Source organism: Ammospiza nelsoni, chromosome 8 (assembly GCF_027579445.1).
Source record: "Ammospiza nelsoni isolate bAmmNel1 chromosome 8, bAmmNel1.pri, whole genome shotgun sequence".
NCBI lineage: Eukaryota > Metazoa > Chordata > Aves > Passeriformes > Passerellidae > Ammospiza > Ammospiza nelsoni.
The window spans coordinates 11,349,159-12,303,656 of record NC_080640.1 but is presented as its reverse complement, the minus strand read 5'-3'; the positions used below and the strand labels follow the sequence as shown (position 1 = coordinate 12,303,656).

The 954,498-nt window shown below is 42.6% G+C and overlaps 10 protein-coding genes and 1 long non-coding RNA gene across 29 annotated transcripts; 6 read left to right on the top strand and 5 right to left on the bottom strand.

Annotated features, from left to right (window-relative positions):
* Nucleotides 1-13,829: 13,829 nt before the first annotated feature.
* On the bottom strand, nt 13,830-244,558 carry SH3PXD2A (SH3 and PX domains 2A). Of its 2 annotated transcripts, XM_059477426.1 has the most exons (14): nt 244,487-244,558; nt 205,012-205,092; nt 178,852-178,927; nt 148,349-148,425; nt 140,244-140,335; nt 96,228-96,256; nt 72,685-72,816; nt 40,402-40,515; nt 36,359-36,442; nt 25,271-25,388; nt 19,449-19,783; nt 18,539-18,588; nt 16,333-16,452; nt 13,830-16,202 (listed from the first exon to the last, which is right to left on the bottom strand). In XM_059477426.1, exons 1-14 carry the CDS (start codon nt 244,556-244,558, stop codon nt 14,307-14,309), a joined length of 3,276 nt encoding a protein of 1,091 aa, XP_059333409.1. In that variant the 3' UTR covers nt 13,830-14,306. The 2 variants fall into 2 exon arrangements, with proteins under 2 accessions (XP_059333409.1, XP_059333410.1); XM_059477427.1 differs by lacking the exons at nt 96,228-96,256; nt 140,244-140,335; nt 148,349-148,425; ... (1 more) ...; nt 205,012-205,092; nt 244,487-244,558 and adding an exon at nt 76,528-76,691.
* An 11,878-nt stretch (nt 244,559-256,436) lies between these two features.
* STN1 (STN1 subunit of CST complex) lies at nt 256,437-294,855 on the bottom strand. 12 transcript variants are annotated; one of them, XM_059476642.1, is made up of 13 exons: nt 290,519-290,568; nt 289,337-289,482; nt 287,644-287,817; nt 286,585-286,663; nt 281,414-281,547; nt 276,818-276,913; nt 272,729-272,800; nt 270,820-270,981; nt 269,457-269,568; nt 268,528-268,690; nt 261,779-261,901; nt 261,170-261,242; nt 256,437-257,389 (listed from the first exon to the last, which is right to left on the bottom strand). In XM_059476642.1, exons 5-13 carry the CDS (start codon nt 281,538-281,540, stop codon nt 257,232-257,234), a joined length of 1,086 nt encoding a protein of 361 aa, XP_059332625.1. In that variant the 5' UTR covers nt 281,541-281,547; nt 286,585-286,663; nt 287,644-287,817; nt 289,337-289,482; nt 290,519-290,568; the 3' UTR covers nt 256,437-257,231. The 12 variants fall into 12 exon arrangements, with proteins under 12 accessions (XP_059332625.1, XP_059332624.1, XP_059332629.1 ...); XM_059476641.1 differs by lacking the exon at nt 286,585-286,663; XM_059476646.1 differs by lacking the exons at nt 287,644-287,817; nt 289,337-289,482; nt 290,519-290,568 and adding an exon at nt 294,441-294,519.
* A 386-nt stretch (nt 294,856-295,241) lies between these two features.
* SLK (STE20 like kinase) lies at nt 295,242-344,709 on the top strand. 3 transcript variants are annotated; one of them, XM_059476638.1, is made up of 19 exons: nt 295,242-295,843; nt 316,098-316,262; nt 318,587-318,635; nt 319,036-319,185; nt 321,753-321,825; nt 322,036-322,230; nt 322,892-322,973; nt 323,949-324,077; nt 325,862-327,238; nt 328,517-328,647; nt 328,922-329,045; nt 329,309-329,488; nt 331,437-331,529; nt 334,548-334,677; nt 334,915-335,039; nt 335,971-336,159; nt 337,323-337,448; nt 338,980-339,093; nt 339,593-344,709. In XM_059476638.1, the coding sequence occupies exons 1-19, from the start codon at nt 295,694-295,696 to the stop codon at nt 339,737-339,739; spliced, it is 3,729 nt and encodes a 1,242-aa protein (XP_059332621.1). In that variant the 5' UTR covers nt 295,242-295,693; the 3' UTR covers nt 339,740-344,709. The 3 variants fall into 3 exon arrangements, with proteins under 3 accessions (XP_059332621.1, XP_059332619.1, XP_059332622.1); XM_059476636.1 differs by having other exon boundaries at nt 325,859-327,238; XM_059476639.1 differs by lacking the exon at nt 331,437-331,529 and having other exon boundaries at nt 325,859-327,238.
* Nucleotides 344,710-344,920: 211 nt separating this feature from the next.
* On the bottom strand, nt 344,921-381,934 carry COL17A1 (collagen type XVII alpha 1 chain). Its single transcript, XM_059476635.1, is given in 58 exon segments — nt 344,921-345,653; nt 345,821-345,850; nt 345,852-345,892; nt 346,119-346,181; nt 346,765-346,905; nt 347,093-347,500; nt 348,217-348,369; nt 348,635-348,748; nt 349,273-349,362; nt 349,980-350,108; nt 350,780-350,863; nt 351,328-351,465; nt 351,752-351,865; nt 352,495-352,542; nt 352,917-352,973; nt 353,132-353,173; nt 353,250-353,276; nt 353,766-353,825; nt 353,978-354,025; nt 354,286-354,327; nt 354,447-354,500; nt 355,720-355,800; nt 356,500-356,535; nt 357,209-357,289; nt 357,535-357,570; nt 358,114-358,149; nt 358,815-358,841; nt 359,197-359,268; nt 359,636-359,671; nt 360,021-360,083; nt 360,459-360,494; nt 360,696-360,731; nt 361,110-361,163; nt 361,314-361,349; nt 361,727-361,789; nt 362,285-362,389; nt 362,565-362,627; nt 363,107-363,133; nt 363,582-363,608; nt 363,743-363,781; nt 364,079-364,294; nt 364,731-364,880; nt 365,473-365,517; nt 365,656-365,745; nt 366,108-366,269; nt 367,220-367,285; nt 367,621-367,704; nt 368,106-368,177; nt 368,883-369,026; nt 370,204-370,347; nt 370,668-370,715; nt 372,312-372,347; nt 373,275-373,322; nt 373,676-373,813; nt 375,676-375,774; nt 376,582-376,626; nt 377,299-377,364; nt 381,742-381,934. Coding segments are annotated over 57 exon segments (4,593 nt in total). The 5' UTR covers nt 377,354-377,364; nt 381,742-381,934; the 3' UTR covers nt 344,921-345,539.
* Nucleotides 381,935-402,494: 20,560 nt separating this feature from the next.
* On the top strand, nt 402,495-406,442 carry SFR1 (SWI5 dependent homologous recombination repair protein 1). 2 transcript variants are annotated; one of them, XM_059477309.1, is made up of 5 exons: nt 402,581-402,619; nt 402,771-402,856; nt 404,260-404,375; nt 405,463-405,849; nt 405,970-406,442. In XM_059477309.1, the coding sequence occupies exons 3-5, from the start codon at nt 404,280-404,282 to the stop codon at nt 406,159-406,161; spliced, it is 675 nt and encodes a 224-aa protein (XP_059333292.1). In that variant the 5' UTR covers nt 402,581-402,619; nt 402,771-402,856; nt 404,260-404,279; the 3' UTR covers nt 406,162-406,442. The 2 variants fall into 2 exon arrangements, with proteins under 2 accessions (XP_059333293.1, XP_059333292.1); XM_059477310.1 differs by lacking the exon at nt 402,771-402,856 and having other exon boundaries at nt 402,495-402,619.
* Nucleotides 406,443-408,238: 1,796 nt separating this feature from the next.
* On the bottom strand, nt 408,239-450,573 carry CFAP43 (cilia and flagella associated protein 43). The gene is made up of 39 exons (XM_059477311.1): nt 450,530-450,573; nt 448,323-448,576; nt 447,432-447,528; nt 444,505-444,672; nt 443,423-443,573; nt 438,823-438,973; nt 437,359-437,421; nt 436,355-436,434; nt 435,522-435,653; nt 434,636-434,752; nt 433,462-433,542; nt 432,506-432,654; nt 431,381-431,484; nt 430,226-430,366; nt 429,199-429,368; nt 428,304-428,456; nt 427,685-427,815; nt 426,141-426,291; nt 425,438-425,506; nt 424,583-424,660; nt 424,010-424,135; nt 423,469-423,573; nt 422,634-422,744; nt 421,808-422,011; nt 420,687-420,893; nt 419,367-419,456; nt 418,565-418,642; nt 417,625-417,750; nt 416,956-417,075; nt 416,767-416,874; nt 415,489-415,575; nt 415,097-415,185; nt 414,525-414,726; nt 413,652-413,764; nt 413,029-413,185; nt 412,023-412,187; nt 409,998-410,078; nt 408,932-409,085; nt 408,239-408,404 (listed from the first exon to the last, which is right to left on the bottom strand). Exons 1-39 carry the CDS (start codon nt 450,571-450,573, stop codon nt 408,247-408,249), a joined length of 4,965 nt encoding a protein of 1,654 aa, XP_059333294.1. The 3' UTR covers nt 408,239-408,246.
* Nucleotides 450,574-450,739: 166 nt separating this feature from the next.
* On the top strand, nt 450,740-452,514 carry LOC132076458 (uncharacterized). 2 transcript variants are annotated; one of them, XR_009418926.1, is made up of 5 exons: nt 450,740-450,893; nt 451,011-451,129; nt 451,345-451,529; nt 452,014-452,089; nt 452,257-452,514. It is a non-coding gene; the product is annotated as an uncharacterized LOC132076458 (long non-coding RNA). The 2 variants fall into 2 exon arrangements; XR_009418925.1 differs by having other exon boundaries at nt 452,014-452,514.
* Nucleotides 452,515-453,004: 490 nt separating this feature from the next.
* Nucleotides 453,005-459,169, top strand: GSTO1 (glutathione S-transferase omega 1). The gene is made up of 6 exons (XM_059477373.1): nt 453,005-453,172; nt 453,285-453,393; nt 454,840-455,062; nt 456,048-456,149; nt 458,264-458,370; nt 458,635-459,169. Exons 1-6 carry the CDS (start codon nt 453,139-453,141, stop codon nt 458,786-458,788), a joined length of 729 nt encoding a protein of 242 aa, XP_059333356.1. The 5' UTR covers nt 453,005-453,138; the 3' UTR covers nt 458,789-459,169.
* A 12,143-nt stretch (nt 459,170-471,312) lies between these two features.
* On the bottom strand, nt 471,313-494,267 carry ITPRIP (inositol 1,4,5-trisphosphate receptor interacting protein). 2 transcript variants are annotated; one of them, XM_059476898.1, is made up of 3 exons: nt 494,186-494,267; nt 489,584-489,690; nt 471,313-477,357 (listed from the first exon to the last, which is right to left on the bottom strand). In XM_059476898.1, the coding sequence occupies exon 3, from the start codon at nt 477,342-477,344 to the stop codon at nt 475,695-475,697; it is 1,650 nt and encodes a 549-aa protein (XP_059332881.1). In that variant the 5' UTR covers nt 477,345-477,357; nt 489,584-489,690; nt 494,186-494,267; the 3' UTR covers nt 471,313-475,694. The 2 variants fall into 2 exon arrangements, with proteins under 2 accessions (XP_059332881.1, XP_059332882.1); XM_059476899.1 differs by lacking the exon at nt 494,186-494,267 and having other exon boundaries at nt 489,584-490,218.
* CFAP58 (cilia and flagella associated protein 58) lies at nt 493,795-558,972 on the top strand. Its single transcript, XM_059477104.1, has 20 exons — nt 493,795-494,208; nt 494,433-494,630; nt 501,851-502,177; nt 503,688-503,969; nt 508,862-508,998; nt 510,709-510,865; nt 512,899-513,093; nt 515,226-515,363; nt 517,434-517,593; nt 517,829-517,911; nt 519,046-519,237; nt 523,855-524,016; nt 526,850-526,996; nt 530,338-530,478; nt 530,828-531,051; nt 533,305-533,416; nt 535,637-535,741; nt 552,950-553,069; nt 554,537-554,670; nt 558,849-558,972. The coding sequence occupies exons 1-20, from the start codon at nt 493,795-493,797 to the stop codon at nt 558,970-558,972; spliced, it is 3,552 nt and encodes a 1,183-aa protein (XP_059333087.1).
* Nucleotides 558,973-655,641: 96,669 nt separating this feature from the next.
* Nucleotides 655,642-918,190, top strand: SORCS3 (sortilin related VPS10 domain containing receptor 3). 2 transcript variants are annotated; one of them, XM_059476918.1, is made up of 27 exons: nt 655,642-656,238; nt 737,802-737,869; nt 779,140-779,239; nt 798,669-798,827; nt 821,725-821,798; nt 840,321-840,385; nt 847,042-847,160; nt 859,241-859,330; nt 861,190-861,369; nt 863,147-863,293; nt 863,743-863,845; nt 866,167-866,243; nt 866,349-866,440; nt 869,470-869,577; nt 885,049-885,166; nt 886,544-886,677; nt 890,819-890,932; nt 892,023-892,194; nt 896,324-896,510; nt 899,510-899,643; nt 904,225-904,348; nt 906,950-907,062; nt 908,859-908,990; nt 910,854-910,953; nt 913,003-913,108; nt 917,244-917,404; nt 918,020-918,190. In XM_059476918.1, exons 1-27 carry the CDS (start codon nt 655,642-655,644, stop codon nt 918,082-918,084), a joined length of 3,639 nt encoding a protein of 1,212 aa, XP_059332901.1. In that variant the 3' UTR covers nt 918,085-918,190. The 2 variants fall into 2 exon arrangements, with proteins under 2 accessions (XP_059332901.1, XP_059332902.1); XM_059476919.1 differs by lacking the exons at nt 655,642-656,238; nt 737,802-737,869; nt 779,140-779,239 and adding exons at nt 793,063-793,082; nt 794,112-794,244.
* The last annotated feature ends 36,308 nt before the right edge of the window (nt 918,191-954,498 follow it).

Below are 954,498 nucleotides of genomic sequence, written 5' to 3'. Positions count from 1 at the left end.
AAAAGCACAGAAGTAAAAGCAAGAGTTAACATAATTTCTGAAAGCTTAGGCCTCACACTCCTGAGCCTCTTCCTGCCCTCCCTAGAGAGAAGTCACAGTTTCTTTACTCTCACTGCCTTGATTACAGTCTCTTCTGTAACCACAAAAAAGCACCCTCCACCAAAGAACTTGTGCTGTGAGGAAAGCCAGGACATGCTGCTCAGCCTAGGAGGGGGCAGGTGGGGTGGCTGAAGATGAGGCAGAGCATCATCCCAGCCCTGGCAACAGGGCCTTCCCTGCTGGGAAGGCCCACTGACAATCTGTGGTCTGGCCAAGCAAGATGCTGAGGTAAGGTGCAGATGCTTACTGGGTACGTAGCAAGAGACACAAGGGCACAAAGGGAATTTGGATTCTCCAGAGATCATGCCAGCTCCCTCAAAACCCAATCCTCTGCTGCAGGTATCTGCTCAGAAGCACATCTACAATACAACAAATGTGAGCTTTTTCTCCTCATCTTTTTGTTTAACTATTCAGTAGATGAGGTTATCTGGATCACACTCTTGTCGTGGGACATATTTGAGGTGGCATCTTCTCCCTCAGTGGGGATGCTCCATCTGCCAAGGGCCTGGGACAGCCCAGGAGTGGTGTCCTCAGTCTCTCCAGTTGAAACCATTCTACTCTAACAGTTCCTCAGTAGCCTGAAACATTCCAGGCTGGGTAAAGTGCCAAGCCAGTTTTCTCCAGCACCAGCCTTAGGAGATCCCAGCGGCTGGGACAAGGCAAGTCTGCACAGTTGTGTGCTGCCTTCCAAGAGCTGTTCCAGCTCCTGCTTTCCCGGGGACAGGATGACCTCTAGTGGGTCTGGAAAGCCTCCTCATTCCCTCAGGAGCAAGGGACAGGGTTGCACAGCACAGAAAGCCGTAGGACCTGGCAGCACTGTCTTGCTGGATGTGCTGAGCCCAAGCACTGCCACAGATTAGGATGAGTGAAGTGCAAATGCTCTGGGCCAAACTCAGATCTCCTTCTTCCTTGGCACCAGCAAGAGGTACCGTGGCACATCTGCCAGGTTTCCCTCTGCCAGCCTCAGCCTGTGCAGCCCCTCATGCTGCCATGTGCAACAGTCCCAGCGAGCTTTGCATCCTCATGGGCTGAGCATCGCTGGAGTCACCCTGCCCTGCCTGCCCTCCCTCCCCACATCCAAACCGGAGTTGTAATTTCACCATTGCTCCCCAAGGATTCTCCATCAAGACCAGCTGGGATGCAGAACTGACCTGCCCTAGCCAGGGTGCCCCAGCCCATCCCGCTGCTTCAGGCAGGGCTGCTCGGCTGCGGCACAGCCCGGGCGGGCGAGAAGGAGGCGGAGGAAGCTGAGAGGGAGGATGCTCCGAGACTGGTCCAGGAGCTGCAGCGCTGGTCCAGCATCGCCACCTGGTGCCCGGCGCCCGGCCCGGAGCTCAGCTCATCCTGCCGAGATCGATTCTAACAAACACTGCAAATACACTGAAGTAGGACCAGAAAAATTCAGTCTGGAGTGCAGCACAATTCTGGTAGTGGTTCTCCGAGAAAAAGGGGCAAGAGGTGAGCAATTAACAGTGAATTACAGTGTACAAGGGGATACATTAGTAAATAAATTGCATTAGCCCAAAAAAACCCTTTCAAGCTGATTGGCTCACTCAGCACAAAGGGAAGAGAGGACACAGTTTCCAATCACACTTGGCACTACGTTTGTGCCCAGGACTGTGTACTGCATCAGATTCAACTCCTGGCATCCTTCAGAGAGCAACAGGACTCCTTGGGCACCACTCACCTACATGCCAGCACAGAGGAACATCTACAGTCAGGCTGGGAACTGAAGAGCTAAAAAACAACCTTGTTACCCCTCTATATTACATCCCTTGTTAAAATCTCCTTACCCAATATATCCCCTAATCCACTGCCTTTGGCATCCCCAAGAGATGTCCCTGCATAAGGAGAGGGGATCCATTACCAGAAACTTCAGTTTTACCCATCTGCTGCTTTGCACAGCAATGACCCTCTACTTGCTGAGCTATCTGGGCCTCCAACCTTCAGAGACAGGCAAGAGGAATCAGCAGTGCCAAGACACCTTGCAGGATCAGACCTCAGTATCCCCTGTCCAAGCACCACCTGCTCTGCAGACTGCACACAGGGCTCATCCCACCTTGCAGAGCAACTCTAATCACAGAACCAAAGGACCACTTTTGTAAAAGTATGCTTTTGTTCTTATTTTGAACCTATCCTTCTCCAAAAAGCATCCTTCCTTGAGTACTGTGAACCTTAAGAACTTGCTCAACACAGACTAAAGTTCTTCATGTTTGAGGGCTCAAATGACTTTTCCATAAAGTTTGTGGAACAGAAAAAATACAAAAATACAGCATACACTAACAATGGCCAGGGAACAAGACAAGGTCCATTTAGCCTAAGATGAAATTTGCAATTGCATGAACACACAAATTAAAAGTTATTTTGGGAAAGATAAATTCAGTGGAATTCAAGTGGAATCAAAACAGTACTGAAAAAATTAGAAGAAAAACCCCAACAAAACAAACCAACTGGATCACAATTAAAAAGGTCAAAAATTTATTTTTCCTTAGGGCATAAGAGGCATTGTAAACAAAATACCAACAAACAAACAAACAAATCACAAGTCAATTCTTACAGTCTGCAAGCATTTGAAGATAGAGTACCCTTTTCCCACCTCCCCCCAAACACTGCAAGCCTGCTCAAATGGTAACAGGCAACAATCCTGGGCCCCGAAGGTCCAGGGAGTTTTGCCATGTCCCAAGCTGGGACTAAATTTCTCATGTAAGAAGGACACTGCATCTGTTTTATCAAACACTTAAAAAAAAAAAGTCCAACAAAATATAAATATTACAGACAAAGATCAGATTTAGCACCACCTTTGGTCCAAGCAATCAATGAACTGGGAGATGACAGGTACAGTTTGTTTAGCAAGTCCTTTCTGCCTGAGTCTTTGAAAACATTAGAGGTTCATATTGCAAGAACTTGTAATTTCTCTGAGAAAACACTTCTCAAATTCTGGCAGTCTCTCACAACCTCCCAGGGTCCTGCACACAGGGAGGGGGGAGCATCCTGGCTGGGCAGCAGCACCCAGGCCAGCAAAGGTCACTCAGAGTGCTTGGCAGAGCCCTGTGGGACATGGCAAACACTGTGCCAAGGGTCTGCTCCTGCTGTGGCCCAGCAGAGCTCTGACTTCAGGCATGGAGCAGGAAGAGCAGTGACAGCATGAATCCTGAATTTCCCTTTCCACCAACATTTGCCACCCTCCACCACCTGTGAGCTGCCAGGGAGGGAGACGGCAGATGCCTGGAAGGAGCTGAAGTTGCCTCAATATAAGTTATTTCAGCATATCTGGAACATGCAAATCAGGAGTTCTTTTATCAGCTGTAGTTTACTCCAATGCCTTTTTAGGCTCATCTTTTCCAATACACACATGCCCATCAGATGCATGGTTCTGAATTTTTGCAAAGAGGTGTCACTGACCAGCACTAGTGTATGCCAGGACACAATCACAAGGACCTGTGACTTCCTAGAAGAAAAATTAGGTTAATACAGCACCTGGCCACAGTTTATGTTTCTTACAACTCCCTCTCCTATAAGTGTCCAGAACTCAAATCGTCTTTTCCTTTCCTGCAGGAATTTTTGAGCAGTCCTGATTAACCATTATTAAATACTGTTCAGTTCCAAAATAACAATAGCTCTAACAAATGCCTATAGAGAAATGCTAAGATCTACTTTTAGGCACAGTAATCTGAAGTCTTTGTTCTGTATCTTCATATGTACAATTTCCCAAGACAGATGGTATTTCTTATTCTCTGTTGAGAGACCCATGCTGAGTTTCCACCTCTACAGAGACATGATTAAAATTTCCCAAACAAGCACTTGTTTTTACTTCTTTACTTTTACTGCTTTAGAATACGCTGCTCTAGGGAAAAATCCCCAACCTCAATTGCTTTACATTGTTTTGCAGTTCTCTGAGCAAGCAGTTGGTCATGGCACAGAGAGGAGGGCAGCCCCTCTGAGTGCATTCCCTGTCCCACACAGGGCACAGCCATGAGGACGGCTCTGAAATAGTTCTGGTCTGGGCACTGCAGTTAAGTAAAGTCTGCAAATTTGGATTAAGGGGGAGCTTATGCTTTTCACAGCTCATTCCCCCCACCACTGTTGTATCCAGAGCAAATGAAAACATTGTGCTATGATGATTTCATTAATTCTTGATGGGATAAAGCTACACTTCTGTTGTCCCAGTCACAGAAGCAGGCTCTCAGTACCATATATATCAGCTAAATCCTCACAGGTCCCAGCTGATTTGTGCTGAAGCCTGAGGAAAATTTCTAGAGAGTCATTTGGCAAAAAGGAGATCTGTATTCTCCTCAATGCTAATACATCTTTTGTGTTGGCCCACAGAAAATTTGCTCATTTTGTTAACCAGTACTGTAATGTGCATCCAGTCTTTACAAATGTTTACACACAGACTCAGGGACTGGTCACAAAAAGATCTGTTTTGTGGCAGTTCAGACAGACTGGGGCATCTAATCCTCATTAACAGTACATCTTGCCATCAATGGCAAAAGATGCTCTTAAGTGCAGAAAGTGTCACTTTTCTGGATTTCAGTTTTACTGGGACGACTGAGAACGGCAATATTTTTTATAATACATATGATTTCCTGTCCTAGGAAAACCCCTCACAGACTCAAGCCGATCAGTACCCTTGCAGGAGTTGTTCATTGTACAAACAGTTTTATCCAACTGGTCAGCATCTCAAGTTCATTAAATAAAAACTGAACAATGTTTGAAGCTACAGTTATTATTTCTGTCCCTAGCTCACATTTGTTATGACACATTATGAATGTCATGATGTCTATCACCTCTCTAAGAATTAATTCATGACCAAAATCTTTAACATCTACATGATCAACAATATTCACTCCACTGCCTTCAGTAGAGCTGGATCAGAGGCCAAAACAAAATATGGTCCAAAGCTGTTACCACAAAAAAGGATTTCCCCAGACTCATTTTCTTTCTCTCTTAGCTTAACTTGCAACCCAAAACAAACTAAATGGTCTCCTGCCCATAAACTCTCTTAAAAAAAAAAAGCAAACCAAGAACAAACAAACAAAAAAAGCTCTCAGCTAACTCCTTCTCATATTTACTGCAACAGAAACCACACCAACTTCTAGACCTTTTCCGAAGCAGAACAGACAAATTGGTTCCCATATTAAAAACAAAACAAACAAAAGACAAAAAAGTGTCACCAACTTGACCACACACACACTAAGACCAGCCACACATTTCTCTACCTCTGGTCACCAACATACTCTCCCAAGACTCCAAGCTACCCCAGGTACATTCCCACCACCTAACCACTAAAAAACGGAGCTCTACACCAACACAGAAATGACAACAGCATCTAGTTTTCAAGGTCACATGAAGAACACCAACCACCCAAGAAACCCACTGCAAAATTTCACTGAGACCAGGCCTAGATCCATTTTTTTTTTTCTTTTTGGTCAACGAAAACTTTGGGACAGCAAACCCTCTAGGAGCTTCTAGTACAGACATGTGTCACTGCTCTGCTAATGCAGAGGAGAACAATAGCTCAAACAAATTTCAGCCTTTCTTCACCAACAGGTTTAGGCTCCCAGGAACTCACTACCCACAGTTTGCAGAGATAATCTGGGCTAATTAACAGCTCTGGAAACAGCTACAGATGTACACAGGCATCTGAGCTGCTTTCAACACCCAGCTGGAGTTATCCACATCCGAACTTTAGCCTAAGCAGCAATCAATCAAGCTGCTGGCAGGGCTTCTCCTGATATGATATTTGATATTGAGCCTTAAGTGAGGAGGCTCATCTACATGATCCTTCCTAAACACTGCTAGCGGAATAATAAGCACTGCTGTCTGCAATTAAATCTGCACTAAAGGAACAGCACTGATGTCATGTGCAAGTCAGCCAGACAGCAGAAATGCACTTACTCTGTACACTACTGACCCCACTTCGGACCCTCAGTACAAAAAAGTCATTGTAATGCCACACATGCTTTGCTTTTGCAATATTCCAGGTTTGAGCTCATCACGAGTAATGAGCAAGACTTTTCAGCAAGCCTGGTCAGCGTGACACAGAAAAATTCCTCCTAGCAACTGGAAACAATTCTAGCTTCCTCCTTCCCTGAAAGTCCAAGACAGGAAGTAGTTAAGTCAGCTATTCACTTAAATACTTCATTTTTAAAAAGGTTTATTTTTCTTTTCTTTTTTATTTGTTCCAGTTTACTAATTGCTACAGACCAAGCTCCTGTGACTGCACTATTCTTTTCTGTCCTGCTTCAAGGGGACAGAAACAAACTGAATTAATGTGTTCTGGGAGGCCCAAAGTCAGGACAGAATTGAATGCCCCTCTAGGGATTTTGTTTATTTATTACTACTTCCCTGGTGACCCAGAAGCAGTTCAAGAACAAGCTCTCCAACCACAAAGAACTGTTTGCACAGAGAATGCTGCCACATTGCTTACCTTTCAGTCATCAAATACAGAGTCAATAACACCTTTGATGGGAAATATCTGGAGAAACCTGAAATATTTACCTGAATATTAAATATCATATTTTGAAATTTTTCTTTCAGTGCCAAGTGATTCTCCCTTCCACCTGTTTTTCTCCTCCACTAAACAGAGACCAGGACAGGTACCACTGTAACCCAACAACCCTGAGCATCAGGGAAAGGTCACTAAAGCCAACATTTTTCCAGAAGCACTACTAGCACCAGGTTGCTCCTGCCAACATGGACAGGTTTAGAACAGCCATGCTTGCCCAGTCTACCAGCTGAACCTTGGTGTATATAAACTCCCAGACACCCAAACTGCCTCATCTGCAACAAGCAGATAACCTATGTTTGTCTTCTGTTGGTGGATCGGTGGCTTCAGGATACAGATTATCACAGTATATTAGGGACTGAAAAAAAATCAACTTTTCTCAATAACAAAAATCCTGTTACAGAGCAGTGATGTATTTAAACCATCTATACAGAGAAAGCACCTGCAGTGTCAGACCAAGTAATTCATGGCCTTATTAGAAACATCTTTTTCCTCATATTTTATCTATCTCTCCCCCTGCCAATATAGTTACTTCTAATTTCTTTTCTAATTTCTTTCCAAATGATCAACATAATTCCCATAATTTCAATTCAGTAACAAACAGGAGTCTCAACTCAGGACAGTAGTGGCTTATGCTGACAAGAACAGGTCTGTAAAACGCCAGTGTGAAGCTTAAAACCAAATTTATTTATAAAAAAACCAAACACAAAACAAAAAAGATTGCACTCTCCAACTAAAAATCAACACTACCTTGATGCAAGAACAAATTAAGAACATAGTTGATGGGACCAGCCCAGCCCTGACAATATAAAATGGGGAAACTAATTTGTTCTGACGATGCCAGCCGTGTCCGCACGCAGTGCGGCGCAGCTTCCGCTCCAGGAATTGCTGCAGACTCCCGGCCCTGATGCAAGGGCACCCAAGAGAAAAGAGCTCCTCATTCCACCCTTGGCCACTCTGCAAAACTGACACCCCAAAGCAGAGTTACAGGTGACTCCTTACAGACACCTGTGCTCTGCTCCAAATTGGGTCTAAGATGGAGGAGGAAAAGCAGCAACAGCAACAAACATCCCAAGCCAAAGTCAGCTGACTGGGGGCTCCTGGATCCGGCCTTATGTACAGTACTTTGTTTGAAAATTACAGACACACACAACAGACACGACTGCTGAGCAGCACAGAGGGAGAGAAAGAGCAGCACAAGCACTGGGCAGTGTTAGCAGAGGCCATCAAACAGTTCAAGTGTGCGGACACATTCCCATGCATCATCGCAGTGCTGGTCCCTGCTTCTAGCAAGCAACAAAGAGCAAATGAAAACAAAATAACTTAGACAAACACATGCTCTCAGACCATCCTACTGGTACTGATGGCAGCTATCAAACACTGCACTGATACACAGCACTTCACTACGTGGCTAAATAGCATCTGAAGCGGACAGAGAATGAGCTGCTGGTGATGGAAAAGCACCAGCAAATAGCAGCAAAGCTCCAGCTGGTTTTAAAGAGCTGCAATGTTGGCAGCACAGTGGATCATGGCAGAGCAGCACCAAGGCTAAGCAGCCCTGTGCACCCTTTGGAGGTGTAGGAACAGAGTGCACAGGGCTTGCTTGTGCTGAGAACGGTCCATGCTGAGCACCCACAAGTGTCTTCTGTCAGTGTAACTCTACTGATGCTTGTGGGCCTCTTGCCAGTTTAGACAAGGGCATGTGAAAGAATTAAGTTGGCTCCTCAAAACCAGATTGCTAATTGGTAAAGTATTAGAGGTTCTCCAAAATCACATGTTTGATATACTATTTCAATACAGCTGCAGAATTCCGTTTTTCTGTTTGAATGCAAAGGTCTCTGGTAATATCAAGGCTTTTTGACAAACTTAAGAACAGCAGGACAAAAATTAAGCAGAAAGTTGAGGTACATCTCTCCAGAATAATTAACTAGAGCCACAGGAGATGTACTTTCCAGAGCTCAGTGAGTCAAGTGCTCTGGCTTTCACATTTCTCTTGCACCTTACAAAAATAGTCCAGTTTTTCAAAGGTAGTAGATTTTGCTGCTACCTGTAAAGTCACATTATTTTTGACAGCTGGAAGTTCTCCTTCCATTCAAATAGAATTTAATACAATATCTCTTTTGAAGAGCAAAGTTTCTGCCCAACTTTATTTAGGACCTGACAGATCCACCTTTGCAAGCCAAGAAATATGAAATCAATATCCAAAACATCTGTGAAATTCTGCAGGTGAGAATTAACCCAAATAAAAAGGAGACTTTTTCTTCTTAGGTTAACAATAAGGGCAGAAAAGTAAGGACCTGTAAAAATATTTCCATAGCTCTTGCAATAAATACAAGTAACAATGCAGTAGCCAAACTTGGGACTGCACCAGCAGAATTATTTTCCCTTCTGAAGCTACCACCAAATCTGAAGTGCAACAGAGGACTTAACTAGCAGAGACAAACCAGAAGACAGAATCATGCATGGATGACATACAGAGTGTTTCAAGCATAGCTCAGAAGTCCTGTATTGATCAGGATGTTAATGCACATTCTATCCATAATCCTGGTGACATGCTGCATAATCCTTATGCTTCCATTAACAGGTGATACTTGTTTATGGAAAGCATCCATTCCCAACCCAAGCCACCCCAGCTGTCAGTCTCTACCTACCTAAGGGTCCTGTTTTCATCCAGTTGCCCCCTCCCCTGCATTTCCCCTTCCCTAAGAGTGCATGAATAGAGAATTGCAAACATTTCACACTGCACGTTCCACTCCAAGTCCTGGATGAGGGGCCTGTTTATTCTATGAATATTGCACTTATCCACTCATTGGATTTGCTTTTTCTCAAGAATGCAGAATATTTGGGAAAAAATAGAAAAAATAGTAGGACACAACACAGGAAAATATGAGTTATTAACAAGCTAGCTATGAAGATCTAAAATTAAATAGTACTAGTTCTATTCTGTTAATACTAGTAATATGAAAATAATGAATGCTTTATCAAATTCCCTTGTTTTTCATATAAGATAAAAGCAGTAACTTTCTTTTTAACTGAGGAAAGCAATGAATATATATTACAATAAAATATGATTCATTAAGATCTGAAAGTGATGAAAACAATTATATAATGCCTTCGTCAAACTTTATAGCATCATAATGGAAGGAGTCTTTGGGGTACACATCCACAAGGGACAAATGCATTTTTTAGCTATACCCATGCAGATATGAATTTCCATTTTGAAGAGTCTAGCTGCAAGACAATCCCAATCTTTCCTTATTGTGTATTTGCTACTACTGAATACATCAATTTAAAAACTTCCTGTTGACACATCAGTTGAGTACCTCAACATGTGCCCATCATCTCTTTTATCTTGAAAGGTGCGGCTTGCAAAGAACTGGTACATAGGACTGCATGGGGTGACAGCTAAAACAATGAACAGGAATTGCCTCCCACGGGGAAGGACTCCTAACAAAATGCACGACTCTTGCTGTTATGAGGAAGTGTTTTGAAAGGGGAGACAAGGGAAATCAGCAAATAAACTTTTCAGGCATTATATAAACCTCAATAACGAACTCAGAAGTGCTCATTATTATTAAAGTTGCAGTATACAGCAAGACGCAATTTTCACATTCTTTAATTTTGTTCTCTGGCATTGGAGTTTGGAATTTCTGCTGGTCCAAATTCAAGACTTTTTGGAAAATACAGAGAGTGGGTGAGGGCAGACAGCATGAGCAGCTGCCTCTTCCCCCAGAGGAGGGCCCCCTTCAGCTGCAAATGGCTTTGCTCAAGCCCTGCAGACTCTTCCTTTTAACAATCTGAAAGAGAAATTTAAACAGTACTATTGATTTCTGCATTGAGTGTTCACTGAGGTGTACATTACATTTAAATATTGCTCTTGATCCAGTGTCAGTTCTGACAAATTTAGTAAATAAAAGGTGATGTTAACATTTTTAGAAAAGAGCTAAAACACTTCTAACAACACTACACTGCCCTCTGAGTACTCTGCCAGGTTTTCCTGCCCTGCAGTCAGCTTTGCTGATGTAGCTTAAGGCCCTTCCCTCTGCTTCACAGCTAAGAGTGAAGGGCTTGCTATTTCAGGTATCAGTAGAACCGACCAAAACTAGCTGCTCGCCGATGGAAAAAAAATTATTTTTCTGCTATCTCTCAGCTGAAAGCATCAAAAAAAGAGAGAACATCTCAGTGAGAGATGCTATGACAATGGTAAAACAGGAGTGGGAAAAATTACATTTGGAGTATTTGTTTTAAAAGTGCCCTTTTAAACACAAGCAGCCAAAACAACTACCAAGTGAACGGAAGCCCAAATGGACGCTCTTCCACCAGGGTGGAAGCCAGCATGCCAAGTGGTGGCCAACAATAATTTCTGGCACCAAGTAGGCCATCTGTAGCCCATCCTTTTTGCTGGTAGAGGTGAGGGCAGAGGGAGGCCACAAGTGTGGCTCTGCAGCAGCCCATCTACAGGGTCTGGTCTCTCTCAGGAGGGCATGAAGCCTTTGAGATGGGATAAAGCAGCAACTGAGCCATGGAGCTGCAGCTGTGTGAGAAAATCCTGGCAGTACTGCAGGCAGCCTCATGCTGTGCCACCCTGCCCTGCCTGAGCACTGCAAACCACCTCCCTGTAAAGCCAGAGCTGGAGAAGCAAGCCAGCAAGATGGAACAGGAGCTGTGGGACAGACAGACATCTGTCTCAGGCAGATCCTGAAGTCTCCTAACCCGAACCTCGCTGAGAACCTGCATCCACTGGGGCCAGCCCTGTGCAAGGCAAATGGCAGCCAGGCACTGGAACTGTGCCACAAACACCTGTGCCACCCCACACCCTGCAAGGACTCCTGCAGTTCACAGGTGCCCAGGGCTTGGCTGTGCTGGATGCAAATGTGAGTATTTCCAGCAGTCTGGGTTCTTCTGTCTCCTTGCTGCTCTTCCCTCCTTGGATAGGGGCTCATATCAGACCATACCATACTCAGAGAATTCAGTGGCTCAATGCAGAAGATCTGGGAGCTGTGCTTTACATCCCCCCAAAGAGATGACCTAGTGGGAATGTATTTAAACAAAACTTTAGAATATTTTAAATAATAAGTTAATTCTTAATAAATATGTGCTTCAAGAAAATGATAATTATATACTGCACCTTTAAATAATGCACTTAGTTCTCTGCATTGGCTTCCATTTTGGTTTCTTTTATTGTTAAAGTGCATTAATTCAAAATAATGAACCACTTCCGCATCATTATTGTTAAAATAAATCATAACATTAATATGAATCACTAAGTCACTACTATTAGTACTGCAATCTAGCAGATAACTCTATGTATTGCTCTATTTAATACTGTCCAGCAGAAGAATATAATACTTCTATTATAATCTCACAACAGCTCCAGCAGTCTTTTATGGCTGCTACCATATTAGTACAACTAAAAATGGGGAGAAGTATGAGAGACAGGGCCACAATGTCTCACACTGACACACACCCAGTGAGATGAAGCTAACTGGACATGCACTTACACATTGCACGGTGAGACATCAACATACAGAGAGGACCCTGCAGTGGGATATGAGCTGTTGTGCAGTTACACCTCCTTCTCCTGCCACCACAATTGAAAGGGATCCCAAACAAACAGCCTCCCCTCCCCACCTGCATGCAGAGAGCTGCCTGAACTTCAGCACTGTTTGTAGCCTGTAGCTGTGGCACCTGGATGTTTTTTCAGCTACCGAAAGGACATCAGCCACATTAGCTGTAGGCAACTCTCTTAGTGTAATCATGGAAATTAATAAAACTCCCAAACCACACACACACATACACACACAAAGAAAAAAAAAGAAAAGAAAAAAAAAGGAAAAAAAAGAGGAAAAAGACAAGAATAACATACACGTTTCCTAATTTTTTTTTTGGCAGTGAAACATCCCCAGTAACATATGGTCTTGTTGTGCTGTTTTACTCAGCCCCTTGATCTCAGCTATTTTGAAACCTTTATAACCTTCAACTTCCAAGCCAAATCAGTGTGAAACTCTGGTGGAAAAAAGGACATGTAATGCATTGTGTAAACCAGTAGTGAAATGGTCTTCTGTCCCCCCCATCCCACCCTCCCTTAGAACAGATTTACAATGTTGCCTATTATTTAAAGGAATTAGATATTGATCTTGAGTGATTAACAAGGCCATTTAAGAAAACCCCCAAGCATGACTTCCTTAAGCACAGTAGGGATTTAGTAAATTATGTTTACAGTACAAGGCTACCACACAAATAACTCCATGTTCCTAGCCTCTTCTGATGGGTATCTCTTCCACTTCCCACACTGTGTGCCACATTTCAAAACATGAGTTACAAAAGGCAAACAGAACTGGAACTAGAAGAGGCAGCTTCCTGGTTAGATGCATTGTAGACCAAATCGCTTTGATATGAAACCTCTGAGCCTGAGAAGCCCAGGCCCACTTTCCAGTACAAACGTACTCTTTGGATTCAAGTGGGAACAGAAATACATATTTGGCTCCTACTTCAGTTTTAAGCCTTTTCTGGTAAAACTAGACACACATACTAAGAAAATACAGTAAACCCAGAATGCACAGAAAAGACAAAAACAAAACACAAAATCAATTCCCCAAAAATATACAAATTATGTGCAGACTGAGTTTGATGGCTTTTTTTTTTTCAACTCATTGTAAACAGTGATGTTGCGGAAGGTTACAAATTTTTCTCACTAATATCTTGGTGGGCCCTGCCAGCAATCAGCACCCTTGGATTTGGACCAGAGGGCAAAACAAGAATTAACACATCTGACAGCTTTGTCTTTAGTGTCTTAAGGGACTTTGTTGACCAACAAAAAGTTGGATAACTTTTGAGAAACCTAACTCTGGGAAGAGAATCAACCAGTGTCACCTGGCAGGAGTCAGGCACAGAACCAAACATGAAGCCTACACAGTAACAGACGTGTTTAAGCAAGGGGTTTGTAGGTTTGTTTTTACAAGCACCAGTAGGCATCACTGCCCTTGAACACCTGAAATCTCAATTCAAAGAACAAGACAGAATGAAAGGAAACAAAAAGCCCCCAACCCACACCACCTCATGGCCTTTTCCGGTGAGTTAGTCATAACAATACTGAAGTCAGAGACCAAAACTCTCCGTGATGAAATGATGAAAAGGCTCCAACTCTGGACCTACCAACTGTTGAGTATAGTAAAAAAAAAAAAAAAAAAAAAAAAAAAAAAAAAAAAGTGAACATCTCCAAAGGATTAGAGTCCCTCTGTGTTTCAGAAACTTTCATTTGCTTCTCACTTTAAGTTGTGGAAAAGCATCCATAATTCTTGAGTATTCCACGTATTGACAAAAATGAGGAGAAAGGGAGCCAAGATTGTAAAACAGTTTGGCACAGAACTCCCCAGGTAGATGCATGTGTATTTCTCTCACAAAAGGCACACATTTGGTTTCCTATCAATAATGGGAAGGATGGGATGTCATACCCTGTTACACATACAAGATTATTAACAACTTCACAAAAAGGCATTTGACTATGCTGCATCTTCCTCGTAGTTGCTTACAAAATGTAAACCCCACAAACCTCTCCAGAACATGGCAGATTTGTCCTCATATAGACTCCTTTGTACAAACTGGAGCACAGGGAAACGTCTTTTTGTGTAGCAATTGTTTTTTCCACATGTACACAGCAGGAACAGTATAAATTAGGGAGGTTAAAGATATTGCAACATTAGTTCTTTTTCTCCAAATAATTTGAGGGCACCCAGCCTTTGAATGGCTTCACACCACTCATTATCTGGCAGTACCACCAGCCGTTCGGGTTCCTTTCGAGGACCTCCATGCAGACACCTTCCTGAAACCCCGCAGTCTCCTCATCCCCTTCATAGTCTGCAATGGAAACATAGATGTCCTTGAGGTTGTTGTGGATGAACTGGGATTTCTCAATGGGCTTTGGCCTGACTGTGGACACAGGGATGCCATTCCTCTGCGTGGGGAGGTTGGAGGTGGTCTCAGAGCTCTCTGTGCCCAGCTGCTCCAGCTGCTTTCCCTTTGTGTCACCGGGCTGTGACCAGGCGTTGCTGAAGGAGGAATTCCGACGGACGGTCCTAAGTTGATCTGTGGCTGTTAAAGACTCATTCCTGCGCAAGGAGCACGACAGGTTGTTATCCTTTGGTGGTGGAGACACAAACACTGACTGCGGACGGACAGCAAGTTGCCTCACACCATTCCTCATTTTAACCGGCCCTGATGCTTTGGAAAAGCCACCAGGAGGTTTGCTTGGGATGGGTGGTGTTGCACGTTTGCTCTGGTTGATGGTGTTCAAAGCTTGAACCCTCTTCTCTATCTTCTCTAAACTGTTTGACTTGTTTTCATTTTTCCTGTTCCTGGCAAAAGAGGAATCAGTCTCTGCTGACATAGTTTCTCGCTGGTTATCAGGGAGAGCCAAATAATGGGAAGGAGCCCAGCCTTCCATGTCTCCATACTTCAGGTACCACCATCCACTGGCTTGCTTTTCCAGCACTTCCACTTCTACTCCTGCTGGGAAGCAAATTTCAGAATCCTGTACCTTTTGGTATGAATCAGTGGTCACATAGAAACATCTGGAGTCATTTTCTTGTTCAGTTTTGGCAGTGTGGCTGGAGCAGAAGACGCCACGGGAAGGAGCTGTGATGAAATCAGCCGAGCTTCTCCGAACAGGGTCATCCTGGTTATCAGAAGCGGTGCGTGGGGGGCTCGCAGACTCCTCACTTCTTGAACCTTTGAGTCCACCTCTGAGCTGCCCAGTTGGCCTCAACTGACGCCTTAAAGTGCTAATATCCATCTTTTCTTGGCTCTGAGAGTCTGCCTTGTTCAGGAAGGGTTTGGGCCTAACGATTGGCTTTGCTCTGATGGAAGGACTCTGCCCGGGATCTTTCTTCATGCCTGTTCTTGGCACGCTACGTAAGCCAACATCTGAAGCTGATCTTGGTTTTGTCTCCTCACTCCTGGAATAGTGACATTTTCCAAGATCAGGCTGAATGTTTTTATCTGTTTTGAGCTTCATGAGTGATGATTTCGGAGAGCTGGAAGATGGAGAATTCCTTCGGATCAAGGACAGAGAGGAGCTTTTCTGAGAATCAGAATCCCCACTAGATTCCTTGTTGGACAAAGCATCTTCCACATAACGCCTGAACCCCTCGTTCTCATAGATGGTTTCTTCTTCATGAGCAACTTCTTCTGAAGACTCTCCTACTTTGAACTTAGCTTTCTGAAGTGATGACACAGGTGAAGGCTTGAGGGGCTGAAACAGTCGTTTTTCAGGAGTGCCCTCTTCATGGTGACTTTCACTCACTTCACACTCCGAGTCAAAGCCAAAGGCAGGTACATCATACTCAGGTTCTTCGTATTTCAGCTTGTGGGGAGAGTCCTGGGCATCTCCTGAAGAAACTGCTCCAGGAGTTGTTCCTTCTTCAGAGTCCTTTGGTTTACTGGGAGGTGCTGGGGGTGGAACCTTTGGGCGCGTTAAAGTACTGGTTCTTCTGTTCAAATTTGGTTTCTTTCTCTTGTCAATGTAAGATGCTGGAGCCCATCCTTCCTTCTCTCCAATCTGCACATACCACCAGCCCCCAGAATTCTTTTCGATAACCTAAGAGGCAACAAGGAACATGTTACTTAGAAAAAAATCTCAACTCACTGCTTCCCACTCCTCCCCTTCCAATCCACTCCCATGCAACAGATATATATTACAATTTTTCAGATACACTGTTAAGGCTCACCTCTGCTTTTTGTCCTCCACGAAAGCTTATGCCATCAGAGATGCATGACTGGAACTCAGCAATGGTGTAATATTCCACTTCCACAGAGGGTGGCTCTGGTGGCTTGGGTAACTGAAAACCCTACGGCAAATAGGATGCTTTGTTCATTTAAACCAAAGACACAGTCAGCTAAACAGCAGTATGAAAAGTAAAAAGCTTTTATTCACTAAGACTCTTCCTTCTTCCTGCGCCACTTCCTACTGCTAACTGCCCAGTTCTCCTGAGCAGGAGCTGATGTATTGATATGGGCTAAAAGAGAAAAACCTCTCAACATATGCACTGCTCATGCCACCTTCACCAACTATTAAAACTGTAATAATCTTTACCTGAATAGTAAAATGTTGTACTTGTGGGTGATGAAGTATGAGCTGCCACTGCAGTCACACTAAGAGCAGCCAATTTACCCTCAGATTTTGTCCAGAAAGACTCAGCTCTGGATAACATGCCACAACTGCAGAAAATTGCATTGCAACAGACCCCTAACAGATTCTGCCTGTCATTAAATACACTATCTTAAAATGTCATCCCAATGAATCATTGCTCTGTATCTGTTGCTGGACTTTTTAAACAATCTGAATTAGTGAGTAATGTGAGCTAATGGGCATCTCTTCTAGCAAGAAACAAGGATAATATCATAGACCCCCCTGCTTTGCCCAGGTGAAGTGCTAGAAGGGAAGGACTTTACTGCTTGATCAAAACAATTCCAAAAAGACCCAGAACCTCTACTCAATCCTAACACAACCTTGCTAAAGGTTCTATAAGAAGTGAGACACTGCTATTTACAGCCATTCTGGCAGCATAGCAGGCTCCTCCAAAAGTTAAGTGCCTTTACGTTAAGGTGCCACATTTCAGAATTTGCTACAATTATTTTTTAAGGTGATAAATGTGAAAAGGGTCCTTTCAGGAATTTCAGTATTGAAAGCTTTTCAGATGGGCACAGTGCTCATCTGCAGGGCAGCTAGGTGAAGCTGCACAGCTTCTGCACTTCACTACTTAGGATTCTGTGAAAGAACCATAGGTCAGAGCATCCACAGACAAAGCACAGGACAGACAAAGACACAAAATGATCCCGAGCCATCAATGCGAGAAGGGCAAATCACACACTGTGCTTTATTCTCCTGCTCCTCTATTTCTATGATACCCTTTCTGTAACTAACAGTCGATGTTTCATCACGCACAGCATGTGGCATCTCACAGAGAATGCAGCTCTGCACCTTAGGAACCATGTCTAACAATGTTATAATTGAATGTTTCTGCACTATAAATGCTGAAATACAGCAGAAGCACAGCATAATAAAATGCTTTCAGATAATAGGATAGTTTGGATTAAAAGAAGATAATTAAAACCAGCAGATATGCTCAGGGTTTCACATGCAATATCACTGTTATTTTTAGCATGGGATTAAGTGTCATAGTCTTGCCAAAACAAAGTCTAATTGAAAATAATGCAAAGAAAAATAGGAAGAAAATGCTAATATGCTATTCGTGTAGTGTGTTAGGAAGCATCTCTGGTGACAGAAAAATTACAAGTCACATACGGCTCATAAAGGGTACAGCGAAGATTAAACACTATGCATTGCCTAGATAAACAAGCTATTAGCATGACTTTTTGTATAAATATGCTACTGACTAGTTCCTATTGAAGATGACAGTTCTAACCTCAAATTGGTACAAACTTCCAGGATTCTAGCTTTGGGGATAAGAAATCATAGGGGGTCTCATTCCTGTAGCACACATCCTTCCACAGTATTCTGAGCCACTCCAAACATGCACAAGAGTGAAGCTCAGCCACCTCAAAGGGGGCAGCAATGGAAACAGGGGACACATTCCCAGTGGCTTAAGACAAGAGAAGGTCGGAAATTTCAGTCTGGGCTAAAGACACCCAAAAGACATTTAAACCTCCTGAGTCAGCCAAACAAGTTTTAATGCACAGAACACAGCAGCTTTATCCTATTCTCCCTTCAGCCCTGATTAGTTGGGGTAACATTTTGAAAAACAGAAAATGTGATTTATCATTAGGATGCCCTGAGGTCTGCTCAACACTTAAACAATGAAATGAACAGGTATGCAAATAAAGGATCCCTCCCACCTTGTAGAACTGCACAAAGTCTCGCAGAGCACCCAGACACCTACCCACTGCTAAGATAAACCATAAACCAATACACACCAGACTGGACTCTCTTCGTGGGGGTGGCCTTGTTCTTAGATTTGGAGAACCTGAGTAGGAAAGGGAACAGGGAGAGTTTATTTAACTTCACAAGTACTGCTAAACACATTTTTCAGCAGCTCTCTGCTGTTACATAGTTTGAGAATAGAAGCCAGTATGTGCAATATTTAAGGCATCTCTATGAAACAAGATAGGAAACTATGAGAATATATTAGAAATACCAAGGTAGCTTAGCTATTCATCTCTGCTAAGCCAGCAAATTTAAGAGGAAATCACTGCCAGAAAGCAGTGGATTGTATTTTCTCCTGGATCTGACCAGCTCCATTGGAGACTGGATAACAAAGGACTGACTAATACCTATTTTTCCCCCAGCAGTAGAAGTAATTCACTAAAGACTCACACTGTCCTGTCTCCTGTTATTTTGCCATTCCTTGCACAGAATAGCATCAGCATCTGCATTTTGCAGATGAAGTAGTAAAAAACATCATAGCAACTTGCCCCCAGGAAACAGCAGAATAAATGCAAGAGACGACACAGGTGGTCTCCTCAACTTGAACATGCTATCACATTATCTACTTTTCTGGCCTAGAAGGGCACATTTTAGAGCTTTCAAAAGGGAAAAAAGTATTCTCTGGTAAAATTAACAAAGCAAACACATGTAGGCTAAGATAAAGAACCACCAGTCAGCCCCTGCATAAAGTGAAGTTAAATTTTATCACTACTAGTGAAGGATCACATTCTGGAGTCCCTCTTGATACATCTACAGGCTATGCAAAGGTCTGCTTGTGTGGACTTGGCAGTATGGCCAGGACATGTGGGACCTTAGCTGACAGGCAATGCCAGCACTGAAAGTCAGAGAACAAGAATTCACTGCAAGCCTGTGAAAACCCAGACTAATTTACTGCCTTACTTATTTGAGCTCTTTGTGGTGCTATCCTTGCTATGGCTGGGGATCCCTGGGCCAGTTTGGAAGCCTGCTTGTCTGCAGTCATCATAGCATTGCCATTAGAGTCATTGCACAGGATGGGCAAACTGATTTCCTTCTTGGTGATGTGAGTTTCTGCAGACTCGTTTTCTACTTGAGCTTCCTTGTCAGTAGATGATTTCTTGTTCAGGAGGTTACTGATCTCCATGATGTTTCCTATGATTTCCACTGGCCCAGTTAAGTTCTTTTTCCTAGATGGAAGATCATCTTTAGCCTTCTTCAGATATGAAGCTGGGGCCCAGCCTTCTTTGCCCAGATACCTGGAGAGCCAAAAGGAAAAACCATCACATCAAACACAGCCTTCTCATGCATTTCAGGTAGAACAGATAAAGCAAAGTGATGGATGAAAACATCAAACAAAGTTTTCAGTTCTCAGACAAGATTTTGTAGTCTCTACTAATTTATTATCTATTGATTAGACATATCAAAGTCAGTTGAGCCAGCAGTGAACTGTGTAGATGAAAGCCACTAATCATCCTAGGGAAGGAGCCTTTCTGGACAAGAAATAGTTACACACAAGGTAAAGAGCTTCACCAGGTTGTTTTATGCCTCCTCTAGACAGTACCAGGCAAACTTTGTATTCTCCCACACAGTAAAAAAGCAAACTAGTAAGTAAAATATTTTAATAGTTTTAAACTTCCTAGTAGCAACACAGATTGAAAATGGACTAAAACAGGGGTGAACAACACCTTGTACAGAGAACCTGCACTGCAGTTTAAGATCCTTGTGCAAACCACCCTCCCTGAAACTATAAAGAACACTGGCCCTCCTTCCGTAATTCCCAGCCCTGCATGAGCAGCTTTTTGCCATGGAACATGTGGGACCTTAAACTACTGCAGCTTCTTCTAGCACTGCAAGATCAAGAAACAATTTGTCTGAGGAAAAATGGCTTTAATGGAGACTCATTTTCCTGAACAAGCTAGAGGCAATTTGAAGAAATAAACTGGGAAATGTGAACAGATACCTGAATCCAGTACGTGCTCCTGAAACACCACCCTGAGCTGATCATGCTACACTTCAAACTGAGGTCATTCTTCCATAACTGGGCTTTAGGGAAGATTTCTTTTTCTAATTCCTGCCATTCCTAACACCTCAGCAGGGACTTCAGATTACAATCAGACTCCAGGGAGCACCATGTGGACGAACTCTGCTTTCCCTAATGAAACCCTAACTTGCTACAGTGAGAGTCACTGAAAACTTTTTCTCTACTCTCTCAAGATACCCAAAGCAGGCACTTGAAGTGTAAGTGAGAAAGCAGGCATCATTAAAATCCTGATGCTCAGGAAATCTGCAGGAAATACAAAGGTTAAAACAGGAGGACTCTAAGGTTCTTTATTGAAAAGGGAGCCTCATTAGACAGCAGAGGAAAGAACAGGGGCACATGGGATATGAGCAAATCACTTCTGGGCAGGTGAGCTTCTTTGTCATGACAACACTTGGATTCTGAGGTTTCCAGTGAGATTTCTGCATCAAATCTCATCCTGGTCTTCCTCACGACATCCACACACACTGGGTCTGAGACTTTACAGGGAGAACAGGAAAACGCAGTGTAGATTTGATTCTCTAGATTTCTTTATTACTCTTCCTGGATAAAAGCAAATACAATTCTAGTAATGACTACAAGGATCTTTCTGTCCAAAATTCTGCCTTTTCCTCCTCACCCACCTAGACCAGGCAGGATACTAGAGATTCTGCTTCTCCTTACATACTTGCCTTCTGTCACACATGAAGGTAAATATCTATGATCTCTCCTGCTCAGAGAGTTTAGTGCAAGGTTTTCCAGTGATTCTGATGTCAAAAGAAAGCATTCCAAGAGCTCTGAGCTTTCTGTGATGCATGGAGACTAACAAGAAGTAGCAGCCTAGTACTAACTTGATTTGACTTCAAAAATATACAGAGCATCCACTGTGTGATGCTATGTCAAGAAGCAATTTGGATCCATTCAATTTGGTCCCTTTTGAGGCTTTTCTGCTAGGCCTCAAACCAAGCCAAAAAAGGAAAAGGAAAAGGAAATAAGGAAATGCCACAATTCCTGCTGTGTCAAGGCATCACCCAGTGCCATTTTCCAGCCCTGAAGACTTTTGGTTTCATTCCCTTTTCCAGCTAACAGCCCTTTTGCAGAGACCAATGCTCCCTGCTGCCTTTGCATCAAGGAAGTTTTTTTAAAGGACATTTTTGAGTTTATACAATGTGGAGGTGTAGAGGCCTCCATCTGCGAGAAAGCCACGGTGGCCAATGCACTGAGCACTCCAGTTCCAAAGGTTACTTTCAACAGAGCTTGATTGTGCAAAATCACCATGAAAAAATAGTTTACATCCATCTTAGTTTGTGGGAGACTTAGCACGTTTGAGATCAGAAAGGCAGCCACAGGCAGGTTCTGCACTGGCCTGTCAGCTCTCCTGCCAGCTGTAGTATTTGGATAAGCCTGGGTAACCCCACTGCTACAAACACCTCTGATCTCCCACAGTTTCTCCCCATGAATAACAGCAGCAAGAGATGGACAGTTAATAACTCTGAGCAACACATCCTCAGTAGAGAGGCTGTTGTAGGCTACTGCCTCCTGTGCCAGCCAATTTAACCTGAAGTTAATGCTGAGCAGTAGTTACCAGAAACTATTGGTTTATTTCTGCAATATCACAAATAAATACTACTTATGTAAGCGAAATATGCTTACATTTTTTACCTTAGTCCTTGAATTTGTTCATCTTTAAGCCCTTTGAAGAATAACCTTGGAAGATTCCTTGATCTTCCCCATTTTATAGGTGAAAGAACTGAAACAGCTGTTAATAAATTTCAGCCAAGTTCTGAACCAGTAACAATTTTCATTTCACATCTTAAGAGTTGACTCACAAGTATCCTTCCTTCCTTTATATTCAGAACCTACTGCAGTCATTTGAAACCCCATCCTAGACTCCTCCTCATTTCAGTGCTGCCAGCACCTCCCAGCTGTGCTTCATTCTCATGGGCTCAGAGCAACCACAAAATGAAGGACATGAAGGCAAATAAAAAAGCTTTACTTAGCATATTGGTACCAACTTGCCCTGCAGTCAGTCCACTTGGGCACCACATGATTGTACCTGCTGCTGACACCTGGAGACAAAGTAAGATCTAAATGAGGCATGCTAATGCCAGCTGTGGGCACCCTAGGAAGCAGAGATCTACTGAATTCAATGCAGCAGTAAGAAGGATCCCAGGACAGAGCCTTTCTTTAATTTCTCCCTAGTCCTGATTTATTTAAAGTCATAATGCATGTGGGGCAGCATAAAGACAGACAGCAATATTGCCTCTAGCTTGTACAGCATTGAATTGGGAGGGTCTCAGAATTAGGTGCAGTGATTTGGTTCCTTCATGCTTCCAAAATCCTCCCTGTTTATATTACATGAAGGAAAAAATGGATTAAAACCATAGGAATGTTGAAAAAAGTCAGAAGTGCCTCTGTAAGTCTGAGAGTCACATCTGCTTTCCAGCTCCAGAGCACTGGAATTACTCCAGAGGGAAGCAAACTAGGGAAATAAAAAAAAAAAAAAAAGAAAAAAAAAAAGAAAAGAAAAAAGAAAGAAAAGAAAAAGAAGGACAGGAAATGAGGATCAGCACATGGCCAAGAATTTGGAGAAATTACATATTTAAGGTGGAACAAGCTAATGTCTTTAAGGTGGATTTAATTACAAACTACTGGATTTGTTTTCCTCTCTACACATTGAAGTGTGTTCAGCCTGTTACCCAGCCCAGGGTTCAGCTGCATTCTCCTCCTGCTCCCTCTCCCCTCACACTCACAAGAGGAGGAGGAGTTGCTCCTTCAAAGGCATTCAATACCCAGAGAAGCAAATTTCTGCAGGAAGGGAATCCTTGTCGGAGGGGTACCTAACAGCATTCAGGCCAGTTTACATGTAACAAACAGCACAACAGCTGGAGATCAGCTACCCAGGCTGCAAAGGACCAGCTTGCAGGATGGATCATCAACATTTCTGGAAGTGTTGCCCATGGGAAAAAAAAAAACCAAACTGTTTCTAAGAGTTTAATCCTCCAGGAGGAAAGCAGCACAGTGGAGCACAGTTGGCACCCCCTATACTTGTCACACATACGGGAGCACATAACATCTTCCAACAAGAAGAGGGGTTCCTCAAATCAAAATGCCTCTTCCAAAAAAGCCAAGTACATGCAATCCCCACCCATCATGGGGTGGCTGGGGTATGCACTGTCCTTTCAGCAGATTCCATGAATGGAGATGCCATGGAAACCACTGCAGCAAGTGTCATCATGCTTCAGAAGGCACTCCTGGCATATAGAAAAATGTGTATTTTGGGTTGACTCAAAGAGGTGTGTGAGAAAAAGGGGAAAAAATTCAACTAATTGTAGGAGTGCTAATATGGCAAAGGGAAACCTACAGTAGTAACCAGGCTACATTGCAGAAATAAAATAAAAAAATAAACTAGAGGTGTCTTGCAATGGTTCTCCCCTCAGAAAAACCTATGAGCTTGATTCCCCCATCTGAGACTTTGGATTCCACTTCTGTAGACAATTAATGAAGAAAAAAATGTGACCTAACCAAACCCAGGCATTTCTGAGCTCCTCCTATCTAGAGTGCCTTCCTGGCTCCACTGCTATCTTTATTAGCTTATTTACTCCATGGGATCATTAGACAGAAAAGGGATTTTTTTTTTTTCCTTCTAAGTAAGGGAAATCAAGAAAAACAACAACACTGCTTCAGTCAGCATTTTTACAGTCCTCATCCATAGCCAATAAATCAAGCAGCATTCAAACAAAAGCAAGCTATAACTTGGGGAGGGAAAGAGGAAAAAAATCACTATAATTACATGTTGAATGGAAAAAGATGACTGTATGAGATGCTCTGCACTGCTGAGAGATCAACCTCCATTTTAAGCTACTTGTTGCATCACATCTCGTTTGAAGAGAAATGAGATGTCCCAGCACTGAGAGGTTCACACACAGATATAAAACAAGAGGCAGAACCACAGAAGTGCACTAAAACCCAAATGCTGTGTGAACCTAGATGAAGAAAACTCTCATCAAGTGCTCATCCTGACACCCTACATCACTGAGGCAATATCTAACTTACAGTCTCCCCATAAGCATTTGCAAAGGAGATTCTTAAGTCAAAACTCTCTGCTAGGACTGCTGTTCCAACTACATAACAAAATTTGATATACAATAACAACTTCACCTGCCTTTGGAATGCAGTCCCTCTACATTAGGAATAACCAATGTAGACAGGTAAAAATCAAAGCAAAATAGCTGAAACCATGGATAAGCTTGCACAAGGGCTATAGCCAGTGAACTGATCTCATATCCCTGAAAGTAGCACTACCTGCCCCAAACAGCTCAAGAGATCACAATCAGCCTTTCAGCATTGCTATAAATAAATTTAAATAGGTTGCAGAATAACTCTTATACTGGAAACACATGAAAATTATACACAACAGAAAGCCTTGTTAGGTCTCACAGATCTTAACTTAGATATGAGCTTTTAACTTGAAGCAAGGAAAAAAACTCTAAAACTGCAAGTTAAGGCATTTCCTCACTGGAATGGCCCACAGCCTTTGCAGACACTCTAGTGTTACTTTAGTCATCCTCCAATTGCCTCTGACTTTTCTTTATATTTCTTCAAGAGGCATTATGAACAATTTGGGCTTCCCTGTCCAGCTACAGTATGATTTAAATGCTAGCATTGAGTGAATGACCAGAAAGGCTCATTGTCACAGTTTCTGCAGGTTGCACAGCTCCTTTACCTGATGTACCACCATCCTTCCAGGTTCTTTTGGATGACCTCCACGGTGACCCCTTTTTCGAAGCCAATCTCATCCTTCCCCTGGCTGGCGTACGGCTGGATGGTGACATATTTCTCTTCTGGTGAGGGGAGAAAAGGCAACATCAGTTAGGGTCAGGATCAGTCCAGCTGCTTTTCTGCACTGCTTGCTTTTAAACTGTTCTGCAGCGATTACGTGAAGCCATCACAAAGGCGGAGCCCTGCTCAGGGGCCCACTGGTTATTTATGCTGACGACATGACAGATAATCAGCCCCTTGCCACTACCCTGCTGCTGATAATCACAAAATGTTTCCATGCCAATAATGACACAAAGTCCCCAGAGAGCTCCCCCCCTCTTCTTCCCACCTCCCTCTCCTCTCCAAGTTCCTCGAGCGGGTAAGGGAGAGGATTTGAAGCTGGACTTAACTCCCGGACTGTAACTTGACAGAATCAATCCTCCTGCCAAATCAGCCGAGCATCGCGGCGGGAGCTGCAGCCAGTTGGCTCTTTGCACACACACATGGCTGCACGGAGCATTGTGTTACTGAAACCTGAGCACTGCATCCCCAGGGGGACACAGCTCCCAGCCCAGAGGGGCTGGCCCAGCACGCTGCTCTCCTTGCACCTCCCAAGCAGCACAGGTCTACAGCAACGAGCTTGAAACATTAAAAAAAAAGTGACAGAAGAACAAAAGAGGTTTGCATATGACAGGAGGTGACACAGCATGTACATTCATAGGTTGAGAAGTGTTTTACAAACATACTTTTGCTAAATATGACTGCAGAGAAATGCTCATGTGACACTGGTGAAGGAGGGCCAGAACTAAGACACACACTTCAAAAGCACAGACTGGATTTCAAGTACAGTGTTGGAGCCAAAAACTTAGCATCCCTATTCATCTCCAGCATCTATCCCCTTCCCAGCTGGGCAGAGGTTTTAAGCAGACTTGCTGAGAGCAAGCCAATAAGCAGAGCAGAACAGACACTTGTCAACATCTTCTTCCACCTACCCGGGAGTAATTACTGCAGCATTCCCATTACACCCGAGGTCACCCTTTCCCTCTGGAGCTTAAAAAATTACACCTGCCATTGAAAACTTGAACTACCATCCTTCCTGTGCAGCAGCAGACATGGGAAGTGTCACAGAACCCCTCTCCTCAACCCGAACTATGGTGCATGTGACAGTTTCTGTAGCCAGATTAAAGGCAGGGAAGGCAAGCAATGAAGTGCACCCCAGCCAGCTTTCCTAGCACTTCCTACCAGCAGTCACAACAAGGCAGGGAAAGAATAAATGGAGGGCTGTCAGTGCAGAGGAATGGGGAGGAAATGAAGTGAATCCAAAGCTCCTGACACTGCAGAACAAAGGAGCCATGAAAAGGCTGCAGCAGCTTGAAGTGAGCACTCTTTAAGAGAGTAAAACAGATCCAAGCAGCTGTTTGGTTTTGTGGCTCAACTGTATTTTGTTGCTGGGTGAAGCATGGAAACTAATGAAAAATAAACCAAAGCCCTTACTGAGATAGAGTAAGAAATAATACCTCAGAAAAGGGAAAATAATGTTGACAGAGAATCTGATGCCAGTGAACTCAGCAAAGCTACATCTCTGAAGTCAAATTCCCTTGATTGGTCACATTTGGATCCTTCTAATTCTGATGGGGCAAAATCTGTCAAAACCTTTGCTACCAAGAGGAAAAGACTCTCTGCTGCTCCCCCCTAGGAGGGCTGCTTAACTGGCTTATAACTGGTAAGAAACTCCAGCTAGTTTGTAATTAGCACCATCAGCTTATGACACTTCCCCACAGAAATATTCTACTACAACATGGGGCCTGAAAAATGAGACCTGGCAAATGAAATCCCAGCCTCCAAGTCACAGGACAGGAGAGTTTTCCTAGCTAGGTTTCTGCTCTGGCTGGTAGAACCGGACTAATTTTCCCTCTATTTTCAAGTCTGCTGCAGAAGGAGCTCCATGTCTGGTTTCCACTGCATGCAGTCCACTAAACTGAACTGCAGAAGATCCCATGGCAGCTAGATTGTGTCCCTGTAAGGGCCAAGGGAAAGTTCAGAGCTGCTCTGTCCAGACACACAATGTTTCAGACACTTCCAGGGATGTTTCTAGGACAGTAATACTGAGCTAAGCATATATTTGCTGAGTCTTGGAAGAAGGCCCTCTTTTTTCTTTCCCCCATACCAAAGCTGCTTTATAACCCAGGCTGTCAGAGGTCACCCTTGCCACTAGATCTCCCACAGAAATTGCTGTGTTTATTCAATTTTCCCTCCAAAAAAACACCAGGCTCTGCTTCAGCTAAAGGCAGCTATTCAGCTCCTCTTGCTGGGCAGAGTGGTCCCACTCCTCAGGGATGTGGCTTCCCTTCTTCTGCAGATAACGATGCACAGGGTGCTCATGCCTAGCTTCCTACAGAACTTCCCAAACTCGTGTGGGAGGAACTGAGACAGTGGTCACCCATCAACACCAAAGCACTGGAGGCTGATCACTCAGGAGAAACAGAAAGGCTCTTCTGAACTGCCACTGTCTCATTCTGTACATGAGCACCCTTACTGCTTACATCTTCAGTCCTGTGGCTGTTAATTCAAGACTACTGCTTTTTGAGAATAAAGCCCTTTAGGTGACTCCTCCCTATAGAGAAGAAATAATTTTTAAGAGTGCATGGAAATATGGAGGGAAGAGAGAGAAAAAGGATCTCCTATGAAGCAAGACGATCAAAAGTGTTGAAAATCAAGTCTAGAAAAGAAGGTCCCACAATGTTTTTGTTTAGCAGCTCTATTTTTAAGCCTACAGATAAAAGCCAGGAAGCCACCATTACAATTTCCCCTTGCAAACTACTTTGACAGCAAAAATTACATTTCCAAGATTACACACATTTGGTTCCTGTCAATGCTGCAGGAGATACCACAAACATACATGAGGTTTGTAACTTAAACAAACTGGAGATATGGGCCCCCTTGTAATCAAAGTGTAAATTCTGTTTTGTTTCTCAAAGATTATCTCTAGCCAGTGGATCCTCTGTATAAACCAAAATTTGCTGAAGGGAGCAGGGGAACTCTCAGTGGACGTGTCACTGAAGAGGACCGATAATAGCATTCAACATATCAGATTATTATTCAAAAGTCTTTAGAAAAGATATTTGACACTTCATGACTGATATGTAAAGTTACTGTAAAGACTTAACTCAGATAAATGGTTTCATGAGAGAATCAGCAGAGCGTCAGACAGCAGAATGACACTGCTGTGAGTTACACTGACAAATCTGATATATCATGCTGGCTTCATTCAGCTTCTGTGACAGGCAAGAGTATAAAACAGAAGTCAGTGAACCATCCCAGACCTACCATTGAAGTTATATGCTCAGATCTACAGAGAATACAAAAGCATATAATTTTGGTTCATTAAGTTTTGACTTCAGAATTACCAGGGGAAAAAAAAGACAAACAAAAGGATAATTCGTATTCCCCAGCTGCAGCTTCTGTTACATCAACCTCAGTGTTGAGGTCAAGTGGGCAGAATAAACTTTACTACATGCTACAAAGCACACACACCAGCTAAAAGGCTGCATTCAGCAACACCGGGATCAAAGTCTTACCCCCTTTGAGCTAAAAATGGCAAGAAGGCAGCTCTGCTCTTACTGAGTGACATCCAGAGATCTATTAATTGCCAACTCCACTCCCATTCCTTTATCACTAATTTCAAGGCCCTAGACACCTTTCCCAGCTGAGCTGAAGGAGGTTCCTCTCTGGATTTTGAGCTGCCCCAGTAAATCCAAACAAGGCATGCATGAAGAGGCAAAGCCCGCTTGGCAAAGAGCTACAATACACATCTGTCACATCATGCATTATCCAACTGCAACCTGCTTGGGTCGGAAGGAAAGGATTACTGTGTGTCATTCTCTCTCCTCCCCAGACACAGACACTATTTAAAATACACACAACCAGAATTTTTGCACTATTTCAACCACCCAGCTCATACCTTGCTGCTGTAGCTGTGCTCTCCCAGCCCTCCCAGACACCGTGGCAACCCAGTGCTCAGTCCACTACTTATTCCAAAGCCTCAATTCCCTGTCAATGTACCTTTCTCCTCTTCCTTTTCCTCCTTCCTAATAGAAGGCAGGCTTTTATTTTGCTCTGGTTCTACCTAAAGTCTCCTGAACAAATACAGTAGAGAACTGGGATCAAAATATAGGGACAGATCTTGGTGGATCACTTGGAAAACAGCATGGACAGCAGAGAGCAGTACCTGTGTCCTTGGAACAGCCCACAGTACTACAGAGAGGGCTTTTTTATAACAACAAAGACTTTCCCCCAGAAAATGCAGCACAGGTAGGGCTGTCCAGCAGGAAGGTGTGCACATACACAGGACAAAGGATCAGAGTTGCACAGTGCCCTGCATGACAGCCACATAACACCACATGGTCTATACAGATGTACACAACAGCCCTGGTACAAGCAAATCACAGATGTTTAAATGTTATGGATCACTTTCTCACAAGTTTTTAACATCTAATGTCCTTCTGTAACCACTAGAAGAGGAGAAAAAAAGGAAAAAGGAAAGAATACAAAAACCCCGCCAAAACAGGAACACAACCATTTTGTGTTCCTCCAGCAACACCGTGGTGTTTTGCCAAGCTGAGGCCTCTTCTATACATAAACAGCAATAGCTCTAAAACTAAAAAGACACTTTAAAACCAGTTTTTGAATGCAGAGCAGAGTCAAAACAACTCATACAAAACTTGATCTAAAATCTGGCTAGTTTAGGCACGCCCATGTTTCTTGTCCCACCCATTTTAAGATGAAGTTTAATGAAGTGCAACTTTTCACATAAAAAGAATTTATAATACAGCTATTAAACCATCATATGATTTACAGCAAAGCAAGATGACCTGTAGCCACCTTGGCAATGCTCATCATGTAGCAACAGGTCACCTCTGCAGTCACAGTGTAATAAGGACTGAAATACTACTTCTGTCTTGCCCAGCCCGTTCACTGGCTGTGATACAACATACTGGCTGCAGAAAAATGAGGGATGAGACATCTGACTTCTTAAATTTTAGGAGGACTTAATGTCAATGACAGTTATTTTTGGATAATTGCAGACCTTGACAACTGTGCTTTTTTGGTTTTTTTTGTGTAGGATCACAGCTTGCACATGGTGAGCAGTTGGGTGCATTCCAACACATTCCCTTTAAACAACCTATTTCTGAGTAAGCTTTCTTTTGTTTCACCTGATGTATTTCTGTCAAGTAGTAAAGGGGAATCTCAGAAGAATTTTTAAGCATTGGTTATCGCATTTTCCATACCAAGCAACCTGTTAGGACACCTCTCTCACAGGAAAAACCTCAGGACAGCTAAGATGAAGCTCCATTCCCTCCTGAAGAAATTGTACTGACTTGGCTGACAAAGCAAGACACTGAACCTGACAGAGCCTGTGAGGCTCCTCCAATCCCATCTGTCAAACAAGAATTCCATATTTTGCATGTGTGACTGAGCACATTGAAGTTATGAGGTGTCTTGAAATGGCAACCTGGTCCCTCCTCCTGGCTGTCTGGATTTATACCTAAAGTCAGGTCAAGGAAAGCAGACCTATGGTTTTACAGCTTGAGTTGTCACAGAGCTTCAGTAGCTCTTTCAAAATCTCCTTCATTCTATCTTCCCAGTTCCCTTGGCACTGTTATTGCAGATTCCTCCTAGTCTATCACTGAGGTGACAGACTTGCCCTGACATTTTCAAAGTTCTCCACCACTGCTACTCCTCACTGTCCCTTCAGTGACTCTTTTGTACAGCCACTGCAGCCACCTCCTGCCTGCTTTGCTTCCTTCCCAGCCTTTCAGCACACACTGCTCTTGCAGAAGGCCCTTGGCACAGCACTTCTCCGGCATTTCAACCAGACTCCTACTAAGGACATTCCCAATTCAGTTGCTCCATCTTGAATTTTCAAGCCTGTGTGCTGTGCCTTGCTTTAATGCCCTACTACACACACTCACATGTTCATGTGGATTTCCCCCTCCTTCAAATTCTGTGATCTTTTCCCACTCAGCCTCATGCCTTTCATATGATGCTTCATCAACCTGAGCACGCTCCTTCCTTGATCAAATATCAAATAACCTGAGGCTCTCAAATCCTTCCTAAAAAAAGCCTTACCTACCCTGATTTCCTGCCTTCCCAAACAAGCTTAGTTTTAGTCCTTCTCTAAAAGCTTTTAAAAATACTGAAGAAGGATCATTTTACACTGTGAAAACCCCTTTGGTTGCAGTAAGATTCATGCCAAATTGCCACTTGCCCACGTTCCTTTGATGCACAGATCTCCCTCTCTTTGTTTAGGCTGTAAACTCTTTGGGACAGGAGCCTTGCCTTGAAGCAGCTAAAATACCACGCACGTTTCCAGCCCTGCACAATCTGCCTCATCTTTCCCAGGCAAACAGCCAGTGCTCAGACATTTCTGCTTCCAAGTTCTGAGAGCCACATTTCACATTCCTCTCCTTCACCTCTGTTTTGTAAGTTTTCTCTTTTCTGCCTCCATTAATAAGCGTGGAAGTTAGCAGCAGTGCTCCAGGAGCCAACCAAATAAGGGAATCATTTCCTTTGCTCAGCTGGGGCTTGTACATGCCCCCAACTTTCTGTGACCCCCTCCTGGTTTGATATGTAGGAGTAGGGGAAGGGATAGAGGGGAACTGGGCTAGAAATTAGCCAATTAATGATTTCTCAGCAAAATGCAACAGCCCCAAACCTACATCTTCCAAACCACAGAAGAATTTTCTTTCAAAATACTTTCCCCTCTGTCAGCAGTCTGTGTTTGCCCTCCCCCACTCCTCCGCTCCACCCCCCCTTTGTCAGACCTGCTTCTGGAAAAAGTCTCTCTGTTCCAGAAAGCAATGCATTAATTCAACATGGACTTTATTTTACTGGCCTAAATATGCAGAGAGAGAATGACTATCCAGTTATCAAATGTGTTCATCTGCAGACAGAAGCTCTTCAGCCTTTGTCCCTCTTCCCTTCCCTGATTTTTGTTTTAAATAATAGAAAACCTTGTGCCAACAGATAGAAAAGAACAGTAATGACATTTCTTCTAAACAGCTTTGTATTGTGCACGCTCTTACTTCAACCAAGCAAGGACCAATAAGCATTTACTACTTTCCTTGGAGAACAGAGTAAAAGAAAACCCAAACAAACAAACAAACAAACAAAAAAAAAAACCAACCAAAGGAGAGAACAAACTAAGTCTGAAGCTGCTCTGTGCTGGTTTGATTTAGCACAGCAGTGTCACTCACAGTCTTCTGCTGTGATTGACAAAGACTTCATCACCATCAAGCACAAGCAGGAAAGAGCGAAAACAAGGGGAGAAGTCCCATGGAGGGGGCTTCCAAAGAGGGCAGAGCAGCTCTGGTGAGATGCAGGAAAGTGTAAGAGTGCACAGGCACATCAGCCAGGCTGGATTATCAATACTGACCAAGTGCTCTTTCCACAGCTACAAAACTGGCTGAAGAACCACTCACCTGGGCTAGGACATGGGGTTCCAGTATTAAAACCAAGTCAGGATCAGGTTCAAGTATCAAGACCACTGGGTTACACGGCTGCCTTCCCTCTACACACCACCTTTGCCCACCAAGCTCCCTCACTCCCTACGACAGGCAAGCAGTGGGAAGTTCTAACTTCAACTCTTTCAATGAATAGCTTATTCCTTGTGCTAGGAGCTACTCCTAAATACTACTTCTGCTCATTTGGCAGAAATTCAGCCCATATGTCACTATATTGTTGGTATGAATAACTTTAAAGTGCTTTTCTGCATTGTAACAGCTCCAGTTGAAAGCATTGGGCACAGAACCAAAGCAGCAATAACTTAGGTCAGATATCTGGCATAGAAGACAGGCATGTAACATCCCAATTTTGCCAATCAAACTGTAAAAGCACAAATGACTTTTCATTAAATTAAGCCTGTAAATAATCCTAAATTCTCTTCCAGGGGAAGTGCCAAATAACTGCATGCATACAATTACTATTTAACCCTGTACAAAAATGAACTCTGCAGCTTGCAGGTCTAATGAGTGTCAAGTCTGAGGAAAACTACAAACTTTCAGGGTTCTCCTCACAACCCATATTGTATTACTGGAGTTTTAGAATGTATAGGAAAAAGTTTAGAAAATGTACCACATTTAACATTAAAACAACCGCAAGCTTTGCAGCTACATAAGAAACACAAACCAATGTAATCTCTTAGATCTGGGCACACCACAGACCATTTTAAAGAGAAAAGTTCAGCAACAAAAGTCATCTGTTTCTCTTTGTAGAAACAGACTACAGCTGTTCCCGTGCAGATTTTTTTCAGGTTTAAAAAAGGAGGACTACCATGATATTCAACAATTTGTCTTTCATGCTTCTTATTCACAGACCCAGTAACATTGCTTCCAAATATCTGGAGGTCAGAGATGCCTAGCCTCTTCAAATGGCTTTGGAAAAGTTAGAAATAAATACGCCATATGCTACCCCTAATAATTTTCCCCCATCAGGCACAGTCCAACAGGGAAGCAAACACCCTTCTCTTCTGCACTCCAGCTTTCTCAGTGTTTTCAACATTCAAGTCACTTAGAACATTCTGCCCTTCAGAAGCAATGCTTAATTCCTTTGATTCTAGCCTTAAAGTGATTCTATCACAGGCCTAACTGATAGAAATGCTTATTAAAGGTACCCAAGCATAAATACAAAGGGAGGCATCCTTTACAGCTTGCTTTTAAACTCCAGTGAACTCCTGGAGCTAACCCTTCCAGCTTCCAGCAGCAAGGACTATTTCAAGCAGAATATTGCTGGGTGGGAAAAATTTCAGCCAAAATGTTTAATTGAGTTTGTTTCCAAGGAAGAGGCCAAGTGGGGAAGGGGAAGCTGTTCTGCTTGTGTTGAACAATTCTGGCAGCCTCCTGTTTGAACAACTTGACTTCTTCTGTGCTTTGGAGCAAGGACTTGAAGGTTGGCAGGGGAGTGTATATGTACACTTTGTGCTGTCATTTCAGTGCAAATTCACCCAAATTTGGCCTTGTTAGAAGTCTTCTGGGCTGGGATGGGAGGGGAAGATGGGAGAAAATCTCTCCTGACCTCATATAAACTGTGTTTTGTTAGAGAACAGCAGGCTGGACACCCAGAGAGACTCATACTTCCAACAACTGCAGTTTGGAAGGAGTAGATGTCTGCACAGGCTGCAGCTCTGCCAGATCATGAAGCCACTGTCTCCAACTTGTGCCCATTTATTCAAGTCACTTTCTTTATTTCCAGTAAGCCTGCTCTTGTAAGGATTCCCTAAGCTATCATTTCTGATGACAATAAACAGCTTATTTTTAGCTAGCTGTGGCTGAAATACATTGCAGAGACCTTATAGAAGCAGCTCAGCCACAGAGGGTGCCCCAAACCTTGGACAAAATCACAGATTGCTGAAGTCTGTGCCAAGTCAAAGTGCCAAGATTCAGTCTGAGATAAAGCACATATTCTCCAACACCCTCAAAACCCCAGCCCTGCTTGGGCCTAATAGGGAAGAAACTGTAAAGCAAGAAAAAGGCAAAGATTCAAGAGATTAGGGGAGCCTGTACTGAGGAAGACTGCCAGGGAGGACACTGACACTGGTCTGGAGAAGATGCACACATGGTGGGCATCAGAATGCAAAAGGGAAAACCTGGGAATGCATCTTAGGTCCTTGAGTCTTACCAGCTGACTGCTAAGGGACTGGTTATGCAGTCTTAATATTTTATAGAGTTTTGTTTGCAATATTGTACAAATAGAAAAGAATGCATTTGTTTTCACCAGTAAATAAATTGTTTAGAAAACTGATTCTCATAAATTCTCCCAGTTAAATTGCCAGGAAGCATCTAGCACAGTTTGACAAAACAAAGTCAGTAGCTCCCAAACAGCTGGGGCACAGAAATAAGCACACTTCCCCCCCCCTTCCCCAAGACAGCATGTGTGCTTACGAGGGGTTTTTGGTGCCTTCAGAGTGCATTTGGTGGCTGAGAAGCAAGACCTTGTCTTCTAATGGTAGTTTCAGTTTCTGCAAGGTCAAGCTATGGCAGGTAGAACACAGCTATTGTTGCTTTTGTTTCCTCAATAATAATTTGAAACAAAGTTAAAGGGTCTGAAAAGCTGGGTGTGCTTGAGACAGGAGTCTGCACATGGTATCATCATCAAATCCAGGATGTAAATTTGCCACTTTAAAAGTACATTCCTTAATAGGAAAAGGCACCTTTCCATTAACTGAGGATCACCTCTTGTGCTTACACCAGTAAGGTTGTCTTAAAGTTACAGAGGTGCAAATGGTGCCTTGTCCCACCTTTCCTTTACCAAGGGCAATGAAAACACCGGATGATTTTCCAAGTAGAGCAGGAGGTAGATAGGGATACCTTTGGTTTGGGAAAGATGATTCATCTGCCCTTAAGAAATATTTTACTTATAGGACTCCTCAGGCTTCACCCAAACACAAGGTGTTCCCCCTTACCCTGCCACACTCACTGTTAGACCAGCAAAAGCTGAAAGAACACACAACAAACCAAACCAACTAAAATGCTGCTACTGGTGGCATTTTAAATACCTGGGAATGATGCCAAAAACTCCCAAAAGTTCTCAAGACTCTCTTTAGTACCAAGCACTGCTTGCAAGGAAGAGAGGGGAATGCAACTGGATTCTCATCTTTCCACACCACACGCTTTTCCAGTGTTCACATCTCCAACCATGGCTTTTTGGCATTCAACTAATTTTAACAGCCCTGAAAGTATCACTTGTCCTTACTGAGGCAGGAAAGACTGAGCACAAATATGTCCAAATTAAAACACAACAGATGTGAGCTTCCCCGGCAGCACAAAGTCAGGCTGCAGAGCTACCCCTGATGACCAGCTTCCAGCTCCTGGGGTGGCTAATCCTGGCTCTGAGCCACCCTCCAGGTGCCACGTAGGAAACCCACAGCTGAACTCTGGAGCTTTGGCCCCTCACTACCAAAGTGCCAAAGATGCAGGTCCTGCCACACAGCTGCTGAATTGCAGTGTGGCTTTTGGTGCCCCTGAGTGGCTGGTGCCAGAGGAAGCTGTGAATTCACCTCGGCTCTGCTGCCTGTTGACTATCCCGCCCAGCGTCCATCGCCGGTCCAGGCGCCTCAGGTGAGCCTTGCGTCGCTTAGAAACTAGTTTGGAACATGGATGGAAACAAAACAAAGGGGGAAAAAACAGAAGAAAAAAAAAAGTGATGGGAGGGTGAGGAATAAAAACAAAACATGGCATTTACAAGCACTGGTCTTGTTAGTGGGAATGGGTTAGGTGGGATGCAGATGTTTTGTTTTAGTTTATACAATACAGTGGAACAAGTTAACTTCTTGAGCTTGAGCAATGTGAGCCATCCAGAACTGTCACAAATTGCTACTCCTGCTATTGGCATTTCTTAAAAAGCAGTAATTATAATAATTAAAAAAAAAAATCAAAAACATAGACACACTCCAAAACAAGCTGCACAACTAAAGACAACTTGTCCAAGGAGAATGCAGTGGCAGGACACATCATTATCACTGTTGTATCTTCTAATTCAGCTGCATGATCTTTGGGGAATTCAGTCTACTGCACACAACATGAAACCCAAGGGCTCTAAACCTCTCTAAGAAAAATTATCACACTATAAACAAACCCACAAACTCTTATGTAAGTTCCCTCATAAGAGCAGCACTCAGGAACTGAACCCAAGTGAAAAGTCTGATGTGCTTGCAAGACATGACTTGCATTCATTGCCACAGCTGGTTCTCATGATCAAAACTTCCAATATACAGATTACAATATCAGGAAAAAACTAACCTTGCAATTTTTCAGCAGGCTCAAGAAGCTAACAAGCCAGGACTGAGTGTCAGTTACATACTCAAACAATACTTAAAACAATGCTTAAAGTATAAACAAAGACAAGACACTTATGGAAATGGCACTGTGAGAGCAGCTGTGCACAGAGGACACCACTTGTTTTCTGGAGCACATACTTAGATCTCTACTCAGACTCTTCCTTTGCCTGTACAGGTGTGAAAGACACTGGAACCATGAGACCGGCACAGAAACACAGACAAACGTTTTTCCATTCAAGGGCTTCCATCCCAATTTGGCAACTACTGCAAGGGGACTAGATGCTGCTGCAAAGCAATGCAAGATATTGCAAGGCAGTGATAGCTGAAGTGCAAACAATCATTTTACCAGTGGTGCTGGAAAGCTGTTCATAAACTTTGATATCACATCATTAATAATAATTCAATTCTGTATATGTGCACTTATTTAGGGATTATATCCTTATACTGGAGTAAGCACTGTTGTTTCCTAGAACTGTGTTCTGTTGGCAATCAGGCACAGCAAAATTACTTGATTGGGAAATCATAAGCTGGGCAAGAAAAAAAAAACTTCACCAACAAGTGGCTTTTGACTTTTTGTCCTTTATATCTGTCAGGGACTTAGACCAGACTTTTGCATCTAGCCCACTCTCCTCAATTTCTCCTTTACTGTAAGGCCCAAACCTTTCCACACCACCCTAGGTGGAGGTGTGGTGAATGGTGTTGAACAGGTACATTATCTAGTCTCTGGTACTCTGTACTTTCCCTTTGATCCCACGTTGGTCAAAAATCAACCACAGATTTTCAGATGAGCCAAATCTCAAAATTTTAGATAGCTGTGGTTTTGGCTCATGGAAATCACTGATCCTCTTGGAAGCCCATGGAGGGACAAAAGATGAGCAGATTTAACCTGGTGACTTTCCCCAAATCAACAGGACATTAGACTGCCAGTTACACACATGCTACACAGGGAGACAACACAGGACACATTGCTTGACACACAGATTACAGCAGAGAGAGAAGTTGCAATAAGGCTGCCTGGGTCACACAGATCCACCACACTGTGTCCTCACAATGCATGGCCATCCCCAGTGACAGCCCTTTTACAATGATGCTTCTGTATGAGCCAGGGTTGTTAACTTAAAAATACTGAATTTTGTCATTTTGCCCAGACTTGGACTTGGTTGGTCATGCCACAGTCACCAGAAAGGTTGCCTATTAACAAGTGTCTATGCCTTTCCAGAGATTATTTTAACATGTTTACTTTATCAGATCCTGTAGCTGTTAAATGTTTCTTTAGATTGCTGATTGTTTTCCAAGCCTGGCAAGATGTGTTGGTCTAAACACAGGCCTGGGTAACAACCTGTCTGCCTTCATCCAGACAGAAATGTTGTGCAAGCTCAGGTGCAGGGAGGAAACACTTCTGCCCTTCTCAGTGAACAGGCTTTTTAAGAGACACATGAAAATATTACTGTTATATTAGTAGAGGCAGGATTATTAGCAAGATGTGTTCAGCCCCCTGCTATCTTTACTGGGCCTGCCACAGCAGAGCAGACTTCAAGGTTTGCCTGGCTTGTGGACTTGTTCCAGGCCTGTTCACATGGGGAGGGACAAGGGGCTGATACACAAAGCTCCCTACATCAGTGTTCCTGTGCTTTCCAAGTTGGGGGAGCAGAGAGATTGCACAGTTGCAGGAAGTCAATGTCTGTTGGAGTCACTCTGAAACTTGTGCAAGCTCTAAATTGTGGGGCTAAGGCATTTATCCACTAGAGGTGCCTTCCTCCTCAGTTACATCTGAGCCCCTTTCTCCTGCCTATCTGGAGAGAGCTGGCAAGTTTTCTGTCTAAGTACAGTCACTTTGATACACCTTTTAAAAGATAGTGAATCCAAGTAATTACTTCTCCTGTGAAGTAATTATATGGAGAAAAACAGCCCAAGTAGAGAAAAACTGGAGGGGAAGAAACAAAGAATGTAGGAAGTCTCAGCTTAGACAGCTAATAATATAAACCAAAGTTACTAAAAAGCAAGCAAGCAAAATCTGGGGCACATAAAAGCAGCTGCAGAGGTTATGCAATTACATCTGTCACTGAGATGGAGCTGAGCAGAAAGGGAAGGGCAGTCTCAAGTTTCAGCATACCTGGATTTGGAGTGAGGCACAGAGCAGGACTGCTGACCATAGCTGAAGAGAGCAGTGTAATGGATTAAAAGGGACAGAGAGGAGGAGATAAGGAATATTTGATAGATTTTCCATTACCCAGAAGAGACTGCTGGGTGGCAGCATCCCTGTGCAGAGTGCACTCCAGAGGGCAACATGAAAGAGGAGGAGAGCATGAAATGAAAGCAGTTTAAGCTGTAAGGCTGTCAAGCACACACCATATTTAAGAGTCAGGAGAAGGGAGGGAGCTAGAGACCAACAGTCAAGGCTTTCTCCAGTGCTTGCAGAGCAGAGCAGTAAAGTTCTGTTCTTTAATAACAGAGAAGTTTTACTCACTGCTTTTGCATCCACTGAGATGTTGCATCATACCAGACTGGTCCTGACCTACCAGTCTAGAGCCAGTCTGTCTCTAAACCAGGATATGGGTAGACTTGAGCAGGGAAGAATGAGTTGCAGAGACCAAGCTTTCAATAAGCCACAGATGTCACCCTTGGAGCCCAGCACAAAGTCTGGCTCTGCCTGTGTGCTGTGTTAGTGGGCAGATGGTCACCCCAACACATCTCTAAGCCTCCTGCCTGTGCTAAGGAAAGGTCAGCTGAGTTTCCACATTCATTTTACATAAGTGTCAGGTCAAGAAGACCTAGGTTTAGCAACAGATTCACTAGAATGGAGCAAATCATAATAAAAGTGTCCTTTGTACACAGTTGCTACATGAGAAGCCCATTAAGATGTGGTTAGTGTTTCATAATGGAACTGAGGAACATGCAATGCTGAACTATTTCATTTCTGGAACCTGAATTAAGCATCTTTAGTTAAAAAAAAAAAAAGAAGGAAGCAGTGTGGCTAAATACATATACATGACAAATGGCATCTCACTTTTAATAGAATGAGACCTTACCAATTAAAATTACCTTTCCACACAATCACAGACCATAGCAAACAGCAGTGAAACTATTTCAAAGATTAATTTAAAGGAAATTATGAGAAGCAACCATTAAAGTTAAACCTCACTCCTTTCAATGGCCTGTGGCTCTATCATGCATCTCCTACCAATTAGAATCTCTCACTTGGGGGAAAAAGCATAAAGCAAGAGAATACCAGTTTTCTCTTGGTAATAAAAATTTTTCCATACCTTCCCCAAATTTAGATGTGTTGATGTCAGAATCATCTCTGGTTCCATTTTGGGATTCCAGGTATGTAGCAGGGACCCATCCCTGCTCCTCTGCTGTGCTCACAAACCACCAACCTACAGAAAGAAGCAAAAGAAGTTTCTCAGTCAACATTCAGAGAAACAAGAATAGTAAAATGCTACAGAGAAGATGACAGTCAGCAGCTTCAGTGCATGTTTGAGGTATTCTGCAGCTTCCTAGAACAAGAAAGGGTTTAGTGCTATCACACCATTTCTAGCAGATCATCTCCCAGTGGTAGTGTGCAATGAAGAAAAAAGGTGCAATGAAGCAAATATCAATTTACTTTAAGAAATTCAAAGTCCATCCACAAATTTGAGTGAAATTCCCTAAGTCAGTCTCACCTAGCTGGTCTTGCTATAAGCACATCTACAATATCAAAACACTTTGTATATGTAAATATGTACATGGGCACATATTAGACAGCAAAAACACTGCCCAAATCCTAATATGAAGTACTACGAAAGGCAAATGAGGGAAACAGCAAAGACATTCATAGAAGAGCACAGACTTCAGAATGGGATATAAAAGTGCTTCTAGAGCACTTGTAACCACAGCTGGTGTTTAAAAAACATTACCTGAATTCAATACCCTGGGAAGCTAGAAAATACTGCATAGAACAGAAATAAAGACAGAAAAGCCAACTGAAATCTGACTTCAGGCCATAAGCACCAGTTATTTGTCCTCCCACCTGAACATCCAAGTTTCAACCAGTACCTACAAAAATGTTAAGCATTCAGTAATATATATGGATATAACCTTTGGGTCCTATCTGTGGACGGATGAATAAAATTATATGCATGCCAGTTTCAGATTAAATGCATTCCAACTGCAACTATCCTTGCCTCTTTTTTTGCTTGATTACACGGATTTATTGAATCCTCCAATGATTTTGACATAGACTCACTCACCCAAGGACTTGCTGCTCTCAGATAAAAGCACAATTAGATTCTCCTCCATTCAGATGAGGTGTGAGTTAAGACAACAGGGAAAAAAAAAGTCTAACAGGTAACCAAACCACTTCTTTTGCTGTCTGTGATAGCCCAGTTTCCCCAGAAAGCATAAGCTGCTTTGTCAGGACCATGCAAACTGTTGTCCATTACCACCCTTCCAGCTTCCCCAGAGGGAGCTGGGAAAACAGCTATTTCTGTACATGCACCTCAGAAGAGTTTACACTTTGATGGCTGTCATAAACACAGCAAATTTCACACAAGCCTGCCTGTGAAGAGCAAAGGTGCCAGCCTGGGCTGTAAAGAGATGGGCACCAACACCAGCGAGCTGTGAGGTGGCCACACATCCCTCCCAGAGCTGGGACCCCACAGCCCAGCCCAGCGAGGGGGAAGAAGGTCTGGGCTCTGCTCCCATGCCACATGCAACTGTCTGTAAGAGAAAAACCACCCTGCTGAAACAATGCTCAAGTGTTCATGCTAGAAGTCACCCAAGTTCATTCCAAATCCTGTCATGGAAGATTTTACCAGAGAACAGTAGCTACAAGCCCTTGCTTTCCTCCCTGGGGCATGTGGCTGTGAGACAATGGACCCCAAGCAGCAACCTCTCACATGGCCCTGGGCAGCTCCTAGGCAGCTCTATTTATTTACTCTCCAAATTCAGACACAGATTTCCATCTTCTGGCCCAGCAGAGGTTTGGAAACTTTGCTTCACGAGGCTCATGGTTGGAAAGTTTAAATTTAGTTATTCTCCCTCAGCAGGAGGTGGATTCTCCTGCCATGAAGCCCACAGCAGTGAACATGCAGGATCTGCCAGACCGTTTCAAAAACACGTCCTCATGGTTGTTCCTGATTTCACCAGTAACATATCAACGTGGGTAGCAAACACAGTTTAACATACACTTATAATTAGGCACAAAATGTGAGAAGCTGGCTTCCAGCTGACATTAATTAGACTGGAATAGTTTACCTACTTTCTTCCTCAGAAAGAAACACAAGCGCAAAAAGGACTTGCCTACACTTAAAAATGTACATTTGGGCTGAATTCAAACCATGGTAAAACCATCTTTGGAGGACTGGAAGGCACTTCCTTGACACCAACCCCGTGCTAGCCCATTTCACAATACAGCTCCTCTGGTTTGGCTCACTATCCCCAGAGCCAAGTTTAGATTTTTGCTTAGGGCCATAGTGTAGCTGAGTCTCCATCCATCTAAAGATGACTCAGGTTAAAGCTCCTAATTGCCACAGAACTCATAAAGCTATAATTTCTTTCTAAAGATTTCCCTTATAAACTCTGCACAAGGGTAAAGTATAAATGAGAAATCTCCACAACTACTGAGAAATCACAGCATTTGTCCAAGCTCAGGGAAAACCAGCCCCCCACTCTGAAATTCTCTTCCCCAATTTCAAGCTTGCTTCTCACAAGGACAGAAGAAAGGCTTTAATATAGCCCATTGAAATAGCATGTCAGCAGAAAAATGTGTGTTTTGCTTAAACAGACTCAACAACTGAGAAGACTGAGAAGCTTCCAGCAACACCCCCTGGCAGCAGAGAAGTCACAATTGGGTGCTCACAGGCAAGATGTGCAAAGTCTCAGAGTGGCCAAGGAACCACTACTGAGGCAGCACATCCCTTATGAGACCAAAACCTAAATTATAATGGCACATCCAAGCCATAACCCTACAGAAAGGAAATTACAGCACACAAGATTTGACTCCTAGCAGAAAATGGCTGCAGAGCAGACAAGCTCCTCAACACAGCCTGTGCATGACAGCCACCAACTGCAGGACTCTGCTGGCTGATCATGAAGTACTTGCTCTGCACCATCCCCTCATTAAAAGCATTAGGGCAGCTGCTATTTGGTGCCACCATCCCTTCAGCCTGTCACCCTCAAGTTCATGGGTATTCATGGTTTGCAGGCAAATTAGACAGAATGGTCTTAGTTTGCACCATTATAGCCCAAGCCTTTTGCAAAGAATCCCTTGTACCATCTCCTGCCATCTTTCCCAACCCAGAGCATCACAGAAAACTTGCTTTTGAAACACAGAACAAAACATTGCATTTATTTTGAGTTCTCCTTCTATGCTGGAGTTTAGCTTGACTTCACAATTCATTATTAAAACCATTCTGCAGCAACATCTGCAGGGAATTATGTAAAGTTATCTCTGTGCACTGCCAAGCCAGACTGAGGTTCACTCTTTCACTCACACCATCTGTAAAAATTAGGCAGTGCTTTACAGCTTGAGTTAACCCTTACAGGTGCCCCTGGCTCTCAGGTACCAAAAACAACTCTAACACTGATGAGGCATGGATGTCTAGACTGAGACTCCCAAGCCCTCATCTCTGATGAGGATTTAAAGGGCGTTTGAGCTTCACAGAGCCACTGTGTCCAGAACAAGTTCAACGTGAGCTTTGCTGCATCACTCCAACTGCCTTAACACTAACCCAAGAACAGAAATTTTTAAGGTAGAAGTGTAATTTTGTCCCCACATATGTTGCTGCTTTGGTTGGCATCTGTCAGCATCCTTAGGCTGCAACAGCCAAGATATCTCCTCATTCACAGAGTCCACCTAGGCTCAAATAACTCCCAGGCATTTCACAAGTTACCAAGAAACAGCCAGTTCCACTTGACAAGCATATAATGCACACTGCAAGATGGTGATTGCAAAATGGATTGGTCACACTGGAGAATGACTAAATGACAAAAATACTTGGACTTTAAATAATCGTGTTCTTGCTCATAATTGCATTCCAAGTCCTCTTCCCGAAAGGCTTTTGGAAAAGCAAAACAATTAAGCAAATGTTAGCCACAACATGCATCATGGGAAACTAGTGGAACCCAGTTAAAGGAGTGTATTTTATGCCAGTTTTGCTCATGTTTGCACGCATCCTTACCCATCCATACTTCAATGGATGTTGCACATCAACAGGAGAACAAGCTATTCCCATTGAAGCCTGTCTGATCATAAGATGCTACAAAACACTTCAAATACATAAAATTGCAGAATCATGCTGAACTTTGGTTTCTAATTCTCTCCTCAACCATTAATTTCTCTGTAGACTTTGACTGTCATTTTATGAGCTTAGCTAAAGTAAACAGGACTGATAGCACCACTGTAAAAGGGCATGACTATTTCTCTAGCATGAGTAGACTACATGTTCTTCTAAACAAATACTTAAGTAACACTCCACCTCTCAAGAGTCTTGAAAAAATCCCACTCAAGCAGCAGTCTGGTACATTTGACACATGGTCTATGGGCTTCAGAGAGCTGTTCATTTTTAAGTCCCTTCGCCTTGGAACTCTCTCAAGAGGATTTTTTGATCCAACAACATAAATTGTCCTACAAAGCAGTACTAGGTGCAATTAGGTCACTTCCAGACCAGTCACAGAGACCTTTTCATGTTGATTACTTTTCAGGCTGATTACTTCCCTTCAGAGATATGATCTACTCATTAAAAACAGCTAAGACAAGGGTGCTGCTGCACAGTTGAAGGCACTTGCTTTTTCCAGCCCTCCAAAGCTCTTGCCACACAGTACATATACATTTGATACACATAAGGCAGTCTCAGTAATTGCCTCTGACAGACCTCTGAATATGTAGAAGCAGATGTATAAAGGCAACAGAAGTAGCTTTTACAAGAGGGATTTTCTGCAGTAAGCTTATTCTCACACTCACTCCTGTGTCTGTGTGCTGTTAGACACTACCATTGTCCATGCTGGCCCTGCTCTCTGCAAAAGGCTTTTTCAGTCCCACACACTTGGAAAAGGCACAAGATTGAAACCACTGAATTCATATGAAGGCCAGTCTCCAATTGCTGAGAGTTTTATTCTTACAATTTATAGAAAAGGCATCTTTGAAATATGGAGATACATGCAAGAGGTCTTTCTAGCACAGAGCTGACTGCAGTTGAGGGTACAGCAATCTGTGAATGACTCACTGCAAGGAAGAGTAAGGCTGTCATTCTAGGATGAATTTTTAAAGCTGCTGAAATATTAAAGGCAGCTTTCACCTCAAAACACACAATGTTTCCCAGCCTGTGTGCGCTGCAGTCTTCACTGCAGCCACCCCTCAACCATGGAGCAATGTCTGTCTTGTTTTAGAGATGAAAGTGGGGCCCAAAAACATGCCCCAGGAAGAAAGATATTTGTGGAAGACATCCTGCTCAAACACAATTAAGATCCACAGCACAGCTTCATAGCCTTTTATGTGCCACATATTTATGGGCCATAGATTAGGATTCCAAATTAACCACGCATTATGATCCTTCCAGCCAGTTCATGTCCTAGAGCTACAGCTGGGAGTGTGGCTCACATGGGAAACCCTAAATCCAACAGCAAGTGTTGCCACCCAAAATGTCTTCGCCTGATTGCTCTAACATTCAAGAGTGAAGGCTGTTGCCTTGCAACTACTGTGTTTGCACTCCAGGTACTAAATCCTGCTTTAGGAACTCAGGAATAAAATACAGCACCCCAAGTTACTGCTTAACACCAAGAGGCTTTTTTATTTGCTGCTGAAATACCCCACAGTGCTGTGATAGGGCAGAGCTGTTGGCTTTTTTTTTCATGTAAGAGAAAAGTGAAAAAAGGATCACACCTGTCCCTTCTTTCCTGGTAGCCTGGCATGGGAATTTGGAGATTCTACATGGGCTAAGAAAGCAGGTCTTCTACCATAGTGGTAAAAAAATTAATGAAGAAATACAAACACAGAAACTCTGCCTTTTTATTCTTTAAAGAGCACTTCTTGTTTAAAGAAGACAGTTAAGATTTAAAAGGTAATAAGCAAACATTTTGCTCCTGGTACCAATAACCCAATACCTGAAGGATATACCTTAGAAACCACACATCTATTCAACAGTAACCACACAGCCACAGGCTACAGTCTGCCCAGCAAGCTACCCTCAGTATTTAAAACTGAGTAACAGTTTTAATATTTAGTGAAGAGAGTACACATTGAAGGAGCATGAGAGGTTGCACACTCCTGTGCCTTGTGTTCAACTGAAAATTTACAGGTGTCCCTACAAAAATGCAATAGAAACCTGACCTTAAGAGTATCACTCTGGAACCCTGACAACCCAACCCTGGAAACACTTTCCTTTCTCTCCTTAGGGAGGGTCTCAAAGCTGAGTTATGTTCTCATCAGAGTACAGGCTGCAGCAGTTTTTGCTTAATTTGTTGATTGAAACAACACTTGAGAGCTTCCTGAGGAGAGGGAGAAGATGAGGAGCAGGCAGGGGGAGGTGGAGACTTCTGGAAGGCTGAAATTTGTTGATATCATTTTTTGGCTATTAACAGGACAGCATTCTGCCTTATGGAGCTAAAAGCTGGAACAAAAGGCCAAGAGCTGAGACCACAGTTTGCTTTCTCCACCAATATTTGATAGTAACTGCCAATGCTTAGGGCTCAGCAGCAGCATAGGGAATTGCAGTCCTTGCACTGCTTCAGGTGTTACTAAGCACAAGGAAAACTGAAGTGAATCCCAGATTTTAGGTGCTATAACATACTCTTCCTGCAGTGACTGGTTGTTAAGGTAACCAGCTGGATTTGCTGCCCTAATCCTTCCAGTCTGTCTTCTTCCTACACTTCTACTGCCAATCTTGTGACATATGTAGACAGAGAATTCTCAGCTGTGCTGCTAGCAAATCCCATTGCTGCTGCTCCTACAGCTGGCTGGCATGGAGAGCCCACTGCATGGGAATTAACATGGTAGTTAATGATTCTTCCTGGGCCCAAACCAGCTGACTAGGTGTGTACATAAGTGTTTGATACAGAGTCCCAAAGTGCATCACAGATTCTGGCTGAAATATCTGGCTTGTTTGAGTTAGTTTCACATCACATTATATGCATAAACACACATGTATCTATGTGGAAATTCACAGCCTGACCTCTGCTCTCAAACACACATTATCCTTGTCTTCTGTTGGGATTGGAATTGTGTTTCCCTAGTACTTTTGGAAAAAAACAGAAGTGATCAGAACATGGGAAAAGTTCATGGGAAAGAGAAAACTGGATAATATACAACTCAGCTCTAATACTTTATGAGTTACATCACTAGCAGAGACGATGGATATTCCGAGTATTAGACAACTAGGAAATACCACAGTACTGTATTTATTCAAATCTTATAAGCTAGTAGTCAACAGGCCTTCCAGAGGTGCACATTTGGCAAAATACTGATATATTTATCTCTCATTAGAGTGACACACACTTCTGGCGTCTATGTGCACAGGGAGTTGTTCAAGTGCAGCACACAGTTTATCTTTGTGTTCTGATAATACAAACTGATAGCTACAGAGTCCAAGTGCTATATCTGCAGCTATTTGCTAGGATCCAATTGTTACCTAGGGGCTTCCCCTCCCTGTTTAAAAAATGGCCTCAGATTTGTGTATTGACACAGCTGGAACACAGCAATCTGCCAAACACGTTTTCTAGAATTGGCACGTACATCCATAAAGCCATCACATAATCCAGTACAAATTACACATTGTGTTCTTAAAGCAAGGGAATCAACACACTACCTACATTAACAGATAGGGAAAAGTCTTTGACATTGCCTGTAAATCCCAGATCAAGTCCCACCACATTCCACTTCACCAGTTCTTTTAAACTGTGAAGTACTCCAGTCTCCCCAAGACACGAGAAGATGAAAGCATCATTTGCTAAGCCTGCTCATGTCCAGCTCCAAAACACACACAGCCAACATGCCCAGGGGGTGGCCAGCATCCCCAGACCCCTCACTTTAGGGGATCTACAGAGTAATAAAGTCAGCCAGTTTTACAGGTGAGTCAGCAGCCAAGAAGCTGGAAAAAAATATTTTCCAAGGCTCAAACATCCTAATACCTTCTAAAAATAAAATTTAAATAATCTTTTCCTTCCTGCTTTTCTTTCAAGAACACCTAATGGTGAAACTGTCTGTGCAATGTCAGCTGCATTCCACATAGTCCAACATGTCCGTGTATGTCGAACCTGCAATACCAACTCAGTCGTTACAGAAAATACCTGGTTACTGATCACAGATCTTCCTTTTTTTTTTCTATCTGATCCATTTGGACACCAAATTTCCTGTCTGACCTCAAGTTCTGGTCATACTATACATCTATTTTCACCTTCTTTTGAATTCTTTTCTCTTAAGAAGTGAAAGATTTACACTGATCCTTTGAAGATGAAGTCTTTGTGATTTCAGTAACCACAAGGCAAGGTAAGATTGTGGAGATCACACAGACTGAATAGCCAGTACAAAAAGTTCTGCATTAAGCCTCTAGGGGTAACAAGTGGTACTGGAGGGTCTCTTTCTTCTTTGCCTTTCCCTAAAGTTTTGTTTACTTCAGATGGTCCCAGAAGTTGAGCAGTGATGATACTGCCTGCTGCTAACATTTTCCAGTACAACCTTCCTGATCATGGGAAGTTCCTGGGCTACCTTCCTTCCTCCATGTTCAATTACAGCCCAGAACCATTAATTTTCTCCTCCAAAAGGACTTCTGTCCTAGATTTCCTTTCGTATTGCTATTGTTACGAAGATGCTGCTCAAGTAGGCAAGTTAAGCAAAAAATCCATCTGCCACCCTCCTTAAAGCCTGTCCCCCATCTCATCTCCAGCAGCCCATCATTTAAAGGTTGAAATCTATAGACATGAGGCTTTAAGGAACCTGCCAAATTGATGTTGTTGTCACCATGTTTATATAAATCAGTAATTTACAAAGGCTCCCAATCAAGTGGGTTTGGCTGGGATGCAGAGAGAGGAGGACTGTAGCAGAGAGGGCAAAATAAACAGAAATCTGGTGGGCAAACCCAACCCATGGCAGAAAAATAATCCACTGCCTTCAGAAAGGCTACGCCAGCATAGTCAGTGCCTGCAGCAAATGTTCCAGAGCCACGAACAAGAGATTCCAGTAAAGGCATGCAAACAGATGGCTTTCCACCCCACGGGGCACTGGAAGCCAAGGGAGACTCTATTAGTCATGACCAGTTGTGGGGTTGTATTTTCTGTGGTCAGCCAACGGGGTGCAACCATCAAGCTCACAAGTAATTTCCTTTACATTCACAGGACTTAATCTTAAAGAAAACACATTTTGTGTCCAAGCTTTCTCTAGGAAAACATGAATAAGCTTTCAAACGGGCCTCACAGTAATCTTGTCCAAAGATTACAAATTACTTCCTAGTGGTTTAAAAAGTTACAGACCCCTAACCCCAGCTGATAGGAAATGGCCTTCATAGGCAGCAAAGAATGGCCAATATTTACTTCCCATACAGAGTGACAAAAGTTGCTCTTGTTTAAATTTCTTATTCTGAAGTCTGTAGAGAGTGTGGTGTCAGTTGGGACATTACTGGGAATTCCTCATAATCACACAGAATCAGAATAAAGAGTCTGAGAACTAAGAAGAAAACCTAGCAGAGTACAAAACAGCACTGCAGGTGCTAGAGTCAAGATCATACAGGAATTCCTTATTTAATTTAAAAACACATTTTCTGCCTCTGAGGCAAGCTTTGGTTATGTCAGGACAGAACAGAGCAATGCTACACAAGAGCTTGAAGCAATGAACAAAGGCTATGGAATATCCAGCAGAAATCTGAGGATAAAGCAATCAAACAGTAATATTAGTTCAATCTGAAGCCCAGCTGAGTCACCAGATTAAAAGTGCTGGCTTTTACAAATAGCTTTTGTGGGATCCTTCTGAACCACAACACTCCTGCTAAAGGAGCGGAGACACCTCGGTTTGCTGTGCAGCACTCAGATAACCATCTCACAAATGACCATTTCCACGTCCTGGCTGTTCCTAGAAGCTCTGCTGTCCAAATACAGCTTCTGTCCAGCTCTATTTATTAGCTAGATCTGGCAAGATGGTAGCCCAGATGTTGTGTTATCACAAACACTGATGTAAGCCACGTCCAGCACTCTGCTCTCTCTCTGACACTGCTCATTGCCTTCCTCCTGAGCTCCATTCACGGTTTCTGCAGTGACCCCGGGAGCTGAGCCTCAAAGAGCTGCCTGCACACGGCTGCAGGAAATGACAGCTTCGGAAATGAGCACCAGAGTGATGAATAGCTGGCAACAAGAGCAGCCAGGGCGTTAGTGCGCTGCCAATTCATAACCTACATTGTGCTCAGCAGGGACATACATGGGCAGGAGTATCACTGACACGTCCCAGAAGAGATTACAAACCCAACGCATTGTGTTCTGAAGGGTTCTCTAATATTTAGAAACTCAGATTTGTTACTATATTTTGTTCAGTGCGAAGCTGAACTAGTCCCATTTGGAGCAGATTATGGAAAACTGGAAAAAATGGAAAAAGGAGAAAAAGATTTGCCTTTTATCTTCATTCATCGTGAAGTCCCAGACAATGAGTAGATTCTGTGCAGGTGAAACAGAAAGAGGTATTGATCTTTAAGGAAGGGGGAACTGAGATCATCCATGCAGACTTTAAAAACACAACCAGGAATAACTGTGTCCATCAGCTCCAACAAAAAGGTGCATCAGCAGTGCATAAGAAAAGAAGGTAAATATAGCAAAGTTACTGAGGCAAAAAGTTCAGGTAAGGCAGCTTCCCCCCAGCTCAAAAACACTCCTATATTGCAGAAAATACTCTCCATACAGCCAAGTGACTAAGCATTAATTTCTACTCATTCTGGCTTAGCCTCTGGATACAAAGGGTACAGCGTTGGCTCAAGCTCCTTTGCAGGATTTTTTTTCACCACATGGCAGAAAGCACATAATTTCCTGTAGCTTCCTTGGTTGTCTCACCTTGGATCTTGACTTTAAAGACTGACCTTGAGGCTTTGGTTGCTCCTTACAGACTGGAAAGGCAGGCTAGACTCAGAGCAGAGAATCACTGTCCCAAGAAACCAGAAACACCTCACTGAGTTAGTCTTGCACTACAACATCAACAGCAATGTTTCTATTAACACCCTCCTGATGGAAAAAGGCCACGCTGTGGCAGCTTCAGATGCTGGTCTGCCTCCAGGAAGGTACAGTTAAGTGCACAATAAGTCAAAGTCCCAGTACATAAATATTTTCATTTTCTGACTCTCCTTTCTGTCTCCTGAAGCTTAAACAAAGCCAGAGCAGGCGCTAAGCACAGATTTGCTGGCAACAATCAGGGAAGTTGATCTTTTGATGCTAAATAAAGGTTAGCAAGGCAAATTAATGACGTGAGATACAGAAGAGCTGTCAATCTCCATACATTTCACGGATCTGAGAAAAGACAAATAGATCATTGTGAGGCTTATTCCTTTCCATTAGGAATAAATCAACCATGAAACAAGGGCAAGAGTAATGCTGTCCTTGGGCAAAAAGCTGAGATTTGCAGACCCTTCATTACAAACACACATGCATTACACAATACAGCACCATTTAAACAAAATAAGCAGCACAGTAAGGGATTACCTAAACCTGCTAGACAGATGATATAGAGGCACAGTGTTTATCTTTTCAACAGGGAGTCACTTAAGCTTACCCTGTGAGTGAATGCTAGATTAAACCCTTCCCTCTCCCCAGCACAAGGCTACCAAAAGAGGAAATGCTGGACTGCCTGTAACTACACCTGGCCGGAGCCTGCTGCAAGCGCTAAACTTTGATGTATCTCCTGCTATTCCCCAATTGCTCTGAAAATCTTCAACAGAAAACCTTCATTTCAGGCATTTTGCAATCTTGCACTTTTCAGGATCTCACTCTTGGCAGACTGATGGCTTTTTTAGGGGTCCTTTTGAGGATTTTAAAAAAATTTTCTTTCCCCTTCTCTCAAAGCACATTGATTTCCCCTTCTTGCTTTAGGAAAGGTCAGTGATGGAGCACAGAGGCTGCACATTCACTGCAAACTGAGAAAGAGGATGGTCCTGCAGCTGGGGAGCTGGCCCAGCTTTGGGGAGCTCTCCATAAGAGAGCTGAGAACCAGACCAGTTCTTTACGTGGGAGGAGTTTTTCCCTCCCCAGTTTCCAAGTCTTAGTTACTTCCCTTCCCCTCCTCCATCCCCCAGATCTGAACAGCATTTCCTTTGTCTGTTCCCCATGTAGACTTCCATTCTCTGGAGACGGGGCCTAAATGTCTAGCACAACAGGACCCTGATCTCAGCTGGCCCTTAGGCACTGCCATAAAAAACAAACAGATCACAGAAGCATGGCTCTTGCATTGTAAAACAGCCCGGATAGCAAATAAGTCTTTGGATAGGTCTGTTAGCTGACATACTAATTACACTGTTGGAATGCTATGCTTTCACAAAAGCTTGTATGGTCTGAAAGTTTATTCCAAAACATCCCCTTTAGTGATTATGAGTGCATTTGGAAAGGCAGCTGGAGCTCACTACAATGCTAACAAAGTACATGCAACACTGTACCTCCAGCAACACCAAGGAGGTTTCTTGCACACTTTAGGATGACTAATGAATTGAAGTTTCCTTGGCATGCTTCCCTCCTCACACATGTGGGCAAGGACTACAGAGTGGAAAGAACCCAACCTGGGGAGAAGCAAAGGGCAGACTCTTGTAGCCCTTAAATCCCTACTGGGGAAGAGGTTTTCCCATTGCATTTCAGGGATGTCTACCCCCTCCCTTGTTTGCATGGGCTGTTTGACACACACACCCCTGAAATTCTCGGAGTGCAGCTCAGCAATACATTGTGCCATGCAGCTTGCAGAAGGCCAAGGCCACACATTTTTGGGAAGGACAATCATCACTTCCACTTATGCACAGATTCCTAACACAACACATGAATTTCTTTGTCAATATTCTGGCTAGCAACTGACACCACATGAAGGTTCCACATCCTCCTGATGTTCCTCCCTCCCATGTTAAGTTATAGCACAGCTCTCCTGCTCACAAGCCCTTTTCATGGAGATCCTGCTTTCTCTGGCTGAGCCATTTGTCATTGATTGCTAATCCAAGTCAGTGAGTGGGGTTGCCCAGTACCAACACCTGCAGCCTTCCAACTGCCCTGCTAATAATCAGGTTAATCCAGATGCCAAACAATAACAGGAACTGTTTTAACAAAATTTGGAAGTCAAGCTTTACATTGTCCTAACATTAAAATTTAACTCTCTGTTACAGAAGTGGTTAGATTTGTTGGTCACCAACCAGCACATACCACCTCAATGCTAAGATATGCATCTACTTGCTTGGCCACACATAAGCTGAAGGAAAATGAAAACTCAAAGGAGATTCAATGTCTGGTCTTCAGAATATTTCTGGCCTTTAGCTTCTGAGAAGCATCATTAGGGCAGACCAATGATTTTCCTATATTTATTTAAAAAAAACAAACAACCATGCAGAAGTGTGAGCAAAATGTGACTTCAGATCATTGTTTCTGTGTCTGTAGCTGTAGCATTTAAAATGAGATCAATCAAAGCAAATGAGATGCCTGTCTTTAGCCAGAGGTCTCCGGAGCATGGCATTTCATTCAGATATTGCAAAGGACTTGCAAAAGAGATGAGGTATTGATTAAAAAGAAAAGCGGCTGATGCAGCCCCTGCTCGCTCAGGCAAGCTGTTAAGTTTGAAGAAAAGGAACAAAATGAACTTTGGTTTGACTCCTCTGTGCCTGAAATTACTCTGCGACGACGATTCCCTGCTGCCAACACACACTCAGGCTCTGAGAGCAGGAACGGCGGTGGCCAAGCCAAACACACACGTGGCTGGAGAGCCTCAGAGCAGATTAGACAGCTCTTCTTTGTACCAATACATGAAACACATCTGGGGCACCCTGGCCATGTCAAGGGCACATTCCTTGGCTGAGCTGATGCTCTCTGAGCACCGCTGCAGGCACCAATGAGGCTCATCTCTGGAGCACTGATGCAGCACTTCCAGCAGCTCCCCAGGATGGCAGATGGACATCCCTGGGAATGAGACTTGTGAAACAGCCCTGAACCATTGATATTCTCACCCAGATTGTCTGAATCCCAGTGTAGGAAACATGCCAAAAGCATCCTTTCTCTGAATCACAACGAAATGCTCAGTAAGAGGCTGGATTTACAGAAAGCCAGCCGCAAGCAAACACAGTCCTTGATCACAGTGTCCTGAGAAGTCTACTCAGATTAACAGATAAAACTTTATGTGCAAGTCCAGTTCCCACCTCAAAGTGCAATACTTCAGTCAGTTGGGCATCTGGAATCAAGCTGTTGCCACTCCAGACACAGTAACTCTCCAGAGGGGTTGGTTCTCTAGAGGCACAGGGCTGCAAACAGCCCATTTCTCAAGGGGGATCTTTTGGTGGTTTTCAATTTCTTTTAAAATGTGTTGTTGGGGTTTTTTTTTAAGGGAACAGAAATATTATAAATTGTTATTATAGTGATGATGTCATCCAATAAGAAAATAAAAAGATATACAATATGGAGTTCCCTTATTATCCATTTCCTGAAATATCAGAATGTTTTTAGTCACTTTATACTGGCCCATGAAGAAGGCAGGAAAATTAACACTGGGTCAGAGTTTAATGGCCAAACCCAAATGAAATGTAACAGGCCTTTGAGTTTATACACCATAGCTTTTTCATGGATTTAGCAGTAAAAACTTTCAACTGTATACCATGAATGTTCAGTTTACCATTAGTAATAAAAGTTACATCACTGCTCATGTAAATCAGAAGTAATTTGATGGGGCATCAGAAGATTTAAGAGGAACACAGACATCTCTACCAGCAGGGAGCTCTTGTCCAAGCAGCACAGCCTGACTCCAGCACCTTCCAGTCCTCCCTGTGCTACTCTTGCCAGAATGTTCACACTTTGCAATGGTTTCAAGTTTCCAAATCAGGACCTTTGCTGGATTTTCAATTTTTATACCTCCCCATGCCAGCAGGAGGAAAAAAAAAAAAAAGATTCTGAAGAATTTTAGTTTTTCCAGACTGCATACCAGGTTTAATTCTTTATTCTCTGTTACTATTGTCTATAAGCTCACTTGACAATTTTCAACTTTTCAGATTTACAGCCATTCCTAGCAAAGTATTTCATCCACAAATAAACGCAGCCATCCTTTTTCTGAAGGCAAGAGAAAATATATAGAAAGCACACAGATGTTTGGCAAGTACATCAAAGCTAGGCTAGTCAGTACAAAAATCCTCCCCAAAAGCCTTGACGTTCTCAGTGCTTTAACAATACAATCAAATTTTAAATATGAACAGAGGGGGATTCCAAACGGGTACATACCACCTACAATAATAAATTAATTGGAAGTGCACAGAAACTTGGACTACAGAGAGCTGTATACTAAATTAGATGTGCCACTTCATTCTGTGAGACCAGGCACACTGGATCTGAATAAATCTTTGTTTTTCACATTAATATGAAATTAGATGAGGTTGGCCAGCGATATCAACTCCTGGCCAGTAGGTATCAACTTACTGTCTTTGGCAAAGTCCTGCTCCTGTGTTCTCTGCACAGCTGGAGAAGATGGTACTTGGCTCCCTGAGCCTGCTGTCCCAAGTACAGTCACTTTAGACACTCCTGGATCTTTGGCAAACAGAGAGCACTTCACCCTCCAACAACATTTCATAACTTCAGCATGTAATACCTTTTCCAAGGGAGGACAGATGTGCAGGAGTAGTTTCAGTCTTCCAAGAAGTTTTCCATCAGGATCTTAATTTTTCTTTGGCTGTGCAGTCCAAGAGCATAACCACAGCCCCTGCAAGGCTGAAGACAGGAGGCTGCAGCCTGAGCAGAGCCTGCTGCCAGCACACCATCCAGCTGCCCATCTGCTCCTCAGGGCTGGAGCTGCAGCTGTGGGGAGCCCTGTTAGCACACAGCTACTCCACTTTTCTGGAGAATTTTGAACAGGGCATTGTGCAAGAATAGCTTGAGCCCAGCTTGTCCTACAAGGGAAATTTCAGCCAGAAGCCATTATGCCAAACATTCAGGTTTTTTAAGGGATAGAGAGGTATCATACAGAATGGGTGGGGGAGAAAGACTATTTTCTTTTCAGAATACCACATATCCCAGTTACAGTAAAGAAACCAGCAATAATACCTATCTGCATTCACAGGTTTAGTTTTAGGTTGTTTTGTTGGTTTGGGTTTTTTTGTTTGGTTTTTTTTTTTTTTAATTATGCAATCTTTGAAGAGGAGAAGGATAAAGACAAACCTTCTGAGCTCAAAATATTTCACTCTTGGCATGCCAAAGCCAGCAGTAGAAATGCCTGGATCTTCCACAGTGGCTTGGATATGTGTCACAGTAAAAGAAGCCACTTCACAGTGAGCTGTCCTTGAGGGAACACACTCCAGATCATTCAGCTTCAGGGAGAAGGGGCTACTTCACTACAGAGAGCCCCAGCCTCTGTGTGTGTACATGTACTGCCCCTACCCAAACAGCCAGCAGGCTGTTCAGTCGGCCTTGGGGACTGAGGCCACAAAGAAATTGTCATATTCCACAGAAAGGCATCAAATCCATTATTATATTCAACATGGATCACTATGGGCTAAAATAGCAGAAACCCTGCAAAAAAGTGGAAGGGAGAAGAAACTGATGGGGAAGAAGATGGTTGCACCCCCAAAATAACAGTGAAAAGTCACTGGTTTCAGTAGGAGTTGGAGGTTGAAAGCTGAAGGACAGCCACAAGTAAACTTTGCAGATGCTGCATCTACCTTAGGAAATGTTATTTGTTTTCGTAAATTACTATGAGGACACATCAGTTTTGCTTACTATCCTTTTTTTTTGGCCAGGAAACCTTGATGCTGCCACCACATGATTAAGAAGTCACTCAAATTCAGCAGAAACCCAACACTCCAGTGTCTTTGGCTGCAGTCACTCTACAAAGAGCAGTTGGGATCTTGTGACATCTGACAGTTTTCCTCTCCTCCAAGACTGACATTAACCAAAAGTCTCCTATTCAAAACAAAATGCTAGACAGAGCACAACCCACATTCCTATTTTGGGAAAGTCTGGATTGGAAACGTAATTTCTCATCTTGAACCCATGTGTAGCTGTTTGAGTGTAGTTCAGGAGCCATATGACATTTACAGTTTATTCCTTTGAATACTATAGAAAGCTAATAAAAGAGTGAGAATCATCAGCAGAATGTACTACAAAATGCAACACAGAATAAACTGGAGCAAACACTGATCATTTCATACCAATGCTGCCCACCAAGGACCTTCTGCAGCACAGAAGATATACAGTTTTGGGAAACAGCAACTTCATGACAAGCTGAGAGTGAAAAATACAGGTTTTTGAAGGGAGGCTGGGTATTCTGCTCCCAACCTCATCCCAAGCCTGCTCCTCATTTTCATAAGGAACTGTACTTGGATTTTCCAGAGTGGCTGCCACCTAATCAGAAACTGGTCTTGAGCAGAAACAGCAAGGCTACACTGCTGCCAGCTCTTCAGCCCCTGCCTGGTCACGCTGTAAAGTCCTCTGCCTCTGAAATCCATTCTACCAGCCTTCAAATGGTAATTTCTGAACACTTCTAGGCAAAATTCCACCAGCAAAACACTATTGCTTTGAAACAGAAGAGGACAGCCAAAAATCCAAACAGAAATTGAAAGCACCTGCTGAAGAGACTCCACTAGTATCTCCACAGTCCTTGACTAGTCAACACCTTACATTTTTATTTTTAAAACCTACTTCCGCCATGGTTTTTGGACCCTTTAAACCAACATCATCAAATTCCACTACGGATTTAGACTTCACAATGTGACTTCACTTCTCCAAGCACAGAGCAAGAGTCTTGTGAGAAGGCTTCGCTTCTGCCAGCATCCACTTCCAAGTTCTCCAGCCCTGGACAGCAGAGAATCCAAACAAACCAGGATAGCTGCGTAACAGCGCTCAGCCTCCCACGCGCCCCGGGGCCTCCTGCTACTGATGAGTTCTGTGAGCTCCCAAACAGAGCTGGGCCCAGCTGCCTGCCTGCTGGTTGTGAACTGCACGGCCTGGGCCACCACGGGCGTGCCCATGCCATGTTCTGTCCTGTGCATGGGACAGGAGGCACGGCTCAGTCATTTCAGGGAAGGTTATGAAGCTGTATGAACACCCAACTAAACAAAACCCTGATATGGTCCATCCTGAGAGATGGAGAGGTGCACACGAATATCATCCCCAGCTGGGCACCCAGTTACAAGAACTAGAATGATCATGGAGCACTTATTGACTTGAACAAAGCTGATATCCAGACCAACTTACTGGCAAAACTGTAAAAAGTCCAGTCAATCACTTAATCACTGTCTCAGTGCTGGCATTCCTGAACGGAAAGCAGCAAAAGAGCAGAGAAAGGTGGATGGAAAACATGACCAGCAATGCAACTCATTTTCCTCCTCCATACTAAAAGTCAACACAGACAGCAGAGAGCACAAGAAGGAAAAATTAAGGAACAGAGAAGACGGCATGACAGAAGGATACATCTGAGTAGCAGACATCAGGAAAGAGAGAAGTTGATTTAAACTATCCTTTGCATTTCAGGCCACACAGCACCTCCCACAGCTAATGCACCTGGACCACTTTCAAGGATGCTGGCCACACACTGCTCACATAAACTTCATGGGATTAACACTACAGCCTGTGGGATGAATCATTCATATATCTTTCTTTTTTTATCCCACATTAAAATCTCAAAAGGAAGAAAACAGTGGCTTGCTCATAACAGATTTTCTCTCTCTACTCTCCAAAAACATGCAAAGGGCTTGTTACCAATTGGATATGCTGGGGCTACAGATACATTCCAAAGGAGTATGTAGCACCAAAATAAAAGCTCCTGAGTTACTTTACGTCGTTAGCTGTACTGTCTTCTGCTGTTCTATAGCTATTTGTTGCATTACAAATAAAAGCTGTCTATCTCCAGTGTGAGCTGGCCATTGGTGAGCATTCAGGGGACCTTGCCTTACTGGGTCACTTTCTCCCAGAAAGGAGGATTTTTCAGCTTCAGAAATCAAAGATAAGTAGTTCTGACCTCAATTACAGCTTCAGTTGAACAGTTGTGACTAAAGTTGTGAAATTTGCTTTCTGAAGTGATGGTGTTTTTACCAATCTAGGTTCAGGCTTCACTACAGCAACTGAGGCTCCTTCCTGCCAACTCAAAAGAAAAACACGAAGCACCAATGGATGGTTTGACTCCAGAGCTCTACTTTTTAAGTGCAATTCCAGTCCATCCACCAAGACCTGATGATGGCACAGCTTTACAGCTACAGAAAAATGCCTCAGCATCACATTGTCAAGGCTAAAGTAAAACTTCAGTCCCAAAGAAACACAGTGCTTTGATTTCCTTAAACTGAGGAACACGCTGCGTTACATTTCCCTAGATTAGAATGCGCTCCTGACAGAAGAAATTAGAGAAGGATTGAGCTTGCACAAAAAAGCATTAATCACATTAGGTTCTTGACAGAAGGTATAGGAGATCAGTGAAAAGGAACTAGAGACACAGCAGAATAAATGATACCCAGGAAGGAAGTCACTAATCTCCACCTGCCCACAGTTATCCTCCTTTCAGATCTTCCCCCCACATGCACATTTAAACTTCCACCAAATTTACCTGGGGCCACTCAAGTGGTCCATTCAGGAGTCTGCCCAAATAAGAGGCAAAGAGGAAATAGAGGAAGGATTATAAGATTTGAGAATATGGAGAAGAATTAGTAGGTTTGGCAGGTTTCAGCTGTAGCAGATGGTTTTCCTGATGTACCACGGACCGGCACTGTTTGTCTGCAGAAGCCAGAGTAGCTCATCTGGCAGCCTGCAGCCATTGCTGAGGCACAGGTGAGTTTGGCCCAGTCACTATTTCAATTCCTGTCACTGCAGTGCCTCCAAGACACACTTGCCAAAGGCAAGTGCATGCACAAGCACTCAGCCTCTGCCACATCTACACAGAATTGGTGGAAAAAAGGCTCTTGGACAACTCAAGTGCACCATGCAAGGAGGTGGCTACACTGGCATTTGTCACAGCATTACAAAGGGTGGCTCCATCTCATCTGTAATGGAAGTTTCTCTGAAACCACCAGCATTTTCCCTCAAATGTCTCTACACAACAATTCCCGGTATCCAGAGCCAAATTTAAACCAGTGTCAGCAGGGATCTTGCAAGACATCCCCAGAACCATTCAGATCCCGAGATCCCACATGCACATTCTGCAGACAGTGTCCTTATTGTGGGATGCTGGTTTCTGTTTGGGATTGTTAGCCTGGGAGTCTCTGGGGTGGCATGGGGAAAGCAACGCCCTTTCATGTGGCTGCCTCTCAAACCTGGACACTTCTGTGAAAGAGATACTTAAATTCCCAGCTCTCAGTGAAGTGGAAAGGTTCACACGCCAGCCCCAGAAGCTCACTTCTTATTTTAAAGCCAACAGGCTAACAGCCCAGGAAGTGTACAGTCAGCTCTAAAAATACAAAGTCATCTGGAATGACCAAGTGTGTAATTTAACTTGTAGCTGGTACAGGAACCAGTTTTGCTTGCTGTGTTCAGGAGGAGCAAGAGGCATTTTCTACAGGACTCAGTTATCCCATTTGCCTGGCAACGAAAATAACGTCCTATTTCTGATCATTCTACTTTTATTCAAGGACATCTTGGTCACAGACTACTTGAAGCAAGGGAATAACTTCCAAGCTCACCCTGAGCCTACAGCCATCCTGTAATTTTAATTCTTCATACTCTGCAGAGCATTTCCTTCTCAGTAACACTAAGGAATTTTAGTCAGAATTAATAACAAAACATGAAATTAACTGTCCCTCAGACTCTTGATCCTGTTCTCAGGCAAACAAGCAAGATTCACCTTCCCCAACATGAATCAGTGTGTGCAGTTTTGTCCTTGCAGACACCCAGAAATGCAGACTCTTCAGAGTGGTTTCCAGGACACTGAATAAACTGCTCTTGAGTTTAATCCTAGGGTTTCAATGGTCAGTGATGGATCTTGCTAAGTTCACATTACCCATACTAAATCTCCAGCAATACTCAGTGAAGACAATTGGGTTGAGTCTCTCCAAGCAGCTCTGCTCTTCCTCGTGCATGGAGGCCTCCAGTAACATCCAAAAGCCATGAAAGTCCACGTGGGAGAATGAAGTGTCATCTCTGAACCTACCAATGTTCAAGCCAATGATTCAGGTTTACTGTTAGATGCTGTTCTTCCAGCCTTAGGGTCACCACTGCATGGAGATTTACCATGCAACACCCTCCCCATCACTTCCATTGTGTTTGAGTAGGAATCATGTTTAGAGCTTTCAAAACTTCAGTTTCAGCCCATGGAATACGTCATTCCAACTCCATTCCAGGTTTGGTCCCTGGGAGCTATCATTCTTTAAGAAGGATACATTTCACCTGCACATATGGTCACAGTTTGAGAGCCAGCACAGCACCTCAAGGCCTGGACATCAAATCATGAAGGTGTCACCTTACCCTCATCAGCACAGATGTGTGCCTGACAGCATTGGTCTGGCTAGTCAGGCTGCTGCTAATCACGAGAAAGCAACTTTCTCTAAGTACCAAACCAGTCTGTGATTCTTTAACAAACATATGGCAGGTGGGTTAACAAAGGAGCAAAGTGAAGCTCAGTCTGCAGCCTGGGTGCACTCAGCGCTGCCCTTTCTCTCCAGGGGCTGGGAAACAGGATTGCATCACAGACAATCCCAGCAGCACGCTGACCAGAAAGGGTGTGCATGTCATGGGAGAAAGATCAGCTGGAGACAGTTCTGCAGCTGAATCACAACAGCTTTTCAAAGCAACACATCAGGGCATCCCAGCACACATTCACACTGCAGGGAAAAAAGGGAGATACAGACCCAAGTGAGGTCTGGGAAATACTTGCTGTTATCACCAAGATGAAGTTCGACTACATTGCCAATACAACTGCAGTCCAGCTTCATTTGAAATAAAGTGATGTCCCACTGCAGGTGCAACTTTCAGATGAAGTCACACTGTAACAAGATACAAAAACCCGAACTTGCCAGCAAATGCAGTAACAAGAAGCCAGCCAGTAAAACAGCGCTCCAAGAGAGCCCATCTCATCTGCTGCCTCTTCTAGAACTGCTCTGGTTAATCCAGCCACGAGCCAACATCTTTCTACCAAAAAAATAATTAAATTCTCCACCAACAATGCCAGAAAGTCTGATGTCCCAGCCCGGGGGAGTGGATAGGAAGAGCCAACATGCGCCCTTTTGTCAAGCCACCCCCTAAACCTCACTGTATTATGGCAATCCTAAACAAGGCAATTACTCCTATAGGTTTTGCTAAATCTGAAAATGGACAAGAAACTGGTTTGTGGCAAAACTGAACTCTTTTTAACATGAAAACCAAAAGCATGGAGTTATGTTGCTGGTCGTAACTGAAATGCGTCTGCTAATGATTAAAGCTTCCATTTTCCTGCCAAAGTATTATTGGAACTGCTTATTTGCTGTGCAGCTTGGGAGAAAAAAAAATCTCTTCCATCCTTTATTAATCTTGTCCTCATCTGACACAACAAAAATGCACCATCAGTCTTTTTCTTACTTGGAAAAACAGGCCTGAAAGTCACTCCAAGAGCCAAAGTCTTTGTGTATAATTACTGTCTTGATTAACTAGAACAAAGGGCAGAAAACATCAGTTATTATGCATTAAATTCAGTATTTTGGGGACTTCTTTAAAGACATTTCATCAACCTGCTTTCTTAAAAGGAACTTTGATATAGCACAAATCCATGAAATAATTAAAAATAAATAATTTTTTAGGTATTTTTGGTTGGTTGTTTTTTTTAAAGCAGTCACATCCAAAGGAATGCAGCTCACAGGGTAACTATGGGACTCCTTGGAAGGCCTCAGCAATAATACTTGTATCTTCTTGGCCCCAGGTAGTTTCTTGCAGCAGTGCTGAGCTGGTGACCTATTTGGCTGATATAGGAAACTCAATCATTAGAAAGTTTATGCATTCTAATATAAAAAGCAGATTTTCCTTGGAAAGATTTTCTTGGGGCAGGTTTCAGGGTCCCAAAACTGGCAGTGACTGCATAAACAGAGTAGGTAATGAGTAAAGGCTCCAAAAGGGGATGCTATGTAAATTTTTTCCTTTCCAGCCTGCCATCCTGGGCTCCAAACAGGGTATGCAGGAGAAATGGGGAGTTTAACTCTGCCTGAGCATGAAGTCTCATCAGAGGAGGGTTAAATGAGAAGGGAAAGAGGAAGAAACTTGCAGGCAGCTGGAAATTTCAGATTTGAAGTTTTAAGAAGCCTGGTAGATATCCTACTGCTCAGGAGTAGCTGGATGTGTTGTACAGCAAACTCAAAGGCAGCAAAGCCTGTGTCCACTGCTCCTCCACCCTTACCAACATGCCCTGTTTTTCCAAAGCTGAAGTGCCTTTATGCACACCTAAGTCTTCAGGTCTGTGGTTTCAGTGGTCACATCCCACCCTCTCCCCAGCAGACAGACTAACAGGGCAGTCTCAGAAATCCTGGAACACATTTCATGCCCACAGCTAGCAAATATGAAGCCCAGACAGGCTTGCTCCCCCTCCTGCTCCTAGAGGAGGTCTGGGGGGGGTTTCAGTGCCTTGGATTTGGAGAAATCAAAACAGATGCAGAAGAGAAGCAATCTTTGCAAGGGCTGGCATTGATATCTTTTTTTCTCCTTTGAAATACACTTTTTGTGGTTTGAAGACAAGAAAAATCTCCTCACATGCTGACCTGGGAACCAGAACCTCTTTCAGTGCTGCCTGTGTGAGGGCTTGGCCCCAGCAATGGGCTTGCTCTGCTGGCACTTGTGAGGCAGGGTAGTTCCTTCCTCTCTTTGGCCTCCAATTCCCATTTTTGAGAAATCAGAGAAATGTAGATGATATCCTCTAACCTACAACTAGATTGGAGATCTAACCACAATTAAATGAATAGTACATTGTTCTACTCAAGCCAGGTGGACAGAAGTTGAAAAGGGAATCTGCTTATTTCAGTGGAATGCTTACAAGATAGCATGGAAAAAATCCAGCCCTAGAGATAAATGTTTAATATACCTGGTGACTTCCCAGTCACAGCAATCACCCTTCTCCTGAGCTGTGAGAAATTTAGAGGTGTGGGAAAGCTGTTCCTTAGAGGCATGATATCAGCTAAAGAAAAGAAAAATGAATGCCAAAGTCAAAGTGGTTGGACTTTAGATGTCTCCACAAAATGGAAAAACCCTCACATAATTGAACTAGCCCTGTCAGAACACCAGTTGCTCAAGATTAAGACAAACAATGGGAATAAGACTAGAAAAATGAATATAAACCACATTGCAGCCCAAAACATTTGAAAAAAATATGTTCTAGAGGGACAGTTTCAAATTGGAAGCTGTTTTATGGCTTAATCTGGAGAGATGTTTCTTTAAAACTCTTTAAAAAGTGAACACTACATAAAAGGGATCTGATGGGTCGTGTTAAAAAGGAGAATGCTTTAGAGAAACATGACCCCATGACATTTTTTTGTGTCCCTATAACTTGTTAATCCATCTTTTCCCTCCATAGGGGAATGAAATGAGGCAGTGTTGCTTGGAAAATAGTAATTAGTTTCTTACTACTCTGAAACCTTCAACTACAAACCCAAGAGAACACCAGTACTAGTTAACTTTGCAAGGCTTTATAAACACACTAAAGGTCACTTTAGTGTGACATTGAGCTGCTCCCAAATGAAGGAACCTCGATAACCCAAGCCACAGTCAACAACTCCATCCCAACAGGCAAAACTCCCCCAGCAGCAGAGCTCCAGAAGGTGTCCCAGGAAAGCTCCAGCCAAAGGAGGCACTGCAAAGGGCAGGGTTTTAGCAGACAGACATATTTCAAAAGCTCTTAATGAGCTTGTCATCAAGGAGGCAGAGCAAATACCAACTGCAATTTGAAGCTGGGCAAAGGAAAACCAAGCAAGGATGTCTTTGAAATGCAGAAAAGCTTCCCAGAAAAGATGGAAATGTCACAGCACAATTAAAGGGACACTCTCCCCTTGTCACAGGGCTGGAACAAATAGCACCAGCAGAAAACCAGGAGCCCACCTTAATCCCTTGGCACAGTCACAAAACAATAGGTATTTCAGAGGGGGCAGTGGAGAACAACCTCATTTTCCACAGTGATAGAGGACCACTAACAGAGTAGTAACAACCCTGCAGTGGTTCCAACACAGAACTGCCTGCCAAGCTCTTAAACAGAATCAAACGTCAATTGCCATGAAAGTTACTAAGTGGGGCAGAGGAAGCCATTTAGACATCACAAGATAGCAACATAAATATCACAAAACATTCATAATTCAAGAATTTTGTTTTATGCAGCAACAGTCCAAGCTGGTGTGGCGCTCAAGCAATATGCAGGCCCAGGAACTTCAGTCCCAACCCCTCATTATTCAAACCCATGTACAGGGCAGTCTTGAATTGCAGCTCAGAGGTAACCACTTCAGAAGTGTTGTGGCATGATTCCTTTCTGGGCACAGTAAGTTCAAGTTTAACTGCAGAAAATCAAAAGAGGGCTTCAGCCATACCAACACGTTTTGGCTGCTGAAATAAAACAGCCAGAAAAAGAAAGCAGCTGCCATCCTCCTTATTGAGGCACAGAATTAAAAATTCAACCAGACAAGGAAAAGGTAAGAAAAAAGGTGTTCAGAAAATAGCTTACAAAACAATCACCAGAGAGCTCAGGGTAGGCTGTCAAGGGCTGCTTCCAGCTCACTCCATCTGCTAAAGTCATTAGACAGTGTCACCCCACCCTTGGGCTCCCCAGGGCAAGAGCAGAGGAGGGAGGGCTCCTCCTCATCTCCTGCTGACCCAGCTGTTTTGGTGTGAGTGCAAATTATCTCCATCCATTCAACATTTAGCAAACAGGCCACTGGAAGAGGGAGTGCCTGTTTGCAGGGTTGGTCAGGCACTATATTCCCAGAAAGGAGCTAATTTCCAGGAGAACTTGGCTAGAGCAAATCATCACATCCAGTTTTACCTCTCTGCTCTAAGTTTGTTCCAGGCTTCCCTTGGAGCCAGCACAGAACCTGGGTTAGTGCAGATGTCCCTGTTCCTCCTATCAATACTCCATTTCCATTGACTACTTTAAAACAAGGCACCCAGGCTCCTTCCAGAGACAGCAGTTTCCAAGACAGCTAAAATTGAAAATAAAACCCATCCTTTGCAACCAGATGCACCAACAGGATGCTTTGCTTATACTGTTGCAGAACAAAGCAATAGAACAACCAGGCTTGATCAGTGCCTCCAAAAAGCCTGAAGACAAAGACACTGCTGCAGTGAGACAAGAAAGTGCCACTGAGCATCCTTCCTCAGAGCTCTGAAGCTCTGCCTGCCCAGAGCAGCCCTTCTCCAGCCCAGAGCTGCAACCATTTGAAGGAGGAAAGCGTCTCTGCTTTGCCAGTATCGTCCCTGTTTGGAGAGAGAACTTCTGCAAACACTGTTTTTTATGACATTAAACAACTTTCCAGTAACTCCTAGCCAAAAATTCCGAATCACCCATCCTGCCTCCTCAGATGGCCTGTGTTTGACTGCATTAGTACACACATTGGACAGAAACTGCAGCAGGGCAGGAACTGATTCATAAGTGGATCAAGTAACCTCTGCTGCTGGGCTGGTGCCAGGAAGGCAGGACACATGGCAAGGCAGCCCTGCATTCAGAATGCACACTGAAGGATACACACCTTTGTTTTCTAAACAGGGGCTTGGGGTGGTCCTTCCTTGAACTTGGCCCTCCTTGTCAGAGAGTTATGAACACTGGCACATACAGAAGCAGCTGGACAAGCTGTCCCAGGTACCTAGTGGGGGCCACTCACCTAAACCTGTCCTCTGGGATAAAGCCAAAGTGCTAGAGGAAAAGTGTTCAACCTACACAAGTGTTTGCTTCTTCTCAAATTCCAGGCACAGCTCAAGGACTGACCAAGAAGGGAAGGGGCTCCTGTATGAGGGAGTATTTACTTTTTATATCATGACCTTGGTCTCTTACAAGGCTTCAAATTCAAATACACAGACACACTGGGAAGAAGTGGAAGCACAGAGAACTGAAGTATTTCTCAGAACAAACAGCAGGGCGAAGCTGGGTGTACAAACAGAAATCAAGTCCGGCATCATATCTGGTGAATTACACTCTCTTGAAATGCTACATGAAGGGAAAAAAACCCCTCACTTTCTAAAGGAAGCCAACACACACCAATTGCACCTGAAATAAAGCACAGTGTTGGCAATTTCTGTGTCTGGTAGCACATCTGACCAGCGGATGCAAAGCTATTGACAATTCACAAGCAAACTCGGAAATTGCTTTTGCAATTTGGTCTAGAGCTACAGTCACATTTGAAACCTAGAAAGCTGCTGGACTGCCACTTATCTGATAGAATAAACAGAAGAGTACTGGGTTTGGCCAGCTTTTACATGACAATACTAACGCTCAGAGACATTTTCTAGCAGTGCACACAGTCCCTTCTGTGTATAGAGGGGGGATCATGAAGACAAGGACCTAGAGAAAGAGGTAGACCAGCAAAAAAGTAGATGCAAGATAGAAACAGTGATCTTTACAACATTTAAAACAAAAAAGCCTGACCAACACTAAAGAAAGGTGACTAAAAATCAATGCTACTTGCAAAAACAGGCATGGCAGAAGGGATATAGAGATGCGAGATTGGTCCATGAGTTGCAAGAAACCCTGTTCCTCTGTTTCTACTTAGAACACTTTAAGGGTGTGCCTTCAGCCAAGATGCAGCAGTTAACCATGAAAGTAATGGCTCCTTCTGGTACCAAATAAATCCACTTAACCTTGGAAAGCAACACCTTCAAATTAAGGGTGCTGTGCTCCCCATGAAGAGGCAGAAGCCTAACACCAAAAGGCCTCAATCTAAGAACAGGGAGCTTGCAGTACAGAGGCCAGTGCATCCCCAGGAACTGAGAGTTGCATCCCCAAGGCCCCAGAGTTGTGGCCTTTCTGTGTCCCTCTCCCAGGCCCTGACTGCAGCCAGTGAGCAGCACCAGTGAAACCTAATGGTGTAGCAGAGGACACTGCCAGGCACACACTCATCTCCTGACACTGTGTGGACAGTCAGCAAGTCCCAGGACCTCTAAGCCAGGACTCCCAGATGAGCAAAGATCTTCCTCAGCGCCAAACCCACAGCCCAGATAGAGAGAAAAGCAGCCTCCCTTCCCAGCGATTCCTTTGGGCCCTGATAAAGTTACACTAACCATAATAGCCTTGTTTTACGTATTACATGTACTGTAACACTGAAAATTGGTCTGCAGTTATGTAATTGCAGAGGAAATGGCTACAGCCCGCCTCGGCCCAGCTGAGAACGCCGTCCCACGACGGCTCCACCGCAGGCAGGGCTCCTGGGGGCTGCAAGGAAGGAGCTCCCATCCTGCCTGCAGGCACAGCAGCAGAGGCAGAGGCAGAGGGGCTCGGGACTGTGCTCATACTTCACTGTCTGTCAGGTTTTCCATTGCAAACACTGCCGACACAGTTTATAGCTTGACCATTTCAAGCCACATCCATTCAAAACTTGGCAGAGAGGGAGCTGCTCTGGCCCTCCCTCTTTCACCTTAAAGAAATCTGTCAGATTCCTGCTTTAAAGTCACAACATTATTTTTTCTGCAACAGAAATACATTTTTAAGTCATTCCAGGAGGCTTTTTTGGGTTAAGGTTTAAAAGAAGCCTATGTAGTCGACAGACAGGACTTACGTCAACTACTCACATAGTTTTTCTGAAACAGCTCAGAAATGTTTAGATAGTGTTGGACAGAGCAGGTTGATTACACCATGCCTTTAAACAAATCACAGTCACTTCTAGCAAGAAACACAAGCCCTGTAACTACAGCTCTTTTCCAGACAACATCTGTAGAGACTGTAAACCTCCTTTTTTCTCCTGATGCATTTATAACCATTTCTACAGGCAGATTTTCCTCCCAGCTAAGGAAAAAAAGAGACGAGTATTCATCAGATACAACAGGCACATTGGGTATTTTGATCTTATAAACAGAATTAAGGTATGAAAGACAACTTTTGTTGAGCCAAGATAGGTGTTTGCTGCAAAAACCAAATGCTGGAGTCTGAGAGGTGGTACACTACTAAATAACTTGTTCTGAAGTACAACAGCTTTATTTACGTCTAGCAAGGCTTGCTTCCACAGTAATTGCAGCAACAACCAGGTTATAGTGACCCAAAGGCTTCACAAATCAGATTAAGGGTTTTGGAAGTTATTCACTGCATATACTACACTGACCTTGCTCCTGAGTCATAATACTGGACAGAAGTTTGAACTTCAAATAATGTCCAACAGCACAATAATGAGGACAACTTGTCCAACTCTTTCAGTGAAAGAGAAAGCCAAATGAGACAAGGCCCATCTCCTATAAGAGAAAATTAACACTGAGCAATACTATACAGTAAGCATGACACACTTAAGGTGAAGCTAAAGAAGCTTCATGAAATACCAGATAAGACTTCAATAAATCAAATGCCAGATATTCCCCCTCTTCTACCTATGCCCTATACACTGGGCTCTGAACAAGCACAGTTTATGTCCTTCAGGAAAGCACACAACTTGGAAGCAAACATCAGAAAAGATGGTGACTCTAGCTCAGGCCCTAGAAGTGTGCAGAAGAAAATATCCAGCAGGATGAGAGATGTGCACCATCATTTGGAAACGGATTGTGAGGTTCCTTGTGTAAAAACATAGGGACATTTGACCAGAAAAGAGAAGGTGTTTCTTTCCTACGAAAGCCATGCAACAAAGACAAGTTGAAGTTTTTTCTGCTCCAGAAAACAAAAGAACCATTTAAGTGTCCTTGGCATCAGCAGGCAACCCTATTCAGGCAAGGTTTTAAAATGAAACAATCATCTGTGTGTCTTCACACATCTCAGCTCCTCAAAGTACAGTTAAACACCCAAAGCAGACATGATATGCTATATACATGTCTGTACATACACGGAAGTTCAAAATATTGGCCCAACATCACATCCAACACACACTGTCCAGTCTGAGAGCACTTTTCAGCTGTCAGCTAACAAGCTGTCCAGCAACTCTTCGTTCCTTTCACTGAAGACACTGTCCCTGCTGCAAGTGACATCCAAGTCACCTTGCATCTCCTTTGTATGGATTAGAAGAATGAGCCTCATTTATACATCACAGGTAGAGCTTCACAACACTTAAAAGGTCAACATAACAATACAGTCAAATGAAGCATTAAACATGTGCATAGCCCAATAACCTTATTTTCTTGGAAATTATATCCCCGTGTTCTTAGAGGTCATAACCACATCTTCTAGGTTGGCTTGCTTACACTAAGCGGATACTCAAATTCAAGCCATAATTCATATGTTCTGAGAGTTGACTTTTGACAAAATTTTGCTAGTTTCATTACCTGCCATCCAAAGGTTCACCTGTAGCTGAAGAGACAAGATACAGTATTGAAGTCATTCCTGTGGTATCCCTAACCTAGGGCAGAATTAAGAGACAGTTTGGAGTCCTGTTATTGGAATAGCTAAATCATGAGCCCCCTACAAGAACTGTCAAAAAAGGCATCCAAGCAAGTGATGCTCTCTCCATCACCAATCTGTGACTTATGAGCTTATCTGATGGGTTTTTTAAAGGATATAGATATCTTTATTCTGTACATATATAAGAGCAAAATCACAGCATGGAATTCCAGGCGTAAATTTCCTTTTGTGTTTACGAAAGGAATCTGGTTGCCAAGCATCAGAATATGGTTATAAGAAGTATAATCCAAATTCAAGGATGTTCCCTGAGAACAGTCCCATTCCAGGACCACCTAATTAATTTGAACCCTACATTCTCCATTTCTATCTCTGCATACCATGTGGTTCAATACAATGTGGTCTGAACTGTGCAAGGCAGAGAGGCCACACTAAATGAAAACACAAAGGAACTCTGACTGGAATTCAGACACTTCTTGTATTATTTAACAGCCCAATTAATTCTCTTGGCTCCACAAGCCATTATCCAGTACAAGGATACCATGAATAGGAATATAAGTTGCCACAATATAACCAGACTTGCTCTGATGGCAGGGACACCCACTACTGACAATGAGAAGCCACAGGCTTGGAAGGGAGGATGCTTGTCCACTAGGCCAGACACAGTTCAAGAAGTGAAGACATTTTTCCCTCTTCAATCAAAACTACTGCTGTTAAGGGGGCAGATGAGCACTTTGGTTTCCATTAGTTCTGCAAGTGATAGTCAGTACCCAGGAGATGGGTATTTCTGTCCACACTACCCTGTGCCTTGCCACACACAATCCTTTTGGACTCCACACAAAATCACCAGCCAGCAAATGACTGTATCACTTTGAGCCAAACAAGCATGAGGCTCTCATACAACAGAGAAATCACCACTCCATTAAAAGAAGGAGAAAAAAAATACAATGCATGGTCATCCCTGTGGATAACCTGACTCAGAGCTCTGAAAGCTGAATCTGAGCCTTGGATCAGAGTGGCCCAGTGTCCCCAGGCTCTGCTGTGCCCAGCACACTGCAGAGCCTGCCAGCGGCAAGAGCCCTGAATGTGTAGGCACCACAATGTGAGCCTTGGCTTGAACAGATCCAAATGTCAGCAGCTCCTCTGGATGAGGACACACAAGTCACGAGTGGGCTGGAAACCAGTCCTGGACAACAGCTCTGGAGTAATACACAGGGAGTGCTGGAGAGGAGGAGGGGAGCTGCTGAAGACAGGCAGTTATTCAAACCAGCTGCTAAGCCACTCCAACCACTCACACGTACACAGTCTCCTGCATGTGTTCTGCCCAACTCAAAGCTACCAGGCTTTGTTCGAGTACAGAAAAGAAATCTATAGAAATGCTTGCCAAAAATCTCATTTTCCAAGTGCAAGCTGGTTATTCCACGCATGGCAGAACGGGATTTCATCTTGCTTTTACATGACAGCCTCTGCCTCTTTGCCTCAAAATTCCCCAATTAACACTTCTGCAAGAAGTTTTGAAACTGTGCACGGCCACGTATTTATCTACGCACATTCTCTCCCCTCCCTACTGAGCTCTGGGCCACAGGCTAAGCTGTCAAGCCAAGTTTCATCCCAAGCAATTTTTAAACACTCATCCTATAAATCCTCTGCAAGGGGAGTTACTAATGGAAATACTGACAGAAACTTGAAGAGACAGCAGGGCAGCTATAGCAGCCTACTATACATCAGCTTCATTAGCTGCAGATTCTTCTCCCCGTCACCTTCATTTTCCATTAGCATACCTTGGCTAATTAACACACAAAACCTATGAAACATTCTTACAGTAGAAGGCAACATTTGGCCCCCAGCCCAAATCAACAACGAAAAACTTCAACATCCTCTGCCAGACATAGTAACTGTACCAGATGGAGCAAACGTACAGCTAACAAGTAGTGATGAGGAAACTGAAAGCAGAGGAACAAATGCAAAAATCAGACCATCAGAAGAGGGAAAAGCAGCAAATACAACTTACCGCTTTCATTTTTCTCTATGACATCCACGACCTCTCCAGCCTGGAGGCTAATCTCAGAGTTCTCCTGCTTCTCATAGTTGGACACCACCACATATTGCTCCAGGATCATGGGTTCAGAGCTAGCATCAGCACCTGGGGAAGGGAAAAAGCAAGCCGTAAGCCAGCTTCCAGCCATGGCTCCTTGAGAGCGACCTCCGTCCATCCGATTCACAACAGGCCAACTTGTCACCAGAGCCAAGCGAATCAGCAAACAACCCTGGCTCGCAGCATGTCCCCAAATGGCTGGCCATATAGAAACAGCCTCCTCTGGCCCACAACCCAGCAGCACAGAGGGACATTGGAGAGAAGAACAAGAAAAAAGGGGAGGAAAAAAAAATACAAAAAGGAGCCAAAAAAGTGAATTAGTTGCACAGTTTCATGATGGATTCTGAAAATAAACCTCTTCCCAACATGGTTTCCACAATGCTTGCTCCCATTCAGAGAAAAAAATCCTGGGCAGAAGCAGTATAAATCCACAGCTGAGCCATCCCCCCAGTAAACCCAAAGAAGAAACAGCTCTCCCCTTGGCGGCTCAGCTCCTTCTCCACTCTAAAGGCTTGAGCTGAAAGTCAAGAGGGGGCTGTAGATGCCAATCATATTCGTCTGCACTGCAGCCCTTAAATAGAAACACATGAGCGGGGCTGAAAGAGAGGGAGGTGGGGTGGAGGGAGCGAGGGGAGGGCGGGGAAGAGTGTTTACTTGAAACAGAAGAAAAAAAGTTATAGCGCCAGATCTGTGCTCACACACGGCCGCCCCCTGCCCCGGCAGCCCCGCGGTTCCGCATTCCCCGGCGGGACCGGGCTCGGCTCCCCCTCTCCATCGCCCCTCTGGAGCCCTCGCAGCCGCCCCCACTTGTTTGGTTTCTCTCCCGAGCAAGGGCTTTCGGCTGTCACAGCCATTTATGAATGAGAGCAGGCGCTCACGCCAACAGGGGCCACGAAAGGTGCAAAATAACGCTCTCCTCCCTCCCTTCCCCCACACCGCTGCTCTTTTTTTTATTATTAGTATTATTTCTGACTTTTTCACCCCCAAACCGAAATCATGCATTTCGAGGTGGAGCCACGAGGCAGGCACAGCGCAGTGCCAGATGTGGAGGGAGAGCCCTCGGGCTGCTGCATCTCGGCTCTGCAGTGCAGCACAAACAGACCCTGCGCTCCCAAACCCGGGCACAGACCGGCTGTGCTCGGCCTAGAAACCGCCTTGAAAAGTCATAAGAACCTCTCCGTTTAGGTCTTTACTTTGTAAGAGCCAACATGCCTTAATGCAAAATTATTTTACAGGTTTTCTCAATTACAGCAGTTTGGGACACTGGCACTATTAACATTTTACATGTTAAGAGGCAGTTCCTGTCGCTCTGGATTAAGATGCCAAATAAAAGGGAGGACAGAAGCAGATACACAACTTGCTGAATGTCCCATTTTACACAACAGGGACACAGCCAGGAGCAGACTTTGGGTTTTCCTGAATTTCTGATGACAAATTGGCTACAAGAGACGGGAAAGAAGCAGCATGGTCTGAAACTGTCCACCAGAAAAGTCAAGGGACTGACAACCAAGCACAGGATGCTGGGTTTCCAAACTCAGCATGTTCATATGTGTTTGGACTGGAGATGCAAAGTGATTCTACAGACAAGTAATTAGCATCCCTGCCAAGAAAAAGGTAAAGAATGCATCAGCCATTAAAACAGCATCCTGTGAAATGAAAATCCTAGAAAAAAGGCAATTAATACAACTGTTTCCTGAAAGGAAACACTATCACAATGCCTCCCCTTGGACCAGGTTTAAGAAACCCAGAAAATTAGAAGGCTTCCTTTCTCCCTAAGCATGCCTCTGCCTCTCCTCAAATTACCTAAGTTAATTTTCTTTACAGAGGAGTCATCTCCTCTAGAAGCTTGTGTTTAAGAGATTTAGCTTTTCTATAGCTTGTTGAACCCCAGCCAGTAGCAGGAACAGGAGGAGAAGACCATGAACTGACAACATAGAAATTTATAATACAAATTTTCAGCACAGCTATCCATTCCAAATCAGCATGATGTTTCTCTTCATGATCAGTCAACCTGACTCATGCACTCTGGTTTAAACCAGTGCTAGTTGGGCTACCTGAAGTTCAATGAGATGCCTTCCCCTGTTTCACACTGTTTCCTACACAGTCTTTTCTCCAGTCCAGAATCCAGCAGCATTATAATCTTCCTTCAACCTGCTTAGGCTGGTAAAACCTACAACCCCTACTTTGTTTTAGTCTTAGAGATAAATCCAAGGTTTTTAACCAGAAACAAAAGCTGTCATGGACTTATGTATATGCACATGCACCAGCAGAGAATTCAGTGTGTAGAAAGGCAAGAAGGACCAAACAGTGGCAAGGGGAGCAGGGCACATGCAGGAAGCTAAACCAACAACTCAAATGCCTTCTTTCCTCCAACCTACTAGGCAGTTTTCATGGGACTGGAGTAAGGAAAAAAAAAATCCAAAAGACTGCATTGGCTCGCTGGCAGGAGCAGTGTTCATGTGGTGCATGTGGGGAATGCCCTTGCCAGGAAACACGGAGAATCAGCACTTCAAATCCACCTCTCAACTCTGCTTAAAAAAAAAAAAAAAAAAAAAAAAAAAAAAAAAAAAAAAAAAAAAAAAAAAGCACTTAAAACAGTTTGGCAAGATAGGTTATATCTGCATTCTCATATCTGAAACCCAGCAGCGTTTCTCTGCCCTGCCTTGGATAAGGTAGTCACTGCAGGAGGATTTCTTTGTCACTACAGGGGCTGGAGGAACACATACAATTAAGAGATTGTTTTAACAGACGCTTGTATAACTGCTACAGGGCTCCTATTAAGACCAAAAAAAAAATAGGGTGATAAATTCCTTGTTCTAGGAAGTAACCAAGGTCAAACAAACGTGTTCATTTACAGCTGCAGCAGATCATGCCTAGAGGATATCCCCCTTTCGAGGCGTGGGGTCCCTGTGGCTCCTGGAGTGATGGTCACCCAAGATTAGGTACTCCACAATGGGGATTTCAGTAAGAGCAAAGAAAGGAAGAAGAGGAGGAGGAAAAGACAGAGAAATAATTCCTTCCAGTAACCAAAAGCTTTAACCATTTTCTGGGTAGCCTGGTTTGGGTTGTTACTACATTCCCTTCAGGCACAGTCAGTAGAGTAAGGGACTCTAACCCTCCTCAGCCTTCCATCCCCCACAAGCTTTAGATGAATTACTGCTCAGTGACACTCAGGATGCCCACAACATTGCTGCTACACTATGTCAGACTCTCCAAAGGGGATTCAAAAGAACAAGACAGGCAACACCACAGGCAGCACAGCACCAATTACACCCGCTGCCCTGGGCGCTTCCGCATCCCTGCCAATTAGTTCAGGTCGAATTTGTACCACAGGACACAGCATGCATTGAAGAGTAGCAGCCTGCTCAGTGTGAGCACGCCAGGGGACAGGGATGCAGCGTGGCACAAGTTCCCCAGCAAGCTCACATGCAGCTGCAATGCCACCCTGACACAACAGCCCTACTTTTTAAAAAAGTGTCTTCAGCCCAGGCAGGAGAAATGGAGAGCAGAGGACAGGATAACATTGATGTGCTAGGTAGAGGCCCCCCCCTCCTCTCCCTCCAAAAAAGCAGAATTAGTGTTTTGGTTAAGCTCCAACTTGCAAGCCCTCCCCAGAGCAGAGCACAGATTGCTGGCTGAAATAAGAGTTTGCTTGCCTCTCCATTTCTTTTTGCCTCGAGTCCGTTTCCCGGTTAAAGTCTTGAGGATACCCCTCCTCCTCTCCATAGGGCTCCACTTTACAATCCTCCCGCTCCTCACCTCAGCACTGCTCTTCCTGGGGCGGAGCAGGAATGTCACTGGAGCTTGTCCATGCCCCTCGCAGCTGGCACTATTAAGTGACAACAGTTGCACCCTGTCCCCCTCACCAGGCAGCGAGGAGGGAGCATCATTCCTCCTGCTGCACTCGGAGACCAGCAACTACTGTGAAGCCTCCTAAATAAGAGCGCAGAACGTCCGCTCCAACATCATCCTCCTCCTCCTCCTCCTGTGTTGCAACAGCTACGACCTATGATGGTTTTGCAATAGCCAAAAAATGAAAACCACCAACTGGACTCCAAAAATAAAATCATCTGGATATGGGAATGTGAGACTCCTGATCTTTGCCAGATTACTCTGTTGTTATCGGGCTATAAACATGTCTGCTCTTTTAATCCAGTGCACAAGCTTTTATATCGCTCTTTCATGATTATCAATCAAATGTTTACAGATTAAGACTAAATGAATTAATACTGGGCTGGTCAATGGAAGTGCTGCAGCAGCAGCCAAAACCACAGAAACGGCCAGTGAACGCCATGAGGGTGAGTCACAGTTGAAGCACCAACTGCAGGTAGTGCAGCCCTGGTGCAGGCACGGGCACAGCTGCTGGGGACACGTGCAGAGCCTGAACGCTGGGCTGGCTGGCACCCACGGCCCCCAGTGTCCTGGCATGCCATAAAATAATGGCACAGCTCTGCACTTTTCCACACACAGGGAGGAGTAACTGTGGCAGCTTGGATCTAGAGCTGCGGTTTCTTGTTAAAGCCAGTTCTTGAAGGGTAAACTTTTATGTATCTCTGGAAAACTCCTTTTGGGGAAGGATGAAGGGAAAAAAAAAAGCCCAGAATAGCAGCAAGCCTACTTAAAATCCTCAGATCAGTCTAACCTCTTACAGCAATAAACCCAGCTCTAAACACATGGAATTTCTTCCCCTAAAAACTTCACCTCTTTTCTTTCTTATCAGAAGGACCACATGACTATAAGAAATAAACATTAAAATTGCATGTTTTCTTTAAGCCTTCTCCCCGTGATTTATCCTGAGCTAAGATAGAGAGCTTAGTTCCATCTAAAAATTGGGTTAAGTGTGCACTGCACACAAGATAAAACAGACTTTGCCATGTAATGCATGTGAGAGTACACAAGAGTTCATCATATCTCAGCAGTGTTGGAAAAGCAGTTCTTAAAATAACCAGTTCCTAGAGTAAGCAGTGAGATGAGACTAATGAAGCCTGATACAAATCTCTATGAGGACAACATGGATTCAGATCAAAACTGTGTTTCCCAGTCTGGGATCTCTCTTCTATTCAGTGAGAGTGTTTTTGTTTTGTCTTGGTGTTTTGGATTTTTGTTAATTTTTTATTCTTTGTGTGCCCTAAACAATCGGAGCTTTGACTCATCTCCTAGATACTCTTGCACTGCAGCCTGTCATGCTTTAGCCCCATTGCCACTTACCAAAACTCAGACTGTATTTATATTTCAATTATTCCTGAAGGTAAGACTACTACTGCAACAAGCTGTGAGTGAAGGGGATTCATCCTCATCCCTCCTGCCAGATAGCAATCCTCCCAATCCTAATAGTGTTTAGCCTCAGTGCTCAGAGGCTCTTGGTGTAGCAGCCCTGAGCCACAAAGCTTTAGGGACAGAGACAAAAGTTTATCACCTCCCACAGTTACTTCAGAGACTCAGTACAAATCCAGTCTCAAGGTCTGGATTATTGCCAAATATAGAAGAAAACAAACATTTGGGCAAGTTTATCAAATGGGTTATTAATACACTGTGATTTCTGTAGTTCTTCCCTCAGCCTGACCAGGTAGCTCTTCTACAAAGCACAAAGACACTCTACTGCATTTTCAGAAGAGAATTTCAGAAGCAGGTGGCACCCTGCTATTAGATAGAGATGGGTGGAAAGCAGAAAGGGAATGGTTTGAATTTGACCACCTAGGTAATGCAGAAGACTCAAAGCCAGAGAAGTTTAGCCTAAAACCTTGTCCAAAGCCCAAAAAATAAAACAAGATTGAGCATCATGCACTGAGCAATGGCCAGGTCAGTGTGCAAACCCTCTCACCCCAGGCTGGCAGCTGTGATTGATGTGCAAGAAATTTCTCCCTAAGTGAGCATCCATCCAACCATCCACCTTCCTTGCTCATGTGCTCTGCAAGCCTTTCAGGACATGGGGCAATAGTAGCCAAAACTCTAGCCCTTCTTGCTATCTTTTTGGCTAAACATGCCAAGATCTGGTCTAGATGGTAACTCCATGAGCTGCACGAAGTCTCTCCCAACCTCCTGCCTTGCTGCTACAAACAGCTGTAGGGGGCCCATGCCCACAGCACACATTGCCACCAAGAAGAGACTATGATCAGCAATCATAGCAGCAAAAGATTAACTGGATGCCTGGATTCATTCCCCACCATAAGACACATATAGTACTTTCTGTTACTTCCAAGAACCAAGATCTGGGTGAGCCTTCAGGAGTCTGGGACAAGTGGCAGCTTTAACTGTGGACTGTGGCTTCCAGCCCTGGAGTGTGTGTGACAGAGCTAAAACCAGCAGCACAACACAGCCCCCATGGGGAGCACCTCAGGAATGAGCCTGGCTCATGGTAAATGGCAGGAGCTGTCTCAAGCAGCTGCTCCAGTTCAGTTCTTCCCTCTTTACAGCCCTCAGCAGCATTTCCAACAAAATCCTGACCAACAGAAAAATTCAGTGCTGACCTTTGCCAAGTGGAGCCTATTGGTCTCGGGATTTTTATTTTTTATTTTTGATCTGCTAGGTTTTAAAATAAAGCCAAGAAAAATTAGAGGCAGGAGTGTGAAAGTAAAAAGTTGAGTCCTCTTTCCACTCCTTCTTGGAAAGTTGGCTCTCTGAACAGTGATTCCAACCAACTAGGTTACAGGTAGCAACAGTTAGGAATACTTAAGTAGTATTTTGCACACAAATCTGTTAAACTGCTTGGAGATTTTCACACAGCTGCCAAACTGGGTCTTCCACCAGACTGAAGTCACCAATATACTCTGGCATACATCCTAGTCCTGCTCAGTGGTGCAACGCATTCCCATCCCTCCACAAGGCACAAAGCAGACTGGCCAAGGATTTTAACAGCAGGCAGGGTGACCAAACTAGAGTCCCACCACAGCACCTCCCAGGGTGTGGCTGTGTGGCACCCATCTTTTTCCAAAGTACAAAATGAAACCAATTTAATGTCTTGGTTAGAGTCTCCACTTCATGGAGCAGGTCCATAACCTCAGCTAGAGCTTGGGCAGCATGAAGCTGGCTTCTGTTCTCACCTCCAAGCCACAGCCCAGCTAGGACACAAAAATGTACTACATAGGTAAAGATCACATCCAAATTCAAGTCTGATCTACCTGCTTGACATGTCAGGATACAGCCTATGGCAGATCTGGACTGAAGAACAGCTATTTTGGAAACTGAGGATTCATTTGGACAAGAAACTCAAAGGCCACATGAACTAGAACAGCATGGGGAGCTAAGAACTTGCCAAATGTACACAAGACTTTGGAGCAGCACTATGTATCAACATTCACCTTCTCAGACACCATGCAATGCAATTAATCACTTATATTTGCACACTCATCATGCACCCTTTTTTTTGCCATTCTAGCAACATGCATTTAGCTAAAAGCAGTAAGCAGAAGGAAAAAAATTGTATCTATTAGAAACTTTGCTTCCTTGCCCTTTGAGAAGGCCAAAAACTTTGGCATTCAGTTTGCCATTTTATATATCACAACATGAAACGGTCCCAACAGACCTATTGAGTCAAAGAAACCAACCTCACCCCCCAGCCAGGTAATCTGAGGGGTTCTTGTCATTTTTCCTCAGGGACACCACCTCTTCTGTCTCCTCCTTAACATGTTTCTCTTCTGCTCAGTCTCATTCTGTTTTTCTCTCTCAACTCCCCCAAGACCTACGAAGCAGCAGGCTCCTGTGACTGAATACTTTGGATATTTCTGCACTTTTATATCCAGTTATCACCCTCAAATTAGACCTATTCTGTAAATATGAGGCAGAGCCCCCAGGAAATATTCAACTTCTGTCAAGAACAGTGTTTCTGCAATCACAGCAGTCTTGCTCACAAAAAACTTCAGACAAGCAAGCACTCATCCATCAAGGATGGTGGGATTTTGTTCACATACTTTCAACAGGGCATGAACTTGAATATTTACCAAATCTGGTATGAAAATCAGCAGGAGTGTTTCCATCTTTCCTTGCCCCAGGACCTATATGTAGCCTTAACAGCTTGAGTGACCAGCCCAGCATCCTGTACAGACACAGGATCTATCACTTGTGATCTCTTCTTCTAAGTCTGAAGCAGAAGAGAATTCTTCTGTGATATTCCATGTCAAGTGACAAATGTTTGCAGAAGAAATCCACTGGTTACACAGCAGAAGTCTTGATTCCTTATACTATAAAGCTGAGTTTTTGCCTTGTGTGGGACTATTGCTCCCAAGCCCCTGACACCTCACCTAAAGCTGCTCCCCTGCTGCCTCCTCCTTCCTGACCCACTGCAACAAGGAGGATGATGCTCCCTTGAAAATTTTGCATCTTTATCAGTTTCAGCTTTTCCATGTGAAACCACTTCTATTTACTGGGGAAATGGAAAGAGCATTTCAGAAGGATAAGGAGCACACAGTCATGTTTCTCTGCCTTATCCTGACCATAAAGTTTCTCCCATGTAGAATAGTGACAGCACAGCTGTGCAGGTACTCAGCTGTAGCCAGACTCGACCCACCACAAAAGGGGAAGCTGCCTTGGAATGAGGCTTTGAGTTGGGCAAGGGAAATAAAACCCTGCAAACTACTAACCCCTGCTAGCAGCAGCATCAAGGTGAGGGAGTCATCAGAAAAGCAAAGTTCTTCCTTACCAGAAATCATGCATCATGGAAAACCAAAACACAAGCAGACAACAGGTCCTGGGTATTCACTGTCAGAGATTCATATTCAACACAACTTCAAAACCACACACAGCTTGAACTAGAGAATTCTGGTTTTAACAGCATGCAGAACACCAAGACACAAGAATTTACCTGGAGTGACACTCTTTTTTGGAGTCTCAGACAAACTGGACATCCAAACTTGAAATCCAATCATAGGGCAGCCATGAAAAAAGAAAGTAATTAGAGACACAAGAAAACAGTCAAAACCAGTCATATCAGAAAGTCTGAGAGTTAGTAAAGACAGCTTTGAAAGAGACAAAGTTTTTCTTAAGAGTAGTGTTGGCATGATGGGGACTCAGAGGAAGGTCAAGTCATAAGAAACACCCAGGTAATTTTTATGTTTTAGTGGATTTGCAGAACTTCTGAAATTGATCTGTAGGTGATCCAATTTTGAGCTCTAAGAAAAAGATATGCCCTGAGCTTATTCCCAGTAGCTCAAAAGACACATACCAAGAGACAGTTTGACTTATTAAGCCTCAGACCTGCAAAACTATTTATCTTTGCAGCTGTTAATCATACCCAAAAGACATGCAGACAACTGAAATTGAGCTTAGCAAACACATATAAGTTTCTACAAGCATTTTGTTACTCTGAAATTGCATTAAGGAAAATAACAATAGACAAATATAGAAAAGAGTACAAAGCTCAAATAAAGGTATATTCAGAGTATAACTAGAAAACCAATTTTTAAAATAATGAATGAGACAGAGATCAGGTTAAGGAAAAAGCTGATAGGAGTTGCTGCCAACAAGGTCAAAATGTTTCCCTCCCCCTCCATGAAATGAGGTGGAAATACTTGGCTTGGGAATTTAGGAATAATCTTCAAATGTTAAGTGTTAATTTTTTTCTTAAATACACTAGAAATATGTTTGGAAAGTCAACAGATTCCCCCCCATTTCTAAATAACAAACATTCCCTTTCTGGGATGAAGCAGCAGAAGGGCAGCTGTTACTCTCTCTTTACCTGGGACAAGAGACATCTAGAAAGAAATGTTTATATGGCAATCTAAGAATTTCCTAAATTCTGACAGCTCCAAGATGCAATTTGAAAAATTTATTTGCAATGGGGAACCCTGTTCTGGACCCAGCAGTTTAACAACAGAGAAGATGCACCCATCAACCAACTGGAGAGAAAAGCAGGCTATACTGGTGGCCTTGTCTATTTGTCACTGTATTTTGAATTGCAGAGTATCTCCAAGACATTAAAAAGATGAGCAGATAGTAATGTAACAGATTCACAGTACATATGTAACTGAGGAATTGCTAGCATGATACAAACATTAAGAAACAGCTTTCAAACTTTCCCGATGGAAACCAGAGGTCCAAGAAACACATTGCTGTTTTCTCAGCACTGAGGGAATGCTGAGGTTTTGAAATCCTTTCCTTAAATTAGGGATACAATTTTCGTTGTGTAGTTGCACTGCAATTCAAATGGATTCAGTACTTTGACTACTTTGCAGCAAACTCTCTATAGTGGCAGCTTGGAGAAAATCCTGAACTCTTTCAACCATCTGACTCCCAAACCCATGTGCTGCACTGTCACAATACACTGCAAAATACACAGTGGTAAATAACAATAATTTACTTTGGACTGCCATTTAAGAAAAAATGAAAAAGGCTTTGCACTGGTGGAGTGCAACAGGAAATAATCTGGCAGAGTAACTTGTGCTGTAGCTCATGGAGGGAATATACAGCATGTTTCTGTTACAGGCTCGGGGCACGCACGGGAAGGGGTGTGAAGGAGTTGTTGTCAGCAACTTGTCTATTAGCTTTTGAATAGACTTCCACTGCCTTCAGAGCACGAGTATGAACTTCAGTCAGCTGTCAGATCTTTTTCCAGACAGAAGAACCTGAATACGACAATGATAAATCAAGCAGATGATGTATTGCAGGAGTAACTGAGGAAGTTTCAAAGTTTGCCCCCACCCAAGCTGCAGCAAAAGACAGAAACACCCAAAGTCAGAGGAAATACACTGCACTTAACACAAGTTTAGGGCTACTCTGGATCTGTCTACCCAAGAAGAGGGAGTTTAAACCTAGATCAACAGTAGCCATATCAACAGACACCCATGTGAAACCTCACCATAAATAAAGCAATTCTGTTAGCAATTACCAATTTCTCAAAAAACTTCTTTTTAAACAAAGTATTTTTTCTCCTTGTCAGAGCTCTTGGCTTAAGCCAGAAAAGAAGGGCAATATAGGTATTAGCTGGTAAACAATCCCACAGGTCACCAGTGCGGGCTTCCCAGCCCAGGAAGCAGCAGAAAAGCAGCAGCACTTCTGAGCTGCCCCAGCCTGACAGCAGCTAGAAGTGGATGAGGTTGCTTCTGAAGCAGAAGACAGCCAGCATACTTCAGCTGCTCCTGCACATCTGCTTAGCATTAAACTTCCTTCTTGGGGATTTTTTTTTTTATTCCAAGACGTTTAAGCTCTAATTGCTACCAGCTTTTAAGAGTCCCCCCTACAAATAATAAAAATATCAGACATTAGTGATAGATTCCACTTCACAGAGAGCTCAAACGAAGAGCCGCGGCGGGAGCCAGCGTACGGGGAGGAGGTCAGAGGCCTAAGAAACATGCTGTGCCTGAGCCAACAAAACACAAGCTTTGAACAGCCCCAGGTTTCCCCTTTAGGACTGGGTTTTACTGGAATTCTGCATGAGGCTTGGACCTGGTTTCCAATGGGATTGGTAACAGTAAATGAACAAACCTTTGCTTCCTGCCACTCCTCTCCCCCAGTGCCACACGGCTGAGCACTGGCTGGTCTCTGATCACTTGGAAGTGCCGAGGGGGAAATTTCAGTATCTGGAAGGAGAATTAAAGTTGCCTGCTCAAAGCAGGCCACTCCTAGGGCAATGGCATCCCAATTCTGCTCTTAACACCAGTCCCCACAGCCCCTGCGGCCAACTTCAGTTGGAGCCAGAACAAACTCCTCCTACCGGAATTATTTTTAAAAGCTCAAAAGGAACATGAATCCATAAATTACAGCTAAGTCACGAGGCCGAGGCAGTTGTGAAGAGGGCAGAGGAGGCTTTCCTTCAGAGCCACACTGCACAGAAATAGCAGCACAGCAGGCATGTCACTGGAAGTGGCTGCTGAGCCCCATCCCATCACTTTCAAGCTGCCACGATGGAGTTGGGCAACCCTCCCACGGGTCAAGGGGGTTCCTCAGGTGGGAAAGAAAAGGAAGGAGTTGAAGGGCAAAAAGCTTTGAAGACAAAATTAAGCTGGTTGCTATGGTGAACATGAAACATATTATTCTAGATTTCAGCAGAAGCTTTTGTGCTGCCAGTGGGACTGGTTTGTTTGCTGCTCCTCCCACCTCTGGCAAGAGAGCAGGCGCCAGACTGCTGGGGACTAATGCTTTATGCTTGTGATACAGCTCCACTCATCTCATTTTAGCAGCAGACTATTTGTCTTCTGTACAGTTAGAGCAGAGCAAGCTTCCACAAAAACCTACAATAGCTGGAGTCAGTCTAGAATTAAATGCACAAGCTCAATCTGCCAAAATCCAGATACCACATTCATGGTACACATCAGTTCTACACATCCAGGTGGGCTCCTGCCCCAGCAGGTGCAGAGGAACTCCTCCTCCATGGGCATTTCAGCAGCAGCTGCTGGTACAGGTTCCTTTTGTTAGTAACCCTGTCTGAAATGTTCAGTTCAGTTTTGAGCCCAGCATCCATGATTTGACACTGCTGCCAGCACCAGGAGGACACTCTCTTGCAGAATCACAGTTGCTGGGCTATCAGGGACCATTATAACAAGCTTTTTTTAAAACAAAAATCTGTCTAGCTTGTTAAGCTACATATTTCTCAATGACAGTCCTGCAGTAACTGTGGGCAATTGGATCATACTGGCCATGAGTTTCAGGGTGGTTGTAGTTCTGGCAATGTAACCCTTGCCCCAAATGATTTCTGTGCATAGCTGAGAAATTAGCACAGGCCAAAGACAGGCCCCTACCAGTGACCTGGATGTGGCTACCTTGCTTTGGAGGGCAAAGAGTTTAATTACACAGGTATGGCCTGTTCTTTGGAAGTGGCCTTCCATAGAAGATAACAGTCCCAGGGCCATTTAACTAATAAAACTATTTTGTTCTCATGTAGCCTTTAACATCAACTGGGAATACCAAAATCTCCCAGCTGTTCCAGTGCAACTTAAATTACTGAGAAAGGGATTATAAGAACAAGTGGCCATACTGAAGAGATACTGACATCTGGTCCATTTCCAACAGTGCTCTGTTCCACGAGTGCAGTTGAGTGCTTTGCAGACTCATTTTGTAGACTTTTATCCTTCCTGTCTTAATTGGAGGGGTGAAAAGAAAACAAGCAATGCAATCAGTGATTCCTCAGACTGGAGCTGGGGGAAATAAATGCTTCTTCTGAGGAATGGGTGTGTTCTCATGACAGCAGTGGTATCTGACAAGTCAGCAGAAAGCGGGCTGACCACATTGTTCCTTAAATGTGTCCACTTCTTAGAATTGGCCTAGAGCCTTGTTGGCTGCAATGTTCATCACATATGGCAGAACAGAAAACAGAAGTTGAGCCTGTATTTCAGTTTACATTTTGGAAGACAAGCCTGTGTACATGAAGCACCATGTTGTTGTCCTGGGGGCTCTGGTGGGACAGCTTACTGCCCCAAGCAGGTAAAGAACCCAAAAGCCAGGCTCAGTCTACTCAGTCCAGGGCTTCTTGCTGAGGTTTTGCCTCCACTTTCCCCCCTTCTTGCTTCCTTTCTGCATTCTTCAGACAAGCAAAGGAACAACCTCCTCCTCCTCCTGACAAGGTGAGGCTGCCCAGTCAAGAGCAGAAAGCTCAGTCTCAGTGAGGAACCCCAAAACTGTGGGGCTTGTTTCTCCTTCCATCTGCAGACAGTGCACTATGCTCAATCCCTGTGGCCCTCTCCAAAATCTCCATCCCCCAGATCCACTGACCATCCTCTGTCAGCCTGTCTCCAGGTTTCTCTCCTCTAATCCATTCCCCTTCAGCTGGGGCTTGACACTTCAGTTAAATGGGAAGGCACTGAAATGCAACATTGCTAGACTAGGGGAGGAAGACAGAAATACTTGGTTTGCTAAGCTCTCCTCAGAAGTAGAAGTACTTTTACCAGAGAATTCCTCTGCTACAGAGTCTCTGTGCAGTTTTACAACACAGCTGGAAAGAGTAAAAATGCAGATGAGCCTTCCTCCAAACTGGAACCATTGTCATGCGTTCTTGGCTCACACAATTAATTCATTCAGTTAGGCAGAGAACAACAGATAGTCAGAGAAATGGGAGGATGGCACAGAAAGGTTGCAAGTGTTTTGATCTATCTCACTCAGTCCTGCTCAGGGCACCCTGTTGAACTATGCCATTGATGCTTCTCCCCTCAGGCTCCAGAGAGACCTAAACAAAACCAACATTTGTGCCCGGTGCCTGGCTCAGTGTGAGCCTGGTCAGACATTAAACTTCTTAGGTACCACCACAATGACAGATTCATTTGTTACTGTAATTGCTGGGCAAGCAGCTGTCCCACACTAGGGTAGCTTAAATAAGCTTTCCTTGCTATTATGTCTGTGGGATGTTGATGCATCATATTTAAAGCAAGTATTTTAAGATAGTTGTTGAAGGAATACACTTATATTATTTTTCTCCCTAATAGGAGAGTGCATTTTAAAGTAAACCTCTCATCCCTGCTGAGATATCTCCTCTTCTATACATTTGAAGCTGAACATCACCTCCACTCCCCATGCCATCTGTTCAAGAGGGCTGTATCTTGAAAAAATATTTGACTAGCGGATTATCAAACATGCAAATCCAGCTAAAGTATCTGAGTAAGAGGATTGGCAGCAGGCATTAAATAAGGCCTTTAATTTTAGTCTTATTCACCAAGTTCAGCTTCATCACGAGCAGCCAGGGAGGGCCTGTCAGTGTGGGGGGTGGGGGCAGAGGTGCTGGGCTGCAGTGATGGGCACAGCCAGCAGCTCCCTCCCTCCCTGGCAGAAATGATCCCACCGGGAGCTGTCGGGCACCACCACGCCGCAGACCAACCTCAGACCACGTCCACTTGCCACGTAGGCTGGCGCAGGCCAGACCCACACACACTGCCTGGAAAATGCTCACATCTGGCTTTCACGTGACTCCAGCGTGCCTCAGCAATTCATCATCTGGATAACTCACTCCTGCAGGGGAGAAATCCACAACCAAGGAGCCCTTTCCTGAGCTGGAACAGAGGAGTGGGGCCAGAGGATCGTGTGCTTGACAAACTGCACAGTGACACGCTCACAGCTGCAGTTTCACAGCCTCATCCAGTCCTTTATCCTTTCTAAAAGTACAAACACAAAGAAAACTTAGTCCCAATTTTCCACTCTGTTTACTTCTGCAAAAACCCATTTTAATCCCGTTTGCAGACCCAGAAGTATCCAGGACTGTTTAGTTTTTGTTCTGGCAGCCATTGCTCACATTAACTCTTTCCACATGGCAAGTGAGGATTGTTTCCCACATGATCGCTGTGGTACAGCCCCTGCACATACAGTTTTGTACCAGTTCCAAGTTTTGCTGGGAAGTGCCTAGAATATCTGAATGCTAATCCACATCTACAGCTGTACAAACTTAGAGCATCACCCCTCTGAGGGAAAAACCAGCCTCCAGCCCTGCCAAGGAGGAGGGCAGAAAAGCCCCAGACGTTGCACTTGGAAACTCACAGGTATGTACACATGCTGGGATTCATGTGTGGCTCAAAAAATGGAGCAAGAGTCAAGTGCCAACTGTGAAGGAGCCATGCTGCCAAGCACAGAACACTCAGCAGCATTGGAGTGTCCAGGCAGAGCTGGCCATAATCAGTGCATACATTGTAACCCCTGCTGGACACCTCTGGAGGTAAAGCTTCCAGCCATTTCTGGTTGGGTGAGCCACTCCATCCAGAGTGAACTGGAGAGAGGATTTGTGCTGTCACACAGCCTGGACACAGGCCAGCTCGAATGGGCCAGGTGTGAAGCCATGCACAAAGCTAGATGCATTTAGGGAGTGCTATTTTAGGGGTGAGTGCTCTCAACTGCTAAGGACACACATTCTACATCCGGATTTCCAAAATCTGGGGACAGAGTGCTCACCAGCATCAGACTAAGTTACTCAAAATGCCCAGGGAAGATTTTATCTGCTCCTCTCAGCCAGCCAGACTCATCTGTGCCCCATACAGATTCCTGCAGTGGCTGAGGATCATCACCCTCTGCTCCAGCTCCCAAATGCACTTCTCACCTGCCTTACCCAGTGTGCCAAAATCAAAATACCAGCACTCTCTGTGCAAGAGAGGAAAAACCCACGCAGGCAGCGTTAATACCATCTGCCACTGACAGACAGAAGAGGGAGGAAGAACAGGAGCAGATGGAGAACATAGAATTTCTTAAAACCAAGAGAAACGCCATTATATGCCCTAAGGTACCAAGTGCTTTCTCGTGCTCAGCTGAAGACACTCTGAGGCATTTGCAGGGTTCAAACTGTTCTACCACAGCTGTGCTGAAGCCACACCTCATTCTTCCAGCCCTGCCTGCACCCAGTCTCCCTGCCCTCCCTCCTGGACACAGGGCTCTCTGCAGCACCGATGCTGAACTGGGAACGGCAAAGAACACAAACACATTCTTTTCCCTAATCCTGCACCCTGTCCCCACACTTCAGTTTAAAAGCCAAGGAGCAAGACAGAAAACCCACACAACATACAAACATCTCTTTCTCTCTTATCCCATCTTCCTTCCACCCCAGCATATGGGCCACCCAGAAGATGACAGTGATCCTATACATCTAATGGGCCACACGTCCTGTCAGCAGAAAACTGAAGCAGTGCAGAATAAAGTCTCCTATCTGCTCTTCTCGTCAGTAGCCTCAGGCAGAAGTCCAAAGCACTTCAGTTTAAGCAGTGACTTTAAAAATATGGTGTACAAGGAGAAGTGTGAGATCAGCTTCCTTCTGCCAGAACACTACAGACTGGCTTTGGAGCATGGGATTGGAGTGGACAGATTCACATCTTGACTGAAGATGCAGAATTGGGTCACACACGCACAGATGCTGCAAGGACATGAAATCTGCCTGACTTAGCAGCAGCTCTTCCTCAAATTCTGCTCTCTGCTAGTGCACCTGAGCACAACAGCAGTAGTTTTGCCTTGGAAAAAAAACAACCCAAACCCACAGAATGGATGCTCCTCTAGTTATATGAAAAACTTGTTTTAAAAAAAAGACTTATGGTCTCGTTAAAAAAAAAAAAAATCAGGGAAGAAAATTAGGTCTTTGGGGAATAACTGCATCAAGCAAAAGCCAATAGACTGATCAGAAGTTTAGCAAATTCACTACATGAGAAAAAATAATTGTCAGTCATGAGAAGAGGAAGCTCTGTCATTGATGACTGAATTCAAGATGCACATTGAGATCATTAACTACTAACTTCTTCCAGAACCAGGCCCAAGATGTTTATCCCCAGTAATTAAATGAAAAGGTTTGTTTGGTCATTAACTGCTATGCTTTTGCCTACTCTATCCTTCTTTTGTTACTAACTCCTTTATCTTCCTGAAGAGGAACAGGAAAAAAAAAAAAAAAAAAAAAAAAAAAGAGAAGCAGCTATGTTAGAACCAAAATGTTCTGCCAGAATCTGCTGTTTTTAAATTCCATGCAGTAATTAGTACACACAGCCAAGAAGGTTAATCGTATGATGACGGAACAGATCACAATTTCTGATCGAGAGCAATCTTGTCAGTACATGCTTGTGAAGTTATAAAATACTGACTGGCAAACTATCTCATCCAGTTATCCTCATCAACAGGCCAAGTGGCACCAAGGAGCCAGTCCACCATCCCTGCTTCTGCTCTAATTGGAGGAAACAAGGCAAGGAGCACAGGGCACACGTGTGATTCATCAGGACACAAACAAGAGCACATGCCTCAGTCTGCAGGGATCATGTCATACCACAGATTTCTTACAAGGATTAAGACACCAAGTTACATTATTTAAGATGTTCCTGGGATGTTGCCATGGGCTTGGACAGATTTGCATCCCTATTCACCACCTTAAAAAAAAACAAAACAACCTTCCAAGCTAAAGCTTTCAGAGGAACTGTAGGGAGACAGACTTCAGAGACAAACACCATGAGAGCAGAATGACTCAAAGTAACATTTGAGTTAAAAACCACATTTGAACTTTGTTGCTACCACCTGGGCTCAGATTCACTGAGCAATGACCAAGTCCCTGCTTGGGGCAGGTAGCCCCCAGCATCTGCTGCAGTCGCCACTCCGAGAGAAGAGGCATTGTCTCATGCTGGGATTGACCATGGCAGTTAATTGGATTTTTCAGCCTCTTTAGTAACACACTTAGATTTGGCTTCTTTGAGAACCCAGTTAAAAGGCTTAAGAGTTCTTCTGGCTGAGAAGGTAAAACTGAGACAGATTTCACAGTCAGCTGGATTAGTTGAGGCATCCCCCAGTTCTAATACTAAACACAACTCCAGAAGACATCCCATCAATACTGCAGCAACCTTAAGGCAAAGGAAAGACAACACTATATGCCTCCAGGAGCAGCCCTTCCTTCTCCCTCTACTGCAGTCATTTCCCACAATATTACCAAACACCTGCCAGGGCTGGAGGCTGTATCTTCCCTGCTCACCCTGTACCCATGTGTAGCTAAGTACTTGCCACAGGCCTGTGAAGCTGGCAGAGACCTCCACACTCAATTCCATCAACCAAGCTTTGTTCCCAGGGTCACCACCTCAGTCCTGGAACACAGTCACAGCTCCAGCCACACAGCCCTGCTGGTCCAGCTGGGAGCTCACACATTTGTCACCCCATCAAATGATTAAGTACAGAAAGGGTGGCACACACTATTCATTTTCTCTGCATTGTCTTAAAGGAGGCAGCTCAGATTAAGTCAAGAAAATAAAGCTCATTTATAAAAAGGAAAAAAAAAAGACAGCAAGCAAGACATGCCATGGAACTCTAAGTGCAGGCTAGACACATGCAGAGTGACAGGGTTAGAAAGGTTAAGCTCTGAAGTGAAGAGCACAGCTCAGCTGTAAGGACAGAAAAAGCCACAAGTTGAGCCATTTCCCTTGGTAATTATAAAGGAAACAGAAAAAAACCTATCCCAAATAATGCAAAGAAGCAGCAATTAAGGCACTCCCTGAAGCTGCCAGAGTGCACATCCTTGGTGCACGAGGGCAAGAAGGAAAGTTTCTCTAGTAATGCAGAATTAGGCTCAGGAAGCAACTTGGGCCATCAGCTCCACCCATAATTCCTAGGCAGCATCCCACAAAGTGATCAGCCACCAGGGCCCTTGGTGTTTTCACAACAATCTGCTTGTTTCTCACTTGAGGCCCCACTTCTGTCATTGCTGAAACTCTCTCAACTCTGCTTAGTAATTTCCCCACTGAGGGAAAGACAGCATTACAGATGTTTCTATAAAAAGTTTGTGAAGTATCTTCCAATGGACTCTGAAGTTTTTATTTACTTGCCAGCAGATATATCCTTGCTAGTTTTAGATTACAGGAGGGAAAGAAAACAGTGATTGTTGGCTGTGTGTAGCCATAATCTTGCTAGTCCAAAAACTGGACAGGGAAACCCAGCTGAAAGATGGTTTGCTCATTCAAGGAAGCCTCATCAGCATCCTGAGGCAACACTGGCTTGAACCAAATCATTAACTTAATATTCTAAGTGCCCAATTACTACTTAAAATAGGCTTCAGCTGCCAGACTCAGCCAAAGCACAGCCAGCTCCATGCAGACAGGATCTGAACAGTGAGGGAAAGGAAACACTGCAGGACTGATGGAGCCATAACTTCCATTTTATTAAAGCTTATTCCCCTTCACTCGGAGGAGCATCCTACAGCATAGCACCAAGGTGCCAGAGGAAGCCACCAAGCAAAGGCTGTGCCCCCAGCAGCCAGGTGGGCAGTCAGAGCAGGGGCAGTTTGGTTATGGTTCCAGAAGGGGGTGGCCAGCAGTGCTCCTGCCCAGGCACACTGAGAGCTGTGACCACAAGCGCTTGGTCACCTACAGGGCAGGTGACAGAGATCACTTTGAAAGCACCTCTTGTGCTGGATCTGACCTCAAGGGTAGCAAAGAGAGTCCTCTCAGTAGTTGAGAAGCCCTGAGATTCAGCGTAGAAAAGTTGTGGAGCCCACACCAGCTCCCTATTGCCACCAAACAGCAGGTCCCAGATGCTTCAGCTTCCTGACTGGGATCTGACTGCTTTGGCATGAAACCAGCCAGGAAAGATTCTCAGCAAGGGGAGAGGGCAAGATATTACCCCAGGAGTCTGTAGCTTTCTCTAGCCAGCAAGGGTGTTTGTGAGGTGGGTGACACAATGATATCTTTGGGGAGAAACATACTCCAACTGGTTTTATAAGCCACATCAGGATTAGCAGATATCTCAAGGGTTAATTAGTTCACCATGCACAGATGGTAGCTGGTAGGGTTTGCAGAATGGATTAACCTAATCTGTTGCTTGTAATGTACCATACAAATATCCATTCCTAGATTTGCAGCAATTCTACCCTTATTTTGATTTGAGGACAGAAAAACCACACAATGGATGCCAGCATAGAAGTAATGCCTGTTTTGATGACAAATGAGTAGCTGTTCACTTGGCTAATGCAATTGACAAATTGGAGTTTGAAAAGTAATTCCTTCCCATTTTGCTGCAGAGGGTCCTTGAGCGGACCAAGAAGAGCCCATTTGTTGCCAGTGTACAGAATATGCTCATGTAACCTCTCACAGTTGTACTGAGGGCTCTCCAGCACTGACAGATGGCCACACAGCAACAATTCAATTGCCTGGAAACACGAAGGCAGCTTTCTGAGCAGCTCTGCAGCGTGTCAAATAAAGCCCCCCAAGTCCAAGGCACCAGCACATGTGGCATTTCAGGCCACCGCAAATGTCTGTGCCTTCACAGAGCCCCAGGTCTCTGAGCTGGCTGCAGGTTAAAGCATTTATAATTAGATCACATCCAAGCAAAGGGCTGTGTGTTTACACAGCCCTTTGCACAAGAGGAAGCCTGGCTCGGGGCTGGCATGCAGAGATGCCCCAGATCAGCACAAGACTCCCCTCTGTTTAGCTAAGGACATGCCACGCTATTGCATTTGGTTCAGAAGGTCTCAAATGTTTACAACCAGCATCAACTGCAGCGGTAAATGTTTCCATAACTCCTGTTAAACTCTGAACTTATCCAGTTTCTCCCTGCTCTAAGGGGTGAGAGCAGAGGACTAGCTAGACACTCACTCTGGCAAGGCAGAGGTCAGGGTAGAGGTGATGTTGGCTGTCTGAGGCATTCTCTGGATGTTTCTGCAATTGGCCACGCTCGTGTCATGCCTGCACATGCCTGAGACACAGCAGCTGTGGGATTCCTGCTGGACAGTGTGGGACAGCTGTGCTCACACCCAGCAGCCTCCTCCCAGCACAGCTTTGGTCAAGACACAGGATGTTCATAAGGTCTCATTTGTTGGGAGGTGCTTGCATTTAAAAATGCCTATTTGTCTCTTGTTTAAAGATGCAGTAGTTCCATGCACCTACAGAAGAAACTGCATTTCAAAGCTGTTTGTTATCTTGAAAGACCATCACAGCAATCGTGAAAATCTGTGCTTATTTACCCCATCCCTTTTTCAAGTGTCATAAAGCTGATCTTTGTTAGAGGCTGGGACTGGCAATGCCCTTGGAATGTTCCTTTGCTCGTTGCGTGCATGCTCCCACAACATCCAGCTCCAAACAGAAGGAAGCATTCCTCTGCCATTCCAAAATCAAGCAAGGAGATGGCTGAGAATAGAGTCCCTTTATGCAGCTCCATTTGTTCGTAGCACTGCTTCACATTGCTCTTTGTACGGGGCGAGTGCAGAAAGGGTGTCCCTCAGCTCCAGTGTGTCCAAGCCCTGGCTGCACAAACAGCCCAGCACCAAAAGGAAAGAAGTGCAGAAGGAGATCTGGCAGCACAAGCAGCCACAGGAGGGAGCCCAGCCTGGGTGCCCCTGGCAGGGATGAATGACCATGTCACTTGGGGTGCTCAGGGCAGGGGACCAAAGAGTCCAGCAGGGCCAGAGCACCCACAAATGGCATCTCAGCTACACTGACTCTACTGCTTTTCTCATGATGTCATGGCAGATCAGCTCCAACTTGCCCCAGAGCCACTGGAATGGAGAGGGAGCAGTTTCCTTCCACTCCCAAAGCAGTTCCTCACATCTCTGGCACATGAATTGCAATACTCTTTCATGTAAACTGGTGCACTGAGCCCAAAGCTCTATGTGCCTCCTAATGCTGTTCCAGGTCAGTGCTAAATCAGGTTGCCCCAGAGACCTCAGCATAATTTTTCAAAGATTTTTACATGGCCCAAAAGCCCCCAGTGGTCAGGATGTGGCACTGAGCCAGGAACTCCCACACTCAGCTCTGCCCTCTACCAAGTCACTTGGACTTTTTTATTTATGGTCAGCCCCTCTAGAGAAGGCACTGTGGCCAAATTAATTCACAGGCTATTGTGAACACACACTTTCCTTAATATTACATTTAACAAGTCCTAGAAGTGCAACCCAGACAGAAGCTTTGCAGATTAGGAAGACCAAGCATGCCCTAATTTATTTGTGGGACCAGCACCTTGTACCATGCTTGCCCCTTCACTACCACACCCCACCTCAGGGAAATTCAAGGAAAGGTACCAAAAGTATTGGCCTGCAAAGGCAGCTGCCAGTTGATACCCAGGCCACCAGGGTTGAGCAACAGCTTCTCTTTAGTGCATTACTTAGCTTATTACAGGATGGCAGCTTAAAAGCCCTCATAATTATCCAACAAATCAATCTAGACAGTGATATTCATTGCAGTCCAGTATATTACATTTATTTTCCCTTCCCTTCCAGAGACTAAGCCACTGCAGTGTTTCTTTATCATCTTAAAAAGCAGGAAGAAAAAAAAATCCTCCTCTCCCTGCACACAGGCCAGAGTTTTCCAGGAGTCAGTATTGGTTTGAAAGGCTTCTCTTTGGATGCCCTGAATGCAATTTGAAGCATCCAAGGCTCCAAACAAAGTCAATGAGAGTTGCAGGTGCTCAATGCTGCTTAGGGAAAAAAAAAATTAAAAAATAGAAAGCCCTGACACATCCAGCTCAGACCAGCCAAACCCAGAGGCCCATAATTGCACATCCCTATTGAAAACACATCTGTAAAAATCACTAAGACCTACATGGGAAGGGGTAAAATTGGATTTATATAGTCTCAAATCAGAGTTTTATAGGACATTTCAATCCAGGATTTTAAGAGCAAAACACTGAGCTACAGCCTCTGAGGCAGCCCAAGCCCAGACACAAGCACTGAGAACATTTTGCATCAGAAGCCTCACCAGAGCATTTTGGAAAGGCATGACAAACGATTCAAATCAGCAGAGAAAAAGATATCCTTCCCCTCCAGAAAAGAACCCCAACTCTGACTCTGCACTTTGACCATTTGCAATAAAAAAAATAAAGTAATGCAATGATCATCGCACATCAGAGATGGAGCTGTATAAATACAGTTAGAGAAAAGCAGTCATTTTAACTGCAATAATGTATACGGTTTATGGTATACATATAGCTATATAGCATACAGATATAGTTCTTCTATACAGTGCAAAGGAAAGAAACTGATGCTTATCTCCAGCAGGATTCAGCAATAAAAAGTTAAACAGCTACACAATTTCATACTACACGAGATAAACAGAAGGGGAAAAGCAGGGGGCTAAGGACACCTCTAGAATCATGCAGCACATAAAAAAAGCCTGGTGTCTTACCTGATTTCCTCTTTGAAGATCCATAGTCCCTGAAAAAAAGACAACAACAAATAGACATGGTTAGAGCTGGGAACGGTGCTGGGAGAACGGGTGCCTCCCAAATTTCCACCCATACGCTCCAGGGCTGGTGCTGCGCCCTCTCTCCCTCCCCGGGAGCGGAGGTGAGGGCACCGGGCAGGGCGAGGGGCACGGGCAGCACCGGCCCCCGGGCAGCACCGGCGGGGCTGCGGCAGCACCGGGGGCTCGGAGCATGTGATCAGCCGGGCAGAGCGAACCATCCACCGCCGGCGAGGCAGGGGAGAGGGGTGTCATTCTTTCCCCTTTAAATTGCGCTGTTAAATGCACAGCTACTGGATTAACCCTTAGCGTGCCCCGGGAGAGGAGCGGGGGTGGGAGCTGTTTGCTGCAGGGATGCGGCGGCTGCGGGCTGAGCTGGCGCGGCTGGCAGTCCCGGGCTAATTAATTTGTGAATAACCTCCGGTGCTCTCCTAGTTATCTCTGACAAGCACTTGGAAAGCACAGGAGGGGAAAAAAACCCCCAAACAAACCTAAACAAACCCCAAACTTTGTCTTTTCTTCTTTCTCCCAGCGTAGAACACGCACCCTTACTATTCCATAGTGATTTAAAGGGTGCTGGCACCTCCACTCATGCACAACAGCTGAAACCCCAGACAGCTGCTATGGGAAGGGAAGAAATTATAGAAGGAGCTGCAAGAACTGATTGGGATAAGCAAAGCTGAGGGCAGACACACTTGGCTGATGGCTGTGCTTCCCGGGGTGCCCTCCGGAGCCGGTGAGCCCCAGCCTGGCACGGGCAGCGCCGCTGTGCCCGCACAGTGCCCAGCGGGCACAACCACCCGTGGCAGGCTCTCCTCGCAGGAATCCCACCGGAGGGGCAGGCAGCAGCCTCTACATTCTGGGGGGCTGGGCTGTCAGGAGTGGGGTTTTGTCCTTTGCACCTTGCTCCATCCTCCAGAGGATCAGAGAGGGATTATCCCAAACTGTTTCTTTAAGGAGAGTTTGGGGGCTCAGCTGAAGAGCCCCCAACGCTGTCTTGAGGGCAGAGTTATGTCTACCTGTAAACTCTGTTTATCCCAGAATTTTGTGTGCATCCCCATTTTGTGTACATCCCCCCATGACTAGGAGACATGTCTAGCATTTGCTTCCAGTGAGTAATAATTGGGAATTTTTTGCACTTTTTAAATTTCCCAGTGTCATTCTACTTCAATTAAATGGTCGTTTTCTCAGCCATATCTGCAGCTGTATTTGATGTGATGATGCTACTGCTCATGAATAAGTTGCTTCTTCTACAGAAGTGATATCATATGCAAATACAATTCCTGCTATATGGTGCCTGAAACAGATCCCTCAGACCAAGCCAGGGATGGTACAATCCCCAAAATGTAGTTCTCTACCCCAGCTTGGCTCCCATGCCAGTCTGGAGCTTTGTAGAGCTGTCAATACAGCTCTCCTGGCATGCAGATCTCAATTCACATGATTAGAAATGAGGTAATGATTGATTGATTGATTGATTGATTGTTAATTAAAAGAAATTAATTAATAATATCATTATAAAACAGTTATTTGCATCACTACCACCACCCAATTCACAGGGCTTAGTGAAAAATAAAGAAAAGCCAAACAACCAATGGGGCCAGTTTTCCTCTTTCCATTTAATCTTTCTGTATGTTTTAAAGTCAGCTTTATTTGGGTTCTGATTTTGGAGTTCCAGAAAAAAGCCCAGGTACCCTGTATCTCCCTGTCTTGTTACTTTTTTGTGCACCCACATTTCACTCATAAAGTCAGAGTAAAGCAGTATCATATAAAATGAAGCTTGAAATAAAATCTTCATCTCCACAGTGAAACTCTGAAATCCAAAACTTGTTCCTCCCAGAAAGGACAGAAAAAAAAAAAAAAAAAACCAGAAAGCAAAGATATAGCAAATAATCTTTCTGGCTGTGTAAAGCGCTCTTTGTGTTTATATTCTTCAACCCTTTTCTGCTAAAGAAGAAGGCCTGTGTTCCTGTTTTGCAATAGCAGCAGAAAGGAGCCCTGCCTGGCTCCATGTTTAAATTTTTTAATGTCTTACTATCCTGCATATGACTCATTGATGTATCTTCCCTCTCCCAAGTGATGATATATAAGGGTAATTCTTCTCAGCCTCACTGTTTTCAATGAAGCATTAATGTGAGGCTGAAGTATTGGTTTATGTCTCCAAACCAATAGAGGAAATTATTTAATGGTTTCTCTTAACTGTAACAATTTCCAAGTAGAAACTCTGATCTCCTGCAACCCAGACTGCACCTGGCACACTGTTAACCCTTAGATCAGACAAAAAATGTGATCTTACAGAAGAAAAACCCATCCATGGAAAGGTACAATCAATGTAATATCTGTAGCTATGCAGGGAAGCTCACTTTCTTTTCAGCTCTTGCTCTTTTTATCTTTTCATCTTTATACACACACGTATTTCCATTCTTCTTCCATTTCTGTATGAGAACAGACACCGCCATCCTAACTCCACTGCCAGCCACAGCTACAAGAATAACAATGAAAGCAGCAGGAGGAACTAAAAGTAGCTCTGGCAGGTCTCTTCATCATCCAGGATCTCTCCATACTGAACAAACACCTATCTCAAAAATAGCATATTTCTAGCCTTTTCTGAATTAGAATCTAGCAATTTTGTTTAGAGTCTTCCTGTGGGGCACCACCTTTAGCTGATGCTGAGCCTCATTACTGGCAGGGAAAATATTTCCTGCTGCTAATGGTATTAAAACACAGCTGGTGGCAAGCACGTCAAAAAAGCTGGATACTCTCCTTCAATGACAAAGGAGAGGGAAGCTGGATCTCCTTTCTCATCAGCATTACCCCAGGATGACATTACTGATTTGAAATCTAGCAATGAATGTGAAAGGAGGACCATGGACATTGCTATAAAGCTGACTGCCTTATTAGCACATTAAGCTATCCAGAGTCTGGAAATTTCTGAATCATAAAAAGATCTTATGTTGAATTAATATGTCACTTGCAATCTCATTTAAATATGAAGGTTGTATTAACAATGTTATGGAAAAGTTTTATGGCACATCTTTAGGGACTGACTTTGCTGCTGCATTTAGTGAGAGTTAATAAACATTGATATGTGTGCACATGTGGTTTGATCTATCTAAATACATACAGATACAAACAGTGGCACAATCAGAAAGTTGTTTAAAAAGTGAGGAGTATCCTGACATTTGTTCAATAGAGACTAAGAAATGTTCCAAGTGGAGAGGACTGGAGGTGACTAGGTGCATTGGTGACAGCTGTGCCTATCTGTTTTCTAATTCACTTTGATTTATATCCATCCCAGAGGGTTTCTCCTGCATCGCCTCTGGAGACCTGGCAAGTCTGCAAAGCCTCCTGCAGGACCAGCTTCCCTTGGAGGTGATGGGTTCAGTCAGGGCACCTCATCCCTGTGGGACCCATGGTGCAAAGGCTCTTTTGAAAGCTTCTCCCCCTTGCTGTGGGACAGCAGACCCAGAAAGTTCACTCTCTGGGATTCCTCCTTTCCCAGATATGTCACACTTTAGCCCGGGGCCTCTGCCTGTCAGTAAAGCAAGGCTTGGCTTCAACTCATTTAGCAAAGATTTCAGACAGCCATGAGTTTCAGCTATGAGGGAAAACAGTGCCTGCAAAGCATGAGGAGCTGTCAGACCCAAGGCTGGGGGAGCTACACAGCAGACACTGCAGCAGACGGGACAGAAGCTAAAGGAAGAGTAAATCATCTTCCTGTCTCTTTCTCAGTGTTCTCTGTCCAAAGGAGATGAGACAGTGACAAACCCTGAGTAATGGAGGTCAGCCTGTATCCTCGAGAGTGTTTGAATACATAAATTGGAATTATTCTGTATTTGTTGGCTTTTGCTAATTCATGTTAAAGTACATTGTAGTAATTTCTGTTCCCAGGCTCCTTAATTCCTAAAAGTCTCTAGTGGGGTGGGCAGACTGTGGTGAAGATATATGACATTTCAAGCAAACAACTCAGATTATCATTTAGTCACCAATGATTTGCCAGGCAGATTAAAAGCACAGAAATATTTTTACAAGGAAGTCCACTCTCTCCTTCCTAACACTTAAGTTTGCAGTCAGTAATGAAGACGGCTTTTTCACAAACTGTTTTTCTTAGCACTGCTATCAGATTCTGTGACACTATTTTTAAAGTAAACCAGTACAAAAATACTTTGCTACTACTCTTTATGTGCACAGGAACTCGAGCCTGGAGAATATATTTGTATCTTGAAACACTCCTTATTTTCATCAACAGCCAGACTGTCATTTTCTATTTGAGACAAGGCACAAAACCAAGTGTTACTGAGAACCGGCACCTGCCTATCACCAAGGACTATGGTTGAATGAGCACCTAACACCTTAATATTATCCAAACACACAGGAGCTATATGGAGAGTGCAGGGTTGTAATTCATACTCGTGGTACTCAGAGTGCAGAAGCTGAATCATGTGCATGAAGGCATCTCCATTCCCAGTGAGCTCTGAGACCCATATGACATGTAATAAAGCAAAATTAACTCTGTGTGTTATGCATTGGGAATAGAAACTCAAACAGATGGATGCACACAGCTATACATTTTACCCCTACAGCATTCCATGCTCTGATATCATGAAACCACAGCTGATCTCTTTCCTGAGCCAAAGAAACAGATGAAGGCTTTCTTCCTTCTTCTTCTTCATATTTTTTTAGAAAGCATTCTGTTCATTTCCTGACATAAATCGTTGCATTGTGGAGCCCTCTCCACCATGAATCTGTCCTTTCTGAGCAGAGCTTGAGCTTTCCAGCCCTGTGAGAAAGGGCCCCATTGTGGTGGTCCCAAGACTCCAGAATTCCTTGCCGCAAGCAAGAGGGACTTGTGGGGCAAGAGGAGAATCTGACTTCCACCCCAGGCATTTCTCACTGGCTGGACATGGCCTCTGCTGCTGCTAAGAGGGGTAAACCACTGTGCAATCGCATCCTTAAGAGAACAGGGACAAAACAAAAGAGAGGATTTTGCCTTCCTGTCACCTTCCTGTTGTCTTCACAGCGTGTCTGCAGAGCAAACAGCCCAACTAAATGTACTCTGTACTTCTGCTTAGGCTGCAGTGACTTTCTCTGCACTCCATAACAAAGGTGGCCCAGTTGGCTCACCAGGACCCAACTGGAGATCCTGATTTAGTGCTTTAGTGACTTCTGACAGCTTGCTTGAACACAGCAACTTAAAATCCAACCAGAGTTCTCCCTGTGAAACTCCAAGCACAACACTGGAAAACTTATTAAGTGCAGAAGAGATCTCCCCTTTACCAGTAACCTTAGCTTGCATGAAAAGGCCAAGGTTGGAAGGAGATGGACACTGTCTCCTCTCCAGCAGTGCTCCCTATACCTGAATCCATGGATTTCTGTCATGAGGCAGAGATGCAGGACAAGGAAAGGCAGCATCCTCTGTTCTGCACTTATCCTGGAGATTAGCCCCCCACCAAGTCCAAAGTGCAGGGGATGCAGAAGCTCCAGGACAAGTAACATCCCCATGGCCATCTCAGCCTCACACGGACACACTGTGCTGGAGAGCAGCAGCCACTTCTTTCTTTTTGTAGAATGGGTGTTAGAAGGCCAAAAGATGGTTTGAGGCACCCAACCCTTTCCCTAAATGAGTAAGAAATGCCACAGATTTTTGTCCCAGGATTCCTCAGCAGTGAAGTTGATTGCTTGGCTCCAGAGAGCAACTTTAGTATTTGGCTCAGGCTAAAGAAATGCAGAATTAGCCTCTCGCATTTTTACAATTATATTTTTATGATGAAATTATCCTCCTGGAGGAAGACAGAGCTTTGAAAATGCACATTCAGCATTTCACCAGGCTGTGAGGTACAGGGCAGGGTGCTCTGACAGCAAAGCCCAGCCTCTCTGGCACCAGGGAGAGATGGCTCAGCACAGGCTGGGGCTGCAGAGCACTGGAGCAATGAGCTAAGGCCATGTGATCCTCTACTGCAAGCAGCCTTGAAAAAGACAACACAAATGTTTATAGCAAGTTTTTCTTGGAAAGAAGTACAAAAACAAGGTCTTGCCTAAGAGTCACATCCTCATCTGTTTCTGGTTTACCTTGTTTATTCTTACAGATGGCAAATCTCTCCACAGGACAGAAAAACCTATTTACCTTAGCAAGAACTCTGGGTGGATGTGTTCTTCGCCTCCTCTAAACTGACCCTGCTTGTCCCTTGTGTGGAGGCCAAATTTATCTCTGTCTTACAATGACCAAGCATGTGTCACTTTATTATAGCCTTTACAGCATAAATGCTGAGTGATAAAAACAAGTTAATAAAAATTAATCATTCTCATGTGCACGTTTTCCAGTTATGCCCTTCACTTGGGAATTTTATTACAAACAGCTACATGCAGATACAACATGTATAAAAGATGCATCTAATCAGAGTTACAAATTAAGTATTGAGTATCAGAGTAATAAATTCAAATTTACCTTATAAACTGGTTGGGCTAATGAGCTTGCATATACATCATATTAATCTGATTAAGAGCTTAAGAAGTCTGCACAGGCTTTGAATCTTTACTTCATTTTCTTGAGCCCTCCCTGATTTGAGGGTGGGTGCCTCAAATTCTCGTTTCTGTAGATGTGGGTCCAATCTCTGCTTAGCAAGCACATCGTCCATTTGGGTTTCTAAACCACAGCCCAAAGAGTCCCCACTGCTGTCCCTCTCTGGGGACATCTGCTGTGTCACACTAACTCTGCCAGAGCTGTGTGTGCAGTGCCTGGCCACTGCCTCCCCCACCTCCCTGTCCCTATGGGTGACCTGCCCAAAGGAGGCAGCCAGGCTGTGCCTGCTCATGGGAGGCAGGATGCCATCACCCCCAGCACAGCATGCATGGAACTAACAATGTCACCCCCAAAATGCCTATCCCAGAAAGGCCTTGGAAATGGAGAGAGGGAAGGAAGAGGAGAAAACTCCCAAGTGACAGACTACCAAGAGTCAACTCCCGCTCCAGACACAGCTTGTCCAAAAAGGCTTTTGCCCCTGAATTACTGCCCCAGGAAGAACAATTGAAGCACAGCAGTTTAAATCAAAGTAAGAACAGAGCTTCTGCATGTAACACAGCTGAATCAGGGTACTCACTGCCGTTAGACTTTGTAATCACCAAAACCAGGCACAGGTTCAAAAAGCCATGAGATAAATTCATGAAGCAAGGATAAATGGTGGCTATTGTATTCCATGCTCTGGATGTTTTGACCCGAAGAGTCCCATAGAGGCTGAATGCCAGAAACAGAGAGGATACACAAGGGAAGTTCACTCTGTATTTGCTTTGTTTCTTGTATTGGCTGTAAGCCACTGTAGGAGACAGGAGGCCAGATGGGGCCCAGGTCTCACCTAATTGTGGCCTTATAATATATTCTCCTGTAAAAGATCAGACTGGATTAGGATAAATTACATCCAAATCACACTGCATTACTCAGCACATTAAATTGTCCTTAATCAGGTACTTTGATGGTCTAGAGTCCTGCTTAAATTTACCTCCTGTGCATATTTCTGTGCCTATTCTGTTGAAATCACAGCTGAATTTCAACTGTACATAACCAGGCTCTAATGAAAAGCCAATAAGGCTCTTTGATCAAGCTTTAATAGGACTCATCACGGGGACATACTCTACTGTGGCAAATGGTTTCCTCATCCTGTCTCTTTCAGAAATGTTTTGTGAGCCTTTAAAAGCAATTTAGTCCGGATTTATGTTAGCTAAGTGATTTCTGTTGCACATGTGAGTTACAAGAAAAGGGCTCTCATCTCTATTTACTACACTGTTCAGGAAATCAGTTATAAATGCTGTAGTGCCTTCAATGTCTCTGACTTCAATGCAGCGGAAACCAGCAATCTGAGTGAATACTTCATCATCCCCAATTCTCCCACATGTGCATCCACGACTTAAAGAGGCAACCTATAGGATATTTTTTTTTTGTAAAGGGTACTGAGATTCTCTTGTCTAAGCTGTTTACCTAAACTTTTTTCAGCAGATATTCAGGGAAACAAGCATGCAATTTTTAATAGAGGGCATATGAAACATATTGATGAGTATCTTATAAAATTAGGTGTGTGTTCAATAGGAGTGAGCATCTCATCACACAATCAGAGGTGAGGAATGTGGAAGGGGTGACTGAGCAAGCTCATGTGGTCAGCCAGGGGTGCAAAGCAACCCAAAATTTTGATGGCTTGACCTGACCTGCCAGAGGCATCCAGCAAGCCCTGGGCACAGGTTAGAGCAGGTCTCTTCACCCCAGGGGACAGATGCCAGCAGGAGCCATTGCAGAGTGCCTGTGGCCAGTGGTGTAAGTGCTGCAGCTGCTGCTACTTTGTTAATGGGGTTGCTGAGCAAAGACATTCCCACTTCTTCTCACTCCTCATCTTGGGCAGAGAGACCTGAGAAAGGAGAAGTGACCCAAACAACAGTGCTTTGGGGTGCCTCCTCCTGGTCTCCCCTCCTGCTCTTGAGAGAAAGCCCTTGGGACATGCAATTCCCCTCACACACCACATCCCACCTGTGAACACAGCTCCCCGTGGTGAACAGGGCTGGTGACATCGAGCCCTTGGAACACCCACAGGACCAGGACCCTTTCACAGGGAGACAAAGCAGAAGAATTTCCTGTCTGCCCTTTTCCTTCTGACTGCCCAAGGCATGAGGATACCCACTCACAGCCTCCTCTGAGCACTCTCCTTTGCCTCACAGCCCCCCCCTGTGTGTGCTGGGTTCCTCATCTCTCCCTGGGATTCCCCACAGCCCATCCCAGTGCCTGGTGCAAGTGCTGGCAGCAGCTCTCATGCTGCAGGCTCGTACGGGGAAATCCCAAGCTATCACTGGCATTTTTGACATTCTAAAGTCTCTTACTTGGCAAAATAAGAATTTATGTACAGGCATTTCCAGACATGGCCCCAGCCCTGCTGGACCTCTGGGCTCCCATTACAAAGGAGAGTGTGCCAGATGCTTGGTATTGGACAATTTGGCATTTTTTTTCTGGCTGTGTTTTTCTGGTGTTTTGTACTTCTGTATACTCAACTGACTTTTTAGCAACATGATGCTTGGACTTCTCTGTCTTGCTGCTCCTGCTACATGTCCAATGCAGTTGGACCTGAAAGATTAGGACTGCAGTGAGCACAGACAGCAGATGGCTGTTGCATCTGTACTTACTTTGCACTGCTAAATACCCTATTGCCCTACCTAGTTTTACATCCTTTTTTAGTGGGAGATCTCCCCTGAATTTTTAAAATCATCTGTTGCACATATGGCCCTAGGCCCTAAGAATGGTAAATATTTTTTCCAAGAGAGGCAAAAACTTATGATGCATGTGGGAAGGCAAGATCAAGCCCACAGTGTGAACTCCAGCTTCATCTGGTGACTGCAGTCTTTCCTCTTTACATTTCCTTCAGTCAGAGCAGGGAGATTAAAGCAGGGCTCCTTCCCAAATGTGCCTCAGCAGCATGTCCTCAGTTCACTGTCTTGCAACATCAAATGTCTTTTCAGAATACTAAGCAGTGTAGTTCTCTATAAGACACCAATTTTATATTACTTGGAATTGTTTTCTGCCTGTTTCTACAAAGCAGCACATGGAAATATCTTTCAAGTCATTGGGTTCTTTAATTTACTAGTCAAGAGACATAAATCATGGCATGTAAGATCTACTGCAAGTTCATGAACTCTAGGAAATTTCTCTAATCACTATCCTTTGAATGGAGCTTTTGAATGGACACTGTAAAACTCCAAAACATAGCTAGTAAATTTTGCTGGATTGGCAACTACTAAAAGCAGACTTGTCTTCCCTGATTACCTACCAGGATCAGACAGTCTTAAAACATCCTCTGTGATTCTAACATTAAAACATAAAAGAAAAAAGAAGTCCTGAATTTGTCCTGCCCAATATAACTGTTGAGTTTCATTAAATTATTCCAAATTATCATTGACAGGCACCAATTTTGGGAGAAAAATAGAGATACCTTCCCAAAGATAAAACCTTTCAAATACAAAGGTTACTTTCCAAGGTGACCAAACCCCTTTCAAATACCCAATCTGATAGCAGGTCCAACTCTTTTGGAGGTTTTTTTACTTTGTTTACTTTTTTTTTTTTTAATATAATTACATGATACTTGCAAAGAAGCATCATAAAGTTTCCAGAGTATTGCACCCTGGGAAGTATCAGACCCACTGAGAAAGGATTTATTGAGCACTTCAGGAGTGAATGGAGATGCTCTTTTTTTGTAACAGGGTATGAAATAATATATAATAAATATATTTTATTTTATATATATATATATATTATATATAAATATATATAATAAATAAAAAAGTAATGTACTTCAAGATGGTGTAAGAGATTGTTTAAGTCTCAATGCTCAGTTCATTTTAGGAAGGAAACAAAGAAAACAGCTATTTCACCCTGGATATACTGCAGATATCCATACTATTAGATTCCTGAAACTAAAGATAAAGAGATACACCCCAAGTTTTATAGCCCTATACCCAAAATTATCAAAACTTCCAGTGAATTTTGCTTGACTGGTATTTCTTAGATTATAATAGTAAACTTAAAATTAGATTTGCAGAAGCAGAAGATGGTTTTGCTATTACATGTATGGATCCATCCAAACACTTTCTTTTGAGCCTTACTCAATTAAAAGGGCAAATTAAAAACATCATGTTACCCTCAAATATATGTTTGCATACTTGCCTCAAAACACCTCAAATCATGTCAGCTGACTTTCTAAGGTGACTAGCATTAAATATTAAATACCTCTGGAAAACAGAAGAAAATATCTTTTTATATGCATTTACAACACATTCAGATTGCACACAACATGAAACAATGCAATGTCTGAATAGACAAAAATTTTGCTGTTCAGTTCAGATACAAATTTGGATGTTTTTCAGATGTGCTCATAAGGGAAACAGTCAGTTTCTCCTTGTTCTTTTTATGCAATTCCTGTCCAATTCTCCATCCAGACATTAACTTTTAATTCACCTCGTACATCTCCAATGAGTGTGTGTGGCATTTCCAATATCTTTTTCCATGTTCTGTGTTCATAAAAGTGAAGAGGCATAATGAATGAATGTAATTACTTCCATCCATTCAGCTGGTTATAGGATCAGACCTTTAAATTCAGCTAAAGGATAAATAATTTGTTCCTTCAAAATGAATGATGATTCAGGGAGTTTTTCTGGCCTGAAACATGAAGGATCTCTATTTTGCAGAGCTAAATGGCCATTGTCAGCTTATTTCTGCTTCAACTGTTCATGTTATCTGATATATAGATATCACATGTGGGCGAAGGGAAAATGCCATTCATTGTCAGGCATTACACCCCCTCATTTTCAGTTGTTGATCTCACTTGCTCAGTATTATCCCAAGCTTGGAATATCAATGAGGTTCTGCTAATGCCATGCCCTGCAATCAGCTTTTGTCCACTGTTTTCTCCCTTTGTTACCTGAAATGCCAGAAGCTGCACAATAATAAACCAAACCATCAGCAGGAACACTGCCTTTTCCACCAGGGCAGGCCATGCTATGCCTGGCAGTAGTATCTACCACAGGATCACAGGAGCATCCCTGAGGTCCTGAGAGGTTTCTGTATTCTGAAGTTCACCCTGTGGTGTTCAGTTCCAAGTCTGAATTCAGTGCTATTTTGAATAATCTCTCATTACAGTAAAATACTGCGAGATTCAAAACTGGAGTCTAGGCACACCAGCCATGAGAGGCAGCTGTGGGGATTAGGAATCAGAGCATGAAACTGAGTCTCCTACTGCCAATAACCTACTTATTAACAATTTCTGCCCCAGTCATCCTCTGGGATAAAGCCAATTCCTGGAACCTTCTGCTTTGCCTCTGCCCCCTCTGCAGCACCAGCTTCCCACCCATCCCTGCCTTGCCACTTCTGGCCTCGAGCTGTTCTCTCCTGGGCAGCTGATTGCCTCCCTCCCTGCTGACAGCACACACCTCCAATGCAAAATGGCTCTGATCACTGCATGAACACCCTGAGCCCACAAAACCCAGCTCTGACCTACTCAGCAACAGCATGTGCAGCACCAAAATTCAGCTTCAAGCCTTCAAGCTCTGCTGTGCATCCCTTCCATTAGCAGCGCCTGGGGAGCTCTGCAGAGACCTGCCTCATGATTAGATAAAAGCTTTTCCTTCTAAATCATTGTACAGAAGGAAACAAGAGCTTGAAAGACAGAATTCCATGCAGATTAGAGGCCAGGCATATCCCCTCAGCTGGTTATTTATGTATTTTCATTTTACACTAAAAAATGCAAGGTTTTGTTGTAGGGAGTAAGTTGCTTAATTTATTTATTGTGGTAACACTACCAGGACCCTTTTCTCAGTAAGACACAGAAAAGAGAAAAGTTTTTCACAAGAATAAATATTTTTTTAAATAGCGTTAAGAAAATCTTAGAGCTCTACGTGCACTAAAGCAAATCTGGGGTGGTGATGAGAAGGAAGAGATTTTTGCCTACCTCTCTGCCTCCACTGCCCCAGAGCCTGCAGGTCATATCATGCCCAACAGGTCCTTGAACTGCTCTAATCGGCAGTGAAACAGCCCAAAATGCAAACATAACACCCTGCCCCTCATCCCTCCTTTGGCTGCCCTGAGGGTCTCCAGAGGGTGAGCAAGGGGGCTGTGAGAGGAGCCAACCTGTGGAGCACAGGGCAGAGGACACACACAGATGGGACACACCATGCACACCATGACTGTGGCTGTGCCTCACCACCAGCTCCAAAAAGTCCATCTCCAAAAAGTACTTGAAAAAGAACTGCAACAATGACAACAGAGCTCCAAATATGTCTCCAGGTGCACTTCTATTCAAAGCTTAAAGTCAGGAACATTTCAGAAGGAAAACTGCAGTTAAGGTGGGGAACAGATCCCACATGAAAGAACTCAAGAGCATCCAGCTGCTAATGCAACCATGGCTGTGTTATCTTCATAGCTGAGCACCCAGGAGCTCCAGTGGATCTCTCTCCTCTGAAGGAGGAACAAGAGCCACAGCATTTCACATGAGGAAAGCTGAAAGTCACGAAAAGTGGAGGCTGGGGTTTAACTTCTCCATCCCTCAAAGGCACAGACTCAGTCATGCTGACCTTCCTCCTATCCCACAGTGTGAGTTTAAAAATACATTGCTCCTCTTGAAAGTGTGTCACAGCTCTTAGAAGCAAGAAAATCAGGTTGTGGGTAGGAGTAACTCCACAGTATATCTGCACCATGTGTGTATATATATACAGATATATATATACACACACACACTTTTGAGCAACAGTCTTTGAAATTCTACTTTGCAGAAAGCAGACTTTTAGCACTTCAGGAGTGGAACACACTGTTATTATCAGAGGCTGGAAGCAGAACTGTTTTAAGAGGCAGGGGTCCTTTTCTATTAATTTTTTAAGAAACACAGTTTTTTTTATAGCTCAACTTTTCTAAAATATCATTATTTTATGCTCAGACACAGCTCTTCACAAGTAATGCCATGCCAAATTTGGAAGATATGAGCACTGAATTATTTGGCAGAGGGATATACTCAAAGGAAAAGAAACTGCTTACAATTTATGATATGCTTTGATAGCAGTGATTTAAAAATGCTGGTGTTTCATTCCAGCAAATGGTACAATAACAAGCACAAGACTAATGATCTGATGCCTTATCAGAGATGTTCACAGGTCAGATAAAACCACACCATACCTGCAGGACCCAGCATTTCACAGACAGCTCTGTTTGAGTTTCTCCTGGGCTTTCATCCTCACAAGCCATGCATGGACACTATCATCCCAAAAGCTGCCCTCACACTGAAGGTTTTTCTGCTGACACTTTCAGATCTCTGAAATACATCTGGGCTGTGCCACCTCCCAGCCATGGCCACCTCAACCACCTGAGCTTCTTCCTCCATATGAGGCAGCAGTGAGAGAAAAGAAAATGTTCAGCCCACATCAGGCTTTGCCAAACAGCTGGCAAAGAATAACCTTAGAAAAATGGATACTTAAGCAACTGTGGAGGAGATCTGTCAATTTTAGAGGGGCAGGATGAGATCACCCATTGCCTGCTGTTGTCCTTTGGCTGAAAACAGCCAACAGACAGCTGGATGGCTCCTGATCCTGCACTCACTCAAACAGAGTCACAGAGAAATTTGCATCTCATCATCATTTTGCATTTTTCTTTTCTTCTCACAGGCCTTCCCTTGGCTTGCTCCAGGGTTTCCAAGCCTGTATCACATCCCTTCACATCTGCTGGGGTCTGTTCACATTTAATGTTGAGCAGTAACAAATACTTTTCTTATATTCCTTCATTTAATTAAAAAAAAAAAAAAAAAAACAAAAAAAAAAAAAAAACCCAATTTTCAGAGTTCCCCTTGACTTAACATGTTTTTTTTGCAACATATTCTGTAGAAATAAGCCAGATTGTGCTCAGAGGTGTGTGTGGTACCAATCTGTGCTGAATCACTGCAGTGCAGACTTGGGCTGGTGATGCTGCTCCATGGATCAGGACATGCAGGCAAGATTTCAGCAGCACCTGAGCTTTTCAATCATTTCCTTTGCTAAGGAAAAGGATTAATTTCTCCTTCTCTTAATTTCTCTGTGGCACTCAGACTCCCTCATGCTGCCAGCCTGTGCTACCCTTGAAGAGGCTGCACAAGGACCATGCAGGCAGCCCTGTGTGATGTGAAGGGAATTGCTGCTGTTACTTAAAATAACCTGACACAGAAATGAGGCTCTGCTGGGACTCTCTCATCTGTCTGTGGATGGGCATGGTTGAAATTCCTCCTCCTGGGGTACTACAGAGCAGCAGCAGCACTTGTCCCAGCACCTGGGGTGAATTGTGACCATATCTTGGGCAAAAATTGAGTTTCACCCTTTACATCTGAAGCTTCTCTCACCAAAAGATAGAAAGACATGTACTGGGTACATTCACATTTAAATATTACACTGAGATATGCAGGGTACCAGCACACGTGGTCCTTCCAAAGCTCACATGCTTACAACTTCTGATATTTATAGAATCACAGAATCATTTAGGTTAGAAAAGACCCTTAAGATCATCAAATCCAACTGTTAGCCAAGGACTGCCATCAGTAAACCATGTCCATAAGCACCACATCTACCTGTCTTTTAAACAGCTCCATTATCCTTTCCTGGATTCAACTCAGCACCCTGAAATGTCTTTCTTGTGGTAAGATGCCCAAAACTGGACATAACACTGAGGTGCAGTTTCACCAGAGCCCAGCACAGGGGGATGATCACAGCCTGGCCCTGCTGGCCACACTATTGCTGACAGAAGCTTTATAAAGCATTTTACAGATCAGCTTGCCAGTCCAGATGGATCTTCTGATCTGCTCTAGTCATGGAGGGATTTAACAGAGTTTGCCTTGTAGCATGTGACTGGGAGAAGACTACAGACCAATGACATTAAATGGCAGTACTGGAAAAAGTTAAGCAACAAAGTTTACTGAGAAACTTTTATTTCAGCATGTGCTACATCCTTCCCTCCTGGGGCCCATGTCTGACTCTCCCCCTGGACTCATTGTGCACTCAGACATGTTAAGTCTGTCAAGAGATAAATGCCCAGAGACACAGTGATGCTCATCTTCCCTTCCTTCTGCATGATGCTGAAGAGCAGCTGAAGCCTTGACAAACCCAGGCTGCTCAGGGATGACTTCACACCCAAACTTCACCAAAGGCAGCTTTCCCCTCCTCAGTATCACACAGAACATTTGCATTCAGATTTTTCGCTTCATTTCATTTTGATCCATCTGCTCCTCCTGGCTCATTTCCTCTTGTCTGGTCAATACTTCAGAACAACTTGAATAATTTGTCAAATGAAGGACAGCGAGTCAGGCCCCAGGAGCAAGGCACACGAGGAGAGGCAGGCAGAAAACAGAGCTGGGGCACAAGGAGGAAGGACCCTGAGGTCCCCAGGGAGCAGGGGCAGAACACAGAGCACAGCCCGTGACATGCTGCTGCCTGATGAGACTGGGCCTTGGTCACTATTTCTGCCCCAGCACTACAGCTCTGTCTGCCACCACGTTTTCAGCTGTTTGACAACTGGTGACGAAGATGCATCCCCCCTCCTGGCACTAGATTAAATTTTCCCTGCTGTGATACACAGGCTTTTTAACTATGTGTGGCCAACTCCTGCTATGACCAGCTTGCTTTGAATGATACGTGGTAAATGTGCTTTATCCCTGTACACAGGCATAGCCCTGAGTCCCTGTCACGTGTCAAGGGCACTGACCTTTGCTGTCTGCCCACTGAGTCCCAACAGGATTCATCTGGTGCCCATTTATGCTCAATTTCAGGCTCCTTTTTTGCCCCACTGCTCCACAGCTCCTTGTCTCTGGTTAATGTGCTGTTATCACTTTGGATCAGCAGACCCAGAGCGGGGTGAGGGTAGGTGCTGACTCCAGGGAGCCCTCCTAGCCTGCCTATCCTTGCTTTTCAGACCAGATATCATTTTCCAGGCATGTCATGGCTCACAACAAAGTCCTGGCAGCACCCAGCTGTCACGGGACAAAGGCTCAGACACATCATCATCTCCTGCATCCTCTTCCCTCTCCAACTGGAGTCAGCCACAATGTGGAGAGGCCCAAGCCAGCCCCATGGGGACACCAAGCTTGGGTTGAAGCCTAGACGCCAAGGCTCTGCTTTATCTCTGCCTCAGAACAGAGCACAGCAAAAAACAACTCTTGGGACACTGCAGTGACCCATTAAAATTAATGGGGTTAAATCATCCTGGTGTAAGTCACCAACTTCAAAAGATTTACACAAGGGATGAATCTGGACGAATTATTTTTCTTCTTTGTGCCTTTCAGAAAGATGATCTGTTTTCCAGACTGCTGTGCTCAGCCAGTCTTTCTAACTAAATTAACTACCCTCTTGTCAGTCTCTTATTCCATGCTCTTGTCTACTGTCCAAGTAATTCCAACAACTGCTCACCTGCTCTGTTTTTCCCCGTGCAAAATGGCCCTCATATACTTCCAACTGGCCTAATTAATTTCCCTTTTCAAGGAAAAATGAAAAAAGACTTTAAAAAAGCAACCACCCCAAACAAAGTTTCATTAGAGAAACAGGAGAGCTGCATACCCTCCAGGCACATTTCTTCTCTACCCTTGGTTGGAATAGCAGGTAAAGGAGCAGGGAGAAGTGTAAAACCTCTACCTCTCTTAAAACTACAATGCACAAAACCTGCCTGATGTATGCCACATATACTCTTCTGTAATAGGCAGCACTGACTTTAGCTAAGGAGGTGCAGGGGACCACAAGACAGGCAGAGAAGCCTCACGTGTAACAGATACAAGCTCCCAGCTACTCTGTCCTCTGGAAGCCAGCCTTTATCCTAAGGAGGCTCGTTCACTGCCAGTGCAGATGGCCTTCAACTCTTTCAGCAAAGAGCTCAGTAACCTTAAAAAGCATAAATCGAAACTGTGTAAAATTGGCAGATGATTTGATAGGAAGAAATTGCCTTTTGGGGACTGCTTTATGTCTGCCAAATTCACCCAGACACAGAACCACATATGGATTTCTAACCTATGCCGGTTTCAGTGGTGATTACAGTAGTGATTGTGGTATGAACCATGCTAGACATATTATTTTGGGAGAGCTGATGCATTAGAAGTAGACAATGAAAAGCTCAGAGTGTATTTGGTCCGTGACTTAACCCACCTCCATAATTCCCAGGTATTCAGCTCTGCGGATTTTGGCACAGAGGAAGTGGATTTGAAACTCAGCTCCTGAACTTGTTTCAAACTTTGCTGAAAGTCCGGAGGTGTTTGGATCTGGAATATTGACTAGTAGCTCCCAGAAGAGGCTGCTAATTTCTCAGGGTGAGGCAGCAGAGGATGGAAGGAACCAGTGTTATTTCACTCTGCTCTAAGCGCACTGCAGCCATCTGTGCAGCCGCTAAACCACAGGGCCTTGAAGGAACTACAGTAGAGTCTGACTATAGAGTCAGGCACTGAGGAGCAGTGCCTGCCGGGCTGACACAGCCTGCTGGTACTCCTCAAACCCCTGCAAGAAATGCTGCCTGACAGCTGCTTTCTATCCCCCGTGCTTTGGCCCCACCGCGTCCCCGCCAGCGCCTTCTGCAGCCCTGCTCAGACATGTACCAACCACGGATCAACATGAGTAACGGACTAAAAACAAAAATACGGGGCGATCAGGAGCTGCACAAAGCTGCCTGTAAATCAGCCGAAAGTGGCGTGTTTCCATAATAAACACTCCGTTATCGCTGCTGCGCTCCCCCCGGGCAGCGTGCGGGGAAGGAGCCGCGCTCCATCTGCCGGCCGCGGCCGCCGGGACGCTGCTCCCTCCGCCGAGACCAGGCTCCGCCGATCCCTGCTGGCATGGGGGCAACATCTGCGCAGGCACCGCCCGTGAAGCGAGACCAGCGCTGTCAGGATTTGCACTGATAAAGAATAAAAGCGACAGCGCCTGTGTGAGAGGTGCTGGGCTGTGGCTGCGCAGGGATGAGGAGAAACTCTTCCCAGCTGGGACTGAGAAGTCACTGCTGCCACCTCTGTGAGACACAATCCGTCACCGTGCACAAAGCACGCAACAAGGCACGGTGGGTTCAGCGGGTGGGAAGCAGTCTGGGAACCAAGAGGTTTGTATTGCTGTTACAGGCAACAACACCTTTGTTTCCCTTGCCCTGACAACATTTTTCCATTATCCCTGGACATGCAGGGCTCCATAACAGCAAAAGCCATCTGCCTTCCCAAAGGTCTTCAGGTGAAATGTATTTGTCTCAATATGCTTGATGATGGCATGGCAAAACTGTTGACACCTGAAAATACAAATGTGTACAGACACATGCAGCTGGCAAAGATCTGGGACGGCACATGCATGTACATATACTCATATATTTCATGTTTGTAAAGTATGGATTTCCAAAGGACAGGCTCAGTGACACTTCCCAGCAGGACTTCAGGAAGTCCAAATGAGAGAGCAGAATCACTATGTTACCCATCAGCCACAAGTGACCTCTGCTGGGGGTTGCCTTGAGAGCTAAAATAGAGCCTAAGCTACGAACAGAGAGACCAAGAAGCTCCCTTCAAGCAAATCTGCACCAAAGGGAGGATGTGAATTCAGGACTTCTCCATCCTTATCTCCCATTCATCCTATGAGTCCTGTCACACATAGCCCTATCCAACAATGCTCCCACAAGGCAGAGACCTTGCCCATCCAACAGCAACAGCAGGCACAGGGCACCTCAAACCTGCATCAAACAGCCTCTTCCTGCTAATTACATTGTGCCAGCTAATGGGCTTTAAAAGCCTAATCCTGACTTATTTTTCCTACGTCACTTTTAATATAATGGGGACAAAACAGCTCACATCATTGTTTTTGAGGTATCAGGCAGTTTAATTTCTTGCTAATCTCCAAGCAGTCATAGCCCTTTTGATGTCTCATCCATATTTTAAAAGGATGTGGCAATCCTGACAGTTTAGAAATGTGCATGCAATTATGAATGCTAATACAATTAACAGTGAAAGACTCATACTTGGATCACAAACCCAGCTCTCTTTCAACTCAAGCTCTCCTTGGAGGCTTCCAAGTAAATGGGTCAGATAGCAGTACAAAACTCCAGATAAAGAAAACTAATGTTTAAGCGATAGAAAAGACCAACAAAATTCTTCAAAAAGCCCTGACTAGGCACTGTCAGAGAGATTAAAGACAGGAGCAGCTCCCTAGCTATCAGATGTCAGGGTCAAATTTCATGTAGGGTAACTCGTGGTGGAGTTACCCTGGGGATGGGAAGGATTTGCACCAGCGATGAACTGAACTGCAAGTGAGTCTCAGCCCTGTGCTGAGTGCAGCTTCAGGATCAGTGCCTGCACCCCCTGCACAGCACACACACACACATACAGAGCAAGGGATGAAAAATGCATGATCAAGTTTATGGCAAAGCTCCTGCCAAGGATCAAAGCTGCCGCCCCCAGCAACACTCAGTGGCCCCAGCCAGCTTCACATGCTGCCTTCTTGAATTTTCTAACATGGGAAAGCACATCAAAAGCCTTGAAAGGGGAAAAGCACTCTCCAAGGAACACCACCTTCAGCAGACAGGCATTATTGAGAATGAGAGGGGTTTGTCAGCACTCTACAAACACCATGGGCACAAAACCAGTCAGTTTCCCAGAAAAGAAAAAATCTCACTTGTCCAAATCCAGCAACAATTAGCCCAGGGACATCCCATTTGAAGCTGGCACTGCCACAGCCAGGAATGCTCTGTGGTGAGGCCACACCAATTGGTACAAATTTCATCAGTTCAAGTCAGTGGATTGAGACTGGTGCCTCTTCTCAGAAGCTTTGAGGAAATTTCTCTTCCCAGAGCTGGGGGACCACAGGCAGCCAGCTCACATCAGAGCCTTGTCAGCCCACAGCTCTGCAGGCTGGGTCACATCTCCCCTGCTGGGGGGTGTTCCCACTTTTCCCTCCCTTCCTAGGACACTGACTCACCTGTAGTGAGTGCAGAGTAAGGAGGCACTTTGCTCAGGTGCAGCCTCTCCTGTGAGGAGACACCCTGTGGCCAAGGTAAGCTGCTGCCCCAAGAGCTCAGCTGGGAACTGCTCTGGGTGCTGCTGGATGGTGGGAGCACATAGGAAGGGCAGAGACCCCAGCTGTCCCACCAGCAGCTGGACATGGCTCTAAAACCAAGAGTGCTGCTGCTCAGTTTGTAATTTTTCAGTTCATAGTTTTTCAGCTCATAATTACAAATATATTTTCCTCTTAAGACCATTTTACAAACAGTTCTTAACTCTGTAGCTTACAAATTGCCCAGCTTTGGGTCAGATTGTTGCCTGCAATTGTAAAACATCAGAAGCTGCTTAATTAAATCAGGTTAGTGAGGTCCCAGGCCCCTTTCCCACTCCCCTAGTTGTAGTCATTCTTTCCTTTACTCCATTGTTTAAATCTCTGCACAGCTCCTGCCCTTGCAGTCTTCCATTTCACCTGCAAATGAAGAGTAATTTTCCTTCCAAGCAGCATTTGGAGAGCTTTGATTGGAAATTTGACCTTGTTCCATTGTTTTTCAGAAGTTTTGTGTTCCAACCTGCTCCCTGCTTCAGGTTAAATGGAGCAACATGGAAAATGGTCTTACTGCAAGGCAGGAGCAGGGCCTGGCAGGGAACAGTTCAACCTGGCTGACAAATTCCTGCAAGGACTGCATGTGTCTACAGGTACCAGTGTGCTGGGGATGGATGGATGGATGGATGGATGGATGGATGGATGGATGGATGGATGGATGGGAATCACAGGACAGGCAGAGGCAGTCCCTGCCATCTAGGGAAGAGCTGTGTCTGGGAAGCTGTGGGGAGGAAGGCCTGCTCTGAGCTTTGCTAAGGAGCATCAGTGTGATGAGGCAGCAGTCCAATGGAGCTGCAGCAGATGTGGGGTGGGGTTTCATCCTTCCTGGGTCAAGCAAGGAGGCCAAAACCTAGATTAATGTACAGTGTGTCAGGCTGCACATGCAATGCCCTGGCAATACTATTTGGAAACAAACACCCAGATTAGGTGCTGACAACTCCCCTAACAGGATCACACAGGAAATCTGGCCAGAAGAGCTGTCACTGACTTTCACAGCCAAAAACACGAGCAAGCCAGTGACACCTTCCACACTGAAGCTGTGCTGAGTGTCCTGGCACAGCCAAAGCTGGGGATGAGAAAGGTTTTCCTTTCCAAGTTGGCTCTTTAGCTTAGTGGAGCAGGAGCAAGGAGAGCCTGGTGATCTGCACAGCTTCCCAGGCCTGCAGAGATGATTCAGTCTAGTACCAAGTATTAAGGAGACAATTAGATAATCTTCAATCTCTTCCATATGCTTACAAATGTCTGATCCAGGTGTGCTTCTGGAGTTGTTAGTATTGATATCCAAGACTGCAGGTCTGCTTCTTTCCCATTCCTTCATCAAGTCTTAGATGTAATGGTATTAAATACCAAAAAATTACTATCATATGACTGATGGAAAAAGATAGGGCTGTAACACCTAATAAGAAGCCAGGTGGAAAAGCTATTTCATATCTGTTCATAGCAATGTGTCACAGCTTTCCCACTGCTGTCCAGAGGAATTTCTGCTCTCTGGGGCATGGGAGCCAAGACAGAGTCAGCTTCACCAGGTGAGCATGGCAAGGGGTGAGGCAGAGCACGTCCCTGGAGAGAGCAGAACACACACACCACCACGTCCAAAATCCAAGCAAACCAAATACATTTTTTCCCAGCTCAGCTAGTGGTTTTTGCTGCACAATAAATGCATGTAAAGCACCATCTCCCCACGATGTGGCAGTAGCTGTCTGCGGAGCCCGTGACTCAGACCCTTCCCAATTCCAACCCTTGCCATCAAGTGGAGCTGTTTATACTGCATGCTCCAAGCTGTGCAACAAATGTGGCTTTGCAAGAGGGTTGCAGAGTTCTGCAAAAAACACCAAATGCAAACCTTAAAAATTGTAAGTTATCATCAGACATAGGGATAGTGAATAATGGCTGTGGTAGAAGGACTGTACACATCACATCCACACACATGCACACGAGAGCAAAATATTATTTCCTGCATCAAACAGCTCTTGACACAAAAAGGGCTTTTGGCTAAGTTTTGTGTGAAAACCTGCCAGAAATCCCTGCCCTCTGGGGCAATGTTGAACACAGAGCATTTTGTGGACAGGGGATAGATGTGCCTCTTGATGTCCCTGGCTGCCCTCCAGCTGAGGAAGTCCCTCTCCTGGCTTGCTGGGAAGGGAAGGACACTGGGCAGGTGAAACCCTGCCTGCCCTGCTGGGTTTGTTGTACCAGCTATTGCTGGTGAGAGATGTCAGTGGCCTCTCCCAGGCAAAGCTCTTTGTAAAACAGATGCCAGCAATAGGAGGAACACGCTAGACACCAACCCAGTGTCACAGCAGTCTCAGTGTAGTCTGCAAGAATGAAGGATAGGACACGCAGGAAGAGCTTGTGCAAGGCTGGGATAGGAAGCTGTTCCCTCCCTACTGGTGAGTCCTTCTGCTGACATAAAGGGCCCAATTCATCCCCTGACACCTGGTCTCCATGGACACAGCTTTTACTGACGTGATCTTCATGCTGCCCTGCTCATGAGTCCTCCCTGTAGTGGCACTCACAGGATCAGTCCTCTCCTCACCCTGCTCCTTCAGAACACATTGGCCCACCCACACCTCAGGCTGCTGAGCGGGGCCCATGTGAGGCCTCCACTGCTGGATCTGCTGGGACACCAAGGAGTGATGTCACCACTGACCAGAACAACTGCTGGATTGAGGGGACAATAAAAAAAGGCAATAGAAGAGACAAGGTGTTCATCAAGGGTGGGGGGCACAAGAGCAGCAGATGAGTCCCATCAGGTATCACAGCATTTACCTTCAAGCAGTGTTAAGAGTGTTAGTTCAATAAATGTTACAGACCTTGGATTCACGAGCCATTTTCAGCCAGCAAAGTTCAGAGGACCTATGGACAATCCACTGCACCCTAGGCCTGGTAAGCAGTAACATTCAGGCAGCAACACCACTCCCTTGCCCAGGTGTTGGCAGTCTCACACTGAGGTTGCTCCTACATGCTTTACCTGTGGCACCCTGCCCTGCTTTTAGAGCTAAGGAGGCTTTTGGGAATGCATCCCTAGATCAGCGACACAGGGCAGTGAAAGGACTGCTCTGCCTTCAGCAGAAACTTCCAGGCCAGCACAATTCTCTTTCCAGCTCCCATGTAACCTGCTCCTCAGGCAGAGGGGCCGAAGGACACGCACCGGGCTTACTCTCCCATCTCCTTCCACCTCACAGTGCACACATGAATGAGGATTGAACTGGGTTGAGACAAAATCTGAAATGGGCTAGCCCTACATATTGGCCTCTGGTTTGTGGAGGAGAGCAGGTCCTGCCCAAAATGCTGCCACGAGCCAAAACCTGGCCAGTGTGCAGCAGCTGGAGCCCAGGCAGGACACAAAGCTGCTCTCTGTGGCACACAGAGCCTGGCACTTCACTGGTGGGCATGGATCAGCCTTCCCCACACAGTGCCTGGGCAGTGGGAGCTGCTCCATGCAAGGACCAGCTTTCCCCACACAGTGCCTGGGCAGTGGGAGCTGCTCTGTGCAGCCATGCTCCCAGGCAGCCTGGTGCTCCCTTTCCTGTGGCTTGGATGGCACTTCCTCAGCACTGCCAAGCCATGAGCCCTGCTCCTTCTGGCACACAGGAGTACCTGCAGGCAGGGCTGGTAGGGCTGTGTGCTGGGGTGAGGGAGGCTCCTGGGCTGGAGGTGAGCTGCAGGGTGGGGGGCTCAGCAAAGTGGGATTGGCTCCTCTCCAGCTGCCCCCAGCAGGGCTGTTCTCCTGTGATAAGAACCATCCATCAGCTCAGCTCTGCTCCAGGAAGTTTGTTCCTGTCACCCCATTTCCCACCTCCCTCCCCTCTCCCTGCAGGTTGGGGAGGTCGCAGCCCTGGAATGTGCAGAGGAAGAAGGGACACAGGAGCAGGCTGACTCTGCCATCCTCTCCCCAGCTGGCCCCCAGTGCCTGTGGCAGGACCCTACAGCAATGTGCTTACAGAGAGAGGAAAGCCTCAGAGCAGCTCTGGGGGTTTGGTTGCCTTCTGACCACAGGCCTGCAGCAGGCTGTTTGTGGACAAACAAGCCATCCCCTTTATAAATCCTTTATTTATTCCATTCTGCTTCCCCATCCTTCTGCCAGAGAGTTTGTCCCTGGCACTGTGCTGGGCAGGACAAACAGCTGATTCATCATCCAGCAATAGAGGGGAAGAGGTGGGAGCCCCAGAGCTGCCCGTGCTTGACACAGGACTCTGCTGGCAAAAATAACTTGTCTCCCCTTTGAGAGCCCCTCTGCAAGCCCATCTCCCCACAAAGTGGATCCTCTGCATCCCCTGATGCTCACTCCTCTCCATGCTGAAGAGCAACAAATCAACATTTCCATTCTTTCTCATTTGGGTCACTGAGTTGAGTGAGAGGAGGCAGAATGTTTCCCAGCTCCCAGGTCAGCACTTTGCAATGCCTGTTTCTGTGAGTGCTACACAGGCAGGTTCCAACCCTTCCTCCAGGTCAAAGCAGCAGAACCCACCAGGTGCAGCAGCAGAAGCAGGATGCACAGTGGTGCAAAGCTGAGCAATGAACTGCCCCACCTCACACCTCCAAAAAATGCCTAGGGATTGATGTATCCCCAGGGTAACTCAGGGATATCAACAGCATCATCACACATGGTGTGTGCCCAGCACTGTTACACAACCCCTGCGAGGCTGCTCACTGTGCCAAACACCATCTCTGCCGCTGCAGCAAGAACCAAGAGTTTGTTGCAGGATCTTCCCCCAGGGCTGGACTTTGCTGGCAACCTGTGGGGAGGTGGCTCCCTGCCTCTCTGTCCCTCACTGCAGTTTAAGGGAAGTCCTGGCAGTAGAGCACAGGGAGATCTCCAGGATCACAGAGGAGCTGGAGGCATGGAGGGATGGATCCTCTTTGCCATCTGTCTGAAGGAGCAATGCAGCCTTGACTCTTAGGCAGAGTCTGCAGGTGATTCCTCCCTTACAGTGACCCAGGTGACTTTTGCCCTGCTGTGCATCCACTGATTCCTTAAAGTCTTGTCCTGAGCCCCATGGGCAATCAGAGCAGACCTTGCCACAGGCAGCAGCAGCAGCACAGAGGAAATACATGGGAAGTCCAATCCTTTCTATTAGTATTTCAGAAAGGGGAGAATTGCTGCAAGAATCCTGTACTGAATCCAATAAATTGCAACTCTGCTTCTTATTTCTACCTCTGCAACCTTAGATCAAATGGCATTTAGAAACCAAGAGAACAGGGCTGAAGGTGCTTGCAACCTGCAAAGCTCAACCAAGAAACTCATCTCCAAATGCTGGCAATGGCTGCCCCAGCTCTAATGATCCCCTTGGAGGCTCTTCTGCCTCTCAGCTAAGCACAGTAATACTGCCTTACATTTATTCAGACCATATGTAATACACACAAGAGCCCATAAAAGCTTAAACAGCACAATAAACATTTGGAAAAGCACAGTGACCAGATTTATGGGTTTGGATACCTGCCAGCATGACCCACCAGAATCAGATCCTTAAGTTTTTGTGTAAGTCCAAGACATACATGCAACACAAACACGAATGTGCTGTTATCCTTGGAAAAAAAGACAAACAGCCCCTAAAGCCCATACCCAGCACTGGAACATGACGGCCTTTCACTGCATCTGATTGGACTTTGTTTAAATCAAAGCCATAAAGAAGGTCTTGGCGAGGAGAAATAAATGTAGCACAACAAAACTTCACCCCAGAGCACACTGTAAAACTGACAAAGAGGGAAAGACAAAAAGATTTAGACACTTAATTTCCACTGAAGGGGAGATGAGTCCTGCTGTAGAAAAAGAGCTTTGCTTTGCCAAATTCCAAGATACTTTTGTACAAAGTTTCCTCCACAGGGATGATGTGATACCTCCTGTGCCACCTACCAGTTTGGAGGAAGGGGGTGATGGCTCAGCAGAACAGAAAACGTGTGAAATGATGACAGATCCCAGGGTGTGCAAAACATTTTTACCCAAGGAACTGCAAAAACCTTGAGCTTTGAGTAAAAATTACTTTGGGATAGTGGGAGGGCAAGGCACCAGCAGGATGTAGAAGTTTCTCTATTTACCAAGCTTAAGAACAGATGAAAGAGTTCCAGTTTCCTGGCTTTTTGGGCATTTTATGGCACTGGGGTTTTTTACCTCTTTTACATTTAATAACATCTATGGCTAAACACAGTATTTTGAGTACCTACACACCTTTCCAGTTCACAGAGATACTTCACAAGCAGGATTTAGCACAGTCGTGAGCATCCAGCACTCGAGCCAGAAACCAGGAGTCCTGAAGCCATGTTTTGTGCCCTCATCCAGGGCAGAACCCCATCCCCAGATTTAAAGCAAAAGGAAAGAGATAAAAGAACAACACAAGATACTGCTTTTGAGAAACCTGCCTCATTTGTTATGATAAAGGAGAGCCATTACGGATTCACTGGCAATATATGGAAGGAGTTGCCCACCTCCCACGCATAATTTCCCCTGAAATGTTTTTACAAGTCTAAGATGAGCTGCTACATAAAGTTATACAAAAGAAAGACTAAAACTTGATGACAGATTTACTCACATAAGGCTCAGGACGTGATGATGCCCTCGCTGTTAAAGGAGCAGCTGAGAAGCACTGCTCTGCTTTGCTCACTGACTGCAGAAAAGGGCTGTTTGTGTTTGCCTGCTGCTCTGGGAGGTGGGCTGTGACTGAGAACAAAAGCCACATGCAAGGGCACATTCTCTCACCCACTGGCACGGGCACACTCAGGGACAGCTTTGCTTGGGACAGGGTCTGTCTGCAGCACCACTGCCATGGAGCAGCTGGGCACAAATGTGGGTTCTTCTTCCCCATCACAGCTACAGCCCACCCTGCTCCCTGTGCTGTCCTGCCATATAAAGAAGCATGGACTGGTTGTTGTTGCTTCTGCACAGGTACCTGCTGTTTATCTCAGGGGAGGGACTTCAGATCAGGCAATTCACCACAGTTTGGGGAAGAAGACAACAGGGTGAGGTCAATCTTGAGCTAAAGATCCCCCTTCACAGGCTGACGAGCAGGGGGTGAGTGTGTGGTTTTTTTAGAGGACTGTGAGACCAGTGGTTGAAGCAGAGAATTCAAGGGCATCCTGAAGACTAGTCCCCCTGAAACCTAGGGCAAACAAGTTAAATGTTGCTTTAACACATTTTCCTCAAATATAGAATTTTGCAAAAATTGCCATTGACGCTGACCCGCTCCAGTAGATCCTGAAGTAACATATCAGCAAGTCAAACTGCTGGCATGCTAGGGGTGTTTGCAGAGGCAAATGGCAGAAAGTATGCCAAGAGTCTCAACATGAGGCTAAAATCCAGACCTTCTGGCTCCTGTTATATCCTTGGTGACCTTTCAAAACCACTTTCATACTTTTGCTTCCCTAGTTCTAAAATAAAACCTGTATTTCACAGTCTAGCTGAGAGGGTTCATGTTTGGGCCATACCTCAAGGTGTAGAGTGAGATAAGTCTATAGAAGGGCAATGCAGTACTATTGCCATTGCTGATACTGGATGACTTACATGATGCTTTCTTTTCAGTATTATTATTAGGAACAATCCCTGGGAAGATTTTAGTTTCACTAAAAAAAGAAATAAGATAGATTATAGACAGCTAGTGACAAAAATAATCTGTTCCCATGTGGTTTGTGCTATTTAAAGGGACATAATACCTATTCTTGAAAAGACCAATTTCAGAAGACAAACAACTGACATCTGTCAGCATAAAAAAATTTGGAAAAATAGACTTAATACCATTTTCCAGAAGCTTTAGCTGTGCCTGAGATGACCCACAGTACAGCAGCAAGCGGGTGAAAGCATGCCCTGTGCAACAGAGCCCAGCCATCTCTTCTGTCAGAACACAAGCAGGGAGTAGTTTTTCTAGCCAATTTTTGGAGGAGGATCTTGGTTTCAAGCCAGGAGGTTGAAGGGTGAACAGAGCAGCACAGGGCTTGGTGCATAGGGAGAGTACTTTGAGCCACGTTCCCACATTTCTGTTCACTGTCCCAGCTATGGTCAGGTGGGAAAAAAGCGATGCTGTCTGTTCAGCCTGAATTTCACTTCCACTTCTCTTCTGCTGAAGTATCTGGTGGTTGGACAGAAGCCACTGAGCTAACAACATCTGTGCCTCACAATGAACAACAGTTGGAGGCACCAAGAAACTGGCAGAGAGTGGGAATTTGCCCCAGACAACATGAGATAAAGCAAGAAAGTCTTATTCCTCTTGCATTCCTTCTGCATCCTCCACGGCCATCTGCTGGGGAAAGCTGTCTGCTGGAATCCAGGGGTGCAACCATGGGCTGAGCTGAGCGTGGGGCTGGAGCTGGAGAATGTGAGCAGACTGAGCAGGGGGACACAGCTGTGAGTGCACGGATTTCCCAAATCACTTTTGGTCCAGTCACGGCCTGACCCTTATGCAACTGCAGTAAAGCATTGATCTTGTCCTGGTCTACAACCTGGAGGTAATTTAGAGATGTCCACAAAGTGGAAAATCCCAAACCACACACTCTAGAGTTAGTTTCTGTGGGTTTATATCTTTGTGTTTTGCTCTGGGACCAGCTAAAACTGCAGCAAAAACATTGGTAAAGACAGAAGGACACGTTCAATTAGTGCTGGTGCTGCCCATACAGTTCCTGTCACTAACAATCACTGGGAAGTCAGTGAGAGATGTCTCAGACACAGCATTCAGAGGGAGATGCTCAGAACATCATCCACTGCTGTCTCATTTATTCCAAACACTTAAAACAGAATGTTGGGGCAACTACAGAGAGAACAAGGCTGAACATAGAAAAGTAAACTGGCTTTTCTTTGTCTCTAATATTAATAGGCATATTATGTAATTTTCTTGGCTAACTGATCTAGCAACTCTAGTTACAAGACAAGATGGGATTTCCTTGAGGTCATTCCCCCAAACTGTGTGAGTTGTTATTTTCCTGGCTTACCCACAAACAGAATGGCTTGCTCTTCTGAAATACTAATGTCCAACTGTTGAAAGGTTTTGCCAATCAAAACATTGTGGCCTTACCCCGATTTAATAATGTAAGGCATCAATCTCCCCTTTAGTATTTGTTTGATGTGTCCTGCACCCTGCTGAAATATCCCCTCCAGACCTCCCTGAGCTCAGGCTCTGATTGAAGAGAGATGCCATGCATCAGGCCTGCAGCTTTCTCTCTGAAATGTTTAGCAGGGGATGGTGGTAAAATGTATTTATTTTCATGTATTGAGGAAAGACCATATATTCCAGTCTTTTTTTTTTTCCATCACTCAGAGATGGGCCTGAGGCCAAAACGGTGCTGCTAAGCTTGTTTTCTATTTAAAACCTTCATTTTTATTAATAACCCTTTACAGCCTCCACACCAGCACAGCGGGAGTTGCATTTCCGTGTTATGTCATCGTGAACCGTTATGTATTTAATTCCTGTACCCACAAACCCATGTGGACATCATTAAACACGCACCATACAGCATTAAAACCCTGTTCCATAAAGTGTGATTTAGTAAAAAAAAAAAAAGAGCTATGAAGTGGGGATTTCTCTCTTTTTTTTTTCCTAAGGTCATGGGAAAATGGAGAAGTAGGGGAGAGAGAAAGGGTTCAGCAGTGCTGCAGGTTAGCTCACAGCTCTCCACGCCTGCAGACTGAAAACCCAGCCGGCTTCATCCGCCCCAGAAGATTAATTACCCAGGAACTCCAGGCTGGTGATGATGAATTTCTGTTTGGCAGACCACAGAGACAACTTCTACAAAAATTACAGGTTACAAAACAGCAAAAATCCTTGGTGATTTATTTCTGCCAAGTTAGTTTTCCATGACTTCTTTTCTCCCTAAGAGATGCCTCCAGCAAGGCAAAAGAGCAGGTGTCCTCACATTGCTGAGAGTCAGTTATCAGAGCCACTAACACGTATGAGGGTGGCACAGGGTTTGCTCCCAGTTTCTGTTACAGCCTCAGGCTGTACTCTATGCAAACATCTAATTCAGTAATGAGACAAGTTGTGTACCTTCTGTCATCCCTCTGTTATCTCATATGTGGTATTGGGGATGAAAAGGTATGGGGAAGGGAGAAAGTGATAGGAGAAATACATCAGAGAGCAAATAAAACCAATGAACAGAGTACCAGTGGGACAAATAGAAGTAAGTGTTGCAATGCTGGGGGAAACAGCACAGAACATATTGAGAAAAAAGAAAACAATATCCAAGGGATATGAGGGTAAGGAAAAAAACAAACAAAGAAAAAAACTAAGCAAAACAGAGATAGCTAAAAAAGACACAAGAAAAGATATGCCAGCATGAGGCAGAGAAGCTGATGCAGTCAGAGATAAAGCAGCCAGGTAAGAAAGCTAAAAGAAAGCAATGGATAAGAACAAAGCACAATGTAAAAATGTCATGTAAAAGATTTAGGTACATATGGAGAATAGGAGACAATAAGCAAATTGCCTACAACACACACTAGACACCTTCCAATGACCTAGTCCATTATACTGGAATGAGGCCTGCCAAGCCCTGTTTGATGGATGAATTCCCTCTGCTCACAGAGCAATGCTGGCTGAAGTGAACAGACCCCAGTGGAAATGGTATCTGACAGGATGTTTCAGCAAGCACAGCCAAACAAAGGTGCTCCTCACAGCCTTGTGCTTATGGCTTTCTCTCAGAGAGGCTGCTTTCCCTTATGGAGACTGCATTGATGCTTCACTGATTTTACAGCTACAGAATTAAGAGGCCTCCTCAAGGATACAGATGAAGATATACATCTAATTGCTTTCATGCCCTTTTTAGTTGGGTTTTGGAATTTTTTAAATTAAAAAGTTGTAAAAACAAATGCATAAAACCAGCATCCAGGGCACACACAAATTATTTGCTATATCAAACCTCTAAATCATCAGGCCAATTAAGCCTTTCTCCTGTTTTGTGATATGTGTGTTTAAAAGTCTCCACAAGTAGATGTTACCTACCCTCTTCCCTTGAAAGCCGGTGACTTATTCCAGTTAAAATTGTTGTGTTGGCCCCAAAGCCTGTGTGTACATACTCCATACCTGCCCATCTCCAGGCAAGAAAGAAGAATTAATACATGATTTGTAGAGGGGGCTACTGATGAATGAACCTCCTTTGTATCCCAACCCTCTCCAGAATTTTTATTCCCATCAAACAAACATACACATGCATACACACACAAATAACTCTGGGAGCACATGTGCTCCTGTTGAAGTCAATACAGTTACTCACTGTGTAGGAAACTACCCACGTGCACTAATGTCTGGGGGAGGAGGAGGAGGCTGCTCTGGGGATGAGGCTGACAGCAAGTTTAATGTTATCTAGCTGCATTACTCTCGAGGTGAAATGTTTCTGACATGTGTCTCTGTTGGGCTGTGTCCTACTTCATTCAAAACCAGGAATTTGCTTTGATGTTTTGAAAATAAAGCCTTAAAAGAAGAAACAGACGTGACTGGCAAAACTTTTTCAGGAAACCTGCAAAGGACCACTAGAGCTGTAAGCTGTTAAATGGGTTTATTTTGTCTGTTTTGGGTAAGTCCTCTTTTAAACTGATCACCTGAGCTGAATGAATCTGAAGTGGAGGTAAGACTGGAGACTTTCTGAGCATATATTCAGATAGACAAAATCATGTCAGAAAGCAACGTTTGTTTGTTAAAGCCCAAAATTCTCTGTTTGCTGATATTAATTCAATCTTCTCTCAAACACTGCTTATCCTGCCAGAGATCAGGATGTATTGGGCAATAAACCAGGGCTCAGTAGTTTATATGCCTGCCCACAAAAACACTAAATATAAACTACTTGTCAGGAATCTGCAAGGACAAAATTATCTGATTTATGAGGATGCTGAATGATTGAGCCAAGACTGTATTAAAAAAAAAAAAAGCCTTAAGAGAAAGCAGGCAAAAAAGGGAAGAAATACAAGTACTAATTATATAAATCACTGGAGACCAGCCTTCCATAAGAAGAGGGGGAAAGGGACTGCTCCTATGATGCCATTTCATCCCTTGCCTAACAATCCAAAAGCACATAACTTTCAAAGAACTGCATTTTTTCACAGGCTGGAAGCACCACAAAGCATCCTTCATCAGCCTGGCCTTTTGGCTGTTCTCCTTCTCCAAATGCAAATTCTACATCTGGAAAAAGCAGTAATCCTCTCTCCTGCCTGAAAGCCTCCTTTTATCTCCATTCTCCTCAGAACTCCTACTTCTTGCAACTCTTCACTCTGACATACGACTTTATTGAAGGGATTCAAGGCTTTCTGCTCATCTGCTGAATGTCTGCCTCTCATTAAAGCCCAGGCTCACCTTTGGGGCTCTCTCACTGGCCAGCACAGGTCACCCTGTCCTCCCTCGCCAAGCATCTGTAACACAACCCCCTCCTGAACACCCAGAGGGGCAGAGCACAGTAACAATGAGCATTAACAAAGCTTATTTATCAGGGCTGGCAAGAAAAGCCTCTCATTAGCTGGGATGGTCTGTGCAGCTCGGGCTGCTCCTCCCCCAGGGGATGGCACTGCTGCATCGGGAGCATCGCTGACACCCCAAGTGCCCGTCCCACAGAGCCCGGCTTTGTGCAGTGAGACAAACAACAAGAGAGCTTTCCACTGACCTCTGCTGCAAGAGTTTACAGCTGTGGGCAGCGTCCCAGCAGCAGCCTGGCCCTTGGCTTCACTGCTAGGTATGTGTGGAGGAGAAGGAACCAAGCCAGATCCACCATGCAAGGTGCCTCAGCACCCAGGTCAGCTGCAGGCACTGCAGAGGTCATGTGCAGCTGAAGAACCTTGTCATTGGGACTATACAAAGTGCTCAGTTCTCTTACTCATGTGACACCCAAATTTAGCAGCTGTGTTGCTAACATGTCCCATCTTGTAGGAAGAAATGTAGAACACTGGCAAGGTGTACCAGTTCCCCCTACAAGAGTAAAAGCTGCCCCAGTTACTACTCATTTTGCATTTGCCCTTACTTTCAGGGGTTGATGACAGCCTTACACCCCACTCTCTGCTCCCGTGTTCTGAGCAGCTGAAATAATTCTCCTGACTTGGGGTAAAAATTCACAGCACCACTGCCAGTGTCACAGTGCTGAGGCTGGGCTTTTTCACAGCAAAACCCTTCCTGCTCCTCCTTTACCTCCCAAATATTCCCAATGCCCCAACCAAGGGTTGCACCAGGGCTTACACTGTGATGCATTCATGAGTTCTTTTTCTGCTGGCCAGAGGCTGGCACAGGAGAAAGGGATCATGCACGTGGCTGATGCTGTCCCAGAGCTGCCTGCTGGAGAGTTGAGGAATTGTGTAGGCAGCACCAGACACACCTCAGGACTGCCAGAGGCAGATCAAGTCCCAGCCCAGAGACCTGGGCACCACTGCAGAAGGGTCACCTGCAAAGCGGCCTGCCAGATGTCTCTGCGCATGTCTGTTCACTCCACAGCCATCCTGCTCCTCAGTAGGGCCAATGAAAACTATTCGATTTCAGGGATTTGGGACCACATTTCAACAGGGACTGAGAGGCTCATTTTTGGTTCAACAATCTCATGAAAAGAAAATTTCTCTTTTAGTTGGATTGAGAGAATAATTGACATCTCCACAAAATAGTGTGTTTTGAAATTTTAGCATCCTCAAGAACTATGCAGCTTCCTTAGAAAGAAAGGATGATGTTGGTGAGGATTGCTGGTAAGGATTTCCTTCTAATCCTTAGGAAAAGAACCAGCAATCTGTCCAATGGGGAGCAGCAGAGACAGCAGCACTGCTAATTCACTAGTGCACCAGGAGAGCTTCAAGCCTCTGATGAACACTGTCTCTGGCATGAGTCACTCACACCTCACTCCTGGCATGCTTGGATGGGAAAGGAAAAGGTTTATCTTTTAGATATGGTGCCCCAGCTGTTCTGATCCTACAGTTGTTGCCATGGTTGGCTTCTCATAAAGCAAAATATACTTTTTTTGGTCCCCACCATTCAACATTTTATTCTTCTTTTATATTTTCAAGTACTAGCTATCTCAGGTTACTGGTGATTTTTTGTGGTGGTTCCTAAACGAGCCTGAACTGCCCTGATTTTTCAAACCCACAAGACTGTAATTGAAAGCAAATGTAATCAGACATACACAATGTTCTGAGGCTCACCACAGTGCACTGCAGTCAGCATTACTGCAGTGGCTGTTAAAACTCTTTGGAGCTGGGAAGAAATACAGCTTGCAAGAATCCAGCAAATAACCAGCATTTATTAGATTATACTAAAGTATTGCAAAGCCACAGTCAATCCTCTCTTCACTAAATATCTAAGGTCTGTTTAAATGAACATCTTCCTGAGCTTAGGCCAATTGTTTTAAGAGATGAACAAGAAAACAAGGAAAGAATTTTACTTCTAACACAGCAAATTCTGCAATCCTTACATCACTGTCGATCTTATATTGTCCATTACTGTCAGCAGGGTCAGTCCAATCAAACTCTGCATAACTGGAAAAAGGCCCAAAACCAAAGGGTATCTTTGAACCCAGACACACAGCTCTAGCTGGAGATAAGCAGTAGCAAATCCCTTCCATAAAACTCCCCAACAAGATGCAAGCATTAAAAGAGAAGGTGGTGGTGTGATGGGGCAGGGGGGAAGGGAGTGGTTAATTGAATTCCCACTGCCTCTTGAGTCTGCACTTAAAAGCAGGTCTAGGGTTATCTGTGAAATTTCAATTAAATCAAAAGCTTTGATAACATGATAAGTCATTCCAGAGTTTGGAGTCAAAACACATTGTTATTTGATCCTCTGCTTGTGTTTCTGGGAACAGCACGCATGAAAGACAGTCAGCAGCAGAGCAGTCAGGAAGATGGAAAGGGTGGAAATGAATCTACTAATAGATCACTGTGTCTCCTTAGCCAGAGACACTTGAGGTCTGGTATTTTTTTATATATACAGAGTCCTAAAGGTAACCCATTTCTTATGAGACCGAACACAGAACAAAAGAGATCACCTGGGACATGGGCAGCACTCCAGGGGATGGCTCCCTACTGCCACAAAAGTTGGGCTTTTTTCCCAGGCTTGCTGTAAACAAGATTTTTACCTGCAACAGCATTGGGAGGTGAATGCAAATCTCTGTGACAGACACAAAACACTGGGCCCTGTGTATGTAATGGAATGGATTTCTAGCACAGACTCTTTGGAGGCCTGAGATGAACAGGTAAAGACAGGTACACTGAAAAACAATAATATGATTCAACCAAGCCAGAACCAAAACCTAGCTCTCATCTCAAGAAAATGCAGGAGAGGCAGCAGCTCTCCAGAGAGACATGACTTGCTTGGCCTGTTGTTCAGCACCCTTTGATTGCTAAGGCTTCCTCCTTTCTCTTCAGAGGCAAGTGCTGGATGAGAAGGGCAGTGCCAGAGACTCTCAAAGTCCTGTTCACTGAGGAACATCACCTCTGCTTACCAGTGTTCAGACAGCAATGCTTCACCTTAAATAAATGTGAGATTTCAGCTCCACCTGGCCTGTGATGGTAAACAGCATTTAATTAAAATACATTGTAAGCATGCCTTTCCTTGTCACATATAGCACAGCCTGATAAAATCCTATCAAATGTAATAGGATGCCTTACCTTGCCCCCAAACAGGTCAAAATCACACAGAGGGTCACACTAGGCATGTGTACATGAGACTTTTATAACCAGTGAGGCTACTAATCCTCAACAGTGCTAAAAACAAAGGGACTCTCCAGACAAGCAATGTCAAAATTACACAGCAATCAACACAAAGAGAGCAGACCACTGAAAAATCCCATCTGAACCCCAGGCACCACTGGGGGATAACTTAGAACCCTCCTCTTCAGAGTGAAAGATCTTCATCAAACAACAGTGTGACCATATTATAGACAAGCCCTGACAGGCTGAGTTCTCCTCTGTGATATAATCATATCTGCAACGTAAGCTGCCTGTTCTGGCTTTCCAGATGTGACACACACAGGACAAGACAGGCTATACTCAACTCTGTCATGTTAGTGCATAGAAAACTCCACCCCAGCTCCTCCTGCCTGGCAGGCGACGAGTCAATGGTGACAGTGTGCAATTAACCTGCCAGCAGGGGCTCACCAGAGCAAGAAACCCAGATAAAAAAAGGAAGTCCTTGTCCCTCATCCTCTCCTCAGTTCCAGGCTTATCCACAGAGAAGATGAGGACCAGACATTTCTCTTCTGTATGAAATAAAGATTTCTTTTGAGTCTATCAGCAGGGGCAGTTCAACCCTGTAGGGTGCAAACCAAGCATCACCTGCCTTTAAACAGAGAACTCCAGGAGATCCTGTGGCATTGAGCCAAACCTCTCTAGAAATGAGTGCTCAAGGATAACTGGAACCTCAAATCCTTAACAACAAACTTGATAATCTCTGAATCCAGTTATTTTGGTTCTGATCCAATCCTGCCTCATTAGGCCAGGGTTCCCCCACTGCCATAAACAAAGAAATTTACTCTTTTGACTTTCTAACTGGTTTTGCATCTAGGAGGACCAGCAGAACAAGCTTTCCTGACAGATTTTGGAAGTAATGTTTCTTCCAACATTGAGTGATGATTTTTTAAAACAAATTATTTTTGTAACTGGTCATCTCTTTAACTGTATTATGGAAAGAATGGGGTTTCCTTACCAGAATCAAAACCTCTTAGCAAATCTCTGAAACCTAAATCTGCAATCATTCTGCAGGTAGAGCCAGGAGATGTAAGGATCCTTTCCAACATCACAAAATAAATCAATGAGACAGTAAGAAGCAAATTTCCCAGTGCCCTGCATTAACCACTCAGCTTCTCCAGAAAGAAGAAATTTTATGGTTTAAGTTAAACAGTAAGCAAACTATTACTTTCTAATCTACAAAATAGGCACTGGCAAATCATCAGCAGTGATTGCTCCTTTAGGATATGAGTAAAATTACTTGGACAGAAAGAAAGATCTTGAGCCAACATGTTTGGCATTTAGTTTTTCTAAAGGCACCATCTCTGCATTTCAAAACACCTGAGTCACTACTCTTGTACAGTGAAAGAAAATTATTTTTTTTTTTAAATTTGTGCTCATAAACAGTGAAATTTAACCAGCACTGACACTCTCTTGTGTTTCACCCCAGCAAGGCAGTGTCCAGTGCCACTGCTGAAGCTGCTGGGTGTTGGCAGAGCTCTAATCTCATTCTCATACTGATGAATTTCGAGTAAGTCTGTTTATTTATGATCCATCCTGTGCCCATGACAGCATCCCACTTTTAAACCCTGCAGCCTGCTTATAACCAATCCAGGCAAAAGCTATTTCTGTACACTTGGCCGCCAGTGCTGAGTGTCAGTACATTAAACTGTCTTTGCTCCTCTCAGCTCTGTGTCCTTTCACAGTCAGGCCTAAAAGCATGAGCCAACCCAAATGTGATACCCAAGGCAAGGGATAAAAGCTCATGTTGCTCCAGCAGCCATTTTCTATAGGTTTTTTTTCTGGTTGCTGAACATATTTCATTTAATATGCTTTCAGTTTTCCCCCAGGTTTATTATTTTATATTCATCTATGTGTAATTTCTTTTTTCATTTTCTGAAAGAGTAGCAAAAAAAAAATTCAATCTTTTCTCAGGAAGTTATTTGCTGGTATCACCAGTGCTGCAGCCAGTAGCAAATTTCAATACCCTCCATTTGATATCCCAGTCCAAATCAGTTTATATGCCACAAACAAAAGGGAAAGCCCCGTGTTAAACTAAAGAATATAACAAGTAATGAATCTGTTATTTCCTTTTTTCCATTCCGCATCGGCTTAGTTTATTTAAGATAACAATCTCCAAGCCTTGCAGAGATCAGGAGCACTGATGAAAGGCAGCACACCCAGGGGAAGCACAGCCTCACCTGACCATTGCCCAGGGACTGAGCTCCTGCTCTGGGGGCACCACTGGCATTGGCCACACTTGCCTGCTCTGTTCCTGGGCTGCCTGACCTCTCAGCACAGACTGTGACAGTCCCACGCTGGGAGCAGGACACTGTAAAGCACTTCTGAGACTTTTTTTCCCACAAATTTAGGTGCTGAGGCCAAATATTACTAATAAATACAGCCCTGAACCAAGAATATTTCAGAAAATAAACACAGGTGCTCTGCTGCACTGTGCTCAAAGAGCTGTGGTACCTAATTCCCAGTGAAATCAGTGAGAGCTAGGTGACTAATTAAGAGTGGCCAAGCAAAGCTCTTGGCAATAACAGCCCTAAGCATTATTGAATCCTTAGCTACCTAAACCTCGGTGAATAAATAATTCTTTGACAATATTAAATTTTTCTTCCCTTCAAGACAGAGGGTTTCAACTGCCTTATGCTATCACAATCTTTAATCAGAATTTTTTCCACTCTGTGTTTCATCATTTACTTCCCAGGTAAAAAAAAAAAAAAATCAAAGAAAAATAAGACCTCTATCTCTTTTCTGATTTTGCATTTCTTGGGGAAATCCATTTCCATTCTGTCTCTCTCAAGGGAAACAGATTTCCCAAATAAAATGTGTGCATTAGCAGTCACAGTAACAGTGCCAAGTTCAGACTCTAATGCCAATTGTCATCAACTGGTGCTGAGCACATTCCTAAATTATGTGGAAATTGTCTGAATTATCTGTATTGCAAGTCCTGTAAGAAAGAGCAATCACAAAAAAAGAAGGCCAGCTTTCCTCATAGCACATCAGCTCAGAGACTCAGCTGTCCAATGTATGGGGAAACACAATTCAAAAGCCATACAATATAAGGGAAATATAAGCAATGAAATATAAGGGACTAAATGTAAGAGAAAATATTTTCATCATACCAAACAAATCAGAATAAACACAGATATTTTGCACATGAAAAGTTTTCTTCCTCTACCAATATGTAATTGAATTGTTATTACAGAGCAGGACTGGGAAACAGAAATAACTGTATATAGACACAGTCATGCTTATGGATAGAAATAGTGTACTGGGGAGCTGTGCTTTAGCATCAATATGCTCATAAACTAAAGCAGCTTCCTTAACATGGTCCCTCCATTACCCTGGCTATTTCTGTTCAGCATCCTTATCAGGAATTTGTAATACATGAAGAATAAGAGGAGAATCCAGCTTCCATTTTACAGTGGCTGCCTGACATCAGAGCATCTGAGTGTTACACCAATATTTATTTGACAGAGATATGATCACTAAAGCTCCTGGCTACAGACCACAATAGAGCATTTCTGTTCTTTAGTAAAGGCACCTTCAGCATTAACTGCATTTTCAGCATGAACCCTCATAATATGTCACATACCTGTAAGTTCCCTAGCTTTTCTGGATTTGCATATTATTTGAAAATTGCTTTATGATTCTCATAGGAAAATTATTCTCAGATACTGAACACTGCTTTAAATTCAGCTGATAATATTATTGGTGGTGGTTTTAAACAGAAATCTTGTTTGAGACTGCATGCATTTCTATAGAGGGAAGTAGTGGAGAACTGAATTCTTGGCTCTTGATCGGCTCTTTAGACTGGCTCTAGACATAAAGAAAAAACAAACTCCCACAAGAGTGGTCTGGCTGTGATACTTTGAAACTCACTGCAAAAAAACCCTAAGACCAGTAAACCATATGCAATGTCTAATTGATTAATCCTGCTTTTTGGGTATTTCTGTTATTTCTAGTAAAATAGAATCATTTAAAAAATTGGCTTCTGAGATTTTGTTTGTTGACTGTGAGCCCTGGCCTGACCCTGGCCTTGAATTTAAATCCCCAGCAGAAATCTGAAATTAATCTACCTCTGGTTTAGTTATCAGTAATTATAATTATTAACAGAAGTATCCAGTAAATGAATGATTTTTTAGTGACATTAGAACAAAGGATAAATAAAAACACACTTCCTTCTTACCTCACAGTGTCTTTTCCCGTGGCAGTGCAGGATCTGGCCCTTACACGGGCATGGTAAAGGACACAAGCCCAGCCATGTGCCTACAGACACAGGCATTTGCCTAAACACTGAAATGTCAAATTTGGAAACAGAAGCAGCTGAGAACTGCTCCTCCTGTACCAGGGCTGATGGTTTGAAGCTTGCTTTCCCTGCTGCTAACCCAGGGGTGGAGTGAGAGCAGTCAGACAGCTGCCCTGGGAACACTGTCACTGTCGCTCCCAGTGACACAGCTCACAGTGCCCAGCCTGGCACATCACTGCTCCCTTGGCCCCCCAGCTCCTTGCAAAGCCATGCTTTCACCATGTGGAACAGCCTGAACAACTCCCACACCATTCCACACAGGAATTTAGGGTCCTCCTACAGTCTCTCCCATGCCACATGAAGGAAACCTGCTGTTGGCAGCTACCTGGCCTGGAGCTATCTCCACCAGCAGGAGCAGGCTCGGAGGAGACTGTCAGCCAGTGCAAATGCTGAGATTTCTTGAGACATCTCTCCAGCTCTGTGCCTGTGAGCTGCTGTACCCTGGAGAAATTTAATGGGCTGGAAGAAATACCTTCTGCCTATTGTCACAGGACTCAAAAGCATGGACCATCACCAAAACAGAAAACCTAAGCTGTGAATTCAAGCGAACAAACTGGCCAGATTCTGAGAGATTGGGAAAGGCCTTTACTGCAGCTTTTACTGCAGCTTTTGCTGCAGCTGGGCTGTGAGCTGCTCAGCACTGCAGGCACCCAGCACAGCAGCAGTAGGAAATGACTCTGCAGGGAGCAGCCAGGCAGCCAAACACGGCACAAGCCGGACAGGAGCCACAGAGAAGCAGGGAGGAGAAAAGGGCAGGGCAGAGGACGGGCTGTAAGGAAGAAGCCAGCAACACATTTGTAAAGGCACCTAAGGAACTGCAGGGGAGTTTTGGTGTCTTCAGGACAATAGGAACAGAAGTGAAGACCTCAGCTTTGTGGCTGAATTGATGCAGTGCTACATGGATTAGTGCACCACTGCAAGCCACGGCTCAGGAGTTAAAGGCATGGATACCTCTCTGCATATCCCAGCTGCAAGGTAAACTAGACATTTTTGTCATTCCTCCCTCAAAGTCTAAACTCCCATGTATATCTGTCTGGAAGCACAGGTTTAGTCACTGACACTCAAAAACTCCATCAACTCTCTGGGCTCAACAACCCAAATGCACATGGGATTAAGGTTACACTCCTGAAAATTAGTTAATTAAACCCTAGGTCAGGCTTTGTCTTATGAGGCCAAACTGCTGCATAAAAACTGAGCAGGTCAACATGAAACTAAAGGTCATCTCATTGTGCACAGAGAGGATACATGCAGGCAGCACAAGCAATTCTGTTCTCTGCCCCTTGGTGGCCGAGTCACTTGCTTATTGTTCTTTAACCCAGCAAGCTGAATGCCAATGCCTGCGCTGACAGAGCAACATACAAACCACCTCTGTGCTGAGGGCTACAAGAAGCAGCTGAAGAAATAGATAACATAATTAGGATAGTCTAGATTATGCCTCCAGGCTACAGCCCTACCTCCAGTGAGAGGAATGATGAACCATGAGGTCTGGGGAAGACTGAATTCACAGGGCTTGGGCACCACTGGCTCACTGTTTCTGGAGGGGCTTGGCAGGGTAAGAAAACAAGGGAATACATTGGGATTTCTCTGGAATCATGCTCCTTCCTGCAGTGCCTGCTGAGGTTCAGAATCGCCCTGGAGGTGTCCTTCCCCCAGACCCTACACAGTGGTCCAGTGAGCCTCAGATCTCTTCCCTTCCCCCTCAGTTCACAGAAGAAAAACACTAAGATGTTTCCGTTGGCTTTTACATCATCTTTTTGTAGAGACTAATCTTCAGTTTCCAACAATACATCTTTTGTGAAGCACTCCCAGCAGAAACCTTAGACACCTTCCCTAAGATCTGTTTGCTTACAGAAGACGAGGTAGGATTTGTTTAAACCCAGCTAGATTAATGTCTTGCAGACATTAGTGAAGTGAGATTTAATCAGGTTATTGCTCTACATTTTCCAGGGAAATAAATCACACTTATTACTAGGTTGGAATAGGATGCAAGGCTTTGGCTGAGAACATTTAGTCTTTTTTGTTTTTGCAGAGGGCAGTGAAGGGATAACTTGAAAATTCCTGCAAGGCTGTCAAACAGGCCCTCTACAACTGTGAGTAGGGACAAGGGATGCAAGCCATAATGCTTAGGGTACACCTTGGGGTGGGCCTGGGTCCCAGGCCCTTTCCTTGCTGTAGGGTCTGCATCAGTACAGAAAGCAGACAGGAGTTTCAAGCAGACTCATAACCCCCATTTGAGATCCTCCACACAAACTCTTCCATAACTCTTAGGACCTAACTCCTCTTCTGGGTGTGTGTTTCTGCCTGGCACACAGGGATGTGTCTTTGCATTGCAAATGGGGTGTTGTGGGATCAAGTAACCTTTGCAAACCTACTTGCAGACCCTAAATGGAAACTCTCAGTGATGCCAGTAGTGCCTTCTTTAGTACACATGTTAACACATCTCCTTGTACAAACCCATGCATGTGCAAGGAACAAAGTCTGGGAAATCAAATTGCAAAGGTCCTCCTCTCTTTTTCACCAGCATGGGAGCAGACAGCTGAAGCCAAAACAAATCTTTCAATAACTACAGGTTTGCGTGTGCTGAAGTGCCCAAAGCCCATAAAAAAAAAAAAAAAAAGCATCCATTTCCCCTTATCCAGTGGGTGTGCAAACAAGGGAGAAAGCAAATTATGGTAACACTGCCTGCAATCAGGTTTCAAATCATGCAACAAAGCAGCACAAAACACAATGGGTCCAAGTCAAAATCTTATTGCAGAGTACAATAAGATATATCCTGTTTTGGGATGAAAGAGAAAAGGAAATACCAGGCAAGGGAGCACTGTTGCTTGTAAATACCCTCCTGCCAACGCTTTCCCTGGATAAATGAGTCCTATGGACCCTGAGTGCATCAGAATGAATCAGCCTGTCTGCTCCAAGGTAAAAACTACAATTCTGCCTCGTGTTTAATGGGAGCTCTTTCCCTCCTCCTTTTCTTGGCTTCCTGCTCAGAAAGAATAGACTCTCCAGAGACAATTTTGGATCTGGACCACAATCTTGCTCCCTACTGATAGCTAAGTATCTCTGGGCAGGAGTACATTTAAAGAAGCAGCTGGTAATTATGAGCCAAGTGCTTACTGGCAGGATTTCCCCCTGCTACTGAGCCAATGCTTTTTGGGAACTAAATGACTCCTTGGTGATAACTATCAGGTAAAACCTACAAACCAGGGGAGGTTCCCTCATTAGAACCACGAGCAAGAAACAATGCAAAGGTGGGTGGAGGATGGCTGAAAATTGTGTCTGAGGGCTGCTTGACTTCCCTGTCCTCCATTCACCCACACAGGTTGTATGTAACTGCTGGGCATTTTCTAGGTAGTAATGAAAGCTACAAAATCTGTTCCCACGTCTACAGCAGTAATGAAAACAAATGACTTTTTCCTTCCAGCTAATCAAAATGTACCGAGCAGCACGGGAAAACCATCACCACACTTACTCTTTTGGAGGGTTAAGGTCTTCTGGGCGAGCCTCGAAGAACCTGAAGACTTCATCACACTGTGAAATATGGGGAGGAAGCCGAACCAGTGCCTGCAAAACAAAACAGACAGTGAGAAGTACTTAGACATAAGCCAAGTTTGAAACATGGCATCAAACATCTAAACTGCCACGCATGAGGAGGCAAAACAGTCCTGGCAGGGGGAAAAGAATACTGAAGAATACAGGTTAGCAGCACACCTGGCTCCTTACCTGAGAAGAAAGGAAACAGCAAGCCTTGACTGCAAATGTCAGGTAGGAAGCAATGAATTCAGACAAGCAACAGTTCTTAGAATCAGCCAATGTTATTTATTTTGCCATGTGCTCAAGAGCAAAGTTTGGTCCATAAGTGCAAAACCATGACACTGCACAGATAATTGCTCTGTGGCTGGGACAGTCTGTGACATGGGCTTGCACAGCACCTCACATGCTGAGGTTAAGGCCTACAGGCCTTGTGTCAATGCACACAAATTCAACACCCATTCAGACAATAGATTAATGTGCTCATAAAGCTTTCCATGAAGTACTGTCCACACAAAAAGCAGCGTTCGCTAAAAAAAGCCCATAATCAAACCAAACCAAACAACAATTTGCTCCTAAATTAACAGGAAAGGAAGTTTGAATAAGTGTCTGAAAAAAACAAATCAAAACCCAACCAAAACACAGAGAGGCTTTTTCTGAATGAAGAAGGTTGCACAGCACATCCTGGCTAGCAGTGTCTGTGCACTCTCCTTGGCAGAGAGACATGGCACTTGTCATATTCAGCAATAGATAAGTACAGTCTGGGCATCAACCACATTATGTTGAAGTGTACTGGAAAGCAAGACCTAAAATAAGACAAGCACACAAGGCAGAAACATGCTATGAATTTGCTGTTCAGAATCTAGAGCTTTATGGTGCCAAGAGAAGTTAAAGAGCTGTCCCCAGCCCACAGAGATGGGGCAGCAGCTCTCAGTGACATGACTGGGTGGCTGCCTCCAGAAATGACAAGCAGGAGAGGAGAAGAGGCTGGACTTAACCTCCTCCTGCGCTAAGTTATGCTGAAAATAGGCCACAGGTTAAATATAGACCAAGCTTCTTAGAGTTGCTGTAAACCTGTTTGACAAAATGAGATTGTCTGGCTCTTCTCCTAGTTGAAAGTAGGACAAACAATCTTGAAAGACAGATGAAAAATTGCACCAGAACTAAATGAAGATGCATTAGGTGAACAGGTTATATTAACCATGAGGCATCTGACTGATCTTGGTCAGACACGCCAGAAGGTCCAACCAAAGCACAAAGGCAGGACAGGGCAGTTGGTTTTTACCAACACAGCTGTTTTTAACCAAGCTTTAGAAGTGGCCAGATTTGTTTCCAAGACCACATTTGCATGGGGGTGTGAAGGAAAAGAGTTGGAAAAAGCCTGCTATGAAATTGTAGTCTCCAGTATTATATGATTTGGTCTTGTTTTGAGGTGTTCATAAATTCAAAGTCAAATGCTTCACACCTACAGCTCTCCTCTCCTTTGTGAAGGGATATTACAAGAACATTAGGAAAATCTATTTGGTATCACTAGGCCTGTGAAAAATGAGGCTCTGGCCTTTGGTCATGTGGAATTGCACTACAGAACTGAAAAAGATGCCTTGCAAAGGAAGCAGCACCAGATGCAGAAGCTGGGCAAGAGCTTGGTGGGTCCAAGTGCCAGGGTAAGCACCACAGGCTGCTGCACTAAGGCAGGATGAAACTGAACAGCTGGAAAGCTCAAGCTCTTCTACAGGAACAAAGGATGCCCTGGTCTCCACCTCTGTTTGTTCAAACTTGTCTAAAAGGGTAACAAAGGTGTGAGCTGTGCCTTTCTTCCTACTGTACATAAATACATGCATCCAGCTGGCAAACCAGGAATAACACTGGGAAGTCAGGAAGTGCCCAGGAATAGTAATGATCACAGCATGTTGAAGAGCCATGCCTCACCAGCACAGCCTAACAAGAACATAAACAACATTTATTCATCTGCACCCCAAGCAAGAGACAGCAAAGCAATGCTGTCTAACCAACAGTGGATGGAGCTGGTATTTAGCACTGGCTCTACTACTCACACCCTTCTTGGTCAGGGCAGGTTACTTAACCTCTTTTCATCAAATTCTGCTGGGCTATATCTTCAGCTACCCCCTTACAATGCTGAGCAATAACACTTACCTAATCTGCAGAAAGGTTAGGAGGCTCAGATATTCAATATCTACAGTGTGTTTTGAAATCCCAAAGGGCTCAGTCTTGCACAGTCAATGGGGCAGGAGCAAGCAGTGCAAACGATACGTGTCATTACTAGAGAAACACAAATACCAGAGTCACACCCAGCACGGGGGTCTGGGGCATCAGACACCTTCCCAAAGAGTCCCCACTTCCCTGCAGGTCACAGGTGCTCACCCTTCCCAAGAACCAGGCTCCAGATGTCAATACTGAGCTGAGCACAGAGCGGGTGTTCAGTGATGGAGGAATGCAAAGCTGCTGTGGAGATTTTTGTTTCTAAATGAAGGGAAGCTTTGGGAAATCTGAACCCCCTGAATCAGTGGTTGTCTGCCTGGAAACCCACAGAAGCACTGTGATCCTGCTAAGCTGAAGGAGGATGGCTGAAAAGCACCTGTCTGACTCCAGGCTTTTGCAGGGAGTGGATAAAAATCAGCCAGTCATTTCCACACCCAGCCATCCACCTTCCCACCCTGGGGCAGGGCTGGCTCTTCTGCTTCTGAATCATCTCCCAGTGTGCTGCAATCTCCAGCCTTATGCACAGAGATGGACTGAAATCCAGCCCACAGTAACTTGCCATTGCATGCTTTTTGGGAAGCTCAGGTGTAAAGTCAAACCAGTCAATTTTTCCTTATTTTGTTTTAAGGAACAAAACCCAAAGAAGTGGTAAGACACTCTAAGAAATGGTTTTAAAAAGTGCAGCCAAGGGTATAAAACCAATCAGGTTCCTTCTATTAAATTTTGAATAGTAGCAGGGAGTGGTGACACTGTTTAGTGAGACAAGTGTCTCTTCAGCATTCACATTCACACAACATTCACATGAACAAGTCAAAGCCAACACAATTCTGGTGAGCAAACAAAAAGTGCACTGAGGAGATCAGGGACACCACTGTCACTCTGCAAGGGGAAAATGCAAGCTTCTGGCATTTCCAGCAAGACAGTTCCAGGGCAGAGCTGCAACAGCCTGAAGGAAAGACTGGAGGGTCAGGGGAAGAAGTGTAAAGAGGAACAAAGAGGAACACAAAGGAGAGAAAGGACAGGGAAGTGACATTCTTCTGGAGATGTGGAAGCCAGAGGTAAACACACACAGCTACAAACAGCAAGCATCCAGGAACTTGCACAGGAAAGGTGAGAGATAAAAAGAGCCAGCAAGCAGAACTCAGCCTTGCACAAGCATTGAGAACTATCAGTAATAGCATGTTTCCTTGCTTGGCATGCACAGGACGTGCACTGCTCAGCCCTCTCACATCCCTCAGGAGATAGATGGGCTTTCATGTGTCCTTCCAGCCTGTAATCATGTCTGGCTCTATAGCACAGCTTACAGCCTTGCAGAGCAGGTGACTCAAAAGGCTACAGAAAAGCTGAAACATTAGGCAGGGTGTGAGCAGGGTGTGCTGGGGATGGCCAGCTACTCTCAGAGCCCCAGCCCACCTGTGGAAAGCTGCTGTGTGCCACACACAGCAATCAAATTGCTTATGGTTACATGACATGGAAACTGCTCCCTGGGACTGTATCACAGCTCAAAGGCTTCATGGAATACCTGGTATAAAACCCTGCAGGCACTCCTAACAATGTGTTGAGTGCTGTGGGTTGCATTTTTAAAGGTATATTTATAAAAAGCTGATGCAGAGATGTGTATCTGCAGAGATGCAGAGCACATGTGTGGGTATGCACAGAATTTTATTCACCCCATGAACTTCATGTGTCTTCCATGGGAGACTGGCCACACTTGTCTATCAACTGGTATCATTGCTAGAGAAAGAGCAGCATCCTCAGAGGGTGCTTTGTCTACCCCCTGCCATGGGTGTCTGCCTCTGGAAGGGGTGAATCACTGATTGTCTCCACACAGCCCCTAGAGACACTTCAGATGCACAGCTTTTAAATCCCTAATGTCCAGTGGGTTTATTCCCAGCTCTGCATACAAAGACACAGTGCCAGCTCACAATACTGCACAGTTATGACTCCCTTACTTTTCCCCTAATTGTTTATCATTTTCATTAACATTAGTCACTAGAGCCAAATGTTTGGGAATGGCCATGAGCCCAACAAGGGGGAAGGTGCAAATAAAACAGATGATTTCTGAGAACAAAGAAATAAATTGTTTCATCTATATGAAAACATCTTCTGTTTGACTGAGAATCTCAAGCTTGAACTAAAGCACTGAAGTGGTGGATGGCAAACACTGACAGGCAAGCAGAGAAGTGGATGAACAATGAATAGGGGTGGTTCAGACTGGAGAGAAGGAATAAATAAAGAGCTGAGAAAAGGAGGAAAGAGGGTGCAGTTTTGGAAGTAACTGGAACATTGTAAGAGCTTCTGGCATGGAAGCACCATAACACAATGGAAAACAAGGCTCTGCTCCAGGTGCTGAGAAGAGTGTTACAAAAAATTAACTCTCATTACTGCAGCCAGTCTAAATGCACTGGGATTCTGAAACATGGATTAAAAATGTCAGATCAAGTTTGAAAGTATTTCACTAACAACAGATAAATTTTGAAAGTATTTCAGTTAAACTCCCATTCTTGACCAGGACTACTATTCCATCTTCAATCAAACTAGCTTAGTTGTACAACAGATAGAGAGAGAAATGTCTGTGTACCTGTCTTGACAGGTTCAAGGATTAAACCTTGAAAGAGAGGCAGGACTGAGAGACCAAGAGGGAGGTGATTATGTTTGTGAAGTATTGTCTCTCAAATAGTGAACATTAATAAAAGAATGACATTAATAAAAGTACTTCCTGGCACTGATGTGACTTGCTCATTTAATTTCCATTTAGGTGATGTCCATTTGAATACTCAAGCTTCACTACAGAAAAACTCCCAAGCTTCTTCTTAAAACCATATCCAGTTATTTGGGACAGCATGAAGGCATGTGACAAACCCAGGTTAGTGTTTATGACAATGGGATGTTACATCTTAAGGTCTTCCCTGCACAAAGATGCTTCCCTCAATTAGGATCAGCACGCACAAATATGGAAGTCAGCAAATTCTGGCCCAGTTCTTCCCAGAGGGCTGTGAAAGGACAGAGCAATGGTTTTGTGAACCACTGACCTGAAAGGTCTTTCTTGAAGACAGGATGGTACACACTGGACAAACACTCACCAGAGGTGTGTTTGAGAGATCAAAAGCCTCATAAATAAAATGCCCCTCGGGAAGGGAGCTCTATGAAGTTGCTCTTTCTTTCACATTGGCAAAAATTCCTAAATAAATTTAGAAAATCGGGTCCAATGAGCCCAGAAGACCTTAAATCACACTAAACTAATTCCAAGCCTACAGTTAAGAGGGAAATCATCCAGCGAGACTAATTCCAGCGGGCAGCACACATTTACTGGCAAAACACAGTTTGTTTGGTAACTCACTCAGGTTACCAGTAAGGACATCCAGACTCTGCACTTTCATGCTTACAGATGAGAAAACTCCTGGAAATCTTCCCATGTATCCCACTCCTCTCATTTTTGTTGCAACTTCAAAGTTTCCTGCAGCCTTAGCAAAACCACTGCCTTAGCTACCTCTGTGATGGCATTTCTCTAAGCTGCTACAATGCACTGGGAACAACCCAGACATGAAGGGTACAGAGATGGAAGCTGTAGGGTCCAGAGGGATCATGCCCCTGATACAGAATCTTCTGCAGACCTCCCCTTACTGCCAAGTATCCCCACAAACTCTAAAACAGCCTCTGCCTGTTCCTGGCACAGAAACCACAAACACTTCCACACAGCAGGAGTAAGACCTGCTTCTCAGCCATGCAAATTTCCACACTGACAGACAGTCTGCAAAAACAAGACAACAAACGGTCAAACATTTGCATCCCCCATTTGTGCTTCAGCTTTCCAGGACAGGTGACATGGATGGAGAACTCTTATCTTGCAAAAAAAAAAAATGCCATGAACTTTGCATTTGAACCTGCCTCCCCCTCTGCTGCCACACAGATTCCAGGGGACAAATGTCTATTGTTCTGTTTATTCATTTGATTCCATCAGCTTCACCCACATCATTCCAGCAAAAATCTCTAATTTTTTCAAATTTGTCAGCCTACTCATTTCAGGATTAATATGGACATAAGCTTTGAACTCTTATAGAAGTAGGAACTTGTCAAAATTATGCTCTTGCTCTACAGTTCCATACAATTCTCTAAAGAATCAAAACATTCACTGGAGAAGGGCAGAAAAGCAGAAAATAGGTACAAAGGCAAATTAAATACAAATTACAGTAAACTGCAAACCAAATAAAAAGACACTACATCAGGCACAAGAAACCAATGTGCCAGAGACCACTGGAATAATATTCTGGAGAAGTCACTAAAGTGATACTCAGTGCTGAGAACCACTGTGGCTGCTCCTGGAGACAGAAAACACTGGGCTGGAGGAAACTGGGCTAATCCAACACTGCAGGGTCTCTATTCACAAAAGCAGCATCTATCAATACATAGATTAAGTAAACAGATTGAGTGCAGGCACATATCGAACCATGTTTGGGCAGCAGCAGCAGATCTGACCAAAGTGAAACCATTCTATGATTCTATGACTTGTCCAAGAGAGAAAAAAGGAAATGAGGAGAGCAGCAATCACAGCACCACCGTGTCAATGAATGTGCCATCAGCCACAACACACCCCTTGGCCATGACCAGTGGAGCCCCAGCAGGCCAGGCTGGGTCAGGTCAGGTCTGTCTGGGACACAGACAATGGGGTCCCAGAGAACCAGCTGCCCCTGGTCACTGCTTTCACTGCTGGGTGACAAAGTCCCTGCTTTCCCCACCAGCATCTGCTGGGTGAACCCTGACATCAGCCGGCCCCGCTGCTCCTGTCGCCGGCAGTTCCTGTCTGAAGGAGGGAGGCTGGGGACCCACTGAGACCCTACATATTTCAGAAAGAGCCATTTGGCTGCCAGCAGGAAGACAGTACACTAATTGTCACACAAGAAAGCCTGATCTCATGAGAGAAGACTTTAATTGCAGCTTCCTCACCCCGGGGGTGCAGATGGCATGGGTTTCACCACCACCACCACCACCCCCAGCACGCCTCAGGCACTTTGGCAATCTGCTTCCAATTTTGGATGAGCAAATGTCTGACTGGAGAAGTTCTTGGGAATGCTTTTTCCCCCCTCCACCTGCTCCTCTGACTTTCTAAAAATGGAAAGAAAACCTCAAGGGAAATAAGAGAGGAAGTCTGGGGTTTAAATAATGTGCTGACGGACTTGATACCTTTGCAAAAACTGGGAATCCTACTTGCCTAAGCAAGTAGAACTTGCCTAAGCAAACTGCTTTTATTCTACTGACAGAGAATTAATTATCATCAAATCATAAACTCTAGTTTAGAAAGAAAAGATTAGGTGGCTTAATATTCTTCTCAACAGAGTCAAGCTTTTCTGTCCAGCAATAAATCTCCAGGCTTTCACTCATGAGGAGAAGCATTCCTGGAAGACACAGGTTCACCCTCAGTGCTGCACAAGCCACCGCTGTCCCTCTTGTGGCACCAGGGGACAGACAGGCAGAAAACAGAAGAAAACACCACCTTAGCTGTGCCACTCTGCCTGCTCAACTCCTGAGTCATCAAGGCTGATGCAGAAAAAAAATCCACATTTAGGGCAGGTGAGGCTTAGAGCCTTTACTGAGTAAATGAGGCACCAAACCAGTACATTAAGTTTGCCAGGGAAAAGCTGTGAGGACCTGGGAGCAAACAGCAGCCTGTTTCCACCTGCCCTGTCAGTCTGGGTCGTGTTTGGGAGGGACCATCCCGCCCTGTGATGGGTGTCTGTGACACATCCATTCCTTTCTCCAGCAGGGAAATGCCAGTGCTGGTGGTGCCCTGAGCCCCCAGGCAGGAGAGCTGTGCCCCCAGAGCCTTACCCTGCAGTACTCATCGATGGGCTTCAGCCTCTTCACTGCTACGTCTCGGACATGGCTCCTCCGGAACAGGATCTTGCCTGAGGAGAGAACACACGAAGGGGAGGGTTAGGGGCATCACCTGCCATGTGGGACAGCACAGCAGCACCAAGCAGAGAGGGTTTCATCCCTGGCTCCAGCCATGGCTGTCAGCATGAAACCCGGATGACTGCCACCACAGTCCTGCCCGTGTGAGCTTCCAAAGGGCACCCAGGGACTTATGGGACAGAGGGGGGTTCTGATTTCACCCTGTAGGTAACACAGAAGGTTTTGGTTCCCTCACAGTGATGGCAATACCCTGAAATGGACTGACACTATGCTGTGAGTCGCTCCCAATTGACGGTCACTTTGGCATAGCCATGCTGGCTGTGCAGGAAGCATCAGGGGCTCCATCTGCTCCCCACTCACTGCCTCCCACTGTGGATGCTCCTGCCCTTCCAGCAGACAAACCACACACCCAGCTCACGAGCAAATACAAGTCTGTTGGTGACAGAGCCCTTATAAATCTACACGGAGAAACCAAATAACAGAAGAAAAATAAACAAACTCTTTTTTTTTTTAACTAAAAGAAAAATAATAACCTCCATGTCCTTACTGGATGACATTTCTGCAAGCAGTTAAGATTAAATAAACAACCGGGTTTTGTGTGAAACTGATTGTAACAAAGTTTATCAAAATAATCTAGGAACTGAGTTTCCCCACACACAAGGATGTCATAGAGTTGGTATTTTTTTGGCTAGAAGGGATTATATCTTCATATCCTTTTTTGGTGGTTTTCTTCCCTTTTCCTTTTGTGCTGTATTTTTTTTAATACAATCAGACAAGAATAAATTGTATGTTCTCCTTGTGGTACAAGAAAACAGTATCTGCCAGCATTATTTAGTCCATGAAATATCTTTAAAAAAACCACATCTATACTACACCCTGCTCCAAACTTCTACCAACAGGCAAATAAGATACTCATCCATAGATTGTGAGATAAGAAACTGGACTAAGAAATCAAATCAGATCCAAAATCTGAATATGTGGCTTTGACTTCATCCGATTGCACAATCTGGGAGGTTAATGAAATGGCAGCCTTTGACAGTCCAGTAGCACAGGCTCTAAGCCTCCCCCAGACACTGCCCCTTTTAGCTGCCTTTTCTTCCACAGCTGCTAATCTGGAAGGTGTTAAAGCCTTTTGTTTCAGACAGGAGAAAGTGGTTTATCTTTATCCCCAATTCTGGCAACAAAACAGTTTGTGCTGTGAGGTGAAGCCATTTCCTGGTGCCATCAGTTTCCCTCTCTGGGCTCCCTGTGGTTATCTCATTACCATGCTGATGTTGAGCCATCCCTGTAGGATGTGATGCCTTGTGGCCACTGGGAAATCTTCAATGGGTGTCTGAGACATTGCATCATCTTGAGCAGTTTAGTCAAATTACATCAGCTTGAGCAATTTAGTCAGAAGCAGCTGGAGAAGGAAAGTGACCCTTCCATCCTCCTGCACTGACCCACACTGGACACACTGGAAGATTCTTGATTTCCTGCTTCTCTGTCTGGTAAATGGTGAGAATTATCTGCCTTGAGGATCACACTTACACTGCATAACAGCAATAAACTGCTTTTTGGGGGCAGAAAGAGGTAGGGGTAGCTATAGAGAAAGGAATAGTTCCTTTCTCAGTGCTCTAGAAATGCTGGTGTGGGAGATCTTTTTTTTTTTTTTTTTTTTTTTTTGCAACTTTTATAAATATACTGCAAAGAGAAAACGACATTTTGGAAACATTCTCACTTTCTGTCTTTCCTGTTTGCAGTTCAAGCCATGAGTTGAAAGTTGAACGGGTGACCATATAAAAACATAAAGGAACCAAAGATTTAAACACATGAAAGATCTCCTGTAAATGCAACTCAGCTTTTCTAAAAGTAATAATAAAGAATGTTATATTAAACAGTACAAAAACGACCCCAGGATATGACGAATCTTAATTCAGTCCTTAAATGGAGATGGAAAATATCAGGGCAGCTATGGTGTTAGGACAAAGCAAAGCCCAGAAGGTGCTTCCATTTTAATCCCATCAGCAAAAGGAAGATTTTCCTTCTACTGCTGGAAACTGGAAAAGGCTCAATGAGGCCAGTGGGGAAGATCTGCAGCTGCCCAGTCCAGTATGGCATTCAAAGCTGAGATCTGGAGAAGACTGGGTATTTTAGAGCACTGCAGAGTGGCAGTCGACAAAGAAAAAACAAGAAGAAAAACAAGGACACTCTGCAAACACATCCAGTTCTGATGGGTAGCAAGGAGGGCATCCCCCCCCCCCCCCCCCCCAAATTCTGGAGGTCTTCAGGCACAGAAGTCTCATTGACAGAGTCACCTAAGGAGGGACAGCTTCCCAAGAGCCCAGCTTCTCCCCTTGTCTGGGAAGGCAGACCGTGCTGATGGGGGCTCAGTCAAAGCCAGCACAGCCGCCCAGCAGGAGCTGGTGGCAGACCCAGTGCCAGTTACTGCTGCTCTCTCCAGCTCCCCCTTTTCTCCTGGTCTTCCTCTGAAAGCAAGGGAGGTCCCACAGGACTGGAAAAGGAAGGGAGTGGAGAGACCCATGTTGCACACTCTTTGCCTTCTCCAAGTGAGTGCAGACCCCGTCAATGGAAAGTTTTGCCTAACAAGGGAGACAGGGTCACCATAAATCCAGGGAAGGCAGAGAGCTGGGCAGCAGGAGCACATCAGCCAGCAAGGAGCCCTCTGGACAGCACTGGAAGGGAGCATTTTGCCCAGCACCAACATCAAGTGGGAAAGTTCCAGGGTGGCTGGTAAATGCAGAACAGCCCAGACAATTTCCTGGCGAGGGTGGAGTAGTGGTTTATGGGCCACTTGGCTTTTCCTCCGGGAATATAAGGAAGGGATCTCTTCTCTGTGAGTACACAGAGCACTGCTTTCTCCCTCCTGAATTTTACTGCAGCTCTTTTAAGCCTCCTCAGGCACTACAGCCCCATTTTACAGAAGGATGAGTGGCTTTTCAGCACACTGCAGCCCAGCTAGGAAGTGAACAGGAAATCTGTGTCCATTCAGATGGGAAGTCAAAGGTTACACGAGATGACGCTGCCTCATGCAAGTATTTCATTCACTGGTGTGCCAGGCTTGGACAGGGCCAAAGGAGGTCTGGCACATGTTAGAAAGGGCTCTGAAGACAGCAGCAATTGGAAAGAGAGACGTGGGAAAGGCAGGGCTCCAGCCCTTCTGCTAATGCAGGATAACAGTATTTATTTTTATCATTTTTTCTTTAAAGAAAATATTATTCCTAGGAAATTAATATGGATAAGAGGCAAAGTATCAGGTTTAACATAGTAGAAGACATCTTAAGTCATCCCTTCATCTCTGTGTGTGTGTGTGTGTGTATATATATATATATATATATATATATATATATATATATATGCAGTCTTTAATTTCATGACCACACACCTCTTCTCTCATAAGACCTAAGTTTCCTCCTGTGTACACAGTGGGTGCACAAAGTGGGAATAATAAAGCTATGCAGGAGATTGTCTATCTGGCAGCTGCTGATTCTGTAAGCTTCAAAGTATCCTCAGAATATCATTTTATTCCTGCATCACCTCATACTTCGAGTAACATAGACTTTTAACAAGTGCCATGAGGCCCAAGAACAAACTGGTTTAAATGCATCCAAACACTCTGGTGCTCCCATTAGCCCACAGACCTGTGCTGAGTACACCAGAAGGGTCCACAGCCTAATGGTTTGTGATAGCCAAGGCTGTGGTTTGTACAGGGAAGAAACCCAGCTTGGTGGCACTGTGGAGGATGGTCTTGAGGCAGGACAGCACCAGGCACCAGCAAAGAACCAGCACAAGTCCCTGAGGGGATGCCTAGCAGGAGAACCCTGCTTTCCTTGACGAGGAGGGGGACATATGGAACACAGTCCCTATAAGCACAGCAGATGCCAGCTGTCAGCAGCCACTGCCCTTGACTGGGGATTTGTAAGCTCTCAGACAGTCTCTAAAACAAATCTCCTGATCACACCCTTCACTGCCAAGGAGAGGTGCTGCACATCCAGGCCTTGAGACCTTCCAGGGATGCCTTGGTGACCTTCCCACCTTGGTGGCAGTGGCTCAGTGCTGAGCTGCCAGCCCTGTGGCTCCCCTGGAGCCAACAGTGAGAGGCAGCTGCTGCAGGGCCAGCAAGGAGCAGGGAAATTGTGTTTAGCTCCCTTCCAAATCTGACAGAGAACATATTCATCTCTTGGTCTTACTCTTGGATTGCTGAGCTCAAGTCCCATTTCCAGGTATGTCTGGGTGATGGATTGGCCTACGGACACCAATTGTTTGATGCAAAGAGCCTCTGCCAGAGACTAAGAAGAGACCAAACACACTCTCAAAGCGATGATGGACAAATGCATACTGACATTTAATCTTGAATTTCAAGCACCATCACCACACTTCAGAATGAAGCACGTGAAGCAAGCCATATGATAAATATTCTATAGTGGACAGCCTGAAGACTAATGGGAGCACTAAAAGTACTCTAATGTCTCATCTGATTTACGTTTAAAAGAGACATGTGCTGCCTTGACTACAGAAGCTGCAGCTGGGGAGGTTCTGTCAGTTCTCTCTCCCAGGAGCAGGAAAGAGCTCCTGCTTCTGCCTCTTCATGTTGTTCTTGTTACTGGGCTGTTGATTCTCTGCCTTTTTTACCTGAAAACCTGGGAGGCACCAGGTCTGTATGGATTGCCAAGCAACATGTTTAACCCAAGATCAACTTCTCAGAGGTACCTGGGAGATGAGGTCAGACTCTTCTTGCAGTTACACTGCATCAGTTGCATCAGTAAACAAAAGTAAAGAATTTAGCCCAAGTGCAGTTATAGGTTCTCCTTTTGAGCTAAGAAGCTTCTTCCAGTGTAACTAAAATTATTTTGCCATTAAAGTATTTTTATGAAGGCTTCTAATTCTTACACATGGCTATTAGAATTATTTTTATACACCAAATAAGCACAGGCCTGACATCAAATATGACATAAATTCCCCTCAACCCAGTTAAGCTGTGACATCCACCTCAGGGTCCTGCCAAAATTCTCAGGCACCTGACACACAATCTATCTCCAAAATGGGGCATTTAAACATGCACTGCCACCTTGCACTGTAAAATAGATAGATCAACAGCACAATGATATGGAATATAACAAAAAATTATTTTTCTCATGAAAGTACATGTGAATGTCAATCAGATGGCAATCTGATAGCAGCCAGAAGGGAGGTGTGTTCCTTACAAAATAATATCTTACTTTTAAATGGGGATTCCAGTTTCCATGGATTGTTTCACTCATGATTTCCTGGAGTCAGAAAGTCAGTGCCAGGGTCCTAACACTGATGGCATTTGCTCCTGACAAAAAAAGGGGAGGGAAATGATTCATAGTGTTTCCACTGGTGGGAGGGGGAAGGACTCTTTTAATAAGTAGAAACTCGTAACAGAGTCAGAACTGTTGGCTGAACTTGTCTTGCCAAAGAGCCTCAGCTGATAAAGGCCTTTGCTAATCAGCAGGAATTACCATGGAAGGTGACAAGAGGTGATAGAGACAGATGGGGCAGCCAGGAAAGCCACACAAGCAATAACAATATTGCCCTGAGATGTGGGGGATGGTGGGGACAGTGTCCTCCTGCCCTTGGATCCTGTTTTTAATGTGCAGAAGCTGCAATGTTAAAGAAAATCACTGAGAAGCAATAAAGCATGGGAAGTAACGTGGCTTGTATAAAAGAGTATCACCAGGAAGATAAATCCTCCTCCATTAGAAGTGATAAGCAGAATATGCTCTTATGTGAATAATTAGAAAGGGGAACCAAGTGACAGGGCTGGATTGTCCTCCAGGGACAACAGCATCAGCTCCAGAGTAGCTTTGCTAGTCCACACTTTGTGAATTGAAGCATCAGGCACAGCTGGAAGGAGAAAAGCCACGAGCACTGACAGTGAGATGGGGGCCATGGTGTGCAAATCTCAAGCTACATTTGTAGAATATTTTGCATAGGCCAAAAGCTCCTTCACATTGCTCTGTGTCCTGCTGCTATCACCCAAACAACCCATTGCTGCTGTAATCTCCTCTTCACACGTCCCAGTTGCAAATCTCTCACCTCTCCAAAGCAAAGCAGGAATCACAGTGTAGGCAAACGATACAGAGTTTGGTCTGGAAAGGGCAGGCAGAAGTTGCACAAAATTATCCTTTCAATTTTTTCACTGTGGGGCAGCTCCCTGTGCACTGGTTTGTGAGCATCAGCAAACACAGAGATCCATCAGCACTCCACTTAAAACAACTTTACCACCAGAGCACAGCAAAGTAAAGCATCCACCCCACACAAGACGATCTCAGTATAAGCACAAGTCCCCAGAATCCTTAAAACTGAACTTCCCAGTCTGTGGGTGGTCATAAAATGTTGGAAGTGTTGATTCAGTGGGTCAGGTCTTCAATTTCTGCAGTGAAATCGGTGCCTCCTCAAGCTACACAGCTCAGCTTCTCCAAGGGGAAAGTGAACTGGTGTGTAATTGCTGGTTGCAAGAGCTGCATTATCCTGCAAACAGCCAAGAGCTCTTAATTGCAGAAAGCAGCCAGTGTGTCTGAGGGCAGAGGGAGGAGTGTGATCACACCTGCAGCCAGCAGCTAGCACACCCTCACCTGGAGGAACCAACACCACGATAATTCCCAGTCCCATCGAGACAAGGATCCCAGAGAGGGTCAGATTTTCAAAACACCTAAGAAATGATTCCTTAGGGCTTTCTCATACAGAGGATGCAGTAGTGTCCTGCTCTTTGCATAACCTTTGCTGCGCTGGGAGCAAAAGGCACAGAAAACCTTTCCAAAGCATCATCCTTACCTCTGCATGCTTCTCCCTAAGATAAGAATCACATCCACTGCACTCTTTGTTTAATTTTGTTCAACATCCTCCAAAAAGATCCATTTCCAAATATCCAGGACCAAGTTTTGCAAATTTAATGTGCAAAAACACCAAGGCTTAAATAATGATCAGACTATCTGGACCCTGCACCAAACTGAGAAACACCAACCACTGCATCTGATTGCTGAAACACTTGGTTTTCCTCCTGTATCAGCTGGCGCCACTGTCCTGCCTTCCCCAAGGTAGTTAGTGGCTCCTAACCTGTGATTTCCACATCATTAGGGCTCCACAGTCTGCAGAGCTATGTTCCAGAGTACCTTTCACTCCCTGGGCACTGTTGCAATGATGTGGATCTCTGCACGTTGGCCCAACAATTTTGGGAAGGAGCAGTTCCTGTGGGTATTTCACATTTGCTGGTGAAAATGGTTCTTTCATCTGAGCTACTTCAGTGCCTGACTCCTGAGTAGGACAAGGATAGAGCCTCTCAAATGCCTTTGTGCCATCTTAACCATAAAAAATACTCTTCCTAAAGGGCAAGACCCTGTCCCTGCAGCTACACTAACAAAACTCCTTCTCTGCTCTTTCCAAACCCACATCAAGTACCACATTGCTCACTGGGGTCTGGTAAAGTCACCAGGTGTCTTCCTACTGACACTGAGTGGTATGAACCCTCAGGAAAGGACCATATGGTTCCTCCTCAGTCTTTTAAAGCAGGAGCCTTAAGGAACAGAGACATTTATGCTGTCTTGTGAGATTTGTCATTCATGCAGGAGCTGGTGTGACACCAAGCCTGAGACACCACCTCAGAGGCCCTGGGCCAGCACCAGCCTTGCCAGCAGGGAGCCTTGGGGCTACATCCACTGGGATAAGAGACCCTGCAGCAGGGTCACTGCAGGGAGATGGATGTGCACCACACCCCTGCCAAACTGCACTGGAAAAGCACAGCAAGGCCCCAGCCACATCCTCTGGCGTGATGGGCAATAACAGTGCTTGGGAGGCTCCACCCTTAAGCTGGTTGAGAACTGGAGCTGTGAATAAACTAATATTTCCACTCATACCACGTAGATGAAAGTTATTATTACAGGGAGGGTGGCCATGCAATAACACGGTGCCACAGCGTGTGTTCTTACAGGAGCACTGCAAATTGAGGGGTAGGGATGCAAACGTGGCTTCACAAGGTCACAAAACGAGCACACACTAATGAAAGCCATAGAGCCAGTCCCTAGATCCCTCTGCTGATCACATGTAGCATGAAAATACACCTACCTTGCTATCCAGGGCCAGAAAAATCTTCCTGTTCAGTTATTTTAATTGAAAACAAATTCTAAATTTCTGCCACAAAAGAGGCAAAACTCTTTCCAGTGGAAGACCTTGATTAAGTCAGCTGCCAGTTTACACATGCCCCATATTCTAGGAGGTGAAATTCAGCAGTCAGATCGGCAGGGACAGTGCTCCACAGAGCAGCCGGGGTATTTGGAAGGCACCAATTAACACAGAAATTAAACAAAGAAACAATATGGCAGCAAACAAAGTAGGCAAGGCTGGAACTCACCAGCTAGGGTTTCAGAAAGCTGTAGTAAGAAATTAACTCCCCAGTGCTTCACAAAACAGAGCACTGTTCTTGTTTCCTAAATCAAAGTGCTCTCCTGGAGTCCTCCAGGTGAAACTGCTGATTGGTTTTATGCTGAATTTTCACTAGATGACAGCAGGTACAGAAGAAGCTGCTGAACAACAACCAGACCAAAACTGGCTGGCCCCTGAGTCAAGAAGCTCATCACAGACCAAGACACCATCTCAAACCACAGACATAATCCTCTGGTTCCAGACACATCTCTTCAATATATCTTACTTTTAAGTGTTATTAAGGCAATCTCTGGTAGGGATTTTCTCTCTGCCTGCTCTGATCCCTGATAAAGCTATTGCTGCTTCAAAGGCTCACAAGCATGCACTTTAAAGCAGGGATGACCAGTTTCTGTGCTTCAGGAGAAGGGAAATGGGCACACATTGGGGCTCTGACTGGTGCAGTCACCTTTGCGCCAACCCGTGCCGTCTTCAAAGCCAGACCTGCACCCCTTGTCCTGCAGTGCAATAACCCACCTGGGACTTGTGCCCACAGGTATTGATTGGATCTGACTAGGATGGAGATGATTTTCCCACAGCAGCAGAGCATGGTGCTGTGCTTTGTATCTGCAGCTAGAAAGGTGTTGATAACACCCCAGTGTTTTGGTGCTCCAGAAGCAGTGCTCACAAAGCCTCACAGCTCTCCAACATTGCCATCACCACCACCAGAAAGCTGGGGTGGGCAAAATCTTGGGAGGAGACATAGCCAGGACAGCTGACCCAAACTGACCAAAGGGATATTCCAAACTGGATGACATCAACTCAGCAGTCAGAGCTGAGAGAAAGGTGGAGAAAGGAGGAGCATTCATTATTCATGACACTTGTCTTCCAGAGTAACCATTACACATAATGAAGCTCCACTTCCAAGGAAGCAGCCAGACACGGCCTGATGATGGGAAGTAGAGAATAAATCTTTCATTTTCCTTTGCTTCCACATGTGACCTTTGCTTTCACTTTATCAAACTGCCTTTATCCTGACCCACAAGTTGTTTTTTCCCATCTTATTTCCCCCCTGCCTGTCCTGCTGAGAAGGAGAGTGATACAGCAGCTTTATGGGCTCCTGCTCTCCAGCCAAGGTCAGCCCACCCCATCACACTGCCTGATGGAGCAGCCTTTGGCTCAGGTCTGTGGCCAGGCCACCCAGCAGCATCTCCTCTCTAACTCCTGCCCACAAAGCCATCCCTACTGTCCGAGCCTCCCTGCTGATGCACACAGGGTAACCACCCCTGTGGCAGGCAGGGGACACCATGGTCCATGTGGCACATGGGCTGCACCAACATGAGCCAGTGTTGGTCCCTTGGCCTCCTAGGGACAGCAAAGCTCACTCACACTGCTCCAGCTCGGCTGCACGGCTCTGAGCGCTCACACCAGCACTTATCACAGCTCAGCCGATGCACAGGAACAGGGAAATGATTTTATAATTACTTATCTGATAACCAGCCTCCTTCACAGCCAGCTCCTCTGTGTGTGAGCACGTCAGCTGCTCCCAGCTCAGGCCACTCAATGCAAACTACGCTCAAGTGTGACTTGGCACCAGCAGTGCCTGCTGCTGCCAGAAGACAGTGGAGGACAGTGAAAAATTCCTCTCAGTTCCTCCACGTGCAAGAAAATGCAGTGTTAAGTCTGCAAGAGGATAGAGCTGCTGCCCTGCACCTCAGGATGCTGAGCAACCCCAGCTTTCCCTGGCTGCCTTCTCTGGGTTCAGCAAGGTGCTTATGTGTGATCAAAGGAGGAAACAGCACTGTCAGAAGTCAACAGTTGCCCACTGCAGAATAAAAAGCATCTTTCAGAGACTAATGCTCTGAGCAATTACTCACCCCATGAAAGAAAAAGTGTCTTCAGCCAAGGTGACACCAGGACCCTAGGACCATGCACACTTTTGTTTCCCTTTCACAGTTAATATGGGCTTCTCATTTCCCAGGGAGAAGAAAAAAAAAGGTGGACTGGAAACTAATGTTTTGCTATTTTTTTATTTTTAATGAGGATCTCTTGGCCAGCAGCATGAAAACATGAAAACAACCCCAACTTTATTGCTAAATTAAAGAAAAAACACTAACATGAATAGGCACAGAAATCTGAATTAGGAATGTGAACTGGTAATTACCCTTTTGGGCCCTGATTAATTGCATTTGAAGCCACAGAGACACTGAGCCGCCAAACGGGACTGGCTGCAAACAAAATCCACCCCACAAACAAACCTGTCTTTCTCTCCCTGTGCCACCACACAGGAATGGCAGCTCCCCAAATGCTGTCTGCCTTTGTGTCCTGGTGTGCAGTGCTATTCAGGTCTGGATGGAGTTACAAAGTCACACTATTGGGCACCTCAGGTAACCCCTCTGAGGTGGTCCAGCCTGCAGACTTGTGGTCTCCCAGTAGAAGGTCAAGAATGGACAGATGCCATCTCCTCCAGCTCTAGATGGAGGATCACTATCTATGTGTTCAGCTCAGTTCAAGAATGCAGCTCCAGTAGTGGTTATTACACACTAAAAAGAGATGGAGGATTTAATCCACTTTGTTGCAGCAGTGTAGGAGTGCTGCATTTGGTTGGGAAAAAGGTCTCTGTAACCCAGCTCCCTCTCTACAAGATTGGACAGTAGAAGACAGGCAAGAACAGGGTACATGTAATGGGATCCTTCTCCTGATACACTCTTTCTGTTCCTGCACAGCAGAGCTCAGACATTTTGGGAATTAGAAAAGAACTTTTAGCAATCAATGTTGGCTTCATCCTACAGAAACTGCCCAAGTGCATTTTTGAACCTACAGATTTTGTGGTCCCTTAGAGTCCTCTGGAAATGAATTTCATAATTTAATCACACAGCTTGTGATTTCATACTTCCTTTTGCTCACTTTAAGCTTGCTTTTCAGATTTCAAAGGCTGCATCTGGTTTTTGCATTCTGAGAAATAAAATTAATCATGTTTTCCTCATTCCCAAATTTTTGGTGATTTCACAAACTTCTGCTCTATCCCAACCATCACATTGTTCAAGACTGAAGACTTTTAGTCTATTTACTCCTATTCTACAAAAGCCAATTCCCCTCTGTAATCACCTCTGTCATTCCTCTCAGCGCCTTACTTTATTATGTACATTTTCTGAGAGGCAATACAGACCTGCATACAGTACTCACAACGTGGGGAAATCTTGGATTTTCACAGCTGAAGCTCTGGGTTTTGTTCCCCATTCTTTGCCTAATTCTTTTTAACACCACCTTTGGCTTTCTGACTGCTGCTGACTGTTGAGCTGCAGTTTTCAGGGAAACACCCTCAGAGCTACAGAAATCTCCTTCCTAGATTGAAATGGTTCTTCTCTCCCCAGCTTTGTGCTTATCACCACCAAACTGCCTTCTTACCACGGATATTATGAGATCCTCCCCCACTGTTTTCCAGTCAGCTCCAAATTTGAGTATCCTAAGTGAATTTCATGACCAGCCAAGTTAGTTATATCGCTAGCACCTCCTAAACTAAATCATTCAAGAATCCCTGCCAGTAAGTCCATGTATCTTTTCAGATAGGAAGTTTTTAAGTCCTCGTCCTCAGAGGATGCATTGTTTTAAAATGTAGGTTCATTGACACCAATTAGCTTTCAATCCCATATTTTAAAAACTTTTCTGTAACATTTTTATTTCAAATGTCAGAAACCAAGGATTGTTGTTAAAGTCCACAATGGCAAAGCATTAAATGAAGGCTCCAAACTGGCAGAAAATAACCTTATAGCTTATATCAGTCATACATCAAATAACAAGAAAGGCTGTTAATATAATTATCTTATTGCTATTTTGGGAGGCATGGTGGGTTTTGATGGATCTGGAAGTAATAGGATCTCTTAAGCCATAATTTACGAGCACTTCTGTCTTGAACAATTTTCCACATGGGAAATTAATCACATTCTGCCTAATGGGAGGAAAAATATCCCTTTGCAGTTTGAATTGGATTTGTCATGGTCAATTGGATGTGGGCTTCTTCTTTATCCCTACTTACAATCTGAGGTCTAGTGTCGCCATCTAAGATTCACTGTGCTAGATTCCACAGATGAAGGCATTTCACTGGTGGGTGATACTTGTATGCAATTCCCATGATGAAATAAATATACCATCATGGCACAGCCACAGAATAAGATTGTGGCAGGAGTCAGGAATTGTACATAATTGTTGCGGAAACTACATCCCTGTAAATTTCAGTGGCAGCTGCTATATAGTCCACATATACTTTGGTGTAAGTTCTGTGAAAAGTAAGTAATTGGATTTAGGAAGCAGGCAGCACATATCCCTTCTCCAGCCAACACAGATCAGCTGGACCCAGGTCAGGTGAAATGGCTCATCTGCCTCTCAGAACTGCTCTCAGACACTCAGCTCAAGCCACCATGAACCTACATTCTGACTTGAATGTGTAAAAAACAAGTTTCCAAGTCACACAACTTCCAAGAGAGTCATGTTCTCAGATGTGTACCTGTATCTCAGGTAGAAGAGGAGTGAATTTAGCTGAGGCAATGGTTGCATATGTGAAATCACAACACCAGGAGCTCCATTTGGTACAGAAGTGCAAGACCTCTCAACAGAGTCACTGCAAAGAGTCACACCACTCAGCAGAGCCCATCCAAAGCCAACCCTGGGGTGCTGGGAAGTGACATCAAATGCTGCAAGACACTAAATGCTGGTGCAGTGCTGCAGCTCTGAATCACCCAGGACAAGGTGTCAATGGCAACTCAAGCACTCACAGGTCTCATGTACTATGTAGACATTTACTCCTGCAGGTAAACTCCTGCAAGACACCACAAGGAACTGAAGGTTCCTCATGTGCCAGGCTAATGACTCGTCTGGAAGCTGGCTGTTCTTTGTACCTCCACTGGCAGTCAAGAATGAGCTGTCCAGAAACTGGGGCTGGCCCACCCTAAAGCTTTTACTGAAATAATTTGCCAAACTTCAGGTTTAGATTTTAATCCCTCCCTGTCTCATCATCAAAAACCCATTGTGCAGAGCTGATGTCCTGGTGCCGATTCATCTCCACTTCTTGGAAAATCCCAACTTGTTTATGGTTCCAGTGGAAAAGGAGTGAGAGAGAGAGAGACTCGGAAAAGGTGATGGAAAATAAACCAGGAAACTAACACATCAGCTGGCACTGAGATAAAGAAGGTGTTTCCAGGTAGCAGGAAAAGGTCTCTGAAATCCTTTGACTTTGCCATTAAGAAGCAGAACACAGAGTTACTCAATATTTCTTTAAGGCTGAAAGACTAAAGGAAAACAGGATGGCTTAAAGTAGAAAAGGAGTAATCGTATGACTGGAAATTATGAGTGCCCCTAGCCAAGCACCCAAAGGAACTGAGTGATGTTCATTAGTCAGTGACTTTATTGGTACTTGGGACTTTCGACTTCTGAGCAAGATTTAGACCAAGGAGATATTCTGGGGCATGCTACTCTATTTATGTTTGGATAGAATTCAGTCTCACCCCGCATAATATTTTTCCATGCTGATTTAGGCAGAACCAGTCCTGACTTTTTCCCTGTGAAGGGTAAGATTGGGTCTCCTTCTTGGCATCAACAGGGTGGAAATGCCACTTCCCAACCAGCAGGGTGAGGGCAAAAGAGATAGCTGAAGAGGAGTAGTTCTGTTGCAAAGAACCAGAAGATATTTTCCAAAGTATTTATTCCTAGAGCAGAAATCCCCAGTCCCAGACACAGTACAAACACAAGACAGTCCCCGAGATCAACTTGCTCACAACCAAAATGCCACTGTGGCTTTTGAACAAGTTAATAAATAGCAGGGAAGTGCCAAGCACCTGAATTAACACTGGGTACCTGTGTAAAACAAAGTCATACCACAAAATTACCTGACTGTGAGAAATAGAGCATCAAAGGCTGCCTGCTCAGCAGCTTGGTGATGTTATACTTGCCACAGCAATGATGGGGCAGATACAACTGCTACTAAGATCCTGTGAATGCAGGGATGGGTATGGAAAGAGAAGGAAACTGGGACCAGTGGAGACCAGCAGAGAAATTTCTCAAGTACCCAGAAGCCTAAGGATGCAGCAGAACCTTCCACTGCACTCATCTGCAAGACAGACAAAAGGGTATTTCCTGCTGAGTTACATAAAACCATGAGGCTGCAAATGGATTTGAAAGATTGGGCTTTTTCCTTTAGACACACAAGAAGGAGGAAATAAAACTATTTCTTGCAACTGCTATAATGACTGCTCTGTGACAGGAGGCTTTCTGAATGCAGTATTCATACAGGTACACTTGAAAGAGCACAGGCAGCTGAGGGACTGGTGTTGTGGTGACACAAATTACACTGGTGCCACTTACAAATCAGAGTGGTGCTGTCCAGAAATCATGAAGTTTTGATTAAAAACCAGAAGCAGCTGAGGAAAAAATTACATTTTGGCAAGTTTCTATTACTGGGTAGACTAAAATCCCTCTTTTTGAGGCTGAGATCTTACATCCACAAGCTAGTCTTACAACCCCTTCACATCCAGTTGCTACACACTCTGAATTAATCTTCATGACAATCTTTTCAGCGTGTAGCTCCAAAGAACCAAATCACAGAAACACAGCATGAGAGCTCAAGAGACAAGCAAATCCATTACCCTGATTCATGGTACAATCAGCTCTACCTATGGCATTACTGGGGAAGTCTGTTTAACCTGGAGCTACAGATCTCCAAAGTGGAGAGTCCTCACTTCCTGAGGCCATCCAAAATCACCTCTCCAGTGCACCACAACAAGAAAGGAGAATGCACATTCAGGACATTTAGGACTTGAAGAAAACTTTAGGTCGTACTTACCACCTTAGTTTTTTTATGCTTTTTATCCAGAAAAAGTACCAGATGGATCTTTTTCACAGGTGTTTGTCTTGTTCAGGAGGCAGTTTTTAAAACTTTTCTCTGGATGACTGTTTTCCACATTACTTATTTTAGCTCATATTTTATACATTTTTGTTCATGTGCCAAGAGGGAAAGTCAGGTGCATTTCAGATACTGCACTGGAGATTAATTTAATAACTATTACATGAAAAAGAGGGCACTGACATGAGCTTTTTGGAAATACAAAAACAAAGAATTTAACAAATTTCTGATGATTTGAGGACATAGAGAATATTTTATTTTTAATGACAAGCAGATCAGTCTCCTGCAGTCAGATCTTGAGACAGCTCAGCTCCCTGGGAGTGATTCAGGAGGGTCACTTCTGAGTCAGCTCAACCAGTCAGATTGCTTTAGATCATCTTATAATCCCCAGGAAACCTGCATCAGTAACGAACCACAGCATAAACCCAGAGCCCCCAACAAACCCCAGGCACTGCAAATGGGGAAAAGAAAAAAATTTTCTTGGCCCTTTCCAGACATTGCAAAAGGGAAACACTGTGGAAAGGGAAGCAGGTATTTCCAAATGGAAAAGCCATTAATGAGAACAGAGTCTGGCCCTGGGACTCACAGGGATCAGAACCAAAGTAAGTGAGTGACATCGGAGCCAGCATCTCTGCTGTGAGGGAGAAACCAGCTGGGCTGTGCCACGAGATCAGAAACACAGGGAGCATCAGTGAGCCCCTGGGGACAGACCAGAAACACAGGGAGCATCAGTGAGCCCCTGGGCACAGACCAGAAACACAGGGAGCATCAGTGAGCCCCTGGGCACAGACCAGAAACACAGGGAGCATCAGTGAGCCCCTGGGGACAGCAAACCATTCCAGGCCACAGAGGAGAGCAAAAAAAAAGAGATGAGTGGGAAGGGACAGCCTGACAGTCCCTTCATCATGTGCTGGCATTGAGATGGACCCAGAGGACTCCAGAAAGGGACACAAACACCCACCGTGGCTGCTCTGCAGCAGCACAAGAACCTGTGTGCGGCTCACGGGGCTGAGGAAGCCAACAGAAGCTGAGTCCTTGTGCCGGAAACAAGCTACGTGCAAGGGCAGAAGCAAGAGACAGAAGTTAATGAGACTGAAGAGGATTATCCCCTCTCCCCAAGGGTCCATGGGTAAATACAGGTTTTCCTGCAAGCATACTGCCACTTGGGGTGATAGCTTTCCTTCCATTGTATTACAATAGCTAAGCAATTTGAAACAGAAGTCAAATTTCCAAACACATGCACAAACACACACCAGGAACTCATTGACACTTCAGAAAACAGGAGTCAGGGTCAGATGACACTTGGGCTCTTCTGAAAATTTCCTGCTGGAGCCTTTCACACTGTAAAATTACCCTGCAATAATTTGAACACTCCAGGTGGAAAAGCCAGCTGCTTCCCTAGGTCAGCCTGAGACCTGCTCTTGCGATCTTTCACTTGCTCACCCAAAACAATCCTGTTCTTGGGGAGGATGATTTCACTGCCTTCCCCAAGACACAGAAAAAGACCAGTTTGTGACTCCCATATGCCAATGGGAGGTTCCCTGCCTGCACCAGCCTCTGCTGGCATGATGCTCTGTTTCATGAGCCTGAGAGCATTGCTTTGAAGGAGGACAGAATAGAAATGAGGTACTATAAATCACTTGGGAAAAGAAGTGCTTGGCTCTCCAGACACCCACAGTCCTACATCCATACTCTTTTAGTGATACCAATGTCAAGAGAAACTGTGCCTTTGGCAGCCTAACCTAAAACAGACTCCTGTGGGAAACATCTGGATACTGCCAGGGTGAGGGATGGGGCTCCCATCACCTCCACCCCTTCAAAATCTTACTGCAAAAATCACAGGTCACCAAATGCCCCAGTGCTCTAATGCCCAAATCCTTACTCCCTCCTTGCATCCACCCTCCTCCCACCCTCTGAGGCTGCAGCAGTGAACCCTCCTCTCTTTGTTACACCAGTGCACACAGCAGCAAAGAAACAGTTTTTCCTTTGCAAAGGAATCGATTCACCATAATGTAGTAATTTCACTCTCTGGTAATTAAAAAGCTTAAGTGACAACTCACACTTCCAAGCATCTGCTCAGATGGGAGAAAAAATAACAAAAACAGTCAGAGACATCAGCAGTACCACCCCTGTGAAAGGCCTAATTCCCTACATTGCTTTAATTAAAAGTGGATGAATAGCAATCTCTCAGCCCAGAGACCTTTAAGAAAAATAAAGTCAAACTATAGGCTTATGAAAATAAAACAGGAGGATGGAAACAAACACAAAAATCCTGCCAGTTTTAGGACTTACGAGAGGATTATAACATCTGGACTCTCTTTTCAAGGAGAGGTGAACCAAGAAATGGATGGTGTAGACAGGACACAACCACCCTTGAAGTGAGTATTGTGCATAGGGAGCTGTTGATGGGAGAGGAGGAGCAGAAAGCTACAGAGAGGCAATAGCCTTGCCCACACATTTCTGTCTTCAAGGCTGCCTGGAGAAACACTCCTATCTGCTGACACCACAGAAAAAAGGATCTGGTTTAATTGCAAAAAAACAAAAGTGGGCCCAGGGGAGAACATCCAAATAGATGATGAGTACAGTCGACCTCCAGTGAAGCAGAGAACAAGTTGTGAGGAATAATCTAACCCATAAAAGCTAAGTATCTATCATCACTCTCACAGCAAGAGACCACCCTGCTCCAGAGGACCTCAGCAAACAGATGTGAGCAAGGAAGCTTTAACACAGCAACACCACCAGTCTGGGCATAGGTAACTGCAGAAGGACTCTACTGCTGCAGTATTTGAGTGCTATACAATGTTTTATGCATTTATTCTTCTATTACACTGGGAAACATAGCAACTCTAATTTGTCTCTCTTCTTCCCCAGTACAACATGTGCAGAGTGTCTGGGGGTAGATTTGAACCCCGTTTACTCTACCTGAGCCCCCAGATTTTCCATTTTCTATTTGTAAAGAACTTATGGAAGCATGGAAAGCTAGTGACACATCTTGGGCAGAATTAGTAACTAAACATGGGCTTAACTGGTGATTCCCAAGTTCACACCCTGTGGTAGAGGGACAGAGAGAAATTGAAACCAAGCCCCCAAAGTGGCTCCAGCCCTGCTCCCCGGGTCCCACGTGCACAGGCAAGGCTGCATGGCAGTGGATGCAGGATGTCACCTTGGGCTTTGCTGCAGCAGTGTCCACACACACAGGCACACAATGAACCAAACTCATTGCTTTTCCACTTGGGCCAGAGAAAATTAAAACCTTCTGAAACCTGCTTTGTCTTAGAAAGAAAGCAAGTTTACTTTGCTTAGCTTTATTACAACTTAGCCTTTTTATCAGTTTGATTTCATTCTTAAGTCATTTTAAACCCTAGTATCATATAATCTGGCAGCTACAGTGATGGGTTTTACACAGAAAAACATAGGGAAAAGGTTTTCAAAAGCACTCAGACCCACTGTGACTGCTCCTCCTGAAGTCAACAGTAAATCCAATGATACCACTGGGAGCAGAGGTCAAGGCTGAGCAGGCTTGACACTACAGAAACTTATGTGTGGGATTTTCAATCTCTTCAAAACCCATTACTAATAACACAGTATATTAAAAGTAAAGAGCTAAGTTGTGACCCTGAAAATATTTACATATGCGCCTAGCTCACAGATTGTAAGTAATTATGGGAGGCCTGATTTCTCTCACTTTCTTTAATGAAAGCCAGGAATAAGGGCCCAGATGCGTGGAAAACCTTGGCTCACAGAGAGGGTCAGTTACAGTGATTTGGTGGAATTACTCATGCTCTGCAAAGACTTTGAGCACAGGCATGCACACAGCAAGACTTCTTAGAAACACCACAATCTTCCTACACCCTCAGCCACACACTGACATACAAACACACCAAATGTGAGATGGGACTTTTTGGGCTGTGATGGCGGTGGATAACAGCACTAAAATCCACTATCTTCTAATTGACTGTAGCAAAACTTGGACCAGAAAATGAAGGCTAGTCCAGAAAAACTGGAGGGCTGTGTGTTTTATTATTTGTGCAGATCTGACATTGTGACATGAACTAACTTAACTTCAAAGGATGAAACATCATCATTACAAAGCATTGCATTGAGTATAACCATTTCCAGGCTATTATGCAAGCCCAACTGAAATAATATTATGAGTACAGGATTATTCTTGTTCTCTATTAATCCAAGAGGAAGAGTGGTGTGACTTATTTTCTCATCCTGACAAATCATCTCAAGACACTGCTGAATCAGACATGTTTGCAGCTTAAGAGGAAATAAGTAAAAATGTTCAGCTTCTATTACTAAGTTTGAGGATTCATTTACAGGAATGTAAAACTAAACCTCATTTAAATCCCCTCATTGTTCACCATATAAATCCTTAGGTTGTGTAGTTACACTGGAATGAGAGGAAAAAAAAAATATTTAGAGGAGGTGACCTTCCCAGCTACTGGTTTCCAGGCAGTTTCACTCCCAGGTTCCTGCACAATACAGCAGTCTTCCCTGCAAACCTTTCAGGGGAAATGCTTCACTTGCATAAAGGCTGCAACTGTTCCCACTGAAGTGAAGCCATAAAACCATTGCAGTTGAACCAAAACCTGATAACAGCTTAATGGCATAAAGCAATATTTGGACTAAATTGAGCCTGATCATATCACTCTAAAGTTCTTTTCCAAGTTAAAAGGTTTTTATTTATAGTTTTTACTTACACCCAAGAGACTTTGACATATTTCAACTAACCTGCCTTCCTTGTCTTCTTAACCTTGGTCCCTTTCCAAGAGAAAAGATGTCATCTGACCATGAACAGGGTTTGATTTCCAGCAGCAGAATTAACCCACAACAAATCCCCTGTGTTTATTCACCGAGTGACGGTGCATGTTCTGGGGAGTGAGCTTAGCCGGTATTTCCTTGATGAAAGGCGTGGAGGGCAACGGGCTGAAGGGCAACATCAACCACTTCCATGAAACAAATCTTTGAATCCCACCTCTTCCAACTCTTCCTGGTTTCACAGACAGCTCTGAGAGCAGAATCCAGCAAGACTCACCAGTGGACTGGTGTCACTCCTACTGGGACTCACTGAATCTCCTCACACACATCACCCCATGCTGTCAGTCACCTCAGGCTGCTGCACTGCAGAAACAAGGCTTAGACTATGCAATCCTGGCTATAAACACAAACTGGACAAAGCAAAGTACACCAGAGTCTTCCCTTGACCTGCTGGGTACACACAGGAGGGACTTCAGAAATGCCTGAGTGGTCAGATACCACTGCAGCCACCACTACAGCCAAAGGAGGCTAATGCAATGACAACTCAGCGGTATCTACAGACCAAAGAGAGGCAATTCACCCTCTCTTTGACAGGAATGGAAAAAACAACATTTTTGTCTATGGTTAGTGAAAGAAATTGAAAACTAGTATTACAGCAGGTTGAACAATGCCATGACCACAAGAAAAGCCTTTTCCTGTCTCTGAGGGTCTTTTTTTTGACTTGTGTCCAAGGGTTTTCTTAATCAGATCTAGTGATGTCCCTCTTCTGCTCACAACACAGTTCATGTCTGCTTCAGACCTGGCTGGTGGTGGGCATGTGACGTGGGATGGCATCACACAAGATGCTGCAGTCCCCAGATCCTGGACACCTCAACTGCCTGCAGCAGCATTACCCTGCCTTCATTTCCCAAACACCCTTTCCATGGCTGCTCTGCTCTCTGGGAAGGAGCAGGGGTGCCAGTTACCTCACCAGCAGGGCTATCTCACTACCTTGGCTTTGTTAGACCAAGAAATGGGAAAGGAGGCCCAGGCAAGTGAGTCAAGCAAGCTCTTAGTGGTCCAGCAGCACATCCCTGGCTGTGGGAGGCTGCAGGGCACAGGTGGGTCAAGCAGGGCATTATCACACTCCAGCAGAGCAGCTTTTGCTTGGCAGACAGTGTCCTCCTTCCAGCTGCCGGCAGCCCACTGGTGGCTCCCCCAGCGCCTGTCACCACGTGCCAGAGCCAGCAGCAAGCAACCCCTTCTTCTCCCAGCCCCTGGAAGACGGTGGCTGGGGCATTGTGCATGAGTAAATATTTACGTAGCCAGGGCCTTCCTTCCCCTGCCCTGTATTTTCTCCCCTTCTTAAAATGTCACAGATCAGCTGTTTCCATAATTGTGCAGGAAATGAGTTCCCTGCTGGCTAGCAGCTTAACACTCACATGTGCTGGGTCTACCGTAGCTGCACCACTCACCTCTTCTGCTGGCCCCTGCACCCACCCAGAATCTTCGGAGGATACGGCCAGAGGGGAAATGGGACAGTCAGGGACGTGGCCACAGAGCTGCCTGTGACTGTGGCAGCCGCCACAGGAGCTTAGAGGAACCCCTATTCCCTGGTCCAAGGGTCAGATCAGGATCCCAGGAGACCTGACACTCTGTTTATGCCGCTTCAGAGCAAACATCCAAAGCAGACTAACAGAGTTTCCTGCCTGCACACAGCGGCGAGCGCACTCAGGAAATTCAGGCACATTTCAAACTTGCGACTTCTTCTTTGTTCTTTGGACAAAGCCTCGTTCACTGGAGATGTTGCTAAAAGGATTATTATCTATAGGAGACTTCTTTTCCCAAGAGGAAATCTGCTAAACACACAAATCTGCTTTTGCTGTGTTTTGTGGGAGGCGGGATTAATACAGGAACATTCTTCCTTCTGCTCTCTACATCTAACGACTTAAATAGACCAGCCATTACACCACTGCCCACTGGGAATAGGCCCAAATGCCTTTCTCCTGTACTCCAGTCTGATGGCTTTACTCCTTGCCTGAGACAACACCAAACTACCCAGCATTTGGTGAGAAGAGTTGGAAGAATTTGGTGGGAATCACATCTAACAATGCACTCAGTGAAAAAGTGAAGTGTGTCCACCAGCCTAAACACCAGTCAAATCCCATCATGGGCAAACTAGATTGTAGATGTTTTGTTTATTCCAGGTCAGCCCTGTGCTGTTCAGAGCTCTGAATACAAGAAGCACCCTGCAAGCCTGAATTTGCCAATGCTTAGGATGTAAAAGCAGAAGGAATGTAACTTTCTGCTCTTTATTTAGAAGTGGCAAAACCCTGATAGAAAACGACATGGTGCAAGTGCTTAACTTCAGACCCACAGAAATTTGAGGGCAAACATTAATTACCTCGATACTGCCTACAAGCCTGGGGCCTGTATTAGCACCTCTCTGAATGGAAGAAGCTCAAGAGGATTGAATTTCTCACTTCTAGGACTTTCCTCTTCTACCTACCCCTGGTTTCCTCTTTCTTATTCCCACGTTATTTCCTTCTCTCTATGTCAGCTTTCCCTTTAAATTGGACTAAACTCTAAAAAGAAATCCCACAGGGGAGTAGACATGGCCATGGCTTATTTCATTATAGTGAAAATAGATTAACTTTGGCAAATCCCTGCCTGCAGTATCCCCTCACTCTGCTCCTGAGTATAAAGATCCCCTTATGAGTAACAACAATGTTCATGAGAGCCTGGAAAAAGCTGCATTGTGGAACAGGGAGGTCTGCAAACACAGCACACCAGAGAACATCACCACCTAAAAAGCTCAATAGATAGAGAAAATAAAGTAGGAGGAATCCAGCAGCAAATTCCCAGGTTAATTGTTTCCAATCTACAGGGAAAAAAATAATCACAACCTATTTTAAGCATGTGAGTATATAAATAAATCAGCTGGCCCAGCCAAAAGGCAAAGTGGGCTGAAAACAGATTCAAACACAGGTCTAGACTATTACTTAACTCTGAATCTCAGCTGGGCTCTTCTCTCCTGTATTGCCTAGGCAACTTAAATTTGAACACAACAAAGACAAGATTAGGTAGATAAGTAATATCCAAAGGGAATATCTAGAGCCTGTGGGCTGCAAAGCCATCTGAGTCCCTGGCAAGCTTGACTACTGTGTTAAAAAGCACTTTCATTGTATGGGCCATTTGTTGATGGATTGTGGGAAAAAGTCAGATTTCAGACCGGAGAGGAAGACAAGCAAGCCCTTATATAAAGTCACCCTCTCCCCAGTCTGTGGGTTGAATGCAGAATGCTCTCAGACTTGCTACATACCACCCACTTTAGATTACAGACTTGCAGAGTTATTTTTAAAAAGTAATTATAGTAGTGGAGGGCACTCTCATATGGAATGGCTGCCTGAGGAAACGATGAGCCCAATGCAGGTCAAACTGCTTTTCAAGTCTATAATCGTGTTTATTTATTGCCTTTTAAAACAAGAATCAAAATCCAACTAATTTCTGAGGAAAAACATCTGTATATTTCCCCAAGGAGTCCAGGCAGCTAGACTATACTGAAAACCTTCCCTGGCCTTTCAGTCTAGCATCAGAGCTACAAAATAAAAATAAATAACCCCCATTAGCTCTGGCTTCAAGGAAACCCAGACCCAAATCCCTTTTCATTCTTTGTTTTCCCTAGAAACCGTGGCTTGATCATTACAAAATCCTCATCAGGAGATTCAAGTAGTCTAATGAGAGGCACATCATGATTTGCATATGCTGATTTGTGCCCAGAGGTAGTTTTTGGTTGAGCAAAACACAAGTTCTTAACCTGTGTGAGAAGAGTGGGTTTATACAAGCCCCAGAAAAAGGTTCAGTAGCTTTTTCCTATTCCAGTCCTCCTTTCAGCTGTCAGCTGGTGGGTTTTAGATCTGTATGCTGAGAAAGGACTCAGGAGAGACTGAGGCAAGAGGACTGGGTGCTTGGGCAGATACCAGCATTATTTTTTCCCACTTTTTCTTCCTTTTGTAATGGAATCAGACCCTTGATTCATGCCCTATTAATGCCCAAAGACCTTCAGAAGGCCCAGCCTGTGAATCAGCATGCAAAGCCAGCAGCCCCCTGCACTCCAGTCCGGGGGACTCCTTACAGCTCCCTCCTCAGTGGGCAGCTCTGCTTTTCCACAGCTTTTTCAATAGGCAGCAGCCTTAGGGCATACTATGACCTCACACTTGACGCCTTGTCTTTCAACCAGAAAACACTTAAACCCTAAAAATATCTCCACAGAGCCTACAGAGAAGAATAGGCCTGTTCCCCTCAAACCATCAATCCTGTGGAGGAACAGCCGCTTCCTCCCGGCAGCCCCCGCTCTCCCTTCAAGCCCGGAGCCGACAGGAAATCCATTCTCCTCTTGTGAGAGACAGGAGATGGATTTTCCACAATAGCTCTCCTAGCAAGGCAGAAAATAGAAAGACACAATAGAAACTGTGAACTCAAACAATAGGAGCTGCTGAAGGGCAGCTCACCAGAAGCTCAGCATCACCCAAGTCCTAAATAAGCTGGAGTGGAAAGAAGCCAAGGACCTGTTAGCTGTCTTCCTAACACAATATCCAGGCTTGAACACAAGTTGGTTTTAAACCTGAAAGCACTCTCCCCTTTCAGAGAACAGGCAGGAAAATGTAAAATACATGCATTAAAATGAAATTGCACTGCATTATGGAATGGCCCCCTAAAAGATTTCCGTAGCTCTTCAAGCCCCCAGCATCTCATGCCATGGTGCCATGGGTCACCTGTCCTCAGAGATGGGGACAGGGGACTGCAATGCTCACTTACTGCAGGTGGTGGAAGGGGACGGGGGCAGAGCCCCTCTTTCTTCAGGGAGGTTGTTGCCTCAGAAAAGCACAGCAGAACATCTTGGTTATATATGTTACACAGGTAAGGCTCAGCAAACCAGATATCTGAGACTCTGTAGTGTGTGTGTCTATGGCTATCATGCCTGTAGGACTACCTCTACATATTAATGGAACACTGTTTCAAATAACTTAATTCATATTTTAATCTAAAACATAGAATGTGCATTGATAAAGAGAATTTTATCTGATCTCTCTTGGGTTTTTTAATCTTTATGCAACTTTTTGACTGGTTTTGAACTGCTGCAATCTTGTTCATTTCTGAGTAGGTCAGAGATAAAATTCGGAGGAATTCAAAATTACTCAAAAAGAAGTTTAAATAACTTCTTAATAACTTGCTGCCCTTGGTCAGACTGATGAAGGACAGAATAATCAAAAAATTAAAAATAAATCTGAAATCTGCACATGAAATACAGCTATGAATTAGGACAGTGAACGCATTTCCTTTTAAATGCTCTGCTACCAACCATCTCTCCAAGGGATAAAATGGCCTGCAATAAAAATACCTCTGAAAGTTCAAAGGCTCCTCCTTGGTCAGTGTGTGCCTTACAGTATCATCCCACTGCTTCCCAAGGTGGGCAGAATAAATGTTGAAAGCACTTTCAATGCACTGTACCCTGCTGAAATGCAGCACCTTGGACAAAATCACACATGGCCAAATCCTAATTTCGCTGGTGCTGGTCCCGATTGACACAGGCAGAACATGAATGGCTGGATCCATGTGCTGGATCCAGCCACCGGTGCTGGCTGTGTGAGGATGAGCCCATCACCTCTGCTCCAGCACACGATCTCTGAACAAAGCCCTGCTTCTCCTCCAGCCCGGAGCAAAACAAAAGGCGAAAAGCTGGAATATACACAGGTGAGAGGAAACAAACCAAACAAACCAAGCCTGTTCTCATCACCGTGGACAAAATTCTGCTGTTGCAAACCTGCCGAAGCCCTTTTCGGCAGCTGCGTCTCACCCAAAAGACAGCACTGGAAAGGGGAGGGGAAAAATCCAAACCCAACACCTCACACCGAAACCAAGCAGCAGACACAAGCACCTGGGATGCAGTTCATCAGCAGATCTCCTTCCCCACTGCAGCAGGAGCGGCAGGAGCGGAGGTGAGGAAGGTCCCAGCCGGCATTGGCGAGAGGCTGTTCCCCATGCTGCCGCAGGTGCCAGGGGGAGGCTCCCGGCAGCACCCCCAGGTATCTGGGCGGCGCTGCCACGGCCGCCCGCGCCCTCTGCGTGCCAACCTCTCCCTGCCCGCAGCCTCCTGACTCACACACGGCCCTGCCCTCGCTCCTCCGACTCACCTGTGCTGCAGGAACAGCCTCCAGCAAAGCCGGCTGCCAGACACCGGGGCTCCTCTGGGGAGCCTGGCCCAGAGGTGAGGCAGCCAGGCAAGGCCTCCAGGCAGGTGTCAGCTCAGCCCACTCCCACCCTCTGCTCCCGGCAGGAGCAGAAAACAGGGCTGAACTGGCACCACCAGCAGGGAGGGATCTCTGCCGCCCTGAATTGCTGCCTGTCCATGAAACACCGAGCAGGCACACGGTGTGTGCTCCCACTACCCACAAAGGAAAATGTCCCAAAGACCCCTCTGAGATGGTGCCAGAGCATTTCTCTTTTCAGGGGTAAAGCAGGTCAGCAGGGCACAGTGAGGTGACAGCAGCTGTGTGACATCTCATCCCCCATGCTGGCATCCCTCCAGTGCCCTGGGACACGGCCACCAAGCTACACTGGCAGCATACACGCCAAAATGGACAATTTCCTCTCTCCTCACCCTAGTCAAGGGGGGAGGAAAACCTGAGTGGGGAAAAAAAGGAAGAGAGAAGGTGCCTCTCTGGTAGAAGCTCCAAGCACTGGAGGCAGGGACTGGAGCCTTGTTTCTCCAGCTGCTTGGCCAAACTGGTAGGGCAGCCTGCAGTGATCATCCTGCTCCCCTGGGATAGGACTCAGCTTCCCAAGAGTTAGGAGAACCAGGCACACAAAGCAGTCTCCTCAAACAGGATGTCTCCCTCTCCAGGCAGCATGGAAGTTGCAGAGCAGACTCTAATTGAGCATTTTCTCCTTCTGGCACATCCTATGCAAAAACCTCCTGATTCTTCAGTGGGCGTCAAAAGTGGTTTGAATCCAGCAGGGATCAAGCTGGAATCTGTGTGGGAAGTGCAAGGGGTTCCCATCATCAATGGCCAGCCCTCCATGCCATGGCAAGCCCAAGCCTGTCTCCAAAGCAGAGATCTGCAGCCAGCAGGGCACAATGATTTCATGCCATGCAGAGTGTTTTCCCCAGGGCTGCACTTTGGAAGATGCAGTGGAGCAAGAAAAGCTGACATCCCTCCAGCTTTGTCTCCAGATGGCTCCCCCACTTAGTGCCAAGAGAAATGAAAAACAATGCAAGCCCTGGAGTCTTGGGTCAACCACTGCAAAACTGTAAATCCCAGAGTTGCATCGCCCTGTCTCTGCCATTTCATTTGCCACTGTGGTCTCCAGAAGCTCAGCAGATGAGTCTTCTTCCAGCTGAAATTCCTTCATTAATTACCATTAATTACCAAGATCCCTGGAAAAGGGAGCCCAAATCCACATCCCCTTTTCTCTGCTGACACAGATGTAAAAGTACCTGACAGGGAGGGAGAAAAACTACTCATCCACACTCCAAAGATCATTCTTCAGATATGCAGCAGGAGAGGTGATGGAGAAATCAGTGTATTGCAAATGGGCTCAACCAACAGCATCACTGATACATGCAAACAGCACTTGCCATCCATGCCTTCTTAGAGCAACAAACTATTTTTGCTCTAGAGAGGGATTTTGCAGCAAATCTTTTTCTGACGCTTCCACAGTCTCCCTCCAAAGGAAAAAATTCCTACCACCAGCTACAAAAATGCTCTCTGGCCAATCCACAGCGTTTCTAATGCAGTTTTCTTTTGCACAACTCCTCCCAATGCAGGATTTTCCAACATTAAAATGGAAAATCAGAGAGAAGAATGGAAAAACTCATGGGAAGAAGATAAAATGAGGAAAGGAGACAAAAATATAATTTTTGCACTCAAAGTATGGTTAAAAAAAATCACAAAAAAACTGAAGACAAGGAAGTCACTCTTGAAAAGTAAAACAAAACTACAAAATTGTCCACAGGACATTTTCTGCAGGACTACCTGGCACTGTTTATAATTTCCTTGCACCTCCTCATGGTACTGAAAGTCCTATTTGTGTAAAGGAGAAGTGAGGGTAAATACATTTGAAGAAAGAAATTGATGAAAATAAGATGAAGGCTGGAGGAAAGAAGACCTGCACTTTCCTGCTGCTGAACCCAGTCTCTCCTTTGGGGGCAAGGCTCTGAACACCATTACATTTTACTTGGTTTTACAGGTAAAAGGTCTCCAGCACAGTCAAGCTCTAATTATTATTTCATGAGAGCACCAACAAACAGGAGTTCCAGGATGGACTATGCCAACTTCCTAAGCCAGAGCTGATGGGGGATTTGTCCTACCCTGCAAGTGGCACAGCAAACCCTGGGCACTCAGAACACGTGCAGAGCCACTCCAGCCTGGCTGGATCAGGCCCACAATAAGCAAGCAGGACCATAACATCTTCATAAAGCAGGATTTAAGTACAAACATCTGCCTTGCCATTTTTTAATTAAGGGAGTTTATAGCTAGATATTTGTTTCCGTAATGCAGGGCTCCAGCTGCAGAAATGCCATGCGTATTCTAATTTTGGCAGCCAGTTTATTTAACAGAGTTTGACATTGTTTGACATTTAGTTGAGTCACCTTGTTCCTGGGTAAAGCAACAAGGGCTGTTCAGCAGTTCAACAAGAAAGAGGCAGAGATTCAATATCAAAAGTAGAACATATATCACAGAAATTTTAAATTAAATACAGCTGAGGTCTATGCTGTTCTGGCAGCTTCTCTCTTTGGGACACTAAGTCAACCCAAATGTTTTCCAGATATAACTCTTCCTCTCAAGGGCATGTGGCACTACCATCTCCCTCATGTTCCTGGAGGGTGGGAAGGGTAGGAAGTGTTGTAATGGGCATATGGGGTTTATCTCACCCTCTGCAAATATCACCCACACATATATCAGGACATCCAAACACTATGATCTGCACAAAGGCTGAGGAGCAGCCACCTGCAGTCAGCCAACATTTTTCTAGGAGAAAATAAAACAGGCCAGTGACAGTCAACACAGGAGGAACAAATGCTACCTGCAGACAGGACTTTCCTACAGCACCTCACGTGAAGCCATCTGCACTCCTGTACAGTGCTTTCAAGGACCTCAGAATGCTTTCCAGTAAGAAAAGCAGGCCAGCAGTATCCATTCTTATCACAAAGAGGTTTCATAAGGTGATTTGGCTATGAGTTTGTTGGTGGTACAGCTACAAAGAGAGCCCACTCTTAGACTTTTCTCCTCACCACCTTCCTCTGGCTACAGTCTGGATGCAGCACAGAACACCGCAGAGAGCAAACCCCGAGCCTGGAACTGCCTTCCACAAGGGAGGAGGAGGAGGCTGCCAAGACACTGCCAGGCAGCCTCGCTGCCCTGCTGCGGCTCTGATGCTGGTGTTGTGTATTTGTGCTGCTGGTTATTAATTCCCTACTCCCCAATAACCTTGGAGATGTGCTCACCACACATCTGGAGCAGCTGCTTTGCCTGCAAAGAGCGTTAGGGACTGCAGCATGCTCCTGGTGAGGACAAAGCCCTCCCATCCCAGCTTCTCTTCACAGACCTTAAGGGAAGAGCTGGGATCTCCTTTTTATAGAGAGACAGAAGAGACCTTTTAACAAGCTGAAAATACTTCACTTATCCTGGCAGGCAGTGCAGTGAGCCAAGCTTAGAGCCAGCAGCCAGAATGATGCAGGCAGACAATAGGGAGCTGGCCAAGCCTGCACTGCCAAGAGCACGCTGTGGTCTGGCTCATCTCCCCCATGCCATCCCTGCAGCTGCTGCTGGAAGAAGCTATGTAGAAGTGTGTGCTGTTACCCTCAGGACAGCACATCCATCATGTTCACACACTCTACGGAAGGTGTCAGAAGTTCAGTGGCTCAGCATTGCAGAAATCCCTATTTGCATTTAACCTTCCTTCAGTTTCCTTTCTCTTGCAGGGGCAACTCCAGTTATTCATTCCTTATTGTACAGTAACAGTGTCTGCAGAGCTACAGCACCCAGAAATGACAAAGACTGACTCTGGTCCCCAGTGGTCTCCCAAATGGTGGCTGGAGCTCAGGCTGCCTGGCTGCACCCCAAAGACACAGCCCCTCAGAAGCCCTCAAATCCCTTTGTGCAACAGGGCATGAGCCAACCTGAATCTGAACAGCTGAGGAAAGGTCCCCTGAGAGCCCTAAACACCATGCCAGCTATTTTAGGAGGTGCAGTCTGGTATCACAGGGCTGTGTGTATGAGCTCCCAGGGAAAAGGCATTTATAAGAATGGTCACAAAAAGTACCAGAGACAGTAGCCAGGGAACTGCAGTCTCCAGCTGCTCTCAGCCATCTTATTTAGGGCTTTCCCCACAGCATTACCTGGTAGAAAAGGAATGATTCTTTGTTTAGGATCCTTCTGGCCTCCTTCAATAGGGAACTTGTCCAGAAGCTGCATCTGCAAAGAAAGCACAACAAACATCTTAGGGGGAAACATGGACCATTTGCATAGGGATCAAGGAACCTCTTGGTTTGTGTGTGGTTTGAGACAGAAGCAACTGCAGGAATTACTTTGTCTTGTTGGAGGGGAGTCTGTACTTAAAAAGGTATGATACAGTTCACTCCAAGAAAGGGAGGGCAAGTTTCTGGCAGCGCAAAGGAGCTGGGATAGGGCCCAGGCAGACAGCTGAGCCTGGCCTTGCTGTCATTCTAAAATTAGGCTCCCACTTTTTGCTACACACACGCCTTGTCTCTAATACACAGCCTGGCTAAGTGCTGGTGCAGCAACAGGTTTTACCTGTCCATGTGACAGACCACTCTCCTGGCTGAAAATGCTGTTCAAGCAACCAGATTAAAGCATATCTAATAAAACACCTGCTCTGCTTTTATGGCAGTGCCAGAAAGACCCACTGCCTTGGTCCAGTAAGAAAGAACTCCTGTTCTCCCAGGGAGACAGAGATGGGGTTTTGGGGAGTATCTTCCACTTCAGTCCCTACATAGAGGACAGCAGGCAAGGAGGCCTCAGAGAGGAAAGCATCCCACAGAACGCCAGCCCCATGAATGGCCTGAAAGCACAGCTCAAGGTGGGTGTGCTCCCAGCCCAGTAGCCTTTAGCACATGGTTTCCTAGCCTAGGAAAGCCACATGCTGCTCTGACATTCCTAAAGGAGCTCTATGATGTATCCTTGGATGATGAGACCTGATGGACCAGTGCCACTGAGGCTGAAGACCAGCTGAAAGGCCTCAGGCAGAAAGATGCACCTGCTCTAGTGACACCTTCATGGACTTGCCCAAGAAAGACCAACTCTAGCCCTGAAAAATGCCAGAGCCTCTCATCTCTCCCATTCACCCTCTGTAACCTTTTGCTCTCATTCAGCAGTGGTGCTACCAAGACAGAGACCCAAATCTTCACATTCTGTTTCATTTCTCCCTGTGCTTCCTATGCATGATGTCTCTGTGCTGCCCAATGTCCCCTCCCTACTCAGAAACCCTGGCTCCCTCAGGCAGGGGGAACTCCAGAGCTCCTGCCAGCCCCAGGGCTCCTTTCCAACACACCAGGAGAGACATCTTTCAACTCACAGTCCACATCTCCTGTGATCTCTGAGGAAGGCAAGGAAGGAAAAGCAAGCAGTAGTGTTACTTGCCCTTGCAGAACCCCTATCTCCTCACCTCAACAGGATCTACAACTCAACACAAATAGGAAAAGTGGCAGCAAGAGCTGGGGGAAGGGAGGGGACACTCGTCAATCAGCATTTAATCTCATCAGTGCTACATGCCCAACGGGGAGGCTGTGCAAGTTAAAACGGTTTTGCTAGCTCGACAGATTTCCTTTTAAAAATATTTTTTTGCTAACTTGGGGAAAAACAGTCAAATTTTTTTATTATTATTTTTTACTGGTTTTGTTTTAAGCACGCAGAATCCTTCTCGTGTTCCACTGCACACAACATCTCCAGCATTTTCAGCATATGGCACAGCAAACCAAAGATCAAGAGGAAACTCGGCAGTAGAAGCAACATCTGTGCAGAAGAAGGACTTAAAAGATCCCACATGTTTCCCCATCAGGGAGTCAGCCTGGTAAATAAATAGACCATGGCTTTGCGGATTGTTAGCTAACTCGCTTTTCTGCCTACAGAGACAGATTTTTTATTGAAAATGGGAAATTTTGTTTACTTGTAGGTAGAGCTCTGGGTGTCTGAGGTCAGGCATGGGCAAGAGCTTCTTTCAAAGAAGAGGGGGGAAAAAAAAGGGGGAGGGAATCCCCACCTACTGACTTCAAGTTTCACTGCTGCTACACTTTTAGCCAGGAAGGCAATTCTCACTTGACTATGTGGTGACTGATTGAAGCTGGAACTGATACAGTCATATTCCCAGGGTTATTCTTGGAGTTAGATTAGCTTGGCTAATACAAGCCTTTTTAACCACATCAAGAGAGCCACAACGCGTATAACTTAATGCTATTTATCTAAAGGGTGGATATCAGCAAAATAGATACAATAAACTAAAGCTGGAAGAGTTTGGCTAAACTTTCCTAGACTACACTTTCCACCCCAGCTCTTGCCTCCACTGGGAGGGTCTGGGAGAGCTGGGGGAGGCAGGGGCACTCCAGAAGCCACAGAACCTTCAGGATGTTAAAGTCAAATAAAGTGCAGTAGGAGCAGGGAGCCTTCCTCAGCACTTTCCTGCACCCAGTTCTGCCATTCAAAGCCAGAGCAAGTTAGAGCTAAAGTCCTAAAAAAGCAGGATTCTGTATCCTCCCACCAACAGAGAGGGATGCAAAGTGGAAGATGAGGAGGAGATGTATACAGGAGGAAAAAAGCACCAGTGGACTTGAATTAAACATCCCAAATCTTCCAAAGATGATGGAGTATCTCAAGCCAATGCCTAACATCTCCCCTCAGCCCAGCTGTGGTAAGAGGAGACAAAGGGAGTAGCTGGGAATTAAAAAGTTAAGGGCTGAACTACCAAAACTCCTCTTGGTAGGCACAGCCCTTCCCTCACATGATTAACAGACAAAGACCAATAAACAGATTTTCAGTTCTCCTAATTAAATGTCTGCAGAGCATCTGAAAGTCAAAAACTCTTTTGTCTGTGACAAATGTTTTTCCATTAAAGGAAGTTATTCTTGTTATAACTGCAAATACACATATGATTGATGGAAAAAACCCTGTACTTAATGCCCCAGGTTATTCTGCTCAGACATGGGCAGTCTCCACAAGTAGTTGCTCACATCTTTGATGTGTGACAGTTAACTTAGGGACAAAGTTTGCTAAATCAGAAAGCAATTCTGCCGCCTGGAGTGAAGTCATCCCAGTATGAAAGCAAAGAAGGGAAGATGCAGAGTCACAAAGAATTGAATTAGGGATGAAGTTGGCTTTGAACAGACAGGGAAACAGAGCTGGGCAGTGCATTTTGGCAAAACTGGAGGAGCTCAGTTCATCTGCTTGCAATGAGGAGGAGCCTCCAACTGCACGAGTGGTGCAGCGAGCAGAAAGAAACACATAACCATGTCCCTGTACCACAGGGTGGAGGATCCCTTTGCAAACAGGGAGGGCATATGGAAACCAGGAAGTGAGCTTTCCATCCACTCAGGCAGCAGGTCTGGAGTCAGGCTGAACAAACACATCCCATTCTCACTTGCGGCACAAGAGATGCATGAATAACTCACCACCAAAACTGCCTCTCCAGACTGCTCTTTCCTGCTGAAGTCCTGCACAGTCCTGCCTTCTGTCCCAAGCACCTTCCTTCTTGCTTCTGACTAAAACTCCTTTAGAAGACCTGCTATAAAACCCTGCGGTCCAGATTATGACTTTCTTGCAGCAGTCACCAAATGATCATCAATTAATCTCATTAAAAGTCAAGGGAAATACTCATGTGAGTTTCTGCTTATTAGAAAGAGCAAACTCAAGAGCACTGGCCTGCCCCACTCCTTTCTATTTGGACATAAGCATGAAATCACTTGACTTGCAAGAATAAAATAGGAAGATTTCAAAGTATCAACTCAACCACTTCCCCAGGCATCTTCCTTCTCATGTCTTCTGCTTCAGGCCATCTTTAGTTAAAATGCAAACATATAGTGAAGAAAGAGCCTCTCCTGCACACAAGAACCATTTGGGTTTTCCACATAACAGCATCTTTGGTCATTTCACATGAGCTTGGCTATGAAAATAAGATTGCACCCTTGTCTGCCTTGCAAAGGTAATACCTGGTTTAAAATCTTAATAAAGAAAAACAAGCACCCTTTGAGATGCTACAGGTAGCATCTCTGAGGATGAGAAGTCAAGCAGCTTCCTGATAATTTACCTACTACATTTTACCTATCTTGGTTAAATTTTCATGAAACAACATTTCCTTCTGCTGCACGCATAAGGACTTACAGCACCCAAGACTAAGAGGCAGCTTCTCTTTGGAGGGAGAGGCTTGTACTCTGCTACAAGCCAACCAGTGCAGGGGACACTAACATATAACCTGTTCAATGGCTTGGCCCTGTGGCATTTGCCAGTGGGAACTTTGTTCCTGGTTTGATTTTGAGGTTTCAGAAGTTGGAGTCCAAATCCAAGTCCCTAAAATGAATCCACTGAGACAGCGACCTGACCTCCACCTATGCCTTATACCCATCTATAGACTGTAGATGGGTTCCTGATGGGCTGTTGGTTCCTCCTCTTCCTTCCTTGCAGCAGTTTTAATTCCTCTGGTTAGAAGAATTAAGTTCTCCTCTTAAAATGAGCAAATGAGGACACTCACATAGCCTCTTAGTGTGGAAATCTTTCTGGTTTGTTTTCAAGTGTATGCAGGTTTGCCCAGATAAAAAATCAAAGCTCTGCAGGAGGTCAGCACCGCAGTCAAGGGGAAATTTATTTATAAGACAAAGATCCTGAGGGTGACTTTCATGCAAGCCCCTTACTTTGGCAAGCAAAACGACATTCACTGCTGCAAAATTATAAAGGACTCTGACCTTCTACAGGGAGAGATGAGGCCTCTCTCCCTTTCCAGGGCATCATTTACTTGTGTCCCAGACGAAGAGCAGTTGAAAATCAAACCATGACCAAGAGCAGCAGAGTTTTTGCAAGGTGCCCCTAGAAATCCCAGCTTGCAACCTTACTCTTGGCCACTCGGGTGGTCCCAAGACTGCATTTCTTCCTACACTGAATGCCAAGAGGCACATCAGCTTCCCTTTTTCCAAGTGCTATCAGAAAATGCATTTTTCATTAAAAGTGAGGTAAGCTGACAATAACTTTAATTTAGACACCAATGGACTTGAAAGGTAAAGAATTAGAGGACAGTCGGGCATCAGGCACATCCCTTCCCACAAGGCTGATCTGATCTCAGAGTTCCAAGGAGGAAAGAAGGGCTACAGCCAGCTGGGAGACAAGGAAGAGGAGAGGAGGCATCTGTGCATGTATGGGGCTGTGTGCACACTTCTGAGAGAGTCTGCCAAAGAAACTGGAAGAAAAGCAAAGATTCTGAAAGGGGTCTGAAATAGTGATGATGGAACTCACACCTCAGCAAGAGGGGTTAAGGGCATCTGTAAATCAGAAAAGACTGAAAGTCTCTAATGCAGATAACACAAGTTTAGATGAGGAGGAAAGGTAAGATACCAGAATAGGAGCTATTAATTAAACCCCTGAGGAGCTGCAGTAATTTCCTTTCATTTTGAAGCTGGAAACCAGCTGTGCTGCTTGCTGAGGGGATTGATGGTTTCAGCATCATCAGCTATATTTTGAATTATAAACCATGTGATCTGCAAGAAAGGGAATGGCCAGGATGGGTTTGAATTCTGTCATCTGCCAGGGTTTTCTGGTGGGTAAACCTCTCTGTTTCTGTCTCTGGTTTTGCACGTGCAAAATGTGAGACAGATCTCAGGTTGGTGGCGTGAGATGTAATCAAGAGCCATCAAAGGCTCTGAGCCTTAAGCTGCAGAGCAGGAGACAGAGACTGAATTCAGAGGAACTACACTCCCCTAAACCCAGCAGGATGAAAGCAAATGGAAGAAATATTATTGGTGGTTTTCAGATATAATTATCCTCTCATTTGCAGGCTTGTCCATCCATAGCATCCTCCAAATCCTGGTTAACCAGGGAATCCAAAGGGGTCTTCCAGTTAGGAAAGATGGTTGGCCCCGGTTTCCAGAGAATGGATCTCGTGCTGCTCGGTAACATATCAACATTTAAATGTCAGCAGGTGAACACAAGCAAGAGAGTGGGGAACACAAGAGACTATCTCCACAGATTCACTTTCTACATACTGGCCTAGAGAAGATAATTTCTTCAGTTGTTTGGTTTTAGAATAGGTGTTTTGCTAAGATGAGTCAGTGGAGCACCCATGATGTAAGGAAGGACCTCACTTACTCCAGCTCAGGACCATACCAGCTGAGATCAATGACAGAAGGAGACACATGGCAGGGAATGAAACCTCTGCTGCTGGGGCAGATCCTCCACAGCAAACAACTGTTAGACAACTTTCTCTAGATTACTCTGAGCTTCTTTTTATTCCTCCTCTGCTTCACTGTCTCACAGGGACAACAAACCAGTTCACTGTCACAACACAAGACAGCAGGAGGCCTGCTTAACTCCCACCCCTTCAAAATTGGCCAGAGCAGAGCTGTTCCTGAGCACAAGAACAACTAGAAAAAGTTTGCAAAAGATCTTTGGGTGAGGACATGGAACAGACTGAGCCTAGGGGAGCTCATCTGTTAGCGACTCACACATAGAACTGACAACTTACACAGCAGAAGGAGATGGAACTCCATCTCTTCCTAAAGCAGTAATGGGCTCCACAATGCAGCAGGAATAACTTTATCAGGCAGCCAGTGACTGGCTGCCTTGTGGTGTTACATGATGCCACAGCATGCTATAATTCAATGCCTGAGAAGCAGCAGCAACTGCTTTCCTTTTATTTTTAAAGAAAAAAAAAGTTACAGCAAAAAGTCATCTGGATAACCAGCTGACATGCCTGACAATTACAGCATTATAGGATATGTTCTGAATTAAATATAGTGCAATCCGTGAGAAAGTCAAACAAAAGCAGGAAAATGCATATAAAATAAAGAGAACAGACATTTACAGCATAGTGTAATCCTCAAAGGGAAAATGCCTTTCTCAGGTCTGAAAATTTCCACAAGAAATCTTGGAAATCTTACAAATCTCTCAGTATCCAAATAAAACAGCCAGGGGAGGAGAAGGCAGGGAGCGGAGACTGGGGGTCTCTCCCCAACATGATCCATCAAAAGAGGGAGTGCTGTTTCCCAGCTGAGACATTTGGTACTTTTCATAAAGAAATGCAGCTTTCTCTAAAGGCTCCACAGAACTAGCCTGGCTTTGTGGCTAACACAGCCTGGCAAAACATTCTGAGGTGCTGGTTGGGGATGGCAGAGGCGCTTGGTGCATCTCTGAAGAGCTTCTCAGAAAGCCCACACTGTCCTTTCACAGAGCAGCTATTGAAGTCTCCTGCCAGAAGCATTTTCTTTCCCCAGTGCTAAATTAAACTGGCCTCATCCAACTTAACCACACTGGAAGATGCTTGGACAAAGGCTACTTCATACTTTTCCATCTATCCACGGTGATTACACGTCCCCTGTTACTCTGATATCTACAGAGGATTTGACCCAACAGCATCCCTGGGAAGTAAGGCCATACCACAATGCCTGGTTTAGAGAGATGAATGCTGCAGTTATGTGGCACCATAGGGTCATGCAGAGCTGTGAGAGCCATGCTGATGCCCTGCCCCATCAGGTCAATTAGCTTCTGGGGAAGGCTCATAATTTTGTGATGGGATGCAAGAAATTTGTTCGATTTTTTTTCCAGAGCCCAGGTGCTTAGGCTGCACACCCTAGGCATCTTCTAAAGGATCACTGCAGGTCACAGTAAAAATCCTGTCTGGAAGAAAAGCTAACTTCAAGAGAAGAGCATCTTTCCTTACATCCTGCAATTTTTTATCCTTACAAAACCCACAGGCTTTAAGGGTTCTTTCAGATTGCACATCCTGCAATTTTTTATCCTTACAAAACCCACAGGCTTTAAGGGTTCTTTCAGATTGCACATAAGAACCCTTGAACAGCATGTCCCAGTGAGAGACACTGCAGCAATAGTGCCCTTGGACACTCAGCTCTGGCCTTCAGACAGCACAACTGCATCTGACAGCATTGTCAGAGCAGAGGTTCCAGTTTTAAACACAATGGCAAGTCTAAGAGCTTCACTGAAAGGGAGTAAAGCACCAAGGTCACTTCCATTAATCACTGCTTCCTACATCACATGGGTGTTTAAAAAGTATTTACTCTCTATCTTTTTTTAAATTTCAACCCTTTCAAGCCAATGACTGAAATACATGGTAGCCCCACTACGACTTTAGGGTTTGTCAGTTCACTAACTTTACCAAGCCACTCTAAAGACCTCAAAATGCAAAAACTGAGAGTGCCTTCCCTAAATTTGTGCAAGTAGGAGCAGCTCAACTCAGCTTAGCCCAGCACAAAGGCTGGACAGATTGGTAGGAGGCTGCAAGGGTTTGAAAAACCTTTGGGTCTTTAAACAAAACCCCGGGCAGCAGCACCAAACACTGCATTGCAGCTGCAAGCAGGGTGCTTGAGGAGTATCCCAAAAGCAGCACAAGGGCCATGAGCAGAGTGCTGGTATCAACTGCATCCTTACTGTTAGGACACACACCAAATATTGTCAGCATGATTCACAGGCTGTTTTGGTTTTACCACTGCTTTGTTCAGTGCTGTCAGATCATCCAGGGAACCAAACTCCTGCTCTGCTCTGCAACATGACAGATTTAGGATGGCACCTTGTGGGAATGGGGGCTGGCCTCTCATTATTGGGTCCCCTTGCTTGCCAGTGTGACTCCTGGGTTCAGGCAGTCCCTAAAAGGGATGTCAGGAGCTGGAGAATCACATTGGTCATGCAATGCCCTCTTCTATTCTCCCTTACTCCTCTCTCAAAAAGAGAGAACAGTGGATTTCATGGGTGTTTTATGTGGTGACTACCCAGACAGCCAGACCCCATCTTTGCAAACTGATTCTGTTTGAACTGGTGCAAAGCCCGGCACAGAAACTCTCTGAAACCAAATTTATACATCGGATGGTCATGGAACTTGCACCCACAGAATCCATCTTTAGAGAGTCTTCTAAGTTGCTCACACAGTGCTGACCATAGTTTTAACTAAACCCTGATAAAAACACACCCTAATTTAAATTGGTTCACTTTTATGAGTCCACAAGAGTGCTTCCCTGCTCCCACTGCTAAGAGAGAAATGAGACTTTAGCTCCAAATGCATGAAACTTAATCCCTCTGTTTCCATAATCTACATCTCCTCTACAGCCTGTTAGCTTTGCTTGATATATTGTCCCCTGGAAACCATGAGTAACTTCAATATTGAAAACAGAAACAATAGCTCTGAACACAATGGCACATTTCACTTCACAAACTCCATCTGAAATGGTATCTACTCATCTCTGTAGGACACTTCTCATAGCTCTGGGGAGAGCATCTGCCCGAGGAGAGCGGCCGCCCAGCGCAGTACAATGGGGAATCCGTGCCAAGCACAACACAACCACAGGTTTTAACTCCACGCTGGGAGGAGACTCCTTTGTCTTCTTTTCTTCCTCCCTCCCCACCTCCAAGCCCCAAGATGTTTTGCCTGAGTATCTGGTTCCAAACACACATGCATCTCGTCTTTGGGGGGGATTTAGAAAGGAGTTCAGACAACGAATCCCACCACCTGAGCAGGCAGAGGTGATATGTAAGAGATACCTTGCTGCAGGCTCCAGGGAGGTAACCAGCAGCCAGCAGGACAGGTTTCCAAGAGCTCAGAGGCAGCTGCCAGCTTTACACCCCATGCCAGCATGGGCCCTTCAGCCCAGGCACTGCCCAGCCTGGGTGCTGTGCTGGCATCTCCCCAGGATGCTCATGTGGCACACAGGGACAGCAGAGGTTGTCAGTGCATGGGAAGGGCAGATTCCAAAAGCACTGGCTGTCCAGTTGGGCGTGCAATGCAGAGAGGAAAGGATTTACACACTAGAATACAATGTGAGAACAAACCCAGGTTTGCAACAATCTGTCTTTACTCGTGCCTACTGTAATGGCATCTCGGAGATTGGCTTCTCTCTGTAGATTTATTTCTGGACAGGGGTACAAAGTTCATTGTATCAAAAATCTGTTTTAATCAGCCCTTCCATCACTAGCCCAACCACACAGCACAGGCACCTGAGATGCACAGTCAGATCCACACCAGCTCCTTCTGATCCCTGCCCCAACATGCAGGAGGGACAACTCTCTCTCTTTAAAAGCAAAAGGGGCATTTTGGTAACATCTGAGTTCATAAAGTCCATGCCCAGAAGGACAATCCCAGGGACTCGGAACCAGAGCAGTCCCAAAGGACTCAGGGAGGCTAGGACTGAAATCTTATTTTTATAAAGTACAAGTCTGCCTGAGGAGTTTCATTAATTGAATGGAGAACAAAAGCAAACCCTGGGAAAGGAGAGAGGCCTGGCTGGTGGCCATGGCTGCTGCTCAGAGCTGGGTGGGCACTCCAAGTGTTTACAGGGCTCCCTGTTACGCTCTGCATGCTCCAGCCCTGCCCTGGGATTTCCACTCAGATAAAAATCATCCATCCCTGGACTCATTCCTTGTGGGCCAGATGCTGTTCTATCATACCAACTAATCACATGTAATGCTTGGCAGAGTTTGAAAAGCATCGATGGAGGTCTTTGACAGCAGTAGGGGTTATTTTGGTCTTTTTTTATCTCAGTAGCTTTTAAGTGGCACAGGCACATTGTCAAGAAATACCGTCAGGGCTGTGACTTTTCCAAACTTGCTGATGAGACAACAGCTACAAGTTGTGAGGGAGAAAGAGCACATGGAGGCAGACGCTTGCATCCAGGAGGAGACAGACTCCTTCCAGCTCTGTCCTTCCACAGGAGGTTTCCTGCCTGCATTCCTGCCTGGTGGCATTTGCAAGTCCTGATGGTGAGAGCATGGTCAGCAGCACCAGGTGCACCCAGCACATTGTTAGCCACCACAGGCAGCACAGTGCTGCCTTGAAAGCCAGAGCTGCTGTGCCCATCCCTGTCAGGGCAGCAGCAGAGCTTTAAGCCAAGGGTGGCCACAGGGGCTGGGCACCAGCACCCATGGGTGCAGAGGCAGCTGGGTACATGTCCAGCTGCTCAGTGAGCATTTATGCCTGCTCTCCTCTGGCAGATGCTCTTCCAGGAACACGAGGAGCAGTGCAGCACCAGAACAGTTTGTACTTATCTAGTTTGTACTAACTAAGGCATGTTCTCAGTCATAAAACAAAAACACAAGTGTTCTCCAGCCTGCTGGCCACACATGCACACCATGGTGGCCAGCTGAGGGGAACACATTGCATCTGCACTGATGTGAGATGTGCTTGGGTGATGCAAGAAAAGGGTGCTGGGGAAGCAAGCCACAGGAAATTGTAGCCACAACTCATCACATCCAGCAGCTCCTTCCCAAGTATTTCTGAGGGGAAGAAGGTGACCTACAAACTACTTTGATGGGCAGGCTGATGACCATCCAGGACATCCAGCAGGGATTATGCAGATTTCTATGCCTTTCCACATCTTGTGACCAGCTTTAGAAGCTGGATGGGGCAGACAGGCAAGGCAAACAAGCACAGCAGTCATTTGTGCCCTGCTGGGCACTGTGCAGGCATCCTGGACTATTTCTCATCCTCCCTGTGGATTTGCACTTGTGTATTCTCTCCTCCTCTCCATCACACAAAGCCACAATAAAAGGAACATCAGAAAGATGTCCAGACTGCGGAAACATCCTCAAAAGTGTGTTGAAAAGTCCGAGCCTAGCTAACAAGCTGCAGGTACCAACAAAGCTCTCTTCTGCCCTAGCCCCTGGCTCAGATAGAAAATTAACATTTCACAGACTCCTCCTGAAATTGCATTTAAGATATTTTGTCACAGAAAATATCCAGGAAGACACTAACTTGGATCAAAGAGATTCAAGCCATACCCAGGCCTGTAATTCCCCTGTGAGCAGCAGTCAGGCTGTCTGATGGCACTGCCCTATGAGACCTGGCTGCTGGTTTTGAAAGCCCTCATGATCCTTGTGTCCTCTATGGGGTTATCCATCTTTAGCACCTCAGCATTTTGGCTGGAAGGAATCAGGTCTAGAGAACTGCCATCTGCAGAAACCAGCACTAGGAATTCAATTAAACAAATAAAATAAAAAGATACCATAAAGAAGTGAAGTGAGGAGGAGGTGGGAAGAGGAATGGCACATCAACTGCTTTCTACCAGGCACAAGCAGCTTCAAAAATTGAGTTCCACATATGCACCCTGCTGAGAGTAAGAGAAATATCAGAGCACAGAATGGCCCATTTTCCATCAGAGAGCAAGACACAAGGTTCATCAAAGCACAGCTACTGCCAGCCTCCCTTTGTCATCAAACAGGGGCAGAAAAGGTGTGGGAGGGCATCAGCTACACTGCCATGGCCAGCACAGAGAATGCTCTTTGCCAGCAACCCAGATGCAAACTTATCTTGCTTAATTAGGGCTTCCTTTGGCTCAAGTAACTGACCAAATAAATTACACTTCAGACACAAATAAGTATTTTGCTGAGCCAGGTGCAGACAATTGTTTCTAGCCCTTCATCTGGGACTGGTGCATGTCTCTGCATGAGGTCTGGTGCCAGAGAACATCGTGCTGGCCAAGAACGAAGGAAAACCTGAGAGTGGCTGAGGATCAACAGAAACAAAACTCAGAAGAAATTTTTTCCACCCTAACAGGTGCAGAGATGTGATTAAATGTGCCTCAAAACTCAAGCTTTCAGCACAGCCTGAGCCTCACACTACAGATTCAAAACGGGCAAGGAGGCTTTGAAATCCCAGCCCTGCTTTGAGCCCTGCAGATCAGTATCAGCCTGGAGAAGGATTTGAAGCCAGAGGAAGATGCTCATGTTTCAAAAGGGGAGGCAAAGGGGCTGCTCTCCATTACAAGAGAAACTGCAAGAGCAGCTTGGGCAGGTGATCCCCTTGCCTGAATGTGGGACTGAACAGCATTAAGCACTGCAAGTACAATAGAGACTTGAAAGCAAAAACCGATTTTCCTTCCTAACCATTCTGTGACATGCAACAAGGTAAACTGCCAGACAGCTTCACTTGCCTTTCTGTTAAAACTGAGCAAAGGAATAGGATCCAAACACCAATGCTGCTAACAGATGGGCTGACACTGTAATAGAATCTCATCCACTTAAAAGCATCTCTCAAATGTCAGAGGTAGAAAAAGAACTCCAGACTTCATGTCCTGACTCTGAATGAGTCCCTCGAGGTATTGCTTCCATATTTGATCCATGCAGAAAGAACCTATTTCTATCATCAGATAGAACATAGAGAAAGAAGGAAAAACTGAGATGAGGAAGAGATACTGCTGGAGAATTATGGGGTTGATTCTGAGTATAATGCTGACTTGCAGAAGTCTGACAGTTCTGGGACATGTGCAGGTGTCCTGTGCGCCTACAAGCAGATAAAAAAAAAAATCAATATATAACTACTCCAAAAAGCAAGAGAAAGAGCCAATTTCTGCAAAATCAATGATTTCTAGCATGCAGAGGCCACTTTTCCATGGTTTGGAACTCAAGTAAAGGTGAGTTTTTTTCATGATGCCATTGAATTTTCAGGCACAACTGAATTCCCTTCCCAGGAAAACCTCTCTTACACCTGCCTCCCCAGCTGGGAAGTCTCCAGGAGCCATTATGGCTCCCCACTGATAGCAGTGAACATACAATGATTATGTAGTTAAGGAGTACCTACAAACTGGCTTATTCTTTACTGAGAGGGTGGTGAAACACTGGAGCTGACTACCTAGAGGAGTGGCTGATGCCCTAAGCCTCCCAGGAGTTAAGAGGCACTTAGACAATGCCCTTAACTTGCTTTAATTTTTGGTCAGCCCAGAAGTGCCCAGGCAGCTGGTCTACATGGTAATTTTATGTCCCTTCCAACTGGAATATTCTCTTCTAATAAGGAAGGCCCATAGCATGGACATACAGCAAGAGTTTCTGTCTGTCAAGATTATGACAATCTCAGAAGACGAGAATTTTCTGTGAACTTTACTGTCCTTGGAGCAGAGCCCAATACCCGGGACTGAATTTAAAACTCCACATAGGAACAAAATGATCAGAGTTCTTGACATGAACACAGGCACCCTTGCATGTGGATACCTGACAGCCACATGTTAACTTACCCTCTCAAATCCATGGGAGATGTCTGTCTTCCCAGCTGTCCCCATCTCCCTTCCTTACACTGGTAAAATACTGCTGGCAATGTAACACCCTGATTTCAACAGAGAGCCGCCAAATTCAACTGATCACAGTGAACAAAGGTGTTATATATTTCAATTTATCTTGCAGCTTCTCTTGCCTTTTCTAGCCCCTAACACCAGACAGATGTACCTCTGCTCAGAGCTGCTATGTCCTACAGAAATACAAATAAATGAGCAGGCTACTATAAGGGAAGGAAAGAGTTAGTTTTGCATTCTGAATATTGACTTATCTGAGAGCCTGGTGTATTTGAAATCAATTTTTTGAAATATATTTAAAGGGCTCTCTTTTATAGAGGGACTTCGTAATGACATGGAAAATTCACAGCTCCCAACATCAAGCCATGGGTGGAGGGAGTCTGGAGTATGAATTAAAAATAATGTGTCTGTTTGCAGAAATTAGCAGCACCGATTTAAATCCACACTCCCCTCCCTTCTCAAATAATCACCCTGTGAACAGAGGTGGTTTATGGAGCCCTCTGGAAAATGTTCCTCATGGCCTCCATTCCGGACCCAAAATAAAATACATTACATGGCAGCAAATACTTCATCAGGGTGCTGCTCTCTCTTCCCCCAGCCCACGCCTCCCATTTGCTGCTCATTAAATGAAACAGCAGGTGCTGAGACCACAAGTGCAGCAGGGCTGGAGTGAGTGCAGTGATTAAACCCCCCTGGAATGTCTTCTTGGAGAGCCGCATCTTTCCAGGGACCGGACTCTTGGAGGGAAGATGAGATCAGAGGCGAGGGCTGGGTCAGCCTTGGCTCTGAGCTCCACGATCAGAGGGTGCTTTCGAAGGACGATGGATCTCTAGAAACACCAGGGCTCTGAGCGAGGTGCTGCACCTCTGTTCTGCCAAACCACCTTGCCAGCATCCCTGCTAGCACACAACACGGTGTGCTCTGCCTCTGGGCTGGAGACTTCTCCTTTCTCACCCAGCTGAGAACCATCACAACAACGCAGAGCAGCCTCCCCCATACCCAGGCATGTCTGGGCACCTCAAATCTTCAAAGATTAGCAATGCAGTCCCTGAGGCAGGAAGCCATCCCAGCCTAGCCCTGGGTGAGGCTAGGGACTAGATGCATCACAAGCCAGAGTGCCAGAGCTGGCCAGGAGAGCTGTAGGTTGTGTCTGAACACATGACACACCAGGTCACGCTAATGAGATATTCCTAGTTGCCACCCAGAGCAAATGCCTGCAAGCCCAGAGAACAATTTTGTAAGAGTAACTCACTCTTTGGGATGTGTCCTTACCCTATGACTCCTGGCACATCCATTTACCTGCTGCCTCTGTGCTGCAATCTCATCCACAAGGTACTCTGGGGACATAGCATGGACTGATCCCCCCAGTTCCTTCACATGAAAAAGAATGATCCTTGCTGGCACCAATGCCATCACCAAGCAGGGACCAGAAATCAAAACGAAAGGCAAATGCGATTCTGTTATTGACAGGGCAGACACAGTGCTGTTAAGAAATGGACAGGCATGGAGCAAGGGGCATTTAGGGGCAGCCAGAGCTGAGCAGCTCATCACCCCAGCTCTTCCTGCATCCTGCTCTGGGGCCTCCTCCTTTTGCCCTGCTCACCATGCACTCCATCAACAGCCACATCTCCCTCCCATCCCAGCACCCCAGTCTCACCCAGGTGACTTCCCATGGAGACAGGACAGGATAACTGTAATCACCCAAAGGCCACCAGTGCATCCTAACTCAGAGGGACCCTAAACCAGTTACCAACTGGGGTAACATGGTACAAGCTTAGAAATAAATTCCTCATCCCTTCTACAAATTCCATTTCCAACCACAAGACTCCATAGGTCCAGGACATAATCCCAAGAATGAAAAACACTATTTATATTTCTGCTGAGCACTTAACTTCTGTTTGGTCACTCTGCTGATGTTTCACTTCTTCACCAAACCCTGTCAGAAATGGCTGGGGGCTCAGGGAGAGGAGAGGGAACGTGATCATTACGGTCTGGCTTAGCTCCTGTAATACAGCTAACATTTGGCTCTGTTAAAAACACTCCAAACCATAGACTTCAAAGCATTTCACAAATATTAATGAAAAAACTTTCTCCAGAAGGGCTGATTATAGCCCCCATTCTATGGGTGGATATTTCCAGATAACCTTCCTGCCACACCAGAAGTTCCCCCCTCCTTCTTCCACACCACAGACTCCAAGCTCCTAATTACACAAAAAACATTTCCACATTAAGGCAATGAAATATATTTTGACCTAAGAGTGGAACAGGACTCAGCATGAGGTTTCCTAACAACAACATACAGGAACTGACAGCCCTAGTGCTCCTGCAGCTCACAGCACACCCCTGCTCAGCTGGATAATCCTGGGCTCTCCCACACCCAGAACCAACCCGAAACTTCGTAGGACTTCTGTCTACCTTGGAAGCACCTTTTGTAAAATTTTCCCTTCACACAAGGATAGCCAGGGACCACCCTCATGGAGCACATCACTTGTTCCATCCACCTTATTCCCAGAATCCAATGGCAAATGAATCTCTACCACCTCCTGAAGCACCAAATGCTGAATTCTACCCTTACGTGCAAGCAACCAGCACCCTCTAACCCCCAGCACAGTAACACACTGAGCATTGCACAAGGCAACAGAGGTTTCTGCAAAGCTGCACCAACAGTTACCAACACACCAGAAAACTACCAGACAACCTGGACTTGTCACAAGGACACAGGTGTGCAGCATGTGCCATCCCACAACGTACTTTCTTCACCAGGAAGACCCATGCCAATTCTGTTCAAGCAGCAGCACATCACTGTAGTGACTAGCAAAAGCTGGATTTGGATGTCAAACATTCCCAGACGACAGAGAGGCCACAACATTCCCACTGGGCTGTCAAAAGGCAGAGTTTAGCCAGATAAAAGGAAAAGTCTGTGAAATAATTTTTTGGTCCAGGTGGATAAGGTGTATTCCCTCCTAAGACAAAACTTTTATCATCAAAATCAACCTAGCCCTTTGAAATAATTTTTCCCCTATTATCATTTTACTTAGTCCTTTCCTGGTTTGCTTTTTAATTTCTTCCCATTTGGCATTTTCCCCTCTCTTTCACAGTGTTTTCGCGGTTTGTCCTTCACCTCTCTCAAAACACCTGGCTGAAGGGAGCAGCTCAGCAAGTCTCACTGGTTTTCTTAACACACCCTTTAAAAAACAAATGACCCAGACACATGGCTCTGATGTTACCTCTGTTTGCAAAAGCACCACTAAATCGATTAGGATCTGCCCTTGACTGACCTGGTGAATCAGAGGCACTCCTGCATCAACACTGATGCCTCAAGAATGGCTTTAATAGAGAGCTCTGCTTGTACTACAGAATTACAGAAATTATCTTAAACACACTGTGATGCTTTTCTGAGGCTCTGCTTAGTCCTTTGTGAGGTCGTTCACAGCTCCTGCCATCAAGAACTTGTCAGCGACCTGTTGAAGTGCAAACCTCCTCGCGGGCCTGCAACTCTTTGCTCTGCTGTCTTTGCATCTTCAGAGGGTCCCAGGTGAGATAGCTTAAAAAAACTTTAGTTATGGCCACTTTGAGGGTCGATGTTCAATGGCAGGTGTGGACTCAGCAGGCTGTCAGCCAGGTCAGTGCCAAAGGATCTGATGTGCTGTAAGAATTCAAATCCTTCCTTTCCCGCACATATCTGACAGACCAGAACTCTCCTTTTAAAATGAAAAAGCAAAAAGCGGAGAAAAAGCCCTCAGCTTGGCTGAATGCTGCTGAAACAGGGCACCCAGGAAGGAGTGTGCACAAAGCTGTGCTTCCCCAGAGCATCACTAGCCCTGCTTTTTGCGTGACTTCGCCGTGTGTGTTCTCAGCTCTGTGCGTTTTACTGCCCTGACCGCCCCACTTCAATGCTTCCCCTGAAGGGAGGGAAGTGGAAATTGCAAGAGGCGGTTCTGCAGTGGGAATACTTGCACTTGAATGAGATGTGAAACTGCTCTGGTTGCAGAAAAGGAGAACCATGCTGTGATTCGAGGCAAACAGGAAGGAAACAGGGGGCAAACAAACTGCTGATTTCATGCTCCATACATTGATGGTGAAAAGATCAGTCATTCAGATGCTATGGGGAAGAAGCAAATAGCACCCAGTGCTCATAAATCAGGCTGGGGTGAACCTGATCAGGAGCCTTCCCTATGGCAGGCAGGACTGTACACAGTCCACAGTGGAAGAGATGCCAGCTGATGCTTTTCTGTGTCCTGTAAGCAAAGCATGGTGTGACAGGACCAAGAGCTACTGCTCCTTCCAGACGAGGCCTTCCCACATCTGAGCCTGTCAGAGCAGAAAGCCGGCACGGGTGAGGTGACATGGAAAAGAGCCCTGACAGAGCCCTGCATAAACTTTCCATTATGGCTGGGCAATTTTCTATTTGCACTTAAATGCAATAATGTAAATAAACTCCCCGTAACCCTTCCAGGGCTATTTAGGACGTTTGCGAAAACAACCGGCTCCTCTCATCGCGAGCCAAGGGATGCGAACACAACAGGCACTTCTCATCTTGGTCTCCACACACTTAATGAAAGTGAAGGATTGTATTCCCTGCACAAAAGCAGAATTGTGTTTCAGGGCTGGGGGTGTGAACTCCATGCAATTTTCCAGCAGTATAAATAATTGAAAGCTGAGTACGGTTAGGGGAGAGCGACAACATAGTGCAGGGGGTGGGATTGTCATGCCTGAGCTTTCGGGGCTTGGGTGCTTCAGGGAAAAAAAGGCCATGGAGAAATCCTGCCAAGGAATTTAATTTTCACACAGATGTTCCAGAAAAAAAAAATAAATAAAAGGGTTGATCTTGATCTCTGGTAAGAGGAAATATGCTAATAAAGAGGCACTTGGAGAATTTGCTGCCTGTGTGAGGGCCAGAGCTGCAGCTTTGGCTGGGGCTGGTCCCACAGCCAAACCACTCTCCTGTGTTTTATTGTTCCAGCAAACAAAACCTGGAACAAGGGTAACAAACAAGAGGGCTGCTCCCAAGGCTGAGCTTAAAGTCCTGTTGTAGAGATCTATGAGGAGAGGTTCCAATAGCAAAATAATGGAGATGGAGAAGGGATAAAACAGGAGGTATACACTGAGCCTTTATGCACTCTGATGAAGAAAGGCTTTTAGCCCAGTTTTTATCATGATTCTGCATAATGCCTTCTATGAGATACTGTCCAAGCACAAAACCAGCCCATCTGGGCTCATATCAAATCCTTCCACCATGATTCAGAATTTTTAGCAACTTCAGGCATATTTTTAGATTTCCATTAGCACCACAACCTTGCAAGGACTCATGCTCCAAATACACTGGATTTTTAACATGTAAAGCAAACAACAGCCATGAAAATAAGTCTGAGTCCTCCACAACTGATATAAGTCAATTCAGTTCATTAGGAAAAACTTGTTGCTTTTCCTCTCTGTGGCTGTATCCAGGAGAGCCCTTACCACAGCACAGGTCCTCCAACATCCTCACTGTCTCCAAGCTAGTAATAAGTGGGGGATGGTAAGAGCCCCTTACACAAACCAAAACTCTAGAAAGCAAGGGAATAATTCCAGAAAATAACACTTTTGGCCAATTTCACTGTTCTCAGTGCCTGCTAGAGGCAGACCACATACAGTAAAAAGGACACAGCTAAGAAGTCAACAACTTTGTGATGCTCCCAATATTTCCTAAAAAACCCCAAACAAACAAAACTCATTTGCCTAGCTATATATACAGCCCAGCACACACAGACAGAGTGGCATGGGTATCACCTCTGTTCTTGCCTTGCTGCCAACTACTCACACCCTGAGGAGTTGGCTACGTCACCATCTCTTTCTAAGGTCACCCATGTTCAGAGAGGTGGATCGGTGCTGAGCAGCAAGTATTTCCCTGTAGCCACCCTGCAGGAGATTCCCATGCTGCAGATTAGGGGCCATATTCAAGTGTCAGCTTTGTGCTCCAACAGAACCCAAGTGAAGGAGTACAAAAGGGAGGGTTCCCATAGGCTGTGTCACGCCCTCAGCTGTGGGTTCTTTGCCATGGTCACTCAGTGCACCTCTATTGTAGGTTGGCAGGCACTTTGCCATTTCCTCATCATGGCCCTCATCTTCGTCTGACGTGTAAAGTCTCTTTAAAAACAAATACTGGAAGCTGAACAGATTGTTTTGCCCAAGCAAACATTTAAATAATGATGGAAATTAGAATTATGAACAATTCTATGTATTCATTGAACACAAAGATACTTCCCCAAGCCAGTTGGTATCCTAAAGCATTGAGGGTTAGAAGGACACATGGTATTTAGATAGCTTTTAAATCACTGGAGACAACCATTCTCAGCTCAATAACTATGTCAGCTATTATTTTTTTCCCAGGGGCATCTCAGTTCCCCTGGGAAGGCCTGTTACAAGCTTGCTGCTGGGCTATTTTTCTGAGAGCAGCATTGAGGGGTCTCTCCTACTGAAGCCGAGTCTTGCAAGCGTGGCTGCACCAGGAGCTCCAGCAGAGCTGCCAAAACAGTGGAGGAACAGTCAGTCCTCAAAGATGGTGCAGGGCTCCTGCTGGAAATCTGGTTTTCTGCATCCCTTGCAAACCTTGCACTGCAAGTTTCCCCATGCACTGTCTGGGATAACAGCAGCAAACAACTGTGTTTACTCAGAAGAAAGGATGTGCCATTTCTCCCCAAGGAGCCAGCACTGACCTTTGGGAACAGACGTGTTGACAGACCCATGTTCAGATTTCCTCTGAATTTTCCCAGTCTTGTTTCAGTTTCAATAATGCTCTTAAGGAAGCTGTTTATAAATGAAACCCAACTGTTTTTGCAGTAACTCCATCCCCACATTTCCAAGATTATCAAGGATGTCCCTGAAGCCAAGCAATGGGTCTGAACCTGACGGGTCAGATATGGAGCCAGGCCCCTGGTCTGGAGAAGGATTTCACAGCAGGTCTCAGCATCTACAGCAGGGCCAGGATGCTGAACACCAAGGGAATGGGAACAGGGGAAATGTGATCCTTGCAACCCAGACCACGCTGGCCAAGGCCAGCACAGCCCAGAGCAGAGGGAGGCACATGCAGAACCCAGCAGGACAAACGCCAATTTCACTGTGCACTTGCACCACAGCCTGATGCAGCAACACCTGCCGTGCTGTTCCACCCCTGTCCCACTCAACCCCACCTGCTCCCCCAGCTTTCCTGCCCTTTTCCTTGGGCACCCTCAGATGCACACACACTCCCTGAGCTCGTCAGAGGCTGGGAATCCTTTCAGCACAAACCTCCCACGCTGGAGAGGGGCAAGCTGCATCTTGCATGGAGCAGCAGCAGCCCTCCTTCCCTCCCTGCCCTTCCCACAGCGCCAGCAGGAGCTCTGCACAGGGTGGCACCTGCAGAGGAGACAATCACCCACTGCAGAGTGACCCTACTGCTCTGGATGGCTGGGGAGACCAGTGGGAGACTGCTCACCCTGCTAGAGGCCTGGTGGGTTTGGGTTAGGAGTCAGCATTTGCAAACACAGGAGAACACTTGCCCCATTGCATTCTTACCTACACTCCTCACCACTGCTAAATTTAGGGCATGCTTGAACTTCTCCATTCACTGCTCCTGCAGAGCTAAAAGCACAAACAACATGAAATATCAGAGGCCCTACAAAAACAATCATTACTGAGTTAGACTGCACTGGACCACCAAAATTAGGGCTGTAGGTCTCCACTTGGGCAATTAACCCTGACTAACTACTGGAGTGAATATACACAATTCCATCAGAATCACAGAATTTCCTCTTTGCTCTGTCCCAGGAAGCCTGCATGCCAAAGCCACCAGGTCCTGTTTCAAATCATAGTGACCCAGTGAAATCCAGGCACATGGCACAGTTACAATCAAACTGGGAATGAGAGTGGACACTACCCTATTTGGTACAGCTTGGGGTAATGGAGAAAGGGATGTTGTTACAAAATAGTGTAACAGGAGAACAATCAATAGCAGCAGCATTTACATGAACTCCAGTCTAAGAAAAGCAGAGATACAAACTGCAATTACTAGTTTTTTTATATTACCATTTTTGTTTAATGTCATCTCCAGTGCTCCGTTACTTCATTATAGGACTATAAACAATCAGGACGACCCAAGAAATAACAAATGAAGCTCTTGATGTTTTATCATCTGGATGAAAACAACTTACAGGTCTTTACTCTTCCTAATAAAATTCTTGATAGTCTTTATTTTTTTAATGCTCTAATTGGCTGCTAGTGAGTTCCTCTTTCTGCGCTACTTTGAAGAAAACCTGCTTAGATCAGCAAACCACGTTGGGCAGATAATATTTTGCTGATACACAGAGCCAGTGCTTGAACAGAGCCTTGTTTATTTGCCTTTTCAATATTGTGACATTTCAGACATCTCCTTGCAGCCAAACCTCCTGAGTGTGTCATTGTGTGGGGAGGTTGAGATCTGCCTGCCCGTCATTCCTGCTGCGGCTCTGGCGATGCTGCTCCGCTCCTGCACAGCCAAACACACAACGTGGGATGGTGGCATGCTGCTGAATCCTGCTGCTGTGTTCCACCTTGGAGAAAGCTGCACTACACCTGCTGTGAGAAAGGCTCCTCCCCCAGCTCTGCACACAGACCCAGCCATCCTCACAGAGCAGAGGGTCGGGTCCCTCTGCTGAGGGGCAGGTCCTGTTCATGCTCTAACTGCAAGCACTCAGCTGCAAATCCCCATTCTGCTAACAGCCCCCAAAAGCACTTTCCAGCAAGAAAAACACAGGCCTTACATCTGCAGATGTCTTTTCCTGCACAGTGGAAATGCCAGGAGTTATCCCTGCTATCCCAGTAAAGGATCCCTGCTGTCCTTTCTCAGCTCCTTTGGGGACAACAGCAGCATTACTGAACTATCCCCTCAGGACAGAATCCTGCAACCACCACCAGCAAATCCATCAATGATGATGGAAGACCTCAAGCAGCATCCAGGGAACGAGTCCCAGTGAGACACTGGTCAGCACTACTGACAGGTGATGTTCACATCACTCTCCTCATGCTCCTCCATTCTGCACTGCAGGCAAAGGCAAGGAAACTACATTCAAAATATTACATTAGGAGATAGCTTTGACCCCACATGGTGCTCAGGTGCAAATGTCTCCCCAGGGTGAAAGACAACAGATAATTGGATTTGACAAGCAATTTATAGTAGTGCTTTCATCTCTGCAGAGTTAATTCAATCTTTTCAATCCTATTTACTGAAACACTGGCACTCACATGTATTCTGCTGCCATCATTGGACCCATGCTCAGGAGCAGATGTGATTGGCTGCACAATTAAATGATGCAGCAATACCCTAATTTAATTTAAAATCTGTGTTTACAGATATCCAGCCCTCACTGAAGCAGCACAGAGCTGACACTTGGTTTGCTGCTTTGGGTTCTGTTTGCTGTACTTCTAACAACTTTGTGGGGCAAACAAATCCTCTGGTATGACCATCCTTACTGCCCTATTACTAAACTGAAAAACAACCTGACTCCCAATTCAAGCATATGCACTGCTGAAATAGCACAGCCAAACTCTCCTTGGATTTGAATCCTTGGGACAGAGCAGCCTCTTATTGCCTGCAGTGCCTAATAGAATTTGCAAATAAGTGTTTTAAAAAAATGCAGCTTCTACTAATGCTGCAGCTCTCAAAACCACCGAGCCACTTCCCACAGAGACAGCTGTTTGGGGAAGGGTGGGCTCTTTTTTAAAGAAACATGAAAATGGAGTAGTGACATTAATTATCTGTATTCCTCCCTCCTTGCTCCTGGGCAGCCCCCGGGTTTCCCCATGGGTGGGATCCAGTGTCACTGTCAATGGCAGCCACTGCAGCCCTGATTAAGTCATTACAAGTCAGCCCTTGTTCCTCCACTTGCAGTCAAGAGCAAAGCAGACACGTGCAGCCTTCAGAAGCCCTGAAGTGCAGCTCTGTTGGTGACACAGCAGGGTGAGTGCAGTTGGCAGAGTCCTGTGGACTCCAGCTGTTTTGGACATGAGTGGTGCCCGTGAGTTGGCTGAGCATCACTCCCTGAGAATTTGCTTGGTTCTCTCCAGAAGTGCCACATGGGGATAAGCAGGGATATTATCAAAGAAGATTGATTATGCTGAGACCACCTTACCATGCACGGTATGAGATTGCAAACCCCACGTTCAACCAGTGCTGGGTCAGAAGTTCAAGCTTCCAGCAAAAATCTGGAAAGCACAAGTCATCCCAAGATCTGGAGCTAATTTCTCTTTCAGCAAGAATCTCTGCACATCAAGCCATAGATTTCCCAAAATGAAAGGGTTGCTCAAAGTCCCCCTTAGCATTCATTTACTTTTCCAACTCTCTTTGCAGGATTCATTAGAGCTGGAAACACAAATTTCTATTCAAGATCCAAAGCAGTTTCTTTTGCCTCACCTAAGAGATGGTCAGGCATAATCAAAAATCCAGAAAGAGTACTAGGAGGGGATAAATAAAAAATCACCTATCACCTTTGGGAGTCTAAAAGCACATTATGGCAGCCTGAGCACATAGGGCCTTGTCCCCATCTCACAGCTGGGAAACTGAGGCACAGATGGACACAGTACAGAGACATGGCAGGACTGTGCAAATCTTGAGTAACCTCAATTTCTGTAACTCTGCACCTCACTCTGCAAGAGCTAAAGAAGGGGCTGACACTGCTCATGCAGCGTTGGCCCTGACAGAGATCCCTGGGAGGGAAAAGGGTTAAAGAAGGGAATTTTGTTACTTTCTTGTTGTATTTTCTCGTGGGGGGAGAAGCGTCATGCAAGCAGGAGTTTTCCACTGGCTAGGCCCCCTTGCACTTATCAATGGGACCTTTCAGGACTCACTCCCTGATTGAGACATCATTTCCTGTCCAACACACTAACCCCATTGATAACTCCACACTTGATGGGAACTTTTCAAACCTACCAGGAAAGGCCGGGAGACCCAGAACAACACATACATGAAAACAGAACTGGGGTGAAAAGAGAAAGAAGAGAGAAAAAGAAAGAAACAGTTTTGGCCACAGTTTGCAAGCTGACAAGAAATGTTTGTGACTATGGAGCAGGTATCTTTAGCAGGTAGAGCAGACACAGAGAAGATGCTGACATACAATTGCAGCAGTGGGACTAGCAGGCCTGCCACTTCAGCCCAGTTAGAAATGGAGATGGGCACAAAAGGAAGCTTAAGAACATCCCTCTCTTGTCTTGCTGCCACACAGCAAAAAGAAATTAGGACTGGCTGTAGAAATGGTCACATTTCACCCAAAAGGCCAGGAGGCCATAATAACTGATACAGCTTACAAAACAGACTAGAGAGTTCAGGTTTCCATGTACCAGAAATAAAGAGGAGCAAAGATGAAACTAGAGCTCTTTGAGATACTCCAAGCAAGAACCCTTTTTTCCCTAATTTATCATACAAAAAAGGCTCAGTGTTACTCTTCAGGACACAGCACAGTCAGCTACATCCTCAATACTGACCATAAGGACTCACTTGGTATTGTAACTTCAGCCCAGCTCCAAACACAAGCTCCAGGCCAAAAATCAACCTTTCCCCCAAAGTTCAAGAGTGTCCCAAACCACAGCTTTTATTTTTACCCCAGGCAATTAGTATTGCTGCCTACAAAGCTACAATGGTACAAAAATATCAGATCTGGATTATTGCCAAACAGAACACCAGCCCCAAAGCTCCCCCTACCCATGCAGGCACCTGGGAGCACTACCAGAAATGAAGCAGCTGATTCCTGGTTTCAAACCCTGGTCAGCAGCTATCCAGCAAGAAAGCTTTTGATGAAATCTAAACAGTCAGGCACAGAACAGAGGGAAGGAGCTGTACAAAACAGCAGGAGCCAGGACACTGGCTGGCTGGGGAGATGGTTAGGAAGAGAGACTGCAAAGTTTCCACTGCAATCTCTGTTACTGAACTGCTGTGGGAGTGTGCAAAAGCTCTGTTGTTTTCAGTTACTTGGGTAAGTAGTTTCTGGGGGCCCAAAATGTAGTGCTCTCTCTGTTTTAAGTGCATCTGAAGTATTTAAAATTAGATCTCCTCTTTAATAGGAACCATTCATGAAAATGTCAGCTTTAAATGTCTTTACACTGCAAGTTACTCACTGTGAGCATACCACCCACTTATCTTATACCCTACAAGGGCAGAGTCTGAAAAGTTTCAAGATCATGACATGTAACAGACCAAACAAGCACAAAGCTTTATTTAAAGGCACTATTAGCCCAGCTGAAAACATGACTAGAAGCATGAGAAGAAATAATATTTTATGTTAGACAGGACAGACTTACCTGCAGGTCAAAGAACTTGCTGTATCTCCTGTAGATGATCTGGGAAGTCAGGTCAGACCATGTTACATTGATGATATAGACCTGTTCAGGGAAAAGAAAACACAAATCAGCCTGGGCCAGGAAGCACAGGACACATGCAAAGGCAGAACAGCCAACAGAGGTTAATTTCAGATCTCACTGGCTGTTCCCACTCACAGTGAGGAATATAGCCCTGGGAGCAGGACTAGCCTAAATTAAAGCCTGTTGCAGCCTCCAACACAAGTCTTGGGGGAGCACTCAGTGCTCTCCCACACATCCCCATCAGCAGCTCCCACCGACTTGGCTCTGCCTGGGATAAAAGCTCTAATTGAGGGACGCCACATTTTCTGGTCTGTGGTAGCACACCCTGCCTTGTGTCCTCTTTGGAGGGTCCCAGGGCCAGCTACAGGCATGGCTGGGTGAGCTATTCCACCCCTGCAGCAACAGCTCCTCAGGGGGTGCTGGTCTCCAGCCCCACGCTCCAGGTTTGAGTATGGAGCTGTGGCTGCCACCCTTCCCAAGCAAGGAGTGGCTCTGGTTCCACAGGAAATCCAAAGGAAAGGCAGCTCCCCAGGTGCTGTGCAATTACAGCCATTGCTCACTCACACCCATACGTGTGTGACAGAAACAAAACCCTGCCAGAGCACACAGCTCTTGCTGAGTCACATCAGGGGATGTAAAGCTGGACAGTGAGAGCGACACTGCTTCCTTGCATTGATGGAAACAGCAACAGAAACCTGGAACAAGCCCAGGATTTCCCTTGCCCAGCCCTAGTCCATCCCCAAAACAATTCTCTTACAGAAACACTGTTTTGCCAGAAGTTGTGATAAAAATGATTTGCACACACACGCGCAAACTTGTACATACACATATAAACACACACACAAAACATGAAAACGTTGCTTTTGACCCTGGTATCTCCAAGATATTTTTTTTTTAAAGTTACAAATACACTAGGTTCTGCTCTCATACACTTGCCCTCAGGTCAATGCTGGTCCTGCTGCCTTGATGACAGATCCACAAGAAGACTTCAACAAACACAGGATGGAGTTATTAAGGGCGACCATGGACATCAGCATAACGAAAATCACAGCTAGGAGAGCTCCTGGGCCTTCAAAGCAATTCCCAGGTGTCACATATGGACTGAGATAACGATCTGGCAGAGGAAACAGGCAAGCATTCCTCCTCCCTCAGCCACAGCACTGCAGCAGGAGATGCCCCTTCAGCCATGGAAGCAGAAGTGAAGCTCTCAGTCTCCAGCAATGGAGGATGGATAAGCATCACCTCCTTCTCCACCTCCCCCAGGACACGAGTCCATCTTCCAAGCTACTGATTCAATTGCTTCTGTGTTTTTACCAATAAAAATTATTGCATGAAAATCCCTGCAGGGGTGTTGAATATTGGCCTTGACAACACTTTTCCAAGGACCACCAGTGGATGTTTTTTTCTTCCTCTTTCCCAGTAGGAGAGGTATCCTCCCAGAAACCACAGAGATCCTGCAGCCCTGCTTCCCTCTCTGCCTGTTACAACCACATTCAGTCCCCAAGGCATTCTGCCTCCCATCTCCTGCAGCCCAGTTTCATGGCATTCAACAACTGGAGATGCTGAGCACAGGCTGTTAAGATCTGGGGCCTTTCTCATGATTGTACCAAACATATCTGCTCTTCCCACCAGGGCAGAGACCATCAGGGCTGACAAAGGGAGGAGCCTGACTCTCAGCAAACCCAGGTTACTCTGCTGCATCTCATAATTCTCCTGGAAAACCAAACCACCCGACCTCCTTCCTGCAATGCCCATATACACAAGGGTGACATCAGCCCTGCCCTGCTGCATGGAGGGGAGACAAGTCTGTGAAATGAAGATTTCAGGTCCCCTTTAAAGATTTTACCCACACAGTCAAAGCAGAGGAGTCAGAGCCTGGGAAGGAAGCTGCTGTTGCCAATTTTCAGGCCAGCCACACTACACTGAAGAATATTTTTCCACGTGTTTGTTGTGGGAAAAAAAAAAGTTTGTAGCTTCACTCTGAGCTAATTCACACACAAATATTTCTACTTATCCTCTATCCAACAGCTACTTTCAGATGGAAAACCCATTGGATTAAAAACAGATCTTGACAGATGGGAGCTGAATAGGCTCCAAAAGCAACTTCAGATACTGTAATTCTGGCCCTGAGTTCTCACAAAGGGACTGAGACAGGAGGAGAAACATATTGCACATGTAAATAAAGATTATAATTTTTCATTCATTATGCATCTTTTCTTCAGAAACTAGAAACAAAACACATATGCCACAGACATCCAGGCACTTTGAATTTCATGGCACTTCAGGCTTCTCTGTGCTGCTCTTCAGAACCCACAGAAACTGTGAGTTCCTGAAATTTTTAACAGCCTACAAGTCTGCTTGTTCAAAACCTAATCCAAGCAGAAGTCAATCCTGCTTTAAGATTCCAGTTTGGTGGTGCAGTAAGTGGCACAACGCCTCCACGACACAAGGAGGGGCAGAGTTGGGTGCACAGGGATATTCTGGGCAAGAGGTTGGATTTATTTGGTGCAGGGAACAGGTGTAAGAGCAGCACCCACTGCACAGTACAGACATTGCCCAGATCTGAAATTCAGGCTCTGTGGGAATGAAGTTGCCACTGACTTCAGTCAAGCCAGGATTTTGCTGCACATTTAGGACAGCAATTAAATCTTTTTGAGCCTGAAGTCTCCTCAAGCCCAGTAAGTAATGGATGGGGCAGCATGCAGATACACTGACTTCTATTTCAAGGAAAGATTATAGCAGAAGCAAGAAAAGTCTTTAATCATAACCTGGTGCTATGTAAAGTGAAAAACCAGTGGGCTCAAAATCTACTTGGTGGGAGACAGGTGCAAAACCTAAATCAGCTATTGATCTTTTTTGCTTGTTTGCCCAAATCAAATTGCTTCCCAAAAGCCACCATTTAAAATAATGGGGTTTGAAAAACATTTGTAAAATGCCATGTTATAAATGCAAGGTCTAGAGGTTTCAGAAGCCTTAGACATCACATTTCTCTTCCTTAGAGATCTGAGTTTGGAAGTTATTTGCTTCTGCTGCCTTGGTCAGATGCATAACCTTTTCATGAGCAGCAAACATTACATCAGCTTACCTCACGATATTTATTTGTTCCTCAGATCTTAAAATGGGTTGCTGTGAATGTGATCAACAATGTCCCAAGAGAGAGGGAGAAAAGCAGTCCTGGGGGAGCCCAGGGCCATGCAAATGCAAGGGGACAAGGAGGCAGCAGGAAATATCAGATAAATAGGGAGAGTCACCCGAGGCTTGAACACCCATTAGAGCCAGCATTGCTCTCTCAGCCTTCTGCAGAATCAAGGGAAGGCTTTCTGTGGCATCCAGCAACTCCCCAAAACTGAGCCACACAAGGCAGCACTCCAACCTGCAGCTGGTCCTGCCCACGAGAGAGACCTGGCTCCTTGGCACTTTCTGTCTTGATAAAAAGATAAAATCAAAGTAGCTTACATGCCTGGGAGCAAGCTCTTTCATGTACACACAGTGTTTTCCTACACACAACTAAACTGTAATTGAGATTCCAAATTACTACAGTAATTAATTACTAAAGGCAAAGAGACCTGTTTTATGTATCTGCCATGTTTATAACCATAAAGGAGTAAAAATGTAAATGCTATTCAAATGCTTCACCTTAAAAATCTTTAACAAAAGGTCCTTAACAATGAATGAAAATTGAAATAGAAATTACAAACAACTCATTGCACAACCATTGGGTGCTCCAGCCACTAGGAATATTCACATTTTAATTTCCCAAGTCCAGTCTTTTTTTGATGTATTATTATATTTTTAAATAAATCCTTCTTCAGAGAAACAAGAAGCTGACTTGAAAGACTGTAGAATATTAATCAGGAACTGAGCTTGATAAGTAGCTCTTAATATTCATGGCTTATGAAAGAAGGTGCAGGGTGCTCTTCCAGCATATGTCACATTGAGACAGCCACAATACACAGAGTACCACCATACAATTTCAGAAAGCTTCAACCCACAAAGAATAACATCCTACCATTTCAGAAGGCTTCAAGTGTCTGCCCTCCTTGCTCTTTAGCCCAACCTTTTATCCCCTCATGTTGATGCACTGCCCCTGTGTGCCCTCTGCTCCCTGTGGTGGTTGGTCAGTGCCCCTGGGCACTCCATGGCTCGTTGCTGTCAGTGCTGCTCACAGCTGTGCCCATTGGGGATGGGGCTCTGCCACAGCCCCACTCCCAGTCACCACACACTGTGTGCCTACAGGGTGCCAGGGGGATTTTATCAGCTGCTAATTATTGCTGTTTAATTCTAGCTCTGGGAAACTTCTTTGCCCACCAGAGAGCCGAAAATTTATTGTAAACTGAAGTCATTGCTCTCCCTTTACTGTCTACACAAGCAATGAGGAGAGATGACTTCCTACTACAAAACACAGCCACTCTAACGTCACTGGGCATGACCTTATCACTGACTGTCTTGTTTTCACTGGAAAATATCCAGCTCTAGCCAGCACAAACCCCAGAGGTAACAAATTCAGGTTATTCTCATGTGACCTATTTTTCAATTGTTTTTCAGAGGTTAACATCTTGTTGTCTACAGCCAGATGAGCTGGAGTGGAAGTCAAATGTCTGAAACTGGTCGTGTGACGAGACCAAGATTAGAACATAGACAAACACAAGAGCGATTGGCAAAGGGAAGACTGAAAAGCAGAAACCAGAAATATCCCTGCACACATTAGAGAGGGTGTTGTTAACCTCTAATAAGTCATTACAGTAAACACCAGCTATTAAGAGAGTTCTGTGAATGCAAAAGACAACACTATGGTGCAGTTTGTGTGCAGATCCATAGTGAGATCTCCCTTTATCCTGGAAAATGTCACCTTCTTCAAAGACACTTGTTTAAGTGTTGGATGTCTATCCTCCTATGAATCAGGTTTGAGTTGGAAAACATACACCTTCTCCCTGTATTCAGATGCTATCACCACCTGTGAGCTGGAAGCTTTCCACCAGCACAGCTCAGCATGTGAATGCTCCCTGCTCCACTTCCATGCAAAGTCAATTCGGCTCCTGCAAGGCTTGCAGCAATTTCAGCTGCTTCATTTACCTGGCAGGGTTTGCATTAAAACAACTTAAACTGCAGCAAAGTCAACATTCATTTGTGCCCTAAATTACCAGAGTACAGCACTGCACCAACTCACTGTTTGTATAACCTTTTAATGTCAAATGTGTGCTGATGAGCACAAATTGGTGCTGGCCCAGATCCAGATTTGAAGTGATATCAGCCTAGGGACAGCAATTTTGGTACCCACAAGACCAAAGCAGCAAAGCTGTTCAGCTTCCTGATGCAGTTTAGTGGATTTTATGTATCTTCCTCCATCCTGTAAGACACTGGAAACTGGGGTTTCCCTAGGATAAGGGGCCCTAGCGTCCTCAATTTCTGCCCTACACAAGGGCCAGTGTGGCAACAGGAAGGGTGGAATGCTCCAGGAATAAACACAGAGAGTGTAAGCTCATGCACACATCACCTGTGCCTTCACTTGGCTTGGATCACATCTGACTCTGGATTCAGCACAGCACAGGCTTCTTGCCCAGCTCACTAACATCCAAAAGGCCCTAAAAATCACTGTGAGACCTGGGAAATTCCCACAGAGGTGAAGTCAGACCCTCAGCCCCAAGCCAGTGGTAAGTCCACAACTGGTGCCATGCAATGAGGTCACCTTTCAGCACTATGGTCTCTGAGGTACCTCACCTCGGTGCAGAGCCAAGGAAGAGCTATTTTCAAACCCACTCCAGAGCTGTTCTCACTCCAGGATTTTGAAGACTGAGCTGAGAAACAGAGATGAGACTTGGAAGAAATACGAGACCCAGGGAGCCCCAGACAGGAAAGGTCCTTGCAGGGTGGCTGCTGCCAGGGCAGGATGCCTCAGAGCAGTCCCAAGGAGGGGCTGATGTGGGCTGCACACAGGTGTGGGGCATCTGGCTTTCTCATGCACCAGATGTGCTCTCACAGACACCCCTCTACCCAGCTCGTGTTTCCATTACCAGTGGGGAAAATGTAACTGAGAAAAAGACAAAATGACCCAGGGGTCTCATGGACAAATGTTGCACGTACCTAAGTCTTGGAAGCAAAGCTGAGTCACACTATGCTGGGAGGGAGCAAACTGAACAGCTCTAGCATTTGCCAGTTCTCATCTGTGAGCAGCCACCACACAGGCAACTAAAGCAGGACATAGCAATTCCAGTTTCCATCATTATTTGCAAGCTAATTAACAGTCAAACATACAAGTGAGGGGGAAGGAAAAAAAAAAACAGGGAGGGGGAGATACGAGAGTTTTCCTTTCTCCACATTTCTTTTGTGGATCTTGTCTCACCTCTAAGCTACAGTGTAAAAGGATTAATGCTGCCTCTCTTTTCAGCCATATCACACCAAATCTGATGTGAGTACACAAAAAAACAAACTCCTTTCCAGCTCCTAATCTAGTCATATTCTCAAGACTCAAACCGGGCCCACTCTAGTTTAGAAAACCACATCACTACTGCAACCTATCTGAGCACAGATCTTCCTCTTGGTGGAGCAGTAACCAGGGTGAAATCTGTTTCTCTTTGCCAGATCCCAGTAGTTAAAAACAAATGAGAATAGCAAACAACTGCCTCGAGCCAGCCAGCAGACATCCCTGGAACACAGGAAGAGGAACTCATTGGAGTATGGAGGCACCTGGCTGGATGACTTTGCTGGTTTCCTAGCTCCAGGGGGACAGACCAGACACAGAACAGAGCTGTGTCTGGATGAGGAATCCAGCTCGTCGTGTCACACAGGCAGAATAAGACAGTACTTAGCCTCCCATATTTTTCTCATGCACTGATGAGGTTTTAAAGCCCACAGTTCAAATTCTGATTTAGTCTCCACTTCACCCCTCAGGTTTTTGGCATTTGCCAGCTTGAGTTTCTAAACAGTCTTCAGGCCTCTCCAGCATCTTCCTGCTAAGAAGATTCTGAGTTGTCCCACACATTCAGAGCAATAAGCCAAAAGCAGAAAACCTCCCTGCTGTATTTCTCTGCACGGCCATGCAAATGACCATGAGAGGCATAAAAAGGTAAAAAGTGGAATCTGCACCCATGATTTGTGGCAGTAACTTGACCAGAGAGCTGCAGAACTGGAACAGCTGGGAGCCCTGCAGCTTGGTTACAAACCACCTCGGAGCCTCTTGCCAGGCTTGTTTGATTACTTCATTTAAGTTCATCCTTGGGGGTGTGTGAGCAGAATATGATGTGTCTGATTCTTGCAGACATGCAGTATCTGTGCTGCATTAGCAGGGTTTTTTGCTCTTAACTGATATCCTGGGTCATGTCAAAGACCTGTCAAGGCTATCTTAACTCCAGCATATCCAACAGCTGCAGCTTAAAGAAAGAGAAAAAGAAACAGCATTAGTAGTGACTAGTCACTTCTCCACTACCACTTCCCAGTTTCTGAAAGCAGATGAGCAGCTTCCCTGCAAGGGGAGGAGACAAAGGAAGTGGACAGCATCCACCCTTTACATTTACATGCGTACATGAGGGAGAGGGAGCATCTGTGAGGAGCACAATGAGGACTCATATTTCTGTTTCCAGTCTGTCTCAATCCACCTACATTTACTTTCCATGTGTGATGGAACTATTTGTGATGCAGATTAACCACAAGACTCAGTTTCTGCCTTTTAAGAGTTGTCAGGTTATTAGAAAATAGAACATCTAAGCCTAGATGCATTAGAACCTTAGAGTGACAAATGTAAAATGGAAACAAGTACATACAGGCTCTCTGTGAAACCTGCCTCCCTCGTGGCCTTCTCAAATACCCTACCCAGGTCTGAAAGAGACTGTGCAAGGCAAGCAAACAAAAATAATAGAGCTGCACTTGGAGGTAAAGATTTTTCAGCTTACTGCCTCTTAAATCTGAATGCCTTCTGACTTTTAAACTATTTTAATTCAATGCTTGTGTCCTTCTCCTCAGCAGATGGTTGGTGTTTCATGACAACCCTAAAATATGAGCATTTCCTGGTGGAAGAAGAAAATCTCCACTCAAGAAAAGAGAATTGGAAAAAGAAACAATCAATGGACAAAATAGACTCATGAATTTTAAATCCCCCAAGTTTCCCTGACCAATTTTGAATACAGGAATTACATCAATTTCACTGAACTGGTTTTAGAGAATTATTTGTATCTGAAATTGTTCTGAAATAAAACCTATCACCCCCAAAGAGTACAGCTTAATGTGAAGTCCTCGGGGCCAGTGCTGGATGGGGAAGTGAGGTGGAGGTTTTTCTAAGCCAATCACTTCTCAGGTCCTACATCATGATGTCAGTTGCAAGGAAAACAACAGACACCAAGGGGAAACAGCACTTTAAAAAAAATTACTTTCCAATATGAAATTACTTAATTCCCCTGTCCTTCTTCTCTACCAAGGAACAAATCTTAAAAACCGACTCAAAACTGGCTTCATCCTCCTTCAACTGAAATGAATTTTAACAAGAAAGTATTGAGGCAGACATGAGCGTTTCAAAAATCACTCCTCAGTTTACACCACATCTTGCAATGTTCAGCTGTAAGAGATCACTCTGCTGTCATCAGCAATGATGATCATTCAGACAAGGGCAATGTTTGTATATTAAATCCAATCCTGGTCCAAATGGGTACAACCTGCATCTGATTTTGACTGCCATTACAGCATCATTAGACTCACAGAAGCCAACAGGAAGAGTTTAATTCCCTTCATGGTGCTGGATCAAACCTCACATGAAAGCAAGATTGGTAAAGTATCAGAAGGATGCTGCCAAATTGAAGAGGCTTATGAGAGAAGCAGCTGAATTAATTTTGGCACAAGAGGAATTGACTTGAGGGATGTTCAAAATAGGACAAGCAGAGCTCTGCTCATATTTCAGGCAAAGGGATCTTTGTCATGGAGTGCCCTGGGGCCAGGGATACAGGAATAGCTTGGTCAAATAAGAACTAACAAGAACCTGCTTGCTACTGTTAAGTGCATCAAGATTGACAAGACAGAGAGGCAAAATACAACCTGGAAATTGCTGTTTTCTACATGTGTCAACCACCTCTGCACCGAGTTATTTGTGCCTGTGGGAGCTCTCTTGGAGCACCTCTCTTCTCTGAGGACAAGGGCCCTTCTACCCTGTACCAGCAGGCCTGGGCTGATGCATTTCCCCAGCTGTGGAGCTCATGCTCAGTGCTGGAGCAGGCACAGCTTGTGGGCACATGCAGACACAGCACACCGTGGTGCTGCCCAGCCCGTTTCACACAGCCCCAGAGCGGCTCTGCTGCAGCTACAGACCCTCACTGGCCCAGAGGGCGAGCGCTCCCTGCCCTGGCTGCCTTGGGGCTGCACAGAGGCCTTGCTGCTACAGCCCAGCCTCCCTTCTGGCTCCCAGCATCCAGGATTCCTGCTCTGCAGCAACACTTGCATGTAGTTTATATTAGCATGCAAATCTTCCGGCTTTGATTTGTAACCTTACGTATGACCCCCAGATGCAGCGGTTGGAAAAGCAAAGCAAGGGCCTGGGAAAACGAGCAAAACTCCTCCAGGCCCTTCCAGAACAATGACAAAGCTCTGGGACATTCTTAGTCCAAATAATGGAAATCTCCTGGGATTTTGCCATAGAATAGTGGGATTTTTTTTCTTCTCATTTTGAGTAGAGGGAAATAAAAAGTTCATGTAAACCAAGAGACCCTCAGATTCACAAAGCCAGACCTGAGGGGCACAGTACTCTAAGTGTGAAAAAAAACAACTCTGAAACAAACTCTTCTAGTTTCTATCCTGTTTGTGTAGCTACGTTTTTCATGCATGACTAAAGGATAAAACTTGAGGTGAAATCAACATCAACCAGCAAAGCATTCCAGAACTGCCAGCATAACATGCTGACAGATCACAGAATGGTGTGGATTGGAAAGGACCTTGAAGATGATCTAGTTGCAACCCCCCTGCCATGGGCAGGGAAACTGTATTTGCATTTTAAGTGCAAAATTATAGAAGAGCAACTGAAAAAAAGGAGCTATCCTCCAAACATAAACACCATTCTGCAAATGTTCAATGCACATAGATCTTTAATTATACTGCATGACTACATCTATATATATCTATAAAAATATAAAATAATGAACATACTTGTTCTTTACAGAACAATTCTGACAATGTAAAACCAATTCCTGGAAAAAAGGGAACAAATTTCCACATCCCCTGAAAGATGCAATGCTGAAGTCACTGGAAAAATGTCTTTCACTGTAGTGACCTTTGACTTCAGGCTTTAGAGAAATCTGTTTCTAGTGGGGAGAAGAGTGAAAGAAGAAAATGATTTTGTGTCCTAGTCTTGCAAACAATGACTGAATTGCACTGCAAAATGCCTAAGAGGCAAACACGGAGCACCCTCCTTATTCCAGCCCTCAGCCCCCGGCCTTCTGGCCAAACCAGGAAAACTGATGCAAGAGTCCTGTGCAGAATGGATTCCCTCCCGGCAGGGCACGGCACTCAATCAGACACAAAATTACCTTCTTCCTGTGGACCTTCAGGGTTTACAGGAAGATGCTGTGCCAAATCCTCACACCCTCAATAACTGCCTCTCTGCTAAGCTGCACTATTGTCTCTGCCCTTTCCTTCCCTCCTACTCTTCTCACAACCATCCTCCTTTTCCCTCCTTTTCCCACGCTTGGCTTCCTGCCTTCCCATTTGCAGGAACAGCCTCTCCAGCCCCAGCCATGCAGGACTGTCACAGGCAGTGCAAACCCATCCCTCTCCAGCTCTGCAACCTGGCCCACACACAGGGACAGACACAGGGACACTGAGCCATGGCCAGCAGCTTCCAGACCTTCCAGCACTCCGGGAGGAGCGAGCACTGCTCCACCCTGCCGGGATCCACAGAGATGGGAGAGATGGGAGAGATGGGAGAGCTGCTTTGTCCAGCCCAGAGCAATACCAGGCTTTGGGTACTTCTGCTCAAAATGTTGCCCCCTTTAAACCCTGCAAATATAAGGATCTGAAGGTAGGAAAAGCTCTTTAACTGCTGGGCACAGGGATGGCTGCTGGACAGGACAGTGCCACTGCCTTGCTTCAGCCCCAGCTGAGGAGCTGGGAGATGAGTCTCCAGGCTGTTCTGCAGCCAGAGGAGAAAGCTGTCCTACTGACCTGCACTGCCCACCAACCCAACCTGCTTCTCTGCAGTTTGTACATAGGGTACAAAGGAGATGGGCCCCTAAAAGAATGCTGAATTAGGGTGGGTGGTGATTATCAGCAGTTGTGACCATACTGCCAAAGGATCTGCTCACCAAATCCAGCCCCATGGCCTGGCACAAGCACCACCTGAGCTCCTGCAGTGAGCCTGGACTCTTTCAGTGTAGGGGTGAAGAACACTCCCAGGGATTTCCAGTCAGTCTAAGCTGGGCTTTGTCACTTGCACAGCTTCTCCCCATAAAAAACTCCACATCTTTGGAGATGTGCACTGCTGTTTGGCATTGCAGCTTCTGTCAGAGATGCCAGGGTGGCAGTGGCTACACTAATTCCTTCTTGTTTCATAGATCAGGCAAAAACCTCACATACCCTGGGAATTACTCATTTTTGGAAGGAAGGTATGTGGCTGCAAGTCAGCATGTGCCCCATTAGAAATAAGCTTTTAAGGGCCATGCCCATATTATATGTTCTATCAAAATCACTAATAAAACATGAATCAGCAAAAAGACTTAGAAGTTTACATTTCTGTCAAATTCAGGGCTTACAGTGCTTGAGAACAATAAACAAAGCTCTTCCTTTCATTCCCAAGGCTGAATGTTCTCCCACTCTTAGCCACTTAAAGGGAATTATGTATGTTGCACAGACAGAAACTCTATTAAATCTGCTGAAATGTCCACCCAAAGCCCAGAAATATCACTGACTGTAACAGCAGGCTTTCAAGAACTAATACAGCTGCACTCAACACATCAGCACCTGGAGACAGCAGGAATTTGCCAGGCAGAATTTGGAGAAAAAGTCCTAGCTTTATACAACCCTACACTGGGATCTCAAACTGGCCAAAGCTACTCATCTCAGATCCCTGTCTAGGTAGGTGCCAAGGGTACACATCCATCTCCCGAGGTGCCTCTTCCTCTGCCTGCAGGAAGAGACAAATCCAGGCAGACACCTAATGCCTACAAGCTGAAGCTAAGGTGGATGTACAGTAAGGATGATGCAGAGATGCCCAAATTGACACCAACCTGTGTCTCCTCTATGATGCAGCACTATCAGTCCAAAGCAGCTTGGCTGAGTCAGCTCACTCACACGAAGAGCCCCAAATCTTTGCTGGGCACATGAGCTCTGGCTCAGCACCACTGGTAGTGATGTAACACTTCCATGTGCCTGACCCTTTTAAAAAAATAAGGATTTGACTCCAATCCTCATTCAAAAGATGCAAAGTTTTTAACCTGGGTCCCCAGAGTGATTCTAAATTCTAATTTATGAAGCGCCAAACAGGAAGGAGCTGGAGGCAGCACTGCCATGCACCACAAGGCAGAGAGGCAAAGAGCAGGGAGAGACAAACCCTGCAGCCACCTCTGGCCAGGGGGCAAGCTGAGCTGAAATCCCTCACCCCCCTGTGCAGGGCATGAAGCAGTGGGCTGAATGCCACAAAATGCAGGAGGTGTGAATTACAGCATCTTAACTCACACCCTGAAGTGTCTTATTGCAAAAGGGCTTCTGGCAGAGGTAGGATTTTTTATTTCCAATGTTGTAATTCCCCTGTCTCTTCCCTCTCCCCCACAACAGCCCCTCCAGTAGAGGTACATCCAAAGAGGATCAAATCTCACCCTCCTCAGCCCTGTGAAATGCAAGCAGAACTAGCAGGACTTGGCCCACTGTGCCTTTTCTTAAGGCTTCAGCAATATTAAATTAATACTCTTTAAATATGAAACACTTGTTGCCTTGGAACAACACAAAGATGGATGTGAAATCACTGGATTCACAGATGGGTGCTATGGGTGGGCTCTGCTGACAGGAAAAGCTTCCCATGCTCCAGCAGAATTCCTTCCCTTTCCATCTTCCACACACCCCTGTGGCAGGAGCAGAGGGGCTGCCACGAGGTGCCAGGAAAGCTCTCGGGGTCAGGGCCTCCTTCTGCAGCTCTGTGTGCAGGCTGCTGATGGGAGCTGGCTTCCACCTGCATGCTCACAGGTAAAAACAAATCCTTGCCCACACACCAGCAGATGTAGACAGTCAAACGTGAGGGCCTGCCCTCAGCAACTCCACTGGGCCACCAGCTCCAGGATTTGCCCTGGTCTCCTCAGGAAGAAGGAATGGACATGCTGGACATCCTCTAGCTGGAGCAGCAGGGTGATCCACCACTCCAGGGCCAGGAGAATAGATTCCATGGTTGAAAAAAACCAAAATCTGGGGCAAAAATCTGCTCACAAGTCAACCAAATTCCACTGGAAGCAGCAAACATGGAGTAAGTGTTCCACAAGGCATCCCAAATCCTGTCTGACACAGCCCCTGTGGCTGCCTTCACTTGATGGAAGGGACAAAGTCACACAAAATGATGGCAGGAGCTCTAGCAGACAAGAAAGCCACAGGCTTGGGTGCCAGAGAGACACCAGCAGGCTCCCACAGTCTCTCCTCCCTTTAACCATGCAAATTGCTCCTGAGGGTAAGCAAAGGAGGCCGGTTGGAGAGCAGACTGGTAGTTTCAGCACAGGATAAGCACCAGCCCTGAGACGTGGCTGACCACAGGGCAAAACCACAGCCCCATCAGCATTCTGCAGGAGTGTCTCAGACAGGCCAGGACTGCCCTGGATGGGACAGACCAGAGCACAGCTGGGGCTGCATGGCTGTGTCCCATCCTGTCTGTGCTCCTGAGCACACGATTTCTGCTCCCCCGGCTGCCTGGGAGGCTTCTCCACCAGCAACACAGAGACAGCCAAAACCTTCCTCAAGGCTTGTAAATAAAGAGGCACAACTCACTTGATGGTGAGATTTTTCCTGCTCTCCATGGTCACAAAAAAAAACCTTTTCTGAACACTGAGATGAGTGATTTGCTTTGGTCCCATGGATAAATGTCACCTCCTCAGGACAGGAAATCTTCCTAGAAAGTGTAGGGCAGAGACAGAACAGCCTGTGGAGATCACAACAGCAATCCCTTGGAGATTCAGCCTGCCAGGGCACTGAGGGACAGAGCAAACTTCAAGAATGGTTAACTTCTGGCCTTAATTCCAGAAATTTCAATGGGATTTAAGCCTGCACTTAACTCTTGTCACTGCTCTGCAGCCTGCGACCATCAAGGCCTTTCTGTCCCTTTGTCACAAGAAGTGACAAATTACAGTACCTGGACTTCTACAACTGCTGATTTGGGGTCTCTGTGAAAGTCTTAACTTGCTGAGTATCATCCTGCTATAATTCTGGGCTTTCCCCAAAGCAGTCCATGCAGTTGGTCTACACCCCTGACCAACAGTGCTTTTCCAGCCTTGCAGAGATAAGCAGGAGCCCTCCAGCCCAACATCCCCACAACTCCAGCACACACAGATTGCTCCCACACCCTATTTTCACACATCACTCACAACCTGACAACTTTCAGCTGGAGATGACTGAATCCTCTCCATATTGGCTCACTTTTTGCCACAGCTGCAGCAGCCTCCACAAGCTTCCAACCCTTGTTAAACCTCACGAGCTGTGGATGCCAGCCTGGGGAGGGATCTGGAGCAGCCCCTCCATGGTGGCAGGGAAGCCAAGCCATGGCTGCAGCCACTCAGCAGCCAGAACTCTGTGCAGAGGCTGCCACAAGGCTGTGGTGTCTAAGCACTGCCTCTTAGCTTGAAACCATCAAAAGCCTCAGTCAGCAAGGGTGTCACCAGACCCCCAGGTCAGCAAACCACTATCACAGCAAGAAATCACAGAAAGCAGAAAAATGTCACACTTCTACCTGATCAGCCCCATTGCAGGCCCATGGATTTAAGAAACAGGACAGCCAAAACAGGCTGAAGTTGTTTTTCAGGAGTTCAGAGAAATCCCATCTATGGGAAAGGGATATTGATTCCCACCTGCAGATGTGGCCACTCAAACAGGTCCACCAGCACACCTGGAAACACCTGAGAGGCTGACTGGAGACCCAGCAACCCTCTCACTGACATGGGAACCCTCCTTAGCTAAAAACCAACTCCAAAGCACCACTGAACTACAAATCTCCTTGGCAGGGTAAATTATCGGAGCATGATTTAAAACTGAGCTCTGAAGTGAGGGAGCTCAGCCAACCCCTGCATCTGGCCACAATATTGAGAGTCAATCCCCTAGTTAACAACCTCAGACTCCATCGAGGTGTGACATTAAAAAACAACCCAAATAATATCCCAGCCATGTCATTTTATTCTTTTTTTCCCTTGAAAGGACATCTGGCATGCAAGCCTTGGGTTTTCCCTCATCCCAGAAAAACCAACAGCCACATTTTCCAGAGGTCTCTTTTCCCTACCCAGGGAGTGGAAGGGATGCAGTCAGTTAATGCATGGCTCCTAACATTTTTCCACCGAGCTGGTTGGACTCCCATTCCCTTCTCCCATGGAGGAACACAGCTGCTATAATCAGCCTGTAGCTGGGAAGGGGATGGAAATACCATTTCTGTCACTGCTGCATAAAAATCACCAGCTGACACTGACAGATTGCAATGAACCCATAACCCCCTTTAAGAAGGTAAAGCATCTCTCTTATCTCCCACAGAAAAACCTTCCAGAAACAAGTGCCTCAGGCTGGACATATCTATTTACAGTAACAGTCTGTAGATCTGTTCCTAAAACTAACTCAAGCAAAGCTTCCTCCACGTCCAGGCTCTTGCATGTACCTTTGTAACCCCTTTAGGAAAGCAGTTTCAGGACTGCTCTGGTGAAGCAAACACTGATTTCAGATGCACAGTGTGAGGGCTGCAGCTCTTGTGCTCCCAGCAAATGTTCTGTCCTAGCAGGCAACAAACCTGGTAACAGTGGAAAATATTTGTGCAGCCTCTCCTGTTTTTAGGTTGACATGAGCTGAAATTCTCTTCCAGCTTCATGTTCTTGTGAATTTTTTCAGCTGTCAAGAAACCATCTTTTCACCAGAAGGAAATGGGCTTGGATATCTATCACAGCTCCAGCAACCTGACCAAACTCCTCATAACAAAACCAGGTAGGACTCAGACCAAGCCAAACAACAAAACAACTTTAGCTCCTACACTCAAGTGAGCACAGGGCCAAGACCACTGATGCCAGTGGGATTGGTGTGAGGATGGAGCTTGTGAGAGGCCAAATCTGAGCTGTGAAACATTGGGGAGTTGTTTCCCAAACATTAGAACATAGCCTTAAAAAGGACCACAGTGTTTCCAGAGGAAAACAGAATTGAAGCTACAAGACTGAGAGGGAGCCTTGTTTGGAAGCTCCAGTCCAAGAACCAACTCAACCTTGTCACTGGCTCAAAGCTGAGGGGCTGCATCTGGACGTGAGGGCAGTAGGAGGGGGTTGTTTTCCAGCAAGGGAAGAAATGCTTTTTGAGAAAATCTTGTGCTTTGGTTTTAAAGACCCATGGTGAAATGCAGAGGAAATTCACAAGCTTGAGAATACCAGTACCTGCATACACAGCTGGGACATTTAAACTTGACAGTGCCAGACACAAGACAGAAGAAAAAAGTGTTTTGGAAGCAATGTTTTTTTCCAGGAAAAAAGAGCAACGTGGCTATAAAATAATGCATTTTCATACCAAGTTTATTTCAAGCCTTGTGCTACAGGCAGTGCTGGCCTACTGACTGCCAAGCTGGCTACTGGGTTTCTCTTCACCCTGTGATACTTATTTGATTGGAAAGATAGTATTCCAGAGCAATAAAACCCTCCTGGAACATTCTTCCAATAAACCAAATTCCTTTTCTTAGTAATAATTTTATTTGACTAATTATTAGCAGCACTTGGAACAAAATAGAGAGCACAGGCAGAATCCAAGAGGATTCAGTCCCTGCCCAGCAGCTGCTCATGCACTGCCTGAGATGGACCAGGACTGAGATTTCCATCTCAGCTCCCTGGACAGCAGAATAAGCAGAAGTCTACTGGGAGCATGCTGGGGAGCTGCCTGCTCTAGGGAATGATGTATCCCAAGGTCAATAACATCTGACTCAACTTTATCTCCTACTTTGGCCTAGGCAAGATGCTCTCTTGGGCACTTGCCTTCAAGGAGCAGTCCTGTCTATCCACATCAGCATAGGTAAGTTTGCTCTACAGGGTGCAACATCCCTCTGCAACGATGAAATTGCCCTTTGGCAGGAATGGGGAAGAGCAGTAGCTGTACTTTCCCTATACAAAGCAAACAAAAAGTATATTCCTTCCATTTCTTTATCAGCAACCAAAGATATAATCTGGATGCAGTACCTGGGAGACTGAACTGCTCTGCAGCCCGTAGAGAAGCAGCATGGTAAGGGAAGGTCTGGTTAAACCCAGATAAAATCCATTCTAGGGGCAATGTAGAGCAGAGATTAAAACTCAGGAGTTGGATGGCAGTTATTCACAGAAATGAAGGAAGAATCAAGGGCACATTTATTTTTAAATTCACAACCAATATGAGGGGCATGTTGCTGAAATGCAGTAGTACAGTGCACCCCATGCAACCAAAGCTGCCCCTCCCAGCAGCAGAATAAACTCCCTGGAGTCTCTCTGGGGCACACTCGAGTCCTGTGGGATATTCCTGTGGGATATTAAAAGCCTGCTGACTCGTTGGCAGGGGCACAGCAGCTCAGTCACGCACAGGGATTTTCTCCTGGAACAGTTCTCGCCTCACTCTGTGTGCAGGCACAGACACACACAGCCCCCAGCCCAGCAGGGAGGGGATATCCCAGCACCAAACGCTTCAGAAAGTTCAAACACCAGGCATGGCTGGTGGGGAGAGAGCACAGGCTTCAGCACCACAGGGAAGGAGGGCCCCAAGGTCCCAGCCCACCTCCAGCTCCATCTCCTCTCCCACGGTGCCAGGGGCAGTGTTTCCACTGAAGTCCTGTGGTTCCACAGACCCAGGTCTGAAGCCAAGAGCAAAAGCAATCCTGGGATGAACCTGCCCTGCACAACGTGCAGAGGGCAACACAGTTGTCCCCAGAGCAAGGAATGTGAGGTTTAAAATAATCCTGAGGGGCAGGCAGGGGGAAAGGACAATATCCTGAAGCATAAAACCACGATAAGCACATTCGTTTCGCAGTTGCTCGAATATGAAGCCAAGCCCTGGAGCTCTGCCAGCCAGTCAGTATTTTTATGACTGTATCAAAGCACATGATAAAAACAAAAAGCTTAAGGGTCAAACTCAGTGCCAGGATTAGTAACCAGCTGAAGTGAATAGCATGATACCAGGTCTGAACAGGATCTTCTGATCACTTAAAACACGTCTGCTTTTTTTACATAGACAGCAGCCGTGCCTGAAACCTGTGTGCCAAATTCCTCCCCTTCAGCTCGTTCAGGTGGGGAGGGCTTTGTGCAAAACCTCTAAACCATCCCCACCAACAGGCACCAGCAGAGCCTGCAGCTGTCTGGAGTCACGTACATCACCCAGCAAAGCACTCTGCCCAGGCTCCTCCCTCATTGCTATTTCAGTCCTTTAATTCAGACACTTGCCCCTGCCAGGGCTGCCCCCCACAGCAGTGGAATATTTCCAAATATCCCTGCATTAGGCACTAATGCTCACAGGTGAAGCCTGCATGCATCAGGAGAAGAGCAGAGCTCCCTTCTGAGTAGATCTCAAATTCTTACAAGGAGGATGAGATATTTTTAATTTATTCAGAATAAGGAATCAGCCAACTTGTGCTAAGGGATTTAACAGAAGAAGCTGCATCAGAGATTCTGAAAGGCCAAAGGGTCCTTTCATACTACATCAGAAACTGTAGGTTGAGAAAGGGAATTCATTGCAGAGCAGGAGATCCCAGCCCATGGGAACTGTGTCCATGACTGCCAGCAGCTGAGGCTGAAGGAGCCACTTGGGAGCCCTGCTCAGACTGTGGCTGCTTTCCCACAAGCCAGCATGGTCACTCCAGAGCTCCACCATGGTTACACACGTGGATGCTGCTCGCTGGCACTGCTGCAGCTCAGAGAACAAAGGGTTTGCAGCAGCTCTGAGCTGAAATGCCTGGAATCCAAACCCATCAGAGACACCTTCTCACCCTGTGGGTATCAGTACTCTGTGCCTCCCTCAGCTTTGTCATGATAAGGAATGAGCCAGGAGAGGGACATGGCACTGGGGTGGTGGCATGTCCCCTGCTGCAGACAGGAGCTGAATGGATCCAGCAGGAGCTGAATGGATCCAGCAGGAGCTGAATGGATCCAGCAGGACATGGTGCCACATCCCCCCACTGCAGCCTCCTTCTGCATGGCCACACAGCCAGGGCATCCAACAGAGACCTTCACTTCCAGCTGAATTTATCTTTTATCCAAGGAGACAGGAGCTTTCCCTATGGAATCATCTCCAAGAGTGAATTTGAATGTAATAGATCAGAGAGAAGCTTAAAGCTTGGGTTGTTTGCTCTAAACACTGGATGGCTTGGTTATTTTGTCCACTGGTTAGGCTCCCTTTTATGTTACACATAGAGAAAATTCCTGCTTTTCTAGGGCAAAACTGGGAGTGATTTCCTTTCAAAAAAGCTTTTTGACTAAATAAAATTACTCATTTATGGCATTCAGCATTTTTCAACAGTGCTTTTCATTTCTGCACAAGATGCAGTATTTTATTGCAGAGGATGAAAATTCAAATACAAGCCTTTTTCCACCTTTCAGCAGGAAAGACATCCTTTTTTAATTGAGCATTAACTGCAATGACAATTCTCAAGTTTGTGTTATTTCACTGAAACAACAGTTTGAAATACACAATTCTAGCCAGTTGCTTCCATTGCAGACAGAAGCTCTCTTACAACAGGAATTAAGGACAATTTGGGGACTATGTAGACACAATGGAAGTTTTTGGTATGTACATGTCATTGCGACCAATTTGTACACAAAGACAAAATTACAGCTGGAGGAAAGCACTGAGGGAGGACATCACTGTGAACAGAAAGAGAAAAGTCTGATCTCCCTTGTTCGAGCTGTTTACCACCCATCACTTCTGTACCTAAGCTCTGACTTCATTTCACACAAGCTGACAAAAAGTTCTCATCCCACAAAGTGCTGAGCATGCTCTCCTCCCACACACCTCTCTCCATCATCAAAGCTGGGTGGATCTGGGGCTGCCACTCAGCCCCAAAAACACAGAGAGATGGCACCAAACATCACTTCTAGACTGCCCCGGGCAAGCTGTAATTTTGATAAAGAAGAATTTCTAGCTCCCCCAAGCAGTCTCAGCTCCCACTCAAATTTTCCTTTTGATCTGTCTGCCCCCTTCATCAGATTTTTAAAGAGTTAACGGTGTTGTCTTCCCTCCTTCCTGACACTGTCTGACCTGCAAGGCTTGGCTGGGGCCAGGCTCAAAGAACATCACACAATAACACACCTCTTCTGATGCAATGTCTCTGTGAGAGATGATGGGGCTGTATCATTCCTTTGCACAAAATCTGAGAGCAATTCTGGGGAAGAAAATGCCAAGAGGAACTGTTTTCCAGGAATAAATCAACAACCTGTCACAAACAGCATATGCAATAATTTCCTTGTTTACAGCTACAACTTGTCTGATGAAGCAATTAAAAACAAAAACCACCATGATTTTTCTGACCTTCTTCCTTATCTGAAACTGGTATCAGCAGGAAGAACACAGGTCTGACCACACTCCAAGAAGGAGGTGTAGCCTTACCCCAGAATACACTTTAAATATACTTCATATCTAAACCACAAGGTTGTTTAACACATGACTCCAGAACCCCGGTGTCACTGCTGCCACATCCCAGTCAAGGACAGCTGGGCAGGGAACAGAACTAAACTTGCAATCACTGTCTCTCCTTGTGACTGCACAGACCACTTGTACCACCCTATAGAGGCACCTGGCATTTGCTAAACTGAAAACATTGTCAGGGATGGAAAAACGCCCCTATGTCCCCCAAAACTGAAGTAGGGAAAACACAAGGAAAAAACGATGGCTTACATCAAGCTAAAAAACACCAGTGGCCACCATGACCTTCACTAAGGTAATTCTGAAACTCTGATTTTAATAAGATAGGGGAAAAAAGGAGGGAGGAAAACCCCAGCTGATGATTGATTTGCCAACAGCAGTGGCAAATCACTGCAAAGCATTGCCAACAGCAGTGAGCAGCCAGGGTGAGGACAGAAGCCATGTCTCCTGATATTTGAATTTCTGTGAGAGATGTTTCACCACAGCTTTTTCCCTTGAGAAACTCCTCTCACTGAAACTGCAGTTTAAATATCCCTCACTTCAAGGGGCTGAAATTTCAAAGCAGATGAGCCCTTCCATGAAACCCCACCCTCATGTTGTTCTCCTTGCTGCCTGAAGGAGATGGTGCTGCTCCTATCTTAACATTATCAAATGGGGGACATTATCAAACCAAAGACATTGGTTTTGAACCAGTTTTGCATGCCCATAGCAGACCAAACTCTGGAAAAGCCAACATATTTTGGCTTGCTGGCCCAACTGCAGGCTTTGAGGACAGAGTTCTGGTTCTGTGGACCAGTTTGTGTACCCTGGAGAAAGAAGGACTGTAATACCTTAGTGACATGGCATGGGGACAGACAGCCCTGACACAGAGAGACAGACAGGCAGATCCCAGCTGGCTTTAAGGGGCAGGGCAGACACTGCAGTGCAAACCCCAACATCCAGGATGAGAAATTAGGTAAATACCCCAAGCTCTGTGCTGTCCCAGCTGCACAAACCAAGGGCTACAGGCAGCTCCAGCACACCTGCACAAGGTCCTGTGATGGCACAGAACTGCTTTCTTTATAAGAAAAAAAGTAGGGAGAACAAAAAAATAAAAGTAAAAAAAAATGAAAGCGGTTGTTCTTTCTCATGTTTGCTATGATTTTTAATGTTTAGCATTCACAAAGTGAGATGTGAGAGTCCAAAAAGCTGCTTAAGGTCACCCCACAAATGTGCCAAGGCAGAGACCTCCAAACCTGAGGGATGCACTGAATTACTGTCCTTGCAGGACTTGCACTGACTTTCCTTTCTTGCCTCTTGGAGCACATCTATGGAGTCTGGAGCAGGTGCAGTGCAGAAGAAGGCAAGCTATAAAGAAGTGGCTCCCAGGCAGACACTGAGAACCACCACAGGAGGGGTCAGCACCTCTGGCAGCTCAGCTCTCCCCAGCAGGGAGCGTGTGGGGACTGCAGGTGAGATCTCAATCACACTTTTGGCACTGGACATCTCTCCCAGAGACTCAGAGCAGCCAGTGGGACACACCTGTGTGCACACCTTGGCTGTGTCAGACAGACCAAGGGCACCCAACACTTGTCCCATCCTCCCATCTAAAACAGAGGAGAAAACAATTCCAAGTACTTACCCTTGGAATTGTTCTGATGACTAAAGAGCCAGGTTATAACAGTGCTGAAGCTGACTCTTACTTCTTGCTAATTCTTATTCTGAGTATAAAATCAAACCATTCATTTTAAAAGCAGTAAAATGATTCCCACTTCAGAATACAACTCTCAAGGGGAAAAGAGAAAGTTTGCAATTTCAGCAGGGCAATGCATGAGATGGTCTGTTAATTACCAAAGGAAAGGCAGGTGGTTCAGTTCCTGCTATCTTAATCATTTTCCTCTCTTTGATGTCATGATCACATCTTTTGAACAACACGCTTGAAGCATAACACTGCAGAGATCAGTTATTTTCATAATGAAAAGGAAATATTTTGCTCCATGCATAATATTTAGTTATTGTGAGAGGGTGCACTGATAGGGCTTCATATATTGTGTTTTCAAACTAATGCTGAGTTTAAAAGGCCTGCAGGGCAGTGCAAGGCGTCTATCAAATGATAAATACGTAATCAGTGTACATGTCCAGCATCCTTTAAAGTGATATCAAATGGTTTCTAATAAGAAAGATGCAAGCACCCAAAACTTTCTTGTCCTAAAGGCATGAAAAAGAAGTTTACTTGTTTCTCATTTTAGTTTTCAAAGTTAAAATATCTAGGCCATATGAAAATGACATTAATCCTTCACACAGTGTGACAGCATATCCACTGCTGCAGAGAATACATAATCAAAAACTCTCTCCCACTTCCCACAGACACCAGAGAGGGCCAAAAATCTGGAGCAAGCACACAGTTTTGAAAGCTGCCAAGAACAGGATGGAGTTCTGTGAGAGTTGCAGTGATCTATAGAAAATATATTTGCATGTTCCTTCCCTCAGTGCTGCAGTAACAGGAAAAGCTGGAGGATGACCCAGCTACACGTACATGGCACTGAATTCCTCAAGAGGCAGCTGGCCTCGAGTGCTGGGACAGCAGCTTTCTACAGCTGCCTGCAGTTAGAAGGTCCTTCCTTAATAAATGGGCTGAGATTCAATTTATCCTAACTGTAAATCGGAATTGAAGTCAGTAGGGATATTCCCAACAGGCTGCACACCAGAGTAAGAGGTAGTGAAGCATGCAGGAGAACTCACTAAAAAGATGTTCAGAGACAGGAAAAATGTCGCCAAAATGCTCATGACCTGGACAGAAAGGTCAAGGTTATGGAAAAACTCAGCCTTGGCTCTAATTCTCTATGTACAATCTGAGTCTTGATATTGCAGGTTACACTGAATCTATCTGAACAAAACCTGGCTGTGGAGGAGTGACTTCAGGATGCAGACTTGACTTTAAGCACAACACCCATTTCCTCACTCTTTTCACTTGAAACCAGATGCTTTTATATTTGTGTGTGTGACATTTACACTTAACAATGCAGACTCTGGTCAAATGTAATGAAACAGTGAGCAAAGCTATGGTTAAACTACTTCCTATGTGCAAGAGCACTTTGAACATCGTGTGTGTCACAGAGGCTGGTGAGTCAGAGGCACAACCACTGCCCAGCTGAGGGGCCAGATCTGCTTAGAGCTGCAGCTGGGCAGATGTGGGAGGCAGCTGGCCACTGCTCCCCATGGCCTGGTGCTGCCCCTTCCCTCCTGTGGTTAGCACCACCACACATCTGCCAGAAGGACCAGGTGTGCCACCCTTTGAAAGTACAGAGAGGAAAACCCTGCAGGAAATGGGCTCCAGTTAATCCCCACTGGTTTGGGAGGAGGATGTGACCTGTGGTTGGGAGTAGCTGGAAGAGATGACACTTTACCCCAGCACAGGATAGGATCCCTGACCACAGCTCCTGCCTTCCAACCGACATCAGAGCTACTCTTCCAAAAAAGGAAATAATTTGGGGCTCTTTTGGCTCCCTGAATTGGCTAACCAGAGTCTCAGAGAAGCACCAAGACAAAGAGGTCGCAGGGAAGAGGGTCAGCAGCACTGTCACCCTCCCCAGCAGGAGCCTGACTGGCTCTGGACCCAGACCCAGCTGCTCCTCTGGTGGGAGCTGCATGGGGTGTTAGAAAAGGGGATGTGCACCATGCACCCAGACACACAGTAACAACCTGAAACACTCGCACCACCAGCACATGGGAAAGAACAGGGACACAAACACCTTCCCTAACACCCCTGTCCTTGTATTTGCCCCACTGCAGAGCAGCTTCCAAAAGCTGCTCACCTTCATATTCAAAAGAACCTTCTGTTCCACTGCTGCAGAGGCAGAGCCAGTGTGAGGGCAGCCCAAAAGCCAGCCCAGATTCCTGACCAGGTGACAGAGGCCTCCCATGCTCTACTTGGCCTGTCTCCAGTGAGGTCCCAGGAGTGGAGAAAGGCAGGGATCAGCATTAATGCCAGCCAAGGCAGGGGGAGGCACTGCCTGGGGGTGAGCACACTCATCCTGCCCTTAGGGGAATGGTGGGCAGACACAGCCATGGCCCTCACTGTCCTCCTTGCCAGGAGCAGAGACACACACACCCCTCAGCCACAGCTTCATTCTCTAATTCAGCACTGCACAGAGCAGAATTCTACCCAGCCAGTTTCCAAAAACAAAAACAGACTGATTTTTGTTGCTGGGGCAGCCCCCTATATTCACAGAGCCAGTAAGGGGCAGCTCCCTGTCTCGGTGCTGTCCCCTGACAGCTGAGCCACCCAGGAGCTGGGATGTGCCAAAGGAGCCCCACAGCTGCAAGGCCACGAAAAACTGAGCCAGTGCATTCTGCAAAAATGTCAGCAACAGCTGCTGCAGCAACTTCAGTTTCTTGCCCCTACATGTACAATTCTCCCCCAGCACAGGACAGTCCAAGCAATTTCTATCACCAGGGGTTTGTGCTACCTAGGGAATGCTAAGCATGCAGCTGAATTTTGATTTAAAAATTCATATTTATTAGGAAATCTCATTTCTAGTGGGTTAATGATATATTTCACTAGAGGAGTTTTAGGGCGTCCTAAAGAATATTACTGTATCTCTAAATAAGATTGAAAGACACTTAGTATGTTTGTAATTTGGCCTATTTTCAGCAACACTAATGAAATAGTTTTTATATCCTGTTTCTCCTCCTGCCAGCATGAAGGAAAACTCTTAGAGTCTAAGACAACAGCAACTAACACAGGATAATAAAACCACAGATTGTAGAAATATGAAGACACAAAATAAATCAAATTAGAAGATGTAATTTGAGAGAGGAGGCATCTCACGTTGTGATAACAGACTCTCCTGCTGGCAAATCCATAGCACTCCATGGCCAGAATCATCATTAGCATGTTACTTTACAAAGATCTATTAAACCAGGACAGAAATGAAAAGATCTCCCCACCACAAAAAACAGTGAAGCAGTGGGAGTTGCAAAAGAGACCTTTGATTCACCCTTAATTCACCAGATGAATAATTTCATATTGAGGAAACATCAAACCACACTGAAGGGACACAACCAAAACCTCCCAATCCCTGAAGCCCCTTCAGCTGGCTCACTAAACCATGCAACATTGATCACACACATTGCCAAAGTGCTATGATTTACCTTATTACATGCATTATTTAATTCATGGCATCTTTGCATAAACCTTGACCTGCACTGCAAGACCATTTGACTCAGTTTATCTACAAAGAAAGCAAGTTTGCTCTGCCATGTATTCGAGGAGGCTGAGTTTGAGGCAGGGTGAACACCCCACTACTCATGCACTGTTACTTATTAAGTTGCAGTAAATGGCCCATGAGATTTAAACAGAGATCAAAGGGAGACCAAATCCTGCCCCTGCAATTTTGGCAACAGCATCTCTTTGCAAGATCAGTTTTGAGCATGTGGAGTCGAAATCATTATTATAGTTCACTGCTCAAGCATGAGGCACCTCAGTTCCTCTGCCCAGCAAACCTCCATGGACACAAGGAGGAATTCAGATGTGGCAGAGTTACCTGGTGAGAGTCAACTGGTTTTCTTCATCAGCTGCACACTCACAGTAAAAGAGAATTAACCAATTTTTAAAAACTCACATCAGAGAAAAAACTTCAGAGGAAAGAGTTTTGCAATAAATGTTCTTAATTTTAATGCTCCTTGTATAATCTTTATGTATTAGGGTAACAAAAAGTCTAGTAAGCATTTCCTAGCCAGAGCAGCACTGCTAAGTGTCAGCCTCCCTTTATCTAAGATGAGTGACAGCTGTTGGCAATCCCTCCAGCCCAACTCCTGCTAATCCCCATCTGCCCATGAGGCAATGTGAGCTCAGGAAATGGGCTCAGTATCTTGGGCACGTTATCATTAAAAGTGCCCCACCTTCCTACTTTACAATTTGTTCCTGTGCCTTCACAGACAACATCTCTGGGGAGGGAGCCAGGCACTGCTGTTTGACCCAGGTGCTTGCAGCTGCACCTGACACAAAATGGCTCATTCTACACTCAAGGGTGCCAACCATGCAATGCCCAGGAGATGCTCTCTGGTCAGTGCAGAGTGCTGACCCCAGTTCCTCAGGCCAGCAGCTAGAACAAAGAGCTGCTTGATGTGTTCAGCAATCACCTAAGACACTACTAAGGACAGTCCTTTTTCTTGCCCCAGAACATATTCAAGCAGCCAGAGCAGCAGTGGAAAATCAGAGCCACACCTGATACTGGCCAGCACCAGCTGAGGGGATGCTGGTGTGGGCAGCTCAAAAACCTCCAGAAACAGTGCAGTTTCTAGCACACAGGTACTCACCATCTCCTGAGAAAACAGTCTCAGGCAGGCCTACAAAACCCCAAACAAATCCCAAATCCACTCTGGTTTTGCCTTTAGCAAATTACATTCAAGAGCTGCTCATGATCCCCCATGCTGCTATCTATTGGTGACACTGTCACAGTAAGCACAGGCTCCTAAAAGTGCTTCTGTAGTTTCACTGATGCTTGTGGAAAAGTGCAAAGATACCAACTATAATTTAAACAAGTGGTCTCTGCACATTTTTCCTCCACTGAACAGTGAATTTAAGTCCAAGAAAGCCTATGTTACTTCTGCCAGCACTTCTGAAACAGACCACAAAGCTCAGTGTGAAAGCTGCCTTAAAACATAAGGGACCATGTTCCCTTCTGGGGTCTCCCAAAGAAAACAGCCTCTACGACAGAGTTCAACATCTGAAGGGCAAATGAGTCTCAGGCTGCTTTGATGAAATAGGCTGCAGCCATCCTAAAGCCTCCTTAGTTCACTGACACATCTTGTAGGACTGATTTGTTAAAAAAACAGGCACTGAGTGTGCCAGAGAGGACAGTGAGCAATCTTCATGTCAGGTCCTGGGAATGTTCCCCAGCACAGGGAGATGGAGAGACACCAGCCAGCAGGACAGCTGGCCAAACAGCCAGGGTCAAGGACAGCTTTGGACCAGGAGCTCAGCCCTTTGGAATAGAGTCAGTGCCCAGCTTTGTAAAGGGGACAGCTTCAAGTGACACTAAATTTAATGGCAGTAGGTCTATAACCTCACAACTAACACTCACGAGGACTGAAATCCCAGGGGCTGCTATGGCCTTGTCCTTACCCCAGAGACAAATGCCAAAAATATTAAAAAATAGCAGATAGGGAAGATGAAAAGAGAGTGTTTGTCTGAAACATCCCAGCATCATTTTTGGTTCATCAGCATCACAAACCAGCCTACAAAGGAGCTTGCTGATAATCACCCCAGCTATCTCTGCCGATACACGTAAGATGTGTCACATCACTTCTGTGTCTGCCAACACTACAAGCTCCAAATGTGACCCTGGCTCCCTTCCCCAAGCACTGAGAAACTCCTGTTATGTTTGGCTCCCCCCTTGTCCTCCCTCCACAAAAACAGCACGCTTCCAGAGCGTCAATCTGGAATTATTTACTGCTGTTGAAGCTCAGACAGAAACCGCAGGCCACCTCTCCTCTCGCCCAAGCAGGACGTGCAGAGCTTGTCCAAGTGAGAGGGAGCTTCACCCAAGTGCTCCAGCAACCCTGCCAAGAGGGATTGGGTTCAGGCAGCCTGCTGCCCCCACAACCGTGCCCTTCTCTCCCACTCTGTTCCCAAGACCTGCTGAAAACCAGTTTATCGGTGCTACCAGAACATTAAATAGACACCATCTGCTTAAAATTACCTTTATTAAAGCTAACGTGACAACATAATCAGCCACATTTTCTCTCCTCTGCTTTTCTAAGTGGAGTGTCACTTACAAGGATTTGGGACTAGCTCTGAAACTCCCTGAAGGGAGGAAAATGAAACTGTGACAGAAGCACAAGTTACAGGCATCCTCCCTCATGTTGACACGGCACGCAGCTTGCGGATGGTACAGGTCCAGGAGTGCATCTACTCCAAATCACATCTGGCTACATCTGGAAAACCACCCATCAATGCCAACCTTGCTCTTGGCATCTGCATCTGACCCCTGCCAGCATGAGCAAGGCTGCTTTAAGCAGATTGGATCCTGACCACTGAAGGTAACTTTACAAATCTTTTTTTCCATATCCTTCACAGAAACAGCTGGAAATAAGTCTAGAAGCAAACCAAGGAACAAGAGTTACAAGAATATTATAAATGGTTTTATTTAATCTGTGATGAGTGTTGTTTCTGAAAGCTATGGAAGTTAATTTATAATGTTAGCAATTTGACAACCAGTCTTTTTAGTAGGAACTCAGCTATTGTGTTTTGAAACAAACAGGATCTAGCATGGGCAGGGCCTTGCCTGTGACTATGACTTGGCTATTATTTTATCAACTAGAAGCAAGGCTGGGCTGCAAAACCCTTCACCTCGTTTTACATGTAGAATCCAAAAGTTTGTCTTGGCTAACATAACCAGAAGATCAAGGTTTACAAATCAAAGCATTTTTGCTAAGCAGGTATAGGAGCCTCATCTGACACAAATGCACTGGAGAGTGCTACCCACAACTGCAAAGCCCTGCACATTTCCCATAAACCATCAGAGGTGTTTGATGGACACAGAGACCAGAACATGGGCAACAGTGGGAAACAAGCCTGGGAACTCAGATCAAGCCCCAAAGTGAATGGACATTTGCTGATGAGAGCACTGCACAGTTGGCTTTAGTGCTTGGCTCCTGGTAAAACAATGACATAATGCTGTGTTTACTAGCAGGGAAATCTGAGGGTTGGAAATGGATCTGTAAAAAACCACTAACACGTTTTTTTGACAAGCCAACAGATTAACATCTATTGTCACTGGGGCAAGGCCAAACTGCACTGGAAATGATCCAGCAGTTTGATGTCACTGAGAGGCTCACAAGGACATCAGCTGAAGAGTGTTCCCATGTCACCTCAGCATTTCTGCAGTTCCGTTTAACCCTTTCTGCCACAAGGTACAGCACGGAACATATTGACTTTTTGGCAATAGAGGTTTGACCAAGATTGCTACAGCTCACATTGCCCAGATACAGAAGGTTGATGAAGGGCCAGGCAGGACAGGCTGCTGGCAGATAAAACATACATTTGACTCTCAGGCCTTTGCTAGTACTAACTGAAGTCTCTCTCTTTCCACAAATACAAACAATAGACATTATTTCTTCATTTGGCTCCTTAGGATCACTGCAGGTCACCTGTGAACCAAATCACATGGCCAGCTGCACCCTCACCCTCATCTGAGTCAAAGTCTTTATCATAACCCAGCCAACGCCTCTCACACAGAGTAGAAACAACAGCCAGGAGGTTTTAGCTCCACACAACAGCCCCACAAAGGATACCTGGAACCCCATAAATGCCAGTGCCTGGTAGAGAACAATCTCACTCCTATCAGATGAATCAGGGCCCTGATGGCTCAGAATCACTGCAGGGATAACATGATGGGCAGAGCCCCACAAAGCCCTTGGCACACAGGGAAAGTGTTGGGTAACCTTTCCTCAGGGGTGGTAAAAACATCAATGCTATGCTCTCAGTCTACAATCACAAAGACAGCAGCAAAAGTTTAAACTGAAAATTTCTTCTTGAACAGTAACAGCCAAAACACTCCTCCATATGAGAGTATTCCAGAGGCTACTGCTAGATTTCTCTTGAGTAAAACATCCTGAATTGCCTTTATAAAGCATTTTTTGCTGAAAGGTTAGAGGAAAGCTTAGCTGAATTTGAGGGGCTGGGGGAAAAAAAGAACTTGTTAAGGACATCCAGGGCTTGTAAAATGTATAAGGTACAGGACTGCTACTTTCTGGTACATGGAAAACCAGCATGGATGTTCCTCTAGAACCAGTCACTTTTTATTCTTCTCTGTTATTAACTGAAAAGAAGCAGCCTTTTGGTTAATAAAAAGCCATATTACCATCAGTGCTGCTTCAGAGTTTCTAGACAGTTTCACCTGATGGAGACATACTTATAAAACACACACACAGCTTCCTTCCTGTTGCTGGCTTTCCTCTGTCCCATCCCAAAGCCATCTCCAGAGCCTGTTTTAATCCCACTGAGGAAAATGCTGAACTGTCTTCCTGTGACATGTCTGGGAGATGGGAGGAGGGACATGCACTTAGTCTGCTCTCCATGGCTTTCTTCCAGAAAAATACTTCACATATCCTTGTTAGTTTGTTTTTAAATTCTAAGTGACTTTTAATGTCAGTGAAAGTTGCTGGAGTGATAGCTCTGGGAAACTTCAGGCCTCCCCCTTAGGCATCAGCAGGGGCTGCGCCAGCTGCCCTGATTCTGCAGAAGACCAGGAGCTCATCTGCCTCTTCTACCATCCACCACAGGAAAGCTCAGCTCAGGCTGCTCAAGATGAGGCAAGTGTCAAAGCATCAAATTTTCAGGCAAAGGGAATAGACTGAGCTCAAAGCAGCAAAGCTTGCAGGGCATGGGAATTTAAAAACACTTAAAACTGATTTTCAAGGTATTTTGCTTGGGGTCAGAGGGGTTTACTGGCAGGCTTGCACCTGCTGGAGAGGGGAAAATCAGGAATAACATTCTAGGCACAAAAAAATACATGCATGAGTTAATGTATAAATAATAAATAACCTTAGTCAAAGAGCAGGAAAATCTCACAGGATGCTGAGGGAGCAATTAGAAATCTCATCTTCACAGGGCTAGGAAAGCAGTAATTGAGATGTTCTCTGCTGCACCAAGCCCTGAGGGTAGAAGAATATCTAGAAAGAAGACTGCATCTGTGCCAGGGAGCCTTCCTGGCAGGTAATGCACAGACACCAGAGAGAGCAGCCAGCAGCAGCCAGCAGCCCACTGCCAAGGGCTACTCCCACAAAGACCACACTCCACGCTCCACCTCAAACACTTCCACAGACCCTGGGACTCCAAGACAGGGAAGAAAGCCCATGGGGAGCTCAGAGTCGACAAGCACAGCTGGCATCCTAGATGTGTGTTTCCTCAGAAGGGAATACAGATCTTATGCCATCCCAATCACTACCTGAGCACTGCCAGGGAAGCTCAGCCTTGCTCGCATTTCTGGATAACAGCCTGACCTTGGCCATCCCACAGCCTCTGCTCCCAGGGCAGCCCTGCCCATAGAGGAAGATGATCCATCTTGGGGGTTTCAAAGCTGATGCCAGCAGTCAGGTAACACCTGCATCTCTACACTTTATAAAACGTGAGTAAATCTTGTTGGCTTTGCAGCAGAGCACACCAAGATCCAGAGAGCCTAAAGGCCATACTGGTAAAGACTCTTCTACCACACTGCACAACGTCCTGTGTGTATCACACTGGAAGTTTGTTCAAACCTCTCTGGTGATTTATGAACTTCATGTGTTAAAGTTTGCATTTTCAGGCATGTCCTGGACAGTGGAGAACCTGGCTTCCAGCATTTCTGGGGCAGCTTGGAAGACAGCTGTAAAGGAGACAGAATGGCAGTGTGGAGCTCCTGTTTAAACACAGCTATGGTTAGTAGAGATTTGGCATGTTTCTCCCCATGAACAGAGATAGGGGTGTTTTCCTTGTAAACAAGTTTGCATCAAGCCCATAAAACCATGCTGCTGACTACTGAGAGCATAAACCCATGCTACTGACTCTGAGAGCATCAGAGCCCTGCATCCCTGAGTTTAGCCAGCGTGGTTTACAGGAAAAACAAAACACACCCCATTGGTCAGAGAAACAGTGCCAGCAACGTATCAAAACATTATCACTGCCAGTCAGGCTTCAAACATGCTATGTGTGGGACCACACACACACTCATGGACTCTTAGAGTCTAGAAATAGTTTATTCTATCCAGTGAGTCAACTCAAAGAAACTGAAGAAGTTGCATTATAACAATACAGAATCGGAGCTTTGTTGTGAAGCCGTGGTACACCCAGAGCAGTGTCTGCCATGACCAATTAGGAATGCACTCAGCAAACCAGTGCAACCTGTGATGTTCTGATGGAGACACAAAGCTGGGAATGTGTATTCTGCCCACTAAAGGAGAATGCTCCCAGTCCAAGGGCTTGGTTGGCTATCTACACATTGACCTCCTCTTCCAAAAACTGGAGTAAGAAGGAGCTTTGTCAAAATCAAAAAGCATGAGAGCACGAATTAAGATCATCACTACACTCAAGCACTTATGGGTACAATGAATAGAATATTTATTTGCTGTACCTTCATCTCAGGGTAATCTAAAGGTTATTATCCTTTCTTGTGCCCATTTTTTTGCAGCAAGGCCTAAATGCTAACCAGACAGTAGCTTAGGTTACCACTATGCCCAGACAATCACCTGCTCAGCTGGCTGAGGTTGTCTCACTGCTCCCTCCTGCCTGTCCCTGGCTGTCATCACCTGTCCCTCACAGCCCAGTGCAGACACCATCTCTCAGGTCTGTCTGCACACGTTTCAGTGCAAAAGCAGCCTTGCTTTGTAATAAATGCTCTTATGCATTCCAACCCTTGCCCCACATTTATAAATACATACAATGAGAATATCATATAACTGACATCTAGTGAATGTATGTTTGAAGGAGTAAATTATTATTATTATTACTATATATTTATCTTGAAGGTGGAGCAAAGAGTGAGAGCTCTAAAGTGGGAAGACTCTAACTAATCTGAAGAATATTCCACTTTAAAATACTTTGAGGTGAAGAAAATCACCTGGTTTCCTTTAGTTTTATCCCCCACACCCCAAATGTGAAGATGTCCCTGCCCAGAAGAACAACAAACAGATCCTGGAAACTGAATTTTTACTTTTAAAGTAAAGACAAAGGAAAATGCATTATATTAACAAACTTAGTAATTACAAACTTCTCAGTAAAAGTTTCAATAAAGCCTCTCTGGAGGTGTGAACCAAAGCTCAGGAAAGTTACTAGGAGGTTTTTTTCCATCAACTTGACTGTATTTGGCTTTGACACTACCTGATTAAACAGCAGACACCACCAATTTCAAACAGTATGCTACTGTGCTGCTCTCTGCCTTCTGCATGCAATATTTACACAGCACGCTCCAGGCGAGGTGTCTGCTCTGGCTACATGAAAGCCTTCAGCCTCACAATGTCACACAGCACACGGTGCTGCCAGCCCCCCTCATGGTCCTGCTCTTCCCTGTGGCTTCTGGGGACAGTTCCCTGTGCGTGAGCAGGCACAGATTAAGAGGATACAGCATGAAAAAGGAAGATCAAAAAAAAGAAAACCACTTCACATTAGAAGGTCCAGCTGCTTCCTCCCAAATGACTAAATTAGAGAGCTCGTACGTCACCTCCTGCCTCAGGTAGGGTCACATTGAATCCCTCTTCCTGTTTAATCCATATAAAATGGGAAATGGGTTTTGAGCAAGACAATGATTGAATACAAGAGTAGTATTTTTTCAGACTGTATTTTTTATCAGGTAATTGCAAGACTGCTTTGAAAGCCAAAGAAAATAACATTAAATGCTACACACACTTCACGGGTGGCTCTGGGTCAACCACTTCTTGCTTTGTGCTTCCAGTGAGGATACCAGCACATATCCTACCTTGCAGGGACAGAGGAGGCAATGCCTTGGAGCTGCTCTCTGAGGGCCAGGGGTGTGGGTGAGATGAATAGACAAGCTGCTCTGGGATGCAGGAAGTCTGGGCTCCCTTTGCTATTCCAACAATTGCTTCCTTAGGATGTCTGTGCATCTCTCTATCTCCATGCTTTGGTGTCTCAGTTCCTCTCACTTTTAACTCAAAGCAGTGAGACTGGTGTAGTTTTGCCTACAAGCCATCAAGGTGAATTGCACCAGTGGGCTCCAGCACCCACACACTGAGCCCAGGCAGGGCTCTCATGAAGCCAGAAGTCACATGCAGCTGCAGCAGCCAACAGCATTTGTGCTGTGTCTTAGGCCATCATCTCCCTGGCAACCAAGTCCAGTGAAAGTCAATAGTAGCATCTTCATTGTTTTTAAAATGGAACTTGGAGGCTTTGAAGCTGTTGTCCCCAGCTCATGGACTTGCTAAAAGCTTTTCCCTGAACTTTCATTTAGCTGCCCTCCCAGCACACTCAACCACAGGGGAGCCAGTGCAGGCAGCCTGCTGGGACATAAGGCCTCTGGATTATTTCATCCTGCCCTGACCACCACACATCAGGACAACTACCTTATCTCTCTATTGAAAGATAATCTATTCCAAAGGCTGGACACAGCCATTTGCTTTGCAAACTGTTGAATTTAGATACCACTGCCTCTTGGCTGAATGTTCCCAGCCCAAAGCTCTGCTGGAAGAAACAACTGGGAGTGCTCCTTGATCTGCTGGGCTCCCTGAATGCATTGAAGCAGCTTCAAGTTGCACAGGACAACTCATTTGATGAGCCAAGCAGGGGGAATTCAGCTCCTTCTCCCAGGGTAGCAATTCCTTCTCCAGGGTATACTAACACAGGAGCAAAGATCTTTGCCATTAAACCATGTCCAGACTCTCCATCAGTGCTGGCCATGGTATAAACAGCAGCTTGCAGCAAAGAGAATAAAGCCATGAAGATGCCTGATTGTGTCAGAATTGCTCAAGTCTGAGCAGTAAAAGCAGGAGCAGCCAAGAGTCAAGGAGCAGAGCTTGACCCTATCAATACAAGATTTTTCTTCAAAGCAGGCTGACATTTTACAACAGGTCACTTGACACAAGCACACTCATGTTCTCCCAGGAGCAGTGCTGAAACCCTACACAGCAGAACTCAGTCCCTTAAAAGTCAGCAATGCCAGTACACCAAGGAGGTCAGCAACCACTGACCATCCATGCAGGGACATTCCTATAAGAGATCTCAAGGCATTCAGAGGGGGCATTAGGAAACAATTACCCTGGGGAGGAGCTGGGACAGCATGCAGGCATCTCAGATGACTGACATCAGCAGTGCACCTCAGTCTAACTGGAAGGAGGCAGAGCAGCCACTTGTAAGCCAAGAACATTTTACTTTACTTCTGTGCTGGACAAAGCTGAAAAACACATAAAGCCCAGCTGAAACAGGAGCAGAGCAGTGCTGAAAGAGAAAATCTCCACTGATGTATCCACCCCATCCCTTGGGATAACACAGGCACACTTAAGAGACCTCAGAAATTACCTCAAGCCTATAAATGTCTGGTGAGATAATGCACATCAGTAAGTGCTCGGTCCCCAGCAGAAAAGCAAGTGGTAAGAGAGGGGGTGGGGGATCCTCTTCATCTGGCTTCTAATGAACGTTTGCCATCACCCAGGTCTGCAAAGCAGTGAACAGGTGAAGATGCAAACCCAATCTCATCTCCCTGGGAGCAAGATCAAGCACATCTGTAGGCAGAGGCTCCCTGCAGGGCTGCTAAAGGAGACAGACATTTGGGTAAAGGATAAGATATCTGCCCGAAGATAAGATGGGAGCAGAGAGAGGGAAGGAGAGGGGAGGTGTCCTCTTTAACCTCCCTGATGGATGGCTGAAGGAGGCAAGCATCAACAGTACATCCTTTGAAATACAGAATTTCTGGTTTGGGATCATTTTGTGCTTAGTTCAGACAATTACAATTTCAGATCAAAAGCCAGAGAAGCTACCCCATAAACAGATCAAACCTCATCAACTGAGAAAAGAGGATTTCTGACTATTTAGTGCTTAGCAGGGGCCAGAAAAGGGATTTGGATTTTGCTACCAGCTTTTTCTCTTCAGAATGATTCACTGGCACCTTCAACCACTAACTGCACTGTCCTAACCCACCCAGCTTCACTGCAGCACTGCTCAGCCAATGTGTGACCCCTGTTGCATCAGGGGTCTTTCCAACAAACCCAGACTTGACCTTCCTGATATTGTTCTTGTTAAAAGAAAAGGGAAGGGACAAAGCAAGGAGATTTAACATTTTTTTAAGTATTAGCAAGTGCAAATCAATTTTTAAAAGATCATCAGTATGGAGAAATAGAAAACTAATTTGAAAAGTCAAAAGCTCTAAGAGCAGCAGTAGCTTGTGTTGGGGATATACCATACAAGAGGCATGTGGTTATTGATCCAACCTTCTGTTTATCCTTTCTCATTCTGCCAGCCAGGGCCCCCAGCCAGCCAGGTGGTGTTGTGCAACCCAGTTGCAGAGAAGGATGCAGAGGGAAGCACTGCAGACTCCTTCCCCAGTAAGGATTTCCCAGAAGAGGGTAGAGAGCTGGCTGGGTTCCTATCAATAGCATTGGAGCCCAGATTTTAATCTATTCCCACAGGCAGAGCCTTTTTCAACTTCCAGTGAAACAGAGTCTTATTCAACTTCTCCAGAAGTTTCACACACACAGGATCATAGCAGAGGATATGTAAAGCTGTCTTCATTCTTTAGCTTTCTTTATTCAAAGCCACAAAAGCTGTGCTCATGTCATGAAAGACACCTGCTCCAGGCAATGACTCCTGGCAGCTAAGCCAAGCAGTGGAGGGGCTTATGTGCTGCTCACATTTAGCCCTCTCCATGTGCTCACAATGCCTAAGGTGTGCCTTCATCTCTGCAGGTTCCACTATGGTCCTGAAAGATCACAATTAAAAGGAGAGAGAGTTGTGTTAAAACACCTGCAATACTTAGGTCACCATCCACCAGAGAAACACATCATCATTAATCTGATGCCAAGGCACGTTTGCATGGCCTGAAGGCTTGGCATGAAGACATTTATGGATGCTGGAGATAGAAAAGCTTTTTGATATTTCAAAGCCACATAGAGCAAAGAACATAAAGCTTTGCACTCTCCAAACTATCCACAGGCAATGGAGAGAGCTAAATCCTAAATTATATTAACCTTAGAAGAAAATACTCATGTTAGAAAAAGAGCGCAGAATCAAAGTAACAGCAACCAATGGGTCAGACCCAGGGAACTGAATTCTTTGAAAGCACGGGTCCACACTCAGTGACAGATGACAGAGTGACCCCATTGTACTGAACACTGTACAGCCACAGATGGAAACTAAGTGGGACAAAAGGCAGAGACACCATTCATCACCAAACAAACCATTTAGTTTGTGGGGTTTGGGCCGAGAACTGAGCACACGGAGGTGTGCAACTATTGTACTGAAGAGCATATCAGTTAAGGTGTACAGTGAGAAGGGTGATGGCAAAGAAACAACTTTGCCACTAGAAGCACTGAAGAGATCTTGGAATAGTCTAGGTTACTGTTTATTAACATGCAACGACAACGAACATCAAGGAAAAAGATGTATTTTACAGGTAAACACAGGAAATATTTTCTTTCAAATTCTGTAAACACAGGGTTTAAATCCTTGTTTTCTGGTCATTTTCCAGCAAACAAGAAATGAACAGTGTCAATTTCTCTCCAAGAGAAGAGATTGCAAACAATCCAAGAGACTGGAAGATATTGTTAGCAGTTTTTTTGTATATTTCGGTGCTTGGCAGATGTACTTTTCTGATGCTGAACTGCCACCACTTTCGTGTGAGATAACACCCTGCAGCTGTGTCAGCCACAGTCCACAGCAAAGTCTGCAAAAACCAAATAAACCTTTCCCACCTGGAAGCAGTGAGTGCATAATAGACTGAATGCACAGGTCCAGCTGCAACCTGAGAGGACATAAGGCCTACAACTTCCAGTTTATGAATTGGTCCCAAGATGCTTAATTCCATGGTAGATGAGAGCTTCAGCTTTACAGGAGTGCATCTCCCAGCAACATAGTGCCCTCTAGCCTTAAACGGGATTATGGTCTAAGCCTCAGAGGAAAAACCTCAGTGATATGCAACACTAATATAAAGCTTTATGTCCAGTCTTTGGCCTTATCTTTTCAACAATCCATTCAGCTGCTGATCAGCTCTGGAGAAATCTGGCAGACACACAATGCCAGGAAACACAGTATACTCAGAGCAATTTCACACCAGATGCAATACTCCCTCAGGCTTTTCCTTACCAAAGCTGGAAGGTTTACCATCTCTGTAGACAAAATCCAGCTTTCTGTGTTTTAAAATGCATGTTGTATCTTGAGAAACAGTTAAAGGATTTGGTGCAACTAAAACCCAGAAACAGTGAGAGACAGAGAAGCAAAAATACTTCTCTACCAATGTGGAGACAGAAAAGCTACTGACTGTATGCTGCCAACTCCTTCAGGCAAAGACACCTCAACATGACAGGCTGCAACACAGGAGTCTGGGAAAATGGTTAAAAACTCTCCTCTAATGCTGTGCTATTGGCAGTAAGGTGTGAAAGGAAGGTGAAAGAGAGATAAAAGAGATCCAAACGCTGAGTCTGCCTTGGGAAGCATGCAGACAGACTGCCCCCTCAAAGAAGGTCTGAATGTAACTTAGGGGTGAGAACGAGCGAAAATGCGCTCGGCACCGCCGGCTGCCCGACCCCGCCGCAGCCGAACCTCGCTCCGCTCCCCACCGCGCACCCCGGCCAGGACGGGGACAGCCGGGGGATCCGGGAGACCTGCCCCATCCTGCCCTGGGACTGGTGAGGAGAAAGAGAGGGAAACTTCAGAATGGTAACCTTGAAACGAGCCAAGAATCAAACGGGGTGAAAGAGGGTGAGGAAGAGGAGCCGCACCTCCAGAGCAGGAGGCCGCGGGCAGCCCCGCGGGCGCCTCACCTGGGGCCGGCGTCTCGCCCACATGAGGCGAGGGACGGCTCGGGGCACCGCTCCGGGCTCGGCTTCGGGCACCGCTCCGGGCTCCGGGCACGGCTGCAGACACTGCTCCGGGCTCCGGGCACCGCTCCGGGCTCCGCGACCGCTCCGCTCCGCGCCCGGCCCGTCCCCCTCACACGTGCGCACCCCGCGCCCCGCCGGCACTCACGTAGTGTTTCGAGGGGTTCCTCCGCTTCTCCACGTCCACCACGTTGGCGTCCAGCACGCTGTAGGACAGCATCTTCGCGCAGCCCGGCGCGGCTCCGCCGCTCCCTGCCGGCGCTGGCAGCACCCTCCGCCGCGGCGATGCCGAGCGGGCGGCAGGGAGACAGCCAAGGGAGGATGCCCCGGTGCCGGCTCCGCCCCTGCCGCGGCGGCGGCGGCGTCTCCCCGCTCACAGCAGCCCAGCCCAGCCCGGCTCCGCTCCCTGCCCGCTGCCCCGGGGCTGCGCGGCCACTGCGGCGGCGGCAGCGGCGGCGGGAGGGGCCGGGCAGGGCCGGCGGCTCCGCCCCCGGGTGGCAGCGGAGGGCTCTGGCGGGACGGGGCGGGAGGGGACGGGAGCCACCGCCCCCCGGTGCCGGAGAGGGCGGGCGGCTGCCCCCGGGCCCGGGCAGAGCCCCCGCTCCCTGCCGAGACACCGCGGCCCGGCCTCGAGGAGAGCCCGGGGGAAAGGGCGGGGGGAGCCCCAGGGCCTTCCATGGCTGCAGAAAGGGTCCGGAATGCCCTCCCCGAGCGGCCAAGGCCACGCCGGAAAGCCGCGAGTGAGGGGCTGAGCCCGCTCGCACCGGGCTCCAGCTGGGAGCTCAAGGTCGGCCAGGGAAGGTCCGCAGTGCCCCGTCCCGCAGGGACACACGGACATCTCAGCTGGAGGAAGGTTGCACAGACCCGCTATTATGAGGGCTTTTTAGAGCTGATTCTGCTCTTTGTATATACATGCACAGGTAAATGGATATCATCTTAGTCCCACACCAAGAAGAGTTTTCCCCAGAAATTTCAGGTTTTGGGGTTTTTTTTCTTTTCAGTAATGCATCATTAATTTGCATATGATTATTTTAAAGTTACGTCAGAAATGGGAACTTCAATGTGATCTTCCAGCCCTCAGCTTGTTTTATGACATGCATTAGCTATTCACCAAATTAACTGAAGTTACTAAGATCTCTCCTTCCTCTGAAGTCTCTTCAAGAGCAGCCCGTGCAGATTTTCCAGTAAGATTCCAGAGTGCTGCTGTCGGCTCAAGACCTGCCAGCCCAGGAGTGCAGAGAGGACCAGCTCCTGGCAAAATAAGCTTCTTATTTACAGTCAGAACAGTCCATCTCAATGTGATTTCCTTTGACGTGCTCTAGTCACAATTTCTGAAACAGAACTTTTACAATGTCACTGGCCCTGAAACAATAATCATGAGACAGACACCACAGTCACAAAGCCTTAGGTATTTGGGCCAGAAAGCTGGCATAAAAAGTGGCTGTTTTCAGAACATAGCAGGTTTCCACAAGCAGCCTAAGGGAGGAAAAAAGAAAAGAAAAGAAAAAAGAAAAGAAAAGAAAAGAAAAGAAAAGAAAAGAAAAGAAAAGAAAAGAAAAGAAAAGAAAAGAAAAGAAAAGAAAAGAAAAGAGAAAAGAAAAAGTCAGGAGCAGCCCATCAGTGCATAAGTTATCAGCTACTGCCAGGTGGGAACCAGGTATCTGCTGGCATAGTGACAAGGACAGATGCTCTGAGCCAGCCTTCTCCTCCCTTCTCAGCTAATATACACAGTTTACCAAAATAAATGACCTGACATAAAATGCTAAAATGCCAGCATCCCTCCCCAGGAGGTGCATAAGTATACATGAGACAAGGAGGGCAACAGAGGGGAAAACCTCATGTGCCACTTCCATTGTCACTTTTGAGGCTTATCTTCTTCAAGGCACCCTCTTCTCTTCTTTGAGGGACTTTCCACCTCTAATCCTCATGCATGACACAAGGCAGAAGAACAATTATTTACATTAGAAACCTTTGCTGTTTAGACTGGCCAAGAAGTCCCTGGTGTGCAGAGCAAACAAAGAAGATTCTTTCTTCAAAATGTAAATATTCAAATAACCCATTGATAAAAATATTCCTGATGTGGCCAGTGTGATTTGGGTCTTGGATGTCTTTTCCCTGTGAACCATTATAATACACGTCACACATTCCATCCCGTTCTCCTATCACGCTGTCCAGAAAAAAAAAAAAAAATACTGTTGAAGACTCAGGGTTTGTTTTAAAACAGCTTTCAAAACATGTCATTGGGAGGGAGAGACAAAATACATCATTCTCCAAACAGCCTCCCCAACCTGACATTTTTAATGATTGGCATCTTTTTACTGATACTCTTCTCACCTGCTCTTGTAAGGAAGGAGTTTGTGTTTTCAACCAAACCTGAGACTGGTGCCTTGGGGTTTGTAGCCCTTTGGTGTCTGCCCTGTTCTTTCACCGCATCTGCTCCACTGTTCCCCTTCCCTCTATTCAACTCAATTTGATTCTCCTCTGCTCCACACAACCCATCCCACCTGCAAAGCCTGGCCAGCCTTTGCACCTCTGTCCCCCTCCTCCTCTATTATCTGATGGGTTTGTGCTCACAGCCACCTCCTGCTCTCCTTGTTTGCTTGCTGCATCTGTCCATGCATGTAGGAAAAATGTGTGTTGCCAGGGGCATGGATAGTTCTTTTAAAACATGTACAACACCCAGTCTAGTGGGAGTCCAATCTCCAAGTATTGCAAAGCTGGCAGAAGAATAACCAAAACCCCTTATTATGCTGCAGGCTTGGGAAAATCTGCTCCTGTCTTAGGCAGCAGCTGGGAAATTTAAGCTGATGGCACTTCCCAGGCTTGTATTGGAGAGCTGAGCTCCAGCTGCTGGGGCTGAATGGAAGCGAGCCTGGGTACACTGAGGAGCACAGCAGGCTGGGTGCAGAACAGCCTGTACCTGACCAGGGCCATGAACACAAGGCTGAGACACTTAATTTGTAGGAAAATAACTCTGGAGATTTTAGTGCTGAAACTCCTAATATTTACCTTTTTTTTTTTTCTTAAAGCCCCCATTACTGAAGTCTTATCATAGCATGGGAATATCACTGCTGTTAAAACAATTTTAACACATATATTAGTATAAATATTAACTGCTGATTTAATAACTCACTTTCAAAGTCTCATGCTTCTGATAAAATTCACCTTCTGAAGGTTGAAATAAACCAGCCATTTTTAAAACCTTTTTTTCTCCTCTTTTGCTAGATGGGTATTGGGGTAAAGATTCTTCTTTGACTTTTTTTTGAACAAGCAGGTAATCACATTAGCCTCAGAGACCTAGTGCAGCTAGAGCCCAGCAGCCTGGACTCTGCTCCAATTACAGCAAAAGCTGATCCGTGACAGAATGTGTGTATGTGATGTTGTCAGAGCTGGAGCATGACTTGAGTTTTCATATTTCAAAAGGACTCTCTCATGCTGGTAATTTTTTTGTAAATAAGCATTTGAGTTGTAAATTGAAAACACTTGGATTGTTAAATCAGTGAGAAAATAAAACAAGGGTCAGGCTTTTCTGTGCTCCATTAGGGCCATTTCTAATGCTTCTTATTAATTCATGGCATGTCACTGTAGATAGGTAAGTGCCCCTGAATGTTAACCATGCTGGGGTCTAGCAGCCCTGTCGGTGGTGGCTGGACTTGTTGTTAAAGATGATTTTCCTTTCTGTTTTCTGACTGAGCAGCCAGGTGGAACACAGGGTTTTCCTGTCCCACTAACTGAAGAGACTCTAACGGTGCTCAGCACCCTGGGGGAGAAATTAAATGCCATGAGCTCAGCCCCTTGGGGGAAGGGGAACTGTGCAGTGCTGTGCATGACAGATTAGCCACACAACTCATTACTGGCAACTGGAGTTGCATGCATAATCTGCTAGACATGGTACTAGAGATGTGCCCCTCAGGGTTTTATTGGCTCTGATGTGCAACAGCACAACACAGAGCCTTTGTTACACTCCCATCTCAGCTTCTGTACTTACAAAACCTCAGCTTTTTAAAAAGGCTGCTTTCCATGCAGTCCTTCCACTTCAGCATTTCAACATACACAGCCTTTGATAGGAATGACAGAAATGGTAGAGCCTGTCTGGCATTCAAATCTCAAACTCTGAAACAAAGCACGGTGTGATCTTTTTTCTTATTGTTTTAAAAGCCAGTTGCATTTCATCTTCTTGGGAGATTACTGCTCTTCGAATGAAATTCCCTCTGGAGATAAATAGGCCCAGCTAATATGGTAGAAGGCAGCCAAAGGAACCAGCAGCAGTGCTGGCAGAGAAAATCCCCCCTCCTCTAGCACAGTATTCTTGTGCCCCTTCCCCTCCCAGCCTCCTCAGCAGAGACTGCTGCTTTGTCAGCCCCTCTGTGCAATCTACTATAATGGAAAAACCAAAATAATCATTCCTTCTGCAGGCAGTGTACATGCTTTTCCACTAGCATAACAGCTTTTACTTACATTATGAAAGATCTGCTTCACCCTCTGGACTTAAATTATAGATTATCCTTTCCTTGAAGCAGCTATCTTACAGTTTAACACTTTCATGACTAACAATATTTTTCAGTCCACTCTTAGCAGTTGTGGATGAAGGATTTCCCACTGTGGTGTGCACCCTGCACAGTGTTTAGGGTGGCAGCAGCACATTGTACCCTGCTTTTCATCCATGTACACCTTGTACTTTTCCATTTTTACAGAGGCTTTGTAGATATCTCTTGAAGCACTTAAAAAAATAAAGCAAGCCCAAGCCACACTTTTCTTTATTTATGATATACGTGTCAGGCTTACATTTGAGACAGCTGAAGTTTACCAAACTGATCACAGGTTTGGATTTGGATTCCTCAGGTTTCTTCCCAGATTCTATCCCTGACTTCAGCATGCTCACTGTTCTCAAAATAGCACATTTTAAGACTGGTTTCTACTTTATCCTCTGCAAAAAAACATGGTAGTCTCCATTATTGATAACATCGGCTTGTTAAAATAAAGTCAATCTAGGAAGAAATAGTGTTTCTTTGCATTTTCTTCCCATGTTACCTCTATGGATACATACATGGACACTGAGATTTAAAATTTCTGCCAAACTGTTTTGAAATTAGAATTTGTTTGTTCACTATTTTTACTTATTCAACCCTTTTTGAAACCAAAAAGTAATTTTATTTGGCTGCACAGTCCCTAGAGAAAGTAGAAGAATTTATCTGCCAATATCCAAACCAGAAAACATTTGACTGACAGATTGTGAACTATAAAAACATACAAATAAAACCTTAGGAAAAGTTGCTCATGGAACTGCAGTTTGAACACAGGTGATGAGCACACAAACTTGGCACTGTAAGAAGAATCTGTAACATCTCTCAGCAGTGAAATGCATTAACTTTTTGTTTTGTTATCTTCTTGCAAAAGCAAAGTGGTTTTCCCAACTGAGAGACTTCTGTAGGAAAAGCAGATCTCCCCAACAGCAACTTCATCCCCTGGGTAGACACAAAGAGTTTGGTTTTTATTCCCAGTCATTAGACTGGAGTTAGACTTTGTAGAGCAGTAGTGGAGATGCTTGAAAAATGAAATGCCCATTAGGATATTAATTGCTGTTAACAAGAAATGAGACCATCCCAAGTTGAGCCCTGGCCATGCAGCATCAGCAACGCAAGCCTAAAGAATCATTTCACTAGTGGATACTTTCTCAGCCACTTTTCTGGTGACTGAGGCACACAAACCATCTGTGAGACAATGGCAGCTTTACCCTCAGGATCATTCTCATCAGTTCATGACAACATCTGTGTGACAATTACATTATCCTGAACACTTTGGTCCTCAAAGGCATATTGGTGACCAACTTTCACTTTAGCATCTAACTTTGAGCACCCAAACCATTGGTCTTTTAGGAAGGACAAAATACTCTGCAGAACAGACCTGTTCAAGGATAGTGTAAGGAAGGCAAAGGAAGAGCATATAAATACTGCTGTGCTCTATGTAAATTTGCCCAGCTGTTTATGCTAAATGTTCTCTTACTCCATTTTTCCTGACCTCATTTCCTTCTCTGCTTTCTAATTGCAGAAAATAAAACAGTACAAGTCCTTGCTTTCATTACATGCAACACCTGCTGCTTGTTCTGAAACAGATGTCTACAGCATCGTTAGGCAATTATTTCTTTAGCCTTTTTCAGTAGGACTCATTTCAAACATCTTTGTGCTAAATCCTCCTCCTTCAGCTTCCTCTGTATTTCTCATCCTTTCCTAAATTCAGGGTTCCAACAAAAACTCTTCTCTATATCAGTTTGCTCTTGTTATGTTTGTCCTGGATCACTGTACTCACAAGAGGACAGAGACCATAACCTTTAATCAGAAATTAAGTTCAAGAGATTTTATTGAGGGGAAAAAAGACAAGGTGAGGACAGAAAACAATGAGAGAGATTAGTCAGCAGTGTAGGCAGGAGTTCAGAACACCAGCTGGCTTGTTACAGCTCAGAGATTTTTGTGGACAACACAGCAAAGAGTTTTACATGAACACAAGGACAGACCCTACACTCTCAAAGCAAATGACCAATATTGTCAACAAGAGAAAAACCCAGCCCCAAGCACTCTTTTCATTTCTGTACCACCTTTGTTCCTTGCCAAGAAGAGCACATGTTAAAATCTGTTAGGCCTGCAGGATTTACAGGACTCCATTGTTGGGGAAAACATTTGAGGGAATAGACTCCTCCCTCCTGTCTCCAAGTATCACTCTAAAATTTGGCTGAAGTCTCCATTCCTGGGAAGAACCATGAACTTTCCAGGCCAATAACAGACTTGGCACACACTGTCTTTAATCATGTTGCTATGCAGTGACATACATTTGCTATTAATCTTACCTTGTTTCCAGCAGAGCCATGTGAAGGTGGCAGTTCTAGCTGGCAGGGAAGGAGTGTGCCTTCTTCCAGTGAGTAACAAGAAAGCAAGCTAAAACAAGAGCTGTAGGACATGCTGTGCCAGGTTAATTGGCACTGCAGTGTTCAGTAGTTAACACTTACTGAAAATCGTTCCTTTAGGTTATTTCTTTCACTGACAAATTCCTGGCTGTGTTATTCTCATGCAGTCTTGTTAATCTGGGCTGGTTTCAACTTGTAAATTGCTGTGACTAAATTAGTATAGCCTCCATTGCACATTTAAAGATATTAGTGGAAATGGGGTGGTGGCATCATTAACAATCAGTTGCTCAACTTTGCACCCCCAGTGCAGCTTTACCAGATTTTGATGGATTTGCAGTTTGCCATTGTGAATGTCTTAGGGAAGTATCTGTGAGGAAACTTCTGCAAAAACTGTCCAATCACTTCTTAAAAGAGCACTTGCAGAACAAGTACTTCTTGTGGCAGCTGAAGTTACAGGAATGGGTTCTTTGGGATTGTCCTGTGTGTGGTTTCTCTGGTGTTGTCTTCCTTCCTTCCCTTTCACAGAGGCACTGATTTGGGCTTCCCTCTATCAGTGCATCCATTTCCTACAAATGTGCCAGACCATAACAGTTCAGGGTCCTTTACACATCTTAGCTAGCCAAAGTCACTTGAGGTGGTGGGACAGAGGTTGACAAATGCCCAGACACACAGTACAATCACATCAGAATAGAGTCACAACTTCTCAGAAAAAACCAGGCTGAAAAGAGACACTAACTGAGAGACACACAGGCTACAAGTCCACATCAGCTTTACAGATCATGTCTGCAATGAGATCTGAAAGGACACGAAAGTGGCAGGGAGAGGCAGATAGCTTCTATCAGGGGTGTGACTTCTTGTTAAGGCTTGGGCAAGACACAACTTATTTTTTAGATGTGGTGGGGTTTTTTTGGTGGGTTTTTTTTGTACTTGGATACCTGCAAAAAAATCCCACCACTAGAATATTTAGGGTGCTACTAAATCTTCAGGAGGGTGGGGTGGAAAGAGAGTTGTTTTGCTGAAATTGCAGCTCTTTCCTGCTGCAAACTACACTGAGAAGAAAGTTGCCTCTTCTGGTGCCTAGACAAGGAGCAAAGGACAACCTGCTGGAATCACATCAGGCTGTGAACAGTGTCAAGTCAGTTTGGCAAGGGAATCATTCTGAAAGTTTCAACTACCAAATCTTGACAAGGATATTTGAGTTAGGAAAGATAAAGGGAACAAAATAGAGGAAGGGATTTTGACAGGATCTGTGACTGTGAATGAAATGAAGGGCCCGAGAATTGAGCCAGAGGGGAGAGTGGAGTTCAGGAATAGATGAAAGAAACTGGGGGGAAAGTCTCTGTGCCTGACAGGGTATATTGCTGGGAATGAAACCCAAGATCCTTGGCTCAGCATTTCCCTGCTGCCCATAAGGATCCACAAAAATGTGGCTGTAATGCTGGGACTCCTGGAGGATGGTAACCAATTATTGTAACTATTCTTTTATCTTTGTGACTGCACATTTTTTTTGCTCTAGCCTGGAGGGTTGGGGCAGGAGGACTGGAGACTGTGCTGAAAGACAGCAGTAAAGAACACAGCGCTGCACTGACAGGAAGTCTCAAAATTCAGGGTGCCCATGGGATCTGAACTTGCTCCCTTTCCCATTTAGAGGTAAGTATAAAGATACAAATCTTTGCTAGGCACATCTTTTCCCCACAGGATCAGCTTACTCTCAAAGTAAACCAAACAGCATTTCTTTGACGAACAGATTTCCAGTACTTTGTCTTGTAATTCTCTGTGTGGCTCCATGCCTCACTGGCTGCTCATTGATCAATTCCCACTTTGAATAATGAATTAGCAAGTCCTATTTATGTTGTTCATCACTGGAATACACAAGTATACGCAGATCCAAAAAAGGAACAGCTTTTAGTCATGTCACCAATATTTAACTTGGTAATTTATTATTTTGAAAGTAAAGCCTTATTTCCCAGGCAGGTTGTGTAACATGCTTGTCCTCATGGGTCCAAATTTACAATCCAACAATTTCAGAACAAGAATACTCAGAACTTATTTATCTAGATTTCCATTTTTATGAAGCCATCTAAGAAGTCATGAGAGGAAACAGGATTCCAGAAAAAATATGATAAAAATAAAAACAGGGAGACCATCATTGCCTCATAGGCCTCGAAGATGACAAGATAAGCAAAGCAACATGCATGGAAAGAGAGGCAGAAAAAACCAAAGCTATTAGTACTAGTAGAAGAATAACTTTTCCTAAGTCCCACTCCAGCATCTATCCATTCACTCTCTCCTACACAGCCATACTGTTTTTCTCTAATAGCTCCCATAGAGCTTTTAATGACTAGGATTACAAAAAAATTGAGGCTTATGACCTTCACAGGGAGTTGTATTATTCCCAGTTTACAGAAGGGGGAAACTGAGGTATGAAGCAACCTCATCTCTTCTCTCACATAAGCAGAGGGCAGGGACTGAAGGTAAAGCTGTTCCTTTGTTTCCTCACCAGAAAAGCAAACACTGTGCATTTTGCTAGAATAGAATATTGAGATTCTTAGGTAATTTTTGTTCTCAGGTGCTGCATTTCTATGGAAACTTACCTTTTAGAGCTAATGTAGAAATGCTGACTGCTTTTAAAAATTCCATTTTCCTTACCTACCTTTACTGCCGTAACTGTTGCTATGGAAACTGGAACTGGCCATGAAGCAGTTCTACAACATGAATTCTCACTTGTCAGTCTTACTTTAAAGTGCCACCTTCTAAGTCCTCTAATAAACCAGTAATAATTGTGTTGCCTAATGAGTTTTCAAATTAAACAAAACAAGAAAGCATGCTTTCACTGAATGCTCTGCACAATATTTCATAGGTGTGGTCTAAGAATTTTAACAGTGTGCATGATATGACTCTGTTGGTTAAGGATATGATCTTTAAACAGAGAGACAGTTTATTTGCAGTAAAAGCCCCAGTGTGTGTAGTTGGACTTACATAAAGGTGACTTATACCAACATGGGTATGTCTAGACTGCTGTCACAGAAGCACACTGTAGAGATACTGAGTGAATGGGTAAATCAGCCCACAGTGAGCTCTGTGCTCCCACAGCTCCTGGGGCACTGCTGTGCAGGCACATGCATCCTGTATTCCCTGTAGGTGCAAGAGGGAATGCTCTCAACCAGAGCATTAACCTGGGCTGGGTGGCTACTGTGGAAAAAATAAAGCATGCAAGCTTAAGACACAGCTATTCTGTAGAAATAGTCAGAATCTGTGTAGCTTAACTCTAGGCTCCTCCATTAACTTTAGCTTAACCTTTCACTCTTGTAAAAACTATAGGCTCCCTTGTGTTTATTCATCTTACTTCCCTGAGACAACTCATCTGAGAAAAATCCCTTTTTCCTGTTCTTAGGGGACAAACACCATCACAACACACCCTCCATCACAAGAGTTGAGAACTTCCAGCAAGGATCAACTTAAAAACTTCCAGGGACAGGTTTTTTCCAGAATAACTTACCCATGTTTCCTGAGATAAGCTCCTTCCACCTCATCCCTGAGGCTTTGCAGTTGTTCAGTGCTTTTAAACTGCAACAGGAGCAGGACTGAAGCAGACACAAGTGTCTGCCCTTTCTACCTCCAAGCATTGAAAATCAGTGGACAGGGATTTTAGGCAAACTTTACACAAAGAAACACATTTAAAACACAGTAAGTGCAGCCTCAGAGTTGGAGGCAACAGAATTTGCACGTGAAACTATACAAACTGCAAAGCTGAAGACGTAATCCTATTTTGGTATGAATTTATTTTAAAGAGATCCTAAAGAGCAACATGATCTCCAAACTCTTTTTCTCCTCGAACTCATCCAGCCCACACACTCAGCTGTCATCCTCAGGAGAACGAGGGTCTTTCTTCTAACTTAGCAGGGATCACCTTTCCCATTGAGCTAGCAATGTTTCTTTAACCCTTTCCCAGCAAAATAAGCTTCTGCTAATACAGAACATTTCAAGAAAATGGCCAAGACAGTCTTGTAAATTATATGCCATGCTCTTCCAAATGCTTTCCTTTAATATATCCTCAAATTCATGCCAAATAAGCAACTTAACCATATGTACTGCTTGATTGTGGGCAATTCCTGAAGTGAATTTGAATATAGGAATCAATGTTCCAAGCTACTTCTTCCACAGATAGCCTTGTTTTTAAGCATCACTTCAAACTCATCCACAATCAGAGCAGGAATTTAAAAGCAAATCTCCCCAGTGGCCAACCAGATCTTCTCACAGGCATAAATGAAAGTTTCAATTCCCCTCAGTAGCACTTCACTCAGTATCTGCCTTCTTTCCCTGATTTACAGAGATATTCAGGGCGTGGGGAGGGAGTGTGGAATAAACACACTACAACTCTTCCTTAATCCTCTTCTATTTCCTTCTGCACAGGTACATCCCCCTTCAGCACCTGTTCAGGGCCCATATTAAGATCTGACTAGAAGGTACCTGAGTCAGAGCAGAGCAGCAATGTGAGGAGTAGGGAAATCTGTGAGGAAACCAACTACTGAGTCCTGCAGCAAGTGGGGAACACAAAGCAAATGAATGATTCATGCATAGTTCTCTACTAGGAACAAACTCACCGTCTCTTTAAGGCCAGAGTTTTCCAGGGCCTCTGAATGCAAATGCCAAATATTTTGTCAAACCTTTCTCTTAGCCTATATCTCACTGCAGCCAGGGCTTGGAGTGAGGCAGATAATATAACAAACCAGAGAGCTGGCACACATGGGGCTACTCACTGGCTTTCCTCATGCATATGGTTTATTTTTCCCTGCTATGTCAATCCTTATATAGGGCTTTACCACTACAGCTGCCTCCTGGGAGTCTGCTGTTTCAACTGTTACAGGGAAGGTGCAGAGGAAAAAAGGATAAATTCAATCTTTTGTACTCTTTTCAAGTTAAAGGTCTCACCTCCACACCATAAATTAAACAGATTAATTAAACAGACAAGCCCCTGCAGCAGCAAGCTCTCTCTAAACATAAATATTGAACAACTTTGCTTTTTAACTGTTGCACATAATTATTCCAGATCAAACATCTTGCATGGTAACCTTCTTTAGGCTAATGTTGTTTCATCTATGCCTTGTGTTCTTCTGTAAGCACAGAAATGGGCAGTATTTTACCCCAAAAGTGACAAAGAATAAAAGACACAAAAAGCAACAGGCAGAGGAGATTACAGTGGGTCTCAATGGTTTCTGTATTTTCTTTTCCAAAGCATCGAATTTACGTTTTACCATTTGTGATCTAAGAAACAACTGAAACAGCAAAATAGTAGCTGATTTTAAAAATTCTAGTCTGAAGAGAAAGTGCAACAACAGACATCAGTAGCACAGATGGGAATGCAGAGGAATGCATACATGCTTGACAACTAGTGGGCAAGGGATGCAGGATCCCATTCCTGAACATTACAGAGAATGGGGAGGATTGCTTTAGTAGTGGGAAAGCTGTTCAGATTGAGGAACACATTCACAAACAAACATGCACCAGCACTGCCAGAAGGACAGGCAAATCCTTCTGTTTGTGTGTCCTTTCTCTAGGTGTTACCAAGTTCACATAAAAAGAAAGATCTACAGCTATTACCACATGAAACCTAGCAAGATCAATCATTGAGCCAGAAAACTATCTCCTGAGATGACCACTGCTGTAAACAGTGATCTTTAGCAGTGACTTTTCTTTAGGCACACTGGATGCAGATGTGAGGATGATCAATGTCTCATCTTACTCCAAGAGCACAGTTTCTTTTCCAGTTTCCCTGCTAGATTAGAATGCCCAGAATGAGTTTGATACCACTTTCACTAGGAATAGCAAGGAAGTCAGGAAGAATATTAAAACAAGTATTTGAACAATTTCTTTGAAGCTGAACAAAAATAGCATTTGGAGAATCAAAAGGCTCTTTTTTTATCTACTATCTAGATAATACCAGATAATTACAGTTTCTTTCAGTCTCTCAACCTCTCTTTCTTATCTTTTCTCTTTAAAATACCATGAAATATCCTTCCATAGTGCTGACAACATCACTGTTACTCTCCAGTAGTTCCAAGACACGGTGCATCACCACCTCAGGCAGAGAGGGGCTGTAGCTCTGCCGAACACAGCTCAGGACATGAAGGAAATGGCAGCCTTTTTCAGCATCTGCAGGAAAAAGAAAAATGCAGCCAGGCATGGAAGAAATATTTCAGTGTGTCTCTTTTGAACTATCATACTACAGATCAATCAGGAAAAATCCCACAGCCCTAGATACAGAAACAGATATGTATTCAGAAGAAAGAGATCCTGTCTGTGCCTACAGTTCTCCAATTATCAACTGTTCCCAGTGACTTGTCTGGGAAGTGCCAGGGCTGTAACAGTATGAGGGTGAAAGATAACTCAGTCTTGACTACTCTTAACATACATGGCTCAGTACAACTCGATGAGGAGTTTATAATGTAAGGGCACCTCCACTGTGCACCTGTGCAGGCCATCCAGTTTTTGCAACTTCAGAAGGAACCAAATGAAATTCATTTTACTGAGACCCAACTTCACAGCCTTCAAGCACAGCAAGGAGGTGCGTGGCCAAGGCCTGTAACCGCTGGCCCAACGCTGGCATCTTGTGGAAAAATTGCTGCACTGCAACTCGCAATGCTATCCCATCCCTACCCTGCAGACCACCCAGACAATTATGGGAGTAGACAGTCATGGAACCATCAGTATCAGATTTTATCTCCTTTTAAGTGGAATTAGCCCTGCAATGTACAAGAGAACAGAAGTTTAAAATAGAAGTTTAAAATTCCCCTTTGCTAGGGGCAAGCACAGAGGTCCTTCATGGCTGCACACATCTGTTCTGTGCTAGGTGGGACATTGTTTGAAGCTGTCCCAGTCATCATTTCCTCCACTAATCATCAGTGCTGCAAGCTCCCAGTCCCCCAGGTGCTGAAGTCCGCAACATATTTCTCCACAGCAGCTGACAATGGAAAAAAGACATAAATCAGATTTATCAGCACAAATTATTTTCCATCTCCTTTGCTCACGTGATGCAAGGCAAGTTTGATAAGGGTACTGAGAAACTGCCATGGGCCAGGAAAGGCCCTATATTTTGTTGTGTTTTGGTTTTTTTTAGTTAATTCTCTACTCTAGAATCTGCTGAGCCCCAGAGCTGGACCAGAAAAAGCTGCTGAGAAAAGTCACTGGTAGATAGCAGTAAATAAACAGTTCAGCCTAATTCTGATTAGGCTGTGAATCAGGCAGATATACTTCCTCAGAAGTATCCAGCATGATAAAAAGACCTTTGTGGCCAATAGCCAAAAATGTGTCCACTACCCTGGGAGAGATAACTGCAGAGAACAGAACAATGCTTCTACCTGGTCATAGTGACTGTTGTTGCGAACAAAATGGGCAGCTGCACTGTGCATTTGTCATAGGTTTGTCATAAGAAGGTCAAATTGCCCATCCCTGATCCAGAGGAACTTAAATCTCAATGAATTACATTAATGACTCAAATGTTACCTAACAGTACAATGTGTACATTTACCCTTGATGCTGGTAGAAAACAGCACTTTGGGGAAGCTGCAGGTGTGTACAATTATTAAGTAACCCAAAAACACTCCTGTCCCTCTTTCACTGAGATCCTGGGCTCTTACTTTTGTCCAGCAGCTGAGGGAAGCCAGGCTGTGATTGACTGTCCTGCCTGACAACCAACATCAGAGAGGACAGAGTTTTAGAATTGCCATTTGCTCACTGTAGATGTCTCACACAGGGTATATTCTGACATATTAAATTTAACTTCAAGTGGTTCTGGTTTTTGTCTTCTCTACCATTAGCCTGATTGAAGCCTAAAATTTATAAAACAGAGAAAGAAACAAACCAAAACCCAAATCCATTTTGCAGTTCAGTCTGGAGTCAAAATGTGCTATCTGGCTATATTAAGTTTCTCGATGGACACACAGTGGTGTCTCATGAGTGCATTTAAGATCAGGAACTATAAGTGGAGCCAAGGACTAGGAGTGTCAGGTAGGCACATTTCAGATCAGGGCTTGTGCAGCTCTGAGTAGGCAGGCAAGATTTTTTTTTTTAATTTTTACAATAGTTTCAGACAGCTGGGTTGGGCCTGGGAATGTGTCACAACTACAGCAACGGGGCAAGGCGTTGCCTGGAAAACTGGCAGAGAAGTAACTCATTGGAGAGAAGAGTTTGATTTGTCATAAATCATCCCTCTTGTCATGGAAGATTACTGTTACTCTTGGAGGAAAACGGGTAGGAATTTCTTGCAACAAACAAGAAAAAGCCCTAGAGGTGAATGGCCATGTCCTTGTTTTCTCTCTCCTGCAGCTCCCGCCGCCAGAGGGGGCCGGCAGCCACGCTCAGCTCCGCGCTCTTGCATCATCCCCGGACAACAAATACCGCCGTGCCTGCTGGTTTCCATTGAAGCTCCTTGGCTTTGCTTCTACTGCCGAGGACCAGGACATGAAATGGTCCTTCTGGAAAGCAGCAAAGGGACACTGACCTGGAAACTAAGTAGGGGGAAAGCTTCAAGGAGAACAAGAGGGTTTGTAAAACAGTTGCTAATTTTAAACTGCTTATTATGGAAAACATGGCTTTGAGGACTCAGGACTCTTCAAAGTCTTTTCTGTGACTGATCTACAAATTACTTTCTGCTGCTGACTTTCCTGACCGAAAGAACTTCCCAGCTTCCCATGGATCACAGAGTACTTGTGACAATGCACAAGAAAGGAACAAATAGGGGGCAGTCATTCAGTGCCTCTGTCAACTGTATAGAGGTTCTGGCCTCGATAGTGGCATAGTTATATTAAAAAAGCAGGTTATCAGGAGAACTAACTGATGTATAAAATGAGCAAAGGAATTATTTGACTCTTAGAGAAATGATGTTTTTTAATTGGATAAAAGACAATAAAACAATGTGATACAGCAATTTGTTGGACTGAAACACCCTCAAGAAAACAAGCCCATATTAACCTGCATGCCCAGCAGTAACCTCTTCTCCCAAGACCTTATCTACCATTGTACCACTCAAGAGAGACAGTTAAAACTCAAATTTGATTTTGCCTCATTTAGCCTTTTTTTCACTGCAGAATAACCATCATACTCCAGGTCCTACAAGTGCTATTGTAATTATGATAGTATAGGGATATGAGAATTTTAAGATTTTATGCCTTATGTTTCAGTCAGTCATTTATTCTATACTAAAGCACATTCTGTTCCACAAATAGCTGCACTCCTGCAGCAAGTGATCCCTGCTGACACATTCTATCCCATGAACTGAAAGACACTCTGTAGCAATGTACCTGTGTAATTAGAACACATTCAAGTCAAGCACAAGTTATCACTCTGACAAAAAAACAATAGTTTGAGGGACAGGGATAACTCAGAAACCACCTGAGGCACGTTATCTGAAAAGAAATAGACTTTGTTCGACTGAAATCTTTAACTACAAAAAAATACCATCTGAGCTCTACCCGAGCTTAAAATCTCCAGAGAATATCCTACTGACTTAAGCAAGTTGTTATTGTTGACTTAAAGGAGGCGGGGATTTCACCTTTCTGCATGGTCACTTTTGTGTCAACTCCTCTGCAGAAACTGAACCAGCAAGATTTGCTACTTCTCCAGAGTGCAGAGCAACACCTGCTAGGTGGTGACCTGACTGTATTACATTTGGTTCCTCCCAAAATCCAAGTATTCTCAAAAGATACAGATCTAAGATAATGGCTGCTTATTTCAGATGGGAGAAGTTTGCTTCCTGCTGGGCACACCTGCTCTCCATGCTCACAGGAAGCTGCTCCTGCACTCCTGCTTTTAGTTTTACTGATTAGCTACACCAGCAACAGCTTAAGCTCGAGGGTGAGGACGGGCAGCAGGAGGAGATATTGTCATCAGTATATCAGCACCAGCTCATCAGAGCTTGATCACCCTGCTACTTACGCCTGGGTTTTCGACAGTCTTCTTTAATCACATCAAGGGTCACTTTAAACAGCTCCTTATCATGGTCAGTCACCTGAAGAAAAAAGAAGAAACTGGCCTTGCTGTTGAAAAACGATCCACTGACATGGTGTATTTCAAGCTAACACTGTTATAATTACACTCTGCACTTTATGCTGCCTCCAAGACTAATGGACATCAAATCTTCAGGCAATAGTTTTACTACTATTAGCAGCTTCCATGAGTTAGGTGAAGAGCATGATACAACTAAGTTTGACCCAAAGGAGGGTGATTGCCTCAGCAGAACAGCAAACTTGAACCCACTTGGAGAACTGTCCCAGGCCCCAGGTTTCAGTGAGCTCAGCTGCATCAGAGCAGTTTGGCAGCCCAGTGAACACAGGCAGAACTTGGAACAACTCAGTGGGTGATACAGAGGTACAACCAACACTGAAGTAAGTTGCAGAAAATACTTCTGAGTAAACTGAGAGCACCTGGATGTCCTGCTGCTCTTTCTGAAACATTTCTACTATTTCTGCAGTATTTTTTATTGTTTTTACTGATTAGGAAAGTCATACCACTGAACTTGCTTGCAACCACAGCTCAGTTCCTTACATAGTATAAGTCCTTGGAGCTGCTAGGTTTCTGGAAAACCACTCCTTTTTCTTGTAGCATCTTTATTGCTTCCTTAAAAACACCATGAATCCTTTTGGAACTGGAGCTACTTTCTGACTTCACCTGGATGGAAAGAAAGGAATGAAGCAGATGGTGAGAAATCTAAGCTCAACCAAAGTTACCAGCAAAAGCTCCAGATGCTTTCAAGAAAAAGATGACTTCAGATCCTCTTTAACATGAATTTTGTTACACATTTTTCTTCATTTAGTAATTCACAAATCATATATGTTATGTATGAAATAATCAACAATGCTGAGCTTTAAACAAAACTCAAACACCAGAAGCTTGTATCAATCCTGAGGAACCACAATCTCTAAACTGCCTTCTTTGTGATTAGCAGCTATTTGGTGATGGACCAAGAAATCTTTTTTTGGAATGTTCTTTTGATGCTTTTTTGTTAATCAAGCTTTGTTCACTTTCAGAGTTTTCCTGGTAATAAGGGTGAAGGTAGGGGTAGGAAGGTAGGAAAATCAGTATTTTGTAAGGATATTCAGGAGGAATCCAAGGGCTGAGGACTAGATTCCCATCTCCTGATTTCAGGGAAAGGAGAAAACTCACAAAACCAGTATTTGTTTCTCGCCCCCTTTGTTTCCAAATTTTTACAAACATTCTGGTCATGCTCTCAGGAGCTTCTCCACAGCCCAATGTAGTGAAAGGATAAAGAGCTTGCAAGAAATTAAGGCAAGCATACGAAATAAGGAAACAAAGGATTCAATTTTAGGGGTAGGTGGGAAATTAGTTTTTTGTGAAAGGAGAACAATGTATCTGGCAGTCCTAACTGAGGTTATTTACAACACAGGGTTCTGGGTTTGGGACACATCTAACAGAGAAGGAAAGAAGGGGAGGGGAAAAAAACCAGGGAAAAGCAGTATTTGTTTGGAAGTAGAGCAGATCTAAGAGAGTGGAATGACAGCTAGGGAAGTAGAAGGAAATAATTACTTGAAGAGAAGGGAAAGTATGTGTAGATAAGAGCAAGACTATGATTTACTCTTCTCCATCTCCATCTGTCCTACTGTGTCCTTCAACCTCCCATTTATCTACACAGACTGCTTCAGTTCCCCAATTGCTGTTTTCTCATCTGTTGGGAGCACACTGTGCTCCCTGTGGTTTTCTTTGAGAAGAGAGCTAAACTGCTTCCCACAAACCACCATGTGATAACTAGAACCATACCAGAGCAACCAGAGCAAGATCTGCCAAGCCATTCCTTCAACTATCACCAGAAATGCTCCCACCCTGTTCTGAACAGAAATATCAGACTTGACATGTCCTACTTCACTCACCAGGAGCAGCTCAGAGCCTGGGGAGTGAAGCAGGCAATCATCATGAACTAGAAAGAAAGTACATGAATATGAGAAATGGACACCACAGGAGCAAAGGAAGAATCTCTCCTCACAAAACACTCATTCAATGTATTTGCAGCTCTCAAGGGACACTGCAACAGCCTGGAAGCTGATGTACCTAACTGGGAATAGTTCGGGGATCCAAAAGGGATATTGGTGTTAGCATGCATCACAAGTTTCTCCCTCCTGTTCCTCCAGACAACCCTCAGCATTTCAACAGGCCATAATCACATCTCTCTCTCTGTCCCACAACAGCTAATTCTCTTTTTCCTCTCAAATCACCAGCAAAAATAATTGCTGAATACTTCAAGATAATTATAACAGAACAATGGCTCTTATTCTTAGTTCAGTTTCCTCTGTTTCAGGCTGAAGGATTCAGTGCCTGAACCTTGTCTGTCCTCCTGTCCACCATAGTACCAATCTGGATAACAACAGACTCTACTTCTAATTACAGACTTGGCCATGCATCTGGACACTGTTCCAGTCACTGCATTAATACCACAAAGGTATTTCTCTTTATTGTGCCTCTTCTGATGAACTGAAGAAACAAACATAAAATGCATCAGGAAGGATTAAGTGAAGAGGGAATATTTGCTCACAGAAAAACACATTCTCACAGCCATATGTAAAATGAAGAGACTTTGCCTCTCACTCAAATGCAGTAATAAATCCTCAAGAATGTAAGAAATTGCTAGCAAAGCAACCAACTCAAGACTCTGATCAATTTTTAATGTGAAAGCAAACATTTGGGGAGAAAAAAAAAGATAAAAATATTTCCAAAGAAGCACAATAATTATTCAGTTTGGCTTACCACTGAAATCCTGTCAGAAAAGGGAGATAATTAAAAACAGACTCTGTGTGAACTGACACACAGCTCAGCCTGGATGGATACTGAAACAGAATCACTAAGAATGCAAGTCAAGGCATTGACAGAGTGAAAGCAGCGAGGCCTTATTATAAGTAAGCAGCTGCTCCATATCAGCACTCTCTCATATGTGCTGCAGAATCCATGGAAAAGGGCTTCATGGCAGAAGGACTGTTTCTGAAAACCAAAATAGGGCTCCTGCCAACTTTAATAGTACCATGTTATATATTAAATACAAAAATATTATGTATTATTGGTGTTCAGTAGTACCATAAAATGACAGGAAAATTTTGAGGTTTTTTCTTTGTGTGCTCTAGAACATGCTTCCTCTTCTCCATTCCTCTGAGTAAGGCAGCAATTCAGTTTCTTTGTCAACACAGACTGAAATTGCTTATTGTGCTCTTTTGGCCCACCCAAAGCAACTCCAGCATCTCATCCTGCAAATGCACAAGTCAATAGTTCTTCTCCCCAATACCTCTCCCAATGTTCACACCTCCTTTTGCAAAGTGCCCCCCTTGAGCATGCCTTAGTTTCAGGGTGCACCATTTCAGGATCTCTCAAGCAGTAACAGCAGGGTCTTCCCCCTCTCTTCCAAATCAGGTCCTTTTCAAATAAATGAAGCTGTACATCCAAAACAGAGGAGCATTCATCAGTCATCCCTTTTGTAAAACATGTTGTGTGTGTATGTGTGTAACCTGACACAGAAGCAGCTATTAAATAATAATTTTACTATCATTACCCTCCCTCCCAAGAATGGCCAAGGGCTCTGTAGCAAAGCCAACAGAAGAATCTATGTGTCCAGAATTAAATTGGTACTTTAATCAATATATTCCATCTGATAGGCCTCACACAGCTTAGTGGGCTGGTGCTGTGCAACCAGTTCTTCTCAGATCTTTAAAACAAGACAAATTCTCTCTACAATCAATAATAGGTCAAACAAATGAAGTGGCAAAGGAATTAGTGAGTCTGTTTAAAACACTGGAACTATGCAACCTTTGACTCATTATGAATCACACCCTGATGGTGTTAAAGTTTCCTGGTATAACCACACATGTGATTCTACTCAGGGAATCACCTTTTGCATTTCCTCATGTAATGTTTAATCCTGGGCTTAGGCAGGTGACAATTTTAATAATAGTGATCCTGGACATGTCAGTCCTGAAGTCCTATAATAAGCTTTGCAGCTTGCTGTAGCAAATAATATTTAAAATAATATTTTTGTATGTTTAAATAATATTTAAAAATATTTAAATAATATTTAAAGCAGTGGTGAAACTTCCTTGAGAGGCAGAAAGACAAAGACCCTGCATCAAGAACTTTCAGTGAACTGTTACACCTACAGTACAATGAACAGGGTGGGCACAGACAGAGTGAACAACACAGCAAAACTTCCTGCTTTAACTACTTCTCATTGGTGACCTTGAGATAACATTCAAATCAAGAGGAGCACAAACAGCACACTCTGGAAAGCACAACTCAAGCCATGTGTCCAGGGCAGTGACATTCACAAACTGGAATGGCAGCACTAAAATAGCACACACTGTAGCTTATGCACGGCAGAAGGGCAGAAATATTGTTAATCAAGACTGGCTGGTTTAAAGCATTTCAGTTGAGAAATTGGATGGATCCACTTAACATGCAGCTTTCTTCAAAAATGGAACCAAAGGCTTGACCATTTGCCAAACATAATTGTCCAAGTCCAGTAAGTACACTCTGGAGGTTCTCTAAGCACAAAATTACTTTTTCTTCTTCTACTTGTAGTCTTCCTTCTGGTACCCACCCCTCCAGACTGAAAAGTCACTTGTTTTAAGGGACAGGGAAAAGGCTACACCTTTGGGATAGATGGGGAACTGGTTATGCAAATTAAAGCTCCAATAGCTTTAAAACTCATAAAAGATTTGTTAATTTTTAACTACTTTTAAAAGCAGTTAAATTCTCTTCCTCATCATCTGTAGACTATAAAATTAAATTTTCCCTAGTATATGTCTGAGAAGAGGAAATTATTTCAGTTCTGCCAGATGCATCTGCTAGAGGGAAATTTATTCCAGACAGGCAGAAGACTGCATTGCCAGGGAGGCATGAGGACTGGAATGAGGCATTTATTGTAGGACCTGTATGGGATGTGGACAGGGCTCAGCTACACAGTAATGCTGAAAAGCAACACAGAGATGCTGCCTACCTCAAACCATCCCAGCTAACTCTTCCATCTTCACCCTCTGCTCCACTCCACTGCAGTTCATCACCTCTCTGGAGAAAATATTCCATGGGGAGACACCCTCCCACTCTGATGAACATTGTGTAAGTATTTTACAAGTTGGGAAAGAGATGAAGGGGGAAAGGAAGAGAAAGGAAACAAATAGTTTAACAGCAAATTGTGCTCTAGAACACTGGAATCAGGATAAAAAAATAAACCTATACATCCAAATAACTCATCCTTTTACAAGCAGGAAAAGTGCAAGAAGTGAACAAGTGTGTATATTGAGGCATGGCCTAATTAGCTGAGTTGGCTCTGTAGCTCCTGCCTTGCCAAATAGGCCCAAAATAACATTGTTCCACATCAGCAGCACCTTTTATCCTCTTGGTTTGAGAGCAGCACAAAACAAAAGACTGCTGAAGAGAAAAGAAAGGAAGAGGGACAGAAATCAGATCTATTACACTTCCTTTTGTGGATAGAACTGGGTACTTGACCCTTTGCCAATTACGAAAGGTGACACCTTCTAGAGATGGAGTAGAGGAACAAGAAAATACATTTCCAGAGCATTACTAGGCACTCCTCCTAAGGCATTCATGCCACTTGACAACTGAAGGTCTTTTCTTATGCAAGAACAGATAACCTTCTTTGCAAGAAATTAGTAGTAAAGGACAATAAGTAGAACTGCAATTTCTAAATAAGCAGCTGTGCACCCACATTCCTGGGACATATACTCATGTCCTTGTATCAGGGTCAGGAGCAACTAACTATTATTATGACAGCTCTTCATGACTGCTAATAACACTGATGCTACAGTATTTTTCTTGATTTGGGGTTTTTGAGTTGTTTTTCTTTTGGTTGGTTGGTGTTTTGTTTGGGTTGGGTTTTCTTGGGGGATTTTTTCAGTCTTTCTATGTTTGTTCTGCACCAGTTCCTACTTTAAATGGCTTTGTAAATTATTTATCTTGGTCTTTCTATAAATGCTGAAGCATTTAAGTTTCCAGTATTGGACACAATGGTGACTACTCCCTTTATTGTAAAGTGTTTGGGAACTTTTAATACTGCTCCAGCTAGTTTAGAATGTACCAGGTGCCATATTGGATAATCTACTAGCAAAATTTTCTGTCTAAAATGAGAATAGCTCCTGTTAGTGCTAATATCCATGTTTGTTTTAAAGCAAACCAGAAAAAACACCCTAAATGAAAACAAACAAACAAACAAACAAACAAAAAAACACCAACTCAGCTATCAAGAACAGCTATCAGCAGCATTTCAACAAGGCCAACGAGGAAAGAGCTACTTTTCATTATTATTTGACCTCATCTGCAAGAGACTGGTTTTTGAAGGGTTTTTTCTGGGTTTCTTAAGAATTAAACAAACATTAGAATTCAACATAACATAGCACTTAACATTACAGTGCACATCAAAATCAGGTGAAAATGACTGCCAGGGATTTATTTCTCTATAGAAAACCAAAACATAAACAAATGAATCACAACACTCCAGCTTAAGTTCCAATTGCCATTTATTTCATGATAAAAGATGTAACTGTAAGCTTTGCAGAAAATTATCACTTCATACAAGTTGAAAATCTGGTTTGTAATTTATCCAACTAATACAGAATAATACAAAGGCATTTTACAAAATGGGTGTTGTTCTGTTTCCCATTCTGCAGCTGATCAAGAGGTTACTAACTCACTGGAAAATTTCTTAATAGTTTGGTTACATGCAACTGCCTGTAAACTGATTTCAATTTAATGCCACCTTCTCATCTTTTCACAGTTAGGGACTTACAATGTGAGAAATGTAGCAGGGAGCACTGTTCATCCACTCATCATAACCTCCTCTTGAGAGCTGCATCTCTATTAATATATTGAGCTTCAAATGAGAAACAAGACAAAGATTTTGTGCTCCCTTCTCCTGATTAGATCCAGGATCTCAAACCTCTGTCCCAAAAATCTCAAGCACCTTAAAGGGATCTCTTTTACTGACACAGCTACTAATTACAAATCTAGATACAGTAGTGACTGTTGCAGGCTGTAAGATTGCTCAGCCCTAACACAAGATTACCCCTAATAACAGAATGTTCCTGCATTACTTTTTCCAGCCCAGGTTTGTATGTCTAAAGGAACAAGATTTCTTCAATCTCTGTAAATAATTAATGTGTAAAGCTCAAGCACTAGTTGGTTTTTGAATCCTCTGAAGACGCCAGTCTCTTATCTGTTTATACTTTAAAAGAGTACATGGTATTATCTCCCCCCACTAAAAGCCTGGAACAGGTGCATTCACTCACCTCCTCACAGCTGGGGCTGGGTAGATGCACACCCATCAGAGACACCAGAGAATCAACTGTCTCCAACTCCTGCTGGTAAAAGGTCTGAATTTTGTTTTCTAATAGAAAGCCTTGCACTTTCTCATGCAGCATGTGGATTGAGAAATTCTGACCCTCCGGGCCACTACAAGGATACACAGAACATGTCAAAAGGTAAGAAATGTGTTTTAGAACAATTACATAAAGTAATTGTAGAAAAAAAACAACAACAGTCCACTGGACTGGTTTCAAAGATCAAAAGATGTTTTACTGCTCTTAAAGATTTTGAATTTAAATCCTTAATTAAAACAGATCATTTTTATAAGTATAAACGTTCAACTGTTCTTCTTCAATCATTTGCTGTTAGGGTTTTGTGAATTTAAGATCTGCAGTCTCTGAAACAACACTACATGCACCAGGCCTCCCAATAAGCATCCAGCTACCCTGAAACTGAGTACAGGAGTGGGTATTTGACTCAGCTTATTGAGATTATGGATTTGTGATTTGACAATGACAAGGGCAGGAGAGCACTTCAGTGGAACAGCTCCTCAACCTTACACATAAAACATCAGTCAAGGATACATCTCCATCCTCTCTGCTGACCTCAGCCCCAAATCTTGCTCTAAATCCCATTTTTTTTCACTAGATGAAAGAGGTCTGTACACATTATTTTACTTCCTTCCTAATAGTCACTTTAGTTCAGCATTATATTTCTTTCCTCAGATTATGGACAGGTATCTCATCTGTATGCATCACCAATTATTTGTGAGAAAAGCAGACTGCTACTGTAATGAATGCAGTCTGAATCACAGTCAGGCCCTGCTCTATTTTTTTCCAGAGTTATTACAACAAGTAAACAATCATAATATCCCATACTTTGCCCCAGGAGCAGTTCTGCATACTGCATTTACCTCTGTAATTCCTCAGGGCTCTTGAAAGGTTTATCATAAACTTCTCTATAGAGACAGGGGAGCTCCAGCATTCTCGAAATCTGGACATCACACACAGGATCATCCACTTTATCTGGAAAGGCAATGAGAACTTGTAAACCTGGCCAGGACTCCCACACAATTTTTTAAGCAAGCAAACCTAAGGCAGCAGAACAGAGCTTCACAGCCAGTATTAAATTGGCAAAATTTGTTCACTGTGGTTTTCATAAAAACAAACCACAAAGGCCAATCCTGCTTTTACAGTTTACAAGGAGGAAAAATGGCCTGTTGTGGTGCATTACAGATTATGATTTTGTCTGACAACTTATTTAACCAGAATTTATGATCTCTGTTTTACCTTTCAGCAGCCTTTATCCATTAAATGAAGTTAACACATAGTAAGGAGCTTTATTTGGGCCAAAGTGAAAGCAATTTAAAGACTATTTGAATTGCATGGCTCTCTTTGGTATTATTACCAACCCATGAATGGGTTGTATATACTCATAAATCTTCTGTCTGGAAAGAGAGGCTGAACTCCCTTGCAAACTTAAGCTAGAGCTGAAAAATCTAGATTTTTTTTTTATCTGACTTATACAGGGTTTTTAAAAGACAGGATTTTCTTCACTAAAGAAATCATTTCAGTATTATCTGTGTAAGATCTCACTGGGGAAAACCAGCTCTTACACAACAGCACAGACATGGAACTGAGAAGCAGTGATGTAACTGGAAGCTCCCAGAGCTGTGGGCTGCAGAGCCCTGCTGCTCCAGGAGCTGTCAGACACAGAGGCAGCACCTGCATGCAGATCTGTGCCTGAGGAACACTTCTCCCTCATCCTGCAGAGCCAGGGAGCTGAGGAGAAGCCAGGCTTCAGTGGGACCCTGCCTATATGCTGCTGCCTGCCCAGGGAATGGATTGGCTGTGATGAACAGCAGCCACTTCTCCAAAGCCCTCAGCACCCTTGGTGACATGGGACACAGAAGGTCAGCAGCTCCCTTCCCACAGGCTTTGGCTGCTCTAATTCAACACAGAGAAATCTGAAGAGCAAATCACTCTTGCAGACACCCAACCACAGTGTCTGTGTGGTATTCTTGTATGCATGCTAATCAGCTTTTACAGTTTTTCCAGGAAAGCCTCGTTTACAGGCAGTCTAACCTCACACATTACATAGTGTGTCTTCTAACCTTATGCTGCTACAACTGAAATAAAGATATACAGATGAGAATCCTCAGAAAAATGAGATGCCAGAAAATAATATCGAAAATATTCAATTAATTACATAAAGCTCAGATATTTTCACAGATTCAGACATCTTAGTCACATATATCACAGATTCATAACACTCACAAAAACATGAAGCCTGAATTTCTCTTTGTTGCCTATAGGTTCGGATGTGACCTCTGACCCGGACAACATCCCCAATCTCCAGCTTGGTTTTCTGGCTTACTGTTTCTTGGAGTTTCTTCAGCTGTTCAAACACACTGAGACTGCTGGGTGTGCTTGGATGACCTGCAAGAAGTGAGGGAAAGGGAGTCAGGCACTAAAGTCAATGCATTAATTGTCCTTTTGCATTCACCCACCTAAGCACCACAGGAGTCATATCACTAAAAAAGGGTAAGGTCCCAGGCACCATGTGTCCTGGGTAGGAAAACTTCTGGGTGACAAAATTAGATTACTTTATTATACTTATTTGAGTTGTTCATCTGGGGAAAATATAAAAGGTAGAAGACACTGATTTACCTCTGAAAATGTCATAGATGGGTTGCAAAATTGAAACATAAATTTGAAATTGTTTTGGCATTTTTTGATTTTATCATGCTAAGATGGATGAAAGGGGAAAAGAAAAGTTAGCTGAACTTTTCATGCAAAAGAAGAATGAGTCATCTGAGGTGGGGCCAAAGCATTCATGTGATGCAATTTGATGTCTACACTGGGGTGAATCCAACTGAGGTGAATTTAACTTGACAGAACCTCACATTTACATAACACAGCTTTGTAGGACAGTAAATCCTTCATAACTTAAAACCTGATTATTGCTCCAAGTATCCCTGATCACAATTACAAAGGGCTGGAAGAAAGTTTCTCGTGCCCCCTAAGAGCTTTCTTTAGCAGGTACAAATAAATGAATTTACATTCTTAGCATAGTGTCCATCCAAGCACTACTGATGTATGAGTAAAATAAGAATACAAGGCTGAAAAGCATTCTTGGTCTTCATTCTATTTCAAGAAGTATTTCATGCAATTCCTTTTAATGCATCTAAGTTCCTCATTTAAGTTTCGCAAAACTGATTTGATTGCATGTCTCCTTTTTCTTTTTTTTTTTTGAGAGCTGTGCCAGATCATCACCTCTCCAAAGTGAGAGCTGTCTTCTACATTCCAGTTGGGACCATTTGTACCACCTGTCATAGGATTGTTAAATATAAGTATGAATTATCTGTCTGTATAAATGGGCTTGTTCCACAGACATCAGAGCTTTTAACTTTTACATCAAGCTTTCCTTTCTCCATTCTATTAATATGCATTCCTAACACTGCAGATGACACCAGTAAGATTTATTTCAGTAGGATTTGATCAGCTTCATATTAGGGTTGTCAATCCACTACATGGGCTTCCAAGAAGAGCCAAAGTAGAAAGAATTCTGTACTTTGATCTACAAGAAACAGTGGGAGAAAAAGCAAAGAGACAGCTAGACACTATTGAGTTGTTCTGTTACAGTAATACATTAATTTCAAATGCACAATTACTGCACATTTAGGACTTGCCCAAATTGTAAAAGACTGCTGGCATCCTCCCACTGTGTTTGAAGCTACTTTCAAGTTCATTGCTGACAGTGTCTGTTTGAGCAAGAGTATATGAATACAAACAAAGCAAGGATAAATCCTGAAACCAAAATCACCAGGGCAGGTCAATGGACTGACTTTGGAAACAGAAGTTGTGGCACATTTCCAGCCTAGTTCCTTACTTGATGAAGGTACAGAAAGAACCTTAACAGGCAAATTCTCTGAACAATGTCACAGCATAGAAATGAAATATCATATTACTCAAATAAGGAAAAGGCAGGGACAGGACATAATGTAATGGTTTTATTTGGCATCACCCTTGAACAAAACACAAAAAAATAATATAAAATTCCCAAAATGGCCCAGGTAGTATTTGCTCTTCTGTAAGTTTGATCACTTATTAAATTATTTAAGACAGAGATAAGTAAAAAAAAAAAAAAAAAGTCAAAAGAGGACTTATTTCTTTGATAAATTACCTGATAAAGGAGTTTCCGCTACCATGGGATTTTTCCAGCAGACACAATTTATAACTCCAGTACTATCATCCACTGCAAAAAAACAAAATTGCAAGCATTACAGACTAGGAAAGCAAGCAGTCATGTTCCAAGAAGTGAAGATACATAAATATGTAGGGAGATAACTGCCAAGGACATCTCATTCCAACTGGTTTGGAAGGTAAAGTCCAAACTCTACTCGCATATCTGAAATAATTTCCACAGTTGTTTCAGACATGGAAGTAGCTCAGCACCAGATGTGCTTATGTGCATAGTCAGCAAAGTAACACGTATATTCTCAAAGAAAGATCATACAGTAATTTAAATTATGAGGCTTCAGTACATATATTGGATACTAAGGGGTTTTAATCTTGTTGACAAGGTCAGGAGAAGAATTAGTTTTGAAGGCTGAAATCAGACAAATTAAAACAGGAAACCAGGCACAAACTACAGAAGCATTACTGTTAGAGTGATGGAACAGCACTTCAACATTTGGGGATACAACCATGTCAATAAACCAGGAGTGCAGCTACCTGCAGCTGCATTGGTTTCCAAGCCAATATTATGCTCAAAGTCTGCTGGTCTTTCCAATTCAAGATGATGTCCAGGGAGCAGAAAGGCAGCTCCCCTAGGCAGGAAGGACAGAAGACATGCATGCTTGTGGTTCTGCTCTAAGCCAGGAATTCCCAATTCAGAGTGCAGGTGCTGGTGGCATGCATGCCACTTCCTCTGCTGAAAAGGCTCAACACCTTCTCCTGAGCATGGAGCTGCTCTTCCTGTTCTGCCAGTGACCAATGAAAATCAGTTTGACAATTTCTGCTCCAGGCACTGCATTGTCAATGACAGCAGGAAAAGACAAAACTCAAAGGAAACTAAAATCTGTCTGAAGAATCAATTGTCCATTGATCAAGGGACTGTATACAGATGGCTTGTACAACAAACACTCTAAATAGAAAGACACTAAATGTCTGTCAAGGATCATCCAGCCAATATACCTTGCTTCTTGAATGTAACATCTCCAAGATTGAGATTCCACTCCTCACAAATGGAAACCTGCAATTTTCTTCTGCTCCTTAAAGCAGGTCCATGACTAAAAATGTAACAGCAATGTTTACTATGAAGGTGCTGATTGATACCTGCAGTCATTTCCTCTGGGAACCATAGCATCAATGCCTTTGTATTGTCTCACATGTTTTAAAACAATCTCCCTGTTTGGGGGGGTCTAATTTCAAATTATTGTTTTGCCTTCCAGTTTCCAAGCAGTTTAGCTGCACATTCCTATTAGCAAACTTACAGCACTTATAAGATGCAGGCAATTCCAAATTCCATCACAAAAGTAGGCTCCTCTCTGCTCTCTCTGCTTAGAGCTGCTGTGTCTGCAACTATTTCAGCAGCTTTAATTTTGTACCAGAGCACAGATAACAATCTGCTGGTAGGATTTCCTCTCCTTGGTACAGACAGACAGCAACTATTTTAGTAGGGGGCAGAACCCTCATAAGCCATGCCCAAGCCATGTGTGCAAGTCAGCAATGGCAACAAGAAGCAGGGCAGATAACATTTCACCCCTGCATTCCCACAGTTTGTAGATGTTCCAGCTTGCACCAGCCAAGACAGACAGGCTTCCTAAGAAGGGCCTGGAAACAAACCAAGACTGAAGGATTAGGAGGCCAGACTGCTTCTCCTCAATGTAACAGCTGAAAACAGAGTTCTGGAGAGACTGACCTGTACTTGACCACAGAAGGAATCTGGTAGCAGAGTAAGGTTCTGAAACAAAGTTTTGGAATTTCATAGATGAAAGCTTTGAGCAAAAAGACAAGTAACTCTTGCAATTGTATTCTAATTAGACAATCTATTTTAAATGCACAAGGGGTCTACAAACTCTTGAAAACTTCCCGTGCTCCTTGTGCCGCCCTTCCTCATCTCTTTGGGTTTAAACTTTTGTTTATTTGGGTTTTTTGTGGGTGTACTTTTTGTTTGTTGGCGTTTTTTTCCTGGTTTTTGTTTGTTTGGCTTTGGTTTCTTTGATTCTTGCTTAATTATTTGAGGGGTAGCTCAAAGCTACCTGCTAAATGAGATAATTGTGTAAATTTTTATTTCTTTATGACAAAAAGGGTATGGCTCTTGTCAGGCCTGCATGGACCTATTGAGATGCTGGTGATTTTTTTTTATTTTAAGTCAATTGCCTTTTAGCTTTTAAAGTTAGTTTTGGAATACAAAGAAAACCACATGTGATGTTTGGTTTTGTTAAAAAGCAAAGGAGACAAAGGGGTCAGAAAGGTGCACTAGGTAAAATATGAGCTTGATCAAAGCAATGTTTTAATTAGATATTCTCCTAACTTATCATAATAATAGCAAGAAACAATCAAATCAAAGTGTCAAAATAAGATATTACATAGCATGTAATTTTAATTTTTTAAGCCAGGAAAGAGTAAACTAACTCTTTTTTACAATTATAATTTTGTCATCAGTTCTGGCTCTAGAGTTTTCAGCAGAGGACCTAAGATTCTTTAAAGTGAGTGATGTGTATTCTGAAACGGACAAATAGGAAGTGAGGGGGAAGGATCAAGGCAGGGACACAAAGACATTTCAGTTCCCTATCAGAGGGAAAGTACAAAGGGGGAATTGCTTTGTAAGTCACTTTTAAGCAGATGGAAAGTGAGCAAGTCCTGAGCAGTGTGTGGCACTCCAACTGATGCAACCCTTGTGACTCACCAGAGTCTGTTGAACTGAGAGATGCAAGAAGTTACAAGCAGGAAACTGTCTAAGAAGTTACAGTTTTGTGCTGCCAGAGTCGGCTTGCCTGAAAGGGAGGGCAGGCTGGGGAGGGGCACTCTGGCAGGTAGCCTGAAAACTCAAACCAGGAACTGCTGGAACAAAGAGTGGAGTTGGATGTGAAAGACAGCAGGAAGCCAGGCTTACTGTGAGCTGCACTTGAAGGTCAGCTGATCTAAGGCCTTAATTCCACTACTCTGTAGTTTCTTTTTATTTCTATTCCTCTACTTTCTGCTCCAGTCAAACATTTTCCACAGGTGTAGTTGTTAAACTGATGCTGAGAGCAGCATGGAAAGCCCTTACACATAGAATTGGTTTTGTCTTGGTCATTTTGATTCTGCCTCCCTCTGTTCTCATGAAGAGATAAATGCATTTGCAGTCAATGCCACCCTGCAGCAGTTTGATGCTGGGGTATCTGGGAGCTGGTTAATTCATCAGCTGTATCTTCACAGCACTCCCAAGGGTCAGGGAACTGCAATCTTACAAGCAAAGGAGCTGGGAAGGAGAGGCACTCTGTGACTCACCTCCACCAGGTGAAAACCCATGGCAGAGGAAGACACTGGCCATAAGGGCTTCAATAGGATCTCTGCATTTGGCTCCCCCTTCCTACTGTGAGGTGACCTCCCCCCACCTTTTGAAACTTGCCACATCACCACTGCTGTACTCTGCTTTTTCTCCAGATGTAAAAGACAGCTGAACAAAATGACAATCAGATGTTTCCATGTTAATAAAACTGAATACTGGGAAAAGCAATACAGAGGAGACAACTCCCAGCTGGTGCTGGCAAGAACTGGTACTATGATGCTTCAGTGCATTTGTTAGGACTTTTGTGCATCTAAACATAAACAAGCTCCTGACAGCTTTTAGAAGTTGGCTCCAAGAAGTTGGACAAGACATACAAAAAGTCAGAAAGAATTTCTAAGGTTCAAATATGGAAGAAGTGATTTCCCATTTGTGGACACTGTTCAATACATTTGCATCTAACCAAAGCTACTGCAAATAGGAGAGGAAGGTAGCAGAGTCCAGTGACAATACCCAAAGTTAAGATCTGCTACATGACCCCACATGAATCAATCACTCTGTGTTAACAATTTAATTCTCTATTTTTGAAGTGGAGATAAACAGTAGCTTCCCTACATGTGCCAGGTAATCTCAGCTGTAGATATATAATATATTAGGATTAGAACACATTTGTTTCAAGAATACACAAGGACCACATAGGGAGACCTTTCAGTTCTAACAGTAACTAAGATAAATAGTAAAGGCTGATAAGTGCAAGAAGAGAGACATTTTCCTTACCTCCATAATTATAAAAGGCATCTCGCTCCTTCTTTTGAACCACTGTCCCAACAACATCCACCTGTCTTATAGGATGTCCATTATAAAAGAATATACCTAGACACAAAACATGCTTGATTAGTGTAACAATTTCTTTTAACATCCTACTCTACATAGTCACATTTGTCAATTAAAAAAAACATACTTTCTCATGTATTTAATAAATCTTAAATTATACAGCACCTACACAGGAAAAATCCCCTGTATCACTGAAGACTAGGGACACTAAAAGGAGAAAGTATCAGCTGTACTTAGGATACCAAAAGCTTGCTTTTGTAGAGTGTCAGAATCTTATTAACCTCTTGTTTTCCTGCACATTTGAATCTGAAAAACAGTTTGCTTGCTGCAAGCTTTAGGGGGTTTTTCTTTGTTGCTTCATTTGGGTTTTTGTTTTCCTTTGCTTTGTTGTTTGGTTTGGGTTTTTTTTACATCTTCATAAGGCTTCAGAATAAATAATAGAACACAAAGGAAGCAGTTTGAGCTTCTCACAATGCAGCTGTTCCTGATTAAGGCAGAGCCTCCGAAAGGAAAACTAACATAATTCTGTCTTTCATTTCTAGAGGAACAGGAGCTGTGGGGGCAGGGGGAGAGCAACAGCCCTCTCAGACTGCAGAGTACACTACTGCAGTCATTGTGGACTGCATCCTGAACTTCAGTTTCTGAAAACACATGTTCTAAAAACATCCCTTCAAAGCTATTTTTGTGCATCTATAAAGATAACTTAACACTTAGAAACATGCCCAGGAAAGAGTGAGAAATCACAGCCCAGTGGACCCTGAGAGCACTGAGGTTGCCTTGCTCTGTAATCCCTTTCAAGAGTGACAAATGTTGTTAACAAACACTAATGTAAACATCATACACTGAGGCTTCACAGTCCAACAGCAGGAGGAAAATAGGGCAATAAGCTCCAAATATACCCTGGGCTGGCTAGCTTTCAGTGACTGTGTTTTCTTCAGTTTTCAAATACTGCTGCTTTACTGAAATAAGCCATCTGGGATGTTCAACAACTGTCTTCTGAAAAGTAGATAACTTGAGGGACTCAGAAGGGAACATTTGGCTCCATACACTGTGGCAAGTGTTATTCTTACAAAGGGAAACAGCAGCAAGGGAGTCAGAAAAATGTTCTGTACAAAAAAAACCCTAAATCCAAAATCCAAAAATAACTTGTCCTACATAGCTAGCACACTTAAATGAGCCTGGAATTAACTTTCTTCACACAATACAGAGAGAAAACACAAAAGTTTCAGAAGAAATCAGAGGTGATCAGCCAAGCAGCTCATAAGCAGAAATTCTGCTCATAAAAATCCACGGCAGTGTTTTGAGGATGCATCTAGGGCTATCATCTCAGATCTGGCTACACTAACCTGCAGTCACTGGTCAGGTCTGGCACAGACAATGTTTAGCAGGTCTGTCCACTTGTCTCCCATTTCATTTACCAAATAAACACTGCTGCAGAAACCCCCAGTGGAGATGCTCCCAGTGTGTGCAGTCATTCATTGAATCTTACAACATCTCTGTAAAAGGTCTGGGCTAGAGCAAGACTGTGGAGCAGAGACTCCAAGCTCCTGATTATGCAAACAAGCAACGTGTTATTATGTTTGCTTCCCAGTTAGTAAGCTGAGTTTTGGCAGATGACAGAGACCAAATAAAACTGGTTCACTCCATCCCTGTAAATTCTCCTAGAACTCCACCCTTACTCTCAGAGAAACTACCTGAACTAATTTGAAGAATGAAATTATATTTAACCTATAAAAAGTTATTGCACTTGATGACTTCAAGGTGTAAATGACTCGTCCTTCCAGTTTATTTGTTCAAATTAAGTCCATATTGGTAGCAATAAATATATACTAAATATTTGAAGCTGTGGACAAACAATTCAGTGAGGTTCCTAAAACCCCAGTACTCAACACCCAGAGCAAAATGCCATTACCATAACAGCACTGCTACAGGGAGCTATAGATACAGAGATCTCTAGGGCAAGTGCTGGTCATGTCTGTACCAGCATTGCTGTGCTGTTTGCCATTTCTTTAATTATTATTACCTCCTTTTATGCTATTTGTAGCTTCCCTTCCTTGTTGATAAGCTGTCACAAAGCAGTGGTGCATGATAACTCTGAGAAAAGCTCATTTCCATTATGTAATTATGTGTTACAACTGAGTTTGACACCCACTCTCATTGCAAGGCTGCTAAGACAACACAATTGCTGTTTTTATCTGGGAGGTTTTCCAACCTTCTTGTCACCATTTATAGCAGCAGAGTAATTGGCCAGGTTTGCTGCTTCCCTCTGTGTTGCTTTAAAGGATTAGTCACGGTGGCATCAAATCCTAATGCTTAAAAGTGGAAAGAAAAAACTCATTAGGTCATTCAGTCCACTTCCTCAGAGCCAATATAAGACCATTTTGTACAGTAAATTCCTGGCAATCTGTACAGTCAGAATATAAACAATCCCAGTGAAGGGCATCCCACCTTTTTCCTGGGAAGGCTGTGCCATGGTCTAACAGATGTCATTCTAGGGATGTTTTTCCTGACATTCAGACTGTGTTTCTTTCCATTCTTCCTAGTTACAACGTTTTGTTTTGCACTCATTCATTCTTAATTACCATTACTTAATGACTGATTTATAGCCAACCATATACTTAGCTTCAGCTGGTCTTTAAAAGCCCATTAAAGGCAGGAAGCATTGACAACAGACACCTACACTCTTCCTTCCTCAAAAGGTATTAATTTTAGTGTTTTTGTTGTGCTATCATTTGTTGCCACCAAATAAGATACACTGGAAAATGTCTGGTTTAGTGTATATATACAGCACCAGGAGAATGAACAAAATTCAGGATGTTGGTTCCAGAAAATATCATTTAATTTGAAGTTTGGTTTAGAAAATTATGCAGGATTGCAAACAAACAGAGTGCAGAGTGCCAGATGCACAGGAAGGGGAGAAAGCTCAAATGTACCAACTGTAAAGGCTGATATCTTGACATGACAGATACCACCTCCTTAGGATCATCTTAGAAAAAACAAAGGTAATAACAAAACTGAAAAAGTTCCTCAAGCAGAAGCCAACTCAGTAAAGTAAAAGAACAGGAAGAGAAGTAAGAAGGGAAATTCAGGTATTTGAGTAAAGAAAAGAGCAGGACTGTACTTTCTAGGTCTGTTCCTGCTGTCATGAAATGTTTGTTGGTGTCTATAATGCTAATTATTCTGATTACATTTTCACATGTGTACGTACTAATGTTCAAGTCCAAACTACAATCCAATTCTGCTGGCATTGAATTGTTTTGTATTTTGTTTGAAAACAATTAAAATATGAAGAACAATTTTTACCAGATGCATTTCCCACACCAGTACTACTAGGAGACATTTATAAGACAGTTTTAAAAGGCCTTTAAAAAAAACTTGCTGTAGGACAGATATCAACAACAGTCTGCAGCCTAATTATTACAATGGATTTATGATAAAAGTCTCTCTCCATATTAAATAACCAGGATAGATAGATAGACTGGTATTTGTGGTTTGTGAAGTCCTCATGTACATAAAAATGGCTGCAAGAAGAGAAAAAAAACCCGCCAGTCCTTCATTTCTCCAAAAATAGCATTGCTGCTATCCTTGCTGTTAAAGAAAACTGAAGAATAACAAAACCTACAAGGCAAAGCATATTCAAAGAGCCAAACAGGGGTACTTAGTATCTGTGGACAGAAAATAATAAAAATAAAAAACCACAAACAAAACATCAAAACCAAACCAAAGACATGCACTGTGCTTAGGGCTTATTGCTTTTCCTCATTAATTCTAGGTTCTCTGGGTCCCTCCCTGATAATCTTGCACCATGTCAGGCTTCAGTTGGGAGTAATGAACTCTTTCCCAGCAGAAGACACTGCAGTCTATTTAAAGCCTGTGTAGTGAAAACAGCAATTCAAGGTCAGAGCTGTGTTGCTTCAGCCAAAGCTCACATGTGGGTGACACTGCAGAGCAGCAGGACAGACTGCAAAGCAGAAACTTGTGGGGCAAGGTCCAGCATGGAGGCCAGAATCTACAATAAGCTTGTTCCAATGTATGAAGAATGGCATATATCTATCATATCTAGAAATTAAGGAGAAAAAACCTCAAAACCTGTATCTGTCTTATAATGTATTAATATCCATAGGAAAGAGCAAAATCACACATTCAGCAATATCCTCAACTGTCAAAATTTTGCGAAAAATGTAGAGACAGCAGAGAGATAACAATACATGTGGCCAGAAAGGACAAGCAATTATTTAGAATTAACTTTATCAGAATATAACAAGCACCACCACACAGAGGAAACACATTACCTTAATGTAAAAGAGGTATTGGAGAGAAAGGAAAACCATTTTAACAAATATATTTTATTTTTCACATACATTTCACATACAATCTCTTGTTGTTAGAACTTTTAAAAGAAACTAACATCACTTAGCTTAAGGCTGTGGAAAACTACTTCACTGATGTTTGTGAAGTGTTCTTCAATCCATTCATTAAAAGCACAACAAATCAATCATAATACTGTGTGCATCATAACCAGCACCTATAAATACATACCTGGCACCTGTATAGATTCTCTCATTTCTGTAATATCTTTAATATAGAGCCTTGCAAATGCAGAAAACACAGGATCGATACCCCAGTGCAGAGAAGGCATCTCTTCTCCGTACTTCTCAGACTGCATCCAAAACCTGTGAACACAGAAGGACATTAAATTGTTTTCTACAAAGGTAAAGAGCTTTCACATTCATTATTTTTCACATAAATGAAAAAACAGCTCATGAGTGTACACACAGTAACACAGCAGAGCGGAGGATGAGACACTGGAGTTTATCTAATAAAATGTTACATTTATCTATCAATATTTCATGTGTTGTCACATGAAATATTCAAAGTATCAATACTCATGACTTGTTTGAAGTACTGAAAATCCAGCAACAGCATTTCCCCCAGTAACTTCAAATGAAATAGAATTTCAGAGACTTTTCTTCTCTAAAATCCATAAACAGAGAACTAAAGTCAACATTTGTTTAAAAGAGCAGGATTGTGGGATCCTAAGTGGTTACTTTCTCTACAAATGATTATTATTTCCCCATCATTCTCCCTCCCTAACGTACTCATTGTTTGTGCTGTGTTTTATCATGGAGTTGAGGGAGGATGACTTTATTCAAAACAAAACAGCCATCCCTTCTTTGTTTTGGGCATGTAGTCTCCACTAACATTGAAATTGTTACTTTTCCCTTTTACCCTTTCAGATTTTACAGTTTATGCCTGCAATCTTATGCCATTACAGATCCAATTCTCTGCTTATCACGGTCTTGATGTCAAAACCCCCAGCACTCGATTCAGGAAGATCCTCATAAAGATTTGGAAGCTGAAAATACTTTCTAGCAGCTTCTCCTGTAGGTGCAGGTACATTGTTCCTGTAAGGCTTTCCAGGTCATCTTCCTTTTACTAGTAAAAGTTAAAAAAAAGTCAATGTTATTTACCCCTCCTTGGACTGGTCATTTCTTAGGTGAGAAGTTGAAAATATTTAGTCAGTTCCAGCAGTAACTTCCCTACTGAGTAACAAACTGAAATAGTTTGATCACACCTGGATTCGTGTCTTGCTCCCCACTACAGACAGCTCTTCCCAGCCTTTCCCTTTTGCACCCGCAAGGTCTACTCCAAAAGTCACACCATTCCTTTCTCACTCAAGTCTCCCCATGAAGCACCCTTTTTCTACTGCTGAATTGAGACACTGCTCAATAGAAATTTAGAAATTAAGCTGTTAAGTGTATGATTTTAACACAAGCTGCTATTCCTCCATATGGCAGTTCTTTGAATACTTGCTACAGTCCATGTCAAATTTAGACCATAAAGTTTCTCAAAGGAACAAATGGTTTGAACCTGTATTTTACTTGGCATACTCATTTTCTTACAAAATTAGTTTCTCCATCTCTTTTTGCTTGCAGTCTCTAGTACAAAGTTACATTGCTTTCTGCTTCATGCCCCCCAATTTACTCTGCATGGTTACAAAGCCTGTCACAGCTCAGCACCTGGTTTTCCTTCTAGACAGACAGCAGCCTGAGATAACCAACCAAAAAGAGGCAATCAGGTACCAAGTCTGTCTAACCTGTTGTATTTTGGGTAAACAGACACTCCTTGGGGTGAAAAGCAGAAGTCACCCCTGCACATGTGTGCATGTGAGGGGAAATCAATGAAGCAGCTCCACTGAAGATTAAAAATATCTGTATTTTGGCATTTTATAGCCACTTGTCAAGCCTGAAATGCCCAAATGTTGATAGATCAAGTCCAAGCACACTTTAAGCCTAAATGAAGAGCATCTCCCCAAAATTTTTTACTGCTTTCCTGTTCTGAAGGGAGAAGATTTCTGCAGTGAAAGCTCTTTCCATCTCAAAAACAACTGGGACTTAAATTTCAAATTCTGGAGCTTTCTTCTCACTCCCAGGCCTTGTTACAGCTCCTCACTGGAGATATTTACAGCCATCATATGTCTTTATGTAGAGACCATTCTGTTTGGTTCAAGCCTGCTACAGACGCACAATGCTTTATCTTGCAGATGTGGCAAACATTCCTTGACAAAAACTAAATTGTGCCCCCAGCACTATGAAGGCATCACAGGATTCCCTGAAGTCCAGAGGACAAATTTGCTGAAGTCTTGAGTTACAGACACTCCATCCACACCAGGCTGGGGCAGTGAAACCGTACCCCAGCCACCACTCACTGTCAGCAGCGTCTGACAGGCACACCAGGGCATCCTGCACTGCAGCCAACGCCTTCCCTGGCCTCTCCACAGTCCCAAGAGCCTTCCCAACCCCTGACACAACCCAAAACCAAGCCTATTTTCTTCCTTCCCTCCCAGTGGTCAGCTTGGTAGCTACATTTGAACAGTGGCCTATTTGAAGCCAAAAGTTTGTGGTCAGTTGGAAAGAAAAGATGTTTAGTCCTCCTGGATGTACAACACTGCTAGTATCAGTCCATTCTTCTCAGCACTTGTCTGTTTGCCCCTAAAGCAAAGCAAGATGTAAATTATTTTCAAAGTATCTATTCAGTGAGTTTCCAAGCTCGTTTCAGGCAGATTGAGAGTATTAAAACCATAATTCCTATAAGGCTGACAAAACTCTTCCAATCATTTATCTTTGGATATATAATAGTATCTTCCCATAACTTTTTCCTAAGTTGGCACAGGAAGCCTCTCCAGCCCGGGGTTAATTCATGAGTCATCCTGGCAAAAGTGGAACTTTCCATTATGCTACAAGTGTTTGCAGCTCTTAACTGGTACCATTGGTGATTTGCTATCAGCAAAGATGATAAGAGCTGCCCTGTACAATGAAGAGCCAAGGGGCAAATAGGGGCATTGTGGAGATGCACAACGTTCTAATCAATGAAGACCCAGACAGCAAACAATAGACAATTCTGACCAGATACCATCTAATTAATGTTTAAGGATTAAACTGGCCTTTGCTGGGAGAGGGCGATCAGGCTTAGCAATATAAACAACACAGAGTCCTAGCGAAAGGTCATTCCTTTCTGCATTTTGTTTTAAGTGCAGTGCAATGACTTCAGGGTTGCTGTAGTGCAAGGAATTCAATCATGTTACAGGAGAAAAAAAGGCAACAGAAGAATCTAGTCCACAAGCAAATTAGACAGAAGATATCAGCATTCTATTTTTAACTCCAGAAAAAGGCTATGAAGGCATAATCAAAACCAAGAGAAGAATTAAGTTCTTCTTGGGAAAACAACTCTGTTTGAAGGGCAGAAATCTAAAGTTTACATAGTAGGTATCTGGATACAAATAAACAAGGCTCAATTTGAGATTATTCTAACATATTAAGATTGGGCTGTCTCTTTCACCTACTGCTATCAATGTTAGCTTTCCTGACTCTACTGAGAAGCCAACCAAGTCCATAACCCCAGAGCTACCTTGCTAGCTCAGCAAGGTATTATCCTAGAAGGGAAAGCAAAGAAAATGGGCACCCTTCCCAACCATGCCACCCCCCAAACCCATTTTCTTTCTTCCCTCCTAAGCAGCCTACTGGGTTGTTTTGTCTCAAGAGCTTCCTATTTAACACCCTATTGATTTATTCAAAATCAGCCCTGGCGAATTAATTTCTTGGCTCATATTCTTGTGCCCACCATGTAACTTTTCTGAAAAAGGTGAACAGTCTTCTTCTAATCCCAGGGCAATTAAAACCTCAAAGAAAAGTATCTGTTTTCATGTTTCTTGTTGTCTTTTCTCCAAATTTGATTAACAACCAAAGCTCTTAGAGAAAATTGCCTCAGTTTGAGATTAATAATTTTGAGCCAAGAAAATGTGTCTTGCCAGTGGCTGTCTGCAACTGCTCTGCAAGTGCTGGCACACTGCTGCAAAAACTCTTTCTCAAGTTAGCTGTAAAATAGAAACAGAGAATTTATTCACTAATACAGGCACTTAAACATCCTACCAGGCTTTCACTCTTCTCCAAAGGCTGCCACTACCATGCTAGCCCTGACAATTTACACTGGAAACAGCTCCTAAACTGTTGGATTTGCCAACCCAGTGCATTAAAACAACTTAAAGTCATTACTGGTTTACTTGAATAAACTAGGCCAGAATCTGTGCCTGTCAAAAACTGCTCCACAGGTCAGCCATTCTTGCCACAGACAAAGCAACTTGTGGAAAGAGGAGCAGAGTCAACAGCTGGGTTTTGTAACACCCTCTGTCATCTGAATTGAAATCATCTGTGTCTGAGTCAACACCCTATGCAACAAACGACTATTATTCAACTTTTCATGCTCAGCAGAGGCAATTCCAGCATGGTACAGTCAAACCCACCATTTTTCAGGAAATGTTTTTAATTACCTACAGCCACATACAACATTTTAAATTAAAACCAAATAAACCCATTGTATTATTATACAAGTAAATCTTACTGAACTGGGAAGTAAAGCTTTTGGTTACAGTTAATATGGAACAAAGATTCTAGACATGAAACTCACCCATAGGTTTTTAAAAAATACATAGTTAAAAGAAAGTATCCAACACCAGTAACAAGATGAACACCATCACTGAGACCAAAACACATTACTGAAAGGCAAAAAAAGGCTCCTGGAAAACAGCTGTTGGAAAACTATCAAACAGTGAGGTAAGGTCAGTTTAGAACCACCTCCTACCTGGTTGTTCTATTACAAATCAAGATGGGGCAAGCACTTTCAGTCTTTCATAATAAACCACTTTCTGCTTCTGTCATGTAAAATCCTGACAGTTTTGATGCTACATGTCTTGTAGTTCTTACATTTAAGTACAATTCCAATTTAAAGACATAGTTTCAAAACAAAATTAAGAAATCTAGAACTCCTCTGAACTTCCAGAAGTTCAGCACTTCCTCAAACATTACTTGTACAAGGGTTTAACATTTGTCTAAGCTGTTCAGATAACAATTTACCAAAAGGAAGAATTATAGATTTTTTTCTTAAAGATACTCCGTGAAATTCTAAACATTGCATGTCTTTTACTTACATTAGTTTTTATTACAAGACAAGAGGCCCATCACTGCAACCTTTAGCCAGTGGGGATTCTAACAACCCATAATGGCACTGCCCACAGTGCCCATAAGGCAGGATACAGGTAGGAGCAAAAAAGCTGTTTTATCAATAAACTGACAAGGCTGTAAGTGTAACAGTGTTCCAGTGGAGTTAAGGTCTCCATGTGATAACTTGTAACATTTCCCTCCCTCTGGTTTTACCTTTCCACTGCCTGGAAAACCTTCTGGACAGGTGCATGTGGCTCCAGAAGACCAAACCGGCTCCTCCAACATCCACAATCTTGGAAGGAATGGGGACAAAGCTTAAAGTCCTAGATTGCCTCCTTTTGGCATTGAAATTTGTTTTATATGCAAGCTAAACCTCAAAACAAAGTTTTGGCACTCAATTTTCCAAAACCTGATTCTGAAAAATCTGGCAGGGAGGTGTGTAACAAAATAAACAGTACAAGTAGCTCTTTCTAATCCTTGTCCCATGCATTAGATACAATTTCCCATGGATCCAGAAATGTGTGTGGGAGAACATGCACTGGAACAGCTTGCCCAGAGACATTCCAGAACTGTCTGGACAGAATCCTCACTAATGTGGTCTAGGGGGCCCTGGTTGAGCAGGAGGTTGGACCCCTCCAACCTTATCCATTCTGGGATTCTGTAATTTACTGATACAGCACAAAGGAATTAACTAACAGAGAAAAGAGAATAGTCTGTTTTAGCAGTGTAACATAGATTTAGTGTCACTTCCTGAATTAACATTTTCAAATTTCATAAATTTGCATAGAAGTGACAAGACTGGTTAATAGCTTACTGTGCCTGTGAACTCCACAAGTTTGACCTAGTTTCTAGAGGCAAGCATTCCTGTCCATTTACCTCCCTCCCCTTTAAACTGGTTTATGTATCTGGCCTAAATTAGAACAGCTTTTGGAATAAGTCAGAATTTATATGAACATTCATAGCACCACAGAGCACTCCATTACAACCTGAAATTTCAAAATAATTAACCTATGATTTGGTTTTTGCCCATCTTTAAAAACTTGTTCCAAATCCCATTGAAAGGCACTAAATGGACAGAACATTTTTTTAGATACTTGAAAGAAAATACCTCCCTGTGGCTGTAACTTCTTCCATGAATCACTGTCGCAGCTAACATGATAAACTGATTACTATTTCCGACTTCTTGGTATGTAAAGAAAGCAACAGCCTTTTATAAACTAATTTAAGTGTCTCCTTAATTGCATTTGAATTTGAATAGATGTCATTTCCTACCTCATGCTCTGAAAGGAAGTCACTCTTCTGGATAATCTATCCAGAAAAATATATTAGTGCTCAGTCAGAAGCCACAGGAATGATTTTTCATGTAAGTAATTCTATTTCTTGATATGATTCAGTCCATGCAATGTAATGGGCTTTTTTGGCTTAGTCCATGAATATCACAGGGTGCTACAAAACATAATTTTGAGGATTAGCTATTAAAGATCCCTTCTGTCAAAAAATAAACATTTCAGAGCACTTGAGACAAAAAGTGCATCACATCACAATACCCTGCTCTGTCATAAGCAAGTGCTAGTGGCCAAAGTTTGCACAGACTATTGTTGGACACACAGTAGCTGCTGTTTGCCTTAACAATTGCCATATTATTGCAGCTCCACTCGTTGCTGCTGTACCAAGATGAGATCCTACAAGAAACCAAATTCTACTTTACAACAGTCAACTATTTTTGCCTCATTTTCTAGGTAAAAAGAGAAGAACATTACACACACAGAAATCAGTACAAGCATGGTTGTAATGCAAAAATAACATTATGCAATGAAAAACTTTGTTGGTCTTTTTTCCAATAAAAAAATTTAGTATTTTAAAGTCTAGCTTTACATTAATAAAAAGTTGGTATCTCACATTCTACGTTATTTCCCCTTTTTGCTGGTAGACATATCTGCAATATTATCCCACTGCAATGTCTCTTTTTGGGATATCACTAAGAAATCAATAGTCTTTAGTGTTATCTTTTTGTCAAATTTTCCTTTATTTTGTGTGTAGGAAATGTTCCCTATTTAACAGGATGGTATATTTTTAATAGTAATTGTAGAAGGCATAATAAACTTCCTGGTTATGCTTACCACACAACCAGGATTGGGTCTGATGGCTGGCCAGCCAGCCATAATTTAAAAAAATTAATTTTCATATTACAGAAGAAGTTATTTGGTCCCAAGATTCCAGAGCTGATCAGGATCACAAGAGAACACAAAGTCCATTCTGGAAAAAAAAGACTCCTGGGAAACAGTGAAAGAAAATCAGGATTTACAGAAAGAAAAGCAGTAATACATGTGGGCTTTCTGTTCAGACATTTTTTTGTGCCAGTATTGACTGAGAGCAATACTGAGATGCAAAGCTATCTTTATCCCTTAATAAATTTCTAATCCTAGCTACTATGTGAACTAATGCAAATTTGAAAGCCACAAACAAAAAGAGCAAATCAGCTCGTGACTGCTACGCAAGAGGAAAAGGTTTAATTACCATCTGGAGGAAAGGGAACCATGGTGCAGCATTTGCAAGACATGTTTCATGTGATTTAACTAAAGCTTCTAATAGCTATCAGATGGAGGGGGCTCCACAAGTTTGAAATAATTTGCTTTGTGTTCATGTACAGCTTTGATCAAATAAATCTCATTTCAAATGAAATATAACATCAAATTATTAAAATCGTTTGAAGGAATACAGGAATACAAAACTATACCTAAGAGTAGTATAGTAATAAAGGATATTATTATTTTAAAAAAGTGTTCTAGATGGACTTAGTCCTGCATGGTTCTGTGAAAGATTGTTACAGTCATTACAATATGGAGAGAATTTTTATTAGACTAAGTACTCCATGAAAAAAATGCAACTATTTGCCAGTGCAGCTCAGTAGTTGAATATTAACTGAAAATTTCTATAAAAGGAGGTTTTTGTGTTAAATACAAACCAAAAAGTGTGCAGCCTTCTTGAAAAGCTTTATCAGGAGGATCTGAAGTTCTTAATTGCATTAGTCAATTAATCAAAGAGAATCAGCTATGTAAGTTTCAAGTTGTTGATGCCTTCCATTAAATCTGAGGTTTGCTTCTCACTCCCCTACAAAGACATAAGACTATTTCTGAATCTCAGTCTTGGAGAGGGTTTTCTTGCACATCAACTGGAAGCAATAAGAAAAAAACATTTTTTGCTATAGCTTCAATAAAGTCAACATGTTAAAACTTGAATGGCTTTGAAATGCCATGTTTCCAAGAAATATTCTTGCATTATTTGTTGAAAAATCTGATCCTTATTCAAACTTAGTTATATTATTGCTTTTTTCCTCCGCCATTTAATTTCAGATAAAGTCTATTCAATAAAACATCATAGGTTTACTTGGACACATTCAGGTAATTTGGCAATTTTTATATTTGCTCTGTCATCATTCCCAGAAGTGTTGCTGACATCAAGAGAAATGCACTCCAAGAGTTCTGCTGGCAATGGATTCTCCATAGGTAGGAAGAACTCCCATTATATGTTGCCAGGAAAACTCACCTCACACAGTCCAATACTGTGATAAAGGTAAGTATCTCAAATGGGGAAGGTGAACTGCCCTGTGAAAATACATTTCCCCACTGACTGCTGAAAAAGTATGGCCAATTTAGAATAAACACACAGACTTTTCTGAAGCCAAAATCCAATCAATCCTATTCCTAAACATTTTAATATTCAATTTTTTTTACTGCAAACATCGAGCTATATCCTTACATGTTGAAGCTTCCGAATGCCACATACTTCTATGGCAATTCTTAGATTAACTGATCCTGCAGTAAGGCAGGAGAAACCCCAAACCAAATAATAAATAGTAGTATACCCAGGTTATTGATAGGAGCCAGAGTATCGATTCTGGCTAAGGTGTGGGCAAGCTCTTGAGTGTCCAACCTCTGGTATTATAATTTTTTCCTGTTTATATTATTTATGACTGAACTATTCCTGTTACTCATATCATAAACACAAAATACTGAGTACAAGACTAAGTCTCTTTTTGCTCTGCATAAGAGAAAGAGAAGTCTCTAAGACACAGCTCTATCAATGGTACATTTATTAGAAAGCTGTTGTAATCATACTGTTGTTAATATATTCCTAAAGTCCATACCTTCTGAGTGGCTTTCTCACATACAGCTCCTCCCAGCAGTGCTGTTCCTTGTGACTCCACCAGGGCTCCCAACCCACCCCCTTTTATCCTAGTAACCTTCACGAGCCACAGCTGTTGCCCAACTAAGGACTTGGCAGCTGTGGCTCATTTAGAATAACTAGAACTGGGGCAAGGCCACTTATACAGTACATAGATGTTACAGGGACTGCTACTATAGAAAGCCTTTAGGAGTGCTGTGTAAGTAGCATGTACAGGCTAACCAAGGGCTCAGGCCCAGCCAGCATGGCTTTTGGGAAGGCAGGTCCTGCTTGATCTCCTGAGCTCCTTTTATGACCAGATGATCCACCCAATGCATGAGGGAAAAGCTGTGGATGCTGTCCTATTGAAGACTTCAGGAAACTCCTCAATCCTGTGTTCCACAGCATTCTCCTGGGCAGGCTGGCAGCCCATGGCCTGCACAGGGGCTCTCTGCTGGCCACAAAACTGCCAGGAGGGCTGTGCCCAGAGCGTGGTGCTGAGCGGTGCCAGCAGGGCTGGGCGCAGGGACCAGAGCTGGGAACAGCCCTGTTCCACATCTGCATCCATCACCTGCATGGGCCATCGAGGGCAGCCCCACTGAGCTCACAAACAACACCAGGCTGGCACGAGCCAAGGGAGGCTCTGCAGGGGGACCTGGGCAGCTTGGATCAGTGAGCTGAGGCCAGTGTGTGAGGCTCAAGGAGGGGAAGTGCCAGGTCCTGCACTTGGGTCACAAGAGCCCCAGGCAGGGCTACAGGCTGGGACAGAGGGGCTGGGAAGTGGCCCAGAGGGAAAGACCCCAAGGGCACTGGTAAACAGCAGCTGATCACGAGCCAGGAGTGCCCAGGTGGCCAAGAAGGCCAGTGGCATCCTGGCCTTTATCAGGAACAGTGTGAGCACAGGACCAGGACAGAATCATCCCCCTGCACTGGGGAGCACTACAGTGACCTGGAAGCTACATTGGTGCTTAGACTGGAATGAGCCCAATACAGCACAGAGTGCTAACTGTGGGAACAGATCAGAGGAGAAATGGCAGAGCTGATGAAAAAATGCTACCACACAATGAGAAAATATCAATAACAACACAGGGTACATCGATTAAAGGAAACAGAAAGGACAGTGCTGAGTGCCAAGGGTGACAGACAGATTAAGATGGATGAAACAAGAATTACACTCCAGATTTAACCACAAACAAGCCACCTGTGACCTTACAGCAGTTCAGTGAGCTCAAACACCAGAAAGACTTTTGGAGATCAGTGAAAGCGTGGGTGGACAGAAAGTCAAGACAATATAAAAATATACCATTAAATATTTTGAAAGAACTGAAAACAGAATATAGGACTGCAGCAAAAGGGCAATAAATCTTGTGAAGAACACATTTCAAATTAAAATTCTGAAGTGTTTACTTTCAATTAAGATAAATTGGAGCAGTTTAAAAGAAACAGCTTAAAGAGAGAGTTAGGAACAGTGGCAAGTGTAAGTGATTGAGTCAATGAGAAAGGATGGTGGTATTAAGCAGCAGGAAGTATAAAGGAGATTTCTAACTCACAAAGAGATGAAAAAGATTGTCATAAAGAGTTTACAGCTATTTTAAGCCAAAATATTTGATGCACAATCAAGATAGCTCTTTAACATCTTCACTTTAACATCTTCCTCTGACATTTAAAGGAAGCAATGAATTTTCAAAAAGCATTGCTTTAAATTCCTAAAGGAAAAATTTTAATATAACTCACTTTTACCTTTTTATCCTTACCATCTGGAAACATTTACAGTAGCTCAGAACTCCTTCTATCAGGAAGAAAAAAACCACACACACAAAATTCAGGCTTCATACAGCCTCCTCCAAACCAGGAAGTCAGAGCAAATTGGGAAGGATTTGCTACTAGCACTTAACCTTCACCTCATGGAGTTTATCTGCAGGATTGAGTGGCAAGCTGTAACTCCAGAGTGAAAGAATATGGGAAAAAATGAGACAGAGTCATAGTTTTCCTTTTCATATATACTGGTTTTATCTTGAATTACTTGTTCAAGAGTAAGAAAGAAGAAGTTAAAAGCAAAGCCTTATCACTAGATTAAGTGCTCCTTTCTCATACCAGACTTTCATCTTATATTTCCAATGTTATATGAATGAAAAGCCCTGTGGCACAGGCAGACTGTGTTTACACAAGTCTAAAGCAGCACAATGCAGTACCTGCTGAGGTTCAGTCATTGGTAGGATGGCACCAAGCTCTGCTCTGAGCCTCCTTTGTCACACAGGAACTGACCCAGGCAGAGATGCTGTGTGTGAGCGCTGCACAGCCCAGTGTTTGTAACAGAGCTGAGGCACAACCAGGCCCTGCTATCCCAGCCCACAGCTGCCACCTCAACTGCTCTTGTTCACATATAACTTACCAAATTTTCTTTTAGTTGTGCATTTCTTTCCAGTTATTACAAACTCTAACATTCACACATAAACACCCCCATGCCCCCCTCCCACTTCATTGCCATTAACCCTGAGGCTAAAGAAAAGATAATCCTGCCTCAATACAAGGAATTCCTGCTATGACTTTGGACTCCTTTCTCCCCCCATCCTCTATCAACCAGTCAGTTTAAGTAAACCTACAGAAATTAGTCCCAAAGCACCTTTTATCTGACAGAAAGCAAGTAAAAATCAAAATATTAAATTACAAATATTAACAAAAACTATTATTTAAGCCATCATTGTATTTTAATATCCAAATCAAAGCTATCATCCCACCTGAAGGGGCAAAAGAAAAATTATAGAGAAGAAAAAGAAACTGAACTTTAAAAATTAAGATATGAGAAGTTAAATTGCTGCTGGTGACACTGTCTTTGTTATTGCATTTAATTCAATATATCTGAATGAAACTTGCCTATGAAATTAATAGGTGGAGCCAGCCAGCCAGATCACAGAAGATAAAGCACATCCTTAGGCTTGCAGTTGTTTCTTGGTTTTGACCTCACACACAAACAGCCTTGGTTTTAGCACCCTTCTGAACAGTTTTACCTTTTGTGGCAGAGCCATCAGTACAAGGAACCCATAAAGCTGAATATCATTTTTGAAAAACAAATGCTGATTATTACAACAAATCAGTTTAGCAAGAGTACTTGAAAGGCTCTCTATTCATAGGGTGGGACTGGTTTGAAACTGGTTTTATACAGTTTAAAGAAATTGACTCATGACAGAACACTGTTGTTCGATTCATAAACGCTTTGTGTCAGGGGCATCTCAATGCCTCATTATTATTACTGAATTTACACACGGACTATCCTCACAGCAAACTACTGTCACGCTAATAAAATGGTCTGGGGAATGATGCACACCACAGGCTTGATCTTCAGAAGCTCATCACGCAGCTTAAGCTAATGGCAATTGCAGGCACTCAGGTTCATACGAGGATACGGCATTACACGATTTTCCCTGGCTGTTTGTCTCACTGTCAGATGTCTCTGAGGTCTCAGCATCGCCTCGGCTGCTGCTGGATGGACTCGCAGCCCGTCACAACCCAAACTTAGCGCCCGGCTCTGCTAATTGCCCCTAATCCAGGCAACGGGAACGCCTCTCGCTTTCAAGTGAGGAAACGCCCCACATTGGGTGGCAAGCACACAACACAGCTATTAAAATGCAATTATACTTCAGGGTGAGGAAGGAATCATTTGTGGGAAGAGAAGGTTGTGAGATAAGGAAATTCAGGCCTGTCCCAGAGATTAAATAAGATACCGAAGATACCAAATGGGCAGCACAAGAACATCGCACCCTGCTATGACAGAAGCTAAACAAGTAGCAGGTCAACGGACAGCACCGGACCACAAACAAAAGCAAAAGTTTTCCAACGCCGTCTGGTGCTATTAACACTTTTCTCAGAGCTCCATGTCCAAGCCCCAGCCCCCCAGGAGGCGCTACCTGCCGTCACAGCGCTCCTGACACACAGAGCGAGCCCCTCAGGGCCCCTCGGCTCCCGCGGCGGGCCTGGGCACTCAGGGCACCCGGCCAGTCCTGAGGGGAGGCCGTGCCCCGCCTAGGGAGCATCAGCCTCTGCACAGGGCTGGGGACACCCTGCCTGCGCGGCAGGGAGAGCCGGGGGTCTCCTCCGGGATCAGAGGAAAAACGGTCTCTCTACCACACGCCCCTCCCGTAACGGCACGCAGCGGGCTAAAGGGAAAGAGAACAGAGGGAGGGACGAGCCCTTGATCTGCCACGCTGCTCTGAGCTACGGGGGGAGGGTGCGGGCGCCCCCCTCCATCTTGAGCCCGACACCGACTTACCCGCCCGGAGCTTCCGCGCGCTCCTATTGGCTGAGGCGGCCGCTGCCGCGTCACGTGGGCAGGACAAGCCCCGCCTCTTCCCTCCGCCGGTGCCGGGCCCGAGCCGTTGGCGGGGGAGGGCCGCGCGCGTGCTGCCGGTGCGGCGCGTGCGCACGCGCCGGGGAAAAGGGGGAGCGGCGGGGGCGCGCGCTGCTGCGCGTGCGCCGGCGGCGGAGCGGCGGGAGGGGCGCGAGGCGGTTCCGGGAGCGCGGGAAGGGGGGCGGGAGCGCGGGGCGCACGCGCCGGCGGCGGGCGGGAGCGAGGGCGGAGGGGGCGGAGGTGCCGCCGGTGCCGCCCCGCAGGAAGCGGAGCCGCCCGGGCCCCGCTCCGCGACAGGGCGAGGGAGCGAGCGAGTGGAAGAGAGGCCGGCAGCGAAGCGTCATTTTCCGCCGCGGTGCCACCCTGGGACGCCGCTCGCGAGGACACCGGCTGGGAGCCTGGAGCGGGGCAGCCTCCGCCCCCCCCTGCATCCGCCCCGTGCTGCGAGGCGGGACGTGACCGCTCCCCGCTGCCCGGCGCGCAGCGGCTGCCCCCTCCCAGCGGAGCCGTGACCCCTCCTCCGGCTCCGCCGCCGCCCGTCCCGAGGAGCGAGACCGGCACTTGTTGCTGCCGCGATGGTGACCGGCCCGGCCGAGTAAGGGACCGCCGAGCCCGTCGGGGAGAGCAGCGCCGAGCCCGGCCCCGTTCGGGGCATCGCGGGGTGTTGTCTCCCCGCAGTGACGGCGCCTCCCGGGCGACGCCAAGACTTTGGTCTCCGCGTGGGAATCGCGCCCGGCATCCCCGGCCGCGCCAGGTGGTCCCGGCGGGCGGAGGGAGCACCGCCGCCCGCCCCATCCCTCGGCCGCAGCCAAAATGTCCTTCTTCAACTTTCGTAAGATCTTCAAGCTGGGCGGCGAGAAGAAGAAGAAACAATACGAGCACGTCAAGAGGGATTTGAACCCGGAGGAGTTCTGGGAAATCATAGGAGAGCTGGGCGATGGTGCTTTCGGTAAAGTGTTCAAGGTAAGGGCGGGCAGCGCGGCTCTCTTGTGTTCCCGTAGCTGAGGAGTGACTCGGTGCGTTGCCGGTGCCCGCAGCGCTGCCTCGAGCTCCTGTCTGCGGGCTCCCTCTCCTCGGGCTCCTGTCTGCCGGCTCCCTCTCCTCGGGCTCCTGTCTGCCGGCTCCCTCTCCTCGGGATCCCTCTGGCAGCGCCGAGTTCGGGACAGCTCGGCTGGGGCGCCGAGCGCTGCGGGGGGACGCGGCCGGAGGCTGAGCGGGGCATCCCGGCGCCTCTTGGCCACGGAGCCTCGTGAAACTAAAGATAGAAAAGACCTATTAGGTCATTGTCCCGCCTTTGCTCCACCCTGCCCGCTGCTGGGTTGCTCACTTCTCTGTGTTCTGGGTTTTTTGGGACTCGTGTACAGTATGGCTCCTAACCTTACAAAGATTGCATTTTCTTAGATCCGAAGTTCATACTGGTTTTTTTTTTTTTTTTTCCCTGTACGGAAGGAACCCCATGAGCAGTAAAACTGACTCTGTGTGTAGTGCACAGAGCCAGGCTGTTGTCGCTTTAATGGGCATGCTCCCATCTTGTTCCATGTGGAGTTGAATTAAACAGCTGTGTTCTCGTGGCTTTCCCTGTGTGCCGGAATCCATGTGTTGGATCTCCTAACTTCTCTCAGTTGTTTGCTCTTTAAATCTTTAAGTGTACTGGTACAAGTAGGGTTTTTAAGGAACCTTATCTAGAATTTATCAAGCCAAGTGGACTACAATGGCACAGATACAACCCTGCTAGTGTTTGACGAGACTTCAGCTTTCAGGCAAATCTTCAGCTGCTTGCCCCTTCCTGAAAGGGTGTTAATGCTCCATGTTTGGTATATGGATAGCGTGGAAAAAACATCCTGGTGGATAAGCATGAGAGAATTGGGAACTGACACGAATTGAAGCTCTGGAGCTGCTTCTGGAGATGAAGAGAAAATAGCACGAGAGGATGGCATTTGCAGTCTTTCTGAGAGCTAATTCGGTCAAGAAACAAATTTAGAGTACTGCATTTGAGAGTTCATGAAATCTGGGTGCTCATGAAACTTGTGCTATTTTTGGCAGAAGTTATTTTAGGTTCTGTTGTACTGTGGTGGTATCACCTGTTTGTATATTTGAGCAGAAGTGCCACAGTACGGTCAGAATGTTAGGTGGGGTCATTTCACCCAAGGAATTTGTGTCAATGTTCTATATTAAGAACATTTAGTTTATTTAGACGCTGGTGTAGTACACAGTCTAGATGGTGGTTCTTTGGTCAGTTTTGAAGATTAGACTTCTGGGATTTTTTTCTTAAAAGGCTGGGAACATATCTGTCATAAAGCCTGCTCACCACAAACACGTAACATCTCTAACAGCGCTTCCAGAGTATTGAAGTCTTAATTTGAGCTTCATAGTGGAGTTTTGATTCCCATTTTCTGAAAATATGCCTCAGATATAATACTAAATTGTTTTCTTCTTCCCCCACGTGCTCTTCCCCTCCCATCTTCAAACCTCTTCTCCCTTCATCTGTATAGCAGTAGTAGTTGATGAAGGTGTCTGAGCAAGGCACCGGGTAAAATTTGCATTTCAGTGTACTCTGTACAGAAACAGGAGAATGTTTTCCACTTGGATGTCATTTTTCACTTCCGAGATTTAATTCTGACTGAAATGACAGAGTTCACTGTTGAAATTGATCGTAGGCAGCATTACAGATGTGGTTGCTCTGGTCAACTTGTTGAAGTTGACCAGTTGGCCCTTATGAGAATTAACAGGCAGTATTACTGATAAAAATTCCCCTTTTAAAAAATATGTTACTGCATGTGTTCATCAGCATTCTTTTTGTTTCCATATAGTTTGAGAAGGAGGCTTACACACAGATACAAACTGTACTTGTGTTCGTACACCTGAGTGTGCTTCCCAAGAAACATTGTGGAAAGCAGGAAAGGTGTGTTAGGTTGTTCTTTCATGGACATACACCTCAAATGAGAAGCTGCAGGAATAGACATTCAATTCCTTCTCAAATTTTGGATTCCAAACTATAAGCCAGAACAAAGCTCTCAAGAATGCTTGAAGACTTTGTCTTTAGGTAATGGAAGTGTGGGGGTTGGGGTTTTCATTTTGTGTAATGGATTTTGTTTTGTTTGCCAACCCCCCCATCACCCTAGTGTCAGGTACATTTGCCTTTGTTTAAGATCTTAGGATCTGTGTGTGACAGCGTTTTGGCAGATGCATGTTAAAATGGAATTGCCATACAAATGTTTGTATACTTTGAATTTCTAAAAAGTAGGTTAGATTGGTTGCATGCTATGATTTCCCACAGAGGGGTAATTAGTTTAGTTGTGCAACTGATCTTCTGAACAAAGTGTCAAATATTAAAGTAAAGGCTCAAAACCAGCTCTAAATGATTCTGACAGTACTGGGAAGCCTCCCTGATTAAATAATTTACTTAAAAACGCTGTCCAGTGATAATTCATTTTGTGTACTGAAGACTTAAGGTCATTGAAAACTTGTGATTCATTCTCCTTTGCAATCAAGTACAAGGATCCTGCTTATTTTTTTAGTACCTTAGCCAAATTTCTAGAAGAGCTTATCTCCTTTGAAGCTGTTTGTTGCAGCATTCTAAGGGTTTTTGAGTTCATACATTTGTATTCGCAGGCCTGTAAGTAATGTTCAGAAATACTCTGTTTCAACTGCTGTTGCAAGTCTCTTGTGATCAGGGGAGCTCTGTAATTGCAGATTACTGATGGCAAAGGTTTTATAGCCCTGTGGGACATTTTATTCTGGCCCTTTTCAGGCTCTTCAAAGAGGCCACTTTTAGGCTGTTTTCTTTTTGCTCTTGGCTAATGAGTAATGGTGTGGATTTCTGTCCTTTTACAATTTATAGATCCTAGCAGTACTTCAGAGTCAGGTGATGGCTCTTGAAGAGAATTTCGAGTTTCCTGATGATAGAATTTTATGTGCTCTTCATGGATTATTTAGAATAACTGAGTAGACTCCTAGAGTTCTGATGGACACTGAAGGCTGATTTCAACTTTGAAATTTGGCAGTCAGACACAAAAAGCTCCTAAAACAAAAGAGGGACAGTTTGAAACTGCTCTTGATTTGATTAGGTTAAGTGCCCTGAAAAAAACATGGGCTCTTATTGTAATTACATCAGTTTGCTTTAGAAAGTGGTTACATTATTATATCATGTTGCTGCATTGTGTGTTCTAGTACCCTGTTGTGTCAAATCGCAATTCTGTGCACATTGTAAGCATTGCTTTAAGATAGATCAGTGTGTTCAGACTTTCATCAACTTTAAACTATTTTCTGAATTCACAGAAGTAAATATTCAGATCATGTGAAAACAGACCATTCAAATGCCTGATGTGATGTGTGACTCTTTCTTGCTACAGATACCTGCATTTTCATTAATGATGTTTATCTTCCTCAGTTAACCTTTTGAATTAAATAAAGTCTTGGGCCTGTATTTCAGTAAAATTTGCCAGCCTCTTCTGGCAGTAAGAACATTGTACACTCATATACAAGATTTACATTGCAGAAAGGCATTTTCATAGTGTCTAGTTGTCTTTGAGCCCTTTACTAGGGGATGCTATTCCAAGAAATTAATGTACTTTTGGCCACGATTATGATTATTATGGGTACCATCTGCACAAATATACTAATTTTAAGTCTTCTGTGGGAACAGATTCTACAGAAGTAAAACATGTGTGGCACTATATAAGACAGAGTATCTCTATATGGTATGTGTATATAGAGATAGTATATCTATATTTTAATTATTGTTAGGGAATACTTTGGACTTGTCTGCTTAGAATTTCATTCAGGCTTCTTTGTTTGAGCTGGAGTGTTCTGCCCCTTTATAGTATTACACTATATTCACTACACTAAATCTAAGATGTTGGAAGCATTCTGTATACAAAATTTTCATAGGAGTTCAGAAAATAAAATGAAAACTTCATATGAAGTATCTAGCACAAGTTTTCCAGCTCTGAGAATTAACTGGTGCTTGGTTTAAAAAAAAAATCTGTTTTTTCTTTGAGTTCAGAGAAGAAATTTTGTGCAAGCTGATAACCCTAATCATGGTGAACAGCGTCACCCAATTGCATTATCCTCTGAAAATCACTACATTAAGTGTTCATATTTACTTCTGTTGGCAGTAGTGGCCAGTACCAGCTCATCTCTGGCAGGTCATAGTGGACTTTTGACAAGAGTGTTTCTTCAAGTCAAAGAATCCAATGGTGTTGCTTCACTTTTGTATCTGTATTGAAAACCATCTTATCTATAATGTGCCTATATGACTTACAGGACAGCCTGGTTTTGCCTTAATGTCTTCTACAGCAGGTAGAAACAAATAGAATTTTTAAGTAGTGATTTAATAAGACTGGACCAATTATGTCATTTAATGATTATGTGCTCTTAATTCCTTTTAATATTTAAATATGAACTGACTGCTGGTAGCTGTTGAGGAGTACTTTTCTTGTACCACTAACATATTAACTTATTTTCTTATCCTAGAAAATGCATTAATTAGTCTGACCTATAAACAAATTAAGGACAGAACAAGGAGAATTCATATTTCCTAACCTCTTGGGTCTTACAGCACATTGTTCTAAATTCCTGCAGTTGGATATTTCAATTTGAAGCTATCTAGCTGATAGTAATGGATCATGCTGCTTCCTAGGGTGGATATCTTTTAGATCTGTAACCTAGGAATCCCAAGAACTGATTTTGACCACTTAACTATATCTAAGCTTGAAGCACAGATAGGCTTTGTTTTTTCTACTCTTTATCTTTTTACTGATGTGGTGTCATTAGTTCCACTAATTCTTTAGAAGAATTTGGTAGAACTGTTGAAACTTTGCAGACATTCCTTTTTGGATGGTATAGTTCCCTCTGGAAGGATGTTGCTTGAGTTTGTCTGTAGTCCTACATGTTTGGTCCTAGTTGGAAGATAAACTCATATTTGAAAGTTTCCAGTCAAACACAGTGTTTCACAAATGAGTTTCATGTGGATCTGCCATGAGCCCAGACCTGGAAAGAAATAGCAGGTGAAAATGTTCAAAATTGAAGTTCAATACAGAAGAATGACTCAGTGGGGCAGAACTCTTGGCAATTTTGATTAAAATTGTTTGCTATAAGAAATATGGTTTCTTCTAATTTATTGTCATTCATAATTGACTATATAAGTTGACCTCTCATTAAACTGGAGCAGTGGAATGGTGCAGTTGCCCTCAGAAGATCTGAATTAATAATATTCTCTAAAGTGCTGGGTTGCTTTGTTTAGCCATTGAGGCATTAGCACATAGAGGAGATATGGGAGTTGATTTACTCTCAAGAGAGGAATGTAAAAGGTGCCAATATGACATTTTAAATACAAGTGAAATAGAACTAAACTTTACTTAAGGCTTGCTAGGAACAGTCATCTCTGTAAAAGTAGCCTGAGTCCTCTAGGGCTACTGTGAATGATGAAAAACATGTTTGACAGTTCGTAGAAGGCAAATGATTGCAATCTTGCTGATCAGCTTGGTGCCTTGCCCTACAATGTTATCTTTATTTTCACACTATTGCAGTTTTAGCCTGATTAGAAGATAGCAGATAAGGAAAAGGCAGTGTCTGTTTTAAACTCTGGGAAATCTGTCAAAGGGAAAGCTTTACAGAGCTCTTTACACCTATTGTCACTCCAGTAAGTTTTCTGAGGAAATGGTACTGCCAGAAAGTCATCTGTAAATTGTGGATTGAGATAACTGCTTGACTGAAATGGCAACTTGTTTCTTACTTTTCCTTTTTGTCTGTAGCAAGGAAATATTCAAAAGGAGCTGAGCACGTGTCTCACTTTTTGGACATATTTGCATCACTTGGCCTGAAATCAGCATCACAATACTTAACTTATGAGTAATGTATTGTCTGTCTGTTGGATTTGGAACTAAAACTGCAGACAGTTTGTGGAGGATAATTATAGAATGCTTATGATCAGTTCTTGGTAAGGTAGTCATCTTTTCCAAGGTGTGAGCATAGTTATGTAAACTGTTTCAAACTCTTAAGTAGATAGGAACTCATTATTTGATTTTATTCATGTTTATTAAGTTCCCTTTTGTTTTTCTTATGTCATCTGATATATCACATTTCTTAGCTAACTGTTTGTGTAACTGTTTGGACTGTGGTTTCTTGTCTGGAAAGAAAAACTTCACATTTCAAAGCTAAATGTGACTGTTTCAAGTCAAATAGATTGCAGAATGAAGCTTCTTTAAGCTGTTCTGACTTAGTGAAATAATTTTTCTATCTTAAGTCACATGCAGTCCTTTTAATTAAATAATTCTGCTCTGGGTTTTTGGGCAGGGTTTTGTCGATTTTTGGGGTTTGTTAACAGAATATAGAGAATGTGGTCAAACCTTTAATCATTGGCAGGATCCTCCAGAGCTACAAGCCTTCAAATAGTAACACACTTGTTACAGTGTTGCAGAGCAATAGTTGAAAGGTTTCTGTTGGTAATGACTGAAATTATAGTTTTGACCACCCTGTAAACAATATTTTAGAAATAATTTGTTGAGTTTGTATTTGCAAATATCCCAATCCCCAGTCTGAGATTTCTTTTTATTTGATTTTGTCATTGTTTAAATTGAGCCCACCTAGGAATTCCATGTCTTGTGGGCCATGACCCACGTTTTGAGAATCTCCTAAGATTGTAAACATCATTTTCCTTCAGTGGCAGTTGCGTCTGTGTTCAAGAGGAGTCTGTAATTAAACTCTCTGATTTGAGATTTTAAATACATTCCTTGAGACCCTGGTGGCTGATGTGTCATTTATAAATACTTTTTCAGTCTTTGCTTCTTTGTGCTTCCCCAATAACCTTTAATTATATTCAGATTATACACGGAGTTGGCAAATTCATAGTGTCTCACCTCTTTTGCTTATTGTCTTATTTTACAGTAGCTGCCAAATTAGTCAACTACAATGCTTGTGCTATCTTTTCTCTTGATACTGTTTGGATTGTTCCAGTTTTCTATGTCTAGTGATGGAAAAGCCATGAAATCTACAGTTAGAAAACAAAGCAGATGGAATTAATAGCACAGAAAGCAGATTGATTTAATAGCACAGAGTAAAAGAAGTGATGTTTTATAATTTTTCTCCAAAACCATATAAAATTCTCCCTCTAGTCCATATTTAATGACTTTATAACGTGATTACAGCTTGAAAGAAATTTTAAGTCTCAGATATATCTCAAATGTGTCATGGGGAAATAGAGTTTCTCCACTCAGAAATGGGAAGGAATTTTTATTAGAGAGAAAAAAGACCCAGTGTTTGAGGAATATGTTTGAAGGATGTCAGGCAATAAAAATTGTCTAATATTCAATAAAAGCTAGTAGGCTACCTCAAACCATTTTCTAATGGTATTCATACTTCAACAGAAAATGAAGGCTTTACTGGAAATGTTAATTTCTACTGGTATTTCAGATTTTCTGTTGAATATGCTCTACATTCATGACACAAACCAACTGGAGTATATGCAGCAGAAGATGTACATGAAGCAAAAAAAATTTGCAATAAAATGTTAATGTAAGATTCTTCTAATACTTAGTTCACCTGCTTAAACTACCATACTTGGTTTTAGGAGGATATGGTGTTTATTGAAGGAGTTTTGCATGTAAATGCAAGTTAAAATATTAAAGTTATAGATTTGTCCCTGATGGTGGTGGTGTTTGTTTGGTTGGTTTTTTAAAACTGTTTTAGATTAAGACTGGATTTTTTCAGTATTTTGTGTCATTGCATATGTGTATATAGAGAGGTTAATGTAAGGCAGCTAAGCATGAATTGTAAATTGGAAGCTGAGTGAGACACAAAGTATTTCCCCTCTGCCTGGCATGTTTATATTTTTAGCCATTTTCTAATTAGGTGATTGCCTATAGCCTAGAGCAAGAAATTGCTCAAACCTAGACTCATGCTTGAATCAAGTTCCACACAAAATGTGCCTTAAAGAATATTCTGACTACCTGAAGCATGCTGTTCTATGATATGATTTTCAAATTTTACTTTATTTTCTGTGGAGAAGAACATGAAGAAGTGAAAAGTTAGGACCATACTGCAATAGTCAAATCAATTTATTGATTAGTGTTTAAAATTGGGTAAATCTCTTGTTACTACAGAGGACTGGCTGTTACCTTCAAGTGTCCATCCTGAAAATTTATGTTTCTGAAAATTTGAAAATGAATGATACCATTGTGACTTAACAAACTTTATTATTTTCAGGACGACTAGATGATTTCTTCTGCAGTTGCAATAATGCAGTTAATTTAAATCTTAATTTAAACTCAATTTAAAATGAGTTGGTGAACAGAACTAAAATGTTTTGTGGCAGGGAAACCATTACCCCAGAACTGAAATTGTGCCTTATATCACAATTGGTTTACTTGGTAGGGAAGCAATGGTGAATCCCTGTCCTAAGGCTGAATTGGGGTTTTATCTATGTAATTTAGTAATAAGCTAGGAGAAGACTGTCCCTTTGCTTTCTTCATATCTCCTTGATATGAAGAATCTGAGACTTCCTTGTTAAAGGAAGACTTTAAGGAACTGGGTTTGTCTCCAGAAATGTTTAGTCATAGCTGTGATTCAGAAAGGGTTCTGAGGAAAGTTACTGTAACTTTGTCAGTGATAGTGTAATAACTTGGCAAGACTTTTACACAGGATTTTATTATTTCTTTATCTCCCAGGTAATGGTTCTCCTGAAACAGATTTATGCTGTAAAAACAAAGGTTTTTTTTCTAGCACGTCTACACTGTGTATTATAGAAGAAAACTTAAAAATTGTATTTCTAAATAGTATTTTACCAGGAAAAGTTAATACCTTTGTAATCAAAAGGTAGTAAAACAATAGTGGAGAAATGTTAATTGAGTGCCTCAGCAAAAATTGAAATGTTGCAGTTAACCCTCATCTCCTTCATAACCATTGTCTCAATCAGGATTTATTCAATTCATTTGCTGCCTTTTTTATTTTGTAAAGTTCAGTCATGTTCCTGCCCCACCTTCAGCTTTTCCTATTTAAGGCCCAACCTTTTTAGTCTGCTTACTATAAGACAACAGCTTGACCCTTTAATAATTTTGATTGTCCTTCTCATTCTCTTACTTTCTTCTGTGGATGCCACAAATCTTTCAGTTCACCATTCAGGCAAAATTTCTCTGGGTTTCATTGCTGGATAGTCAAGAGTCAGAAACTCAGGTCTGTGCAGCTACAGCACACTGTGAGCTGTGCTCATCATGGGGCAATTTGCCAGAATAGTTTGAGCAGGAATTATCCCCCAAAAAACCTCAAATCATCCCAGTAATGTGGAGAAATGGATACTCTGAGTTAAGCTGAGCTTTTTTAGTCATTCACTCTTTCCAACTAGTTTTTGCTATTAGTGGAGATGTACTAACCAAGTTTAAAAGTAACCTATCTGCTATTTTTCATCTCTCTGGGAAGGAAAGTGTGAAAACTTAAAAATCACCACTTAAACAGTACTGACAAGTGTTTCCTGTTGACAGGGATAGCTGGGGTACCTGACAATGTCCATTTGCTCTTGGCTGTAGCTTGAATTTCAAACTGTCTCTTGGTAGCAAATATAGGTGTTCTGGCCAGCTTAAGAACCCAATAAGCTGGTTGTTGATTTTTGTGTTGCATTTGAATAAAAACAAACAAAGACCCCACACACACTGGCCTTAGCACTTAAAAGTGAAATATAAAAAGGAGCTAATGTACAGGCTTGTTTTCTTCTGCTGTTTGTTGTGTTTGTTTCAGTGTTTATTGATGCTGTTGTAAATTTGTGGCCTTTAGTGGCCTGACATAGGACCTCACTTTTAGCCAGTGCAATATAAAGAAGATTATTCTGAATCCCTAAAAAGCATTTAAACAGTGTGGAACTGTGATATTTACTAAGTGAAACAGTCAACAACACATTGCTGTCCAAAGCAGTGCGTTTTAGTAAGTGCAGGAGTGACACTGAAACGAGGAGTGTCAGGGTCTTACCGTGACTCTTTTCCACAGCAGTTTGGGCGGGCGCAGGTCGGTGCAGGCAGGGTTCTGGCAGGGGATTGTCCTTCCCACATCCTTCCTTGTGACAGGTCTGGTGCTTGCCAACCCCGTGCTGATCTGCTTCAGGAACTAAGCCATGCAAAAGCTGATTGTCCATGTAATCTTCTTGGCTGCCCAGACCAGCTCACGAGAGGGCCAGACAAGTGACACTGCCAATGGAAGGGAAAATTGACAGCACATTGTCAGTGTTGGTTTCAGTAGCTGTCAAAGGGTGGCATATTAATGCTGTGGAGTTGTTAAGTTATGTCAGATGAATGCTTTTAGTCAGGACAAAAGGAAAAATAGACTTGTTCCTGTTGTAGGAGCCATTTGCTGTTAGCAACTACTAAGAAAAAGGTACTTATGGGAAATGCTAGTGGTGTTTTTATCAGCCAGTGGTTTTGTCCCTTAGCACCACTGATGTCCATGCTAGGTGCATTTTGTTATTTAGGCATAACTGCAAATTGACTAGAAGCCCATGATCCCAGTTTTAGTTCAGGTGGTGATTCTCTTTTCTACTTTGGGTATGCTCAGTAACTGCTAGAAAAGATTGAAAATTTTCTAAGACTTCTTATGTGGCACTAAATCTAACTCATATGAGTTAGAAACTGAATTGAATTTGAGTTGAGTAAGGTGTTCTGGAGCAAGAAGTGGCTTTGATAATTTTCCAAATGGAACAGAATTCTTCGTTCCCTCTCACTGTACAAATATACAACAAAAGATAGTAATCTGCTTCAAAAAGCTTTCAGCCTACTATTCAATTAAAAGAAAAAAAAACATAAGAGAGAGAGAAGGAGAAGAATAAAGAAATGAAGTAATTTTCCCATAACAAGGCCTCCTCATGAGAGCCATGCAACATCACTTCTTGAGGACATGAACAAGATGAAGCTTCCATAATTCCATGAAAAGTAGCATTGCCACACAGCTATGAGGCAAGAACAAGCACAGGAGATGTTCAGGAAGAAGCATTAACTGTTCAGTGTTACCATGACTCTCAACAGGTCTGTCAGAGCAAGAACAATGTTCCAACATTAGGTGAAAACCTTACATTGATCAATGTTTGTTAGTTGCAGGTGTCTGAGTAACACAGTACATTTTGCTTTGCATATTTTGTGCATTGTGCTTTTTCACAGACTTGAAGAATTTTATCTTGATTTGTTTATCTGGATTTTTTAAAAAATAATTTTATCAAGTTATGCAATTATTCCCATGGCCATTTGTGTTTATCAGTAGCGTTCTAGGTAAATTATGAACAAATGACACTAATCAGTAAAATGTCAAACAGCAAGTGCATAGAACATGAGAATTTTAAAAATACCATCAGTAGCATGCTTCTAAATTAAAATTTCCTTTGAGAATTGCTGATAAGTAATATGATTTCCATTCATATAGTTTCTCAGAGTAGTCAGTTTTCTTAATTGTTTAGTTGTTTAAATTCAACAATTGAAAAAACCCCAACAAACCAAACAGTTAATCTGAAAGGCAGCATCAGAAAGCAGCATATTCCACTACAGTGTTGAATATGAATGAAGTTCATTTACAGAACCTAGGGTGCTATTTTTGTGGTACTTGAATAGCCAGTTGTCAAGGAATAACAAATGTTTATTGAGAAGGCTCTTTCTCATTTCTTGAGATATTGTACTTGCAGCACAAAGGTAGCCAGCTTATCTGAGCTGTGTGAGGCACCTTTTGAAATTTCATTTTGTGCTTGTGAGGTGCTGTGAAACTTTAGGGTCAGGATTTACAGCACAAGAGAAACTACTGTCAAGTTATAGACTGTACTAGCATTAAATAGCATATACCAGCAGAATGAATTTAATAATTAATAAAGTTTATTATAGTAGGACTGACTTGAAAATAACTTGTTTACATTACAGAGTGCTGAATGACACCTTAATTGTTGATTTCTTTGTTGTTGTTGCTGTCTTTGCAGTTGGTTTCTGTTAGATTGCCTTAGAGATGGTATGTAAGGAATGAATGAGTCCCTGCTATAATTCTAAATTTTATTTTTAAAACATATGAATACTAAAAATAGAATGTGAATTAGTTTCTGTAACAATTTCACTTAGAAGTGAGGGATAATGATGTACAGCTTTTTTAGTTGAAACTTTTTAAAGCTACTCTACTTCTTTCTTTTACTTCTTTAGAAATAGAGGAAGTTTCATTTTAACAGACTAGTTTGTGTGAAGCAACAGAATATATGCTTTGATAGTTTTGCAATAGTTGTTGCCAGTTTCAGTGTGGTATTTATGTATTGTCTCATTTCCTTTCCCTCTGCTACAACTGTATCTCTTTGTAAAACACTAAATCTTAAACTGCCTATATAGTTTGTTTTTCCCTTAAAACATATGAAGTATTCTGTATTTGTTGTGTTCATTTTAAGAGGGCAAAGAATGAAAAGAGGTGATGATGCTTCATTCATCTTGTTTAATTTAATCTTTCCCCTCTGGCTATTTAGCTGTGCTTATTGTGAAATTTGAACATGGCTCACATTGCAGTATCAAATTATACAGAACCTTTTCTTAAATTTGCTGTATATTTGAGCTAGTAAGATGTTTACACTTTAAATGACAGTTAAGTTACATCTGTTATAGGTCATCATTTTCTGCAATAGATACATAAAATAAATTCTTAGTGCTGGTCTTTTAATGCCTTCCTTCTGCTATGTGAAATGTAGAGTTTTTAATAATATTCTTTACTTTTTTTGACAGCAAGTTTTTTTAATTTAATGACTATGCCACATTGCATTTCTGGGGCTCTGTAGTTCCCCTAGTAACATGTCAGAAGGCCTTTGTTGAAGGGTTCTTAAAGCCCAAAGAAATTGTCATTTTTCTTTCTTTATTTTTTTGTTGACTTGTTGGTATCCAGTTGGGAAGGACAGAATTCTCCATGCTCAAGTCAGATGCTCTGTTTTTTTCTTGTTTTGTCATAATGAATGGCTGTGCTGGGTCAGCAAACAGCTGTAGCCATCTTGCATCTGATCAGGCTGAAAAGCTCTGGGCAAAGCAGATCCCAGTTTTGTTTTGTAATTTAACTCTGAGGAACTGTGGGTTGACTGAGCCACTGTATTTAAAGAAAAAAAAGACAAAAAAGTAAAAAAGGAGTGTAGTAGATCTATACTTGTACATCTGTGGATGTACACTAGTCTGCAAAGTGTGAGTAAACAAAATGACTTGGTGCTCATGAAGCCAAAAGACTCCGAGGTGTCTGTGTCTGGAGAAGGCTCCAGTGAGCTTCAGCTGCTCCAAATGTCTCCTTGGGAAGGGGTTAGCAGGAGGAATGCTGGCTCTGAGCTCCAGTCAACTAAAGCTCCTTACAGATGTTAATGATTAGAAACAAGATTACAGCAAAAACTTCCCAGATGAAGGACTTGGAAGTTTTTTGAGTCCTATATTCAGACAAATCATAAAATAAGCAAAAGCAAATCATAAAATTCTCAACCTGGCAGTGGGATAATTTTCTGATAAAACCACAGTCTGTACACAGCTTCAACTCTGACTTCTTGTTTGTATTAATTCTAGGGAACAGCTAAAATTAGTAATTATGGTGTGATTAAAAATTATTTCTTGATAACATTGTTTCTTGGAAGCACTCCTAATGACATCGTTTGGAATAAAGGTGTGTTTATTATTGGAATAGACTGAATTTTAAGCTGTAGTCACTAAAATAAATTGGTAAGCTTTAAGCATTGTGTTGGTTTTTGCCCTAATGACACAAAACCAAAGAAATAACTGTAGGATGTTTGCAATCCAAGATGAAGATCCACTGTGTTACTGTCTTTCTGGGAGGTTTAAGTTAGTTTGGAGCTGTCATTGCTGCTGGATAAAACTGAGAACCTCTGCCAGCAACTGTTAGTGACCTCTACAGGGGAAAGATACTGGCACAGCAGCTTAGCACTGTGGGGATAAATCTCAATTTGTCACACCTCCCTCTTCTCAAATTTAGGAGTTGATTGCAATGCAGTATAGTGTGTTTTAATGCTGCTTTAGCAAGTAGGATATACAGTTATTATAAGTGAATTTTGGGAAAAAATGCAACTCTTTTGCACATACACCTCTGATACCACCTAATGCTTCAGTTACAAATGCTTTCCCAGTATTGTCAGCTGGTTTTCCCTGTTGCTTTTATGAAAGCCATCATGCAGCAAGAGAAGGGAAAATGAGATGTGTTATTATAGAACAGCATGGCTGTTTTTTTCTTGCCAGTATTTAGCAATTTTTTCTTATTTTTTACTCTGTTTTAAATCTATTTGCTTAAGTAAGAATTATGCTGAAATCTGATATCTTCTCCTGTTAAGTTTACTGTAAAGGATTTTTTCGGTTATTTTGCACATATTTGCCAGTTCAGCTCATATACTCTTCAAAGATGAATATAAGTATTCCTTCTAATTTCAGTGGCACAAAGCATGTGCAATCAGGATGGAAGCTCTACTTAGCTAGTACACAAAATACCACAGAATAAATGAGAATACTTAGTGGGAAACATGAGGTTAAACATGAAAATTATATTTCATACCACTCCCAAAAATAACTTGTGGAATCCTCAGAAACCAACTGTGGAGGAAACAGAAGAACCACAGTAAGTACGAAGTACAAGGATAATGTTAAAAGAGTGAAGTTGTCATGGAAACGGCTCCCAAATGAGCGTAGCCACAAAGGCAGCACCAGACCACAGGATCATAAAGATGTTTCAGCAGTCAGGGATGAGCCCTGGCCTCCACTTTTGTAGGAGGAGCATTTGCTTGTAGGAAACAGAGGCACTTTTATCTGTATTTCTATTTCAGCGGTGGTTGGGTTTTGGTTTTTGGTGGGGTTTTTTTGTTGTTGTTTTTGTTTGGTTGGTTTTTTCCTCAGCATTAAACAGAGAAACTGAATTTAATTAAGTAGAAGAAACTGTTTAGTAGGGTAGCTGTGATACATTGAGCAGGCTGGGAAAGTGTTTGGCTGATCAGCTGTAGTTCAAGGGTGTATCATCTTCTTTGGGAGATAGTTCATTTCATTAACTTTTGAATAAATCTTCTGTATCCATCATTTCAACAATTTTCAGCAGGTTTAACTGAAGTTAGCTGGTTTTTAATTCCTTGGGCCAAGCATATCTATAATTAAACAAAAAATTGAAATTATCTCCCTTTTAAAAATTTATTACTACTGCATTTTCAAACATCTCTCAGTGAAGATTCTTGCAAAAAACAACTTCTTTGAAATTATTGACTCATCTTAATTTCTAGAAGTCTGTGGAGATTGCTGTCTTCTTCATTGGCTGAACTTGTGTTTTCTTGATAAAACTGGTTTAATATTGCAAGAGTAGCTATTTGCTCTTGAATTCAAACTGATACTTTAATTACATTTTTAACATTTAGTGTTAGAATTAATGCTTCCTTTTATCTAAGGTAACTTCTAAAATTCACTGATGAAGAACACCTTTCCATGTTGTTGAAAAGAAATTTGAACACTTGATACTGTTCAATCATTTAAGGTTTTTTTAGTTTCAAAATGTACAGGACATTGTTAATTATGTTATAGGAAACTTTGACAAAAGAAGAGTCCACTGTAGTTGTTTCAGTAGGCCACACTACTGCTTATATTTTTATTTGATAGAGCTGCTAAAATTTAAAATGAGAGCAATTTTTTTTCCTTAATTCATATGTTCTAAGAAAGATTGAAATCTCTGCTCTGTGGTAGCTCAGAGAAACAGCTCCTGCCTTTGTGTTGTACAAGGCCAGCCTTTCAGTACTGATTACCCAGGCACTGTCACAAAATTTATGTGGAGCTAGAGCTGACAATCCCAATTTCACACAAAAGTGGAGCTTTTTATGTGGGAAAAAACATCTTTTGCTGAATAGGGATGTGTATATTTTTCCCCTTTTGACAACTTTGATGATCCATGATTATGACTATATGGTTTTGTTGAGAAGAATGAGTCAGAAAGGAAAAGCTTCTTAATTGATTTGTTTTGCTGCCTGCAAAACATGCAGTGAGGTTATGTAACATCTCACAAGAGATCAGGCATCAGGAGGAAAAGTGATGAACAATTTTCTATCTCATATCTCAGCTTTGTTCCTGGCTGGCTGAGCAAGAGGTAAAGGATGTACTTAACTTTTTTTCAGTTGTAAATATTGTTTAATTTTTGAAGCTGCATTGCAGAGGAGATGCACAGCTGGGAAGGAAACGTTTGCTGGTGATCCGAAACTGAAACAGCTCTTCACAAGCAAGGCTGAAACTTCATATTGGTCATCAGAAGATGAAAGGCTATGTGTTATCTCTGAGCTGTAATCCTATTACTGTGCAGCAGTAGCTCTGCTCTCCCTGCTGTCCAGGGCTGGCAATATGCATCTTCTTGGCCTGGTGCCCAGATAGTAAACTACCTTTTAATATTCTGCTGTCAGTCTCTTCACAAAGCTTCTGCCTCTAGAACTTAAATTTAGTTATATGATACCCTGTGCAAAAATCCAGCATTGTTAGGGAGGAGTCACTAATTTCACATTCTTGTACGGCCTGGTTTTGTGTGGAATGGTTATTCTTCTTTCTTGAGACATTTTCAGATTTCTGCAACACTTTTGTGCATTAGATGTACGTTGCCATTCCAGTGTAAGGGATGTAAGTTCAGACATATTCAATTGCAAGTTGTAATTTTTAAGATGATTTATTCTATACAAGCCTGCAATCCATCTTTTCAAAGTATTTAACTTAGAATTAAGTGTGTTTTTCTGTGCATTGACAGCTGATGAGACTGTGCCATCCCTTGCAAGAACCATGCTGTAACATACAGCTGGTTATTTCCTTGTGCATTCTCTCTCCTTAAGTTAAAATGTTTGCTGTAGTAACCTTCAATACATAATCCAAATAGGAGTTTCACTGAAAGGATTGCAATGTTTGCGTGTTGTTGCATGTAACAGTTAATAATATCCACGTCATCTTGCATTAGTCACGTCTTGAGGGAATGAGTTATTCCAATTTGGTTTTCATCTATTATGTATGTATCTTTTGAAAAGATCAAATTTGGTTAATGAATCCTTCTACCCTTTTCTTCTTTGTCTGCACATAACCATTGAAAATGCCAGTTTGGATTTCTTAGCATAGGACTGAGGTTTAAGTCACTTAATCCTACATGCAGAATCAAATGTATTCAAGCAGAGCAGTTGGAATAAATTGAAATGGTAGTTGAGAGCTAAAATACAGGAAGAAACTGCTGGACTACAGCTACTCAGAAGTTCTGCCCTTTGAAAATATATCCTGTAACTTAAATGGCAGGTTGACTTTAATTGTTGGTGTACCCAAATGCAGAATTGCCATGTGCAAATCAGGACTGATTCTACACAATCATTTTTGCTCTGGCTCTGACCTTTGGAGAATATTTTGTGGAAGAAGAAAGACTTCAGCCAAAGTTTAGAAAAACAAACATACCCACACAAAGTTGCAAGTGCTTTTTGTTCCTCCTAATCCAAAGAGGTTTTTTTTTTCACTGTACAGTACAGTGATTCATAAATCTTGTGCATGAACAGCTAAATCCTTTTCTACCCAGTTAAAAAGAGCATGTTACTTACAGTAAGTCAAATAGATGGGTATTTTTCATAGAGTGCATTGTGGGGTGGAGATGACTAATGCCTTATTCAAAAAGAACTTTAAAACATATAATTTTTTTCAGGTGTTACTTGATGTATACTTAAATTGTTTCATCAGTCCTCAGAAATAGCCAGTGGAAATATGCTAATTCTAAAGCTTTTTTCTTTTAGAAGCTGGGAAAAAAGTCTGGATCTAGACCTACAAAATTTTACTATTTTGAGGCAGAACAAAGGCAAACATTTGTTTTGTTTATAATTGTTAAGATGCTTATAAAGATAATCACACTGTCTCTATAATAATTCATTATTTGTAATGAGGTGTTTTACTAGAGCTGCACAAGGAGGAAATCGTAGAAGCATACTCAAAGCAGATTTCTAGTTGCTTTAAGCAAAAGGATCTGGGAAAAATCAAAATACAAAGTGTTCTGTCAGTAGAAAAAAAATAATATATGCTGTAAATGTAGCAAACTCCTGAGCATGTAATCATTCACACGAACTTAGCAATGCCCTTCTTGCTCAAAGGTGAAACTCAATCTGGAAGCAGTAACATCTGTTACCTGATGTAGATGGTTTACTTAAACAAAATACTATTGCCAGTATATAGTTTGTAAGCAAATTTGTGTAAAAATTAATTTCAGCTTTATTTTTTTAAGTATTTTTTAAATGAAGAGTGTGTGGCCATGCATGCTTCAAAAAAGTCCATTTACAGCTAAAATTTGAGTTCTATAGAAAGGTGCTTTAAAAACTGTTTTTCTGCACGAGTAAAGCTACCAAGTCCAATTCTGTTGTGGTCAGACATCTGTTTCACTTTTTGTGTTTAATTTACAGTGCAGCTCTCGAATAGGAAGGTTGGTCTTTCATTCTTGCTACAAAGCATGAAACCAAAACAAATGTTGTTTGCGTTACTAAGCAGATATTTTCCTTTTTATTATTAGAATGTGTGTTGGAAACCTTCTCAGTAGTTGGTTTTCAAATGATGTTATACAGATTACTTATCTTTGTTGTTAAACATGGGAGGGCAAATATTGAGGTTGGGAAGATTTGGTTGTTTTTTGTTTTGGAAAGAATATTGAGATAAAAAGACATGTAATGGAAAACCTTTACCCTCAACATGAGATGAATCAGCTGGGACTGTGCTTTATAAGTGTGTTTTGCTGTTACTGCTGTTTTACTGAATGTTAATGTAAATGTTTATCTTTAAATATTTTATTATCTTTTGCCACATAGAGAGAATTATATATAGCTGTGCAAGCAATAATATTTAGACCTTCAGAATTGTTCCTAAGAGTTCTTGCTGTCTGATAGCAGCTTTTGTCTGATACTGGTTTTGGGATTTTTACTGCATCCTGTCCTGGGATCATCCGAAATAGCTTTAGGGCCATGCACAATCCACACCAGCAGAGACATGAACTGCCTTGTGATTCTGCACATCAGAAGTTGGAATTCCCCTTGTTGATCCTTGTCTGTTGCTGCTTTAGAGAGAGCCTGTGTCCCTTCTTGCCATTTAATTTCATTTGAATGTCAAAAACTCAGTGGAGTAAATGCAGGACTTGGCTTCATGGGCTTCATGGTCTTCATGTTCAATGGGTGAAGTAGACTTCAGTCCTGCACTTCCTTTATTCAGAGGTAGCCACTGGAAATGTCACTACTTGGCAAAATAGTGTTTTTATGATGACTTGAGAAAAATACTTGTTTAAAGCTTGCTGCAGCTTGGAATTGAGCATTCCTTCAAACATAACTTACAAGAGAATTATTGGAGAGTGTATATATTTTTTGTGATTAGGTTTCAGCAGTGTTCTTTTAATAAGTAGTATTTCCTGGTTGATGAAATGTTTTGCTATTTAAATAAGTCACCTGACTTGTCTGTAATTTCTTATGTTTGAAAAAATCCAAAGAATATTTAAATGCACAGCAGAAATGCCTTTTCTTTTCTGTGGGCACCCAAAATCTTGCTTTCCCTTTGCTTGATTTAGTTGTTCTGCACTTGTCCCTGTCCCTGATGTGTGGGTGAGGAGCAGTGCAGGAGAGCTGGCAGCATTTGCAGTGCTCACCTTCCATAGCTCCCACCTGGGGAGTCCTCCCAGGCTGCTGAAACACAGGGAGCAAAATGCCCAAAGGAAGGAATGATGGCTTGGCAGCTCCTGAAGCTGGGATACAGCACACAGGCCCTGGCTGAAGAGGAGCTCCAGCTGCTTCCTGGGGCAGGATCTGCTTCCCTGCCTGGCTTTGGGAGCAGCGGTGCTGCCACAACGTGGGGAGAGTCAGAAGGGCAGAACCAGAGGGTGGAGGCTCCTTGACTCCTTGCCTTGTGTTAATAGATGATGTTTGAGGAGCAGCACAAAACTTCATTGTAGTAAGGCAGCAATTATCCTGAGCTATTGATGATGGTTTAAAGAATGTGATGAGAATTAAGTGTTTTTACATGTCTTTCATTGTTTCTTGGCCTTGAGAAAAGTTATTAAACCCTTTTTCTGCTAGATTTTATCTCCTCTATAATATGCAGGGATTGTCTTTTTGTAGAGGAGGAAACCGGAGACAGGAAATTTGTACAGAAGTGTCAAGAGAGAGAGTTGCTTTATTTCTGGGGGTTTTTTTGCTGGTGCCAGTTTTCTGGTGAAATTAATGCATGTGTTTGCTGTGACTTTTCTATTACAGGCTCAGAACAAAGAAACGAAAGTTCTGGCTGCTGCAAAGGTGATAGATACTAAATCAGAAGAAGAACTTGAAGATTACATGGTGGAGATTGATATTTTAGCATCTTGTGATCATGCTAATATTGTCAAGCTCCTAGATGCTTTCTACTATGAAAACAATCTGTGGGTAAGTACTCTTCTAAATGTTTTTTCTTATTTCAAAAGGTTATTGAAATTACATGTTTTTTCTTTTATCAAAATATTATTTGTCAGATTTTATCTGGATTGTCACTGTTGAGATAACTACTCCATTTCAAAACTAATTTGTAAATTGTGGGTATGACTTAGGTAATTGTCACTGCAGAATTGTGCTACCCTGAGTCATTTGGTCAGGGGTTTGACTCTAAAATGTGGAAATTAGCAGTTCATTTTTTGTATTGAGAGAGTTCTCAGCTGGTGCTTATTTGTAACAACAGGACTCGGCTTTCAATTACATTAGCATGATTTTAAGTGAGACTCAGAATCCACACCTGAAAAATAAATAAAGAGCTGAAAAGGTCAGCCTGTGAAGTACATACTTTAGATGCCAGGGGGTTTATTGGCACTCCCAGGAAGGGAGGACAGTTTAGCAGGACTTGAACAATAATTAATTTACTTAAACCTTGGGTATTTGTACCTTGACGTGCAGAGTGTACGGTACATGGGACTGCACATCCCTGCTGTTTGCTTGGGTGGCTTTAGCTGTGACAAAACAGTTTGCACTTGTAGGTAATTCAGTGCAATATTTATGGCTGCTTTTGGAGTGGTACAAAGAATGCATGGATTGGGTTTTTTTTTAAAGAGCTTATACTTCAAAAAGATACCTAAACCAAATAAAAGATGATTTCCTGGGAGTCTTACAAATAAGCTTTACTCTTTGAACAAATGGTGGAAGTGTAGTACCTTGTTTCCTGATGCACGTTTGTTTTGTTAAGCTCAAAACTTGGTGATCTCAGAGCAGAGTAAATTATTATATAAAACAGTGGAATAGTGAAAAAATTTCAGTGCATAAAGGTCAGCATGGAAGCAAGTAGGCATAAAGGCACAATATGAAACTGAGTGGGTAGGCTTCACTGGCACAATAAAGATAGAAGTAAACACTTTGAAAATAAAATTGGAGCTACATACTTACAGTGAAATGCAGGAGCTTGTAAGCCACAAGGCTAATGATGTGGTAAATAAACAGAATTTAGTGAGGGCAAAAAAAAGAATGATAGTTGGACATTAAATGCATGTTTGCTTTCCAAGATTAGAAACATGTTTTCTCTAGCAAAGAGACCTTTGTCAGACCAAACTACAAATTTTAGAGAAATAAATTCTTTATGTGCAATTTCCCACACTTACCTACTTGGCACACAGAAGCATGTAAATGGAAGAATGTTTACAGGATTTACAAAAAATTGCATTATATAATATATTTGTTGGTACCATTGCTGTGGGGATTAATTGCAATAATAATTTGAAGTACATGTCACATAAGTGGTGTATATATAAATGCTGTGGTACAAGGTATACTTTGAGGTTTCCTGTTTTATCAGCAATTATACGCTGATCTTAAAATTACTCTACAGAAAAATAAAAAAATAACATACTATTTCCAATCATATTGACTGTTGAGATTCTGGCAAGAAATGCTTCTTAGCTCTCAGACAGATTATAATTTATAATATTTAAAGTTTAAATTAAAGAAGAAAACCACATAAACACATAAGGAAGAATAGGGTATCAGTCTTGGATGAGATTTCCTCTTTCTTGCTCTCCTCATTCTTTTTGTCTCTCCTCTTTCTCCTTTGCATATATTCTTTCTGTCCTTCATAGCAGCATAGTTTGTGCTCATAAATAATTGCAGTATATTTTTATTTCAAAAGGAAGCTCAGAACTGGGAATGAACTTGTTCGGGTATTATTAAATTCTGGGATAAAGGCCTTGAAGTATTGTAGGCATGAATGAAAATAAAGGAAAGTTAATGTAAACATCTGAATTTAATAATTTTATGTAGCTTTTCAGAGCATTTATTCTGTGTTTTCATCTTGTCTGAAACAATATAGGAGATAGCATCAGGTACTGGAAAATCATTTAGCTCTTGGACTTTTCAGTCAGAGAGATTATAGTATAGGAGTAGAGCTTAATAACCAAGAAATGAGTTTGCAGGGATTATGTAAATCACATTACAAGGAGTAGGTTTAAGTTGACTGTGTCATTATGTTTTATAAGCTTTATTATGCTATTTTATAGTTGGATTAAAACTTTTGTCTGAGGGTCTCAAGGCATTTTTCAAATAATTTGTTGAGCAGTACAGCCCTACATTTAGCTGGGTAAGAGTACCAGTATTTTGCAGGTTAGTAAAATAACTTGTTGAGGCCAAATATTCTGAAATTTTGATCTCCCAAAAATGCTCCCTTAATCAATGATTCACCTCAGTGGAACTATTTAGTTTCTAATCTCTATATTTTTTTATTTATTTATATACAGATCCTGATTGAATTTTGTGCAGGAGGAGCAGTAGATGCAGTAATGTTGGGTAAATAAGTTATTTCAACTAATAATAATAATCCTGATACCTTAAAGTGATAATATATACTGTAACTTATTTAATATATGTATTGTTTTGATATGATTTATGTAAAAGATCTAGTCTTTAGCATCTCTATGTAACACACAAAAGAACCAGTCTCTAAATGATGTAGTTTTTTCACAGTTCAGATAGGTAGGTATACATAATTCATAATGAGAAGGGGGTTGGGCTCAAGGAATAAAATCTTTACTGGAAGGAGAAGTATTCTGAGAGAATTTTTTTCTGACATGTGATGCTTAGAATCTGTCAGATTAATTAGTTTCCCCATATATTCCTATAGGGTTTGCTATGAACATGTAACATAAAATGCAAAAATGTTGTGATTATTTCTGTCTCTCTCTTGTAGAGCTTGAAAGGCCGTTAACAGAGCCACAGATCAAAGTGGTGTGCAGGCAGACACTGGAAGCACTGAACTACTTGCATGAGAATAAGATCATCCACAGAGATCTAAAAGCTGGCAATATTCTTTTCACATTAGATGGAGACATTAAACTAGGTAAGCATGTTGCAAATGAAACTCTTTCCTGGAACTTGGCATGGTCTCTTAATTGTATTTTCCTTAAGCTGCAGTTTGTCAAGGTTCAATATTTACCTACTGAAATACCAATCTAAAAATGAGAGGTTTTTCAGAAGCAAGTGGTTTGGTGCTATCAAGGAAAATAGCAAAAAAAAAAACCAAATAGCAAAAAAAAAAAACCAAAAAAAAACCCAAAAAAAAAAACTTGAGCAAGTATCCTGACTATTCTTATGACAGATTTCATACTTCAAAATCAGCACAAGAAGTCATCATAGATCTTGCTGTTTCTTAGTATAACATTCCTGATTATACTTACCTTCACTGTGATAGCATCAGAACTTCCCTTTGAAGTTGTTAGTTTGGAAAGGGAACATTGTTCACAGCCACCAAAAAGCAGTACCTTGTACTGTTGTCTCTTCCTTTGAGAGAGGAGTAGTAATCTGAATCATCCAGCTTAGTTTTCCATTCCTTTTTCAATTGTTTGTTGCACTGAAATTAAGACAGAACAGTTTGGAACAAAATACAGCTTACTATTGTTGATTTCTGTTTTTTTTTTAAATCTTAGTTTAAGCAGTCATCCACATTTTTAGTCTGATGAGGATTCCTCCATGCAGAACTGACAAAGGGCTGCTGGTGGTGAATAGCATCCCTTCATTCAGCCAGGAAAGGGCAGGAATTATCTGGATCCACTTTGTTTCAGGGGGAAATGTGTATAAGCTGTCAGCCTTTGCAGTGCCTCTACCCATGGCATAGTTCCATGACATCCCTGCCCACGCTCAGGTTTCAAAGCCTTCCCTCTGCATGGGATCAGTGTGATCAGTTGTATTTCTTTGGATGCACAGAGGGCAGAGGTAAGGAAAATCAGAATAGTGCCACAGGGAACCGGGGCTCTAAATTTGCAGCCTTGATACAGACTTTCCTTTTAAATGTAAGCAAGATGTGTCCAAATTCAGGAATATATCTCCTGCTTAACTCATATTGATCACATCTCAGCAAGGTACTGTGCACCTTCTCCATTAGAAACTGAGAATATTTAAGAACCTGCATTGCTGTATTGATCAGTTCAGTGTGATTGTGCTTTTCCATGAATTCCTTCTGTACAAGATTATTCCTTGTACACACAATCCTTGCATCTGGCTTTCTTTTAGTCTGCAGAGTGCGTGTAACTTTACTGGTGTAGCTTTTCTTTGGAGCCAGAACATTTAGTGATGCACTTGGGTCATAGGCCTGATGTGTAAATGTAATAGAACCACTGTCTTAGTTTCTTGGCACTGCTGGAAAAGAAACCACAGATCACAGCAGGAGTCTCATGGTCAGAGAGAATAATTTGTTTCAGTTCATCTCCTCACATGACCTGGCTTCTCCTCATACAGACTTGGAACTACTTTAAGATTTTGTCAAGCTTAGCTGGTATACAGCACCTTGCAGGCTGTCAAGATACTACTTAACAGTTTAGACCACAGGAGATTTCTTTCTCACGTGCATTTGGTGATGCATTCAGGTTTGCTAATTAAGATTTCTAAAAAAGACTTGATGTAATTATGAAAAATGTACAGCATCCTTTGAAGGAGCATTTTACTCCTTATAAACTACTTGTATTTGGATTGTTATACAAAGAAATATATAATTCCTTTTTTAACTGATGTGTGAATGGCAAGTAAATTTATAGCATTTTATTTATATATATATGTATATATATCTGAGTTTTATTATTTCAACACCTGTAGTCCCTCAAAATTTCAGTTTTATGCATTTGAGCCAATAGATTTTAGTCCTGTTTTTTTTCCCCAGAGCAAAATTAGACTTCTCACGTATTGAGCCCATCAAGTGATTTTGTACAGATTACAGATGGCAACATATGGCTCTTTGTCCCTTTGCTTTAATCTCTAGATCTTCATTAACAAAATTGTCTGTTATAAGCATATAATACTTATTTAAATGTCTTTTTTTAAGAGTGAGAGACATAGTGCTTTATAGATAACTAATTGCAAAGAGGTAAAATGTTTTTTTTTTTTGGGTAGATATTAATGAAAAGTACATATGCAAGCTTTCAAGTATTTATTATAAAATCAAAAATCATGTGGAAAGAAACCTGTAAGATGAAGAGGAAATATAACTTTGTGAAAATTTGAGTCCTGAAATTTAAAATGGAATGATTTGTTGAATTAATGAGACGGTGCCATGTTTGATGAATACAGACTTCATAGGCTAAAGAAATGAATTTCTACTTAAAGGAATATGTAATGCACTTTTTCCTGTAGTAAATACATGTTTTGCTTCTGTCCCATACAGCCCAACAGTAGCATTATGGTTTGGGTTTTTTTTTAAGAAATGTAGAATATGTTTTATGTAAAATCTTTCATTATAAATGGTATAAAACCTTGTCACTCAGCTATCAGAGCACAAATATTTTTACCTCACTTTGAATTTTTAATACTGAATGTTTGCTCTGGAATACACATCATTTTAAAAGACAATTGTAAATAAAAAGAATCATAGTATGCTTTCCACCACCCTGTTAATAGTGTTTTATTGTTTGCTTTAAGCGGATTTTGGAGTATCAGCTAAAAACACCAGAACAATACAAAGAAGAGACTCCTTTATTGGCACACCATATTGGTAAGTGCACTCTTTTGCTGACTTTTTGTATTCACTAGTATCTTAATGTTACTTTTAATTTGATATTACAAGCTTGATGGGTACTGTGTAAATCTCCTGATGGTAGAATGTGCTTCTAGCAAGACTTCAGTGAATGTCTGTGTTTAGAACTGTTCTCAGAACACATCAAAAAGCTTTTTCTCATCTGGAACTTTGTTGCTTTCTTTGCAGGATGGCTCCAGAAGTAGTAATGTGTGAGACCTCTAAAGACAGACCATATGATTACAAGGCTGATATCTGGTCTCTTGGCATTACTTTAATAGAAATGGCTCAGATAGAGCCACCTCACCATGAACTGAATCCCATGCGAGTGCTGCTGAAAATCGCAAAATCTGACCCGCCAACGTTGGCACAGCCTTCCAAATGGTTTGTGTTTTATTGACAGCTTTCCAACCCCAGTGTAAGGCACTCCAAGTCATTTGTTTGCTAAATTTCATGAGCACAGCCCTGTTGAAGTTTGTTGTGTAGCTTTATGCTTTAAGGCATATCCGTACAATCCCAATATATGTTTGTACATGTGTGTATACCTTTATATGTCTTCTGACACAATTTGAACTTTTTTTTGGTCATAGTTCTGTATAGAAGCTTTTACCCAGAAATATTTTACAGGCTTTGCCTTAGAATGTATGTGAAATAGCTTTTTTAAAAATGTAGTAACAGATCTGAAGGCCATCTAACAAAGGGTGAAAGGAAACTAAAGCATTTTTATACTAAGAAAGTATTTTTAAGAGCCATTATCTATTTGGTCAATTTAGTATCTTCACATGATTCAGTTACTGATGTAGAAGATGAAGTAGAAGAAGAAGAGCAAAAAGTAAATTCTTCTGATAAAGGACAAACCTTGTTAAGATTGTCTTTATGCTGTTTTTGCCTTGGCATTCCTGTCTTCCCTTTGTGTTTTCCTGAGTCAGTAGCAGGACTTGGAGCTGCAGTGTAGATTCATGTGAACCTAAAGGGTATTTCACTTTATGTGCTAGTCTGATGTTAAGACAGAAGAACAATCACTGCCTCTTTGCTTGTTGTGTAGGTCATCAGATTTTAAAGATTTTCTGAAGAAATGTTTGGAAAAGAATGTAGATGCAAGGTGGAGTGCAAGCCAACTTCTACAGGTAGGAAGAGTTAATTGTTCAGAACTCTTGTTTAAAGGCAAGCATATTTGGTATTTTTTTTAAAGCAGAGTGCTATTATAGTAACTACTTAAATATTTTCAAATAAGGTCTTTGTCCACAATCTCTTTTTAAAATTGATCCTTATTTGGTAAAATTTGATCAGATGATACTAAGCACAGATCAGGTTATTAGTTGAACATATTTTGCTGTAATAGAACCAATTACTTTGTGTAAGTAACTATACTTGTATAATTACAATGGATGAAGGAGTTGTTAGGTCTGTGGCCAGTTGCTGACAGGTGTTTTAAAAGCTTTAATGCTCAGCCTCCTCTGTAATACTGTCAGTGCAGAACAGCTGAACAGGAATAGATGTGACCAGGTACATTTGATTGTGTTTAACGTCAGCACCCATTTGCTTGATCCACAATCCATCTGGCATATGCTGAATAGATTTAAGTAGCAGGGCCAAGCAGAGAAAGAAGATTCAGATGGTAGGAGAGGAACAGGTACCTGCTTGTTCCTAAAGAAAAAACCAGAATTCTAGTTCATGTTAGTAGAAGTTGTTGGAAAGGCAAAGCACATTTTTTTCTAGAAAGTATATTTTCTAGATAAAGCTTGTCAAGAAGTAATTTAACTGTGGAACGGAAATGAAATCTAATTCCAAGAAAAATAACCTTTTTAGAAGTCTTTCTACTTCTATTCTTTGGATTGTGAAAAAGGTCAGTATAAATGAATATTTGTATTTTTAGCAAGTTTGTTAGACTACTTATATAGTATATTTGAACACAAATGTTGTGATTTTAAGACTTCTGCTGAAAAAACACATTGGAACAGTTATGTTAATTGTGAATCTTCAAATGTGAGGCAACCAAAGTAACACTTCTTTGAAGTTCTATTTCTTTCAGATTATGGTTTTCCCACTGTATATTATGAAGCCACCACCTAATATTGTGCTTATTTTTTTGCTTTCACAAGCATCCATTTGTTACTGTTACTTCAAATAAACCAATACGAGAATTGATTGCAGAAGCTAAGGCAGAAGTTACAGAAGAAGTTGAAGATGGTAAAGATGAGGATGAAGAAGAAGAAACAGAAAATTCTCTGGTCAGTTCAAAATTTACTTTTTTTAATATGCTGTGGCAAATTTCCCATCGAGAATTCAGTTTCAATTGTATTAGCCCAACTTTGACATCAAATATTTTAGGAATAACATCATAATCATACTCTAAACTTATTACAAAATAGGTAGCCAGCCATTTAAAAAGTAGCATGTTTGAACTCTTTAAAACTAGTAAATAATAGCTAATAAAGACTAACGTCTTAAATTTTTTACATGTATATGTGCGATTTTAAAAATGGGATCCTGATTTTTGTGTAAATGTTTTTAAATCATAATGACTGGGTGAATGAGGAAATGTGTGTTTGTATTCCATAAAGTGTTTAAAAGATTAGGAAGAGTATTTGACTATTATGATGTAAACTAAGTTTGTGATTTTACAGTGTGGCTATCAAAGATAAGGAAAACCCCACATATTTTATAATCAATGTAGTTCTAAAGATGCTTTAAGATTCTTAGAGTGTGAGTGTGGTTGCTCAGAGGGAAAACTGTGATGTCCAGGGAGGGGTGCAGGTAGCAGAGTGCCCAGGCTGTGTGCTCCCCGTGCCTCCCAGAGCTGCTGTCCTGCACTGCTGCAGGAGCCAAGAGCTCGAGCAGGTGCCTCCATTCCCCCCTCACCCATCTGCACGTTCCTCACGGCCCCTGGCCTCCTTACTGCCTTCCCAGCCCACCCCACGGGCTCCAAACGTGATCCCCGGCAGCTCCCGTCCCGTGGATGAGCTGCTGAGCCATCCTTCCAGGAGAGCTGGACTGAAGCCCACCCTGGGACTCTGTCAGGTATCTCACAAGTGGCATTGCAGCAATGTGTGAGGTAGAGCTCTTCACGTTATTTCCTTGGGGTAATTTTAAACACTCCTGGGAGATTAACACTAAACTTCTTGAACAATTACACAAAGAAATATTTTAAATGCAATTTTGACTTAAAAGGAATCGATTTCTGTATGCTTGGGAAATCCTTAAGGTAGGAAGTGTACAATCTAACCTGTGCTTGCTGCAACAGCTAGCCTGGGATGTTCCCTATGGCAAATCAAAAGCCTGATCTGCAAATTACAGGGCTCTAGCAGGAGATACAGACAGATATCACAATCACTTTGAAGAGTGAAAGGGCAATTGTGGTTAAAATGATGCTTTATTACTATATTCTTTTGGATGTCTCTATGGAATCTGATAACATTTATTCATATTCTGGCAGCGGCAGTTTCTAGAGTGAGGTAACTGTTTCTGTTCTAGTTCTGTACTGCCATTTAATCAGATCTGCTGGAGGTTTTCACCATTTTAATGGGGTTTCAACATGATTAAAACCAGATGAAAAGTTTTCAGGCATTTTTAGCCAAGAGCACAAAGTAAAGCAGAAGAACTTTTATCAGTGCTGCATTTTTAGCATTTTATCAGTGCTGCACTAACCAAAGCTACAGTTGCTTCCTTGCCCAGCTGGCGCAAAGTAAAGTCTTTCAAATCCAGCTGTAGCTGAGACTGTTGAGGAGCTGAACTGATTAAAAAAAGGAATGTGAAAAGAAAAAGACCCTTGAAGAGTATAGCTGATGACCATGATCCCTTTCCCTTGATCACAGTGAAACTTTCTGTTCAGAGCCTGTCTGCAGTTCATGCACTTGTTCTGTGATAGTCCAAGGGAAGGACTCTGAAGTTTTCTAACTCATATAACTGCACGTGAATACAATATTGATCTCTGTTCCTATATTCTCCCATAAAACTGTGCTTTGGTTAAGTTACAAAATGACTGAATACTTTTCTTGCTTTAATTTTTTAGCAGTTACCTGCAGAGAAACGTGCATCCTCTGATCTTAGTATTGCCAGCTCTGAAGAGGATAAACTTTCACAGAATGCTTCTGTCCTGGAATCTCTCTCTGAGAAAACAGAAAGTAATGCCATTGAGGACAAAACAACTGGAGATGAATCTGAGGACATTAAATTTAGGAAAACAGCTGATAACATACACGATACTCCCATTAGTGATGTGAAAGTGCAGAATGGTTCTTTGCCAACTGGTGAAGATGAGCAAGGAAAAATGGTGCCAGCAGAAAAGAATACAGAAAGCCTGGAAAAAATGCATGAGAATACAGAATCCCAGAAAGGAGGTAAAGAACTTGATGTGGAAATAAAGAATGAACCTGACTTAATAATAGAGAAAGAAGATTCCATGGCAGATGAACAGATAGAAGATGACAAACTGAAAGTAGTACCTGTAACTGAAGATAGGGTAGAAAGTGAAGAAGGCATTTCTAAGGAAACTGGTGAAAAAGAAGAGAAGGGAATGGATCTCTTGGATGGTGAGGAAGAAAAGGTCCCTGCAGAAAATAGAGATACAGAACAAAAGGAAGATAAAGGTGAAGCTCAGAAAGAGGCAGTAATAGATACCACTACAGAAGCTCTGCCTAATGCTACAGTTAAAGTGTCTGATGAAGAAAAGGATCTAATAAACCATGGCATTGACAACATTAAGGAGATAGGTGCTATTGCTGAAACACCCATCAGTGATGGGGATAAAATACCTGAGCTGGAGGATAAGCCAGTGGAAAGTCAGGCTAAGCAGGTCCATGAGATAATCAGCTCTGAAGAAACTGTATCAGAAAACCAAGATACAGTTGTTGAAGTAGATCAGAAACTGGCAGAAAGTGAAAATGAGGGTATCAGTAATATAAACAGCACAGAGGAAACACAGATCAAAGACTCTGGAAAAGATATCGTAGACCAGAAGGCATTACAGACTAAACCTAAGGACATTCCTGATAAACCGGTGGATAAACTGACTGGTATGGACCAAAATTCAGGAGAGCATGGACCTGAGAATATACAGGAAACCAACATCCAGGTAGACAAAGAACATCCAGCACTTACCTCAGATGAAATTGTGAAGAATAAGCTTCAAGACACTGTCAGTGAACAAGCTGAGGACTCTGAAGTCACTCCAGTCCCCAGTATTAGTATTAGCACTGAAGAAAATGAGAAGGTCAAAACAGATAATCAAGGCAATACTGAGACTTTACAGCAACTGGAATCGGAGAATTTGAAGGAAAATGATGCAGATTCAGGCACTGGTTCTACAGCTGATAACAGCAGCATTGATTTGAACTTGTCCATTTCTAGTTTCCTTAGTAAAAACAAAGAGACAGGATCAATATCTTTACAGGTAAGTGCAAGGATATATTTTTTAAATATAAAATCTCATGTGAGTGTCACCCTGAAATTATCTCCAAGTGTTGCCTTTGCTACAAAGAAAAATATTGAGGGAGAAACCAGTATGGGACATATATACAAATCTTTGTAGAAACCAAAGTATTCTAAATTGCACCATACAACAATGTCTGGATTATGTGCAGTTATGCTAATTAGTTTCTTACTGTATTGCATAATAGTATAAGCCATAAAAGGAAGTGTAATAATACTGCACATGAAGATTTGTGAATGGCTGTAGGTCAGAGCTGATACTCAAGAAGACCAGCTAAATGCACAGAATTCTTGTTCAATGGAAAATCTCTTGAATATCTAATCTTATACTGAACTCCTGCCACTCCCATATTCTGTCCCTCTGTTTGGGACACCCAGGGTAGGTATTCTGCTGGATTTTTTTATTCCAGTCAGTGTACTCCTGTGGTTGTACTGTGTCCATGCAGTTAGGTCACTATGAATGAGTGTACTCAGAGGAAGCAAATTCCAGACTATGAACTTAATTATTTAAAGTCTTTGTATTAAAATGAATATAGCTATGTTGGGGTAGTAACTGTGTAATGTGAGTTTGAGTGGGGGAAAAACAAACCTAGAAAGACAACCAAACAAAAGAATCATAAATTGGCATAGCTGTGCTAAACATGAGGGAGTTTGCAGTTGCCCTGACACAATGGAGATGGTGCAGGTTCAGCTGGGGTCCTTCTCTTCTTGCAATGAAACAGCAGCAGCTCTGACAACTGAGACTTCTCTAGTGGTCAGCAAGATCATGATATGATTTTTGCTAATATATATCAATAAAAAAATAAACTCACTTGTTTATGTCCAAAGCAGGAGGAAGTAGGTGAGTAAATTGTTATCCGGTTTCAGAACTGGTTTTAAGAATTAAATATGTGTTGGTGGCTGGGGAAATCATGATCAAAAGCAAACAGTAAATGTATCTGTCTCAATTCTTGAAAATAAAACTGCATCAGTTCTCTTCAGAGTTTCTGGCTTAATTTTTTTTCTTCTGGTACTTAGGATAATCAATTGCAGTTTTCCTTCCCTTACTAGAAAGTTTCAGTTTATTGGAATTTTTCAAATTTTCACTTGATTAGTGAGGCACCTGGTAAGTGAGAAGGGCTCTTGATTACTGCATAGAAGACATTTCCAGAAGTATTTGATATAATTCAGTATTAAGAAAAAAGGGAAAAAAGAATATAACCTAAATAAATACATAACAACTTACCAATGCTTAATTTAGGAAACTAGAAGGCAGAAGAAAACGTTAAAGAAAACTCGGAAGTTTGTTGTTGATGGAGTAGAAGTGAGTGTAACCACGTCAAAAATAGTTACTGAAAATGATTCAAAAAGTGAAGAAATGCGATTTCTACGGTAAGTGTTTCTAAAAGTCAAATTTTCAAGAGGTTAGCAGCTGATTTTTTTTTTTCTTTGAATAAAACAAGGGGACTAATGATCTTATTTCAGTCATATTTGGGGATAAATTTACTGGTTTTTTGGTAGAAGTGAATATAAAGTGTTTCTTATTAAGACAATCAGTTCAAAATAGTTTTACTGGGCCCAAGTTGTTAATGATCCTTTTCATCTCTTGTCATTTTGCACTTCTTTTGTTTTCCCCTCAGTATTAAGTGTTCTTTGTCCTTCTTAGGCGTCAAGAGCTCAGAGAGCTGAGACTTCTTCAGAAAGAGGAGCAGAGAGCCCAACAGCAGCTCAGCAATAAGCTTCTGCAGCAGCGAGAGCAGATGTTCAGACGTTTTGAACAGGAAATGACAGTGAGTTTCTGCATTTTGGTGCTCTTAAAATATGACATCTTGATGGAGGAGGCAGAATAGTGCTAAGAGCAATCAGGTGTTTCCTGCCATGATGGCTCTAGCATAGCCTTTATTCTTAAATAAAGGCAATATTTGCCGTTGTGGGGTGCCCAGCTTGTGTGGGGGCTTGCTGCCACAACAATCCATCATGGCCCTTCCTTGCTACAGCACTTCACTTAACAGGACTTAGCTTTCTAAAAAAAGGTACCAAATAATTTTTACAGAGTAAAAAGCGACAGTATGATCAGGAGATAGAGAACCTGGAGAAGCAGCAGAAGCAGACAATCGAGCGCCTGGAGCAGGAGCACACAAATCGCTTACGGGATGAAGCAAAGCGCATCAAGGCTGAGCAGGAGAAGGAATTGTCCAAATTCCAGAATGTGCTGAAAAACAAAAAAAAAGAGGTAAGAGACGATGCCAATATAGAAAATAAGGAGTATAAGCATAGCAAACAGTTGAGATTAGGTCTCCCAGAAGCCATGTCAAACTTGTGCTATACTGAGTTTTGGAAGTGTCACTACCAGTCAGAATTGTGTTTCTTGTTTGACTGCCTAAAGTGAAATACAAACAGCTGACAGGAAGCTTGAGGTATTGATTTTATCATCATCAAGTTAGAAGATTTTGTTTTTCACAAAATATTTAATATTTCCTCTCAAATACTAAATCAAGAAAAAGTATTTTCATAAAGACTATGAAAAAACCCCAGCTATAGTTACTTAGTAAATACTTAATAAATTAGAATTTCGAAGACAATAATTTCAGTTTTGTTTAGTTTTTGTTATTTTTTTTAGATTTTTTTATTGAATATGTGCTGTAATTTTTTTAGAATTTCTTTATATGAATTGACAGCAATAATATGAATTTGGTTTGTTAGTTCAAAAAGGAAAGCCAGGAGAGAGAAGTCTGGATAACCTAAAATCTTTTACAGTTAATTTCATAAATGTCATATTGTTAAGGCAAAAAGACTGACACTGACAACTGGTGCAATAATTTACTTGCATTGGATTAAGAAAAGGTGATATGTTTCCATATGGATTTTGCATCTTAAAAGCTGTTTTATTTCATTTTTGGTTCAATTGCGTAGTGCCCCTTTTTATATAAACGGCTCTAGTGTTTGCTCTGATAGTTACTAGACTCAGAGATTTCTTTAGAAAGCTGAACTGTCAGTGCTTTTGCATAGAATGATCCTGTAGCACAAATGTGCATTGAAATATAAGTTGTATTTAGTTTGAATTGTATGCCCATATGTAAATAACAATTTTTCTTCTTTTGCGGTACCTCTTGCATTTTGAGTCTCTCTCTGTTCACTGGTGATTGGGTTCTACATGGGAAAGTGGGGGAATTTGACATATTGCTCTGAGCTAAAAGCAGTTCTTTCATGGACATAGGAATAGCATGTGGTGATTTGGACTCTGTTTTCTGATGATGCTTCCACTATTAAACAAACAGGCATTTGTCTCTGGGTGCATACTTTTGTGTTTAAAGCTTAAAAAGGCAATGTACAGTTTGAAGGAAAATGCAGCTGCTGCTCTAAAACTGTCCATGTTATATTGGAGTGTACAATGCTACATTTTTGTAATTCTGAAAAACAAAACTCATCAGCAAATTAACAGATTAATAGTCACTTGATTTAGCCAGGTTATATTTAGAATCTTTCTGCTAATCTTGTCTAATTCACCGTGTACTGAAACACGTTCCATCCCAGCGTACGTGTCACAAAAAGTTTCCTGAAAACCTCTTATTTATTGGTGGGTTTCGCTTTAAATTCTTCAGAACCAAACACAACCAAATAATGTTTTGTTTGCTTGTATGATTATTTTGAAGACATAAGCTGTGTAGATGTCATTTATGGTCAGAGACACTAATAATGGCATCCTGTAAATTCAGGTTAGAGACAGTGTCAGAAATAACTGCATTTCAATGGAAGTTATTTTAAGCTTCCAACCATTTTTCACAGCTTTATGTGATGTAACATACTCTGTAGTCCTTTTGCCATAGTGATTCAAGAAAATACCACTTTTGCAGGTGGTGGTTTTCTTAACTATTGACTCTTCTGGCAGCTGCATGGAAGCACAAGCGAGGCACTGCCATTTCTGAGAGCACTGGGCAGCATTTGCATGCAAAAAGCGCTGGCACATCCCTCCTCTCTGCACTGCTGGCATGCATAAAGCACCTATTGTTCCTTCTCTTTTCATTAAGCTCTTTCACTAAACTAACATCCCTGCCACTGAAGCAATGCATGCTTCCACTACCTCTAGTGCTTGACCTGCATGTCCCTATGTTCACAGTAGTGCTTGCTGTGGAGACAAAGTGTTCTTTTCGCCACCTTCTGCATGCTTATATACACTGTAGGTTTTATGTGAAGTGGAGAAAGCACCAAAAGAGCTGAGAAAAGAGCTCATGAAACGCAAGAAAGAGGAGCTTGCACAAAGCCAGCATGCTCAGGTAACAATGGCAGCTTCAAGCTACTAAAATACAAAAGGCAGCAGTATTCACACAGCTTGATGTTTTCACCTCTTGTTGTTGTTGAGTGAATATGGAACTTAACTCAAACTAACCCTACAAACTGCTCTCTTTCTTCAAGTACTCCCATGTCTTAGACTCCCATCTTAGACTTAACTGGGTAGAAATGTGGCAGCGGTTGCCAGGTTTGTACTGTCAAGTGTAGGATTTTGTGTGCTCTACTGAAAAAGAATGGTATTTTTCTACAGCACGTTTATTTACAGTGCTTTTATGAGTGGTAAGTACTCCATGGGTCCTTCAAATTTTAAAGGTTATAGTCAGGAGGAAGTTTAGAACTACACAAATGCAGAGGAGGAAAATGTATCTAATATGTAAGCACGAGACATCTTGTTTATAGGAGCAGAACAGATTAGGTAAAATGTTATTTAAATGTCAAAGTGTAGGTGTATAGAAACTTTACAAAACATCATCTGTGATTTCATGCCTTCAGACTTGCTGCTTTTCTATGACCCAGCTAGAAAGAGGGCTAGTATTTCAGAAAAATACTGGCTTTGTGATGGCCACAGCTTGTACAGAGTGAATTTGAACCACAGCAGTGCAGGTTTGGATTGAGTAACTTAAAGATTAAATGTTTATGTGAGTGACCTAGTATAAAATAGCAACTTTATTCCATTATGTGTTTAATTTAAGAGGGGATTTCCCAGGATAGAAGGTGATTGAGTTGCAGCACTTTCGCCATACCAAAGATATCTGTCTTTAAACTTTTTAAGGAAACAAAAATCTAATTTTTCATAGTATTTGTAGAGACATAGTTAATTTCCTTTGCTGCTTTCAATTTGCTGAAGAGAGGTGAAAGAAGATTTTAAGTGTGAAATATCCTTACTTGGAATGACAAGTGCTAAACAAGGTGCAGCTGCTTATATCTAGAACTTCCATCAGCATCTACTTGTGTGATTAGCCTTGACATTTCAAATGTTTCTTACTAACGTACAGCAGATCTCATTTCTTCCCTTTTTTAAGAATAGGAATACCTTTCACTATATTATGACACACAATTACATTGTGTCCCACAGGGTGTTGCTCAGGTTATGATTCAGTCTTTTCAGTTGTCTTCATGTACGCTTTTCAACGCACAAATGCAGGATGTAAGTCTTAAAATGCAACACAGTGCAAGTTTATCTTCCTGATTTCCAGATGTGTGTCTTCTCTTCTCTTTCTGCTCATATGTGCTGATCAATGTCACTGCTGTCTCCAAACTGGTTAGCACCAATGTGGGTAATTGTGCACTATCCATTGTCAAAAGTTCCAAAAGACAGTAGTTACTCAGTCTGAGCGAGACACTGAGGATTCACACATGCAACATGACACTTGGTCAGCACATGTGAGAAACATTGTGTGACTTGTATTCTGTGTGTGCAGTGAAACCATGTATTTTAAAGATGTTTGAGTTTATTTTAAGATACGGGGCATAACCAAGTGGTACTTTGAAAAAGGTTGGCTGCCTTGCACTGTCTGCCTTTAAACCACCCAACACATTCTTTAGTAAAGTCGGTGACATTCATTTTATGTGATACTTGAGTAGATGTGAGAAGTGGAAAGGGCAGGGTATTTCCTGAGATTGCCTAGTTTATCTTACAGCACTAGCAGGTATAACTTCATAAGAGTTACTCTGTAGAGAGCAGCAATGATATTTAAATGATTAAATGTGTAAAGCTCAAGCATAATCACTTTTTGACCATGACCATGTTCTACACTAGAACAGCTTTCCCCCACTCCCTCCAAATCAAAAATCTCCCTGCAGATTAAACACTGTGTTGATTATGTGTCTACACCCTCAGAATATTCAATTTGTAGTAGTCTTTTTAACCTTTTCTGGTATAAAGGGAAAAAACAGGATTTTTTCTCCCTCTATAAATTCGGTTAGGTGTGTCTGACTTAATTTACAGACATCACCTTCCAGTTCTTTTTGTACCCTGAGATCTGTTACTGTCAGCTTAATTCACCTCTGGTTTTTTGTTACCTGTCTCATTAAGAGACAAGAAAGCCTCATCTATGAATAACTTTATGTAAAGATGAAAACCAGGATTTTTTTTGTCAAAATAAAAGGTACTTTTAATGAACATTAATTCCATTTGTTATGGATTTGAGCAGCCCACCTTGGCTCTGACATTGTTCTTTCTTTTGGCCTTGATATCATGCTATAAGCATCTGGTTCAATTTCTTGTTTTAAGGCAGGTGTGAGTGTGTGTGTGTGTGTGTGTATGTGCATGCTTGCATGCTCATAGCTGTGGTTTTTAATGGTTGCAAAGAAGAAAGGCAGCAGTAGGTCGTGGGGCATGGGAGGGGGACTCAGTGCTGTCTGCTTTTCATGATGGGATGTAACAGTGATGCCCCTGGATAATGGGAAGATGCAGGTGATAAATCCCTTTGTGAGGAGCCAGCTCAGCTCGGGTGTGAGCAGGTTACACCCCTGCAGAACCATGGGGTGTCTGCACAGTGGTCCTGCAGAACTCCCAGTCTCAACAGCGTGCCCCAAGGACAAGATAAACCACACAGTTCTGAAACCTAACTGTGTAAATAAATAGGCTTTAGCTAATCACTCAAAGCAGAATAACCATACATACCTTTATTTTCTTACCTACATGAATAATTAACCTGTTTTAGAATGAGATCAGCTTTATATTGAGTATTGTCTTTGCTAGCTCTGAATGTGCAGCTTGTTCTGAGGAGAGACAAGAGATGGAATGAGTTGCAGATGACTGGCTAGATTGGTACCTTTGGTCTTATTTCTGTATTATTTAAACATGAATATGCTCTTACCTACACTGTACACAGAAAATACAAAAGATGGATAATTTGATAGCCAAGGCACCCTAGCTCAAACTTTCATAGATGTATTTGTTTTCATATATAGCTAATGCTGAGAGGACTGGGAGTTTCATTAACATGTATTATGGTTAGAAGAACCCTATTTAATTTACTTCTATTGGTTTTTACCAGGAGCAGGAGTTTGTGCAGAAACAGCAACAAGAACTGGATGCATCTCTGAAGAAAATAATTCAGCAGCAGAAGACAGAACTGGCCACTATTGAACGTGACTGCCTCAACAACAAACAGCAGCTCATGAGAGGTACCCAGCACTTCCTTGGAAACAGGCACTGGTTTTTAGTAAAACAATGCTCTTTCTTTGCTTTATGAAATCAAAAATTTCATGACCAATCTAGAACTGTAACAAAATCCTGTTTCATTTGCTATGAAAGAGCATTGTTTTTAAAATCCATTTTTTGGCCACTTCTGAACATACACTAGGAGGTTGGGAAGTATGGGGTAGGACTGCAATTCCTGAACCAACCTTTCTGTTTTCCAGCTCGTGAAGCTGCATTCTGGGAGCTGGAGGAGCGGCACCTACAGGAGAAACACCAGCTCCTCAAGCAGCAGCTCAAGGATCAGTACTTCATGCAGAGGCACCAGCTGCTTAAGAGGCATGAAAAAGTTAGTGTTGACTTTGACTTTTTCTCTTGTGTATTGTAATATCAATTTTTTTAATCAAGTAATCTTACAATCTTTCCCAGTGTTTGCACAGGCAAGACCCAGATAAGTATTTTGAAGATGTTATATGCTCTGTTGAAATTTAAAAAATCTTACTTTAGTAATATACAGAAGTACAAATTATGATATTTTCCCTTTTGATTCTTTAAAAAAAAACCCACCAACCAACCACAACATCAGTCTTTTACTATAAAAAATACCAAATTCTGCTTATCCGCCAAAACCAATTTTGATTTGTGTTTAAACAAATCTGCTCAGAAGTAAATAATCCTGGAATTAAATGAGCAGAATGAACTGGATTAGCTTCTGGGCAAGTAGCTGACAACTGTCTCTTTATAGCTAAATCCTTATTTTCCACTAGGCATTTTGGTTTTTATAGAATACACAAAAGAAAATAGTTCAATTTCTGAAACTGTAAACCAGGAGAGAGTTGTTTGAGCATCTCTTGGTGATCAGAGCATGAGCAGCCTCCACTGAAGGCTTGTTCTGTCCACTCTGATTTGTCCCATGTAGACTGTTGCTTTCCCTAGCTTTTTTAAGCAAACTGCCCCCTCCACAGCTGTAGCCCAGAAGTTCAGTTACACAAAAAGGAGTTTCTCCTTTTGAATAACAGGCTTTGTAAAAGGCAGTGCAGGAGTTGAGTAAGCGCTGGTAAAATATATGTGTATTTACATTTATTACAGAATTTTCTTTGGGTTGGGCAAGATCCAGAGCTCTCTGCAAGAAGCCTCTCCTCCCCACTGTTACTCCTGGGGCTGGGAATGGTTTCTGCTGACAGGCACTGAGTCACACCAGAGACTTATTCTTGAAAAGAGATGCACACTGTATAACATCACAGCTACTGTGTAATATTTCCACATGGTTAACGTTTCAGGAAACAGAACAAATGCAGAGGTATAATCAACGCCTTATAGAGGAGTTAAAGAACAAGCAAACTCAGGAAAGAGCAAGACTGCCTAAAATCCAACGAAGTGAAGCAAAGACCCGCATGGCCATGTTTAAGAAAAGTTTAAGAATCAATTCATTTGCTTCTCCAGACCAAGATCGTGAAAAAATTAAGCAGGTAATTAATAAATTAATATTTAATAGTTTTAATAGTGTAAATGCTGAATGTGAGGATGAAATAGAGTGCACTCTCATGCGTTCCCACATGGTACCAAACTGGGCTGATGCACTGGATGGGGTTAGAGGAAATCATCCTTCCCTGCTGCTCTGGTGAGCCTCTTCTGAAGTGCTGGGTCCAGCCCTGGGCTTACCAGTACAAGTCAGACACAGATTTATTGAGTGAGTCATGCAAAGGGCCTTGAAGAAGATGGCTGAGAGACTCAAGTGTCTTGTTACACAAGGAGCCACCTGGGGTACCTGGGATGCTGCAGCCTGGAGGAGAATAGGCTCAGGAGGGTCTTGCCCATGTGTATAAGTACCCAACAGAGGGAGCAAAGAAGGTGGAGCCAGACTTTTCCCAGTGGTGCCCAGTGACAGGGTGAGAGGCAGCAGCCACAACTGAAATACAGAAAATCCAGCTTCAACATGAGAAAATATTTTGTAGTGGGAAGATGGTCAAACACTGGAGCAGGTTGTGCAGAGAGCTTGTAGAGATGCTCAGAACCCAACAGGACAGAGTCCTGCACAGCCTCTTCCTGGTGACCCTGCTTTGAGTAGGGAGGTTGATCTTTGCAGGTCCCTTCCAACCTCAACTGTTCTGTGATTCTGTGAAACATTTTTAAGGGTGCTTGATTTTTGTGAGCTTTTGAACTAAAGCTGTAGGTATTCACTCATTCTTTAAAAGGGAATGCTGTGCAGAGGTTGAGAGGTTTGCTTTCTAATGCACCACAGTCACAAATCATGGTTTCATACGGTGAGCACTGGAAGGATGACAGATGTGGAAAATATGGTCTCCTGTAGCTGTTTAACACCAGCCTAAACCAATGCTTGCAGCTGGACTGCTGTGTCACAGTTTCAGAGGGAGGTAATTTCAGGAATCTGGAAGTGAAATGTGCTGCGTTTTAAGGAAAAATCAGAGTGCAGACAGAGAAATGGAATTAAAACTGTACAGAACTTCCTTTGTAAGAATTTTAAAAAGAAAAAATAGAGAAAATTACTGCTTAAATCTTCTAGAACTGTTCTTCTCAGTATGTGTTCATTCTATTAGATGCAGTTCTTTGACTCATGCAAACGGTTTTATTCAGAGGCACAATATAAATAATGTCTTATTTTTAATTTTAGTTTGCTGTTCAAGAAGAAAAGAGGCAGAAGAATGAGAGACTGGCGCAGCATCAGAAACATGAAAACCAAATGCGGGACCTTCAGTTGCAGTGTGAAGCAAACATCAGGGAACTGCATCAGTTACAGGTTAAAAATAGATGATATTAAATGACCATTCAGTGAGAAGACTTAAGTTAATACCAGATGCAGGCAAAGTAAAAACACCTTTCCTTAATTTTTACTGTGTAGTTTTTTCAGCTTTGTTTTCAAAGGCCTGCAGTGCACTGCTCTGCCCGATTCATATGTTCCCATCAATTTATGAGTAATCATTTTAAATGAAGAAGAGTATGAACCAGAAGCAGATGATCACTTCTGGAATACCTGTCAAGTTCCCAGGGCTATTTTCTGTAGGCAGCATTTCCTTTTAACTTGATTTTGCTGGAGTGTCATTAATCAGAACAGAGGTAGGCAGCACAGGCATTACCCACGAGAAGTTTGCAGCAATACTGCAGGAATAGGAGGTTTTTACCAAGTGCTGCCACTTGCATGTGAGCTTCTGGAAGGTACTTAGAAGGAATTCTCTTCTTGTGATAAGGAGCTCTGATTTGTCTCTTTTGGTATGCATTTTGTTAAAGTTTCTGCTGGATTCCAGAGGCCAGATCTCCTTTTCTGTTAAATCAGCTTTTCCCAGTTTCAGGGACACAAGGCAAGTTTTAAAGCATTAAATGATCACCTGCTGATAACCTTTGCTTAGAGAAATCATGCAAGGACCAATGAAGCTCATTCTACTCTATTCACTTTCTTACATCCTGAAAAAACAGTCCCTGGCTGTGCCACTAATATGCCCCAGTAAATCCCCAAGTACTGTGGGAGCCTTGTGAGAGTTTGAGCTGCAGTAAAATACAGCAGATTAGGGCTGCTCTGAGCTTCACAAGGAAAACTGGCACTTGCTACACTCAGGTCTAGTCAAGTGCTTGTTGTTTGTGTTGCTGTGGTTCTGTACTCTGCATCAGACCCATTTGGAACTGGAACCCTAGGAACACAACCATCGCCAACTGCTCTTAAAAAAGTGCAGAGACTTGAAGCCAAATAATTGATTTTTTTCTTGTCATGCTTCAAAAGTGCTCTGAAAGTGAGGCAGATGCCGGGGTACCTTACTGAGAGAAATGTGAAGCTGAGGTGTGATTTGAGCCTTATCATAGGGCAATTTTGAGGCTGCTTCTGCAACCACCTTTGTCTCTTCTCTAAGCTCCATTTGTTTGTCTCAACTCTTGGCACCAAGAGTTGAAATATTTCCAAAAAACAGCTTCCTTTTTAATGTAATTGGTTTTAATAAATTATACAGACTATCTTTAAAAAGCAAAGCAGAAATGCTGCATGACCTTGAAAAGCATCATTAGGCAGTGAAACACAGTTTTGAGTAACACTCTCAGCAGCTGCCTTAATGATGCTCAGCAGTGTATTTGGATTTATGAGTGTTTCTTATCTCAATTGGCTCTGATGGAAAGATCAGCTTTTGAAAACACAGCCTTGTAACATACTTTCATCTTGTAATTATTCACGTCACTATTTACACGGAATAAGCTAATTAGAAAGAATTAGGACAACATATGTCACTGTACAAATGTTGAGTTGCCTAATCTGAATTAGTTTTACATAAGGATTATCTTGTTTTAAGAATGAAAAATGCCATCTACTGGTTGAGCATGAGACGCAGAAGCTAAAAGAGCTGGATGAAGAGCACAGTCAAGAACTGAAGGAATGGAGAGAGAAATTGAGACCAAGAAAAAAGGTAAATGGGAGCAGTTCATGAGTCAGGCAATTATCAAGGGTTTGATCTAGAACATACAGACAGTACAAAAGTATTGCAGAGGAGGAGAGTCAAGCTGCTGTACAAAGCTGTTGCAGTTCACTGTATAATAAAAGATGTTTAAAAATTGCATAAGCTGAGCAAAGGGCAGGTGCACCAAAACAGGCTGGGTGTTACCAGCCTCTTTGCAGGGCTCCCACCTGCAGCATGTGTGCAGGTTTGCAGGGAAAACTTAGCTGGAGGAAAATCTGAGGCTGGCAATTTATTTCAGAAGCCAATAGGTTACTGCAAAAATTGAGTGATATATAGCAGACATATAGCTGGTGGTGGAGGTTGGTCTTGGGGGGGATTATTTTATTTTAAAAGGGAACGCAGTAGAGTTTCACACAGTTCAGAGATTGATCAGACAAAATGTCTCCATAGTAATGGGTTTCTTGTACTTTGCCTTGTTAATCCTGTGACAATCTGATTTTGGTTTTAGATGCTGGAAGAAGAATTTGCCAGAAAACTGCAGGAACAGGAAGTTTTCTTTAAAATGACTGGAGAATCCGAATGCCTTAATCCTTCAACACAAAGCCGGATTTCCAAATTCTACCCAATCCCCAGTCTTCACTCCACTGGGTCATAACTCTGGGAACTTCTGGAGGATTTTTGGTGTTTGGAATTCTCCCTCTTTACGGTCTAACCCGACTTACCTGCGGCGTATGAACATCAGGGACCTCGCCTGTCTTGTTTTCAGTGGAGACAATCAGTGTCAGGAGCGCTTTCTTCACTCCCCTAAATAGAAGAAACAAACCAAGTGTTGGTGTACAGTGGTATTGTTACGTCCTTCAGATGTTTCAAGACTAAGTGGGCTTTTTATCCCAGTCTCTAAAAGTACATTACCTATGGTTTTGACTTTAAGCCTGAAATATTAATTATGCTCTTTCTCATCATAAAAAAAATGGTTTCTCATCTGAACACTTAAATTGTGTAATATTAGTTCTGCTACTGTGTTTTTAAGCATCAGATTTCTCCATGAGAGAATTCCACAATTTAAACTGCCATGAGAGGTTTAAAATTTTTATAATGTGAGCAGTGTCTTCATGGCAAGGACTGAAACTAATTACTAAGAACATGCCAGTAATCAGAAAAACAAACCCTTCTGTTTAAACACAATTGGCAAAAGCAAAAGCCTTTGCAATTTCTTTCGAAAGAAACCTCTGGCATAAATTAAACTGAGCTGATCTCCATGACACGTTTTGTCCATTAGTTCCATAATGAAATGGGGTGCTAGTTTAATTAATACAGTGCCTGAAACACTTAGATATGCTGATCCTGGCAACAGGATACTGTTTTGTCATTTAAAAACACAAAACTCCTTAGCATTGCTATTACTGTACAAAACAAGATTTCTTGCTGCTACTGCCATTTTTGTTGTAAATCCTCACCCTAAAATATTTTGCACTAAAATATGTAAAGGTGAAAGAAATGCTAACTTTAAAATGCACAGTTTATTATTTTCTTTAGCTATTACATACAGGTGGTTAGTTCTACAAATTAAAAAACTGTAGAATGTATTTTTTAGAAAGCGGTGTGCAAAATGCACGTGGTTTCTCTAACTGTACCTGGAATGGGTAGAGCCATTGTTCTGTTCTTACCAAAGTCTGTTCATTTGAACTCCATCACAGAAGTGGAGGTGGATGGTCATATTTATAAATAACCGTGGCTAAAGTCTGATTTCACTAGAAGTGTTAGTTTCTTTTTTTTTTTTATTTTAGTCATTTTATTTTAAGGAAAGATTTAAGTTAAATATACAGACAAACTCCTTTATGAAGCTGGGTGTTTTGCTTTTGTGTCGCCACCTACTAACATAGGCAGGTTTTATTTTTTGAGTTCCTAGATGTACCATAAGTTATTTGCCTGACTGATCTGTAGTGGGAAATCTGAACTGTGTCTCCTATAGCAGGGTAGGGAAATACAGCTGTGTTAGGTCACTTGCTGCACTCCTTTTGGTGGATGGAGGTTGAGTCATATCAAGGCAGTGTTACAAGCTGTACTTGGGTATGTTGGAGCTCCATTTGTAAAATAGTATTTGCTTTCTGTCTTTTGAGGTCTGATGTTCTCTGGTATTTTTGGGCATCAACTGCACCCGTTTTGTTTGCTTGCTTTGACTGTGCAACTGATGCCCATTCCATGGCGTTCATTTCATGGGAACAGTGTTGCTGCATGGCAATGAACTCAGAAATTAACATAGGACTTTAATCAGCTGTGGTTGAAACCTTGGATGCTGAAATCCTTGGACGTTGAACCAGTATCTTCTCAATGAAGACACTTAATTTACAGCACAGTAAAAAGAAAATTGGAAAATGCATGTTTTAATTTAAATTTTGTAACTTTTTGGTAGCATAATTACTTTAATAGCTAGCCTTCATTTCTGGCATTTTATTATTTTAAATGTGTATTGTGTAGTGTTGTAAATTCACACACCATATCTCTAGAAGGTTCTTTGTTGCTGAATGCAAAGTTTTTTGAATTGTTTGTTTAGTAGGGAGAAACAAGTCTTTGAAGACCTTTTGCTTTTTAAGCTCCACCTTCATAAATTGACTGTTACTAAGGTAACATTAAATAATCTTCATCTCTATTTAAAAGAATTTGTTTGCAATTTCATATGAAGTAGGCTCAGTGCTTTACCTGGGGAGTAGGCAGGGCAGGCAGATTTCCTCTTCTGGATTATGTCTACGTTCATCTCTATTAAATCCTCACAGGGAAATGTTAATAATCTTCTCCTTACGTTTTTGGTCGTTTCAGTGATACATTGCTAATATGTAATGGCATTCTGTTTACCTCTGTCTGAATCTCTTACATCTTTTATCTGAAGATCCTTTTCACACAGGCCCTGCAATCTGATCTCATTGTAAATTGCACAAATAACTGTAACTGAGCTCTGGGATGAAGTGAGGGATCAGATGTGGTGATGGAAGCCTTGCTTAGGTCTCCAGGTGGGGAGCCCTGTGAAGCACTTGCAGCCTTGTGAACTGGGCTGAGAATTGATACCAAGCACAAAAATATGTTCACTGAGTGATAACAAGAACTAGCATGGGTACTTACACATCTAGACTGACAAAATTTGGTTTAAGTGTTGCAGAATGTGAGAGAGGTGTTACAATATTGTATCAGTGTCACAAAATTCAAGTCAAATTAAATTTAGTCTCACATAGGCCTAAAGGACATCTCCTGAGATGTGAAATCCAATCTTGGTACTATCTCACGTCACCTCTCTAATGAATGTTAGCAGCTCCATCTCCAGGGTGGTAAAGTGTATTTTCTGCAGCCAATGTACTTACTTACAAATTCTTACTGTTTGGCAGATCTCATTGTCCCCACACGCTCCTCCAAAGCTGATCACAAATCAGTGTTTGTTCACCACTGTGTTTTACTACATTGTAAATTCTGTCCACAAGAAAATGAGAAAAGGCAATAAATCCCTAGATTGCAGTGCTGCATGTGGGTTGTCCTCCTGTGTTTACAACTGATCCTCATGGAAAACCTGCCTGCAGGGCCTCAGCCTCACACCATGTGTTTCCCAAGCTCTGAAAGTGCATTTTGCACTGCTTAAGACATCCAGGGAGAGCTGAGGCTAAAGATCTTCACGTGCACCTGCTACCTGTTTTTAGGAGATTCTGGCTGAGGAGGGGGTTACCAACAAGGCAGAAAATGGGCTGTGGCAGCTCTTGATCTTCTGAAGTTCCAGGGGAACTCTCCTGCTTGTTTTATGAAGAAGACTTACTCTGGCATTTGATCCTCTGTGATCCCCATAAAACACATTTTCCTTCTCCAAGCATTCTGCTGTCACTGGTGTGTACATGAGAACTATGCACAGTATGTAAAGATATGATACTGAAGTTGTTATTCATATAATGTAGGTCCTGATTTATAAACAACTTATGAAGGAAAACCTTTATTTGAATTGGCACCTGAATTCAAATTCCCTGCTGGCAGGGCTGCACTGTCCTGACCATCAGCAGTCATTCAGAGTGATTTTTCACATCACATTAAAAACTGATGTTCAGTCTGAGCTGCACCCTTTTTTCCAGGTAGTCTTTTAAGCTGATATTCTTTTAAAATTGCATTCACAGGTACTCAATATCTGATCTATCACATAGTTTAAGGAATTATTCTTCTGTCCCAGAGGACTTTATGATAACTCTATTCTACTGAATTATTGTCCTTAAAAATTTGAAACATAGCACCTTAACTAAGACAGAGCTAAGCAAAGCAGCAATGAAATCACTTTTGTCACACCATGTCTTGTGACAGCATCACATAGGAAGTTTAGGCTGATTCTCCAATTGAAATAGTATCTGCCTTGCAAGTATTTCAAGCTTGCTTTCATATAGGAAAGATTCAAATAGGTGGTTTAAATTCAGGCACTTTAGTTCACTTTCAGGTAGCCTGATTTTCAGAGCTGTTGTGCAGCTGTAGCTCCCAGGACCTCAGAAATATATCATTGCTGAAAACTGAAATGTACAAAGAAGCTTGGTGCTAGTTGCTTCCACTGATCTACTGCTTCTTGGTTTATCTGCTGTGGGGAAGACAGGCAAGTTTGAGGACAGTGACTCTGTGGTTGTTGGAGGAAAGGGCAGGGAGTGTTTAGGGCCATCACTGTGTCAATAAGTTCAATGTTAGCATTTACACTCTCATCATTTTACATCAAAATCTGTACTTCTAGATCTCTGAAACTTCCTTGTGTTGATGTGTCCATGCAAATTTCACAATCCCAGCCTCCTTCTGCCATCTTCACAGCAGATGAAGATAGATTAGAGAGAATTAACCTTGTACACATGCAAGCCAAGGCCAGGATGCCCCATCATTTCTCAGTCTTGTAAAAGATGAGAACAGATAAAGGGAAGGAGAAGACAAAGGAAATTACAGTGGTTCTTTTACAGAACTTTTACTTGTCCTGCATCTCTTTTCTCTAGCTCAGTCCTCGTGCTTTGTTTTTTGTAGCTCCTTTGCACATCCAGTATCTGGGCAGTCAGTGGTGCCAGAGGAAAATCCCTTAAGCATGCTCATGCCCAACCCATGAGAAAGGGCTCATGTGCTTTCCCTGTACTGAAAGAAGGGAGTGGCTGAGTCCAGGGTTGCCCTGATTTCACAAAGTCTTCCAGACTTACAATTCGGTGGTAAAGCTTCTTTGGTAATGAGAATCAGTCCTAAAATGGTGGAAAGAACAGAAAGTAGGAAGGGACATGCAGTGTTGTACTGTCACCCCATTTTCTGTCAGGAAGCCAAGCAGAGCAGGAGCATCCTGTGACAAAACACACGCCTGAGGCACCGCTGGCCTCCCTCGTGTTCTCCCAGCAGTTTGTTGAATGTTTTGTGTTAACTGCAAACCAAGCTATTTTTGCCTTACAGAAAGCAACCAAAAATCATGAGATGGATGAATAATTGGCTAAGGGTCTCTGTACAGCTTGTGGAAGTGAACTTGCAGTAGCAGCCATACAACGGTTTTGGGAGTTTTTTGTCTTGTTTTTCAAAGTAATTTGATTTCATGGCTTTCTGTAGAATATTGTAATAATTCTGCTGTAAATACAATAAAATCACAGTTTGCTGAAATCGCCTCAATTTCGTTGTTGGAAAACTTGTGTGAAATACAAGTGATTTGTACAAGTGTTTGAGTGAACAGGATGATCTACAATGTTTAAAATAACTGAGTATGAAAGTATTTAATGATTGCCATTGTATTTACCACTGTACCTCAGACCCATCTCAGATGCCTAACCCTGCCCACAACCACCTGCAAGCACAGAACAGCCATCCTCAATAGTTCAGGGATGGGGCTAAAAACACACTTTAATTGGGCTGTTTACATTAAAGATTATTTTTTACCAGAGTTAAAAAAAACCAAGAAAGTACAAAAATATTCTTACAAGATGAACAAATTACTTTTAAAAGTGCTTTGGTTTGGCCCTGTGTGTGTCCTGTCTCACTGTGCTGCTATAAATGGGCTCCACTTGGGGTTGGCAAAGCTTGTGGAGAGGGAATCCCAGGGCAGTGCAAGGCCAGGGTTTTTCACAGGGCCTTGTGGGCTGCATCTGATCCCTGACAAACCATGCATTTGGTGGGGAAGGGATTGTGTTGCTATTACATTACACTGCAACAGGATTGTTTTCTTTTTTCTGCATAGTTGGCTACTTGTTAAAAAACCCAGGTTTTTACATATCTGGGAGTAGTACAAGAAGCCTGGACTAGGTGAGAGAGGAAGCCCTTGTCAGCCCAAGGCCATCAGCCTGGGAGCTCAGGGGCACAAAGCCAAACATCAGTAACAGGAGCAAACACCCACACGGGCCATGGTGGACACACACAAGAGACATTCAGATCTGAACTATCAACTCTAAGGGGTCAGCTGAGCAGTGAGGATGTTTTAGCATTAAGGCAGTGAAGACTCAGGCTAATTTTCTATAGGTTGCTGGGAATGCTGCCCTGTGCATAACTGAGCTACCTCTTTCCTTAAACACCAACAGCTCTTCTTTTTCTTCTGCCAACATACAGTTGTTCACCTGGGGACCAGAAAAATCAAAAGGAGGGTTAGTTGAAAAGACCATGTAAAAAGACAAAAGATCCAAACCAAAAAACTGAGGCTGTGTTTTCCAGCAATTCCCAGGGATGGGCTGGTGCCATTTGTGACAGTCAGCCCTGCTCTCCTGGGAATGGCAGGTGTTCCTACCTTTCTCTCCCTTCTCTCCTTTTGGTCCCCTGTGCCCTTGTCTTCCTGGTGGGCCCATTGGCCCAGGGTCACCTGAAGGAATGAGAAGACCAAGTTTGCCCTTCAGCACAAGTGACCCACAGAGAGGGACAGGCCAGGGAAAGGGACACCAAATCAGGACAATGTTTTGGCTGAGATCCTGAAGGTGCCACCCTCACTGTGAGAGGGTGTGACCTTGAGCAGTGCTGTGACCTCTGTGGTCACAGTGCTGCTTCCTGGCCCTGACAAGGCTGAAGAGGGAAAGGATGGCAAGCCTTACCTTTGGGTCCACGATAACCTCTCTCTCCCTTTTCACCAGGTGGCCCCTGGATGGCACCATGTGCTGGAGAGGGAAATGAAGGAGAGAGTGAATGAATGGGAGAAACCACTGCCCACCCAGAGAAGCTGTGAGTCACACTAGAAGGACATTCCTCTTGGTTAGATAGTATTAGACTGACAGCGAGGTTTCTAAACAGGGTTTTGGTCCCAACAAAGTCCCAAGGACAGGCTGTGGTGTCATTTTACCAGCACTGCTGTGTCACTCTCTCTGGGTGTCCTGGCTGTCACTAGGGCTGGAGCTGGCCCATGCTCAGGGTGGGGAATCTGAGAGCAGAGTGAGCAGCTGGCTCATGTTTCTGTACTTGTGCCAGCCCAGCCATGTTAAAATGGGCCACAGAGCTTGTAAGCACAGAGGCCTTCAGGGTTTGGGATGAGTTTCCTACCAAGAGTGGGAAAAACTGATGTCCTTCTTAATGATAAGACTGCACCTCCCCAGCAAGCAAGGAAGGAGATGGAAAGACCATCCACCTTCAAGTCTGCACTTAGACTTTTGCACTGTGCAAAGGTGAGAAGATCAGTAGGTCTGTGAGAGGCTGGGGAGATCTAATATGCATGAGCCAGAAATGCCAAACCAAAACGTCACTCACTTCTGAAGAAGTCCATGAGGTCTGCGGTGACATTGCCATAGGCTGCAAAGACCTTGCTGATGCCAGGGGGACCAGGAGGGCCTGGGGGACCTGCAGGCCCCTGAGCTGTGTAAGACATCAGGTCCTGGAGAATACCTCGGCCTGTGGAATTAAAGATGCCATTGAAAGGAGCTCTAGGAGAACTGTGGCTGCATGCTGAGGCAGAAGGTGTGAGGGAGAGGTATAGACAGCAGGGAGGAGAGGGAAGGGAACAGCGTGACCAGGCCCAGGGGGTGTGGAAGTGCAGGCTGGGATGGGGAGGGTCAGGATGAGCAGGCACTGCACTCACTCTGCAGGCTCTCTGACACACGGAGTGCCAGCTCGTTGTAATCCAGGGAACCTGTGAAGGAGTTGCTGTAGGATCTCGACCCTGCTGATGATCTGTGAGATTCCTCCTCTTCCAGCAGCCCATCAAAAGACCCAGCAGTACCCATGGAGGCATCGTAGGCGCCATTGCTGCCCACTGAGGCATGGTAAGAGGATCTGCTGCTCATGGAGCTGCCATAAGAGCTGCCTGTGCCCACTGAGCCCCCGTGGGAGCCCTCAGCACCAAGGAATCCTCCGTGCAAGTGCTCAGAAGCTCGTAACCCATTGTATGATGAAGACATAGACCCAGACACAAAGCCACTGTCTCCTTTGGGTCCTGGTGGTCCTGGGGGCCCAGGGGGTCCTGAGATGTAGCTTCGAACTTCTTCACCTACAAAATACAAGGGGGGACACTGGGCTTGACAGAGATACCACCTGAATGAAGACTGGAGTGTGAAGTTCTGTCTCACCAACCATCAGTAACCCTCATCCAGTGCCATTTCTCACGCAGCAGGCACATATCAACCTTGAACTTCATAGATGGCAAGACTACCTCTTTCCTATCTCTCCCACAATTTTGTGTGCTCAATCTTAGGAACATGCCCAATGATTTTGCAGAAGGTTGCACTCCTCAGACCAATTTCAGCACCTCTGCCAGAAGAGCCATTCTGTGACCAGTTTACCAAAACTGAGGTGTTTTTGAAAGCCTGCCCTGGACAGCTTGCCAGCATGAGCTCAGACCATTGGTGCTTCACAGCTAGCTCAGTGCTGCCTTCCAACCCTTCCATTATCCATGGCTCTGTGGGCAGATGTTTGCCAAAGAAAATGCTTTTCCCATGGTAAAACTCTTGGTGACCTTCCTAGGGACCCATGTTCAGCACAGGCCAACTGCAACTACCCAGTGCTTGTCCTTGTCTCACAACACAGGCTTTGGCTGGCAGTTGGACTGAGAGGAGAGAAGCCTACAGGGTGCAGCACATTCCTGTAGACCTGGCTGTAGGGGGAAGGCTCCTACAGGAATGTCTCAGCTGTGGCAGAGCCAGTCATCTACACCAGGTGAAGCATGCCTTGGGATGTGTGCAGGAAGGATGGATGGTGTTCCCTTACTCTTCAGGTACTGGATCAGCTCACTCCTGAACTCATCGCTGTTGGTGATGTCAGCATAGGACAGGAGGCCAGTTCCAGAGAAACCTGGTGGTCCTGGAGGGCCAGGAGGGCCTGGTGGGCCCCGGACTCCAGACAGGGAAGAGTATCCAACATCTTGAGACAGAGAAAGAATTATTTTTCATCAGTGAGAGGATAAGGAAATTTCACATATCTGTCATGATCTTGAAAGTTTAAAGGCTCCAACCCCAATTTCCATCCCTTTACAGACAACACTGACAAATTCTTTTCTTAATACAGTGACTTTGTTTCCAGGGGCAGTCACATCCCTGCTAAATCTAAGCTAAATCTCAGCCTCAAGTCCCCCCTGCATCTAAAAACAGAATCACCCTGCCAGCTGTGAGAAACATAAGTGCTTTACTTTGAAGGTAAGCAGAGATGTCCTCCAGAGAGGTGCCTGGTGATCCAGGGATCCCTGGAGGTCCTGGGGGGCCTGCAGGACCAGGGGGCCCAACAACACCACTGAATTCAGAGTCTGTAAGACACAAGAGAAGAAAAGAAGTCACCCAAACAACCCCAACCCTAATGAATGTTCTTTGACAATACAAGTTATACCAGATACAGCCAAGTGGAAGGGTTTTTTTCTCTCTGGTAATTCCTGGTGTAGTTTTCTTGGTGTACCTCACTTCCTGCATGTAGATGTCACACTGGACATTCAGGTGACTCCAAAGAGAGTAAAGTCCCTCTTTTTAAAATATACTTTTAAAGAGGCATAAGAAATGATGCCTTTATGTTGCAGAGTTTGGACACAACAAAGGGCTCCTTCATGCCAAGACACCCCCACTGCTGTTGCTTCTCACAGGGGCATGGTGATCCAGCTGCAGCCCCCTGTGGGGTGTGCAGGTGCCAGCAGAGGCCTGCAGTGCTGCTAAGGACAAAGGACCATCAGAGGGTTATTTGTGATGACAGGCCAAAAGGGAAATTCTGAGACTAAGGCTGTAAAAAAGGTCCTGGGGTCACACAGAGCCCAATGGCAGGAGAGTGAAGAAGCTGGCTTACTTCGCAGGTACGCTGTCAGGTCACTGTAAGATATCCCAGGTGACCCTGGAGGCCCAGGTGGTCCAGGCAGTCCAATGCTCATCCCAGAACCTGCAAAATCCAACAGATCCACATTATCAGAACAGGCTGTTACAGTGTGAGCAGACAGGCTGCAGGGCTTGTTCACAGGCAATGCAGGAGGGGCTCCTGCAGAGTGCAGAGTCCCCATCAGCAGCTGTGCCAGGAGCCAGAGCTCAAACCTTGTTCTGGACTTGTGACTTTGACCTGACAATCCCAAGGACACCCACAGACAGACAGGCAGGGGCTTCTGCTCCTGACAAAAGCTCTGCACCTCATGAACCCATTACATGATGGGGACACCCCTGGACAGACCAACTCTTTCACAGAGAAATATATCCTGACCACAGAGATAAAGGTTAGAAAGGCACTTAAAGGTGTTGGTGGGACTTCTAAGATGGCTAAGATGAAATTTTGTTCCTAAGCTCAATTTTTAACAAAGAAAGGATTCATTACTAGTCTGTCAGTGGTATCTTAGCTACAGGGTATCTTTGTTCTCTTCCAAGTCTCTTACAGTCCCTGTGAAGAGGTCTCTGTACACAGGGATTCACACAATTAGCACTGGAATAATTTCTACTGACTTGACAGCATGAGCTTTGTGCTGGGCTCCCAAAGGAACAGAGAGAAACACACACTAATAAAACCATTACTTGACAAGTAGTTGATAAACCTCCTGGTCAGCTCATCATAATCCAGTGACAGAGACATTCCATCTCCCCCTGGCCCAGGAGGTCCTGGTGGGCCCCGAAGTCCAATGAGATACTGACGGATTTCTTCTCCTAGAAACGAAAAAATCCCAGTTTTTAAGGCTGTCCAGCTGCTGCACAGAACCAGGTGTGAGGAGATCCCAGCCTGTGAGCTGAGCCTTCTCCAACAAGGAAACCACCAAAACCTATGGATGCAAAGCTCCTTTCCTCCCTCTTTTTGCAGTGAATTGTCCTGTATATAGTGCCAGAAACATTTGTGACAAGGCTGGGAACCTCCTATAATAAGGGTATAAGGAGGATGTGAATTTGGATGGCTTAAGGGACCTCTCTGTGGTCTGTTTTTTTTCAGGACACCCTGGACAACTTCTTGGGTAAAGGGAATGAAAAGCAGTTCAGCTGGGAAAGACCATGCTGAGCTTTGTGACACTTTGGAGCCATTTGGAGCACAGTGCTGGCCAGCAAAATTATTACCTTCAGGGACAGCCAAATGACAACCTGGAGATTTACCTGTCCGCCCACAGTAACAGTGTGTATAGAAAAGAATACAGAGTTGGGGATCTCCTTCACCTTAAGAACAACAACATAGCAAGGCTATGGGAGAAACACAGAGTGGGGGAGCTGGAAAGTACAACAGCCTGAAGCAGCTGCAGGTAACTCCAGTTGCAGACTGGAGACTGGAAGGGAAAGAGAGATCTCCAGGATGCTTTACCCTCAATTCCATGTTTCCCTTGAGGGTCACTTACTTTGCAGCAGGTCCAGAAGTTCTTGGTACAAAATGGATGTAGTGGATACTGAGCTAGAAAGTGACTCATAGCGACCTGAAGAGCCTGTGGGAATGCAAAGGTTTTACATGAGCCAGCATGAGACAGAAGGTGAGGGGGGTCAGGAAGGAACAAAGGACAAATGAATTAATTAACTGGTAGAATGGCCTTCTCATGCCCCCAGCTATGAAACAGTTGCTCTCTCACACATCCTGGTCATCACAGACAGCTGTGTGCTCTGTTCATTTCTGGTTCAGATTCCAGGCTACTTCCAAAAGCTCTGGGGATTTCATCTAATTTAGGAGCACCCAAGACAACCCCCAAATACTTGAGACCACATATACTAAACAAGCCATCTCTGTTTGGGGTCTTTGGGGTGTCAAAGAGTCTAACAGCAAACGTTTAATATAAGACTTTCCAAGCAGCAGCAACTGCTAGTTAATCTAACCATCTAGTTCTCACCTCCTAGGTGCTGCACAAGCTCAGCTGAGGGCATGACTCAGTACAGAGTTTATCAACATGGTGCTTACTTGTCATATAGCTCATGACACGGGTAGCCAGCTCTGCATAGTCCAAGGTCATCCCATCTGCAGTGGTGATGAGTCCAGGCGGGCCTGGAGGGCCTGGTGGACCTTGGGCACCAGTGAAATAATGTCTGACGTTGTTACCTATGTAAAAAGCCCAAGATATGCCCACATGACAGAGGGAAGACTGACCGTATGCACAATTACCAGACCTGCTTCCTTTGACAAGGAACAGGACAGCAGAAGGACAGTTCTACAGAGGCCACAATGGACAACAGCACTTCACAGTACTCAACAGAAATAAGCCCAGAGCAGCAGGGCTGTTGTTTCTAATAAAAGAGGGTTTCTAATAGAAGAGAACAAGGTCCTAGGGAGCAAGAGAGATAGGCAGGAAACTGCTGACCCACAGCAAAAATCTCATTATACTCACTCTTCAGGTAGTCAGTCACATACTGCTGAATCTCTTGAGATGAACCTCCACTTGGGCCAGGAGGACCAGGTGGCCCAGGAGGTCCTGGGGGTCCCGGAATTTGTCTAGATCCACCTACAGAAAGCATTGTAAGGAGAAGTGTTTTTGGCACAGTTGCATTAGACCAAGTGATAGTGAAGTGTACTTGCATTAAGCCCTTCCCACAGGCCTGGAAAGACCTTTGGAAATTGAATATGGAGGGGCTCCCCCTGCATATTTAAACACAGTCTGAGCATGGGCTATTTGGCAGTATAATGTCTTCAATTAATTCAGCATCTTATAATTCAGCAGGGCTGAGTCCAGAGACATTCCTGGCTTTGTACAGGCAGACCTGGTGGGTTTGAGCACTAGAGTGCAGTGCTGTGCAGAATACAGATGGAGATCATAGAGCTCAAGCTCATTAGTCTAATATCACTGCCCTGCTGCTCCCAATTCCAGTCAGCCTGGGCAGCACCAGTTCAAGGACCTATCCACACAGAGGCAAACTCTGGCTTAAAGGATTCCCAGTAAGTTGGAAAAAACCCCCTGTGAATTCTTAAATTTTATGATTTAAGACAAGTTGTGCAAGAAGGGTTTTGAACAGAAATCCCATCAGCATTAGGTTGGCACCCACACTGGTAAAAGTCAAAGGAGCTTTTTCAAAGCCTCCACCAGATATCAACATTCCTTCTTAATGTCAGAGCAATGATGGTCTGGCCTCTTACCTCGAGATGCTCCTGGGATGCCAGGTGCACCTGGGACACCTGCATCACCTGGAAAAGAGTGAGGGAGACAGACACTTGTAATGGGTGTGACTGCATCTTGCACACTTGGTCATGTGAAACAGCTGAGCTTCATGTTGTTAGAGAAGTAACTATCCAGCCCTTGCAATAACTGTCTTGAAATGCCAGCTTGCTGGGAAAGAGCATAAGGAAGAGACCATGGCAGCTTGCCTGAGCCTTCTGTGGCCTGGTCAAGTGCCTTGTGCTCACAGCAATTCTATTGCTCTGGTCCTGCTTTCCCTTAAAAGGCAGGGGTGAGCACAGCTCTAGTTCCCAAAAGACTGGGCTGTTCCATCTTTTAGTCTCAACCACGTTTGGATGTGTGAGGCCACCCCCAATAAAAGAAAGATGATTTTTAACTTCACCTTTTGGTCCAGGTGGGCCAGGTGGGCCTGGGGGTCCCTGTATGGTGACTCTTTCACCTGCCAGTTGCAGAAAGAGAGTCAGATTGACAGGAATAAAGTATGTAGACAAAATCCTGGCTCCGGTAAAATTAAGTTAGAAAGAATAGAGCAGGATTTTGGCCTGATTTCAGCCCAGGGACAATGAATTCAAAGGAGAAAAGGGGGCACAGACTAACCGTGGGAGGAGAATGCTGAAAGGCCAGGATCACCCGGTTCTCCTGCATGAGACACAGAAATGAAGGAGCACTCCTACACCCAGGCCAGCTACCCTGAAACCCACTGACATCTCCTTACCTGTGAATCCCCGCGGGCCTCGTTCACCTGTCAACAGGGAAGCACAGGAACAGTGTCAGGATTTGCTTTATTCTCATCAGCAGCATCCCAGCCCACACTGCAGCATATCATCTTAGCCTTCAATTTGTAGGGGAGAAATGGGTAAAGGGAGCACATTTTCCTGCCAGCTGAGCTACACTTCACAGGCCACCCCATTGCACTGAGTTAGTCCACAGTGCATTTGCAAAATGGCTGTCCCCTTCAATGGCAAATCTGAAGTTCTGAATGTTCTTGAGTATAATGGGCTTGCAAAGTTGGGATCTGAATACAGCAATTGCCTTGGCACCAGCACTGGAGACTAATAAATGTCTTTGACAAAGATTGACTTGTTTTACAGCAGACAGGAGTCCTACTTAGTGACAACTGTGCTAGCTTTCTTACAGACAGAGAAAGGCAGGAATTTCTGCTCCTAAGCCCTTTCTTCTTTTCAGTCTAAGGTGCTAAGACCCCTCTAGTAAGGCAGCACGATATACCCACCTGGGTCTCCCTTCGGGCCTGGTGGTCCTGGTGGACCTGGTGGGCCTGTGAAGAATGCTTCTGCAATTCAAACAAAGATTTCTTCATGACTTCCAACAGAACATGAAACAAGGTTTCCCCGGCTCCACTAGGTCCTAGCCTTTTATGTGCTCTCTGGAACCCCAACAGGACATTTCCAGGACCAGATGACAGAATGAGTGGCAAGGACCGACCTGAGGTGGACATGGATGATCCTGGTCGGCCTGGAGGTCCTGGCAATCCTAGAAAAAAGGGAAACAGAAAAGCTTCAGGAGGGATCAGCCTTGGCAAGTTGAAAACTTTGAGTGTCTTCCCAAAATACTTTTACTAATTAGTACTCTGGCTAGAACCCGCTGCAAAAGCAAATGTTCTTTGTTGGGCAGCATCTTGCTGCAGTGAAACTGTGTTGGTAGAAATCCACTATGTGGCATTCTGCTTCCAGCCCTAGGCCTTGGAAAAACCTCCCACTTTCCAGCTGGGTTTCAGAGGAACAAACTCTTACCTGGGGGACCATGAGGTCCAGGGGGTCCCTGCACAGATTCACCTGATGACAAATGAAACAGGGGTATTAGAAACATTTACTCAGCAAATTGCATGGCTCAGAAACATGCCATGCTGTGTCAGCATTCCATGCTTAGGGGCTGAGCTCTGTACATTACTCACCTGGTGGTCCAGGGGGACCTGGTGGTCCTGCTCGCCCTTGTAGCTCTCCCAGCACTGTGCAAAAGAAAAACACAAACAAGGGAAAATTGTTGCTATGGAGCAAGTGCTGCTATGGAAACTGTCAATATATTGCTGCTAGAAGCTCTTACAATCAAAGGTGGACTAAGATGGGACCTGAGTGACCTACGTAAGACCAGGATGAAGCAGAGGAGGGAGAAGAGAGATGTGTTTGGTAAGACATGAAGCAAAATACAGCTCTGAGTAGGATACTGGAAACAGGGAGGAAAGTAATGGTTCTTGAGAGAAAGAGCAAAGGACCAAAGGCTAAAGAAGGAGGGAAAGAACTTCAAGGAGAGGAGAGATTCTTTATAAGAGTAGAGAAATTCTGGGAGGAGAACACAACACAGAAATTATTTATCAAGCAGCTGCACTGTGTTATCTTGATTGTACTGTGTGATGTACCCTCACCTCCAAGCTGAGGCACAAACTCAAAGTTCAATGATGCTGTGATCCAGGACACCTGAATGGGGAGCTGGACAGTACTGAAGCATGGTCTGAATCTACATGGCCCCATTCAGCTGGTGATCAGGCAAGGATCATTTATAATTTTATGCCCTCATCTACCTTGCTGCAAACTTGCAGAGGTCCCAGATCCTAGGAATAGCAACTCTAAGTGCATTACACATCTCTGTGTAATGCAAAACAGTGCTGCACAGAGCAAGTGCTTTTCTTGGGATGTCACTAAACCATTCTGCTCAGCTCCACTTATTTTCATCTTAAAATTTTAAAATTTTTACAAAATGTTACATTTTTTTAACCTTAAAATTTATTTGCTCTCATGTGAATTCATCATTTAATTTGAAGAGAGATTACTTCTGTTGCTTAGATTAACATGCCTTTTCAAACTGGTTCTCATCTTACAGATGGCTCCATGCTCATATTGCCCAGGGAACTGCCCTGTGTGAACTCAGTGGCTGGAAGCTCTCAGCTCTGTATCTCCCCTGTTAGTGGCAGCTCATCAGCCACCATTCCTCAGCTTCCCTCTCTGTGATATGGGCCTGATGTCCTTTGCCTCCTTTTGAAAGGACTTTAGGATGTACAGATGAGGAGGAAAGAAGAGGTAGCTGGCATTGCAGACACACCACCACACACACATACTTGCCCCATGTCACATTGAGAAGAAAGAGTTAGGGGCATCTCCTGGTGGATGTGAGCAGGCCTTGAAGCTCTGACACACCTCCAGGCAAAGGAGTGGAAAGGCAGGGCCACTTACTTTGAGATGCTAATGATGAGACTTCTGTTCTGATGGTTTCTATCACAGCTTCACCTGGGGATCCTTTCTCACCCCGTGGACCTTTTTCCAGGAAAAAAAAAAAAAGAAACAGAGAAAGGGAGTTATGTAACTGAGAGAGGGTGACATTTTGTACCTACTCTGACAAGAGGTTCAGACTGTTCTTAAGAGAACTGGGAGCATGAACTCAGTCCCCAGATCTGAGGGACATTGCATTCAAGTGTGGAAATTATGCCCAGTTTGCTCTAACAGGATCAGAGAAAACCAGCTAAGAAAGGTTCTTAGGGGTCAGCTCTCTTCAGGCCCTTTCTAAGAGATGTCTGCCCAACTGGCAGTGCTTTCACAGTGACATTAATCCCAATTTGGCTCTAGTTTGCTCTCCTGCCTTTCAAAATGGCAGGAGGTATCCAGCTGGACTATATCCCCTATCACAGAAAGGCAACAGCACTTGAGGAGTGCCTTAGAAATACCAGCCTTCAGGAAAAATAGCATAAGAAAAAAAAGCCATCTGCAGCATCCACATGACACTGGCTCTTATCACCCTCTTACCACTCTTCTTCTTCCCCTGGGAAAACAAAAAATTATAAAAATTCTTTACTAGATCAATTAAGCCAAATAGTGCAACAAAATGAACTGAAAGGAAGAAATCTGTGAACAAAAGGGAGAGGGAATGAGCCAAGGGCTTAGAGAATTAGAAACTAAGAAAAACTAATGAATTCCTTTCTCTTAAGAAGCATAATCAAAGCTGAAGGAAAATGGTACCTTGCTGTCCAGGGAGACCAGCTGGTCCAACAGGACCTAGTTTCAAAGGAAAAACCCAAATTTCATTAGATTTTACTGGCTATTTTACAATAGCAGAAAATATCAATAGAACTTTTATAAGAACTGAGACTGAGACTATGAAAAAATGTATTTTCTACACAAACAAATGGAATTGCTATGGGGTATGAATTAATCAATGCCCCATATATTACTTGAATTTCCATCCTGTGGCAATTAAAATGCTTGGTGCCTCTTCGACTGGGGAAATAACCAGAATGCCACTGACCACAAAAGAAATGGAATGCAAAAGGCCTAACCCTCCTCTCACATTCCATACTGCAAACTGAGACTGCCTCTGCCAAACCAGCTCCAGGACTAGCTCCAGGCAGAAAGTGCCATGAGAGTCAGGGCTCAGGAACTCTGCTGCCTGACACCAGCATGCTGGAGGGCAGTGAGTGACTGGACAGAGGAGTCTGAGGCCCAAGCTCATGCACAGCCTGTGTGTGTGTGGGAGAAAGATTTACAGATGCTTGAGTGGGAATTCTGCTGCCTTGAGCTCAAAGCTGAGGCTGGAAAACAAGCACTTCCTAATTTCAGCAACAGTGCTGGGAAAGGGATGAGACACAAGCCTGCCTTCCTGAGCAGTGAAAGAGCTTGATTCTAGTCCCTGGATTTGACCTATCACTACTTTGTCCTCATCAGTACTCACCTGGAACACCTGGAGGACCAGTGGGGCCAGGTGGGCCTGGGGGCCCTGGTGGGCCTGGCAGAGTAACAGTTGATGAACCCTCTGAAAAACAAACACATAGATTAGCACACAGACACTAATATTCACACATCTTTACACTTCTATTTACACAGTGAATGTGTAAAAATCTATCCTTAAGGAATACCACATCTATGGCACATACATTCTCCCAGCACAGGGAGCCCCAGGACAAGTCTGACACACAATCAAGATGAATTGAGGAGGCACAACAAAACCCCAGAGAAAACCCTCCTAATCAGAAGTGTGACCCTCACAGCACTACATACCTGCACTTATGACTTTTCCTGGAGCTCCAGGTTCTCCTAGGAAAACAAAGGTACAAAAGTTGAGCTTCTTTTTAGGGGGGTGGGTGGGTAAGTGCTATAATAGGCTCAATAACATTATACTATTAAGCATGTAGTTTCTGTTCTTTCTGCCCTTTATCTCATGTCTGAGAAGTCACAGCAGTAGAAGGTCAGGGGGGAAGCAAGAGAGCTGTGCTAATGCAGAGAAGCCCTCCGATCAGCTTTCCAAGCACTACATCTGCCAGCACAGGCAATAGCTTGATTTATCTGAGGCAGGCACACAGCTTCCACTGCAGTCAGCAGGCATCTCATGCTCAGGGCAGAACCGGGCTTCAGAGGTTTGCTCAGAGGAGAGCTGCCGTGCCAAGTCCCTCAGCAGATGTCCCCACTGCCCTCTGTGTATGCTCAGAGAAGCTTTGCCTACCGTGCTTCTCAAACCTTCCCTTCCCAAAGCCACTAGATGCCACTGTTGATCCAGGGACTGGTCAGTGGAGCAGCTAATCCTTGCTAAAATGAAATCTTTAGAGAGAAAATGAGCATTAGCGAAGGAACAAAACTCACCTTTAGCCCCTGGTCGGCCGGGGTTGCCTGGAAGTCCTGATATGAGGTAGACAAACAATTTAAAATAGTTAGTGCAAATATTGTTTGCTGTATGCTTTTCAGGTACCCCAGCTGTTTCACTGGTGAGTTTACAGAAGGAGCTCCCTACCCAAGACCCCAGCCTTCAGCCTTTCTAAGCAGGTCTCTGAGGACTTTATAAGCCAGTGGAGGAACAGACTGAGCTGGTTGTGTCCTTGGGCTTCCCTGGTCCCACTGCTCCCTGGATGATGACACTGCTTCACAGATTTACCTGTAGCATCTTCTAGATACTGCTACCCGTCCTGAGGCTCCTGGATGGATTCCCTGTTGAACTGTCCCCCCCAGCCACCTCTGCTTACAGATGTCACATCCTCTGTTTCTACCTCTATTGCCACATCCTCTCCCTTCTGTTTCTGCTGCTGACTAGAAGGACTTTTCAGTGATGCGTGGGGAACTGAAATGTTATGTTATGTTTTGGGGAAAGGCAAAATTCAACACTCAAAAGCTTTGCATTGCTCAAAAATCACACATCTTGCACAAAGCCTGTCTCAAAAGCCAAAGGAGATTAGGAAACCTTGGGATATCACTTTGGAAATCCTGAGTACCACAGAGGGAAAATTACAAGGGTTTTTGAACTCAAATTAAAGTGTGTCATTGATACACTGGAATATGAAAAAGCCTACCTGGTGGTCCTTGAGGTCCTGTAAGACCTGTCAGAAAAAGGCAAAAACTTTTAAGATGTCTAAAAAATTTCATATGGGAAAAGGACAGACAGGGAGAAAAAGATTCCATTTATGTGAAATTATAGCACAAAAAAATTCTCAGAGTGGTGGAAACTGGCCTAGCAACTGGTATGTAAATCAGCTCATAGCAGCTGATGTTTGCACTGTGGGCAATTTTGGGATCATAAAGGGTCTAGATTCTCTATGTATTTTCCTTTCCTCACCACCTTAAGAATACAGAGATCCTCTGCCAGACTTAAATTCAAATTAAGACTGGAAATTGACAAATACATCTGCATTCCTGACTGAGCAAAAAGCATTTTTGTTCTCTTTATGCTTTTACCTGGCTCTCCAGCATCTCCAGTGGGTCCTGGAGGGCCTCTGGCACCTGGCATTCCCATAAGACCTGGTTCACCTAGGGATATAATCACCATTAATGAGACAGAAGTCACTGACATACAACCTACCAATCCATTCAAGCTTGGCTGTCCTGCAGCAATTTCTACCTATTGTATTCTCACAGCCAAGTGGCCATCTCCAGCATCAGTGTCTGGGAGGGGAACATCAATGACAGAAGAGTTCTGCAGAGAGGTAACTCTGTCACAAGTTTACAGCCTGCTCCATTATATGTCTCAGTTCCATGTTTACAGGTTGACTCTACAGTTCTGAGACAGAAGATCCCAGAACATGAATCTGCTGCCATCTTTCTCCCACCCCTTTTACAAATCAACTCCTACCAAATCAGAAAGTGCCTGCACTTCTACCTCAAAGGAAGCCCTTACCTTTTTCACCTGGCTGTCCATCACGACCAGCTTGTCCTGTCCAAAAAAAGAGATTGTCAGGGACTTCTGAAACAGTACCACTGTTATCCTGCCTTCCTCCAAAGTGGAGCACAGCCCCAGCCCTAAGAGTGGCTTTTCATCACATTGTATCTGAAAGAAACCTTGGTTGCCATCACTGAAGGTCCAGGAAGCATTCATTCAAAACTTAACTGCAGGACATTTTTTCTGAGTGTACAGACTAACCACAGCTGTCCAAAGGTAAGACCTAGGATCACAACAAGCATATTCCACTCCCATACTGTTTCCTTGTCTGTGCTCACAGAAACACAATCTGGGTGGAATGACATTGCCTCCCATATAAATACAGCTGCTTTCTGGTACCCACCTGCAGGTCCTTTAGCCCCTGGCTCTCCTGCAGGTCCAGGTAATCCTCTTGAGCCTTGCTCACCTGTAGCAAAATAGTATGAAAATGAATCAAACAAGTCTTGGACAATTCTGTCAGCAATATTTGCTGCTTTGCAACTGAAAACCAGCATTGATAGGATGTTCAGGCCTCATGATTCACAACTGTCTCTGGGCATTAGAAATGTTCAAGTGATGTGAATATAGGGCATGTGAGAGAGGATTTTCCTAAAGCTAAATACAAAGATTGTTACCAAGATTACTGGAATCAAGAATGGGATCTATTGGTTTATAATTTTGGTGCAAAAATAAAACTCCTATAATCAGTAACATCCTTATAGTATTTCAGAAAGCTAACTGGGATTGGCTGGGCTGTGCTTTTATTAGGTCGGCTGTTACTCCAGTATTTCAATCCACTGACCTGTCATTCCACGAGAACCCTTCTCACCCTGATCACCTGTGGCAGAAAAAAGGGACAAATTCTGTGAGATTGCTTCATTGTAAAATGTTTCCATCAGGGAATATGAAGTCTGCTTTCTGACAAGAGCACAGAAGAAAAAGCCAAAGATGGATAAGGATAAAACCCATGGACAGTATCCATATCTAAAGGAATCTAAAGAAAATTAACCACAAAAGAATACCTAATTGGTCAGCATACCTTTGGGTCCAGGGGGTCCACTGGCTCCTTTTTCACCTGAAAGAGATATGGGTGATTGAACAATGGTAGTAACAAATCATGAGGGAAAGGCATTTAATGCATCAAGGGAAATAGAGATTCTGTGGTACCAGACAAACTCAAACTGGAAATTCCTTCCCTTTAACACAGCTCCATCCACACAACTGTTTTTCCTCTCTTAGACTGCTATGTTACCTCTGTGTCTTCTGCATTTCTCAATATTTGCTAGCAATCACTGACTAATTTTGGTTTGTCTCCCTTTTCTTCAGTCTTATGCTTTTCTTTGCCCACAGAATCAAAATGTAACACGGTCAGATCACATCTGCTGCTCAGAGCAGTGCTATAAAAGCACCTCAGCTAGTGCTGCTTGAATTGCCAGGAGGAGGAGAAAGTTACCTTTAGCACCTGGGAGTCCTGCTTCACCTCTAAATCCTTGTAGGCCAGGAGGACCTGCAGAAAAATGAGATGGGGGTTTTTCATTCATCCCACTCACCACAATGCATCACTGAAGCAGAAAAACTATGAGAAGCCGTCACTCTGTCACTCTGTTTTTTTTCTCCTCAGCCTCTAGATGCCACAGCAAAGTAATACAGCACTCACCTGGAAGACCTTGTGGGCCTGGAGAACCCATCAAACCTGTAAGGAACATGGATTTTCTTTTAGTAACACCAAAATAAGAAAATTATCAAATTGCTTTCAGTTTGCACAACAGCATCCACAACTCAAGAGGTGTTTAGTGGATTGGAAGTTCCCCAGCCACTAGAAGAATTTGCATTACTGGCATCCTCAAAACCAGGACAACAAATTCAGAGAATTTAGTCCTTGTGACATTGAAGAAATATTTTCCACTTAAGTAAAGAGACCCAAGCCATCTATCTCAGCTGAGATGCTGGGATATGTGCTTCAGACTATTAGTTCCCTTTTCTGGTTACTGCAAATGAAATGGGACAGCTGGAGGGCCCATTTACTCCTAACCTCTCTGTTAGGTGTTCTCTCTCTATCTTCACATTTACCTTTTAGGCCAGTAGAACCTGGGGGTCCAGGTGGCCCTGGAGGACCTGGCTCACCAATAGCACCTGCAAAATAAGAGTATGAATAGACATGGTAGAATAGAGCCATGGTCCCATTTCCCCATTATTCTATCTACTGTTATTCTTTCTCTGGTAAGTGTCATGAATAATCTGCTCATCAGTTCAAAACACCCAAACAGATATGCACTGTCCAAGAGAAGAATATGAGCTCTCTGAGCTTTAGCAAGATGAATTCCTCAGCTTTGATGATCTGGGTAACAGGGAAGAAGATAACCTTGATAGTGAAGTGATTTTGGTTCTGTCAGACTCAGACTTGACTGTAAGATCTGGGAAACCAAAGCAATCCTTGTTTATCCATTATAAGTCTGACAAAAAAATAATCCCTAAGGACATATTAATCTGTGCTGGGAAATGTATAGATGAAATCTGGATTTGAATAGTGAAATCAAATTTTATCACTGAGGTGTTCTATTAATCAGGACCAAACTCTTGCTTTTGTCCTTCTCTGTCTTATCCAACAACAAGACACTTGGTTCCTACCTCTGTCTCCTTTTTCTCCAAATCCAGGTGGTCCTGGTTCCCCTCGAGGCCCTGGCATCCCTTCTCTACCTCTTTGTCCCATGGGACCTTCCATGCCAGGCTCACCTACAGGAAAGAAATGCATTGTAACACCAGGTGTCTGTGGGAGGGAGGCCTTGGGCAAAAGGATCCATGGCTGGCTCCACTGGGGAAGGCAATGATCACACACCCAGGTGTCTGTACTCCTGTGCCATGTGTCAGTCAGTTGTGAATGACTCACAGCACTGACAGAGATGCTCACCCACGCTTCCCTTTTGGCCTTTTGGTCCTTCTGGTCCTGCATGCCCAATTGGACCAGGAATGCCTGGAAAGAAAACACAGTAAGCATTCAGAGTTCTTGACTATGTACCATAAAACAATAACATGCAACTTAGGGAAATCTGGAGAGATTAATTCTATGGGGTAAAGAATATATTACTCATAAGATGGGTACTTTATCTCTTTAGAAGAACACAATACATATAAAAGCACAGGAAAGCTGAACCAAGTATTTATGCAGCTGTAGGACTCTTTCAGTGCTGGACTAGAATCTTCACAAATTCAGCATGTTCAACTAAGGGGAAGTCTGGCCAAGGCTTTGCTTGTAAACAAGTCTCTGAGCTGTGTCTGTAGCTCAGCACCAAGGTATTAATCAAGTGACTTAATCTATGCTAAATATTGACTCTTCAGAGAACCACCTTGAGCTAAATTCAAGGAATTTTGCAAGGAAGTGCTGTATTTGTTCTTGCCCACAGTAATGTAAACAAATGTCCTCCCTTAAAGGGGAATTGAACTATAGCCCACCTGGGACACCAGGAAGTCCTCGATCACCTGTAGACAGAAACAAAGAGACAGTCAGTGGGGAATAAATTTTCTCTTTTTGTCACTTTGGCTAACCCTCACCCTCATAAAAAGAAGCTTATGTTCCTGGAATATTTACAAGTTCTAGGGCCTCCAGCAATTGTCTCCCTTGTATTTATGTAAATAATTGAATCATTCACACCATGCAAAACCCTCTGGGCACTGAAGCACTCTGTGATTAAACCAGGTAGAGCCTGGCTTCAGGAATGACTCATCCAGGCAAAAGGAGCTTCTAGATTCAAAGTGAGATTTTTAACCAGAAAACAGGAGAAAAACCCCAACCTTCACAACAATATCTGAACTAACAGATAACTGGCATTAGCTTCTCCACATGTTGGAGTTACAAAATACCATTTTCTACCCAGGTCCTATGACAGGCTGCCAATCTATCTGAGAAAGCAGGTAACTCCAGACTCACCTTTGGGACCTTGTATTCCCATGTCACCTGAAAAAAGTGAAAAAAAAAAAAAAAAACCTGAATCAAGAGACATCCACGTCATTCTTTTTGTCTTCTACAAGACTGTGCATTGCCAGAGCCAAGGAATGGGACAGGGGAAGAGAAGGACTATATGGCTGTACCTTTCTCACCACGTTCTCCTCTCTCCCCTCGGAAGTAGCCTGTAAGAGGAAGTGAAGGGGCTGTTAGAGCTCATTATACAGCACAGTAGATACTCATTTCAAGAACAAGGATACTTCTATTTGGATTTCAGGCCACAGGCAGCACAGTATGGTTTGTGAGTTTCCTCAGTAAATTTGTTTTCACAAATACATGAAATTTCTAAAGATGGGAGAATGTTGGCTGCTCTGTTGTTCATCTCTTTCCATCATGTGCTAGACAGAAGTAAATCACCTTTCCCCTGCTAACAAAAGTAGCATGAGAAATAAGGTATGGGTTCATTTTTTGACTCTGCTCACCTCGTTCTATTTCCTTATTCAGTCTGCTCTTCACCATCAACCAGACTGACTCTTCATTTTCATATGGGAAGGTTGAGGAGAGTGAGCTACCATGAAGAAAATCTACTCTTGAAACATCCTTTTCTACTACTGAATTCCCTTGGTTGATTGCCAGGAGGGCACCATTGATTCTTTCCAGGTCTTCCACACGAGATTTCAGCTTTCTCACTTCTTCAGCTGGAAGGTTAAAGGAAAATGCTAGGGAACATGCTGCCAGATATGCATGCCTGAAACATCTCATGCTATCACAGGAACATGGCAACACTGTCATGTAGCTATGGCCACTGAATTTTGAAGAATTCTTTTTTTTCCCCAGAAGGGATATCTGGAATTTAAATGACAGCTTTGGAATCTGTCAGTCTTGGAGCAGTAGACCTCAGATCTCAGAAGCTTTGCTATCCTACTCACCCCAAGATTATATAACTCCCCAACAAAGACTGTATTCCTTATCCATTCTTTCTGTCCATTTGTAATATCTCAGTGGCAAGTCACCATCAAGCTGAATGTTTCCCTCAGTTCTCTGGCTTGGTATCTCTGGTGCTTGGGCTTGTTCCCAGCTTAAACCCTCTGTCATTCTATACCATTCAACATTTTTTCCTCAGTTATCTCTTACCCAGAGCAATGAGTCCAAAAAGCAATCCAAGGAGGAACAACCAGGCTAGAAGCAAACCCAGGAGCCATTTCCACCAGCTACAGCAGGAACCACAAGGACACCAGGATGGTGCTGATCCAATTGCACCTCCTGCATCACCACTTCGTATTTCTGGAAAAGGGAAGGAAGAATCTCCTGATTTATGAAGAGTTCCTTGACTTTAGAGTTAAGAATCTCTTACAATAAGGACATCAAGGCCTGATCCATTATATAAAGGGCTATGGAAAAAATCTTTATGCCACTCTGTGCACATGGTGAGTGTAATTCTAGTCCCTGTGGAAGTTGGGAACAGTATTTCCAAAGGGAATTCAAACAGGGGACAAAACCATTCAGTGTATTTTAAAATAACAGCTGGAAAACATGATCACATGAGCGTGAATTTTTTGTACACATCTGAGCCCTAAATGACAGCAACAGCCAGCATGGTCTGTCTGACCCTCTCTTCCCCATAAATCTGTCCCAGTAGCAGGATGCAGCTGGACTGTCAGCTATCTGATTTTCTCTAGTCATGCAAAAATAACCCAACTGTCCACTTATCTACAATCAAATCACTGCTACCAATTTCTCTGGTAGCCTCCTGAAGATTCCCTCCCTCTCTCTGATTCATTGCTCAGAGACCACTCATGTCCCTCAAGAACAATTGCTTTTTTGTGTACTGTGCTTTGGTGCTTCTTCCAATGAAAGTCTGAGTGGCATCACTTACCTGCATAAGTTTCTTTGTCCCGTTTTGGCATGGATTTCAGCCCTCCTGTTTTAACAACAGTAAAAGAAGTTTTACCAGTCTTTCTCTGCATGACAAAATTTAGAGTGTGGGCTTGAAAGGGAAAGGTAGTAAGGAGGCAGAAGGAGAAAGTTGTGTTGCACTTCCACAGAAACAAATTCTTACCATTTGCATCTGATTTCAGGCCAGTATCTGTAGCATAAGAGGAGGAAAAGCCCTGCTTCTCTTTCTTCAAAGTGTCTTCTCCAAAAGATCCTGAATAGGAACCAAATATAATTAGAAACATTACACCAGAAGTTAAACCAGGCCAATCTTCTTTCATTGGTTAAGGTGGATTTTTCCTGGGAAGACACAATAGCTCTGCTGTCTAAACCATATCTAGTTTGTTTTTATTCTCTCAAAGCTCCTGAGCTTTGTGAAATATCCCAAGGCACACTCTGGAGCTTCAAAAGCAAAATCCAGAGCCAGGTTTCAGCTGGCATGCTTAAAAGCTGCCTGCCTGTCAGAGGTTCTTGTATGATGTACAAGTTAGGTGTAGTGCCCTGAACATTGAACTTCCCTTATGATCAGTTTCTCTGCCCTCAAAATAACCACATGTCCTGAAGGAGGAACGTTACCTCCACTAAGCCCAGTGTTAGAAGCACTAAAGACTTTGTCAGTGTCCTTTGTCATGACCAAGAGCTCCATCTCCTTTGCAGGTGCCTTCTCCTTCTCCAGCAGCAGGAACTTGCAGTCTTTGCGCAGAATGTCGTCTCCCTGGGAGCTCACAGCAGTTCCTCCTGCAATATTAGTAAAAGATGGTAGAGAGGAGATGAGGGCCATTGAGCCCATAACTACAAGCCACATCACTTCTGTTCATAAAAACAGGTGGTCACATTGTGATTGGGGTTGCCAGTACAAAAAGAGCCCTGTAAGACACTGGCCACTAAAGGTAACAGGACAGCTGTGCATGTCATTAGGTTTCTTTGGAGATGTGCATTTCACTAGCTGGGGAGGCCCTGCTGCCAGAAATGGGGAACATCTGGAATTCAATCATATGTAGAAGTGATTTGCTCAATGAGCTCTTTGCTCCTCAAGCACACTTCCTGTGGAGTCAGAGAAACTCATTCCATTACTCTAGCAGAACCTGGAGTAAACCTTTATTAGAAATGTTATCATAACTTCTGTGGTCTTTATATCTATTTTTAAGCCTTGTCTTTGGGAGTCCTTGGATTACAAGGCAAACTTGGCTTTCTTTACATACAGAGAAAAAAAAAGTGCAGTTTGTAACTCTCAGAATTGCAGAAAAGAACTGGAAAGGATGAATCCTGACTGTTCAAAGACAAAAGGCTTCCCTCATTTAAAAAACATATTCTGGTCATGTATAAGTCAATTCCTTCATTTTTGAGTGGTTGAAGCTGAAACTGGTACAACTGAAAAATTATTTTTAAGAGCAACATTGCAAATGTTTTGGCTTCAAATAAAGTACAATTTCACATGTGTCATCTTCTATCCAGCTTCCTGAGCTGAAATAGCTCAGAATTAAACAATCCAAATTATTGCAGAGAACTGAATCAGACCAGTTCATTTGCTCATTCTTAGATTCTGACTCTCTTTTCAGAAAGGTACTGGTAGGAGACTTGGCTAGTGACAAGTTATGCACCTGAGAGTCACTTAATGAGTCTCAAACTCATTTTTATGATATTCTTGTACGAGGCCATGCCTAAACACCTGTGAATGACAGACTCACCTGCTGAGGCAGACACACCAGTACTTGCCATGGTGTTGCTCTGAGAAGTGTTCTTCATCCCATATGCTGCAAAGAAGAAATTCAACAATGACTGAGATGAAGGATAACAAGGGATCTACACACATCAAAATATTTAGAAAATCTGTTCTCATTCAGTGTTCCTAGGACAACTCAAACAACCAAGGGTTTCCCCAGCACGCAAATTTCTAGTGCATCAGCACTGGGAGCTGCTCCTGCACATGCACAGCAGAGGAAATGTCCCTGAATATCTCTTCATACCACACTGTGCCACACAAGAAGATGATGAGGAGGCCTCTGTCAAGATGAACCTTCTAATCACTACAGAACAGGTGGGAGAAGGAAGCACACATTGGTGACCCTCACACTTTCTCTAGGCTTACTTTGTTGCTGACTTGCAGAGACTGCTGTAGCATTCTGGGTTGCAGAAGAAGAGCTTGGAGACAGGTTGTTTTGAACTCCAAATACTGCAAAGAAAAGCATTGCAATGAGGGTTATATGAGTCCTGCAATGCAGGTGGCATTCTGGTTAAAACCCAAACAAAACCAGTGACACAAAAATAATGACCTCTCCCAACAAATTTCACCAGCTTTCTGGAGGCACCACAGGCCTTACAACAAAATGTCTTGTAACTTAGTTCACCTTGGTGTATTGTTATTGTTGGCTCAGGACAATCATGGCAACCATTTTAAAACATTATCTCGAGTTACATTGTGAGCTCTCTTGGCTGCATGGACATTTCTGCAGGTGGGGCAAAGAGCTGCTGACACTCAGATGAGGAATAGGAGAGAAACTGGTATTATTGCACTGTAGTTGTCAGTGCCAGAAATGCAGTGCTGTCAAAGTGTGAAGGGAAGAAAAATCTGACCTGTAGAGGAAGAGCTCAGGCCCGCATTCAGAGTATGATTGCTGGGAGCCAGGTTATTTGGAACACCAAAAACTGCAAAAAGAAGTGAAATGTTATTACTGCTCTCAAATCTAGCACCAAAAGGTCAATGGCACAGTCCCAGAAATTAAGAGTCAACTTGGAAATGCAACTAATGATAATGCACAATAATTGCACAGAGGAAAAATCTTGACAATAATAATAATCACCCTTTTACTGAACTGACACAGGCAAAAAATCCCGCCTCAGACAAGATGAGATCATGTGACAGTGAGAGAAAGTAAAGCTTTAAATAATATTTCATCATAAAGCTTCTTGTGGTTTTTCTCTGCAACTGGGGAATGTGGAATCCCTGGCATTTAGAAATGGGCCTCACCAGGTGTAAGAACACACAAAGCTTACTTATAATATCTTTAGTATATGAGCCATTCTTACAATGGGCCAGGATAATCCAACATTAGTTTGAATCTAAACTGGTTTTTATAGGGAATGTGAGGTTGACCTCTTTTATAAAGATGACATCAAAATTTAATGACAGTCACAGAGCCAGGACAATAAATCTCACACAGAAGGATTTTGAGATAGATTCAGTGGAGAAGCAGAGAGCACCAAATGACAGAAAACCAGAGAAAATTCAAGCATATCCCTTGCCATTTTGATTATTCCATCATTTTAGCTTGTACTGTGCAAAAAAGCCTGCTTTTGACCCAGTTTCAGGATAGTTCCATCCTTCAAACCTGGGCAATCCAGGGAGCATACCTGATCCTGTAGAGTGAGACATGGCATTGATCAAGGAAGAGCTGTTATGGTATCCACCAAGGGAAGACCCAGCAGGCAGAGTGGAGGACCACATGTATGAAGGGAGGGCAGTATTCAGGATGGTTGTGTCATATGTCCCTGACACTGAAAAAACCAAGCAGACAGAAGTGGTTTTCAACAAGGCCAGGCTTGTGGCTTAACATACACTGCAGGTTTATAGGACAAACAACTTACATTTCAATTATCCTTGTAGAGTCAACCCAATGACTCCAGGTTAGCATGGCATAACTGACCTCAAACATCAGCTGATTACAGCCCACACAAATTTTAACCAATGGAATACAGATTGACCTGATAGCATGATCATTCACAGAACACCTTGAAGAGATTTCATTGCTCATAGATGGTATGGTACCAGAATAAACCATCCCAGTCTGCCACTCCATTAATAAATCGCCATGGGATGTATGGCTTCTGCTTTCCACATGTCTCTGATTGGTTCACTAGTGTACTGGACTAAAATTCTATTTTAGACAGGATTGGAGCTCTGAGTAAGACAAAAGATATTGTTTTTAGACATTGATGGAAGACAATGGAATCCTCAAGCCCTGTTGTGGGGTGTATAAATAAGTAAAAAAGGTTGTAGTATTTTAAGTACCACTTCAGTTATAGAATCACAGAATGGTTTGGGATTAAAGGGACCTCAAGGATCATCTAGTTCCAACCTCCTGCTATAGGTAGGGACACCTTGCACTAGACCAAGTTGTTGAAAGTCTCATCCATTCTGGCCTGGAACACTTCCAGTGATGGGGTATCCACAACTTCTCTGGGCAACCTGTGCCTCATCACTCTCAAAGTAAAGAATTTCTTCCTAACATCTATTAAAGCCTGCCCTCTTTCAGTTTGAAGCCATTCCCCCTTGTCTTCTCATGCAGTTCCTGATGAGTTATTATGAAATGGAATGGCTAATAAATCACGCACTGAAATGTTGTCTTCAGTCCTATCTCTCTGTCTCACTTGGAGATAAGAAATCAAATCACTCTCAGACACATTTACTTAGAGCTCTTATCTCTGCTAGAAATACCTCTGAATTGAAACTGGTGGCAGAAAGAATGGACTCATTTATTTGGAAATTAGACTAGTCCCTATAAAGACACCCAAGATGGCTCTTGTTACAGCAATACCTGGACAATCTTTCAGCATTCTGACCCTTTTTCTGTACAGGAACACCATGTATTCTTATCTGAATGTTCTTAACAACTGAGTACTTTTTATGGCAAATGCTGTTTGGAATGAGTGCAACATTGCTAATGCCAAGTACCTGACTGAGAGCTCTCAGTGACCATCTTTGTCTCCACCACGGCCTTTTTCGGTATCGGGAGGGTACCGGATGATGACCGAGTAGGGCTGCAGCTGGCAGATCGACTTCCCTTCAGCAAACGTTTCACATCATCCAACTCTGTCCCTAGCAGGAAAAGCAAATGTCCAGAGTCACACAAAAGCCAGTGTTTCATTGTAATCCTGCTCTGGTTCTAAATGATTCGGTGGAATTTATCTGCATGTGTATGAAGTTGTTACTTTCTGGGGGGGGCCACTTAATGACAAAGCTCTAGAGGATGTTTCTGGGACTAAGGACCATTTTACATATTTGCAAGAGCATCACTTAACCCACAGCATGTTTCCTTGTCCAGAAAAGGGACTCAAATTAATGTTTTTAACAGGAAAAGTCATAACCCTAGCAGCAACACCCTCTACCTTATCCCCAATACCCCTGGAATAACTTACATCTGCCAGAGGGAGATGCACTTTGCAGTCGGACTCGTATTTCACTCTCTGGGAAGATAAAAAGCAGATCATGAATATGGAGAGAGATTCATTTGTTCCCTGGGCTGGGAATGAAACCTTAGGCTGAAGTGAATTCCTTCCTTCTTGCTATCTATGTTCCACCTTGCTGTCTGACTGCTTAATCTGAGCAGTACTCCATGCAAATTGGTAGCAAATAGGCTTGGGCAACTTTTTGTTTTGGGGTCACATTTTGCTGCTTTAAATTCCGGGGAATTATATTTCACTCATTGATGGCCTCTGATGAAGTCAATAATGTTGCTACTGTCAGATATACAGAAGGTCTAATTATGCAATCCTCAATGACACTGATGTTTCCACTCATCACAAATATTATTTTCATTTTCCCTCTGAACAAAAAAATTAGAGAGCCAAAAGATGTTTAGTAAATACATAAATTCCCTACTACCTCTTGGCTACAACTGACATTTCTACAGTGGGCTGTATGATTCAGTCTCTTGCTACTTACTGACTTCTCTTTCAGCTCACTGAATGTAACCAGCCCAGTTTTCAGCCAACCTTCCCACCAGGTACTCAATGCTATTGCCTTACTTTTACTGGACCTTTACTGTCCAGCACAAGAAACTACACAGTTAATGTGATTTGGCTGGGGTAAACCTTTAAACTTGCCTCCCACAAGCAAAGTGGTCAGCCAGAACATGTGATACATGCTCCTCATGATGAAATCTGACAGTGCATGCACTAGAAAAGAAATACTATCTTGGCATTCATGTGGAGAAGATGATGGATTGGAATTATTTTCTGAAGTAATATGAGAAGCTGGACCTGATTCTCTGGTGTCTACTTTATTATGCATGGCCTAGTTCTGCTGGGAGCTCAGGTATGTAGTGTGCTAGAGGAGACTGTGACGATCTGAGGCAGAATAATTGGGAATGTGACACTCTCCAGGAGGACTGTGCAAGACCATGCTGTGATTTATACCCACTGCTAAAATTAACTTGAATAAAGTGACATTATAGTTTCCTCTTCAAGCAACTGGAAAGAGATACTACGTTCTTGGAGACCAAGAGAATCCTTCTTTCCCCAACACTGTTAATAAATTATTAGAAGAGCTGAATGATTTAAACAATGCAGAGTTTTACAGTGAGCTGGCTACAGATCACAGTAAGTCTGCAATTTCCTCACCATCTCTTTACTATCAGTAGGAAATTATTTCAGGGTATGGCTTTATGGTTTGCAAGACAGATCACAGTAGGAGAAGCATGAATGCAATTACTGTAAATATGTCAGAGGCTGGTCCCAGAGCATGGATGGACTAAGGTTATTGTAGTGAACAGACAAGATAGAAGACCATGTTCTCAGACATCCAGGTTTCCAAGAATATCTTCCTTTCTGACACAGTCTGAACTACCATGACGTTCACTAAGGTCAATTTTTACACTAAGCTTGTTTAAACAACTGCTTACAGATTCATGGCTCACATCTGAAGTGGTGCAGATCCATGTACCTCATCTGACTGCTCTGCACTTAAATTGGTGGATTCCAGCTCAAGAACAGGTCTATTTAACACACCTGAATTATGCTGAACTGAAAAAAGGAGGCTTCTCAAAGAACAGAATCACTCACCTCGACTTTGGCTTCTCCCTCTCGTAGAGGCAGATGCTGTGAACAGCAATGAGAGAAAAGCTGTATTAGTCTTTACTGCCTGTGACACCTCTGAAAATCAGCACACTGATCTTGCTCAGTGTGCTTACATTCAGGCAGTAACTTTTCTTGGAGCACAGCTGGGAGAACTGAACCATTAAGAGATTTCATCAGGCCCCCTTTAGACCATAAGGTATTTTAAAGAATCAGCAGCACTTTTAGCCTTTTTGGACCAGATGCTGTTTCTTTTAATACAGGGAAATGCTGTTTATAGAGGGTGATGTCACATTTCAAATGGCCAAAAGGAAGTTAAGAGACCTGTTGATCCCACTGACCAATGCTGGAGATTGTGAAACCCTGCCTCATTCTATGAGCCAAAAGGTAACCTGATCACAATGTTTCACTGCCTTCACTGAGTAAAATCAGCAACTCAGACTTTGGACAGGGCAAGACAATACCTGCTGACAGTGTTTAGTGTAAATATATCACTTGATAGCCACTTCATTTTTCCATATGCACTTGATGAAGTCTAGAAATGAGCTACTGGAAAAGTATATCCAGCAATGACTCAAAATCCCAAGAGTCTGGACTTTCTTGCTTGCAGCTTTCTCTGAGCTATTCTGGAAGGGTGAAGGGAATGCTATGAAGCATCACATGTCTGTCTTTTCCTGTCCATGTCCTATATCATACAGGGAGCATCACAAAAGCAGCTGAGAGTAGCAGATACACAGTATTCACTATCTGTTTGAATATGATCAGCTAGAGACCTGACTTTCAGCTGTTAATGTAAATCCCACATAAATCCTGTGAAGAAGCTGCATGGTGGCCCAGTACAGAGGTAGCATAGATAGAGCAGGACACAGAAATGTGCAAAAAGCCCTTATGGTCATCAACTCACATGACCTTGCCATAACATTCAGAGGAGCAGCTCTAAAAAGGACATACCGAAATCTTTTCTGGGAAACTCAGGAGAAGAGTTGGCACTGGAGCTCCCTGCAAAGAACAGAAAAATGTTCATTCATACTTTGTACAAGATTATTAAAAGCTTTCAAAACATGACTTCCTGGCAACTATTTAATCTCAGTGGGCAGAAAACATTTCCATTAAAAAAAAGAGCTATTCAGGTTTCACATGAAAGAGCTGCTAATGTCTTTCAACAAGAATATGCCACAACTCCTTTTAGGAATGAGCATTACTCCTAGGATAAATAGGACTTAATCATTAAATTGTGTCCCTGACAGTTTATTTCCTAAGAAAACCACAACGGGACTGGGGACAATTCTGCACTAATGTGACCTCAGAGTGCACTGCACACTGCCTCCCTCCTATGGCATGTTCTGTGATACCTTCATATGCTGCATGGCGGCTGACATAGGTTTTTCTTTCAAATGTTGAGCCAGGTGATTTGGTGAGAGTAGAGCTGGGAGACTGAGCTTGTCTGTAGCTGGAGGATGATGACGTTGAATTCAGTCTACCACTTCCACCTATGGCCAAAACAAAACACCCTCAGCAAATGGAAGAGAAGTCCTGGCAGTACACTCTGGATGCCCTGTGTGCTTTATGTTACTATCTTCTGAGCTGGACAAACTTGCACTGGTGTTTCACAACTAGAGATGGACAAGAACAATATCAGGGTCTTACTCTGGCTGTCCTCAGCATTCAGGGCAGAGAGGAGTATTGTTTATCATTGTGCATGACTGTGTATTTATTTCAAAGCAAATCTTGTCAACGATTTGTATGAAACCAGGTTCTGGCCTAGGGTAATAGTGAACCATCTCCCCTGAGCAGGAACAAATTTAGCTCTGGATGATGCTGAGTTTTGGTAAGGATATAAATTCATTTGTTAATTCAAGCATTACATGACATAGGCTACAAAAACTGGGAGACTGTTAAACCAAACTCAAAGTGCTGAAGGATGCAGATTATGAGATAATGGAAACCACACTCCCACTTAATCCACTTTCTGGAGAAGTGACTGAGGTGTGTGTCATGCCCAAGACAGTCTGGACATTATTAGTACCTGTTATATGTAGGCAGAAGAAACAATTTCCCTCCTAATTCACATCAGGGCTGTGGAGAAGGAACTGAGGCAAGCCATAATTACTGTGTTCATACTCTTGCACAAAATCTAATGCTGGAGTATGATCAGGCTGCAGCACAAAGGGATTGTTTACCCATCCCTACAAAAAGTGTGTCCTTTTGATCTCAACAGTGTTTTCATGCCAACTTCCCCTCTAAGAGGACCTGTTTTGTTCTGTAACTTTCCCATTTAATTCAGCAGAAAGAACTACTGTGCCAAGTAGGCCTCTGTTAGAGGCATTCTGCAAGAAAATGGGAAAGAAGAGACTACAGAATGCTCTCTGAAACTTCAAGAGATCAGTATCTCTGAAGTTCAGGTTATTTTCTCTTTTTCCACATACTGAAAAAAAAGAAGATGGTAATCCTGCATGGTCCTCTGAGTTTGCAGGACTGGATTCAGTTCTCACATTGATGCCAGTCCAGACAATTAGCCCAACATCTGCAGTGGAGTTACTTCACTTGTGCCCTGAGGCAAAGAGATTCCACACTCTGGCCTTTAGCTGGCATGCAGGTGTCTGTCAGATCTCTTTGGTATGGCTAACTCTCCCCTTGAGCTTCCAAAGTGCACTTCACTCCCTTTGGTTTGTCAGCTCCCTTGGAGCACAGAGAATGTTTTCCATAAGGAGAATTTTACAGTCAGCCCCTCTGGGGACAGAGAAGTGTGCCAGGTACCTAGCTAGGAATCTCAGTCTTTAGAAGCCTTTGCTATGACAATCTAAGAGCTGTGCAAAGAATGTTGTTAAAGAAATGGTTTTATAGAGTAGGCAGCACACAATGATTTAGCACATCCAGAAAATCTGGCAAAGTGTTCAAAGTGCTAAAGCCATGGGCACACAAACCTAAGAAAACAGTTTCTAGGAATTTCTTTAATAATATTCTACCTTCAGCAAGATCAACAAAAAGATTAATCAAAACTGTCTTTAGAAGAAAAATTGTCAGAAAGACTGTGATTTGGAAAAACTAAAAGAAGGGAAATTCAGTTTCTGGATGACTTCTTAAAAACAGTAGGAATGAAATTTTTTGTTGTTGTTCTCCTGAAATTAAGTTTTCCCTGTGGAAATGGGATTTTGCCATTTACTCACCCATTCTTAAACTCAATTTTAGGGAAGGAATATCTTTGCTTTATGTATGCATTTGGCACTTCTACTTTCATAATTCCTGTTTTCCTTGCCCCTGGCTCACCCTACTTCCCTGCCTTGAATCTCCCCAGCCCATTTCTGCTGCCTTTGCTCTCTGTCTCCTACTGGGCAGTGCTTTCCTTCCTTACTTGAGGTCACATGGCTGCTTCCATGGGTGTACGACCGCTTTTCAACTCCACTCCCTCCAGCGTGGGATGATGTTTTGAGCCCACTGCTGCTCCCTCCTTCTGAAAGAGATGAGCACAAAATGAGACATTCTCTCCAGGCAGGAGACAGGAGGAGCAAGGACACTGCAAGAGAAGGCAGGAGGGACCCAAAGTTGTCCATACACTCAGTTATAAGTACAGCTTCATATCTGGTGAGAGATCAGAAGTACAGGGAAGTGTCTTGGCAGAGCAGACAAGCATTCACACTCCACAGCCAGCAGGTCTGTAGTCAAGTCTTGCTTCATACACAGACTGACCCTCATCATAAATAAGATGATACTGCAATTCCTTGCCAACTCAGCTGCAACAAACTAATCAAGGATATGGTGGGATAAAGAGTGTGGAGGATTCTTCCCTATTTGGAGCTGGTACTTCTCTGCAGAGGTAGAAGTGTCCTGTGACCTTTGATATTACTGAAAAGATTCACTCACTGTTGCCAATTGGGTGATGACAGGGAACTAATACACTGCAGCCCCAGCAGTGGAACTTGCAGACCCATCACTTTTGGTCCTTCTTCCCAAGAGACAATCACCACTGGAGACCCTATATCTGGACTTAAATCTTTGCAGAGTCTGGTCTTCTAGCCTTAGTAGAGTATGTGGCTTTGTTTCTGACAATACCCAGACAGGTCCTCAAATACTACTCCTCTCCAGTAACAAGTGTCTTGAGAGAAAGACATTTCTGAAAATTGCATTATTTGGGTGCAGATCTTTATGCACTGAGATCTGCTGCAGCCAGGGATTTATGGAAATAATGGAAATAATGCAGACAAATAAATAGCATGAATAACAGAACATCAAGCAAATGCAATGACTGAGAATTACTTACTGGGTGGCAAGGATGTCAGTCTTGTGGTTACAGTCTCTGTAATAACTGAGGGAAGAAAGGATGCAGAATTAATGGCATGTTCATAGAGCCAAACTGGATCAATGTTCTACCTATTCTCCATGCAAAAGCATGACTTGTTCAAAGAAGATTGACTCATTTAAATAAAAGTCCCTAAGGACAACACTGCCTGGGGCTGTAGCTGTAGGCTCATTATCACACAATGCTGTGTTTCTTTGCTGGTCTTTCTAGCTCTGAATAAGAACATTACTGCCATGAAAGATTTTTTTCTGTACGAGATCCCTGTAAAATTTCTGGGCACTTCTGAACCGCAGCCATTGCTGTAACAGCAAAGCCCACACTTGTTAATTCTCATAAGGTCAGTAGAAAATTGACCAGTTTTACACAAAGCCACCTGACAATTTCTAGGCCACCCAGGGCATTGATACCAGAGGTAGGAGTCATATCCCAATGTCTGCACTACTGGTTAGAAATGCTACCACAGGGAAATCATCTGGTTAAACAATCAGGTCATGATACACATCTCTAAAGGTCTAACCTTGGCCCATTCTATTCCTTATTTTGACTTCAACACAGACTCCAGGGCCAAGAATAGAATTTAGTTCTGGACCACTGGTCAGCATTTAATCCCTTACAGAAATGGCCATTCACTTCTTAGCTTTTTGGGTGTGATGTAAAAATTAAAAATCTCCTCCTTACGTCTTTCAGTTACTTCTGATCCATCTTGCCTCGTTTTCTTTGTTACAGAATCCATATCATTGCCACCTGCAGGGAAAACAGAGGGACAGCACTCAGAGCTCCGTGAAGAGTAAGAAATGACAACAGCTCCCCACAAATCCCACCACTTTCCTCACTTTGGATGGGGACTAGACTGCCTGGAAGATGTCTGTGCCTGGGAGTTTACAGAGCCCTTCCAGAGCCATGTGATTACTACAGATGGACTGCCACCTACAACACTGGATGCTGCACAAGGCAGCAGAGCTGAAACACCAGGAGGGGCTGTAAAGCCAACAGGTGAGATAGAGGCACTTGAAGCAAATCCACCCAGTGATGGAGTTTAGACCTGGATTTATAACCAGATTACAGTACATTATGGTCTCCAGCGGCACCCCTATAAAGGTTTGATGAAAACCAGTGGATCAAAACACTACTCCCACACATCTGTTCTGGGCAAGACTCAACAGTGCAGGATTAACTGAGCAGGCAAAGCTGCAGGAGTAAGCTCCCTGCACCCTGCCAGTACTGCCAGAAAAGCTTCAGCAGAAATACTGCTGCTCTGCTAAGAGAAATAGTGCATAATAGTGCAAAGCAGAAAAAACACCAGAGGTGCCTTTGAACTGCCTATTTTTGGCAGCAAGGAACTTAAGGTAGGAAGTGCTTTACCTTGTTTTACAGGTAGTGCAGCAACAGTTTGGAGACCCTGTCTGTATCTCTGGAATCTTATCTACTTTAATGCCAGTTCAGGTCAGTCTACACAGTGCTGGAACTGAAGCTGTGAATGCTGTGTCCATTCTTTTTCATTACCTGGATTCCTCTCTAGTCAAAATTATAATCTCTACCCAAGGTATGACTGTCTGCCACAAAAAAACATGATTGTGAAAAAGAGACATCATCTAGAAGAGAAAACACTTCTGTCAGAAGGAACCACACAATTGCTCACTCCTAGTCTTGCTAAGATAACATTTCATCTTGTGCAGCCACAAACAATGAGAAGGAAGATATTTTAATTTACACACAAGTTCACCACAGGCCAAAACTCTTCACTGGATTTGAAGTTTCCTCCTTTAAACTGAAGGCCCAGCTGTACCAAAACAGACACATTTAAGAGGCTGAGTCTAAAAAAACTTCGGGCAAAATCCCTTCCAAGTTTTAAAGGCCAGCTTGATGCAGAAGCCAAGACCATGTCCCCCAGTTCTGTGAGCTGTTAGTTTGATCCTCATGATTCCATTTGCTCTTCTGTAAACTGCAGCCCCCTTGATGTTACACTTGTACTGCCCACGCATAAACACTGACACAAGGCAAGATGCAGCAGAGAATCTGCAGGAATATTCAACATTCAGATTAATTCTGTCCTTAACCAGCTCCTGCTATTCCCAGAGCTGACAGGAACAATTTGAGTGGAGAAGGCACAGTGCCAGGCAAGCCACTTCAGCCCCCACGAGAGACTCATCTGCACTTTGCAGAGAACACCACAGAGCCCACAGCCCTCACTCTGCACTGCTGACCCTGAGCTTGTCTAACAGCTCTGTAAGTGGAGCTCCTGAGGCCACATCCAAGTCCCGACACAACCTGGTGGCAGCAGGATGCTTGCTAACATTAGGGATTTCTAAGGGATTTTCCAGGGTGTTGATCCCAACACACATGCAAGGCTTGATCTACATGCATTAGGAGAGTTCCTCCTCCAGCAGGGTAACAGTCCCCTGCAACAGAAGGGTTTCTGGTCATTCACTCCAGGAAAATGCATTATCTCTGCATCTCTTCCTTACTGCATCAACAGTGGAAGCATCTTTCAAGCTCTCTCCCTAAAAACAGATGCTGGAAGCTGCTGTCTAGATGTCAGCACTGTTGGCTTTATCAGTGTTTTTGGCAAGGAGCACAAATAGTATTTGGAAACTGCTTTCCTACTGCTTTGTAGAACTCCACTTTCTCTCTGCTGTTGGGAGGTGGTGCTGGTTATGGGTGCTGGAAGAGGCCATGGAGTGAATGCATCTTCTGCATCTTTGCCCTCCCTTGAGAAAGGAAAGTATCTTGCTGTGATATGAATTATGAAAAAAACGAAGTTTAAAGTCCATTTTTGGAGCCATGTGTGCCACAGTCCAACTCCAGCACACAGTGCCTTTGCATGTGGATGCCAGCAGACTGACTGTGCTGCATTTCCATTGCCTGCCAGGCCTGACTCATCTCCCAGGCTCCTCTCTGGAGTCACAAAGGCATAGCTGGGGGCTATGTCTGTGCCACAGCAACAGCGCTGTTGAATCAGAGAAGTCATCTGCAGTCATCTCAGAGCAACAAGCAGCAACTTGTGGAGTCACTCAAACAGTGCAGGAAGGTAAGGCAGCAACACTATGGCCCCTGCTACATAAGCCAGGGGCTGTGGTGTGCTTGTGGCACCCACAGAAACCCAGAACTTGCAGCCATTGTTGGCACTCAGAACCAGGAGAGGAGTGGCACTGCCACACTTGTGCAGGCTGCTTCTTCTCTGTACAGCATTGAAAGCAGGACAGTAACAACTGCCCAGCACTGCCAGATGTGCTCAGATCTGTGCTTTCCACAAAAGCCTGACAATGCAGGGTAACTCTTGCATCCCCTGTTCCACTTTGCTGCAGTGCAACACTGGCAAGGACACTAAGCTGTTCTGAGACTGGACATTCAATCCTCTCTTATCATTTTAGAATCTAGGTATTGTATGCAATGGTAATAAAGTTTATTACTGATATCTTTCAAAGGGGAGTGGAATAACCACAAAGGTGTCCTTTGGTGGAAAAATAAAAGCAAGCACATTTCAGATACTTTGATCCCTCCACAATGATCTCCCAGTTTTCATCTCACAATGCTGTTGTACTCACAGCACATCCTTTCAGCTCTCTCCTCTCTCCAGAGGTTCCTGCTGTGAGACACTCCATTAGGAGAAAGAGGCACCTGCAGGTGCTGAGATTAATAATATTTAATGTCAGCAGAACCTTTTGATCATAAATACTCTGACACTCAGCAGATGTCTCCAAATGACACTACTGACTATGCCTCCTACCATTTCACTTGTCTTTTAGGTGCCCCTTCCTCTTAGCCAAGACTTTTCCTGCCACTGGCCTGGAACTAAAACTGGTTAAAAATGATCCCTTATCTCTTTTGATCCCACAGACTAGGAATTTGATCTTCTTGTCCTGCTCTAAAAGCTGTTACTTTCAAGTCATTTTATCAAAACCAACACAGTCAGAATTGAATAAACCAAATCATTCTTCCAAACCTGCTGATTTTGTAGGCTGAAATGATGCAAATGCCAGGGAAGCAGGTTAGATGCCCAGCCAAAGGTTGGTCATGCTGTACAAACCAAATTGTGCCCTGCCTGCAGCCTGTCCTGGCTTCTTTGACACCAATATGTGCTCACATCTCAGAGCACAAGCAACAGCACTGCCCAGACTTCACTCTGCTCTGCCAGACACCTTTCCTTTCAAAAATGTGCCCTTGCCATCTCTACTTAACTGTGCTGCTGAAAAAGAAATAGGCCATTCTGACCTGCACCAACTTCTTGGCTCTGGCACAGAAAAGGAGACAAACAATCTGGTTGGTATTAATGGAAAAAGTGTTTGCAGAATGGGACAGATCTGCTGTCATCATTTCACACATGAAGCAACTAGTCATGGAAAAGCACCTTCTCTAAAGTCACTCAAGTCAGTCTAAAGACAGAAAAAGGCAAATCTTTTACTTTATGCCACTACGGTCAAACTGCTGGACTTGCTGTAGAAAGGATTTAAACTGATTCTCAAATCATACTCTTCTGACTTACTGTGACCAAAACACCTCATAATCTTTATGAGAAAAATACAGCACAAAATACACAATCAATGAGTCACTGCTGATAACAAGCTCACTTCTTTGAGACAAAGTAATTTGCCCATGGCAACACAAACTTTCACTCAGAAGCAGTTCTAGGCATTCTCACAACTAGAGATTTATTCTTTAATATTACACCCTGCACCCAACATCTGAAGCTCCAATTTACAATCACTACTCCTCTAGCATATTCCAGCTCTGCTCACTTTTAAAAACAGCCAACAGATGATCTGCATTTCACCATGCTGGTACCCTTATGTAACAGAAAAATTCAGTTAAACTTTATCGATTTTGCAGTCGTTTCACAAAACACATTAACAATGTATCCATAACTTGGCTTCACACTTCTTTCTCCCAGCAGGTAAATTCCTTTCACTGGATACTCACTTCAAATGAGTAGTATTCACTGACAAACAGAAACCCACAATGATCCAGCCCTTAAGCAAACTTGTTTTTATATTGTATTCCCCATATAAAAATGTAACACCTGCTTTATCCTGTCTGAAAAGTCAGCCTTGTTCTTAAAAGAATCTGGAAGACAAAATAAAGGATACCTTTTTCTGCCTCTTTTTTTCTAGTAATGTAACTTACCTGCAGTGCTTTGGTTACTGAAATGAAAATCTTTTTTTCTCCTCAACTGCTTCCCTTCTATCAAAAATTTGCCACCTGCACTTTATATCATGTCCTTCCAAAGGTGTGTGGAACCTGAGTGATCATCCAAAAATGTTCACCTCTTCTTTATTTCTCCTGTTTTATTCTCACCCTTCTTTTGCTTTTCTATTCCCGTGCTCTTATACAAGTCCCAACAAAGGCGTGTCGTGGTTTCCTGCCTCACCCTAACCTTCAAATTATCTGACACTCACTGAAAAAAAAGATCTGCCTCCAGGAATCAAACTTTATTGAAAGTAAAAATGCTCCTTCCTATTCACTCAGGTAGATTAACTATTAAGATCCCAAAGGCATAAAGGCTTATGCCAGGGAATGTGAACAGGTCTAGCAGTACTTTCTGATACACGATCTAATATCTGTTTGGGAATTTTCTTGTAGGAAATTACACAGCACTTGCTGATGCCACTGCAAAGCTGCCTGCAAGTTAAGCATATTCTGCTGCTTGCAAATACAGCAGGCTAAAGTACCAGCTATGACAAACTGGCTGAAAACAACTTAAGTCAGGGATCTGAAGTGTTTTGCCAACCCCACAGATATTTATCTCTGTTCAGAAGAAGCAATATTAATATGTAAAAATACACCAAATTAAGTAAGAAACAAAATTTCTTCCACGAATACTACCTGCAAACTTCTCACTGCATAGGAACTGAAGCAGAAGGGCAGCTATGGTGGGTTAGAGCAAACCTGCATCCAGCTCAGGACCCTGCTTTCTTAGCACAGCTCATTGTAACAGCTCTGGAACACCAGCTGAACGGGACAAGCACATGCAGATTTTTTCCTGGTGTACAGAGTCAAAAGTGACAGCACTGCAGTCATTCTTTGACAGATGGCTTTCCATTAGTTTGTTCAACTCGTTTTTGAATCTGTATATTTTATATGTACAGTGTCCTACAGCAAAGATTTTATAGCTTAACTATACCTTGTGTAAATATTTTCCCTCCTACTGAACATAACAGTGCCATTCAGTGCCCTGTGCTTCTTTGTAAGAATCAGAATTCACCTTGGCTTTTCCCACCCTACAGATTTTGACAGATTTGTTCTGCTGAATAGGAAAGAAGTTAACACTTCATGGGGATTTTTGCCCAGAACTTTCGAGGGGGTGTAGCCTTGTACTGTCAAGATGGTATCCCATTCTTTTAAGTTCCATATTGGAAATTTCCAAAGGTGTGTAGGGACATGGCTGCTCTACAGCCCTGCACTCCACTCTAAAGGCTATGCCCTGCGTTTTTGATGGGGATCAGGACCTTTTCAGAATTGATCAATGCATCTCCTAAATCCCAGACCTTGTATTTATATTTATCTTTAGTCAGGTATTTATGCAGTAATTTCTTCCCAGCATGCAGGAAGCAGCTATTACTCTGATTCTGGAACACTAATCAAAGAACACTTAGTTGTCTAAACAAGCTGCATCTGGTAATTAAGTCATTAAGAGGTGTAGAACTCAGCTTGAGACCGCGTCAAACTGCACTTGGCTTTAAACCTTGACCAAAAGGACAAAAGTGGTTTTAGCTTCCTGAGCTTCATGCTCTTTGAACATGGCACAAAACTGTCCCTCTTGTCATCAACTGCACCTAAAACCTGCACTTCGTTCACCTTACTCTACATTCACTTTCAGACAATCCAGTGTGTGCATCAGACACACACATTGTTCAAGGAAACACGGCACTGAAAGCATTGGAATGTTCTAACTCTGTAAAATCTATCAGTATGAGGGAGACTTACTGGAATGGCACACAGACTTCACTGGAGCAAGAGACAGGACCTCACATTTTCAGACAAAGTTCTCAGGATTGGAGAAATTTCCACTCTCCTTTACCTCTGTCTACCAGATTTTGTTAATGTATAAGCAAAATGAAGCCATCACAATTTTGATAAAATAAGAAAATTACAGTATTTTCATTCCTGCAATGTTGTGACAAAGAACCTGGTTAAATGTTTTTTAAGAACAAGGCGCTCAAGGAGCATTTCTTCATGAGACATTTGGCCAATTTCTCACCAGAAAGTTAAGCAAGGCAGAGGTAAGAGTATAACATGAAGGTGATTTAAAAGGAAACTGAAAATAAATAACATCTTGAGAGCCTCTTGAGAACTGACCTCACATTTCACAAGATAAGATGGAGTTGAGTATGCTGCCAGCTGAAACACATTGATTAGGTCACTCAGGTCCCTGCTGGGCAAGTGTAACATCAATGATATAATTTAGAGAGGTCCTGAGCTGTTCACAGCTTTGACTGAAGTCAGTGATGGCCTCAGATATTCAGAGCACTGTAAGCCAGGTGTCTCATGGCAGAGTGCAAAGAATTGCAGCAAACCCAGCTTCAGGTCATCAGCTGCCATTCCTGCACTAACAGTGGTGTGTGGGCTGGTGGTCAGAGCAGAGGAGGCACTGTGAGCTCCTTCTGGAGCAACAATCACCATCATTCCATCCCCCACCTGTCCTGCTCAATTTTGATTGCAGAAGCCATAGAAGTCTGCAGAGGTGGAGACATATTCCTGTTGAGTGTACCTGGGAATGTTCTACCAGCTGCAGAGTTTGCTGTCTTTCCTGCTCCCAGCACAAGAAGTTGCAGACACACTGAGCTTTCATCAATGTCTTGGTCTGGCCGTTAGAGACATCAAATCTCAGTTGAAGACACCACCATTTTCCTGGTGAAAGATGCTCAAAGAATTTACAGCACCTGATGCTTGCACTGAAAAAGTTAAGAAGATGAGGCAGAGCTCTGCACAGTCACTGCTCCTGGAGCTGGGCTGTGCTACAACACATCTGAATCACTTCTTACTCTGCAAGGGAAGTCCAGTATAAAGGTTCTCAAAGCTGAACCAGCTTGTTTTGTTGTGGCCACTCTCTAAAAGCTTAAGGTGTGTTCATGGTTTAGAAGCAGACAAGTTATGGTAACTTGTCACCTTCAAAGGAAGCTGTGGAGGAATGAATAAGGTGCACATTGGTCTGATAATTCTGTCTTGATTGGAACATAAATTACACAACTCGTGAATCAGCCAAGAAGCTGATTGGAATAGTGCAGGCCCACACAAGGATGGTTTGCACAAGGAAGAAGAAACCACACCTATTTCTGTATAGCAACTGTAGTTCCCTCCATGCCTTGGTTTTATAAAAGGCAGCCACTGAACCAACCAGAGCCTCTTGAGTCACCCCTTGACTCAATGCCCTGAGTCCATGGTTCACACATCACTTGGGAAACTCACTGTGAGTAACCTCAGGCATGAATAAAAGCCTTGCTGGGAACTGATCATCTTTTCTGGGGTGCAGGGAAGTGAATAATGTCAGCATGCAAAAAAACTTTGCTAACTCCATCTCTCAGGTCTCAGGGTACTTCAGTGATCAAGAGTATTGGCTGTTTGTACTCATTAATACAAAGATTGTACAGCTAAGGACTGCCTTTCCTCTCTCCTTCTGGCCTTCTATAGCATTCCACATGGCTTCTCAGTGCAAACAATAAATAACAATAGTTATTATAAATTTATACCTTCATATTATGGAATATTATAGAACATAGCTCCTCAACAGTGCAGGACAAACTGAACTGTACTGGCCCAGAGAGACAGGGCTGGACTGTTCTGCTGGGGCACAGCAACTGGGAGGAAGTTGCTGACTTGGGCTTGCTGCTCTTATTATCACCATGTAGACAGGAGGAGTGGGTCTGTCCAGCAGCTGGAGACAGCTGTGCATCTCTGCAGAGACAAGTTTGTACAGACACCAGGGCCCTGGTGCTCTGCAATACAATTGCCTAATAGTTACTAGCAAGTAGCCCAGTTGAAGGACAGGGGATGGACATGTGCATTATCTGTGTCTGGGGCTGCTCCTGATAATGTAAGTTTTGGGGACAGACAAATCCAAACAAAACACACCTCTCAGAGGCCTCCTTGGCCCCCATGCTGCTTTTTATGCACATCAATGCTCGGGCACATTGCACATCTCAGTACAGGTCAGGCTGTACAGCAGGAGTTGGCTGGCAGAACCAGAAGTTATCACCCATGTCAGACTCACCTCTCACCTCTAATGGCATCAAGGCTGCAATGTAAACAGATCTGTGTGCAAAGGTGACCTGCTGTTATCTCCCCCTCCCTCCAAACCCTACCCCACTGTCCCCATAGAAATTAAGGAGCTATCCCAGCTGTCCAGCACACCACAGCATCTGCCAGGCAACAGGGCTGTGAAGCAGATGAGCCTGATCACTGCCTCTCTGAGGGGTTTCACTGTGAGTTTAAGTGAAGTCATTTGCATCCATAAGATTCTTCTTCCTGGCAGTGCTGGCATGATGAATAATCCCTTTCACTTTGTCCTGTAGGTAAGAGTTGCCTGCAGCACAAGCTGCACACGGCAGCACAGCCAGGAGCTGGCTGAGGCTCTCCTTTGATGCTGGTAGTTATTCCCAATGAGCCCACTGCCCAATCTGCTGGGCCAAAAGGAACCAGTCCTTGACTATTTTACTTACCATACTGTGCAAGTTGCATTCACAGAATCAAATAATTTCCTGTCCCCTGGCTTTTAGAGAACTCCTGCCTGTTTGAAAGTCTACCTGTGAACCCTTAAAAGAGTTTTAGCACCAGTGCCTTTTAGACAAAATCTACGTGCGCTAACCTCACACATTTCAGGGCTGTGACACAGCACATTTGAATCACTGAATATCTGAATATCAAACATTTCAGGCAGACAGCAAAGGGACACAACCAGTGTGTGATGACCTGGCTGTGGTGCTGCCAACACACACAGTGGAGAAAAGTCAAAGCAAGCAGTTTACAAAAAACTGTCACCATGGGAAAAAAAAACCCCAAAAAACAAACCAAAACAAAACCCAAACAAAATATTTTTTTTAAAGTCTCTCTGGCAGCTCCAAAGAAAATAAGGTATGGTTTGTGAACAGCTCACCAGCTCACCCATGATTGAAATTTCAAGCAATTAGTATTTCAAGCAAATAATTCTACCAGTTCTACCTGTGCCAGTCCAAAGCCTTCAAGTTTAAGCACCCTTACAAAAAGCAACACAGGGAGAATTTCAGTGCAAACTGCATACAGGACAAAAGCTGGAGACAAAAGCTGGACAAAAACTCTGCTTATCTTGGAGATCTGCCTCAGAAAATTATGGGTGTTGGCAAATAAGCATGTTTTCTGTCTGCAGTCTTAACAGAAAATTCAAGGCACACACTGGCAAAAAAAATCCTGATGAAAAATTTCAGGTAGGCTAAGCTACAGTTTGTAGCAACTCACCTCCTATATAGAGAGACAGATCCTTGTTAGCAGGAAGGCAAATGCAGGGGACAGTGTCTGAAGGGTCTCTGAGAACAGTTTTCTTTTGCTTTCCCCTTTTCCAATCCCATACATTCCTGCCCTGCAAGTCCTTTTCCCTGCTAAGTTTCAAACAGTAATTTTGGGATCAAGGATTATTTCATAATCCAGGAATCTCTGAGAATGGAAGTGCTACTGATGCTGTGACACTCAGGTGAGTTTGTGCATAGAACATCTCCTGGAAGTACCTGGGCACTGAGAAGAAATGAAACACAAGATTGTGCTTAAAGCCCACAGCTCATACCCAGTGCAAGGAACCTGGCCAAGCACTTGGGACCACTGCTGGGGAAAGCACCGGGCCTGCTGCTGCAGGGACAGCTGAACTGCAACCTTAGTCTAAAATCTGTGACAAAATGGAAATAAAAACACACTTGATTTTTTGTGGAGAACTGAGAGAAGGTCATCCCAATGGTGAATACAGTCACTTGGGACATGCAAACATGTACTGTACAGTGATTTAAACCTGTGATTTTTGCACTGTTTTCTTCAACCCTGTGATAAGACAGTCTGTCCTGAGCTGAAGGGGCTTTGATGAAATGCTTCCTTTAAAATAATGAGGTTTTTGAGGAAATTGTGAAGCTTAGGTCCAAAGTTTCTGAGGGGGGAAAAAAAAGGGGGGCTGTACAAACATGTTAGAACCTATGTTCTCTGTATATCCTGAGTTTTGGCTACCCCCCGTGAAAAAGACTGAGGCCATTCAGCAAATTTCCTGAGTCAGACTTTGAATAGGAGGCTGCAGAGTTCTACAAGACTTCTGTTCAGAGATGGGCTCCAACACCATCATCCTTCTTCTTTGCTAGGAAGGCACTTCCTGTGATTAGGCTCTCAAGCATTTCAGGGTGGTGCTCACTTTTCACTGCCAAGGTAAACAACAGAATGAAAAGTCCCTGCTGGGCTACTACAGTGTTCCCTCTAAGGGAACATGCTCTGCTTATTGCCACTGATCATTATGGATTCATCATGGATTGGAATTTATCACAGCACAGACTGGTGTTATAATTAGGGATGGGCATTTCAGCTCACACCAGCTTTTTGTTCTCCTGGGTTCTTCACAATCATAAATCAATTTCCAAACATATGCTTATCTGAGTATTGCAAAACAGTGTTAAATAAAGAGCTTTGTTTCCATTAGTATAAAGCTGGATTGGGCATGTTCCTGTTGCATTTGTTTAGATCTGGATTAATAACACACAATAAAAGGGCATTCTGGATCTGATTTTGGTTCCAAAGGTGACATAGCACTTGTTATAATTGCTCATGGCAAGAAAGTGTGTGAAATTGCTTTTACTCCTATTTCTACTGCTATTTATTAGTTGAACTGGTCCTCAGAAAACTTGAATCCTTCTTGGCTGCTGTCATGCTGCACCTGCTTTTCCTGGGGCACACAGGCTCAAGCTGCCATGTGCAGGCTTGCAAAGCCCCAATTTAAATGGCACTCCTTTATTAGAGGATACATTCCAGAGGCATAAAATATTATTATCCAATACACATGACTAGAAGACTGCTGATCTCCTGCAGGACTGCAAGCACAAGATGGGACATGAGACCGGGCAAAAGCGCTCTCCAGAGCACACCTCACGTGGCAGCTGGAAGCTTTGGATGTGTTGTCAGTACTGAGGCTGAGACCCTCCTCTCTCAAAATGCAAAAATTCCTGAAGTAAAGAATGAGTCAATCTCATTGACACAGTAGCTCTCACTTCAGTTGTCTCTTCTGTGGAAACATTCTCCTACATTGTAGAAATTATGTTTCCAACACTTTTCTACTCTTCCAGTCTTCAGGAATTTCTCAGTATCCTCCTCAAGACAGAGATATTAACAGTCCTCTTTCTACTTATTTCACAGATTTTCCTCGTCTTCTCTTTTTAGCAAATAGTTATGGGAATTTATATTAATTCCTAGGTTTTGTGGTCATAGGAGAGAAGTTGTTATTTCAATTCCCATTGAAACAGAGATGTGTGAGGTTTTCAAATTTAGTACTTCAACTGAGCCTCTATTTCCACAGGGAAGCTATAGGTGTCTTCACTAGAACATGCTTCTGTCTTGACTTGTTGGTTCAATTGGCTGTTTACAAAGAGACTCCTTTATATGATATTTGCACAAAGCAGTGTTCTTTTTCCAATTGGTCATTGAAAAAGTTTGGAGAGAGTAAAATGTCTGTAGTGTGCTGCCTGCTCCCTGATGGTTATGCTGGAGATAACACACACCTTTGCTGTGTTCATGAGGAAGCTGGCACAGACTGAAACTGGAATCCTTTTTTTATCTAGACTGGGATTATTTTTTACAATCTTGGCCAGAAGGTGCAAGGTCTTTCTTGCTCAAATTCTGCTGTTAAATATAGATTTTTATAAATAGTAATTATTTATCTCTTTCACAGTGCCTTTCACCCATATCTTGTGTTAAAATTATAGCATTTGTGGACTTGCTTCTATTTTGACACACAGCACTTCAACAATCTCAAGTTTCTCATCTACACGCGTGATCCTGGCACAGAATTCCTGACCATACAAATGTCCCCACAGAAAAGAACAGACCAGATCCACAGAGAACAGTCACAACACAGACTCAATACTTCTCTTCAGAAACCATTTGGAAAAATAACAGATACAAGGATTAAAATAAGCCAGACTTCACATTTTCTTTTTTGCCTTGACTCTGAGTCAGTTAAGAACAGACAATTGTAAAAGTGGGAAACTGTGGCTGGAGTCACAATGCAGTTAGAGACACACCATTTATCAATAGTTAGAATAAGAATAAATATTTGAGCAATATTACAGAAGCAAAAAGTTATGCCTTACAGCTCATTAACAAGTATTTTCCAATATTTTATGATCTCTCACTGTTCTTAAATCTAGGACAATCTTTTAGATTGCAGCTTTCTTCTCATGTGGGTTTAAAGCAGTTTTCAGCACCATTCATGGTTATTTTGTTTATGCTCCCATTCTCTCAGAATGGGAAACTTACCAAGTTTCTCACTTTTCATTAGAGATCATGCTTCTGCAAGCAAACCTCTAGCCAGTCACACCTTTGCCATACAAACCACAAGTGATATGCTAATTCCAACCCAAAAATGTCTGTTCAAGAACAAACAAAAAGGAGATTTTTGACCCAGAAGAGAATAGATGAGTGTGAGCCCTCTCACATTACTTCCTTCTGCCTTGTAAGAACAGAGGTAGAATTCTAGAATCACAGAATGGTTTGGGTTGGAAGAGACCCTAAAGACCATCTAGTTCCAGCCCCCTGCCATGGGCAGAGACCCCTCCCACTAGACCAGGCTGCTCAGAACCCCATCCACCCTGGCCCTGAACACTTCCAGGGATGGGGCACCCACAACTTCTCTGGGCAACCTGTGCCAGTGCTTCAACACCACCACAGTAACAAATTTCTTCCAAACATCTGATCTAAGTCTGCCCTCTTTCAGTTGGAAGCCATTCAGCTCCTGTCCTGTCACTATCTATGCTTGTCATAAGTCCCTCCCCAGCTCCCTTATGGGCTCCCTTCAGGTACTGGAGTGCCATCATTAAGTCACCTCACAGCCTTATATTCTCGAGCATGCAGTCTCTGGAATATCTGCCTATGTCTGCTGGTGTAGCAGTAATAAAAAGAGTAGTAATAATAACATAATGATAAGACCTAATATTATTTTTTTAGAAATCATGCAGCTCCTTCATGCATGGCAGTCTTACAGTCAGCTCACGTGTAGTAGGAACTCAGACAATCCTAAGTTGCTCATCAATCACAATTCATTTAATTGAGCAGTCACCCTTTGCCATGAATAAAACAACAATGTTAAGACGACAACTGTAGGACCAGCTCTCCAATATGCCAGAGCTTATGGAGATCTTTTTTCTTTTCACCAAGACTCATTTTTGTGCAGTTAGGCAGGAACACTTCTTCATTTTCCCTCCCGAATTCTTTCACTCATTTCTCTTGATGATCCCAAGCAAGCTGAGGGTCACTCTGCCTTGCACAAGGGGGATTTTCCTGGAATAGCTCACTATTTTTGCTAAACAAGTATTACATTTTGCTAAACTAGTATTACAATTTCAGTTGCAATGAGCAAAACAAAAAATATATAAACAAGGAATATTCAGAGAAAACACAATGAGCAGCAGCTGGCTTTACTGGGAAAGGCTCTACATAATTTGGTCCCCAAGCTGCAAGTGACACTTTTACTCCTTGCTCTCCTCAGTCAGGGACAGCAGTGGTTCAATCACTCCTTCATACAACTTCACCTGTAAGACGATCTCAATTTACAAACCAGCTTTTCTCCAGTACCAAGAAGGTATTTAAAATCAAAAGTAAAAGGATGAAAGATGGCATGATGGCAAACACACTGTGTTCCAGCTGCTCAGCTGGAAAGGCAGAACCCTGGTGAAAAAGGAAGCTTTCCTGTCCAGGACTTGATCACTGACTTCAGACTAGCAGATTATTTTTTGTAAATAGTTCTGAGGAAAACATTTGGAAGTGAACACTCAAAACTTGGATCCAAGCTATTTAAGTTGCCTCCACTTCCAGTTTCTGGCACGTTTTCTGACTTGGCTCCGAACCTTTTGACTGTGCCCATCTCTATTTTCATGTCTCTGCTTGAAAAATCCTGTTTCTTATCCAAAGCACTAAAGTATTGCCTTTTCCAAAAGCCAGGTCTGTTGTTTGTCACTTCTTCTCAGCAAGATGACTGGCTGGAAACTTAGTTGTTACTCAAACTTTTCATTTCACGGCCATTCAGATTCTCATTAATTTGCTTCCATCAGAAATTTGTCTTGTGAGACCTGTGATAACACACAGCTTTTTCTTATTAAAATCAAGGCGTTCTGGGCTCATCCTCACTCCATATGTTGTGTATTTCAGACATTCCTGCTGGCATGGAGCCTTTTGGGTATTTTTATTGTTATCACAGGGTTGCCAGATGCATGGTATGGTGGCTGCTTTCCTTACTCAGTGCCTGCAAAGGTGCTTTTTGGATTCTAATTTAATAATATCCATTATTAAAGTAGTCAGCTGAAGGCTTTGTAACTACAACTCCTAAAGGTGTTTTGAGTTTTCAGCATAAATTAAAGAGTTCAGAACTAAATATTTACACCTCCTCCCCAAATATTAAAATTTGTATTAAGAAATCATTCTGTTAGGCACAACGGCAATATAAAGCTAATGGATAAAACACAGCATAGGTGGTGATCTGAAGTACCCTCACTAACAAGTGCTTGTCTTTTTTGGAGTTCAGTACACTGACTTCACTGAAGCCATTTCATTTTGAAAGATGAGGCCAAATAAGAGCACTGATCCACTGTTCCCACTTCAGTCAGAACAGCATTTGTCTAAGCCTACAAAGAAGAACACTGTGAGAGTCTTATACATTTACTTTGAGGATACATGTGAAATTTTAAGCACATAAAATCACACAACAGTGGAAGTTAAGGATGAAAAGGCCTTCAATTAGGTTTCTTGTCCATCTCTGTCCAAAGCCTACCTCCATGTTAATTATTCCTCACAAATTGTTACTTAAAACTTTTAAAATTTTCCATTAGGTTTCAGAGCCTCTGATGTGATCTGCTCTGTAACTCCCATACTTGCTGTCAGAAAATGTCTTGAAGTTCCAAACAAGTATCTTGAGCTAACAATCACTTCCTTTCTTCCCTTTTCAGTGTAACTCATCTCCTTTCTTGCTGTCACCTTTTAGGTATTTGAATGCTGTTGTCACATATGCCATGAGAGTTTTCAACACAAAACTAAGATTCTCCTGTTCCTGCAGCTTTCCTCAGACATTGTTTCCCAGACCTCCCACCATTGGGAACTACCTCCAGCCTTCACAGGGAGTACCCATGAAAGCTACACACATTTTAAGTACTGGTCTGAGCTGGGGACTTAATTTTTAGTGTTCCCAAGGCTGTCAAACACATGCTGGTCTGGTTCAATTGCATGACATTTCAGTTAATTACTGTTTTGATGATAAATCTGGCAGTTTTGCAAATGACTAAAATTGTAACTGCAGGTAAAAATTCCCCTATTTTGCTAATGAAGGACAAGCAGTGCCAAACTGTTGTGAACCATATCTACCTAACCAGCAGGCAGTGTTTAATGCTTGTAAGGTATTTCCTTAAGAGGGTAGGCATGCACAGGGTGTATTGGACACTGGTATTCTTAAAATGTCTGGAACCAAATTCATCTGCTAATAAGCAGCCATGCCCAATACCTAGTGCACAGTGAGACACTGATACACACACATATCCTCATCCATGAGGAGGTTTAATCCCCTCCATCTGAGTACCCAAAAGCAGCAGAACAGCATCTGTGGCACCTGACACATGCCAAGTGTATGCAATCAAGCAAAACATAAAGAAATCAACAAGCCAATACATGTGCATAAAATATTATAATGAAAACTCAGGCAGACAGAGAACAAGTGGGAATAAGATGGAATGGAAACAGAGACTAAGCAACGGCCAGAGTCAAGAGCAATTAGCTCACAGGTGGGAGGGCACTGAACCATGGCTGGGCTGGTGTTAAAGGGGCTATTAGAATTACATGCTCCTACTTCTGTTCTGTTTACTTAACTGTAGCTATTTCCAGTGTCAGCAGAATCCTCCAGCTTTTCCTAAAACTAATGCATAGTGTTTGCACAATGAATGAAAACAAACCAGTAAAAAAAGACCAGCATCTAGAACCAATAGAAGTCAAGCACACAATTAGAAATCTATAGCTCCCAACACAAAAACAACTTAGTAATAAGCAAATGTATGATCTAACACAAGACAACTGCTTGTTGTGCATTGTGTGAATGTGCAATATTCATAGAATATGTCTGTGTCAAGTATTCAGGAACTGTCAGGGACAAATGCTAACAGTATTTTAAAGAATTAGGAAGAATATACTAAGAGTGTTCCTTCAATGAATTTTTTTTAATACTTTACTTAGGATCTCCATTTTGTAAAATCAGTGGAAAAACACACTCAACATTCCTTTGTGGAATATATCCTAAAGATACTCTGAACACACACCCATCATTTCATGAAAACCTTCCTGATCTGGTAACCACCCCTTGGGATTCCTCCACCTAAGCTGATGAATTCACACTTTAATTACCTACAGCACCAGTTTGAACATGGCTGTGGGACATAATTGTAAAGGGAATCTTGGAGTACAGCTGCATTAATTCTAGTAATGGCTTTAACAGACCAAAACACTGAAGAAGACTACATCTCCTACACAGCTGCTTCCAGAAAAAAGCACTTGAGCATTCAATCTTACCTCACTTTACTTATCTTTCTTCTGCCCAGATTATGCAGATGAACAAAATTCTTACAAATCAATTAAATGAAATTAGTTGTTGATATAAAATCATCAATTCCCATGAAATCACCTAAGCTAAAGATGAAACTGGCCCATGTGGTTCTGCCATTTAAAAACGAATGCAGCAATAATTAACAGCTGCAATAGAGTTTGTCATGGTAACCTCAGAATGTGAGGTTTGATCCTCCACATCTGGATGGTAAATCATTGCTATTTCTCCATCATATCTGTGGGGATGGCTCTCACACATAGGTTTACTTAATAAAGTAAATACTTCTTTGTAAGGAATATGTATGAGCCACATCTTTTTTATTTTGTTCTTCCTCCCTGGTATTGCTCCCATCCTCCTGGTAACACACCCAAGTTATAAAAGTGCATCACTGAATGACTTCACCTCTCTGGCCTGCTCCTGAGGCTTGGCAACATGCATGGCAATCAATCTTTGGTGGACTAGAATTTTTATTAAAAGGAAAACTTATTGATTATTTAGCTTCTTGAGGTTCTTTCAGCCTCTCCACTGCCTGGTAGACTCTTCAGAGTGCTGTACCTCAGGCTGGCTGTCTGGTGTCAAAATCAGACCACAGGTTTGACTGTGAAAAATCTAGAATAAAGAGGCTGGCAGAGCTGATGGAGATCTGGCTGCAGCACTGAGCAGAAAGGGTAATTTCTTCATTTACAGTTTTCCTGCCAGTGCTATGTAGGGACCCTGCCAGCATAAGCTTGCAGCATCTCTCTCAGTGTTGGCTTTTGAGATGTATTTGTACTTCTTGCCTGCAAGATGTACCCATGTTTATCTGAGAAGTTGGATACAGGTAAGGAGCACTATTTATTTGTACTAAATGGAACCCAAAACTCCTTGAGAAGGTAAAACACCAAGACCTTTCAGTAACAGATACTGGCACAATTATTCTCTCCAGGGAAGAGACCCTCCTCTGTTGTCATCTTACTGCAGGGGTCCCATACTGTTGTCTCCTTATCACAAAAATTTCACACCTGCTGGGTATTTCTCATGGGCATTTCCTCAGAGCCCTGACTCTCTCTTCTTCACAAAGCAGCCAAGTGACTCCAATTCCCCTCTCAACCAGCCAAACCCACTCTTTTATAGCATCTTCTTCTCATTGGTTACAGCTGTGGCCTGGTAAAGTCAGGCCTGTTCCTAATCTTTGATAATTGGCCCAGCTGCAACTCCTTAGGGGAAAGATTACTTTCTACACTATCTGTATTTTTTTATATCCTATCCCTCTACACTGCTCTCATTGTACTTTCTCAGCTCTATCTATTGCCCTTTGTTTGTTTTTGCTTTGTTTTTCCTGTTGTGTTGTTAAACAGATCTTTTGAAAATCAGCAGTTACAGCTAGGCACATGAACTGGTTAGGCAAAGCAGAAGTAGCTCTTGCAGTGTAGTGGTATTTGGGAGAAAACCTTAGGACTAGGAAGTGTTAAGCCAGAGAGTTTCACAGCTTCTAGGCTTGAGTTTACATAGTTAGAATCCTGCTTTAAGGAGAAAAAGTCTGACCCAGAATTCCTCAGTGAGATGGAAAAGAAGCATGTCACCAAACAGAGCAAACTGTAGGGAGGAGATGATGATATCCATGATTAATCTTTGCACCCACATGTCACACATGATTAAGTAGTGTACACCCATATGTGCACTGTTGATCCTAGAAAAATGAATCCCACATAAGACTTCATATCCAGACATAATGTGAACAGCTTCAAGACTATCCATGCCCAGTTTCACAGTCTCAAGAACAGGCAGGATGCACACCATGTAAAATTTAAGAGTGGTCTATCTGCTCATCTAAATCCTGAGGAGCCTTTCAAGAGAAAACTTGTCAGGGCATACCCATGTGCTGAGTTACCACCATGCATTTAACAGTGATGAAATTGCTTATTCTGGCATATGTTACCCATGAAATGCTTGGAATTAACTCAAGGAAATGCACTGAACTTTAAAGCATCAAAACCAGAATAACTCTTTCAGCATCAAAACCAGAATAACTCTTTCAGCTGTGAATGAACTGCAAGATTTCTCATTTCAGGAGTGTCACATAATATGGTATGGCATGGCTGTCATCAAAGAGGCTGGTGACAAAGAGAGCTTGTTCAGTGTCTGTTGATGTGTGTGGTGGAGGTTACTGCAGCCAGGACACAGACTTGAAGTTACCTGAGTTACTGAAGGGAAAACTTCCCATCAGTTAAATCAGGTGGCATTCCCTAGCTTGGTTCATTCAGCATCAGTTCAGTGCTCCTGCACTCCAGTTAAGACAAATGCTCTTCACCCAAAATACAGTTGTGTTCATGTGTTGAGAGGGAGACTGGTGGCTGTCCCACACAGGGTGAAACACACTCATGAGGCAGCTGCAATTCCAGTATCCTCAGCACCACATGAAATAACACCATTAGCTGACTCCATATGCTACACACACTTTCACTAAAGCTCCATCAGGACAGCAGAATCTGCTTCCCTTCAGGTCAGCAGGAACTTTCTCAATGACTGCAAATGTCACAAGGGCTAAGCTGCCTCTCCACAGGAAGACAACACAACAGTAGAAATAATATAACAGTAGTCACTTGAGCCCACAGAGGTTGTAAGAAAATATTACACACTCATCAGTAAAGCTTTCTGTATACTTTCTGTACACTTCTGTGTAGAGAAAGAGATTTAAAACACCATTATTTCAGATAGGAATATTAACTGAATTTGCACTGAAATTGCTTAGAAAAGCAATACAGGTCATAAACACTGAAAAATTTATTTTTTAAAAGCCATGAGTAGCATAAACAGTGTGTTTCACTCAAGAAAAAGGCAGAAGTCAAAGAAGCTTCGCTGCCCATTTTACTTGCTAAAGGAAATGGCACTGAAAATTATATTATCTTCCCTTCAGCTGAGTATTTTGAGAGAAGGGGTGATAAAGAGTATTTATTGAGTTCCTATTGGTTTTGAGTATCTTAAGTCTTTTGAATTTTAAGAATTTGCCTCAACCTTTACATTAAAAAGTGACAGTTTCATACCTGTTCACAAATTTTGATGAATTTCCAGCCTCACAATTCTGAGGCAGCTGTCCTTAGACATGTTATTTGGTTTGCATAAATATTCCACAGACATATCCCCCATCTCACAACAATCATGCACACTTGAAACATTACATTGATCATTAACTGTATGGCAACCAGGGGAGAGCTTTAAGCCAGCTCTCACTCACTTGTGAGCCTGATTTGCCACATAAGGTGGTGGTAGAGCCCAAAACCACTGCCACATGGAAACCTCAGCCCTCTAGATATGACTTGATTCTCAGCAGTGTAAGAGATGGAAAACTGCCACAAGCACTTTAATATTTCATCCTCAGGAAAAGACTTCTAAAATTTTACTCTATAAGGCTTTCTCTAGCCTCAGGTAAATGATCTAATTAATTTCCAGGGAGGAAGTGTATTTTTAAACCTTGCCTGCTGATGCTGCAGTTTGGTAGGGTGTGCTCGGTAGAATGGTTATTCTAAAACAAAAAAATAACCAGTGGTGCTGCTGAGGTGATGACAAACACCAGTCACTCATGTCTGCACTCAGAGCAACAGGGAAACCCCCAGAAGCTCAGGAAATAGAAGTCTCCATCTCTGCTTACACACTCACTGGATAACTTGTTTGGTACACCAGTTTAATCCACTGGGTTCCACCAAGGCCTCCAAACTACAGGTAACTGCTCAGAGCAGCTTGTCTGCACTTGCAAATAAACCACGTTCACTTTTCCAGCTTCACCAATTCCAGCAGCACAGATAAATGTGAGCAACCCAAGAGTTATGTGCACACAGCACAGAGTGAGCTCTTACAGCAGGTATGTGAGAAAATGAAACAACTCTTCAAGCTCTGCTACAATTCAAATACTCTTAACACAAAAATGTACTCAGCCAATCAGAGACGGCAAAAGCTGTACTGGGGACTAGTTTGGGCAAGGGCTTAGATTCTAAAGGCTTGAATTTTCTTAAAATAATGATCAACCAGTTCTCCAGCAAAGACAACACTGTTTATTGTTTCCTTCGTCTCCTACTGTCTCATAAAGACTTCACACTGCAATCTTTGACTCGTTATGTCAGAGAAAATCCCACAGGCACAGAAATAAGAGACAATCATATGCTGACCCCTTTTATCAGCCCTGTGCCTCACCCACTTGGTTACTCACAGGCAGCAGTGAGAACTACACTGCTCATCTCACCTGGCTCCTACATTATCTTTGGTAATGGCAAATTGCAGTGCCCCTCAGCTACAATAAATCCAGGCACTTTTTCTTTTCAAGACAGCTACCTCAAAAATTGCAAGCCACAGATGTAAAGCAGACAAGGCAAAAAAATTTTACTTTTGGTTTAGCTTATGCTGATGTCATTCTAGAGACTTCACTTTTAGTTACTGGACATTTGCACCATTATGAGAGCAGAATCCATCTCCCAAGGACAGGTTTTGTTATAGTAAACTGGTTTTACTCCAGCTGGACTAAAAAGTCCTTCCCTTGGTATATTTACATGGCTATAAGCAAGTCAGAACATCTTTCAGAGATGTGAATTGCAGCCAGCAAAACCACAGCCCTAGGCTGATGCAGAAGTGGGTAGGGTTTTAAAACTTTCTGCAGCAGTTAGTGGTTAGGCACATGAAAGCACCCCACCCTCCTGCCCCAGGCAAGAGGGAATATGCAGACAGTGCAGAGTGTGCCTCATGCATCAGGATACATCACTTGGCTTTAAACAAGATCAACAGATTTCAGAAAATGAGAGAAGGAGTAACACATTTGTGCCTTAAGACATGTTCACTAACATCCCAGATACTCAGTGGCAATGTTTAGGGGGAAAAGGCCTGGTTGGTGTGCCCAGCAAACAGTCAAATGGAAGTCTTGTGATGCTCCTGACACCCTGGAAGAGAAGGACCCATAAAGCACAAACTGGAGTTTCTAAACTCAAAGCCAGTATCCTTTACTATTACCTTCCATTTTGCCTTTGCTACTACAGATGATGCCCTTAGGGGAACTAAAACATGTCATTGTCCTGAGAACACTGATGTGTCAGCCCCAGAGCTCTCCTGCTACCACAAGGTAATTGAGAGGGTACATAGGTAATATCTTTCAACTGTGCAGCCAAACTGGTGTACACTGGGAAGAAAAAATAATCTGATCACTAAAATGTGAACACAGAAATATCAAAGAAAATAAAACCAAGGAGCACATTTTCCTTTTGGTTCCTTGAGGAAACTAATTTCTCTGAAGGGAAGTGGTATGTTCAGCAAATAGTGATCAATAATTTTATTGCCCAGTGCACAATTTCCTACACTTTTTTCAATTATTTTGCTTACCTCAAACTATTCTGTCACAAGAGGAATCAAAGAAATCAAACAATAGCATTACAGTGCTTAATAAAGACTGTATTGCAATGAATGTTCTTCTGTGTGCACACTGGTGATCTTAGCTGAACAGCATAAGAAACACCCTGCAGAGTGCCATAAACATGCCAGAATCAATGACACATGGATAATCTGTTTTTCCCAAGACAAACAGATGAGCAGTTTTTGAGAGGAAGGTTTCAGTCTAACTCTGGTTTGCCAATTGAAGAAAACACAATATCCATCACTGTTGTGTTTCTGCAATAGAAATACTGGATAGTGCCTGATGGCACTCCAGTTCCCAGCTCTGTCAGGGGCTTCCAGCCAAGTGCTGGGTGAGCCATGTTTGTGCACTACTGTGTAAATGGAGGTAAATGGAGTAAACACAACTAAACACTTAATACCAACCTGAACAAGACCTTTTCCTAGAGTCACTGCCCATCAGTGAATACTGATGACAATATTTCCTTTCCTCTACTCTAGATGTAGCACACTGAACTCACACACCCAACGTGTGGCACCATCTCTCTGTACTCCAGTCCCAAACATCTGTCATCTCACTGGGGTGGGGCATTCGGGCGTTGCTCTCATTAAGGGCAATGATAATGCACAGGATGACTTCTTTAGGTGTTATGTTCCTGTGAAATCTTACTGCAATCTCACCTGGCAAATGATCTAAAATCTCAAACTTGCTGTTTTTCTTGTGCAACTCATCTGTTAGCATGTCTGTACAACAAAGCATGAGTAATTTAAAGTAGGGACCATCCTTGAGATTGAAGGAAATACCCTGTGAGCTTGGAGACATGCCACCACAAAGCTCCAGAGTATCTGAGATCCAGCCTTCTTGATAAATTTGCAGCAGAAGTTCGATTAGCACTTTTGCTGTTGTGCTCAGGAGTCCATTTTTAACATATTTAAAAATTAAAAAATTATTATATTAAATTAAAGGTTTAAAAAAACAAACTCAAAACCCAGAAAAGAGGCAGATTTAAAAAATAGTTCCAAACTGCCTCAACACTTGGGGTATTGTTCAATGGGGATTATTTGCTAGGTGGTTACAAAATATAGTACAACACCACATAAGGTAAATTCCCACATTAGCTATTGAGAATATTATTTCTAAATCAATTTCACCCACAGATAAGATCTTATACAAGGTATAACCTTAAGGCCTCCAGTTCTCAGATTTCCCAAAACATGTAGATGGGCTTTGAATACTTTGATACCTTTTACTGTAGGAAAGTATAAGGTTGCTATCATCCCTGTCAAATCCTCTTTGAAGTATGTGAACCTATGAAAACTCATGGTCAAAACCTCAGCAACTGCTAACATGTTATCACACCTACAACACTCAGTGTTTACTCACCTCTCAGCTCAAGACTGTCTCTGGTCTCAATAGAGATAGGAGTTACACAAGGTGAAGAGACAATAGTGTCCTCACCTGTAGCAGTGAAGGAGGAATCAGACAGGAAATCAATGCAGTCCTGACACACAAGCCAAGGGCATGATCCAGGCATGTGGGTGCCTGCATCCCACGTGCAGCTCTCAGCACGGCTGCGTGAGGCATCGAGGCACAGCTCGGGGCCGTTTGGCTGTGGGCAGTGTGGAGGAACCACTGGGACACGACCCCTAAGGGCTGGCAGCTGTTGTTGCTGTGGCTTCCTCAGCTCAACCTGTCGGACCTGACAGCTACAGCTGAAAAACATTTTGTACAAATCAGTTTTGAGGAAAGTAAATGCACATGGGGAAGCCAGGTGTGCAGCTGATGGAAACAGGAAGATCACTCTTGACTTTGAGTGTCAGGGAGCTCTCTAATCCTGAACTGCACAGTGCAGCCACAGCTGGGATTGCTCCTTCTCACGGTCACAATCTCCCTGTTTCGCCAGTCAAATGTCTTCATTACCTCTTCTTTCCCACAATCATAACAGTGCTGCTGAGGTCACACATCTCCCAGTGAGTCCCTCAGCTACACTTTTTCCCCTTATGTGAGGAGACAGTTCCTGGGATAAAGGCTTTTGCAGCTTGAGATGGAGAGCTGTGGTTCCCTTGGCTGTGACAAAAGGGCCTACTGTGCTATCCATGGGGAGGCAGAATCCCCCTCCCTGGCACAGGGACACTTGCAGGGACATTGTCTTATCATCTTCAGCTAGGCCAGAGAAGGTTTAGGTTGCTCACTAGGAGAAATTTCTTCACAGAAATGGTGAGTGGAATTTGAACAGACTGCCCAGGGAGGTCCTGGTCCACCCCAGAAAGCGTTTAAGACTGAACATGGCACTTGGTGCCGTGGTCTAGTTGACATCGTGGAGCTGGGTCATAGGCTGGATTCGATCATCTTAACTTTTCAGCCTGATTCTGTGAGGTGACACCTGACCTTGGCCCAGACGCCAGCCATGAATGGCGGGCCCATGCTGGCCTAAGAGACACAGCACCCCCTGGCATGCTCAGACAGAAAAGGAAAGTCTACGAGGCCTCAGGGGATGCTCCGCGTTTCTCACTCGCGGGACCGGGATCAGGACCGGGACGAGGACCGGGAGAAGAATCACGACGCCCCTCAGGCTCCGCGCCCGCCCCTCAGCCCCACAGCGCCTCCCGCCGCGCGCAGGCGCGAACAGCCGGCGCCGCCCGGGCACGCGCAGTGCGCAGGCGCGGGGCCGCCCCGGCTCGGCCGCGGGAGGTTGAAGCGCTGAGGGGAGCGGGGGACGGGAGGGCGGTTCCGCCGCGTTGTTTCCCCTTTCTCCCCGGTCCTTTGGGGTTTGTGCTCGCCCAGGGGCCTCCCTTCGCTCCCCAGCCCTGCGGCTCGGTGCTGTGGCTGCGTTTTTGGGGTGTAGCACCTCAGAACGAGCTCCACAGGTCTGTGGCCGTGCTTATGGATTCCCCAGGGTTCATCTTGCTTCTCTGCGGGTGGAAAACTAGCAGGGCAAAAGCTTGAGTGTTAATTGTATTGTGTTAATAGAGTGTTAAAAGTATTGAGTGTTAATAGAGCCTTTTGTTGTTGAGACAGTAAAAGGAGTGCGTGCCTTTATATAACGTAGCTATAAGCAGGAAAACAGAGGACAGTTGCAGACGTACCCAAAGTGCAAAAGTCAAGTAAGTATTGAAAAGCAAAACTGTCTTTTCCTCTTCTAACTCAAAATTTCTTTACTTGCTGGACAGAATTTTTTGTGTGATGAACAGCATTACTGGTTGAGAATGCCAAGGATTCTTAGCCGAAGATACAGGAAAAGGATTTTAAGAGTGCAGGAGATCTGTGTGAATATGCTGCCAAGTAACAGCATTAGCAAAGCAGTGGAAAAACTATTAGTTATGGTCATTTAAAGACGAATTTCCATAGAAAGTAAAGGCAGAGAATCGTAGGATTGCTTGGGGGTTTTAAAGCTCTCTCTTAGGCTTAAAATTATTTTGCTCCTTGCAAAGGCTCACAACATATTTGTCATATACAGTATGCATAAGAATGATGTTGCTTTTTCTAGGCTCTTCCTGACAAAAAGAAATAATAGTATTAAACTTTGATTATATTTAATGGATGCTCTGGGCTTCCTGTTTAATTGATAGATAACTAAAATACCCAATTAACTAAACTCCTTACTAAGGTCTGGGTTTTTTTAATCGAGTACCACATGTTCAATTTTGAATAGCTGGGAAGGAATGTTGACTTCTAAGATAAATGAGGACCTCCATCCTTTGGTATCAAGCCAGGAAGACTAGGGTTGCTGGGCTATTAAGGCTCTGGCATACTGAAGCTTTGGCAGTTTTCATCTGTGAAAAGGCAGCCCCTTGTGCCTGCCCTCTGTTGCCTAGTTTTGGTTTGCAGGATTTTATTCTTGAGAGGCTTCTGTCTCAAAACTTGTAATTGCAATTTGCAGGTGAGTGGAGGTATAGCTGTTGATTTTCCAGCTGCATTCTGGTCATTAGTAGGTGGTTCACAATTGCTAAATGAAATTAAACATTGCCAAATTGATTTGAAGTTGGTTCATGCTGGGAGGTGTGACTTAACCATTTTAATTAAGGTGCCTTTCTGAGTGAGCTTGGGATGTTTCCTGTTAATCAAAACGTCCACCTGCGTGAGTAATTACTTTTTTAAGCAGCACCCCCAGAAGGATCAAATGAGAGTGGATTGTTTTCAGAGACCTGGATACCCAATTACATTGTTCTATAGAAAAGATTAATTGTTTATTTTTGTGGACAACAAAAACGTTCCTGGCTCCACAGAGCTTTAGGAGTGAGGGGAAAAATAATATATTAAATGGATAGTAAAGGACTTTATGACATTTAGTAGTGTCATGCATCCTCTCAAAGAAAAGCTGTTCACAAAGCAAAATGCTACTTACACAGGAAACAGTTGTATAACTTATGCAGATGTCCTTTCTGAACATGCCAGTTAGAAAATAAGCCTTAGAATTTAATATTAGAGTTTTTTACTCGTTTCTGCAGCCAAGGTCTCATTATAATCAGGTGACAATGACACCATAATTCATTCTGTCATTTAACAGAGACAGCTATTCATCTCGAGATGGAAGAGTCAGTGCTGGATAAATTGCCATCTTTGTGCAGTACTCCGAAGGATGCTGGGGCACCACCTGCTCCAGGGACCAGTTCAGGGAAACAGGTATGAAAACTTTCTACTTTTCCAATAATATGATTGTTCCTAGTAAAAGGAATGCTTGTGAAATCATCCAGGAGTCAGAAGTCACTGAGATGCTGCTTGCTGGAAGGCTAGAGACAGGCACCTTATACCTGTAGCTGGGAGGCTGTGCAGGTAAGGAAAGTGCCTGGGGTGCTTTGCTGTGAAAATGCAGATGTTTGCTGTGAATACAAAGTGATGCAGCAACATAACCCAATGTCTTACTAATAAATTTAAATATTATATAGGGTGTGTGATGGATTTTTTTGCTTCTTTCTTTGGGATCTTCAGTTTTCTCAGATCCCAATTTTCTGGGTTGCTGTACATGCAGGATGACTTTCTGTGACTCCTGCCTGAGTGGAACAAAGTACAATGATATCAGTTTGTATCTTCTCCATAGTGCTGAGCTCTGCTTTGGTCTTATCCTGGGATGTGAAGTGGTGGTACTGTCACACTCAGCATCCAGATCTATGCAGGACAGGCCTGGTTTGAAAGAATTCCATAACTAATCCCTCACTCCTGTATTTTAGTGCATTTCTATAAATAAAAATGTTAGATTATTAAAAATAGTTATTTTGAAGAACAAAAAATCTTTTTAGATGGTTGTGAAGTATCTTGAAGCATGAACAGGTCAAAACTATACAGGTATTTCTAATATATTCTAGAATACAGAACATACCTCCATTAAACCCTTATCTCCATTAAACTAGGGGGGAAATTGATAGCATATTTCAACTTGGCTAATTTTATACTATATTTCTTTTACACAAACGCTAGATGAGTAAGTTTACCTCACTAGAATATAGGATTTTGTCCAATAAAATGTGTAGCTACACCTTTCCATATCTTGCAGCTGTGTGTGCAAATACATGTGAGAGGAAGAAGTTGATTTTGTTCAAGTTTTTGAAGGCTGTACAGAGAATTAGGAAGTCTAGCTTTAAAATGATAGTTAAATATATTACATATTCTATGTAAATAATAATGATTGCTAAACAGCTATTTGAGATTTGATAAAAATTTAAGAATATTCTAACCACCTGGGTTTTCTGGGTTTATTTATTTTGTTTTTTAGCAAATGAGTGCAGCTCTGAGGGAACGATTAAGGAAAACAAGACGTTCATTTAATGCCAATTTTACAGTGGCAAAGCGGCTCAAAATAGACACAGAAGAAAAAGACACTGCTGGTGCTGCCACTGAGTGCTTGCCAGAGACAAGGGCAGACTGTTCCAGGTTACAAGATGGTTCTGAAAGCCTGGAAGGAAATGGCACTGGACATGCATGTTTCAAAAGTCCCTCACAGGAGAGTGATCCCTGTGGATCAGCAGAGGATTCAGATGTGCTGCAAGTTGATGTTGGTCGGCAGGAGTCCCTTGAAGAGAAAGTAAAGCTGGAGAAACAAGTGCAGGAGAAGGAGGAGCTGCTGCGTAGGCTCAAAATGGTGAAGATGTACAGATCCAAGGTGAGGCAATACTCACTGGTGTTTTACTGTGCTGCTTGTGTATTGTCTCAGTTGAAGGCATTTTATAAGAATATCTGCTGGCAGCAGATGATGACTCTTTTTTGTCTGTTCCAATTTCAGAACAACCTGTGTGAGCTGCAGGCTTTGATAGTGAAGTGGAGGAGCAGCACCCAGCTGATGCTGTATGAGCTGCAGTCGGCCTTTTCTGCAGATGGCACGAAAGTGAGTCTCACTCAGCTCATCGACACCTTTGGGTTAGAAGACCAGTTACTGCACTACAGCAGAACAGAAGAAGATTTTGTAGATGCGTAATCTACAGCTGCAGAGCTTTCTTTGCACAGACACAAAAGCAGAAAAGACTGAATAAATACTGATTGTGTCAGAAGTGTTGGTCAGACAATGGACTTTATGCTTTGGGGTTAGGAGGTTTTCTCCAGAGATACTTGTAAAGCTGTGTGCATACATACAGTAGGCACTGTAAAAGGCATTACTTAATGGAAAAAAAACAAACTGGTGATGTTTTGGAGAATCTGGCTTAATGATTTGGTCAGTGAATTTTTATTTAATAAAAATAAAATTAAGTCATAGTTTAATGGGTAGAAAGCAGTCAATTTTTTTATTAGTCTCTGCATGGTTACTTGTATTGAAATAACCCAAATTTTCAATTCTGTTGATGTTCAGATGGGGATGAGTGCAGTTTGTTTATAGATACACCCATTTTACACGTCTGCCTGGTGCTAATGACAGCATTTTTTGAGTTAAGTGAAGCTAACTGATTTTCATGATGGTAATATTCCAGAGCTGAGATAAGGTGTTTTCACTAGCTTTAACTCCTACTGAGGAAAATGTGTCATAATGCAGTTGCTTTCAGGTTCTGGTCCAGACAGTCTCTGCAGAGCTGCTGTCTCATAAGCATTCTGCCACAGCCTGAGGTAATAGAAGGGAAGGCAAGAAAATTGAAACCAGCTTTCTATTCTACTGCATCTAGAGCCAAGGTGTTTCCACTCTTCAAATAAATAAGAAAAACAAGGCCTTGTTTAATGGGATTGCTTCAAATACAGCATCATAAAGCTGAATAAATCTTTACAATTCCATTTATTCTCCAACAAATGCCTTTTTTGAAAGTTGTTTTTATTTAACTTGAAATTGCTTATTTTTTCATCATGGTACCTTTTGTTTTTTATTTTCCCTAAAATCACTGCTTCTCAAGTGTAACAATACATAAATCTTAATGACTATACAACTCTCCCTGCTAGGAATCTTGTTTTCTTATTGGTTATACCCTGCCTTTTTTGTTTGCAGGTGCTATATCCTGTTACTTTAATAAGGGAGTAATTTCTTAGACAGCTCAAGAGAAAGAAAATCAAAGATCATACAGAACCTTTTAACCATTGGTAAGGCTCATTAGACTTCAGACTGTACCTACAATTTGCTCTTAAGAATACTGACTTTTGCTGTCCAGAGAGAATTAATGCAGAACAGCCTTTATTGCAAATCATGTTTTGAGTATTAAAGTACTATTTCTCTGCCTCTTTAGGCATATGCAAAAAGATGATGGTGCCTGGTGCAGGGGCCAGTTCACTTCCTTGGAGTTGGAATGATGCTGCTGCTTTTTCAGCAGAAGACAAAAGGTCTTGTAGTGAGATGTAATTAGAATCCTTACAAATCCCAGGTAGAGATGGCAAAGCGAAAAAACATGTACAGGATCACAACTGACATAGTAGAATTTTAAGCTAAGGCATCAAAGCTATTTGTTGCTCTCACAATGAAATGGGTTAAGATGTCATGTGACTTTATGAAAGGAGAAGGATTGACCCACACCATGGAGCAGGGAAACAAAAAGCAGGGACAATGCCTGAGAGGGTAGATCGGGCTCCAGCAGTAGGTAACTTTATCACAGGTCCTTTATTTTTCTTAGCTGTCGTGGAAGGAGCTGGCAGGAAAATACTCTGCACCTCAGTGTAAAGGGGTGGGAGATGCCAGCAACTATTTCAGGAGGCCAGATGCTTCCAAACCTGGTTTTCCTGTGATTCTGCCCCTGGCAGCAGCCACAGTTCCTGCTGGCTGTGGGTGATTATACTACAATAAGGCACAGCTGCCTTTGGGATGGGGCCAGCTTGCACACATGGTTCTTTTCCATAATGAGCTATACAGTTTATACAATAAAACCAGTAGAAATAAATCTCATCACCTGAAATATAATGGGGTTAAGACCAGGCTATTTGTAAAAAATACAAATCAGACAACTATGCATCTTTCAAATGGAAATTATTAAAAGGAATTACGGAAGAAACAATTTGTGGAAAGAAAAGTTCAGAAGGAGAAGAATCAGCTGTCAAAAATCTCTTCCCTTAGTTAAGACCATGGTATTATTCATCTATTATTAATCTCTGATTTTTAAATAATATGGAGTGTTCTTGGATTCCAACTTTCAAGTTTTGACTGAAGAAGTGCAAGCTGTTTTTCCTGTTCCTTTATAAGGTTCCGTAGATATTTCTGCTTCACAATCTCTTGGTAACGCTGCCTTGTGATCTTCTCAGAAATATCCCGTGTGTCTGCAGAAAACAAAGTGTTAGCCTGTGCTCAAAGGGGATGTGTGGTCAAAATATTTCAAAAAGGCACTGGACATGCTTTCTTTAGCTTCTAGCAAGTACCCACTGTCTTAAAAATCTGTAACTGTTTTCCACTAGTGGAAAGATCTCTCTAAGTTTTCCTAATAGTGAATACTATTCTTAGCTCCACATTACTTTCTCTGTTCTCTTGGAAGGGTGGAAAGAAGCCCATTGAACAGCTCTCAAAAAAAAATGAAATTGTGTTGCCTAATGAAGTCATTAATGACTGTAATATTTTGACTTGAACATTTCCAGGAATTCAGCTAGCTTTGGTTACAAGAGCCACAAAAGTCTCCAGGTAACTCTTCAGTAACCATGGTAGGTTTTGGCAGGAAGGACTCTGCTCATTGTGCACATACAGTAACAGGAATTCCCTGCCCCTCAGCTGATGGTGGAGAACAGCACTGTCCAGCCTTGCAGTTAGTTTTTGAATGTTCTTTGCCTGTGCCTAAATGCCTCAGTGGACTCACCAGCTGCCTCGAAGATGTGCATCCTTTCTGACACAGAGACAAGCATTTCCTTCAGCTGCAGGCTGAGCTCGTAGTTCTCCTGCTCTTTCAGACAGATGCACTTCTTCAGCTCTCTGACTTTTTTCTGATGGTTTTTCACATTCTTCTTGTGCAACTGTCCATTTTGAGATGAATAAAGCAAATATATGAGGTCATAGAAAAACTGTTCAGACAAATTTATAATATATAAATAAATTTATAAAAAGTTATAATTTTAAGCACTGTGTTATATCTTGATAAACTCTAACGTATGTTGAATTGACTAGTAGCACATGATAGGATTTACTTTGGAAAGTGTCTTTCACACATGGTATCTCAGTTTATGGAGTTCTAATTTAAGGAGCAGCCAAGGAATAAAAAGGTATGGGTCAGGAAGAAAGAGATATTAAAGATAAAACTTGAAAGGCAAAGGGAGAAAAGGAAGTCAATGGAATCAGTGAGTTAAGGACATGCTCTAAGCTGCTGAAACTGATGGATGGGCTGTAAAGGGACAAGATAAATTCTAAAGCTCTAAGAGGAAGAGGAAGCTGATGCCAATTAGCACAACTTGGAGAAAATCCAGTGAAATCACTTTAAAAAAAAGGACAGTCATAATTTGAATGATGAAATACATGAAGCAGCCAGCAAATCAGATTGTTGTGTCTCTTATTTTGAACACAAAGGGGAGGCATACTTTGAACAGGCTGGTGCTCCTGGAGAGAAACATTAAACACTGAAGATGGAAAGAATGCTTCATTAGGAATGGAGAAATGACTTATAGGCAGTGCTGTGTAAGAAATGATTAGCATATCTGCATTCAGATGTTCAGGGTAGGAAAGTATTTAATTCCAGTAACAGAGCAAGAAGCCAGGCTTCATCTCTGCAGCAATCCACATGTGATGAGTGCTTCCAAACACTAGAGAGCTGCTGCTGCAGACAGCACAGCTCAAGCTGAGGAAACTATTGAAAACCAGATGGACAAATACATGATATATCTATATTTATATATCTATGTGTCTCTCAGATGTGGTGGTTCCCTTGGATTTACCTTATCCATGACGCTGAGGCTCTGCTCCATCCCTGCTAGCTGCTGAGCAGTGTGGGTGTCGTAGTTATGCACAGTTAGGAACTGAAAAAATAAAACCAGAAGGAAATGATCTTATGCCTGTTCATTCTCAACAATTCCACTCTTCTATGAAGAAAATCATACTATGTGGAACTCAAAACACCGGAATTCTGCAGTGTTAAGCTTACTATTGATCATAAATGGACCTTGTAAAGATATGTTTGGATGCTGTGGGAGTACCTAGACTGTGCAGCTGTTAAAAAGGATGTTATTTATTATATATTTGTAATGGAAACAAGGGCCAAACAAGTATGCTGAGGCTGTCAGAAACCCCAAGGTATGCTTTTGCTTGTAATCTAAGCTAACATAGCTGGAGGCAGTCTGTCTTTAGGCTACAGAGGAAAATTATTATTTTCTGTCTAGTGGCTTCCTAAACATTCTTACTTCTTTTATTGTTCTATCTGCATAGTAACTGACATATCAGAATTTATTGATTTTTTTTCCTTGAGCACACTGCTACTAAAATACCTCTTTATCAAATGACAAATGGTAAACCCCATAATGTTTTATGGATCTATAACAGGCAGTAGACAGGTTTCTGTAGACGTAGATTCATCCTTCCAGAATACTGTCCCACCAAAGTGACAGGGAGAATCCTGTGGACTGTTCTAGTTACAGGAGGAGAAACAGGAAAGACCCAGAAGGGGCTCCTTGCCTACAGAATTAAACTTCTTTCACTCACTGCTTCATTAACAGCCCTCATTCCAAATGATCTCAAGTCCTTGCTCACACACATTTTCATAAACCATCTTTCTTTCCATTCCTGTTGTTGGGGTATCTGTTACCTTGTCTTTCCCACTAACCCCATATTTCTAATCCAAAAGTGACCTAAGTAAATTCCCTCAGGGCATTCAAATTCTGATTAAACTGGTAAATGCCTTTACTATGGGCAGTTTAACTCTGAAGGGCAAGAGCTCTCCTCATCCGTGTAATGAATAGAGCTAACGGCAACACTGATGATAAACTTGCCACAAGAATTTTTCAATGCACTGTCACAACACCTCTTTGGAAAGCTGTTCTGGTGATTGGTGTTAGCCATGAAAGTCCTGTGGCTGTGATTCAGAACATGCATTTTGTAGAACAGCAATACAAATGAAGATTAAGCAAAACATATGTTTTGAATTTTCTTCTAATCCTTTGGTTGAATTGCAATATCCTTACCTGCTGTCCAACACTTTCCTTTTCCTCTGTGCTTTACACCTGTCCCCACTGCTGTATCTTCAGCCTACCCATCCTTCAACATCCCTTACTCCAAACCTTTATGCCACCCCCTTCATCAGCATATGACTGTAAGATTTCCCTACAGTTTTCAACATCCCATACAGCAATACCCCCAGGCATTGCCTACAACCTTCCTTCTCCCAGTGGTATCCTTGGCCGTGTCCCACAACCTTTACCTCTTTCTCCTGCCTGCCAGCTGGGCTTGTTGGAAGCTGTGTAGGTGCTGACATGCCGGCGGCCGCCCCTCCTGCCTGCCGGGCTGGGCACAGCTCCCGGCTCTGCCGCTGGGCCAGCGAATGGCAGCGAGAGGGTGGGACCCGCTGAGGCTCCCCCAGGAACCTCAGGCTCCGAGCAGAGCAAAGCTAAAAAATGTCTGTACCATACCAGCTGGGGGCACCTCAGACTTCCACTTACAAAGGACTGCTCGATTTAAGAGATCTGTTCCTTGTGGCTGCAAAATTCTGGTTCCTTATTCAAGGCCAATTTTGAAACACTGAGTTAGGGCTAATTTTGCCTTAATTTAACACTGTAACATCCCGAAGAATTTCATCACTGCTCAATCTCACGAGTAAGACTTCTCTTTGAAAGCTGAATTGTTGACCTATTAGGAATCATGTTTCTCTGGTAATAAGAGATTTATGAGGTACAAATATAAATGATCTTTCTAATAGGTATAGGCAGCATAATTTTCTACAGTTGAAATATAAATCAGAAAAAGCAACTCACTAGCTGGCAATCTTTTGAAATAGGTAGGATTACAATATCCCGAGCCTTCTCTTTCAGATCTTGTATCTGCATTTTCATTTTCTTGTGTTCCCATTCCAGCTGTATTATCCCTTTGGAGAAGTCCTTAAATTCTACCATGGCAGTAATTTTTTTTTCTCCTTGAGCCTAAAAAAATAGATCAATCTTAATTAACACACTTAACAGATTATGGAATAATTGTTTGCAACAAGATGGGCAAGTTTCCAAAGTCATAATTTTAGTCAATTAAACATGCTATACTTTATGCCTCTTTCCAGACTTACTCCAGATGGTTATCTTTTAAGGAAGTTCTTTCTCTTTTATGCTCTGTGTCACAGCCTTAGATCATGGAAATAGATGAAGAAAATGACAACTAACCTCTCGCCCCATCGATCTATCTTACATAAGAATGGAAAGGCATTTTAGGTCTACAAAATACAAGCTTGCTCTGTTTAAGTTATTTTGCATATGTTACTGAAGGCTTTGTGCAGTAGCAGTAAAAGACAATTTTTGTACAGCTAGAATGCCTTAAAAAAGAACATTTCATGAGGGTATGAAAAACTGTTTTAAGTATCATCACCAATTTCACCTTACATAAGAAACTATGAATTTTCAAATTTAATGTGAGCCACTCTTTGAATGCTTTTTAACATGGCTGTAAGTTTGCCTCAAGGGAATTTTTGGTCTGGTGCCCATGATATTAGCATTTTCTAGTTACAATGTATAAGTGATGGTGTGTCTAAAGCCTGTCACCATTTCATTGACCTGAACTATATTGATCAAACATCAAGAAAGCAGTCTGCACTGCAATCTCTACATCATCAGAAGAGACATTAGAGAATGCTTAATAGCTTCTAGATTACAATTGAGCCTGCTGGTGTGTTGTAATGAATTGAAACTAGATGTCAGACTGGAGAAAAAGCTGAGCCCCTGAAGGACAATACATTTGTTTAGGAAGCTTAAATCTCCTCCAGATAATGTAAATTACCGCAACATTGCGATTCAGTTCCTCAACAACACTCCTATCAACGAGAACAGCATCACTGTACTCTGGGAGCTGAGTACCATCCAATTCCACCTGTCCTTGTTTTAGCAAAAACTGGACAATCAAATTCTGCTGAAGCTTTATCTTCTCTTCCTTCAGCCTAAGATGGCAAAAAACAAAAACAGTGTTTAGTGATTTCAACAGGATTACAGAAATTCTCCCATGATTCTCAATGTTTTTATTTATTACTGGCAGGTGGTATGTTCATGTAGGGCTTACTCTTTTCCAGACTCTGTCTTCTGTTTGCTGCTGAAGTGACTACAAAATCTGGAACTTATGGTATATATACACTTAAAGTTTTCAAGCACTGGATTCAGTTTAACATACACTAAGCAATGTTCTGGGGAAAATGTCATTACTGAAATGAAATCTTAATATCAATTGGAAAGAAAACAGAAGAGACTTCCAGCCAGGGCCCATTTTCCTTTATATTTTACTTTGGAATTTATGAAACCTAGATAAAAGAGCGCAGGAGAACAGAAGTGAATGATTTTGTTTGTAACTTTTGGTTCTGTGTTAGTGGAGTATTAAAGATCAGCTGAACATCGGAAAAGATAAAAAATTACCAAGTGAGTTCTTGGAAAGCTTTCTCCAGTTCTGACTTCATCTTATCATTTTCCTCCGTTCTTCTATGGAGACAGCCCTGCATCTCTGCCAGTGCCAGGGTCTTCCATTTCACCTAGGCAAGCAACACTGTGACATTCTCAACCTTTTCAACTTTGTCAGTATGTCAGGGCAAGCTTCTTTGAGGACAGAAAAGCCAAGTTCTTAAGAAGATGTCTTTATATATAAATATGCAGCCCAGTATTTTGAGAATCTCAGTACAGCATATAAGACATAAAGGTTAAGCCTTATACTATGCTCAGGAAATTATTTGTTCATATATGAATATTCATGTGGAGGGAAATAATATTTTCTTCTCTTTTGGTAAAATTTCATGTATATCTGTCACTGGATAATTCAGATTTATTCATTCATGCTTTTATAATTAACAAATACATCTCCAGAACCGTCTTTTGTAAAGTCTAGAAAAATATCAGAATGCATTGGTGCAAGTGTAGAATGCTTATGGGAGAGGATGACTTCAACAAATAAAGGGAATCAAATACCTTATAGGTTTTTTTTGTATGGATAGAGAAAAGGAAAATGATGGGTTTTTATTTTTAATGAAACCATATCAAGGTGACAATCATTCTGATCAAATCCATCCATATTAATAGGCTAATTTTTCCTCTGAAGAACTACAGCTAGAACTAGAGAACAGGTTCACCTGTTATTCTGAATTGAATGTAGCCAGAACAAACTTTCAAAGGCCAAGGGAGTATATGTACCCTGCATTGTTATTTCACCACTAGCTTGACTCTACATGAGAACTCCACTGAAATTTAAGATTCAAAAATATCAAGAAGTATATGGGCAAAATAAAGAATTTTACATACCAGCTCCTCGCTCTCCATTTTATTTCTTCTAGCTAGACAAAAACGTTCCCACATAGACCGGTCTAAGCCACTAGGCATGTGCTCAGGTCTATCCAGTTCATCCATGGCTTTCATTAAAAGGGAAACTGCACCTTGGTAATCCTCAGGTGATCCCTTCACATAGGGGTTAGCTGTGTCAAGGAGGATTTCTGTGTCTGGGATCCTAGAGCACACACAGAGCACAGACAGAATGTACTTTGTATTTTCTGTTGCATAGCAGAAGGTCACAAATAACTAAGAATGTTTCATACTCTCAATCTCTTGCAAAAAGCAAACAGATAAGACTATACCGAACAATAATATTGTCTTGGAACCTGATGATTGCTTAGATTGCATTTAAAATAGATTTTGTGGAGTAAATAAGGAAATGTATATTCAAAATAGCAATTTTTAGTGTGATTGGAAATTAGCTATTATCAACTATTCCATAAAAAGCAGGCAATAAAATTTAGACTATTAGAATAAATAGTATTCTCATTCTTGACTCACAAGGAAGATTAGTATTTAAACAATGGAATCAGAGGGGATCTTACTCTGGTCGATGTTTGTAAAGTTGTAGAAGTTCCTCAAAGAGACTGCCAGGTGTATGGGCAAACTGCTTCACAAAACCATGTTCCAGGTTCTGGGAGTGAGGAAGAAAGCTTTGTTACCACAATATTATTTTTTAAAAAAGCATCAACTTGCCCATATCTTAGAAATAGAGAATACAGTGCTTTTGCAAGTGCTCCCAAACATCACAGGAATCTGCACTATTTCATAAACTCTTCTATGCACACAGTGTCCTTTACTGCCTAATTTCATTGATCAGTGAATTGGCCACAACTCTTGCTTACAGAGCAGTACATTCTTCTCATTATGAAGATATAACATTAACTTTTAATGAAACTCTGAATTCTGAAACTCTTTGTGTTTTCAAAAGTCTCACCTTCTCTTCATGTAATGCCTCTTTATAGGGGCCTGTGCAAGCCTCAACAGCCTGTTTTGCAGCCAGGATTTTTCTTGCACCCTTGACCTATAGTAAAACCGAGAGATTTCAGGAATGAAAAAAGCAGCAGAAGCAGTGGATGGCTATTCACACACAGTGATGAAGCTCACACATTCTTATTTCTAGAGATAACCTTGTGAGTTATTTTAAGTAACCATACAGTGCCTTCTTCAGTGGTCACTTACAGGTACTGCTAGAAGATGAAGTGCTGTAAAATTAAACTAACTGCTGCTTAAGAATGTAACACATTTCAAAAGAAATGCTTACAAGCCTTTTGAAACATTGAATGTAACTATGTACGTTGATACCTTTTTTTCTATAGAGATTTCTCTTTACTTTCATGTCATCTCAGGTAAAACCAGTCAAAAAATCCCAAATGTTGGTCAGTGGAGAGTTCTTAACTTTAGAATGCAATTTCCCCATTGTCATGGCAGAGCTCTGCTATGTATAAGGATATTAAAGTCATGTTTTATAGAGGCTGTTAAATGCTAATACTCTGCTGGGGAGACAGTTCTGTTGTATGACAAACTTGTTGTTGTGACAGTTTTTGACAGTTTCCATGGACCAAAAGTTGTACCAAGGTGCCCATTTAGAAAATGAGGGGAAAAAAAAATTTGAAAATTGTAAGCTTGTATACTCTTGGCCTCAGATGGCTTTAAAACCAGTCCAGTGAATTCAGTGGTGGGGGCTAGATGCCTGTTGGGAATCCCTCCCTGCAGCTCACAATGGGCTGCTGGCAGCTCCAAACACACACAGGCTGAGCAGGAGAGCTGACATGTGGAGGCAGCAGCATATTTATTATCTGAGGACTCATGAACAGCTCCATGAAGACAAAGTGGGCAAATGGGATAATATTGTCCCAAAAGCCAGAAGCAACCTGCAGAATACCACAGTAAGAGACTTGCATTGAAACCTAGACCAACTGCTGTACTTTCAGCTTGATACCAGGTAGAAAAGAATATTCTTTGTAGCAAACAAATAGCAGCATGCCCTTCTGAATGTATGAAGTTTTACCAAAGGTGAACTGAGCTGAGAACCTATCAAGAAAACCAGAAGTATTTATAATGTATGTCACCTGCACAAATTGAAAAAAAAGACTGTAAATTGTCAGAAAGTCCTTTATGGCAAGATTTTGGTTTGGAAAGAGCAGACTTCACATGAAACTGTACTTTAAACATTACATTACTCCCAACAACAGCATTCCAAATGATAACTTACTTTTTCTTTCTTCTTTTTCATAAGGAATTTATGAAGTCCAGCTTCTCTGGTGTCCAACTCTTCATCCAACAGTAAAGTGTAAATGAGATTGATTATTTTGAGTTCTTCCTGTGAAATGATTGTAATAAAAAAGTTAAAATTTCTGCTGCACAGAGGTACAGATGAAAAATTAATGCTTTTTTGCAATACCTGGTAGATGACCATCTGTGATTTCAGTTTCTTTACAGAGAGTTTGTGGACAAGCTCATCAAAATTTTGTGTTGTTTCCTTGATGGAAGCTTCAATTTTTTTCCATTCATTTCTCAGAAACTGGGGAAGGGAAGGACAAGAGCAGCAATATTACATCTGGAGGAACAAGTAACTTTTTATGTCTCTCTCAATATATATCTATATACATGAGATGATGGAGAATGCACAATACACAAATGTATAATTCAGCCAAAAGGCCACAGAAATTGCTTGTTTGAAAAGAGAGTTCTGCCAGGCTACAAAGTTATGTTGTTCCAATACCACTTTGAAGAATAAATAATTTTTATTATTTTTGTATGGCATCAGCAACTCTGGGAATGAACCTGAAAAACACATTTTAGAAATACTGGTACATTTGTGAGGAAAGTTACCTTCTCAGGATATCACATCTTTTACAGGTTTTTGCCCATAGTAATTGTTATAAGTGGAGACTGCCTGATTCTGTCTGAGGTGGGATTTATTTAATATGCCATGTGATCTTTGATGATCATTTATTCTTAGTTTATCCTATTTATTAGCATTCATTTTTAGAAGTTGCTTCTAAGAAAGACTGGAAGCTTTGGTCATGAGCACTGTGAACAAACCCATCTTTTCCTCATTTTAATTTACCTGTCTATAATCTTCTTTTTCTTCATTCAATTCATTGACTTTTTTTTCATATTCTTCAAATACTTTCTTTTCTTCTTCAGTCCAAAGATCCTCAGGTTTGGATAAAAAATCAGGTGGAGGAATATCCTGGAAGTATTGAAGAATAATATGTTTAAAAATCAGTATTAAGTCTACATTAGCACACTAAGAAACTACAGCATGCACTAAATTTAATAAAAGGTATTTCTTAGGAAGATACAAGTCTTAATTCAAAGTAACATATATATTCTGTGCTTTGGTCTGTTACTTGCACCAGTAATTTTAGTGTATCTATATTGTCTATATATCATATATATATGCAGACTCACTGGCTTACAGGAATTCACTACTGGATCTTGCAAATACAAGAACTTCATACTCCAATACTACTGCAGTATGAGATACACCAAATTTTCTGTTTCAGAACCCCAAACCTAACTCCATGCTCCCATAAGCTTCTATGTGGTGTCCTAATATTCCAAAACAGATTAATTCAGAGGAGTGCTTGGGTCTACCAACCCTTTTCCTGTGGCCCTCCTTCACATCCTTTCCTTTCTCTATTGCTGTACTATCTATATTTGGTGAGTTAAATGAAACAAAGTGGTTTTCTGTAAAATCACAGCCTTCCCCCAGCAATATAGGTGTTATAATGGTAATATCTTAGAGGTACATTAAATAGATGATGTTCCAGAGTATTCCAATGTGATAGGAATAGATGTTGATAGGTAATTCTACACAGGCAGTAAAATCTTGTGGTCTTTTTTTGTGTATGCTCTCTTATGGAGTCCCTCTGGTCATAATGCAATTCTGCAGTTCTCCAGCTTTTTGTGGTCACTGAGTTTGGAGATATTTGCTGGTTGAATTTCACATTGCCAGAAGAGCCCACAAGTTTCCTAAAGGACATGGCAGAAACACATCTCACCATTTTCAAAATGTCTTCCCTCCTGAGTTCCAGCACTCCACCCATCATTTCCTCAAGAGCACGCAGTCGATCATCATCCTGGGAAGAACCACAAAAAATATTTGAAGGTACAAAAGGAAGTGTAGCAATTGCAAGTTTTGGGCATGATAACAGTGTTTACCTCTAGATTATTCAGCATGTAAAAGCAGATTGATGCTTTTTGGGGATGTGTGTGAAACAGGCCAAAAGTTTCAGTTTTTTCTGGTAAAGTTACTTATATGCCAAATAACTTACTAGAACTGCCATTTTGGCAGTTTTGGAAAGAATGCAGGCATAAGTTACTCCTGACAAGCTATGAAGAAGGAAGTTGTAATTGTGCATCTGTTTTGGAGACAGAACCATCTTAGTTTTTTTATAGATGCATTTTAAAGCCAGAGGAAAGCACTACAATCTTCTAGTCTGAACCATGGAGAAGAGAGGCTGCTGAATCAACAAACACATATCAAGCAAAAAGATCTTGACTGAGGAGAGGCATGAATTTGCACATGTATCTAGCTCCCAGCCACCTGATATGGTATTTTAAATTGCCCCTAAGCACATGTTTAAAAACTGTGAGTCTAACATTCTATCTTTTCTTCCCCCAGCTGACCTATGTAGTTCTGATTGTAAACAGTAATAAGAAGGAAGAGGCAGATATCATCAATACCTACCAGTTTAGATTTATTCTCTCATACTACATTACTGGAATGTTTCAGTGCTGCAATAATTAAACAGCCTAAACAGAGACAATGGGGATGTGTAAAAGGGATGTTTCTTCACTTACTGTAGCAGCAAGGCGTCTTTCCTTTTCAAGCTTAGCCAGCATTTCTGCCTGCTCTTTCTCCTCTTCAGTCATGTATTTCTCAGCTTTAATCTGAAGGCAGAAAATGAAGAAGTTTGTATCAGGGTTCTTTTCTCCAAATGTGATCACAGAGACTAAGAACCTTTGGAAAAATGGTAGTCCTGGTTTTGGCTGGGATGGAGTTTCTTTTCTTCCAAGTAGCTGGTGTACAGTGCATCCCACAGCCTGGGGATTGCTATGTTGGTGGTGAGCAGTTCTTTCTCATTTGCATCAGTTAGGGTTTTTTTTGGCTTTATTTCTTTCTCTTTTCATTATTTTCCTCTTAATTACATTTATGATTATGTTTTAATTGCATTAATTACACTATTATTTATCATCGTTGTCATTATTATAATATTTTATTTCAGTTACGAAACTGTTCAAATCTCAACCCATGAGTTTTCTCACTTTTACCCTTCCAATTGCTTCCCTCACCCTGGTGAGAAGGGGCAGTGAGTGAGCAGCTGTGTGGTGCATAGTTGCTGACTGGGGTTAAAGCATGACAATGGAGTACTACAAATTCTCAATGCTTGCTGTATATCTGCTCTGTGACAATATTCCTCAAGTTGAAAATTCTCATTTTGAACAACAACAGAAACTACATTTAAATATCCTAAAATATAAACTATCATCACTTTTGTTGCTAATATTTAAATATCCTAAAATATAAACCATCATTATTTTGTTGCTATTGTTGCTATAGTTGTGTTTTGTGTATGCCTTCTCTTCTAGTTCAATGACATGGACTGGTGAGAGAGCAAAGAAAAATGGGAAAAGATTGACCACACGAGCAGATAAGATCAGTGGAATTTACTGCATAAGAAATATGGTGTTTCTTTGTAAATAATTAATTGAATTTATAAGTACATTACTAAGTATGCTCTAATACTTAGATTTTTAGTTTAAAACTACTTTTTTTTCAAAATGGCACTCAGAGAAAACAGAGAAACTCTTAACTATGGAAGCAATTCCTGAAAGCCTGGTTGATATGTTAGAAACAAAGAACTTCTATCAAATTTATGGGCGTATTTAAAACTTTTAACAGCAATAAATTAAGTTTGTATACATTTTTCATTTCAGATCAACTTATTAAGGCTTTTCTCTCTAAAAAGGAAAGGGAAGAAAATGGGCCAGAAAGATGATTTTAACTATACAGACACATCTGCATGAGGGTTTTTCAGTACTGACACAATGTGTGGAAATGACAAGAATTAGAAAGCTGGGTTTGAATGGGTCAAATACGAAGATGCATTTTTCAGACACCTCTGAATCCTGAACGGTGAGCACTCGCTCTGGAATCTCATCATCTGTAAAGTCTGGCTCCCACAATTCCACTTGAAGGTCAAGCTGCTCCAAGATTTCTTGGATCTTCAGGTTTCTTTCTTTCACTCGTGCTATCTCCTGCTCCTTTTTTTGTACAATGATGTCAAATTCCTCATTAAAAGAAGCCTTCACTTTGTGAATGACTTCCTGGAATACCAAAAAGGGAAACAGCAGCACTGTTCAGATCACATCCATCCATGTTTATATACTACTCCTCAAGCCATCAGAATCATGAATGTATTTGTGTGTGTGGCAAGGAAATAAATGGTAAAACTTTTTTGTGAAAATTGTAAGCATAGAGTTCAAGTTTGTTAAATGGACTTTGGCAGATGATGTCTTTTTTCTTTTTTTTTCCCTACAAATTTTTATTCATTTTCTTCTACATATTAGGCATTTAAGAAAGAGTCTGAAGGAAACATGCTGCTGCCAAAGCTAGATAAAAAATTAGGCTCCTCTATTGGCTTTTTTTTTGCCCCTCTCCAGGTGAAGGAAGGAGGAGCTTCAAAGAAAAACACATGTGACCTGTAAATCTAGAGACTGTGAATCACAGGTGCAGGGAGGCAAAGGATAGACTTTCCTGATGCAACCTGCAGTTTCAATAGGCTTCCATGTAAGTAAAATGTGCCCATTAAACAAACACTGGAAACTGAATTTTTAAGAAACCTCAGACCTTAGAATTATCTAAAAAGCCTGTATTCTTAGTGGATAAATTCTTCTTTTAGCATAAAGAATTGATCTCAACAAAGAAAAGCAGAAATTTAAAGAGGGTAAAGCATATGTCTCTCTTCATGTGTCAATTTACTAAAATGCACTGTGAAAAGGATACAGATACCCTGAAACTGGATAACCAATTTCATAAAATCTTGTTCTTGCACACCCAAGCTGGCAAAGCCACAGCAGTTTGTGCATGTATCAGCTTTTGTCTCAGTTACTCAGAGACTGGTGCCACTCTCCATTGTTTAGTGTCAGTATGTCCAAAATTTAACAGTGACTGTGACTGGTTTAAAAACCAACAGATACAAGAGTGTCACTGCAGCAGGACAGGTTTCAGAAGATATCACCTTCAACAATATTGTCTGATTGAGTTTCTGCTCCTTTGTGTGCAGGTCACACTGGTGGTAGAGGATAGATGTGTCCCCACCATACTGAGAGCTCAGGCTTCCATTTAGGCAGAGAGGTGCACCATGATCAGCCACTTCCCATGCTGCCCCCTCTCCTTCTTCCTCAGATAAACCAATCTCAGAGTCAAGATTTTTCTTCTGAGCCTGCATATCAGAAACATGGCAACTGTGTTAAGTTTGCACACGATCCAGGGCACACATTGAAGAAAATTCTAGAGGTTATATTCTTCAATTTACTCAGTGATGAAAATAATCAAAGTTGAAATGATCATATCTGGAATTCTGGGTCTATTTGTAGGTTCCCCAGTACAACACTGGGAATACTGAAGTAAGTCCAGTGATAGAGCACTAATATTAGTAAAGATTTAAAACATTTTATATGTGAGGACAGACTGAAAGAACTGGAATTGTTTACCCTCAGGAAGGAGAAGGCTTGGAGGGGTTCTTTTTCCTGTGAGGGTTGTCAAACATGAGAAAAGGTAGCTCAGAGAGCTTATGGATTCTTTTACCGTGGAGATATTCCAAGCCTCACTGGACATAGCCCTGAGTAAATGCTCTAGGAATGCTGGACTAGATAACTTCCAAAGGGCTCTTCTAACCTCAGCTATTCTGTGATTATTTAAGACTAATACTTTTTAACAACATTTCACCTTGATTTATGTTTTTAAATTTTTTTGGCCAACTCCTAGAGCAAGAAAATGGGCCTTAGGAATGTAATTAGTTGAAGAAGTGATAAAATACCAACTGAGAAGATCATGATCTGTACCTGAAGATCAGCTGTCCGCTTTAACTGGAGAACTTCCTTCAAAGTTTCCAGCTCTTCTTTACTACGTTCCTTCACTGGAAAATTCCTCACTGCAAAATCCATATGGAAGCACTGCTCAAATTTAAAATAAAAAATACACAGTAAGGAGTTCTTCATCATGCTTCTATCAGTTAATTTGTTCAATACCTGAATGCTAAACAGTTACAGACTGCTTCAAATCAGGAATAAAATTGAGGATCAATTAGTACAGACAATGTATTAAATACATTGTATTTAATACATTGTTTTGTGATGTTTCCATCGTGTTCTGTCACCTGTGCATTAAAATTGTATTTTAAAAAATAATCCATGGGTGTGGCCTCTTTATCCATCTTCATTCACAGAATTAAACCAGAACTAGTTTGTTTGGTTTTTTTGTAAAATGAGTTGGTCTTTCACTACCCTTGGGATCATTCAGAATCATCAGTTTGACTCATCTCCCTCTATTTAAAAGGAAAAATCAGGTTCGAATTTTGCTTTTATGTTCTCTGTAGCAGAAGTCATATGGACTGACAAGGAAAATTAGTATTTACTTCTTTTAGCAATAAAGTGTAAATATATTGTCTGAGATCAAGGAATTAGAGTTCCCTATTTGCTTATCAGCACTACTTTCCACTTTAGAAGGTAAAATTCATCAGGTTCAGACAAAATTAACAGAAAAAAAGATTTCCCCAAGCCTTGGGAAGAAGTGAAGTTTTTCCCACACCATAAGCAAATCAGAAATGTATTATTTTGTCTCTGTACCTTAAGGAATAAATAAAATACTGCAGAAAATATCTTAGAAAGCAGAGGTTACCTTAACTGCACGTTCTTTTACACACATGTTATCCCAGCACTCAAATTTGATTAAATCCTGCAAATAGCGGTAGGATAAAATCTCCATCTCAATCTCCCACTTCGCCTTTCAAGACAAATAAGAGAAAATAACAGGATGTGGTGCAAAGTAACAATATATGGACAATTTGTATTGAGTTACTGAAAGAAGACTAACAAATGAAATGAATTATCAATATTTCATCATCTTAGACTATCATAGCTGTCTTCTCCAAAAACTATCTGCATAGTACTGAAGGCATCATTTTCTAGAAGAAAAGCATTCTAGATCTTAAGCAACAATCCCAAGGCCACAGTGTGAGATTTATAGTTTCTGGCATAAATCATATTCCAGTTTCCCTTGTCTGCCTCAGCAGTTTCACCTGCTTCAAAAGTGACTTTAAATACTTTCCTGGTTTTCTGCTTCTCAGCAGTGAACAGCAACTTTGAGCTAATCCTCTGTTATTTAATAACTTTTCTCCTTTACACTGATAGTTTTAAAATGTTCCCCCATTCTGCCATACCCTGGCCACATCTTCTTCAGCCTCTGCTTGCACTTGTTCCTGTTCTTCTAAATCCAGGTTGAACTCCCTGTGCTCGAGTTTCTCAATGTCTGGCACCTGCTCATTTTCATGCATCATTTTCTGAATCTGTTTTTATTAAAAAAAATATAAGGAATAAAAAGTAATTTGAATGTGAATAGAGGAACTGCTATTCTTAATTTGACATTAGAGAAAATTATTTTAATTATCTGCAGTTTTAACTGCCTTATGGGAAGAAACAGAAGAAAAAGGAGAGGACAGTCTTTTTTATAATGGAAGGTTGTTAGACAGGCAGAAATTAGCTTGCTGAGGGGGCAGATAGCTCAAGGTATGAGGCTGGCGCAAAATATTCATTTGGAGCAAAGGAAAATGAGAAGCAGACAGTAGCTCCTGGCAGTTTCAGCATTGGTCCCTGAAGAGGCACATCTCTTTAATACCTGTCTGCTCAGAGTCTATGACAAAAATGTAACTGAGCACTAGAGCTCACAGCCATAAAGGAAGTGTTCTTGTAAACAAATCTGGGAAGCTGAGCCATTACCCTGGTAAGAAACTCACAGTTTCACGCAGTTTTCTAATTCCCATTTGCACCTCTTTCTTCTGGTTAGCAAACCTCAGAGTCTCTTCTCTCATAACCTGACATACAACCAATGCATTGTTGAAAGGCAAAAAAAAAAAAGGCAAGAGAAAAAAAAATCAGAAGTAATCTAAAGGAACATTATCTGTAAAGAAAATAAAATGCCAGAGGGGTTAATAACTGAAACAGACACAACCCTAATTCAATAGGATGATTCTCAGAATTGCACAAGAGAAAACAGATTTTACAGCCAGGTCACATTGTAAACTGGTTGTACGGCAATAGCACTTGAAAAAAAGAAAATATAAAGAAAGATGTAATTACAACTGCAATGCTTACAGACACATTAAACTGCATAAAGTCTACTCCCAGAATTTTTTAATCCTTAGATTTTTCATTGTGGAAAATTTTCACTGTTTTCAGTTTTCATTGAGTAATCTGCTTGGTTTCTGGTAATAATCTTCTTGACAACTTTTTGACATATAGTATAAAAAGTTTTTAAGTTTCTAAAATAAGTGAATTTGTCAGGCTTTTTTCCCCCTTGTTTTTATTTGCCTTTTTTTTTTGGTATACTCCTTGTATAGAACTGTTCTTCTGGTCTTCAGAGCTCCTATTGTGCTAGGCACCTTCTCTGATGTGTTTATAACCTTGGCCTTTGGCCTAGAATTTCTACAAGTCTAGATCACAATGGTTAAAGAAAGGGTCACAATGTGAGAAAAGCTTTTGAAACTAGATCTGTTTACAGCAAATACTTTGGTACCCCAAGTGACTAATGACCCTTGAAAACTCTGGTTTTGATTAATACTTTACATGTGATTAATGTTTTTTGAAAGTACCTTCTGTATTTTCTGGCCCATCCATGTCATGCCATCAGTATCTGTGATGTCTCCATCTTCTTCTGTCACCTGTGCATGAAAAGATTTCAGTGGTGCCTCCTGATGTTTATATTAAGGATATAAACAACTAGCTCAGGTACTATAAGAGTGAGTGACAGAAAGATGGAAATTAAAGAAAAAGTGGACTCCCATTAGAAACACCACCACCACCAAATTAGAGGGTGCTACAATTTTGTTGCTTAACCAGTCCCCAGATCTGATCCTGCAAACTCTTGCTATTATGCACAGCCTTTTGACTGAAATGATTGACTGGACTAATCTCTGAAATCCCTATTTTGATTGGTTTCAATGAAAAGCCATACAATTAGTAACACAGAATGTATAGCAGTAACATCTCACTGGGAAGGACATGTAACTTCACATGAGGAGAAACTGACTTTCACAGAGTTTCCTGTGGCTGAGGAAACCAAGTGAACATCAAGATGTGAATGTCATCTTCACATAAATATCCTATTTCTTTGATAGTACTCTTTCACAAAGTACTATTTAAGCATATTCAGCCTATCCTCAAGGGTATTCTTCCACTTTAACAAAAGGATCAGTGTATTAAGGACAATTTTTATCATGTAAAATTTTAGGATAATGATCAAACTTCCCCCCCCCCCCCCCATAAAAATAAAGAAAGCACTTTAAATTTCTTTACTGAAAATGATTTTGATGTGGATTCTGGGTCAAAATTCCATTCTGCCATAGATTTTAAAACAGAGTCTTCAGCTGAAATAGACTTGTTCAGTATATCATGTAGAGATTGCCAGTAATGAGCAGCTTTTTCAACTTCAGTTTTCTTTGTCTCCCTGGTAAACAGAAAGGGAACTGATGTATTTTTCATATATTATGAAAAAGGACAAAGTATTAAATATTCTTTATAACACAATTATAAACGTGTTAAAAATGCACATTCAGTATTTTTGTATTGTTTGAGTTCTAGAATTGCACAGAAATAAAAATTCTGAAAGATGGATTACCCATATTAGAAATATTGCTCTGACAGAGTCATCTTTATTAATCTACCTGAACACTTATTTTCCTGCAGGAAAGCTGTACTTTCAAGTGCCTCTTACTCCTAATGTCTGCTAAGAGCTCTCTACAGGCACAGTAGAATTTCCATTAAAGCTGTGATGTCTCCTTTTCGCTGAGTTAAAACAGTATCTCAGATTACATCCCTTACATGCCCAGAAAGCCCTTTCCAGAGCTGATGTGAGAATGATAAGAGGTATCACGTTATGTTTAGTAAGTCCAAGTGCCAAGTCCTGCATTTGGCCACAATAACCCTACGGGCTGGGGACAGTGTGGCTGGACAGTGCCCAGGCAGAAAGGGACCTGGGGTGCTGGTTGCCATGAACATGAGCCAGCAGTGTGCCCTGATGGCCAGAAAAGCCAATGGCATCCTGGCCTGGATTGGGAACAGTGTGGGCAGCAGGAGCAGGGAGGTCATTCTGCTCCTGTTCTCAGCACTGGTGAGGCCACACCCTGAGTGCTGTGTCCAGCTCTGGCCCCTCAGCTTGGGAAGGACGTCGGGACGCTGGAGCGCGTCCAGAGGAGGCAACGAGGCTGGAGAGGGGCTGGGAACACAAACCCTGTGAGGAGCCACTGAGGGAGCTGGGGGTGCTCAGCCTGGAGAAAAGGAGACTCAGGGGTGACCTTATCACCATCTACAGCTCCCTGAAAGGTGGTTGTAGCCAGGTGGGGTCTCTTTCCTCAGGCAGCAACTGATAGAACCAGAGGACACAGTCTCAAGCTGCACCAAGGGAAATATAGGTTGGTTATTAGGAAAAAGTTTTTATGGAAAGAATGATAAAGGACTGGAATCACCTGTCCAGGGAGGTGGTGGAGTCACCATCCCTGGATGTGTTCAAAAAATGATTGGACGTGGCACACAGTGCCATGGTTTAGGGCATGGGTTGGACTTGATGATCTTGAAGGTTTCTTCCAACTCAGTGATTCTGTAAAAATCCTCAGAAGATATTCCTGTATGTTGTGCTGCAATCAGACCCAAAGTGTAAGACTTTTCCTGAGCTAGGGAGGTCAGGCTGCCTCAAAAGATGAAAGGAATGATTTTATTTCTATCCAACTCTTCTCCTTACTTTGAGACTAGGAAAAAGAAGTCTAGAAGCACAAGTAGAGGGAAAAATTTATCAGAATACAAGAAATGACACAATCAATATTAGTCTGCCACTTTATACATACTTCCACTTCAGACACACCAGGGCACAATCATTTTCACCGTTAACTAGGATGAAATTGCCATCCAGGGAGAATATCATGGATCTGATTCCCCCTCCTTGATATGAGTGACAATGGTTTTGAGCAAGAACATCCTAGAGAAGTCATAGAAGCAGTATCAGCAAATATGTTTTTATAATAGAATATGTCTTTAAAATATTTTTATTACTTAGATTTAAAAAATATTTAAATGTATGTTTATTTTTAGATAAAATTCAATCCAAAATGGCAGTACAAAGTACATAAAATACTAGGGTTTTTCAGTTTAAAAAGGTTTAACTACACATGGGACAAGTTTGTGGTATACTGATTTTGCAGGAGGTGAGAACAGTAGCAAAATTATCAATACTAAAATTTACTGAAGAAGGAAGTAAGTGGTTTGTTTGCTTTTTTTTTATGTATACGCACTCATTATAAAAATAATTGTCTTGTCTTGTATAATGCTAAGCCAGTTCATTTTCAACATAAATTTTTCTCACACAACTTCTATTCAAGTGAGGAAAAGTTTACAGTTCAAGGAAGTAATTTTCACACTTTTGTCTCACATAAATCAAACAAAGCCTGTGCCCAGACGCCCACCTACCAGAGCAGAAGTATTGTACATAAATAAAACACCATCCTTGGCTGCTGCTGCCAGCCACTGGCTGTTGGGTGATAAACAGAGCAAGCCTGATCCAAACTGTTTGCTAGGAACCGTCAGTTCTGATGAAAATATTGTTGGACCTCCGAATGTAGTCTGCCAAACAAGCAAAAGGTTAGCAGCAGTTCAGATGATATCTATGCCATTTGGAGAAAATTAATGAGAGGTTTGTGGGTTACCACATGCATTGCAGTTTAAACTGTTGTTGGATTACTGAGCTGAGGAAGTAGTGACATTGCTGTGCTGCTGATTGCTTCTCATTTCTGCAAAAGGGCCTGGATTCAGTACGTTCGAGCCTGAATTTCTTGGCTCAGAAAGGATGGGACATGTCAAGGAGGAATCTGACCTTAGAATTCACCTTTTTACCTGCCTTGACTCATAAACTCTGGGAGACCTATGAGCTGCAGAGAGCTGCAGCTCTCAGCAGGCAGTGAGAGTGGCTTCCTGAAGCCCCCACTGCTTCCTTGCGAGGCTGGGCTGAGATTGCATTTGAGAGTCCTGGGCTGATGTTGGCTCAGTCCCTTCAAGAGCTGCATGTCCTCAGAGCAGACTGCACAAACCCACAGCTCCAGCACAGAAGCCACTTTTAAGTGCCTGCAAGCTGTGTGGATTTTAAGAATCAAATAATAGAACAAGGACATTATTTTTGCCAGTTTTCTGAGCAAGTGGTAAGATACTGAAAGTTGATGAGTATGCATGGAGTAGGTATTTTGACCAGAGAGAAGATTTCTTTAAGATAATATCCTGCTATATTAATTTCATCTGCAGCCTTTGTTTTTTTGTTTTTATTTAGCTGTATTTAACCACCACCCAAAATAATGCAACTTCAGAGAATTACCACTTCAGAGAGGTGGTATTGACAGATGAGAGGTGCACAGGAGCAGTAGCCATACACAGTGTTATTCTTCAGTCTGACTGCTGAGCTCAAAGGGTAATCCACATCATATTGCTTCTTTTTCAGGTCACTAGCATTAAACATTCCTTGTTCATTCACACAGTTTTCATTATCTAAAGGATTGACAAAAGAAAGAGAGAGGAAGAAGAGGCATGATTACCATTAATACAGGTGCTTTGTCTATCATGTAGTTATGAAAATGATCCTCAGCAAGGAGTGAGCATGAGGGGAATTTTCAGGGAAGTGACTGGAAATTAATTAACACTTAGATTTAACACCAGCTCAGTGAGCTGTGCTGGTGCAGGACACTGCAGTCAAGCAGAGCAATAGCTCTACTGGCTCTAAAGAAGTACTGGAAACACTTTAACCACCATGATGTAACTATTTGCATGCACTAATTTACTCTGCTTCTTGAGTATTACGTCAACATAATTAGTGCTAATTAGTTTGCATGCAGGTTCATGTCACCACTGCCTTCATCTAGAACTTGTTTTAGGAATCTCTGCGATGAGGAACACACTGCCTGGGTGGTATTGGTTAAAGCACTGCAGTTCACATCTTCAAAAGGGCATTTAATTTGTTGAGAAAATTAATACATTTTATTAGTTAATAAAAGTTAGTAATATAAAGGTAATATATTTTATTAATTCCCTAATTTGAGCTTTAAAGGGACACCAGAAATTAAGACTGACAAGGCACCTGATATAAAACTGAAATGAAGACAATAACTGTAGTTCTTCAGCAGCTTTGAAAATAAAGCCCCATTTTATATATCTAAACACAGGCACAAAAATAAGTCCAAAATTAGTGAATATTTAAAGAAAATATTAACTTTGTTGAAAACTACAAAACTACTTTTTGAAAAGTTTGTAAAACGTAAGGCCTTTTCAAAATTAAATGTAAATAACTTGAAAATCTGACACTAGCCTTAGTTGCCCTAGAAAATGAAAGTATCTATTTCAATTTTTACCTGTTATCATTGCTGAAGTCAGATGAAAAATTTCCAGTCTTGCTTGTTGGTCCTCTGCTACATTAAGAAGTACCATCACTTTAACTAAGTCATGCTTTAAGTCAGGAGTTACAGAAAGATGGAGCACTTCACCTTCCAGTACTGAAGCAGGTAAGGAAGATCAATGGAAATTGTTACTGTGGCATGGTAACATTGTTTTTATTAAAATATCCTGTGACAAAAAATGAGACTCCTGTTGGGAACACAGCTCAGGAGTGCTGCATGCACTCAACTCCCCTTGAGGCACTGGGTGCTGGGAATCCCTAAACACCAGCACATTAACATTACATTAAATAGTTAAATCTGAATTTACCTCAAGCTTGAATTGTAGCAATTTTGAGGCTATCTGCTGATAACTGCCAGATAAAGAACAGAAAAACCCTCCTCTAACAAGTCCTCCAGACAATGAGAATATATATGATCAGGCAGATTACATAAGTTATTTAAGGAGATATAGTTCTGTTTGCTAAACCAATTAAAATGATAAAATAATGTCCTTTATACTTAAAATTATGGTGAAGATCTATACACACAGATATGATCTGTAAGAATAATGCTTTTGGAAAAATCAATTCACAATTTCCAATTTTTTTTTTGTGAGTTAAAATTCATCATATTTTATTCCTCACTATCAATCATCAAAGGTGACCATTTCAGCAGTTCCCATGTAAAAGATGCCTGTGGTAGAAATTTGAAATAGGAGATTGCACACAATGATTATAACCTACAGTATTTTAGTCCAAATTCTCACAAAGTTCTTTAGTTCTTTGCCATTACTATTAATTTTATGCTGGAGCTGTGATCAGTTTGTCAGTTAGTCCATTCTTTTCCATGTGAGTTATACATACTTTGAAAGAAAGGTAATATTGGTACATTTGCCAACTAAAATTACAAAGGGGAAAACAAAAGCAAAAACCAAAACCAACCAACCAAACCCACCAAAACAAAAAACCCCAAAAAGAACTCTGGCCCTTAGAAAACAGGTGGGAAGAATATGTTTAGTCCCCCAAGAAAATTAATAGAAGGAAGGTGAATGGCTTAGGCTGAATGATAAGTATACTTTAAATGCATAAAATAGAGAAAAGAAAATGTAATTAATGTTGTTACATGTATTACCTGTATATCCCAGAACCTGGAACAATTTTGATGGACGAGCATCTAGAATAAAGATGTGTCCTTCTGTAGCTCTGGCAATGAGGAACTGACCAATCTGATCATAACTAGGTAAAATCAAGTCCAAGTCGAAATCAATTCAATACAGTCAACAAAAAGAGTCAAATAATTTCACTCCCATAACTTGCCTGAATGCATAAACATAAATTTCAGCTCCTGGGTTTACAGTTTAGGGTCAGATATAAAGCTCAGTACTATGAGTGCAGTTTCTAATTGAGTGAGAGATCAATTTAAAGTTGATCATACTACACTGCAGTCTGCACTAACAACTTTGTTAAGTCTAAATTTCTTTTACATTCACTATTTTGGAAATAAAATTATTACACAGCTCTTGACATTATTTTGAAAAAAAAACATTTTTGCATTGATTTAATTTTGAACAAGTTGCTTTCTGTATTTATTTTTAAAGTTCTGTCTTAGGTAGCTGTGAAAAGGGATACATCTGAGTCTCAAATAACAGGCAGATTTATATTAAAGTTTAACAGTTCAAAATCCATTCTATCTTTTGCAAAGGAGAGTAAAATATTCTCAGATTATTCAATAATTGCGGGCGGGGGGAAGAAACCCAACCGAAAGAAAACCCCAACCAAACACCAAAAGCCTTTTAGATAAGTAGAGCTAATTACAAGAGGACTGGTAATCTCCAGAACTTTAAGTAAATGAATAATTAGCAATGGTAAAAAAATCCACCATATAGAAAGAGATGACCAAAAGGCTTAAATTTAACTTCACAAAACCTTAAATTTATATTCAGTGAGAAATAACCCTCTAAAGTGAGATACGTAGAATTGTGCATAATTACTGCATATATGATTTTTCAGAAAGGATCTTATACATCAGTATCTTCTGTGTTCAGTTAAACCTTCTTAAAATACAGATTTATTATATTTCTCTCATAAATCCTGCTACTGCCTCTTGCAAACAATTCAGAATATGCTCAAAAAATGTAGAAGCTATTAAAATATTTCAATTTTTTATTTGTAGAATAAAAAAGTCAATTTTTTTGTTCAACTAATATCATTACTCAAGGAATAAACTGACAATATCTCTACCCTACTACATACTTACTGCAAAGACAGCACTGGAAGTTTGGAAAGAAAAGTTTTGTGAACAACCCTTGGAGCTTCAGCTTTGGTAACATCAAGGAAACAGATTTGGCCTCTTTGGGTCCCTACAGCAACACTCTTGGAGGAGGGACTGCAAGCCATAGAAGTTGCCTGGTTGAGAAGTAGAAGATACTTAACAATTCAACATATTTTTATATATTATACTATTTGCTAGCATGCAATTTCCTTTGCTATTTAAAAGTCCCTAAAATTTGAAGAAGAAACCACAAGTGGTTTATTTTAAAAACATGTTTTTAACAAAGAAAGTATTTAGAGACATAATGGAAATTTTATCTATGCTTTGTAGCTACACATCAAAACTTAATTCTGTTCTTTACAGAGAAAAAAAAAACCATTATATCCACTCTCCAGATTTTAAGTGAAAGAAGTTTCACCTAAATAAAACAGTGAGTGCACTGTTGTGTGTATAGCTGTTATAGAAAGGGGTTTTATTCTTTACTATGTCAGATTTCAGGGTCTGAATGCATCTTAAATCAGGACAAGGCATTAACAGTTGGAAATACTTTCAGCAATTCAATTCTTAAAACCTGTTTTTCATTATCAGTCAAGGCATTTAGCTTATATACTTTTGAAACTTTTCTGTCACTCATTAAAAAAAAATACCATAAAAAATTAGATTTTTTTACAAAGATGTACTGAAATACTGAAAGATGCATCATGAGGACATTTGGCTGAAATGTTTCCTCTTCTTTGAAGTCAAGATAAAAACATGACAGGATTAGCTCAAGGAAACATTCTGAAAGATAATCTTTAAATCTCATTGATGGGTTGCTCAAAGACATTACTGAGATTTCCTCTGCACTGATTGATGCAAATCTGTGGAATATGATGCTATCAATTTAAAAATACAGAAATTTTTAAGTATCAGTCATGATATAAGCTCCTGGTTACTTGTACCTCAGTATCAAGGTTTATCTTGCTGAGGAAAGTTCCATCTTCCAAGGACCAAACTTGTACTTCCCCTGTAATTGTTACAGACTGTTGAACAGAGAAAAACAGAGTCAGAAGAGGATGAAACAACCAAATAGTCTGGAAGTGACTAGTGATGTCCTATAGAATATATATTCAAATAATCACTGAGCATGGCAGATTAAGGTTACTTGGGATTATTTAGCTTTTCACTAAATCCTGGTGCTGCAAGGTACATCAACTTAAGGAACACTTTCAATAATTTTTGTGCATTCCTGCAGCTTCTAGCAGAATGAGACAATTTAGGGCAAAATTTGTTAGCTTGATCAATATTAGCACTCCTGCCATCCTGACAGCAATAGAACAACGTGCTTATCATTTTATTTGCAAAGGAAAGGCCTTGAGAAGAGGTCTCATTTTCTCACAGGAAAAATGATGGGTATCAAAACAATTGAGTTCTTCCGATATCCAGGTAGTTTTGTAATTCCATAATTACAAGGAGTAAGGCTTAGAAGAAGTAAGGCTAGAGATCAGTCAACCTTCACACTACTCACACACAGTCAGGTAAAATTTAGCATTCCCATGCTAATGGTGAACAAAGAGATTCAGCCAATTTAATAAACTATGACCCCAGGTTTTCTAGGCTGGCTACCTGGAGAATTCATGGCCTGGAAATGAATTGGTGGCTAAGATATATGTCTTGCAGGGGTAAAAGACAGTGAAAAACAAGGAATTTCTAAGAATGGACAGGTGCATGAGTAAGGCATTCTTGGTCCCTGGACTCAGCACAGAAGTATCTCTCAGGATGTTCCAATCTGTGCAGAGGGCTGAAAAGATCAGTAGCAATTGTTGGACAACATCAGTTCTCTGAAATGAATCCATCTTTTGCTCAGCTATCTTCCTGAACAATCTAAGTCACACAAATCAGCATCAGAACCAATACAACATAAATTATCCAACCTGAAACCCAGTATAAAAGTTCTGACCCTTTTATAGACTATAGCTAAATTAATGCCATTTACTTCCTTAATGAGAAGTTACATAACTGTAACAAATATCAGAACAATTTGATTTCTGCAAGGCTTTTCATTTTGTGCCTTAGAACATATTGGTTACCTGAAAAGAGCTATTATTCTATATTACAAATAATACAATTACTTACCACACAGTAGTTGTTCCCTGGAGTAAGAAAATCAGCTGCCAGAAAACAACTGCCGGATGCATCCAAGAGTTTGACAGTTTCTCCACTATGGGCAGGTCTGTAACTATAGACTGTTCCCTGACAAATACAGAGAAATAATCCATCACTGGCATATTAGAAGCTTTTGAAGACTTAAAAAAACCCCTCCCATCTTTCTGAGCTTCACTCTTTGAGCTTTTATATTTGACTCAAACCTTAGGTAAAATGTGCCTAGTAGGATTCATCTGAGTTTAGAGGATTATATTAATTTACCCTGGTTAATGTTAGTTCCTTTTAGAGCACTCCAGTTAACCAGATTTTCAAGAAGTTTTGTTTCTCAAACTTGCTTTAATAAAGTAATTTAAACACACCCAATTTCATGTTACTCAAGAAATGAATAAATAGACATCAGCACAAAACTTCATGTCTGTAGAGAGAACAACCCTACTGCAGAGTCACAGTAGGTCTGATACACCCAAGGTACACTTTTCTCCCTCTGCAGGCACACATCAAGCCTGGAATTCAGGCCCAGTAGATCCATGACTTGGACACATGAGAGACCCTGAACATGTACTCAACTGAACACACACAAGGATTTCTGTTGGGAAATCCCAACATTTAGGTACTTTATATTCCATCATCTGTAGGAGACAATTGTTCTGTGCTTCATTAAAAGTCTTTCCAATTTTCAGTAAAAACACAGAATGGACTATGTTATCTTCTGATATAATTTGTTGACTTGTGTGATTACATTAAACATTTTGTACTTGTGTGATTACATAAACATTTTGTACTAATAGTATCAGCATATTCATATAGAATCCCAGGAATATCCCATTATGCAGTGCTGTTATCTCAAATGTTGTACCTGGTCAGTGACAAGCAGCAGACTGGTGTAATCAGGAGAAAACACGAGGCTGGATATGGGCTCTGAGATATCAGCAGAGATTTTTATCTCATACTGCAGATCTTTGATGTGATAAAAGATTAAAATGCCCTCCTGTGCAGAAAAGTACAAATCCACATGAGGTCTATGTCAGTTATACTATCTGGCAAAATAAACTGCAAGATCTTAAGAATATCACTAGAGCAGCAGAGTTTAACTGCATCCCATCACCAATGGTGTCATTTGTCTTTAGTAGGTTTAAATTAAAGCACTCTAAACTGAGATAATAAATCTATTGAACATAAAGGTGTTCTTTAATACGATTCTTAGTGACAGTCCATGTTTGATAACAACAGATTCTCTCATTAGATAATGCTTTTGATTTCATATTGTTGTTTTTGAGACAGTGTAAGAATTTGTCTCCCACTTGAGAATGTACAATGGCATTTTCAGATTGAGTTAGATATTGAGTTAGATATTGCACAAAATAATTTGGTAATTCTATTGGCCATTTTCTCTCCTTTCCTATTTTGTCCATCCTTCATTTCTGTTCCTCTACAATATTCTTAAATAAAACCAGGATTATCCTCTTTTATTGCTTCTTTGAGTACAAAAATGGAATCCTTTCACACTCTGCTCCCTTGTGTCAAGCCTTAACAAAGTAATATAGTCAACACCAGAGAGGAACTTTATGGTCCTGCAGCCCCTCACTTTTTCTTAACTCCTGTCTTTGCAGTGAACTCTGCAAATATACTCCATTTGAATGCATATTTTCACACACTCAGAGTAAATCAAAAGCACAAAGGATGCCTTACATGTCCAGCTGCATACAGTCCCTCTTTACAAAATGCCATGGTAAGTAAAACAGGTTTTTGCAGATTGCTTGGTTTGCGACCTGAAAGCACAAAACCAACACAAAATATCAAATTTAATTTATTTCAACCATGTGCTGCAACTCCAAATCCAGGATAATTTACTATTTATTTGTGAGTAAAAGGATCATGAGTCATTTAGATTGGAAGGGATCCTAGAAGTCCTCTAATCCAACCTCCTGCTCAGAGCTGATTTCAAACTCGGAACCCTCTGCAAAGTTGAATTATGTTGCCCAGACTCATATCAGCTAAGGTCTGAATATACCCAAAAATGGCAATCCCATGTCTTCTCTGGGCAATTTGTCCCAATGGCTGACTACCTTCACTGTGAAAGTATTTATTTCCTGAAATATACCCAGAATTCCTGTTGATGCAAACTGTGTTTGGTTGTATCTTCTCTGTAACCTTTCACTGGATAGCTAAAGCAATGGTAAAATCCCTCATTTCCTTTTCTCCAGGCTGAACAAACAGTTTTCTCACACCAAATTTGTATGTAATGTAACACGACTGTAACAGCCCTTGTGGAAATGTGCTGAAGTTCATCCATTCTTTTTTGTACTGTGGTGCCCAAAACAAAGCATTTGAGACAAACCCCTAAATCCTAACTCAGATAAATTATGAGTGATTGCAGTTCTACAGAAATGCTAAACTAAGCAGTAGGGAACCTCTTCTAGCACCACTTATTCCAATTTAAATTAGAATGAACACAATTTTTCCCACTGTCACTGTTTCTCCTGAGGCTTTTAATTTGGCTGTCTCTTAGCAGAAAAGCTGTTAATCTTTTGTCATGTAAACACACACAAGATTGCCAACAATGTGTCTTGCAGAGGCCAGTGTAAGATGAGTTTTTCTAACCAGTGGCTTCCAGCTGCACTCACATATTATTACTCCCAGACATCAGCAGTGCTGCCTAAAAATCTATTAGCTTCATTTGAACATGGAAATACCTTTCTTTTTCTGCACTTCACTACGAGCATAGGACACCACATCTGCTATTTTCTGCATGACCTCTGCACAAAAGAAAACAATTTAGAATGTCAACTTTGTTTGTAGATCAATATTGCAAAACAAGTCAGTTGTATTCCACTCTATTCAACAAAAGGCCAGCTTCAGTATGCTAAATGAAAAATGTGCATTCTTCCTAATATCTACCATTTCTGCCATCTATGCAACTGAGCAAGCACAGTTCTGTTATTCAGTTTACAGCTGTAACAAGGAGATAACATGGACTTAAGTGTGGAGAGTGGCTCAGATGCAGATTTATCTTCTAGTACCAAGTTATGGTATTCTTATTTCTAACAAAAATTTATTTTTATACACTTAGAAGGAAAATTCAGCCACTCTGAAAACAATGCCTAAGTGAAATGTTGTGGCTCCTTATGATTCTGTTTGCAGCACCATATCAGGAATTCAGCATGTGCTTAGAGCTAGCCATGCACTTAAGCATTCTGCTAGATACAGATTGCAGCCTGGTTTAAATTAAGCAGAAGCTTCAGTATAATATAAATACACAGCATTTTGTTAAACAGTTTTAGGACAGGACTCAAAGATGAACACACAGGCCAAGAAAAGGCCCAAATGGCCAATATTCTTCTTGCCTTCTACTCAACTAACAAAAACAGTTCTGGTCACACCTCAGGTTTTTATTTCTTGATGATTTCCAACTCTTGATTTGCTAAATTTAAAAGTCTGATTGTTTTAAAAAGAGAAATAATGCTGGTTTGTTAGATTGTTTTAAAAGCAGCCTTCCATTTTGGTGTTAACTATCAAAAATGAAGTCAGGGTACTTACTGCAGCTTAAAAAATCATGTGCTATATGTAAACAGAAGAAAATAAGATTATCAGGAGATTATCTATTACCACTAATTCAGTGTTTGTTAGGGAAACATCCCTATGTTAGGGAGAAGTATATTCCAGTACCCCTCCTAGGCCTGACCAAGGTATGAACTTCATGTGCACCACAGGATTGACACTTTCCATCCCATCAAAGGATGATGGGGTACACATTGCCTAAGGAAAAATTTTTGCTGGCTGTGTCTCAGCATACTCCATTTAGGAGCCCTCTTAATGGGCACAGAAGAGTAGTGGCACTTAGCAGAGGAGACACCACCTCAGGATTCCTGGAAACACAGTTAATTTAATAAATTTTGATCTATTTACAGTTTTTTGGGGGTTTTTTTGGTTTTTTTATGAGGAAAAATGAAAGTTAGTTATTGGCTGTTAAAAACACCCCCACAGAATCTCAAAAGACATTCTCATTTGTTTACTCTACTAATAAAAAAAAAGGGTTCTACAAAACAGCTTTAGAATTTCTGTAAGGTACCCAATAGAAGAACAGAAGAAAGCACAAAAAGCTTTCACCTATCTACTTTCTTTCCTGCTTGAATGAAACCCACTCAGCTATTTCTTACCAGGTGGAGATTTTTGTTGAAGAACAGAAACACTGTATTGCTCAGCATCAATTGCCAAAACATATCCTTCTTTACAGCCCATGTATATTTCTGAGGCTGCAGTCCAGCAGTGGGCAGTGGGATGCACTGAAGTCTTAATACAATTTCTAGGCTTCAGCATGAAAATAAACAAGTTCAATCAACAATGGACAAATATCTGTACAAGCTCTTACATACGTTTCAAGATAAGAAAAAAAAAATCATTACCTCAGAGTCTGACATCATGTTTAACATCAGCATTATTTTATTCAGTCATCCCTTCACTGAAACCAGTAACTTGACAGAGAACATTCTCCAAAAAAGTGTATATCTGGAGACTGTGGTGGAAAAATCACTTCTCCCTCTAGAAACTTGTTTAAATGATGAATTATATTTTCAATGAAAAACTATCTAGTTTTAAATTTGCATTTATCTGGATTTATTCTCCAGCACTTGCATCTGTTACAATTTTATTTCTAGCTTGGAAATCCCTCCAGTATCTTCCCTATCCTCACAAAGATATTGACCTACCACAACAGGGGCATTTTCCAAAGTTTTAATGATAGAATTATGATAAAATTCAATACACTGAGCCCCTAGAGGGTTCTTTAAATGTCAGAAGGGCACTAGAAGCCCAAATTTAAATGGTTACTTATTATGACCTCACCACAACAAATGCCTTTCAAACTGCTTTTCAGAATATTCTTCCACTTTATTGCCAAAACGTGAACATGTGGTTCTTGCATACCTAGCAGCACTAAAACACATTTTGTTTGAATACCTTATCTTATTGTATAATCCAAATTGCTCTGTAAAACAGCTTTGTCAATCTTTGTGTCATCTGCAAATAAGTGCTAGAAATATCCCTGACCTGGACTTCCCATGTGCCTTGAATTTCATTTTGCTAAAATAACTCTCATAAATCTGTCCTCCATAAAACAGGAAGAACAGAACTTCTCCAGCAAATATTATTAAAGACAGAGAGTGGCCTGTTCAGATAAAACAGTGACAGAGGTCATAAAAATGCCCTTACAGAAAGAACCAGATTAAAGAGAATTCAGGAGGGGAAGAGGGGGACAAACACAAGAAAACTTTGGGAGAACATTTAAAAGAGAGGATTCAAAGCACCATACATGTGTGCAGAAGTGGTGAGGGTCACTAAACAATATGATGGATGAAAAAAAAAGAAGGTCCTATGTATGATTCTGTAAAACACCTTTTGTCTCACTAAAGGTTCTATAAAAAGAGAAAATATGGATGAACTTGTGATGAAAACATAGGACAGATATCCATAAGTACCTAGATTTCATTAGCAAAATATACCAAGCCCTTGTTATGTGACTTTGGGTAAGTAACTTACATTCTATTTATTTATGCCTACAAAGCATTTTTAGTTTCTCAGGGGAAAAATGTTACAGGAATAAAGTATATTAATATTTACTTTATAAATCAAATAAGGCTGACAGTAACAAATTTACAGCAAATAGGGCTTTACATCACCCAGAAAAACATCTAATATAGGCATTTTCACTGATTTTATAAGGCTTGAACATCACAAATCTTTGGGAAGGTTGTAACTGAACTTCTGCAAAACAGAAGCTTTCTGGGTAAACACAATTTCTGCAGTGTTCCTTTGTACCTTCTGCCATGACTGTCTTTACATATAAAAATATGCTAAGCCTAGGATGAGATTATGTAAATCCCCAACCAGGTTGCTTCTTGGACTGTACAATGGTATGGTGGTGCATAATAATAATAATAATAATAATAATAATAATAATAATAATAATAATGCTGTCTTTCTTTGACTTCTCTCCCTTTTGAGTAGCACCTCATCAGGGGAAAAAAATCCATGATGGATCCTTGCCACAAAAAGTTTTATAAAAAGACAATGGAATAAAATTGGTGCTAGAGGTGAAATGGATTCAAGTGGGCTTGATTGTCCCACTCTGCTCTGCACTGGGGCTGCTTCACCTGGAACATTGTGAGCAGTTTTGGTCACTGCAATATAAGAAGGATAATACAGTGTTAGAGAGTATCCAAAGGAGGGCTAGGAAGATAGTTAAGGCTCTAGAGGGGGAGTCATATAAAGAGTAGGTGAAGTCATTTGGTCTTTTCAGCCTGGAAAAGGAGACAGAGGGGAGACCTCACTGCAACTACAACTTCCTTGTGAGGGGAAGAGCAGGGACAGACACTGATCTCTGCTCTGCGGTGACAGTGACAGGACCTGAAGGAATGGCCTGTATCACAGGAGGTTTAGGTTGGACATTAGAGAAAGTTTCTTCACCAGAGGCTGGCTGGGCATTGGAAGAGGCTCCCCAGGCGGAGGTCACATCACCAAGGCTGACAGAGTTCAAGAGTTTGGACACCACTCTCAGGGACAGGGTGTGACACCTGGGGATGGTCCTGAGCAGGGCAAGGAGCTGGACTCCATGATCCTTGTAGGGCCCTTCCAACCGAGCACATTCTGTGATTCTGTGGTAAAGCACATTTAGAAAACTCTGAGGAAGGAAGAAAAGGCTGGAAAGCTGTGGGATATTTCAATCCTTTCCCTCTGCTGCCCCGCTGTGGTTACACTTGGGTTCGTAGCCAGTCTCAGTACGTGGCTCTGGAGCACGGAACACTGACACACCTCCACGAGGCAAACCAGCACACCGGGCTGGCTTTTCAGTGCTGGGGTGTTGGAAAGAGGCTAAACGTGACAGCACAATCACAAGGATTTCCCTCCAGTGTCAGGGCTTAGAAGATCTAAGAGGGCTCAGTTTTTCTGCTCGGTTAGAGATGGGGTTTATGTGCACAGGCATGCGTGGAGGAGAGAATTAGTCCTGGGAGGCACAATAAATTCAAGTCCTAAAAAAAATTACCCAGCTACCATTTACTGGAGCAAGGTGAAAAAATGCCAGAAACAGATTCATTGCCTCCCAGAGGTAAACTCTGAGTGTAGAACCTCACAGTTTAGTACACAGGAAACAACATACCACCCCCACAACAAAAGGAACAAGGGCCTGTATTTCTGAGAAAAACCCCATTTCATTTCTAAACAACTTGTTCATTACCTACCACTACTAACAACCAAAATACACCCATCTAAGAAAACTGGACAGTAAATAACTATTGAAATATTTACCATATAATTTGAAAGAAAATGAAATGTTCAATGAAGACTATTAGAACAGTTTACTCTTACTCCAGAAATATTTCTATGGATAAGGAGAACATAATCACATTGAAGGTGCTAAAAAGAAATCTAGGTTTTCTGAAGGCAGCTGGGAATGCAAAGACCCTATAAAGATCTCTAGTACATATATCAACCATGGCTGAAAGCATAAACTTTTCCATGTGGAAAAGTCCCCAACATGGTTCTGCAAGTTCAAGCATGAGAACCTACCACTACTGCACAGTATGGCATCTATTCAAGGACAAATTCTATAAAGCCTCACAGACCTAACACAGGAACTGTTTTTTCTCCAATACTACTTGTAATTCACTTTACAGAATAAAGAACAAAGTGGGTTTTGCAGAATTTATCATCTGCACATAACCTAAGAAGCAGTAAAGCAAAAGAAAATGACAAGGCCCCAGATGAGCATATATTGTCTTTACTTTGTACGTTCTAAGTGATCTCAAAGAGGAACAGTTCACATGTATTTAGAATCAACAAAGGATTTTTTTAATAGTTCTTGATTGTCCTTAAAAACCATAGGAAACTAGTTCTACAGTTAAAAAACCTCTACCATTGTGAAAGCATGAAGCAACAAAAAGATTATGAAGTCAGGAAAACATAATTTCCTGGTTTTACCTTTTGACTCTACTTTGTACACTAATACAGAACACCCATTTGTCCATTGAGCAGATGCAGTATATAATGCCAGTGTCATTTGATGCATGCCAGTTTTGGTGCCTCATATACACCACAAGCCACCAAATAGAAATTGATGGCCTTAATCTAAGAAGAGAATCCCAGATTTGTAAATTAAATGTTTTCACACTTCTAGCTGGTAGTCATGGGAAAGTAAAATTTCAAACAAAATGAGAAGACTTTTGAAGCCTCTAAAAAGAGGCACCTCAAGGGTGGATAAAAAGTAAATAATCAAATATAAGTGAGACCAATGGCAAGGTCCAACACTTCCAGTGGTATGGGAATGTATTTCAGAAGCAGGGGTTTCTGTCTGGAAAAAACCCTTCAACATTTTCATAGCTTGAAATATTTTCAATGTCAAAAAGAAAATCCCAATGGGAAGCAAGAATACATGAGGGTTAATTTAGCATGGGAATAAGTTTTCAAGTTTTCAGCAGGTCATTTTAGCAAGGCACAGTTAAATGCTGACAGAGATTCAAACCTCCAGTACACAGATTTATGCTAGGAGCTATGTCAAACATCTCAACACTGTACTGCACTATGCAGCAGCATTATGCCTTCTCAGTCTCCTGGAAAAATGGATTTCAAAAATATTGTTGAGATAACAGATCTATTTACTGGGTTGTACCTATTTAATAAGCATTAGAATTATGAATTTATTAACAAGTATTTGTATAGAAAATATGACTGGCAATAGTAAAAAGGGAAAAATTCAGTAACTACCACAAATGTTTCTGCTTCATCTCCTTCCAGTCCACCAATGGCTGAAATTGGCAAATCAGGGCCATAGTATGGATCATCTTTACGAGAAGGTGGGAAAAACAAATCCTTATGAGGACTCATGGCTCCCTGTTCATCAGGGAGTTTCACAGGGCTGTGAAAAGGCAAAAGACACAGTCAGAGGAGCAGAGATATGAATAGCAACCACTGATACAAAATGGAGAAGCTGTTTTTAAAATGGGCTTTATTTCTGCAAACTGAATGGAGGAAAAATAAGTATGCCTGTGTATTTACATATGCATTCTGTAATGCCAAAAGGCAAAAGCCCTTTGGTATTTTTTTCAGATCACAAATTAAGGCCTTGTTTATACTTTCATTAGTGTAACTGTGGATGTGGCAATATGTTGATTACATTAATAGTTAATGAGATTAAACACAGCTGGGAATGGCAGAGTAGCTGCCACCTCGAAGCACAGGTTTTATATGTCAACAAGTCCAACTTCAGTGGTACATGCTACTTTTCCACCAACCTCAAAACACATTTTGGCATAAATAAATTCTAGTTTTGCTGTGCTCAGTGAATTGCATTGACAGAGCTATGCTCTCTGGACCTGTAAATTAGCCACAGAAGTTGGAAATCACATCGAAAACTGATACAGCTTTTGGTACAATTTGTGATTCCAACAAGATATTGTTTAACTATGCTTGTACAAATTGAGCTAAATTTGATGCTTTCATAGCTACAAAAGCAATACTCAAGAAAGCCATGTACAGAAAAGCAGTCCAGGCACTATCTTTATTCAGTCACACAGCTTTTGATCAAGGCTGCCAAGGCAGCTGATTTAGTATTAGCTTCATGGTGTGCATAATCTTGTCATGTGAGTACTAAGAAATGAAATCATAAATTTAATTCACTTGCTTGACTAGACAGATTTATAGTGGTTGTGATTTAGTAATTACTGACTGCAATACCTAGGTGAACTAAGTGGGACTAAATCCTTTGCAAATAGATGTGTGCTGCCAGTCTTTAATTATTAAAATATACTTATAGAGGTTGCTCTTAGCCTGAGGGTGGTTCCACTCACTGTCGTATGAGGAGATACTCGTCCTTGCTCTTTTCAATGCACCAGATGGTAACAGAGCTCTCAGCAACAAAACACAGCTGCTGCCAATTCATGGGGTTAAAACTCAGAGAGGTTCCTGTGAGCCCTGGCTGATGCTCACTGCACAGGAGGATATTTTCTTGCCAGTTCCTTCATTAAGGAGAATAAAAGAAAATTAAATCCATTAAACAGGTAAAAAACATTGAAGCCAAAGGCCGGGATTTGATTAGGACTGATGTTCAAGATCCAGTCTGGAAAACAAATACTTTGTCACTGACAAAAAATTTCTGCTGTCAAAACAGTAAGGTCCTCTTGAGAATGAAAAGGATGTGGTTAATTAGCCACACATAAAATTATTACTGCTAGAAAATGATTGAATAACTGACATTTTAGAAACATTATCAGTCAATCCCTTTCGTGAAAAGACTAATGGTCAAGTGAAACGGATTTCTTTTTCATTAGCTCCATCAGCAACAACTAAAATGGGCCCAAACAATTAACTCTTCAGCACCCCAGCCTTGCTTTTCCAATCTGTAACATAATGACTGTAGTGCTTGCAGCTGGAAGGTGTGATAATGAGGAAAGAAATCACATTCAGCCTCTGATTATCTCTGGATTAATTACCTAGATAATACAGTAATTGTGTTGAGAATGCAGACATACAAGCTATGGCTGCGTTAACTAACTTGGCCACAAACCAGGGCAGAGTTTGTGTGGGGCTGTTATGTGTAGCTAACAGAAACCTGGGAATCTGCTTTCTGTTGACTTTTCTTTTGTCCAGTATAACCTATTTTATGACCTCCTCCTCTATTTTTAATATTTTTCAATATTCAGATTAATATCTGATGGTAATTGCATTTTTAGGTGCTATCCAAGAACTGATTAACAACATTTGAAGAAAATGGTTAAAACTGTTTTTTACTTTATTGGACAACCTATCTGACTGTTAATCTAAATAATATTTATAGCTTTAGTATTTGTCATTATTGCTGAGAGGAGAAATGTAAAATGCATACACTGCTGTAAATAGATTCAGTATAATCCCTTAGCCTGGCTGTAAAAAATTCACTCACAGAAACCATCAAGAAGCAAACAATGGTTAACATTTATAGCATATGCAAAAGTGGGAATTATTCACACATATGCAGTTGCCCTCATTAAAATTACAGGAAGCTATAAACTGCAATTCTGACTTTTACAGATATCAGCTTATCTTGCTTTCTAAAGATCTGTCAGCATGTTCTTGTCTCATACCTACCAGATAATGCCAACAGGGTTTTATAGTAGATAATTTACGAAGATCTGAAACTATGGTGAAACATGTATCTGAAAAGGAATCTGACATTAAGTTTCTCCTTTGAACAGCAAAGAATAAATATTAGGGATAAAATATCTCACATGAAAGTCAGTTTTAGTTATCCACAAGCTCTTTATATTTTGAGAATGACATCTTTCAAAACATCTCTTACACCTCTGATTCCAAACTATCTGCCTAAAGTACTGGGGTGTGCAATTATGATATAGTCATGACATCCAATGCTCTACACTGTGACTTCTGACCTTTATGCACACATAGATCTTCAATGAATACACAATACAATCCAATCACAAAAATGAAGGTCCTGATTTGGCAGTAAATTCACACACCTCTGTTCAAATTATTGCACATTCTAAGCTTAATATTCTAATGTAATTGTATTTTGTTACTAAATTCTTTGTGTCTTAGATGGTTTTTATGACAATTACCTGCTGATAGTTGTAACACACTGATTCAAACTGGTTAAAATTGTTTGGCCCTGGAAATTACTACTACTTTAAAGCATTTAAACACTTCTAGGTGTTCCTGGTTTTAAGAATAATCTAGAGAAGTCTTTCAGGATGGTGCATTTTTGTTTAAGAGCACACAATGAACACACTGGACCAGGTGTGCTACTTCTGCTGCAGGTGATGAGTGTGTCAGCTGTCAGGCCAGTGAGCCTTTGCTGGTTTCCAGTGTGATATGCACAGACATCCTTCTCTGTCTATGATCAGAGTTCACAGCAAACATTATTCTTCTTCAGAAGGGAGAAGAGGCATCTGTAATAGTATCTACTCTCATTACTGAAATTCTGAAATTCCAGAAGTTTCTGCATCTTCACTTATAATTGTACAAGAAAAGATCATCAGTAAAATGAGACTATACTGACTGTTCCTTACATGTCCTCACTTGCCTCTCTCCTACTCCACCCTCCACATTTATTTTGAAGTGCTCAGACTCCACAGCCAATGGGAGCTTGCTGGCAATGAAGGCAAGAGCAGGATTATATTTTATAGTACAATTAAAATATTAAATATTCTACCTTTCTGTATCTGCACTGCATTATATAATACTTCAAATCAATGAGCAGAAAATTATGATCTAACCCAGTGATCCAAGTTAGTGTAATCACTGAGCAAAATTATAAGCCAGAACTAAGATCAAGCAAAAGTAATTAAGAGGACCACTGAACAGTCCAGGGGGACAAAGCAGTGCCAATCAGCTTTAGAACCCTTCTCCTCTTTTCAGCAGGCAACTTTCCTCCACAACCAGCATGATGCTCCCCCTCCAACAGTGAACAGATAATTAACTGATGCTGAAGGCTCTGGAAGCACTCCAAAAAGCAAAATCTGGAAGAAGGTGAAAGATAACTTTGCTACCACTAACAGCCATTTTGACTAGTGTCTACTTATACTAGAAAATAAACAGCATTTTTGGTTCAGAAAGTTTGCAGACAATAATCAGTCAGGAACAAAAAAAGAAGAGATTAAGGCAACCAGTATGTGTAGCATATTTGTATATTTGTTAGCCAAATCTATGCTAAAACAGTAGTCACACAAAAATATGAATTAAATACAAATGGTGTAAGAGAATTTTGGTTTTTTACTCTTACCATACTGAAAGAACAAACTCTGGGATTGAAGAGTAACTGGCCAGATATGGGCCTTTAAAACTTAATGCAAGTAAGGTATAGTCCAGCTGAGCATCACCTGAAATGTAAAAATAAAGAATATGGTCTTTGATTGTCCCAGACTTTATTTTATAATACCACAGATACTCTTCTCACTTCCTTTATATCCATTTAACTCTTTAAATATTCTTCAGGCCCTTGATTTCTTTGCTTCACTGCAGATTATTCTTTTGATTTGATCATAAAAGTGCTCCCTATGTATCACTGCTTGGAATTGTTTCAATTTCCTTTCCAATAATACCTTGAAATTGTAAAGTATTTTTCCCCACGTCCGATGAAATCCTTTGCAGTCATAATTTTATTCAAATACATGAAAAAGCAAGCATCACGATCCTTATTTAAATGGCAAGGGAACTGAAACATGAATAGGGTAAGCAACTAAACCAAGGAGAGAAACTACATGAAGCAGGTAAAACCATACATTAGATCCTGGACTCCAAAGTTTAACTGCAAGAACCCTCATCCCTCACTCCTGGATTTCTCATCTGGCTTGGGAGTCTACTGCAGTATGATTTTATTGCTTATTCTGACTACATTTTCCTAAAACTAATTCCATTTAACTTCTTTTCCTTTTAAAATAGCTTCATTGTGTATGGCCATATTCCTCCCTAGCTTAAACCTAAATAAAAGTAGTGCAGGGGAAAATTCCTTGCACTGCTTTCCATGAATCTCTTCATGAGACAGTTCCTGTGACAGGGACAAACAGTCCCTGGTTTACAAGTCTTATAAAAAGGCCCCACAACTTCAGAAACTGATGATTAAAGTACTGTTTTAATGAAATAATGATGATGATGAGGGTTACCACATCACTACCTTTTAACTCTGTCAGTTTTCTCAGTTCTGGAAAAGTGTAGATGTGTATGAGGGGATTCAGCTGCCGGTCAGAAAAAGCCACCACTTGGCTGCTGGCACTTGCTGCAAAGGCTCCCACCTGGCCATTCTGACACTGCACTGCTCTTGTCTTCTTTGTTTTGATGTCCAGGAAGAGGATGTAGTTACCACAAGGGTAGCAGACAGTTTGATTGTTGATAAAGGCCACGTTCTTGTTTGAGAACCCCTGAACCCAGCTGCAAACAGAGTAACTGAATGTTAAAACATGAATCAGACACAAATTTCTCAAAATACTGCGCAAAAGGGAACGCTGCAGCCAAAGTTACACTGAATTGATGATTGGGATTTGTTAGACTCATCCCCATACCAATGTTGCAAAACCACAACAACTAAGATCTGGTACTATGAGTCACTAGTTCACTGTTTCCAAAAACATAGTCACAAAATGCACAAAGAACTGGCATAAGAACATGGAGAGATGCTTTTATTTCTTTCAGTTTTCACTAAAAATAAAGTCAGCCAAGTTCACAGGCTCTGGTTTCACATATCCCTGCAGAGGGTATAACTTTATTTGAAAGAACTGCATGGGTAGGATCTGTACTTGGGACCCAGTTGTGTTTGCTTAACTTTTTTGCACTTTCATAGTTCATCTCATACACATAAAAGATATAAAGGTACAGCTTCTGTTTATATGAAGCAAACCAGGAGGACTGTTCTGCTTTGAAGACTCCAGTACTTTAACACGGTAAAAGTCTGGAATGTAAAAGGATGTGTTACACAAGGACTGAAATAAATTACTGAGGAGGACTCTGTTTATGAGCTTACAACATGTCAACAAATTTGTAACTGCTTGCAGATGTTTTTACTTTTGAAAAAGTGTGTGGACAAACAGCAGGGTGGTCTTAGCAAAGGGATTTGCATCTACCACCAAGTGAGGATGTCAGTTCAGCCTGGTACCATGGCAGGAAAGCTCCAGCAGTGTCAGAGATACCCTCTGTGTACAACACTGCTGTTAGCATCCTCCCTCTGAATAATTTGAATTGTTATTCAGAAACATCCCATCTCTTCTCTTTTTCCAAATCAGACAATTTGACTGGGAAGGACTTTTGTTTTCTGCAATGACCAGAAATATTTTTATGTTCCTTTCACAAACATAAGTCAGTCATAAAATCAGCTCAGTTGCTGATCCTTTGTACTCTTCAGAGAAGATGGTACTAAAGCCTCAGCACTCTCATACTTAGGAACGTTTTAAAATTGCTGGTCTTGAGATGAATTTATTTTCAGCAATAACTTCCCATTATCTTTTCTGAGGAATTTCTGCTCTAGACTTCTTTTGCTACATAGGAGTCAAGTGGAGCCAGAGAGGAGTGGGAGCCCTGTCGATGTGCTTGTGGAGATGAACTGAAAGCCATGGCAACAGAGGAGACATTCCAGCTGCCAGTGTTTTTCTGGGCCTTCCTTCATACAAAAACAGATTGTATGGGGTGCCACAGCACATGAGACCTGTTTGAACACGCTTACTAAAAGCTAATGTGCTTTTCTGCAACATTAGCTCTGAATCATTGGAAATGAAGTATTCCTAACTTCTGGTTGAGAGGTCAAATGGAATCTAGAAAACGTGTATGTAGGGATAAATTAATGGGGGTGACAGTCCAATTTATCATTCTTATACATCCAGTAAAGGCCTAAGGGGACAAGGGTTCAGGCTGTTTAGAAACAGGCAGGTAGGGATAGATAGATAGATAGATAGATAGATAGATAGATAGATAGATAGATAGATAGATAGATAGATAGATAGATAGATAGATAGATAGATAGATAGATAGATAGAAGAACCACACACTGGAACAGGTTTTTTCAGACAGGCTGTGGAGTCTCCTCACTGGAGCTGTCCCAGAACCGTGTGGATATAATCCCAAGCACCATGCTCGGGGATGACCCTGCCTGAGCAGGGAGCTTGGGCCAGATTACCACTGAGGTGCCCTGGACCGTCCCATTCCGTGATCCTGCCATCCGTGCCCATGATTATTCTCTCCGCCCGCGCTGTCCTGACAGACCCCGACAGCGCAGCCTCCCCTCCCTGTCTGACCGCCCAATTCACGGGGCCGCCGCGGGCTGAGCACAGCTGAGGACACGGCGCCCCCCAGGCGGGCTCAGGAGCGTGTGGGCGCGGTGCCGGCCGCCCCCACCTCACTTCCAGGGTGGCTCCCTCCGCGCCGGGTCCCGCCGCCATGCCCGCCGCCGCCGCGAGACCCCCGCGCCCTGGCAACAGCAACGGCGCCCGCCATTGGCCCGGCTCGGAGCACGCAGCTGATTGGCCCGCGCCCCTGCGCCAGCCAATCAATGAGCACGGGCGGGTATTTAACAACCCAGGTGGGGACGTTGCTTCTTAGCTGAGCCGTGAGAAGTGTGGGAGCTGTTGTTGCAGCTCTTATTGTTAATAAGCTGGGGTAGTTCTGCCCCTGAGCCACTGATATAATCTGTGCCCTTTCACCTGGGCAATCATTGCTGCTGAATCAAGTGTAGGAGCGCATCAGCCTTGGGAGAGAGTCTGTGGGTTCCATCTCTCGGTCACCCTGCATGTCTCTGCATCTCACCCAGTACCATCTGCCTGTCTCTTTGCAGGACAGCTGTACCTATTTTCCCATTGTGTCTTGTGTCTTTCTGCAGTTACCATCCCTAAAGGTGTTCAAGAGGGGTCTGGATCTGCTGCTGGGTGATGTGGTTTAGGGGTGATTTGATGGTCTTGAATGTCTCTTCCAACCTTGATGATTCTGTAATTCCACAAGGTACAAAAGTTCTTGGATTCTGTGCAATAAAGCTCCTGAAGCTTCAGAGTGAGCTGAGGAGAAGTTTTCCCCAGAAAAAACGAGAAAGTACACCTGCAGCCTTTCCTTCTGTACTTTTAGCCTGGTGACACAGCAGTAACCTCCCAGAATTTAAAAAATAGATTTTTTTTCCTAAGGGAGGATTTTTATTTATACTGTGGTTTTTTTTGTTTTAGCTTGCTGTAACTTCCCTGGACAGTGGCAGTGTGCAGTTTTGCCATTCTGGTGTGCACTCACAGTGCTAGAGGGCAATGCATGGAGAGTGGCATTTCTGCCCAGAGGCAGCAGGACGAGCCCATTCCTCACCTCCTGTCTCCACAGGCACTCTGCGTGTCAGCCAACACCAGCAGAGAATGAGGAAGTGAGTTTATTTTCTTTGGTACTTCTGAGGGCCTATTGCAGCATGTGGGTCTTGTGATGCTGGTTTGAGTTCCTACATGCCTGTCTCCAGGCTGTGGGTTAGCAGACTGCCTGTGTGTTTCATAATTGCTATAAGAAATTTCAAATTAATTTTCTCTATTTTCATCACAAAATTCTGCTGAATCTTTACTAAGGATAGGTACTTAGAGGAATAAAGGCTATGTCCTCTAACACAGCTGGGGTTTTTTTTATGGTTAGAGAAGTTTTTTTGTTGGCAAAGAGCACCTTATGTACAGGTTCTGTTTGCCTAGGGCGTGGCAGACCTTTGTGCAACAAGGTACCACTCCCCTTCTGTGCTGAGCTGCTTAATATCTACGCAATCAAGCAGCAGTGACTCAACAAAAATCATGTTCCTCCATTGCAATGGATAATGGTGTCAAGGTCATGGTTGTGTTGCTAGTGATCATCTTGGTGTTTTTCTGCAGGTGAGATCTCCACAGAAAATATTGGTCTTTGTAACCTGGTGTCTGAGGTCCAGAACAAAAAACCAAACCAAAACAGGTAGGACTTGTCCCCTGTGTAAACATGGATCCATTGATGGGACTGGAGAATGCTCTGTTAGCCTGGGGGTTTGACAGAGGAGTATGCACTGCCAGGAAGGCCAGGATTTTCCCTCCCTTTGGCAAGAGCCGTGTCCCTACAAATGTGCTGTTTCAATAAATGTACAGTGCCAACCTGAAGATTGGTGTGTGGAGCCACAGGACCGGAATCACTTTACCTCTGTGGTCAGAAATCAACTTGGACACTGTGTGAATATATGAAAATCATTGAGAGGAAAGCACCTCCATTTCCATTTTTATACTTCAAGGAAAGCTGGTACAAGGAAGGCCCTGGTACCCTAGTCTCAACTAGAGATGGAGCAAAGGGATGGAGAAGACTTCAATCTGTGTTTGGTTCTGTCTTTTGCTCTATGCCCACACTGATGTTCCCACAAAGATGTTTGCAGAAGCATGAATCCTATAACTGCACTGTAGTAATTAAGTTAGATTTAACTTTTGCTATGCTGTTTCCTGGGTTATTATCTCCTCTCTGGGTTTTTATCATGAAGCAGGACAGCTGCAGGAGAGATAAACCCTTCTTGTTACCATCAAGGTGGGGTTGGATGGGGCTTTGGAGAGTGGTAGGTGATGCAGAGGAGGCACTGAGGGGAACCCTGTACCTCAGCAGGCCCGTGAGGTGGAGTTTGGCCGTGAGTGTGCTATCGCCACGGGAATGCTGGAGGTGGTTGCGCAGTTATTTGTAAACGAGGAGGGAGAGCATGGAGAGCAGCTGAGCAGTGCCTGTCCCAGCTGCGTGGGGCGGGCGGAGGGAGAGCAGCTGAGCAGTGCCTGTCCCAGCTCGGTGGGGCGGGCGGCCACCTCAGGGAGGGACCACCGAGCAGCTCTCGGCGTCAGCAGCGGCAGCGGAGCTCTCCCGGGCCGAGAGGGAGTTGGGAGGGAAGGGAGAGAGGCGGGGCCGCACACCCGTCCCCCGGCGGGCGGTGCCGGCGGCCTGGGCCGGGCGCTGCGGAGGGGCCGTCACCGATCGGAGCCGTCACAGAGCCTGTCGATATGTCGGGCGATCACTCCCGCAGCCTGGGCAAGGGTAAGCGCCGCGGGCCCGGCACGGATCTCGGGTTCTCGGGCTGGGGCAGGGCCGGCACGGCTCTGGGGCTGGGGCATGGCCGGCGGTCACAGCCCCTATGCTCTCCCCGCAGGCAGCGCGGCGCCGGGCCCGGTGCCCGCGGGGCTGATCCGGCTCTACAGCATGCGCTTCTGCCCCTACGCGCAGCGGACGCGCCTGGTTCTCCGCGCCAAGGGCATCAGGTGAGCTCCGGAGCGAGCGGCGGGCCTGGCTGCCTCTGTTTCCTAAATTAAACATCCCTGAACGAACTGCTTGGGAACAGGCTTCTGTGCGTGGTTTTGTTCTGGAGCTTGAAAGAGTAGGGTGTGTATGAAAGCAGCTGCATAAAGGCCCAAAGTAAGAACCCCTAGCTGATTTTCTTTTATAATTTTTGCCCTGAGTAAATTGAGTAGAGACATAGCAAACACTATTTGTTTTTGATGTGAGTGGCTGTGAAAATTCTGGAGTTGTTTCTGTTGTGTTACTGCCCAACAAAACTCACTAGAGAGTGAATGACGTTTTTAAAAAGGAAATGTACCGTGTTGCTATAACATTTATCTTTCCTGTGCTGTAGTTAGTTAACAAAATTCAGTGCTTGTGTTTGTTTCTTTTTCAAGATAGCCATTTCAGCATTCTTGAATGGGGTCTAGTATCTTCCTCAGGTACAAATGAAAATTAACCATTTTTTCCATCTTTTTGTGGCTCTGCCAAGTCCAAGGCCTACCAGTGGTTTGTGAACCAGCACAGGGCTGGGAGTTCATGTTGGAATGGGGAATGCTAACAGGTCTCTTGAAAGTAAGATGAGGGTTGAGTTAGTTCATTTTGTTTTTTACATGGGTGTTTTGATTTTGGAAGGGTAGATGCAATAAAATTTCTGGGTCAGTTTAATTCTGTTTTTATTTGGTGTCTTTGGATTGATGTTGGAGCTGGAAGGTTTGTTGTACCATAGTGATTTTGGAGGGGTTTTATGGCTACCTAGATGTGATAGTTGCCTTCTGGTAACTACTCAGTTGTTTGAAGGCTCAGCTGTGTTTAGCTGACCTTTGGGCTTAATAGGAATTGTCTCGGGTCACACATTCAAGTCAGCATATGACTTCTGTTTGTTTGTTTTTTTAATATAGATGTATTTCCCATATATTTTTTAAATCAATATCTATTTGCCTTTGCCCTAAGCAGTTGTTCCTTATAAGGCCATAAGTTGGGAAGATAAGCAGGAAGGATGCTCTCCTGATTTGTTCTTTGGTGTAAGGGCAGGTTAAGGTTCAGGTGCATTTCTTAATGGGGGTAGCTCACTTTCAGTCACCTGCTTCTTAGACTGCCCCTGAACTCACATGGAGTAAGTGTGCTGAGTTGTAATCTTTGTTTTTAGCCTGGTAGTTGTGTGCTTGTTAATCTAGTAAAAGACATGCCTGCAGTCTATAGCCAGCCCATTGCAAGTCAGTATGTGCTTTCTCCAGCAAAGTGTGGCAGTACTTCTGTGTCAAAGGATTAGTCCTGCAAACAGCTTCAAAGAAAACAGGGGAGTACAGGGGCTTGAGGGTTGAGCCCCTCAATTATTGAACTGTAGAGGTGACTACATTTCACCATGGTATGGGCTGGACTGGAGCAGAACTGAGCCTGTCTGGGTCTTGTTTCTTTTGCTCTTTTAGCCATGAAGTAATCAATATCAATCTGAAGAACAAACCTGACTGGTACTTTGAGAAGAACCCCTCTGGGCTGGTTCCTGTTCTGGAGACCAGCAAGGGCCAGTTGATCTGGGAGTCCCCAATCACCTGTGAGTACTTGGATGAAGCATTTCCAGGGAAGAAGCTGATGCCTTCAGACCCCTATGAGCGAGCTTGTCAGAAGATGCTCTTGGAAGACTTCTCAAAGGTACTGTGTGATCAGGGTGGGACTGTTTCTGACCTCACCATTGCACCAAAAACTGCAGCTCTGTTGCTGATGTTGCTGTCAACCTTGAAGGCAGGTTTTGTGTCTGAGATGAGCATTTAAATAGGCAGAGGGGATATTTGGGGCCTTTTGCTGTGAGCACATACAGTCTGCTGTGTCTCTGAATTGCTCCCAGAATTATGTGCAAGGATGGATGCAGGAAGGCATCCAAGCAAGCGAAAGCTTGTATGACTGAGATAGGGTTTTGAGCATCCTGCAGTGGAACAAAGGTTAGCAGACCAAACAAGCCAAATGTGTGAGACCTGGGGAGTGACAATTGCTGTATTTTATTCTGGTCCTTTCTGGAGGAAATGCTGAGTGAATGCAGGATGTGGGAAGTGCCTGAGAGAGCCTAAAACCATGACAGGCACATGGCTGTAAACACGGGACTTGTGTAGGGAGGCTGGTTTTGGCTCTTATTTGGGGTTGGAGCTGGCTGACTGGAATTAACCTCTCTGTACATTCAAACATACAAAGCATGTGATTTGAGGAGTCTAGGAAGTGAAAGAAGTCACATGGACATGAAACAAGAGAGAAAGAAACAGAAGATGCAAAGGGTGTGGACAAAGAAGGAGAATAAAAGGGAGAGTATATTTACAACACTCAGTAAATAGGCCGAATGGAAAGAGGGAAGTGTGTTGCAAGAAAGAAAATGCACAGATGGAAAACATTTTTCACTATTCTCTTCTTATTATAAGACTAAAATTCATTACTGTTTGTATTAATTCTTCCTCTAGGCTTTTGCTTGCTTTTATGAAATATAGAAGATTTTTATCAATGGACTTTATGTAGATCTTTAATGTCAAATCTCTTAAGATTTCATTTGCATTGAAGATCTTAACATCTAAGTTAACATTTTCAGTTTTGAGTGACTAACTTATATTCTTGTAATCGGTGCATTAAAAACTTTATGCTTTCCTTTTTATAGATAACATCCTTGCTTTTCAAGCATGTTTTGGCAGTCAAAGATGGACAGGACACCACTGCACTGAAAGCAGAGATTGCTGAAAAGTTTGGCAAACTTGAAGAGGTGAGAGTATTTCATGATAAGGAGGAGATTGCCAGCCTTTATATGTTCCCTTTTGTCCTTTCATGATGTGGCATTTGGAGGTAGATCTCTCATTTAGTTGGTAGTTACCACAACAACCAGTCTCTCAATTTATTACCCTCAGCCCAGGATGCACAATGGCACCATTGGAATAAATTTCAGGGACCAAAACTAGCTAAACTAAACAAACGAAACTTTATCTTATGATAAGGACTGTGTAGGCTTGTAGAGATTTTTGAATTTGAACAACCACTGCTGTTGTCTTTGTTCTGCTCTAAGTGAAGGAGACCTTGCAGCATGTACTAAGAGCAAGGGCTGAAGAGTCTGAGCTGCTGAAAAGCATCTGTGCTGAACCCAACCAGTGCAGGTATCTTGGTGATGACAAAATCTTTTTTGTTCTAGAGCTTATCTGTGGGGGTGGGTGGAAGCAGAATGTAATGTGTGCTTTGTAGAAATCCAGCCCTGGACCATGGTGGTGTAATGCAACTTCAGTGGAGCTCCAGGAAGTGTCAGGTGGCTTTGATGCTGTGTTAGCCACTTGACAGTCTGTGTCAGTAATGGTTCTTGGCTAATCTGAACAGGTGTTGCACTTGTCTCTGTCATGAATCCATTCCTTCTGTCTTTAGCATCCACAGCCAATGCTTGGGTGGATCAATGAAGAACAGAGTATTTCTGCTCTGGTGCAAAGCTGCCAATAACCTTTTAATTCTTTCCTAGTTCTCCTGAAAGTCTGGTGCATTCTGCTTTCCCATCCCCTTGGGTTGCCAAAACACAATTGTTTCCAGGGTAGTGTTGTCCATCTGGTCAGGCTGAGGCTGGAGTAGTGCAGATGGCGAGTTCCTGGGGGAAGTTGTGTGTTTCACTTCCCTGAAATACAGATGTATTAAACATTAGGGAAGGATTAACCTTCTTCCTGCTCAATTAATACTGCAAAATAACTTGCTGTTGCTTCATTGTCTCTATTTTACTATACCCTGAATGATTTTACAGCAGCAGCTGATGGTCAGCTGTGAATGAGAGGCTGAAACAGAGCCATGCAAACTTCCTCAGTGTATTGTAAGAGATATTCCAGAGGGGAAGTACTTTGGAACACTTCTGTATTTCGATTTCTGCTGCCCAACAGAGGGGGCTGTGTTCCCATCGCTGCCCCTGTGCAGCTGCTGGTTGTGTTCTGCCAGACACCTGAGAACTCAAACAGCTCCATGCTTCCTGAAGGGCTGCTTCAAGATTTCTACTAGATCATGGGGGTTATGGGCAGGGAATAAATGCCATGTGAGTGTATAGGGGGTGTGTGTTCAAAAAAAACAAGTTGTGTAAAGTTCTTTTGAGTTCCACCTTTAAAACACCAAAGTGCCTGAAAATAAAGTCACTAATGAATCTAGAGCCACTAATCTAACGGAAGAAGAGAACAGGCTCTGGAGGGTCCTTAAAGCATATTAAACTTGGATGACCGTGGCACTTAAAAGTGCATCAGAGTCATAAATGTAACAGGAGAGCTTGCTGCATGCTTTCTGTGCTGAGCTGTGAGAAGGATCTCTTTCTGGTGTCAGTTACACTTGCTTACTGTTGCTTTTGCACCTGGAATCAAATGCAGTTTGAGATGTATTGTTAGAAATGCTTCCCTGACACCACTTGGCCTCAGCTGCCATGGGAAGAGAGTCCCTGCTAAAATGGTGCTCTAATTTAGCAGGATGATTAATTTAGCTGGATTTATTGCTCAAGAAATGAATGTTTGCTGCTGTGTTTGATTAGTCTGTGCCATTTAAGTTTTATGACAAGGAAAAAATCGCAAACATTCTGAGCTAAGCTACTCTTTGTTTGTGCACATGCTGCAGCTTGTTAGTGGTTCATATTTCATGACAGATTTTGAACCTCTGGAGAAGAGCTGGGCTGAGTTTGTGAAATAGCAGCTATAGTATTAATCTTAACTATACTGACTCTGCTAATACTGTATGCACAAGAGAAATGTACTGTATCTCCTTCATTTGCTCACTGATCCCTGTAGTGTGCCTGCCTTCCACTGTGCAGTGGGGTTTTTGTGTAGTGTTCTGCTGCACTTTTCCTTGAGGGCAGCTGACACCTCTCATCCTTCCCAGGTTCTGTCCAAACGCAACACGGTGTTTTATGGTGGGGACTCAGTCTCAATGGTTGACTACATGATCTGGCCATGGTTTGAACGTCTGGAACCATTCCAGCTGAAGGAGTAAGTACTTTGCCTGGCTTCTGGTGTGTTCTGAAGTGCCTCAGCATCAATATTCCTGGTGTACCCTGCAGCAATGGGCCACTCTTGGGGGCTGCTGAAGAAAGCTTGTATTGTGTTGCAGTTTGGGGGAAGCATCCTGCTCTAAACTGGACATTGTACTGGGACAGAGAAAGTAGTAAAATGGAACTTTTCAAGCTGTTTTGTTTCCTTGATGCCCTCTGAATTTTCCATTTGCATTACTCAGTCTCTTCCTTTTTCCTGTAGCTCTTTGAATCACACCCCAAAGCTCCAACGCTGGATGGAGGCCATGAAGGAGGACCCTACTATCAAGGCTACAATAACTGACCCACAAATATACAAAAACTACCTCCAGCTGTATCTGAAGAACAGCCCTGAGGCATGTGATTATGGGCTCTGAGGTGATAGTAGGAATGTGCTGGCTGAAGTGTTAGTGCTGTTTTTCATGTGGGAGATCAGTGTAATTTGGTGAGGGCTTTTCTGTGGTTGCATTTATAATGGGGAATAAATCTGTGCTGAAAAGGCTGAGAAACCTTCTGTGAACTCCACTCCTTCCTGTTGGGGGAAGGATGTGCTGGCTTCAAGCAGGAGATGGAAAGTCATTGTTGGCCATGAATATTCCATAAAGGATAATGTTTCCACTCAAGAGTTGATGGTCGTTAATCTCTGGGCTCTTTCTAGGCATTGCAGTGGGCAGTCCTTGAACTGATGCTGTTACCTGATTTAAATGTTGTAATAATCATGTCTTGAAAATGAATAAAAAACAAGCAATGTCTTCAAACAGTTTTTCCTTCCTGTTTCTGGGCACCTGTTAGTCACTGGATTGGTTCTTGGTTCTAGTAAGGGCTTCTAGTTTTTGTTAGATATGCTAAGGGAGTGTATGGTTATAATCCTTTTCTGCCCTTCTGAAGTACTGGCGTGTTTATTCTAGGTTCTAACCTAAAGGCTGGAGGAAGGAGTAAAGCCAACAAAAACAATATCCTGAGCAGAAGGACATTGATTTTCTGTTCTCAGAATTTGAAGCTTTGCTCTGCTTGTCAAGGTGTAGGTAAAATTAGAGAGCAGAAATGAAAGGAGTTTAGTCAGAACATTATGCTGGTGATGTCTTGCTGCTGGAAAGAAAAGAGTGTTCTGTTTCATCAGGTAAGTGGCCGGATCAGAGCTTTTTAGTGGAACATCTTTGAAGCTATTCTGTATATAGCAGTGTTAATATAGCAGTGGGGGGACAAGATTATTTGAAGCACAAGCAGTCACAGGAAAAACTTCTTCCTCTCCTGTTTTTTCTTTTTCCTGTTCACATCTATGACTCATTCTGATGTTGCTCAGTTCTGTATTTGTCAGAGCACTAGCAACCCAAACTAGCCATAATTCCAGGGGATAAGCACACAGAAAGAAATAAGGCAAAGCAGAATGTCCAAGGGCAGGGCTGTGGTTCCTGTGAGGATGAGGTGGTTGTCATGAGAGATCCAAGACTGTTCCTGTCTGCCTCCCATTGCAGTGAGGTGAGATAGCATAGCAGAATATGGTGGTTCATAGATTTCATGGTAATTGAGATACTGGGACACTTGGAGCTTTTCTGAAGGAAAAGTAGACTTAGCTTCTTCCTGTAACATGTTCTGCCCTGGCATGGCAACTGAGGTGGTGCATGCTTGTGGAACTTGAAGTAGGAAAGAGATATGATGGGGAAAAAAGAATGAGCAGATCTGTCAGCCTGTGGCTCTTGGTCCTCTATTGGTCCCCATTGAAATTGCAAGATTCCTTTTCATTTCAAATTTCATTTCCTTTCGGGAAGGGAAAAAGGAATCTTGCGCACCCCAAAAGAAAGGCTTACAAACACTCTGGAAACATCAAATGAAATGCAATTGCAAAAAAACTCAAAATCCCAGAAAATGGGGACTTTTGGTGTCTTCAAAAAATAGGCTGTGAGGAAATGAGCTGCATTGCAAAGGACCAAAACTAAGCTCACAGATCTTGCAAAAGCATGGGGAAAAAGTCAAGGAGGAAGACACAACTTGGAGGGGAAGAGATGAGGGATATGGCATGGATACTTGGAAAAAAAAAAAAAAAAGAGAAAAATCTTCCCCAAAGTCAAAGCCATCAAAATGCAGGCAGGCCATATGCCATCAAGTGCAGGCACATGCAGCAAAGCTTGCCCAAAATGGATCCCCACTGAAGGCCAAAAGAGAAAAGAAGGACTTGCAAACACTCCGGAATGGAGATACCATCAAAGGAATTGCAATTGGAGGAGAAAAAAAAAATCTTTCCCAAAGTCAAAGCCATCAAAAGGCATGGCATGCCATCAGGTGCAGGGACATGCACCAAAGATTCCTCTATTGCTCCCCATTGAAATCGCAAGATTCCTTTTCCCTTACGAATATTAAATGGAATCTTGCGAACCTGGAAAGATAGGCTTACAAACACTCTGGAAAGGCGATTTTATCAAATGAAATGCTATTCATAAAATCCCAATAAATCCAGCATATCCATTTTAATGTTGTAGTAAATGATCTTTGAGGAAATGTGCTGCAGTGTTGTCCTATGGTGACATTTTTATGCTTGTATCCTCATGGACATATTCTGTTTATGCTGGATATTTTGTTCTGTGTCTTTAAAACTGGCTCTGAAGAGTCAAAGTGTAGCTGGGGTTTTCTTTTCAGTCTGCCGGGACACAGAGACAGGGCAGTACATTGTGCTGCCTTTCCTTTTTTTGCTTTTGGTTTTGCTCTGCTGTCTCGCTCTTGCTTCTGCTTTGCTTCTGTTTGCTCTTTCTTCTGCTCATTTGCTAGTTTAGCTAAACAGTCCAAATTTCTTCCTGGCCTGTTTTTCCTTTCGTTTTTTTTACCAACTTGAACCTGCTCTGGACTGGGACCTGGGAACACCCAGAATTTGTTCTTTGAGGGCTGCAGCAGCTGCCTGAGCTCCAGAGGGACTGAGAACAGAGTGAGCACCCCTGAGAGAGACTTTCTGAATTTGTCATCTTTTTTTTCAGAGTGGTGAAGGAGTTTTGTCATCCAGTATTGTTCGTTTTGTGTGCTGGGGTGTGCTGTGCCTGTGAAATAAACAGGTTCTTTCCACTTCTCTCCGAGAAATTCTGCCCAAACTGGTTGGGTGGCGGGGCCATGTGGGTTTGCTTACTGGAGGGGCCCCCCTTTGGAGATTCTCTCCCAAATTTGCCCTAAACCCGGTCCGTAAAGTAACCTGAGAACTAAATATTTTATGACTTTATTATCATTCTATTACATTGACAACTAAATACCAAAGCCAGATATTTGTGATACATATGTGATGTGAAAAATATGCGATGTAATGGCAAAATTCATAGACTAGATTCTAAGATTTTGTTTCGACAAACTCATCAGTGATGGTCATCGCTCTGAAATAAACTATGTCATATGCCACTTTGCTTTTACCGGAAAAATAAGGGAAAAACCTGAAACCTACCCATTTTATTAAATGATTGCCTTTGCTTTGTGACAATAATGCATATAACTACAAATTTAAGATTTCATGGAAATTTTTTCCTTTTATTAAAACCGTCAAAAAATATTGTCATTCTAGCACAAAGCCACAACTCCCAGTATTCATTTTTCATTCTCACAATTCAAATGATCTATTGCCTTGATGTTTCTTACAAGAAGTATTTTTCTGTGCCTAAAGCTTCTCCAAATAATTCAGATTCCAATGTCATATGAGGTCAATATAAAACTGTTCAGTCATTAGAGCGCTTGTGCATATGCAGCCAAAATCAGAGTTCTTCAGCCATAATAAAGTATTTCTTTATCACAAGGGGTCATGAGCTTCTCTTTTATTTATGTAATCAAAATATTCCTGAGAGATATGAAAAGCTTCTAGAATAACTGGCTCTTATGAAGAAAAATGAAATGAAAATAGTACGAATATAGTCCATGCACTATGCAACTAGTAATCACAAATTACCAGGAAGAATAGGATTTCCTGCAATCATCTTCAAACCTATTTGCATTCACAATCAAATTTATGGTAGCAAAAAGCAAGATCACCTAGGGGTGGAAATACTCAAGCTGAAGAATTCAGAAAGGCAATTAATAACAGTTTGAATTTTGACATAGTAATTATTTTGTTAGTAGAGTTTTTGCTGGTGTGTTATTTTTCCCAATTTTTTGTAAATATTTAAATTTAAAACCTTTGCCTTACAAGTATATTATCAATTTAATTGATAATTAGAGCATGGTAGCTAACATGAGATTTTTTTCTTTGCTGCAGATATATAATACAAGTGCAACATTTGTAAGAATGTTTCCTTCTGGAACTGAAAGATCTCAACAGACTGATGGAACTTCTTTTGCCCTCTTTTCTTAAAGGAAAAAAAAAAAGGACAAATATTAAAGGAAAGATACTTTTAAGTGACTACACCTCAGTCAGAGTCCATCTTTTTTCTTCATTCGTGGTCACCAACTGGACAGTCAGGAGCAGGAGAAAATTGAGGGTTTCCTAATTTTTAGAAGCACAGGCACAATGGGATGACATTATTTGTTAATTTAGTGATGCTGTTATGGGTATTTGCCAAAATATTTCACATTTGTCAAATCCATTTTGAATTCATATTTTGGTAATTGTAGGGAGGATGAAAAGAGTTGGGTTCTTTTTATCTTCTTCAGTTTATTAATCTTATTTTTCATATAGCATCATTTTTACATATCCATTTCTGTAGCACAGTTTTTTCAGTTCTTTTTTCGTTGTATAAGAACCCTCAGATCCTTAATGACTCATAACCACTGTCTCATAATACTAGTAAATTTTACATGAGAAAATTAACTTTGTCCCAGTAGTAGAACACTTAAGAACAAGTTGTATTAACTTCACTGAAAAAAACAAAAGCCAAACAGGTCCCATGATCCAGTGGTAGAAAAAAAATTCTGAAGGTTTTTTCTTTGCTACTCAGGGTTAGACTTTAGTTTTGAACTGTTACCTGTGATAAATTGTTGTTTCTTGTCATTGGAAAGGCATGCTTCACTGCTGCACATTCTTGTTTTTTAAAATATTTGTTAATTAGTTCATGCAAATAAAAAAGTTTTAATAGAGGACTGAAAAAACAGTAAAAAACAAAAGGGAACAGAGAATCAGGAAAATAAAACATACAACATTTGTGATATTTGTGACAACCAACTAGAAGGTACATTCTCTTTAAAACTGATGAGATTAATTTTGTTGACTGGATATAAATTCCGATCTCTCCACAAATGCTTTACCTTCAGAGGCGAGCATCAAGAGCAATTGTTTGGTTGTCTTCTGAAAAGCCAAGTCCACCATGTACATTCACAGAGTGTTTATCAAAGCAATTCACATACTAAGGCGAGCTATCACAGATCAGCTACTATAAATAGCATCACAGATTATATGTGTATTTTGACACCAGTTGCTCATAAGTAAAGTACCCCATTGCTCAAATTAAGTCCGAGAAGGCTGAGCTTCCAGACCTTTAAGGCTACAAGTTATTCTAGATTAAAACAATAAATAAATCTATATTAGGACTGCTGTGACAAAAAGGGAAGGGCTGTGGTTTAGTCTGCTACGAGGCATTCTACTGCTAGTAGTGTATATGCACACTGTGTTACTACTGCTGGAGAAATTAGTGCCAGTGTCTGAGTGCATATTGGCATATAACCTTGTGTCCACTCTGGGTTGCACATATTGCTCCTGCACATGACCTCAGTTACAGTATTTTCACACTCCTTCCGAACTCAAATGAATATTATATGACTTCACATTTACATAGAATTTATTTTTCACTGAAACCCACCCTTCCTGTACACTAAATGTAGGCAGACACAGCTGGAGGTCCTTGTCCTCCCATCAAGAACAAAATTGGGTAAAAATTCCAGGAGGCCACCATGGACGGATAAGGACCTATTGAGCCAACTCGGAGTGAAAAATAGTAGCACTTAGGAGGTGGAAACAAGGGCAGGTGGTATATATATATAAACATATATTATATATTATACAATCATGTATAATAGAAATATGCTTCCATTAAAGGCTGTTAAAAGGATAAACAATTGACTCTGGAGTAACAGTTCAGAGAATGTTGTTCCCTGGCACTGGGAATTACTTTCAGAAAGAGAATAAACACAATATTCCCTTTCTTGTTTCTTTGTTGCTTTTTTTTTTTTTTTTCCCAAATATCAGAGCAGGCAATAATAATATCTCTGAATCTCTCTGTATGGGTTTTATTGGTTTGCAGTTTGTGGCAATATAATCCATATTTAATTCAAAAATTAACAGGTTGCACGTGTGCTATTACCAAAGCTTAATATGACTTGATGTTGCTTACCTGAAAAATATTTCCACAATTGTGTTGCTATTGTGTTAAGAATGAGAAATAGAAAAAAATCCTTTCTGGACAGATTTTTTAAAATACTCATATAGGATTTTATAGGTGATCAAAATTCACTGGCAAAAAAATGTCATAAATTACATTCTACTTAGCAAAGCACCAGAAAGAAATCCAGTATGCTTTGTGATGTATTGAAGCAGCCGGTCTTTTTAGAAGTTTTTTGGAGGGCTACAAAAAGATATTTTCAGAAAGGAGCTATTTTATACATCTGAACAGGTAAAAGGAAAATTTAAAGTAGGTCCTTGTTTATGCTCTTACTAGCTTTAATTCAAAGTATGCAGCTTTTCCCCTCCTGTTTACCTTTGTGGCTTTTAAACACATCTGGTATTACCTAGAAAAATAATAATTATGCTGCTGTTCCTTCTAGAATACTGTAGTTTTTAAAAGAGTTCCCAGTTGGGAAGTGATGCTACACATGTTTCATAGATTGTCAGAGGACCCAGAGGGAGCCAAGAGCTGTGAAATGTTGTCAGGATGTGGATCTGGGCCCTTCCATTAGATGAAAGCAGGGTTTGAGCTTTATAAAGCCAATGTCTCTGAAGTAGTGTTGGTGGGATCTCAGTGGCAAGCTTCCAAGAATTAACTGCAGAGCATTTTGGTTTTATTAGCAGCTCTGCTTTGTGTAGGGCTTGTTAAAAGCTGTTAGGATAGTGCTAGAAATATATTACAGTTTGCTCCAATGTGTTATTTGACTGTAGTGGGAGATGTAGCATTAGGGAGATCCAGTAATAGGTTAAAAGCAGAGATCAGCATCCAGAAACTGAATTGGCTCCAGCCAGACCACAGTAACCCAGAGATTGTGTTATCTGAACAGAAAGAAATGCTCTCCCCATCTTTATTTAGTGGCTGTAGTGTACCATTATAAATGTGCTACTTCAGCAGAAAAGAAGTAAAATGAAATATTCTGCCTTATAATTTACTATTAAATATCTGTGTTCTAAATCCCCAAGCAGACAGCTGGGGTCTTGAACTCATTACAGCACAGCAAGAAATGCAGGCCTCAGGCAAAGTGTTTTTAATGTGGTAATGAATATGCAATGCTGGCCCAGTCTTGAAAGGAAAAGACAAGTTATGTGGAATGGACTGGCTCTCTCCTTTCTGGGTGGATGGGTGTAAAGGAAACATTTGCATTTTCAGCACTGGTCAACAGAAGAGAAAGACGGAAGTGTGTAAGGAAAAGATCAAACAGATGAACAGCTCTCCCCTTTGGTCAGAGCTCTCCTTAAAACCTTCTGTGGGTCAGGTAGTACAGTGAGTAGGTCTTTACTTGCCTTCTGCTCCAGGTTTTGCCCTTGAACATGGTTAGTGCTCTTACTTTTGAAAAAAGATGGTGCTTGTTTGTTTTCTGTTATTGTGCCACCAAATACAATTGCTACTACCACAGGTTAAAAAAGATAAATTCAGTATCAAGAAAACAAGGGCAGAGTCTGTGACAGATAGTGTGACAGAGTCACTATAAAAATAGTGAGTTTAGTAGCATGATGGATAATAGATACTTCAGATTAGCAAGGCACTGGGCCATGTTCTATCCTGCATTTGTAGCATGTTCCTGTATCTTTACTGATATCCTTGAGATGTTTGGTACCCTCATACAAGATGTGTTCCAGTGTTTGTTCATTATAGTTTTAGGGTCCCTTATGTTGAAGCTAAGAGAAAGGTAGAGGGGAGCCAAGACAGGAGGAAGGAATGAGGATCCCAGGTTCTCAGATCTGGGAAGTTTTGCTGAGTTTTGGGTAAGCTGAGTGGGAACCTGGGTGAATGGGACTGCAGCTATAACAGAAGGCCCTTGCTTGGGGAAATTGTTGAGAAGTTTCTGTCTAGGGAGGTATTAAAAGGGCCAGTGTTTCTGGCACTGAAAGTGGTAGTAACTGGATATACTGGTTTGAAAAGTTTCAAAATTAATGTACTATAGACACATGGGACACTTTACATTCATGCAGATGCCTGTGGATTTGTTGCTTTTTCTAGTCAATCAAAAAGGAAGAAAAATGGAAATATCAACTTTTTGCTGTTTCACTTAATCTCAGATTCTTGCCATGCTTAATTTAGCAGCTGTCTGTCCTGCTCACCAGACAGGCTTGGCTGTGAGTGCATGTGTTGGGCATGAGGTGTTGGCACAGTGTTACATGTCCTGGGACTGCTCTCCCCAGTTTTCCACTGTCATGGCATCTGAATGTTCCCCTGCATTAGCAGGGTTTGAGAACTGGCTGTTTGCTGTTTGTTTTCCTCACTCCTGTCTTTCCTAGTAGTCTGATTATTTCACCACTGTTCCTCAGACACAGATTTCACTTGGGAATGGCTCGTGAAAATGCAGTCCCTCTAAAGTCATGAGGGCAGGGGCAATTTTACTAAAACACTCCCATTTTCTGTAAGATGGAAACAGTCTTTTCTACTGCTGGTCCAAAGCCAACAGGGATGACAGTTGCTGGTTTATCTGAGTGCAGTAATGATGCCACATGATGTCATTAGTATTTTTCCCTTTCTACAACACTTTGATTTACGAAAACATGAGTTTCAAAACTTGTCAGTGGGATGCGAGTGTGCTTGGGGTAGAGTGTGACAGCTGTTTAGCAGTGTGCAATAACACTGTATCTGAGCCCAGGAGGGAGTGAGAATGCAGCTGGAATGAAGGGCTGATGTGTGGAGCCTATTCTGTGCCTCTCACAGCATCTTCTGGTGAGCAGGAAGCAGCTTGTGAGAGCTGCAGCACGTGCTCCAGGTTTGTGTCTGAGAACCACCACCCCTGGCAAAGCTGATGGAAAAAGCCATCTCTCCAGGGGAAAGGGAGCCAAGAATAGGGGCACTGAACAGCCACAAGCTGGGTAAAGAACAGACAGTGTTTCCTGTAAGCTGCAAACCATTTGCATGAGTCACCTATGTGACTGCACAGCAAAAGCATAGGAGGGCTGAGAAAAAAGGAGGAAAAAAACTGTCAGCTTCAGACTGCCTGAAGAATCAATGAGGACCAATGAGACATTGTGAATTAATACTGTCCTTCCTGCAGTTCTCTGCAGCATTCCTGCTACCCCAAGGGATGCTTTTGTGCCTTTCCTTCTGTCACTCAAACCATCCTCAGAAGGGAGCTCTTAACAAGAATGCGCTTTGGGCCAATCCACAGGTTGAAGTGTGGGTGCTTTTTTCCCCTAAACATTCATCACAGCTCTTTCTGTGCCTGTTTAGGCTTGGAAGCAGAGTTTGTCTCCTCTTACTTGTAGTAATTAAGGTGTGGTGATTAATCAGCTGTTTGTCTTTGTGGGAAGACAGTTCTGATATAGCCTGTGCATTCAAGCCCACAGATTAGGTGCCTCAGTTCCTCTCCATATGCTTTATGTGTCTTGGCTGTTTTCTGCTGGTCTATCTCTGCTCTGGATCAAACCTTTCACTTCCAAAGCTTTGCCAGGTGTGGCTCTGGCAGGGGAGTCAGTGTGGGGCTCTGGTAGACAGCTGCATGTGGGCAAGCCTTGCCTTTCTCTAGTTTTGGATACAGGAGGTTTGTAACACTGACTTGATGTGATAGCCCTGAAGGTGAACTGAACTGGCAGGAATATCCTGCTGAGGGTGCAGAACACCTCTGTTCTGTGGGAACACCCAGGTGATGGAGGCCAGGAGGGGCTGCTCTGGATCATCTGTGCTTACAGGCACAGAACCATCCAGGGCTGCCCTGCCCTGCCCTGCCTGGTCTGAGCAGGCAGGGATGAGATCTGGAACATGTTCCCAAGCTACATACCATCTCCCTGAGGAGCAGGGAAATCCCTCTGTGCTGCCTGATTCCCAGCAGAGGGCTAGAGAGCAAGGCTGAAGGTTGGGAGCCAGGGAATGGATTTCTTGATGCACCTGGGGATGAGTCAGGCTGTGCACTGTGGTTACTGATCCCAGACCTGCCTAGCTCTGCCCCTGGGCTCTATTGCACTCTGTGGGATCCTCAATGTTGGATGGGCTGCACAAAGGTGCCTAATTGGGCTTCAATGGCATTATAAGTGTCATGGCTTTTCTGCAATTAGGACAATCAGACAAAAACTTGTCTCTTTACATGATTAAGTCTTTGAGTCCGTTACTGCCTGTGGGCCCACCAGTGGATTTGAAGATAGTTTCCCATCTACAATAGACTCCTTTACTGCAGAGTGCCTAAGACACTCTAAAGAACTTCATTGGTTTTATTTTTGGGCACAATTTTTAACATAGTGCCACAGTCAGAGATTTTACAGGCACTCAAATATCTGAACAGGCTGTATTTAAATGTTTCACCTCAGCACTTTCTGTGCTTCCCCCTCAGAGCAGATCAATAAGGCTAATACCTTTTTTTTTCTCCCTCCTCTAACATTCTGGGTGAGCTCTGGTTTTAGCTAGACAGATTTATAATTACTTGTAAACTCAGAGCCTTTATTTGCAGAGGTGCTGCCTTTGAATAATGAGTGAGAAGCTTTATTCTCTGCCTCTGCAGCCAGAGATTTTACTTCCAGCACTTGAGGAGTCTCAGATGATACTCTTAAATGTAACCTAACTGGAAAATGAAGTTTCTTTTGAAAAACATAGTAACATTAATTGATCCACAGCAAGGGCTTGCTCAGGTTTCTGTTTTGATACCAGATTAGTCCAATAGATATGATGGGAATAACTGCTTGCATCCATCTTCCCTTAAGGCTCTGCTGCAAAGTTGGGTGGATCATTTTGAGAGCAGCAGAAGCAGTAACACAACTCTGCATTTCCTCACAGCTTATTTCTTCAGGTCAAAGAAGACATGAGACTACCTTTTACTGCACTGGGAACATTCAAAATACCTCTTTTGTGCTTTTGAAGCATTATGGGAGTCTTTGTCTCTTGTCCATTTGCCTGCTTGCCTAAAAATTATCAGGGGTTTTTCTGAGATCTATCAAATTGAGTGAAAGTTCTTTGATGGATTCAGAAGCTACTTGGAAGGAGATGAAAGCATAGGCCTTCTTTTACCCTGGCCCAGATGTGTGAACACACTGACTGCTAAAAATAACCTAGTTTATGTTGCCATAAGGAATTTATTATTTCAGAAAAACAGGACTGCCTGGAGTTTTACTTGGAAGGGATGCAACAGCTCACATGTTGGGTTGAACTCAATGACCCAACACCTTGAGGCATCCTTTTCCCAAACAAAGAGAATCCAGTTAAATGTAAGTTAAAATCTGATTCTGTGCCAGTGGCACCTGGGGACAGAGCTGTGTTAGCTTTCAGTCCTGCAAGCAACAAACCGTGATGCAGAGATCAGCAGAGTGCATGGAACCTGTTCACTATGTGGGCAAATCCTGAGCTGTATCCCATGCTGAGACCAGTGTTGCCAGTTTGATCCCTTCTGGTACCTTACTGAATTCATGTTAGCATGCTTGTGAGTTCCATATCCTCCGCGGCTGCTTTGCTATTTTTTTTAATGGCACAGGTATTTCTGCCTGCTTGAAATAAAGGAGATTGTGTCTTTGCTTACAGCTACCCCATGAGTGGTAAAAAGTCATTAGATAAATTTTTAAGCTAAAAACCAATCTCTAGTGGGTGGCTTTTTCTTTCTGCTCTGCTTATTCTATGATGAATAATACTGCAATAATGGTCATGGCATGGTTCAAAAATCTGCCAATTGCCCTTCTGGAAAAGGATTTTTTTAGGGATGTTGCCCTTTATGTTTCACAGCAACACTGAAGCAGTAAATTGAGGCAAGAAAAAAAGTGTTGTAGAAAATCGAGAGCTCAATGGAGAAAAATGTTGCTGAGCTAGTCAGCTAGCTTTGAAGCAGGATGGGTTTATTTTTGTTTGGTTTGGGTTTTCTTGTTTTATCAAAGTTGCACCAAACCAAGACTGCTGATGATCCTGAGCTACAGAATTCCCTTTCCAGCAGTGTGTGGTTGACCCTGAGAAATTCTAACTTCTGGCTGCAGCTCTTAAGCCAGCTGCTTCTCAGACCTAACAGTGGTGATTCAGCCCCAGTGAGCACTGGAAGGCAGAGTTATTAAAGGCGTGCAGGGCATTCTGTGGGGCTGGAAGACATTTTGCTAAGGAAACAGTGGTGCTTTTATTATATGAATTAATGACTAGCTCTGGGTGTGCTTCCAGAGCCAGAGCATATTAGAATGTTAACAAGGAGATGCCATTCCCTTAAACCAGGCAAAGGAGTTAAGCAGGGTGTGGGTGGTTGCTGAACTTGGCTGTGGATACCCATAAAATCAGCAGGTAAAGAGGATTCCTCTGGGTGAAATGGAAATTCGGGAGATTTCTTGTTCAGCCCATAAGGGCAAAATCTATCAGCATTATTTAGGGCTTGCTAAGGGTGTTTTTAAGCAGACATATTTAGAATAATTACTTTGATTTCCTGTGGATTCATATTCTCAAGAAGAATGACATCCCTGGCATTATTCTGGAATAGCTGTCCCACTTTGTCATATTGCAGTTTATTCTGGAATAATTTCTCCAGGAATTCTTGCTGCTGGGTTCCCTGTACTGGGATCACACTGGAAACATCCCCACTTTTTCCTTCTGCTCTCTTAGAAACATTTGGCAGGGAACTAGAAAGAAAAGAGACTTCATGCTCACTGAGATTTTGTACAAGACTTCCTTTATTATAAATAAAGCTGCATGAGATCTATACAAATTCAACAGTGTCCTGCTATAGAAGCAGTGGTTTAAGTACAGCATTGTCCATCAAGGAAGACCTTAGTCTGGAGAGTTCTGGTATTAGTGCCCATCTTGGCTGCATTGCCAAATTCATCTCTTTACTACAGTTTTGCTTCTGAGCTAGCACATTACACACATCCCCCCCCCAATTCTAAAAAACCCAAGTAATAAATAAAGCTGTTTACCAGGTAGGTGCTGTGAGACAACTCCTCACTGAGCAGCAGCAAAGCTGTTACAGGTGCCTGAAGTCTCACTTCCTCACCACAGAGAAAACACTGCAAAAACTTTGCATTAAAAATGGCTGGTGAACAATCACTCAATCCTGCTGCTTGAATACTGGATAAATTTTTGGATCATCTGGCTAAACTACATCTTTATACCCCTGTATATACCTGTATACAGAGCAGCTTGGAAAGAGAGAAACTCTTTTCTGTGGCTGCTTAACAGTGAACACCCAACACCACCCCTTAGCAGACATTCAGCTCCTGTACAGCAATAATAACCTTAGACCAAGACATTTTCTAAGGGCAAATGGCTCCTGAGGCTATGCTGTAGATCAGTGGTTGCTATCAACTCACCACTAATTCCACTGCTTTGACAGAGCCTGTAATAAAATATTAAAACCACAAGCTGAGGGCTCAGGGAGTGGCTGGAAACCAGTGGAAGGCACTCGGAGTGCATGTGTTGAATTCTCCTGGTTAGCAAATGGCAAGAACAGCACTGAGAGTCCAGGACAGGCTGTTTACTTTTCTTTAGAGTATCTCACAGAGATACAGGCATTGCCAAAGATATGTTTGTTACTCAGGTAACTGCTATAAGCAGTTTGATTTTAAAAAAACGTTTTTCACTTTAAACCACAAAATCTCAGTTCTACTCCCATCCTTTAAAGCTGCTTCCTATGATCACCCACCCAGATTTCAACCAAGGCAGAACTGCCCATGGGCAACACTAAAATGTCCTAAGACATTTTTATTGACTGGCAGCTGCTGAAACTGAATTGTCTTATAAACCTTATTTTGTGAAATGTGAGTCTAGGCTCTTACTAATAGGCTAGTATTTGGTGGGCAAAGATTTGATCCTGGAGAGACAAGGAAGTCCAAGGAATGATGTGCTTCACATCACAGCCTCCTTGTACCAGGGCAGAAGTGTGGTCTAAAGAAACACTGTGTACCAGGCTCTCCTCTGATGGGACATGTCTATACCTTGGTTTCCAAGGAAGATCTCCACTCTGAGGCTGACTGAAGCACAGCTTATAATCACAGATAACATTTCCCCCCAACAGGTATGAGTGGGTCCCCTCACAGCCTAAATGCACAGACCAGATCACTTTAAAGGTGCTCAGGGCAAAATGAGCATATTGCATGTAGGAAAACTATGCCAAGCAATTTGCTTTCAGTGGGATCAAATCCATAAATTACTTGATTCAGCTCCAGCTTCTGTTCAACTAAACCCCGTGGGAATACTTCAGGGTCAGTTTGGGCATAAGAGAAAACAGGCATACAAGTACAGAAAACAAAGAACAAAAGATTCAATCCACTTATCAGTTCAGGTTCCCTTTGAGTCTGAGCAGCAGTGCTTGGGGCTGTGTAAAGGCGAGTTTGGGCACGTTTACAAGCCCTTTGCAACTGGTGTTGCAAAGCTTTGTTCTGACATTTTAATAGGGGAGTTACCTTATTCTGTTCAACAGCCTTTTCTTCTCATGGTCCTCCTGCTCAACCTTATATAAAAGTTATTTTTCTACTCAGAATGTCATTTCCTGAGAGACCTGGGTCATAAATTTGTTTCTGTTCTTTGGACAGTCTAAATTTAGACTCCTGACAGGAAATGGCAGAGAAATTCTAATTTCTCTCTGGCTGGGCTGGGAGCACATTTAGAAGCAACTTCAACCACAACTGCTCCAGCGTGACCTGCCTGCTTTACATGCCAGCAGTCCAAGTAAAGCTGGGTCTGCTGCAGGCACTTTGCAGTAAACCTGGGCAGGTAAAAATGGCAAATCACCTGGGTTTGCAAACGACTTACACAGCTTCTGAGGTAGCCTCCAGGCTCCAGTACTGACCCACCCTCCCTGTACCTCTGCTTGTCACTACCTGCTTGCCATGGCCCTTGAGATTGCTCCTGCTCTCTTTCCTACTGGGGAAAGCCTTCTTGGCTGTACTTGGAAAGCCAGGGATTTACAGCACTCGTTAGCGTCAGCAATTAGTCCTGCCCTGCTGCTCTCCTGGCAGTCTCCCAGGCACTCATCACCAAGGATGCTGAAGTAAGCACTGATGATCCAAGACTTTTTCCTACTGTCATTACCCACCAGCCTCTTCTCCCCCATTCCTACCTACCCCTTACTTTCTGTTCAGAGACCCTACTTAACTACCTGTGATAATAAAAGCCAAGGGAGGCAGCACTTTGGGCATAGCTCTGCCACCATTTGTGCTTTCTTATAAACCAGGTGTGGAGACAGCAGTTACAGCTTCCTCTGCCTCTGTGTGTGAAGTGTCCCTCAGTGGTGGCAGGACAGAGAAGAGCAGACACCAATGAGGTGATGAAACAGTTTTTACCAGGAAGAGGGAAGAGAGGACATGTCTATGGAGAGTTTGCTTATCAACTGGATAAGGCAGGATAACAAGCTTCATGCTGTGTGCTGCTTCCAGCAGTGATACAGGATTGAATCTTCTCTCTGATGTGATAGAGAGGATTGATAAAAAGGGACCTGTGGAGTGATGGTAAAAGGATCTCTGACAGGTCTTACCTCACAGAACCACCACTCTCTTGTAAACAGGATTAAGGGAAGCCCTAGTGTAAAACTTTGCAGGGAATCCTAGTGTGAGAAAATGGTGGGAAAGGTCCCCTAGCACTGGAGGCCAGGCTTCTGGGACTAGCTAAAGCAATTATGCACTGGGGCCCTGGTTTGGACTCCACACTCAGGAGGGTGAGGATCTCCTGAGTCCTCTCCTTCAGCAAAGCCACCTTGCTCAGCTCTCCTCCTTTGCACTCCCAGCTCAGCAAATTACAGTCTACTAGTGCAGATCCTCAGAGCAGCAGTCTTTAAAATGATTGAAGAGAATGTATAAAGTAGCTTTTGCCTGCATATGTGGAACAGAAGGGGATGCAACATGGATCATAAGGCAGCTGCAAGCAGCACTGCTCAGATCTACTACATGTGCATCTTTTTTATCCCTTCCTTCCCTGCTGGCCTTGGCCTAATTAAAACCATGTGCAGAGAGTCACACTCTCAAATGGAGGGTGATCACTCCTGCTTCCAGACTTCTGAGATTGGCTTCATTACAGGATAATTTTGGAGAACTGCTTCTTTTACGAAATCAAAACTTACAGCAGTCATAGAATCAGAATAGTTTAGGCTGGAAGGGACCTTCAAAGATTATATAGTTCAAGCCCTGCTTTTCCTTTCTCTCTAGGCTGTTCTTACACTGTAGTGCCCCGAGGTAACGAAAACAAACAACCCAAAATGTCAGAACCCAATAGTGGTGTTTCTTTTATCTAAGATAATAAAAGTTCCTGTTCATTGATCCATACAAAATGGGCAGGAATATAAACCACTAGCCATGTTCCCATGGAAGATTCAAATGAAATGGTCTGAAGACACAGACCCTGCTCTGCTACATCCTCCCACAGGAGAAAAAAATGTGCAGGAGTATTTCTGGAGGACAGGACAAGCCATATAAGTTACTGCTGCAAGTCCAGTCACGAAGGCTTTTTCTTCTTCTTCTTCTTCTTTTTTTTTTTTTTTTTTTTTTTAACTATAGTTCTGAAGCTGTGCTTTATTTAAGGACCTCCATCCAGTCCAGACCTTGTGCATGACCCTCCTCCTCTCCACACCAGCATGTAGACTGATGTTGCACTTCCCATTGGTGAATGAGCTCCTGCTGTCTGCAAGCAGACAGGCTCCTTTGATCCCAAGATCCTGTCTCTGATTCCCCCACCCTCTTCTTATCTGCCCCTTCTGAAGGAAATGAAGTATTTGGCCACCATCACACCCCCGCCCCCATTTGCATTGCAGGCATCTGAATAAATGACATATATTTATTGCTCACCACTGCTGTAGCATGACTGAGGCACAATAGAAAAAATATATTCTTAGCTGCATAAAACCAGGCACAGCAGTGGAACAGAAACCTACTTCACCACCACATCTTCCAGTTTCTCCCTATTCTCCCCCCAAGCCTCTTCCTTTCAGCAGGAACCATGGCCCAGGACTGGTTCAGCTCCAGACAAGAAGCTCTACTGGCAAAGTCAGTTGTCTCCAGGAGGCTTCAGAAAGCTGCCCTCTGGACTTGTGCTTAGAGTTAGGCTTTGGTTAAAGGGGTTCCTTACGGATCCCATTGGTGTGTGCAAGGGGAATGTGCACTGTGTACTCATTTATCAGTGCAGACATGTTCCTGAGCATCTCGTGGAACGTGTCCACCATCTTCCTGTAAATGTCCCTGCGCAGCACAAAGGGACGGAAAAGGTTGAGAGGCTCAGCCCTCTGAAATATGATGGGGAAACCCAGCTCTGCTGGTACCTTCCCATTGCCAATAAAGAAGTGATAAAGCTTCTTTTCATGCAAACATTTCTCTAGGAATTTCAGCATGTCCTGTAGGCGGGCCTCCAGCTTTTCTGGGGCCCAGTCCTGGCCGGGACATGCCTGCAGGAGATGCAGCAGCACTGTTTTCAGGTGGTAGTTGGTGAGCCCACTGGGACCTGTGAGGCTGCACTGCTTCCCATGGAGGAAGGAGAGGATCTGAAGGCAGCTGACGTGGCAGGCATTGGCAGGCAGTGTTTTGGAGACCAGCTGGATGAACCTCCTCTCATACACTGCAAAGGTGAGAAACCAGTGGGTGCTGGAGGGAACATCTGCTGCCAGGCTGCTCCGAGGGAAGTGGGAGATGAAGTAAACGTCAGAGTTCTCATACTGCACCACAGGGGTGAGGTTGAAGGCAATAGATTTCCCCGATTTAAATTTTATCTTCAGGGCTCCTGGCGAGTCCAGGAGGCTGAAGGAAAGGTCAAATTCATATTTGTGGGAGATTCTGTTCCAGGCCTTGGTGACAGCAATCTGGAACCACTTCATGACTTGGTCAGCATCCAGATATTGAGTATTTTTGAAGCACAGGAGGTCTTCCATCTCACTGCTGGGCTTGGTACTACTGACCTGGCTATGGAGGAGGCACAGCATATCTTCCCCTAGTTTTGTCTTGTCACAGATGCAGCCCGTCACATCCTCATCTGCCCTGCACACCTTGATAGTGCCATAACCTTGTTCATCTGGGGGAAAAGAGTCACCAGAGCACCAGGTCTGGCAGCGAAAGCAGTAAGGCTCCGGGGGAGCAAAAGGCACTATCAGATCACAGACGAAGGGTTTGCGCACTCTCCAGTTCTCATACATGCTCCCCACACCCATGCAATCCTCCACTTCCATGTCAGCATCCCGGTTACAGACGCTCCTCAAGGCCTCCAGCAGGTCATCTGCAAAGCCTTCCACCATCTCCCGCATCCTGGCCATGTCTCCAGTGGTACCCAGGATACGCTTCTCATAGAAGCTGGCCAGGACAGCCTTGTCGGGCAAGGCCACTCCTTTAAATGCCTTCCCCAGCACTGCCATGTCATCCTCTTCTCCTCCTATGTCCTGCCAATTCCCTTCCTGGAAATCCTGCCTCCAGAGCTCGATCAGCAGGAAGATGACCATGGAGAGGGCAGTCCACATATCCCATCGGACCCTTCCCTCTTTGCTTTCCTCCACTACCACTGCAGCCTCCTCCAGAGCCTTCTGTGTGGCTTCCTGGTGTGCGATTTCCTGCTCCAAGCGCAGCTGCTCCAGCCGCAGGCTCTCCTCCCGCTCCTTCATCTTCTGGATGATTTCCTCTGTGTGCTCAGGGACCGTGCCATTCTCCTTAGGGAAGAAGAGCGGGTGGTTGACAATGGCTGTGATCACCAGTAGGCACACCCGGAAGAGTCCCACGGGCATGGCAGTTCCTTCCCTGGAAGAGAAAGAAAGGTGAAATGACCCATGATTTGGAATATATTCCCTCAAGTACAAAAATGAAAGAAACTCCCCACTGCAACAAGAACTTTGACATCCTTTCCAGACCTGGAAAAAATGCTGGAATCTAGAAACCACTAAGTGCACACCCATTTCTGCAAGTTATCAAGCAACTTCCCCAAGAGGCTTTATCAGCTGACGGTGAGGATGAAAGTGGCTCTTATCAAATGAACTTCAAAAAACAGAACTCTGAAGGCACTTCCTGCTGTCAACCCACTACGATGCTGTTGGGCAGTATGGGAGGGCACATCCTTCCTTTGCCTCTCCTTTAAAATTCCCTGGACAGAAAAGGAAAGAAATAAGCAGGCAGAACCTCCCCAGCTGTAAAAAACAGCACTGGAGATGAGCACTGCTTTTCCTCAACATAAAGTTAGTATTTCAGATGTGGCAGTGGCATAGGCAGGTCTGTCCTGGCCATGTTCCATGTTAAGCATGTCTGGGAACCCGCAGAGCCTGCCTGGATCAGGGCAACCTTCACTGCCCTGCTGGTGAGCTGCACCTGGGTGGGAACAAGCCTGCACAGTTTTGTGTTTCATAGCAGGCATTACAGGCAAAGCTCCTCCTGCCTTTCAGCACCATCAGGATCAGGCTGTGGCAAACTCTGCTGGCCACCAGGATGGCTCATGATGGCAGTTCCAGAAAAAGGGACAGACAGAGACTCTACTAAAATGGAAACGGTTTCCTTCAGCCCAGTGGTTCTAAAAGCATCAGGCTGCTTATCTTTGGTGATTACTGCACTACTGACCTGTGGAGGACATTAGTAAACACCATGGCTTTGATCCATGGGGCTCACAATGAAAGGATTTAATTCCCAACTTTCTGGGACATTGCCAAGGCCTCCTATAGGGCTGGGCCAGATGGTGCTCAGGCTAAAGCCTGGGCTGTCTCCTCCAGCTGGCATTTTTGTTTCTGGAGGGCTGGCATCACTATCAAGGGCCCAAGTGCCTGCTCAGGGCAGTACAATCTGAAGTTGTTACCCTTTGCTGTGATGTTGGAAGCTCACCAGTCCCCCTTTCTAGCAAGGACAAGATGCACAAGCAGGGATATTTCTTCTTCCAGCTGAGAAATTTTAGGACAGCTGCTTAATGCCTCAAAAGTGCATGAGAGAGAAGGGTTTCTGTTACAGAAATAAAGTCTACCAATAACATAGTTCATCAATCAGACCAGAAATAGCAATCTAAGTAATGCTACTGTGGGAATGAAGCTGCTTCACAGACAGCTAAGAGATGGTGTGAGGCACTCTGTGTGCTCCAGGGGCTCAGGGCTGTAATTCCCACCCCCTGGAATAGCTCCTTCCTGGCTTGAACCCAGCATGTTTTGGTGCCACAGCAACCCTGCTGTCCCAGCATCTGGGCAAGAAGGAAAATATCTCTGGCAATCTCATTTATGCCTCCACAGGGCACACAATAAAGATAGATCCACCCCAGTGGACCTTGTTATTGTAACTGCACAACAAACCTCTGGTTTTGATTGCAGGAACCTGGATTTCCTCAGTGTGAGCAGTTACTGTACATGGGAACTGTATCCTTCAGCACACAATTATCTTTGCTTATGAGAGGGCTGGGACTGGAATAACAAGGGAAGGGAACAGGATTGAGATGCATTGTCCAAGCAGCAAGAAAATTCACACGGTGCTCAGGATAATGCTCCATGCCCTCCCTGTGTAACATTTACCAGCCACCCTTTTATTTTAGATCCCATGCACTTGCATAGATGAATGTTCTTATGCAGACATTGCTCTGGAAATAGTTTGTGGCCCTATCTTGTCCTTTTTTACATTTACATTAACTCTTAATTCATCAGGCAATGAATTAAAACTGAATTAATGCCCAAATCTGGGTGTTCCAGTTATTCTATGAGCTCTACGCCTGGCCACATTATAAAAATAAACTGGGGTCGCCCTGCTTTGCAAAGGGCTTTATCAGTTTGCTGGGGCAGGGCAGGAAGTGCTGGTGAGTTCCCTTCCTTAGTGCTACCCTCTTGCAGACCACGTGTGCCTTCCAAGCTTAAAAATAACATGGCCAGGGGCCAGGTGCCTCCTTCTTGCAGTCTTGACCAGGATGACATCACTGCTCTGCTCTGCTCGACCACTGTCCCAGCAGATGAAATGTTCTACTGTTACCACATTACTTCTGAGGTGTGTAAGGCTGAAAGAAGTCAGCTTCCTCAGGATCTTCTTTCTCAGGCCCAGCTGCCCATGGGCACACTGCTGCCACAGGTCACCTGTCCCAAAGCTCTGCCAGCAGCAGGGGTTAGGCCAGACACCCCCAGGTCCATCAGTGGCTGGCTCAGCTGAATTCACTGTGGGTCACACTGACATTCTGGGATACCCTAGCTCATTTTGCAGCAACCTCTTCCTTCAGTTGCACTACAGGCATCAGCCTCTGGAAACTGGAAGTGACAAGATCTTCAGATCACACTGATTTGCAAGAGGTATGTCTGTTTTCAGCCCAGAGTAAGTTCTGCTGGTCAAAACTGCCCTTTTGCCACTGCAGCTACTCATTCCAGAAAATGAAGCCAAACATTAACCTAAGGTTTAAGGTTAATGCTGCTCAGTGGCCAAAGTCAGTGGAGCCTGCCCTTGGCAGCAGCCAGGGTGGTACAGGCAGAGCATTCCCACACCTCTCAGACACAGCTTTCCTGGCTAATATGAAAGGCTCGATAATACAGGTGAAACCAGTAGCGCTGCCTGCTACGGCGCTGCAGCACTCCCCATAACAAAGGCTGCTCTTTTCCCTTGCTTTTAACTTCAGCCCAAGCTATTTAAGTCTGATAAAAATATTTATGCCTGCTCAGGCTGAGACAGCTTTTGTGTGGGGAAGAGGGAGAGAGTCCAAACCTTTCCAAGCTTGAGACTAAGAAAGAGAAATGGCAATTTTTCAATCTACGCATCAAATTTAGCAACGTTTCAAATATGGGGGGGTGGGGGAAGAAAGGTATTCATAAGTTTTAAAATAGCAAGTTCTCAAAGCAATCTGCAACCTTTTCTGAATTTCTCACCCTGACAGTTTTTTCCCATTTAGAGCATAAATAACATCTGGACTCAGTAACAGGCTTACATCCTACCTACCTTCTGCAGACCCTCTTGTGGCAGTCCTGGGGCTCCAAAAGCCCCCAGAAGGTGCTGTGGTCACAGGTAGGCCACTCCTGACAGCAGCCAAAGCAGCTCTTGCTCTGCTCCCTGGGCCAGGTGAGAATGCAGAGACCCCTCTTTTCTCATGTGGGCACAAAGCTGGGAAAGGTTCAGGAGGACCAAAGAATGCTGCCTGGGAAATGAAGAAGGGCCAGGGTATGTGAAACCTCACTGTCTTGATGTGAAGCTGTCTCTGCTCACTGCCCAGCATGTGATGCTACTTGTTCAAACCTGCCTCTGGCACTAGAATTGGTTTCCTTCTGAGCTTTTCTGTGGCACTCACTGCTGTAGTGACTAGGGGCTTCACCAAGGTTAGGGTTAATGACCACTCTGCACAGCCCTGGGAAGGGAGGGGGCAGACACCATCCCACCCTCCAGCTGGGAGTGAGGTTTCAGAGAGATAAAAACAGCTGATCAGTCTGTTGCCTGATTACAAACAATCAGCTGCATCCTACAGCACTTGGCATGTTCAACGGGTCCACCAAGAGCACCCACAGCCCTCCACCCTCAGCTCCCAGGCAGGTTAGGTCTCATCCTTTCAAGCATGAAGCTGCCTCCGTGGCTGGAGGATCCTGACCAGCTCCAGAGCAGTCCTGGATGATGCAGAAGCCCCAAGAGAGGAAGGGGAATGATAATGCTGCTGTCATGCAGTTCAGGTTGGTGCCTTGAAGCCACAAGGAGGCCAGCTCTCACCCTAGCTGATCTGAGAGCCCTTTGCTGCACAATTTACTGATGTTTGGCTTGCCTGGAGCACAGTTCCAGGTAGCACACCATAAGGAAAGGGAAGTGGCACAGGAGGAAGCCTTCACAGAGTCAGGCAGCAGCAGCTGCACCTTCAGCTTCTCCTCCTCACCTGGGAGCATCAGAGAGCTCCTACAGGGTTTGTGTGGAGCAGCCTGAAGCAGCTGCTGCCCTGTGGCAATGTGTGCCCCTTCCCAAGCCACCCTGTAACAGATTGCTCTGAGGGGCAGCAAAGTCCTTCATGGAGATGATGATGATGCAAAAAGTCATAAAAATGTCCTGTCCCTTCCAGCTACATGTGCTTAGTTTCTGATGACCCTAAGCCTTCCTCACACCCTTTTCCACACCAGCTTCAGAACCTCCTGCTCAGCCTGGCAAAGGAAAGAAAGAGATGGCAGCTTGCCTCTGCAGGCTGCTCATGTGCTCTGAGCCCAGATAACCACCTTCTCTGAAGACAAGGGAAAGTATTTCCCTTTCATTAACAGTGAACTTTCTTTACTCAGGAGTTCCTCATGCAGCTTTATTTTTTCAGCCATTTTATTCCTGTAAATTTTGAATCACGGTAAGCAAAACATGCTCTGGCTGGTGTTCAGCAATAAACCAGACAGGAGTGAGCTGAAGCTTTGATTCTTAAATTGGAAAAAACCAAGTCAAGCCACTGAGTGCAGTTCAGTATTACACTTGAACACGCCAAGACATCACTTACAACACACTCGATTGCTTCCTGCAATCTGGCCGACACAAAAGGCAATGAATAGGTGGCTGCTACATTGTATTTTGCTTTGGTAGGCTGCAAAAAAAGAGGCATTTCAAGTAGATGATAGAAAATACAGCTGGTTGGGAGCCTTTTTTCATTGAAAGCTGCCAAATTTTTGAAACCAGAACTTTCATGGGAACAAATATAATTTCTGACTCTCTTATTGGGAAGGTCCTTGAGGTTTGGAAAGGACTCTGCTACTTGTTTTGACTGCAGAGACTAACAGGTCAAACCAGGCACTAAACCTGGGACTTTCTTACTGGGAAGATGTGAACCTCAGTCAGAGGAGTTTCTGCCCAGCCCAGCTGTGCTTCCTCATGGCTGAGCTTCTGGGAGCCCTGCAATGCCTTCTTTTGCTTACAACAGTGAAAAATTACCTTCTGGCCTTTGAATGTTTAGTCTGAGAAAAGCTTCTGCTGCACATATGAAGGTCTAGTAAATAATAAAAGTTTGCTGAAAGCCCTTAGTAATGCACCATATCCTTCTCCAGTTTGCAAGTATCACTGCCACCTCTGCAGGTATTCACAGATAAGATCCAGCTGCAACTGAAAGAAATCATAGTTTCTCTTAGTGGGGACTACAAGCTCTGATTTGTAAGAAACTTGCACAATGACAGAGAAATGGGAATTACAGAGACGCACGTCAGTATTATTGTTACTGCCCAAAACTTGGACAGATGCAGTTTCTTAGCCAACCCCACACTCACACAACACAGTGCACCAGGATAGGCTCTTGCTCTCCCATTTCCTGATCATAGTCAGCTGCAGCACACACAGCCCAGACAGGAAAATAAGGGATAAAAATCCAATTCAGAGCCTGAGCAGCACCAACTTGTGCTGTTCTTTCAGCCCCTATGAATTAAGCTGTGTGCAGGACATCAGTGGGATGAGATCTCAACTGGGACAGAACAGTGCCAGCCACAGCAGCTCTAACTCATGGTCTGACTTGTTTTTCAGCATTCAATTAGTGCTACAGACAAAGTACTGAATTCCAACTGCCAGCACCATCACAGCTGGTTCAGCACAGACAGGTGGGACTGGGCTCTGTCTTTGGCTCTGTGGGGAGAGCCAAAGCCAAAAGCCTCAAGAGGGGAAGGACCAAATGCACCAATACATGAGGTGCAGGGGTCTGGATGTTGAGACTGGTAACACAACCACATTTAAAACCAGAACAAGCTAACTGGCCTGCACAGAACTATGGCAGTCAGGTATGGCAGAGCAACTGCCTCCCAAACCATGCCTGGAAGCCACACCCCAGATCAGCTGCTTGGCCACAGCACAGGAGTTGGACAAGGCCACTTGCCTGACAGCTATTGTTCTGCTGTTTGACTGAGAACATGAGCCTTTTGTAATATCTGTGTACATCCTGTCCCGGGCCTGCTGCAGTGCCAACGGGGTCAGTTGCGCAGCCTGCCTCGACATCCTGCCCAACAGGTCTGCTGTGCACTTTTGTGCACACAATATTTTCCTCCTGGGGGTCACCAGATCAGGTATTTCCAAGGAAATGCTGATGCTCATCCTGTGTACAGGACTAGATAGCCCTCCCTTCCCACGGGCAGGAGGATTCGGGGGGAATAAGCACGTGAGGGGCACTGAGAGTGCTCTGGAAGCAGATACTGCTGGGCGGCCCCAGGTCCAAATGAGAGACTTTGTCAGCTTCTCTCCGAGCAGAGGAGAGCTTGACTGGCCCTAGGAAAGACAGGCAATCTCTCTCCTGTCCTGTCATGTAATGCCTTTGCCATCAGGAAGCTTTTTCTCAGGCCTTGCTAAGTCTCCCTTGCTGCAGTTTGAACCCCGTAACGTTCCAGTGCCCACTGTGGGTACAAGTAGGACAGATTTTTTGTTTTCTTTTTGCAGTAGCACTCAGGATGTTCAGAGGCACTCCTGTCCTGCCTCAACTTTCACTGTACACAGGTGCATTTACAAGCTATTGCCATAAAATCCATGGTCCCCCTTACCCCAAACCCTAGACAGTACAAAGTATTTTTCCTGGCCCAAAGGGAGCTATTTGCCTTCTAGGGCTGTTTTCCAAAACCCAAAGAGATGTGGCACGTGTTAGATTTTCAGTTTTATCATCAAGTGGGGATTTATTGGGCCCATTTCTAAGTCATTGTTTCTCAGTGCATACAGGTATCATGACACTAATCAAAACACTAATCAAAACATGATCCTCTTCCTGCCCCAGGAGGCAGTAGCCACCATTAAAGGCAACTTTAATAAGTAATGAGTAACACAGAGACACCTCATGTCCCCAAAGCACTCACTGTTTACTCCTTGCAAGGCTGGACCTGAGAGAGGGTGCCCATGGAGACCAGGAGACAGCCAACAGCATGAGGAATGTGTTACTCAGCATCCTGCTCATTGCCTGAATGTGTTTTTATTGCTTTTTGACTATGCAAGCCAGCTCAGCCCTCGTTAGCAAGCAGGGCATACAGTCTGTGGAGTGCCTTGGGTTCCCTCTGCTATGGCAAGAAGGGGTTTTACAAATTGGAACACAGTGTGGGCCGCAGGAGAGGCAGGAGGGCAAAGGTAGGAAGTGTGCATGTTATGTGACTCCCACCCACATATTGAGCTGTTGTAGTAGGACCACAGCCAGGAACAGCTTGTGTTTTTAAGCCAAATAAATTTTGTTTGGTTTTGTCTGTTAATAGTGAGGAAAACAACTGGAGTAAACCAAACTTTTGTGGGTTTTGAGTTCTTTTTTTTTTTTAAGAGAAGAAAAGAAACAGGCAAAGGAAAACACCCTTAGCTTAACACCCTTACCAGCACCCTCCTCCTCCAACCCAACATGATGGGAGCCTGGGCAATAGTTGGTCATTCTCTTGCCCAATCCTTCATCAGCACAGATGGACAAACACCCCTGCTGCTCCACCAAAAGCCTGAGAGTGTCAACCACAATGGATGGAGCACTGCCACTGCACAGATCCTCTCTGGCCTCCACCTGGTGCTCATGCTGGGTCCTGCTCTGGCTGTCACCCCCTCAGCCACACCACAGCTCCATGCATGTGAGGCAGCCATGGCTCATGGGTCCCACCTGGCACTCACCTCAGGGAGAGGTGCTGAGTGGAGAAAGAGATCAATTGACAAGATGTTTGTTTAAATCTGCCCTCCTTTTCCCCACTTAATGCTCAGCAAGGGGTTAAAACCCCACACCAGTGTTGTTAAATCAGCCAGTGGTTACCCTGGCTCTCCTCATCCTGTGGTAAGAATATGCATCCTTGTACATTCAACTTAATCGTGCACCCACTGGAATAAATGCTTTGGTATTAAAATAATTGGTGGAAGCATTATTAGAAAGTTGATTTCCCAGCAGGGATACAGCACTCCAGCACATCTCAGAAGAGCACATGTGGATGTTGGCAGGGCACAGACATGACTTGCAGAGTGATTACATTTCACATGTGAAACTATCAAGTCCCATTTCAGCCATGAACAACGAGCACTTACATATTACAGACAGTGGAAAGCACAGGAGTCACCAGACACTTCCACACTGAGACACTGAACAAAAACACAGCAAAAAGAAATTATCATCTTGGGTTGGGAATTTGGCTGATCTGAGATCTTCTACTCCATCACAGTCTTGACTCAGTGACAAAGCCACACTCATAGCTCAGGAAACCTGCAGGCCCAGGTATCTGCTTAAGCAGGACCCAAAACCACTGGATGGGATTGAAGGTTTGTGTGATATTGGACCATTGTTTTGCTAACTAGTCACTGCTGTTTGTATTCAAACAATAGGGAAAGAACTGTATTTAAAAGCTGGCTATTGTTGCCAAAGCGTCACCACAGAAATCAAAAGCAATGCTTTATTCTGTTGCCTGAAATTCCAGCTTTTTTTTTTAAACACAATATAGTTCTTTAAATAAACTAAAAAACAAAACACAACCCAACTGACTGTGAAAGCCCCTGCAGGGATGGGTAGAGGGTGTGGAAGGAAGAGAGAACAAGAGCACTTTTACGGCATTGCCCCATTTCCTTGCCCCTCACCAAGATGACTCCCTGATCTAAGCAGAGACACTGTGCATTGCACACAGCCTCTGAGTAAGAATCAAACCCTCTTACTTCATTACCTAATGACTCTAGAAAAGATCAGGAGAAACAACACAAATGCTTTGGGAAGCAGAAATCCCAGTCTTGGCTCACTTGCCATAAACCTAAAAACTGCCAAGGCAGACGCATGCACAAAAATATGTTGGCTGCAGGGTACTTCTGGCTAATCCTGCTCTTCAAAATGAGTTTGAATAAATAAAAAGCAGCAGAAGAAAAAAAGTCATACACAAGAAAACAAACTGCCCCACTTACCTACAATATTTCCATGAAGCTCATTCTTTCAGCACCCGTGGCCACCAACCCAGAGCCATTTTCACCCAAGGGAATGACTCAGAGACAGCCTATTGCCACATGCACTCATATTTAATAATTTTCATGTGCTCTCTGCTCAGTCCCCTCTTCTTACCAAGAAAAGGAAACATCTCTAAGCTCTTTGTTTTGCTGAAGAATTTGTAAACTGAATGCTGGGAAGAAAATCTCTAAAAAGACTCAAGGGGAAAGGAGCAATGTAACTTGCAGTGCTGCAGCAGAAATATCAAACACACACATATTAAGGCTGTGAAGCCACGTGGTTTTCATTTGGGATGTGTGGGGTGAGCACATACGGTTGCTTTCTTTATAACCTAAGCACAACAAAGGAAGGCTTTGTTTGAAAGCCAAGGGACAGCCTCTCACTTAAAGGCTGAGTTACAACGTAATGGGAGCTGTGAGTCATGGCTGGGGCCCCTGCTCACAGGCACAAACCCCCTGTGCTGAGCAGGCAAGCAGCTCAGCAAGGAGCACAGCCTCCAGCTCCACATGGCAGACCCAAAGCGGCCAGGACTAGCAGCAAACACAAGGCTGAGCTGGGAGCACATGTTGTGGCTGCCTTAGCACACAAACACATCCCTTTCAGTCAACATTTCTGCCTGTAACTCTATCAGAGCGTGAGATCATAGCCCTGCACCTCTTCCAAAAGCACAATGCAGCTATGAGTCAACAGGAAGGTGGGATAAACATTATCCAAGCACCTTCAGACCATCTTTTGATTTTGGCTGCAGAACAGCATGACCATGATTCTTAGGCTGAGCATAGCTAGGTGGGAGCTGAGCAAAGTAGCTCACTAGGTGGGACCACACTGGAGTTCTGTCCTTAAGTCACCTACTGTGCCAGATAATTTCTGTCATTGTGTGTTACAGGAAGGGAGGGTCAAATGATGGATTCCAGATAGCCAAAATAAAGACATCCATTCTTGCCCCTGCAAGGCTGGAAGATAAGGGCAAGTTTAATTACCATGAATGAGTTGCAATCTGCAGTGCAGAGGTGTCTGTGTGCTGCTGAAACTTCAAATGTTTTCCCTCTTCAAGAAATTTCCAATAGTCCCAATGTATTTGGTTGCTAAATCCCCAAAAGGCCTTAGAAATAAAATTCTCTTCTGAAACCAGTGGCAGAAAGGCACCTGAACATCCAGGAGGAAACAGATTAGGATTGAAGCATTCTGGGTGCAGATACAGAACACCAAGCCCCTCTGAGAAGCATAATAGTATGAATATCAAGTGTGACATTTTAAGCTTGAGAACATCTCCTTAGCTCTGCCACTCTACAGGAGCTTAAAAAATACAAGGAAAAAGAGGTCTGAAAAAGCAATAGAGTTTATTCCCTCTGCCTACACGCATGGCTTACTCTGTGCCTCGATGATTTCCGCCAACTCTCTGTTTACTTTGTTCTGAAAAGCTTCCAGCGAATCTCTGCCTCCTGAGGCAGTCTAGACTATTGCTTAGCTGCCCCTACCTGCAGGAAAGTCTCCTTATCACTGCATGTGCTTTCTCCCAAACAAGCTGTTTGGATTCCTGCTGGGATCCTGGCACAGGCAGGTGGTATCTTGTCTCAGGGAGCTTCTCTACCTCCCTGCAAACAGCGTGGGAACCATTTGCTCCCATTCCTCATCAGGTGCTCACTACCAAACTCTCTGCAGCTTGGAAGAGCTGAAAGCAAGGCATTCTCAAGCTGATTTACATTGGTTTTTCTGGGTCTTACTACAAATTCTACGTTTTCAACTGAAAGCACCCACCATCCCCAGAGGCAACCCAGGGAAAGATGAGCTGAACCACACAGGTGGCTCAGCTGACACCTTATAACTCATGTCCCTTTTCCTGCCCAGGCACAAGAACCTTCTCTACGTGCTCTTCCCCTGGTTTCAAAAGTGAAGGAACAGTAACAGTTTTCCTTTGCCAGGCAACCAGAATAACCCAATGAGCTGGAGACTGTGCCTAGCTAGCAGGGCTTAAAGTCTGCAACAGCTGGCTGCAATGCTCCTCATCCTTGCCAACACCATGCTTGGTTTTTCTGAGCCACATACATGGCAGTGGGATGCATCAGATGTTTTCCATATACCTGCTGAAAAAGCATCTCTGCCTTGAGGCAAATATTGCTGATACAAATAACGTGCTAGATCAGCCAGAAAAACCTGCCTCTGGAGAGGGATAATAATGAAACATGGTGCACGGAAAGGAAAAAGAGAAAGAGCTTCATTTACACACAGGAGAATGGCAGTGGGCCAGCTCTCACAGCTTTGATCGGGGCTGGCTGGAGGAGCATGCCAGGGAACTCTCTGAGCTGAGCTTTGCTAGAGCAGAGCAGCTGTTTGAACTCTGATGGGAAAAAGGGGACAGACACCACCCAAAACAGATCCAGAATAAGTAAGTAAAAAAAAAAAATCACGTGGAGTGCATGAGCTAACAGGTACTGAGAGCTGCAGCAGGACATTGTGGCAGCCAGGAGTGCTGTTCTGGCAGCTCCCTCTGTCATCAGCTCCAGCTCCTGCCCTCCCACCACTGCTGCCTGTAGAGCCTCCTGTCACACACAGGACAGCCCTGCCAGACATCTTGCTTTTACCCAGTTCTCCTTTCTGTGTTTTTAGGGGTTTTCATACAAACATGAAAACTCCACACATTGCTGGCTTGTGAAAGCACTGTTTCCCTTTGCCTCTGCTGTCACCCTTGATCATCTGAAGTTGTCCAGGCACTTCCAGGCATCTGCTCTCCCTCTAACACTCAGAAGAGGGGAATTCCAGTACTTTACCAGTCTGGGTAAGGTACTTCTGGCAAGTTCTCCTCCACAGCAGAAAACGGATCAGTAACTGATGTCAGCAAAGCTTTGGAACCTTTTGTTCCCCTCTGCCATCGCTCTCTGACTAGATCTCAACTGTACCAAGCAGTTAGATAAAGCCAATTTTATACTGAAAGTCCAAAAGGGAAAGGCTGTTAACACTGATCTTCCACACTGAAGCCATTTCCAAATTAAACCTTCACAACACTGCTACTTCAGCTTTGCAAGAAGCTGTCTGTACCTCACTGCTGGGAACATTTCTAAATTATGAGCCACACCAATTTCCTTTCAGCATTTCTGCTGCAAGGCTCAAGATCTCCTAGTGAGAGCCCATCAAGAAGCTTTTTTAAATCACATCAAATCTGGGAGGAAGAATGACCCCTGGAGCACTTACCTGCTACACAGCTTTGCAGGTGCTCATTAAACTTCACATTACTACAATCACCGTGATGCAGAGAAGACTCAGTTCAGTCACCCGCCACTGAAGCACAGCCAGGAAGTCTGCAAAGCACAGAGAATGAATGAGGAAGTGCAGGCAGAAGATGGGTACATAATGCAGTTATCTAAATTATGGATTGATTAAAAGAGAGATTAACTCACCCCCTTACCTAATAAAATGATCATAAAAGCTCAAGAGAGCAGGAATAATCAGTTTGAAGTGATCAGGGAAGAGTTAAAATGCTGCTTCTCCCATGGGTGTTGGCAAGCAAGGACTTCCCTCCTCTGACTCCATCCTCACCCACCAGCACTCTCCTTTTAAAATGGATTAGGGTCAGATGAGCAGCTGCATAAGTGCAAGGGCTGGGACAGTTTTGTCTGGGATTGGTTTGTCTAGAAAAGGCATCTAGCTTCTGTAAGCAGCTTGAAAGGTAGAAATACTTGCTCGGGGAGTTGGGTTTACAGAGCTAATGGAGAAACAGAAAACAGAAGAGGCAGGAAGCAAGGGTAAGAGCACAGGAAGATGTGAAACACAGAACCGCAAAAGATAAACTACAATATTTTAGGATAGAGAAGTGAAGAAATTTTATATGCAACAGGAAACAACCAGGAGGAGGAGAAGACCAAACAAGCTGGTTGCAGCAGACAACAGAGACATTTTTCTTCCCCAGCTGCACACAAATGGGCTGGGGAGGAGGAATGCACGTCCCTCATTTCCAGCTACCACCACTTCAAACTTTCCCACTGTCCTTGTCCAAAGCCTGATGAAACGATCAGTGTGGGCTGAGCTGAGCCTGAAGCCCATTTTAAGGGCATTAGCTTGACGCATCCTTGCTCTCTTGAACTCCTTCAGTTCCTCCCACGTACCTGCTTTGACCAGACAGTGTGTACAGTTTCACTTCTCTGTTTCCATCTTCCACTGTGAGGCCAAATTGGGCAAATGGGCTCTGCCCAGCCCTCCCATCTTGCAGGGCTGCTGGAGCCTCTGCTCAACCGGTGTGCCACAACATCACCAGCAGCAGCACAGGAGAAAGACATCCCAAGCCCCAAAGGTCTGGATCTGCACTGTAATATCCCAGTGGATATTTGTAAACCTTCAGGGCCTGCAATGTCTGGTCTCATGGTGGCTCAGGGCCAGTGAGGTAGAGCAGGTGTGTCTGCTTGGAGGAAAGGAGCTATTAAATGCTGGGCAGGAACTGCTTCTATAGGGCATACAATTCACTTGTTAAGATAATTTTTTAATCTCAAAAGAGAGATTTTAAGTTAGGGTCTCCCTCAACTTTGTAGATGTTGGAGAGACCTTGACTAAGCCTTATGGATTAGTCAAGGTCTGGAAGGCCAAAACGATGTCTCTCCAGAACCTCCAGGCTGAACAACTCTCTCAGCCTATTTTGATAGGAGAGATGCTGCAGCACTGGGATCATCCTTTGTACTTGCTCCAAGAGTTCCATGTCCTTCCTGTGCTGAGAACTCCAGAGATGGATGCAACACTGTGTGCAGAGAATCAGCAGAGTGGAGTAGAGGGGCAGAATCCACTCCCTGACCTGATGGCCATGCTATTTTGGATGCAGCCCAATTTGGAGATGAGGACACCATGTGGAATCACGTCAAAGGTCTTACAGAAGTCCAGATATTTTGTCTTCTCTTGACAAACATTGCGGTCACTCCATCATAGAAGGCTACCAGATTGGTAAGGCATGATTTGCCCTCAGTCAAGCCATGCTGGCTCCTTCAAATCACCTCCTTTTCTTGCATAAGCCTTCTTATCACTGCTTCCATGAGGAAGTCTGAGCAGCCCACCACAATGTTTGTTTTGAGCCAGCCCTATATGAGAGCCTCCTCTCCTTGACAGAAATGAAAGCTGTCCCTGCTCCAGCGAAGCTCAGCAGCTGATGTGGCCTTCAGGTCATAGCAGTAAAACCTGTTTGTTTTGCTGCTGATCAAGGTTGGCTCAGCCAGCTTTGCGTAGCCCACGTGTGTGTGTGTAAGAATAAACAAGCTAAAAACAGAGTTCTGCTGCAGCTACACGCCAGGGCAGCTCTCCATCCCTCAAGCTGCTGGAAGGTTGGCCACCTGCCTCCCTGCCCGCCCCAAGGAGTGAGCAGGCAGAAGGGCTTGCTTACACAGCTGAGCCCACATCCCTGCAAAACCTGGAATTCATGGTTGGGCACATGACAATGCTGCCCACTGCACACCCTGGCCACGTTTTCTCCCTCCAGCCTGGAAACCAGAGTCTCTACCTCTCTCTGCCACCCAACAATTACAAGTGCTGGTGGAAAATATGCTGCCTGGCAGCAAACCTGCTTTTTCCCCAGTATAAATGGATTGGAATAACACTTGGGAGAGAAAAAGCTGGCCCACCCAACAGTCCATTTTAAAGAGAATCTAAAGGAACAAGCCAGAAACTTTTTTCAGCTTCCTTTTCCATTGCACCATTGCTATGGATTGCAATTGCAATTCTGCAAAGCCGAGTGAGCAGGACAGAACAGCACAGGACAGCAGGGAGACTCATGTGGGCTCTTCATGGAGTTCATATTCTGTGTTAATTCATTTGCAGGCAAGCCCAAGATACTGAAACCACAGTCAACAGGTAGACAGTTGTAAAAGTCAAACTAAAATTGTCCTTTGGAAAACCATAGCATTTTACTTAAAAAACAAACTCAGAAATTAGTGAGATCAGTTTGTGAAACACTGGTGTTAGGTTTCTGTGGATCAGGTTCCTTCCCCATGTTAGTCATTGCCATGCAAGAAGAATCACAAGCATTGGCATCCCTCTGAGACGTCATGCAGAGACACACAGAAGCCCTTATTGCCATGGATAGCACCAACAAAAATACAAAACAGGAGCAGGACATGCAGCTTTTGGCTGCCCCAGTCATCAGGTGGCCCAAAACAATTATTCAGGAAAACCAAATTCCTCAGTCACTGACCAGGGCTATTTAGTCTGACTTGAGGGGGAAAAAGAAGTGTTTAAAAAAAAAAAAGAAAAAAAAAGGGGAAAAAAATTGGTGTTCTTAGTATATAGTAATACTCCAAGCAACAAAAAGAGAAAGACAGGTGAGGGGCCACCCCCTGAACTCTTGATAAGTTCAGTGCCTCTGGTGTGCACAGAACACTTCCTTGCAGATGCCACTGGTGTGGACACAGATAGATCACTGAGTCCTGTACACACAAGTCACGCAAGCAAAAAATAGTGTCATCTACAGCTGGGAGCCAAGAAACCCTCAGGATTGGCCCCAGTACTCATACTCTTCTCTGAATTTGGGAAATCAATTCACCTTTCTCCATATCTGTGGCAATCACACTTAATATGTGCAGTTCCCATGTGAGAGCAGCATAAAGCATCTATTGCGCTGAAAACAAAGTTGAAGAGAAGGCTTACAGCTTTTATTCCTAATTTGTATGCTCTACTTTTGTTTGACGATGGAGAGAACCCCTTTCACTTATACTAAGGAGAATCTGGCTTTAAAAGCAGATGGCTATGAAGGTGGCCAGAATCACTTTAGTCAGAGCTGCAGAAGAGCATTACCATCATCACCAAACCAAACTAAAAAACCTCACACAACACAATATGCTGTACTACAGTGGCTCTCCTGTCCAAGTGCTGGTTCCATGGTGGCTCAGGTTCTTGCCTGGCAGCTCATGGCAAACACTTGTGCCTGAAGGACATGCACAAGGGATGGGCAAGGCCTGCAGCCCTCATTAAAAACATATGAATAGTAATGTTCACTCAGAGACACTGCTCATCTTTCCTGACCACGTAAGAGATGCCAATAGCAACATGTCCTGTTTTCCTGAAGGATTTTAGCATGGTAGTTCCCAAGAGAACTGCTTCCCACTGCAGGTGGGAGCCTGCCAAGCTGAAGACGAAGGCCAGAAGGCTCACGTTCTGCACACCAGTTTTACAGCCCATTGACTGCCACTATCACAGTCCTGGCTCACTCTGCTTTGAGCTACAAAGACCTGCTGGCCACCTTCAGAAACACGCCTGCACACATGAAGAGCAGCTCTACTGAAAGTATCCCTCCAGCTCCACTGAAAGCATCACTCCTTCTCTCTGTGCTCTTTGGTGAGATGTTGAGTATCAGAAGAAATAAATTTTAAACCCATGCCGTGTAACACCGAACACGCAGCGAGGCTCAGTGATGCATTTTGCACGGACCGTACATGTCCGAGGTCAGCGCTGGCCCCAGGACACCACGGGCTGTGTCACCAGCAAAGGGCGATGGCCGAGAGGTCTCTGCTCGCTCGGCTCGGTCCCGCCGAGTCCCCGAGGGGCTGCGGCCGCTCTCCCGCCGCGTCCGGCCCCCGCCTGGGCTGCAGGGAGAGGGACGCCCAAAGCTCTGCAGAACTTTGGTGGGCGCAGTGCCCCCTCCCAGGGGCCCGACCCTGCCGGTGCCCCGGTACGACCGAGACGGAGAACAGGCACAAAACAAAAGTTGCCCCGTCAGGAAAACGGGGGGACAGCCACACCAACGCGACCCGCCGCGGGCAGCCCGCACGGCCGCTCCGTCCCGACCCGCATCCCCCGCACCGCCGGGGCCCCGCACAGACTCACCGGGCCGGGCCGGGCCGGGCCGGGTCGGCGGCCCCGCTCCGGGCGCTCCGGCGCTGTCGGCGCGGCTCCGGCTCCGGCTCCGCGCGGCTGGGGCAGAGCCCGCCCCGCCCGCGCTGCCGCCGCTCTCTGGTTCGCTGCTTCTCTCCTCCTTCAAGCCAGCCCCGCCAGCCCTAGGAGGCCAGCCGTGCTCCGGCGGGCGGCAGCGCGCTGTCCGATCTGCCCCTCGGCTCCCCCATTAACGTCCCAGATGGTGCTGGACCGAGGGCACGGCGGACGGAGAGGAAATGCGCTCATCTTGCTTCTCGGATGTGTTCTGACCTCCTGGTGGTCGCGCCTGAAAGTCAGGAAAGCAGTTGAAACGCGGAACCCCGTGTGCTGTTCTTATCAAAGCAAAGGAGTAGATCTCGGAACTGCTGACCCATTTTCGTGCTCCAAGCTGGCACACGTAAAAAGCTGTGGAGCTGCTAACGTCCTTCCCCAGAAGTGGCCCAGAAGTGGTACTAGTTTCTCTAGAATCATTGCGTATCCTGAGTTGGAGGGGACCCACAGGGCCAACTCCTTGCCGTGCACATGACAGCCCCACCATGTTCGTGACAGTTTGTCCGAACGAATTTTGAATTCTGACAGGCTCGGTCCTAGTAGGGATGAGGGAACTGAGGCACGGCAAGTGTTAGCTAATGATCGGGGCCACGGTAAAGGATTTTTGAAAGTGTTTTCAAACACTACCCTCATCCTAGAGTTAAAGGCCATCCTCTTGTATTTTTCACAAAAATATTTTTCTCAACAACTGTCCATTTCACAGGAAGCTTAAGGGCACGAGCATAGTAGCATCTATGTGACTTAGGGAACTACATCCTACCCTTCCTCTTTCCACAGCATTGCAACTGGTTTATATTACTACTGCTCTGGCATGTTGCATGCTCTCCACCACCACTGCTTTGATTATTTTTAAGCTCAGATGGTGGACATGTGCGGTGGTGGGTGACAGTCTGTGTTTTATGTTGCACTAAGACTTTGTGCTATTATAAAGGAACCAGGCAAATGTGGTGGAACAGATTTGTTCTGAAGCTGGCTAGCTCATGAGTGATAACTGGGACTGTTAAGTCATCCTGTTCTTAGTATTTCCTGAAATGCTTGTTGAATTAAGTAACAGTTTTAATGTTGTTCCAAGGGTTTGTGATTCTAATTGTGTATACAGGCATTATTTCTTCAGTGTCCAAATCAAGTTTATTCAGTTTTATTAGCAACCTGGATGTTATTAGTACATTCCTTCCTCATATGTCCTAATCTATGGAAATATCTCTAGCAAGAGCAGTACTGGAATCTCCCTGCTTCCCTGCTGCAGGACCCAGCCTGTCTGATGCATTGCTTATTTCCCCTGGGAACTTCAGAGCAGCAGGAGGAGAGAAAGCAGCTCCTTTGCCTGGATCACAGCTATTCATCACTTCACCCAGAGGAAAATGTCTATTGAATATCACCCACATAAAGCCCAATAAGGAGGAAATTACTGATTCTGAATGTGCATCTGTATGGATATACACATTGGACAATACAAATCACTATAGGTTACAGTGGCTATAATTTATATGTATCTGCAACAGTTCTCTGGCATACAGGGAAAAGACCTGAACATTATTCACAGGAAGACTCACATCTCAGCAGATTATATTACATACCCACCATCCTAGATTCAGGATCTACTTTCTGTGCCACCTAAGATGGTATAAAATTATTATAACAATTCAATACACATAAATGGAAAACTCAAACCAAGACACATTCATCTGATTTGTGTTAGGGGGCTTTTGATGCAGTTCAGCAGTCTGAAAGAGGGAAAGCTAGAAGCAACTGACAACTCTAGGACATGATTCATTGTTGAGTATTGCTGCACTGCAGAAGACTTGAAATCATTATCTTGCTAAAGGTAGTAATTTATTTGATAATGAGCCAAGCTCCGCTAACCTTACTCACATGCTGGGCAGGACCTGAAGCTGCAAGCAGCGGAGTAACAGTACCACAGTTCTTCACACACTGGAACTTAACTGTGGCTCTGTGATGCGGCCACTACTGCAGCAGAAATTAGATATAATAATACTATTTCTAAAATAGTAAGATCCCATCAGCAGGTGCAGGACAAGAGCAGGATTTCGGCTGAGACTCAAATTTTAGGTACTTTTCCCAGCTGCTTTCAGATATGTTAGATGATTGAAAATTTAATCTTTCCACTGGTATTTCTAATTCATTACAAAACCATCAATAGTTACTTAAGCTATTAGAAACAGTAAATAAAAAAAATCAAAGAATGCTGGAGACAACCTCGAGCCTGGAGTACACAGGGGGATTACATTAACACTTCACAGAGAGAAGCAGGAGTGATAATCTTGCACTTGTCAGGCCTTGCTGGGGCCCACCCTTGTGTAAGCCTGAAGGAGACTGCAGCAGGACGGTGCTTTAGCAGGCACAGCAGGAGCAGGTCAAGGGGAGAAGGGAGTGGGGGACTCCCACCCATGGGCATTTCACACCTCCTGCATATCATGCAAGGACATGTGCAGGGAGATGGGATCAGCTCACCATACGGTGTCCTCATCTACCCCCTACAGCTGATCTTAAAAACATCTTAAATCTCTATGATTTCTCCACCCTTCTCTGGGTATTAAGATTTTTTCTAATAGCCTCTTCCTTCCAGAGGAGTCAGGTGTCGAATAGTGAAAGATGCCTGACAGACTCTTCATCTAGGGAAAGGCTTGGTGGCTGAGAATTAAAAGGCTGGAGAATAAAATGTGAGTGGAACAGGAATATGATATTAGGGCCTGGATTCTGCTGCTGGAACCAAAAGGCTGTTGGAAAGCTAATGAGCACATGATGACTCCTTACATATTTGAAACTCATTTTTATATAGACCCAAATGTTCCTGATTGGGAAGACAGCCATGGGTCAGAACTGGTAAGCAGGTAATGCAAATTATTGTTTGAAGAAACCTAAGAGCTCTCCAGGGCCAAGTGTATTTAAAAGCCTTGTAGGCTTTCCTTTATAGGCTCTCCAGTAATTAATGATGCTGGGCAACAGGATGGGAGGGGTTACTTCTGTCAGACTATTCCTTCACATATATATAGGAAGAAAAGTTCCCCCATCTCACTCTCTAAAGCTGAAGGCCAGACTCATAGCATAAACCATAACACTGGTGATGGTAGGAGCCCACAGTGGGTAGTGATGGTGATGGGGATCTGCAGAGCATTGCTTTCATCCAGCAGTCTTGGAGAATTCCTGTGTTTAGTTTGGAGGAGGGTGCAAGAGAGGAATTTTCTAACATGCCATAGTAATCCCAGTTTCAGAACTGGGAGGAAAAACTGGGATGGAAAACTGTTCTGCAGTTTCAAACCATACTGGGGAATAGCAAATTCAACTTAGTTTCAGGATTATTGAATTAATTTTATTCTCATCTATTTTATTTTTTAGGTAGAACATGTAATTGTACATTATACACAGACCACTTGTCAGCTTTAGCTTCTCAGAACTAACCAAGGTCTTTATTTGGGTGTTTCTATTAATTGAAGCATTGCTATGATTTAACTTCTTATGAAAATGGTAATGTTTCCTCTCTTGAGATCGTTAGCTCAACTCTAGTGCCAAACATGATCAAAGGTTACTGTTATTTGAGATCTATTGCATCATCTTTATGAACAAAGTAGAAAGTCTCAATCCAATTTAAACTGAACAACCGTTCTTGTTATAAAACTATCATTAGGTTTGAAAATAACAGGTGGAGAGGACATTAAAAAAGAATATAGTAAAAACATCAGTTAGATAATTAAATAATTGAGGACTATATAGCATTTCCTGTCACTGGAGCAAAAGGAGCCTTTTCAGTAAGATGCATTTCAGTAACTTTTGTTGCTTTTAATACTGCAAGACTGATGTAAATCTGAGAAGGCAATCTGGTTTGTAGGGTATCTCCCAGGATGTCAGCCCACTGACAGTGCCTGAAGCATCTCTGCTTTTTGGGGCCATGAGGCTCTGCTGGATTTCCATCCTGCTGGGCAAAGTACAAGACTTGCAGTTAGATTAAGTAATATTTATGTAACATATTTGTAATCAACATCAAACAATAATTTAATATTAGGTAGATAAATTTTGATTTCCTTAGTGGCAATTTCCCATTGATGATTTTATCTGAGTAAACAGAGCAAAACCGAATTGAGAAGCAGAGCCTCGTGCAGGGACACGTGTTCACCCCGCATTCCATCCCGGGTATTTTGAGATGTTTGTAGCCGTGTTTGGGGTCTGGGATCAGCTCAGGAGGCACGGCCGCAGTGTGGTGCTGCTGCCTCCCGACAGCTGCGGGGCTGGAGGAACCACCCCAGCCCCCGTGCTTTCCTTCAGCACCTCATCCTCTCCTCACAAGGCTCCTTTCACACTTTCCAGAAGACTGTCATGGTCCCTGCCCCAAATGGCTTACATACTCCTGGGTCATCTTTTGATGAGATTTTACTTTATTATTTATATCTCTGCAGCAGCCCATAAATCCTTACATTCAGGAAGTAATGGCTTATCATTTTCGTGCTACTGCAGTTTAAAACATGTCTTAAATTAACTGCACATGGGTTGTGACCTCGAATAAATCAGTGAGCAAACATTTTTTCTCTAGTAACCCTTTCTTCATGCACATCAACACACGCCACTGATGCAAAACTCTTTTATGCAGCTGGTGAGACAAGTGATTCTTCTTATTTACCATAAAGTGAATGTGCATCTTGAACAAAGACATTCAGGGAAATAAATAGCAATTTTTTCAATGAACTGAAACTTTCTAGGTCTGGCTTGTCCTTGCTATTAATGGAGATTTATTTGTTTTTATTTAAGGTATTTTTTTTTCTTCTGTGTCTATTGGAGATTTTTGCTTTTATTAGCAGAAAGGCTTTTGCAGAGGAGGACATGTGCTCATCTTAAAAGGGAGAGTTTAAAGTGATCCCACTTGAAGACCTCCACCTTGTCCAGAGGTTCTCTCTATTATATGAGTGCATCATTTATAGCCATGACAGTCACAGCAGCATTGCAGGAGGGCAGATGTGGTTATTTACACTTCACTGATGAATCTCAAGCATAGAGAATTTTAAGTGGCTCGTCCAGAGTGAAAGTAAATTTTTGCTAAGTTCAGAAACTCAGGTGTCCTTTTGAGTGTCAGTGCAGCTCCTGGTTTATGAAGCTGTTGAGGCATTCTCTCGTTGTCAATATAATTTATTGCAGAATTAAATAAATGTGAATATTTGGGTCTTCACAGTCACACTGATTTGTGTCCCGGTTGTGATGTTTTAAGGCTTTAAAATAAAATGGGCTTTTGCATGAGTTACCATGGACTCCTAACACTCACCCCACTATCTCTGCACTGCTGAGATAGAGATGTGGCTGCCACGAGGGTGAACTTGCGGAATTTGGGTGAATTTAGCTCAAATGGAAGTTGTCATGAAGACCAGTGTGTACAGTCACACTTACACAGTCTCAGAGGACACACTCATGAGGAGTTTGAAAAACATAAGAGTAGAATCATGGAATAGTTTGGGTTGGGAGGGGCCTTTAAAGGTCATCTAGTCCAGCAGTGAACAGGGACCTTTTCAACCAGACCAGGACGCTCATGGAAATGTCTTAATACATGGGTATAATTTTTAAACACATTTATACTGTTTCCTTCAAGCACAAGCATGAACCTGAAGCCCAAAGGTGACCATCTCCCTTCTACTCATGTTTTGTTTTTAAAAACATAAAAAACAGTATAAAAATATCAAAGTTATATATTCGAGATGTAAATTGGAGGGCCTTTTTTGTTTATAATATAATATTATTTTTTTAAATTCTGAGCATGTCCCTTTCTTCCAGCAGTATTTTGCTCACAAAATTATAATTGTATAATTTGATATTACATTACATGTGCATTGTTTTGTGTTAAAGATCTAGAAGTTTGGTCCTCTTGAGAACTGAAATCCTAGAATCAAGGAATTTATCATAATCATCTTCCTTGTAATCTTATTATGTAAGAAACATCAGTACAAAAGAAAATGAGGAAAAAGGGGAGTACAAAACTTAGAAAAGGAACTTTATTGATTTTTTTTTTATTAGAAGTGTGCATTGAAATGTTTGAATGTTTCAGTGTATAGGGTATTTTGTAAATTAAGTCACACATAAAAAGAATACATTATAAAACGAGTATTATTCTCCAGTTCTAATGGTAAAATCAGATCATTTGAAAGCATCCATTTGAAACTGCCTATTTTGCCACGTAATCAGTAAAATGAAGTGCTACAATTCAGGCTTCATTAAACCAGCAAGAGAGAAAGTTTTCTGTCATCATTATTTGTTTCAAGTGGTACTTTAAGGTCGTAACCAACATGCATGCTGCTAGGGAGTGTATACATGGTACAGTACATTCCCTGCCCTAAAAAGCCCTATCAGATGGAACAATTTGTGTGCTTAGAGAGATAAACCCCACCATTTCAGGGGTTAGCTGGGAGTGGAGAGAACAGCAGCAGCTGATCCTTGAGCTGCTGTCTTGCCTCTCCTTTTCCTGCACCATGGATTGTGCCAAAGCATCCACATGCAAAGACAGGCTACTGTGAATAGTTAAGCATGATGATATGGCAGAAGTCAGGCTCCAAATGCCATTTGGCATGTAGTGACAGGACAAGGGGAAATGGCCTTTAGCTGAAGGCAGGTAGATTTAGATTAGATTTCAGTAAGAAATTCTTTACTGTGAGGGTGATGAGGCACTGGAACAGGTTGCCCAGATAAGTTGTCGATGCTCCATCTCTAGAAGTGTTCCAGCCCAAGCTGGATGGAGCTCAAGCAACCTGGGATAGTGGAAAGGTATCCTTGCCTATGGCAGTGGGCATGGAAATGAGATGATCTTTAAGGTCCCTTCCTACCCAATGTATTCTGTGGTTCTATGATTTTTTTCCCCAAACTGCACAAATCCCTGTTTATTGCCTTCCACAAGACCCTGCCTTGGGTGGACTCAGGACAAGAAAGACAAGGAGCTACTGGAAAGGGTCCAGTGGAGGCCACAAAGCTGATGATGAGTCTGGAGCATCTCTTGCATGATGAGAGACTGCAGGAGCTGGGCCTGTTCAGTCTGAGAGAACAGAGAACACTGAGAGGAGATCTTATCAATGCATATAAATGTTTCAAATGCAGGTGCCAAAAGGATGGTGCCAGGCTCTTTTCAGCGGTGCCCAGCGACAGGATGAGGAGCAATGGCCATAAACAAAACCACGAGGTGTTCCACTTCAACACGAGGAAGAAATTCTTTACATTGAGAGTGGCAAAACACTGGAAGAGGCCACTCAGGCAGGTCGTGAGGTCTCCCTCTGTGGAAACATTCAAAACCCACCCGGAGACATTTCTGCATCTGGGTGTCCGTGCCTTGGCAGGGCGGTTGGACTGGGTGATCACCAGAGGTGTCCAACCCTAACCATTCTGTGACTGATCACCAGAGGTGTCCAACCCTAACCATTCCGTGACTGATCACCAGGGGTGTCCAACCCTAACAATTCCGTGACTGATCACCAGAGGTGTCCAACCCTAACCATTCCGTGACTGATCACCAGAGGTGTCCAACCCTAACCATTCCGTGACTGATCACCAGGGGTGTCCAACCCTAACAATTCTGTGACCCAGCTGGCCCACCCTGTCGGCCGCGCTCAGCCGCTCTGCTCCGGGAGCCCTTTGGGCCAGAGGGGAAACATTCCTCGGTGTCCTTGGTTAGAATCCCCGACGGCCGAACTTCAGCAGCAAGATGGACACACACGCTCTGGCAGCGGAGTGACCGGCCCATCCCGGTACACGGCCGCCGCCGGGCCCGTGTCTGACGGTGCCCTGGGCCCAGCGCGGCCCCGCCCGCAGCCGCCGCCGTTGCTACGATACCACAGCCAGCGGCCTTGGCTGCCAGCAGCGGCCTCGGCACCGCCGCGGGCCCGGGCTGCCACCGCCACTGCCCCGGCATCGGCACCGGCACCGCCCCTGCCCGCGGCACCGGCACCGCCGCCGGCACCGGCACCGCCCCAGCACCGGCACTGACACTGACACTGACACCGACAGCGACTCTCTGCACCGAGCCCGCCACCTCCACCCGACGGCAGCATGGCTGAGGTAACCTGTGACCTGCCCCTCCCGTCCCTGCCTGTCCCCTGGACGGGACGAGGGCTGCACCTCAGGATAAGCCCAACAACACCACCCGTGTATCATCTGTAGCCATATACCACATTTATGTGTCACCTGTGTGAGCAGAGCTCAGTTAGGTCCTGTACCTGTACCCAGGCAGTACTAACTCCTATATTTTAGGAGTAGCTGCTACCTATAAGATCGTGGGTAGAATTCTTGGCCTGCCTCCCCCCTCATTACTGCTCATCTTTTAACTCTATTTACAATCACAAACATGAACAAGATCAAGACTGAACTACTGAAGGGAGCCTACAAGAGAGCTGGAGAGAGACTTTTCACAAGAGCATGTAGTGGGGGACAGGACAGGACAGAAGGGAGCAGATTCAAACTGAGAGTACGTTTAGATTAGATATTAGGAGAAAATTCTTTACAGTGAGAGTGGCAAGAAACTGGCGCAGGTTGCCCAGAGAAGTTGCAGATGTCCCATCCCTGGAAGCGTTCAAGGCCAAGTTGGATGGACCTCTGAGCAACGTGGTCTAGTGGAGGGTCCATGGCAGGGAGTTGGAATGAGATGATCTTCACAGCCCCTTCCAACCCAAACCATTTTGTGGTTCTGTGCTTTGGAGAGGATGAAATGAGAAGAAAGCCGTGAGTCCTAGAGCAGGTGTGAAGGAGGGATGCACTAAGTTTGAGCTCACAGCTCAGACTGTTCTTTGATGCCAGCCAGAGCATGGGCTGCAGCATTAAAGTTGCCCTTGAGGTCTTCCTGCTGACAGGAGAGCTGCTTCCCTGTCCTAGTGAGAGCACCTCAGAGGTGCATTTGCAAGGATTTGGCATCAGAACTGAGCTAGATTAAAAATGTCTTCTGTGGAAGGTTTAACAGCAGCATTTCCCACAGAGGGAGGACTGGATTGTGTTGGCATCAGTGGAGCTTTGAGACGTGCTTGTCTGCATGTCTCTGGCACTATCTGGATAGAAATCATGAACTAATCAGACTTTAGAGGGTAGAGAACTGGGCAGAATTAGGGCTAAAATACTGGGTTTCCTCAGTGATTGATGCATTATTCAAACACTATCACAATTATGGTATTTTATAGACTTGTCTTTAAAGCAGTTGTGGGACTCAATTATAAGAACTCTGGCTGGTAAAGCACAAGTTATTTCAGTAAAATTAGGAGAAATGTGTTTGAAAAATAGCCTACAAGATGCATATTATGTGCTAGCAAAAGAACTGTTATTACAGAAAATTTTGTCATGATTTCTTAGTAGCTGTTATACACTCAGTATATTACTTTTTTGTGTTCTGGGGTCATAAGTGAGATGTTAAATTCTTCCTGTTTATTATTTCACTCAGGAAGAGTCTGACAAACCATATGTGGAAGAAAGTGCCTTTGAAGCACTGGAAAAAGACTCCGAAGAATTCATCAGTATACTGAGTAGGGATGAAGCTCTGGAAAAATTCCGTGTCGAATATGAGAAGCTTCTTGCTATTATGAAGAAGTCTCGTGAAAATGAACATCATCTCATGGAGAAATGCAGGAAGCTGAATGCTGAGCTTGTGGAGAAGTCATCCAAAGTAGCTGTGCTCACCAAAATCACTCATGATGATGAGGAAACTATATCATCATTGAAGTCGGTAAAGTTTTGAATAGAATGAAGTATGATCTGAAATTGTAATGAAAAACGTGGTAATAAGAAAAGCACCTGAAAGAACACTTGATTTTATGTAGAGAGCTAGCTGGAGGATTAAGGAGAGAGGTGGCATCTCCAGTTGTTTAACCTCTGCTTTGCTTTGTTTGCTCAGCCTGGTATATTTACAGGTTTTAGTCAATTTCTGTGTTTATTTGCACTAAACCAACTCCGTCACCTTTCAAGTACTTACTGAAAGTTTTTATTTAAGCTTTCCCTCTGTAAAATGGCACATTTTCAACTTAATGTACTGGTTTTGATTCATTATAACTTTTGAAAGATTGCTTGGATGTTAACTATTGCCAGAACATAAAAAAAAACCCTACTTTTTTTGAAGTATGGATTTTAGGCCAAGGAAGTGACAACTTATATAAATAAATGTTTCACAGTGCTTTTGAAAAGGAATCCTATATAGCATTTCAGTGTGATTTCACCAATTTACTCTGATGTGTTGTTTGTTATTATTGATTTAAACTCTGTCAAATCAAAGTGCTTGGCTCCTTAAAAGCAGTTGATGTTTTTAGGCTTACAGTGAATTTTCACTGTCAGAAACCTAAAGCTGCCAAGTGATCTTAAGACTGTATGTGGAACTTCTTCATTCAGATGGTTTAAAAACTTAGATTTGTGATACCTAGATAGGCTTTAATTTAGCACTTATTTGGGAAACCTCCATGCCTTACAATAAAGTGTTTTGTTCCAGTAAAATAAAGTCAGTGTAGCAATCCAGAGTGATTTTTGAGCACTACAGAAATAGAAGTTCTTTGAAATGGAGTTTCTTGTCCTTAGAATTATGAAGAAAATAAATTCAGAGTAAATATAAATAGCAGCACTGTCATCCTGTGGCTGCAGCTTGCAAACCCATGCCCAAAGCCTCTTCAAGGAGGAAGAAAAGCATGGAAAATCTTGTTGATTTTCACTGCTGCTAATCAAAACCTGGCAGATGAACATCAGGAACCATGGTGATCCTTACAATTTCCTTTTTGCTATCACATGGAAATACTCTGTGTGTGAACAGTAGGAGTGGTGGTCCTTCCAGACATTCCCAAACTGAGGAGACGTCTCGGTAACGTCATAAAACTGAGGAGTGGAAATGTTGGGAAAATAGAGCCTTTCCAATTTCAGCAGCTAATTTTAAGCTCAAGCAGGATATGACTGAAGCATACTGCCTACTATTGAACCCATTAAGTGATTTTCTAGTGAAAAAGCTGCTTGACAATATGATCCTGCTAGAAATGATGTGCAATGCACAAGATGTGACATTTCATTTCTAGTGGTGTGCTGTGGGTCGTGTATAGCTGATACTTTTTCAATTTGGTTATGAGAATTAGTCCTTTTCTTAAAGGTTCAGGAATTATTTGGATATTGTTTAAAATGTTCATGTCTTGTTTGAGGCTTTGCTTGGTAAACCCTTTATATTCCATATTATTCTTCTTTCTGAAGGAAAGTTCTAGAAGAGTTGTTGTATTTCACTACAATTTTGTGAACATTCAAACAATTTGTTTCCCATGTATCCAAGCTAAGTGTTGAGAAGGAAGTTCAAGTGCTAAAGTAGCCAAGATGAAATTCTTCAGTGCTAAATTAAACAAAAAATCTGTCCCACAGTTTAATTATTTATAAACCATAAAAGAATCCTGATGGGGCTGTTCTTGTAAAAATTGAACAGTTACTGTAAAAATGGAATAGTTGCTCCAAATTAAGGTCCTACATCTTGGTGACTTGATGGGTCATTAGGGTAAGAAATAAAACATGCAGAAGAAAATTTTTTCTCCATGTGAAGCCTGTTTGTAATCAGTAGAGTTTGTTTAGGGCAGGGGTTAAGCACACAGATCAGTGGCTGGTAGGAGGTGGGTCAGTGATAATCAATAGCTGCTGTCAGGTGGCAGTTAAAGGATCTGTTTTGTCGTTTTAATAAACAGGACACAACAATCTGCTGTTTACAGTAATATCAAAGGAGCAAAGGGCCAAGCTAATCATGAAGGAAATTCAATTCTATTTTTCATGGCTAGAAACACTGATCCATGAGTCTGCACTGGAAGTACTCTAGAAGAGGAATTTATAGGAGCTTGTACTGCCCTGCTTGAAATTGCCAAATTTTCAATTTCCAGGCGTATCAATCCAATATAATAAGAAAACGTTTCATTAATTCTCAGTTTCTGAGCAATGAAACTGATGTGATCTTTTGGGGTATTTAATGAAAGCAAAGTAAAGCAGTCACACTTCATAAGTTCTGCTTCACAAGTTCCAGTGTTCAGTACTTCTCCAGAGATTTTTGAATTATTCTAACAGCAAACATTCAGGGTGCTCCCTTTAATTATGCAGCAGACTGCCATGCATTACCTGCCTATCTTGTACTGCAATCACCCCGTGTTGCTGACACACTGCAATCTCTCACACTGAATAATAATGTGAATATTTCCTCTATGAAGACTTCCATCATCAAAATTTTTCTCCTTTTTACTTCTGAAAATAACAGATCTATTGATCCACTCTTACAGCAGAAGACACAACCAAGGAGCAGCTACAATGAAGCTCAGTTTTGCTGATGCTCAAGTCTGTAGAAAATTCTTATTTAGATTTTGCTTATTAGCATGGCCATCACCCCTGTCTTCTTACTCTATTGATAAAAATTTGTATTATCAATACAAATTCAATACAAGTTTTTACAGGCCAAAGATAAAGTTCAAAAAGCACAGCTTAGGATAACCTGAAATCAGTGCTTATCTGAATGGTCTTATTGACAAAAGAGATCACTTTTGCAAATACTCATCAGAACAAAAGACTCTCTGAAGCCACTAAAACCTTTCAGAAGCTTATTGATTTTATTCCCCAGTCCTATTCCGCAAAACTCCAATCGTAATGATTGAATTCACCAATTTTAATCACAGTCTAATCAGCCAGCAGGAAGCTCTGATGTATATAATCAGCTTTAATCTTATTTTCAATTTGCATTTTTTCTAGAGAAAGGGTAGTTGCCTCTTACTGGTTGACAAATCTGAAACATGTTTATTTGCAGTTATATTTTATGTTTCTCTGCTAGTCAATAAGTACACTGTGTCTTTGTGCAATTATTTCAGCCCAACATGCATTTATTTAAATTTCAGAATTTAGCTTCTTTGTCTGAGATATTAATGAATGAAAAACTTATAATTTGTTAGATAATGCTTGATGCTTTATGTATGATCATTGCTGCATTGAATGGAGATTAGAACTCAAAATGTATGACATAAAAGTTGATTTTATATATAAAGCTGTTTAAAAATGCTTGATACATAAGTGAAAAATCATATTTTTCAGGCTAAATTTTGAACTAAATAATTTATAATGTAATGAAAATACTGTTTGTAGGTAGTGAGTTTAATTGACTGTAATTTCAGAATTTCTGAGCAAGGAAAGCTCATTGTTTACCTCTTTATTAGTATGTGTGGATAAAAAGGAAGAGCAAAAATTCCTGATCTTTATGTTCCAGATGGTTTCTCAAATTTGGATATGCTGAGCTAGTTGAATAAATAAAATGGAAATGTATTCCCTCTGCATTTTGAAGAGGCTACAGATGTTATATTTTGTGTTATCATTCAGCAAAATATGGTACCCTGTTACTTCTGCTAGTTCTATAGTTTGAATTTTTAATTTAGGCATTAAAAAGCTAAATATTACATAGATTTGATTTGTAAGGTTTCCATAAATATATTAACAATATAACATAACATAGGTGTCATAATTTAGAGTTTAAAATAAATAGCTTTTTTTTTTTTTTTTTTTTAGGAACAAACAGAGATGTCAATTACAATAAAGAATTTTTGTAAACAATTTGATATAAATTAAATTTTTTTCTTTTCTTCCTTGTGGAGATGGTTTCTAAAGTAGTTTTTTCCTGCCCCAATTTCATGTGATGCAAGTAGGAGTTGAAAGGATATTATGGCCTGATATGATGATGCTTCTATTTGGCTTTCCTTGGGGAGACCCTAGAGCTAATGTAGAACTGCACAGCCACGGTTGGGGTCTAGATCTGTACAAGTTGATGAAGTCCAGACCTCTGCTAGGAGCCAGCTGAGAAAAGAGCATCATGCTGTGATTTGAAGCTCAGGGACTTCTAGTGTAAAAGTAGTATCATCATCATTTACTGAGACTTCTGGAACTTTCCTTCCGGTCCAGTCACTTGCTGAATTTAGACTTTTTTTTTTTTAGCACAGGATTCCAGAAATGGTAGGAGCTTTATTTGAACCTAGCAAGGAATAAATCGTGATTTTGAATCAGATCATAAGGATCTGCTTCAAGGGAGAGAGAGGCAGAGGAAGTTATAAAATGAAGTGAATCCTCCTCCCTTATCCTGTTTGTGGGTATCAAACCCTAGGCTTGTGAGAGGCACACAAATCTGTCATTTAAGTAACTCCATGTGCTAAAATTTGGCATATGAATTGAGCTGTGTCTAAAAAACTAGTTGAAATCAAATTACACTAAGTCCTCACAGATAAAAATGAACAAAGAGGAAGAAAAGTTGAATAGCATCTTTTTCTCATCCAAATCAAATTGGATGCTCATTGTCCTAATAGGAATTCTATAGACATGAGTTATTTAAGTAGAGGATACCTTTGTGGGCACTGAATAGTCAGTAAATTTTTACTGATATTGGTGCTGCTCATGTTATCAAAGCCTCACAAAGTCCATGCCCTCATCCAAAACAAAAGATACTAAGTGAAGGGGACTGTTGTGAACCTAATCATGAAAAGGCACAAAATTCTATTTTCTCAACTAAGTAAAGTGCAAGGCAATTAATTTCTAATTAATGGTTATTTTTAAACACAATTTAATTTATGTAATTATTTTCCATTTCATTCCTAGGAGCTTGAAAGGGCCTGGAAAATGGTGGATAAAGCCCATGAAAGGGAAGAGAAAACGAAGGAAACAATTGACTCACTAAAAATGGAAATTTCACGCCTAAATGATTTAATGAAGGAAAGAGCTGGACAGGATTACAAGTAAGTTTTCCTCAGGGAGAGAGAAAGCCTGATCTGATTTTCTATCATTCTATACCTTGTTTAGCCATGTAGACACTGTGGAAAACATAGATATTTTCTGTCTTTTACTTTTCTCATGAATACGCATTTATTTGTCTGTGTGTTTATGCAGTGAGTAAGTAACAGAATCAGGCTCTGACTGAGTTCATTCAGTGTTGGATTAAGCTAAAAGATCAAATAAAATGAATCTTATGCACTTTCTCAGTATGTGTCATATTGTTTTATCTGACAAACTCTTCAGCATACTTTGAGAATAGGATCCTGTCAACATTTTTACATTTCACAGCAGCAAGGTCAAATAGATAAATCAGGAAGGCAGGACACTTGATTTCTCTTCTGTTCCTAGCTTTGTTATAAGGCTTTAACACTGTCTGTGTTCTTGTTTGTATTTTATACATTTTCAAGATTATGTTTTGGTTTTTTTAACCAAACACACATAGAGGGACCTAGTCTGAGATGCAGCCTCTAAGCCACTGCATTGTGAACATAATAATCATCCTCTGGAGCTGCTCAGAAGCTCTCCAGAACTACTGTTTGTAGTATCAGGTCCTCAGAGACTGCTTATGCTGTAACATTAAGTTAAACTCAAAGATTTTATTAAGTGTTTTGACCCTATGGCCTGTGCACTTCCTACTGAAATTGCTGGTGGTTGGCCTGCCTGATTATGGCTTGAAATTTTCACACTGTTTAAGGTATTTATTTATAATATGCATGCAGGATATGTATGGGACATGCTTGCCTCTTCACTCTGTGTATCCAGGTGGCGAAAACTTCAGTGTGCTCAGGCACTTCCCCCTCCAAGGAATATGCCAGCACATAAACCACCTGGGTCCATGACAAATCCTTCACCTTTTGTCCTTGACATGTTCTAGACCTGCTTGCTTTCCTTGGATCTAAAACCTTGGTCATGCAACCTCCCCTTAGTATAACTCTCCTTAAAGTCTTCTCTCCCTAGCTTTTTGCATTTTCCTGCAAGAGCCAGGAGCTGTTACTTTGCTAACACCTCACTCCTGTTTCCAGCTCTGCGCAGGCTGCTGCTGGCTTACAATTTCTTCTTGAAGTTCTCTCTGTATTGTCCTCAGTTCCACACTTAAATACCCTGTCCAGTGACAAGGCCATGAGACTAACTCACTCCTTTGCAGATTACAGCCTTGAAAACCCAATAATATTTTAGAACAATTAGACTGCTTTTAAGACAGAGCTTGAACCCATGCTTGGACTTCCTTTCATGTTGTAAATGTGTCAAAACAGAGTCAGTTTTTTTTTTTTACATTATGTGACTGTATGACATAACCTAGTTAGGTGTCCAGTCAGGTGAGGTGCAGAGAGACAGGTTACAATAGTGTAACATTTTTGGTCCCTAACTAATTTTGCAGTGGGAACAAAAGAGGAAATTTTTTCCCCTGTTACCTTTCTGGGAAATGGAAGGTTTATTCAAACTCATGAGGATGTGATACAACAAGAAAGAGTTTTGACTTGGCTGATGGTGACTCTGTTCACAGTAGATAAAAGCATATAATTCAGTTGACCATCAGTCTTCATACAGAGGAGTTTAAAATGAAAAAAAAAATTTTTTTCAACTCCTCTTTGTCACAAAAGTCTTTGTCTGGCATAGGAGGAAGAACAGAAATGGCCTGTGACACTGCTTGACTATTATTTCCTTGCTTCCAGTGTTGAGGATTTGCTAAAACTTCAAGAAACGGTAACAGAAGAGCGAGACCGACTGTTGTCAGAAATTGTGGAGTTACGTCAAGATCTCACTGCAATCACAGAGCAGCAGCAGGAAACAGAAAAGGAAAAAAATGAGGCAGAGCAATCTGTTCTGCAGGTCTGTACTGATCACCAGATGGTGATTTTAGGCTTTGCCCTCAGCCTTTCTCCACACTTACAATTGATCTCCAGTGACTAGAATGCTACTAGCTGTTGTTTTGCATCTTAAACATTTTCAGGAGTGCTCTGAGTGGACTTTGCCGTGAATGACTTTAATATTTTTCTGTGTTTTAGGCTATGTTCTTTGCAAAGTGTATTGTCATGTACCAGCTGCTTCCACAGCTTCCCAATATCCCACTGAGGCCAAGGTTGTTTTTTGTGAATTGTAATCATCTTTAATGCTGAAGAAATGGGATGTTTTCTGTATTGTAAATCCTTATGCCTCAAAAGAGACACTTAGAACATAGACCTGGAATGGAGGTTCTTGGTCCCTTGCTGTTGGCAGTGGTTGCCATATTGTGAGACACCATCATTCTTAAGAATGTATCAAAATCTGGCTTAAAAATAATGAAGTTATTTTCTCTCCTTAATGGGAAGCCTTTTCCAGATTTTTGCTTTTTCCATAGTTAGGTACCTCTTACTTTCTTCTTTACTCTGATTCTGGTTTACTGTTTTTCCACTTAATTTTTCCACCACACAATTGTCTGTAGAGAGCAGTCATACTCCATCTCAGCTTTACATGAAGTTAGGCTTTCTATATTTCTGACCATCTGAATAGACAGTTGTTCTTTGTGATCAATATGTATGGCTTTCTTGAAATGTATAGAGCAGCTAGAGATAGACAAGTCTGAGGATCAGAGGAATAGCCACTGAATGGAAGGTAGAAAAAGATGAAACATGGCATACAGAACTCTGATATATCAAATATATAAGCATAATAATGAGAAATTAAAGAATTAAAGCAGAATATAAATTGGGGCTGGAGCAAGACACCTGGAGAAAGGAAGAGTAGAAAATCACACTTAAACAATGAACAGACAAGAGATAGAAGGAGCATTTGGCTTACAGTTTTTTATAAATTACAAATAGGAAAGTAATGATCAGTCTAGGTTTCATGCACAGAAATTGTTGCTATTTATAAAGAAGATGACTGGTAATGTACAAGAGAATATAAAATCTTTGTTTTTCTGACAGCATTGTGGGCATGAGAGAAAAGAGTCAAAACTTGTTGAATCTTGGCAGCCTTAATCTTCTGATACTCACTTCATCAACCCTTAATTTTACAGAATTGTTACAGCATTTGTAATCACCTCCCATTCTTCCAGTATGAAATTATTCTCCACTTCAGACTGCTTAAATGACAATGTCTCTTTGAAGATCCTGTTGAAGATCCAGTTAGTTCTGGCAACTTTTCATCTGTGGGCTCAGAGGGGGAGGAATCCTTAAGCAAAGAACATCTTTCAATTGCTGGTCCCTGGCTGAACCGAATATTTCCATATGGATCAGCCCCCTGTGTCTCCTCTCTGCTGATTCTGCTCCATCAAATTTTTGTGGAGTGAGAGAGCAGGACTCACAAAAAAGTCTATTAAATATGAGAAAAATTTCCTCTTTCAGAGTTCTCACATAGGAACTTGGAGAGTAGAAAAATTGAGAGCAGTTGAGAAAATGAATACTGGTCTAACATCTCTCTCTTTCCTTTAATATCAATATAATAAGTGTTTCTGCTAGTCAGAGAAAATAATAAAAAGAAAAATCCTTGCAATACAGCATAAAGCCCCAATTAATTTTAATGCTGCATTGAGAAAGTACCACTTTGCAAGTAGCTTATAACAGTAAAGACATTTATGCCACTGCATCTCCAGAGGAATGCTTTTATGTTTGGACTGTATCAGACTGTACTTCTGTCTAGTTGAACTGACTGGTGTTTAACAAATTTTTGTCATCAATAAATAGGGCCCTCATGCAGAATAATTTTTTGTTCAACCATTAGAAAACATAATTACTTCTGAGAAGATCTGGCATACAGTGATGGTTGCAGTAATATAGAAGCTCTTGTTTTTAAAATCAAGGAGAATCAGAGAGGTGAGAGGACTTGTTTTCCTGAGTAAAAGGCAGCAGAATTTAAAATTGTTTTCTTCTCTATTATTATAGCTTCAGCAAGACATCCAGCTGCGTCAAACCGAGGAGTTACGAGAGATGCGAAAGAAGGAAAAAGTGGAGACTGAGCTGAAAAATCTTCAAGCTGAAATGGATAAGAAGCAAGCTGAGGTCCAGAAGTTACAGCAACAAATAGAGAATGACAAAGAGGAACAACTGAAAATAGAAAATAATCTTAAAGAGCAGAAGGTAGGGTACATGGCACACTGCTGTTTATCAGGTCTAAGATTAGAGTAAAATCTGTAATTAAGAAGAAAATGGAATTTTCTGAAAAGAGAGGGAGGGAGAGTAAGTTATTAAATTTTAATAAACAGTGTTATATAAATATTACTTTACTAATAAATAAGTATGTAAAGCTTGCTGACAGATTTCAGAGAGATTTCTCACAGAAGTCAGTAGTGGATCACAATGATATTGTTCATCTTGAAAAATCACAGCAAATGAGACACAATCTGTGAAGAACATGGATGATCTATAGGAGCAGGAGACTGCCAGCTTGGACTTCTGACTATATTGCCAGCTTTGCTATTGATTGTGTCTAGTGGCATTGGTAAAATAATTTTACCTCCATCCCTTCTTTCTTCTTTTTGAAAATAATTTTTATCTGCCTCTCCAGCCTGTGAAAGGGCAAGGAACTGTCTTCATAAACCTTTTTGATTGATTTCCTCATTCTGTTTCTAAAAACATTATCTGGACACGTCCTAACATAGTGTTCTGCAAGTGTGTGAATTTTCAGGTTTTCAGTCCATTTCCCCTGACTTTGAGAAACTCTCAGAGAAGCAATTTCAGTAAATGGCAGGGGAGATCTCATCACTGTAAACCAGTCCTACCTCAAGGGAAACTTCCTTGTGAGTTGTGTGTATCTTGTAAATTTATAACTTTTATAGCTTTTTCTTCGCTTCTGGTCCCTGAATTTGAGAAGGTAGAGGTCTGTGCCAATTTTTAGTCAACACAAAGTCTTACTAAAATACTCAGAAAAGAGATAGAGAGAAGACTGGATTAATTTTCTGAATATCACTGATTTGATGCAGCTTTTGAGGGCAGCTCCATCATCTGCCATGGCAATCACATTGTGTATACTGGTTTTGTTCCATTCTTCTTCCTTTTTATAGTCTTTTCCAGGCTTTCAAAGTGTAGATTTTAGGGTCATTCAATTATCCAAACTGTCCTGGAAAATATGAGCTCACATAAAGTGCTGTGTGTGGGCTAATTAACCAGACTTTTGCATTGTCTTCCTTGCCTGTGCTGGCTTGAAGGTGTCTGTGAATGCCCTAAATGGTCTTTTGCTTGAAGTCTGTCCAAAACACAGGCTATCCAACTCTGCAAGGGTCAGGGTAGAAATCTTCAAAAGAAGGTAAGACAGCTACTGCAATTTCATCAGGTTATTGTCTCAGTTGAATAGTTGCTGTAATACCTGCTATTCTTTTATTCTTATTCTTATTTTATAAGAAATTTCTAATGAAACACCCTTTTTTGCATGACATTGAAAATGGTTGGATACAGCTGCTATAAGCTTTATCCCACCCCTGTTCAAGACTCAATAAAGGGTTGCCTGAAACAGTGTTATCCTGACATTTGCAATGTAAAAAGGAGTATTCCTTGTTTTTACACTAGGTTCTACTTCTCTTCCTTTAATGTTTTTAAAGGAGCAAAATATAATGACTTCATCAGGAGGGAAAAATATGATGGCTGTTTCCTCATTTATATATGTAATACCTGCAAGGAAATTTCCATCCAGCAGAAGATAAATCTGTTAGCTCCAGTATTGAAATATATGTTCTGTATAGAAGACACAAACCCACTATTCCATATGTTTAACTGAAGACAAATTAAAGAGCAGAATGCTTTTGTCCTTGTCTCAGCAAACCATGTACCCAGAGAAATGTTATCAGCACATTAATGTAGGATGCTTGCTCATAAAACAGAGCTTCCCTGCCCTCTGCTGATTGAAGTGATTTGAATCTCATACTCATTTTCAGTAATTGTATGTAGCAAGCTGTATTATGTGATGGTTGCCAGATGCCTAACAAGAGGTAAAGTATCTATTTACCACTTGCAATAAATACCTGCTAAGCTTCCAGAAAAAAAATTGCACTGGATCTGTTGTTCATTAGACATTATGATTTTTCCATGTCATTATGACCATGTATCATATTTAGTAATATTAGTAATTTCATCAACAGTGAGGGCTGGTTTTTAAGCAGACAACAATCTGCAGCAGCTTTTGTTTCCTGGGTAGCAGGAAGGTTTGGTCTTCAGGTGTACATAGGTATTGTGATGAGATTTAGAAGAATTAATAGGATTGTTCTTTAATCTAACAGACCTTGAATGAAAAAGCTGGTAAGGAACTTGAGCAATTGAAGATGAAATATCAAAAGCTCTCACAAGACAATGAGCAGCAGACTGCAATGCTTGATGATGTGATGAAGGACATTGGTAAGAAGACAGCACAACTGAAAGTAAGTTCCAGAAGGTTCATCCTACGAGCTGTATAATTCCAATGAAATCTTACCACTTGGGACAGGGATGACTCCAGTTCTTGTCCTGATAGTTCCCCACAGGTAGTTTTGGAGGAAACATGAGTAGTTTTTAGGAAAAGATCTGCTGATACCATTCTTTCTATGGCAGGTAGTCTCCAACCCTCTCATCTGACATGGTAGCACCTGTTCTCCTGGAGGAGTTGTTTCATAAAACACATGAACCAAAATGTTAAACACTCTGTTCATAAAGGATGGGCGGTCACAAACATGGGGACTCTTTTCAATCCTGAGATCTTCAAATAAGAGGAATGATTTTCTTACAATGATTAATGTAATTTGAATTTTGCCAAAATCCATTGAAAAATGGTTATAAATTATAATAATGGTGTCCTGGATAGTTTCCACTGAAAGGAATTGCTTTCAACACTAAAATTTCTTCCCCCCCAGTATCGATTGAGAAAGTTAATATAAATAACCAAGATGGTGTTTACTTTCAGATCTAAATGGTTTTGTTGCCTGACTTCACATTACTCAACAGTAATTTTATACAACTCAGAAGCAGATGAGTTTCTGTTGAGGAGCAATTAAAGGATTCCTGCATATTCTTATTAGGGTATTTTGAGAGCACTTGACAAAGGGTAATGTATAGATGTTGGATGCTATTGTGCTATTTACCATATCTTGCATTTTGTGTCACCATTGGGGTTAAAACAGTAAACATTAGAAAATTCAGGTAGAAAATTATCTTCTTGAGTTTTACTGTATATAACTAATTCACCTAAATAAAAAGCTTGTTTGTTGTTAGTCTGATAGAAACTAAGCCCTGACAGATTAAAAGCTCAGTTCACAACTGATATGACATGGATGGTTCTGATTTGGATCCTTAATGAAGGATGATAGGAGGTTTCTTTCTGTTGTATTTTATTAGTCAAGCTGAAGGTTATTTTTCTTACTTATTTGAAAAACAAATTACTGTCTTTTCCAGATGATCCAGTTTTATCATTACCAATGCCATCATTATTTAAAACTTTACAAATATGACTTACATCTGAGACTTTGGAGTGTCAGAGGATTTTGTTTCTATGATCTTATCCTGATTTCAGGAAAAGTTGATGGAACTTTCAGAGTCATGCTCAAGGACTTCTGGGAACAAAAAAATAGAAGATACTGCCCAGTTAGCAGTTAAGCCAGCTGCTAAAGGTTAAGAGCCCTAGTCATGATCTGGGCTGCAGGTTTTGTAGGGATTGTGCCTGCAATACTATCCTGCAGTGTGCTGGGCAATGTGAATTGTCAAACTACTCTTAAACCTCTTGAAGCTTATTGTCAGTGAGAACTGAGGAGATTTCCATTCTCCCAGAGGATGCTTCATAGCAGGATTCCCCTTCCCACAGAATCAGTATCTGAGGCTGTAAGTGGAACACTGTAGTCTGTGATGACTGTAAAACCTCGCAGTGGCACTGAATTGTACAAAGTTATACTTCTTAAAAGGAAAAAGACTGATTGCTGTTGTGATTATTGGTTGTTTCCCAGTAACCAGTCATGCAGTATTTTGATTGATTATTTTTTCCTCTATTGTATAGTAAATGAGACAGACTCTGGATTTTGCCTTTTCTTTAAAGCCATAGATTATAAAAGAGATGGGGATAATACATACCTGCTATTTAGGGACATGCAATCAGACCACACTACAGATCTCTTTCTCATCACAATCACTGTGCCTAGTACTTCAAATGAAAATAGATCTGCCTGTTTTTAATCTACTGGACTAATTGGGTAGTGCTGTGTGAAGTTTGCAGCTCGAGGTTCTTTGTTGATCATCTTTAGCCCTAAAGTGTAAGATTTGATTATCATTTTCATTTCCCAAGCTGGCTTTGTTTAAATTATATTAAATATTTTTCAGTTAGCTAATTATCTTTCTGCAGCTGACCCACAGCACTTACATGTTTTCTTACTGAGTTTCATGGAGTAAGTGTACACCAAATAAAAAAGCATTTTCTTCCCTCTTTCTGTGGATGCTTTCTCTCCCCTTTCCCTGTTGCTATTCTGTAGGAGATAGAGGATGAATCTGCTCATATGAGCCTCGAAATTTCAAAGCTGAGCAAAATGAGAGATGTTCTCCAGAATAAGCTGCGCACTGCAGAGGAACAAAAAGTTGATGCAGAAAATGAAAAAAGCCTTCTAAAAAATCAAATAATCAGACTGGAGAAAGGTAGGTGCCAAAGAGATAGGTGGATCTGTTTTCTGAGTTCTTTCAAGTTATTCTAGGTACCCAATAAGCATTAGCATCAGCTAATACATAGGGTTGTAAAACCTGTTCAAAACTACTTGAACTGGTTATGTAATGTCGAGGCTTTAAAAAAAGTCCACTAAATTGTGGACATCTGCATTTTTAACATCTGTACAATTTGAACAGAGAATTCACTGTCTTTTCTCTTTTTCTCTAGAGTTGGAGACAGGCAAAAAGCAGGCAGATACTGACAGGAGAGCCATAGATGGGCTTGTGAGGGAAAGGGATATGCTAAACCAGGTGAGTTTGCTTTGGTCATATTGATAAGCCTCACAGCTTGAGAATTAAATGCCTGTAGCTTAAACATTCACATCAACACAGAAATGTAGAATTCATAAGGTAAGTTAAAGCCTTCAGATTTCCTTAAGCAGCTGTACAAACTACTTTCCTGTGCACTGAAATAATGCTAGTATCCATAAAAACACAGAAGGTTTCCAAGTTTTAATGTATAAACCATCAGGGACTTCAAACTGCAAACGCATTATTTGGTATCCGGAGAGTTTGCTATATCTGTTTTTACACAGATCTTTTACTCTGTATCTTATGAAGTTTGGTACTAATCTAGGCAAACTGAGTGTTTGCTAAGAGAAGAGAACCAGAGTGTTGATACACTTGCAGCAGCTTGGCAGGTTGGTTGAGTAGTAATCCTTGCTGTTAGATCTGATTTCTCATTGTTTCCCATCAGCCCAAGGTTCTTGTACTGCAGTATAGCATCTCAGGTTTATGGGCAGACCTGAAATGTTATCTACTAAATTCAGTGCTAAAAGATGATTTCTGACGTGCTTTATTTAGTGTAGATTTACTGTCCTGTGTCTTGAATCTAGCAGAGGCTCTGATTTGACAGCTTAAAAACATTTGTTTTGTATAGGGCAGGAAATTTTAAAGTGGGACCAGGAAGCTGATTTTGTAAAGATTATATGTTGATGTTTTCTGTTTAATCTTTATGCAAAATTTTAAAGTAAGCTTGGTTAATTTCAAGCTTGAACTTTGTATTGAAGACATGAGAAAGAAGTGTATGTGGCTTTAATGTTACTGGCTGTTGGCATGCTTTACAATCAAAATGCCTTTAAGCTGGTAAGGATTTTCCAGTCATTAGTTATATCCACTTGTAAACAATCCTGTCAATTTTATTTTTTGTAATGCATACACTAGTGTTTTAACGAAATCAGAAAGAGCTCTATTTAGCAGCTGTGCTAGAGATTTTGGGTTTTTTTCAGATCAGATTTAAGGTTCAAGTATTTCAACTGAACAAATTAGATAAGGAATGATAACATTGAAAAGTCCATAATCCGCTTTGACAATGACATGCTTTTGTCATGGTGGTAACAGTGTTGCATTTTCAGCTCAAGACTCATTAATTTTTGTTCCCTTTAGAACTTGATCAAGGCTGCAAATGCTAATCAGAAGCAGATCGATTTGATGAAGTTCCATGAACAGTCAAAACAGAACTTGGAGACAGAAATCCAAGATTGTAAAATAGAAGCTCAGAAACAAAGGAAAATTATTTACCAATTGGAGAAGGAGAGAGAGAGTTTCATCAAGGAATTGAGTGAGCTGAAAGAGAAGGTAGGAACAGCTCTTTGTGCAAGGGGTTCTTTCCTGTCTTACTCTCAGAACTGTGAACATGATACATCAATTTTCCTAACATGCCAGTGGGAGAAAGCTTGGATTGGTGGTCTTCAATACAATGTACAAATATTTCTTGGTGTCAGTGCATGTTGTCTGCTACTGCTTCAGCTCTCTCTAGGGAAACCTTATCAATGGAAGAGAAACTTGGTAATTCTGTGAGAGACTTGGAGTCCAGCCATGTATTGCCATTACTGGAGTTCCAACCAAGGCCTCTTGACTTCTTATACATGAGTCCCACAATTGAAACTCATATGCACTTGGAAATTACACTTTGATTGCCCTATCTGCAAAGGACCTTATCTTGCAAATGACCACTGTCCTAAAATCCAGGCCAGGGAGACCTAACAGTGCTCAACATATTTGTGAGGTACTTAACATTTTGAAGGCTTACTTCCTATGTGAAAACAGTTCAGCATGTTCAAAATAGATTGCAAAACAAGTTTTCCAGGAGCAGCTGCAGAGGCATAAAATCCGTGTTTCCTGCTGCCCATTATTATGTATAACTTTATTACTGGTGAAGTAAAATCAGGAACATGTTTTTAACATGTTCCATTAATTGCTGAGTATCACATTGGAGAGCCCTCCAAGGAACTCATTGATTTACTGGGATTAGCTTCGAAGCAGTTTCAACTCAAAAATTATTTGCTATCTTTTCACAGTAAAATTATCCTTCCAACTTCATTTGACCAGGGGCTTTTAAATCATTTTAGAGTGGTGTATGCTCCATTGCCTGGAATACCTCTTGTCATTTCCTTGTAAATAATATTCCACAAAAGTGAGATTTGTCTTTGTTGCAAAGTCATATTTTACTTCTTTCCCTCATAGTGCATTTCTAACAGTGTAGATGTGAGTTAAGAACATTGTAAGCTAGGGCCAGAGAGTAATTCATAACACTCAGAACTACAAGGCTCTTTCTTTTAATTCTATTTGGGGCTGCCCATAGTATTTTGAGGGTAAGAATGACAAATGTTTGTTTGCTTACTTTTTCTTTTCTCCCCCTGCCACTTTGGGTGTAAATTTTCTATCATTTCTTATAAGGCAGAGACTCAGTAAATGGCTTATGACACTAGAGCTGTTTGTATAATGATGCCTGCAGTGACTGCAGCTTTCCAAAGGACTGGCAGGCTTCCTTGGATCACCAAAGGGGCAGTTCCTGACTCTGCTTATAGGTGAAGAGCAGCAAGAACAGTTTTGAGCACGGGGGTATGTGAGAGAGCAGTCTTGTCCTTCAAGTCCAAATGCAGGGTAGGACAACATAGGATCAGGATTGTTATGTAAATAGGTAATATTTAGGTTCACTGTTTGACCTATTCAGACTTGAGAAGCTGTGTCAAAACTACAGAAGTCATTTCACAGCTGGTGGGGAATGAGCTACTGATGGTAGTAAGGCTATGGCCAGTCAGTGCTCTTCTCTCACCTTTTGCTACCAACCTGGTTTTGCAGGAAGTTGCACCCCACCTTTGGAATTGCATAAGAGCTGAAAAAGAGATGTAGCTAAGAGATGTAGCTATTCTGGCTCTGAAAGCTGCCTGGCTATTTATAGCAGCACATACTCTACAGAGCTGCAGAATTCATCTTTCAAAATCATCATTTACCACATCACACAGTTTGTGGGGATTTGGAGTGGGGCTCTGGCAGAGCCCCATCCCCAATGGGCACAGCTGTGAGCAGCAGGTGAGCAGCACTGACAGCAACGAGCCATGGAGTGCCCAGGGGCACTGATCAACCACCAAAGGGAGCAGAGGGCACACAGGAGCAGTGCATGAACATGAGGGTAAAAAAGATTTGGCTGAAGAACAAGGGGAGCAGCCTTCTGAAGTGATGGGATGTTACTCTGTATGGGCAGATGCCTGAAGCCTTCTGGTGTGGTATGGTGTTACTCTGTTAGCGCAAATGCTTAAAGCTTTCTGAAATTGTATGGTAATACTCTGTATATTGTGACAACAATAATTTACTATTAACTGATAAACAGAGTCAACAAAATCATATACACAACAGTAAAATATTTTTAGGGTGAGAGTTTGTGCATGATTTCCTCCTCTAACTATTGCCTTGGCTGACTGCTTATTTTCAAGTCACTGCCACTTGTTGAAAAGTCTTACTTCTAGATTAACCAGCACAAGTAAGTAACAGCATCTGTTTCTTGCTCTTTGTTATGTAGCCTGTATTATTGGGTACAACTTTTAGCAGATATTTTTCCTTTTTGAATTGAAATTCTTAAATTATAAAATACTGGTTTCTCTGTGCGAGGTTTAGGCTGCTGAAAAGGAGGTAGTGAAATTTTCACTGATACCTTCCAGTTCCATCTGAACTGTTCTTTGGCTATGTTTTCTGAGGAGTCCCAAAACCAGTTTTTAATATGTTGGCTTTTTTCAAATAAACCCTCTTAAAATGCTGAGTGTGCAGTTAACTACCTATCCAGGAAAATTAAAAGATAAGTTTCCTTTTTTAAATTCACATAATCTTTTGGCAAACCTGTTCTTCAATAGACATATCACTAAGGCCATGGCAGCACTTCCTGGAGTGGTCAAAAAAGGATAAGCAAGTAAGGACAGCACCACTTGAAGTGTACAAATAATAGAGCTATGAGAATAGAGGAAAAATGATGAATCCCAAATCCTTTTTGCTTAGCTTTGTGCCCTCATTGCCAAATCTGAGAGGTGTAGTGTGCCTATTGACTAAACAGGAATTTAGCATGCTCAGCCTCCCATGGGGCTGTGTTGTGACACACTGCATGTATCTTTTCTGTATTTATAAGAAAGAATTATTTGAGTTTAATCATTCCTGAAAAAGCAAAATCAGCATGTAGCCTGTGAGCACAACTCAGAAAACTTTGTCCACAATCTTACTGCACTTATATTGTATCAGAAACAAGTAAAATGCTTATAAATGCAGTGACCTGCTTTCAAAACTTGCTCCAGCCTATTATCACCATAGTGCAGATAGAAAACATGCCTTATTGATTTCTTTTCTGTGCTATTACTTTTGGCAGATTGTTTAAATAGCGAAGGAAAAGACAGGAGTAGGTTATAAAGTGGGATTGTGTTTTTGTATTGCATTGTAAGCAGTTCCTGGGATCACCTGAAGTCAGCTACAATGTGCTGGAATTTTATTCCTGCTTCTGTAATAAAATTTTTGATATTTAGCTCTCCCCCATCTTCAAAGTTGGTTGGAGGTACCTGGTGGAATATTTAATTAAGCTCCTGTCCTGTAGTTAGGCCTCCCCAAGACTTTACTGCTGAGGAAGGGATAATGCTGTAAACTACGAACTTTGCAGTTATTGACTATTTGATGTAAACATTTGGTTTTTTCTTCTCCTTTGATGTGCAAGCATGTATTTTAGCCCAAAACTCTACTTTCAAAAGTGGAGTCAGGAGAACAGAATATGAACTGCATCTGGACGTTGACTCCTCTCCTGGATTTTGTCTGTGTGATTCCTCAGCTTTTTTTTAATGCCTAATTTTTTTCCCCTACCTTTAAGAATGGCATTGTTTTCTCCTCCTGGGTGGTGAACCTGGCAAACCATGTTTTTGATGTGTGTGCTCCTTAGTATTGTTTTTATTTCTTATTTTTTTGTGATGCTGAATTCTGTATGAATGCTGCTTCCTTGAGTGCTGCTGTTTTCAGCTTTGTATAGCAGGAGAAAAATCAAAAATATTTTTTTAAAAACTATTTTTAAATTAAAATGTTTAGAATCTCCTCATAATGATTAGTAACTATTTGTATTTTTGCCCCTGTAACATAGCAATTATTATTTGTTATGATAACTTAATTATGTTATGCTTATGTAACTGCTTAATAAAGGTGTCTGTAAAATTTTGTGGTTTTGTTTATTGATACTGCATGTGATCATCTTCTTTCTATAGTCTACAATACTCCATTCTCCTTAGCTAATCTTCACATAATTATTTCTAATCTTTCATAGAAGCAAATAATGGTGATTACCTACTTATTTAGACCAAGTGTTAGACCTTACCTACCTTACCTAATTATTTAGACCAAGTGTAAGTTACAGTAACTGACTTTCTTATTGTAGTAATTGTATCTGAACATTTTGTAATCATCAACTCCGTGGTCACATGTTCATTAAAAATTTGGGTTATTAGAATGTAGGAGCACATGCAGGGCTTCTGGAAAAACACGTGTGTTAATTTATCTTATCATACAGCTGACATCCAAAACAACATCTAAAATCTAGACTTGCTTCATAAATGAATGGAGTCTATTCTTGATGGAAACTGTTTATGTTGATTGTATTGCAACCAATCTGTGGCAATATTTTCTTTCAGTAGCTTGATGTTAAATATGTGCTCCTCTATAAGTTTGAGTCTTGAGTGAAACCTAGGTATCAGATTAAAATACAGTTTTGTCTCACATAAGCAAGTCAGAAAGGTTAAACTTGTATTTCGACTGGAGCAATTTTCATCTGTAGTTAAAACTGCTTATCCCAGGGATTTAAACTTGTCATTTTCAAATCACAAACTTTGTTCCATCCTTCTAATCTTGTGATGATGGTTTAATCATGTTAATTTCTTTCCTTTCCTTTTGCTCCAGATTCTCAATCACATGAAAGATCTTGAAATGCATCAAATTCAGATCTGCAACTATGAGAAAGAAATAGAAGGGCAAGGACTTAAATTAAAACAGCAAAAAGCTGTTTGTGAAAGTCTGAGAACAGAGAGGACCCTGTACAGTAAAAATCTGATTGAAGCTAAGGTAGAAGGATACATTTTTCCTGCTTCTCTCTCTGCTGTTGTTTTTTTTTTTTTCCTGATTTAATTTTAATTTGTTAAAGGGAAGCTCAGTGGCTCAATGGCAGAAGTAGTTTCTGCATTCCTGTGGGTTTTGAGGAAATGAATGTTTTAGGTCCCTGAAGTTTTATCTACACCATTTGTATTTGGGCTGGAAATAGGAGTCCTCAGTCATCATGTGGAAATATCCCCGCTGCAAACCGTGCGTAAAATCATGGTACACTGGAGCCACAGACTCATAAAGCCATCCTGCCTCCAGTCTGTTTTATCCCTTTAGGAGTTGTATGCATGTATGTGAAATAGGGTATGAGGGGAATAAGATTGCCTCCTTAGTCCTGAATGAGTATGCACATTACTGTGAATAATGATTTAGGAAGCAGAGAAACACTTTCCCAGCTGAAGTGGGGTCTTCTGATGAGAACCAAATGCTTCCACCTTGCTGGTTTCTTTCAGAGAGTGTCATTTTCCTCAGGAGATGATTCTTTCCATTCATATCTCCTCCTTGGGGATCTCACTAACAATACTAGAAGAAGAGAACAGAGCACTTAAGGATATATTCTGTTATTCTGATGTAAAGATCTAAAATACTACACAAATCCTATTGTAATTGGCAGATATTGGGGCCCTGGATAGCTGTCATTTTAAGCCTTGGGTTATTTCCAAATAAGTATTTATGACATAAAATATATAGTAAATTACAAATTTATACTTAGGTTTGGAAAGGTAGTTGTTTTGTTTGAGAAGCACATGGGAAGGAACTGTCAAAGTTCCTAACAAGCTGTGTGCTGAATTTTATGAGGAATGCACCATTTTGCCATTTATGTGGGATGTTTTACTTGACCTTAGTCAGCCTCTCATCTGGTGGATTCAGTGTTGGGATTCTTGTGGCTCCCAAACAATCTGTCAAGAGAGATAAGGTTGAAAAATCACAATGCTGATTTTTTTCCTAGTTATTTTTATCTTAAAACACTAAATAAATTTGGTTATTTATAAAGAACAGGCATCTGTTTGCTGAATTAGAAATGGAGCAGCATTTTGGTCTTTGGGTTTTGAATGTTACATGGTGGTAACACTATGCTGTTCACAGATCCAGTTGTTAGAGGCCAATATTTAGACTTTAATAGCTTGCTTGTCACACTACCAAACTCTTCTGGCAAGTCCTGCATGAGAAAATAGCTGACCCCAAAAGATCTTTTGGCCAAGGCAGTGTTATGTTTAGCAATGAGAAAAGTAGCTATTCAATGTTCAGTATCAGGTCACCCAGTCATGAAAGAAAAAGAAACCATAAAATGTGGTTGTTTTGAACATTATGGCGAACTCTTTCTCATTTTGGGAAGTAAAATTTGCACAAGTCTGTTTAGATAAAGCTGGATGCAAATATTTTTGGACTGCTTAATGTGAAATGATCTTATGCCTACCTTGCCAGTGGTCTCCAGAATACCATAATATTCAAGTCATTAGAATGGAAAAGGCATCCTGGCAGGCTGTTATTATGATATAAATAGCTGATGCTTTCATCCTGGGGCTTTCTTTTGGTGCTAGGAGTTCATTTATTTAAGCACATTGATTAGGAGACCAGTTTGCAAAATTGTGTGTTCTTAACTGTTCTGCATTAAATAAAGAATTGAGAATGTATTTAAGTATGTCTGGGCTCTATGTGCTAAATCTCTGTCATCTTCTACAACACCAAAGAGATTATAGGCTGTGTACCCAAGACAGCTTTTAATAACTTTTGCTTTCATGGAAGTGGCTGAATGTGCAAACAGCTGGGCCTAGTGATATTGTTACTACTAATCAGTCCTCTCTCTGTGCTGCTTGGGTGAAGATTGCCATGACTCAACATCTTGCTTAGCTACATTAAGCACTTCATGCAGGTAAAAATCCCTCATTTGTTGAGTAAATCCAGCCTATGGTGGATAGTGCTGAAGGAGCTTTAAGCTACCCTGGTTTGGCACTGGAAGAGGGTGGATCCATATGAGAGATTATGATGTCTTCCTTGTGAGGTGGTAGGCTCTGGCAGAGGAGTAGTAGCCTCTATAGCTGCTTTCATTACATCCAGAAGAATATGTCTGTGTAATCATTGACTCTATTAGCTTCCATTTCATGGCATAACATGTGCTGTCTCTGTGCTGAGCTGAAATGCTAATTTTGTACAGGCAGGCACCTTTGTGCTGTTAGAAGTATTCCTACTGACCTGAATCTCTCTTCAGTGCTACCAACATTTTTGCTCTGTATTTGAGCTTAAAGTATGTGCTAAATATTTTCACAGAACCTTCTCAAAGACTGAGCCCTCTTTTGAACTTTGCACCTCTGTGCAAACTAGCATGTATTGGTATCTTACTGAGGCTATGTTTGTTTGCACAAAATGAGCTTCTCTGCAAAGATTTGTGCTCAACTATGCATGACCTTACTGGAAAAGCATGTTATTAGAGCATGAAAACAGATGGATATGATCAGAATCTTAGTGATTTGGATTTACTGTTAGTTCTTATAGTGTGTCCAGCACTTTAAATTAAATGTCTTATTAAACTCATGACTGATGGTCATTATTTTTGTCAGTGTATCTTTAAAAGTTTTTTTTTTTTAATTGCAATGTCATGCTGGCTTAAACAAAAAACTGTTGTTTAATGAAACTGTTTTGTTCTGTTGGATTAAAAAGTGATGTCTTATAGTAGGTACAACAGATCTAGTTTCATGCACCATTGCTACATTTTCCAACATCTAAATAGCCTGAACTCCACATCACAAACAACCTCTTGCTTTAACCCTCTCTGTGATCACACTTCCTATTCTATTAGGACGAGATGGCAGAAATGATGATGAAACTGAAAAATTCCACACGCCAGGTGGATCAGCTGAAAGAGGAGGTCAAAGAAAAGGATATAGCCCTTGAGAAAGTACAAGTGAAATTCCAGCAGTCAGAGGATGAGAAAGAGTCGATGAAAGTAAGACCCTTGACACAGATACTTTCTTTCAAAGGGTGGACTCCATGATTTCCCAGACTGCACTGTGTTCTGATCTGTGGTAGTTGTTTTGCTGTATTTTAATAAGCTATTCTGTACTTGAAGCACAAGATCTCAGCACCCTTTAGAGGTAATAGTTGCAGAAATCTGTCTTTCTGACAAATTTCATCTCTGCCCATAATAATAATAAAAGAGTCTGGAATTGTCTGTTGGAAGCGTTAAATCTCTTGGTGACTGAACATTTTTTTACTAAAAAGTTCCACTTTGCTTGTAGAGATGTTGATTTTGTGTATAAACTGATTCTAGCAAACTTTTTAATGTAGACCTTTATAACTCAACTTTTTAAGGACTTTTTTCTTTCTACTGTTTTTAAGTGCAAATACCATTATATTGCACAATGTTGTATTTCTAAGTAACTAGCAAGCATTAGCCTTTTGGGAGTTAGACAGTGCCTTTTAGTAGGTCCCTCTGCAGAGAAAGTTATTTTAATACTGTGGTATAAAGCAGCAAGATTCTGTCTTAAATCAAAGGAAATCTAAGCTTGATGCTCGGATGGTTCTTCTCAGTGCTGCTGCAGCCCATCCTTGGATAAGCTATTAGATTTGTGGTGGTATCTCAACCCAATTTGCTATATTCTGAAAAGATTTATGGAGTTGTGTTCACAGGAGTTTATTTTTAATCTTCACTAAGCACTAGGAAAAAAAAACAGAAAAAATGCAAACAATACCCCCTAAAACCAAAAATTCCCTGTCACTTTTCACAATATTTTCTTTTGTCAGTTTATTGCTTTGCTGCTATGACTCCTTGAATTTTCAGCCTCTCTCAGCACGTAGAGTTATGACAAGATGTCAATATGGCTTTGTAAAAAGGTGATGAATTTGTATTCTTGTACCTGGTCTGTCTCAGAGATGTTCTATCAGTGATGGAGAAGTCAAACAGCATCCCATTCCCTGTGAGCGGCTTTCAGCCTCAACTAGTCCCCAGTTCTGTCTCATCACCTCAGAACTGTCTGCCATTTGTTTGACAAACACGATTGCTGCATGGTTTACCCACTACCCAGTTATTCACCAGCAGGTTTGTCCATACACTGACATGACATTACTGACTTGCTTCAGGGCATTGTGGGCTTCTACCTGAGTGTCACTGCTGAGTGCTAAACTAGAAGAGAATTCAGAGGCAGCTGATTGTCACAGACACAAAAGAAGCCAATTATTTGTGTTGCAAGCCAGCATAAATTTGTCTTGTTTGGACTGATGTGAAGGAAGTAAGAAAGCTGTTCCTGGGAAATAAGCTTAAAGAATGTGCTAAATCATGGAGGACTGGGATTCATAGGAATGAGGTTATACAGACATGCTCACCTCAGATGGCATAAAGGCCTTAAAAATATGTAATCATGGTGAATCCAAGCTCTATTAAAGCCAGTTCAATGACACCTTTTGGCTTCAGTTGGCCTTCACGCTTGGCTGCAGATTAGAGTTGTTAGACAAAGGATCTGAATATTGAAAAAAAATAAAAATCAATGGCCCTCAAGATTGGAGCTGCTGGCAAGTCAAGTGATTAATATAATTTTGTAGGTGTTTATGCATATTTTTTCTGGAAATCTGAATATAAAATCTGACTTTTTATTTCAGTATTCTGTGTTCAGTCCCAGTTATAACTTTTACAAAACTCCTGCTTTCCTCCTACCTCTAGTAGAGCATACCAATAAAAATATCACTTGCACTAATACTTCAGAGTCTAAACAAGGATTTAGTTTGAGTTTGGTTTGAGATATTAGTGTAGGTCCCATATATGTTATTTTTTCTTGCTGACTGTTCTTCAGTTTTTACAAATTCTCAAACTGACTTCAGGTGAGCTGTGCTGATTTACAGCAGTTTCAGACGTGACCATTTTTCTGCTTGCACAGTGACTGTGTTTATTAATTTCATTTTACCTGATGTACAGAGACCTTGGTACTGTGGTTCTGGGCAGATTTAATCTAACTGAAAATCCTTGTGTGGCTTTAAGTATTTATGTTCCTTACTATTCAAGACAGCTCAGATTTATTTAAACTGAGTGCATTCTAGTGAGATTTGTTTATATGAGTGTTTGCTGACCACATCTAATGCCACTTCTTGTTTACAATTCATATTTTTCTGACATAAGAGTACCATAGATTTGTGATCTATTAAAACAACATTATCAGCAATGGTGAACACAAGAGCAGTTTTACATTTGTGGGCTGCTTTTGTACAGTGTTTATTGAATTTCAGCATGAAGTGACTTGCATTTTTATTCAGCTGATGAATATCTGACACTGACTAAGAGAGCTATGTCTTACACATATAGGAAAATGAGAATTTTATTAAAGAAAATAAGAATGGAACGAGCTCTTTTATTATTATGATGGAACTGTTGGTCTTAAATCAATGTTTTTGTGGGTGCACCCTTCATCACAGGCTCAATCTTTCAGCATTGGATGATGCTTATTTTTAACATCATTCTTTATAAGGGTCAGAGTTGTGGTAAGGTCTTTGAGTTGAGGCTTGAAAGTTTTCAAAGCTATGAAAATGAACTGTGGTTAGCTAGTTCCATCTTGGCTCTAATTACCTAGCAGTGATAAAAACTTCTAATAATCCAGGAAGACCCTGTTATTTTTATCTACATACATGCCTTAAATTGCAAATTTTGTGACAATGGGATAGAATGACTGGCCAGATTCCAGTGTTAGTCTGTATTGGTGCTGGGCAGTTGCTGTAGCAGTGTATTGCTCCTCCTTGCTTCAGAACAGCCCCTCTTTTCACAGTCTTCCTCATTTAACACATCCACTAAACAAAGTGCTGTGGCTCTTAAATCTTGCTGTTCCTTTCCTGGTTGCCACCAATCCTTTTATTCCAGTCTGAAGCCTTTCTTGAGTTGATGCTGCTTTTTACTATACAGCAGAGATTGTTGCCCTTATCAGCAAGGTGAACTGTTCTTTCTCACATCCCAGACTGACTATGAATAGCAACTCCACTGAAAAGCTTTCTAAATATGTGTAGTAAAATTAAAAAAAAAAAAGAGGTATCCCTGAATTACAACTTGAACAATTGTCATAGATAAAAATACTTTCAAATTTCTATTGTGTATAAGACAATTACATTAAAGTAATATTTATATTATTTCTTTATGTGTCTTCATGCTTGCTTATCTTGGTGATCAGTTCTCAAAAACTAACAAAATGTGTACCTCTCAGGAAGGTAAAATAATGTATGAAATATTTGTAAGTAACTCTTATTTGTAGGTTTCTATAATGGGAAGTTATTATTTAACAGTTGTTCACCTGTATTCTTTATATCCATCAGGCAGAACTGCTTAAGATGACAAAAGAGGCTCAGGAAGTCAAAGCCTACATTGAAAATCAGGAGGCAGAAGAGAAAAGACTGCTAAACATCATTGCTGAAGCTGAGGTAGAGAGAATGAAGCAAAAGAGAGAATTTGACAAGGTTGGAATCCCTAATTTGAGTTTTCAAAGACCCTGCATTCTGTTCCCTCATTTGTGCAGTGTATTTTAAGATGAAGATTTTTAGCTACTGTGAATTTGGGAGTACTGAAGCTTTATAATGCCATTAAAACCAAAATGTTAAGATACTGAAGTGAACAAAATCTGCAGTTTGTATTCTTCAAGGTGATCAAACCCTTGTGGGGGAAATCATTAGGTTCTTGCCATCTTTCTTTAATTAATAGCAGTGAAACCTCTTAATGTCTATGATTTTGACTGATCCAAGCATAGCCACGATACTCTGGGATTGTGTGAAGGAAGTGTGAGTTGATGGCTTTGCCCGGTGCCCACAGGTGGTCGGTGAGAGACACGCCCTGGTGACGCAGCTGATTCGCCGCAATGACGAGGTGGCGCTGCTCTACGAGAAGATCAAAATCCAGCAGTCCGTCCTGAACCGGGGCGAGAACGAGTACCGGCAGCGGGTGGAGGACATGAGGATTCTCAAGCTGGAGATCAAAAAACTACGGCGTGAGAAGGGAATACTTGGCAAGAGTGTGGCTAACGTGCAGGAGCTCAGGTAGGAAACCCAATGGAATACATTTCCATAGTGACTGCAGCCATGGTTTTGTGTTTGAGACAGTAGAGACTTGTATCAACCTTGGAGAAGGGTTTTTTTTGGTTTGACCTCAAACCCAGACTGATTTAAATTAATTAAGCAATTTACCAACAAATAGGAAAATTGAAATATCATAAGGAAAGAAGAGATCTTGTCTAAAGTTGCCAAGAATACTTGCAAGAGTGTGACTAACGTGTAGGAGCTCAGGTAGGAAACCCAATGGAATACATTTCCATAGTGACTGCAGCCTTGGTTTTGTGTTTGAGACAGAAAATATGGTTTATACATAATAAAGACTTGTATCAACCTTGGAGAAAGGTTTTTTTTTTGTTTGATCTCAAACACAGACTGGATTAAATTCATTAAACAATTTACCAACAATTAGGAAAATTGAAATATCATAATAAGGAAAGAAGAGATCTTGGCTAAAGTTGAAATAGTTTCTGTATTTCCCCTTGTACTGTGAGTTACTGCCTACAGAATAAACCTGACAGCAGCAGAAAATGTGTTCACAGTCCAGTGAGCTCCTAAGTGGTACAGTGGTACAAGGCCTAGATTAATGGAACTCCTTTTGGTTAAGCAATCCACTGAATATGGGAGACACTTGGCATATTCAGAATGAAATCCTGTTTTCAGAGCTCTCTCCTTCTAGATTTAGATGCAAATCTTATGAACTCTGAGAAAGTTTTAGTTAAATTTTCACTGAAGGTTTTGTTTCTTTAAAAGAGTAATTTAATAGCCCAAACCTGATTTATCTCCTCCTTCTCCAGCTTAATGCTTCCTTTCTTGTTTGCCCCTCATGTATTTGAGGTGTATTCTTTCCTGATGGGAAACTGGATATTTTCTAAGAATCAGTCTTGATTTGCAAGGAGAGGCAGTTATGTTTTAGCAGATAACCATTGTACCAATTTGGTGTAGCTATCACAGTTTTGGGTGAGATCTTTATCAGTGTGGTTCTGTGGCTTTCAGCAGAACAAATTAACTTCAGTCCATGGTCAGTCCCATTGACTCCAGTGGAATTATGCCAGTTTGATTTGGTGAAACAGAAAGGAGAACTGGGCACACAGCATTAGCAATTGCAGTTTTCATCGACTGACTGCAGATAGGAATGGAATTTGAACTTGCTGCCCAAATGCATTCAGCTGAAAGTCTGTTACTGTATTGAAACTCAGTGATAGTATTGAAGTGTAGTGTGCTGTATGCCATGATGGGTGGATCAATTCTTGCTAACTGCAGCAGCAATCTCATACTTTAATGAAGTCCAAAACCATCATGAAAACTGCCTGTTGAAAAGATTCCATTTATCACTTGTGCTACTAATTAGCTTTCCCGATTTGCCAATTGGAAATGTGAGGTTTTTTTCCCTCTTCCATAACCTTGTCCAACCTCACAGTTAAAAAAAGACCTTTTTCTCTCTAGTGAGCTAAATGCAATTCTGAGTTTAGTAGGAAAAGATTCAGTAGTAGAAGAGGCACATCACAATCTTTCACCCCCTTTTGACACTGGAGAATTTAGAGGATCCCACCACTAGAGTGATAAGGGTCAGATAATTACAAAATATGCCTTTTTTACCTGCCCTTAAACCCCCTATCACCACCAAAAAAACCTAGTTGTTGAAGAATCTTGGTAGTGCTCAGTTAATTTTAAATTCAGCAAGTCACCTCTGAAATTCCTTGAGGAGATGTAATAAAAGAAATCAAAGTTCAGTTCTCTTTGGAACAGTGTCCATCATGCTTAGGTCCTGGAGTGTGTTTTATTTGATGGATTGTGTGAGCCATGTAGATTTAAACCCTTTCAAACAAAAGCTGTTAGATTCAACACTGGAGTAACTGGATATGATCCATGACTGATTTGTAGGTTTATAAACTAACTGTCCTTCTGGCCTTAATGTACATGGGAAGATGTGAAGAGCGAGTTCCAGTAGTCTGTGGAGTAGATTCCCTGGGAGCCTCTTTTCTGAGCCATTCTTAATGAAGCAAGTGAAGAGGTCCAAGTGTGTTATTTTATGGTTCCACCTGTTCAGTGCTGTTGTATTGATACATTTGCCACCACAGTATTGCTGCAGTGGCAAAGTGCCTCTTTGTGCTTTCCATGCAGTGCTTCCTGTGCATCATAGTGCATGGGAGAATGATTTGTTAATGCCCACATTAGTGCCTTGGTCATGTTGAAGTATTTTTGGTGTGTTTTTTCTTTTTATTTTATGCTGGTCTTCAGATGGGAGTTTAATCACATGCAGAAGGAACTGTTAAGGGAACAGACTCGGTGCAAAATTTTGGAAGAAGAACTGCAGAAGCCCTTGCAAGTTCACAGATGGAGAAAATTAGAGGTGATGTGTGAGGATTTTGTGTTCCCAAAGCCCCTATTATCACATCAGTGACCTAGCAAATGCCTATTTCATTTACTGTTATGCAAATGATGTGGAGGGATTGGGCAGACTGAAATTTCCATAGTACCAATGGTATCCTTACCTGCTGAATGCTTTCCTTGCACAATGCAATCAGTGCTATTTTTGTGGCACTTTCTCAATGAAAAATTGCAGGGGGATTTGTAGAGACAGTGAAGTGATAAAGGGAATAAGAATGCATTAGGCAAATTTAGAAGGGGGTGATTCCTTAACATGGATGGTGAGAAATAAGATGATAGGGGAAAGATATAATCCTACCCTCACTGAGCAGGGAGATGTATATGGGAATGTATATGGGAAGAAAACCAGTAATTGAAGGGCTAATAGAATAGGTAGATGGAAGAATGAACAGATATGAAGTCACAAGGTAAATTACATCTGAGAAAAAACAGAGAGAGTCCTCCACATAAACAGTGGTGGACTCACAAAGATAGTAATTCCAGGTAATGTGAGTTCAACTGCTTTACATAAATAGCAAATCTAAGTTTTCACATGATTTGAACCTGCCAAGTGAAGGGGAAAAATAAAAAATCCATCAAGCATAGATGAAATATATAAGCATCAGTTGGCATCACTGGATATTTTTGATGTAAGTCAGTGCCATCTGACATTCCTCAGTTGCATGGATCTCTGATCTGATGCCAGCCTGGGTTGCTTAGCTTCTCTAATATTGAGTGATAATGTGCTCCGTCCCTGCAGAAGCAGAGCTGAATATTTTCACTGTGCTTACTAGTATGATAGTGAATTTCTGATCTTTCCATGCTGAGCTTAAAGGTGGATGGTGTGATTAGCTTTTCTCATGGAAGGGAGATAAAATGCAGGATGCTGAAGTAGGTTAAACACATCTAGGTACAAACTCTAGCAGCACCTTGTAACAAAGAAAAATCAGGCCAGTCAAAACATCAAGTGATGGGAAAATGAATGTATGAAGAGACTGGTAATGGGGAAATCATGTCTTTCCATTCTAGGTAACTGGTTTGTATTTGGAACACAGAAAGGCCAGCAGATGGCAAGATCTGTATGAAATAATCCTGATGGGGTTTTGGTTCAATTCCTAATGAACAAACACTCTCATATCACTACAGTAGTCACAAATTGGCACCATGCTTGGGCAGTGCTATAAAAAAATCAAGGACTGAGGCAATCATGAGGACTGGTCTACTTTTTAGCCTGGTTTCTCAGGAGATGATGTTGTGTTGTAAGCATTGCATGTGTATCTGTGTCAGTGTCCTAGTTATGCTTAAATTGATTAGTCAATTTAGATAAAATCAGACAAAAGATTAAGAACAATGAGATGCAGAGTTCCTTATAAGCTCAAGTGAATATAAGAGAGCAGGACTTTATTGGAGCCTTTACTGCAGTGTGAGTTTAATCCTTGTGAGGCACCCCATGAGAGGGGAAAGCCAGATGGGAGAGAGCTGATATGAGACCCTGAGTGAGGAAAAGTTGCAGGCAGAATTTGTCCTTCACTGAAAGATCCAACAAGAAGACACAAAGTACTGGGAAAGTAAGCTGTACTGGCTTCTCCTGAGAAGGAGGAGGAATTATTTCTTTGCTCCTTAGAGCTTTCTCCAGATTCAATCTATGCCAAAAAAATGAAAAGGAAGGGATGGAGAGACAGACATCTACTCGCTCCTGTTCTTATGGGCTGTGTAGGTAGAAGGCAACACTACAGTGCAAACATTCTGTCACCATTTTAAGCATTTAATTCCATTGAAGAATGGGATTTCACATGTATGGACACTTTAGAACCCCATAATAATTCATCAGTGTACCCCCCCAAATCCTCTTAAATTCTCCACATGCTTCAAGACTAAAGTGCAATTGGTGCTTTGTTCAATAGAAAAATCTTCTCCTTAAAAACTAAGTTGGCACTGTTTGAAGTTCTTGAACAGCAGGAGATACTTGCACTGCTTTTAATTTGTCAGTGGACAGTTCCAGTTGCTTTTAAAATAGATATATTAAGTTCCAGGACTGCCTGTGAACATGCAATTTAAAAAAATTAGCTGAATGCATCTTCCCCTAGCCCCCCTTTTACACTTGTTACTTTTGAACACTGAGATATTATAGTTTTCATTTGCAAAAAAGGAACAGTAACTTGTTATCATGTATAATTTTTGAGACTCCTTTGCTCTTTCCTAGGCCAGTGACCCCTCTACCTATGAGCTGATTCTGAAAGTTCAGAGACTACAGAAGCGACTTATCAGCAAGACAAATGAAGTGATAGAGAAAGAATTTCTCCTTCAGGTACTGCAGCATCATTATTTTGTGGCATCTCATTAATATATTTGACTTACTTTGTCTAGTGACATGTGCTTCCTGAATGTTCCTTAGATGCAGACTTTGGAATTCTTTTGCATGCCCTTTAGGTAGCTTTAGATGGCAGCACCGACTCACTGGAAGAGAACAAACAGCGTCAGATTAGTTGATTTTTATATTCTGGTTACTGATACCTGGTCAGCTCTGAAAATACAATTAAAGGTTGGCTTTAGTTTATTCATGTCAGAGATTAGTCTTCAGGTCAGACTTAGACTATTTGAAAAGTTTTTCTGTGTCGTTTTAAACAAGTATGCTGTGACCTGAACATGAAGGAAAATTCCTGATTAATTCCATTTGTGCTTAGCTTGGCTTTTGCCAGGAGGAATCCTAAAGAGATTTAGATATGCTGTGGCTGGGGCATGTTTGATTTCAAGGTTTTTATGCTGAACATTCAAAAAAAAAATTTCTGATAGCTTATCTTTTTTTGAACTCTATCAGGTGTCCCTTAACCCCAGTGATAACAGTAAGGTTTATGCTGTAGAATGAAGGAAAGACTGTATTCCTATAGTGCAAACATTTTTATGAAATATAACAGAGGAAGACTTCAGAGAGTCCTGGCTTTATCCAGAGGTATTAATCTAGTCTCTCTGGTGACTGTAGGGCTAGCTATAGATTACCAGCTCTAGGTATGATTTTAACATCATAAATACCCTAATAGTCTTGTATATCTGTGTTGGGTATCACTCACTGGAGAGTAAGATGTGACCTGAATCTCCCTCTGTCTTGAGAAGAAGCTCAGCAGATCTTATCAAAACAGGGTTTGTCTCTATTTATTGTTTCATGGGAAAACATTGATCTGAAATTTCATTTGAATGTAATTTATGTGTATTATTCCTCTGCTTGGAAAAATGTGATCTTTGTTGCATAGCACTGAAATGCTGTCAGTGAAATAGTTAGCTTAAAATGTAGCAAAAATAGCTCCAGTTTACTGTGCTTTACCCATGCACAAAACAAATTCTGTTAGATTTTAGATCATCTCTGTTGCAATCTGGCCTTATCCTTAGAATGCTCCCATTTTGCTGTTATTTTCAGCTGAAGACCTGAGATATAGAGGTATTAAGTTGCCTGCACAAGAAAATCTTTGAAATATTAGGTATTTGTGCTTAGATTATACCAATGGCTAGTACAGTAACGTTTCTCTCTCTGCAATGGTCCTTCTATGGCAACTCTATGATGTTTTTATTACTTTTCTAGATTTAAGACAGGGTTTGGCTATATAAAATCTAATTATTATAGCTAGAATTGCTAATGAGTTCCTTTGTGTTCTTAATTCAGGCACCAATTTCCTGTGTAACAATGCTGAAATGAAGGTTTCCCTTGGAGAAATAATAGTGAAGGCCAAAAATACTATGCTCCCCATTTTGTTCAGGGATTTAACATCAATGTTTCTGAGCTCTTTTCTGTTTTTCCAGGGTTTTGAGTCCTCCACCATGACTGAAATAGGGCTCTTTCATAGCAGGATGTGGGTATGACGAGGTAACCAGAGATGGAGAACAACCCCAGCTTGTTCCCTTTAGGGGCTTTAAGTGCTACTAATTAGCTTACTGGCACAATTACCACAAATTAAGGGTGCTGGCAGAGCTGCTTCTGCTGACTGTCTGGATAATCTGATACAAGGCATTTCATTATTCTTTGGACTGGTTGTCCTTGGTATGATGGTAGCATCTCTTTTCTAAAATCATACCCTGATACTCACCAATACAAAACCCTTGCTAATAACTTACTGAACTGATGTTACCAAGTTCCAAACTGCTGTGGTGAAGGACCCAGCCCAAGGAACACTTCTAGCAGAAGGAGATAAGCAGGACAATAACATCAGCTTTCTGGAGAAAGCTCAGTTTCACACATGAGAAGGGTGGCTTCACAAGACCACCTTCTGGGCAGTTTGAAATATTTGAAGTGTATTTCAAGTGAAGTATTTGAAAGGTAGTGTAGGATTTGATCCTGACTGAACTTTAGAATTATGGGAAATAGCAGTAATTTAGCTCAAATTTCAGGAATTTTAAATTTTGTTCCCTCAATATAATTTGTATGTTGAGGGAGTTCATCCCTCTCTTTTATTTTTTTTTTTTAATCCTGGTAAGCCTTTCATGCTTAAAGGCATTCAGCGTCTTTTTAATATGAGTCTCTCCTGAAGTCAGCTCAGCTCAGTTCAGTCACTGCTCATTTGCAGGAGTGGGGGAATTGCTGGTGGCTGGCCTGTGCCTACTTGGCAGAACATCCCCCATACTCAGAGCTGGAGCCTGCAGACTGAGGGATACAAACTTACTAGGTCAGAGAACCCCTGCTCTCCCTGTGTTATGTTTGCTTGCCTAAGTCACACTTCCTCACTCGCAGTCATCTTCATTCACATCTTGCCCTGTAACAAGGGCATCGCCACTAGGTGTATCAGCTTTAAAATTATCTTAATCTCTTGCTTGCCATACATAATCTTTTTTCATGTGTGTGTGGCCATCATACTAGCAAATAGGATACTTGTTTAAGGTGAAGCTTGTATCTGTGTCTAATGTATGTATTGTGTAGCATAAATTCCCTCACATCAGTGTGTTAATAAAATAGAGTACAAAAAACCTTGTGTGTTGAATACTGAGTATTAAAAATACCTTTGGAGTTTAGAAATAACCCATGTGAAGAAATGGTTGAGCCCAGTGTCAGCAACCTACGGTTTGATTTGTAGGGTATTCACCTTGCTGCATACTCATGCAGAGCCATAATGTTTTTATAAGGAAAAAATAATTCCATTTGTATTGTATGCACTGTAGCTCTGTCTTCTTGTTTTACTTTTTGGTAAATGGTCTTTTAAATAAAAGTGCAGGGAGCAAGGTTTTAGCTGGATATAGAAATGGAAATTTTCACTAAGTAAGGATCACAGTACATAGATTCATGTGGAAAAGCATCTGCTTACTTTACCTGCTCCTGATGTGCATTTGATCATATCCTTTTTATTAGCTTTTTCATTTTTTCTAACCTGTCATTTCTTTAAAACTGAGGCAGATGTAGAAGCAAGCTACAATCCATGCTATGTGATTAAAAGAGTGATTTGCTGTGTTTCAGTCAGAAAATTTAGATTGCTGACAATATGGGAAAAACCCAGTTTGACTCTAAAATCTCATGCAAAAATTCATCTTAATCTCTCTTAACCAGTCATCAGGGCACATTTTTTGGATAAGACAGATGCTGAGAGATAGAGAATATGCAGCATGCTGAATGTTCGGTTTTGCTAGAGCAGCTTTTCAGAGTTGAACATTTTAATAAAGGTGTAAAAAGATTTCATCTGTTAGAGAAATTACGGAAGTCTTTTCTTGTTTCTGATTTATCTGTGCCCTGTCACCACAGCATCTTGGGTTATAAGGAATCAGCTCTTATATACCAAATAAATATGGTCATCCAGGGAAGCTACTTTGAAGAGTAGCTGCAAAGCAGGTGGTCATACTTTCTCTTTTAATTCAGGCATTCTCACAGTTGTGAGCTGCTGTGCTGATGAAAAATGCTGTTTTAAAAATCAGATCCAAACACAAGGTCTTGAATACTTATGGTCAATAAAAATCCAATGGTGTTTTTCCCAAACATAGGAAATGTTATTTCAGGGATAGCCAGTTTTCCTGTCTTAGTTGTTACTTTCCTTCTGAATTTGTGCAGTCAAGAGCAGTTTATGGTTCTTTTCTAAGCTGTTGAGTAATACTGCAGGGCTTTGTGGAGCAATACCTTGTGTGCTGTCCGGGAGATCTCACAGATGGGTGAAGGTTTTTGTGAACACATGTGGGATGAATGACTTGTTGCAAGGCCACAAGGAATAATTATTAATAAACAGGAGTGCTCTGCAAATCCTGACTGCAAAAATACAGTTGCTCCCTTTGCATGTGGGGCAAATCTCTCATGTGACTGAAGCTCTGTTCTGTGTACTGAGCAGTGATGTGGTAAACTCACAGTGGAAAATATTACCTTGTTAGGATTATGATTAGTGTGGTTTTGGAAACTTATCCCATTAAAAGTGAATTATGCACTGCTTTATTTGTTTCAAATTTAGTTCTTTCTTTTCAGAGTGAGCTCCTCTAATTTGATTTTATGTCTGACTGAGCAGAATTTTATTCAGCTGCATGTCTTGGAATGGATAACAGCATAAAGATTCACATTATATGTCAGTTACCTCTTTTGTCAGTCATCTCAGAAGATTGTTCATAAATGTAAAATGTAAATGTAAAAGAAAGTGCAATCTGGATTATTTGTTCAGGGAGGCAAAGGCAAATGTCTTAGTTAAGCCTTGCAGTAGTGAAAACATTGTTTTTCTGTACATGTGTATTGTTTGAAGTTGTCAGCAAGGAAAGCCCAGGATTGGGCAGTCAGGATGTGATGCTGTGCTGCTGTTCTTGAGCTCATAGTTCAAAGAGCGCAAGGGCAAAAGGCCTGATTAGCTCATGTATCTGACTCAGAGATTACAGCCAGACAGCACCCACATGTCCTTGCACTGAGCCAAGTTTGGAGCTAAGTTTCAATCCCTCCAGAGAACTGACTGTCCCAGTGACAGAGAGTAGGAGGAATTGAAGGGATGCTGCTGTCTCCAGCCCTGTTCCCTTTCAGGTATTGTGAGATACAGGGAGGGGAGAGTGAGAGACTTTCTCTGTGACCTTGGCAGGCTACTTAGCTTTTGCATACTTCGCATCAAGTAAAATGGAATAAAATAATTTCCATTCTTTTTCTGGTGTGTGAATGAATATATTAGAGACGTAATTCAGTAGCGAAACACTCAAAATAGGCAGATGTTTTATTTTATTTGTGCTAAGTTGGTAGTAGAGCTGTTCTATCCAGTTTGAGGTGCTCGTTGCTATAGTGTCTGAACATATACATAACCATCTTTATTTCTCAGAGCTGGTACTATAGTTTCATAAAGAAAACTACTTTAGAACAGTGTGTTACCGTGTGGGTTTATGCAGGTTGGCAGCTATTGAAAACAAAGTTTTCTCTCAAGAAATGAAGGAGCTTAGGAATTTGCTTCCCTCTATTTGTTATGCATTTCCCCCCCATTCATTACATAATTTTTTGTGGTTTTTTTTAATCTCATGAGATTTTTTTCAGCCCACTTTATGGGAGCCTAGTCCTTCTGAAAATCACTTCTTTCCCTAACTTGGAAGTTTCATGAAGCATGCTGCTGCTAAGTTCTTCACTCCTCTCAGTGCTCAAGTAGCTTCCACATAAGAGAAATGTATGCTCAAATGCTGAGTAAAGACATCTGACAATCTGCTGGGAAAACTGAGAGAATACTCTCCTATCCCCTACCTTTATTTTGGTATTATTTGGTATTATTAAGGCCAGATGAGTTTTATCTTAGATGTTATCTTTGTATCTTCAAAATGGCTTAGATTTATTTTACCCTCTCAAATTTGGCATTTATTTGTTTTTAGTGCTGAGTGTAGATTCTACTTGGATATGAGAGTATAAACTCCTTGCATGTTACAGGTAGGGTATAGAGTCCGAGCTGAGGATTTTTTGGCAAAATTGTCTATTTTCATAAAAAAATAACTGCAATTCACTTCAGGGAACTAATGACTGTAGAATCCCTAAAAGTCTCCTTTGACCTGCCCATTATTGTTCCTCTGTCATCTTGTCTTTAGAGAGATTTCCCAGAGGTAGCTTGGGATAGTGCTTTGTGTACACTGAAACTTACAGGTGAACTGCAAAATCCACTACCAAAATGCAATCCTTTCTTTACTGCTCCTTTTTCATTTATATGTGAAGTCAGCCTTTTGAAGGGATTTTCCATCCAAAAATGAAAAGGGAAATTTTCTTTTTAGCTTTTTATAGTGTAGTAGGACTTGGTGCTTTTCTATCTCTGTTTCCTGGAAGATTTGAGTTCCTCTGGAAGCACTGGATTAATACCCTATCTTGCAGCTCAAGCTAGCAGTTCTCTCAGCCCTCAATTAAAAGGGTAAGTATATTGAGCTCTAGGCCTTTTTTAGGCTTAAAAGCCCCATTTCTACCAGCAAAAAAGTCACTTTTCTGATTTAGCTTATAGCAGCTCTTGAATGGCAGAATAATTTCCTGCCAGTAAAATTGCATCTAATTGCATAGGCAGTAGCTGGCATAAACAGATCAGCACAAAGGAATTGCACGACTAACTGAACTGAAATTGGGCAGTGTTGTGAAAAAACACAAGAAAGAGCTCTTCAGGTATGTAAACAACAAGCAGAAACAGACAGAAATATTGGCCCACTGTTAGGAGAAGTGAAATAGCAACAATGCTTTAAAAGAGTGAAGTTCAGCAAGGACAAATGTAAGGTCTTACAGCTGGGGAATTCAATGCAGGAGTGCAGGACATGCTGGGATCTACCTGCTAGGGGAGCAGCTCTCTGGAAAGGGACCTGGGCATCCTGGTGGACAACAAGCTCAGTATGGGTGAACATTCTGCTGCTGCAGCAAAGAAGGACAGCAGGGTGCTGGGTTATGTCAACATGGGCATCACTAGCAGAGGTTATTCTGCTCTATTCAGCAGACATAGAATCTGTGCTCAGTTTTGGTTCCTGCTATATAGAAAAGATGGGCAGGCTGGAGTGGGTCCAAAAGAGGGCCACAAAGATAATGAAAGGATTGGGAAACTTGCCATAGGAGGAAAGACTGAAACTACTGGATTTGTTTGGCTTTGAGAAAACAAGGCTGAGGGGAAACCTTATAACCATGTTTCAGTATTTAAAGGGTTGTTAAAAAGGAGGTGGAGATTTTCTTTTTACAAGGAATCACATGGCAAAGATGGGGGTAATAGGTGCAGGTTACTCCTGTGAAATTCTGACTGGACACAAGATGAAAGCTGTTAACAATGAGAACATTTGGAAGGCGTGGCAATAATCCCCCTGAGATTATTGGCCAGGGTACTGGGCCATCTTGTCAAGATGGTGCTTTTGCTGAGAAAGGCTGGACCAGATGATCCTTGAGGTCCCCTTACAACCTTCTTTTCTATGATTCAGAGATTTAAAAGGTGTCAATTTAAGATCTAATCCCAAAGTCCTTGCATGACTGGTCCCATTAAAGGGACAGCAAATTTCCTGTTTGCTCTCATAGATGGTCACCAATATAAGCAAATGGGAATGAAAGAAAGATTGGACCATATGAATCTTGAGATTTACTTTCAACACGGTATTCTAGGATTCTGGCTGAGAAACCTAAGCTGCCAAAACTTCTAGCCACTGATCAAATGGTTCTGGGAGGGTGAGGGGAAGGAGAAAGGCAGAAAAATGCTATCCTGTCCTTATAAAAACTTAAGTGCTGCTGCGTACCTTAAGGGAACAAGAGAGAGAAAACAGTACCGGGTGGAGTGTGAGGTTTGAGGTTATGACTCCAATTCTAAGTTGGTGACTGGAATTTCAAGGGATTTGCATTGAAATATAGGAATGGGAAATACCGTGAGGACTCAGGCCTAACATTTACTTTTTGGCTTTCAGCTGGGTATGAATCATAAAGAAAAAGTTTACTTCCCCAGTGTCATGCAGAATTAGGTGGATGTGTCAAAGGCACACAGTAAGAATAGCCTTGATTTAGACTCCAAAGACAAGCTCTGTTCTTTTTTCAAATGAAAAAATAATGTGTGCCCATGAACTCTGGCTGCAACCCAGTTTTAACTTGTGATGGATAAAAAATATCTCATTACCAGCTCAATCTTATGATGCATAACAGTCTACTGAATTAGTGCCATCAAAATAATTTCAGTCCAATACCTTGAAACTTATTTGAACTGGAATCTCCAATGCAATATGAAGTGACATATGGAGGTACCTAATGCATCAAGTCACTCTTTAGGACTACACTTACATTCTTTCCTTCTTTTGGTTTTCTTTTGTTTTCGTTTTCTTGGGTTTGAAGAGTTCATTGCTAAACTAGGACTTTGAGTGAAGATTTTACCTTTGACTCTAAGTAGAGATGTTTTGTATTTAATATTGGTTTTAAATTGAAGGAATAATATCTTTCAGTGGTTCTATACCTGGCATGATGATTTTTCCATGCAATTAGAATATCTCTAGTGTCTTTTGTTCTAACGTGGATAATTTTTTCCCAATTAATTTAATTATTTAGTTTTTAAAAATTGGTTGTGTAGCCAGCAGGGTTCTGTGAGCAGGGCAGAACCACTCACACTAAGCCAATTGTAGGATAATTGTGTTAAATCTTGGTGCAATTTACTGGGGCTCATATGCAATCCTTTGATGGTGTAGTAAGGAATCATATCTCAAAAACATGAAAGTTATGAGTCACCTGTGTGAAGGTGTCTTGAAGGTCTACATATCTATCTGAAAGTTTTGTGTGAGCTTTAATAATTCAATAGATATCTGAGGAATGTTCAGTTCTTGCCCTAGCTCTCTTCAGAAAGGAGTTGATTTTGTATTTCTGCATATTTCCAATACACTTCTTGGTGCATTAGTTTATTTTAGACCTTCTAATCTCAGTCCATCTAGAATTAGAAGATGTTTTATGCTATAGAAATTTACAGCATGATAAACTGCTCTTAAAAACACACTGACATTTAGATTCTTTCCCTCCTCCCACATATGTTGCAATTCAAGTGGAAAAGAATAAAGTCTTCCCAGAAAAATATCCTTTTTTTTGGTATGTTTGTTTAAACAGGGGTTTGAAAAATTGGGTAGGAAGTATGCTGATCACTTTAATGTCATCAGGTGGAGATAATTGGCTGCTCTTTAGGGTGAGAAAATAATTTTCCAATAAAAATAGTGCAAATATTTCTGGCGCTGAGAAATGGGAAGCAAAGCAGATTACCTAGTGAACAAACAAAATATTTCTGGTGAACAGTTTCCTTAGTGGAAGAGATAATTTTTACTGACTCTTTGTGAAACTACCCCACCCTCATAAACAAAATATATTTCCCATGATAAATGGTTCTGGACAGAAGCAAGGTGTAAGTTTATTTGAGAAAATAACTTCTGGGGATCTGCACCATTTTTAGCTCACCTAATGATGTTTTGGTCAGAAATATTCAGAGGTTATTTAGAAAGCTGAGGAAGTTGCAGACAGAGTAAAAATCCCTTAGGGTTCATAGGTGGCAAGTATACATGAATGCTGAATCTGTCTTACAAGTTTTTTAAGATAATTGATATATTTACTTGAGTTTGAGCTTGAAAGAGAACTCTCATGGGTCATCAGATGTCACCCCTCCTCATCATGCAAGATTGTTTTAATTACATAAATACTATCCTCCGTGGATGAGTGTCAAGCATAGTTTTGTGTCCTGCATTCTAATACATCTACTCCCAAGTCCACTCCCAAAGTTTAGCATGTCTGAAGAGATTGTTGTCTTCAAGTACGCTGTGGCTTATTGTGAGTTTTACTGCACATTTGTAACCTCCTGCTGTAGACCAGGCCTGCTATTTCTGAAAAGCAAGGAGCAGGAGTATTGACACAGCCACCAGCATGGTGGTCCTGGGGGACTGGGAGACTGAGTTTCATTCCTGTGTCTTCAAGGAGTTTTAGTGAACCTTGGCAATTCATGTAATAACTCTTTGTGTCCAGAACTCTTGTAGAATGAGTAGAGGATCACTGCCTGGCTGGAAGCGGTTCTTCAGCATGTGTACAATAAAGATTTAACACCATTCAGATACTGAGGCAAGGATGCCATGTAAGAACCTAAGACACAGCACTGTCATCTGTAATCTGCATCAGCAAAACAGAAACAGTGATCACCAAAGTGTTTTATTCAAATACATTATGTTTGATCTGAACCCAGAATCCTGAGCACAGATACCTTGTATCATTGGACTAAAAATATTTTGTAAAATGACCCAATCCTAAAGTTCTTAGTCAGAATTGCCCTTAACTTCAACATTAGTTTGCTGGAAAAAAGCTTGGATAAAAAGTTCAGGAATTGTTCCAGCAAATAACAACTGAAAACAACCTTGTTTACTCCTCATTCCTGTGTTCAGCATGTATCTGAGAAGGAAATAAATCTGCTGTGCACCCCAGGGTAAAGTATATTAATCAACCAGTTATCTTGTTAAGGGAAAATAAATGACTTGCTGTGCTGACTGAATACATTGCAGCGCACAGACTTTGCAGTGCTGTGGCAATCCGATACTGACTGTCAGCCATCCAGAATCTGCTAGAGAAGCTGAATTACTGCAGGAGTGCAGCAGCAATGTAGCAAAACATTCACAAGCCCATATTCTATATGGTGGCCCAGAGCTAGAGGTATATCTTTAGTATTCACCCTTTGGCAGGTGTTCTTGTGTTAAGGGGTGTTTTGCTCTTCCCTCAGCAGCAAGATATGGACAATCTCCAGCATCCCAGTCAGTGATGGATTATTATCTTGTATGACAGTTGTAACAACAGCAAAACCCCACAAAAAAAAAAGTAATTCTACAGGGACAGACTAATTTTGTTCTATTCCAGTTCTCTTATTTTTGTTCTTACTGTCAATGGTGCTGTTTTTGAGGGAACACATGCAGAAAGCTGCTGCAGCTAAGGCTCTTTTGCAGCTGTTGGAGGAAGGTAGGCAGAGTCACTGTGGCTGGTTGGGTTTTTTTAGAAGGGTGGCTTAAAATGGGACATAGAAGGACACAATCAGATGAAGAAAGAACCCCATTTCTCCACTCTTCTCTTGAGATATCCAGAAATGTGCTGCTGAGTGCACAGGAGCCATGAACCTCAGTAGGGAGAGTCTCTGCCCAGTGGGGTGCATCAGTCAGCCAAGTGCTGCACCTCTTCTTGGAGCTCAGAGCTCAAGGCTTCCCATGCCTGTCTAAGTAGATACAGCTGTAATCTTAAACAGGGGTTGGGACACTTGAGCACAGCAGTTGTCTTTACATGGACATTAAGATTCACTGTCTTTCCCTTTCCTTTAGTCCTGTTTCTGTTTCTTTGAATTTTAAGAAGCAGGCAAGGGGAGCTGAAACAGAACTCCTTGAAGAATAGCAGAGGCTCAGCTCTAATTACGGTGAGCCTGAAGGAAGCCATGCATTAAAACATTCATGATTTCAGAACTGCTGTGTGTATTTCTTAGATGTACTGTTATTTCTTAATAGGTTCCAAAGTGTAACAGGAGACTAGTCTTTCTTCTCTGAGGTACTTGATGTATGCAGAGGAACTCTGCTGTCCTGTCAAAAAGATGTATGTAGGCTTTACTGCCTTGTTAGACAGGTATTGTAGATTTAAGTGGTGGCTTGACTTTGAGACAGCTGTTCAGAGGTAGCAATTCCAGAACACCAAAGGACTTGAAGCAAAGTGCTCTCATCTTTCAGGGAAATCTAAAGATCTAAGTCAAGCAGGTGACTAAAGAGATAGAGGTGCTTAACTTAAAAATAGATACTTCTAGAAGGAGCACTGCAATCTCTCTGACCCTTCAAGGTCATCTGCCAGATCCGTCTGAAGTGAGAACAGAAGCTGAGTCTACTGGGAATTCTCATCCCCAGCTGTCACCTGCAGGAGCAGCTAATCATTATCAACAGAGCTGTAATAATTCTTTGATTCCTCTAAAATTTTAAAAATCTAATGGCTATTGAATAGCTGAAATACATGCTGTTACACTGACAATAAAATACAGAAGTTTTTAAGTCAAATAGTCTAGATCTGAAGAAGAGACTTAATTTGGTTTTTTTCTTAGAACCCTGCATAAAGTAATTATTATACAGTAAAAGGTTCCCCATCATTTGCTTTGTAGACTTATTCACTTAGAATATTTAGGAACCTTGTTGATCAGATTTGTATTGACCTCTCATCTCCTCCAGGTCACTTCAAGATAAACTGCTTCTAGAATGCAAAACAAAGGTTTGCTTAGAGCTCTCTTCAACCCAGCTGTCAAGTTGCAGGCACTGTGAAAATAGTTGGAATATTTACATCAATCCATATCATGTGAGGGGTAATTCTCACCTTCAAGGAACAGCTCACTTTCATGTGTGTGTATTTCTGCTCACAGATATAGGAGATAATAAATTGATAATCTTCTGCAGTGCAAAGTAGAAACACTGTGATTAAATGAGCTACTCTAATTAATGATTTTATAAACTCTTGTGTAATGTCAATAGTGAAAAGGGTACTGTAGCTGTTATTTCAGCAAGACACCTCCATGCCATTTACTTTGGATGGATTCTTAACCTCTTGTCTCAGAGTTCAGAAGTTGAAAGGAGTATATGTATTTATTTGTTCATTGGAAAAAATACTGTTTTCCTACACCCTTATTAGGGAAGATCTAATAGTAACAGTTCCTAGCAATAATAATAATAAAAATAAGTTGCAGCTGCACTCCAGGTGGAAATGTTCATACTTTGTTGTTCCTGGGAGATGGTGATGCTGCAGCATTCAGCTCTTGCTGTTGCAAAAAGCAGCCAAGGGTGGAGACCTTACAAGGTGCTTTCTTTGTTTCGAGGTTTCTTTCCTCTTTCATTAAGCTGTTTTGAAAATGCCAGTCAATTTGGTACAGTTTGCTTTGTGCCAAAGAAAACAGAATTGCTCTTGAGAAGCATTATTATCAACTGGAGAAATAAGTTATAGGACAAGTTTGGGTGGTGCAGATTTCACCAAATGTGAGACTATCTCAGCCTTTCCTTCAAGTGTTGGTTTTCACAGGAAAACCCAAAACGTCTAACACAGTGTTAGTGTTGCCTCACTGAGAAAGGGCCTCAGTGTCCTCTTTCAAACTTAATTAATGTATCCAATAAAAACCCTCACAGTGGTGAGATTAAAAAGTGTCTAGGTGATAATGAAAACAGGAGCTGTTCTAGGGAACTGCATCCTTGCGAGGGTGTTTGCTGATGGATGTGGAATAGACAGGAAAGAGCAGGAGCTTTTGGAAAGTGTTTACAGAGAAAGTTCATACTGCACATTTCTCATAGTGCTGGAGGCAGCTTTCTTCTGTTATTATAAAATTTCTGAAGGGCACCATATGCTAATTTTTTTCTTTACCTCATGAAACTTTTAAAGATAGATGTACTGAGCCAACAGCTACTGCTAGGTGAACACAACAACAAATAAATGTAGGGCTTATACAGTGAAAATTACTATGACTAGATATGTATGTCTGTGTATGTATTTAATCCAGATTTCTGTGTCCTGTTTAACACTTATGAAGAGGAATCACCACCCCTAAGGATGCTCTGCTGCTTCATGGCATCATAAACAAAATGCCTTTGGAGTTCAGCACAGCCCTGACATTTTGGTTATAGTGCCAATAAACAAGAAACCCCCCGTGGCACGCTGACTGACTTGATATCCCCACCAAAGCCATGAGGAACTATAGAGTGCTTGCATGGTTACTATATTGCTTTCTCCACCTTACTAATTAAAATAAGAATTTTTATTTAGGGTGAATGTTTTAGGGACTGCTGCCATACACTATGTCGCACACTTCTCCACTACATCTTTGTCTCGTTGAGCTTTTTCTTTAGTCCCGTTGCTGGAGACAAGAACTGGCATAAATTAAATTTACTATGATGCAAAGTCTTTTGGACTTTTTTTGGGTTTTTTATTTTTGCCTTTTTTAAATTTTGTTTAGGTTTTTTTGTATTTTTTTAGTAATTCATGTGATAGAAAGCTTTTGGTGCATAATAGGATTTTTGTGGGTCTTGTGAAGAGGGCTCTTGGGGTACTGCTTTGCCAGGTAAATTTGTTGAATTATCTATTTGGAAAGATAAAAATGAGGAAGCTGGGACTGCAGGGCCTATTTCTGCTGTGAAATCATCTTCATTAGAAGTATGGTCATCCATCATCTCTGGTTCAGAGGAAAACCCTGGGCTAACTAACAAGATGTTAGTTAGTTAGCAGTCTTCTGCCATTTCCTGGTGTCATGATGGGGGACAGGATGACACAAAATGGGAACACATCTTTAGAGCTCTATTCCAGCCTGGGACTGATGAATGCTTCCCATTCCCTGTCAATGACTGTGAATGTCTTGCTGCCACTTTGGGAATGTGATGGTGCTGATGGTCCTTCTCACATGGAAAAGCAAATGGTGCTGTGCTGGTCAGCAGCAACAGCTTCTATTGAAGTAAGGCTTTGCTGGCAAAAGTGATTCTTCTTGCTGAAGATGGAGGCAACTCGTGACCACCTGATCCTGGACAACCAACTGAAGTTTGCCAAATGCTAGCCAGTCTTCTGCAGAAGAAAAGAATTTTGTCTCAATTTGCTGTAGAGCAAGCAGACCAGGAGAACTACAGAATATGGCTGAGACAGCACCTAGTTAAATTTAGGGGAAAGCACCACTTACTTCCCCACCCTCCCTTCTCCAAATTAATGGGTGAGAGACTTAGGGATGAAGAAAATTACTGTAATGGTTGGGCCTACAGACAGATCTGTGAGTTCCTCAGAGATCCCTTAGGAAACAAATCTAAGACAGGAAGGGCTATTCTAAAAATAGTATGCAATTTTATTTGCAGAATTTTTACAGCAGGTGTTCACAGAGGTCCTGAAATTATCTTTGAAATGCCTGAAATTTAACTCTAATCCTCAGCCTGAGTGTCCCAGCGTGTCCTACGTACCCAAAATGAATGTGCCATCATCTCTCCACCATCATTTTGGTTTAGTTTGTGTCATAGACCAGTGAAGCTTGTTGATGTGATGGGCTCGGTCCTACATTCAAGCTGCTGAATTCCATTGGAATTTCATGGTGGAAGGATCCCATAAAAAGCTTTGTTACTGGCCTAGACCTGGTCTGAATACAGGTGCATTACTCTTACCAGCATGGGTTTGCAGAGATTTGATCTTCCCTCACCTCAAGAAGAAGAGTTGTGCCTCACAGTGTGTTTGTGACTCTAAGTTCCTTGATCTCAAAACCTCAGAACTGTGGTAAGGTGTGTTTTGATGGCAGCCTGGTGTGAGGATGGAGGAAAATGTGAGGGGAGGCAGTTTGGGATGAGCCAAAGAAACCCAGTCATAATGGATTGACTTAATCTATTACAGAAAACAAATTTTTTCTTTATGAATTTGTGCTGATATTTTTTTCTTGGTCATTTCTGATTTCTTATGTTTAGAGATGGAAGTATCTGCAAATGCACCTTGTGACTCATAGATTTAGTCTTGTGGTTGGTGTTTTCAAATTAATTGAAATGAATTAATTTATTTTTAATTTTTTTTTTTGGATCCTGGGGTAAAATTTCAGAAATTAAAGAAATGCCAACCTGTGAATACAAACTTCTGCTGAATAGGAAAGAAGTATCCAGGGTTTTCTTTTAATGTTTTGCTGACATATGATGTTTCTAACTCAGTGACAAATTAATTGACTAGATGTAAAAGAGATGGACAGTGCTCAGCAAGGAAGGACAAGATATGCATTATAAGACAGCTGGTTCTGCCTTTGTTGGATTATGGATACAATATACATTGGACACCTAATGAGTCTCTGCTGCATAAAATAGATTCTCCTTACAATAGAATTGCATGCTTTGTCTCTAAATGAGGTTATTATACACACCATTGCACAGTGTTTGAAGAGCTTGGTTGGCCATTGTAGAGGGCAGGGAGATAAAAAAATTGGAAAACAATTGCACTTAAGACCTTCAGTCTATCAATTGCCCCATATTTATCCAAGTTGCCATTACACTATTACAAAATACAAATATATGATACGTTCAGGGTTGAAATGTTAATATTGACTGGCCAGATTTTGATAAGGTGGATTTTTCTTCTGCAGTTGTTTTTACGTTGCAGTAAAATCTTACTTCCTCAGAAGTAAGAAAAGCTGGTAGTGGGAATAACACTATGATGTGGAATACTTAACTCTTTACTCAGACTGAATTCTCAATTTAGTATTTGCTGCTATGCAAACCTCAGTATGAGTCTCAGGAGGTTTGGATTTTTCCAGAGATAAACTGTGAACAATTTCATTTATAGGGAACTCTTCTTCAGTAATCTGCAGAGTTTAAGGACAATGCTTGTAAAAGTAAGGCATGATTTGAAGTGATTCCATTTTGGTGTCCCAACTTGTGATCATTGTAGTTCATAGTTTTCAGAAAATGATGAGGTCTAAAAGCTCTACATTCTTTATGTTCTTGAAGACTGAACACCTAAAGTTTTACATCTTCAAAATAGCAAACCACTTCTGAAAACCCTGGCTCAACCACTGAGAAAGTACAAATGTAGCAATTTTAGATGGTGTGATGGCAGCATTTCCCACATCAACAGACAAATTCTGTGGTAAGAGTTGTACAGAGACCTTATAAGAAAGACTGTTAAAAGGGGCTTTGCCAAATCCAGTGTAAATAATCGCCTATCCTGCCTTCTTGGCATTTCTGTCTTCCTCAGTTTAATGTTTTGTCTGCTAGTCTCCTTTTTATTTCCAGTTTTCATTGTACCAGAAAAGGATGTGATCTTACTAAATTATATTATTTAACAATCTTAGTTTTCCAGGGTAGATAGTAAAACTATTGTAATGTGCAAAACTACGAAGGTGGCTTTTTTCAGAGCTTTATTCCTCAGACTAAAAAGAAGTAGACTCTCAAAACACAGTTGAAAGCAGCATTGCAGTACAGAAAGATGTAAGTGGGTCCATGGTGTGGTTTCTTTTCAGGCATGGCAATATCCAACTCCCACAAGTATTACTGTTCCAACATAAAGGACGAGGAGACACATGACAAAAATTACTTGGTAATTGTGCTAGTCATAATTGTTGCTGTTTATAATTCCTTTCCCAGAGCCCCTGCAGTTAAACTGAAAGGTTATATATATATAAATATCTGTGTGTGTGTACATGTGCTTTGCAGGATTTTCTTTGGAAGAAGTAACTCTTTTGTACAGTCCTTTGCTGACATATCTATAGCCAGCTCACATCCTGTTGGGTGAAGCTGTGATCCTTAATGTAAGGCAATGTGACTCATAAGAGGAAAGATTACAATAAGCACAGTTTCTAGTGATTAATTTCCCAGCCCTGGATACTCTTCCAGTAAGTGCTGAGGTAGAGAGTTTGCTGGTGATGGTGTTTAAGAGCATTTCATTCATGGTTTGAAGTAGCTGGATGTTTATCTTAATGAGCTCTCCCATTGCTATCACAACAACTTTAAATACCTTATGGCTAGTGAGGAAAGCCTGACACACAGGCAGATTTGTTTCTCCAAATACCTTCCTGACTGAGTTGCAATTTTCAATGCGGTTGATTTCCTCTCAGGCTGTGCTGCTGCTGTAGTAGTTTAACCAGAGCTCCTCGTGTCGTCCGTTTGTTAGGAAAAGGAGAAGCTGTACGTGGAGCTGAGGCACGTGCTGGCCCGGCAGCCCGGGCCCGAGGCCGCGGAGCAGCTGCAGCAGTACCGGAACATCCTCCGCGAGAAGGGCAAGCAGATCAAGGTAAGGGGTGCCCGCTGTCCCCGGGGAGGGGCTGCAGGGACATCCTCAGTGAACTGATAACCCAGGAAAGCAGGGTTATCGCTGCATCTCCTCAAGGGTCAACACAGAGCAGCAAACAAACTTTTTTTTTGCACATTGTTCTACATTTTAAATTAAAATAGAGGAAAAATCTTGTTACAATATGAGTTAGCAGCACAATGCTGTAAATATGTATTTTGCATGGGCATTCTGGGATACTGTCAGCTTTTCATTCAGCTTATTCTCCTTCCCTTTATCTTAAACTGTTAATATCTTTAAGAAGCAAATCAAAGCCATTTTTTTTTCTTTTTAACAAACCAGTGAGAATATACTGAGAATCCAGTCTTAAGTTGCTGTTTTTTCTCTTGCCATGTGTACATGTATATTTAGATTTGCAGATTTTGTGGAGATGACAGGAGGAACCTGTTCTAACCCCTTGTCAGTTGGAGGGAGGAGTTCCTGCTTCCAAAAGGATCTTGTAGGACATTTAAAAAGCATAATATTAAAAAGCGATTCTTTGATAGAATTCAATGATATTCTATGAATAAACTGATCTTCTCCTATTCTTGCCTGCATGAGAGATCATCTCCCCAGGAGTTCATCTACTTCTGCAGTTCCTCTCTCTGTTGAAGTCATCATCTCCTGTTCACTGCATCATAATCACGTCTATACTAACCATGAGGAAAAAAATGCAGGAGCAGATGGGCCCTTAGGAAACAAAGAGGCTGTTATGCAAATCTTAGCTTTCCATGGAGAAGAAAAACAATGTAGAAAATGTAAAATAGAAGCCAGGGTTTAGCTAAACTGAACGTGATTTGAAGTTCTCCATACGGTCCTTATTTGTCCTTAATGCAGTCAATTGCTGCTTTGCATTTCAGACACAGCATGCTGTAGCATGATGGCATGCATGCATTTTGGGGTGCCAGGTCAAGCTATTACCCTTTTGAAAGAAAGAAGGTGCACTATGCATGTTCCTCCTTTTTCAAAATTTTACTGATTCACATATAAGCGGCTTTGTATTAATATTTGCAGCGCCTGGTACTGCTTTGCCTGTGTGGTTTGAATTACTCCACTTAGCAGTGCATCCCTGTGAATAAACCCCATTATTATAAAATAATTCCCTGATTTATTAGGACCTTAACTTTGGATTTTTGCCCAGCTTTATGTCCCAGAAATTAAGAGCTAATGTAGCTATTAATGCCATTCCCGTAAAGCTTGGAGCATATTTTACATGTTGTATTATGGTTAATGGCATAACCTTTATTTTGTAAGATGTTTTTAGGTGAATGGAGGTGAGATCAAATGAAACATCAAATGGGAAAAAGAATTGTGGTGGAAAATGATCATGTCTTACATCATGAAATATAAAAAGAGGAAGTGCTTTTAAAAGTACTTATGTGTAAGTGAAGCAATATCTCCTGTTTCTGCTGTTTGTGTTTTGTTTATTAGGTTTTGTCCTCAGAACTGACTATGTGTGAAACACAGAGCAAAGAATACAAACATGAAATTGAAAGACTTAACAATGAGCTTCTGGAAATGAAAAAGAAATATCTGTCTCAGAAACGCAAGGAGCAACAGAAGAAGTATGGGAAAACAACACTTTTGTCTGCACAACTTTCTGCATAAGCTAGAATTTTGTTTTAGACCCTTTGGATCAGAATGTGGCCAAATTTGACTGAGGTGATACAGTTTTGTTGCCTAATTTTCCTGAATGTTATCCTTCATGTTCCTTCAGTCTGGTCTGGATTTACCATGATCTATGGCCAGGACAAGAACATCCATCAGAGATGTTGCTGAACATGTTCTGCAGTCCAGTTAAATTATTCATACCAGTGAGATGATGCCCAGAGAACACAGATTAGTGTCTTGTCTCTGACATCAAAGCATAGAATTATAGAAGAGTTTGGGTTGGAAGGGACTTTTAAAGGCCATCTAGTCCAATCCCCCTGCAATGAGCAGGGACATCTCCGTCCAGATGAGGTGCTCAGAGCCGCAGCCTGACTTTGAATATTTCTGGGATGGGGCATCTACTGCCTCTCTGGGCAACTTGGGCCAGTCTTTCACCAGCCTCATAACAGAAAATTTCCTTCTTATATCTAGTCTAAATCTACCCTCCTTTAGTTAAAACTCCTTATCCCTTGTCCTGTTGCAGCAGGATTTCTGGGCTGTGAGTGCACATGGCTGGCTCATGTCCAGCCTCTCACCCACAGCATCCCCAAGTCCTTCTGGGCAGGGCTGCTCTCCATCTGCTCATGTCCCAGCCTGGATTGATGCAGGGCTTGCCCTGCCTCAGGTGCAGCATCCCACACTTGTTCTTGTGGAACCTCAACAGATTCCCATGAGCTCACTTCTTGAGCTTGCCCAGGTCCCTCTGGATGGCATTCCATCCCTCAGGTGAGTCACCTGCCCCATTCAGCTTGTCATCTGAAAACGTGCTGAGGGTGGGCTTTAACTTTAACAAGAGGTTTCTTAGATTTCTGCAGTCAGATGATGTGATCTGTTACCAAGTTTTTCTGTATGCACAGAAGGCCTTTTGTCTTTCCACTCATTTCCATCCTCAGCTGGTGCCTTCCTCACACACTAAAGCCAATGGTTCTGTACCATTGCTGAATAGAATTCAAAACTGCCTTTATTAATTCTTCCTTAATTTCAGACAACAAATGATTTGATGACTAAATTAGCAAAATAATCAGTGATAAACAGTGACTTTTGTCCATCTGTAAATTGCATAATGTTACCTTAATGTTTGGAATTAGCAGCAATCGTGCAGTGCTAATGGCCTTTCTGGAGCTTTAGGATCAATATGTGAGGCTACCATAGGGCCTGATAATCCATTTCCAGCAGCTAAATGTCTCCTTCACAGTAGATTTGGTGTTTGCATTTCAGACTCTGGCATCATGTCTCTTTCTGTTTATAAAATGAGGAGAAGCTCACCCACATTTTGTTGTTATATCTCACCTAAAATTAATTCCTCTCATAAAAACTCCTCTTGTTAAGGACATAATTGCTTTAAAATGAAAAATACTGTGTGAGTTGATGGTAGCTGAACGGGGCCGTGCTATACAGCGAAAGAAATTTCATATTGAAAGTCATTTAGTGCTGGATACACTGTCTATAGGGTCAGGATAAATACCTGCTATTGGGTCAGCTTTTCAGGTTGTTCTTTTGGGCAGTCATGCCTGTAGTCTGATGAGCATTGGTGTCTCTGTGACATCTGGGTTTTGGAAGCACATCCAGGTACTGTTAGTGGAGCTTCTGCAGGCTGCTATCATCTTGTGGTCCCCAGCAGAGCTTCGGAAGGCACCAGCACTGTGCTGCCAGCCCTGGCTTGTACCTCTCCTATCTTGTGACAGCTTGAGGGGTGGTGCTGGGCTTTTCTCTCCTCTGCCCCTCATTGCTTTGTACCCCAGTCAAGCCTCTTGGACTGCATCCTGCTGTGAAGAACCCAGAGGCATAACTGGGCATGCCAGTCCTGGGTAACTGCAACTTCTGCTGTCTCTAGGCTGTGCTTTTTGTTGGCAAGGGAAAAAACAACCTTGTTCAGCCCTCCTTCTCCAGCCTCCCAGGTGTGCAGGACACATTGCTGGCTTTCTGCAGCAGAGAGAACCTGTTGTGCAGTCAGGTTCTTCCCCAAGGAGTCCTCATCCCTGCCATCCAGCCATCCCACACCCCTGCTGCCTCAGGGGGGCTGAACAGAGGCTGTGCCTGCTGTGTGGATGCTGGCCAAAGAGCCAAGGCCATTTGATTCATACAATCTCAGATATCTCTAAATCCCAGCTGACAGAAAACCACTGACTTGATTCTCTGTCTTGCTGGCTAATATTAACATCATGTCTGAAATAAATGTAGCTGGTTTTGCTAATAAAAAGAGGATCCTGTCAGGACAATAGCATTAACAACATTATTGACTACCCTGGTATGAAAGAGAATTAATACTCTTGGATAACCTTACACAAAATTATCATCTAAAGCTTTTATTGATTTGCACAAGATAGCTTTGAGTTGTGGTTTAACATCGTGGTACTGAATAAATGCAGCTTTGCATGTGATGCTGAAGGAATATAGTAACAGTGGGAATTTAGCTTTGTTTTGTGTTAAAAATGAAAATTCAGTGTTTAAGATTTTGGTTGTGAATTTGAAATCCTCTTTTTCAGCTCTCTGATTCTGAATGTTGCTTTTCCCAGTTGTCTTAGCTGTTCTTGTTCTATCTCTTCCTATTTTTAACTTCAGCTCCTTGAACCCTTTCTGCATCACTATTTTCCTGGTTGCTTCTAGCACCCGGATTCCATTTTGATCTTGATAAGGATTTGTGAGAAAATATGAAGCTTAAATCCACACCAGAGACCTAATCCAGCAGTCCTATATATGTAAATAACTGCACTGAGGGATGTCAGTAGTAACTGGGAGCTTTTGCACGTGGCTGGTTGCACATTACTTCTGCATAATATATTATAGTATTCAGTTGCATAGAATTTTCCATACTGATGAGCACATCTGTTTGTTGTCTCCATGGGAGCACGAGGAAAAAAATGAGCATGGATTCTGGATCATTTTCTCTCCCCAGACTTGGAAACCAAATAGTGAGATGGGATAAGCCATCTAAATACAGAGTGTTAGTCCTGTCAGCTGGCATATCCATTAGAGCTACACTGATACAATTAAAACCAGTTATAAATGGTTTTCGTTGTAAAGTTCATCTGTGCCATCTTTTGGCTATTCTACTTCTATATGGGTCAGGTTTGGAAAAGGATGCATAACTAGAATCTGACACAGTTTCTCTGAACTTTTTCCTATCCTGACAATTATTTAGGGGCAAATAGAAAAGTAATAATTACAGAAGTGTTTTCTTTTCCCTTGGTGGGGACTGAGAAAAGATACTCATGTGAGAAGGCTAGATTTTGTACAAGTGTGGTTGCACTCACATTTGTTTTTCAGTCTCAGTGACTGTGAAATAAAGTAATGTACTGACCTTCTTTGGAAAGCCTTGAGACTTCTGCTCTTATGATAAACTAGAAGTCCATAAAGCTTCACTTGGTTAATCTTAAGTATCTCAGGACTTCTCTCTGAAGCATCCAGGTATGTTGCAGTGAGGTTGGAATTTTGCCATTTGTCTTTGTAGTGCTCTGCTTACCTCCCCAGCTTTGGGAGAGTGGAACCAGCTAACCCTTGTTCCCTCCTCTTGAGGCCATCAAAGTCAAGACCTCCTGGGTTCTCAGATGGAGCAGCTCCCTGGGGCTGTCAGTGCACCCACAGCACACTGGTGGCTTTCTGCAAATGTCACAGACAGGGCAATTATCGCTGGAACTTTGGTAAAATGTGAAGACAGATAGCACTATATATTCATTAAAATTCAACAAAGGAAAAAACCCTCCCCATTGTGCCTTTGATGAATGTGGCTGTTTGTTTGAAAACAGGCATATTCCAGCTAGAACAGGATGGTGATTAGAAATCTGAAGTCATGGAGCTCATGTACATACTTGCTCTAATGAGGTGCTCTCACCATTTTGGGGAATAGCACAAAGAAAGCTCATTTATTTCTAATTTTTAATAATTCCAAACTCCATCAGTGGTTTTGTAATTAGATCCAGACACTAGTCTTGGAGGTTTAGCCTAACAGGTTTTAATCAACACTTTTTAAATGATCTCTTGATACGTGGTTGCATCAAAGAAACTCTGGAGGACACTGATTTCCTGAATTTGTAAACATCTCTGCACTGCAGAATGAAATATGAATTTTCTGTTTCTTTGTTTCTATTTAAAGGGAGAAGGAGCAATCCGGCATTTATATGAGGACAAAATTACCACCCCTCAAGACTGATATACCTCACTTCAGGTTAGGGGTGAGGTTTCCTTCAAGCAAACCCATTCCCAAAATTGCAGTCTAGGAATGCACTCATCTAGTTGCATTCCTGCTCCCAGTTTCTTGTTTGAGAAATTGTAATTTTAAAAAAGATTCAAAATCTGCTGAAATCACTGTATCACCTTCAGGAAAAAATGGTATATTGCATGTAATCAAACACATTTTTACACTGGAATTACATTTTATATTGCATTTATATATTTTACATTTTATATTGGAATTAACATAGTTCTTTTTACAATCTGTGTACCAAATCTGCCCATTTGATACCAGCAGACGCTTGCATGGATGTAAATGGATAGTGGAGATATTTCTTCTTCAATATTGTGTCTCTATTTAGCACTGTAATGCCACAAAATGCCTTAATATGTAGTTATTTCTCTTTTATCTACCTCAGTTGTAAGCTCGCACTCCATTTATCTCCTGCTCAAAGCACCTGAAAGAAATGAGAATACAGAAAAGAAGAAAAATTAATAGGCTGATGTTTCAAGCCCTGCTGAGCAAATGCAAAATTAACAAGTCTTTACTTAGATGTACATATGTAGCAGTTCTCTGTGTAGGTAGTGTATAATAGGGTTTATGCAGTGTTAGCTACAGTTGTTAGGAAGATCAAGGAAGCTTGTGGCCACAATGTAGATTATTAAGAGCACGATTGTGTTTACTCTGGTAGATACAAAGTGACATAATTATGTCTGTTCAATCTGGGGGGACTGTGCACACTCACTGGGACGTGCTGTTCTCCCACACAAACCCTTCTGAGCGATTAAAACTTGGACTCAAAACATGGCAAACTTTATGCTTTAATTTCTAGACACTTGGGCATTTTTGTAACTTTCAGAAATTGTTTTTGTAATACAGCAGGAGCCCTCCAACCTTTTCAGCCAAAAGAGATTTAATTACCATTCATTAACAAGTGAAATAACAAAGTCACGGCATGAGGTGCTGAAGTATAGAAAACTTTCAAGCTGTAAAATAAAATGTTTTGAAACCAATTTGAACGTGGAAGTTTTTTTGCCTGCCTGGGGGATAAAAATACTTGTCCAAAGAGATATGCTGATAAATATTTCACATCCAGAAAAAAAAGCCCAAAAAAACCCTTTGCAAAGATTTTGTTCTTTTCTTTGGTGGAATACATAATTAAATATTAAAGCTACTGTGGGAAACTTTAATGGAAGTGTTTAATTCAAAAGAATCAAGTTAAATACAACAGGGATCTACTTTGCTTTTACACTGGGGACCAGAACACTTAGTCATCAGATCCATTGTATTTTTCTTTTGTCCCCAAAATAGCTATTATTGCTTTTCTCATTGTCAAGTGCATTATGCTAAACTTATCATTTTGGGGCAGGCCTGCTGTCAGAATAGTGTCTTTTGTGTATCTGGCATGTCCTTATAGATGGAATAATTGACAATAACTGACATGGGCACTTGAGTCTGATGGAATCCCAAGTAGGTTTTACTAAAGCTTTTAGAAGTTGGTATTTTCTAAGGTACCAAGTATCCTGCCTGAAGCTGGATTCTGCTGTGCTTACACTGGCAAGTAATTTGTATTGAAATAAATCATCAAAGACACATTTATTAATTCCCATGGACTAGAGGCACAGTTGGACTCCAAGAACCCTGTCACTTTGTAGAGAAGCCGCTGATGTATTACACTCCAAAATGTACAGTGTGCCCCCTAACTTATCCAGAGATAATCTGAGTCTGTGTACATCTCCCACAGAATCACAGAATCATTCAGGTTGGAAAAGACCTCCAAGATCATCCAGTCCCACCTTTGGCTGAACACCAGCATGTCAGTTAAACCAGGGAACTAAGTGTAATGTCCAGTGATTTCATGAGCGACTCTTGAGCAGATGGTGGCTCCACCACCTGCCTGGGCAGCCTGTTCCAATGCTTAACCACCCTTTCCATGAAGAAATTCTTCCTGGTGTCCAACCTGAGCCTCCCATGGCACAGCTTGAGGCCATGTCCTCTTGGCCTGTCACTTGTTACCTGGGAGAAGAGGCCAAGCTCCAGCTTCTGTCAGGTACAACTCCTTTAAGGTAGTTATAGAATGATAAAGTCACTCCTGAGTGTTCTTTTCTCCAGGCTGAGCCCCCTCAGCTCCTTCAGCAGCTCATTACAGGACTCTCTAGACCTTCCCCGTCTCCATTACCCTTCTCTGAACATACTCCAGACCCTCAATGTCTTTCTTGGGGTGAGGGACCCAGAAATGGACACAGCACTTGAGTGGCCTCGCCAGTGTGGTCTCATTTTTTCTCTGTTTGTTACCAGGCTTTAGAAGACAAATTGTCTCAGCGGTCAGGAGAAAGGAGAGGAAGCCACGCAGATGGAATTTTTTCCCTACTTTCATATATTTTTAGAAGTGCAGTAGTAAAATGGATACTTTTCTATCTTTAGTTGTACTTAATAATAGCTTGTACAGCACAAGTAAAAAGCTTTTCTGTAAATTATTCTTGACCTAAGTTTTTCCTGTCTTTAAAATGGTTGGGATGGTATTTGTCTAAAGACTTGAAAAGGTATATCCACTTACATTGAAAAGGTGGCTAGTCTTCTAGATAAAAAAAAAAATGTAGGGGACTGCAAAATAATGTGGTTTTCTTGTACAACATGTTCTTGCAGCCTAAAGAGCTGAGAATTGAATACAGTAAATTTCACCTGCAACGTAAAGAAGCTGTTACTTGTTCATCCACAATTTCAGGCATCAAGATGTGAATGTGTTGACTACTATCTTCAGTTTTATTGCATTATTTACTTACTACCACAGAAACTAAATTCACCAGTTAATTTGGAAAAGAAGAAAAAAAAATAAAGACAAGAAAATATAGTCATCAAATTATTGCCAGTAACTTTCAGCATAATCAGGAATAAAATAACTGCAGCCAGTTTAATTTATAGTGCTAGAGAGTGAAAACCATTTCTGAGTTCATATAATAGAACGGATTAAAGCACACCAAATCCCTTCCCCCCTGGTCTATAAAAGTCAGGGAGCTTGAAAAATTGCTCTGGATGTCTGTGAGCCCAGCTGATGCTGAGGTGCTTTTAGTGTTCAAGGATTTGGCTTGCACAGCAGGGAAAGGCAGAGCGCTAATGAGAATATCATTTGTTCACTTGCTTCTGCATTGTGAGCAGCAGCTCTGAAGTGCTTCTCTAAGTTTTGTTGCAGAAAAATGTTAATTGAATTCCAGTCTGTGCAAGATGTAGCGAGTATATCTTTAACTTCTTGTTCCTGTAAAGATATGTGAAAAGATGGAGGTGAAGGGCTATGATCCATGGCACTTAAGTTAGAGAAAATCTTTCTTCACTTTAATTGCTTTGGATTGGAGCTTGCACAATAAATCTATCCTGGAGCCTTTCTTAGTGAGCAAAGTATGTAATATTGTTCACTTTCAAAGCTCTTGCAGTATGTAGATATTGTGTTAAGTAATTTCACATCAAAATTAAGCTCTGTCTGATCTTGTTTGGCAGGTCTGTGTTCAGTGTGTTGCATGAGCAGGACACAAAAAAGACACTGTACACTGAACTACCGAGTTCAAATATGGGACCATGACCCTTCTGGGATTACCTGTCAGCTATGAAAGGCAGAGCGCAAGAATCCAGTCCTTAATTTACCCTTGCTTTGTGAATCTGGAGCAGCAGATTCACACACCCAGTAACATGTCCTGCTGCTGTAAATCTGGGAACCCTTTGAAAACCAGGGCACAGCTCAGACTCTGTTTTGCTGAGATCTACGAACCCAGGACAGGCTGGGGAGGCAGGAGAGGGGCTGAGAACTTGGCACGTGCAGACTTTTACCAGCATCACTGAGCAGATGCTTTGCTGTGAGGGGAGCAGCAGGTGCTGGTCCGTGGGGCACTGGTGGGGCTGGAGGGCCCTGCTCAGCTCTCCCTGGGCACATTGAACCAGCTCAAACCTGCAGCTGAGCTCCTTGGGCTGTCCTGTCCTTCAGGGAACCACTGGTGCCTGCTGTGCCCCAACAGGAACAGCTTCAGCGCTGACCAAGACCAGGCTGCCCACAGGATGAAGAGGGATGGATTGCACTGCCAGAAAAGGGATCTGTGGGTGTAGAAAGCTCAGGTGAAGAAGGTGAAAGGTTTTTCTCCCAAAGCTTTCAAACAAGGAGCTGCTCCAGAGGCATCCAGCAGCATGGCCCAGAGCACTGCCTGCAGGTGGGTTGTCACTTACTGTGTGAGTCCACAGTGCCAGGTCTCAGGTTGCTGCTTTGTACTTTGTTTAGTGTGACCCTGCTGTGTCCTAAACAAGTTGCAAGGTAGAGCAGAGATCCCCTTGCCTTATTCCCTGTTGCCCACGTGAGCTTGACAGAGGGCAGAGGTACCAGGGGAGTCAAAAAGCTGGGCAGCAAAAGCAGTGCCTGCCATCTCTGAAATGTTAATGCCTCTTCCTGAAAATTGGCCATCCCAACTATCTTTACCCAAATTAGTGTCTCTAAATCATGTGTATTTGTATTTAGGCACTTCAGCAATTGAGTACTATTTTCCTTGCTGGTGGTTTAGCTGTTGTGCCATCTCCTCTAGCAGAGTGTATTTTTAGTGTGTTTAATGCATTTCTAAAAGCAGACACTTGATTTTGATGCTCTTCCTCTTTTTCCCTACTTGGGTGCTTTGTAAGCAGCCCCACACAGATCAGTAACTTGTGCTGTTCAGTATACAGAAAGATGTCAGGATCACATCCCCTGGGCTTGTCTGAGAGCCCTGTTTCCTAAAGGGGAGCTGAATCTGTGTCTGTAGCATCTGTGGGTGTGAGGGAGCAGGGCAGGACCTGTAGGACACACTGCAATGGCTGAGGTCAAAGCAGCTGCCTGCCCCTCTAAGCCTGACCCTTCAGCTTCCTTTCTCCTGAAGTGGAGCAGCTGTGAAGGTTTACTGAAACTTTTAGTCCCTCTGCAGACCTCAGTAGGTTTAAAAACCTATAAACCTCATCATAGGTGTATAGAGTCTCAGATAAGCTGGCTTCTTTGTGGTGGTGGTGGTTTTGTTGTTATTTGTGGGTTGGATTTTTTTGTTGTTGTTTTGGAGTTTTTTTTGTGGTGAGATCTTCAGCTTACCCAAGACTCAGGAAGAAAAAAAAAAGTGCAAACATTGTTTTGAAGGATGTTATATTTGCAAAATGATCTTGACAGATCTAAGTTTCCTTCCATGGTGGCCAGGAGCCTCCCTTTCTGGTGGTGGGCACTTTAATATGCCCAGGTGTGAAGTGGATATAAAAACTACGATTTCAGCCAGTCTAAACTGATTTAAACTCCACAGTGCTTCACAGCAAGAGCCATTTCTCAGGGCTCTTTCTTGGCAGAAGAATAAGCAGTAATTTAAAGCCATTTTAATCTGAAATGAGAATCTCTACATGGGGTTTGAATACACTTCAAGTGAAGTATGTATTTGCAACTTTTGTTGATCCCTCTTAATTTTCCAAGTGTCCCTGTAGAAACAAAGCATGTTTGTGAAGTGGCAAAATGCAGTGATAGCTCAGACTTATTGAGAGCCATAGGATGATAAAAGCAAAAGTACTAAGGGAGTGGTATATTTGGCATCACCCTGGGAAGTTGCTGATTAACCATTCTTTCCTACAAAAAATATAGATACTGATCAACATGACCTCCTGTCTTCCCTCCCCATGAACAGCTTGAAATTCTATCCTAAGAACAGAGTGTTTCTGGAGGAAAGACGTGTATTTTGTTGAAAGAATAAATAAAAAAATATAGAATTCTGTGCCCAGCTTCTGCCAAAAGCAGTTTTCTAGGATTGCTTTGACATTCATGTGATCATGCCAGAAGCTATTCTGTGGCAGCTGAGCTGCAGAGACTGACCACAGGTACTGAGCTGTCCCCAGTTGCAGAGTAAAATGTGTTTGCTTAAACCATGTTGCTCACTTCAAATGAAAAGGTGCCCAAGCAGCAGTTTAAGTAAGATTGTTTTACTTTGCAGTCAGGGCAGGCTATGAGCAAATACCCAAAGGGTGGTAACTCACAAATTTGGTAAAATCCTCGGAAGGGTTTGGTTTTGCTCCGTAAAGACTGTGCCCCTCTGCAGCCCCCTTTCATGAAGGATGTTCAGAACCTCATGATGTTGTTGAATGACAGGGCAAACTCTGGGAGTTATCTGGGAAATAAATATTCTTGCTTCTGAGCCCCCAGTTGAGCTACCTCCTCCTGTGCAATTTCTGTGCTATTGTTCAGAGGTATTCCCTCTTGGCCAGTTAGGAAAACTCGTCACTGGAGTGTTATTTTAACTGAGTGTACACAAGTCTTCAGAAATTGCCAAGTCCCTTGCTGATTCAGGTGCTGTAGAGGAAAAAGACAAGCAGACCTGAAATGTCTTGGACCAGACTTTTTTAACAGCCCTGCATTGATTTATTTGCTCAGTGGTGAGCTATTTGCTAACTCCTGATGCTTCCAGCACTCCTGAATTTGCAGCAGCTTTGCTAGTCAGCTTCTCTTGCCAAAGTTACCTTCAAAATTCCTCAGAGAAACTCTGTTGTGGCTTGGTTTCAGAGTAGATTCTATTGTCCTTGTTGCAGAGAAGCTGTTTCAATTGGTATGCAGCACAGAAGGGGAGTGATGTGCATTAACTGGAAGAAGTGAGCAATTAAATGAACTTTGGTTACAGAACTCAACAGATTTCTGCCAGGGTACAGGAGTGAGGGTTTAGGGTATTCCATTTGCATCTAAACAGATCCAATTCCTACTTTGCTTTTAAAATGGTGTGGGCTTAGTGAATCCAAGTCTCCTTTTATTTTGTTTGTTTTCTGAATTTCACCATTGATATTGAATGTTGATGGCATGTAAACCATTCCTAGGCCAGAGAGACCCTGACAAATCAGAGAGATGGGCAATCACCAGCTGTATGATTTTTAACAAGGGCACGTGCCAGATTCTGCACTTGGGTTGGAGTTGTGTGTATAGATTGAGGAATGAAAATTTGGGGAGCAGCACTGTGGAAAGGGACCTGGGGGTCCTGACTGATGGCAAGTTGAACATGAGTGAGCAGTGCCCTGGCAGCCAGGAGGCCAAGTGTGTCCTGGGGGGCATCAGGGACAGCATGGCCAGCCAGGCAAGGGAGGGATTGTCCTGCTCTGCTCTGCCTTGGGCAGCCTCACCTCCAGTGCTGGGGCAGTTTGGGTGACACAATATAGAAAAGATATTAAACTGTTAGAGAACATCTGAATGAGGCCACAAGGATGGGGAGGGTCTGGAGGGGAAACTGTGTGAGAATGGCTGAGGTCACCTGGACTGTTCAGCCTGGAGAAGAGGAGACTGGGAGATCTCACTGCAGTTACAATTTCTTTGTGAGGGGAAGAGCAGGGGCAGACACTGATCTCTTCTTTCTCATGAACAGTGATGGGGCTCAAGGAAATGGCATGAAGCTGAGCCAGGGAATGTTTAGAGAAAGGTTCTTCACCCAGAGGATGGTTGGGCACTGGAACAGGCTTCCCAGGGAAGTGGTCACAGCACCAAGCCTGACAGGGTTTGAGAAGTGTTTGGACAATGCTCTCAAGGCATGTGGGGTGACTCTTGAGGTGTCCTGTGCAGGGCCCAGAGCTGGAGTCAATGATCCTGATGGGTCCCTTCCAGCTCAATGAATTCTATCAAATGCTGTCCCTTGGTCAGCAACTCAGGATAAGCAGCCTGGATGGATACACTGATGGTCATCCTCAACAATGAGGTGTTTCTGACTTACAAGACTCTGAGGGCTCTGGTGGTGTTTCTGGTGGGTTTTGCTGTTGGTGGACCCCACGGTTGATCCTGATGTGGGGAGGTGTGAAGGGAGAATGAATTTCCAAAAGGCTACTTTGTACTGGTCTGGTGTTGGAACATGCTCTCCCCTCTACTTCTGCAGCTCCCGCCCAGCCCTCATGGGTAGATGGGTATCTCATGTGGATAGGTGTAGGGAGATAGAATATAAGTAAATAAAGGTAGTATAGAAAGTAATCTTACCCCCTAACGAGTTGTAGCTGGGTTAATTATTAAAGATTGGGAGCAGGCCTGACTTTAACAGGCCACAGCTGTAGACAATAATAAGAGTGTTATAAAAGAGTGGATTGGGTGGTTGAGGAGAGCTGGAGTCAGTTGGCTACTGAGAGAAGAAGGAAGAGCCAGTGCTTGGAGGAGCTGCCTTTGAGAGACATCAAGGAGGCATGAAACTCTTGCACTAAGAAGACAGCAATATGAAACTTTTCCACTATAATGACAACAGGTAGCTGTCAGAAGAATGGGATCCATAACCCTGGGAGATCTCATCCTTTCCATAGCTAACTTGAAGCTTTGTGTAATATAAGGCAAACGCTCATGTTCACAAGGCACCAACAGGCCCCATGTGCCCAGCCCTGGTGGGGTGCACAAGGGCTGCATGGAGCAAGGGATGAGTTCTGTCCTCCTTCCCCAGATGTGCTGCCTATCCCTGCAGCTCCAGCAGCAGCAGAGCTGCCATGGGGATGCTGGTGCCCAGGGCTGTGTGCTCTGCTCCTGCACAGGAACAGATGCCTGCAGCTTCCAGAGCTGTCAGTCATGTACCCTTCACAAGCACTAAAATTCAAATCAGCTGATATCAAGGGGAATTACATGCCAGCGTCGCTTGTCTGATCAAGAGCTTCACCTTGTGCTCTTGAGGGATGTGTCTTGTAATTTACTTCAGGGTGAGGGATAACTGATTTTTTTCTTTCCTATCTTCTTTAGTGCAATCTGGCAGCCAGCTCCAGAGCCCTCTGTCCCCCACTGCCTCTCCCCTGCCTGTTCCCTGCACTGGCAGCCTGCAGATTTCTGCTGGGCTTTGATCAAGTTTGGCAGCTGGGACCCTCCTTTCTTCACTTTCTTTTATTCCATGTGCTGCCAGTTCTGGTTTCCTCAGCACCATCCTGTGTCCCTGAGCTGCACCCACTTTGCCCCTGGCTGCCTCTGGTTCTTGAGCTGATGCATCCAAACAGCCCCAGGTCTGCCTGGGGAAAGAGTGATGGAATTCACTGTGTACCCCAGGACTGGCCTCTGCCTTTATCCAGGCATCTGTCCTGCCTGGGTTGGAGATGGATTTTAGGGAAGAAGCAAAGCAGGATGCAGTGACCATCTTTGGTGCTCTGTGAGCACCATGGGCAAGACAGGTCAGTCACTGAGATTTATTTTCTTCCAGAGTTGAGGTAACTTGAGATTTTTGTGTCATATATTCAGCTAAAATTCACCTGATTACAGTGCAAAGGAGCATTGGGGTTGGTGATACAATCCTGCCTCCTGATATCAGATAAATCAGCTTTCTCCTGTCACCTCTGCTCCCAGTCTGGTGCATGCATGGACAAATTCCCCCAGGTGAACTGGGCAGGGTTGTTGGGCCACTTTGCAGAGTGCCCCTCTCCTGCCCTCTTCCCCAGCTCAGCAGGACAGGCCAGCTTTGCTGAGAAGCCAGTGGTGTTTACTTAAGCCTAGCATGAAGTGGAGTGTGGGGAAAGTCTTTCACTAGGGCTGGGATAGTGCAGGACAGCCTTGGAAACCACCTTTGGCAGATGCCTGATGGGACAGTCAGCAATCCTGGGGGGAAAATCAACCCTTTGGTGGCTTTTGAGTCTAGGAAAAACAGTAAGGCTGGGATTGCTGAACAATGCTTCCATGAGGAAATGCCTATATTTCAAGCACAGCCCATACAGTGATGTGTTGCTCAGGGAACAGACAAGCTTTGGGAGCAGGGATCTTCAGGGTGGATGAGAGGCTCATGTGTTGTCTCCAGTTTGACAGTGTGGTACCTTCATCCCTCTTCTCTCTCAGCACCTGCAAGGAAGAGAAAGGCAACAAAGCTTTCCCACCATGGCTCACATCTTCCTTGTTTTTGTGTTGGACTCAAGCTGAAGGAGAAGGGAATTTGGAATAAAGGTGTTGTGTTAATTGCCTGCTGGGACAAAGGCTCTTACCTAGCACCAGACATGGTGATGTCTGTAACAGTATTTCACCTTTCTCTGCACAGTCCAGATGGAGACTACAAGGAGAGGGGCCAGCATCAAAACAACCCTGCTCAGACACTGCATCACATCTGGGGCAGGCAGCTGGAAGCACAAGGTATTTCTTCCCTAAGGCAGAGCCCCTCAAAGAAGTTTCAGGTGTGTAGGATCCAAACATCATCCCAATTATCTCCCAGCTTTTGGCCCAGCAGTGATGAGGAGAGGCCCCCACAGACAGGGCAGTGGAGGGGAGCTGGGAGGTGCTTTGCAGGCAGAACCTGAGCCAGGTCCACCGTATCAAGCATCCTGGCTGTGGGCAATTTTTCTCTTTGATATGTCAAGAAAAGAACCCAGTTTCAATGCCAAGCCTTGGGCAATCCCTTGGTCGTTCAGAATATTACAAGCATAGCTGCAAATTTACCAAGAAGTTTTTCAAGTCCCTGCTTTCCCTCTGGAATCAGCCCAGCAAAAGCCATGTCTAGGTGAGATGCTTCATCCCTTTCTTGAATTTTTTTCATCTAATACCCTTGTCAAATACTTGCAGGCAGCTGCAGCTCAAATCATCCTGTGCTTTTCTTGAGATTGCTTTGCCTGATATCATGGTGAGCATTCATATCAAGTGAGTGCATGATAGATGGTTAGATTTATGCTTTATGTTGTGATCTGGGGGTATAAATGTATTTAAGTGACTTATTCAGCTTAAAACCCAGCACAGTTTGCTTCTCTCTCATCAACGTTACAGGCAGAGAGAGATAAAATAGCAGTGGTAATTGTGGCAATGGAATGTCACTGACAAACAATATGAGCACAAACCCCACTTTAGAGACAGATGGAGTACAACTTCTCTGTAATTTCTCTAGAATTATTTTTAGAGTGGGAGAGACTGAAAGCCCCTTGGGGAGAAGGGCATCATGGAAGGTGAGAAGGGCTGAGGCCATAGGAAAACATCAGGATTTTGATAAGTTTATTGCTTATTTAAAGAAAAAAAAAAGAGTGAGAGAGAGCAGAAACCAAAAAGTAAAAGACCTGTCCATCCTAGAAACATGAGCCATTTCCCAGGGAAACTGCTCCCAGAACTAGAGTAGGGTTTAGTGGGTGCAGTGGTGATTAATGGAGCTGTCTGCATCACGGGATTGTAACCACAGCTCAGGGCTGTGCATCAATCACTGTGAGGCATTTAAGGCCCTTTTATGCCACCCCCTCCTTTAAACCTAATTTACTGTGCAGATCAGTTGCCAAAGCCCCTTTGGTCCCACCTTGCCAGGCTTTCCTGCTTTGCTTGCAGAGCTCAGGGGTGGCAGAAGCTGCCTCTCCTCTGCAAGGACTCCAGGCTGGTGTGGCTGCCACAGGGATCTGGGCTGTCTCAGGGCTGCCTTCAGCAGCTCTGCTGCTCCTTCCTCATGGCTGATGCTTCCTCCAGGGCTGAGTGAGCTCTGCTGCCTGAGGATTCTGGGGAAGGGTGTCCTTGCTGCAATGGGTGTGAGCTGCCCTGCTCCCCTGTGATGGCAATCTCTGGGCTGGGTGAGTGCACATTGGTCATGTCTTGCTCCACAGAAGCACTAAAAACACAACCCGTGTGTTTGTGCTGACCCAGGGCCAGAGCTCTGTACTGAAGGGTTTGAATTATTCCTTGGTAAGTTTGGGATGTTGTTCTCCAAGCCAAGCCTGTTTCCTTGGATGGTGAGCACCATGTGGGAGGAGTTTCTAGGTTTTGGTGGGGAGTTTTCTGAAGGCCCAGTTTGTTTCCAGGAGGGAATGCAAGGAGCCAGGCTGTGCAGAAGCAACAATGCCCCCTCCAAGTGGTGTCAGGGAAATTAAAATAAGGAATGAGAAGGAAAGGTGCAGTGAGTCTTTCTGGCACAGGGACTGAGCATGAGGGAGCAAACATTTTTGCAGTGTATATGTGCTAGCTTTTGACAACTGGATGACATTTTGGCTTGCTTGGTGGGCAGGGGATAGAGAGAGACTAATGAAGAACTGGAATAATTTGGGATGCAAGGCTGGAGACTCCTGGGAGACACAAGGGGAACATATGCATAATCTTAACATCTTTCTTTGTCCCAGATCCCCAAGTCTCCTTTCTGGGAGCTTCACAAACTCTTCCTCTCAGTGCTGCTGTAACACCCTCCCCTCCCCTCCCCTCCCCTCCCCTCCCCTCCCCTCCCCTCCCCTCCCCTCCCCTCCCCTCCCCTCCCCTCCCCTCCCCTCCCCTCCCCTCCCCTCCCCTCCCCTCCCCTCCCCTCCCCTCCCCTCCCCTCCCCTCCCCTCCCCTCTTTGTGCTTCCCCAGTGCAGCAGCTTTGGGTTTTTTAAGGGGCTCTGCTCCTCTGCTTCCTTGCTGCTTGTCCAGGTCTGCTGGAGAGGAGTCAGGGCTGTGCCTGTGACACAGCCTGGGGCTGTTTTTACCCAACCATGTGTGTGTGAGCTGTGTGGAGCCAGGGTCAGCTCTGCCTTGGTCTGTGGGGTCTGCTGGGGCTCTTGGCTGCTCCTGCTCCTTTCTGGAGCCTCTCGTGGTGGTACTGGAAGGGTTCTGCCTGTGAGGGATGCCCTGGTCACCATTCCACCAGGTCCTGAGCAGCTCAGCTGGAGCCATGAGGGCTGGCTTTGGCTGCTGGGGGCTATTGCCATTGCTGGGTGGGCACCTGGTGCTGTGTGATTGCTCCTGATTTACCCCTGAGCTTGTGTAAGGCTGTGCTTGGTAAAGCCAGCCTTAGGCAGGGAGGGCTCTGTGCCTGTACCTGTGCAAGGGCTGGATTTGATGGCAGTGCTGGCAGCAGCATGTTCTGGGGACAGGTGGTGGCAGGGGGAGCCCTGGGATGCTCACATGTCTTGGGCCGGTGCCTGCAAGCCCAGAGCCTGCAGCCCTGCTCAGGCACTGCCAGAGTCTGCCCATCTCTGCTTAGCCCAGTTTGGTTTCCAGTACAAAACTGTGTTTTGGTTTCCAGTACAAAACTGTGTTCCTTATTTATGGTGCAATGTGAGAGTGTAATTATTGCATTCCACATGGGAAAATTAAGCAGGGGTCTTTGTTGGGGGAGAAGGAGAAGGGCTAATGAGGTGCACAGGAGGTTTAGTGCAGTGTGGAGCATTGGAGCATCTTTTTTTGTGCTGGGGCTCCAAAACACTTGTCCATGTGTGAGATGCTGGACAAGTGTTCAGCTAAGGGCAGCCTGGCCTGCAAGGACCTCATAGTCTCAGAGATTTAAAATGATGCTCAAGAGAGCATGCACTAGGGAGAGTGAACAAGGATCATGGGCAGTGACTGAGCCACCAGGACAGACTTTCCCTGGGCTCAAGCAAGTCTGAAGTGCCCAGATGGGCTCTAAAGACTCTGCTTTTAGAGTTGGGTGAGATGACGATCATTGCCCTTCCCTGAGAGAGCACCAGGGGCAGGTGAGGGCTCTGGCTTACAGGATTTCTGTGAAGAGCACCTCCATCACATGGCCTCTGTGCCAGGAGGCTCCTCTCTCCTGTAAAGGAGCTGTGTGGGAAATGGGACTTTGGATACTGGAGCCTCCTCCTGGATCTGCTCTGTCATCCTGGGGCAGATTCACTGCAGGTAGGATTGAGTTTGCTTTTTTGCACCACTTGTCTTTATTACTGTTACACCAATGCTGTGATCCTCTCCTAGAGTGTCCTCTCCCCATCCTTCATTCCAAGTGGCACTACATGTGCCAGATATTATGGTATGGGGAAATAGCAGACGCGATGATTCTTGAAGTGAGCAGCATCACATTTTTATCATTAGGGAAAGGACATCAGTGAGTCCTAAACTCTCTCACATGAGAGCTGCCAGGCCAGGCAGGCTCTCCCCTGGTTCTGGAGTGCCTCTTTCCCTGATTCTTGCCTGGGCACCAGTGATGACAACAGGAGATTTCAAGGCACCCAGGGCCACATTACCCTTGGGTGAGAAATGACTGCAGCATGTTGCTGCTGACAGGATTTCTTCTCCCTGACTGCTCAGGCAGGGGCACAATACGATTTTTTCCGGAATGTCACTTTTCTTAATTTAACCAAAAGTGTGTTAAGAATGCAAGGACAACAGCACAGCTATGCCAACATGCTGCTCCTCAGCACTGCTGTGTGTTCAGGATGGGAAAGCTCTGATTTACAGAGCTGAAGATGTATTTTTCCATCCTCTGCCTAATTTTTATTTTATGTTGTTGCATTTTTGAAATTATCCCCTCTGGGGATATTATTTTTCTTTAATAGCTAAATCATTTTTAAAGGCAAAGTCATCACTGTTTTGGAACTATGAGTAGTTTTTATTTTTATTATTTTATTTAATACAGCAGTCATAAGCAATTTTAAAGCACTGCTTTTCTGTACAAAATGATCTTCCCTTATGGTTTGATGTTGATGCTGCAGTCTGATTTATTGAGGAGGGCTGTAGCAAATGACATAAATACTTAGAAGATGATTGTGTTGGTGATGAACCCATGCACAGCACATATTTAAAAGACAGGATGCCTCTCACTGTGTGCTGCCAAGATTCCCTGGAGTATCCAGCACACAGGGGTAACTGCATCAGCCTTGGGCTTGTGACCTTCCAGCCTGGATCTGGGTGCTTGACACAAGCTCAGCCTGGCACCAGTTGTAAAGCAGATGGCAAAAGTGTTTGGATCCTGTCTACTGAGACAGATCCCAGTGGGCTGTGTGGGTTCTGTGAGGGTGGCTCAGGCCCAGATGTGGAGGGTTTAGTGAAAGAGAGGGGAAGGGCAGAGCTGTGGGAGCCTGGAGGAGCAGCAATGGAGCGCCAGGGCCTGCAGCAGGAGCAGCTCTGGATGCACAGAGGGGTCCTGGCCTTGGGCCCCCACCTCCTCCTCTATTGCCTCCTCTGCCTCCCTTGCAGACACCACCCCAACAAATGCTTTGGTGGGCTGAGCTGCTGCATTGCCATTAACATCTGATTTGTGGGGAGATAAATGGGGCTGGCAGCAGTGATCATCTGTTCTGAAAGTGAACAGAGATTTTTAGCCAATAATGGGATTGCTGCACTTCCATGCAGTGTAAGTTGCTGTGGAAGCCCTGCTGTCAGTGGCTGCATGCACCCCTCTGCTCTCCCTGTAAGGGTAGGGAGGCTGGTTTTGTTTCTTCCTTTTGGAGCAGGACTCACACTCTTGTTTTCTGGTTCTTTTATCCTTAATATCCACCAAAATGTATTGTGTGGGAGCTGCAGGTTTGAGGAGAAGAGAGAAAATGAGATGGTGTGAGGTGGGGGAGGAGAGGGCAGAGGGTGTAAGAGCAGCAGGGAAAGAGATGAGATGAAGAGGTGTTTAAGCAGTAGGAAGGTGGCTTTGTGTCTTTGTGGTGTGGCTGCAGAGTGCTGCTTTAAGGGGCTGAATTTCACTGGCCCCTGCAAGGTAGGGCTGGCTCAGCCCTGTGGCTGGGGGCTGCCTGTGCACCAGCTCTTCAGGATTTCCTTGTGTCAGGTGCCCCTGGCCAGGGGTGGGCTTGGAGGTCCATCCCTACTGGAGTTATTTCTTAGGGGGTTTCTGGAAGCCTCTCTCAAGGTGAAAGTTATTTTATTACTTTCTTTTTTTTCCTACTGGTGGAAGAAATGCAGACTGGTGGTGGATGTGACAGTGATGGGTTTGTTTGAAGTTTGCATTAAACCTCTTTGGTCTGGAATTCAAACCTGCAGCCTCCTCTCTGGCCTCTCCCCACCCAAGCTCAACAGCTCAGAGCAGGGCAAACTGCACTGAGGGAGATTAGAAAAGTTTGAGTGGTTGCACTCAGTTTAGAGTCTCCAGTCCCAGATTCCTGCTGCTCCAGCATCCCCAGAGAGCCCCAGGGCAGGGAAGGAGTGACCTCTTCCAAGAACTGTAATCCTGCAGCTTTGCTGGCTCTCCCCTCTCATAAGCAAGATGAACACCCAGGCACTGCACTGAATATCCTTGGAGCTTTGTCTGTCTCAGCCCTGTCTCCTTCAGCTTCTCTGTGTGATGAATTTAGCAGAGTTAACCTCCCCTGCCTCTGCCCCAACCTTGTGCATCCCTTGAATGGAATATCTGTGCAAGGAATTGGACATGATGCTGACATAACCCTGGGAAAAATCTGTTTTATAGCTAAAGGTCACATAAAAAAAATTATGAATGTATTAAGGACTTCTCCACTGGAAAATGAATTTGCATAGGGCAGTAATGGACACTTTTACTGTCTTTGTAGAGGATTTTTGTTGTAATTTTTCAGACTCCTACACTGTGACGAGGGGCAGCACTGTTAAAACAGGAGGATGAATCCTTGGCTGTCTCCCTGTGAGGTACTTGAGGTTCAGTACAAACTGTCTAAGTAATGGGATACCTCACGCTGCTGCTTCATTTTCCTGACTCCCAATGAGTTGAGACAGCAAATACCTCACCAGCCATGGAGGCTGTGGCAGAATCATGCAACACATCTAAGGGTGATTAATCCTGAGAACAAGCTTGGCCATTTATCTAGCTCAGCTTCCATTGCTGTACTGGGTTGTCTGGACTGTGCAAGGTGTAGAGCAAAGGAGCTGCAGGCAGGGCAGGATGCTGGTGTCAGCTCCTCTCTGCAGCCTGGCACTGGTGTCACCTCCAGAGCAGAAGGTGCTGGCCAAGGAGCAGGGAGTGAGGGTGCTGCAGTGTAAGGGGTGGGCAACCTGCCCAGTGTGCTGCCTGAGACAGAAAATGTCCAGGAGCTGGGGTGAATGGTGGGGAGCAGCCTTGTAGCACCCATGGGGGAGCTCTTCTCCATCCATCCTCTAGCACAGTGCCAAGGTGTGCCAGCACATCACTGCCCAGCTCCTCCAAATGTCTGATCCAGCTCAAGGGGAATATTTAGCCCTATCAGACTGAAGTGCTCTGTTCTGTTTTCTTCTCCTTCTCCTGGTTTGGTGCAGCTGGGCTGTCCTTTCTCATGTCCTGCCCTGCATGCCCACTTGGAAGCATGATTTGGATAGAGGTGATGGACAGTGCTTTGTAAACAAAGCCCCCTGAGCCCAGGAAGATCATGAGCTTTATCCTGAGGCTGCTGTGCACAGTTTAGGTGCATTGGTCACTGCAGCCATGGCAGGATCCTTCTTTGTCCAGTGTGGCAAAAGGTTGCAACACAGGAGATGCTCAGTCCCTTGCTGAGGCTGCTGTGGAGATGGCACATCCTGGAGAATGGCTTGTGGAAGGTTGCAGGAGCACCCTGAAACCAGGGCTGCCGCAGGACTGAGAGACACTCAGGCATGACCTGTGCTGTCCCCAGGTGCTCCAGGCTTTTCTCCCCACTGGTTACACCGTGCACAAACAGGGGGGACTGATGCACATCTGCCTTTCCCCAGGCTCAGGGCAGGTGCTGATCTCTCTGCTCCAGCAGGGTCAGTGCCTGAGCTGCTCCTTTTGGTGTTCAAGGGGTTCATCCTGGGCATGAGCTGTGGTTGTGGCAGGCTGAGGCAGGGCTGTGTGCTGGGAGGGAAAACTGCTGCTTCCTGGGCAGCTGCTGCTCTTCCCTCAATGTGTGGGTCAGAGGCTGCTCCCTGTGTGGTGCCAGGGATGTGCCCTCAGTCCTGCCCTGTGCCCAGCCCCAAGCGCACAGAGGATGTGACTCTGCCCTGCTGGGAGGAGAGCTCCAAGAGGGACCCAGCTCTCCTGGCTTTATTCTCCAATGTGCCTTGGAGAGAGCTGCTGATGGATTAAGACTGAGCTGCTAAAGCAAATACTTCTCCAGGACCTTGCCCTTTACTTTGATTTGCTCTGCCTGAAAAGTCTGTCTGGGTAGAGGCCACTCAGGCTCCTGTTTTGATCTATTGTGCCAATTCCTCTGCTGATAGTTGTTGTTTCTGTGATTTGAGTAAACAGAGAAAGCAGAACCACTCCTCTGCTTCCTTCTGCAACCAAGTGAGAGCAGCAAAATGCCTCCATTTAATTGCTAGAGATTAGTTTATTCTGGGTGCTTGTGGGAGGCTTCTGAAGAGCCCCATATATGTTTGTGTGCTCTTAGAGACCAGGAAAGCTTCAAGGGGAATAAGAGCCAGGGAAAAGAAGGCATGAAACAGAGCAACCTCAGAGGGTGGAAAATTCTGGAGACAAGGCTATGCCACTGGCTATGTGCTGGACTATGAAGAAGGACAAAGCTACGTTCTCCACAGACTGACACTGCAACTCCATCACTGCTTTAGCTTGAAGATCCCACAGAAATAATTTGGGTGTTGACAGGAACTAATTGTGCTCTTTTTCCCAGCAGTCCACCTAATCTTTTCCATTGATGTTTCTTCAGCCTTTCCCCTTCCCTTTTAAAATTAAGGCTATTGTTTTTCCTGCTGGGGAGCTGCCACTAAAGGAAGCAATGTTGGAGGCATATAAACTTTTCTCAGTCACTTTCTAACTTAAAAATACTGACAGTCTTTATGAATGAAAAAGAAAATTCAAAGAAATTTTGAATGCTATCACAGCTGGTTGGGAGTTTTCTAACTAAATGCATTTTGGCAGAATGTGTCAGCTTCTTGAAACTGAAACTCCTCAAGTGCTTATTTTAACAAAACTTGAAACAGTGAGGTGCTCCCAGCTCCATGACAGAATTTCTGGCTAGAAGTGGGGGGGAAGGAGTAGGAGCAGCCAATGCCTTGGTGCTGGGGTGTTTGCTGCTGATGGGGGAGGTCCTGGCCAGACCAAGCTTTGGGACACTGGGTGTCCTGAGGAGCTGGCTTGGGGGTGGGAGGGGAATGTCCCCTTCAGCTGAGCCTCAGTGCTGTCTCATGCCTTGTCCTTCCCTACAGTGTCTGTGTGATGGTGCTCACAGGGGTTCCTGGATGAGGGAATAGATGAGGATCTGACTCCATGTTTCAGAAGGCTTGATTTATTATTTTGTGATATATATTACATTACAACTATACTAAAAGAATAGAAGAAAGGATTTCATCAGAAGGCTGGCTAAGAATAGAATAGGAAGGAATGATAACCCGAGCCTGAGCCAGCTGGGCTGTGATTGGCCATTAATCACAAACATCAAACATGGGCCAATCACAGATCCACCTGTTGCATTCCACAGCAGCAGATAACCATTGTTTACATTTTGTTCCTGAGGCCTCTCAGCTTCAGGAACAAAAATCCTAAAGAAAGACAACTTTTATGAAAAATCCTGTGACATCTGCAGCTTTTTACTGTGATATAATGCTGCAGTGGGATGCACAAGCTCCTGGCGGCCCCATGGATCTCGTGGGGCAGCAATCTTGCGGGGGTCACGTGAAGCTGTTTCACAACATGCCAAATCTGTGAAAGAAGGATTTTTAAAGTTTTTATGTATATTTTTAAGGCCAAACTACTTTGCCTCATGAAAGAGAAATGAAAAGGAGGCAGGGGGCAGCTACAGAGAGGATGCACTAGAAAGGCTGTTCTTTCATTTGGGGTTAAAAGCAGATTTCTGTGCATTTCAGGCTATAAGCCCTGTTAAGTGCAGCTCTAGGCAGTCTGGAGCTCTGTGACAAGCACTAATTTTGAGAGATTGTTCCTTGCTGATGGACAATTACACACCAATCACAGCAGGAATCTGAGCATGGCTAATGTAAATGGCCTGGCATTTTGCTATTTGGGAAGTAATGCTTTTTGATTTGGTAATGTTATATAGCTTTTACCCGGTACAATGAAAGTTCAAATGTTCTCCACATGTTTCATTATTTCTCAGATTTACTCAGTAAAGGCAGGAATGAAATACATAGGCACTGACATTGTTTACAGTTACGGAAAATTGCCATTTTACTGCAGGTAGCCGCTCCTGTGCATGCCACCTGTAGGACTTGGAAGAAGGTAAGCTCTTGTTTGGAGATTTTTCCTGATGGGTCTTTAATTGTTAAATCATTGTGCTACCGAGTCCCACAAACCAACAGGACCTGCTGGTGGCCCAAGGGACCTGCACCTCAAACAGGAAGCTCTTAGTGAATGTGGTGTCCTTGGGCCTGTGAATGTGTGATCATCTTCTGGAAGCTGTAGGGCAGGTGGTAGAAAGACAAAATAATATGTCTGAGACATGTATTTTTCCCCTGTTAATGTACTGTAGCAATGAGAGGTTCTGGACAGAGGTCAAACCGAGCTGTTTGGTGTCTGTCTGTCAGAGCTGAGAACACTTTTGACATTCAGATGTTGCTCTGAGTGTGCATAGTGCCACTTCTCTCTCAGCAGCACTGCCCAAAGGTCAGTGCCATCTGCCACAAGTGCAAATCCTCACACAGCTGATGATGCCAAGGCTCGGTGCTGTGAATTCCACTAAAAAGATGTCATTGATACTTGGGAGGTATTGAACTTGGAAATCTGCCTGGAAATTGACCCCCCTTCTCCCTCTTTCTCAGGGATTTTGTATTTGGATCAAATATCTGAAAGTTTAGTGTGAGTTCTCCAGGGTCTGCTCAAGGAAATGATGATACCCAGAGGTGTCTCACTGCAGAATTGTCTCAGACACCCCTGGTGACAAGTGCAGCAGAAATGCTGAGGGTCCCTGGGGTGGCTGCTGTTGCACTGTGCAATGAACTGGATTCAGCATCACCATCCATGATTAACTGGGCTGGCCAATAAATCCTTGGCTAGTATGAAGCATTGAACTTCATGAGAATTTCACTTCTTGTGCCAAAGAATCCACTCACGAGCATCCAAATTCATCTGAGAGCAGCTTGTTAGTAGCACCTAGATACTACAGTAATTGGTGAGCTATAAATAACAAAGGCAGACATAATATTAAACAGGCTGTGTCATCAATTAGCTAATGATAGAAGCATAGAAACATTGGATAAAAATAACCTGTAACAGCACAATACTTTCTTCTTACCCCCCTCCTACTCTCCCTCCTCCAGGAATGAGCAGCTCTGGGACACCTCATTTTTTAATATTAATAATTTAGGAGCTGTAACGTTCTGCAACGAGCAGTGTCTGATCTGCAAAACATTCACTGTTTCAGATTGATTTATACCTCCAATCACTTGCAAGAAGTAAAGATGGTAAAAGCAGTGGAATTTGATGCATGGGATTGTTTCAGGTCATGTAGTGGAGCCTGTGGCACAGCTTCTGAATGGAATTTGTTTAGTTCAGTGGCACTTATGTGATAGCAATAGCTGCCCATTGTTTCTCAGTGTGACAAACAAAGAGCACACACAGACACAAGGCATGGAGAGGGACCCCAAAAACTTCATGTCTGGGCTTGGATTTGCAGCTGTCAATCAGCTGTCAACCAATGCATCTCAGATCAATAAAACCTGCCCTTACCCTGATGGAGACAGTGTGGTGTCAGAGTCTGTGTCGTGCTTTCATTGCACAGCAGAGCCCTGATCCTGCCTGGTGCTACAAGTGGGTAAATGCTGTCATGGATGGGGAATTCTGGCTCCCTGTGGAGCACTGTGTAGCTCCTGTGTTTCTCCTTGTTCTGCTCTGGGCAGAGGACAAGGCTGTGTTCCCACATCAGCCTTGAGCAGCCTCATGGCATTTTCCTGGCCCATAGGAATGCAGAGGGATTGAGAGGACTGAGCTGCCCATCCCTAAGGAGCAGAGCCCCTTTCCCTCTGGATGTGTCTGCTGTGGATGAGCAGAAGCTTTGTGAGGTACGGCTCTCTGCAGCTGAATGGCTCTGGTGAGGGCAGAGAGCAGATTTCCTCCAGCACTTCTTTCAGAAGTGCCAAGTTTAAATGGTTGTGGAGGAGGATGCAAACAAAGTGGGTGCAGACAGACTGGCCCACAGTGTGAGCCTGTAGACCCTGTCCTTGAAGTTTATCAGCCCAAGAGAACCTCCTTAGCAAATTGTCAGGAAATAAAACAGAAGCACAGAAAGCTCTCCTGGGCCCCTGTCCCAGCTATTTACACCCTTATCAAGCTTTTTCCTTTTGGCAGGGAGATGTTCTGTTTTTGTGAGGCTGTTCTGAGAGCTGGAGTCTGGGAGCCTTTTTCTCCCTTCTAAGTTTGTCTCCATGATTTAATAATTGCTCAAGATCATTTTTTAAAAGCAGGAAGACAAGTGATCCATGACTTTGTGTGGATTGTTAGGTGGGTGCGGAGCTGACTGAAGGCTGTGGGATCACTCCCTGCCTCTGGAAGCTGCTGCATGTCTGGGTCGTGAGCTTGTCCTTGAGCTTCAAATGGAACCCTGGGCTCAGCCTGGTCCCCAGGCAGGGAACACAGGTGGCTTTTGGGGCTGAATTTTAATGATGTTTTATCTGGGATGGTGTGTAGCACAAGTAAAAGTGGTTCCTGCTACTCTGCTCTGTCCCAGCTATTTTTGTTCTCTTTGCTTGGTAGGGCTTGCAGTGACAGTGTTGATTTGGGCTGTGTGGGTTAAGCCCTGAAGCAAACTTTATGAGATGCTGGGGATGAGGACTCACAGAGGAAAACTTGCTGCTAATCTTTCTAGTTCCTTTTGTAGTCAGAGAGCAGCCATCTCCTCTGCAGGGTGATTCAGAGAGGGTAAATCCAGCTCTGCCTGTGAATCAGCCTCTGGGGCAGCTCACCCTGCAGCTGCCATCCCCACACAGCCCCAGGCAGTGCAGCAGGGTCAGGGCCTGCAGCGCCCCTGGGAGCAGCAGGACCAGGGTCAGGGCCTGCAGCACCCCTGGGAGCAGCAGGACCAGGGTCAGGGCCTGCAGCACCCCTGGGAGCAGCAGGCGCTCCTGGAGCTCCAGCCCCACAGAGCTGGGCCGGGGCCACGGCTGGTGCTGAAATAAACACGGGCAGGAGATCTTTCTCCTTTTTAATGCCTTTATTAGAAGTGATCAGCTTGGGTGGGGGGAACCAATGGGTGGGTCCACACTCACACCACCACTGCTCCCAGAATGCGGTTTTGTCCACTGGTCTCTGGGCAGGGCTGGGGGTTCTGTCTTCATAAGAGCATTGGGACATCGCTTACTTTTCAACTCAACATTTGAGCTCCTCTTTCTAGCTGACACCTTAGGTTAGGGTGAGGTGTAAAAAGGGTCGTGGCAGCTACTAGATTCTGTTCCTCATGTCTAGCCATTGCTTTGATTAATCAATTTTGTGTTGGCTCGTTGTTTTAGGGGTTTTTATCTAGGTTTGGTGAGGGGTCTCTCCCGTTGCATGCTGGTTCCAATGTCATTTGCATGTTGACTCGATGTCCCTTCCCCTTCACCGTCTGGGTGCCATCCTCCAGGAAGCAGCAGGGTGTCACTCGACAAAAGGGGCAATTCTTAACCATCAGCAACAGGTAGTTAATGAAAATGACAGGTGATTACAATAACAAACAGGTAGAACTCCACCCTGGCAGCAACTGGTCCAACCTGTTAACTCTGCAACCTTTAAAAAAAAAAATGGGCAGCTTGTTCCACTCATAACAGCTGGTATTGTGACAGTGAACCCCCTGAGTGGGGAATGGTGTGCACTGACTCCATGACTGCAGAAGGCTGAACAATGTTTCATTAAGCTATAATGTATTACACTATGCTACTCTGCCCTACTACTACACTAAATTACTAAGGAAAAACCTATCAGGCAGTCCAACACACACACGTGGATCCAATTGGTCAATGAATCCAAACACCATCAGAAAAGTCCAATTAAGAAATCCCCTTTGGAAAACAATCTCCGTAACACATTCCACATGTGCACAACAACAGGAGCAGCAAATACAGATAAGAATTGTTCATCATTCCTTTCTCTGAGCTTTCTCCAGCCTTCCCCAGGAAAATGCCTGAGAAAGTTGTGCCTGCTGCTCGCTGTGAAGAGGGCTGTGGCCTTGTGCTGGAGAGTCTGGGATTCCCCAGGAGAACTGTGATTTGGGGAACCTCCTGACAATGCTGCTTCATATCAGGGAGTCAGGTCAGGAGAGCCCTGCACAGCCAGCTGCTCTGCCTGCACAGCCCTGAGCTGGGAGACTCAAGAGCCAAAGTTGGTGAGAAGGAGAAATTCTGAACCTGAGCTTGAGCAGAGGAGAGAAAGAGCCATGATGCAGCTTTTTTCTCCACTGAATGGTTTTTAACATTTCCTGCTGTTTTTTAACAAAGTTAAATCTAGTTGTTTCTATCTAAAAAAAAAAAAAAAAAAATTGCATTGTAAAAGTTGAAATTCAAACATTTTGACTTTTACAGCTTTTTCAGGTTCATTTCCTGTCTTTTTCATCACCTCATTTTCCCTCTTGTGAATTGTGGAGATTAGGATAGGGTTTAATGGGGATATCTTGAAATACCTCAGTATTTGAAAATGGAAAAAAAATAATTTTTTTTTTTTGTTTGCTGGAGTCTTTGGGAATTTCTTTAGGAAAAAACCAAACAGCCAACTCAAAACAACTTCCAAATATTGCACACCAAATGCTCTGAATGCTCTGTTTCTTCTTTTCCCTTGGCTAAAACACCTACCTGTGTGCAAGAAGCAATGCCCTTGTCTCATTGTGGGCAGCTTGAGCCTCATTGATGGGCAGGGTGGAAAAGCTTTTAAGGGAAGGCTCTGGCTCCCTTGTGCTGCTGGAATAGCAGGCCTACAGCAAACCAAACCAGCACGGGGCAAACCAGGGTGCACAGGTGTGAGCACAGAGCAGTGGTGGGCACAGACAGTGAGGGTGAGGGGATGGAGCGGTGCTGGGAAGGGAGGGAAGGTGCCAGCTCCTGCCAGGGCTGCTCGGAGCAGTGGGAGCTGAGCTCCCAGGAGAGCAGGCGGGGACTCCTCTCCCTGCTCCTTCCTCCTTCCCACCTCTGGCTTTTGTGAAGCTGCAGAAATTGCGAGCGGGGGTGATTATTTAGCATGTCACTGCTGAACACGGGAGGCTTTGTGGTAATTAGCTTACTGCTAATTAGGAGTATCTTTGGGTGTTTCTTTGCAGGAAGGCACTGATCCATTTATAACAAGTCATCACTTGTGAAGCAATTATCTGAAATACTTTTCCCCTTTTTATATAAAGAATTATCTTCCTTTTTTTCTTTAATTTTTTTATATCAAAACATGTTGAATATCCCTGTCAAGGATGATAGGTCTTTGTAATTTAAATGTTGCGAACATATCTTGTGAAATGTCTCAATAAGTAATTTTATTAGTTGAAAAAAAAAATACCAACCAAAACCCCAAAGCCAGAAAAAACCCACAACATAAAAGCAAGCATGACTAACTCCTCAGAGCAGAAAAGGCACATTTATTTTTCTAAAACTGTGAGAAACTTTTGAAATTCAAAGACCTCTGTGTGCACACATTTCCATGTAAAATGCCACAACACCTGTGGTGCTTTGCCTTGTGCTTTCTCACCGTTGAATCCATGGCTGGCTGTGTGTACAGGTGATGGAGGTGACACTGGTCTCTTCCTTGCTGTGTATGAGGAGCTGCTCTGGAGAGAAACCTGTGACCTTTAGGTGCCCAGCTCGTTTCATGCTATGAATATTGTGCTGTTAAACTGCAGATGTTTTATATTTAGCCAAAATATTGAAATAGAACTGGTCTCAAAGCTATTTCACATAGAGGGAGTAAAAATCACTTAAGTGAACTCTTACAGTGGAGCAAAAAGCAATGGTTGAACCAGAACAGATTTTAAGCAACAGATTCATGGCAGTGCAGAAAACTGATCTGAGATGTGTGAACAGTGCCTGAGTTATTTATTCCCAGGTACTTTAGTTACAGGGCTGATGTCCAGCTCAGAGGTCTCAGTGGTGTGCAGGCACTGCTGCCTCCTTTCCTGCTGTGCTTCTCCAGCCCCACTGCTTCTTCCAGCACTGCAAACTGCTCACCATGAGTGGAGGGGAGGAAGCCAAATGCCATCTTGCTCTCCAAACCTTTATAACAGTGAGGATGGAAAATTGGCTGAATAAATTAAAAGATGTAAGAGCTCAAAAGGGAGGAAATATTGTGTTTATTTTGAAAAATACACACCACTTGTTACAATGTTTTCATGTCTCATTAGGTTCTTTTAAATTTCCTTCCTAGAAGCTGTATGATGTGCTACTCACTGCTCAAACACAAAATGGGATTTTCATCATTGGTGCTATCTGTTTAAAACATGTTTGTCAGTAAATTCCTCCTATTTCTCCTTTTCTACCCACCCCTGGGTTTAAATAGCTCATAAACAACAATGAAATCAACAAAAATTGTTTTGTTATTCAAATGAGAGTTCTTTTTTCCACTGCAAATTCCTTTCTCCCCCAAACTGTGGTTTTTAACAATAACAACTGCCTAAAGCGCTCTGATTTTTCTTCATAGGCAATTGTTCTGGTCAAAAACAAACAAAATAGGGAGCCTATTAAGCTAGAGCCTCTTTTGCATACACCTGCAATAATTATTTAGTTGTGCATATCAAAATGAATAAGCTGTTGCACAACATAATGGGTTAATTTTAATTAGGCAGGAGCTCATCTTGCTGCTTTGATACAGGAAGCTCTTGCTTGTAGGCTGGGCAGTGATTAGAAATGGACTTCACAAATACAGGACAGGAACCTGTGAGGCTGGGGAGGCTTTGCCATCTGTCCACTGATAACTTTTGGTACTTTCCCACTCGCTAACCATGTGCCCGTTGCTAGAGACCCTGAGATGTACTCAGTCAAGGGCTGGCACTCATGCAGTATAGTTTGCTTATGTCTGTGCCTATAACAAATATCTAGAAATCTTCATGTACATTAAAATAATTAACTAAGCCTTACTGTGACTTAGTGAGATGCTATCAGCATAATTTGACAGATCATTGGAAAGCTGAAGTGATTTGACCAACACTGATTTGCTCTTGCACGAGACTTGGTGCAACCAGCTGTGAGAGGGGGATCCCTGCAGGCAGCACTGGGGGAGCAGGCAGAAGGACTGGCTGCTCTGCAATGGTGCTTTGAGGGATGGGACACAGCACAGAGCTGGTGTTCCCAAAGGGAAGACCCTACTGATGCTCTGTAACCTGCTTGGGCCCATGGTTGTCAGCAGAAGCTGGGGTGGGGCACCAGGTGGCATGAGAGGGGTCCTCAAGTGGTAATTGCTGGTGGAGGAAAGGGGGAATGCACAACCTCCATGGAGAGGCTTTGTGCCACAGCCAGGGGAGACAGAATGGGTTTCAGGGCAGCCAGTAACCCAAGCAGGGCATCAGTCGCTATTGTCCAAAAGTTCTGAGAGTTTAAAGGGCTGTGTGGATGAGGAAATGCTTTCCTTTACCATGTGGCTGGCAGATGCTCCTCATGTGGCTGCCCCAGCCCTCAAGGGAGGGCTCCCCTGAGTTCTCTGACCTGACACATGAAAAATCCCCCAGTCTGAGCAAATGCAGCCACAAAATGAGCTCCAGACTCTTCAGGCTGAATTTCTATGAATTGGACTAAGGAAAACTGTAAGTAATCTTCCTTTAGGACTATGGCATAGGCAGGAGAGCTGGCAGGTGGAAACACAACCGTGGGATGGGAACCTTTTTAATCAGCATGTCTGCCCGCATCTTTCTCCTCAGTATCTCCTGAAACCACTCTAATTGATTTCTTGGCAGTGGAAATCCTTTTGAACTCAAATTCTTAACAAGCCAAAGAAGAGCGCAGAATCAGTATAGTGCTCTTAATTAACCAAGCTCTTTTTGGGGTTGCTCTATCCAGCAAAGATTCAGATCTGGCCATGAAAGCAGCACTATTACCAGGTGTGGGGTGGGGGGAGCCTAACCCCAGACAGAGCTGAGGCAGCTGCTGGAAAGGCAACAATACTAAAACAGACAGTGAAATTGGTGCCTCTAGCTCACTGTGTTTGGCAGTGAAGAGTTTCCCCTCACAGACTTGCTTTCCTGGGACAGAGCTGTGTGATGCTGCTAGCTGCTGGCTGGTCCAGGTGTGGTGTGCTGAGGCCAATTTTGGGGCAAGATTTTGGCTGCTGATGGACAGAGGAACAGGTGACCCCTTTGTACCTGTGTGGGAGGGTTGGAGGATTGGACTGAACAGATGCTGAGCAGGGAGAGATGAGGTAAGTGGTTCCCTTTTCCACGCATTTAAACCCTTTTCTCTTCCTTTGCTCTGTTTGGGTTATTTTTGTTGCTCTTTTGTTTGTTTGTTCCAGAAGAAGAGGGCTCTCCTTTGCTCTGTGGACAAATGATTTCAGCTTCAGGACAAATGACACAAACCCAGGGCTTTTAGGTGTCTTTTGCCAAGGCCTTGCAGAACTGTGTGAAGTGGGGACAGGCACATTCCAACAAAACACTGATTTCACCAGTATAGTGATAACACTTCTGTCATTCTGTCCCCAGCCCCAATGCATGTTATGAACTGGGACACATGGAAGTCCTTCTCCCTGGACCCAAAGAGCATATTGTAGTTAGAAAGAATGTGATGGCATTGCTGAAAGGATAGAGAAAGGGAAATCTTGCCCTGACTTGCCATATGATTTGTCTCAGCTGTGGGAAACAGGAGCAGCTCTTTCAGTTTGGGTTACTCAGAAACGGGAAAGCCATGCTCTGGCTGGCAGTGGTGTCAAGGAGGGGCCTGGTTAATGAGAGAGGAGGATTTTTGATGACAGCTCAGAAGGCAATGGCCAAGGTGTGTCATCTTTTGTGTGCTGGATATTAAAGGCACAGGCAGGAATGGGGCAGGCTGTGAGGAGGGTGAACAAAGTTCCAGCCAGGTGTTGTTGCATCAGCTGCTCTTGGATGTGCACTGCAGAGTTTGGGAAGCAAGAACTGGGAGGGGGAACTGAAATTCCTGGTGTGCATGCTGACCTCAGAGCAGAAGTGCCTGCACACAGTGCTTTGAGATTTCTCCACTGATGTTCAGCACAGGCCTGGGCCTTGTTATCACTCTCTTTGAGCAATTCTATAAAAAGTACCTTGATCTATTTAAGAGATAGGTATTAGCATGATGTGGGTGTTTTTTTATGTCCTCTAATCTTCTAATTCTGAAGTGGAAGAATTGAAGTGTAACATGAGAATTGGTGCTGCAGGGATTACTCTCATCCTGTATGAATTTACAGAAGTGAGTGTATCTGGATAGCTGAGCCCTGTGGGTTTCTCCAAGGGGAATTTTTAGGCTACCTGAGGTTTTCCCACTGCTCCTTTGTTGAAACCCCATGTTCACCACATGGATAATGCAGTGAAAGTTAATGAAGTGAAACTTTTCTTGTAATTTTGATTGTTGTGCTTACCTGTAAGGTTTGGCCTTTTTATTGTTGTTTTTTTTGTTGGGGCTGGGGTGGGGTGTTTAAGACTCCAAAAATCTGTTGTAAAGGAGTGTGACAGGAGACAGGTTCTGTCCTGGGAAAGCAGAGCTGGCTGAGAGGCATGAGGGATCACAAACAAATGATCCTTGGGCTTTGCTCTTGGGGCTTAGATGGATTTTGCAGTTTGCCATGGAGATATGGTTGTTTTCCCTCTGCCTCAGCTGGTCCTACCACTGCTGCTGTTCCAGGAGCTGTCCTTATGTTTTCTTGCAGGGCTGGCTGCTCTCCCTAATTGTCACAGAAGGGAAATGTCACAGCCCCTGACTGCTGAAAGAAAAGGTCTCAGCTTGGGCAGTGGAGCTGTGTGGCCTGGGAAATGGAGCTCTCCAGCCTTATCCCTGCCAGCTGGCATCTTTTCCACTGCTCCTTTTCTCTGCAGTGCCACAAACCCATAAAGCACAGGCCTGTCCATTGTCCCACAGGCTCCAGTGCTTGGCATGAGCCCTCAAGCTGTAACCATGGCCTGGAGGGGCTGGAGGGTGTGGAACCACCTGGGCACTGAGGGGCTCTGATGGAGCTCTGAGTCCCAGTGCCAAATCCTTGTCCACTGCTTGGTGGCCCTCTAGACTGATCGTGGCATTCAAGGAAGGGATGGTGAAAGGCAAAACAGCCCCAGTGTTTACTCCAGAGCTGCACAGAATAGGGCTGGGAGGGACCATGGGGGCCATCTAATGCTTTTGTGCATTAGGTTTGGCCTAAAGAAGCAGATACATTTGATCAGAAACCTAGTCATGTTTGCATAGCAAGAAGCTTGATGAGAGCCAGAATTTCATTGTCTGAAAGTAGGCAGACACCCAGATCTACTTTGCTGAAAAAGGCAAACTGTTTTAAAAGATGTTTTTGGAAATCTAGGCAGTCTTCTCAGTGCTGTGTAATGTCTCAGTGTAAATTCAAAAATCAATTACTTTCTTTTACACTAAACAATGATTAAGCTGTTCAAACCACTTGGCAAACAAACAGCTGCAGCATCCACAGAATGAGAACTTCTGGAAAGGACCATAGTGATTGCTTGGATACTTGTTTTTGATTAAATTAGAATACACATATATTTTCCCCTCCTCCTTTCTTCCAGTGCTGAGATGGGTTATGCAGGAAGCTCTGAACTTGTATTTTACATTCTTATGCATACCTCTCAACCCATCAAATATAGATATTTGAAAGTTTGACTTCAACTGCTCCCAGTGGTTTCTAGATTCCCAGATGAAATGCTAAACTGCCTAAAAGAGTCTGAAGATGAAACAAACTCATCAGTAGCTGAAGATTACCTATTTGGTAATTGATAAAAGCACCACATTTCAGACCCTTCATAAAAGAAACAATCTGTGTATTAAAGCCCAGATTATCTGGCCAGACTCTGTGGCCATAGAAATCAAAAGCAAACTGTCAGTCCTCCTTCTGTTTTCCTTTCCTCTCCAGGTGGCACACTTCTCTTCAAAAAGTTTTTTTTTTTCCCCTATGGGAACCTAGAAGGGAATCCTGGAAAACAAATAGAGGCTGATATTCTTGATTGGCAAAAGAAAAAGCAGGGGCATAAATCAAGGTATTTAGCTCATGTAAGGCTGAGTAATCTGCAGGCAGTGAGGTGATGGTTTGTCAAGACATTGGGAAAGTGGCTCTTAATTCCTCACTGTTTGGCTTTTGCCTTTTTTCCTTGTGCAACAACCCTGCATCCCTGCATGAATCAACTCCATCCTCTTTGTAGTGGATGTTTTTGTGAGTGCCATAGTTATAGTAATTTTGAACATGTAATATGTTCTCACCCACAGGCTGAATCCATGCTAAGAGGCAGGGTCTGCTTTAGCCAGGGTACTGTAAAAGCCCTGTTGCTGCACATGATCTGCCTACAGAAGTGCTTGGAAGGAGTTTGCTGTTGTTTCTGTGACCTCCCTGGCCTGTGGCTGCATGGGATGCCCTGCAGTGGGACACATAATGCTCTGCCTCCAAAGAGGGGCATCCCTGTGGGCCTGGCTGCTTGGGACAGCCAGGTACCTACACTGCACACACAGCATGCCTCACTCACAGCTCCTCTTTGTGAGAATTTTCAGGATATCTTTGTGCCTTCTCTGCTCTGGGGCTGGCTGGAGAGCTGCCTGTCCTTCTGTGCAGTTCAGAGCAGCCTTTCCAGCTGAACACAGTCACTGGGCCACTGTGGGACACAGCTCAGCCAGCAGTGCCTGCAAAAGGCAAATATTGTCTGCTTGTGTGTATGGCCCCCAAAAGCTTATTCTTTTTGTCAGCTCTTTTTTCCCTTCTGGATTTTAACTTTCTGCAGCTACTTAACTTTGTAAAATAATGTATGACAAAAAATATGTTCTTAGAAATTCATGCCTGAGGCTGGGGCTTTTTCTAAGTAGTTTTGGCTCTTCAGAGGGAAGCTACTACTAAGCAAAAATTACCATAATTAACTTTAGTAAACTGCCTGCCATTTGATGTCTGAGACTTAAAAGCTTCTGTTGGGATCCAGACGGTTTCTAAAAACAAGGCCTCAGTGGCCTAATTAAAAAAGAAAGTGGAGAGAAAGAGAGAGGGGAGTAGGAAGGACTGGTGATAAATCTAAATAAATCACAATGGGCTGACAAGAGGAAAGGTAAGTTCAGCCTGACTTCTTGGCCCAAAAATGTAGCCTGGGAAGCCTTGCCCCATCATGCTTTTCCTCTGAAGCAAACAGTCCCCTGTTGCTCTGGATCCACTTCAGTGGAAAGGAATTTTGGATCAGTGTTTCTCAGAGCATTAAAATAGACACATCCCCTTTAAGACTTCCAGTCTTGGGAAAACACATCAGATTTTGAGTAAGTTCACCCAGAGGCAGCAGCAGCCCTGAATGAATGTGGGCAGCACAAATATTTGTACAGCAATTAACTGCTCAGTGCAGTGATAATAATGCAAATATGTTTTTAGTGATAGTGCTTGTAGCAGTTTAAATTTGGGCTGTAAATACACTGATTTCCTGGGGAATGGGTATTCACACCAGTAGAAATCTCCTTCTGAGCTTCTAAGTTGTTGTGCTGCTCCTCCTCAGTGGGGTCAAGCCGGTTTCAAAGAATCACAGGATATGACAGAAGGTGCAGTGCTGGTCACACTGTGCTAGCCAGGCACACTGCACCAGGGAAGGCTCTTCCCTTGCTCTTCTGCATGCTCAGACTGCTTCTCTGCCCAATGAAATGGCAGGAGTGAGCCTGCTTCTTACCATCTTCTGCTGGAAGAAGCCTTAAAAAGGAGCTCATGTGGTCATGTTCATGGACAGTGACCTCTAGAAGTGATAGTGGTGGGCTCCTGCTGTTTTCTAGATGCTTTCCAAGGGGTCTGAGTGATGAAACCAGTTTGTGTTGTGGTGTGGGAGGGTGTTTTCCTGTAAACACAGAAGTTTGTGGTCATATCCTGGCTTACAGCACCACAGGGCAAATACCAGCCCCACCCTGGTGCTGTCTGAGCCTGGTGGGAAGGATCCCTTGAGGCCATGGATTGCAATGTGTGTCATCCAGCATGTCACACTGTTCATACAGCAGCATTTTGCACTGTCCCTGAGGCTGTGGCCAGACTTCCAGCACGGTGCCATTTGGACCAGCTGTGCTGCTGGGTATTTGGTGCTGAGATCTGGCAGTGCTGTACAGCTGCACTATGGATGCATGGCCAAGTGAATCACAGTGGGAATTGCTACCAAAAGCAAGGGTGTTCCATGCCTGAGGACCTGGTGGTACCTGCTCATGCTGCAGGTATGAGGGGGTAGCACAGGTACAGGCTCTGGCCTCAGGCTGTGCTCAGGCTGTGTCTGGGCTGAGGGTGGTGACCTCTCATGGGTGAATGGAGCTCTTAGGAGGGACAGAACCACCCAAAGGGGCAGTCAGGACACAGCTGCCCTTCTGAGCTTCTGCACCTGCAGGGTTTGTGGGACTCTGTCATGTCACGCTTGTGAGGGGGAAGCTGACACAGGTGAGATGTGTCTGCCAGGCTGAGCTCTGCCTTGAACTCCTCTCACAGCCTCCATCAGTGCTGCTGGAAGCAGAGATTTAGAACCTCACAACATTTAGAACCTCACAACTTCTGGCTGAAACAAAATAAGGAGCAAAGAGAATTGCTTGAAGGAGTTTGCACTTCTGAAAGAATAATTAAACTTTGCCCTTGAGGAGAAAGGGCACTGAGTTGCAGTGATGAAGGTTAGTTATTTTTCTACGCCTTTTAATGAAAGGGATTGAGCTCAAATTTCTCAAAGCCCTGATGCAATGATGTTTTTCCTAACTGTCCCTTTTGGCATTTTGGGTGGTGGGAGAAGCAACTTATTTTCCTTCTGATGTTGACTCATCCCCAGTTGAATCTCTCTGATGCTCAAGCGAGCTTTTGAGTTTGGCTCCATGGATCCTGCTGTTCTCCCTAAGTCCACAAACAAGGCTGTAACCATGGCAATTCTGTGCTGCTCAGACAAACCATCAGTGCTGGGAACTCTTGGCCTAACATCCCTAAAGGGAAAAGCAAAGCTTTCCTTGCTCTGAGAGCTCCAAGCAGAAGGAGGGAGGAGCCAAGAAGGGCTCCTGGCCTCTGTGGAGTTGTGTCTGCAGGGTCTGGGCCAGAGCTGATGGCTCTGCTGGGTCAGAGCAGGGATCTGTGACAACCCTGTGCTGTCACAGCACAAGCACCTGTACAGGAGCAGGATGAGCAAAGAGTGATCCACTCTCTTCACTGCCATGCAGTGCTTCTGGTGATCTCAGAGGCTTCCAGAGCCAGACATTGTGTCTCCTCCAGTTTTCTATGTGCTAAAAATCCTGGGTCATGTTATGGCTTCCTTAAGGCTGCATAAGTGCAGTGTGATTCCATTTGCTAACACAGGATCACCTTGGCAGTCCTTTCCCATGCTGTTACCATTACAGATGTCATAGCTGCATCCTGCCAAACTTCCTCAAGGCAAACTCCAAGCACAAATGAGAAAAAGCTACTCCTTTGGCCAGTAGAGCCAAGATGTCCAGCAACTAGAATAAACCAGACCAGTGGAAAATGTGATTTCTTATATCCTGTGGACTTTAGGAGAGAAACCACCTATTTGTCTAATATAAAGAAGTGTAAAATGAGATGTGCCATGTTTAATGGAGGGTGTGGTTCAGTAGTGCAGCTGAGCTGATCCAATGTCTTTGTGATCCTGAATTTTTTCACTTTCCATTTATGTATCTTTACTGGTAGAGCTATTGTCAGCTTTGATTCTGGTAGTCAGCTCCTGCTGAGACAATTTAACTCACTAAATTAGCACAAAAAACAAACTTGGCCAAAAGTTTTCCCCCAGGATAGAATAAAGGAAGCATATTCTGTCAGATTAGTGAGCTGACAGAACTGGCTCTTGTCGGGCACAAGGACAGGTGGCCAATAATCAGGCTGGGGAAGAAAGGAGGAGGGGTAGAAAGACTAGGACTAACTTTTTTGGTGTGGGAAAAAACCTTTTTAAAGTAGTCTTGAAAGGTGCCATTGGCTGTGATACCTGGCATTGTGGGAGGATAATCCTGCCCACAGATTCTCAGCCACAGTGGCTGGGACACAGACTGTATTAGACCCAGTGCCAAAGCCCAGCATGAGGACAGTGTGGTCTCTTCTGAGAAAGGAATGAGCTTGGGGTCAGGAATGGATTTGTCCTTCTCCCAGAAAGCCTCTACAAGATTGCCTACATGAATCTGCCTTGAACCTAATTATTCAGCAGAAGCTCCACATGGAGCTGCAGTGTATCCTAGCAGAGGCAGAGGCACTGCTGGGTAGACCTATTTTACCTCCCCAAACAGCATTAGACGTGGCAAAGAAAGCAGCTGTCTAAGCTACAGTTGTTACAAGCTGTTTTCCCACCTCCTACCTACCCTTTGAGATGATAATGTCTGCAAAACGCAGCAGTATACGTACAGTATTTATGTGCTATAAATTACACCACTTACTGTGCAGTGCACTGTGGAGATGGAGCTCCCTTTTCTTGTTCTCTGTGTATTTGGGACATGCACTGCCTTTCTTGGTGGAAGGGCAGGGCAGCAGCTCACACCTACAGCAGCAATTTCTCCCAGGAATCAGACCCAGGTCTAGATCCAGTTGTAAGCGATTTGGCAGCTGGAGAAAGTTCTTTGGGGTAGTGGTGGCAACTGCTGGAGGTTTCTGGATCTCTCCCCTGAAATCCAGGGAGGTGTAGAGGCAGAAGAGATTCATTGTACTTGTTGGCAATCCTGGGGTGATTTGGGAGTTTTCCCCAGATGACCTCATTGTTGGAGGGAACTGGATATGGGGAAGGCCATGGTTCTTGCTTTCTCCTACCACCTGCTGGGGGCTGAATCAATTTCTGTGGCTTTAAATCTTGCAACAGTCTCTTCCCAGCATGTCAGGGGCAGTGTCATGAGCCCTGGCAGATGTCTGTGAGTGATCTTGCAGATGAGACCTTCTGTGGGCCTGTCCAGACCCACAGGGTGCACCCAGAGGTGGAGATGTGGTTACCACACCATGCACAGGCAATGGTGGAAAAGGCTGTACCTTCAGCACCTCCAGACTGGGCATCTGGACCTGGATAGCCCTCATGTGGCTGCTCAGCAGAGCAGTGTCAGGAGTCCCTGCACATGCAGTGCTTGCCCTGTGCCTTGCTCTTATGTCCTGCCTATGTGCCTTGCCTTGGAAGAGGAATCTTGCCTTGTGCTTCATGCCAGAAATGCCCAATTGCACCACTAATACAACACAAACTGCAGATTATTGATGTCAGCTGAAATGACATGTCACCAAATTTGCAAGCCAGGTGCAGGGCTGCCTTCTCCCCAACACCCTGCCAAAGCACCTGCTTCTGAGCATCATTCCTTCCCTTCCTGAGCATCTCATGCCAGGGGCCATGCTGTCTGCAGCTCCTGCAGCAGCTCCCTCAGGCACACACTATGTGTGGATATGTCCTGACATCTCCTCTTCCTCTTCTTCCAGATATGTGCAAGTCCCTTCTCTCATCTTTCCTCACACTTTGTCCTTTCAGCAGCTGAAACAGCAGAGTGAGAGGTTTTTGAACTCTGGCTGAACTGCTGGGATATTTTCATAATACTCCACATTTCCGCAATTAGTTGTGAGAGTTTTTTAAATCTAATTCTATTTATTTTTAACAGGCACTGCTCCTAGATTTACTGAGCTGAATGCAATTGCTTAGCTTCATTATTCTGTTGCAATAGGTCTGCTGGCAATTTTATTAAGAATAAGGGATGAAAGGCACTAAGTTTCTAGGTGGTTATAGTGTATGTTTGTAGTGTAGATAAGGCACAAGGTCAAAGGCTCAAATCTTTAATCACTAGAGGAAAACACCCTGGAGAGACAGGATCTTATTGGTATAATGACATGGAAGTGAGTCATGAAAAAGGAACTGCTATCAAAGCTACACATTTCTCTGTGCCTGGAGAAGCTGATGCTCAGGAGAGATCATCTGTAGAATTGCTCTAATCTAACATCTATGGCCATCTTCCCCTCACAGGTTATGGGCCAGGTGTGAACTTGAAATGGGAATCCCCAAGCCAGCTCCTTTCTATATCTGCTAGCTGGAGAGAGCTCCAGTTTTGTTGATGGAATTTGTGCAGAGGGGCTTCCTCTCCCTGCAGAAACCCTGGAGCTCTCTGTGTGTGCAGGGGACAGGTCAGATCTTGTGGAATCTGGCAGGCTGCTGGTGGTGGCCCTGCTGGTGTGGCTGTGGCTTCACCCTGTGCTGCTGCTGTGTCCTGCATGACTAAAGAAGCATCATCATCCTTGGGCCCGGCTGTAGCTGCAGCCATACACTGTGCATGAGAACTCTGCTTTCCCTAAGCAAGCAGGTCATGGAATGCTGTCTGTTATCCTTATGTGCTGATGGGAAAGCAAACTGTCAGGTTTTTGCTTGTGTGTCTACTTTGTCACTGTAGATGGTGATGATCATCCCTACTATGATGTTTGGCAAGTCATGCCACTGGTACCAGTTTCCCATCCTTACACACCCCCTCTATATCTGGGCTAAGAGTACTTCATAACATAATCCAGGAATTCCAGGGCGAATTAACAAATTTTGGAGGAGAGTTATCCTTTAGAAATGCCAAGTGATAATGTTGTCTCCTTGTGGAGGCTGTTAGGAATTGTAGCATGACTGGGGGAAAGCTACCATTATAGCAACACACAGAAGCCAGATGGGCAAGAGATCCACACAGCTTATGTCAAGAAAACAGGAAGCATCTGTCTCTGTGGGTAATGGAAGAAATAATTAATGGATCCATGTACAGGCTGGGAGATTGATAGCTGTAATTTAGCAGTGGCTGTTCAGCACTTCTATCAGCAGTGACAAAGTGGCTTGCAGTGTTACCTGTTCCTTAATCAATCTCTTGATCACAGTATGGAAGGGGGCTGGGGTTACCCTCTGGAGAGAGATCTTATAAAACCAAGCTGCACTGAAATACAACCATATGGGACACCATATGTGAGGACAACATCTGCAGAGGGCTTCATCTTTTCTTTCTCATATTTTTCCATTTCTCATCTTATTGAATTGTAAAGGGTTATTATATTAATATGTAGATCAGCTTCCCACAGCCATAGCTGAAAAGCCTCTACTGTGAATCAAACTCCTGTGGCAGGGAAACCTGAGCAGCAGAGTCCCATGGTGATGCCAGAGAAGCAGAGGATTGCTGATTTAATGCTCCAGTGTGCAAAGTCTGGCCCTGTTGCAGGGGATGGAGGCTGGTGGGGAGCTGTGCATTACGTGGTTCAGTATTCTGGGGCCACCAAGGTCGGTGTAAATTTCTGGCATTACAGGGCACTGTAAAGTAGGGTGCTCACCCTCATTTTGTAATTCTCCATCAGCTGACTGAAATAGTCTGGACCTTTTGTAGGTGGAGTGATGTGACAAGGGGTAAAGTGCTCAAAAGCTTGTCTGTTACCCCAACCAGAAATTTAGTGTGAGAGATTACCTCTGACTGCTGGTGTTGGCAGGTATACCCAACACCCTGCAGTGCACCAAGCCACCTGCAGCATGCTGCTTGCTCAGAAAACAGAGCTCTCAGGAGTTTTCTCTACCTGGGCTGGGAGAAAGCAGGATATGGCAGAGCTGGGCATCAAAAATAAGGAGCTGCAGGTCTGTTTTTGATCCTGGTTCCCTATGGCAGAGACCTAAGGGAGTTTCCAGTGATTCAATGAAAACAGGAAGAGCAGGAAGATAAGAGAGCATCTCCAGGGGAGAGGAACCCAATGCCATGGGCATCAGTCCCTGGTCCTCAGCTGACGATATTTTATGCACAGGTATTCATTGGTATAGGTGCAAGGTAGTCCTGAAGGCTGACTGGTTCAGAACAGCTTGAAAGCCTTGCTGAGGAGTAGCTGTAGTAGAAGCAAACATTGAGCCTCAGGCTCCAAAATCCAACAGCTGTGCTGCAATCCACAGAGCTGCCTTTGCATCTGGAGAAAATATTTAAACAATGTTCTCAGGTGACTGAGGGGCAGCCCATCTATGAGCTCTGCTTCCTGATGTGGCAAGTGAGTTATACCTGCCAGGTGCCATCAGGTTATATCCTTTTTGTGTGTGTAAGTCAGCAATGGAGGGCCTTGCCTTTCACCTGACATGGCCCCAGCTTTGAAATCTAGCGTTGGAGAGAGACTTATTTTAAGGACAGAAAATTGTGGTTTACTGTTTTATAAGTCTGATTCTGTTTATAGCCCTTTTCTTGTTCTGTTCAACTTAGTGAAACAGATTTTCATCCGGAGTAAATAATGTAACTGTTCCCTCCAGTGGAACTGTGATGATTCACACCAGCTTGAGTTTGGTTCCACTAACCTTAACTCCTAAATGCAATCAACTCTAACATAATTGCACTCTCATACCCATGTTTCACATCTTTGAGTCTACTGCAGCAATTTTATATAACCTGGGATAAGTTCAAACCTGATAAAACTTCTTTAAGGCCACCGAGCTTCTGCTGGGGATGGAGATGATTGGAATTTGATAAATCTTGATTTCCATATGATTCAAACTTCCTGAATGTTTAGGGTTTTGGGTACCTGATGGCTCTTTGCTCGGGAGCCCTGGTGGCTTAGTGGGGTGCCCAGGTGTTGGCACCACTCCTCCAGTGAGGAGCTCATCATGGTGTGGCTCTGGCTGAGCTGCACTGGAGACAGCTGAGTGGAAGGAAGGCATTTTGGAAACAGCCCAGCACCTGCATCTTTTCCTCTGGTGTGATGCTTTGGTGCTGTGGTTAAACTGCAAGGATTTCTGCACAGGGGTTGTGCAGAGCCATGGACATTCACCCTCTGCTGAGCAGAGTAAGACAGCTGGAGCTGACAGGGGGTGATGGGGAGCCACAGTGGTTCCTGGGCATGGGTTGGACTGCATTGAGCAGTTCCTTTCATTGAAAGCCCTGAGTCGTTAGACAAGAAGGGATCTGAAAGAAGGAGGAAGTGAATTGACATTAAGGCAGTAGATATTTCCTTGCCTTATCACCTGGTTCCTTCATCCACCTCAAGGTCCAGTTGTTCATCACACAGCCCTTTAACTGAGTGCTCTCTCTTGCCACATCCTTTCCTTGATGGCTTTGTTGTACAGAGAGGATGTACAATGCATCTCTCCACGGCTGCTGCAGTGACTCTGGCCAGGAACCCATGCCATGGCCCTCTCACTTCCAGGAGGGAATAGAGTGAGCAAGGAGGCAATGAGCCACAGCAAATTGAGACTGTGATGTACTACAGAGCTCTCTTCTCTAAATGTCCTCCCTTTGCTGAGGAAGGCAAAGTGGTTTGGTGATGGATTTCATGGAAAGGGACACCTGAGAGCAGCAGCTATTTGAGAAGAGAGGTGTGCTTTATGGAGAGATTGTGTTTTTATTTAAGCTTGCTTGGATGTCAAGATGACAGCTGTGTAGAGATTGTGTGGACAAATGAAGTGAGAGCTAATGCTTGGCTAGAGCAGTGCAAGCTTCCCAGGGGGTATGGGTTTGCAGAACTACATGAAATCAGATTTCAGAGATCAGCCATGCTGAAAAGGTATTGACTGAAGATAAAACACAAGTGCTTACCTGCTTGTTTTCTGCAGTGCTTTATTGCTCACTTTTGTTTGGTTTTGCACTAAGTAAAGGGATCTTTGTATTTTCTCTCAGTCAAGTCTACCCTTTGCAGGCCTACAGAGGTCATCACTCTTTCCTTATAAAGGCTGGATTACACAGGAGAACTCAAGGCTTCATATTGAGTGTGCCAACAAACAACATTTTTCATGATTTGGCCATGTCTGCTGTGGACTATTGTGACTCCCTTCATCCCCTGAGGGATTTTTTTCCCACATTTTCCATTATGGAATGAAAAAAGAAATGAGGCCAAAGAAATTATGTGACCAAGTACTACATGCTTGTACTGTCCCTGGCAGTGTAGGGGAATCATCTGGTTCCTCATCCACATTGCTGACCATGGGCAGATGCTGGAAAGGGATTTTTTTCTGTAGGGGGGCAGGGTCTTCTGTGCCGTGGAGGTTCTGAAGGTTTAAGTTGATTTAAATGAAAATCCAAAGGGCAGGAATTTTCCAGAGGACCCCAGGGTGATCTTCTGAGGAACCTTTCCTGTGTTGTGAATGCCTACAGGCATGTGGAGACTGTGGCTGCTAGCCATGGGCCACTAAGCTGGCAGAGGCTTGGAATGTGAGATCTGCTGGTATCATTCCCATCTGGGAGACGACAAAGTGGTGGCTTGGAGTGGTATCAGCAAATTCCTGCCATTGGTGGCAAAGCTTGGGGGTGGCTGGAGGTTTTTTTACACTTTTCCCTGTGCTACTTGGCTCTCCTTTCCTTGGGACCAAAAAAGTGTTTATGAGGACTGCACCACAGGGCAGAGCCTTGCTTTGTGTGTGGAGGGAGGGAGGGGGAATTCTCTGTGGCAGCTTGGACCATGAGACTTCTCACTTCAGGGTGGCCTCACAGTGAGAGCTACAGGGTGTTAGGGGTATCCTATTAGACTGCTAATCCTTGACATGCTCTCCTGGGAAGTGCAAGATCCAGCCAGTGTTTTTGGATACCTTTTGAATCCCCTCAGAGCTAAGAAGAGAGTCATGCTTCCATTTCCCTTGAAGTCAAAGGAAAGCTCCTGCTGACCCCAGTAATTACAGATCAGGTATTTCTTCGTTCTGTCCCTGCAATCAGGCCTTGTTTCTCTATAAAAAGCATCAACTACCTCAGAAAATCCCATCCCCACTCTTGGCAGCTGGGGTCATGCAGGACTCATTGAAGAAAGTAAATATAGGATGTGGGCATGGCTGGCAGTGACAGCTTTCTTGTGGTGCCAGCAGGCCCTCTGCCAGGTAATGCTGAGCTCCTGGTGAGAGCTTCTCAGAGCACCTTTGGGATGTGTACAGAAGAGTTCTGTGGTGAGATGAAATATTTAAAACCACTTTGGGCTGAAGCGAGGTGGGAGAGCAGCAGCCTCTTTAATCTGTGCACAGCTTTAAGACTTCATGTGAATCATTGATGAGGAGGGAAGAGTGTTTCTAAAGCTCTGGCAGGTCATTAAACCTGGTGAGGGACTCATTAAACAGGGAGCTGCTTGGAAAGCCCTGGACTAAAGTACCGGAGTATTTCACATCTACTGCCCTGTGGAGTGCCAGCACTTTTTACCTGTGACTTTCAGGGTATTGTTGCAGGGTATTTTAATCGTGTTACATAACAGAAAATGTGCAGAAAGCTTTTGATCTGTCAGGCAAAAACATAGGAAGACTCAATAGTTGGAATTCAGGACTCGTGGTGTTTCTAAACATCTGATTGCACTGCATAGGGGGGTTGGGTAAATCATCACTGCCAAATCTTTTATCTGGGACTTAATTGGGCTAGGGAAGGTGGGGGAGTGTTGCAGTGTTAGTGTTCCCATGGCTTCAGTGGAAGAGAAGTAGAAAATGACACTTTGCCAAGCGGTGTCCTCAAATCCGTGTGTGTTGACAGTTTCTGCTGGCCCCAGTGCCCACACCACAGGGCTGTCTGACCTCTGCTGTAGCTGCTGGTCTGTGCCCCAGGCTTCCACTGACCCACCTGCAAAGGCTGCCCATGCTGTGTGACGGGTTGGATAATTTCCCGGCCATGGCAATGACAAATGCAGTGTCACATGATCTCTTCAAATGGTTTGAATTTTGTTCCCTTTGGAGAGAATTTTGCTTTTCAGCAAAACTGGGGTGAAGTGTTTGCCACAGATCTGGGTAAACCTGGACTTGCTTAGAGGCCCTATACTTCATTTCTGATTGTTAAGTACACAGATCTAGATACTCGAATGCATTGCCCTCTTGGCTCTGGATGGGTTTACAGGATTTGAACAACATCCCTGACTGCTGTCCATTTACATAGCTGTGTTCCAAAGCACTGTGCAAATGTCACACAGAGGAGATAATATCTGCCCTCCTCAGGGGGATGGACACTGTCCCTCACCTGGCAAGCAATCAGCAAGTGACCTTTTCTGCAGAAAGCTGCAGCTGTCTGCCCTTGCTTCTGGGGCCCTCAGGAGAGAGTGGGAACAGCTGCAGAGGAAAAGAACCTTCAAATCTGCAGTGGGGAGGAGGAGCAAGAGGTTAGCAATGTGGAGGATGCTTCTGGATTGAGAACTCTGAGTTCCTCTTCCCTCTGTCTCTTGGTCTGGAGGAGAATGAAGGGAGCTGGAGGCAGCTTAGAGGAAGGACTTGTGGCAGAGGTGTGGGGATTTCTCGCTCAGATGAGGCCTTAAGGCTCGGGTAAGTCCATGGATTGCTTGAAGCCATAGGTGGTGGCAGGGTGGTGAGAGAGCTCCATTCCCTTTGCTGGGTGTGGTAGCTGCATCTTGGTGTTTATAGCTTCTTCTTCAAGTTATGTTGGGACATCTTACTTCTAAATGCAATTGCTTCTGGCAGTGTGGAGAGCTGATGTTACTTAATATTGCTTAGGAATTCAGAAGAGGAAGTGGAAAATAATTAAATATGAAGTTCTGTTGCTGCTGCACATAAAGTTATCAAAGCTGCTCTGGTTTTATCCTCAACTAAACAGTAATTGAGTTGTTCTTTTTGCTTTTTCTTCTTTGTTCATTGCTTGAAACAAATAAGCTCTCCCTTAAATGAGCTATTTCCAGAAATCCTGTAAGCAGTGTGCTCATTGGAGGTGGGAAGAGGGGTATGTGTGAGGGTTTGGGAATGCACAATTGGGTATAAGGAGTGCAGTGGGAAAGAACAAATGAATTCTGTCACTGTAAGTGAAGATTAAGCAGTGAAGAGAGTGCAGCTTCAGCTGGCACTCATTGCATGAACAGCTTGGATATTTCAATAATCAGTTTAAAGTTGAGTTTATCAGGCTCTTCAAGGTGTGAGGTTGTTGCTCAAAGCCATTGAAAGTCAAGAGAGATTATGATGGTGTGGAGTAAAAATGCATTAATGAGATCTCCTCCACTCATGTGAGGAGACAGAGCTGGGGTTGTCAGGACCAGTTTCCTCTTGCTTATGATCCTCAACTCCTGTTCTCAGCTAGGGGCAGAGAATGTTGTTTATCTGTTGAAAGCTCAGACACTCCCTGAAGCTGAACCACCTCTGGACTCTCCTAGCAGTCTGTGGCTCTCCAGTCCCATCAAAGCATCTCTTTTCTTTCCCTTCCAGTTGAACAAAGTGGCCTGCAGTGGACAGGCACAGACAAGAGCTCATCCTTGCCCAGGTGTGCTCTGGCTGGTGAATGTCACTCCCTCTTAAGTCAGTGGGGCTGCAGGGAATTGCCCATGTGGCTATGCTCTCCTGGCCATCAGATAGAAATCTGCTCAAGCCTCTTCTCTCAGTGGGGCTGGACTACTGTGTAGTGTGTTTTGCAGTATTTCTGCTTGGGCAAGTCCATAGGCAATTCCTGTGAGAAGAACTGTCTCCCCTGGGAATCTCTGCCTGGGGATACCCAGAGGCTGTGCTGGCTGTGGCATCCTCTGCCTGTAATTACAGGCGGCAACTCCGTTCGATGCTGCACTAAGAAATTAATCTTTATTTCCTGCTTAATCAAAACCATCTTGTTCGAACAGTTTGTTCCATTTTGGAGCTCTGTGGTGTGTGACCCCTCTGATTTCCAGCCCTCAGACTGAAGGGATTCTGTCCCTTTCAGTGTGTAGCCAGTCTTCAGCTGAGATTTTTGGCATCTAGCAAAGGGCAGCCTTGACCTTGACTACAGCCAGCTGTCCCACAAGCAATTAGTGCAGCTGCTCTAATTGCAGCCCATGGGGAGGCTGAGACTTGACCTAGAGGGAGGAGTGGTGCTTTGAGATCCAAATCTCTGCCATGGATGGATGTAATGGTGTCAGTAGGGAACGTGCTTGCCTGGGAGTGTTTTTTGTGTTCATGCTTCCCTTTTTACTCTGTACCAGAGGTTGGCCTGATCCTTCTGCTAGGCAGGTAAATCTGCATTTGAACAACACCTCTTACTGAGAGAGGAGTGAACAGCCAGCCAATCTTCCATCCCATTGCGTCATGAAAGTAGAAAATTGTCTGTGTTATATTATCCCTCTGCAATGACTTGGGTGCACTTGATATTAGTCCATAAAAATTGGTGTCTTTTTGTCTTATTACTTTCAGGAGATAAATGTAGCAGTTTTTCTTTCAAATCCAGTGGGACAGTAGAACATAGAGACAGGTGGAAGGGAAGTTCAGGGGGGAAAATATGCCAAAGGAAGCCACCACTTTTTTCTGAATCTAAAGGACTGGAAAAAAATGCATTTGAAAAGGATGAAATTACTCAATGGAGTTTATGTGGCTAGAGGATAAGGAAGGATGCATGTGCACTTGCTGAATGTGTGCTGGAGAATGGCCTACAAAATGTTGCTGAGAGCAGCAACATAAAATTAAGAAAAAGGGAAACTATAAGCTGGAAAGAATAGAAATTGGCCTGGTGAGAAATATTTAACAAGTTGTGGGTGATTTTCTTGAGAGAATGGATAAACTCTCCATTGCTGGGGCTTTTTAAAAGTAAAGTGGATGAAAAAGTAAGAAATATACTCCAGGAACTAATCTTCTGTCAATTTGATGGATTAATGACCTAATTGGTCCTTTGGTTTCCTTCCATCTCTCATGCCTACTGTTCTGTAAGCAGCAGCTTCTAGTCATTAGGAATAAACTAGGTGAAAGGAATATGTTACTGGAAATACTCATTCACTTTTAATGATTTGGTCCTTTTCCAGACCTCTTGGTCTTGATAAAGCTTTGGTGCTGTTGGAGATAGAATGGGTCTGGGGCTCAGAGCTTGCCAAACCAAAACTTGCTTTTTGCTTTCCCTATAGGGCCATGAGTCTCTTGGATAGGATATTTTTAAAAGACCTGGCTATTCTTTCAAAGCTGTGGCAGTTCATTGTCTCTTCTACATCTGTAGGCTGGTCTGTGCCACCTTGCCCTCTCTGCAGGCTCCTTGGGGCTTCTCCAGAGCACAAATAGGCTGACAGATGGTTTTGCACCACATTTCATGGGTCTGGGCTATCTAGTGAGGCAAATCACACAGCAAGTTTTGAAATCATCCCTTTCCCTTCCTCGTGTGTTTTCCACCTTCTAAGTTTCCTGTGCTGCCTAACTTCCCAGATGTCCCACACAGAAATCACATACATGATCAGGGAAAGAGAGAGGGCATGATGGCTGTATTTTGGTATTGTTGATTTCTGGAAATTACTTCCTGTGCATTGGAGGAAACTTCAGGATTGTTTAGATACTCAAGAGACCAGAACCTGCTGATCCATTGAGAACAATAAGGTGGTTCTGGGTAGGCACAGCTGTGACTTCCGCCTAACCCATTTCATCCCAGTAACAATGAAGATTTTTTTCCCCTTCCATTCTCCTTGACTGTTCACTCTTTTCTTTGTCTTTTTCTGTACCATTTAGGACATGTGGACCATGGCTATGTCTACTGTGTTCTACACTCAGGATTTCAAGTACTTAGAAACTGTCTTGTTTCTGGCCTCCTTGTCATCTCTTTCCTTTTGTACATCTGCTGGTAAAACAACCTGGCAATAGATGAAACTTTAAATACATTAGGCATTCATTTACATTTGAAGAGGGAAATAAAATATGCATGACTCACCATAATTCAGATTCATAGACTGTTTCCAGATTACATTTCTGCAATCAAAATTTGACTTTTTAAAATAGTTTTAATGACTGTAGGTGGTGGTAATTTTTTTCTTTTTTAAGGTTTAAATGGAGTTCTCAGGGCATTCAATGAACACTTCCTCATTTGATAGGAGTGATCTCTGGATTTCATGATTTCTTTTCAGAGTCTTCAGGTTTGGTAAACTGAGCATCATCAGTCCCTCTAACCCTGTGTGAGGTTGCACAGATTGAACCTTGGTTGTAATTGATCTCAGTGTTTTTTATGTTCCTGAACTCAGCTCAGTCATAGCCTTTCTCTTATCTCAATTTCAATGGCTGCTTTTCTCAAACTGCTTACAGGGGTCTGTTCCCTTGGAATGCAGAGTTCATCTACTGATTTTAAATTGGCCAAAATACCACTTGAAGCTGCAGCTCCTATAACCCCTTATGTATTATCTTTCATTATTTTGGTGTTCACATTATTTAGCACTGTTCCATATTACCCAATTGTAAATTACCAGAAAGGAATGGCAGTGGAGTGGAACTGATCCTCTGTCTGTAGTTCAGACTAATCTCAAAATCATTGGTGTGAAGAGCACAAACTTCATACTGAAAGGAGATTTCTGACTATAGGAACTGTTTCTATATCTTTTTGAAGGCTGGCCTCCATGGAAAATGGCAGAGCAAAGCTGGAATTACCCAATTGCAATGAACTGGTAACTGTGGGGCCCTTTTCACACTTCTCGGATGAACAGATTCAAGGAAATGGATTAAAAAAAAGTCTTCATAATGCTGAAATTTGTGTGGGTGCTGCCTCTTGGAACTGCTCCAGGGACATGGCCAGCTGTAGGCTGAGTCTTCAGGCTGTGCAGGTTTGTGGCGCAGGGGCAATGGCACACGACATACAAGCAAATGGTGTGAGCACCATCTGGAAAATGGCTATTTATTAATATTCCCTACTCTCTGGATGACATTTGGCAAACTCAACAGCTGGACTGCCCTATAAAGAAATTCAAATGACTTCTTGGAATGGAGACATTCACTTGTTCTGTGAAGATTTTGTGGAAGACACATTACCTGCAAGGGTATGCTGTTTTCCACAGATCCTGATCCCTTGGAGTTTTATTTCTGTTGTGGATTCATGTGAGGCTTAGGAAAGCCATGTGTAACCCAGCAGATTGTTGTCAGCTTTATCATGCTGGGAAGGTGTGGCAGCAGGGTGAAAGTCAAGAATTATCTTCCCTATTGATTTAATGTAACCTCTATTCAGCAGAGAGCACAGTTGAATGCAGATACACAGCTCTTCCTGGCTGTGTGGTCCTTCTATTCCCTAACATGGGTGATAGTGAATGGAAATATAAATCCTAACTGCCAGGGTGCCTCCTCTTCTGAACCTGTGCCATTGTGTCATGTTCTTAAAAGTTCCTTTGTGTCTCAGTTAGAAATTCCAGCTGTGGGAGTTCAGTTCACCTGTAAATGAAGAGATTGCAAGAGAGGGGAATAGCTACAAAATGTCCTTTTTTTGTCCTGAGATGTTTTCTGCTGTGCTCACTCACCAGCCAGGGTTAAAAGGTAAATTTGCTCCCAGCTGAGCTGAAATGTGACAGTGCTGCACAGAGCTTTTTAATCAGATGATCTTGGTATCAGTGTTGGGATGTTATGTTTTGAAGCTCCTCAGTTTTATTTCCTAATGCCCTTATGATGCCTGTCCTTGCAAAAGCTCTGTGGTGTGTTTGGAAGTGGCACAGTGCTTTTCATGATCTTAAGCATGCCTATTAAAACAAAAAAGGCCATATTGAAAATCCATTTTCTCCTTGCAGGTCTTGAGCAATTTTGTAAGATATAATAAGATGAGCAATCTGGTTCTGGCAGTGAAAAGAACAGATGCCAAGCTATAATTTCCCTTACCAGAAAATGCTGTGGAGTCACTTTGTGTTGTAGAAAGAAGAATCTGTGTTATTAATAGAGGACAGTTAAAACTTGGAGTCCTGAGAGCACACACTTCATCTGGTCTGTGCCATATGGAGGATGGTAGGCAGGGAGACATCCTGGCCAGCCAGGACAGATTCCAACATGGAGTGTAAGAGGTTGTCTGTACCTTGACTTAGCAGCAGAAACTGCTGGGTAGCACATCTGATAGCACCAAGGAGTTGTGTTTCTGACTACAGGAACTGTTTCTATAGCTTTTTGAAGGCTGGCCTCCATGGAAAATGGCAGAGCAAAGCTGGAATTACCCAATTGTACTGAACTGGTAACTGGTAACTTTTCACACTTCTCAGATGAACAGATTCAAGGAGTTGGTTAAAAAAAAATCCTCTTCAGAATGCTGAAATTTGCCTTTGAGGAAAATGTACTTTTTCTTACCTCCAGAAATATTCTGGGTGCTTCATTATCCCTACCTCCTCGCCAAGGTCAGACATCAACAAGCTTCTGGAACAATACACCTGCCCACTTATTCTGTGGATGCAGATGTGCAGCACTGGTGGTTGGTGCTCAGGGGTAAATTCACACCTGAATTTACCATGTTTTAATATCCCTGGGCTAGCAAGCCCTAACTCATATAAGCTGTTTGCAACTTGTTCCCTATTCTGTCCACCTCTCTTATTATGATTGTGCTAAGTGTTGGGTCACAAGTAACCTGTTTTTCTGCAGGCTGTTGCAGAGATAACATTGCACTCTCAGCATCATCAGATTTGTTCATCTCCATTAATTGATGGTCTTATGCTTTTCTTTCCTCTCTTCTTTTAAGGTATTTATAGAGCCTCCTTTGTTGCCTTTATGTCCTTGTTAGTTGTAATTCAACTTGTGCCTTAGCCTTTCTGATTTATCCCTGCCTGCTTATGCTAGTCCTTTATACTTTGAGATGCTTGTCCTTGTTCCCACTTTCTATACAGTTGCTTTTTGATTGTTCAGCCTTTAAAGTGCTCCTAATGTAACCATATTGGTTTCAAGCTATGCTCACTAGCTTTGCTCTGTACCAGGATAGGCTGCTATTGTGCTTTTTGTACAGTCCCTTTCAGCACTACCAGATCCTCTACATTCCTCCCTACCTTAGCTTATCTTCCCAAGAGACCATCCCTCGCAGTTCTGAGTGTGTTCAAGACTGATGCTTTTTTTTTTTTTTTTTTTTTTTAAGTCCACTGTCCTCATTCTCCTGGTCTCTCTCCCTTCCTCTGCTCTCTTATGATCACTTTCATCTGCAGTGCTTTCCACCTTTCAGTTCTTAACAGCTTCTCCTTATTGGAATCCAGAAAGAACCTAGATTCTGTTTCATGCTGCACTGTTTTCAGTAACCAGTATCCTCAGAGAAGGTGATACTTCTGCTATTTATCCAGAAAAGACTCATCCACTTACTTCTCTCTGGATAATTCTCTTCTTCCCACTGTTTCTTGAGCAAGAGATCTGGAACAGGACTTGACATTTCTGTTTTTGAGCTTCAAGCAAGCACTGCTACCATGATGTGAAGGACTCCTCTTTTTCTATTGTTATTCCCCCAAATATATGCATTTACAGCTTCCCTTTTTTTCTGTGTTCTTATTTCTCATAGCATCATTTAAAGTAGGGAAAAATCCCAATGTGAGACACCAAGTAAGGAAAATCAGAATAGGAGCCTTTATAATCTCAACCAGAAATTGATTTTTCCTTCACTGTGGACTTTGAGCTACAGTGAAACATCTCTGCTCATTATTGGGATCCAATACCAAAGCTGATAAACTAAAGCTGGTGTATGACAGCTTTGCTTTAAATGTTGTCTGCCCCTCTCCTTAATAGGCTGTATCAGAGAATGTATTTTCAGAGAATGTATCTGAGGCTTCTCCTCTGATACTACTTATAAATGATAGGATGAGAAGAAGCAACCTGTGCATTGCACAGATGAAGCCTAGATTGGATACTAGGAAAAGTTTCTTCACAGAAAGAGTATGGAGCACTGGAAAAGGTTGCCCAAAAAAGGGGTTCACCAGCTTTGAGATATTTGGAAGATGTGGTTTGGTGGTGGTCTGGACTGTGTTAGTTTTACAGCTGTATTTGATCTTAAAGGTCTTTCCAACCTAAATGATTCTGTGTGTCTGCTTGTTTCTTCAGAGCAGAGCTCACTGGACAGCTGACTCTGGGAATCAAGAGACCACATTAAATCTCCTTTGTCTGTCCCTCACAGGATCTCCAGTCTGGCCTCTCATGGCTTTCTGTTAAAATAGTCATTTCCTTTCCCAAAGAATGTGTATTTGTAAGCTTGGCTGGTCTCAGGGGACGTGGATGCCACTGATTTAATAGCAGGAACAGGTAAATGTGCTTATGAATAGGGACAAACATTTTCAGTAGAACTGATGCATGCTTAAATGAAGAAACAGTATGGATGCAGAACAATAGTTTTTATTGGACTTACAACCCTCTGCAGTATTTGATATATCCATGAGTACAATCCACCATCACTGGACCTATCAGCTTGATCCCATTACTTGTGAAAGCCACTTTTTTCTTTTTCTATTTTTTTTTCTCTGAATTCTTAGGCTGGAAGTATTAACTTATTATATCAGATGCTGCTTCAGTCTTGCTGACTCAGGATGGTTTCCAAGAGGTTATTTACCTAAGGTGAGAAAGAGAAATGATTCTATTATAAAAAGCTTAAGAGATCATTTGCCTTTCATGTGAGTTGATGGATTCAGCTAGTGCAGATCACAGATGGCCAAATGATTTGGCTACCAGCTGAGCTGGGATAGGAGTGGTAGGTTCAAGTTTCTGCTCTGCTCTAGAGTTAATCCATTGCCAAAATCAGAGGTGTTCAGAAGCCTAACTCTGAAGAGGGGTTAGAGATGCAAGTGTTCGGTTTGGATATCACAATCTCTGAAGTTCCTTCTTGTTTGAAGGCATATGTAAATACCTTTCTATTGTGTCTGGAGCCTGGAAACTTTGAAGGTTCTTTAGTAATAAATGGCTGGGACACAGTTTGTCTAGAGAACACAACTCATGCAAGGTACAGGTTATCAACTATTGGAATAAATTAGCCTCCAAACTCATGTGAGTGCCCTCTTTCAAACATAAAGTGGCCTTATGTTAGAGGAATGAGTGGCAGGGCTTTAAAACTTCCAGGACAGTTATATCCATTTGGGAATGTAAGGAACCCTTCATGTGTGCTGCCTCCCTGCCTGTAGCTAATCTACCTCATTTTTCTGAGCATTCTCAAGATGAAATGACCCACAGTTAAGGCTCCTAGGCAATTACCTGAGCATAATCCTCACAACACTGATGGCAACAAATGCAAAACCCTTTCTCCACAACTATAACTACTGTCAATATTTCCCATCTCTGGCAGCAATCCTACCTGAAGTCTCACTCCTTCCAGCTGTGCTATTCAACCATCTGTGCCAAATTTCAAGGAATTCTTTGCATCCTGCTATATCTGTTTGTCTTTTCTACACAGATCTATTTTGAGGCTCAGGCCTGTCTCACAGGGGCATTCCAGTGGTGTTGCACACCAAGGCAGGCAGCTGCAGCAGTGGGTTGTGCAGATGTTGAGCTGAAGAGCAAGGCCTGTGTATTGGACTGTTCCCAGGGAAAAATTAGCAGTGAATCGGTTTTCATGTTACCTTTTGCACCTCGGTAATTTTTTACCTACACGTGAATGGACAGATCAACACTGAGCTCTGAAGGAAATAATTTGTTGCATTAACACATAACTATTGGGGAACCCTGTATCATCACATAAAGTATAAACCTGCTTCTGTGTGCAACAGGATAGCCATCTGTCCTGGGGTATTTAACCTCTAGACCTAACAGCACAAGGACAAAACCAGAAAAACCTTCCTATTAGAGCACAGGGATCAGAGGAGGCATGTGTAATTACTAGCCATTAAATAAAGTATGCCCCTAAGTCTTCAAATGCCAAGGCACATGTGTAATTAGCTGATAAATAGCAAATGAATAATTAGCCAGCAGCAAAATGCAGAGGAGCAGAGGGATGCTGTTCACCTTCCCTTTCTTCTTGCAGGGAAGAGCACTATGCACATTGCTTACTTTAATGAAAAGTTGGTTATTGGGTTAATGGCAGAGGACTATCAGAATTGGGACACTGCACTTCACAGGATGTCTGGACCCAGGATTTACTGTCTTATGAACCACTGGTGATATTTATATAGTTTGGAGATGAATGGTGGTCATGTCCTCTGTTATTTCATGTGGGTTGTGTTTGCACACTCTGAGGGATGTGGAACAGAAGCTGCTGCTGAAGTACCTGGCAGTCATTCCACCCATGGAAATTACCAGCCTTGGGATGTTTGTGGGACTGGATTTTTGGGTCCAGCTCTGTAGGATTGAGGCTAGATTTCCAGCTGCCTGGTGCAGGTACAATGCTGATGATACAAGGATTGCTCCAACATTCTGACTTTACAACCCTTGTGATGATGGCAAGGAATGGACACTTATTCTGGTCACTGTGCTGAGCTACAGCACATCAGCTGAGTTGCAGTGGCCTGTCCTTGACTGCTGGGTTAAAAAACAAGCAAACAAAAAACCCCAATTCATTTTAATCTCCTTGCTTTGCAGTCTAAACTGTGCTGGATAATCTCACCCATTTTATGATGAGTTTCCATGGATGTTTACAGTACTTCAGAAATGTAATCAATCAGATGCCTGTATGAGCTTCTTCTATTTTAATACTTACTAAATCTTTAAGAATAGTTTCCCTTTAGACACATCAATATTTCTAGATTTGACAAAAGTTGAAGTGAAACAAATAGAATCAGACTTATGAGCTGGCATCAGATTTCTTTCAACTACCTCCCCAAATTGGGAATTTTCATATCAAAGGGTGTATTGAAAGGTGTATTGATTGTTCTGAGTGCCTGAAAATCCCACCATGTTTAGGAATGTAACTCTGGTCTAACAATCTGAAGCAGACTCACTGCACCATGTCCAAGAAATGGGCTGTTGAACGGAATTACTTGTTTGCTTGCAGTGTGTTACTCAGCCTTTAGATGTCTCCTGCTGTTGAAATCAGCTTGGAAAGGGCACTCTGTAGTTATCAAGGAAAAGGGAATCTAAGTTTTGCTGAAGCCTCTTTCTGTTACCTTTAATGGATGACTTTATATGTGGCATTCTTTTTGAGAAAATATCTAATTCCATACACCATGGCAGATAACAAGGGTGGGTAGTAGTGCTTCTAGCTCCCAAATCAGTTGAAGCATTTCTTCCCAAAGCAGCTTTTTGGAACTCTGAAGCTTATGATTGTCTAAATATAACATTTTCAACAAAGTATATATGTATTTCTAAAGTTTGAGCACATAGAAATTAATTCGTGATCATGGAACTGCATATTTTTTTAAACATTAGATTAATATAAGAAGAAATGGAATTGGCATGCTGGAAGTGACTTTAGAACTACTCTTTTATAAGTACATACATAAAAATTATTTCATATGCATAAGCTTTTCCTCTCAAATAATCCTGCAGCATTTTGCAGATGGATGTACTAACTATAGCCAATGAAAAACTGAACATTAAAATGCAACCTGAGAAGTGCTAAGATTCAGAGAAATTTGCAGATTTTGAGAAAATTGAAGGCTTGCTTGCTCCAGAAATTGTTTTTTAAATGCTGAGTTTTATTTTCCTCTCTCTGGTTTGTGTAAAATTGTCCCCACTAAAGATGCAATTTTTTTCCTACAAAAATTTTTTGAGGCTCTTTTGTGTTTTGCATGATTTTTCCTTTCCCCTCCCCCAAAATGCACTCAACATGAGCTGATGTCAATCTGATAGTGTTGAACACAGCAGTGACTCCACCACACAGCTTCACTTTTGGAGTCAAGGGAATGAAATAGCAAATCAGAATCAGGAAATTTATGTGAGCTGTGGTTCAGAGGGTTAAAATCTGTTTGGGAGAAGAAGGCTTATACCCTGCTTCTTTCAATTAGTGCACTGCTGTTTTGATTATCAGGATTAATGATCTTGACTTTTGGCTCTCAATCAAAGAACTGTGTCTCCAGTGCAATTCATTTCTCCTACTGAATAGCTGGTTTAGAAGCCATTAAATAACCTCCAGAATCTCCAGTGCTGCTAGAAGCAGCTAAGAGTGAAGCTGCAGACATTTTCTGGTTGGATTTGATTAGGTGGTTTCTTTATCCCACTGCACTTCTGGAAAATTCCAAAGCTTTCTGTGTAGAGAACTCTCGGGATATATTTGTGTTGGAATGACCAGTGGAGGGAGATGTGTGAAATAGGCAGAAATCATCATTGCAGAGTGTTTGACCAGAGCCTGAAAGGCTGAAGAAAATTTGTTTTAAGATGTCCGCCTTCACCAAAAGTATAAAAAGTTGGAAATCTTACAGAAAGAGCAGTTCTTTAAAGAACTGACCTAACTTTTCACTCCAAAAGCTTTGGAAGCAGATGTGTTTTTAAACAATTTGAAAGACATGATTTATATCACCCTAAAGAAAAACTAAGATCTATTGGGATTGGTTTAGATCAAAGTGGTCGTTCCTGAGGGTATAGAAATAGATCAGACAAAGTCATTGGCTAACTGCATCTTCTGCAATTCTTTGATTATATCTCATTTCATACTCTGTCCTGGGATGTGAAAGCATTGGAATGTTTGGAACTTCTCCTCAATGATGTTTTGCTCACTTGTGTGACGGGAAGGTCTCACCATGTAATGTTGGGGTGTTAATGAGCTGACCTCTACAGAAGATACGATACATTACACTGTTGAACTCATGCCTAGTTTTTAATTTGTATGAGTTATTAGGGCTTAATTTTAGACCACTCTGAAGATGCTAAATCTAAGTGCTAATTTTTAATTGCAGAGGCAGAGATGAAAATGCTTACATATTTAGAATAGCTGAGTTCACTCATCGTACTTCTCAAGGCAGTTTGATCCTTTCTGTCAGTTAATATTGGCCTCCTAGTAGTTTTGACTATGCTGGACACCTATTATTGTTTCATTTCCTGAGAAGAACTTTGCACAATATGTGTGGACAGAGGGAAGAATTCACACTTAAAAAATCTTTGTTTGAAAAAGTCAATTTGATTTACTCTTAAGGATTTCCAGGCCAGCATTCTCAGCCCAAGGCTCTTGTGAACATGAGGTATATGAGATTTTCTGTTACTCATAGTCATGAAAATGCAGGGAGTTAAAAGTGAAGTTGGAACTGTTATTCTCTGAAATCATAAAAATGAAAAGAACAAGGGGTATTTTATGATTTCACTCTGAGATCATGACACCAAATGGTTGCATAAATTAAGTGACAGAACAACCAGCTGCTTAATAGATACCATGAACTCCATCAGGCCAACAGGATTGTTTCTTCTTTGGTGTCTTGCAGGAGTGAGAGCAAGTGTAAATGGTTTTTTGACTGATTTTCTTGACCAGTCACTTAAGCTTTCTTTCTGTAGTCTCCTAGCATGTTGCGAATTGAAATCATTCTTGGTGTCTCAGGTCTTTGGATAGAAACTAGAGATTTGAGCTCGGATCTTGACCACAGCCGTAAATATTCTATACTGCTTCCTTGGAGCAAAATCTGCTGTTGGTAGATAACTGTGCTCCATCAGAATAGTGGTGAGAAATTACCACAAAACAAGTTCTGTCAATTCTCTCTCTGGGTCTCTTCAGGATCAAATTTCATTCAGGACGGGAAAAATACTTTGTTGCTTTCAACTAGAGAGTCATAATCTAGCTGAATTTTAGCAAGCAATAGGATTGCCTGAGGAAAAAAGAGAGAAAGGATGTGGAAATGTTGGTGTTACTGGTGTGCATTGAGTAATGCATTGATTCTGTCCTTAAAATGAAGCACATCAGAGTCTGAGTTGTAAAGAGGTGTAAAGAGGATTAGGTCCCTCCTGAACTGATTCAAGAGTGCCTGGCACCCACAGGCCCTTTGAGTGGAAGTGCAAGCAGCTTATAGGCAAGAGTCAGGGCCCTAAGGAGTACTGTGTGTGCAGACATGCCAGCAACAGACTCTAGAATTTGATGGGTGCAGAGTCTCTTCTCTTGCAGGTAATGCTCTACAGGTGTTTAAAGATCAAATAAAACTTACACCAGTAGTGAAGGCAGGGCTGAGCTCTAAACATCCTCCTAAAAACCCCAAATCTGAAGCATGGGAGGAAGATTTCATCTTGTTCTTGCCTTGCTCCAGTTTTGTGCCACAGCTGGTGGCACAAATGGTTTCCATAATGTATCTTGATTTGCTCATATGCCACTTCACAGGCTTCAGGTCTCTTGATCTCATTTTCTGACTGGCAGTAAATCATATACTATCTGTCTAGCTGTAGGGATAGACAGGCATGCCTTAATTGAGCTCAGTCTATGGTTGCTGTAACTTGTCTTATGTCTACTTTTCCTTTCCATCCAAGTTTGAGGATCTCAGAGAGGGCAGTAAACAAAAGATAAGGATGAAAGTCCTTGGAGGACTGAAATGGTTTCTTGTCCACACTAGATTGCTTTTAAGAGTTACATTTAATGAGGAAAGCAAGCTGAGGGCTCCAAAGTATTAATCTAAGCCAGTGCCATGCATAGGGAATATGAATCTCTGCATATGGTTCTACTGGGGAATGAGAAAGCAGATGCAGATCCCACAGTGCATCACAGATCCTCTCTGCTGTTTGCCACCACAGCAGTTCACAGGGACAGCCCTTCATGGCCTGACCTCAGGGAGGCACAAGCAGGGCAGGGAAGCACTGCACCAAGAGCTGCTAGACAGAGCCCAGCAGCCAGAAAGGGGAGGTTGCTCATCTTTGCATTGCAGTGAATCTCTCTGCAGAGATTCATATATCTCTGGGAAAGGGTAAATCTCAGTGGCTTCAAAAGCCAGGCTTCCATAGAGCTCCCTAGAGTGCTTTCAAAGCAAGCTGTCTGAGGCTATTTCATGGGTGCTCATCAGCCCAGAAGAAGCTTCTGGAGAAAGATTTCTGCTGAAATTGCTGCTTTTGTTAGACTCTTGGCTTAAAGGTTTTGTAAAGATGACCTTGGAAGGACTTTCTGGAGACGAAGGACTTAAAATACTCAAGAAAATGTAGATATTTATAAATTAAAAAATTACCAAAGACTTTAGATAGCTCTTGTGATTGGACGCTACAAATGCACTTTATATCCAGCCCCTGTTATGGCAACGGTCCACCACACATTTTCTTTCATGGATTTCTGAGGCTGTTCTGGAGCTTGGTGGGAGCCCCTCTGGTGTTTGGATCCCCTCTTAGAGACTGCAGTGACTTGTTTTGTGTTCACAGACTTCTGACTGTCACTAATGGCCAAACAGCAGGGAGCTAAGAGCAGAATGGTGAGGAGGGTGCAGAGGAAAGGTCTTTCACCCCATGTTCCTGAGGTTGCCTTAATTAAGGCATAAAGGCCAAGCAGGGTTTTTCCTCTTATGCACATTGAAAACAACTGCTTGTATGTGTCAAAAACATTTCTTTCCCTTTGTGGCCTTCTCTGTGTATTGATTTGTTCAATTAGTAGTGCATGGCATGTTTTTCTTTTTAACAAAACAGTGTGGGACTTTTGACATTCAAAGGATTGGACAATGCACAGGAAACACACAAGCTGTTGGAAATAGTCTTTGGCACAGAAATCCCTGGGTCTCTTTTCACCCAATACTTACAGCTTCTACAAAGCATAAAGTACTCTACTTTTCCTGTCTTTGCAAAGTATTTATGGCAATAGAGACATACTTTGTTACCTGTAATTGTTGAGACCCTCATAATGGCACTGACAGCAAGACAAAGAAATGAATTCTACAAAGAAAGAAACCAAATTCAAACAACTTTAGATGTTTTGTTTCTGAAGTGTTGACATCAAATACCAGACACCAAATGGAGTGAAACAAAGTCCCTAATGTCTTGTTTTTTTGAAAAGATATAATGATCTCTCCCTCTCTGACAGACAATTTATTTTTGGTCACATTCAAAGCTCTGTTTCCTTTGCTCCTGGTAATGGGAGGATGTGCCCCTGAAATGTGTCTGTACGGAACAAGGTTGGAGTTTGAACTGGATGTTTTAAGAAGGATAATCAAACATTTGTGCTGCTGTGTTCTTCCCACTCTGCCAGATGTGAGGCAGAGATGCTGCTTGATCAGAGCAGCGAGGCTGAGGGCTGGCCCCCTCGGTGGCTGACTGAGGGCACAGCCGCACTGACTCTCCTGCACTGTCACTGCCTTCCTCCCTTTCATCTTGCAGTGTTGGGCTGCAACTGGACAGCTCTTCAGCCAGATTCCAGAGGAGCTTTCTGGGCTCCTCTGTTTCATTTTCACTGTTCAGAGCTTGAGGTTTTATAGAATTAATATGACTTCTAACTAGAAAGGGGAAAACATTTAAAAAAGCTGTAAAAATGTTGGCAAATAATTTTCCCTCTTTACTATGTTTTCCTGCTCAGATGGGAACTCATGTTGGTGGAGGAATGGAACCTGGATGTTTCTGCTCAGAACTGGAGGGGTCTCTGTCAGACTAAAGCAAACCTGAAAGGAGCCCTTGGCAATATGCGAGGGTTGGGATGCTGCTGGCTTTAGGAAGCTGTGCTGACACTTGTCAGCTTGGCATAACTCAATAAGGCTGGCCGTGTGCAGTTAAAAGTCTTTGTAACTCACTAAGCAAATTTTGCCTCAAGGTTAAAGTGCCAAATTCCTGTAGAATTTAAATATATCTTCATTAGCATCTTAGAAAATCCCATCATCAGTGACCTGCTGGGTAGCCTCCTTTTACTGTATGTTGTTTTACCTGCCCTTTTGCTTTATTTTTTGAAATGAACCGGGCTGATGCTCATCAGGAATTAAATGTCTCATTTCTTGGTAGAGACATGGAGATCAGTGATTTAAACATTTTCTCTGAAAGAGGTAGGGGAAATTCCATTTTAAAATTTCATTAAACCAAAATTACATGTGCTACAGGGGTTTAGCTAGGTATCCTGTATCCTGTAAGTCTCATAAGATGCTTATTTCAGGTTGGTCTGTATGTGGATTGCTAGTTCCTGATTTTAGGGGACACTGACTGTTTAGTCAGTATCTAAGAATTAGATACCTTAAGAATTGTTTAAGTTAGGTGAAAAAATAGCTGGTGCAACTAAACTTTCCTGATATAATTGCATTTATCTAGTAAATGTAGGCCAGCCTTTCTTTCAGTTGGTCTGCCCCAAAAGTCCCTTTCTTTTGAAATACACGCTCACTTGAAGAACCTCCCATGCATGAGTAAACAGTCAGTCTAGTTTGAGTGTTGTGATCTCCTTATCTTTCACTAAAAGGGAAGTTTCATTTTTCCCTCCTTCTACCCAAAAGGAAGAAGGCTGAGAACCATTCCCCTGGAAAGTGGTATGAACACGTCCAAATCAGAACAAGGTGTCAGTTAGACAGAGGATCTCAAATATAGCCCTATTTGGACTTTGGGAAGTAGAAAATGAATTTATTTTTAAGGCTTTTTGTTTAGGCGGCATATAACCAACATTTTTTCTCTTCACACTCAAATACTCTGTCTCATTCTTTTCTTTTTTGTACCCTTGCTTTTTGTCTCAGTGTGCTGAATACTGTGGTCCCCAGAAGAACGTGGGACAGACATCCATTGTCATATGAGCTGTGAAGGACCCTAGAGATAAAATTATACAGTTAGAGCTGTTGCTGACAGCTCATTGAATTCTGACAGCTTTGCTCAGGAGAGGAATAAATTTATTGAGATGTATTAAACTCTTCATCCCTGTCTTGGAAAGGGAGTCCTCTCATGGCTGCAGAAGGACAGTGCTGAAAAGGATTTAAAATACCCAAGAAAATGTAGATATTTGTGAATGAAAAAATTACCAAAGACTGTAGATGGCTGTACAGTGTCTGAGAGAGACTGGGGCCCAGCTGCCCATCTGACAGCAGCAGAGTTGCCTGGCTGGGTTCCCCTTGTTGTGCTCAAGGGAGTTCCCTTGTGGAATTGAGAGCCATCAGTTTGAGGAAGGGCTGAAATCCTCTCCCTGCTCCTGCTGGGGTGCTCATTGCAGCTCTGTGTGCAGGATCAGGGTGGCCTTGGGCACCTTACAAGGGGCATATCCCAAACAGCTGTAACTCCTTGAGAGCCTCTGGGTCCATCTGATGTGTGACTGCAGGATACAGCCCACTCATCTGAGGGCATTTCTGGCCTCATGAATACTCCAAACATGGTCATTTCCCACAGAATTCTGTGAACCTCTTCACCAGAGCAAGTTCTGCTCTGAAAATAAAACTGACCCCTCTTTAATGGGCAGATCTGATATAACACAATGGCTTTGGTGCTCTTGGGAAGCTTCACTCAATCTTCTGCTGAAGGCGACTGTTCATTCACTCTGCAGCATAATTGCCCTATTTCAAGGCTGGAGCCACCTTCCCTTGGGACAGGTTTCACCTTTGCTCAGCTGAGCATGTGTAGGAGTGATCCACAGGAGCACATGGAAAGCAATTTAAAGCAGCAAATTCCCTGCTGCTTTCAGAAGCTGTTAAATAGGCAGCTCTGGAGTGAAGAGGGGGTACAATGCAAGAAATTCTCCCATTCTGAATAGTTCTTTCTGTTGTGAGCTGACATGGCTATTTTCCTCCAATGCTAAATTCTTCCAGTATAAATTTTTCAACAAGGATTTTCTTTTTTCTTAACAGCAGTGGAAGAAAAAAAACAAGATAAAGGTGGGAATTTTTGATGAATGTGCTATGTATTTGTAGTCTGGCATTTCCTCTAACTCAATAGATCAATAATAATAATAAAAAAAAAAGATGTTTGGAAACAGACAAGTAATATTTTTACCACTTGTTTGGCACTGATTGATGGAAAGACTATGTCTGGCTGTTCTGTCTTGAATGACAGAAATAGGTCATGAGGCTGAGTGAAGTTAATAAATGATAAAGGGTACTAGTCCAGACTCTGCCTGCCTCCCACAGCAAGGGTTTTAATTCAGGCATAAACATCTCCCTGTGATTTGCAGTGGGCTGTGCTGGTGTGTGACCCACAGGATGAGGCAGCTCGTGCTGTAGAAATGAAGATCATTGTTCTGGTGGAATTTCTGTGGAAGTGGTTCTTAAAACCTGCTATGATGCGTTCTTCTCATCACTTCCAAGGGATTAAAAGTTTATTTGTCAGTTGAAGACTTCAGCATCTGTTGGTTGTGGATGGTTTGGTTGAGATTCTGCTTGCCCTCAATCCCTCACTTATCAAGTTAACCAGACCTGGCTAAAACACCTTCAGTTAGAACACTTAGTTTCCTCAGCCTTGTTTTGCTACTTACCACATGTACAGTGAAGCCACAGGGCTGATTTTATGTATGACCTGGTGGGTTTGATTGGTTTGATTCTCTGGGGGCTTTGAAATACTTTCTCCAACATGAGTTAGCTCCTTCTGATATGCATAACCATTTCTGTTGTGTTTAGGAGAAATACCCCAAATAGACTGAGAACAGCTGTGTATGGAGGACCAGTTTGGACTGGTTTTTAATGTTAATTTGTGATTAATGGATAGACACAATCTTCAAATGAGTATACCCTGTGCTACTTCTAGAAGTCTGTAGAAATAATCTGCTGGATTTCTTGTTTGACCTATTTTACATAAAATTCCTGGGCAGTGTAACAGGTATTAAATCAATAATGATATGTGCAAATAGAATAACATAAATTTCTCCCAACTCTAATGAAAATGAGAATACTCTCAGATTTTTAATTTTGTGTTTTGCTAGCTGATAGCGCTTGTTGCAGAGGTCTCTCTGCTCTAAAATTGGACAGAAAGATTTCAATTGAGTAATGCTTAAAGTTTCCATTTGTAAACAGCTCATTAGCAATTTCTTTTAACTAAATGGTTATTAAAATATTATCTTCCTCTCCACCAGATCAATAGAACCCTCTCCAGAGGTGTGTGTAGCCAGCTGTAACAAAGAGTGTTAATATTTTTACTGGGCCTGTGCTGTTCATGGCTTGTCTATAGTTTGCTAGTGGTTAATGTTCATAGCAAAGATTTCAAATAAAATGTGATTTATCTTTTGTGCCTAACCAGCCTGTTGGTGTCCTGTTATGGGGACTCCACTGAACAATCTGCTATGTCCATGGGTGGCCTGACTAACTTGATCAGGGCCATGTACCAACAGTGTAAGAGAGTTGAGTCCTTTACTATAATTTAGGAAGAGACCCCTTCCCTCCTGGATATCTCTGCTTTCAGGTGATCATGTCATCTTCTGCTGGCAGCTGCATTTAACCTGCGTTTAAAGCAATAATAGCCAAGCTCAAATCACCAATGAAAGCTGCTCAAATACTCATTCCGTGTGCACCAAATGCAATTCTTACCCAACAGGAGGCCCTATGGGCAGAGAACAGTTGATGCCCAGTGACTGATCCCAGAAGTTACAGTGGAGTCTTCCCTGACTTGTCTCCTTCCTTAAATTCACCATTATGCTATTTCTTTCCTTTTAGGTAGAGCCTGAGTGATTCCATTCATACATGCCTTTGTTTCTGATTGGTGTAAAAGTCTCTTGCTTTGGTCTGAAAAATAGAGTCAGTGAAGCAGAGAGCACATGCTGAGTGAGGAGTGGTTGTACCTTGGAGGCAGGTAGCTTTGGGCTGGAGGTGTGGGTGCACCAAGCTCATCTGTAGACAGCTGTTTTGCCACAGATGCTGGTTCAGCAGCAAGACACCTCCTGTCTCCTTTGGTTGACAGCTGCTGTGTGATTTATCAGCTGTGTGGTACCACTGACTTCCCATCCCTGCAAGGGTTGCAGCAGAGCCTGGCTGCCATGTCTCCAGCTGCTCCCACCTTCATCTCATCCCTCTTAGGCTGTACACTGGGCTGCAGGCTGTGTTGTGTGCGGAATCATTGTGGAGTACATTTTGCACATGCCAATTGCATTCCATCCTATAAATTCTGTACTAACTTCTGCTGTAATGTGAAGAATGTAACTTCCCAGTTTTCTCTAATTTTGCCCACAGTCATCATCCCACACAGGGATAATTGTGCTAATTGCCTTTTTTAATATAAAGGAAACATTAGTTGAGAACTAAGGTTTGTTATAATAAATTTCCTGGAACATTAAGTAATTTGTTTCTCACAGAGTTGTTTCTCTCTGTACTCCTGGTTTCAATCACTATATACTCAAGTCCATCAGTATCTTGCAATATAGCAGAAGGATTAGCTTGAAAACTCCTAACTACCTGTCAGTGGAAAGACAGGGACAATATTTAATTTAAGCCCTTCAGTAGCTCATCATTCATTGTTTTGATTTTAGATGCCACACTACAACTCTAAGATTGTTTTTCAGTGCTGGAGGGAGTACTATGAACCTGGCCCTTGTGATTTGTTTACAGGAAGCCAATGTTACAGCAAGGAGGAGAAACCTGATCTCTCAAGTCCTTGACTGGGCTAATATCTGGGACCCTGCCCCCATTTGTGTCAGCAAACAGCTTTGGTTCCTGTTTTCTGTCTTATGGATAAGAAAGAGAGATTAACTAAGGAGAACCCTTGAGAGATCAATGGCAGAGCTGGCACCAGCTGTAAGCCACAGAGAGCTTTTGATGCAAGATATTGCCTTGCTGTTTTTAAATACGTTCAATTAAAACTGTCTGAGTTTTGTGCACCTTTCTTTTTTGTCTAAATTATGTGCAGCTTTCCTGTTACCTGCTGCATAAATTGCCAACCTGGCATCCCCCAGAAGCTGCTTTCTCTGGAGGATGAAGCTTTTAAAACAAAACAACCCACTATCACCACACCATCTAGAACAAACCCAGCACCCTAACCCCAAGAGCAAAGCAAGCCAAAACCCCAAACTGTAAATTCATTTCTGCAATGCCCTTGGAAGCAAAACTGCAATGATAGCTGCCCACTTGCCTTCTGGACTCACAAACCAAGTAGGTTTCTTTGAGAAGCCCAAGTGTGTTTTTGTGTGTCCTCATTCTGTAAACAAACCTCAGGCTGAAGTTGCACCTTTGAGGTCACTATCTCAGAATTTGTCTTAACTTTCAAGAAGTTGCACCAGGAACATCAAAATGTGTGAAGCCTGCTTTCTAGCATGGCTGCTGACTCTTTTTGTCTCCCATCTGTAGGACTGGGAGGGAGAGAAAGTGCTGAATTTTCTGATGTCTAACAGAAAAACATTCCCCAGGAGGAGACATTAATTTGGGGCAATCTTTTTAATCCAACTACTAATACTGAAATTCTTTGAGGAGGTTCATGTCTCTGAAGCCTCCACTGGTCCATGAAACTGGTTTGAAAATAACTAGTTAATAAAAAAAAAAAAAAAAGAAAATAGGATGAGCGGAAGGGGCAGGAACTCCTGAAGGGATTTCCAAATTGTAATGAACATGTCAGAGGGCATATAGATCTGTGAATTAATACCATTAAACTGTGCTGCCTGGAGATAGATTTGCTGTGGAGATTACCTTCCAAAATAAGAAGTTTTCTTCTCCAGATATATAGATATTGTGCTGTGCACTGAGAGTGGAGGTACTGAGGTTTACTGTAGCTGCCTTTGCTCCATGTTTGGGTTGCTGCAATGCATATTCTGCAGAGGTGTTAGAATAAATTAAACTGAATTCCTCAGGGGTTGTGCTTGCTGGGATGACATGAAAGTCAACCCTGGCTGTTGTCCCAGGAGACGTATGGGGGAGCAGATTTGTCTGTGTGATTTTACTGGTTTACTTTGAATTAAGCACTCAAACTCAGTTCACTTTGCTAAAAGCAAAATATGTTGCAGCACTGCTATAACTTGAGAGTTAGAAAAAAGGTGAGCTCTAAATACTGATTGATTGAGAGGTTCCTTCTCTGCCAGAGGGTTTAACTGAACTGTTGGACTGACCTTCTACACTCGTAGTAGTTGCAGCAGACAGCATGAACTTTGCTTTTGAAATCAGTATTGCTTGAAATGGTGGAAAGCTAGGAGATGGAACTAGTGGAAATGTGTTTCATTACTCACATGATTGCTCCCTTCCCTTACAGACATGGCTTTGTTATGGTCTAAGAAGTTTGTTCTGTCAGCTGAGGCCCTGAGTACATGACAAGAGCCCTGGTGTTGGTGTAATTATAGGCTGCTCCCAATGTTTGGTGGGTCTAATGAAAGTGTGGGCCAGCATCTTCCAAAAATTTGGTCTTTATAGTCTTTTAAAGGTGCTTGTGCTTCAGCACCAGATGTCATTATGAGAATTTAATGAATACCTATATGCTTACTTTACAGGTGACCCCCAAGATGGAACAGACTGTGCCCATAATAAACTCATGGGTTTTGAACAGTTGTTGAAAAAAAAGTCCATGTTTGGTTCTTGGGGTTCTTATATAGGGGAAGAAAGGGATTTCATGTTTGTCTTATCCTGAGAACTGTTTCTCCACATTCTTAGTATTTTTCCATTCCCTGCTCACCCAGTTGGGAAATGAGCTAAAGCTTGTGTTAACTACTCATAATTTTGAAAGTTCTTTTTCTCTCCATCTGTGTTATTTTATAATGAGGAGACTTTCAATTGTTTCATCTTCGCTTTGTAGTGATACAACTGTTAATCAGGTGTTAACCAGGGGAACTAGCTCATTGCTTTCCTCAAGCATCTTTATCTGGCAGGATAAGCAGCCAGATTTTTGCTCTCTGATTGCTCCAAATTTCCTATCACAGACTTCTCCTCCACCCATTTTTTTCTGATTTTACCTATGTGACTGCTTTTTTTCTTTATTAAATGTTGTGTTTAATGGGAGTTGTTTTATTAGCAGCACTGAGAATTGGGCTGCTTTACCCTAGGGTTAGGGACAGAATTCATTAAAAAAAAAATAAAATCTTTCAAGCTGAAGAAAAGCAGCATGTTCATACTCAAAGAGGAGAGACAGTTGGCTAACTGGTTTTGCTTGGCACATGGAGTTCTTCTGCCTGCCACCAGTCTGTACTCTGCCTAGAAATAACATTCTCACTCATGTTGCACCCTGATTTGGCTCTGTGGCTTTATTTGGTAAAGAAACTGCTGGAATATCTGACACCACTCTTCAGCCTGGGACATAACACTCCTGTGTGAATTGGCTCTTATTCCCAACTCTTGCTGGGCCTGGACTTTGCTGCCAGGTTACATGTTTGCATTGCAACTTGCCACTAACATCTGGTAATAAATATAGAACTTTCTGCTTATTGCCCTTGATATCTAATTATATTCTGAGCTGTTTTTCTTCAGTGCACCTCATAATGTCATGCTGTAAAAGATGAGGAAGACAAGTTTAACAATTCCCTGCTTAAAAGTAAAAGATGACAGTCACAGTGGTGAACAATCCTGTTATGTTGCTTCCATTACAATTCCTGGTGTGTACTCAGTGGATAATAAGGACCACTGCTTGATGGCCAAAGATGAAATTTTATGCTCATACCCTAGAGATGTGATAGTTTTCAGTTCCCCATAAAGGATGGTGTGGTTTTAGTGTGCTAGGCACATGTAGCCCCTGGTGCTTTCAGAACAGGGGCTTTGATGGGGTATCTGAGCAGCTGAGTGTGTCCAGCCAGAGGAAGCAGGAGGCACTGCAGCACTGGGTTTTGCTGGAGTTGGGAACAACATATGGAGGGCAATGGTGCTTCAGATAAAGAATGGAATCTTGGGATGGAAAAGCATCCTGCAGACTGGCCAGCAATGAGGTGAGTGTACACCTGGTACCACTGCAGCGTGGATGGATCTGCCAGGAAGGTCATTAAAGAAATCAATGTGACCTTGACAAGCACATGGCCTGGTCGGACAATATTGATTCACTGGTGACATGCTGTTCCATAATCCTCTCCTATTTGGGTCTGATGGTTTCTAGGCATGATTGATTTTAATGTTTGCAAGGAAGCATATAAGAAACAAAGAACATAAATTATTCTATGAAAGTTGGTTCTTGAAAGTAAAAATGTTTTGGACAGCAGAGGAGAATTCTGTAGCAGGCTGACAGACTTGTGTATCCTTTTCTTGTTGTTCATCATATTTTGAATCTTAATGCTTGCTTCTCATAGAGGCACAGAAATGTTTGGGTTAGAAAGGACCTCTAAAGCCTTCTGTTCTGCAGGCTGAACAGATGCAGCTCTGTGTCTTCACAAGGGAGGTGCTCCAGCCCTCTGATCATTTTCGTGGACTTGCTCCATGTCTGTGCTGAGTGCTCCAGGGCTGGACACAGTGCTCCAGGAGGGGTCTCAGGGACCAGAAATAAAGCACAATAAATCTTGTGCTCCTCAAGGATGACAAAAGATCCACTCTTCCTTCCCACCACACAGAGTCCACAAAGAGTCCAGTTCATTGCCATAGACTTCTGGTACTAAATACCCAATTTATTTGTAAGGCAAAGTACTAGCAAACACAGAAGACCTCAAGGTCTTTGCTAAATTTCTGTATCCATGCAAAAATTTAATGTGCTCAAAGAGCTTCAGAATGAGGACAACATCTTCTTTAGTGAGGATTCTTTCTGGCAAGGAGCTGAGGAAAGAGTAGAAAATGTAAGAGTTGAAGACCCTAAACCTCAACGACTTCCCTTTTGTCTACTTCAGCAATCTCTCTAAGAAGTTTCTACCTGGGTTATTTCAAACATTGTGTGGAGCTTGACCTGACTTAGCGGTTCTACTCCTGCTTTATTGCCTTGTACTTTTTGAGGAACTTCAACTCGATCAATTTTCTAGGGTATATTTTTCATTCTATAACTACCTGTCAATTTGTTAGTTTTGGATTGTGTTTTCAAGGAAGCTCCTAATTCAGACTTGTGCAGCCATTCATCAGGTAAAGGACATGGATGAGAAATCTATATAGAAAATAGTTTAATGTCTTCTATCTGGCCCCTTCCTTTCAGGCACCCCATGAAGGCTCCAGTTCTCATTTGGATATGCTTTGCACCACTGAATTGCTCAGGTTTGTCTCAGGATATACTGAGAATTTTGGGAAGCTGGAAAGCAACTAGTAAGGGAATATGGAATATACAATGATAATGGAAGCATTTTTATAATTTAGTGTCTTGAGTTTAACCAGAAGTTGAAAAGTCATCCCATGCATTCAATGCAGAATCAGTCTCTACCTGTAAAAACTGAAGAGAATTGGTTTCTCTGTTCAAGTCCCAGCTGGGCATTCTTTAACTGTATGAAACTCCTCAAATCAAATAGGAATAGAAATGTTACATCTTGGCTTAAAAAATTCATTCAAAATGTTTTTCTATTTGTAAAATATTTAAACATTTGCCTGCAGTCTCAGAAATACAAGCAAAATTGTGCTACTACATGAAAATCTTATGAACTAGCTCAGAAATGGAAGTCTAAATGCAACTGTAGTTTAGTAGATGACTTGTGTACATAACTGTAAATTATTCTGCAGAAGAATTACTTCCTGAGAAATGTCTTATTTCATGACAATTCCATAATGGGCATGTAGGAAAGAAATGCATATCTCCAAACACACATATATGTAATGTTATCATATGAAATATTCTACAGCAGATATTTGAACCTTCCAAAAGCAGTCCAGGGCTCTGCTTTCACTGAACCTCTGTGCCTTTCCATCCTCCTGGGTGTCTCTTCATCCTTCTTTCTATCTCTGGTCCTTAGGCCAGGACTGTAGTTTGCTACAGACTGTGGTTTTGCAATGCATAGAACTGAGTGTCTCTGTGCTGTCAGTGAAGACAGTTTGTGCTCAGGAAATTGTTCTCTAAGTACTGCCTGCCTGAACCCCTTTGCAAAAGTTTTTTACTTGACTGTGTTTTTCCAGCTTCTTGCTTGTTTGCTACCTAAATATGAACCCATGGGAACACCAGAGGGTTTTTTAAATGTTTTGTTTTGTTTGCTTTTTTAGAAAAAAGAAATCAGTGAGTGGGTTAGTTCAGGTATGATCTAGATGGGCCCTGTGGCTGAAATGGACAGCTAAAGACTATGCTTCATTTTCCCTCATGGCCAGTCCTCTTCAGAGGACCTGAGCTGTGTTACTTCCCCACCCAACGGCTGCATCACGCCCTGAGGGACATCTGCAGCTGTCACCATGTCCCATGCTGGCCCCACGTGGTTCAGTGGTGGCCCAGGGCACATCAGGGGAGTTGTGAGGCTCCTGTGCTGTTGTGCTGGTGCCTGTGCACAGCTGCAGGTGTGGGGGCAGAGCAGGAGCCCTTCCCACAGAGGTGTGTGCTCGCCTTTGCAGCCGAGAGCAGAGGCTGCTGTGGAGCTCTGCAGGGCTCAGAGCAGGGTGCATTATCATATTTATGTTGTTCTACAGCCCAAAGAAGCAAAACTATGATGTGTTAAAGCTACTTATCTATTGCTCATGACTACTGCACTGCTTCTGTGTAATCAGCCAGAAAACTATCTTAGGAAGCCCTATTTTGCTTCTTTTGATGTCAAGAAGAAAAATCCCATTTACAGCAGTGGTACAGAAACAGGAAGAAGCAGATGCTGGAAAAAAATTCATTTGAAAATAATCTTGAGGAGGGAGAGAATGTGTAGAAGACACTATAGAATAAATTTACCACATTTGATTAGGTATGTGACACAAAAAGACCAGAAAATGAAGAAGCCTTTTAAAAGGGATAGTTATAGGGCTATAAACATTGAAGATTTATTTCTGAGGGCTGGGGGTGACATCAGGCAGAAATTTGAAATGTAAAGAATCTTTGTCCTCCAGCAGGTGCTGCTGGGACAGCTGACTCTTCAGTAATTCTTGTCCACATGAAGGCACCACAGGGCTCAGCATCATCTTCCCCCAACACGTGCAGGAGTCCTGTGTTTAAGTGGCCAGCAGCTCCACCAAGCATCATGGCAGGGTTTGAACCTTCATCTGCTGCAGCCTTGGACAGAAGGTTTTGGGACAGAGGCAGCACAGTGCACAGCTCCTGGGGGTGAGCATGCAGCTGTTTTCTATTTGTCTCATAGTAAACTTAGAGCCTTGAGTTGGGGGCTCTGGTTTGGCTGGGACAGTGCAAGACTGGGAATCCACTGTGTCCCTCTCCTGCCATGCAATCTCTCATGTGGCCTGCAGGCTGCCACCCTCAGCCAATTCCCCCCAGATTTATTGTTCAGCACAATGCCATGTGAGCTGGAATATCCCTCTGTCCAGCTGGGTCAGCTGTCCTGGTTGTGCCCCCTCCCAGCTTCTTGTGAACCCCCAGCCTTCTCACTGGCCAGGCAGCAAAGCATCTGAAAAGTGTAAGTGCTAAAACATCACAATGTTATCAACATTATTCTCATCCTAAATCCAAAACACAGCTCTGTACCAGCTAATAGGAATAAAATTAACTCTATCCCAGCTGAAAAAAGGATAAGCAGTGCCAAAGGCGCTGATAAGTGCAGAATAAAGTGACTATTCTTAGCCAGTTTAGGGCAGTTTGCACAGCATGCTGGGTTCACAGTAACACTCTGGCCTGCTGCAAGCTTGAGAGAGCATTAACTTTGCAGATCTCCTTTTGCTGTGTGAGTGCTCTTTCCTTGTCTGCCTGCTCCTGGGAGCAAGGGGTAGCCTAGCTGCATTTCTTTCCCTGTCTATATTGACTTACCGTTAACATTTCTCAAAGCTTTTTAAATAAGAGTAAAAAACTCCTGGCCCCTTTGGGAATACATCTGATTTTTCAGGTTTTATCTTTATCATTGATCCCTTTCCAGTTACTTCAGCCAAAGGTGAGGAAGTGATGTGTGAATGATGGATCACCTCTTTTTGTAACTAGGCTGTATGTAAGGGTCAGCTGTTAAGCTGAGATTCTTACAGAAGCCCCAGAAATAGGTACTCTCTACTTTTGTGCAGCCAAGACAATTACACCAGGGAGAACACTCTACAATGCACTGAATTCTCATTTTTGCTCTTATACTTTTTTCTATTCCCCTCTTGCCCCCCAGAGAGTAAACTGGACAAAGCCTGCATCAGGGATGCATCCTGTGAGGTCAAACCCATTGCAGACATTTAGTGTGGCCTCCACAGGAAGAATTGCTCAACTCCAGTTGCAAGAAAGTGTCAATAAAGGATTCCTGTACAGAGTTTACTTTTAAAAGCATTTAAAATTGGTCCTGAGCTGACTTGAAGTAGAGCATAGAAGAGTAGAATAACTGACCTGCAGTTCCATCTGATAGGGGTCTTCAGGTCATCATGAAGTCAAAGTGGGACTATATTTAAGTGGAGAACACTAAGAGAACAGAGAAAGCATCCTGTCCTTAGTTATCAGTCATGCTCTAGCATTGCTTGTAGTTATTCTGTTTCTCTATTAGTTGTAAATTGGTCTGATAAAAGCTGCAGTATTTTGGTGGACCAGTTGATTGGAGAAAATATATCTTTCACGGTGCAGGCCAAAAAGGAATTAAAGTTTTACTAGAAGTTTGCAGCAAATATTTCCAGGACATTATAATGCAACCTGGCATAATGCACTTCCTAATTCAGAGAAAGGAGGCACAGATAAATGTGCAAGAAGGTTATGGTTTGGTGGTCAGTTCCAGCTTTGTTTCCTTGGTTAACCAGGTGCCACACTGGACAATGTTTTGTACCAAACCATGATTTCAAACCTAGGAAACACAACTGCCAGGCTTCTGAGCATTAGAGAGAGAAGAGGATGTATGTAGCTGATATGCCATCCTGCTGAGGCCAACCTTGATGAGCAAATTTATTCCTTGGGGTAAGGATGTAAATAAGCTGTTTTTCTGGATGTTCAGCACCACGAGTTCAGCTTCTCCCTTTTACATAAGGGTTGAGGATTTGGCCTTCAAGCACTCAAGGCAAAATCATGCAATTGGGATTATGTGGTGTCACCTGTTTGGAAGGACTTTTTTCCCACTTACCCATCAAAGACCATCTTAGACTGAGCAGTCTGATTTTTCAGTGCTTTTCCATTGCCCTTTAGGCAGTAGTTATTTCTGTGGGTGCTGTCTGATCATCTGCCTTGTAAAACATTCTCTGACATGGGTATGAGGGCATAGTCAAGCAGAATAATGTTTGGGAATTTTAGGTGATCTGTGGTGCTGGTCCATTGTCTTGAACAGCAAAGCTGGATGAGGGCATTTCTGGCCCTTTTTCCATGACAAATAGGACATTTTAAATTAGGATAATTTACTTTTCCAGTTTCCAGGAGAACCCCACAAACAGCCTTACTAGCAGGCCTGAGAGGAAGGTGAACCTCCTCATGAACTGGAAGGCATAGAATTGGTGGGAGAAAGAAACATTTTAAGCTGGCATCAAAGCCAAAGATGTAATGCTACATTCCAGTATCTCCACAAAGTCTGTGGGGAGACATGGATGCCTCAAGAGTTGCTTTAGTTCCGAGCCTTCAGTAGATATCAGCCAAATGTCAACCCAAAGGAGTCTCTGACTCATTCCTGGTCTTTCAGGCTGTGCCTGGTTCTCTACGTGTCCTTTAGCTTGAAGATGTGATTTGATTGCCAGGGCCACCTCCAATCCCTCCTTTCTCTTTGTGTGTGTGGAGTTCTTCCACCCTGATTTGTTCCTCCCACCCAGCCTTTGTATAGAGCAACCTCCAACACAAAGTGCCCAAAAAAGGATTGTGCAGTTGTGTCACCATTACACCTCGTCACAGCAGGGAGGTGACTCAGCTGCCACCCTACTGCATGGCTGGGATGTGTCACCAAGTGAATGATGACATTTTCAAATGCAGCAAAGTTTGGAACTAGAGTAGAGGAAAGAGGAGGAATTAGGCTATAAAAGGACATGGGGGGACATCAATGTTTCCAATATCTGAAGCTTCTAGTTTAAGAAATATGCAGTTTAGAGAAGTATGATATTGTCACCTGAGCACATTGTGATCTCTTCTATTCTTTTTTTTAATGGTAAATGGAAGACTGGTCTACTGCTTAGAAGTTTTGCATGTGAACTAAGTAATTTAAATTCAATGCCCTGTTCTGCAGCAAATTTCTTTGATTTCTTTTACCCCAGCTCTAAATCAAGGTTGAAAATAGCACTCCACTTGTGAGACCATGGGGAGATTTCAGTCACAGTCCATATACATTGTTGTCATGGAGTAGATCTGTTTGATGGACCTCCCCTGGTGTATCAGTTTGTGCAGCGTAGGGAGCTCGTTTGATGGGTAAAACCATGGAAGTGCAAATTATTTTTAGCTGTTGTGAAGGACAAAATGGATTCAGTACTTTTGGTGGCAGAGCTTGGACTAAAAATAAATCTACTGTCTATGTGGTAGATAGACACTCATAGACAAATGAGTGTCAAGGCTGTCATGGAAGTTAACATATGGAGGCAGCTTTCCTGAAAGGACAGGTACCTACATCCTTCAGATACTAGAAATGGTGCAATAGGAGTTTCTGAAACCCAAGAAATTAATCTGGGGTTTTGAGGAGAGATATTTTATAAGCATGGGAGTTTTTCCCCTTACATAAATAAACCTCATATTTATTATTTGCAGCAATAGATGGCTTCAAGAACAGCTAAAGGAAGAACAACTGGGGTATAAACTGGGGTTCAATCCACCACAGACTTCTTTTGCTACTGTGTAGAAATTACTCAGGTACAATGAGCTTTGGTTTACCATTTGTAAATTGGGAAAAATATCCTTATCCTGCCTCACAGTGGTCCTTGGTCCTAATGCTAATTTATCAAATTTTTAAAACCACTTATGTGCCATCCTGATGTCTGAAACTTGAGAACCTCATTTGGATATAGCCTAAAACAAACTTCCCTGTTGCTTCAGAGATATGGTGGGACCATTTAGAAGTGTTAGACATGAAGTCCTGGCCAGAGTCCAAGTTTAGTGTAGTTCCAGCCTGTTTCCCAGAGAATCTGCTCTGAGTGTTCAGGACATGCTCTCGTCTGCTCTGTGTGTCTGTTGTGGGCTGTTAAAGCAGCTGACACATACCACCCCAGAGGAGCTGCATGCTAAAATTGGTAAATCTCTGTGTACAGTAAACCAGTGCATGGCATTTAAGTGTTTTGAGATCCTTTGGGAAGAGGGAAACTTACATAACAGGATGAAAGAGTGTTCTGTTTAGATGGGAAGAGCCCAGATATGTTCTTTCTTTGGTAGAGCTGTAACTCCATATCCAGTGCTTAATGAACAGGTGACAATGATAAATGTTGGAAGAGTATTGTTGTTGAACAAATGCTTCAACCTAGCAGATGGAACATGGATTCATTTAGTTCTTTAGGAGTTCAGAAACAGGAAAGAAAATTTGTGGAATGAATCTTCTGTGTCAAGAGGTCCAGGTCTATGCTGTCAAAACCATTAACTGTTCTATTCACTGATTATACTCACTTTAAAGCTAGGAATCACTCTACCAAAAAGCTGTTTGATAGTCCAACAATTGTGATTAGAAGTCATTGTATATTCCCCAGCTAAAATGTCACTGCATGTTAATTCTTTCCTTAGTGATAATTGCTGAAGATTTATATGGAGAATGATCACATTCGATTTTGCTTTTTATAATCGAAGTTCCACTTGTAGGATGACTTTTTTCTCTTCCTGATCATACTGTTAGCCCTGTTTCACACCACTTCTGATCTTCATAACTCTTTGTGACTGTAGGTGACAGAACTGTCTGCTTTATCCCAGCAGAGTTCTTGTAATGGTCTAACAGCTCTCTCTTACTGGAAGGAAGGCGCCTCATGTATTACAAAGCTGCTTTCCCCTCCATTCCTGCATTTTGTTGGTGTCATCTGCTGAACAACTAATACAACATGCTCTGTCTTTTCTTTTGATTAGATCCTGCCTAAAGACAGAATTCTTATTAGTCTTTAACTGCTTGCTTTGACTGTGATCCTTCAGTGCACCCATTATGATTTTTTCATCCTTGCCCTTGGCCAATTTCTGTCACTTTTTAAGTTTAATTTTGAAAGTGGAAAGGCAGAGTAAGACTGTGCCTTATGGGAATTTACTAGTAAATTCCCATGGCAATGAGGGTTTTATTTTTCAGTGGGAAAAAATATCAGTCTCAGATGTGGGTGGGAAAAAAAGCTGAAAAAGTTATTCTGGTAATTGTTGAGGAAGATTGACATTGAGGTGCAATAATGTGTAGCCCCTGCTACACCTTCTAGGATAAAAAGCTTCTTAAGGTGAGCATGTGTTGCCAAATTGCCTCAACACCAATCCTGAGTTTCCAGTTATGTATGACATAGTAATAAAGATGTGAACAGGGGAGTAACTCGGGTTCTTTTGAGTTAATACAGATCCAAATCCATGCAGCATCCTGACTGTCAGACTTCAGGGACTGCTAGTTGAAGTTCTCTGAAGGAAAACTTTTTGCTGAATGGTTATTGACTTCAGATTTGCTTGTGAAATTTTTTAGTTGCTTCTAAAAAGCATAAACACAATGCTGCTTTTCATAAAAGCTTTTTAAGTAAGTCCTTATTATCTTATGAAAAATATGTTCTTTCAAACCCTCTGACAGGACTGGGAGGAATGAGCAACTTACATGCTTTTTCAAGTCTCTGCATAAATAGGAGCAGACAGCAAGAAGTGGGGGGAAAATGGTAGTGCTTAGAAAAGCTTGTAAAATAATTGCCATTATTAAACATGCATAGTTTAGTTTTGAATCTTCTTCATGGAAAAAACCAAGTGCCTGCTCATTTTTACAAATTTGAAGTAATATGATAATATGATTTTATTTAAAATTTTGAAAATACTTCCCCCCAAACTAGCTCTATTTTTAACCAAAATTTCATACCAAAAGGTGAAAATGTGGCAATCTAGCTTCTGCAAGTAACAGCACAGTGTGAGTTAGCAGGAAGCATGAAGTGCAGGGAGCTCTGAGCAGCAGCTACCAGAGCCTGCTGGGGAAGATGAGAAGCCACAACAGAGCCTGAAATCTGAGTAGTGTCCCAGATGGGGAAAGGAAAATGGTGCTTGTAGAGTCTCCTGCCTTCTGCTGCTGTCCCAGCCCCATCTGGCTGTGGTTTTGTGGCAGCTGTGATGGAGAGAGATGCTTGCAGCATGGGAATCTTTGGAGCTGGAGAAGGCTGGCTGGTGCAGAGGAAATTGTGTGCATTTACCCTTGACTTCATCCACAACCACTTTTAAACTGTATGACAATTATCAGCAAAATCTAATAGAAATATTAATTAAAATCATTAATAATTACATAAATTATTAATTTTCCTCTTTTGGACTTTTCATTAGACTGTAATGTTAGTCCTTAACGCCCAAAAAGGGAGGGAGGTGACATAAATCCTGGTGCCACTGTCTCTGCTTTCTTTGTAGATCTACCATCTCTCCAGCCCTTGGTGATGCCTGACAGCAAGCCACAGAGGTGCATGCTTATAGCAGATGCCTGCTAACTTCTGGCAAGGGAAGGCAGCTGGAGGCTTGGAGTTGCCATTTAGTATCAGAGCTATAGACTGTAACTCTCTGCCTTTGAACATGTGAGTAGGCTTACTTGGTTCTTGCCATATTCCCTTTCCTCCTTACTAAGGAGGCTATAACATCCTCCTAAGATGCAGTTTCTGAAAATGCTATTACAGAAATAGTTCTTATGGTGGAAAGCCAGCCCAGCATCCCCATCCTGCTGCTGCTAGAATCTGCCTTCCCTGCTACCACAAGCACTGGGAGCTGCTGACTTAGACCTGGCATGGAGATTCAAAGCTAATCACATACCCTGCCTTTACAATGTGTGCTCCTCATTTTCCCTGATTGCTCTGATTGTACTCCAGGGATCACTGTCAAAGGGGTCAAACTGAGGAGTATGATGCTCCCACCACAATCCTGAAGTCAGATCAGAAATCAGTCTGTAAGACCTGAGCATTTAAGACTGGAGTGTTGTGTTGTGTTTGGGTGGCTGGGAATTCATCTCTCTTTCTGGCCTGAGGAGAGTTTAACTCTAGTTCTGTGTGGGCTGGTATCAGACAGATGGACTGATGGAAAGGAGCATTGCTGACCCTGACCTCGGAGCTGTGCAATGTTATGGAGCAGTGACATCACCCAGCACATATGGGACAGCCAGGGCATCACCCCCAGCCAGGGTGGGGTTGGGACACTCAGGTCCTGCTTGACCAACCTGCTCTCCTGTCTCCTGACCTGCCTAGGGCATGATGGAAAGGCTGAGGTTCTGTGCTTTAGTGTGTCTGCTGCTGTGTCTGCCTGTGCTGTAGTAAAGCATTTGACCCTTTCTCCCACAGCATTCTCCTGGAGAAACTGTCTGCAGATGGAAGGGATGGGAATTCACCTCACTGGGTAAAATCCTGCCTGTGTGGTGGGGATGGTGCTGCACCCAGTGGGCAGCCAGGCTGACTGGTGCTCTCCAGGGCTCAGTGCTGGGGCCAGGCCTCCATCCTTTTCCATGGTCTGGAGGAGGGGATTGAGGGCAGACTTACCAAGTTTACAGACAACACTGAGTTGGGCAGGAGTGCTGACCTGCTGGGGAGTAGGAAGGCCAAGGGATCTGGACATGCTGGATTGAAATGCCAGCTGTATGAGGTTCAGTCAGGTGAACTGCCAGGTCCTGCACTTCTGTCATAACAACCCCAGATGATTCTGTGAAGACTGTGATGTGTAATGCTTATTCTTAACTTGATGCGCTGGTATGAGCTCTTTTGGCATGGATGCATGAGACAGGCTCTCAGGTAGCTTGCACTGTGTCTGATACCTGCTCCTCCTTCTGTGCACAATATAAAATCTGCATTTGCTCTCCAGCTCTTTTAAGACAGTGCTGGTTTGATGGCTACAAATTATTCATTTCTCTTCCTACTCTTTATACGGTCTGCTTAGTATGAAAACAGTTCTTGGCAGTGACAGTCTCTGCATCACATCCAATATCACAGAGTCCCAGGTGTGGTGTGATCTTTAAGTGCATTTTCAGTACCTCTGTAAGAAGTTCTTGCCAGAGTACTAAACCAAATCCTGTTGATGTGTGTGCATTTGTATTACAATGAAGTTCTCCCTCCTCTTCTCTCTCAGTTTGGTTTCCTATTTCCCAAACCCAGTGCTGACATCAGGTACATGTATCTCCTCACGTGGACAATGGCTCCTTCTCTAAGCTGAACTATTCCTGTCTCAAAAGAATGGAGAATTTTGTGACTTACCCTAGGGCACTGCGGTGTAGCTGGCAGCGATAAAAAAAGCTACAGCAGGGAATGAAGGAAGGTCTTTTCTAGATGATTTTAAGTTCAGGATGTACTCACAATTGAGCTTTTGTTTGCTGTTGTTCTTTTTAAATAACTAAAAATTCAGGGAGTGTATTGGGGGAAGCCACTTCGGTATGTTGGGTGCTCATCTGTCCCGGAGGATGTGGTGTGAACAGGGTGGATAGTTTCCTTCTCTGTGCAGAACAGAGCAAGGATTGTCTGGCTATGAGAAAGGCAAAGCAGTGATCCTTCAGACCACGGCCTTGTTACTCTGTGCTTTTATGTTTGAAATCAGGAGATTCTTTAGCTCAGCAATTTGTACTGTGCTGTAAGACAAAATGAATGAAAAGTGCAGTCTAGGGAAAAGACTGAGGCTTTCTTGAGTTTGCACTGAGCTTGCCCCCTTGATTTTTTTTAAATTTTATTTTTGTTTGGTTTGGTTTGGCTTGTTTGTTTTTTTCCTGAGATTTGCCATTTATGTCAAAATATGTAGGCAGGTCTGGGACTTGGTTTTCAGAACTTAGGAGACACTGGCATTTGAAGGATTACATGGATCACCCTTACTGTATATATATGGTATGTATAATACAAAGCTGAATTTTTCACCTTTTGGGATCATGTATGGTTTAATTCTTACCACTGTGACATTATTCTTCTACCTCAGAATGATGCACTGTTTTAGAGCTTTGGTGGAGGAGGGAATGTCTTTTCCTATGATGCTGCTGATATCTTTACTTGGGGGTAAAATCATGAGTTCAAGTCCTGGATAGCTCAATCTCATTTGTCAGATTCCAAACTCCAGAGTGATGTCAATGAAAGGAGACGTGGAACTAAATAACACCCCCAAATTATCTTGTGTGTGTGCCTGTTCTCATCAGTCCAGCGGGCAATCCCTCTCCCTCACACCTGGGGGTTACACTGCACTGCTGCTGCGGGGAGGTCCCACATCTCCACAAGCTGTCCACCTCTGCAGCATCTCTCCTCAGGTTTGAGTTCCTGAGGTGTGCTCCTGGCTGGTAGCTCTGCCTCAGGCCCTTCTTGTACTCAGCTCAAATGAGACAAGAAAAGACAGTGGAATTATTCCAGCCTCCTCCTGACTCTGCAGGGATTTTAAAAAATGTACTGTTTTACTTTTTTCTTCTAGAAGACTCCATGCATGTTTTTTCCTATTTTCAGGGGTTTGGATGCTGATGGCCACACCTTTTCCTGTTTGAAACACAACTGCAGGATACATATTCTATTTGTTTCAGCACCTTTGTAAACCTCATTTCAGGAAGATGAGCTGTGGAGCTGGTGCTGGATGAGGAGTAAATGTGATGAATGGCATTCTTTACCCTCATGCTCAGGCAAGCATTCAGGTTTGTTTCATTTGCATGGAAGTAGAAGGGTATGAACAACAACTTGAGTGCTGCTTTCTCTTCATTATTCACCTTGTTAAGTCCCTATTTTGCTGTGTTTGCCTTTCCTATAATCACATATGTTATTCTTACCTACACACGCTTTGAATGTGCCTTGATAGGCTCAGCTCCTGGAGTAAATTTTGAGTAACTGCCTTGAGTTTAGTGGAGCTTTTATTTAGCTACAACTCTCTCACAGGTCATGGAGTTAGGGCAATATAAGCCAGAAATGAATCAGGAACAGTGTTCTGGTAGCTCTTGATGTCCCAAGGACAGATGATGGTCCTAGTGCCTTTCCTGTGTTATTGCCTTAAATACCCCCCAACAAAGCCTGGCTCTGCTGCCTCTTGCCCAGGGCTGTTCCAATGCCACATGAGGGTAAAAGGAGAAAAGAGAGGCATACCCTGGAAAACCACTGCAAGTCTTCCCAGCATTAAACTGAATTTTTATCCATCTTTCTCATGTGACTTTTAAATCGGCCTCAGCCATTTACATTGAAGGTGAGGCCGTGCCCTGCACATTATACACGAGTTCAGAAGTGACAGATCTTTCTGGGGAGCTTCCAGCAGCAGCAAACACAGAGCAACCAGTGGTGAATGAATGGGTGAATGTTTTATTGTTGAGCTGTGTAATGCTATTATTGTGGCACGGGACAGGAGTATTTGATGTTGTGCTGGTCACTAATTAATGTGTGAAGCCTCAAGCATTGATCTGTGTGGATTAAATGCATACTGGAGACATTTTCTGTGCTGTGCCACTTCAAATTCTCTCTCATGATTCAACACATTCAAAGCAAATAATTTTCTGTTTCCCATTTGCCAGTGAATGCGTGCCATTTAGTTTGTAATTGGAACACAGTATGCTGTGTGTGTCTGCTAAATCATGAAAAGTGGTCCATTTTCTAAATTGCACAAGTATTTGTCACCTTTGTTTTAAAATGAGAGTCATAAATTTTATGTGAATATATGTATTAGTATTCTTACACAGGTGAATAAGTCACACTGTGATCTGACACGGGCTTTATGATCATGCTCAGGTTATGTTCTGTGCTAAATTTTGTCTGTTGCTTCTATATTTAGAATTTAGCTTTGATTTTTTTTTTAAGGAAACAAAAATATGGAAAAAGTAGTTATATCAAAAGGGCTGTTCTGTGCTTCTACATGTTTTTCATAAGCCAGGAGATGCAATGAGCTGTGGCAATTTGGCATGCTGGAGGTGCTTGACAGTCCATTGCGTACTAAATATGGTACATTTAAAAACTTTGATTTTACACAACTGCAAATCCACTTGATTAATGTGTTTTCTAGGGAGTTTTTAAATACTTATATTGGCTGAGCAAAGCCCTCTAATGCTTAATGGGGCATGACAGTGGCCTCAGCATAGCTATGATGTGGAATGTCAGCTGACAGGGGAGACAGAAAGGGTTATATTCCTAATCTTATGGGGGATGAAATGCAAATGAATTAATGGAACAGAATTCCTTCACACTTTTGGAAATACAGCATTTTTTTTCAGGTCAGCAAACATTATGAAAACCTTACTGTCTCTGCCTCTGAAGATAAATGTGCCCTTCAAAAAGTGAGAATGAAACTTCTCTAATTTTTTCCTTTACTGATACTACAATTTTTTCTTGAATATGTGGGATGTTCTTGGGGTTTTTTGGTGAAGAGGCTGAGGGAGGGAAATGGAGGCAATTTGCAAACAACGTGACTTAACATGATAGGAGTTAATCAGAGCTCCTGTGCCAAGCCAGAATTACTCAATAATTCAGCAGCAGCACTGCTGCTCTTTCCGAGAGAATAAATATCTTTGTGCTCTTCAGCTGTCTCTGTATTTTGGTGGGGGGGAGAAAAAGGGCTCAAAGAAATGGTGTAGGATTTCAGTCTGCCTATTATTTGTAATATACATGTCATTTGTAGCGCAAAGAAGACGGCAAAGTGCAGTGCAGCGAAAAATGCCGATACAGAGTTGGAGTGGGGTTATCTGATATGCCTAAGAGAGCTTTTGGTAAAATTTTGTCACAGTTGCTCAAAGAAATTGAATTTAGGCCACTGCCAAGAACTGTTGAAAACCCCATTTTGGGCTAAGATCCTTTTTCTGAGGTTAACTCAACAGGAGCTTTGTGAATTTGTGATGCAGGATTGAAACCAATGAGGAAACAGGAAATAAGAAGAAATCTGGAAATGCTTAGAGCAGTTACTGGGGGCAGTGTGGTTGGGAGAGAGTGACTGTGGAGGGATGAACCCCTCTTTTTAGTCTGAGGGCTGCTAAACTGAGATGTGGGCTGGTTTGCAGGAGCAATGTGAAAGTTGGCTGGAATAAGTACAAGGATTGCAGACAGACTGACCCTGATCTTATTTAACTTGTGATCTCAAGGACCAAAAGCACATGGGTAGTGGGATCTTATCCTCAAGTGGAATTGTTGGTCTGTTTAAAACATGACTCTGTGCTTACTGCTCTGGGTTTCACTGGTCTTACCTCAATATTGTTATTCACCAGTAAGAAACCAACTTGACCAGAAATATGGATACAAGACGCACTCTAACATGGACCACCTTTATTGTGGATTGTATCATGTGAAAGCTAGGCTTACTTTAACTTCAATGAAATGCTGTCAGCAATCTTGTTCTGCCACACATTTTCTAAGATTCAGAGACAATTTCTGTCCTGTTCTATCTCTTCTTGTCATCAAAAGCCAGATTTTCACAAGAGATAGTCACTCAGCAGGTTTTATTTTCACACAGACCAGTTTCCTGTTCATTGCTTAGGGTATCATAGAGTGATTGTAATTTATGTCCATACTAAGGAGGCTTTACAGGGGATTTAAGCAGATTTAGTATAGACAGGACCAGACAAAAAATAATTTGGCTTCCATTTTTGCAATTACACAATATGAGAAGGATTTTCTGAGCCAGGTGGCAAAGGAGTGGTGAAACCTACTCTCCTCCCTTATAAATTGAGGAGTTACCTCAGAGCACAAAAATCTCATTAGATCTGGAAATTCAATGCCTTGATCTATCATAAATGTTTTAAGATTAATATGGAGCAGGCTAGATTTCTTTTAGTATTTCACAATTTTATTTTAGCCTAGATATTATTTCCCAATGGAGGAAGAGTTGTTTACTTTGGAAATATCACAAGTGGTGGAATATTGGGAATTGAGCAATCACTTTTTGATGCTTGCACACAGACTTCACCAAGATGCAGGGATACTTACAAAATGCAATGTTCAGGTAGAGTGACCATGAGAAGATTTTTGATTGAACCTCAGTAATCAAAGGAAGGTGAGTGCATACCTAGCAGTTACCATGAGTGCATAATGAGGGAGGCATCCTAACTTTTGTCTTTGAAATGTATTGTATGATTCAGAGATGCTGTAGTGTATAAATGATACCACCTTTGTTAACTTAAAAACTATATCTCCTTGATTCAACTCTGTGTTTCCAGTGCTAATTAAAAGCACATCCTTTGACTCCTGGAGAGTTTCTTTGAAGTGGTGCAGCTTGGAACAGGCTGTGGTTCTGAATTTCTTTCATTCTCATTTGCTTATATTGACAACCAGTATAAATCTGAAGGCAAAAAAGTAAATTTGTTCTCCCTTTAATAGGACCACTCATGCAAGGGTGCTGGGATTAGATTTTAAATTGGCACTTTTTAAACCTTTGATACAGTTACAGGCTCAGTGAGCCATACTCACCTTTCCTACAGTTAGACCTAGCTGGAAATTAGTTTTCTCCTTTGTCAAAATATTTTCTAACAAACATTTAGCCTTTCTGCCAAAAACAGTGCAAAACACTCAATAACTAATATAATTAGGTGAAAATATACAGCTTTATTTCCTCTTCTAGAGAAACAAAACAGACAAACAAAAAATATCTAGGAAAAAGTAGACATCATCTGAGAATTCTGTTTAAAAGAAAATCTTGGGGAAGGAAAAGAAAAGGAAAGAAGCACCAAATGTGCAGTTTCATGTTTCTGATCTCCAAGAAAGACATACCTCTTCTTTGCACCTCCTTTTCACCTTCCTCAGGATCCCTTGCATTATCTCTTCTCTGTAAGAAAGAAAAGAGTTGAAGTCAGGTGGCAGATATATCCCTGCTGTTGTGGCTGTGAGAGAACTGCTCTTCCCTTGTGGCCCTTGTGACAATCAGGGAGGCCAGGGCAGGTGCCCTGAGCATCCTGCAAGGCAGCAGAGTGCAGCAGTCCCTGCTGGGTTCTTCAGGGGTTTGCGTGTCTGGATGTGCTGTGTCTGGAAGAGAGAAGTGAACTTGTCTCTGTGAACAAGGGTGAGCAGAGGCTGGAGGTGGCTTTGTGTGGCAGGGAACTGTGTGGTCATGAAATGGCTTTATTTTCACACAGTATCCTGGGTGTTTGAGTCTTCAGTGTCTCCAGGTTAGGACTGGAACTTGTATTTAAATAGCAGTGCCCAGATATTTTAAAAAGATGTTTCCAGGATGAAACCCTTTTGTTAGTGAGAGTATTTTAACAATCTAGGTTTTAATACTGCTTCTCTTGGGAGATATTGCAAAGGAAATGCTGATTGTACTTTCTTTATAATGATTGCTATGCAAACCAGCATAAATGCAGGCACCTGTGTCCTTCAGTCTCAGCAAGAACATATCAATGCACCATGCAAGATGAGGAGGGTTGAGGAAAGCCAATATGCAAGTCTGGGACAGAATGAGACTTCTGAGGCAGTAGAATTGGGAAAGGAAGCATACAAATAAGGAGAAACTCCCCTTAGAGGTGAAATGCAGTCCCTGTAAAAAATAAGTTTCAGACCTCTGCTCAGAGCAGTGAGTGAAATTAATTTAAGGTGCAGAAGACCTGACCAGAAGGCAGAACAGCATCAAGATTGCTGAGTTCTTTACCTAAGTTTGCCATTGACACTTTCATAGTTGCCTAGCTGAGCCTGTTCTAACTTTAAATCCTTTGAGTTGTTTGAAAAAAAATCAATGTATAACCTGCATGCCCATTCAAGACTTATGTAGTTTGCAAAGCCCTCTGGGATGTGCTGGAAGAAGGGGACAAGAATGCCATACACATTCTGTTGGCTCCTCTAATGGCAGGGTATATTCAGAGCAGATAGGGTTGCCAACTTGCTGGTTCATTGTGGAGGTATTTGCTCAGTAATGAATGAGGCAGAGGAACAGACTGAGAATTCTGCACTCCAATACCCCACTGAGTGTGCTCAGATGGTAATGTGGAATGTCTGCTCTCTTCAGGGATGTAAAACACACCATCTCAATGCAGAAAAACAGGCCTTTTAGAAAACTGGGCTGCTACATACAAGGGAAATGGAGAAATGAAAAATTAAATCAAGCCTGTTTTTTCTCCCCTCAAATGAAGAATGATCTCTCCTTGCAAATTATGAGAAGCCTGAAAGATAATGCAGCAGCTGGGGACTGCTGTATGGGTCTAGCTGGAAAGAGGACAACTAGCAGCAGCCAGTGCATCCCAGCAAAAAGGCTGCTAATAATCACATCCCTGCACCCATCATGAGCAGCAGAAATTAGGGAAATAAGGAAGAAGATAAAAGTCAATAATCTTCCTTACATCTAACAAAGTCCTCTTGGACATGTGATTTCTTCTGGGCTCTTCTAATGCATCCAGGTTCATTCTTGGTGCTGCAGCTATTACAGATCACTACTGCTTTGGTGTGCAAAGCTGATGCCTAAGCTGGGTTTCATAGTGTGAGGACTGCAAAGAAACACAGTAAATAATCACATCCTCCAAAACCTCTTTAGAAAAAGGTAGAACAAAACTATCTTTCTCTCCAGAATTTATCTGACACTGCTGATGTTAGAGAAAGCAGGAAAACCTAGAATAGACCACACTGTTGGTGCCTATTCTATTCTTTATAGAAATATGTGCCAAAATAAAATTATTTTTGGCCATATTTTGGCAAATGAGCAAACATTTAATCTTGGTGTCTGCTCACAGTTGTTTGACTTTGAGATTATTTGATCGAAATCTTCATTTAATTGTGTCAGCTGCCTCCAGGGCTTCCTGACCTCGTGTGTGTGATGGGGAAACAGGTGACAATAGTTGCTGAGGGCTATGGCTGTAGATTCTCCCTTTAGTGAATTCATTTTAGGTGCCTGTAAGAATTTATTTTGAATTCTCATGCACTGCTTCATTTTTAATGAGGATTGTGAACTTGGGTTAAAGAGACACTTTCAAATATTTTTATTTTGGTGCTGAAAAACTGGATATGAGATGGTAATGTATGCTTGCAGCCCAGAAAGCCAACCTGCATCAAAGGAACATGGCCAGCAAGTCAAGAGAGGTTAATCTGCCCATTTGTTTCTGCTCTCTGAGAGCCCTCCTGGTGTATGGTGTCCAGCTCTGGAGCACCCAGCCCAGGAAAGCCATGGATCTGTTGGAGCAATCCAGAGAATGGCCACAAAAATGATCAGAGGGCTGGAGCACCTCTCCTGTGAGGAAAGGCTGAAACAGCTGGGTTTGTTCATCCTGGAGAAGGGAAGGCTCCGGGAAAGCCTTACTGCAGCCTTTCAGTACATAAAGGGATTTATAGGACAGGAGAGACTTGTTACCAGGACCTGTCATGACAGGACAAAGGACATCGGTTTTAAACTGAAAGAGGCTATTTCATATTGATCATAACGAATAATATTTTTTATGATGAAAGTTGGTGAGACACAGGCAAGGTTCCCCAGGGAAGCTGTGGATGCCTCATAATTGGAAGTGCTCCAGGCCAGGTTGGATGGAACTCTGAGCAACCTGTTCTAATGGAAAGTGTCCCTGCCCGTGGCAGGCAGGTTGGAATCAGGTGACCTTCAAAGGTCTCCTCCCTTCCAAATCATTTCATGATTCCATGAAATATTCCTATTAAGGGCAATGGGAAAGGGAGACAAAATAAGGGGGATGAAATCTGTAGTAGAAAGGAATATAAAGAGTAAATGAACATTACTTTCAAGAGATTTGCCTTGGTTGTTGCACAAATAAAGAAATTCTCTGAAGAGAAGGAATTCCTGCTCCCTGTTCCCCAGGAGATGTCTTTTGCTTAGGCAGAATAGGAGGAGGCAAAAGAAGAGAAACTCGTAGGGTTTTCTTTGTGAGGTCTAGCAAGGGGAAAGAAGTTGACAAGCAAGAACAAACAGAAAAGGCAGCTGAGGGTTCAGCCAGCAGTGCTAAGAGCATTGTTAAATTCCAAGTGTGTGTGCACTCACATCTGCAACTGCCAAATCTGGTGAGCAAAGATTTCATCCCTCTGGTCTCAGCTCAGCCAGAGCTGCTGCAGATTTTTCTTTTTCTGGTATGTAGGAAGCATGTATCAGTTGTTTTGCTATCTAAAAAAGGAGACTTCTATTCTGGCAGGTGTGGAGATCTAAGTTCAAGACCTAAAGGAACCCTGATTTGAGAATTAGAGGTATAAAATCACTTCAGCTGCTGCAGGAAGACATGTAACCTCAGTGTGAATGGGGTTGCTTGAGCTCCCTCCTGTGTCTACTTCTGTGATAAAGGTGGGTCTCAATGACAGACCTAAGCAGGAAAACCTCTTTAGTTGCCAGCTTAAAGTACTTCTGAATCTCCTGTGCTGGTAATGCAGTGATGAAGATAATAGGGAGGAAACTCTAGCAGGAAGAATAAGAAATATTCTCTTCAGTCTGGGAGGAGAAAAGTTAATTGCAACATAAAAATGCTATTATGGTAGTAATGAGAAATCCACTTGTGGAAAGCAAAGTGTCAGGCTAAACCTGCTATTTCTAAAATTTACTCATTAATTCAGGGTTTCATTTAATAAAAAACCTTGTTTAATTTTTTTTTTTAAGAAAAAATTAAACATTTAAAGAGAATATTACCTCTGTTAAGGTATTTGTAATTTTTTTTTTCTCTCTTTTCTGTGGTTTTCACTGAGACCAGAAATCTCAGTGTTTCAGAATTTCATATCAGTGGTCTTTGAGGATGATATTTAACCCTGTTTTGCCCCTTTTCCCCTTCAGTATATTATAGAATACTGGAATGAATAACTTCCAGCTGATTTATTTTTCTGTTTCTGTGTTACTTTCATTGTTTCTTTTGCCACATTGTCAAGCTCCCAGGGCTGAAAAATTATTGAAGAGGTGCAGTGTGAGGAAAGGGAAAACACACACACTCCACAATGGAGAAAGAACAAAGCAACCTAAGATCTTTAGTTTCTCTGGGTCAAAATGCAGAAAGGAGGAAAGAGAAGGAGATCCTTTCCTTCCCTCAAAATAAGAAAACTGAACTTGAGAGGCCAAATGAAGGCCTTGTGTGCCTTTAAGTTTCTCTTTTTCCTCGAGGTACCTTGTGAGCCCTACGAGAAGCTGCTATTCCTTTCCAACAAACCTTGCTTTCAAGGATCAACTACTTGTAACTTTGAAATTATTTTTGAAAAGGGGAGGAAAAACCAACCCAAAAAAGGCAACCCTGTGAATGGAGAGATTCACAGATAGGGATAAATCTGGGTCCAGATGCTTCCCACCTGTTTTTTTTCATCCACATCTGATTTCATGTTGTTCTGGTGCCAGCCAGAGGGCAACTGAGTGGGGTCAATAGCACGACGTGGTCATCAGTCTCTTAACTGCCTAAGACAGAAATCCCTTGGGTATCAAACTTACCTTTCTCAATTCCTTAAAAAGGACACGATAGTTTCACAATAGCACAGCCACTGTGATGAGCAGAGGAATGGACACTTCCTGGGGAATATATATCTGTATAAAGAGGAGGTGTGGGATGGCCAAAACCCTGTTCAAAACTTTACCTTTGATATTGTTAGGCAGTTTCAGATCTATTTTACAAATAGAAAACTGGGAGAGAGGTTTTAAATTCCAGGGAAATGGAAATCAGTGCTGGTTTGACCATTAGAACTGCCACCTTTCTCTCTGTTTGGACTACAGTCAACCTCTTCCAGATTATTAATCGTAATAGAGCCTTTGAGCTTTTATCAGACCATCTGATCTAGCCTGTGGATGTGAAGATGAAAGGTTAATCCCCAGGGCCATCTGCTTTCCTTTACCTTTTCTGTCTGAATGCATTGTTTCTTTGTCTTACCTGCCCACTTTTGGCATGTCTCTTGCTGTCTTGTAGCTCTAATCCTGGTTTACATCTGACTCTGTGCAAAGGATGCAGCCTCCTTGAGCAGCAGCTGCCTATTCAGAGATGCTTGCAAGTTTCCTTTAGTATTTCCTCTCCTCTCCTGGCAACTCCTCTCAGTATGATTTATGAATTGCAAGCATAGCTGGGGGTGATGCAAAGTATCAACACCTCTGAATTCCAGTGAATAGGAGCTGGGTAATTAATAATACCAAACCAGGAGCGTTAGCTTTGCAAGGAGATCACGTAGCAGAGAAGCGTTGTTCTGTATTCTTTGGGAATGGGAGAAGTGAGTCCTAACCCTTCCCTGTGCTGTTAAATCTGCATGTCATTTTCCTTGGATAATTAAGTAATTGCAGCCTTTCAAGGAGAGAGCCTCCCTCCATTTCCCCTGGTAGCTTGCAGATGTAGAACACGCACCTTGCGGCAAATCAATGCTAACGATATTGCCGTGCGTTATCGCAGCCGCGGAGCACAGGAAGCCCAAAGAAAAACGTTCACCCCTTGCAGATTGCATCATGAGCACCAGGGTCTTTTATGTGGCAGACTTATTAATTGCATTTTCATTTGTGTCCCTGATTTTTAACCCTCTTGAGATTGCTCCTGAAATTGCCAGGTGTTGGGCAGATTCAGAAAAGGGAGAAAAGACAAGGGTGGTCTCTGTTGTACTGCACTGGAACCTGGACATCTGCAAGAAAGCTAAGGAATAGATTCAAACCATCAAGAAAATAAGGAAGCTGTTAAATCACTTGGTAGAACACAGAATAAATACACTCTGTGTTGGAATAATAAATGTTGTGGTCAGGTGGTCTTTCAAGGGAAGAAGTTCCCTTGAGCCTTACCAAACCTTTCAGGTTTTTGGCCTCTCCACCCCTTGCCTGTGACAGATTTTGCATTGCAATAAATCCCTGTGCAGGTTTTTCCTCCTTCTTTCCAAGACAAACTCCCTGATTTGCCCCAGTACATTTTTATTTTGTGAAGATAAATCTCCTTAACTGTTCTGATTTTCAGTCTGTCTTGAAAATTATACACAAGTTTCCTTCTTTCAAGTCCTAACCTAAACTTCCGAGAGGGGACTGTCTCCTTGATGCATTTGCAGGCCTTTTCCTGGAGCCTGACAGGGACTCTGGGCATTCCTAAAGTTAAAATTATTATTAATTTAGTAATTGGCATTTTTATAATGGAAATACATAGAGCTGTGATGCCTGGCCTTTGCCGGCCAGAATTCATTACACTGCATGCATTATTCTCTTTGTGGGGATGGTGTTATCTTTCCTAATTTCCTTTGGTGGTGTGAAACTTCACTTGGTCCCCTGTGAGTTGAAGCTATTGGCCAAGACAGTCTAGCAAAGGCTGTAAAAGCTGCCTCTTAATTCTCTCCTACTTCATGTCTTAGATGTGCTGGGAGCACACATTTGTCTGAGACTCCCCACTTCAGAATGTTTCAATCTCTGTTTACATGATATTTGATTTAACCTGACTCCTTTTAGGAGTTAGTTATTGCTGATTCAGTGCACAGGATATCTGGGGACTGCCAGGACTGGCTTGGTAAGAAACACCTGCCTACAGCCAGCTACCTACTGCTGTAGTTTTGCGTTATTTTTCTTTATTTCCTTCTTGATTTGTTTCTTCTGTGCTAAGTATACAAGCTTCCCTTCATGTTGACTAGTATAAAGTCTTTCCTCTGTGCTGTAGTTCAATTTCTCTCTTGTTTGGGGTTCTTCTTAAAAGAAGGGAAGGAAATAGCCATAGGTGAGAATCTTAAAAGATGGTGTTTGTTGTGGAAGAGGAAAGAGCACCAAGCTGTTGCAGGTTCAACATCCTCCTGTGAAGTCCCACCATCAAAGCTGGGGTTGCTGCCAGACTTGTTTCTCTCTAGCTTGCTAAGAAAATTCTGCCTTTGTGCACTCACACACAGAGAAATCACTTTTTAGCTTGAATAGAGGAGAAACAATACCAGCTCCTTCCCCTTCTAAGTCTATCTCAAACTTAGGGGAAGGGAAGAGTAGAAAAAGGAAAGATTTGTCTGGACAAAGATAAAAAATAGGAAAAAGGTAACTGGGGAGGGAACAGAGTCTTGGAGAGAGAGAACTGTTGCTGTGCCACTGACCATGTCAGCCTCATTCTCCCAGTGTGTGCTCTGTGGGATGGGAAAGGCACTTTGTCATTTTTCTGTCTTGTTTCTTCAGGAATGGAACAAGCATAGGGGAGGCTCCATGTTCACAAAGACTGTCTTTGCACAGCAAGGCAGCTTTTGTACTCTCCCTTTTGGTGGCTGTAAAGCCAACCCTAAACCCTCTTAGGCATGAGGCTTCATTAACAACCAGAAATGAAAAGCTGATGACAGGTGCACAACATTTCTAACAGTAAGGAAGATTCCTTTTCTTCAGGGAACCTGCAACTCTGAGACAAACCTTGGGACAGGAAGAGAGATGAGGGTCATTTAGTCTTCCTGAATCAATGATCTAATGAACTGTAGCCACATTTCTGGTTTTAATCAGCCTTTCTGCAAATGGGGTATCTCAGTACTCATAGAGTATTCTTAGATATTGTAACATCTTAAGCCATTATTCCTCCTCTCTTCATAATATGTGGCATAGTTGGACCCAGCTTTTAGATGAGCTCATTGAATTCAGAAGACAAAGAGGGGCTGAAGGTTTAAATGTCCTGATCCAGAGCTCTCTAAGTAATGCTAAGGAGCATATTTTCAAAAACTTGGCAAATGCCTCTGAAAGTCCAGTATCTCACTGTGGTCCTAAATGATTTGAAATCTGGGAGATGGGGGATCCTGTATTTCTGACTGGAATCTCTAAGATAAAAATATATGGAATCTTCAATATACAGTGAATTCAACACCATGAACTTGTGTGCTGTACAATTTATCTTTGTGTATGCTGCAAATCTGTGCACTCATTCCATTCTGATAAACTCTCTGGCATTCCTGATGATGCTGATTATCAGCAGAAGGGGATTTTCTTATCTTGGCTTTAAGATGAACAATAAAGCCCAGCATTAACTAGAAACATGATTTAAAACCTGCTGAATTTCCCCAGAAAATTGAAAACACCCCTGCCTGCTCTGTGTCTTGTTGAGTGTCTTACCTGCACTGTGCAGGTTGTGCACCTTTTGGGCAGCCTTATCAGTGGCTGAAGAGAGTGCAACTGTTTGAGCATCCCTGAAGGAAAGGGGCTCTTCTGTCTCCCACAGATATGGTGTGCAGATAGATAAAATCAAAAGGAGGGATGCAGTCCAGTTGGTCAGCAAACCTGACATGACATCTGCTCATGCTGGGGAGCCCGAGGTGAGATTTTCAGAAGGGGTTCTTCACTCTGCTAAGCCCCAACCTGCTGCAGTCCCAGTGTGGCCTGTGGCTCCCTCTCCTGCTCTGGGGCACTGTCAGTGGTGTTGATCAGAGACTGGTGCTGTGATGTAGTGAGGGGATCCACTTTGTGAGGACCCTGTTCCAAGATCAGCTGAGATCAAGTGTCCTGCCACCGTCCCTTGATCCAGGCTGTGTGAAACACCTCCCTTGGTGTGCTGCTATGTGGTACCTGTGTTTCTGGCTGCTGTACTGGGCTGCTGGACTCCCACTTCATCACCCAGTGCAGAAACCAGACTCCCTTTTGCAGCATCTGTAGAGTTTTCTGCAGCCTCTGTTCAGGAGCTTTGCAGCAGGTCTGTCAGTGCCACGGGCCTGCTGTGCTTCAGTCAGACTGTCTGCTGCACACCCTGCCTGGCTGTGCTCAGAGAAAATCTGTCCCACAATGGGGTAGTACTGCACCAGCAAAAATGGTGGAGGCCCTGCCTGCAGGTGACACTTTGTCTGAGGGTACAGGGATACTTCAGCTTTTAATGATTTTTGTTTAGGTAGATTCAGGCTTTTCCTTGGTAAACAAGACAGCATTATCACAGAGCTGCTTTGTTTTCCAGCGACTGGTCTCACACATAATAAATAGGTTAAAGTTAACTGGAGCAAGCATTGATTTTTCTTTTAGTATGTGTGGGATTTACTCCCTTGGGAGGCCTTTAGTAGTGCAGGAGACCTTCAGGGGAGGGTGTGAGTGTGTGAAAAGAGTGCAGTGTAGCTGGGACATTAATTTCTTTTCCCCCTCTTTAAATTTTCCTCTTATGATCTCTTACCTAACCCTTCCTCCTTTCTTTCATGATCCAGCTCCCACTCAGAAATTTCCTGTGGGGATAGTGACTGGGAGACATGCTCTGGGTGTGTGCAATCCTTCAGGAGGAGAGGGACATGGAGCAATGATAGGCAGAGCTGGGCAAAAAAGAAGGGTTGGGTTACTGGGCAGCAGGTCTACAATCAACAGCAGAGGCAGGGATGATGAAGTTATTGATATGTGTGATAGAATTTAACATTTCATAATTATTTTTTTCCCACATGGAATTCATATAATAGGAAAGAGGAAAAAAAAAGTAAAACCCAAATAATCAATGCTGCTTTTGAAGGCTTTGGCAATTGCCAGGCTCTATTTGCTTCTTTCTTTAGATAGTGTCATTAGTCTTCTTCCATCCAAATCACCCCCTCCAAACAAACATAACTCCCCCAATTGCTTTTCTCTCCTTAACTGAACTCAGCTCCCCCTCGGTTATAGGAATGTTCTGCTACTTTGTATTTGTGCCACAATTTGCCTTCCGGAACATTTACTTACTTACTTAGAAATCCTCTGCATTGCCTGGTGTTAGGGCATATGGTTTTCTCTACATCAATTAAAACTCAACATGGTCCAACAGAATATAACACCAACCCCTGCTTCTTTGAATGGATGTTTGCAGCTGGGTGGGGATTAAAGCAGATCATAATGGATTAGATCAGGGATTAAAACAGCCTGTAATGGATACTGCGTTGAACTATTCCATTTCTATTCTTGGATATAGACTGTGCAAATCTGGGGTTGTCAGATGACATCCTCACTTTCACCCTGTCATGCAAGAGGCCAGGTTTTGAAGCAAATCTGTTATTCCTGCAACAGAGATGGTACAAACTGGAAAAGCCCCTTTTTCTGTGCGCTGGCCATGGGCACGCAGTTCACGAATCGTGCAGGAGATGGGGGTGTTGCTCACATTACCTTTGTTTTCTAGAGAAGGAAAGACACTTGAGAGCACGGCTGCTGAGGCAGAGCGGGGAGATTCTAGTACGCAGTCCCACATCATCAGTGGGACTCCCCCAGCTGTGCATCCTGTTATCTAACAGCAATAAGCAGGCACTGACGAAGGCATTTTAGAATTTGCTTCAGAAAGACCAGAGCTTCCTGTGGGTGTTTGTCTGAGAAATTAGGGCTTGGGGTAATCTCACTGATACAATCAGCACTGAATGTCTGGGACTATCCCCGAGTGTGGCAGGTGAGGATGACACTCACAGAGGTGATTGCAAGGGATGGCTCTTCAGTCTGCAGGGTGGAAAACACCTGCTATTGGAATGGTGAAAGTACTGTCCCAAATAAAGTGTTAGGCTGCATGCAAGTGTTCACCATCACATTCTGTGCCATGTCCAGCACAGCTGGGCTCTTGTGGTGACAAAGAGTGATGTGGTGGACACAAAGAAATGCTTTGTGCTGGCAGGATTTGTGAAATGAGATGTGCCCACAAGTCCTGTCTTGGTCTGGGTGGGCTTTGGCCAAGGATGCTGCTGCACAAAGGAGTGACTGGTCAGGATCTGGACAAGGACTAGATCCTAAGCAGTGTCCAGCAAGGCTGAGAGATAAATGGGACTGTGTGGACTGCACTGCAGGGGACTGGCTAAGTAGTGGTAATTGCTAGCACCACAGTAGCTTTTACAATGTGGTGGCTGGGATTCTGGATGTGCAGAGACCTTCAGGAGCAGCAGTGAGCTGCTGCTGGGTCCAGAGGGACTGCAGAAACTTTGATTATAATTTAAGAACAAGTTCTTCCTGTCACAGCTGCAGCCTCACTGCTAGAGGATGGCATTAGGTGGGCAGTGCCTCTCCTCACAGTGCACAGCAATGGCAAGACACTGGGGTGACGTGTGCTGCTAATGTCACACAGCTGGGAACTCTGTTCCTGCAGCTGTTGAGTTTGAGGGGCAGTGGGCTCCTTCCTGTTCCCCACACCCTGCTGGTTGCTTACAAGCAGCAGCAGTGTGCGGTCTCAGGGCTGGTGTATCCCTGTGCATGCAGGGTAGCCCCTGCCACAAGTGTGTGCAATTTGTGAAATCCCCTTGCCTGAGGTTCTGTGGAGCAGCTCTGGCTCAGGCCCACGTCACTGCTCCCACACAAATAAAATGTCATCTAAACATTTTGGCAGCACAGTACAAAAGGAGCCGATTCCAAGCCAGGAATACCATCCGTTGCGTTGGGAGTGGGAGATTCGCTTCCCCTACCCCCACCTCCCACTTTCCCTCTCTGCGTTGGGAATTGAGGCTAATAAGGGTCCGCGTTTGTGGGTACGGCCCCCGCCGCCTTCGCGAGGCTGTCAGCGCTGTTCTGTGCGCACCGGCTGCCACCCGGCCCCGCATCCCACTCCTGCAGGACAGCCCTTCAGCGACCGCTCCCCGCGTTCGCAACAGGCAGCGCTGTGAGCAGCCCCTCTTCCCTCCTCCGGCTCTCTGCTCGCTCCCCTGCGGCAGCCGGGCTGCACGGACCCCCCAGCCCGGGCCGGGCGCTCTGCAGCAGGCGCTGACCAAGAGCCGGGCAGCAGCCGGCCAGAAACCTCCCCGCTCGCCGGTGCGGGCAGTGCCAGCTCCGGGCCTGCCTCTGTCCCCCGCTCCCTGCCGGGCTGGGAGACCCGCGGTAGGCGGGAGAAAGTGCTGAGCCGCCTCCGCACCCGGCCTGGCGGTGGGGAGGGGGCAGACCGCGGGGAGAGCCGTGTAGTTGGTGGATCCGTCTTTGGACGGCAAAGAATGGCTGATGCGGGAAGTAGGAGGGTGGGACGATTAAAAAATCGCTAATTATCGACACTTTTCAAAGGGAGGAGGAGAACGGGAGAAGGTCGACCGTGGGTTTGATGCGAAGAGAAAGTGCCGACGTGTTGCTGCAATGAATCGGTCCGGAGGGACGTGGCACTGGCAGAGATGGCGATGCCAAGGGTGACCCACAGGGACGCCCCGCAGCCGCGGGAGGCGGCAGCAGCCTCCCTCTCCCATTCACAGCCTGCCATTACTCACACCTTGTCCGGGGGCTGAAGCTGCAAAGGCTTCTTGAGCTTTGCCAGCAGAAAACAGGTGTCTTGGCCAGGGGAACTGCATCCGTGCGACGGGAGCGGGAGCGCTGCGCTGCCGTGACCTAAAGAAACACATCCCCCTCGCTCCTTCTCCCGACACAGTCCCGAGATGCTGCTGCAGGGAGCTGCCTGCAGACACTGCCCTTTCTTCGTTATTGGCCCCACACAAATCCTGCCAGTCTCCCTTGCTGGCCGGTGGCAAGGCTGCTGGGATTCCCACGCACACGCGCGAGTTCCCGCGGCCGGGAGGCTGCGCTTGGGACGGGCACATCCACACGCACGGAGCCGGCTCTGGAGGGATGCTGCTGGATGGCCGGGTCCGTGGGTGCGCTCTCACACACGGGAGGCACCCAAGAGCCGCTCATCCCAGCTGCGTTCCCTCGTGCCCCCGTACCCGTGGCTGGCATCCACCCTTTGTGCGTACATGTACGCGCACACACACAGGGCGAGGAGCACCCACAGCGCTGTAAACACGAGTCTATGTACATATACATCAGGAGAAGCGGGGGAATGACGGCTGCTTTCTCTCGGCCAGGAGCACACATACCAAATCAGGAGAGAAGGCTGGGTGATGCTCCAGCTGATTCGGTGCAGCGCGGTGTCCCGCTCCCGCCCCCGGCCCCGCTCCCGGCCCCCGGCGGCGCGGCGCGGCGCGGCGGGTGACTCGGCGGTGTATTTCAGCGGCGGCGGCGGCTTGGCAAGGCTCGGGGCTCCTCCCCCCGTGTGGTGGTACCCTCTCACTTGATCAAATCCTTGAACGTGAACAGTTTCACTGAAAAGCACTTTTGAAAAAAAAAATTATCCAGCAACAGTAAGGAACAGACTCCAACTACCGGGGAGAGTTTTTTTCCTTTCCCCCCCTTCTTTCCTTTTCCTTTTTTTTTTTTTTTTTTTTTCCTGGTCATCGTCTCAGAGGCTCAGAAAGAGTCAAGAGAAAAGCGAAGAAGAGAAAGAAGAAGAGCCAGAGAAAGAGGCGTCTTTTGCAAATAATAAATATTATAATTAGAATCCGGCCCCTTTCTTCCTAAAAAAAAAAAAAAAAAGCCCTAAACGCAGCGCCTCATCCCCCCTCCCTCTGCAAGCCCCCCGACTCGCTCCGCAAAGGCATGGAGAAGGGGACCAACTGCTTTCCGACCTGCCACACCATTTTTCTCGCCTGGACATGGTTCTTACTTCTCTCTTGGTGTTGCACCGGCGCCGAAATAACTTGCAGATCCTGCTCATCTCCATCGCCCTCCTGGCCGTCCTCCTCGTCTCGCCTTAGGCAGGAGCAGCGACCGCCGCCGCCGCCGCGAGGATTACGGAGCTGGCCGGGCGGCCGAGCGCGGGGCTCGCTCGGGGCGGCGGCCGCCGCGGAGCCGGTGTCGGGCGCGGAGCCGGGGGGCCAAGCGGGGCCGCGGGGAGCGGCGCTCCGCGCGGCGGGGGCGGGAGGCGGCGCGCCCGGGAGCCGGGGCCCGGCGGCGCCGCGGACCCGCCGGAGCACCGAGGGGCGCCGGGCGCTGCCGGCCGGCGGCGTCGGGGGAGTGCCCGCGGCCGAGGGGCAGCGCGGCGGCCGCGCTCAGCCCCGCGGGCCCCCGGAGGATGGGAGAGCGGCGCGGCCGCGAGGGGCCGAGGAGCCGAGGCTGAGCAGCACCACCTTCGCGCTCACCGGGGATGCGGCGCACAACCAAGCCATGGTGCACTGGTCCGGACACAACAGCAGCGTGAGTACCGCCCCGCACACCCGAGCCGACCCCACCCGACCCGCTCCGGTCCGGCAGCGCTTGGCGGGGAGGGAGCCGGGACAGCAGCGGGACGGGGCTGCGGGGAGGAGAGGGGCGCTGGGCGGGCACCCCGCCCTTATGGCCAGCGGGAGTGGGGCACGGAGCGATGTCCGCAGGAGAAAAGTTTTCCCGGGGAAAGGTGAAGGCGAGTGGGAGCACGGTTCTGCCCCCGCCCCCGGAGGCAGAGCCGCGATCCCGGGCAGCGCCCCGGAGGGCCGGGCTGGCCCCAGCGCTCTGCGCTGCGCTCCCGCGTGTCCCGTGTGCCGCTGCCCTGGGGACCCCCACTCCCAGTCTCCCCGTATGTAATAAACACCGTGGCACGCTTCGCTGCCTCCCTGCCTGGCATGTGTGATGCACAGGGCTGGTGGAAAAGCCCTCCAGTGCTCCGCTGTGAGTGCTGGAGGCAAGAGAGATCCCATTAATTCATTAAGGAGCGGAAAGCCCCGCAGCACGTCAAGGAGCTTTGAGGGGAGGCACGTAGTGCGAGCAGAGTGGGAAGTTTGTAAAAAAATCCGTGTCATCTCAGGCCTTTTCCCCGAAGTCAATAATAACGAGTCTCGGAGGTGTCCCTGTAAGCCTGTGGGACTGTGTGTGTGCGTGTGTAGAGGGCACGTCCCAAAAGCCCACACGTTGTGCCATGATAGTGCAGGACCCTCCCTCACGCCCGCTCTGCAGCGCCCGGCAGGTGGCTGTGGACAAAACTTGAAGTTTCTTTTGACTTGGTATCAGAAATACCATTCCTACTCTCATGTTGTCTGGGAACAGATGTAATTTGAAGGACTCTGGGAAACCTTTATGTCTGATGACAATATTCCCATTATTCTGATTATTATAGCTTGTCACTGCCTTGAAATTGCCTCTTTTATTGTTTTGCCACTATTGGAAATGAATATAAAGCAATTAACAGCATAAAGCAGATTGGTTGTATTTTCAGATACATTCTTCATGGAACTTACTAGCCATGAAAAAGCAAATTGTCTACCTACTTATCTATCTGTGTCTCTATCTGTGCATCAGCTATAGGTTCTAATGTGCAATTCAACTGTTTTTTTTTACTTGATTTTTTTTTGTCTATTTATTGCTACTTAGGCAATAATTCTGACAGCAATGTAGATGTTACTTTGATTTAACCAATTTTTAAAGGCAGTTGTGTTTGCCAGACATGAATTTCACTCTCATTAAAGATGAAAGCACACACTGAAGAGAAAACAGCTGTATGGTATATTTCAACACTACACTTGTCTCTAGGACTATTTATTTTTAACATAAAATGCCATGTACTGAAGAAAACAACCTATATGCCCTCTCTTTTGTTTCATTTTGATGCTGAATCAAGGGGTGTTGAGTAAAAGAAGCTTAAATGCCTCCCCCATGCCTTCCCAGCACGGATTTCCAATAATTTTGAGTATTTCTGCTTAAAGTAGCAATGAAAACTCATTCTGTAGGCATTTGCAGGGGAAAGAAAGGTTATTTTTTTCCTAAAGCACAGCTCAGAAAGTGATTTTCACAAAATTCACTCCCCTCAGTTTCTTTCACAGAAACATGCTATTTAAATAACTAGATTCCTTCTTCTTTAAGTGACTGAGAAGGGTAATGAAAGAAAATATCTTGATTGTTCATGGCATGCCATTAGGATTTTGCACCTCAGGATACCATGCATTGAAAGCTTCCAACTCAAAAGCACAAGCTAAAGCAAAAGACTGGTGTTTATTGCCAGGGTGGTGTTTGTAGGAAGGGGAAGCAAGAGTGAAAATAAATTCTAATGTTATCTTTTTGTGATTTTCCTAATATGAGGTCTAGCATTCTGAGTCTTTTTCTCTCCTGTCTTTTGCAGAAAAATTACTGCATTTAGTAATTAATTGGATTTTTTTTTAACTGTGTAGAGGGAAAGTTATATGCTTGAACCTGGGTTCTTTCATTAATTAACAGATAAAGCTGAATCCAATACCTGTTTTTCTGCTGCAGCTCAGTTTTAACCTAATTGTACTGTTGGTGTGTCCATGGCACAGGAACATGAAGCAATTTGCCCAAGGTCACTCAGGCAAACAGTGTGGCTTCTTTTGCCAACCACATTGGTCCCCAGCCCCACATCACAAAACATAAATTTTCTTAGGTCACAGGAGATGTAAAGCAGCAGGAAAGTGTGTTGGAAATGGACAATAGATATTAACTCATGTCATGATTATGCCAGTTGACCTAGTAGAGTAGTAGGATGTGTTTTTGTGTTATTGTATTCAGGCTCCCAAAGCAGTAAAGAGGCAAACAGCTTGCTTTTACCAATTCTGTTACTTGAACATACTTCAAAAGCTCAGTTTTTGTCACTTATGTGTTATTAAAAACATAATCAATCAAGTTTTGTGCATTAGTGGTGGGGTATTCCTGAAAACTGCATGGATTTGCAAAGAAGATCTGCAGACACTCCACAAAAGGGAGGTCTTTGCAGCTGCTTGTTACCCATAATGTTAAACCCCTCTGCTTCTTAATTATTTTTATTTTAAAAGCAAGTGTCTGTGAATCTACTATTCCCCTTTTCTCACACATCCCTGAAATCACAATTTAACTTACTAAAACATAATCCCTTCCAGGCAACAAACTTTTGTTTTCTGTATTTGCAGCTAGTGAGGTCAGGATTATGATAGAGGCAAAAAGCTGGTGAGATCAGGGAATTTGGGTTCTCTGCTTTGTCCTGCCCACAGGCTTTTTCTGTGACCTTAGGAAAGACAATTAACCTCTCTGGATCTCCTCTTCCATGTTAAACGAGGATAGTACTACTTAGCTACCACAAAGTGGTGGTGTGGAGCAGAATTCATTTCTGCTTTGTACAATACCTGAGGATCTTGAAGTGAAAATCGTTAAGAAAATACAAAAATGCTAGTCTGTGTAGAAGTGAGGTTTGTGTTCTCTATGTTCTTATGGAGGGCACTTGGTTTAGTTCAGTGGGTCTGATATTGGAAAAAGCAGACTTCTATTTGGGCTTCAAGTATCAATCTGCCCTAATAGAAGCATTTATTGAGCAAGGTCATGAAGCTCTTGAGGGACCTTGGAGAGATCAGATAAAATGTTTTCTTGCCAAAGCTTTTCTAAAGAAAGGAGAATTTTTAGTGAAAAATACTGTTATTCCCAAAAGATCTGCAAACCATTCTTTTTCCAAAAGGATTCCTCTCTGAACACATATGCTGTGTACAAATTCAGTGAGCAAATTTTGAGTCTAGATTTGTTTTCCCTCTCTAGATGTTTATGTTAGTGCATGAAATTTTTCCTTGTTCTGCTCATCAGATGCTCTCTCCAACCTTCTTGTGAAGATGATCTGATTCCTCATATGATCTTTTCCTCCTTCCTCTCTCCCTGATTTCTAGGATAAGGATGTGCAAAAAAAGGTAGCAGCACCTTTAATGCTCTTACAGTTTTAAATCTCACTATCTCATTTCTTGATAGTAGGTTTTCCAAGAGATTCCAAGAAGCTACAGTGAATAAAACACAGTTACTAGGATTGCTCTCCTGGCGTGATCACTGGTGGAATGGGAAATGGGAACTGTTTTTGTTACATTTCAGAGCTGTCCCTCTGATGAAAGCAGCTGTTTATAGAAAGTACTTAATTTTGTCCATGCTTTTTCCGTGATGGAATTACCACAAATTCTGTGGCATTGTGGCTGGCATTGTTTTTTTCCATATGAGAAGAAAAGATGCATATTTCTAGCTTTCTCTGGAAGGCATTTTCAATCCACTATCTGTGGAGATGCTGCAGCTATGATCACTGCATGCTTTAGCTATCCCATGTATATATGCTTTTGCCTTTTTTAGTAACCAGAGGGCAAACTCCACAAAATCATTGAATATTAATGGTTGGAAGGAATCTTAAAGATGATCTAGTCCCAATCCCCATTGTCATGGACAGAGACATCTCCCAAATTCTGGCATAAATTCTCCCAAACTTCTGGAATAAAGATGAGAAATGCACTATAATGCCCCAGTAAGAGCAGGAGAGGGCATTTGTCTCAGGCATGTGTATATTGCAGGTTGCTGCAGCCAGACTAAGTTCCTCTATATCCTAGGGGCTGGATTTTTCATACTACATGAAAAATGTCAGCAATGCAATTTTTTTTTATCTCATTGTAGTACAACAGTGCAGAAGATAAACCAGTGGAAGTCTGGTGCGCTTCAATGATGCAGCTGCTGCTTGTGCAAACCATGCAATTGCATGGATGCTTACAGTATGATCCAGGCCCTGAAAACTGGGAAAGTCAGGATGAGAGCTGACACTGGTCAGGGGTCTGGTTTTGTCTTGGTCAGACACTGGACTGGGGTCTGGTTTTGTCTTGGCAGCCATGCTGCACTGTTTTGTCCAGTTGGCCTGTGACTGTCATTTCTAGAGTTAATGTGGCTTCAAGATTCACTCCAATATGAGATGCCTTTGGGACAAGATAATAAAGAGGAGGCTAATAATGCTGCAGTAACTTACAGACATTGGAAGTAGAGTTAGAAGATGCAGCTTATCTTTTTGGTTGAAGAAGGATTAATATGTGTTAACAGCCTCAACATATGTCATACTGGACATTAGGAAAAGTTTCTTCTCAAAGGAAGTGCTGCAGCAAGGTACCAGAAGGTTTTTGGGGATTTTCAAGACTCATGTAAAGATGATGATCTGTTGGGAACCACTCTGCTCTGGATGGATTTTCTTTACCTCCTGCTACCACCGATCCTTTTTCTTTGCCCTGTCAAGCTCTGGGGGCTGGCAGTGACAAGCAGGTTGTGCAAGTTCTCCCAGTGAAGCCTGTCTCTTCCGGGAATGATTCCTCTGAATGCTGTTGGCAGGGTTCTGGTGTGATCTGCTAATGTACTGGTGGTTGGATGCTGAGACATTACTCACTCCCATGGAGCATTACAAGCTGGGGAGGCCAATGGGATCACTCTGTGCCAGGTAGTTTTTCATTAAGATGCCTTGCAATGCGGTGTGTGATGGGCACTATTTGCAATTCCAAATAAACTGCTATGCTTGGAAGGGAGGAAGGGAAATCTTTAGGCAGGCAAAGCTGTATTTAGTTATCAGCCACGGGCAACTGCTCCAAAAGTCCAGCCGGATTTCAGTCTAAAATGTTTACTCCTAGAATGCAAAAATGGTGAGAGAGCAACAACATTAATTGCGCTGCCTTTGGCAGATATTTTAATTTCTATTCTAGACTGTTTTGTTCTCAAATAGCTTTTGAGTATGCTATGGTCTTGTTGCCATTGAAGGTAGGCCAACTCTGGCAAAATGTCTTTATGCATTTCTATTTTTCCTCTACCTTTATTAATGTAGCTTGCTACTAAAGTCCTTCTCCAGTACGTCGCCAATCCATTTTTAATTAATGTTTAAATAGAAGATTGGAAGTAAAAATGAAATCAGCGTGGCAACTACTTTTGTGGTTGTGTTAGTTAGTAGACCAGGGAGAAGGCATCTGGAAAATATTTTTTGTGTTGTTTCTCTCCAGACTGGTTTCATTGCAAAGTCAATTTGATGTTTGGACCTGGATACTGTTTGTGGATCTCAGGAAACTGGCAGGTTCCCTGGGCCGTTTCCCTGTCTGGCACAGCAAACTATTGATGTTCTTCTAGTTCCAAGCTCAGTAACAGAACTGCTCCTGTCTGAGGTGCCTATCAGCAGCTTCTCTTTAGACCTCAGTACTCAGATTTTGCCATGATGCCCTAGGACTTGTGGCTAAGCTTTCAAGGTGGATTAAATGGAAATAGAAACAGCTGATGTGATTCTTTAATTATTTTTTTCATAATGGAAAACATTCATCCAATTAGATGATGAAGTCTTTTGAAAAGGGGTTTGAGCAGATAATTTATGTTAGGCAGGAGAGATTTTTCTCAAAAGGGAGGTGAGATGAAACAAATATTTTCTTGAAGGCAAGGCTGTAGGGAGATGAAACTTTCTGAGAGTTTCCAAATTTACAGCTGTGTTTGTAGTAGGGATTCTAGAAGACTTAGGAGACCAGTGTTGTCTAATGGGAAAAGCACAGGTTAAGGGCAAAGATCTTTGGTGTTACTTGCACTGAAGAATACTGGAAACCGGTCTTGCAAACAGTCAAGAATTGACTCAAGTCATACTGCAGTATCATGCTTCTTGAGCTCCCTGGATGTCTGTGGGTAGAACAGAGAGTAGTACATGCTTACATCAGTCAGCACTCGCACACAATTCCAGATTCATTCCATAATTGAGGGCCAGGCCTCATGGTTGGGGCTGCTTTGAGGACATTGCAGGGGACCTGTCAGTTGTGGAGTTAATGCTTGGGTTTGGTTGGGCTCTGGCCAAGGTTATCTTCCATTGAGAATCTGTGTTTGAAGGTGTCGAATCCAACCCGCCTCAGTTGAGTAAATTAAATTACATGTTCCTTGTGAAGCATTGAATTCTAAAATTGCAGAAATTCCCCAAAGCAGGAAAGTATTTGTTTGGATCCTCAGTTTAAATTGATACAAGATTGATCTAGGCTATTTTACTCTATTGGAGAATTCAACCTGAAGGATCCTAAACCAGTGGAAAGTAAGATTGAGAAATGAATACAGAGGTGAGGAAACATGGAACAGTACAACAGAGACCTGTGGGCCCTTCACATTTTCTGAATTACAGCCACAGGACTGTGGGCAGATGAGTTTTTTCCTCTCTTGTGCACAGCCTTTCACTGTCCCTTGTTTGGCTGGGAGAGTTTGTTACTCTGTGGGAGTTTGACCCACACTGTAAGCCATGCTGGACACTGCTCTGGTGACACAGTTGGTGGAGCTCAGCAGGAATTTTAAGCTGGAATATCCCTTAGCTGAAATATACTTTGCTGCAGTTACGCCTTTGCATACAAGCTTCCTGGTTTGCTTAAATTCTGTGTAGGAATCCAAAGTAAACAATTTCCTAAAACCTAACTTCTCATGTTCAGGGAGAGCTGCACCATTGTTGTTAATATTTCCTGCATGCAAAAAGGAGAGCATGGAAGTTTCCTTTCCTTTCTTTATGGGGTATTATGAGACTGAGGCAACTGAAGAAAATTTGCTGCATGTTTGTAGAATGTGTCTGTGTGGGTGTAAACATATTTGATAAATAATCTGCCATGGAAACTTTAGGGTCAATTTCCAGCCTTCATAACCAGTGGAGTCGCAGCATGCAATAAAAGTAAGAAAAGATGGATGCTGAGTGAACAAATCTCACTTTTGTTCCTCCCTGTCAGTGCTGAAGGAAACCTGATTGCTCTCCCGCCGAAACGAGTGGCACAGCCCTGACACTGAGGCTGTCACGGTGTTTTTTCCCCTTTTTATTCCAACATGCGACACGATCGCCAGGCATGCAGCTCTGCAGAGCACCACAGGGCCTGCGTGCCCCACATAGCGTCGGTTTTAATTAGCCCGGCGTGCTGCGGATGGGCCCCCGGGCGCAGGCCGAGGGAAGGGCGCGGGCTGCCGGCCTGAGGGAAGCGGCGCCGGGCGCTAGAGGGAGCGTGGGCCTCTGAGAAAGGGAGCGAACGCTGCCGGAGCCCGGACTGCGTGCGGGGAGGGCAGCGGCTGCTGAAATGGGGATATGGACACCCGCTCGGAGTCACAGACTCTGGGAAACTCCCGCTGCCTGGGAGTCCCTCTGCCAGAGACGAGAAGAGTCCTGCCAGGCACTCGGCCGTGGTGCAGCGTTCCGCCATCCCATGCAGTGATGCTGGCTCTCTTTGCGCTGCCAGGCTTTTCCCTGAAGGTAGTTTTCCCTGTGCCAGGGTCTCTCATCTGCTCCGTCCCCTCCAGCCTGGATAGTGCTTGTGAAACCCCCGGCATGGCCCTGCAGCTGCCGGCGGCGCTGCTGCTGTGGGCGGGGCTGTGTTCGAACCGTGCAGCAGCGCGGCCGCTCCTGGCTGCACCTTACGCCTCTTCCGCTCCCCTGCCCTTGTTGTCCCCCCGCTCGGGGCGCTGCTGACAGAGCCACCTCCCGGCCCATCTGCTCCCTCTCCGCTGGGGAGGGCAGGAGAACTGGGCCCCTTCACTTCGCTCCCTGTGCCTGATCCGCAGAGGATGCGCTTGCCCTGACAGGTTCCTGCAACTTGGCACTCTAACTTTGTGACCAAGCTGAAGGGTGTTGCACAAATCTTAGGGTTTGTGTTCATCCTTTCTTTTCTTGTGGATGTGGAGGGATAGAAAGAATTGGAATTCTTACCAGCCAGTGCACTGTGGGACAAAGAAACTATTCCTGGGAAACATGGTTGCACATGGTTGCACTAGCTGATCTCTTTGGGACTAAAATGTATGTTTGGGATTTAATAAAAGCTAGGACTGAGCAGCTGGAAAAAAAAAAAAAAAGGGTCAGTGATGGGTTGAAGAACTGGGATGCTGGAAGCAACTGCTTTGACACTGCATCAGTCCGTAACATGGGTACTGCTGATGCATCTTCAGTGGTGCTGGTGGGTGGCTCCTGAAATGGGTTGAGCCTCTCCTGGGGATTTGGTAGAGGACCCCAGTGAGGGGTTAATGGAGCAGAAGTCTTGGTAGAGAGCTCCTGCTGACTTTCAGGCAGAGGGAAATGTATGGGTTGAGTTCAGATGTGCATCTTTGGGCAGTGGAGGAGAGCAGGCTGTGCACGCAGGTTGTGTTTATGATTCGTGGTCTTGCCATTGTGCTTAAAATGTCTTGGATTCTCTATCCACAAGCAGGAGTTAACTTATATGAAGGGCTCTCACTGAGGCCTGAAATGGGTGGACATTTGCAAAAGCTGTTGTGTGGAAGAGAATGCGTAAAACATAATTATCTCACTCTTGCCAAAATACTTTAGGACCTCATGGGTGCAGGGGGGATGGAGTGGGGGCTTTAATTGGTTGTTAGCCTTTCCCTGCAGTTGGTGCCTGTTTGAAAAATCCCTCTCAGCTGTGATCAGTACCATGAGGTGCAGGCAGATTTGGCTGGTCTGTGGCCTTATTTGCCTCCATTAAAGAGCTGGGAGGTGAGATGGCTGTGTATATGGAGACATTTCTCTGTTCCAGTCTTCCTGTTCTTTACTACCAAATCCTACCATTTTTGTGCTTGCACAATGGCAGACATGACTGTACATAAAAATGTCTTTTGCTGCCTTCTTCAGCTGTGTATTCCAAAGGACATTGAAAGGAAGGTCAGTAGCATAACTTTTTTCCTTTGTTTTTCTTTTTTTGAGGAAACTGAGGCATGCAAGAGAGGAGGGATATACTCTGGGCTATGATCAGTATTGATGGACTTAATAATAAAGGATTTACCTTACTTCATTGCTACAGCTTAGATGCTGTAGATATATATTTTTATAAGAGATTGCATGGAAGGAAAATAGGTGAGGAGTTAAGAGGCGAAAGAACAGGGCTCTCAATAATAGAAAAGTAGAACATGGTCAGCTAAAATCATTAACAGATGTTAATGTTAAAGCGTTGCAAAGTTGTGTCTCAAAGGGTTTTAAGATCAGCATTGAATGTTGTTCCAATCCTTTTACCTGCTTGGTTTGACAGATCAAGCCATTTCAAATTGCAGCTCCTTTTGAGCTGGATGAGAATCAGCACGACGAGGCTGTGGGAGCCATGAATTTGGACTTTCACTGGAAATGCAGACAGGAGAGGCATCACATCTGTCTGATCAGGGGAGTGGGAGCTGACTCTGAGGTACGTGGATTGTTTGGAATACTCTAGGATGATAGCACATGTAGGTTTGCTTTCCTGTTTGTGCAATCTTACATGGCATAATGTAGAAGCATGTAAAGTTCAAGGGTCTTGTAAGCTTCTGTGGTCATTAAGGTGGCCTTCCCCTCCATGTTCCACTTCACAGCCAAAGGGGAAAGTCTTTGCCCAACACCAGGTGCAGGTGAAGTACTCCTGAATGAGACAGGGCAAATGAATTTTCCTTCTGCCCCCTTGGTGGGCCTGGTTGGGTTTCCTCATGGCAGTCTTCTGGCAGGTGAAGGGCTAGACCAGTGTGTGATGGATAATGTCCTTGTTCTGTCACCCACAGTGTCTTTCTAGTTTTATTCCCAACCAGCAAAATGTCATTAGTTCTTGACTCTACAGTGGGAGTGTGGATGGGAGTGCAGATGGGTGTCTGGGGCTGGGGCCTGGCACTTGTGGACAGATACACCAGCTCTCTGAACTTGCATAAACCCTGTGTTTGCAGTGGGACAGGGGTTTGCTTCTGTCTGGCCAAAAGCCCCAGTGCAAGACACAGGACTGGTGAGCCTGCATGTGAAGAAGCACTGTCAGCTCCTGCTCACAGTGTGTGGTGGGAGAGGCAGATATGCACACCTGCCTACTGGGCTCTGAAAAATACATTTGTACCAGGCCTGAAATGAGGTTTGCCTGTGAGACAGTGATATTGCAAACCCATGGGATAGCCATGCAACTTGAGACAGCTGGTATTTGAGAAGAAAGAATCTTTGTTCAGGTGTACTTTGGCAACATTTGGAGCAACACCAGGATAAAGCCCCATCCAGTGTCCATATTAGGTGTCACAGAGGTATAATAGAGATTGTTCAGCTGTCTGTGGTCTGACTTTAGGGGCAGCCGAGCCTTTACCTGAAGGGCTTTCAGAAAAGTGTGGATATGGAATAGAGCAGAACAAGATCTGGCCAGGACAGCCTACCAGCTTATGATTTCTGCTGAGTGATTTTGAGGCCCTACCAAGTAGCCATGCTGAACACTTTATCTGGTCTGTAAGAGCTGTCTGCTCTCTGAAGGACCAGGAAATGAGCAAAATGCCTGGTCATTTTTGTTAAGCAACAGAAGTTTGCAGTCACTGAACTGTGTGCCCTCCCAGGACTCTTCTCTCTCTCGGTGTTTGCCATCATCTCTGTCACCATCCCTCACTCTGCTGCCTGTTTGGAGGGGTGAAGACTGGCACAAGGTGTACTTGGCTGAGCATTACAGATGTGCTGGAGAGCTCTCTGTGATTGATGCATCAGTCAGCTGGAGCCCTGCCAGTTATGAAAGTGGACACTGGGGGCCTTATGGTTCAGGCCAGATATTATTTTGGGGCCTGCTTCTTCACTCTGCTCAACTTAGAGGAATTCTGCACTTCTGTGACCTTTTATCCCCATTGAGTTCAGTTCAAATTGGTTCAAAGATTCCATAGTTATCCCTCTAGTGCTAGCTTACACATAGCATGGTCTGTTGATCCAAAGCAGAAATGGTTTCTTTTTCAAGGCACCTAAACCACAGCTACAGCATCAGCACTGAGGAGTCCTTAATTTTCTTAATTAAGTGTTCATGTTGGTTTTTGCTGTCCTGCCTGGAAACTCCATTCCTTTAATCAAAAGGCACAATTGCTGTATTGTAGCATTCTCAGTTTGCTTATACAGCATTTCTTTGTGCGCAGGTTCAATGTACCTGCCTTTCCCTTCAATTAATTTCAGATTATCTGCATTACTTGTTCCAGCTCACATACTGCAAGTAACAAAGCCTGCCTTTCTCAGTTGCACTGAGGTTTTGTTCTTATGGCTCTCAGCTTTCTCTGGCTTTTAAAAAATTATTTATTTGTGCTTCCTGTAGTGCTCCTGGAAACAGGCAATAAACTGGTTCGGGGAGATGGAAAAATGACTCACAGAAAGGGGAAATAGGCAGGTCTAACTCTGCAGAATGAGATCAAATGTTAGATGATAAAACATTGAATCATTTGAGAATGCTGTGTCTTCTGTAGAAGAGGAGATTCTCATTTTCTTTCCCAAAGACAAAGTTTAACAGTCATGAAAGTCACTGCTTAGTGAATGCTGTTCTCAGACAGGATGGAATGAGCCAGAGTTCTCCTCGTGTGCTCATCCTGGAGGAGACAGGGGTGAGAGGCCATCAAACCTGTCAGAACACAGGAGTGAGTCAATATATGTGTGAAAGTGTTCTGTTTCACACCTCATGGGGAAACACGTTTTCTAATGCTGCACATTTTTCCCTGAGAGAGTTTGCTGTAACATTTATTGTCCTTGGTACCAACCAGGTTTAACAAAACTAAGCCTGCTGTTACCTGTGTTTGTCAAAATCAGCTGCATGGGAACACCTCAAAGTAGAATGGGAGGGGACAGAGTGGATCTTCCTGGGCTTTTTTACATCTTTTAAAGTCCCATTTTAATCACTATATTGTTTAAAAATAATTGGTTTTGAAATGTAGGGGATGCTATGCCTACATTTATGTGTGTGTAAGGATATGTGACCTGATAACTACAGAACTTGTATATAAGTATATAATTAGAAAAAACCTACATACCATGTAGCCAGGGATGATTTGGGGCCATAGTCTGATTTTTCCTGCTTTTCCTCTGTTCCCTCTCTATGCCTCACTGTAACCTGTGGGCTCTGATGCTATTATATGGTACTGCAGGTCGCTTCCTCCTCTTTCCTTTGCTGTGGCCTTTGCACAGTGGCAGTGGCTTGGACAGGCTTTGGTATGAGTGAGAGTGAAGGTTTTTCTGTGCCTGTCACAGCTGGGTTTGGAACCCTTACACACCAGGTTCCTTAGGCTGAGCATGGTTGTTGGTGTGCTGAATTTGGAAATTTGGAACTCTCCTAAAGCATGTGTCCTCCCTGGGTTCAGCTCTGCTCTGCTCTCATCTGCAGATCTCACTGATCATGAGATTGGAGGAAATGGTGGTAAGGTAGAAAAGAGCTGGCAGTTAGTTGGACTCTGTCCTTTCAATCTTTTCTGTCTTGAGCTGAAAGCATTTTTTTTTCTCTTTGGAAAAAAGTCCCAGTGGAGTTTTATGGTTTTAAGAGAGAAGTAGAAAACTGTGTTTAATGATAAACATTTGGAACAGAAGAGGCTTTCTCCCTACCCAGCTGTATGTACAGCACCTGGCACAAATTTTGTGTCTTTAAAGGATGATGTACATGACACAGAAGGCAGAACCTTGCCATTTGTTTTTGCCTGCATATATGGAATTTGAATTCCCTGAAGAGGAGGCAGCATGGGCATTCCCTGCCAGCTTGTTTCTACAGAACATAGATGATCAGTTGTGATGGGGCAGATGTGGCCTTTTCTGTTGTTTCTGACTTATTGACACCAGCCTCTGCCAGTCCCTGGGGTGGCACACTGGTCAGTTTTGTGCTTGCTTTCTCTCTCCTGAATATGGGGCCAGAAGGTGTTTTGCTCCTGTGATAGTCCCCTGTGGTGAATTTTTCTTAACAGTGCTGGCTACAGGGATGCTGGTAGCTTTCTCAGGTTCATTCTTTATTTAAATTCTCTGCCTCCAGGGGCATGCTTGTGCCTGACTTGTCCTGATGCATTTTCCTTGGGCATCCTTCTGCTGTGGCAGCTCCTGCCCAGGGCATGGACAGAAAATGAACCTAAGAGATGGAATTAGCACCAGAGGAAAAAAAATCAGTCCCCTGAGCAAGGCATGCACAGCCACTGGGAACTTAAATAGTGTTTGGATGATGTACTGCTTTGTGCCTAAATCCTGCCGGGGGAGAGGGAGAAAAGTGATTATTCAAAGTCAGGGGATCTGACTCCCAGGAGTCTGGGACACGGTCAGTTCAGGTTAGACATGCCATGGCTGAATGATACTTGGAGTTGTCTCAGAAAAGAACTGGCCAGAGAAATGCTGTCAGGAGGCTTTTCTCCTTCTTGTTTAGGCTGAATGGGTCATTCTCACCTGTCAGGGTGCATAAATTGCCGTCCTGTGAGCTAAAGCTTTAGACCACTGACTAAATGGCCTGTCCTGCCATTAACTGAAGGATGAAGAAGGATGTCAGTAAATGCAAATTAGCCTTTCAAGGGGTACTGTTCAGCCCATGTTAGTGTTCTGAAATCCACTCTGGTTTATGGTGATTTTATGCTGATGTTGAATCAAGCTCTACTGAGTGTGCTAGTGTGGGCAGGACCCAAATGTGAATAGTTCTGTGTGCAGCCGTAGCTTATCCAGTTTGGGTCTTTGTCTTTATGTACCTCCTTATAATTGTGCCCGTGACTTTTTTTCCCCCCTGCCCCAATTTGTCTTGTATTTTCTTTTCTATTGTCCTGAACTTGGGACAGTGAAAATGACTTATCTGATTGTGGGGAACATGACTAAATCTGTGACTTAAGGAAGGAAGACTCAGGTACTGCTGTAGTGTGGCCAAGTCTCTTTCTCTTTTTCTTGCATTGATGAGAATCTTGGATGTTCAAGAGCACTAGCATATGCTTTAGCAATAAAAACAGTAATGTTAATTGTGTTAATTGCCTACCAGGGATTTGGACACTGGAGGGTGAGAATTGCCAAGCTGGAAATTGCCAAGTCTCTGTTCTTTTGGAATATTTAGAATAAAAATCTCAGTGTTAAACTGCATCCTAAATGCTGTTGGCCTTGTTCTGGGAGAAGACAGGTATCCCTTCCTAGTGCACAGTGTCTCTCAAAGTCTTTTGTGCCACTGTGGGCTCTCAGTCCACTGTTGCGCTAAATATGTTCCCTGGGTAAATGTTTTGAGACGTCACCAATACCTGCCCAGATGGAAGTTGGAGGGAGGGAACTGTTTGTAATAAGCTAGCAAACCAGACTTTTAAACATCGTGCTATGCTGTACCCATGAGCTGGGGTTGCCAGCCTCTTCTGTGCTTGTTTTAGAAACAGCTGCTATGAGGAAATTTTTTTTTTTTTGGCTGGGTAGATAAAGAGTACACAGACTTGGCCAGACAGACCAAGTGCTGTGAGTGATCTCTGCCAGATTGGAAATGGTGTTCTGGATCTCTCACTTCTGCTTGGAGTAACTTGTCACTGGAACCCTTTGGTTTGTCTTTTGTTCACTCTCTTTAATAAAACTGCTGTGCTTGGTTTAAATCCTTCCTATTGCAATAAAACCTTGATAAGGACCTTAGCTTGATGGGGCAGGAGCTCCTGTCAGAGCAGCATGTTTTATTTCAAGGGCATATTTTTCATCTTCATGATGCTGAGTAGTGCAACAGTAATACCTTCAAAGTCAATGCTGATACACTGATGAAATGTCAGTAAGATGAGAATTAGACCCACGTGCCTTCCCCTTTTCTGGCAGCTGGCAGGCTTGGACAGGATGGAATTTGAAAGCCTCTTCCATCTGCAAGACTGTGCTTCTACCTGTGTTTCATAAGAGACAGCAACCAGGAGAGCATTAACACAGTGATAAATTACCAAGTGTCAGAAGCCATCAACCTGCCTGGTGAAGCAGAGGTGTCTCCTGGAGAGACACCAGGAGCAATCCAGGAATGCAGCCCTTTAGAAGTAGCTTTGAGTGATGATGAGGGCTTCACTTGCTAAGTTCCACCAAGCAGTGTCCAAACACCACATCAAACAAAAATGAAGCTTCTTTACTGCCTTGGTAGATGCCACCCTGGCTTGTGGTGTGGCATATTCTCTTACTACTTTGCTTATTACCAGAGCTCTGAATCAGTTTCACAATTCCATTGTTGGCTGTGACCTCTCTAGCCGTGCTGTGCTGGTCCTTCACTGGTCCTGGGTTTAGGTTCCCCTCTAGCTCAGGTCCTGCTGGCTTGTCTGACTGGGGCAGGAGTGCTTTATAGGGCCTTGATGAAAGCTGAGAGAAATATTCTGGGTTTTGGCTCAGGAGTTAAGGCTTCTTAGCACTTGAGGATGAATGACTTAAAGCACAAACAGGCAGTGCAGTAAAGGTGGTGCATTTATTAGAGCATGCTCCCATTAACTCTTCTCCTTGACAGGTTAAATATCTCTAGCTGTTCTTGTCCACTGTCATATAAGGTCTGACTCAAAGCCAGTGAATTCTTTGCATTTCTATTGACTTTAATGGGGTTTGGACATGTGCCCAGGATCATAAGATCAGATGTGCTGGACAAGACCAAAAGTCCATCTATTCCCAATGTCACACTGCTCTGTGGCACAGCTGTATCTGGCAGTGAATTGTATCTGGCACCTCTCTGGAATCAAGAATATGTAGTTCAGAGAGCTCTGTAAATAACTGACTGCTTGCCTTGCTGTTTTTGAGAGTGTGTAGGCTGGTTGGCAAAAGGGAAATAATTTGGGTTTAATGCCACCCATCACCACCCTGATTGGTCTCCCCAGGTTTTGACTTGGACCAAGCACTGACTGACTCGCATTCAGGTTTAAAAAAGACAAACAAAAACAACCACAACCAACCAACAAAATAAAAAACCACATCTCCCTAAATTTTAAGGAATTGTTGAAAGAATTTTTTTTAATGGAAAGGTGATATTTTTATTTTAAAAGGTTAAAACAAAATATTTATTATGTAGTTATGAAAGCAAACTCAGCACAATTTAGAAGATACCAAATATGCTGCCCTTATTAAATTGCTATTTTACTGTAGAAAGTCACACTTGAAGATACTGCTCCTGTGACTTTTTGTGCTATGCTGTCTTGGTATAAAGTCAGTGAAAAGAAGGTTGCAGGTTTATGTGCTCTTGTTGGAGGAAAGCAGTGAGTTCTGTGGGTAAAAATCGAGATTATGGTGTCTGATGCAGGACCTGCTTGTAAGGTCATGTTGTTTTGTGTTAATTACAGGAATTACCTTGCTGACGTCAGCTGGTAAGTCAGCAGGGTGGATACTCACACACTGTTCTGGAGGTGGCCAGAAAATTACAGTTTAGAGAGTTTTTTGGTTGTGTTTGTTAGTTTGTTGGGCGTTTTTTGGTTTGTTTTTTTCTTTTTGAAGACATTTTTAAACTGAAAGCTCCAAGCTGAAATACACATATGATTTTTGTCTGTTTTTTTTTAGTTTTGGTTGTCATTTATTTAATTTGTAATATGGGTTTCTTAACATATTTTTGCTAATGATAGCAGTTGATAGAAACTAAAATCAAACTCCCTCTTCTTCATCCTGACTTAGAAACTCATCAATTTATGGCTGGGTAGGTTGGGTGTGTTTGAGAATGAAGGGGGAGTTACATTTCAGATCTAAATTACTTGGTCTCATTCCTGAGATACAAGAAAAAACTATAGTGGGGGGGAAAGGTAGCATTTGCCAGCAGAAAGTTGGAACTGAAACGGAGTCATGAGTGCCTTAGGGGGCAATGGGGTAGAGCTTTCATGTAGGATGGACAAATATGTGGAAGCTCAACCTTCAGGCTTTATATCAACCACTGACAAGTCGTTTCCCTCTGTGCCTCAGTTTTCCCACCTGTGAGAGGTCAAACCTGACCTTGCTTGCAGAGTCCTGGGGGAGGGACTGGTGGGAAGCCCTGGATAAGCACTGTTATCTATAGCTATTGGCAGCTGAGGTCTGGACCAACGTGCCTTTCTTTCTCCTTCCCCCAGGGAATCAGATCCTGGCCACTGTTCAAGGCAGGCAGTAAATGCAAACAGTTCTACTGTATTTTTTCAGTCTTAATTTACTGGGGTGGCAAAAACAGCATAACAAAGTTGTGAAACCTGTGGCCTGTTTGAATGTGACCCTGTCTGTCTGCAGTGGGTTGCAGTCCAAGAGCTGCTGCGTAGATGTTCCAGTTGAATTCAATTTGTGGTTTGCTTTTTGAAACATAATTTCATTTCCAAGTGTAGAAAGTGTACAGAGCTGAGATTTGTCCTGCTGCTGGGAGGAGAGTCCTAGTCTGATTATTTAAAATGAATTAGTTCTGATGAAATATTTAGCCTTTAAACAACACATTTAATGCAGTGAATTGCATTTTATTTATTAATGGCTGTTGCAATGAGATTTGGAGAGAAATTCTGCTAAAACGCACTGTTGTGATACTGCCAAATATAGTAATGACTATAATATTTTGTTGAATTATTAATATCCACTGTGCCTACAGAGCTACATAAGCATCAGATTTCAAAATTGCTTTTATCTGAAGACTGATATTTCGCCATTGTTTTGCTTTTATTTTGGTGGTTTTTTTCAGACAGTTTCTAAAAAAATAATTAAAATGATAAAAAGAAAGCAAGAAGGCCAGTCAGGTGCTGCCACTGTTGAACTCTTTTTTCATTATCAAAGCACCCCCAGGAAATGTGTCAAAGATTATTTCTTTCTGCCAGCGCCAGGTCTTTTTGAAAAGAGAGATTCTCTGCATGGAAAGCCTGCAGTGAAAAGGAAAGGTGTGTGTGGAAGGCAGGCACAGGGCTGAGGACATCACTGTTGCTTTAGCAAAACAACCTCGTCCACTGCCACCTCCCCTGCTGCTGGGGGCTGCTCTGTACATCTCATCCATCCCTGAGCTTATTGACAGAGAAGGATAGGCAGAGCACTTTTAATCTCTGTGGACCAGACTTGCTGCCTCTAGGACAGACACTAATCTGTCAGAGCTTGGGCTTCCAGCCAGTGACTCTTCTCCAATCAACTTGTGGTGCTGGCCCCATGAATGATGGCAAATTCTGTCTGTGGGACCCCAGTGCCCACCTCAGGGGAGATGTGCCTTGGTTCATTTCACAGGGTGTCCAGGATGTTCCTGGATGTTCCCTGCCCCTGGATGCTTGGCCTGATGTGAGAGTGTAATGGTTTGGCCATTGGTGTCCCCCAGCATTGCTGTGTCCCATGCCAAGGAACATTTTCAGACAAACTCAGACCCAGTTTAGGGGATTGGGTAGCCCAAGAATGTTTGCTTTTGGCCTCTTGTCTTGGGGAGAAAGGAAATTCATCCAGATGGAGATAGACCCTGATGTTCCAAGTGGTCTCTGGACCAATAAATAGGCCTTAACTTGTCTTACTTTCTAATACGGGAATAAAAAATGAAGAGCAAGAGTGACATGAAGGTAAAAGGTCTCTCTTGATCTGGTCTCTTGTTTTTCCACTGTTTCCTTTGAATTGAATACAAATTGTCTGAAGTCTCCCTGGATTTTGTCTGGGGCCTGTAATACCAGTACAGGATGGTGAAGATGTGGGAATAAACCAAAGAGTTTACTTATCCACCTAAAGCTATTGCTCTGGATGCATCCAGTTAGACCACATGTCCAGTTGCCCCTTGCTCTCTTATGTGACATTTTTGGTTGCCAGGGAGCTGGTGAAAGCTTGCAACACATGCTTGTTTATTATCAGCAACCATCAGATAATCAGTTTATTATCAGTGTGTTTTCCTCCTCTTCCCAGTTTATTTAATTTTTCAGTTGAAGATGTCTATCCAAAAGAAGACTTTCTGCATATTTGGGTGTATCCTAAAGGTACATTGAAGGGTGTAATTTGTAAGTCTGCAGTCAGAGATGGTGTATTGGGTCTGGCTGGGATGGAGTTAAGTTTTCCCAAGGCAGCACTCCTGGTGCTGTGCAGGAGCATCTGTAGCTGGAGAGGTGTTGGTAATAACACAGAGTTCTGGCTATTGCTGAGTCACCCCCAACTCCCCGAAAGGATGGGGTAGGTGGCAGTGGCATCCTGTGACTCCTGCCATCCACATCTCCTTTTTAATGCAGGCTCCTGCTCTGTCCCTGCTGTGCTGTCTATAGCCATGGCCTGGGGAGCTGGTGTGAAGGAAAATTGCAGGCTTTACTCCAAGGATGGCTCCTGGGAGCTTCCCCAGGGTTTTCTTGTGGCTGATTAGTGGATCAGCCTCAAATCAGCGCCTAGGGAACAATCAATGCACTCAGCTGGGCTCCCTGGCTGCTGGTGAGAGGATGCCCTGCATCGCTGGGGGATTTGAGTGGGGCTGCTAGAATGCTGCAGGGGTGAGAGGAGGCAAGTTCTTTAGAGAGTTAGCTGATGATTCAGACAGCTTAGAACAGTCCTACCTCAAAACTGTGCACAGGGAAGGAAAGCACTGGAGGGCTAGAGATGGCTTCAGGCTCCTTTGGGTATTTAGCCCAGAAGGAAAGTACAATTTCCTGCCTGTCCTAATGATCTCTGGCAATTATCTGCCACCTTCTGGTGAGACAAGGAGAGATGTAAGGGGAGAAGAGGAGGAAGCTGGAGTCTTAGTAGTGGTTGGGTGGTTCAGGGAGATGAAGCACTTGGGAGCCAAGCTGAAGATGGGAGCAGGGAGGCCAGATGACAGTGAGGACTGAGTCAAGCAGTGCTACGAAAGTAGTGCTGAGATCAGGACTCCCCATGTCAGCAATTTTTGGGCCAATGTCTTTCCCAAAGAGCTTTCATGTCTGGGGGAGGAATGTGGTCCTGTGATGTACCTTTGGTCTGCAGGGATAAATGTTCCTCCATGGTGAGGCCATGGTGCTCTCAGCTTGCTCCTATTAACTACATTGGCAGTGAGCCATCAAAATACACTCCAGAGTACTGAACTTCTTTCACTACACATTGTCACGGGAGAAATATTGAAAGTTGTGCCCTGTTTAACCTCAGAGAAGTTTCTCTGATGGTATCAGACATATGCCCCAGTGCCTGCACAGAGGAAGGACACAGATACTTGGATTTGTCTCATTGGCTTTGCAGAGCTTAATAATCTATTGTGAGGAAGAAAACCACTTCAGCTCAAACAGGCAAAACTTTGTAGTAATCAAACTTTCACTTCTGTGCAGGGGGTTGTCAGAGAGAAGTGATGGCAATAAATAGATTAATTAGGTTTCATAGAAACATAGTAATTGTATGTAATCTATCTTGAATATAAATAGAAGGATCCAACAGATGATGTGCTGAGTGAACATACCATCTTTGACTCCTATAACTACTCCAAAGAGCAAAAGCTTCCTTCTTGCTTGTTTGCACACTTGTTTCTGGTGTTTGTTGCTTACCTTTTGCCACCATAAATTGGCAGCCTGCTTCCACATGCTAGAAGACAGATTTTGCTTACTATTGCAAGATTCTGTGATGTAATTGTGACCACCCAAGGCTTGGTCTGAAGCCCTGCTGCCTGAAAAAATAAACATGAGCTGACTTATCTTTCTTTAGCTGTCACTTCCATTGTAGTCTGAGGCTGTGAAATGCATTTATGTGGTGATTGTCTCAGTAAAGATATCATCCATTTCTTTCTGAATTTCCAGACAATGTCTTGTTTGTTTTACATATTGATATGCACTTTACTGTGAATGTGACTGAAACAAAATGATTTTTGCTTTCTAGTTTTCCCTGCTTAGGCTATGAAGAGAAAATGGTCTGATGCAGGCATGAATTTCTTGGGAAGAGGGGAAAGCACCAGCCAGTTCTCTGTGTATATTCAGCTGGGCTTGGTCTGGATCAGGTGCTGGAGGATGGCTCTGTCCCTGTGCAGTTCCCTTGGTGTGTGGTAGAGCTGCAGCAAGCCCTGAATGTAGGGGACCAGAGTAGTGCTCACTGCAATGTGACCCATGCTGCTGTTCCCCTCTGAGTTATACATTCTCTTTCAGTGGTGTCATCCTACTCTTACTTAAATAAATCCTAATGGACTGCAGTCTGTGGAGAATTTGAAGAATACAAACTACTGTCTCTGTTTTGTTCCAGGGAACAAAAGGGTCAGCTTGAGCTTCCTTAGTCACGTTCTAATGATTACTGCTGTTGATGCTCATAGGAAGTAAACTGCAATAAGGAGAGTTAATATTTTGTCAGGCAACTGTGTATTAAAAATTTATACCAAAGTATTTTCCGCAAAATAACTTGTACTCTGTTTGCAGCTGGAAGAAGAAAGAAAATAGAGGAAAGCATAATGAAAATCTCTCAAAATGCTTTATTAATATATTGTCTGAGGTGATTTTGCTTTCAAAAAAATATTTTTTTCATGTCTAAGTGACGTCATTGACAAATGTTAGCCCTGCTAAAAATTTTTAAATTTTTTAATATGTAGCTGTTTACTAGTTTTATGACAAATGTTAAATTGAGTAAGAACTTTCACTTAAAGATTTCAATTGCATGTACTTCTACTTTTAAAGTGAGAATAACATCAATATCGTGAGTCTGTATAAGACTCATGGGAGAGGAGAGTGATTACAGAATTACTATTGACACAGTTTTCAATCAATTCTCCAAGAAAATTGAAAACTTCTTGAAAAGTTTCAGCTTTAATCAAAGGACTTTGTCATAAAGTACTCTATGAAAAATATTAGGAAATGCCTTTAATTAGGAAATTGCTTTGATTATTTGTTTTTGTTCATTGCTAGAAAAATATTTTAAATATTTTGAGCAACTTTAAAAATTGCTTGATAAATATTTACAAAAAAAGGGAAAAGGTTGAAACTTGAAATAGGAGGACAGATACTTTCTAGTCAACTGCAGCCATAGATAAATCTGTCAACATTTATAATCTGAAATAGGAAGTTTAAATATCAAGTATCATGTGCTGAATTCTTATATTGAACTGCCTACAATCAATCCATAGGGTCAACTTTTAAAATGTCAGAGGTTTAAATGTACGTGTTGACAGGAAGCTGAGATTTGCTCAGAACACTCTTGTGCAGCCCAAGATGCCATTTTCCCCAAACATGGTGCTTGTGACCAGTCAGTCTTGCTGGCAACATTTCTCAAGTAATTGGCACTGTCTTTATAGACTCTTAGTGTGGCTGCATTTTGGGGCACAGGAGCTGATTGTCCATTATGTTTCAGCTGGAGCTTTGCCTCTGGTAGTTTTGGCCTTAGTGGATTTTTTTTTTTTAATTAAATGCTGCTGCAAGAGAGGAAATGACTTGCTGAATCAGGTGAATTAATGATTATTTCAAAGGAAGATCTATCTGCTCTTGAAAGTCAAGAAAGAATTCAGCATCTGCTTTCAGAGCAAGGCTGCATGAATGGATGAGGAGAGACAAAGAATGATCAGGGTTTGTGCAGGCACAGAGGGTGTCACCACAGCCCACGCAGACACACCACCTCTGCAGTGCTGGGCTTTGAAAATAGCCCCTCTTAAATAAACAGCCATCTGAAAAAGACTTTTAGAGGAGCTGAGAGTGCAGCTCACTCATTAGTGAGCTGTCATCTGGCATCAGGATTTGGTGCCATCTCCTTGTTCTTGGGTGTCTTGTTACCATAAATCTCAGGGACTCCTTGGAAGGACTGAGGCGCCCTGGTCTTTTGGGAATTATGTCCATAGGTTAATGCCTACTTTGAGGCTGAGATCAGACATTTTTGGGTCTGGCAGTGATGATTCATTGAAAGTGAAAACTGAAACCTTTATGATGAAAGGAGATAAAAAGGAGAGGAGAAGATATTGCAGTAAAAGAGTTTGCCCAACTTTTTGGATTATTTTCAGTATTACTATTTACTACATCAGTAGTTTAAAACTCTGACTTTGGATCTACTCCTCTCTACTTGACTTCTTGTGGTGCTAATGATCTCTGCTCAAAGAACCTTCAGTTCAAGCTCAGCATCCTGTGAATGAGAAGAGATCCCCCAGGCCTTGACCACCAGCTCTCCCTAGTGCTCCACAAAACATAAAAGAAGCAAAAAAAGAATTTTCTCCTGGGTGATGGGAGAAGAGCTGCCACTCAGATATTACTCAGTGTGTTGTGGGCTGTGCACTGGAGGAGTTGAACTGCTCTTCTCAGAGTCTCTCAATGTTTAAGAACACACTGATTAGGAGCAGGTAAAAATAGCAGTGTAGGAGGTTGCTCACTAAAAGACTCCCTTAAGTAGGAGGAGAAAATAGAAACTTTGCTGATTATCTACATGTATGTATATATACACACACACACACACACACAGACAGCCCCTGCTAGGAAACTCTGCAGGGAGCTGGATGTGCAGCAGCTTTGTGTGATCTGGAAGTAGCTGGTTGGATTATCCATGAAATGTGCTTTGTTACTGCAGTCATCAGCTCCAACGTGTTTTTCTTCAAGATTTTTACCTCATTTCCCTAGTTTTCCAGAACCCTTTTCCCATCCCTAAAGTATTTACTTCAGGAAATTGTCTTCCAAGAAGTTCTTCCTTGTTTAGTCGGTGCAAGAAGCGTGTCCAGTACCAGCCTCATCCCAATCCTTGCCTATATGTGAGTCTTGTGCACTCACATCAGCAAGTGTGACGGCTTTTTCAAGCAGTGCTGAATGATGCCATGGGGCAGAAAAAGTCCAAACCTTTAAAGATGTGTGCTCTTGGGAAAGGGATCTGTCTGGGCTTCTTAGGACTTCAGCACACTTCTATCTTTTCAGAACCATGGATGTATTAAATTTTATAGTGATGTCCCTACTTTTTGTCTGGAGTAACTCATTCTCTGCATGGATCTCTAACAGTTACTTTTGCTCCCTGGTGTGTGACAGATCAAAGTATTAAACTACAAAGACAGCAGAGATTGTGTGCTGCAAAGCATGGTCCTGTATCCTTGTCCAGCTCTCTGGTTTTTAATGTGGGGCAACTACTCTGCCTTGGTGGATTTTGGTTGGACTTTGAGTCTTCATGGGAACTCTTGGGTATTTAAAAGAATTCTGCTAGAATGAATATTCATGCTGGCCAGGGAGCTGCTTAGGTAGAGGCAGTTTAAGAGTTAACTGTGCTCTATGCAGTTGTGCTGTTTCCATGTATCTCCTTCAAGCCTTTAACTCCATAGCAACCACATGTGCCTGTCTGCCTCCTCCCTGGCTCTCCTCACAGCCTGATTAATGTGCACCAAAGGCGGGATGTTACTGAGTGATAAATTCTGTAGAGTTGGTTCTTCTCATGTTTTGCTGTGACCCACTTACCCTCCTGGGATTAGAGCTGACCCTCAAATTATGTGACTCTGGTATTTCTGAGGATGTTCCCACCTGCTCCTATCTCATCTTGTAGCCAAGTCTACTGTGGTTGTTTTGTAGTAATTTTCCTCAATAATGTGATTTTTTTTTCCCCAGGTAATTTACTGCAAGCAAGAGAAGCTGTAAGTCTATTTTGACATAAAACGAAAGCAATTCATAGGCTTAATTTCTGTGTTTTTGAAAGAATATGCATAGTTTAAGATATGCTTCTGAATTAATTACCTAGAGGAGGAACAAGTAGCAAGTAAATCTGTTTTTTCCCTGTTGCATTTTTTTCTCTATGTTTTTACTTAAATAGCAATTTGCTTCTATTTCGAATGAAACTGGTTTTGTTTGTGAAGTGTGAGTTGTTTGCTGAGGTGGAGCTGAGTAACATAGACAATCTCTAAAGGTTTCACCATAGGAATGAACAGGCTACTTGTGTGTACCTTCTTAAAAAGCAGATAAAAGCTGATGCCCTGAGCTGTCCTAGTTGATTATGGTTGTTCTTTTACTCCCTTGCAAACAGGTAGTAAAATGTGTTACAAGAAAATACAAGTTAAACCAATTTTCTTGGCCATTGGGACTAGGCTGTGAGTTTGCATATGGCCAATTACCTCTGCTCATCTGAGAAACAGTAATTTCTTATGTGTGCTAACCTAATTGTTCATAATTGGCTTGTCTGTACCCCATGATTTCAAAGCACCAGATAGATGGAAAAGCTCAAATGGATCTTTAAACAGATGTGATCCAGACAGCCAGCAGTGCTTTTTGCAGATAGATGGCATGCCAGATCTATGCAGATGTACAATGTTTTTTCATTATCTGCTTTGGACAGGATGGGGACAGAGAACACAGACTCTTGTAAGACTGCAAGCCTCCACTTTACTTGCTGGAGACAATGTAATAAGCCAGCTGTCCTTTAGGGATTGCAAAAGAGCCAATGAAACCTCATGGCATTTGTGGCCTTGAAAACAAAGCCACTGCAGGGTGAAACCCTGTGATTTTTTGCTCACCCATAGTAAATTATCATGCTGGTCTTTTGTAGACTCAGTCATGAGTAAAAACTCAAAGAATCCCTTTAGATGAAAAATTACCACATACTGTGAGAATATTAGGGTTAATGTATACTTACCTTGACATCATTCTGCCTTAGATGTTGGAAGTGACCGCTGTGGCAAAGCAGAACTGTGGGTTAAATGGACCCTTGTGCTGACTTAGAGTGGCCTTCCCTGTGTTTCTGTGGCATTGTCACTGAAACTGGGAAAAACAAAAACTCTTCAACAGCATTTTTAGTGTTAGAGAAGCAAGGCATTACTTTATTCTGGCCAGGATGTGCAACAGAAGTAATTTCATCCACACACTACCCAGGTTGTGCAGAGAAAATAATTCCATCACACGTTATTTTTTTCTAGAGTTTTCAGACAATTATACAGTCAAAACCCATAGGAATTCATTGGTTCAATGTTTACTGGTCTCAAGTTAGAGATCTCAGTATTTGGTTTCCTATTGGTTATAAATCCTTTTGCCTTCAATGTTAATTAGGTTCTCATTCTCTTATCTCTCTATTCCCAGACCAGGTGTCAGGGCTGAGGTTTGGAGTTGATGCTCATTGATGGTTATTATCTTTTGTGCATCTTCTGAGCTACTCCCAGTTTGTTGAGATGTTAACTTCATCAGGCCTCAAATGGTGAAATAATCCTTGGAGGAGAAACTTCAGTTTTCCTTCCTCTGGGCAAAGGTGAACAAAACCCTTGACTAAACTTACATAAAAATTTTTAAACTTGGAGTAATTTCCAGCAGGAGTAGTGAGATAATTTTAGAACAGTTGACATCTAGTGAATCAAATTCTTTTCTTTAAACAGCCATCCTTATGAGAGGCTCATGATCCATCCTCAACCCAGTCTTTTGTCTTAGTAGAATTCTTGCTCTGAGGAGAATCTGGACTTTTATATCATAGGATCTGAGCAGGGTAGTGCACCAAGAGCAAGGCACAGTGGAGAATAACACCTGCTTGTTGGTGGCTTGCTGGCTGGCCTGGCTGCTGTGCTTGGTGGGAGAATGCTGGAATGCCAGGGAAGGTCATTCTGGGAACAGGATTTCTTAAAAGAGGATGCAGACAGGTTGGAGAAATCTCATACCTGAGGTCTGTCATCTTCTGGGTATTGGGACAGCATCAAGATCTGCCAGTTGGAGCAAAAATTCTCAGTCAACTTTTGGTTCAAAACCAACTTCAGCTAAGAAAGATTGTTGTGTGGAGCAGTGTAGAGCCCTGTATTCAGTGTGCTGTTAATGCCGCTTCAGCCTGTGGCATGACAGTGCCTCATCTCCCTTGAGAAGCCATAGCCAAGTGCAGAGCTCCCCAAAAACTGGCAAACTGAAGGTTAGCACAGGGGGAGTGGGGAGATGCCCTAACCTGTGCCAGAACAGGAGGTGTTGACCTGGACAAACAGAAAGTAGAAAAAAAATAAAGCAAAACTAAGATCTCAGACAGTTCTAGGAAGTATTGAACACTCCCTTCTTTCTTTGCTGGTAGCAGGGGGTTTATGACATTAATGCTGTCTCAAATTGGTGACTGCCTGCAATTGTCTTGCGCTTCTCTGTGACTGTTTGGATTCTACTGTACCCACAGGGATCAAAGAGCTGCAAGAAGAGAAGATACTTAGCGTGAAAGAGTCTCAGAGATGCTACTTTAAACAGTTCTGATTTCCTCTGCTCTAGAAGATAGTGGTATCGTTATGTTCTTGCTGATTCATTATACTATTTCCTCAGAGGAATACAATTTTCCCAGTCTTTGATTTAGCTAGGGGTTTGGTTACTGAACACTGAGACTTCCAGGGTTATAAGATGTGATCTTAAAACGAGACATGAGTGATTTAAAGAGTTACTGTTCCTTTAGCAGAGTCAAGGTAAAGGATTTTTGCTGGAGCAACCTTGCCTTAACTCAGCATGGAGTCAAACAGGTTCTTGTGCTAGCTAATTAACACCTGTGTAATATTTACCCAGCTTTCCTTTGTGTTTTCCAAACTGAGCTGTCAAACACTGGCAGCCTCCAAAGTACAGGAACTGCTTGTAGATTCCTGCTGAACTCATCTAAATGAGTTCAGCAGTTTGATGTGGCTGCTTCTTGGTAACTCAGGGTGGTAAGATGTGAATGATCCTTTGGCTTCAAGTTTGGAGAGTGGTTCATTTGGTGTGGGGAAAAAATGGTGGGAGTTTTGTTTCCTCTGAAATGTGACAGCTGGTGCACTAGCGTCCTGTACTGCCTCCTCCTAGGGACTGCAACCTAAAACATGTTTGCAGAAAAATAAGAAAAGAAGAAATTAGTTTTGCTTGGGGAGTTTGGTGACTGGGAATCCTAAAAGCTGGATTTTATTGTCTACTTTTATTACTGTTAAACTAAATGATGCTTTGAGGGAAGTTAGAAAACCTTAGTGTTTTAGGAAGCATTCTGTTGCCATCATGGGATTGTTCGATATTTCATCTTCTCTTTTTTTTTGGCTGTGAAGATGTCTGCATAAGAATGAGATATCTTGCTTATGAGTCTGTCTACTTGCTCCAACTACGGCCAGCTTAATCTCAGATGTAAACAGCCTGAAGACTTGCTTCTTCAGGCTTTGTGAGAATAAACATGATTAATAAAGGGGAGATGAACATGAGATTAAAAAAGCTTTCCAGGGAATGCACTGATATCCTTTATGGTACTGTTAATTCCAATTTTGCAGAAGGGTTATTTTTGCATTACTGTGTGAAAGTGTGAGCTCTGGGGAAACCCTGCTTTTAAGCTGCATGAGGACTTGCAGTACCTTCATTTCCCAAGTGGCTTAGGGTTAGAGGTTGCACAGAGCTGATATGAATCTCTCATGGTTTGAACATGTTGGGTTTTGCAAAGTTCATGGAGATCCTGCCTGGAGAGCTGTGCATGTTGGAAGCCTGAGCAGTTCAAGCTCTGAGGACTCAGCTGCCTCGTGCACTCTGTGCCATATGACAGTTGAATTCTCCTGGCAGCTGGCCGAGCACCGCGAGCTTACGTTTCAGCAGAAGGCTCGCTGAATGAATGTGCTTCTGCAAAACACATTCAGTTGGTGTCTTTTCTGGGGGAAATCTGTCAGAAACTTCTGAGCAGCTGTAGTTGCAGCTTGCACGTGGGGTAGGGATTGCCTGGTGGTAGGAGTGGGTGAAAAAGAGACAATCTTATCTCTTGCATGTTTCAATAATAGTGCTGGTTGAATCTCTAAGTATTGAATTCCTCTGTGCCAAACCATTGATATTGACAGGACCCTTGTTAACCTTGACACTTGGTGGAATTAATGATTTGTAGAAACTTAAAAAGATGGCTATTTGATGATTATTCAGTCCTGTAGATTGCTTGAGATTGCAGTGATTCTACTGATTGCTACAGCAGCAGGTTCCCACTTGGCTGTTGGGTCCAAGCATATTTGATCCCCCTTTGCAGAAAAAATGGCAGAAAATGAGATTCCTGCAAGCACAGCTCACTTTGTATTGTTGGTGAGTGCCTTTTTGAGGAGCTGATGACTCCCTACCCTGTCCCATTCTCCCACAGCCCTTCATGCACACTCCAATCCTTAGGAAGATGGTAAGGCATGAGGGGAAATGATTAATTTCCTGCCAGATGGGGAGGTGGTTTCTCCCAGAAAATTTTGTAAAGTCTTGCAGCCTCTGACTCTCCACATGGTATCCAAAGCTTTGAGGGAATGAATGCTTCCATTGGTGTGGATAGCAGTGTATGATGCCTTGTGCTCTGAACCTGGAACAGGAGCAGCCAGGGACCCAAACTAGTTCATGAATGTTCATGAGCAATTGTTTCTCTTGCTGTTGTGCTGTTAATGCAGTCAGGAGCAGGTCTTGCCTCCTACTCAGCTTCCTCCTTTGAAAAAAGAAGAATTGCAAATGGATTTTGTCTCCTTGCTGCTCAGGGAAGTTGAGTGTTTTGGTGATGAGACATCAGCCATGTATGATCTTGGGATTTATGATTTTTAATCTGTGTCATTTCAAAAAAAGAAAGACACCTGTGGGAAACTTTACGGTTTGCAATCCTTCTTACAGTGAAGAGGTTATAACTTTTTTCCTCTTTGTATTGTCCTGCAGTTGATTTTTGAGCCAGGTAGGGAGAATTTTCTGTGAGTCGTTCTTTTATTTTACTTCTCATTTTTTTTCTTCTTATTGAAAAGAAGCTCTTCTTCTACAAGGCAGGACGGACTTTAAAAGACTGAATTGGTAAATATACACTGCTTTCACCAACCATTCATTATTCCCATGTGTTTATTTGCTGCTTCTTACATATTTTTCTTAAATTCTTTGACCAATTATACTAAAATTATTTTGGGGAAGAAAGTGTGAAGAAATGAAAATTTCTTTGAAATGCCATAGCTTTTCTAGTGTTTTTTTTTTTTTTTTTTTTTTTTTTTTTTGGTGTGATTTCTTTTTTTTTTTTTTTTTTTGTGTGTGCTTCATTTATGGTTGTTTTCTTAAAAATAATATTTAGCAAGGGTGTTCTTTTGTATTCAGTTGTGGAGAACCACTTCAGTTTTTCAGGTCTGGAATAAGAACAAAATGTTTAGATCAAAAGGGCAGAGAAATGTTTGCTTTTGGTCAAAGGAATATGCTATTAGAAAGATGTTTGGAAACAAAATTATTGACAGAGCTCTAATATTTAGGTACTGAAAAGTTTCTAAGTGCTTCTTGTGCTTTATAACTCCTCCCATTTATTGATAACTTGAACTTTCTCTAACCTTAGCTCTTCCAGCAACTTGTCTGGTGGTACATTCCATGGTGAATCCCTTTCAGAAATCCTTCACATATAACTTAGGTTTGGGCAAATACACGTGTAATGCATTACAGCAAAGAACCTGAAAGCAGAATGAATTTTCACTGTCCCATTTTCACTCCATTATATTTGGCAGTGTCTCCAAGACATGTATTTACTAAGCTTCAGCAAAACTTGGATTCTTTGAATCCAGTGTTTATCTGGGAGTTTTTTTGTCATGGGCTGGGTTTTTTGTCATGGGCTGGGTTTTACAGGGTGGTAACATGACAGTAATAGCATTTCCATCCTGCAGAAGAGTGCATTCAGGAATATTACAACCAATTTTGTAGAAGGCTCTGTGACAGGAACATTTCTTAAATGGAGGAGTTAAGACTGTAGGCACACTGTGGTTCCATCTGACTGTTTGTGTGCTGCCAGCTGAGGCTGTTGTGCTCCGCTCTGCTGCAGCCTGTTCCCATGGCCTCCCCATGGCCAGCACTGCCAAAGAGCTGATCCATCAGGTGGAGGACTCAGACTCCAACTTGTCTGTGGAGTTTTCAGCTCTCTTTTCCTCCCCCAGAATTCATCACCCGTTTTATCAGGGTTGGCACAAGGTTTGCTGTGGGAATGAACAGCTGGGGGTGGTCAAGTGGCATATGACTACTGTTTCTGGCAGCAGCTTGGGTCTGTGCTGCATCAGGGTGGTTGCATAACCAGCCCTTGGTTTATTTCTGCACTGACCAGCCATTTAGGCTGTCTACTTAGGGTGTAATTATATTTCAAAACTTATTCTTCCTGTCTGCCTTTATAGAGCTACATAGCCTATAGATGCAGTGCTTTTTCAACCACAGCATCTCTGGATGAGAGTGCCCTGGTGTTCCCCCATGACTGGGGGCATGCTGTGTCTCAAAAGGTAGCATTCTCCTAGAGCTAGGTAGCCAAGGGCTGATGGGAATGGAGAAATAAGAAAAAGGAAACCATTCCTGACACTTCAGGTCTCATTGCAGGCTGGAAGGATTGGAGTCTTTCAGGCCAAAATGCTGCTGCATTGTGTTCTGTGTTTACTTGAAGCTTGGAGCACTCATGAAAATTGTTTACAAGTAATTTTGAGGTCATTACTTGAATTTCTGGTCACCATGGGTAGTTTTTTGCATTACTCAGCCTGCTTGTCATGATGCAGCACAGACTGTAAGGAAAACTAGTAAAACACTGGGGAGTTTGAGGGTAACAATTTAGCAGCTGTGCTGGTCAGAGCTGCTTCAGTGCAGATCAGCTCTTTAGAGTTTACTGAGTGTTGCCCTGGGTTTATACAACTGCTTGGTGGCTGCAGATTTGCTTCTGCTTCTACTTTTTTGAAATGTTTGATAGGGCTGATGAGTTTCCTTTTTGTTTTAATGCCTTTTCAGGTATTTTTTAGCTTTCCCAACCTCCTGAGGATCTGCTTCCTGACCTTTCTTGGGCAGGAGTGTTATATAACTACTGTTATTTTAGCTGGACTTGGAACCAAATCCCAGTCCTACTTAGAGCTGTATGGCTGTCAGGTGGGAAAGTTTGGTCTGAAAAGGTAAAAATACTCTTCCCTCCTGTGTGTCAATAACTATAAAGTCCTTTTCAGACTGACTAAATGTTCTGTATTTCAAGCAGTGCTGTGGAAACAGATCCATTTGGCATTATGCATTAGTTGGGTTATTAACAGACGTGGGCTATTGAATGCTGACTACATTTCCTACCAGTGAATCATGGGTGCCTTCAGCTCACTGCTTTGTTACTCATTTGGGATTTAAGGATTGGTTATAAATACGGGGTCCAATACTAGATGAATTGGTGAGTCTCCTAGGAGATGGGTGCCAGTGCTGGCATGCAGAGAGGGATTATTTGAAAAGCTTTATTTTACTTCATCCTGCAGGGAGATGTTGCCCTGATTCTGATGTGGCTGCAGGTGCTGATAAAACCTAGGTGCTTTATCCTGAGACAGGTAATATTCTTGGCAGAACTGGGGTCAGTGACTGGAAGCTTTAGGAAATTAGTTAATTAAAACACTTCCTTTACAACTGTTTGACAGCAGACTGACTACCAATGAATGAACTGTATAGCACTAAACATGACTAAAAGTAAAATAAAAAACTGTACCTTCCTGCTCACATATCCATCCTTATATGTACAGGCTGATAAAAACCATACAAGAAAATGAAGGTCATAAGGGCACATTTGGAAGTCAGGCTTCATTTTGTTCAGCTGTGTTAACAAAACTGATTGAAATAATCTACTTCATGATTTGAGTTTGTGTTTCTTTTAAGAAGACTTGGGTTTCTTCTAAGAGGACATGGTTTAGGAAGGGTTAGATGTAAAAAGACTCAGAAACATGGAATGGGGAGTATGATGTTAAAATGCTTTGAGTGGCAAAGCTGTGTTAGGAGATTCCTGTGATTTTTGAAATTCCCATCTCTGGGTATTGTTCTTCTTCGTTGTGGTAATGTCACTGTTTGTGGGACTGTAGTTGTCAAGAATTGGTGACAATCAAAAGATCAAAATCAAAACTAAAAAGGAGGGGAGGGTGAGTGGAACCTAAATCTGAACTTGTCCCCGGGAATGTCTGTGGGGATGGTAAGTTACCTTGAAGAGGGTGGGAGCGGACACAGTGGGAATCTCTTGAGTGGGATTTGCAGCCAGAGAGATTTCAGGGTGTAATTGTGCCCTTATGCATCCCCAAAGCATTAGTGCTGCAGAGAAGCTGTGCTTCTGTCAAGGGTCAGTTTTATTGTGTGACCTAGAAATAGGAAGAGAGAAACAGCAAATATTTACTAAATTATAGAAGTTGCCTGTCTTTGTTGAACCTTCTGAAATACTACTCCATGCTCTGAGGGAGGTGCTTGGGGAAGTTTTGGGTTCACGTAGGCAGGAGGCTTGCAGGTTTGATAGGAGGGCTGCAGGAGCCTCTGTGCTGCTGGGTCTGTCCTGGTACTTGGCTCTGGTGAGGCAAATGGAGGGATGTGATCTTGAGGAATAGAATTGGTGGTGTCACTTGGTGGCTGAGTAAAGTGTATGAACAAACTATTTTCTTAAATGGGCAGAGATGAATTGCTTTTTGGTTTTTTTCCTCTGTGGAAAGGTGCTGGGGATAATCTCCCATAATCATTGGGGATGAACTGGGAATATGGGATGTTTCAGCAGCTGCAGGAGCAAAGGAAGGACTGGCTGTATTCTCTCAGCTGACCAAGTCCTTAGGCTTCCCCATCTCCTTTCTTATTTAATAGTGAGTTTGAGGACCCTGGTCAATAGGAATCAGCAATTCTGTTTTTCCAGTGTTGTGAAGCCCTGGGAGGGATATGGATCAATGTGAGTTTTCCCTGAGAGGCTTGCAGTGGGGCTGGAACCCTAGGAGTGCTCAGGAAAGCATCCTCTGTTGTTGAAGCTAAGGCAGCTTCATTTTTGTGGCACTGGATTTCTTTCTGGTATTGTCTTTCTGTGCACCTCCAGAGTGTGTTGTTGATATACATTGCAGTAACTCTCGTTAAAGTCAGAGACACCTTTAATAGAGATTCAAATTGCTCAACTGTGACATATAAACTGCAACAGAAGCCCACAATAGATATGTTTATGTGACTAGAGCCATCTGACTAATTCATAGCAATTAACTTATTTTGTAAATTGAACATGTTTTTCTACTTGCATATTGTTCATTGGCAATTTGGGATTTTTTTCAGGTTTACTCATTCTTCAAAATTATCTCCTATGTATCTCCTATGACTCATTCTTTGTCCACGGCTGACTCATGAACTCCTTCATACAAGCATTTAGTGTGCCTCTTAATTTGAATTAGCTTCATAGGTCACTTGGCATTGGTTGGGTGTCCAGTTGGAAAAGTCCAAATTTTGGGTTTGAAGTCCTGGAGCAGAGGTCAGATCAATGGGACAGAACTGTGCTCCAATATTTGTATAAATTTTCTTTCTTTTTTCATACTTCCATCTTTAGATGGAAGTATGCTCATTGAAAGTGTTTTAAGAAAGGTTACACCAAAAGATGCTGGAGTAAGACCAGGGCCAGATTGTAGGTTGTTTGGAGAGACGGGATAATGCTGCTGAAGTAAATCTTTAGCAGTCTCTTGTGGTAGGTTTTCTCATGGCTCATCAAGATTGGTAAAAGCTGTTCTTCAGCAACAGCGTATTCAACCTTCTCTTTTGCTGCCTGGGCAGGTCTGACTGTAGGCACAGGCATGGATGGGATGCTGTCAAGTTATGCCCCTGTTTTTACTTGGTACCTCTCATGTGAGTGTTCAGTGCTGAATGATGTTCATCCTCCTTCTGTGCTGCTGCTGAACTCAGGAGAGAAAACACCAGTGTTTGCCAGAGCCAGGAGCTCCTCTCTCATCCTTCCTTCAGGATGGGGTTATGCCTGTAGCAGAGAGCAGGGTGTGTGAGATCTTCTCATTTGCTCCTTTCTCAACCTGGCAGTCTGATATGAAGGAGATGTGGCAGGTATGCTGTCATCTACAAATCCAGGTTGGGTTTCACATCTTGGCACGTTAATTTGAAAATTATTCCAATCTGTGGATATGTCTGTGGTTTTCAGGAACACTCTTTATTTTTGCTGTAATGAGCATGTCCTCAGGCAGAGGGGCAGAACAAACAGCTCAGAGAAAGGAATGTGTAAGAGCTGCAGAAATAGTTCCAGCTCTTCTCTCAGTGCCTGTTTATACATTTGTGATCTGTTTAACTGATTCATAAACTGACTGTGGGACAGGTCACCCACACTTAGCAATTACAGCATCCCAGCTAAAGATGGGATGTCAGGTCAATAGACTTGATTCTATTTGTGTCTGGTATTGGCAAAAATGCTTCTTGGTCTCTGACCTGCTGAAGGTTCCTGCTGGTCCCACTGGAGTTGTGCCTTGTGAGGCCCTGCTTGGCAGAACCTTGCTGATGGATGTTTAGAAGGAATTGTGTCCTGTGAAGGGGGAGGTGGCTGATAATGGCTAAACCAACTGTGTTAGTGAAAATGAAATCCTCCCTGCTTGCAAACAGATCTGAAATACTTTGTCAGTGTACTCTGGAATTGTAAGAGTGAGCCCCTTTCCAAAATGACAGGCAATGGAGATGGCTTAGTGTGGAGAAAAGGCTCATCCTTACCTTGTGTTATAGGCTGAGCTTGCCTGCATCTGCAGGTTGCTGCTGGTGGCTTGCATGTTTTCATTAATCTCATCTGTCATGGATTCCTAATGCTGTGGGGGCAGTCTGGCAGGCAGAGGTTTGTTAAGCTATGTCAGAGCTCTTTATTATTGAGAGCACGTTCAGTCTGTGGATGTTAGTCAAAGGTAAATTAGAATGCAATTGATATATGCATATAACATGCATATTAATTTTAAATGTGTTTATTGCAATTAGTACTATTAAAATGAATGCCAGAGGAAACAGGGAATGATTAACCTCACATGAGCTTTGTTGTAATTTGTTTAAGAAGTTCAAATTTAAAATGAGACAATCAAAATGTTGCTGGTTGATAAGGGGGGAAGACAGAGGGGGATGTGTTTGAGCACAATTTCCCAGTGTATTCATACAGAGCCTTTGCCACTCTCTTCTGGCTTGCCTGGGTGACGACTCCTCTGTTGTCTCTCTTATTCCTGATAAAGGTCTTAGGTTTGGGTCTGAAAGATTTGTGGTGCAGCATCTCTTCTCCTTCTTTGTCATACTGTCTGCCTCTGTCATTTGCTCAGTGTGTTGTCTTTGTTTTAGAGGATCTTTGTGGGGCTGGTGGGAGAAGCATCAGGGTTGCCTCACCAAGCCAAGCAGGCCTTGTGCTCAGAAGAACCCCAGAGGATGAAGTCCTCCCTGGTCATAGATTAATTTAGAGTCTCTGCAGGCAATACATGGCTGTGATCTCATGTAGGTGGGCAAGAGGAGGCTGAAATGTTTGAAGCTTAGGCTGTGTCTATTGGAACTGTTGGTTGGAATATTCTGCTGGAAGTGAGAGAGTCACCTCTGGTATCCCAGTAATTATATATCCCAGACCTTGTGTTGATGATGTTAAAAACTTTGTTTTCTGTCATGCAACTGGTGTTCCCCAGTGGGTGCTGTTCCAGGAGAATAGATATGTGAGGCTTCCAGAGATAAGCTGAGCAGTCCTAGGGCTTAGCCAGTGGGTGAATCCTGGAAGAGGAGCAGGAGACACTGGTGTGATTTCTGTCCCTGGGAATCTGTCTGGACTGTGATGTTAACTATGTCTTCTGTAAGGGCCAAAAGGGGTTGTTTCATCCCTTCTGTAGCCTGTGCGGTCTCACTTAACCCTAGGGATTAGGCAGAGAAAAGCCAAAGAGTTGATGTAGAGATCTAGCAGAAATTTGCCTCAAGACAAGTGCTGTGGGTGACTCACTGAATCCCTCCTCCTCTCTGCCAGCCTCTGCTGCCTACATAGATTCAGTTCTGCTGATGTATTCTCATCCTGGTAAACTGAACTCATGGTGAAGATTTTTCTAGTCCACCTGGTTAATAATAAATACAATAATAAAGCTTGTCATCACTTCAGCATTATTATATAAGTGGAAATCTGTAAGTAGATCAGACTTTGTTCCATGAATAAAGAACAGATACGAGAGCAGAAATGAAAGATGCTGCGTATTAGAGCCTTGGCTGCTATGCAAAAGTAGGGTTGCATTACAGCTGTGGTCCCTACTATAAAGTGACATAACTTTGATGTTCCCTCCTCCTTTCATCATGAACTTCTGGCTTCTAAGAAGCCTGATTCTGTGTTTCTGGGTGTGCATGTCCTGTGCAGAGCCTAGTTATGGGAGAATTGGGAGCTGCTTGTCTATGTTGATGCTGGTATAGAGATCATAGTGGAGTGATACAGAAAAGATTTCTTTTACACAGATACACACCTGACCTACTGCAGACAAAGTGCATTTGGTACATGAGCTTGTGCCTCTGCAATGTGCTCTGCACATGTGTGGATTGAGCCAGCTGTAGGGCTTTCTCTGCTGAACCCTTTCAGATCATGCAGCCATATCCCAAATATAATGACGAGGCTTGTCCTCTTTCTGCTTCTCACCTCTGTAAAAGTGGTGCCAATCTCTGTGCAACTTTAGAAAGTTGAAATGATGGGTACTCTAAAAAAGAAATTATGGGTAAGCATGTGCTTGTTTTTTCTGATTAATTCTTCTGTCTCAAGGATGACTGAAAGACAGCTTGGAAGAAGTTGTCCCAGTTGCAAGAAGCTATCCCAGTAGTCCAAAGAAGAAGGGTGTATTTTCTTTCATTTGCCTGTTTTCATAAATAGAACACAGCCCTTCAAAAACAATGGCAAAGTAATGAACAAATGGAGAGAAGCCCTGAGAAACCATCCATGGGCTGTATCTTGAGTGAAGGCTCTTGGAATCCCTGCAGTTTAGTTAATCCAAGATCGTGGTGTTTGATATTAGTTGGAGCTTCAGAAACACTCTTTGTCTTCTCTACAGCCAGTTGAAAGGAAAAGGCTTATTCATGTTTGGAGAAGAAATGTTTCAACTAGCCTGTCTCTACAGTTTTCAAAGGTAGACATGTTCTTCAGCATTTGCCAATCTGGTATCCCTGTAATAGAGGCCAGAGGTTTACTCTGATTTCTGCCTCTGCTGCAGAACGGTTAAGCTTTATTTGTAGTCTAAAAGGAGTGACAGCATGTGGCTTCATTAGAGCCTGCTGCTCCTGATTACATGACGGCATGTCCCTGTCTCTGTTTTGGTCACAAGCTGTGATACCTTTGGTTTTGCTGGGGGCAGCTCATTGGGAATACATTTTGCTTCCCAGACAGTGTAAATAGTTTTGTGGCCAGCACTGGAGCTGTATGAACTTAATGGCTGTCCTAGTTTTAGAAGACATTCATGTATAATGGCCAACCTTCCAGACAGATCCACTAATAACAAGTCATGTAGGAAAAACCAATGTGTAGGAAATCCACTTGATAATGACTGTATGATGCTGTTGCAAACAATCACATTCCCAAATAACATTTGTCTGCTTCTTATCCATCATTTTTCTTCAGCATCCCAGGAGATTTGCTTTCTTCATCCTGGGCTTCCTTGGCATATTCATTTTCCAGAGGGAAAACAGAGGTCGTTCAATACAAGACCCTTGAACCAACTTTTCTGAATCTGATGAGGACACTGCCTATGAGTCATGGATAAGCAGTTGTAAATCTGCTGGCTTTTTGAGATTTTTGGGGGAGAGAGGCAGCTGGGAGAGGCAGTTGTAGGTGTGTGCTGTTCCTTTGCTGCATTAAGCTGCCTCATCAGCAGCTGTGGTTGCAGCTGTGGCACTTACACCTGTGTAAATAGATGCATGTGCCCAGTTTTGAGACCTGTGCTCTGGTGCTTGAGGTTAAGGCTCTGAGAGAGGCTTGACTGATTTGACTGGCAAGGTGTAACCTTCTGTGTGCTTCAAAATGGTCTGTGGCTGGATCAGGACATGAACTGTTGTCCACAGACTCTGAGTGCTACATAGAAGCCAGGGAAGGATCTGTTGTTTTTTGGACATCAGCCTGTGTCTGCCACTTTCCCAGGGAGATAACTTATTTTTATATTTATAGGTATACTAATCCTTTTTTTTTTTTCCTTTTTCAAATTTGGTCTGAATTCGCATAAGCTGATTTCAACCATGCTTGGTCATTATACTTGGGATGTGGCTGCATAATCTGAGAGGGTAAAAAGCCCTACAGCAGGCTCAAAAAGGTAGAGGCCTTGATGTTGAAAAGCCTTTTAAGTTTCAGTTTCTAAGCTGTCCAGTGAAGGCAGAGACACCTTTGAACTGGGATGGCAGCTCCTGTCGTGCTGAGGGAATCCACATGGGAACCTCAGTGTCTGAGGAACCACTCTGCCCTGGGCAACTGAGAAACAGTGGGCAGTAGGGAGCAGATGTTTGTCCTGCCCTTGGCTTCTTTCTTGGCACCTTGGGGTCAGTTCTTTGCTCTTGCAACTGGATGGTGGGTGCTGGTTGTGTTGGGAGCCTGAAGCTTGCAGGTCTTTGCCTCATTCACAGGAGTATTTTGCAAGTCTGGATAAAAGAGAACCCAAGGCTGTGGGTAGAAAGCAGGCAAAACACAGCTTTGTGCTCAGGGAGTGACTGGCACAGGGTAGAGGGTGGGTGGTGAGAATGCCAGAGAAGGGGTCTTCCAAGGAGCAGGCAGTGATGGCCCTGGCACACTCACTGTGTGTCGTGGGTTAAGCCTGTGATGGAGGTGTTGGAACTGGGGTGTCTGCAGTGAAAGAATTCCTGCTGTGCAGGAGGTAGAGTGGCACAGCAGAGGGTGGAAGTGTTGGCTGCAGCCCCAGGAAGTGTCCATTGCTGGATAGTTTGGAATAGAGGACAAGGTGGTGAAGTGGGAGCTCTCTGTGCTTTGAGGAGCAGCACACATCAACTTCCAGCCAGCTGTGGGCTTTATCTCACTGATGACTCACTGTGCTGCCAAAGAGGAGCTTGTAGTTTTAATCTTGGAAACAGTGACAGTGTGTTGTGTGATTCCTAATGACCAGTGCTGAACCTGGAAGTAAATCCTGAGGTCTGCTTTGGCCAGATTCTTCTACTGGCATGGCTTGTAATTAGCTCAAAAATTACTGTTGGGGTGGCAGGAAAGGGAGAAAGGATAATGATGTGAGATGCAGATTCACAAAGGTTGTCTGTTTTTGTATCCATCCAGACAACACAACAATTGTTAATGTTCACTTTGGAGATAAAAAACCTGGTTTTTGTGGTTTAAAAGGGATATTGTCAGCTATTTATTTATTGCTTTTAATTTCTTTCTTGCTCTTTGCAACATACCCCAGAGGTTCTTGAATTACATTTCTTTCCCCACCAATTTTTTGTCCTATTCTATTTCACAAAAGACAGCAGGAATTTTTCTTCCTTATTTTTCTATTTTCTTTCTTTTTTTTCTTTTCCCCTTTTTGTCAGTTCTCATGTATAGCTTCTATTGGCAATTTAACCACTTCATTGTGCTACCCCTGAGGTAGCTGCATAGGAAATAAATTTTGACTAACTGAAAGGAACTATAAGAGAATATAATATTTTCCTTTCAAAATGAAAATGTACCGGAAATTTCTGGATCCTTGAAAGTTGCAGAGCATCAAGTCCTGTATATCTTTAATAACCTGGACTATAGGCAAAAGAAAAATACCCTGCAATTTGATCTGAAATTGTGTATTTAGCAAACAATGCCTTATATGATCTAAATAAGCAAGTGCTATGCAGTGGACTTAAAAATGCAGACTCTCCCTTGCTTTGTGATTTTCATCAGTTATCAAAAGCATCAGTCCACATTGTGAGCTTGCTGCTGGGTTCTTGTAATAAGAGCTGAGTATGAGCTATAGAAATGTAAATGGAGCAATCTGAACCTGCATCTTTGCTTTTCCTACTTCTGCAACTTCTGTAATGGGACTGAAGGGAAATAAATTGGCTTTAAAATCCCCACCAAACTTCCCATTTCATTGCTTTTCTGAAAGATTGTATGCTTGGTTTTGGTAAAAGCTAATTTTTCCACCAAATTTTAAACTCTTGGCAAGGATGAAGATGAGGCTTTGCAGTGGGAACAGGAGTAAGGGATCTTTATCTGTGACAGTGCTGATGGATGTTGTTATCTGTCTAGATGGTGAGTGCTGCCAGGGTGAGCAAATGATACACTGATTTTAATACTTTATCCCAGCAGTCCAAAGAATAATACTTCAGTCAGGAGGGTAAAGAGAGAGAGGGAGACCCAGGTTGAAATGCAAATGTGTTCATTTAAGGAAAGAAAAAATTCTGTTCAGCCCTGAACAGCCCTCAAACCTTTATGGATTTGTTTCTCTAGGCCTGGGCTTGTACATGCAGACAGGCCATGGCAGGAGAAGCTGGGTTTGTTAGAATGGAGCTGCTTGGTGGTGACTGGACTCCAGGGCTGTCAGTCCTTTAGCTTTTTTGTTAGTCATTGTATTTCTTTGGAAAAGGGGGAAAGAGATCCATGTGTAACACTGGGGCTTTTTGTCACAAGCAGGGTGCACTGGAGGGCAGGAGGTGGCCGTGGTGACAGTAGCTCCTGCCTCTTTATCTGGGCAAAGATGCAGATTGATACACTGCTCCTTAGCATGCAAAGGTGAGACTGAAGGCAGCCTGGTGAGCTCATCTTCTAATTGAATAAGGGTGGCGTGTAACAAACCCTGCTCCTTATTGATAGGAAGAAGGTTTCAGTCTCTTTAAACTTCATTAAACTCTCTGTAGTAATTAACCACTGTGCAAAGCAGCGTTCTCTGCAGTGCTGTTAGCACTGCCTGGCCATACCTTATTGATTAATCCAGCCCTAAGTCAGCCTGCTGGAGAGAAATGACTTGGAGAGAACATGCTTCTACTTTCTCTCTTGTTGGGAGGGGACCAGGTAATTTGTTTTTAAGGGAGCAGTGTCTGGTTGTTAGAGTTTCTTCCATGTTTTGCTTCTTGTCCTGCCAGGAGACTGAAGCCAAGGAGTTTTTCTCACTGCCATGAGTGACCAGGGCTGAATGTGACAATGGCTGTTTGGGAGCAGCCTAAAGACTATCTAATTTAGCTTTATTACTGCAGAGGTGATGGATAGGCAAGAGACGAGTGAAAGGAATGGGGCAAATTGGATTCATTAGTTGGCTTTTGGCCATCCTTGTATTAATTTTTTGTTGGAATCCATTTCTGTTCAAAAGACCCGAATAGTAAAAATGAGCATACTCTAGGGAAGGAAAGGGTAATATATGCACAGGAAGAACAGTGATGGGGCCAAAGGGTATTTAGCCCAAACACCTTGGTTCCTAGATGCCTTTTCCATTGGTTTATGTTAAATTTTGCTTTTCATCTATCTTTAGCATAGCCTCTCTACAGCCAAACATTAAAGTGAGCACAGCACCCGCTGGTTCTGCAGATCCACTTTTCCAGCTGTGCCCTTGAGCCTCTCCCTTTAGATGTGACAGTGTGCTGCTTGCTCCTGTGAGCCCTGCAGAGCTGATACAGCTGTAGGAAGAAGATGGGTTCTGCTCACCTCATCCATCACCGGCAGCGTTGTCACCGGGTGCGTTTGTGTGGCGGAGCCCCTCACTGCCCGTGTGGCCGGGAGGAGGCAGCTCTGTATCCTCGCCATCCTCATGCTGGTGAGGATACAGCGCTGGTGCCCTCTCCTGGAGGCAAAGCCGCGCTCTGCTGATTCCTGTAAGAGCATCCCCTGCCTCCTCTGAGTGAATCACGGCTTGGAAACTGAGGCATCACCATGGGGGACTGTGGTGGGGTATCAGAAGAATGAAGTGTGCAGTCCCATGCCTTGTGACAAATACCAGATGCTTCAGGAAAATGCTTGGCATCAGTGTGATAATGCACGCTGCAGGGAAGTTCCTTCTTTACTCTGGGATTTTTACAGGGCCAGGAATGTGATGCTTGAGGTCTGTATGTTATGCTGTAACCTGCCAGTGGCATTTTAATGCAATGGTAAGGGTTTGTGTGGCTTTCTGGGGCTGTGCTGTGCCAGGAGATGGCCCGTGTAGGGTGTGAGGTATGCTCTGTGCTCTGCCTTGGGGCCTGTAAAGCTGAAATGTTGTTTGCTTTGTTTTCTTCTCAGCAGCCAGAAAGATGGTGGGTATTTGGCTGCCAAAAATTCTCAAAGTCAAATGGCACCATTGAAAGGTGAAACTGAGGGATAGTTTCCCCCCTTAGGAGCATACATCAAGGAAACACAACCCACACGTGGAAGCTGCTGCCTTTAAACCCCAGGTCTGTGTTCTGGTTTTTGTGGCTCCCTTTAAAAGGCCCCTTTTGCACTATCTGTGAAGTCTTTACAAACCAAGGACATTTAGCTTAAGGCAGTACATGCTGCCACACACTGCCTCCTTGGCAGATAAATGCAGTGCATATGTTTGTGAAGAGGGTATGGCAGCGTTTCCAGGTTTCTCCTGGTGCTATAGGAAAGGCTGTGAGAGAGGCAGGTAAGGTGCTACTGAGTGCTAGGAAAGAGCCAGTGGTGCATTATGGAAAACAAACTAATGGCAGGTTGAGGGAAGCCATCAGCCACCTGGCAAGGCCTATATTCATTTTGTCTATTGGGATGCTGAATTTTTAAAACTTAAAACTCCCCAATGATACAGAGTCTGTGTATTGCCAGCCAGCTGAGTGCAGTTGCTGTGATACTCCCCTTATTTGCAAGAAAACTGGGTTTCCAGGATCTGCTGAACTCTGAAACATCAGCAGAGGCCAAAAAAGTTCTGTTAGAGTGGGATTTGTGGTAAACCTGGGGCAATTTGACTATTGCACTTCAGATTCTGCAGGTCCCTTGTCAAATACTTAGTTTTGTTAAGAAATTAGCTCCTTTCCCCCCCTTTTTAAAGTTTCTTTCCTTATTTTTCATAATCATTTTAAACCCCCTTTTATCTCATCTGGAATTAGAACCTTTAATTTTAGCCAAACTTTTGTGTGTATATTTGTAAGGGTATATTTTATACATCTTGGATATTTTCAGTTTCAGAATAAGTTTTATTCTTATCCTTTTGCTTTCAGGAGTGTCTGGAAAAGGAGAAAAAGTGGGAGGGACAGGATTTCAAGGCATATTTTGTTTTAAATCACTGATTTCTAGAGAGATTTCCTATCCTAAACTATGTTGGTGGAAAATCATAGCAATCGTTTACTCTCGGAGTACTTCTGGGACAAATCTCTGGAGTACATCTGAACTTCCTATATATTGAATTCTCCTTGCAGAATATTGATCCTGTTTTCTGGATTGCAAAAGAGATATTTGGGCTTACATGCTACATTTGTCCTTGATTAAATCTTCTTAGTTAGCACTGTATTTCATTTACTCCAGAAGGAGCTGAGGAACCTTAATTTGAGTTGTAAAGCCATGACAACACCCAGAGAAACAGGTTTTTCTCTCATCAGGACCAGGTTGTTGGAACCAGAGCATACAAGGTGGGGAGCAAATATGGTCTGCTCTGAAAACGGGGCAAAGCAGTGCCTGGAAAGGGCCACAGTTGTGCTGGAGCCCAGCATCTCCCAGAGGTCTCTGATGTGTGTGTGCAGGGAGAAGGAAATAACTTACATTGCCATCACTGCTTTTGATGATTTGTTTTCCAATTTAGTGGTCTGTAGCCCAACTAATACAAACCTTTATGGCTTGGCCAGCCCAGTGCTGCTGTCAGTGTCTGCTTTCCACCCTCATTCAAGCATCCTCCTGGTGTTATGTAATCCCCAGCACAGGTAAGGAGGTATCTTCACTGCTGTTGAATGCTTGAGAGCTGGTGTTGAATACTTGAGCAAGTCTGTTCCCTTTTGCAAAACTAACCCCTGTCAATAATTTATCAGCACTAGGAAGATGTCATCTAGAAAATTATGTATAATTCTTGTCAGCCATGTTCAAGGAAGATAGAATTGAAAATGAAACAAGACAGGCAGAGATGGGCTAGTAAGATGACTGGGGAAAAGAGATCCCCTCTCATGAGTGGAGACTAAAAGCTTGTAAAACTGGTGGAAATGATGACAGAGATGGGAAGTGCCTGCTCTCTCTAAATGCGTTAAGGTCACAAATAGTAGAGAGGAAGAAGGACTAATGAAAACAGAGGGCAGTGTTGGTTCAGGAACAATCAGCTATTAACTCAGTGAATGAACTGAAGGAAAAATGGAAAAAAAGGCTTCTGTGCAGAGGAATGAGGCTGGGTAATGGCCTTCTCAGAGGTACCAGGAAGGAAATAGAACATTTTATTAAAAAGAGGTAGTTGCTGATGATACTTGGAAGGCTTTGACACACAGGAGTCCTTGCCATTTGTGTGTTTCTAGACAAAAGATGTGGGACACTGTTGCTTTCTAGGCACCATCTTTTTTTAGGATAAATTTACCTGGCAGTAGTCCAGTCCTCCAACAGTTTTCAACTGAGCATGCTGCTCCTGTGTGTAAACAGTAGCTTCATTTCACTCTAGAACAGGTTGTATTTTAAGCTGTGGAAGGTGTAAATGGTGCTTTTGGATAATTCTGTATGTCAGCTTTGAAGGTAGTTTTGGGTGAGCAGTATTCCTGGAAACTTAAGAAACAGGTGCTTTCTTCAGAAGATGGTGATGAAGATTGAAACAGCACTACTTGTGGCAGAAAACTATCTCCCCTTCAGAAGAGAATGATAATTATAAAAACTTTCTTGGACATCCAGAAGGTGATTTGGGATACTTGCCTCTTTACCCCAGCTCTCTCCGGAAGAACCTTTAATTTGTCTTTCAATGAATAGGGCACAGTGTTTGCACTGGCTTTGGATGGAAGTGCAGAAGTGCAGGTATTCTTTTCTTCTTTTCTTTTCAAAGAGCAGGTGGAAGATGACAAGTAAATGATGACATTATTACGCTTGCACTTTAATAGTTTCCAAGGAACTTGCGAGTAAGCGAAGCAACACATGAAATATTAACGATTTCTCTTTGCTCCTATACAAAAGGTTGAAAGCTTACAGAGCTGGAGTTCAGGGTACATGAAGCATATGGAAATAACACCTGCAGCTTTGCCTGAAGGGCTAACACTGACCTTTTTTTGAGTGATAAATAAGGTTGTGTTGGTTTGTTTTGTTTTTTTCTCTCAACTGGGAAAAAGAAATCTGGTTTCCACACAAAAGATTCAGTCCCTCTGTCTATAGCAGATTTCCTTCTAGATTCCTAACTTCTCTCCTTTATGGCTGCCCTCTTGTTTGAGGTAAAATTAGTTTTTGAAGCAAAATATTTCCCTTGTTCATCCTTTCCCCCTGCCCCAGTTTATAGAAGGATGACAAATAAAAGCAGTTTTCTAGAAATGAATGGAAGAAAATAAATGGACAGTCCCAGAGTTGGAGGAGGGTGAGTGAGCTGGCTCCTGTTGTTGTACCTTCATGTCCTGCCTTCCTGACACCCCTTCTTGAATTCTCATGAAAAATCACAGAGGGATTTGCTTCCTGCCCTCCTGCTGTATTGCTGGATGGTGGATGGAGAGGAGTGACCTGCTCCCTTCACCCCTTGTGGTCTACAGCTTTTGCTGTATTTGTGTCACAGGCTGAGGTGGGCAGTGGCACGTCAGTGGATGAGGGAGCTGTCCAGCATGTGAAAGGTGTCTGGGCATCAGGAAGCACAAGGAGTCCTTTCAATCAGCACTGCTGAGTTTTAGGCCTGTTGTAAGCTGAGAATTTGGTGCAGGTATAGTTCAATGCCTTGCTGTTCAGAGGTTTTATCACAGGAAGATATTAGGAGAACTGGACTCTAAGATCAGGACAGTCTGGCCTTTCATGATAAGAGGGGCTACTTGCACAGATTTCTGGTATGAGAACAGCTGGTCCTTCCAGGACAAGAAATCTCTTTTGTGTCTAATCCTCCTGGTTCATTCAGCTTGGGTCTGTGTATAAAGGGCCAGCTAGAACCTGCTGGTGGTATTGAGAGTTTTCCCACTTGCTCGTTACTATCTACATTTTCTTACCACTAAAGGCAAGTGCTCCAAGAAAGCCCTGTGACTGCTGTATCTGTGTTTGATGAGCTAATAGGGAAGATCCATCATTCCCTCCTTCCATCCCTTTTTGTTTGCATCTAAATATTTTTTCTGGGGGCAGAACGAATTTGTCATTGTTATTAAGCAATGGATATAATCTTAATTCAGACTCATGCCCTGAGGTGTTTTCTGTGCATAATTGGAAGTTCTCTGAGCTATGAATGCGTGGCTGTTTCTCTGTGGATATTAGCAGGCTGTGTGTGGTGAAGACTGGAGGGTGGAGGAGGTTGTGCAATGAATGAGTCTGGTTGTCTTGATGGCAGTGAGCAAATAGAATCAGAATGTCTTTATTACGGTGAGAGCAACCTCACACTGCCATTTTTTGTAGTCTGTCATGCCAGCTGATTTAACTGCAGCATTCTTCTCTCCACCTTTTCAAGCTTCATTTTCTCATATTGTTAGCATGGAAATGAGCAGCACAAGCCCCCATGTGCCCCAGCAGCCTGGTCATGGTGAAGGTGACAGTTCATTCCCCTTGTGACCACTACACAAATCTAGAAGCTTCTTGATTGGGACATGTCCATGTGCTGAGGCTGGCCTAGACTGGAGCATGCTTTCATTTGTAGCCTGGCTGCAATGTATTACCCAAAGCGTTTTTCTGGATTTGTGGTTGCACAGTCTTGTGGTCATCTCCCCTTCCACTGTAGCAGTGGGTCAAGAATGGATATCTCTGTTTTACCAGGAACCAGCTCATGTTTAGTGACTGTTTGGGATCAGACTGAGAGTTTGGTCTGGAACTGAAAACTGGTTTCTCAAAAAGAGCAGGCTGAGAGTAATTAATTATTTTTCTCATATTCGTGTCTAAACTTGCTTGAAAATGCCTTTCAATGTCTCTATTTCCCTAGCAGCACTAAAAATATTGTAGCCTGACTTTGGTCTTAAGCCTCCCATCTCTCTGCAGGTGTCCAAAACCAGCTGTTATGTGTCATGGTCACTGGGTTTTAGATGAGGAGACTCTGTGACAAAAATATTTTGTGTCATACTGGTATTTGCACAGATCACTGAAAAATCAGAAGTGGGGTGAGCTGCCAGGTTTCCTGATCTTAAAACTGTGGAAAAGAGCATCTAGGGAGCTGAGGTAGGGCAAAATTTCTTGCAAACTCCCCCAGGTAAACTTCTCTAGCATTCTTTTAAGTTCTCCTAAAGGTGTGTGTTTTGTTGCAGGGAAAATTGTGTCAGTAATGCACCAGCTCTTTGCATGAAGACATCTCCATGATGTCTGGCTTAAGGGGGTTGGCACTGACCATTTTTCCTTGGTCGCTGCTTTAAGCTTGAGGAAACAGCAAAGTGTGTCCTTGGGCTTCTGCTCTCAGCTGTGTTGCAACCTGTCCTCTGCTTTTTCTGCAGCTGGAAGCAGACTTTCCCCAACTGTGTATTTGTCACTAATTAACATGATACCAGGACAGCACAGGGTCCCCCCATCAAGGAAAACCAGTTGATTATGTATGACAGCTGTCTAATGTAGCCTGAGCTGATTTTGTGCCCATGAAGAAGGGGTTTGTTGAGTTGTTTGACTCCCTTGCTGCAGTGTGCAAGCAGTCCACAAATGAACAATCTTTATGAGCCTTGCAAGGCAGGGCAAGTATTTAAAAGTTTATCAATATCTTGGCAAATTAAAGTAGGGAAACTGTGCCAGATTTTATCTCTTTTACAGGTACATGAGAGAGGGATATGTACAGTCTTGGCTGAGCTGTGCTGCAGCTCAAGGCTGGCAATGAGTGAGGACAGAAGGACCTGAGTGAGGATCACTGACTGAGCTGTGTCAGGAGCTGACCCAGAGAACAGCAGAGGGCAACACACAACTTCAGGAGGGAAGGGATGCTTCTTCTGCTGTGCCTGTCTTTTGGCTACTATTATTAGTTTTCCAATGTACTAAATGATTTATCCAACTACTTTTTTTTTTTTTATCCCTTTACATTTTTTTAAAAGAACAAATTAATTGCCTAATTTTCCCTTTGCCTAGCTCTTCTGTTGCATTGGGGCACAGCAGGGAAGCTGGAAATGCCTGTCTATTGGCTATTCCTAGGGAATTAAGGACCTGAACAGCAGCTAATCAGTGTTTTAGCTGTAGTTTTCAGTATTCTCTCGGTATTAATGTTGATAATAGATAGTTGGCCCAATTAAAACAAAAAATTATCAAAGTGTGTTTGAAGTGCCCTTAGGTAATTCTGCATGTGTTTGTTGGAGGGTAGCTAGGAAAACAAAATTTGACCTTCTGCAGAACAGAATCATGTTGCAGAGAAGGATGGAGACAGTGGGAGAGCAGCAAGTAAAAGTTGATGTTAATAAGTTGTGGCAGAGATTTGGCTGTATTGGATCATTTTACCTGTTAAATGCACTCTCCTGTTTATGGCACTGAGCAATAAATGGGTGTTATGTTTGAATCATATAATCCTCTATGGTAGTTCTTCAGTGATATCCAGAGGCGAAGAAGTAGATATCTTTTTGACCCTGAAGGCAGTTAGCTCTCATTCTGAGACATGGCATTTGATTACTGTTATCTTAGCTGCTACAGTTATTGACAGTAAAATTAACCAGCTCTTTTTAAAGCCTAGACTTGTTCTGAATATACTGACCATTTAATGGGGTCAGTTTTCACTGATGTGTCAGGTATGTTTGCTGCAGTTCCATGCACAGAACTGGCTGATTGCATATTACAGAAGACCATCAGATGAAAACATTTGCTCAAAACCATTTGCTTGTGCACTTGGCTTGGTGTGTGCTGTGATACTGACTTGCCCATGGGTGGTAAAGTTGCTTTGTAAAATCAAGCCCTCCCAATTTAGCATAGAAGTGTGGATATCAAAGTTGAGAAGTTCCTGCTTTGATTTTGTGTGTTAAACTGGGTTACGACTAATTATTTTGTAACATGGTGCAGTGGAACTGCTACATTAAAACAGGAGAAAGTGGTGGCAGTTAGGAGAGGATGACTTGTGTTTTGAAGTCAAGAGTGACTTTGAATGCTGAAGATTTCCTTTTTTGGATCCATTTTCTAGACTGTGGTTTACAGCATGTGTCCTTGCTATGGTCTTAACACACAACTATCTACCTGAAATCCTGTGTATTATGAAGAACCCTGTGCTTACTGTATCTTGTGGCACTTATGTTTCATTTCTTACTCTTTTAAATTCCAAATAAAAGGACTATGTGTTGCTTGGCTGGCCTTAATATCATGTCAGCAGACATGAAATGTGCCATGGTGGTTAGCAGAGGGTTCTTGGTACTGGTCAGGCTTCAGCAGGAACAATTGTTTGTGCCATATCAATCAGAAAAAGGAAGCCCCAGTTGGATGGCATGGTCATCTTTGCTCTAGCAAGTTTTTAGACTGAAAAGATTTGTAGAACTTCATCTTTCCAACTCAAGAGAAGGGGAAACAGGAGACAGAGAGATTCCTGATCTTAAAGTGGGTGGGTAAGGTTAAATATAGTGTCAAATTGTCTACAGAGTGCATTGGTTTGAGTTTACTGAAGTCTGTGAAGTTTGCTGGGGACTGTGAAGTCTGTGCTGTTGGGGTGCTTTTGGAGTGTAACACTAGTACCAGGTATCAGAATAACCTGCTTGTCTGCTCAGAGTTGTTATAAATGGTAAGAACTGCTCAGTCTGAGTGCATTATTTGGAGAGGAACTGCAATACAAGGGATAAAGAGGAGGGATCAACTTTTTATTGGGTTTCAGGACTGGTTTCATTAAGGAGAGATAAAGAAGATTTTCCTCTAAAACCTGGTTTTTCCAAGACTTCCTCTGTGCCCCAGAGCAAGACACTAGGCTCACACCTTCAAGGGGAAGATTTAGGTGACTGATGCCAGCTTAATTTCAGTGGCTGCCAAGTGCTTGAATAGGAGTTGGAATGTGTGAACCATTGGGCCCTCAGGAAAGTTGCTTAGGGTAAAGCAGAGGTGGCTTGCAAAGAAGCTGCAATTATTTGTGAAAACACCTTTGTTGAATACAATGATTCCAGAATAGGTTCTGTCCTTTGAGGTGCTGCCACACTTATTTAAAATTGAATATCATGCACTGGCTTTCCCTTGCAGAGTCTGGGGTCTCTCATAAGCTTAGTTCTCAACTTGTAAAATAGAGATTGTCCATAATTTTTTTCAGGTTGTGGGATCTTCTGGGGGTAGTGTTTGGCAATGATCTTAACAAAAGACTGACAATCCAGAAGTATTATCTTATCTGGGTCTGTAAGCGCTATTTTTGTGTGAGTAATTGCTCACCAAGGTACAGCTCACAATCCATGCTCTTGTGCTGAGTTACTTAGCTTTGATCACACAAGGGGAGGTCAATTGCTGCAAATCACTTTCCTCCCCTCCCTCTTGCTGTGTTCTGGAGCATCAGGCTGTAAGTTTGGTGTAGGCAAATCCAGCACTCAGAAGAAAGAAATGAAATGGCCTAGATACTGTGAGAGTTTTGAAACTTAATATCCAAAAGGGACTTGAAAGTCAAAGTCTCTGAAAACCCTTTGTAGCTAACTTTCTAGATCTTCTGCTCCTTAGCAAAAATGCTGCAGCTTGAACTGCCAAGACCAGCAAGTATTTTTCCTTGCATTAGCTTCTCTGGAGAAAATGGCTTGCTGGACTCTATTAAAGCTGGAGACTGGAGAGCAGCTGAGGTTTGCAAGTCGTGGATTCTGAGCTGTGTCTGTCTTTGGAGGCAGCATTATTGTTTAGGCTATAGAACATTAAAATGCATGGTGAAGAAGTAATGCTGCTGTACAATTCTGAGCTGCAGCTGATGTATTGGCTGTTAGTAGATGCTTACTCTGCTGGCAGAGTGCTTGGGGCCATATTTGTGGCATTGCAACAGAAGTCTCTGAGCATTATTAATGGGCCAAGTTTCTGGGGAGAGGAGTGAAGAAATGCCTTCTGCAGAGAACTGGGAAACACTCAGAACCTACTTGGCAGCTTGCCAAGGTCCTGGATTCAGAGGATGCTCTGCTCAGAAAATATTCTCTCTGTTTAATAAACAAAAAGGATGATTTGACAGTTCATAGCACAGAAATACATCTTTCACCTTAATCAGGAGCCCTGGACCAGCCTGTGCTGGTGGCTGGCACCAGCAAGTGTTGGTCAAATTAACTACAATGGATTTATCTGGGAAGCTGAATGGCTTGATGATTTGAAGATGTGTATTGATGAGGTACTGAGGGATGTGAGATGAAACCCACTGAGTCCAAAAACCAGGCAACTGTATTTGAGAAGAATTCAGAAGTTATCCTGTGGGATGCAAGAGAAGTGAGTTCAGGTCCTGGCTTGGATGCTGGTTTGAAACCACTTAATAATAAAAGTCCCTTTGAAAATATTTTCCTTTTTCAACTCCATGCTTTGTCTCATATTTTGCCTACTAGCAGCCCACCACTGCCCCTCTGTTGACAAACCTGTGTAGAACCATCTGTGTTGAGACGTGGCATGAAGTACTTTATGTGGATTGTTCCATGGCCTGATGACTCAGGGCTGGAGGAGCTCTTTGGGCCAGCTCTTAAAATAGTTTTAGAGGATTCTAGAAAAACCCCAAACCACTCCAACCCTCAAACCCACTCCTGCAATATGACCTGTATTATATTTTGGTGGCTCCACATTTGGGAAAGTTGTTGTTCACCTTGGTGGTACAGAAATAGAGTTTCTTTTGGAAGCTGGTGACTTAGAGAAGATGTGTGCTCCTATCACAACAAACACACAAAAAAAAGACAGATGCTTATTCTGTTATCTTTCCACTGAACCCAAACACAAATTTAGTCTGGGATAGTAGATTTAGGTCTGCATTTTGTCCGCTTTGTATAATCCCCTCTCCTTGTGCCTAATGGTGTTTAAAGTATTCCTTTGGCTCATCCCAGGTCTGATTATTATAATTTTTAATTATTGATGAAATAATTATTATCATAGTGTAATTTACTTTGTTCTTCTTTGTAGCCCATCTCTTCAAGGTAGCTGAGTTTGTTTCTTGTTACTGTTGTAAGAAGTAAGAACTTATTCCATCCAGCTGCATAAGCAGCTGTTTCTGGATTGGAAAACAGTGAGTGTTGTGTACCCCCACCACTGGACAGCCATCCATAAGGTCTGGAGAGCCCAGAAAAAGTTTTATGTTTGCATTTTGTTTAGATCTAGTCAAACTTCCCATTTTGAGGATGGGAACCCTATCTACAGAGTTAAACAGCCTCATCTACGATCTTTGACTACAGATTTGCTGGGGACTTTGTGACTCAGTTCTCCTCCATTAACTAGAAGGGCAAAGGTTTCTAAAGACTGTGCTGAGGCTCTCTTGAGAATAGCTGGTATCTTTTTCTGACAGGATTTATTTTTCCAGTGAATGGGATGAAGCTGATGTTGTAGAACAACAAAAGCATGCTTACTGCAGGCTGTGGCTGTCTGGGATGTTTTGAGAGGGGTCACACAAAAAGTGTAGTTTCCAGAGGTGTTCTGTCTCACCCCTGCTGACCTGCTGCCACATTGAATCAGTGCTGCTGTTCCGTGGGCACAACACTCTGCTTTATGGTCATCACTGGAAGGCAAAAATGTAAACAATCATAAGCCCTATGCAATCATAATCCATGTATTAAAACCATGCTGAAGACCACTTTATAGTTTTCATCACAGCCGAATCAAGGCCCCTAATTCTCCCTTGGAGCAGAAGTAAACAACTTTAGGCCTCATGAGCATTGAATGTCTTTTGGACAGATGAGCTAATTTTTGTTGTGGCAGAGCAGTGCATGACCCAGTTTCAAGGGATGTAAATTGTTCATGTCTCATGACACTAGCAAATAATGCAGAGTTGGGCCTCTTCTTGGGCTGGCTTTCTGATATTAATGAGACCCATTTGTTTTTTCCCAAGTGGAAATGGAATGAGAACACATGATTTAATTGTCTCTAGGTGTGAAAGATGCTTGTTCTTTTACAAGCATGAAAGAAGTAAACCCCTTCCACTCTTCTTGCTGAAGATACCAGGCAGGATCCAGAATGGAAACTTACTGAGTTTTGGAAGTCACTTTTGAACAAGTGACTCCTATGGCACAGATTTTCCACAGCAGTCTTTCCTCTGGGACTGGGTGCATGGATGGTTTTACCAGAGATATGTGGGTAGAGAAAATGGCTGTGGCAGTGGCTCCTGCTCATTGTGGAAAAAGGGATCTGGGTCTACAGAAGAGCACCTAATTAGGAGGTTGAAGTGTGATGTGGTACAGCATAAGAGGAAGCTTGTCCAGAGCTTAGAGCCTTTCCTTAGGGCTAAGGTTTTGCTCACTGAGACTTTCAGGGAAAATAAGCCTCTGTTTTGCTTAGTATTAGCCCCTCTTCTGGTTGCCAGCAGTGAGGGCTGTGAAGTCAGGAGGGAGCACCCCCCATTTTGGCTGTGCAAAATGTGTTTTATACATTTTTATGCATTTTGTAGTAAAGGCAAATTGAATAGTGTGCTGCCCCAGGCCCTGTTTTTGGGTTGCAGAGAGATGTGTCACTTCCATGGTCACAGTCATCTTGGGCTTGCAATTCTGTTGGTAATGTGGGATTGCCAATTGCTTGTTCCTTCAGATCAGCAAACTTTAGAAGATTGGCTGGCACAGATCTTTGGTAACCACCTGTAAGTCTCTTTGGTTTTATTTTGCTGAAGTAACTGGTTTATATCAGTTGACAGGTGACTGTATATGGGATGACAGGTTTGCTGGAGCAGCTGTTTTGTTTACATGTGTGTGTGAAACTCCAATATTGCCACCCTTGAGGAATAAAATGGTAGAAGGTCCTAACCTTACCCCTTCATGAGCATTTACAAAGCTCTTCTTGCAGTGAAATATTTACTGGGAAATTATACATTCCTCTACCTCTTCCCTGGGCACACACACACACCATGCTTGACCTGGACAAGAGCATGTTCAGGAACAGCAAGTTCCTTCCATGAAAAGGAAAAATGAATAGTGCAATAAGTGAGTCACTTTATTGTTTGGATACTGAATTATTTAACTCCATGCACATCATTTACATATCATTGACCACAGCAGAGTTTGACAGGTAAATTAACTTCATTCTGTTTGCTTATAAGAGAACAGATGGGGGCTGGTCAGCCTCATATGGCAGGATAAAAGGCCTCAGAAACTCAGTAGGATATGAAACATTAAGGAGAATTGGACATTAAGGTAGAGTTCAGGCTGAGTTTTCTTACAAGTAGAAGTAATAAAATATACTTTTATTATTTTAATGACCATGGCATGGTTTGAATTGCAAAGGTCACTCTGAGATCTAGAGGAAGAAAAAAAAAGAGTATGATCAAGAGAACAACTCTTTTTATCTTCTTTGCCATTATCTACAACCAAGGATACATTCTTCTTTGCCAAATGGTTATAGCAGCAGGCAGGTCTGCAGAGTGATTTAGCTGTACTACTTTGTATGTGCCTATGATTTTTTTTGTGAGACAGTTAAATGTGTGCTAAAAGATCTGGTTTTCAGGGTGGTGAGTGTCCACAGTTCCAGCTGGCAACAACAGAGGGCACCTAACAGATCTGGTGTGGACTCTTCCATGCAGAAAGACTTTGTGTGCTCTGGTTCAGGATAGCATCTCTCCTTGCTGTTGTGTTGTGCAGAAGGATTAGGAGCCAGCAGTCTTTCCATAACGGTTACATCATATTTGTGGTGTCAAGAACACCTGCAACTAACCGCGGTGTCCTCCTACTTTAGAACTGCTTACAGCTCTTTTCTGACCGTTGTATCCTGGTGTTTTGGGTTCCTTGACACACAGGATGGCATTTCACCTGCCTTTCACAGGTTGAAGTACTAGAAAAAGAAAGGGGGGTGACACCCAGTGCTGCAGGTAGATCCAGGTCTCTTTGGGATATTCTGGGGGATCTGAGATACATCTTTATCGTCATCCTTGGCAATGTGATTGAAGAGCAGCTGGAAATTTGACTTTTCTGTTTTTTCACCAGCTCCCATGGGCTTTAGTGCGTTAATAGCTGGAGCAGTCCTCTTTTGGCCCAGAGGATGTGAAATGTTGTCATTAGAGCAGGCTAGGAATTTGGTGGTGAGCTTTGTGTTGACTGCTGTTTCCAGTGCCTGGTCTGTTTATTCCTTCAGGGTTTTCAATCTACCTGTCAGCTCCTTATTCATTATTTGTAGCTTTTTGTTCTCCAAATGTTGACCTTTTCTAAAAGAAGAGTGTAGGAAGAGAGCTGGCTTTCTTAAGAAATGAGTTGTACAAAGAAAAGTAAAATACAGTAAGGAAGGAAGTGAGAGAAAGAAAGAAAGAAAGAAAGAAAGAAAGAAAGAAAGAAAGAAAGAAAGAAAGAAAGAAAGAAAAAGTGTGTGTGTGGGGGGGAAGAGCAGAAATCCATTTTTGATCATGGGAGTGGGAGAAGTCAGGAAGCAATGCTGCAAGGATGGATTAAGTGAGAAACCAGTCCATATTGTGTTTACAGAAGGCAAATACTAAGGTTATTACATTAGTTAAACTGGCAAGAGAGCTACCCTTGTTATTAATCTAATATTACAGTGGCTGGAATTCAGGTAATTGTGCCTGTGGCAGATACTTCTAAAAGTTCATGCTCGACTAATACTTCTGGGGGACAAAACCTGACAAGAAATTAATTACCTTGGATACAACGTTCACTTCATAGTCAAGGTCCTCCACATCCATCATTTGACACAAAGCTCCTCTTCCTGAATCTGAGTATGTGCTTGAGTTCTTTCTCATTTTATGTGCATTTTTATTCACTTGCCCACATACACAAATACACATCTTCCTAGCCTTTGTGATTATACAGAAAATGTCACAATGGGAACTGAAGCATTAGCTGTCTCCCCAGGAGTTCAGGCAGCCAGAATGAATAATTTTCAGAGGTTTGAACAAGCTTGTTCATTAAGTGAGGTGTTAACCCTGAAATTTGCAGATGACCAATTAAGCACCCATAATGACTCACAAGTGACAGTTTTAGCAAAAACACCCAGATAATCTGTTGAGTCATGAACTCATCCTGTTGGAAGCTCTGTGTAGCACACGATAGAAATATTTGGGTACTTCTTGCTCATCTATACATGTAGCTTTAGTAAAGCAAATGCAGAATAGTTAGGGAAAAATAAAGCCCATGCAGAACATTCTGTGAATACAAATAAAGATGAATGTTCATGGTCTCAGTTTGTCTAGTTAGATGGGATATGGATTAACTGGATAATATGTGACAGAATCCAGGACTTATTTTCACAGTGTAGGTCCATCTTGCTCTAGGATGTAAAATAATGTATTGCATGGAAACCTGTGCTCTAAATTGTCCATCTGTGAATAGATTTGCCTTGAGTACATGTGTGTGGTTGGTTGGGGGTGAATAAGCCTGGTCCCAGTCCCTGTACCCCATCTCTGTTGTAATTAACACTGGACTAGAACAATACGTGTTGAACTCAAGCCTGGCTGCTCTAGAAGATTTGCTATCATGTGGTCTGTTGATTGAAGGTTTTGTGGCTTCTTACACAAAGAGAAGTGTTAGTGGGTGAGTACCACCTCATATGGTGGGGGTAAATTCTTGCCTGGTATATGACAAGCTTGTACTACCATCCAAGGCCAATCAGAGATACCCTCCTGATGCCACCTATGCCCACATTAAGGTAAGAGCTGGCTAATTCCACTTTTGTGAGACTGGAAAGTGCAACCAAACACTGACAATGGAAGAGCCATTAAGATTGTTTTAACTGCCAGGAAGAAAGTATAGCTCTGAATCTGTAATAAAACTGAAATTCTGGTGCAGATCATGTGAGTTGGGAGGGCAGAAGCAACCATGAACTTGGGTGGTTCTGAGTCATATTTATTGGTAATCCCCTCCTTATTCTAGGCCTGCTTTTAAACAACTGACCCAAGACATCAGGTATCTTGGACACAGCTGATCATTCTAGCCAAGGAAGTAACCCTCTAACTCTGTTAGGGTGGCATGTGTGTATCCTTTTGTATAGGGATGGAGAGGATTTACTCTGGCAGAGTGCTGTAAGTAGCAATTTGAAAGAGGAGTTTTCTTTTTCCTCTCTGGAGGCAAAAAGGAATGGAACATTTAAATAAAGGTTGACAACCCATTAGCCAAGAACTGGTAGTCCATTATATCAAAAAGGTAGGATAAAGCAGTCCAGGAGAAAATGCTGAATCTAGTCTAAATGTCAAAGCTTTGACCAGAGATAAAAAAGTACAGAGAATTAGAAGGCTGGAAAAATCCAGTTTATCTCTTTTATTGCAAACACATTTGGTTGAGCAAGGGTGGCCAAATACACTCACCTTGCATTCCTGGACCCTGGTAGTCAGGGGTTTGTCTTGGTTGTCAGTAGGACAGGATGACACCAAGTCTTGGTGTGGAGGGCTGAGGAACTTGTTTTCACATCCACAGTAGGCAGCTAAGCAATACTTGTTTTTTAACTGCTGATAGAAACCTGACTGGTGAAGCTGCTGTATTAAATATATCACAGACTAGATTCAGCTTTGGTCAACGAGGACCCATTTTCTGCTGAAATTAATTAATTAATATCAAGGTAAGATTAAATTATCTGGAAGCAGTCAGAGCAATTAGTTCAGCAACTCATGCTTTCTTTGGCTTGTTGGAAGGCACAGGTTGTGCATGTGTGTATAAAATGGGTTCATGTAACACCTGACACTGCTGTGGTGCAGGAGATGGACTTTTCCCTTATTCCCTTGCTTACAACAAACTGTGGGTCACACCAGCACCTTCTTATCAGCTGTAATTGCACAGCCACAGCCACTCACAGTGCCAGGGCCTGGGAAGAAATTAGTTATAAAGCTGTGGCCAAGTAAATGAGGGGAAAAACAGCTTAGTGTGCCCACAGGGAACCCGCAGGACTTCCCACAGGCTGGCACTGCTGTTGCAAAGTACCTGTTGTCCTGCGGCCTGTTGCCCATCAGCCTGTACTGTTCTGAAAAAATGCTCTTGCTCTCAGCAGCTTTTGGGGGAACTCACACAGTTAAATGAGGTATAAGGATTTATCCCTTTCCATAATATGAAGCAAAGAAATGCATAAAGATGCAGGAAGGTTTCAGATGAACTCCCTTTATTATAAGCCATTTCTTAACAGCCAGGACACTAAATAAATGCCACATATACACTGAATTTAATGCATACATGCAGTCACTAACCTCAGGGTTTTGAGCAGCCTGGTCTATTAGTAAATCTGTTCTGCATGCTCCATGCAGAGTCAGATGTTAAAAATGAGAACTTCAGTAACTGTTTTGTGTCTTCTATTTACTGTGGCCTTTTGCTGCTCAGAGATTGCAATTTCCTTTTGCTTGAAGCTACATACAGTGAAAATTGGAGTTCATCCCCAATGCTTTCAGATGTGATTGCCTTCTTTGTAGGTTAAAATTCAGCCAGCTGGTAAAGCAGGGGCTTTTGCTCAACCATCAGCTATGCTATTACATGCTTTTGGGAATGTTGCAGCACAGGGCAAAAGAGGAGAGTGCAAGTATCCTATGGAATTATGCTCTTAAATATGTATTGAGAATCAGTTACAATGATACCATTTCCCAGGCTTGTTACCATTACAGATTTATGTGATGCCATCTTCTAGTTTCATTATATATTTTATCATAAGAAAAAGCGCAACCAATAAAGTGAGAACAGGCTCCCTCCCAAAAAAAAACCCATCAAACCAACCCACACGCCACCAAAACCTGCATTGGAACTTTAACTTCATAGAAACTGGAAAAACATAGCTATGAACTGTTCCTTTGGATTCCTCTCTTATATTGCTTTCCTTTTTTGTCCTTTTTTTTGTCTACTAATATGGCTTTTTTGTTTTCTTCTGAACAGCCTTGTTTAGCAGATACATAAATAAATATGTATTCAAAACAACAATAAATACTGCTAGGCAGTTGTATATGCCCTTGGATCTTCCACCAGATGGGTGCATATTTGTAAAGCAATAGCACAAATATTCTTGTATAAACCAAAACTTTAAAAAGCCCCAAAATATACATGGAAATCAAAGCATAAGTTATGAGTTCTTGTCTACCTCTCCTGTTGAAAGATTTCATCTTCTGTGTGTGTGTCTATCTTGTGTGTCCCTCCTGTGTGCCCTGAGTAACTGCAGCCTGGGGGGTGAAAGAATGGATCAAGCATCCATTTGGAAAGGGAAAAAACAAAAAACAAACCAGCTTCAGATGTTTTCTGATGGAAACAAAGTTTCTGTGAAAATGGAAGTAAGGAGATGTCTCAGATCAGCTGATATGCATAGTTTGGGTTTCCCAGTGGACAGACATCTATGTGGCAGAACTTACACCATGCCAGCGCAGAAGCACTGGTAGAAGCTGGTAGAAGCACATGGTGTCAGCAGAGAGGCTGACCCTGAATGGTCATGCAAAATTGATTTGTGCTCTTACTCTTGGAGATGGGTCCCCCCCTGAGCCAGAGCTGATGCACACTGGCAGGGAGTGATGCATAGGCGACTTGTTCTGTGCTGCATATCTGTTGTGACAGAAAATAAATGGCTTGTGCTCTACTCTTGTCAGGCTAATGCTTTCCGTGGGCACCAGAGAGAAGAGGGAAAAAAAAGGGAGAACCTCAATTAAAAAAATGTGGCCAGATATGTGTCATTTCTGACACTGTCACAATAAGCTTAGTGTCTGAGGAGCGTAAGCTACCTAGAAATGAAAAGTCAGGTACAGAAACTTTGGCTAAATTTATCACCCCAAGTGATGGTTAGAACCAGAACCTGTCTAGCAAGTTACACTGTCTCCTTCCTTTATGGGGATAAATTAACTGCATTATAGGCCACATAAATTGCATTTATACCACACAGATTTGTAAGGGCTGTATATCAGGAAGAGCTGTCTTCTCTGCTAATGACAAAGTTGCTTTGGTCTTTTCAGAGCTTGAAATATTGAAGCATAATCCAGCTATTTCTTTGTTGTTTCTCCAGCATTGTCATCTTGTCCTTGATTATTTTGTTTGCCCAGTGACTGTGTTTTCCTCTTGCATCCTGTCTTCTTGCTTCGTATCTAAGTGAGGACAGAATGACAGTGAGTCTTGATGTGTGGCATATTTGACAGGGCCCCTTTTAATCCCATTGCTGAAATATCAGTGAACAAATTCAGTGCTACATAGTTGTACAAAAATATTTCTCGAGGACTGGAAGGGAGTCAGGTTGGTCTAGAGGAGGGAGAAAAGGAAGGTGAGACTAGGCTGGGCTCTCATTTGCTTGCACGTGAACCCGTAAACTTCTCTGCTCTGTGCTCTGCATTTTCTTTTGGGCCACTTAGATCAGCAGACTTTATTGTATCATCTTTTACTTCTGAAACAAAGGTCAGACACTAATCCAACCTCGCTGTACTTGAAAGGGGTTTGGGAACCCTATTTAATACCATGAGTGCTGAGAAGTGGGCTTCCTGCTTTGAGGCTTGGGGGTCAGGCCCTTTTGTACTGTGTGTGCAGTGTACTTGACTCTGGTTTTCCTTAGGGCACTGTCTCAGGATAGGTAATACTGAAATACTTGTTCCTGCCATGTTCTTAGGGCACAAACCCAGACTGCATTTGATTCTCACTCATGCTATCTGACTGCTCTTGTCTTGCTTCATGCTCTCAGCTTGTACCAAACTGGTTCTATTCCTTGTCCTATCCCAGAGGTGTGTTCATCCTTTCTTCTAAGGGAAGCCATTATCTCCTAAAAGTCACTTTCCTTCTGCACAGCAATCCTGACAACATTACCTTCTCTGGCCTGGCTGAAAATACACAAACATTTACTCCAGCTTTCCCCCTGCCCTAACTTGTTCCCACTCCTGCCAATCTCTCCTTCAGTAACTCATCCCCACAGTGCTCTGAGAATGGGTCTCGCAGAGTGTTTCCAGAAAGAAAATCCTCTGCTGCTTCAATGAGCAGGATTATATGTAGCCTGCAAGATGTACAAAGTAATCCTTGCAGTGCACTCAGTGCAAGTAAGGCCTCAGCAGTAGCTTTGTGGCCAGTCTAAGTTCACTTAAAGAAAGATAAAGATCATTTTAAGAGTCTCTCTCAGAGAAAAATGGAGATACTCAAACATAGGGTAACCTGGCTTAAAAGAAAAGCTTGAATGGATGGGAATTGTTCAGCTAAAGAAGAGGAAACTGAAGAGGGATGATAAAATGAATGGAAAACACAGCTGTTTAAGGTAAATAGGTTTGAGGGTTTTTTTTACTTTTACCTGTGAAGCATTGGATGAGCAATCATATGTTTAAAATACAGCAAAACAGAGAAAGTTAGTTCATATGAAAAAGCTTATTGTGAGAGTAAAGCCTGATATAGCTCCCTGGGAGTCCTTTCTTGTATCAGAGATCATTAAAAACAGACCAGGCAAATATCTCTTGGGAGTGATTCAGAGGAACTACATCCTGCCTGGGGAATGGAGGTTGGTTAGACAACATCTCCAGAGCTCACTAATTTAATTTCTCTACACTTCCAAACCTTAATGATTCTCCAGGTTTGTCATTTGTTACAGCAGTGGCAGCATGTTTTGGTTCTAGTTGCATCTCTATAAGTGTCAATAAAATCTTGATTTGTGAGAATCATTGTGCAGCTTGACCTCTCTTTCAGTCCTGCTAAATAACAAGAACTCTGATACAACTGCATGCAGGCTTTTGAGACAGAAATACCATATAATTATGTCAGATAAGGCCTGGCATCATTTTCATGGGTTTTCTTTAGGGAAGGGTACGAGTACTTTCTGATTGCTATACATATAGGTACAAGTTTTCAGCCTTTTTGTGGAAAATAGGAAGCACGTCAAAACTGGGTCCCTCTAAGCCACTGTATCTAAAGCAAGTAATTGTATTTTTGCACTTTTCCGTGTGAAAAAGTAATTTTTGTGGGATAACACTGCAGCTATGGTGATTACATCTTTACTTCAGACTATGGGAAGAATGATAAGATAAACAAGTGTAAGTAGGCTGTGCAGGAAAAGCTGCAGTGAGGATTGGACCAAGCTCTGTTTGGCAGGGGAAGAAATGGAGGCTGCCCTTGTGTGGTGGTAAGAGAAGTGTGGGGGTGGCAGAGGCAAGAGTCAATTTCCAGCTGGGTAGGAGAGCTGAGCTGTGTCAGCACAGAAAGGGGTGGCAGAGCAGTGAGGGAGGTCAGCCTGACTGCAGATGGAGTCAGATGGGGCTCTGACTTCTGTCTTCCCACTGGTGCTTGCTCATCTGTAGCATTCCTGGATGCCCACTGCATCTCCTGGTATTTCCACTTTGTTGGGAGAGTAGTATCCTAGTCCAGGCTTGAAGGGCAACTCATCTTGTCACCTTGTAGCTGGGGCAAGTAAAAGGTACTTAACTTGTGTGAGCTGTGACAGCTTGTGGCTGTTGCAGGTAACTCTCTAACCTGCCCAACTGAGTTCTGCTCAGGTGTCTGCTGCCAAAGCTTGCTCCTGATGTCCAAATGTAATGAAGCTGGAACAGTGACAGTGCACTGTGAAATGCTCCCTTCTTTGTCAGCTCTGCTTGTTTTTGGCATACTCTGCCATCTCTCCTCCTTCTAAATCTGTAGTTGCACAATGTCCATGTAGTGTTACTGCTCTCTGATGTTCCTGTGAAGTCAGCCAGTCCCTGCAGCCCCAGTGGGCTTTGTGCAGGACGGCAGCACTAGCTGGCAGCAGACTGGGACTGCACCTCAGGTGTTCATTTAAAAGATGACTGGAAACAGCTGTAAGAAATCAGATATGGACAAGACAGAGGGACTTCACATTCCCCTTCTAGTAACAGCTTTTAGAAACTGCATTCAATTGTCAGTGCACCGTATTTCCTTAATACTCATGTTTGAAGTGTCAGACTGCACCTTTAGGTGCTACATTGCTTAGGGAAAGCCCCAGAAAAATCTTAAATTGTGTGCATCTTGATGCCTTTTAAGTACACAGTGACAAAGAAGCCTGATCTGGCTTTGAAGCAAACTCACTTTTTTCAGTCTGAGCACAGAACTCTCTCCTGACATGGTGCCTACTTCTTGGGCTCTGTAAATGCTAGGCACACAGAAAAATCTATGTGTTCTCCAGATTGCAGGACTTCTATAGAGGAGCCAGAGTTGCAATAGAGGGAATGTGAAACCACTTTTATGTTCTAAAGAGGCAGTTTGTTGTATCCAATGTGTTTTGACAGGTAAGTGCTATCTCAGCCAGTCCTGGATGTTGCCAGGAGACATTTCAGGTATAATTAGGGATGTAGGCTGCAGTTCAAAGCTGGCTATTGTTCATTTGTTCTGCTGCTGTGACAGATGGGCTTGGAGTCACAAAGGCATTGCCAAGGTCTGTACTGTCTGTCCATAGATCTCCAAAAGCATTGCTCATATGACCATGAAGCTGGCAATGGTTGGACATCCATCCAGCCAAGGCTGGTTCTTGCCACATGATCCATGACTATTGCTCAGTCAATGGAGAAGAATATTATACCCTTGTAATGAACAAGATGGTTGTATTTAAGAATGCCCTGAGGTGATAGATCTTTTCCACACCTTAATCGAGCAGCAGGTGCTCTTTGCTTTCTAGGCATGATGCAAAAACCACTCGTGTAGCAGTAAAAGAATGATGGTCTTGTGGGTGGAAAGATTTTTGATTCACAGTCTGGCTAAGTTTGTTGTCTGGCAGATTGGCTGCCAATAAACTGGTGAAAATGTGGCCTTGAAATAAGTAAGGATGAGCCTTTTGTCTTACACACATCTCTCAGTGAATCATCCCTGTGCACAAATGTCCAGATACTCCTGCTTACTCAACAAATGCACTCTGCAAAGCCTCATCTATTACACACCTTTAGCAGACTGAATTCCAGGAGCCTTTGAAATCTGTAGGATTAAATGTGATATGGGCCAGCAGAGAGAAAGAGGCATGTACTATATGTGATAAGAGACAGTGTTTCCAAGGGTTTTTTTCCCCCTGCTTTTTAACAATTTGTTTGTTTACAGGAAAGCAAATTGAGTGATCTGAAATTAAATTTGCGTCTGCTTGATGGAATGAGGAAGCTGCTTTATTTATGTTTTCCAGATTAAGTTAAATGAATGGGTTTTTTTGTTCACTTTGCTTTTATTTTTCAAAGACATGTTCCTGTTTAAATTTGTGTGAATTTTGTTATGAAATAAGATTCTGAAATAGAAAATTCAAGCTCCGTAAGCAACCACTGTGAAGGCCAGATAGCCTTATCAGCTACGCTTTAGCACTGACCTTATCAAACCTTTTGAAGCAGTCTTGCTCTCAGTCTTTCCAATAGGAGAGTTTATTAGGTTGGGCTGAAAAAAGGACCAGTTCTGTATACCAGGCCTAGGAAGAGCATCAGAATCTGGGGTTTGGGGTGCAGGGCAGAATTTCTGCTGTATCTGACTTTGCAGAGGAAGTGCTCCCAGCATGACCTTGGCTGCTTTGGGTGGTGCTGCTCTGATGGTGCTGCTCTGCCCTGTGGGGTTGCCAAACATGGAGAGGATGTGTAGAGGTGGCTCCACATGGAGCTCTCTGGATTCTGACAGTTCATTTGCATCTGCCCCAAGCTGTGTTATGACCTATTAGACTCTCTCCAGAAGGGGGTTTCCATAAACAGACTCTACATTTTGATTTACTGTGACTTCTCTTTTTTTTTCTTTTTATTTGAGAAATAGGGGCAGAAGATTTTTTTTTTATAGTGATGAACTATCTCAAGCAAGGTAGGAAGGTGTGTTACAGGACACACACAGGGTCCTCTGGCTTTACTGTTGTGTGTGCTTCTCATGTTGATCAATGGTGTTTCTATCTGAAGGGAGCAGAACTCAGCTGTAGAGTCATTTAGATTGGGTTTGCAGGGGGAGGCTCTGCAGATCTTTTGGTCCAGCTCCTGCTCAGATCAGCTTCAAAGGTTGAAGCAGTGATGCTAGATAAAGCTGCTCCTATCCTCATCCAGTCAAGTTCTGAATTCCTCCAAGTACAGCAATATGCCAATCTCCCTGGGTTCTTGATTTAGTGGTGAATCAGCTCAATTATGAAGGACTTTTTCTTCTCCTTTATACCTTGCTGGAAATTCCTTGCTGCCACTGCCTGCCAATAAGGTTGGTCCTTGTTCGAAAGACTTGATACCATTTTTTGTGATGATGACTCAGAAGTCTGGGGAGATCATAGATAAGGAAAGTAAAATAATGCATTCCTGAGCTATTACTGCTCTGAACAGGGCCAGCAGTTTTCAGTTTGAAGGCTGCACAGTGAAAGTAAGATTAATTTTCTGCTCATCTCCCTGTTTCATTAAATTCCTGGTCTCAGCAACAGATTCATTTTGGACTATTTTCTGTTCTTGTTGCCATCTTTGTCATTGGAATGGGATATCAGCATGTTAATGCCTCATATAACCTGTGAATGATGGTAGAGCACAGTCGCTCTTTGACATTTTCAATGCCCAGTAATTTCATTATCTGGTCATTCTTCCCTTCCCCTGCAGTGTAGTGTGTCTGACATGGTGATTGCCACTTCTAATGTCTTTTTCTGGTACTACTTCCAAAGACTTTCCTCTGTCATTATGGGTGCTTTGCCTTTCTTAAAAGCCAGGTAATTCTTAGGGTGAAAAAGAACTTTATCTTGCATCCTCAAACTATATTATTGTGGCAGAAATAATAAATTGCTGCTTCTTTGCAATTTTCATCCTGAAGGATTTTATAGAACCATGTCAGATACATAAACATCACTCTTCACTGTAACATGGTCACTTTTCTGAGTGGAATAGGGGAAGTCTATGTTTAAAAAGTGTCTTCTCATTCAGCTGTGGAGGAGAGAGATGTGGTGTGTCTGACATGCTCTCGCTGTTTCACTTCAGACAATCATCTTGGCATTTCTCAGATCCCTCATTACTGCAAGGCTGGAGGACAGTGGCAGTGCCCTTGACTTTTCTTTTCCTGTCTTCTTATGGTATGTTAAAAGAGGGTTTTTTTGGTGGAATATTTATTTGTTTTGACTTTTGTGGTTAAGGTCTGATGTTTGTTCAGAGGAGCTGAGAAGTGTCTTGGGATTTGCATGATTTGGGGACACATAAGGTGCTGTGGATTGCTCCAGACAAAGTGTGTCTTATAATTCCACCTTCTTATGCAATGAGCTCATGTAGTGAGTGTATGCAGATGACTGGTTGAAATCCTGCTTGTAAATGTCTATATATAACAAAGATAGTGGAGGTTGGGGCTTGTTTTAGCAAAAAGGCTAGGGCACTCAATAAATGCTTATACTAAGCAGGAAGAATGTGATCACATTAGCAATGCCTCAGTTAACAGCAGGGAATTTTGTAGTGTGTAAGAGTGGGTCTCAGTCATGGACATGTTATATTTTACTAGAGGTTTTACCAGAGGAAGATTGTTAGAAGGCAGTTCAGAAGAAACCTCTCAGGGAAATAAAGTTAGAGATGCAAAACCCAAGAAGTTTGATTTGTGCATTTTCTTTTCCATTGTCTTTGGCATGGAAAACTTCTCAAACTTTCTCAAAGTTTTTAAGGGGGGGTCATTACCCATTCACTAGTAACTGTTATTTGGAGTTTGCAAAGGCTTTTCTTGGAATGTTTGGGTGTTATGAGACACCTTCTCCTGAGTTCCAACTCTGTTTTGTCATGTGGAAAATTTCACCTTCTTCCTGATTCTTTAAAAAAAATGGTTGTTAATAATAATCAGATGACCTAACATGTGCAGGCTGAAGACTTTTGTTTCATCACTTGGGATCCATTGATGTTTTAATTAGTGCTAAATGCTGTTGTTTCCACCTTTTCACACAAATTCCTCTTGGTGACATTACTGACTCTCCTGGGCTCAAAGCAAGATGCTGTTTTGTTTGTTGCTGCAATACTTTGGATTTAGTAAGGATTGTGGTAGACTTGCTATGATTCTTATGTTTGCAAATCTTTTAATTCCCTACCTCCCAGATATATCTGAACTCTTCTGATACACATATTAATTCTCGGTTAAATCTGGACTTTTCATGGGACTGAAGCACTGCATGGAGACTTTGTGAGCAGTGGAAATACAGCCTGGTATTTAGAGCAAGGACTGACACTGCTTGCAACAAGGACGTTTGACCCAGCCTTGTGTCAGAACCCCTGCTCTAGTACAGGACACAGTGAGGTTCTGCATTTTGCATTAGAACTGCCACATGTCCCTGCTGAGAGCTGACACAGAGGAGCTGGGTAGGAGGAGAGCTGTTTGTGAAGGGTGTTGGCCAGGGAAGGTCAGTCTCCCAACTCTTCCCTCTCTTTATTGACTAGAAGGGAATCCAAAGGAGACCAAACTCCTTGGACTAGCTGTAAACCTTTTTAAAGAGGAAATATTTAAATTTATTGTCTAGAAGAAGCTTTATGGAACTGACTTTTCAGCCATGCTGAGTAATCTTGCTAAAGAGGCTACCTTGTTTTACAGCTTTAAATCTACTTTGGACTGAATATTAGCAATTATCCCATGGGGAACAATCCTGTTTTTTCTGGATGAGTTAATAGGCTCCTTGCGTCTCTAATTTCTATTGTGCTGTGAAGATGTGGATGATTGTTATTAAAGGCTGTGAGAAACAACTGGCCAGGTCATTGCCAGACTGCTATTATTCATGGGTGTTGTACCTGGGCTGCAGTTTGCTTAACATTGCAATCTATGTCTTCTAAATTGTTTTCATAGAGCTTGGCCAATAAAATGACACGTTTATTATGTTCATGCAGATCTCTTGTTTAATCAAGAATGCCACACGTGCTGTGAATGCAAAGCTGTTCTTGAGAAGTTTGTGAAACAAATTGGCTTTATTTTCCTTTATGTTTGAATGTAAATACAGTATACTTATGGCATCTGCAAGTGCTTGCAATAGCTGTTCAGGAGTGCTCTGTGCTATTCTGACTGTGGCATTGCTAATCTGAGCCATCTAAAACAGCCTGAGGTAATTTATTTTCTTCTTTCTTGGTAGGGAGAGGAGGGAAAAGAATGCAATGGAAATAATTAAAAATCATTATATATATATATATATATATATATATATATATAAAAATTATATAATACATAAATATATAATGTATGCATGTGTGTAAAAGGAAAAGTAAAAATAAGAGAATATGAGGTTTTGTTGTTTTGTTTTGAGGCATTGCTGGTCAATGGCTTAAAACAGAACAACAAAACCTCTGGCCTCCAAGAGCTAGGGCTTGTAGAAAACCAAAATGCAACAGTCCATGAGAGATAACTTGAGCTCTGTGATGCAGTGGAGGACGCTGGTGCTCTGACAGCTTGGTTTAAAGCTGAGTCCCTGGTGCCTGTTTTAGTGCATCAATTTTGTAATGAGAGCTGCTCTGGCTGCAGGAGGGTTGTGAGGAGCTTGGAGCTGTTGGAATCAGTCTTGTGCTGGTGCAGTTACTAAAGAGATCTGTATCAATTTCCATTTGAAAGGCTGGACTGGGGAGTATCTTCATTCTTCTGTGTTCTATAGGTGAATTTACAACAGGTTACACTGTTCCAATAACTAGGTTTACTGAAGATTATCTTTGGAGCTCTTGCTGTCTGTCCTGATGTAAAAAGGATCCAGAGAAATATTTCTGGTTTGGGAGGTGTTTTATAAGAAATAGTTGGTAGATGATCATCTTAGTGAAAGGACAGTCATAAAACATCAGAGGCAAAAATAAGCCTTTGGATTTGTTCTTTAGTCTGCCACAGGTACTAAAAGATATGCACACATAGGAAAAGGTGAGCACCCTGCAAGGTAAGAGAGAGAACCTGTACAGAGTTGATACACTGACAGATGACACTGACACTGTCCACTGGAATCAGCGCTCTGGTCCCCACTGTGCTTCAGCCTCTGGTGATGCTCAGAGCTCTCAGCTTTTGCCAGCTCAACCCTTTCTCATGAAAAGAATATTGTTCCCGTGACTTCATGGTGCTGATAAGGACAAGACCCTGTGGTGTGACTGGTGAGGGAGAAGAGATTATTCTGATGGTAATCCAGGACTCTTGCGGCAGTAAAGGGGAGAAGAAAACTCTCACAGACCTTGCAGAGTGGCCATTACAGATCTTGTTTAGTCAGTTTGCATTCTTACTTTGTTGTACTGCACAGCCATTCCCTCTTATGTTCCTCAAGGGGCAGAATGATTTTTTGGAAGTTTTGAGAAATTTCTGGCACACCACATAAAGCATTCCAATGCAGTGATAGTCAGTGGGACTATTGATGCTCTTTAGAGCCCTTCTGCAGTGATGGGTATTGATATCTCAATGCAAGGTGCAAGGTAACCCTACAGCCCATGGATGTAAAGTTCCCTGAAAGTCCACTGGAGACCCTGCAGAGCTGCAAAGGATTTTCAGAGAAAATGAGACTCTGTCTCTTCCCCCTTTTCCACCTCCAGATTTTGGGTCCTGGATATCCTTCTGATGGTGATGCAGGTGATAGAAGAGCAAAGCACTGAGCCTTCCTTGTCACACCTGAGTAAAAAGGATCTACCTCTTAGAGTTTAGCATCCTAGATCTTGATCTTAAAAGTAGTCCCAGTTTAAATGCCAGCAGTCTCAGCTGTCATAAGCATGATTCTTATAGGAGATTCTTATAAGACAGTGGCTTGATATGAAGAATGTGCTTCAATTTCTCTGTCTCCTGGAGGGCAAGATTCTTTCAGATCCATAGAAATAATTTTTTAGATCCCGAAGTAAGCAAAGGAGAAAGATGTCACAATGTCAAGCCTTCTGAAAGTTTTCTGTTGAAATGAGGGTTGCAGACTGGAGCCAATAGGTGTCTGACCAACTGTCTCTGGGCCTCAACCAAAAGTTGATAGAGCTTTGGATTTCTGCAAAGGTGGTTTGCCTCTTTTCTCTTATACAATCCATGTACATAATGTAGAGTCTGAACTTCTAAGTTTCCTACTTTTACAGCTTGAAATTCTCAACCATAATGTTGCATTAAAGGAGACTGGAATTCAAGTTCCTCTATTTTTCTCAGTTTCTTTTTTATTTTTTTTATAAGTAACAGAACACTTAAGTCTGTAAGAAAAATTGCCCTTGACAGCTTCAACTGTGCTGCTCCACATGTCCCCATGCAGGCATTAGCACAAGGTATTTCTAAAGTGGGAAAAACCCATTTTCTTTCTTACTAAGGTCAAAACAGATTAATGGATTTTTTTCTTAAACATATTCTACCCCCTCTTTGAGCTATTGGACTGACACTAAAAATTGCAATTGTATTGTGGCTCCTCAAAGATTCCTTTACTTTCTCCCACCCCACCATGAGCTGGTGCCAGTCTTTCACAGGAAAATTTTTTGAGAGCAGGATGGGGGGGGAATGTATTAAAAGTTTTAGTGCTGAGACAGAGGAGGATGTTATATCTGGCTGGCTCAATGTGGTGGATATACACAGAGGAATCATTCCCAGCTCACATTCTGGAAATACCTAGTGACAGAGATTTCATGTAAGTCCGCTTGTTTAGGCCCTCCAAAGGAGATAACATTCCGGCTCCAGGGGTGCTTGGCATGAGCAAGAGCTGCTCTGCACAGGAGCAAAGAAAGGAAATTGCCCAGAGTGTGTTTTCACAGCAACATACGAAAATTCTCAGATGAAAATAATTTGGTTTACTATTTAATGAAACAAGACAAATAATAATAGTAAAAAGCTACTTATGGTGTAAGTATTCAGCCTTTGCAATGATGATAAAAATGTGTGCACCTGACAAACACAGAATAAAAATAATAAAGGTGATTAAAATAATGAGTAAACATTATTTCAAAGGAATATGAGTAGGAAAAGGAGCTGCTAGGGCAGAGTCTGACCTTACCAAAGTTGAGTCACTGAGTTTTAAAGTAGATTTTCTTGCCTGCAGATGAGGACTGCATAAACAGAAGTTCAAGGTCAGGAGAGTGCAGTTAATTGGACAGACCACGTTTTTATTACCTTAATATATAGGATAATCAGATAATTTAATTTTTTTAAAATCCATAATAATGTAAAAATATGTTAATTGGCTATTTAGCACTCAAACTCTTGCTTCTGACCTTTTGTCCATCAAGAGCCCTGACTTGTGCTTGTCTCTTACCTCAGGCACTGTCCTATTCTGTGTGTCCCACTCAGCCTGACTGACCCAAGTTGCCTGTGATACTTACTCATTTAATCTAAATGATCACTTTTATTTTTATCTTTTTCTTCCTGTGATGATTCTCATATTTCACCTTCCCTGTTTAATTATAAGTACTCTAGGTATGCATATTTAAGACATTGTGATTACATAATGAATTTGTACAATGATGTTACAGTTGTTTAAAGTGGGTTCTCATGTGTGGTGGAAAATCTGATTATTGGATGCTGATAGTTGCAGAACCATAACTCGAACAATTTGTGCATTTTGCCCTTTTTCCCTCTGTGCTACACTTGACATTTGGCAAACTGCAGCAATCCTTCTTTCCCTGTGCTGCTGTGAGGAAGGAAATGAGCCAAAGTCTAAGGTTCTTGGATTTGCAGGAGTGGAAGATCTTTTAACTGGCCACTAAAAACAGATGGAAGGATTTATCTCCCAACAGGTACTTTGTTTTGTTCCATGGTAACATCTGTAAAACTCCAGCTCTTGGACTGCTTCTCCTGTGCTAGCAGTGACGCTTTTTCACATGAAGTAAGCCTTTGTAGGCATGAGGCTGGAGTGGACTTGAACGGATATCTACTCTATCTTCTGTCCCTGGGGAGAGAGAGAATCTCTTGCCCATGCACTGATCAATAACAACTGTTTGAGATGCTAATTGAAATCTGAAGAAGATCACTAATATTTATATATGTGTATGTACATATGCAGGGGAGAGGTGAGAGGGCATATGTGTGAGAGGAGTGAGAGTTCCTGAGTAGAACCTGGAGTCCAAAATGGTACAGCTATAAGCTGCCTGAATTTTCTTGAAAAATTACCTTTATGAGAACTGTTTTTTATTCTCTTCCTTTCAGAAATGCCTCAGACACAAAATTCCCCACATAGTTTAGCTTCATTTATAGAACCAGATACTCCTGCTTTCAAGAAAAACGCTTTCCTGTCCTGGCACTTGATGTGATCTCAAAGGGCTATGCCCCCTTACTTTTTTTTTTTTTTATTAAATTGAGAAATGTCCTCTGACGGTAGTGTACCCATACTTGGAGTTCAAGTCATTCCTTCTTTCCAGGTCTCCCCATGTCAGAAGCTTTAAATGGCCCTTCAGCAGAAATGTGACTGACTCCACAGAGATAAATTGCTGCACGAAATCTGCTGCTTCGTGGATGGTATCAGGAGATAATTGGAATAAGAACTGAGCCAGCAAAGTATCTGGGGCCTTTTTTCATTTTCTTCTTGAACTTGGAGGTGTGCACACAGCAGCTTTAAAAGGAAGACAGAGAAGGGAAAAAAAAGATAAAATTAAAGTTTCCAAGGCTTTAGAGGGGGGCTTCTTAGCAAGGGGGAAGAACTGGGATATGTGATCTAGTGTGGGTTGCTGAATCAATAGAAATAAATAATGAGTTCTTTGCTATCACCTCTTATAAGGTATGATAGGGGACCCTTAAATCATATCACTACCTGACAGGAGAGATTGTATTTATGTTAAACTGAGTTACACAGAGATAAAGCTCAGCCTTCTGTTATTTTAAGCAATCTAGATGTCTTTTCTGGTGGGAATGTGTATTTATGTGTAGAAAAACCATCCTGAAAAGCTGGGGAAAATTCTGTAGGGCAAAACTGTGCCTTGTCAGGGGGGTGGATCAGATAATCTGGGGAGTGTTTTCTATCTCTGACTTCTCTGACTAATGCTACTCACAAGCTGCTGAGAGTGTTGGTGTGTCCACCCTCCCTTCCAGTGTGTTTATTCCTAATTACCACACCTTTTCCAGACACTCTCTCCTGATTCTGTGTGACTGATAATTGTTTTTATATTACACAGACATAGACACAGATGTACATGAGTGTGTGCACTCTCCTGCAGCCTCTGGGACAGGATCCAGCTGCTCTTTAAGGACTGCTGTAGGCATCTCATTTGTTTCTTTATTAAGGAGGTTTTGCACAATTGTAATCAGAGTTACAATTTTTGTGTGTGTGTGTGTGCATGCACTAAAGGTAAGCATGTGGGTATGCAGGAGATATATTTGCTGAAACTGAGGCAGGATTTCCCAATTTTATTTCTTACTTTTCTTGGAAAAAATGTTGCATGAGAGATACTGCCCAATTTTTAATGTGCAGTGGAGATGAAAGAGCCTCATGGCTGACTTGCAGCCACCATACAGCTAGTGGCTGTGAAAACCCTCCCTTTGGTTGATAATTGGAATGTCTGCCTTGGGAGGAGGAAAATCAGACTTCTTTTTCCACATTGTTGTAAAACATTATAGTCCAATTCCTTTTCTGAGTCCTGGAGTCATTAGTCATTGCCTTGCTGGTGGGGTTATTCAGCTGCATTCACTGCCACAGCAAGGATTTGTATGTGCAAGGCATCTCTGAACATATCCTAAATTACAGTCCCTGCACAAAAATGCCTAAAACTAAAAGCATGAAAGACCCTGTCAGATTCAATTAAAAACACTTTCTAGATTTGTGGAGGCCAGTAAGGTAGATCCATGACTCTGGAAGAGGTGTCTCTCTGTGTTGATGTTGATGTGTGCTGTTTCTTTGACAGACTGGGCTTGCCCTTGAATTGCCAAGGCATCCAAGGGAACCAGCACACAAAATTCCTGCCCTGCTTTTGCTTGTAAAGGGACAGGAGGAGAGAGTTGGGCTTTCAAGATCTGGCTATTTCTGCAAGCCACTGTAGTGGTTTTAGTTATGGGGTTTTTTAGGTTTTTTTTTTTTTTTTGCACCCTCAGATTCTGTTAATTCAGTGCAAGTCCTGTAAATGGGAATTTCACACTGCTGCTTACATCTGGAAGGTGCTTTTGTGAAGATAATGTGATCTGTCTCCAGCTGTGCCAGTGGGAAGACTTCTGCTCTGGCTCCAGCCCGTTGTGGTGCCAGATTTATATTGAAAGGGAGGAGGGCAGGGGACAGAAGGAGCCTGCTGTGGCAGTTTTCCCACTGGAAAGTGATAAGCAACACAGGCAAAGGAGGATTAAAGGCGAATATCCTCCTTTTAGTTACTGGTTCTTGTTTTGAGGACAAATTTGACAGTCTCAGCTGTTTGGAGATCACAAGTTCACTGGAACATGTTTTGCTTCTGTGTGTGATCTTGGGATTTGTCTCTTTCAATTTCAGAGGGCTCTTTTGTCTGCGCTGCCTGAAGCCACCCACAGATCATTTTTGTCTCTCCAGAGATTAAAAAAAAAAAAGAAAGAAAAAAAAAGTAAAAAGAAAAAGTAAGGAAAAGTCCTTTGCTGCAAGCTTAGTTGGCAAAGCTTTGCTCTTACAGAACTGCTACTCTGATTTCCAGGGGCAGGATTTGGCCTGTGCTTGTTGTCAGCACCTCTGCTGGTTTTTTATTTTGTCTTAGGATGTGCTATTCATTAATTCCTACTATCTGGAGATAAGTTTTCTTCAGCTATGCTCACCAGACTGGGGAAAAAAGGGGAGATTGGTGTTTAAGGTGCATGTATTCCTTTTTAGTTAATCATTCTCTTACTCTGGGTGAACTCAGATTGGTGTTTTATCTTCCAGATGATGCCTCTTACCTTAAATTATCAAAATGTGCTGAATTGGATTATTTAAGCTATGCTGAATTCCTCGATTGACTTTTTCAGAATAAAGTAGTCTTTGACTTTTCATATGTATTTGCAAAGTGGATTGAATCAAATTCTTAAAGTTTATTTGGAATCTTCTTTCTGAGTGTTCCCATGTAGAGAAACACTTAAAATTTCACTTAACCTCTCTTTGCCTCCTCATCAGTAAAACAAAGATGCTATTACTTGCCTTGTTTCATAGTGGTGATGCTTGCAGAATCTGTTAACACCTGTGGAATTTAAATTCCTCTCCTGGGAGCTTTGTAATAGTTCTATATGCTTCTCACAACTGGAGATGGCACTCTTGGGTATTGGCAACTGCACTCAGGCCTCCAGTGGAAATGAGGATGGTGATGTTGCATAGTGGGATCACTCACATGCACACACAGATTTTTGAGGCTGTATTTGTGTGAAGAGATTTTGATGAGACCAGGATTATTTAGTGATTGTTTTTGAGAATCATGCTACCCTGACCCAGGAAAACACTTGTACTGGAATAATTTCCTCAGAGCAGCCTGTGCCACGCTGTGTTTGGAATTCTAGCTTAAAGCAGTGCTGATAGCACATCAGTGTTTTAGGTGTAGCTGAACAGAGATTCACAGTGTTTCTCACTCTGCCCACCCAAGGAGGAGGTCAGAAAGGTGTTGTGTTCCATGGAGCATCATCCTCAGCAATAGTAACTGTGCTCTAAGACTGATTTTACATTGGTCTGCTGGGGAGGACAGTCAATGCCCTTATATCACTTGTTTGTTTATTTATAGTTTCTTCCCTTTCCTTGACTAATGGCAATGTCTTTGTCAGGAATTACAAGGGTTTTTTTCACTTTTGCTTTTCTGGTTTTCTCCATCAACCTGGGGTGGGACAGAATCAGTATCTGTGTTGGTGCTTAGTTTCTGCTTGCGGTCAGCCTACCACAGTTTCCACTTAAGCACAAATATAGATTGAACATGTAAATTTTCTTTTCTCCATCTTTTGAGTATTTGTTTGGGAAAAATTAGGCTGGTATTGGTGGCTTTTGACAGAATTAGCTTTGAATTAAGTGATTGCATGAAAGAGTGCATTAGAAATTAATGAATGTGCATGTCCATGTGCTTGCCAGTCAGCCCAGCTTTAGCTAATAATCTTGTGCCTTGAAAACCACCCACCACCACCAAAAAAAGAAACCCAAAACAAACAAACAAAATCCCAAAATAATCCCAAATAAGAAAACATCAAGGAGCTATAAATATAAGTGCTGCTGGTGTTTAAGTCCCAGAGCATTTAAAGCCAATTTGTCTTTGGCTGCGAGCACTTTTACTGACACTGGTTCACACTATCCTGTGGTTGCTCACATTTGAAATTTACTTCTTGGGTGCTGTAGTTCTCATATGGATTGGGGAATGGCAGATGGAAATTGCAGACAAGCTTCCTTTGGTTGGCTTGCAGGGTAGAAAATGTTGCAAGCATCATGGAAATATGTCTGTGGGCAGGAGACAGAGACCCCAGCATGCCAGAGCAAGTGAGTGGAGAGTTCTCATTTTGCACATGTAAATTTGTCTGCCCTCTTTCTGCTGTGCTCTGTGCTGCCTATTGCTCATCCCTGTACTCTTTATTAATTACACTTGGCAAATATGTGCACAGGGCTACTGATGAGTTGTTTTAATCTCTGTGCTGATACAGCAGGATCACTCAGAGAAGAGATGTCTCATGGAGTGAATCAGAGCTGGCCTTTCACATGTCTGTCTGACACCTACTTTGGCTGCTGTGCTCTTCCCTCTCTTGTCTCTAATATCAATGTCCCCTCACACAGGAGTGCAGGGTCTCCACACAGCCTTGGTGTGGTGCTTTTCACGTGTTCTGAAGTTCATTGTCAACCTGCTGAAGGAGCTGCAGTGCCTTTGCACTCCTAATTTGTGGGAAGCAGGCATTATATATTCCACTCTGGGGTATATGCAAAGCACTTTGCCAGTTTACAATTGGCAAGATATAGAGCTGGGTTTAATGAACTGAAGTAATTTTCCTTCGTAGTAAAATTTTATTGGCATGGAAGATTGTTACACCACCAAACACTCTGAAAAGCTTCTGAGTACTTTTGTGATTTGTGGGCTTGGAGATTCCTGATAATTGCCTGAACAATAGGGATCCCTTCAGGAATGTGTTTTTGAGATGGAATGAAATGTGGGCTAATATTCCTAGTTGTAATTTTTCTGCTTTCATACCAGCCAAGTTGTGTTAAGACTCAAGGCTGCTGAATGGGACAGTTTTGGACACTCGCTGTCTCTTAATTTAAAGAAGTGGTCCATCACATGAAATCTGGATTTAGTGGTTTAGTATGCTATGGAGCATTGTGTCAGGATTCCTCTGTGCCAGAGGCTCTTAATCTGTATTGAAGTATAGACCATTGAAGGTAAAGGATTGACAAGTATTGGCATTTTTTTATAAAAGCCTTAAAGCAGGGTATTTAGTAGACAGTGAAAACAACCCCAACCTACATGCAATGTGGTGATGCATGTGTGAAAAATAAAGCACATAAGAAAATTCTTGTAGAACTGGAACAGCACTTCTTTCCAAAGAAAATATATTTTTTCTGATTATCCTTTCTCCATTCCCATTTCTGTCTACAAAACCAAAACAATTTGTTAAATTATTCAGGTCATTAAGTTTCGTGTAAGCTCAGCTTGAAATTGCATTTTCTGGAGGGATTGTATTGCCTTAAGGGAGCTGTAATTCAGCCTCCCTATTTCCACATTCTGTCCTGCAGACTCTTTCCCTGGTTTTTGATTCTCAACCAGCTGAGCTGCTTGGTGTCCCAAGGGACATCTGCCCTGGGGTGTCCTGGGAAGCACAGTGTAGTGTATGGAGCCTAGCCTGCAGGAGATGAGGAAATTTCATATCTGAGCTGCATTTCCTGAAGTGAAAAGTATGATCCCATAGCAAAATGCAGTTTGACATTGAGCTGACTTGGAATTAATTTTGGAAAGATTGGTTTGATGAATAGAAACAGCTTAATTTGGCACTATAAAGATGTTTTCTTTATTTTGATTAAATAATGCCTAAGTGTAAGTTTTTGCTGTTTCTGAATTGCTTGGAACTTAATACATTTGTATTTCTTTTCCTCAGAGCAAAATGTTTTAATTTATGTTGCAGAGTGGACATTTTCTATGGGGTGGCAATTCCAGATTTCTCTCAGTTCAAGGGAAGAAAATGTTTTTGTTTTGAAATAGTGCCTTAATTGTAAAATCTCCAGTTTTCAGTAGAATTCAGCTTTTAAATTGAAAAACGTCAAGATTTTCATGCAAAATTACACTGTCATGGGAAAGTAATTTGTTAGTGTTCACAAAAACAAGCTGAGCTTCTTTGACTACAAAGCAGAAATTGGAATGAAATGTCTCAGCCTGAGTCAAGGAAGGTCTTTCCCTTTTTAATTTTTCTTTTTCTTGTCAGAATTCAGTTTTGTAAAATGTGTCCAATTTTTCTTCTATTTTGTTCCATCCTTTTTCAACTAAAGCATTCAAACAACACAATGTCAGAAAATCTGGTACTTCCCCACATCTGCCCCTGCCTCATGTTTCTTCTTAGCATGGCTGGGGCAGCCTGCTGGTGCCTCAGAATATCTTCTGGAAGGGTTTGATGTTTCCTCTGCAGAGCTGAGTCAAACACAGCCCATGGAACAGCTCAGGATCCAGCCCTGCCTCTCAGGCTCTTGTCTTTGTCTCAGCCCCATGGTGTACCCTGAGAAGCTGAGTTTGCTCTGTGGCAGTGTGTAGGGGGAAAGTGCTTTTGCAGCTTTTCTTGGGAAGGTTGTGTGTTCAGACTCTCAGATCCTCCCTGGTTTGCAGACTCCCAAACCCTTGCAAGAGTTGTATTTATTGAATCTGGGGTATTTTTTCTCAAAGCAAGCGAGAGCAGAGTGGAAGCTGCCTGGGTTAGTGATGGGGGAATGTTGCCTGTCCTGGGCTCCTGTGGTGAGTAATTTTAGAGTCAGGTTGCCGTAGGTGTTACCACTGCCCCAGGAAATTCCTTCTATTTCCTGGGACTGTGTGTAAGACACTGCTCAAGGGGTGCTTGTGATTTCCATGCATCACCAAATAGAGATGGATGTTAGTCATCCCAGGCAAAAATCCAGAAAAGTAATACTAAGCAACATGTCTTTACTATGAATTTATACCCAGAAGCTGAGTAGCATTCAGCCCACTTCTGTAAAGCTGTTGTTATCCTAGGATTTGCAGGGTGGTAGTAGAGAAGAGATGCATGCAAAAATATAGGGCATAGGAGATCTGGGGAGAGACACAAAGAGCTGGGAGATTATGGATGCTGCCTTTAGTTGTAATTGCAATTTAGGGTAGAAATAAGGTAGAATCTGTTGAAATTTGATCAAGACACAGAGATTTTATTTACAATGTTTAGGAATAAATCCAGGATCCACTGAACTCAGCTGTCTTCAATGTGCTTAGACTTTGAAACTCAAAAGCTTTGTGAAACCTCATCCCAGCTGTGAGCAATAAGAGGGGTGTAATTCCAGGCAGGGCAGGGCTTGTGCTATAGTGCATGACTTCCTAGACAGTCCTCAGAAGAGTGCTGGCTGAGTGCCTGTGGGATTGTTGGGAACATCCGAAAAATGTCATTCCCATTGGATTTTAGCGGGGAGAGGGCTGCCCTGCTGGGTGTAAGGGGTGGAGGCACACAAACCATCCAAACCTTGGTTGCTTCAGCTTGCAGCTGGCTCTTCCCCCTTTGTATGGGAAGGTGTGTGCAGGGTTTAGGCTGCATTAAAAAGGATGTTAGCCTTATTTCCCCATAGGATAGTGTTGATTTCAGCTGACATGGACTTGCATATGCTGACTCAAATCTGCCTGGCAGGTTTCTTTTCACACCCTGCTAGAAGCAGCTTGGCTATTATCTTCTTCCTAATGGTCTCTGCGTGGGGAAATAAAGGGAAAAATGCAATAGGGGATGGTAAAAGTGAATCCAGGAGAGGAAGGAATGCTTGGAGCATCTATTCTGCAGTCATTAAGATGGGCACTGAGTGCATAGTCACGTACCAAGGTCCCTCACAATTTGAACAGGTTTCTTCCTGGTATTATGCTGACAGTAAATGAATGCTGCAGCAGCTGTGATATTGATTAATCCTTTGGCATTTTTCTGCAAAGCTTTAAACTTTGCTCTCTCTCACAGCTGGAGCAGATGTGAGGGAAGCTGGTCTGTGCTTGAATCCTGCAAGGAGGAAATGATGCTGAAATGTTAAAATGATGCAAAACAAAAATGAAGAGGTGCCCCGGAGCTCTTCCTTGAGGCTGGTCCTGTAGAATCCAAGGGAATGAGCTGTATGACATGAGTTATGCTAAAAAGGCAAGGAGCAGATTCTCAAATGCTCTTACCTTCCCTCTATTCCCTCATCCCACGTGAGCCTGGGAGCTTGCACAGAGGCTCCCAAGCTATCAGAATGCATAACTGCCTTTCTGGAGAGAAAGGCACTGGGCAATGTAGCTTGTAGCTAGGAGGATTACATTTACCTGTGAAATCTGAGGTCACAGCACCAGGTAGATCAGAGGGAAAGTATATTCCTCTGTGGTCCCCTGTGTACTGCTCAACTCCCTCTCCCCCAACTTCAGTTTTGCAGGGCCATGACTCAGGAGTGTTTTCTCTGGAAAGTCAGTGAGTCCTGGGGCCTCTGACTCTCCTTGGGGACTAAGGATCCATGTGAAGGTCTGTCTTGCTCAGTGCATAAGCAGAATGTCACACTCCATGTCCCTCTTACCACTGTGGGAAGGTGATGGCATGTAGGAATTCCCGTGCTCTGGAGTCAGTGACAGCAGATGGAGAAAAAAAAGCTGACTGTAGGCAAGATGGACTGTTTTGGTGGATGGGGATCTACATAAAAAACTTGCCAGTGCTTTCTGTGGAGACTGAATAATTAATGATAGAATGTTGAGAGACAAAAGAAATTGACTGTAATTTTAGATTGAACTATTGAATTAACAAGGGTGCATTTTGATTCCATCCCTGAATTTGAATAATCATAGTTGCAGAGAGGTCAGCTCACAAAGTCTGATTAATTCCTGGTGGCATGTTTTATTTCAAATGCAAAACATTTTGGGATTACAATAAGTGTTACTGGTTATACAATGCACTAAGCTAATGATTTCCCATTTTGTATTTAAACCTACTTTATCCTATAATACTGCAACTTTAATGGATAAATGCTCAGCTCTCCTTTAGGTGGTTTCAGATGCCCTTTGTATTGTTACAAAATCTAACATCAACCTTTTCTTTCTCCTCTTTTCCCTTTCTCTCTCACTCCCTCCCTTTCCCCTCTCTAGGTGATTCTCATTCTGACCAAGCTCTACGACTTCAACCTGGGGAGTGTTACGGAGAGCTCACTGTGGAGGTACGTGGAACGTGGAAATCACAGCTCTCTGTCTGGGGCTGACCCGGGTTGGGGGCATGGGGCAGTGTTTGAGCTCCTCACAGGAGGAGCTGGGAAACAATCTGAGACAAATGGAGCTGCTCTTTGGGAAAGGGATGCAAGATTAGAACACATTCCTTTAATGAAGTGGGGTCGGCAAACAAGAGGGTTTCATCATGTAATGGCACTTCCCTGACACACAGAGGAGCTTGGCTTCCTTCTCACCTTAAACAAGTCACTTCCTTCCTCTCTCTGCTGTGAGGCTGGCAATGAGAACAGGCTCTATAGATGGGTACACACTTGCTAGAACTGTGTCTGAGAAGGCATAAACACAGTGTATGATATAATCTTAGCTGATCCTTGTTCCTCACCCCTGTGAGCTAAGATGGGCATCTTGGTAGTGACTTGGATGTGTTGGGCTGTAAGGAGAGTAGCTGCTGAAGGACTGGAGGTGCCACAGTGTCTTCTCCACTGTGGATGTACTTGGATGGTGTCCATAGCTGCCATGTTCCTAGTCTGGCATGGGAGATGGACTGTCCTGCCCTGGGGAAACATGCTTCTGAACAGAGTGTGGGTTTGGAAGTGTGTGTCTGCATTTAAAATAAAGAAATAACTTAAAATCCCCTCAGTCCCCAAACTTAGCCCTATAAATAGGTCACTTCCTTGATATTTGAAATCACCAAATTGTTTTATCCTGCCTGTGGAGTGGTATGCCTTCAACAGAATTGCTATCAGGTGTTTTTTACCCTAGGTACATTAAAAAAAAAAAAAGAGAAAAAGGCAGCCAGGGGTGGTGAGACCAAGTGCTTTGTGTTAGATTCACCTGGTGTATTATAGCTATTGTGAAACCTGCTCAAGGTGTAGTTGGTGGAATGGTCAGTGCATTGTAGCCTTTGCTTGGGTTTGAGCCTTTCCTGGCAGATGGTCTCTTGTACTTCTTTCTTCACAGGTGATTTAAAAGCCTCTGTTTGGAGCAGGCTTTGGCCATTTGCTGAAGGTTTATTCCTGTAAATGTATTTAAGGGTTAATTATTCAGTAGAGCTCTTGAAACTTCTCAATTTGAACAGTACTTAAGAAGCCTAATTGCACTGCACCATGGTAATCTGCAAAAGTATAAATAACCATGGAGCTAATAAGAGAGAACAGTCATTTCCACTTACCCTGGTACTTTTCAAGGTATTAATGCCTTAAAAAACTTTTGCCTCTTTACATAGCAAGTACAAATGGCACAGTGATTGTACTTTAAATGTAATTGCCAAACAATCTGCCCTGCATAAATAATGTAACAAACAGGCAAACCTTGTCTTTATCCTGAGCTTGCAGCATCACCTGAGCTCTGCAGAAAGGTAACAGCAGCATCCCTTTTGGAGGCTTCCCAAAGTGATAGAAATGTAATTAATCATCAATACAATTGAAAGCATCCAGCACTTGGTCAGCTGGGAAAACTCAGTGCTTTGTGGGAGCGTGTTCTGGAACACTTCTGCAGCTGATCTCCAGTGAAATAGGGGCCAGTGGGGGCCTGGAGATTCAGAGAGGTTGAGAAGTTAGAACTTCTCAGGTTCTTTGCTAAGTCTGTGAGGAAAGCTCAGGGTGAGAGCTAGTAGGTAGATCTCCTCAGCTCTAAACCTTATTTTCTGCTTGGAAAATTCAAGAATAAGCCATGTTTTACTTGACAGGCGAGTGTGGAATCTTGGAGAGCATCTATGAATTTCTCTGCAAAGGACATTGTAGAAATGTAAATAGATACTAAGTGTACGAAATAAGCCAGAGAAATACTCCTTTTCTTGGGATTTCCTGTTCTATTTGCGCATTCAGGCCCCTGAATCTTTCCATTATTTAAATTGGTGTTTTTCAATATTTTCTTTTCGTTTTCGAGACCCAGAACATTTTTTAAGGAGGATTTTTCTTTGCAGAATGAATGTAAGCCTCCTGGTAAGAGGTTTTCTTTCTTTAGATATTTTTGTAGACTCTTTGAGCCCCCAGATGGATCACAAACTGAATGCAACTTCAACTGTGTATCAATAGATGATCTGTTCATTTCCAAGGGGTTTGGCTTTTTTTCCCTGTGTTATGGAAATATGACTAAGCCAGGAGCCCTGCCCATCTGAGCCATGGTGCTGTTGTTATCTATCCTGACCACTTGGCAAATACGGTTGCCTTCACAAGAGAGGAGTGTGGCTTTTGTGGCAGAGAGCAATGAATTACACAGCAGAGGATGCTGAGATAGAGCAGAGTGCAATGCAATCTCCAAATACCATCTTGCCTGCACCTGCTCCCTGCATCAAAATCTCCTCCTCAGTTCCCCCTGGGTTTATAGCATGAGAGGCTTCTTTTAATGGAAAACTGAATTGCCGTATAAAAAGAATTTCTAATCCCTGCATCTAAATACAAAAACAAGTAAATCAATAGGAAAACATCCTGAATGTAATTAAAAAAGGGAGTGAGAGCAACAGAGGAAGAGAGGAGAATTAGAAGTTACATTTAAAAACTGCTCCTATATCAGGCTGGTATGAGCTTAGACAGGGGAAATTCTAGTCAGCATTTGAATGCAAGAACACAGACATTGCTCTAATATCCAAATTCATGCTTCTGGGGCTCAAACAATCACACAAAAGGTCTTTATTGCTACTGAAGCAGCCAGCCTTGAAGCAGCCAGCTTCAAGGAAAAAACACACACCCACACACCCCCTCTTCCTTGTGAATGCCACATCTCTTCTTCATCACAGGAGATACCTGTCAGTTGTGGTTTAGATTTTTGTTTTTCCCACTGAGTTGAGTGGAGGTGATAATTTTCCTCCTATGAAAGGAAGCTACTTTATTGCTACTTTACTATACTTGTGATGGTGTGAGTTGTTTATGAATTTCTGGAGAGATGTCTTTTTCATAGGTCAACAAATATAACTGTAAAAATTATTTAAGGTTTTAGACATGCAAACCCTTCATCAGTTCTCATTGCCTAGTGAATTATCGAACTGTGTAGTAAAGAATCCCGCCTGCATTAAATAAAAAATGAATTAAGGGATGGCCATATGTTTTCCATATAATTTTTTTTCATCCCACTAACACCTCCATCAATGAAAGAAAAAAAAATCCCTTTAAATCTGTAAACTTACATGATTTTGATTTGAAGTTCTGTTGGAGCACCTCTAATTCCCAGACTCTCTGTAGGCCAGGATCCCTGCATCAAACTTCATTGTCCATGAGGAACTGTAAGCATACAGGAGTGATCTGTATGAAATATGAACTCTCTCTCTAAAGAGCAGGTGCCAGGCTCTTCACAGGAATTGTTAAGCTATATAGTATTGAGATAGGGTTTTGGATTAGTATTCTGGATAAGTATTCAAAGTTGATATTTTAGTATTTAAAATGTTTTCAACTGTTTCAGCCAGTGTGTATTGAGCAGTTTCTTTCTGCTAAGATAACTGGAATGAAAGGTTTTCCATTGTTGCTTGCTTTAGTATTCAGGAATGTATTCGTTTATTTTATTTATTTGGATTGCAGTAGCTAAAAAGACAGCTTCCATCTCAAGGGAGTTCTCAATCTCAGGTGAAGACAGAGAGACAATAGGGTGATGCAGAAGACAGGAGAGGCACAAGTGAGCGAGGAGCTATTTGTGATCAATGCCACAGCCATGACTACAACACATCAGCTAATTGGGCAGTGGGGAGCAGTTTAGATTTTCTTCCAAAGTGCAAGCACTTGCATGTGTCAGCTCTGAGTCCCTGCTACCATTTTACCCACCTCAGATGGGTCCCCTGGAGTTCTCCTCCTCTGGCTGTTTTCCTGGCTAAATTACCTGATTGTACATAATGCTGGCCCATGCATTAACCCAAAATTGTGACTAACTATTTCTGTATAAGAGGCTAAAATGCTGATGAAGAAATTTATATATTTTTTTTTCTTGTTTATTAACCAAGAAATTATGTCTCCATGGCAGCAGTCAAAAATCCCCAAGCATTTCTTTTTACTCTTGCGGCTGCTGTGCCTAAAGAGGTTAGTCTGTTGTCTCAGTCTCTTTGTTGAGTTAGAAAAAAACCCTTTCAGCTTTTTTAATAGAGGCAGCTGCAAAATGCAGCAGCTGCAGCCCTAGTTTGGAGCAGAGAGGAGCAAAACCCCCCAGCTTGATTGCAAGCTGCCTCATGTCGTGCATTGCTGTTTCATTCAGCTCTGTTTGAAATACAGGAGGGCTTCACATTGTTTCCTCCCATGGAATTGCCTCTCAAGCCTCCCACACTCCCCAGAGACCCTCAGCATGTGCCAGTGTACCTCTAGCACTGCAGAAATTTCCCATCTCACGCTGATTTCTGTGTCCTAGGTTTGTTTGTGGCATGTAGAGCTGGCTTCACAGGGCTGCTCTAGGTGGAAAAGGGTGAATGTGGGGTGATGTGAACCTTATCACTCTCTACAACTCCCTGAAAGTGGGTTGTGGTCAGGTAAGGGGGTTGGTCTCTTTTTCCAGGCAGCAGCTGACAGAACCAGAGGACCCAGTCTCAAGCTGCACCAAGGGAAACATAGATTGGATATTAGGAAAACATTTTTCATGGAAAGAGTGATAAAGTTCTGGAATGGTTTGCCTGGGGAGGTGGTGGATTCACCATCCCTGGATGTGTTTAAAAACAGACTGGATGTGGCACTAAGTGCCATGGTTTAGTTGAGGTGTTAGGGTGCAGGTTGGACTTGATGATCTTTAAGGTCTCTTCCAGCTCAGTAATTCTGTGAATTCTGTGAATCCTTTGGGAACTGAGGTTTGATCTGGTTGCTCCAGATGTAGCAGCTTCTAAGACTGGTGAGTAAAGAAGTCAGGGATCAGGAAATTCAAAAAGCTTGACTCAAATTTCCATATCATCCCCTGTGAAAAAAGCTAAACCTGAAATAGGTCATGACAGAGCTTTCTTAAGAATGTTTCTATCCCAGTGTCAATACATTATTTAGATTGCAGTATGAATGGTAAATTCTGGTTTGTGCCACAACCTCTTGTTTAGTACTGGTTTGGCTCCACTGGGCCATTGCAGTTTTCCTGGAGTTTGCTGTATTGAAATGCAGTCTCCATGACCAGCAGCTGACATCTCCTCTCAGTATTGTCAAATTTGATTACATTTATAATTTTCCACTTTTATGCTGATGACATGCATCTTCGATATGTGCTATTTTCTGGATGATTGTATTCAGGCGTAAAATTAATGGAGCTGATTTTCAAAGTAGTAATGCTTCCCATTATTGCATCTTCTTTGGCACTTTTTAATAATGCTGCAAAGTGCAGAAATCCTGTGCTGATGAGGAGAAGGGTTTCTTGCATCTGCAGTGAGCCACCATCAGGGCGTTGAGGGAAGGAGCCAGCTGTGTGTGCAGGCACACTGATCTCTCTTGGATTTGAAAACCAGGGCAGCTAAAAGTTTGGCATCTCTACTGTTGCTTTTGGATAGAATGTATAAATAACTTACCTTAATGATGGTGAGGATTTTTAGGCTGTGGGAGCCAGCTATGAAAATCTTTGCAGTTGAGAGCTGTTAGGTGCAGACTATGTTTGCTGAAGAGCCAAGGGAATGGGGAACCACAGCAGATGATCATAGTGTGAGACAAGAGTTGTTCCTCGAGGCTCCCAGCTCCCTGAATTGCAATCAGAGCACACCTTCAGCAAAATCCCAGAATTATGCAGTTTTTAACCTCCAGTACTCTTGATGATTACTTGTTTCCCCACAGTGGGTGGTCCAGGTCAGCCTGGTCCAGTTCATCCTGGCTGGCAGGCATAGATGCCATCTTGGCATGGGAACCCTTTGGGACATGCACAGTAACTGCATATTGGCCCAGCTGCTGCCAAATGAAAATGGCCCTTAGTTTAACAGTGTGGTCTGAACAAATATTTAATTGTGGATGTCAGGAAATATACTGAAGGGATTGTTCAGATTTGCTTGGGCTGTGTGTAGCTGAATGGGATGAGTCATGGTAATTAAAAAAAAAAAAAAAAGAATTTAAGGAGTTGAACAGAATTAACCACAGGTTTATCCTTATCCCTCCTCAAATGCACCACAGCTCCAGGTAGTGTCCAGAGCATACATTCTTTGCAGTTAATGCTAGAAGGAGATGCTGTCATTACAGCAAAGGGACAGTGTGAGTTAAAACTGTTTTAAACGTCCAATAATAAAAATTATTAGGCTTATCTTAAATTCAGGGCCATGCTTTAGGATTAGGCAAAATCAGTAATAGCAATGAAGATAAGACTTCCTTTTTTAATACCTTATTTTTTAAGAATAAGCCTAACTTCTATAGAGAAGTTTCATTTGTCTCCTTCCCAATGTTTCCCTAGCCCTGTTATATCCCACAGGATTTTCCAAAAAGAGAATAATAATGTTCACACCTTTGCTTTCTAGTGGTTCCTTGCTGTAATTGTGTTAATGTTGCCTCAGAGATGGTGGAGACCAAGGGGGCCACTGCAAAATCATGTGAAAAGTATTATCCCAGCAAATGAATCTAAAAGCCTTTGTATGTGGGGTGGTGTGTGGTTTGAAGTCCCACCTTTGCTTATTAAGATGTCTTAGTCCTCTTGTTTCCTGAAGCTCATTTGTCTTTTGTGAGCCAGCCTGCTGACTGGTCCATTTGTTGTGTCTCTTAATTGCTTCATTAGTGACCTTTCTGTGGGGGTGGGAATGTCATCAGACAGGGGGCCTTTTGGATTTATTAATTTTTTGTTTGCCAAGAAAGCTCTGAGACTAATTGCCAAGACTTCCCAGAAGATACTAGTTTACAAATTTTTATGACACTTTTGATTTATTAATGTGCTACCCTCTGCATCAGCTCATGCCTATTCCTTGGTGAAATTCCTACTGAATTGGAGAGAATGAATAAAAACAGAACTGCAGATTGTAATGGTGTTTTGGATAGTCTGCTATTTTAAAAATAAATGCCCATGCTTTATTTATTTATACCCGTGAATGTATGAAGAGGTAAATCTTGGCTTTGTCTGCGTTCTGCCCCAGAACCTCATTTTGGTGTTGCATGGTGGGAGCGCAGGTGTTCACGTTTTCATGTGCAGGTAACTCCTGTCCAACCTGTGCTACACATCCCCACTCTGTGCCCCGTTCACACAGCTTTTGCAGCTTGAAAACAAGGCAGAAGTTGTTGATGTTCAAACGTGTGGCTGTGAGCGGACTGGGCTGGTCACTGACAGTGGATGCTGCACATGTGTTTGGGTGGGGAAGGAGCACTTTGAATATAGCTGGAGAGGTTATGTGTTTGTACATATGTGTTGATCTCATAGCTAAAACTGGGCTACTGGGATGCTCCTTTTAATAAGTAGACCTGTGACCTTTTGGATACATCTTGTTTTCTGGCTGAATACAGCGAAGCAAAAAGAAAAGGCAATTTATCCAATTCCTAACTTTTTGAGGAAATGTTCTTGGGATGAAAGTGGAATTCCAAACAAAATGTACAGAGAAAAAAACATGCTGTGTTTTGCTTTAATTTTCCACAATTCAGGTAAGAGCCCCAGCCATCTCTCCTGAATTATTTATATTCTACAAAAGAACTGCAACAGGAGATACTGAGAATCTCTCCAGGGAGAGACTCATTCTAATCTTATGTGTGGAAGATCCAAGTTCAAGCCCTTGCTCTGAATAAGTATAAAGGGAAATGCTTTTTTATTCCTCAAGTAATTACATTGTGTAACTCATTGCTACAGGATGCTGTGAGGCAGAAATAATAAAAGCATAAATGGATTTCAAAAGGGGACTCAGTGAATTAATGGAGGATATTTCTGCTGGTAGCTGAATAACGTAATAGTGTTTTATAACAATGAAGGAACAGACAAGTCTACAGGTTTTGGATCAGAGTTGCAGAAACATCTTTTTTTTATTATCTGTTTGTCAGCAAAGAGCTCTCATGCTTTAAGTATTCTAATGGAATTGCTGGGATTGTGATATTGCACAGTATTTTAGCGAGTTTGGGATCTGGAGATCTTGAAGTCCAGAGAACTGGATGACAGACTCTGGCCGGTCTGGGGAAAGAAATCATGCTCTCTTTTATCTCTTTCATATAATTTCCCAAGCATATTCTGTGGCAGATTAACAGATAACACAAATATTTGTAATTTGGTGTGTCTACTGTGACCATCTTATTCAAACAAGGGATTTGAGTCTTCTGCATCACAGGTGGGATCTCCATCACTTGGTATCTCTTGGATGTTACCACATTTTTTGAGTAAAGGTGCTTCATTGGCCTGGAAGTACTCTTTGAAATTGTAGCTTGAAAAAAACCCCAAAAAACACAACCCAAAATAAAAAAAAAAAGTCCAATCAAAAATATCTTTGGTATAATTTAATTTTAAGCTAGTCTTTTCAGGTGCTCAGCTGAGTCAATGGACACTTAGACCTGTTCTGATCTCTAGTCATTCCATTCCAGAAAACTAGATAATAAAATAGGAAATTTAGAGAATTTAATGCCAAAAGATATTTCCAGTGTAGATTTATAAGCATTAGGAGCTTGTGAACTAATGTGTGAACTAATGAAATTTGTTGTGGAAAAAAGTGTTCTAGGAAGCTGGAAGAACATGCTTGTCTCTGTGTTCTCAACTAATATATGCTATAATTATTATAGCTTTTCTGTCCTTATTGGTGAATTTCTTTGATTATGGCTCCTGAAGAAAAGAGACATCCTATCTCATCAGCAATGGATTTCAAGCTCTGGTCATGTTTCCAGGCATTCAGTTCTGGGGCTTTGGTGGAGCAGGTCAGAGGAAGCTTTGCCAAGAGCAAATGTGCTTTTGAAGCCTCACTGTCCCTATGAAGTCATCTTGTCAGGGCTGGCAGGTAAAGTGTGTTTGTGGTGCTTTGCCTACTTGTTTAGAAGCAGCAAGGCAGCACTCAGGAGGGAGTCTGTAGCCAAGAGCCTGCTGTTGCAGATCCTGTGGGTGTTGTGACTGTTGCTGCATCAGCAGAGCCGCACCTGTTAACAGGAATTGGCTCCTCCATCGCTTCTTTTATCGTTTGGAGCAGCAATTCCACTGCTCTCCTTAAAGAGCTGCTCCTTTTGTTGTGTTATCTAATCTAACATTCTAATGAGATCTGGATGTCAACTGCAAAACTTTTTGCAGGAAGCCACACGTAAAGATGAATTTGTTTTGACCTTACTGATGTCTTTTTCTGATCACTCTTTGCTGTGCAGAGGAGTTTCGTTGGCACAGATTAGTAGGGAATGCATTCAATGGGAATCTGTGCCAGTAGTAATGAAAACCACACATTAAATTTGCTTATAAATATGCAAATAGATAAGTGAAAAAATAAAACTTTCTTAATAAATTACATAAGAGTTTCCATACTAAGGTCTCATCTACTAGGATTGGGAGAGGAGGTGGCCCAGAAAAGAGTATGTTAAAAATCTTACAATGTTATGTGGTATGGACAGGGTCACACTAAAGTGAGTGGGTAGAACATCTCATAGGAGGGAAGGCTGGGAGAAGGGAAGGCTGGAGTGGGACTGGTGGATTGCATCAGTGTGTGAAAATTCCTCAAAGCAAGGGGAAACGATGATGGAGCCATGCTCTTTTAAGTGTCTGCCCACTGACAGGACAAGAGACAATGAATGGGCACAAACTGAAACTCGATGTTCCCTCTGAATGTGATGGAGAACCTTTTTTACTGTGTAAGTGACTGAACACTGGCTGAGGTTGTCTAAGGAGGTTGTGGTGCGTCCATCCTTGGACATATTCAAAAGCCATCTGGACTGACCGTGGGCAAATGTCTTCGACGTGGCCCTGCTTGAGCAGGAGGTTGGATTAGATGAAATCCAAAGATTCCTTCCAACCTCAGCAATTCTTTGGTGCCAAGAAGAATAAAGAAGCATTGACCTAAGGTTCAGAACCAGTAGAAGAATATGGTTCTCAGGACAATATGTAGTTAATTTGTGTATCTCCTTGCTGGAGCCTGGTTTTGATCATGTTTGAGGTGGGTTCCTAGAATCAGACGCAAAACCTTTCAAGGATTGTAGTACATGCAAAGACTTCATCTGTGGCTCAGAAATTCCCTGGCCTCTGATGAGTCAGACAGAGATTGATACTGCCATGTACTGTCCAGGCAGTCAGGCTGGCATAAGGAGCCCCAGGTTCTTGCACAGAACATTTCTGTGTTGCTGCCACCTCGTGCTTGCTCCAGTGCTGCAGTGCCCCTATCCACACTGAAGGTAGGCTTTGCAGCGCCTTACAAGACTTCTCTTGAACCAAGCTGTTCTTTTCCTTTCTCTTCCCATCTCCTTCCTCCCTTGGCTTTTCTGTTCTTTCCAATTAGGCTTCAGATCAAGCCATAAATCTTGGATGCTTTGTACACAACTTGTAGAATTTAGTACTTTAGTATTTCAACATGGTTGTGTCTATTTATATTGATGTTTTATTATGTCGTGGTGGTTTCTTTTCTTTTTTTTTCCCCAAATGCACTGCCATTTTATAATGGCTATAAATAATCATAAGGATGGAGAAAAGTTGTTAAAAAACTTGCAAGAAATCCTTCTATCTTTCATTTAGTCTGGTCTGTCGCTCTCATTGTGTCCATGGTAGATTCACTAGGCTTTTAATGAAGTTAAAAGTGCCCGTATGAAGTGGTTACTTCTCCAAATAATATTTACAAAGGGTTACATTTCCCCAGCCTTTGATTTATTTACTTACCACATGTGCTTCATCTGTAAAATCTGTCAGCCAATTATTTTACAATATATGCCTGACCAAGTGAAAATGAAAGCTCTTGTAAACTGCTGGATCGTGGGAAGCTAGTGCATTTTTATGTTTAGTATTTCTACCTCTGAACCAAAACTGTAAAAGACTAGTGAGGCTTTTCTGTAACCAGATTGCCAGGCCTTGTTTCTGAGTCTTTGAAGGCCAGTTACTTTAGAAAATTGACTCCATAAATATTGGTAGTCAGTTATATCCAGTTTTCCCTGAAGGTTGTTGTCCAGATGCCTGAATCTAGCAGCAGGCTAGCAGCTGGGCATTCAGCATCCTGCAGGTCTAGTCAGGCATGCAAAAATCTGGTGGTGTATTGGAAAGGTTGAGTTGATGTTAAATCCAAAAATATCCTTTGGCTTCTGTAGCAGGACTATTACATGTTGTTTTATGGATCTCGTAGTCTAGCTCAGGGTATCTGTGAGGAAGATGATAGTAGGAGACAGGTAACAGGAAAATGACTGGCTGTTAATACAGCTGTTACTGCCAAGCCTTACCCCAAAATCAGGTAGTTTGTGCAGGGTTGAGAGATGCACTGTGAACTGACCTGGGTGAGTTCTGGTGCATTCAAAATGCAGCAATCTCCAGCTGTCTGGAGTAACTGCTGCCAGGAGTGCAGGGCCCTCTTTTTACAAAAAGTCCTCGAAGTTCCAAAGGTGCCTGGGGAGAAGTACGCAGAAAGAAAGAACCCATCACTGGGGCCTGGCTTCTGGCCTTTGGGAATCTAAGCTCAAAAAGAGTAATCAGCCCCATGGAAAGAGAAATGCACATTGATCCTCTTGCACCTCTTTCTCTGAAATGTTAGAAATTGTAGGAATCATTTGTTTTAAGAAGGAAGCCTGGTTGTGATTTTTGGTCCTGGGGATGATGAGTGGGCAGCAGGTTCAGAGCACAAGTCAGGACAGCTTGGAAAAGAGTAGTTCCCACACAGGTAATATGTCCCAGGTCTTGGTGTGGAAACAGGAGGATCACACAACATCCATCACCACATAGGGGTGTATGAGTTTCCTTGAAAAATCATAAGTATGATCCCTCTAGGTCCTGTGTAATTACTTCAGGGATCACAGAAAAGCTTGACCATGAGGTGCCCCAGACACAAGTCTCTGTAAAGTCATTCTGTGGGAAACCTTGTGCTTTCTTTGGATTACTTGCAGCTGTAAGTGTGGCTGAGGAAAACCAGGGGAGTAAGATCATCTGTTCAAATGTCAGGTTTCAGATATAATGTTATATTGCCATGGAGTAGTTAAGCTACAGAGTAAGCAGTAAATCATGGTACATCATTCAGCATGCCTTTAACAAAGTAAAGAGTAAATGTCCCCTGGAAGATTAAAATCCCATTGGTTCTATTATGTGTAACCTATATAGATAAAAGGGATATCTATGAGGAATACAGTTACCACAGAACATTTAGCATTTTACCCCCAAGTGTGCATTTTCTATTTTGTACAAGGCATGGGGAACAAAAAAAGAAGAGCTCAGGGGTTTCTCTTCTGGAAGAGTTTATGGTAGAGGGGACTAATGGACCATTTGCCTCGCTGAGGATTGGAGAGTGGTCTGCACCAACACTGCCTAATTGTAGGGGCTGAAGGGTTTTAGTCACACCACCTGAAGAGTTTGTATATGTTTGGTGTCCTGTGGCTTTTTAACAGTGATGGGTACAAGGACATGGCCCATCTGTGGTGGGAGACTTACAAGGAGCCCATATTTCCTTTTTGAAAGTGCTCCTTTTAAATAGTGACAGTGCAAATGCTTTGTTTAGGTGACAGATAAGCGTGAAGTTAAGGAGGCTGAGGTCTAACTTAGTAGTTTAGCTGAATCTGATCCAAGAAGGGTGCATGGTGTGGTTTGTCATGAAATGTCCTCTGTCACATAACATATCAGAAGAATCAGTGCTGTGACTGTGCAGACATGGGAATGGTGCTTTTACTCAGTATGCAATAGCAAACTTGTTCTGATGTCTGTCTGGTTCCAGAGCATCACATGGCATTTTGCCATGTCCCTCTGGCACATTTGGAATTGGTTTGCAGTGCTTGCAAACCAAAGTTTCCTTGCACTGCTAGGAAGCTTTAGAGGCATGCTTTTTTGAGGACCTCAGATCTTGTGGAAAAGTGGGTTCTTGAATTCCTTAGCCCAGATATTCCAGTTTTCTGTTGTTAACGTCCCTGTATCACTTGCAGAAAGCCAAGTCAGAATCCTTTGTTCTTAGGACTCCTTTCTTGTGTTTTATCTCAGCTTCATTGGTTACTGTGCTCCTTCTCATCCCATGTGACAAAAACCATTACAAATGCTGCAGTAAGCTGTGTTGCAAACTGTTATCTTCAAAAATGACATTCATAAAGGTTAATAATTGGAATGAGCTCTGGCAGTTACTAATTAGCACCATTACACAATCAGCTCACATTCTGGCAGCATTAGGCATACTTAATCAGTCAATTATCATTGATCTTGGAAAGTGGTGCTCTAAAGTTAGCATAAGGTGCCTTTGTAAGTGGAGAGAAGGAATTTGACAGTGCCACAGTGGTCAGGCTGCTGGGAACATGTGGTTTGAGGGACCAGTGTGGTGTACCTGATTGTGGTGGATAGATTGGAATTAAAAATCAGATAGTATAGACTCACCTTCAAACAGGCATAAATAGGTCCTATCACTGTCTCTCCTTGCCATTTCCAACAGTAGAGGGTGTTCAGGGAGAGAGCTGGCTTTGGGGAAAAATGGATTTAATGACTTCAATGAATTTCAGTTAAGTGTAATGACTTACAAGCTCTTCGAAGAACAGCTGGAGCATAAGGTACAATTTTCCTTGGTTTTATTTTTCTTCATGTGAATTATAGTTCTCAGGGTAAGGAAGTTGTAAACAAGATGGGGAGGCACCAAAGGATTCTAAATTCTAAAGGATTTCCCTTTAGAAGTATTTCATAAAATGACCTTAATCTTATGAATCTAAATGTTATGATTGCTCTGTGCTCTCTCAGACACTCAGGTGCAGAGCCTTTGCTGCTTTTGCTGGCTCAGAGTGCAGAGGGAGCAGGGCTGGTGCTGCACACAATGGCTGTGGTTTTCTAGCCAGTGGCTGTTCCCAACTTGAGTGTCGGAACAAGCACCTCTTGTAAAACCATCTGTTACTGTGCCTGGTCAGGAGGGTGTGCAGCTATGCGTGGCCCGTGCAAGCAAGGATGGTGGCTACAGTCCAGTGTGTGAAGGAGATTTTCCAGATCTCTGTATGGAAAATGAATGTGTGGAGTGATGAGGGCTGACGTGCTGGTTTCTGCACTTGCTTCCCTTTTATAATTCTGTGTTTTGACTGTTTAAGATACGGTCTGCAATGTGTGCAAATTCACAAGGGATGGAATGGGCAAGTTGTCAACAACATGTTGGAATGTAAGGGGAATCCAGGATACTGTGAAAGTAAAGCAACTCGTGTAGGTGAAAGGGCCAGGAAAAACATGAGTTGTACTTGACTCCCCTTTGAAATTTGGCCAAGGGCCTCTGCCTGTTCAGCAGAAGGAAAATGCATTGTTGTTATTATTTTGGAATGCATTGTAATCTATCTCTCTCCTGCTGCTTGTTCTCGGAGAGTTTTCATTGTGGGCAAATGATCCAGAAAAAAATCTGGTTAGAGTCTTACAGGCTGGATGTTTTGTCTAAACCATTTTGTGCAGCAGAAATCTGAGAATACACTTCAGAGCTGACTGAAGTCAGAACAACATTGATTATTTTTCTCTACATGTGAACATGTAGAGAAATTCGCTCTTGGAAAAATCTGCAAGGGTCTTGGGAATAGGGACAAGGAGAAAACATGTCAGAAATTCAGCTCTGGTTCCAGCTTTTGCAAAAAGTTGGCCCAATGCGAAGGGAAATGTTTAAAAAGTACTTGATCATACATCTGATTCCAGAAGTAGTAGAAAGTGAGTGCAAAAGCAAACAATCCAGACCCCCAGAATTTCCTTGACTGCTCTCCGAGATGCAGATCCATCTCAGAAGTTTCAAGGGAACTTGGTTGTAGAAATATTAAAATCTCAGCATGGCTATGGATTGTACAATGATTATTTAATCTTGGAGAGAGGAAATATGCACAGGAAACCTATTGTAGATGTAGGTCACTAATGTAGTATCCAAATTTGGAGGAGATTTGACTAGATGACCTTTAAAGGTCACTTCCAACCCAAACTATTCTATGATTCTAAGGAAGTCAGAGTGTTTCCAGGCATTTTTCCAGAGATTTTTGGTCAGGTCTTGTAAAAGTAATGAGGACAAACATGTCTTCACATATCAGGTACTTAGCCTGAGAAAATCCCCTGAGCTAACCCTGGGGCAGCCCTGTGGGAATCATCTGCCTCAGGAGAAGTTGGCAAGAGCTGGGTGTCAGGGCAGGGCTCTGGCTCCTGGGTGCAGAGGCTGAACTGCAGAGTTCAGGCAGGATTTCCCCTCAAAACCTCCAATAATCCATAGCCTGTGCAGGTAATTCTGGAGGTGACAGATTTGCTTTAAGAAATGAGCGAGGCTCAGAACTGGTAAACAGCTCTGGCATTCTGCTGTATGACAAATGACATCACCTATGAAGTGTGCCTTGGTATGGCAACAAATACTATGGCAACATCTGTAAGTGGAGCTAATTTTAGAAAAGAGGTGCCAGGCTACAGTAGCTCAGTGAAGGAAAAACAGTTGGACACTTTGTTCTTACAGCAGTCCTGTAAGTATGCAAATATATACAGCATAATCATTCCCTCCCCCGCCTGGCCTCCCAATACCTGTTCTCCAGTTACTGAGTATTTTGCAGCAGTGCAGAGGCAGGTTTTAGGAAAAACACCCTTAAAGCAGAGCATGGATTTCTTGGGAAGGTGAGGAGTGTCCATTTTGAAGGACTTAAGGTACATGTTAGCCTTTGAGGTAGATCTCTGCTTCTGGTTAGTTGTGCCTTTGGGAGGGAGGGCACACATTTGTGGATTTTTCTTAACCCTATATCTGTATTCCAGTGATAGGAGAGCCTCTCACCCACATCCCTTGGGGAAAGCAGCACAACAGGCTTCATATTAGAAGCTGACTATGGAAGGAGCTGAGAGGGTAAATAATTTTTCCTTGAGTGCATTCAGCACACTTTTGACCTATCAGCATCTTATGACCTATCCTACCTTGTCTTGAAATGTGTCTATTAGAATATTATGTAAATGGGGTAGTGAAGCCAACATGGAAATTGGACAATATGGAATGAAAAGTGTTAACTTGACGCTGAGGCCATGCTCTCTGCAGAGCAGCTGTTCTGATTTCAGTCCCATCAACAAACAAAATATTGCAGTGCAGATGAGCAGTTTGATAGAATCTTGGATCTGATGGCTCGAGAACATGAAAAATTCTCATCTCACCTCTTTGATGCCCTCTCCAACTGATTACAGAGTGGAGACCACAGAGTGCAAAAATCAGCTGGCTGATGCTGGAGCAATGCTGGAAATGTGAGTGCTGTCAAAGCAGCTGTGTTCAAGCCAGCAGTGCTGGCTGAATGGCTGGTGGAAGAGCAGAAGGATGTCTTTGAAATGTGAGGGATCTTGAGCAGCTCAGCATCTCACTTCTTTTTCTTAAACAGGCATGGAGCTGTGGCAAATGCTGTTGTGTTTGTAAAGTGAGGCAGTGGATGATTTTTTTAGATACAGTACAAGGGAAATCGGTGAATATAGGCAAGGACTCCTTGATAGTGATTTTTTTTTAGCTCATGGTGGTCAGGTAAGAGAGATCTAAACATTAAGACAGTTTTAGGACCTTGTTCAGTGGTACAGACTGTTGCTTTGCTTTCTGAGAGTCACCCTCCTTCATGGAGCAAAATTACCAAGTGATTAGCTACTTGTATGTAGAGTGGAATTTTATCACGGGAAGAGACATTTTAGAGAAGGAATCTTGACACTAGAGTCTTCCTCAGAAATACTGGCTAATCCTACATAAAATATCCTAAAAAAATTGTCTTGAAGCAACTATGGGGATAAGCTGTAAAGTACTAACTGTGTTACTGGCGACTCATGGATGTAGAGCTATTAAGAAATTTCTAGTTTATAAAGGCAGAAGGAGCATTGTACTCAAACACTGTGCAAGATCATGCAGGAAAAGAAAATCAGTTGTAGGCATTAAGCTGAGATTATTTCCTCATCTAACATCTGCTTGATCAAGAGCAAAACTCTTGGGACAGCATCTTATCTTGACTGTAAAATCAGCAGTAATGAAGAATTTACCTTATCCATTAGTACAGTCTTCTGGAACAGTTTCCCTCCCTGTTTTTAAAAAAAAAACCACCCAAAATAGAACAAAATACCTTCTTACCCATGCTTGCCTAGCCTGAGTTTATCAGGTTTTAGCTCTTTGTGCTTTTGTGGACTGAATGGAAAAGCCCTCTACTTCCCCAAGCAGGTACTCACATCCTGTTTAAAGACCAGTTGTTTTCATAATGCAGCAGGTTTTTCTACTCTAATCATTCCTGTTTGGGCAACTCTTCTCTTGACAAATGGCAACAAATCCAATGTCCTCAGATTTCTCATGTTCCAATTTATAATGTGGGAAGAAATTCTCGGAAAGGTGCTTTTTGTAGAAGTGTAGCTCTGCACATCCTCAGATTCATAGATTTAAAGCACATGGAAGAAGTAATGGTAATAATCTAATTGTATAGTGCAGTCCAGAGAATCTTACTCAATAATTTCTACATTGAGTCCCCAGTGCAGTTTGAAGTATTGCTTCTTGGCTGGAAACATACTCAGTCTTTACTAATACTTATAGTCTGTCAATTATGTGATCTGATTTGCATTGCTGCTAGAACTGCATTTCATTTCTGATCCTGCAGCAAATGGACTCTGGGCTGAGTTGGCCAAATTCAGCGATGCTGAAAGACAGGCTGATTTGCTATATATCTGAGAGCCTCAGCACCTGTGACATTTCAAATTGCAGCCATGATTCCTGGATGATGAAACCCAGGCATTGGAGCTCTTTGTTCCTCACTTTCCCTTTCATGGCATTATAATTATTAGCAAAAAGAGTTGAGGGCAAAAAAATTCAGGGGGATGAAATAAAGCACTGGCTCATTCATGTGGATGATTTTTTTTTTTTTTAATCTCTTAAAAGACCCTTGAAAGGGAATTTTTCTTCTTGAGACTGAGGATTGAGAAGGTATTCTTCCTTTTCAAGTCTGCTAAAGGCTTCATGGCTGATGAGTGTATCCCTGGAGGGGGCAGGCAGAGACTCTGTTCTCCGTGGATCTTGGATATAGCTGGTGCTTGAGTGAAAGGAGAATCTTTACTTTAGCTTGGTGCTGCTGTAAGACAGATTATTAAGACTCCATGTTGGAGGCATCTTGGATGTAGCCAGCCCCAAGGCTGGACAGAGGGGACAGGGCTGACCCACCAGCAGAGGTGCATCCCTTTGTTGGATGTGTTGTTGAATCCATTCCTGCTTGGGTGCCTGTTGGCTCCTGTGCTCTGTGAGTGCCTCTGCAGCCTGGGTGCAGCCCCCATCAGGTGTTGCATCACCTGGGAGCTGTTATCAAACAGTAAATGGTGCTCAGTGGCCCCAGCTCCATATCACCAGCTGGGAATGCAGGTGCTCAGTACATTGAATAGCAGGTGCAATCAGGAGACCCCTGCAGATGAAGGTCCTGTGTGCCTTGGCTGGAATAAGGGCAGCATGAAAATTGGGTGAGGTGTTCAGCTCCTTCTTGATTGCTTCCCCTGAAAAAGTTCCTCTTGGCTCAAAAAAAACCCCAAACCATAATTCCATGGCTTTGTTCTTCTGAAATAGAAGGTGGTGAACAGCAGAATAACGTTGGATTTTATTTGCTGTGGCTATAAGATCAGGAGAGTACAGACAAAGCATGCAGCTTTTCTACTGCAGGAACTGATGCAGTATTTTCTAAAGATATGATCTTGGCTAGTCTGACTGTTCTGCCACAAAAAAATTACTCCACATTTTGGAACAACTGGCTTGTGTTTCTTCATGTAATTAGTTACCTGAAAATAGCTTTTTTTACATGGGTTTTAGTTTATCTTCCTAGACTAGACTATTTTTTTTTAGCCTTGCAACTGTAGTATTTACTTCTCTCATGTATTTTCAGGTGCAGGGAAAAGATGCTCACTGCACAAAATGAAGCACAGTTTCTATTTGTATAAGATTGCAGATCCCCCTGCATTAAGGAGAAAAAGCCATCTTTGATTCCCTGCCATTAAATACTTGTTATGTTGTTTATAGTGTTTTAAAATTAAAACCTCATCTGGTCATTTCAGCATTTGTCACCTTCTACTTTTCTGCCTCTCAATAGACCATTTACAAGTGTTTCTATTGGCTTTTTCTGCCTAGCAACATTTGTTGCAAGTAGTTTAGGAAAATAAATGGTTTTCCATCATAAATCCAAAGCTGCAGCAGGACTTAACAACCTTTAGTTATCTTTCCTCAGAGTTCTCTTTAGAAAGAAAGAGCTATCTGATGTGATAAAAATGAAGACTCGATGCTATGAAATCTCTGTTTACTTTCTGCAAACATGACATTTTTCCATTAGAGTCCCCTTTTTTATGAAGGATATTGTGGGATGTCCCTCCCTTCCATTGTCTTTGCTGAAATAACACAGTGGGGCTGGGGTGTTTGTGGCTGATTGCTGGGGTGTTTGTGGCATGGAAGAGAATTCTGGGGTTGGTGTCTCTGGTACTGCCTGCTGAGGGAGGGCCCAAATGAGAGCCCAGCTTGACAAATTGCTCTGCAGAGAACAATCTCTGTCCTGCAAGTTTGTGCTCTCTTTCTGCTGCACAGGTCTAGCATGACCAATTACATTTTGTTGTCTTTAAGCAGTGACATTTCTGTCACTTTGTTTGGCAGCCAGTTCCATATTTTAAGTGCCAGAGCTGTCCCCAAACTTGGATTTTCTATCTGAAAAGGCAGAGATGTTTCAATTTCTTAGTCCATCTAGACATTTTGATGAAGTATCTCCAACAGGCACTACTGATGATTCTGCAAGTTACAGGATTTTATTTGGTCTAATATTTCGGGTTTTTTAGTTTCAATTTTAGCATCCATTTTGAAGTAGTAAATAGGATTATTTTTTTCTGGCTGAATCCAACCCGAATTGGATAAAGCTTCTAGACCTTTCACATTCTGATGATTACTAATAGCTCTCCATCCTTTCTTTGCCAAATTGCATGTCTAATTATTTTAATCTCACCCACAAAGAATAGGCTTCACCATGGAACACTTAATTCTATTTACTCTATGAATTTTGTCCAAATTCTTGTTATTCATTTCACAATACGATTAAAAACTGATTTTTAATTGAGAATAAATCTGCTGGATTCATTGGAGGTCCCTAACACAGCATAGCTAAGATCTCACTCAGATTTGTTTGAGTAAATACAGTTTTCTCAGTGCTATATATAGATGGATTTTAGGAAGAAAGTGTTTTAATAGTTTCTTTCTTAAAAGCCATTGGTTCTACAACAGTCAGGGTGATGGTGGTTTTTATTAAACAGAAGCTTGCTTTCAATGGTTCTGGATTTCTTTGTGTTGAAGTACCAACAATCTAGAAGAAGAAATGTGTCGTAGGGTAGAGATGGTTTCAGATGCATTTTGCAGACAAAATGTAGACAGTGTTCTTCACACAATGTCATTTAACCAGAGCTCATGTAGGAAAGAAAGCGAGTCCAATGGAGTGTTTATTAAATTGTGCTGATGCTTTTCTTTCTGACAAAAACCAATATTGCAAATATGCTTATTTTTTTCTTCTTTTGTGGCATCAATGTTTTGTAACAGACTTGAGCCATGTTTAAATTTTTAAGACATTATGACTGTTCTCCTGCCTTGTGGTTGAATTGAAAGGTCAATTCTTCTTTGGGGTACAGTAGCTCAGAACTCTTTACCGATTCTTTCAAAGTCCTCTATGAGGGAGATTTGGAGGCTTTCCCACAAGCTGAAGATCTTCCTTTAGCATGGAAAGCTTTACATTTCAGTGCACATTTATTTGCACTGGTTATTCAAGTTCAAAGCAAATTCACTGGAAGTGGTGTCTGAATGCCTCATCTCTGGCATTCAGATTATTCCAATTCTTGCAGTTGGTATAGAATGATGAAACTCTTGAGGTAGGACCAAGTTCAGGAACAAAACTGAAGTTTCTGTATTGTTCACATTGGCAATATGGAGATGGTTGTGCTCATTTACTCGAGAAATGTTTAAGTAATTGCGTTAAGATATTGTGGAAATGGAAACTGTTGAATTATTAGAATAAATGTCATAGGAATCTTAAGGACCAAGTTTGTCTGTACCAGCATTTTTTTCTATACAAAGTTAAACGTGGACTTACCAAAAGCATCTGTTGTACGCAGGCCCCAGAGTCTCACCTCTGTATCCAAACCTTAGGCTGGATGCATGAAAACCATATTTTTCAGCTATTGTCTGCAAGAATTCAATGTTGTCACACTTCCTTGATTATTGACAGTTTTCAAAGGACAGCCTCTGCTTCTTTTACTGGTTGTCAGTGGTAAAAACTTTTTGCATGTTAAGTGTTCAGTGTTTATTGCTCAAGTTGTTTGGTTGGCTGGAGGTTCACATGCGAGATCAGAGGGTTCTAGGGAAGGTGCTGCTGAGAAAATTAATCTCTCAGGGACAAAGTAAAATGGATTTTAAGAAGGAAGATGTTTCAGAAGATAGATGTAGGAAAATTTAGTATGTTTTGATTAGGTCGTCAATGCTGCATACTTAAGCTGAAGATCAACTCTCATTAAGTTTAATTGGACATCTGTATTAGGTAGGTGTCTTTGAAAATCTTCCCTTTATACATTCCTCTTTTTCTGCACAGGCAATATTACCCACAGAAATTAATCTGGCTTCCAAATTGTAAAGCTTTTTTTTTTTGCTTTTTTTCCGCTAAGGGAAAAGTTAGATGAATATTTTATTTATGGGATGAAGTAGATACTTGTCCTGTTCAGCTACTAATAGTATTTGTATAAATAAAGTTTTCCATGGAGAGAAGAGCAGGGGCATAATTAGCTTTGGGTGACACATGTCAGGGGAAGAGCTTGGTGCCATGCTTTGGGAGCTGGGCTGGCAGGGCTTTATGGAGCCTGGCACATGATGGGGGTCACTTGTCAGCTGTCCCTTGGCTGAGTGGACAGGGGAAGGTTGGTGCCATGTGAGAAATGTTGGAATGTGGTGACTGGTTGCCTTTGTTGCCTTTCTCCAGTCTTGAGAAAGCCCGACCTGGCAGTGTGCCCTCTTTTGCTTCTGCATCTGGAAACAATTTTTTTTTTTTTTTTTTTGGACCAAGTGTAAGCTGACATCAAAGACGTTTTCATTTCTCTCAAAGGTTATTATTTTAAAGGGCAAATAATGCCCAGAGCAGGATTTTACTGTTCCCTCTGCATTTTTTTTCTGGTGACAAGCTGATTACTTTTCCTGCTGTTTTATTTTCCTGTTTTTGCTTTTCCCTGAACTTCCAACTGCCATGAAAAGTCCCAAGTGGTTTTTGCCCAAGTGCATGCAGGTGAGCTTTTAAATGTGAATTGCTCGGTAGATAAATGAGGATCAGTTGCTATATTTAATTATGCAGTCTTCTGTAATGTGTCTCCAACAAGCATTCATCTTATGGCTAGTAATTATTCTTAGCATGCCCATCTGAGCAAGATTATGCTTTGGTAATTGGTTTTGAATCCTATATCCATTTTATTTTAAGCAGCACTCATTTTAATCCTTTCTATCAATGTTTGGGGATTGAAAGTGCGGTGAGCATGTGGCAGGAGCGAGGAAGGGATTTCTCTTTTTCTTTGCTAGGATGCTGCCAAGCTGACATGGTAGAAATGGAGGGTGGTTGGTGGTGGTTGATGATGACAAACAGGCTGCTGGCTTGTCTGTGCTCACACTGATACTCTGCACATTGAGGATGCCCAGGCAGCTTGTGCAGACCTTCCTGCTGTGGCTGGTCCTGGAGCTGCAGTGAGAGTGTGAGACTCTTCTGCCACACTGATGATTCCACTGTTACTCACCTGCAGTGGAAGTGTGATGATTTCTCTTTATGGCTTATGTATAGAGTAATGTCCTGGCAACCTTGGGCAGCAGATGGTCAAATAGCTCTTTTTATGCTTTTGAAATGAAAGTTATGATTCTTCAGCTAAGTACCTGTATCAGACAGATCTGAATGTAACCTAGAGAAGTGGTTGTTTTGTGGCTTTATTTTCTTTTTCTATGCTTATTTGGTCTTGCTGGTCACACTGGCTATTTAGTTTATGAAAATAAGCTCCGACAATGCTTTCTGCAAAGATGAACCGGATATCTCTGTGATCATGTCTTCATTTCTGTTTAGTGGGAAACTGAAGCAGAGGAGTTGACATGATGCTTTCATGATCCTAGTGTGTGTTTCCAGCCAGAGGTAATAACTCTTAATACAGAGGAAAAAGAAAAAGGAGGAAATGCTCATGGCTGGTTTTATGGCTGCTGACAAAACCACATGTGGAAGATCTTTGTATTGCCCTGATGTTTTAATAGATCCCCTCAAATTCAGCATGGTGTAGCCCTTTGCCATGGATTGTCTCAAATATTTCTGGTGCCTCCAGAGATCTCTCTTTGAAAGCCTGTCTGGTAACCTGCTTATTCCTCTCCACTCAGCACAATCCATCTGCAGAGCTGTGTGGAAGGACAGGGAGCAGAGAGCTTTTCATTCTCCCAAACTCCCTGCCCTCTGACCTGTGCAGTGTTTATGTGGCACTAGACTTGCAGAGTTCTTGTCCCAGGGAAACATGGCATCTTCTGGTAGGTCATTCCCTCGAGCAAAGGCCATTGTGCTTACACAGCACAGCCTATAAACACAGCTGTTGGGAGAAACTGAAATCTCTGTTCAAAGGCTGGTTGCTAAAATCCTCAACACTTCATGAAAAAACAGTCTGGTATACCTTAGTTCTCTGGAGGCAGAGGAGCTGCTTGCTGAGTGCCCACACCATTTCCTACTTTCCTTTGCACTCTGCTCATGTCTGCTGCCAGTAACTAGGATGTGTGTGGTCCAAGACTGTGTTCCCTGAACTAGTTTTCTCAAACCAGGCAGATACAAGTGACTAGTTTGAGTTCCCTAGTTCCATTTGGGGTTTTAAAAAAATGGCAGCTGTCATGTGTTATTACAAATGAGCGTTAAGGTGGTGTTAATTTTGAGTGGCATGATGCATCTAGCTCTTGGTGGGAAAAATAGCATTGTGACAGTAAACTTTGCCATCCATGAAAGGGTGTTTTTACAAGGATTGATATTCCATTTGCAGGAAGGAATTCATAATTGTTCTTCCTCATACATAAGCAACAACAATGCTCCTACAAAAGGAGTGAAAAGGGAGATTAAGAATTCATGTTTTCTGCTCAGGAGAGGCAAGATAGATACATATTTGAGAACATGGGTTTAGCTGTCTGTCCACTGTAAGAAATGATGTCAGGAAATCAAACTTTCATCCAGGGACTCCTGCCTATCCTTTCTGGCTTTTGCCAAAGTTGGATGGGCTTAGGAAGTTATTTCTCACTGAGGTCTGCCCTCCATGTAACTTGAAAAACAAACAAAGAACATCCTTCCATCCTTTTTATTTTTGTTCCTTGGGGTTAAAACAAACTCCACAAAACAGAAGATGAGTTTGAGATGCTGCTAACAGGCAGGGGGGTAACTTTGTCATGCAAGTCTATCTCCACTGAGGGCTGAACACTTCATGAATGTAGATACTAGGATTAGGAATAATTATTAACATCCTGGGGAGGTAAGGATGGGCAAAGCAGCATGCCTTGTCAAACCAGCATGTCATCAGCACTAGAGCCAGACAATCTTTCATTTTTATTATATTTGTGACATCTCTAATTTCCTTGGCATAATGCACTTAATCCATAATTATAAAATATGCAACTAGTCCTTGGCTTTGCTCTGTTCTTGTAACATGAGAGTGATTCTATGTTTTTATTAATTTAACTTTCTATAAGCTAACAGATTGCCATTAAAAAATCCCAGAATTTCTCAACCAGTACAGCTAATAGCTGTATTTCAACAAAGGTCCCATGGTACATATTGAACAATAACTAGCACTTCTGTGCCACTTGCAGTTTTTAATTGAATTTCTATCCCATGGATATCATGTCAGAGCCATTCATCTGCTCCAATAAGTCTTCTGATATTAAACAAGTTCTTCCAAGTTATTATTATTGTACAAATGCTGCTCAAAAGTTGATTTGCATTGCATATACACTGGTCTGGGGAAGGTAATGCAGTGCAGAAAATCTTAGCTTGTGTAGGCACAAAGCAATTATTTTTACTGAAATTATCGTACTGTACCTTTCCACTTCTTTTCATGTTGGAATGACAAGATCTACTTTTTCTGTCTTGCTTAGAGTGGGACACTGACATTGGAAAAAAAATTTGCAGCTCTCAGTCTGGAGCAAATCACTCCTTGTTTCTGAGATGGTGCTCTTGCTTAGAGGCTCTGACTCCTGGAGCTGATTGCACTGGCATGAACTTGGACCAGTCTGTTGTGTGGTGGGGTCTAAACAGCTCCAGAATTATAAACTCTGCTGAAACTGTGCTCTGGGGTTTAGTGCATGGAACTGAGGGATTCCATGGAATAGACTTTGCTGTCGCCTTAACTCTGCCATTTTCTGTAATCTTCTAACCTTTTTCAAAAGGTGAACCAAATAATTGTATTTCATGGAAAGAAAACATTTAAACTCCAATTTCCCTCTGTCAGATTCAGAGACTTCTTATGTCTGACAGTGTGTTTATGATACTGAAGCACCTCAGTCTATGACTAATGACTCATTTTTGGACTCTTCTTACTGAATGGTGTATTTGGCTGATGGCATAGAGTAAACAAAAGCAGGGTGATGTTTTTAGCCAAATTGGGGAGAGGGTCTGCATCACTAGACTGTTCAGGAGGGAATGTCTGCACTGGGTTTGCTGGCCAGCAGTAAGAAAAAGCAGAGGGAATGTCTTCATTGCTGAAATAGAAACAAAATGCTGTCTGGCAACACAGCTGTCTGGCAACACACTCTTGATGGGAGTTTTCTCAGGGGTTGCAACAAAAAGTGCAAGTGTGCCATACTAAGTATTAATTACATGGAGATTCCACTGTGCAAAGTTAATGGTGATTTCCCCTTCTCCTCTGTTTTCTATTGATTAGTATACTGAAATCTATTTGGGAATTAATAATTCAGTCAACTGAGAAGTCATAGTGACTGCAAATATCTGAGCTTTAGAGTTGCTACCTCCCAGCTGGAGTTCAGTCTGACAGCTGTAATCCTGTCTCCCTCTCTGCTCCAGTCTGAGGGACATGTTTGGATGCACTTAGAGTGTAGAGAATCACTCAAATAACTGGTCTGTTCTTGGTTTGATGTGCCAGTGTCTGCCCTTCAGCATGTTCACAAGAAGTCCACAGGAAACTGCTCCTCTGCAGATTGCTGGTGTGAGGCAGGTCTGGGTGGGGTGCAGGTTGTATCAAGGCCCACAGGATGCCCATATTGAAGAGACATTGCTCAGCTCACCAGCCAGAGGTTTCAACTAGGAGGTGTTCCATTTTTTATATTTTTAAAGCATCTTGGAGATTAAATTCTCTTAATGGTGTGCCTATTGTGATGACAAGGTCTTACCTGCACTGTGGCACAGGGACCTAAGGACATCTGGGTACTGCTGGATGGGCATCACTGGAATCTGTTCCATGCATGAAGAAGCATCTGCCTAAGGGCATCCTGGTGTCCAAAGGTGTAAGCCTTGCTGTAAGGACAGCATTTGCTGTATTTATTTACATCCTGTTTTCTGGATCCATCATCATTCTGGGATGTTCATGGGACAGCCATAGGTTTAGCACTCCCTTGTCTGGATTGAACCTGTTTTCAGCTCCCACTGAGCTATCCAGGAGGCATTTCAAAGCATGCAGCAAAATCCCATTTAGAGCCTGTCTAGAAACCTCGGTGTGAAAAACCCTGCCTCTTTATCTTCCTTGTAAGGTTGCAACTATGATATTAGCTTGTGACAGCAATTATTGATGGTGTCATTAAGGATGAGATAGAATTCCTGGAAATGCATTTAATATTTTCCCCTTTTTTTGCTACGGGGGCACTGATAAGTGGTGACAGAATGAGATGTAAAAAAAATAAAAAGAGAGAGAAGGTGGGGGTTAAAGAAACCCATGTTTATTGTTTGCCCTCATCCATGAGCAAGGGAAAATAATTCATGAAAAGGGAAAATAATTCATGAAAAACTTTGTATACTAGAGCTATTATAGTACAATCTTTGCAAAATAATTACTTGTAGTGAAACCTCATTATTATTTATTTTCTCTATTTTCAGTATCAGTTGTATAAAGTATGGACAAAGAAATAACACCTTTAGAAAGCACTCCCAATGTCCTGTTATACAGTTGGCTTGAAAAGACAGCTGCTATTTCACCACATTGCTTTGATTATTGCAAACACATTGTTTTAAAGCTTAGCAGCTGTGTAACAGTACATGATGCATATGTACATGGTGTTATATCTCTTTCTCTGTTCTCTTTTAGTAATCACTGCACTTAAAGCTCAGTATGAACTTTATTGATCCATGATTGTAGCTCGTTAACACAGACCTATTCTCCTGTATCTGAATCAAGGACAAATAAATATTTGTGTCTAAAATGGACTCTGGGGGAAGGTTTTTTTGTCTGCATAGATTGTGATTAATATGGGCACACACTAGAGGGGTTAAAGAGGTATAGGGAGAGGGAGGGATGGGGGGAAATGAACTGGGGGAAACTTGGTTAAGATTAGTAGATTTCCTGTAGTGGGAGATCCTCTCACCAGTTTCTATTTCCAACTGCCTAAGTGATGCAGGCTCACTGTGGTACTCATTTAAAAATGGATGATGCAGGATGTTCTGAGGAACATGCTGTACTTTATTGAGGCTTCCAGTTTTGGATGGGATGAGTAGTTGCTTTTGGACATATAATAGCTGAGGGCCTAATGTTAGAAAATGAGCAATCTGCAGCATACCCAAGGCAGTGCTGTGAGTCCAGCAGGTTTCTTGTCCAGATGCCCTTACAGGAACCCTTTGAAAGGACAAAGGTGGGGTAAGAAAATTCATCTGTTCTGAGCCACTGGCCACTCATCACTGCTGTAGTTCTGTGGAATAAACTGCAGAGATGAACCACTTTTCCTGTATGTTCTTATGCTCAGGGTGTCCATGCACTGCTCACTGACCTATCAGCCATGACCAAATGCTTATGCTAGAAATCATGACAACATGTGAATCTCCCTCTTTTGTACCCATATTTCATTTTCTCCACTGTCTTCAGAGTAAAACCTGCAGAGGTGTGCACAGACAAGTCTGCAGAGCTGCCTCTGCACCAGGTGGTTGATCAGACAACTGTTTACTGCAGGGGGTTTATTATCAGAGCATTCCTGTTCAGCCTGCAGGAAGATTCATTTCCAGAATGTTAAAGCTGATGTTAAAACAAACCACGTGCCTTCTGGTAAGACAGCTAAAAGGGATAAGGAAATGGGCAATGATGAGTTGCCACTATTTCCTAATTAATCACAGGCTATTGCAATTTACCTGCTAAAAGATGGGCAACTCTTTATGCTGACATTATCCGTGGGGGACTTAATGGTACCTTCCAGGAGTGTAATATCATGCTTCATTTTGTCATTGGCTTTTGAAGTACCAGGTTGACTAGAATGAAGGGGGGAAAAAAAAGCCATTTCTTTCCTTGTCTAAATAATATCACTGGAAGAATTTAAGTGCCACTGCTTTAATACCTTCCAGGGGTTCTAATCCTGCTGGGTTAGAGCACAACTAAAGATATGCTTCACAGTTTTTTGGGTCTTATTTTTTGATTTTTTAGACATCGATCTGTGGACAGTGCTGTCAGTAACACGAACAACAACAGTTGGTTGATCCTGAGTTTGGTGGAACCCAGGGTTTGAGTGCAAAGCATGGCTAAAGGCCCAAAATATACAGTCACAGACTTGAATGCTTGGATAGACATCTGCATGGATGGACTCTGAGCTCTGTCATGGCAAGGGCACAGGACCTCACACAGCCCAATGGACAGGAAAGTGTGATCTCAGTTTAGAGTTTGAAATGTTTTCCTCTATGTGAACCTTTGGGAAGTGCCATACTCTAACCTAGGTGGTTGGAACAGCAGCAAAATGTGCCCTCCTGTGTAAAAACCACATAGGAACCCTGCAGGTCTCCCAAGATACCTTCCAATGCCTTTAGTAAAACAATTATTTCTTCAGTGAACCTTGGAGACTGCAAGTTGACTGTTTGTGTTTGAGCCTTTCTATGAATAAATCCAAAGACATAAAGTAAATCCATGGAGTGTTTAGGAAAAGGACTTGGATCATGGACAGCTTTCTCCTTTCATTTTCATTGACAATATGCAGGGTACTTAGCCCTTTGTAAAATTCATTTAGATAAAAGTCAAGCCTTTCTGGATAAAAATGTTCTTAGCACACTACTTAGGAGTAAGGGCATAGGGATATTTATCCTTGTGTTTCGGGTTCTAAACAAAATTATTCCTCCTTCAACACCTAGAGGAAATATCTGCAATGTAGTACTGGAGCCAATTCTCAGTTTGAGCAATTTTAAGTTGGATCTTTCTCACCATTTCTTGAGTCAACCTAGCAAACTGGAGAGATGACTGGTCTCTTCCAGTGCTTCCTTTTCTGTCCTTGTGTCTCAGCCTCAGATACCTTCCCCTGTGAGTTTGAAGGGATGTGCATTTTCTTGTGCTGTTTACTATTCCTTCGCTAAAAAGATAATCACTCAGCTATCACCTGGGGGACTTGCTGATGCTGATTGACTTTTCAAGCTGCTCCCACTTTATTGATCTTCTGTCTGAAAAGATTCCAACAGGTTTATCCTCCCAAAGGCAAAGTGTTTTGTGTTAGATGAGCTTCTGTGGGCTGAGTGCAAAAGATGACAGGAAAAGGAGGCTTTTCTGGGGTGAAGTTATGCCTGTGTGGTGGTTTGAAAGATATTAGGCAGCGATGGTCTTAGGGCATTGGCAGAGTGGGAGTGATCAGCTGTGTGCTTTCTGAGCTGCCCACAACTGGCAAACGTTTGGTGGGGAAGAGGGGGACCCCTGCCCTATGGATCACAGGAATTTATTAAACTTGATGTAAACTGCAAGCTTGCCTTTTTGGAGAGTCTGTATTGATGCAAGCTTAGACCCCAGAGTCTGCATTTTGAAAACGTGGTAACTGGAGTCAAGGCTGTTAATGCTCATGCTCAGGGAATTAATAAAACTCGCATTCAACCGGTGCTGCTGTGAAATGCTTACCTGCAGTGTAACACTGGATTTAGGAGAGGTGTGATGCAGCTGCTGATCTGACTATTGCACAAACCAAGAATCTGGGTGACAGCTGTCTTTCACTTTTGCACTTATATCCCTGTCTCTATATTTCTCATGCAAAATTCTTCACTTTGAGGAACTAGGAGAGAATATAATGTCATATAACTGTCTGGATGAGAATGGCCAGAGTCATTTGGGAGCATTCAGAACAACCCTATCTTCTTGCCTAGGGATCCAGTTGTATAACCAGGTCACCCTGCAAAGCAAGTGGTGCAGCCTACAGAAGAGCATTGTCAGCTGCATAATCTGGCCTGGAAGCTCCTTCTGTCTAGTGAATTATCATGTCTCTGCTATGTGATGCTCAAAAATGTTATTTCAAAAGGCTGGGAGAGTTTGCAGACCTGTCATGGATATTGCAATGGTAATTGGAATGGATAAGCTTTGAAGGATTCAGGAATGTGCTGATTTTATATTTTATATATTTATTTCTCATATTGAAAGACAACTTGTGCCAAAGTCTGTTCTGGTGGGAATATGAACACCACAAAATACCTTTCAAGAGTAATGTAATATTAGCCTGAGACTTGTGTTTTGTATGGCTCAAAATTCTGTTTTCTTCTTTAGAAAACTAAATTTGCACTATTGCTTTGTCTCATTTACTCAAGTTTAAACTTCGAGGATTTTCAGAAATGCAGAATGCTCACAAAAGCAAATTGAGAAATTTTTGCAAAATGCATTATATCCTCTTGGTAATGTTGTTATGAATCTTTATGTTTATAGATATACACAGATATAGTGCGTCCTCACCTTTATTGTGTAAATTTGTGTAAATCTGCCAATATCAATCATTCACTTGTACATGATAGGGCCATATTAATTTCAACTAATTGGGGATCTGGTGCTGTCCTATTAGTACTGGAAAAGTAGCATGTAGAGGCTCTCAGTCATGTTGTGACTGACAGTAAAGATTTGTTCCTAAGTCTAGAAGGTTCTTTCATTGCCAGTCCCCAGCTGTCTCAGGTGGCTGCATCTCATGAGCTTCAGATTTTTTATTTTTGGGAACAGTAAGAGTCAGTTTTTCCCCAGGAAGCTCAGTTAATGTGAAACTGAGTGCTGAGGAGCCTTGCCTGAGGTCAGGCAGGATTCTGTGGTATTTATGTTCAGATTGTGTGGGTGTGCTGCTGGGGACAGTAGCCTCTGTGGGTCACAAGCAGGGGTAGACATAAGGCTTGTGGGAGAGGGGTCAGCTGAGGTAGGGGCTGGAAGGAGCTGCAGGCTGACTGTAAAAGTTGGTTTGGGAATTGTCTGCAATTTTTAATATCTCTGTCTAAACTGGACTAAGCTATCTTTATACTGTCCTCTTTTTTAATTACATCAGTTTTGCAAAGATTTGCTGATGGTTTGAAAAAATTAACATGCCTTGTGATATTTTAGAGATGACTCAGGTTCATCTAAATGTCCCCACAGTACTGCCTACCACTGATGCCAAAAGAGGCAGACAGTGTCAGAAGCAAGTTTTGGTAAATCACCTTCTCAGGGGTCATGAGAGGAAATGTGTGCATCCACAGATGGGAAACTGAGATTTGAGTCACCTGTCCCCCTCTTTAAGGAGGGTATGGTGAGCTCCTCTCAGGGCAATTTGTATAACCCAGAGTGTGCTTATTCTCTGAGTGATTGGAAGGAATTTTGTTGTCATCCACATCTACCACAAAAATAGAGAGTTGAGAGAGGGGGCAGTTACACAGTCTCCCCTTGACATTTTGTTCAAGACACATTTAAAGGAAGTTCCAGTTTAAATATGCACAGAATGGCAGAGATGTTAAATGGAACTTCTAGAACTGCTTCACAAAATCTTACATTCAAAGCACTCCCTTTTGCTATAAAATAATGCAAATTAAAATGATTAGCTACTTCAGAGAATCGTTAGAGAAGCATTTTTAGCTATAGTAATAAAAGTAGAAAAGGGCCTGGGAAGGGCCTTGTTTCTAATTAATTATCTAATTAATATCTGATTAATTAATGAGGCTTTGTCATCAAAGCTGTCTTTTATCTTTGAAGCTATTAAAGTGTCCTCTAGACCAAATTTCTTGAATATGTGTTGATAAGGCCATCTTTGCTGAGTCAGTCAAGTGCTTGGAATCAAATCAATATGCTGCCTTATCAGGGATGTATAAAACACCTCTTTGGAAAATTAGAATACATCAGAATCAAGAACATGATAAATATGTCAGATCTTATAGACAGTATGAATGGAAAATGAGTAATGATGAAGTGTAGTTCTTCAGAGCTGTAAAGTAATGCTTTTACATAGACTGACTTACAGTAGTGAAACAACCAGAGCAGGAAAAGCAGAGGCCCTTGGAAAGCCAGACTCTCTAAGCTCCAGGTTGCCCCTGAGTCAAGGTGGCTAAACTCTGTTTTGGGGTGTGTCTGCATCTCATCTGATGAGGTTCTGTACCAGGTACCATTCAGGTACCATTTCTACCAGCAGGCATCAGCTTTCCTGGCCACAGGATTACCAGTTCATCAGTGGTGTAACAGGAACAAGCATGCAATGAAGGGAAGGGCTTATCCCAGCTTTTGAGGGGAAGCCATTTCACATTTTATCAGGTCTCTGTTTATATTCTTTATGCTGCCAGCAACTGTTGGGAAATCCATATCGTACTTCTCTGCTTATCTCTGCTCTCTTCATTTTGTAATGTGATAAATTGTGGAAGTCACAGTGGAGTCCTGATACCATTTGGCACCTACTTCTAGTAGTAATTCTCATACAGATCCAGAATAATAATACATAAAATGTAGAGCACTAGAACATTATAATAAATCATGAACTTTTGATCTCAGTCAGGATGGCTGAGGTCCTTCCCTGTCAGTTGTACTGCCAGCTCAGTGCATGCAATTTTCTAACCCATTTATGGTGAGACACACTTTGCTTTGTGCTACTTGTGCCTTGGTTGCTCTGGTCTCTTTTTACACTGAAGGGTGGAAAACACCTTAAAAAGGCAATATATCCTCATCTATTTTAGGGTGAATAAAACATCCTCTTAGTTTACAGTTTTTGTCTATAGGTACAAAAAGAAAATGTGGACAGGCTTGTGAGCTAGAGATACCTAGTTTGTAGGTGGCTGAATTTAAGATGAAATAAATGGCCATGGTAGAGAGAAGATGGAATCCTGCAAATGGAGGACTAGAATTACTTCAGTTTCACAGTAGGAGGCACCAACCTTTGTTGCTTTTGTGTCTGCTTATTGTGGGCTTATTATTCAGCAGCAGAGTATAAAATAAGGCTGAGTAACCACTACACCTGCAGCCTGCTTGTTCTGATCAGGTTCCCAGGTTCTCTGAAAGGATTCTTTATTATGGGCTTTTACAGTGCAGGCTCTAGCCTACTGTCAGGTGAGGATCCATCAGCTTGGCTGGGTTTATTTCTGCTTCAGAGCAGAGCTTGCCATTCTTTGGTAGAAACAAAATGTTGAGGCACCTTCAGAGCTGCCTTTAGCCAAATCTGTGTCACACAGTGGCTGAGGTATAGTGCCTCTAAATGTCCCAGAGCAGGGAATGCCACTCTGGTGCTCAAGGTGTTCTCTTTTTTTGGTTGATCTGGTTCTGCTTTGCCAAGCATCCCTCTCTTTTTCTGCCTTTCTACCCATTTCCTGCAATCCCCTTCCCCTCCCTCTTTGTGTCTCAAAAGAGGGTCTTGCTTCTTCAGGTGGTTCTACAGAATATTTTAGATATGAAACCACAGCTTTTCCACAGAAATTGTGTATATGAAGGTAAGTGTGCAGAGAACAGCAGGGACTGGGGAAGAACACCCTGTTTTCTGATGGTGAATGCTATTTAGGCACCCTGTGTCATGATCTGGGTGGTCAGTGATTGCTGGGGATAACTAAAGCATCACTGTGTTCCTACAGGACAGGTGCAAGCACCATGCAAACATAAGGCTTTCACATTATCCCTGTAGGGTTAATACACAAAAACTGCATCCCTATAGACTGTTCATGCCCATCTGAGCTGTGATCTCTGCCAGGAAATGACTGGTGTGAACAGCCCCCCTGCCCTGTGTAATGGTGATCAAATGAAATGCTGATAAGCAATCAGCCACTAGAAATGTGACTGATATTTGCAGCTCCTGTGTTTTATTTGCCATAGATCCAGAGGTGGAATATTCTGCATCCTTTTGTTAAACCTTGGAGACATCCAGTGTCCTCCCAAAGGCTCAAATGGAATAAAATAAAAAGATGATACCTTTCCTGTAAAAATATAAAGGGAATAATCTGAAAAAAGGGATAAAAATAAAGAGGAAGCCAGTGTTCCAAGTTATCTTTTCTCACCTTCACTTTGAACTGTGAATCACAATGACTACTGCATCATGGCATCTCATTTTTCCTTGCCAGTCTCCACTCTATGATGTAGATGGAAATTTATCAGCAAAGGTCATCTTCAAGTCTTTTGGATGTTTGGTGATGGGAATCACCATTAATCAAAAAAGAAAGGGGTGGAGGGAGGGTGCTGGGATCATGATAGTAAATGAGGTGGATATTCTGCTGTTTACATGACATGCAAACTAAAAGTAAAAATAAGGATTTTTTTCAAGAGATATTATCAAAACCAGGATAATAAAAAATGCTTGAGCATCTTTTTCCCCAGTGGGATCTCTGGTTTTAGATACTTTTGAAACTTTATGGAACTGAAAGTCCACTAGAACTGATGGATTTTGGTTCCAGAAGCATTGAGAATGTAAAGCCTTGTGTATGATGGCAGAAAGTGGTTTTATTTGGATTGTGTTAAATACTCTGGGTCTATGCTGATATACTTGGATAGCTGGGTTTTTATTGCAGGAAGATTGTTAAAGATTGGTCCCTGAGGCATCCATGACAAAAGATGTAATTGGACTAGTAAAACTAGTCATAGAATGATCAGAGGCATGAACAGCTTGTGCGAAGAGGCTGAATAAACAGGGAGTCTTGAGAGAGGAAAAAAAATCTGTGGAGACTATGATAACAATCAGTGAAATCACAAATGGCAGCATGGGGCTCCATGGTTTTGTACTTGTTAAGTGGCAGCAGTTAAAACAAAAGGGAGCCTCTCCATACAGCACAGAGCTGTGGTGTGTACTACCATGTGATAGAGAAGTTGCCAGAAGCTTCCCTGTGGGATTAGACAGATTTATGGAACTAAAAGCCCACTGATGACTCTTGCATGCAAAGGCATCATCTTCAATTTAGAAAGCCTGTGATATTCCTGTAGGCTGGGACATTACACCAGGAAGCAGCAACACTTGCTTGAATTCTGTTCACTTCCCCAGGCTTTCATTGTGGCTCTTAGTTTCCTTTAGTAGGATGGAGACAAAGGGAGGCCGTTCTTTCTGCTTGTAATTGTAAAATATTCTGGTTTTACATTTATTGCAGTCACTAAACTCATGGTTGGGTAAAAAAAAAAGCTTTCAGCAAATGTTTTTCTGTCTTAACTGGCTGATTCAGACTACACACACTGGAACTTCCTTGGTTAGTGAGTAGATTTAGCTTCACAGGGCTTCTGTGGACACTTCTGTTATAAAATGTCCACATCCAGATTTATGTCAGCTCCAGACAGGGAAGGACCAAGAATTATATTTTTTTTGTTAGCTCCATTGATGTAATTTTTGATGCTATCAGATAACAGTACCCATGGTGTCCTGGCTGTGGGGTTAAAAGCTCCTTTGCCATGATCTAGTTAAATGTTTTTGGGGTGTTTTTTTCTGTTTTTTTTTTGTTTTGTTTTGTTTTTTTTTTTAAGGCTTTTTTCTTTGTTCTTATTTCCCCCATTGTTTTTTCTATTGTTTTTGTTTGGTTTGAGGTTTAAATTTGTGGGGTGTTTGTTTGTGGTTTTTGTTATTGTTGTGTGTGGGTTTTTTGTTGGTTTTGTTTTGTTTTGAATTTTATTTAATTTTGTCAGCAAAAATGTCAGGTCAACCAGACAGCCTTGCAGTGGTAACAGTGGATCTTTCTGGCCACTGCCTCACTGGACTCTGACTCAGGAGGGCTTTTTCTCAGTGCGTCAGAGCTTCAGAAGGGCCTTTATCTCAGGGAGGGGAGGGAGGAGAAGGGAAAGAAGGAAACATGTTTCACAAGTGATGGAAGACTGGCTGCCTGAGTTCCTGTGTTGTGCACTTGAGTTCTTTGCAGTGTATTAATATGTGAGCTGGGTTTGAATGTTTTCCTGCTGCTGGATGTCCAGAGAGATGTGCCTCCTCTCGTGTTTCATGGGATTTACTTTTATGCTGCTGCTCTTCTCAGAGCCCTCACAATTGCTCTCCTTTTGCTGGCTCTTGATTTTTATGAAACTTGTAGAAACTTTGCTCCTCTTGGGTTTTTGCTTTTCTGCCAAACTGGGAGAAAATTGGCCAATGAGTAAAAGCAAGAAATTGTTTGTGGGGTATGGAGAGACAAGCACGCTGCAGGCAGACAGTGAGTGTTCACTTCACCATCAGAAGTGAAGCAAATATTAATCTGTATGTTCCTGTTGTTCTCTGAAGTGCATAGAGAATCGGGATATTCTTCTGCTCATTGAAGCAGATCTGTGCCTCCACACAGTTTTCAGTGTGGGGCTGCAGGTATGTGTAGTGGGACTCTGTGCTGAAGATGAATGCATCAGCTTTAGAAAAAGCTGAGAAAACGGCTGAAAATCTAAAATCAAAAGCATGATGGCTGCTTCTCCACACAGAGGAGAAACCCTCTGACAGGAGGGTTGGTGGAAGAGGTTGATTTTTCATCCCAGTCATTCAGCGCCAGCATTTGCAGCTCTTTTTTTCCTGAGAGACTGATACGTGTTTTATAGCCTATCTCCATAGCTGAATAGCTGAGACTTCAAACAAACAAACCTGCCTTTCTCTGTCTGACAGAGCCCTGACATGGAAAGTGTCACAGAGGAGGAGAACCCAAAAGCCATTCACATGGCATTCTTTCTGCCTCTCCACATCTCTACTTCATATCTCTGTCACTGAGAAAGTCTTACCACAGTATGAAGTCTGCTGGCTCAGGCCAGTTTGTTGGATTCACAGAGAAGCTCAGGCTCAGATTCAGAGAAACAAGATGGATTTTGTTAGCTTGTGGTGCTCTGACTTTGACAAGGTTTTGTATAGACAAGTTTCTTTGCCTGGGTGTATCCCTTGCACCTTGCTCTGCCAGACTGGAGGAGGTTGCAGTGATGGTTTAAACACATCATAGCCTGTCACAGGAGGGCAATGGAATCAAGCAGATGGTTTTTTCCCCCCACTGTTTAAAACAGAATATCATTATGGGAGAACTTGCAGTATCCCCATAAAGCACTAAATTATAAACCTTGCTTTTCCAAATGGAATATGCAGAATTTAGTGAGGAGCAAAAGTCTGATGCAGCCTAGACCCTCAAGGTCATAATCAAAAACAGGGACAAACCCATATTATTACAGAAATGTGGGACAAAACACATGGACTGAGTTTATACAGGATTGTTATATACAACCAGAGCCCATTAGGTTGGAACATCACAGAATCAATTAGGTTGGAACAGACCTTTGAGAGCATTCAACCTGTGAGCCAACACCACTTTGCCAACTATACCATGACACCAAGTGCCATGTCCAGTCTCTTTAGAGCACCTCCAGGGATGCTGGCTCCACCATCCCCCTAGCTAGTCTGTTCCAGTGTATAATCGGCCTTTCTGTGAAGAGATTCCTCCTAATGTCAGCCTGAACTTCCCATGACACAGCATGAGGCCATGTCCTCTTTTTCTGTCGCTTGGGAGAAGAGGCTGACCCCCAGCTCACTACATCCTCCTTTCAGGCACTTGTAGAGAGTGATAAGGTCTCCCCTGAGTCTCCTTTTCTCCAGGATGAATAGCCCCAGCTCCCTCAGCCACTCCTCCCAGGGCTTGTGCTCCAGACCCTTCCCCAGCTCCTCTGCCCTTCTCTGGACTCACTCCAGCACCTCAGTGACTTTCTTGAGTGAGAGGCCCAGAACTGGGCACAGCACTCGAGGTTTGGCCTCATCAGTGCTGAGGTCAGGGGAAGAACCACTGTAACATTCCTAGTCCTGTGTTGAAAGAGTTTCTGTGCTACCAGCACTGTATTGAGGAGCATTTCATGAAAGCCTTGTTAAATACAGTTTCACGTGTGTGTGGTTAGAAGCAATATGCAAATATCAACTGAGACTGAAGGCAGAAACAATCTACCAAGATGATGAGATTCCTGGGATGGCTTCAGTGGAGTGGATCCCTCCTTCAGGTAGGGAGGATCAGTTTGCCATTAAAGGCCTAAAGAAAGTTAAAGCTGGATTTTTGGGTGTGACTCATGGATACCATGTTTTATATCACCAAGTCTTTTGTCATTTTGACGTAACCACAACATTTCTTCCCCTCCACTACTTTAATAATGTGCTTGGAAGGGGATCAAATAGTGACCAGAGGAATGGGAGAGAATATGGTATCCAGTCTGCTTGTATTGTCAAACAACTGTAAGGATGTATGGCTAGTTAATTCGGAATTAGAAGTAATTAGTAAAGGAGAAGGGTTCATGTTAAGATTAAGCGCCGACTCAAAACTTTTCTGTTCCACCTGTGGGTCACATCTCTTTAAATGTTCAGGCTTGGGTAACTAAAATTAGTGGACAACTTTTTCTTTTTTAATGCTTGTTTTCTAATTAGGCAATTTAGTGGTTGAGTTGCGCCCTACACTATATGATTGCGGAAGCTGAAATGCCTAATTGTAGATGCCTGCTTTTGAAAAAATAATCCATTACCTATGCAAGCTTTCAGCTTCTTCATCTCTAGAATAGAGATAGTATTTCCCAGTATGGCTTTTGGGACTTTGTTAGTTTGAATGGATTGGCACAAGACACAAGCTTTAGATTTTTTGGCCAGAAAAAGTGCTATGGAAATACAGTATATTATTGTGATATCCTTTGAGATGTTTCTGTGAAGCCAGTGGAGACTGTCAGGATAATAAAGAAAGCCTCAGAGAAGCTAACGAAATAATGATCCTACTTCCTTTCTAGCTCTTCTTTGAAAGGGCAAATGCAATGAGTGAAAATGGTTTAATGAGAAAGAGTCATTAGGGCACCCAGCCTGCATCTTCAGAAGTGTGAAAGCATTTTGGGAGATCTTAAAATTACTCAGAGAACAAATGCAAAGTAGCTCTGTCAGAATATTAAACTGTTATTTGTGTTCTCTTTTAATGCTGATTGAAACCAGTGATCTCTTTCACTGCCTGGTGGCTGGTACATGTGTAGTCACAAAAGTGGCTTGTTCATTGCTGCAGTGCTGTTGGAAGGGTAAGATCAAGGAATTACCTCTGCTTGCCCTCTGTCTGTTATCCTCTGCTTAGAGCTTACTGTCTCCTGAGGATTCCTGACCTGTTGAATTTGCATTTATAGGAGGCCTCATGTACTGGAATTAATTGTCTTGGATTATTCAGTTTCATTAATTAGGCTGCTTCAGTTTTGAGATTGGCTGGAGAGGGAAGGCTGCTATTATTTGTTTGTTTGTTTGTTTGATATTGATACCCAGTGAGACAAGAGCTTCAGATACTTTGGGTGGGAAAATTCTATGAAAATAGAGTGCATCATTGTCATATTCTTTGGGGTATCTGTGTGAAGCCCAGCAGGTGATACTACTGTGCATTAGTACACAGGAGTGGTCAGTGCAAATGGAGCTAGTATTAGCTCTATTTTTAAATTAAGGTGTTAACCAAAACTTGAAGCACCTGAGCACTTGACACTTGAAGAACCTTGGCTGGTGACTATTCAACACATTTAAGGAAAGAAGGACTTTGCAAGGTATTTAGAAATTGTCCTTGAAGGATGCACTGAAGGAAATGTGTTGCAGCCACATCAGTAACAAAGCAAGATTTTGACTTCATGATTCCTACTACTTGGAAGCCTGAAACCACCTGTATGGTTTTGGTCACTCTTGTGTCACCCTAGTGTCACTCTGGGCTCCACTCGCAGCAAGGAAAGCAGCAGAGCTGGGTGCAGGCTCTGGCATGGTTCAGTTTCTCCAGTTCATTGTGATGCCAGAAGTGGCTTGGGCCATTTCTCTGCCAGATAGAAAAGGAGCAGAGGATTGGTCTCAAGCAGAACCATAAAGCTGCAAATTCTAGAGGCTTGTTGAACTTACAAAAACAAATTACTGGAGATCAGTACTGGGAAAGGCACAGAATTGCTGCATGTCCTCTAATCATCTCTCCAGTAAAAAACATTATTAGAGAGGAGGGCAGGGGCCATGGATTCTCATCCTAATAAAATTGTAGACATGTCCAGGTAGGTTTTTATGAGGACCTTTCCTTGTCCATCTGCTGGAGGCTGTTTGCTCTGCCCCTATGACAGAAGCTGGGTTGGGCTGGGAGCCAGGCTCTCCCCACATGGGGTGGGAGGGCTTTTCCAGCACGGTCTGACACCCCTCTCTCTCCTAAAGTCAGCTTGTGCTGAGCACTCTTCAGGTGTGGGATCCTGTACAATGCAGCTGTTGGGTTGTTCTGGTAGGAAAAATCTTGTTTGTTAGGAAAACAAAGTATGAAAACAGTAGAGAAGGAAGCAGGGCAGTGAGGTTTCAAGCATGCCCACAAATGAGGAGGAGGACACCACAGAAAACCCTCTGTGACGAAGCAGCCCTTTTCCCCAGTCACGAATGGATAATGCCACCCCCAGATCATCTGCTCCTCTGGGTGGGATTTACTGGTGTAGGGGCCTGAATCTGTCTCTGTAACTCAGAAAAATTAAATGCCTGGCACAAAGTAGGATGGGGGTGACTGAGGACTCAAGATGCCAGTTTAGGCACATTTTTATCTAGACATGAGTTCAGCTGTTACAATTCTGATCCACATTTGGATCCTCATCTTCAAGTCAAAAATCAACCTACCTAAAAAAAACCCTGTTGTTTTTGGGTTTAATTTGATTCTTATGTTGGATTTGTCTGAAGAGAGAATTTGTACTAAGGGTGCTGCTGATATCAGTGTCCTTTTATGTGTAGATACCATTTGCAGTCCCACACTGGCACATGAGGGCAGAGCCTACCCCCAAAGTCCACCTGCATGGAAGCACCACAGCTCCCCAAATATGTACAATTAATGAATGCAGAGACAGACACTGCCCCTAAGGACTCTTCTTTTCTGCTGCCCACCCTTAATGAACCATAAAATCTTGTGTTTTAAGCATAATAATGCTCAAACTGTAACTTGGAGCATCTGTGCACACAGTCATTCCCTTCCTCTGAGCTCTAATAACCACATAAACTCTTTTTGTCTCCTCTTTTCTCCAGGTCAACAGACTATGGCACTACCTATGAAAAGCTAAATGACAAAGTAGGCCTGAAGACTGTGCTGAGCTACCTATATGTCAGTCCCACTAACAAGAGGAAGGTAAGGGAGAGCCATTGCACTGGTAGCTATAGAAACAAAATGACAGCATTCTGAGAGGAATTATGATCCTGAAGTGAACTCTGTTGGTAATTCACAAGTGCTTGAATTTGCTGTCTAAGTTGCACCGGTGCAATTCCATGGAATCCCACAGAACTGATCCTGCTTTACTTGTGATGGTGATGAAGGACTTAATTCCCTTCTGAATTTGCTGGAGAAGTAAAAAGGTTGCTTTTATTTGCTTCTGACTGTTATAACTTTAAAGAGCTCACTCAAATATTTCTGGGTTTCTTGCTTACAGCAGCTTTGGCTATTACGCATCTCCCTGCCTTATATCTCATTATTAGAAATACTGAGTAAGAGGCATTTATTTCTGCATTTGACTCTTTTTTCCCCACATTTGGAGGTAAAGATGTAAATGACATTTTCTTTGGTTGCATCATGTAAGGGGGCTGAAAGCAGAATATGCCTGTGAGAGTGGGTGGAAGCCCTACAATTTGATTTGGTTGTGTAGGAGAGAAGATGAGGTCACAGCTTTCCAACCCCCTGCTCACTCTTCCCACGTGATGCAATTAGGGCTGCAGCTGGCTCACACAAGCACAGCCCAGGAACTGCTGCTCAGTGCCTTTTTGCTTTAAAATTACTGCCTGTGTTGATTCAGGGGAGCTAGTGGGACAAAGCTGCTTTCAGCTACCCACAGAAATCAGTGTGGGAGGGCTGCAGCATGAAGCTAATTGCTGACAGTGAAGTGGTGCTTGGCCAGTGTAGGGGCCCAGTGCAGCATGTTTGGCTTGATCACTTCCAAACTGGCCATATCCTGTCTCCATCAAAAGATTTCCAAACTAATAACTCGCTCCTGGTACTCTTCTTATTATGACTGTTGTGTTTTCCATCACTGGTCAGTCTACAGATGTTTTGGGACTGATATTTGTTTCAGTGTATGCAACCATAGGGCATACATAGCTCTGGTTACTAAGTCTGTTTGTAAGTACAGGGAGGAGGAAGAATGCAGTGGCCACAGTTTGGCTTATGTTTTCCTGATGCAGGAGCTGAGCTGTTATGACAACTACCTTGATTTTTTTTTTTCCCTGAGCAAAACAGATTAAAATGTTTTGTAGTGATTTTTCCTGACCTTTACACGCATCCTATATCCAATAAGGGGGGCCACTGAAGAGTTAATTCTTTTTCATACTGTTTCCAAAGCAACTCTGCCCACCCAAAAGCACAGGCAATATGCTCAGTTACAAATCCTACGTCACTGGTGTAAAGACTCCCTCACAAATCAGAGTACAAGGATATATTATTATCTTCCAGCAATTTCTCAGGCTACTGAGCTTTACAGATTAGCAGTCTTTTTTTTTTTTTTAATTAAAACCACCTACATTTCATCATATAGTGGCATACAGGCCTATCTTTACCTGCTGTTTACTTATTTGAGATTAGAAATTTAAAAGAATTTTTTTTGTTTTCTGTCTCTAGGAAATGATTTTTGAGCCTATCTGTGCCCTTCTTATCCCTTCTGAAAAATCTTTTGAAATGTAGAGACAAGCTATAAGGAAAACTCAAAGGAAACCAGCTGTCAGTGCTGGCTGCTGTGGGAACAACTTGCTTCCATTCTTTCTACCTCTTCTAAATATATAAGTACTGTTACTGTGCATGCTTAAACAGCTGGTCTGTCTGAACTCTGCTTTGTTAACCATCAAAGCAGTTCCAGACATTCATGTAGCGCTTGAGAAATGTCTGAACAAGGTGTCACTGGACCAGAACATCTGAAATTTGTCAAATTCAGCTTTGGGTTTATTGTCCACTCACTCCTCTTACAGATTCTTGAGGTTATGCACTGCAAACAATGCACTAGGATTGTAGTCTTCTCCAGTCTCTCTGGGTGAATATTATTCCTGTGGCATGGGCAGTGTGACGGTGTTCACAGCGGTCTGAGGATGAGGGAAGAGACAAGGATCTGGCTCCATGTTTCAGAAGGCTTGATTTATTATTTTAGGATATATATTATATTAAAACTATACTTAAAGAATAGAAGAAAGGATTTCATCAGAAGGCTAGCTAAGAATAGAAAAAGGAATGGAATGAGACCAATCACAGATTTACCTGTTGCATTCCACAGCAGCAGATAATCATTGTTTACATTTTGTTCCTGAGGCCTCTTGGCTTCTCAGGAGGAAAAATCCTTAGGAAAGGATTTTTCATAAAAGATGTCTGTGACAGGGGAGTAAGCAGAATGGTTTTGCTGAGCTCCTGAGGACAGCTGCCAATACTGAATCAGAAAGCAATAGGTGGGTCCTAGCAGAAAGAGCCCAAGTCCCTTGTGGTTCACCTCCAGCAGCAGAAGTGCTGCCTTGTTGAGCATGATGCAGGGATCTCTTGTGAGCTGCAGGAGAGGTCTTTGCTTGAGGCAGTGAGTGGCAGGGAGGGACCAGCACTAACTCACATGCAAGGAGCCAGTGTCACTCATGAGCCATGCAGACCTCTCCAGGCAAGGTCTGCAGGTGTCCAGTTCCTCTCCAGGAAAGGTCTGAAGGTCTCCAGCTCCTCACCAGGCAAGGTCTGCAGGTGTCCAGTTCCTCTCCAGGCAAGGTGTTTCTCCTGAGGCACTCCCTCCCAGGCACTGGCTGGAGCCTGCCTGCCTGGTAGCTCCTGTGGATTTCTGATGGGTTTGCACGTTGCTGCTGGCCCTGTCTGCTCATTAGCTCTCAGAGGATTAGCGCTTACTTGGAGGAGGAGAAAAGCTTTCCATACATTCGTTCCTAATTGATTTACTAGTGAGAAGGATAATTACTGCTCAGCTACCCTGCAGAACTACAGTGGGAATTACCTGTCAGATTTCTTTGAAGACCCAAAATGCGTCTTTTCAGCTGTTAAATAGGAATTGTGTTCAGCCAAATGCCAGTTATATAAACATCATTTACCTGAATTGTGGCATAACCCTGGGCTCAATTATGAGGCACAGAGATTTAAAAGCTGGCATTTTGCTTTCTTCTTTTAAAAGAAAAGGCTTTTGTTTCTGATTTATTTTTTTGAAAAACTTTGGTGGGAATATTTTAATTTTTTTGGCAACCTGTGTTTTATTTCTTGGAGGTCAGATTTAGTCTGTAGCTGTTTCTGTCTTTTACATATCTGGGTGATATCCACCCCATCCTCCTCATGCACAGAGTTAACCAAGGCAGAGAGCAAAGACTGAGCAGAATTGGCTTTGGCTGTGGTGCAGATCTGGCTCCCAGAGCTCCTGCCTGCTCCAGGTGCTCGCCAACCTGCTGATGGCTGCTCTTGGAGCTGGGATGGGGTGTGTCCATTTCCTAGAAATCACAGAAGGTAGTTCACTGGGAAAATGCACTTTGCCCTTGTGCAATTTGACATTTGCAGCTATATTAAATCAATATAACACCATGCACATACCAAAGGAAGATGCTGGGAATTCTTTTTCCCAGCTGTGATACCTGAGAGGTGTCCTTCCAAGTGGTCAGGGCCAGCTTGGTGATCTGACACCACCTTGGGTGCTGACATAAGGGAGCTGCCACACATTCTGCAGCCCACTGTGAATGTGCAGACTCTGGCTGCATGGCAGCCAAAACACTCCCTGCAGTGAGCCAGGACTGCTTCATTTTCCCTGGAGCTGTCACACTGCTAGTTCCCTTTCCCTAAGCAGTAACAAGTTCAGGGTTTCACAAGGCTTTACAAGTGTATGGAAAGGCTCTGCTGCTGGGAGCTGAAGCTGCCAGACTTGGGTCTGCTCTCCTGCAGGTGGCTGGGCTGTTTCTCCTCTCACTTTCACAACAGGCCCTTGTGTTTGGATCAGGAAAACCTGCATTGAGCTCTCCTTATTGCTGTCAAATTCCAGGTGATCTTTGCCCTCAGAAAGTCAGACAGCTCTGAAGTCTTGGGGACTGACTTTCTGAGAGTTCCTGTTTTGGGCTCTGGTGAGAAGCCAAGTGCCTGCAGTGTTGACACTTCCAAACCCACAAAGGTGCTCCAGTGGGCAGAGTGTATTCCAGGGCACATCTTCCCCTTCAGTGCACCTGCCCGCCCAGCTGTTGGCCTGAGAGAAAGACCTCATGTGAAGCATCTGCTTTGTCAGGTTGCCAAACAGCTTGCAACAAGCAGGTAACTTGTGGTAAACTTCAGAAGGGGGAAATTTTAATATTTGTTTAGCAGTACCCTTTCCTTACAGATGAATGTGATTTAAAAAAGCAGATGTTTGAGTGCTCTGAAAAGCTGAAATTAGCAAAATGCTTAGCTTTGGCTTTTCTACCCTGTAGCCTGTTTGTCTTTGGGGATATGACAAAAAGCTGCTTACTCTCTGCTGGGTTGAGATCTCAGTTCCCTGCTGACCTTTAATTTAAAGCTCTGTTTTGGGTGTTAGTTACATTTTACTAGAGGCAGATTTTCACAGTGGTCTGGGAATTAAAAGTGTTTATTTCTTCCAAAACACTAAGGGAAAAAATCTCTTCTATTTTAGTAGAAACATTTCTCTTGACTTTTTAAATTTCCAGTTTCTTTTTATCCCAAGTCTCTTCTTTCTTTGTGGTTGCTGAAGAAATTCTGTTAGAAAATTGAATAATTTCCACAAAAAGTTAAGCTTGTGATTCTTTGCTTAACTGGCTGCACTTCAAAATGTCACTGCTTGGAGCTGAAATGCTGTGATTCCATATTTTCTAGCATGAGTTGGTCTGCTGGGTAAGATCCCCTATTGTGAGAACATTTGCTTTCTTCTTGGTTGTCAATAACAGGGTTCATTTTACAATTGATGCCTCACAGAGGGATGTAAAGCCCTTCCAAAATGGTGCAGAAAGAAGATGAGAATTGAAGTCCCATATATATCTGAAGCACTGCTCCTTTCAGGCACAGAGGTACCACTTTGAATCTCAAGGAATTGTTGAACCATAGATTTTAGGTATTACTTTTTCCTGTGAAATACTCTGTAAAGAGTGCTTATTCTTGGTGAAGATGTTGTTTAGTTGAAAATCCAGTTCTCACTAAGAAACTTTTAATCTCTACCCTTGGGAATACTGTGGAGGTGGAGACGATGGAGTTAAAAAGAATGCAAAAGAAAGAGAGGAAAAAGGAAGAGAATAACAACTCTGACAAATCAACCTCATTTTTCTGTATAGAGTATTGCTCAGATAAGGTGTGGATAAACTGGAGGCCCTGATTGCATTTAAGATCTGAGGTGACAGTTCTGATATCTTAGAAATACCTTCCTTCATGAATTTTCTTTGCAATTCAGTTGGCTGCAGTTGTTTTTAGCTTTTCCCCTGAGGTATTACAATCATTGTTGCAGGTGATGACTTTAAGAATTAAAAGGTCTGTAGCCTTTTATGCTGAACAGAAGCATCACCCAGGTGCAGTGAATGAAATGAGGACTCCCCCCATTTTTCCCTTATACCAGAATTGAAGTATTTTAGGTTTTATTTAAAGGTAGAGCTTCCAGCTAAGCTGTTTGAACAGTAGTTGCAAACAGAATAAAGCAGGAATGAAGTTATGGTGCTCAGTTGAAGAGCTTTGGGAAAATGGCTTTTCAGACTAGTTTCTTAGTTGTCACAGAACCAAAATGGAGGGGCAGCACAAATCACTGAAGCTGTAAAAGCCAAAGTCATGCTGCACCTCTCATACCTCACCAGGCCTCTGAATTTGGCCTGTCAGGAGAAATGTTCAGAGGTATTTAGAGAGTAAGAATTTCTGAAAGATAAATCTAATTAGATTTGTTTGTGTCTGTGCAGTTTCTTGGGGGCTGAAGTGCAGCAACTGTTTATGAGCTGGCAGGGAGCAATACTGTGTTGCTGTTTGTGTTAATGAAGGAAAAAATTAATTGTCTGTACTACTGTAATTGCAGAGGAATGCATTTACTTGACTGGTGAGTAGCTAGAATATTGGGAGTGACACCTTCCTTTACAGAAACTGGAGATCCCAAAATGAGCACAAGTCACTTTGACCTCCCCTTTATTTCTTCTTGCTCACTTGGAGAGGTCACTGAGAGCAAAATGTGTCCTGGTCTCCTGTATCTCCAGAGGGAATTCCTCAGCTATGATTGGAGCCTCAGGGCAGAACCACAATTCAAACTTATTTTTGTTTTGCCTTCAGTTCTTAGTTCACATGCTCCCAAAGGGAATTCTGTAGCATTTTGTTTTCTCCTTACTCATCAAACCTGTGATAGGTTGATGAGACAGAGATTCCAGCACATACCTGAGGCTTCCTAGCCCAACCTGAACTGAGCTGCCATGCTTAGCCACAGCTCCCATTCATCATCTGCTGCTTTTTCCCTAGACTGCATCCCAAGCTATTGGTGAGGAACTGAGCTCTGGAATATCCTAAAGCCATTTGGGCTTTAGGAAGATGGAAGGTTTCCTTGGACCCTTTTTCCTCATTGTGCTGACACCGTGGTCAAGGGTCTGTGCTGCAAACTGGCACTTGGTGATGTGATCTGAGAATGTATTTATAACTGAAAGGCAGTGGGGTAGAGTTAGAGCCACAGGGCAGGAGTGATGGAAGAAGCCCTTTCTACTGTCTTTTATCCCTAATCTTTCCCTTCAGCCTAATGGAATACAGTCACTAAACAGCTCTTGATTTTGCCACTGCTATTAACAGGGACTAAACTACCTGACCTGCAAATGCTGCTGTAAAATTCTCTGAGCACTCCTTCTCTGTACCCACTGAGCTGTATATGATGTTCCTGTGTTTCTCAGAGCTCCAAAATCCATGTCACCCAGTCCAGGGTTGCTGTGGGCAGACAGGAAAGCTGTGAAACACAGTACCTGGCTTAGCTGAGCTCAGGTTTGCCTACTCTGGTTGTACCAGTGAGTTGTACAAATGTGGCTGTGATGGGGATAACACCTCACTGTATCCTTCTTGTAAATACAATTCAGGGACAGTCACACTGTCTCCAGAACTGAAAATTTAAATAGAGGAATAAAATGTGAATGAAGAAGTAATATTTTTCTTCACTTACTGGTGTTGCAAAGATGATTTCCTCAAGGTCACCCACAACATCTATGGAAGAGTGAGAGGATGTGTGACATGATGTGTTTTATTTACAAGGTGCAGTCTTGTGAGCTGTTGTACATGGGATTCTCTCTACTTGTCCAATTAATTCAGCTTGAATTTGGCACCTGAGAAAAGAGATCATTTTTGTAAATGTTTGCAGAACAGTGGCCTGCAGCTGTGTGAAAGAAATCCTGGATTACAGACTTTGTAGTATTTCAGAAAGAGGACTTTAGGAATTTCTTGTTTTGGAGTGTTTTCTGTTTTCTAGTTTGAATTCAGCAAAGTCAGAGTAAGTTCAGTAAGTTCAGCCATTTTCAGAGTAGGTTTCTCTGACCTTTCCTAAGGTATATAGTTTCCTGATGCTGGATGACTTGGTTTATTAGTGTTTTGAACATGGTTCAAGATCAATGCCTGGAAAACATGGAGATATAAAGGCACAAATACTCTTAAATCTTTTTCAGTATGTCCAAGTTGGTATTTTAGTAGTTGTTTTTTTCTGTTGTGTCTTTTGTGTGTGTGTATTTTGGTTTTTTAAAATTATTATTATGAATATATTTGGAAATTGTGCCTCCTTTGTATCTTTGTGAATCTTTGTATTCAAGATGCTCTTGTGAGAATTTTTTGCTCTCCTGCAGTCAGGGACTGTGGGCCTGCCATGCCAGATGCCCCACTGGAAATGACCTGGCCTGGAGGATCATGTCCCTGATGAAAGAACAAAATCTGTTGGTTTGCAGGTTTTAACTTTACTGTTTCTGGCTTCACAGAAATCATAGAGAAAAACAGAGGTTGTGCAACATCTGCGGCCTGGGAGATGACCATTTTCCAGTACAGAAAACACATAATTGGAACCCAAAATTGAGAGACCCCCAGTGAAAGTTTTCCCCTTTCTTAAACAGGTGCAATGTGTTTGTTGCCCTCCAGAGAAGACTGTGCCTTGGAATTCATGAATGTGAAAACTGGGGATTCCTGGTGTTTCTTTCAGTTAGTTCTCTGAAGAAGCAAATACATTTAAAAACAAACAGAAAAAAAAAAATCCTCGTACCCACTGAACTACACACAGTGCTCATCAGCTGTTTCTAAAATTAAATGCAATTGTGATAATTAACAAAATACTCCCATATGGCATTATTTAATGGGGCTGAAGGGAAGAGGGTTAGAAAATAGGTATAAATAGAAACTGCCATTTACAATGAAAGCCATTCTTTCAGTGTTTGTGAAGGAAAAGAAGTTCATGTATCACAAAGCTTAAGTTAGGATTTGTGTACCATTACTCATCTGTATTTTGCACCTCTGTACCTCTATATTCCAAATTGCAAAAATTTTTGGAGCAAAAGGACAGTTACCAGGCAAGAGTGATAAGCTTGGCAGCACCCTGGTGCATGTCTGTGACAGGGCTGCTTTGTCTGCCTTCCTAAAATTCAGTCCCTGTCTCCTGTTGCACTCTCTGCCTGCTTCACCTTGTATTGCTCCAGTCATGGAGACTTAGGGATGTTACAAGGTCATAAAGACCAGAAATGGGGTAAAACTGCAGGGGTGCCATCCACATTCAGATGTAGAATTCCCAGAGCTGGCTGTCAGAAGAACAGAGATGGTTTGCTCCAGTTTAGATAGGGGGTGTTAAGGACGGATCAGGAGTTACGATATCGACTGAAAGAAAGCTGCAATTTTGTCACCTAGCATGAGTATTGCTTTTATGAAGTGGCAGAGTGGACCTGTGTGAGCTTTCAGGGTGCCTTGCCTTGGTTAGAGGGAGGAGAGGGTCTGTCAGGAGGCAGCACCTTGTACAGGGCTGTCTGTATTAACCACATGGCCTGTCAGCAGGGTGAACACAGCTGCAGGTTCTGGTATAGGGCAATTTTATGAGACTATTTTTCCTTTCTCCATTCTCCTTACCACACTCTGAAACATGGCCATCTCATTTACTGCTGCAGCTCCAATAATATATTAATTTATGAAGTATGAAAAATAAGGTAGTTTTGAATTAACGAGGAGGGGCATGGTGCTTCACAGACAGCAGGATAATCAATCAATAACAGTGAGTCACTATATCCTGTTATTAAAAAGGAGGGAAAAATAATAGAATGGGTGGAGAGCAGCTCTCAGAGAAGGGGAAGGTGGGTCCTTTTGAAGACCATATAATGATCTGACCTTGATCTTTAGTGATAGGAGTTGGTTCACCAAGACTTATTTATTTCTCTTTGAGGAAAATCCTCCCCCCACCCCCTGCCAACCCCAAGCCCAATAATAAGTGGCAAGATATCTTTTTATTTCATTCTTTTATGAAGTGAAGAATAGAGAAGCTCAGCATTGCTGTGTGAATTCTCATTTTAATAGCCTAGATTAGCAGAGTCTGCAGGGCACGTGGCCACAGTCTCAGTTTGTGGTGCATACACACATCTGCCTCTTACAGTGTAACTGTAATGTCAGCTCTGGTGTTATCAGTTCTCTGTAAAATATTTTATCTCAAGCAGCACTGGGAAACCTGGAAACACTTCTGTGACTGTTAAAATCAGTTTTCTTCAGCATGGAGCTTGGCAGGGCTAGATTTTAGAGAGTTATTTCACTGTGTTGTGGAGTGCTTGAGGCTTCTGTGTTCATTAGTGGGAGTTCATTGCCCTTCACCTCTCAGTTCTAAGATGTCTTTTTTTCATTGTATACAGACAGATGTTGCTTGACTCCAAAAGTAATGACAGGGGTTTTCTAAGTGGTCCACAGAATGCAGTTAGGGAAAACTCAGGCTGTTGTTTTTTTACAAATCTAGGCAATCAACTCTTAGACCAGTCCTTCTGTCTCTGAGGAGAGATTGGTTCTGCCTTTTACAGTGAGCCCTCTAATATTTTAATTCTCTGTTGCTGACAAAACAAGCTCATAATGTTCCTCCCTTGGAAGCTTCCCATGTTAGAGAACATGATCCTTAAAAATCCCTGCAAGAAAGCAGCAAAACTCCTGGAGCAGGTGTGCTCAGAGATTGAGGGGCAGTGGGGTGCACACAAGGAATGCTGTGCTCAAGACCTGGAAATGCATGGAAGAATGGAGTAAGCTTGGTAATTTTCTGATGTTTGCCTATTGAATCTAAAAAAAAAGTGTCAGGGTTGTGTTTGAGATAAAACTTTTACCCCCTCTTCCAGTTCTGTTTCATTTTCCACTGCTTCTTGAGAAACGTCCAGAGCTCACATATGTGCGTGAAGGGATACAGAAAGGAAAGTGCATGATTTTGCCCAGGCTCTGAAGTACCAGTGACCCTGATGGAATAGTTGGAACAGGATGTAGCAGCCACTGGGTTCTGTCACTGGGGCAGCCACTCCCCTGCTCAGACAAGACTACTGCCATAAACCTGCAAGGACTGTTTCATTGGGAGCTAATTATTAAATATAATAGAAAATGTCAAAGCCAGTGAGGTGCTGGTTGGGAATCCTCTACCTAAGTCCTGAACCTATCTGGCACCTGAATCTTTGGCACCCAGGTTAGCATGCAGAGCTTGCAGCCTCAGTGGTAGCTCAGAGCTGAGTGCTGCCATGCCATCATGTTTTGTAACTCAGGCCTCAGCCTTGATCCAGAAATTGGATAGACCTTCTCCTGTCATCTTAGCTTCCTCCAGTGGGGGGATGTTAGGAAGAGAAGCACACTGGGGACAGTGAGGGACATGAGTAATAGATGCCAAGTAAGTAAATTGAGATAGATTATAAGCATCTGGATGTGAACAGTGATAAAGCTGACTGTTGTCTATGTTCACTCTGCAATCTGACTAAAAAAGCAGAAAAATAAAGTGGGTAAGCAAAGGAGAAGCAATGATGCATTTAAAATTGTATTCAGATTTAATGGCCTCAAGGGAGATACAAAGCACGATTTTTATTTTTCTATAGAGTCATGAAACACTCCACTGTCCTCAAATGAAATAGATTGCTGAATACAGGCTGCAAAAGTTTACCCCCATGAGTAACTATCCATGCACATCTTTTTGTTTTCTGTAATGGGGCAACTACTGTGAGTAAACTCATACCCACATGTAAAGTGTTCTCCCAAGTGAGACCTATAATCAGAGGAGTGTTTTTATATAAATGATGTTCTCAGTTCCAGCAGCTGTGGAGCACACAGCCTCTCCTTACTGATAACATTATTTTCTGTAACTATTTCTGCTTACATGGGAAGTTACCATAATGGTGAAAATTACTTTGTAGTTGTATGGAGAATAGCACAACCATGCATTTACTCAAATAACATATAATTATAACAGTGAATGCTGCTTTTCCCTTTCTGTGAAGACAGTTTGGGATTAGAGCTGTTCCCTGTCATCAGAAAAAAAGCTGATGACCACAAAACAATGTGTCAGATATTGTAATAACTGGGGCTTTCCTGTCTAGAGTCCAGAAGAGTAAAAAGGCATCATGCAGAGCTATGCTATGCACAAATACCAGACTCTGGAGCAATATAATAATATAGCTCAGAAGCCTTGTATTTGTGAGGAAGCTCTGGCTGGTGCCTAAGATCTCCATTGGGGGTTTCTTCTATTGGAAGGTTCAGACCCATTAGTAGAAGTGCTGGTCAAACTGGATGTAGAAATCCAGTGGTGATGCTTGTCACCCATTTGGCAGTTTGTGGAGCAGAACTCTGCATGAACGTGCTGTGACACAGAAAAGCCTTTGGCAGATTAGCTGGACAGCCCTGCAGTGGCCCCAGGCAGGTGGGAATACCGTGGCAGAGGACTTTGCTCCCCTGATCTGTGGGGAGCTGGAGAATGTGCAGCTGAAACAAGAATATAATGGGCTGGAGTAACCTTGGATAAAGGCTGCCTTGCTGTGACAATGAAAAGGTTTTACAGCCGAGCATGTGGCTGGCTGTTGCCAGTCAGTCACTTTTTGCCAGGTCAAGCACATGCTTTTTGGATGGCTTCCATCCCCACTGGCACCTGAAATTTAACAAGCAAATGCTTGCTGTGCCTTGTAATTAAAAGTGAAAAGTACATGTGTCCAGTGCCAAAAAGGCGAGAGAAAGAGGGGAGACATGTTGTTCTGACCCGTTCAGCAGCAAAACAAAGATAAGATGCTCTGCTTTGTTAGTTCTGTTATCATGGTTTATTTCACTCTTGTGCATGCAAATTGGATCCAGCCTGGGATTTGGCATTGTGGGCAGGTTCAGATGGCAGCCTTGGAGTATCTGTGTTCTTTTCCCAGCTCAGAGTTTTGCCTAAGTCTTACAGCCATGATAGATTTTCATTTCCCACCTGCCAGTGAGGATGGCAGAGTGGTTTTCCTTGAAGAGCTCTTACTTTATATGCAATTTAACCTTAATTTGCTCCTGATCCTCAGGGCTTCTTGCATGGTGCATCTGTGCTCTTGCACAGGTGCTGGAGGTGGTGATTAAATTGGAGTGCCCTCTCCATAGGGAAGGGATTGCGTGAGCTTGGAACTCTCTGAAGTGTTTTGTTTTGGTATTGCAATTTATGGCAGGTATGGCTGAAGTGCCAAAAGCCTCTTGCAATTTTGTACCAATATGAACAGTTAATTGAAATTTTAGTCTGGGTATAATTGGATATAAGAGACAATAGAAGGCAACAAAAGATTAACCAGGATTATTGCCTGTAAACAAGTGTGGTAGGCTGATGTGCATCTCCTCAGAGAAGGCAAGGTACTGCTGGTACTCATTTGATGCACTCCAGCACTGCTCATTTTTGTTTCAAAAACCCTGCTGTTTTATGTTAAAGAATTTTTTTCATGTCACAATTTATTATTTTATTTCTGATAATGTTTCTCTTCTTTTATGTACCCTCTACGAAAGACAAAACATTCTGCAGAGACAATGAAACTGTGTGTCACGTGAACAACATCATGTACTCTGACCATTCTGTCTCAGTGCTGCAAAGGTGGGGAACCCATGTGTGGGTAATTGCAGATTTCATGAGGTTGCTCTCTTCTCAAACCAGTTTGGTGGATTAGAGAGCTCTCAGTTTCTGGCACAGCTGCAGCAGTCCATGGAACAGGTCCTCCAGAGGGGTTGAATCCTTACAGAAACAGCTATTGAGGTCTGAAAAGTTCTCTGGCAAGCAATGTGATTCTGCAGACTAGAAGTTGTTTTGTAATTACAAAGAATTCCTGATGGGAAGGAAGTTCTGGAGGGAGGTTAGTGTGAAGTGTCTAAAATGTCTTGAGAGAGCCATTGGGTTCTTTGGTCACGGTACATATAATGCAGACCCAATGCAAAAGTCTGAGGAAACTCTTATTTCATTGCTGAGCTTCTATGGGTGTCTGAGTCATTTTTCATTATCCAATAATAAATACAGTAGTGAAAGTCACCTTTAACACTTAAAGATTGCTTGGGTTTTATGGGATTGTATTGAAGTGAGTGCCAAGGTATAAAAGCCTTATGGTTGAGGTACTTTTATAACACATGCTTCATAAACCCCTGTAAAGTCAGTGCAGTGCACTTCATCCTTTAAGATTACAGCACTATGGTTCTGAGAGTTGGTGATCTGGTGCTATATTCATTAATTAGATCTGCCATTAATGTTAAATTTCGGGCAATAAGAAGTGAAGTTACAAGAAACTGAAATGGGGTAGGTCCAGACAATTTGTCTCTTATGAAAGCTCAATGCCCCTTTACTGCTTGATTGATGCCCATGGGTTATCCTTAACATGAAGGAAGTTTTTGAGGCATGTGAAGGAAGAAGGAGTCCCAGATCTGGGCTACTCTGTAACACAAAAGTTTGCAATGAGCATTTTCCTTTTGGCACACAAAGTAAGTAATTATATAAAAGCTGTTGCCCTCTTCATGCATGTCTTTTTTTGCTTCCCAGAGAGCAGATGTCCCTCTTGTCACAGCTGCTGATCCCTGAATGATGGAACGAATATCTTTACTTGTATGTAAATACACAGGATTTCTCTCTAGAGCAGATTTTTATCAGTGACATGTCCCATTTTTTCCTGTCTGACTGATATGTTTGGTGACCAGAAAACGTTGCTTTCATTTCCCCCTGATTAGAGATCAACATATCTACAGGGCAGTGAGCAGGTATTTAGCCATCTCTGAATGTCTGTGGAAGTTTGTATAAAGTTAAGGTGTGCTTTCTAGAAACCCTCTTTCTAAACTAGTGCAAATCATTCAAAGACAGCTTTAGCTCAGCTGATTTATATGGGTGTTACTTTTGCTGGTAAGCAGACAGTTACTTGTGGTACCTTAGCACTTTTTAGTTTCAGAGGGAATTGGGCTGATTTAATTTAACTGAATTTTTTTTAGTTGAAATGGCATGTAGTGATGAAAGAGGGGGAAAAAGGATGAGATTTTCTTTGCAATGAGTTGCACTTGTCCTCCATGGGAATGGCAGGGAAGGGATTTAGATATACTGTGTAGACGTGTTCTAGGAGATTTGGGTTGTGATCAGACCTCTGAGAGCATCTTTTAGCTTGCAGGGCAAGTAATTGCAGTAATAATGTTGGAGAGAGAAGGAATGTGAGGGAAATGAATAATCAAGTATTTGCCAGTGAGAAATTTCAGGTGGTCAAACATGTAATCTAAAATGCTTCAATGTAGAAAATTACTCTTCCCATAAGAGAGGTCCAAACTGTTCTTATTTAACTTGTGATGGACTGGTGTTTTGAAGAAAGAAAACAACTTTTGCATCTTTAAGCCTTTAAATGTCACTGAATTTTGATTTCTCAAAATTTTTGAAAGGAGGAAAGGACATAAAAAATCTAAACAAAGCAAAAATCCTCCACTTTCATTGGTCTTTCAGTATAAATTGTTGAGACATTTTGGCTTTTTAAACTCAAAGCTACTGTGAAGCTTTTTGGGAAGGAGACATGGGACAATACAACCCATTAAATGTTTTAAATCAAATGAAACATTTTTCTTTTTTAGAATCTGATTTGTTTTTTCATTGATGTTGTAGGTGTGGCCAGGCTTTAGGAAGAATCTGAAGTGTTTCTGAGTTGAGGGCCTAGTGGAAGGAGGCCTAAAAAACCCCAAAAAAACCTTTTCACTTTTAAGCTGAGCACATTCAATATGGAAATCCCCATGAACCTGTAAGCACTAAATTTCAACTTTCTGTATTTGCAGAAGTGTTTGTGGCAAGACTGTCTTTTCAGTTGTAGGAGAGGATAATCCCGTGCTACAGAGTAAATTCTAATATTTTGCTAAGGAACTGGGTTTCTTTTGAAGCTGTGGAGGCTTGCGTGGTTTGTAGGTGTCCTGTTGGTTTTGTTTATTTTTTTAACTGCTTTGTTTATGTTTTTTTAAGAATAGCCTTTTACATAGGTGAATGTGACAAGGACCTCTGAAAAGAACAGTGTATGAAAAGTGCATTAAAGTGGAGCATCAGGGGCAGTACACAAAAGTTTAATGTTGTCTATCTATTTCTCAGAACAAAAGACATTTATTTGAACCTGTCTTCTTTATTCATTTGACAACTCTCTGGTGTTTCTTTGCTAATGTAGCTCAGTGGTACTATTGCTACAGATTATTGCACCTATAAAACTGGTCTGTGCTGATTTAGGGAGATGCGCTTTGGTAATTTACAGTGAAAATTTATGTTCGTTGAGAAAAATAAAAGGCTTCATTGAAAGCTAATATTAATAAAAATGCCACTTATGTGGCATGTTGTTTTGAGTTTTTTGTGGTCCAGTGGCTGTTTTTTAACTAATTCAGCTGCGTACAAAACACATTCCATTGTGATTTCTGTGCTCATGTGTATCCCCATGCCTGTCTGGGCATGTTGTAGCATTGTGCCTGTGAGAGGTGTGCTGCCCCATTACTGCACAGTTCTGTATCCCACATCATGGCTCTCTTTGTGCCGGGCTACAGAAAAAGAGAAGCGTGGCACCATCTTAACTCATCCACCTGCCCATAACCCATATGAAAGCAGTACCATGGAAGGTGTGTGCATTAACCCAGGAACCTATCTGGTATTTTGATCTGGCTAGTGGGAACTCATGTTCCCAGTTACAAATCTTATCCTAGTTTTTATTATTTTAGCCCCATCAGAGGGCATGACTTTTTTAGAGGATTTGTGCTGCAATATGGTGCCACTTTCCTTCCTACCTACTTCTGCATTTGAGCTCCTTTAAGGGTCTTACACACTCTCCAACAAATCTGAGTGACTCTTAACTACTGCTGTGTTTTCTGTACCAAACACAATATGGCAGGCACAGGTATAACATGCATCATGCCCTCCTTGTTCTTCTGCCTGCAGCTTGTGCTGTTTATTCCCTGGGGTGAATCCCCTTGAAGTGCTCAGAGCTGGATATGTTTCCTGCTCATGTACTGAAGATCTCAGTCCATATAGTGTAGGTAATGTTCTTGCCAGGTAATCTCTCCATACCATCATTTCCTGTGTTGTCTCACTGGTGTCTGGCCTTCTGCCCACCTGGAGTTCATTCAGAACAGCTCTGTTGGTGTCCTCACTGTCCCCAAAGCTCCTGCTTTAAAGGAGATGCACCATGTCCCAGACAGCTCTCTTCCTCTGCATCCATTCCTAAGGAATTCTCTGAATTTTAGTCTGATTTTCAGCCTGTTTTGTTTGTCTGGTGCTTGCCATTCATTGTTCACTGGATTTTGAAGGTCAGGGAAAGTATGTTTTCAAGGATATACCCTTGGCAGTAACCAGTCCTGCCTGCCTTTCCCCTCTCCACCTAAACTAGAGAAAAAAGCAACGTTTTATACATGGATGTATATATAAATAATCTAGAATGTAGAAAGACCAAATGTAATCTTCATTTAAATAAAGGCTGCCATTTAATTTAATATTATAGAAAATGATTAGATCTTAAACCCTTATAAATTACATTTGACAACTCTCTGGTTCTCCTTTGCTATTCCTTATGGCAATTATAAATGGCAACACAGGATGCTGGCAGAAATGCTCATTCTGACTGGAGTTTGTTTATTGTCTCTTAATGAAAAGTGATTAATCTAAATCACTAGTGGGGTAGATGCTTCCTCCTGGTCCCATAATGAGAAGGCTGAAAGTTCCCTCCCCCTATAGCTTCCAGAAGAAAAAGGAGAAACAATAAAAAAAGAAAAGCCAGAGTCTGTCACTTTTCTTTCTCTGTGTGCCATGTAACAAACCTGTGCCAGTCTGAGCTGCATGGCTGGTGCTGAGCTTTTGTTTTTCACTCTGATTGAGCCTCCTGCCTTTCCATCCTGCTCTGTGTAGGAGCAGCCTTTCCTGGGAGGATGGATGGCAGCAGAGATGTTGGGTGTTCATTTCTCCATTTGAAGAATGGAGAGTGGATGTGGAAATTGGGTGAAGGCACAGGGCATGATTTATGTGATGTCATCTCCAGATGTGACTGTTGTTAGGTTCTTCCACCTTTCCTAGCTTGGTGGTTTTATTATCTGATCTTCTGACACTGTTACGCATCCAGAAGAACAAATGGGCCAGATTTGTCGACCATCTGGTGGAAATACTGCCTTTGTTGTCTCAAATGACCATTTCTTGCACTATGCACTGAAGTGCTGCAGATCATGTGTGAAAGGGCAGAGAGGATGTTTTGTGTGTGTACCACTTCAGGTCCTTGCACAGTCTTGTGCTCCTTATTTGAGGACAGAACTCCAGCAGTAAGCTTTTAATATACAGCATTATTAACTATGTAATCCTCTATTACATCAGGTGGAAAATGTTTTTATTCCTGAAGTATCCTTTATTTTAAATGTAAGATCTCTCTGGATTGTCTTCTTAAATGGCCAGGCCTACATCCTTTTTCCATTCCATATAAGCAAGTGATTTTTACTAAACTATGTTATAGTTCTCTGGCATAGGCAATATGCTTTAGGTGAACAGAAGTATAAAATGTCTTTGCAGTCTAATTCAAAAGTGATAGAAAATAATATCTTCAAATAGTTGTGAAATTGTTATTGTTTGGGACATAATGAAATTGATATTTTGATCAGATTAGAAAGAATGAATGTACCAAAACATCCTTTAGAGTGGAGATCTTGGAGGTCTCTTCTCAGGCTAATTCCCAGGAAATCATTTGCGTGTGGGGAACACTTCTCGTTCCCCAGACCATGAACTGGAGCACAATGCAAGTGCACTTCTTCAGGATTTATCTTGTGGCTTCCTGTGGGAATGGCTAGGGATTGATTTTGGGGCTGGTAAGTGATGGATGTGAGGGATGTTGAAGGTGCTTTGACATCAAGCTGGATTCATACAGTTGGCTTCATTCTGGGAAAACTTTCACTTCTAGTTCAGCTTTTCATTCCTTAATGGACAGGATCAGAAGCCATTTACGTTGTAGTCCCTTTCCCTTGGTGACTTCATGGAGCTAATGAAGTACTTAAGATTAAACAAGCACTGAAATTTTTTGCTTGATGAAGGCCTAACATACCAAGGGTTTTACCATTCCTTGAAACTGATTTTTGCTGTCAAAATTAATGTATTTCCCTATTGTAGTCTTGAAGTTGGAGCTCTGTGAAGGTGGATAAGAGAAGTCAATGTGGACAAAACCCAAAACTGCGGTGGATGTCAGCTAGATGATCATTCTGCAGTGAGGTCGAAAAGGCCATTCCTAGATCTGTTTTCCTGCTGAAAGACAGTTTCTATATTTGATTCAGCTGCTCTATCAACAACCTGCTGTGTTTAGAACAGCTCTAATTTATTTCCCACTGTTTGCCTTTATTTTATGGTACTGGTATTTGCTTTAATGTGAAGTCGTTTTCTCCAGATGTTAATAAGATGGTATTAATGTTTCCACAACATTTTTCCTGCTAACGTTTATGTAGAGCTTGCCATCTGATAGTGTGGAATCAACCCATTTTAAAATATTGATAATAATTTTCTAATTAAAATTAGAGACTCAGAAGTGTTTTCCTCCCTATAAAAATTGAGGTTGCGCACTTTCCTGTGCTTGGGGAAAATTATGTTTTCACTGACTGAATGAATGTCTCTTACTCTACAAATTGGGAGTGTGATATATGAAATGGTGTCAGTGTTTGCCCATGTGCATGTGAACTATACCCAGCTGCCAGCAGCTGATCCAGGAAGGCATTCTGTGTTTCCATGGAGGTGATGCTCTCATTCATAGCACTGCAAGCTGCCAGGTAATGAGCCTTAAATCTCAGGAATGCTCTGTTGCTTACTTTTGGAGAGAGAATTCCACATGGGGTGGGAGAAGTGGTAGACAGATATGGTCCAGGAAAGCCTGGTGTTGCTGCCTGAAGTTCCTATATGCAAGCAAAATCAACGTTGGTACATAAAATTTTTCTTTCTTACTGATCTTTCTGAATTTATCTGGATAAAATGAAAAAAAAAAATGAATCAAATCAGCAAATGAGTTGCCAAAGGAAATGAAACTGAAATAATAAAAACCCATCCTAATTCTATGGGATGTTATACTCTTGAGTGATGTTCTGAATACATCTGATAGGAGTCAGTGCTGTGTGACCTCACTCTTAAATTATGTTCACTTTCACTTTTTCATTAACACTTTCCCTCCATTTTTCTATTTAGATCATGCTTCTTAGTGATCCAGAGGTTGAGAGCAGCATCCTCATCAGCTCTGATGAAGGAGCTACTTATCAGAAGTACCGTTTGAACTTCTATATCCAGAGCTTGCTCTTCCACCCCAAGCAGGAGGAGTGGATCTTGGCCTACAGTCTGGATCAAAAGGTAAGCAACTGATTTAATGTTTCAATGATTTTGAGCCAGGAGTTGAAGGGGATATTGTCTAGAACTGCTCCTTCTCAGAGATGATGAAGAATTTATAGTGTGCTTTGCTGTTCTCACTTTGCAGGTTTAAATGTGCTCAAAAGCCATGCAGTGACTCCAAAGCCAGTTTGCTAAAAGCAGCTGAGTATTAGAGTGATCATGATGGGTGTGGAAACTTCAGTAGTGGTGATACTATGAAAGATGAAAAGAATTAGAGATTTGACATGACACATGGAGCTGCTCTAAAAATCTATTGATTGGTAGGCGCTGATTTCTGTGCTGTCCCTGAGGATGGAGCACTCAGGCTGAGCTGGTCTGTAACAGCTGGCTGTTGAGCCTTGAGGGGTGCTCATTCTGCTTGCAAACTGGAGGTCAGGGAGCAGCAACAGATGACAAACTCCTCTGTGCCACTTTTAAGCCTCTTTGCAATGCCTTCTGTGAGTGAGAAATCTCCAGTCTGTTACTTTGTCCTTAGCAGGTTTGCTCTCAAACAGATGAGTGCTATGTGAAAGGTGCTGAGCAGAGCAGGTGCAGCGTGGTAGCAAAGTGCTGTGGTGAGGAGATGTGTGCTTCAGGTCTGGAGCAGCAGTCCCCACTACAGCCCAAAGCTGAGACATAGACAGGATGGTCAAGTTACAAATTCTACAAAGTTTTAAACTTGCCAAGCTTTTATCTTTCCCTTCTTATGTTTCTGTCATCCCAAGACTCTGAAAAGCAAAAACATGCTGAATAACCACTAAGTTTTCCTCACTGTGGTGGGCTGACCCTGGCTAGGTGCCAGGTGTCCATCAAGGCCACTTGGTCACTCCCCTCCTCAGCTGGACAGGGGCAGAAAATATAATCAAAGGTCTGTGGGTCGAAATAAAGGCAGGGAGAGCTCACTCAGCAATTACCATCCTGGGAAAATCACATTCAGCTGGGGAAATTAATTGAATTTATTACTTATCAATACTCTACTATACTTTATCCCTTTACACCCTACTCTTTTAAATAAGAATAGAGTAATGAGAAGTAAAAACTAAATCTTAAAGTACCTTTCTACCACTCCCTTCTTCCTGGGCTCAACTTTTCTCACAATTTTCTCTTTTTTCTGCATCCCAGCAGCAGAGTGGGACAGGACATGGGGGCTGTGGTCAATTCATCACATGTTGTCTCTGGCTCTTCTTCCTCCTCAGGGGAGAACTCCTCACACCCTTTCCCTGCTCCAGCATGGTGCCCCTCCCACAGGAGGAGCTCTCCACAAACCTTTCCAATGTGAGTCCTTTCCACAGGCTGCAGTTCTTCATGAATTGCCTCACTGTGGATCTTTTCATAGGATGAAGGCTTCAGGAACAGATTCTTCCAATATGGGTCTCCTGTGGGCTCACCTTCACCTGTCCTGCCATGGGTCAAGGGGTCAGCCTGCCTCACCATGGCTTTCACTGTGGGCTGCAGGGGAATCCCTGCTCCAGCACCTGGGACACTCCTCCCCTCCTTTTTCACCGACCTTGGTGTTTGCAGTGCTTTTTCTTTCATATATTCTCACTCCTCTCTGGCTGAAGCTTTCAGAATTTGTTTCTGTGTAGCTGAATTTGTTTCTTCCCCTCACTTCATGACTAAGTTATCTCAGAGGTGTTACCACTGTCACTGATGGGTGTGACCTGAGCCAGCAGTGGGTCCATCTCAGAGCTGGCTGGTGTTTGCTTTCTTGGACAGCTTCTTGCAGCTTTTCATGGAAGCAACCCCTGTATCCCCCTCCCTGCTATGAAAACCTTTCCACACAAACCAAACACATGTGTTAACCGGTCAGATGTGAGGGTGTGTTCTGGATGGGATTTTCAATTTCTGCAGTTATTCTGGAAAATTTCTAAACTAGTCAGTCTCACATCCTAGCTATAGGAACAATATAGCTAAAATGCTGTGCCTCTCTATTTGAGAATTTCCTTTGGAAGGCTAGTGCAAGATTTTACCAAACCAGTTACTGAGAATATAATCAAATAATTTCCTATTGCTCCGCTTCCCACTTGCTAAAAGAATGCTGTGGCAGGCACCAGGTGTTTTACTGCTGTGCTGCTAATGATTCTTGAGTGACATGTGCAAGAACAAAGCTATTGTAAACACACTCCTTTAATAGTATCAAGTCTTTACTGTATGAAGGGGTTAGTCAAATGTCAAATATTTTTCTGCAATCAGAGGATCAGTGTAACAGGGATTTTGAAAGAGGCTGGAAAGACCAATCTATTTATTTGATGTCACAAAATGTCTTGATGCTACTTTTAAACTGGAGGTAATAATTTGCATGATCCTGGTGTTTATATAGACAGGCTTGGAAGAAACAGGCATCTGATGAGGTAGTCATGTATGTGAGAAGCCAGATGACACATCCTGAGCATGCCTTGGCAAAGAGATCCATCTGCAGTGAGTGCTGAGCATCTGCTGTTGGGATGAAGCACTGTATTTCTATTTGCAGAGCTTTGTAATCTTTTTGTGATGTTAGTCATTGGAGGGAGAAATAAAAATACAAGGGAGGCACATGATTGACTGTGAGCTGCTACTAATGCTCCCCATATCCAGTGCAGCAATAGCAGGCCAGGAGCATTTTTGCTTCTGCTCTTTCGAACAAATACATCTGTGTGCACACCTCAGCTGCTGTCTTCTGCCCAGGAAAAAGACAAGAAAAATGAACTGAACTAGAAACGCCCTGAATCTGCTTCCATTTCATCCCAGAAACCGAATAAAATTGTTCGAAGTGTAAGAGCAAAGATGAGTTGGTCTGTGGCTTGTTGGTCAAGTGGAAATGGAGCAAAGCCAAGTTCAGGCTTTTCCTTTATGTCTGCCTTTGCATTCAAGGCCACTCATGCTTTCCTTCACTGGTCAGAAGGATGGCCTGAAGTGCTGGTTCAATGTGGGTCCTAGAATGGAGCCATGGAGCAGTGCTTTTCCCAGCTGAAATGTTCGCTTAACACGACTGAGGTATAGATTGTGCTGAGCCATGTCTTGGGTTAGTAAGAGCTGTGAAAGAGCTGTCACTGTGAGTCAGGATCACCAGCTTCACTGCAGTCATGGCTGATGCTGAGGTAATGGGCAGTGCTCGTGGAGTGTGACAGCAGTGCCATGGGAAATCCCCAGCTGGAGTCTCTGAGAGGTCAGTGTGATGCATTCGTGCAGGTCTGGAAACAGCGGCACTGCCACAGTCGAGTGGGAACCAGAGGTCAGCCCTGTCCTTTTCTTAGGTTAGGCCAATGCAAGAATAAAGAGGCTTTTAGGATTTAAGTCCCATATACTTGAGAATATTCATCATATCTTTTGCATCTTCGTAAGATTGTTGTGGTTGTTCGCCTTTTTCTCTAGAAAGCAGATCTGGATCTCACAGCTTCCCACTCTACTATGCCTTCTCTCCTAGATGTGGTTATGGGACGGTGCTAATGGCAATACTCATTTCATCTCTCTGCTGCTCACCAGAAAAGAGAGACCAAGAGCTTCTAAAATAAGTGTCTAGAGAGGCTGCAGTGGTGCTCACAGCTGTGAGGAGGCTATCCAAAGGGATGCCATGCTGGCAGGGGCTAATTGTCCAACTCCAGCCTAGTTCTGCTCCTGTGCCCTTTGTTTTTGTGCTCATTTTCCTGCAAAGCAGCATGAAGTTGCCTGGTACAAAACGGGTGGAGCTGCATCAAATAGTTCTTGCTTTCTCAGTTCATATGTCCATTTTTTGGGGATAAAACTGCTCTGAAATACTTCTGTCTTGATGCATGAGAGGGCAATAAAATAAAAAGTTTATCATTAGCCTGCAACCTGCGGGTAATATTCATCCACTGATACTGTGACAAGGAAGGTGACTTGCTCTTTGCTCTGTAGTGCAGACACTGCTACAGTGAGACATCATATTTTCCCACCTCTCTAAGTTTTCAAAGTGTGTTTGACCCTTAAAGTCTATTTTAATGACTTCTTTAGTGACAGATTTAAAAACGCAAATGTTATTCTGAAAACAAATCAAGTACATATAATTTGACTCCCAGCAGCAGAAACTATTAATGGAAGATCTAATCCATCCTCTTGTAACTGTAAATGTGTAAACAAGTTGGAAAAATTAATTTCATATTTTAGATTAAAATAAGCATTTCAGATTAATATTTTTCTTATTAGTTTTCTTTCAATTAAAAATAATAATAATGTACTGTTTTAAGCAAGCTGTAGTCAACTTGGAAATTAATGAGAATGATGAACCTGAAAATCCATTTTGCTTAGTATGTTGTTCCTCACAGTAAAATGAAATTAAATAGGGACAGTTCATATCCCTACAAATAATGAATTTGGTAACTGCCTAGATCAAAAGATTTTTTAATTGTTTTGTTTATAAAAATAGAGAACAATATTAACATTTCGGAATGAAATACAAATAGTCAGTGTTTTGGATCTTCCCAATAAATAGTTTTCCTCTAACATCTTCTGATCTTCAGTTCCATGGCTGTGATTCAAGCCTTTGTTTAATGACTGTTTTAACCTAAACATACCTCCTTGTTTTTAGCTAATTTCTCCACAGCTGACAACAATGTTAGGATATTTATCCAGTTGATTAAAGTAATGACCAACCAACTAAAAAAACCCAACACATTTTGAATGCCCTCTGAATAGAATTTTTGTCCCTTCCAAATTGATGTTTTAAAAAGTCCATTCCATATTCTACAACCTTCTTTAAGAGGAGGAGCCCATCTCTTCTCCACAGAACTGTTCCTTGAAATATGGCTTCATACTGAGAAAGCCAAAGACTTTGTGGTATTACCACTTCCATCAAGTGAAATAGTTGAATATAAAAACAGTTCAGTTTTTTATTACCACTCCCACATAGGTGTTGTCTTGCTTTTTCCCGGTTAGGGCAATTCCCAGAAGACGAGTGAGTGAGATGGAGTTCAGCAGGCTTTCCAAAAGATCTGTCACTGTGTGGCTGCTAGTTACTTTGTTGATTTAAGGACAAATCACCGTTACCACCATTTGTTTTCTCTTAGTAGTATCCAAGGAGTTATTGAGGATACTTCCTTGGTATGAGTCAACACAGCATATCGTTCCTGTTCTTAATTTTTATAGCCAATTAGGACCCTCCTCTGCTTTGCTAACTCTCCTGTATCCTCATAAATGCAGCAGGGCTGAGCCAAGAAATCTCTGTGTGTGGGCATGAACATGTAGCAAGTTCACAGACCTTGATGTCTTCTCAGAGAGTATAAAGCACAGGCTGAAGGAATTTTTACAGGGCTTTAAGCAAACCTGTGTGGGTTTGCTATTCCCCCCTGAGCTGCCATGTGATATTGTATAACTATCAGGTCCTGGAATATTAAATGCATCTTGTGAGCTGAAAATCTTGGATCTCTTCCCAGTAGCTTTGTGTGTATGTGTCAAATTTATTGATAAAATTGCACAATCTGATGTGTGCACGTGTTGGTTCTGTTAATGGCCCCCTTAAGTGGCCTTTGGCAGAAGGTGGACACTGTGTAAATGTTACAGACAATTTGCTGCAGGTCAGACTGGTTCTCACAGGGAGTGTCCATGCTGACACTTGGATAAATCACCCAGTACAAAATGGAAAATGGGCCTGCAGCCTCCAGTTTTTGTGGGTATTTGCAGAAAATCCATAGGAAGCCATTTTAAACAATCCTTGGATAAAAATGTGGTGGGAAGGGGAATATATGAAAAAGGTGAATATTGCCTGTTGGAAAGTGTGGGGAGCTGCTCTGTGGAATGCTGCGAAAGCTTAAAGCCTCCCAACACAAGCTTAAGGTACAGATTTCATTGCTGCCATTCACAGTGACTGGGAAGGAATATCTTGAGTTTATCTTACATTCCTGATGCTAATATGCTGAATGTCTGATTATTTGTCTCATTTATCCAAGAAACCAACTAATTCTCTATAGGCAAAACTTCCTCTGTGGGGAATGGATGAGTCTGGAGGTAGAAATGGAAGGGACTTTCCAGCTGCATGAAGTTTCTCTCAGAATGATGTTGAAACTTTCATAGAAACATGCAAAAACTCTCTTGCATAAATATTTGTTTAAAAGACAATTTAAAAAGATAATTTGTTTAAAAGAGAAAATATCAGTTAATAGGGAGAGGGATATTTAAAATATTAGAAATTACCATTGTTAAGAGAAGAAACCACAGGTATACAACATGGTAGAATCCCACTTTTTCCTTACAGACCAAACTGTGATTTGAAGCCTGCTGGGAATAGGTAAGAGGCAGAATGATTCAGTAATACACCAATTTAAATTCCCCAGCTACCCATTACAAATTTGAGAACATTGGATAAACAAGAAGTTTGGCACTCAGTGGCTTCTCCCTCCATGAAGCTTAATCTTCAGCAGAAAGTGAACAAAAGAAAGTGGGTGTCTCATTATCTCTTCGAATGAGGTGATAAATAAGAGGTGCAAGATAACATTCTGCTGTATCACCAAGTTGCACCTGGCAGACAGTATCAGGTCTGACTGGAGAGATTCCTTTGGTGTGGGAGATGTGGCAAGTTATCATCTGAAAATTGGATGCAGTGCATGTCACAGCCTTGACTATCTTGACTAGACACTACTGAATTTATCAAAAAAATCACAGATAAGACTGGGACTATGTGGGAAAGTTTGTTAGGAGTTTTTAAAAAATTTTTTTTCTAATTTTTTCTAATGTGCTAGACACAGAACCAGAGCCATGGAGGCAGTGTATCTGCTCCAGGTAAAATGCTGCCCTGGAATTTAGGCCCAGTCTCCCAGTATGACATGGGGCAGTAAGGCAGCTGAGGGTGAGGTTGTTTGATTGGGGCTTTTTTTGACAATGAGCAGTTGGGCAGGGTGCTGCCAGAGAAATCAAGGGGAAGTTGCTTAAGGAATATAGGCACCTTGTTCCAGGCAGTCATTCATCTTTGGGATTCTTTGTGATGAGCTGTTTTCACGGACACACGGAACAATCCAATTTGAAAGGGATCTCCAAAGATCATCTGGTCCAGCCCTCATGGGAAAGGGAGCCTAGATGTGATTGTCTAGCACCCAGTCCAGTCCTGTCTTGAATGCCTCCAGTAAGGGCTCCTTGGTCTCAGATTTTGTGCCCACTAAGGAAACTTAGGCACACGGGGGCTTCAGGGTTGTGTTTGGGTCAGGCTACTGTACTTTGAGTTGGAACTCCTAATGCTGGAAATGTGATTCCAGGATAGCAGCTGCTCCTGCAGATGTGCTGAAATCAAGCAGTGAGAGTTACTGCATGTCTGAAGTGAGATGTGACTCTGGCCCAGGCCTGTAGGTTTTCTTTCCTTAGGAACTGAGGTATGGGGCTGATGAGGAGAGGCAGGCTGGTGTCTGCCTCACATCTCGTTTTGCTATAAATCAGCAGGCACCCAGACTTGTTACCTGCTCCTCAGCAGTACTTCTGCTCCTGGAATTTAAATGTAATTGTAGTTGTCAGAAGTTGTTAGAAGTGTGAGTAACTACTCCTTTTATCAACAGCAGCTCAAGACTGCACCTCTTGGATAAAACACAGCTTTTCTTAGCAAGATGTGAATGTTACTTTTAACAAGGAAAGTAAGTTCTTTCTGCTCCTGCATGGATCCTTATGGTAGAATCACCATTTCATTCCATGATGAGAGAGAACACACCAGGGCTAGTTTCTCATCATAGTTCACTGATATCTGGAGGGAACACTGCCTGTGATTCCAGTCCTGTGGATACAATGCTCAGCTTTCAGATTTATCTTGCACTAGTGACTTGACATTTGAGCACCCCATGGAGTGAAGCTGGAGGCACACCTACTGCATTCTTTTCTTCACCCCAAAGGGAAAGAGACTGAGGAAGCTGCCACAATAACAGTTAATCCCACAGGCCTACCATACTGAGGAAGGAAATAATGTGAGTATATTGCCCACCTGTAAAGGAGCACACAGTGTTCCATGTTTGATACAAGCCATATTATAGTAACTGCTCATAGAAATCTCTACCATGCTGACTGGTCCATTGTACTGCACACTCATATTAAGAAGCAATCCCTGCCTGAGAGTGCTTGCAATTAAACATGAGGCTGACAGAGAAAGTGGTGTCCCCTGAGCATCTCTAGTGTATTCAGGCACAGGTCATTAAAGTGTCTGCCTAACTACCACTGAGAACTATAACAAAGTCAGAAACTGAATGCAGATAGAGTCCTGTTCCCATGACTTAGCCACAAATAAGCCTTTCATCTTTTTTGCCTTTTGAATACTCTTCTGAGAACATCAGGTTCTACAAACATATCATGTGTCTGTCTGGACAAGCCACCTGCCAGCAGCTCTCCCAGGCAGGCAGGGTTCCATCAAACAGATAAACTGAAATGTTAGTAAAGTTCGAAAAACACAAACCAAACATAAAGAACCAAACCCTTGAGATTGGGAATGCTTAAAAGCAATTTACAGAAGTCTCCTCTTCAATATGATAATGAACTGAAGAATTGAAATCACTTAACTTCATTTACAAATCATGAATATGTATCAGTGCCTTTAAATGAAAGGACGACTAAAACAGATATAGTGTTTGTTCAATTCATTAAAAGGAAGACAATTTATCAGGAGGTTTTTTCCACTCCTAAACTAAAGCTATATGCAAATGTCAGTAAATCAAGACCTTGCGCTAATTCTGCAGCATGATGAATATTTTTATAATCCTAATTAGAACCAGTCATTTAGTTCAGCAATTTCCCCCAATCTAGCCAATTTGAAATTAAAATAGATGCCTTGATTACAAAACTCATTAGCAAAGAAGCACCCTTTTTGCTAACCAGTTCATTTGGAATGCACAAGCTGAATGAAGTGAGGAGCACTTGTGTTGTCAATTGCCGTAAGTGAAGTGAGCCTTAATTGTTGGCATTGTGAAGTATTTGTATTGCTGCATGTTTCATTGCAGTATAATATATCATTCATTAAAGGTAACAAAAGCATTTTTAAAATTTAATTAAGTGCTGTTGGTGCACCAGGTAATTTTTATAAAGTCAGATGTCACAATTGTTTGCATTTGAAGTATTGATGGGCATTACCGTCAGAAAGAAGACGTATGATTCTACATTTATCATTCTGATTATGGTAGGCCTGGCAGTTTTAATAGGAGATGGGAAATTAAATTATGCAACTTTGGCTCTACTTCAGAAATGCCCAATGAATTTTGTCCTGGCAAAATACTGAACTTTGGGCTTGTGATGATTTGTGGTGGCAAAGAGAAAGTAACGGCTTGTGAAACTTGATTTAGCCAGAACAGACTTTCCTATTGCTTGTTATTTATGTTATAGACACTTCATGAGCAGGTTTTACTTTGAAAAGGGAAATATAGAGATAAATGGAGCGAGACACATTTGATGCTTAAATGTGCTCTTCTGCTGGAGCAACCTAGTTTATTGTGTAACAGAGCAAGGATCCTGTGGCTTATTCCTGGCCATGCTAAATCATGGCTGTATATTGATTTTATCTGGAGCCTAAGTGGGGTGAAGAGTGGTTATAAATATAGCAGATGGGAATAAAAATGAAGGAGTGAAGAAGGCTGCAGAATAAGAACACCAGGGGCATGATTTATTTTGCCTGACTGTAGAGATCTAAAATGTTGCAATGTACGCCTACATTGGGTGTCGTGGCTTCGTATGGTAGTTGATGGGGATCTACTGAATGGTGTTGATTGATTTCTGGAAGCAAATGGAGGTGACTCTTTTAGGATGAGGTAAATTGTACCTTGGACTCATTTGTATTGATGAGGCCTCTGCTGAGTGTCAAGGAAGTAATTTCCTTTGATGAGATGTAACTATTTGCTATATTACCTGAGATTAGAGGACTTGAAACCAACCCTGCTGTCTGGATGTGTGCAAAATGGATTACAGGGGATACGATTCCAATATGATCAAAACAGCGAAAAGCATTTCGTTTCCTAGTTCCTGTTATCGTGCCTACAGATTCTAATGACTCTCACCCTGGAGAAGAGAGCAAACATGATGTGCAAGCAAAGAAGGAGTTTGCAACCTTTTGTTTTTATTTTCCTTGAGGCAGCCAGCTGGATGAACGATGCTGAGGGGTGAAGGCACAGTCTGTCACCCTCATCCTGCACAAACAATGCCCTGCACATGTCTGTCTGTCACATCACCAGCACCCAAGGAGAGGGGCAGTCTGTGAGGGTGCTTCCAGGGGTGCATTTCTGTGTGCTGGACTGGGAGCTTGCCCTCAGGAGTAGGAATGGCAGGCCTGGAAATAGCAGGCTGGCCCTTGCTCTCTGTTCTGCCCCTAAGGAGGGGGTGTTTCAGCTTCCTGAAATCAAAGTCTTTTTATACAGTTGAGAGACAGAGAAGCTCCAGGAGGCAACAGGCAGGAGCTGATATGTCCTGGCAGAACTTCCAGTGTGCATGGGGTACCCTGTGTGAGAATTTACAGCAGATGCTGTAGTAGTAAATGGGCCACAAGGTAGAGAGGGTCCTTCTTTTATGTTTTAGCATGCAGTCTATTAAAAAGTTCATACATTTAATTTCGAATCACTTTGTGTCTATTAGGTGAAACAGGTTTATGTAATGGTAGAAGCTTGTGTGTTTTTTCTTGGATTGCCCTTTGCCAGCAGGCTTCTCTCTGTTGCTCTTGCCTCTCCTTTTTGAGTCACAACAAACCATCCCTGTCTCCAGTGCTTGTTTTCAGTGGGGAAATGGACCATGTTCTGATCTGATAGCATACCTGAGGTGCTTTACAAAAGATGTGTGCAGTCACACATGTAGCAGCTGATATTCAGTGTGAGTCCATTGATTTTAGCAGGGAAATGCTGATTAACATCACTGGAGAATCTGACCTGAAAACATGTACAGTTTTCTTTTCTCACATAAAACAAGACAGATGTAGTTTATGCCTCCCAGTGCACAGGGATTTTCCCCCCCTAAAATGTGCCTGGTGAGAGATGCAGAGTCCCTGGGCGGAGAGCCTGTGTGCAAGCTCTTTCTTGTGTTAAGGCAACTACTTATTTCTGTTCAACCTTGACATATGAAAATTCACTTTTTTAAAAAATTTTCTTATTTTTTTCTACTATTTTTTTCCCCCGTCAGATAGAAGCTTAATGTAATCAATTTTTCTGGGGAATAAAGGTACCAGAAGAATCGCTGCAACTCCTCTGTCCCTTTACTAGGCATGGATGATTCAGCTTTTCATGCCTGTTTTGTCAGTGGTGAAAGAGAAGGCCAGTTCCTGAATTTTTGGTCTAGCACCTCAGGAACTTCAATCCCAAGTGTTTAGAAATAATGAATTGGTTCTTTAAAAGTAATGAGTTTGGTAGAGAAAAAGTCAGAGAGGTGTGTGAATAATTTCAGTTGTCCTCTCTTATATGTCTCTTGTGCTTCTGGGACTGAGGAAGTGTTGAAAACCATGTTTTTCAAATGCCTCCTCACAGTTAATAGAATTAGAAATTTTACCATTAAAAAAAAATGGGACAAAACCCTCAAGATTTTCATAATGTCCTGATTCCAGTGCTGTTCTTCTGCAGGGCATTTATGCTTCTAAGACACATATCTTTATTTATGCTTGCAAATGCTGCACATCTTCAGTTGTGTTTTGGCACATATTTCAGCTGGCTGTCCATATTAGTTGTCTGGGGGAAGAATGGTGACCTGTTTGTGTAGGGCGTGCACACACCTGTGTGCAGGTTTGAAGTTTTGCAATAGAAGCCCCACATAAGTTTTGTGACAGTTACAAGAAGTTCTTCCAGAGTAATAAAATTCTTTAGTTTTGTGTTCAGTTGATTTTTATAGGACTATGGTGGCTGTAAAATGAAAGTTAGGGCATGATGCAGTAAAATTTTGGTTCATTGGGAGTATTGTGGGTATGATAAAAGGAGGAGCTGAGGCACCAAAATGAAGGGTGATATTTTTGAGAGGAGGACAATTGATCAAAGAAACAACAAAGCTTAAAGCCTTATAGAAAATCCTTGTGATTCTGTAGTACAAAAGGAGGAAAATGGGATCCTTCCCACAGCCTCCTACCTTGGGCAACTCATTTCTGCCAGAGGTTCAGTGATCATAAACTGTCTGAATATAGATTTTGTAGCATTTTATACTTGCAGTGTTCAAGAGATAAAAGCACGTACAAATAACATGTTAGCAGAATATATTGGATCCAAGGGGATTTTCCTGCCATACAGTAAGAGAACAATAATGTCATCAAAAGTTTTGCTGCCAAAACAGGACTCTAGCTTTGTCCTCTAACACAGCACTTGCTTCAGGCCAGTTGATTTTCTCAGATCTTGGTGCAAGTCCACGAGAGTTATGCACACATACCCAGCGGCAGAAATGTCACAAGTCTGAAAGTTCTGCTGCAAAATTAAGTCTGATATTCCCTAGCTAGATGAGTTGTACTTTTCTCTAGTGACAGCATGGAAAAAGCTGCTTTATTTTTCCTTTGCAGCCTTCCACTATGAGTTATACCATACCATCACTGTGAACCTAGATTAATACCAGAAATTATAGTTACATTAAATCAAGTTTGGTGAGTTGTTGTTGACTCTAGTTGTTGCCTTGAATTGAGTTTGTGTAGTTCTGGGGCTTTGGAGAAGCTTTTTCTTCATCCTACTTCATCAGATGGTAGGAAGTTTTCAATTAAATGGGATAAATGGCTTAAATATAGACACCATAGAATATTTACAAACCTAGAGAGCTGCTGAGAGAGGCTAGATAAGAGCTTTCTTTTTCTTGTGTGATCTGCAGTTGCAGATTCATTTATTCCAAAGGTACACAGCTTGATTGCAGGAGCTGGGTGATGGATGAATCAAAGATGACAGTGTAAATGGTGTCTGCCCAGCAGCCTGGAGGGATCCCTGCAACATGTGAGTTTCTCATTTGGTGATTTTTCTGGCAGTGATGCCTCAGTGCAGTGACAGCTTCTGCTCCAGCTGTCAAGCTAAATTGTTCCTGATGGTTGCTGGTATTTACAGTGATGATGTTCATTTGGGTTCCTCCAGTAAACAGTCTTGGATTGGGATGAACTGAATCTCTGTGAGGTGCAGGGAGGAATTTCTCGTTTTCCATGAGACCTCTTACTCTTCCCTCTCTGCATGTGATCTCTGGCTTGGCTGTGTATGTGTGGAGATGGATGCCTGTAAAATCAGGCTCTGCCTTTCCCTTCAGTTGTAGCCTATTTTCAATGCATGGATTGCCAGGGAATCTGGTCAAAAAGAAATTTGGCTGGCTAGAGGTGAGCTGAATTACTCCACTGGATTTTAAGAGTTATAGTAAGAGCAGTACTGGAGAATGTCTTCAAGATATCAGAGGCCTTCATGGAGACCAGAGCTGGCTGTTGAGTAGGAGAGTGAGGCTGAAAGGAATCTAACTTTCTTTATTATATATTCAAGCTTGCAGAAGCCTCTTCATTCATCATAGGACAGGATATGAAAAGTGTGTGGTAAGGGAGATGGCCAAAAATAATGTATTGTACAAGATCTGGGGTGTTTGAGTAGGAGATAATATTTGCTGAAGCTACATCTTCAATGCTATCAGAAATTGAAATTTTCTACCTTGTTTTTATAAAATTTTTGCTTACAGAATTTATTTCATAGCAAGAGTTGTCCTATGACCAGCTTCTGTGTTCTCTTCTGGGGGACATAAGAGTCCCATGAACTAAGGTGTGCTTTTCTCTGGGCTGGTTTGGTGCAGTATTTGCCCTTTGTCCCAGGCAGCATAGAGCACAGGCTGTATGTGTGGACCAGAGCTGTCCAGAGAGGGATTTCTCCCAGTGCAGAACGTGTACATGTCCTAAGCAGCATCTGTTCATCTACTGTAGTTCCCCAGAACACTTTCAGGATGGCATTTGGGGCACATCCATGACCAAAGGAGATGTGTGGTGGCAGCCTATAAATGCCTGCTCTGCCCCATAAATCCCTGACAGAACCCACGGCCTCGGGCTGAGGGGGCACAGTGCCCTCATGGGGGGAATGGAGTAGAAGAGCAGGGACAGCTTGTGACACAGCTCTGACTTTGTGAAGAAACACAGCACTCTGAGAAGTGGGGGGCAGCTCCTGAGGACCTGTGAGGTTTGCTGCTCTTCAGCTGGTGAGGGGAGAACTAGTGGAATGGGCAACTGCACTCTGTCAGGGCTGATCCCAAGTGAGAACAGCATTTTCACCTGGGTGAGATGAGTTCAGGTGTGTGTCTGCTCAGTGTCTGAGGGTGGTGGGTGACAAAAACTGAGTAACCATCCATGTCTGGGAAAATGCTGATGAATGGCAAACTGCATTGGGTGGCAGGTGTGTGTGTTAAATAACATACGATTTAAACTGGGGCAGAATACATTGCTTTAATTTGGCTAAATGACATATACTGCTTGAAACCAGACTAATATTTCTTTCAAGCTGTGTGCAGTTTTTTTTTCTTTTACATGAACAATGACTATGTCTCAAAAAAAAATGCTGTTCTAAATGCAGTTTAAAACCTGTTCATTAATGCCTGTGTACACAATTTCAGAAATATTTTTTTTTCCACATGAATAAATAAATCAGAAAAATCTTATGTAAGTTTAGAAAGCGGTTTGGTAGTGTGAAATCTATTTCTTCCACTAATCTGAAAATATCCCTTTGCCATTAAATCCTGGTCTGTATAATATAGAGGTTAACCTACAAATAGTGCCACAGGGTTTGTAAAGGAAGGAGGAGAGGAACAGCCAAGCATGTGATTGTAGCTTTATGTCCCACTTTGGCTAATGCCTCAGCCTCTGCTGCTTTGTCCCTTGTAGTCTTATGCTCAATAAACATGAAAGATTGGTCTGTAATAGCAATGAATGCACCCAGATGCTTGCACTGTAATTAAAGGCATATATCACACAATAAAGCACATTTGAATGAAAAATCTTCCCATTAGACGTGTGGTTCACATTTATTTCCCCTTATTGTTAAACTTCTGGAATATAACCATTGATGGAGTGTAGGGAGGGACTTCTGAAGGGCTGCAATGTGAAGCCCCCAGGAGCACAGAACATTTTCCTGTTGGGCTGGGAGGGCACAGAGCTCCTCAGTGCAGGCTGACCTGCACAGCAGCATTGGCTTCATCCACGTGGTTGGTGGATCCAATTAGCACAGACCTCAGACCCAACGCTGCCTAATGATTTTTAAGTTGAAGAAACTGGACTAAGGGATCAGCCTGGCTTTGAGGCAGAAAAATCAGCAGCCATTAGAGGTGATTCACTCTTTTGTGAATGTTAAAGAGCTGATCTGAGGGGAAAAAGGAGTGAAGCAGCCTCTGTGGACAGGAGCAACCTGAAACCTCCCTCTGCCTCTGGCTGAGCCTATTGGAAGCCAAAGGAAGAAATTCTGGTAAAGATTACTTCTGGTGCACCTTGTAGCCTCTGGTAGCCGGAGGCAGCTCTGCCATCTCCATCCCATTCTGATCTCTTCATGGTCCCAGTATTGTTCCCTTGTTCCTGTTCTCTACTTTAGTCCTCCCTCAAACTCTATAGGTGATTTTGAAATGGTTAAAAGATCATGGAGAAAGGAATAAATAAGCAATCAGCAAAGTTAGCCTTCCCTTAAAATGGCATTTCTATTTATAGTACTTTTTGTGGATTGCTAAATTCTTTAGCAGTGATTGAAATGTGTTTTGATTGACCACATTGAACATATTTTTTCTCCAGATTTTCAGTTTAGCTAAAAAATATGGCAGCAATATTTTTCATCTTGTTTCTTCACCACTCTAGCATTTCTGGAGGTAGAGGAAAAGCACAAAATAAAAGAGAGCCTGTTTTTCACCCAGGGCTAAAACATACCTTAAGCTCTTTGTGATACTCATTTGTGACACTACTCCTGCTGCAGCTGTATCTGGATTTCTTGTTCCACTGGAAACCAGTCATGGAGTAGAAAACCAAAAGATGGTCTGCTCTTAGCAGAAATCCCAAATTTTTGGCTAAGTGTGCTTGGTGCCAATGAGGCTTACAAAAAATTGAATTGTGAAGGTTTTTAATTGAACTCTTTTTTTTCCCACTAGTTTAATCTACTTTTGTCTTTTTTTGGCGATGAAGTGGCAAAGCAGAAAGAGCTGAGCCTTGCTTTCAGCATCAGGTTTAAAGTGGACCATTAAGTGAAAGCATTTTTTTACTATGAAATCATGAAAGGTGACATCAGTGCATTGTTGTAACCTGAAAGACTTAATTAGAAACCAGGTTGAGCTGTACAATTACATCCTGAAGTCAGACATTTCCAAAACATTTGGTCCTTGTTCAGAAGATCCCTGACCAGTGTCTTACTGTGATGGGATAGAGGCTTTCTTTTGCCTGAAGACCTAGTCTTACTGATTAGCTTGTGTAATATTTTTCTTAAAATGCAAAAAAATTCCAACTTATCACCTTCAGAAACCTTTACTATTTTTTTCCTCTCTGTATGGGACTGATGACAAAAATGTAATTAGTATTTAATTTCTGTCTTGACCAGTTTTCAAAATAGCCTATTTCCAGTATTCCATCTATGATACAACATCTGTAGGGAACTGAGTAGCTCTGGGGAATCTCAGACATGAATCAGTCTGGGCATATTCTCTTTCCATATCTAAGACAATCTGGCTGTACAATGCTAGAGAAGAACCTTGGGCTGCAGAGAGGTCTCTTGATGCAGCTTTTAATCACCTGGAAAGGAAATCAAAGTAAAGGGATAAACTGGTCCATTTGTTTTCATTACAATTACTAGTTTTTACTACTCTGTGTAAACAAAGACCATAAATTTGGTGCTGGTAGACTTCTTTCTACTAAGTTCAGCCCCACAAGCTGTTGCACAAATCTTTTTGGCTCGAGACAGAAGATTTATTTTTAGCTTCTTTAGTGTGGAGCTGTCAAGGGTGCCTTACCTGAATTGTGGTTTCCAGGCAGCTTGTGACAAGAGAAGAAAAGGATAAGCTCTTTTTTTCCATTATTTAGGGCTCCAGTAGCACTTCCAAGTTTCAGATCTCAGTATCACTGGAGCCTTACCTTGCAAGGTGGCAAGGATAGGCAGCTCCCTTGGAGGAGTTGGAAAGAACAAGCACACACAGTCCTCGAGGTGGTTATCAGCTTGAAGGTGACATTAGCCTTTGCATCCCTAATGGTGACTCTTGACACTCCAGGGGTGTTTCACTCATGCCCAGACTGAGGGGAATAGTGGAATAGAAGAAAGAGAGGAATACCCCAAATTTTTCTTTCAATGCAGCCTTTTCTGATGTGGGTAATAAAGCCAATTCCATGGCAAGAGTTGCTCCTGCCCTGGTTTCAACCAAACAACTAAAGTATTTTAGACCTGAGTCCTGTACCTACAGTGCTGCAAGTAACACGTCCTGCCTAACAGGACAACCTGAGAAAGGGGTTTCCTAGACCCCACATTTTAAACATTACACTGGTGCAGTGAAAGGGAGAGGTATCCATCTGTCCTTAAAAAAGCAGGGATGGAAGAAGTCATAAAGAAGTAGGATGTTGTCCTGGGGTACCAAAAGCTGTCTTCATGGCTGTACTGAATCTATTCTGTGTTGAGCTGGCTGTTGTCAGACATGGCTTATCTGTTCTGTACTCTAGAGACTGAAAAGCACTGTGAATTTTTCCTCCAGTTCATTTTCTTTCTAGGAATGACCTTTCTGAAATATTAATGATGACACCCTTCTTCTTTTGCAATTTCATTTGTAACACAGAAATGTAGAGAAAAGATACACCTTGAGTTTTCTGAGAATTTGCAACTTTTTCTGAGCCTTTAATTTTTTTCTAGTGCTAATGGTTTTTGTCCTTCTGTAAAGAAAATTTAAGACCCTGCAACAGACTTTCTTTTCTGAGTTATCCTTTGCATGCAGTCCAATTTCCTACAGAAATGTTGACCTAATTTTATTTTTCTTCTGCCCTGGTTTGAGTTTTTGGCAGGAACCCTCCACACATCTTGTAGATTTTTCCCACCAGCTCTGGCTGAGAAGGTGCTAGCTTGCTTTGTGCTTTTCTGGGATCAGAGCCATCTTTTCATGTAAGCAATCTGAGCTACTGCTTGGGATTGTGCTCTTCTGAGGCCAAGCAGGCCAGGCTAATCTGACCCTCCTCTCCCATTATGTGTCAGCTGCTGCCAAGTTATTCCCTCTAGACCCACTCTCACCCTGATGCATTTATTTTTAATGCATCTTTTCATCATCAGCTGCATATATTGTCTGGAGGGAGTATGGTTTTTTTGTGTAATAAATAAATTGTTCTTCTAAATGCATGTAGTTCAGCTGATCTTTCTCACTTCATCTGACATCATTTGCACGTTTAGATGACTGGCAGGAAGAAAAATATGGAGTGTCTCACCAGATGTTTTCTCAGGCCAATAGACCTGATTTCATAGCAAGAAATAATATTTGATTTTATTTGCTTACTGGCTTTCATGTATGTATGTTCCTTTTATGTATTTTCCTTCTTATGTGTGTATACATGAAAGTCTATAAATATCAAAGCTCTGTGAATTTCTTTAGTCTGTTTTCTATTGCTTTTCAGTCTGTTAGTGACATCTATACATGCTTCTTGCAGTGATGGAGTGTACCCAGGGTATTGTATGCTTGGTCTTTCTTGGGCTTGCCTTCAAACTTCATTCTTCTGTGTGCTTCCTCCATGAAGCCCACACAGGTCATGAAATCCATCTCAACCAGATCATGTTTCTGGTGGGGTTGTTTCTTTCTGCACTAGTCACTGTGAGCTTTTTTAGTGTCAGTAGAGGCAGAAGATTCTAAGGCTTGAACAATGAGCAGTTTTAGATGTGTCTTGCCTGTCTAAAAATGAGCCTTGGTGACTAGCTCATGGTCATGGATAACTAACATCAGGGGATTGATTCTCTCCATGTGTTTCCTTCATTGCTCATTCTTCTCTACTCTCTCCTTAACTGGAATTGAAGCAGACCAATTTTTTAATCTGTTCTGAGAAGCTTTACTTTTCCAGAAAACTTAAAACCTTTTTTTTCTTTCTGCTAGCTCTCCTTGGCAAAATAAACAAAGCACCTAAACCAAATTACCCACAACCCTGAGCAAGATCTTGCAAGTCAGCCAACGTGATGTGTCACCCTTAGAGTTTTTACTAGAAAATTGCAACAACATTTTTCACTTGCAACACTGCGTGTCTATAGCTTCTTTCTTTACAGTTCTGTAGTTCTGAATGTGTTTCTGGCTTGTGGCTTGTGTTTGTGGCACAGAATCTGACACCAGGGATAAAGCTCCTTCTTTAAGGGCCTTGCCAACTTGCTTGGAAACAATGCTGGTGTGAAATAAAATGTTGCCACTGTTCTTAGAGTTTGAAGACGAAGCATTCTGCCTGTGGTACATAAAATCCTTATGATTCAGATTTGTGCTGAGCAAAACAAGCAGGAGTTAAGGTCTGGCCTGTAGTGAAACAAAGTTGGGTATCACTGGGGCTGCCAACGTCTTTCCTTGCACAGATTGTGTTCTTGGTGAGCTGCAGGGCTGTGTTGGTGGCTGTGATATGTTTGGTGCTAGCTGTGTTTGCTAGTCCTTGAGTGGGGAGTGATGCTGTTATCGTGATGCTGTTTGGATAAATATTTGCCATTTACCTTTTTGATGGTACAGCCTTTCCTGTTGTAAGTGATAGGTCTGACTATAGACTACTGAGTGGAGGCAGAGTCAGTCTCTTTTGCTGCATCAAGAGACAAGACCAGCCCAGACAAACGTAAAGACTCATAATGGTCTTAATTTTTCAGTCACCAGAGTAAGTCAGATAACAGAGGAGGTTGCAGAAGGGCCATTCCCTCACAATACCATCCCCATGGTACTGGAGTCCACCCCTCTTGAACCACTGTGTTGGACTGCTCCAGGAGGTGGAAATGCCAGAGATTACTTGTCACTAAAAGCCAGAGCAGAGCTTTAAAATGGGAAAATCTTGGCACCATACCTACATCATTTTTTTTCCTTTGCTTAGTGTTCAGCCTTAGGACAAATTCATTTATATTGAATTCTACTGTACTTGCCACTAAATTTGTTGTCTTTTCTAAAGTTTGTCTTCTCCCGTGAAGGGAGATAAACAAAAAGTATATGTATATATTCAATTTTAATGCACACTAGAAATCACTTTATTGTATGTTTTATTTATTTATTCAACACTAACCTTTGCATTTGCATCTGTAAATAATATTATAAAACTGAACTGGGCCAGAGAGGCCTTTTAGGGATTTGTTCTGTCATACAGCTTTAAGACTCAGTCATCAGGTTAAAATTTGAAGTGGACGCCCAGAGTAAGTAGGTGATTAATAAATAAAAATTATTGAAATGAATAATATCCTCTTTATCTGAAATCACATAAAGGCTGCAAGTTCAGTTTAATCCTTCAGACATCAGTCAGTCTGAGTTTTAAAAGAGAAAAGAAAGAAAAAAACCCAGACCAGTAGCTGGTCTCTGGTTTTTAACTTGATAGAGTGGGATACTCCCTGAAAGAGACACTGGGAGACAGGAGTGGTTGAAAGAGATTGTGCTGCATGTCACTGAGCTTTCTGTAGCTACTGATGTTATGCTGCTGCAGAAGAAAAGGAAATGCCAGGGGCAAAAGATAAAAGGGAATCGAAGGAAATGTCTGTATGTAGTTAATCCTTTCCTCTCATGGTGAAAATGGTTAATCCATTGCAGAATACAATCAGGGTGCTAGACCCACTTGGACTCGCTTGTGAGCATGACTTAACTGGGACTAAGTTGCCTGAAGCCTGGCTAACTTGCACCTGTAATGGAAACATGCAAAGGATAACCAAGGTGTTTGACACAACTGATGCAACTCAGTCCGTGCTGAGCTCCCTGTGTGTGTAAATCATGTCCAGTGACTCAAGGAATATTCCTGGCAGGAACTGTGCTGAAGTCTGGGCAGAGTCGTAGCACTGTAGAATTTTGACTTTGGAGTGTGGATTCTCAGTTATTGTTTGTAAAAACCTGTGTGTTCTGAGAATTAGTTATCTTAATATTGATGCTGACTTCATAAGCCTAATCTTGAATTTGGACAAGGAATTTTCTTTTCCTGGCTCCTTTAATTAAAAAAGACAAGTGATGCTTTGTTGCTTTATTTTAATTCTACACAGAATTCCTTTTAGAGCACAGGACTCTATCATATTTTTTCAGACAATCACCTGAAAAGCAGAGGAAATCTGGCTGTTGTGGACTTGTAATGCAGTATGTTACCCTATCTAGAGACAGTGCTAAAGAAATATGGCCAAATTAGAATGTTCAGATAATATTTGATCTCCTGAAAAACATGGGGTAGGAAATCTTTCTTAATATTTCTTACAAGCTTAGTGGTGTTGGCTGAAGTTTACATAATTGGAGCCCTTTTTGACGTGAAGATTGAAGGACGCCTGTTTCCATATCTTTCCTCCATATGTATTTTACTGGCAGCTTGAGCTGTTCCTGGCCAGACTGGCATTCTTGTTGGCAAAAATGCAAAGGCCTAATTCTTTTGTCTGTACACATATCAGTTGCATTAGTTACTTGATGGAGTCTGAATTTCAGTTTCTGACTTTCTTTTGCTGACTATACAGTGATTTGGTTGTGTAGTTGAGTACAAACATAGCAAGAATTAATTAACTGCCTCAGGCTTTGGACACTGCTCAAACAGCCCTTTCCAATCATCTTTCTGTATTGATCTATGGTCCAGCTCTGATTTGGCTGCTGCCTGTTCACAAAATGTTAATATTCAGTGTGAGCACATGTAGTTTATTTTCCCAGTGACTCTTAGCCATCCATCACAGCGGTGCCACAGGACATATCACTAGGTTGTGAACCCTTCCAATCTGAACGTGGACCTGCCTCCAATTTGCAAATTCCGTTACTCAAATCAAATGCAATGCAGAATCTTGTGCTCAAATGATATAATTTTCCCATTAGGGACTTAAATTTGGCTATTACAAACATTGAAGTTTTTTCAGTTCCCTTATCTACCTCCTTAGCTGGCAATCAACCCTTGTTTTGTTAAGCCAGAATATATGTCAGATTAAATTTATTTGAAATCTTGATCAAAATGCTGCCTGATATTTAGTTCTCTGTGATCTAGTGGTAAAGCATAGTAGTTATTTCTCAAAGCATATTTTTTTCTCTGAAGAACCAAATTTGCTCATAGTTGGAGAAAAGGAGTTTACATATGTTTTGATTGTGAGAGAATGCATTGTGGGTAAGAAAATAATTACATGGGGAATGGTGTTTGTGGTATTAAGCAGAATATATATGAAGGAACATATGTCTGAAACTCATTGTGGAGTTGCATGGAAATTTGGTTACATTACAGCCGTGTCATTTCTTAACCAGAAAGACTCAAAAAACCCATGATATTGAAAATTTGGCTTCCAAGAAGAGTCATGTCACTATCTTTGGTGTTTAACTAATGAGCAGGTTGATTTCTAACTTATCTAAAAATTTAGACCTCGTTCTCAATATTAGAAAATATAAATTAGGAGCAATTTACTTTTCAATACAGAAGAGATCTGATTCATTCCACAAAAACAAGTAATGGCATGACCTTGAGGGTAGAGTCACTACCTCATCAGACTCATGTTGACTAATCTGATTTGACTCTCATTCTATTTGATACTAGGAACTCACATGTCACCTGCTTCCTATTAGGCAAAAAAAGCCAGGAGAAGAGCCAGCTTTGTTATATGGCAGTCAAAGTGAATGTGTTGACAGCTGAAATTTGGAAGGACAAAGTTGTTTGACAAGGTTTGGGAAGAGACAACCTGCTTTTGATTCTCTGAAGCCCAATGTAGTTTAAGAGTAAAGGGAAGACATTAGCCTCCCCTGGCAATGAGGGTGATCAATAATTGTGTATAATTATTGTGAACAATCCATTCATGTTCTTTAATCTGAGCTGATTTTAATACTTTATCCAGCAACAGTCTTCCTTCTTTTTCCTCAAAGTTTATACTTTCTCTCTCTCTCTGTCTTCCAGCTGTACAGCTCTATGGACTTTGGAAGAAAATGGCAGCTCATGCACGAGCGGGTCACTCCAAACAGGTTTTACTGGTGAGTTAGGGCCTCTGGCTTGGCTTGCTTTGGGTGGGGCATGGAGGGGAGAAGGGCATCTAACTTGAAGGGATTGGTTATTTTATCTGAATAAATTCAGTCCATAGAACATACCTTGCAGTGCCATAGTCTCCGTGTTTGTACCTCTTGTCTGATAAAATGTGGTGTCTTTTAAAGAGAAGTACAAGTCTTTTGATAATTGCAGAACTCCTACTTCTTCGTTGTTCACCTGCCTAGAGTAACACAGAGGAGCTGTTCAGTGCCTCAGTGACAAACCTGTGACCATTAAACTTCCTAGTTTTCAGCCTTTCAAAGAGTTACTTTAGCCTAGACACAGTCTTTGTGCAGAGCCAGCCACTCTGACCAGTCTCCTTATGCAATCTTGGTGAGAAGGGATGATTCACTCTGCTTTAAATCACTCTCTGAGAAGCCAGTTTTATTATAGTGACTAGTGAAAGCCCAAGATCTGCAGTTTGCTAAAAATCTGCTTTGTGACTCAATTCCTTCTCAATTCCCAAGTGTCAACCTCTCAAATTGGAAGACTGTCTTGAAATCAGATGATGAAACAAATTTAGTTCCTATCTCCAGGCTCAGCCATCTCTGATGCATCTTTTCCAAACTTCTTTTCACCATGTGAAGGCTCAAGAATTGACTTTTAGAGAGAAAAAGAAAAGTGTTGTTCTTCTGTAGTTGAATTTAGGATTTGGGGCTCGAATCAGATTCTTAATGCTGTACTTACTGTATGCCAGATGATGGGGTGTGTGTGAATATGTAGAAGTGCTGATTTATGGAATCTGTGCATAGCTAAAAAAAGTATCTGGTCCTTAAGATCCAAAACTATTGTAATATTAAGGAACCAGAGGGTCACATTTTGGATGGTTAAAAATAAAAAGGACTTGGAAAACTTTAAAATGTACTCCCAATTACAAAGCATGATACATATTTATGTCTGTATCTATATATCTTAGAGTCAAATTTTCATAGAAATTTTTGCACCTCATGGAAAGCCTCTGGAATCCAGGCACAAAATATCTATAGATTGTATTTTCAGTATTTCCACACCTTGAAGTGGAGGTAGACTCCTCATTTCAAATTATCTACATTCTTCTGGAAATCTCTCTAAACATCTTTAGACTCCAGCATTTAAAACATTCACTTTTGGCATCAGGTCTAGAGATTTCCCTTAGTGTCCATGAGGAATCTGGACAGTTTGAGAAGGTTTTAAACACCGAGGAAAGGAAGTTTTAAGGTTCCTAAGTCACACAGACCTGCAAAATATATCAAAGGTCTAGAACCTTGTCTGTCCATGTTAGAGACAGACTGACAGACTGGCTTAGTTCTTCAAATACAGAGTTTCTCAAGAGGACCTGTGTTTTCTGTCCAATCAGCTAAACAGCTGTGAATATCCCCTGTCCATCTGTCTTTGGAGGTCCTGCTGTGTTTGCTGAACAGACACGAGGATCATCATCCTGAGCAGGGGACAGAGGACCATAATGTAGGAAAGGAAGTAGTTTTTCTCTCCTGGTTCTGGTGGCAGATGGATGATTGACCTAACTTTGACCTAACTATCAAAAATCCTTTCATCTCACTATTCATGCTGGCTGCTCTGACAAAGGCAAGTGTAGATCCTCTCCAGGTGTATCCCTCTGTAGAGCAGAGAATAGCTGGTCCTTGGAATAATTGTAACCTATCCTTCAAATAGCACAAATAAGCTTAGGGGAGAGGCTTTCTTAGAAGATAAGGTGCAAGGGCTAAGATGACTTGGGAAGAAAAGCAGAACCTCTTTTTAAAGGACAGGTTGTGATGTTGTGCCTTAATTTCTGCTTCCATATAATAATGGTTAATGGAAATTGCTTGTTTGTCCATTTGACACCCAAATCTGTATTGTTTTCCACAGTCTACCTCATTTTTCATTGTCTTCTGCTGCATGGTTTGAACACTGTTTTTCAGCAGTGCATTATGTAATGTGTGTGTTTCAGGTGCCTTTTTCTCTTAGGAAATGTACAAGTCTTCTATAGTTAAAACTCATAAGACATAGACTTAGAAGTCTTTATTCCACTCAGAAACAGCAGAGGCCCACAGAGAATAAGCTTCCCAAGAGAGTCAATTAGGTTTTTCCCAGAGTGGGAGGGATTTGAAACAATCCATAGTGCAGGTATAAGAGGTATTGAAATTGTGGAACATAATAACTCCCCTTAGCTGATTTATTTATCTTTTTCCTTTCTTTCCCTGTAAAGCTTAAACTGTGATGTCTTCCAAGTTCTGGCTTGTAAGATCTTTATAGAAAAAAAATGCAAAAAACATTTTAGCCTCCGAAATTTGTTGATTTCTTTTTAGTGTGCTACAAAAGAGAGAGAAAAGTGAGTATAGCTGTAAGTTTCAGAGGGATGTAAGCCACTATGTTAAGCTCAGAGAATCATAAAATAGTACAAGTTGGAAAGGACCCTAAAAACCATCTAATTCCAACTTCCCTGGCAGGGCACAGGGCACCTTCCAGTAGACCATTTTGCTCAAAGCTCCATCCAGCCTGGCCTTGAGCACTGCCAGAAATGGGACATCTGTGACTCCTCTGGGCAACCTGTTCTAATGCCTCATCAGCTTCACAATAAAGAAGTTATTCCCATTTTCTATTCTAAAACTACCATCTTTAAATTGAAAGCCACTACTCTTTTCCTATTAGTACATGTTCTTGTAAAACATGTTCTTTTCTCTTTAGCTACTGAGAGGTGCTGTAAGTTCTTCTGTTGCCATGAGGTTCACACAGACCCACCTCTCAAGTCTGTCGGTCTCTCTCTGGATGCCCTCCCTTCCCTCTGGTGTGTCAACTGCAGCTCTCAGCTTGCCTGTGGCAAGGTTGCCTTTCCATGTCACCAGCCTATCACTGTCCCTGTCATCAGTCTATCAAACACTACATTATTGAACCTCTGAATTAAAACTTCCATGGAAGTTCAAATAGTAATGATAGGGAGATGCCTATGAGATAAGCTGCTCTTTTGTGCTGCTCTGCATTGTTCAGTAGCAGAGGCTCGGGTAAGCATCCTTCATGAAATGGGATGGTTTCCATCTGATTGGAATGCAGCTGGCTTTATCTGGGGCAGGTTTTGCTGAATGTGTTTCCCTTCAAAACCTGACTTTCATCTCTCAGACTGCTTTGAATGGGCTTGTGAAGACTATAAACTTCACCCAGTTCATGTGATCAGTCAACCTGACAAGAAGAGGTCTTATTTTTCTCTCTGAGATCTTTCTGAATAATTATACCTTCTCTGAGAAGACCTCACACATAGAGACCTTAAGACCAGGAGAGAACCATGATTGCTTCAGAGCTTGTGAGACTGGGATGTGAATTTTCCCTCAGCAGAGTAAGCACAACGTCTCTGTTAGTCACAGACACACAAGTCACTCTGTGCATTTTTTGGTGTAGCTCTAGCAAGCAGCATCTGTGATGGCTCTCTGGTCAAAACCAAAGCCCTAAGCTCCAATGCCAACTTGTGGCATTCTATCCTGGCTCTTGCTTTCATCTTCTTCCCTTAGTCATAGCTGTTGGTGCTACTCACTGGTTTGTAGTTTTGTGTTCTCATTCATTATGGATGCCACATGTCCAACTGTTCATGGGACATCTCTCATGGGTTCCTGAGCCTGCTCAAAGTTTGTACATGAGCTGAGATTCACCCCTGGGCCACTCACAGCTATAAAAAAACCTAGGATTTGAGTTCTCTACTTTGGTAGTAGTGATTCATTTGTTAACTACACCCACTGATGACAGTGGCAGAGCTTGAACAGAATGTGTTACTTGGTGTGTGTACAGGCATCCAGATTTGGCTCCCACATGCCTTGGCCTCAGATTTTAATAACTTAGGATCCTATAAGACTGGAAATAGCAAGTTTACGCTAATGTGATGCAGAAATTCCAAGATCAATCAAGATAACTGAAACCAGCATGGGTGCAAAGTTTGTTAAAATCCTACTCAATGTTCTTTTCTTTCAGAACACATTTCTGCAGCTCCCTCTGGGCCCTGTTCATTTTATATCACTATAACTTAGACACCTGTGCTGCCATGTGGAGGATATAAAAAAATAAAGCCCGTATTTTGTACTGTAGAAATGCTGGGGAAGCTTCCTCGCCTGTATAACGCATTCTCTGTTCTGCTGACTAAATACTGTTGCTCTCCTGGTAAAGATTTGTAGGACTTGAGTTGTCCTTAAGTATTTTTTTTACTACCTCTGCCTTTTCCCATGGCAGCACAATGGGACCAAGCAGGTGGGCAGGATGGTTTGGTTACTGGAGCATTCACCAAGCACTTTGCTGGATCACAGCTTTTCCCTGTCACCTTGGATGACTCCAACTGACTCTGCCTTGTTACCCTGTAGGTGAGACTGGGATAGGAGAGCACCTTGATGATTCTAGTGGGTCAAGTACTCAAATAGAGTAATATGAAGTGGTACAGAACTAGATTAAGAGCACCAGAGGGTACAAGAGAATGAAAAGATGCTTTAGTGGCATATGAAATCCTTTTATCATCTTATGGCTTAATTCTTTCAAATACAGAGTTTTTCAAGGGGACGTGTGTTTTCTGCCCAATCAGCCAAACAGCTGTGAATATCCTCTGTCCACCTGTCTTTGGAGGCCCTGCTGTGTTTGCTGGACAGACATGAGGATCACCATCCTGAGCAGAGGACAGCACTATATTCCTTTGGACATCAACACCCTTTCTTAGTGTTTCCCCAGGCTTTTCTTTTTTGGAGAACACATTCCTGTTTCCTGCCTTATGTCATCACTGAGGAATATGAAGTGGTGGATGTGGAATCATTTTCCTTGGTGTGGTTTTGAGATTTTTTGGGGGGGTTCTTTTGGTGGTTTTTTAAGTGGGTTTTCTTTTTTGGTTGTTTTGTTGGTTTTTTTTTTTGTTTTTTTTTTTTTTTTTTTGCCTTTTATAGCTAGACATTTCCCTTCTCTCATTTATTTTTTACTCGTGCTCTCTGGGACTGTGGGTGATTCTCTCAAAGCCTGGGAGCAGAAAAGTGGGGAATACCCATTTTCATGGAAGAGAGAGAGAAATCTGTGCAGAATTTCTGATGCCTCTGGTACTTCTGATACTTGGAGCCCTGAAGTCAGTGTGCAGCAAGAGTCTAGTCAGTAAAAGCCACTGAAATATACAGTATTGATAAAAGTTGGACAGATAAGACCAACAAGGCAGGAAAGGAGAGAGGAGGAAAATAGGACATGCACTAGCATGGCTTCAAGGAGCAGCATTTTTATTTGCAAGTAGAAAAATTAGTTGTATCAAGCACTTCTCAAATATATTACTGATTCTCTCAACAAATCTCCCCAGAATTTTTTTTTCCCCTTCTTTTCCATGATAATCAACCAGATTTGTGTTTTATTTTGGAATGGGTCTTTTTTGCATCTGTGAATGCCAGCCATACTCACTTTGATCTCTGAGAGTTAAAAATTGTGACAAGGGAACACTTTCACTGAAAGAATGAAAGAGGCTGTGTGTCCACTAACTTAGGCTTTGCTTTGGAGTTAAAGGTTTTCTGTCAGTTTCCTCAAACAGTTGTTTGAGGAATGAGACAACAAGTTTTGTCATATAAGGGCAAGGTTTTCAGTCTTTTTTGTGATTTTGGGTAAGAAAAGGTGATAAAATGTATCAGCCAGTGTATTTGTTTTTAGTTGCAGCCTGAATTTCAAGATGACTTTAGTGAAGGCTGGTTTGGATATCTGAGACTAGTGTGGCAGAAGTTAAGGGGTTTGCCTCAGTTTTTCTAAAGGTTATTGTCTGGGTTTGTATCTACCTTCACACAGATGTTTTTATCTGTTTTCATTTCTTCATTGTGACAGCGCTGCTATTTCCCAATTCCAGTGCCAATTTTGGTCCATGCAGACTGTTTCAGCAGCGGTTCCAGTAGTGACCTTTGGATACAGCTGACATTACCTTTACTTGCCTAGTTTGTCAGCAAAGAGATGGTTAGTCAAATATGTGCCTGCCTCTCCTGTAAATCCCACTAATCATTAACTGCCAGATGGTGTCATTGCACAGTGCTGGGGAAACATCGCCTGGTTTTTTACAGCCAAGTTTAGTGTTAGGAAAACATAGTCTTGTAAATGTCAAATTGGCTCTTAAATAATCCTGCATTAGAGTTTTTCAGGATTAAAACCATACCATACATGGAGCTATGGATAAAGGAATGACTCCAGTTTGGCCACCTACGAGCATCACCAAGGCATGTACTCAGTGCCTGTTACTGGAGCCTCCCTTGGGCTAGTGACTCATTTGGCTCTGGAAAGGGACTTGCTTCCCATGCCCCGTGGGCAAAAACACCCAGGGAAGGTTTTTCTCCTGGAGAGTAAAGCTAACATAAATCTGGAATGTGTTACTCAAGCCACCATGACCATGAATTGTACTAAGCTGAGGACAACATTTTCAAACTCTAGCCTCAAGCTCTGTAATAAGAGTTTAGGAGAGATGAGAATTTCTCATAAATTCTTGGCATATATTGGAAGATTTCCTTGCAAGGTCACTTTAGTTAATTAAAGACCACAACACCATGGTGATAATAAACCTAATTTTGTTTTCCTTTTCAGTATAAAATGGGCAAAGTGAAACTCTGAGACTAGGTATTTTATTTCATTTTGTGTGCCAACAGTTAATGCCATAAGCACTGTAGGTATTTAGTGGTTCCAAATGTTAGGTTGTGGGTGACTAACTTGTGATTACACAGTAACTCAGTGACAGAGATATAAATGGAACCTGGATATAGAGGTGGATACTTTTCATTGGCTGAAATAGTGTTTGTTTTTGTTGAAAAAGTTCCAAGTCAATAAAGGTATTTTGGAATTCATGGCAACATTATAAAAAAATTTCTCTCAGAAATTAAAGGAAGGAATATTATGAAATATTTGACAATTTTTGGATGGTCTTTTTAAGTAATCTTAAAATTTGACTAAAACTTCATTTTGCAATATATGATTTTAAAATTAAAGCAGGGAAAGAATGCAGTCTGAAACAAAGTGTGTGATAATTTTTCCTAATTATAACCCTATCCTGATTTTGAACTATAGATTGGTAAGTGCTCTTCCAGGGACATTGTGATAGACTTTCTTGGTATCTACGAGAATAAAATCCTAAATGACCCTAAGAACAGGAAAATCCTTCACTTTCTATCTCTGGGAAATGCTGCAGGACTGTTTTATAGGGACTGCGCAGACCCCACGAGTTCCATTAGTGCCTCTGGTCAGTGTAATGTTCAGACTACTGTTCCCCCTTCTGAGCTCAGTCCATATTCCTTTTTGAACAAATTGGTGAGAGATCGACAGAAATAGTTGGATGTAGAAAAGCATCTTTGTAGAAGGTGAAAAATACCCATAGTACAATACTGGAGAAATATTACAGACTATTTTCTAGTTTACCTGGGACTAAAACCAAAGATATTTGGAGGTTTGGTGTATGTTTATGCTGATGACTTTATCTCACAAAGGAAATTTGTTGCAACTAATCTCTTGTACTATGAATGTAAGCTCTAAGTTGTAACTGATGGATGCTTTAGTATTGTGTGGTGCCCCTCTCCTTACTGCCTGCTTTCCTAGGAAAATAAGTGTTTGACATTTTTATGAAGTCCTGTGGATGTCATGCTAATCAGGCTGCCTAGGCTTTCCTCTTTTAATGAGGAAAAAAAAAGAAACAATACTAAAAGCATTCTGACTAGAAGGATTGTGTGTGATTGTGTGATTTTGAAGGGAAATAATTTTAAGTACTTTAAATTCTCCTTTAAAACCCATGAACTACATAATAAGTGAACCCTAAGTAAAGAGCTGCATGATAAAATGTCACATTATGTATACACCTCTGTAATTCTGGCTGCTATCACAGCAAAAACAAGTTCTTTCAATGAAAGGTATATTCTTTGGAAGGGCAATTCTGGAATAGGTTGTCTTTGGAGGATTTCTCTTTCTAACCACCTTCTTTTTTTCTCTGACCTCTTTTTGCTTGAGAAACACAACATATCTTGCAGAAGGAAGAACTATCCCTCTCCACTAATGTAATGGTGGATGTCCTTGCATAAATACCAGCAAGCTTGTAGAATTTGTGATTTGTTGTGATTTTAGTACAATTTGTGATGTTTGCCACACTAATGTCTTTAATGTTCTGTGGCTGGAAGTTATTTTTTTCCTTAAGGCCTTAAAAAGTAAGGGCTAAAATATTTCTGCTCATTTGGCTTAAATCTGATGCCTACCACTACATGTCACCTGTTGCACTGCAGTTAGTGTTTTCAGCCATCAAAAATCCTTTGGCTTTGGTCTCCCAGCTGCCAGGTTTCTTTATCTCCCAGGAGCCAGTCTTTTCTCTTACCTCTCCCATTGGTGATTTTGGATAATTTTATAATTATAGTGTAATTTTATAATTATAATTTTACTCTCTTTGACTGAGTGTCTGAGACTGAAGCATACTAGATGAACCACCAGTAAGGAAGACCAGGAATGCTTTAAGGAAGAGTTTGTTGAATATTTCTCCCAGTTTCTGTTGATCCCTGGAGTGGGTCCCAGTATTGTGTCTGTCTGAGGAGCACAGGGTGGGAGGATCTGTGTTCTTCTCCTGCAAGAAGGTAACAAAGAAGATCAAAACCCATCAAAACAATTAAGTCCAAAGCCCATCACTGTGTTTCAAAGGCCAGTGCTGGAAGCTGAAAATGCTGTACTGCTGACTCATGTAGTCTGCCTGGCCTGACTTCATCCTGGCTCTCCTGATGCACGTGAACTCAGACACAAATTAATTCCAGCCTGTCAGGAACAGTCCCAGAGTAATTCTTTGTGACTCTTTGTAGGAAGCATTGATGAAAGCCAGCCCTCTAATTAATATATTGAATAATGCATCCCTCTGAGGCATATGGGGATCTCCCATACTGTCATAGCTTGGCAAAGCTAATCAAAAGCCGGGCTGCCAGGCTGAAAGTAGCATCATATTTTGTGCATTCTGGCTAGCAAGGAATAGTCTCCCACTTTTTAATTTTTTTTTTTTTGGTGGGGAATTTGTGTTAGGTTCTGACCTTTGTTCCATATCATACTAATCTCTCAATTTCTGGGAAAATGGATGAATTCTCAGTGTGGGAGAGAATCCCACTTGTTTTCAGATGACTGAAACATAAACAGTTGGAAATTCTTTTAAAACCATTACTGTTCTGAGATATTTAGGAATTACCTTTACATATAGTCTGATTACAGACATAATTTTCTGGCTATTTCATTCAATGGCAAAAAACCTACAGGCATCAGGAGTGAGCATCTTTTCTGGATCCATCCTCCCTTTGCCCCAGACCTCATCTCCAATGGCCCAGTTGACTTTGAGAAATGCACCTTTACAGCTCTTGTTTCTTTACAGCAGCTGGGGCTGGAAGCATCCTTGCCGTGGAAGAAGATGCAATCTAATAGAGGATTTATCCTCAGTGAGTACATCAGCACTAGCAGGGACCATTTTTACTTGAAACTAGATAGCTCAAAATTCTTCAGAGAGATTTTCTCAAAAAGAATCAGGCAGGACACAGGTAAATTCAAGTTCGTATCCCTGAAGGACCCAGGTAAATTCCAGTTCATTTCCCTGAACTGACTTCAGCTGCTGAACCTTTGGAAATTTGCCTGGCATTAAGCTGAACAAAACCAGTTGTTTTATTTAACAGAAGTTGAGCCCATGCTGTGCAAAAGGAACAGTCTTATCATGGCAAAACAGACAAGATATTTCTGCATTAATTTAAATGTGAACCATTTGTGTTGCTCAATAACATCCATTAAAGATAAGGAGGTCTGTTTTTTATGCCTTCTGCTTGTTGTAAATTAACAAACTCTCTTAAAATGACAATTCATCAGCAGTTATATGAGGCAGAATTCATTCTCTGCAAGAGAAGAAAATGAAACTCCCATCCTTTCATTCCCTGGCATTCCCCTGAGTCTCCTCTGTAGAATGAGATGAGTTTAATTTTGCTGTTGTTAAGCACAGTGAGCATGAAGCTACATCAGAATGTAAGAGCAGGAAGGAGCATCTTATTAGCTGCATTACAAGTTCTTTTAAATAATGTTGATTCAGTAACTTGTGTCTTGCTGATCATATAGAGAACAAGGATGAAAAGCCAGTGAGTGATGCTGTTTCACTTGCATATTTGTAGTGAGTTAATTGGAATAGAACATAGCCGTGGTTGTCGTAGCTCTGTAAATATCTTGCAAGATAATTGTTGTCCATTGGGCAGAAGGCAATAAAAATGAGAGGTAGAAACATTTCCATGTTTAGTGGAATATCTGAAGTTCTGTAGCTGAGTCTGAGAGAGAAACATACTCCCCGGTGTCTGCCAGCAAGTACTTTGGAAATAATAAATACCTGTAGACTTCAGAGCTGATTTCAGTAGATCTGTGTTTTCTCACATAGGAGAAAATCCTGCTTTTTATTGAAAAAATAGAGAAAACCAAGCCAAAAACTCTGTCACATTTTTGGCCAAAGGGTACAGACAGATTCTTAGGTTTTGCTCACAGTATTTTTGGTTTTCAAGTTTTGATTGAAAATCTTTGAGTGAAGGAGACATGTTCCACTACAATATTGATTTTAGGGGCAATCTGTAGTAGTGACTCCCTAAAGCCATTTCTAGATCTGCAGTAGTTTCTCCAGAATTCTTTTTTTTCTTTCTACAAATCATTAGATTTGAACAGTGTGCTGGCACTTTGGAATTCGCCTTGAGGATAGAAACCAGCAGAGTATTACTTTCCATTTGGCCTTGTACTTCTCTTTCCTTTTATTGCTCCTCTGTAACAACACATTAGGAACCCCGCAAAGAGAAGCTCTTGATTTACCTACAGCTTGACCATGCACCTTTGCATCTTGACATGACTCCCACTGCAGCATTCTGCCCTGAGCATTCTCACTTGACCAGGCAATGCTTTTGGGATGGGGATGCTTTGGGATGCTGCTGTTGTGAAGAGCTGGGAGTGTGTCTAGTGCTCAGCCCCCTGGGTTGTCTCCTTATTGTTTGTTCACCTGTCCACATTAGAGCAAAAGACCCATAAAAGATCTCTGGTTTCTGTGGTCTCTCCTGCTGCACTGTTGCTCTCTTACTGACAGAGACCTGCATGTGACTGTGTCTCTTTCATTCATCTCCAGTCTGCCTGTGAGGATGCTTCTGTCTCGGATGCAAACTTGTCTTGTCACGAGACACTGTTGCTTTTACAAATCATAGCCACACAGACTTGCTGTTTCTACAGGCAGAGCCTGTCTTTAGATATCTGTCTGCTGCCAGAATCCCTTTTGTTTCCTGCTTCTTTGTCTTTTCCTTCTGTGGTATTGAGACAAATGAGCATCTCACTCTCAGCAGCTAATTGAGTGTGATTTTTTGGGGGCAAGGAGACACATTGATGCATTTATGCTTGCTGGTCCAGAACAGAGTAGTTCATTCTACTCTCTATTTCTTCTCCTTACCTTTGTTCTTCATTCCTTTCTTCCCCTATTCCTTTTCTGGCTGATGGCTAAAAGTCAAAGAAGGAAATAAGCCATTTGTTCTCTTCAAGTTAGTGTCTGAAATGCAGAGAAACAACTGTCACAAAAGGTTTGTGAAACAAATCTATTTTTTCATATTGTTTTTCCCCAAAATGCATGAAATGAACCACAAATTCATTTCCAGAATATTAGATGTTATCCCAGGGTGATTCTTCACAATATCCTGCAACAGGGAATGTAGAGACTCATTCTTCCTTAATTAATACAATGTACAATGCTCATAGGCATGTGGGGCTCATCAGCAAATCCTATACATATTGTCTGTGCCAAGTTTCATACTGGCATCCCCTCTTTGGACAATTTAGGCTTTATTTTTATCCATCAACTGCTGCATTCATTTATTAAATGATGCTCTTGCTCTGAAGCTTTTTGGAGGTCTTTTATTGTGCCTAGGCCTCTGGTAATAGGTGAATCACTGAGCCTTAGCATTTCAGGCATGTCATATTTACAGCTGGAAAACATTTGTACAAATGAGGCCAATTAAACACACAGTATCTGATAATCCTTATTTTGGTGTAAAATATTTCTTGAATGGGTCATATTTAAGATACTTCTGCTAGGAAACAAACCTGGAAGAATATTACAAGTCTTACAAACATTTCCTTTGAAGGAGAGGAGTAACTCCAGTGAAATCTTTGGTTACAGGACTGCCAGGCTGAGCTGAGGGGTCTTTGAGCATGTACTTTGCTTTTCTAAAGTGATCCAAAACAGGCCTGATTTATGTTTCGTGAAAAAGCACAGCAATAATCTATAGCAATTCCCCATGTACATGACTTTCAAAGGAGGGTAGCCAAGCACTGGGAAAACATTAATTAACTGGGCTTTATAATATAGTAGGCACTAAACTAATTTTAAGCAAATGCAAAAATCCAAAAATATACTCTTATTCTTATTTCAAATATATTTCATGAGAATGTGGTTATATTTGTTGGAATTTATGGTATAGGTTTGGGAAAAATGCCACATGACTTTAAAGGACTAGGACCTATGACCTGGATGAGAACTAGATACAGCCTTACTTGTGCATAGGTTTTGGTGTTAGCATAAAGGGAAAAGAAAAAATATTAAGCAACAGCAGTTTTGCTGTTGCTAAATATACTTTAAAGGTATTCCCTGTTAATTTCTGTGATAAAAAGAGTACCTTCTTTTATGTACCGAGAAGAGAAAGAAATGATTCTCTGTGCAGCAGAGCCTGCTGCCTTTAATGGATTCTCTGGTGGTGATTGACATGGTTGAGCCAAAATGCCAGTTTTCCCCTCAAGGAAAGGATTGCTTTGGATCTCTTAACTCTTCTTGGTCTGGTTTATGCATAACAGAACTGTGCGTAGCAACTTTGTGGTTCAGTGTGTGATCCACTGAGCTTACAGGGAAGGCAGAGGTTTATATATTTGGTATTAGTGGGGATGAGATGCAGGGAGGCACATGCACGAATGCACACATGGAAAGACACCCAGATGCCATAAACACCTTGTTTTTTAGATACTGTGCAGAAAACCTCCTTAAAATTCATTGGGACCATTTTAAAAAGGATTGGCTTTGCTGAAAAGAAATTAGCTGAGAATAAACACTTGGCAATTTTTTTCCCTTATCTTGCAAGCTAAGTCTCACAACAATTACTTCTGCCGATGTCCAGGACTACAGCATCACAGAAAATAGCACTGGAAAAGATGTAGAAAGCTCCAGGGACCTAGCTAAGACAGTTCCTTACAGTATCTTCCTGCCCAGCTTTTTTCCCAAGCTTCATTTGAAATATGCTGTGCAAGGAGGTTTTGCCCGTAACTCTTCAGAGACCTCATCACATCCTAACACATCCTAACACATCCAGCAGCGTCTCCCCCGGCTCAGCCACACAGAATGATGCTGTATTTATGTGTTTAATAAACACATTGTTTGCCCCAACAGCTCAACATTTGTGTAGCTGTTAACTATGGTAGTTTATGCTGGCTGGCCCAGGGTTGTGTGCAGGTTGGGTGTGGGCTGTTAGGTGCCCAAAGTTAATGTCTGCTGGAGGTGATTTCAGACCAACTCATACATGAATCACCTTGTAGCGATTCCACCTGAAGCTGACTGCAGTTATTGATGCCTAGACAAATGTGATGCAGTGTCAGAGAGAGGAGAAGCCTGTTGGAAAGGTATGTGTCATTGGGCAAGGCTTCCATGTGGAAAACTCCGGGTCAGTTGAGTGGGAATTGAATGAATTAGTTCCTGCTTCCATATATGCACATGGTCATGGCTCTTGTGTTGCTTGAGTTAGAAATATGCACTGTTTGCCTGGTACAACACAAAAGTGTTTACTCACTTCTGGAGCAGGATAGAATTAAAATTACGTCAGACTAATTGGCAACATCCACTAATTTAACTGCTGTTTCCTGCAGCAAGAGGAGGAGTGTTTCCTCCTTTACATGTTATTGTACAATAAATGTGCCTTTTTCCTTGATGTTTCTAGCCCTTATTTAGTGCACAACATCCTGCTAGGTAGTATCCATCTGTTTCCTCTGTCTTTTTACATGGACATTGGCAATCGCCTTCAGTCTGACATCTTAACCTGCAAAAATGAGTTTTCAAGTCAGCATCTTGGGCGTCAAATTTGTTGTAAAAGTTTTGGCTTTGTTTTCAAAGCAGGGGAATTCCACTTTGACTGGTCAGAAACTAGACACACCCCTGGCAAAAAGCTCTGTCCAGCAGGTTCCAGATCAAGTTTGAAAGGCAGACTCCTGTAACCTGAATTTTTGCTTTTATCTTGTTGTAAATCCTAAACAAAAATGTTGCTCACATTCAGTGATACTCACTCAAACCTCCTGAACTCTTGGGTCCAGGAGACAGAGGAATAGAGCATCACTTACTGTCAGTTGATGGTTTAGGGAGCAGGGATCAACAGAGGCAGTTGGAATTGCTCAGCTGTTTTCATTTAAAATGGTAGAGGAGACAAATGTCAATCCTTTTAACCTTTAAATGCCTGGTGGGTAAGGCAAAATGGGTAGAAAAAATGCAAGAATTGTGTATTCCATGGAAAGGCATTAGAGTTGGCAGAAAAACTGAGCTGGGGTGTGCAGTAGGCAGGTAACCTGAAGAGTCTCTGTTTTTCTTTTTTCCTTTCTTTGCATGTATTGGCATCCTTTATTTTGAAGTCTGTAACTCCTTGTAGTTGGAAACTACAAGGAAACACTTCAAGAATAGTTAAAGTGCAGATATTGTGTTTTCCTTGCCCTTATTGTCTCGTCTCCCTCCCAGTCAGAGATTAAATATTAGCAGAGTGGCCTAGTAAATGTGCATCCATGCACAATGCTCTTCCCTCAGGATAGAGATAAGGATCTTGCCAGGATCATGTCCATCCTTCAAGAGCACACAGTTCTCTTCTGAAAAGAAGGGAGGAAGGATCTTGTGAAAATCAAGAGCTACCATGAAAACAGAAAGGAAAAGCAGCACCAGAAGATACAAGAAAATGTAACAATTCTTCCTTTTAATGGAATTCAGAGGTAGTTTGAATTCTTAATTGGAAAATTATCCTGTTCCTGCTGCAATTCTGGCTGCAGGCTCCACATTTTAAAAACTGCTTTTGCAGCAGTTGGGGAAAGTGTCAGCAGGAAAAACTGACCTTTCCTGTCACTACTGCCTGCATGCTCTCAGCATTTTGTCATGCCAGAGGTGATTAATGAATAGGCATGGTGGATGATGTTGATTTAGCTCAGTTCCTCACAGTGAGGGTGCCTTATTTTACTCCCTATGGCCATCACAGCAGCACGCACAGGTGCATTTTGTGAACCTTGGTTTAAATTTTGCTGTCTGGAGTTTATATGCACAGGTCTGTGCGACCATGGGTCAGGACCTCTGGCTCCTGAGTGTTAAATTCTCTTGTCTTTATAAGCTTCTGGACAGGATTTTTAGCTAGAGCACCATGAAAGCCCTTCTCAGCCACCACACTCTGTGGGCTACACTTGGATGTGTAAGTCAGGGGATGCTGACATCTCCCCTCAGTGTGCTTTAGTTGTTTAAATAATACTGGGCAGTGCATTCTCCAAATGTTCTTCAGAGTGTAAGAAAATACAAGGCTGTGAAAGTGTCTCTTCTTGTTGCTGCTCCTGTATTGCCACACCTGTGAGGTTGCTGTAGTGAGTTCTCAAAGGTAGAAAATTACAACAGGATAAAGGAATAGATTTAGTCTGTGTGTGTGTTGTTGCAGCTGTGCTTCAGGATCTGGCTCTTTCCACTGCTGACTTTTCTTGCATTCTTCATGCAAAGCTTCTCCAGACAAATGATGAGAGACCATTTATTAAAAATACCTGAATTCAAGAGTCAGAGCAATGCAAAACAAAGCTCTGTTCCTTGTCAGTGGGAAGAGATGTGAGGTGAGGCATTGATGAAGAATCAGCATTGATTTGGGATCTGTTTTGCAATCAGTCATTGGTGTAAGAAAGCAGCTTGGTTTGGGTGAAGGAAGGAAGACCAGTGCATCACTTTCCAGCCTTATCTGCCTGCAGATAGAGCAGCCTGTCTTGCTTTTGTGTTGCAGAACACTTTGTGAGCTTTTCAACTTGTAGTGCACTATTTGGTGAACAGAGGAGTACTAGGAGTGTGCTGTATGCTAGTCCTTTTTTGTCATCATTGTTATTCTGAAAAGAACCATTAGGCTTGTCAAAACTAATTAAGGGAACAAGTAGATGGCACTGGAAAGGAACTTCAAGCTAGAATGACATATTTCAGGAGATCCCTCTCATTCCCTGGTGCACACTTGAAAGGCATTATGAGTAGATCCACAGAGCTCATGCATGCAAATGCACAATGGTAATGAGTTATTCTGGATTTTGTTAGGATATACTTAGGTTCTTCTAATTGAAGTCCCTTTTAAAATGAATAGTACTGTGGCAGACTGATGTTTTTTATTACCTGGGCCAGTTTTGCCCCATTGCTGCAGGGGGAGATGCAGTGCCCTCTCCATCTGGAGGGGAGGGACCCAGAGGATGTCAGGGGCCCAGGTGAAGCCATCTGACACTGTCAGATGTGTGTCAGGATCCAGCAAATGGCTCTGATTTGACTCTAGGAGCCTGGTGTCTAGTTTCCGGAAGGATGGATGCCAGGAGAGTGCATTTAAGGCTGAATTTTAGTAGGAAACCTGTTGGTAAAAGCTGCAGGGCAAGTGCCTAAAGTGTTCCCAACCTTTACCTCAAAGTATTGGAATTACTGCTCTGTTTCATTAAGTTGTGATGAATAGATAAGATGGTGAGCATGTACATCTGTCTCTATTGGCATGTCATAGACAAGGGTGATGGTTACTGAATGACTGAAATTGCAGCAGTTAATGCTACTCATTTGAAAAAGGCAGGAAATCTCTGCTATAGACTAGCAAGATTGCTTTCTATATACATTGGGGACTAATACTGCAGCACACTGTAATGTTTTTCACTGACATTTAAAGGGATTTCTGTGTATCCTACTGTCACTTTTAACCATGTCCATATATTGGGAAGCTTTGATCCCAATAATTGTGTGATCACAGGAACTCGGGCTCATTCTGGCATCCGTGTCAATAACAGACAGCCCTTCTTGCTTGTGGGATCACCCTGAAACTGATGGTAGCGATTAAGGAGCAGACTGTTTCTCACTGTGAGAGGAATGATGAAAGCCCTGCCTGTGCTGCTTTGTTTTGTGGTGTTGGTATCTTCTGGCCACAATTCAGAGCGTTGTGAATGGCCTTGCTATCGATGTGGTGCTCTCGTTAACAAGCAGTGCCAGATTCAGTTACCTGCACAGTGGGTCATAATGTAGTTATTTTGACATTTGCAGCACTGCCTGATCTGAGTTGAACTCCAGCACATTTATATGTTTGTCATTGCTTCAGTTGCTGTGTTTTTTGTGGGATTCACAAAAATGTATCAGAGCATCTGTATTTTTAAAATTATTATTATTATTATTATTATTATTATTATTACTGTTTTTGCTGTTGATGCCTCAAGGATGAAAATGGCAAAAGAATGTGATAAAAATGTTTTCAGAACATTCGGCAGTTCTGAACATTGGCTGGCTCAGAGGGAATCTATTATTTACCATCTACTGTATCAAATTCAACTCCCACCGAATTAGAAACTGATTTTTGTCATTGTCCCTTTTTAATCTAACCCTTTGGTTAGCTCACAAGAAGCAGCACCATAAATCACATGGACATCTATGGATTTTTTTTTCCCCTGCCAGCCATTGCTAGGACTAAATGTTCATCTCTCAGTGATTTTTATCAGCCAGGACACTAATAATAACATTTCTGTTCTGGGCTTGACTTTCCCTCTTCCAGGAGGAAAAGTATCTTTTTAATGTCATTTGAAAAATATTTTTAGGGAGTAAATAACAATGCATGGGAAGATTTGACTTGGGGTGCTTGAGTTCCAGCTAGTGAGATTAAAGAAACTCCTTGTGCCTCTTTTCATAATTGTCAAGGACCATGGATGGCATGGGATCATGGTGCGAATAATGAATACTTTCTCACCTTTTTAAAATCAGAAATTCACCATATGTGCAACACTGTTGTTCTTCTGAAGATGGGAAAAAGGAGGTAAAGAATAACAAGATTGCCCAGCAAACCAGGAGCAAATCAGAAAACTTAGTCTTTCATGTCTCTAATCAGCCAAATAAAACCTCCTTTTAATTTGCTTTCTGAAGGCATGAGGCAACTGTGCCCTTGTTTTTCCTTCAGCATTAAGCCAGAACTCTGATTTTACTGGGTCTTGGGATCAGCTCTCTGTGCTATCACCAGAACAGTCATAGTAGCCTTGATCTTGTAGACAAGGACAGGCAGGATCACTCTCCTGTGCCTGGGAAGGTTGGTGTAGGGCCCCTGAGCATGGTCTGTGTGGAAATACAAAGGAGACCAGTTGTTAAAAGGTGGAGACCTACATACCAGGTGCCCCAAGGTAGGTTTAAACTGGCTTTGTGCTCCTTCACCAGCTCTGTCTGATTGCAGCCCTTCAGCTGACTGACTGCCTTCTCTCTGTGTCTCTCCTCCCAGGTCAGTGGCTGGTTTGGATAAAGAACCTGACCTTGTGCACATGGAAGCCCGGACAGCTGATGGACGTGAGTGCCTGCAGCCAGTGCTGAAAACTGGGCTTTGAGCCAAGAATGGAGTGGGAATGAGAATCCACTTCACCCATTTTACCTCCCCATTTACATTTTAATTGGAAGGGGAGATGTGGGTCATGGGGATTGATGTGATGTTCTTATCCTGAACTTGTAGGGGAAAGTTGTGGCTGTAGGGCTTGTGTCTGTGGAGGGGGTGGACAGAAGCACAGTCTGTTGGGCTAAGAACCCATCCACTCTGTTCCCTGTTTAGCACTTTCAGTATCACATAGTTTACATCAATCATCAAGAGCTGGGCTACCAGGACTGTATCATGGAACCTCTGTGCATTTCCAGAGGTGCTCAGAACAGCTAGGTGGTACCTGAGAATCTGAGAAATTACCTGCAGTCAGACTTGCCCTCCAGCCAGAATGTCTCTATACTCCTTTGTCTTGTATTGAAAGTATTTTGTAGTTTTGCTCATAATGTATGAATAAGTGTTCCATACCAACATATTACAGGCTTGAAAAGGTGCCTGGATCTGAAGCAGGAAATAGGAAAAAAATAATCTTAACTCCTCACTGAAATAAATCTAGTCACATTTGCAGTGGAATGAATTCCTACAGTCAATTTCCAGCAAAGACATGGTATTAGAAATAAGTTGACTTACTCTCTCTGAAGTGTTTTAGGTATTTCTCACAGGAACTGCAGCATAGTAATGCATCTGCTCCTTGTGTGGAATTTTACTCCAGTGTGAGGAAATGGAACAAGTGTCCCATTTTGGTGCAGGGATAGTATAGAAAAACAGCATAGGATGAAGGAGTTAAAGGATTTCTGGGGAAAAAAAAAGCCTCATTTTTGTTGGTTGCAAACTTTTCTCTGTTTTAGTCAAGTGCTGCGTAGGCCAGATGTGTGAACAAACTTCTGTCTGTCAAGATGGCTTCTCTGAGGTTGTGGATGTTCTAATATCATTCACTGGCCTCCCACTGCTATTTAGTGATGGCAGCTGAATAAATAACCAGGCAATAACAGCTCAGGGGTGACAGCTGTTTGTTGAATATGTGGAAAAGGCAAAACAGGCCGACAAGTGGGTGGACAAGGTAGGGAGGCATCTTCAGTGCCTTTGCTGCTGTGTGTACTGTCACAGGTATGATGGGAGAAGTGGTCAAACGCAAATAAAAAAATCCCAAGCAAGCAAGCAAAGTGCTGATGGAGTCTGTTTTCAAACTAAGTTTAAACTTGCTCACCCAGCTATTTAAATATTGGATATGTCAAGGATGTAAATGTTTGAAAGATGTATCCCCAGCTTAAAGACAGCTCTCTTCCTTCAGGTCTCGTTTGCTCAGGGGTTTGCTCTTTGTTCTTGTTTTAATATATAAATTCAGCATTTTGAAATTGGCAGCTGATGGTGTTGAGGGTTTCACTGGAAGCCAGGCTTGGCCAGTGGTGTCAGCAAAACAGCCCCAGTGCAGCTGCCATCCCAGATCTGTGGGGCTGTGCTGGCCTGTACCGAGGACCCCTCTCCAGCACAGCACAAAAGAACAGTGCTGCTCCAGTCAGAGGTTCTAAGGCTTGAAACAATATTAGTTTGTGTTACAAAGAGATGACAGCCTCACAGCTATATACTTCCCCAGGGTGATATTGTTCAGCTCTGGCTGCTCAGGAGTGGGGCATTGAACTTTTCTCTTTTCTCAGTTAGTTCTGCCACCAAATTGGGCCTTCCTGTGCTCAGTGAAACAGCTGAGGCACTTACACCTGCTGGAAAATGGGGCCCTGCAGTTACTTCCTCTTGATCAGAAAGCTTCTGGTGAAAGTTTTCCTCAGTATTATGCAGAAGGAAGAAAAGGCTTCTCTAATGCCTCTTTTAGGTCAGTCTGGTGGCTCAGTCACTTATTTGGTGCATTAACAGACATAGATTTAAGTATTCCCATTGCTTAGTTTAATTCAAATGGAAGAATCCATGCCTTCAATGTCACTGGCTACTTGAAAACTACATGATTCTTCTAGGCTGGGCATTTTTCTTTCTTCTTCTTCTGTTTGCCTCCATGTTTTTAAGAAAAAAAAAAAAAAAAGTAGTGAGTAAAGCAGTGGAGAAGGGAGGGGAAGGAATGGAAGTGCTATTTAGGACTAACTCCTGAATTTGATGATTTTTTAATTTTTAATTTTTTTTTTCCTTTTGGCATTAATGGGACTCAAGAACCCATCTAATACCAATTTAGACAGTGGTGCCTAAAAGCAGCTCTGGAGCTGGGAACAGGTGGTGGGGCATGCTGGAATCTCATTCATCCATAGATGAGTCAGGGCTATCAATAAGCTTATGGGTCTGGGAGCTGGCAGTCCCGTTCACCTCTCTGGTGACTGTCCTTCAAGACATCTTGCCACATGGTTTGTCTGTCCAGTCATGGTTGTGTCTCTGAAAAACCCATCTGCCCCTGTGCCTGGTCTCCTTAAATACTGCTAGATGCTGATAATTCCAGTGCCTATCTTATCTCAAGCTGTTCCCATCTTTTGTAGCAGATGAAGTTTTTCACATTTTTTCGACATCTTGGCAGAGTCATTGTAGCAGAATAATAATCGAGGCTTGCATTTTTAAATTGTAAAAACATGTAGGAGCCTTGGGCATTGTGCCTTCTGCCAGAGTGTAATAGGCAGCAGCAAGGACAGGGCTGGATGCAAGGGGTCTGTTATGGTCACACTGACACAAGCACCCACCAGCATTCCTGGGAAGGATTTATTGAACTTCCTGATGTTCAGTGAGTTAATCTTCACCCCACTCACAGATATACTGCAATAAACAGGGTTTGAATTATAGGAAAAAAGGGGGGAGAAAAGCTAACCAAAAGGATAAAACAGGGTAACTAATTCCTGGAGAGTCTACACGTCTTTCTCTTTGGGGGAAAAATTATTGAGGCCAGTGAGTTTTTCTACTTCTCATGGAAGCCTTCACGATTTTATGATTTTAAATCTTGCCTGATACCAGGGCCTGATTTAAGCTGAGCCAATCTGCCAATGCAGCTTGTCTTTGTCAGCTGCCCTTTTCCCTGTTAGCCATGCTGGCCAGCCATCCCAGGAGGGAGGCAGGACTTTCTGTTCTATGTCTAAGTCACAGCCACCTGCACACAGGTTGGCCCTTTGCAGCCTGCAGCACAACAGCTTTGTCTGTATCACTGCCTCCCTTCAGGAACCCACATCTTTGGGGAGAGAGCCTCTTGTGCTCCTGCTTCCTGCCAAAGCTGGCATGGCTGGCAGGAAAAGATGAAACTTGGTAGCTTGGCTTATTTCACCAGTTTGTCCCTTCCAGTCTCAAGAAATTGTTTCCGTTTTGTCACTTCAAAAAGGGTAAAAATACACTCCAGAATCTCAAGATGGAAGACTGTGTTAAATAGCAATGAGGAGGTGGTTCAGGCTCCTCAGCTGGAAAATGGCTGTACATCTGTGAAAGCCATTCCCTAATCCTGAGGGAAGTGGGAAGGGTTTGTGTGGAGGCATGGATGCTGGGATTGGAGCTGCAGGAAGCCCTCCAGGCTGCTTGATGCCCATATTGCCACATTCACAGATGTGTTGAGGAAGTGGATGGGGTTGCTCATAAGCATGAGAAATTTTTTTGCAGTGGAACATTATAAAAATCCCAAAAGTAACAAAAAATCCAGCCTGCTAAAAGAACCCTGAAAACCAAAACACCCAAACCCTTTAATTCTGGTGTTGTATAGGACAATATATAAATTGGAAGAAGTGCCCAGATAGAAACAGCCTTCCTTACACAATACAACTGCCAGTGAAAGGTAAGCAAGGCTTTGGAGGCATGGCTTAGTGTCATGTCACCTGCCCCTCTGGGTGAATGTCCTTTTACCTTGTGGTTGCCCAAAAGTGCAAAATTACCTCATTCTGGAGGAGAGGCTGATAATAGCCTGGAAGTTAGGGTGGCCTCTTCTCTCTTAATGGAGGCTTTTGTTGAGACACCCTGTTCTTTTTATGTGAGAAGATGTGCTCTGTGAATGAGCACATTTTAGAAGCTTGAGCAGGGACTTGAGATTGTTTCTTGCTTTGAGTTACACACAAATGGGAACAGAACTGGATGCTGCTATATTTTTTACCTGATTTTTAATGGATTAAAAAAAAATTTTTTGGAGAAGCAGGAAAAAAGCAAGATAACTTTATCTGGTATCCTAAAGCATAGAGGTTTAAAGATATATTATTTGTGTCTGTGTTTGTTTTTTTTTAATAGGCTTGTATTGTAAAATATATGAAAATAAATAAAACAAGAGACTAAATGGAAAGTGGGTAGTGAGCTATCCCCCTTCTCCACCACCATCTCCTTGTGAATATTAATCAGGTGCCATTCTTTGAGTATATTTGATTGCTGGTGTAACACACTCAAAATGACACATTTCCCAATAGGCAGGAAGCTCGTTGTCATGTCAACACTTGTGATTTATCTGCATTTATTTGTGACAGGTTTTTATTCCTCTTCCCATTCTGTCACTCAGCAGCAGCAAATTATCCCCTTTTTGGAAGGATAAGAATATCCAGGCGACTGTGTGGGAGAACGTACTGGAGGGAATGAGCTTCTAAAAATACAACTCCTGACCTCTCCTCCTTGTTCTGCCTAATTTTAGAGCTACCTCAAAGAGCAAGTCACCACTGTTGATCTCTTTGGATGGCATGGCAGCACATAAAACCCTCTTGTTTTCTGAGAAGTTGCTTTTATCCATTGCAGGGTTGGCTTAGGTTCCACACTGAGGAGCTAAATTGCAGCTCTGGGCCAAGTGTGTGTATATCAGTTGATGAAGAACTTTAATTTATGCCAGCTGAAAGTCTGACCTCTCTGCTGCTCTTGCTGGAATTTTATGCTGGGAGAAAGCACAGCTCTGATACTCTGGTTATTGGCACCGTCTCTATGTCAGGTGTTTGTCACCATTCACTTTAATCACTGCCCAGTACTCTGAGCTGGCACCAGCAACATTTTCTGCTGCTTTAGCATCCTCAGTGGGACTGCGATTTCATTGCTGCACCAGACCTGTGTGACTGCTCTGACTCAGCCCTTATTAACCTGGAATCCCTAGTGCATCAACCCAGAACCAGGTCTGCAGCATTTAAACAGGGGCCTTCACTCACTGGGTGGTTGGGCATGGACCTTCATTAGATTAAAGCTTGGCTGTGGTTTCTAACTCCTTTAGAAAAAATATTTTAGTAATTATTAGTCTAATTATTAATGACTCTGACTTGCATTCTTTTTGCATTTTTAACAGTGTTGCTGGGACAAGACTATAAAAGAGGAAACTATCAGTCTATGAATGTTGGTTTAGAATTTGGGAAGGCAGTTGTCTGAATCTCAGAGGATTTAAATTGTGCCCCCCAAAGCTTTCCACTGCCTAGCATATTGCCGTAACTGGAAGGACACAGACCAAGGACAAGGCAATTGTTTTTTTTGTGATGGAGAATCCTGTAAGCAGCTTTGCTGAGCTAGTGATTGTCTTTTTAAACTTCTATTTTATCATTTTGAGCTCAGTTTGACAAGGTCCATGTCAGAAAGTTCTGTTGTGAACTAAAATCACTGCACCAGGCTCACCCCAGCCCTTACAAACTTGCTGTTTACTTCACTGATGTTCTGTCCTCACCCTTTGCAGAAAAGCAAAGAAGCATTTGAATCTAGGAGGCCTGTCAAGTGCCAGAGTGCAAAAGATATGACCCTTTTATCACTCCAGCTGTCATCTTAGTAGTATTTTTATTTTCTTCCTAATTTGCAGTTTTCAGAAGAGCAGTTGAAAAGCAGAGATGGCATATTTAGATTACACACATCCAGAAACACAATGCATTCATTGTTCTGTTTCGTGAGGCCTTTTCTTAGCCTGAGTGAAATAATGCTTAACCCTCTATAACCTCTCTCAACTTACTAGAGGTGAGCACATCTCTTCTTGTTCTAACTTTCTGTATATCTGCCTTTTCCTTCTGTTGTTTTCTTGTTCTTCTCCCAGTCCTGTTCCTCCTCTCAAGCAATGTCAAGGCCTGACAGGATCCCATTAGTGTGATGGTCTTCTGTTCTTCTCTCCAGACAGAAGCATTTGATGCTTCTTGTAGAGCATATAACTGCTGTTAGGAATCTTCAGCTACTCAGGCTATTTCATGGCCATGGCATTTTCATTCCTAGCCCATGTTTTCTATAAATACTTAATTTTGAGAGATGCTTCTGATTTTCACAGAAAAATAAGTTAAATTTAATAGTGTTGATTTAGGCTTTTTTTTTTTTTCTTTTTGTGTATTACTACCACAGTTAAAACCAGTCAACAAGGCTAGGGGGTTTCAGAAGGAAGACAGAGGTATGATTTCCAGAAGGATGTAGGAATTGGTGAATTCTACCCGGGTGGCTTCTGCTCTATTTGGTCTCATCAGCAGCTTTCTGATGCGTTTATGGTTGGTACCCTCCATTGATGGGGGGGTTTTGAACTTCAGTCTCCTGAGGGTTGTCTACACAACAGAAAAGGGAATGGCCAATGTCAAAGTGTGGTGAACTCCTAACTTCAGAGAACAATTACCGTGTCAAAGGCTGGAGGCAGATCCTGAAATAACATCTCCCTAGTTGGAGATAAGACATTCTTTGGAACTGCTGATGGTGTTTTACAGACAAGTGGCTCCTCCCTGGGTGTTTCTGATGTGTCCCCATGCTCCCCTTGCAGACACCCACTATTTGACCTGTCGGATCCAGGAGTGCTCCGAGACCAAGAGGAGCGGGCCCTTCTCACGCTCCATCGACGTCAGCTCCCTGGTGGTTCAGGATGAGTACATCTTCATCCAGGTATGTTGCCTTCCTGCAAATGGGACATGAACTCTGCCTGCACAAGGGATTTTTTCTTTGGGTATATTCTTAGCATATTCTTAGGATAAGCATGTGGGACCACAGTTCTTAAGAGTCCATCCCGTATTGGCTCTGTAGTCTGGGATGCAGCACTTGATCTCCCTGCTTATCACTTGCCTTGAATCATATATTTTTAAAATTTGTTCATTAAGGGTCCATGAATTTCACAATTTGCTATTGGTGTGGCTAATTGTAAAATACAAAGGAACTAGAAATGAACTGGGGAGAACAGAGAAGAGCAAAGGAAAGGTGTGAATGATTATTTTTAGCAATTGGAAAGGTTTATGCTGATTTGACAGTCAAGTAATGCTAATAGGGTGAACCAAAATTTGTTGTAGGAGGTAAAATAGCAGAAAAATTGAGGGAAGTTGTTACAGGGCAACTTCAAAGTGAAAGATGTCTGTAAATTTGTCAGTTGGTGATGATTCTGGAGATGAGGAGAAAGGGTCAGAAACTGAGTAAGAAACTACGTGGTTTTGAGATTTTTTGAGAATACATGGGCTGGATGGAACAGGGCCATCTCTCTAAATTTTGTGTCTGTGGAAGCCTGAGAATGAATAGTACTGTCTGGAAGAACACTTCCTGAGAATGTACCATTTGGTAGAAAACTGAGGGCCAGGCTGTGGTGATTCCAGATTGCAGGAAGCTCAGGAGACACAGAAATTACAGACGTGGTGATGTTAACTGCTTGCCTCCAGTGCTGAACCAGGGGGAACAAAAAGAGATGAAGACTGGATTCAGGTGGTACAAAAAAGATATATGCTTTCCTTTTTGAATAAGACTGGGTTATATTAAGCTCCTACTTTATTTCCTTGAGTATTTTTCTTGACTATATCCAAATTATGAGAAAAATTTGCTGTGTTTATTGTCAGACTTTCTTATAAGAGGGAAGACTGATAAGTCTGTGCTGGGCTTAGGTGGAAGACTGGATTCCTGTGGCCTGGGAGGACTGCAGGGTGAAAACTGCATGCATTTGAGCAATGTTGGCAGACTTCTTCTGAAAGCAGGGGAGTGTGCTGCTCTGGAGATGACCTACTGCTGTGGGAGCCACAGCTCCCCTCAATCCCCCGTGAAACTCAGTCTGCTACTGCTTCCTGTGGCCTCAGTGGAGATCCACTGCTAGAAAACACTGTGAATTCAGTTTTTGCTACTTAGTAAGTCATGATTTGACTAAAAGCAATGGCTTTCCAATCAGTAAGTGCTCTGCTCTCCAAGGAGTATTTTAGAGAGACTCTCTTAGTGTAGTGGTTTATGTCTGTGGCTAAAGATGTTGTGGAACATCCAACTTTAAGCATGAGGCCTTATAGGTGTTTCTCACTCCAAAGCTCTCATCTGTGTTAAAACAAGGCCACTCTGTTTAGAATCTTGATTTCACAGTGAGGCCTGGTGTGTATATTCCTCTGCCTCAAATCAGCAGTGAGCAGCTCAGGCTATTAGCTTCTAAAAACTTCAAGTTAAAAAAAAATCTGTGTGTGTGTGTACAAACACATGCATGTATGTACATGTACTACTCAAGTGTCTTGACTATTCTTAGCAAGGTTTTATTATAGTTTAATGGGTGTTTGAATTGAAAATCACATCCCCACACTTTAAAAAGCTGTTAAATATACACACAGAGCATTGCTGCTGCTTTGGGAGACTCTTTTTTTGAGAGTCTCCATTCCCAGGCTGTTTATCCCCTTCCCTGTGTTTTGTGTCACAATGGCAGGGTTTCTGCCTGTCCAGCAGCCTGCTGTCAGGGGCTGCAGATGCTGGGCAGGGATTGAGCCCATGCAGAGCTCGAGTGACACGCAGGCACTTCAGATTCCCAGCACACTCTGAGCTGAAGGTGTGTTAAATCCAGGATATGGTCAATGGGATATGCAGAGTGTTTGCTTGGTACATATGTAGCTAATATGTCCTGGATGTATTAGTCTCACAAACAATGTGGTATTGCTGCCTATAATGGGAAGTGTCAGATTGACTGCTTGCAATGTCTCATGCGTGTTGTTCAGTCTGGGTAATCTTGGACAGAAGTGTAGGAGCCAGGTCTTTAGAATTTTAAAATTAGACAGAGATGAATAAATAAATATCAAATTAAATGTTAAGAACTTGGTGAGGTTTAATAGCAACATAAAGCATTGGTGCGTGAGTTCTGATATGTCTGTTCTGGAGCAAATCAGAATTAATGTCCTGGAGTGGAGAGGGGAACTTGTTTTTTTTTACTTTTTTCATTAAACCAGTAGATTTTTATTCTAAATCTGTAGTCAGTGTTCCTCTAAAGTTAGAGCAATTGAAACCTTCAGGGGCAATTTATCTCTTATTTCACCTATTTCAACATGAGCTAGGTCTCTGAGTATGCCTTTCTCATTAATATTGGAAGGAACCTAAGTAGAGCTTAGTGAAAACCCCAAAATTTTTGACAGTTAAAATTAGGGAAGATGAATTCCAGCTATTGATATCAATGTCTTAGATTATCTACATAGTTATTTAGTAGTGAATATCCATTCTAACCAAGATAATAACCAGGCCAGCACTGTAAGATTCCTGAGCAGCATTAACTTGTTTAACTGCACTCAAAGCAAACATGATACTATGATTCATAATGGATAAGGGAAAGAAGAAAACAGAAGACATTATAATGCCATTATAAATCAACAATTCCTGTTGTGCAGCACTTCTGAAAGGATCTTTCAGAATTACAGTACAAAGAAAGAAAATTAGAATGATCTTATGCTTGAAAATTTTATCTGTTGAAGAGAGTTTGAAAAGACTGGCACTTGTTGCCAGGCAAAAGAGATAAATAACATAGCCCATGAGGACAGATGTAAAAGGTAATGTGGAGGGACAAAAGATATAGCTACTAAGAGAGACTAGGAAGAATTATTATGCATAAAACAGTAGGTGATCACTCTGAATTTATTGGCTGACTTTCTATTTGATTGATCAATAGTTATTTAAGGATGCCTGTCATGTCACTAGGATTGGATTGGATAATTCTGCATAAATTGATATATTAAGAAAAACTCTTCCCCTCTCTTGCATGTATAAATTTTCATTCACTTCACAGTATTGCTCTGGTGTAACCAGGAGCCAATATCATAATCTTCTTTCGTGAATAATACTTAAAATTCATACAACTTGCAAAACAAGTAATTTAATAGTGCGAAAACCTTGGAATATGTCTGGACTTATGTACTGTAGCAGAAGGAGCTAATTTGATGATCAGCTTTGGCATTTAATGTCCATGTCTGTGGTGTTCAATTACATAGCTCTGCTCCAGTGGGTGCTTGTTACTGAAACTGTATCACTTTCCAAACATAGGTCCAAACATAAGCTACAACTGCCTAAAAAATGTGATTTCCTGACAATTACCTAAACTGCTATGGTACTCTCATCTGCAGAGCCTACATTACAAGACATGGGGATCAGGGATAGTCATTTGGGATGACTCTAGAGTACTGATACTTTGGAAAATTTAGATGTTTAAAAAATTACAGAGGGAATTCTGGGAAAGGTATTTTTCAAGCAAGTCTTGTATCAGGGTTTCTAATGGAATTGCTCAGGCAGCTGATCAGTGCTGCTTGGAGAGGATCAGGAATGATCTGTGTGTTTCCTTGTCAACAGATCAAAAATTTCCACTGAAAATGAGAGAAAGCATGAGCCAATGTCACCGCTTATTTCAGGCAGTGAGGACAGTCTGGGCCATAGAATTCCCAGTTGCTTATTTTGGGGGTCTGAGAGGTCCCAAGGGACATGAACAGGACAGTGCATTCCCTGGGAATCAGCTTTGCTGAGGGGCAGTGCTTTTTGCAGAGAGCAGCATTCCTGCAGGCAGACCCATAGCTGCCATGGAGAGCTAAGTGCTGCTGAGTTAAAGGAGCTGTTCTGGCTGCCCAAAGGTTCTGTGCAGGGTGCAGTGGCTCAGTGGTTCTTCTGGGGGGCTGGACTCCCACCTTGGATGAGCCTGGCTGCTAGTGGAAAGGGATGACATTCCCAGTGCTGACTCATGTGAGGACTCTGTCTTCACACAGAAGCCTGGGTATCAGAAGATGGACAGAAATTGTGATGGAACTCTTCAGAATGTGTGACATGAGGACTGATGGTACTACTACTGTTATAGTGCTGGTGACCTAAGGATTTCAGTGGGACAAAATTTACAGAAAGACAGTATTTTTTGTGAGTTGGAACTGACAGAGTTAGAAAAGGACAGATAAGATTTTAGGCATATTCACAAGATCCTGAGGGACATGAGAAAGGATTTGGTTTCTCAAAACTGTTTTTTCTCTTTTTTTCCCCAGCTGTAGATCTAGGTCTCATAAATATGTTTCCATCCCCCTATTAATCTTGTTGTGTTGTGTAAACTCTTCTGCTTGTGGCTTTCCCCCCAGAGATCATACCAGCCTAGTCTGGCATTCAGTTATTGCTGTCCCCGTTCCTCTCTTACGCTTCTGTCTCTGTCAGCACTTGGAGACCCTCAGGGTTACTTTGACCTTTTTGATTTGAGCTGGCTGTAAGTGCCAAACTCCTGGCTGAGGTGTGTGGATGGGTGATCAATACCTGTCTTGGTAGTTTTTTATGTCTTTATTTTTCTCCTGGATGCTGCAGACTCTGCTATCCCAGTGGAGAAGAGCTGAAGTTGATCTGAGTTGTAGCTCAGACATTCAGCATTTTCCATAGCAGTGGCAACACCACTGGGTATAGAAGACTCCTCAGACTTAGCAGATGATACCTGGTTTGGGTTTGGGGGTGATACAAGCCAGACAAATGCCTTTGGAGATGAACCCTCTCATCTCTCTTTGACTGGTGGTCCCTGAAAGACAAGGAATGATCCCTGCAAAGTTTAATTGAAAAGGATTGATGTTTTGCTCCATATCCTGGCCCATTTCCATTTTAAAAGGGAAGTGCTTTGCACCACTAATCAGAGAGGCATTCTGAGGAGCACTGCCTTATCACTTTCCAAAGCCTTTAAAGAGTGGAAGCATGGGTACCACTTCCCCTTTCCATCCCATGGCATAATTTATCAAGGTGTTTAGCTGCATGCTGAAACTCAAGTGTCTTGTCTCTCATTGGCCCTGCTTCTACTTCTCCTTCTTCTTTCTATGCCATTTCATTTGTGATTCAGTCTCCTGGGAACTCTGGGAACTGCCCATTTTTCTCTTGAGTCCACATTCCTTCAGGTTGTCCTGGGACATATGATGATCCCATGTTCAAAAAGCCAAGTTGCTCTCTTGGTGGCCCTTTGTTTTGAGGTTGATGTGATGAAGGAAGAAAAGAGTTTGAGGGCAGCTGGGAAGAGAGGCAGGGTCTTGGCTGTGATGGGGTCTGTGGTGTTGCCATTTAGGAGCAAGGGATGTTGGTTACTCACATCCTGTGCATGCAGCAGTGTAGATGCAGCTGCAGTTCTTGTAGGAATTGCATATGGAAAGTGAAAAGTTCAAGTGAAAATGCTCTTCTGTGATACTGATCTTTTATCTGGCTCTTCTTCACCTTCTGAAATAAGTTTGAACTTGGAAGACTTTTGCCTAATTCAGGGAGTTGCTCAGCAGGGCAGCCTCTCAGCCTGCTCACTGGCAGGAGCGAAAAGGAGCAAATCCCAAATTTCTCCAGAGGTTGATGTGTGGTGCAGCTGAGTGGGAGTCTGAGAGGGCACATCTGAATAACTCCTCTGGCTCAGAGGAACAAACACTTCTGCCAAAATCTGTTGAACCATTTCAGTCTTCTTTTGCATCAGAAAAGTTTCCTTAAAACATATGCAGATGTCAGTATTCACCCACAATCACTGATAACATCTTACAAAACCAATGGATAATATTTCCTTTTTTGGATGCCTGGTGGCTCATCAGAGTCCAGACAAAAATTTCAGCTGAAGTAATTTGATGCAAAATGGCATTTATATACTTTCCTTTTATTTGAATCAATTTCTGGTTTATCAGGGTGAATATATTTATAATAACTTTTTTTTTCCCCAGCCTCAGTAGAAATAAAAATACTTACTGTTTATAACATTAGAATTCAGGTGGGGGGACGTTTCTCTTAGAGGTGTTATAGAGGGGGAAAAAATTCCTGATTCTAGAAGCTACATATATCTAAGCCCAGCTCAGATAAGTAGTTTAATATTATTACTGGTTATAACTATGCTTGTTTAGGAGCCCTTGAAAGTGCTTATGGAGGACATGAGTGTATGTTTCAAGTTTATTGAGTATTTAAGAATAGGCTAAATGAGCATATTTGCTGAATTGAAGTAATTTATCAGGTGAATAGACTTCAACCAGCAGCCACAGCTGAGTTGATGCTAATTCATAGGGATTCCTGACCTTGGTTATCAAACGATCAATTAAAAAACTTAAATAAGTGGCAAATTTCCCCAGGAATAAACAAAGTGGTTGTTATTTTTGGGGGGTTTTTTTGATTGTTGTTTTTTTTTAATTAATGTGAAACTTCTCAGCAGTGAAACAGGATAGCGGGGAGAAATTAAATGTTCATTTCCCAGTATAGAATCGTCTCTATTTTCATAGAAACTAAATACACCATGTTCAAATATAAATTTCTTTCCTCCATTTTTTCCTCCATTAACTAGGAGCCAAAGGTCTTAACAGAAATCAATCCATGCAATTTATTTTTAACTTCACCCTGCTTAGCTACGATTGATTTTTATCTTTGCGATCGATGGTAGAGAAAACGGTTTGGCGGGACAATGGAGCACTCTCCAGCTTGTAGGGGCTAGTCTTTGAGTCTTTTATTGAAGGAATCATTAAAAGCTTATTATGAAACTAATAGGATGAAGACGTTTAAATGATGAACACGATTACACCTGTTTTACTGGTGAATAATGCCTGCTAGAGCTGATCTCCTCTCACTCCTATTTAAAATGCTGGACAGCACTCCAGTGGGGGAAATTAATCCATACAGATGAAAGAAAGTGCATCCCACGTGCTAGTTAAAAGCTCTTGTTAAAGCAAGACAGGCAGTAAGTAGTTAGCTACTTTCCTATTCACTGCTGGGTGCTTTTCATCCATTTCTAGCACAGTTTTATTTTTTCTGTGCCAAATATCACATTTGGAACTTGAGCCTAACCATCTCTCGATAAAAAAAAAAAAAATTAACATTTTCCTTTATTTATTTATTTTATATTGATTTTCTTTCTAGGGCTTTTTGTGATGTACTTTCTTTTATCACTCTCTCCTCTCCCATCATGCTGTCTGATTGATCAGCTGAAGATGTAAAGTATTGCTTTGGCAAACTCATATGTTTCCTCTGAAATCAAAAGGACTTTTAATGTGTACAATTATGCTCTTCTCATAAGTTGATTTCTGTGTGGGTGATGTGCACCTGCAGCTTGGATGTGGCTTGTGTTTTGGTGTAACTGCACATTTTCTGCAGGAGTTGCTTTTAAAACAAATGCAATACTTGAGATTACTCTGTCCTTTAGCTGTGTCATCTTTGCTCTGAGGGGAGAGGGAGCTGAACAGGGACTGGGCCAGTATAATAAATGCTGCTTTGTCACAGCAGTTTTGCTCTGATGGGTGTGATGCTCTAAAGAGTGTCATGTTTTCTAAGCCTGCTGAATTTACCAGGCAACTTGAAGGTGCTTTATGCACAGAAATTCCACAGCACACTCAGATAATTGCAAATTGTTCAATGACTGTGCAGAGGGCATGATGTTAATGAAAACCACAGGGAGATAATTCAGACTGGATGGTACCTGTCATGATGGAATTTATGCTAAGCAGTGGAGAACCTCACTACACAGAAATACCTGGAAGATTGCTTTCGTTGATCATGGTGGGTAATCAAGAAGGAAGAGCATTACACTAGGTTCATGTTCTTCCTCATCCTCTGAACCTCTTGTGACTGCAATTGTGGTTAGGCTTGGGAGAGGAGGCACAGCTTTTCAATCCTCATACCAACAAACCTGTGCAGGGCCTAGGCAGGGCTGTCTCTGTAGAACCCCAAAATCCCGTGGTAAGGGTGTCAGTGGAGCAGCCTGCCTGCTGAGCTTGCCATGACTCTTCTGTGCTTTAATCCGCAGTTTGATTTGGGGGATTTTATGCTCACAAGAAGGAGAAAGGGAACCTAAAGTTAAAGCAATGTAGAGGGATGCCAGGGCTCCCTATGGAGGTGGAGAACAGGATGCTGCTACAATGCTGATACCAGCTCATTTGATGTTATTGGAAAGGAGGGGAACTCCACAAGCAGGGCAATCACCTTGGAGAACAAGTGAGACATTTATTGAAAATAACATCAACTATATACTATTAAGAACTTAGTATCAACAAGAAGTGTAAAATTTGTTTCTGTGAAATTTTTGCTCACTTTCCTGCAAATTCTTTGAGCAGTAGGAGGCAGATGGGGTCCTCCTTAGCCCAGGAGCCTTTCTGAGATTTACTAATTTCCTCTCTGTTCCATCAATATCTGCCTTACATTGGAAATTATGAGTCCCAGCATAAGCCAGCCAGGAAGATGATAAAGAAGCCTCATACAGAGTGATCTACAATTCCTCACATCATCTAGGGCTTCTTTACAGTCTGAGACCTTTTAACTCATTCTGCTTGCCTTCCAAACTCTTTTAGATAAACAGATGTTTTTGCCTAAGATGAACTTCAGTCTAAAGAAAAAAAAATAAAAGGAAGCAAGCTGCAAAGCTTGTTCTTAAATAATCTTATTCAATCATTAACATGGGAAATGGCTTTTTGTGTTCCTAGACATGTCACAGAAATTACTGAGATAAATAGATTCCATGACAAATTTTATGTAATTTTCTGCAGTCTTATGAGCGTGTTTGTTTTCTTTTGTTTGATGCAATTGATGCACTCTGTCTCATTACAGGTCAGGAAGGGGAATGAGCCAGCATATCCAGACTTTCAGGGCTTTCAAAGAGAAATTTCTCATGTTTTCTTCTTAAGTGCCAGCTGATATAAATTAGATGAGACTTTTGTCTTGAATGTGGAAACATTAAAGAAAAGTAGTGGCTCATGAGTGGAAGGAGGAAAAAAGAACACAGGTTATGAAAGACAGATGTGTTTAATGACAAACACATTTGTCCATGGGAATAATTTCTACTGGCCAGAAGCCCAATTAAACACATAAAGTAGAAATCTAGAAAAACAGATTAATGATCCAGTCATTAGCGATGGAGGAAGAAAAAGACAAACCCAGCTAATTCTGTACTGAGCATGACTGATGAGCTCACAGCAAATAATTGGGTGACATTCATCAAATGTGAACTGAAGGGAGGCATTGGAGGGCAAAACACTGCCATAATCTCTGGGATTTACAGTGTTGGAGCATTTGCTCATAGGAAAAGGAAAAGTTCATCAAAATAAATTAAGTTGGGCCTTCCAAAATTCATTCTGTACCATGGTGCTTGCCAAAACTTTATTGGAGGCTTGATCATTTTTTTGGAACTGTTATAACTGTGCATGTAAATCATGCGAAGATGAGACCCTGGCTGGGAAAAGCTTACACAACTCCTGCCAACAGAATTGTGGGTGGCTTCGTATTAACTGGCTCAGGAAGACCACAAACCTCAAATATTTCTATTTCTAAACCTTGTCAAGGTGACCTAGTCCAGGTGGAAGCCTGGAAGGGAGTTTAACTATTGCATACTGAACTTTAACAGTGTTTAATCCTAACTTTCTGCATTTAAAAGCCAACCAAACAAACAAGTAATTCAAACAAACCCCCTCCAGGTACCAGTTTTCAGTGGGATAAAGCCAAAATAATGGTTTAAAACCTTTTGAGTGTGGCAGACTTGCAGTAGAACCTGTTGTGGCACAGAAAGTGGAAGTTGATCACCCCTTGATATTTTTGCCACTCTATTTTCACTGGATTAACTGGAAGGTTGTTGGACTGTTCCCAATCTTAATTGGTCATCACAGCATTTACAAAGTGTGCAAATTATCATGTCCTCATCTACAAGTTGAAGACCATGTCCCAGCCCATCAGAAAATGTGGATATTGAATGCAGGGCTCTTAGCAAGTAGTCACTGGACATATTCAGTTCATGTGAGAATTGAGAATTTGGGGTTTCCAATGGAGGCCATAAATATTAAAAGTGAAAGGGGATATTTAAATATTCCCTGTGCTATTTAGACAATATCTAGAAGTGTGGGAATCCTTTGAGTAGTGCTTGTGGAGTTGAGAGATATAAAATTACTGCAAACATGAATTTTGCCTTTCAGCTGGACTCAGTATGAATCAACTTCACAGTCTGTTCTCTCCTGTGAAAATTTTATTTTGATGTGGAAGTATTAAATGGGAAATATATCTTTCAGAAGTAGCACTCACTGACCTTATTCAGCCTGCAGAAGAGGAGGCTGCAGGGAGATATTAGGGCACCTTCCAGTACCTAAAGTGGCTGTAAGAGAGCTGGAGAGGGACTTTGGACAAGGGCATGGAGTGTCAGGACAAGGAGGAATGGCTTCAAACTGAAAGAGCGTAGAATTAGATTAGATACATGGAAGAACTGGATGATCTTTAGGGCCCAACCGAGACCATTGTGTGATTCAACTCAGAGCAGGACCCAGAAATGGTCACTGCTCTGTCAGTACACAGTGCCCTTTCCATGAAGTGAGAGTCCAGTGACTGCTGTTTTCTCCCTGTCTCTTCTATTGGCTTGTTCTGGGTCCACAGACAAGTTGCTTTGGATTTTCCTGTTTGTGTTTACCCTTGGCTTTAGCTAAAAGTTATCTGTATAGAGTTTATTTGCTGTCATATAGGCCATTCTTTTGACCTTATGCCGTGTGTGCTGTAATAGTAGCTGGTTTTGTTTTTTCTCTGGAGGGTGCTAAATACAGTTTTGTTGACATTACAAGTAAAAATGGGAAAAAATCTGAAGGGGAAGTCTTAGTGTAGAAGCTGGTCCTACTTCTAAACCTCCCTTTCTTTCCAGTTTTTCAAACTGTCAATGGGAAAGCCTTGAGTTGATTAGATATCAAATTTCATGGCCAATAATAGCGTATCCTTCAAATGACAGCTTCTCCAGAGAAGAAAGCCACTATCTAGAGGTGATATCATTGCTGAGAATACAATTGATGCTGTAGCAATGTTCTATGTAAGCTCATTCTCAAATATCACTGTCAGATAAAGGAAGTATATCTAGGAGAGAATCTAGGACCTTTCTCTTAGCTTTATTGGAAGCCAACAAGTGATATTCTGTAAAATAGACAAGTGCTTTGTGCATTATTTTATCTTAAGACCTGCAAGACTGCCAAACCATCAGAATGTAGGAAATTCACTGATGTAAGCCTTGTGTTAGCCAGGTCTGAGATGGTGCCAGAAAGAAGACCTACAGCAAGAGTAAGTGACTCCTGACAGGTTTTAGAGCCCATATTTTACAAATTATCTGTGTTACATCTCATTGATGCATGGCATTTTTGCATAGGCTTTAGTTCATTCAGTCCATAAAACTGCAGATTTGGATGTCTATCAGTTCCCCCCACGCACATCCGTTTTCAGAGAGTATAATTTCAGAGAAACCAGTTTTATAGTGACAAAGGGCATCTCAGAGCTTAGCTCCAGCTTTCCAAGAGCGCATTTACAGTTAGCAGTGCTGTAAATGTGTGCTAGTGTGGATCTCTGCTGCTAGTCACTGTAAAAGGTTGTTGGAAGACAATCCTGGCCTCAAGGGACTTACAGTGCAGACAAGGCTAAGAAGCAGCAAAGAGGGATTATCTCCTACTTACAGGGGAAGAACAGAAGCACAGAGACTTTAAATTACTTGCCCAAGGTAACTGTGCTGGACCATGTGATGAAACCAGATCCTCCTTTTCCTCCCACTCAGCACTTTTTTTCCTGAGATGTTAAAATCACACTGGATTTGAATCCAGTGTGAAAATCGAAAGTTCAATAGCACAGCTTAAATAATTCTTCATCTCTCTCAGGTTTGTGGTTTCTTTGGAGTTACCCAGATGCCTTTAGGGACAGCTGTGCCTGCAATAGAAAATGTACCTGAAAGAAAGCTTGTCAAGCACTTTTAGAGGTGTCATCACAGAGTGTCTCAGAAGGGTCATCACTGACTTTCTTTGGTGTTTCCATAGGTGACAACTGGTGGAAGAGCAACTTACTATGTGTCATACAGACGGGAACCCTTTGCACAGATCAAATTACCCAAATACTCCCTTCCTAAGGTGAGTCCACCATTTGTGAACATAGACGTGATATCTTGGGAAGCCAAGTATGTGAGATTCCATAAAGTGAAGTGCCAGGTCTTTCACTTGGATCACAACCCCACACAGTGCTAGAGGCTGGGGGAAAAGGACCTGGGGGTGTTGGTTGACAGCAGCTGAACATGAGCAGCTCCTGAGGTAGCTAAGAAGGCAAATGATATCTTTGTATCAAAAATATTGTTGCCACCAGGACTAGGAAAATGACCTGTTATAATACAGATTTGTTGGTGGCCCTGATTTAGAATTGGTGCATGCTATAAAATCAGGGGTACTTTTGTAATTTAAAGATCAGAAGTACTTTAAGTCTAGGTGTCATGTAAAAGTCTTTGAGCCATGTAAAGGAGGATTGTTTATGCTGCCCTTGGTTACTAGAATATTTTTGCTGTACAGTAATAACTATCTGTCATGTGCAGATTAATGAACTCTGCTGGAGTTGTACGGGTGTGAGGTTGGCACCAGGGTAATGCAATATTTCCACTGCAACTGGTAAAAACAGATGGAAGTCATTGGGCATTTTTCTTTATTTTCACACTGTTGGAATAGATTGGGTACCTCCTTAATCTTTAAGGAATTACAGCTCCTGGGCAAGAACAAGGCTCCTGATTTAGTCTTCCTTTGTTGAGGGAAATGGCAAATCTCCCACTGATTGTACTCACTGGGATAGAATTAGGCCCTCAAATGGTTTTGCTCCCCATCTCATGCCAATAGGATATGTTAGGTCTATTAGAAATAGACCTAACATTTAATCCCATTTAATCAATCCTAACTTTTCATCTAGATATCTCACACAAAAGATTAAGATGCCTCCTAGGCAGGATGAGGATATTGAGCTGATCTTCCTCCAGATATTCTTTCCTGAAATCAGGTCACTCCATCCTTTGGGAGACTTCCAGAATTATGATTTCTTGATGCAGAAAGAGTGCAAGGAATGAATCAAGGCCTTTTGGCCTCTAGAGAAAATTTAAATAGGTACAAATAGATAAATTGAGTCTCGTATAACCACAGTAATTTTGCTTCTAGCTGAACCTGTGTCAGTTTGTTCAACAATGGTAGCAAGGATGAAGTGCTCCAATACTCATCACCACCCTGAAAGTAATTTCCATGAACCTGTTTTAAAATAATACCAAGAAAATACATGATCAAATCTCTTTGATATGAAAACTAAATGGGGAAAGCCTTGTTAGACTTTTTTTATCTTGGTCAGCAGCAGAAATCCAACAAAGGTTAGTGGGTGGATTATTTGATAGTCCCTATATTGCGGGATAATTATCTCAGATAAACTCTCAATAGGAAAATATGTTATTAAAAATCACTATCAGCAATAGCTCAAGCTGATACCTATACCTCACCTTCAAATAAATGTGAACTCCAAGGTTTTTTTATACCATCCCTTGCCAGTTGGAAGCACAAGCCCATTATTTCAGCATGAGAATGAAAATTATCACTGCTTTTAGCCTGGTGCCATATGATGCTTAGTGACTATGAAGACTCCAGGCTCCAAGGCTGTGAATCTTCCATGAGTAATAAAACTGACTTACCAATTTATAAATAAAAAATGAAACTGGATGAAATTCCTTGAAGGTACCAAAAATGAAGAAAGCAAAAACCCTTCGCCCAGCCGGTGATTATTTAAAAAATGAAATGCAGAAAAGTCACAATGCTGGTAATTTATTGGCTTGCTCTAACAGAAAGTTGTTAAACATACCTATAATTCATGCTCCATCTCCATTCTTTCATAATTCATGGTAATTACTACATGTCCCGAAGGGCAGAGAAATACAGAGATCCTCAGTAACAGGCCTTTTGTCTTCTTTTAACAGGACATGCACATTATCAGCACAGATGAGAATCAGGTGTTTGCAGCTGTTCAGGAGTGGAACCAGAATGACACCTACAACCTGTACATCTCGGACACCCGAGGGGTCTACTTCACCCTGGCCTTGGAAAATGTGAAAAGCAGCCGAGGACTGGAGGGGAATATTGTCATTGACCTTTATGAGGTATGCAGTAAAGGTCACCCTGCAAGCAGCAGCAATGGCCTGCTAGTTCAAGCAAGTGTAAATCTTTTACCAACCTCCCAGGATTTTCATTTGTTTTAGGATCACCCTGAGGCATTTCCTGGATTTGATGCTGAGTAGACTTGTGTGGGAATAGATGCAGTTATTCTGCTACAGGTGCAACAACTGGTTGGGTTCAAGTCAATGACTGGTTAGCTATGTGTCATTTCCAAAAGGGAAAACCATTATCATCCTAATGTGGATATCCATAGAAAGACTAAACACAACTTTTTTTCCCCTTGGGCATCGAGAGACACCTGCTCACAGGCAGGGAGTCTGGACTGCACCTTCATGAGCAATGAACAGTTTGTAAACTATAACCAACAATTTGTAGGTGCCACTTGCCCAGAGATGACAGATGGACAACTTCTACCCCAAACTATCTTCCATCCTCATGCTTCTTCCAAGCCTGTCAGCCTTGGCCAGCAGCAGTGCATTCAGAGCAGTTCCAGTTCCTGGTTTCTTCAGAGCATTCTGGTTTTGGTGTGTTATTATTTGTTGGATGGAAGATCTGTGGAGATGCAGGGCCCAGTGCTTTGCCAGCAGCAAACAACTAATCAGTAATAGAAATGGTTGCAGGCTGATTACTACTGTTACACAGAGAAAGTTCTTGCAGCTGCATGCAGAGGTTATGACTATACATTTTATTATTTCAGCCAAAATAATGCTCATTTAATAACATAATCAATTTGTTTATAAAAATCCAGGTGATTTAAGTCAGTGAGGGAAAACTCACAAATAACACATTGATTAGTGTGAAGGACAGGGTTTATGTTTTTTCTTCTACTGGTAAAATATATTTTCCTGCCTCTGAAAAATTATATTTCTTTGCTATGATGAACCAGCTAAAATTAACATGTATTGTCTCACATTCCCGGGCAAACCTGCATACTCCCCACTGGTATATCATAGACTTTTCACTGTTAAATGCTAATAAATTTTTACAGAGTCATTTAAAGAGTAGTATCACTCCAAGGGCTTCAGAGTAGAAGGATTTGCATCCTGACAGTTGCCAGGAAGTTGCAGATTTGCAGAAAATTTCTTCTTCCTGTCTCACTTTCACAGCTGTGCAACAGAGACCAGACTCAACATGAAATCTTTTTGGGGATGTTTTGACAGGACCATATTCTGCTGGAATGGATTCTGCTGACAAAAATCAAAACATTTGAAACAACTGGCTTGATTTGTCAGAATTTGGATGTGGAAGGAAAGCAAAGAAATCAAGTTTGCAAAACATCAGTGTCACAGCATGTTCAGGATTCCCATCTTTTGTACTGATTTTTTTTTTTTTTTCTGGTACACAAAAAGATCCCACACTTTTTCTGATGTGATCTTCTTTCTCCCCTGTTTTGGCAGTCTGTGGAGGCAGTGGGACAGACCCCATCCTCAAGCTCACAGAGCTCAAGTGTGACCTGGTGCATGTTGCACCTTCAAGCCCATCATCAGCCTATCTGCAAGAACTCAATGAAATCCAAAAGTGGGCTGTTTCCTAGGGATTTGCTCTTTGACCATTCTTGTCTTTTTCTTCCAAAGAGAGAAACCACACAAGGCCTTTCAGCTTTGCAAGATATTCCTTTAGTGCCATTTGATGTTCTAAGATTTGACTGAGATGCCTTCCTTGCTTTTACAGAGGCTTTCCCCTCCTGGGAGTGCTCAGATGGACATTGCTTTTGGCCTGTTCTTCCGATGTATTTTTTTCATCTCTCTCCCTTTTTCCTAGGTAGCAGGGATCAAAGGCATATTCCTAGCTAACAGGAAGGTGGATGACCACATCAAGACTTTCATTACCTACAACAAAGGCAGAGACTGGCGTTTGCTACAGGCACCGGACACTGATCTGAGAGGGGATCCTGTACTTTGCCAGCTGGTGAGTGGCAGATCTTTTCCAAGGCACAACTGACTCCTTCAGAACTGCTTATTGTAGTCACTAGGTTAACAAAACTCCCCATGTTTTCTCTCTTGACTTTCTGTGTGTTAAATGAATTCAGTAAGTTTTTTATCTATAGATTCATAGGTTTTAAGGGTAAATTCTGACCATCTTTCTTGATGTATTTAATAGAATTCAAGTCAGAATAAGAAAATTGCTGGGGAAAACTGCTCTAAGTCAGGTTATTGTTAAAACAAGGGCAGACATGCTTGTTTGTAGTGCAGAGTTCCTGCTTATCCATCAAAGGAACATGTGACCTATGTGTGCTAAGAGCAAAGGGGTCATTTTCAGAAGGATCAGAGCATCTGTGTGCAGTCACCAAGGGTTCCTCTGATATTTAATTGGATGAATATTGAAGCTTCTGCCTTTTGTTTGTTTTCTGTCAACAGCCCTTCTGCTCACTGCACTTGCGCCTGCAGCTCTCAGAGAACCCGTACACTTCAGGGAGCATTTCCAGCAAAGAGACAGCTCCTGGGCTGCTGGTGGCCACAGGTGAGAACATCAGTACTGCTCACCCATACCGCCCTGAGAGCCTGAGAGTATATAAGGTATTCCCCATTGGTGTAAAACCTTTCAGCTCTGTTTCAGCAAGAGCTAATTCACGTTAACTCCCATTTGCTTTGGGCTAGGAGAAGGCATATGGCCCCAAGTTCAAAAAAGAGTTCAGGTATTTGTTGCTGTACAATAAACCATGTAGATCTAAGCCCACACTTTCAGGGTGCCATTAGCCAGTGGCATTACTAGATCCTATCATGTTGTTACAACCACTGGACATGTCTGCCTGTTTGCTGCAGGGCCCATGAAGGAGATTGGTACCCAAGGGCTGCATTCCTAGGGGGTGTCAGTAAGTCCCACCTTTCAAGTAGCAAGCACAGAGTTGTCACAAAGCCTGTCAGGTGAAGCCTGGGCTTCCTGGGTGCCTGTCTTGTGCATGGCACCTACTTTTAACTCTGTACTGCTGCAAGGCAAGCAGCATTTAATCAACACTGCACGGGCCATTGGTGTTGTGGGCTGTTCTGCAAAATAGTGCTTTGGCAGGTTGTGTTGTTTAAATGACAGCCTGCTACAATACTTCATGGTGGCACTGGCAGAGCCACTGTAATTAATCCACAGGATGGATGGGGCTACCAACCACCCTCAGCTCTGTGGGAGCTGCTGGCTAACAAAGTGCTTCCTGAATGGCTGGTGCTATTGAAAGCTGGCCTCTGAGCAGTGGAGGCAGTTCTGTCTTTTCAAATGGAGCCTCTTAACTACACTCAAATATGTCTGAATAGCTTAACTGTTCTTACTAAGGCTTGGTTTATCTCCTTGGTCCTGTTCAGCATAGCAGTGGCCTGCAAGTGTGGGCAGTTAGCATATTGTCTGCATGAATTTACACTACCTCCTCCAACCATTTTCATTCTCATGTCCTTCTGTGCTTCAGTGTGTTTGCCAGACTAAGGCAGAACCTGAGACGGGTTCCCTTCATGACATTTATATCTCAACAAGGGAAATGCCATGTGATTTCCAGTTCACCAATCCAGGCCAAATGAAGTGAGATAATTTGGTTCAAACCTCCAGATATCCCCATGCATAGCCAAGTGGAGTCATCACTCCTGGCAGGTTGCACTTGCTAGATGGATGCTTAGGAAAAGGCCCTACTCATGATGCTGTAATTACAAAAGCTTTTTTTTTTAACCTTTTAGGAAGCAAATAGAGGCAGCAGGACTGTGAGATTCTAGGCATTGATCTAAATTGTTAGTAAATTAGGTTCTTTTCAAACTGCCAGTGCATGGGATGAATGCTTTCCCAGTCTAACAATTAACCTTTAAAAGGCAGAATATAATTTCTGCCTTACTGCTTTGTAGATGAAAAAACGTTACCTGTTGGAAACATACACATCTGTTTCCACTAGCCAGTTTCTCAACAGCAGGAGCATCTCACCATGTTGCTGAATGTATTCAAGGATAAGCTTTGCAATTTTTTCTCACAAGTGTTTGCTGCTCAAACACTTCATTTACAGTGAGGCATTTCCAGCAATGATTGGAAACTTGGACACTTGGTAGAGGACAGAGGTTAGATTCCTGCAAATGAAAGAATTATGTTTTATTGTCTAATTGTACAGCTGCTAAATCCTCTTGACTTGTTTGGGAGTTACATTTTATGAGGTTTAAATGCATGCAGCTGAAACTAGAGGAAGAGAATGAAGGAAATAATGGAACAGCTTTGCACAGAAAGACAGAATGAAGTGATAGCAATGAAATTACTGCCTTTTTACTCTCTTTCTTTTCCTCCATCTCTAAATCCACATTTGAAAATTTGGAGTTTCCATTTTGGTGTTTAAAATATGATGATACAAAACTTACACTCCTACCTTTAAATCAGTGTCTAATTCTTGAGGGCTTCCACTCAAGATACTGGGCTAAGAAGATCTTTGAACTGAAACAGTAGATTTATCCTCTTGAACCTGGATGTCCCTACAGACTGACCTTCTGTATGGTTTCCCACATCAGGTTTTCCTTAAAGCCTCATTCAAAACAATTGGTGACTCCTGCTGGTGTCAGGGAAGAAAATTAGGTAGATGGGCAGTTTGATATTCCCTATATCCTGAACACTGATGAAAACACCCTTCTTGAGTTGTGCTGCCTCCCAGAGCCAGAACTATTTTGAAATAGCATTGGCACAATAATGTGGTTAGTTGAATTCTGTGATGGTAACAGGGGAGTGTCAACCTATCTTAATTTCTAATTTTCCAGCATTAAATGTCAGAAATTTAATTAACATTTTCATTAGCGTGTTCATCCACAGAAGAATGTCTGACACTTGTGTTGCAGGCAATATTGGCTCTGAACTTTCCTACACGGAGGTTGGCGTGTTCATCTCTTCTGATGGTGGCAATTCCTGGAGACAGGTATGTTTTGCACAGAAAAGGAAGGCACGGAGCCTTTTGCTATTCTTCTGACTCTTTACTTCCCAGGGGAGCGGAGCACTCATGCAGTACTTCCTTTGTTTGCAGATCTTTGAGGAGGAGTACAACGTGTGGTTTCTGGACTGGGGAGGGGCACTAGTGGCCATGAAACACACGTCAGTGCCCATCCGGCACATGTGGTAAGGAAACTTGTTACTTTGAGAGGGTACAAGTGTCTACAAAATGAGCAGGTGAAGTCATCTATGTTTTACCCCCATTTTGGTTTTTTTGATGAATATTATGATTATTGTACCATTTTATAAATATAATGGCTCCATATATAATCACCTACATGTATGGGATTACTCTTTGCACTGGTAAGGTACTATGAGCCTCCAGGTGGGGTTTCTTTCCTACAGACACACATATACTAAGTCATTCTTTGGGCTTCAGGTATTTCTGAGAGGATGTGTCTCTTGTTTCTACATTTTGTTTACAGAATTTAACATTAATCTGGTAAGACAGATAAAGGGAGGGAGAGGAGAGGGCAGTAGGTGTAGATAAGGACAACAGAGATATGTTGCTAACCTCTCTAGTATTTGACTATCAATTTCCAGAGATACTGTGGTGGCAACTGATTAGAGTTGGAGGTGAAATAGGGCAAAATGATTTCTCAGTTGAAGATGCTGTTTTGCTATAAATGGGTTATAACAGCCTAAGCACTAAGGATACCACTCAAAATTATCCTCTTCTTAGCTCTTGCCCCTCTGACTCCTGCACCAGTTACACATTCTGAAATTCATAACTAAAACTGTTTACAGAAAACGGCTGTGTTAGTACCACCTTCGGTCTTGGGGCTTGATTGAAAGAGGGGCATATCTAATGGACTGACCCACCCAGCTTCTAATGTTGTTTAGAAGTGAATTAGTTAGAAATAGATTTCGGAAACAAGATGTGTTCCTGTATACAATATTGGGTTGTCTCTCAGCTTGATGTTGCTAAACACATGTCTATTACTTTGCATGCAGAACAGGAAATGTGCTCTTCAGTCAAATAGAAATAGAAAGCAATGGTGTTTGGCAGCAGTGATGAGGTGTTAAAGGCTCCTCTACCTGAGTCATTATTGTACAAAATCCTCCAGTGAAATTGCAGTCATTCCAAATCTGGACACCTCAAGACAGGTTGACTTCACCCATTTACAAGCTCATGTTCTGGAGGTGTACTTTGAAGACATTAACAGCTACTTTTTCAATATAAAAATCTTCTGGACTTAATGTTTCTGACCTGACAGATAACTATGGGATGAATGCAACATAGATTTCTTTAAAAGTTTGAATATATTGCATTTGAGCCCATTTCTTTGCCACCTGAAGCAAAGAAATGACTGCTTTATTCACAGTGTGATAGTGGACTGTTAACCACGGGATGTATTGGCTCCATAACTGGACACACAGAGGAGAGCAGTAACAGGGCAGACTCCAAAGGGTGAGCTGCAGACTCCAGTCTGTGCTGTGAATGTGTTGGGGTGTGACTGGAAGCCTCTGATGGGTAACTCAGTTGTCGTGGCTATAATTGAAGTGCTCTCAGAAAAGAGGACATCAGGACCATGTCCTAGTCTTTAGATGAAACTAAGGATGAGTCAAGGAAGGAGCAGTTTGTGTTAGCCAAGGGTGGGTGTCACTGGCAGTGGGTGCATCAGACTGCAGCAGGTTGAGCTCTGGAAGAGTGAAAGGTGAGCCCCTTAAGGAAAAAGCTGCAAGTCACGTATTAACCATTAGTTACTGCATTATTCAAGCCAGGTGCAACTGTTTTAATTGTGTCTTTAATTTTGAAGGCTCTTCAGGCATAAAAAGCACGTTACTACAAGTGCCTGTACTTATATATTGGGAAAGATTTGATCACAGGTTGACTTTTCATAGGAGCTGACAGCTCAGGTCACCTTTGTTTGCAGAGGCTCATTTCAGATGCTCTCCTTTCACAATAAGTCTCCTGAAATGGTGTGTGCAGTTCTGAGTGCCCCACCCACTCTATTAAATGAGGAGTGATTTAGATTTGTTATCAATAAGTTCCTACAGGTTTCCTTCAAAACTGTACCCTTAGGGGCTTTGGAATTTGCTTCATATTGCTTCAGTAGGCACCTGTTTTATGGGCAGGAGTGGAATAGATTAAAGGGTACATGTAAATCCATTAGTTCTCAGGCTGAGACATTGTACAATAAGTTTCATGCTGGAGAAGAGAGGGGCGGATAATTGAAAAGCTGAGAGAACTTTAGCTAAACTAATGAAGCATGCTGTTCCCCAGAAGCTGAAATGCTATTTGGAGAGATAAGCATGCAAGCAGAACGCATACAAATGCACAGGTGTATGGGAAGATACATGCATTTAAATAAATAGATTTAGGGAAGATAATCCTTCTGTGTGCAGTTGTGCTCCCAGAGTTCTGTCTTAGGTGTAAAGTTAACCTCCTATTCTTGCACAGGTACGTTCTGAGACAGGTGAAGGTGTCTTGCTGAGTGACATGAGGGGCAGAGAGTTAGGGAATGGTGACTGCCAGTCTTGGCGTTCCACACCAGAGATTTGAGGTCAGTGTAACCCATGGTTTATAATACACACTACAGTGGCCTCCTGGTCCTTTGGTGGTGTGTCAGATATTGTCCTACCTGCTTGGAGCAGGGGGGATTCAGTGTCCACCAAGAGCCTCCCAGACAGATGCAGGTGCTCAGATGCCTGTGTGCATACACACATTCAACACTCCCCACTCCCACAAATAAGCTAAATCTGCCTTTAAGTACTCATAGGGCTAGGAGAGATTGTAGCTAATGTCATATGGCTTTGATACAGGGATGGGTCAAAATGTCCTGTGGTGGTGAAAGCAATTTTCATGCATTCAGGCTAGAGTTGCTTATGCTCTGAATGGTGCTTCATGCCAGGTGCTATTCCAGACCCAGAAACAGATCTTGGCATAGCCTCTTGATCCCTTGAGGTCTGATGTACAGCTGCATAAAGTATATACATGCACTTATTGCCAGTATTTATGCTTTCTAAAGATTTGATCTTTCGAAGTACATCAGGAGCATGAATTTAGTGGGCTGGGAAATGGCAAAGATTGGTGCTTGTCTGTAAATCCAGCTGCTGGAGCTTGCAGACCAAGGCAAGCCAACATTTAATTGCTGCATTTGCATTAGAGTAAGTCTTTTTATGTGTATAAATGTTGTCTGCTTCTATCCCAGGGTGAGTTTCGATGAGGGAAGATCCTGGACTAAATACAGTTTCACATCAACACCACTTTTTGTGGATGGATCCCTTGTAGACCCTGGCATAGAGACCCAGATAATGACGTAAGTATAGCAGCTCCAGTTTTAAATTGTGATGGCACAAGGGGTGCATGGAGATCCCCAAGTTCATGGTAACTTCATGATGTGCAGTGCAGCATTGTGCAGCTGCACATGCAGTGTTTCATGAAGGCATTGTGCTGTTTTGTGGGTTTTGCTGGTGGCCACAGGCCTGGCTGGCATGTTCTTGCATCATGTGGCAAATAGATGATGGAGCCAAGCTCTCTCCAGCAGTGGTAAGAGCTATAGCAAGGAGGGATGGTCCCAAGCTGAGGCCTGGGAGTTCACATAGAGCAGTAGACAGATCTACTTCTCTGGAGAGTGGTGTAGCCTTGGTCAGGAGGCATCTAGTGACAACCAGAGGTCCTTTCTCATAATTACAGCTGAGATTGCGTTCCTTGGATCTGAAGGCCCAGGGACTGCAGTGCTCTTCAGAAGTCAGAGATCTGTATGGCTGTACCTCGTGCCAGTTCTGTGCTTGCTCCAGTTGTGTGACTTGACTGTCTTTTGAGATTGCTGGTGGGTATGAATATACCCCAACCTTGTTGCTTGCATTGTGGGCCATTGTACATCCAGTTTTAGCTCAAGATAAAAGTGTTCTCATTGTGCATATGCAGAGCTGAGCTCAGAATAACCTTCCTGTTCTGGGATGTAGAATGCCTCACCTATCCCATGGAAGGAAGAGCCTGGGCTGGCACTGATGGTGCTGGAACCTTCCTCCTCCCAGGAGGTGCTGAAGCAGTGGGTAACGCTGGTGGAACCAGTGGAGTGATGTTGGCCCAAGAACGGGCCAGGATTTGAGTTTAACAACCAAGAAAGGAAAGTTTTTAGGTTCAAAGGCATTTTTAAGTAGTCATCTGACCTCCTGCACAGAGCAGATCAGAGCACTGTGCTCTGGGGCTCTGAACAAAGCAAAGACAAGATGCACTGCCTGCATTGGTTTCAGAAATGCCTCCTTACCTGTGTGTCTTTGAACTGGCTGAAACAGCTTTCTGAAAAACATCAGAAAGCAAGGTGGCTAAGATGCCTTAGACTGAGGCATGCCTGTGAAGCATACCTACCCTGGCATGAAGAAGTGCCTTTGGTTAATCACATCAGATCACACTGTTGCACACCTCCAGTTCAGGGGCAGGACGTTGATTATAAATTTCATCTTAGAGTCAATCTGCTTTTTTTCATCTGCACTTGAAGTTCCTGCACATTTTCACTGCTTGCAAGAGAAAAGAGATTCAGGTCAAGTTTATTTTCTTCTAGGCTTCAGTCCATCTGCATACTTATATGGCATAAATGTGTGGGTGGAGCTCACTGCTGGTGTCACAGGTAGTGAGAAACAGAGTGCCATCAGTTTCTGAGGAAGTTGGAACAGGGTAAAAGCTGTGTGTCTTAGACATTTCTGCTACTGATTTGAATGTATTCCAACTGTGTTGTGTGATTTGTGTTATGCCTTTCAAAACCAGCTCTACATCAGCTTTACACAAGCAGAAGTGACCACGTGCCTATACTTGAAGCTGAGCTCAGCTGCAAGAGAGGAGCTGGGGGAAAATCATATTTTACTCTTCTAACAAATGGTCATTTGAATGGCTTCTGTGCCATCTATGCCATGGCAGAAGAAATGTTTGGTGCTGTAGCCTTGGAGGGCTCAGGAAAGCATAGCTGACTCCTGTGTAGCACATCCATATCCCCTGTGATGAACTGTCTTAGGAAGGACAGGCTAAGTAACTATGGTTGTGCTTTAAACAGCAGCACTCCTCTGCTTTATTCCCAAACAGTGCTGGAGCCTCTCTGTCTGTCACAGACAGCCACTGAGATTTTATCAGAGTAGAGGTGGTGCCAGTTCTGGTGGCATTGCTCGCTTTTCCTTTATTCCAAAACAATGCCTTGGCTTTGACTTGTTTTTCTTCTTCTTTTTTTATTTTTCAAAAAGCAAGGCCCTTGTTTTGTAGAAGAATATATCTGTGCATCTCTTGCCTTGCTATCTGCAAACATTGCCCTGTTTTTGCAAAGAGCAAAACTGAACAGCGTATGATATACCTGTGAGCCTTTTCAGGAGACTGCTGTGAGCATCCTGTTGGGAAAACACATATGCCAGTTCCCAGCTAAAGATTAGAACCTGCAAGTTTCTTCACTCTGAGCACTTTTTCTGCAAACGCAATGACAATGTGCAAATTTCTGTGTTGTTTATTATGGTGTTTTTCTGTGAAATTCTTCATGCAATGTGTGCCACTTTCCTGCTGCACACACATGCAGACACACGCACACACATGTGTGCAGAGAGATAGATCTGAACTCACATAAACCTGCACATCAGCACCTTCATTAAAATCAGTGGAGCTAATCAGCTGGAACTAGCTGTGGATTTAAGCCATTTGCTTTATAAATCAATGCAGTTTTCTTTTGAGATGAAAAATGCATTATAAATCTAAGATTATTGTTATTTATATCTCTGTAATCTTCTGGTGGAGAATGTAGGAAGTGAGTTATCTTCCTGAATATTGTGTACTAGGTTTGTTGAGAACTTTTTCTTTTGAAATTTTTGCAGGCATATTACCATTATTATTGCCATTACTGCTGTTATTGTTATTATCTTTATTATTACTGTCATCATTAGCAGTTTTAAAAACCATTCTAAATAGTCTGTAAAAGCCATACAAGGAAATTTCACATGACACTTGCAATGAATGTTTTGAGAAATTTCAATCCACGAAAGGAACTGAGGAGGAAAGCGGCTATTTATAAAGCTGTATGCAAACCATTTCTATACAAACCACTTAGGTGCTTCTCCCAATGAGAATTTTAGTGAACTCATTTATTAGGGCAGTGTAGGGTGATGCTGAGCTTGTGTAAACTTTGGCTGAGAAGAAATCAATGTATTTCTATTGCTACTTGCCACCCCTGAACAAAGATTACACATGGTGGTTTGGAGGTGCCTGGGAATTCATGGAATTCATGTTTGTGGGTAGAAACCCTAATGATTACAAGAATCTGATGAGAGGAGCACAACAGTCTGGGATTTGCATCCCACACTGATAATGGGGTCAGTGGGAACTCTTAGGTTTCAAGCAGCACTGAGACAGAGAGACAAAGGCTGTGGTCATATCCGTGTGTTGCCAAACTGGGTAGGTTAGTGGCTTTTAAAAGTTTGTCTCTCATCCCTGAAAATGCAGAATACTACATCTAGTGGTCTCAGCTGATTCCTGTTAGAAAAAATTTCTTCCATAGATTAGCATCAAAGTGTTCTGTGTTCACCCATTTAAAAAAAATAATATTCTGAGGGGAATGTGTATACATAGTCATTATACTCCAACTATTATTAAAATATTGCATTATTAACAATATTTTCATAATAATATTTTATTAAAATCAATATATCAGTAGAATGACTTTCCCAACCTTCATTTTGTGCCACATGCTGTGAGAGGCTCTCTGGGCTGCTGAAAGGAGCAACCCTTTTAGCACACAATTTTGTACCACTTCATAGCTATTAAGTGAGTTTTTCCATATCTGTCTTTATTGTATTAGTATCCTAGGCTTTCTGAATCCTCTGTGCTTTGTGCTGTGTATGCTTGTCCCAAACAGTCCTAAAAAACTTGTCAGTATGGTAACATCAGTTATTTGCTTTATGAAGGGTCTTTATTAGATTCTGAATATCTAAGAGTACTCTGAATTGGGAGCTGCTTTAGTGGGGTGTAGGATGTCTTGCAGAGGTCTGTTCCAACCTAAATGATTCTATGATTTTTTATGGCTACAATGCTGCAAGAATTAATTATTTGTTTACAAGGTGGGGGGACTCAGTTAAGAATGTAGTTTTGTGATGCACATGGAAGTATCGTGAGACTGTGTGAGCTGGTCTGCCTTGAATGCTACCTAACCAAAGTAAATCCACTGTCCTTCCTCCAGTCCTGGGTGATCATCTTCTGCAGTTCCTTTTGTTGTTGCTTTGACACTTCTCTCATCTGACAAGAGTCAGTTCAGCTCCTTTAGTGCAGAGCTTTGTACCAAAGCACATTGTGGTGCTCGGTGCAGGTGTGGGGAAAAGGCTGCAGAACACACAGGGTCCTCTAGGAAAATAAATGCATAAGTGTGGTGGCTTAGACATGTTCTCAGGTGAATGCCTAGAATGTACTAGTCTTTTTGAAATCTGCAGGTTCCTAAGTTCTGTGCTGTCCCCCTCACTGTTAACGAGTGTATCTTTTAACGATGTCATGTTCGGATGGGTCAGAACTAAATTTTCTGGATTGACAAGCCATAGGCACAGCGTGTTACTTGTCTGAGGCTGTCCAACAGGGGAATCACACTGTATTCCCCTTCTAGTCAGTTTTGATATATCCAAACTAGTTTGTACCATTCACATCAGAGACAAGATGTTGTCATGGGTCCAGAGAAGGGCTATATGCTGTTCCAGCTCTGACTCAAAATTGTTACCCCTGCCACTTCATCTCCAGTGCTAAGCATCTCTCCAAACCTATTTTAAGAGGAACAACCTTTTTGCTTCACAGCCCTGCATCATTTTAGTAGACTCATTATGTGTGTATGTGTGCAGACACTCATTTCCAGATGGGGATCATTAAGTTCCTCTGTACTGATAAATAAATATTTATGTAGACACACCCACGTGTGTATATAAATTTCTGTGTAGTTCTATGCATGTGAACTTAATGATCTCTATATATGTGTGTATGCATAATTGAGCATTAATATTTGCAGTGAGCTGAAAGTTGGTCTGTCAGCACTGCTGTGACTGCTGCCCTTGGCTATGTGTGTTAGGAAATGTTCCTGGTTCTAAATGAATAGGGTACAAGTCCTGGCCCTTTCCAGCACCTTCTTGTTTATGTGGCCGTGCAGCTTTACCAGAGATGAAGTGGGAATAATTCTTTCTTTCCAGGAGACCCATAAAATTACTGGCAATCCATCACTGGGTGGCAGAAGAGTGAGGAAGAATGAATAAGTAATTGAGAGATGTTGGAAATGTTGAGATGGGTGCCAGGGGAGGTTTGAGGTGAGAAAAAAAATATTTAAGAACGCAGGCCACACTGTGTCAAACCAGAAGTCCCTCTCTTTCAGTTCCATGTTCCAAATGTGGCAAGTACAGGATGCTAAAACTGTATGTATTATACTAAATTATACTAAAAATATTATTATCTTATATACTTCTCACATTTATAGAGATTAACAAATAAGGAATTTTCTTGGCCAAACATGGTATTCTTTGTATTTCTAAGATATTAATGAGTTTTCCTATTTTTGAGAGTTTTCCTTCTAAATACTTTGAAAAGGTTTTTAGCAGTCACCTTATCCTGTGGCTAGGAGTTCCATGAGTTACTCTTATTCTGAAGAACTGACTGTGGGAGACATCAGCAAAGCAGATACAGGTATGAAGGCAATGTGGACAGATTCTTATTCACAATCAGCAGAGATTCAGCAAACTGGGGATGAGAAAAGGACAACAGCTCCCAGGCCCAAGCTCCCACTGAGTTCAAAGTTACATGGGAGCCAGGAGTAATTTTCCTGTCTTTTTCTGATAAGGTGATTATCATCTTTTCTCTTCAAGCAAGGCAACATCCGCTGCCTTTTGTTCAAGTCTTGCTGTTACATTAAATGCTAATACAGGAAAGAAAATTACCAGCTGACACAGTGTCCTTGAAGCATTCTGCCCCTTTGCCTAGGGACAGTGAGCCATGGATCTGCTGCCTCTGAGGGGGTGTACTGAGAAAAATCAGGTGGAACCAGTGATAGGAAATAGTGCCTTTGCTGGGATGAGATCAGAGGAGCTTGTGCTCTCCCCTGGTGCCAGGCTTTGCCCTCCACAGCCAGCACCTCTGCTCAGCAACATCAGCAAATGAGAGACAGTGGGAGTGGATGGCAAAACACCATGAGGCTGTTTTTCCTCGAAGGAATTGAGGGTCTTGTACAACGTGCATGAAGAAAAGAGTCAGTGTTCCTCAATTCCCATGGCCCACAGGTACCTTTAAACTTTCCTGACATCAGTCTGGCCTCTTTTAACTTCAGTCTGGGAGAAAAGAGGAAAAAACTACCTGAAAAATAACATAGATCTTCTGCCACTTTGCTGCTGAGCCACACAGAAATTTGGCCAAGGGGGAATCTGGAAGAAAGATTTCACCAGTTCTCCAGAAAGCTAAATCCAACTTGCAGCTTCCAGTGCAGAAAATGAGACAGGGAGCTGTTGTGCTGAACGATTCTGAACTTTGTCCTTATTTACCCTCTGGGAACCAAGGTTGTCCATCCAGCCTGGGCATTCTCTCAGGGCTACCAGAACTGTGGGCCTTTTTAAAGATCAGAGAGAAGATTTCAATGCCTGGTTTATCCAAATTGCATGGGTACCATTAGATGTTAGAAAAGACCGTTACATGTTAATTGTTCCTACAGTGGTTTTATCTCACTTTTCAGTTTTCCTTTTCTTCTTCTGTTCAGTGCAATATTTGTTTGTGGTGCAACTGGCATTGTTATTGGCTATGGATTTTCCTGCAAGGCTCTGATGTGTCCTTGTGAGTTCAGTTTCTCTGTCCTCACTCAGGGGACTGTGCAGACTGCAGTGCACAAACCTATATAAGGACTCTTCATAATAGAATCCATGAAATTAAAGTGAATCTGTTAAAATAATGACTGCACACAGAAAAAAAAAAAGTAAAATTTGGAGCTTGATCTGAGAACAAAAATTCCAAGTACAATTATTAAGTAAGGACACCAAAATGATTGAGAGGATATTGGCATTTGCCATAGTGAGCTGCATTCCTGTATCATCTGATCTAATTTCAAAACCTTCTGGAAGTAATGAATAGCTTGGACTTTGTGAGAAAATGATCAATCTGCTAATAGCATCAAGTGACTTTACAATGGACAAGAAAATGTTTGTTATAGGAATTCCCATTTTATCCCAGCAGATGATCAGTTTATACCCTGGAGTAAGAGAGTTGATTACCCATATCATTATCTTTGTTTGCAAGACTTAAAAACATTTTTAACGACCCCAAGATTAATCAGTGTAACTTCCTCCTCCCATCTGTCTCTCTGCCAGAGGAGTATTCTGCTTTTTAGCCTTTGGATCTCTGCATGAATTCACCTAAACAGTCCACAAGAAGCACAATATTGATTGTGCTGTTAATACTTGCAGAGTGAACTGAGGCCTTTCTGTGGCACCTGAAAGACAAATCAGGTGATGAGAACATCTGCTTAGAGTAATCTTTCTCAGACAGCACCATGTGATTTATTTGGCTTTAGGAAAAGGATGACTGTGACCCAAGAGCAGTTCCCAGCACTTGCACCATGTACCTGGAATATTCCTGGCAGAAGCCATAACACAGGGAGAAGGCATCGTGCTCTGTGGCATGTATTGTCCATCTCTGACTTTCTGGGGCAAACATTACTGTCACTGGAGTCAAGTGCTACTTATGGGCACTAGATCAAACATTATGCTAAAATAGTCAACATCATCAGCTGTGTTCTGCCAGTAGGGAAGTTGAGGGAGAATAAAGGACATGCCCGTGGTCAGGCACTCAGCAGGCTGTCATTGGGAGAGCTTGGCAGTAATGCAGGTCCCCAGAGTCCCAGGTGGGAATCCCACTGTGCAGTCTCGTCCCATTTCTTTGGGGGAGGGAGATGCTCAGTCATGTCTATAAAGCACAGACAGGGGGATGGAGACGTGAGCATGTGCAGGGAGGAGGACTAGAGAAAGGTGTGTTCATTGAGACTGGAATTTGCTGAAGTGAATAAAAGAAAGAAACCCTTGCAGAAGAAGCCAGAATGAGCAGCAGGCTGATAGATGATTTCTTTTCCCTAGATAAAAGGGCAAGTTTTTCCTGATGGCAATACAATCCAAATATTCTCATCTAGAGGCTCGTGTGCTTTGTTTCCTGTGCTGCTAATTCAGGACAGATGGATCTTGGCCCTGTGCTGTCCTCCTGCCTGCAGCTGGGCTGGGCTGTATGAAGCACCCAGGCCTGATGGAGGGTGCAGGAAGTGGCAGGATGCTGTGCACACAGACATTCCTGAGTCTTTCACCTTTTTGTGAGAACAAGACATGAAATATTCTGGTGCTCTGATCACACCAACCCTCAGGGGACTGAGAAACTACATTGCCTTAGCACCTTTCCAGCTGAATCTCTCCCTGATCCTGCACAAGGAAAAAGGTGGCACAGCACACCAACTTTTCTGGAAGCTTGAAGACTCAGGGTTGCGTTGGCTGCAGAGTTCACTCTGACAGATTTTTGATCACTGAACTGAATGAGTGTTGGAAAGCAGCTCTCCAGTGCTTCCTCTTCTGAGCCTTCTTCTCTGATATCCAGGAAAAACTTGTCACTGTGCTTCACCTGTCACATGCATTTGGAGCTTACATATTCTAAGGAATGACTTCCACATTTGTATTGGACATTTCTGGTTGGAAATCTGCTGATTCATAGGATGAAATGTTGAAATGACTGGATGTGTTGTGTTATGTGGCTTCTGGCAAAGCAGCAGCCCCTGCCTCTGCTGAGACCACAGACCCATGAGGGGATAAACCACTCACACATACACACAGCTACCTGTATCTTTTCTAGAAAAGAGTGGCAGCATCTTCAGGTTTCAGGGCTGTCAGAAACTGGTTGTCTTTCATGAGTGCTTCGAAGAAAAGAAAGAACTCTTCAGAAAAACAGCATTAAAAATTGATATGCTTTCCCATCCCCCTTCCTAGGTGTCTCATACTCTCTTTCATGTTGCTGGAATTTCTTTTGAAGCAATTGTCATGTAAAGTTGTTTGAGAACATTGGTAATAAATTTTTTAGAGACCAAATTTCAAAAGGTTTAGTTTGTCATTCAGGAAGTTCTTATTTTGATAGCACTTCCTATTTGAAAAAATAATAACAAATATCCCTGTCTCCCCCATTGCCTTATGCAGTTTGTGCAGCTAAAGGGGAAATTGAGTCCAAACTGTAGGGCTGCTTTGTAATTACATGTTTTGCAAATTACTTACTAATTGCACTTGGCATTACTTGCTAACTGAAAGATCATGCTGTACCATGCCATTTGCAGTGGTTTTCCTCTTCTGCTAGCACTATAAAGGAAGTGCCCATTGAGCTGATGAATAATACCAGGACTGTTTTCCAAAGCTGAGGGAAAGAATCTGCCATGATTGTACTGTAGGATTTTTATTGCAAGGTTTTGGTTTTGATCTGTAGTTCACAGAAACTCTGCCTGCCCCATGTCCTCTCTTTCTCCTGACCTGAAATCTGGCAGTGGTGCAGCTTTTCATGACCAGTTCAATATGGATTGCTGGTGGCCAACACTTTGAATTTCTTTCTTGTGGGTAACTTTGATGTCATGACATTCAGTTTCAGGGAAATGAACCACATCCCTCAGATTTAATTTGCAGGAGAAATTATGTGAAATTCTTCTGTGACCCTTCTCCTTGGGAAATAGAATACAGACCAGGATTTTCTGGAACAAATTTCTCCTGATGCATGCTGCTGTCTGCTGTTGGTTCATTCTTGATAGTTTCACTGCTGTTGCTTTTTCTCCTTCTGAATAGTATCAGTGGAAGGCCTTATACCTGAGAGGGTCTATTTAGATGGTCTAAATTAAACTAATTTGCACCAACTGAAAATCTAGACCCAAATGGATGGTGTGTTTTATTTGGAAGAAAATGCATCTCTTCTTTCTAGAAAAAAAAAAACAAAACAAAACAAAATAGCTGGTTTTCTTACTTTATTTTGGTTCACAGTCAGAAGTACAGCAACCCTGAGTCATCACCCATTGCCCTCAGGCTACTGTTCCTAGTTGACATGTCAGCCAAAAGCAACTGAATTAAAAGCTCCAAAGAGGCTCTTAGAAACAGTATTTATTGTTTAGGAAAAAAATTAGACAATGTTTTTTGTTGGCAATTGCCTGGCTTTCCAGTGTCATCTTTCATTTTTTATGTTTCTTTTGTTTCCAGTCTCTTACTCCCTGCATCCTCTTGCCAGGCATGAGACAGTTTAACTCTCCCTCTCCTGCTCTCCCTAATTGCTGATTTGTGTTTTCAATTAAGTTCTACTTCCTTGTCTCAGTCCCTTTCTATCCAATTTCCTTGTAACTAGTGACCTCCTTTAATGCCAATTCCATCTAAATCCTAAGTTAAAAAAAATGGAGATTACACAGCCCATTTGGTTTTCTCTAAAGTCATGATTTATGTTTAGTTCATGGGGAGATAGTTCATCTATTCATAAAATCTGGTCCCACCAGCACAACTTGCAACTGTTCCATTGCTGTTTGTGTGGTTTTGGCCTGTCAGCTCAGCCTGCATGCAGGAGTTTGTCTCATTTTACTGCTACTTCCTTACACAGAGATGGATCCAGATCCAGATTTCATAACAGGCCCTCTTCTTTATGTGAGATTGTCAGCATTTTCTTTCATTGACTCAAAAGACATGAATATCAACAAGTTAAGGAGGTACATCTATGCACCAGGACATTCTCTAAGTGTTCACTGAGCCAGCAACTCTAGCACAGGCTCACCATCTCCCAGGAAATGGGGGACCAGGGTAGCCTGGCTTGTGGGGAAAAATCCCAAAGGAATCAAGGCAATTATGAGTGAGACAATATCTGTTAAGATTGCAGCAGTAGCAACATGTGCTCCTCTGCTGGACATCAGAATGAGAATGAGCCCCTTCAGTTGTGGTGAATTACCTGCTCACTGCTCCAGATCTGGGGCTCCCTCTGGTTTCAGTGAGAGAAGAGCTTCCTCTCCAGGGACTAGAAAAATAAAAAAGAACCAAACCAAACCCTCACAAAACCAAAAATAGTCCAAACAAACAAACCCAAAAAACAAACAAAAAACAAACAAAACCCAGACCAACACATGCTTCTTTTCCTGCCAGGAGTTGATTCTTCCAGATTGTGCTTCATAGCAGTTCTTGCCCATTAAATTTCTACTTCTGGCACTACCTATTAGATGCACAGATGTAAGTAAAGAAGGATTTTAAACTGAAATCAGATAGTGATGTTCCTTGACTTTCTTCCATTCTACATTCTCTAAACAATAGCACAGATTTTGGTCAGCTGAAGTATTCACTAATTGGGGTGATTTTACTATTGGGGATATTTTGCTTGCTAAGACACTTCTCTGCAAGCATTTTTCTTTTAAAATAAAAGGAAATAAAATCAAGGTTGGTTTCAGGCTTTTATAAATGAAACAGTCTATTTATGATGACACTGCAATTAGCTTTTCTCTCAGTATTATCAATTAAAGTATATGTTTGGCTCTCTTTCTCTAGTTCTGGCTTTACTTTTCTGTTGATCCATCCATCTGCTTCTGTAGTTCATCTCAAAAGATGCTGTCTACCAAATATATTATATCCTTTTGCTTTCATTTTATTTTTAGTTATTAAAAATGCTTAGAGTCTATTCTGTGGGGCCTAATTTTGTTAAAATCTGGCTTCGGAGGTCCCTAAGGAACATTGAGAGAAGCAATAAAACCACCCAAACTTTTCATGTCTCTCACCTTTGTGGATGTCCAGTGAAGGAAAACTGCCTCAGAAAGAAAGGTACTTTTGCTGTTAGGTGTTATCAGCTTCTTCCTTCCTTGGCACCTCCAGTCCTCTGTCTCAGTGCTGGGCACATCTGAGGTCAGCAGGTGTCACACAAAGGGGCTGGGAGGGCTGGTGAAGGGCAAATCTTCCTTCTTTATCCAGACCAGCCAAGTACAGGCAGCTTCAGTGCTTGCTTGCTCCATATGGTGTCCTACCAATCTACTTCAGAAATTACAGAAGTGGACTTGATTGAGGCAGGAGAATTTCCATTTTAATAGCTGGCTGGGCAGCTCATCTGAAACTGCCAGCAGGGATAGATCCACATGGATACAGCTGATGCCTTTCCTGTGGGAGCTGTTACTTGAGGAAGTCTGTTTCTCACACCATGAGCAGTAACAGGGATTGAATCTATGGACCAGAGGCAGGTGAGTTATCTTGTGACCCTCAATTCTTTCTGTTGACCTGGCAGGAATGAGCAGGATTGAATTACATAAAAAGCACAGCTACCAACAATACAAGGAATGATAAGGCAAAAGCAAAGAGAACATTGAGTAAATGTAAAAAGCCTTTTAAAGAGCTCCTGTACAAGGTTATCCAGGCAGTGTACACTGCATTTGTAAGCTACTGTGTATTTAAAAAATTAATGAAAGATATAATTATAGCAGCATTAGCAATGATCATTTCTAAAATGACTCTGTCATGAAACTGTAAGCATTTCAGAATTGATTTCCATGTTTCTAATAGTTTTCTGCAAATTAATGATATCCAGCCCTGGCAATAAAAGCCTTGCCTTGTTTCTCCAAAGAAAAGATTGGGAAGCATTTTCTGTTTTCTTAGCAATGATTTCACTGTCAGCTATGCATAGAGCCAGTTGAGAAGATGCTGTCCTATTAGCTAAGATTTTATGTGGAATTGTAACTCAGAGGAATAGAACAAAATCTATGCAGTCTAAAGCCAGTAAATTACCATTCTGAGTCTTAGGTTGGAGAACCTTTTTAAAATTGAGCTTAGTCAGAAAACTGACTCCATTTAAATACCATCTGGGCTCTTGTATTTATTGCTTCTCAAGGACTTCCCCATCAGACTACTTACATGGAAGAATCAAAATATACCTTCTTTGTTGGCTTTTCAAAGCTGGACCTTGAAAATCCAGCTCTCTTGTTTTCTATGCTTGCAACAAGCAATTAAGAGCTTTCAGTTAGACCATGGTAGGGAAAGTTATTGAAGCAAAATTTCTAGTATTTATACTATATTTCCTTTCTCCCTGTATTATCTTGATAGTTTAGCTATGTTTATTAAAAAAAAAATCCACCTCCCTTATTTAGGGACCAAAGTAAATGGGAAATGAAGGCACATGGGAATCAGATAAGTTGAATGATCTTCAAAGTGATGTGAGCACTCACCGGTTGAGTAGGGAAAAATAAGGCCCCACCAATCTCTTTTTGCATCTCTTTCCTTGGAACTTCTTTTGTTTCTTTGCTCTTGATATAGAAACCAATATGTAGGAACTGGAACATTTAGTGCCAAACACTTATTGGTATCTGGACACTATGAGTTTTAAAATGTTGTAGCTCTTTGCTCTCTGCCCAAGCCTCTATTGGACCTGGCTACTTCAAAACAGATATGATGGGAGAGGTCCTGTGCATGCATCTTGGCCACTATGGAAAAACATCCAGTGATGTCATTCATAAAACTGAGGAAGTGGAGCTCAGCTGCAACACCTGTTTTTGTTCAGCTGGGATTTGTGCCCTGTTATTGCTTGTTTAGCTCTTTTTAACCTTCACAAACAATGAAGACTTTCATCACTTTCCAAGAAAAGCTGCTTGATAGAACCTTGGAACCCCACAGATCACATAGCACTGTCCTCCATTCCTTGTACTTGCTTATAGAAACTGATAGAAGTTTCAAATGCACAACAAATTCATCTTGAGCTGTCACACGACGCTTGTGGCATTGGCCAATGACGCCATGCTGTTGGTGGCATTTGGCTTTGGTGAGCAGGGTGCAGGTGCTTGGTGGCTTCTCTGCTGCTCTTATCTCAGAAGTCTCTTCCACTGTGACTGATTAGCCTTAAAAAGTTTTTTATTAGAAGGGAGAGGGTGGTTAGAGAAGTTACTACTTTAGGAATCAGCTGACCCAGAACCATCTCTGCAGTGCAGAGGAAAACCTCTCTCTGTTAACACTCCTCTAATTCCATTTAGTGTAGTATTGTTTCCATCTAAATTTATAGCAATTATACACAAAGATCTTCTTTGAAATCATTTAATTAAAGAGTATCTGATGTTCTGTGCTTTTGGAATGCCAATATGTTGCCTTCCTCTTGGAAAATCTTGGGGTTTTTTCATTGATTTTCATGGCAGAAGAAATTGTTTAAAAGCTTTTAAAAATAGATTTAAAAATCAAGTAATTCTGGTGCATTTTTGTAAACCACAAAGAAACCGTTTGCCCTCCTGATGGACAGTTAGCTAAAGGACAATCTGAGGAGAAAGATTTTCATTTTAGATGCATTGATTTGCAAAGCGTTGGATTTCTCCAGCCTTGTCTTCTTCTGGGTTTATGCCAGTGTTTATCTTTGGTCATGTTTCTTTTGCTGTGTTTCCATGTAATAAACACAAAATCCTATACTGGTGTAAATCTGCTGGACTAAAAGATTTCTGCTCGCTGCATTGCTGATTTGCAGGGACTGATGTTTCAGTCATGCAGCACAAACAAGGTTGTATGTGCTGAGAGCACATGGGACACACCCAGTGCCAAGGAAAAGTGGGGAGGGGAACTGCAGTTAGAACTCCTATTGAGTACAGTTCTGGAGGCTTTCTGCATCCCCTGACCATGCTCCTTCCCATTCCTCCCTTCTCCCTCCTGCTCCCAGTGCTCTGGCACCCCATACTGCTTTGGTTTCTGTGGGTTTCTCTTGGTCCAGGGTGTGCCTTCTGTGCTGAGGAACAGGAATTGCAGCTTCTCCTGTAGCATGGCCTGAATGCCATGGTGCTTCCTATCATGGATACCCTGCAATTCTTACCCTACAGTAAGAATGGTTCTGGACAGCCAGCAACAATCTACCTAATAAATTCATTTTACCAGACGAGTCCTTCCCCACTTGCTCGCTCCTAACCTGAGCTGCTTGTTCATGACAGCACCCAGGTTCTCCTTGTATTGTGTCCTTCCTGCTTGTCAGCTTAGTGGAGCTCCTTTGTGAGGCAGAACTTGGATACAGACAGGTGTCCACAGCAAACCCACCATTTCCTACCCTCAGATACTGCCCAGCCACCATTGTCTCCCTGATCCCCATGAGCTGAGACTGGTCTCCAGGGGAGAGCATGATTGATTCCTGGGTGGTTGTTGTTTCATGGAGAGCAGCAAAATGAAGAGCAATTTTGGTGCAGACTAGAGAGGGAGTGAGTGGAGAGCAAAGCCAACAACTCAGTATGATTACAGTGTAAACCAAGATCAGCTAGAATAAATAATGGCAGCACACTGGGGACACAGCAGGATCTGAATTACAGTCAGTGTGGGGAAGTCTTGTTTTCTGCTTCTCTTTTGATTTCATAGGAAAATTTGTAAATCTTGCCTTTCTTCCTCTTTCTTTGTTAGTCTGGAATAATCAGAAGAAAACTTTTAATCACATAAGTGGCTTGGGTAAAAACGTAGATTAGTGAAAGACTTGGAATAATAAAAAAATAACATGTACTGTCCTCTAAAGATTGCAATAAGTGTGATTAGACTTGGGTTCCATTTTGCTGGATGCTAGGGTCAGGGGAAGATCTTCCTACACAGGCTGTGTACCAGTGCCAGGAAAAGGCTAAACACTCCTGGGATGTTGTAAGAACAGGAAAATATTATTCATGACTGAATACCATTTTCTGGCATTAAGCTCCAACACTGTGTATTGGTTTCTGCAGCTGAGATTCATGAGTTGTTATTTGCTGAATGGAAGTATGAGTCTGGCTGACTCTTTCTTTTCTTTTGTCTCCCCTGCTCAGAGTTTTTGGGCACTTCAGCCTCCGTTCTGAGTGGCAGCTGGTCAAGGTGGATTACAAATCTCTCTTCAGCCGCAGGTGTACCAAGGATGACTACCAGACCTGGCACCTGCACAACCAGGTATCCCCACTCTCCAGGGGGACATTGGTGGGGTTCCTTTTCCCCTGCTCTGTGTTTCCAAGTGAGAATGCAGTTGTTCTTTACATCAAAGCATATGGATTTTTTTTTTTTGCATCCCTTGAAAAATGTGCATGAATAAACATGGGGCCAGGCATCTATGGGCAAGCTCAGGAGATTACCTTCTATTTTTAGGAATATAATCCATTGCACTAGCTGGATCTTTTTGGCCTCAATGCTTAGGGCAGTGTAAAATGACACCTTATGATTGAATTGTAGATGACACTGAATTCTTTGTAGCTCTGTCACTGACTCATGAAAATAATTTTGTTTCAGTTTGCGTCTTATTTCCCCTACTCAAAAATGAAAATAAAAACATTTATTCATCCTGCAGGTCCTGCAGGTATCTGTAAAACTCTTGAATATCTGTAAAACCCTTGAATCTGAAAAGCTCTTGAATAAAAGACACCAGAGAAAACCACATTATTTCTTCCTACTCAAGGATGCATGCTTTGTTTTTCATACACTGGCTTATTGTCATGCTGGATATATTTAGGTCCTGAAGGAACTATAACTGAGAGGTCAATAACCTCTGCAGATTACTTATGGGTTACTGACTACCAGTATGATGTCCCACAGCCTGCAGGGTAACATAACTAGAGCCAAAACCATTGGCACTGTGACAGTCCTGAATGAAGTCCATGAATGAGAAATGAACATTAATTTGGCAAGGATAAGATAATTGAAGTCATAGAATTGAATAAATGAAAATCATTTTAATGAAAGAAAAGGGAAGACGTGTAACCACGCAGCAATCTTGGGAATCACTGTTAATAGGGAAGAGAAGTATTTCAATTAGGTCTTTTTTCTTACTTCTATGCAAACTAAATACTTCTGCAAAATAGAAAATTCTGTTTATAGCAACTCACCTAGATGTCAAATGTTTGTTTTAGATTAGCTACTCCCAGTAGTGTTCTTGGAAACCTTTGCATTCAAAAAGCCCAGTGAAACACACATCAAAATCGACTTTATCTGACATATGGAAGAAACCCTGGCCTATACCCCCATTGTCTTTTCAGGATAATTCGTAGGACTAGATATTGGTGGACGCCCTCTGAAAGGTGACATAAGTGGGTGTGATGGCTTGGGCATCCGGCATTTTGGGCACATTGTCATTGGCATCCCAGCTCAGTGCTGGGCACACTGTGCTCATGAGTCCTCCCAAGGAGACTTTTGATTTTGCAAAGAAACAAAAGAGCAGGACTGTAACTCCCCACCCTCCCAGAGATAAATGCTTGTTTTCATTGCCTTTTGTGTCTTTTGAAAAAGTGCTTCATCCACTACAACTGTGTTTCTCCTCTTGTTCCTTGGCCAATGAAGGGGGAGCCTTGTGTCATGGGGGAGAGGAAGATCTATAAAAAGCGCAAGCCTGGAGCCCAGTGTTCCCTAGGTCAGGACTATTCCCAAACTGTGGTGTCTGAGCCATGTGTCTGTGGCCAAGGAGACTTTGAGTGGTGAGTATGTGACTCTGGGGACTTGTGCAGGGGCTGTGTTTTTGTCCTGAAACACTACCCAGACAGAAAGCCTTGCAGAAGAAGTGAGTCTCATGCAGCTTTATAGCTGTGATCACACGATATAGCAGAAATGTGACCCCCAAACCTGCTGAGTGAAGGAGGCTTCCCCTTCCTCTGCAGGAAATATTTGTTCATTTCCATGAGAAATCCAAGTCTGGAATTTAAAAGCAAAATAATTGCAAGTACTGGTGGACATTTTATGTCTGTCATTCCAGAATAGTGACAGCCAGGACTTTTCTGGTTTAAAATATATTCCTTTCAGAAGAGGGAGGGTATTTCTCTCCCAAGGTCATTGACTTCCTAGGGGGCAAGCCAGCAAAACATGCACATTTTTATCATTATTCCTTTGAATAGCTGTGAACAGTTTATTGCTTCTTAACAATGTTTTATTGAGAAATTTCTGAAAGGGCTTCTGTGACATGACTGTACAGCCCACCCTTGTCAGATATAACTACTTGTTTTGCATAAATATTGGTGTTTCTAACTTAATGGGACCATAATTTTCAAATTGCTTTAAGGTCACTTTGAAAGCAGCTTAAAAATAAAGCAGGGGAGAAATGAGACACTGCTTGCAATTGCTTGACAGTCAGAGATGGGAGATGGGAAAATGCATGTCAGGATCTCTGCCCAAGGAATTCCTACCTGGCACCCGTGATAGGCAATATTTCTATGATTTAAGACTGTCAATGTCTGTCACGTTTCAGCTTAAATGATCAGAATGTCATTTAAATGGAATTCAAAATGCCCTGAAAGCTGATCAGCTGGGAAAACATTTTAATCTTTATAGTAGGTTACTCAGCATCAGTGTCTGACTGGTATTGGTGTTATTCCTGAACACTTCACCTACCTTCAAATGCTTTCTGAAGAGGTGTGAGGCATGAGATCTGTACATTTATTTGGAGTTAGGCTCACAGTTCTCTTGACATGAACATAGTAAAATGCAGCAAAATTAAGAAAAGTATTGACTAGAGTATTTTCTTTAATGTTGTAGTAGTTTGTCTTTAAGAGTGAGTTGGGGATTTAGAACAGAAATTTTAATCTGATCTGGAGGGTATTTAATTTGTTCCTCATGTCAAGATTACATCTGAGACTCCATATCTTTACTCATGAGATCTTTCCCCTTTGTTCTCATGATGGGAACTTGCAGGATGACCTGCCTTGCTTTGCAGTATCTGCCCTTGGCATTGGCATAGGCCCCTGGGGTGAATCCAGCACCATTCTCCACAGATGCTAATGAATTTGTTTGGTTTTGGTTTTTTTCCCTTACACTGTCTTTTCCTCACCTGCTTTATATTTTCGCAGGGAAGTTTGTCTTTTCCAAGCTGTAAGTGAAAAGCTGTGGCAGCTAAATGGGCCCTAAATGCTGCCTTGAAAAGGGTCTGCATCAGAATGCACCTTTTCAATCACATGACAGATTCCTTGCAAGCATTCAGTATCATTTTTGATTAACTTTCCCCCTAATATGAGAGGGTATTGCTGTTAAACTTGTCAGTCCTGCAGAGGAAATGCAATTAGAGGACAACAAGCTGGCTTTCGTTTCGGAGCCTGCACTGCCAACAGAATTGTTAACTAGCTTCCAGTTGCAAAATTGTTACAGCCAGTGATGGAGAATCAGAAGAAACTTTATGGTGAATTTTGATGCTACTCAGCAGGGCTGACTGGAACAATGTGTGAGACAGTCCATTTGAGGAAAATACTGGCAGTGCTGCAAGTGCGGCACTGAACTTGGTCATTTTAAAAGTGATTTTTCAGAGAGGAAGGGTGATCTTGTGCTCTGATTTGTGATTTCTAAAGGATGAAACACTTGCTTACTCAGTTGCAAGATACAGGGTATTCCAGAATATATTCTAGATTCATCTGCCTCCCTTGGGATGTCAGTATGAGAAGGGGAGATGCTGACAAGTGCCTTTTCTCTGCTCACTGAGAGGTGACAGGATGGGTGAAAGGACCGCTCCTACTTTCACTTGATGCTCTTTCAAGGAAAAACTCTTTCCCTTTCAAGGAAAAATGTCCACTCAGCCTCCTCTGCCTGGGCTCCCGGTTGCCAGTTCTTGAAAGCCCTGACTGCTCTGTGCCTTGGGTTGAACTGGGCAGGTCCTGTGGGTGTCAGGGAAAGGAGGAGGGCCAGCAGCCAGGACTGTGTGAGTGCAGTGACCAGCAAATGCTGCCAGATGGGCCCTCTGCTTCCTCAGAAAGAAGGTTTGGAGCTGGTTCTGGGTTTGGAGCACCCCGTGCCACTTGCTGTGATGACACCTGCCTTTAAGGGCTCTGGGGATAGGACAAAAAGCTGCAGGAGCCCTTCAGCACACACTGTGGGGGCTGTGCTCCCTCCCATTTGGTCACAGTGCCCTTGCCCCTGTCTGCCTCATGGCTGCAGAGCTGTTCCCTGCAGTTAGATAAAAGGCTGATCTAAAATTCAGGGGCATAAATCATGATTATGCCCCAGTTCAACAAATCCATATGAGTCAGGATCAGGGGTGACTCCTGCCAACCCTTGCAGTCATTTCCAGAAGCAAATTCTGGCCTTTCTCTAACAGAGAGAATGGCAGAAGGAGCTCATAAGTGATATTAAACTGCTCACTGAGCCTTCTTTTCCCTCCTTCTGCTTCTTTATTTACTCTGTCAAGATAGGTTTCCTGAGAAAGACAGCACAGCAGCTGGACTTGATTATTTCCTTAACTTATGCAAACCCTGGGGCTTGTGAGAGGGAAGGTGGGCAGCATGTGAGGTTTTAATATACATTTACCAGAAGTTAATGAACAAGCACAGAACCTTGAGGGCACACAGCAATGTTGTCTTTAATTTTATTAAATATTTATGCAGCTCTTTTCTTCTTTGGGGCAAAGTACAGCTTCTCCTGAATATTTTTAATTACAAAGTCCCTGCCAGGCATTTTTGACTGTGCAGGTCGGACCCACTGAGAATGATTAAATTGAATGTTGAGAGAAAGAGCATTAGGGAATCTCCAAGCCATTTAAAGTAGCTCACAGAATTTTTGCCCTCCAAAAAAGAACAGTAGCAGCCTGGGCCATTGGGGACATAGCACAATTTTGTCTCACCAAAGCTCTTCCTAGAGAATTTCTGTTGGCAGTTCAGGCTCTGAACAGGGGAAGGATAAAACTCAGAGTGTCCTAAAGGGTACAGAATTCTTTCAAGACAGTGCCTTCTGTAGTGTCTGTGTTTTCACAGAGATTTAGCATGTTGGCATTTGTTAACTTGCTGCAGGCAAAAATCCAGAATCTCTTTTTATTTGTCCTTTGAATCCAGCCTGTCAATAAAGACTACACATTGAAACCTGATCCAGACCCTATTAAAACTTATGGAAAGCTTTGGATTAATCCTATTTCTTCATCATTGTATTGGCACACAAAGGCAGCTGTAAAAAGAAGTTTTGGATGTGGTTGTGTACAATTCCATTCTTAGGTGGTCCAAGGAAGAATCAATACCCTGGATTGCCTTCCCTGTGGGACACAATACCATGTAATCTTTAGACTACAAAGCTGGTTGTGTTTTAGTTTAGTGTTGGAAAAACATCAGCTGGTTTTTTTCCCCTCAAGTCACAGCTTAGCCAGGGAGTCCATTAACATACATAAATATACATACTGTGGCTAGTTGCTCAGGAAGTGGTCCTAGTGTTTTATATTCCTAGCCATTGTTGTGAAAAAGTGACATTAGATCTTAGAATTAGCCTGGTTCATTCTAAAAGCAAAGGCTGCAAAAAACAAACAAACCAAAAGAACCCAAAAAGTGACATTTAAGTCAGAGATTGATAGAAATAGAAACAAACAATACAATACTCTTTCTGAATCTCTGTCATGTTTTGTTGCCAAATGAAGCACAAGTCCTGCAGTGCTCTGCAAGTTTGGTAGTTCTGCTGCTGTGGGGATCAAATGCCCTCAGTGAATTGTGTTCCTGCATCTCATACCAGTCCAGCGCTTTGTCTCTGGATGAGCCCAATCCGTGATGTTGTGCCATCCCAGCAGAGAACCACCAACACACACCTGCTCTGGGGACATCACCTAAAACTCTGGGCTAACTCTAGTGGAGGCTACAGTGGTGGATTCATGACTTCTCTCCACAGTGACTATGGATATGAGAGGCACAGCAACAACCAGTGCATCCCAGCCTTCTGGTTCAGCCCATCCTCCCTGTCCAAGGATTGCAACGTTGGACAGAACTACTGGAACAGCACTGGGTAAGTGCATCTTGCAATCTGTCTGGTTTTGGTGACTGCAGCAGACAAGAGAACCTGGATAGTTCTTTTTTTCTCTGCATCCCATTATGGTCTTTTTCAGTCTTATCCACGAGGTGGTGTTTGCAACAGCATCTGTATGGAAAATTGCCTTGTTTCTCAGAGAGGGGGAGAAGCACGTTAGCATAAGTGACACATAGATATTGCATTGCTATCAAGTGATGTGTGATCCCTGGAGCCTAGACTTGGAGCTCCCCTTTGTTGCAAAATTAAAACACAAATCAAAAAGGTCTGCCTGAGAGACAGCTGAACATTTAAAAGGACAGGTTTGAGGTATTTCACATTGTATTTTATTGAACCTCTTACTATCTTACTGCTTCTATTTATATCAGCTTCTAGGAAGGCTCAAATGAGCAATTTTTAGTCTCTTTTATGTTTTCTTCCTCTGCCATTTTCACTTTGTACATACAATGCCTTGCATTTCAGACAAGCTTCATGAGCTGGTTTCTCCTGGTCTAACCCAGAACAGATGGCAAGTGTTGGTTTATTATGGCAGCATCAATTTGCAAATGTTCTACTATCACTCAGGAAATGCTGTGAGACTTGAGTTTTGCTGTTTAGCCAACATCTTCCAAGAAGAGCCAGGAGAAAAACCCATACCTCAAATCATTTTAAAACTGAACTGCTCAAAGCTCTTGACATATTTTTTCAAGTGCCCTCTAGCCCAATAGAGGCAGACAAGACCTAATAAATGGTATCATTAAAAAGCTGGGATGCAGGATGCACTCCTGCAGGCTTTGGGTTGGAGGAATTCTCTGCCTTTTAGTAAGGCAGAGTAATTCACCTCCACAATGTGTCTCTTCTCAGTGATGCTGCTGAGAATCTCTGGAGAAGGTTCAACTGTGATTGGTTTGGCTTTCTCCTACTTAACAAAACATTAAATTTCTTTGAGCCTTCCTTTCAGTGAGGGGATCGTGCAGGTAGTTAACCTTTGAAAAAACCATGCATTAATGTGGAGGGACAAAACAAAAACAGAACAAAGGAACTTTTCCACCACTGTCTGAGCCCAATGTCCTTTGTTCCTGTTCCCCAGGTACCGCAGGATTGTGTCTAACAACTGCACAGATGGCTTGAGAGAGAAGTACATGGCCAAGATGGAGAAATGCCCTGGAAAAGCACCTCGGGGATTGCACATCCTCACCTCTGATGGGAAGCTGGTCATGGAGCAGGGGCACAACGCCACCTTCATCATCCTCATGGAAGAGGTGTGTTAGTGAACCTTTCTCTGTGTGGCAGGACTGGCATTCTTTTCCTTTGCTTTTCAAGCTGCTGAGAGGAAAATAGTAATCAAGGGGGAATCATGAAATGGTGAATGGTCCTGAGATTTACGAGACTTAAGGAATTCAAGAGAATTGAAGGCTGTAGTGACACATACAAGCAGGTCATATTGGTTCACACCAAAGGTGTTTGCTTATCTTGTCTATCAGTGATGATAATTCTGAAGAAAGATAGATGTGGTCAAAAAATTTATTTCCCCACTCACTTCTTGCTGCCTCCAGTAAACTGCAGTTTATGGAGTTTATGAGACAGAAGTGGTGTTTCTGTGATCCAAAATTCTGTATCTGGATGCGAAGCTTTAACTTCAGCTTTTCTGGGAAAGGTTAAGAACAGTAGGGAACATGTTCTCATGGGGAGCAATGAGGGACATTGTTATTTTGCAGTAGGAATTGATTCTCCTCAAAGCAGCTCTAGCCCCAGCCCTTATCTATTGTAGTTATCTATTGGAACAGTTCCCTCTGTAGCCAGCAGTAGCATAAGTGACACCAGGCCATGCTGCTGCCAAAAGCATCAAAAAGTTGAGGCTCTTCTGGCCAGGGACTGAGGTGGTGCTGGTTTTTGTCACATTTTCTGCCCTGTGTATGTTATTTTGGAGCAGTACCTGGAGACAGCTGAGGCAGACCACCCACACACAGACACATTCTCACACTAGATTAAATTCTCATATAGTAGCTAAGTATTTCAGTGGGACCACACTAATCTGACAGGGCCTCTTTACTACTTCCTCAGGGGTTCCTGCATGCTCTGCTTTTATACAAGAGGGATTTCTTGTCTGCTTGCTGCTTCTTTTCTATTCTGCAGACTTGACATGGTTAGACAATTTGTGTAGACACTATGAGTGGGAGTTCAGAAAAGAACAGATATAATCTAAAAATTAGGAGTCAACTAGTAATTTATTAAGGAACTCAAGCAGAACTGCTGCATATGAAGAATGATAAACAGATGGGGAATAAGGCAGCAGTCAAGGTAGCTGAAGAGTGGAATCTTTGCAAGGATTTAGAGATTGAAGAGGCAGCTGAATAAATATGTGAAGGTGTTCACTCTTATGTCTGTTGTTGAGAAATAATGGTAGTTAGAAAAACATTTCATTGAAACAACCTTTTTTGGTTTTTTCTAAAGGAAGAGGCTCTTTGGAATATGTCTCTGTAGATGAACTGTTTATTCCACAGGAAGTTGTGTGTTGAGTTTGTTTCATAAAATAATAGAATTTCAAGAAGAAAAGAAAAGGAACACTGAGATTTTGGACAAAGCTATTCCAGTCTTTTAGTGTGAACCTGAGAAGAATTGTGACCAAGGATTTCTTTATGACTTGGAAGAAATAATTTCTGTAGAGGTCTTAATTATTACTTACCTTGCTGCCATACAGATTCATTCCTAGCTTTCTCCACCTTTTCTGGTCAGTCTCTTTACTGGTGGTAGTTTAGCACATATGTTTACACTTCCCTTCTGAGCCAGAGAGCAGCCTGACCAGCCCTCCTGTGGGTACATCTGTGTGGTGTCCATTCAGCTGTGTCAGACTCACCCTGATCAGCCAGCAGCCCTTTCCTGCCTTCTAGTGCACACCCTCAATATATGGAGGTGACTGATCTTTAGAGGTATTCAGTGGTAAATGAAGACTTCATAATAGTTAATCAAAACCGTAATTTCTCAGGATTTATAGAATTAACTTCAATAGGATTCTTTACAATGATTTTCACAATACGTGTGTGGCGATGACTACAGACAAATAAATGCAGAATGACTGATGGTTTTTCTGTGTTTTCAGAAATATGGGGCTGGACTGAGATTTGGACTGTATACATGCAAGGGAACATGAGGAGATAACATTTTTAGACTTTTTAAATCTGAGTTTGATTTTGATCACAAAGAAATACTAGACTGCCAAATAGCTGTTGTGGAGTTGTGTTCTTGACCACATCTGTTCACTGATTTCCATACTCAGAGCCAATCTTGGTGACAGCCTTGTTCCCTTTCCGTTATTTATGGGGCTTAAAGCAAAAAAACATGCCTCTTGAATATAAATGGATAGCAATGATTTCTATTTCCTTTTAAAATGCCTTCATTTCCCTTCTATTTCCATTTATATTTATAAACTCCAGAATATCTGTCATCTCTGTGTGGGACTAACATGCTTGGTTTAGTATTTTATATACTGGATACAGAGGTATGGAAAGGAGAAAGAAAACATGATTAGTGTGATGGGCAGCCTTTACAATGAAGACCCAGCTCATAATTGGGTGAAAAGATCATCTGCCACTGTTTAGTCATGACAAATCTGTTCCCGCTTCTCTGCGTGAAACGGTCTCATTTCAGATAGAATCATATTGGAGAGGCAAGAAAGAAATAGAAAAGAGAATTGCCAGGCAAGGGAGATGAGCTGCCATGGTTGGTGAAAGAGATTTCAGCCTGGGGTCATCAGTGATGAATCCAGCCCAGATCAAATTTTTATCCTCTGTTCAGTATCTTCCATATGAGATGGACTTGGGGTCTTAGTGCATTCCCTTGAGAAGTGGTTTTGAAAGGTTTAACAAGCTGTGGGAGCCTTTCTATCAAATAACTGAATACCTCAAGAGGGTAATTTTGCTCCTGCTAGAGACTTTTTTAGAGTGACTTTAAAAACTCTCTGTCTAAAGCATGTTATTGACTACTCAATATAATAGGTACGTTTTAGTGTCACCACCATTTTAGTCCTTTCTGATTGCTCTTTGGTTTATACTGAAGTTTTAATGTCCAAGTGGGGCAGAGGTGAAAACAGTGCCCTGATCAAGTCAATAGCCAAAACTCCCCTGGCTCCCTGGCAGGGGAATAATGGAGCAAGGAGGAAGAGAGAGCTAACATATATAATCAAATACCCATATTTCAAAAACTACATGCAATAATCCTGACTATATGAGTGTCTGAAGAGCCCAAGTATATACTCAAAGTAAATTGACATCTGAAAAATACCCTTCCTGCACTCTGATTCTTCATGCAGGTATAGTCTATGAGGAGGATAAATTCAGTGGGGGCTGCTAAGGTCCTGATTTTCTACACATGGGACCTGCTTCATTGTGGTCTGGCTTCTTGTATGTTCTCCCTGTGCATTTACAGCTATAATGGGGTTTATGAGACAACTGTAAAATATTTCTGTATTTCCCATTAAAAAAGGTAAATTTAAGAGCAGAGATTTTAATTTTCGTTTTTAAACTTTCAGATCACATCCTCAATATATGTAGGGATTGACTTCAGCCCTTCAGGGCTCGGAATATCTCCAAAATATAGTGATATCTTCTTCACCCCCAGTGAATACAGTGCAGATCTTTGATGAAAGGAAATTACTTGGCACAACACATCTTATATATATGCAGAAAGCTAAAACTACAGAGATTTAATCTGAGTTGTAGTTTTATTTCAGTTTAGTGAAATCACTGCAGTGGGCTTTAGCTTTGTTGAAATTAGCCTTTTTTTTGTGTTACGTTAGTCAGCTGGGGCAAGTATAAAATAAGGCTCCAAGAAACTGAAATAACAGACACTTCTACAGTTCAACTACAGTGATTTAAAGCATGATTTAAACTAAAATAGTGCAACTTCTGTCCCCAGACAATAGCTGTGGTGCTGGAATTTCTTGTCTGTTTTTCCCTCCTTCATTTAATAACTGTCATTGACAGTAGTCCTAGAAGAGATTTTCTCATCATCTGCTTCATTCTCCTGTGTATCCAGGCCCTGTCTCTGTGTTGACTGACATTAGACAAAAAAAATCTGTCAGTCCTCAACATGGGACTCAACCTGCATAAATTCAGCCATCCTGAAGCTTCATGTCTAGCTGAAACTGGTCTTGTAAACGCTGTAAAATCAGGGGAGGATATTTGCAAGAGATGATTCATGTCACCTGTTTTAGCTGCCTTAGGATGAGGTGTTGGTGTTTTGCTGTCTGTGTCTGGCCACCTTGGGGAATGACAGAACAAAGCTCGGCTTTTTTTGAGAGGTTACTCCTTTGTATCTGTGCAAGTGGGATGGAGGGCAATATAAATCCTTTTATATCAGTCCAGTTTCCTACTCCAGCCTTCTCTGTTGTAGGGTGATCTCCAAAGGACAAACATCCAGCTTGATTTTGGAGATGGCATTGCAGTGTCCTATGCCAATTTCAGCCCCGTGGAGGACGGCATCCGGCACGTGTACAAGAGTGCTGGAATCTTCCAGGTGACGGCGTTTGCAGAGAACAGCCTGGGCTCAGACACTGCTGTCCTGTTCCTGCACGTGGTCTGTGAGTACTTCCACCTGCCAGATTCCTTGGGCCAAACTCTGACCTCGCTCAAAGTCCCTGCAGCTTCAATGGAGCCCAAGAATAGATGCAAACCCACAGACCCAAGTGTGCAGCTCATGCTCTTCCAAAGGCTTGGGCTTCTAGGCACTCCTCTAACTTGTTAAATCGCTTTTATTGAATGAAGGGAAAGGGAAGGATTTTTTTAAAACAAGTATATTTGCAGTTCTGAGAGTTATGGAGAAAAGTTTGAAAATGTCTGTTGGGTTTTCTGAAAGGCTCGGAGACCAAGCAGCATATGAAACACAGTCTAGATATCTATTTTCAATACATGTCTCATTCCAAGAGGATTAGACTAAACTACTAAATTTTGAGTCACTTATTCAGAATTTCAGCATTTACAGTGCTAATTTAATGAAAGAGAAGCATTATGCTGAGTGTGCTTCCTGAGATATGAATGTACTGAGGACTAATGTGCTGCTCTTCACATTTCATGTGTTTGACACGCATCCCTGATGTTTCTGTCCTGTTTGGTAGATCAATGCAATTTCTCTCGAGCTGACACATGAGAAAACTCAAATACAGAGCTCTGAGTTAACTTCCCAAAGCCACAGGAGAGAGCAGAGAGTGTGGAATGTAGGATGAGACCAAAAAGAGCCCAGTTCTTTGATCTACTCTTAGACTATTAAATCTTCTGTGTTCAGCTGCACCCCATCAATTTTGCCCCTAATGGTGATCATAGCCTTGTCTGCCTCCCCTCTTTACCTGTCAGAATGTCTTACATCCTGCCTTTTGCTTGAGCTTTTCTGCTGAAAGGAAGCACATTAGAAATTTCCAAAACTCAAGAACTTTTTCTCCATTTTAATTTCCAGCTCCCTGTAGGAAGGAATAAATGTTCCTTGAAGCTTTTATTATGCTCATAATTCCCTCAAAGTCAATCATGGGTGCACTTAACAACCTGTTATTAGAGCATTAACTGTTTTTTCCTTCACCTTGGGCCATTAGCTGACAAAAGTGATGGTTACCTGGTAATAACAACCAGATTTGTATGGGTTATCTGATTTTTCTCAAAGGAACTACTTTTTCATGGTGAGGATTTTAAAGCACAGTGCAACAAGGAACAATTCTTTGGCCTGCTTTTGCTGCTCCACCCTTTTTTACATCAACCTTTCAGATCTCTCCTTTGACTTTTATGGCATTCTTAGGTAGCCAATTTATTATCATTATCTCTGGGGAAATATTTTGCAAGGATTTACATTCATGATAATGCTGAAATAAAATGACACCTCAGTACTAAATTTTAATATATTTGGAAGTACTGGTCAATGTATGAGGTTTGACCTTGAAGTCCAAAAGTACAGAAAAATATGCCTGAGAATCATTCTTACTACACAATCACTCTGGTACTAGGATCCTGTGCTAAAAAAAAAAAAGAGGAAAAGGCTCCTTGGCCTCAAGCAACATTAATTTTCTACCCTGCAGCCAGTTATTAGCATTTATTAGCAGCCAGTTAACTTTTCAGCTTTCTGGAATCTGCTGACAAGCAGCTTAACTAGAAATTTAAAAGAAGCAAAGATATTAGTGCTTTTCTTCTTACACGCACTGTCACAAAATATTTAGGGGAATCTGCTGTTCTTGCAAACTCAAAGTACTTCCTGCAGTCAGAGTTCAGGAGTCACTTGCTGATCGAGATCTCTTGGGAAAGAGGGGGAAAAAAAAGATCAAATTTTAAGGTGCCAAAAGCAAGAATAAGGTCCTTTTGTGCTTGGAGCTCTATGTTCCAGTGGTAGAAGAACAGGTCTTGCTTTCCACAATCTTTGTAATTCAAGTAGATGGAGAACTGATTAATGTCCCCATTTTGTGCTGAGAGGTAACACAAGAGGATTGTCTCAGTTAAAATCACCAAATTTCCTGCTTCCCAGAATGAATGTCTAACAAAAAAAGAAAAGATTATGACTTTTCTTATTTTGTCCTTTCCATCTCACAGGGATAGTCTGTCAATTTGCTGTGTTTTAAAGGTACTGCCCAGACAGTAACACTGTCTGATGGGCAGCAGTTATCAGCTGAAATTCAGCACCAGCGAAACCAAATGATAAACAAGAAGAAACACAATGGAGATAGTAGAAGCTTTAAACAAACTACCAAACAAAACCTCAGTGTTTTTTACACATGTTGTTTTTTCTAGAGAGGATCTGCCTTCTGAATTCAGGGCTTCATGCCCTGGATTTATTCTGGGCATTTGCATTTATTAGATGCAACTTTGCATTGGTACTTTGTTATTTTTTAAGTCTTTCAGAATCAAGTGCTTCTGACAGTTACATGCTTTGTTATGCCAATGCACACATCTTTCAAGTGGTTCCTGATGTTTTTCTTTCAGTTTCAGGGGCAACTGACTCCCCAAAGACTTCCTAAGGTCAGGCCTATATCGAAAAGATACCAAGGATTTCCAAAATCATAAGTTTTTATTTTGGAGACCTTTTAAAAAAACTGTTTGGGGTATTTAATCAAGTTATAAATGACTCTTATATAACCAGATTTAAGCCATTTTGGCTAAAATGATTTTCCCACAAATCTTAGTAGCTCAGTGGCTATATTTTCAAGAAAAAACCTTCTTTCTCATTTGTGTCCTATCCCTTTCTTGTGTCCTACCCTTTTGGCTTTCAATAGCAATTTCACTGCATAATACAAAACCAGTTCATTGTTTTTCTACAAAATGCATTTAAAAAATTCTTCTAAACATAGTGCTGCCGCTCTCTGAAAATTAGCACTATGGAAAATGTGCATAATAGCAGGGGGAAAAGTGTTTTTAAATCTGATTGTCTTTTTCTGTTTTCATTGACTGCTGAAATTCTCTTTTATTTCTAAAATATAAATAGACTGTCACTAGACTGTCACTGCTGACATAGGACTTTTGATTTATTTAAAGGAAAGATCCTTGCTGTTCACGACTGTGCAGGGAGGATTTAACTCAAAGCCTTTAATAATGAACTCTCTTCCCACAGGTCCAGTGGAGCACGTCCATCTGAGTGTTCCCTTTGTTGCCATCAGAAATAAGGATGTCAACATTACTGCAGTAGTTTGGCCCAGCCAGGCAGGCACACTTACCTACTTCTGGTGGTTTGGCAACAGCACCAAGGTACACCCTTTGGTTCATTTTTTCTTCCTGAGCTTGTCACAACAGTCAGGGAACTCTCTCAGCCATAATAAAAACTTCTTGCCTTTCTCTGTTTTGTGTTTTAGTTTTTAACTTGGCTGAAGAGGGTTGTCATTATCTGAACTTCAACCTTTGTGAATTTGTTTCCTTCTGTGTTGTGTTGTTCTTAGGAGCCATTACTTTCTCCATCTGGTTGTTATCAGCCCTACTGGGATGTGAAGACCACTGTTATTACCAGCATTCACTTGCAACTTAACTGAACTATATGTGGAATAATGCTGGCTTTCAACACAGTGTTTAAAAACTGCTGGTGTTCACATAACCAGGGGGTTTCCATTATGTGCCAGTGTGCAGTACATAATGCTGGATTCCAACACAGTACTTTGAAGCACTTGGTGTTCAGATAAACAGCTGTATCTAGAATTTCAAGCTGAAGAGTCTGGCTATGTTAGAGAGGGGGATGAGACTTCTTTGTAGTGAATTTTCAAATGATGTGTATTGTCACTGTATGTATTATAATGAGCTTTTTCAGCAATAGTTAAAATAAGTGAAAATACAGGTTAGCATCATGCTTTCAAATGGAGAGAGCAGAATTGCCTATTAGCTACAGTTTTTATTGTAGACTTTAGCAGTGAGAAAGGCAATGTTCTCCATTCTTACAGTTGTGAAATGTACAGCTGTTAATTTCACAGTGTAGTTTCTGCTGTTATTTACAAAAGCAGTTTAAGTCATGTCACTGTCTACATTTGCAATTGAAGGTGTGCAGTGAGGTGAGATTGCAGCAGAAAGAAACGGGGATTTTACATAAAATATGGAACTTGAGATAAAAAATAGGCACACAAGTGACGCAGACATTTTTTCATAGAAATCCTTTCTTTGGGACTTGTTCATCTTCTGGGAAGCTGAGGCCCCAGAAAGAGAATGTAAACAATGATTATCAGCTGCTGTGGAATGCAATAGGATGCACCTGTGATTGGTTCATGTTCCATGTGTACAATTAAGGGCCAATCACAGGGCAAGCTCTCTGGAACACAGTGACAGAGAACTCTCTTGTTTTTAGATTCTGTTCTATTCTATTCTTAGCTTAGCAGCCTCAGCAACTTCTCTCTGTATTCTTTTTAGTATAGTCATAATGTATTATATATCATATATCAATAAATCCAGCCTTCTGATCATCAAACAAGATTCTCGTCCTTCTCTCACCTGAAGACCTCATCAGGCCTCTGTAATACACAAGTATTTTGTTTTCTCTTTGAAAAGCTGCTTAGTTTTAACCTCTTACCCTAGCTGCCAACAATGTCATAGAGGCAAAATAAAAACAGTAAGCGCTGCTTCTACTGGGATTCTACATCCAGTTAGGAAGCTCACTGTAAGAACTCGCTGATTTTTGTGGAAGCAGAGTTGAGGCAGTGGAAGAACTCAGGAGCAAAAGCCATTTACTGTAACTTGGCAAGTTGCTGTGCCCTAGCTGAACTATGGCAACCACCCACATATGCACATCCAGTCCATTGCAAGTACCAGGTAATTCCACATAGTTTATACTGCATTGAAATACAGGCATGCACAATCATGTCACAGTTCAGCTATGTTTGGCTCAGTGCTCAAACTGAGCCAAACACACAGAGAACCATTAAAGTACATGAAAGATAATTTAGGTATTGATAACTTGATCATCTGCTTAAGCCCTCCGGCGTAGAGTTTTCCTGCCATTGTTTTTGTCCTTACTATAGAAGTTTATGGTGAACAGGGCCTTAAAAAAGGTTTTTTGAAATAGAAAGCAATCTAGAAAAGGTAATGCAAAGCAGTGGTGTTTGCTGAAGATTTCCATGCAGTTCTCACAGTGCTTGCTTCCGGGTTGGAAATACAAACTGTTTCATCTTCTAAGTTTAAATCTCAGACCCATAGGCAGTAGAGTACAAGCAGATGTGGATGTGTTTGGGACGGTGCTTTGGACATAGCTGAACATGGAGCTGATCCTTTGACACCTTGGCATGATTGTACTCATTGCTGAAATATGGAAGAGTAAACATGGTGCCACTTACCTGTGTCCAAATCTCAGACCCAGAGCACTGTTCAGTCTTTGCAAGCATTATCTCCAGCTACCTCATGGAATGTACTGCAACTCTGACGGAAGTATGGCAAGGGACATAGACATAACTGTTTCAGCCACCTTTTTTCAGAACAGCAGTCTGTATCACATCAAAATTCCTCCTGGGATGTTTAATGTACATGTCAGGTCCTTCTCTGTGCCCACTCATGAGTAAACTATGGTGTTCTGTATAGAGGTGAAAGATGGGGACACTGAATTAAAGGATGAGGTGTGTAATAGTGTGACTGGTATTATTAGATGATATGTTTTATATCCATGCTGAGGGATTGCAACTTCTTTTCCTGTTCAGCCTGTAGCCATCCCAGGCAGAACCAGATGTGTCTGTGTCACTGTGCAGTCTCACTCTCTGTGTTGGGGCACAGGAGAATGTTGTCTTAGGCACAAATGACCTGGCTGAGACTCCTCTACTGCTCTCCCCACCCTGCTGAAACTCCTGTACTAAATTTCTACTGTACTGATTTTTGCAGTATGCCCAAAGGCCAATTTGCCTGGATTAACACAGGTCCAGTTTAATAGATGTATCCAGCTGTCTAATAGGTTTGAGCAAATGAACCTTAAACTACTTGATTTAATTTAGAGTTAGTTTCCAGGTCTTGGTTCTTGAATTAAAATTAAGGAGTTGGCTGAATGTTAAAACTCCATGATGGAGGTGAAATCATCCATGATAATGGAATGTCCAGCATACACATATACAAAAAGAAAAAAATGTAATTTTAAAGGCCAGACTGCATCCTCTTATCTGCATTTGCACAGAACTACAACCTGTAACCTCCAGGAGGATTGCTGATATCCCTGCAGTTTGATAGAGGCCCATTCAGCTTCTCCAGGGTCTGTGTATATCTCAGTAAATGTTAGCTAGGCCTGCAGGGCTGGCACAAGCTGGTGCCCTTGGACTGTGTGTGCCATGTGATAAGACTTTTTGTTTTTTACTGCTTTTTTGTTTTTTACATGGATGAGGGGGTCTAAGGAAGGTGGTGTTCTAGAGAGAGAGAGAAATGTGTTTGCCAGTCTGGCCTGTGCAGGTAGAAATTTTGATTTGACTATGAAAATGGTTTTGTGACCACTGTTGTGAAGTGCAGTCAGGCTGGCAGCATGATGAGATAACTGTGAGAGCTGGAAGGTGAAATTTGGAAGTTTTCCTTTGAAAACCAACTAGAAGCGTAGTGAAAGGACAACAGCAATGGTATAATGGCTTAATCTGTGCTCTTAGACCTCTGTGTGCTTTTGCAATGGAGATTAGTATCACTGTTTCCATTTTTGTTGTTTCTCTAAATAAGGAGTTATTTCTGTAGACCAGCTGTCAGATCAGTGGCACTGTGAAGGCTGGACCTTTGATTTTCACTTGTGGTGGGTTGACCCTGTTTAGACACCAGCTGCCCACTAAAGCCACTCTATCACTCCCCTCCTCACATGGGCAGGATACATAAAATATGACAAAATCAGGTCACAGTAATGACAGAGAAACACCACTAATTACTTTTAAAAAACAAAACAGCCTTGACTTTATGATATTAGTGCAATTTATTATCAATCAAATCAGAGTAGGATAATGAGAAATTAATCCAAATCTTAAAATACCTTCCCACATCTCTCCTTTTTCCACAGGCTCAATTTCACTCCTGAATTCTCTGCCTCCTCCTTTGCCAGCAGTGCAGGGAGACAGAAAAAGGGGGCTGTGATCAGTTAATCTCATGTTGTCTCTTCTAATGCTTCCTCAGGGGGAAGAGGCCTCCCACTCTTCCCCTGCTTACAGGAGGGAATCCCTCCCATGGGAGACAGTTTTCCATTGATTTTTTCAAAGTGGGCCCTTCCCATGGGCTGCTCCAGGGTGGATCCCTTGCTCAGCCACATACAGTCAGCATTGGCAGCAGGAATTATGCCATGCTTTCAGCCTGGTTAGCATAGCTTGCCAGCTTGTCGCTGCAGCTTGCTCACAGACTCACAGCATGGACAGCGCAATGCTGGATGTCCTCACTCTGACCTGAGCAGTGTTGCTCTGTGAGAGATGAATGGATTTGTGCTCATAAAAGCAAAGACTGGCCCTGAATCTGAACAATATGGATTGTTTGAAGAAGCATCTGCATCTTTGGTTTATTTTCAATTTGAGGTTGGGTTTTGTACAGCAGATCTAGCAGCTGAGCCGGCTGTGTGTGTACAGTGCTGCATTCTACTGCACTCATTCTGCAACTGCTGACTGTATTCTGCTGAGGAGTCCATACAATGCAGTTCAATAGAAGAATATTTCAGGAAACATTTACTGAAATGAGAGAAACCTCTGCCTGTGGGACACTGCTCATAGGATGGTGTTTGGGCCTTAGCAGGATATGCAAACTGGCAGCACCACACCTGTATCAAGGAGCAGGGCCAGTGTTGCCTGGTTGATAAATCAGGTGCATGTTGTGATCCTGAGTTAATCTCACCCTGATTTTGTCCTTTGTGTTTGCCTCCTCCAGCCCCTCATCACCCTGGAGAGCAGCATCTCGTACACGTTCACTGTGGAGGGGATGAACACGGTCACCGTGCAGGTTGCTGGGGGCAGCAGCCTCATCCAGGACACCAAGGAGATCGCAGTGCACGGTACCTCAGCCTTCTGCAATCACACCTCAGGGGGAAAAGGGCAGACTGTCATTGCTGATCCAGAATGAGCTCCAGGAACTTGATAATGCTTGGAGGAACCTCTGATGACAGAGTAGCTCAGATGTGTCATGATGACAAAATCAGAAGTAAATAGAATGGGGCAGCTAACCAAAATTATAACCTCAGCATTAATAGGGTAGCTGGTGTCTCCTGTGCCTGTTGATCTGTTTGTACACCCAGACAGGGAACTACCAGAAATAAAAAACACTTGAACCAGGCTGCCTTCCTTCATCTTCCCAGCTGTGGAAAGAAATAGTCACAGCACATGATTAGGGTGATCTAAATGCAACTGGTGTCTCTATCTATATGTACAAATGACAGGGGTCAGGAGGGCTCTGGAGAAGAGGACAGAAATGACTCTGTTGTTGGTATCACGGCCCATCTTTCCTCTCATAGCTGGAGGTCTGAGTGTGCCCTCTGGACTTGCCCATGGGTATTGTTATATTCTTTCCATATCTGCATGTCACGGGCTTCAAAAAGCACCCTTTGGCAGACAGCAGAGCTTACCCTGTTTGGGGCTTGATAAATCCTGGATGAAAGGGCTCTCTCAGCAGCTTTGACCAGGACTTCTAGAGCAATTTCCACCTTGGCCCAGTCTTTGTTTTCCTTATCCAGTTTTTGGCATCCAGCATTTGAGAACAAGCTTTTGTTTGGACTTCAAGTTTTATTGAGAAACCTGGGTTTCAAATAACTGGGCTACTTTGAAGCTCAGCACTGTGTAGTTGCTCTGTGTGTGTCTTATTTCAGTAATTAAATACAAATAAATGCCCCACTGTATACTCAGATTTAACAGCAGCTAAGTTGATATTTATTGATTGTCTGGCCATGAAATTCAATAGTCTTTAATAATTTGTTAATGTGATTTAGTAATAATTTGACTTGCTGTTATCAAATATCAGGAACCTTCTACTCCATAATTTTGAGCACTGTAAAATGCAGTGTTTACTTCTTGGAAATGTCCATCCTTTCACTAGTTTCTGGAATAAACCTGAATCAAATATGTTTGAGAGTGATACCCACAGGTGATCTTGATCTTTAGCCCCAGTAGGTCCCACAGAGAGCTCCTCACTCTGTTTTTAAACACCTTGGAAGAAATTTTGCCATTCTGTTTAGAAGATCCAGAGTTTTGGGTTCTATTACAAAACAATTAACCCACTTGGATCCAGTCCAAATAGTCCTATCCAGTGCTGTGCTGCAGACTGACCTGGTCTAAGGAAGGAATCCTTCCAGCCCTTCAGTCTGGTGATGAGTTAAAGTCTGAATACATAAACAAGTGATGCCTTTAGCAAACATGTCCTCTGATAAACTTGTATCCTCATCTGTGTCCCTAGTCAAGTGATTATGGGTCCAGGCCATAATCTAGGCTCTGGTGTTATCAGTGGAGGAGATTTATTCAGGTATATCCTTAATTTGAGATTAGAATTTGCTCAAAACATAAAGTGGACATGGTACTAAGGGGTCAAAAGTGAAAGACTTGATATATCTGACTTTGGGTTAAACCTTCAGAACCTCAGAGACTTTCTCTGTCCTCTTTGATACTTGTTTTATTTAAAAATATATTGCACCATCTAAAAAGAACGAACAGTTCTTACAAAAGATGCCACATAAATGGTGTGCTGGCACATCCCTGCTTTTCTGTGGATTTCCTCATTTATACTCTGGCAGGTTTATCTTGATCTAAAACTAGTGCCTTCTTTCAAATGATTAATGGTACTTATTTGAAGTGTCTGAGATCAGTTGTGTCAAGGTGAGGCACAGAACATCTCCGAAATCAGAAAGGAGAATCATTTACTCTGAAAACTTTCTTAAGTGTGGTTCCCATCCTGGATGTTTGCCTCCCGCTGGCCCAAATCCCTTGTGCACCGCTGCCATAAGGAGTTCAGACTTGGTCTTTGGTGGGACCAGCAGGGAGAGCTGGAATTGGAGAAAAATTAAAATCTGTATTTTAAGTCTAGGAAGCTTTTCTTCCTCCCAGCAATCATTCAGTCAGGACAGAACTTCAAAGTGTTTTGTCAATAGCCATTGCTTGATGAGCCAGTCATTACAACCACTAGGTTCTCCTTTGTTGGGGAATTAACCACTCCTGGTTTCCCTCCAGGAAACAGAAAACATAACTTGCAGCAGTTGTTCACTCTGCAATTGTACAGACAGGCCTTCCAAATTTCAGCCAGGTGCTGCCTTATTTGCTGATCAACCTTTTTACCTTCTTGTGAGCAGAATCTGAAGAAGTTGAGTGGCAAAATTACAAAGCCCAGAGGCTTCATGAAGGATCCTCTCACCTCTCTCATTCTCACTTCTGTTTCTCTGGGGAAAGCCAGAAATTGGCAACAGATCAAAACATCCTTTACAAGTACCACTAAAAGCATTCTTTCCTTGAGAGCTCTCTGTCCTGCTTAGTGTTAGCCAGCCTTTTTCTTCCTTCAGCCTTTTCTCACTCTCTTGCTTTAAGATAGTTATGGTCCTCCTGTTGTCTTCTGCACCCTTGTCTGTACCCTAAACACTGCCCATTTAACCTTCTCATAAATACTTTTTCTATTCCAGAGTACTTCCAATCTCAGCTCCTGTCATTTTCTCCCAACTTGGATTACCATAACCCTGACATCCCTGAATGGAGACAAGATGTTGGCAAAGTCATCAAGAGAGCATTAGCACAGGTGAACATCTGTTTCCTTGTCTGTACTAACATTGACTAGGCTGTTAAAACATGCACTTTTTTGACATGCTAGCTTAAAATAATGGGTAAGCACAGCAGTGATGGCACTGTCATTAAAAATCAATAAAAAGCTTCTTAATATGCTGGATCCTTTTACAGAGTCAATCTGTATTGCTGATTTTGTTAAAAGCAATTACAATTGCTTTTATTAATATTTCTGTGTGCTTTTTGCAAATTCTAGATTGTAATACTATCATCATTATCCTATTTTTCCAAGTTGATATGACAGTATGTACTTTTTTCTATTCCAAACATTTGGTTAGTGTTAGTGAGTGTTGTTAAACAGCTGATCCACTTCATCCCAGAAGACAGGCATTGTAGTATTCTGGATCCATGAGGAACATATTTTTATCTTTTCCTGATAGTCAGGAGTTCCACATGCAGTTAAGTGTAGCAACTGGTGAACATTTTGAAGCTCTATTCACTTTCCAACTGGGGCAAAAAATGAGGATTCAAAAGGAAAATAAACTTACCTATAAAATACAGGATAAAGAGAAACTTCTGTAGTTGGAAGGTACTGTATCTTCCTTTGGGATTAATTAGAATATGTAAACTAGTACTCATGTTCTTTCAGGAAAGGGGACAGAATAACTTATGATATCAAATAGTAAGGGACTTTAGTTTTGTGTGAAATTAGGAGCTAGATTTAGACAAGCTTTTGTGGGTTTGGCATTCTGCCAAAAATGTATTTCATTGGGGTTTTTTTGCTTTAGCTACAGCTGTTAGAAATGGAGGCTGATTATTTTTACTGGGAAAGTACATTCCTGCTCAGCTTTTCTCATCTGCAGCCCACTCAAAATTCACAGGTTGTAAGAGTTTCCTTGGTTGTTTTTCCATCCTGAAAAAATGCTAAGTTTATTTTTTTTTTAATTGTTCTTCCCTTTTACTTTAGTAAAAGAATCAAGCTTTCAGGATTAAAAAAAAATTAATTAGCTTGTAACTGTGAATAGTTACAGAAAATAGAAGTGTGGTAGAAGTGGTTGCTTGTGTACCCCACCAGGAATGGGCTGCCCCATTGGGACATTTCAGCTCTGCAGTGAGGCCAGGGGGTTTGAGGTGGGACAGGACCAGAGAGCTGATGGAGCTAATGAACATCATGTAGCAGAGCATTTCTGAGGGAAGGAGGATTCCTGCCCTGCTGAGGATGCATGGCTGGGGTTTGGGAAGAGGGGGAAGCAGCCTCAGTGGGTAGGTCTTGCTGAAGGCAGCTCTGCAAAGTGAGCAGCTCCCAGAATAGCCCTCCTGGTCAGCCCCAGGAGTGAATTCTCTCTCTGGGTACATTGCTGTTCATGTATGGCCAGCGTGGATCCCTGTAACCTGATAGCAGAAGGTCATTGCAGGCACTTTCCTTCATATTGTCCCTGTTAGCTGCACATTTACCAGTGGTGGCTCTGAGGCAAACTCTCTGGATCTGACTTTGGGTCAGTTATTCTTTTGTAGCAAAGAGGACAATGTAGAACATTCAGATCTGGAGACATGCTAGGTTTGGACTTTGGGTTGAGATCTTTGGGCCCAGGGGTGTTATTAAGTTTACCTTCACTTCTAGAAAGGAAGTAGAGTGCACCTTTAGCAGAAGCTCAGTTTCTGACCCACCAAATAGGCAGAACAGCTCATTAGGACCACAACACCTACAGTGGAACTGGAAAATAACAATTTGATGGGAACATCATTTCTGAAAGTCAGTGGAAACATAAGTAACAAAATAGCAGCTAGAGACCTCTTTTTACTTTCTTCTAGGTGACTGGTATTCCTGATGAACAGATCCTGGTAGCTCTGTTCCCTGGGCTGCCTACTTCTGCTGAACTCTTCATACTGCCCCACAAAAACACAACAGAGAGGAGGAAAAGCAGTGAGGCTGATCTGGAGCAAGTAAGGAAAGGATTCATGGAACATTTATTCCTGTCATATTGTTTGCAGATGGGCCCCTGAAGCTGCACAGCACTGGAAGTACTTACAATAAGTGTGGTGGAAATGGATGCATCTGGGACTGTGGCAGCATAGTTTATGGCATTAAAGAAAATTATTTTCAGAGGAAAGCCAGGATTTTCCAATACCTCACTGAGATATGTCACAGTCTACCACTAGCAGAGATTCTTCCTAAATCAGTGGAGTGTCCTTTTTACAGTAGTTATGGCCAAAGGAACCTTGAATATGTACTCCCTCTGCTCCCTGGAGGAATGCTAATAAAGGGAGGCCAAAGCAGCATGATAATATACTGAGGTTTACTAAAAATAAATCAGACACTTCAGCTCATAGATCACCACAACAAGACCTCTTTTTTTTTTCTTCTGCAGCACTGAACTGCCTGTGCAAACTATATTTGGAAGTTACAATATCCATCCATTTAGATAAATAGGTAATTACAGTGATGTATTGCAACAGTGATATGCAGGCAAGGAAAGAACAACAGCACTAGGCTGCTGGAGCTCTCATGTTAGAATTACCAAGTGATTAAATCAGCTCTATAAAGGCAAAGGAGTGAAGTACTGCTGGAAAGGCTGCTTGGCTCTAGCTAATGTTCTTGTATGCAGTATTTTTACGGTGTGCAAACTATGTGTGAGCCCATTGCCAAGTAACTCTTGTAAATTTGGATCAAATATTAAATTATTCAGAGGACTAGTGAATTTAGTGGAAGTTCTTGTCACCCACTGAGTAAAGTCAATCCCTGCAGAGTAGTTCCTTTGTTGTAGTAAGTCATCAAAGCTGGTCTCTTAAATTTATGGTAGTCAATGTGCAGGAAAGATGCGTTGATGTGGGAAAGTTTGAAAGGCTTTTTGGAGGGATGGTCTTGGAGTAATTTCTGTCTTGTCCAGTAGGGTCTACAGTTATTAATACTTCTTCTGCACAAGCTGTTGTGTCAATATTTCATGTATCAGTGTTATGCTGACATCTCAATTAGCTTTCTGACTAATTGACTATGAGACCTAAAGCTCCAGTGCTCTAATTTTAGTTGACAGGCAACTCAGTTGTACTTTGGCACTTGTTGTTGCCTTCTGCTTGAGGAGCTCTGCCTGGAGAGTAGGTCATTAGAGCTACTCATTAGCTGTGCCCTGTCCATCAGAACTACTCTGTGGAGACCAGGCATTAACAAACTGAGGCTCTGGGGTGATGGGCTGAGTATGTGCTCTGGGGCAACCAAATAACACATCACAGCTGGGTTGCTGATCTCCCAGTGCAGCAATTCCAGTATATCCAGTCCAAAGCCCCTTTTCTAAGTGAAGGACAAATATGGCAAATTTTCCATTGACCTAAACTGGATTGTCTCATCCCCAATAGCCTATTTAAATAGAAGCTTCATGACAGAAAGAAATGTAGGTCTGGACTGCTTATTTAGTTTCATTATCCACCGATGAAACGCCAATATGTCAGTGATTTCCAAATGCATTTGATTGAACTCAAAGGATATTGTGGAAGGTGAAAAGGTCCTTAGTTATTTTCCATCTTCCCATAGACCCCCAAAACACAGAAAAAAAAAGGGGCTAACCTTCTAGGTTTGCTTCCCAAGAGAGATATACAATGAGAGTCTGAGAAGTTCTGTAAGGGAGATTTCCATGCAACGACACCCAGCTCCACCCAAAGCACACAAAGTGCATTTCTCTCCACTTCCTCAGCCCCTGCTGAAGCCAGTAAGAGATGTCAGCCACTATTCATGGCCTTCGTGTATTCCTGAATGTTCTCCAGACTTTGCAATCTTCTATACTTTAACTGTTGTATCTCTTCTTATTTCATCAGGTGGTGGAAATCCTTTTTAATGCTCTCAACCAGAACCTGGTCCAGTTTGAACTGAAGCCTGGAGTTGAAGTGGTTGTGTATGTCACTCAGTTAACATTAGGTGAGTGTGGAGTCAAAGGCACAGCTGTGGTTCTCCTGAGGCTTCAGACAACTCCAGGAGAAGCAACCTACATCAGAGCACTCACAGTCTGACATGTGGCACTGGGCTATGTGCCAATTGAGACATTTTGGTAGAAGAAGGAAGTGTTAAAACCAACCCATCAGGGGCATCTTCATGCTCCAGTTTGTACAAGTATAAAAGGTACCTTGTAAGAGTTCCCTGTGGCTTAATTAACAAGAGCATTGGTGGTTTTTAAGTGTTTTAGAAAACCAGGTGAATGGTGTTCTATTAAGTCCTTATTGAGCACCTGTGGAATTCAGTGGGATATTACTGACTTTCATGGATGTTGGATCAAATCATTATAGCAAAGTGCTTGTTAATGTTATGACTAGCTAGGAGGCTTTAGAGGGGCAAAGCACTCAGGAATAGATTGAGGCCTCTTACAGGAAATAAATTCCTGAAATTTGACTTCCAAAAATTAGAACTTACTTAAATTTCAGTTCTACCAATCTCCATTTTTGCACAACGTAACAAACAGTCCACTTAAGCTTTGTCAATCCCTTTACTTTAAAACCAGCCTAGTGTGAAGGTCTCAGCTATTGATGAAACAGTGATGGTTAAAAAGAAGGTGATGGATTTATTTTTGCCCTTACTTTTTATGACTATCCTTGCAATTGTCTGAAATGTGGGATCTTGTGCAAGCGCCCTTGCTGATAGCCTCTGTGAAAAACTGGTATTCATACCCCACAATAACACACTTCAGCTTCTTCTCAGAGAGCCAAGAGCCGGGCTAAATCAAGGCTCATGACCTTTCCTACAGGTAAGGTCACTTTCTACCTTCACTCTCTGACTGCTCCTTTGGAATGTGAGTCAGATGCTAATAGGAGTAGCCTGACATGGATTAATTTGCAAAACTGGGAATGTGATACAATGTCTGAGGTCTCCAGGTGGCTGGAATTCTCAAGAATCTGGCTTGGTTCTAGCAAGGCACTACATTTAAACTACATTTGCAGCTATTCTTTCCCCCTCTCCAGTGCAGGTGCTGCATTTATTTCATGACCATTGCCATAATATTTTGACTTGGATGAAGTGACAGTCTTTCTCACAAAAGAGTTAGAAGTATTAGCAGCAGAATACTGGCAGGATCAAACTGTTAGGTGTGGAAATTCGACAGTGAAATCAGAACTGGCTCTATTTGCATGACTTTGTCCCTATCTTCAGGGTGATGGAAAAAGAATAGAGAGTAGTAAACCACCAAAGCCAAATATTTATGCAAAATGAGTAACACTCAGCTGCTACTTATAATCATTTGTGCATCATTAGAGACTTCTCATCAGACACTTAATCTCAGCACAGTGCTCAGGCCATTAAGATGGTGTGCTCTGATGAGCTCTTGGAATAGCTGCATAAACAAGGTATAGGAATATACTGTATTTAGCCAGCCAAAATGTCAAGGATCAAATTCTCCAAACTACATAATGTATTGTGTGATTGAATTCAGGATTATTGCTTTGGGCTCCTCCACATTGTGAAACTGACTCAGTTTAAAAGTCTCTAAGGTCCTGTACAAGGATGGACCTTGAGGCTTGTCACAAGGGTAGATCCCTGTCACATGTGAGATGGATGAATATCCCTGGAAGATGGGAGTTGTGCTGTTCATTGGTGCTCTAAGGTATCTTCTCTGAAGGGGAATAGATGTGTATTAAGCCATGCTTCATAAAATTCATTTCCACTCTAGTACCTGGAAAAACCTGAAAAGTAATAGCCCAGAGTGTTAATACAGGAGTGACTGGGCATTCAGCTGAGTGTGGCTTGCTGTGCCTTTTCACCCAGGGATGTTAGACTGCCCTGTCTTGAAAAAGGGCCTTGACTTCTGAAGGACAAGAGAACCAGTTTGTTTCCTACTGATTGGTCTTGCCAAAACCAGCATGCACCATGCAGTAGTGATAAAGCAGATGTGACAAAGACAGAGTTGAGCTCACCACTTGGTACTTAATGTGTTTCCTTGTAATATCCCTCGAGTGTGATGCTTTGCCTTTCCTCCTGCAGCACCACTTGTGGATTCCAGCTCAGGGCACAGCAGTTCAGCGATGCTGATGTTGTTGTCAGTGGTCTTTGTGGGCTTGGCTGTTTTTTTAATCTACAAATTCAAGAGGTAAGTTAGAAAACTTTGGGATGGGAGGAAGAGACTCCGGGTGTTTTACAGGAAATCTGTGCAGAGCTGTGCCTGCATTGCAAATGAGGAGTGAACTGTGCTGGGCATCAGGCTTCCATGAATGTAGCCCCCTATTTCTGATACTTAGAGAGGAAACCATCTACTGCTGTTTCACCACAAAGCTGGTGCTCCAAAACTTCACCAAGAGCTCAGAAACCATCTTCTGCTTCAGCAGATGTATTTAAACCACAGACCAGAAATGGGAACCTTTGTGCTCACTGAGATACACAAAGCAAGCTTAGTCAAAAACCACATGATGGATGACTCCACACAGTCTATACCCACCTGCCCAGCTGTCTTAGAGCAGCAGCATCTCATTTGTATCTTTTAAAGTGAATAGGTTAATCTTGCAGAGGAACAGGTGTGTTTATGTTAAAGGTGGGAGACTCAAAGCCAGAAAAATTTGTGTAAAGCACCAAAATGCCTTTGGGAATGTGTGCTGAGATTTACCTTGACAGATGTTAATGTAAACCTTTTGCTTCCAGGCAGCAGGCAGGACCAGGTCTGGCCTGTGGCACTTGGCTGCTGCAAGCTGTGAAGCAAAATATGTGATAAGAATGGCCTGCTTGCTGAAGGCCTGCTTTATGAAGATATATTTTAGGCAGATGGAGCTCCTTAGGAGGAACTTTGCATTCAGTACAGTACTTACAGTATAAAATGGTCTGTGAGCCTAGACCCTGACCAGTGGCAAAATATTGTGTTAGAAACTTATGCCAAGTCTGGCTTAAAATTAAATAAATAAAACTTTCTGGACACAGCAGTTCCTCTAAATGAAAAACTAGAGCTTTTCCTGTTCAGATTCCAACTAAATGTTGCTTTCTCCAGCTTTTCTGCTCCCCAGCATAAGGCTAGTATTCTCTAAGGATGTTAGTGGGATGCAAACAATATTCAAAATTAAGTTATATGATAAAACAGGCATCTATCCTGATCTCCAGGTTTAAAGTTTCCCTCCTGGCCAACATCTTGCATTAACCATTGTCCTAATCAGTGAGTGGCACTCCTTGTAGTGCTTGATCCTGTGCACACTGCTGTTATCAAGCTCCCACTGATTTCAGTGGCCCAGGACAATTTCCAGGGAAAGCATTTGTGTGACTCTGCTCAGAGGCAGATTTCAAGGCCTTCAGCACAACCTCCTTTTGCAGCCTGAAATCCCCTCTCTGCTTCTGTGAAATGACTACAGCTTCCCAGGAGAATGGGGTTTGTTTAAGGCACTGATTTAATAGTGTGCTGGGGAGGCAGCTGATGATTACTGTCACACCCAGATGTAGGATGAGGAATGGAAAGAAATTTCCTGGGAGATGTGACAAGCTGTAGGTACAGCCCTAAGTAAGACAGGGTGTGTACCTTTGCCTTGTGTCTTGGTGAGATGGTTTCCTAGGTTTGGCCTGATGTCCTTGGCCCTGTGGTCAGCAGTTACCACTGCTGTGGTTACCACTAGCAGGTAAAGAAGGGTCTTTATATTCCAGCTGCCAGAGAACAGTGAGAGCTTGTTAATGCATTTTGCTCTGGCATTCTCTGGGTCATTTTCTGCTACTACAGCTCATAAAACTGACTCTTGTACTACTTAAGCACCCTGAGCTTTGAGAATAGCACCCATCAGCCTTCTATTATGCTCTAGGGCTATGGAGACCCTGCCTTGTTAAAATCTGTCTGAAAGTTGATTATATGAGAAATTGGGAGTAGAGAGGAAGGTGGTCAAAGCATCAGTTTTGCTTAGTCCAAAAGCTTATTTATTAACTGGCTGTCTCCTCTTATCTCTCTGTCCCAAAGGGGAAAAACACAGATCAAATTGACAAAGTTTAGGATAAGTCATATACACAGAGTGTTCTCAACTTAATTTTTCAGAAAAGAAAGAAACTTCTCAGCTCTGTCTGAAACCCCTGGCTCAGTGGAGCAGAAGTGAAAGCATACAATGATTCCTAATGGAAAAAGGGGAGCAAACCCAAAAGCTTTCCTGTGGCTCTAAGTGATGCAGAAGTCCATTAGCCACATGTACCTCTTTGATTAATGGTGGCTCCAGCCTGAATACAGAACTTCTGCTTACAGGAAAAGGTTATGGGGGAGCATAGGCTGACATGATTTTTTAATTCTACAAATTCATAGATTTGGTGCTTTGCTGGTTTGCACACAGACTCCTTATTATCAGTCCATCAATTTATAGACTCAGCAGGCATGTTAAACTCTGCTGCCAGAGAGATGCTTATTGAGGAGGTCCCAGTGGAAAAGGAAGGAAGAAGGGAAAAGTATGGAAATAATCTGTAAAAATGTTGTTTCTTTTCTGGAAGATTGAGCATGTATCAGTTAATAGTGTGTGTGTATGAGTGCTGAGCAGTGGTGGGGCTGTGGGGCAGTCCAGGTGTGTGTCCTGGGACAGCAGGGCAGGACTGTGTGCTTGTGTGTGCTCAGAGTGATGTGCTTGTGCCCACCTGTGTCTGTGCTGGCAGGCACAGCAGGATTAGGATTTGGGTGTGCATTCACATATGTACAGCCATCTCAGTTTCTTTTCTCCCTAACTCTCTGAAGTACCTTGGCTCTCTGCCTCACTATTCTAAAGAGCTTTTCTCACCTTTCCACACGAAGTTCAGAGATGATCCCTGCTCTGCTATTGCACTGTTTGAAAGTAGAACTAAATCTGCCACTATCTCCAGGCATGTTCTCCTGTCTCTATACATCTCCAGACAAGTTCTGGGCACTTGGATCCTATGGGAATGCATTAGTTCTCACTCATTTCCTGTGGAGTTCCTATGTCTTCTGGTGGCATTTATGGCATAAACATTAGAAAGTAGGAGAAAGGGAGAAGATCATGAGATTTATCATCTGCTGCTAAACATCCCAAATATGTCCTGGCTTGATGCTGGTTAAGAACAGAATGCTAAATCAAGCCAATAGCACAAGTTGGTTGAGGCCAGAACTTCACTGGAGTAAAATCAGCATAGATCCACTGAATTCATGGGAACTGAGGCAATTTCCACTGTTTTTAGTCTCTGACGTATCCAACAGCCCATAGATCAGCATAAATATATGGAATTTTATATTACTTCTTTTGAACACGTTTTCTTTCACTCCTATGTGCTTTAAGGAACTCAAAATATTCTCCAAATTTTCCTTTTTGGAGCAGTGTGAACTGCATGGCATGAAGACTTTCTAAGAGCATTAGGAAAAACAGTCAACTTCCAACAGGCAATGCAGATAATCCTGGCAAACCCCATGACACTTAACACATTCCTTTTCAGCTCTCTCATTTAAACTTGCATTCCTCCATGGATTACTACCTGTCTGTCTAGGCCTGTATAATCTGTCTACCTGACTGACTCTCAAGGATATCATTCTAGCAGGCCAAGGTAACTTTGGGAGAAGGAGGAAAAAATAATCCCTTCACTTCCTTGGCTTCCTGAGCAGCAAAGAAAAATAAGTCCGTGCAAACTTGCATGATCCATAGCATGACAAACTGGTTTTTGCAAGGGAATGGTAACAAATAGACTTGGATGGGTGTTATGAGGTCCAAATCCTTCCTGACTCTGAGGCAGGAGCAATTCTTTATAACTCTTTCAGATGTGGCAATTTCTTCTGAGTCAGTGTGGGCCTGTCAGCAGCAACAAGCCCAGCACTTTTTTTGCTCAGTTGATACTAGTGCCAAATTGATTTTTACTATTGGTTTCCAATGCAACCCTGATCATATAATAAATACTGAGAGAGTTGACAATTGCATCTGATTATACTTAGTTAATTGCTGCTGTCTGAGCTGAGTGCAGTGTCCACTGTGTGCATAATTTTTCATTTAAAAGGGCAGAACATTGAAGTTTGCAGCTGAGGGAGACTTTGTGCCCATGATGTGAAAACAATGGCCTGAGATTTGGAGTACCTTTGGCTGGTATTGGAATTAGTAGATGCTAAGGGCACTTTCAGAGATGAACCTCTGTGTGGTACTTTCATAATTCTGAGAGCTCATACTTTGCATCACTGCCAGTGTTGCATTTCTGGGATTGGTCTCAGCTTAGTTTATCTCATTAATAAATGACATGCTGAGGATCCCTGTGTTACAAACCACAACCTCTCATTTTCCTTTTCTGTGCAGGAAAATCCCTTGGATTAACATCTATGCCCAAGTTCAGCATGACAAGGAGCAGGAAATGATTGGCTCTGTCAGCCAAAGTGAAAATGCCCCCAAAATCACCCTGAGTGAGTTCACAGACCCTGAGGAGCTGATGGACAAAGAGCTGGACACACGAGTGATGGGTGAGAGACAGCCCTCAGCTGAGCTTTGCTTCACAGTCTGGGTGAAGATTTTGGTGTTTTGGGTATTAGGAGAGGCAGTGCCTGTGACCCTGGGTACAAGTAGAGCCCTGAGGCCCAGGGATAGGGAGTAAATCTCTCTCAGCAGCAGGATAATGGAGTTTCTCTTATAGCTTTTCAGCTATTCCCATGGTAGGAACCTGGCTCCAGCAGTAGGTATCAAGAAGTTAGTAATGGCTGTGCTCACACCTATTCCTGCTCATGACCCTGGCTCTCTTGTGGAGGAGTGACAAATTCCCTGCACCCTCAGAAGAACCAGCTGAGCCAGGCTCTCACTGTTGGTGTGCTGTGATTACAAGCAAATATGTCCCTAATAGCTTAATTACAAGCAAATATGTCCCTAATAGCTTAATGAGTTTACTGCTGGTCAGTTGAGCTGTAGTAATTGAGTTTTCTGCATGCTCCCTGCTTATTGCAAATACATAAAAAAATGTGCTACGTTTAAGCATCTTTTCTGTCTCTACACTTACACTACCACATGCTAAAGGGTGAGAAGCGATATAGACCAAAATGTTGAAGCCACTGCACTGATTGTCTTCTCCATTTTCTCCTCCACAGGAAGCATCTCAACAATTGCCAACAGTGAAAGCACAAAGGAAATCCCCAACTGCACTAGTGTTTAATACTGAGAATCCACTTGGTCTACAGCATTTCTGAATTTTTATTTGTAATTATTATTGTTATAATTATTATTATTATTATTATGAAAAAAGAAAGAGTTATATGTCATTATTATCATTTGGGAGGGAATGGGGTGGGCTTTTTGTGTTTACCAGGGCTGCATTCATAAACAGCAGAGGTTCTTCATATTTAGGGAATACACATCAGATTAGAAATAAAAAGCAAAGAATGAGTCAAGTGTGCAATGAGATTTGAATGCCAGCTTCCTGTTACATACAGAATGGGAATTAAGTATTCAAGTCCAACAGATATGTGTTGTACCTTAGGCAACATGTTGTAAGTAAATTGTCCCTTTTCAGCCCTTTTCAGAATAAGTCATGAATCAGCTGCTTCATCCTGCCAGAGGGTTCAGACTGGGTTGTTGGACCAGACTCTGCAACATGCCAACGTTCCTCGCTTCCCAGTGACATGCATGTCTCAGCTTTTTGCAGGATCTTGCCTCTTTTAATTGCTTTTAATTTCAGTCACCCTCTGGCACTGGTGACTGCTGAGAAAGGAAAAGACCAAATCAGAGCAAACCCACACGTCAGTGCTCCTTGGACCACAGACTGGCTGGAGGGGACAGCACCACAAGCGGAGGAGGAGCGAGCCTGAGTTTATGAATGCAGCCCGACCCCTGTGCATGTGAATAGCGAGGATGCTGAAGGCCTACTGTAGATAATTACAATGTACATAGCTTTTTATTTCTTGGGAAATAATTTAATGTTTAGTAAAAGAAGATATGTTTAAAAGAAAACCTGAACCACACACACACACATGCACGCCCACACACACACACTACATACAGCCAAACAGGGACCCTGGTGAGCACTTGAGTCACACTTTGGTTCCAAGTGTGTTCCAGTTGTCTGTCATATTTCAATCTGACACTGCTCTCTATAAAGAGAGTAGTTTATTTCTCTATGTATAACTGCAAGCCTTTTTTTACATATATGTATATATATATGGTGTCATTTCCTGTGATGGAGCAGAAAAAGATATTAGCAACCAGATTATGAGCCTGTCATAAATATTTTAATGATGTTTATCATCTGTTCATCCTTGTCACTGTTGCCCACTTCTGAGAATGATCTTAGTGGCATCTGTTAGTAAAAATGAGGAAAAGAATCCTGAAATATTATCACCATCTCTGTGTAGGTAAATATCAGTGGCCTTGGCATACCCAGCACAACCTCAGCTCAGCAGTGGGGCAGATTGCAGTAGCTTTATTCCCACGGGGAAGTCATGCTTTTTGCAGTTCAGCTGATGAAGTGAAGTGCCATTTAGGATGTGTAAGAGTAGTAAATTTTGGCTGAACATGGTGCATGCGATTAGGGACTGCTCTTTGGAGAGGGCAGGGGAGGGTCAGACCTGCATTAATGAGCTGTGAAAGGTTCTTGTGAGTGCTGTAGAATGGCAGCTCCCAGCTCAGAGTGGAGATTTCTGCATGGTGGGTTGGTGTTTTCTGATTAGAACAGGGAGGTTAATGAAGAAAAGGTATTGAAAAAGCTCTTTAGAAATTTTTTACTACATTGAACTGAGAATATCCCTATGAAGAGGTGGAGTTTTGGGGCAAAAGGTTGACTTAGTGGTGAGTTACCTTTTATCCATTTTTCTTGAGTTGATGATGTCAAAAATTAACCTTATTCTGCAGATTATTGACTTGCAGGATGCAGCAGAAAAGAAAGGAAGATTTGGGGCACATCTGGGAAGATGTTCTAGTCTTTGTGTGGTAACAGGAGGCAGAAATTACAGCAGGTGACAACGTTTGTTATCATTTCTGGGATCTCGGTATAGCACTTCAATCACCTTGAATATACCTGGGCTGAAATGAGGAGATGGCTGGAATTTGGGTGTTATTTGCTATCTCTCTGCATTGCAAGAGGCCAGTGGGCTACAAACCAGCCTCAGCCACGTGTTCACTCTGTTAGTGGGCTGAAATGTCTTTCAAAGGTTAAAATCCTGGTGGCTCTGCAGGTGGAGAGAAAAGTGGTTAAACACAATTTTGCAAAACTCAGGCAGTGTTTCAAGATTAAAATTGTAAACCTAAAAATTAAGGAGAAACTATTTCTTGAGAAGTACTAAAACTAAATATTGTCAGGTTTTTTTCAGTCAGTTTTGTGGATTTTTTTTTTCTGTTGATTTAAAAATATTTCTCTTGTTTTCCCCCTCATTTTCCTGCTCTGGTTTCTAATGTAAGGTGAAGAGCAATGGCTGTGTTATTCTATTTAACCTTGGTTTCCATCCATCACAAGTGCATAAACTGTTGCATTACTGTCTCTGTTCTACTGAAACTCCTCAGTAGTTTACAGTAATGGTCCAGTCTGGTGATAAGTGTTAGCACAAAGCCATAGCTTCCCATTCAGGTGGAGGTGGGAGGGATGTACATAAACAATGGTCCCATGGGCTTTGAGCTGAAGTGTGGGCTGATCTCAGTCTTTGCTGATCATTAGGATTTGAGGTACTGCTGTGGAGAGCTGCTGCAGAGGGCTGAATGTAAAATACTCAATATTTTCTGTATCAACTTTTTCCTTTATAAACCACGAGGCAAAATGATGATTTTCATTGTTGTTTGGAATTTTATAGGTTTTTCATGGGCTTCATCTCATGCTGTTTTAACAAGAAAGGCAGAGGATGACAGTTTTCACAATTCTTTTTCTTATTTCTTTTCACTTTTTTTCTTTATATTTTATTCCTTTACACTTTTAACCAATTGCTGTTAAATGCCTCAAATGGGAGAAAGTAAGAAGGAAATATTGGGAGTAAGCTGTTGAAAAAATGGAAAAAATTCAGTTCTCAAAAAGAAATTTAATCTCAGTGAAGGCTGAGAAATTTCTGAATGACAGTTTTGGAGAAACATCTGTCTAGAAAGTCATTTTCCATCCAAAATGATCCTAAAGTATCCTACAAAGCAAACGCAAAAAATCCATGAAGCCAAAGCTGCATGTCAGAAAAGCCTGACTGATTCTTATGTTTGCTCAAACTTCGTTTTCCACAGGACTTGGTGGGTGTCCCTGCCTCCAGTGCAGTTTGTCACACCTGTCAGGACCAGGCTGTGGGCTCCAGGTGCATCCCCAGGGCGTGCATGGCACCACATTTACCAGGTCACTCCTGCTCCTTTAGGGCACAGTCATGGCTGATGGCAGCTGGAGAAAGCTTGGGTTCACCACTGAAATCTGCTCCTTTAGAATCCAAGAAGGGTCATTGCTGCGTTCCTGCCTGTCCATGGGACCTGTGTAAGGCTTGGGCTGGGCAGCCAGCCCTCTTCACCAGTTTGGAAGTACTGAGCTGCAGTGTTAGCACAGGCTGGAGCATTGGCCACTTTTATTTGTCTTGCTGGGAAATAACAACTTGGGGTTGTCATCAGGGTTTTTTTTTTTTTCCAGCAGGTTTTACCCCTGAGGGAAATATAGTGGAAATCCTTGAAGCTGTAGATTATTATTTACCTGAGTAATGAGGGAAATAGGCAATGGCATCAATGGAACATAAATAGCTCCCACACTGTAATTATGTAAAAAGAGGAAATGAACGAGAGAGGGACAGAGAGCAAGAGACTGGGTCAGTGCCCTCTGTCACTGCCAGCCTTTCCCCCATGATGGATTAGCTGTAATTTAGGAATAATGCATGAGGTCTGGAGACTAGATGCAGCTTCTGGTTCTGTGTGGCTGACAGTCTGATATAAACCATGAATCTTTGTTTAGTTTAACCAGAACTCAAGAGCCCTAACCCTAAACCTGGCAGGATCAGAGGTGAGACCAGAGTGACAGGGGGCTACAGAGTGTTTCAGACGCAGTTGCCATCAATGAGAGCATGTGTAGGAATTGTGCATTTTCTTCTGGACTAAACTTTGGTTTCACAGATGTACAAAGATGTCCTGGTGTCCTGTTCTCCTCTCTTTCCCTTCAATCAGCTCCCACACCTATTCCAGGTCTAATGAACCAAACCAGAATCCTCACATTCTTTCTGATGATGTTGGACAGTGCATTAAACCTAAACCACCACTGTGGTTTCAAAGGATTAAATGAGACAGACAATTGCAATACCTGTATTGAACACAGTAATACAACTGCATGAGTCATATATATACATATATATATACTGTTCTTGGTTTTATTGTTCCATTTGAATATTTCTACTGTAAAAAAAGGCAGTGGTTTTGAAATTGTTGAAAATAAATGTATTTTTGTACATCAGAGTTACCCCTGGCTGCTTTTTCAATCCTTGTTCTTTTTAGATTTCCTTTTGGCAAAGTCTTCTTTCTCTTCTGAATTTCCCTTGCCATATCTATGCCTCCAACTCTGTTGTTCAGGGTCATGCATGCACATGGAGTGTCAACAGAGAAATGTTCTAAGGCAAGACTTCTAAGATAAAACAGAAAACAGCTAGCTCTCCTTCCTTCTTAGTGCTCCTCTGCAAAAATAATTATCTTCTTACCTTCTCATTCTACAGGCTGATTCTCTTTGGAGCCTTGGAGGTGAATAGGAGGGGAGAACACTCTGCTTGTACAAGCACAACCCCATAAATCCCATGCTCTCACCTGTCTGATTTTAGCTTGTAAGAGACTGTAAAGTGCCTATGTAGGAAAAAGAAAAAAAAGAAAGAAAATTTTTCTTCACTCCTTGGCAAAAGAGACTGTTGAAAAACAGAAAAGAGAGCATGGAAATATGTCTCTGGATATGTACCAGCCATCTCCACCCATGCACATGCATGCACACCCCACTCTCCCTCCTTTGCTTTAGGCCTGAGGTCCATAAACTGCACTTGTTTCTGGTTTTCCTTTATGTCAGAAATCTGAGAAAGTCAGGCAGTGAAGGACTGGGTTGGCCATCCCTGAGTGTGATGTAGGAGATGCTTTCAGCATCACAGAACAACTCTCAGCTTTTGAAATATTTGTGTCGGCCCCTCTTTACAGCAATGACAGTGTAACACTTGTGTTCTTGGGATCCTGAACTACAAGTTATGGACAGACAAGCACAAAGGATGAAATTGCCATGGCTTGACAAGCTGCCACTGAGACCCAGTGCTCAACTGTTCAGAAACTCAGCTAAGTGCAGCTGTGGAGTCAAGTGCAGGCACTTAAACTTCATAGCCTAGAAACATGAGCAGTAGCTCAATCTTTGCCTTAATCCAGCTGTTTTTTCTGTGATGGATGGACCTCTTATTCCCTTTATGAAGGGCAGTGTAAGCATTGTTTACTACATTATGAAATTGTCATGGTTGTGCCAAATACCCCTCTTTCAGGTGCTCCTCAGGAAAATGCCTCATAACTGCTCCTGGAGTCAGCTCCTCCCTGTCTTGTTTCACTTTCACACACTTCCACAGGCTGAGGCTCTGCTTAGCTGACTTTGCCTTCTTTGCCTGGGTCTTCCCTTGGCCCTCTCCCCACTGAAGTACTCTGATTATTAAGGACTATCAAAACCCCATTGCATTACTGACATATTATTGTAATACATCACTTGAGTGCTGCTCTGCTGTTGTATATCACCGTGCTACATCAGGGAAATGGCAGGTGACAGGAGCCCCAGACCCAGAGACTGATCACTTTTCTAAGCTTTATGGCCTGCTTTTTTTTTTTTTTTTTTTTTTTTTTTTTGCCAAAGCCAGCAAATAAAGGCAAGGAAAGCAGTATTGGACTGCTGCCATGAAGCTTTCAAAACCTTTAAATATATTTACCTCCACGTTTTTCCCTTGACCCTGAAACATTAATTAAACAAATTTGCTGGTGTTTCTATATGAGACCATAGAGATGAGTTTATTTTGGGTCATGGAGGAAAGAACAGTTGCTCACTAGAAACTGTTTCATACATGTCTGTGAGAAAGCAGAAAAGAAAGATTGGTTCTTGCAAAACAAAAAATAATTTGTTCTTGAATTTGAAAAAAATTATTATTAGTAGGTCAATTGACTGTATTTTAAATGTGCAGGTAGAGGTAGGACTGAAGGCAATTGTGCTGTTGGTGGTGGGATTTTACCCTTGATAAATATAAAAAGATTTGTTTTACAGTTGCTTTATGGTGGTTGTACCTGTTCAGGCCCCCTGATATCAGTGAATTTAGTCTTGATTTGCACCAGTTTGAGCTCTCACATTAAGAGGAATTATATGCAAACTTCAAGGATAGAATAAATCCTTTTTAATGCCTTATTGTGAATGTCAAGCAGTATTCAGACCAAAATTTAGGGGAGATTGTAATACTACTACTAATAAAAAATCACATACAGGGATGTAGTTGGAAGGAAGGAGTAGCATGTTTGTTAAATTAAACAGAAATATTATGATGATGTATGTTTTTAAAATCTTGTGTTGGCTACCTGAACCTGAAAGTCAAAAAGGAGAGAAGAACTGGAAGCCAAATGTGAAGCAGAGTGATGAAGAAGAGAGGTGAACCAGGCTGGCTGGGATCCTGTGGCTGACCAGAAGGCACAGTGAGAAGTACAAGGTTGGTTAATCATTTAATGACTTCAGCACAGGAAGTTTCTAAAGTCTCAGCCTGGATCCACTGGATCAATAGAAGATGTAGCACATTCAGGTCATATAAGATGGAGTCATCTCTGCTTCCACATCCTGATGCTCAGCATTGGAATTCAAACTTTAAGCAAGTGATTCCCTACTGAAGTCCCAGTGTTGAGCACTGAGGATCCTGACAAAGCAGTGTTGGGTGAGTGAGGGCTCAGGAAGAATTTTTTGGCCAATTTCAAAGCTCAGCTAAGGGTTGCATGTGATTTTATTCAATGGGTTGGGTGGTTGCTGTGAAAAAGGAGTGGCTCCTGATGTGGGTTGTAAGGAAAATGGACCCAAGGAGGCCAGTGGGGAAAGAGAAGGAAGATGGATGACAAAACGTTGCAATATTTCTCAGTTCATGGGACACAGTCCTCTTTCATGGATATTAATTTGTCTGTATGCTGGGTGAAGCAACAAGTTAAAATCCTTGGCTGGGAGGGGAGACAAGGACAAGCCTTACAGGAGCTGTGTGAATGGACCATCTAGAACTGACCACAGCAATTGTCTGGGCTAGGAAAAGGGGTGTAGCTGCCTTTCCTTGTCTTTTTGAAATGAGCATTGCCTGAAGAGACCCTCAGAGAAACCAGGGACAGTAGAGAAATTTTAATGAGTACAAAGGGTGGTGAAAACAAATGTGAGATAATCTGACAACCAAGATAAGTCAAAGTCAGCCAAGGGAGCATCTGCTGCTGCCACATCTGGAAACATTTGGGTGCACTTACAGTGCCCCAGCATGTACACACCCCTCATTCCAGAGTGGCTCTGGGTCTCATGAGAGTCCACAATGGATGGAGAAAGACTGAGACCAAAAACATGCCACACAGAAAGGCTTCTCTTCCCTCAGGAGCTCTCCACAGCATGCATGTGCTGAAGGGTGTGAGGCTTATTACAGGCAAGTTTGAAAGTCTAAATCCATTTGTGGCTCTGGACCTTGTAGCCTAATAATATCAGCTACACTTGGAATACCCTAAGATACTGTTAGCAAAACCTGTGAGACTACGGTTTTAATTTTTTTTTAACCTTGAAATGTTCCTGTCAGTTCCAGTCTACGGGCTGTTAGAGATCTGAGCTGAACTATAAGATGCTGAGGGACTTTCCTCTTTTTTTTTTTTTTTTGGTGTTTAAAACTTCCCTTTACTTTGTAGGTTATGCAGAAAAGTCTCAGCATAAGCTTCAACCCCACTTGCACCCACTGCACTTTGGAACTATGAATAATTTACAATACGGATAATATTTACTGTGTGAACAATTTGTCTATTTCTAAAAGGAAAAGTCACAGAAAGGGCAAGCACGTGGCTTTTTTCCTGTGGCTTTGGTGCAGGGGAGCCTGGAGAAGATGCTGCTGGCCTCGGTGGGCACTTTCCCCCTGGATCTGTCATTAACTCCTGCAGGCCTTGGGGCACACCCTCACTCTGCACAAACACTCACAAGCATGCCACAGCCCCTATAATTTACCAGCAGAGGAGGGGGTTTAAGAACAGCTGCAAATTACTTGCCAATTCAAAACACTTTCATCAGCCTTGAAACATAAAGTGATCCTGAGTAGTAGGAGGGAATTGAACTTATTTATTTATCTGCTCTACTGATGAATTTTTGACAAAGCTATTTGGAGAACAAGATGTGAAGATGATGCAAAGTCTAAGTAAATTAGGACAGACTATGCCAGGCTGAGAACCAAATTCCTGCACATCAGTCTGGTGGAAGTTTCTGGGCTTGGGAACTCCTAAGTCAGTCCAGGGATGCTCTGTGGGGATGGAGAGCAAGAGGGAACTGAAGAAAAGGTTTAAGTTCCTTACTTTAGTGGCTGCTTGGACTTAAACCACTAACTTAAGATCATGCATTAGTTTCTGTTTTGGGCTGAGGTGGGTGTCTGCATGCAGTTAACTCCATCATATCTGAATCCTAATTTCCATTTGTAGCTGTTGCACACCAACAGTCTGCAGTCAGGGCTGGACCTTCCCCACAAACCATCTGGCTTACATTAGGAACTCTGGCTGTAGGAGAGCCCAAAAAGGACACCTGGACTCAAGGGTGTCAAAGAGTATAAGTGGGTGTAAAAGACTTTAAAGCAATGCTGAGGGTTCACACTGAGCCCAGAAGAGTTTTGGTTTGTTGATTTTCTTAGATGGTAAAACCCTGCCTCTAGTTTTTAAATAATTAACAGCTCATCAGGAATGTTGGCTTCTGAAGTTATTACTGTGTTTCAACAGATGTTCAACCAGTCAGATTATTTAATTAGCTTCATGCTCTTTAACCTCATAAATCTGTGAAAGCTGTGACAAGGAAAAGGAAAATGAATTCATGAAAATAAATCAATACCTTAGACTTTAATGTAGCCTGAAAATTTTTGATCCAAGCACCACTGAAAAGTTTGGGGAGCAAATGGAATGCTTGTCTTTGGGCTATAAATCACATGGGAACACAGATTTAGAGGAAAATGCCCTGGATTCTCAGCACAGCATTCTTGGAAAGTGAGAAAGCTTTTACACACAAAAAGCCTTTGTGGGTAGGGAACTGGTTTGGTATTGGAGAAAACTTGCATGTGGACCCTACCTCTAACACTGACTTAAGATATGACTTTCAGACACTGTTTTTTCCTGTCCTCCTTAAACAGTGGAAATGTTGTCTCAAGCACAGCCCAACCCCAAGGATATTTCTCAAAATTTCTCCAGAGAAGATGGTCATCATTTCAGACACTATTTGGAAGAAAACCTTCTCTGCTTCCTGTTCACCAGGATTCCTTGGGAGACTGGCTCCCTGATTTCCTCACCTCTGTCACTTCCTTAGCTTGGGTAACAGCAGTCTCAATCCTTCTGTTACACCGAAAGCCCTTTTATGTTATTTTGGAGTGGATGGATTGAAAGATAGCCTAGGAACCTGCCAACATATCTGCAGAGCCCCAAGGCCACCCTAGCCAGTGAAGATGGAACATTAAGTGAAAACTTGGTTGCTTCACTCACCATGGCTCATCTGTAGTATTGGGGCTGCTGCAGAAAATAAGGTTAGTGGTCAATTAGTGCAAAATTGTTTGGAAATTGTCCTCCTCTGTTCAGTTTCAGGCCATTCAGTGAGCAAATCTTCCTATTGCATGGCAAGAACCAGAGATTGCCAGGATCCTGGATCAGCAGGGTAGACTGGTGCCTCTGCATTTACTGCACTCATACTTTGTGTGACTCCAGGGGACACAAGTCAGGGAATCAAAGCATACAGTGACCCACTTCATCCTCAACATGCTTGGAAGTAAAGGCTTTTATTCCCATCTGTGGTATTTTAAAATGTGTTTCCCTCATCTTCATTTCAAAAAAATACTTTGTTAACAGACTTTTGCCCTCCAGAGACCAGCTTCAAACAAGACATCATAGAGGAAAAGCTCCATTCAGTAAGGGCTTTTTTGTAACTTTGTTGGCTCCAGCAAACAATTTTTTTCCTTATTTTTTCCTTCCAGCAATTTCATATAATTTGTTTCACAATATGCCTGACTTCCATAAATCAGAGGGGATGGAAACCTGCACATGGCAGGAATGGATTTGCTCGAGAAACTTCTAAAGGTCAGTTTTGACTTTGCTCTGAGCTCTGTGGAGTGGGATTGAGGTCAAGCATGGACAATATAGTCATTTCCTTGAATCCTGCAATTAAATGGGGTTTTTTTGCTGCATGAACCTGGTAGCACTTTCAACACAGCATGCACCAGCCATTGCTCTGGACTGTGTTTTCCTGACTGCAGCACTGCAGTGGCTCTGCTCCTCCAGTTGCTATTGCCATGGTAGGAACTAACCTCACCAATTGCATTTGTCTGTTTTTAACAGTCAGATACTTTCCTATGGCTGTGTTATGGTTTGGTTTTCTGGCCAGCTGCTTTCTTTCACCTCCTGCACCACCACCTACTTCTCTGCCTTTCTTACTTGCTTCTATCCCTGCTCAGAAATTCCCACCTATGCAGCCAGTTTAGCGGGGAGGTGAAATTCACCCTTGTTCATTCAAAGGTGGGGAAGAGGAGAAATCTGGCTGTTGAGGATGCCCATCTTCTGCATCTTTACTTCTTCACCACAAAATTTAAGTTCAAAAGGTTCAGGCAATGTGACCTCCCTCCTTCTGAGGGTTAAAAACATCATCTGCTGTGTCTGCCTGAAGGTCAGGGACACCCTTCTGCTGAAAGCATCTTACTCAGGCCAGGCTTTGATATCACCTGTGAAGAAATGGCAGGACTCTGAGCTAGTGCTCAGTTTGTCTCATTTCCCTGTTCCCATCCTGTAGGAAAACAAACAAATTATGTTTACATTTGTTGCTTTTGTTGGTCTCATCACTTTTGAGCCATGACAGAACTAAGAATGAAATTGCAAGGGAAGAAAATGCTTGTAACAGTTACTTTTTTTTTTGATGAAAAATACCTCCCAGGTAAACGGAGACATTTTCTCTGATAAATCCCACATTTTGTGCAGGGCATGAACAGGTAGGGCTGAGGTTTTCACAGTACTGCCAGTACCCAAACAATCTTCTGTTTTCTAGCAGTTAAAAAGAAACCATAAAAATATCTTTCTGTACAATCAGGAGGGCTTCTTTTAGAAGCTCTTCTTTTAGAACTCCAATGCCTTTAAAAAAATAGAGTTTTTTTCTTCCCCTTTCATTTCTATAATTTTTTTTTCTTTAATGAAGAATACAACAGGGATTAAAATGAAAAAGGATCTGGAATCATTTTGACTGAGAGGAAAGAAATATTTGTACATTATTCATTGTACTCTCGGTTATTCATCAAAAGTTTCATTCTTCAACTAAAGTCTTTTCCTTATCTTAAAGCCACTGACATGAATATATATCACCAAGTTAAAAAGATTGAATTACACTTCTCCTGCTGCTGCTGAGATTCATGGAAGCTCAAAGCCCAGCCTAGTCCCTAGGTGTACCAAGCCATTGCATTTTATGATTTTCGGAGAGCAACGCTAACAGGGTTTGTCTCTTCATTGTGATACGGAGATGATTGAAAATGTGCTGCTGTATTGCTTGATAAAAGACCGTTGCCAAAAAGGAGAGCAGCTTTGTCATTTGAGAACATTACCCATGGGGTTTAAGAGACCTACTTGACAGCAAAAGCTCTAGCAGTTTTTTTTTTAAAGCAATATGTTCTGCACTGCCACTGTCAACAGCTAGAGCAAGAGATAAGAAGGAGCTGAGATGTGATCCATAAAACCTTCCCCAAGTATTGTGTTGCCCCATAAGTACCAGGGGAACAAGTGACATTTTCTTGCTCTGGTTCTTAGTGCCTGTTCAGGGAGAGAATCACTCTTGGTTTGTGCTGCTCTTGGTTCACACACAGCTCACAGTTCCTCATGTCTGATCTGTGGGTGCCCAGCTTTGAAACGCGTGGGGCAGAGCACGGTGCTGCAGGCTCAGTGTGGGGGCACTGACTGCCCGCCCCAACTCGCTGCTTTTTGGAGTTGCAGGGCAGACTTTTGCTGCCACAGTAAAGCATGAAATGCAAAGACAGGTGTTTTAAAGTGAATTTGGTGTGTTTAATGTGCACAGGCAGGACATGTCCTCTGCAGGATGTGCTGTGATGTCTTGAGGCACAGATGTAGGGAGCCTCTACAGAGCTGGGGCTCATCTCTGTGCTGGCAAACAGAGCCATTTTTAGGTCCTGCATTGTGGGGTCAGCAGTGAGACCAGAGCACTCCTGAGCTGGTAGCAAGCCTGTTCCTGGTGATCCTGCACCAGGGCACAAAGTTGGTGGCATCAACTTCAAACTCACTGAGATGGGACAGTGAGAAGGGCTTGCACATGTCCTGGCTTTCCTAGTGCATCCTGATAACGTGGGTCTTGGCTCATTTTATGTTTGACACACAGGGGCTTAATTTTTTCTCGATGCTTTTGAAATACATTAAAAGAGCCAGTTCACACCAAGGGGCCTCAAATTCATGGCAGACAGGAGAGAAGTGTTGAGACCATCTCTCATACCTGTGTGACAGGTGCTGATGTGGGTCAGGGGCAGCTGTTAATGTGCCAGGATGAGGGAGCCACATCCAGGCTGCAAAATGCTGCTGTGACCTTTAGCAGGAGGGAACTCAGTGGACAAAAATCCCCTTGCTCCTTGTGGCCTAGGAAGTGTGAGTTCAGTTTCATGATAGACTCTTAGATAGAAGTAACGTTTTCACCAAGTTTGTTGTGCATTCCTGGATGCAAGGCTACCAAAAAGTGTGTAGGATCACGGGAGCACCAACACAATGCAAAAATGTCGTTTAAGGATGTCCAATGCTGTTGCACAGCTTTTTGCTTTGCTAGCACATCAGACCTAGGGCATTTCACTGCAGAGCTGGTTCTGTACACAGCCCCACAGAGCCCTGCAGGCCCCCTCAGCCACCTGCTCCTGTCATGACACACAAGTGCATTTTTATGCCTCTAATGGTGCTTGGGCACCCACCAATCCTTGTTTTGCTCCATAACAAGGAGTGTTTGATGATCTGCACTGAGCCACATGTCATTTGCAGGAACATGCCTTTGATTGGAAAATGGACCACTACAATTTGAGAGGGGCTGAGCTCCAACCTGTGAAGGGCATGTGGATATAACTTGAACTGAGGGGAGCTTGAGAGAGGGAAACCGTATCTAAAATCCCCATGGAAGTTCAGGAAAACTGGGTAAAATAATGACAAAATAGCCAGGAAAAAAGAAAGTGACTTGGTTATTGTCATTTCAGATTAAATGGAACCAGTTTAGTGATGGAGAGAAATGTATCTTTAGAGAACATAAAGGGCCTTTACACATCTCTTCCTTGTCCTTGGCAATTCAGCAAAGGTTCTTTACCTGGTTGCCTCACTCCAACCATAATACTTGCAAACTTTTTCCCTCTTGCTGCTGTAAAATTCAGAAAAGAAGACTGGGGTTTAAACTCAGCCCACGTAGCCCTCGACTTACCTATTTAAGAAACAGATTGTGAGAAGCCCAACGAGAAATCACATTTCTGTGATTTGAATACCCTTTCTTCTCCCTAAATTATGAAGGGATGCTGGGCAAAAAGTAGCTGAGGCAGTGTGGTTTGCTCCTGTGCTGGTTGAGCAGCAGGGCTGAACCAGGCAGATGACCAATTAGTGAAGGCAAATAGCACAGGAGCAAACTCTTCTGAGCCAGGCTGCTGCTCCAAATGAAATGAAGGGGTTTTCAGCCTGTGCCCAAAATTAAATGAGGCTTAAGTTAATCCAGATGTCCTAGCTATGCCCTCAGCATCAGCACTGATGTACACTCTGCTGTGCTAGGGGGTGTTTTTAACAACAGGACACAGACTGTGAGGAATTTGGAGAGGTGTCTGCTTTGCTTTGAACTCTTAAACCTCTTCGTTTCCATGACCTGTGCAAAAGCCTAAGGAGGTTTTTAAAGCATAAATAAGAAAATACTGAAAAATCCCACTTGTGCCGTTTCTGCTACCAGAAAATGTGCCAGGAGGAGCAGGTTCCTGAGGTAATAAAGAAGGAGGTCACAGCCCATCCGCTCTGAGGCTGCTGGACTGGGAGGATGGTGTAAATCAGTCACTCACACGAACATCCAGGGAACTGCACTGGGTACCAGCCCTGGCTCTGACCCCTTGCAGTGCTGGATTGGGGTACCAGGCCAAAACTGGGAACAGTCTCTTCATCAGCTGCCCTTATTCCACAGGTTAACTTCTTGCCTGTTTCCCCCTTCTGACCTCTGGAGCTTTCCCTTTCCACGTGAGCTGAGCTTCCATGAAAACGATATTGTTTAATGGGAACATCTGGTGTGTGAATGGAAGACTCAGTACTCCTTTTCCCTTCAGTAAATGCTCATTGCATACCTTAAAAGTTGATCTTTAGTTTTCATTCCCTGAGCAGAGGAAAAAAATATGGATCATTACCTGACAGAACAGCCTGTGCTCTTTAGTTACTGAACATGTGCAGGTGTAAACTGTGAGCCCTGACTTATGAGCTTTTATAATAATTAAAAGATTCCTGCTGTAAACTTTTGGTTTCTGATGAAAATGTAGCAATCCTTCTTATTGCTCAATTAGTGTTAATTAGATGTTACCTACGTGCAATACTCCTTTTCATTCAATGACCACAATCTGGGATATTTATTTTTCTGGGAGGAAAAATATCTTACAAAAAGACCACCACAAAAATTTCTGATCTCTTTTACATGGGTGCTTTTTAGAACTGTGGAAAATTTTAAAATGAAAGATAAGTAGGTATAAAAAATGTGTGATCTGCATCCATATTTTTACTTTTCCTTCTCTTCCTCTTTGCAATGCAGGTGCTACACAAAGATAAATGCTGCATGGGCTTTTGTAATAACTGGCTTGGCAAACATGTGGTGCTGTTGGTGAATTCATAGGCTCCATAAAGTTTTGTTCATGCACTCTGATAACTTTTTGGCTTTGCCAGCTGTACTTGAACTCCTTGCCAGCTGAAAATGATTTATGATCATCCAATGGGAATTGTATAAGTCATATAGAAAAAGTGGATGTGCAAAATTTTAGGGCTAAATGCTGCATATTGACACAGTTGCTCTAATACTGAATCATGATGACTCCCAACAGATTTGTTTTGATTTATGCCATCCCTGGCCATGACATGAACAGTTTTGGCATGAAAAAGGTTGAGGCTGACCTTCCCTGTGAACTCAGGAACACTTTAAATGAGGAGCTGGTATCCATGATTTCTTTAGGACAGGCTCATAAACTCTACAGACGAGAGCAGTTTGGCAAACCCCATGGCAAGGAAAATGGGTATTGCAGTGGGCAATATCCATCCCTGCTTTGAGTGTAAAAATTCTGCTGTGAATCAGCCTGGTGCAGCAGTGGCACTGATTGTGCAAATGAAATCATGGGCACTGGTTTACCTAAATGCTTTGGAGCCTCCAGAAGAGACAAAGGAGAATTGTGTTGTTGGGGTTGAAGCATTAATTATTATGACTGAAGGAGAGCAGGGCAGACTTTCACTCTCTACAACTTCCTCACTCTGTGCAGCTCCCTGAAACGTGCCTGTTCTCAGGTGGGGTTGGTCTCTTTCTCCAGGCAGCACCGACAGAACCAGAGGACACAGTCTCAACCTGCACCAAGGGAAATATAGGTTGGATATTAGGAAAAGGTGTTTTATGGAAAGTGATAAAGTTCTGGAATGGTCTGTCCAGGGAGGTGGTGGAGGGTGGTAAACCATCCCTGGATGTGTTTAAAAAAAGACTGGATGGGGCATTTGTTGCCATGGTTGAGTTGAGGTGTTAGGGCTGGGATGCACTCGATGTTGTTGAAGGTCTCTTCCAGCCCAGGGATTCTGTGGTTCTATGTCACTTATGGCATGAAGCAGCAGCTTCATGATTCTGAGAATCATGAAATAGAGCCATTTACCATTCTTTTGGAATGATTCACTGTCAAACAGACAGAAAATGATGCCAAAGTTTAGAAAATGCCATCCTGACCTCTCCGTGTCAGGTAGAATTACCCTTCCCTGCTAGCTTGGGTCAAAACTAACGAGTAAAATGATTTACAGGCATGACTCATCAGCCTGTGCCTCATCCACCTGCACAGCCAACTGCCAGGGAAGCACTGGCTGCATCCAGCTCTGCAGTTGCTCCAGTCCATCCCCAGTCACGCCAAGCAAGGTGTTCACACCATTTGAAACTGCCTGCACATGCTGTTGGAATGACAAGCAAAAAAAGAAACTCCAAATCAGAAACCAGAGCCTCCTTTCTCATGATTGGCAGACTGGGGCATGTGGAGTCCTTGTGAGGATCCCCTGCCCTTCTCTGCCCTGCAGGCTGCAGTAAGCAGCACCTTGTCTGTCTATTCCTCCTTAACTTTTTCCCACTCTGCATTGCTAAAAAAAGTCAATTTTGAATAAAGACAAGAATTTGCTGCTTTTAAAATCTACTTAATCTACTTGAAATTCCCTGTAGGGAAGCTCAGAGCCTCCTATAAAAGACCTCTTGGTCCTTTGGCCTCCAGTTTTCTGAGATATTCAGAAAATCTGTGCCACATCAGCTGGGACTTTCAAATGACCTCATGTAGCATCAGGCACAGTCTACATAGGACTGATTAAAATACATTCACCTGGTAAATGACAGCCTAGCTATCTTGAAAATCAACTCATTTCCCCTATAATTTGGAGACAATGTGTCCCACTCCATTTCTGCCTGACCATGTTCTCTTTTGCTGCAACAAGATGCTGCTCTCTGCACAGGCAGCTTGGTCCCACTCCTCTTCCCCTCTGCTGCTTCTCTTTCAAAAACACAAACACTGCTCATCAGGAGCCTGCTGTTTCCTAGACATTTAACTACCAGCCTTGTGACACTGGCAATTTGGATCATTTTGCTCCAAGTGTATTCCATGGTGCAATTATAGTATCAGGACTGTGTCAGGTGAGCTTACAAATGATACTTTGAATGCCTCTTTGGGGGTTTTGCCTGTGTGTGGTGTTGTTTTGGCTCACTTTTATCGAGCTTCAGTCTCAGAAATAATAGACTGTTCATTTATTCTCTGGGTTTTAACAACCACCATAGTAACTATCAGAAACCACAGCTACACAACGTTACACACCTTCATTTATTATTTCAATGCTGCTTTCTGAGCTTTATCATGGAAATGGGCAGAGTTAAATGCAGGTAAAAGGGAGCCAAAGAAGATTAAAGCCAAGACCACCACTCTCCCTGCTGTGGTCAGAAACTTATCTTTCAGAATCTATTTTTGATTTACTAACACCTGTATTGGAAGTAACAGGACTTAATGACAGAGTGGCTGAGTTGCCAAAGGTTTCCCTCAGAAAGAAAAGAGGTTAGGAAGGATCTTCTGACCATAAACACCAGAATTAGTGATCCCCCAGACTACCCATACCAGGATTATTGTTTGTTCTAAATTATGTTAATCAAGAACTTGAAGCAAAGAGATACAGTCTGTTTTTAGAAGTTTCTCTGACAAAAAGGGGAAAATGGTCTGTTGGATGGATAATTTCCTCCTTGGTCTCTTCTTTCACTTTCCCCATCACTCTGGGCAAACCTTTGTTTATCTTTATCTTTCAAATTAACCTTTAGCAGAAAAAAAAATTCAACCCCCAAAAAACATACCCAAACCCTAACTTAATGATTTATTTCCCCAAGAGAATTTTGTTCTTTATCTGTGGAACAACTCTCTACATACAGGCTTCTATTTTCTTGTTTCCCTTTAGGGGGTATTAACTATGTAAACAACTTCAAAACAAAGAGGCAGGATTGTTTCATTAGGGAAAACCATCCCTGCTTCCAAAGGCCTCCTGGGAAGCTGGAGAAGTTCATTAAAGCCAGGGTGATGTAAAGGCTTTGTGTGCATGCAGAAATGGAACCACCATGAAACATTAATGACCTCAATGCATTAGCAAATCTTAAGCTAGAGTAGAATTAGCCTGCCTCTGGGGACCCAAATGCACCTCCTTGGATTTTGTTTTTTAATGCTAGGGAAAATCTAGCCTTCAAATTTTAATTTCAAGAGCGAAACACTTTGATGGTGTGAACTGAAGAAGGCAATCAGGCTGGCCCTGGGCCCCTGACATGAAGAAAGTGAGTGTCCCAATTGTCAGCTGCTGCCCTTGCTCCAGTCAGTGGTATTGCCAAGACAGAGCTAATTAATCCATATTGCCAAATAAAGGCTCACCAGGTTTCTTTCCCTTTTGATTCTCCATGAGCAGAGTCCACTGCTGCATCACTTTCCTTCCTTTGATAAGTAACCACATGCTGGCCATTTATAAAGCACTGGGAAGACATTTGCCAGTGTTACGTCAACAGCAGGCAACTGTTCCAGGCTGTATTAATCCCAGTGGAAATTACTCTATAGGTCTCTCCTGTGAGTTATGATCTCTATTAAAGTTGGATGACATTTCTCCAAGGAATACTTTCTTCAGCAATGGCAGAAAAAAGCACAATTTCAGACGCATTGAAACCCTGCGAAACAATTTATGCTGAAATCTACAAACATTACCAATCTGAAGAAAAATATATACCCCTCTCCCCAAGAAATTCAGTTTAGAAATGATGGATCAAGTTGGTTTAAAAGTTGCTATTGAAAAAGGAGAACAAGCCTTTGATGAGAGGTGGTGTCTTCCACAGTTTTTGAGTTGTTTTGTCTTGCCTTCCCCTTGTGGCACAGGCTGGAGGGAGCAGACCTCACCTGGATTAAAAAGCTTTCCAGGCTGGAGGATGTAGAGAATCTGGGGAGTGTGTCTGTGATATGGATTGTTTGGGATGAAGGCACATGGTACAGACCACTGCTTCTCATCCTGGGCAGTGTGTGTGTCCTTGAAAGGCAGGAAAAGTCATCCTGAGCCAAAGTGAGGCACCAGCCAGCCCAGGGCTGTAGGCAAAGGCTCATGGACAAGGAGCAAGGCAAGTCTGTGAGATTCTTTCCTTGTGCTCTGCCTGCTTCCAGCTGTGACTAGGCTTGGGACTTTCTGAGTCTGATGGGGTTTGTGTAACCCTGAAAGGATCCTTTCAAAGCACCTCAGCAGTTTCCACTGGTCCACAGCATCCTGCAGTAAAGGATGCTTCTCCCTATAGTGGTTTGCTCAGACTGAGAACCACCAGTCTTGAAGAAAATGAGGCTAATCTTTCTCTTCATTGTTCTCGTGTACTTTTTTTAGACTCACAGCTGTCTTTTGACCCAAATGACAATGACATTTCTATGGTACAATTGTTCACTGTCTATGGTGCATGAAGCATGTTGGGATTGCCTGAGCCAAAGAACTAATGACTCAGTGCTGTGTCTGATGCTATTTTGCTGATGCCAAATGAGCTGCTGCTCTTTATTCCAGCCCTAAAGTTAGCCAAGAACACCAGATCCCACCACCAGCAAGAGCCACAAAGCACCCATGGTATGAAGTTCCCACCATGCCATGATGCCTGAATTGGTAAGGTCAGGGTGGGGATGAATAAGCAGCTGTGCCCACTCACCCTTGCCAGGTGTCAGTAACAGGCAGGGACATTAAATACTCCTCACCACCACTGAGCAGCCCCAGCAAGCAGCTGTGTGTATGGAGAGGGAATGCGAGGGACTATCTTCACACTGGCAATCATTCTGAGCTGTAATTTGATTTCAATTCTTTGTCCAGACCCATTATTAAGAATTCCCCCTCTTTAAAAAACCTGGCATGGGTGAAATTCAAGCTAATCCCACAGAAAGTGCATTTTAAAGTTTTCAGTTACTTTTTTCCATAAAAAGAATGGAATGTTAAGAGTACTTTTACATTTGTAGACACATGATGTGGTGCATTTCCTGTTTGTCTGAAGGATAAGTTCTTGTATGAAGCAAAGCTTTTTTTCAGGTTTTAAACTTTAATGTTGGTTAAAAAGTAATAACACATCTATGAGGCATGGTTATGGAGGTAAATATTTAAAGGAATTGCATAAATCTGCCTTGTATCAGGGGCAAGGGTTTGGGAAGGATGCTTCCAGATTTGGAAAGGGAACATTTTTATCTTTTGTGAAGTGGGTCAAATATCAGTCCATCATCCTCTGCCTTTCCCCAGTCAGTGGAGGACCTGAGTGTCTCTGCCAACAGGACAGTGTCATTTTCTTTGTGATTTGTGCATGCCTGGTGCATTGATTTTTCCATGGCAGAAAGCAGAGCAAGCCCTCTCTTTAGTGGAGGACTCAGAAAGACAATGTATAAAAGAGAATCATTGTTTTTTAAAAAAGCAGCTTTTCACTGTTCTTGATTCTTGCTGAGACAAACAGTTCTGGAACCATCCTCAGACTGGGCCTGCCAGCATGTGTGCTATCAGCCTCTGGGTAATAGCCTGGATTGGGAGCTTGCTGTGGGGCTGTTTTGGAAAAGATAACACCACATGCAGCTTGTGACACTGTTGGTTATTTGCTCCCTTACAGCAGCAGGGGCACATTGATCCCTGGGTGTCCTGGTGGTGCAAACACATGTGATCCTTTAGCTCTCTCAAGCTCTGACTCCATCAGCTGGTGTAGACAGAGCTGTAGCTGCACATCCTGGAAGTCCATTTTACAACATTCCCCCAGGAGAGACAAATCCTTAAGTGGGTGTGATCATTTTCTCAGGTTTCAAAACTGGAGTTATTTCTGGAGCAGATGCATTTTGTTGGATTATAGAGCACAGGAATCATTCCAGCTGGATCTGTGAGCACATTATTGACAATCCACCCTCTTCTGTAGACCATCAGTACAGTGACCAATGCAGCAGTTGGCACCTTTCCAAAAATGATTTTTGATAGAGGGAAAAGAAAACCAGAAATGCAACTCAGACAGCTCTCCAGGTTGCTCTGTTGTAAGTCTTGTGGTTTTAGCTCTCCTGCTTTCCTTTCTCCTGCCCACAATTAATTTCATGGCCAGACTGGGAAGATAGGAGGAATATAAAAAAGCCTGTGTGACAGACTTGTGCAGTCAGATGCCATTTTTGGCCAGAGCCAAGGGAAGGAAATTAATTAAATTGTCCTGCCTTGCCCATGGAAGAAGATGCTGCTGTTGAGCAGTGAAACAATCTCATCAATTCTTGTGCAAGAAGGGAGAGCTGGGGAAGGCAAGAGGGAAAGGTGACCATGGCATCACCATTCTTACTGCTGGTGTAAAAAGTAGCATTTCCCTGTTCTAGATTGTAACAGGGATTGGTTTATGGATCTCTCATTCTTTTTACATTTGGCTCTTTTCATATGAAATCTGGAGACCACAGGCAGAGTAAAACTAAACTTGGCAACCTCTCATTCCAAGGTGCTTCTGGATGGCCATGATGCTAGTTCTGACAAATGCAGTCACTCCTCACCCTCCCATCCCAATATTCTTCTCTCATTTATTTTAACTAGTTCTTTTTCTTGTTCCCATTTTGCAGCTTTTCCTCCTGTTCAGAGTATGGTGTGTGTGTTCATGCACACACAGAGCTGGTGGACATGATCATAAACACTGCCAGAGCAGAGGAGGGAGAGATTTCTGAAAACTCCAGTGTTCATATTCACATATTTAAACCCTTTAAAGAATAATGCGGATGAGTGACTGGAAACATGTTTTGATGGTAAAGGTAACAATGAAATTGTTACATTCTGCCAATAAGTGAAGGCTGTTAAAGAACAGTGTGTAACTGCAACACATGGAGAACTGGGACTGAAGACTGGGCAATGGTGTCATGGGCAAGTCCCAGTGATATCCTGTAACACTTAAAAGGGAACTTTCTGGTCCAGAAGTGGGAGCTACTCTTTCTGCTCACTGTATTTTGAAGATGTGGAACAGACAAGGAATAGCAGCACTGCAGACTTTTCACACTTTTCATGGTAAGAGACAACAGGCACAGAATGGAACAGAGAAGTTCCACCTGAGTATGGGGAAGAACTTCTTTACCTTGAGGGTGGCAGAACACTGGGACAGGCTGCTCAGAGACATTGTGGAATATTTTTCTCTGGCATCATTCAGCACTGTCCTGGACACAATCCTGGGCAATCTTCTCTGGGTAAGTCTGCTTTAGCGGGGAAACTGGACTAGATGATCTCCAGAGGTCCCTCCCAACCACTACCATTCTCTGAGTCTGCGATACCAGAAAATTTCCAGTGGCATACACATTTCCACATTCCTGTGCTTGGCAGCAGATCTATGTTTTCAGAACTTTCCAGTCTAACACCAACTGTATTTTCCTTTTCTTTGCCGTCAGAAAAAGACCACAATAATCTGGAATAGATTGTTCTGTTCACAGCAATATGAAAAAGCTCTTGTTCATAATTTCTATTCCTTTGTTTTGCTTTCTTTAAAACCCTAACAAAAGTTTGTGCATTCATTAGTTCTTATTTTAAAAAATAACAACAACCCAAAATGTAATTTAATTACTAAGGGTATTGTGATTAAATTTGGCCTTTCACTTTCCTTCAGAGTCAACCTCCTCAATTCCATCTCCCCAATGCCTCTCTCTGTAGTATCGATTCAGTACTGTTAACCTTTCTTTATTACTTGTTTATATTTCCCCATCAGTTTAAAAACATCAATAAGAGGCTTTTTAAAAAGGACAGGAGCAACAAATAGAGAGACATTGAGGAAAGGTCAGGGATGCAGAAGAAGGCAGTGCCTGCTTTGTGGAAGGAGCAAACAGGCAGTACAGAAAGGTTACTGGTCCTGCTGCTGAAGTGAAGGAAGGATTTGTTTATTCTGCAGAAATGTCTGCTACTGGTGGAGCTTTAGCAGCAGACACAAAGATCTGTTCAGCCCAGTCTGATCTTTGGGTGCTGGGGAGGGCTGGACATAGCATCAGGAACGTGGCTGAGGTGGTCTGCAGCACCCTTCCCTTCAGGGCTCAGCTTTAGGTGTGTTGTGTTGATTCTGCTTTCTGTGTGAGCACAAACCCAATCTGAGGGCACACCCTGCTCTGCTCAGGGCTGTGCAGGGTGTAGATGTGTTGGTTGGCGGTGGCAAGGAAGCAGAGTGTCTGCATCAGTGTGTGACTGAGGGCATCCAGCCAGCAGCACCTCTATCCTCAGGCCAAGCACCACAAAGGACCCCGAGATGGCTTTCTCTGTTTTGGTGTCTGCTGAACTAGGAAAGCACCTCAGCTTAGAGGAACTGGCTCAGGAACCTCTGCCTCCTCCACCTCATCCTCTTCTTGGCCCTAAGGCTGTGCTCTGGGCAACCTGGAGCTCACTCCCAGATCAAATCCTCCCCTGAATGATCCTCTCCTTTTGCTTTGAAAGGAACAAAGGACCAAGCCATTATAGCAGTAAATTTTTCAAACACTTCAGGGGTAAGGTAAATCCTGCTCAAAGGTCTCCAACAGCAGGAGAAGCCCATTAAGGCCTTCCCATTCCTGGCTCCCCAGAGACATCAGGGCAGCTGGAGAGTGGAAGGTTCATGTGGTGGAGGAGAGCAAGAGACACCTTGTCCACCCCCAGCTCTCTGAAGTTTTAAAGATTCCTGGCACCTATATGATAAGGGCTTTTCACTGTTTGCTCTGATATTACCACTGCCACTATCAGACCATGCCACTCCTCTCTTTTCAATAATAGTTTCAGATTTTTCCAGTCTCCAGAAACTCTGTCTTACACCAGAGAAGATTTTCCAACAAAATTGTAAGAAAACTAATTTTTTTTTTTCTTTTTCATGGTTTAAAAGCTGTAATGCCTTTAGCTTCAAGAAAACAGTCTCTTGCCCTGAAGACTTTCCTTCTTTTGTGGTGCAGTACAGGCACAGTGCAGGAAATGTTATCCAACATGGAGAAGACCTCCATTCCACACAATCAGAATGTTCTCTTAAAAGTAGATACAAAAGTCATCTTAGTTATTAAATACATATTTCTCATGACCTTTTAGGAAAAGATGTAATTACAAATGACATGTCTTCAACTCAGAAAGCTGGAGAAGTAACATATCTCTCCTGTTTTGAGAGGTGACATTATGCTTAGAGAGCATTGAAATGCAAAGGTGATCAGCTAGCAGTCCTCAACATAATTTGTAATATTGATGGTTGAAAAAATAAAGACAAACATCAGACTAGAAGTAAAACAGCATTTTAAATCCTTATGGTAGGTACAATATAGTCAGGATATTGGATCCTTACTGCTTCTCCAAATAGATGATGTATGCAGATGAGTATTATGCATTTTCTCTTATAATGACATTAATTACTTACTTGAAAATTCACCTGACAGAACAATTTTCACTCAAACTTCATGAACAGACATTTCTTCTCACCTTATCCTTCAGTCTTAAAGTGATTTCCTTACTGAGCACAGTGTGAGTAGTTGTACACAAAGAGTAGCTCTTCGTGTTGGGTTGTGTAAAGGGGTTTGATTTTCTGAGATACCTTTCTGTCTGTAGAGAGTGTGTCCTGGCTTGGGCTGTTGGGCTGCCCCATGAGATCACTCTCTTGACATTTATCCCCTTGGCCTCCATTTCTACCCCAAGGAGGAAAGCCTTGGGAGTTTAAGTGCTGTTCATTCCTGAAGTTCAGCTTTCGGCAAGTATTATGGAAAGGCAAGGGATAGAATGGATTTCTCCTCTTGACTGTCCAGTCACCTGAAGACCTTTACAGGCAATCAGTAAAAGAATGTTAAAGCTTTAATTTTTCTTTTCTTTTGAAGTTCTTTATTCCATCACACGATGGATATTTTAGCCTTAGGAATATTGCTTTTCTGCTAGTTTACAATAATACTATTCTGTAAACAGTGAGTGGCTTATCTGTCACACAGGCAGAGGTGACACCGTGTGCTCTTTATCACGACAAGATACACTTGCAAATGGCAGTTCTGGGTGGCAGAAAGTGGGAAAGCCAACAGAAAGAGAGCAGACTGTGTGAGTCCATCTTAGTGAAACCAGCTGCATTCCAGTCCGCTTAGTCAGGCACCTTTCTTCATTTGGGGAATGTGCAGTTGCAGGGTGAGTTCAGTATAATCTCTGCTATGACATTTGTATATAAAACCACAGAGGAATCACTCTGTGCCGTGAAGAATGCAGTCACGCACTTTCAGGGTTGCCAAATGAAAATGAAAAGAAGGAGGGTGTCCCTGGGCCATGTGATATGGGAATGACCTTGCAGTAAGTCCTGTGATTCAACATAGGGTCTGAATTAGTCTCTGTCTTTTGTTGTTATGATGTGATTCCAAGAGTCAAAACAAAGTGAGAGACAAAAAAAGGAGTTTTGTTCTAGAAAAACTGGAGGCAATATTTCCAATATTATCTCAAGAACATGAGTAAAATCCTTTCTGCAGCAAGTTTTTCTCAGTTAAATCAGGATGTCTATCTCCTGTTTTACCCTGGTTACCCCTCATCACTTTCCTGAAAACATTGAGATAAGAGTTTTCTGTAGCAGCACACTTCCCTAGACAAGAGCAAGAGCATGGTATGTGCAAGACAAAAGAGCTTCTGCCTGAATGGCCTTCCTCCATACTCCTTATTCTCTTATTTGGAAATGAGTTTGTCACCCAATCAGAGAACAAAAAAGAAGTCTAAATCAGCAATGAATGATGAGTGGAACATACACATCTCTTACATCCAGACAGTTACATGACAGTTCCAGCCCTTGGTGACAGTGATTTAAGAACCAACTGATTATAATAGATAGACAATAAATCTTCATTTACAAAACAAAACCAAACAAAAATGATAACAAAACCTCTCCTCGGTGATTCTGAAGACTGCAAGTGTTTAATCTCTAGGAGAAGAGATGGTAGGATAAATGTTTTACTCAGAGAGATGGTGGAATAAATGGTTAAAGACAGTGTGAGAAAACTCATTCAGCAGCAGAGAGAAATAATGGCTGGACCTTTCAAGTCAGTGGTTAGCAGTGATTTACAGGGATCTAGGTATCTTAATTTGAGGTACCTCTTACATAAGGGAAGTCAAGACATCAACAGTCAAGATGAGTTAATTGAGAGGATTAAGAATCACATTCTTTAGGTATTATTAGGGGAGAGGTTTTTGCCTTTTTTTTACAAACAGTGGCTCTGCCTTTCTTAGATCCCTGGTGCAGGTCATCTTAGATGTATAGCTTGAAGCTGAACACATTTCACTTGTGCAAGTGATAACCCAGCAGAGAGACCCAGGCTATTGGAAGCAAGACATCTCTAGGAGTAGAAGCAATATCAAGAACAATGCATTTTAGTAATCAAACAACTCACACCATAAGAAATCCTCAGAGGAGAAGCTGCAGGATATAGTTTGTAGACCGTTCTAGCAGAAAAGACTGTATTTAAAAATGAAAGCAAATGCTTGACGTTACCTATTAGCAATGGATCAAAATTCCAACTTCCAAAATCAATGCACATAATCTTAAGAATAATAAGACCAGAAAAATTAAAATTTGGAAGAAAAGGTAAAAGTACTAGGAGTATGATGGAGTATGATGGAGTATTAGAGGACCACATTAGGAAGGAACATGTAGATTCACTGTTGTAGATGCCTTCTCATCAAGGATGCCTTTGTAGAAGATATGTTGGTCTAAACATACATTTTGTGTTGGTTAATTAGCTATCAATTAGTACTATCAATGAAGTGTCATAGGTTTTATATTCCAGCCAGCCTGAATAGGTCCTTCTGAATCTGGAGAATCAGTCAGGGAGGAAATCACTGAACACAAGGAGCAACATGAAAGTAGAGTTCATCCTCTTGGCTCTACTCTGAAAAATTCAATGCCTAATCAGGTCTTGGTTCCTCAATAAAGCATTTTTACCCCCCAGACATATTCTGATGGGGCTCAGTGTAATCTGTAAATACAGATAGAATTGTTTTTAACCTGGGACTCTACATAGCATTTTCAGGAACAAATCCAACTAATGCACAATGAAGTAATTTTCTGTAATTATGGTTATGTACTGTTGATAATTAGTCTAACCAAAAAGAAGAAAGTAACCAAGGAGTTTTTATGAAATAAATTAAGTGGAAAGGAAAAAGAGAAGATGGATAATGAGGTGCTCTAAATATCGAGAGTTTCATTAATGTGAACTCTGCTGAAGGATAGATTGAGCACTTATGGGTGGGCAGAGAATTACCTGCCTTGGTAACAATCTACCTCCTTCTTCCCTTGAAAGACCACTGATCTCAGTCAGTAGAGATCAGACTGAAGGTTTAAATATTTGAAACACCAGGTGTCAATTAGGAACTTGGAAGAAAATTTTCTTCTCTATCATTACATCATGTGATAGAGGACACTTGAAGAACATGAAGGCAATTTTTGATGAGAAAACTCGAGTGATGGGCAGTCTTAAAGTCTTCTACTGCAAGGTATTTATGCATGCAGCTTCTGCAAGGATGCTGTGAGGGTGGTTAAAAGTTGGAACAGGTTGTCCTGAGGGGCTGCAGAGGCTCCATCCCTCGTGAAGGGCAGGTCCTGGGTAAGCTGCTGCAGCTGACCCTGCTTTGGGAAGGGGGTTTGGGCAAGCTTACCCTGAGAAGCCTGGGGAAGGTATGCTGTGGTACTTGATACTTAGGTAATTTATTTGCTCACAAATACATGGTCTGAATGACTAAATAAACAGTAATTCTAAGAGAAGTAAAAATTAATAAAAATCTGACAAGGAAATAAATTAACAATAACTTACTCCTAAATTTCAGCTATACTGACAATTAATAACTGTCCTTTTCTTTGTATAGTCTACTGCTCAGCCATTTCTAAAGTAACCTTTTATCATAGCTTATAATTTTAAGTTTTTCTGAACAACAAAACTTGATTTAAGCTTCTCTAAATTGTTGCCTGGTTTAGTTTTTGCTAGCTGCTCCTTGCTTCACCAGACTCTATTAGTCTTAGCTATGCTTTGCTCCATTTCTTGAACTCACTATATTGTCCAGATGTTTCTCTGTTTTGCTGCCATATTTTGCTACTTTACTGCCTGTGAGAGTGGAAAAGAATGCACAAGTGTCAGCTCAGCTCTCAGGAAATTAGGAAGTAGCTTTTTCTGTTCATACAGCTGCAAAATCTCCTGTTTCTTCATGTCCCATCTGTAGCCTTTGGACGACATTGCTAGGAGGGACTGTCTAAAATTAAGGGGATGCCCAGACATAGCTAATTAGCTGAAATTTCTGTACACTACTGTGAACACAAACTTCACCTCCTTTACTATGTAATTTCTAATTTTTCAATTATAATGCAAGAATGCAGAGCAGCCATATTTCAGACAGTTTTTTCCTTGCTACTTATTCTTATTCTTATTCTTATTCTTATTCTTATTCTTATTCTTATTCTTATTCTTATTCTTTTATTCTTATTCTTAAATTTTTTCTTATTCTTTTTTTACCACATGACCACTGCATAGTCCTGTCTTTGTTGATGTGGTTTTGTTTTCGGTTTTTTTTTTAACTGGGTTTGTTTTGAACCCTTCTGAAATTCATGGGGAAGAATGAGATATAGGAATCTTGCCTTCATACAAGTCTCGGTTCCAACCTTTTCTGTGCATCTAAACCTTTGTCTAGAAGGGACCAAAACCAGATGATGGGCAGAGTCACTTTTATTAGGACTCTCTGTCTAAGTCATTATCACTTCCCACAAACAGATTTCACCAGAAAATGGTTACCTCAGTTAAAAAATGAAGATTGAAATGAACTCCTTTTCAGTATATTCTTGAGAAAGAAGCAATGCCTCATATTTAGCTGTACCACAATTCCTGAAATACTCTGGAGTGCTTTTCCTTCAGGAAGGAATATGTAATTATATGTAATGGTATTAGCTGTTAATCCTTGCTATAATATTTATGTTTTAGAACAACTGGTGTCACTGTACAGTCCCTATGTGTACCCATAGTAAAAGAAAATCCCTGTCTCAAACACCATTCTGTTCAAACTGACAAGGCAGAAAAAGGCACAAAGAGACTCTCATGATCCTCATCTTAGAGCTAAAAACTCAAACCTTGGGGACATTAGACAATTATTTTGTTGTCATAAAGTGGTTTGCTGCTGAACGGGGAGATGAATGGAACCTTGGGTTCATGTTTAACAATAACTAAATCAGTCCGGAAAAATTATTTGAAGAAACACAATCCAACAGTGAGTGGTCTCCTGGATTCAACTCATTCAGTATTGTATGACAAGATGCCAGAAAGAAGAATCATGTGGGTATGACACACAGAAAAATATCTGCTATTAGGATGGTATGATAATGTTGCAATTTGATTTAGCTCTCAAATTAGAAAGTTAGAAAGGAAGAAAATACAGATGGGAAAACCTGTGATAAACTGCTACAAATATGGTTTTGAGATGTACATCTGAGTGTGTTTGATGAAAGGTTCTTGATAATTCTTTTGTTGGGGTGTGTTGCATATCTGACACAGTCACCCATCAACCTTTCTGCGGGGAGTGCTTGGCTGTGAAGACAACTTCCTCTGGAATCTCAGCAATGAAACCCAGTCCCATACGCCTGTCTACCACTGCCCTGAGCCTGCTCCCAAGCCCCAGGTTTCAGCTCAAAATGCCTGATGTGAGAGGGCCATGCTGCACCCTGCCACATTGTTGTTTTCCTATTAGGATGATGTGAGTGTGTTTCACTTGCCTTGAGGCAGCCTGGATACTGTCAGAACACTGTCCTGGGTAGAGGAAAGTGAACTTTTTTGTTGTTTCCCAGTGAAATTTCCTAGCTTCCTTCCACATGTGCAAAGAAAAGGCTGCATTGGATCTGAAGGCTCTGCTGCTGAAAAGGTGCAAGTATGCAATCTTTCTGTCAGAGCAAAAGCGGAAACAGGGAAAGCAGTGTGAAAGCCAGGGACTCCCACAGAATCAAACAGCATTATGGAAGAAAATCCACCAGAACTGGGAACTACAAAAAGGACATTCTTGCCTTGAGAAGCAGTGGCTTGGTGCAGTCTGGGAGAGTGTATCAAGGAAGTACTGCTACTTGTTGCCCTGATCTTATATTTTTCCTAGAGGATTTTTTAAATTCTAACATTGGAGACACTCAGCTGATGGGATGAAAACTTATGGTGCCGATTTGATGGAGTCCCTTACTAAGACTCCTGCAGTTTCACTCCTAATTCTCTTTCACAGCAAAACAACTAAATAAATGAATTATCCAGGTAGGCAGAAGAAGCTCATGAAAAGCTAAGACCTCATTGCAAAAATAATAATCATACTAGTAATAAGTGATCGGTCTTGCTCCAAAAATAGTACAATCTTTTTAAGAGCTTTGACCTTGAATTTTCCTTAGTATTGGTGTAAATTACTCAAAAGAGCTGTTGATTCCATGTCCCATCTAGTACACTTTAAAATAGAGGGAAGATGTTTTAGCAACTGAGAAGTTGCAAAATGTAACATCTATTCATATCCATCTCATCACCAAATCACTGTGTGACATAAATAAGTCAGGCAGACAACTCTAAAGCTCTTTGGAAGGAGATGTTTAGGGACAGAAATGGTCATGATTTGCTTGCCAAGTAGGACATGGTGTTTAGAGTGAGTCTGTGACCTAAGTATCAGACACCCACTGACAAATGCAGGATCACCTTATCATTATGCAGAAAAACTGGTGGTCTTTGCTTTTAGCCAACATATTCATGTGCTCAATGCTGTATGGGAGCAAAGGGTTCACAGCATAATGAGCCAGAGAGCAAAACAGTGCTTGGATTGGCTTTTTATGTGGAGTTATTCCCATGTTGTTGGAGAGGGTGTGGGCTGGTGTGTGGCTTTCACTGAGCAGCCTCAGGAGATGGCCAGGCCTGGCTTCTCTGCTGCTTGCAGTGCACAGCTCTCCTGGATTAAAACCCCATGCAAACAGGTTTAAGTGTTTGTGACTTCTAGCTATGCCTGAATTTTAAGAGTAGCTTGGAGGAATGAATTTAAATCCACATCCCAAAGGCAAACAATTCTGTAAGCTGCTGAATTACTCCTGGCCCTTTTCTGTATATGTACAGCACTGTCTGCACAAGAAAATCCCTTATGTCCCTTCATTTATGCAGCCAGGTGGTATATTTAACCTGCATCATCCCCAAACCTGCTCTTCACAGCATCTCATAATCCACCATATGGGTCAGTTTCAGGTGTGGGAGTTGCTCCCACTAAGCTGTGTGAATCCTGGAACCCTGGGATCCTCTTTCCTCTGTTAGGGATCATGCTTACATGCACAGAACAAGTTCCGGTGGGATCAAATCCACATTGCTTTGCTGTGACTGGCATTCACAGCTGCTCATCTTGGCTGCAATGGCTTTGAGATCACCACCTTCATAAAGGAGAGTTTTAAAGTTTTTACACTTTAAAATAATTTTAGAAGCAAAGTTTAGAAAATTTTAGAAAAGTGGATAGATGGACAGACAGATGGACAGATAGAGGCACAAGCAAGATGTTTGACACAGGGTCAATTATCTGTGACCCCAGTATGATAACTCTGGGGATTTCATGAGGTGAATGTTAATGAATCCCTTACAGTTCTGGCACCTGAAAAAACTTCAGGTCTTTTTGAATGTCTAAAGCTACCCACTTCATCTTTCTGTGCTTCAGCTTCCTCAGCTACAATAAAACACCTTTGCCTTTTGTTTTTCTTCCCTAGCTGTGAGAGCTGTTTCTCTGAAATTTTTTTCCAAGGGCAATACTCTTCACTCAAGTTACGGTGATCCTTCCAAACTCATGTTACTTGAGATGCTTTGTGCTGCTGCCAAGAACAGGACTATACATTGATGTAGCAGGAGAACACACCATCTCATTAAAGCTTACTTATAGACAGAGACCTTGAGCATTGCACTCAGGCCACTTCTGGCCCATGTAACACATTTCTGCCACGTGGACTAAACAGAACTCTTGCTTAACAGAGACCAGCAAAGCTCCTGAGAGACGAAAAGTCATCTCTGATACATGAGGGTTCAAGCAGCAACTGTCTCCAAAATCTACACTACAGAGAGTAAGGACTGCTCAGCTCAGCACTGGGACATTTGCATGTTCCTAGTCCATTGCTGAGGAAAGTTTTCAGAAATCCATTTTAAGAGAATCTGATGTATTTTTTTGTCTGTGATGGATTAGCAATCTGGCCAGCAATTGAGTGGTAGCTTTTTAAGATGCTACCTAAATTGCTTTCTACTGGAATACAATTCCCAGGCATTTCTCTGTGTCCTCCAGTGTTTCTCTGTGCTTTTTATCTCTGCCCTGTAAAGTAAGACAGAGCTGTAGCAGCCCCATTAAGGAGATCAGATAGTGCATCTCCATGATCCCCATTATCATCGAGAACTGATCTAGGGTAGAAAAGGGCATTTTTCAGCTCTCTTCCTCCAGTCCCTCAGCTCCTGCAGACTGCACAGCTCAGTCTGAATTTCAAAGGATTATGGTCTGGAGTCTGCTTTTGATTATAGTGATATAAAGCTGGAGTCCTCTGGCTTTGAGGGACAGGTCTATCGCATTTGCAAACAGACACAGGTTTTCAGAGAGCATTTTTGTTCCCAGTCTGATGTGCTGGTGTGCAAACTTCCCCACCTTTCTCCCTGGCCTCCAGCTCCTTCCAATCACTCATTCTGAGATTTTATTTATAAATGAGTAATGAACAGGGAGAATGATCTGCTGAGGGAACTGAGATGAACCTTATTAATATTCTGTCTTTTCCCTCCAGTCACAGGGTAGGTGACCACAGCCCCATCAGGGAAGTCCTGCCTGCTCAGTGCTTTGGAGAAACAATTATAAAATGCAAATATTGACGGAACACATCAGTATCTCACAATCTTCAATATTATTTCCTGGACACGGGTTACATGTAAGAAACAACATCTAATAGGCCTTTTTCTCATTAGACTGGGGTTGCTGTTCAAATAAGATTGGGTAGGGCAGGGAGAAGGCTGAAGTGGATGTTTTTATATGAGCCAAAACCTGCTGAACAGGGGTCATGTCAGACACGTCCCAAAAAATTCTTATTTGCATCCTTAACTGATTGCCAGGGTCACAGCTCTTCTCATTCAGCTGCATCCTGGGAAAGCTTGTCCTGGCTTCACTGGGAAGAGAAAGGCTTAAAGAGCCCAAGTTTGGGGGTGTGGAAACAGGGGGACAATGAGGTGTCCTGCTGTCCAGTCCCTTCTTATCGTTGTGTCCACAAAATTCCCCACAGAGCTCTCCTCTGCCTCTCCTTGTTCCTCAGGAAACTCATGCCAATCATCCTGCCTTTATTTACTTTGTCAAGGCTGGGTTTGAGTTAGGGGAAAAACCCTCATAGACCCTGGATTAGGACCGAGACTCTGGAATGAGGTGATCTGTGATAAATTATCACGCAGACATCCTGGGAAAAGCCTTCTGATTTCACAGTCAGAAAAAAAAAACAACAGAAAAAGGGGATAGCACAAGGGATTCCCAGACTCTGGGAGCACCATTTGGTAAAGGATGATATGACACAAGGAGAGTTTAATGAACAAGTCAAGCCTGGATTTCTTTGATTAGCAGCTCTGCTTTTTGACAGATTAGCAAATCAGGTACATTACTGAGCACCAAGAAAAACTCCAACTTAAAAATAGAATAGACTAGAATTTATTGAGATCTATTAATATATTAGTTCAAACAAAACAATAAAATAGCTAGGTGTTAGGATGTCTTCTTTTTATGGTTGGGTACTGCTAAATGGTTCCTGGGTGGAAGAAATGAAGCTCAAGTCTCAGAAATTCATCGTGATGATGGGACAGTATTTTTGCCTTGTAAAGCTGTATCGCGCTAATGCTATTGCTGTCATACTCAGAAGGTTTATGACTTTTGCCTGAATTTTCTTGCAGTTCTCTATTTTTAAAAGCCTATTAAAATAACCAGGTTACTTGCAAAAAATGATAGTCTTGCAGAATCACATGGAAATGAGACTCAGGAGATCTGGATTTGACTACTGACAGTCTCCCTGGACTCCTACATAAGCTTGAGCAGAGGCTCAGGGTGTGGGTAGGGAAGTGGGTTAACTTGCATTGTAAGACAAGTTATCTTCATTATAAACAAAATATGCAAAGCCTGCAAACACAAGATACAGGCTTTACCTGTTCTAGTTGTGTCCTAGGAATGATAAACTTACCTCTGGATTAATCATGGGTGAGCATTTCATCATCTAGGACATCCACATTTTCCTGTTTTTTCCTCCTTCATACACAGTTTTGATTGGGTGATTTGTTGGGGTTTATATCCTGTATTTTATTTCTTACTTCAGGCAACTCTTATTCACCATCCTTTATTATGTTATATCTTGAGCTGGGAGGAACCTTTCCAGATGAACATCTAGAGATGGAATAAATTCAGAAGTTCAGAGGGGTTTGGGTGAATAATTTCCATCAAAAAAGCCAAAAGTAAAAATAAGAGAGTCCTGCTGTGCTGTCAAAGCTTTTGCAAAGGTTACATTTCTTTTTCTGGAAATAGAAATGATAGACTATTTGCTAATTAATCTTTACAATAATTCCAGAAATCAAACCTCTTTTTTATAAACTAATAGTTATTCTTTAGTGAAGTGATTCCAATTAGAGACACAGAAACCCTTTCATCAATCTAAGCTGATTGATTTTTTGCATTGTTTGGTCAGTGGTGTAAATGCACAAAAGAAAAATCAATTGTTTCTGCCAGGTGTTTTATGAGGTGAGAGGCTCAGTGCCTCTTGTCTTTGTGTGTGCCCCTCCAGAGGCTGTGGGCACAGCTGCATTTCTTTTAGCAGTTGTTCTGATTTCAGCTGGGCTCCTCCCCATTATTTTGTCACTTCTTTCCCATCCTTGGCCATGCATTTGTGATCCCACGTGGTTCTCTCCATCACAGTCCTTTAAGGGGCTAAATAAATCACAGAACTGAGCTGGTTTAAAATAACCATTCCGTCCCTTACCCCTTCCAATAAGATTTAATTTTAATCTAGATCAGTTCCTTGAGTGAATGATCAGAGAACAATGTGATTCATCATGTTGGTTACACCAAGGCGGCTGAACTGGTGTTTTACCAGTTTACCAGATTTTGTGTTTTACACAAATGGAGTTTAAGCACTAGGACGAGGGGACTTGCATTTGCCACTGATTTAATCAGATCTATGATGGCCTCCAGTCAGAGCTGAGATTGCAGATTCCTTTGGACTCCACAGGTTTTAATCTACTGCTAATGCTGGGGGTTTGTCTATGCAGGATAAGGCTTACTATGGACTATAAGATAAAGAAATTATCAGGTATTGATTTAACTCCTGTGAGGTTATCCAGTCTTCCCTCACCCTTCTGTGCTTCAGTTTCATTGCTATTCATGTCTGAAGAACTGTTAGTAAAAATGAGGGTTGGTAATTTGGGTTTGTAATTGGATCTGATAACTAAATAAGTGAGGGGGGGGAAGAGGAATAATGTGCTAATTGTGAGTAATTACAAGCCCAAATTAACAACTCTATTGCCTCTTCTCCAAAGCAAACACACCCCACTTCAACTGAGTTTCAGAAACTAAAAGATATCTGCTGCAGGTTCCCAAGCACAACCAGGAAAAGGGGATTATTCCAGCAAGTCCTCAGCACTGAGACCTTTCAGAAGTAAACTGCTGGACTGTAAAACATCCTTGACCCAGGTTCATGGCAGAAGTGGTAGCTCTGGTAAAAGCAGTTTCAGAGATCAGGGACAGAGCACAGGGACACATTTCTGCAGCACCTTTCATTCCCTGCTGCAACAAGCAGGAAAGTAGGACAAGACTGAGGAGTTCTCATGAGAGAGAGAGAGTTACAAGCAAATGGAAAATCAAACAAAACTTCTCCCTCCCTCACGACAGCCTTCAGTTGCCATCTCAAGGCACCACCCTTCATGACTAGGCAGTGATTGTGGAAATAGACCTTACCTTGGCCATTTTTTACTTGCCTGTCATTTGACATGTGCCTCCTGACAAATTGCCTTGCACACAATATTAACATGGTGATTGACTGAGGAGAAGGTTGGCCTGTGTATGGGGTGGGCCAGCCCCCCCAAAAGGTCCAGGCTGATTTTCAAGCAGATTTTCTATGTCACCATGATTTTATCACTAACAAGCAGCCTTGTTGCTACTGCCCTGATCAGCATGGCTGGGAAGCTGCTTGTACCCACTGGAGAAATGAACAAATATCTTTGTCCTTCTGTTGAATCACAGTTATGGGAATCTCATTTCGTATTGCAGCTCATTTGTGGTTGATAAAATGGAGATTTTTTTGTATGCCTCTATGCGTCACTTAGGGACAGAGCTATGAGCCAAAATGTGGAGTGGAATCCTTGTCCAAAACCTTTTGCAGCACTCAGAATTTGGCCATTGCTTTCTCCTGACAGACAATTGTTACACTGCTTAACTATGAATTTATAGATAAGATCTGAACCTTGCATGGTGGTTGGCAGCATCAAAATGTTCATTCCCAAAAGGCAAGAAATATTTAGGTAATCTGGGAATTTTTGAACTGCCACAAATAGCAAGGTGGGTTTAATAGGATACACTTTAAAGATTCAGCAGTAACAGATCATTTGAAGGTTGACACCACCCTGGCTTGAGAAAATGCATCTGACTCTAACTGATATCCTCACTTTTCTTTCCCCAAAAATCAGCA

Bases quoted from the DNA above. Each gene is read 5' to 3' on its own strand.
- CFAP58 (XM_059477104.1), top strand. From the start codon at position 493,795: ATGTCCGAGGTCAGCGCTGGCCCCAGGACACCACGGGCTGTGTCACCA. The intron at 494,209-494,432 runs GTCGGCGGCCCC...TTAACGTCCCAG, and splicing joins GCCGGGCCGGGCCGGGCCGG to ATGGTGCTGGACCGAGGGCA. The intron at 502,178-503,687 runs GCACCGGCACCG...TATTTCACTCAG, and splicing joins CCGCCACTGCCCCGGCATCG to GAAGAGTCTGACAAACCATA.
- SFR1 (XM_059477310.1), top strand. From the start codon at position 404,280: ATGGAAGAGTCAGTGCTGGATAAATTGCCATCTTTGTGCAGTACTCCG. The intron at 404,376-405,462 runs GTATGAAAACTT...TTTGTTTTTTAG, and splicing joins GGACCAGTTCAGGGAAACAG to CAAATGAGTGCAGCTCTGAG. The intron at 405,850-405,969 runs GTGAGGCAATAC...TTCCAATTTCAG, and splicing joins TGAAGATGTACAGATCCAAG to AACAACCTGTGTGAGCTGCA.
- STN1 (XM_059476640.1), bottom strand. From the start codon at position 281,999: ATGATAAAACACAGCACAAACAATGA. The intron at 270,982-272,728 runs GTAATTTATCAA...CACTTCTTGCAG, and splicing joins AGCGGAAACTCCTTTATCAG to GTCATCCAAGCACACCCAGC. The intron at 257,390-261,169 runs GTAAGTAGCAGG...TTTTTCCTGCAG, and splicing joins AGACTGTCGAAAACCCAGGC to ATGCTGAAAAAGGCTGCCAT.
- GSTO1 (XM_059477373.1), top strand. From the start codon at position 453,139: ATGTCGGGCGATCACTCCCGCAGCCTGGGCAAGG. The intron at 455,063-456,047 runs GTACTGTGTGAT...TCCTTTTTATAG, and splicing joins TCTTGGAAGACTTCTCAAAG to ATAACATCCTTGCTTTTCAA. The intron at 458,371-458,634 runs GTAAGTACTTTG...TTTTTCCTGTAG, and splicing joins GAACCATTCCAGCTGAAGGA to CTCTTTGAATCACACCCCAA.
- SORCS3 (XM_059476918.1), top strand. From the start codon at position 655,642: ATGGAGAAGGGGACCAACTGCTTTCCGACCTGCCACACCATTTTTCTC. The intron at 866,244-866,348 runs GTATGTTTTGCA...CTTTGTTTGCAG, and splicing joins GTGGCAATTCCTGGAGACAG to ATCTTTGAGGAGGAGTACAA. The intron at 904,349-906,949 runs GTACCTCAGCCT...TTTCTATTCCAG, and splicing joins CAAGGAGATCGCAGTGCACG to AGTACTTCCAATCTCAGCTC.
- ITPRIP (XM_059476898.1), bottom strand. From the start codon at position 477,344: ATGCCCGTGGGACTCTTCCGGGTGTGCCTACTGGTGATCACAGCCATT.
- CFAP43 (XM_059477311.1), bottom strand. From the start codon at position 450,573: ATGGCGGCGGGACCCGGCGCGGAGGGAGCCACCCTGGAAGTGAG. The intron at 447,529-448,322 runs GTAGTGATGTGG...TTTACATTTCAG, and splicing joins AAAACTGACAGAGTTAAAAG to GTGATGCTCAGCTGGACTAT. The intron at 444,673-447,431 runs GTAAGAGTAAAA...TCCTTAATGAAG, and splicing joins GAGTTTGTTCTTTCAGTATG to GAACTGGCAAGAAAATATCC.
- SH3PXD2A (XM_059477426.1), bottom strand. From the start codon at position 244,558: ATGCTGTCCTACAGCGTGCTGGACGCCAACGTGGTGGACGTGGAGAAG. The intron at 72,817-96,227 runs GTAAGACACCAG...TCCCTTCCCCAG, and splicing joins ATCTTCAAAGAGGAAATCAG to GTGCTGATGCTAGCTCTGAA. The intron at 16,203-16,332 runs GTGAGCCTTAAC...GTTGCCTCTTAG, and splicing joins GTGGAGGACAAAAAGCAGAG to GTTATCGAAAAGAATTCTGG.
- SLK (XM_059476636.1), top strand. From the start codon at position 295,694: ATGTCCTTCTTCAACTTTCGTAAGATCTTCAAGCTGGGCGGCGAGAAG. The intron at 324,078-325,858 runs GTCAGTTCAAAA...TTAATTTTTTAG, and splicing joins AAGAAACAGAAAATTCTCTG to CAGTTACCTGCAGAGAAACG. The intron at 327,239-328,516 runs GTAAGTGCAAGG...TGCTTAATTTAG, and splicing joins CAGGATCAATATCTTTACAG to GAAACTAGAAGGCAGAAGAA.